The sequence below is a fragment of the Lissotriton helveticus genome, chromosome 2_1 (genome assembly GCF_964261635.1).
Source record: "Lissotriton helveticus chromosome 2_1, aLisHel1.1, whole genome shotgun sequence".
Lineage (NCBI taxonomy): Eukaryota > Metazoa > Chordata > Amphibia > Caudata > Salamandridae > Lissotriton > Lissotriton helveticus.
Genome location: NC_136059.1, coordinates 940,000,122 through 941,153,554, shown reverse-complemented (window position 1 = coordinate 941,153,554; position 1,153,433 = coordinate 940,000,122). Strand labels below are relative to the sequence as shown.

The window sequence follows — 1,153,433 nt, the reverse complement described above, 5'->3', positions numbered from 1 at the left end:
TTCGTTATTTTGCCCACCCACTCTCGTTCCATCTGATGGAAGAGAAGAGCTACGCCACGACCTTCTATCCAGAAGGTCCTGGCCGCACAGATAGACCCTTCTGTGTTTTTCAACTTTTCCGTTCTTCCTGCACTTTGGTATATGTTTTAACCCGTCGACCAGGTCGGAAGTATCACCGGTTCTTAGCTCCCGCATTTCGCAGTTTTCAGCCCTGAAGAGTCACAGTTATCCTCCTGTTGACGAAACACATGTCGGCTGGCGATATATGTTCATGAAGATTATGTTCACATAAACAACGTGCTTATCACACAACCGGTGTCATCTTGTGTTTTCTGCAAATTGCTCTGTATTATTACGGTTTATCCCTACACTTGTGCACAGTACCTGTTTGTATTTGATTCAAATGCTGATTACTATTGTGATCCTTGGCTCTAGTAGAGGTTTAGGACATTCCTCCATACTTGTCGCACCGTGATTACTATAAAAAACTCTCACCACTCTATTGCTACCCCTACCACTGTTTGAGCGCCATTTCCCTGCCATCCCCCAAACCATACGCAGGCTTTTCCTGTGCCCAAAGATGTTTAGTTGCCTTCAGCCAGTGCTCCCAAATGCAGAGGTTGCTTAATACTAAGGGGGATATTCTCAAGAACGCGCGATAATTATCGCAAAATTAGCTTAACGCAACTTTTTACATCGCAGTCTATCGCGGGAAAATAACACAGTGTTAACGTTGTATTGTCAACACGGTGGTACCATGCGATAGTCTCATAATAAAGCTTTAAAGGACCGCATTAAAATTAATGTGACACCTAAAAATGCGAAACACGAACGCGAAAAAAGAGGCGATGTCCCAAACCGCGATACAAAAATCAGCGATAACCAGCGACAGGCCTGCAATTCCCACACATCATGAGGTAAAATGCACAATAAAAGCAGAGAAAAAAAACTGTGAGATGACAATGTACGAGAATAACCTCACATCCGTGATGTAGTACAAATGTCCACTGTCCCGCATCAAATAAGCATCTCCTCACAAACAGTTACAATGTACATTGTCATGCAGTCTGTATGTAAGCTTTGCCAATGCGTAAACATACATGGAACATACTGTGAAACTGCATCTCTCCTTTACATTGCAGAGGGACAATCAACACCTCCTGCAGAGCAGACCCTACATCACATCAGTGATGATTGAGACGACCCCCAGGACAACTACTACGACGAACTCCAACGGTTCATGAACAACCTCCGCATCCCACCTCCAGTAGCAGGGCAGCCCGGCACCATCGAGGTGAGCCTACCCCAGCACAGACCACACAGCAGGAACCACCCACCACCACGTCTGGCTCCCAGCACATCACCGAAGAACACATGGCGTTCCAATGCCGTGTGTAAGACCGCCAGAAGGAGCTGGCTGAACAGGTGCCGGTGGGGTTCGACCTCATGGCAGCCAAGCTAGATGCCATACGTGGGTGTCTAAGTCCCATCAGGGACCCCTTATGCTCCCTAACGGACACCCACAGTCCGCCCCATGCCTTCCAACAATCCATGGCTGGCGTCGCTGGAGTCATGACTCGGAGACAATAACAGCTGTCTAGTCAGAGTGACTACAGTGATGTCATCTGTGATTTGGGAAACATAAAGAGCGTAATGGAGAACATGGAGCGGATGCAGGCGCAAAGAATGGCTACCACGGCTGCACACGAGAAAGCTGTAGAAGGGATCTTCCATGCCTTGCAGATCCTCATCATGGGAGTGATGGCACAAGACATTGCACAGATGAATGCTGCTGCTGCTGCTACTTCTACATCCACATCTCCGGCCCCTGATGTGTCAGTGTCACACAGTGCTGCAGACCAAACACCACCACCACATGTGAGGCACATGAAACATCAGAGGATGAAGATGAAGATGAAGATGAATCTGCCTTAGTGGTAAGAAGCAGTAGCACTCATCTCCGCCATATGGCTTGTTTCTGCCCTCTCCATCATGCCCTGGAATAACACCTTCCACCGTCCCCCGATACACTCTGCGACACTAACCTTGGACCTCGACATGGACTGCCATATTTTGTTTGCCTAACAATGACACAGCAATCAGTCTGAGGACTGGACTCCTCCCCTTCCGAGTAATTTACAATCTCTAAAGGATTTTGACTGGCCCTCCACGAGGCAACATTGTAAAGAGTTGTCTGCATGGCCCAGTAGTAAGACAGCTTCAACACTCCACTGAACGTGAACAATACATACTAATACATACAGACGTGTCATTTACATGACTATCAAGTATGAAAGCATGGACGAATGTAGGGGCAGTGATTACCCCTTACGTACATTATGCTCCTGTTGTGGGACTTGAATCACAGGGTGCATCCCTGCATCAGGGTGGCACATATTTGAGCTCAAAAGAAAGGCCTGTTGTCAATTGTGGGTCACAAATGACAGCCTATATGTAATGATTTGTGACACATGTGAAACGCTGATGAGTGGGATTCCGTACTATCTTTGACACACATAATTGGCATTTCGAATACATGACACCCTAAACAGCCTCTCTGTACAAGGTGACACACCCACCATCTATATTCAAATTATTTGATTGTTAGCACTACATGTTGCACTTACAATTGTCAAAGTGATGTGCTTGTACAGAGGAGTGACATACACTCAGGGAATGTGTGTTGTAATGCATTTATTTGCACCTGCTGTGCCTGTGATCATTTTGTACTGCCCCATGATTTCTAAGGACTTTGACAATGTGACGTGCTCATGTGAAGAAATTGTCAATGATGGTGCTCCTACAGGCTATTCCTGCTGCAGTGGGGTGTGGTCCACCTGCCTCATCTTCCTCATGATCGTCCGGTGCATCTGACACTTGTATCCATGGGCATTGGTACGTATACATATGTTGTGCAACACACAACATGCCACGATCATCTTGTCTGGGCTGTACAGGAGCATTCCACCTATGATGTCCAGGCACCTGAAACGTGACTTCAACATACCAAATGTGCATTCCACGATGCCCTGGGTTAGTTTGTGGGCCCATTGTACTGCCTCTGGACCCGTGTGTTCGGGGCTCGGAGGGGTGTCATCATCCAAGGGCAGAGTGCATATCCTTGATCACCTGTAACAGTGCAGAGAGACATGAGTCAATAGTTGGTTCTGCATGATGTGTTGGCAGGCTCACTGGTTCAGTGGTGTGTGATATGTGTGACTTAGTGATCCCTGTTTGACATGTACTGCTTGTAGCAAATGAGCAGCATCAATGTGTATTACATAACCTCACTGCTGCTCCTCCCTCCTCCGAGATTTTTTACTAGTGTGTGCAGCGTGGTTGCATCACTTGCACTCCTACAACATACCATTGTCATGCCTGTCTGCGCATATCCACAAGCCTGACAACAACACTGTGATGTTGTGCGTTGAAGATGGGTGGCCAAGTGTGTGTAGGCCTATGGTAAGTATAGGGTAAACACAGATGTAGAGTTCATGGCTGGCTGAACTCGTGATGCAGTTGAGGGTAGACCTTTAGTTTATGCAGCAGTAATAGGGACACACACAACAGTTGGGATGTATTATCCCGGACCCCGAGCGGGCTTGCGGGCCTTTATTTACCCCTTCAGCTGAGCCCGTACTCCGGGGGCATGCTACATTGCAACATTGTCCATTGCGGGACAGGTGGCACCGACACGACAACAGAGACACACACATTAGTTACTTCCTTGGCAAGGCCAAAACTTAACCACGCCCAGGGCCCTGGGTTTATTAACCACACCCTTACTCTGGACTGTCATACGCCAGTCCACTCCACTTACGCTTACAGGGGGGTATGACACAGCTACATGTCTCAGGTCTTCCCCACTGCCTGAGGTGATATGGTTGCGTCCGCTGTACATAGCACAATTTAATGTGGTAGGTCCCGGGCCCTCAGGCATACATAATGACCACATGGACATACTTAGATAGTTTGTGGATACTAGCTTCAGGCATGTGTGCCCGGCACCTTTTATTGCCAGGGTCATATGTCCTGTGATACCTGTGCTGGATGGGTGTGGGTTGAGTGTAAGCCAGCCCTCAGGGAGTGTTTGGTGCTGGCAACAACTACAACAGTGATCAGGCAATCAGAAGTTCAAAGTTCAAACAGCAAGGTACCATAATTTGAACTGCACAGAGTTAGTGGCCCCGGATGCACTGCAGCCGGCACAGGCACACCGCCACAGGATGGTGACTTTTTTTTAAAATTTCTTTATTGCATTTAACTGAATACATCAAGATAGAATCCCAATCCCACTCAAAGTCCCCCCTCCCCCCCATTCTGACATTGCGTTCGACCTCCAACTACACATCCTCTTTGCATCTTCATGACAAGCGGTATACACAGCTATTCAGCCAACAACCCGAAACAGGGCAGGCGGCGCTTCCCTACGTCAATCAATCGCATCTCCATTAAATGACTCTCTGTACCACACCAAGGTAACTCTTGTGCCCTATCCCAGCCGCTTCCCTCCTCACATCACCCAGTATCCAATGTTTGTGTGGACCCTTCAGAGCTTTCTTTGTTCGTTAAGTATGTGTGGTACAAGCCCCAGAAGTTTTTCGGCCTACTAGTGGGGGGTTGCAGCTCGCAGTAATTTTCAGATTGAGTACAGCAGTAGAGCATGTCATGCGCCCAGCGCTTCGTTGTGGGCAGCGGGCCTCTCATCCAGCAACAGGCCAGCACTCTGCAGGCCACTAGCAGGCCCATGTCTACTAGTCCCCTAACCGCCCTTGGTAGTTTTTTAGTGTATCTCAACAGAGCTACCAGGGGATCGGGCGCAATCTCGACCTCTGTCAGCTCGCTAATATCAGCAAATACCTTTTCCCAAAAATCCCAAATACCGGGGCACTGCCAGGCAAGATGTAAAAAGTCAGCATCTGGGGCCCTACATCTCTCGCATCGGGCAGAGTACCGCAGCCCATATCTGCAGAGTCGAGCGGGGGTGTAATACACTCGGTTTACGAATTTGAAGTGGACTAACCGGTGACGGCCATTAAGCGACACTCTCTTAGTAATAGTGCAGCAGTATCGCCACGTGTCATCATCCATCATGGTACCCAAGTCAGTCTGCCACGATAGTCGCGCCTTAGTGTATGGGTATCGTGTACTCATCTGTGTAAGCTTGTAGAGACAGGACAGCAGCTTCCTGGGTGAAGTAGTTTTAATTACATGCGTAAGCTCAGGGACCTCAGGTGGTTCCGCCATGTCCCCAGCAAGTCACCCAGAGCGCTGCGTACCTTATGGTATTGAAATCGTGTCAGTAGTGGGGGCGCTTCGCTAGTTCCCAGCACCTGCTCCCATGTCTTTGCCACCCCTTCAGTAAACAAATCATCCGCTGTAATTATGTTGAGCCTGTGCAGGGCATCAACGACTCCCTTTTCCGTGAGCGGGGGCAGCCATCTTGCCCAGTCAACTGGCATCACAGGTGAATACAGCAGCGCTCCATTTTGCATCTGTAAGAGGCTATGCCATGCATGGTTAGTGGCAGTTAAGGAGTTCAGTACACCTGTTCTGCGGTCCAGCGGCCGGAAAATTGTGTGCTGGAGCGTGTCCGGCTGTGCAAAGAGAGTCTCCAGGCAGACATGAGGTATGTTTCGGTCCCTATGCAGCCAAGTGTGCAGATGAGACGACTGGGCTACTCTGTAGTATGCCTCCAGGTCCGGGGCTCCAAGCCCGCCCATTGAGTACGGCATAGTGAGTGTCGTCCATCGGACATGGGGTTGTCTGCCCGCCCACGCTAGCTTTGTCATCTGCTGCTGCAGTCGGGCAAAAAACGATTTGGGGAGGACCATTAGTAAGGTCATGAACAAAAACAAAAATCTAGGAAGCACTACCATTTTCATAATTGATATGCGTCCCATTAAGGACAGGGGGAGTTTGCTCCAATTGATGACGTCATCTTCTAGCTTGCTAACTGCTAAAAAGGATTTCCGCATCCGTGTGCAGCTGTATCCCCAGATAGCGGGACCGTGTCTGTGGTCCATTGGAGGGGGTATTCCATAGGCGCTGGCTGCGTGATTGGCGTGAGTGGAAAAGCGAGCGACTTGGTCCAGTTGACCCTTAAGCTAGAGAGCGCTCCAAAGCGGACCACCTCCCTGAGGACTGACGATAAGTTGTGATCAGGATCACGAATATACATCAGGGTGTCATCTGCATACATCGACACTATGATCCTGTAGCCCGAGAATCCTATGCCCTTGTTTCCGTGGTATTCTCGCAGGGTGCACCCCAGCGGTTCCGCCAGCAGGGCATATAGGAGGGGCGAGAGGGGGCATCCCTGCCTAGTTCCTCTACTAATGGGGAAGGAATCCAGGACCAGGTCTCCCATGCGGAGCCGTGCCCTCGGTTTGTGGTACAGCGCCCCCAGCATTTGTAGAAATGGCTGCCCCAGACCCATTCGTTGCAGCACCATACGCATGAAGGGCCACTCCACGGAGTCAAAGGCCTTCTCCATATCGAGGAAGACAGCCTTGAGGATACCCAAGTGTTTTGATATCGCGACTCCTGGGATATAAACCTTGAAGGCTTCCCAAACCACCTGGAAGCTCTCAACCGAACCTATTTTTTGCTCGGAGAATGTGTCAATGGCCTCCGCTAGTTCTCCCTTAAATACTGGGTCCAGTAGAGAGTTAGGCGGGAACCTCCACGTAAATGGCGGTATGGATTTGCCTGGAATGCGTAATTCCAGCAGCACTGGTGAGTGATCTGAAAATGTTCTGGGCAGAACCCTGCAGTCTCTTATGCGGTCTAAGTGGGAGGAGGAAGCAAGCCAGTAGTCTATCCTAGTATGGACGTTGTGATATGCGGAATAGTGCGTGTATCCTCCCTGGTGCGGATTTCGCGACCGCCATACATCCTCCAGGCCCAGTCAAGTTATTGCACTCTGCAGCTCCAGGACAGCAGCTGCAGGTCTGCGAGGAGGACCAGTTGACCTGTCAAGGGACGGGTTCATAGTGAGGTTGAAGTCTCCTCCCCATAACAGTAAGTTCCTTTGGTCTAATCGCCTGACCTTAGCAGCTAGAGTCTTGTAGAATTCTGGTGAATCAAAGTTGGGGCCATAGGTATTAACAACTGTAAAATCTACGGTAGGGCCGTAACATCTTGATATAGCATATCTACCATCAGCATCTATGTCCAGTGTTTGTATCTGTAATTTGGACTTAGGATTTACCCATGTCAAAACTCCTCTAGAGCTAGAAGTAAACCCAGCTGCAGAGATGTTGCCCTCCAGTCCTCTGCATCTGAGCATGTGACTGTGCGTAGGGAGGTGTGTCTCCTGAAGCAGGGCCACATCTATGTGTTGGCGCTGATGACCTTCCTGACTTTGCGGTGGTCATTCAAGCCGCGTACGTTCCACATGATAGCTTTTAGTCTAGGCGTGTGGGTTGTCCCCCCATCTGTGGTGGTGTCAGCCATTGCACCAAACGGTTGGGCTAAAAAATGGCAAGGATATATCAGTGCAAGCTATGGTCACAGAGTGCAAAGTCAGACTAAACATTCCCCCAAAAGTCCCGTAACTAACGCCCACCAAACATGACAGCTCTGGCTGTCGTTGCAATGCACCCTGCTTGTTTTCCCTAGCAGAGTATGATGTCCCCCTCCCCTTGACCTCCCCACCCCCGCCCTCTGCTGACCAACCCCAACTCGGCCACTCACTCTCCCCAGAACCCCTCCAGCCCCCACCCACAGCAGACCAACCCCAACTTGGCCTAGCATGTCTATGTCCCCCTCCCAAAGCTCCCCTAGTAAACTCAGAAAGACCCCAAAGGGGGCCAACAGTGCACAAAGCGCAAGGGCCAAGGTTGCCAGGTGTTGTAGCCTTAACTTCAGCTGGTACTGCGTAATCATTTCCCCCATCGCCACCGCCAGAGATGATGATCCCACCACAAGCCGTCAGGGTACAGCAGGATTAACATAACACATCTACAGGTTGGTGCGCCCTCCGCCCAAAACGCAACCAGGCCGCGTCAGGCGCGCGATCCACGCTGGCTTGTGTGTAACACAGCACAGCTGAGCAGGTGCATGCAGTCTAAGCGTCGCAACAACAGGTAAATTGAAACAGTCTCACCAATATGTCGAATCCTCCGGACACCCACGCCCCCTCCCTCAAAGACACGGATATTGTGCAATCAGGAGCCCAGAAACTTTATGTGGCATTGCCAGGCCCGGAGTCCAAACAGGGCGCCCAGTGAACAACTAAGTCTCTGCTTGAGGCACAACTACAATTCCGGGTGACATTCCTAGTCCTGTTTCTCCAGTTGGCTGCAGTGTTCCTCATCACCGTTCTGACTCCTGGGGCTTCCCCTGCGCTCCTTAGTCCAAACCTTCAGCGCCTTGTGGAGGTCCTTAGGGTCCGTGAAGATGTGCGAGTGGCCCTGTTGATTAATTCTCAATTTAGCTGGATAGAGCATGGCGTAATCTAGCCCGAGCTCTCGGAGTTGCCTCTTGTAGGGAGCAAAGTGTCTTCGTTCTTCCTGAACCTTCGCAGTGAAGTCCGGATACAAAGAGATGTCTGATCCCTCGTATTGTAGTGTCTTTTTCTCTCTGGCTATACGCAGGGCTGTGTCCCTATCTCTGTACTTCAAAAGCTTGGCAATGATCGGTCTCGGGGGAGCACCCGGCTTCGGGCGCGGGCCCAGCGTGCGGTCCGCCCTCTCTACAATGAACATTGGTGAGAACACGTCATCCCCGAGCAGCTTTAATGTCGGCATAAAATGAGCCTTCCGCCCCTCTAGACTGTGACGCAGTCTCCATTTCCTGCACCTCTGGGGCCTTAGTGCGGCATTGTTCAAAGAGTAGCTTAGTTTGGGTTTTATCTCCCTTGCCCATGCTGCACTCGAGACCCTTTGCAACTCCCGGTGAAGTCCCCCGCAGTGTCTAAGCTATCGCGCCGTGCGGTCCGTTATACTGTCCTCCGAGCAATCAGCCGCAGCGACCGTAGCTGGGTCACTAGGCCAGTGACCCTTCCTGGATCGATCACATTGCGAAGTCGGGGTTATAGTGCTCCCTCCTCATGCGACTCCAGACCAGCACCTGGGGACCACCACCAATATCCCACCCAGGCAGGCCACACTCACCGCCCGTGATTGTGTAGGGCGATCTGTGCACTCCTCTTTGCAGCTGCGTTGTCTTCTCAATGCGGGCTCCCAAATCTGGCGTCCACACCAAGGCTCCCAGGGGCCCCAGAAAGACGCTCCAGTGGGCAAGCGCTGCCACCTTCCAGGCCACAGGCACTGGTAACCATATGGGCAGGACCGGCTGTGTAGATGGGTCCCCAAGCGTCTTCACTAAGGTGGGGGAGGTCGTAGGGCCTCCTGTAGCCAGATCTCAGGGCCCCAGGAGTGATGCCGAGTTAGTCTCCGCCAACCGTCCAGAGGGGACTATCCTCGCAGATAGGGGGGGGCCACGCTGGTCGCGCCGACGCTGCCCGTTCCTCTCCTAGGGCCACCCCGATGTCCCCGGGCCCCCGCAGCCTACCGCCTCCTCACCCGGCCGCTGCACATCGAGGCACGCACACCGGCCGAGGCTGTAAATCTAGGCCGGGGATAGGTGGCCCAGGGCGGCGTCACTCGATCTCCCTCTCCCAGTGAAGCTGCACCTCTCAGCAACTCCGTTTCTGCTCGCGCCCGGTAGCGGAGGTCCTTGGGCGTGTGTGCGCACCAAAGTGTCCTCTCAGGCTTCGCAGGGGAAGGATAATTGTAGGATTTTACTGGCGATGGTGCGGAGCTTCAAGGTCAAGCGTCCGCCATCGGCGCTGGCAAGCTCCGCCCCCCACGGGACGGTGACTTGCGGTGCACGAGAGCTGAGTGGGTCTTCGTCGAAGTCCAAGGTGAATGTCGCGGAGTGTTTCGGGGGACAGTGGAAGCTGTTCTTCCAGGCATGATGCAGAGGGCAGAAACAGGCAGAAACAGGCAATATGGAGGAGATGAATGCTACAGACTCATTCTTAACACCAAGTCAGTATCAGCTACATGATGATGAAGACAATTCCCAGGCCATATACTCAGGCGTCACCAAAGTTCAACCAGTGAATGTCCATGAATTTCGGGGCACAGAGTTAGTGGCACCAGAGCTGAAAGGGGATGCAGTCTGTGATGAGGCCTAATGAAACTCTGCCACAAAAAAATCAAGACTCAGTTCCAAATGTGAGACCTACTTGACTGCAGTGTAGGCCGGACGAAGCAGTCAGCAGGGGCCCTCAGCCATGTGTCATTGGCTAGCGATACACAGAGTTAGTGGCACCAGAACTGAAATGGGATGCAGTCTGCGATGAGGCATGTACAATGATATAAACTCTGCCATTAATAAATCAAGACTCAGTTCCAAATGTGTGACCTACTTTACCGCATTGTAGGCCGAAGGCAGTAGTCAGCAAGGGACCACAGACATGTGTTGTTGGAATGCTATGCACAGAGTTGGTGGCACCACATCGAAGGAGTACAGTGTTATCAAATGTCCCATTAACAGATGAACTCTGCCATCATGATATGAAGACTCGGTTCCTAATGTGTGACCTATGAGACCGCAGTGTAGGCCGGAGGCAGCGGTGGAGTACGTTAACGAGAAAGGATTGCTGGGGTCCTGTGTTGCGGAGGCCAGCGATGGTCTGTGGAGGCTGCCACGGTCGCGGGTCTCAGGCTTGGAGCTTGCACCAGCAAGTGATGGGCCCTCTTTGACACACGAGGGTGTCGGCAGTTAAGCAGTGAGGCCTGGGTGCGCAGGGGCGGCCAAGACGGATCTGGGGACCAGCGGCCTGGGGTGCAGCAGTGCACAGGATCACCGGCACCACCGTTCACGGCGTCAGCCTCGTGGCGCGGTGAGAGGCGCCGCCCTGGCAGACACGTTGGCCATTACGGAAGAGAACCACACCCAGAGCACGGGGCTTTTTATTCACACCCCTTCGCTGACCTGGCGTACGCCGGGCCAGCCCACACCACTCACGTTTACAGGGGGGGACATAACAAGCTACATTTCCGCGATCTTCCCCAGTGCCTGGGGTAACATCGTTGCGTCCACTGTCCACTGCACTCCAAACACCAGCAGTATATGTTGACATGGACATGTCTGTGGTCTGCATACTGCAGTCTGGCCAGCACATCCATGCCACACTTGGCATTGTGTACATTCTTGTTCATGGGCCACTTGCCTCCTTCGCACATGCCTGGTTCCCACCTCTCCCCACATTCTGCTATTGTGTGACTGAGGTGCCATGCCGGTAACGGCCTGTGTACGTGACTAGCCCAGGTTACCACAGCAAGTTGTGCTGTTGTGTCTGGTAGGTGGGCATGTTGTTTGGCATGTTGTATGTGAGTTTGTAATGTGTGCACTCCCAGAGTTGTGAGTTGCATGATTGTGGAGTTGAGGTGTGTGGTGTGTAATTTAGTACTTACCAACAAGCAGTGCATTTCCGTAGGTGCCAGCCTCAAAGCGCTGGTTGATGATGGACTGTCGGAAGATGAAGGAATCATGCACACTGCCTGGGTAGTTGGCGACGACATTGGTGAAGAGTCCCCGGTGGACCACTATTGCCTGCACATTGATGGAATGCATGTGCTTTTTGTTGCGGTAATTGTGTACAGTATCGGCAGGGGGCACAAGTAGGACATGTGTGCAGTCAATTGCCCCCAATACGTGCTGGAAGCCAGCTATGGCGTATAAGCCTTGCTTGGTCTCCAGCTGTTCCTGCACAGTGTGGGGGAAGTGAAGGTGCTGGGGTACCAAACTGATGAAAGCATCCAAGACAGTTGTGATGAACTTTGATAGGGCTGGCTGTGAGACTCCTCTGACTCTGGCAGTTGTTGGTTGGAAGGTACCAGAGGCTAACAGGTGCAGCACAGACAGCAGCCTTCTCTGCAGAGGGATGTTGGTTGTCCCCTGTGTTGGTACTGTCAGCCTGTGGGCAATAATGGTCAGAATGTGGAGGATAGTTGTCGTTTTGAGCCTGTAGTGGGCAATGACATCCTCTGGTGTTAAATCTGTGAGGCTGGTGCGTTTTCTGAAGGTCCGCTGTCTTTGTCTGCGCTGCCTCTGTGGTAGTCTGGGGGAGGGTGGTGGGGAAGGGAGGGTCGGGTGGTCGGGCCTGGGGGTGTTGGTGGTGGGTGTTGTGGCCCTCTTGGGGGTCCGAGCTGCATGATCAATAGCTCCATGGCATCTGTTGTTCTTCAGGTGTCGCTCTGGGCTCCCTTTTATGGTGCAGGTTGTCGTCTGACTTAACACCAGGTAAGAGAAGGTGTTAAATCCCTGCTGCTAACCTGCCTTCTCGCCTGTTTTGGGATCTTATCGCCGATCTGGCTGGTCATTGAGAATGTTGCAAAGTTGTGTTGTAGTGGCTTTTAGCGCGGGAACGCCTACTCTGCATATCATTAGCGTTAGTTGCCGGTGCCACTAGTGGCAATGTTTTTTGCGGCTGCAATCGCAGGAAAACTGGTGATATCGGCTGTTAGTGCCAGCTTGTGAATAGGGCGATATCTTTATCGCCACTTTGGCTGCGATAAAGTGCCGCTGACTCTGCGAAAAGTCCTTGAGAATATGCCCCAAAGACCGCTTACTCTTGATTCCACCTCATGCCTATTTCTTCCACCTCTTGCCTCTTTCTTTCACCAGCCTGCAATCCGGGTATTTTTATCTCAGCCCTTGATGGTTCCTTTTGGCCCCTACTTTCTCCATCCCACAGTTTACCTCTCTTTCTTTCTCCATGCTCTGCCTTTCCTTCTCTGCCTCAAAGCCTGGGATGAATAACAAGCCCCTGTTTTCAAAAATGAGTTCTGGGGCCCACATCTAGTTATTACCGGCACAAATTAAACACCTGACAGGCTTTTCCAAGCGACCGCCTTTGTACAAAATGAATGGAAGTTACTATCTGGGGAAGGTATTTTGAGCAGTAAATACCGTAACGTGCAGTAAGCAATGCACATCATTTTAGGAATACGTTAATTTAAACAGACAGTGCGGTTTTTCAGGCCGACCCTGGTTTTAAGAGATAGCGTCCCTTCTTTTCCCTGCCCATTACTTCTCTAGCAAAGAGGCAAGTCTTTTAGCAAAGGGAATGGAAAAATAGGCCTGACTGAACAGAAGTAAATATTTAAAGTGAAAGAAAACAAGGAAACAACATGCCTTGCTGTTATGTTTCCACTGGAAGTGCCAACTGTCTTTGGGCTCATCGCCTCGTGGTCCATATGTTTTTGAAACCGAGAGAATTAGACTTCTCCGAGACTCTGAACAGCATCCAAGTGAATGAATACGCACTGGCCTTCCTTCTCTGTTGTTAATTTTCCACTTTCTCACATCCCTCTGACGAATGTTGTCAGCCTGTTTACATGTTTCATATTTCTGGTGGAATGTGCGTATTGCACCACACACAAGGCCTCGTGCGGATTATAATGAGGATGGGCGTGGGCGTATGAACCACCGGGCCCTGGAGGCCTTGAACCATGCACAAGATATGGAAACATCTCTTGGACTCACCTATGTGCTGCGATGCATAGACCACTGGTGACTCACCAAGTGCATACAAGGTGGGGCGTCTGTTTCCCCCTTGGATCCAGTGTGATTCCACTCAAACCAGCAGGCCCTATTTGGTAGCGAAAAAATAAAAATTATCCCTGATTGCTACTCTCTATTTGTGGAAGACCAGCTGGCCAGGACCTCCCCATGATGACACGGTTTGCAACGCAAACTCAACGCTGTAGATGAAGCTATTGCAACTGTTCCGGGGGATGTTTTTAGGTTTAGGGCGGAAATTCATAGTACCACGCTAAAATGCCATTTTTAGTTTGCATTGGTTGTATGGGAAAATTTAGACACAGCTGTTCCAAAAGCAGAATAACACACGCAGGAAGTAAGAAGCATGTTAATAACTGGGATGATCATGTCTATATCACTACGTGCAATGGGTACTTGTCCCTTCATGCAGCATTTTCTGAAATATAAGGGAAAACGTAAAATAAAAGCCAAACACGTGTATTCCCTTTGCTCATATTCACCTCATCTTCGTTATGGCTGATCCAAAAAACAGCAAACGATGCTACCTCTTCGGACACCGCCTTCTAAAAAAAAAGATTCCCAACTGCAGCTCTTGCAAGGACCATGGACATAAATCTGAATATTGAACAGGACGAAAGACGCGAACCCTTAAAATCAACGAGCAAATAATGAACTTTGTACGTCACCTAAAACTGAGCTGATGAATAACAAATTCCATTGAAGGAGGGGTAAAGGGCGGAAAATATTTATATCTGTCTCTTTAATTGAACCTAACCCTTCCTCTCATTCTAGAAAGGGCAGTCTACATTCTATAGCAAGACTTCCTGGCTCATTTATGGAAGATTAAAGCATGTTTTTTTTTCAATAGATTTTCTTTTTTGATATTTCAACATACACGACAACCTGTCCAATCAACAAGAATGACCAAGCGGCTATAATGTATACAGCAATACATCTGTATGAAAACACAAGAAAACACGGGGATTGTATCAATGTAGGCGCATATTCTCAAGGAGTCATCGCCGCGTTAGCGGCACTTTTCTGCAGCTAATGTAGCAATCATTTTATCGCCCTATTACCAAGCTGTCACTAACAGCCGTTAGGGACAGTTTTTAGGCGATGATGTAATGATTGCCACTTCTGTTAGTGATAATTATATGCAGGAGAGGCGTTCCTGTGCAAAAACGGCAGCAAACACTACTACTCAATATTCACAAAAGAATCATCGAACTTCTGAAGACCAAAAAACTAGCTATAACTGCAGTTCGAGCCAGTTACTTAAGACCAGAAAATATCTGGTCTTAAAAATGGGGATAACACTTGGGGCATCCTCTCAGCAGGTTTTGGTGCTGGACAGCGCTGCAAGCAATGTTGCAGCGCTGCCCTGTGACAAAACTACAGTTCAGGAATGCGCACCATCAATAAGATAGTGCGCATTCCCAGGCCCCAGTCATGAAAAGTGTTGCAGTGCTGCAACAAGACATCGTTGCAACACTTCTCACTACGCCCTTCTTGTGACAGCATGGATGCGCTGTATTCACTGGACAGCACTCCATGACACAAGTAATGACAGATACTTCAAGAATCCTGCCGTATTTGCCTGCACTAAAGTCACGCATTGCTGTCGTGTCACAACCATGACACAACTCCAGCAATACATGGGGCCAGCCTATCCCTGTGGCACTGCGTCACCCTCACGCCTGCCATCAGGCAGGCGGAAGGTACTGACGCAGTGCCGTTCATGAGGGGTGCCCGAATGTATTCGCTGTTGGAGATCCATCGGGTGTGGTTGCGCGCTGCGGTGTTATCGCTTGCAAGCATTGGTGGAGTGTTGGTGAGGAGGGAGGTGACGAAATGTTCTTCGGTGGCCTTGATCCAGCTGTGAGAGGGTGCGATGATGGCGGTGGCATCTGGTGGGCAAGGTGAAGACTTGATGTTACCAATGATGGTCGGTCCAGTAGAGTCCGGTGATGTGGCTGTAGTTGAAGTTCCCGCTGGCGGAGGTGACATGCTCGACCGTGTGTCCTGCTATGTGGCTTGTTGCGGTGACTTGCTGCTTGCGTCTGATGTAGGGGACCTTCCCCAGGAGGGGGTGGTGTCCTTGTCACTGGGGTTGTCCAATTGGAACTTAAGTCCACCGATTAGGATGTCATCGGTGGATGGGAGACCCTGGGGTGCAATGAGGTCTACAATGGTATTGGAGAATGGGGGGGCAATAGCCCGGTGGGCCTGCACATGAGGGTGCAGCAGAATATATGCTTGGGCTTGGTCCAGATCTGGGAGTTGAGGTGGTCCATGGTCACCCTTGGGTCATTAGAGTGCGTGGTCAGTCGGAGTGTGCCTCTGTAGGTAATGGCAATGCCTCCTCCTTGACGGTTGGGGTGCTCCTTGTGGGTGATACTGCAACCGTCAGTGATGGTGATGGCGATGTCCTATCCAGAGCAGAGGTTGGTCCTGGCAGGCGAGTTGGCGCCAGGGTTGATGGTGAGGAGGTTGCTAGCGTCGTAGAGGTGGAGTGTCCAAGAGGAATGCTCCTTGTTGCTGAGCGCGGTCCAGGGGCAGACGGACGCAAACGGCGTAACTTATGGGTTGCCTTTCGCACGGGAGATGACCATTACAACGTAGGCAGTACTTTGCTAATAATGCAACTCCGACAACTCAGGCACCTTTACATTGCATTTGATTACAACGCATTATGAGGTCAGTAATGGGGCAATTTAAAGTTTTTCGGGTGGGTATGTGTTCCAGATGTAAATTATGAAAATTGGAATGTGTTTTTGGGTAAAATATGAAAAGTGGGGTGTGTTATGGGGTAAAATATTAAAATTGGGGTATGCATTTGGGGTAAAATATGAAAATTGGGGTGTGTATTTGGGTCAAATTTGATTTTTGGGTGTGCTATAAGGCTCAAAAAGGAATTCCAGGGTTCACGGTTGGATTTGGGGTGCAAAGATTAGTTTTGGGTTGCACTCACTGAAGTGGGAATAGTGATATTAATGTCTCCGCTATGCAACACCTACTCTACTGTTGCAATGTGCCCATTATTAGTATGCATTGGAATGGAATGCGATGTTATGGCATGCGTCGCCACCACGTATGTGCCTTTGGCACTTGAGTGGTATGGCCACTGTGCATAGGTGCACAGCGGCCGCCATTGAGAAGTGCATGGGGGGCTGGACAGCTGGGAGGTGGTAAACGCTGGAAAGAACACTGGATGGGGCATGGATGCAGGGATGTGTGTCACCACTGGGGGGGCATCATCTACGTTTGCTAGGCCTGGGCGACTCAGCCCCCAGGCATCCTGCGCTACGCCTCCCACTTTGTATTTACCTGGACATTGACACTGTGGCGCAATCCGCTGCACTCTCTCCAAATCTGCGACTCAGCCAGCAGGAGCCTCAGCCAGGTGGGATTTTACAAGCCTGGGTACAGCAGTCGCCGCCAAGTCCACTGGTGAACCTCCCGATGCAGTTGATGCAGCAGGGCCCCCTTAGGCATGCAGTTGCAGCGCTCCCACCACACAAGTTCGGCGCCGCTCAGGGGCCAGTCCCACAGCGTCCAGCCAGCCCAACATCATCCGGCCTGTGATGCAGAGAGGCAGCAGCCACTGTTTGTAATCCCCTCTGTGCATCCCGGTGTAGTGGTGGATCGTACTATGCATTACAGACCTCCCTACGTTGGGGCACAGGAGCGCATCTACTATTAACAGCTCCAAGGTGCGCAAGGCGTCTCCTCACACAGGTCAGCAACGTGTCTCCAAGCGACCTGCCAGACTTCACCAGGTACGGGCGATTTTCGCGCATCAATGTCTACCGCCAGGGCTCATCGACTCCACAGGTCCTCCGCATCCCACTCCAGGCTCCAGACGCAGGTCCAGCGAGACATCCAGGCTCCAGATGCAGGTCCAGTGAGGCATCCAGACTCCAGACGCAGGTCCAGCGAGGCATCCAGGCTCCAGAAGCAGGTCCAGTGAGGCATCCAGGCTCCAGACGCAGGTCCAGCAAAGCATCCTGGCTCTCATCCTGATCATCCTGGATGTTGGGTGGCTTGCAGGGGTTGTTGATATGTGCTGCACTTGGCCCAGGTACCTCCATTCTGCATTTTATGTTTTTTATGACTATTTTCTAGTGAATGTTGACTGATGGGCTATTTTTGCCATTAGAGACACAAAAACTCACGTTGGGCTGGCTAACGTGAGTCTTTTTTGCCGCTAATAGGCCTATCGGTAGTTTTCGCCCGCTAACGCTGTATTTCCTATCGCCTTCGTGCTGATGTTAGCGGCAGTTTTCATAGCCATGTAGGTAATATGCCGCTAACATGGCGATAGTTTTCAGGGTTAGGCGTTAATAAAGAAACTGCCGCTAACTGGCGTTTGCAATAGGTATCGCCGGTCCTTTTGAATATCCCCCTTGTATATAGTAAAAAGAACAAATCGACATCTGAAAATCTGATTGGCAGCTGGAGGCAGTCGGTTGATTGGAGAGGTATATAGAGTACCTGATTTACTCCTAGACTCTAGCAAGAACAGACACAGACCCGGGGGTGGGAGTACAGTGCAGTCAATGACAACATCATTGCCATGCTGATTCATGTGGCGTTCCCACAAGCGTGGCCCACCTAAAGTTCACTTATCGCTCTAATAAAGGCGGTATGTTGGCTGATTTGGCGTCCACTGCATTCAGGTACCCCTCCAATGTACTGGTTGTGGGGTTCTATGCAAGATTAAAGCATGTTTATAATTGCCTGTGCCACATGAACCCATTGGCTTATAAGAAATTGTCCTAAGAATCGACTTATATAACATGATATTCTCAAGGCTAGTTGATACAGCTAGAGCCTGGGAGTCCATGGTCCATCTAGATGAACAAGCCCAGTATAAAGTTTCCTCAATTCCGAGTCCCTGGGAGGGAGCTGTCATTTGTGCACAGCAATTCAAGCATTAAACAACACTTAATTATACATCATAGGAAAAACTTGGATAATGAAGAGTAGAAGGCAAAGTTATAGGATCCCTGTAAACATAAAAACACTACTCGTTCATGGGTAAAAGCCCTAGTGGCTACATCTAGTGCTCTTACTCGAGATCCTCTATGAAAAGAAATGAGACGCTTGAAGATTGTTCGATGGATCTAAGTGGAACTGAAAATATGGAGGGATCTATCAAGGACATTCTATGATAAGGTCCAAAGTTGGGGGAATACAATCCCTACAACAGCTCTGTCCTACCTTGTATGAAATAAGTCATAAAAATGGAAGAAATACATAGCCAAGTAACCCTGTCCATAGCTGAATGAAACCATCCAGGACTTCCAGGTCCAGTTTCCAACGGAAGAAACTATGAATTTTCCTGTTGAGCCAGGACGCAGACAGAGCCACTTTAAATAGACTTACAAAATCATTGTGCTAGAGAGAAGCATTTTTATCCAGAGCCCAATTATTTCTATCTCCTGAGAAACCTAGAGTTGCAGTCTGCTGCTGCACTGGGCAAACAAGGGAGACGCTGGCCAAACTCTGTTCTCTAAACAATGAGGCCAAAACTCTGATACTAGGTCTGCTATAGCTTTAAACCTTGTGACGCTTAATTTGTGCACACACTGACATATTATCCTAGCACTCAACAGTTCATTCTGTCCACAACTACGACTTTTACCAAAAGGACTTTGTGAGAAGCTTCAAGTGATTTACAGGCAGTAGCCTTCCTTTTGCAGGCACCTTGTCCCTGAGCCTACATTGATTGTGTAAAACTCTAATAAGATACTTGGGGTCTGGACAAAAATCGATCTTCCATTCAATACCTCCATCTGGAATAGCCACCATTGCAACTACTTTCTTGGGGAAACAACCTTTACAACGCAACTTTTACAATGCACTACCATTACAACACAGTCATTACAACGCAACATCCCTTACAACGCATGCCATTACAACGCAACCATTACCACGCATAACACTACAACGCATACAATTACAACTCATGTCATTACAACGCAGTCATTACAACACATACCATTAAAACGCATACCATTACAACGCATAGTACCCTTACACTATCCAACACTTACCCTACTGTTGCACCCCCTGGCGTTAGAATAGAAATTTTTACCCCTACACTATCCAACACCTTCCCATACTGTTGCACCCCCTGGAGTTAGAATAGTAATTTTTACCCCTACACTATCCAATACTTACCAAACATGCAATGTAATGGTTTGCGTTGTAATGGTATGCATTGTAAAGGTAGTATGCGTTGTAATGGAATGCTTTGTAAAGGTAGTTTTTAAAAATTCGTTGCAATGGCATACATTGTAAAGGAATGCGTTGTAAAGGATGTTGCGTTGTAAAAAATGCGTTGTAAAGATATGCGTTGTAAAAGTATGCGTTGTAACGTCATACATCCCCTTTCTTGTGTCCTCCAAAAGGGAAACATGTGATGCGTGAAGAAGACCTTTCCTGATCTGAATGTCTTTCAACCACTGAAGACTCAGAAAATATAGCTTGAATGGATGTCAAAAGTTTACCTATAAATCTATCTAACATGAGAAAAAAGTATTCCATCCTTAGCACCAATAACTCCTTCGTTATTTCTGACTGAGTTGTTAGAGAGTGGATAAAATTGAGTGTCACAAAACCCAAAAAAGCATCTCCTTTTAAGCAAATAGTATTTACATTATCTGATTCACCACAAATCCTAGATATTAAAAAGGCCACCATCCACACCTGTCAAATCAAAAAACTCTTCCCTGACAAAGATAATCCTATAAATCAAGTGAGACCCTATTAGTCTGACCTGCTGGACTTCAGAAACCAATTACTAATTTCACTAACTTGGTAGAGCATCAGTGTCCTAATCGCTGGACGAAACAGAAGGATGAGAACTGAATCCTCTTCCCATTCATACTGAAGAAACTTTCCATCATTAGGGAACCTAAACAAAATATCCCCTTTGCAGAAAGGAATCCCTGGGACAATGAATCTCTCCCATCTTGATATGACAATAAGACACAAACCATTTCAAAACGTTAGTTTTGACCAAAAACTAATTGCTGAGGAACCCTGGGTATATCGAGGAACCAAATGTATTCTGCCATTCATCAGCAACGTAACTATCTCCTTCTCCACCAACAACACACCTGCCACAGCTATTTATAAATACCACTATTGTGTGTATTTAAGAATAGTAACCCTACATTTACATATATACTCTAATGTTTGTAAAAGTGCTGGTTGTCGATAATCTTTACACAATAATAGTGCAAGCCGATAAAAAAACAACTTGGTAAAATTGTAGAACATATTTCAGGTCTTTGACCATTTCCTTTGTAGGACCGTTGCCTTTCTATGCTAAAAAAGTAACTATGAATAGGCCAATTCGTGGGTTTTCAGCCACATTATCTGATAACACTATACTTGGGCATTTATTAGCGGAGCTTGGTACTATTCGATTTCTCATAAGGATTCTTATCCCAAAAAATAACAGTTTGCCAATGGATGGGGATGGAGTCCACTCAGAAGACCTTTTGTGCTGAATCAGAGTGAGATTAAAGTAAGGAGAACCCAACACATCCAAGGTAACTTTTCCCTTTATGTCAGCAAAGGGTGCAGATAAGGTTTGACTCACAACCATCTGATCATCATCAGATTCTTTAATATCAACTGGTTGCACAACATCTGAAGAGAAAGAAGAAATGATCTCAATAGGAGCAACCAACCTCCTCTTTTTCAGAGTTAAATCCTCTAGGGTATCCTGCTTTCCCATGTTTGTCCGTTTATGTGAAAAGGAGGATACTGCCCCTCCCCTGAAAGTGATCAGTAAGCAGGGGAGTAGCTTGATAAGAAAATTGGGAAGCTGTGAGCATCAAATTTCCTACCAATCGTGCTGGAATGTCTTTCTAAAATACACTATATGAGAAGCAGGGCACTCTCCTCCCCTCTCCCTAGAATGGAACAGAAGTTTGTCTCTGTACGCCATGCACCCACCTTTGTTGCTTGTTGCAAGGGTGTGTGCATGAGTCTAGCATAGGTTTTGTACTGGAAGGTTTCCTTTCCAGTACATAATACTATGCCTAGACAAGTTTTAAAACTTTTCATACTTTGAATGTGTGCTGTACAGTGCAGCCACATGCAAAGTTGGAAAAGAAAGGAGAAATAAAAACATTTTTCCTTTTAACGTCTGCTTTCAAAACGCGCTAATTTTCTAAGCAAACGTCTGTCTCTGCTTTTTGGTAGATAGGGTTTTGCATCAAAAGCATGGGTGGCTGCACGGAAATGCCCATGTAATACCTCCTTGATGCTAAGTAACGCAAAGCAGTGCTTTGCATTACTTTGCATTACTTTTAGGCAATTTCCAGCGGAAAATAAGCTTTGCGCTGGAAAGTAAATTATAGAAAAGCATTTTGTGCTGGTTTGCGTCACTTTTGTGACAGAGGTGCAGCACAAAATGTTGGTAAATCTGCCCCAATATGAGGTAAATTAACCAAAAGTTTTAAGAACTTCAAAACAAAGTGAGTGTGTGTATATGCATGTGTGTGTGAAAAGCCTAGGTGAAATCCAACAAACACTTCACCATACCCAACTGAAAGCACCTGTACCCAACTATTTACTATCCATTTATTGGGTGGGGGGTGTAAACACCCCCCACCACCACTGAAGCTATGCCCCTGTCAGTTAGGAGCTGAATAGCATGAGGTATGGAGTTTCTATAAATGTCTTCATTTCCTCATGTGTTTTCTGCCTTATGACCTCTCATGTTGAAAATCCTCAACAGGATAAAAACGTTCAGGAACTTTTGATGCTTATGATGATCTTTCGGCAATGCCACAAGTAAGTCATCAAAAGAAGCAACTATAGAATTTCCAATGAAATCATTAATGATCCTTAATGTTCCGGATTTCCAATTATACTATTTAGTGGCCCAATGTAGCTATGCTTATTCTTGGTGTCACCCTGACGCCCTTATTCCATATCTGAGACCAGAGGCATACCTCGTTCTTCCTGAACAGCTCTCGACTGTCCGACCAACGGGCTTCCCCAGAGACCCATTGGATATCCAAACCGTCTCCTCCACAAGCTAGTCATGGAAGAAACTATGGCGGATCACGGGTACAGATGTTCTTTATTCTTCTGTTCTGCTTATCGTCAACCCCCATTTGATTCCAATCACAGGTGAACGATTGGTACAGCGTACTCTGACGAAATTTGAAATTTCGTGGATAGGCGACCTATATCCGAATGGCCACATGTTTCCTTAATGGATGCCGCCCGTTTCCAAACAGGTAACATTATAGACAGATTTGTCATGGGCCACATCCGCTCCGCCTTACGCCCCACCTTCTCAACTTTTCCGGTTGAGCCTACCTCATTCCCTCCTCTCACTCTGATTATTGTGAACGCAGATAACATACATTGCATTTCAAAGCTTTACAATGCATGCGCAGCACTGAAATCCATAAATGACTGCAAAATCCGTAGGGCGTGGGAAGTTGATTTGGGAACGACAATTACAGATTAGCAATGGGCCAAGTGCTGCTCGGTTACACAAGAAGTCTCGCTAAACAGTAGACACAAGCTCTTACACTTCAAATTGCCGCGCCGCATATATTTCACTCAAGCATTGGCACACAAGATAGACCCTACCAAGCCACACAACTGTCGTAAATGCTCTGCTCCTCATGCCGATTTTGCACCTCTCACCTGGACATGTCCGAAATTGCAACACTACTGGGCACGCATACACTAGGGAACATGACGAATCTCTCTCTGACTCCCAACCCAGAAGTGGCTCTACTGGGTTATACAGTGAATTTTCCCAAAAAGATTAGACGGTTCGCATCTTTAGGTCTACTGCTGGCTAAGCGAGAGGTGGCCATCTATTGGGGGTGCAAGTCTGTTCCGACTGTCCAGAATTGGCTGCATAGTCTGGCGTATTGTAATGTTAACAGTGAAATCTACGCAAGCATTATGCCTAGCTCGTCCCGTCCCAAGGACATATGGGGCCCCTACCGGTCATACATTGAGGCCTTACGTCAGGTCTCCGAATTGCAGTTGGAACAGGGCATAGTACCAGAGGGAGGGGGGTGATCGTGTCTATGCAGGTGTTATTGCCCCTATTGTAATATTGGTGATGAGATTATTCCGGATATGTGTAAATTTCATGCACACAAAGCACGTTTATTGTGGTTTGGAGCTGGGCGGGCTGTTATCAGAGGGGGACCCTCTCTCTTTTAAAAAATGTACTGTGAATGCAACAGCTTTTATTTGCCTGGTAAATACCTTGAGGATTGCAAACTGTATTAATCGTTAGTTTGGATTTGACGCAACAATGTATGATCACACACTGGTGAACGAATACATATGTATAATTTTTTTTGAATTGAAGAAAATGAAAATTAAAGTTTAATAAATCATTAATGATCCTAAAATACATCTCCAATGCCTTAAGGAAAGAAAATTCCTGATCCCTATGGCTATTATGTTACCCCTGAAGGCAAGAATCTGTAGAGTAAAACCTTTACCTTGGAAACCTTGCATGCTTTGAAGGACCATCCCTTGCTTCCTAATCAGCAAGAGAGAACTTGATTTGAAGACGAGCAGCCTTTCTCCAATTACAAACTTTATCAGGGGCACCAGTATGCAGGATAATAAACAATTGCATTCTCCTCTTTTATATATGTATGACTGAACAGCAAGAGTAACACTTGCCCAATCACTCAAGAAATGCCAGACAATAAGCGCTATCTGAGAGATTTAGTGAGCAGGGAAAAAATCGTATCTGCTCCACTTCACTCCTCTCTCACAGGCGAGAGATAAAAAAGCAGTACTCTTGCTTTAACCAGAGCGAGGGACCATGTCCCAGAGTAGATGCAGCCCCTCACAATGCACACCAGCCAACCCACCGCAACTTCAACAGCAACATGACCCTTTCGCTGCTGCGCTTCACAAGTGGTCTCTGTGAGAAACAACTGAAAAGAATTACATATAAAAAAAAACGTAAACTCTATGAGGCAGATCCACAGAAGCATTTATGGGTACTGGAAGTGTTACCTTATGTTTTATGGGTAGATGCCCTGGCACAGCTTGTCATACAATTAGGGTGACAATATTTTGAGAAGCAAAACCCGAAACAGGCCAGGCATAAAAGTAGGACTAAATCTTTAGTCTCACGACTATATCTGGCCTGTACTGGTTTTTGTTTGTCCTTGTAAATATGGTCCCATATATATATACATCTGCTAGGCATCTTGTAAATATATGCCTTTACCTTGTATAAACGTAGCTTTGTAAATGTGTGCCTATATTTTTATATATATATATACCCACTCCAGCATGTCTTCATTAATGTATTTCACCAGGCAGTGCTGCAAACAAACTTGAGGTCATCGCACAATTCTGCCGGGAAACATCATTTTCAACGAAGGCTTTTCTACGCGTGACGTTTACTACGAGGCACTTACCTCGCAAACGTCTTTTCCACGCGTATGCCTTCAACGACAGTCTTTGCCACGCATATACGTTCTGGCTAGGGGGATTGGGGGGTTGGCGGGGAGGGGCTGGGGGGGGCCTGGGGGGTTCTCCCCCCCAGAAAAAAAAAAAAGGAACGGGTTAATTAAATTTAAAAAAACGCACTTCAGTACCAACGAGGATGCCACACACGGCGTCAGAGTGTCAGTTTACTGCCCTGAGCTCGGCTCCCTTTCCCAGTGCTTACGATAATTAGACAAAGAAAAACCTAAATTAATTGAGCAGGCGTCGACGGCTTCCTCCAGAGCGGGTTAATTACATTTAAAAAAAAAAACGCACTTCTGTAGCACTGAGGTAAAAGGAAAGTGCCTCCCCCAAAGACGTGCCGTTACGGCAGTCCTTTTTTAATTTTGGCAGACGTGTTTTCACGCTTGTTTCGATGGTGGATGGAAGGTACGGGCTGCTGGTGAAAGACAGGAAGGTGTCAGGTAAGAAAATAATCTTTAGCATTTGTGTTTGTGTTTAGGACGTAAAAATGCGTGGTATGATCCTTCGTTGCAAATTCCAGCGTGGTAAAGCCACTTGCGAACTAAAATTCGCGTGGTATTGCCATGCGTGGAACTTGTATTCGTGGTAACATCATATATTCAATTCTGCCAAGGTTCCCTTACATGTTTCTGGCGTCCTTCCGCCCTTGTTCACAGGGATGGCCAATCGGGAGAAGCAGCACGCCGATAACTTTTAAAGTTTTCTAAAGTCCCGCCCTAGGGCGTGACGGCTTGATGCCTTCTGGTACTAGTAGTCTTGAATGCTTGAATCCTTTCGTAGAAGCTGCTGCTTATTCTCCTCAATGATATTAAAACCCACAGTGGATTGCTTTGCCCAACAGAGATTGCTGCTACACTGTCTTTTTGAAAGCAACCTAATGGATTTTATTGTTGGAGGAAAATGCAGCGACGCCACTATGGCTTAATGAATGGACTTCAATAACCAGTATGCACTATGATCAAGCCCGGATGGGCGGGACTATTTAATCTGAACTTCGCGAGTGCGAGGTAACTTGGAAAGCAGCATGTCACCTGAAGCCGTGTCAGTGAGCAAGGGATTCTACCTGAAACGCGTTAGACAAGTCGGCCTAATTTACGCAGGAAAGCCATGATTCAACTTGCAGCTGCTTGCCAAACAATAAAAGGTGAAATTTGGACATCGTGTGTGGCGTATTCTCTGTTGAGCCGCTTCGTTTGGAATATTGAGTGGCCTTGCTCTGGCCACGAAAACACCCCACTGCGGTCAGCAGGTATTCGCGCTTTGCAAAATGTAGCGCAACAGAGGAGCGATGTTGCCTGTTTGGGAAGCACAAGACAAGCCGCATGTTAACCATGAACTGTACAGCGACCTAATGGATTTTATTGTTGGAGGAAAATGGAGCGACAGCACTATGGCTTAATGAATGGACTTCAATAACCAGTATGCACTGAGAACAAGCCCGGATGGGCGGGACTATTTAATCTGAACATCGTGAGTGCGAGGTAACTTGGAAAGCAGCATGTTACCAGAAGCCGTGCCAGTGAGCAAGGGATTCTACCTGAAACACATTTGACAAGTCGGCCTAATTTACGCTGGAAAGCCATGATTCAACTTGCAGCTGCTTGCCAAACAATAAAAGATGAAATCTGGACATCGCGTGTGGCGTTTTCTCTGTTGAGCAGCTTAGTTTGGAATATTGAGTGGCCTTGCTCTGGCCACGAAAACGCCCCACTGCGGTCAGCAGGTCCTCGCGCCTTGCAAAATTTAGCGCAACAGAGGAGCGATGTTGGCTCTTTGGGAAGAACAAGACAAGTCGCATGTTAACCATGAACTGTACAGCGACCTAATGGATTTTATTGTTGGAGGAAAATGCAGCGACGCCACTATGGCTTAATGAATGGACTTCAATAAGCAGTATGCACTGAGAACAAGCCCGGATGGGCTGGACTATTTAATCTGAACATCGCGAGTGTGCGGTAACTTGGAAAGCAGCATGTCACCAGAAGCTGTGTCAGTGAGCAAGGGATTCTACCTGAAACGCGTTTGACAAGTCGGCCTAATTTATGCTGGAAAGCCATGATTCAACTTGCAGCTGCTTGCCAAACAATAAAAGGTGAAATCTGGACTTCGCCTGTGGCGTTTTCTCTGTTGAGCAGCTTCGTTTGGAATATTGAGTGGCCTTGCTCTGGCCACGAAAACGCCCCACTGTGGTCTGCAGGTCCTCGCGCTTTGCAAAATTTAGCGCAACAGAGGAGCGATGTTGCCTGTTTGGGAAGCACAAGACAAGCCGCATGTTAACCATGAACTGTACACCGACCTAATGGCTTTTATTGTTGGAGAAAAATGCAGCGACGCCACTATGGCTTATTGAATGGACTTCAATAACCAGTATGCACTATGATCAAGCCCGGATGGGCGGGACTATTTAATCTGAACTTCGCGAGTGCGAGGTAACTTGGAAAGCAGCATGTCACCTGAAGCCGTGTCATTGAGCAAGGGTTTCTACCTGAAACGCGTTTGACAAGTCGGCCTAATTTACGCTGGAAATCCATGATTCAACTTGCAGCTGCTTGCCAAACAATAAAAGAGGAAATCTGGACATCGCGTGTGGCATTTTCTCTGTTGAGCAGCTTCGTTTGGAATATTGAGTGGCCATGCTCTGGCCACGGAAACGCCCCACTGCGGTCAGCAGGTCCTCGCGCTTTGCAGAATTTAGCGCAACAGAGGAGCGATGTTGCCTGTTTGGGAGGCACAAGACAAGCCGCATGTTAACCATGAACTGTACAACGACCTAATGGATTTTATTGTTGGAGGAAAATGCAGCGACACCACTATGGCCTAATGAATGGACTTCAATAACCAGTATGCACTGAGAACAAGCCCGGATGAGCGGGACTATTTAATCTGAACATCGCGAGTGTGCGGTTACTTGGAAAGCAGCATGTCACCAGAAGCCGTGTCAGTGAGCAAGGGATTCTACCTGAAACGCGTTTGACAAGTCGGCCTAATTTACGCACGAAAGCCATGATTCAACTTGCAGCTGCTTGCCAAACAATAAAAGGTGAAATTTGGACATCGTGTGTGGCGTATTCTCTGTTGAGCAGCTTCGTTTGGAATATTGAGTGGCCTTGCTCTGGCCACGAAAACGCCCCACTGCGGTCAGCAGGTCCTCGCGCTTTGCAAAATTTAGCGCAACAGAGGAGCGATGTTGCCTGTTTGGGAAGCACAAGACAAGCCGCATGTTAACCATGAACTGTACAGCGACCTAATGGATTTTATTGTTGGAGGAAAATGGAGCGACAGCACTATGGCTTAATGAATGGACTTCAATAACCAGTATGCACTGAGAACAAGCCCGGATGGGCGGGACTATTTAATCTGAACATCGTGAGTGCGAGGTAACTTGGAAAGCAGCATGTTACCAGAAGCCGTGCCAGTGAGCAAGGGATTCTACCTGAAACACATTTGACAAGTTGGCCTAATTTACGCTGGAAAGCCATGATTCAACTTGCAGCTGCTTGCCAAACAATAAAAGATGAAATCTGGACATCGCGTGTGGCGTTTTCTCTGTTGAGCAGCTTAGTTTGGAATATTGAGTGGCCTTGCTCTGGCCACGAAAACGCCCCACTGCGGTCAGCAGGTCCTCGCGCCTTGCAAAATTTAGCGCAACAGAGGAGCGATGTTGGCTCTTTGGGAAGAACAAGACAAGCCGCATGTTAACCATGAACTGTACAGCGACCTAATGGATTTTATTGTTGGAGGAAAATGCAGCGACGCCACTATGGCTTAATGAATGGACTTCAATAAGCAGTATGCACTGAGAACAAGCCCGGATGGGCGGGACTATTTAATCTGAACATCGCGAGTGTGCGGTAACTTGGAAAGCAGCATGTCACCAGAAGCTGTGTCAGTGAGCAAGGGATTCTACCTGAAACACGTTTGACAAGTCGGCCTAATTTATGCTGGAAAGCCATGATTCAACTTGCAGCTGCTTGCCAAACAATAAAAGGTGAAATCTGGACTTCGCCTGTGGCGTTTTCTCTGTTGAGCAGCTTCGTTTGGAATATTGAGTGGCCTTGCTCTGGCCACGAAAACGCCCCACTGTGGTCTGCAGGTCCTCGCGCTTTGCAAAATTTAGCGCAACAGAGGAGCGATGTTGCCTGTTTGGGAAGCACAAGACAAGCCGCATGTTAACCATGAACTGTACACCGACCTAATGGATTTTATTGTTGGAGGAAAATGCAGCGACGCCACTATGGCTTAATGAATGGACTTCAATAACCAGTATGCACTATGATCAAGCCCGGATGGGCGGGACTATTTAATCTGAACTTCGCGAGTGCGAGGTAACTTGGAAAGCAGCATGTCACCTGAAGCCCTGTCATTGAGCAAGGGTTTCTACCTGAAACGCGTTTGACAAGTCAGCCTAATTTACGCTGGAAATCCATGATTCAACTTGCAGCTGCTTGCCAAACAATAAAAGAGGAAATCTGGACATCGCGTGTGGCGTTTTCTCTGTTGAGCAGCTTCGTTTTGAATATTGAGTGGCCTTGCTCTGGCCATGGAAACGCCCCACTGCGCTCATCAGGTCCTCGCGCTTTGCAGAATTTAGCGCAACAGAGGAGCGATGTTGCCTGTTTGGGAGGCACAAGACAAGCCGCATGTTAACCATGAACTGTACAACGACCTAATGGATTTTATTGCTGGAGGAAAATGCAGCGACGCCACTATGGCTTAATGAATGGACTTCAATAACTAGTATGCACTGAGAACAAGCCCGGATGGGCGGGACTATTTAATCTGAACATCGCGAGTGTGCGGTAACTTGGAAAGCAGCATGTCACCAGAAGCTTTGTCAGTGAGCAAGGGATTCTACCTGAAACACGTTTGACAAGTCGGCCTAATTTACGCTGGAAAGCCATGATTCAACTTGCAGCTGCTTGCCAAACAATAAAAGGTGAAATCTGGACTTCGCCTGTGGCGTTTTCTCTGTTGAGCAGCTTCGTTTGGAATATTGAGTGGCCTTGCTCTGGCCACGAAAACGCCCCACTGCGGTCTGCAGGTCCTCGCGCTTTGCAAAATGTAGCGCAACAGAGGAGCGATGTTGCCTGTTTGGGAAGCACAAGACAAGTCGCATGTTAACCATGAACTGTACACCGACCTAATGGATTATATTGTTGGAGGAAAATGCAGCGACGCCACTATGGCTTAATGAATGGACTTCAATAACCAGTATGCACTATGATCAAGCCCGGATGGGCGGGACTATTTAATCTGAACTTCGCGAGTGCGAGGTAACTTGGAAAGCAGCATGTCACCTGAAGCCGTGTCATTGAGCAAGGGTTTCTACCTGAAACGCGTTTGACAAGTCTGCCTAATTTACGCTGGAAATCCATGATTCAACTTGCAGCTGCTTGCCAAACAATAAAAGATGAAATCTGGACATCGCGTGTGGCGTTTTCTCTGTTGAGCAGCTTCGTTTGGAATATTGAGTTGCCTTGCTCTGGCCACGAAAACGCCCCACTGCGGTCAGCAGGTCCTCACGCTTTGCATAATTTAGCGCAACAGAGGAGCAATGTTGCCTGTTTGGGAAGCACAAGACAAGCGGCATGTTAACCATGAACTGTACAGCGACCTAAAAGATTTTATTGTTGGAGGAAAATGCAGCGAGGCCACTATGGCTTAATGAATGGACTTCAATAACCAGTATGCATTGAGAACAACCCCGCATGGGCGGGACTATTTAATCTGAACATAGCGAGTGCTAGGTAACTTGGAAAGCAGCATGTCACCAGAAGCCCTGTCAGTGAGCAAGGGATTCTACCTGAAACACGTTTGACAAGTCTGCCTAATGTACGCTGGAAAGCCATGATTCAACTTGCAGCTGCTTGCCAAACAATAAAAGGTGAAATCTGGACATCGCGTGTGGTGTTTTCTCTGTTGAGCAGCTTCGTTTGGAATATATATCCACTTTTCCCTAGTGCCTCCTCGCACAAACAAGATCACGGACACACAATTAGCTGTTGCCAGATTTCAATTTTTATTTCTGTTACTGTGGTGGAACGGTGCTTGCCTCAGACGCGTTTCGGACACTGGGCTGTGTCCTTGTTCACTCAACAAACGGAAAGCATAAATGTGCAATTCAAAACACACATTTGGCGCCAACCAGGTTCATCAATTAACGTCATGGACATGGAAAACATACTCTAAGTAAGCAGAATTCTTCATTCTACTATAACTTAACCACGTGAATCCATGCTAAAATATGATTTCACTCCAAATGTATTCATACAACTATACAAAATACATGTTGACCAATAAATCTCATTTTTTGTTAGAAGTCTGTTTTATTTTGAAACAAAACCCCCGGAGGGGTGCAAAGACACAGCGTTAAGCCTACAACCTCTCTCCGAGGCCGGCCGCGAAAAGTGCGCATCTAAGTTCGTTAAGGCAGAGTAATGAAAACAGTGCCATGCCTACAACCCTAAGGGGCCGGCCGCGTGATTGAGAAGAAGCTGTTGAAGTTGTTTAGCGCTAGAAAAGCCCCATTGACAGTTCAGGGGGAGAGGATGAAAGAGCAACAGGCCCAATAATTATTAACGACCCAACAGGGGTCCATGGTAACATTAGAGAGCTACAGGAGGGAAAGAAAAGAGAAAAGAAAAGCGAGAGGGGAGTAGATCAGAGGCAGAGAGTAGAAGGGTGGGCACGCTGGCAGGATTAGCGGGCAGGCTATCAATTGAGGAGCATCAGAAGGTAGCAGGGGCCTGTCTCCAGAGTCCAGCTGGTACAGGAGTCTCTTACGGGAGCAACCTGGTAGGGTCTGTAGGGACGATGGCGTCCTCGAAGAGATGTAGGGTCCTGAGTCTAGTGGGCATGTGTCGTGCATGCTCTGTAGAGCACATATAGCGCACCAGGGGCTTCCAAACCATTTCAAAACGAGTGGGACGCATCTGGAGTCGCGCCGTCAAGAGCTCCATTGCCAGAACGTGCCACAGCCGCACAAACCAGGAAGCTATTGGAGGAGCATCAGGCTTCTTCCAGTACAAGGCTATGAGTTGTTTGGCCGCTCCAAGCATCTGCAGTACTACACACCAGTCGCTACGGGTTAGAGCTTTAAGGTTTGATGGTCTAATACCCAACAAGATCGTACCAATGGCTTCAGGCAAAGGGAATCCCAGCACCCCCCTGATGTGGCTAAGGACCTCCTTCCAGAATACAGTGAGGAGCGGACACGTCCACCATATGTGTGCGAAGTCCCCCGTCGCAGCCCGGCATCTCCAGCACAGTGGTGAAGCATTGGGAAACATCTTGTGGAGTCGCAGGGGAGTGTAATATCATTGGGTTAAAAGTTTATAGGCATTTTCCCGTTGTGGGATGCTCCGATACACTTTAGGATATCTCTCCATACCGCCTCCCACTGAGAAGGCGTAATATCCGCATCTACCACCTTCTGCCATTGACGCTGATACGGATGAGCTTGAAGGAGCGTCGGGTGTTGTAGAATGTGATAGATCTGGGAGATCAACCGTTTCAAGCCCCCTAGGGTGCGTGCCAGGCGCTCGAAGGGGGTGAAGGCGTGCGTGGCAGCCCTGTATACACTATCACCAGAGGCCCAGTGTCGCAGTTGGACATATTGTAGTCGCGCAGCCGGCTGCAGGTGGAACTCCTCACAACAGTGATCGAATGACTTAAAGGAACCCCCGACAAACAGGTCGCAAAGCACCCTACAGTCCCCCTGCACCCAGCTCTCAAAAGCCCGGGTTCGATGGGCCGGCGGGAAGTGAGGGTTGGCTGCAATGGGGGTATGCGGGGACGGGAACGTTGTTAGACCCCTGGAAACAGCGGCGGTATCCCAAACGTCCAGTACCGTTTTCGTAGGAACTGCAAGGTATGCACTTCTGGAGCGGGCCGCCCGATGAAGCCACGGCAGGTCCCAAATGGTGTGTCCCGTCACCGCCCTGTCCATGTGCAACCATCCTTTTTCACTCTCACGCACTCCCCACTCAATTAAAAATCGGAGGTGCGCAGCCCAGTAGTAGTGGACCAGGTGGGGACAGGCTAATCCGCCCCTATCACGTGGGGCCATTAGGATTTTCTGAGAGAAACGGGGGCGCTTGCCACCCCAGATAAAAGATGTGAGGTCGCGCTGTAAGCTCCGGATACAGTGCAGCAGAATGGGAGTGGGGAGACATTGGAACACGTAAAGAATTTTGGGGAGAATTGACATTTTGACTGCATGGAGGCGGCCTAACCAGGACAGCATGAGGGGTTTCCACCACCGCAACTCTTCTAACACCTCCTTCCGGCAAACCCACCAATTAACAGAGCTCCAATCTTCAAGGGAGGGGGTCAAGGTGAGACCCAGGTACTTAATATGGCGCTCGGCCCACTGGTAGGGCACAGCCTCTCTCAGGGCGGATAGCTCGCCCGTCAGTATGGTAAGGTTTAGGGCCCAGGACTTGTCATGGTTAATCTTGAGACCAGAGGCCCTTTCAAAGATGCAAAGCACTCTATGAACTGCCGGCAGGGAGTCTCGCGGGCGCGTGAGAGTAAGAATTATCAGGTCGTCCGCAAATAGCGCCACCCTGTTGTCCCGCCCTCCATGCACAATCCCGTGTATGTCCGGGTCCCGCCGTATGAGCTCTGCGAGGGGCTCCACTGCTAGAGCAAATAGGAGGGGGGAGAGGGGGCACCCCAGTCTAGTGCCCCTGTGAATCGCCAGGGCCGGAGTTAGGTCCCCGTTAATTCGAAGTCGAGCATGGGGCCCTATGTACGGAGCCATAGTCCTGGCGATCATCTTCGGGCCCAGTCCAAGTTTGCAAAGCACCGCCCTGAGGAAGGCCCAATCCACCCGGTCGAACGCCTTCTCCGCGTCCAGGGAGAGAAGGCAGGCCGGGATTTTCCAATGTCGCACCTTCCCCACAAGGTGTGCAAGCTTGCGGACGTTGTCTGCCCCCTGGCGGTCATGGATAAATCCAACCTGGTCGGGGTCCACAAGCCACTGCATGTACGGGTCTAGGCGTTGAGCGAGAAGCTTAGTATATATTTTGAGATCCGTATTAAGCAGGGCAATAGGGCGGTAAGACGCACACAGTGCAGGGTCCTTTCCGGGCTTCGGTATTAGCGCCATCTCTGCTATGCCCATGTCACGAGATGAACCCATCTCCTCCGAGAAGGAGTTGAACAGCCTGAGAAGGTGAGGCCGAAGCTGAGTCTGGAATGTGCGATAGAAAGACAGCGGCAAGCCGTCCGGACCCGGCGTTTTACCCAGAGGCAGTGTCTTAATCGCCATTGTGAACTCATCCTCGGAGATGAGATTCTCGAGCTCCATCGCGTCCCCAGCCGATAGCGTCGGCCCCTCATAGTCATCCAAGACGGCTGCTATCGCATCCATCGACACAGGGTCACTCCTATATAAGGTGGTATAATAATCCAGAAATGCAGCCTGCTTGGAGGCCTCCGAGACTACCTTCGATCCGTCTGGCAGTTGGACACTAGCAATGTGGGCCCTGGCAGCGCGCGCCCTCAGCCGTCTCGCCAACAGTCGACCCACCTTGTCGCCTCCCTCAAAGGATTTTTGCTTCAAGGCCAACAGGGCGCCTTCCGCCTTATTGGTGCGCAGCAGTCGCAGCTGCCCTCTAAGTGTGGCCAGTCCCCTCCTAGTGTCTCGAGGCGACCGCTCCCGATCCTGCATCTCAGCCTTCTTGATATCTGCTGTCAGCTCAGTCTCCAGTTTGCAGGCGGCTCGCCTGCGTGCAATCGCCAGGGATGTGATATGCCCCCGGATCGTGGCCTTGAAAGCATCCCAAACCACCGGGAATGGCATGTCCGGGGTATCATTAGAAGCAAAGTAAGCTACTATGGCTTCTCGGATGCTATCCACGTCACCCGCATCACGAAGGACACCCGGCGGGAAGGACCATCGTGCGACTCTCGCGGAACGCTCTGCCGGGTCCTGGAGACACATCTAAACATGAGCGTGATCTGACAAAGAAATATCCGAGATGGAGGCACCCATCGTGTCGCGGAGAAGCCCCAGCGACACGAAGAGGAAATCGATACGGGAGTAAGACCTGTGGGAGTGTGAATAGAATGAGTATTCTCTAAGGTCCGGGTTGTGATAGCGCCACACATCAAATAGTCCCAGGTCCGCTATCTGTTTGCGCAGGGCAGAGGACATCACCCCAGAAGCGTTAGAGGTAGCACCGCATCGATCCAGCTCCGATTCCCACACCAGGTTGAAGTCCCCCCCCAGTATCGTGTACAGATCTCCGCAGGGTACCTGCTCCCTCAAGAGTGTCTGGAGATAGCGGTCTTGTTGCTGATTAGGGGCGTACACATTGCATAGGGTAAACCTACGTCGTCCAGCATACACCGTGGCCCTGAGGAAGCGCCCATCCCCACTCCTAAAGGGCTGGGAGTCTCCCCGCCTGAAGCCAGTCCTACACAGTATGGCCACCCCCGCAGTTTTGGTGTCCGCTGCCGCCCAGAACTGGAGAGGGTATTTGGGGTGGGCCATGCGATGCGTGTCCCCCTGCAGTAAGTGGGTTTCCTGGAGATAAATGATGTCAGGGTTTTGTTGAAGGAGATAGCGCCAAACCTGCTTACGCTTGTTAGGGGAATTCAGGCCCTTGACATTAAGTGAGACAACCTTCAAAGTACTAGGTGCAGGGGCAGCCATAACAAACGTCAATCAGGGGCCACTCATATGCCCCGTTCCCACTAGCACAGAGGAAGGAGACCCAAGGAAGATGCCAAAGAACTCTCTCCCACCACCCAGATAGCAGTCGCCACCCCAGCCCCACCCCACCACCCGCCAGACCAGAGGAGAGGAACAGAGAGGAAGACCAGAGGAGGGAAAGCAAAATAGAGAGGACAAGACGGAGGAAAAAGAGAGAGCAGGAGCCATCAGGAGCCACTGTCAGGACCATCGTCAGCAAGCCACACACAGCATTCACCCCCCGAGCACAAGCCCACTCTCCACCCCCTCTCCAGCCACCAGCGCCTCCCCCACAGGGTCCACGCAGAAAAGGAAATAGACATAAAAGAGAACAGAGGGAAATAGAAAAGGAAAGGAAAGATGAGGACAAGAACCTGTCAGCCCAAAGAGCTGTACAGTCAGTTCCAACAATTGCGGCCAACGGGGCCAGAGTTCACTGTCCCCCTTACAGGGCATCCTACACCCGCGGGTTTGGACGCTCTCCGGGATGTCACTCCCCAGGGGGCAGTTCAGGGGGTCGTGGTGGTCCTAAGGTACAGTCTGGCGTAGGGCTCCCACCGCCCCCGGCCTCGGCCACCATGTTCCGGGGGCGTAGTAGACATACTCCCGGCAGTCCGTCCCAGAAGCTAGAAACAGAAGATGTGGGGTCAGCGCACTCGGAAGTGTACATCACCGCCAGATCCGCTTTCTGGGCGTGGAAGATGTCCCATCAGGTTCAGCCTTATCCCCCTCAAGGGCTCGAATATGAGCAATAACGTCCTGTTTAGCCTGACTGAGAGTTGGTTCCATAGTAGGGGGAGTGCGCCGCTGTCTCGGTACCGTGGTCCAGTCCGGTCCAGCCGGCGTTCTCTTGCAGGAGGAAGGTCGGGACGGGCTCTCCAGGGGAGATGTCGACAAGCGGAGGAGCTGCGCCGCCTCGTTGTAGGATCTCAAAGCTCTGCGTTTACCCTCCCATTGGAAAATGAGCGCGAAGGGGTGTCCCCACTGGTAGGGAATGTTCATGCTCCGCAGCTTTTCGGTCACCGGGCGGAATGCTCGCCTGCGCTTCAACGTGTTAGGCGCCAAATCCTGGAAGATTTGAATTTTGTGGCCCTTATATTGGAGGTCAGGCTGGTCTCGCGCATGTTTCCAGATCTCCTCTTTCTCCACAAAAAAGTGCACCCTAGTCAGGATGTCCGGCAAGAGACTCGGTTTCCCCGCCGGGGCCGCCACTCGGTGCGCCCGATCCAGTGTGGGGTGCGATGCGTCCTCGTCTCCCCGTACCTCATGGAGGAGTTGCGCCATGTAGTCCATCACGTCTTCCCCCTCTTCTCCAAGCGGAACTCCCCGGATACGGAGGTTGTTGCGCCGGCCCCTGTTTTCCAAATCTTCATGCTTGATCTGGAGTTCGATGTTCTGTTCCTCAAGGGCCAGCAGGCGCTGCCATAGGTGTTCCTGATCTTCCGTGCGCGTGTCCATGGTTCTCTCCAGGCCGTCAACACGATCCCCCAGTTCTGTAACCTCCTTCCTAAGCTCGGTGACGCAGGAGTGCACCTCAGACTGCAGGGATCCTATCTCTGCCTTAAGTTCAGTCATAAAGGCAGCCATAAATGCCTGAGTGACCGGCGAGTCCGCAGCCGCTCGCGATGAGCCCTCCCCAGCCGCAGGCGCCCCGGCCTTGCCCCACATGGCCACCATGGTGTTGTCTTTAGGGGCCGCCGCCGGGTCAGCTCTGGCGCCTTTATTGGTGCGCGTCATCGTCCCCTGTGGCCGGGAGGTCCACCAGTTGGTCGGGGTCAGGCACCCCACTGCGTTATCACAGCCTCAAGCGATAGGCAATGGCAGAAGGAGGGGGGGAGGCCCACCGGGGGAGCGCACCAGACAGCTTGCGGTACAGGGGTCAGATATATACCACTCAAGGATCCGGGGCCCAGGGCACCCGTCCCCCGCAGCAGCAAAACAACAGTGGGCCTCCTCACCACCCCCAAAGCAATCCAAGCAGCTCACCTCAGTTCTGCAGTCCAGCCCCACTGTGTAGCACCCGGTATCTGTCCCTGGTCACCACTCCCTGGTCAGCTGCACCACTCCCCACGTACAGCACGCTCTTCAAGGGCCACCTCCTCAGGATCGCCGTGTAGTTCAGCCTTCCCTCGTCGGCAAGATGGTCAGCGCACGCCGCCGGGGCTCACCGCTCCACTACCACTCTCTCGCCGTGGCCACCGCCGACACAGGCAACCCCCGATCAGCAGCACGATAGAAGGGCACAGGGGGACAACAGCTCAAGTCCGCAGCCAGGGCAATCCGCGACCAGCCACTCCGCAGCCGGCACACCGTTCACCCGGCACCCGGATCAAGCCGCCTCCTCGGGAGTCCAAGATGGCGGGCGCCTCCCAAAATGCGCCGCCTGCTCGTTTGAGCACTCCCAGGGCGCCGCACACAGTAATCAGCCGTTGTCCACCCCTCCGCAGTGCACAGAGGAGCGGTTAACTGTCCCCGGGCATTCGCCTTACCGCTCGCTCGGCAGGTTACGAGCCACCGCTGCCAGGCTTCAAGATGGCGGGCTCCGCTCGCGCTGTGTCCCCCGGTCGTGCAGGAAGGGACTCCCAGGACGCCGCCGCCCCAAACTGGCCCGCGGACACCCAGGCACGGCGTGTCCACCTCTCTGTGGTGTTCAGGAGAGCAGGTAAGTGCCTTCCAGTGCCCGCCGTACCGCTGACTCAGCCAGCCGCTAGTCTCCGTTGCAGGGCTTCAAAATGGCGGGCTCCGCCCGCACTGAGTCGTCCGCCCGCACTGGAAGTCGCTATCCCAAACCAGCCTGCGGACACTCGATCGCTGCTGTCCACCTCTCAAGGGCACGTAGGGGAGAGGTCAGGTGCCCCGGGAACCGCTGTAATAGCATATAGATAGGCCAGCGGCAGCGGGAGCCCCACAAGAGCACGTCTGCTCTCATCGCCGCACAAGCCACGCCCCCTAAATCTCATTTTTAAAAGAGAAATCAGTGCACAAATGTTGGTATTCACGCTCAAATGCAAATGGGTCTTTATGTGTTATATCATGTGATGTCCAGATGCATGCGTATATAAAGTGCAAAGTGCCTTGTTATAAAACATTATATATGCATCATATGCAAGTAAAAAATACTATTTTAAAATGCATGAAGGACATTCGTAAGTAAATGCAATTTGATGTGCAAAAGACGCTACCTGTATGTAAATGCTAAAAAATAAGCTCTTTGTGCAACCAATTCATCAGGAAAAATCTTGATTTTTAGTGCAAATATAGTTGTGCAAATGTGCTGGGATGGATCGTAATACTAGTGCTGCAATCGCTGTACAAATACGCTGGAATAAAATATCTTTTAATTTCTAACTGATTTAGATTTCAGTTCCTAAAAGATGGCATATAGCTGTTGCTCATTCCTCTCATCATAATCCACAATGTATACTCAACCTGTTTGATATAATAGGTCTGCATTCTTCCCAACTGCGCCTCTCTTGTGTCTAAAGTGCTCAAAAAATAATAATGTATGCAATAGTGGTGCTCAAGTGCTCAAAAAATGAATACAAAAAAATATATACTAACAAATATAGGTACGGGAAAAATGGCAGCTGAACGCCCTGCATAAAATTTATATACACAAAGGGATAACTGAGAATCTACGTTCTCTGTGTTCACGTGGAAAAACGCTCAATAATGCCTCGGATAAATCTATATGTTATATGCACGTGATAATGGACTATATAAGCAAAACACCATTTAGATCCTCTCAAAGGCTGGATGCAAATACATCACAAAATGTCTCTGAAATATGGCAGGTAAACAACTAGACATACAACTCAAGTGCAGAAATATCAAAATATCAAAGGAGATAAAATCTCCAACTGAATCATTTAGGGAAAAATAATTGCTTTTCCACACGGGGAGCTGCATGTTAGCAGGACTGGCAAGAGACTCTGTGGCAGTATAATAGACCATGGTGGACAGAAGGAAGAGGCAATGGTAGTACAACCATACATGCCAACAGACCCGATTCAGCCAGGAAACGTCCAATGTTTTTAAGCCCAAATGGGCTTTATTTGATCTGTCTCCTGTCTACAATCTCTTTTTCAATATAAGTCAAAGGGGAAAATCAATACCCCAGTTTTTTTTTCAAAATCTCCCTCTTACCAAGTTCAAAATGTTAGCAAGTATGGTACATTGGATTATGTAAGGCAGGATAGGAATTGGGGTAGGGACAAGGACTCGGATAACATAGGACAGGAGGGACATGGAGAGGTGCACCAAACTGACCCTACAGGGCAGGCATCAGGGTTTGCAGCAGCACAATACACCACACAGGGCATGCGGGACGGGAGTGCAGCACAACAATCCATAGAAAGCAATAAGGAGCAGATAGGACCATGCTCATGGAAAACAGAGAACAGAGGGGAACGAGGCAATGGTAGCTAGCTGACCATACTGGACAGACAGGAGAGAAAGCTGCAGTATAACGGGGCATAAGGGACGGATCAGGGGCATTACAATGGAACAGACAAACAGAGGGCTGGGGGCAAGGGGGCAGGGCAGGAGCAGCAAAATGACCGTGGAGGTCAGGCAGGATGGGCACTAGAAGCAAGACACACCATGGGGAGCAACAGTGAGACTATAATGGTATACACACAGACCATGGAGGGAAGGTGGGAGGGGGTCTGGGGCAGCTAGCTAACCACACAGGGAAGGTGGGAGGGGCCATGGCAGCACAGAAGACTATACATGGCAAGCGGGAGGGTTAGTGGCAGCACAATGACTATGATGGGTAAGAAGAAGGGTACAGGGGCATGCACAAAGGACCATGGAGGATAGAAGGGAGGGTTAGGACCTGGGCACAGACAAGAAAGTTCAGGGCAAGGGGCCTCACAACAGACCACACGGGGCAGGCAGGAAGAGCAGTTGCAGCACAACAGACCAGGGAAGGCAAAAGGATGTGACAGTAAAATGGACCATGGGGGACAGGAGGAAGGGGATAGGGGCATGGAATGTGAACAGGCAGGGTGGAGGTAGCAGGGACAGGTTACAGTCATATGATAATGCTAGGCAGGTGGAAGGGGAGTGGCAGCTCAACAGAACACTCAGAGTAGATAGGAGTGGAAGGTCCATGGAACATGGTGGGCAAAAAGGATGGAGCAGGGGTATGCACACAGACTTCGTAGGGCAGGGGGAAGGAGACTAAGGGCAGCAAGCTAAGCACAGAGGCTAAGCAGGAGGTCAATGATGGGGCAATGGAGGGCAGGAGGAGTGGACTGGTACATCATGCTAAATGGAGCGCAGTGGCAGCACATCAGACCATCATGGCAGAAGGAAGGAGGCTAGTCCATGGATTCATACAACAGGGTACAGGGAGGAGGTGGATGGGGCAGCAAGCTAACTGTTCAGAGAAGGCGGGAAGGCCAGTGGCAGAACAACGGCCACACAGGGCTGTAATAAGGGAGCAGGGACATGGACTTGGACAATTGATGGCTAGGAGGAGGGAAGGCAGGAGCAGCAAGCTTGGGTGGGGGCAGCACAATGCCAGGCCCTGCTTCCAACCCTCCACCATTCATTGTGATATGCATCTTACTTAACGTTAAAAAAAAACTAGAAATTTGCTAAAAAAACAGATTACAGGGACGGTATAGTTAGACTCAGATTTCACTCATACACAACCAGTGAAATTCAGCAGTTATAGTTACCTGAACTAAGTATAACTTACGCCCCCGCAATGTACTGCTAATAACCTCAGACATTACATCATTCATGACATGGTCAGTTACATCACTCATGACATTACTCATGACATCTCAAATGAGCTGTGAATGGAATGGAACTATAATCGCTAGAACTTTATTTAGGGATAGTGTGTGTATATTAACACCCCTTTTTTCTTTTCTTTCATGTAAGAACCATTATAATACGCAACTTGCCCAGATTAATATGGCCGATAGCCTTTCACTTTAAAGTAATGTGTAGTCCATTGTTTATGTTGATGTTTGCAATCCTAAATATGTTTATTATGAATAAGTCACGTTGACATACATACAGGTATTGTGTGCATATTAAAACTTGTTTTCTTTTCTTTATTGTATCAATTCCTGAATTTTCACATTGTGATCAGGCCAATATGGCCACCAGCTTTTTGGATTAAAGTAATATGTAGTCCTTTGTTAATGTTGGCAATTTTAGGCATTTGTACATTTAAATAAGGATGCTACAATGACGTCTTGTATCGTTATCAAGGTTTGGACGAGCCGAAACGCGTGGATCACGTCCTTTTGCAGATTAAATACTTCCAAACTACAACCTGAGTGCTGAATCCTTCCTTGTAAGAGTGAGAGGAAATTAAATACATATATATAAAATTCACTGAAAAAAACACAATTTTCAGGGACATTATAGTTAGAAATTAGCATTTAAAAAAACCTCAGAAATTCACTGAAAAAACCACAGGTTTCATGGACGTCATAGTTAGTTGGACATTTCACTCATAAAAAACATGAGAAATTTGGCCATTATAGTTGTGCTAACTCTAACTCGCGCCCCCGCAATGCACTGCTGATGACGTCACATATTACATCACTCATGACATGGTCAGTGGCATCACTGGTGACATCACTGATGACATCTCAAATGACATCACTGATGACATCATCCACGTGATCATCTGATGCACCTCCTCACACCCTAAAATACAGACTACCATTCTCGAAACCATAGACACACCAATACTAGTACAGCTACAATATTCTGTGCACTATGCATGCAGACCTCTAACCACTACTTACTATTGATACGCTCTTCTAAATACCTATTTAGTACCTATGTAGTCTAGGAATCCTTCTGTCTGTCCCATACACTTCTCCATTCACCCATCCAGCGCTATCTACGTATCCTATCACTCCACCAATACCTAAGCACTTATACATTCACTATACACTCTGTTTGTAATACTGTAATTATTCTAGTTACTAGTCATGAACTTAAGGAATGGCCTAGCTACTAACACAAGTACAGCTATAATATTTTGTGCACTATCCAAGCAGACCTCTAACTAGCTACATACTATTGATACACTCTTCTAAATACCCAGTTAGTACTCATGCAGTGTAGAGATCGTCCAGTCTGTCCCATGCACTTCTTTAATCACTTGTCTACCACTATCTACTTATCCTTTCACTCCACCAATACATAAGCACTTCTAATTTAAGTGTTCACTTTGTTTGCAGCACTGTCATCATTCCAGTTACTAGTGGTATTCTTATAAAATGACCTAGGCACCAACACAAGTACACCTAAAATATTCTGTGCATAATCCCTACAAATCTCTAAGCAGATACATACTATTGGTCCACTCCATTAAATACTTAAGTAGTACCCATGCAGCGTAGGATACCTCCTGTCAGTCTCATGCAATTCTTCAATCACCCATCCAGCACTATGTTCTTATTGTATCAGTCTGCCAATACCTAAGCACTTATGGGGCAGATTTACAAGCACCCTGCGCCACCAGTACGTCACTTTTTGTAACGTAGTGGTGGCACCAGGCACTGCTTCATATTTACAAGGAGAGGAAAAGCAACCCTGCATGGTTTTTCCTCTCCTTGTAAATACAACCCCTTCATACACAGAACTTTGCTTTGATGGGGCGTTCCATAGGTGTTGCTGTGGGTGTTCCCATGCAACACCCATAGAACAAGACACATCTCCAGATTTATGAGAAATCGTAAATCTGGAGATGTGTGTGAATGCTGAGTCATCCTAGAGTTGGTGTAGCAAGGCATAATGAGGAGAATTGTTTTCATTTCTCCTCATTTTTTCCTCTTTCAATGCATGCTGCATTCCACAGCATACATTGAAAGAGGAAAACGCCTTTACTGATCGTTTTTGTGCAGGAAGGTGTCCCCTCCTGCACAAAAACAATCTCCACATGACATAGACATCCTTGCACCATGGGGCAAGGGTGCCTGTGTCACCGCATGGCTGCAGCTTGTGCAGCAGTGCAGAGGGAAGCACAGAGTTGCAACATATTCATGTACATATGTCACATCCCTGTGCTTCAGAAGTGCCACAGTGCAGTGCAGCTAAAAAGCTTGCAGTGTCACGCTGCAGTACAGTAAAAAATTAACAACGATGGGTGCGTTGCACAGCACAAACTGCATCCACCAACTGCTCACCGAAGCATATACGTTTCTTACACTTCACGCAGTGCTGCTCGAGAAAGGCAAATTCTGGCCTAATCTCCAATGCAGGTGTTCCTGAGGACGCTCCAGACGTACTTGCCACAAGCAATGAGGGGTTCATAGCAGCCCGCCTCATTTCCTCCCGAGCAAGATTGAGAGGATGTGTGGTCTGGAGATGCTTGTACCTAGAAGCAGTGCCACAAGAGTATTTTTTTCACTGCCTCTTGACAGGACTCGGTCACACATTTTGCACGTCACCTTTCTCGCATTTACTTTTTTCTCTCCAGGTGGAAAAGTGACGAATTTCCACACAACAGAATCCGGCCTCTGTGTACATGATGCCTTCTGCAAGAATTCTTCTTCAGAAGATACTTTCTCCTGCTGCTGTCCAGATACCATTTTGTTTGATATTTTTTGAAAAACACAAAAAAACAAGCAAAAAGGGTTCTTGTAGGAAAAGAGATGTCTCTCTAAAGATGCTCCAACAAGAATGATTAAAATGGTTGGGGTCCTTCAATAGTTACAGTGGGAAAGGTTATAAAGCAATTAAATCTTTTTTTTGAGGTCACATGGGATCCGCGCACTCTGCGCTCACGAAGCACGCACCTGACGAGACTCCGCGAAATATATTAAAAAAAATATGAGTTTATTATAAGCACAAATATATTATTTTTATGAATATTTTAGATAATCTCTTGCCCTAATATGTATATTAAATACACATACATATCATTTTAGAGCATAAAATGTTTTTGCAGGAGACGCTCACCCAGCGCACCGCAGCACGTATATTACGTCACGTGGGACCAGCCACCACACAAGTGTGGCGTACCGTAATGCGCATGTGTCGCAAATGCGCGGGAGCAGGAGTCACGGACGGGTCGCATACCAATCGCGCACATCACGTAATATTAAGTGTATATGATGTAACTGAAAAACACGCAGCCATCACACACCGTACTGAGGAAAGTCAGGAAAATGGTCAGGCGATTTAGTCGATGTTTCTTAAGTAACTTTGCCCGGCGTTAAACGCCTCTAATACCATACGAAGTTTATCAAATAAAGAGGCAGGCGCTGGAGACAGGAAGACAGGAAACAAGTTTTATTCCGACGGAGCAGAACACATCAGATCGGACAACAAGGTATCGTCTCGAGGTGCTCTCTGACAGCCTCTCTGAGACCTGGCCTTTTATACACTGGTTTATGACATGTGACCGCTCTTTATTACAATAAAGACATTGTGAAGTAATGGAAAAATGACATCCCCGGTACCCCCCCCCAGTTCCGGCTCATTCCAACACGTGGCTACAGTAGAGGTCCTCACCCCCCATACAATAGGAGGGGCTATCACGCAGCTGAGTGTTCCGCCGATTCCTTTGGAATGTGTGCGCCTGATCGAATCTCAGGGGGTGGGGAGGTCGTGATCAATAGTAGCTCCTTTGAAGAGGGGCGAGTGCATACAGTAGTGGGCAATAAACTGTATCCTCAGGCTTAAGGGATGGCCAGCGGTCCGTGCAGACAATCGGGCTCAGAGGAAGGGGTCATCAAAGGAGAGATATTCATAGAAGGAAGGATCGGTGTGGACAATCGAGCGTAGAAGGGTTTATTAAAAGAGGGGTATTCATGGAAGGAAAGGAGGTGTTGGTCAGGCGCGGGGTGTGATTCCCGGAGACAGAGTCATGCGGAAGAGGAGGGTTCATGACTCATGCATGTGAGCGCGGGGGCAGCCAGGGTGCATGGGGGATGCTTGCAGGGTCAGGGAAGTGCGCTGGTGATCGATCGTGAACAGGGAGGCCATGGTACCTAAAATGGCTGTTTTGTATGTTCATACGTGAGTCTGAGGAATAGGCAAGATGGCGCAGATGATGTTCAGTTCACGAACTAAAATTCCACAGTCCTCCCTTTTAACATGTCTCGCCAGCTTGTCAATTCGGATCTATCCCCATAAGACCACGTATTTCTATCTCATAGAGGGGACTCATGTGCTCAGTTCTAAAGTCCAAAGTCTTAGGGCACATACAGTTAGGAATGAGTGAACACAAAGGTGGCAAACATTGAATACCTAAGCAACACCCACACAGTACCACGACTGGTATCAATATAAATGAAAACAACCTCCATCCCCAGTCCTTCAAAGTGTCCCAAAACCAGCTTCCAAGCGACCATCCTTCTTGCTCCTGGTGAACCTCTGAGGATAGTCTGTGGAGGTGTTCGATTGCTTTGTAGACTGAAGGCGAGTTATCTGGCACGTAGGTGCAGCAGCTGGAGCCGATGATGCGGCATGCTCCTCCACGGTCGGCCAGAACCACATCTAGAACCAGGCGGATTTGAAGAGCCACCAGGCGGACTGCCTGAAGCTCGGCCGTGTTGTTGGCGAGGATGCCAGCCGTGATGTTAATGGTCGTTTCCACTGCCTGAGTCAGGTGTCGGATAGCGCGGCTATTTGCCATTGGGCCCCACAGAGGAACAAGTCCCTTCACCGCATCCAGGAACTGTGCTCCGGTGGAGTCGGCTTGTCCAATGTCTCCGGCGCGCTTTTGCCGGTGATGGTAGGATGGGGCCACATACGTGGGGGGAAGAATGAAGGCAATGTAGCACGTACCCCTCCAACCTTTCGGGAGCCAAGTGTAAGCTTTGATGCCACAAACAAAGTACATATTCGGAGAAGCAACAAAGGAGGGGGGGTCAACTGAAACCAATGTTCTGGTGATGCGGCAGGAACTGTGACCCACCAGCTGTGTTCCTTGGCCTTCGAGGCACACGAGACCTGTGACATTAATGACAGACAAGGCCACAGTCAGAGTGGCAGCCGTTCGCTTTCGCAGGTGGGAAAAGGTGGGTCTAGCTGGATTGTGGAGTACTTGCATCTCAACTCGTTCTTTGGCAGGGATGTTCATATGGAAGGAGGAACCTGAGGTCACAGGGCAAAAGGGGGCAAATGTCCTTCCTGTTTTGTTCAGCCAGAACCCATAGTAGAAGTGTGACACTGTTTGACCAGAAGCGGCGTTGTCCTTGTGGCTTTCCTGCAAGAGGATCAACCAGGCGAGGCAGGAGCCGTGAACTGAGAAAGGAGAAGGGATGAAGAGGATGGAGTGTCCAGTGGCATGCGGGAGCAACCCGCAGATCCAGCAGTTCGTGGCATTTGCAGCAAGGTTGTGCTGGTGCAGTAGTTGCACGAAGGAATTGTTCCAGAACTCCTTACGCCTTTCTCGGAGCTGAGGCGAAAGGGAGATCAGGTGATGCTCTTTCATGGTGGTTGGCTGTGCAGTGGTCAGCAATATCTGATGAGCAGGTGTGCTGTCCTCCAAGATCCAGAAGGAAGTCATGAGGAGGAGGCAAAGGAGGAAGAGAATGAAGAAGGCGATTGTCTTTAATTTATGCAAATTGTCAGTCTTTGGGTTCCTGTAGTGGGTATTTCCTGTTGCTTTCATCATCTTCTTGTCTGGCGCTTCCATCATCTTCTTATCTGGCGCTTCCATCATCTTCAAGGTGCTCGGTAGTGGGCAGAACCACAGACTTTGTTTAGCTTCTCTCCGGGTAACCCTTGGTTGGTTTAGGCCACCGTTCTGAGATTTTAACTTAGTCTGTGGTCTACTTAGCCGAAGCTCCCTCCTTTTCGTCGCAGGAAATACCCTTCCCGGGATGGCACAGTGGGATCAGAGAATTTTGAAAGTTCAAGTGCCTCGGTATCAGGATAGCAGTTCAGTGATGGCCGGTCTTTGTTCAGGAGCTCTTCTTGGGTGTCGACGTTGTCTGTCGTGGCCAGGGTCGAGGAGACCTTCTTGCAGTGGTGGGCGTACAGCCAGTGCCTTTTTCCCTCTACTCGAAGAGCCGTCCGAGTGGTGATCAGTACTTGCCAGGGGCCCGTCCACCGGGGTTCCAGACTCTTTGCCCATTGAAAATTCCGGACTAAAACATAATCTCCCGGTTGGATATCGTGACCGGGACCCCTGGAAGCATCGGGGATGGCCTGCTGCCCCTGTTGATGAATGACAGACAACGTTTTAGTTAATTTGCACAAATAATCTGACAGCAGGACGTCGGGGACGTCGTGAATGGATGTTGGCTTGGGGGCAGTCCAGAGGTTCATTGGTCGCCCAAACACAACCTCGTAGGGGGTCAAGTGGTGCTTAGTGGGAGTGGAGCGCATCGATAGCAATGCCAGTGGGAGGGCATCCGGCCACTTAAGTCCTGTGGTGGCCACTATTTTTGACAGTTTCAGTTTCAGTGTGGTATTGTGTCGCTCAACTAGGCCAGCGGATTGGGGGTGGAAGACCGCATGGAACCTCTGCCTTACCCCTAGCCCCTTCAAGATTAGTTGGATAACTTCAGCTATGAAGTGGGGGCCATTGTCGCTCCATAAAATTCGACAAAGGCCGTAGCGAGGGAAAAACTCTTTCAGTAGTACTTTGGCAGTAGTCATGGCAGTGTTATCACGGGTTGGATAGGCTTCCACCCATTTGCTGAAGGCGCATACAATGACTAATACGTACTTCAGGCCTTGGCATCTCTCCAGCTGGATGTAATCCATATGGAGGACCTCAAAGGGGTGGTCGGGGATCCCAAACCCTCCCCGGGGTACTACAGTCCCTTTCCCGGGGTTGTGTTGTAGGCAGATAAGGCACTGCTGGACCAGGCGTTTGGCTGAGTCGGGGATTTTGTTGTTGTGCCAGACTTTGGAAATGAGTTCAATCATGGGGGCAGAACCTATGTGTGCAGGGGAGTGTGCCATAGTCAGTATGGGAATCAAGTATGAGTCAGGCAGCAACCATTTGTTTGTGTCTTTTGTCCGCCAGCAGCCTTCATCGTCCTTTAGACCCACCCGTGCCCACTCAGTCAGTTCATGAGGTGTGCTGGCCGACTGGATGTCCCTAATCGTTTCCCTAGCGTCTGTCCATTTTTCTGCTTGTGACCTGGTCACATATATGTGTGTCGTCGTCCTATTCTCAGCTGTAGTTCGGGCAGTGATGTCGGCCAGTGCGTTTCCCTGTCCAACTAAGTCCGTCACCTTCTTGTGTGCCTGGCATTTGATCACTGCTAATCGTTTGGGGAGGAGAACTGCTTCAATCAGGGCGGAGACTAGATCTCCGTGAAGGATGGGCGTGCCGTGGGACGTCAGGAATCCCCTTTCCCTCCACAAGAGCCCAAAATGATGAACCACCCCGAAGGCGTACTGGCTGTCCGTGTAAATGTTCGCCGTGGTTCCTGCTGCTATGATACATGCTCGTGTAAGGGCAATTAGCTCTGCCGCCTGTGCGGATCGTTGCGTGATGCGGGCTGTTTCAACTACTGTTCGGGCTGTCGTCACCGCATAGGCAGCTGAAGTGGTGCCGTCTGGGAGTTTGATACAAGAGCCGTCTACCCATAGCTCTCCATCAGGGTCTGTAAAGGCAATGTCTCGGAGGTCAATTCTACTCCTAGTCTGTTCGTCCGTGAGGGTCACACAGTCGTGTATAGGGGGCACATCGGGTCATTTTCAGGCAAGGGCAACAGTGTAGCAGGATTCAAAGTTGTGCATCTCTTCAGAGTGATGTGGGGTGCAAGTAGAGTCAATTCGTACCCGGTCAGTCGTGCACTAGTCAGGTGTTGGGTCTTGGTCTGGTTCAAAAGGGTGTCAACTGCGTGGGGCACTAACACCGTGAGAGAGTTCGAAAGTACAATTCCCTCACTCTGACGGATAGAGACAGCAGCGGCGGCTACTGCTCGAAGGCAGGCAGGTAAAGCTCTGGCGACTGGGTCAAGAGTGGCAGAGAAGTAGGCACAAGGGCGTTGTTTGGAGCCGATGGGCTGAGTTAGAACAGACAATGCGCATCCCTCCCTTTCGTGAGTGAAGAGGGAGAAGGGCTTGGAGTAATCTGGTGTTCCTAGGACGGGTGCCGAGCAAAGGGCATCCCGCAACTCCTTAAAGGACGCTTGGCATTCGGGGGTCCAAGGGAGTGGGAAGGGAACATCTTTGGCCAACAGGGAAAGTAGGGGCTTTATAATGAGACTGAAATTTGGTAACCATTGTCGGCAAAAAGAGGTAAGGCCCACCAATGAACGGACTTGCTTCTGTGTTTTTGGGATGGGGGTGTCTAGGATGGTTTGGATTCGGTCGGGCGTAAGTTTCCTCCCTTCTTTGGACAGGAGATGGCCCAGGTATGTCACTTGAGGCTGGCAGAACTGCAGTTTCTTTTTGGAGACTTTGTGGCCATTCTCCGCAAGAAAGTGCAAGAGTTGGATAGCGGCCGTGATTGCAAGTGGAGTGGTGTCGGCCGCAAGAAGGATATCGTCAACATATTGGATCAACACCACTCCATCTGGTAGCTGGACGGCGTCCAGCTGTCTTTTGAGGGCCTGGCTGTAAATGCTGGGACTTTCAGTGTAGCCCTGGGGAGCTCTACAAAATCGGTACGAACGGTTTTTTAAGGTGAAGCCGAAGAGATAACGGCTGTCTGGATGGATGGGGATAGAGAAAAATGCATTCTTGAGATCAATAACGGTGAAGGTGGTGGCAGTGGACGGGATGAGGGTCAGAATGGTGGTGATGTCTGAGACTACGGGGTACTGTGGTACCACCACTTTGTTGACTTCTCGCAGGTCGATGATGAAGCGATATGCTTTCTCATCTCCCTCACCTTGCTTCTTAACAATGGGTAGGATAGGGCTGTTGCAGACATTACCAACCACTTCCTCTACCACTCCTGCACCTACCAAGGACTGAATAATCGCCACCAATGCCTTCTCGCCTTCGGGCGATATCCGGTACTGTGGGAGTTTCGGGAGTATTGCGTCTGGTCGAACAGTTATGTGCACAGGGTCGATCATCATTCGTCCTACATCCGAGTCGTTTCTGGCCCATAGGTACAGGGGTAGGGTGTCGAGCAAGGTTAGGTCAGCATCAGTCATAGAGTACATATGTCGTGCGGGGCGGGATCTGGACATGCTCGGGTTGTCGTACAGGATGACTCGGACTCCATCTGGGGAACACCTAATAGTAGCTCGGAAATGTTTTAGTAAATCAATACCCATAATGGCGTCAGGAGAGTTGGAGGAGAGCAGAAATGTTGTGTCAGTGGGGTTGTTTCCTAGGTCAAAGGAGATAGGTACAGACAGGGGATTTGTGGAGGGCGTTCCATCGAAACCTATCGATGTAATGTGTGAGCCAGACAAGGGTGCCCTTGGAATCAGTCATTTTGATAATACACTACGTGTCGCTCCAGTGTCTACCAAGAATGGAGACTTTGTACCCAGGACCTTAGCGGTGACGTAAGGACCTTGCTGGTCAACACAGAGCTCAACTGGATCCCTCCCTTGCCCCTGGCAGTCCTATGCGAAGTCGGGAATGTTCTCACTGTCAGATAGTTGGTACTGGTTCTGTCGGGGACGGTCAAATGTGTTCGATTTTCCTGGTCTATCGTAGTTGGTGTCATTTGTGTACCCCCGCCCCTGCCCTCTAGTCCTGGGGCCATTCGTCATGTCCCTCATTTCTTTATTTTTAATTAGTTCCAGAAGAGCCGGACATTGAGACTTCCAATGCCCGAATCCTTTGCAAAATGCACACTGATTATCTTCTATGTCCCTACGTCCAGAGTAGGGAGTGGATGTGCGGTCCTTTGGGGGTGGATTTCTAGGGGCGATTGATTGGTAGCTCCCCCTGTGTAGCTCTTTCCCGACTGCCACCCCTTGTATCTGGGCTATCATCACCCTTTCTTTCAAATCTTTCTTCTTTCTCTCGGTTGCCCTATCATTCTCATTCTTTTGGTGTTCGTAGTACTGAGCCATTTGGAGGATAGCGGCGGGTTTGGCGGCCCCCCAACTACTCTCGCTCATTTGTAACTTTTGGGAAACCTCTTGTGACAGACCCTTTACGTAGTTTTGCACAAATAGGTGTTGTCCGGTTGCGGTGGTCATGTCCTGGCCACTGTAGTCGGAGAACACCGTTTCAAATCGGGAGAAGTATTCTGACACGTCTTCCTGGGGTTTCTGACGGCAAACCGTGACTATTGACCAATCTACCTTTTTCTCTGGGATCAAGGTTTTCAGCTTCTGAACTATTTTGTCCGGGAGTTCCAGTATGTCTTTCATCGGTTTCCTTCCGGGCTCTCGTTGTCTATCTAGCTCACTGAGTTGATTCCAGGTATGTCCGAACAGATCTGTGTGTTCGGCTTTCCGGATTTGCTTCCACACGTCAGCCGGCAGACATAACCCGAAAAACAAATCAATGTCTGCTAGAGTCATTATCGTTGAACCCAAGGCTGTGCCTAATTCGGTGTAAAATGCTGTCGGGTTCTTCCTTAAATCAGGCAGGGTTTGCCTAAAGGTTAAAATATCTTGTCGATCCCATGGTTGGTAAACCCAATTGTACACAACCCTCCCTTTTGCATCTGCGTGGTTGATATCGTCGTTTGTTCCCTGACCTCTTGGGGGAACCCAGTAGGGGGCAGCTTCTCTGATAGGCATCATAGTGTTGGCTACTTCTAATGGGGACTCAGCCGTTTCAGGGACTGTGATCTTAACCTCTGGTTTCTGTTCCGTGAGGTGGCGGAAGACTCCAAGCGTTTGCATGAAGAGGTCCGTCACATCGCGTTCAGTCCCATCCCCAACATCGATCTTTCTATATAGAGCCGTCAGCTTAGCAGGACCCTTAGTTTGATACCTATCCTCATATGCGTTCGGGGTGTGGTAGCTGAATCGTAAGATAAAATGCCGTCTGTGATTACCGGCATGTGAATTGTGCATATCCATCGTGTATACTTCGCTCTCCTTCCGTTCTACCAGTGTCTTTGCTATCTTGTCAATCCCATCCCGCTCGTCTTTGCTCAACCTATTTGGTCTGGCCGTTAGCTGCTTGCTAGTCTCGAGTTCATCTGATGTTGTTACCAATGTGGCTGGTGCGAAGGCCGTAAGAGCCGGGGCACTAGCGCTAGAGTTACCCTCGCCCGCACCCAGAATTGGTAGGTGCTGTGCCAGAGGCTGGCAGGGGGCATAAGGAGGGGGCATGTAGATAATCGGAGGACCTAGCAGTAACTCGTCGTTTGCCCGTTGTTTGGAGGGCATCTCCGGGTAGAGCATAGAGGGGGTTCTAACAGGGCATTGGCCTGCCGACCCTGATTCTTGCGTTTGTCTAACTTCCTCTCTCCTTCTTATTTCTTCATCTAGTTCCTTCGCTGCCAGGTGGGCTGCCTTTCGTAACTCTTTCCCTATTCTTGCTTCTCCTCTTTTCCTTCGTTGCTCTGCTTCTTTGCGCCACATGCCGATACTATCGAGCATGGTGGGTGTTGCCTTATTTATTTTAACAGCTGCTTCTAGCGCTTTTATTTTATGATCATCAAAGGAACCTATCAGTGGCCACTGACTTTCGGGATCCTTTTTTGTATATTCATGCCATAACTTACTATAAGCTATAGCGACTAGTCCTTGTTTAGTGAACATGTCCTTATTAGGGGTGCCCTCCAATGGAGCTGGATGGTTCATCTCTAATAAGCGGTCCGGGTTGTACCAACTACCAATCAGTGGGGAGATGACAGGCATGACAGATTACAACGGGGAACAAAGGTCCGCACTACCTATCTTTCACTATTTGCAAAGACTAGACAGAATATTGCTATTCTACGTTATTTGCAAGCAGAGAACCTCAAAAAGAACTATACTCCAAACAATCTATGTTCGGACAATCAATCAGTGGGGAGAAAAAAATAGGCACGGCAGATTACAATGGGGGACAAAAGTCCGCGTTACCTACCCTTCACTTTCCGCAAAGGGAGATAGAATATTCCTATTCCTCCCCGTTTGCAGGCAGCGAATATCTCAAAGAGCGACAATGCAAATACTAGTATTTCAATCAATCAAACAATCAATCAATTCACAATTCGTCGTGTGTCACGACCTTACCCGGACCGCATGGACAGTTTCTTGTCTTCCGCTTCCAGCGCCCGATCGTCCTCTACTCTCTGCTGCTACCGTGGCACTCCTGATGGTTCCCAGTCAGGACCGTAGATCACTCGGGAGAGGTCTGCTTGGAACCAGTGAAGTTCGGATGATCGGCTGTCAGACGAGGGTCTATCGGACAGGAGCTCTCCCGATCGTTGCAGTCGTTCACTCTGTCGTCGGGACCTCTCCCACTGGATCCACGTGTCGCTGATGGGCCCCACACTTGGGACGCCAATTGAGGAAAGTCAGGAAAATGGTCAGGCGATTTAGTCGATGTTTCTTAAGTAACTTTGCCCGGCGTTAAACGCCTCTAATACCATACGAAGTTTATCAAATAAAGAGGCAGGCGCTGGAGACAGGAAGACAGGAAACAAGTTTTATTCCGACGGAGCAGAACACATCAGATCGGACAACAAGGTATCGTCTCGAGGTGCTCTCTGACAGCCTCTCTGAGACCTGGCCTTTTATACACTGGTTTACGACATGTGACCGCTCTTTATTACAATAAAGACATTGTGAAGTAATGGAAAAATGACATCCCCGGTACCCCCCCCCAGTTCCGGCTCATTCCAACACGTGGCTACAGTAGAGGTCCTCACCCCCCATACAATAGGAGGGGCTATCACGCAGCTGAGTGTTCCGCCGATTCCTTTGGAATGTGTGCGCCTGATCGAATCTCAGGGGGTGGGGAGGTCGTGATCAATAGTAGCTCCTTTGAAGAGGGGCGAGTGCATACAGTAGTGGGCAATAAACTGTATCCTCAGGCTTAAGGGATGACCAGCGGTCCGTGCAGACAATCGGGCTCAGAGGAAGGGGTCATCAAAGGAGAGATATTCATAGAAGGAAGGATCGGTGTGGACAATCGAGCGTAGAAGGGTTTATTAAAAGAGGGGTATTCATGGAAGGAAAGGAGGTGTTGGTCAGGCGCGGGGTGTGATTCCCGGAGACAGAGTCATGCGGAAGAGGAGGGTTCATGACTCGTGCATGTGAGCGCGGGGGCAGCCAGGGTGCATGGGGGATGCTTGCAGGGTCAGGGAAGTGCGCTGGTGATCGATCGTGAACAGGGAGACCATGGTACCTAAAATGGCTGTCGTGTATGTTCATACGTGAGTCTGAGGAATAGGCAAGATGGCGCAGATGATGTTCAGTTCACGAACTAAAATTCCACAGTACTCGGATCCTTCAGGACTTTTCTAAAATGGCGGTTAGAATCCACGCACCCACCGTGATGTGTATGCTTTGGGTGCGCGACTCCGAAAAATTTTAGGAAAAAAAGAAATTAATATAAATATATTAAAATAAAAAAATAAAACAATAAAATGAAACAGTATTTCAGTTTGAATTGTTTAATTTTTTTTGTTGCAATTTTCTGACAAATATATACTGATATTTAATGAATAAAATATTTATAAATAAACAGTTAAAAAACTGTAGAAAATCAGTACAAAAAAATAGGTATAACTACTATTACACGTAAAAATTAGCATTTGAAAAACCTTTGAAATTCACTAAAAAAACAGACGGTATAGTTAGAAATTAGCATTTAGATAAAGCTTTGAAATTCACTGAAAAACAAACATAGGTTTCAGAGATGTTATAGTTTGAAATTAGCATTTAAAAAACCTTAGAAATTCACAGAAAAAACCATAGGTATCAGGGGTGTTATAGTTAGCTGGACATTTCACTCGTACAAAACTATAGAAATTCCTCCGTTATAGTTAGTTCTGCTAACTATAACTCGCGCACCCCCAAAGCACTGCTGATGATGTCACATATTACATCATTCATGACATCTCAAATGACATCACTGATGACATCATCCATGTGACAATCTGATACACCTCATCATACACTAGTATAACCTTTCATCACTCACTGTAAAATAGAGTACCATATTTGAAACCATTGACACACCAATACCAGTTACTACATAACCACTCACTGATTCCTAAGTCTACACACACAACTACCCATTCAACAACAGAATCACTTATACATGCAGTCATTAATTAATAGAACACTATCAAATGCACTTATACACATATGTAGACATTGACACATCAGCAGTCATCTTAGTCGGTTATGCAGTCATCCTACTCACTCATGAAAAAAATTAATCACACTTACATTTACTCACTTACACAATTATACACACAACACCTCATTTATTTAAACACATAGTAACTCATAGTTAATATGTTAAAAAATCACCATTACAATTATACACTCATTCATATAGTTACTCTCATAATCACTGACTCTTACAAATGCTTATTTATATAAACCAACTCTCACATACAATGCCTTTTATTTTTTTACTTTGTTGAAGATGTGCAACTAAAACATATATTTGCTCACCAACACACAAATAAATACACTCAGTCACCCAAACAACTATTCCCACATGCACTCTTAAACCTATACACCTAGTCAATCAACCATTCACACATTAATGCATAGTGTTACACACTCCCCATCCAACCACACACAAACTCAGTGTCCCATACAAATACTCAACCAACTAATCAATAACTAAAATACACACTCATGTAGTTAGTGACCAACTGATGCAGCATGTTGTATAACAACAGAGACAGTGATGCACACATTCACATAGTTTAGTTCCTAATCCATGTGTTAAGTGAGACACTTTTAATTACTCACTTAAACAGTCAGACAGCTACTAAATTCTCCATACAGACAGTTATATATCCACTCAATCTTCAATAAAGATTGGTATATATATAATACATATTTAAATTTCAAACTAAGCCACATTCACTGGATGATGTCATCAGTGATGTCATCAGTGATGTCATTTGAGATGTCATCAGTGATGTCACTGACCATGTCATGAATGATGTAATATGTGAAATCATCAGCAGTGCATTGCGGGTGCGCGAGTTATAGTTAGCAGAACTAACTATAATGGAGGAATTTCTATGGTTTTGTGCGAGTGAAATGTCCAGCTAACTATAACACCCCTGATACCTATGTTTTTTTCTGTGAATTTCTAAGGTTTTTTAAATGCTAATTTCTAACTATAACGTCTCTGAAACCTATGTTTTTTTTCAGTGAATATTTGTGTATATTTCTGCCACAGTTTCTTTGTTTGCAGAGCCCCAGACCCTGACAGGGCGGCTTCGTCGAGCAGGAACAAAGAATCCTGCTTTAAATCCAAACAATATGTCTACACAGATATACGACGACTCTGATGAAAAAGGCAACTTCACGCACTTTATTTCAAACTTCAGAGACAGGCAGGCAGTTCACCATCAAACACTTTGCCCATAATCCTTACCCGTTTCAGCTTTCTCACACACCTTGGTCACAGGTAGGCATTTCATCAAAGCAAGAGTCACATGCTTATTTAGCATAGGTCGAACTACCAGATTGGTTGTAGTCCACCAATTACTGTGCCCATTTCTGATGAGCACATTTTCAAAAATTGAAAGTTGTTCTTATAAACTGCATTCTTTTAAAATCTTTTTTCATGTTTTGCATGTTTAAATAAATTACAGTCCATACTCTTTTATATACTCACTCAGCTATACAGTCACTGACAGAAGAATGCACTCATCTGTATAGCCACTCTCACATTCACTCACTCACTCACTCATATAGTCACTCATATAACCCATCACTCACGTATACTGCCTTTCACATACTCAGTTACTCACCCATACTGACACATGCGCTCAATCAACGACACAGCCATAGAGGCACTCACTCACCCATACAACTTCTCACATACACAACAGTACCCTATACAGCCACTGACTCACCCACTCACTGATCCATATAGGCAGTCACACACCTCCTCACCCACAAACACAGACACCCAGACAACCCTAGACATAGTCAGGCAACTGATCAATCACCCATATAGTCATTCACATACCCACTAACACACTTATGCACCCACTTAGACATTAACTGACCTGTATATTCACTGAGACACCTAATCACTCACTTATACAGTCAGTCATGCACCCACTGAGTCCCCCATAAAGGCACTCATACACCCACTGATTCACTGATACGCCTTGGTAAATATATTTACCACAAACTTAAAAAAAAAAAATCAAAGTCACTGGATGATGTCATCACTGATATCATTTGAGATGTCATCACTGATGTCATTGACCATATATATATATGCAAAAAAGAAGGAGAGAACTCTGGGTAGTTCTCCAGTTTAGGTGGAAAGCAGCTCCTGTTAGAGTTCTCTCAACACCAGCTACACTTTAGATCTGCTCACCTCAAATGTCTGTTTTTCTATCAAAGTTTTTAAGCATAGGATTAGGGCAGTGCCATCCATGCCGAGATAGAAAAGGACAAAGTCTTTTGCCATTTCTACAGCAAAGTCTTTAAGCATAGGACTAGCACAGTGCTGTCCTTGCCGAGCTGTATAATGGAATCCAGGGAGCCTGGTCACCCTACACACACTACCATGCAAAATTCCGGTATTGCCCAATATGACGACATACCGTTGTGATGGTATCTTTATATTGAAAAATTACATTATCTTGAACTCAATATATCAAATACCTGTACATATATATCAAAATATTGTATTTAGTTAGAATATATTCACAAAGGTTTTTTTAAATAGCCTTTATTCAATAATACCAAAGCATAAAATCAAAATTCAGCACATTTGTTTTGTTATATACATTTTTCTTGATAAACAACAAACAATTCGCCCAACCCCTTACCCCTCATCCCCCTCCCTCCCCTTCTGCTCTTGTCACTGCTTCAACATTTTGGCTAGACAACGCCAATGCTGGCATCAACCTTCACACAATACGATCATAGCCACACCGTATGGTACTATTGTTAGGTTTGAAATTCCCTTTCATAATATGCATTCATATCCATTCTATAAGTTAGCATTAGGTGGCTAAGTAGACGCCATGTGTATTAGCATTATGAAACCCACTGAGTTATTCTGATGGCATGCAAGCTTCGTTGGCTGGTGTGCCTCCATGTTGTAATGTGCGACTACTAGAAGTCTGTCTAGGCCGCTGCCACACTAGGCCTCAATTGTTTTTCGCTTGCTTCAGCAGAACTGTAAAACTGTATATCGTTATTATTCTTTCTCTGCTCCCCAAGGTTGAAGTCGGATTTGCTAATGTATGGATACTCTTTTTCGTACATTGCTTTCTGTATGTGTAGTTCTGCTCCCACGTTAGGAGACATTGAAGCCCGACACATTGGCCTTGGAGCACTGATAATACACCCATCTGGAGGTGTTATCTCATCTCTCTATACCCTCTTTGTTCATGCCCGGGTCTGGACGGTATTTTTCCATAGTAGGGGTGGCTGAGGTCTCGAGAAAGCTTTATCATGTATTAGTGTGCTTTGGGCAGGCAGTCCCCCTTAGCGTCCATCTTATGGTACAGGTCTAACCCGGGCTCTCTCTGCAGAGAACAACTGATAAAGTAAGTGCGTATTCTCTACTGACTGACCGACTCTTCATTTGGGAAGGCATAACAGGTGGTTGTTGAAATAACCCGTTGGCACTTAGAGGGCCACATCCATCACTATAACAAGACCCCCTGTGGGGTATTCCATAGGGACTCAACTAATATAATCACTACGTTAAAAGAATTCTTGAGTTTCGGTTCTATCTAATCTTTTAACTGAAACTCATAATGAAAGAATGCCCTCCATATTTTCTCTTTTTTTCAAGTTTCTTCTTATTATAACTTAGAGTTCACAGCTCTCAATCACAGAATGTTTTGAGTATATGGTTGACAATCTCATTATTCCGATTGTTTCTTGCGTTCTTTAAAGAAAGACGTTGAATGACCTTCAAAGTACACAGGGGCAAAAGAAAGACCCACCCGTCCTGAAAAGGTAAGGAATTGTCAGTAGTAAAATAAAAAGAAAGCCAAATACATGACCAGATTAGCAGGAACTAGCAACAAAACGCCTGAGATCATCACACTCTTCAAGAAAATCACTGCTCAATAAAAGATGAAATATGTGATCACCACATCCCAAAAATAGACACAATGCTTTTATTCTTCACCAATAAAATCAAGTCGTCAGGAACCAAACTGCTAAGAAGTCTCTCACAATGACTATTGAATTAATGCCTCCTTTTGGCTCAAATGTAGCTTTATATATAGCCTGCTTTGTGCTACAAGCCAAGTCTTATGGGCTGTGTCCATTCTTTTAAAAAAAAAAATGTATTTGCATTTTATTATATATGAACATAACAAGCATGTCAGCATTGATCAACATACCCCACCCTTCCGCCCCCACCCTCCATGATTCATCATTAAAAACAAGTAATTTTCCTCCACTCTAGCTAAATCCCTCCATTGTCGTCCCAGACCTACCCCTAGTACTTCGCATTGTCCAGCCACACCCCCCTCCTGTCCCATGTGGGATACTGTTGTGTCCCTGCAAGCTCAGAGCCCTCCATCCAAACCATGATATCTGCGCCATTTGCCCCATACTCTTCCAAACCTTTTAGGGCATCCCCGGGCCTTGTACGTAACCATTTCAGCTGCCATATATAAGTCCATCCCTCTCCTCCATTCCTCCAGCTGTGACAGAGTGGCTACCCCCCATCTCCTTGCCACATCTCTCTTGGCAACCACCAAAGCCAGTGCTTTGGGCGGGTCAGGTCTACCTCATTAGTCATGCCTAATAAGACCAGTTTGGGCTCCAATGGCAGAGTGGTCTCCAGTACCTCCCCCAGTTCCCTCAGGATCGCCACCCAATAGATTTGAATTTCCGGGCAGGACCAAATGACATGGTAGAATCCCCACCGGTCCAGCCACAGCGCAGGCAGTTCGGGTCTCCAGCCCTCCCCATTTTATGTAGGCGCACTCTGTCAAAGTAAGTCCTCTGAAGGATATTGTATTGGATAAGCCGTAGGCGGGATGTAATGGCAACCTCTCTCGGATGCATCAGAACCGTGTCCCAATCCACCGTATCCATTTCTCCCACATCAGCCTCCCATTTCCTCTTAAGATTCACCAGTCCATCCGGCATATTATTCATCACCGTTCTGTAAGTCAGTGAGACTGCCCTGTTTGGGATCTGCTCCTGCAGCAGTCATCCCTCCAATGGTGCATACTCTGGGAGCGTACCTGTTAGTGTCCCCTCCGCCCTCCAGGCGTGTTTCAACTGTATGTATTTAAAGTATTTCGTGCTGCATAGTCCATATTCTGCCCTTAGGGCCTGGTACGACTTCAGAGTCCCGTTTTTCATCACATCACCTGGTGTTGATATCCCAATGGCATCCCATCTCTGGAACCCCCGCAGTTTACAGAGCTCCCTCAACCAGGCACGCCGCCATAATGGTGTCTGCCTCGTTGGTTTCCATTCCCAGCCTATATGCTTAGTCGCCCGCTCCCAGATCTCCAGGGTAACCCTAGTGGCTGAAAGCAATCTAGCTTTCCCCGCGCCCCCGTAGAGATAGTCACTTTGTGCGCTTCGCTATGCTGTATCGCTCTAATGCGTAGGTAGGATGCATGGCTGGGGCATGTATCCAGTCATTAATGGGCGCCAGATGTTCCACCCAGTAATAGGCCTCAATGTTTGGCAGTGAAATGCCACCATTGTATTGATGCCTTTGTAGGGTTGTTAGTGCCACCCAGGGCTGCTTACCCAACCACAGCAAGGCCCTCAGTTCCGCATTGATGTCCAGGAACACCCGTCGCGGGATGGGGAAGTTTTCATTTTGGAATGCATATAAATACATTGGAAGTGTCACCATTTTGAACATGGCCGCGCGGCCCAAGATCGTGAGAGGGAGCATCTGCCATCTGGCCGTGTCCTCCACAAAATTATTTGATATCTGTTTAATGTTCCTTTCATAGGAAAGGCTCCTGTCCAGCGTCACAAATATCCCCAAGTATACAAACCCCTCGCCTGTAGTCTGCAACCTGCCCGGTAGGTCAGTCAAGTCCTCCCGCCCCTTGGGGTCGTATAGGATCGACTTGTGCCAATTTATTTGGTAGCCTGCACGGGCCCCGTAACGATCCAGTTCTGAAAAGAGCGCCCTTATCGTAGTGGCAGGGTGTGTTACATACAGGAGGACATCGTCCGCATATAACGACATTTTCTCCTCTGCGGTATCTGCCTGTCCTAGGCCAAACCCCTGGATGTCCCCATTTTGCCTGACTGCACATGCCAAAACCTCTATAGTGAGAGCAAAAAGCAGGGGAGACAGCGGGCATCCCTGTCGCACCAGGAAGTTCCTGGACAGCGACCCATTGACTTTAACCCGTGCTCTGGGGTCCGTATAGAGCAACTTTACCAAGTTCCGAAACTTGGGGCCGAAGCCAAAACGAAGTAACGCCCCTTCAAGAAACGGCCAGTGGACGGCATCAAACGCTTTTTCTGCGTCTAAGGACAGAGATAGATGGGGGTCACGCCTCGTGCTCACCTCCTGCAACCAGTTGTGAGTCCGACGGAGATTTAACCTCGTGGCCCTATCCAGGAGAAAATCTGTCTGGTCAAGGTGGACCAATCCTGATATCACCCGCCGCATCTGGAGAGCCAGAATCATCAAAAGGAGCTTCACCTCCACGTTTAGGAGGGAGATGGGGCGATACGATGCACAGTCGTCTGCCGGCTTACACTCCTTATGTATCGGGATTATTGTAGCCAGACGGAGATCCGATGGTAACTCTCCATCCTGGCCCGCCCCTTCAAAGGGCCCCAGTATATAGCGTGACAGCAAAGCCGCTGTCCTTTTATAAAATTCCACTGGGAATCCATTAGGACCCGGGGACTTCCCCGCCCGGAGCCTAGCCAGTGCCGTTCTAACTTCATCTAGTGTGATGTCGCCCTCCAAATCTCTCTGGTCCTCTTCCGTCAGAGCCGGGTGCTCAATACCCTCCATGTAGCAGAGAGCGTCCTCCTGCTTCCCTAAGTCCCTAGCTTCATAGAATGTTTCGTAGTATTCAGCAAAGGTCTCCGCTATCAGGTCATCCGTCCTTATCAAGTTCCCCCGGGGGTCCCTAATGTGTTCCACCCACCGTGCATCCCTCTCCTTTCTGCTGAGCTACGCCAACAACTTCCCTGACTTGTCGGCCACGTCATATAAGCGATGTAGCGTTGCCAGTGCCTGCATCTTAGCCTCCCCCATAGCCAAGTCTCTATACTGGCGCTGCAGATCCAGCAGTCGTCTAAGGGTCCCCTCTGCTCTAGTTTGCTGATGCTCCCGTTCCAAAGTCAATATCTGGGCTTCCAGTTACCTTGTTTCGTCCTGCAACTTCCTCTTCTCTCCCGCCAGTCTATTCTGCACCCTATCTCGCATCACCGCCTTAAGGGCTTCCCAGAAAACCACCCTCCAGGAGACCGAGCCCTCATTCTCAGCAATATAGACTTTGACATCCGCCCGGAGGCCTTTTAGCACAGCTGGATTCTGCAAGTCCCAAGCCGACAACCTTCAGGACCCGCCTCTGCCCCCCCCCGCTTCCCCCCACTACCACTAGTAGGGGAGAGTGATCCGATATACCTCTGGCATGGTATTCTGCAATGTCATGTACAGTTAATGCATGTCGTGCCATAAAGATATAATCCAGCCTCGAGTATACTTTGTGTGCACCAGAGAAGGACGAATACTCTCTCCTCTGAGGATGTAGCCATCTCCATACATCTAGCAGCCCAAATGCCGTCATCGTCTTGGACAGCAGAGTTGGTGTTTGGACCCTGGTTCTGTCCCCCGTCCTATCATCTCCCGGGGCCATCACATCATTAAAGTCGCTCCCTAGCACCTGCTGGGTATCTGACGTGTTTAAGAGGATGTCTGTGACTCCCTTGAGTGTAAGCGCTTGCAATTTCGGTGGGGCATAGGCTGAGATAATAGTGTATTTCTACCGTCTCCAGTGTCCCCATACCCCCAAATATGTCCCCTGTGGGTCTATCCAGGTCTGCGTTATCTGAAATGGTGGATTCTTCTTAGTCAGTATGGCTACCCCCCTGGAGCCTTTGGAGAAACTGGCGTGTGCAAGCACTTTGTACTGTCCTCTAGCTAAAAAAACGCACTTAGTTCCCTGTAGGTGTGTTTCCTGTAGCAGTATTACATCAGGGCCCATTCGTTTCAAGTATGCATGGACTAACCCTCTCTTTATCTTACTGCCAGTGGTAGTGGAGCATCTAGGTCACGAGTACGTGTGGCCAAGTTGACATGCAAAGAACCCCCCCACCCTCCCCCATCTCCTTCAGAACCCCAGAACCCCTCCTCCCATCCCTTACTTGAAACCCCAAACAAACAACTGTACCTTTCCCAGTAGCGGCCGGCAGAACTCACGGGTGGGGGGGCGGGAGGTCGCGCGGGTGGGGGGGATCGCTCGGTGGGACTTTTAATTTAAATGAATTAAAAAAAATTAGCTTACCTTTGCCTGCCCGCTCCAGTTCTGCGTCGTCATGAGCCTAGCCCTTCAAGGCAATCCCACACCAGGTACCAGTGTTGCACTTTCACGTTGGCCAGGTGCTCTCATGAAGGTGTCGGGGCCTTAATATGACGACCAGGAGGAGGCTCAGGCAGGGGTGTTGCTAGCGCTTATGGGGTCTCCAGGAGCAGCATGGGCCGGCCTGCCCCACTGGGAGCGGACATCCTGTCGTCGCACTCAGGGGCCTCACCATCGGGTGAATGGCAGAGTTAGTGCCAGTGTCCACAAAGGTGTCTCCGCAATGTTGCATGATTGCAAGTCTTGTTAACCCTCGGACCCCTTTTAGCTGCTCTTACTCACACACATGGGGCCCAGGTATGGAGCTTGGTCACCGCCTTGATCTTGGACGAATCCTGCGGCCCGGCCCTGGAAATGTTGTTGTGCTGCTGGGCCTGGGAACGGAGTGGAGCGACACACACAGGCACTGTTGGTCACGCCTGCATCACAATTTTTTCAAAGTCACCGTCCCGCGCTCTCTCCTTCCCACTGCCTCGGGCACTGCGGCGGGCTCTTCCGCAATCCTCAACCCACTCCCTCACCTCCCGCTATCCAATCAGGAGATCTGGGACTAGCGCGAAGGCGAGGGAGTGCTCGGGTTGTTGCCACCCACTGCCCTGCCCCTAGCCATTGATTACAGTGGTGCGCTGCTGGAGATGCCTGGGGCGCAGCATTGGCGCCCCAGAAGAAACCATTCATTTTGCGCTTAATCTTGCCACTCCCTTCAGGATGACACCCCTCCTGTCGCATGTGCTTCGAGGGCGAGCAATAGCCCTCGCCCCTGCCGGCCAGCACATGCGCAGGAGGTGTCTTTGACCGGCTGTGACCTTGTCCCGACTCTCCGAGGAAGAAACAACAAAACAGTCAGAATCATTTTCTTTTTTATTTGACTGCAAGACTCGACCCGAGTCTAGTGGGGCAACGCCCCTTTCGCCCCTATGCACCAGCCGCCACTGACCTTTCTCCAAGTCCTGAATGTCCTCCTGGGAAGCTCCTGCCTCTTTGGCCTGTTCCTGCTCCAGCTCGTTGATCGCCGCCACCAACGGATGCATAGATTGATCCTCAAGTTCCTCCCCTTCCGAGGAGTGTGCACCAGTATCCTCTTCCCCTTCCGAGCGTGTGTTCCGTGCAAGACAGCGGTACCTAGAGCCCGCCGGACCTCTCAAGGCTGGGGATGCCGAGTTTAGTCTCCGCCGGTTGTCCGAGGTAGGTGCAGGGTAGGGAGTCGTCTGCACCCTCCTGCTGTCTCTCGCTCGTCTCGTTCGCTGCTTCTTCGGCCGCTCCCATGGAGACCCTGCTGAAGCCCCCTCCGTCGCCGACCCACGTGTCTCCCCCTCTGGTCGTCGGAATGGGGGCGCTCCTCCAGCCACTGCCACGCGTCCTCCGGATGTAGGAAGACGTGTGTCTTGTCTTTATATATAACCTTCAGCTTCGCCAGGAAGAGCAACATTTATTGGATCCGCCGGTCCCTCAATTTGGCCTTCACCACATCAAAGGAGCTTCTCTGTTTCTGCATCTCTTGGCTGTAATCCGGGAGGATCATGATCTGCGCGTTCTCCAGCCGGATCTCCCCCAGTTTTCTGGCTTATCGTAAGATCAAATCCCGGTCCGCAAAGTTCAGGAAGCCGGCTATGACCTGTCTTGGTCTCGCCCCAACCAGTGGCCTCGCCATCAGTGCCCGGTGCGCCCTTTCAATCATGAAGCAATTTGAACATTTTGCAGTTGGAAAGGTCTTCAACAGCCAAGCATGCAGAAACTCCGTCATACTGGTCCCCCCAATTCCTTCTCTAAAACCTACAAATCGGAGGTTGTTGCGGTGGGCCCTGTTTTCTGCATCGTCCACCTTCCACATGAGCTGCTTGTGTGAGGCCTGCAACTCCGCAATGTCATTCTTCAGGCTGTGGATGATGTCTTCCGCCTCCCCCAGTCTCGTCTCTGCCGTGGTCACCCGTTCTGTTAAATTACGGAAGTCTTGCCGGAGCAGGGTGACCTCCGAACCCACCTCTCCAATTTTAACCTCTAGGGCCGCTCGCGACGCCTGGATATCAGCTCTAGACGCCTGTATCGCTTCCATTAGCAGAGTCGTGTCTGATCGCGGTCCAGGGGGGTCAGCCACCGCGGAGGCAGGGGGGGGGAGTCGCGTATCGATCCAGGGTCCCATGGCGGGGGGTTCTGGCGGCCATCTCCTTCTTGCCCATTATCCGTTCCTCAAAGGCCCTAGGATGCGACGGTAGCCTCTCCAATCCGGTACTCCCCTCCGCCGCACCCCGTCCCGTGGGTCTCAGCCTCAAATCCACTCCCCCGGCAGTACGGCGAGGCCCTGCGCCGCCGGTCCGTGTACTCACCCAGCGCGCACACCCCTATCTACCCCTAGATGAAGGGGGGAAGGGGCGAGGGGGAAGGTCGCAGGTCCAACGCCGGCACAGGTCCACAATGTAGTGTCCAGCCGTCCACATCTGGCTCGGAAACCGGGTGGAATGGGGCCCTCAACAGAGGCCAGTACCTGGGAACATCTTCGGGCCAGGTCAAGCGTCCGGTCCCCTCTGCTTCGCGCCCGCCAAGTAGGTCGTGCTGCTGAACCAATGTGGACTATTTCAATTGCCCCAGGCCATTTGGAGCTATATGAGGCCCTCCGGGTTCTGGCACCACCTGTTAGTCCTCACCGCCTCGCTCCAGCTGCAGGCCGCTCCGCCACGGTCTCCATTAGGCCGCAACCAGAGTCCGGGCACTGTCTTCAGCCACTCAGCCCCATCTCCTCTTGGTTCAGGTTGACGGCAGCTGCCACCCGCCGCTGGCCCATTCACGATCCCCGCACCCGCGGGGGGCTTCTCTATTGCTGCGTCCGCCTGGTCCAGGGCGGGCGCCGGTGCCGCCTTTCACCGGGAGTCCGCTCCAGGAGATGTCCGCCGCCGGGCAAGTCTCCTTCTCGCAGCCCGCGCAGAATCCCCAACAGCGTTGGGATCGCCCCAGGCAGTCTCAGTGGGGGATGCTGCAGGATCAGGTGCCTCTGTCTGCGCGGCTGCCGCTGCGGAGCCTCAGCGTTGTTCTCGGCCGCAGCTCCGCTCGTAACTCCCATCTCCTCCGCAAGCCGCCATCTTGGAGTACCAGCCGCGGCGGTCAGAATCGCCGCACACCGCCGCCGCAAGACAAGTTTTCCCCACTTCTGCTGGTCAGCCACAATGTCCCTAGGTTCTGCTGGACCCTCATGAAGCACTTAGACGCCAACACAGGACCTCTGGACCTCTGGACCTCTATAATATCGCTGGATCATGTTGGCTTGCCGGAGCAACAGAGAGTTCCGACTTACACGGCCATGCTGTTGGCCATGCCCCCTGGCTGTGTCCATTCTTATCTGTCTATACAGCAGTTGTGTCTGCGTTGAGCAATTAAGATTAGTGTCAGTGTTATCAGTCCAGTAGTAGACCTGCCAACTCACAATGTGCCACCGTGGGCCACACAATATCGGCTCCCTTCACACAGTCACACAGTGAGGAGCTGAAAGCACAGGATGACAGGAATGACTAACTAAAGACCACTACACAGAGTGGTTTTCCAGCTGGTGTTTGGAGGCTTTGGGCTGTTGATGTCCATTAAGGGGTGGGAAAGAACCCCAGGACATTAGCAACAGCCTCAGCAAGCTTTTGTTTTTCTTTTCTTTGTGACTGGGGGTTGTGGGGGGAGGGAGCAGAGTACCTCTTAGGTAGATCTTGGAATGAGGGTCCACCCCCTTCTAGGTTACGTCCCTTTCTCACATGGTGAGGTACTTTTGTAAGTTGGTAAGTCTGCAGTAGTCATGCTCTGCAATTTGGACGCCAGGTCAAGTGGCGGCTGGTAGGGCACAGTGGTGGGGGGGCAGGGGAAGGTTGGGTGTTAGGTAATAGAAAAGTAAAAAAATGTGCCTGATCGTCACCGCCACCATTGTCAGCCGCCGCCTCTCTGCCACATGAACCAGGAACAGGAAGCACCCATGCTTCCAGATGCCCCAGCCAATCACAACGCTGCTCAGAGCAGCATCATGATTGGCCTGAGCACCATGGTTCGGCACTCAGACAGGGACTGGGGGCCTGGGCATGTTCTCCACCCAGGCCCCCTGTAATGCAGCTTGGGTGGAGAACATGCAAAGTGCGCATGACTGTTTGGCCGGCCTGAGATGGGCAGCCAAACAGTCATGTGCACTTTAGGTGCAGTAATAACCACTCCTCCTCCCTCTGGGTCAAGGTGCCCAGCCCCGCCTACCCTAGCCTGGCGGCAACGGGAATACAAAAAATGAAATGATAATAACTTCCATTATTATAATTTTATTTTTTCCATTGCACTGCTTCAAAAAAGTGGGGCGACTCTACTCAGCCTTAGTGGAGGAGCCGCAGCTGAATTACTGTGTGTCTAGGTTTTCGCTATTGGTGTGTTACTGCACTAATCATTGTTTCTCTTGCGACTGCTTTGCATGCTTGCTTCCCAGAGTATTGTCGGTGACTATATACTTCCCTTATTGGTGTCAAAATATTGAGATCTGGTGTCTAATAAGGAGTCTCTGACTACTTGTTTTCTGAGCCACAACGGGATCAAGCACCATCTGCCGTCAGTGACCGCCGACTTGCTCTAGAAGCATAGGTGATTGTTCATTGTTCAGTAGATCAGGTAATGCCTCTGGCCACTGTGTCTGTGATTTTAGTGTACACTCCATGACATTGAATTTGTTAATGCTGAGTTTCATTTTGTTGATTTGACTACACAGCCGTGCCAGAAAATTGAATTTGTGAGGTGTTAGTGTTTTTTGCAATCAATATTGGGATCTCTACCTACCTCTGTGCTAGTACTTTAATGTTGCAGATCCAGGAGATGTGATATTGACCAGCTTTGCCAACTTCAAGTGTGCTTACATAGAAACTGAGGGGCATGGGGGCCAGTTTCACCCCAAAGGTTAGTTGCTATTTTACTAAATGCTTTGCCCCTGTCCTTATACTTCAGTGAGGATGTTACTTAGAAGGCTTTTATGATCTCGAGTTGTCATGCTTTGCCCACTGGGTTGAATGTTTCACAAAAATATAAAAATGTAGTGTAGATTGTTGGTTATATGTGGAAGAGTATAGTCCATGGTGTGAACGAAATTTACTGGTCGACTGAAGACAGCTTCTCTCTGAATCCTCCCTGTGTCAAGTTGGGAATTTACCCTTTCTCCATAAATCCTTCGATTTTGAACAGGATTATTTTGGATTTTTGTTTTATGCCAATCAGACTTATTATTCTTCCTGAATTGATGAGTGGGTGCCAACAGTTCAGGAAGCCATTTTCTAAGACAAAGCAGTGGAAGTAATGGAGGAGTATGTGTTCCCACTGTGGGAATTATTGAAAGATTTCAGGTGGTAACATTTTTTAACAGTTGCTTTTCTGGCTTTTAGCTTCTTTATGACTCATAAAAGTCGACTGGGCATGAATCATTCTTCCCTTCCTGTCATTCATACTCTCTTGGCTGGATCAGGCCCTGAGCATTCCTTCAGATGTGACCTACTGGTGGTGTGGCTTGTTTGTGGTTTGGGATTGCTAGGCCATACCGTATTAAATATTGGGCTCAAAAGGAGGAACAACTCCTCTGCAATTTTCGCCACAGTATTCTTACTTGTTTCCTGTTCTCTCTGCTTCTTAGTAGCCAGATTTTTTGATGTTGGTGTCTTTTTCAAGCTATATGAATTGTAACCATTGTGGTCCATGTAAGCTATGAATTGTGACCATTCTGTTTCGTGTGACGAGGTTTTTTCTCCATGTTTATAGATAAATGTATCCTTATGTGGTCTCTCAGGTTTTTGATTGCGACTTAGACCTAAACTGACATTTTTTAAGAGGGGGTGATAAGTAACCCTGGGCAAAGCACTACGCTACGTTCGCGTAGTTTGTAAAGTTTGCTCTACTTCACACTACGCAAATTGCACGTGGCACAGTGAAAACACGCGTAGCGTAGAGTAGCGTCCTGCAGCGGTCATTTTTTGCTTGTGCGCGGTCCTCAACGTCAAGTTGGCGATTGCGAGCAAGCAAAATGACATACAGGCAAGACTTTTTCCTCGTTCGCGATCAGCAACATCAAGTTGCCGATTGCGAGCGTGGAAAATAACCCTCCCGGCTAGATTCTCAACGCGGGGAGGTCAGGTTTCTCATTGCAAGTGGTCGCGTTTGCTCACGACCGCTCTCGATGAGAAACTACCAGTCCGCGTTGAGAAAGCTGCTGCTCCAGTAAAAATCTACTCAAGCGGCAGTAAAAGACAGCTCGCACTGTGCAAGATGCCGTTTTCAATGATTGCACAGTGCAGACAAGCATCTGGCACTGTGCAATCACCGCGAACAGCGCACTACGCAGTTCGCGTAGTGCTACGTGAAGCTTGCGTAGTGTGAAGTTCACTTCGTGTAGTTTCGCGTAGCGCTACTTCGTGAACTACACCCACGGTTAGTGAAAAGGTTCCTATGTGACACGCCACTGAATTCGCATGACATGATTTGGTGAACATATGGATCACCAAGCTGAATTGAGATGTGATTTAAGGCCAGTAATAATTAAATAGGATTTTATTGTTTTGGTAGGTTTCGTTAATGAATATTATGAAATCTATTTGCCCTTTGTACAGTACGTACTAATGTAGATCAGAGTGTCTTACAAAGGGCCATATGTAAGTAATCTCTATTTACCGATTCTTAAATACCGAATTTTACCAATATATATATATATTTCTTCATACATAATAATATATATATATATTTCTTCATACATAATAATAGATGACAACTGTGATCCTTCATACAGAGTAACTGATAACAGCCAACACATGTTTTGCAAATGATCGCTTCTTCAGGGCTGTTCCAAAATTAAATATAAAACAGGCAACAAAAGCAAATAAGAGAACAGAATATCATCCTACTCAATTATAACCACAATATCTGTTGTCAAATACATTTACTAATAGTTAACAATAAAAAATGTATAATCTTTCCATTAGTTTATATTACAAGTACAACACATATATAATGTATATATACATACATACATATAAACGCGTCATGCCCTGACGTTCATTAAACTTTGCTTTCCTGCAGTACCTGTGTGGGCTTGTTCCTTTCAGGAGAAGGGGACTTAGACGTATGTATTTGTGTGCAGCCACAGCACACTGGGAGCATCCACCCCTAAGTAGTTTGGCGGCTGAAGTGGCAATCTTTGGTGTACCTAACAGACTTGGGAACCGCAAATCTGCCGCTTCCCCAACTGCTACAATGCCAAGCAATTTGGACCGTGATTGCACGTGTGAACACTGCTTACTTTGGTGATGTTGTCGTGGTGCAGTTGGGATTCTTGAGGTGGGGTGAGGGTCGAGGACAGCTGCCTTTTGCCAGAGTAAGATCTCGGTGAAGGAGGGGAGGACGCAGTCACCGTCCATTTAGGAAGTACTTACGCATGTACTGCTTCGCTGAAGTTTGGAGTGCCGGTTTCAGGACACACCCCCTCTACGACAGTCACAGTGCCTCAGCCAATCGTAATGGGGTGTCTGGGTTAAATGTGGACACCTGCGAATATCTCATTTTGTGGCATTTGAGAAAGTCTATTCAGACAAAACGCGTCATGCCCTGTTGTTCATTAAAGTTTGCTTTCCTGCAGGACCTGTGTGGGCTCATTCCTTTCAGGAGAAGGGGACTTGGACATATGTATTTGTGTGCGGCCACAGCACACTGGGAGCACCCACCCCTAAGTAGTTCGCCGGCTGAAGTGGCAATCTTTGGTGTACCTAGCGGACTTGGAAATCGCTGAACCGCAGCTTCCCCAACTGCTACAATGCCAAGCAATTTGGACCGTTATTGCAAGTGTGAACACTGCTCACTTAGGTGATGTTTTTGTGGTGCAGTTGGGAGTCTTGCGGTGGGGTGAGGGTCCAGGACAGCTGCTTTTTGCCAAAAGTAAGATCTCGGTGAAGGAGTGGAGGAGGCAGTTACTGCCCACTTGGGAAGTACTTATGCATGTACATTAGGTGAGAGGAGCCCTTACTGTACACTCTTTGCACTATCTTACCCATGGTATATTCTATTGTTTTACGTGCATTGTTTTACCTGGCCACTTGAATTTTCTTTTTAAATAGCCTAGGTCTAGGCTACATCTTTTAAACTTGTATTTATCTTGTATATTGCACATTGGTTGAGCTTTCACCTCTCGGGGGCACTTACTGTGTGTCTTCTGAACTGCATGTCTCCGCTTCCCCGGTCCGACGCCGGTGTTTCGCTGTTCGATTGGAGGGAAGCGGACACACCCCCACACTAGGCTGACCTGACTTCCAGATTGTTTAGACTTCCGGGGAGGGGGGCGGAGCTTAGGACATTCATGCGCCCGATCAGCTATTTAATCCTATGCTGGGCCGGACGAGCGCAGCAGGTGCGCCGAAGGCGCCACCAAAGGCAAGCCCGTCTGTGCCCGTCCGTGCCAAGCTGTGACAAGGGCAGAAAATGCTGCCCAAACCCACACAGGAATTGCTTACACATCTGAGGAACTGATGCACCTCAATAGTAGGGGATACTGCAAGTGTCGGATACCTCCTGACAAAAAAATTTGGGGCCTTCTCCTGTTATTACTGCAGGATTGACCTTCCCACGGATCTTCCCACCCCAGGCAACAGACTTAGTCCAACCACACCTACTCACAATGCCCAACTTAAAGGAGTATTAATCAATGCCAGATCACTGAATAAGCATTGCCAAGACATTAGGGATCTAATTATAGATCAACAGTTTGACTTGCTATTCATCACCGAGACATGGCTGAAAGATTGGTGTAACCCCGACGTTGCTGTCGCCCTCCTACCTGGTTATACGATCTACAGGAAAGATAGAAGGGATGGTAGAAGAGGGGATCCAGACATTTTCTTATGGGACACGCTACACGGCACTTACTTTGACCTCAACACAATCAAGGGAGTGGAAAGCCTTGGCTTCTGCCTCTCCCTTAACGCCTCCATGTCCTTTTCAGAAGCTCTGATCTACCGTCCACCAGGTCAGAGCACCACTTTTATAGACTCACTTGGGGATGCATTGAGTCATCTCCTGCTCACATACGCCAATTTTACTCTGTTAGGAGATTTTAACCTTCACTTAGAAGGCAGAATCGTTCCAGGAGTGGACAATTTTCTTCAAATCATAGAACTATTCACACTGCACCAACTGGTGGAGGGCCCAACACACCAGGTGCATCATACTTCGGATGGGGTCTGCTCCAACTTTGCCTCGTTATCGGTTGACACCCCCATCCCTCACATATGGTCAGACCACCTCTTCGTTCCCCTTACACTTAGGGTTCCACAGATAAGTGCCCTGATAAATCAACCCCCAAACCCCAACGTGGGTGCAAATGGGCACAATTAGCTGACAACCCTAATCTAGGAACCTCTACCTAGCCCAAACCCCTGCTCTAACAGGGAACACAGGGTTGGATTCACGCCTCTTCCAATCCTGGATAACCACTTTAAGCAATGAACTTATCCCACCAGAGAGGCCTGATAAGTACAAAAAAACAAAAATTGAGAAAGTCCCTTGGTTTACTTCCGCTCTGCCCAAGAACATCTTCTATGTAAGCAGCACATGAGTAAGTGGAGAAGATCTTATAACACTGAACAAAAAATAGCGTACAAACCCTAAAGTGCCACAGAAAGATCTACCCCCTCACAAAAACTGTGTGATAATATTTCAGTGTTCTTCGAAGAAAAATTCAAAAAATCCAAAAGGATTTTTTAATGTCTCCTCTTCAGGACCAGGAAGTCACCCAGAGCTAGTTCCCGTGGCCACCGCTCACTTTATCTGAAATTTTGAATCAGTTTCACTAGAACTGACTCGCAAGGCCATAGGAACATGCAAATCAGGCTCAACCTTGGATGCCTGCCCCCCTATGATTCTCCACAAAATCATAGATACGGTCAATCCTATTATAAATCAGAAAGTAAACTCTTCTCTAAGTTCAGGCAGAGTCCCATATGACTGGAAGCTTGCACTGGTAAAACCACTGAAAAAGAAACAAAACATCGACCCCTCTGTGCTCTCAAACCTCCGCCCTATTTCCCTACTTCCCCTACTCGGCAAAATCACAGAGAAATGTGTTCATAAGGAACTTACCAAATTCATTGAAGACACTAATATCCTTCATCCTCAACAATCTGGCTTTCACCCCAAGCATTCCACAGAATCCGCTCTTCTGGAAATAACCGATGCACTAAAAACTATAGCCGACAATGGTAGGAAAGCGGTTCTGATCCTACTCGACTTGTCGGCCACGTTCGATACTATTTTGCACAGTATTCTTCTGAAGCGACTTGAACGCAGCATCATCTCTGGTACTGTTCTGAAATGGATAAAATCATTTTTCACCAACCGCAGTCAAGAGGTTGCCCTTGGTGCATTCCTCTCGGTAGAGCGCAACATAACAACAGGAGTCCCACAGGGCTCCTCATTGAGGCCACTGTTGTTTAACATTTATATGACCCTGCTTATCTCCCTGATAGGATCCTTTGGGATTATAGTTATGTCCTGCGCAGACGCTACCCAAATTATCCTTTTACTGGATAATAATTGTACAGATGCCGAACTTAACTTCAAACGCTGCCTATCTGCAGTCATCCAGTGGATCAGGGTTAACCACCTTAGATGCAATACCGAAAAAACTGAAATCCTCCCCATAGGGAAAGATGTCTTATTCCAGCCTTGTAAATGGTGGCCTGAGGAAATAACACCCTCGCCTGACAAGGTCAAGGTAGCCAATAATTTAGGAGTACAATTTGATACTGCACTCTCCTTCCTTCCACAAGCCACGGCTGTAGCAGGGACCTGCTTTACCCATATTAAATCACTAAAAAAATTATTTGATCTAATTCCACTTTCCGCAAGGAAATCAGTGGCAGTGGCCTTGATTCTCTCACGCTTAGACTACTGCAACAGCCTTTTTTTGCTGGAGTCAACAAATCCACACTAAAGAAGCTACAAGTGGTCCAACACGCTGTGGCATGTTTAGTTCTAAAACTCCCACGAAGATCCTTGGCATCTGCAGCATTAAAAGCTCTTCACTGGCTTCTGCTGCACAAGAGAATTCTCTTCAAAATACTCCTAATCACTCCTAAGAGCCAGGCTTAAATTGGGACCTAATTACCTCGTGGCACGGTTCCCTCCCTACATCACAAACAGGACTCTCAGGTCCTCATCTGCCAACCTCCCCAAACCACCCATCTTCAGATGTAAAGCGAAAGGAGGAAAAACAGTGGCCGTCCTGGGGACCAAAGCCTGGAACCTGCTACCACCGCATCTAAGACTACTAAAAACAGAAACTCAATTCTGGAAGGCTTTTATGCCTCTCTCTTATTTAGTATCCTTAGGGCTCCCTCCCACCTCCAACCAACCAGCGCCAGGATGCTCCTTGCGGAGTGGCAGTCAGCGCTTTACAAATACCAACTTACATTAAATTACATTAGATTACTGCTTCGCTGAAGTTTGGAGTGCCGGTTTCAGGACACCCCCCCCCCCATACGCCAGTTGCAGTGCCTCAGCCAATCGTAATGGGTTGTCAGTGTTAAATGTGGACACCTGTGAATACCTCATTTTTTGGCATTTAAGAAAGTCTATTCAGACAAAATGTGTCATGCCCTGATGTTCATTAAAGTTTGCTTTCCTGCAGGACCCATGTGGGCTCGTTCCTTTCAGGAGAAGGGGACTTGGACGTATGTATTTGTGTGCGGCCACAGCACACTGGGAGCCCCCACCCCTAAGTAGTTTGACGACTGAAGTGGCAATCTTTGGTGTACCTAATGGACTTGGGAACTGCTGAACCGCCTCTTCCCCAACTGCTACAATGCCAAGCAATTTGGACCTTGATTGCACGTATGAACATACCTTACTTAGGTGATGTTTTCGTGGTGCAGTTGGGATTCTTGCGGTGGGGTGAGGGTCCAGGACAGCTGATTTTTGCCAAAGTAAGATCTCAGCAAAGGAGGGGAGGAGGCAGTCACCCCCCACTTGAGAAGTACTTACGCATGTACTGCTTTGCTTAAGTTTGGAGTGCCGGTTTGAGAAAGTTTATTCAGACGAAACGCGTAATGCCCTGATGTTCATTAAGGTTTGCTTTCCTGCAGTACCCGTGTGGACCCTTTCAGGAGAAGGGGACTTGGACCTATATATATATATATCACTGAAAAAACCATAGGTTATAGACCATATATAGTTAGGAATTAGCATTTACAAAACCTTATTTTACTCACACAAAACCATTGAAATTCCATATATAGTTAGTTGTACTAACCATATATCGCGCACCCGCAATCCACTGCTGATGATGTCACATATTACATCATTCATGACATGGTCAGTGACATCACTGATGACATCACTGATGACATCTCAAATGACATCACTGACGACATCACTGATGACAACATCCAGTGACTGTATGTTTCTGTAAAGTTAAAATATGTCTTATATATTGAAGAATGAGTGGATGTATAAGTGTCTGGATGATGTATTTAGTAGGTGCATGACTGACTGTATAAGTGAGTGATTAAATGTGTCTCACTGAGTGCATGGGTTAATGACTAAACTGTTTTAAATTGTGCACCATTGTGTCTGTTGTTTTGTAATCTGATGCATGTGTTGATCATTAGCTATATGACTAACTATATGGGTTATTGATTAGTTGGCCAAGTATTTGTATGGGAGACTGAGTGTGTGTGTGGGTGTCTGGGAGGTGTATGACTCTGTGCATAGATGTGTGAGCAGTTGATTCACTAGATGTATGGGTTCAAAAGTGCATGTGGAATCAGCTGTATGGGCGGTTTACTGTGTGCATGAGTGTATTGGTGAGTGAATGGATATCTCAGTGCTACATTATTGTGAACTTGTATCAGGGATTGTATAACAGAGTAAATATGTGTTATTATATGTTTCAATAAGCAAGGTGTGTTTAACTATATAGTTGAGGAAATGGAGGTGTGATTGATTCTTTGCAAGACTGATTAGGTGTGTGAGTAACTCCATGGATGAGTGACAGTCTGTGAGTGTCTGTTTACACTGAGTGTATCTAAGGTTATATTAGAGTCTGAAGAGGTTCATCGTATCATCACATGAATGATGTCATGAGTAATGTCAAATGAGATGTCATCAGTGATGTCATCAGTGATGTCATTTGAGATGTCATCAGTGATGTCACTGACCATGTCATGAATGATGTAATATGTGACATCATCAGCAGTGGATTGCGGGTGCGCGATATATGGTTAGTACAACTAACTATATATGGAATTTCAATGGTTTTGTGTGAGTAAAATAAGGTTTTGTAAATGCTAATTCCTAACTATATATGGTCTATAACCTATGTTTTTTTCAGTGAATTTTCAAGGTTTTGTAAATGCTAATTCCTAACTATATATGGTCTATAACCTATGGTTTTTTCAGTGAATTTCATAGGTTTTTTAATAGCAAATCTTTATAAAAATAATACATTTTAAATCGAATTTTATATTTTATAATTTTTTTATTTTTTTTTTATATTATTTTTGGTGCGCTCCCGGGGCGCGGACAGGTGAACGCACGGTAAGCGCAATCTTGCGGCGCGCCCCGGGGCGCGTACTGATGCGCGTCCCGGAAGCGTTATTGCCGCGAACGAAAACAACATCGTGACGTATCGCGTAGCCGCCACGCCTTGCGTCATAAGACACGTATCGCGTAGCCGCGAGATGCGTCTTATGACGCACCGCGTAAGCGCACCCGGAAGCGCATACGATCGCGCAATGTAAGCGCCCCGATGCGCTTACGATACACGCCCAGGACGCGCCCCGGGGCGCGTAGCGTAAGCGCGTCAAACCATGTGACTTTAAAATAACACTTTTCATTGGTTCAGAACTTTTTTTTTTCCAAATTGTGTGAAACCCACCCATTTCTCTCACTATTGCTTTGTACTTGGAGAGAGCAAGAGCTGTTCTGTCTACTCTGTTTATCTCCTACTTTTCTGATCTCCAGCAATGGCTGCAAGAGAGTCATCCAGCAGTGATTCAGATGGATTTTTAGATGAGGACCCTCCTCAGCAAAAGAAAAAAACCCATTTCATCTGGAAATTTTACGACATCCCTGAAGGACAGAAAAAAGTCAACGCTCCCAAAGTAACCTGCAAAATATGTGGGAGTAGTTTATCCAGAGGCAATCCTCTGAAAAAATATAGTTTCGGAGATGCTAATTTGATCAGGCATGTGAAAAGAAGACACCCTAACAACTTTGCCAGGGAGAGTGTCAGAGAGCCTGCACGGAATGTACCCACAGATGGCGGCAGCACCTCCACTGGTGGAGCAACACCTTCGGGACCACCCCGTGGAAGAATGGTCCCTAACATTCAGCCGGTGTTTGCAGGCATCAAATTTTTGTGCACGGAGTGTGACGAACTGCTCTGCTATGGGGAGCAGAGTGTTGAACTCATTGCCCTAAAGAAACAGCAACACCGCTGCTCTTCCAGTCCCTAAATTTTCAAATTTTTTTGCTCCTGTTGAGCAGTCTTGGAATCCTTGTTTTTGTTTTTCCCTTGACAAAAATCCCAAAAAAATATAAAATTGTTTTAAAAAGTCTAAAAAAAATATAAAACAACAAAAACAAAAAAAAATATATAAAACAACAAAATCAAAAAAAAGTTCTTTTCAGAACTACCTCCAATTTATAAAAAGAAGCTTTTTTTTTTTTTTAAAAGTCTGTCATTTTTTATCTCCATGGTACGCTCCCCCGTACGCTCCCCGGTGCGCGTACCGGGCGCTCCCCCCCGCGAAAATCGAATTTAAAAAAAAAAAATTTCACCCGCGGGAGCCTTTTATGGCCCCCACATTAAAAGTAGGGGGTCAGGGGGGTGTACCCTGCCCCCTTTTGCTCATTTCCCCCCTTTGATTCTTGCCACCTCTTGTGTCTCAATCCTACCGAGACACAAGATGGCGGCCGCTGCGGACTGTTTCGAATGTTTACAGACACCCGAGAACCAATCAGCTTGCCGTGCACAAGTCGCGTGGTGCGCCTGGAGCGCTCCCCGGTACGCGTACCGGGCGCGGCTCTAGATATATATCTTTTTTTAAACCTAATTTACTCAAAATTCACAGGACCACATATCTTGAGACCTAGCAAAGGCACATCGGGCAAACAATATCTACAATTTTGCCAAGTTTCGTGGAAATCCATTCAGCCGTTCGAGCTAAAAGTGAGGCCAACCGCCCTATGGAAAATTGCATGGCAAAAACACGTTTTGGGACCCCCCTTTTTTCTCGGCCCCCCCTTGACGACCCCCCCCAAATTTTCAGGGGCTGCTCAGAAACAAAATGTTCCATTTTCCTGAAAATTTCAGCCAATTCCGTCCACAAACGCCAAAGTTATTAGACATAGAATTTTCAAAAATCCCATAGAGAAAAAATCCTAACTATATATACCTACTGGCGACCCCCAGTAGGTAATTAATATATATATATATATATATATATATATATATATATATATATATATATAGCGACAAATAGGTAGATGCGTCACTTTGTAAACCCCTGCGCCACATTATACCTGCGCCAGCTGTAATGTATGCAAAGGGGGCGTATTGACATAAGGAAGGGTCGTAGAAGTGACGCAGTGAAATCTATAAGATTTCACTGCGTCACTTTTACGACGCTGTTGCGTCTAAATATTGCGCCTGCCTCACAGCAGGCGTAAGACTGACGCAGGCCCTTTCACATGGGACTGGCCCCATGTGAAAGGATGCATTGCTGGAGTTGCATAATTTTTGTGACACACTCCAGCAATGCATCACTTTCCTCTAAACACTCTACTTTATTTTTTTACTCTATTTTTTTACACTGTTTTTTCCCGTGGTGCGCTCAGGGTGCGCGTACCGGAGAGCACACCCGGGAGCGCACCCAGAGCTTACCCCGCGAAAATAAAAAAAAATAAAAAACTTTTTTCGCCCTTCAGGGTCCTTCTAGGCCCCCCTCAGAAAACCTAGGGGGTCAGGGGGTGTCTACTCTGCCCCCTTTTAATTATTTCCCCCTTCATTTTTCACCTCTTGTGTCTCTGTTCTTCAGAGTCACAAGATGGCGGACTATGCAGACCATTTAGAATGTTTACAGACACCCAAGAGCCAATTAGCTTTTGAAATTTAGAACCAATTAAAATGTTTCTTTGGTTTTGAATTTTTGTGTGAAGAAGTTTTATTGGTTTTCTACATGAATATACATAAAAAATAAGAGGGAAACACAGCCATTTTGTGATAGTACTCTTTGAGGTACATTTGTGAGGAATTTTTGGTGTTCTATTTCTGGTGTGAAATTTACACGGTACTAACTCTTCTACTGCTTTCTAAAAGGTGAGTTGTTAATTTGTAAGGGGAATTTAATATTTGATAAAGCTAGTTTTATATTATCTATTACTAAAAACGATAAATTAAAGTGATTTTTTCCTGCAATTTACAGCAAGAAATTTGAAAAGAATATGGATCTCAATGAGGACACCGTTGATATTAATTTTGAAATTTCTGCGACTTTTGTTGAGGCGAGTTTTATTGAGGTCTTAAATGATCCTGTTGATAACACTATCAATGAAGAAGACCTTTTTTTGAGAGGAGGTGGAATGGAGGATTCTAATGATGAGACTTTTGATGCTGAATTAATCGAATGTTTGGACTATATTGAGTTCCAGGAGTCATGTATGGAGACTTCTGATGAGGAGATTCCTGATCAGTTAATGTTAGAAGTTCTTCTAAATTATGACAATTCTGAAGAATACATTTATATTTAGAAATTATAAATTGTTTGAGACATTTTTATTATTCTATTTGTAATTTATGAGATAGTAGTGAATTGATTGTGGTATAAAGTGAGACTTATAATATAGAGTGCAACATTTCTGTGTTACATAATAAGTTTACTCACATTTACTTCCCTTCTCCACTATATTTTCTCCAATGTACATTTCACATCTCTTCTTCATCTAATGCCTTCTTTCTCTCACTGTCTCTCTCTAATGTACACTATCGCCACCATTTTTTGTATTTTCAGAAGACAGTGAAATGTAATGCTCCAAAGGTGGAGTGCAATATCTGCCGTACTGTACTTTCCAGAGGAGACCCCAGAAGGAAGTACAGTTTTGCTAATCCAACTATGATTCGGCACGTCCAGAGGAGGCACCCCCAGAACTATGCCCGGGAGAGTGTCAGGGCTCTGGCACGAGAGGCTCCAAGAGATGGTGCCTCTACTTCAACTGGAGGGACAACTGCATCGGTGAGGGGGCGACCAGAGCAGCTGATCCCAAATATTCAGCCTGTTTTTAATGAGGCCTCCATCAAATGCAAACATTGTGATGCCCTACTTTGTTACGGGGAACAACGTATTATGATCATTGTTCGAGCATTAGAGAACCACTGCTGCCGTCCCCAGTCCTAATTTTAGTGAGAGAGGAAAGGAAAATGAGTGAGGGAGCAAAAAAAAGGAACTAGAGGGGAAGGGAAGTGAAGTAGGGGGATTGAAAGAAGGTGAGTGTGTGAGTATAACTAAGTTATAGGGAGTGAACGTGATCGAAAAGGAGTGAGAGACTAAGAGGACAGTGAGAATGAGGCTAACAGAGAGAAAATGAGGGAAGAAGAGTGTACAAATAAGAGGACAGAAGGAGTAAGAGAAGGAGTTAGTACAGTGGAATAAGAAAGTAAGGGAAGAGAATACAGTGAAGGAGCAAAGGAAGGAAAGAGAGAGGAAGCAAACTAAAGGAGAAGGTCTGACAGAAGGTGAGTGTGGGAGTATAGCTGAGTTATAGGCAGTGAGCGTGACAGAAGAGAAGTGAGAGACTAAGGGGATGGAGAGAATGAGGCTAACAGAAAGAGATTGAGGGAAGGGGAGTGTAGAAGTAAGAAGACAGAGAAAGAAAGAGAAGGAGTAAGTGAAGTGGAGTAAGGAGAGTAAAAGAAGGGAAAAAATAAAACAATGAAGTAAGAGAAGAGAGAGGAAAGAAAATAAAGGAGAAGGTCTGAAAGAAGGTGAGTGTAAGAGAAAAATGTGAAAAAAGAGAGTAAACGTGGCGATTCAGAATAAGTGAGGCAAGCGCAATAAGGGAACAGAGGTGTGGGAGTATCAAAGAAGAGTAGTGAGGTTATGGAAAACAGTATAGTGAAAATAAATATTGTACATGAAACTTACCTTATAAGTAATGTACATTTAATATCAAGACAAAAAAAATAGATTATTTATAATATATATTTTAGAATACAAGAGACAAAGTAAGATAAGTAAGGGAGTGTGGGTGATGGAAGAGGAGTGAGAGAGTAACCGGATCGAAAGACTGAAGCTAAGAGACAGGCAGTGAGGGAAAGGGAGTGAGGATGTGAGAGGACAGAGGAAGTGAGAGAAGGAGTGAGTGAAGTGTAATAAGGTGAGTGAGAGAAGGGGAATTATTGAGGAAACAAAGAAAGAAAACAACGGGAAGGGGAGTGAAGTAGAGTGACTGACAGCTGGAAAGTAGTGAATGGGTGAGAGGGAAAGGGCAGTGAAGGAGTGGTTAATAAGAATAAGTGAGGAAAGTGGAATATGGGAAGGGAGGTGAGGGAGAGTGAAAAAAGGCCAGTGAGGGTGAGTTAAGAGGAGTAATAGAGGGTGGAAATAGGTGAGTGAGCATAAGAGAATGGGAAAGTAATATGTATTTAATAATAATTTCAACATCATGTTAAATGGTTTATTTTTGCTGTTCTCAGAATATATTGAATTTCTCTTAAAACAGTGACTTCAATAGTACTCATCATATAAAAGCGGGCAAAAAAAACCACAATCAAAATGATTGTGTTTAAAAAACCCATTGAATAATTTCTTAAATAATGTAAAATTTTAAAAACCATATCTAAACTCACTTTTGATCCATCCACTTTTCCACGAGGCCAAATAGTATATGGAAAGTCCTTTTCTATGGAAATTAGTCCAGAGTATTCTTAATGTCTCATTTACCCGACTTTCTGAAAGAAAAGCTCCAACATCTTTTACATTATGAAACAAGAGTTTTACTTCCACCTCTAGCTTATTTTTCATAAATAATTTCTATATTACTCACAGCACACACTATATAATAAACATATACTATCTCTATGAGAACTACATGTTTTTTATTATCTTCATCACTCTCATTCAGAAAGTAATTTTGAAGAGCAAACTAAGTTATATTAACTGCTGCAATCTTCATAGGCCAATTACCTTCCTTAAAATTTCGGTTGTTAGAACACTAGGTAAGAATTTAGTAAGTCAGAATGCAAACGTTGTTTGAAAGTCAATTGAGTGTCATTACAGAGCTTCCAACCTTTTTGACATTTTAAATAACATGTGTAATGTCCTGATGTTGTTGAAGGACCATCATGGTAAATAATTGCTGCAGTTGTAAAGGTTCTTCCTGAAATTGATAATTGAGAAGCCACAACATTTTTTATTAATGTTGTCAATTTAGTTCCATCAGGTCTACATCGTTGGAACATTAAAATACCATACTGTCCATATCTTATTAAAAATAAAGTTGATGCCATTTCAGATTTACATTGACTACAGATCATGTTTTGATTTGCTGCTCTAACTAGATTATTAAAAGACACTGATTTGCAGTCTGGTAAAGTCAAATATATAAATCTTTCAGTGTCTACTGTAGTACTACTTGAAAAGGAGCAATTGTCACAGTCATGTTGCCATTTATAAGAAAGGCCAAAATGATTTTCTACATCTACTCCTTCATCTTGCAAAACAACAAGCATATACATTAGAAATTCCTGACAATCTTGCTGAATATTCTGTGAAAATTGATTTAAACCCGAACATATGTCTAAAACCTTTCGAATTTCAGAAACACTTTGTATTTTTTGTTCTATCACTGCTACATTTCTCTAATACAGAATTTAATAAACAACAAAGTGTTTGATCACGATTTTCAGCAATCTTTTCTTTTACAGTTTGGAGAAAAAAAACAACATTAACCACTACATTAGCATAGCAGTTGACACCAGAACTATTTTCAAATTCAAATCCAACAACATCTTTAACTGAATCCATTTCCTTTCTGCTTACAATTACTGTTTCATCTACTTTTTTTCTTTTTGCTACAACTTCACAACAATTTTTCTCATTTCTTCTTTTTCGGCCTACCACACGCTTTTCAAACAGAGGATATTGAGGTAAATTTGGAGCACACTCTCTTCTTAACCTATTATATTCTTTTACACAATTTAGATCTGCATTAATCTTTGTCTCATCAAAATCAATCAAGTACAATCCAGATAAAGTTCTGACTCGAGATAAAGCAACATATGCCATACGCTCCTTGAACACAGAATTTCCACTATTCACCAAAGCACTATCAACACTTAAACCTTGAGAATTCTGAATAGTTACTGCATATGCCAAAGAAACAGGAAACTGTTTTCTGCGCACATATACATCTTTCACTAGCAAAAAAACGAGCAGAACAACGACTGATTTGTTGTACTTCTTCAATACCATCAAATTTAATTTTTATAATTTCAATTCCATCTCTATTTCGGTAATTCACAAAATCCACAACAGGACCCATTGCTCCATTTACTAAACCTCTTTCCACATGTAAATTCCGTCGTAAAATTATACGACAATTTAAAGATGCATACAGAGTCTTTTCCATACCAGCAGTTTTAGATATTGTCTTCTCTAAAGAATCTAATTTTGATTTCAACTTTTCTGACAAAATAATAGTTGCTCCTTCATGTTCAATTTTATCAATAGCTTCCAGTTTCACAATTTCTTGATTTTCCAACTTTAACATTTTGGTGTTGAAGATTGAACATTCTTGCAGAGTTGGCATCAAGCATATGACAGATTTGTTCTCAGGAATTTTCTTAAAAATATTCTCTGGAAGAATATTTCCCTTTGGAAGCAAATTTGAAATTAATCGTCCATGTAAAGCTTCTTTGCCATGCTCAGTTAGTTCCCCAATTCTTACATCTTGTAGAATATTTTTATAATCTTCATCCTTTGCCTGTCGCATATTTTGAAGTAGGTCTGCATATTTGAAATTTAGCCATATGTTAACATTTCCAATGCTTCCTAAGCACTTCCTGGTATCTTCATGCGTAAGCATTTTAAACACTGGCTGTCCTTTCACTGGAGTTAGTTGCAGTAGATCTCAAAAAACAATTATGTGTTTGCCTCCAAATAACACATCATAGTCTGTTTTAAGAGTTTCTTGCATTCTTAAATGCACAAAAGCAAGCATTACATTTGATACCATGCTTACTTCTTCAATGATAAGGAGTTTCATTTTCTTTAGGACTCTTGAAACTTCACAACAAGCTTCTCCAGATAGCTTGTGGTATTGTCATTTGTTATCATGCTCCACTGGCAGCATCAATAAGCGATGTAAAGTAATCCCTTTAATGTTGTGTGCTGCCAACCCAGTTGGAGCAGTAACAACACAAGAGAGCGATGACTCCGTTGTTTTCTGCAAATATGTTGCAATTGCTTTAATCAGGAAACTTTTCCCAGTTCCTGCTTCTCCACTCACATACAGTCGGATAGGTACAAATGATGTACATGAGCACTCTTTTTTCTCATGAGATAAACCATGCTCAATTTGGTGTGTGGCTTGATCATATATTTGTCTCTGCTCAACGTTTAGTTCTTTTTCCAAATCTTCTAAGTCAACTCCATCCTCCTGAGCTTGTTCCATGGCTCTTTCAACTTCATCCAAGGCAGTGGCAGCTTCATTTTGTATAATTGGTCCTCCTAGTGGATCCTGACTCAATGAAGCAGAACTCTGACTATCTTGAGAACTGTCTCTAGCAATCGCTGCTGCAATTGTAGCTTCTTGCTGTATTTCCTTGTTCAACATTTGCAGATAATTTGAAAAAACAGGACATTGTATCATATCCTTGGTTGCATTGAACGAATCTTCATAAGTAAGAAAATCTCCAAGTAGTTCCTCTTCTCTATGCCAAGGCTTAAAGAGTTGCAAAAGAGCTAAGTAATAAAACTCCCTTTTGTCTGGAGAATCACAACTCAATTTTCGATGATTAATCAAATGGCCTTTTCTTTGTTTTACTAAACAGCCTTCACATCCAATTACAGCATATACATCTTTATTGATGTCTTCTGTGACGTTCTTTTTAAAAATGTAGGTTTGCAGAACTTCATAGAGACAAGCGTTCTCAAGGTGAGTACTTCTATTTGGATAGTATGTATCCAACATGTTTGTCTTCAAAATATCTGTACTGTCTAGTTCTTTCTCCGCCAAATACTCCATTTCTTGTACATATTTCAAAACTCGGTTTCGTGTTGCAGCAAGACCTAGACTCACCCAAATGATGATTATAGATTTGGCATATAGACTTGCTGATGACAACCGATCACAACATTCATACGCTCCAATTTCTCGATGCGACAACATCTTCAGACTGTAACTGTATAATTTCTTGCTTAGACTCTTTTCATGTGAAATTTCCTCCCACATTTCCTTCAGTTCCGTCTTTTCTGACTTTGTGATGTAAGACGTCACATATCGAGCCACAGCAATAGAGTTGTCAGCCACATATTGAATATCCATGTTAGCATTCCACATGGACAAAATGACTGGGTTGTAGTCATTTATGAATTTGGATTCCTCATTTCTTCTTAGGCTGTATGTATTTTTGGGTGATTTTCTTGTCACAGTATGTCGCAGAGAAGACATAAAATTGTTGACTCTTCCTTTCGATGTTACTGGACGTGGAAATGCAAAACGACATTTCGTGTAGAACTTTGTATTTTCGACGACAGTATTTCCCACAACGATGACTTTGAAAGCGTAAAATTTGGTGTCGTAAATTGTTTTCTTCAGTACTTTTCGGAACAACACATGTAGAATACTGCTCAATGAAACTCATCACTTTCTCATCTGAATCTGTTCCAAATTTAGTTGCATCTTTAATCCATAGCAGCAGCATATGTATATGAGGAGCACCTCTTGCTTGATACTCCTTTCTCCAAAATAAATCCAACACCTCTCCAAGCGGAGGATTTTTTTTGTTTGTAATAAAAGACATCATAGCTTCAAACCTATGATTGAAATACCTGCATACATTAACTGGATCCAAAGAGCACAGTTCTCCAGGTGTCTTGTATTCAATATTTTGAATGTTTTTATTTGCCTCTCGTAGAAATTCAAGTAAGTCTTCCCAAGCATAATCAGCACAGCTAAGAGTGAGGAACCAAGTAGGAGTTCCTAAGTTTCTTAGCATACATTTCAATTCCCCATGATGACGGTACCAATACTCGTTAGTACCACGCTGACATGCCATGAGATTAATTAGCTGAGATTCCAAAACACTGTCTTGCAGTTTGACTTTATCCATAAAATCCCTTGCCGAAACATTTTGTAGATGTGCTCCACTTTTCAGTATATGGTTTACTGCATGGGCAAGTCCAGACAAGTCACTCTCAAACAGTAGATGGAACAAATATGGAATGCATTGACGAAACCTTGGATCTTCTGCATATAATCTTGAAGTCCAGTATTCAGATGCAGGAATTTGAACAGGTCGGTCATCATATTGTCCACCTTCACCTTTTGGAAATAACTGTGGAAAACAACGAGCTTCTAAACTTTCTTCCCATACACTAATGGGACTTCCTTCGGCTTTTTTCATCTGAAACAAGTCAATAGCATTCCCCATTACTTCTTTGGAATGCAATGGATGAACACTATAATGTTCGTAAATTTCTTCACTTCTAGAGACATCAACTTTTTCTATTTGTCCAGCAGAGACATCAGTGTCGTCTTGTACAGTTGTTTCCTCATCTCCCACATACACATTTCTATAGTCCTGATTATTTTTTACCAAATACAACGTTGCCTTCTTGACTTTCCTAACATCCACTAATTCTTACCAGATTTTCTTACTTTTTGTCGGAACACCATTAACTAGAATAACCAGAGGTTCCTCTTCTACTTTTTCGACACCAATTGTATCAATATTTTTCTTAAAATCTAGAGGCAAATAAACAACTCTTCCCTATAATCCTCTCTGTAAATCTGAAGGAGGCAATTTCAATGTCTTAGGCTCCATGCGAACAATAGCCTGAAAAGGATGCACACATTGAATCAGAATAGACTCATAGGTATTTAAATCCATCAATTCAGAAGGAATGTCTACCAACTCCATATTATTATGAACAGCTCTAGCAGGCATTCTGTTTTCATTTAATTTATTATAGCAATATATACAAATACGTCGATCAGAGCCCAGATCAAAACAATTTTCAACCAACAAATAAGTTGCAAAATCCTTCCACTCATTATTATTTATCTTTTCGCTTTTTACATATAAATCAACTAATCTAGTCTGATGCTTATAATGAGTCCGTGGGCAACAAACACAAGAAAAATTAGACCTTTCACTTGAATTCACTTTAAACGTTATAATTTCATTTTCACATTTTTCTGTACTTAAAATCTCTACATTCTCTTCTACATTACCTTCTATTACTGTATCAATTTCTGCACTAACCTCTTTTTCACCAAAGTAACAAAACCCAATTTCATCACAAATGTTTTTGACATCTAATTCAGTTCCATGCAAAAGAGCACTGTTTAACTGTTTTAGTTTAAGTGCTGGACTTTTTGCATAGTACAACCTTCTCACTAATTTCCTCACTGTATTATGATGCACTGCTAACATCCTAAAATGGTGAAAAACACTCTGACATACTTTTCTTGAAAGACAAGCCAGTGAATGCCCTTGCAAACCTGTTTTTTCTCTTACTCAATTCAATTCAATTCAAGGATTCTTTATTCGATGATTAAAAAGCACCATAAAAGCACATACATATATACATAATTTACAAGTTCATTAAATCATTTCAAATCCTGATTGTAATAATAACTATTAACATGATAAAAGACGGGGAGAAAATGTGACATATTTAAATAATACAATTTCCAACATTATTCTTCTCCTCTGGTTACCCTTAATCTGACCGCCACCTTAATAAAATTCATTATACAACACAGTGTCAGTGGGTCAGATGATTTTTGTAGATAGATTAGTGCCTCATTAGCATGTTCAAAATTGGCCTGTTTTAAAATTCCCGCAAGGAATCTACGCCTAGGCATGGTAAAAAAGGGGCAAAGTAATACAAAGTGAAGGGAATCCTGCGGAGACCTATTATCGCAGCCGCAGGATCCCTTCTGCTCAATGGTTGATGAGAACCCTGCTGGTGATGCCAATACATATGGGAGTAGATTTAATCTAAAACGGCACATCAGGAATCTGTCCTGGGCATTATGCATGAGGTACAACTATGGCTCCATTCCCTCAACGCTCTTGACCAAATTATGAGCCCTCACAGTCTTTTTAAGCCCCTCCACCTCAGTTCTCTGCTGCAGTTTATGCGCTAAGAAGGCTTTCTTTACTTGCGTCTTGTGCTGAGCTTCAACTGCTGCAGGGTTAGTGAAAAGGTTCATATGGCCTAGGGCCTCTAAAGTACTTTTTACATACTTGAGCCAAGGTATTCTCATGCATTTATCCCTTCCTAAGCAATCATTTAGGATATCTCTGCTTAGAGCCGCATCAGGATTGACCCAGATTTTTAACCAGGCCATAATTGGCCTTAATTTTACCAGATCTTCTAGGTTGGGCCTCCCAAGTTCCCTATGCACGATTAAACCCGCGGTGCTTGGGGGGACCCTCAGGGTAGTTCTTAGATATTTATTCTCCTCCCTTTGGATTTTTACTATGTTAACAAAACCCCATACCCCAGCCCCATAGATTACTTTAGAGCAACATATGGAGCTATATAGGTTCTTCACCTGTTCGGGGCTCCATCTACCAAGCCTTCTCCCATAGCTTGCTATCGCCCCGTTAGTGGCAATCATTTTACCACAACGCTCCTCAACTAAAGATTTAAATTGTAAAGCGCCATCAAAAATTACTCCTAGGTAAGGGAATGTTTTGACCTCCTCAATTATGTGGTTTTCAATCTTATATGTGAATTTAGTGCAGGGTTTATTGCCGGCCAGAAGCACATAAGATTTGCCCAAATTAACAAAAAGGTCTAGGGAGCCCATAAATTTAACAAATCCATCAATCAGGATTTGTAAACTCCTAGGTGTACGAGCAAGCAGGACCGCGTCATCTGCGTAAAGCAAGACAGGGATTTGACGCGATCTTACCCTTGGGCAATCTATTTTTAAATTTAACAAAAACTTCTCCAAATTGTTTATATAGAGGGAGAACAAAAAGGGGGCAAGGATACAACCTTGCCGAACCCCACTTTTACAGGGAAATTGGTCAGTCAACCCCCCCTCCCTGTTAAAGCGAACCTTAGCCGAAGTGTCACTGTGAAGTTCCCTTAGGATGTTAATTAGGCCACCCTCTATCCCCATGAGGGACATCATGACCCAGAGTTTCTCCCTATTGACATGATCGAATGCTGCCGCCAAGTCCATGAACCCCATATAGATGGATTCATTGCTTGCCAAGGTGTATTTGGCTGTCAGCATATAGAGATTCAGGCATTGATCACTGGTGGACCTCCCCGTCCTAAATCCATATTGAGCGTCCGAGAAGATGTTATTTTCTTCGGACCACTCGGACAGTCTGTTAAGGATCGCCCTTCCCAGGAGTTTGGCAGATACATCGATCAAGGAGATTGGTCGATAGCACTTTGGGTCATCCCTATTGCCCTTCTTGAAGATGGGGACAATTATGGCCTTAGACCAGGATGGTGGAAGGCCACAAACAATGGCTGTAACAGCTTAGGAACAAGTCAGGGGGGATTCCGTCAGGGCCGGGGGCTTTATTTTTTGTCAATCCCTCTATTCCAGCCGTGATCTCCTTGTTGGTAAATACTACTGTGGAGTCCTGAAATAAGATCTCGTGGTGCTCTTCAATATTTCCAGGTTCATAATTGTACAATCCCCTGTAATGAGAGACCCATTGTTCAGGAAGGATATTATGCCCTATCTCCGGAATGTTATTTTCCTGGAAAGTGGGTTGATTAATAATTCTCCAGAAACCTGACATATCCCTTTTTTCCCCTGCTTCTCTCAAATCTGCCCATGCTTCTCCCTGCAAGGCAAGTTTCCTCCTCTTGATTTCCCTTTTATATGTCTTCCTGCACTCCATAATTTGTTGCGCGTCCCTAGGTTTATGTTTAAGATTATTTTTGAGCTCCCTCAGAGCCTTTGAGCAGTCTCTATCGAACCATCATGGGTTACAATAGATCTTAGTGGGAGCGCTGGTTTTTAATAACCCATCTATAAGATCGGCAATCTGGCCGAATGCATCAAGTATCCTTGGGCCTTGAATGTCCATGTCTAGGCAATCATCAATGGCAGATTTACCAGAGTCCATCAGAGATTTATAAAAAGTTTCCCCGTTTATCTTGGACCACTTTAATCTCCTGCCCTGGTCTGTTGCTTTCTCCGTGATTATGCCTTGGTGTCTGTTTTTTATACCCACCTGGTGCATCAACCCCAAAACAACGGGGTTGTGATCACTAAAACTGCTCCATTCAATCCCATCACTAATAATTCTCCTTAACAGGGATCTAGAGACCAAGATATAGTCAATAATAGATGAGCATCCTCTGCCCTTGAATGTGGGTGGTAGGCTTCCATCCCCCTGCACGTCCACCATATTTATGGTGTGCTCTAGATCGTAATTGAGCCGAAGCTTGCTAAAAGCTAACCCATCCGGCGTGTGGGAGAAATGCGGCCCTTTCTTTACAGGACAGTGGGACCAATCTACATCAATTGGGGCCAGTGCTGGGCATAAATGGCAGTTAAAATCACCCATGACCAACAAAGCTTGTGCCTGTCCCTGTTTCTGATACAAAATTTCCTGTCCCATTCTATCTTCCAATTCATCTATAAATGTAGTATGATGTTCCACGTCCCCATTGTTATAGATGTTGAAAACGGCGAATCTTAGCCCCTTCCCGCTAAACCGTACAACTTGTATAACATGGGAGTCCCAATCTGGGGTGGTCCAGCTCCCCTGTAGATTTAAATCTACATAAATGGACAAACCTCCCATGGCTCTCCCTGATCTAGCTTTTTTTGCTGGGACAAAAAAGCATTTATAACCCTGCATATGGAACTTATTATTATCAAGAGCCCATGTCTCCTGTAGACTGATAACATGAAATTTGCTAATGTAATCACGCCATTCTGTGTTGTTGAATTTTGCTGCCAGTCCTGCTATATTCCAGGAGATAATTTTCAGCTCCCCGTTGACCCGCTCTATTTCGCCTTGTGACACAAATTGTTCCGACGACTCCTCCCCTCCCATTACTAACACATGACTTCCCCCTGTTGGTTCAATGGCTATGGTCGAAAATTCGTCTACCATCGCCCCCCTGTCCCTATAGGGTGAAGTTAATCGTGCTTGGGTGTTTTGCTGCTCCACATCATATTTTAAAGCCCCTAGTTCTACCTCTCCCACAGGCACAATTCCCGTTGTGTTAACACAGCTACCCGTGTGTCAATCTACCCCCTCAAGTCCACTCAGCCCACCAAATCTATTAAAGCAGTGGAGGGGTACCTCCAAACGATGTGGTGGTGGCCGCATGTGAAAGTCATGGTGTCTACCCTTCCGAGTGACCCTTGTCCAGTTGTCATAAATTTGGTTAGGGTTTACAGGTATAGGGGGGAAAAAGAAAGACACATGAAGGGTTTGAATTGTTGATTCCGCTGATCTGTTCCTCCCATGACAAATATGCAGAACAGTTCCAGGGTCTCTAAAATTCACCAATATACAATCCCCTATTATGGATTTATTTGTGTTACCCACCCAGGGCACCCTTCTCACCATAATGATTTCATTGTTCAATTGTGCCGGGAGGGGTCTATTCACATTCAACCACTTGATTACCTTACATTTTAAAGAGCAAAAGTTCTCAGTTTCGCCATATTCAAGTGGGGGCACACCAGCCATAACTACCGTGAAATCATTTGCCTCTGGGGGGAGATTGGGCCTGCGTGGCCTAGAAGAAGGCTTCATTAGGGGTGGGGGGACTGTACTATCACGAGTTTGTATAGAGGGAACTGGGCCTGCAGGCAAAGGGGGCCTATTTGGGTTAGGGGGATGAGCTGAATCTAAGTTAGTCATGCGGGGTTCTGAGGGGGCGGCAACCGTGTTAGCCTCGGTAGGGGCTAAGCTACCTGCCCCATTAGGAGGCTTCTGGGGAACCATGAGGGGGGCAGTAGCCTTTGGAGATCTGCCTTGAGTGCCGGACGTTGGTTTCATGCTACTTAGTGTAGCCTCCAAAATGGTAAATCTAATCTCGACCTTTTTAATACTTTCGCTAATTGGAAGTAACAGGGACCTAAGCAGGAATTCTAAATTTCCAAATGGAGCTGGAGGGGGAGGGGCCTTGGTAACATTATTTTCCATAGTCTCAGTCGAGGCAGTGACAGCGGTAGCCATTTCGAGGGGCGCTAAATGTACCTCCTTCACTATCCTCACAGTTGATGGCAAAGATTTTAATGATTTCCCAAACTCTGAGTGGGGAAGTTTTATTTTAGTTTTGCCCTGACCGCCCCTCGACTTCCTCCTGCGTTTGTTCGGTGGGGGCCCATGTACCCCTTGCACAGAAGTTAGCTTAGGTTTAGCTTTCCTGGCTTTGATAGCCGGTGGGGGCTGAGAAGTTAAATCAATAGGCTCCCTAATCGGGCTGTTAACGGGAGTTAATATGATAGTTGGATCCATAAGATTGTTGGCACAGTCCCTCAGCAATAGGGGAACATCCTCCATTAGGGAGGGCTCCTCGCTGGTTGATGTATGGTTTTCACCGAGGGGTCTAGTTTTCATATTTTCTATGGAGCGTCTACGCTCCGCCCTGAGCTTGGTCAGGGTACTTTCCTTATCCCCTTCTCCCACCACCCGAGGGAAGTAGTTTTCCAGGGTTCTGTTTTTTGCCCCTCCCGACTTTATTGGCGTACCCTCCCTAGCCGGCAAAGGCATTATTAATCTTAATGGGTGCGGGGCTGGGGGAACCGTGAGAAAAATGTAAACCAGTGTACTAACAAGATAAAGAGAGTGGGCCCAGCCCAGCCTAATCCGGCCTCTGACGGCCTCGGACGGTCCCGCCCTTGTCCCGGGCTTCTCCCGGGACGCTCCCGCGCACTCCCGCGCAGCGGTATCGGAGGTGTCAATTAATGAAACTGTCCAGGAAAAGGAAGGGGAGGAGCAGGCAGGGAGAGCGGCCCAGGTGCAGTGGATTCGGGCAGGCTGGCGCTCCTGGGAACGGTAGTCCAGTTCCAGCGCCTGCTCACGCTCGCAGCCCCACCTGTCAAACTTGCCTGCACACAAGCGCAGTCAGACTCCTTAAGTTGGTGAAAATCACCCCCCACGAAGCGGGAGTAGGCTCCCGTAGAAGAATTAAAAGCACTCTGTCCAGTGAGTGAGAGCCAGATACAGAGAAGCGTCCCAACTGGTATCCGAGAACAGGAGGTTTAAGAACACTGAGAAGGGGAGGAGCAGGCAGGGAGAGCGGCCCAGGTGCAGTGGATTCGGGCAGGCTGGCGCTCCTGGGAACGGTAGTCCAGTTCCAGCGCCTGCTCACGCTCGCAGCCCCGCCTGTCAAACTCGCCTTCACACAAGCGCAGTCAGACTCCTTAAGTTGGTGAAAATCACCCCCCACGAAGCGGGACCCGCGGAGCGGGTTCCGCAAGAGGTAGGCTCCGGTAGAAGAATTGAAAGCACTCTGTCCAGTGAGTGAGAGCGAGATACAGAGAAGCGTCCCAACTGGTATCCGAGAACAGGAGGTTTAAGAACACTGAGAAGGGGAGGAGCAGGCAGGGAGAGCGGCCCAGGTGCAGTGGATTCGGGCAGGCTGGCGCTCCTGGGAACGGTAGTCCAGTTCCAGCGCCTGCTCACGTTCACAGCCCCGCCTGTCAAACTCGCCTTCACACAAGCGCAGTCAGACTCCTTAAGTTGGTGAAAATCACCCCCCACGAAGCGGGACCCGCGGAGCGGGTTCCGCAAGAGGTAGGCTCCGGTAGAAGAATTAAAAGCACTCTGTCCAGTGAGTGAGAGCCAGATACAGAGAAGCGTCCCAACTGGTATCCGAGAAGAGGAGGTTTAAGAACACTGAGAAGGGGAGGAGCAGGCAGGGAGAGCGGCCCAGGTGCAGTGGATTCGGGCAGGCTGGCGCTCCTGGGAACGGTAGTCCAGTTCCAGCGCCTGCTCACGCTCGCAGCCCCGCCTGTCAAACTCGCCTTCACACAAGCGCAGTCAGACTCCTTAAGTTGGTGAAAATCACCCCCCACGAAGCGGGACCCGGGGAGCGGGTTCCGCAAGAGGTAGGCTCCGGTAGAAGAATTAAAAGCACTCTGTCCAGTGAGTGAGAGCCAGATACAGAGAAGCGTCCCAACTGGTATCCGAGAACAGGAGGTTTAAGAACACTGAGAAGGGGAGGAGCAGGCAGGGAGAGCGGCCCAGGTGCAGTGGATTCGGGCAGGCTGGCGCTCCTGGGAACGGTAGTCCAGTTCCAGCGCCTTCTCACGCTCGCAGCCCCGCCTGTCAAACTCGCCTTCACACAAGCGCAGTCAGACTCCTTAAGTTGGTGAAAATCACCCCCCACGAAGCGGGACCCGCGGAGCGGGTTCCGCAAGAGGTAGGCTCCGGTAGAAGAATTAAAAGCACTCTGTCCAGTGAGTGAGAGCCAGATACAGAAAAGCGTCTCTTACTCTACAAGGATCCAACTCTTGTAACATTTTCACTTTTTGTTTCACACTTTTTTTTAGTATATGTCCGTAAGAAATTGCGAAACAAATCAATTGATTCCTGTCGGACACTAGAAATACTACTATAATTCCATGTATATACTGGAGCCTTAGGACATCTCCCTACAACTTTATCAGCTAACACCTCTTCTGTATTTCTAGGCACAATCTCTTCTTTGTCAACCGGACAACCGTCCTTCACCTCATATGCTCGACCACTGGTGTCAACTGCATGCACCAAATCATTATCTTGAAAGTAACTTTCTTCATTAAAAAATGGCTCAGAACTTGAACTATGCTTCCATTCTCCAGAAAAAACCTCACAGAAATTAGTTCGATTAATTACTCTCCTCCACTTACATTTTGATTCGAACACATTGATTATCTTATCAAGTGTACGAATTCTATTCATTACTAAACAAAACAATTTATTTTTCACTTTAAATGCTTCATCCACGATCTTAACTATGTTTTTTTTCTTGTAAAAAGCAGTCTTTTTTTATACCTTTTTACATTTTTTAATAAATGTGTTACTATTCTGTTGTAAAACATTCGTCTACGTATTTCAGAAAACTGCTTGCTTCTTCGTTTGATATGCAAAATGTCATCTCCTTGTACAGATCTAACATTTTTAGAAGGGCATCCTGTTTTCTTCGAAATCACAGGTATTTCATTGTTCTTTCTTACAAAAAAAAAATTTTCTTGGCATTTCAATAACTTCCTGAGAAAATTTTTAGTTTGCTTACCAGGAGCATTTTTCTTTTTCTCTGAAGATTTTATTTTGGTTGGTTGTTGAATTTCTTTTCCCTTAGTCCTTAATTTTCTTTTATGAATATTTTCTCTTCTTTCTTTAGAAGGCATCTTTTAGTTTGTTCGTATAGATGATTATAATCTGTAGTAAACAAAAAATAACATAATATAGACAGCTACAAACATATTACACATCAATTACAATAAGTAAACAATATAAACACTAGTATACAACAAAAGGCTCATTTACATTACATGTGCTTTCTTTTCTGTCAAAAACGATTAACTAATTAATTTGTATTTCTTGTTTATATATAGGTGGTCGGTTTTTGGCCTCTACATACTTTGAAATAATATGAGCAGAGACACACATACTGCTTGCAGAGAAAGAGATGGTAGATTACATGTAATATGGTGGACATGTGCCTAACATCACACTAAATCTATTGCATTTTCAATGTTTGTTTACTTTGGCTCCATCAAGAAGGCATTCAGATGTGTCACACATTTGCCATAAAATCTAAATGTTAGCACTCTAGTTGCTCATTATATCAAGATTCAGTCACAGTGTGATCTTAGGCACATTAATAGGATTTTAAATATAATGTACCATGTGTGTCTCTGCCAACAGTATGTATGACACCGAGGACGAGATCTATTGCATTTTCAATGCTTGTTTACTTTGGTTCCATCAAGAAGGCATTCAGATATGTCACACATTTGCCATAAATTCTGAATGTTAGCATTCTAGTTGGTCATTATATCAAGCTTCACTCACAGTGTGATCTTAGGCAGATTAATAGGATTTTAGAAATATGTGTGACACATCTGAATGCCTTCTTGATGCATTGTTTCACATGGGTGCAAGCAGAAAATGCATGCAGAATAATAAAATTGGCACCCAGACAAGAATATGAAATGCCGTGAGAGATGTTTAAAGTTTTTTTTATGGCTTAAATTGAGATAGAATATACAAAAAAAGTCAGGTATATTTACAAGCTGCGAGCGCAATCTTTTACATTAATGCTGGTCCAGAGATAATATAATGGTTTCATTGGCATATTTACAAGCTGTGTGCGCAATATGAGATATAATGTACCATGTCTGTCTCTGCCAACAGTATGTGTGACTCTACCTAAGATCACAGTGATGGGTGAATCAAGCTTCACTCACAGTGTGATCTTAGGCACATGATCAGAATATTAGATATAATGTACCATGTGTGTCTCTGCCAACAGTATGTGTGACTCTGCCTAAGATTGCAATGATGGGTGAATCAAGCTTCACTTACAGTGTGATCTTAGGCAGATTAATAGGATTTTAGATATAATGTACCATGTCTGTCTCTGCCAACAATATGTGTGACACCAAGGGCGAGATCTATTGCATTTTCAATGCTTGTTTACTTTAGTTGCATCAACAAGGCATTCAGATGTGTCACACATTTGCCATAAATTCTGAATGTTAGCACTCTAGTTGCTTATTATATCAAGCTGCACTCACAGTGTGATCTTAGGCAGATTAATACGATTTTAGATATAATTTACTATGTCTGTCCCTGCCGACAGTATGTGTGACTCTCCCTAAGATCACAGTGATGAGTGAATCAAGCTTCAGTCACAGTGTGATCTTAGGCACATGATCAGAATGTTAGATATAATGTACCATGTGTGTCTCTGCCAACAGTATGTGTGACTCTGCCTAAGATTACAATGATGGGTGAATCAAGTTTCACTTACAGTGTGATCTTAGGCGGATTAATAGGATTTTAGATATAATGTACCATGTCTGTCTCTGCCACCAGTATGTGTGACACCGAGGGCGAGATCTATTGCATTTTTTATCTTTTTTAATTTTTTAATTTATAAATTTGCCATTAAAAGAAACCTTTAAACATATCTCTGGACCAGCATTACAAGCTGCGTGCGCAATCTTTGACATAGCTGTGTGTTTAGAAGCTAGATTTCTTTATAAATTGCGCAAGAGTCTTGTAAATATGCCCTTCTTTATCTTATATTCCATCTCAATTGATACCATTACTGAAATACTTTAAGCATCTCCCACACCATTTCATATGGTTTTCTATCTGCTATTCCTATCCCTCTCCATACATTCACTGTTTCCACCCATGCTAAAGGTTGCACAAGGCGCTTCAAAAAAGGATCATATTTACAAGTCCAATGAAACCATTACACAATTTCTAAACCACCATTGAATCCTAACAATAAAAAACTATTTATAAAGAAGTCTACCTTTTAAACACACAGCTATGTCAAAGATTGCGCACGCAGCTTGTAAATATGCTTCTCTTTTTTTGTATATTCTATCTCAATTTATGCCATTAAAAGAAACCTTTAAACATCTCTGACGGCATTTCATATTCTTGTTTGGGTGCCAATTTTATTATTCTGCATGCATTTTCTGCTTGCACCCATGTGAAACATTGTGCAAGAGTCTTGTAAATATGCCCCTCTTTATCTTATATTCCATCTCAATTGATACCATTACTGAAATACTTTATGCATCTCCCACACCATTTCATATGGCTTTCTATCTGCTATTCCTATCCCTCTCCATACATTCACTGCTTCCACCCATGCTAAAGGTTGCAGAAGGCGCTTAAAAAAAAAGAACATATTTACAAGTCCAATGAAACCATTACACAATTTCTAAACCAGCATTGAATCCAGGCATAAAAAACAATTTATAAAGAAGTCTACCTTTTAAACACACATCCATGTCAAAGATTGCGCATGCAGCTTGTAAATATGCTTCTTTTTTTGTATATTCTATCTCAATTTATGCCATTAAAAGAAACCTTTAAACATCTCTCACAGCATTTCATATTCTTGTCTTGGTGCCAATTTTATTATTCTGCATGCATTTTCTGCTTGCACCCATGTGAAACATTGCTCAAGAGTCTTGTAAATATGCCCCTCTTTATCTTATATTCCATCTCAATTGATACCATTACTGAAATACTTTATGCATCTCCCACACCATTTCATATGGCTTTCTATCTGCTATTCCTATCCCTCTCCATACATTCACTGCTTCCACCCATGCTAAAGGTTGCAGAAGGCGCTTCAAAAAAAGAGCATATTTACAAGTCCAATGAAACCATAACACAATTTCTAAACCAGCATTGAATCCAAGCATAAAACACAAGTTATAAAGAAGTCTACCTTATAAACACACAGCTAACATTATGGAAAAAGGTAAAAATATAATTCCTTAATTCACACAGACACTCACTATGATACTTGTCAAAAATCTTTAAGCTCTCTATCTTTTTTAAAACAATCATTACTCACCTTTAAAAATGCTTTGGGAGATATAGAAGAGTGTGAGTCACACTCAACAGATTTTCTTAAGCAGAATCTCTGAATAATGCTACCTTCACTGGAGCCTTTCAATAATGGCACAGATTCTTTCTCATTTCAGACCCATATTCTTGTACATAGCCAATAAAAATTGTTCCCACACAAATTCAAAACCAAACTGCACATTTTAATTGGTTGTACATTTCAAGCCTTTGAAACTCACATAACATTCACCCATCCCCCCAGTGCTCATTTACCCTGTAACCATGGTAACTCCCTCTTAAACCAGCACACAGTTCACAAGTTCATCATACGATGTTGCAAAACAATCCTTCAAGGCTGTTTGACCTCTCAATCTACTAGCTAATGAAATGCAATGTTTCTTTAAATGACTTTTTCTCAACCATTGAAATGACTTCTTACAAAAAAAAAAGCATGCACCCTAATTTTCAGTGGAGATTTTTAACAAAGCTCCAATCATTTATGGTTATTCAACTGCACTGATTCACAACCACTTTTTTCATAATCAAACTGCCATTTCATTTCCACAACTCATCTGACTTGAAGCACATCTACCTTCACAATGACAAAAGTCTGGTTTGTGGGTCATAGCTATGTCCACTGGAGTCAAAAATACACAGCTAACAGAGGTATTTACAATCTTGATTTACCAAATGTGGACATTGTATGGATTGGACAGAGAGGATTGAGGAGTCACCAATTGATACCATTGGTAAAATCCTTTATGCATTTACCACACCCTGACCTTTTAATAGTGCACTGTGGTGGAAATGACTTAGGCACTTTGACTGGTGTAGGTCTGGAAATGCTTTTAAAGACATCTTTGGGCAATTGATGTCACTTTTTCCAAAAACTGCCATGGTATTTTCTAATATATGCCAAAGGCAAAAATGAAACTAGTCCAGCCAATTTTGTCCACAGATTGAGAAAGCAAGGAAACAGGTGAATAAATCTGTTTCTGCTTACCTCAGAGACTATGGTATGGGTTTCATTTACCACAACAACTTGCGTTACAACATGCAAGACATCTATAGGAGAGATGGTGTGCATTTTACAGATAAGGGGAATAGAGTTTTCCTCTTAAATACAAGACTCTGCATTGGTACCAACTTGTAGGTACAAAAACACCCACTTAACACAACAGCTCCTTTCAGAGCTAACTTACCTCTAAACACTCTACATTATTTTTTACACTGTTTTTCCCCGTGGTGCGCTCAGGGTGCGCGTACCGGAGAGCGCACCGGGGAGCGTACCCAGCGCTTACCCCGCGAAAATTTCAACATAAAAAAACGTTTTTTTGCCCTTCAGGGTCCTTTAGGCCCCCTCAGAAAACCTAGGGGGTCAGGGGATGTCTACCCTGCCCCCTTTTAATTATTTCCCCCTTTCTTTTTCACCTCTTGTGTCTCGATTCTACCGAAACACAAGATGGCGGACTCTCCGGACTGTTTAGAATGTTGATAGACACCCGACAGCCAATCAGCTTTCCGCTCGCGCACTCCCGTAGCGCACCTGTGAGCGCTCGGAGAGCGCTTATAGATATATATGTGTTTTTGAAGTTAATTTTCAAAAAAAGCACTGGAGCAATTTTCAGCACACATAGCAAAGGCACATCTGCGTACCAGTCCCTACAATTTTGCCGAGTTTGGCATAATTCCATTCAGCGGTTCGGGCTGTAGACTCGTCAGACCGTCCTATGGAAATTAACATGGGGAAAACACGTTTTGGGACCCCCCCTTTTTTCTCAGCCCCCACTCCACGAATATCCCCGAAACTTTCAGGGAAGGAGCAGAGCGGAGCTGGCCAAAATTACACGCAATTTCCTCAACCGGCGCCAGAGTTATTCCCAATAGAATGTTGCGGATTTCCTATGGTAGCCAATCCTAACTATAACTACCTACTGGCGACCGCCAGTAGGTAATATACATATATACATATATACATATATATATACAAAAAAGAAGGATAGAACTCTGGGTAGTTCTCAGTTTAGGTGGAAAGCATCTCCTGTTAGAGCACTCTCAGCACCAGCGACACTCTAGATCTGCTCACCTCAAATGTCTGTCTTTCTATCAAAGTTTTTAAGCATAGGATTAGCAAAGTGCCATCCATGCCGAGATAGAAAAGGATAAAGTCTTTTGCCATTTCTACATCAAAGTCTTTAAGCATAGGACTAGCACAATGCCGTGCTGTAAAATGACAAAAGCCATTTATCACTCCAGGCACAGTATTACAGCTCTGAATTGGTAAAATACCAACTCAAGCCAACCTGAAATGAGTAAAAGCAACCCCTGACACAGTGTTTCGCTCTAATTAGAGCTCTTCAGAGAGGTATAGCTTTGTCCAGACACAAGGGAGCACCCAGTATAAGTCAAAACAAAACCCTTTCAGGCATAGAGTCAGACCTGTCATTGTAGGATCCGGGCACGCAGGGGAAAAAATTTCCATGCGGGCCCAAACCTCCTATGCGTTACATTAAGTAACCTCTACGGCAGGCTCCATGATTCCACATGAAGGGACATCACTCACTGAGGGAGTTAGGCTTAGCATATTACAGCAAGTGTTTTCCATTGTTTGCAGTCAGGTCTGCTTCGCACTGGCCTAGGTGAGGGTCACTTAGGACATCATAACAGTACATCTCAGAGCTTGTGGTAGCACCTTAAAGGGTATCCCTTGGAGCAGTGGGGGGTGATAGATAGGAATTAGGAGTCAAGTCAGTGTCAAGAGTTCTAGACACCATTTGCAGCTACGCATAAGCGTTAGGAGTGCGTTATGTCACGCAGTGCCTCTGCACCGGCCCGCTCATACACGTATGCATTGCATGCAGGGTTTTGCACACTGGTTCTATACACCCTCGTGCCCATACACGTATTCACAAAAAGGGATTGTCGCACAGTACCGCTACACTTGTGTGCCTGGGCACTTGTACTTAGGATGTCTGTGTGGCAACACACAGTACTAGCACACCCCTGTGCGTGTACAACGGGCCATTATATCCCTAGGGTTTGTCACGCGGTATCTCTGAACCCCTGTGCGTGTGCGCTTATGCAGTAAAATGGCCTTGTGGGGTCACACATTTCTGACATCCTGGGGTCTGTAATATTAAGCAGGTTATTGCTATGTTGTTGAATGGGAAAACGCCCCCTGGGGTGGGTGCTCATTTGAGGCATGTGGATGCCTATGTTTGATACTGTTCGCACCCAATGGTTCACAGGTATTGGCTAAGCACCCTAAGCTGGGGGTAGGTGAAGAAAGGGGGGTACAGTCTCACAAGTAGTACTGACTTGCAAATTGTCTTTGGTCATCTAAATGCGAAAGGAACTAATCATGGAAAAGGAACTAATCATGGATGTTTGATTTTCATATATGTATGACTGGAGCCACGCCTGATGCCCGGGAAGTGATCCACACCGCCATTACTGCAAGATGTGGACAACCAAGGGATCCTGTAGACCCGAAACGTGAGTGGCAAGCTACGGCATCGCGTGTGATGGGCGATCAATTCAAGGGCTCGGTCGGTGCCTGCAGGAGACGGCGCGGTCTATGCGCTATAGTTGAATTGGAATGTTTGGCAAAATATAGAAAGACTAAATATCGAAGTACAAAAATATCCCAGCATTATTATCAATGTCAACAATAGCAACATCCTATCTACAACATGGTAAGTACAACAATATCGAGAGAAAAAAATATCGATGTCAAAAATATCGTTTAAAAATATATTAAAGAACAGAGTAAATAAAATACTATTATAACTCCCAAAAAATCAGTAAGTAAAATGTTAGATAGAGTAGAGGTAAAAATTACTATTCCCACTCCAAAGAGTGCAACAGTAGGGAAAGTGTTGGATAGCGTAGGGGTAAAAATTACTATTCCAACTCCAAGGATTGCAACAGTAGGAAAAGTGTTGGATAGCGTAGGGGTAAAAATTACTATTCCCACTCCACAGAGTGCAACAGTAGGGAAAGTGTTGGATAGCGTAGGGATAAAAATTACTATTCCCACTCCAGAGAGTTAAAACAATAGGGAAAATTTTGGATAGCGTAGAAGTTAAAAATACCATACTTAAAAATAAATTAATATTTTATAATATTTAAAAAAGTAATTATTAAATAAATGTAAACTATTTACAAATAACAATACATAATTATTAAAAAATGATTACCAATGAATAATTAAGAAAAAATAAATTAATAATAAATACCAATTAATAATATAACCAATTATTAATTAATCACCAATAATATAATTAACAAAAACAATTAATTCAAATAAATTATTACTTAATTACATTTAAATTACTTCCCACCCTACTCCCCTATAAACTCATAACCCGCTACAGAACATAATTATCAATTAATACAAATGAATTACCAATTAAATTTAATTAACATTTATATAATTAACAAAAACAATTCATTAAAATAAATTATTACTTAATTACATTTAAATTACTTACCACCCTATTCCTCTATAAACCAATAACCCCCTACAAAACATATTTATCAATTAATCTATTAATTTAAATTCATTACCAATTAATAAAAATGTATTACCAATGAATTAAAATTAATTTATCATTCATAAAAAATTAATAATTAATTTAGTATAATTAAATTGCTTCCCACCCTATTCCCCTATAAACCCACAACCCTCTACAGAACATAATTACCAATTAATCAATTAATGTAAATTATTACCAATTAATAAAAATTAATTACTAATTAATTAAAATGAATTTAAAATTCCTAACAATTAATAATTAAATTAGTATAATTAAATTACTTCCCACCCTATTCCCCTATAAACCCACAACCCGCAACCCGCTACGGTACTAAAATACACAATTTAAATAAATGACATTAAAAAAATAATACATATTAAATACATAATAATATACCTAAAACTCATAAAAAAATCGATATTAGTAACATCGATATTACTAACATCGATATTAAAATTTTCGATATTGCTTACCTTTTATATTCTGTCCCTTCGATATTTAAACATCGACATTATTGTATGTCGATATTTAAAAATCGATATTTTGTCTGCCTACCGTTGAATTGTATATGTGTGTCAACCATTGGTGGTTGCCATTGGTGGTAAGCTAGCAGTACGCTGCCTTATATGTGTATACCTTGCTAGCTTGACCAGAACACAGGTATTACGAGCGGATGCAACACAGCAATACCCCTGGCGAGGAACGGTTATCTGCCATTACAGAGCCTGTGCTCGCGGGGGCCTTTCATAGCAGACACGGCCGTAGTAGGAGGATAGGCTGGCACGGAGCTTATCCCAGGACAAAAATAGTCAGGGGCGTATACTGCACGGTGTACACGATACACTCATGGTAGAGCGCAGGAGGTGCCAGCACTAAATTGGTTGTGTATAGGTATGTCACCAACTAGTGTAGCCAGCCGTAGTAATGTAGCAGTACGCTGCTTCACAGGAATGTGCCTTGCCATCTTGGCCAAACCCAGGAGTAATAGGCTACACCTTAGCACCCCTTGTCGGGGAGCAGTACTCTGCCTTACAGCACCTGTGCTGTGTTCCTTGCCCACTTGTCAAAACCCAGAGTACTGGGCGTAGGCAAAACCTCGGCACCCCTTGTCAGGAAACAGTACTTTGCCTTCACAGCGCCTGTGCTCCCAGCTGCCATCATGGCAAACACTGCGTAGTGGGGATATTTCATAGTAAGGAGGTAGGCTTACACAATACATCGCCCAGAACATAGTGGTCAGGGTAGGTGGTTCACAGAATTCATGATATGCTCGTAGGAGATCTTGGGGCCTGTGGTTCCCTAGGTAGCATTCCAATTGCACCAACAATGAGTGTCAGCGTCTGGGGTGCCGTGGCTTATCGGGCACAGGGTGATGCCATCAGTTGAGCCCATCTAGTGGCCCCATGGTGGCTGGTTCACTTTCCCTGAGTCAGACAGCCCTTGCATATCTCGCACACACTTGGGAGGGGGAGGGGAAGGACTGGGTACGCCTGGATAGAAGGGTGGGTATACCCAGACATTCCAGGGCTTCCAATAGAGGGAAGTGAGTCTTTGAGGTTGATGCAGAATATAGCCCAGAGGTGCATTAGGGGGGAGTCGTGCCTCTTAAAAGACGGCGGCCATTTGTCCACACCGGGGGATGAAACCATCGCAGGGAATCTTCTTGCCTAGTTAGTGGCGTATAGGGACAGGGCATGACCTTGCAGTGAGTTGGTAGGGTCTGATAGTCGGACTACAAAATATAACGGCTAGGTTTGTGAATTTATGGTAAGGGCATGACCTTTCAGTGTAGGAGGGTAGAGGGGGGGCAGATAGTCGGTCAAATACGCTGGCCTGTGGCGGTAAGGTCATGATTGGTGAGCAGTTAATTTAAGGTCCTTAGGCGGCGGCGCTATTCTTGAATGGGGCTCGCCCAAACGGGGGGACAAGTAGTCTCTCCTAGAACTCCAGTGGCAGTTACAGCCTGTTGGCTACATGGGTGCGGGGGAGGAGAGAGTCACTCTTTCTCTAGGCTGGTTGGCCACCCCGCTTGTCCACAATGACACCAGTAAGCGGCGCAGAAATGCAAGGGCCCCCTTTAATGGAGTTAATAGGGCCTATGGGGGTAACTGGGGGGCGGAAGTACCCTCACGGTAAGCAGGCCCTCTGCGCATGCGCACTTCGACAGAAGGGCGTGTTTAATCGGGCATACGGGGGTAACCGGGGGAGAAGTACCTTCACAGTAAACGGGCCCTCTGCGCATGCGCACTTCGACAAAAGGGCGTGGTTAATAGGGCATACGAGGGTAATCGGGGGGGGAAGTACCCTCACAGTAAACACGCCCTCTGCGCATGCGCACTCCGACAGGAAGGCGTGGTTTAGTGATAAGGATTTGACACCAGTTAGTGACCTTGCCGTAGGCCCAAATAGGATTTGCAGAAAATAAATATTGTATAATGTGATTGATATGTTAGTTTCGGATAGGAAATACCTTGTACTAGAAGTATGTTAAGGTTAGCCATCTGATATCTGCATATATCAATTGTAACGTTTTCTGCGTAATTGTGTAAATATTGTTTATTTAAATTTTTGATTTATTTGTATGTTTTGATAAATACGGCCGGGGGTTGTAAGACCCCCCCGCCTCCAAAGAAATCCCTCTCATGTCCTGGTTAATAATATTTGTTAACGGAAGGGGGGGTCCTCCGGCAGTCCCTGGCCATATGAAAATGGTTGTGTTCACTTTCAACCTTTGCATATGCAGTTTGAAGTTAGATACTGTGTTGGTACCCAGGTGTGCGCTTTTGGACAGTAAGGTGTCTATTGGTATGTGGTGGATATGGTATGTGATTTTGGTCCTAGGCATTATGTGATGATTCATCTTCTAAGACACAACGCATGGCATATAATGATATACTCTGGCATGTAATCTTTTGCATATGATCCTTAGCACTGAATAGTCTTTGACACAAGGAAACTGACGATGACTATTGGCACATAATGCTGACCCCTACCATATGATGATGGTCATCGGCACATGACGACTTTCCTTGGCATGTGATGGCAATGCATGCCCTATGGTGGCAAACCTAAGAGAATGATGCCGAACCTGTGCAATGGCACTTCCTTGTGAAATAAGGCAAACTCTCTCATGTGTTGGTGATCTTCTGCACATAATGCCAAATCCATGTCATGCTGTAGTGATCCATGGGTTGATGTTGATTACTGTCCAACAATAACAATCCATGGCCTATGATCGCATTGGTAGGCATATAAAAGGCTGGGGCCATGAATTGGCACTTGAGCACATGATAATTAAACCTGAACATTTGAGGGTGAATGTGATTCAATAGCGGCCTTGGTGGGCCAGTAGTAAATGGTGAGAGTTGTAATGAAAATAGCAACCTGACATTTGCAGACAAAATCAATGTATTTCGTAACAACAAAAAGCTGCTATATTGGGGACAAAATGAGCGTGCATTCTCAGATGATGGTTACCAATGGCAATATAGCAAAAATTGCCTTGGGTGCAACTGGCTTTGTGGACACACTTTTTGAGTACTAGGACACTTTGGTACCTAAGAAGGGGCCACAGACATAGTCTAAAACGTGAAGTGGAAAATCATGAGCTGATTTATGGAAAGAATGCTCGAATGTTGAAAAACAATAAATATAGCTACAAAGATAAAACAGGAAATGGCAAATAGGTCAACATGATCAAATTGAAGTCAAAAGTGACACTGTTCGTTCCCTGATAAAGGGAAAAGAATATTCTAACTACTTCAGGAATGCTGCAGACGTTAAACTGTGTTTTTTAAATGCAAACACTAGCGCACAGAAAAGTGTTTAGGTTCCTGACTTGATTTTCATTCCTCCTGCCTTAGCAAGCTTTGAACGTATATCTGCAGATGTTAGGTTGAAGGTGCAGGGTTAAACCCTGCTCGTTAACTGCAACATTTAAGTGTGGATTGTTGAAATTACTCTCCAAAGGCTTGTGGCTTGCAGCCATAGCTAAGGTGGTTCCTTAAAACACAGAGGCCATGTTTTATGGGGATTTGGCATAGGCCAGTGTGAGAAAGTGCCCTCTTTCTTGCATGGTATGCCGCCACTTATTGCTGAATTGCTGATGTTCTTTGACTGAGTCTGCCCTGGGCTCCTGCCAATCAGGTACCTAGGGCCTATGTTCCTTCCCTAAAACTGCATTGAAGCCTAAACCCAATTGGCATCTCCGGCCATATGTCAGCCCCTGGTAAATGTACCACAGGTACCCTGGGCACTGTGACCAGAGAAGACCTCTAAGGGCTGCAGTACTTATTGTGCCACCCTTAGAGGCCCTGTACCCTGACACTCACACACTGCCTTTGCAGGCTCCGTGTCTTAGTGCAGAATAAAGTGAAGAGTCGACATGGCACACATCCCTGTGTGCCATGCCCACAAACTGCTGCCCTGACATACATCAGTCACCCATCTAGCTGGGTGCCCTATGCCAGTGGTGAGGGTACAGGTGCATGAGCCCTGTACCCCTAGAGTACCCAGATCCATCCCTGGGCACTGTAAGTGCAGTGCTGCCATTAGGAGTATATAGTGCTGGGAGTTTATCATTACGAACTCAACAATACCATAATGGCTACACTGCAGACTGGGAAGGTTGGTATCAAATTTCTCAGCACATTAAACCCACACTGATGCCAGGGTGGGATTTAATGTAAAATGCACCACAGAGGGCATCTTAGAGATGCCCCCTGAAACTCGACCAACCTCTAGTGACCTGGCTGAGTGGCTGCTTAAGCTGCCACCACCCAACATGTTTCTGGACCCCTGTGTTGAGAGCTGCTGCTCTTGGGGGACTGAAACAATGCACATCCTGGGACGAGGTGCCAAGCCTCCTCCGCCAGGATGGGCAGGGTTCACAAAGGAGAAGCTTCATGCCATGGCGTGTTTGTGAGCCTCTCCAGACAATTTGCTGCTTTCAGCAACTGGTCCCCACTGGTTCTACCCCCAACTTTGGGCGGGAGAAGAGGTGGGAAAAACAAGTGAGGAAGAGAGGTGTGCCCACCTCTGCCAACTCCACCCCTAAGGTGGGGGAGGCGAGGTGAAGCACAACCTTGAGTCCCCGCCATCTTGAAGATGGGGAGACCCAGCCAACCAGGGACAGGTTACTGCCCCCTCTCCCTGGAGAGTGGCAGAATAGAGGTTGTACCCACCCCAGGGAAGGGACCCATTGGTCCCTGCCCTTTACCAAACTGTAACACCCCTAAATTTAGTATTCAGGGACACCCTGAACCTTCCTTCCTCAGATCCAGAAACCACAAGAAAAGAAGATAAGAAGATGGATGAAAAGCAGTGCAGAGCTAACAAGAGGACGACGTCCACTGACTTGGCCCCAGCCCTATAGGCCTATCTCCCCTCTAACCTGTTTCTGCGAAATCCCGTTGTGTCCTGCAGCCAGCATCCTCCAAAACCCCGGAGGACATGCCTGCCTTCACTTCAAAGACTGCATCTTCCGTGAACACCGGACTTGTTCAAACTGCAGCTTCTGGTGCCCACCAGAAACTGCAAATCCAGCCCACTTTGCAACCGCCGAATCCGGCCAGAGTGGAAAAATACCATGAGGGGGTCCCCCTTGCGAACCTGACCCAAGATCAGGTGACCCCTGACCTGCCTCAAGCCTCCAGACAACGCCTGTAGCCTAAATCCAGAGGACCCCCCTCCCGCGACCAGAGCGGGTAAGAAAATCCGATGTCCCAAGGCACCCCTGCACCAGATGACCCATGGCCTTGTGTGCCCAAACTAACGGTGCCTAACCAACCCTCAACATCCCAACTTACCCCTCGAAGTGGTAGTCGCACCTGGAAGATCCTCTTCCACGTGCCTGCAGTGTTTCTTTGTCCTGGAGATTCTCCATTGGAAACAATAGGGCACCTCAAAACAGCGCCCTGCACCCGCCCGCCCTAGAGCCGCTGCTGGTGCACCTTTGGCGCTACTTTGGTCCCCAACTTGCCCTGAGCTAAACCCTAGGAGCTTTGCTCACACAACCTCGTGGCCTGCTTGCCAGCAGCCACCTACCGGAGACTCCTTATCCTCCGTAGGATAACATTGGGCCTCAATAATCTGCACCCGGCCGCCTCAGTGTAGCTGAGGGTGCAATTCCAGTGCATCACTGAACCTTGGAGACCCCTGAGTCTAACCCCAGAACCTTAACTCCCACAGTTGTTTACTTACCTGCAAACCGATAACCTGTTTTTCCTCCATAGGATAACATTGACAATTATCCCCCCAAAAAACAACCAAGTGTCGAGTTTTGAAAACTAGAGATATTCTTTAAAAATCGTACAAATATCCAAAACGTGTTTTCTCTCCAATTTGTTGAGAAAGCCTATTCATTTCAAAGTTCAGCTCCAAAACGTTTCTAAGTATGGAGTTTTGAAATCTGAAAATATTCTAAAAAATCGCGCGAATAACAAAAACGCATTTATTCACCTGTTTACAGGAAATTTTTCAGTGCTGAATCTAGGCATCTAGCACTGAGTTAGAAAAAGTAACCTAAAAGTAACTTACCTGCAATTTATTGAAAAAGCCTATTCATTCCAATGTTGCATACCACTACTCCCCCTGTAAATCAAACAAAGTACAATTTCTATTGCATTTTCAAACTGTTGTATATCCAGTAACTTATCATTAAAAAGTAATGCTTACCTGTACCAGGCTTGCTTGGTTCTAAAAATAAAAAACTGTCTATTTTTCATACAAAAGCCATTGGCCTAGAGTTCAGTTCTTGAGTGTGTGAATTCATTTGCTGACTGAGTGTTTACATCAAATGCTTCACACTGTCCTCTAATACTGCCTTACTGCTCGACCAAGCTACCACTTTAGAGAGTAAGGTTCTATCTAACTTTAACCTCTGCCTACCTCTGGGGACACTTGGACTCTATACACACTATACCTCACTTTGGTGTAGTATATATAGAGCCAGTTTGTTAAGGCAGTATAGCAAGTCACTTTGCTGCGCTACCCTACTCCAAAGTGAAAGGGCAAGATGCACTCTATTTATGCATTACAATGCATGCCTGTCCTTTTCCTCTGCACTGGAGCCACTTCGGCAGCCTAGCCCTAACACAGGTACCCTTGTACCACGGTGCAAGGGTGCCTGTGTTGTTTGCAGGATTGTTTTTGTGTAGGAAGGGGAACCTTCCTGCACAGAAACAATCCTAAGAGGCTAAATGCAATATATCCCGAGCAATTTCAGACAGTGTACAAAACAACTATCAAATAAAGCATCATATTCCAAAATTGGTGTCAATCTTCTTCTTTAATATTCATTGCAGCATCTCTTTCACTGCTAGCCAACACGTGTTTCGTCTAATTATAGCAGTTTGTGCATTTAGACTTCATCAGGGCAGCACTTGTATTTCCGAGATCAGCAACACCACTGACTCTCTGTTCCAAGTGGCGTGATAATTTAGTAAATTCGAAGTTATCGATCGGTTCCACGAAGAAGTAGCACCTTTATTTACAGAATAAACAAAACCCTCGTCAGGGTAAAGTCTGGTCACAGTATCAAATAAGTATATTGGTTTTCAACATCGATGGCAGCACGAGTACGGCGTCTCGTGCTATAATTAGACGAAACACGTGTTGGCTAGCAGTGAAAGAGATGCTGCAATGAATATTAAAGAAGAAGATTTTTGGGATATATTGCATTTATTTTGTTAATGTGGTTTTACTACATTGTTTATGATGATAGATAGACGTCAGGTTTATCCCTGGTAGCAATCCTAATAAGTTCTACTCATTACTATTGACAATAGAGCGCGAGCATATAACCTTCTATCTATCTGCTTTCAATCCTAAGAGGCGTTTTCCTTTTTCTATGTGTGCTGTCGAATATAGCACACATAGAAAGAAGAAAAAACAAGGAGAAATAAAGATATTTCTCCTCATTACGCCTCACCTCAGGAGATGTAAGGATATAACACTTCCTCAGGTTTACATGATCTTGTAAATCTGGGGCAGCGCCAAAATCCATGGGTGTTGCTTGGGAAAACCGATAGCAACATCCATGGAACGCCTCCAGAGTAGGCCAATGCTGTGATTTGCATTGCCTTGTCATACTCCATGTCAACGAGGCCATCCAAAGCCATGCATAGTGGCCTCATAGGTATGAATTTATAATTTGTGCCGCTGGAGCATCACAAAAAGGGATACTCCGGAGGTGCAAGGGGCTTGTAAATATGCTCCAGATTGCTGACAGCTCAAGACAGCAGCCAGAGCCGGAAAGTGTGTAATTTTCATCTCCACCTAGCAGACTGTTCTAGCACAAGCAATGGTTTTGGTTTTATCTTTAGCCAGATATGTCAGGATAGATAGATCTGCCAGCCTGCTGCTCCTTCAAAGCGCATGTCTTTATTCACTGTCCACAGAAGAGTATGGCTGTTCTGAAAACTGAAATACATATTGTCTTAAGCAGAGTCTGGCATAAATATTACAGAACAGCTTGTCACTCGCAAATTCTCAAACCTAATTTGGGTATATAGAACGGGGAGTTTCTGAGAGCTAAACTGATCTCTGTGACATACGTTGAAGTTCATAAAAAAGCTGTATCTTTTTTTCACATTAAAACTTGTAAAACTTGAAAAGGAGGCAATGTTGTCGTGATCTTGTGAAAACGTGCTTCATGTTTCATGGTGCCACACTAGTAGCAGGGCCGTCAGACGTTTTGGGTGAGAGGGGTCATTGTTCACGAGGGCCCTGCACTTATGCTTCAAAAATAATTTATAGATTCTTGAGGGAGCCTGTCCTGTTTATTCATGGCTGCTGGCAAGCTTATATCACTAGAGGGTGCCAGATACGGACATGCAGGTCTAGCAATACGTTTTTGGCCCGAGGCCCTACTAGTGGCGGTAGATACAAATTAAAAGTGGTGGGTGGCTAGGGAGGTGCACGGAAATGAGAGCGGGAGGGGTGTACGAGGGTAAAATAAATAAATACAAAACCTTACCTGGTGCTGCCGGCTGCCTCACGCCTTGGTGCTCCTCTGCTCTAGTGCTCCCAGCAGTCCCTGGGACAAATCACAGACTCCACATCTAAACCAGACACTGCTCATGTGCTATACCTAGCATTAGAGAAGCATGGGGATTGGCCTGCGTGGGCTGGTATGATCCTTGCAGAGGCACAGGGAGTCTGTGCTGTTTCTCCACCCGGCTGTGGTATACAGCTGGGTTGGAGAAACCTAAGTGCGCATGTCTGTTTTGCCGATCTAAGACGGCCTTCCAAACAAACATACAAACTTGTAGCAGAGCATACCACTCCTGCTCACAGTGTCAATCAGGATGTCCCAGTCCTGCCCCGCCTCGCCCTTGAATCAGCATACTGGGCATAGTAAAGAAAAAGAAAAATATTAATACCATCTTTTATTATAATTTTCTTTTTCTTTATTCATTGCTCAGAAAGCAGTGGGATGGCGCTCCTCTGCCATAATGGAGGAGCCGCCGCTGGGCCCTACAAAATCTTCTGACATGCCTGACAAGTAGTATTAATAGAGTAGCCTCTTTAAACCATTCTCACACAACAAAAATAATGGTCTACCTTACAGTGTCCATTAGCTCTTGACTCATTCTTAATTGTGTTTGTGCACAAAACCAAATTTCAAGATGTGCTTAAAATAATGAGACACTTCGAGTTTTTCCTTGTGCTAATTTCTCCAGGTATAACTTGGAGGAATTTGTGTGGAGAAAACAGGCTGCGGTAAATGGTCAAAATATCGATTCCAAAATATAGACTAACCTAAATATCGACTCCAAAATATAGAATGGACAAAATATCGAATGGACAGAATATAGACATCAAAAATATCGTTTTGAAGGTAAGTAATGTAATATCGATTTTATAAATATAGAGAGTCAAAATATCGAAGTACATAATATAGTTTATTAAAAATATCGAATTTTTAATATCGAATTTTTTTAAGTGTTTTGTATGTTAGTATATGTGTGAAAAGTGTATATATTTTTGTAATTTATTTTAAGTAATTAATTTTATGTTATTTAATTTTTGCGTAATTTAATTCTGTAGCGGGTTGTGGGTTTATAGGGGAATAGGGTGGGAAGTAATTTAATTATAATTAATTAAATATGTTAATTAATTAATTGATTTTTTTTAGAATAAATTGTTAATTAGTTTTTAATTGGAAATTAATTAATTCTTAATTGATAATTAATTTTTATTAATTGATTAATTGATAATTATGTGAATTAAATTAATTTATTTTCTGTAGTGGGTTGTGGGATTGTAGGGGAATAGGGTGGGAAGTAATTTAATTATAATTAATTAAATATGTTAATTAATTTATTGGTATTTATTTTGAATACATTGTTAATTAATTTTTAATTGATAATTAATTAATTCTTAATTGATAATTAATTTTTATTAATTGATTAATTGATAATTATGTGAATTATTTTAATTTATTTTCACTAGAGTGGGAATAGTAAAATTTACCCCTATGCTATCCAACGCTTTCCCTACTGTTGCACTCTCTGGAGTGGGAATAGTAATTTTTACCCCTACGCTATCCAACGCTTTCCCTACTGTTGCACTCCTTGGAGTGGGAATAGTAATTTTTACCCCTACGCTATCCAACGCTTTCCCTACTGTTGCACTCTCTGGAGTGGGAATAGTAATTTTTACCCCTACGCTATCCAATGCTTTCCCTACTATTGCACTCACTGGAGTGGGAATAGTAATTTTTACCCCTACGCTATCCAACGTTTTCCCCACTGTTTCACTCTCTGGAGTGGGAATAGTAATTTTTACCCCTACGCCATCCAACGCTTTCCCTGCTGTTGCACTCTCTGGAGTGGGAATAGTAATTTTTACCCCTATGCTATCCAACGCTTTCCCTACTGTTGCACTTTCTGGAGTGGGAATAGTAATGTTTACCCCTATGCTATCCAACGCTTTCCCTACTGTTGCACTCTCTGGAGTGGGAATAGTAATTTTTACCCCTACGCTATCCAATGCTTTCCCTACTGTTGCCCTCTCTGGAGTGGGAATAGTAATTTTTACCCCTACGCTATCCAACGCTTTCCATACTGTTGCACTCTCTGGAGTGGGAATAGTAATTTTTACCCCTACGCTATCCAATGCGCTTTCCCTACTGTTGCACTCTTTGGAGTGGGAATAGTAATTTTTACTGTTACGCTATCCAACGCTTTCCCTACTGTTGCACTCTCTGGAGTGGGAATAGTAATTTTTACCCCTACGCTATCCAACGGTAATAGTATTGTGTATTTTTTATTAATATAATGTTAATATATATATATGTTTTAACAGATATGATTGTATATATTTTTTTATAAGTTAAATTAGTTATTTAATAATTTTAAGGTAATTTAAGTATTTTTAAGTATATTTTAGCTATTTATTTTAGCTATTTTTTTAATTTTACATTATTTTTAAGAAATTCGATATTTTTACAAAGTATATATATAAACGATATTTTGGGTTCGATATTTTGGTACTTACCTGTTTGTAGATAGTAATTCGATATTTTGTCTGTCGATATTTTGGAATCTATATTTTGGGTAGTCTATATTTTGTCCCTCGATATTTAGTCAGTGATCCCAGGCTGCTAATGGGGAAATTGAGTGTATTCTGCATGTGGAAAAGCCACATCTTCACTTTACTCTCCACACTAACCAATCGCAAACTCCAAATGTGATAAATTACTCTAGGGAAAAAACACAAGATGCTGTAATTCTTTGATAACCAGGATGAAGGTCTATGGGCCACATGCATCAAAAAACAATTTTGCGTTCCCGAAATAGCTAATTTCAGGTAATCACTATTTTAGGAATTCAAAATGGTATGTAAGAAAATAGCGATTACCTAATAGCGATTCCTACAGAGTCGCAATCACGATAAGTTAATCGCTACTAGGTAATACTACTCCATTCATTCCTAAGGGCCGAAAGGCCCATAGCTGCGAATAGTTTTGCATTACCTAATTTGTGATGACCTAATTGGTACTCAGAAATTAGGTAATGCAAAACCAAGGATGCCCAGGACCCTAAGGCCCCCCTGAAGCACCCCAAAAAAAAATGTGCACATACAAAGGGCACACATGCCATAGCGGCATGTGTGCGCTACATGCCACTTTTAAAAATTCTTTTTTTGTGCATTTTCAAAAATTGCACATGGTTACCATTAACTTGGAGTTGATGGCAATAGCATTTCCTAAATGCACAGCTTGCATTTAGAAAATGCTTGGTACATGTTCTTAGAGAATCCTATTTGTGGCTGCAATTTTAGGTAATCACAAAATAATGTGATTACCTATAATGCACTGCCAAAGCCTTTCAAACATCTTGAAAGGCTATTTAGCATTTGCAAAAAGGTCAAATGTAGGTGTTCACGCCATTTGCGAATGCAAAATAGGTTGATACATGTGGCTCTAATTGATAATTAATTTTTATTAATTGATTAATTGATAATTATGTGAATTAAATTAATTTATTTTCTGTAGTGGGTTGTGGGATTGTAGGGGAATAGGGTGGGAAGTAATTTAATTATAATTAATTAAATATGTTAATTAATTTATTGGTATTTATTTTGAATACATTGTTAATTAATTTTTAATTGATAATTAATTAATTCTTAATTGATAATTAATTTTTATTAATTGATTAATTGATAATTATGTGAATTATTTTAATTTATTTTCACTAGAGTGGGAATAGTAAAATTTACCCCTATGCTATCCAACGCTTTCCCTACTGTTGCACTCTCTGGAGTGGGAATAGTAATTTTTACCCCTACGCTATCCAACGCTTTCCCTACTGTTGCACTCCTTGGAGTGGGAATAGTAATTTTTACCCCTACGCTATCCAACGCTTTCCCTACTGTTGCACTCTCTGGAGTGGGAATAGTAATTTTTACCCCTACGCTATCCAATGCTTTCCCTACTATTGCACTCACTGGAGTGGGAATAGTAATTTTTACCCCTACGCTATCCAACGTTTTCCCCACTGTTTCACTCTCTGGAGTGGGAATAGTAATTTTTACCCCTACGCCATCCAACGCTTTCCCTGCTGTTGCACTCTCTGGAGTGGGAATAGTAATTTTTACCCCTATGCTATCCAACGCTTTCCCTACTGTTGCACTTTCTGGAGTGGGAATAGTAATGTTTACCCCTATGCTATCCAACGCTTTCCCTACTGTTGCACTCTCTGGAGTGGGAATAGTAATTTTTACCCCTACGCTATCCAATGCTTTCCCTACTGTTGCCCTCTCTGGAGTGGGAATAGTAATTTTCACCCCTACGCTATCCAATGTTTTCCCTACTGTTGCACTCACTGGAGTGGGAGTAGTAATTTTTACCCCTACGCTATCCAACGCTTTCCATACTGTTGCACTCTCTGGAGTGGGAATAGTAATTTTTACCCCTACGCTATCCAACGCGCTTTCCCTACTGTTGCACTCTTTGGAGTGGGAATAGTAATTTTTACTGTTACGCTATCCAACGCTTTCCCTACTGTTGCACTCTCTGGAGTGGGAATAGTAATTTTTACCCCTACGCTATCCAACGGTAATAGTATTGTGTATTTTTTATTAATATAATGTTAATATATATATATGTTTTAACAGATATGATTGTATATATTTTTTTATAAGTTAAATTAGTTATTTAATAATTTTAAGGTAATTTAAGTATTTTTAAGTATATTTTAGCTATTTATTTTAGCTATTTTTTTAATTTTACATTATTTTTAAGAAATTCGATATTTTTACAAAGTATATATATAAACGATATTTTGGGTTCGATATTTTGGTATTTACCTGTTTGTAGATAGTAATTCGATATTTTGTCTGTCGATATTTTGGAATCTATATTTTGGGTAGTCTATATTTTGTCCCTCGATATTTAGTCAGTGATCCCAGGCTGCTAATGGGGAAATTGAGTGTATTCTGCATGTGGAAAAGCCACATCTTCACTTTACTCTCCACACTAACCAATCGCAAACTCCAAATGTGATAAATTACTCTAGGGAAAAAACACAAGATGCTGTAATTCTTTGATAACCAGGATGAAGGTCTATGGGCCACATGCATCAAAAAACGATTTTGCGTTCCCGAAATAGCTAATTTCAGGTAATCACTATTTTAGGAATTCAAAATGGTATGTAAGAAAATAGCGATTACCTAATAGCGATTCCTACAGAGTCGCAATCACGATAAGTTAATCGCTATTAGGTAATACTACTCCATTCATTCCTAAGGGCCGAAAGGCCCATAGCTGCGAATAGTTTTGCATTACCTAATTTGTGATGACCTAATTGGTACTCAGAAATTAGGTAATGCAAAACCAAGGATGCCCAGGACCCTAAGGCCCCCCTGAAGCACCCCAAAAAAAAATGTGCACATACAAAGGGCACACATGCCATAGCGGCATGTGTGCGCTACATGCCACTTTTAAAAATTCTTTTTTTGTGCATTTTCAAAAATTGCACATGGTTACCATTAACTTGGAGTTGATGGCAATAGCATTTCCTAAATGCACAGCTTGCATTTAGAAAATGCTTGGTACATGTTCTTAGAGAATCCTATTTGTGGCTGCAATTTTAGGTAATCACAAAATAATGTGATTACCTATAATGCACTGCCAAAGCCTTTCAAACATCTTGAAAGGCTATTTAGCATTTGCAAAAAGGTCAAATGTAGGTGTTCACGCCATTTGCGAATGCAAAATAGGTTGATACATGTGGCTCTAAGTGACTAAAGCTCATTTCTACAATTTTTGTATAGTTTCTTTTGGGATTCACAAAAATCAGACAGATTATGCATTGAAACCTGCAAAAAAACATAGATTATTTATTCTGAATTTTCTAACCCCAAACTGTCAAATGGCAAGTAATTTTACGATTATGGTCAGGATTGCAGTGTAAATGCTCACCAATTTTTTTGTGCTTTTTGCACATTTATGTCAGCAATTTATGCACTTGAGTAAACAAATCGTAAGTGAAAATTCATTAGAAATGTTTGTAAATGCGCAGAAAGTTACAATTATACATGTGCATACCAGTAGAGTGTTTGTGGCTAGTGGCGAGGTGGCAAGGCGGGTGGGGGCCAATCCTGAAACAGCTCTCACATGACAGCAGCCTCAGGATTGGCCTGAGCGCCCTCAGTTTGCGCTCCAGGACAGACTGGGAGTCTATGCCTGCTTTCTCCAACCCCAGTAACACAGCTGGAGTTAGAGAGAGCTTCGCTGCACATGATGGTTTGGCCGGCCTGAGACAACTATTCCAAACTTTCATGCGTAGTGAAGAGAGTGCACTACCATTCCCCTCAGTGCTGTTGCCTCCCAGGCCCTGTCAACAAGACTCGGAAGAAAGGAGAAATAAAATGAGTGTCGTTTTATTTTTCCTTTCCTGATGTTTTTGGGGGGGGTGACATTCCTCTGCCATAGCAGAGGAGCTGCCGCTTGTGTTCATACATTCTAAATGATCCCGTCTGTGAATGGACCTGCTCCTACTGCAGACCTCTATTTATGACCACAGATGATTCACAATAATTGAGGGATTTACACAACTAAAAGTGGCATTTATAATTTGAAAATGCCTCAGGTAGGATTCTCTGAATAAGGATTTGGGATTTCAGACACAAAATACAACTTTTAGTAGTGCTGAGTGTAAGTAGCAGCAGCAAACAGCAAGTGAAGTCTACCATGACATTCAGTAAATGTTGAATGGCATTCTGCATCTTAATACTTTGCCAAATTTTATTTATAGCAATAAGTCCCCAGATGTTAGATAACTTTGCAACTGATACGGATTCAGTGATAATTGCATCACAAGAGAACCTATGATAAAGTTCAAATAGAATTGTACATTGCTTCTTGTCCTTAGCAATGGAGCTAGAGTCCCTTCCCAATAAAAGGGCCACCCACAAGCCTCACTTCCTTTACATACACAGCAAAATCCACCCTAGGCTGCAAATTGCCTCCGCACATCAGGGATGGCGGGAAGGGACTTAATGACTGGAACAAAGAAGTAGAGACCGATAAGTAATTGGAACAGTTCTCCCATGTCTACTTCCTCATTAGAGCCATTAAATATTGAGGAATATCAAAGCTGGGGGTAGTTTGGGAATCTTTGAACAAATAGAAACAGGCACTTTAGCGGCATTCAGACCAGTGCCAATGTTTAGACAAGTGAACCAATCAAAATAATTAGCCTGCAGCAGAGAGGAATTTGGATCCAAAAGCCTCATAACAAACATCAGAACATTGCATTAGGAAATGTTCCCTAACCATTAAGCCATTCATCCTGTGTGGCTGTTATAAACATTTCCTCAATTTAAACTCCCCAAACTAGCGACAAAAAGACTGCATTCCTCTGTTATGTCTACCCTCAACTTAACTGAACAAAGTAGATTTCTTACTTTATAGTTGCAATAGTAGATCTGATCCATCTATCTGAAGGCTGTACAGAAAGCTTCAATCTCTTATTAAGAGGCCAAAATTCAGAAACAAAGAATCAATTCCACAGAAAGGGGCAACTTGATTGAGATAAACAAGTACCCTCCTTTTCACATCCAAAAGAAAGAAGAGAGTCCAATATAGAAGTCGAGAAATCTGGAATGGCCATCTGTCTACCACGCAAGTGTTTGCCGCGTTTGTTTGAAGATTCTTCGAAATTATTTCAGAAACCTTCTATTTAGAGTATTGTCTCCGCCATTTGTATATGCAGGAATAAGCTTAGGAGCCGGTAGCCGCATTAGGTTGCATCTTCGTATCTGCGCCACGAGTCAAATCTAATTAAGAGCGTCCACAGAGCAACGTTTGCTCCTTGTCTGGACATCGTTTTGCTTACAAGATCTGTGCGTGGAATATCGTGCTGTCCAGGCCTTTGTATATAGCCTGGAATTTGATACTGTCATGCTATTTATCCTGGAAATATTAAGAACTTCTATGATCTTTATGACATTTCATCATAAAGCCCCGTTGTATATAAATATGATGTGTTGATGGACTAATCGAATTAATTTTGGAAAGAAGAAGCAACACTACGCCTATTATACAAATTGGATTCTGCCAAGAAAAAGTGAAATAGATTATTTTGCGCCCTGATGAAGGAACTGCGGACGCATGGTCCTTTCAAAAACGCTCGTCGGCGCCTTGTCTCTTTTTTTGTTGTGTGGTTATATATTTGATTGTTTTTTGTATTGTTTTCCATTGTATATGGTGGCTGAAGATTGCTTGATTCGCCTGTATGGATGATTTAGATGCCAGAGGTTGTCTTTTGGAGAATGTTTGATGACAATTGGTTTTTCCATTGTGTGCGTGGGACTTGTTGTACATAGTGTTGTATAGAATTTAATATATTGTATATATGAATTGTGTAGATTGCTTGATACCTTTGTATATGATAAATCTCATGAGAATATAATGATTAAATAAGCATATGTTTTTGCTAAAATAATTCTCCTGTTTGGGACAATGTTGATTTAAATTATTGTGGGTTTATTACCCAAATTATAAGTGAACACCGAGGAGAGGTTTTTGTCTTCAGTTTCAGAGAAATCTGGAATGACCAGAGAAAAGATCACCTCGTTTTTATAGAACGAAATGAGTTTAAACCTAGCGGATGAAGAAGTATTTAATCTGAGTACCAGTTTATCTAGAAAGATTACTAGGTACGGGGATCTACACGGGTACGAATACAACTCCTTTTCCAGTGTAGGTAATCACAACTAAGAAGATAATCTCCAAGTGAAAGATTACATTCAAAGTGACACAAACAAATGTTTCTTAAAGTATACAAAACTAGAAGAAAACCCCATTATGGAACTAGCTTCATTGCAGGAGAGTATGAAAGAGAAAACTTCTGAAAAGTCATATTACCCTAACCTAATACTCTAAAGCTCCCACATCTCCCAAGGGCTCACTGAATGCCTTAATCGCCACCCATTGAATTTTCACAGTGACGGCTGCCAATTCAAAAAAAGAAAAAGCCATGTTTAAAAGGCATTTATTCCCTTATAGGAAATTATCTCTTTAATTCCTTGCAGAATTCAGTTATCGAAAAGCTGTATATGGTCAGCGTGGGACCTCAGGGTACAACCTTTTCTGGAACATTACCCTGCCCCTGCCAGACTTGTTTGAAGTATCTTTCCTCCAAAGACTTTGCTTCTTAATTACCAGGCCATTAACAGTAACCTGATTAGAACCCATTGCTTAGAGAAAGGTTCATCAATGAGGAAGGACTGATAAAAAGGACCAAGACCCTGACATCTCCATAACTGATGAAGATGATTCCAAGGGGAGCGGCGCCAAAAAGGCACAGCAATTAAGACCCTTTCTAACTTCTTGATTTTCATCAGAACTTTCTGGTTGAGGGAAAACGTGGGCGAGCATAGAGCAGGGCTTGAAGCCACTGACAGGACAGTGCGTTTACCACTCTTGCCCTCTTTCTCTGCTTCAGAACACAAACTTGGGGTATAAAGAACTTTCCCTTGTTGTATGAACTCCACCTGAGTGAGACCAATCTTCTGGCACATTTGTTTAAACACTAAAGGGCCTGGACAAAGGTCTGCAGTGGAAGGAAAACTCTGCTGAGCCTGTTGTTTACAAATTTCATCTTCCCCATGATACATACTGCCGAAAGAGATAGAAGAAGTGATTCTGCCTAGTGAAAAATCGACTCTGTCATCCTGGTCAATGCTGCAAGTCCAATATGGCTCCCCTGTCCTGTCCGGCTGCATTGTTTGTGATGGCCTTTGGTAGAACTGAGGCTAGTGGCATTTCTACTCTCAACCTCGTATGTTGTAGTCACCAAACCAACTTCTGTTTGGTCTAAGGATGTTAAAAAAAACTCTGAGATGGAATCTTGCCCAATGGGCAATTGATACTGTTCCTACAATGTCGCCTTGAACTTGGAGCCTTTTTTGAGACTTTCACTATCTTATGATCCTCTGAGAACCTCCACATGAGTTTGAATCTCCGGAATCTTGACCCAAGGTTCTCCATATCCGATGCTGTAGTTAGAATGGATTTTTTCCAGTTAATGAAGAAACCATACACCTGGAACAAAGAAATGACCTGCTTCAAGTTAATATTTGTCAGAGAACTCAATGGAGAATGAATCTCCCTTTCATCTTAATACAGGAGAAACAAATATACATGATTGTGTAGTAATAAAAAAAGTTTCAAACAGATGTTATTGAAATTTTCAGATATGAGTGTGGAAAATGACAATGTATATGTACATAAGCGGCGTTCATTTGTGTTCACCCTTGCCACTGTTGAAGGTAAAGCGAAAGTCACGAAACAGTGGCCCCGCCATCTTGTCCCCTTTTAGGCCCCATCACGAACATAGATAGTAGCCATTTTTGTGTCATGACCTCTCTGCCCACTGCCAATAGCCTGCGTCTCTCTCTCTCCCCCCACTCCCCAGCCTCGCGAGTATTCCCCCGCGCCCTGACAGCCCCCGGTCTCTCCTGCGCGGGCCATAAACGCACCTCTAAACACGACCCTGCCTCCGTGCTGAACCCTTGCCCCCTCGCTCTTTCATCCCACCCATAGAACAGACCCTTTCGGTAACCTCTTCCTCCCTGCCCGATTGCCGGGCCTGATCCCAGGCCATCACCTAGCCCAACAGATGCAGTTTATTGCTTCCTACAGTAGGACCTCGCCTCACATCAGAGGAGCGGTGATTAATAAAGGCCTTCACACCCCTAGATCTGACCGACACCCCTGCATTCCTCCCAGGAACACCCTTCCTCTCTTCTGATGACACCCCCCGGCTACACCTGGCCTCTCGACCCAGTCCCAAGTCATAAAACTAGGTCTCCTGGATGTACCCCCCCCGGCCCCGCACAGCAAAACGTGATCTTATCGCCTGCCCAACCTTAGATCAGACCACCCCCTCCTGCCCTCGTGTCCTGTTGGAATGTCCGGCTGCAGATTGCAAACACATGTTACATTTGGGAGGGGAAAACAACATCAGAGCGACCGGTATGGGAATAGGCCTGGAGCTGGGATCCCAAACAGGCCCTTTTTGTACTTCAAAGTGTCTTTATTGCAATAAGGAATGTTTGTGCATCATAAACCTGTGTATAAAAGACGGAGCCGTAGAGAAACTTGTTAGAGCACCTCGAGAAGATACCCTGTTGTCTGATTTGACGTGTTCTGTTCCGTCGGAAATAAACTCCTGTTTCCTGCCTTCCAGTCTCCAGCGCCTGCCTCTTTATTTGGTAATCATGAGATGGGTGAGAAGCTGCTAACGCCGGGCAAATATGGAAAAAGGGGTAATCGACCTGACCTGCCTGAACCCTTTGTTTAACAATTGGCGTCCCAAACGTGGGGCCCATCGCGACACGTGGATCCAGTGAGAGAGGTCCCAACGACAGAGTGAACGACTACAACGATCGGGAAGAGCTCCTGCCCGATAGACCCTTGTCTGGCAGCCGATCATCCGAACTTCACTGGTTCCGAGCAGACCTCTCTCGAGTGATCTACGGTCCTGACTGGGAACCATCAGGAGTGCCACAGCAATTACGGAGAATAGAGGACGATCGGGCGCTGGAAACGGAAGACGAGAAACTGTCAATGCGGTCCGGGTAAGGTCGTGTAACACGACAAATTGCGAATTGATTGTTTGATTGTCATTGGAAAATACTAGTATTACGCATTTGATTGTTGTGTTCTGAGAGATTCTCTGTCTGTAAACGGGGAAGGATAGGAGTATTCTCCCTTTGCAGATAGTGAAGGGTGGGTAGCGCAGGCTTTTACCCCCGTTGTAACCCGTCGCGCCTACTTCCCTCTCCATTCGATTGATTGTTACCCAAGCATTTATTGTTTTGGAATTGGTTCTCTTTGGATCATTGTCTATTTGCAAACAAGCACGGAGTCGCCATACTCTGTTTAGTCTTTGCAGATAGTGAAGGATAGGTAACGCAGGCTTTTGCCCCCGTTGTAATCCGTTGTGCCTATTTTTTATCCCCCACTGATTGATTGTTTGACCGGACATTAATCGTTCGGAATTGGTTCATTGAAAGGATCTTCTCTGCCTACAAACAGGGAGGAACAGGAAGATCTCTCTCTTTGCAGATAGTGAAGGGTAGGTAGCGCAGGCTTTTGCCCCCGTTGTAACCCGTCGCGCCTATTTTTATTCCTCATTTGATTGATTGATTGTTTGTCCGAACACTGATTGTTTGGAATTGGTTCTCTCTTTTGGGTATTCCCTATTTGCGAATACTGCAGAATAGAAATATTCTATCTAGTCTCCGCAAAGTAGTGAAGGATAGGTAGTGCAGACTTTTGTCCCCGTTGTAACCCGTCATGCCTATCTTCTCCCCATTATTCAGTAGTTGGTTCAGCCCGGACCATTTATTAGAGGTAGACCATCTGGCTCCACCGGAGGACACCCCTAATAAAAAGGACATATATAAAGAAAAATGCGGATTAGCCGCTGTATCGTGCTAGCAAATTAAAGAACATAAAAATCGTTAGGAAAAGCAAAAGGAATCGAGCAAAATCAGTAGGCCACTGATGAGATCTCTTTTCGACCTCGCTGAAATGGAAACATTAGGAACAACCCCTCAGGAAATATGAAACTAGTGAGAAGAGCCGAACTCGACGCTATGACTGCAAGACAGCTCGGCTCCACCGCCCACCCCGCCCAAATAACGACAAACCCTAGGCAAATATTAGAAATATACAACACTCCAGCAAGGGAACATGTTAAAACGTTTTATTTTACAACTATATATTAAACAACTATTTACATGGCAAACGGCTGCAACACCAAACCCACAATGCAATTCGCCGCCTGCTTGACGCCGTTCCTGTCCCTCCTTGCGAAAAGTAGCAATATTGGGCTACTTTGGGCTACTTTTTAGTAGGTCTTTGGGCGTTAGAAAGTCTACAAAAGCCATCAGCTGGCGAGGTAGCGTCGGTGGCGGCCTGGGGTAGAGGGCCATTGCGCGAACAGCCCAGAGACGACACCACGCGCCGAGGCCTGCCCCCAGGATGTATCAGCGTTCCGCTCGACGAGCCCCGCGGTTGGCTGACCGGGGGACCCGCTCCTGTGGCCGTGGCAAAGAGCGGCTGGCCGCCATCGACCGGAGAAGTCGTGGGGTGAATGGCCCGGCCCGGAATGTACTGGTCCTCCCATTCCCTTCTTCTCCCGGCGCCTTGCAGGCCACGCGGGGGGGATGTCTTGCATATGCCTCCGACCCCCCCCCCCTCTTTCATCGCCTGGTCCAGCCATAACGAATGTCAGCGAGACGTCGTGGGGTGCACTGGGAGGGAGAGGCGGCGCAGACGAGCCTCTCCCACCTCCCCAGGTGGAGGCTCCTCAGCTGCACCCCCAACGCTCCACGCACCCGGCAAAGGGTTCGTCCACTCTTGCGGTGCAGCGACGCTCCACTCACCCAGCAGGATTTCGTCCACTGCGGCGGTGCAACGACGCCTCGCCCGGCAGGCTGGAATCCGTCTGCTTTTTCGACCCAGTGACTGCCGGTAGCTGCAGAACTCCTAAAAATGGCGGTCGACTCTGCAGGAATTAGCCTGGCGTGCGAGGATGGCCTGGTCGCTGGCCAGCTAGAAAACGAGTCCCCCGTCCAGAAGCGTTCTCCTCAGCTTTGAAGATTCTACGAGAACTGCAGGGGCCCCAGGCCCCCGATGGGGAGCGACTGCCATGATTGCCCGCAGAACGACCAAGACGTAGCCACGAGACGTTGGCGCCCTCATGCTGGCGCCAGCCTCAGTTTTGAATGACCAAAAATACTGCAGACTACCGATTTGATCAGTTCCGGTGGAACATCAGTATGACCCGGTAGGAAAGATTGTTGCCCCCTCCCTTATCTTTGATTGATGGTTCATGTCACCGGTCCCTTCTGTTGCCCCTTAACGAAACTTCTGGACTGCCGAAAGAGGTTCTGGTCCGACCACGAGTTGGTAGAGACATTTTGACTATACTTGGACCCACCTGACCCCACCCAAAATGGCGCCGGTACAAACGAAACCCGCAACTCCCTGTTGTGTTCCGGATGCTCAGATTTTGATATCATGAGATATGTATGCAGTTTTTTTTTAAGCACATGGCGGGAGGGGATGAGTATTGATTGAACATTCGGACAATGATTTGATATTAAGTTCTGACGCGTCATTGATTACAGTATTATTGAAAGTTCGAATTTTCAACACTTATAGTGCTTGCCCACAATGAATTTTCGATATGATTTTATTGCACTTATCGTACCTTGATGAAATAAAACGACCACCGACTCAGTTACGTTTTCCTCAAATAAATATGCCCTCAGGTACAGTTCCAGTCTGCTCCATGGCCGGCCCACGTGGTTGTAGGCCTGCATTTGTACGTCAGCATTTTTTAAATAAAAGTTTTGGGAAAAGCAAATATAGTCGTAGCTCTTGGATTGGTAAGTTCGAATACATGACCATTGTTTCCGATATACGTAAAATACAGGCAAAATAAAGCAATTCGATCACTTAAAGGTTAAAAAGCAAAGTACCCAGAAATTAAGCATGGGCGGATTTTGCGGATCCACGATTCACGAATTTGCGAATTCACGGATCGTGGATCCACAAAATCCGCGGATTTTGCGGATCGGCGGATTTGGGGGCGGGGCTTCGTCGAGAGTGTGGGCGGGGCCAAACGGACGGGGCTTCCATGCGAGTGCACATGCGTCTTGTGTGTATACAAGGTCAGAGACTGATCAGAGCAGTAGATGTAGAGACAGAAGCTCAGTGGTCACATTATAACAGCACGGGGATTGCGCTCGTGAAGGTCAAAGATGCAAAGGCCTTTGTCCAGCCTTTGTCCAGCGTCACAGCTGATTTTCGACGGTAAAGGCGCCAAATGCACCCGGAGATCACCCATGCACGACCACACCGTAAAACATTAAGGCACCCAGAAGGTTTTCCTAGAACAGTGGCAGAAGCCTCATGGTCTACAGTCCCAATAGAAAGAAACCTAACGCTCCCAGTATACCATCCCTAATAAAGTAAAATAACCTTGCCCTACACCTACACAGCTCCGCTCGCTGATCAAAGTCTGCCCGGCAGCGTAACAAAATTACCAGGCAGGAAAGAGAGAAAGCCCGCTGACCTCACTACCACCAAAATGTCTGCCCAAGTCTCGGAAGTCCAGGAAACACCCTTCGGTAGACTTCTTACTCGAAAACAGTCAGCTGATGAGCACGAGTGTAAAATGCGCAAAGTTAAAACACGTAAACAATTTAAAAACCAGGGAGTAACGGGTGTACTGTGTAAAAACAGCCATAATGGGCGAATACAACGTAGGTCTCTCCCTGCTGTAAATAATTTACGATGGCGCCGGCAAGCTGCCAGCGCCATCGTAAAAAAGTTACTTAATTAGCTTCAACAGGAAGCTTCAATTGGTAAAATAAAGCAGGCGCTCGAGCCCCTGCTGTATCTTATCTATTAGAGCTTCCTGTTGAAGCTAATTAAGTAACTATTTGAGGATGGCGCTGGCAGCTTGCCGGCGCCATCGTAAATTAGGCTTGAACTTTTGACCGAGGAATCCGCCGCTCGCGGATTGCGGATTTTCGGTAAATTCGCGAATTTACCGGAAATCCGCAAAATCCGCGAGCGGAGCGGATTTTTCGCTCATGCTTACCCGAAATATTACAAATATGAATGGTCCAAGTTCGTTGCGTGTGTTGTGTTTTTTTATTTTATTTTACTTTTGTGCAACATAAAGCAATCGACAAAGGTCCCGATGTTCTGTTTTTCTTTATATGCCACATATCTCAGGGAAATTGTTTCAGATGCCCATAAGCCAGACCCGGTACCACTGTAGACCACCCTTCCTCCTCGAAGGAAGAACACGAGTTCACCCCCACTTTGCACTGACTGCCCTTTTGTTTCGACCCCCCCCCACACAAGATCCGCAATACCACACGTGGGCGATCTATGCAATATACAGTCCATCAATGATTATGCCTCCCGCACCACCAGTCCCTCTGGGCTTAAAACGCCGAGATGGAAGGGACTGCACCCCGCGGAGATAGGTCGAATACGTGGTAAGTAAAAGCCTTTTGGGTTTATGCGCGCGGATGTGTTTTAAACGCTGCCCCCACCCCTTCTTCTTCCCCTTCTTTCTGCAGGTCGCATCAGAACATTGACTAAAGTGTGGAGAAGACCTAAGCAACGCGAATTTGGGTGATATGAATGCACGCGTGTATGACCGGATGTGTGTAACTCGACTGGATATACGTTGCACGCGTTGACCTGATAAGAGAGATGTTTTTGTACGACTTGAGTGATGATTGAACGGCCGATGGAATGGGGAAAAAGGGGGTCTGAACATAGTACCTATACACGACGAACAAACATAGATATAACACTCCCTTACTTAGAAACGACCATCTCTCTCTCTCTCTGAACCCAGCGACTGGAGGGGTGGCCTGAAACAGAAACTTGGCGGGTTATTGCAGTATGACAAAAATATGACTCCAACCGGCCCCCGAATAATGCAACCAAGAATGACGTGCACCTACGAGTAGATTCTTACGACATGAAACTCGAAGCTGCCCATTGTTCCCCCAACTGACACCCTCCGTTGCCTCAGCCTGGATACCCATTCGCTAAAAACGATTCAAAGATCCCACCGTAAGTACTAGCCCGACCAGGTTAGTTCCCGAACAATTGACGAAAGTGTAAGTATTTGCAACAGAGACCAACAGCAAAAGACAGCCAGGCGAATTAAATAGGAAACTAAGGATGCGCAGCATGCAGGAGGAAATATCTTTGGCCAAGTACTGTTCTATGTTTTGTCTTGAGTTCTGTATGTAATACATGTACCCCCCCCGCCTGAATTCATGTGTACGTAGTATATGGATTTACGTTGTCCCTCAGTCTGTTTTTCCATATAACATGACCCCTACTGTTTTGTGTTGTGTGCGCACTAAAATGGCCTATTATTGTACACGTTTCTCTCTCTCTTTCTCTCCATGTCGTACGTGTACCGAATAGTTCATTTGAAATGCGGACGACTCTCTCTCCGAGGGTCCCCCTGTTCCCTCTTCCTTTGTGTGGTAACGTTGTGCCCCCGCCGGCACGAGCCTAATTGGTTTTTCGAACACAAAGGTGTTCGACAAATTGCCAGAAACTAAAACAATTGTGATTTGCCATATTACTACCTCTCCTTTCTGTAAAAATTATAGAACTTGAATTGGCTATGAAGGAAAGGACAGTTAAGACAACTGATGTCCCCTAATCTGGCCCTTTTTATAGGAGGATTATACGTCAGTGGCCTTCTGTTCTCAGCTCGTTAGAAACACAATCTCCTATGCCCAGATTGCCCCACCCCTCTGCACCCAAATACGGATGTCCAAATTGTCCCCGTTCCTCCCGCTTGACCCCAGCTCCGTAAACTCGAAGTATAACTGATGACCCTGATTAACTGTTGCTCCCCGAGAAAAGAGTGTTTAGCCTCTACCTCTCTCTCATGATGATAGAAGACTGCCAGGGCTTGGGGTAGAAAAACGAGTCTCTACCGAAGGATCCGATTTCGAGTTTGATGAAGTACACAGTCAATAAGAGTCGGATCTCTCCCTGTACGTCATGAATGAACGCCAAATAGGTTTAGCACATACCCAGTAGACATGCCTGTATACATGCTCCACAGAGATAACTTCTGACCGTGACCGATGAACGAACCCCCAACTACTTAGATTTGGGACGGAATGGAAATGTATAAATATCTTCTCTTGTCAGTTCTCTAAAACCTGTTTTGTACCCATTCAAGGATACACAGTCACCGGAAGAGAGGGGCCGGACGTGACGCACAGCCTGGCCACAGATCATGAGGCACGTGTGACCTCGACCTAAGATGGAGCCGCAGAGCAACGGGACGCGGGACGATGCACCACTCTCAAACGCAGAAAATGAAGGAATGGAGGGCCGCCTTGAAGCCCTCTACTTGTTGACCAACGCGTGCCAGAAGTCCCCGCCCCTTTGAGCCCGATTGATGGACCTGCCTGCGCATCACCCTTTGCTCCCTTGGTTTGTCTCAAAGATCTGGTCCCACTCCGCCCTCTCTTCCCTCGATTATCCTACAAAACCCCCCTCTTTCCCTTTCATGTGGATTTTGACTCAGAGAAAAAGAACAGCATTTAGGTAGAATAGGGTTTACCACGGAAGGAGAAAGAAATGCGGGTGCCCAGCATGAGGCGCCCTTAAAAAGATTAGTTAGGAAACAGGACTGTGGTCTAACAGCAGAAGACAGATCGCACCCTGCGACGTGTAAAGAAGGATCCGAGCTGGACCTATAGCTCCACCACCGGTGCTCAACAGCGCCAATGGAAGAAAACGAACTACCAGAGCCTACCAGTGATGGCTCGCTACTAAAAGGACACTGTGGCGAAGACCCCCCCCCTTTTTCGGAACTTTCTACACCTCTTGACTAATTGCTTGTATTGGACTAAATTCCTCCCTCAACCACTTTTTGCCTGTAAAATGTTTCATCGGTCACTTTTTAAATACGACAAATGTAAATTTATATGTATTCCACCTCGTATGTCGCATCAACTGCACACGGTTATATGCAAGTCCACCAGTATTGACAAACGCTATTTCATTGACAACACATGACTATATGTACACCCCGTCAGTTATGATAAACACGGAAATGACCTAACTTATGTTAAAAAGCGGCGACTGTGGAAAATGACAATGTATATGTACATAAGCGGCGTTCATTTGTGTTCATCCTCGCCACTGTTGAAGGTAAAGCGAAAGTCACGAAACAGTGGCCCCGCCATCTTGTCCCCTTTTAGGCCCCATCACGAACATAGATAGTAGCCATTTTTGTGTCATGACCTCTCTGCCCACTGCCAATAGCCTGCGTCTCTCTCTCTCCCCCCACTCCCCAGCCTCGCGAGTATTCCCCCGTGCCCTGACAGCCCCCGGTCTCTCCTGCGCGGGCCATAAACGCACCTCTAAACACGACCCTGCCTCCGTGCTGAACCCCTGCCCCGTCGCTCTTTCATCCCACCCATAGAACAGACCCTTTCGGTAACCTCTTCCTCCCTGCCCGATTGCCCGGCCTGATCCCAGGCCATCACCTAGCCCAACAGATGCAGTTTATTGCTTCCTACAGTAGGACCTCGCCTCACAAGAGAGGAGCGGTGATTAATAAAGGCCTTCACACCCCTAGATCTGACCGACACCCCTGCATTCCTCCCAGGAACACCCTTCCTCTCTTCTGATGACCCCCCCGGCTACACCTGGCCTCTCGACCCAGTCCCAAGTCATAAAACTAGGTCTCGTGGATGTACCCCCCCCCCGGCCCCGCACAGCAAAACGTGATCTTATCGCCTGCCCAACCTTAGATCAGACCACCCCCTCCTGCCCTCGTGTCCTGTTGGAATGTCCGGCTGCAGATTGCAATCACATGTTACATTTGGGAGGGGAAAACAACATCAGAGCGACCGGTATGGGAATAGGCCTGGAGCTGGGATCCCAAACATGCCCTTTTTGTACTTCAAAGTGTCTTTATTGCAATAAGGAATGTTTGTGCATCATAAACCTGTGTATAAAAGACGGAGCCGTAGAGAAACTTGTTAGAGCACCTCGAGAAGATACCCTGTTGTCTGATTTGACGTGTTCTGTTCCGTCGGAAATAAACTCCTGTTTCCTGCCTTCCAGTCTCCAGCGCCTGCCTCTTTATTTGGTAATCATGAGATGGGTGAGAAGCGGCTAACGCCGGGCAAATATGGAAAAAGGGGTAATCGACCTGACCTGCCTGAACCCTTTGTTTAACATGAGCAGGAAATACAATTACAACTCACCTGTACCGCGAGCCACTATACGCATCCATAACATGAGCAGCATTGCGGTACCCGATTGTGTAGGAATGGTACCATATGTGGCAGTATGTTTGAGAAGACCTTGGTGCTAATTTTAGTCTGGAAGAGAGGACACAAATTTGTAAATGGTTATCTGTATTACACATGAATAAAGCAAATTGGAATGTGTAGATATGTGTCCTGCTGGTCCAGTCTCACCTTATATTCTCATGGTTGAACGAATGGAATAATTGTTTGGAGACATTTGTTTCAAGTGTATCTTCGATAACCATTTGATTACCCTTAAGTCTAGGACTGGACCATACCCTACTGATTCCTTCTCCACCAGGAGCAGAATGTAATACATTTCTTGACCATGTTCTTTCTGTGGGACAGGAAGTATTGTCTTCTTCACCACCTAGTCTTTACGCCTCCCTGTAAAACTATCTTTTGAAGCGTTCTCGCATAAAGACATAGAGATGAGAACCCGTCCCGGAGAAAGAATATGTTGTAGCCTTGTCAAACAATGTGTAAAATCCTGTGGGGCAGATATGCTTGGAATTTACACAATGCAGAACAGCAAGGTATGTTGCTTTGCTGCATAAGGTCAAGGAGAGAAAGCTGTCATTCCTATTCTTTTAGGAAGCAGTCAAATTGGTCACAAAACACCTGTTGGATGGAAATTCGTATAAACACAAATAACTGATTGGGCAAATACAAAAATAATAATTAAAGCACAGACTGCATACTAAAGTCATTGGATTTTTGTGCATACATCTTGTGTACATGATTTATAAATCAATATAAACAGGGGACCCCTTCCAGTACAAAACCTGGCCCAGATTTACCAATGCTTTGCGCCGAATTTGTGATACACAGGTTTACTATTTAGAGCAAATCAGGATTTTCATTGGATATTCTCCCAAAGTAATGCAAAATTGCACTATGTGCTGCTTTGCATCACTTTGAATCAAGGGGGCATTCCATGGGTGGTACATAGTCCTTCAAAACCCATGGTTTTGACACAAATCCCTACCTACAAACATTTGTAGACGGGTTTGTGGCAAGATCTTACACCTTCTCAAGGCAGGTGTAATGAGAAGAATTGTTTTAATTTCTTGTCGTTTTTTCTACTTCGTATGCGAGTGTCATTGTTCAGCACACATAAATAGCAGGAAACGTGCTAAAGGATAGTTATGTCGAGCCTGGGCAGAGCATGCGCTGCTGCAAGGCATGCAGTATTGGAGTATGGCTTTGAAGCCCCATCCACTATCCGCCCATATTTTTAATAGGCTTGTGTCATTGTCCTTCGTAACTGCTGGCTTCCGGGTTGTTCTTAGGCTTGGTAGTCCCTCCTTGGTACCACCTTGTCTGCATTTGTTACCTCACATAATTACTAGACCTTTTACTGGCTCTGCTGTTACTGCTGGCTTAGCTTTTTAGCGCGTCGCTCCTCAGCGCTGTATTTTAACTTTATGTGCATTTACCTGTGTTTATTTTTACTGTGCTTTGCTGCTTGGCCTGGGGGAAAGGGTCTCCACTCACCTGCAGTTAAAAAGTTGATGCACCGCCGTTTTGGCGGGTCCGGGTCCCGAGGGGGCATATCTATCTAACTTTAGCCGCCATTTTGGATTGGGGCTGTTGGCGCTTTTTGCGGGCGCCATCTTAGAGCGTCCTGACGCTCGCTTCAGTCCAGGGGACGCCTATTTAAGGCGGACTCGTGGTGTCTGACGGCGGTCAGGCTCTGCTGTTACTGCTGGCTTAGCTTTTTAGCGCGTCGCTCCTCAGCGCTGTATTTTAACTTTATGTGCATTTACCTGTGTTTATTTTTACTGTGCTTTGCTGCTTGGCCTGGGGGAAAGGGTCTCCACTCACCTGCAGTTAAAAAGTTGATGCACCGCCGTTTTGGCGGGTCCGGGTCCCGAGGGGGCATATCTATCTAACTTTAGCCGCCATTTTGGATTGGGGCTGTTGGCGCTTTTTGCGGGCGCCATCTTAGAGCGTCCTGACGCTCGCTTCAGTCCAGGGGACGCCTATTTAAGGCGGACTCGTGGTGTCTGACGGCGGTCAGGCTCTGCTGTTACTGCTGGCTTAGCTTTTTAGCGCGTCGCTCCTCAGCGCTGTATTTTAACTTTATGTGCATTTACCTGTGTTTATTTTTACTGTGCTTTGCTGCTTGGCCTGGGGGAAAGGGTCTCCACTCACCTGCAGTTAAAAAGTTGATGCACCGCCGTTTTGGCGGGTCCGGGTCCCGAGGGGGCATATCTATCTAACTTTAGCCGCCATTTTGGATTGGGGCTGTTGGCGCTTTTTGCGGGCGCCATCTTAGAGCGTCCTGACGCTCGCTTCAGTCCAGGGGACGCCTATTTAAAGTCGTCCTCTCCGCGCAGCGGGAACGCGCAGCTGGGACGCCGTCGCTTAGCCGGAGTCGTGCCTGAGTCCTGCCCGTCTGCGCCCGTCCGCGCTAAGGACGTGCAGGACTTGGGCAGGGCCCTGCTGGTGCGGTGTGCGGGTACTCCTTTCACTGCCATGCCGACATACTCCGGTGACACCCTGCGCGACCTGGGACGCCGGATTGTGGGCTGTGGTTTACCTCTCCTACACCCATTGGATGGTCCTTATTACTGCGCTGGCTGTCAATGGCTTTTGGAGCAAGCTACTTCCATCGCTTCCACACCTCCGGTGGCAGCCGTTTGCAATACTCGCTCTGAGCATGTTCTCCGTATTTTTAGTCTCAATGCTAGGTCCCTGGTGTCGCACTACCAGGCAGTATTTGACCTGTTGCAGGAGGAAAGCCCGGACATCGTGGCTATCACCGAAACATGGCTGAAAGACGAGGACGCAGCCATTATTAATCTGGCATTCCCCTCGGACTATATAGTCCGTACCCTTAATCGATCTTCTAGGGGAGGTGGAATTGCCTTGGCTATCCGTTCCAGTTTCACTTGCTCCTGGACCGCACTGACCATTGCGGGATGTGAAAGTGCGCTGTTTAAGATTCTGGTTACTCCTCACTTTTCACTCTCGGGGATGGTGGTCTATCGCCCCCCAGGGAGCGAGGCGGCGTTTCGCGCTGCTTTCCCTGATGTGGTCAGCTCCTTGGTGGTGGGGTGTCCCAATTTTTCGATTTTGGGGGACCTTAATCTCCATTTCGATAGACCTAATCTACCTGTGGTCAGTGGCATTCTCGCGGATCTGGAGGCCTTACAGTTGTTGCAGCTTGTTCAGCAGTCCACCCACAGTGGTGGCCACACGCTAGATCCCTTCTTCACTAATTTGACAGATGCTTCTGTCACTGCCGTCTCGCCCCTGGGTTGGACTGACCATTCGTTGGTCGCCATTAGTACCCCTTTACCAGGTAGGACTGTCATCCCTCCTGCCAAGCTGGTCGTAAGGCGGCATTGGGGCAAATTACGGTTGGAAGATCTGCACCGTGTCCTCGCTGCAGAGCCACTAGATCCGTTCGTAACTGTTGATTCAGGTTACGATGGGTTCTGCGCGTGGATCTCCAAGGCGCTTGATGCGCTTATTCCACTCACCGCCTGTAAGACCAGTGCTAGAGAATCTAGCCCATGGTACGATGGCGCCCTACGTGCGCTCAAGGGCAGTTGTAGGCGTGCAGAGAGGGCTTGGCGGAAGGCGTACGATGCAGGGAAAAAAGCTATTTATCTCGCCTCCGTCAAAGTATACCATCGGGCTGTGTGCCGTGCTCGGGCAACGTATTATACTGCCGAAGTCGGCAACAGCTCCAACCCCTCGAAAACTATTTTCAAATTGATGAAGGATCTTCTAGCTAAGCGCCCTGATGCTCCGACAACAGGCTCTACTGCTCATTGTGAGGCCCTAGCGGCGTTCTTTCAGGAAAAGGTCCAAAACATCTACATGACCTTTCCATCTACAGCACCTCCTGTTGAGTCTCCGATTTCCATCTGCGGAGACACGTCTCTGCACTCGCTGCCCCTGTTGACATTGGAAGGGTTTAACATCTTGGCAAAGCAGGTGAAATCTGGGTCCCCCGCCGACCCTCTTAGCTCGGCTCTCTTTAGGGATGAGTCGTTCGTGGGTCGGACCGTGGTACACTCCTTGATCAACACCTCGTTGGAGTCGGGCACGGTCCCCCGTAGTTGGAAGCGGGCGATGGTTTCCCCCATCTTAAAAAAACCCTCACTGGACCCTGACAAGCCGGAAAACTATCGGCCTATCTCTTTGCTTCCCTGGCCTACCAAAGTAATGGAGGCCCATGTCAACAAAGTTCTCTCGGCGCACCTTATCCAGTTTAACATCTTGGATCCCACCCAAAATGGTTTCCGAGCTGGTCACAGCACGGAGTCCGCCCTTCTCTCCATGGCTGAATACCTTCGCACAGTGATGGATGCGGGGCAGACAGCGGCGCTCGTTTTATTAGATCTGAGCGCCGCGTTCGATACTGTGTCCCATCCCATCCTGTTGCATCGCCTGGAGGAGGTCGGGCTGGGTGGCGCTGCCCTCCAGTGGTTCCGCTCCTTCCTGAACGATCGTTTCTTTAGCGTTGCGTTGCCACCGCACCAGTCCCAATTCCTTCCTCTGAGACAGGGGGTCCCGCAAGGCTCCTCGCTGAGTCCCACGCTGTTCAATCTGTATGTGAGACCGCTGGCTGAGATCGTCAAGCAATGGGACATGACTATGGTCTCGTATGCTGACGATACTCAGCTAGCGGTTACTATCAGCGGGGATGCGGACCGGGATGCCCCCAGGTTTCAGAGTGGACTTAGGGCGGTGGCAAGCTGGATGAAGAACAACTGTCTCCAGCTCAACGCGAAGAAAACGGAGATCATGATCATTGGCAGGAGGGCGGAACTGTGGGGGGACAAGTGGTGGCCAGTTGAACTGGGGCCGGTCCCTCTCCCGGTCACTGAACTTAGGAACCTGGGGGTGTGGATGGATCCCGCTCTCAGTTACGAGGGCCACTCGAAGAAAATCGCGGCCTGCTGTTTTGGCATCTTGTGGTCGCTGAGGCCCATTCTTAAGTTCTTCGACCGTGGTACCAGGCAGCTGATAGTCCAGGCCACGGTATTATCTCGCCTGGACTATGCCAGCTCGCTTTTGGTAGGGACCAATGTGGCGGAGACTACCCGCCTCCAACGAGTGCAGAACGCCGCGGCGAGAGCCATTGTTGGCCTACCCCGAAGGAGCTCTGTTTCAGGAGTCTTGAGATCTTTGCATTGGCTCCCCATTAAATCACGCATTCAGTTTAAGGTGTTGTGCTGGGCGTTTAAGATCTTGAGGGGAGTGGGTCCGCCAATTCTTGCTGATCTCCTGTCGTGGTATGTTCCTTCCCGCGCTCTGAGATCGGGAAGCCAGGCGCTCGCGGTGGTTCCCCGATACAGGTTGTGTCGGGTTGGTGGTCGCTCTTTTCGGGTGAGGGCGGCTGAACTCTGGAATTCCCTCCCAGTGGACTTGCGGCTACTGGCTGATCTTTTGGCCTTTCGCAAAGCCCTGAAAACTTTTCTTTTTAAATAAATTCTTTTATTGGTGTTGTGTTTCTGCTACCTGTTGCACTTTGCCTGCCATGCGCCAGGACGCCCCTTAGCTGGGGCAGCTGTGCGCAATACAAAAGTGCATAACATAACATAACATAACTGGTGTTGTTATTCGGTCTGTTTTAACTAGTTGGTGAGCGCTATTTGCTTAAACTACTTTCTCCTACCAGCTGTTGTAGGCAGGACACTCTCTCACGCAACTGCTTGTTTTTTATTATACCTGTGGCCACGCCTTATGTTTGACATTCTTTTTTAGCCAAAACACATACCACCCATTATCAATAACACGGGCGCACACTTTTAACAATGGCGCCCGTGGCTCGAAGTCCGTCACCCTGTTGTTGCCTCCGGACGCCGTGCTTAATGTTTCCTCTCAGCGCCTGCTTACACTATCACAATGGAAGCGCGCCTTTCTTGTTTTTTATTTTATAACCATACCGCCCGCTTCACAGGCTGTCACACATATGTTTTATGAAGAGTGGCACCATGCTTTACTTGGGTGCAGGGATTCACCTTTCGATTTATATAATGCAGTTTTACATAGCGCGAACTTTACCCAAAGGTGTCAGAGCGCTTTACCAAAGAATCAGGTAAGTTACAAAACGTACACAAGATAGACTAAACACACTAACAAGTTACATATATACAGTTACAGATGTACACAAGATAGGCTAAACACGCTAACAAATTATATATATACAGTTACAACACTAACAAGTTGCATATTTATATTGTAATTTTTTTTATGTGTCATCGTTAGGTTAAAACAGGAGTAAAATACATATTTACAAAGTTGACCTCACGTGAGTGCTAGATGACCGTAAGGGTCAAGAAATGGGTTGAATTATTCCAGGAAGTGCCTTTGGAGGAGGAGAGTTTTAAGATCTGTTTTGAAGGTCCGGAAAGAGGCGGTGGCTTAGAGTTCCAGATTCTGGCTGCATTACCAGAGAAGGATTGAGCGATAAATCTTTCCCTTTTGAAGGTAGGAGGTTTGAGCAGTAAGTTTTCCGCATTGCGTGAAGGTCAAGAGTCGCCTGAAATTTTTAGTTTATTAGCAAGATATCATGGGATGGAGGTGTTCAAGGCTTTGTGGGTGATAGAGGCAGTTTTGTAAATTGTTCTTGCTTCAATAGGAACCAGCGAAGAGACAACAGTATGGGTGTGATGTGATCATTTCTTTTAGGCCCATGTACGAAGCGAGCTGCTGAGTGGAGGATGGATTTTAGAGGGTAAAGGTGGGATTTGGGGAGGCCAGCAAGGAGAGAGTTGCAGGAGTCCAAGAACAAATGATTGGACCTAGATTTCTCAGCGGTTTAATGAAAAGGTTGGACAGTGTGGGCACGAGGACCGAACCTTTGAAGGAATGCCTTGTCCAACAGTCTTTGAAGTGGAGAGACAATTTGCTATTTTGATCATTTGGGATCTGCCCGAGAGGAATGATGGTGAGGAATGATGGGGAGAGGTTGTGGTCTCACAGCTAGACAGCTGACTTTGGAGTTGGGAAGCCAAGGTTCGAGCTTAGGGTCGACTCCACATCCTGTGATCCTGGGCAAATCACATAATCACCCCGTGCCTACAAAAAAAAAAAAATGTGTCATTGTGTAATGTAACTGGTGCTCATGTAAAGTGCTCCAATACCTTCGGGTTGAGTTCGCGCTATATAAATCTGCACAAAAAAAATTATTCAAACCATTTGAGTACTGTGCCTTCAAAACCCATTCTTAGCTTTAAATCTTTCAATGCATGCACTGCGCATGTTTATTTATGCATGGCGCACTTTCACTTTACTATGGCTGCCGCCCACTTTTGTTTCCTTCTCCATGGTGCACATGAACTGTTACTGGAGGCTGGTCCAACCTGGTCTATTGCCCCTCACAGTGTCTGCTCCACAGCCTGAGACCAAGGACTCCAGTTGTTTATTGAAGAACAGCGAGGGTATGTTTTTTTAAGTTTCTCGCTGTTTCTTATCTCATTTTAAGTTTCTCGCTGTTTCTTATCTCAAGTCAGTTGCTTCTTAGAAAATGATATATTATTTTAACAAATGACCCTTCAGCACTGCTAGTTGTAGCTTGGCCATACTTAAAAAGCAAATTTTGCGTGAGCACTCTTTGAATGTGCAACACAAGTCAACAAAAGCTTCCTTTCAGCAACATATGTCTTAAGACGTTTGGAAATAGTCGCATCTGGTTAGTTGTCTTGCCATTGTCTCAGCTACGCAGCTAACTCAGTACTTGAGCTCATACACAGGGATCGGTGTACATGCATAAGGGACTGGCATGAAAACGTAATTCATAAACTGCAATAAGTACTTTTACATTTTATTTTAGCGCACTATAATGATACAGTGTAGAGGGTGGCTGCCTTTTTAGGTCTTGCTAGAGTCAGCGCATGCGCTGCTCTTGTGAGAAATTTAGTAGGTGCTTTAAAAAGTGGTACCCAGGCTGGTCACCAGCTTGCTAGAAAGCGCACAAGTGCGCGCGACCTGCACAGCACATTTTGCCATCGCGTGCGCTCACGTTTTTTTTGTCAATGCTTGTTACATTTTTGTTCGATTACTGAGTTTTTTTACGATAGCTGCTACGGGCACTCTCTACCAGTCCTATTTCTAGCTTCATGTTCCTGTCCGGCATTCGATGCCATATTAACGTCACGCCAGAGCCATTGGGTATTTTCCGGCTAATTGTCGCGAGGGTTACTCAACCAGGATGGTGTACTTTTTGTAATTTGGTCCTCGGCTTGATTAGGTAAGTGTAACCTAACTTTTGTCCTTCTTTTTTGGTTATCATAATTTTCTACGCACTCGCAGTGCAATGCCGCTCATTATTTTCATAATTTATTTTATAGTTTGGCTTGACCGTTTATTTCATAATTGGCCCGCGATATATATTTGCTTGTTTGTATACATGTTTTCTGGTGTTCTAACAGACATTTAACAGAATTAAGGTGTGAAGAGCAAATCTGCAATTGCTTGTTGGCGAACGGGTTTTCAAAGGAGATATTGTAAACCAACAGGAGTTACCACAGAAACGCATATATCTACCACACCCCTGGAAATAGCTTTCACATTGTTTTTATGTTTTTGGCATGCTGTGTGATAGTTGTGACTTTAACACTAACCCCGGTGTTCGTTTCAGGGCCGCACTGCCAGCCACGGCCCATGGAGGGAGTTTCGGTGTGGCGGAGAGGCGGGCGGGGGAGGGGCAGGGTAGGGGGTGCTAAAAACCGGAGTATGGATAATTGAAGGTACGTAAACAATTTAATTAATAAAACTAATTTCGTAGCGCGCCCTGCATCGCAAGATGTGATGCAGGGTGCGCTACGAAATTCGTTTTATTTATTAAATTTTTTACTTACCTTCAATTATCCATACTCTGGTTTTTAGCACGCCCCCCCCCCCCCCCGCCTCTCCGCCCCACCGAAACTCCCTCCACGGGCCGTGGCTGCGTACTGCAAGACGTTTTTGTGGGTTTCTCCGTACACGTTACTCCATTCTGTTGGTGCTTCCTAAACAAATGTGAGTGCTTGTAAAGCAGAGAAGGTGCGAATGCTAGCCTAAAGCTTTCCATTTCAATTCCCTCCAGACCTCCCTGTCTACAAATAACAATGGGCTCTTGGCCTATGCATTTTCACAATGTTTCATTTTTTGAACAAACAACCGTTATTTAGGTGCTGTTCAGTATTATTTGGCACTGGTGGTTCGCGTTTGTGCAATAATTTACTGCTTTTTGAAAACCATGTCTAATTTATATTCTTTGAAACAATTGGGGAATACAAGATTTCCACCTTCTCCCTCTTTCAGCCACCCACTGGCCCCTTTAATTCAATCTTGCGGGTTAATTTTAATGCTTGCTCTTTTCTGTTGCTCTTTTTTTCCCTTTTGGGTATGTCTCTCTCTCTCTCTTACTGTGTGGAAAAACTGGTAGCGGTGCACAGAAAAAAGCTTAAATATCACACATACTATTTCGGATGGCTTCTAATCACACGGTGCATGTGAAGAAGAGCAGTGACTCCTCTAGTGAGCTTTTTCCTCGCTATGCACTTTAAATTGTCAGTTTTGTTGTCTACAGTATTCGCCTTTCCATTACATACCTTCAATGTATTGTTTGGGTTTTATCACATACTTTCTATGCTTGTGAGCCTCTATGCGGCCCCTCCCACCCTTCTTTTTTCATGCTTTAATTGCTAGATAACAGCCTTCCCTCAGTATCTACCAAGGTTTGCATAGGTATTTTATATTTGTAAAGCAAAATAAATATTTAATTTAAGAAGTTTGAAAAAGTAGCATGTAGAGTTACTGTGGTAAATTAAATGTACTTATTACCTCCTTTCTAAATTTCTATGCTTAATAAATCATAATTTCTTGTCAATGCAAAGCGAGGAGTCCGTGGTGCTCAAATGAAGGAGGAGAAGACCAATAACTCGAGTTAAGGGGAGCGCTTCCAGCACCAAGCGGGCACAGGAGCAATCTCTCAAGTCCCTCTCTTGAAGTGGGGTGTCTTTATTTTCAACAGCAGAATATTTATACATTCTTGGTCACGAGGCAAAATAGAGGAACAAACAGGTCGTGGCAGATAGAGGAACAAAGATCAGCAAGAGGAGCAGAGTGTGAAGAAATGGGGGCGTGTCTTAGGCTTCGTGAGGGGACTTGCGATGTGAAATAGTCTGACAGTTGGAAGGGGGAGGCTTCCTCATTTGGGGGTTTGTACTCGTGCTTCATGTCAGAAACATGAACCATCTCTGCGGGGGAGCAGGAACTCATGTACTGGTTTCCCGGACTTGGCAGAAACCACAGAGACAGATGGTGAAAATGAGGAAGGCCAGGTGCAGGGGTGTCGTGCTCGTGCTCGGGGTCTTGGGACTCCACAGGGTGAATTAAAAACAAAATGGTGCCGGCTTTTAATGTGGGCAATTATTAATCGCGCAAAGGGGATCGCGCAAAGGGGCATAATTAGATCGCGCAGAGGGCAGCGAAGGGGCATAATTATAGATTTTATTTCCACATTACCACTATCCTCAATGTCACCACGCAAGTAGTTTCCTGTCTCTGACTTTTCGTGTGACCCAATAGACCATACTGGATGTTGTAGTTTTTGTTGTTTTATTTTTATATAGCACAAACTTGAGTGAAAGGTGTGTATTTATATTCCATTGAGTACAGTGTAATTATGTGGCACAAATTGGTATTGTGTGGAGTGAATTTATGTTGCATTAAGTAGAGAGTAATTACGTGGCGTGCAATTATGTAGTACTGGGTGGCATGTGGAGTGGAGTTATGTTGTACCGGATACAGTGTAATTATGTGGTAATAAGTGGTATTATGTTGAGTGAAGTTATGTACTCTACTCAATGCAACATAAATACTCCCCTCATACCACTCAGTACCATACAATTTAAAACAACATATTTACACATTAATCAATGCAACATAAATACTATATCATAACACTCAATACCACATAATTAAACAACACATATTTACAACACATATTTACACTCTACTCAATTCAACATAACTACACTCTACATAATGCCACTCAGTACCACATATGCTTGGTTCAAAGGTTGTGGTCAGTTTCAGATATCGTACTGCAGTTAGTTTCACGTACTGTGATCAGTTTAAGGTATTGTGGCTGATTTGAAGAACTGTGGTCTGTTTTATGTTGTGTAGTTAGTTTGAGACAATCAAGTGCTAGTGTTGCATTATTATTAGCAATGCCAACTGCTCAAACTTTTATAATGCAAGACCTATTGTATTGCAAATGCTTTTTTTTATTTGTTGCAATGTCTACTAGGCTGCGAAGGGCAACCCCTCCATCCGGACAAATATGGCAAACAGAGCAGTACCTACATTTGCACAATGACATGCCGCCCCCAGATGTCAGCAGACAAATACTAGTGGGTGTCTCTTTGTTTAAGTTTAGGGACACAAGTCCTAAGCACATGCCCTTGACTTGAAAAAAAGTTGATGGAGCAACAACTCTCAGTTAAGATGGAAGTACTGCCATTCGTTTCATTGGGCAGTCTCTGCCATGATAAAATCAAAAGGTGTCAGAAACAAGACAAAATACAAAAGAAAAACTTTGACCTATTGGTATTGTAAATGACAATGCCTTTTATTGCTGTGGATTTTTAAACACATAAATAAAAGGCATTAAGGCATTGTCGTTTACAATGCCAATAGCTCAACATCTCACAGATGCGAGGCCTATTGCATTTCAAATTCTTGTTTTTGCACTGGAAGGGTTACCTTCCAGTGCAAAAACGAATCCTCACAGAATGTGCACAACTTTGCACTATGGTGCACGTTGGCACATGGCACCCTAGAGAGCACGGTGAGAAAGAAAAACAGCGCTCTATCTTAGTAGATATGCACTGTTCTACTTGCTCGTAAATCTGGGCCCTTATGCTTTAGAGAATGCATACATCTTGCACTATGGGGCCGGAGGAGAGAAATAAATGTGCCGTTTTTAGTAGATATGGTGCAATTTTTCTCTGCTCTTTGAAGCAGAACTGCTGCGCTGCCTTGCATTAAATATTATTACATCTGGGACTTAAGCTTCTGTTATTTTAAACGCTGGCTACAGCATGTCCTCTCTTTCAAAACTCTCTGCTGGCATCAAGTGTTTCATTTGAAAATTGCAGCCTAAAGGTGTGTATTTCTTTCTCCCAAAGAAATGCATTGTGAAACAAATATTGCTTCTTTTGGTTTTGTGTCTCTGGTCTATGATGTCATTGCCTACCTAGTGTTGCAAGAGTATATGATGTGAAAGTGAGTGTTCTATGGAGTAGGAGGTGGCCTGCGCTAGTGGAAACGCTTCTAAAGGAAGGAGAGTATTGTGTGCTCCTGAAGATTACTGAAGGGTATTGTGTACCCGTGGATGAGAAATAAAATAGTTTCATGTAAAAATACTCACATTGGCCGTGACATTGGTGAGAATTGTATGGTGTGTATACAACATTTCAGAGAAAATATAATGGAACAAAATATTGTATCAAGAAAATCAAGAACAATAATATCATGAAGGTAAGTTTCCATGGGTAAGCAACGTTTTACTATATATAACTTCACATATATGTACCTTGACGATATATATACCTTCAAAGTACGTAGATGTGGAGTTAAGAATAGTAAATCTATACTTACATGTTTGCACTTGCCTTCTTAATGTTTTGGTCCTTGATATTTTTCACACAATATTCTGTCCACATAATATTTGTGTTTCTGATATTCTGTCAGTGATCCAATTACACAATGAGGCACATTAAGGATGGAAATGTACAAGTTGCAATCAATACTAACAATAGGAAACAAAGCTCACTAGATGATACTGCAAACTGCTCAGCATAATGTCTGCAGCTCAGAGGAGGAAAGAGTTGTGGGTTGCAAAGAAGCTGTTTCTAGCAACCGAAGAAAGACATGTAGGTCCGACTAGTAAAATCACAAGATATACAGCGTAATGGGCTACAGCAAGACTGGAAAAAACTCAGCTGGCTCCTCCATTTAAAATGTCAGTGCTCTTGGTCTTTGAACCCTCGATGTCAAGCATGTTGAGAATTCCAATACTGCAGAGGGACGAGCCTGAAGTGCAAGACACAACACACCTCCCTTTTCCCGGAACAACAAGTCTTCCAAACAGACTAAAACGTAATATTAGCAAACCCCCATTTTCCCCTAAAAATAAAAGAAATTGAAAAAATAGCTTCTACATTAAGCAACTGGAAACGTCTGTGTGAGCAAAGAACTCACATATAGTATGAAGGAAACAGTAGCACATGGCCTAAAAAACAAATACTTATGCATTATATTTTCACTAAGAATAAGTTTGGAGAATTATTTTTTATACACCATGTAATCTTTAATTTGGCAGGAAGATGCTTCTCATGCTTCAAATGTCTGCTCGTAGTTTCACTATCCTTGCTCTTGCTCTCCTGCGCCTTTCTGCTGCCATTCTAAGCACTCACACCTGAAAATGCAGTACTACTATCCTCTTCTGAGCCCTACAAAACCCCGGAATCCATCTACCCAGTGCCCACCTTTGTCACTCGTTCACAGTTCCACCATTGTCCATTAGTTAAATTCACGGCCCAACCATTGGCGCTAATCTCCTCAATCTCAATCACATGTACGAGTCCAAACTTCAAATGTCCTTTGTTTTCCAAGTTTCTAGGAAATTTGATTTGATCAAAATCACCTACAAGCCAGTTTCTACTTTTAGAACCATGAAATCCATCATATCTCAGTTGGCTCCTCACTTGACTTTTCAAAACGTTACTGCGAGCTTCAGCCAATGCACTCTCTTGATTGCGATCTGACACAACATTCAACATACCACTGATGTTAGACAACCATCTTGGAAATAACTTGCCACAGGCCTTGCACCCTCTTAAAGCTCCAAACGATGTGACACCAGTCACACTATGGGAGGTATTTCGATATGCCCGTAACATATCTTCCACGCAAAGACCAGAAGCACCTCTGATTGAGTTAGCCACTAACCTATTCATCCTCTCTACATGACCATTGCTTTGAGTGTGATACAAGCTACACCTTTTATGTCTGATGCCAGCATCTTCCAGAAATGAACTCATGTTATTCTGTCTCTTCAGACGGCGATGGTGCCGCTCAGATGGAAACATACAAAATTGTTCCCTCTTCTGAAGAAACCCTCACTGGACTCTCTAGTACTTGCTAACTACCGACCTATTTCGCTGTTACCTGCCCTGGCCAAAAACTGTGAGAAGGCTGCCTTTCGGCAGCTGCAGACATTTGTGGAGACTTCCGGCGCTTTGCATTCTGCTCAGTCCGGATTTCGGTCTGCCTATAGCACTGAGACGGCCCTGGTGGAAATGTCGAAGGCTATCAGGGAGTGCCTGGACGGGGGCGGCAGGGCGGCCCTGATTTTGCTTCACCTCTCTGCCGCCTTCGATAATGTGCCCCACCAGCTGCTCTTGGCCAGGCTATCGGCGATTGGGATTTCGGGTCTGGCCTGGGAATGGGTGAAATCCTTTCTGGACTCTCTTTTGCAGCAGGTGTGTATGGGCCAGTGTGCTTCCTCTGTCAGGAACCTGGCTACAGGGGTTCCACAGGGTTCCAGCTTAAGTTCCCTGTTTTTTAACATTTATCTTTCACCGCTGGTCTACCTGGCTGAGTTGCTGGGAGCAAAAGTGATGGCGTATGCTGATGACACGCAGCTGCTATTCACTTGGAGCGGCTCAGAACTGTCCACTGATGCTGCCCAGAAGTGTCTAACGTCCGTATTCCGCTGGCTTGCCCAAGCCTCTCTCAAATGTAATGAGGACAAATCTGAAGTACTCCTATATGGTCAGTTTCCTCCGGATTTTAGACATCACCTATGGCCTCCTGACTTCCCCAGCCCTCGCGCGGTGGAAGGACCTGTCAAAAATCTGGGGATTTGGTTCAGTGAGGATCTATGGTTTGCGGACCATGTTAAAAAACTGACCGGAGTTTGCTTCGGCCTCCTCAAGGCACTCAGGAAAATCTTTCCTCTGCTTCCGCGGGCGGCCAAGGAGACGATTGCCCGCGCCTTGATCCTATCGAGGCTGGTCTATGCCAATGTTCTTTTTATAGATCTGTCTTCTGCGGAAACTACAAATCATTCAGAATGCAGCGGCAAGACTCCTCTTTAACGCTCCTAGGAGATCCAGCGCCCGTCAGTACCTACGTGAACTGCACTGGCTGCCAGTCGTCCAATGGGTGCAGTTTAAAGCAATTACCTTGGCACACCGGGCTCTTCATGGCTCAGGTCCTTCCAATCTCAGGAAGAGGTGCGCCTTTTATGTGCCGAACCGTCCTTTGCGATCTGCTTCAGCCCACCGGATGATTGTCCCGCGCTTTCGCAGAGTTCACTTGGGTGGCCAGTCGCTTTCGGTTAAAGCCGCTGCTGCCTGGAACTTGCTTCCCCCTGAGCTTCAACTTACCCAAGAGTTTCAACTCTTTAAAAGGCATTTGAAAACGCATCTGTTTAGTCAGGCCATCTAACGTGTTCTCTTGCTTCTGACCCCAGCTAACTTCCGCGCCAGGACACTCGAGAGTATCAGTGCGCGTTATAAATGTGCTATAACATAACATAACATAACATTTCATTAGACATGAATTTTGCCCCATTGTCTGAGACCAGTTCGGAAGGAAACCCTTCTTTTGAGGAAACATCTGTGAGAATCTGTAACACTGATTTAGTGTTAGGATCTCTCGCAAAGCTCACCTCAAACCATTTAGACACATAGTCTGCCAGCACAATGAAATACTTCTACTGAAGCAGCAGTATTTGAAATGGACCCAGAAAATCAACATTCACACAATCCCAAATGCCTTTGGGGCAGTCCACTTGTTCCATTAGTGATATCCTGCACTGAAACCCTTGTAATTTGTACTACAGACTACACATTTTCCAACCCAATTTTCCATACCCATGTCCATGTCTGACCACCAATACTTTTCTCTCAAACTCTTTTTTTTAAAAGTCCCACTCAGATGGCATTCGTGACTTAAGGCAAGCAATCTTTTCCTGACTACTCCCATAGGAACCATTTTGCCCCCCCCCCCCAAAGGAAACCATCCTCTTTAGCAAGTTCATATTGAATTTTGCTGTAAGGTTCAACAGTGGCTCCAAGAGAGTTCTCCTGAGGCCAGCCTTTAACAACATACTTCATCACATTGTCCAACTCAATGTCCTTAGCAATTTCACTAATACACTCCCCCTCACTGACATGCTTGTTTTCTGACCAACACACATTAGCAACCAAACATTAATTGCCTTTTTCGCTCTCCATATCCACCTGCAAATTCTCATTGAACATGTGCAAATGAAACTTCTCTCCAGCTAAGTACTTGATATCAAAATGATGATCCAAAAGCTTTCCACTAATGCATACTAGTCTGGCAGTTGCTTTTGTGGAGTTGATGTTGCTGCCACTTAAAATCGATAAAACAGGTTTAAGATCCATACGCAATAAAAACTTTGTACTCAAACATAGGATTTAAATTTTTCAACAGCCCACATACATAAGAGCATCTTCTTCTCAAAGACCGAATACTAGCGTTCATGAAACTTCAAAGTGCAAGAAGCAAAAGCAATGGTGTGATCATTGCTATCCCTTCCTTGTGATAAGATTGCACCCCACCCCAAACAACTGGCCTCAACTGTGATGTAAAGTTTCTTCCCAGGAACAAAGGGACTTAACAAAGAAGATTGCATATGTTTGTTCTTCATGGATGCAAAAGCAAATTCTTGCTCTTTTCCCCAAACAGATTGTGTATTTTTCTTCAATAGCCTGCACATAGGTTTGGCTATGGTGGTGAAATTCTCCATGAGCTTCATATAAAACTCACTCATTTCCATGAGCTCCATCAATTGGTCTCGACATGCTGGCGCTGAGGTTTTTCTGTTACCACTTGCAATTCCAACCTAGGCTAGATGCCACTGCCTGTGATAACATGCCCCAAATATTTCAAATTGCTGACTCCAAAAATGCATTTATTCTTCCTTAGTCTTATCCCTTTCATTTTCAAACTCTCCAGTACTCTTTTCAGATGTTCAAAATGCTCTTCAACCCTCCTACCATAGACTAAAACATTGTCCTGGAACACCATAACTCCATTCAAGCCACACATCACTTCACTCGTCAACCTTTAAAAAATCACCGCTGCGCATGCCAGACCAAATAGCATGCTTCTAAATTGGGAAACGGCATCAGGTATAACAAATGCTGTCAAATGCTGTGGCTCCTCAGCTAACACCACTTGGTGATATGCTGAACTAAGATCAAGTTTAGAAAACAATCTTTGCTCCACTCAGGGTAGAAATCATGTCATCCATCATAGGTAAGGGATAACCATCCACTCAGATAGTCCTGTTGAGAGAACGTAAATCCATGCACATTCTTAATTCTTTGTTCTTCTTCAAAACAACCACAATAGCCAAAAGCCACAGCAAAGACTCAATTGGTTCAATCATTTCATCCTTACACATCTGCCTTTGAACTCGGCCAGCTCACTTCAAACACTCAGAGGTACAGATCGCATCTGTTCAACACCCTCTTTCACCTTGTTGGTGTGCTCAAAATCTTTACTCTCCCCCAATTCTTCACTAAATGTATCAGTAAATAGTTCCAACAACTGTGTGGTCTAACCAATCCTAGGCATTTCTTCGACATCATCCAACTACCAAATCACGAGATATGTTTTTTTTCATCCCCGTGAATCGTGATATAATGGTCATTTGTCAGTTACAAGGGGAACCATAACACTATGCACACAGAAATCTTTAATGGAATCTTTAGATCTGAGTACATCATCTCATGCACATTACACACGGCACAAGATTACTCACCTTCTCACTTAAGTACTGGTCAACTTGGGCCCGATTCGCAAAAGTAATCTGAGACAAAATCCTAACTCTATGACTTTTGGTATTCATAAAAGGGCTTTAGGAGTAGTAAAGTTAGGATTCCTAACTTTCCTACTCCTAAATGCCTTTTGTGAATACCGAAAGTCGTACAGTTAGGATTTTGTCTCAGATTACTTTTGTGAATCGGGCCCCTTGTTCCCCAGAGATAACATTAAACCTTCTACACCCATTTTCACGTGAATGGTGACACACTCTAGTGAAATGTCCATTAATACCACACTATATACAACGTTCTTATTTCACTTTGCTCACCTTAAAAGAGGCAATGTGTTTTTTTCATCCACAATTGAAACATACACCATCAAAGCCATGAACACTTTTCTTCCTAAGCATGGGCTCATTGTTGCCTTTGCTATTGTTACCCACACATATAGACTCTTTCTCTGCATTTAGCAGAAGCTTTGGACTCTTCAATGCCATTGGCAATTTCCAGAGCTTCCTACAAAGTAGGATTTTTGCACAATAACAACCTCTCTTGAATCCTTTTGTTAAAACACCTTCTAACCTATTGGTCCCTTATAAGATGTTTTGTAAAGCTGCCAAATTCACACTTGGCGGCAACACTCTCCAAGTGGCCACATACATATCAATGGATTCATTCTCCTGCTGTTTGTGTGAAAATAATGTATGTGTGTATGTCTTTTAACTAATAAATTCGGTATTTTTAGAAAAATGTTTTTTCGTATCTTTTACCAGCCTCCTCATACTCATTGAGTGCATCTTCATTCTTATCTGGGGTGTAGACTGCCTGATGTTCAAATATTCTTTGGTCGTCCAATCCAAGGGAATATTAAAATAGCCAACGTTTCCTGTCTGCTTTGAATTTAAAACCATCAATTGTGTCGAAATAGGCATTGAAGGCTCTAAATCATTCTTTCACCTATTAGGGGATTCACCTGGAGATTATCAAAATGGAGGTGGCAGATGTATGTACTGCTTGTGGTCTCCAAAAGCAAGAGCAAGCCCTCCTACCAGATAATGCTAGTGATGCAGCACTGCATCAAATATAAAAACAAAGCAGGCATAACTCCCTTGTGTAAGAACAGCCATGTAGTTTTTGAAGAAAATAGTCACTCTGTATTATGACCAGAGAAAACACCTACGTTGACTCCCTAAGATGACCACTCCTACCTCACCAAATGCAGTACATAAAAAGAACAAAGTTTCAGAATGAAGTATTTGTACCAACAGGAAATGGCCACTAAGCTAATTCCAAACACGTGGTTATGTAGTCTTTCGGTACGTGTTAGAAATGGGGTTTCTGGTTGGCTGGGGTATGCACTCTAGCCAGGACATGTCAGATACCCACATAAGATAATCTGTGCTCACCCTATGATTGCTTGGATGGGCTACAACAACACAGTGAAAGCACCACAAAACAACTCCACACCAGGTTAGAAAATTAGGTAAACTGTATATTACTCAGTTATGACCAAAATGACAAAAATTCAATAAGTACTCCTTATTCACTTGTTTCAGGAATAATCAGTGTTCCATCGTCCTTCAAGGAGGTATATAGTTGGTTAGTTAAATGATGTCAAAAGCTATCAACGCTAGGTCGTGGAAAGGTGTATTTTGCTGAGTAGCTCGTTGTTAGAAACAAAAGCAATATGCCTCAGTGCTAGAAGTGCTGGCCCTTGTTCTGCTAATGAAATGGGACGACGAACACATAGTCAGAAGTAAAAGCACTGTGCCCCAAAGCTAGTAGTGCTAGTGTGTGTTCTTCCAGTGAGACGGTATGCAGAACACGTAGTCACAAGTGAAAGCAAAGTGCCCCATGGTTAGCGGTGCTCAATGAGTGAGCAGGTTGACTGTGACGAAACTCTGGATTGGGAGGCCCCGCGAACCCCTGCACCTGGTTCGCTGCCCCGAGATGCCGGGGCGCGTCTGGTACAACAGTGGCATCTCATGCTGGGGGGGGTCATGACTGGCGACATCTTCCCCATGGTTGATGGCTGCAGTGGTACCTCTGGGACTTCAGGTGTGGCAGCCTCTCTTGTGGGTTTACTTCGAAGGAGGAGAAGGCTTCGCTAAATTCGGCGTTGCCCTCGGGAGCAGTGTCACGGGACACGGGTTGGCTGCTTATTCTGCAGGATCACCTTAGCAGCACTTTATTTAAATAGAAACATATACAGCATAAGGTGCAACAACAAGACGGGGAAAATCTCCCTTGTCTCCTCCATTTCAACAGTCAGCGCTTGTGGTCTTGGAACCCTCAATGTCACACACATCGAGACTTCCATTACCACTGGAAGTGCGAGCCGGGAGCCCGAGACACAACACTGTTGCGGCACTGAAGCCAAGCAGCGGTCCTAACCTTGAGACCCACATGCCTACTAAGCTGCCCAACACAACTAACTACTGGTTAGAGCCAGCTCTAGAGTGTTTGTTGCCATAGGTTGTGTGCACTGTGGTAGGGAGGCGTAGTAGCATGCCATTGTGCTTCCACATCCTTAGTGCCAATTTCGGCAACACTCCCCATCCCTCCCACAGCAATACTTCAGAGAAATAATCGGACACAACACATTTTTAGTGGAGAAAATTGCTGTAGGTTTATTAGCATAACAAATATGCCAACATAACATGGTGGGTTATCTTACGGGCGATCCCAGGGCAGGCAGCCCCTCGCCACCTGCCCACCTGATGAGCCAATCTGCCCGGTGGCCCTCGCCAACCGGTGTTTGTTGATTTGGGGGAAGGTCTAGCCCCTCCCATTGGCGAACCGGCAGTCCACCCCTTACTCACGCCCCTCCCAGCTCAGGGGGGGGCGGAGAGTTGCAGGCAACTCCCGGTTGCTCAGGTCCACCACCGCCCGAAGGACTAACGGGGCACATTCGCTTCTCCAGGGTCCAACGTGAGGACCTCCCTGTGGATTTTGGCTTTCGCACCCTTACTGTGCTCCTGCAGAGGGTACCCTTACTGTACCTTACAGCCTCTGGATCACCCTGTAACTCCGCCTGCAACACAAAATAATAAGTTAGTGAAACACCCCCCCTGCCTGTACACTGGGTACGCGGCGGGGAGGGAAACAGCATCAGGGCAGCAGAGAAAGAGGGAGCTCAGAGGGCGGGAGAGGTATAAGTACCTCTCCCCCCGCCCTCTCCTGCCCAGAAGTGACATCGGCCTAGGGGACCCTTGAGGATCCCAAACACTGGGAGGCTGACTCATCATGTGCCATCCTGTGGCACTAAGTAAGGCCCCCCTCTTAGGAGGGCCCCCTGCGTGGGCCCGGGGCAGCCCTGCATAGTGCCAATATCGGCAACACTCCCCATCCCTCCCACAGCAATACTTCAGAGAAATAATCAGACACAACACATTTTTAGTGGAGAAAATTGCTGTAGGTTTATTAGCATAACAAATATGCCAACATAACATGGTGGGTTATTTTACGGGCGATCCCAGGGCAGGCAGCCCCTCGCCACCTGCCCACCTGATGAGCCAATCTGCCCGGTTGCCCTCGCCAACCGGTGTTTGTCGATTTGGGGGAGGGTCTAGCCCCTCCCACCGGCGGACCGCCAGTCCACCCCTTAGTCACGCCCCTTCCAGCTCAGGGGGGCAGAGAGGTTGCAGGCAACCCCCAGTTGCTCAGGTCCACAACCGCCCGAAGGACTAACGGGGCGCCGTCGCTCCTCCAGGGTCCAACGTGAGGACCTCTCTTTGGATTTTGACTTTCGCACCCTTACTGTGCTCCTGCAGAGGGTACCCTTACTGTACCTTACAGCCTCTGGATCGCCCTCTAACTCCGCCACAGCACTGGGTGTGGCCACCGTCACCCCAGGGCCCCCCACCACTATAGACCTAGTTACCTATAGCCTGTTCATTCAAAGGCCTCCTCAGATCAAGCAAGGACATGTCCTTTTCTCGTCTGGACAGCAGTGTTGACCAGCAACCCAAAAGCCCCTATCAGTTCTGCTGCTCTACAGGACTGTGAACTGTATCAGTAATGTCCCTGATCCTCTCAACTATGACTGCAAACTGTGCTCTGGAGTTGTCCGTATTAGTGCTCCCTCCTCTCCATTTCAGCACTATCAAGGCCAATCTCACCTTCCTGGGAATGGCTTACTCACCCCCCTGCTCACAGAAAGCCCTATTTATGTGTAGCCCATAACCTTGCATTTATTCCCGACAGTATATCATGGTTCAGCTGAAACTTAGCTTGCTTGACTGCCTAGTGCGCATTGCACCTTCACGGATATGATTTGTCCTACGCCGTTTCCAGCCGCCAAGCTGATGACCTTGCCGGCCCCAACCCTGGGCGAACTAAAAGAAGCTATAGTGCTACCCATGTGCGCAGCTGCTGTTGCTAATGATGGTCCCATTCAGAACCGGTAAGCTAGATGCTGTACTATATCATTTATTCATGGTGCAGCACCAATTGGACCATCAGATCAACTTGACAAACCCAGGACAAGCCTGAGCTGGCTACCCCAGGTCCATGCTGCACACACCTTACCCTAAGGAGCTCAGCCCAACGGAGCATTAGTCCCAACAGATCTGACCCATCTGTAACCAACTCGCAGTGTGTCAAAAGAAGCGAACCAGGCCCCCTTAAGGCTAAAAGGATGCCCTAGGCTGGAGGCAATTGTCCACCATGATCTTGACTTACTGAGTGAACATTATTAAGCCACCTCGCTAAATATCTCACAGGATATATATAACTCCTGCTGAAAATTTTTGGGTGGGCCCTAGCCGCGCTTACGGAAGTCCAGACTTGACAATACCGTTGCCCCTGACCACCTAGACAGGCCCTCTCCCTTGCTGTGTGCAAACCCTATAGTGTGTCACAAGTACTGATCTTTAGATAACTTCTGGAAAAGACCCCTGGGCACCCCCCAATGAGTACCATACAAGTCTTCTGCCCATCTACCCTTGTGGGTACCCCTCCTGTCACCTATGAGCTGAGGCCAGTAGTTGCATAAGGTAATTGAGCACAACTGGGGCTGATGTGTAAAAATGTCATGGTAATTGCACAACCGCTACACTTAACACTGCTTCAGCTCTCCCCTACAAGAAGTCATTACATGGTTGTCACCTTGCCCCCCAAAAGCACTTAACCAGGAACAGCATTCAGGCTACGAGCCCGGAGCACGCCCTTGCCATTCCTGCTTCCGTTCCCACCTGTCCTTCTCAGAGTGGTGACTGTATACTTGATCTGATTGTCCGGAGATTAGAAAAAAGGTTACACTCCATTCCTGGACGTGTTGACCCAGAACCCCACACACTGGCCCCAGTGTGTTCTTCCCCTGTACCTGCTCTGAGCCCTGGCAGGCCAGCCTGCTAGGTGTGGTTTGACCATTATAGAACGAAACCCGTACGTTTCTGGAAGAAAGAACAAATCCATGAAAACAGCCCATAACCAGCATTGACAGGTAAGCCTATTTCTAACTCTATCGCCAGGATCAGAGCCCCTTACTTGTGCACCAGTTGCTGTACAAAGAACATATTCCATTATCGCACATGGGAGGCCTGATATGCCCAGACTCACCAGTTGTTTAAAAGAAAACACATTTCAATTTTGCCACAGGGGATCCATGATTTGCCCACACTCTGCCATTGCTTACCGAGAGAACACACCAATTATTGCCCAGCAAATCAACAAATTGCCCAGACTCATCAGTTGTTTTGCAAGAGAAAACATCCAATTATTGCACAGGATATACCTGCTGGTAAACACAGACCACGGCGACCAAGGAAACCCGACTCCCGATGTGGCTAAGACAAGCCCCACGACGCGCGAAAACTATTGAGACGGCGTGTCCCGTGAGGCAGCTCCCGCGGCGCGTCTGGTGTGGCGACAAACAGCATCAGGGCAGCAGAGAAAGAGGGAGCTCAGAGGGCAGGAGAGGTATAAGTACCTCTCCCACCACCCTCTCCAGCCCAGAAGTGACGTCGGCCTAGGGGACCCTCGAGGATCCCAAACACTGGGAGGCTGACTCGTCGTGTGCCATCCTGTGGCACTAAGTGGGGCCGCCCTCTTATGAGGGCCCCCTGCGTGGGCCTGGGGCAGCCCTGCAAATGCAGACTCACACCCACTTAGAATCTGCACCTATACGCAGATTTTAAGTTGCAGCCCTACCAAAGACCAGCATATAAACACTTCACTGTGTTTTACAAGTAAACTTATCTTAGCCGTCAGGGCAGCAGCCACTTCCTAAACAGCATCCTTGTCATGACCTTGTCATGCAATGAGGGGTGAAGCTATTGCTTTAAGAAGCTATGCACTTTTATGTTGTAAAAGTCAATAAGTTTATGTCAGGGACACAAAAAAATGCATGAGGGTATATGAGATTTGTGATCATGTTGCATTTTAATAGTGCTCTGAAGCCACCTGCTGGAGGCTCTCTGCAGTCAACAAAGATCATTAATAGGTATACGAATAGTTTCCCATTCAAAGAGGATCTAAATGTCATGTTTACCTTACTTGCTAGGAATTATAGGCACCTCTTTCCTATTTATAGTCACTCATAGTAAAATCCTTATAAAACACACTAGAAGTGACTTGTATGTAGGTAGAACCTTTAGCACTTACTTTTCACTGACGCAAAGCCAACACAACTGCTTGTATCTTATGAAGAGGTAATGTTTGGTGTGCTAAGGGTGAGGGATAACAACTAGAGTACGGTGTAATGGCTTCCTTTGATGAAAGACTTTTGCCAACCCTCATTTCCTGGTAGATGTCTGGGGTTAGCAAGTAATAGGGCCTGCTCTGGTGCTGCTCCAAACCCAGTGATGATGACAGGACTATCAAGGATAGTTGTCAACGGAGCCTGGGGCTGTTGGGTTAGAGAAAGCATAGCTTCTCTTTAACTGAGTGGTGTGCATTCTCCTTTACCATAAGTTGTGGTTTGATACTACGGAGAGCATTGCAAAGTGCTATACTGAGGGAGGTGGTCCAGCTCTACCTAAGCAGTGTCGAGAGGATGATTGGTAGAAAGAAGGCGTTTTACTTTGGTCCAATTTTGGATCTACAAAGTGTGGCGCAGTATTTTTTTAAATTGAGAGTTCGAGGAGGTACACTTGTTCACATGCAGCCCTACCCAATATACTTCTAAATTGAAGCACAAGCATGAGTAAGAGGTTTCTGTGGTTCAACAAGAAAAGTTGTTTCTAGCTCAAACGGATCCAAAGCTACTAACTTGGCGATGTGTTCGCACTCAGTGGAAGGCCCTTCACAAAGGTTAACTGGTTATCATTTAGGGCCAGATGTAGGTCGGCAAATACCGGTCGGTAACGGCCGATTCGGGCCCTTACCGACCGGTATTTGCTAATGGAGATGTAGGGGCCTTAAAACATACAGAATCGGTATATTTACCGATTCTGTAAAATACCGAATCGGTAAATTTACCGATTCGGTAAATCCAGATGTAGGTGGCACTGAAAACAGTGCCACAGGCCATTACCGATTCGTTATTTACCATGTAATTCTATTGCATGGTAAATAACGAATACCTGTGTACATGCACATCTGTGCATGTACACCTGTGCCATGTGGCACACATACATGCCCTAAGGGCATGTATGTGTGTCACATTGCACACAAGACAAAATCAGGGGTGCAACAGGGTGTCAAAGTGACACCCTGTCACCCTTGCAAAATCGGTAATTTTACAGAATCGGTATTTATCTATTCGGTAATTGACATTGATTCCTATGGGCCTACAGGAATCAATGTCAATTACCGAATCGGTAAATACCGGTTGGTAAAATTACCGATTTTGCAAGGGTGACAGGGTGTCACTTTGACACCCTGTTGCACCCCATATTTTGTCTTGTGTGCCATGTGACACACATACATGCCCCTAGGGCAGGTGTACATGCACAGATGTGCATGTACACAGGTATTCGTTATTTAATATGCAATAGAATTACATGGTAAATAACGAATCGGTAATGGCCTGTGGCACTGTTTTCAGTGCCACCTACATCTGGATTTACCGAATCGGTAAATTTATCGATTCGGTATTTTACAGAATCAGTAAATTTACCGAATCGGTAAATATACCGATTCTGTATGTTTTAAGGCCCCTACATCTCCATTAGCAAATACCGGTCGGTAACGGCCGTTACCGACCGGTATTTGCCGACCTACATCTGGCCCCTAGTTCCTTATTTTGATTTGGCTGTTAAGCTGGTAGAAATGAGGTGAAATCTTTGCCCAAACAGAATTACCATGAATAAAAAATAATGAAGCAAATGGAGGCCATGTTCTATCAGAAATCGAGGGATGAAGTGGTATGTGTCTTTCCCACCAATCATTTGTTAGCCATTCAGCAAAAGTAAGGCAAAGTAACCATAAGAAATCTTGCTGCTGCTGTGGAGGGGGCGGAAGGAGGAGGCCCCAGGAAACACCTACTAGAGAGCTTATTGCACACTCATTTCACCCACGGTGCGGGCGCTACTGTGGAAGGGGACTACCTCTCCCAGAAATCATGCTGCTGTGAAGTAGGCAGAAGGAAGACCTGCGGTGTGGGACGCCAAGAGTGGGCCCGTCCTGTGCCAATCAGCTCCAGGAAAAAGCAGGGTCCCCCTCTTTGCTTTGTCATTTTTTAAAACATTGAATTAGCGTGGTCCGCACTGTGGTTGCCACATCAATCTGGGAAGTCCACATTTGCCCTCCTTCTGGCTCTGTATGTGACTGTTTTAGTACCTTTTTGATTGCCGCACTGTCATTTTTTTTCACTTACCGCTTGAGATTTATTTGTGATTCTTGACCTTTTTTTTACCGCTGGGATATTTGTCACAACATGAGAAAAAGATGCCAAAGACCCAAAAACAGCAAGCCATACATAAGAACACAGCACTTTATGTGAAATTGACAACTTAAATGTGGAGGTCGAGGACTCATTGAATAAGGAAAAGCAAACAGCCTGCAGGTGCCTGCAAAATCACACACCTTTCCTCTGGTATTGGAACAGGGGAAAATACCCCTGTAAAGAAAGCGCCTTCTACTCTTACATGTAATTTAGCTATTCCCACTTCATGTGCTATCAAGAATGTAGCTCTTCCTTAACCTGTCCAGGCCAAGACTTTATCATTGATTGCTCCAGCCAATGATAGCCTCTGTTCAGTGAAAGCCATTTTACAGAAGAAGTTATAGTCACAAACCGAGTTAGATGGCAGGAGCTACACTGTAAGACACAAAAACTAGCCCCGCTCGTCAGTCTTAAATGAGCCAGAGAAGGCTCATATAAAAGAAGATATCTCACCAGTAAAAACTATTTTAGTATGATGGAGAAATTAGTTTTTTTCAATACAAAAAGCAACCTTTTCGCTACCCTGAAGTTATGTGACTACAGGACATTGTAAACAGAGGTATCTTGCCTTTTATAGGTCAGGGGCCCACCAGTGATCTTGGCTTGCAAATGAGGAGGCCATTCAGGAAACTGGATTAGGAACGTGCTAGATCTGATTTCATAACCACTTCAAGTAAACTACCCCTTCCAAGCCTAGGCAGTCTAAATCATGACCAAGGTATGATTCATGAAGCTAGTACCACCAAAGGGAGTCATGTGAATCTGCTCAATGGCAATAAGAGAAATCTTGTGCATTCCCAGGCCATGGTGGACCCCTGTTGAACTATTGTCCACCTCGTACAGTCTACCCCATCACTTTTTAAGTAAAATCAAGGGGCGCGGGGGACTACTTCCTGCTTTAAATATAAGGGAGTAAATCCCAGAAGCAATCCTTATACGCCTATTGGGCACCACTCTGACCAGCTAGGCACAATAAGTAAGCGGCCAGCTGCTGACATAGAAGCTGTAAATTACCTGACAAATACTGAAGTCAGGCCAAAGGGAATGTAAAGAATCTCTTATAAATAAAACAATCCATTGGATATATACTGAGCTTCAGTGTTGTTCTATAATCCATAAAGATGTAATTATCGCTTACCACCTGCCTGGTGAGCTAAATAAGCTTGATATGATCAAGATAATACTTAATGGCACTGACTGAATGGAAGGTCTAATAGCGATAGAAGCCAGATCTGTGCCACCAATGGGCTCAAACTTCCAATTTAAGAGAAACTAGAGGCTATGTGATTCAGACAATGTGGCCTCCTCTCGCTCTTGTCACTCTACAGGGGGACACCAGGTGAATTCCAATTTGCCGTTTATTGGATCAAACCCGCAGGATAGTCTGGACTCCAATAAAGGTACTCCCCTACTCCCCTATTGGACCTTATGCTATTGCTTTGCTTGAGGTGGATTGACTCAATACTGGCCATTGTGCAAGGAGAGATTACAGTATTCATTCTGTTAATTTTTGCACCCCCTTGCAATCAGTCCAAGACTGCCCACCCAGTTTACAGATATTATCATGAAATATAGCTTGACTACTTACTAAACTGACTGATCCTGACTGGTTTAACGTTTTAACTTGTTTTGACCTCATTATTTTGCAAGAAACATAGTTGGCGGAACATTTCCATGTTTCTGGTTATTCAGATTTTAGTTGTGAAGCCACTCCTTTCAGAGTGGGACGTCCTTCTGGAGACATCTTAATTTGGTTAAAATTTAATTGTATCTGTCTATTCATAAACTTCCCGTTGATTGCCCTGACATTATTGGTCTGATTGTAAAGAGAACAAATGGTGTAACTGTGAGCCTATATAGTATATATAATCTTTCTGTTGGAATAAGTAAAGAATCACCCACACAGGCCAAGTGAGATCATCATCTGTCAAATAGGCAATCATATTCCCTGCGAAATATTGGAGAAGACTTCAACACTACTCTTCAACCTTTAGCTTTCATCAAGTCTATAACAAATACTGAAGATGTGGTCAGAGGTGTATATTGTTTGGATCTAAAACCCTAAAAGCATGTTCCTCTTGTGCCATTCACCTAAAGTTTTTTACATTGAAACAACACTTACGTGTATGAAATCAGATATCTAATTCAAACTCAGACTGTCATCCTGAATATACTTTTCATAGAGGGGGGAGCAAAAGCAGGATTGGTTATATTTTACTAGATTTGGAGATATGGCCCGATATGTGTGATTTTTTTGTTCTTACTAAACCTGACAGAGACCACTAGTCTTTAATGTTATCTCTTAGGGCCAATCTCCTTATCAGCCTTATCAGCAAAATCAATACTCCCAGTAGATCACAGACTGCACTGACCTTGTGTAATAATAGGACATCTGTCAAGTGGTCAAAACGTTCTTCTAAGCCTGATACAATGACCAAAATGTATGATGCATTTAATTTAACTATTGATCCTTTGGCCGACAATCCCTTTAGAGAGGAACATGGACATCCATCTCAGGTTGTTTAATATGCTAAAATGTCTATGTTCAGATGGAACTAAAAGGCCACAATCTATAACTTCTAAAATGTCTACCTGGTTTAATAGTAATACCAACTGCTGGAGTTCATCAAGGTTGTTAAACTCGGTGATATTAAGATTAGGGAAACTAGAGAAAGCTATAAAAAAATTGTCTTCAACTTTACAAAAACCTGGATAGATAAAATTTAGAGGATCTTTTGGTAGCAGCTTAAACTGGAAAATCTGACGATTTTTGGCACATGGTAGCCTATGACAGTGTATTGTCTAGCATTCCCTTGAAGTTCTTCATCTCTGCGCATCTTTGGGAAAAACATTTTGCAAATTGATATACTGCACATAAACCTGACACAGAAGCTATTGAATCTATCCAGCCCACTATTGTTTCTACATTCATCCATAAAGCTTCCAAGAAGCAAGAACATTCAGGGTCCTTCTTTTCTGTTGAAGAGACCCAGCATGCTGTACGCTGGTTACAACTGGGAAAAGCACACAGCCCTGATAAAGTACTGGGGTACCTCTATAAATCGGAATTAGCAGTATGGTGACAATATATTAATGGACGGTAGCTAGACACAATATCGAATACAAAATATAGAATGGACAGAATATCAAATTCAAAATATAGAATGGAAATAAAATCAAATGGACATAATATGGTGGTTAATAATATCAAAATGCAGGTAAGTAATATCGACTGTCAAAATATCGAAGTACATAATATAGGCATTAAAATATATCACATTTTTAACAATATTGATTTTTTTTAGTGTTTTGTATGTTAGCATACGTGTTAAAAGTGTATATATATTTTTTTAAAGTCATTGATTTTATGTTATTTAATTTTTGCATAATTTAATTCCGTAGCGGGCTGTGGGTTTATTGGGGAATAAGGTGGGAATTAATTTAATTATAGTAAATTAAATATGAATTTTTAGGAATTATTAATTATTAGTATTTAATTTTGCGTTTTAGTTCTGTCGTGGGTTTATAGGAGAATAGGGTGGGAAGTAATTTAATTGTAATTAAGTAAATATTTATTTGTATTCCTTGGTATTGATAATTAATTTATTGTTAATTATTTATTAATTGGTAATTAATTATTATTAATGGATTAATTGATAATTATATTCATTGTATTAATTTATTATTTGGAGCGGGTTGTGGGTTTATAGAGGAATAGGGTGGGAAGTAATTTAATTGTAATTAGTTAATAATTGAAATTATTTTTATGTATTGATAATTAATGTATTGTTAATTAATTATTAATTGGTAATTTGTTTATTACTTATTACATTTTTGGTATTGAAAATTAATCGGTTGTTAATTAATTATGAATAGGTAATTAATTTTTAATAAATAAAATGTGTTGGTATTTATAATTAATTAATTATTAAATGTTCTGTACTTAGTAATTAATTTTAATTACTTTTTTTATTGTTATTGATAATTAATTTATTTCCATAAAAAAATTAAATTCATTACTTTCCCTACTGTTGCACTCACTGGAGTGGGAATAGTAATTTTTACCCCTGCGCTATCCAACGCTTTCCGTACTGTTGCACACACTGGAGTGGGAATTGTAATTTTTACCCCTAAGCCATCCAACGCTTTCCCTACTGTTGCACTCTCTGGAGTGGTAATAGTAATTTTTACCCCTACGCTATCCAACGCTTTCCCTAGTGTTGCACTCACTGGAGTGGGAATAGTATTTGTTACCCCTACGATATCCAGCGCTTTCACTACTGTTGCACTGACTGGAGTGGGAATAGTATTTTTTACCCCTCTGCTATCCAATGCTTTTGCTACTGTTGCACTCTCTGGAGTGGGAATAGTAATTTTTACCCCTACGCTATCCAACTCTTTCCCTACTGCTGCACTCACTGGAGTGGGAATTGTAATTTTTACCCCTACGCTATCCAACGCTTTCCCTACTGTTGCACTCTCTGGAGTGGGAATAGTAAATTTTACCCTCCCGCTATCCAACGCTTTCCCTACTGTTTCACTCTCTGGAGTGGGAATAGTGATTTTTACCCCTACGCTATCCAATGCTGTCGCACTCACTGGAGTGGGAATAGTAATTTTTACCCTCCGGCTATCCAACGCTGTTGCACTCACTGGAGTGAGAATAGTAAATTTTACCCTCCCGCTATCAACCACTGATGTAAATTTGTTTTTAGAGATTACATATATTATTTATTAATTTTAATATATTTTAATTAATTTTAAGGGTGTTTTATTTAATTATATTGATTATTTAATTAAGTTAATACATATTTTAAAAATTCGATATTTTTTACAAACTATATTTTAAACAACAATATTTGTCTTCGATATTTTTGTACTTACCTGTTTGTAGATTGGGAGTCGATATTCTGACCTTCCATATTTTGGTGTCGATATTCCGTCCATTCTATATTTTTGTTGTCGATATTTAGTCAGTGATCCCTTAATACATTGTCAAACAGAATTATGGAAGGGGTTTTCTAGCCTCTTGGCGGGTGGTGGAGATTATTTCAGTGTATAAGAAAGGCAACAGGGGCAACCCAGGGAATTACCGCCCCATTAGCTTGAGAGGCAATATTCTAAAGGTGTTTTGTTGCCAATGCTAGATATATTACATGAAAGGCTAAGTACCAATAAGATTCTTTCCCCTTTAGAAACAAGGCTTCCTTACTAAAGTAAGTACAGTTGATCAGATGGTCCAGTTTACTTTATTATGTTGGAATTTTCTTAGATTCATGAAAGATGATTCATATGTGGCTTTCATGAACCTCCGAGTAGCATTTGATTTAGTACCTAGGCAGAAGCTATAGTTAACATTCGGATCAATGGGCCTCAGCTTAGAATTGTTACAAATCATTGTGAGACTACTTGAATCAAATTATGCCCAAGAAAGAGGGGACCTAAAGGGGAGATAACAAACCAAATACCAATTGAGAAAGGAGTACGACAGGGCTGTCTACTGGTCTCAATCTTATTCTCCCTCCACATCAATGATGTGTTAAACTACTTAAATTATTGCACCCGTGATGCCAAGATTAAATGGCTGTTTTGTATCTGCCCTGCTGTTCATTGACAACACCCTACTAATCTCGCAAACACATACGGGGTTACTAAATCTGTTAAATAAACTTACAGTTTTTTGCGATGATAGGAGTCTGGAGGTGAACACTGCTAAAACTAAATGTATGTTTTTCAGCCCTCATAACACTTTTAAAGGGACACTTAAAATGAAAGGTTCAAATTTGCAGAGAGTCTACAGTTTTGATTATCTGAACATTAGGCTAGATAACTCCTCTTGCTTGTCTTCACAAAAATCCAAGAGCAGTATTACTTTGTTACATGCCACCTCTGGGTTACTCAAAAGATACAAAATAACTAGTTCCAGAGACGATTTCTCTAACTATTGAGATTCACTGTGTCAAAGTTCAGAGAGCTGCATTGTACAGGGGGGGGCATGGAAATACAAAAGAGTTGACAGTAAGGGAAAATACCTTTATAAGATCCATGTTCAGTCTACCCCAAAGTAGACCCACAGTCCCATTATTTTTAGATCCAGGGTTAAAGCATATAGTTAATTTGGCTGCTTTAAGACCATTGCTTTTTTGTATCTGGATGCGGATAACCCCAGAATTAGATTCTTACGAGAACGCTGTAATCGAGGTTTTAAACCTGAATAAGTCGAAATTCATCTCTTGGCTTGACCATATGCAATTGACCTCACTGACATTAGGCATGGAAAAAGTATGGGCCAACCTTTCTTCAATGACTGAACTCTACCATATAAATGCTAGCCCTAGAAGCCTTACTGTGGAGTTCCTATCGTTTAAATTGACACCAGCAATTGAAACCTGTATGGATGCTTTAAGATCCTATGAGACTCGTACTTTATGTATTAAATTTAGAATAGGAACCTTGCAAGTAGGCCAGTAGCTTTTCTTTTGCCCAGTGTATAAAAGTGCAAGAATAACTTGGGGTTGACCACTAAGCTTAAACCATGGCATTAGAATATTTCTGACAAATACTAATTTGGTTGTTGTATATTCTGTAAGCTAATAGCTCTTTGCCATTTGGTTAGTAAGGAAGCGGATGGGGTATTTCATATGGAATAAAATATCTGTAGTTATCTTTTTGGAATATAACATACTAGTAAGGAGGCATATATATTTGACTTCGTGCCATAATTGTGAATTGTATATAATTCCGAATTTTAATTGATAAATATGGTATTTTTTGACTGGTACGCATTGTTAAATTATTCTATTTTTCAATGTTTCGTTTTGAATGCCTAATTAATTGGCTTTACTTCATGATTATATTGATTTTATGAATGTATTGTGATTTTAAGTGACTATTTTGTATTGCATGCCTTGATTGTGTAACACTCATTATCATGCTTATTTATTGAAATGTTATGTATGTGTATGTTTTATGGGGTAAATACCTTGAAATAAACATGATAAATAAATGAATGAAGCAATAACATCAAAAATGTGCTGAATTATGCTGCATAATCAGTGGCCACCACTGAATGAGGGGGCCCCTGCAGAATGTGAAGGAGGCGTCTGAATCTACTTTATCTCACAGATATTCGGGGTCCTTGGGCTTGAGTGGGGGCCCTCTAAAGGGTTTGGAGGACCCTGAAGTCTGTCCCCCCCGTGCCACAGGGGCCTGCGTTACACCCCTGCGTTTTGTTTTCCTTCGCTTGCCACATAATTTAGTGAACCCTCCTGCATAATTTGACGCTCCCTTGTCGCATAATTCCAGTTTCCCTGCTCTTAACCCAGGTTCTTTCCTTCCCTTAAACCCCTCTATCTTTTCACACTCCCACCTGTCATTATGCCCCCTTGTGTTGCTCACATCCTGTCTCCCTCGAGAGTGCTTTTTCCCTAAACTCTTACGAAATTCAGTCACTAGCACTGTGAACCTTTTCCATTTAAAAAAATCCTCTTTTGTGGAAAAGTATTTCATTGTGATATTTCATCAGACTGGATTTCTTAATTTTGGAAATTCGTTAGCATTAAGGAATTCTATCTCGTCGTCGAAACATGTAGAATGTCATGACGTAAGCTGTGTTTTAATGCAGCTATCCAAATATACCTACTGTGCGATAATTTAAACAGTTACCTGCACTTGTTTATTATTTATAATTACTAAGTTAATCCATGTCATTTTTGTTATTAACACCATGTTGCATTCTGGGAAGCAGGTTGACACTGGGACAGAAAACAGGCTTGGGCACCAAAAGAAAAGTGGCCATGTTGGTGAACCAGATAGCTAAGAAAGCGGCCTATATTTGCAAATTGGGGCAATTCTGAACTTGTAAAGGCGCTGTATAAGTGTTTTACAAAGCATGGAGGACTGTGTGGATTTGAGCTTGCTGCAGGCAATGCTTGTTTTAATACCAGGGAAATTAACAACAAAAACCGGCACAGCAGACCTCTGCTCCGCCGACAAGAGGAACCTCCGCTCACCCGACCTCACCCTGGCAGAGGTCCCCAGCATCCTCATGAACAGAACAGGCGGGAAAGCCTTCTCCTACATCTCAGCCAAGACCTGGAACGAGCTCCCTATCGACATCAGACGCTCCCCGACCCTGCACACGTTCAGAAAGGACCTCAAGACCTGGCTCTTCGACTGATCCGGAGCTGCCCCCTCCCCAGCGCCATGAGACCATCACAGGTGTGCAGTGCGCTTTAAAAAACCCTGATTGATAATGTAGGCCCACACCCAAACTCAAACCGGGCCGCACACTGACTTGTCAGACCAGACCGCGGGCATTAAATGGCAGTCGGACCCTGCATAATGTAGTGAATTATGCCCAAGAACGCTACAGTTTTTGCACCTAGTTCCACGTTTTTGTTCGTGGAATGGGTGATAACGTGTAGCAATGGTCTTTGGTCAGACAGCATAATATTTTTTTATAACTTATGGATCTGGGAGCAGCACATGGAAGAATGCACAGGAGAGGGATCAGTGTTAACTGGAGCGTATTGCTCAGGACAGGACGCAATTTGCATAGAAGACGTGATTGCAAAAATACTGTGGCGCTCAGAATCGCACCAATACGTGACCTAGGAGGTCACTTGGCAGCTATACATCACTCGTGTTTGAATCATGCAATTCCAGCCTGCAGTTGCAATACAATATTCTATAGTAAGCGTCAAATTTAGCTTGAAAATTGTATACTGATTTTTTCATAGCGCCTTCTGTAGATAGAATGGATCTCTGTGTGCTGTCATCTATCTCCCGGCCCCACACTCTCCGATCCCCACCGGCTTGTTTTTACTTATATAGAAAATGGAAGAGGTCTTTCTCGCAGCTGGATGAAAAGTGCAATTGGAGCACACCTGCAGGAAGTGGCCACACGCGTCCTCGAGCCTGGGAGCTCCGCCTCGGAGCGCGAGAATCCCTGGGCCACCACGACTGTGTGTGGAAACCGGCTCTGAAGGACAGCGCTCGGTGGGTGGCAATGCTTCCCATGGCATCCTCCTGAATGTTTACTTGTTCTGTGTGCGAAGGGCGAGCTGGGAGCACAGGACGTTCCTCGCTGGCCCGCGCGAGAGACACAGACTGGTTTATTTGTTCAAATGGCTTCCATCCTCGCCGAATGCAGCACGAGGACAGAGGGTCTTGCATGGGATGAGACCCTGTCTTCAGACCAGGCCACCCAGGCAGCCGGGTGACATCATGGGATGACATCTTGCAGGGCGCTGGCAGCTTGGCTCGAGGACAATGAATGGGATGTGAAAGGTGGTCTGATCTGCTTAGGAACCTCCAGTGGCGTATAACTTACTGCAATGCATCCCTCATATCTCCCATGGCCTTCCCACCCAAACACTCGTTGTTTTTCTCTTGTTTACATGGATATCTGCGCCTGCATAACCTAACACTCCGTTTTATATACATAAGGTTTCATATGAGATGCACGGATGTATGACGTTACAACGCATACTTTTACATCGCATGCCTTTACAACGCGGTTTTTACATCGCATACCATTACAACGCATTGCGCTTTTGGGTGCTGGATAGTGAATAGTTTAATTTACTATTCCAACTCCAGTCCCCGTGGACACTAGGGAAGGTTATTGGATAGTAAATGAACCTATTCCCTATCCTAGAGCGCCCCCCAGCGCAATGCGTTGTAATGGTTTGCGTTGTAATGACCGCGTTGTAATGGTAGTGCGTTGTAAAAGTTTTGTTGTAAGTGATGTTTCCCGAGATGCACTGGCTGGGTATTAAGAAGGGAAGCCCCTATTTGTTCTAAGACTTTCTAAAAATCTTCGGGGCGTTGCGAGATGCTGTGCTGGGTTGGGCCAGGCCCACGTGCCATGAGCCCAGTCCAATCATGCAGTTAAGAGAAAACTCCAAAGCTTGTCATGGACAATTCAGTATCTTCTACTATAAACAGATTTACTGGTGTTTTGCTTGTAAATGCCGTCTTGATTTCTTGATAGACAGCTAGATAGCTTCATCAATCGAGCGCTCACTGCTGAGATAGCTTTGTGCCTTCTGCTGGTCACAGGGACAGGGTCAAAACCAAGGAGGACTGACCCACCTCTTCCCCTGCCAAGACCTATGAAGAATACCAATTGCGAGTTAAAATGACATCTTTTTACAATCAGTTACAAGAAATAACACTACTACAGTAAGAAGTACTACATACAATGGCCATTATTATTAATTCAAAATCCCTTAACCAGACCAACTCAAAAACAAGCTTAGAGGTAATCTGACTTGCAATTAAATATACTGTCCGGTCTTTGGCACTGTGGGGCTTTGCACAGAGAAATATGCCGAAAGCCCAACTTTGGCATTTTTCTGCATATGTTAATCTGTGGTGGTGTACATGGTCACCTGTGGAATCCATGTGACTTAGACACTGCTTTGGCAGCTCCGAGCTTTCCTTTAAACATTGCTTTAAAGTATGCACTATAAAATTGGTGCTCTTGTGATATGGAGTCTTCTAATAACTCCGACAGTGACATTGTGAAGGAAATGGTAATTCTTACATAATTAATGCCAAAAAACCAAGCAATTTGTATGCAGTGCTAATGTTGCTCGAATTGAATTTCTTTAAAACAACGAAAGACAAGAGGCGTTTGACAAAACCGGAACAGCTTATTTAATTAAACAGTTCGGCCGGGAGAACAGTTACTACTATAAAGTCTGAGGACTGTCTCATTTTACATTTGGTTGGTATTTTACTTGTTTGCAAAATTACAACACGCCATAAAACTTTTAGGCGTACCATACATGATGAGGAATGTTGGTTTCTACCTTAGAGTCATAAATTAATGGTCAAATGTTTACTATAGGCAAGGGTATACAGGGACTGACAATAGAAACAATAATGGTCTCCGGAGGGCTCCTGTCTTATTTTGGACATAGTTTGCTGGAGATCCAGAAGCGGCTGGGCCGCCACACCTAAAGCCTGGCCTAGACGCGAGACGTAATACATCGCCAGAGAATTTCGAGTTTTGAGCGTGTCAGTGGCATGGTTGGATCACCCACCTCGCATTCCTCCGACATTCAGCTTAAAGAGGACTTTGATTGGTCGGTCAAATAGAGGTACTCTTATGCAATTTGTCTTGTAAGATCTTGAAAAATTAGGTGCTAAGTAGGCATTATTGGAATGCCGAAAGCCGCTGAGGGTGAGTTAGGTGAAACTAAAAATGAAAGCTATGAGTTTTAGCCTGGCAGTTAAGGAAGGGGTACTAGATCATATAGAAAGATTATTGTCTGAATACGAGGATCTCCTCAACCCAGCTATAATGAGTAAACCCTCAAAACTGACTTTCCAACCTGACCCCTGTAGTCCCGTCGACATCAGACAGATACCGGCCATGTTTGAGAAGGCTAAAAGCAGATGAAAGCAGTCAGCACCCTTGCTTGCACCTTCTATTACCCCTACCGACGATGATAATACTGCTCTATTGCTCTCTGATGACTTCTCTTGCACTAATTGGTTCACAGCGCTCCAGGACCAGCCTGGCACTCAGGACCTTTCGCATAGTCCCGGGGGCCTCGCAGTTGTCAAGGGTCGGGAAATTACTACGTTTAACGTAAGTCAGAAGCTATGTCTGGAAACTAATACCCTCCCCTCAGGTACAATTCCTTCTACAAATAGAGACAAGCACCCTAATTCTCCGATAGAAGATTTATCTGCTATGGAACATCCTCATAACCCCCTTAAATCCCAGATTGAGGACCTTGTCCAGGAAGTCAAAGATCTTAAAGTCCTTGTCAGCTGCCTATCTGACTCCCTATTCATAGCACTCCTTGATATCCACCATCCAAAAAAACTAACGGGGAAACAACCTGCATGTACTGCAGGGGTACATGGGGTAGTGAATTGTCTGGGTCAGATGGGGGCGTCACCAGAGGGGATTATCAGGCATGGCATAGAGGGCGGGGCACATATAACTCTGCATCAAGTAGCAAAAGTGTCCCCTCGTTACCTATTCACTCGAGTGGGCACGTAAACAACAGAGCAGGCTTACGACATCATCCCAATTTTAACATTGCTTTACCACCCTTGACAGCTCCCCATAAACTTATGGTAAATCCAGCTCATACCTTAAAAAGTACAGTTAGGGCTCTTGACAATAGAAAGGTAGTATATCTAACCAACGTTCCAAAACTCCTACCCAATTCAATCAGAGAAGACAAGGGTTATTTAATAAACAAGAGCATTTAATGGATCAGACATGTACGGGGCTGTCAGTCTGTCATAAAGGAAGATGTAAAAGGGCCTAACAGATGTACCTTAAGGGTGGTTTCTACGGATACGATGGCACTCACATTTTACCACCAAGTCATAGTTGAGAATTTGGTGGCATTCGATCTATGTACCCACCATTTAGCAAAATAGAATATTCGCATCAAGCATAAGCTCCTCAAGACGACCCCATCATTGGCTAAAGCTTTCCCTCTTACCTTCTGCTAGTAGGTCATCGCCGCTAAGGGAAATAAATTGACAGCTTCACTCACCCCCTTGGATTATAAATCAGGCCCCACTAATGGCACAGATAGATAGTTCCACTACTCATCCAATATGAGCAACTTTCTGCCCAGAGGTAACCTTGGTATTCCATCAGCAACACACTGCACACCACATTAAATATCCCTACTATCATGGTATATTGCAGGGCTAAGGTCCAAGACTGTCTCCACCAACTGGAAGGCTTTTATAGAAGAATATGATATTTGTTCAGGTTATTTAAATTACTATGCTCCCGGCAATCCATGGCAGTAGGGGCCGTTCATCAGGGGGGATAACCATCTGGATTCGCCAGGGTATTGGACACAAGATCTGGGACCTCCCGACAGGGAGCTCAGATATCATTGCCATTCGACTGCTGAACAGTCTTCATGGTAATATTGATATCTACAATATATATGCAAGATGGGTTAGAGGTGGGAGGAAATCAGAAATCATAGCAGCCGTAGATGAGCTTTTGGATAAACACGCAGGTGAATCCTCAGTTATATTAGCTGAAGTCGTTAATGTAACCTTTAAGCCATTGGACTGTGAGGACAGCAACCTGACAGCTGAGGAAGATGCTGCTTGGGACATACCTAATTTAGAGTTATCCCCAATAAAAAGATGGACAGAAGAAGCACATTGATGAAAAAACTGGCACTGATTAAGTCATCCATAGGTGTGATAAGGGGCAGCACCGCTGCAACTGCAACTGCGGTCAATACTATGCATGCTAAACTTGCACAGTTCCAGACATGTTATATGCGACAGATAGCCAATTGACTGAAGTAGACAACAATTGGACTGCATCAATAACAGCGCTGACTAGGGGCAAGTTATGAGGCACCACATCAAAAGATAGTAGACTCTGACGACTGAAGTTGGCATAACAATGTACATATCATGAGAGTGCTTGAGGGTCTGGTATATAACATTTTCATTGTTTCAGATTTTTCTCTGGAAACATATGCAAAGTGCAGGGAATTCCTAGCCCTGCATCAAAGATTTAGAAAGCTCAACATATGATATAGATTGCTCAAGCCCTGTACAAGGCTGATCACACACAATGGGATGCACAAGGAATATGAAGAGCTGGGAGGCTTCATAAAATGCCTTGTTACATTAGGTGGTCTTGACATCAATGCAACGCTGGATGTTTCTGAACTTGGTAAGGAAAAGTCCTTGAGACAAGAAAGATACCTCTGTCAGATTGGGGCTGATGCTTCATGAGCTGACACTGATATATTAGAAGCTGTGCTGAGGAGGTGGTCAGAAAAAGACTGCTCCATGATCAAAGAAGGGACAGAGATAAATTGGATCTCCTCTAAAAGTCTGATTTCAATCACACTGAGATAGCAAGTGACTTTTACCTTTGGTTAAATGAATTTAGACTAGGGCATACATGTGCCCCCAGACATATAAGTTACCTTCCCAGTCTTCTTTCTTCGCTTGTTTTGTTCCTCCTCTTCCCTTCTTTTCTTCTTGCCTCTTTCCCTTTCCTTATCCACTTCCCCCCCACGTTTTTGTTGTTCACTGTCCAGTACTTTGTTGTTATCTGCTAATTCTGCCATTGCAATGTTCATATTCTAATATTGTGCTCCCTTAGTGGGGTGAACGGAGATTAGAGGGCAACGTTCGCTTGTTTAAGTCACTTTACTGCATGCTGAGTTCTGTTGTTGTTACCTAGTTGATGGAAAGTACAGTACCACATTTTGCTCTAGAAGTGTACACCAAAGACTTTAGTTGTTATAGACCCTGATCTATTAAGTGAGACACATACTTATGGATTACACATTTTTGGAGATAGTTATCTGGAGGGATTAGCACATGCTTTATAGAGTTTAGTTTATCATGTCCCCATTCCAAATACCAATTGAGTTATTCTCTCTCTGAACATCATTAGCTTGATGCATTATATTAAAAGGAAAAATATACTAGCATATGAGGCAACTAAGCATCCTGAAATTACTTTCATTTAAGAGACTGGTGTGTCTCCCTCGGAGGCTGATAAGTTGAAAAGGGATTTAACATGTGATACACTGATTGCAGTAATAGCACCCGTGTGGAAGAGGCTTTCTTTCGAAAAGGGGGTGCCATACTTTTTCACAAATCTTCACAATACCAAATTTTAATGATCTGGCAGCATGTGCGAGGGTGATATTTATTTGTGAATTGAAAATGCAACACAAAACATTGGTAGTGGATCCATATTTGCTCCAAATGGTAACAAATCTGCCTTCCTCAAAAAACTATTAAGGACTTTGGCCGAATTTGGAATAGCTAAATTGATTGTGGGAGGTGATGGGAACCTTGCAATGGACCCTGTTGTGGAAACATCAGTGGCCTGATTTTAGTACTGGAAGAGACAAAAGCATACTATTAGATGTACTGGCTGACCACTCCTTAGTAGACATGTGGAGATTACTGCACCCATGGGACAGGGATTATACCTTCCTGTCTTGTGTCCATGGGAGTTGCACACGCACAGACTATTTTACTATTCAATGGCTTACCACCTAAAGTGACTTCCTGTGACATCTTGGTGAGAGGCTTGTTAGATCAAACTCCCTTTTGCTTACATTTGGACATGGGGCTTGGCGCACCTCCCTCTTAGGTATGCAGAATGGCCACAGGAAGATATAAGTTGGTAGGGAGAATTGATACCTTTGCTAGGAGTTATAGGAGATATTAGGGACTATCAAAGACATGGCGATGGAGATAACGCCAGGAAAGGATAGCTTCCTGGTGGAATTTTACAAAATTAATGTTCAGACTGCTGCCATACTTGATACCATGTTTCAGAAAGCAGACAAGACCCAAGGTCTGTGGACTGAATTCAATTGTTCTCTAATTACTCTCCTTCCTAAACCTGGTAGGGACTATGTATACTGGTCAAGGTAAAGGGCCTGTTTTACTGTCAAATATAGATATACAATTCCATATCAAAGTCCTGAGTAACAAACATAGCATAGGGTATTTGATACATCCAACCCAGGTGGGTTTTCTACAGAGCGATCCTCTAGCAACAACATGAGGGCAACCTTGGACAATCTGTGGCAACTTTGCCATTTCAGAAAATAGCCCTTACTTTGGATGCTGAGAAAGTTTTTGATTGTCTGGAATTGGGCTATCTATTTTGGGTCATGACCATACTCATGATATGCCCAGAAGATTAAAAGGGCTATATCACTCACTAACTTCTACGATCAGTTATGGGGGGTTTGTGTCAGAGGATTTTCAAATTTGACGTGGTAATAGGCAAGGGTGCTTCTTTTACCATTGCTATTTGCACTGGCTGTTGAATGACTAGTGGCTGCAATTAGGTAGGACAATAAAGTAGAGGTAATGGCTATGTCAGCTGGGTTCCAGAAACTTTTTCTTTCTTTCAAATATACTCCTTACTCTACCCAGTCCCCCTTCATCGATAGAGTACCTACTGCCCATTATGGAGTGCTCTCTGTGTTCTCTGTTTACAGAACTAATTGTTCAAAGAGAGAAGTGCTTACACTCACATTGCACACGGGAAAACATTGTATAGGCGATTACCCTTATGAGGGGGTCTCCAAAAACGTCAAGTACCTTGTGTACTAGTTAATAGAGATTAGTGTAATATGGTTCAAGTTTGCTTAGTAAACAACTATAGATTTTGATAGATGGTCTTCACTGGATGTGTCCTATTATGCGGGAATCAGATCATCAAGAGGAACATGGCGCCACATTTTAATGATATATTTAGCATGCTGGACATAACAATACTAAGTCCCTTACTAAAGGACATTTATTCTGTTATCAAGAGGCTTGTATGTAACAGGGGCAACCCTAGATGTAAAGAAGGAAAGTTATGGCTAACCAGAGCAGCAGGTGGTCTGTGTTCACCTTACATTTACTTTTGCTACTTGGCACATACACTGGCCCCCTTAGCTTCAACCTACCGTGATGAAGGTAGGGTGCCGACATGAGTGACAATTGAGAAGTCTCTTACAGGTTCACGCTATACATCAGTCATTATTAATAGGGGGAGTTACAGACAGTAATGAACGTTATAAGGCACTGCTGGAAAACAGTTAATAGATTACTTAAGGCACATCCTTATATACATACTAGTGCCCGAGTGTGTAACACTAAAATCCCAAAGGTGGTGTTCCAGTGGCTTCAATTACATTGACGGGAGGAAGGTGAGGTATCTTAAGAACTCAGTAGTGGATGGTAGATTAAAGACGTTCCAGGAGATCAGATTTGAGCTCAATATTCTACCCAGCCAGTGACTGCCATTCCATAACAAGCCTTGGCAGATACAATAGGTTTGACTTTCACATAGTAAAGCATGTAAACACAGGCTTCCTCAAATGCTGTGATAATGGTTGTGAAAATGGTAATGGTGGGGTTGATAATGATGGTGGTGGTGGTAATGGTGGAAGTATTGGAATTAGTTTTAGTCAGCAGTGTAATGGAGATGGTAGTACTGGTGGTTGCAAAGGCAATGTTAATGGCTCACACTAAAATCCAGAGAAAAATAATTGGCAAAACTTACTGCTGTAAAAAAACGATTACACAAATGGATTGCGTACTGTTAACAATATCTGTATTAAATAATTAAAATGCGTGATGACTGAATGCATGTTTGATGTAAAATAGTCCCTCATGCACTGCAGTGCAAGCACTCCATAGGAGACGCAATAACACAATAAAGAGACAGAAGCAAGAAGTAAAAGAGTGGGTGGAGGCAAACCCACTAAAAGCATTTTTTAAGGCATTGATAACAATAGTTCTTGCACATAGCTACACTGTCAAGTCAGACCTAAAAATAAGGCTTGAAGCCCCTCCCCCTTATTGAGAACCCAAAGCCTTCCCACCATCTGCTCTGAAGTGTGTTGTTCACTATATCAGCTGTACATTCTGTTCTCTGTTTGAGAACCGTGGACCACCCACACAGCAGCTGAAGAAATTACTTTCCCTACTGTAAAGCTAGCAAAATTTAGAAAAGCAAATAAGCACACCACCCAGGAGTGCAAATAGACTAATACAACTATCAAAGGATGGTTTCTAACTGAAAAGACAAACAAAACAAAACTATTGGGATTAAGCAAACAAATTCTGTGAAAAACAGCTCTAAATGCCAGAGAGGCTCACGTATTTTAATTGGAAGTCACATTCAGGGATTTGTGGCTGAACAAGGAACTGACACAGTTATATAGGTTGAGACACCACCGGATCCTTAGGCAAAACGTCTATTTGTCCATAGTATTTGAATATTACTCGGTGTACTTTGGATTACACTGGGGCAGTGGAGGCTGCTGAATATTCCAAGCATTTGAGCGTACATTTCTTCCTCGAATTGTACATTGTGAAAGAGCATATTGAGCGAGCTTGACCTCCATTAACAGATTTGGTGAGGTGTACTAGAATCAGAATAACACGTCAGTAATGAGCGGCTATAATGCCCCCTAGCCTGTTGCCAAGAATGTCGCAAAATATGTCTCTAATGGGTCATCATATCAGGGTTCTCTAGTGTGTCTCCAAGATAGACCATTGCAGCATGGTCGCACAGCTTGGCCCAATAAAGGATACAATTTGTCATTCATGGGTCATCAACCATGCTTAGGAAGCATGTTGCAATAATGCCCAACATATGTCATGGATGAGTCATTATATTAGGTTTACACTGCCTGTTCTCAAGAACATATAGACCATGGATAAGCTGAGCCCCTGTGCCCCAACCAAACACCAATCTATAGTCACTTTGATACACACATACATGTTTGGTGACTGGTGACAGATGAGTGAGAGTCCACTGAGCCCACCTAGCACATGCTCCCGGTTATTGGAATGACTGAGCTCGGATTACATTTCGGGCTGGTGTGTGCACGAACACTTATCAAGTGGTTTCTCTGCTCCCCTCGGGGCAGACCCCTCCTCACAGTAGATGAAGACTCTGCCATCTTGCACACAGAGCATTTTATTAGAACGTTCAACACTTAGGGGCAGATTTACAAGCCCCTTGCGCCACGTTTACGCCGCCTTGCGTCACGCAACAGCGGCGTAAATGTGGCGCATCCCTGCGAGGCATTTACAACGTGATGCATCTATGGAGATGCGTCACATTATAAAGCCCAGCGCCACAATGGGGGCAATCCCACGCAGGGTGGGCGTTCCGGCGTCTGTGTGCCTCGCAAAAGTGCTTGCGTGAAATCTACAAGATTTCACGCAGGCACGTCTGCGACGCTGCTACGTCAATTCCTTACGCCTGCTTGAAGCAGGCGTAAGCACTGACGCAGCATGGTAAGTATTGGGCGGCCCTGAGCATTGCTGGAGTTGCGTCGTGCTTGCGACGCGACTCCAGCAATGCGCCGCCCGTACACCACATGATGCGTCACGCATCTGCCCTTCCTTGCACCATGGTGCGCCGCATTGTAAATGCGGCGCATCTGTGGTGGCGCAAGGAGGGAATTGCATGACGCATCGGTTCTGGCGCATACCTGCTGATTTGCAGAGATGCGCCATAAGACGTAAATATGCCCCTATATCTCTATAGGTCTGCAGTACAAATCTGAGATGAATCGGGGCCCTCACACAGCTGGGCCCCCTAATCACTGCCCCTGCTGCACTTTTGATAACTACGCTCCTGACTCCTTCAGCTGAAGAGTCCAACATTTGAAGATAAAAATTGCTGCATAGGGCAAACTGACCGAACCCGAACGTCAGGCCTGACATAGTCCACTTTCCACCCACCTGGACTGACCACACAGCCGCAGCTCTTGGCATAAACAGTACAAGGCGCTAATAGACAAGTGGGGAAGGAAGGATATGCAGGGCACTAGAGATGGAGAAAAGAGGATGCTCATGAGCAGCATATGATGGGGTGAAGGGTGCTTTCCAGGGGGCATGTGGTGAGGGTGCACTGCAGTAGACTTTAGTGGAAGAGTGCTCCTTAACAATAGTGAAGGCTGCTGAGAGGGAGGGGCTGCTCTCCACTCCTTGCAGGGGAGATCGTAGGCTTAGTGGCGGTGGTGCACTATGTTCAGGTGGTGCATGCATTGCAGGGATCTCAATTCAAGTTCCAGGGGTTAGCTATCCTACCTAAGACATCTCTGGGTTCCACTGAGGTATTCTATAAGCGTTTCTTTGCCTTGGACTGAGGCCCTGACCATCTAATACCACATGTTCGACTGGACACTCTGGGAGAATCTGGACTCACCTTTCTGTGCTTATCCGGCCTCTGAATGCCGAACTCCAAGCTGCTGCAGTTCCAGTCTGTTACAGTGCACGACCTTACTGATAGCAGCAATCCTCTCCCCAGACACGTTCCATTAAAAAAAAGCATTTGCAATGCAATATGTCTCGCATTTGCTAGAGTTAGTGCTATTGGCATTGTAAATGAAAATGTGTTTAATGCAATTGTTTGTTTGGAGTGGAGTGGACAAAGTGAGGAGGAAATACAGAGGGGAAGATTGAGAGTGCACCCCGAGATGTAGTGACAGAGGGCAGGGTTAGAGGAAAAAGGAGGGACATGGGGACATCAATTAAAGAAACGTGAGGAGGGGGAGAGCGGTAGATGCAGATGTGGAATAATGAGGTAGTGTTTGAGGAGAGGAGAGACCTATATAAGATGAGTTAGGCTGAAGAGAAAGGGGGGCCATGAGACAATCCTATTATCCTGGCCGAATTAGTAGCATTTGACAAATCCGCCATTAGTGTCAATATGTATACAGAATAAAGCTGAGCAGGACCCCGGCGCTTTTTGTGTTTTGAACCAATTTTTCTCTCTGCCCAGGCTGCACCAAGTATTTCAGTACCTCTAGGAATGGTGCACGTCCTTATCTAGTGAAAACAATGTTGTTTTAGGAAAGGGGAGAAAACTAACTCTGTAAAGTGGCGCTAATGTGCAGCCCCTGCTGTACATACATTTATATTCCTGAGGGGGGAATGCAGGATAGCTACCTTACTTACGGATCTTAAAATGACGCTTTTTGAGTTTGGTTTGAGTGATGGAAGGGTTTTCTACGGCCAGCCATCACCCTGTCCAGTGGAAGGAGAGCAGTTGGGTTCTTGTTAGAGGGTACTTTCCAAAGGACACGAAGAGACATGCAGGCAGATGAAGTCTTCTTTATTAGTAATCCTCTCTGAAACAGTCCTACGCTCCAGCTTCAGTCAGAGTCACAGCTCAACTGACAAGCTTGGAATTCCTAACAAAGAATCCTCCTACAGATTCTAAATACCAAAGAGTACACACAGATAGATAGCATAGCAACGACACTCTAGAAAGCAGGAACCATAGAATATAACACATCTTCCCCTTTTCCCAAATCAAAGTAAGATAACTAAATAAATAAATACATAAATAAATAAATAAATAAATGAAAGTACACATTCAATGAATGTAATCATTAAGATAAAATGGAGCCTGGCTATTTCGTTTACTTCTTCTAACTACAGAATCTACATCAACATCATTGTCATTGTCCAAGGATGTAACACCTGAAGAATTAGTTCCTTGTTCTTGAATATGATCATCAGGAAGTTTTGTAGAATCCCTTTCACAATTAGCTTGAACATGACAATGGTCAGATGAATTTGTGGCAACACTGGGAACAGGATCTTCATTGGAACTACTAGTGCTCTCCATAGAAATTTGAGGGGTGAAACTCTGTAGATAACCACCACCAGCACAAAGTTGAGTAGAATTACTTGAAGAAGCAGAAGAAGAAGATAAACTTTGACCATATGAACATTCATCATTCATATGATGTTGAGAATTCTCAGACAAGTGTTTTTTTTATCAAAACCACATTTCTTTTGCTCCACCACTTACCATCTTGTACCAACACAGCATGTTTGGAAACCTTTACAATTCTGGTCATTGAATAAAACTTAGATATATGACACATGTCTCTAATGGGTCTTTTGACTTTTACAAAATCACCAACATTAAACAGTACATCTTTAGGTTTCATTACATCTTCATAGTTTGCTTTCATTTTATTTTGGCTCTTAACAACATTGTTACGTATATGATTAATTGTTAGAATGAATGACAGCCACACGGTGAATCAGGAGAGCTGTGTTTATTCACATCTGGTCTCTCGCACTCCGCTTGCCTCAGTGAACGTTGTATGTCAAACGCCCTACCAACATTCCATGGGACAAACAATGCCAGTGGCGGAGGGAGGGGGGAAAGGGAACATACCATTAACTATATGTCACCAAGGAAGATAACAACAAAACGTAATACATTGAACTGGAAGAGATTACAACACATCTCCCTTTGTACAGGGACAACTCAAGTCGAAGGTCCTCGGGGAGGAAAAATACAAATGTTTATGTTGCATAGTCTTTATGCCAACCGGGTGGCTGGTGCACCCTGGACACTCTTGTTCCCTGCATGTCCAATGAATTTTCCTCTGGGGTTTGCTCACCAACGGCCGTTGGTACACACACATCTGGGCATGCACTCACATTATCCATACTCCATGTACTACCATCCTCCAACACCAGCGAGTTATTGTTCACTTTCTGTATCCTTGCAGGTTTTGAGAAAGAGGATACTTTAGCTCGACCCACAGCAGGTCTTATGACCACCACCCATTGACCCACATAAAACTTCCTGGAGGATGTTCCCCATTTCTGGTCGTACTTGGTTTTATACTCCTTTTGATGTAGCTCCACCTTGTCCTTTACAGACCGTCTGTCCACCCACACAGGACTGCTCCCATTCAACCAATTGGGGTTAAGCTTACACCCAGGGTTTCTCCCTTTGAGGGAAACAAATGGAGACACCCCTGTCACAGCATTGGGGGCAGAATGATAAGACCATAGTGTTTTTCTAACGGCCTCCTCTACCGGTTCGCACATAGTAACAGCCATTTGAATAGAATTCTTCACCATCCTGTTTGCCCTCTCCACCATACCGTTAGCCTTGGGACAGTAAAGGGGTGTACATATGTGTGAGATGGCCAAATCTGACAAAAACTTTTTCATGACCTCAGACGTAAATTGGACCCCATTGTCTGTCACCAAAGAACTGGGGATGCCTTCTGTAGAGAATACTTCTTTCAGGAATTCTATCATATCCTGAGTGGTTATAGAGTGGACAAACTTGGTGCTGATCCAATGTGAATGGTAATCTATAATTACGAACATGAATCTCTGGTTGGCACTAAGGAAATTCATGGGCCCTATTATGTCAATTCCCAACTTGTCCCATGGTTTACTGGGAACATCTATTGGAATGAGGGGGGCTTTGTGTACAACTTTGGATTTGTCACTTCTGCCACACGCTTCACAATCTTTTACCATGCTTTCCACCAACCCATCCATGCCTGGGAACCAATAGTGTTGTCTCACTTTACTCTTTGTAATACTCCTTCCTGGGTGACCCTCGTGTGCTAGCACAATAATCCTGTTCCTCATGCCAGTCGGGGGAATGACCTTGTTTCCTCTCCAAAGCTGACCATTAATGCTGGAGATTTCGTCCTTCACAGACCAATATGGCATGAGGTTCGCAGGTAACTCTCTACTGTGCTCAGGCCACCCTTTCTCAACTAACTTCAACAGTTCCTTTAATTCTGGGTCACCTTGAGAATCATTCTTCCATTCCTCTTCACTTATGGCTGGAAGTTCCACCGCAAGTATAGTTTCATCTGGTGGTTCACTCACACTGTCCTCACCTTTTATGGGCAACCTAGACATACAGTCTGCAATGGTATTTTTATCTCCAGCCACATAACACATTGTGAAATTGAACCCTTGCAATGCCAGTACCCATTTGGCAATGCGTGGAGTGGCCCTCTCCAAGTTCTTAGTTGAAAATAGAGGAATCAATGGTTTATGGTCAGACCTTAGGGTGAAAGGGATACCCCACAGGAAGAACTTAAAGTGGATTATAGCCCAATAACACGCTAAGGCTTCCCTTTCAATGGTAGAGTAATTAGATTCAGGGTCCTTCAGTGTCCTGGAAGCGAATGCAATGACCCTCTCGCATCCACCATTGGTCTGGGTGAGGGATGCCCCTAAGCCCTTACTGCTAGCATCTGTAGTAAGGGTGGTTTTTTCATTTGGATCAAACATCCCCAATGTGGGTGCTCTTGCGATAGCTGACTTGATATACTTGAATTCCTTATCACACTCCTCACTCCACTTAAAAGTGATATTTTTTTTTAAAAGTTCCCTCATGTTGCTTGTGTGACTGGAAAAATTCTCCACAAACTTGCTCATGTACTCAACCAATCCCAGGAAGGATCTGACCTCCTCTTTAGTAGACGGAGGGGGAGCAAGGGATACAGCATCCACCAAACTGGTTTTTGGTTTAATCCCTTCGCCTGATATGGTGTGCCCAAGGTAGGTCACAGATTTGACTCCTATCTTACATTTGTCCCTTTGTGTAGTAAAACCAGCTTTACTCAATTTACATAAAACAACTCTTAGGATAGAGTTATGCTCGCATACTGAGTTTCCATAAATCAAAATATCGTCCTGGAAGCACAGAACTTTGCTGAGGTCTTCCAGGATGAGTTGCATTATGCGTTGGAAAACCGCTGCCGCGGACGCCAACCCGAAAGGCATACGATTATACTGGTATGCTCCGAATGGCGTAATGAAAGAAGTAAGGTTTTTGGATTCCGGATGAAGGGCAACCTGGTGGTATGCCGCCGAGAGATCCAACACACTGAAAAATTTAGCCCCCTTTATCACACTGAGCATTTCATTAATTCTAGGAAGAGGATGTCTCTCTACCCAAATATTGGCATTCAGATCCCTGAGATCCACACACAAACGAATTCCTTTGCCTCCACCTTTGGAAACTACCACAATGGGGGCTAACCATTCTGAACTCTCAATTTTTTCAATCACCCCCATGGACTCCAATTTTTCCAACTCTTTTTTCAGGGAATCTCTCACCACCAATGGGACTGATCTAGCTCGGTGTACTGTGGGCTTGCAATGTTTTTTAAGTTTAATTTTGTGAAGGAAACCCCTTAACAATCCTAACTCACTAGAGAATACATCAGGAAACTCCTCGCACACTTCACTACCAATATTGGGTTGATCAATCAAATAAACAGGTTCCAAGGCATTGGGGTCTAATCTTATACCCAGGTCCTTTTGATGCCTCCATCCTAGTAAGCACGATCCTTTCTTAGTTAAATACACTTTGCCCACAGTAGTTCTTTCCTTAAATCTGATGTGCATAACAATCATTCCCACAACTGGTATGGTATCATGGTTGTAACCTCCCGGGTTGATATCAGAAGGCAAAACATCATAAACTTTGTCAACAGACTTTGTTTTAAATGTAGATTCATCTATAAGAGTGTATGGTGAACACGAATCCGCATATACTTTATACGCCACACCATCAAGCATAATTTCACATTCTGGATAGCTACATCCTGTATTTTCAAGCAGCTCATTAACCATAAATACGATGTCCTCCCTTGCCTCTTCGTCATCCCAAATCATATGTGTCATTTCCTTCTTTATATCATGACACACTTTGGTGAAATGCCCCCTTTTGTTGCATTTCCTACACGTGGCACCCCTAGCTGGGCATTTTACACTATTCGCCAAGTGATTAGGATTACCACAACGGAAACATTTCATCTTGTGAGACTCTTCCTTTAGGATATTATTACCTTTATGCATAAATTTGCCTTTTTCATACTTATTGGACACTTTCAAGACTTCATCCTCACACACTTGTTTCACCTCAACCGCTTCTTTCATCTCATTCATACAGAATGCTGTGTGTTCAATGCTTTTAGCTATGTCGATAGCTTGCTTCAATTCAGGGGCATCAGCAAGTAATTTTTCTTGTATTTTCCTATCAGAAGTGCACCTGACCAATTGGTCTCTGATAAGCGAATCTGTGAGATTCCCAAAATCACAGGTGGAAGACAATCCTCTAAGGACAGCTATGTAATTCACCACCCTTTCTTGTTTCCCTTGATTCCTTGAAAAAAATTTGTGTCGCTCCAATACCACATTAATCTTTTTTCCAAACTGAACTTCTAATTTTTTCAAGGCAATACGATAAACATCTGGTGGAGCATCCCCTCCTCCTCCTCCACCAATATTTTCCAATTCAACCTCAGGTAAATTGTCGTACATTTCTCTAGCATGCTTACCCAAATTGTGTAATAGTATGTGCAATTTCCTTTCTGAAGAAAATCTGTTGCCTCCTATAGCTATCAAATAAGATTCAAATATCTTCTCCCAATTCTTCCATGGAGTGAGAGGTTCTCCATCATCATTGAGAAATGGAGGGGGTTGTGACATTGACATAGCAGTAGCCATAACACAATCTACACACTCCACCCCCCCGTGGGGACGGCTGTAAAAAGGTGAAAATTTCAGCAATACAGTGTTAACACCTAATGTGAAATGACTTTCAAGAAATGCGCTTACAAGATACTCTTGGAATATATGTTAGAACTAGTACTATTAATGACCAAAGACACAATCAAAGTCTCAATAAGTTGTGCCCAACAGCATGACTATTTCAAAAAAAAAATTGTAAATCATCAGCATGACAAGCACCAAAATTAGAATTTCGCTGAGCCTGTCAGCGTGAGTTCACAACAAGCCCCTGAGTACAGTGATGAATAATTGTCCAGGAACTTTGAAAATAATAAGCTGTGCTTATCAGCGTGATGCGCGACAGAACCTTCTGACAAGCTTTTAGATGAAAAGCTGTGCCTGTCAGCGTGAAAAATAACAACTCTAAATCACAGCACGACAGTACTCTCTGACAAGCTTTAGATGAAAAGCTGTGCTTGTCAGCGTGAAAAATAACAGCTCTAAAACACAGGATCAACTCCTTAACGTATGCTTCCACAACACGTTATGCTGGGCTGTCGCTATCCTTTGTTTTCCCACAGGATCTGCCAAGATGAACACAGGCGCCCTGGTGTTACTCACACACCCAACTGTGCGCTGGCACCTTCCAGAAGTAAGATTCAAAAACCCACGTAAAGATTCGGCATCTCAAAAATAAAACAACCGTCCAGGAAAACAGTTGTAAACTCCGGGTGTGACCAGGGATAGCGCTATGTCAGCTTATCTGTCAAACAGGGAGAGCTACAAGCGGAACATCTGACTGGAATGAAGCATTTGCGGTGAAAAGATGACGCGCAATAACTTAAACAGTGCCCCTTAAACGACAGCTCCTTTTAGACATAGCGTGGTCAGCCCGATGAAAAGCGCCGACCTCATTTAGTCCTCCAATGCAACGGAATTCCGCTTAGAATACAGCAAAATTAATCATCCGTCGAGAAGGATTCCACTTAGAATCGCAGCGGAACACAATGACTCGGAAATGTCAAAGTCAATTACGCGCAAATGTCAAAAGCGCGACAGCAAAACCATTAAACGCCTGTGCTTAGAAAGCACGTAACCTCTCCAGGAACGAGCGAAGAGCCACGAGGAAAAGAAAGGAACGCTGGCTCAAAGATAACTCGTAAGCAAAGCACAGTTCGCAATTCCTCGGGAGACTCACGGTTACTTGACAGGCGTCGTGGTTCACGGCAGTGCTGAATAAACGGGGGAAGACCAGATCTGCCCCCCGCGCAGCCCCGTCGCCAATTTGTTAGAATGAATGACAGCCACACGGTGAATCAGGAGAGCTGTGTTTATTCACATCTGGTCTCTCGCACTCCGCTTGCCTCAGTGAACGTTCTATGTCAAACGCCCTACCAACATTCCATGGGACAAACAATGCCAGTGGCGGAGGGAGGGGGGAAAGGGAACATACCATTAACTATATGTCACCAAGGAAGATAACAACAAAACGTAATACATTGAACTGGAAGAGATTACAACATTAATATCAGGTAACCTCTCAATACATCTGGTTTGATCTAAAACCCAATTTGGACTAAGCCTATTAGATGCAAACCGCTTTTTAAGCAGAACAAAAGGCGAAGCCCCAGTAGTGGAATGCAGAGTGTTGTGATAACCCCATAACCTTTCTTGCACCGCCCGTTGAACAGAATCACCTTGATTGGAAGCTAATTGTATAGTGTCTTTCAGCATTCTATTAACCCTTTCCACCATACCATTTTTTTGAGGGCTGTACAAGGCTACAGTTAAATGTTTAATATCCAACTTGAAAAGAAATGAGCTCACTGCATGAGATTTAAATTGAACTCCATTGTCCGAAACTATGCACGTGGGAAACCCTTCTCTGTAAAATAAATCATTTAAGAAATTGATCACAGACTCAGTAGAAGGTTCGCGAAGAAACTTACATTCCACCCATTTTGAGAAATAATCAACAATGACAAGAAGAAATCTCATGTCATGCCTCAAATTGTACATAGGCCCAATAAAATCAATACCTAACTTCTCCCAAGGTTTTTCCGAAAAAATCTACGGGATGAAGAGGAGTCATCCTAAGTTTCAAAGACTTATCAGACTCAGAGCAGCTTGTACAACGCTCAACATAGTTTTCTACATCACCATCCATCCCTGGCCACCAATAGCACAACCTCAACCTTTTTTTGGTGCCAGTCATACCAAGGTGACCTTGATGTGCCAAGTTTAACAACTGTAATTTAAGTTTGCCTGGAGGGATCAATAATGTATCTCTCATCACAAAATCTTTTTCAACTGTAAGTTCATCCTTAACTTTGTAAAATTGACGTAAATCAATGTCCAAATTCCTTTCATCCGGCCAACCATTTATGATATAAGATTTAATTAAATTTTGGACATTATCATGTCTGATGCAATCCAACCAATCTGCAGAATTATTGGCACCTTCAGAAACAAAAAGACCATCAATTAATCCTACCACACATTCGGTGTCATCATTGTGAAGCAAAAAATTATCCTCTAGTTGTAAAGGACACCTAGACAAAAAATCAGCACGTGTGTTTTTTCCACCAAGGATGTGTTTGATGGTAACATTAAATTCAAACATCTTTGACAACAGTCTTGTTAACCTAGGACTTACTTTATCATGATCTTTCCTTGATGAAAGAAAAACCAAAAGGTTTATGATCAGTTACTAAAATAAATCTTCCCCAAAGAAAAGTTTCAAAATGTTTACTGGCCCACAGGTAGGCTAGTGCCTCCCTTTCAATGGTACTGTATCTACGTTCAGTTTGTGACAATGTTCCAGATTCAAAACCGACTGTGTGTTCACAACCATCAGCTAACTGTGTAAGTACAGCACCAAGTCCATTTACTATAAGTTTCTTTAAATCACTAAAAGCTTTATTTTCAGGCTCTCCCCAGACAAAATGTTCGCCTTTTCTGAGCATTTTCCTTAAAGGTTCAGTCTGAAAAGCAAAACTGTCAATAAATCTTGAATAATATTCACAAATTCCAAGAAAAGATCTTAACTGATCTTTATTGACTGGATTAGGACTATCAGTAATAGCATTGACAAGATCTTGTTTAGGGGAAATACCATCTTCTGAAATATGATGACCCAAATAATCAATACTGTTCATCATGGATTTGCATTTTTCCTTCCTAACTGTAAATCTATTGGACTGAAGGATATTAAGAACTTCAGTTAATTTACCAATATGTTCTTCAGAATTTTTAGAATACACTAATATGTCATCCTGGTATGCGAGGACATTACTGCAATCGCCAAATAGCTTAAACATTAACTTCTGAAATACAGAGGCGACAGATGCCAGGCCAAAAGGCATTCTTAAAATTCTGTAAGCACCAAACGGAGTGTTAAATGATGTTAAAGCACGAGAATCTTCTGTGAGTTCCTCCTGATGATAAGCTGATTTCAAACCAAGGCAAGAAAATATTTTGGCATCTCCTAATTGGGCTAACATATCTTGTATTTTCGGTAACGGAAAGCAATCAATAAGAATATTTTTATTTTAAGATCTTAGATCCACACACAGCCTAATGTCTTTTGAACCCCTTTTTTAGCGACAACAATCTAAGAAATCCACTCAGATGAGTTGATAGGTTCTATAACCTTTTCTGAACAGAGTTTCTCCAAATGTTGTTTAAGCTGGTCTCTGATACAAAGCGGAACATTTCTTACTTTATGAATAATGGGAACCACATCTTTTTTAAGAATAATTCTATGTTTGAAATTATGTACCAATCCTAATTTGTCCTCAAACAATGAATCATGTTTACTAAGAACATTTTGTAAGGAATGGTTGGAAACAGGAATGTCTACTAATGAGATTGGACATGAGGTACCTGGTCTTAATACCATGCCAAACTTTCCTTGATCTTTCCAACCTAGCAAGTTGTACCCATTCTTAGCTACATACATTTTTGTTTTGATAACTTTCTCTTTAAATGTAATAACATTCTCAAAAAATCCCAGCATGTCAATGTTATGACCACCAAAAGATATTGTGTGAATATCAGGAGGATACATTTGGCATCATTCCAATACTTATGAAACAAAATATCAGTTATGAAGGTAACTGGAGAACCAGAGTCGACAGTCCCTTGGATAACTATATCACCAATGGTAACGTCGCAAAAAGGACCATCATCATCTATGTCTGAGTCAACTGACAATATAATTCTCTTTGCAGTTTTAACTGTGCAAACATTGTCTACAGCCGAATCTTCCACATTCTCAATGGAATTCACTTTAATAGAATTTTTATTACACACGTGTAAAATTACCATACTTTTTACAGTTAACACAAAATTTGCCAATGACAGGACAACTCTTGGAATTGGCTAAATGCGATGAGAAACCGCATCTGTAACAAAGAATCCTTATTGTGGTCTTTATTTTTATTGAAATTATACTTGGGTTTAGTAGACTGCATTAATTGCTTCACCAACATTGTCATTTTTACTCTTATTTAGTTCTTTTTGGGACACAACAGACCTTTCAATCCCTCTGGCCAGTTCCAGTGTTTCTTTTAGAGAGGGATTTCTGCAACAAAGAAGTCTTTCTTTGACTTTTTTGTTAAAACAGTTAACAATAAGTTGATCCCTTAAATAAGAATCAATATTACCATCAAATTCACAAGTTGCAATTAAAACCCTTAGTTCTGTCAAAAATGTATCTATACTCTCAAATTCATATTGCCGTCTGGTATAAAATTTGTGCCTCTCGACAACAACACTCATTTCATCAATGAAATAATTGGCAAGTCTATTTACAGCTTCTTTGTAAACATCCCAATCAGATTCACCAGTTTGTGTGGCTAGGGGTAGATGATCAAATATGCGTTGACCCTCAGCACCTAAATTATTATACAAGAGTGCTAATTTCCTGACAGGATCAAATTTAGAACAATCTAATGCAATAATATAACTAGCAAAACCTTTAAACCACTGTTTCCATTTGGTTTTAGGAATACCTGGTTATGATAAAAAATGTGGAGGAGTAGAGATATTTTGTGTCATGTTAACGATCGTTAAAATTTGTGTGAGAAATGAGATTATACAAACCAAAGACTTGCAAAAATACAATAAACAAATAAACAACAAGTAATGTTGAAAATTATAGTGATAGAAAATTTAAACAAAAGGTTTGACTAATCCGATGTGAACATCATGCAAATAATACAAATGCCAGACTTAAAACTGCGCATTGAAACAAAACTCCAAAAGATGAGCGCATCATCGAAAATATTGTTGATTTCACACTGATGGAATAGAAGTCTTGAATGTGTTTATCAAATATCGTACGCGCTATGTGGAACAAAGAAAAAAACGCCGATATCGTGGTGAGACTGTATCTTTATGCCTGACTTAAAGATGGAGTCACGTCGCGTTACGCTGGGCGTCAACGTGGAGTTCCGTACTTGCCGCTAGACGCGTGACGTGCTACCAAAGCTGGATGAAAGAGACAAGAATGGCCGTGGAACATCGGGCGCTGAGGGTTCTGAGGAGCAACTGAACGGAAGGTGAGCGCTCGCGGTCTGAAGTCAGTCGAAAGAAAAGGGCAGATTAAAAATAAATATACGACCTGAAAGCCCAATTCAACGTGATAGACCCCGTTTCAGCACTCTTTGGACAACTTCCAAAGCACCTTCAAGTAACCCCACAGCACAGGAAAGTCCGATGAATGTCTCCAAACGATTCGAACCGTTGCAGGATGATAAAAACAAATCTCGATCGTCGCCAAATGTTAGAGGGTACTTTCCAAAGGACACGAAGAGACAGGCAGGCAGATGAAGTCTTCTTTATTAGTAATCTTCTCTGAAACAGTCCTAAGCTCCAGCTTCAGTCAGAGTCACAGCTCAACTGACAAGCTTGGAATTTCTAACAAAGAATCCTCCTACAGATTCTAAATACCAAAGAGTACACACAGATAAATAGCATAGCAACAACACTCTAGAAAGCAAGAACCATAGAATATAACAGTCCTTCTCATACTACAGCATCGTGGGATCCATACTCACTGACACCAAGCGGACACCAAGCGGAGCTCCCCCACTACAGCTTCCAGGGCCCCACAGCCACTGATGCGGAGCTGAGCTTCTCCAAAAAATAACTGCATAGGATGCCCACAATCATAGACACCGAACCGAGCTCTCAGCCCCACAGCATCACTGACCCCACAGTCAGTGACGGCATGAAGCGCACGCTTCCGTTATTAGAGCATCAAGGGCCCCACAGACACAAGCGGTGATATCCCACTACTAACGCCTCTGAGAGCCCCCGAGCCCCCGCCCAGAATAGTTTTGCATGACTTACATACCAAATATTGTCAAGGGTCGAGTTCGTTCTATATAAATCTGAAGAAAAAAATGGATGGCTTCAGGCCTGCCAAGTATCACGCATCAGGCGTTACGCTAACTCATTTCAGTGTGGTGTTCCCGCATCACCGCACTGAAAAGCATTGTCAGGCATTTTTGCCAATGACTGCACTCTGTCTGCTGACAGCGCAGAAACTGTCTGCCAACCCCAGGTACTAGCCCGCGTTGGCACCTCTGACACCTCTGCATGCGCCCAGCGGCTTTATACACCGCTCCAATGTGTGAGAGTTTGTGTGCCTGCGAGTGTGTTCTTAGTATGCATGTGTGTACTTGCGTCTGTATATCGGTTTAATTGTGCTTGTCTGTGTGTGTCAAATTGTGGATTTAGAAGAGTACATGTTCGTGGCTCTCCTCATTCTGCACACGCGTTACATGTGCCAGACAATATGCCAACGTGTGTTAGTGTGTGCAAGCATGTCTCTGAATATCGGTGTCTCTCTGTTAGTGTAGTGGGGCCTGCATAGGGACTTCAGAGTGTTTGCCTATATGTGTGCAGCTCACACTCAGTATATCTGTGGTGTGTACTTCTGTCCACTCGTGTCCGTGTGGTCCTGTTGAACATGGATGTGTTTGAGTGTGAAATGCACATCTAACAGTACATGTCTGAGGACTCTGCTCGGTTTGAGTGTTTTCAGTTGCCTTTTCTCTGAGTTTATAGCTGTAGGTTTTTGGGAGTGTGTGTGTTTGTGTGTGAGTGGATCAGGACTTCTGTACAGATGTCTATTAGTGTGGGCTTTTGTGTACTTTGCATTTGGCCTTGTAGGAGTTTGGGAATCGTACGTGTGGTGGGGGTGTAAATGGTTTTGCATGAGTCTCGAAGTGACGTCAAGTGTCTTCTTGTGTGTTGTTGGCATCTCTGTATGCGTGTGTGAATTTGTGGGTGTTGGTTTGCATGTGTTTATGATTTTATATATGGGTGTGTGTGAGCCAGCCTCTCTGCCCTACAGTCCGCGCACAGGGCTTTTGTGTACTTTGCATTTGGCCTTGTAGGAGTTTTTGAATTGTCGAGTGCGTGCGGTGGGGGTGTAAATGGTTTTGTGTGATTCTCAAAGTGATGCAGAGTGTCTTCTTGTGTGTTTTCGGCATCTCTGTATGCGTGTCTGTATTCGTGGGTGTCTAGTTTGTGTATGTTCATGATTTTATATATGTGTGTGCGTGAGCCAGCCTCTCTGCTCTACAGTCCGCGCACGGGGCTTTTGTGGCTGCAACGGGAAGTGGTTGAGACACTGTCAATTAAGAGGACCATGGAAACAGGTGGACGGGTGTCCACGAAGCAGTAAAATGGCGACAGGCAATAAGTGAAACAAGAAGCGAAGCAAAGGGAAATGGTGAGCCAGCAAAGAGGGTCACCCAAATGCAGATTTTATGAAAGGTGGAATGGAGTTTGGATAGCTGGGTTCATTAGAAAAAAACATCATAGAATTTCGCCAACGTCCGGAGTGTAAAAGAAAAAAAAATAGTGTATGAAAAATCAGGCAAAATCACTCAGCAGGTGAAATAACCTACAAAATCTTTTTGGAGAATTCGGTTGCAATAAAAATGATTTTTGCAAGAAATTTCGCACACAGTTAAAGTTTTCCAAAGGCGACTAATATCCGATCTTCATACAGTTAAAAAGTTTGTCAATGGTGCCAAATTTCACACACCTCAAAACAGAAAAATGCATAAAGACAAATGTGCTTGAAAAGTATACCTTTCGAGATTACTTGCTTCCCTGTGAAATGGATCCAAAAACGAAGAAGCCTGGGACTGGTGCGTGCCCGCGCCACAGCACACCGAGGCATGTGCTTTCAATTATTGCGCCCAAGTCTGGGCACGATAATTGAAACCACATGGCCTTTGCTGCGTGTAATAGACACCAATAGGCCATGGGCGGAGCAATGCGCCCGCCTTTGGCCTACTGCGTGTCACGTTTGTAAAATACACGCACGCAAAGGCCAATAACGTGCCACAAAAGGAAAAGCACACGCTCTTGCGTGTGCCATTCCTAGGGCAGTCTCCTAAACTTAGCAAACAAAAAGTGCCCATGGGTCTATAGTGAAACAACCTGCATATGACATGAACCAGCAACGTAAATGTGAGGATATTTAAGATGTTCTTACTGGGAACGGATATCGCTTAGTGAATAAGGATACCCATCAGTGGCTGTCCGGTACCGCCCTGGTCATCATTTGGGCTTCCTCATACCATGTAACTTACATGGTTATCCATAAGGACTAGATGTGTATGTCCAAAGGCTCAAGGTGAACAAAGTAGAGTGAGATCAGGGTGTCAGATGATGTAAGACCACTGATTTGCAGTGCAACAAAAATTGTGAAAAATAGTGTGTGGCTAAAATTGGAGAAATGAGAGAAATAAAAAAGTTTAATGGTGTCCCTCAGCTGTCCAAGATTAAAAACAGTGCAAAGAATAGCAGTTTAAACAAATATCTGCTACTAGAAGTTATATGGTCAACATGTTTCAGCAGAATAATGGACACCAGTGTCCTCTGCCTTCGTCAGGACCTTGATATATTTTTCTGCTACTGCAAAGAGTGAAAGTGTCATATATAAAAAAACAACTATTCATAAACCATTTTACCTGGAGTCCTAGGTATTTTCTGGTTTCACCTCATGTTAGTGGATTACTTGTAAGAGATGATGTTGATTGCGATTGCATGTCCTAGAAAGGAAGAACAAAAACAAAAACAAAACATAGTCGGTGTCATTATAGAGTAACATCCAAACATGGCCTCAACATTGCTAAATCAGTACCATTCGCACATTCACAACTGGCCCCATGTGCTTACAGTATGTACAAAGCCCTGCTTACCTATTAAGCAAGAGGGTATGGTATCGCCTCACCTGGCTGTGTCTCGGGCGAATGGAGCACCGCTCTATTAAAAACAGGAAAAAGGTATGGACTTCACGAGTGTCTCCAAACCTACTCTATGTACTCAGTATGTGCACGTAAATGGAAACAGCTATCCTCAAGATAACAGATGGAACGCAGTCTATAAGACGAGACGGACATCAAGTTAACTGGACTCCTTGCATGGATTCGTTGGTGTTAATGATTCTGGCTATTGTAGTTGGGGCAGAAAACAAACTCTTCCATCAGATGTCACTGAGCTGTCTGGCGAGATTACCCCGATCCCTTGTACAGTGTGCGGAGGGACATATAGAAGATGATTAACCCTCATCAGAGTATCGTAGGAAAGTAATAGTGTTCGTCCCTTCTTTTTTGAATGCATTTTAGGCTGCACGTTAATTAGACCTAATGTTCTTATGTGCTCAGTATCGTCTTTATGATACATTGAAGGCACTCATTGTTAAACAGTTACATTCAACCTCGCGGTAATTAGATCTGGTGCCCTTATGTGCTCGGTAGCACCCGTCTTCTACAATGGAGGCTCTTATTATTTGCGTAGTCAACTGAGGCCTCAACCCGCTTCGATGCTGACCCACCTGCTTGCTTAAATGGGCTTGTGCCGCGCAATAATGCAACCCAACTAGGTCACCGCCGACTCACCTCCCTGTCGGTACTCCCGGCTTGCAACTGAACCGTCTCGGGGAGGTAGTCGACTGAGAGACGGCGCCATCTTTATTCCCTGTCTGTGCAACTCCAGTCAGGTGACCCAAGAGCACGTGATCGTGTTGTGCAGCGTCAAGGGAATAATGGGAAAGGTAGTTTAGTTATACGCGACGTTAATCGCAATGGCTATTCGTAATTAAAGTACGATCTTTACTTCACCAGAGGGTCAACGGCATTAAGACTATTGAATAGGCATGTTCTTTATTCTTCTCTGTCGCGATGTGCTGTACTAAGTATGTATGTAAGTAGCTTGTGGGCATACCAACAAAACATTATGAACAAAACTTTATTAGTGCTACTAAACAAGGACATGATTCATCATCATGCAATGTTCTACTGTTCTCATACGGGGGCTCACTATTCTAATCAAACGTACGGTTCGAATTGTTTCTGGCACATTAAGTCACTTATATTAGACATTCTTCGTGTTAAGATAAGAGTGACAATTCTGATCAATATTGCAATTAGCATCTTGCGCATAATCAGAAACCTGTATATCTTGGTCCATTGCTGCCAATGCAGGTATTGCGGCCAATCACACAAAAGTGTGATTGTCAATCACATATTAACAATGGCATATGTGTGTGCAATTCAGTGAGGCCTGATAGATTACCATCTATGTGTACCCTCTTATGCTGTCTCTATAGTGTAGAGAAAGGAATATAAATATGGGTAAGTAGAATATTAGATTAGAGTGACATCTAGGGAATATCCTCATTCAGACCTTCTTTGTCTGTGCCTAGCTTATATACCCATTTCTGTTCTTTTACCAACAGATATTTGCTGATGTCTAGTACATGGTCAGGAATAAATGGCTGTTCCACTACAGTCCACATGAACTCGGTCGGACCATGTTTCGCTTCCAGGAAATGGCTCGTAAGCCTAGTGGCTTGTTTTCTGCAGCGTATAGTACTTTTATGTTCTGAAATGCGCAGTTTGATCTTCCTTGTCGTCATTCCTATATATCTAAGTTGGCATGGGCAGGTGATCATATAAATCGATTTCTCTCTATTACAATTAGTGAATTTTCTTTGCTGCCATGGACGACTAGTACCAATGTCGATGGTTGGTGATCTGCACGTTTGAGGACAGGCAGCGCACATGCCACATCGATGGTGACCTTCAACGGCTGGTAGGTCCCAAAGGGTACCAACTGCCCGTGGTATCTTAGTTTTAGGTCGCGTGTGTACAAGTTTGTCCTTCAAGTTAGGACCGCGTTTGAATGCAAAAAGAGGAGGTGGCAAAGCCTCTGATCCTGTATTTAAAATCGACCAATGTTTCCTGACAATTTTTTGTATTTTATTAGACATTGTGCTGTAGGTGTTTACTAACCCTGGGCGAAGCACTACGCTACGCTCGCGTAGTTTGCGAAGTTTGCGCAACTTCGCACTACGCGAGCTGCACGTAGCACAGTGCGAACATGCGTAGCACAGCGTAGCGTAGTGCAACGGTCATTTTTTGCTTGTTCGCGGTCCTCAACGTCGTGTTCGTGACCGCGAGCAAGCATAATGACATCCCGGCGAGACTCTCAATGCGGGGAGGTCAGGTTTCTCATTGCGAGTGGTCGTGCATGCTCGCGGCCGCTCGCGATGAGAAACTACCAGTTCGCATTGAGAAAGCTGCCGCTCGAGTAAAAATCTACTCGAGCGGCAGAAAACTACAGCTCGCACTGTGCAAGATGCCGTTTTCAATGATCGCACAGTGCCGGATGCTTGTTCGCACTGTGCAATCATTGAAAATGCATCCTGCACAGTGCGAACATGCTACTACGCACCTCGCGTAGTGCTACGTGAAGTTCGCTTAGTGCAAAGTGCACTTCGCGTAGCTTAGCGTAGCGCTTCTTCGCGAACTACGCCCAGGGTTAGTGTTTACAAAGGTCATTCTTTGGGTATTCTCTTTTGGTGTTGCTGGTTCAAGAACTGCTTCCCGATTGTTATTGGCAGCGAGTTTAAGTGATTGTCGCACTAATCTTTTGGGGTACTCTCTTGATTTGAGTTGTTCTTTCAACGCTTGAGAATGTTCCGAAAAGGCCTCCTTAGTCGAAAAATTCCTTTGGATCTGCAAAGATTGTCCGAACGGAAGGTTGTTTCTAAGAGCCCTGGGATAACAGCTGTCATAGCGAAGCAATGAATTGCGTGCCATAGGTTTCTTATACAGTTCAGACACTAGTCTCATAGGTGTTGTCGATATAAGTAGATCCAAAAAGGCCAGCTGGTTTTGGTTGTGCTCTACTGTGAATCTCAAAAAGTTGTTCCTATTATTCAACCACTGTAAAAATAGGAGGAAATCTTCAATGTTACCTCGCCATATGACAAAAATGTCGTAAATATAACGCTTCCAAGAGCGAACAAGAGCATATTTTAACACCTACCAATCCACATCGCGATTCAATACGCGGGTGGAAGCGTTATATTGACGAAATTTTTGTCATATGGCGAGGTAACATTGAAGATCTCCTCCTATTTTTACAGTGGTTGAATAATCGGAACAACTTTTTGCGATTTACAGTAGAGCAAAACCAAAACCAGCTGGCCTTTTTGGATCTACTTATATCAGCAACACCTATGGTACTAGTGTCCGAACTGTATAAGAAACCTATGGCACGCAATTCATTGCTTCGCTATGACAGCTGTCATCCCAGGGCTCTTAGAAAAAACCTTCAGTTCGGACAATTTTTACGGATCCAAAGGAACTGTTCGACTAAAGGAGGCCTTTTCGGAACATGCTCAAGCGTTGGAAGAACAACTCAAATCAAGACAGTACCCCAAAAAGTTAGTGCAACAATCACTTAAACGCGCTGCCAATAACAATCGGGAAGCACTTCTTGAACCAGCAACACCAAAAGAGAATACCCAAAGACTGACCTTTGTAAACACCTACAGCACAATGTCTAATCAAATACAAAAAATTGTCAGGAAACATTGGTCGATTTTAAATACAGGATCAGAGGCTTTGCCACCTCCTCTTTTTGCATTCAAACGTGGTCCTAACTTGAAGGGCAAACTTGTACACACTCGACCTAAAACTAAGATACCACGGGCAGTTGGTACCCTTTGGGACCTACCAGCCGTTGAAGGCCACCATCTATGTGACACGTGCGCTGCCTGTCCTCAAACGTGCAGATCACTAACTATCGACATCGGTACTAGTCGTCCATGGCAGCAAAGAAAATTCACTAATTGTAATAGTGAGAAATTGATTTATATGATCACCTGCCCATGCCAACTCAGGTATATAGGAATGACGACAAGGAAGATCAAACTGCGCATTTCAGAACATAAAAGTACTATACGCTGCAGACAACAAGTCACTAGGCTTACGAGCCATTTCCTGGAAGCGAAACATGGTCCGACCAAGTTCATGTGGACTGTAGTGGTACCGCCATTTATTCCTGACCATGTAGTAGACATCAGCAAATATCTGTTGGCAAAAGAACAGAAATGGGTATATACGCTTGGCACAGACAAAGAATGAGGATATTCCCTGGATGTCACTCTAATCTAATATTCTACTTACCCATATTTATATTCCTTTCTCTACGCTATAGAGACAGCATAAGAGGGTACACATAGATGGTAATCTATCAGGCCTCACTGAATTGCACGCACATATGCCATTGTTAGTATGTGATTGACAATCACACTTTTGTGTGATTGCCCACAATACCCGCTTTGGCAGCAATGGACCAACATAAATAGGTTTCTGATTATGCGCAAGATGCTAATTGCAATATCGATCAGAATTGTCACTCTTATCTTAACATGAAGAATGTCTAATATAAGTGACTTAATGTACCAGAAACAACTCGAACCGTAAGTTTGATTAGAATAGTGAGCCCCTGTATGAGAACAGTAGAACATTGCATGATGATGAATCATGTCCTTATTTAGTAGCAGAGACAGGGAATAAAGATGGCGCCGTCTCTCCACCGACTACCTCCCCGAGACGGTTCAGTTGCAAGCCGGGAGTACCAATGGAGAGGTGAGTCGGCGGTGACCTAGTTGGGTCGCATTATTGCGCGGCACAAGCCCATTGAACCAAGCGGGTGGGTCAGCAGCGAAGCGGGTTGAGGCCTCAGTTGACTACGCAAATAATAAGAGCCTCCATTGTAGAACAAGGGTGCTACCGAGCACATAAGGGTGCCAGATCCTATTACCGCGCGGTTGAATGTAACTGTCTAACAATGAGTGCCTTCAATGTATCATAAAGACGATACTGAGCATATAAGAACATTAGGTCTAATTAACGTGCAGCCTAAAATACATTCAACAAAGAAGGGGCGAACACTATTACTTTCCTACGATACTCTGATGAGGGTTAATCATCTTCTATATGTCCCTCCGCACACAGTACAAGGGTTCGGGGTAATCTCGCCAGACAGCTCAGTGACATCTAATGGAAGAGTTTGTTTTCTGCCCCAACTATAATAGCCAGAGTCATTAACACCAACGAATCCATGCAAGGAGTCCAGTTAACTCGATGTCCATCTAGTCTTATAGACTGAGTACCATCTGTTATCTTGAGGAGAGCTGTTTCTATTTACGTGCACATACTGAGTACATAGAGTAGGTTTGGAGACACTCGTGAAGTCCATACCTTCTTTCTGTTTTTAATAGCGGTGCTCCATTCGCCTGAGCCGCAGCCAGGTGAGGCGATGCCATACCCTCTTGCTTAATAGGTAAGCAGGGCTTTGTACATACTGTAAGCACATGGGGTCAGTTGTGAATGTGCGAATGGTACTGATTTAGCAATGTGAAGGCCATGTTTGGATGTTACTCTATAATGACACCGACTATGTTTTGTTTTTGTTTTTGTTCTTCCTTTCTATGACATGCAATCGCAATCAACATCATCTCTTACAAGTAATCCACTAACATGAGGTGAAACCAGAAAATACCTAGGACTCTAGGTGAGATGGTTGATGATTAGTTGTTTTTTAGATATAACACTCTCACCCTTTGCAGTAGCAGAAAAATATATCAAGGTCCTGACGAAGGCAGAGGACACTTGTGTCCATTATTCTGATGAAACATGTTGACCATATAACTTCTAGGAGCAGATATTTGTTTAAACTGCTATTCTTTGCACTGTTTTTAATATTGGACAACTGAGGGACACCATTAAACTTTTTTATTTCTCTCATTTCTCCAATTTTAGCCACACACAATTTTTCACAATTTTTGTTGCACTGCAAATCAGTGGTCTTACATCATCTGACACCCTGATCTCACTCTACTTTGTTCACCTTGAGCCTTTGGACATACACATCTAGTCCTTATGGGTGAATATGTAAGTTACATGGTATGAGGAAGCCCAAATGATGACCAGGGCGGTACCGGACAGCCACTGATGGGTATCCTTATTCACTAAGGGATATCCGTTCCCAGTAACTACACCTTAAATATCCTCACATTTACGTTGTTGGGTCATGTCATATGCAAGTTGTTTCACTATAGACCCATGGGCACTTTTTGTTTGCTAATTATCTTGTTTGGGGGCTGTGTCAATGCGAGGTCTGAAAATATGCCCTAGGACCCTTCACTATTGGTTTGTATTTATTACAGTCTCCTAGACCCCATTTTTAGCTACCAAATGTCTTGTGATGAGCGTGCACTGCTGCGCACTGCAACGCTAGGCGAGAGACCTAAAAAAACGCCCATTCTTAAATAGAGGATGGTGTTCCTAGCCATCCGATTATGTGCTGAGATGTTTTCAGTTAAATTAGCCATATATAAATAGTCAGAAATCACTATTTACATATTACAGAACACTTATCGTTGTGAGCATGGCACAATGGAAGGCATATTTACTGCTCTCTCTAAAACTCATGTTCACCTATGCTCATAGAGGCCCAGATTTACACATTTTTCAAGCAATTCAGCATCCAAATTGACACAAGGGGAAAACATAGAGCAGAGCCATATCTACTAACATTAGCCTTCTGATGATGTCATCAAACAGGTTGCATAGTGTCATGCACAGCATCTAGCCATGGTGCAGAGGCAATCGTGTTCTGTCTAGCATAGGATTTGTGAGGTTAGTAATCCTTGAACTCAGATCTCTATGCGTACACAAACTCAGAAGGATCCCACACATTTCGAGCTTTATTTAGAAGAAATTATGCATCACTGCGGGGATGCATAAAAATTTGTTGCGCTTGCTGCAAAAATCCTTACGTTGCCATGGATGTGCCGTATTTACAATATGGGGCTCCATGCCGTAAGGACCCACGGATGCGTCAGAAATACTGACGGATCTGTGGAAAGAATGGAGCAAGGAATCAGGCTCAAAAGTGGCGGGTTTCAGTAGTTGAACATGAGATTGATGCAACTACAGCAGAGGTCTTCAATCAGAGGGGCACGACCCCCTCCGGGGCCCATGGAGTCATGGGAAGGGGTCCCCTCTTCATTTGAAATAATAAAACATCCCAGACTGTTTTTTCCTGTAGGTAAAAGGCTTTCCCTGGAGTGCTATTCAGGGACTCTCCTGCGCTGGGAAATTGAAGCCAGGCAGACAGCTAAACACGCCTTTCTAACAGTGTGCTGCTGGCGTGAAAGAAATGCAAATGCACACAATGAGTTAATCAGCAAATGTAAAGGATTTTCAGATTAACTCGTTGTGCACCTTTGCATTTCTTTCAGGCCAGTAGCACACTGCCAGAAAGGTGTACTTACCTATATGACTGGCTTCGATTTCTCCGGACAGGAGAGTGAATCACTTGAAGCTTTTTGAGTGGTAGAGCACAGAGGTAACTGTGCTATGAAGCGCCTGCTTTTATTTGTCATTGTATTTACATAGTGCTTACTATATCTGAGAAGGTGTTGAAGGGACAGTTATGTAAAGAAGATGCATTACATAGGGTTTGGGTATTACTAAAATCTATGGGCCTCACTTATAATGAAATGATGTAGGGCAGCTCAGCAAGTATTTATGCTGCGCTGCCCTAGGCCAATTTAAAAGGGCAAGAATGGACCATATTTATAAGATATGCTGTCTTTTCTGCAGACGCACAATTTGGTGCCCAACGCAGGTAAACTTGCACCATGGTGCAAGGGTGTCTGCATTGTTGACAGGATTGTTTTTGTGCAGGAAGGCACGCCTTTGTTGCAAGGATCCTGCTCATACACAGAACTGTGCACATAGACATAGGACATTAGTGAATTGTGGTGTACCAGAAACTCACCTCAGTACCTAGAATAACCCCAACCAGCTAGCATCAGTGTCACATTAGCTCTTCGTCCTATAGCAAAGTAACCAATTTTTTAGACAACCTAGAACATACGACTTAGGACAAACTCAGGAGTGGTGGGAAGTGAGAACACTCTTTCGTTATACTCTCATACCAGTCCACAACAGGAGTAAAGTAGAGACACGGGTAAGGTTAAAATATTTATTTTAACAACGTGATCTCAGGTGCAGTATCTTAGCCAACATTAGCAGACATATGATTAGAAATAATATGGTCAGCATTGATACAATTCCATAAAATACAAAAGGAGAAATCATATTACAATGATGGTGAAAACAGGTCTTATAGCGCCTAGTTTTAAGACCCTCCCTATATGGGAACTATGTATTATAAACTAAAGAAGGTCTCTTAGTTTTGTTTGGAGGACCCCATTACCTTTCCGCTCAGTAAGAGTAAATCACATCTGGATCAGCATAAGCTCTCTGCTTCCCTGGAAACGGAAAATCTTCCAAGTGTGTGAAATCATGGCAACTTTGCAATAATAAGGGCGCCAGAATCTTCGTTGGCTCACAGCTGCCAAATTGTTGTGTCTAGAAAGCGTTACTCGATCATGTCGAAAAACAGCTACCATGTTTTGATAACCTTGATGGCTTCAGCACTCACTGTGCAGACTAGGGGCACGATGTAAGTCTAGAGATGTCGAAAACAAAACCCTTTCTCATGTGTAGACCTTCGCAAGAATAACTTACAAAAACTGCTATGCAGTGTTGTGTGCAAAATCAGCAAAAGGTAAAATGGCGTTTAAACTTCTAGCCATCATACCATAACATGCGCGCAAAGCAGGCCTTAGGCCATACTACACCTTCCTGCACAAAAACAATCCATGGAGGCTTTTTCCTCTGTCTATGTGTACTACACATAGAAAATGGAAACAATTATGGAGAAATAAAGGTATTTCTCGTCGTTACCCATCCCTTGGTGCGCAGGGTACAGTTTTGAAGCATCATCTGGTTCACAGATCCTCGTAAATCTGGAAATGTACAATGCTCAATGGAAAACCCACAGCAACGCCCATGGAACACCCCCCTGACAGAGTGTAAGGCAACGCATCAACTTGTGCTGCGTTGCCTTACACTATATCTAAGAGGCCATGTAAAGCGACGCAAAGTGACTTTGTGTGGCCTCGTTGATATAGGTCTGGACTCTGCGCTGACACACCGTTAGCGCAAGGGGCTTGTAAATAGGCCCCTATATTTTGGAAGAAGCCCATATATTTTGGCAGCACCATTTTATCGTAAAACATTTTGCGCATTTTGTGGCGGTCTATCTTATACTGTGTGTAATACAAGTATAAAATAAAGACTTACATATTCACAGGGCTTGCTATCACAGGCTATGACCTCGTAGCACTAAAAAGTCACTATTCTCCAGTGCACCATCCATGATTTAATTCTGTGGCTCTCTGGTTTCACACAGACCTTTGCAGTGCATTAACTAATAGAGGTTTCATAATGTACTATAGTGCATTTCCCACCAAGTAACAACCTTTTAAAATGGATTTATTATTCATTGAAGTTGCCCGTTATTTTAAATGTAGCTACCTGATAGTGAAAGACCTAAAAAAAGTACATACGTTTTAATTATATGGAATGACCACCAGTTACAAGCAGCGGTTAATGCCAAACCATCAGCATCCCATGAAATATAGTATGGTTTCCTCTAATACCCGGCAATAAAGTTGCAGCCCATGCATTACAGCTATTATACCACTGGCACTGGAATTATATGATTGTGCGGCTACAGCGATTTTAGCACAAAGATAGATTTGCCGCATTTGCCACATAATCCATCATCGGCCGATTTTAACAAAAAAAAATTATTTACTCAAAAGTTACTAAAAAGAAGCAGCAGGTGAAGCTGCTCATTAGAAGGCCCTTTGTAAACTGGTACTAATGAGGTGCAAGCACAGATTGACCGTTTCTCTGGAGAACATTTATGGTTGTCAATGATAAGGAGTACTAGGTTCTAGAAATGTTTTTCGGGGAGGGGTCCTTATGCCTAAAATATTTTGATGGGGTAATTGGCGTCAAGAAGTTTGAAGACCACTTAACCACAGCAAAGCGTAAAAAAACAGAGGCAATGCATCAGTGTTGACTGACACAAGTTGCCCACTGTATGGTGACCAATGTAATAGAGTGCGAAAAGGTGAAAAACTCGTCTTGCACTCAATTACATTAGTCCTGTATGTCTCGCATAAAAGTAGGCATAGTGTACATCTGTGTACCACCATACCCAAGTATATGTGACATATTGTGTGAGACTACTAGTTGTGTGGATATAAGTCATTAATGTTGTGAAATTACATTTACTGTGTTACCTACCTTATGTGTGCAATTACCTGTTGAAGGGATGTGATTTCCTTGCAGTTTACATTGTTGGAAGTGCCTTCAGCTGGTGAGATTCTAATGCCACAGCCAATGAGTCCTTCCTACGCCTGAGTTTTAGAGGTGTAGGAATTTTAAGGCATTGAAAGCAAAGTGGGCCGCTTCCCGACAATGTGGATCTTTTCCAAAAAGCATGTATGGCGGAACCCCACATGAATTTACCACACTTGAGAGGGCGTGGCTTGTCTAGGGCCGATGGCGGACGCTTGAACAAAGAGCTCCACACCGGCTGTTTAATTATTCTGATTTACGGACCGCTGGAGAAGGGGCTGAGTCACTCCACTGCTGCTAGCAGACCCAGGGAGTCATTGGCAGGGAGCGGAGTTGCCTATGAGGAACTTTTAAGCTGAGAATGAGCTGCGGAGCTGATCGACGTAGCCTGCGAGTGGAGGTGCCTGACTAGCTGAACGACCGAGGTGGCCTTGTCATTATGGGACGCCCCAGCGTGTGCTGGAGAATGGGCCGAAGCTTACATGGACGCAGGACCTGGGAGGCTTTTGGTGTGAATTTAGTAAATGCACATAGCTGCTTGCTGATCAAGACCCCTGGAGCGGACTGGCAGCTAAGAGGTGAGCTCCGTAGGGAGTTGCGCGGAAAGGCCTGCGCGGCCGAAGGTGTGGCTGAGCAGAATGATCCCGCAGAACGGACTGCCCTTGGCATGCCTGCTGGAGTGACTGTACCTACAGCCCTGGGGGAGCCGTGGTTGCTGAGCAGAGCGCCTTCAGGAGTGCATAAGCCCGGGATTGTGAGGAGGGGTGCCCCAGAACGGATCGGGAAGGAAGGAGCCTCGCGGTCTAACTGGGGAGGCCCTGCCCCAAAACAGCGAAGGCTGCAGGTCCCTATGTTGTGAGGCCCTGGGGGAAAACTCGGCGAGAGTCCAGCGAGTACTCGTGCCAATCTTGAGGTTGTGGTGAATGAGGCGAGGTTGGCGGCCACAAAGGGGGCAAGAGGTGAGGCCTGGATGAATGCTATTCTTGCCAGGAGACTTGGTGCTCTGCTCTCGGAGTGGTCTGAAGATTGACACTGCGCAGGTTCTGTGGAGCACCCACAATAAATCTCAAGTGGCGAGCGCTGGGGAACCAACAATAGGGTCATGCATGTAACTGTGCAATACGAATAATACGCCATTTTGAGAGCGGGCCTAGCAACTGGTACTGAGCCGCTTAGCTTCTGGCGTGGGAGAGGAAGTTGGGCGTGCCTGGCGGGCGTATACTGGCATACAACTGGCGGTGCTAGGAGAGAGGGACCAACTGCCTGCTTGACCTCGCTGCTCCCTACTGGAGGCTGGGCATCTCTTGACTGCACACAAATCCAGGCATAGCAAAGGAGAACGGCCTCTATACCACATTTGACTGTGGGGGTCCCCGGTCCCGTCATTGGGAGGCGCTACACTCTGGCGCCGACCCCAAAGGGAGAAGTCAGCTTGGCCGGAGGACTGTGGCGGCCTTCCTGTTGCGTGACTCCCTGGCCTTGGTGAGGTGTAGGGGCCGTGGGCCTCTCTGCTGTGCAGGCCTTCCTGCTGCACGGTCCTGAGGGACACTTACCGTGCACTGAACAGACAAAACTTGTTTACAGACATTGTGGCCCCTGAAACGGGCTCACCTCTGAAGTGTGCATTCAGCGAGGGATCGAGAGGCCGAGACCTGCGAGACTAGGAGGCGCGACCCGATCGGGAATCCTTACAGGTTGGCTCTCTTGGGCTAATCTCCTGGAACGATAGTCAGCTTGATGGGATTCATGGAGCAGGTACAGCAGTGCGCACTCCGTTATTAGGCAGTGGATGGTCCTGGGGTCCTACGAGAAGGCTGGGGTCGATACTGCGCAACACAACCTGACCGCCATTCTGAGAGCAGGCTTAGTGGCTAGATTGGGGGGAACATCCTTTACGACGCGGATGTTACCCCGCGCTACCATTACGACACGTCTCTTACAACGCAAGTCGTAACCACGACTTGCGCTGGAGGGCGCTCAAGGACAAGGAATAGTTAGTTTACTATTCCAACACCTTCCCTACTATCCACGGGGACTGGTGTTGGAATAGTAAATTAAACTATTCCTAAGTCTGCACCCTACAGCGCAAGTCGTGGTAACGACTTGCATTGTAAAACACGCGTTGTAATGGTACACGTGGTAATAGCCCGCGTCGTACCATCATACATCCCACGATTGGTGCTGCCTTGTGGGCGACGTAACCCAAGGAGCTGTAGCCCGAACTATAAAATCAAACAGCTGGCGAGGATTAGTGGGAAGAACTGGTTAATTCCTGCTCCACCACCCGCTATAGAGGGCTGATAGCCTACGGGGCTGCCTGGAGGCACTGTGGATTAATCATGGTAGGGGAAGAGCCTAAAGCCTCTTAATACAGCGCGGGCAAACCCCCGTTGTTTACGGTCCCCTCTAGTTGCACCCAGGCTGGATGAGGTGATTGGGGGGATCCTGAGGCCCACCTGTGCACGCTCCTGGGAGTTCGGAGGGTTCTGTTACCGCGGACTACACTACGAACATGGGCAAGCCAAGGATTATAGCAGCGGGGTTGTGCTGGATCCTGAGGAAAGCGCAACTGAGCACTCGCAAACAGGCCCGGGAGATACAGTCCAGCTGAAGCTGAAGCAGATATTGGATGCCATCAATGACACCAAAGCCACCCTCCTTCAGGATATAAGTACGGTGGCAGTGGGCCTAGGACTCTTACATGACGAGCACAAGAAACTTGCTGAAAGGGTCAAGGGCAAAGAAACTTCTTTGGTGGATTTGCGTCCAGCGCAAAAGGCAACGGAGCAGTAGCTGCATGCTCTCACTGATAGAGTTGGCATGCTGGAATATAGGGCTGAAGATGCAGAAAGCCGAAATAGGCGGAACAATGTCCGAGTAGTAGGGCTGCCGGAAGGAGTTGAAGGGGCCGACATGGTGTCCTATCTAGAATGTTGGGTTACAACAGTAGGGCCCCTGAGGGGCTGATCTCCTTTTACATGCTGGAACGAGCCCATAGAGTACCTGCCAGACCCTTGGCTCCGGGAAGGCCCCCGAGACTGATAGTGGCCCGCCTGCTTCAATTTTGCTACAGAGACATATTACTGCAAAGAGCGAGGGCAAACGGTCCCTTCCTAGTGGACAATAGCAAGGTCACCCTATTCCCGAATTACACCTTGGAGGTGCAGCGGAGTCGAATGTCCTATCTAGAGGTCAAGAAAGCATTACGAGAAGAAGGGCTCCAATACTTACTCATGTTCTCGGGCCGATAACGCACAGCCCTTGATAATACCACTCACTACTTTGATACTCCCTCTGAGGTGTGGGACTGGCTGGAAGCCTACAAAAGTGGATCGACATCGGCTACGGCCCATGAGGAATCAGAACAACGGGACAAGTCAACAGGAACACGTGGTTCACGACGAATACGAAGGAGAGCTCGGATGAAACCCAGCACAACGCAAGCATCAAGTGAGCGGGCAGCAGTGCTGTGGGCAGTAGTGTCCCGATCGCAGAACAGGAGTCCCACCCAGACAGATGATGGCGCATGTACTACCAGAGACTCAGATGACAATGACTCGGACTCGTTGAATGAGGGCAGTACGAAACCTCCGGTGGTAACTCCTCAAAGCGTAGATGATATTGTGTGAGCAGGTGATTATGTTTGGGACTCTCTAATAGCTCAGTTCATAATGTTTTCTTCCACCTATCGTCCCAGCGATATTAGTGTCATGTTGCAGCTGGTGCAATGCAAACTGACCTTTCAGCCCTTGGTCGGCCGTGTCCACCAAGTCCTCTAAACTATTCGGAGGTTTCCTATAGTATTAGTTCCATGATAGTTTGGATGGGAGCTTGTTCCACAATTACTATCCTTAGGAGGGGGAGTTAGGGTGTTGGGATTGTTTTGTGGGGGAACAGATATGGCACTACTAGCGTTTGCACGTTTGCACTATTAGTTGGGTACAGAAAACACCATGGGCTCGCTCCTGGATTTAAAATGCATATCATGCAATATCCGGGGTCTCCATACGATGAATCGCCGAAATAAAATACACTGTTATTTGGTGCGCAGGGGGATTCAAGTGGCCTTCCTCCAAGAAACTCATATCACGGGGAAAGAGGGCATGGCACTGCAGCGTAGATGGAGAGGCCAGGTATATCCCACAGGTTATTCAGCTTTTGTGCATGGAGTTTTAATTTGGGTTATAGCGAGGGTCCCTTTTCAGCTAGTACAACAGATTACAGACACGGAGGATAGATATGTGATGGTGCTGGGTAGACTTAATGGTATGGAGGTGGCGTTGGGCAGTGTATATGCGCCGAATGTAGACCAAACAACATTTTTTGTCCAACTATCTGGGAAACTGGCGCCTTATTTAACTGGTGAGGTAATCATTGGCGGAGATTTTAATGCAGTCACTGATGTCCTTTTAGATAGATCCCATCCACCTCTTCCAGCGGCCACTTCACACAAAATAGCAGGAGTCAAGAGGGACTGGCAGGCACAGTGGGGCTTGGTGTATACCTGGAGGGCACATCACCCAATGGACCGAGACTATTCTTACTTCTCGGCGCTCCACGTACTACACGTACAGCTGGATGCTATACTCTGCTCCCCAAAATTGCACACCGAGGTCACACACAGTGAATACCTCACCAGGACAATCTCTGACCATAACCCCCTACTGATTAGGGTCCAGTGGACTCAGGTCCGCTCGGTGATTCCGAATTGGCGGCTAAACCCAGAGCTCCTAGAGGACCCTGTGTTCCAAGACGCGGTGAAAATTGGGGTGACATAGTATTTTCTTCAGAACGAGGGCCCATTGTCCTCAACCGCCGTCGAATGGGATGCCTTCAAAATAGTGGTGAGGGGCCTGTGCATATCCAATGTCGCTGGGGTTCAGAAAACTCTGCTCCAAGATTTAGAGGGCGCGGATAAGCGTCTCTGTGACCAGGAACGGGCTCAGCCTGAGCAACCTCATAGAGGCAAAGATCTGTTGGAAGCAAGGGACGCAGTAGCGGTGGAAACTGAGAGACTACGTTGTTTCGATTACAAAAAATACCTTGCATGTGCTCATGTTGAGCGAGACAAATCTAGCATCCTATTGGCTTGGTTAGCCAATCCAGAGAGGCGGGGATCCTCGATACTGGAACTGCTTAGCCCGATGGGAGACCTTCATCGCACACAACAGGGAATCAATGAGCAATTCCTAGCATATTATGCGGGGCTCTATCAGAGTAAGCTGCGACTCGATGAGAACATCCTTAGGGGGTTTCTGAAGGGGGCTGCTCTCCCAGAGCTTGGTAGAACAGAGGCTGAACAGTTAGGACAGGATATCATGCTAGCAGAAGTTAGAGGGGCGATCAAACATATGGCTTGCAAGAAAACACCCGAAACAGACAGACTAACTATCGAGTTCTATCTAACCTACATAGACCTGCTAGCGCCCAAACTAGTAACCCTCTATAATGAAGCTAAAAGGAAGGGGCATCTGCCGGAAAGTACCAGAGAAGCACTAATAGTCCTGTTATTGAAATCAGGGAAGACGCCTTCTGACAGAACCGCATATCGGCCTCTGTCTATGCTTACTACCAACTATAAGATCCTGAGCCGAATACTAGCAACCCGACTACTCCCCTACATGACCCAATTGATTCATGAGGACCAGGCGGGATTCATTCTGAAAAGAAATACAGCGATCAATGTGCGTAGACTGCTTCGCATCTTGGAAGCTAACACATATACGAGACCAACTGGCGCCCTGTTTTAGGTAGACATCGAAAAGGCTTTCGATAGCCTAGAATGGCCCTATCTATTTCAGGTTATGCGTGCTTTCGGAATAGGGGATGGCTTTGTAAATTGGACGGCATTGTTATATAGATCATCCATGGTGAGAGTTAAGACTGGGGGCTTGATTTCGGATAGTTGTTCGGTAGGCCGGGGTACATGGCAGGGATGCCTGCTATATCCCCTCTTGTTTGCCCTGGCTGTCGAGCCTTTAGCCGCACAAGCTAGGATGGGATGTAGGTACGAGGGCCTTCAGATGCACGGGAGTATCCAATATATATCCCACTCTATGCGGTCGATCTGCTTATGTTTCTGGCGGACACTGGGGGTGCTCTTCTGGGGGCACAGCGACTGCTAGCGGACCTTGAATTAGTGGCAGGTCTCAGGGTAAACTGGGGGAAGCCATGTCTCTTCCCCTCTGCCCCTTTGGAAGGGGGTCCTCTGACTACTAACGGGGTGCATTCGGAGTACAATTATGTGACTTACTTAGCATACGCAGGCAGATCTGATAGAGGGTAATGTGGGAAGAGCCATAAGGGGCCTACAGGGGTATATGGCATTTGGAAAACGCTTTCGCAGTCCATAGCAGGATGAGCAGCTCTGCTTAAGATGGTGGCACTGCCTAGACTTCTATATTTTTTAGGACCCTCCCCATTTGGCTTCCAGCGACAATTTCTAAACGATTGCAGACAATGATCAGGGGCTTTCTCTGGTATACTGGCAGGCGACAGGTGGCACTGAAAACCTTATTACGCCCAAGAGGAGAGGGGGGTTTAGCAGCACCGGACTTTGAGTCCTATTACCTTGCGGTCCAGCTGTGTAATGGTTTACACAGGAGGTGGCTTTGGAGTTCCGGGGAGTGGGTGAACGAGAAGGCGGACAAATGCCCCAACAGATATTGTCTTGCATCATTTTACAGCAGCAAATGTCCCTCTGGGCACTATCCACAGAAGTCAAAACTTATAGATTGAGTTGGAACAGAAGGCAAAGGAGGGCACAGATTGAACACCCCTATGTTCCTGAGATTACCATCAGCGTGTGCACTATTCTCCCAGGAAACCCATCCCAGTCGGACAATAGCGTCTTAGGGTCCCAAATTCTTCCCCACCTCCCAACCTCTCAGGTGACTGATCCAAGCAAGACGCCCACCATTGTTCTCTTTACCCCTGAGTACGATTCAAAAGGCTCCTTCGATATTCTGAATAGAGGCAACCTCTTACGATTACTCAACACAATACCAGCATTAAACAACATATCCTCAGCCGACCTTCTCTCCATAGAGTTTGTAGAATCTGTCAGACCACATGCTAATGAAGCGACCAAAGCAACATGGATTTCATCTGAAATTGCTAGCAAAATCCTAGAAGAGCAAAATCTCCTGAAAAAATGGGGGATTAAAACTACACTATATCACAACATCGGATACCCGCTGCCCCTGCTTGAGAGACCTAAGGAGGGAATACCTATAACAACTTCGAAAACAAGGTCGGTGCTGAGAGGCGCTTTGGGCCGATCTCCAACAACCTGCCGGGCGTCAGGGTTTAAAGACAGTTCATTGACGGCAAATCCCCACAGCACGGTAGAAGATCGACTTTTTAGAATATGCAATACATCATATAACTGCCAATGACAAGGACACCTAACGGAGTTAGGCCTGTGCCCAGCTACACCATGTTTGGAGTTATGTTCGTGGAACTTAAACGGCCTTAACAATAAAGCAGCGGATAACGACTTCTTAAACTACGTGAAATCATTTGATATAATTCTCTTCCAGGAGACATGGCTGGAGGAGCCGATTCACCTAGACGGCTATACCTGCCATCATTCCCCAGCCATAAGGAGAAGCAAGTTCGGTCGGATGGCAGGTGGCCTAGCAACCTACACAAAAATCTCAACTATTGGTAATGTACAAGCGCTCACTTCCAATTCTCCATCCATAAATACTGTTGAGATGGTATTAAATCTTGGGGGAAACAAGAAAGAGGTTCGGCTGATTAACACGTATATCAACCCAAAAAAGAAATCACAAGAGGCAAAGCGTTTAATGGACCATTTACATCATGTCTTGACAACGCAAACCTCACCCTACTTAATTGTTTCCGGTGACTTCAACCAATGTATTCTAGGGTCATCCTTGAACAATGACACTCAGGCCCAGTCTTACCACTGGAACATCCCAAATCAAACTTGGAGCAGCCAAAGTAAAACCACCAAGTCGGCAAAGGACCTGTTGGAAGACTTGGAACACATGGGCTTGAGGGTCCTAAATGGAAGATTTCCTGAAGACTCTCCGCCCATGGCCACGTTCAACTCGGGCATCGTAACCTCGACAATTGATTATACACTGGTCTCTCTTCCTCTTTTTCACAACATCTTGGGCTTTAACTTAGGAGACAAGGGAGACAGTGATCATCGCCCTCAGGAAGTCTCTCTTGGCGCCCTCCCGGATCCAATACTTCTAAACCCAACTGGTCCGCATGCTAGCCACACCATAGACTTTAAACGGATCAAAACCTCAGTCGCTAACATGCCGGAGGTATTACATGCTGCAAAACACCAACTAATCAGCTTAAACTACCTCTCAGGCAACCCAGTAGCAGGCTGGGAACAATTTAAGGCTGATTTTGCAAATCAATATTCATCTATTGTACGGCACAACTCATCTGCCGGCTGTGGTGTCCTAAGGAAGATCTCAAGCTCCCAGAAATCAGCCCTAAAAACTTACAAAAAAGAGATCAACAGTCTGTTAAGAATGCTGAGAAAAAGCCGGGGGGACAAGGCCCTTCTTGTAAAACTTCAGAAGGTTCGGACGGACCTAAAAAAACTGACATGGTGAGTCAAAAGATTCAATGAGGAGGACCTCTGGGCAAAACTTCATCACGACTTGAAGGGTAACAACAGCGCCCAGTTTTGGTCTACAATAAACAAAATAATAAATCCAAAAAATTGCGGAATAACGTCCCACATTACCAAATCTTCTTGGGAATCCTTCTTAGACTCGCACTTTAACCAGCAGGTCGCCACTGAAAGCAAGCCCCAGGAAGCCCCGGAAGGCCACACGCTACAAACAACAACAACTTGGTTAGAATTCGAATCTAGAATCTCAGCGACTCTGCCTAAACTTATTGCGAAGGGAAGGAAGGCTGGTGCAGCAGGGCCAAATGGGATTCCTCCGGCACTGTTCAAACTTGAGCCAGAATATTGGGCAGAAACGCTCACCCCTCTTTACACGTCTGTGAGCCGACTTAGGACTCTTCCTGCCTCATGGAGGGGTTCAATCGTTTCACCAATTTATAAGGCGGGGGATAGAACGCTGCCAAAAAATTACCGGCTGATAGCACTCCTGGACATTGAGGCTAAATATTTTGCGGGACTCCTACTGACCCACCTGTGCGATTGGGCAACACACCACAACATAATTCCTCTGAGCCAAACTGGTTTCAGCAAAGAAACGGGAACAACGACAAACTTGCTGGCAATTTCGCAACTCATCGACAAAGCAAGGGTGACCAAACAGGCTCTTCACCTTTGCTTTGTCGACTTCAAGGCGGCGTTCGATAATGTCAACCGGGGCTACCTCTGGAGAAAATTGGCCTCCTGGGGGATCCCCGATCCCCTATTGCACCTTCTGATCGAACTGCATACCAACACGTGGGTCCAGGTCAAGCTTGGCAATGGTACACACCTTTCCAGGCGCATTCCGACTACCAACGGGCTAAAGCAAGGGTGCGTCTTAGCACCGACCCTTTTTAACTTATTTACAGCTGATTTACCACCTGCTCTAGAAACCTGCAATGCACACGCTCCACGCCTGGGGGGCAAAGCGCTGCCTAGTATATCCTACGCAGATGATGTGGTCCTGGTCAGTCACACCAAAGTAGGTCTCCAAAACCTCATCAATGCACTGCACGGATACGCCAAAGCGAATCTGTTAGAAATAAACACTGACAAGACCAAAGTTCTGTCTATAAATGGAAACAACAAGCGGTATACTTGGTTCCTCGGAACAAAGGTTGTCGCAAACTGTTCAGAATATAAATACCTCGGAATATTGTTCGACAAAGGAGGTCGCTTTTCGCACCAACTAGGGGCAATCAAGAGGAAAGGGATGCTGATAGCTACTACGCTCAAACAGCTAAAGTCTAATCTGAATGGTCCCACTCTTCTCCCACTGCTCCGTGTGGCACAGGTTAAGCTAGAGTCATCTATTACATATGGCAGTGAGGCTCTAAAAGGCATAGATGCGAAACTGCTGGACACAACCATTGGAAAGGCCTACCGACTTCTCTTCAACCTGCCAACCTACACCTCACAAGCCCAGATCCGGTTAGAGTTTGGACTGACCTCCCAAAAGCTTGCTAGAAGAGGCTCATACATTAAGTGCTGGCAGAAAATAAAGAACTCGCCAGAAAACTCACTTAACCGTCTGCTATGGCTAGATATAAGCAGCTCTCTTCAACTGCCGGCGAAAACTTACCTAGAGGAATCCCTGACTGTCACAGGTCTAAAAGAACTATGGGAAACTCCCTTACCGCACGTGCAATTCAAGCGTGTTGTCAACAAGAGCATAAAAAGACAATCGCACTTGGAAGACAAAGCGACCTTTTCACAAAGGCGACACGCATGGATGACTTTGTCCACATACAAATCGCCTGGGTTACAAGCGTACTTTGGTCTGGGGTATGGCAGGAAATCAAAAGAAGCCTTCTTAAAACATAGGCTAGGAATTTTACCCTCTATTCCGCATCTGCAACCATGGCTGAGAAGGGACTGTGGGATAAAATGCAGGCTGTGCGGGGCAGAATATGAAGACTTAGAACATCTACTATGTATCTGCCCAAGGCTGAAAGAGGAAAGAGTAGCCCTGTTAAAAACTGCCTTCAACGAACAAAAAATCCGCACACGTAGACAAGCGGTTCTTGCTTGTTTCGACCCAGCCCTTCCCCCATTAAACGGGAAGTTGGTCAAATTCCTGAAATGTTTGGAATTGAAACTAAAAAATCTGGAAGTTGGCACCAGTCCGGACTAGTTGAAAACTGGCCAAGTCACCACACTACGACCACACACCCGCACCAAACTGTTTTTATCAAAGGTTTTTGTTTTAAAGCATATTATATTTTCCTTACAGTCTTTTATCGGAAGGTATGAGTGATCAATGTACTTTTGTAACGGTTTTAATTAACCTAAAACAATAAAAATTACTTACTTACTTACTCACATGGGGGTAACTGGTCGGCGATTCACCAATGGGCTGACATGGGCCTGTCAGTGGTAGGAGATCTGTCTAACGAGAATGTTCTCCTACCCTTTGAGACTCTGAGGCACCGCTTTAATCTGCCCCGGGGGGATTACCTGATCCACTCGGCCCTAGTGGCGGCAATTCAAAAATATTGGGGGAAGGATTATCCGAGCCAAAACCTCCATGATCTGCCAATATGTAGTGTTAGCGGTGGGCACGATTAAGGGGGTTTCGTGCTTATACCGACGGATGACACATGAGAGGCTCACCCCCCTAGTAGAATTGAAACAGAAGTGGGAGGAAGACCTGGGTATTGAGATCTCGGAGAAAGTGTGGGCGGAATTGGTTGAGCAACCTTGGAAATGCAATAGGAATGCTAGATTCCAACTGGTTCAATTTTTCATACTACATAGAGCATACCTAACCCTGGCTAAAATGAGCAAATATTTTAATGTGACCACGGTGCTGTGTCCGAGATGTGGCAAAGAGGGGGCCGATTTTAGACATATGCTCTGGGATTGACCCAATATATTGATGTATTAGGAGGAAAGATTAGAGCTGCTCTGCGATATAACTGAGAGACGCATTGACCTGGCACCGGGCCCTTGTTTACTTCACTGGTTCCCTCATACCTCCAAAGATAAAATCACTAGTAAGTTCCTAGATCTAGGGCTGGTACTGGCTAAAAGGGAGATTACGGCACGTTGGAAGGCTAAAGGGGGCCTGAGTTATCGTAGGTGGAGGAATGCATTTCTTAGATCGGGCAGAATGCGAGGGTACTACCAGATTGCAGGCAGCAAGCCGAGCAAATAGCGAAAAGGCACTCAAGACTGCAAGGGCATGAGAAGTGCTTTCATTATTGCTGAAAACATCAGAAACGGACTAGGATGGGAACTCTACAGTGAATGAACTGAATGATCAGAGTGTCCCTGCTTGATGCCTGCTAGGGTGCCATAGATGTGAGGAAGCCAGGGCGAAACCTTTAATTAATCTTAGAATTGCCACAGACCCTACTGCTATTCATAGAAATGTATAAGCATGTTGTACTTGATTGTCTTGCTGTACCTAGTTATTACTTCCATTCGATTTTCATATCAAATACCACGTCTGGGGGCCGGGAGGAGCAGAAGGGGTAATTTGGGCAGTGGAGAGTGGGGATTTTGGGTTGATTTTATTCAGTATTTGTTCTTTGGAAGTTACTGATTTGAACTTTATCACATTGGCACTGATATGATGGTACTGCACTAATGTCGGAGCTGCTTTGTGTTATTCTGGCCTAATGACTTGCATTGAACTCTTTCGCAGCAGACTGGAATTATGTGGTGTGATAGGAATGTGGACCTATCTGGAGACCAAATTGATGATGTGGGAACATGCTATCCTGTGTATGGTGAATGATTATTTTGTTAAAATGAATAAACAAATGTTAATAAAATATGAATTTACCACCCTTGCCTGTACAACACAGTCAGTAGTACCATGACTGCAAAGTTGCCAGGCGTTACTTTACCACACAGGTTGTCACGACTTGCCTTATAAATTACAATTCCAACCTCCAGTCTACGCAACAGTAGGGAAGATGTTGGACTTGAAATCCAATAACTAATCCGACAACGTGTCCCCTAAAGCAAGTAGTTGTAATGACTTGCGGGGGTATAGGAACAAATGCTAACATCGCTGTTGGGGTAGTGACAGCATTATAAAGGATGTTTCCCTTCCAAAAAGTCATAAATGCCACTGAATCAGTTTTACGGGGGATTTCACGTGGGACTGCTTACCTTGCATATATCAATTCTAATGCAACCCAGCCAATTCCGACAAAGGTAAAAACGGACACAGGATGACAAAAAGTGACGCATCTGCCTAGATGAGTCACATTGTACATATGGAGCAAAGAAAGCACCACCAGTGCGTTAAAAAATGTATGCAATGGCGGTGCAAGCTCTTTCGTGTGTGCTGTGCTTTGCATTGCACATTAAAGGTGTATTCTTTTTTGAGAAATAACTAATGTCCCCTTCTCTGCACATGCATTAAATTGGCAGTAGTTTTTGATGCAAAAGTCAGTCTGTCTATCCTAGTAGATCAGGCTCTGCGTCAAAACTTACAGGTCATTATCTACCCCAGTAATGCCCACTTGACACAAAGCAGTGACAAGTGGTTCTGTGTTGAGACCTTTCTAGCGCAAAACATATTTTAGCTGCATAATAAATAACATCAAGCTGTGCACATACTCAAAGCCTTAGTAAATATGGGCCTTTATATTTCTAGAAGACTTTTACTGGTTGTACGAAGGTTTCAAATTGTATGCAGCCACTTACACTAACCACAGCTAACCACAGCATTAATAGGAACTTTGACCACCACGAAAAGGTCTGTTATACTTGCTTCCATATGCCATCAGCCAATACTCTACAGCCACCTCTGTCCTGGGCCTTTCTTTCAATCTGACACAAGGTGCAACCAGTGGTGGCTGGCAGGGAATGAGGGTGGAGGTGCGGGGTGGGGTGGTGAGGGGAGAACAAAACATTAAAAACAATACTTATCTCCTCACCGCCGCCTAACAAGCTTATTATCATTTTGTTTTTCTTTTTTTCTGGCTCTGAGAGCAGTGGAGTGACACTCCTCCGCCTTAGCTGGGGAGCCGCCCCTGGGTATAATCCATCTCCTTGCAGTCAGCCTTGAAGTCTCAACACCAGGTGTTTCTTGCCCTTCCTCTTTTCTGTTTCCCTTGATAGTTTCTGTCAAGTGCTTGCCTGGTGGTGTTTGATGCAGGTTTGTGGAGGATGTGACCTTTGCAGACCCAGAGTCTTTTCATTATTTCTTCATGAGCAGGAAGCTAGAAAGTCTGCTGCCATAGGTCGTTGTTGCCGATGGTGTTTGGCCACTGGATTTGGAGGATTTTCCTCAGACAGGTGTTGATGAAAGTCTGGACTTTGTTGGTTGTGGTCACAATTGGCCTACAAGTATCTGCTTCATACAGAAGGACCGGTTTTACGTTGGTGTTAAAAACCCGGATCATGATTCGCAGCATTAGATCCTTGGAGCTCCAGAAGTTCTTTAGCTGAATGAAGGCAGCCATTGATTTTCTGATTCTTTTCTTGATGTCAGGGTCTATGCCGTCCTGCTAGTCTATGACACTACCCAGTAGGTGACGATCTCCATTTCTCCCAGTGCATTGCCTGCAAGAGTGACTGCAGTTTGGCTAGCAGTCACAGCCTTCAGGATCTTGGTTTTCGCCCTGTGGATGTTGAGACCAAGTTGTGCTTAAGTGGCTGCCACTTTGTCAGTCTTCTCTTGCATCTGCAGATGAGTATGGTAGAGTAGGGCCAGGTCATCTGCAAAGACCAGGCCATTGAGCTGCATTCAAGGTTAATACGTCTTTTTTCAGTTTTTCTTTTATTTACCACAGTTAGTTATATTTCAGCTGAAAGAGAAAGCTCCATCTGACTTAGCATAATTTCCTTTTTGCACGAAGACTCCGGAAACAGCCCAGAGTTCAAAATGACTTCAAAAGAACTATTTTGTTCACAAAGTCTATAAGAGAAGTATGAAAACCCAATTATTTTCACCTCCAGGAGGTCCTTGCTAGTACATGTGTTGTTTGCTAAGAAATCTCTCTGAAATAACGTAAAAGGTTTCAACTAACTTCACTCCAAGACACCTAAACCGTACAAATATATTTACATTTTAGATTTGAAAGTCTGGTAAGAGACGTATCTGCTGAGCTTAACTCAAGATACCCTGAAAGAGACTCAAGTAGACACCTTTCTTCATGCAGGCGATGTTGCTTTTATTTCACACACTGTGAAGGAGCTCTTCAATTTACTTTAGTTTATGTAAAGAGTATAGAAAAACAAATTCAAAAGACTTGTTCTTGGGCACTAAAAATGAAACTGAAAACCAAAAGGTCTCAATTATAAGACCTATTGGCTTTGTCACTGTTTTTTAGCCATGTTGGGCAGCATCGCAGCTGCAGTGCAGCATGACTAAAATAAAAAACAATTAATAAGACGTGATGATGTGGCTGTAATGTCCTTTTGTAGGCAGGTACACGTGTTAAACATGCATGCACACACCTAGAGAAGGACACAAGCTTTTTTTAAATTAATTTATTTTTTAAATTTGTTGATTTGAGATGGATCGATGATCTTTTTTAAAGTTGCGCAAAAGCACTCTTTGTGATGACGCTTAAAAAATAATAAACACATGAGCGGGATTGGTTTGGGGAGAGGGTCGAGGGTAAAGCAACACTGGGGTGGGGGACAAGCTACACAGTAGGCAGGCAGTTAATTAACTTGGTGGGCAGGGTGTTAGGCAACATGGGAGGTGGGGGGGGGCTAAGCAACACAGCGGATGGGAATGAAACAATACGACGGAGAGAACACATGCAAAGGGGCAACAAGAGTGCAACATGAATGTGGATGGGAGAAAGAAACACATGGGCGAGAGAAAGCAATGTGGAGGAGGGAAAAAAGCCAATAAAGGAGACAGCTGGAAACGCATGCACTTTCATGGAGTGCTTACAGAAACAAGCAGTGGCAAAGTCAATAGGTCTTGTGTGGGCCGCCAGCCTTCTGGCAATTCTTGTTTTGTTTTGTCATGCTTTTTTCAAAACTTTATTGTTTAGGGATATGCCGGGCCCTCATCAATCTAATAAAGAAAATAACTTGCTAAAGGCAAAAAAGTTTTAGGGGTCTAAAAATAACTCATATTGCCATGGTACTTCCAGGCACAGAAGGAACAACTTTGTGTGTGGATGTATTCCTTATGAAAGGGTGACACACCGTAACTCGTAGTGCAGTCATCCACTGGCTAAAGTGGACTGATGCACTGCACCTAAGTAAAATGTGAATGAGACCCAGCACAGACTAATGGGTGAAGGCTAGCTGCAAACCCCTAAGCAACTATGTTGTGCACATAATGTTAGTAAAATGAAAAGGTCTTGGCCAACACATACCTAAACATTTTCAATCAATCTGGCATTGACTGCAGGGAGAGGATGTGGCCTAACGGCTAGAACGGTCAATCTCGAACCTGGGGAAAGAAGTCCGAGTCTCTGCAGGTACGCTCAACATCCTGTGATTCTGGGCAAATCAACTTATATCCTGTGCCTAACAAAATTAATGTGTCCGTCTGTAACACAACTGTGAAAAGCACTCCAATACCTTCCGGTCAAGTTCATGCTATATAAAACTCCCAAAAGAAAGAAAGAAAGATGGATGGAAAAGAGAGAATAAAACAAAAGTCAAACAAAAAGGTAAAAAGAGGATAACTTAAAACAGAACAATTTCACAGGAACACAATCTGGTATGCTTTGAAATAGCAGCAGTCAAAAAGCAAAATACTCTAAAAGGAACTTACAACAGCATTGGCAGGAGATGGGATCTGATAAAGAATTAAATGTGCCCCAAAGGCACATGAGAAGCATGCTGCTATCAAATCAGGCTCTAAACACAAAGGCAACCCTAAAGTAATTATAAAGTAAAAGCAAAAACACTGGCATTGAAGGGAGGTACCTTGTGTGCAGTTGTGCTCCTTGTGAAAGAGCAAAATGCAGTCACTCAAAGTGAAATTAACAAGTCAATTAATCAATCAATCAGGACATTTGTTAGGCGTGCTACATACCCGTGAGGGTCTAGAGGTTCTGGGGGTGTGGGGGGTGGGGGGGGGGGATGCTACAGATCGAAGAGCCAGGTGTTGAGAAGTCTTCTGAAGGCCAGTAGGTCCTGGGTCTGCCGTATGTTGGTCGGGAGGATGTTCCAGGTCTTGGCGGCGAGGTGGGAGAAGGATCTGCCGCCGGCGGTCGTTCTTCAGATGCGGGGGACGGTGGCTAGGGTGAGGGCGAGACCAGCGGACCGAAGCTTGCGGGTAGGGGTGTAGAAGCTCAGTCGTCTGTTGAGGTACGCTGGGCCGGCGTTGTGAAGGGCTTTGTGTGCGTGGATGAGGAGCTTGAAGGCTATCCTCTTGTTGACGGGGAGCCAGTGTAGGTCTCTCAGGTGGGGTGTGATGTGACTGCGGCGGGGGATGTCGACGATCAGTCGTGCCAAGGCGTTCTGGATGCGCTGCAGCCGTCTCAGGAGCTTGTTTGATGTTCCTGTTTCAAAGGCGTTTCCGTAGTCCAGCCTGCTGGAGACGAGGGCCTGGGTGACTGTTCTTCTCGTTTCGGTGGGGATCCACTTGAACATCCTGTGAAGCATTTGTAGGGTGTTGAAGCAGGATGAAGAGACGGCGTTGACCTGTTTGATCATGGAGAGGGTGGAGTCGAGGATGACCCCCAGGTTGCATGCATGGTCAGCGGGTGTCGAGGCTGTTCCCAGTGAAGATGGCCACCAGGAGTCGTCCCAGGCTGAAGGGGTGGAGCCGAGGATGAGGACCTCCGTCTTGTCCGAGTTCAGCTTCAGTCGGCTGTTCCTCATCCATTCGGCGATGGCCTTCATTCCTTCGTGAAGGTTGGTTTTGGGGGTGTGAGGGTCTTTGGTGAGGGAGATGTTAAGGTGAGTGTCGTCGGCGTAGGAGATGATGTTGAGGTTGTGCTGTCGGGCGACGTGGGCAAGAGGTGCCATGTAGAAGTTGAACAGCATTGGGCTGAGGGAGGAGCCCTGGGGTACGCCGCAGATGATCTTGGTGGGGGTGGAGCGGAAGTGTGGGAGGTGGACACTCTGAGTTCTGCCAGAGAGGAAGGATGTGGTCCAGTCCAGGGCCTTCTCTTGGATCCCGGCGCCGTGTAGGCGTGTTCGTAGTGTGCGATGGCAGACCGTGTCGAAGGCGGCTAACAGGTCCAGGAGGATGAGGGCTACTGTTTTTCCATTGTCGAGCAGGGTTCTGATGTCGTCGGTGGCAGCGATGAGGGCGGTTTCGGTGCTGTGGTTGCTGCGGAAACCAGACTGGGATGGGTCCAGGATGTTGTTGTCCTCGAGGTAGCGGGTCAGTTGTTTGTTGAAAATGTTCTCGTTGACCTTCGCCATGAGATGGGACGGACGTTCTTGAGATCCTTGGGGTTCGCCTTGGGCTTCTTGAGTAAGGCATTGATCTCGGCGTTCTTCCAGCTCTCCGGGAAGGTTACTGTCTCGAAGGAGATGTTGATGGCTTTCCGGAGATGGGGGGCGATGCTTGTGCTGACTTTGTTGAAGACGTGGTGTGGGCATGGGTCAGACGGGGATCCAGAGTGGACGGAGTTCATGATTTTGATGGTGTCATCGTCGTTGACGTTGGACCATATGATCAGGCGGCTGGTGGACGCGGGGGTGGAGGTCTCGGGGGTTGACGGGGCGATTGTGGCATTGAAGCTGTCATGGATGTCTGCGATCTTGCGGTGGAAGTAGGTGGCCAGTGAGTCGCACAGGTCCTGCGAAGGGGGGATGTCGTTGGTGTTGGAGCTGGGGTTGGAGAGTTCCTTCACAATGCTGAAGAGCCCTTTGCTGTTGTGTGCATTGTTATCCAGGCGGTCCTTGAATGCGGTCCTTTTGGTGGTTCTGATGAGTTGATGGTGTCTGCGGGTGGCGTTCTTGAGGGCAGTGTAGTTGCCTGGTGATCGGTAGCGAAGCCAGTTCTTCTCCAGTTTCCGGCATGCATGCTTAGAGGCCTGGAGGTCTTCAGTGAACCAGGTATCTTTCTTGCTGGTGTGGCTGCTGGAGGGTGTCGTGAGCGGGGCGAGAGTGTTGGCGCAGTCTTCGATCCACTGTCGGAGGTTGAGGGCGGCGGTGTCGGGTTCGGTGGGGTCGGCTGGTGGGCTCGTGGCAAAGGTGGTAGCTATCTCTTCTTCGGTGATTTGACCCCAGCAGTGACGGGGCATCTGTTGGGTGCGGTGGTGTGTGGTGGGCTTCCTGAAGGTGAAGTGGACGCAGCGTTGGTCGGTCCAGTGGGGTTCAGTGGTGTGGTTGAAGAAGGCGTGGGGGCTTGCGGAGAAGATGGGGTCTAAAGTGTGACTGGCGGCGTGGGTGGGTGTTGTCACAAGCTGTCTGACTCCAAGGTTGTCGAGGTTGTCGATCAGGATGGCAGAGTTGACGTCGTTGTTGTTCTCAAGGTGGAAATTCAGGTCCCCAAGGAGCGAGGGCGTGGATGCTGATGAGGTCTGCGATGGAGTCGCAGAACTATGGTCTGGGTCCAGGGGGTCTGTAGATGAGGGTTCCTCTGAGGGTGGTGTTGGGGTCGGTGTGAGTCTGGAAGTGCAGGTGTTCGGCAGTGCTGAGGGTGTCGTCGGTGCTGGTCGAGATGCTGAGGGTGTTCTTGAGGACGATGGCGATTCCACCTCTTGTTCCGTTGGTGCGGTCTCTGCGGGCGATCTTGTAGTCTTATGGGATGGCTATGGCGATGTCGGGTGCTGAGGCGGGATTCAGCTAGGTTTCCATCAGGAAGGCGATGACTGGGGCAATTGAGTTGAGGAGGTCCCAGAGTTTGACGGCGTGTTTGCGGTCGGAGCGAGTGTTGAGGAGGATGCACCTCAGGTGGTTGGGTTTGTTGGTTGGTGGTTTCGTGGGTCGGGTGCTGGAGAAGCTGCAGTTCCGGCAGGTGAAGGGCCCTTGGGTGCGCTTCGGAGTGGCCCGGTAGCAGGTGTGTTTTCTTCCGGGGTTGAGTGCGTGGAGGGTGCTGGCATTGTAGTTGAGTGAGGCGGCGTGGCGTGCGTGGGGGCCAGGGGTTCTGGCGCTGGACGCGGTCCAGGTGCGGATCGGCTTGCCTTAGGCACGCCTCCTGCGCGCAAGCAGCGCGTCCGCTGCGCGCGGCCGCATAGCGGTGGCCATAAGAGGGGTAGGTGGGAGGGAGGAGCAGCTGGGTGGGGGGCCACGGACGAATGGGAGGGGGGGCGGGGGCGGCGGGAAGCGGGACTGGCGAGGGGCGTGGTGAGGAAAAAAGCACAGTTACAGGAGCAAGAATACTAATGTGACCAAAACAGGACAAAGCACAAATTTAACCAAAAAACAAAGCACTCTTACAGGAGAAGAGCACAGTTACGGGGGAAAAAATACGGGCTGACCAAGGCCTTCCAGGTGGGGCTCGAACTTGGCAGCAGCAAGGGGGTTACATGGGCGCAGTTAGATGGAGCTACGCTGCGTGGGGAGGGACCTGCCTGGAAACAAGTGGCTTAAGTGGGTGACCCACTGCACCATGCTGTATGCTGTAGTGGGCAAAAGTAAAATGTGAATGACACAAAAACAGACAAGAGGCTAAAAGCCCCTTTATGTAAGTATACTATACATATTATAGTAAAATCAAAAGATTTTAGCTAATGCCAGACCTCCAAGTCAATGCTAATCATCTCCTAGTATTCATAGATGTTCACCTATCCTCTCCCAATTCCCTGGATGAGTTAACTGCTCTGTTTAGGAAAATTAAATCCAGACCTCCTCTGGATCTGGTACGTCTTAGAATTATTTTCTCCATTCTGTTAGACATGGTTAACCTCTACCTGGAGAGGACGGTTCCCCAACCCTGCAAGCATGCGATGGTCATAGCCAACTTAAAGTAACCTAACCTTGATCCTTCCTGTTTGGTGAACTTTCGCCCCATTTCCCTGCTCCCAGGTTTAAGTAAAGTGGCAGAAAAATATGTGAACAGATGCCTGTCAGACTTCCTGAAAGCTAACGCCTTCCTGCACCACACACAAAATGGCTGCCAGCCTAAGCACAGCACAGAGACTGCCCTTCTGGCTGTGGTAGAGGTGGCTAAAAGGAGATTGGACCAAGAGGCTACAGTGGTCATTATACTCCTAGATCTCAGTGCGGCCTTTGATGCTGTTAACCACAAACACTTCTAGACAGGGTTGGTAAGGCTGGAGTTGCAGGAAAAACCATGGATTGGGTTGGTTTCCTTCTTGAAGGACTGAACATTCCAGGTCTTTGACAAACATTGCTCTTCGAGCTCCTGTCCGTTATGTGTGTGGTCCAGCAAGGGTCCTCACTTAGTCCTACGTTATTCAACATATGCCTGCAATCACTGGCTGACATTAGCGCTTCCTTTGGGATATCTATAGTCTCCTATGCGGATGACACCCAGCTTATTTTCTCTTTTACCCCAGACTCAGATCCCTTACCGTCTACCCTAGGACTTTCTTGGAGCAGGTAGCTAGCTGGATGGATAAATCCTGTCTTAAGGTTAACAGAGCTAAATTAGAATTAATGATCCTTGGGAACAACTCCTCTACTCACCAAGTCCCGGGTTGGCCTACTGGCCTCAACCCCACCCCCCCAGCCTCTAAGGCTTTTATAAAAAGTTTAGGTGTGAGGCTTGAAGATACCTTGAAAATGGAAGCCCAGCCCAAAAAATCTCACCCATCTGTTTTGGATTGTTGCATGTGTTTAGCAAGATTCTGCCCTTGCTACCCCAGACCTCAAGACGGGTGGTGGTTCAGGCTTTCGTTCTCTCTCACCTGGATTATGGCAATTCACCTCACCTGGGGTCTCCCAAAGCAGTTATCTGGAAACTTCAAGTTGTGCAAAATGCGGTCACATACGTTACTTGGAATACATAGATGTAAGCCAGCCAGGCAGGGACTGATGGACCGTCACTGGCTCCCCATTGCCAAAAGAATAGATTTCAAGTCCTTGTGCATTTCCCATAGAGCTACCCATGGGCAAGGTCTACCTATCTTATGTCAGCTTTTTACCCCCTAGGTCCCCAATACATCACTTCAATCTTTGAACCTTCATTTAGCTACCATCATCACTATCCAAGAGATAGAAGTAAAGGACGGTCCTTTAGTTTCAATGCAGTTAAGCTCTGGAATTCTATCCCCTTGACCATCCAAGCAATAGAAAATGAGGTACACTTTTGAAAAGCTCTTAAAACCTGGCTCTTCTAATAGATTTAGTTTCTAGGTGTATTTCTCGTCCTGTATGGTGCAACCTCTCCTAACCAGCCCTCGGATGCCTCTGGCTCGCCATGCGCTTTATAAATCTTTTAGCATAGCATGGCATAGCATTGTAAAGCAAGAAAGCATAGGTTTTGTGTTAAAATCAATCAGCACACTAATTGCAGAAACTACATTATAACCGTATCCATAACAATAATAAACGAGGCTGAGAATATATATTTGCTGGTTCATCCCCCATCTAGAAAGATATTTCTGTGGGTCAGATTACATTTTATAGGAAATACATGGAAAACAAGCTTGAACATTAATTTAAAAAAGTGCTTATAGGGTTGTGACCTGAGGGTATGGCCTCAATAATGGGACAATTTATGTATGTAGATAATCGGGTCCCTGATAACAAAGGAATGAAAATATTGAGAAACACCCCAAATAAGGTGTATTGATGCAGAACAATATTTAATAACAAGGAATCATGGAGTCGAACATTTTTCTAAAATTTTGAATGTACTTACTAATTATATAGGGGATGAACAAGTTGGGACAAACAAGTCATCTGAAATTGTTATGTCATATTTGTATGCATGTCTAATTTCTTACCTTTTACAAGGACATGATGGGATTCTTTATTTTTTCATTCAATACATAAAAACTATCAAGATAATTATAACAGTCCTGCATCACAATGAATAGAATTAAAAAAGGAAGCACCCAATCTGGATTGATCTTGAAAACCTTGCCTGTTTAAGAGTAATTAACAAAAGTGCAGAAATGCTTTCCATAACTACCTCCATGTCCTCTTCATTTTAGAATGGAGTACAAATATCAGTTTGTGAGCTTGCATTTCTTAGTACCATGATGCAGTGAGAAATTTCTGCTGTTGTTGAAATACAGAGGCATGAAGCTGAAGGACAATTATTTGTAATTTTAAAGGGATCAATGTAGTATAAAAAGCTAGATGTCCGAGTTGGACTAAATGATCTAATGTGGAGAAGATCCTTCACATACATTATTTGGAATGTTCAACTGGTGCCTATGGGCTAAAATAACTACAGAAAGATAGGGTTAACTGGTATGTACTCCTCAAAGTCACAGCTCCTAGGAGCAGGATAACCGAATAATCTACAGAGAACAACATTAAAGACAATTGCAGGGCAGCCCATAGTCTTTAGGATTTATGTCCTGTTAGGAGCAAATTAAGTCAATGGGATTAATGTATATGTCTGTTAAACGCATAATAGATTGATACTCAAAATAGGAGCAAATGAATGTTGGGCAACACAACCCACAAGTAAAAAATGTCTGTAGTGGTATGGATTACGCACTTATGCACCTAGGGTATGAGGGTCATGCTAGTCATGACCGTGTTAGTTAAGGGAGGAAGACTAGTTCTTATTAGTTACCCTCACACACCCTGGTGTTGTCATGCTTCATCATCGGGTCACCCTGACCCCTAAAAGTCGTGGAGGGCTCAACCACAGTGTTGGGTAGCTCTTTAGATAGATGAAGGGCGGGGGACTTAAAGATAAAACACCTGAAACTGACCCCTGGTTTCCCTTTATTCTTGGGTCAGATCCGGTTATTAAAAATTAATAAAACGGGTCTTTTCTGGATTTTAATGGTCCTAAGACCCTAATGCCAGTGCATTAGTCTTCCTCCCTTAACAAACACGGTCATGACTAGCATGACCCTCATACCCTAGGTGGATAAGTGCGTAATCCATACCACTACAGACATTTTTTAACTTAGAGTACACACTATTTGGCAACACGCCATACTATAGTGTGATAGGAGTATCTTTTGTGAAATATATCTCTAGGGAGGACATACTCCGGTTTTTCTTCCTCTCTGAACCCCCCGACCCCTGGCGAATGTCCCAGTAGGTCTTTTGTGTTAATAACACAACCCGCAGCCATGTCAAATCCTGACTGACGATAAAACTTCAAATATTTGTAGTTACAGGTTACAGCTGATGGGATCATTTTGCACTTTGAATTAATCAAGGTTAAGCTTCATAAAGAAGATACTATACTATGTACCATCCCTTTAACATTTCACCTTTATTTTTCATCATAACCTTCCTTGTTACACACAATTTCTTTGTTGGAGATAGACTGTCCAAGCGGTAGAAAGAAGACATCCTTAAGATGTAGATGAACCCAAACACCTAAAAATTGAAGAGGGTATTTATTTAAATACATCCTCCTAAAAAGAAGAGTCAGTGTTATATACTTTTCTTATCTGTACTGGTTTGTCAATCAGGGTATTGCGCTCCAATATCTTATTTTAATGGGATAGTTGTCAAAGGGCAATTTAGCACATATATTCATTTTGTATTTGCTCCTATTTGAACCCGTAATAGCCGATGAGCTTACCATTTGCCAGCATATCTAGGATAGAAACTAAGCCACCTCACTTATTATAAAGGAAGACTAGATGGATGTCCGTTCTGCCATTGACATCAGTGCACTCTTAATGTGGCAGACATGGCTTACATCCCTTTGTGATGGCTGATCTGCATCCGTCCAACTCTAAATAAGGCACAGGCCTTATTATTCGGTAATTAGATATTGTTTGCAACATTGTGTCCTGTAAATGCAATTTCAGTTTTTATATCACTGGTTACAAGGATAACTAAAATATGTCATGGTTAGAAAGATTTCTCATTTTAGTTCAAAAAAGTTTGCAGCTCTTAGAAGGTTCCCTTTGCTGTTTCTCACTTGCAGGCTTGACACATCCTTATTGCTGTGATGACACTGACTGGATCAAATTGTGTCCTTGAAGTGTCAGGAAGCAAACCCTCATACACGGAATCCCGAAACAAGTAAACTATTTCCCAAAGGCATTGTGAATCCTTGTTAAAGCTCCTTTTTTCGTAGGTTATTAGACGTCATCACAGCTACAAATGTCAAGGGGCTTCAATTCGCTTCATTTCAATTACAGGATATTAAAATCTAAAGTGGTCAATAACATATTTGCTTCAGTAAGTGTTTTCTTGTGCTCTTGGAAGAGTCTTCTGCTCTAGAAACAAAAAGAAGAAATAAACATTAAATACTTCAAAGAAGAAAAAGTAAAGACAAGCATATATAAATAATTCTAATGTTTTTTGCCGGTTGCTTGGGTGATCTCACAACATTGACATTTCCATTCATCATATTTTCCTGCAAGTGCAACCATTATTAAAATGACTGTTCTGTTCAAAGCTAGATTTTAAATTTATGTAAATGCTTTTTAGTTGATGGCACAGTGCACCATTTTCACTGCCCACATAAGCCCTTTCACCATAAAATCTTTGTGAACAGTAAGCCTTGTACACATCCAAACATTTGAAATAGTTGTTGACATCCTCCATAAGCAAAACAAGAATGTATCCCCTGTTGCTCACAGAATAGGTCATCACTTGGACCTGTTTCGGTTGCACAGTTTAGAGTAGTTTGTTGGAAGTCAAGCTAGTTGTGTCTAAAGATTTATATTCCTGAGTCTTCTTTTCCGTTTAGACCACATTCAAAACTGAATTGACTCCATATGCTTGAGACTGTTAATAATGCTAATTTAGAGCTGCCAAATAATGCTGAATTTCAAACTGGTCTCCACAGCATTGCGAGCTTCATCACACTTCCATGCTCATTCAGCTCAATGGAGACCAAGGCGAATCTTTAGAAAATATTTTACAACTGATTCATGGAGTTATGTAAATCTCTGTTGGAATTTACGGATGATCGGCATATTTTTTCAGCTAACCAGATTGCCCATATCTCGTTAGTATAACATAGAAAAAGTCTTTCTGTTAAGCATTGATGCAGAGAAATTTCAGAATTCATGGCAAAGATATGTCAAAACAATATATATAAGTACCACTGAAATTAGAACTGATAAAGCTGGGGCCTGATTCACAAATGTAAACTGTATAAATTCACAATTTTATTTTGTTTTGGTATTCACAAACTACGAGTTAAAGTTTAATAATGGTAATTTTATGGCTGTGGAGACTCCAGAGTAGGGGCAGGATACTCCGCTCATAAAAAGATAGGACAGGCTTATCTGTTTATGTAGGGAAACATCCTTTACAACGCAACTTTTACCACGCAGTGCCTTTACGACGCAACTTTTACAATGCAAACTATTACAACGCATTGCGCTGGGGGGCTCTAGGATAGGGAATAGATTTAATTTACTATCCAACACCTTCCCTACTATCCACGGGGACTGGAGTTGGAATAGTAAATTAAACTATTCACTATCCAGCGCCCCAAAGCACTATGCGTTGTAAAGGTATTCGTTGTAAATACCGCGTTGTAAAGGCATGCGATGTAAAAGCATGCGTTGTAATGTCATACATCCGTTTATGTATGGAGTCTCTGCCAAGAGTGTGTAATCTCGGCATTAGTAAAATTACTATTAATGAAATTAAACTTCATGAATACAAAACAAATTGTAAACTTACCCAAAAGCGTAATTTTGCCTTTGTGAATTCGGTCCTTAGTGTAAAGGTTGCAGAAAGCAGTAGAACAGAAGTTGAGAGGTGGGAGGCTGGAAAGGAGTGTAAGCAATAGTGCAAAGAAAAAGCAAAGCAAAGTATATATTCTGTGTGAATGTAAGATTAATCAGTGCTTTACAATGCCTATGGTAGAGATATGAGTGTTTGGAAACTGGATAGAGGCAGCTTAGACTTCAGACTTCCAAGGTAAAGCAAATACATGCCTATTGAGTGCGGCTTGGTAACCTATATTATTAATAGTGTAAAGATACAAATCAGTTTTGGCGGGTGTTATAAAGCAGTCACACATAACAAGAATGGAACCTTGAAGTCCTTGAATGAAACAATGACTGCAGTTGTAATTGCCACATTACTGTATGGAGTTCAATAGAGTTATAGTATTGTCAGGTGTGTGCTGATTTGTGGTGATGTGGAGAAATGTGGCAAGTGGGAATTGTGGACTGCAAAGATATTTGCAAAACACCGCAGTGTTGAGTATGGCGGGTGCATTTATTTGTGGAGGAACATGGATTGTGATTTAAGTTTCAGGTGGATTTTTCTTGACTCTGGAAAAGAGACCTACAACCAATGTACTGAGGGGGAAAAAGCATGCTGGCTATCTTGATCTGTGGGCTCTACTCACCAGCAGAATGAAGGCAAGAAAAAGAACAATCAAACCCTCACCAGAAAAGACCTATTGGATATGGAAGACACCTCAGCTCATGATTTACCTTTACTGGTGTCAGTAATCCGTACCATGAAAGAATTAGGCAGAACGTGGGCAACATATTCACAAACAACCAACAGTTTCTGACGACTCTTGTGCACATGCATAAAAAAAAGGTTAACTCTGACACTGGAAATTGGAGCAAGAAGAATGACAGACTGAGAAGGAGCCACTTTCCTGACAAGTTCCCATGGTTGCTAGCAAGTCATAAAACGAGGCAATCAAGTTAGAAAATATTCAGAATCCTTAATATAATGAATTTGGTATTAAAGAAAAAGTGGCAGGATGTGATTCAGTCAAATGTATTGCTGGTCTGCTAGCTAAAGCATTCTTAGTGATGTACCTTTGCAATTTTAGTAAGAATATCCACTGGGCTCATCAAATCCCACAATGTCCTCCATAAAGCAGCAGTCAACTGAGGCTTTCCACTGTAAACATTCAGCATTTTACACTGAGACAAGTTCTACCGAGAAAGTAGACTTTTTTCTTTTCACAATTACATTTCTAATGCTATGATGGAAAACTGCTAGAGGATGAAGAACCTTTGGATATATTTAGTACTTGGGGGCAGTTGCTACCTTACATGAACTAGCAAGATTAAAACCATCTTTGCATATCCCATTATCAATCAGGATTATATGAGCTGACAAGGATTGGTAACCTAGCCCATAAAAAGCAGAACGGTAAGCAAGTAGGAGAATCAAAGATGCGAGGGACAACAGAGACACAAAAAGCCAATGTAGGTAGAAGCATGTTAGGCTGTTTGGACCACACTTCAGCACATTAGGGCGCAGATGTGCTGGTCTGCAGCTGACTATGATACTTACAAAGCAGCAATACCAAACTCTATTACACATATGGGTCAGGAAGCAAGGCTGGCGGTATTGTTTACTACATGGAACCCGGTAAATACAAAGATTGATACTCCAAACCTGCTTGCGCTAAGTCTTTAACTGGGAAGGAAAAGCTGGGGGTCCCTGCAAAGCATCGGTCCTGTCTGGACTGATGCTTTACATGTGCAGAGAATGCACAACACAACAGTGCTCTGATAACAAATTACTGGCCAGGTATACTAAGATACTGGCTGCAAAATTTGGATACAATTTGTGACTGAACTTGGTAAAACCAGTATCTAATTTTGTGAATCTACCTATATATTAATAGGTCAGTTTGCAAAATAATGATTCATATATGCATATGGCCTTACAAATTAATATTAATTAAGAAGTTGCAAATTGTGACTCACTCTAATGACCTGCAAAGACAGAGATGGTGGCCTGCAAGAAACAGCAGCCCACCATGCCTTTTCTTTCTATTTTGAACGTGAAATCATTCTTTTAAATTGGTCCAACTTCCTAACAAGAAAATGGGCAGTTTAAAAAAGGAAAAAAAAGGTTTACATTTTTTTAAATTCTCAGTGAGAGTTGGCGGCTTTCTCCTGGACCACTGCCTACTTCCCCAGAAGCTGTTACCTAATTCACAAAGGGGAAGTGTTGCAAACAGGACCGCTTCCTGTTTGCATATCATTTACCACTTGGCAATCAGCAACTTTTCCATGGTTTGCAAATAGAATTCCCATTGCAAACTATTGATACGTATGGTACTGAATAGCAATTCGGAAGGGATGCCCACAATATGCCACTTCCAAATTGAGAAACAGTATCTATTCGGAAACTTTTAGATGTTGGTCATAAACACTCCGGGCGTATTCACAAAGGTAAATGTACACTTGTGTAAATATACAGATGTAAGTTCACTTTTGAGTGGCTTTACTGCTTCTGGCTATTCCTCATTTACGAGTATACAGTTACTCAAAAGTCCATACTGATTTGTCTCCATCTCCTGAAAGAGGTGGCAGTGCCAAATTTACGTATGCACGTTACCGCAGCCAAAAGGGAGCAGTAGTAAGTCCAGCACAACACATGGCCAGCCACTGATACTGCAACAGCCACCCACAGAAATTAACGGACGCAGGGACTTGAGACAGAACCCAGCAGGATATAAGATTAAACATAAATAACGTATTTTAACTTTTTTTAAATCTATGTTAATTAAATTAAATATTTAAATGGTTACATATATATATTACAAATAAATATGCATTGCTAATATATTTAATACATGTTTTAAGCATAAAAATAGATGTAACTTTATTTATCATATTTTAATTAATTTAATAAATATGTAAAGAAAAAGTTAATTGTTTAATGTTACCACTAGTAACTTTTCAAATATAAGTGGAGGCCTCTGCTATCGAGAAAGAGATCAACATATGAAGAAAAAGGAAGCAGGAACAAGTGTAAACTTTTATTAAACTTAAAAAAAATAGATTACGTTTCTTTAATTAGAAAATGTAATTAATGTTAAAAAATTGAATATATTAATTTTAATTTTACAATATAAAAAAGGTACAGCAATAATAACTTAATTTAAAAGTAAAATTTAACTTTTATTGTTTTGAATACATTCAATTTCAATTATTTTTCAGAAATCCCACCTAAAGAAAATATATATTTTTTGTATGTATTAAAAATTATCAACTGGTTTAGAAGTATGTGAGTTATATTTTAATGAAAAATAATTTTACATTAAATTTTTAATTAAAAAGGGTAGTAAACTATTTAAAATGAACATACAAAATGTTTGATTTAAAAAAAATTTTTTAATTGTAAATAATGTATTTCCTTACCTAGTTTAAATAAGCTAATTCAATTTAACAATATTTCCAGCTGTTTTTTATTTTAAGTACTACATCCATTATTTCCAAAGGAAGGGTGTTGTAATGACAATAGTTGGTCATAAGTGGTGCCTGACCTAGTCCAAGTCTGAGCTGGAGTAGTTTACTATTTTAGGCTCCTTTTTGTATGTTATAACTTCAGAACTGCGGTTTATGAATAGCAATGGGCTTATTCTTTTGTTGGTGGGTGCATGTCCTTCCTTAACCCCTCCCTACCATTCTCAAACCCTCCTTTACCCTTCGCAAGCCCCACTTACTCCTTCTTCAGCTCCTCCCATTTAGTGGTATGTCCTTTTATCCAGCCACTCCCCCAGTCCTTCCCAAATTCACTTTTAAGTAATAAACTTGGGTGTGTGAGGATCGCCCCATAGAAAAGATAGGAGAACTGGAGCAGGAAATTTATATGCTAAGGTTTGTTAGTAGCATTTTGTAGTATTTTAGTAGCACTATTGTAGTACTACTTTAAATGTATAACAAAATATAGTTTGAGAATAGGCCCCAAGGTAACCTGTCCTCTCAAAGGTATCCCTGGTTCCTCGTTATTAGCAGACGCCTTGGAATAAGGCTACAGAAACAAGCATTGCGCATTTGCAGGTTTGATACATGGTCTTGTGTGATTTTCTCATTAGCTACATTTTTAGAGTCAGTCTTGCCTATTCGCACTAGGATACTTATGTAAACGCCAGAACACAACCAATAAGCTGTCATGATTCAGTATGAAGCCACACATGTGTATGGCTCAACTACTATTTGGAACTATTTACTGTAAAAAACCCACCCCTTTCCCGTGCACCAGCACTCCATAGTAAGTATATGTATATATGAAAGTGTGTTCGGTGCAATACGTGAAGTACGTGAAGTATAAACATTGTGACTTAGATTTGTGACATTTAGAAATATAAAACCTCTGATTGCCGTTTTTGTTTAAGCCTCTTGATTTACATTCACAGTGCCTTTGTTTGCCAGCATTAAATAGCTCTCAAAAGAAATGTTGCTTAAATATTGCAGAGTTATCGCAGGAGAAATCATTCAGTTGTTCTCTCGCGTGTGCCGGCCTAAATCTGGCCGAGCGCACGCAGTTGTGGCCAAGCGCACGCATACGTGGGGTGCGGCTGGGTGCGGTCCGGTATTTAAACCACACCCAGCCTTCTAGAAAGCGCATTGCCTCCAGCCTGCTCCAACGAGAGGACGTGTGAGCTCCCACTCCTAGGGATGATGTCGCTTACCTGAAGAACAAATTTCGAAAGCCTGCAGTCATCTCCGGAATCGTGGCCTGGCATTTTCTTTCAACTTCAGGAACAGCAGAAAACTAAGATAAGTGTACTGATTTTCAAAATTAAGGCGCTCTCCGCAAGAAAGTTTACCGGGACAATTTATGAATACATCTTTCAAGAAATAACCTACAGAACTTCAGAAAGAGACTTTGAAACTTAATCTAGGTATTTAGGAATTTAGAGTTATATGTTAGGAAAAGGGGGGGGAGCAGAACGTGAACGCTGTACATTGGAAAGAAGTTATTTCCGAATGTGTAATACTTGATTCATTTAGTTGTATATTTGTTCTTCTTGCCATAAAAACCTTGCATTTTAGATTTGGAAACCAAAGGATGTAAAGACACAGAAAACCATCTAGTAAGTTCAAAGACTGAGATAGGCCCTAGTTATTTCAGGCAAAAAGGGGGGTTACAAGTCAAGAGAAAGAACATAAAGGTTTAATCATTTTTATTTGTTTATTACAGAACTATTTTAAAAGAAAAGGTTTGATTTCACAACAGGACAACACAACACGACGAGACCATCGAATCTCACCTGACCAGTCCGACCAACAAGACAAGAAAGACATACTGGACGAAAGACTGACAACAGCTGTTCGCAGGTAGGCGAGAGATCGTAGTTTAAGGAGAGAGAGTTAGAAGAAGTCACAGAAGTTGCTTCAAGGAGAGAATAGAACTAGAGAAGTAAATAGTAATTCTTGTTGTTTCGCAGGTCGACAGCAAGAACATTTACGTCCAGTACCGGCCCTCCTCCCCTTCGTCTAACTCTTATCTTGTAGTGTTCAATACTTCCTCCAGGAAGGGGTTAGTCTTTAGGGAGGTTGGTCCCTTGCGTCCCTGCGAATTCTCTACGCATCTCATATCAAGACAAGGTAAGGGACGACGTAAAGACCTTGACAGAAGGCAAAGCCCAAGTAGAATAAAATTTGCCTGAATGCAATGGACCAAGTCACTCTTCAAGATATAGCTGCTATGCTATCAGAATTAAAACAGGAGAATGTAGATTTACGTAGAGACATGGTTTCACTCCACAACACAGTGCACCAACAAAAGCAAGTTTTAAAACCAGCCACCTTCTCGGGGGGAGCTTCTTCTTCTTCTGAAAATCAAACTCAGATCCAAGTAATCACGCCAGTCCCTACACCTCTAGCCCAACCTGAGAGGTTTTACGGTGACCCTAATAAATTTACCATCTTTCTTAATCAGTGCCATTTACACTTTTTGGCCAAAGTCACAGCTTTCCCAGATGATTCCTCCAAAGTGGCTTTTATGTTGTCCTACTTAGGTGGGGATGCTGCTTTGTGGTCTGTCCCTCTAGTAGAAAGAAATGACCCGGTTTTGTATAACTTCAGAGCCTTTGAACGCTCACTAAAAAAGATTTTTGCGAAGCACGTCTTTGTTCAATCAGCTGACAGTGAGCTCTTACATTTAAAACAGGGTTCGTCTGATCTATTACATTATATATCAGTATTTAACCGCTTGGTTCTGGAAGCCGATTGGCCACATCAAAAAAGAGTATCCTTATTCTATAGAGGTCTGAAGGATGAGCTCAAGGATATGGTAACTCAAATCTTAGAACCTCCCGAAGAGATCAGCGAATTCATAGATTTGGTTGTAAAATTAAATCATAGGCTGATAGAAAGAAAAGGAGAAAGAGGAAAATTAGACCATAAGATAATGTTTCAAAAAGATAAAATTTTGTTTCCTAAAGAAACAACCCAAAGATTGGACACTGTAGAACCCATGCAAATAGGTTCAATTCGAGGACCTTTAACAAAGGAAGAAAAAGAGAAGAGACGAAAGTTAAATCAATGCCTTTATTGCGGGAAGACAGGACATTTAGTGAAAGAATGTCCCTCCAAACCAAGTAAGGGGAAAAACAAGTCCGTAAATTTAGCTGTAACATCTGAGGAAACGGAAAACTAGTGCACTCGATAAAGGAAGAGGTCAGTTTATCGAGTGTGTGTTCCAGTTCGGCCTCAATGGTCCCACCTAAGGGGTGTCGACATTTTTGTGTAATTGTTGAATTGAAAAGTTTAGTCAATTCAGGAAGTTCAAGAAAAGTAGAAGTAATCATTGATTCAGGAGCTACTGGAAATTTTATTGACACTCAGTTTTTAAAATATTTAGGATTCAGCTCCGTCCTTAAGACTTACCCAGAAACAGTCAGAGCAGTTGACGGTAAAGAATTGACTTCTGGACCGATCAAGAAGCAAACAGAGGTTTTAGTTATGGACAGTTCCCCTATTCACAGGGAAAGAATAGTTTTTGATGTTATCGACGCTCCGCAATTCAAACTAATCTTGGGACTTCCCTGGCTAGTTTTACACAACCCAATAATTGATTGGCAGGCAAGAACAGTGACCTTTAAATCTCACCATTGTCTGAGTCAATGTTTTAGATTAGACAGGACTGGAGACACAATCCAAGGCTTTTAATTACCAGTAGAATCTTCTAGTATCCTACTTCTAGAAGGAGTGCCCGCAGTGTACTCAGACCTAAAAGATGTGTTTGACAAACAAAAGGCTAATACTCTTCCCCCTCATAGGGATTTTGACTGCAGAATTGATCTTGTGCCTGGGGCAACCCTGCCATGCAGCAGAATCTATGCTCTGACAGACAAGGAAAACGAACACTTACGAGAATATTTAGACGAATATCTTGCTAACGGTTTCATCAGGCACTCTAAGTCTCCAGTTTCGTCTGCACTTTTTTTTATTCCAAAACGTGGAGGGTAATTAAGAGCGTGCATAGATTATAGAGCCTTAAACAATGTCACGATTAAGAACAGATATCCTTTGCCACTCATTCCAACTCTTTTAGACCAGGTAAAGAATGCAACCATTTATACTAAATTGGATTTGCGCGGAGCTTATCATCTCGTTAGTGTCCGGAAAGGTGATGAGTGGAAGACAGCATTCCGAACCAAATTTGGCCTTTATGAATATCAAGTCATGCCTTTCGGACTCTGTAACGCTCCTGCAGCTTTTCAATTTTTTATAAATGAGGTTTTGCATGAGTTTATTGACATTTGTTGTGTGGTCTACATTGACGACATTTTAATCTACTCACACTCCGAAGACGAACATGTACAACAAGTTCGCACCATTCTTCAAAAACTGCTTTCCAATTCATTATATGTGAAATTAGAAAAAAGTTTATTTCATGTGTCAAAAGTAGATTTCTTGGGATACATTATTAGTCCCGCTGGCATTGAAATGGACCCTAAAAAAGTGGAAGCTGTTACTTCTTGGCCCCAACCTTCATCTGTGAAACAGATACACAGTTTTCTAGGGTTCGCAAACTTCTACCGTAGATTCATCCAGAATTTTTCACAAATTATAACACCCATTACCAAACTGCTACGAAAAGGAGTAAAATTTGATTGGACCGAAGCAGCTGCTAAAGCCTTTCATGATTTAAAGGAAAAGTTTACATCAGCCCCCATTTTGAGTCATCCAGATCCTAAACTCCCATTTATTGTCGAGGCAGATGCATCTCAGTTTGCTTTAGGAGGAATCTTGTCTCAACGAAATTTCGAAACTGGTCAAATGCATCCCATTGCCTACTATTCAAGAAAATTGTCCCCTGCAGAAATAAATTATGCAATAGCTGATAAAGAATTATTAGCTATAAAAGCAGTTTTTGAGGAGTGGCGACACTACTTGTTAGGGGCACGTCACCCCATCACCATCTATACTGATCATAGGAACTTGCAAGCTTTACAAAAGGTAAAAGCTTTATCAGCCAGACAGTTACGTTGGTCTTTGTTCTTCAATGATTACAGTTTTGTGATAACTTACCGACCTGGGAAAGAAAATCTAAAAGCTGATGCATTGTCTCGATTAGGAGAAAATAGTTTGGATCACGAAACTGTTGTTCTTCCTGTATTACCTACTACCTGTTTTCAAGCTTGTTTATCGGTCAAAAGTATTTCTGATGAAATACAAAGGGAGTTAAAGACTAAAAGTCTTGAAGAATGGAGAAAAGATTATCCATATCTTCAAGAAAAAGATAAGTTTCTTTACATGCATGATCTAGTTATGGTTCCTACTAAGTCCCTTCAGGAATCAATTATCCACATTTTTCATGATTCACCTCTCTCGGCTCATCCGGGAATCACCAAGACATACGAACTGATTAAGAGACAATTTTGGTGGCCAACAATGTTCAAAATGTTCAATGTTATGTGACCACTTGTAGTGTTTGTATTCAAAATAAGCCCTCTCATCAGTCTCCTAGTGGTCTATTAACACCTCTTCCAATACCTCCTCAACCTTGGCATTCTATCTCTTTAGATTTTATTGTAGAACTTCCTTTAACTCAAAAAGGACACACTACAATTCTAACTGTTGTAGATCAGTTTTCACGAATGGCACATTTCATCCCTTTGAAAAGACTTCCTACTACTATGGAGTTAGCTAAGATTTTGGTTACTCATGTCATTCGGTTACATGGAATTCCATCAGTAGTGATTTCTGACAGGGGGTCTCAATTTATATCTCACGTTTGGAAGAATTTAAGTTCTATTCTCCAAATGGAAATCCGTTTATCATCTAGTTATCACCCCCAAACGGATGGTTTAACAGAACGCACAAATCAAACCATAGAACAGTATTTACGTTGCATGTTAACCACCGTCTCAGGAGATTGGTCTGACCTCTTAAGTACTTTGGAATTCGCATACAATAATGCTGAACATACTTCCACTAACATGTCTCCTTTTTTCTGTAATTACGGCTTCCATCCAAAATGCTTTCCAGAAGACATTAAGATTAATACTTCAGTTCCAGCAATTCATGATTATATCTCTGAGTTGTCTTCTATTCATAAGGAAGCTCGGTATAACTTGGCTCGTGCTAAGGAATGCCAAAAAAGAACGGCTGATAAACACAGAAGACAACAACCTCAGTACAGCCCTGGAGACAAGGTCTGGTTAAGCACAAAAAACTTGATCATAAAAGGAAACAAGAAATTTAACCCCAGATTTATAGGTCCATTTCCCATCGAAAAAATCATTAACCCGGTTTGTGTAAAGTTACTTCTTCCTCAGAAATATCGGATTCATCCGGTATTCCATGTGTCCTTAGTCAAACCTTTTGACCCTCGAACTAGGTTGATTCGACCTCCATCTTCCGTTTTTATTGATGGTCACTCCGAATTTGAAGTCAAGAAGGTTCTAGATTCCAAACGGGTTCGGGCAAAACTGTTTTATTTGGTAGATTGGAAGGGGTATGGCCCTGAGGAAAGATCATGGGAACCTATCACTCATCTACAAAATGCTCCGAAATTGCTAAGAAAATTCCATATGCAAAACCCCTCGAAACCTAAGCCTATAGCAACAGTCTTAGGGGGGATCTTGAGGAGGGAGTACTGTCATGATTCAGTATGAAGCCACACATGTGTATGGCTCAATTACTATTTCGAACTATTTACTGTAAAAAAAACACCCCTTTCCCGTGCACCAGCACTCCATAGTAAGTATATGTATATATGAAAGTGTGTTCGGTGCAATACGTGAAGTACGTGAAGTATAAACATTGTGACTTAGATTTGTGACATTTAGAAATATAAAACCTCTGATTGCCGTTTTTGTTTAAGCCTCTTGACTTACATTCACAGTGCCTTTGTTTGCCAGCATTAAATAGCTCTCAAAAGAAATGTTGCTTAAATATTGCAGAGTTATCGCAGGAGAAATCATTCAGTTGTTCTCTCGCGTGTGCCGGCCTAAATCTGGCCGAGCGCACGAAGTTGTGGCCAAGCGCACGCATACGTGGGGTGCGGCTGGGTGCGGTCCGGTATTTAAACCACACCCAGCCTTCTGGAAAGCGCTTTGCCTCCAGCCTGCTCCAACGAGAGGACGTGTGAGCTCCCACTTCTAGGGATGATGTCGCTTACCTGAAGAACGAATTTCGAAAGCCTGCAGTCATCTCCGGAATCGTGGCCTGGCATTTTCTTTCAACTTCAAGAACAGCAGAAAACTAAGATAAGTGTACTGATTTTCAAAATTAAGGCGCTCTCCGCAAGAAAGGTTACCGGGACAATTTATGAATACATCTTTCAAGAAATAACCTACAGAACTTCAGAAAGAGACTTTGAAACTTAATCTAGGTATTTAGGAATTTAGAGTTATATGTTAGGAAAAGGGGGGGGAGCAGAACGTGAACGCTGTACATTGGAAAGAAGTTATTTCCGAATGTGTAATACTTGATTCATTTAGTTGTATATTTGTTCTTCTTGCCATAAAAACCTTGCATTTTAGATTTGGAAACCAAAGGATGTAAAGACACAGAAAACCATCTAGTAAGTTCAAAGACTGAGATAGGCCCTAGTTATTTCAGGCAAAAAGGGGGGTTACAAGTCAAGAGAAAGAACATAAAGGTTTAATCATTTTTATTTGTTTATTACAGAACTATTTTAAAAGAAAAGGTTTTATTTCACAACAGGACAACACAACACGACGAGACCATCGAATCTCACCTGACCAGTCCGACCAACAAGACAAGAAAGACATACTGGACGAAAGACTGACAACAGCTGTTCGCAGGTAGGCGAGAGATCGTAGTTTAAGGAGAGAGAGTTAGAAGAAGTCACAGAAGTTGCTTCAAGGAGAGAATAGAACTAGAGAAGTAAATAGTAATTCTTGTTGTTTCGCAGGTCGACAGCAAGAACATTTACGTCCAGTACCGGCCCTCCTCCCCTTCGTCTAACTCTTATCTTGTAGTGTTCAATACTTCCTCCAGGAAGGGGTTAGTCTTTAGGGAGGTTGGTCCCTTGCGTCCCTGCGAATTCTCTACGCGTCTCATATCAAGACAAGGTAAGGGACGACGTAAAGACCTTGACATAAGCATATAGATTGACTACAATCATGACACCTTAGCTACAGCTGCACACCTCTATTTGACAAACCACCAAACATAATCGCCCAATAATAGACTCATTTTTAACAAAATATTGATTTTATACAGCATAACCTCCAAATTTATGTTTTAAAGTGTGAAAGCTTTTATTCAGATTTTATTTAAACTTAAAAAACAATATTTTTTTATTATGGGATTGTCCCTTTGGGAAACTTCAGCTTTGAGTTTATTTAATCGTTTGTTAACCCAATGTGACTTTTATTTTATGCTGCTTTCATGGTCGTTGACCGAAATAAAATATTTCAAAGCAAAAGAGACTCAATATACCTAATTAAGCTGAGGATCAGATTGTGGTAGGCAACGGACGACAAAAACCCATTGATTATGAAGAGGCCTGTGTTGTGAGCCTGGTCTAAGGTAAGGGAGAGAATTGAGGCTGGATGACCAGGGGCCACCCCAGGGAGAAAGGCTTGGTGTCCTCCCCACACCGAGGAAGGGAGGGGCAGTGAAACAGGAGGAGAAACGTGTCTGGACCGCGTTGATGATGAACAGGACTGCACTGGTGAAGCCAGAGGAGAGTGGTGTTGCGGGGTCTAGCAGGACATAAAGGATACACATAGGGTCTGGCATCCCTGGTGTCAAAAGGCAAATAGGTTTGAGGAGAAAAAAATTGAAAAAATATTTACATTTAAAATATTAATGTTAAATAATGTTATATTTTAATTGTAGAACAATATAAAAAACGGGTCAGCATTAATAACCTAATTTACATTTAAAACTTAATTATTATGAGTAAGTAAGTAAGTAAAAAACTTTATTTGTTTCGGTTAGTTAAAACATTTTACAAATGGATAAAAAGAGGACAAAAACAAAAATCTATAGTGATATTCCTGATATAAAATAGACTAATATAAATCGGCTGATAACTTAGCCAGTTCAGGTGCTGACAGGGAACAAAGAAAATGTCTCTGGGGACTGAGAAGGGACGTAAATTATATAATTACCTCTTGGCTCAAAAGTGAAATGCAAATCATCATTTCAAGGCCTTAACCAGGGGCAGTGGCAGATCAATGGAAACAACTGTTTGTGCCGAAGAACTCCAAGGCTGTACCTAGAACTCAAGTGAGTACACACACGTTCCCTTATCCATAGGTGCACTCCCTCACTGCACACTACACTACACATATACTCATTGCCAGTCTGACACAACAAAACCAATATCACCTAATATACCCTGGCAATGTAGCGTCCCTACCCCGTAGTCCATCGACGGGGAGGGTCGTGCTTTCTCCGTGGACCGGTGGCAGTAAAGAGGGTTACCGCAAACAAATGATGGACGGAATGCTGACAATACATACATTCTCCCCCAGTCAAAAGTTCTGGGTTAAATCCATCGTTCTTTTGCCCACTACGCCACCCCAGTTTGGACCCAGCCATATGCAAATCAGTCTTGACCCTGTGTCTAATGGGAACAGTCCAGACCGAACTGCCAGGCCAGGTCCTCCCTGGACCACAAACTAGCATCCTGGGACCGGTTTCCCATCATTCTTTTGCCCACTACGCCACCCCAGTTTGGACCCAGCCATATGCAAATCGGTCTTGACCCTGTGCCTCATGGGAACAGTCCAGAATGAACCCATCGTTCTTTTGCCCACTACGCCACCCCAGTTTGGACCCAGCCATATTCAAATCAGTGTTGACCATGTGCCTCATGGGAACAGTCCAGACCAAACTGCCAGGCCAGGTCCTCCCTGGACCGGAAACTAGTATCCTGGGACAGGTTTCCCATAATTCTTTTGCCCACTACGCCACCCCAGTTTGAACCCAGCTATACGCAAATCAGTCATGACCCTGTGCCTCATGGAGCAGTCCAGAACAAACCCATCGTTCTTTTGCCCACTACGCCACCCCAGTTTGGACCCAACCATATGCAAATCAGTCTTGACCCTGTGCCTCATTGGAACAGTCCAGACCGAACAATGCAAATCAGTCTTGACCCTGTGCCTCATGGGAACAGTCCAGACCGAAGGGAGGTAAGTGACACACACACACTGTCCCTAATCCATAGGTGCACTCCCTCACTACACACTACACAACACATATACCCATTGCCAGGCTGATACAACAAAACCCGTACCACCTAACGTATCCTGGCAATATAGCGTCCCTACTCCATGGTCCATCGATGGGCAGGGTTGTGCATTCTCCGTGGGCCGGTGGCAGCAGAGAGGGCAAATGTTGTCCAGTCGAAGACGGGGGAAGTGGTGAAAAGGTGAGTTTTCACCCCTTACCCCCAATCAGCCAACTAAGGCGTGGCGGTTGGACCGCCACATTTTTTTCATAGCTGTGAGGCACATCTAAATCTACAAGGCGGGAAAGCAGGCTGAGGTCCTCCCGGCATTCCTTTTTCCCTTTCCTGCCATCAACGTGTCAGATGTTTCTTCCCGGAGACCGCAGTTCAAATGCAGTCTTTCGTTTGTGGGATCACCGATATCTGAATACGGCGGGAAGACCATCGCAGCAGTGGGCTGGTTTACAGTCAAAAAGTTGATGGCTGGACCGTTACATCTAAATCAGGCACTAACTGTCTCAGCATGTCAGACTCAGCACTCCTTGTGCATAATTTTAGGCTCTGTCTTGGCAGGTTGAATTCAAGATTCAAGCATGCTGCAGGAGTACCGTTGGGCAGGGAGAAATCAGTCCCATAGCCTCAGTTCTGGGCACAATCTTGCCAGACCTCTAGTTCATCTCTAAAAATGATCGCTCCATACATCATGGTTGGCATCAGTTTGGAGTTTATCACTCAGAATAATGCCGTTACATGGGGGCCGTTCATTGTGGGGATTAGTTTGCAAAACGAGACAGTTAATGTCAGGTCTACTTGCTTCCAGGGGGTAGATGGTGTTTGTAGCACCCTTGACCGTTAAAATGTACTCCCAAGTATTTGAATGATGGGATAGTCTCCAGTTTTTTGCTGCCCAGATGTCATGATACTTTTTTTATGTTATTCTTGCGAATCACTAAGATTTTGGTTTTCTCGCTGTTGATTTCAATGTTATTTGTTTGATAATACTCTTTAAAAGCAGACAAAGAGCACTGCAAGCCTATTTGGGTTTGATCAAATATAATGGTATCATCAACATATTGGAGGAAATTGATTTTCCCGGTTAATTTGGGTGAGAAGGCTCTCAAAGTGGCAAGATGGTTAGGTTATTGATATCAGCAAGATACATGCTGAAAAGAAGCGGAGCTAGGGTACATCCCTGTTTCTCCCCCATCAATGTCGAAATGTTATCTGATGTTACCCCGTTGAATGTAATCCACACTTTTACCCACGTATCGGAGAAGAGGCTGATGATGGCGTTTAGTAGTGAGGCTGGAACCCACAACTTGCTATCATGAATATATTACAATTAATAATAGGAAGTTTTAATGATGAAAAATTCGACCTAGATAACGAAAACAATGTTTTTATCTATTAAGATGTATTAAACGTGATGTACAGAATTAATTAATAGTAATATCATTATATCATAATAAAAATGGTTACACCGATTATTAAGCTAATAAAGGTTATTAAAGTATGTAACATATTTATTTCCCATGTTTTCTTTCCTTAATACCTACCTCTATTATTTTTTTACGTGCTTGTGTTGCACTACCAGTGTCATGCATGACTCTGGAGTTACTACAGCTCTGAGTTGAAGTATTTCATTTTTATTTCTTGAGTTGGTCTGCCTCAGACATCCACATATTGTAGTGTAGTTCCTATATGCCGAATAGGCCCTGCGCATTGGAATAATATATCCTATACATTTGACTTAGAACTGAGGTCAACTAGGTCTCTATCGAATATACGAAACTTAATTGTGTGTGTGCCAACTAACTCAGAGGTCAGTAGAAACTTTCTTGAATACACAAGAAGGGATTAGTTTCTGACAACTGCATAAACATGACAACTTTGTTTCCCAGGAATAATAATATATCTCTCAGAGTCACGGAAACAATAGATAAGTATTTCACTCAGTCAATCAATGTCAAAATGTTTTATTGTATGATTAATTAAAATCTTTACAACCGTCCCATTATAAGATAACTATACAAAGACAATCTATATCAATTAATATCAGTCAACCTTAAAATTACAACATTTCAAATTTGGCAATAGTCAGCTTCTGCCAGCTAAATGGGCTTTTAGTCGACTATGGATGCAGTCCATGTGTACCGTTGGGGATCCTTAGGAAGCAGGTAAAGGGCAGTTTTCTCCTGTCTTTTGTACCTGCTCCACTTGCCCTAACCGTTTTCTTACCTCTGCCAAGAATTTTACTCCCCGGCAGGCCAGAATTATGGAAGAACTGCCCAGCCAGCTTATCACTGCCTGTCTGCAAGTACGAATTTTCAGTTCATTAAAAGTGGGCTTCAAGTACCATTTCCTCAAAGCCATAAGTGCTGGGCAAGCACATAAAAAGTGAGATAAAGATTCCGTTTTGTATCCACATAGCCGACATTGCTCTGTCTGATAGTTGTATTTCCAGGATGGTAATAGATCTTTTGCACCGTGCTGTCCCATTCGGTACTCTATATAGTTCTTTTTTAAGTGTCCACTAAAATGAGATAATAAATATGCTTGCGGCTTAAGTGATTTAAAAGAGTTGATGATAGTCCACCCGTGTTGACGTTTAGAGGTGGTGTTTTTATCCACCAAGAAGGATTTACTTTTTGTTGCCTTGTTGGCTGCTCTACTAATAGTTGCTTTATCTGCCCTGGTATCCCAAACTGTTTGTAGATCAAGCTCACTCAAGCAGATTTGCAAATACCTTCTCCAGGACTTCGGGGCTTCGTTTTCCACCTGTTGTTTAATTTCTTCCCAGCATAGACTGTCCACGGTTTCTGGGTCGGCTGAGCGAAATCTTTGGCAGATCTTCACAAAGCCGCTCATGCTCCGGAATTTCTGGTTTTGAAGGCCAAATTCGAGCCGCACTTGCGAGGGGGAGGCAGATTTTGGCAGATTAAAAACAGCTTTATAGATCTTTTTCGGCAGGTCATTTAGCAGATCAGCCTCCTTGCCGCACCAAGTAACAAGACCGCAGGACAGGGTGGGCAGAATTTGAGCGGCCATTACCTTTAGGAGATCATTATAATTTGGGCAATCCAATTTTGTTTTTATTAGACGATATGCAAAAATTAGCGATTGCGCTTTGGCTTTTAATGCCAATTTATGCTCCTTGTGTGTTAATCCTTGCCCTATTGTGATACCGAGGTATTTGTACGACCGTTGCTCTTCCACCGTTGCACCCTTAGTCATCCATTTGTAGTTGATTTTTTTTGATTCCACTAAGCGGACGACTTTCGTTTTTGCTTTATTTAATTCCAGTTTTTCTTGTACCAAGTACGCTGTTAGTATATTTATAGCTCTTTGTAGGCCTATTGGTGTCTGACTTAGCACTACTATGTCGTCCGCATACTGTAGTATATTAATCGGTACGTTGGCCAAAGAAGGTGGGTGACATTCAGCGGCCTCCATAACTTTGCTTAGGAAAAGATTGAATAAACTAGGGGCTATCACACAACCTTGTTGTGTTGTAATACTCGAGGTTGTGCTGCCTCCATTTCCTAATTTCACTCTGGCCCATGTGTTATTGTGCCGGGTGACTATTGCGTTTAATAGTTGACTCGGGAGTCCCCAGCTGTTTAGTTTTGACCACAGGCGCTCTCTGCTCACTCGGTCAAAAGCAGATTTTATGTCCACGAAACATGCATACAGCAGCGATCCCTTTTTAACTGCGTTTTCTGTTAAGAGCACCAGAATAGTTACGTTTGTTATGGTTCCTATCCCTTGCCTGAAGCCTGTTTGGAACTTAGGGATTATTTTCGTGTCACCTATCCAGTCTCGTAGCTGTACTAGGATGCATGATGCATAAAGTTTAGCCTCCACGTCAAGTAACGATATCAACCTATAGCTTGCAGGGTTGCAGTGATCACCCTGTTTAAATATTGGGTGAATTGTACTCCCTTTCCAAGAGGCGGGGACGTCTGTATGTTCGAATATATAGTTAAACAGAGGCGTTAAGGTCTCAGACAAAAAGTCTGGGTCGTTCCTAAACAGGGCGTTGGGGAGCCCATTTGAACCTGCTGCTCCTTCGGTCTTTAGTTTTAGTATTATGCCCCTCAATTGTTTTTTAGAAATTAGAGAGTTTGTTCCGTTGCCACTTTTTCCTTTGGCCCACTCTTCGTTTTCTTCAATCGTGCATGCTTCGTTTGTACAGAGTTGCAGAGAAATTGTGAGACGGGCGTTTTCAATAAAAAGGGTTTATTGAACAGTCTTCTTTCTCATGCAATGGAGGTGAACTGCTATAATCGTTATGCAGACTGCAAAGTATAATGCGTACAGCGTAAACAGTAATATGAAATAATACTGTAAGAGCATTGTATGATTTATAAGCCATATAAAAATACATACATAAATAACATAGACTAAAATACTCAACTGGTGCTTCTAAAATATGCCTACCCCAATGTACCTAAACTAAGTCTAGTACAAAGGAAGAAGTAAGTATTGTGTAGCATAGGTTTAGTTGTTTTGTCAAGAATCTACTAAAGGTTTCTCTAGGTTCTAATCAGCGCCATACCTTGTTCAGAATAAAGGAGGTCTGGTATCTGTCTCAGGACTCGATTTCCCAACACCCCGCATGGGGAGCCGGAAACACTGGAGCTGGATTCTCTGCAGGAGAAGGGCAGCTTCCTGATCAGTGCGTCAGCTGGAGAGTTGTCTTCCTTCGGCACTTGCTGTAGCGAGCTGCGTCAGGCAAGTAGGTCTTCCAACTGCTCCGAACAACCATATTTTGCTAGAGCAAGTGAAGGTATATTTAAACCTTGAAGGTGTTTAGGAATGCCATAGTTTGACGTAAAGTCGGGCATATGAACGTCAGGAAAGAACCCCTAGGGAATAGTTGTTCTTTGTAAAGTAACTGAGTTCTTGGACAAATCAATATTCAGGCAAGGGGAAGTCCCTGACTGCTTAAGCTCGTTTTCCAAGAAGTCATTGTGACGTTTGGTACGGGTGGAAGTAGCCATGCCTGTATTTGGGTAGCATGGGCTTTGCCTAAATAAGGGCTTCATTTCTATGCCTATATAAGGACAATATGAATTGTACCTATATAAGGGCATGAATCGGGAAAATTCACTTGGAGCTTAAAATGCCACACAGCAATATAAAACGTTTTTTTTCAAAGTAAGAGCTTTAATATACTAAATATCAAATAAAATATAAATATAAATATTTAATATATAAAGATAACATGATAAAAGGTAATTTCTCTATTGTGCTTTGTTGGAAGCCGGAGTCGCAGTCCTGCGTCACTGTCACCAAATGTGTGACCCAGGGTTCCTCCCTCAATGTTAGGCCAAGTAAGGACACCGTTTGAGATAGCCCTGCTCACCCCTTTAGTAGGGTGGCACGAACAGCCAGGCCTTTCTCCAAGGCACGAGTGTACAGTATGTACAACCACACTCACAGCAACCCACTGGTGACACCACAAATGGAATCCACACGATTTTGATAATAAGAGTATAAACTTTATGTAAAAATATATAGATCAGACCAAACAATTCAAAAGCCACATATAATAAAGGGTAATATTCATTCCAGCTGGCTGGCAGGTTCAAATCCCAACCACCACTTTCAAAATGCTATGCTGGTCGTAATGCTCACACGTGTTGCAATGGACAAACAATAGTGCGCTGCGTAACGATACAATCCTGTGCTGGACAAAGGAGAAATAATACAATGCGTAACGATACACCCTGATACCTTGCAATGGGAGAACTAATGCAATGAATAATGCAATGCGTCACATCCCAATCACTTACTTTGTAATGAAGAAATAATGCAATGTGCACCGCTACAATCATGTACTTTGCAATAAAGAAATAATGCAATGTGGGTCGCTACAATCCTGTACTTTGCAATGGATAAATGAGGCAATGCGTACCGCTACAATCGTGTAGTTGTTATGCAGAAATAATGTCAGGCATCGTAAGACAATCCGGCAGTTCGTTAGCAGCAATATTCGCAATGTGTATTATGACAGTCAGTCTCTTCGGTAACAGTTGCCCCCCACACGTATCAATGATGACATAAAGTACAGCTTCTTACTCTGGCCCCAGTACTGCCGCTCCTTTGGTCAGTACGGGCCCCAATCTGAGCCAAAACAAAGGCTCAGGTCGCGAGAAGAACTGAGAGGCAGAGAGATTGTCCCTCCGAGCCCGCACCCCGCCCAGGCAGTGATCCACGTTACCTGAGGGGCGCAACTCCACTCTCCTCTCCTCCGTCAGCGAACTGGGCCTTCCGTGAAGAACTTTCTCAATGGGCCTCAGTGGCTCGGCCTGGCAGCTCAGCTCCTCCAGGACTGCCGGACTGGGCCGCGACTGTTGGGAAGGTCTCAGGTGGCCGTAGGGTACATGTACCTCATGCCTCTGAGATTATGTTACTCCGGGTGCACGCTCACCAAAGCACCCTCGGGGTCTCCTCTGGCATGAAGCCACACACACAACGCTGATAGGACTTAACGTCGACTCTGAATGCATGTTCACCAGGCACTCCTTCCCGCAGTCTCAGTTGGCACCAAGACAAGCACACCACGCGCTAGAGAGAATCACTTTCTTCTGGTGCACACAATGATCAGCCAATCACCTCCACGGTCCCAGGTTGCACCAAAGCACACATGCTGCTTCACTGAGACTTACTCCAATTCTCGTGCCCGGATCACCAGGCGCTCTTCACCAGCGCCTTCGGCCACACCCCGACATGCTCACCGTGTCCGAGCCTCACTTCTCTTCTGGTGCACTCGATGACCAGGTGCTCTTCACCAGTGCCTCCGGTGCATCCCGACACGCACCCTGCATGTCTGAGACTCACTCCACTTCTGATGCACACGCCGACCAGGCGCACTTTGCCAATGCCTGGAGTGCACCACGACACGCACCCTTCGCGTACGAGTCTCACTTCACCTTCGATACACACGCCGACCAGGCGCTCTTTACCAGCGCCTGCGGTGTACCACGATCCGCACCCAGGGCATCCAAGTCTCACTTCTCTTCCGTGTGCCCAAGATCACAGGGCACACCTTCTGAGGGTCTCAAGCTGCCACAACACACACACACCGCATCGCTTGAATCTTCTCCAGAAACATTTATGTTCCTGTGTTTCCAAACAGGGAGCCAGCTCACCTCGGGCCCTTGGGGTAATAATACACAACACAAAGCACAGTCTTCTTCATGCAGGGGGGGCCAGCGCACGAAGCACAGTCCCAACAACCTCTTCCTTGGTTAAACCAGCAAACTACAGACCAGCCCCAGATCACAAAGCAAGGGTTGGTCCTTCCCAGCAGTCTCTTCAGTTGTTCCTTCCTTAGCAGAGGTTCCTCTTGACCATGAATTTGGTCTAAGCCTTTTCAGTCTCAATCCATTTCTATTCCATTCCAACGTTCAGGAGTCTCAGCTCTCATAGTTATACCCCTAAATGTCTTTGAAATTCTTGTGCTCGGGGGTCCCTGACCCCTGCCTAAATCAGTTCTGGTTGTCTCCCTCCCAGTGTCACATTTCTCCCTTTGATACTGGGGGTCTGGATCCTAATCACTGTGCAGGAGATGGGTCAATTGTTTTATAGCCGCAACCCAGGCCTCTTCACCTCCCGGGCTTCTCCTCCGCCTACTCTCCAGATGAAGGTCAGCCTGGTGCCATCTTAACCCCTCCCTTGGGTTAAGACCTCCCCAGCTCCTCTCACCTCTCAGATCCAGACAGTCAATCCACATTCAGAAGAGACACACAGAAACGCTTAAAGCACAAAACTCAGCCACTTTCTGAAAGAGTGGTTTCTGAACACACAGTGACAAAACCTCATAGAATGATGTGTTATGACACTGTGAGTTCATACATACTAAACTTCACCTCTCCATTTTAAACTTAAGGGAAACACAATACCCAGCCTCCCCCATTCTGTCTATGGGCAGAATGGACTTTCACCAGTGAAAAACAAAATTGAGTGTTTATCATGCACACACCTCAGTTTATGTCCTGCCTTCTACTTACACTGCACCCTGCCCAGCGGTTACCTGGGACCTACCACAGGGGTGCCCACTGTGTACTCAAAAGGGAAAGTAAGGTCTGACAAGTGGTTGCGCTTGTCAGGACAACATGCTACCTTAGCAAACTGCGCGCAGGCCCTACACTGCAGGCCTGAGTTCCCCTCTTCGCGCACCTCTGCATTACTAGTAACCCTGGGTAAAGTACTACGCTCGCGTAGTTTGTGAAGTTTGCGGTACTTTGCATTACGAAAATTGCACGTAGGACAGTGCGAACACGTGTAGCGTAGCGGTCATTTTTTGCTTGCTTGGGGTCCTCAACGTTAAGTTGGTGACCGCGAGCGAGCAAAATGGCACCACGCGAGACTTTTTCCTCGTTCACTATCAGCAACATCAAGTTGGCGATCGCAAGCGTAGAAAAAAAACTCCCGGCGAGATTCTCAACATGGGGAGTTCAGGCTTCTCATTGAGAGTGCTCGCGACCGCTCGCGATGAGAAACTACCAGTCCACGTTGAGGAAGCTGCAGCTTGAGTAAAAATCTACTCGAGCGGCAGAAAACGACAGCTCGCATTGTGCAAGATGCCATTTTCAATGATTGCACAGTGAGGACAAGCATCCGGCACTGTGCAATCATCGCGAACAGCGTACTACGCAATTTACGTAGTGCTACCCGTTGCTCGCGTAGTGCGAAGTGCACTTGGCGTAGCTACGCATAGCGCTACTTCGCAAACTACGCCCAGGATTAATTACTAGCCCTGGCACACACAGTGCACATCACTAGGGACTTTGCTAGTAAGGCAAACGTACCAATCATGGCCAACCAATTACCATTATACTTTATACAGGGAACACTTGTACTTTGACACTGATCAGCAGTGGCAAAGTACCCAAAGCATCTAGAAGCAAAGGAGGTAGGGGCAAAAAGTCCAGGGTAATCATGCCAAGATATGCCAGGTCTAACACGCTTGTATAACAACCTTTAATGGAAAAGTATTCGTTCTTAACAATAAAAACATGCACTGGACCCATGTTCCGGATTTCAGGTCAAATATGGCTATGCTTTTTAGAGAAGAGATAATATGTTCACATGTATCCATTTATGAATAAAATTCTGTATCTAATTTTGAACTAATCATAGGGAGGAGCAACTTTAGCTGACATTTCAACTGTGACAGTGTCATAGACCCAAAGTAGTCCTGTGGTATACCAAACAATTCCAAACCATATTAAATGTTATTAGAGAATATATTGTCTACTCCCTTATGATTAAATACTCCTACACATAGCATCTCTCTCAAAGAATTTCTTCCACAGTGGATCAGCTGAAAGCCCCTGTGTAAAACACCTCACAAAACAGCCACAAAGGTACTGTTTAGCGAAGGTTTCAAGCAAATCGCCTGTGTGGCAGTCAGAGAGTTCAATGAGCACAGTTTATGCAATATTTTTCCTTCAGTAGAACTCACAATAGACCAATTGCTAATACTTATGGTTCCTATTGTGTATATACAATTAGGGGGGAATTTCAGATGATGCAACATCAATCGATTGTTAAAATGTCTACAACCAAGTGCGTTATCCTCATAGCTGCTGCCGTCGGCCGCTGAACGTTCGGAGCACTACCTGGCTGGTGCTGCGAACGTTCAACGGCCGACGCGGCCCCGCCCACTCTTTGGAACGCCCAGCACTGCGCCAAAATAAAGGCCAGCGCTAAGGCGTTATAAAAGGTCCATAGGCAATTTGCATATAGAGTGCAACATATGATGTTTACCATTTAACTTCGATGTGAAAAAATGTCCACATCAAGGATAAGTTTTAACTAAGTATGGGCGAATTTTGCGAATTCGCAATCTGCAAAATTCACGAACTTTCGCGAATTTGTGGATTTTTTTTGTGTTCGCAAGGGTTTCTGCCAGTTCGTGAGGGTTTTTTACGAGTTCGCAAACGCAAACTTACTTGTCGGGTCGCAACGGTCGCGACCATGTTGTTTCTACGTCTGGTTCATCACAGCACCCTCTGTTTCACCACTGCCACCCTCTGGTTCACCCATGCCACCCTCTGGTTCATCACTGCCACCCTCTGGTTCATCACTGTAGATTATGAGGGGAAAAGCACACCTGCCCTGCCTCAACTGACATGAATTAATTTGGGGCTAATTAATGTGTCACTGAATTTGAGCTGGCACCTGCTTCCTTAGCTGTAAGTGCTTCCTGATTAATGATGAGCTTGAACTTTTGCACCTGCTAAGTGCTTTCAGTTTTGCAAAATTCGTTAGCACACCTGCCCTGCCTTAACTGACATGAATGAATTAGGGGCTGATTAATGTGTCACTGAATTTGAACTTCCAGTCTGGCACCTGCTTCCTTATCTGTAATTGCTTTCTGTTGCAGTGTAATTTTTTTTAACAGGACCTTTGTGGCATACTTGTAGCTATTCTCTGAGCCTGCTGTGAGGGTCAGAGCAGGGTCATAGAATAGATGCAAGTAGGCAACTGAACTCTGGAGGGGCCCCTCAGGAAGCACTACAGGGAATGGTTACTAATGATGAGCTTGAACTTTTGCACCTGCTGAGTGCTTTTAGTTTTGCAAAAATCGTTTTTCTGCAATTTCGCACAATTCGCGCGGCACGAATTTGCGTGAGATTGAATTCGGAAGCCGCGAATTCGTGCGAATATGCGTTTTGTTTTTTGCAGCGTGTTAGTTGGCGTGTTTTTTTGCGTTTTCGCGAGCCGCTTGTAGCGCAACGACGCAAAGTTACCCTAGCGGTCGTACATGGGCGCGGCCATCTTGTTCGCATGACGTATTTCCATTTCCGGGCGATATGTGTAATCTCGCGAAGTGTGCGGGTCGACAAACTCCCGCGTGATCACGCATCAAGATCCAAAATGGCGCAGCACACGCAAACATGGAGAAAAACAACTCTTCAAACGCTGAATGACGGTAAGTGAACGCCGCGCGCCGCAATATTGTATTTGTCAAGCGCGACCAAGCAAAAAAATCCGCTGCGTGCAAATTTGCGGATTTTCAGCAAATTCGCGAGAATTCGCGGATCGCGAATTTGCCGAAAATCTGCTAATTCCGCGAGCGGAACGGATTTTACGCCCATACTTTCAAGGGATTACATTCCAAGGGACTGTCTGTTTAATTTTCTTCAGGTACATTTTCCCTTAAAAATAACGATCTTAATTTTAGTTGTATTTATTCATAAAACATGCCCTATCATGTAAAATTGTAAACTATTTAGACATTTTTGTAGAACAGAGTAAAATCAAACAACAATGTCTGCATATAATGGTATATTTCAACATCCTAGACTTGGAGAGTCACCATCTGATACTGAGAGAACAGATAATAACTCATAAATAAAAAGAGAAAACAACAAGGGACAACAACAAGGAGACAACCCAGTGTTAATCCGTGTTTTTGTAATTGTTCTAGAGGAAACATCCTTGTCCCCTCCCAATAGTACTTGAGACCATTCAGAAGTAGGGAGGGCTATAATGAACCACAATACATAACCAGGTAAGAAAAGGGTCTAAGGGAAGTTTTAAAGACCTGCGCGGATAAATCCCCACTCTATATATGTCAAAACACAAACTCCGTGGGTCTCAATAAGAGTACAGACAGTGCACCAGGCCCGACAACAGGAAAAAACTAGAAAGGCAAGCTAGGAAAGTCCTATTTAAGAGGACGGAATCCCATCATCCACCAAAGTGGCATGCTTCATCATCTGGGATCTCCTCTTGACTGGAAACCTAGTGCAGGCAAGGAGCAGGAACTCCATCCACGTGTTAGGTGGAGCTCGCAAATGTTTTAGTGTGCTCCAGAGCCTAGATCTCCTAAGATCAATGGAGCATGAAAACAATGTGATTGAAAATGCGTTATGCAGTGTGTGACGTGATAGGTTAAAATTGGCTACCACGAGAAAAATAATTTATTAGGTATTTCGTGGTGTCAAGGGTTAAAAAACAGTATTGGCGTGGTCTGATAAAATTTGCGGGCGCTCTGGTCAAGAAATGAGAGGGATAACGCATTTTCACTCACACAGTTTTCATGCTCCATTGATCTTAGGAGATCTAGCCTCTGGATCTCACTAAAACATCCGCGAGCTCCTCCTAACTCGTTTGTATTGGCAATCTGTGGTCACCGCTAAGCTCCCTCGCGGCCCGAGAAGACTGACAGTGCGTCGGTTCAGGCTCGTTTCAAAAGGAAAACGTGTAGCGAGGCGCTTTAAAATTCAAACCAAAGGAAGAACCCGCAGGCTAAAACTATTTGAAACAGGATTCCCGCCTGGAAATGAAAGACGTGAGTTTGACTTCCCGGTACAGATTGCCAATACAAACAAGTACACTAGTGACTGGGGTTTTTGACAGTACAGCAGGGATTGGCTGATCTCGCAGCATAGAATACGCTTTTGGGTCCTGAAGAGAACCCCATATGTGAATGGGTTTGAAATGCGTAAACCTTTTTATGGGGCCAATCAAGTATACAAATTAGTGGCAAAAACTGAAAGTTTTGTATCTTGAGGATTGTCTTCTGTTTGGCCATTGTGTATATTAGATTTTCTTTTGCAGTTGTACAAATATGAAATATTGAAAGGAGGGTAGGATATGGGCGTGCTGCTATGTTAGGTGAGTGCAATGAATGTATGATTGAACAGATTGACAGAGAGGGGTGTATTGAGGGGATATAAAAGACAAGTTTGTATGGGTGAATGGATGCTATAAAAAGAGTTTGTGGTTATAGAGAGCTTGGTTATTTTCAAAACTTTTAAAGTGTATGTAATTTTTTGCTGTTAAAATAAGCCTGACAGCTTTTGTGCTATCCTACCAGAGGGTTAAGGACAGGTTAATTTAGTGACTTTTATGGTTCACCCTGAAAAGGATTTTGGTTGTTGCTTGAGAAGGGTTTCATCCCCATTAATCAATACCCAATTTCTCACAATGTCCTTTTCTACACAACTTGAGTGTGGTGCTGTGGAATCTGCATCAACACTGATAATATACATTGTCATTCCACCTCAGCTTTCACTTAATTACTCTTTTGTTAACACCTTGGCTGCTCTGCTTTGTACAACACCAGCACTCCCTTCCCAATGTCTATTTAGTTCCTTTGCTGACTTTCTTAAATACTCAATTATGTTCCCCACGCCAAATACCTCATCTAATATGGGGTTCTAATATGCCAGAAGTGTTTCTTGGATTTATTTAATCAATTATATGGCTCATTTGGAACTCTCCTATCACTGGCTTCACCATTGGGAAAGCACCTTGAATGTCAATGGTCTCCTGCTTGCAGTTCTCTTGAAAAGAAATTGTGATGTCTATGCACTAAACGGACGTTTTATAAAGTCTTTCTCTAGCCTAGTCACAGCTTCTTGTTCAATAATCTTCTGATTTTTCTCCTGTGGGTGCGCAGTGGTGACAAGTACAAATTGGGAGTGGGGGTAAGAGAATGTAAAAAAAAAGAAAGAAATAAAGCATACTTGATTGTCCCTTCTCTCCTCCGTCTCTCGTTTGTCATCTCTCCCGGCCAGAACAGGAAGCAGGAAACACACAAGCTCCCCATAGCCAATCACAAATCTGCAATGCAGCATTATGATTGGTCTGAGTGCCGTGGTTCGGGGCTCAGAAAGGCAGTGGGAGCCTCGGCATGTTCTCCACCCAGGTTGCAATGCAGCCTGGGTGAGGAACATGTAAAGTGCACATGACTGTTTGGCTGGCCTGAGACGACCGGCCAACCATTAATGCCCACTTGGAGTGGGAAAACCACCCACCCAGCTCCTGAGTGAGCAGCCCAGCTCCATCGCACCCACAAAGCTGCAACAGCAGGAAACATAAAATGATAACATTGAGTTATTATCATTTTAGTGTTTCCTTTATTTCACTTCTACACAGCAGTAGGACAACGCTCCTCTGCCTTAGTGGAGGAGCCGCCACTGTGTGTGTGCCTCCCAAACAAATATGGTAGTAGAGGCCCAGTGAACTGACACTATTTTCATGAAATAGTGATTTGGGCGGCAGAAACCCAGAAAAAGGACTACACAGAGTTGGACCAGAGAAGGAACACCTACAGCAAACCATCAAAGCATTAAAGAGAACTAGGATTGCTTAAATCTTTATATTTATATTAAGTATCTGAATCAAAATAAGGCAAGGATAACTAAGTTCTCTGTGATTAAAGAGACCCATGCCAGAAGTGCAGATGTGGGAGAAACTTGCGATAAAGTTTCTACTTTATAGAAAGAAGGAAGAGAAAGTCTTTAAGCCTTGTTGCAGTGTGTTTTAAGCAGCCCAAAGGTTATGGAGAGTGTGAAGGCTACATAAGGTTTTTTTGTAGATTGGCTGCGTTGTATAAAATACTGTAAACTGAATTAAAGTTAATATGATCAAATTACTTCGGATCTGTAGCAGGGCAGGCACTGGAGTGGAGGTTACCTTTTGGAGGGCACAGTAAATTACTGTCAAGTGTAACTTGGAGATGATGGTAGCATAGGTCAGAGGAGGACATGAAAAGCTTAAACTTGCAGATTAGTTGTGTTTGGAAAAGGGCATGTTTATAGCAGTAGTGGCTGGCAGAGAACAGGAGTGGAGGGGCGGTTGGGGAATTACAATTTTTTTTTAAACACCTACCTCCTCACCGCGTCTTGATTCCTAAGCAGTCTCTCCTACGTCGCCCCTCGTCGTCTCTCCGCCGGAACCAGGAAGCATGCAGGCTCCCTCCCCTAAGCCAATGCAGCATTGTGATTGGTCTGAGTGCTGTGGCTCGGCACTCAGACGGGGAATGGGAGACTGGGCATGTTCCCTACTAGGCTGTGTAATGCAGCCTGGTGGGGTACATGCAAAGTGCGCATGACTGCTTGGTTGGTCCGAGAGGGCGGCCAAGCAGTCATGTGCACTTTGTTGTCCAGCCACTACTCCTCCTCCCGGATGTCAGGGGAGTCCCAGCCCGCCTAACCTTACCAAAAAAATAAAAATGATAATAGCAGAAATAGCTTCAGTTATTATATATGTTTTTTTTACACTGCTCCGCGAGCACTGGGCCGACACTCCCCCACTTTTGCGGAGGAGCCATCACAGGTTTATAGGTTTAGTCCATATACATATTTTACGATCAAAAATAATACCTAGATATTTGACCAAAGAGTTCAATGGAGTCAAGTGGTGTCGGATGAGAGAATTGGAAAAGGTCTTGGGCAGCTGAGAGTGGATATGTTGGAACAATGGACACAGGATTTAATCTTGAGTTTGAGGAGGTGATCAATCCATGTGTTAATCATTAAATCAGTTATATAGTACAAGGGATACCCAAAGGAGCAATATGAGAGGGACCTTGGGTGTATATATTATTTCAAAGGACAGTGGTCCCTAACAGGTAGTGAATAATAAAAGAATTCATATAGACCAAGATTGAAATCCATATAGTTTGTCCAGCCGGACAGGGTTTAATAACACAAATGGAGGTATAATCAATCAAATCAGTACAATATCAAAGTGGGACACAGCCTGTGTCCTACTACTGTACATGGACATTTGTGACAAACATAGACAAGTGAGGCAAGCTTAGGCGGTCTGCATATATTCAAAGTTTTGCAGACGAATATTTACAAAGAATACACTGTTGTGATTTAGTAAATATTGAAATCAAATCATCCAGTGTAAGGTGTCGACGGCGTTTCGATCCCCTTAACATATACCGGGACCATCATCAGGACATTAGTAATTCATGCCTTTAAATTACTGAAACCACAGTCAAGCCCGAACAAACAAGAACGTGCTGCCTATTTTCAATTTGACTAAGCACTGTCTCTCTCCCTATGAACTTTCAATTCTCAACAAAGGATTTTCTTTTGTACCTACCACTCGTCCAAATTTCCTAGAACTACAGACTGAACTTTCTATTAAACCCACCCACTTCAAATTATATTTCCAACACTCCGTTCAGACCTCCTTCTAATTTTTCTCCTACTGGAAGTATGATACCTAGTGAAGTTTTGACTTTTATAAAACTCGTATTAAACGATCTGACCAAATTAGAAAACAGCCGAGTCTTCATTCCCTATAACATTTCACTAGCTGAGAAAAAAGCACTTGCAGACCTCAAAAGCAACAATGCCGTAATCATAAAGCCTGCCGACAAGGGGGGTGGCATTGTAATGCAGGGGAAAGAAAAATATCAGAATGAAATTCTACGCCAACTAAGCAATACCGCACACTACTGTAAGCTGCCTGTAAACCCAACAAAGGAAATACAAGAACTGATAACAAAAGTAGCCACCGAGGGCATGAATGCAGGATACCTCACCAAAAAGGAATTCCAATTCCTCAATACAAAAGCACCAAGAACCCCTATGATTTACACCTTACCGAAGGTTCACAAAAACATTGAAAACCCACCCGGTAGACCTATTGTCTCCGGTTGTGGATCTGTCCTCAAGCCCCTTGGGCACTATGTCGACCATTTCATAAAGGAGTTTGTACCCCGCACTGAATGCTACATACAGGATAGCACGGCTATGATCAACATGATAGAGGAATATCCTTTTGACTCCACATCCGAGATCCTTTGTACCTTGGATGTGGAGTCCCTTTATACCAATATTCCCCAGGTGGACTCTTTGTTGGTCATAGAAAAAATTCTGGACACACGTCCCCGCCCTCATGCAGTTCCCACACTGTTCATCTTGCAATTGCTAGAGATTTGTCTAACAAAAAATTTCTTTTTGTTCAATGACCAGTACTATGGCCAGGTAAGGGGCACCTCCATGGGAGCGATTTTTGCCCCAAACCTGGCCATTCTTTATATGGACCACCTCGAATGTCAACGCATCTTGTCCTCTATGAATCCTTTCCACAGTGGCATTGCCCTGTGGAAGAGATATATAGATGACATTTTTCTCATCTGGCGTGACTCCCACGATCACCTTTTACAATTTCAACACTGGCTGAACAATAATTGTAATGGTCTTCAGTTCACCTTGTCCACCAATCAGCAGCAAATCCCCTTCCTTGATCTTAATATCCTTGACAATGATGGAAAACTGGTTACTAGCCTTTATCGCAAGCCGACGGAACGCAATACTTTGCTTAGTTATCAAAGCCATCATCCCAGGGCACTGAGAGACTCTCTTCCCTACTCACAGTTTCTCCGTATTCGAAGAAACTGTTTCCACAAAACAGACTATTTTAAAGAAGCAGGTACTCTTAGCAATAAGCTCTCTGCTAGAGGCTACCCCAGAAAACTCATTCGTCGCTCAATGAAACGGGCCTGGTACTGTCCAAGAGAAACCCTACTGGAACCAAAAGAGAAAAAAGCAACAAACCGATTAGTTTGTGCGACTACTTTTACCCCAGTCTCAAATGCCATCAAAAAAAGCATCACTAACCACTGGCCTACACTTAATGCAGGTTGTCTGAACTTAGAACGCCCCCTTTTTGCATTCAAAAAGGCTAAAAATATAAAAGAACATTTAGTGAGAGCAGCTATTCCCTCTGAAAACACCAAGGGTACTATCAATGAACTGTGGGGGCTCCCACCTCTAACTGGGCATGTCAAATGCGGCTCATGCATTGTTTGTGATTGCACAATTGAACGAAAAGATTTTATGTTTGGTTCAATTATTTTTCACAGACGACACTTCACTAACTGTAATAGTGCCAATATAATCTATGCACTCTTCTGTCCTTGTGAACTAATATATATAGGACAGACTACTCAAAAGGCACGCCTGCGAATAGGCCAACACAAAAGCCGAATTCGATGCAAGACACCCAACGCGCCATTAGTTGATCATTTTGTGGAGAAGAAACACACTGAAATGGATCTGAAATGGACAATTGTTGATGTGGTGAAAAGTCCGCCAAGAGGAGGTGACCTCAGTGTACTTTTGAATAAAGAGGAGTTGAAATGGATACTTCGTACTAATAGTATCCACACTGGACTTAACAGACTTGAGGACTGGACTTCGCTCCTATAATCCTTGACCTTGAAATAGAACTTATCTTGAAATGAACTTTTGGATTGGAGTATGTACTATATCCCATTGAATAGGCTCCCATGGCCTTGTTAGTGGGTTAAAACATTCAAATGTACATATAAATTACTGTTATGTTATTTTTATTCATGTCACCCTCCTTCTAAATTTATCACTTTCACGCTGTATAATCCTAAATGTATTCACTCCCTCACTGTATATATAATTGCACGTTCTAAGATGGCCGCCGTAGTTTCTCAACTGAGTGCCTCCATCAGACCCCCGGGTCACGTGGTATTGATCACATGATCGTGTTACCCTTTTAACGTAGCATTCCCCGACGCTTCACTGTCCACTTGAGCATCGGCTAATTGGCAGCGGAATCCCATCGTGGCAATTCCCCGGTAAGCACCACCCTTAGCCCCTTAGTTTCGTAGCCATTGTCTTAACTTATGTGCCGCGATCCTAAAAGTTCCCTCCGTTCTGTTTCGCAGGGGCAACACTTGATTCCCCACTTCATGTAGACCTGCAATTGCGGTAAGCTTATCCTGCCCGATCGCGGCGTTTTTGTTATATTTCACGGAACCTGCTCGGCTCTCTTATGGTTTAATTCTTGGTTTCCATATAGGTCCATGATACAAAATTCGAAAAGCGGACTGTCTCATAGATATATTCCGCGTAATACTGTGGTAAGCTTCGCCTTCGGAAACCCGTTTTCCACATACGTCTGACTGTGATGACGTTCAAGTGCACGGTTTCACCTTTGCTTCGTTCACGTCAGGATTTTTATCTTAAAGTGCACGTGTTAACCAATTCCTCGCTCACGCCAGAAATTTATGTCACCGTTTTTATTTCCACAATGTATTCACCTTATAATCCCCACTCTTCTGGCCCCACAACTAACGCTCACCTGGTTATGGGGGCTCACGGCCCACGATAATTAGTGTTCCCAAGTGTAAAATGCCCATATATAAGGATTAATTATACTCGACAGACGTGTCATGTATGTCTTTTAATTTAATTTTCATATAAATGTACCTTACTCATGACCTTTTGTACTTTTCCTCCCTATTACCCACCCCGTTTTTCCCTTTCAATTATATTGTTATTATTGTATTGTGTTCTTGTTTGTTCGGGCTTGACTGTGGTTTTAGTAATTTAAAGGCATGAATTACTAATGTCCTGATGATGGTCCCGGTATATGTTAAGGGGATCGAAACGCCGTCGACACCTTACACTGGATGATTTGATTTCAATATTTACTAAATCACAACAGTGTATTCTTTGTAAATATTCGTCTGCAAAACTTTGAATATATGCTGACTGCCTAAGCTTGCCTCACTTGTCTATGTTTGTCACAAATGTCCATGTACAGTAGTAGGACACAGGCTGTGTCCCACTTTGATATTGTACTGATTTGATTGATTATACCTCCATTTGTGTTATTAAACTCTGTCCGGCTGGACAAACTATATGGATTTCAATCTTGGTCTATATGAATTCTTTTATTATTCACTACCTGTTAGGGACCACTGTCCTTTGAAATAATCATTAAATCAGGCCAGTTGCCCTGTCAGGTGCTATGGCACTTAACAATATTGCTAGATAACGTAAGCATATTGATGAATGGGAAATCTAACATGTGCACGGAGCGCCCCTGAAGTTTCTATGTATAAGCTGAAAAAGCAGATTGAATTGAGCTTCAGTGGTACAAAAGGGGGTGGTGATGGGCGGAGCATCTGAACCAATCAAACACTCACACCCAGTCAACAGATCTGGGTTTAATCCATCACTGTTCTTTAGCCCACTCTGCCACCCCAGTTCAGACATGGCCATATGCAAATCAGTCTGACCCTGTGCCTCATGGGAACAATCCAGCCCGAACTGCCAAGCCATGTCTGAACTGGGATGGCAGAGTGGGCTAAAGAACGGTGATGGAATAAACCCAGATCTGTTGACTGGGTGTGAGTGTTTGATTGTTTCAGATGCTCCGTCCATCACCACCCCCTTTTGTTCTGCTTTGTCGCCATAAATTGGCAGGGTATGCTCATACGTGAGTCCCTTGCTCACTTTGCCACTGGATTCAAGCAAGCCTGGCTGAAGACGGATGGAATGTCAGAAACCGGTCCTAGGAGGCTTGTTTCCGATCCAGGGAAGGCATGGCTTGGCAGTTCGGGCTGGACTGTTCCCATGAGGCACAGGGTCAGACTGATTGGCATATGGCCATGTCTGAACTGGGGTGGCAGAGTGGGCTAAAGAATGGTGATGGATTAAACCCAGATCTGTTGACTGGATGGGAGTGTTTGATTCGTTCAGATGCTCCGTCCATCACCACCCCCTTTTGTACCGCTTTGTCGCCATAAGTTGGCAGGGTATGCTCAGACGTGAGTCCCTTGCTCACTTTGCCACTAGATTCAAGCAAGCCTGGCTGAAGACGGCAGGAATGCCAGAAACCGGTCCTAGAAGGCTTGTTCCCAGTCCAGGGAAGGCATGGCTTGGCAGTTCGGGCTGGACTGTTACCAAGAGGCACAGGGTCAGACTGATTTGCAAATGGCCATGTCTGAACTGGGGTGGCAGAGTGGGCCAAAGAACGGTGATGGATTAAACCCAGATCTGTTGACTGGGTGTGAGTGTTTGATTGGTTCAGATGCTCCGTCCATCACCACCCCCTTTTGGACCGCTTTGTCACCATAAGTTGGCAGGGTATGCTCAGAAGTGAGTCCCTTGCTCACTTTGCCACTGGATTCAAGCAAGCCTGGCTGAAGACGGCTGGAATGCCAGAAACCGGTCCTAGGAGGCTTGTTTCAGGTCCATGGAAGGCATGGCTTGGCAGTTCGTGCTAGACTGTTCCCATGAGGCACAGGGTCAGACTGATTTGCATATGGTCATGCCTGAACTGGGGTGGCAGAGTGGGCTAAAGAACGGTGATGGATTAAACCCAGATCTGTTGACTGGGTGTGAGTGTTTGATTGGTTCAGATGCTCCGTCCATCACCACCCCCTTTTGTACCGCTTTGTCGCCATAAGTTGGCAGGGTATGCTCAGACGTGAGTCCCTTGCTCACTTTGCCACTGGATTCAAGCAAGCCTGGCTGAAGACAGCTGGAATGCCAGAAACCGGTCCTAGGAGGCTTGTTTCCGGTCCAGGGAAGGCATGGCTAGGCAGTTCGGGCTGGACTGTTCCCATGAGGCACAGGGTCTGACTGATTTGCATATGGCCATGTCTGAACTGGGGTGGCAGAGTGGGCTAAAGAACGGTAATGGATTAAACCCAGATCTGTTGACTGGGTGTGAGTGTTTGATTGGTTCAGATGCTCCGTCCATCACCACCCCCTTTTGTACCGCTTTGTCGCCATAAGTTGGCAGGGTATGCTCAGACGTGAGTCCCTTGCTCACTTTGCCACTGGATTCAAGCAAGCCTGGCTGAACACGGCTGGAATGCCAGAAACCGGTCCTAGGAGGCTTGTTTCCGGTCCAGGGAAGGCATGGCTTGGCAGTTCAGGCTGGACTGTTCCCATGAGGCACAGGGTCAGACTGATTTGCATATGGCCATGTCTGAACTGGGGTGGCAGAGTGGGCTAAAGAACGGTGATGGAGTAAACGAAGATCTGTTGACTGGGTGTGAGTGTTTGATTGGTTCAGATGCTCCGTCCATCACCACCCCCTTTTGTACCGCTTTGTCGCCATAAGTTGGCAGGGTATGCTCAGACGGGAGTCCCTTGCTCGTCACTTTGCCACTGGATTCAAGCAAGCCTGGCTGAAGATGGCTGGAATGCCAGAAACCAGTCCTAGGAGGCTTGTTTCCGGTCCAGGGAAGGCATGGCTTGGCAGTTCGGGCTGGACTGTTCCCATGAGGCACAGGGTCAGACTGATTTGCATATGGCCATGTCTGAACTGGGGTGGCAGAGTGGGCTAAAGAATGGTGATGGATTAAACCCAGATCTGTTGACTAGGTGTGAGTGTTTGATTGGTTCAGATGTTCCGTCCATCACCACCCCCTTTTGTACCGCTGAATTGAGCTTCAGAGCACACCATACTGCACGAGATGTGGATTGGGTCCAGGAGAAAGTAAGTGAACAATTTAAGGTCACACAGAAAACCATGAAATAAACCACTTGAGAACCCTACCTTTATTGTCAATTTTAGAAAGAAATGTGAAGATGAATGTCCCCTGACCAATCATGTCAAAAGATGTAGATAAGGCTGGGAGGGAAAGTAGATATGAGGCCTTTTGACAAAGCATTGAGAGCTGGTCCTCAGTGTTGTTAATTACTTGAGGGTTGATAATCTCAGAGCAACGCCATGGTTAAAAGACAGATTTGTAGAGTTAGAAGAGGTTGCAAGAACCAATCATTTTCTATTGTTGATTGGCAACACATCATTCAATTGTCTGCAAGTCAGGGAAGTTCACTAACGGACAATTGTTATTTAAGTCATGGATTTCAAGAGAATATTTTTTTGTAGTCCCACTTGGTGTCATTTGAGGCCAGGTGGGAAGGAACATAGAGAAAGAGAGTTTTAAATCAGAAGTTGTAAATGTTTCAGGGGATCTAATAAAATGAGGCGGGGTGATACATCTGTCGGTGTAGGAGGGATTTCATGTTGACTATCAACGTGATGAAACAAGGGAAGACATGCTGTGACAGCAAAAGGCAAATCTGTAAGTTGAATGTTTCAGTTTAACTCCCCTCTGCTGGAGCTCTGTTTTAAGATGGAAACCAAATAGATCCTGACAGTGAGCTTGCCTTGATCCTTTCAATGAATTCAGTTTTGGATAGGTTTTGCCTGGGTGTGAGTGACTGCTGACTGTTAACAAGTTTTGTTCTACTATTCCAGTTTGTTGTTGATTGAACATTTGTTGTTTTATTCCTGAGACAGTCTTCTAGTTTCTTTGTTTTCATGATAAGTTGTTGGCAATTTATTGAAGAACGCATGAGAATATGACATCTTGGTGGTGGTACATTTTGGTTTAAGGAACTCAGAGTGAGTCTTATTCAGTTCTTTTGATGATCAACTCGTTTGCCTCCTATCTTCAAAAAAGGCAATGTCTGCTACCAATACCACCATTCATTCAGTTTTCTCACTGAGTTAGCCCATAAGGCTCAATCATTTATCTACTCCTGTTAAACTTCCACCTCACCCCCTTAACAGACCGTAGGAGCTTATTCAATCTAACATGTACAACTATGCAGATCATACACTGATTATCTTAATACCGGAAATCCTGATGGAGATAGACATATCCAACTCAACTAGAGTCTCAATGCCACTGATGAATAGATTATGGTAAACCATATCAAACCCCTCCAAAACTAGGTCCATGTCCTGTGGCTATTGAAACAATTACTAACCTACAACAATGTGGCCCAAAGAACTGGAAAATAGGATTGTTGAGGCAAATAAGAAATCTTGGATGAATCATGAACTCAATCCTATCCTTAACTCCTCATGTGAAGGAAGCCACAAGAAGTGAATTCTACACAATGTGGTCACTGCAACCAATCTTCCTTCACCTGTAGTGCCCACAGAAACTTTAGGCCATTCTTACCCTCCTGATAAAGCAGGTAGATTATGCAAATAGTATGTATCCAGAAGCTCGCTGCAGGCTAAAAAGGATTCAAACACTGCAGCAAGACTGTTGCTACACCTCGATCCAAGGGAACACATGACACTTACGCTTGATGCTCTGCCTTTACAGCACTTTGCAATGTCCAGACTGCCATCCAAGAAAAAGATTCACTGCTGTTCCTACACATTATATTTTGATAAAACCTAAAGATATGACACTCTGCTCATGTTTAGCACCTCATTTTAATACTCTTTCCTATGAAACAGACAATTAATGGAAGATCTTTCTCATTTCAGGTGGCAAAGCTTTGAAACTCCTTGTCATCTAGGATGCAATGTATACAAGATCATCTGAAGGTCATGAAGGCAAAAAAAGATGAAGTTCTTCTTGATATAAGGATGCTGATCAATCTGGTGACCTGGCAATACAGAACTTAACAGCATACAAAGTCAGAGCAGGACACTTTACTCCAGAGTGCTCCGAGACAGATATAGAAATGATGTCAGTTTCAGGAAAGGTCTAAAGAGCTACTTATACTGGACATTGCCCCGACTACCTCTCTGTGCAGGGCTTGGTCTACACTTACGCTCTCTCTTGGGCAGTCCTGATAAAACATTCATTCTTTGGTTCCTGTAACCATGGCAGAATTGAGCTGCCTTCTGTAGCCCAAGATTAGCTCTTTGGAACAGCCTTGCCAGAGCAACACACAATCCGACAATCCTATAAGGCATACCAGTAATTTCAGACAGCCACCATCCACCCTCCAAAACCAATTCACTCAATGCTACTGAGGACATGAATTCATAGAACAAAGATGCGATATGCCACACATCACTGAGAATGGGCACTGTAAAGTGTTTATAAACTCTTGCTGTAAATATTGTCTGGCATCTTGGATGCCTTAAATATAGACCACACTTCAAAAATAGAGGGAGGTAAAGGGTTTCAGGCTAGGTCCACCCTCCTTTCAATCATATACGCAAAAAAATGGATTACCGGATTAAGGACCTAGCAAAGGTGGCATTTGACCCCAAAATTGTTTGAATTGGAAGGTCAATTATTTCTGGCAAGAAAAAGAAAAGGCTATCTCGAGTCCCCTCACTCACCTGGGTTTCCAACAGCTGACATGCTTCATCATTGGGGTCCTCTCAATCCGCTGCGGATTGAGGCGTGTTTCAACTTGCGAAATTACGTAGGAGCACTAAAAGGCGACCATGTGTGGTGCAGTGTTTGGTGGAGTGGATAGGAAATCTAAAAGTACTTGGTTAGTGGGCGAAATACTTTATTCTAGCTCCTAGTCGGTATGATAAAAACAGGGGTACTAGACAACAATGTAACCATAATGAGTTAAAAGTCTTTGGTCAACATGTTTCGAGCCTCCCCACGGCTCTTCGTCAGGACCACACATGGGCCAGCCCTGTGCATTCTACTCCTAAGTGACCAAAAAAGTGAGGTAAATAAATTGTTTAGTGAGAAATGATGAGTGCACACCTACTGTGTATGCACTTTAAAACATACGATTTTATGTATTCCGTTTTTTTTGCGTATTAAATATAGACCATCCATGCAGGTCATGCTCTTACCCCTCACCAGCTTCACGAATGGACACTATACATCATTATAAATTCTACTGTCAAAGCGACGGACCACACTGAAAAGAACTGCAACCAAAGATTGGACAAGAGTACCAATCTTAACACTCACCCATAATTCTAAAACTTCTCCTACATAGTACAATGCCCTTCCAAACAAGCACCCCCTTACAGTGTAAAATGTTACCTATAATCATATATCATTATGGTTAGAGTGCTGTACAAATAATGTGCTTTGACACCTCACAAGTAGCATCATCAAGAGTTATACAAATTACAATCACCAACCATTTCAGTACGGCCAGCTCCTTTCTGGTAAGTGGTTTCTCTTCAGGTTTTTCCTGCCATTTCGTTTCTGTTTTGTCTGCATATATATTGCTTCTGATAAGTTCACTAATATCTTAAAACTTCTTTGGCTTCTTCCTGCGGTTGGATTATTTGCTCCTGCTCTGCTGCAGTCCAATCACACCCTGCTAATCTCTAGTCCTTGCAGCTCCAGCTCTGCTCCAGTCCCACTGGCTCCAGTCATACCTCCTCCAGCTCTGCTCCAGTTCTTCAACCTCCAGTCATGCCAGCAAAACGTCTGCTAACTGCAGCTGTGTTTCAGTATTGCAGGAAACATCTCTGCTCCAGTCCTGACAGTTTCAGTTCTGCTCCAATCCTTGTGTTACCCGGGTCCAAAATAGGTGCCTTTCAAGTACTATCCAGCAATTGGGAACCAGCAGTATGGAGTGTTTTGTGACTTGGAAAATGTTCCTCCTGGTACTATTAAGAATTATTGTCATGCTATACATAATGTGTGCAGTGTAGCTCCTATTTTCCCAATAGGCTCTGCGCATTGGAATAGTACCTACAGCAGTAAAGGCCTAGGCCAGACGTTAACTAGGTCTACTACTGTCGATACTAGACTTAATTTTTGGGTTTGCCAGCTAAGCTCAGAGTTCGCTAGAAACTTTCTCGAATGTTCAAGGAAGGATTAACTCCCCTGATTAGACAAGAAGGGATTTAGTTTCTGACAACCATAGAACATGACAACTTTGCTCTCCCCTAATCAAGAGTCAATCTCAAGAGTCGTGTGAGCACAAGGCAATTATTTTACTCAGTCAGTACGTGCATTCTTAGTCTCATCAGAATGTAGAGAAAAGGAAGAGACGGGCGTGTTCAATAAAAGATGTTATTTATTGATCAGTCTCTTTTCTCGTACAAGAGAAATGGATCGATATTATTGCAATACTTATAGTTAAGTAAAGTGCATACATTAGAAGCAATAGTATAAAATAATACTGTAAAAACATTGATATGGTTTCTGAGCCATATGATGTTTAAAATGATTAAAATATATTTACATACACATATACATTTGACTAAACGTACTCAACTGGTGTTTCTAAATACGCCTACCCCGTGTACCTGACCTAAGTCTAATGCGTGGGCGGGAATAGAAAGTTACAGTTTAGTTTAAGTTTGTTTTTGCCAAGTGAATAACTAAAGAATTCTCTGTGAGGGGTTATTCAGTTCTGTACCTGGAAGTTAGGATGAATGAGGAATGGTATCTCTTTCTCTGCTCTCGATATTCCAGGCTGCCTGCGAGGGCTGCCCAGAAGCGCCGGTGCTGGGTCTCTCGGCTTGAGATAGCAGCGCGTCTCTCAGCGCGTCAGGAAGGCGGGGCTGCTGCCAGCGGGGTCTGCTTCTGCTCTCGGCTTCGGCAAGTATGGCTGCTCCGTCTTGTCACCACGCGTGTGTTTGCATAGGGCAAGGTCGGCAATATTTATACCTTAAAGGTGCCGAGATTGACGTAAGGATGGACATAGGTACGTCAATAAAGATGTCATACGACTTGCTCGTTAGCACATTCTTTACTAAAGTTCTCTGTGAAATCAAAACAATGGCCGCACGGATTATCCAGGTTGTCATAGGTTTGATTTGTTATGAGAACGTCGTATGCCTTATCAGGGGCTGGAGGAATATCGCTTGTCTAATTAGATCTCAAGCGTTATGACCTAATCAGATAACACGTTCCTGTGCCGTAGTGTGACTGCGTCAGATAACGGTATCTGCATCATGGGGGATTTCTTGCCTCATGGGCTGACTGTTAGTTAACTAGCTAGTAAGTTTAACCAGAATAGGGTCAGGAATAGGGGGATCGAATCAGAACCTATAGAAATACACGACACCCACTCCACGCTAACTATAATCATATCTACTAATCTATGCATAGTATAACATAGTACAACATACTATAGAGTATAGTGTATACCTTACCACCCCAAAATACATAAATGCATTTCGAAATTTTCAAATATACTGAAAAATTGCAGTCATATATATTGTATGCACTTAAGCTATGAATTAAATGCAAAAGTGAACACGCATTGTTATGCATTATTGATTGTTGGTATATGAGAAATACACATGAAATGGCTCTTAATATGGCTATACAGAAAAAAAGTCGAAACCATTTCATCACATAAAATCTATTGCGAACATACCAGCGGGCAGCTAAAGTCTATAAAGTCTATAAAGTATCTAAAATAGAAATCTTAGTTCTCTAGGAATAGTCTCTTACTTTAAGCAGAAAATCAGTGTCCCGGGAAAAAATATATAGAAAAATATTTTAGGGGCTTGCTAAAAAAAGTTGCTGTCCGTGAACTGGATTGTAATTGTTCATGTGACTTTATTTTTTAAAAGTTGAAGGCCGAATTCAGGGAACGCCGTGTGCGAGTTTACTCAAAAGTCTCTATTTCTGTTCCGGAGAGAACATCATATCATTCAGGCTTTCGAAAAAACTGTCAACAGCTTCATGGGAAAGTTCCTCTAAGTCGGAAATAGGGGTAACCATGCATTCATGCGCATGATTGTCTCCATTGACATTCTGATTTGCATTGCTGACAGAAGGTCGTACCTGTTCGATGCTGCTTTCATCTTGAACTTCACTACTCTTCAATCGCAGTGGTGAAGATTCCAGGAATGCCGTCATCAGAATTGGCAGCCTTTGAGGGCAGCACAGTGCGTGAACCTTGGTAGGAACCAACAGTGTATCTGCATCCACTGGCGCATCCGATTGTAGCGTCAGACAGGTATCTAACACGCATTCTTCTCCGCATAGCAGACACCTTAGTACAGGTAAAACACACCTTTGCCACATTGGTCGAAATGATAGAAACCAAGTCATGTTTAGGTCTCTAAGCCGGGATAGTCCCAGGATTTTTGATATCCGGTCCCGGTATCCAATGGCTAGGATCGTATCTTCCATTGTCGCGAGAGTTTGATCTGTGACATGGGTTGCCATAACGAAAAATAAGGACTAGGAATAGGATTCCTGCAATTAGTCCTAGGATCAGGGGAAGTCCGCCAAAAATCGAATGGACGAAGTCTGGAAAAATACCCAGTATGGCTTTGAATGGTGTTAATGCCATCGAAAATACTGTCTTAAATACCTTTGAGACCCCTGTGGTATCAGAAATATTTAAGATTTCGCTCAGGATTTCCGCGAAATGTACGGGGGAATTAGTTGATAATAATGTATGTATCTCTGCAGTCGTCCTTGCGACTTGTAGATCATACGTTTCTTTAGATGACGTGAGCCTTGTAGGCGTCTGAAGAAGCACTGTTTTCATTCTGCTTAAAGTGTCTATTCGAATAGAAGTAATTTTCAAACTGGGCCATGCCCTCGCCTCCCTGTCTGGAAAGGAGCTGGGGAACAAAGAACGTCCACAGCACTTGACCTTCGCCGTCGTAGTGACGAGATAAGGAGTCCCGGGCATAAGACTACAGCATCTGCGGTCTACAATAAGAATGTAACTCCCATTATAGAGTCTTTGAAAGAATGGTTCTATTTCAGTTGCAGGTGCGCCTTGCTGGTGACATGAAAGGTTGTATGAATTCCCTTCACAGGCTCCGTGCAAACTAATACCGTTACACAGAAGCGTGCCGCTTAGTGACATAGCACAATTGATGCCACTAAGAAACACTTTCTGTCCTTTGTTACTGATACATGCATGTGAATAGGGCAGGTTCCATGTTGTTTTAAGGTACCCCTTTCCCAATTTCTCGTACATGCCAGCCTGTATATATTTTTGGCAGTATTGAAACCTGAAGGTTGAGATTGGAATATTTATGATTCCGTGGATTATCCATTCACTGACAGGTCGTTCTGACATTGTCAACGGTAATCTTTCTAGTTTTTCAATGCTCAAGATTGTATAATCAGCACCCTTCTGCGCCATACCGATTTGTCTATCAGTAAGGTTAAAGATTTGAAATAGTGACGTAGTGTTGATTAAACGCCAAGGCACGTAGCCTGAACGCAGATTTTGTAACATCCAGCCAAGCTGTACAATAGAACGCAATTGTGACTGACCATGTTGTAATAACAGTAAGTCTTGCGATAATATATCGATTGCTGAAGACACAATGCTGTCCAATGAAAAAATTCTGGAGGACAGAGTCATTAACCCATTGTCCACTACAGAAAGTGATTTTTCCAAATTAATACGGTCAATTTCCCGTATTCTTTCTGCTGTCTCAATTTGAGTAACCTTCCAGGCCTCATTGTATGCTGCATATACAGAGGCTGCTATGAAACGCTTTTGACGCTGTTTGCGTGGTCCCATTATGAAATCACGCAAGTCAGCACCATCAGTAAGTAAAGTTAGGTGTTGCTTAATTTCAGGCAGTGTGGAAGTTTGTAGCCATTGAAGGCATAATTTGCCCACACTGTAGGTTGTTATTATCCCTGGGTGATGTCTTTGGGGATATCTAGGGTCTGGCCTGTTCATTTTGAAACCCTGTGTTTTATTCAGGAATCTATCTTGACAGTTATTTGTATCTGTGGGCCAGATCAACCATTGTTTCCAATCAGGATGTGTTCTGTTTTGGTTAAGTATATGGTTTATGTCTATTTCTTCATCTGTTTCAGAGTTATTGCTAAACATTGTTGGCTTTGGAATAGACAGGTTATTTAAATCTTTGATTTTGGCTAAGCCAAGACAGGTGGTTTGTTGAACGGTGTCATTTAAAAATATCATTTGTTCTGGGATCATGCAGGCTCTAAACAAAGCTTCTATACCCTGTACTTGCCATTCTTTTGTACCCCAAACACTTTTCAAATCAACATGTTTGTCCCAATAATCAAATCCAAAAGTATTCATTTTTTCAAAGAAAGAATCTGAATATATCAATTTTGTGTTGGTTATCATGGTTTTCATCCCTGTCTTGTTTGCAATTTGTAATAAAATGTTTCAGCATTAGTTATGTTAAAACCTGAAAAATATGAATATTTGCCATACACGGTTCTAGAGCTCCCTTTTGGAGGTGTAGCACAATGTTCCCATTGATTAAAATTTAAAACATTTCTAGGTTGTGCAGTTTTATGCAAGAAATGGTTACCATAATGGTTATAGCAGTACATGCTGTCATAATTTGTAGAACCCTGCAAATAATCATGTTTTGTAAATTTAGCAGACATTACTAAGTCAGACATCATATTGTTTATACTTTCAAAGTCCCAATCATCAGCAAATGAGTTTGGTTTTGCAAAGTCACTCAAGGAGATCTTGATTTGGTGTGGATATTTCAGGATCTCGACCGGACCATAAATTTCATAGTCAGTGTTGTCCCAGGCTACCCCACCAGATATTGGAATTGCTGTGAAGTTGGCTGAAGAAAGTTCTGAAGAAAGTTCTCTTTTCTCGACGTGTGAAGATGTGTGTGGTTTGAGGACCAAGTTGATGTTCTGACTTGCTGTGTCCATTTTAGCATATTTTCCCTCAATGAAGCGTCCCAAGGTAAATACCATGATGAGCCAAAGTATGAGGATAAATGCACCAAAACCCACCCAAAATTCAATCCATGGAGAAACTAGATATGTTTCTTTCAGTTGTTTCAAAAGTTCCTTCGCTTTGTCTTTAAAGGATTTTGATGATGGCTGTGTCTTTTGTTCGCTGAAGCCTTCAGAGGAATCATCGAAGTTGATGAAGTAACCGGATGCAGTTCTGTCAATTGTTCCAATTGGTTCAGGATTTTTGTTTCTTGCATTTTCACTTGGTACTTCTGTATAGATTGGTGTGTCTCTGCTAAATGTCTTTATTTGGGTTTTCAGAGGTCTAAGTTCTACTGCATTGTTGCATAGTCCTTGTTGTTCTTCTGTAGGCGTTTCGAATGTGATGAGCCTCTTTGATAGGACCTCTGTACTGGTAGCAAACCTTGGTGTTCTGCTACTTATTGGGAGTCCACTTGGCCTACTGTTGGTTATCGGCCACATGTTGTGGTTTTACCAGGTCGATGGATACAACTCGGTTCTCCTTTTTTCCAGCAAGTGGCGGTAGTACAACTGATCTTGTCCCGTTGACAGACAATACAGGAACTGCTTTTCTGTAAGAAGGCCCAAATTCCTTCTTTACCGCGATCTTCTCCCTGACTAGATCCCCGACTTTTGGAATCCAGACAGGTCTTGCTGGGACAGGTGGTGATTCTTCAGTGGTCGTTGGCTGTTCTTTCAACTGTATGTTGCTCAGGTCTTTTCTTGTTTTGTTTAAGTCCTGCAAAATAGCCAAACGGTCTTTGACATCAAAGCTTTTTTCTGTTACCACTGAAGTCTGACTATCAAGGTCAGAGATCAACATCCTAGTTCCGAATAATAATTCGTACGGACTGAATCCCTTCAGAGAATTTCTTGGCAAGTTATTTAGACTACGTTGGACACTTATTAGATGTTTGACCCACCCAGCTCCCGAACCTAATATCCTTTCTATTATAGATTGCTTTCTGTCTTGGTTTTTTCTTTACACCATCCCATACCCTCAGGAAGGAAGTGAGAAGATTCCCGCTGGGCTGTGCTCATTTGGCCATTCTTTCCCCCCCCCCAGGCTGGATTGCCTGAGAAAAAGAAAAAAAAAAATGGTCGAACGTAGCATGCTCTTAGCGTATATGCCATTTAGACTCGCAAATCTTGTATAACAGTCCGGACGTCAGCCGAGTGCTGTGGATCTACATTATAAGTGGGAACTAGCCTGTATATGTTAATCGCAAGCCATTCTTTTTAGTGGTGATGTTATCTGCCTTGATACGACGAGGTATTAAACTGCTTCTCTCCCCACTGCGATCTCTGTTGCAGTTTGGGCAGTTTTTTACAAACATGGTGTAGTGCAGGCTCATGCCTGGCCACCAGTACCGTGATTGTAATTCTTCCAGAGAATCTTTTAATTTAAGGTGTCTGAGACCCTCGCCCATGTGTGCGTCTGCGATTAACAAGTTTCTCCTGTCCATGTTTGGAATCACTCTATCCCCCACTCCAGGGATTCGAGCAAAAGGAATGGAGTTTGCATCTATGATGTATGTGTAATTGAGTGGATAGTTGATCGGTAACGCCGAGCAGTCGCCTTTTGATGACGTTTTTACTGCCAGCACTGTTTCGCCGTCAATGTATTTTAATGTACGCTTTTTTCGATCTACGGGAGCCGGTTTACTGGCTGCCGCTGCGGCTGTTTCAGCCAATGAATTCCCTACAACGTGAACGCCATCACGCTGGTGACTCAGTGAGTGTGTCACGTGAGTCTTTGGTAGTTCTTTTTTCAAAAGAGCTACCTGTTCCCAGAGCAGTCTCTGCTTTATTGGTGCATCCGTGTCATCTTTGTAATCGTTCTGAATCCAGGTCTGCAAATCCTTGTTATATGCTTTGACGCAGAAATATGAATCTGACACTATAAGTGTCGGGAATTCGCGATCCGCATTATCTAGCGCCATTTTCAAAGCTAATATTTCAGTTTGTAGTTCTGAATTAGTTTCTACTGAGTGTGATTTTGTTAATAGAGGTCTTAGTTTACCTCCGCGCCACACTTCTTTTGTAATCCCACATGTGGGGTTGTATGCATGTTCTCCCCAAACGGAGGGTTGAGCATGTCCGTCTGTATAGATTACACAGGCGTAATGTCGTAGAGGCAGAATGTCGATTGGCAGAGGATACGTTTTTTCATATTTTAGATTTTTTAATTCTTCTAGTTCTGGATCAAAGAAGTAATATACTTTGTCCGTTGTGATTGAATTTACCCATTGTAACCATTCTGGATCCAATGTTGTTGTTGGTAAAGTACACGGTGTTGTTAATGCCTCAAAGGCTGATTCTGCTGTTCTGACTGTGATATGTCTACCGTCAGCTATGTCTTTTTCTCTAGCTATTGCGGTTTGAACTGCTTGAACAATTTTTCCTTTGTTGTTGAATCTCTGTTCAGCTTTTGTGTACAAATGTGATTTGAATGCAATTGGTACCTTATCTCCCTCATTAGAGGTTAGGTATGTGAATCCGTATCTCCCTGGGATGACTCGGATCACAAGGTTGCGTGTATTATCACGGGTTTCTAATTTTGTTTTAATTAGCATGTCTGTTTGTAAGGATCTCAAAATTTCTGTGTGTGCTTGAGTCCAACTGGATCTTTTAAAGTCTGGTTTAATTAGATCGTAAAGGGGTTTGACCCTTTCTGCGTAATTTGCAATGTAAGTTCTTCCGAAATTTAGGAAGCCTAGAATTGACTGTAGGTTTTTTAGTGTTTTAGGAGCTTGGATTACGGCACATTTCTCTAGGAAATTGTCTGCCAGGCTTTTGCCTTCACTTGATAACTCATATCCTAAGAATAGGACCGTCAGATGGGCAATTCTGGACTTTTTGAAGTTGAATTTGTAACCCTCTGCAGCGAAACCAAGTATTATGGTGTTCACTCTTTTCAAGTGAGTCTCCAAGTCATCATCTGTTAAGTAAATGTCATCGACATAAGATAATGCTTCATCATCATATGGTTGTAGTAATTCTGTTACTCTCGCTGAGAATACCCCCGGGCTGTTCTTGTACCCCTGGGCTAACCGACAGAATTGTTTTTGAGTGCCATTTACTGAAAATGCAGTTAAATATCTGCTCTCTGGTGCTATGTTTTGACAAAAGAATCCGTTGGAGATGTCCAAGGTTGTTTTGTATTTTTTGCGCACTATGTTATTCATTAGTGCAGCACTGTGTGAGTTTTGCACTGCAAAAGTTTTGCAACATGTGTTAAGGTGTCGGTAATCCAAAACTAGACGGTACGAATTGTCTGGTTTGGAGACCGGAAACAAAGGATTGTTCATTTGTGAGGTGCAAGTTTCAATCACCCCCTGGTATTCTAGCTGATCTAGTATTTCATTTACTTGTTTTTTAGCTTCTTGCTTAATTGGGTACTGCCTTTGTGCAGTAGGTTGTGATTTTAACTGGACTTTGTGAGGAGGAGAATCCTCATCCCATCCTACGTGATTTTTATATAAAGCAGGTGCTAAGGCCACTGCCCACTTTCTAGCAAGTGTGTATTTTTTATGAATCGGTATTTGATTCGAGAAGGCAGGCATAATTACTTCTTCGCCATGAGGGCACTCCCTGACAAACTCCGGTGGCCAGTCTTTTTCAGCTAGAAGGATGTCATAGCCCTTGGATAGGTTATCCCAAAATAGTCCCCTTATTTTCCTAGTCTTATCTCCCTCTATACGTAATGTTATCTCGTATATTTTGTGGGGCTTGCTAACTCTGGTATCTGCAGTTTCCACTTGAAGGTATTCATTCGTGTCCACTGTCTCCAGATGATTCATAAGGACTTTGCGAGCTATGCTCACCTCTGCTGCGCTGTCTAGCATTGTCTGAGCCCATTCTCCGTTTTTCAGTTGTGTCCTCAGTATTCTCGGCATTGTTAACTACCTTGATACTGGCTACCTTCTTTTTTGGAAATTGTGATTTCTTTTTCAGTTGAGCAGGTTCCTTGTCTTTGGACTTGGCGTGCTCTTCTGATCGTCCTCTTCTTTCCGATTTCTGCGAGGAATTCTGAAAAGATTGAGACGGACGTGTATCAATGTCTTGATATCTATCAGGTTTTTTAATATTATCCCTATTTCTAAGGTTATATCTATTCCCAGAGGGTTCACTCTGAGGTGACCTTTGTCTCGGGTTTGGAGATTTCTCTCTTCGCCTAGGAGACCTTCCTCTGGACTGGAATTTCTTTTCTTTAGGATTGGATTGTTTATTTCCATCCCAGTTCTTTTTTGGTGAATTATTATTAAAAAATATTTTTTCTGGACTTGTAGTCAGTTGCGGTTTTACTGGTATTCCACCTAGACTATCTCTGCCTAGTTCTTCATAGGATTTTTCTATGATTCTGGCAATTTCAGCTGGTTGGTCTGCTATATCTGTCTCTTTTAACCTCTGGCGGATCGCCACGTTTGCTGCTTCACCCTTTATGTTGGCTAGTAATATAGCCGAGACCTGCTTGAAGTCTTTCAGTAATTTCATACCAAGAGTTAAAGCAGGTTCTGGACCGTATTCATCTTGAATTTGTTTTAGCACATCTGGTATTACCGAAATGGATGGAACACCGTGCGTTTTTGTGTAGATTGAAGCAAAGACCGTACCCCAAGTGTCACAGTCCTCAATGTGTGGTGCGATTCCCATTGGGAGACATATAGTCAGAATCCTGTGCTTTTCTAATGGGGTGGTGTCAGGAAACACCGCCTCTATTTGGGTGATTTTCTGTGCCAACCAGAATGGTATCTGTTCCCGTTTAGCTGGAACTTTACCTAGGCAGGATTGGATGTTCTGTGGTGTGATTTTATTTGTGTTCCCCTGGTGAGGGGTCAGCTGTGGAATTTTAATCGCTGGCTGAATTGTTGAAGTCCGCATTACATACTGAACTAATTGTCTGTGAATTTTTAGTAGTTGTTTTAGCTGTATTAATAGCTCTGGTGCAGTCATCTCGTCGATGTCTGGATGTGGTGTGTATCCGGCTAAGACCGGCCACGTTGCTCCTGGTCTTCCTAAAGGACCGAGCCTTGTAATGTGATTATTATGTTTTAGGGCGCCATCAAATAAGAGCAAATGCTCTTGGAATTTGAGTGGTACTTCCACCTCCTCGAAAGGAGTGTACGTTTCAGGAGGTTCCTCTACTTTGTAATAGTGGAAGTACTTTGTTACAGCATTTGCTGCTGGAAAATGTATCCATGTATAGTATACCTCTGTCTGCCGATATTCGTGTGCCTCAATTACGAATATGACTGTGCCACCTCTAGGTGTCAGTCCATTTTCTATAAGTTTTAAGGTTATAGATCTTCTTTTGGTGACCGGAATGAGTATTATATCCGCGTCTGCTGCTTGCATGGTAGCATCAGCATCTGCTATTTCAGTAGCTAATCTAATTGCCTCTCTTTCTCCATCACTGTCTCCCATTTTACTGACAGGATGGTATTATTTTTATTTGCAGATCAGGTTTCTTTATGGAAACAGAGATTAGGTGCACAATATTTTGGAACTGTTTTATCCTTCAACGTTGACTAGACCAAGAACCATACATAGGAGTTCCCTCCTGCGAGGTTTTGGAGGATATAATAACCTTTCACCCACTCCAGACGTCTTTGGAGTATTTGGAAAAAGGGGTCTGAGTGAGAAAGCACGACTGAGTTACTCTAAATGTCTTACGTTAGTTTTATCGCCCTTTCCAAACGCGTTGGGCGCCATGTAGTGTAGCTCCTATTTTCCCAATAGGCTCTGCGCATTGGAATAGTACCTACAGCAGTAAAGGCCTAGGCCAGACGTTAACTAGGTCTACTACTGTCGATACTAGACTTAATTTTTGGGTTTGCCAGCTAAGCTCAGAGTTCGCTAGAAACTTTCTCGAATGTTCAAGGAAGGATTAACTCCCCTGATTAGACAAGAAGGGATTTAGTTTCTGACAACCATAGAACATGACAACTTTGCTCTCCCCTAATCAAGAGTCAATCTCAAGAGTCGTGTGAGCACAAGGCAATTATTTTACTCAGTCAGTACGTGCATTCTTAGTCTCATCAGAATGTAGAGAAAAGGAAGAGACGGGCGTGTTCAATAAAAGATGTTATTTATTGATCAGTCTCTTTTCTCGTACAAGAGAAATGGATCGATATTATTGCAATACTTATAGTTAAGTAAAGTGCATACATTAGAAGCAATAGTATAAAATAATACTGTAAAAACATTGATATGGTTTCTGAGCCATATGATGTTTAAAATGATTAAAATATATTTACATACACATATACATTTGACTAAACGTACTCAACTGGTGTTTCTAAATACGCCTACCCCGTGTACCTGACCTAAGTCTAATGCGTGGGCGGGAATAGAAAGTTACAGTTTAGTTTAAGTTTGTTTTTGCCAAGTGAATAACTAAAGAATTCTCTGTGAGGGGTTATTCAGTTCTGTACCTGGAAGTTAGGATGAATGAGGAATGGTATCTCTTTCTCTGCTCTCGATATTCCAGGCTGCCTGCGAGGGCTGCCCAGAAGCGCCGGTGCTGGGTCTCTCGGCTTGAGATAGCAGCGCGTCTCTCAGCGCGTCAGGAAGGCGGGGCTGCTGCCAGCGGGGTCTGCTTCTGCTCTCGGCTTCGGCAAGTATGGCTGCTCCGTCTTGTCACCACGCGTGTGTTTGCATAGGGCAAGGTCGGCAATATTTATACCTTAAAGGTGCCGAGATTGACGTAAGGATGGACATAGGTACGTCAATAAAGATGTCATACGACTTGCTCGTTAGCACATTCTTTACTAAAGTTCTCTGTGAAATCAAAACAATGGCCGCACGGATTATCCAGGTTGTCATAGGTTTGATTTGTTATGAGAACGTCGTATGCCTTATCAGGGGCTGGAGGAATATCGCTTGTCTAATTAGATCTCAAGCGTTATGACCTAATCAGATAACACGTTCCTGTGCCGTAGTGTGACTGCGTCAGATAACGGTATCTGCATCATGGGGGATTTCTTGCCTCATGGGCTGACTGTTAGTTAACTAGCTAGTAAGTTTAACCAGAATAGGGTCAGGAATAGGGGGATCGAATCAGAACCTATAGAAATACACGACACTACACTGGGTACAGGCAGTGTGTCTTTCAGAGGGGGGCCCTCTTTCCTTAGGTATTCGAAAAACATTAAACCATGCAAAAACCAAGTGAATCAGATGCAAGTGTTGAGTCATAAATAATCAGATCAGAAAGATCAAGTTGGGAGAAGCTACTAGCAATAAAGGAACCTCCCTGCAGGGTTAGTCTTGCAACAAAAAACTAAGGGTCAGATTTACAAGAAGGTGCTGCAGCGTGGCACCACAAGCCCTTTGGCTGCACCACGCTGCGGTACTTTCAGAACACAGGAATGCAACATATTTACAATGATATGTCACATTCCTGTGTTCTCCCCTGCGCTGGTGTACAAACAGCCTCCATGCGCCAGTATAGGCACCCTTGCACCATGGTGCAAGGATGCCTGCGTCATGGGGAGATTGTTTTTGTGCAGGAAGGGGCCCCTTCCTGCACAAAAACAATCACCACAGGCATTTTCATCTTTCAATGCGTGCTGTAGAATGCAGCATGCATTGAAAGAGGAAAAAACGTGAGGAAATGAAAACCTTTCTCCTCGTTGAGCCTCGCTACACCACCCCTAGGTTGTTGTAACAGACTGATGCATTTCCAGGTTTACGAATCCTCGTAAATCTGAAAACGTGTCGGGTTCCATGGGTATTGCGTGGGAACATCCACAGGAACACTCATGGAACGCTCCTTTTACGCAAAGGGCCGTATTTATAAGGACAGGAAAAGACACACAGGGTGGCTTTTCCTGCCCTTGTAAATTTGGGATCGAGAAATGCGCTGCCAGTACGTCACAAAAAGTGACGTACTGGCAGCGCACGGGGCTTGTAAACCTGCCCCTAAGTATTGGAAAGTAATGCTTTAACTGGCAACATGCAAATCAGTTTTAGTTGTAGCTTTGTAAGAATAGTCCAACCTGGAATGCCAGTGTAGGTCTCCTCCAGAGAATACCACAAGCAGCTCCACAATGGTTTCAGCCTATTTAGGCCTCATCAATTAGGTGCTGGCCCCATTTCTGGGCTCACGCTTCACACCGAGGACACCAACTGAAACAAATAACAAAGTGATGGAAGGAATGCTAGAATTAATCCCATCTACTGGTTGACATTAGGCTACATTCCAATTCACCGATTTTCATGGGACCCGCGTCTATTCTTACACTTTGGGATTTGCTGAAGTAGGCACTTCAAAGTGCAATAAATATGCTTAGATGTAGATCCTGTTCTAATAAAACACTATCTGGTCTCTCAGGAGAAAGTTCTTTATGCTCTAGTGGCTCCCCTTTTACCATCCTTTTTTCTTCTCAAGACAGTATGCACGACTGTGATCCATGGTGCAAAGGAATCAGGGAATTCTATGTCACCTTCTCTAAACAGTTAATCAATCATTTGTCACTGATTATATAGTCAATGCACGCATAGCATCTGTGTGCTGTTGAATAGTCTACCTCAAGGTGATCCTTGGGTCCCAAAGGCGCACCAGAGGGAGTCATGAGAATGCCAAATATAGCAGCATGGCTTCCTTAAAGGAGTCAATTTGCTGTGTTGTCACTGATAGCCTCTGGAATTTGGGGCGTACCGCGACCAACTGTGGAATCGGCTCAGCAACAGGAGATCTGGAAGGAGACAGACTAACACTTGAAGGCCTTAGCATTTTTTCTTTATATATAGAGAGTGGCGAGAGGGGTCAAGTCCTGCTTCACTTTCTTGTGCTTGAGTTGGGCTTCAATTTTGAATTCTCTGAGAACTTTGACCACAAATTTGACCTCACTCTGGAGTGACTTTATTTAGCGTGAGTGCGGCTGTGTCCTTGATTTTATATCAAGAGTGGGGGTTACACAAGTGTCTGTGATGACTTCTTGTGTCCGGTGACGTATAGCTTTGTCCAAGTTTGCTTTGGGGTGCATTTGGGCACACTTCTCACATGACTCTGAGTTGCATCCGAGCCCAATCGCCAGACAGATCTTGTGCAGGTCTGTGACTTGCATCTGTTTTCTATAGTTAAAGCATAGAGACAGGGACCTCTTTCCCTAGCATACTGGATTTAATTCTGTTTTAGGAGTCTTCAGAAGGCTGCTAAAATTGGAAGGCATGGCAAGAAAGGAAATTAACCCAGTGTGAAGGGATGGCACAAATGTGTGGTGCCACTCTGTCACTGCCAGGGCAGAACCCAGTCAATGCAGAGCCACACACACAGAACCACCTAACAATGTCAGGAGCATTATTGGTGGAAGTTTCTCAGATCCAGTCTGGCGCTTGGCACAAATTTAAAGGCATGGAATCTGTGGTTAGAAGTATCTATCAGAAAGGGTGTGTGGCCTGATGCAGAGGAAAATGGGCGCTTGAGCTCTGTCTCCTCAGTGCCACATTTACACACTTAAAATGAACTAAACATATGACCCACACTCCAGAGCACAGGGAAAGAGAACTGAAATATGAGGGTGAAGCGGCTCAAGTCTCAAAACACTCTTATATGCTTTTATCTAGATGGAGCGCTGAGTCCTGAAAAAGAGCTGCCTGTGGCCTTCAACATGGCCGCTCCTGCTAGAGCAATGTAGCGAGCCGCACTTAAGGATCCAACATGATCGTCCCAACCACAGCGAGCCAATGATCATCCATTCTCTACCACAGCAAAAAGAAGTGAGTGACTTTGTTTCTTTAGACGATAACTGTAACGCTGCTCACAGCCTTGCCAGTACGCTATTAAGGATTGGCTCGTTACTGCTTCATAATTAAACTACTGCTGCCACTGCAGAATGACGTCTCTACCCTTGCTGGCTTGTCACACCCTAAAAACAACTCTAAAAAGTCTCCATAGTGCTCCCTCTATCCCACTAAAACAGCAAGTGAATATTTCCCTATGCACGCTTATCAGTAGCATATTTGATAGCATTTGGTAGCACTCCACATGGCCCCGTAACAGGTATTAAAGGAGCTACACTCCTGCCACTAATCGATCATGCCTGAATTACCCCCACTTTGCTGAATACCATTGGATAATCATGACAAAGGAACAGGCTGACCACTACTGACACTGATCACTTAATTCTTCAACGTGTCGACACCGCAGGAGAAACTACCTAAGACCCATTCTGTCCACCAGAAGCACTCAAAACACCAAACTGTGTCTTCCCACCTTTCTGCACATCAAAGGGCAATGAATGCCACTGGCCCTTGCTGTTTGCTCTGTCTATGTGGTGAATTTTGTCTAATCCAAATGCCTTCCGTTCAACCAAGAGCCAGTTGGGAGCCTGTTTAATGCCTTCGCAGTGCTTATTCAGTACCAGTCAGCTGCCTGAGCTATGTCCTTTCTGTTTGTCCCTTCCTCCTGTGGGCCTGTTTAGGTCAGCTGCACTCACAGCCAATTCAGTCCATCAACACCACATATAGGCCCTCTTCACCAAGCCAGGAGGCTACACCATGCAAGAGACTGTGATCTCACAATTTAATACAACGCTGCTACCATCACTTATTTGCCCATGCCGTATGCCAAAGACACTTGTGTCCTATTACACTTGCAATGTGGGTTTGGCCATAACTGCTCGAGCAGAAAAAAGATACTTGTGATGATCTCACCACTGTTGTATGAAGCGTACCATATCCCCACTCTTATTTCAAAGTGACTAACACAGCTAGGGTGGCCAAGATGGCTGAAAAAGACACAAAATCTGCTACGAAACAGACAAATTTGGAGCCCTGACACAAGAATCACCCATCAAAAGCAAAACTGAACTAAAGGACTCAATGGACACCTTCTTTAAAAAACACTGACATCTTCCAACTTACCCAAACTACAAAAGTGAGTATGGACATCATGTAACAGGATGTGGCAGGCATGAGATCTGATATCAAACAAATAACTGACAAGCTTTCTGAAGCTGAACAATGCAGTAGCGATCTTGAGGATAAATCTATTTCTGTAAAAAAAGACCTCAGTTTACTACACAAAACCTCAACATCAATGAACAGTGCCATCTCCGAACTTGAAGCTAGAAACAGGAAGGGCAATATACAACTCTTTGGGTTTCATGAAAGCTGCAAAAGACAACATGGCTCATGCATTGCCTTTCTGGAAGAATGGATCCCTCGCAACACTAATATCTCCTTTGATATTCGTTTTGAACTTAATAGAGAACAATGCATCCCTACACAACAAAATTATCGTGCTGCATCATCTGGACCACCAAGACCAATATTCTGCAAACCACTCAGTTATCAACATGTGAAACTAATACTGGAATTCATATGTAAGAACGGATGTATTACGGTACAACACGTACCGTTACAACGCGTACCTTTACGACGCAGGTTTAACAACGCAAGATGTCACAACGACTTGCGTTGTGGGGCGCTGGATAGTGAATAGTTTAATTTACTATTCCAACTCCAGTCCCCGTGGATAGTAGGGAAGGTGTTGGATAGTAAATTATCCCCTATCCTAGAGCGCCCTCCAGCGAAAGTCGTTGTAACGACTTTCGTTGTAAATTCTCCGTTGTAATGGTACCGCGTTGTAACGGATCCGTTGTAAAGGATGTTTCCCGTAAGAACAAGTACAATACCTGGGATGGTCACCGGATCACCATCTCACAAGAATATTACAAGCGCTTTGTCTAAACAAGGAAAGGCTTCCTCACTCTTAGACCTAGACTGCAAAGAATGAACATTCCCTTTTCCTTTTCAGGTCCTGTCTGGTTTCATATCACCTACAAAGGGCATCACATCTGTTCCATGACCACCAAGATCTGGCTTCCTTCCTGGATAACATTCAAGAAGCCGAGATGGACACATCCTCTTCTACCACATGGAAATTGTATAGTATTTCTGCCTTTTATGCTGCACTAACCATCTTATATTCTACAAACAGCAATTTCATTTCATTCAATGCATTCAGTTGTAGTTTGACTCTGCTTGCAAACAAGATACTATGACGCTCTTTTGTTCTCAGTTATTATCTTTGCCATAATACATTCACACAATCAGATAACTTCAGGCCAAAACCGCAGTCTCATGGAACAGTAATATCTAACCTCCTTGTAGCTAAACCAAGCGAGCCGTACCCTTATTGTACGATGGGGGTACAGCTCGTACACCCATCGTACATGGGGTACGGCTCGTACACCGATCATACAATGGGGGTACGGCTCGTACACCGATCATACAATGGGGGTTCGGCTCGTACACCGATCGTACAATGGGGGTACGGCTCGTACACCGATCGTACAATGGGGGTACGGCTCGTACACCGATCGTACAATGGGGGTATGGCTTGTACACCCCAGGATCGCAGGGGTACGGTGCGTGCCCCTGCGATTATGGAGGGTACGGACCGTACGGTGTGTATGTGTTTGTGTGCTTTTCCGTACGACTCGCCCTTACCTGACGTGGACCGTACGAATCGCGTCCTCATACCCCGGCCCGGATCGTACTCGCCGGGTCGTACGGCATGTGTACGAGTCGTCCGGTATGTGTACGAGTCGTACGGTTCACGGTTTCAGCCTTGCAATACGTACGGATCGCGACGATTCGGACGGATTCACGGAATACGGATCGTACTTCGCGACTCGGACGGACGGGTACGATTCGTACGGAGAGGGCTCCGGATACAAATCGTACGGACGTTTTTATTCCTGAATCGGAATCGACCCCCGAATGTTGACCCTCACTCATGAAACCATTCTCTCCTCTTGGAAAAGCATTTCACTGGGGAATACCTCCATCAACACGTGGTGGGAATGACTGAAATACATTAGGGGTGCACACTCCATTCTCTCTACCCAATACCTTTGGATTTCGGCCAATAAGACCCTGTGGAATAGCCTGGACTGATATATTGAACTGATCAATCCCCTTGAGACATTTTTACTGTCTCTTTCCTAACCAGTTTACCAATACCATATTGCTCTGGTCTACAAACTTGGCAGGCCTCCTACACCATTCACGTGTTAACACTGGGTAATTACCTCTTCCCCTTTTTTAATTTTTCCTTTGTGACTTCTCTCTGTCTTTCTCTCTTTTTATTCTCCTTTTACTTTCCCACCACACGGTTGAGCAACGGAGTCATTGCTATTTTATTGAGCTTTCCAACCAATGTCTCCCAGTCTTTGTACTAGCCATTTGTAAAATGCAATACAATTACACTGTGTGAAACGTACTTAGATCATGTATGTATGCCAATCGATTGTTTTGCACTAAGATCTTTAATTTAAAAAAATGAAATTAAAAAAATGAGTATCTATCAGAAAAAGGTTTATCATTACTGAAAGGCAATTTTTCAATACCATTTAGCTAATTTGTGAATTAATATTGGACACATTATACCATCATCATCAAATACTTTATTTCGGCATACATGCCTTAAAAGTTTTCACAATATACCTTCTTGCATGTAACTTGGGCGACCAAATTTCATGATTACCTGCATAGGACTTCGCTACAGTCACTTGAATAAACCACATTAATGATTGAGCTTCTTGACTCTTTAACCTCCTTATTACATCCTGCATTACTGTGTACATGTAATCTACATGACAACTTGCAACACATAACTAAATCAAATTGCAGGACAGCATGGTAACATTAATATCTAACAAACCAGACAAATTCCATGATAATTTGTTAACCAACCTCTTTACAACTGTGTGGTAAACATTATAACGAACTATAATTTCTTATGCATGTCGAAGACTCCCAAGTTATACGCAGCCCATTGAGTAGTGTGCTGCCACCCACAAAGCAATTTAGTAGGCGCTACATAAATGCAGACACCATAGAGTACCATTCCAGATCCCCCTCAGCACTTTCTTGACCCCATCACCCCCTACTGTCTATCTGTGTGCCTAGCTGGGAGCACTAAAGTTTTAAGGTGTCAGGAATTCCTGGCCACATTATTCTTAGAGGTGAACAGCTGCCCCAAGCCTGCTGCATAAAGCAGTAAATGACATTGGGAGGAGCACCGCAGTCTCCAACCTGGCTTTAATGGTTTCGAATGGGCCTTGGCTGGGCCAAGACTACAACTACCTGGAATAGGAGGGTCCTGGTAACCGTGAGAGATTATAGCCCACCCTAGCAGGTGATGGTGGCAGGGGACATCAAGTTACAGCCGGCAAGAGCAGAACAGGGACCTCGCCCCCAGAAAAGTTTAAGATTTTACCCCCTTATGTTTAGAAAAACAGCATATTAGTCATACACACCTGTAAAACTATGCCTTAGAGTTCTTCTTTTCTTCAGCTTTTCCATCCACCTGTAAACGTATCCTAAGCCTCTCCATACACTTATTTTGGACCCAATCATTATGTAGCACCCACAGGGGAATACAGTTCATGATGCGCCCCTGAAAGAGAATATCAAGAGTAAAAGTTGACAAAATAAGGTGTCATATCTGGAGAAGGGTGATATCTAGTGCATCTTTTGAATACCTGCATTCAGTGATATCATTCTGCAGTGGAATGATTGTCTTTGTAATTATAGGTTATTTGAAGTTCACTCTTGGGTTTACACTTTTCTCATGGAATATTACAATACAAATGAATCAATGGTGAAAATTGCAAAAATTAAACTACCTCGAAGGGTAAACTAGGATTGTAAATGTTTATTGGGATGCAAGCAAGAGGAGACACAGAACAGAAGCAGGGAAATGGATTGAAAGCAGATATGTGTAAAATTAAAGCCAGAGTTTTGCAGGGTTTCTGATTTTGATTTGTGTTTTTTGTGAAAATGTTAACATTTCTGAGTTCACCTTTGCCAGAGTGAGGTTTCCTTCTGCAATGCAAGTACATTTTTGCTATGTAGCGGGAAAAATCTTGTATAATCTACGAGGAATATATTTCCCCAAGTTTACCGTTTCCAAGACTTTTCTATGCACATTGGCAAATGTTGCAGAATTTTCTCAGCATGTCTAACTAACTGCTTTCTCCAAAGTGTTTTAGTTTTTTGTGTAAAATAAGGTTATGGGTGGCAAATTGTCATAAAAGTCACAATTTTCAGATGTACATGGTGTAATTTCAAAACCTTCCGAAATGTCGCCACATTTTTTTAAAGTCTTTGCAACTTTTTATAAATGTAGTTGAAATGTACTCTGCACTTAACAAGCCCCTGGCCAGAAAAGCATCTCTTCATTAGAACGTTAACGTGAAAACAGTCATTATGTAGTTACCGCTATTTCTAGGAGTGTGTAGCTACTTTCATATCAGCCTAGCTGTGCGCAGTTCTAGGCCATGGGCCACAGTCACCCAAACAAATATGATGATGGCTCTTCCTTGTCATTAGAGAAGCTTACCAAGGGTGCCTTTACATTCATTTTTTCTTCATGTATTTTTTTATTGATTTCCAGTTACGTTGTACATCATTTCCAATACTGTTATAGTATTTCAGGTGTATAAATGCAGGAGTAAATCACAACATAAGGAAAAAACGTATTCCCCAACATCCCCCACCTCCTTGATTGTTCATGTGAGAGTGTAATAAACATTTAGTTCGATTGATAATACACACAACTAGAATCATGGGATATTAGTTTCAGTCCTTGCGCTGTGGTCGGATGTACCTTGCAATTGTCTGGTCTCTGGTCCGCTATCTTGTTGGTTTCTTGGAGTACAGCTTCATTGTTTCCACCCTCTTACAAGTTCTCTATTACACAGACCTAGCACAATAACTTTTATATCTTGTCACCAGAACCATCCATCTCCTCATCAGTTCGTAATTCAAACAGCCTCTGTCTCCATGCTATCAGGCCCTCCTCCAGTTGTTCATCACATCTCATATGCTTCATTCTAACCTCCTCAGCCACTGCCCATTCAGACATTTCACATAGCTATTCTGTGTATTTGGGTGGATATGCACCCATCTATTTAATAGCAATCCGCGTTTTAGCCAGCACCAAACCTAGCTTCAGGAGTTCACGACAAAGGGGCCGATTCCGATGTTGATCGGTAACTGTTCAGAATGAATCGGTCTCTGAATCGTTTCAGAACGAATCGGGTCCTGCAAGTCCGAACAACCAATTACGATGCTTCCCAACATCCTTAGGATGGATTCACATTGACTTCAATGAGAGCCTATGTTCCAAATGCGAACACCAGCTCCCATTGAAAAAAGGGGTTGTTGGGGTAAACCTTGCACCCTGTGGCAGGCACCCTATGGTGCCTGCCACACTGTGCATGGTTGTGAAGAAGAGGCCCATAGGTACCCCAAAGGGACCAATTTGGAAAGCCCGGGTGAAGGGGGCCTGCTACGGGCTCCCAGAGACAGATTCTGACAGCTGTTTTGAGTCGGGCAGACCGAATCTGAATGGCTTTCCGAATCAGTCATCGTAATCGCACGTTCGGAAACCGTGTCCATGGAGCTGTATGATTCAGCTAAAAAAGACCCGGGCTGTTCGAATGTCTTTCAGAACCGATACTGACAGGATGAACAGTTTCCAGGCATCGTAATCGTCATTGGGAAATGTGTACGATTGGTTCGGAAACAAGGGTTACAAATCGGATTCTGCAATACCAAATCGCATTCAGAGCCTTTCCGAATGACATCGGAATCGGCCCCTAAGTTTCCATTTTGGAGGGGCTGGTATTAGGCCCAGCAGCATCTCACATGGGTTAAACAGGACTTCCCACCCCGTTGGCCTGTTTACGTTTTGCAAGACCTTATTCCAGTAGGGCCCTATGGATGAGCAGCTCCACACCACATGCGCAAATTCCACTTCTGAGGTCCTGCATTACGGGCATACTAGATGGCAAAGTTTATATTACAGCTCATAATTTGCAGAGGGATGCAAATGCTTAGGTCCTGAATACAAGTGAGGACATATTTGGGTGCCGAAACTTTTCACCCGGATTTACGGTTGCTCGCTGGTAAGTCTGTCTGCTGGACCCTGAAGCTTGCGCAATGACGAGTATCTTCCATGCCCTGTGGATTCGGAAATACCAGATGCGATTTTTCAAGACCTCATTTTTTTCTCAAGCGATTATTTCTTCACACAATTTTTACCAGAACATCACAAAAAATGTGCCTCCACGGAATAGCTGCATCGACAGGAAACTACATAAACAGCAACAGGAAATAGGCACTTTCCTGGTTCCAAATGAAGGTTGAGTACACAGAAGTGCACACTGGCTTTATTCTCTACAGTCTGGAGCAAACAGATCCATCCTTCACTCAATGTTATGACCACTTTCAATCAAAAGATCTCTTGGCTCCCATCTTGTGGATTTTCAATCTACTATAATACATACCAGACAGTGTGCTATGGATCCCATCCTACTCCTGAGCGAGCAATCAAATATGCAGTCAGTGAACCTTAAATCCAGATACTGGCTGAGGAGGTGGTTAAAGAAGAGGCACAAAATGGAGCCATTCTTACATAAAACAGTGCTAATACCAGAGTAAAGATTTGGAAAGGAATCGCACAAAAAAAGATAAATTCAATCTTAGTACATACAACCCAGCAGAGATACAGAATCGGAAAATCTCTTTTAGGACTTAAAAAGTTGTTATAGAGATTTACTATCCAGTCACATAAATCTGAGCCTCCTGAAGCTTGAACATTCAGCGGAGCAAGTCCAAACCATCCTTAATCTCACTAGTATAGAGGGAATAGAAGGTGGATCTGAGGCTGGAGGTTCATGTAGTGTTGGGTCTCAGGCCCTCATTATGTAAATGAACGACACCAACACCAGGGGTTTGTAGTGAAGTCACTGGCCACGAGCACGTGCACCCGGGCCCTTTTATTAGCGGGGTCACATCACTCGTGACACCCGTGATGGATGGGTGTGTGGGTGACTCCCCGATCAGCACAAGTCATGTACGGAGGAAGCAGTAGGTCTCCCCGACTCTCAATGGGGACCCGTTGAGGCACAAATTGAAACACAAAAAGGTACACAGTGACCTATTGATGAGAGGGATTAATATATCCGTCTTATGCACATTTTTCATATGAACGGCCAATACTGTTTATAAGTCACTACACTCACGGAGACGCCCTCGGTCTCTTCTCACCCTTCACTTGGTCCTGAAGAAAGGCCACTTGACCCTACCAGGCAGCTAAGGGCTGAAACATGTCGACCTCTTTTACCAATAATCAGAGTGTGTGAGAGTCCTAATCTCTCTCCTAGACACACCAATAAACTTTTTAAGGAATATACTCGAATCCAGACCCATTAAAGCAATCCATCTGGCTGTACGAGTTTTTTAATAGGACATACCCCACATATCACTGATCACTACTGTTTTAACTAAGGGTAAACCTCCGGCTGGAGGATGCATAACTAATAACACTGTGATTATGCAAACATGTGTTCAAGTAGCTGAGAACCAAGATATACCGCTCTTACGTAAGACCCAACACGTGTATGAGGGTTTTTAATTTGGGACAAATTGGTACGCGACCTGCATACCCTGGTTATGCAGGACAAGTGATCCTTCCCCATTTGATTGAGAGACCTTCAACAAGCTCTACATCTTCCCCAGAGGTCTACCATGTACATCCTTGTAGGAGGTGTGTCCATACTGCCTAATTAAAACTTCTGCTCCCTCAGCAAAAAAGGTGCACCTTAATATTGATGTATTTACACATATTGATAGTCTATGTATGCTATGGTTTGCATTTGAGGTTTTTGTCCTGTTAGGTAGTGTTCTTTTGATGTGGAGAGAAGATGGAGCACACATGGGAAGAATAAGGCATTAAAACCTTCAGAGTTTAGTTTTCAGACATGGCTAGTGTAAGGTGTTTTAGGATTAAAGCACAGTTTAAGCTGGGTGTACTTTCTGGTATCTTATAGGCATTTTGAGTCATTATATTTTGTTGTGGAACTTCGATTTGGGGTATATTACATTGGTTTCATGGACAATGTACTTTTTAAAACTTTTTTTATTGGACACACCTCCTCACAATAAAAATAAATGTACAGTGACTTTTGTTTATGTACTACTAGCGGCCCGTCCCGACGTTGTCCGGGTATGACAGACATGTCTGCAATTAGAATGCGCCCCAGCCATATGTGCCTCTTGCCGTCCTGTCTGCAATTAGAATGCGCCCCAGCGATATGTGCAGGCGCTGACGCATGTGTACCTGCTCTGAAGTTCTGGCCTCACAGTCTGCCCCAGCGATATGTGCCTCTTGCCGTCCTGCCAAGCATATCGTGCCCGGGCTCTGCATCCACAACACGGCGTGATGCACTGAGACGCCACACGCCCCGTCAACGTCACCCGGCGCCGTACTCAGCCGCCGCGATAGAACGCTATTCACACGCTCCAAACGTCACCCGACGGCGTACTCAGCCGTCGCGATAGAACGCTATTCACACGCTCCACACGTACGCACACGCCCACCTCAGAGCCGGCGATACTTCCAACGGACTACTTTGTCACACAACGTGCTTCGTCCCCTCCAAAGTATGTATTGCGCCGGTGTATAGCCTATGTCCATCTGCTTTGCCTCACCTTTCCAATGCTGCATGCGGCGCTGCGGTTGGCGCTGTGGTTCCGGAGCTTACCCGCCTCAAAGGTTTGGTCTCTCTCTTTATTATATTAGTATGGATATAGGATTGGAATTCAGTGGCTGTTGTCCTTGTCCTACTGTGAAACTTCATCATTATTTTATGGTTCTAGTTGTAAATTGTCATCTTCCAGTTTCTTAGGCACATGTTGCCTGATCAAATATTGTGTAGCACGCAGCAAAGGAGAGTAATATTACACACCTTTTCAGGGGTGTAGGCCAATGTATCTCCTGAGCGGTGTAGGCATCTGAAGCATGCCTTTATCAGAACACATATTCGCTCATCTATCTTGTGTCTGTGGCTATGTGCTTAATTACAAGTTGTTTCCATTGTTTCACAGTCATGGAATTGATCCATGCGTGAGGGCAGAATGGCTCTCAGATCACTAAAAGGCAGTATACCATTCTGGGGAGCGTTGCCCCTGTCAGTTGCGGGGCGCATCTCACTGCTGAAAATAGTGGCATTACCCCGGTTGCTATATTTTTTTACCACACTCCGAGTGTGGATCCCTAGGGCATGGTTCTGTTCTCTCGACTCGCTTCTGGCCACTTTTATTTGGGGCCCCAGCAGGCACAGAGTGGCATTGGCTACACTGCGAAGAGCGCAAGCATAGGGGGGCCTAGCAGTGCCGGATATGGAGAACTTCTATCTGGTGGGACAGCTCCATCGCTTTACAAAGTGGGTGGCAAGAAGTCTGGACCCGGACAGGCGGACGCCCCCCTTTACCCCGAATAGAGCGGGTGTCATGAGTACACTCATGGGCACCATTATGCAGTGCACCATAAACTCTTCGGAGCATAGGGTAATAAGAAATTGCTGGGTAAGGTGTCTTCAGAAGACCAAAACCAAACGTCCCTACTCCCAGAGATGTCCGTGGCGTTATTGGACGATACAAAAGGGGATGATGGACGGAGCGTTTGAGCAAATCAAACACTTACCCCCAGTCAACTGATCTGGGTTTAATCCATCACCATTCTTTAGCTCACTCAGCCACCCCAGTTCAGACATGGCCATATGCAAATCAGTCTGACCCTGTGCCTCATGGGAACAGTCCAGCCCGAACTGCCAAGCCATGTCTTCCCTGGACCGGAAACAAGCATCCTGGGACCGGTTTCGGATTCATAATCCTCATCAGCCAGGCTATCTTGAACCCAGTGGCCAAGTGATCAAGGGACTCACGTCTGAGCATACCCTGCCAAATTAGGGCGAACAAAGCGATACAAAAGGGGATGATGGACGGAGAGCTTGAGCAAATCAAACACTCACCCCCAGTCAACTGATCTGGGTTTAATCCATCACCATTCTTTAGCTCACTCAGCCACCCCAGTTCAGACATGGCCATATGCAAATCAGTCTGACCCTGTGCCTCATGGGAACAGTCCAGCCCGAACTGCCAAGCCATGTCTTCCCTGGACCGGAAACAAGCATCCTGGGACCGGTTTCGGATGCATAATCCCCATCAGCCAGGCTATCTAGAATCCAGTGGCCAAGTGAGCAAGGGACTCACTTCTGAGCATACCCTGCCAACTTAGGGCGAACAAAGCAATACAAAAGGGGATGATGGACGGAGTGTTTGAGCAAATCAAACACTCACCCCCAGTCAACTGATCTGGGTTTAATCCATCACCATTCTTTAGCTCACTCAGACACCCCAGTTCAGACATGGCCATATGCAAATCAGTCTGACCCTGTGCCTCATGGGAACAGTCCAGCCCGAACTGCCAAGCCATGTCTTCCCTGGACCGGAAACAAGCATCCTGGGACCGGTTTCGGATTCATAATCCTCATCAGCCAGGCTATCTTGAACCCAGTGGCCAAGTGAGCAAGGGACTCACGTCTGAGCATACCTTGCCAACTTAGGGCGAACAAAGCGATACAAAAGGGGATGATGGACGGAGTACTTGAGCAAATCAAACACTCACCCCCAGTCAACTGATCTGGGTTTAATCCATCACCATTCTTTAGCTCACTCAGCCACCCCAGTTCAGACATGGCCATATGCAAATCAGTCTGACCCTGTGCCTCATGTGAACAGTCCAGCCCGAACTGCCAGGCCATGTCTTCCCTGGACCGGAAACAAGCATCCTGGGACCGGTTTCGGATTCATAATCCTCATCAGCCAGGCTATCTTGAATCCAGTGGCCAAGTGAGCAAGGGACTCACTTCTGAGCATACCCTGCCAATTTAGGGCGAACAAAGCGATACAAAAGGGGATGATGGACGGAGCGTTTGAGCAAATCAAACACTCACCCCCAGTCAACTGATCTGGGTTTAATCCATCACCATTCTTTAGCTCACTCCGCCACCCCAGTTCAGACATGGCCATATGCAAATCAGTCTGACCCTGTGCCTCATGGGAACAGTCCAGCCCGAACTGCCAAGCAGTGTCTTCTCTGGACCGGAAACAAGCATCCTGGGACCGGTTTCGGATTCATAATCCTCATCAGCCAGGCTATCTTGAATCCAGTGGCCAAGTGAGTAAGGGACTCGCGTCTGAGCATACCCTGCCAACTTAGGGCGAACAAAGCGATACAAAAGGGGATGATGGACGGAGCGTTTGAGCAAATCAAACACTCACCCCCAGTCAACTGATCTGGGTTTAATCCATCACCATTCTTTGGGAAACAACCTTTACAACGCAACTTTTACAACGAACTACCATTACAACGAATTTTTTACAACGCAAAAACTTTTACAACGCATACCATTACAACGCAGGATTTTACAACGCAAGTACCTTTACAACGCATACCATTACAACGTAAGTATTGGTAAATATATAATTATTTTTAAAATATTATATGTTTGGGTTTTTGGGTAAAGGGGTATTTTTAGGGTTCAGGGTCAGTTTTCAGTTTTTGGGTAAAGGGGTATTTTTAGGGTTCAGGGTTAGTTTTCAGTTTTTGGGTAAAGGGGTATTTTTAGGGTTCAGGGTCAGTTTTCAGTTTTTGGGTAAAGGGGTATTTTTAGGGTTCAGGGTCAGTTTTCAGTTTTTGGGTAAAGGGGTATTTTTAGGGTTCAGGGTCAGTTTTCAGTTTTTGGGTAAAGGGGTATTTTTAGGGTTCAGGGTCAGTTTTCAGTTTTTGAGTAAAGGGATATTTTTAGGGTTCAGGGTCAGTTTTCAGTTTTTGGGTAAAGGGGTATTTTTAGGGTTCAGGGTCAGTTTTCAGTTTTTGGGTAAAGGGGTATTTTTAGGGTTCAGGGTCAGTTTTCAGTTTTTGGGTAAAGGGGTATTTTTAGGGTTCAGGGACAGTTTTGGGTTTTTGGGTAAAGGGGTATTTTTAGGGTTCAGGGACAGTTTTGGGTTTTTGGGTAAAGGGGTATTTTTAGGGTTCAGGGACAGTTTGGGGTTTTTGGGGTACAGGGTTAATTTGTAAAAATAAAACAAAATTATATTTAAATTAAATTAATTAAATGTAATTAAATATAAATTAATTATATTTTAATAATTTAAATTAATTTAAATTAAAAAATATATTTTTACGGTTCAGGGTCAGTTTTGGGTTTTTGGGGTACAGGGTTAATTTGTAAAAATAAATTCAAATTATATTTAAATTATATTTAAATTAAATTAATTAAAAAAAATTAAATAAAATTTAATTATATTTTAATAATTTAAAATAATTTATATAAAAAAAATATTATATACTTACCAATATTTACGTTGTAATGGTATGCGTTGTAAAGGTACTTGCGTTGTAAAATCTTGCGTTGTAATGGTATGCGTTGTAAAAGTTTTTGCGTTGTAAAAAATTTGTTGTAATGGTAGGCGTTGTAAAAGTATGCGTTGTAACGTCATACATCCGCATTCTTTAGCTCACTCAGCCACCCCAGTTCAGACATGGCCATATGCAAATCAGTCTGACCCTGTGCCTCATGGGAACAGTCCAGCCCGAACTGCCAAGCCATATCTTCCCTGGACTGGAAACAAGCATCCTGGGACCGGTTTCGGATTCATAATCCTCATCAGCCAGGCTGTCTTGAATCCAGTGGCCAAGTGAGCAAGGGACTCACGTCTGAGCATACCCTGCCAACTTAGGGCGAACAAAGCGATACAAAAGGGGATGGTGGACGGAGCGTTTGAGCAAATCAAAAACTCACCCCCAGTCAACTGATCTGGGTTTAATCCATCACCATTCTTTAGCTCACTCAGCCACCCCAGTTCAGACATGGCCATATGCAAATCAGTCTGACCCTGTGCCTCATGGGAACAGTCCAGCCCGAACTGCCAAGCCATGTCTTCCCTGGACCGGAAACAAGCATCCTGGGACCGGTTTCGGATTCATAATCCTCATCAGCCAGGCTATCTTGAACCCAGTGGCCAAGTGATCAAGGGACTCACGTCTGAGCATACCCTGCCAAATTAGGGCGAACAAAGCGATACAAAAGGGGATGATGGACGGAGAGCTTGAGCAAATCAAACACTCACCCCCAGTCAACTGATCTGGGTTTAATCCATCACCATTCTTTAGCTCACTCAGCCACCCCAGTTCAGACATGGCCATATGCAAATCAGTCTGACCCTGTGCCTCATGGGAACAGTCCAGCCCGAACTGCCAAGCCATGTCTTCCCTGGACCGGAAACAAGCATCCTGGGACCGGTTTCGGATTCATAATCCCCATCAGCCAGGCTATCTAGAATCCAGTGGCCAAGTGAGCAAGGGACTCACTTCTGAGCATACCCTGCCAATTTAGGGCGAACAAAGCAATACAAAAGGGGATGATGGACGGAGTGTTTGAGCAAATCAAACACTCACCCCCAGTCAACTGATCTGGGTTTAATCCATCACCATTCTTTAGCTCACTCAGACACCCCAGTTCAGGCATGGCCATATGCAAATCAGTCTGACCCTGTGCCTCATGGGAACAGTCCAGCCCGAACTGCCAAGCCATGTCTTCTCTGGACCGGAAACAAGCATCCTGGGACCGGTTTCGGATTCATAATCCTCATCAGCCAGGCTATCTTGAATCCAGTGGCCAAGTGAGTAAGGGACTCGCGTCTGAGCATACCCTGCCAACTTAGGGCGAACAAAGCGATACAAAAGGGGATGATGGACGGAGCGTTTGAGCAAATCAAACACTCACCCCCAGTCAACTGATCTGGGTTTAATCCATCACCATTCTTTAGCTCACTCAGCCACCCCAGTTCAGACATGGCCATATGCAAATCAGTCTGACCCTGTGCCTCATGGGAACAGTCCAGCCCGAACTGCCAAGCCATATCTTCCCTGGACTGGAAACAAGCATCCTGGGACCGGTTTCGGATTCATAATCCTCATCAGCCAGGCTGTCTTGAATCCAGTGGCCAAGTGAGCAAGGGACTCACGTCTGAGCATACCCTGCCAACTTAGGGCGAACAAAGCGATACAAAAGGGGATGGTGGACGGAGCGTTTGAGCAAATCAAAAACTCACCCCCAGTCAACTGATCTGGGTTTAATCCATCACCATTCTTTAGCTCACTCAGCCACCCCAGTTCAGACATGGCCATATGCAAATCAGTCTGACCCTGTGCCTCATGGGAACAGTCCAGCCCGAACTGCCAAGCCATGTCTTCCCTGGACCGGAAACAAGCATCCTGGGACCGGTTTCGGATTCATAATCCTCATCAGCCAGGCTATCTTGAACCCAGTGGCCAAGTGATCAAGGGACTCACGTCTGAGCATACCCTGCCAAATTAGGGCGAACAAAGCGATACAAAAGGGGATGATGGACGGAGAGCTTGAGCAAATCAAACACTCACCCCCAGTCAACTGATCTGGGTTTAATCCATCACCATTCTTTAGCTCACTCAGCCACCCCAGTTCAGACATGGCCATATGCAAATCAGTCTGACCCTGTGCCTCATGGGAACAGTCCAGCCCGAACTGCCAAGCCATGTCTTCCCTGGACCGGAAACAAGCATCCTGGGACCGGTTTCGGATTCATAATCCCCATCAGCCAGGCTATCTAGAATCCAATGGCCAAGTGAGCAAGGGACTCACTTCTGAGCATACCCTGCCAACTTAGGGCGAACAAAGCGATACAAAAGGGGATGATGGACGGAGCGTTTGAGCAAATCAAACACTCACCCCCAGTCAACTGATCTGGGTTTAATCCATCACCATTCTTTAGCTCACTCAGCCACCCCAGTTCAGACACGGCCATATGCAAATCAGTCTGACCCTGTGCCTCATGGGAACAGTCCAGCCCGAACTGCCAAGCCATATCTTCCCTGGACTGGAAACAAGCATCCTGGGACCGGGTTCGGATTCATAATCCTCATCAGCCAGGCTGTCTTGAATCCAGTGGCCAAGTGAGCAAGGGACTCACGTCTGAGCATACCCTGCCAACTTAGGGCGAACAAAGCGATACAAAAGGGGATGGTGGACGGAGCGTTTGAGCAAATCAAAAACTCATCCCCAGTCAACTGATCTGGGTTTAATCCATCACCATTCTTTAGCTCACTCAGCCACCCCAGTTCAGACATGGCCATATGCAAATCAGTCTGACCCTGTGCCTCATGGGAACAGTCCAGCCCGAACTGCCAAGCCATATCTTCCCTGGACTGGAAACAAGCATCCTGGGACCGGTTTCGGATTCATAATCCTCATCAGCCAGGCTGTCTTGAATCCAGTGGCCAAGTGAGCAAGGGACTCACGTCTGAGCATACCCTGCCAACTTAGGGCGAACAAAGCGATACAAAAGGGGATGGTGGACGGAGCGTTTGAGCAAATCAAAAACTCACCCCCAGTCAACTGATCTGGGTTTAATCCATCACCATTCTTTAGCTCACTCAGCCACCCCAGTTCAGACATGGCCATATGCAAATCAGTCTGACCCTGTGCCTCATGGGAACAGTCCAGCCCGAACTGCCAAGCCATGTCTTCCCTGGACCGGAAACAAGCATCCTGGGACCGGTTTCGGATTCATAATCCTCATCAGCCAGGCTATCTTGAACCCAGTGGCCAAGTGATCAAGGGACTCACGTCTGAGCATACCCTGCCAAATTAGGGCGAACAAAGCGATACAAAAGGGGATGATGGACGGAGAGCTTGAGCAAATCAAACACTCACCCCCAGTCAACTGATATGGGTTTAATCCATCACCATTCTTTAGCTCACTCAACCACCCCAGTTCAGACATGGCCATATGCAAATCAGTCTGACCCTGTGCCTCATGGGAACAGTCCAGCCCGAACTGCCAAGCCATGTCTTCCCTGGACCGGAAACAAGCATCCTGGGACCGGTTTCGGATTCATAATCCCCATCAGCCAGGCTATCTAGAATCCAGTGGCCAAGTGAGCAAGGGACTCACTTCTGAGCATACCCTGCCAATTTAGGGCGAACAGAGCGATACAAAAGGGGATGATGGACGGAGCGTTTGAGCAAATCAAACACTCACCCCCAGTCAACTGATCTGGGTTTAATCCATCACCATTCTTTAGCTCACTCAGACACCCCAGTTCAGGCATGGCCATATGCAAATCAGTCTGACCCTGTGCCTCATGTGAACAGTCCAGCCCGAACTGCCAAGCCATGTCTTCCCTGGACCGGAAACAAGCATCCTGGGACCGGTTTCGGATTCATAATCCTCATCAGCCAGGCTATCTTGAATCCAGTGGCCAAGTGAGCAAGGGACTCACTTCTGAGCATACCCTGCCAATTTAGGGCGAACAAAGCGATACAAAAGGGGATGATGGACGGAGCGTTTGAGCAAATCAAACACTCACCCCCAGTCAACTGATCTGGGTTTAATCCATCACCATTCTTTAGCTCACTCCGCCACCCCAGTTCAGACATGGCCATATGCAAATCAGTCTGACCCTGTGCCTCATGGGAACAGTCCAGCCCGAACTGCCAAGCCATGTCTTCCCTGGACCGGAAACAAGCATCCTGGGACCGGTTTCGGATTCATAATCCCCATCAGCCAGGCTATCTAGAATCCAGTGGCCAAGTGAGCAAGGGACTCACTTCTGAGCATACCCTGCCAATTTAGGGCGAACAAAGCAATACAAAAGGGGATGATGGACGGAGTGTTTGAGCAAATCAAACACTCACCCCCAGTCAACTGATCTGGGTTTAATCCATCACCATTCTTTAGCTCACTCAGACACCCCAGTTCAGGCATGGCCATATGCAAATCAGTCTGACCCTGTGCCTCATGGGAACAGTCCAGCCCGAACTGCCAAGCCATGTCTTCCCTGGACCGGAAACAAGCATCCTGGGACCGGTTTCGGATTCATAATCCTCATCAGCCAGGCTATCTTGAACCCAGTGGCCAAGTGAGCAAGGGACTCACGTCTGAGCATACCTTGCCAACTTAGGGCGAACAAAGCGATACAAAAGGGGATGATGGACGGAGTACTTGAGCAAATCAAACACTCACCCCCAGTCAACTGATCTGGGTTTAATCCATCACCATTCTTTAGCTCACTCAGCCACCCCAGTTCAGACATGGCCATATGCAAATCAGTCTGACCCTGTGCCTCATGTGAACAGTCCAGCCCGAACTGCCAGGCCATGTCTTCCCTGGACCGGAAACAAGCATCCTGGGACCGGTTTCGGATTCATAATCCTCATCAGCCAGGCTATCTTGAATCCAGTGGCCAAGTGAGCAAGGGACTCACTTCTGAGCATACCCTGCCAATTTAGGGCGAACAAAGCGATACAAAAGGGGATGATGGACGGAGCGTTTGAGCAAATCAAACACTCACCCCCAGTCAACTGATCTGGGTTTAATCCATCACCATTCTTTAGCTCACTCCGCCACCCCAGTTCAGACATGGCCATATGCAAATCAGTCTGACCCTGTGCCTCATGGGAACAGTCCAGCCCGAACTGCCAAGCCATGTCTTCTCTGGACCGGAAACAAGCATCCTGGGACCGGTTTCGGATTCATAATCCTCATCAGCCAGGCTATCTTGAATCCAGTGGCCAAGTGAGTAAAGGACTCGCGTCTGAGCATACCCTGCCAACTTAGGGCGAACAAAGCGATACAAAAGGGGATGATGGACGGAGCGTTTGAGCAAATCAAACACTCACCCCCAGTCAACTGATCTGGGTTTAATCCATCACCATTCTTTAGCTCACTCAGCCACCCCAGTTCAGACATGGCCATATGCAAATCAGTCTGACCCTGTGCCTCATGGGAACAGTCCAGCCCGAACTGCCAAGCCATATCTTCCCTGGACTGGAAACAAGCATCCTGGGACCGGTTTCGGATTCATAATCCTCATCAGCCAGGCTGTCTTGAATCCAGTGGCCAAGTGAGCAAGGGACTCACGTCTGAGCATACCCTGCCAACTTAGGGCGAACAAAGCGATACAAAAGGGGATGGTGGACGGAGCGTTTGAGCAAATCAAAAACTCACCCCCAGTCAACTGATCTGGGTTTAATCCATCACCATTCTTTAGCTCACTCAGCCACCCCAGTTCAGACATGGCCATATGCAAATCAGTCTGACCCTGTGCCTCATGGGAACAGTCCAGCCCGAACTGCCAAGCCATGTCTTCCCTGGACCGGAAACAAGCATCCTGGGACCGGTTTCGGATTCATAATCCTCATCAGCCAGGCTATCTTGAACCCAGTGGCCAAGTGATCAAGGGACTCACTTCTGAGCATACCCTGCCAATTTAGGGCGAACAAAGCGATACAAAAGGGGATGATGGACGGAGCGTTTGAGCAAATCAAACACTCACCCCCAGTCAACTGATCTGGGTTTAATCCATCACCATTCTTTAGCTCACTCAGACACCCCAGTTCAGGCATGGCCATATGCAAATCAGTCTGACCCTGTGCCTCATGTGAACAGTCCAGCCCGAACTGCCAAGCCATGTCTTCCCTGGACCGGAAACAAGCATCCTGGGACCGGTTTCGGATTCATAATCCTCATCAGCCAGGCTATCTTGAATCCAGTGGCCAAGTGAGCAAGGGACTCACTTCTGAGCATACCCTGCCAATTTAGGGCGAACAAAGCGATACAAAAGGGGATGATGGACGGAGCGTTTGAGCAAATCAAACACTCACCCCCAGTCAACTGATCTGGGTTTAATCCATCACCATTCTTTAGCTCACTCCGCCACCCCAGTTCAGACATGGCCATATGCAAATCAGTCTGACCCTGTGCCTCATGGGAACAGTCCAGCCCGAACTGCCAAGCCATGTCTTCCCTGGACCGGAAACAAGCATCCTGGGACCGGTTTCGGATTCATAATCCCCATCAGCCAGGCTATCTAGAATCCAGTGGCCAAGTGAGCAAGGGACTCACTTCTGAGCATACCCTGCCAATTTAGGGCGAACAAAGCAATACAAAAGGGGATGATGGACGGAGTGTTTGAGCAAATCAAACACTCACCCCCAGTCAACTGATCTGGGTTTAATCCATCACCATTCTTTAGCTCACTCAGACACCCCAGTTCAGGCATGGCCATATGCAAATCAGTCTGACCCTGTGCCTCATGGGAACAGTCCAGCCCGAACTGCCAAGCCATGTCTTCCCTGGACCGGAAACAAGCATCCTGGGACCGGTTTCGGATTCATAATCCTCATCAGCCAGGCTATCTTGAACCCAGTGGCCAAGTGAGCAAGGGACTCACGTCTGAGCATACCTTGCCAACTTAGGGCGAACAAAGCGATACAAAAGGGGATGATGGACGGAGTACTTGAGCAAATCAAACACTCACCCCCAGTCAACTGATCTGGGTTTAATCCATCACCATTCTTTAGCTCACTCAGCCACCCCAGTTCAGACATGGCCATATGCAAATCAGTCTGACCCTGTGCCTCATGTGAACAGTCCAGCCCGAACTGCCAGGCCATGTCTTCCCTGGACCGGAAACAAGCATCCTGGGACCGGTTTCGGATTCATAATCCTCATCAGCCAGGCTATCTTGAATCCAGTGGCCAAGTGAGCAAGGGACTCACTTCTGAGCATACCCTGCCAATTTAGGGCGAACAAAGCGATACAAAAGGGGATGATGGACGGAGCGTTTGAGCAAATCAAACACTCACCCCCAGTCAACTGATCTGGGTTTAATCCATCACCATTCTTTAGCTCACTCCGCCACCCCAGTTCAGACATGGCCATATGCAAATCAGTCTGACCCTGTGCCTCATGGGAACAGTCCAGCCCGAACTGCCAAGCCATGTCTTCTCTGGACCGGAAACAAGCATCCTGGGACCGGTTTCGGATTCATAATCCTCATCAGCCAGGCTATCTTGAATCCAGTGGCCAAGTGAGTAAAGGACTCGCGTCTGAGCATACCCTGCCAACTTAGGGCGAACAAAGCGATACAAAAGGGGATGATGGACGGAGCGTTTGAGCAAATCAAACACTCACCCCCAGTCAACTGATCTGGGTTTAATCCATCACCATTCTTTAGCTCACTCAGCCACCCCAGTTCAGACATGGCCATATGCAAATCAGTCTGACCCTGTGCCTCATGGGAACAGTCCAGCCCGAACTGCCAAGCCATATCTTCCCTGGACTGGAAACAAGCATCCTGGGACCGGTTTCGGATTCATAATCCTCATCAGCCAGGCTGTCTTGAATCCAGTGGCCAAGTGAGCAAGGGACTCACGTCTGAGCATACCCTGCCAACTTAGGGCGAACAAAGCGATACAAAAGGGGATGGTGGACGGAGCGTTTGAGCAAATCAAAAACTCACCCCCAGTCAACTGATCTGGGTTTAATCCATCACCATTCTTTAGCTCACTCAGCCACCCCAGTTCAGACATGGCCATATGCAAATCAGTCTGACCCTGTGCCTCATGGGAACAGTCCAGCCCGAACTGCCAAGCCATGTCTTCCCTGGACCGGAAACAAGCATCCTGGGACCGGTTTCGGATTCATAATCCTCATCAGCCAGGCTATCTTGAACCCAGTGGCCAAGTGATCAAGGGACTCACGTCTGAGCATACCCTGCCAAATTAGGGCGAACAAAGCGATACAAAAGGGGATGATGGACGGAGAGCTTGAGCAAATCAAACACTCACCCCCAGTCAACTGATCTGGGTTTAATCCATCACCATTCTTTAGCTCACTCAGCCACCCCAGTTCAGACATGGCCATATGCAAATCAGTCTGACCCTGTGCCTCATGGGAACAGTCCAGCCCGAACTGCCAAGCCATGTCTTCCCTGGACCGGAAACAAGCATCCTGGGACCGGTTTCGGATTCATAATCCCCATCAGCCAGGCTATCTAGAATCCAGTGGCCAAGTGAGCAAGGGACTCACTTCTGAGCATACCCTGCCAACTTAGGGCGAACAAAGCGATACAAAAGGGGATGATGGACGGAGCGTTTGAGCAAATCAAACACTCACCCCCAGTCAACTGATCTGGGTTTAATCCATCACCATTCTTTAGCTCACTCAGCCACCCCAGTTCAGACACGGCCATATGCAAATCAGTCTGACCCTGTGCCTCATGGGAACAGTCCAGCCCGAACTGCCAAGCCATATCTTCCCTGGACTGGAAACAAGCATCCTGGGACCGGGTTCGGATTCATAATCCTCATCAGCCAGGCTGTCTTGAATCCAGTGGCCAAGTGAGCAAGGGACTCACGTCTGAGCATACCCTGCCAACTTAGGGCGAACAAAGCGATACAAAAGGGGATGGTGGACGGAGCGTTTGAGCAAATCAAAAACTCATCCCCAGTCAACTGATCTGGGTTTAATCCATCACCATTCTTTAGCTCACTCAGCCACCCCAGTTCAGACATGGCCATATGCAAATCAGTCTGACCCTGTGCCTCATGGGAACAGTCCAGCCCGAACTGCCAAGCCATGTCTTCCCTGGACCGGAAACAAGCATCCTGGGACCGGTTTCGGATTCATAATACTCATCAGCCAGGCTATCTTGAACCCAGTGGCCAAGTGATCAAGGGACTCACGTCTGAGCATACCCTGCCAAATTAGGGCGAACAAAGGGATACAAAAGGGGATGATGGACGGAGAGCTTGAGCAAATCAAACACTCACCCCCAGTCAACTGATCTGGGTTTAATCCATCACCATTCTTTAGCTCACTCAGACACCCCAGTTCAGACATGGCCATATGCAAATCAGTCTGACCCTGTGCCTCATGGGAACAGTCCAGCCCGAACTGCCAAGCCATGTCTTCCCTGGACCGGAAACAAGCATCCTGGGACCGGTTTCGGATTCATAATCCTCATCAGCCAGGCTATCTTGAACCCAGTGGCCAAGTGAGCAAGGGACTCACGTCTGAGCATACCTTGCCAACTTAGGGCGAACAAAGCGATACAAAAGGGGATGATGGACGGAGTACATGAACAAATCAAACACTCACCCCCAGTCAACTGATCTGGGTTTAATCCATCACCATTCTTTAGCTCACTCAGCCACCCCAGTTCAGACATGGCCATATGCAAATCAGTCTGACCCTGTGCCTCATGTGAACAGTCCAGCCCGAACTGCCAGGCCATGTCTTCCCTGGACCGGAAACAAGCATCCTGGGACCGGTTTCGGATTCATAATCCTCATCAGCCAGGCTATCTTGAATCCAGTGGCCAAGTGAGCAAGGGACTCACTTCTGAGCATACCCTGCCAATTTAGGGCGAACAAAGCGATACAAAAGGGGATGATGGACGGAGCGTTTGAGCAAATCAAACACTCACCCCCAGTCAACTGATCTGGGTTTAATCCATCAACATTCTTTAGCTCACTCCGCCACCCCAGTTCAGACATGGCCATATGCAAATCAGTCTGACCCTGTGCCTCATGGGAACAGTCCAGCCCGAACTGCCAAGCCATGTCTTCTCTGGACCGGAAACAAGCATCCTGGGACCGGTTTCGGATTCATAATCCTCATCAGCCAGGCTATCTTGAATCCAGTGGCCAAGTGAGTAAGGGACTCGCGTCTGAGCATACCCTGCCAACTTAGGGCGAACAAAGCGATACAAAAGGGGATGATGGACGGAGCGTTTGAGCAAATCAAACACTCACCCCCAGTCAACTGATCTGGGTTTAATCCATCACCATTCTTTAGCTCACTCAGCCACCCCAGTTCAGACATGGCCATATGCAAATCAGTCTGACCCTGTGCCTCATGGGAACATTCCAGCCCGAACTGCCAAGCCATATCTTCCCTGGACTGGAAACAAGCATCCTGGGACCGGTTTCGGATTCATAATCCTCATCAGCCAGGCTGTCTTGAATCCAGTGGCCAAGTGAGCAAGGGACTCACGTCTGAGCATACCCTGCCAACTTAGGGCGAACAAAGCGATACAAAAGGGGATGGTGGACGGAGCGTTTGAGCAAATCAAAAACTCACCCCCAGTCAACTGATCTGGGTTTAATCCATCACCATTCTTTAGCTCACTCAGCCACCCCAGTTCAGACATGGCCATATGCAAATCAGTCTGACCCTGTGCCTCATGGGAACAGTCCAGCCCGAACTGCCAAGCCATGTCTTCCCTGGACCGGAAACAAGCATCCTGGGACCGGTTTCGGATTCATAATCCTCATCTGCCAGGCTATCTTGAACCCAGTGGCCAAGTGATCAAGGGACTCACGTCTGAGCATACCCTGCCAAATTAGGGCGAACAAAGCGATACAAAAGGGGATGATGGACGGAGAGCTTGAGCAAATCAAACACTCACCCCCAGTCAACTGATATGGGTTTAATCCATCACCATTCTTTAGCTCACTCAACCACCCCAGTTCAGACATGGCCATATGCAAATCAGTCTGACCCTGTGCCTCATGGGAACAGTCCAGCCGGAACTGCCAAGCCATGTCTTCCCTGGACCGGAAACAAGCATCCTGGGACCGGTTTCGGATTCATAATCCCCATCAGCCAGGCTATCTAGAATCCAGTGGCCAAGTGAGCAAGGGACTCACTTCTGAGCATACCCTGCCAATTTAGGGCGAACAAAGCGATACAAAAGGGGATGATGGACGGAGCGTTTGAGCAAATCAAACACTCACCCCCAGTCAACTGATCTGGGTTTAATCCATCACCATTCTTTAGCTCACTCAGACACCCCAGTTCAGGCATGGCCATATGCAAATCAGTCTGACCCTGTGCCTCATGGGAACAGTCCAGCCCGAACTGCCAAGCCATGTCTTCCCTGGACCGGAAACAAGCATCCTGGGACCGGTTTCGGATTCATAATCCTCATCAGCCAGGCTATCTTGAATCCAGTGGCCAAGTGAGCAAGGGACTCACTTCTGAGCATACCCTGCCAATTTAGGGCGAACAAAGCGATACAAAAGGGGATGATGGACGGAGCGTTTGAGCAAATCAAACACTCACCCCCAGTCAACTGATCTGGGTTTAATCCATCACCATTCTTTAGCTCACTCCGCCACCCCAGTTCAGACATGGCCATATGCAAATCAGTCTGACCCTGTGCCTCATGGGAACAGTCCAGCCCGAACTGCCAAGCCATGTCTTCCCTGGACCGGAAACAAGCATCCTGGGACCGGTTTCGGATTCATAATCCCCATCAGCCAGGCTATCTAGAATCCAGTGGCCAAGTGAGCAAGGGACTCACTTCTGAGCATACCCTGCCAATTTAGGGCGAACAAAGCAATACAAAAGGGGATGATGGACGGAGTGTTTGAGCAAATCAAACACTCACCCCCAGTCAACTGATCTGGGTTTAATCCATCACCATTCTTTAGCTCACTCAGACACCCCAGTTCAGGCATGGCCATATGCAAATCAGTCTGACCCTGTGCCTCATGGGAACAGTCCAGCCCGAACTGCCAAGCCATGTCTTCCCTGGACCGGAAACAAGCATCCTGGGACCGGTTTCGGATTCATAATCCTCATCAGCCAGGCTATCTTGAATCCAGTGGCCAAGTGAGTAAGGGACTCGCGTCTGAGCATACCCTGCCAACTTAGGGCGAACAAAGCGATACAAAAGGGGATGATGGACGGAGCGTTTGAGCAAATCAAACACTCACCCCCAGTCAACTGATCTGGGTTTAATCCATCACCATTCTTTAGCTCACTCAGCCACCCCAGTTCAGACATGGCCATATGCAAATCAGTCTGACCCTGTGCCTCATGGGAACAGTCCAGCCCGAACTGCCAAGCCATATCTTCCCTGGACTGGAAACAAGCATCCTGGGACCGGTTTCGGATTCATAATCCTCATCAGCCAGGCTGTCTTGAATCCAGTGGCCAAGTGAGCAAGGGACTCACGTCTGAGCATACCCTGCCAACTTAGGGCGAACAAAGCGATACAAAAGGGGATGGTGGATGGAGCGTTTGAGCAAATCAAAAACTCACCCCCAGTCAACTGATCTGGGTTTAATCCATCACCATTCTTTAGCTCACTCAGCCACCCCAGTTCAGACATGGCCATATGCAAATCAGTCTGACCCTGTGCCTCATGGGAACAGTCCAGCCCGAACTGCCAAGCCAAGTCTTCCCTGGACCGGAAACAAGCATCCTGGGACCGGTTTCGGATTCATAATCCTCATCAGCCAGGCTATCTTGAACCCAGTGGCCAAGTGATCAAGGGACTCACGTCTGAGCATACCCTGCCAAATTAGGGCGAACAAAGCGATACAAAAGGGGATGATGGACGGAGAGCTTGAGCAAATCAAACACTCACCCCCAGTCAACTGATCTGGGTTTAATCCATCACCATTCTTTAGCTCACTCAACCACCCCAGTTCAGACATGGCCATATGCAAATCAGTCTGACCCTGTGCCTCATGGGAACAGTCCAGCCCGAACTGCCAAGCCATGTCTTGCCTGGACCGGAAACAAGCATCCTGGGACCGGTTTCGGATTCATAATCCCCATCAGCCAGGCTATCTAGAATCCAGTGGCCAAGTGAGCAAGGGACTCACTTCTGAGCATACCCTGCCAACTTAGGGCGAACAAAGCGATACAAAAGGGGATGATGGACGGAGTGTTTGAGCAAATCAAACACTCACCCCCAGTCAACTGATCTGGGTTTAATCCATCACCATTCTTTAGCTCACTCAGCCACCCCAGTTCAGACATGGCCATATGCAAATCAGTCTGACCCTGTGCCTCATGGGAACAGTCCAGCCGGAACTGCCAAGCCATGTCTTCCCTGGACCGGAACCAAGCATCCTGGGACCGGTTTCGGATTCAGAATCCTCATCAGCCAGGCTATCTTGAACCCAGTGGCCAAGTGAGCAAGGGACTCACGTCTGAGCATACCTTGCCAACTTAGGGCGAACAAAGCGATACAAAAGGGGATGATGGACGGAGTACTTGAGCAAATCAAACACTCACCCCCAGTCAACTGATCTGGGTTTAATCCATCACCATTCTTTAGCTCACTCAGCCACCCCAGTTCAGACATGGCCATATGCAAATCAGTCTGACCCTGTGCCTCATGGGAACAGTCCAGCCGGAACTGCCAAGCCATGTCTTCCCTGGACCGGAACCAAGCATCCTGGGACCGGTTTCGGATTCATAATCCTCATCAGCCAGGCTATCTTGAATCCAGTGGCCAAGTGAGCAAGGGACTCGCGTCTGAGCATACCCTGCCAACTTAGGGCGAACAAAGCGATACAAAAGGGGATGATGGACGGAGTGTTTGAGCAAATCAAACACTCACCCCCAGTCAACTGATCTGGGTTTAATCCATCACCATTCTTTAGCTCACTCAGCCACCCCAGTTCAGACATGGCCATATGCAAATCAGTCTGACCCTGCGCCTCATGGGAACAGTCCAGCCCGAACTGCCAAGCCATGTCTTCCCTGGACCGGAAACAAGCATCCTGGGACCGGTTTTGGATTCATAATCCTCCTCAGCCAGGCTATCTTGAATCCAGTGGCCAAGTGAGCAAGGGACTCACGTCTGAGCATACCCTGCCAACTTAGGACGAACAAAGCAATACAAAAGGGGATGATGGACGGAGCGTTTGAGCAAATCAAACACTCACCCCCAGTCAACTGATCTGGGTTTAACCCATCACCATTCCGTGGCGTTATTGGAGGCGCTTCTGCATGAGGGTCATTGGAGGGGGCTGGAGGACTGGGCGCAAGCAGGAGTCACTAAGATAGGAGATTTGTACGGAGATGGGGAGCTGCTCACGTTCGCGGCTTTCCAAGCCAATTGGGATATTCCACAGGGACACTTTCTATTATATGGGGTGGTCACTGGAGCTATGCGCAGGAACTGGGGTCAGGGGACACTTGAACCTCCTGCAAACTCTACATGCAAATACATAAACCTAGCAGGAGGGGTCATTAAGGCGGTCTCATGCCTCTATCGAGCCATTCGGCGGGACTCCATGGGGCCACTGGGGAGCCTGAAAGATAAATGGGAAGCAGACATTGGGAGTCCTATAACGGATAAGGATTGGGAAAATGCGCTGCTCCGAGCCACCAAGGTATCCCGCAACGCACAATTCTAATTAATTAGTTGTTATACTCTGCATAGGGCTTATATTACACCTGACAGAATTAATCACTATTTTCACCAGGAGGATGCGAGCTGCCCCGCTGCCAGGAGATAGGGGCTAGTTACATTCAAATGATGTGGAGCTGCCCGCAGATAGAGGGGTACTGGCAAGAAGTGGTTAGGGAGACAGCGCGCGTCACTGAGAAGGAGATCCCATGCACCCCCAGTCATGTGCTGCTCAACCTATTCCCCCACTGTGCTAAAACTAAGGTCACGGCCAGGTTTCAAGACCTAGCATATATACTAGCAAAACGTGAACTCACCAGAAAGTGGAAGGCCCCGGCAGGTCCGGGGATAGACCATTGGAAATGGGAACTAGTGAAATGGGCAAGCTGCGAACATAGAATACTGCTTCGGAATGTGAAGAGAGGCATAGGACGACTGGAGAGGGCGCAGGCCTGGAGGGTGTTGGTGGACGACCTGAAGAATGAAGACCAGGAGTCCGCACCTGGCACGCCACAGGCTGGATCCCAACCGGCCGGCCCAGGGGACCTGGTTCACGGAGGGGCTGGAGGTGAGGCATGAGCGGACCATAACATCCTACCATCCACGAACATGGTGGGTAATAGGAACAAGGCACACAGCTCAGACGGAAGCAAGTGAGACCCAGAACATGTATACAGTGAGGGGCGTCTTGGCAGGTTCGTCAACAGCAGCAGGGGAGGGGGGTGGCGTGCGGGATTATTAACGGGGGACTGTTTGAATGTTATTATGGATGGAATCGATTGCAGTTAGCATGCATAATGCAGCATGCAGCCACAGAGTAAGAAGAGTCATGCAGGAGGAACCGGATGCCCGGAAGGGCAGGAAATTTAAAGTGCCAGGAGGGAGTCACAAGACTAGGCAATAAGATGTATGTGCACTGCTGAGTAACAAATGCCAATAAAATTTGTTTAAAAAACAAACAAAAATAAAACAGGTTTCTAAGCACTCCTTTAGCACTTGAGAGGCTAATTGATGCCAGGAGATGAAGGAAAATGGTTATGATCACATGATAAGAGCAAGTTATAAAGCTGGGATTAGAACTCAGCTGAAAACTTCACGTTTCGATTCTTCTCCCAGCCTGTGCCCAGGGGCATTAAAGTCTGCGGTGGGCGCTGGACGCACTCACTTGCATGAAACATTCAGCTTGTGGTGACCTTCCACTGCAGGCTGCATCACTGCACCACTGTGCTAAGAATGCCTACTGCTGCACATGGGCATCCGCAGAAATTTTTCCACGGGGGAGCGCTAACCTGGCAAATGAAGGGGAGTGGCTAATGTTAATCAATAGGGGCGGGGCTAAAATGGCAGACAATCAGGATCGGGTAATGCTCAGGCCAAGCTGAGAAAAAAAAAGTGGTGAACTCTGCATTTGAAACTGGACAACAATTTGAGCACACATATGAACCCTAATATTACACCATGGCCCCTTAAAACTCATACATTCCCTAATCCCTGAAATTAGCCCCCTGGCACCCCAAAACTCATAACCCATACCCGCCCTGACCCCTAAAATTGTCCCCCTGGTACCCCAAAACCCATACCCGCCCTGAACCCTAAAATGTCCCCCCTTGCAACCCAAAACCCATACCCACCCTGAACCCTAAAATTAACCCCTGGTACCACAAAACTCATACCCACCCTGAACCCTAAAATTACCCATGCCCCCAAAACTCATACCCGCCCTGAACCCTAACATTACCCCTGGCACCCCAAAACCCATATCCACCCTGAACCCTAACATTTCCCCTAGCGCCCCAAACCCCATACTCGCCCTGAACCCTCAAATTACCCCTGGCACCACAAAACTCATACCCACCTTGAACCCTAAAATTATCCCTGCCACCCCAAAACCCATACCCACCCTAAACCCTAAAATTACCCCACTGGCATGCCAAAAGCTGAACGCTATGGGGCAGATTTACAAGCCCCTGCTCCACTTTTGCGTCACTATTAACATGGGAAAAGTGTCGAAAAGTGGCCCAAGGGGCTTGTAAATCTACCCCTACAAGCTTACACTACATTCGCATATTCGGAGGGGACTGTCCTCCTTGAGGTTTCCATGCATGTAAGTCTAAAACACTGTAACCTAGATATGCAGCCAGTAGGTAATGCTGGTGATGCTGCAGAATGCATTAAAGTTACTGGAACTTACTTAAAAACAGCTGCCTGCTCTTCTGATACTATTCGGTGGAGTCGGGCTGATCAGCAGCACTGTCGTCCTGGCATCCAGCCCCACCCAAAGGTCTCACTTTCTAGATAGGTGTCGGTCAAATGTCTCCTGGATTCTCCTTGCCTGGGCCTCCTCTGCTTCTTCGTCTGTGCCCTTGGATGCAAAAAGAGACAGATCCATGGCCCTGTTCACCATGGATGTGTATTCCATAAAAGTGCACAGACAGCAGGGTGAAAGGGATGGCAGTGCAGTTGACGCTTTTCCTTTGTAAAGTCATTCCTGCTGGCGTCATAGCCCATGGTTTGCTGTCTGTGCACTTGTATGGATACACACCTATACAAGTGCACAGACAGCAAACCCTGAGCTATGATGCCAGCAGAAATTCCTATACAAAAGAAAAGCGTCACCATCCCTTTCCCCTTGCTGTGCACATCTTCCCACTCCCACACCATGACCAGGCAGCTAGTGGTGATTTATCATTCTGAGGGGTGTGAATGTTATAAGAATGTGTATGCCCGGCTGAGACAGCTTCCCGGCACACCACACACATACAGCCGCACCCGAGTACTTCACACAGGTCTTTAAAAGACCATTTACTTAGTAATGAGGCTTTGTTGTGTTTTCACCCCTACTTAGAGCCCCTGCATCTCCACTCTGCACATGGCTTTGGCTGGATGAATTAGCCCCCCCTCCCGAAATTTGAGGGAGAGGAGTTGACGTGAGGTTTAAAAGAGGGGTGAACAAGGGATTGAAGACACTGAGTGGTGACCGTGATGGGGCAGACATTTAATGCAGTTTCCTTTACAAATAGGTTTATTGTACAAATCTAATTTGACATACTCGCAGACAGCAAATGCTGCTGCCTTTCCATGGTGTCTGAAAGTTTTTTTCAGGAAGTTGGGTTGACGAGCTGATCGGGTTATTTTCTTCCGTCATGTGGTGGTGATGAGTGGGTTGCAGGGCGCCTGCACTTGTCACCTCTGTCATTGGTAGCCCCCTCCATCTGAACGCCAAGGATCACCGCCCCCCAGCCATCGGCACCTGGAGGGGTCGCTGTGATGCCTAGAGTGACCAACTGGCATGAGTGCAAATTCAGGAGAGTGAGTGTAAAAATTCAGGACAAAGGGTCAAAATTCAGGACAAAAATTCAAGACAGGAGGTCAAAATTCAGGACAACAGGTAAGGTTTAAAGACACATCAGAGAAGGTTGCGCAATAGTATATAAGTAAGTAAATAGACAACCACTAAAGTACAAGTGAAAATAAGTTTATATTAGGTTGAGATAATTGTGCACTTCATGGTTTGTCAGTATACGCTCAGCTTTAAGCAAATATGCAGGTCTTTTTATGGTAACAAAACCGCCCCCACCTTTCCAGCTCCCAGAGAAAACGCCTGATGCCCGTTCCGGCCAGTCTGGCCTTGATACCACCCTCCAATGGAGCCCCTCATCTTCACATAGACCCTCTCTCATGTGTATTTAATTTCTTGTATAGTGCTACTCATCCCAGATATGTGGGGAAGAGTTTTGGAGTGCGTTACAACACACACATATTATATAGAGACAATCACTCATATAAATGAGAAAGTCAATATATAGGAAATGTTGCTTAAAATAATGGGGCTTACAATGTGTAATCATACTTTCATCCATCATTCAGTCTTTCACGATTCATTCTGTCCTTCCATCTGTGTGCCGATCCATGTCCATATTCATCCATTTACAAACCTATCCATCACGTTTCCTTCCATCCATCCGTACACTCATCCATCCTCTCTTCCACACATCCATCCATTAACTCATCCATCCAGCCATTCACCTGTTCAGTCATCCATTTACACATCTCCCTTCCTCTTTCAATTCCCCTTTCACTTAGCCATCCATCCTTCCATCCACCCACCCATCCATCTACTCATCCACTCATGAATCCATCCATTGAACCTATCATTCATCTATCCTTTCTCTCATCCATCCACCCTTTCACTCCTTCACTCATCTATCCATCCTTTTGTCCATCTACCCGCCCTTTCACTCATCCCGTCCATCCATTCACCCTTTCACTTATCAATTCATTAATCCACCCTTTCACTTATCAATTCATCAATCCATCGATCATTTCACTCATCCATTCACCCATTCACTCGCCCGTCATCCACCCTTTCACTTATCCATCCATCCATCATTTCACTCATCTATCCAGCCATCCATCCATCCACTCATCCCTTAACTTACTTACTCACTCACCATTTCACATTAATTATGAGACCCATCAAGGACTCCACCCTCGCTATAGTTCCTACAGTAAGGGGTGGGGTGGAGCAGGGTTCACTATGCCCCTGCACATAGGCAATCAGAAAACGTGGAAGGCATGAGTCATGCATGATGCGCAGGGCTTTGACGTGGGGCGACTGTGACATGGTGTTGTTTCCAGAGCTTTAAGTGGGATGAGAAAACTAGGGGATCTCTTCAAAAGGGTGTTTGATGTAACAAAATGCGTGCCTTAAAACACATAAGGTAAAATTCTGTGCTTAATATAATGTGCCGCCTGACTGGTATTTTTGTTGCTTCTGTCATTGCATGCAGATATATAATACAAGTAACGTTACACTTAGAACAAGTAACGTTACACCTACAACAAGCCAGAACTATTGGCTTTGTCAATGGTTGTTAGTTGAATGAAATAAAAAAGCAGCAACCATGGTTGCTGTACTAAAACTATAATCCTTTCCGTTCAACTTCTTTCACCGCCTGCCTTTGGCTAACTGGATTCTCACCTAGCAGCAGCATGGGCGTTTTTGCACTTTCATGTGACAGAATGCCCTGCCCTGGACCGAGGCTGGATGAGGCCACCACATGCTGTGCCAGCCCAGACTGACCCATTGTCATTCTGTATGGGGCAATCAGACCCACGCAGAATGATAATGGGCGGGGTGGGGCCGCTCTTGTGCTCAGAGGAGTGCGAGGCGGCCCCATCAGGGAGCTGAGGCCTTTTGCAGGGGAACAGCTCTGTTCCCTGCAATGCTTAAAAGCCCCGGCGTCAGGCCTCACTCCTCGATGCATTTGTACAGATGGGCTTGCGCAGGGGGGGGCAAGGAGAGGCGCTCCAGGGGGGGGCAAGTGCCCCTCCTTGCCCCCCCCTGCGGACGCCCATGCTGCTGCATCATACTATCACCCGCTGAGTGCTGTGGGCATTGCACTGGCCCGGTACTTATTAGTACTAGTTTGGGGCTAGGAGGCAAACACACTTCTCCAAAGCCACTTCATGTTCCTAGTCTAGAGTGCTGAAAGTACTGCTAGGCACAGTGGACTACCCTCACAAACAAATACATTTTAAGAATTTAAACCTCGTGCACCAAAAAGTGTATGCCTACAAGGTGGTATTGCACCAGGTCCACCTTGTGTGTATGGTGTATTGTGACTGTAACTTGTGCCAGGGCACTTCAGTGCTGTAACTGTAACTTGAACCAGGTCACTTCATTAATGTGACTGTAACTTGTGCCAGGGCATTTCTGTGCTCGGAAGCAGCCTCGCTGGCAAGTGGCGCATTACCACACACTCAAACTTTTAAGGAAACTAACTAAATTCATCAACAAAACTGTAATGTGTGTAGATGTAGTTGTTCTATTTGGGGGACAACTAAGAAAAATAGCAGACAAAATGTGCGCAGTGGGAGCAAAATAATAATGCCCATGCACTACGCAAACACTCATAAATCGCTACACAAACGGAAAACGCTAAAAAATTCCCTACAAAATAAACAGAAAAAGTTTAATCACTGATGCACGTTCCAGAGCCTGAATACCTTGCATGTTTGAATGGCCAGACTTTTTATACAAAAGCATAAAGTAAACTGCTTCTATGCGTTGAACGGAATGGTCTGCTTTTGTTACATATAGTGCTTAACAGTCTACCCAGCTTTGTTTCTATACACTCTACATTGCAGCAGATCATGAAGCTCCGCACATGAAAGCACATTGCCCAAGAACACACATTTTTGTAAACACGGAAAGCTGGGATTGGAAGTTGAGTTTGCTTGATTGCCTGCTGACAACATTCTCCCATGTTTTACTGCTTTACAATTATTGTCAGCATTACATGAACCATATTTTGTCAGTAACAACATAAGTAGAAATGGACAAATGAATTCGTGTGAGCCCACGAGTGAGAGATCAGAGCATTATTCTCATGATAGAAGAAGGCCGTATACACAGTTTTAGAGCGCACTTATACCTCACTTTTAGTGAAGTGTAATTGTTCTTTGTCCTCCCAATACTGCCAGCACCTCCGTAAAACATTGCACATTTTCACACTCAGTTTATTCTATCCAGAAAAAGTTAGTTGAACTCAGAGGTGTCTTTTCATCTTCATCCTTGTACCACCCTCAAACGCAATGTTTATACATAAATCGATACCGCTGTCCATAGCATTCACTGCAGAACTTCAGCGCATGTAGACCCTTCACAGAGATTACCATATGGATTACCATTTGGATTCAATGCATAGCAAAGTCGATAGAACACAAGCCTTCAATTTAAAGTACAAGCACTGGGTTTCTGCTCAGGCATTGTAATTGTTGGTAGATATGATCATTTCCCTCATTCAAATACATGTTGTTTTAATGAATATGGTTGTTGTGAAATAAGTGACCTGTTATAATTCATGTCATGATTGTCAAGCAACAGTTAATTTTTTTATCTTGGCTGTTTCGCGTTGTCCACATAGGCGGTGGGCATGACAATTGTGTAATTGGGTGGTGCCAAGAATGTAGCTGGGTGATTTAACTGGAAGAAGTAGCGGCTGCTTCCTTTTTTTTTTTACAAATTAAGCACTGTACAGTGCAGGAAGATGCCCCTTCCAACACAAAAACAAACCTGTTTGCAACGCAGGTGCCCTTGCACTGTGGTACAAGGCTGCTTGCGTTGGCACTACTAGAACTACAATGGGTATGGCTCTAATCAATAAGGCTGAGCCCTTGAAACACCAAAACAAACACAAATGCCAATATTGATAACCGTTTGGATAAATTGACAAGGCACAAAAGCTGCTTGTCTAAATGTGCCATGTTTAATCAATAAACTTTATTTTTTACAAAGTTACATTCTTTTTTCTTTTTTTCTTTTTACATACTTTTTTTCAAAAAGAGGAACATCGCCACAGGTGAATACAAAACAGTCATTAAAGAACACAAATACTCAAGAATTGATCTATATACACACAAATCACACAAAATACCAAATCCATTCAACCACTTTGTCACAATCAACCCACAATTCTTCATTCACACTACACAATCACACTCATACACAAAAAGTCCCCTATAGTCCATAAGTCAAGATTTGTTCTTCTAAATAGAATGGAACAAGGGACCAAACACCAAAATCAATGCAATGGATTCTACCTAGGCTTGGTTATGTACAGCTAAATGATACATAACAATGAATTCATCACACACTTATTTTGTGCTGTACAACCAGCCTTGACTGTCTAAAGAAATGCATTTGTTTGATAACAACAGAAAAAAGGAAGAGGTCTATGCGTTTCAAACCCCCTTAATCATGGGGTTCTCCTCAGGACCACGAACAACTAGAAAAAAGAAGAGAAGACAAACAAAACTATGTTTACACCTTCTAACTTAAAAACTCAATAGCCAACCACCTCAAAGCCACAGACTAGTTCAAACCTTACCTATTCTGTAGATCCATAAGTGATCAATAAATTTACAATGAGGTCGAAAAAAGATGAATGAGACAAACGAAGGACAAATAAATGAAAACCCGCTGTCAAAATTGTAGAAGGTGAACTGCTTCTGAAGGAGGGAAAAGGTCTTACCAGTTACCGCAAGGTAACGTGTGGACAAAAGGCGATGTTGTTTTGGTTTGTCACGGACTTGAAATGTCTGTGGAAACAATGTAATAAATACAGGTTGTAACTGAAGTTGTTGTTATATCCAAAATACAACTGGGCACAGTTGTTCCAAGTGCGTACCTGAATTCCTTAGATAAATCTTATTCCCATCTGGCCAACTGTAAAATGTAAAATGGAGGGACCCATGCCGGTGGTAGAAACATTCCTGAAAAGAACATAAGTATGTATCAAGAGTCCATTCCGACAGCCTGAGTGTATGCCTGGAGTTTAGAGGGTGATTAATATCGGCATGTACCTTTTAGAACGGCATTGAGCTTCTCAAAACGTCAAGCATTTGAGTCGATATCTTTATAATGTAGAGTTCCACTTTAGTGTCTAAAAAACCAGATTGAGCTCTAATTAAACTCTAATTAAACACGCGGTGAGCACAAGAAAACGTAAGTTTGATATTGGCTGAAGCAGAATTAGCTCGGATGTACCTAGCTAACTGGCGAAGCTGGGAACGATTAACCGGCACCTCCTTCTCGGCGTGCGATCGCCCCTGCCAAGTAAAACGCAGCGTTGCTTTCGTGCGTGCTGATTCTAAAAAAACACACAAACAGCGCAATTACGTCTTGCACAAAACTTTAGAAGACTGCCATTCTTTTAAGGAGGTACCCAAACCTTACCTCCACGATTTCAATGCTTTACAACTCCTTGAGCCAGCAGGAACATGTACTCCTAGTCCCTCAATGGTGGCTCACATTCTGTTGAGCCTCAGGCGGAAATGTTAAGGGGAAGGGTCCGTGAAAAGAATTATGGGGAACAAAAAGGTCCCGCAAAGAATTCTGGTAACTGGAGTGTTATCCTGTGTGCTGTGTGTTAACAGCCAGACCATATCCCAGAGTTGCTGACATGATTCAATAGTTACAAGTTAAAGATTTCCGAAAGTTCATTAAGTCCGGCACATGCTGTATTAAACTTAATGATTAGCATCGCCTCACGTTGAGATAATCGTAGCTCGGGGTTTCCCCCTCTTTGGTCCCTCTCAATCTTGGAGATTACTGTCCAACGGAGATCTTGTTCCGAATGGGCTTTCCTAATCCAGTGGTTAACCAGTTGCGCAGTAACCACCATTTTCCCTGATTCGCGACTTATGTTGAGAGATGCGTTGTCGCACCTCCTGATTGGTTTTTCCTATATAAAGCACAGAACAAGGACACAGGACACCGTAGACTACATTTTTTGTTCTACAATTCGTGAAAGAATTGTGTTTCCAATGGATTCCGTTGTGGCTGAACAATGAGCCTTCAACTGTCTAATCGCAACATACACACGTGCCACATTTGTGGTGCCCTGTGACTGGGGCTAGACCTACGATTTGTCTCAATGATGGCAATTGCGGGGTTTTAAACGCTGCTCTGACTACATGGTTGGATACACTTTTTTCTTTCTTGAACGCAAAAAGTGGGACATTAGAGAAAGCCGGTTCAAGATTTTGAATCAAATGCCAGTTTTGGTTTACAGTTTTTTTGAGGAGATTCGAATTAGGACAAAAAGTTGTTACAAAAACTTGATGTTCTATTGGCCTTTTTATATTTTTCTGCAACAATGTCTCCCTTGGTGTCCACCTTGCTCTCTTCATTGTGGACTTAAGCAGTTTTTTGGGGTAGCCTCGTTCAATCAATTTCTCACTCAAATTTCTGGCATGTACATCATATTCATCTTGAAATGTGCAGTTGAGGCGAATCCTCAAAAATTGGCCGTATGGTAAATTCTCTTTTAGACTCCTCGGGTGGTTACTCGAAAAAAGGAGTGCCTTATTTCTATCTGTTGGTTTTTTAAACAGAGTTGTTACAAGCCCTCCTTTAGATGGATAAACTTCCACGTCCAAAAAAGCCATCCTGTGTGATGACTTATCCATACTGAACTTGATGTCCGGAGATCTTTGGTTAAGCCAATCATAGAATTGTTGTAATTCATAAATATTGCCTGACCACACCATGAAAATATCATCGATGACCGCATCCATGATTTGATGAGCTGTTGGAAAGGGTTGTTGTTATACACAAATTTTTCCTCATACAATGACATGAAGAGTACTGCCAACTCTGGGGCAAAAGGGCACCCCATCACCACTCCTTTCGTCTGATAAAAAAATTCCTTACCGAACATGAAGTCATTTCTTTTCAAAGCAAAAGTGGCTAATTTCAAAATAAATTCAGTGGGGACCCTTAGTGGTTTTGGTCTTTTCTCCAAGTAGTATTCCAAAACTGCCAAACCCTCATCCTGCGGGATTTGGGTATATAATGAAGTACATTTTTCCAGTAATGTTTTTGACTCAGTGATCAAAAGGCCGGGACAATTCCTGGAGGATTACAGATTCGTAATATATCGGTCATTTTCACTGACGATCCCTCTTTTCAAAAAAGGTTTTAGTCGCATAGAGACAAAATGCAGTAGGGACCTGATGGTCCTTACTGTAGAAACAGCATTAAGGATTTCACAGCAACAACTGGATGAAATCGCCACCTTGGAAACTGAGATTAAGAACAATCAGTTGATCACTGACTCAAAAGATATCCTGGAGTTCAAGGATTACACCATCAACCAAAAAGAGAACAAGTTTGGAAAAGACAGAAAGAATTTCTCATTGGATACTGTTTATCCGTATTTACAAGCAGACTTCTATACCAGAGCTGAATCGCGCAGATATTTATCTGACTTCCAAGGAAGGTCCAAAAATCAATTTATATAGTTTTCCGACACTTCTTCATCATCTGGAGGTGAAACAGATAGCAACGAAGGACGCTCTAATCCAAATAGAAGATGGAATGTCAAACAACAACCTGGCCAGTTGTCTTTTTTAGGGAGAGCCCAACACAAACCCAGGGGACGCACGAGATTCAACAACCAGCCGTGGAAAATGAGAACCAGACGACAACATTACAAAAATTGAACCGCTCGTCAATTTTTAATCTATCAGGACGGATACTTTCAGTTGCGGAAGAAAGCCTCCTCAATAAAGGTTTGACATTTGTCCCCACAAGACGCACAGATTTAATCAAAATATAGACAGAAGCAATTGAATTCTGTCTCAAAATCCGTTTAAAGATGTTCTTTGCTGACACTGACAGCACAACAGCTTTGGAAGTCACTGGACTACGCAAAAAATCTAACTTTTGCCCGCCAGCAAACAGAATCCCACAAGAGATTAAGACTTTTGAAAAGACTATCTTATCTGCAATTTCAAACATGGAGTTAAAATCCAAATATGCTAAACACAACATTTCTAAAGTTGAAAGAGAACCATCATTTCTCTCAAAGATGATCCTTCGGTGATTATAAAACAGGAAGACAAAGGGGGCTCAATTGTGGTTTGGGGCACCCCTGAATACTCAATTGAGGTATTGAAACAACTGAATGATCAAACATGTTATAAACGCATTGTGAAGGATCCTATAAAAGAACTCCAGGGGGAACTCTTTTCCATTCTAAAGTCAGGATTTGAAGAGGGATTCCTTGGCAAAAAAGAATACAACTATCTACAGAATAAATTTCCAAGAATTCCGGTCTTTTATGTGCTTCCAAAAGTACACAAAAGTGTGACTTGTCCCCCAGGGAGACCAATTGTGTCCGGCTGCGACTCACTGATAGAACCTATATCCAAGTATATAGATTTTTTTCAAAAACTTTTTATGGAGAGCGTTCAATCTTATCTCCAGGATACTACTGATTTCATAAACAAGTTGGACAATGTCGTTTTTGAAACAAACAGAGATATAATGGTAACATTAGATGTTACTTCATTAAATACCCAAATCCCGCAGGATGAGGGTTTGGCAGTTTTGGAATACTACTTGGAGAAAAGACCAAAACCACTAAGGGTCCCCACTGAATTTATTTTGAAATTAGCCACTTTTGCTTTGAAAAGGAATTACTTCATGTTCGGTAAGGAATTTGTTTACCAGACGAAAGGAGTGGCGATGGGTTGCCCTTTTGCCCCAGAGTTGGCAGTACTCTGCATGTCATTGTATGAGGAAAAATTTGTGTATAACAAAAACCCTTTCCAACAGCTCATCAAATCATGGAATCGGTACATCGATGATATTTTCATGGTGTGGTCAGGCAATATTGATGAATTAAAACAATTCTACGATTGGCTTAACCAAAGATCTCCGGACATCAAGTTCAGTATGGATAAGTCATCACACAGGATGGCTTTTTTGGACATGGAAGTTTAGCCATCTGAAGGAGGGCTTGTAACAACTCTGTTTAAAAAACCAACAGATAGAAATAAGGCACTCCTTTTTTTGAGTAACTACCCGAGGAGTCTAAAAGAGAATTTACCATACGGCCAATTTTTGAGGATTCGCAGCAACTGCACATTTCAAGATGAATATGATGTACATGCCAGAAATTTGAGTGAGAAATTGATTGAACGAGGCTACCCCCAAAAACTGCTTAAGTCCATAATGAAGAGAGCAAGGAGACATTGTTGCAGAAAATTATAAAAAGGCCAATAGAACGTCAAGTTTTTGTAACAACTTTTTGTCCTAATTCGAATCTCCTCAAAAAAACTGTAAACCAAAACTGGCATTTGATTCAAAATCCTGATCCGTCTTTCTCTAATGTCCCACTTTTTGCGTTCAAGAAAGAAAAAAGTGTATCCAACCATATAGTAAGAGCAGCGTTTAAAACCCCACAATTGCCATCATTGAGACAAATCGTAGGTCTAGCCCCAGTCACAGGGCACCACAAATGTGGCAGGTATGTATGTTGCAATCAGACAGTTGAAGGCTTGTTGTTCAGCCACAACGGAATCCAGTGGGAACACGATTCTTTCACGAATTGTAGAACAAAGAATGTAGTCTACGGTGTCCTGTGTCCTTGTTCTAAGCTTTATATAGGAATACCAATCAGGAGGTGCGACAACGCATCACTCAACATAAGTCGCGATACAGGAAAAAGGTGGTCACTGCTCCACTGGTTAACCACTGGATTAAGAAAGCCCATTCGGAACAAGATCTCCGTTGGACAGTAATCTCCAAGATTGAGAGGGACCAAATAGGGAGAAACCCCGAGCTACGATTATCTCAACGTGAGGCGATGCTAATCATTAAGTTTAACACAGCATGTGCCGGACTTAATGAACTTTCGGAAATCTTTAACTCGTAACTATTGTATCATGTCAGCAACTCTGGGATATGGTTTGGCTGTTAACACACAGCACACAGGATCACACTCCAGTTACCAGAATTCTTTGCGGGACCTTTTTGTTCCCCATAATTCTTTTCACGGACCCTTCCCCTTAACATTTCCGGCTGAGGCTCAACAGGATGTGAGCCACCATTGAGGGACCAGCAGTACGTGTTCCTGCTGGCTCGAGGAGTTGTAAAGCAATGAAATCGTGGAGGTAAGGTTTGGTTACCTCCTTAAAAGAATGGCAGTCTTCAAAAATATTTGTGCAAGACGTAAGTGCGCTGTTTGTGTGTTTTTTTAGATTCAGCACGCACGAAAGCAACGCTGCGTTTACTTGGCAGCGACGATCGCACGCCGAGAAGGAGGCGCCGTTAATCGTTCCCGGCTTCGCCAGTTAGCAAGGTACATGCGAGCTAATTCTGCTTCACCCAATTTCAAACTTAAATTTTCTTGTGCTCGCTGTGTGTTTAATTAGAGTTTAATTAGAGCTCAATCTGGTTTTTTAGATACTAAAGTGGAACTCTACATTATAAAGATATCGACTTGAATGCTTGACGTTTTGAGAAGCTCAATGCTGTTCTAAAAGGTAGATGCCGATATTAGTCACCCTCTAAACTCCAGGCATACATTCAGACTGTCGGAATAGACTCTTGATACATACTTATGTTCTTTTCAGGATTGTTTCTACCACCGGCATGGGTCCCTCCATTTTCCATTTTACAGTTGGCCAGATGGGAATAGGATTTATCTAAGGAATTCAGGTACGCACTTGGAACAACTGTGCCCAGTTGTATTTTGGATATAGCAACAATTTCAGTTACAACCTGTATTTATTACATTGTTTCCGCAGACATTTCAAGTCTGTGACAAACCAAAACAACATCGCCTTTTGTCCACATGTTACCTTGCGGTAACTGGAAAGACCTTTTCCCTTCTTCAGAAACAGTTCACCTTCTACAATTTTGACAGCGGGTTTTCATTTATTTGTCCTTCGTTTGTCTCATTCATCTTTTTTAGACCTCATTGCAACTTTATTGATCAATGATGGATCTACAGAATCGGTAAGGTTTGAACTAGTCTGTGGCTTTGAGGTGGTTGGCTATTGAGTTTTTAAGTTAGAAGGTGTAAACATAGATTTGTTTGTCTTCTCTTCTTTTTTCTAGTTGTTCGTGGTCCTGAGGAGAACCCCATGATTAAGAGGGTTCGAAACGCGTAGACCTCTTCCTTTTTTCTGTTGTTATCAAACAAATGCATTTCTTTAGACAGTCTATGCTGGTTGTACAGCACAACATAAGTGTGTTATGAATTCATTGTTATGTATCATTTAGCTGTACATAACCAAGCCTAGGTAGAATCCATTGCACTGTTTTTGGTGTTTGGTCCCTTGTTCTGTTCTATTTAGAAGAACAAATCTTGACTTATGGACTATAGGGGACTTTTTGAGTATGAATGTGATTGTGTAGTGTGAATGAAGAATTGTGGGTTGATTGTGACAAAGTGGTTGAATGGATTTGGTATTTTGTGTGATTTTTGTGTATATAGATCAATTCTTCAGTATTTGTGTTCTTTAATGAATGTTTTGTATTCACCTGTGGCGATGTTCCTCTTTTTGAAAAAAGGTATGCAAAAAGAAAAAAGAAATTAACCTTGCAAAAAATAAAGTTTATTGATTAAACATGGCACATTTAGACTAGCAGCTTTTGTGCCTTGTCAATTTATCCAAACGGTTATCAATATTGGCATTTGTGGTTGCGTTGGCACTAGGCAGCAGTTTGTGAGCCAGCACAAGGAAATGGCAGGAATGAGCTGTATAATGTTAAACACAGCTCATTCGTGCCATTTCCCCTTAACACAGTGCAGCAAGGCAGCTTGTTGTGTTGTATGAAAGTTTGATAAATTTGCCGCTCAATGTCTACATTTTATTTTAAAAATAAAGAATTGTTGATGTAACGGTTAATGTTACTACAAGTACCATGATGCATTGCTACTATGTTTCTGGTATTCTTTTTTATTTTACTGTAACATTAATAACACTAGTGTCAGATGACATATATTTCTTTGCCGCTATTTGCACTGTTAAGGATTTACAGAGGGGCTGAAAGGTGAAAGTTGAATTAGGAGACACATGCACTCACCCACAAGCCATGTCCTTCAAGTGTGGAATGTTTCCATGGTGCATAGAATGCTGCTGTTACAAAAGCTCATGGAACCGTGGGTTACTACAAAAAGTTGTGCACAGACATGTCCAATAATTAGGTCTGCTTCAGTGCTTTGTTTGAACCTGTGATTTCAGGGCTCAGCACCGGCAGTTAATTGTCAACAACAGAGTTTATGACAGCCTGCCACATGGTGGTGCTGTTGGTGTAATTTGGATATGAGAACAACAACAGTTGTTTAGTTGTGCAATATACATTACAAATGACTAGTACATGCCGGCTAAGCCGTTCTTACAGCCTTGGAGGCCAGGGATAGTCCAAACTGTCACACCTGTAAGAGAGTGTTGGTTAATAGTTGTGCTGATACTGGCAATGGCTGCCCTGGTGGGGGAATGGGTGGTACAAGCTTAAGTTGCCTCCTGATGAGGGCTCTGGCACCTATTTCTTTAACAAATTAAGAATTGGTGTGCATCAGATAGCATTTGAACATCTGGTCTGTTGTTTTTGAATTCTGTGTATTTGTCTTGTTGCCTTTGGTAGTATTCATGACATAACCCAGCCAACATTATGTAAGGTTCTCTGGAAGGTGAATTGCAGGCTTGTCATATTAGTGCCATTGCTTATTACATTCCCCTTTGACCTCCAGATTGTCAGTGCTAAAAAAGGCAACATTTTATGCTATTGGTGGATTTCTTAATTTTTTGGTGCAATTGACTATTCAAACTCATTTGACTAATGCTATCAAGACTCTTAATCATTAACCCAATTGGAGCACTGGGTATTCCGAGGTCTCAGTTCTCTTCACTTTTAGTTTAGAAGCACTCCTCCACTACTCTGACAGTTCTTGAAATTTAATAGGAAGCATTCATGGAGAAAGGTTGGCTCAAAGGCCAGAAAGGCAAGGTGCCTTTTTAGGTTTTGCACGCACAGCGCTTGCACTGTGCTAATGATATCTATTGTATTGAATATATCTGAAAAGGGACTTACATCCTGCCCCCTTGATTTAATTGCTTTTCATTGTGTCCTGTGCTTGCCGCCACATACTTTTCCTCCGTTTCAATTGGCTGTAGCACAATGTTTCCTGTTTTCTCATTTTGTTCGTCTCATGTGCTTCTGTTATCAATTTCCCATACTCCAAAGTACTGTTTCCATCCACTTTTCTGGAACTATTTTTGAAAAGTTTTTACCTGCACAACACACATTTAGAGCACCCAATTACAGTATCTGGTTTCCCACATTTCCAGCTCTCAATGCATCCCTGCTCATAAAAACTCACATGCTTCCTTGGTTTCATGACGGCTCTTCTCTTATTACTAGTTTCATCGCGCTGATAGCCTGACTTTAATATGGCCTCTCAGGACATTGCCAGGCATTTTTGTTCTAGAACTTTAACAGAGTGCACCTCTTTACAGTCACCCCATGACTTAAGTACCAGGATGGAAATCAGAACTCAAGGCTTGGTGATCTGTCCACGTCTGACATGGGACAGACTGGTTTGCTGATCACTGCATGGTGTGCTTTTCTTCTCAGGAACTAATCATTTCTTCCTGTCCATCCATGGAAATATCACTTCCCATCCGTAAACGATAACCAAGCCCTCCCTTTGAGACAGTTACCTTGTGCCCGCAGGGAACACAAAGGGACCCACTTGAGTGCGTCCGGAGGGTATAAGCTGGTATCTACTTCAGTACTTGTTTTTTTAGCTTTCTGTTCCCTCGCCAATGCCTGTAACACCTGCGCTCAAGATGATCATCCAGTCAGTCTTCATGACGTCAGTTCTGCTAGTAGTTTGCCACTCTTTGAGAGTACTTTGTGGGAATGAAAGTAATCAATGCTTAAAGTCGTGGGCACCTTTTATTTAATGTAATCTAAACCAATCACAAGTGAAAGCTGCTTCAGACACCCACTGTAGCATCCTGCTACCAATAACCACAGACACAATTCTTTATGATACTGGAGCTTTATTCTCTTGCAACCAGCTTCTTCCCTGTCCCTACTCTATCTGCCTCTTCCCTTGTCCGTCCCCTCCTCTTCCTGTCCACCCCTGGGCTCCACCCACAACCACTAGCCTGCTAACTTCATAACATCTCCCCCTTTTGTAACAAAACAAACAAACACACTGACTTCTCAGTCCATTTCTTCAATAAGTCTTTTGGGTGGACGTGCGTCGCGATGAGGCCGTGGCGACCTGGCTCTCGGACTAGTATTGTTCAGTGTCTCATTGGCCGGACCAGTGTTCTCGCGACCAACTGAATGTGGTTCTTCTGAACTGGGAGTGTCCACTTCACTCATCGTGGTTCCAGTGGTATCTCGTGATAATTTCTTAAAATGCGAGATGTTTCTCGTGACTCGCCGCTGCTCCGATTCCGCGGTCAGCATAGTTCCTTTCTTTTTCGTGATCAGCAAAGGTTCATCCTTGAACAGGCAGTCGGTCTTCCTCTGCTGTTCTTGCTTGACGAGAACATGGTCCCCTTCATGTAAGGACAGTGACCTCGCTCTTCTCCGGCGGTCTGCATATGACTTCATTCTGTCTTTACTGCGCTTGTCTGTTATCATCATCTCTTGATGGTCTCGTGCGGGTGATGATGCTCGCAAAGCCCCTTCCCACGTTGGAATGCGATTCCTCATGGGACGTCCCAGCATGAGTGTCGCAGGGCACTGACCAGTCGTTGTGTGAGGAGTTGTCCTGTAAGCTCGGAGGACCTCGTTAAGGGCCACTTGGAGATCTTTACCCTCCGCGGTAGCATGTTGAAAAGTCTTTTTGAGTGTGGCCATGAATCTCTCGATTGTTCCATTGGCCTGTGGCCAGAGGGGTGTGATCCTACGATGATGAAAATCCAGGTGTTTCGCAAATGCTGCGAAGTCTTGCCCATTGAAAGGGGGTCCGTTGTCCGTTTTCACCTTCGTGGGAACTCCCCATGTTGCAAAGACTTCATCAAGTACTTTGAGAGTACTAGAGGCGTTTGTAGACGGTTCAAAGTATGCCATGGGATATCGAGAATGCTCATCAATGACGGCCAGCACATATTTGCCCGATGACAGGGGTCCATAGAAATCAACGGCGATCTCTTGCCACACTCCAGGTGGCAGGGTGGTCATGTGCAGTGGTGCTGGAGGATCACTTTTGCTTGTGAGCTGACAGAGGTGACAGTCCTTCAAGGTGGCTTCCACCAGTTGATCGAGATACGGAAACCGTACTCGTTCCCGTAGCGCACGTTTAGTCGACACAATCCCCCGATGCCCTTCATGTGCAAGGGCAACCACTCCTTGCCTTAATTGAGTGGGGATTACGATCCGCTGGTCTCGCAGTAGTATGCCATCAGTGGTGGCTGACAGTTCACCACAGACATGCCGGAAGGCTTGCATTTCTTGTTTGATAATGGGATCAGTCTCTTCATCCTCAGGATCATGTCTCCACCTGTTGTTTCGAACCCTGCGAAGGACTTTCTGCAGGACGACGTCTTGGGCCGTAATCTCTCGGATGGTATCCATGGGGATAGCTGGAGGTAGGGCTTGGTCGGTCACAAAATGTATGTACTCTTCCGCGATAGACGACTTGGAGGCTGACGATGCAAGTGGGTGCCGGGACATGTAGTCAACCGGGTTTTCCGACTTCCCAGGCTTGTGAATAATGGTGAATGTGTACTCCTGTAGCCTTAGGCCCCACCTTTCAATCCTCGGGGGCATCTTGGATCGTGGGTTTCCATAAATGGTGACAAGAGCTTGATGGTCTGTGATTAAAGTGAAATGTTTACCGTATATGAAGACATGAAAATGTTCACATGCCCACACCACGGCAAGACTTTCCTTCTCGGGCTGCGAGTATGCCCGTTCCGGGTCAGTCAGGCTACGGCTCGCATATGCAATGATACAACGTTGATCTGAGTCATTGTTATACTGTGCCAGGATGGCTCCAAGCCCAACCGGACTGGCGTCCACAGTTATCTCAGTCTTTCTTTGTGGGTTGAAATATGACAGGTGATCCGCAGATTCCACCGCCTTCTTGATCTCCTTGAAGGATTGCTCACATTGAGGAGTCCACTCAAACGGTTGACCTTGTTTGGTCAAGATGCGGAGGGGATGACTGATCGTTGCGTAGTCCCTGATATAGCGAGCACAGTAACTGGCCATGCCGAGGAATGATCTAAGTTCACTGACGTCCTGGGGGCTCTTGGTGTTGTTCAGAGTCATAATCTTGTCAGGATCAGGTTTCATGCCAGCGCCTGAGAAAATATGGCCAAAGAATTTCAGTGTGTCCTGGTGAAACTCGCACTTCTCTTTGTTTAGAGTCAGGTTTGCCTCCAATAAAGCATGGCAAACACGATTGAGTGCGAGATCGTGTTCTTGTAGATCCGAACCATATACGAGGATGTCATCGCTATAGTTGAGCGTGTTGGGAATGTTTTGGATGACTTGCCGAATTGCTTCCTGAAATATTTCGGCCGCGGTGGAAACTCCAAAACTCAGTCTCTTATATCTGAACAACCCCAGATGGGTTGCGAAAGTGGTGATGTATCTTGACCTTACATCTAGTTCTAGCTGATGGTAGCCTTTATTTAAATCCAACTTGGAAAACACTGTTGCCCCATTGAGAGCGGAGATCATATCGCTCAAATGTGGTCCCGGATGTCGTTCTCTTTCGATTGCAGTATTGGGCAGGCGCATGTCCACACAGAGTCTGACTTTGTTGGCCGTGCCCTTCTTGGGTACTATAACTACTGGTGACACCCACGGTTTTGGACCATCTGTGCGCTCGATGATGTCAGCAGCTAGCAGATCCTGGAGTTCTTCCTCAACAGCGGTCTGGAGATGGAACGGTACCCGTCGAGGGTGTTGAGCGATGGGTCTGACTTGTTCATTGATATGTAACCGCACTTGGCAGTCTTTCAATTTGCCTAATCCTTGAAAGAGTCTGGGAAACTGACGGGTCACATCTTGGGTGCCGCTAACCTTGAAAAGGATTTCCACTAGGTGAAGACGTTCAGCTGTCGGAAGGCTCAGTAGGCAGTCTGCTTCTGGGCCCTTGATAACATGGATGACCGCTGATATGGTTGTGTCGTCATGTTTGAGGGTCGTCGAAAACTTCCCAAGGCAGGGAAGTGGCTTCTTAGCCATCCACGTGAAGACTCTAACTGGTGCAAATGTCAGAGGAGGACGCGGACTCATTCTTTCATATTCGGTGACCGGAATATAGTTCAGTGATGCACCGGAGTCCAATACGAACTTTGTGTCATGATTGCCAACTGTGATGTCCAACCGAGGATATGTCTTCAGTTGGTCCGGATCTGCAGCTAGGTTCAGGTATTCAATGGTGTATGTTGAGTCTCTGGATGACGGTCTAGATTCCTTGGATGGTGACCTCCGTTCCCACTTGGACCGCCGTGACTCTCTGCTGGAGTGTGACGACCCAGAGGACTGCTCAGTCTGTTCTTGGACAGCTCGCGCATGGTGTCATCGAGTGTCGGACCGGGACAATCTCGGAGTACTGTTTCGTGCATCAGACTGGGATGTCCTTGTGGCACCACTTCGTCTCTCCTTGTTGTATTCCCCACACATCACTTCGAAGTGATTAGTTCGACCGCACTTCCGACATCTCTGACCCATGGCAGGGCAGCTATCCACATGGGGGTAATCATACCCACATCTGTAACATTTCCTCACTCTCTCTGGTTTTCGCTCCTTCTTCCACGGCTCTCGCCGCTGATATTTTGACTGGTCTTGACGAGAGGGTGGGCGTGACCTCGATTGTCTGTCTCTCGAACTCCTTCGACTGTCACTTTTGGCGTGCACACGTCGCACTTGTTCGCGACTCCCTTTGTGCCCCGTTTCGATATCAGCTGCATACTCCTCTGCCTGATCATAGACTCATGTCATCTCCTCTATATCGTCTAGGCTATGTTCTTTTCTCAATAGTCGTCTCCTCAGTTGGTCGGAGTGACATCCATCTATTATTTGTGACTTTATTGCAGCATCTGTTGAGAAATTATCAAATTCACAATGCTTGGCTAGTCTCCGCAGGCGCATCATGAAGGCACTCATGGGTTCTTCCTTCCCTTGACGAGCCGAGTGGAATGTATGGCGTTCGTAGTCTACGTTTTTTTTGTGAAGAAATCTTTTATTCAATGCGTCACGCACTTTGTCATAGGTATCCGCCTCAGCAGCAGGAAGGTCCTTGATTATTTTGACTATCTCCCGCCCCGCCAGGTTGCGCAGGGCAATCAACTTCTTCTTGTCCACAGTCACTTCCGATCCTTCGATGTAGTCTTCAAACTCTTCCAGCCATTCTTGCCATCTGGGACCCATGCTTCCCCCAGTGGTCACTTTGAGAGGTTCGGGTGCTCGCAGGTGTGACCCACCTGCAACCTTGGGCTTGACATCGTCTGGTTGCGGTGGAGTTGTTTCGTCATCAGACACCATGTTGTCTTATGTGTATCCCGCTTCCTATTTGCCTCAATGTGATGTTTGTTTATTTGCCAATGCTTATTTATTTTCTGGTGTCAATGCTTGTTTCTTGGCCAATGCTTGTTTGTTTGCCAATGCTTATTTATTTGCCACTGCTTGTTTATTTGCCAATGCTTGTTTATTTTCTGGTGCCAATGCTTGTTTCTTGGCCAATGATTGTTTGTTTGCCAATGCTTGTTTACTCGCCAATGCTTGTTTCTTTTCTGGTGCCAATGCTTGTTTCTTTGCCCAGTGCCTGACTTCAAAATGGCCGCCTTCACACTACACAGGGATGTCCTTCGCCGATGCCTGACTTCAAGATGGCCGCCACCAGTCATCCACGAGGCTTGCTCTCCTCAGTCACAGCTCTTCACCAGACACTTTTTGGGGACAGCACTCACCAGAATTCGCTTACCTCTGCTTGCCACAGCCACCAGGTGAGGTTGGGGTGGGCTCCCGCCTTACGCTGCACTCTTCGCGCGCCTCGGCACCGATACCATGCCAAATCTCACGCATCGGGTGTGAGGTTTTTCCGATCACGGGCATTCGAGCCCTGGTTCTCCGGCGCTCAGTCGCGCTCCTCAGCCGGTCCTTCAGGGACAGATTCTCCCACCGCTGGGCACCTATTCCAAGTCTCTGGGGGCATAACAGGGTCGGATTGGGCTCCCGACTCCTGTCTTCATGAGGGCCACTCACGTTACACGCTTCCGGCGTGATTCGCGTTTTTGAGCGCAAAGTACTTCTCTTTGGCACCGAGCGTTTCAGCGCTCTCTCAGTCACTCTTCGCTCCCTCACGGTCAGCAGAGGGGCCGAGTCGCCTGCTGATGGCCTCTTAAGTTTGGGCGGCAGCTCAGTCACATTCAACAGCTCGATCTCGACTGCTGCTCGGGACAGGGTGTTTCACGACGTGCTGTGGGTTGTGGATTTTCTTATCCCACCCTCGTCGCCAGTTGTAGCATCCTGCTACCAATAACCACAGACACAATTCTTTATGATACTGGAGCTTTATTCTCTTGCAACCAGCTTCTCCCCTGTCCCTACTCTATCTGCCTCTTCCCTTGTCCGTCCCCTCCTCTTCCTGTCCACCCCTGGGCTCCACCCACAACCACTAGCCTGCTAACTTCATAACACCCACCACAAGTTAGCTTTTCTACTCCATGTCACACGCAACTCTCCTGGACCCCTGGCACTGCAATAAAAGAGAAAGGGCGAAACAAGGTGATAGGGGGGGGTGTTGGACTGATTTCGGAAAGGGGAGCTTGCTCACACATAACTGTCTGGGGAAATCCTGGATGACTGATGACTCTGGACACTGAAGGATGCACAGATAAATGAAGGGCTTATTTGCAAAAAGTATGTGGCTAGCTTTTTTTTCCTGTACTTTCAAATTACAGGTTCGCAGACACCCTTGGCGTGTGCTCAGTGATATTTGCAGTATTATATTGCACTTTATCAATTGCATTTTGCTAAAAAGTTAAATATCTACAGTGGTGTTTCTGGTATTTTAATCTAGCAAAATCAAAATGTTTAGTAACCGGAAATCTGTATTTCTCACAGCATGTTATTTTCAAGTATTTCTGACTTTTTTCCCCACTGTCTCCAATTATTTGCTGTATCTGACTTCAGAGTGTACCTTATCATGCTGATGGCATTCAAGGTTCCGCGCACTGATCCCGTTTATCACAGTTGCAGGAATTAACCGATCTGCACTACATAATTAGCAGTATTGAGAGCAAGTCTGGTGTTATCGCATCTGAAACATCAATTTTCAAAAAAATATTTTTTACGCAAAGTAGTAAGGATGTGCTTCCTTTTTAGGTCTCGCTGAGCCAGCGTATGCGCTGCTCTGCAAGACATTTAGGGGCCTATTACGATGGAGGATTTTCCGCATCCTCCGGGCCGGCGGAACCCACCGCTGGCCCGGAGGATGCGGAAAATCCTCTGCGGATCCACTAAAGACCCACTGCCACATTAGGATGGCTGGTGGGTCCTGGTTTCCGTCCGCAGCATTTCCGCCACGGTTGGCTTACAACCGCGGCGGAAAAGCTCTAATATGGTGACGGTGTCTCTCAGACACCGTCAGCCATATTAGGATGGGCTGTGAAAAATGCTTTTCCGCGGCGGGTTTTCCGACGTGGAAAAGCATGTGTAACTTCACTGCGGGGGCCCGTTGTGGGCTGCCTGGGTGGAGGGGGGGTGGGGGGTGCACATGGGGGGTACCTATGGTACCCCCCTGCATTTGTATGCAGAAATCGGCAGGCACCGCACGGTGCCTGCCGTTTTCTGCATACAAATGCAATGTATGCATTTTTACCATTGCGGCGGACGCAGCTTGAAGCCGCACCCGCCGCATTGGTAAAAATAGAGGATGTGACCGCCAAGGTGGCGGTCACATCCTAATTGCACAGGAGGGAACTCCGCAGGCCATGCGGAGGTTCCCTCCTACTCTATGGTGGCGGACGGACTCAGGTCAGTCTGCCATCATAATCGGCCCCTTAGTTAGGGTTTTTAAAAGCCCTACCACAACTCTTTGTGCGGCATTCTGCGTGCGCTTACGCGCACAGGCACGAGAGCAGAGCTGCCATATGGCTTTCCTCTCGCTCGGCCAAGCACGCGTGCCTCGCTTCAATGCCCATGTCCCTCCTCCTCCCCCACCACAGAGTGCGTCCCGCAGCTTGTTTCAATTAGCATCCGTCACTGTGTCCTGCACTTTCTCCTACCACTTTTCCTCATGCTTTTCACTCCCCGTGGCTGTTACTCTGCTTTGTCCTCTATCCTCACAGTTACACTTATTTTCTACACTCGCTATGCTTTTCCCTCTGCCTTGCACACTGTACTGCCACCTTCTTCAAGAGGCTGGGGACCTACAAAACGGCTCTGCACATTCCGCACTTGTGCGCAACTTACAACTGCGTCACCGTGAAATCATACTCAGCATTAGGCCTCACGCTTAGGGGGCGCACTGGGACGCTAACACTTCATGAGCTCACTTAAAACATTACCAAGATAGCTCCCGCAAAGGCGCCCTTTTTGTAAATTTTATGTATCGCAAAAACAACGATGGGGGTACTGGTGGCCTTCAGTCCTTTCCTTCAATGTCTACAACGCAAGTGAAGAGAGGGGGTTAATAAAGTGCTCTTGAGTAACTAAAAATGAAAACAGGACACATCACAAAAACAACTTACCTATAAATATAATCTAGGGTTGCTACCTTGCTTGCGCCTTACTCTATGCTGTTAGGACATCATGTTTCTACTACGGGCTTGTTATCCGGTGTGTCTGTTCTATTACTTTATCTGACATGCTAGTCCAGCTGGTTCAATAGAAAAAAAACATCACAAGTCCTCGCACTTTCTCCTGCTACCAAATGCAGTTCGGCCATTGCTTCCATGCTCACTTCACCCTGCCTATGTTTTCCACTCCCCGTGTCTGTCCGTCTGCCTTGCGCTCTCTGTGCCACTTATCTTCATGTTATTCTCTTATGCCCAGTCCCTCGGCTCCACACTTTGCTTTGCCACTTACCCTTATGTTCTTTAATCATTGTACCTACTTGTCTACCCTGCACTATGTTCTAACAGTTATCCTTATGTTTTTCAATTTTTGCCTTTCACCTGCCCCATACTCTGTCCTAACAGTTATTCTCATATAAATGCTCATGAGTAACTACAGTTGTAAACCGAACGCAGAGCAAGGACTACTCTCCTAGAAATATAATCCAGGGTTGCTACCTTGCTTGCGCGCTACTCTATGTTGTTAGGACATCAGGTTTCTGGTACGGGACTTGTTATCCAGAATGTCAGTTCAATTACCATATCCAGCATGCTAGTCCAGCTGGTTCAATAGAAAGAAAACACAACTCCCAGAACGTATAACGTTGTCTCACAAATATTCAAAAAACGTTATACTTATCCCTCTGTCCTGCACTCTCTCCTCCCACTTAAACATATGCATACAGTCTACCTTTCTTTACACCTCGTTGCTTGCTCCCTTTTTTGTCTTTCTTAGGTCCCTCATGTTTTTTTTCTGCCACATAGTACTTACATTGCATTTTTTCGCTTTTGCTGCCTAAACACGCACCTGTACAATATTCTCTCCCTTTTGCCCTACTCTCTAATTTGCCACTTTTCCTCATATTCTTCAATCATCGTGTCTATCTCTTACTACACACTCTCTGCTGCCACCTCTCCTCATGTTTTTCCACCTGCTCGATCTGTCTTTCTGCTTTGCACTCTCTACTGCTACCTATCCTTATATTTTACTACTGTGCTACTTACAAATGTTATGTTTCTTTCATTTTTACTTTTGCCGTTAGCCAATATTTTGCCACTATAGGTTTTTTAGAGTGCATACCTTAATGTCCAACAGTTATCATAGCACATGCACACATCTTTAACATAACAGCTCTATTATACCAGCCTTATTACAAACATTACGAAAAAAAGACATCAGATTACCTCTTCGTAATACACTCCAATAGATTTGCAATTATACTTCAAAAAACCTTTCCCCAGCATGCTTTTAAACCCCTACCACATCTAAAAAAAAAACCTTCACCATTACATACTGTATTTTCAAACACGTTAATATACCGCATGTCTACATAACAGTTGCAACCTTCTTACACACATTTAGGCTAGATGTAGGTAATTCCCATTTACAGACTCTTAAATACTGAATTTTACCGATTCAGTATTTAAGAGTCTGTAAATGGGAAGGGGGCAGATGTAGGTTTACCGATTCGGTAAATACCGATTCGGTATTGCCCATTGATTCCTATGGGCCTTGAAGCCCATAGGAATCAATGGGCAATACCGATTCGGTATTTACCGAATCGGTAAATACCGATTCCTGCAAGGGTGCAGGGGGTGTCACTTTGACACCCTCTAGCACCCCAAGTACAGGCGTGTGTGACATGTGGCACAAATACATGCCCTAAGGGCATGTCTGTGTGTCACATTGCACAGGTGTGCATGCAGACCTGAATTCGGTATTTTACAACACAATAGGATTGTGTGGTGAAATACCGACTCTTAAGGGCCTGTGGCACTGTAAACTGTGCCACCTACATTTGGAATTAAAGGGAACATCGTGGTGTTCTCACTAGACCATGCTGAATGATTTCTAGTATCTATAAAAGTTAGAGGCATGGTAAATTAATACCTGCAAGTAATTGCCCAACTTCTAAATGCAGCCTAACGGTATACCTTGATATATGTTTTTCTTTGTATCCCTTTATGGAACATCGTGTTACCTATTTGGACACAACAATCCCGTATGTATTACCACAAATTATTTTGCATTTTTCTATATGCCACTTTTATATGATGACTGTAAATACTTTTGACAACATCACCTGATTTCCTTTGATTACTTAGCCTTCCCCCACACTATACCTTCCTTTCCTATACCCTTTCCTACTGACATTTGCTATCACTACATTTCTACACTTTCTTGTTTTCTCCATTTCTTCTTTACCTTTCCTACGAACATAATTCAAATGAACAATCACGGCTTCACACTTTCTTGAATGATATTTGCTTTAAATATACATTTTTGCCTTTTTGTCTGATTGTAAATATGTAAATTTGTTCATAACACTGCTTGATGGAATACAATGTTTGTTCATTACAAATGTACAGCCCTGAGGAAGCCCCAGGCCAGAAGGCTATTGTGAGGGGGCGAACCAAGTGTTGGCTGTTAAATGTTCTTTTTCTGTTTTTGGGGATCTACTGATCCGCCTATATGAAACAATAAATTGGGAATTTTTTCCTTGAAAAACAGTGATTACTCTAACTTGTTCTGGCACATCCTAAAATGGAAAACTAGATTCACTCGTATTTAATCCGCCATACTCTGCTCAAAGCATAATTGGTAACCACTAAGCAAGTGACAAACGCTACTGTCTGGACTTTAAAGAGGTTCCATCCCTATTTGTTTGGGACTACCTTCATTGGTGCAAATATTTATGGCCATAAAAGTAGATAAGAATATCAACAAGGACTGGCCAACCAAGTAATGATCAGGTTGAGTCCAAAAAGAAAAGAAAAGCATTTGGTTTTTTAAAAGAACCCTCACCCTACAACCTACTTGGTGGCATGCTTCATCGTTAGGTTTCCACCCAAGGTGCCAAGTGCAGCTTGGGTGTGCTACGACACCTGAACTACAGCGGAGCGGGTTTTTTTTTGTGGTGAGGCAAGTGTAGTGGTTTAAAACTGTCTATAGAGTAAATTTATTAAAGGGGCCCTCTGGTAGGGTTAAAAATAAATGAAGGCGGATAGCGAGTTTGGGTTTGGCTCATGAATCCAAAAAAAAGGGCTCTACATGTATCAGCCAGTAGATTCCATTTAGCGTGCTTTCGTCAGGAACAAGAAATATAGTGAAAAAATAAACTGGGCAGATATCCTCAGTCTAAAAGTGACAAGGAGTGCGCACATGCTAAGGCGCGAAAAATTAAATAAGAAAACACATACGTTTTCAGTTGTTGTTTACTTAGGACGCTAAATTTGATCACAACATGGATCCTGGGGAAGGGGCAGTGCGTGTAGTCAAACAGAATTCAAGGTCTGCTGCCCACCATCTTTACCTATTGCATCCTGGTACCGGGGATCCTGATAACCTGAAACTGCTCCAGTGCCCTATTAACTTGCAAGATCTATGTCTAACTTGACAGCATGAGTCAGGGTATCACATTGTATTGCTGACGGACCTTCTCTGAGGTTTAACCCACAAGAAGTAAGAGAATCCCCAGGTCAGGAGCATTCAGCCTGCCCCCTAATACACAGAGGGTAGGATGTATGCTGAAGAGCCTCTGGTACAGTACCTATGAGTTATCCTGCTTCTGATTTCAACATGTCTAACAGGCCTGGTATTCCTGCTCAGGAGACAAATGTCAAAAGCCTTGAAGAGATAATATATGATGATTCTGTATGTTGTTCCCCATTACTGCTTTCTACTCTGGAGATGGAGGTGCATGGTTCACACATGTAAGAAATGACCATCTTTTGCTTCACGCCCCTTCATGTTTATTGCCCTACCTGCTTTGTTGGCTTCAGATCTCTGTCACCTTTACCCCTTCCAGCTATGAGTAGCGTGCCTATTCTCCCCTTAATCTAGGGTATGAGAAGTTAAATTACACTTCTAGTAATACAACAGCTATTGTGCCCTCTACTACAGTGGTCAAGCAAACATGGCTGCATGCCTACCGTATGTAGTCTGGCCACTCAAATTTCTCCTAGGAGCACACAGTTTTCTGACTTAAGCAGGCAGCAACAACTCCTCCGAGCTATATGCAGGGTGAGACATAGGCAGGGTGGGGGCTGTAGATATTCTGTTGACACCACAGTGTTAAATGCAGCCTGACAAGTTTGTTTGTTGAGCCACATGTAACGCTGTAATGCATCCGAAAGGGAGAGAACAAGACGCCAGGATAATCTTTTGTCTAGGTTTGTTGTACATACAGTGCCTGCTTCAAACTGTATTTAGTGTTAGATTTGCGAAGACACTGGTGATTACCACAGCACATTCCGCTACACACCAACAACCCTCAGACTCCAAGGGCCATATTTATGAAGCCGTTGCATTGTTCTTGCGTCACGCAAGACAACACAAGCACACTGCAAAGGCTAAAGTGATATTTACAAAGCCACGCAAGGCCAGCTTTGTGTGGCTTTGTGTAGCTTGGTAAAGAAATGTAACATAAGGTAACTGCTTGCACTGCGTTATGTTACATTTCAGCTTGAGGGGCATTCCATGGGTACAGCCTGGCATTCCAATCCATCCACTCATGGGTTTTGGTGTATTCCCAGAGTTACAAAGAATAGGAAACCTGGGAATGCGGCAAAATGCTTCTCCTTCCCAAGTGGGACATAACAATGAAAAATAGCTTTATATTTTCTCTTTTTATGTGTGATGCACTCTGCACCACACAGGAAACGAGGAACATGCCTCTAAGGATTGTATGTTTGCAGGAAGATACACTTTCCTGCACAAAAACAATCCTGCCTGTAACTCAGGCATATTGCACTATGGTGCTACGGTGCCTGCATTGGCTCTAGGCTGCATACAGTGCGCCAACATAAGGAGAGAGCAGAAATGCTCCATATCTTTGTAAATATGGAGCATTTCTGCTCTCTCCCTTTCATCAGCTTTGCTTGCTGCCCTCCATTATGTGAAAGTTTAGTAAATGCATCCCCAAGTTTAGTGGTACTGAAGACTTTTGCTATCTTGAAAGTGCCCTAACAAATGGCATTTTGGGTCTTTTGGGGGTCGGGCAAGGAGCTGAAAAAGTGGGTCGTGTTGACCGAGGAACTTTTACCCCATTGTTTAAGGAGTGCCCAGGAGCCACCTCCATCCACTAGTTGGTGCCAGGCATAAATGTGACACCCCAATGCTCCTGGAAAGTACACTTGTGGTGTTGTGTGTTTCTCATAAGGCCCATTGTCATTTCCCTATGCTAACCGATTCATGCACATCGTAGGCCGCTTTGGTTTTGCACACGTTACTAATTATAACGCTTGCCTTTGCCGCATTATATTTTCACACGGAACCAGCACATGTTTATTCTGTTCCTGCGATTTAGTGTGAGCAGCTTAGCTAAGTTCAAACAACATTGCCCCTTGTTATTCTCTCTGGTCAGACACTAGCACCTGGACATAATAAAGGAATGCAGTTGCTGTTTTGGAATACACATACCTTGTCATATAACTAAGGACAGGGCTTCTGGACAAACACACACACACACAGAGCAAAGGTCTTGAGACAAGAAGTACGGCAACAGCTGGGATGTATAGCATCCACCTATGTAATGTATGCTAATGTATAGGGTCCGCCACTAAACCCAGAGATCTACACAATATAACCAATTTGCTATAGTAGTACGGGAAGGATTAGGCAGATCTGTCAGATAATATGACAGGGCTTTTCACGGTATACAGTTTATTAACTATGCTGATGATATAATTGATATGTATTTGTTTACTAATTATGGTGCAATTATTGCATCTTAGAGCACAATAGTTTAAATAAACATTGTAAACTTCCTTCATGTCTCCTCCTTATCTTATTGTTGACAACTACGAGTGAGAGAAAGAAAGGGTATGTCCACTTACCACGATCCCTGAGAGGATCGAGAGTGGTGTGTTCTCGGGTGCCAAATTACTTTTCTCTCTGGAAAGGTTAGGAGGGCAAGTGAGGCAAGTGAGGCACTATAGCTAGTAGAACTCAGGCTCATAGATACTGATGTGGCATGGTGACTCAGTTGGCTACATACTGATGTTTACGGTCCAAAGCATAGTTCTGTTCCTGAGTAGAATCTTTGCAACATGGCACCGCCAACGTTTGGTCAGGTACTTATTTGCGGAACCCTGAGTAGAACTTGCCCATAATACGCTCACACCTTTTACTGGAGACGTCCATGGTGTCGGGGATTTATCGTCCACAGTATTTAGGGATAACCTGATTCTGTTGGTTTTTCACGACTGAATATTAAAAGGCTTAAACCCAGTTTGTTTTACTCTTTAAATCCATTTTCTTTTACCAATGGCGCAAACTATAAATATTGTGGCCAACCGGAATTCTATGCTTATTTAACCCAACATGGAGGCCCTAATGCGGGTGCTCCTGTAATCTTTGTAGTAGAGGCAGACGCTGCATACCGCTTTGAACTTTTTTATTCTTGGATCACATTTCCAGCTGTGGTTGCTAACACAAAAACTTTTCACGAATACACTTTCCCACAGGCAACTACTACATATCGCCCTCATGCACTTGTTGAATTTGCTCCTATGATCTGGGAACATCAGTATTGGTTTAATGGCACCCTTCCCCATGTGCCTAGGTCAGTTTGAATGGGGCTAATTGGCCAGAATTAGCTGGATATACACCATACCCTGATTTAGGTCATCTAAATCTTGTGCAAGCCAACGGTTTGTACAATGCTCTTTGCGTTTTATACAGGCACCTAATTCAGTTTATTTCAAGTACATTATTAGCTGGTACAGCTAGACTTGGCCTGCAAGCGCACACCAAGTTGCCTGCAGTGTCTGGTATTAGTCCTGTAACTGTTCATACAGTTATGGGCAAAAGACCCACTAATCATGAGAAAATTCTATTTTGGATTCGCCAACAAATCAAGCAACTCAAAGCTGTGTTTCCCCTTATGAGACCACAAGACAAGCACAGAATTTTAACTATGTGCTTACCCACTGGAATAGTTCCCACTCTTCGAGACTGTAACACCTAGGGGGCAATTTTTGCCACAGTCTATACTATCTGTCATGACACTCCCTCGATGGACGTTTTACCAAACTTTTTCAAACAGAATAAACATGGAGCAGGTCCTGCCCTAGATTTGGGGATCAAACTAATGGGTAATTTTCCCATTAAAGGTGAAGCAGCATATCTGGCTACATGCAAGCGACTTACAGCAGCGGCAGTAGCGGCTCGTGAATCTGAGTTGCCTATAATTATTTCTAATGTATATACATCTTTAGCACACAATAATTTAGGAACCAGACCTTCAGCACCACGACTTGGCAAGCCTAACACTGACAAGGATGCCAGCCCGTGAGTTTTCTAACAAAACATGGGACAAATCTAATCAACAACAGAAAGGTAAACCTTGTGGAGATTCTCCACCTCCAGAGTCCTCGGAGAGACGGTGCAATTTTTGTAATAGCACTAAAATCAAGACTCCAGATAAGTATTAGGTTCCTGATAAACATTCTCCTCGTTCCTTTCAGGAATCGTCTGACCAGTAGTACGAGAAAGGAAGGTGATCTGAACCCACACAGAAAGAGTACTTGAAACCGAAAGGGAGACACAACGCTCGTCTGACGTGAAGATGAAGAAGGAGGCCAAAACTCCTCAATATAAAGCCTAGTTCAGCAAAAGAAAGTTGCAGCTCTGACTGCTAATTATGCCACAGACAGTGAGAACCCTCCTCCTGAACAAGAGTTGACTCTCCTCGACAGCATGGCAGAAGTCACCATAGACACCAGTATCTTCAGGAGCCTCTGGAACCAAAAGCACTGATAGTTTTGTTATGGTTGAAACCATGGATACCCATGTAGCCCCTCCAGATAGATTATATCACTTAGATATTCAAATTGAAGGTGACGTTAAACGCACAATTAAAGCAATATTCTTGGATGAGATCGATTGTCTCCCACCATTTGTACACCCATCCCCCCAAGTAGACGATGTGATTCTTCCTTCCTTTTCTGTCCTCGTTCCTGACGAGGTCAAACAGGCTTATGCAGCTAATTGGGCCCTTGTATTGGCCCCTGCACTTTACTGCAATCATGCTGGCTGGGATAGGGATTCCCGTCATCGTATTATACCTATACAGTCCTCCCCATAGTAACAATATCCCATTAAACAGGATGCTAAGGCACCCGTTAAAGAAAGTCTCACCCAATTGGAATACTAGGGGGTAATTAAGCTCTGTGTCTCTCAAATTAATAATCCTCTTTTTCCCGTTTTAAAACCAGATCACTCCTATTGCATTGTGTTAGACTATAACATCTAAATAGTCATACACGCACATTTGCAGTGTTAAATACACACAGTTCGGCACTCATCAACAATGTACCCCGTAAAAAGTACAAAACAACATTTGAAATTTCCAATGTTTTTTTCAGTCACAATATGGCTCCTAACAGCCGTGTCTAGACCATTTTTACCACCCTTGGCTTTCAAATCTGTCACGCTGAATTCCTTCAGGCTATAAGAATAGCCCTGGAGTTTTCGCGGCATCAATTGTGTTGATTCTTCATGATATTGACCCCGACTCGTTGTCCTACGTGGATTATATCTATTTTAGTGACGATTAGTTAAATCCCCACTTGGCCAGAGTAGATCACTTAATATTGGGATTTGCTGAATTTGGCTACAAGTTCAATAAAAAAAAAGTCTAATATAGCTTTTCTAAGTGTTCTTTTCCTAAGATATGAACTTACGCATGAGGGAAAGAGTCTTGCCCCTCATTTTTTGGAGAAATGTCCACAATTGCAACCTCCAAACACACTCACAAAATTGCAGTCCCTGCTAGGATTTTTGAGTTTTGGCAGAGCATTCATACCTGGATATACACAATGCACAAAAACCACTTCATGCATTAATATGCCCTGATTTGTCCGCTGCATGCTGGACATCAGAACATACAGACACACTCAGATCTTTACAATCTGATTTACTTGAAACACCCCACTTGCATACATGTGTCAATACCACAAACCTGGTTATCCGTATTTTGGCAGGTGCAATTGGATTTACACACATCACCTTTAACAAAGGTGAAACAGTGCTTATAGCATAAAAATTGCATTTATATTCTACAGCAGAAATGTGTTTTGCTTCCACTGAAAAAATACTGACTGCCATGCAGATGGTTATCCTCATAGAAAGGCCTCTTTCTCAAGGGAAACACATTATTGTTTCTAGTTCCATGCCAGCCTTAGAGGATGTCACCAAAGCTAGCGTCCCTAACTCTAAAGCCCTCCGTCTCATACGGATACAATGGGCTACATCCTTGACAGCAGTTGAAATGGACTTTGTCCTTGACCCTTCTTTTACAGACACAGGAATTTCTACAGTTTTGGCATTTGTACCCTTTGCTCTCTACTGTTCTGCTTCGCGATCAGTATAAATATATTGGGCCTGATTCACAAAGGTAATCTGAGATGAAAGTCTAACTTTACGTCTTTTGGTATTCACAAATGCCCTTTGTGAATACCGAAAAACGTAAAGTTCAACTTTTGATATTTATTAAGGGGATTTACGAGTAGTAAATGCCCCTTGTGAATATCAAAAGTAGTAAATGTAGACTTTCAGCTAAGTTTACTTTTGAGAATCGGGCCCATTATTTACACTGATGGTTCAGCTCAATAAGCAGCAATATTCAACTGCATAGCTATTGTTTTTGGTATTATGTTGGACGGTGGGTTCCAACCTCAAACAACTCGCACACAGTCTTTAGGAGACTTCACTGTGCAATTGGCTGCACTGAAGGCTATGCTTCTTGCACTTGAAAATACAGATCCTGAATTCCCAACTCTAATTTTGTGTGATTTGTATTATTGTGTACAGTCCTTTAATTATAATCTACATTATTGGCAACAAAATGGATTCAGAGATTTAAAGGGTAGCACAAGCAAGCATAAACTGCTTTGGGTGATGGTGGCAGACCTTAAGGATAGGTTGCCACAAAGTCATGTAATATATACACGGAGTCATCAACGTGTGGGTACACACGCTGTAGGGAATTCTCTGGCTAATGAAGCAGCCAAATCTGCAGTCACCACAGCTTCAATAGCAGCAGTTACATGTTCTAAAACTTGTATAGATAATGACATCTTGGCTGCCGTGAATGCAATTAAAAATGGTACCCCTATACCAAAGGGCTTTCATTCTAAATACCCGTATCATTTAACAGACCAGAATGTTCTTTTTGTAACCATTCCTGGGGTTGGCTTTCGCTTGATTCCTAACCAAGACAGAAGACTCGCTTTGAATATTGCAGCATATGAAGGTGTGGTTTCCGCGCATGCTTGAGTAGCTGCCAAAATTTCGCTGCTACAGAAACGTTATTGGTGGCAAGGCTTATTCCAGCAGGCCAAATAATATGTCCTGGGTTGTGACATGTGTCAACATATTAAAACCTCCACTGTGGCTTGTGCACTTCAAACACACCTCTTAATTTCCAACAAGCAGTTTGGCTGAATTTACTTAGATTATTGTGGTCCACTGATTCCAGATACTGCGTTCAAATTTATTTTGGTTGCAGTTGACTGTTACTACTCCTAAACTGAGAAAAATCCAAACTTTAAGACTTTCTGTATTCACAGAAGGCATTTAGGAGTCCTAAAGATAGGAGTCCTAACTTTACTACTCCTAAACTGAGAAAAATCCTAACTTTAAGACTTTCGGTCTTCACAGAAGGCATTTAGAACCCCTAAAGTTAGGACTCCTAACTTATTTGAATACCAAAATGATAGTAAGTTTAGGATTTTGTCTTAAGTTAGGGAGCTGCTTCGCTGATTTGGGCTGCATCGAGGAAGGAAACTACAAGTTCCAGAGGGGGTGTGTCAGAGCCCACACCTGAGACTACTTGTCTGGCGCCTTCAAAGCTGCTATATAACGTCTTGCGGCACCCGCTGCGCGGAACACGCACAGGCACGCGCCGGGCAAAGCCCGTTCGAGATTGTGCGAGGCCGGGCCGGGCCCCCCCTCTGAATTAACTATCACCATAAGGTCAGTGCTATTTAGTCGATTTGGACCTTTGTGTTAGTATTCATCCCTGGTACTTTGACCCCCGGTTTAACTGTAATTGTATTGTTGGGACTCTTTGATGGCCACCAATGGAGGAAAGGGGAGGAACTCCGTTACAGGGGGGTCAGTGGTGGGCACACTGGACCAGTTCCTAATTAGAGCTACATCGGTGTTGGCCCACGAAATTGCCCTGACTGAACGGCGTTTATCGCTGGATCCAACGCTATCGAAACGATCATCATGGGTAACCTAAGGTATGTAAGATCACCAGAGCGGCATATCGCCATGGTTGATAATCTCACCTCAGTGCAAGTAAGAAGCCATCAGCCTCCGCAGGCCCCAGAGAATCTTGTTAACGTTTCCTCTCTATTGGAACCTGCACCTACCATTGAGCTCGCTGTTCCACCCTCCAGAGATCTCGCCGGTAGCTCACCTCCTCGTCCTTTGACATGGTCTGTTTGTAATTCCTCTTTGCAAACTACGGCCCAACCCCCGGAACCAGCTACAAAGTGAAAGCGGGGAGGGGGCCCTCAGAGGAATAAAAATCCGAAAAATGCTAAGATTCCAAAACCCACTAAAACTGGTTTGATGGAGTGCACAGCAATCCTATCTGGGGCGGAGACTCGATCACCAACTCGCTCGACGGGTTTGCCAGACTTAGATTGAATAGATGTGTATTCACTACAAGCTGGAGAGAAGCTTTTGGCGAAAATGGGAGGTGATTTACCTCATCCTTTCGACCACTTCTCGAAAGACTCTCTCTAATAAAGGATAAACTCTTGCATCTTGAATCATGCCTGACACAAAACAACTCAAACAGTAACTTGCCATGGGGGGGTCAAACTGGGCTATCTGGTGTAACTTCTAACTCAATGCTCAATCACCCAGTCTCTAATAGTTTACCACTCGCACTACCCCCCAACACAACATTAGCTACTTCTAGGGGCTTAGTTGAGTCTGGTTCTATCGAGAATCCTGGCAATCCATTACATGGAGAGGGAGTCCTTAACGAGATCACAAACCCAGTGATCTCCCCTCAGGAGGGTAGTTTAATGTCGGAACCAACGAGAAAAGATACAGCTGACAATTACCGTAGATGCTTGCCAAATCGTGACTTAAAGAATCTTAGTCTGCCACGCATAGATCTGCCACCCGAATCAATCCTGTATGTTGTTGTCTTGGCCGGTGTCCCTGGGTTGGACCAAGGCAAGGAGGAATTGTATTCTGACCTTAAAAATAAGTGTACTCATTGGTTAAATTCTAATAGACCACTCCCACCACAGGTACATAGTGACATTGTATTTGCCCGAAGACTAAGTTGGGTGGGTTAGAGTAAGAAACACATTGAGGGTGATTGTATTCTGATTAACTTCAGAGATATCCAGGTGGTTAATTATATATATGCAATTGGCATCAGACAAGGGTGGCTTCAGGGATACGGTCCCTATTCCTAACCTACTTCTATCCCCCTCATCTTTCCTATTTTTCTTCAGATAGCTGGGGTGAACGACGGGTAGGCAGGGAACTTATGCCACAGGTGGGAAGAATAAACAATAGACGTCCCAATCATGATATCTTCTTCCCCCTTGTTGTCCCTCTAAATAAAACTTAGATCAAGTAGATTGATTGACTTGCTGCAGCCAATCTTTACGAATTGATGAGGGCGATATGACTAATGACCAGTCACCAATCTTGAACGGGGAATTAATGAGTAAAGACACCTCTAGGGGAATCATTGATGACACCGAGGGGGTTATACATAGCAGCCCATCTGGTAGGGTTGGGAGCCTGCAAGATATTACTACTACTCAGGGAGAACTTACCCTTTTGCCCCATGACATAGGAGCCCACAAATCCCAGGGAGTGGTGGCGGTTGATAACTCCCTGTTGACAAACAATGATTGGGTTCAAATAGAGAAGGATAAAGGGGAATTAGTGAGCCACCTCGATTCCAACGCTGAAACCATGGGCCCGCAGAGAACTAAGGCAGTTTTATCACCAGGGTTAAGGATGTGATCCTGGAATATAGGTGGGCTAAAAGCAAAAATGGATATCCCTGAGTGGGGCGAATTCATCGATTCCCACGAGATTTGCTTATTCCAGGAGACCAGGGCACTGGAGTCTCTGTATAGAGCAGGGTTTGCCACATATTGTAAAGCGGCCGTTCAGGGGCCAAAGGGCAGGCCCTCCGGGGGGTTGGGCATCTGGGTTGGCAAACATCTTGGTTGCTTAGTCAAGTCGATAGACACCCACTCTCCCGATATTTTATGTATTATCCTCTCTCTCAATGATTTCCCTAAGGAGGCTATTGTTAATGTATATTCACGCCCTGTTATGTATGGGCAGACCTCGCAGACGTTAGACTGTCTGTCTGTTCTTCTCTCTACGTTACCTGAGCAAGTCTTCCCTATTATTGGTGGGGACTTCAATTCCACTTTTGAACCCTTAATTGGCTTATCCCACCCTATAACAAGTAATGAGGATGCATTGTTGTTTTTTGCAATTGCCGCCCTAAGTGCGCTGGGGATGCCCAGACGTGGGTCCCAGGCACTCCACACCACTTGGAGTCAAGCTAGCCGGGCTGAAGAGAGGTGTTACCTCGAAACCGGTCCGGTCCTCGGATGCTTGATTCCGGTCTGGGAAAGATATGGCTGTTGTAGTTCGGACTGGACTGTTCCCATGGGGCAACAGGGTCAGAGCTGATTTGCATAAAGCCATTATCTGACCCAGGGTGGTGTGGAGTGCAAAAAAACGATGGATTTGGGCCCAGATCTTTTGACTGGGGGAGTGTGTGACATTGATCCACATTCAGTCCATCACTTGTTGTTTTTTGCAATTGCCGCCCTAAGTGCGCTGGGGATGCCCAGACGTGGGTCCCAGGCACTCCACACCACTTGGAGTCAAGCTAGCCGGGCTGAAGAGAGGTGTTACCTCGAAACCGGTCCGGTCCTCGGATGCTTGATTCCGGTCTGGGAAAGATATGGCTGTTGTAGTTCGGACTGGACTGTTCCCATGGGGCAACAGGGTCAGAGCTGATTTGCATAAAGCCATTATCTGACCCAGGGTGGTGTGGAGTGCAAAAAAACGATGGATTTGGGCCCAGATCTTTTGACTGGGGGAGTGTGTGACATTGATCCACATTCAGTCCATCACTTGTTGTTTTTTGTGGGGAATCCCAGCATGTAATCATTACCCGTTGAGGGGTTGGACCCCTTTAGCTCTGCAGTTGACCTCACTCACCCTTAACTATTCCCTGAGAGCATGTAATGGTCGACTGTTTGCGGACAATCCAGGGAAACACACCTTTGATAGAAATGGGCAGGCGTCCACAATAGACTATATTTTGGTGAAGGTGGATATCTGGCATAGGATAGTGAATGCTCTCAGGGAATAGTTAAGGGTGAGTGAGAACCTCCTGAGGCGGAAGCCAGGAGTTGTGACAGCCTAATTTCTGATTTTAAAACTTGTATTACTGTGTTTTTAAAGACTAACTTGCACTGACCCCCTGGCACTTACTTAATTCTTCGCCGAGCAGCAGATTGAACGCTGTTCCGGCAAAACCCTCGTTTCTGCCGCCATTACCTGCTTGAGGGAGCCACGAGACACGCCCACCTCTGTTGGCCACGCCCCCCCCTCACCAGGTACAAAAAGTGCGCGCTGAACACTAGCGCTGCATTGACCAACTGAGAACCTCCTGAGGCGGAAGCCGGGAGTTGTGACAGCCTAATTTCTGATTTTAAAACTTGTATTACTGTGTTTTTAAAGACTAACTTGCACTGACCCCCTGGCACTTACTTAATTCTTCGCCGAGCAGCAGATTGAACGCTGTTCCGGCAAAACCATCGTTTCTGCCGCCATTACCTGCTTGAGGGAGCCACGAGACACGCCCACCTCTGTTGGCCACGCCCCCCCTCACCAGGTACAAAAAGTGCGCGCTGAACACTAGCGCTGCATTGACCAACTGAGAACCTCCTGAGGCTGAAGCCGGGAGCTGTGACAGCCTAATTTCTGCTTTTAAAACTTGTATTACTGTGTTTTTAAAGACTAACTTGCACTGACCCCCTGGCACTTACTTAATTCTTCGCCGAGCAGCAGATTGAACGCTGTTCCGGCAAAACCCTCGTTTCTGCCGCCATTACCTGCTTGAGGGAGCCACGAGACACCCCCACCTCTGTTGGCCACGCCCCCCCCCTCACCAGGTACAAAAAGTGCGCGCTGAACACTAGCGCTGCATTGACCAACTGAGAACCTCCTGAGGCGGAAGCCGGGAGTTGTGACAGCCTAATTTCTGATTTTAAAACTTGTATTACTGTGTTTTTAAAGACCAACTTGCACTGACCCCCTGGCACTTACTTAATTCTTCGCCGAGCAGCAGATTGAACGCTGTTCCGGCAAAACCCTCGTTTCTGCCGCCATTACCTGCTTGAGGGAGCCACGAGACACGCCCACCTCTGTTGGCCACGCCCCCCTCCAACGCCCAGAGCATCTACCATAAATCATGTGTCTCTGCCGGAAGCGCAGCGGGCACGACGATGGCGCGCCGAAGGCGCGCTTAAGGCAAGCTCGTCTGCGCTCGTCCGCGCTAGGCAGAGCACAGAGCCGGGCACTATATACAACACCATCTATCCCACGCGCAGATACTCTAGGGATGCTCTACTACACCTTAATAGAGAGTTGAAGGGCCCCTGCCTACACTCCGTACCTGGGGAACACCCCCTCAACCGCTGCTCCCACTGCCCATATAGACTCACACCTGCTGCGTCTGAAAACCCACCCCCCACCCCAATGCGCATGGCTCTGACCAACTGAAGATCCCTTCCCAAGCACTCATTGGAAATCTACCAGTCGCTGGAAGACTATGAGCTTGACGCTCTCTTTTTAACCGAAACCTGGCTAGGACAAGACTCTGCCCCCGACATTGTAAACTCCCTACCCCGGGCTTTCTAATCCATAATCTACAAAGACCATCTTTCCTGCCGACTGCAAGGCAGTCCTCTCCTAGACTGTGAAAATGTCTTGTTCACAATCCAAGTCTCCCCATGTAGATCCATGTCGGGTCTCCTCATCTACCGCACCCCACGACCCCTAGGCCAGTTCTGTGAATCTCTTATGGAACACACCTACAGACTGGCCGCCACACACTCCACCTGTATGATCCTAGGTGATTTGAACATTCACTTCGATAAAAAGGAAGCCAAACCTGCAGCTGACCTAATAGCCGACTTCGAAAATCTTCAATTAAAGTTACTAAGTCGACTACCCACCCATTCACTGGGCCATTTGCTGGACCCGATCTTCTCCAATATCAATGATTTAACCGCCCTGGATTCCATCCCGGTACCTTGGACTGACCATTTTTTAATCCCACTAAATTGGCAGTTGACTCCCACTTCACGTCCCACAACCCTACCTAAGAAGGCCACGCGCTCCTGGTCTAAACTTGATCCAGAAAAATGGAAACTCCAGCTAGAGCGATCCCCCCCTAAACTTGACGCCAACCCTATCCACGCCGACGCAGAGTTTTCTACTTGGATAGGAGAGACACTGGAAAAAACTCTTCCTAAAAAACCCTCCGGCAAGCCTCGGGGCAAAGCTACCTCCCCATGGTTCACCCAGGAAACGCGGCTTCTAAAGAAAGCATGCAAGAAATCAGAAAGAGACTGGAGAAAAAATGTTGACCCCACAAAAAAAACGCATATAAAAAAACCCTTCTCAACTATAAAAAAGCACTTAAAACTGCCCAAGCCAATTATTTTGAGGAGAAAATCAGGTCATCTACCAACTCATCCCGGGAAACATTTCAAATAGCCAAGAAACTTCTCAAAGTACCGGAGCCTCCCCCCCTAGTAGAAGCGTCAGTCATCCGTTGCAATGAACTTGCAGAATTTTTTAATCTGAAGATAAAAAACATCATCAACTCCCTTCCACCGCCAGCTTCCTCTGATGGCGACCAGCCCTGCCGTACACATCACGCCACAGCTTGTCAACTGGCACACTTCACCCCTCTGACAATAGACACCCTCCTTCCTCTACTCAACTCTATCAAAAGTGGTAGCCCTACTGACCCCGCACCACTCAACATCCTTAAACTAGTTGCGCCCACCATCCTTCCACACCTGCCAAAATTGATTAACACCTCACTCACCCACGGCATCGTCCCCCCCCAGCTGGAAAAAAGCAACGGTGAAAGCACTGATTAAAAAACCCCACCTGGACCCAATGTAACTAGGCAATTACAGGCCAATTTCCTTGCTCCCAGGCATTAGTAAAATAGCTGAGAAACACGTCAAATACAGCCTATCCCACCATCTTGAAACCAATGGGCTCCTGGAGCCTTCCCAGACGGGATTCAGGCCCGACCAGAGCACTGAAACTGCGATATTGGCGGTGGTCAAAGAGGCAAGGAAAATCATGGACTCTGGAGGATCAGTGGCAGTGATCCTCCTGGACCTGAGCGCGGCCTTCGACACCGTCAACCACGCAACACTGGTACACAGACTCAGTGAGCTTGGAATCGCAGGAATGGCCTTGGCCTGGCTCAAATCCTTCCTTGAGAACAGATCTTTCCAGGTAGCAGATGGCATTTTCACGTCCAGGTCCACTGCCATCAGTTGTGGGGTTCCTCAGGGCTCATCCTTGAGCCCGACCCTTTTTAATGTTTACATGTCCCCCCTTGGAAAAATTGTCACCCCCTTCGGGATCAAGCTTCTAACCTACGCCGACGACACCCAATTGGTGGTATCGTTGAGTCAGCAAGACCACTCCCTCCCGAATCTCCAAACCTGTCTAAGTGAAATAACTAAGTGGATGAACCTTTCCCACCTTAAACTGAACAACGACAAGACAGAGATAATGATCCTGGGCAATAAATCCCTCTACCATTCCAAATCCCTATGGCCATCCTGCATGGGTACCCCACCCGTTCCGAAACCGGAAATCAAGAGCCTTGGAATATGGCTAGATGAAGGTCTCAATTTTTCTGCCCAAGCAAGGAAAACGGCCGGTGTGTGTCACGGCCTCCTACGGTCAGCTAGGAAAATCCTGCCCCTACTCCCAGCACAATCCCAAAAACTCCTCATCCATGGTCTTGTGCTATCACGCCTGGACTACGGCAATGCCCTCTACCTGGGGGCCCCAAAAAAGTACTGTCGAAACTCCAGACAGTTCAAAATACTGCCGCCCGCCTACTTACAGGAACCCACCGTCGCTGCTCAGCCAAACCTGCTCTGAACACCTTGCACTGGCTGCCCGTTCAGGAGAGAATACAATTCAAAGCACTCTGCACAACGTATAAAATCCTACATGGCAAGGCCCCACCAATCTTACAAAACCTCATCTCACCTCACACCACCAAAAGAACGCTCCGATCCTTAAACTGTAACTTAGCTTCTGTTCCTAGAATCAAGAAAGCCCGTTCTGGCGGTCAACTGTTCTCATACAACGCCTCCAAACTATGGAACACTCTACCCCCAGACATCAGAGCCCAACCCACCCTCCTCTCATTCTGCAGAGCACTTAAGACCTGTCTGTTCCCATAAGACTCCACTTACATCTGGTTCTTGTCACTTAGCGCTGGGACGCTCACGGGCAGCCATGCGCTCTACAAATCGGTAAAATAAAATAAATACATTTCGTGGTACAGCTTTGCATTGAAAGCGATCATAACCCACTGGTTATTACCTTGGATTGGTGCCATTTGGTAGCAGGGAAAGCTGAGATTATCCCCCCCCCCCTCTAATTTAATTGAAATAGAGGGAAGGAGAAGAATTAGTTGGGGAACATTTCTACAAACACCTGAGGCAACGGCTTCTCTGTATAAATCTATCATACTCTTTCTGGTAAAGGCTAGTTCTATTGGAGACAGATGTAGAGACACTGATTATTCAGAGGAGTTGGGAGACAACCATCAGGATTTGGTTGGAACACTGGCAGAGTTTTTCTACACTACTTCAACTAAGAAAATAAAGGAATAAAGAGGTACTAGTCCTTGGAACAATAGGGCACATAAAGAAGCAAGGTTTGATCTGTTGACCAAACTACGAGAGGGGGATGTAGCACATATTAGGGAGGCTAGGGCCTTTTTTAAGAAAATCATTTTAAATGCAAAATCTGAATGGGAGATTGATAGGTGGCAGTCCATTAAGAAAGCCCTAGACTATAGGGACACTAGAGGGTTTTGGAATTTTGTGAAGACAGGCAAACCCGAGGGTAAGAATGCAAGTGAGCCAAACATTGGGGAGGAAGTCTGGCGATCTCACTTTCTTATGTTATTTTATGTTATATGTTTATTTGTAGCGCGCGCTGTTAGTCGAAACTGTCCTGGCGCGATGAAAAGGTCATGGTGTCAGCTAGAGCAAGGGACAGCTTACATAGTCTGCATAAATAAGTGAGTTTTTAGCAATTTTTTAAAGCTAGCAAGATTTGACGAGTGTCTTAAGGCCTCAGGTAGGTTGTTCCACAGCTGAGCTGCACGAACCGTCAGAGACTGCCCCCCCCAGTCGAACTTTCTTGAATCTGGGAATAACCACATGTCTGAGGGAGGCAGATCGCAGCTGGCGGGTCGGCTGGTAGAAAGCAAATCTGTGCTTAAGATAGGAGAGGCAAGGGCCATGTAGGGCTTTAAATACAAGGACATGGGCCTTAAAGCGCACTCTTTGGGCCACTGGTAGCCAGTGGAGCTCTCTAAGTTGTTTGTGAACGCTGAGTCTCCTAGGTATATTAAACAGGAGCCTCACCGTCGCGTTCTGGACTACCTGTAATTTCCGGATCAAAAAATCCGGAATGCCGGTTTAGAGGGCATTTGCGTAGTCCAGTCGAGAGAGCACAAGTGCTCTAGCTACCGCTTCCTTAGCCACTTGGGGGAGAAGGGGGAAGTTATACACAAAGTCTCAAGTGGGAACTGTTGTAATGGGGCCATCAGGGATTGACTCTATTCATGTCCCACTTGCTGATATCCCCCCTTGTTCCTTGGGTGAGGTATCAGCAGCCCTAGACAAAGTTTTGCCAAATAAGGCACCCGGATTGGATAGGATCCAAGGAGATCTATTCAAATCTGAGCAGGTAGTTTGGGCTCCATATCTTCGGTCCCTTTTTAATGCAATCTTTTATGGCTTGACACACCCCCAAATGTGGGAGGGTACCGAGATTATTCCTGTCTACAAAAAAGGTTGTCCCTTAGAACTGGCTAATTATAGGCCCATCAGCCTATTGATGTATCTCAAAAGATCTTTGCACGCGTTCTTTTGGGAAGACTGCAGAATTGGATGGACGACCATAATATAATTACCCCTGTCCAAGCTGGTTTTAGATCCAAAATCTCAACTATAGATCTGCTGTTTGGATTACAACTGATCTATTGGAAAACTATTATCTTGGAGGGCGGTTCGCTCTACCTAACATTCGTTGACCTCAAATCAGTATTTAATCTGGTAGACCGAGATCAGTTGTGGGGCCTCCTGCTAGAAATGGGGGCTCCAGTTTAGCTCTGCCAACAGCCTAAACATCTTCATGAAGGCACTTTTGCTAAAATTAGGTTTGGGAATAGAGGGGAACTCTCAGCTCCGAACCCTGTAGAGAAGGGCGTGAGACAAGGTTGTATTCTTGCCCCAACCCTCTTTTCCCTCATTCTAAATGGGCTTATTGCGGATCTCTTAGCAGTTAAGGATATAGATTCTCCTAAACTAGAAAACCGCAAAATTCCAGCATTAATGTTTGCGGATGACACACTGCTCCTATCCAAAACACCGATGGGGATGCAGCGTGTCTTAGAGACATTTAGCTCGTTTTGTAAGAAAATGAATCTTGAGGTGAACATAAATAAAACTAAGTATATGGTCTTCCATGCTGACACTACAAATTGCCCACACCCCAAAATGGACCTCATTGCTCTAGAGAGAGTGCCTGTTTTTGACTATTTGGGGCTTACCCTTAATGATAAAATGGATTGGGGGCCACAAATTACCAAGGCGAAACTAAAACTTATCCAGGTCAGTGGGGGATTTTAAAAATTCACAGGAGTTGTGCAGTAAAGGTTATTGGCCCCCCTGTAGATATTTACAAAGTCCAAGCAAAGGGTGCCTCCTTGTACAGAGCTGAATTATGGGGCCACTCCCAGACTAAAACCCTGACTGCGACTGAAAATAATTTTCTAAGGCAACTCCTGGGTCTTCCTAATAGTACCCACTTAATCCCCCTACGGATGGATTTAGGCTTCCTCCCCACTGCCGAAGTGATCGCCTCTCGCCCATTACTTTATTGGCGACGGCTATGGAGCACTCCTGAGCTGGCCAATTATAGAGAGGAACTAAAATCAGTCATGCTCATCCTGGGGGTGGGGAAAATCCCTTGGCTATCCTATATTCGGAACACTTTCTGTCAAATAAGAAGGAGTGATTTGTGGTCTTCACCTGAGGAATCATGTCCTGCTACCTCTAAACGGTCACTAAATTCTGCTATCAAAGAACACCGACTGATGTGCATTCATAGGGCGACACAGACATCAAGTTTAACTACTAGGTTTCTAGATGCTAAATCACTCTACAAATTGGAGCCAGCCCTAGACCTCATTCAACCTTTTCTAGCAAAGAAATTGTTCCTCCAACTCCGACACGGGACGCTCCCCCTTTATGCACTTTCTAACAATTAGCTAGGAGCTAACAAATTATTATGTCCTGGGTGTAATGAGACGAAAGAAACAGAGAACCATGTGATCTTTTTTTGCCCTGCTTATAAGGCAGCAAGATCGAAATGGGTTCTCCAACTTTGCAGGAATTTAGGAATTAGAAACTTTAGTGAGGTTCTTAGGCTATTAAAGTATGATACACACCCGTTTTTTGTCGCTGCCATAACAAAGTTCCTTTTTGCAATGTGGTGTAAACGTATATGTTTAGTGAAAAGCTAGGGTTGTGACATGAAATTGTGCTGCCTATCTAATATCGTTCTCCTAGATTTTACATGTTATTAATAGATGTTTATTTTTTAACTCATGTCTTTTAGCTTATTTATATTTTTTAAATGAAATGTGTCATATGATGATATCCTCCCATAAGCTGCGATATATCGCCCGCAATCAACATATGTGACCTTGCTTAATGTACCCGATGGTTTATTAACTTGCAGGAGTGAAAACCTTTTTCCCTCCGCCACTTAATTGTTACCTCCGATTTAAATGTAAAATGTATTATCATTTTGTTCCTACTCCCTATTTTCCCTAATTTTAATAAGTTATTTTATAATGTGATGTTCATAATGAAATACTATTGTGCTTTTATGGCAGTAATTGCCGAAATAAAGTTCTTTTTGACATTGACTTTAACTTTAAGTTAGTTCTGTGAATCGGGCCCAGTATTTTTTACACATCTTCATCTCTAGAATAATGGGGTCCTGGGTGCACCAGATGAAGAGACAAGCAATGAAGTGCAAAATGCTCAAACATGGTTCTCAAGCCTGCAAGGTAACAGAGACACAACTTGAAGCTGCATGCTTATGTGAACACTGGTGTTATTTTTATACTAGTTTGCACATGCAGAGATGGAAGTACATTTCCAGAATTCATATCCCCATATGTAGTGGAGAATGCATTTCTATGTTCTACTGCATTTTATGTTACTATTAAACCTATGTGTAAACAGGGTAATTTCATTTTACTCAGAAATAGCACTGACAAAGTTGCCTTCATTACAAGTTATCTCAATAGGTGCCTATCTAAGTTTCTAAAGCTACACCCCCTTAGAAGAGTAATCATTACCCCCTCCTATATGTACCCAATCCGTTCTCGCCCACCCTTCAGGCCAGCTTAATCCTCCAGTGCATCAGCCTCCAGCAAGTAATTTTATAGGGCACCCATAAGTCTTTCTGTCTGCAGGCATGTCGTAATGTAGAACAGTATGTTTACAGCTGTTCCTGACAGTGCCCCATATCTAGCAGCCACTGTCTGGTGGTCGGGGCTCTGTCCCTGCCCAAGGGGGCATGCCACTCTCCTCTTAGCCAGTAGGAATGCCAGAAGTATAACCCAAAAGAGTAAGCTCCGAGGAGGGTTCCAGAGAAACTTCGACAATTTTGGAGAGAGTGTTGAACATGGCTGCCTAGTAGTCTTTTTTTTATGGATAGGCAACCCCAGGCTAAATATAGGAGATACGGGTCCAGATCTCTACACTTTAGACATTGGGAGTCCATGTGCAGTCAGAGTTTGCAAAGCCAAGAGGTGAGTGTTAGAGGGGATGCAGAAATGATAAATGTACTAAGCGTAACCTGCCATTGGGTGGTAGGTTGCCAGTTTCTGCGCAACAGTTTCTCCATTCTTTATAAGTGACAGTCCCCACAATGTCTTCCTCCCAACCAAGCCTTGCACGATGAGCCCACAGCGGCCTCAGCTTGCACAGTGTTATATAGAGCAGTCACTAGATGCTTGATGGAGGAGCATGTTTATGTTTATGTTTGGGTGATTTGTATTGCGCACAACTACCCAAGGGTGTCTCGGCACATAGGACTGTGGTTGGGAAGGGCTTATTGATTAAAAAGCCAGGTCTTAAATTGTTTCCTAAAAATTGCGAGGGTGGGGCTAATTTTGATGGAGAGGGGAAGGGTGTTCAAGAGTCTGGCCGTGGCTACTAGGAAGCGTCTGTCCCCCCAAGAGGAGGTTTTTGTGCGTGGAACTGGAAGGCGGAAGGCAGTAGAAGAGCGGAGGGACCTAGTAGGGGCGTAAATACAGAAAGCGTCTATGAGGAACTGAGGGCCTGATTTGTGAATGGCTTTGTAAGCAATACAGAGCAGAGCATCTAGTGTATCGCAGGTCAGGGATACATTGGGAAAGGAACTGTTATGTTTTTGCAGTGTACTCTCAATCGGAGGTGGGTACATTAGTCCAGCGCGGTTCCCTCCCTTGAGACGACAATGGTACCATGGTCAAAAAAGTACCCATCAGGGTAAATATCTTCCAGCATTTGCAGTGCCCACCCCTGTAGCCTGCAGAGACATGAGGTTCCTGGGTGATGGATATCAGTGGCTTACTGGTCAGTTGTATTTGGGAGAAGAGTGTGGGGAGGTGGATTTGTGATCCAGGTCTTTTGGGTGCACACCACCATGGTCCTCTCATTCCGTCCACAAGCTGCTCAATAATTGCCGGCAGATTCTGGGGCTGGGCAGCGTCATGCTCAACCACCACATGCGCGATATGAGGTGATGGGTGCATCCAGTAATGGGCATAGTAGAGTTCAAAGCCTAGCCCGCGAGGCCGCCATGTTTGTATGGCAGGGTAAGTACCTCCCATCTTATCAGCGGCTGCTTACCCACCCACGGCAATGATATGATGTGGAAGCAGAATGTTTAAAGAATTGTTTGTTGAAGGGGACATTACAGAAGAGGTACAATATTCGAGGCAGAAGGACCATTTACAACAGTGCTAGTCGCCCCTTCAGGGAAAGAAGTAGGTGTCACCAGCTCTCAACTTGGTCTACTATTTTAGACATCGCTATCCCATAGTTTTCAACCAGTACTGAGTTTTTGCCTAAACTGACCCGGACACCCAGCACATTCTACTTATTTAATGCATTTCCTTAATTATGCCTGACAATCTGCTTAGCACTTCATTGTTTTTGGAAACATTCAGATGCACAAAGTCCCAAGATGCCATCACTTTCTCCATGTATATGTCACAGTAAAAATTGAAGTTTTAAAGCAGGTGTTCCGACATGAGCTTCAGATTTCATAACTTTGAAAATGTACTTACAAGGATTTCATGAGCCAGCGATCCAAATACGTGGTCTCCAAATGTAACGTAGTTAAGTGACTGCCTGACAAAGTCATCTGGAGTCTTTGTTATAATGTTGGGTTTCTGATTTTTTGTCATTTGAGTGGAAACGCCATAAGGCATAATTGCCTAAAAAAAGTATAAGAATACACATTAAGACATTTAGCCGCCATTTTGTACAGAAACATATATCAAAATCACTAGCATTGCTTAGCATCTACGTTCTTTGAAGAAGAATTACATATTTTCCTATTACATTATAAGAGTTTCTAAATCTGGTTATACAATGAAATTTCGGCGAAACATTGGGACACACAAATTGTTTCTCACAGATGCTAGATCATATAGGAATTCCAGGCTCCTCTGAGAGGGCTTTCAAAATGTATGTCAGTGCAGAGCTGGCTCTCTGCTCAAATGGACACCAGACAGCACAGCTTTGCGAGGGGAGGGGAGGAGGAAGGAAGACACAGAGTGTGGTGGGGTCAGCGGAAGGAGGCTGGAGGCGTTTTTTTTTTTTTTTACAAGCAGTTCAAAGCAGGAGCAATGATTTTGGGACCTTACATAACATAAAATTTACATGGGTAAAAAAGTGAATAATGAGATGTTTTCACCTCAGAGTTCTGAGTAAGATCAATACCTTTCCTGCGCTATCGCCCTGTCAGCGTTTAGCCTTTGTCTTGGGTTGAGATGAGGTTGTCACGGTAACCAGGATACAGTGTTTCACTTTTCATGGCTTAGCAGGCCCCCTCATCACTGTTGAATGCTCTGCTCTCAGAGGCAGCGATTTCTTATGGCTGTTTGAAGCTGTGCAGCTCAGCTGTACTGAGCCAGCACTATACAGTCAGGAATTCCACCTTGAAAGCATCTGGCCAACTTGTTCAGCGAGTTGTGAACCCAGGGATCCACCGATAGCTGCCCTGTGTGAGTCTATACCCCTCAACATTTAGGATGGAAAGAACCCAATGCCCAGCGCCATTGACCTGAAATGCCTGGTTACGCAGGAGTATCACAGACCGAGAAGACGCTAACACAGAAACAAGGGGGCATATTATCAAGGACGGGCGATACATAATTGCCGCTTTTATCGGCAGGAAACTGCCGATAAAGCGGCGATAATGGGCTTGATAATATGCTCTATGGAATTCCTATCGAAGCCCATGTTAGATGTCTTCACATCTAACATGGGCTTCGATAGGAATTCATAGAGCATATTATCCAGCCCATTATCGCCGCTTTATCGGCAGTTTCCTGCCGATAAAAGCGGCGATAATGTATCGCCCGTCCTTGATAATATGCCCCAAGATCCTTATTGTTTTGAAGTATAGTGCGTTGAAAACATCGGACGATGAAACACAGTGGTTACTAATGCACCCTTTTCATTAAAGAAAAGCCATGTAAATGCCACATGCTTTTACTACAAATACTGGGGCAAATTTATGTTGGTTTTGCGTCCCCCTTGCACCACGCAAGGGGGTGCAATGGTGACACAAAACCTAAGTAGGATTTATCAAGCCCCTCCAATCCCACCATTTGTGGCACTGAGTGGCATGATAAATCCAGAGTAACGCATTGTGTTACTCAGCACCAGAGATGAGTTCCATGGATGGAGCGTGGTGTTCCCAGGCATCCACCAATCGATTTTGGCATATTCGCAGATTTACCAGCACTGGTAAACTTGAGAATGAATTCAAAGGCTACGCCTCCCCAGATGAGGCGTAACAAGGATAAATATATTTTTTACTCCTCATTACTTCCTCTTTCTGGGTGTGCTGCATTTTACAGCATTCTGAAGCACACATAGAAAGAGGAAAATGCCTCACAGGACTGTTTTTGTGCAGGAAGGTGTCCCTTCCTGCACAAAACAATTCTGCTTGCAACTCAGGCAGCCTAGCACCATGTGCAAGGGTGCCAGCGTTGGTGCTAGGCAGCACATTGTGCACCTGCACTATGAAAAGGGAGGAATGTGCCGTATATTGGTAAGTACAGCGCATTTCTATCCTTTCCCTATCACACAGCGCAGCAAAGTGACTGCTGCGTGATATCTTCATAAATATTCCCCAGAGTGCAAGAAATGGTCAAAAGTAGACATGTGTGCATTTTTTCAAAGGGAGATTGTGATAAAAAATTAAAATGTGTTTTATTCTAGGGATTTAGGTACCCTAGGTTTTAAACACAGTTGGTGGTACTCAAACAGGGCCCCCAGTTGCACCACGTCTGAGAAGGACTGGCTGCAGAGTGAGGCAAACTCTATCACACATAAAAGGTTAATTTAGAGAAACTCAGTTTCTGTTGCCCACGTGTATGCTACAATAGCAAGGGCTGTGCAGATGATCTGAACCACAGCCAACAGTAAAACAAAAGGTTGATATGGGCGGGGGGTAACCCTATGTAGGCTGGCCTGCTTAGCATTGACCCTACCTAGAACAAATTGCATTTGATTAGTATTAGTCAATTTCCCCAACAAACTAAACACTTTATAATTTCACAATATTATACATAGGTGGTGATGCAGCTCTGCATAGGTATCACAGGGCGCGCTTTTGGATAGTATTTGCCACTCCTCTACCCTTTAAAATTCCCTTGTCAAGAAGTAAGTAAAAATGTTGTAAGGTAAAAGCCAACTCCTTGATGTGTAACTTTGGCCCAACTCCCACGTTAGCAAACAATTCTGACCTCAGGTCGCTCCCCACGCCGCACGGCTCCTCCCGAGTGCCCGTGCCTCTCCCCCGCTGCTGCCGAGGGTTCGCCGCCCCTGGTGACTGTTTGGTGACTGTCTGATTTAGTTGCTAATCTTGTTTCTTTTTTCCAATTGTCTATTTGTAATTTGTCTTTGGCATTCCTGCTTTTAATTAGGCGCTCCTTCTTGCGCCACTGCCCTCTGTGCCCCCCCTGCTTCCAGCCGCTGCTCCCCTGCGGCCCACCCCCTTTTGCCTTCTGTGTCCGTCCCCTCGCCCATTGGCCGCCCCGCTCCTGCCTCCCAGCTGCCCCTCCCTCCCATTTCGCCTCTTATGGAGGTCACTGCGCGGAAGGCGCACCAAAGGCAAGCCCATCTGCGCCGTCCGCGCAAGGATCACGCCCAGCACCAGGACCCCTGGACCCGCGCCCCCCACAACGTCAGACTACCCCTGCTACCGGGCCACCCTGAAGCGTACCCAAGGAGCTTTCGCCTGCCGGAACTGCAGATTCACCAGCATCCAGCCCACCAAACCACCAGCCAGAGAACCCAACCACCTCCGCTGCTTCCTTCTCAACACCCACTCCACTCGCAAGCACGCCATCGAACTCTGGGTCCTCCTAGACTCCACCGCCCCGACGTCGCCTTCCTGACGGAGACCTGGCTGAACGCCACCTCAGCACCAGACATCGCCATAGCCATACCACAGGGCTACAAGATCTCCCGAGAGACCGCACCAACGGAGTGGGAGGGAGAATCACCATCATCCACAAGGACACCATCAGAGTCTCGACCAACACCGACGACACCCTCCCCACCACCGAGCACATGCACTTCCAGATCCACACCGACCCCAACACCACCCTCAGAGGAACACTCGTCTACAGACCACCCGGACCCCGACCACTGTTCAGCGACACCATTGCCGACCTCGTTAGCAGCCACGCCCTCGCCTCCATGGACTACATCCTCCACGGGGACCTGAACTTCCACCTCGAGAACAACAACGATGCCAACTTCACCACCCTGATCGACAACCTCGCCAACCTCGGACTCAAACAGCTTGTGACGACACCCTCCCACGCCGCTGGACACACGCTGGACCCCATCTTCTCCACAAGCCCCCACGTCTCATTCAACCACACCACCGAGCCCCACTGGACCGACCACAGATGCGTCCACTTCACCTTCGAGAAACCCACAACACACCACCGCACCCAACAGCTGCCACGCCGCTGCTGGGGCAAAGTCACCAAGGACCAACTGACAACCATCCTTGCCCTGATTCCACCCGCCGACCCCACCGACCCAGACGCCGCTGCGACCAATCTCAAACAGTGGATCAACTACTGCGCCAACACCCTCGCCCCTCTCAAGAACACCACAACCAACCACATCGCCTGGTTCACCGAAGACCTCCGGATCTCCAAACGCACCTGTCGAAAGCTGGAGAAGAAATGGCTCCACGACCGAATACCAGACAGCCCTACAGCCCACAAGAGCGCAACCTGCAGACACCACCAACTCATCAGAACTGCCAAGGGGACCGCCTTCAAGGACCACTTAGACAACAACGCACACAACACCAAAGAGCTCTTCAGCATCGTAAAAGAACTCTCCAATCCCAGCTCCAACACCAACGACATCCCACCATCACAAGACCTGTGCGACTCCCTGGCCACCTTCTTTTACCGCAAGATCACCGACATCCACAACAGCTTCAACTCCGACACCCCCACACCCACCACCGAGTCCACCACCCCTGCGACCACCACCTGCACCTGCCGCCTGACCGCCTGGTCCTACGTCAGCGACGAAGACACCATCAAAACCATGAACTCCATCCACTCCAGATCCCCATCTGACCCCTGCACCCACCACGTCTTCAACAAAGCCAGCACAACCATCGCGCCCCACCTCCAGAAAACAATCAACAGCTCCTTCGAGACAGCAACCTTCCCGGAAAGCTGGAAGCACGCCGAGATCAACGCCCTTCTGAAGAAGCCCAAGGCGGACCCCCTCTCCCTGCTCCCGTTCCCGGCTACAGTGACAGAGAAGATTGTCAACAAACAGCCAACCCGCTAGCTCGAAGACAACAACATCCTGGACCCTTCCCAATCCGGCTTTCGCAGCAACCACAGCACCGAGACCGCCCTCATCGCCGCCACTGATGACATCAGGATCCTGATAGACAAAGGAGAAACAGCCGCACTCATCCTCCTGGACCTATCAGCAGCCTTTGACACAGTCTGCCACCGCACCCTATCAGCACGCCTCCATGATGCCGGAATCCAAGAGAAGGCCCTGGCCTGGACCACATCCTTGCTCTCCGTTAGAACCCAAAGCGTCCGCCTCCCCCCTTCCGCTCAAAAACCACAGAGATCATCTGCGGCGTCCCACAGGGATCCGCCCTCAGCCCAACGCTGTTCAATATCTACATGGCACTGCTAGCCCACATCGCACGGCAAAATAACCTCAACATCATCTCCTTCGCCGACGACACCCAGCTGATCATATCCCTCACCGAAGACCCCCACTCCGCCAAAGCCAACCTCCACAGAGGAATGAAGGCCGTAGCCGACTGGATGAAGGACAGCAGACTGAAGCTGAATTCAGACAAGACGGAGGTCCTCATTTTCGGACCCACCCCATCGGCCTGGGACGACTCTTGGTGGCCTACAGTGTAGGCACAGCACCGGAACCCACAGGCCACGCACGCAACCTGGGGGTCATCCTCGACTCCATCCTCTCCATGACTAGGCAAGTCAACGCCATCTCCGCTTCCTGCTTCAACACTCACCGTATGCTCGGCAGGATCTTCAAATGGATCCCCCCTGACACAAGAAAAACCGTCACCCAGGCCCTCATCACCAGCAGACTCGACTAAGGGAACGCCCTCTACTCAGGATCAACAACCAAGCTCCTGAGACGACTACAACGATCCAGAAAGCCACGGCACGACTGATCCTTGACATCCCCCGACGCAGCCACATCACACCCCTCCTGAGAGGCCTGCACTGGCTCCCCGTCAACAAGAGGATCACCTTCAAACTCCTCATCCACGCACACAAAGCACTACACAACACCGGACCCACATACCTCAACAACCGACTCAGCTTCCACACCCCTACCCGAAGCCTCCGCTCAGCCAACCTTGCCCTCGCCACAGTTCCTCGTATCCGTAAATCCACCGCCGGCGGCAGATCCTTCTCCTACCTCGCCGCCAAGACCTGGTACACTCTCCCTACCAACCTAAGACAGACTCAGGACCTGCTGGCCTTCAGAAGACTTCTCAAGACCTTGCTCTTCGATCAGTAGTAGCCCCCCCCCCCCCAGCGCCTTGAGACCCTCACGGGTATGTAGCGTGCTTTAGAAATGCAATGATTAATTGAATACTGTTTAAAGGCTATATCTCATGCATCACCTCTCATTACAGAGGTCAATTTCAGAAATGTAGCTCATTACAATAACACAACTGCTTTGCTGTACTTCTGATAAGAAATGTCCCATGTAAGCAAACAGAAAACCTCTATGGTTCCCTGGATTTGTAGCACTCACTCTCATTCTTAGAGGTGCAGTAATGGGTGCTGTAAAAAACAGTGTGGGGGGGCAGCACAGATGGCACTGAGGTGAGAAAAATAAGTAAAAAAAGTACTTACCTGCTGCCCGGTGCCTTGGTCCTCTTCTGCTCCTCTGCAGGCTCCCGGAAGGCTCCCAGACTACCTACACCAATCCAGGTGATGCTCTCATGCTGATAATCCCCAGCATGAGAGCAGCGACAGGATTGGTCAGAGCGGCCTGGTTTGCCGCTCACTCAGAGCCTGGGAGCCTGTGCCTGTCTCCACCTGGCTGCGCAGCACAGCTCAGTGGAGAGATCTAAATGCACATGTCATTTGGCCACCCTAAGAGAGCCGTCCAAACCTACATGCGCACTTCCAGCAGTACCACCACTCTTTCTCCCTGCTGCTGCCAACCAGGATGGCCTGGCTCAGTCCTGACTTTGACTTGGACTTGGCTGAGCAAGGAAAAATAAAATGATAATAACCTGTTTTATTATCATTTTATTTTTCCTTTTTTCAATGCTGTGAGCACTGGGGCGACACTCCTCTGCCTTAACGGAGGAGCTGTTGCTGTAGCGATGATCAACTGTAGGCCCTCCCTGAAATGGATCATTGCTGATGCAGAGTCCGAAAAATATATCCAGTGGTGCAGCTTCAATTGGTGCAGCAAGTGCAGTGGGATGTATGACATTACAACGCATACTTTTACCACGCATACCTTTACAACGCGGTTTTTACAACGCAAACCTTTACAACGCATAGCGCTTTGGGGTGCTGGATAGTGAATAGTTTAATTTACTATTCCAACTCCAGTCCCCGTGGACACTAGGGAAGGTGTTGGATAGTAAATTAAACTTATTCCCTATCCTAGCGCGCCCCCCAGCGCAATGCGTTGTAATAGTTTGCGTAGTAAAAGTTGCGTCGTAAAGGCACTGCGTGGTATAAGTTGCGTTGTAAAGGATGTTTCCCGGTGCAGTGGCACTGGGGCTCAGGCACATGAGGGGCATACTGATCCCTGGTGTTTGCTGTATTTCACAGTTCAAATAGCGGCCATGCCACCAGCTTCATTGCTTGCACGTGGCCCATGACACACTGGCTACGCCACTGCATGTATTAGTGTCTCAGCCTTGGGCAGCTCCATTTTAGATCGTCAGGTCTTGTGGAGACATTCTTCTTGTACTCTACGGGGCTACTGACTTTAGTTACTGATCCCTGTCATTAACTACATGGATTCAACCATTCCGACACACTTGATCGAGTTGAGCTCTACCAGCAAGCAGCGCATCAGTAAAAACTGCTAACTAAGGGCCATATGTAGGTGGCCCAATACCGGTCGGTAACAGTGAAATTCGGTAAATTTCACCGTTACCGACCGGTATTTAGGCATTTGAGATGTAGGGAGGATTCGGTATTAAGGTATTGGTAAATACCGATTCCTTAATACCGATTTCTAATTTACCGATTCATAATTACCGAACACCCAAATGCCGAATCGGTAAATAAGAAATGGTAAAAACAAGAAAAGAGATGAAGCAAAAATCGGTAATACCGAATTTCATGAAATTCGGTATTTAGGAGTCAGTATTTAACACTAACTGAAAGCATGGTAATCAGGTGCAATGTATTTAAACAGTCCCAAAATGCAACAGTGTGATCACTATGGCGGCCTTCTATGTAAATGCAAGGCGGCTACGGCTAAAGGCAGCAGGAGTGAGGATCTGGAGAAGGGAGGAGCGCCTTTACAGACAGCGCATCACACTCTTCCAACTGACTGAGGCTGAGATCCATGAAAGGTACAGGCTACACCCCCACACCATCCTGGACCTGATAAGGGACCTGTACCCACTCCTGGAGCATCCAACACCAAGGGCGCACGCCATACCACCACATGTGCAGGTGCTCTGTAGCCTACACCTACTTGCATCTGGCAGTTACCAGGGGGTGTTAGCTGCGGTAGGTGGGGTGTCACAGAGTTGCCTGTCCCGTTTCTTTAAGGAGTTCCTGGATGCATGATGCAGAGAATGCATCACTACAGAAGCTTCCCAAACACACAGGCGGAACTGCTGAAAACCAAGACTGACTTTTACCAAATGGTACAGTTCCCGCATGTCGTAGGGAGCATTGATGGGACACACATTCCAATCTGCCCACCTGCAGCTACTGAGTACATCTACAGAAACAGAAAATCCACCCACTCCATAAATGTGCAGGTAATCTGTGATGCTGCCAACATAATCAGTGACATCGTGACCAAATTTCCAGGGAGCACCCTCGACTCCTACATCTTCCAGAACAGTGGGATCTACACACACCTGGCTGCTGGAGAATTTGGAGAAGGATACCTTCTAGGTAAATCACTGTGACACACCCTGATGGATACTGCAGATGAAAGTGTTAATGTGTGTAATTAATGGCACTCTCTTTCTCACCTAGCTGATAGCGCTTATGCTGTGCGGGCATTTATCCTCACTCCCTACCTAAACCCATCAACCCCGAGTGAGAGAAGATACAATGTGGCACACAAATCAACATGCAACGATGTGGAGCGCACGTTTGGACTATTGAAAAGCAGGTTCCGCTGCCTCCACAAAAGCGGAGGCGCACGTCAGTACACACCCATCATCTGCTGCAAAATCATTGCAACTTGTGCTATGCTGCACAACCTTGCCACTAAGAAAGGTACAGACATTGAATTAACTGACTCTGAGGATGATGACTTTGCTGAGCCAGAGCCCAACGCAGCAGGAGTGACGCCAGCAGCAGATGGGATACAAAGACGGGCAGAGATCACACACAACTATTTTTGAGTAAGTAAGGAGACACAGCCAGTTGTTGTATGTAAATGACGTAGTTTTAATATTTGGGCACTACACCACTACACAAAGGGCCCAACTTGCCAGTCCAATTTGTGACAACCCTAAGAGGAAGTCATGAGCTACTTCACCCAATTCAGTACAGAATGTGTGGGCTGCATTAGCGTCTGCGGCCACGCACAACACTGCTGGATGCCATCAGCAGACTGTCTTCACTGGCTATGGATCCAGTGCCAGCCCCATGCCGTCTGCTGCTCCTCCGGGTCTCAGTTACAGGGGGCGTGATGCTGCTGCGACTGGTCGTCTCCTCACTGTCCCCCACATCCATAGCACCAGTATTGGGTGCCAGTGTTGTTAGCAGCACTTCAAGTGCAGTCGTTACCTTGACCAGCCCCCTAGAGACACCACAGCTGCAGTGCGCCAACCCTTCCTGCATGGCCACGGAGTGCCTGCAGAGCAGAGAAGTGGCTGTTGAGAGGCGGTTCACTGCCTTAGTATGGTTTTCCATTGTCTGCCTCTCCCTGAGCTGTGCCATCCTTTCCTCATCAAGTTTGCTGCTCAGCAGCATCACTGACTGGGACATGTCCCTCATGCCCTCAGCCATCTCCCTCATGCCCTCAGCCAGCGTGGAGGTCATGGTGCTAATGCCCTTCTCAATGTTCACCATGTTGGTGTTGAGGTGTTTCATTTGCCACTGTACAGACTGAATTGCCTTCCCTTGCAGGCGCTGCACCTTGACCATGTTTGCCTCCAGCCCTGCGAAGACACCATGATCATCACCCTGCACAGGTGGACTGGTTTCCCGAGCCCTGCGGCGTCTGACTCCTGTGTGTGTCCTCTCTGAGGTGGACTGCGACACAGCATTACTGCAATCCACTGGCACAGTTGAGATTCCCCCCCCCCCCTGGTGTCTTCCAAGGCCGACTCCATCTCCTGGAGTGTGGCAAAAGCATGCCTCCTGGGTCTTGCCAATGCAGGTGCTGTTGCTGCTGGTGATACTAGCAGTAGTGGTGACGCTGGCAGTGGTGGTGAGGCTAGCAGTGGTGGTGAGGCTGGCAGTGGTGGTGATGCTGGCAGTGGTGGTGATGCTAGCAGTAGTGGTGACGATGGCAGTGGTGGTGAGGCTGGCAGTGGTGGTGATGCCGGTGGTGGGGTGGTGTGCCCTGCACTTGCACTGGCCTCCTCTGATCTTTCCTTCCGGGGTGCCCTTCCTGCCTCGTCTTGAGCAGACCTGCGTGATGTCTCGCCTGTGGACAGAAATTGTACATTAGCTCAGTAGTCCGGCAGCCCTGCATAGCAATAATACATTTTCATTTCTGGCACATTATTTTAATGTCCTCTGCTTGCTTATCACTGATGTGTGTCACATACCTTGTTGTTCAGTGTGATGACTGTCATGATACGTGCTTCACTGACTACATCTCCCATAATGCATTGCTGGAGTTTACTAAAACTTGTACTGGAGTGGGTTTCACACAGCCTCATTGGGATGGGGATAGGGAATGGGGGTGCTGATTGGTGTGCATGCTTCTTACCTTGTTTGGTGGCAGCTCTGGCTGAGCTGTCTGCATCACCGATTCCGCAGACACTTTCTGGCACTATAGTGGACTCCACAAGCAGCTCAAGTGCGGTCAGGGCAGGAGCCCTGTTCCTTCCTCCTCTTGTCTGGCAGGCTTGTTTTTTGATCTCCGCCATCTTCTTTTTGGTGATGCTCCTCACATCATACCACCTTTTTTTCACTACTTTAATGTCCCAGGGGGTCACTCCTATGGCATTCACTTGTGCCTGAATTCCCAGACCGATCTTCTTTTTTTCTGATTCAGCCACTTGCAAGGACTGCTTCCCAAACAACTTGGTATGTTGTTTTACCACCTCCTCAACCAGGACCTGTAGCTCCCTTTCGCTGAATTTCAGCTTCCTCTTCCTTTCCTCTCCTTCTCTGTCTGTGTCCTTGCTAGCCATTGTGCAGGTTTTGCTGGAAAAGTTCACCCAGTGAATCAGATGTTCTCCTCTGCACTACCTGCCTCTCCAGAAGGTTCTGATTAAGTGCACCTGCATGGGTGTGGCCACTCCCTGGTTGGGAGGTGGGGTGGATGCACAGGATTGGCTGATTCCTCAATTGCTGGTGTTTTGAATTTCCGAATCGGTATTTACCGATTCTGTATTTTCCAAATCGGTAATACAGATTCGGTATTAAGGAATCGGTCATTTTTTTCTGAATTTTAGCGATTCGGGTCAAAAATACAGATTTTTTTACCTACATCGCAAATTCGGATTTCTTAATACCGAATCAGTAAAATTCAGTATTAAGAATTCGGTATTTGGCAGTTACCTACATATGGCCCTAAGCTCTAGAAGGAGCCGTGCCAGACAACGTATAACTTTCAAACGGAACCAGTCACTTCAGCCTGTCACGGAATTCTCGAAATCAGTGTTAGGTGGTATCAGTTACATTAATACCATGATATGCGCTGTATGAATACGCGTAAAATAACAATAAATAAAAAAATCTGGCATAGGATAAGTGAAAAGAGACATTGATTTGGGAACATATACCTGCAATAACTCAAGTAAACGCTAGAGGGCGCTCCAGATCTATTTTTTAGTATTGGGTTAAGAATTCAGTAAAAGGAAGAAATAACGGTTGAGTTTTGTTTTGCTTTGTCCGAGACATCATGAATTTACCTTGTTAAGGACATTTCCAAATCAGACTTAAGGAAATTCCAGCAAATGATAATTCACACATAAAGTGCTGTTTTTTCTCGGTGGAAATTATATCAAAAAAATTAAAAACTACTGCTTGCAAAAACAATAAGCATTGTCAATTGTTCATACATGCACTAATTTATCTATTCGCCCACCCATTAACTCGTTCCTGAATTCATCAACTCACTCATCCTCAATACCACACACACAAATTCAAAAGGAGAGTTGCTGTTGGTAGTGTGTGACAGCTACTCTTTGATGGGTGTGAGAGTGCAGCCAGAGTGGTGAGACTGCTACTCTGTCAGGGGTATAATAATGCTGTGGGTAGTGTGAGACTCAGTGTGTGAAAGGTGTGAGAGTGCTGCGAGTTGTGTCTGACAGCCATTCTGTGAAGCGTGTGAGTGCTGTGAGAAATGTGTGACTGTTAGACTGTGAGGGTTGTGGAAATGCTATTGGTATTTAATATGTTTTGCTTTTTCCACCATCAGGGATTTAACAGCTTCTCTCTTGTTTTTATTGAGGCCAAGCTAAATACATGGGGGCAGATTTATGATAACTGGCGCATCCCCAGGGATGCGCCAGTTATTTTGCGCCGCTGCTCCGCCACCCATGGTGCGCCGCATTTACAATGCGGCACACCATGGGGCAAAAACGGCACAGATGCGTGACGCATCTGTGCCGTAAAGGTGGCGCATTGCTAGAGTTGCGTCTCAGCTCCAGCAAGGCTCGGGGGTGCCACATCTTTACAATGCTGCGTCAAGACCTACGCCTGCTTCAAGCAGGCGCAGGGTTTTGACGCAGCATTGGCCTGAAAGTGACTGAGTGAAAATGCCCCGGAACGCCTACCCTGCGCCGGAACGCCCACAAGTGGCGCAGGGCTTTACAATGTGACGCATCTGCCTAGATGCGTCACGTTGTAAATGGGTCGTAGGGATGCGCCACGTTTTCGCCGCAGTTGCGTGATGCAAACGTGGCGCATTCCCAACATAAATCTGCCCATTGATGTGTACTTATTTAAAGATGGATGCACCTTACTCTTGAGACAAGACCGCAGCAATCTTCTCTAAGGAAAGTCTTCTCTATGCTTCTGAACCTTGAGGATCTAGTTTCACTCATAAGGCTTCCTGAGATTGAGGGGAGGGGCATTAATGACCCAGACGGTCCATTTATTTACTTTCAAGAGACCTTGCCCTGTCAAGTGACTAATGGAAAGCCAACCCACCCACCAACCTGCATGCATGGATCACTGACACCCACACCATGTGCTCAGCTCGTTGTGTTTACTGCCATCAATTGTACTACAGACTATCAATACAAGCAATATTGAGATAAAACAATATCGAGGACAGAATATCTAGGGACAAAAACATAAAAATAAGTGCATACAGGGACGTATAGATGTACTATTCCTAACTCCACACCAATAAACCTTGAAGATATGTGTACTGTGTAGGTATATAGGCACTGAAAACTCGAGCCAGGTTGGAGCCTGAAGCCTGGTTCGGCTCAGCTCGGCCCTGTTGGAACCACAGCCCTTCACGAGCAGTGCTTTCATGTGGCTTCTACCTGCTTCCCTTACTGTACCCAGGATATGGCATTATGGTCAAGGCTTCCAACTTTGAAACTGGGGAAACAGGTTTGAGTCTCGGCTTTGGCTCAACATCCTGTGATTCTCAGCAGTTCACTTAATCTCCTTTTCCCTATAAACAATGAATGTCACCTTGTGTAATGTAACTAGTGCTCATGTAAAAAGCTCCAATACATTTCGGTTGAAGAGGGATAAACAAAGGCTCAACATTAGGAAAGAAAATGCATGCGCATTTACTGGCTTATTTGTACAAAGTGATCCAGAAAACCGATATAAATCACAGCTTCCTCTCTTAAATTGTATGATCTAAGGCAAATGTTTTAGTTCACCAAAACTCATTTTTCTTCATTATTGCATATGAAAGAACTTTTACATATGTGAGTTCAGAATACCAGTTCTGCAAAAACCTATTATGTTTGATTTAATAGACTATTATGTTTCTCTATATTAGTCTGGGCCACACACAAGGTTTATATGACAACTGTCTTGCCTCAGTTCACTAATGGTTCATGTTTAAAAACTATCACTTTTAATGAGTACTTCTCAGTGCAGTGTTATAATGTGGAACATTAATGTCAAAGCTTCCACATGTTAAAGAACAAGACTTTTTGAATTTTGAAGAGACTCTATCATATTTTACGTGATGTTTATTGTACGATTTACATAACAAAAATGTTCATGGCTTAGCTCGTGCACAGGCTGTAAGATCCGAGCAAGATCCTTGGCTCGCCTCTGGCTCAGCGCTTTCTTAATTTGTTGGCTCACCCACCTCTAGGTACATAGGTACATGTATGTTAAGTTATATATAGAAAATCGAGACTTCCTTACTTGATGATATCTTTTTTTAAATATTCTGTCCTCGATATTATGGTCCATCAATATTGTGGTTTGGATACTCAGGGTGCACACGTTCCTATCATCAAGCACTAGTTACACTATGCAGGCAATTGGGTTATTAATTGTGCAGGCTCTGAGGCCTGCACATGTAATATGTCCACAATTTTCAATTAATGGAAACCAAGCACCCCACTTTAGCGCTTGGCTCTCTAAGGGTAGAGAAGTAGAGCAGTCCAAGGCCCACTCAGGGGAGGTGCTGTGGGCTAGTAATCACCATTCACTGACACGCAATAATAAAAGTGAATAAACTATTGTCCAGTAAGGGCATTTTGTTTAGAAATAGGAAAAATGCATTTATTACACACACACACACACAACTAAAATCTAAGTATTAATTTACAAATATATACATAAAGGCAGATAGACAATACCTTAGGTGAAAATCTGTATCCACATTTGACTCAAAGGGTCATGACCTCCAAAGTCACAGTATCCCCCTACCTATACCCAACAGCACATCACAATATACCGGCGTAACACTTTTTTATAAAATAGGCCTACTGGCTTTGTCAAGGGCCATCACATTCAAAGACAAAGTATCCATGCTGTCAGCATAATTACATTAATAAAGCATTTTGTAATAAACATACCATTTATCTGAGTAATTTTTATATACTTTCAGGCTACATAACCTGCAGGCCTAAAAACAGCCCCTAGAGGCACTGTATACACCAAGCCACATAAAATGCAATCATTATAACAGCACATAGAGGTTGCTGCATTTCCTGTGTCGGTACAAAAGGGGGTGGTGATGGACAGAGCATCTGAACCAATCAAACACTCACACCCAGTCAAAAGATCTGGGTTTGATCCATCACCGTTCTTTAGCCCACTCTGCCACCCCAGTTCAGACATGGCTATATGCAAATCAGTCTGACCCTGTGCCTCATGGGAACAGTCCAGCCCGAAATGCCAAGCCATGCCTTCCCTGGACCTAGACATGAGTCCCATGCTCTCCACACCACTGAAGTCAAGCTATCCTGGCTGAAGACGGCTGATAGCCAGAAACCGGTCCTAGGATGCTTGATTCCGGTCCAGGAAAGACATGGCTTGGCAGTTCGGTCTGGACTGTTCCCATGAGGCACAGGGTCAAGGCTGATTTGCATATGGCCATGTCTGAACTGGGGTGGTGTGGAGTGCAAAAAAACGATGGATTTAGGCCCAGATCTCTGTACTGGGGTGAATGTAAGACATTGTTCTGCATTCTGTCCATCAACTGTTGTTTTTGCATTTGTCACCCCGAGTGGGATGGGTATGCTCAGACGTGAGTCCGATGCTCTCCACACCACTGGAGTCAAGCTATCCTGGCTGAAGACGGCTGATAGCCAGAAACCGGTCCTAGGATGCTTGATTCCGGTCCAGGAAAGACATGGCTTGGCAGTTCGGGCTGGACTGTTCCCATGAGGCACAGGGTCAAGGCTGATTTGCATATGGCCATGTCTGAACTGGGGTGGTGTGGAGTGCAAAAAAACATTGGATTTAGGCCCAGATCTTTGTACTGGGGCGAATGTATGACATTTTTCTGCATTCTGTCCATCAACTGTTGTTTTTGCATTTCCTGTGTCAGCATCCTTCTTATACACCTTCAGACTACATAAACATAGCAATAAAACTAACCTCTAGAGTACTTTGCTTTCCCACTAAAAACGCACAGAAAGCTCCAGTCTTGGGAATGCTTTGAAAACCAGTTAGCAAGCCAAGGTGGTCAACATTTTGTGGTCCCAGCAAACTTAGGGTCACTTTCAAAAATTCACTTCTTGGGGGTCTTCTGCAACTCTTGCAATCCCTTGTGACACTTTCGTGGTGGTGCCCCTACCATGCTGGGAGCAACCACAAGGCATGAAAAATATGTGAGTGAGCCTCACCTGAGGCATTATGGGGCGATCCAGCTGGAGGAGCAGAGAATATTTTATTAGAGGCTCTTTGACTGTCCAAGGGAGAGCTGCATAGCTGCACTTTTACAGTTTTTTCCCGGTCCACCCAGGCACCCCAACTTGCTTTCATCTTGGGGGCAGCATGAGGAGCCAACCCGGCTCCCCTACCGGCTCTCTACCCAGCCAGCATTCATCTTTGCCAGCACGAAAGCTGGAAAGTAAGGGCCTTATTTACAAGCCCCTTGTGCCGCTGGTGCATCAGTTTTAATATGGTAAAAAGTGACGTAGTGACGGTGCAAAGGGCTTGTAAATAAGCCTCTGACTTTTTACCCTGCTCGCTGCTTGCGGGCAGGGTGCTTCATGTGCAGTGGCCACATGACTCCGCCTCAGATAGTGGCACATGGAGCGGGACTGAGCCCAATACCAGTGGGGCCCGCAGATGGGGTCTCAGCCCCTTTTTCTTTGTTGGGGGATGTGACAAGGCTACCCTGGTTTGCATTTGCATCACCCGCAGAGAGATAGGGGCCTGGGGAGTAAAAGTTGAAACGGAGATGGGGCCTATGCATGACCACTCCCTTCAAATAATGAATACATTCTCACGCAGGTCGCCGGCCCTGGCCACGCCAGGGGTAATTTAAGGAAATTGTGGTGGTGCCGCACAAGCTTCAATCCTCGTTGAGGGTCCAAGGCCACCAACCTTATAAAAGCCACATCGCAGGCCCCGTTGGCCATTTTGGACAATCCTCGGCAAATGTTACTCTTTGTGGTGACCTCTAGCAACAGGGAGAGGTTCAAGGAGGCCCCCTGGCCACAAAAGCGGTGTACTTTGCAGGGAGCTGGTTCCACCTGCTTTCTGCGCCAGCTGGTGCTCCTCTCTTCCTTCTATGGCACAGATGTCCAAATCTTTCACCCAACGGAAGGTAGGGGGACCTGTTTCCCCAGTCCTGAGAGAGGCCCACCAGTCGTGGGATCAACCGTAGGCACAGTCCTTAGTCCAAGTGGTATTAAGGATTTCTCCGTCCAGTTGCCCATGGCTGTTGCTGTTGCTGTTGCAGTCCAAGTAAAATGCACCAACAAAAATCACTTTCTCTCCCTTGTGCAAGAGTTTTTAAATGAGGGGTGTAGGTTCTAGTAGCCAGGCATCTGGCCAGTCATAATGTGTCCCATCACCTCTCCATTCCTGTCCCAACTCTCCTGCACAACATGCTGGGACAGCTCAAGATGGTGTCATCCAGGAGTCAATGGTCACATCTGCACTGGGGGCCTCAGCTCCACCCCTCGCTGACATCATAGCCAGGGCCTTTCCCCCCAATACTTCAAAGAGGAACACCGTCCTGTGTTGCCTGGACTCACACCTTTGTTCTGTAGGCCTGGGCTGTCCCAACCCCGGTACAGTGTGACAGCTGGTGCTCCTCTCTTCCTTCTATGGCACAGATGTCCAAATCTTTCACCAAACGGAAGGTAGGGGACCTGTTTCCCTGGTCCTGAGAGAGGCCCACCAGTCCTGGGATCAACCCTAGGCACAGTCCTTAGTCCAAGTGGTATCACAGATTTCTCCGTTCAGTTGCCCATGGCTGTTGCAGTTGCAGTCCAAGTAAAATGCACCAACAAAAAGCACTTTCTCTCCCTTGTGCAAGAATTTTTGAATGAGGGTTGTAGGTTCTAGAAGCCAGGCATCCGGCCAGTCGTAATGTGTCACATCACCTCTCCATTCCTGTCCCAACCCTCCTGCACAACATGCTGGGACAGCTCAAGATGGTGTCATCCAGGAGTCAATGGTCACATCTGCTCTGGGGGGCTCAGCTCCACCCCTCACTGACATCACAGCCAGGGCCTTTTCCCCCAATACTTCAAAGAGGAGCACCCTCCTGTGTTGGGTCCAGTTGCCTGGACTCACACCTTTGTTCTGTAGGCCTGGGCTGTCCCTACCCCGGTACAGTATGACAGCTAATTAAAGAATACAGATTTTTTTCCCATCCCTTTCTACTCAGGAGCTGAGTGAAGCACTGTTAATTTATCCCTTTGTGTGGGGAAGCCTTTGTTACTGCTGACGGATGGAATATAATTAACTTGGCCCAGCAGGGTGACAAAAGGCCTGGGCTCTGATTGTGAGCTGAGCCAGAGAAATAAGACAATTCTGGACAACCCATTAAAGGTACATGTATGGTCTTGGGACCTGAGAATATCAACTGGACACACACATTCCAACCCAGTTTCATACCTCACAAGACTTTGCAGATGTAGGCCTAAAGGAAGCGATATTGCACTCTAAGGTACATTTTTCAATATATGTATGATAAGGCTTCACCGTAGACAAATCAATCAATCAATTTCCCTATGAATACCCTCTAATATTATAAGGCCCGCCCTAGGTCAATATATAAACCCTGCAGAGACCTCTTTGAGCTGGGCCACCTGTGCGCAGTTACAAGACTACACATGATAGTAGTCTTACACATGCAGGCTGCACACAAGTGCACATACATGTGCATACGTGTTCACATGTAAACATGTGAAAACCAGCCCGTGCACCTTAATCTAGCTGTGCCAGAGTGGCATTATCTTAAAAGGCGGATACTGGCGACAAACCTGTGCAGTCCATTTGCTGTGTGCTTACCATGAGTGAGACAAATGTAGTGAGTCTAAGAAGTACAAAAACAAATGATCCAAAAAGCAAAACCTTCCGTGTATCAAATGGGAGGAACCCATTTTGCAACACTCTAGTAGACAAATTATCAGCCCCCTCTCACTTCCAGGTGCTCACAGAAACACATCTGCTCTGGCACTCTGCCTCTGGTGTTACATAAAATGCTCTGCAGCAGTTTCTAACTGTTGTTCCCCCTGGCTGATGCCAATTCCAGTTAAACAAACCAATAGTCATCCCAGTTCTCATCCTTCATGAAAACATAGTAAGCATGTGCAGCAAAGTGACTTTCATATGAAGGGTGCATGTGCATTACAGTTAGCTTGACAGGAGTAGTTGGTTCAGAACAAGGCAAGATCACATTCCAAAGAGCATATACTTCCGCCTAAACAGAAACAGTGCCATATTGGTTCATTAAATAAAGCACAGAGCAACATAGACCCTATATGTCACTGTCATCACACATTGGGATAGATGCAAGGCAGCTCTGAAGGAAGCCTGGCAGTGGTCAAAACAAAAGATATTGTGATCACCACTGAGGAAGAGGCAGCGAGCACATCATAGCTGCTCAGCTGTTTGCTTAATGCAACACATACCGCCCATCAATTGATTCCGCACATGGAAAAATTATTTTCCCTGAGCACAGTTGCGATCTTAGAAGTAAGAATTGCATGTGTCATGATGTTGAAGTGGCTCTGCTGGTGCTAGCACATGCAGCATGATCTACTGTTGTTATTATTTCAGTGGCAACTGGCACTGGAGCTTACCTGTGCAACAGCAGGCGTCATTGGTTGAGATGGGCAGCAGCAAGACTAGTTTCTTTTAAGTTAGTGGGCAATAAATAAGTACCTACATTGCAGTTCATGTGGAAATGTGTGAACAGGTTTGGGGGTGGTGATTCCATGGCAATCAGGAGGTACTGGAGTCTTTTACATCCTGTGTTCTGGTACCACCATGCTACTAGCCACAAATTGATGGGTGGGATAGAAATAAGAATCAATCAATCCATCAATTCCAGTCGGTACTTTCACATGAAAAAATAAAAAAAGGTTTAATTCACACACGAACATAAATGTTACATATATACACAATGAAAACTATTCCTCTATAGTCTCTCCTGAATTGTGTAAGGTCGCTCAGTGTTAAACAATGTAAAGTCTTTTAATGTAATATCCAGGAGTGCTTAAAAACCTGACAAGCCACTCCTTCAATCCTACTGGACATTTATGCTGACTTTTTAAAAACATTCTGGGGACTTCTGCACTTTCTTCACCCCTCCAAATACTCTAAAAACAATATTGGCGTGCACCTGCCCCTCACGGGGCACCACAGCAGGATAAATGTAAATGTATCAAGCCCTGGCAGAGGCTTATTGGGTACTCCTTTGTCTTGGGCTCAAATGTTTTACTAGCAGCTTCCCCGCTTGACAACAAAAGCTTTTCTTTGTTTTACTTGCAGCCTCGCACCATGTTCTCTTTTTTCAAAACCTGGTGCCCATGCCTACTCAGGCATTCAGGTTTGGACATCATTGTTGAGCTTTGGGGTGAGCCTTAAGGCCCCTGCCACCCCTGCCAGCTCCAGCATTGCCTTCACTGGACCTGTGTGGGAGCTGGCAAAATTCAGAGGCAGGAGCAAGCCCTCTGGCTTTGGCTAGAGCCACTACGTCCTCTACTGCCCGCACTGGCTGCGGAAGTAGGCAGTGTGCCAGCTCACTGCACCCCCAGACATGACTACAGGAGGCGGGTATTGCACTCGACACTTGGTGTATCCATTGTGCCCTTGAGCGATGGGGTCCCCCTAGACATTGTGCTTGTGTCAGGCCCCAGAGGATGGGGAACCCGGAGCCAAAAGTAATCTTGGGGATGAGGCCTTACACCCTCTTCTCCAAGGGAATTTAATGATTGCGAATACACCAACTCAGGGGGCTTGGCCCTCCCCAGGGAGATTTTGAAAATTATACAGAGGACTGCACAGTCATTTTACTTGCTGGCCCCAACCCCTCCTTCCCGTGATTTTCCTGGTTTTGAGCTCTTTTTACCCCTGGTGGCTTACCAAAGTCACCCGAAGCATTTCCGCAGGCCTCCTGGCCTCTAAATAGAGTTTTCATGGCGAGCTTGGCTTTTAAGGCATCATTGCCAGACCTGTCGTTTCCATGGGCACCTGATGCTCTCTCCTGAAGAAGTCCAAGGGGAACCATCCAGGGTCCTCCAGCAAGTCTATTTCACCAACTGTTCCTCAGGGGGCATAATGGGACCCGTGCTACTGGCCCTGAAGAGCCTCATTCAAGTCCTGGGGCCAGCTAGAGGTAAAGTCCATTCAGGGGCATTAGGTGGCCCCTTGCCTTCCAGCTGGGAATTATTTTGCTGTCTTCAATCCCAGGTCCAGCGTCTTCTCATCTGTCTCTACCTTGCACATATTGAGAGAGGGGTGGAACGTTTTAGAAGCCAGGCACCCCTTGCAATCCTCCTGGGGTGCCATATCATCACCCCACCCTTGCCCAGCGTCTTGCACAGCATTCTGGGACATTGCAACATGGTGACTTCAAGTAGTCTATGAAAAGAGCCTTGGCACCGCCCCCAACTGATACAGCTGCCTGATCCCTTTCCACCAAAACTTCAAAGGAGCTCTTACTGTGTTTGGCTCCAGATGTCTGGCTTCCCTCCTTTGTTTCTGTGGGCTTGGGCTTTCTCAGCCCATGTGCAGTGTTGGGAGTTAGTTAGCAGATGCAGACTTCCTCCCCATCCCTTCCTTTCCCATGAATGTTATTGCCTCCATTGTATGGAGCAGCCTTTGATCTTCCTGCTGACCAGCAGAGTAACTACCTTGGCCCTGTAGGGGACACAAAGGCCTGGAATCTGACTATGGCTAAGCCTGGTAAACAGGATAATTCTTAAAGTACCTTAAGGAGGGTAGATATGATGAAAGGGACTGCACATCTATACTGAGAATGCAAGTTTATCCTATGATTGATATCTCACTGGGCCTTATGAGCCTAACTGGGATGAAACTGTACTTAAGTGCACATTTCACCTATGATGTGTAATTCAGTTAAGCACCAGAATACCCACTCACATTACAAGGCACATGGCAGGTCAACACCAATCCTTGAAGGTTCTTTTCTGTGACAGACTAGCTGCGAGCAGATTGCGGGCTGCACAAGACAGTATTCTCACATGTACAGTCTGCACACATGTGTGCTCATTTTTAACCTGCCAAAGGCTCTTACCCTAGATGCACAGCAGCAGCCTAATATTAAAAAGCGGACACTGGTGGTTAGCACTCTCATTCCTTTTAAACAGAATTTACAGGGAGTGGGACTCAGGACGTGAGACTCATTCACAGTGAAAGTCCAAAAACTAAGCAGTTGAAACTAAAAAATCCAGGGGGATCATATAGGCGTCACCCATTTCCTACAGTTGTATTAAGACTCTTTGTCCCTGACCCTTATTTCTTGAGTCACGTCACCTGCAGAGCTGGGGTCTCAGTGGTTCAACCCTCAGAACAAAACCCTAATTGAATGTACAGAGCTGCCCAAGTAGCTAGCATCCTCTGACAGGAATGCTGCAGGCAGAATAGGCTCTCATGGGTGTGATGGCTGCATTGACTGGAGGAATACTGAATCAACCTGTTAGGTCTTGTACCTAAGGAAAGGAAATACCACCAACCCATATACCCTCAATTGTGGGATTGGAGTCACATCTCAAGGTTTTCTGGCCAGGAATAACAGGATTGTGACTAAGAAAACACAACTATAAGGAAAACAGTATGTCAAACTTATGTGAAAGATCTAGGAAAGATTTAGTATTATTTGAGGCAGCACAATGCAGCAAGACAACCTGATGCGCTGTGCTAAATCGCTTCAAATGGAGAGAGCAGGAAAGCACCATATTTACCTTGATATGGTGCATTTCTGCTCGGGTGCACTACGTAATGGCTACACCAACGCATGCACCCTTGCAACATGCAAGGGTGCCAGCGCTACAGGCAGGATTTTTTTGTGCAGGAAGGAACACCTTCCTGCACAAAAACAATAATTAGAAGTGTTTCCTCTGTCTAAGTGTGCTGCTGAATGCAGAAACAATGAGGAGAAATAAAGGTAGTTCTCCTTGTTACGACTCTTTTGGGACGGCATACAATTTTAATGCATTCCCAGGTTTGCTAGTCTTGGTTAATCTGGGAATGAGCCAAAAAGAATGGGTGGATTGGTTAGGACACCCACGCTCCACCCATATGACTGCTTCATAGCGCAGAGTAGTGCAAGTCAGTGTCTTTTGCTGTCTTGCGTTACTCTCGATCTACAAAGTACCGCAGGGCCATGCAAGGTGGCCTTGCATTGTTCCGTAAATCTAACTTAAGGATTGTTTTGCCCTTGTGACACCCTGTGACTTTGCACTCCAGAGTCTGTGGTGTCCGAGGGGTGTCGGGGAAACTTGAGAAGGGAGCTGAGACTGTCCTTAGTCTACAGATTACAGATCGGGAGGACGACAGTGCCTGACATTGTGGCATATGTCAGAGGTCATTGGCTCCCTCTTCCTGGACACACACCTCAGGGTGTTTTGTTTTGGAAAGAAACAAGTTGAGACTTGACCGGTTTCGTGTATATACAACGTGTGTTTCATTTTGATTTCAATAGAGGTGTTTGACAATTGGGTATAACTGTAGGGTGTATATACAATGTGTATCTCATTCTGATTTCAGTGTGTAGAATATAAAGACAAGTGTTTATATACATACGGTATGGAGGCTTTTTTGTGGTGAATGCAGTGTGTTGCGAAGGAGGGTTGCTGTGCCAACATTTTACACTCGAGCCCTGAGGATAAACCTCACTGACTGTGATGCATCTTAGCCAACCCAAAACCACTGGGTCTAACAAAAGCCTTGCTGCTAGAGCAAAGCTACAAAGGGTGAGGCAGGGATTCCTCAGAGAAACCAATTTACTTTCAGGGGCTGTATAACACAAAGTGCCCAGGGGGCACAACAGGGTTTTTGCCTGCTTTTTGCACCCACAGGGCACTTTGGCATTACAGAAGGAGCTGCAGACGCTTGTGCAGCCCCTTCTGTAATACAGATCGCGGTGGCGCACATAAAGCATCAACACTATCTTCAGGGGGCGTTCCCTAGTTTGCATGGGATGTGCCCCCATGCACATGAGGGAATCCCTTTGCCTCTGCGTCCATGCCGTATTGCAGACGCAGGCGCAGAGACATAGAAGCACTCAGGAGGCGCAAGCAGCCCTCTGCATGGATGAAAGGGGTCCCATGGACCCCCCAGACATCCCCCTTGCAGGCGGGTGCAGTCACACTGCACCTGACTTCAAGGGGATCTCTGTTCCCCCTTCAAAGTGCAGGCGGGTTGTTGCCTGCATATCGGTTTTTTGCCCACTACGCCACCCCAGTTTGGACCCAGCCATATGCAAATCAGTCTTTACCCTGTGCCTCATGGGAACAGTCCAGACCAAACTGCCAGGGCAGGTCCTCCCTGGACCGGAAACAAGCATCCTGGGACCGGTTTCAGGGTATGTCACCCTTCTTCAACCAGGCTAGCTTGAATCAGTGGCACAGTGAGCAAGGGACCAACGTCTGGGCATACCCATCCCACTTAGGGCAAAAAGTGTTACGGAAAACAAATGATGGACGGAATGCTGACAATGCAAACATTCTCCCCCAGTCACAAAGATCTGGGTTAAATCCATCGTTCTTTTGCCCACTATGCCACCCCAGTTTGTGCGCAGCCATATGTAAATCAGTCTTGACCCTGTGCCTCATGGGAACATTCCAGACAGAACTGCCAGGCCAGGTCCTCCCTGGACCGGAAACAAGCATCCTGGGACCGGTTTCAGGGTATGTCACCCTTCTTCAGCCAGGCTAGCTTGAATCCAGTGGCATCCCTCTTGTAGGTGGGAGCAGTCACTCACTGCACCTGACTTCAAGGGGATCTCTATTCCCCCTTCAAAGTGCAGGCAGGTTTCTGTCTGCACTTTGAAAACATGGAGCAGCTTCAAAGCAGCCACTCCATTTTTCACAGGAATGCGCTGCCCCCAGGGCAGTGCGAGTTTGCAGCTGCCCTCAGGGCAATGCATTCAGCTTAATACGGCCGATTTTCCTTTATTGCGCTGGGCACACCTTTTAAAAGGTGCACCCAGCGCAATGAAGGATATTGCGCTGCATGTATAATGCAGCCCCAGAAGTCAAGTTGTTTAGGTCATGTGGGAGCTCATCACAGCTAACATCAAGACTGTAGTATCTTTGCAGAACTTAACAATCTGATTTCCTGATTGCCCTTTTAAGTATTAAATAGGGGTGACTGAATGAAATTTGAATAATTTACTTTTGTGTAAGTACGCACAATTTTAGAAAATTATTCAAAATAACCAGTAATTATGCCAAGTGCAAATCCATCATTTAGCAATATATATGTCTGCAAGAAATGCGCCCTTGCGTACATTTTTGACACAAATATTTTTGGCGGTAAAACAATGGCTTGAAAATCACAAGCGGTGTTAGCAACAGCAGTTTGCGTTCTAACCATGCAATATTCCAGCATGATCGCTGTCAAATCGTGCCATCAATGGCGTGTAATTACTGGCATAATTACTGAAATGTTGCACACTGTGAAACTCCCGAACAATATGCAAATTATGCAGATCCAATTTAAATTACTTTTGAGCCTATGATTAAAGTAATGGCAGTTCCTCAGCTGGTGTGATATGTCTGAGGATGGAACATCCCTTAAAAAGCACTGGCTAGTTGCTGTAGGCATTACTTACGGAGAGGTACTGGTGAGTGAAAAGTGCATACTTTCGCTGTTGATCAAACACCCACAACCTCCTAGCAGAATTCGCAAACACAATCCATTTTTTTTAGTTCTAAAACAAATTCAAACTGTATTATAGCATGACGTGTTTCAAAACCGACACGGTTACATTAAATATGTGTGTTTTTGTTAAATATTACCTGTATAATAACGCCTTTGGATTTATATTCAGCTTGAAGTGCTCTGGAAAATACAGTAACGAAAGCCTAGAAAAAAACAGATAATAGGTGAGCTCTAGATAACCAGCAACACGTTCACATATAGTGTAACCAATGTTACAGGAAGAATATAATGGGCTGAGTGCTGCAATATATATGCCACTGTCAACTCAAGGGCAACACATACATTTACAAAGTTGGTATCTCAAAGTCACCATATCAATGTGTTTTCACTGGATATTCTGAGAATTACAGATCATTAGAAACTAGATTTCTGGAACAAAATATGAAAACACGGTGGAAGACACAAAGAACGCTAAAGCTGCTTCCAAGGAAACTAAACAAAATTCTCATTTGTAAAAAAAAACTGCAACTAGGCCATTTTACTTCTCGTTTTCTATCATGCCTACCACATGGTCAATGAGAATAGCTTAATTATAACACAATGAAACATGTGTAATAGTAAAAGAAAACTACTCAAATGTTCCACTGAACTCCAGGTTTGGGCCCTAGTTACATGTTCAGGGCTAAATTCAGTCCCTCTGCAAAAGGAGTTTGCACTGGTATTGTAATTACAAGTTAAATTATCACACCCTTTAAAGGAATCAAACCCCTAATTTAGATTTGGGCCCTAATCATTCTGTTAATTATTCAGCTTTAGCTGTCGCTTGCCCTGAAACTGTGAAGCATTTTTATAGTGTAAAGAAGGACATTTTGTATGAGTCTGTTTAAATCTGTGGTTAAAAGTGCATCTTTAAGTTGCACATTTTATCTGGTAATAATCTACAGCCTGCTTCAAAAAAGGTCTAAATGGGGTCTAACGTAAGTGTTTTTTCCTCCCATTGGGTGTTTCTAGGAAGCTTACTGACTTGAATATGTTGCAGGAAATTCAGAGCAGCAGAGAATGTTCCAAATATAGTATTTTAAATGTAGCGTGACTGTTAGAGTCAAAAACACAGGAAAACGCTGCACTGTAAGGAAATGTGTGCAGTCTGGGAGGGACATAATGGAAAAGCAGGAAGTTTTTCCTATATATTGTATTGAAGTTATGGATGTTTGCCAGAATTATTATTATAAGACTATACTCCAGCCTGTGTAATTTGAGACTGACTTGTGCTTCTCTCATGGTGTGGTCACTCTCCCAGCTGTCTTATTGTGATCATATGCAATAAACCTGTTTGTACTCCCTTTGTTGCCGATGTCGTGATTAAGTGATTTTAGCTGCTTAAAGGATTTTTTCCCAACACCCTCACAGTTTTCTAATAGATTCTGGCACTTCGACCCTGCAGAAATGTATTGGGGAAAGGTCTTCGAAAAAAGCAAAGCATGTGGAATGCAGTGTGCTAAATACGGTTCTCCAACTTATGCCTGATTTCCAAGTTAAAAACTGAGAACAGGAGGTGTTTACCACACTCAATAAAGAGGGGCGTAGCTTAGTCAGTAAGATTGGGGGGAATAGTTTCAGGTTTCCCGACAATCACGCTGGCATATAATGTTAAAATACATTACAGGATAAGCAAGGCGTATGAGAGGGTCTTAAGAGTCTGTGGAAAGGGAGAGGAATGCAGATTAGTAGGAATGCTAACTAAGAGAGCTACAATATTTTGTAAAATAATCAACTTTTTGGGGGGCTTTCAAAGCAGAGATGCGCAAGAGTGTGTGTGTGTTTGTCAGTGTGTGCATGCAAAAATCTCAGGGGAAATCAGACACCTCATCATACCCGACTGAAAGCACCCATACACAACTATTGGGTTGAGGTATTACACCCCAAACACAAACACCCCTGGGACTCCGCCCCTGTCAATAAGTACGTCAACCAGGGGTAATGGCAAAATATTTCACTCTACATCTCACAACTTGGAATCAGGGTCTAGGGGTAAACTCAAGGGCCCGGATTGCAAGCTGGAATAAAGTTCTGGTAGGGATTAAAATTCCAAGCCCAGCCTGTAAAAATTTATCAGGAGAAAAATGCAGGAAAAAAAGGCAAAACATGAAAATTCAGTGTGTTAAATAATAATTCTGCATGTTATGCCTCATTTCCAAGTAGGAAACCAAGAATAGGAAGTATTTACCATCGCCAATAAATACCTCACCTTGGGACCAGGTGTGGCAAATATCCCACATTACTCCACACACATTGAAATCCGTGCCAACATTGGCAAATATCCGCACATTATTAATATTATTAGTAAATATTTATAGAGCGCCTGGCTACCCTTAGGCATCCCTGCGCTGTCGATAACAAGCAGAACAGGAGCGAGTGGCTTTAACTAAAGAACGTCCTGAAAAGCCATGGGCCTTATTTATGAAGGTCTTGCGCGGCCGGTGCGCCACTTTTACAATGGGAAAAAGTGACGCACCGGCGGCGCAAGGCCTTCATAAATAAGGCCCCATGTCTTTAACTGCTTCCGGTAAGAAAGATGATATACGGTTGACCGCAGCTGGACAGGGAGAGTATTCCATAGGTTGGCCGCGTTGAAGGAGAACGAACGCCCACCTGAGCGTGCTCTCTATATTTTTGGTTTAATTTTACTATGATGTCAGTACACCATTCCCAATGACTGCTGCCTCCTGGGACTCCTTAAGGAAACGTTAGACACAGGGTTGGGTGCAATTTGCAGTCCGAATAGGCAGGATCAGAGATGGTAGAAACAAAAGAGGACAGGCCTCACAATGGTGTTTATGTGATGATGTCTGTCAGTACTTCAAATGTGCCGGTGCTCACTGGTACTGAGTACCGGCACGTCTTAATTTTACCAAGCTGAGTGCCAGCACTTCTACACTGCCAAGGACAGTAGTGGTGCTCATGAAATGTAAGTTAATTGCTGCTAGTGCTGCTAAGCTCAAGGCTGTCAGAGAAGAACCTATCTGCGCATCACTCTGACAACCTAAGCTCCTTTCAAGCCCTTAGCTGAGCTACTACTAAACTATTCTACAGAGTCTCATTTGTATCATGCAAGGGATGTCCAGGTTTTGGGAATTTCGCCTTCCTGCTATGTCTGACAGACTAGGGCCTGTCCAGGCCTTGTTATCTTAATCACATTCCCACTGTCACTGTGCAGTAACTCAGGAATAATGCCAAGTAAGCCTGTCATGTGAGTATCTAGTTTGCTTGTGTGTGTGTGTTTGCTGCTTGTGTGTATGTTTGTGTGTGAGAAAGACATGAGACCAGAGAGGAAGAGAATTGGGACACTCAGGATATTTGAAAAGAAATGCATGGAATGCTTGTTTTTGTGATTATATAAGATTTTTGCTAAAGACAAGCAAATAGGAGGAGAATGACATTAATAAGCTGCAAACAAAACAAGGCAACATTATTATTTCATACATGCTCTTCATTTGTGCGATGAGTTCACACGTTTTGTTTATAATGATATATTTCTCTCAAGTTTAGGTATGTCCTACAACTAGTGTAGAACTCATTATTAATGATGCTGTGCCAGAGTCTTGTTTGTCCTGGGGCACACTGATTATTAGGCTTAAAGTGCGAATAATAGTACTGTTGATGGCTTGGCTTCATTCATGGTTTAGAAGCTTCTTCAGTTATGATTGGGGCTCCCGGTTTTATGGTATTTACTTTTAAACATTTCTGTATGCATTTATCCACATTAATTTTTTTACCTATCTGTTTGGTATTTATCCATATTTATTTTGTGTTTTAAGAACAAATGGAGTGATCAAATGGTATATTGTTACATTAATTTAACTGATAAACATATACTCATACTGTGATGCCTGTTGCGTTTTGGCAAATTGAGCAGTTAATGTAGCAAAACATTGCACCCTCAGGCAAATATTAGCATTATATACAAATATATGTTAAAAAATGCCTATATTTAAAGAAATACCATACTGTCTTTTAACTTCCCATGCTGTCTATCTGCTCAGCTGCTGGCTTGGAATTCGTGAAGGGCGGCATGAAAAGTCACTCACATCAAGCAACATTTTCTGTACTTTTCCGCTTTTAATAATAAAAACAGACAGGAAACACATAGTTTTCTGTCTGTATTTATCTGTAAAACTCAGTAAAAACTGAAAACTGGGAGTTCTAATTATGATTTAGGTTGTGTTCCCATTAGGTCTTCACACACCACTTTATTAGCATATGTATCTGATAATCTGCATATATGGGAAGTTTGAGACTACTATCAAGGACAAATCAAGGTCAAAATGAATTCTCAATCAAAGTGTCATCATTTCTCGCCCCGCCTCTGGCGCCACCCACTAGTCACGCCCCTAGATCAATTTAATGAGTTCCTGCACTTATTTTTTTGCCATTTAAAGAACTGGATTCTGTGCACCTTGCAACGTCTTTCTCTGAGGGATGAACATCCACGGCACACAGAGCCTTCACTCTGTATTCAAATGCAAAGAAGGTATGACATGCTAAGCACCACCAAATTGCTTCCTAAGAGTGCCAAAAGCGACAGCTCCTCCACTAGGGTGGAGGAACGCTATCCCACACGAAAAATAAATGATAATAATATAATGTTATTATCATTTTATTTTTTGCGGTATTGGCCCCGTTTTATTTAAGGGGGAGGGTGGGGCTGGGCTGTCGGCCAGCAGGGGAAGGAGTGGTATGTGCACTAAAGTGCGCATGGCGATTTGGCCAGATGTCTCCAGCCGGCCAAACCGTCATGCGCACTTTGCATGTTCTCCACCCAGGCTGTTGGTGGATCGAGCTGCAGGTTGGGTCCAAAGGAGGGATTTTTGATGGTGGCCTGGTGAAGCATGGGTCCTCGGTGGGAGCCTCGGCTCCAGTGGGAATCTTGGTGTGGTGGACGTCCTCAGTGGGAACATCTGAGAATACCCCTGGAAGGTCTTTTCGGTGGTCAGATGCTGTTCAACGTTGACCTTGCTCAAGTCTCTCCACGTTTGGACTTTTTTGGAAGTGAAAATTCTTTCAGCAGGGGAAACTGCAGAGCTGAATCCAACTGGCCGTGACTTTGCCATTGGTCACTGGCTTTGTTCGTCTGTGTCAGAAAAGTTCTGAAAAGTTTCTTTAAGTGTCCTAATTTGAGAGTCAGAGGAGTGCACTCTAACACCAGCAAAGGAGTAGGGCCTTGTGGGCACCACTTGGAGATTAGAACTCACTCTTCCAGTAGACGCAAGCAAGGTTCAAGCCACGAGCTGCAACTGATCAGCTGGGCTCTTGTAAAAAGTAGGCTTCTTTCAGATTGTTTGGTCCAATAGCTTAACAGAAGGTCAGCCAACTGACCCTTGGAACCCACTTCTCTGTCCTGGGTACAAGAGGGAGCTGTTTCAACAGAAGATGCAGTCCTTCTCTCTTCTACAGGCCTAGGTATATTCTGAAGGAGATTTCCGGGGTGCCACATTAATGCATGTCAGTAGCTTTTGGGTGGCGGAGACACCCTGATTGATAAGGGTAAAGTTACCAAGGGCAATCCTACCCATTTTGACCTAATTTCTTGGGGGGTTGGCTCTAAACAATCCCACAGTGCACTGTTCTGCCAACATACAAAATGGCTGAACCTTTCTTCGGATGGAATGGGCTCTGGGCACACCCCTGAGGAACACCTCTAAAAACCCAGTTCTGAAACAGACCCCTCACGCGCACACTGGGATTGGAGCCCTTCTGACAACATGGACAATGGAAAGGGCATGCCTAAGTGTGAGTAACATCTGGCTGTGACAGGGGATGACCCTTTGAAGCTTGTGCAGTTAGTGGGCACATCTACCAGGCCATCCTATAAGGAGGTGGCCACACCTCACCTCACCCAAGGTCTTGTTGTTTCCTTTTCTGGAAGCCATTCACACTTTCTTGTAGGGGGGCTGTCAGGCAACTCTGAAAAGTATACTAAAGGCATTAGGCAGAAATATAGAGACTGTCTAAAGTCATTAATTCTGAAATAGATAAAATTTGCTTTAGCGTTAAGTTAGATTTTGTTTAACAATGAAAGTTAGTGTATGGAGTTTTTTTCTAGCTAATGCAATCTGAAATTAGGTGTATTAAGTGTAATAGAGTACCCATTCTTTCTATAGCACAGCTATCCTCGCTAAAGTGAAACAGATTTTGGGCCATTTTCACTGTAAGGACAGGTAAAAGCATTACATACATACGCCCTCCTTTTAAATACTATTCACCCTGCATTAGGGCTGGTAAGGCTTACTTTAGGGGTGAATTACTGCTATATAAAAGGAAAACTTAGACCTGGCCACTGGTTGAAATAACAGTTTGAAACCTGCTCATGTAGCCTGCTGTTGTATGCCTAGAACAGGCTTTTCCAAAGAGTAGATCGAAAGCTACTGGTAGCTATCCAGCTGTCTTTGAGTAGCTCTCCTGTGTGCCTCCCAGCCTGCTAAATTAAAAGCTTTTGCTTAGTCGGATTCAATACATGTACGCAAAAATTGAAAAGTGCCTATTCGGGCCAAAGTTATGTGTATTTGTAGAACTCAAAAGATGGTGTTTAGAGAGAATTATTACTAATATGAACTTGGTGCCAAAGGCATTACAGCATTGGCTGTTATGTATTACCCATACAGAGGCATTTCACATTGACAAAGCATTTTTTCATTCATGCTGGGAACCTTGACCAATGCACTGAGATGATCACTGCTGGCAATCTTGCTTATGGTGGGCACTAATGTTATCTTTTCTGACGTGCTCAGGATTAAAACTCAAAAAATATTTGTAACCCGGAACGATTTTCACTCAACATGAGTAGCTGTTACTATAGAAGAGGTTGAAGACCCCTGGCCTATAGTCATGCTTTACATAGTTGCTTTAGTGGTGGCTCAATAGGTGATGTAGTCTACCAGTGTGTTGGAGCGGAAATCTCACAGTAATCTCTCTTTGGAAAATGTAGGAAATGTGGCACCATCACCTTTGATTACCGTCACCCTTGATTCCGCTCAAGGCAATGGATCTTTGCCACCGTGTTTTTAACAGGGAGCTCCTTCATAAACATGGGCAAGTAATCAAATATAAATAATAATGAGAGTTGTGAGTACTTTTAAAGGGATGTATTTTCCAATCAAAATGTAAGTTTTTCTAACTCTTCATTCATTAGTCAGGTATCAATCAGGTTACAGAATTGATAATAGAAAAATTAAGTTAGTACAAAGCATATAATAAATTGCAAACCGCACGTTCCATAAAGGCACAAAGAATGCCTATTCTAGGACAATGAGTCAGTTAGAACTCATGAAGAGTTCAAGAATAGAAGCAAGAGTAAGATTAGAATAAAGCTAAATCGATAATTAATAATAGCAGAATCTCCCATGAAAAGACATAAAGCATTGAGGAAATAAGCCTTAGGAAAGCCGGTTAGTCAAAGCATAAAGCTTGGGGATTTTAACAAATTTCAGAATGGATAAAAACTGCATCTAATCTGCTTATGGCTACCTCTGTTCTGCTCTCCATCAAGGCCTGACCTCTCCTATCCCTGCATCTGCAAATCACATCTGCTCCCCTCCTTTCATTTCTACATCGGAATCTGAAACTCCTCTGCAGCCTTCTGTCTCTAAATCTGTCTGCCTATCTCTCACAAAAGGCTCTGCAAAGGTTCTGAAACTCCTAACTAGGAACAGGTTTATCGAAGAATAATGTTACAAAGCATGTAGAGTGACTTCGTCTTCCTGCAACTGGAATCCTGTATTTTCCAAAAGGATGACTCCACCCCTCAGCAGATTGCCTACGTCATCTCTCAGACAGGCGAAAGTCCTTCCCACAGCATATTCTGCATCTTGTTTAATATAATATAATCTCCTAACCTTTCTCTAAAGAAACATATTATATCTAACTAAACACATAACTTGAGCTGCAAAAAAACGTTTTATTTAAGCAATAAACATTAAACATAACATGGTAATGCACTTTTAAAATATGTGTGTTTTCTATTCTCTCTAAAGCAAAGAATGAAATGAGACTTTCCAGCAACTACAGAACTAAAGCTCCTAGGTCACAGCTATGAATTATGCCACTGTTCTCTCTTCACATCGAGAAAGAACTTCCTTTGCTTATCTCGATGGCCAACAGCAATTCTGGGAGCAAGAGCTAAATCAGGAGTGCTGTTTCTGTTTTTCTACATTATAAAATGTCGTGCTAATTCTAATACAAAATATATTCTACTAATGCACATTTAACATTTTTGCAAGTTAAAATCACATTTCCGTAGTGAGAACAAAATCGAAACTAAACACATTTAAGTCAAGCTATGAATTCATTGTGCTATGTTTTACATGAACTGCTAAATGGAAAGCGTCTATCAGTTAGCATATGAATATCAAAGCTTCATGTTTTCACTTTGCAGTCCCAATGTCTGCGTGTCACTTTTTAAATGTAGTTTCGTTTCTGAAGCTCAAGGCAGGTTTTCCATTGGTGATGCATAATATTAAATGAGATATTCATGCTCCTTCAAGTGTCAATAAACTTACCGGAGCTGGGCACATGAGTTACCATATACTAGAGACTAATAGGTAAATTAAAGGTGACAATTAGAGTTTTTAACAATTACAACATATTTTAGGGGTCAGAGCAGATGCACAGGTCCCTGATTAGAAGTATCCCAGTGTACAGAGTCCAAAAAACACGCCAGCATCAGTGCAAAAAATGGGAATGATCATGCAAAACAAGGCATTTTCTTACAGGAAGAATAACAAGTATTTGTTTAACACTCATTGCACTGTGTGTGTTGTTAGACGTTCCTACATTATCAGGGCCATTGCAACTGAATAAGAAAATATGGTACCCCACACAATACAGAAGATGCTTCTTGGAATTTGTATCCCTGTTTATGTACTAACCATATAATCAGATGTGGTTTTAAAAGAGCCTTAAGTTTAACGTTTTTATTTTTTTGATATATGGGTTGTTCATGATATTTCAATGTGTGTACAGGTTTATCATTGTGTAATGCAACTTGTTTGGCTGTCTGAAGGATATCAGTAGAGTTTCTGACAACTTTTCATCTCATGATGCATTCCAAATCCCGAGCAATCTGGTGAATGACTTCCAACTAGGTTTGGTGTGTAACCACAAAGGAAACAACTACAGGAGGGTATGGAGTGCTTACGTAGATCTGTTCTGCTTGCAATCATTTAAGAGCTTCCATCTGGATGGACTATATTGAAGCCAATACTAAAATGTATAGGATCATATACACTAGCAGTTCAAATTGATAGTATATTCTTGCTGTAAAGTAGTACATTAAAAGTTTGATTTGGAGGGTGATGTAGCCCTTTGTTCCCAGCCTGCCCTAAATAGGTGGCCAAACATCGGTATATCTTTGTTCTTGTTATGGTTCCTCCTTCTGTATCAAGTAAAAATGAAGAGTAAATGTGAAGTCATTGTGAGGTAATGTGAACTGTCCAAGTTGAATTACTTACTTTGTACTTTGCATAACCTTTTGCAGTGTCTCCGTCATAAACACATGCAAAAGATGCTGGTTGAATGTAGGTATAAACAATATCATCTTCTTATAATATTCCAGTTCGATACCATTAATCATTTGATGTCTTCCAAATAAATGTTGTTCCATCTGTTCTAGACCTTGTAACAATGCATTCTGAAAGACTAATATGTACTTTGTGCACCTAGGTGTAAGACTCTTTTTTGATACGCACTATTTCAGAGTGTAGACTTACATATTTTCACCTACTCCACTCAGTGGGTGAAGACATCTAAAACTGAACTGAGAACTGTAAGCTTACTACAGGTAACTTTTCACACGTAGGTGAAGATGTCTGCCACAGTGGCGAAGAACTCCCAATGGGAAGGAATAAGGAAAATGAATCACACTTTGTTATTAAAAAATATTACAAATACATTAATACAAAATATGTCAAACTAAAATAATTATTTGCATCCTAACACTATTGAAGTAAAATGTGAGAACTAATTAACTCTTCAAAATAAATGTTTATTCAAAAACTACAGGTCTGACTTCACTTTTCATTGCACTTGTAGATTTCACGTGATATGTTTTCAATCAGGATATTTAAATGGTTGAACAAACTTTATTGAATTGTTGATGAGCTAACTTGCTGTGCAGGCGAAACACGTCCGACAACAGCTGACGTTTGAATTAAAAACTCATATCAAAGACACAGCGTCATCATCCTTACTATGTGAGGCTTTGTGGCCATGGAATCTGGACTGTGCTTGGCGAGTCCAGTTCCGCGACACGCCCTCTGATTTGGAGATGTGGCGGAATCTACACAAGCGCTGTTAAAAAAAAATATATATATATAGAGATTTGATGGTGGATTTAAAGATGCAAGACCAGGCTTGCGAAAGAAGGCTACTGCTCTGTAATAGTGTTTGGCGGCTTTTCATGGACTTGGTTTTTCTATTATAGTATGCTGCCAGAACCGCTGCAGTGTCAGAAATGTCCACCCGCCAACTTTGTGTTGGGACATGATCAAATAGAAGGATATTGGTTACTACACCTTTGCCTGTGGGTGAATTGCATCGTAAGGAGTAATGGCGGCGAACGAGGGAGACACAGCTTGACTTCTAATGTATGTGCTGTTACTGTCGGCATAAGTGACTGCATTTGTCAACTGCTGCAAATTAAACTGTAACACATACCTTGTATCTACTGAGAGATGACACCTACTCAAGGTAAAATAACTTTACGAGTGACATTAGCAGAAACAACATGAATTGAGAGCAGTCCTCTTTTGCTGTTTATTAGGCATCCACCAATCACAGTGTTTTGAGATGTATTTAAACACTCTATATGTAACATGCCAAAAGTCAATCAACATTGAAAAAGGCGAGTGCCGAAATTGGTCTGTTGGGTGAATAAAGCCTGTGTCTGGAACCCGTGAGTGCTCCTCTTCTCTGTGGTGAGAGCTTTGATGGTGGATTTAAAGATGCAAGACCATGCTCGCGTAGGGAGGAACTCGTTATATGAAGGGTTACACAAAATAAAATAAACCACCCTTACTAGCATTTTTAGTTTTAATGAACTTTTACTAATTTTAATTGAAATTGTATTTAAATAATATAAATTCTTATTTACTAATAGTTAAAAATTGATTTTTTGAAATAGTGTGACTCTCCCTAAAACGCCCTTAAACCCCTCCTTTCATTTCCCTAAATCCTTCTCATTTAGTAGTACTTATTGTCCATTTTCCATGTTCTATGCTCCTGCCACCCCTCTCACATTTACTACAAGAATGAACATAGACCTACTTGGGAAGAGATTTCCACTGGATTGGTACAGATCTCAGCACCTAAATATCTTGAGGCGGAGGTCTCTGCACTTAGGTTTGTAAATAGCATTCTGTAGTACAAGAGTACTACTACTGTCTTAATACTTCTCACTTACTACAAAATGCAGTTTGTTAGTAGGTCCCTTTATGTTGTTTCTGCAAATTTTACTTAGACATGCGCATTTATGGTTCCAGTCTTAAAGGAGGGCCAAAAAACGGATTGTCCCCTACTTTCGTACATCTCCTTTATTGCCATCTCCTTTGACCTGATACTAGACGTTTACAAGGAGAAACGATTTGATGGGCAAAGCAAGGAAAACTGAGATTAGTAGATTATGATTTTAAAAAATTGTGTTCGATTGAACCTCACTAAAGGTTGATTGTTATTTGATGTTGGTTTTTGACGTATTGTCTGTGATTCTGGTTTTGTGGTATCAGATGTATTTCTGTATGAATTTGTTTTGATGATTTTGTTAATATCTGTTATATGATCCGTTGTTTTACTTTTATGGTTTGTATATAGAACCAACCAAATAAAATAAGCTAAAAATGCAAAAGAATCGACAGACTCCACCTAGTCATTCCTTTTTAAACAGTGACAGTTATGTATTTCTTGCCATCACAAGTCTATCGATACATCAAAAATTTTAAAGACATACTCTAACAAGCACTTGCAATGCAATAGGTCTCGCATTTGCGATAGTTTGGGCTAGTAGCATTGTAAATTTAAATGCCTTTTAGTTATCTCTGAAGCGGAACACAAGCAACCCAGGACTTGTTTTGCCCTAGTTGCGGGCTCATAAGCCGGGTACATCTTGATTCAGGACTGATTTGCATATGGCTGGGTCTAAAGGGAGGTGTCATGGTGGTCGCACCTCACCCTAGCCCGCAGACTCCACGACGTGGGAATCCAGAACAAGGTCCTTGACTGGATCCTATCTTTCCTCTCCGGCAGAATGCAATGAGTCAGACTCCCTCCATTTCTCTCAGAACTGACTCCAACCACCTGCGGAGTCCCGCAAGGATACTCTATCAGCCCTACCCTGTTTAACATCTACATGGCCCGCTTGAGTCCGCCGTCAGACCACACGGACTCAACATCACATCGTACGCAGATGACACCCAACTCGTCCTCTCCCTACCCAATGAACCCAACATCACCAAACGCAACTTTCAAAACGGTATGGATACTGTCGCCAGGTGGCTGAAGAACAGCTGCCTTCAACTCAACACAGACAAAACCGAAGTACACATCTTGGGCCCACACCCCAACGCCTGGAACGACAACTGGTGGACCCCGCCCTCGGAGATCCCCCACCCCCACAGACCATGCACGCAACCTTGGAATCTTCCTATCATCCTGGACTCAGAACTCAAAATGGACCACCAGATAAACACCATCACCTCCTCCTGCTACCACACACTCGACCTCCTCCGAAAGACTTACAAGTGGATCCCCCATGAACACAGGAAAACGGTCACACATGCCCTCATCAGTAGCAGACTGGACTATGGTAACGCACTTTATGCTGGGATCAACAAGAACCTCCCCCGCAAACTTCAGAACTTCCAGGACGCCACCGCCAGACTCGTTCTCAACCTAAAGTGCCACAGCCACATCAGCCAGCAACTACGGACCCTACAGTGGCTCCTCGTCGAGAAGAGAATCACTTTCAAGCTTCTCACCCGTGCAGACAAGGCCCTTCCCAACACCAGAACCGCTAACTTGAACCACTGCCATGCATTCCACGCTCCCCAGCATTCTGTCCGCTTGACCCAGCTCTCCCTCACTACAGCACATCGGCTCAAGAAAAGCAGAACAGGATGGCGCTCCTTCTCCCTCCTCGCGGCCAAGGCATGGAAATACCTACCTCTCCTCCTGCAACAGATTGCATCGCTCTCTCTCTGAGTTCCTAAAAGACCTCAAGACCTGGCTCTTCAATGGAACTCAGTGAAGCCTTCTGGATCTGCGCCCCCCCCCCCATCAGCCCCTTGAGACCCGTTTTGGGTGAGTAGTGTGCACTCTACAAACCCATGATTGTTGATTGATCAAAATAACAATGGATGGGGATGCGGGCCAGAGTAATGACCAGTGTTTGAGATTGATTCAACCATTCCATCCATTCCTTTTTGTATACTTTGAGGAATTAAATAATTTAATTAGGTGGATATTGCTCTAAAAGTGTTTTGCACAATAGTATTAAACTATATTTGACTAAACCTAAATATCTGGAGAACATCTCCTTCATTGCTAGGTTCTGTATCTCAGCCAATGATGTGGAAAGGTCTAAATCCACATTACTATGAGAAGAGAAAAAAGGAAAGTAATTGCAGTTGATGAGTAAGGAGAGTCATGCCCATCTATAAACTATGCCAATATCTTAGAAGGAAAATTTTATTTATTTCATTTTAGATTTTGCTGCGCTGCCCAGCCAGAGTATTATAACTTTTTTTAAAGTCTCTGTTTTTCAGCTTCAAGTATGGGAGGCAACAGTGTGAGGTCAGGTTGCGGTTTGATTTTTATTGTTGAGGTTCCAATCCGGGCTTCCACATTTAACCATAATGTGTGATCCTGGGCAGGTAACTATGCTAGTAACAGCTATTGAAAGGGAGAGGGGTGAGTTTACAAAGGGACGATCTCTTAAAGCGATCAAATGTGTCCTGCTGTATTGAGGCTGGTGCTCTAGGAGATCACTGTATACCCATTGTCCACAGGCTAAGCACTTTTTAAAGGGCAACACACTCTTCCACCACTTTTCCAAATACTTCCCACAGTGGACGCTTCTTCGTAATACCCACTCACTGCATTCAATATTTCCTACCTGAGAAATACACCTAACATCTTGGACAACAACTTAAAGTGTTGTATTTTTACCTTAAAGCAAACATTACACGCTCACAGCTGACATTCTGCATGTGGCACAGGTTTGTCTCCCTCAAACTGAGCCAAGGATGAGAAATTGAGTTTGCCATACTGCAGTGCAATCTCAACCCATCATCTGCAATCTCAACCCATCATACTTCCGAGGTTGAAAAGCAGAGTGACGTTAAATTGGATAATAGTAAAAAGTTATTCACATGATTTAGAAATGGCAAAGCAGCGCTAAAACCCTGCTTTGTTGCAAACCCTACTAAACTAAAAATTGTGTCCATTTTCATCTTTCCACCGACACAACATGGAGAAGAGCGTCATAGCTATGCAGTGTTTAAAGGGGTTAAAGGCCGGTGGTAACTGCAGGGAGGTTAGGTCTCCAGTGGTACAAGATCCACACATGTCAGAAGATCATCTACCTCCAAGCTGAGGTGCGGGCAGGTCTTAAGCCTGTGCAGAAGAGCACACAAGTGGCCCCGAAGGCTACTTTGACACGCAGGAATTTAATCGGCGACGCTAAAAAAACATTCAATAATAAATTAAAACATGAAACTATTAAAAAAAAATTAACTTACATTTCCCAATACAATAAGTGCAACAGTAGGGAAAATGTTGGATAGCGGAATAATTAAATACCACATACACCAATCCGATGGGACACAATAGTGTTAACAAGTGTCCAATTGTTTGCTTGCAATGGGATACTGTTGATATGTATTTGAACCCAAATGTTTTACACAGTCAACGCACTGTGTCTATCAGGAATTTGGTTGCCTGCCACTAAACCATTTTGTGGATATTACTGGCATTGTCACCAAAGGGCATAATATATACAGATAATCAAAGAATGCCCCTAGACCCACTTGTAACACATAAATAATTCTAGACGGTAGGGGTGGGGCTCTGAAGGAGGGGAGGTTTGTGGGTTAAACCTGGTTGTACCTGTCTTTTAGTGACTGTTCGTGCAGCAGAGACGTGACACGGTGCACGTGATTTATGCAGCCTCTCCCGTTCTTACCACATGTTCAGAGAGCCTGGGGTTTACTGATAGAATATCGATGTAACAAACATCTATGTTCTAAATATCGAACAAAAAATATCTACTGCAAAACTGTTGACTCCAATACCTTAACAGGTAAGTACAAAAGTATTGAATCAAAAATATTGAGGTAAAAAATATAGATGTAAAAAATATTGATTTAAAAATATATAAAATAAAATAATATATAGTAAATATATTAAATATTAATATTATTTTTTTAACAAAATAAACTATATTTAATATACATTTTAACTAAATTTAACAAATAAACCTAATTAAAAAAATATAAACACACAAACATAAACATTTATACATATAATTACTTAAAAATAATTTATTAACTATTATCTTTATTTCATTTTTAAACTTAAAAATTATATAAAAATATATATATCAATAATTAAAAAAACATTCGATAATAAATTAAAACATGAAAATATTTAAAAAAATTTACTTACATTTCCCAATACAATAAGTGCAACAGTAGGGAAAATGTTGGATAGCGGAATAATTAAATTTACTATTTCAGCTCCAGTGAGTACAACGGTAGGGAAAGTGTTGGATAGTGGAGGAGTAAAAATGACTATTCTCACTCCAGTGATAGCTAGCAACAGTAGTGAAAGCGTTGGATAGTTGAGGGAAAGAAATTACTATTCCCACTCTAAAGAGTGCAACAGTAGGGAAAGTGTTGGATAGCGGAGGGGTAAAAATTACCATTCCCACTCCAAAGAGTGCAACAGTAGGGAAAGTGATGGATAGCGGAAGGGTAAAAATTACTATTCCCACTCCAGTTAGTGCAAAAGTAGGGTAAGTGTTGGATAGCGGAGGAATTACATTTACTATTCCAACTCCTGTGAGTGCAACAATAGGGAAAATTTTGGATAGCGAAGGGGTAAAAATTACTATTCCCACTCCAGTGAGTGCAACAGTAGGGAAAGAGCTGGATAGCGGAGGGGTACAAATTACTATTTCCACTCCATTGAAAGCAACAGTAGGGAAAGTGCTTAATAGCAGAGAGGTAAAAATTACTATTCCCACTTCAGTGATTGCAACATTAGGGAAAGTGTTGGATAGCAGAGAAACAAAAATTACTAATAAACAATTGAAAACCCCCCAAAAATATTACAACATTTAAAAAATCATTAAAATAAATAAACAATATTTTAAAAATATAAAATTAAATATATTAAACACATATGATATTAATTACATATAACAAAAACGAACAAATAACATATCAAATAAATTATGAAATACATTTATAATTTTTTTTTTTTAAAAGAAGCAAATATTAACAAACAAAAAAGATTAATGTATTTATTTTATTTCCTACCCTATGACTCCACACCAGTAACAAAACACTTAAAAAATATTAATTCAATGTATTTCCATAATTATCATAATTAATAATCAATAAGAAAATTGTATTAATAAAAAATAATAATAAACATTCATTGAGTACACATGCTTTAACCACCTTTTACCCCTTTAAAAGTAACAACAAAACACAAAACAATAAACAATTACACAAACTAAATATCAAATAATTAATATTAACTATATAATAATTAATTAAACACAAAATATTCACCACCCTTTACTCCTATAAGCACCACAACACACACCTAAAATTAATTACATAATTACCATAATGAATTACTAATTAATTAATTCAAATTAATTAACAAAGAATTATGAATTCATGAATTAAACATAAATTACTGCCCACCCTGTACACCTATAAATATCACATCACACACCTGAAATTATTTACATAATTACCATAATTAATTAACAATTAACTAATTAAAATCAATTAACAATCAATTATTAATTAATTAATAACAAATTACTTTACCCATTTAACACAATAACACCTCAATTAAACAAATAATAAATAAAAAATGTTCAATGCATGTAATATAACAAAATTATTTCCCACCCTTTTCCCCAATAAACCCACAACCCTCTACGGAACTAAAAAGACAAAATTCAAATAAATAAATATTAATAACAACTAAAAATAAACAATTCATTTTATATAATTAAATTACTTCCCATCCTATTCCCCTATAAACCTGCAACTGGCTAAGGAACTAAAAACACAAAAATCAAATAAAAATAAATAAATAACTACTAAAAATTTAACATATATATGAAACTATATTTTTGCAAACAATATTTTACACTTCTGCATTTTTAACATCAATATTACTTACCTAAATTCGATATTCTTGACCACGAGAATTTGTCTGTTGATATTTCTGACGCACGATATTTTTAACTCTTTATTTGTGTAAATGGATATTTTTTATTCGATATTCTGTCTCCGTACCGAGTCTAGGGCAAGATGGTGAAGAGTGAAGACACTATATTGCGTGCGGCCGCCATTGCTTAAGGGCAGCGTCCTGAGAGTAGTCTATGCGACGGCCACCATTGTGAAACAAAAAAGCGTCAGCACAGCAAGTGAAATAGATCATTTTATCAAAGTAAATAAGTGGGCGCAACGATAGTTTGTGCGCCCGTGCCTGAAATTGACTGGTATGATGCCTATGCTGTCCCTTATCCCAGGCTAGTGATGTTGGCGGTGAGCCCGTCCTCAAACGGGGCTGTGGGAGGGGCGTGTTTGATGATTTAAAAAAAATAATATTTGCAATTCAATAGGTCTAGCATTTAAATACGAGACCTATGGTATTGGAAAGAAGAGGCCGTCATTGTCCCGGCTGCTTACTGCAGGCACAACGTGCTTTGCTTACATTCAAACATGTCGTGCCAGCAGTAGGAGAAACTCAATAAAGAAAATAGTACTTACAGAATAAATATAGCATCATGTGTAACAACCGAAGTAATAGTGAGGTTACATATGCAGTCACAGGGGAAGGCATTAGGTGATATACCGAGAGGACAGCTTTGATGAAGGTGTGACTACAAGCCCCTCTACCCCTGCTGACCATGAGGCAGAATTCTGCCTAAACAGAAAAACGGTGTATCAATGAATAACCATATCTTATTTTGTGTACACACAATAGGTGTGCACCCCACTATATCCATATCTCATGACTAATAAGGAGTGGTACGCACGGGGCTGGACCCCGTGTGGTCCTGAAGAAGAGCTTATAGGGGACGGCTCAAAACTAGTTTACCCAATACTAGGAAAACCACACTCATTACAGTTAGGTTTCTCCCTGGTATTTAAAACATACCAACTAGAAGCAAGAATAAAACATTAGCTCACTAGCTAAGTATTTTTAATTATTTTTTTTCCACTCTACTTCACTGCACCACATAACTTCACCTAAAATAACATGAACCTAACCTTAACCTCTACCTCCTCCCGTTTTTTGATTGTAGGTTACAAATGAAGACAAGGCGGTACTAAGGAGGGACTAACAAGCCTAATAACGAATTAGAAGCCAGCATTTACAAAGGACAATGACACAAGCCAATGACAAATATGGGGGAGAGTGGGCAGGGCTTCTATTGCATACTCGACTACAACAAGTCTCGCAGAGCAGCCGCATGCGCCCCTACTCTAGGCTCGACCTAGAAATGGACCCCCCCAAACACTGTAGAAACATTCTAGAACATATGGACCCATGAACGAAAGTGGCCTAAGCCATTTTAGTTGCCAGTACAAACTTGCTTGCACATTTTCTCGGCTTTCTCCTGCTTTCACTGTGCATATGGTCCTAATCAAGACTAGCTGAAGGAAAGGAAAACATTACAAGCAGACGTCAGAAATGTTTAAGAGAACTTCCTGACCAAGCCAATCATCACAAATGGATGTTACATCCACAGTTTAATGTCTGCTGAAGGAGAGAGGCATAGCCTTACTGAGTCCCGAAGGAGTACATGTGTTGAAAGGCCTCACGTTGGGAATTGGCTCTGGTTGAGTGAACACCAGATCCTGTTGGAGAACACCATGCACCTCATAACTGTGAACACCAAATCCTCTTGGGGAAAATTCATCACCTTGCTTTATGTCTGAGCCAACTTGAAAAGAATATGTGGGTCGTAGATAAGATGGATAAAGTATTTAATCTAAGATAACAGATACACAGGTCCATTAGCCAGGGAGCCCAAGGCAGCAGCTGCCACTGCCTGGAGGCTGCTGCTTGCAAGGACGCATTCTAAATGCAGGTTCCATAACTAGAGCATTGCACAAAACAATACAGCTTAGCGGGAAATCAAGGCCTTTCACCAGAGATACTAGCGTGAATGCCACCGTAACAACAAATAATCAAAGTAAGTAATAGTAATAGCTACACACAATAGCATTGTATCTAGGAGAACAATTGAACCACAGAGTACTGCCCGGATCCCCATGTCAAAAATTTGCAGGGCATATTTACAAGGAAATGGCAGCACACAGGGCTGCAAATTGTCCAACGTTGCGCTCCGCAATTTCCAAAACATAGGGAAGCGCCATATTTACAACAATACAGGGCAACCCTATGTTTTCCTTAGCACTAAAAATAGCTGCCTAGCGCCAGCCCAGACACATTTGTGCCATAGTGGGAGGTTGCCTGTGTTACTGGGAATGATTGTTTATGTGCAGGGTGGTGTTCCTTACTGCACATAAACAATCATTAATGGCACTTTGCTCTTTCTATGTGTGGTGCAGAAAGCAGCACACATAGAAAATGAAACGAGCATTTACAATGCAATGGTCTCGTCTTTGTTAAATAACGGGGTTACCCAATGCACTCAGACAGTAACACAATTGTTGTTAAGTAACAAATAACGATTCTGTACAATAAGAGCAAAGCAACAGAAGATGTCTAGGAATCTCCAGAGGGGGAGTTGTCCATTGGAGTCCTTTATTGTTTCAATAAAGGATTCCAATGGACAACTCCCCTTCTGGAGATTCCTAGACATCTTCTGTTGCTTTGCTCTTATTGTACAGAATCGTTATTTGTTACTTAACAATTGTGTTACTGTCTGAGTGCATTGGGTAACCCCGTTATTTCTGCAGTTGGTAGTTTTACTACTCACCTTGAGTGGTTCCAAGGGCTCTCCACTCACCCTTTGCACCACCTGATACAAACCTACTATTTATCCAGTGTGTTAATTGTTATGGCAGTGCACCTTTTCTTGTGACTACAAGCCCTTTGGTATTTTCACTCGTCTTTGTTAAAGTTAGAGCTATTGGCATTGCTCATGACATTATTTTTGTTTTTAAAACATATAAATAAATGGCATTGTCATTTACAATGCCAATAGCTTAATCTTTTGCAAATGCGAGACCTATTGCATTTGCACCCACACACACACACAGAGGCACAAGCACCCACACACACACAGAGCGACACGCACCCACAAACACACAGAGCCACACGTACCCACCCACACACACAGAGCCACACGCACCCACCCACACACACAGAGCCACACACACAGAGCCACACACACAGAGCCACACACACACAGAGCCACAGCCACACACAGCCACAGCCACACACAGCCACACACACACACAGCCACACACACACGGAGCCTAACACACACACGGAGCCTAACACACACAGAGCCCAACACTCACAGAGCCGAACACACACAGAGCCCAACACACACACAGACACCAACACACACACAGACACCAACACACACACAGACACCAACACACACACAAACCAACACACACACAGAGCCCAACACACACACACAGAGCCCAACACACACACTCACAGAGCCCAACACACGCACACAGAACCCAACACACACACACAGAGCCCAACACACACACAGAGCCCAACACACACACAGAGAGCCCAACACACACACAGAGCCCAACACACACACATAGCCCAACATACACACAGAGCCCCCACACACACAGAGAGCCACACACACACACAAAGCTTCACACACACACACAGAGCCCCCCACACACACACAGAGCCACACACACACACAGAGCCACACACACACAGAGCCACACACACACAGAGCCACACACACACACAGAGCCCAACACACACAGAGCCACACACACAAACACAGAGCCCAACACACACAGAGCCCAACACACACACAGAGCCCAACGCACACACACAGCCACACACACACAGCCACACACACACACAGCCACACACACAGAGCCCAACACACACACACACAGAGCCCAACACACACAGAGCCACACCCACACACACACACACACACCCACACACACCCAGAGCCACACACACACACACACACACACACAGCCACACACACATACACAGAGCCACACACACACACACAGAGCCACACACATATACACAGAGCCACACACACATACACACAGAGTCACACACGCACAGAGCCACACACGCACAGAGCCACACACAGAGCCACACACACACACACACACACATAGCCACACAGAGCCACACACACACAGAGCCACACACACACACAGAGCCACACACACACAGAGCCACACACACAGAGCGACACACACACACAGAACCACACACACAGAGCCACACACACACATAGAGCCACACACGCACACAGAGCCAAACACACACACACACACACAGAGCCACACACACACACAGAGCCACACACACACACATAGCCACACACACACACAAAGCCACACACACACACAAAGCCACAGAGACACACACACACCCTCACCCGGGGAGTCTCCTTATTTACAAATGAGTTATTCGAGACCCCCACCAACTCCCAGAGCTCACCCGTTGCTTCCCTCAGTCTAGGTCAGCCACATGCCCATCTCTGCCCAGTAACGCCCCAGGGAACAGAGGCAAGAAAAAACGATCACAAGCAGGGAACAGAGGCAAGAAAAACGATCACAAGCAAGGAACAGAGGCAAAGCAAGGCTCTTAGGTTAAGAGGAGCTATATAGAGCATATCATGGAGAGAAAGATTTGGAAGTATGAGTTACGGGGGTCCCAGGAGGGTGCAGCAGGTTCTGTGTGGCTGCAGCCCAGCGTAGGGTCAACAAATGCACAGCCATCACGTGAGCTCCAGGGACATGCAGGTATGAGTCCAGTGCCAACCAGGGGGCCATGTGCCCCCACCATCCATGCCAGGGCCACAGTCTCTTATGACCCTCCCCCCTCTACAGCAGGCAGAGGGGGCCCCACCCCGAGGCACACCCCTGCTCCTCTCTGCAGTTAGAAAGGTGACCCCCCCAAAAAACCTGCTGCAAACATCCCCACTCCCACCCCAACATGCCAGAGGGTCACAAGGCTCAACCTGCAATATCCACAGCATCTCAAGCCCCCCTTCCAATGAAGGGGACATAGTACCTGAGCCCCCCCTCCTTCCGGGGCAGGGGGAAGCCTAGCCCCCTCCCCCGCCCCTCCAGGCTCACCTTGGTACTCCCCCAAGGAGAGGGGGCCCCGCACCTCCCCCACCCGGGTAGACCCTCTTCCACTCTAAAGAGTGGCCCACGGGAAGTGGGGGGGGACTCACCTTGAACCAGACGCTTCATCTCTTTGTACCGGGCCCACATGAAGTTCTTGCCCTCCTGGGATGGGAAGGGGGCCGGGGCAGCCGAGGAGAAGCTGCGGCTGCCACCGTGGGGTGGCTGCGGGGTGGCGGGCAGGGGGGAGGCGGGGGCACCGACCGCGGCCCGCCCGCCCCGCACGGGGAGCACTCGCTGCCGCTGGCTGCGGCGTAGGAGTCTGCCGCGAGCCCGCGAGCGCCGCCATTCCTCAGGGCAAACCACCAGAGCGCAAGCGCTCTGCCAGCCATGGCCGCTGCGGATTGGACGGAGGGCGCGAGGCGCTAGCGCGTGGAGGCCATGCGTGGATCGCGCAAACGCTGCTACCAAGCGCACACCATGCAAATTCGCCTCCCTCTGCCTCGTGCAACCACTGCGGACGATGGATATGACTAACTGTGAGCGCCTCGCGATGGGACAGATCCTTCACTCAACCCTCGGGAGCTAACCACGCCCTCTTTCTTTCAAACAACCTTCTTGTCTGGCCTGCCTTAGTAACATGAGGGGCCCGAGACCGAGGCACAGAGCCCGTACTCCATCACGCCGTCCCTAAACCAAGGGAAAAGTAAGAAGGGCAGCTCGAATAGCTGGATTGGGTAATCTCCTTTGACAGGCAAGCGGAAAAATGGGCATACCGATGAGACACGCTTTTGTCAGAGGTGTTTGTTTTTATTGGTTTGCCACGCCTGCAGTGTAGACCAAGCACCCTTGTTTACGCTGGTAAGTGTGTGTGCTGGGACCAGACATTGGGATAGGAGACAAGCGCACTAAGCCCCGTCCTATTTGGACTGGGGGGCGTGTTTTTTGTTGAGTGACTGAAGACGTCACGGAGAGAAAGGACAGCAAAAAACACGCCCCTTAATCTGAAACAGACGGGGCTTAAAGTGACAGACAAAGCTCTTCTCCAATGGCTGGCCACCGTTTAGGAAGCCAGCCAATGTAGAAGAGCTGGCTCGTTTGCCTCTGTACTAGAAGACATAAAATCTCGCCAGCGAGACTGCGCAAGTGCAGTCTACGCTAGCCGAGACTTAAAACTAAGACAAATCAAATGATTTCTCCTCGTTGCGCCACCCTAACACTTGTTATTAGATGGCATTAGTTAATGGTGCTGCCTCAGATTTACACATCCATGTAAATCTGGGGCAGGGTAAAAAAGCAGTAGGTATTGTGGTGGAACGTCCACAGCAACACCCATTGCACGCCCTTTTCACACAGATACCTGCGTGAAAGGGTATCATATGTACAAACCGGCGTTAAGCCGCGAAAAGTGGCTTAACGCCACTTTGTAAATATGGTGCATGGCATTGCGCCACTGGAACTTTGGGAAAAGTGACATTCTGGTGGTGCAATCCCTTGTAAATATGCCCTTGCACTTCTAGGAACAAATCGGGTGAGAAATACCTTGAAGGCACACTGGGGCTTATTTACAATGGATTATTGTCACCAGAACATTACTTTTTTTGACGTTCTAGTGGTGATAACCCCATCACCTTATTTACAAGGTGGCATTAAGACACTTAACGTAGCTTAATGTCGCCTTGTAAATAATGCCCCTATTTACGCACCACTTAGCGTGAAAGGGTCGGGCAATGGGTGCTGCATTGCTTTTTTTACTCTGACCTCTATTTACAAGGATGTCGTAAATATGGGGCAGCACCAAAAATAAGACCAGGCAAAACCTGGTCTTAACCTTGAGAAACATAGAGAAATTATTAATTTCTCCTCGTTTTTGCTGTTTCTATGTGTGCTGCAAAATGCAGCACACAAAGGATGAGCAAATCGCCATCAGTGACTGTTCATGTGGAGGAAGGTGTCCCTTTCTGCAAATGAACAATCACTAGATAATGACTGGTTGCGACTTCTATATGTGAGCATTCTGCAGCACACATAGAAGTTACAATTCGCCAATTGTGATTGTGCAGGAGAGGACACCTTCCTGCACATGAACAATCATTCCCTGCAATCATTTCCTGTGTTGGCGCTAGGCAGATAAATTTAGCGCTAGCGCTAGGGAAAACGCAGTGGTGCACCATATTATTGTAATTATATGGCCTATCCCTGCATTTTCAGAATGTCGGAGCACGGCATTACCAATTATAGCGTAACACCGCACTCTGCTGTTGTAAATATGCCCCACTGTACTTTAAAAGATAGAATGCTGCAATAAAAATGTCAGTACCTAAAACGGTAATTCAGCGACTTATTATTTGTGCATGCAAACCTACAGAAGACTTCTTTATATCTCTCATTGCATTTTTGTGCCGAGACTGCTCTCTTTAGAGGTCTATTCTTTTCATCCACATATAATAATCCCCAAGGTCTGAAAGCAAACACAACAAAAGGCGAGTCACATGAAGCAAAAACGAATGGGGGCAGTTTATTTTGCAAGTCTTGATGATTTACCCTAACTCCTCTGATTACATTGTAACAATCTATGGAATTGAGACTGTGAATAGCCTTTTTCAAGGAGGTGCAATTTCTTGAATCTTGGATTAGGACTCTAAAAGCATTATCAATGTAGTACATTGGGACATCAATAAAACATAACAACACTTAATAAGCTAAGATCACAGAATCTGCTTGGGCACTAGAGAAGAATAATTGTTTAATTGTTATAAACTTGTTAATACTGCCCTGAAACTTTATAATTTTAGGACATTGGTGGACCTCTGTCTTCCAGTTTCTTTCTCTGGTGCCACCGGCTTTTTTCTCCAGTTCTGATCTGCTAGCTGCTGGCATGAGGACTTTAGATTGCTGGCTTGGTTTGCTTTGGAGACTTTGGGGGTCTGTCTGGACTCCTCCCTTAACAGCTGACGTGGACGTCGACTGCACTCCTGAGCTCTGTTCTCTGGGGGAGCTGGGAGAGGATGCGGGTGGTATTTCTGTGGCACCTGGGAATGACTGTCTTTAACAACAGGAACTTCAATGGCAGAGATGGAGGTTGAAGGGGGTTACAGTCAACAGATGAATCAATTCCATCTTCGTCTGTACAACTTTTAACCACACATGACTATCACCTCTTGTTTTGCTCCTGTTGCTCATAAGACTAGTTCAACTACCTCTGAACAACCCCAGACCCCCAATTCGTTCCTTCTGCTCTCCTTCCCTACACTACCACAAATGTTCCTCTACAAAACTAGAATTATCTGGTGGTAACAGCCCAAATCAACTCCCCTACGGTACTTCAGATGGCGATTCTTTATGAGACTGATTCAGACAGCGAATTACTCTGTGGGAAGGATGAACATTCAGGAACTGATTTAGGAGCATATTCACAAGTAAGTGGAGGAGCGTGGGTTAGCACCAAAATTCCTAATTCCACGCTCCGTCACTTTAAGGGGCTTAATGCCACCTTGTAAATAGGGCAAAGCCCCTATAGCCACAGGAACATTTTAAAAAGTGACATTTCTGTGGAGATAGGGTCTTTTAAATATGCCCCTTAATTTCTACTTCCCAGAACATGAACACAGCACTGGGCAACTCTATTGATAACCTTGATCTTACTGACGAATTACACCTTCTGTCCCCTTCACTCTTCAACTTCAGGTTCAGTCCCAGACCAATCCACAGTGTGAAAAGACAGAGTCATCGTCTTCACTGCAGATAAATGCCCACACACAGACATTAATTAACGACAACCAGACTACAATTGTGCATTTATCTTTTCCACAGGAAGTTGAAAATAATGCTCCTCCTACCTAACCAGCCCTTGTCATGATGAGTGCTATCATCAATACCCTTCCCAAACTTTCTGACACTAATAGCACAATCACTGTCAACGGATACATCTTTCCTTAATGAAATACTGAATGAAATCTCTCAGAACACCTGCACTTTACAAGAACATTTACAGTCTACTTTGAACGAGGTAACTTTTCAGAGGAACTGACCATAACACTCCATAAACTGTTTCATATTTACAATTTTATTGATCTCATTCAAATACTACCATTCAACTAAAATCATCTACACATGCCTTTCTCTCTACAAACCAAATATCAAAACAAACTAGGTAAGGATGACATCAGCGTAGACACATTTTGTTTAGTCACAAAAAGGACTTAGAAATTATGCCGTTCAATATTAACAGTCAGCCATCTATTGATATATTTGTTCCAGACAGTCGAATAGAGTAACTCATTGCGTCATTAAATCAATCACATGGTAACAGATTATCCCTTCTGAGATTCCAAACAGTATTTGATTTGTTACGCCTCTTCAACTACGGATTCCAACCAGATTGATTCTTTTCAGCCATAATGAAGTAAGAGAAGAATGGAAATATTACAGAAGCTAAACAAAAACCTTTAAAAATAACAATCAGAAACCACCTGACAATTCAAGATGCAAACACACAAAACATGAAGTATTTTGGGTTGATGAAAAACTTTGTGTTGGTCCTCAGATCAAAAGATCGGTATCCTGAAATCTCTCAAACATTTTTACCACTGCTCCCCGTCAATGCCAGGAAAACTGTCATCAAAGCTCTGATTATGTCCTGCATCGATTATTCCAACGCACTATATGCTGGCCTGCCTGGCTACCTGCTCAACAAACTTTAGGTGATCCAGAATGCTGCGCCCCGATAACTACTTAACCTCCCCAAGAGGGCAAATGTCAGGCTGCATCTCCGTAATCTGCACTGGCTGCCGGTGGTAGAGAGGGTGAAGTTCCAATCTCTGGTAATGGTGCATTCTGCCTTATATGGCCATGGCCCGGCCTACCTAAATCAAGATTTTGTTTCTACTCATCGGCCAGGCAGCTTCGTTCCTCTAACAAGAAAATGGTCCTCAAACAGAAGGCCGTGGCAGCTCCCTGTCTCAACTTGGGGCTGTGGCCTAGAACCAACTTCCAGTGGAGCTTTGCGCTGCCCGTGCTCTGAGTGTATTTAGGAAGAACCTGAAGACATTGCTTTTTAGATACGTTTTCTCAAGCTGTTTCATTCTACCTGCAAGGCACGCGCCGGGACACTCCTTGGAGTAGCTACAAGTGCTAATAATAATAAAGACATAAAAAGTTTTCAACTTGTGGTAGAAAATGGATTCCCCCAAAATGGCCAAAGTGTCGGCTCAATCTACAAATTATTTGCTAACACCTTTAACAGTCTACGTTAAATGTACACCCTAAGATACTTCAAACTAATAGACAAATCATGCTACATTGGTTCTCTACTGCTGAGGCCACTACACTAGTTGAAATGGTTACTATAAGAGAAATAAGAGAAACCTCACTGAGAAGTTGGGTTACTGGTTGACTTCGGCATGATCCCTGGACAAGCAGCAATCACAATCCTTGTCAGGGCGAGGGACAAGCCAACCCTACATTAACCTGTGCTCAACCCCCTGGTAGCTTAGCACAAAACAGTCCAGCTTAACTTAAAGGCAATGTATATAGTATTTGAGCAAAACTTCAAACAGATATAAAGTGAAAACCACCACACAAAAAGAATCCCACACAAGTTTAGAAAGTAATTGTTAATAAATAAAAAAGGAAAAAAACAACACACATCTAATTTATAGAATTAGAGTATTGCAAATTTAACGATTTCAGTGAAAATAGTGCCAACTGTAGATATATGGTGCCACCGGACCAGGGCTTAGTCACAAGTTCAGGCAGACTGTGATGGAGTATGGGCCAGCTACAGGGACACAGTTAGGCCAGCTGAACAGAGTTCCTTAAATCCTGGTTTGCCGAGCATGCACGGATCCACAACGGATATGTGTTGAGCATCCAAAGCATTGCATCGGTTCTGAGATGCGGCGAGGTTGCAATGGAAGGACCAGCTTCATCATCGAGGACGCCATTGACGGGATTAGTGATGTGAAGTCCAATGTGGAGGATGTGGCATGAAGTTAGGGTGATGTTTCAGTTCCAAGGAACTGCGATGCAGAGTCCAGCGTCATCGAGGGTGCAGTCAACTTGTGGAGCGAGGCAATGCCCTGAGGAAGCATTGTGCAGTGGCAAATCCGATGGAGCTGCGAAGGCGATATGGATCTTTGTGATAGGTCCACACCACGCAGAAGCGGCGATGAATAGGTACTGCACGGGTTTGCACTGCGCAGATGAGCAGACATGTTGGTTATAACCACAGAGCCTGACAGAGCATCTTAAGCCCACTTCCAAAAGGCCCAGGACTGGGGTGGCATCACTGGGCGGGATAGACTCACAAGTGGCAGAGCTCAGGTGCAGAGGCAAGGAGGTTAGAAACATGTTATGTCCCTGAGGCTTCAGATCAGAAGGCAAGCCAAATAATCCCTGGATTCACTCTGGGTTAAGGAGATGCAGGTCCAGTCATTTTCACCCAGGCAAGAGGGCAGCAGATCAGCAGGGCAACAGTTCCTTAAGAGCAGCAGTTCAGCAGAGTGATAGTCCTTGTAACAGCACAGCAGTTCTTCCTGGCAGAGTACCCGCAGGTCCAGAAGTGTACTGGATACTTGGTGTCTGAGGTCTACTATTTACACCCAGCTGTGCCTTTGAAGTGGGGTGAAGCTTCTAGAGGCTTGCCTTTGAAATGCACATGTGCCCTGACTTATTGGCCCTGGCTTTAGGCTAGCTACTGGGGGTATGCTGCTTTTTGTGTGCAGACAGGTCACTGCCTATTCAAGTTTAAGTGGGGCTGAGTCCAGCTCCTCCTTCATATCTTTCCAGTGATGGCCCACCCAGTCACACCTCAGTTCCCCATTGTTTGTGGCTGTCTAGGAGGAATACACAAAGCCCAACTGTCATCCACACATAGTCACGTGAACCAGAGTATGGCTAAGGCAAGAAAAGGACAAACTTTTAAAAGTGGCATTTTTAGAATAATAATTTAAAATCTGACTTCACCATAAATTAGGATTTTAAACTACGATTACAGAGACACCATACATAAAAGGGTACCTGTTTCCATTTGGAAATGACACTTATAAAATGTAATAAGGTAACTTCATTTTTATCCGATGGGAGAGGTAGACTGTGCAGTGGTTAAAAACAAATTACCAGGACATGTAAAACGTAAATGTACATTTCCTACTTTTTAAATACATTGCACCCTGCCCTCTGGTCTGCCAAAGGGCCTACTCTAGGGGTGTTGTATATGTATTAAAAAGAAAGGTTTGGTCCTGGCAAAAGTTCTATTCTGCCAAGTTGAAATGGCAGTTTAAAATTGTATATACACAGGCTGCAATGGCAAGCCTGAGACATGTTTAAAGTGCTACCTAAGTGGGTGGCTCAATCAGTGTTGCAGGTTCACTAGTAACATTTAATATACAGGCCCTGGGCACAGGTAGTGCCACTTTACTAGGGACTTAAGAGTAAATTAAACATGGCAATTGGATATAAGCCAAGTCAACTTGTTTTAAGGAGAGAGCACAAGGACCTTAGAACTGGTTAGCAGTAGTAAAGTGCGCAGAGTTCTAAGGTCAGCAAAAATGAAGTCAGCAAAAACAGGAGATTTGAAGGCAAAAAGTTAGGGGAAAACCATACCAAGGATGCAAGGTCTACGACTCACACATTGCATGACAAGACCTTGATCAAAAGGACAAGAATCCTGTCATTGACAAACCCAGTGCTGTCAATGACACTTACTCCTAAATAAACATAATTAATAAACGTTTAGCAAGCATTGATTGTAGTAACAAAATCTCGAATTACATTGCTGCAATAATAACATATATCTCGGCCTTGGGAAGAAAGGAATTTCCTTCATGGAGATCTATGATATATTGTTGTGAAAGCCACAAAGCCAATACACCTGTTTACGACCAAGACCATTACCATCTGGACATGGAACATGAGAACCATGTGTGAGATAGGCAACAGCCTAAGTGGCAGCTGAGAAGAAATTACAACATTGCCATGCTTGGCATCAGCAAGACCAGATGGGCACAGTCCAGACAGAAAAGACTGTCTCCAGGAGGAATGTATTCTGGACATGAGGAAGAGTAGCACTGATGCTATCGCCAGCAGCCAGCAGAACTCCGACTAGATGGGAAGTCCACGGTCCCAGAATCATCCCAGCGACCTTCCTCACAAAGAAAAAGAGGAACAACATGAATGTTATCCAGTGCTATGCACCTACAACTGACAGCAAAGAGGAGGAAAAAGAGCAGTTTTACAACAGACTTCAGTCCACCCTGGAGAAATGCCTTCAGAGAGACATCACCATACTGATGGGGACCTCGATGCCAAAATTGGAAGAGACAACGACGAGTACAAAGAAGTCATGGACACATATAGCCTTGACCATATGAATAAGAATGGTGAAAGGCTCTCAGATCTCTGCACCCTGAACACTCTGGTGTTAGGCAGCAATGTATTCCCACACAAAAGAATACCCCAAGCAGCTTGGGTGTCACCAGACCATTCAAGAGATAACCAGATCGACCATGTCTGCATTGCGAAGAAGTTCCAGAGGTCGTTGTAGGATTGTAGGTTTTAAAAGTGATGAGAGAACCGGCGTGGCATCAGATCATCATCTTTTCGTGGCCAGGCGGAAGCTAAAGCTTAAGAAAGCATTGATGGAACCGACAAACTGATGCTAATGATATAACACGCTCCTCCTCAAAGATGGGCAGAAAGGGAGTGAATATTCAGTCACCCTCAGCAACAAGTATCAAGTCCTATAAGAACTAAAGAACGTCAGAAAGCCAGTAGAAAGTCAGTTGATCGAAGATCAAACAAAAAGTGACATCAACCTGCCAGGAGATACTGCATCCCAAGAAACACCAGAATCAAGAATGGATCTCTACTGAGACTCTCCACAAAATCATATAGAGAAAGGAAAAGATACCTTCAGTCAACACCAGCCGAAACAGGAGCAGAAAAAGAAAAAGCTCAGGGAGAGTACACCAAAACCAGCAAGCAAGCAAGGAGAAGCTTATGAGCAGACAAATGCTTATTAATTGATGGTCTTGCCAAAGATGCCCAGGAAGCAGAAAGGCACAGAAACTTGGAAGAACTCCCCAAAAAATGAGGAAACTATCTGGCAGCTACAGCAAGCCCGGAAGACCTGTTAAAGACAAAGCTGGGAAGATAATCATGGGTAACGAAGTCCCACAACGAATATGGGTGGAGCACTTTGAAGAACTACTGAACAAATTTGTGCTGCAGTCTCCGCCAGACGTACAGCCAGCTAATAAGGACTTGCCAATCAACCTCCTCAATTGCATCCTCGAAACAAAGCCCTCCAACCATTCTCTTGACCCCATCCCTAGTGCCATTGCCATTGACTTCTATACCCATTCTCTTTCCTATTGGACCACTCTGGTCAACCTCTCCCTCTGTCAAGGCTCCCTTCCTGTCTCCTTCAAAACTGGGCAGGTCACTCCTCTGCTTAAAAAACCCACTGCTGATGCGAATGATCTCAACAATTTCTGCCCAATCACTAACCTACCTGTAATGTTGAGAAGTCCACACGTTGAGTAGTATTTAGTGATGCACCATTCCAAGTTGTATAGAGAGACCCCACCAGGAGCATCCATCATGGTACTCAGCCCAGCCAACTGTAAACTCACAGGCAGGACACCAACATTCTGAAAGGTGCCTCACATGAAATTCCAATGGAGGGAGAGGAGGGTAGCATAGGGAATACCAAGATACTACATTATCCTCTCCTCTCAAACAGATAACAGAAAGATAAAAACAGTAACGGAGAACAGAAGGAGAAGAAAGCTAGAGAATTAAGCAAAAGCGGAAAAAGGAACAGTAAAGAGAGAATGCTCATAAAAAGAGAATAAAGAAAGAAGAATGCGAAAAACGCATAAACCATCCTCCTTTCTTACACCATATAATCTATATAAAGTATCCTCTCTTCCTATAGAACTTAAAAGGATGGAAACAAAGGAAGACAATAAGAAAAGTGAAAGAATGAAACAAAGTTATATTTTAAGAACAAGAAAGATGAGGAATAGAAAAGGTGAAACCTCATCAAAACACTATTACCTCTAGCAAACTACAATACGCAATGCAAGAGATAACAGTGTAAAAGTTGCAATAAAATACATAAAATCTAAACATATTTAGTATATAAAGCATAAAAGCACATAAATAGAGAAACACAAGCTAAATATGTGGATGTAAAACTTTTAAAAACCTAAAAGTGAATGTGAAGAAAAAAAAAAAAGTTATAGGACTATAACCCTAGCATAACTCCTCTGAAGGAGACTAAAAAAAACTCACACCCAACAGGGTAGAAAACACTGACGTAGAGCTAGGTGGGATAAAAACCCACAACAGCAAAATGGGACAAGAACCCCACAGCAAAAAAAAAAAAAAATTATAAAAATTAAGTAGATGGGACTAAAACCCACTACAGACAAATGGGACTGTAACCCATCGCAAAAACAAATGGGACTGTAACCCATCGTAAGAACAAGTAAAAGCGCTAGTAGGACTAAAACCCACTGCAAGCAAATGAGACTTTAACCCATCGCAAAAACAAATGGGACTAAAACCCATAGCAAATAAATGGGACTGGAACCCATAGAAAATTAAACCGGTAGGACTAAAACCTACAGTGAACAAATGGGACTAGGACCCATTGTAAACATTAAATTAAACAGATGGGACTTGAACCCACTGCAAGTAAATGGGACTAAGGAACCCATTGCAAGAACAACAAAAATAAAACAGATGGGACTTACACCCACTGCAAGCAAAAGTAACTGGGACACCACCCATAAAACATTAGCCTAAATAAATAATCATTAGAACACCTGGGACTAAAACCCACTGCAAGAGCCAAAGATAAAACAAAATCGTGCAGAAATAGGAAACATGACATGCGTGTGTTATATGTAAAACGAAAAAATGTGGTAATGAGGAGGAAAAACACAACACTGCAAAAAAACAAAGTACCTCCAACTGCCATGTGCCTACAAAATGTTATTAAAAGACAAGTAAACGCTGCATCAGCAAATATGTGAGAACTGCACTGCCCTTGCATAAAAGAGTCAATAAATACATAAGGAGGTGCAGCACTGGCGTGCAAGAGAACATAGAATAATATTCTGTTATGTTTAAACGTCGGAGCTCGATTAATGCCCCCGAGAAGAAAATCCTTATTTACAAAAACAAAAAAACACACAAGGATTCGAGATAGCGCTAAATGAATTTCCGTCGTCTTCAAAAAGGAAAGTTCACAGTACCTTAGATTAGTCAAAACAATCAGTTTAGAGGGAAGAAGGTCACAACCTCTGCTGTCAGCTGCATCATGAACAAGAAACAGCTAGAAATGTCACTGCTGGTATCTAAAAAAAGAACGGAGGTTAAAAATAAAACGGATGCCAAATAGATCGAGGACACCACGTTGATCCTTAACTCTTGTTGAGGCATGTACGGACACTAATGACTGCGCGCCGTGGTTGGCAGAAGATCGCAAAATGGAGGTACGTTTTCTTATGTCTTGCCGAGTGGCTCACCGCGCGTCAGTGCACTAAGCCACAACAGGAGATCCAGCACGTCGAAGAAGGTCCGAGGAAGGCAGCGTCACTGAGACTCCGATGAAGGCAGCAGGTAAGAACGTGACTCACGCGCTGCATATTTGAATGAAGAGAAGCAGTTGAACTGTCTAAAGCTTCACTGGCTCGATTTTCGCTCGATTTTCATTCGATTTACGCTCAAAAACAATGAAAATAATGTACATTATAAATCTCCACAAAAATTATGTTATGGCTAGCATGGTGATAAGCGATGAAAGTGACAGGACGTCATTAAAAACAAGAGGCAATGGCTGCAGCGATCAGTTTGCTCTGGGCAAAAAATGTTTTAAATAAATTAACTATCAGTTAGTGCTGCACTGCTGTAACACCATTAAAACAGTCACACTTCTTTCCCAAAAATCGTAGGGAGATTTAACTTCAAGTGAAAGTACAGCACAGGATGAGCCAGGAGTAAAAACGATTTTGGTTTGGCACAGTTCCAACACAGCATAAATTAGGCTCTCCTTGTAAATAGGACACAATGCAGAGTTGGCAAGAGGAATGCTCACCCTCATGTGAAGATAGAGGGTGAGTCCCAAAGTCAAAACAGACAGGCTTACCCAGCGTCAGGGCACAGCTACAAGTTAACATTTTTAGACTCACTGTTACACAGGATGACTGCCAGACTGCTGTGGGCGACCGGTTGTAGGTCACTGGTGGGGTCATGCTGGCAGTTGAGGTAGCTTTTCTTGTTGCAGGAGGTCCTTTCATACTTTGTAGATTTCATTGTTAATTTCTTGTAGTTTGAAGTACTTCTTGACTTGACAAACGTAGGTTCTTTCATAAGATCGTCGCCATGAATGTAATGTTGAGAAGTCCACACGTTGAGTAGTATTTAGTGATGCTTTATTCCAAGTTGTATAGAGAGACCCCACCAGGAGCATCCATCATGGTACTCAGCCCAGCCAACTGTAAACTCATAGGCAGGACAGCAACATTCTGAAAGGTGCATCACATGAACATTTCAATGGAGGGAGAGGAGGGTAGCATAGGGAATATCAAGATACTACACTACCCTTTCTTGCGAAGATCACAGAAAGATGTGTAGCGAAACAACTCTCTCATCATATCAAGGACAATGATCTTCTTGACAATTTTCAGTCCGGCTTCATCCAAAACTGCAGCACTGAAACAACCTTGCTGCAAGTGATTGATGACGTGCTGCAGATACTCGATACGGGGGGGTCCTGTCTTATAATCCTCCTTGACCTTTCTGCAGCCTTTGACACTGTCAGTCACAATACCCTCCTCAGCACTCTTCAACAAAGAATGGGCACTGTGCTTAAATGGTTTGCTTCCTTCCTCTCTGATAGATCCCAAATTATCAAAATAGCGAACAGTCTTTCATCTCCTTTGGCGGTAGGTTAAGGTGTTCCTCAAGGCTCCATACTTGCACCCACATTGTTAAATCTTTACTTAGAACCACTGGGAAATCTCCTAAGTAAATCCAGGATCCACTATCATCTCTATGCAGACGACACTCAAATCTACCTCAAGGTTGCCTCCACTCACGATCTCTCTCTCCTAAGCTCAACTCTCGACTCCATTCAAAACTGGATGTTAACTCATCAACTGATTCTGAATCCCTCCAAAACTGAATTCCTCCTCCTCTCCTCCTCACTTTCTCCTCCCCCGGTTCAATCTTGGATGGATCAGATGAATCTGCTTAACAATAAACCCATCATTGTCGACAGCGCAAAATCCCTTGGTGTCATACTCGACATAAAACTTAATCTAATCTCCCACATCAATTCTGTTGCAAAGTCTGCTCGATACCAACTGCACCTTCTTTGGGGAATTCGTCGCATCTTCCCATAACAAGACCGTAAAACCCTAGTCCAATCGCTGGTCCTCTCCAGACTGGACTACTGTAAATCTCTTCTTACTGGCCTCCCCAAATCCCACCTGTCCCCCCTTAAATCTGTTCTCCATTCAGCAGCTCGTTTCGTTTATGGGGTTAAAAGAAGCGACCACATCACACCCATGCTATCCACCCTCCGCTGGCTTCCCATCAAGACCAGATCTATCTACAAGACTGCCTGTATCACCCACAAAGCCTTGCACTCCTCCTCTCCTAGCTACCTGGTGAATAAACTGAAACTCTCTGGAGGCTCTAGACCATCACGTAATGCGGAAAATCTACTGCTTGAACCTCCCACTTTCAAGAAGGAAAGATCGATGACCCAATCCTTTTCAGGCAACGCGGTGAGAATCTGGAACTCACTTCCGCCGCAGCTCCGGACCCCCACCTCCTCCCAGGCCTTTAAAACTGACCTCAAAGTTCTCCTCCTTCAAAGACACTTCCAAATATAATTCTCGCCCTCTCTATTATCTGAAGGAAGATCTTCCATTATAGGAAAACCTATTCTCCATGACTATGGAAGTGCCTTCCCAGTGTGTTCTTGTGGTTTAAGTAGTGTTGAGTGGTCTGCCATTTATTGAAGTATTATCCTTCTACCTGTGTCTGGAACACTATTGTAACACGCACATGTCACTTTTCTCTTGTAACACACTGTTTGCTACCTCCTTTATTTAGTTTGCTTTAGATACTTGCACAAGTGCCACCATTGCCTACTTAATGTTTGTTCTTGTGTTTGAGTGTCTGCCATTTATTGCAGTATTATACCTCTACTTGTACTTTGTATGCCTTTGTAACTTGCACACATGTCACTTTTTTTCCTCCTGTAATGCACCGTTTGCTACCTCTTGTATTTTGTTTGCTCACAATTGTCACTTTTACCTCATATAACTTAATGTTTGCTTTTGTAATTTGTTCACTTGTATTTTCTCCTCATTTGTCATTAACGTTCCTATTGTGAAGCGCTCTGACACCTTCGGGTAAAGTCCGCGCTATATAAAAACGCATAAATAAATACATACATAAATAAACTAACAAATGCCAGAAGCCGCCACTGTTGCATTCTGGGACTAATATTTGTTTTCCTCATTGAAGCCTGGGCTTCAAAATGCAGTGCCATAGCTGCTTGGATGGGCATTAAATATACCTCCTGGTATTTTATTGTCGGTATCTATCCTTCCTTCCGGCTTTTTCCTCTTCCTTTCCTTCCTTTCAGCATATCACTTCTCTGTAGTGTTCATACGAACTACGGGACATAATATCAAGAAGCGGAGTTAAAATTATCACCGCTTAAGCGCCAGAACACTGCCGCTAACACGGCGATACTGGACTTGATAATATGCCCTTGAGAATTCCAATAGAAGCCCATGTTCTGGTGTCAACATGGGCTTCTATTGGAATGCTCAAGGGCATATTATCAAGCCTATTATAGTTTTCTACTGCTAAAGCGGCGATAATTTTTACTCCGTGCTTGATAATATGCCCCCTACTTTCTTCTGGACCATTCATGTTGCAAACTTCACTTTTTCTATATAATGTATATTTATCTAAAACGATTATGTTTTCTATAAGCCTTCGCTGAGTCATACGGTTCAGATCGATTGTATTACTATCACTTAAGTATCCATGTTCTTCACGAACAAAACAAAAACGCTTGAAACGAAAAATGAAGCAAAAACATGCAGATCTGCCCCCCATGTAATGCCTGGAGGGCGAAGGGGTCCTATGCGCTGCACCTTCAGCAGATTACTTCCCGGTTACGGTATTGAATGATAAGTTTGAAGGCTGCTCTACTAGTGTAGACTTACTATAATCGCATTTATACAGCTCTTATAAACATCGACGAGAAGCCGTTACAGATCAATTCCATTGGTATCATCGCGCTATTCACGTGAATACAACTTGAATACATTATTTAGTGCTATAACATCAGCTTGCCACTAGAGGACACTGCAGGTCTACATTAGACCAAGGTAAATTAAACAGTTGGCAGAAAATTCCTTCATACACGTTGGAGCTAGAACTAGTGCACGAAGGATTCTCTTATGTGATGACATAAAAAGAGCCTTCAAATCTATTCCAAACTCACACGCTTCCGAAAATTAGAAGCCAAACACCACCAACCTTAACATTCTCTCCACAAATTCTCTCTTCAATCCAAAATAAATACATCATATTATAAATTGAAAATGTACTTATCTCTTCAAGAGCAGCATTTAAAAGTGGATGAAAGTTCTGTGCATGGGACATATATTGTTTGTTTTTTTAAATTTAATTTCTGTATTTTTCTGGTTGATATTCTTTAAAGAGGTTGCTATTCAAGGGTGGCAATAAAAGATTATGCATAATGGTATCCTCCGGTCTTGTAAAGAAATCCCTTCATACGCTTTGGAGCTAGGACTAGTGCACAAAGGCTTCTCTTAATTGATGACATAAAAGGAGCCTTGGTGCACTAGTTCTGGCTCCAAAACGTATTAAGGGATTTTCTACCAACTGTTTCATTTACCTTAGTCTAATGTAGGCCTGCAGTGTCCTCTAGTGGCAAGCTGATGTTATTGCACTAAATAATGTAAATAATGTTAAGTATATTTTTTTATCTCAGCACATGAATTGCTGCTAGATTATAGGATTTGACAAAAAGGCCCAACTAAGTTTCCTCTTAGTTATATGCACAACATTCCTTTTAATGAACTGATATGTTTATAATTCACTATGTTTTTAAACGTATGCTGCTATATGTACTTTTATGTTTTTTATTAACCGAAATATAGTTGATGGTGATGATAGTGCACAAATACAGTTTAGCATTTCCCAAAGATTGAAAACCACCATTCAACAGATGTAAATTAGTGTCTGAGCACAATCTCGAATCTTCTGTCCTGATAATTCAAAAGACTGCAAAAAAAAACCTATTGCTTAAAGAAACGCGTGCAGGTTCTGAAAGGGCTTCCTTTTGAGCTGTTGTTTAAAGGGAAATAATAGAGTGTGAAACACAAAGCTGTCCTCAAGCTACTTCTCTGTTAAACATGAACCTTAAGCAAAATGTTACTTTGGCAAGTCCTCACACTAACTCTGTTAAGAGAAAAGCCCTTTTGCACATAATTTTCCATGCCTTGATTTAGTACCAAGAAAAGGCTAGGCGAGCATAGAGGGACAACTAACTATTTGTGTGTCTAGTCCTTTGGCACGATGTCTGCACACTTGTGTAATCAGGGCCAAATGTTTTCTGTAGAAAGTAGAGCACCTATTCCTACTGAGCCTAATTCACAACTAAACTTATCCTGAAAGTGCTCAATGAATCCATATCATGCTCCACAGAGTCGGGATAAGTGTAACTTAGGACTGCAGTTACCAGACAATAGTGGACAATCTGTCATTGCGATGGTTTTTCTGCTATTGCAGGTTGCAGGTGTATTGCTCAGGACTGAAAAGGGTGAGTGTCGAAGGGTGGTCTTGTAAAGTGGATGCAACACTCACAAGAATACTCCTGTCTTCGAGATTACTTGTAAAGTTACTTCCAGAAAGTATAGAATAACTGTTGTTCAGTGTGTGTATCGGAAAGAAACACCCTGCACATGGGTGTAAAAGAAGGAGTGCTCCACTGAACAAAGCGGCTTATTTACAAGCCCCTTGCACCGCCGGTGATGCAGCACACGTAGAAGTTGAAAAACGCCAGTTCAGATTGTTTAGGCGCAGGAAGGGACACCTTCATGCACATAAACAATCATCCCCGTGACGCAAGCATCCTTGCACCATGGTGCATGGGTGCCTGCATCGGCGCATGGCAGCTAATTATGCACCAGCGCGGGGAAAGCAAAGGGAACCGTCATATCCTTGTAGATATGACGCACCCCTGGGCTTTGAAAGTGCCGCAGCGTGGCGCAGCCAAAGGACTTGCAGTGCCGCGCTGCGGCACTTTCTTGTAAACAAAGCCCAAAATGTATTCATAGTGGGAAAAGCAGAAAAAAAGCCAGTCACAGGTGCAAATGCAACCTTATTTAAATTGTCCCTCCCCGTGGACAATCTGATCATGTGTCAAGGATGTTTCTCAGCATAACCTCCCTCCAGTCCATAGTCCACCGGTCTCATTCAAACAAGCAGCATTTTGGCATTTTTCAAACCAATACCCCTTTCCTGCATCAAATGCTTCGTGGGCTACAATCCGCAGCTGTGCCTTAGACTAGGCAACAGGCTTCAATATACGGTTAAGTAAGGATTGCCGAGCTTTGAGTAGTGTTAAAACAAGCCAATCTCCCCCTTACTCAAGTAGCTTACTTCAACAGGCTTCTATGTTTCTGACATTTATAGGACTCACAAAATCCAATGGAGCACGCTTAGGAATCTACAACAGGCGTTGTATTCCAGGAATGCTCCTGTTCTTTTCCCTCATTAAATGGGGCTGTAATAATTCCTGTTATTCCCTCGTCCTGGTATTACCATTACAGGGGGAGGGAGAAGGGGGGGGGGAAAGATGCAGGTAATTGCAGGGGTAAAAAAAAATTCTGGAATTTTGAGTTTTTGAGGGGATACCATGCGGAGACCAGATTTACCATGGCAATTTTTGCATGTTTTTCCCCAGATATTCCAACCAAAGTCTTTGCTTGGAGCATGTGAATTTCTGGATGAAACACTGCACACCATGCCGGATTTGGTGGCTTAGTAAACTAATGTGGCCACTGTATGGACCTGTGTTTGTACTCATGGTCACAGGTGAACGTCCTGGCAGGTCCAGTCAGACTTTTATCCTTCTAATGTCGATAAAATGAGTACCATTGAGTTGGGTAACAATAAACATCTGTTATTCAGAGCCAAGATACCCTTCTGGGTGAACATGTGCTTTACAAATGCACGTTATGTTACAGTTGCTATGCCCCTGCAAAACGCATAATTCCAATAGGGCCTGATACTGGCATCATCAGTATTATCGAGCAACTCATAAAGTGGACCTTAGTAAGTCAGTGCTTAAATTGAGCCAGTTGTTTCCGGTGTTCAGCACTGGCAGTTAATTGCCAACACCGTCACTTATGACAGCTGCCACATAGTGGGACTTTGTGTGTAATTTAAAGATAAGAAGAACAGAAGTTCTTTGTTAATTCAATATACATTGGAAAAGCACTAAGACCTGCCACCAAGCCATTCCTATAGCTCTGGGAGGCTCGAACAGTGTGAACTGCAGTCGGGGCCGGTGCAGGTAAGTGCGGTGGGGTGGTGGAGTGAGGTGGAAAGTCAACAGACGACAGAATAGATTCTATTTATATATTTCATTTGACCTATTCTACCGACTTCACCACCCAACCGCGCTTACCTGTGTCAGCTGCCACTGCTGAACTGTCACACGTGTGGAAGTGTGACAGTTGTGTAAGTACTGTATTTGGCAGTTCTGACAGTGGCATTTTGTGTTGCAAGCTGCGGTGGCCTTTTAACAAGGGCCCTGGCACTTGTTATTTTTTTTTACAAACTAAGCACTGTCGTAAGGTCTTCTAACAGTATTTGGGGCACCTTTGGCAAGACACATCTTCTGTTACCCAAACATTTTTTTCCTAAGTGTAAGGTATGCACTGCTGTAAATGTTTCCAATAATGTGTAAAGCAGCTACATTGATTAGCTGCACTGAATTTTTATGTTGTCAATGAAAGGTAATAAAAACATGTAATTTTTTTCTGAATAAAGGTTTATTGACCAATCTTTGAGCGGAGCACAACTGTGAACTGAGGAACTTTGGCTGTCAATGTTGCTAGTTCAGTTGAAACTGGGGCTATCCGAGGCACAGTTCTGTGTCTAGTCTCTTACACCAAGGTATTTCACAATGTAAAACTTCAATGTTTGTCAAGGGGGCATGGTTTGAAATGGGTAAGCATAAGTGGCAGGCAGTTTTATGCTGGATGCTGAGGGATAAAACATGTATAAAACATTATGGTGTAGATGCATGCGTACATAGAAAGCTGAGTCATCTTAAGAGAATGCACAGTACATATGGACTTCCGGCCCAGTGGTTGCTACAGGGTTTGGTGTATGCAATGAGTTGGAGTTTGAGAGAGGAATATGTGCAGCTGTGCTTTTTACGATAACATTTTCAGTAGCAGGGCTGGCTTTAGCGCTGGTGGAGCCCAGTGCGACAATCTTTTTTGGCGCCCCCCCCCACCATGACCTCCTCCTCGGATTCCCTCACTACCGTCATGCAAAAGGGCCCCTCATCCCTCCATAGACCCGCTCTCACAAACATTTAATATGTTTTAAAGCACTGGTAAAGGCCGACTTTACTAATCCACACAGCTAGCCACATAAAATACAGATCTGTCTTTTACACAGCATATATTCTTTGCAGCAGGCATACTAACCCTCTGCACTACTTTATGGCAAGACAAAACTGCACCCCAGTTCGGACACAGCCATATGCTAATCAGTCTTGACCCTGTTCCCCATGAGAACAAAACAGCCCAAACTGCTAAGCTAGGTCTTACAAGCATCCTGGTACCGGTTTCGGTGTATCACCCCTCATCAGCCAGGCTAGCTTAAAGACAACAGCATAGTGAGCACTGGACTCACATCTGGGCATACTCTTCCTACTTGCGGTGACTATACCAACACAAAAAGATGATGGACGGATCTTGAACATTGTCAAACACTCACCCCCAGTACAGAGATCTGGGCCTATATCCATTGTTTTTTTGCTCACCATGCCAGTCCAGTTTGGACCCAGCCAAATGCAAATCCGTCTTGACCCTGCTCCCCATGGGAACAGTACAACCCGAACTGCTAAGCCAGGTCCTCCCTAGACCAGAAACACGCATCTTGGGACTGGTTTCAGGCTATCACCTCTCATCAGCCAGGAGTGGCATGGTGAGCACTAAACGATGGATTTCACTAGATCTGTAACTGGGGGTGTTTGACAATTTTCAGCATTTTGTACATCATCTTTTTGTGTTGCTAAAGTCGCCCTGTTAGACTTGGTATATTTGGCCTGGTTTCCCCTGACTTTTTGCCTCTACCTCCTGTATTTTTTATGCTCTGCTGCATTTCGTTTTTGCTGGCTTAGATGCTTTGGGCTCTTTGTCACTGCTGATCAGTGTCAAAGTGCAAGTGCTCCCTGTGTTGTTACAATTGCTTCTCCCTGATTGGCATATTTGATTTACTGGTAAGTCCCTAGTAAAGTGGGAAAAAGTGTTCCAGGGCCTGTAACTCAAATGCTACTAGTGGGCCTGCATCACTGATTGTGCCACCCACATGAGTAGCCCTAGAAAGGTATCTCTGACCTGCCACTGCAGTGTCTGTGCGCAGTTTGTTAACTGCCATGTCGACTTGGCAAGTTCACCCACTTGCCAGGCCCTAACCTTCTTTTCCTTGCACTTGCATGTAAGGCACCCCAATGGTAGGCCCAATGTACCCCCCTGGGCAGGGTGCAGTGTATGTGAACGTTAGGACATGTACTGATGTGTGTGACATGTCCTGATGATGAACACTGTCATTTTTGATTTTCACTATTGTAAGGCTATCTTCTTCCATAGGATAGAATGGGAAAGGCTTTGTAACATCTTACAAGTATAACTTCACATTGGAACAAGATCGAGAAATAAAGTTTAGGCTCTCTGAACTCAGATTAAAATAACACATCTTTTAGAAAAGATGGTTTTTAAAATGTGCGTTTGAAATTAGCACTTTTAGAAAGTATGCGTTTTCTTGTTTAACCATTCTATGTGCCTCTGCCTGTTTGTGTATTGACTGTCTGGTTTTGGAGTGACAGGGGCTGGGCATGTGCATTCACTGTAGACAGCCACTGAGGGGGGGGGGGGGGGGTTGAGGTGTGCCTGGCCCTTCCTGGTTGCCTCAGAGCTGAGCTGAATAAAACTTGGCTGAATTTAGAATAGTGGGAGGAGTTTTCCTTGCACCTGAATAGGACCTGTCTCCTTTGCACAATGTTGTCTCCACCCTCTGTGGTCATCCTGCACCTGTGAGGACAGACCTGCTTTGGACTGGGCTCAGAGACCCTTGCACAAAAGAAACAAATACATTTTGGGGTATAAGTATTAGACCTAAACCCCAGAAATATTGATCACTTCTGGACTCAAGAGGAACCTTTGCCAAGGCAAAGATCTGAAGAGCTGTGAGGAGGAGTACTGCCCTTTGCTGAGTGCTGTGTGGGGTTGGCCTGCAGTTGCTATTTCTGCGAAGGAGAGGACAAAGACTTAAACTTTGCTTTGAAACTGTTTGAAGAAGATCTCAGTGTGCCTGTGTTGCTGGCCTCCTTTTCCGAAGTCTTCACCCCCAGCTCCCCTGAACTCCACTGCTGAGTGTTCTTACCTGACAGGAGGTGTCTGTTCCAGTTCTGGGCCTCTGGACTTTGTGCTTGCTGCTGGGAGCTGGAAGAAACCTAAAGAACTGAAGAATTCATCGCATTGGTCTTCTTGCTGCTGTTTTTCCGACGCAGCACCGCTGTACAAGAAGAATCTCCAAGCATCGCTGCGCCATTGCAGAAACGGATGCAACGCCTGTCGCCGCTGCAAAAAACCAACGCATTGAGGGATCGCAGCTGAAGAAAACGAGCCATCGCCGCCAGATGCCACCTCATCCATCGCCTCAGCATCCCGGATTTCCACGCATCATACCTGTGCAGCAAGTTTTCCCGCAGCATCACCCACGGACCAGAACCAATTCGGAATTAACGCATCACTTCCCCCTACAGACCGGATTCGACGCATCCCTTCTCCTGTGTGCAGCAGAACTGTTGCATTGCCTCCCCATGGTCACTGGAACTGACGCATCTCTTTGTTTTCTACGCTTCCCATCTCTGCGGCTGTTTGGCCTTATGAATTTTGAGTAATCTACAGGTACTTTGTGAGAAATCATGCAACCATAGTCTTCCAGGGACCAAGTTGTTTGAAACCTTTCTAAAGTCATATTCTTATTACATGTATGTTGGATTTTTGTTGTTTTGGTCTTGTTGAGTTTAGATAAAGATACTTTATTTTTCTATACTGGTGTGGTCTCCATGTGTGTTTTGAGTACAGATACTTTACACATTGCCTTTGGGATAAGTTTGTCTGCTTGTGCTAAGGTACCCAGAGTGTGAGCAGGGGTTATCTAAAGTGTGTATCCCCCTTACCCTGACTAGAAGCAAGTGTCCCTATTTGAACAAAGGTACGTACCTCTCCCAACTAGATACCCCTATTTCTAACACACCCTAAGTTGAAAGGGTATGCACAGACATGGCTCCCGTACTCACTGTGCCACTGGATTCAAGCTAGCCTGGCTGATGAAGGGTGATACCCCGAAACCGGTCCCTGGATACTTGTTTCCGGTCCATGGAGGACCTGGCTTGGAAGTTCAGGCTGGACTGTTCCCATGGGGAGCAGGGTCAAGACTGATTTGCATATTACTGGGTCCAAACTGGGGTGGCATGGTGAGGAATAAAACAATGGATTTAACCCAGATCGGTGATTGGGGATGAATGTTTGACAAAGTTCGCCCTTCCGCCCACCATCTTTTTATGTTGCTAAAGTCACCCTAAGTGGGAAGGGTATGCCTAGACGCGGGTTCCATGCTCACTCTGCCACTGGATTAAAGCTAGCCTGGTTGATGAGGGGTGACACCCTGAAAGTGGTACCAGGATACTTGTTTCTGGTTGGTGGAGGACCTTGCTTGGCAGTTCAGGCTAGCCTGTTCCCATGGGGAGCAGGGTCAAGAATGATTTGCATCTAGCTAGATCCAAACTGGGGTGGCATGGTGAGCACAAAAATAATAGGTTTCCCCCAGATCTATGATTGGGGGTGTGATAACAATGTTTAGCATTCCGTCCAACATCTTTCTGAGTTGCTAAAGTTGCTCTAAGTGGGAAGAGTATACCCAGACGTGGGTTCCATGCACACTGTGCAACAGGATTCAAGCTAGTCTGGCTCTTGAGGAGTGAATCTTTGAAACCGGTCCCAGGATGCTTTGTTTGGTCCAGGGAGGACCGGGCTTGGCAGTTCAGGCTGGGCTGTTCCCATGGGGAGCGTGGTCAAGGCTGATTTGCGTATGGCTAGGGTGGCATGGTGAGCAAAAAAACAATGGATTTAACCCAGATCTGTGACTGGGGGTGAATGTTTGACAATGTTCAGCACTCCATATATCATCTTTTCATGTTGCTCCCTAGATCTCAGCCAACATATATTTAAACACACTAGTCAGGCTGGCCATTTACTAGGTAAGGTGTTCTCCAGAAGAAGGCCTCAAATCGAGGACCCTGGACCTATGGTTTGGTCAGATCACCTCCTGATCAACTTTTTGTGGCAGACTCCAATCAGTTCAGTTCAGTTCAGTTCAGTTTATTTCGATAATTAAAAACCATCATAAAAATACACAATACAAAGTCAACAATCATCAAATACATTACATTTCCGAACTATACAATGTTAAAAATAAAAAAAGGGGTTAATATGGATTAAAAAGGCATTTAATACATCCCAGATCAGCCCCTGGTATTTCTTAGTTTAACAGCCACTTTTAAAAAACTCATGATAGAGCACAGGGTGCGCATGTCAGTAGCTCTTTGCAAAAATATTAAAGCAGATTTAGCGTGACAAAGTTTTGACTCCTTTAAAATATCTACAAAAAATCTACGGCGAGGGGATCGATGAAAGGAACATAATAATACAAAATGATGGGTGTCCTGCGGAGACCTATTGTCGCAGCCGCAGGCACCCTTCTGCTCAATTGTTAGGGTAAAACCAGATGGGTAAGCTAAAATATTAGGTAACAAATTGAGCCTAAAACGGCACATTAAAAACCTATCTTGCTGATTATACATTAAAAATAGATATGGTTCCATACCCTCTCCGTTGCGTACTAAAGAGTACTCAGCTACGAATGTTTTTGTAGAGTCAAACTGTTTCCTACTACAATCATATTTGTCAAGTAGCTGTTTGTGGATCCGATATTTACAAGAGGTGTCAATCAAAGATGGGTCGGTGAATAATGTTTGATAGTCTATACACTCTAAAGTTTCTTTAACATATTTAAGCCAGGGGATTTGTAGGCACCTGTCTCTCTGAAGGCAATCTTTTATTATTTGCCTACTGAGCTCAGCTTCTGGGTTTACCCAGATTCGGAGCCAGGTCAGGATGGGTCTCACTTTGATCAGGTCAGAAATATACGGGATACCAAGCTCCATGTGTGCAATTGCTGCTGGGATGGTCTGAGGTGTCTTCAACATTTTCCTTAGGAATTTGTCTTCCTCTACTTGTAACTGATGTACATCCCTAAAACCCCACACCTCTGCCCCATACGTGGCTTTGGCAGTGCTAACAGCTCTATACAGTGTCAATACTTGCTCTGGTGACCAGCGGCCCATCCTACGTGCAAAGTTTAAAATGGCACCATTTGCTGAGACCAGTTTCCTGCACCTTTCCCCCAGCAATGGGGCAAACCTAATCTCTCCATCAAACAAGAGACCCAGATACGAGAATGTATTCACAGTTTCTAAAACATGTGTTCCTATTTTAAATACAAATCTCTTGTTTTTTTTTCCCTGCCACCATAACAAACGACTTGGTCAGGTTCACCGAGAGATCCAGATTCTCCATGAACTTTACGAATCCGTTCACCAGATGTTGCAGGCTCACTGCTGTTCGTGCAAGCAGGACCGGGTCATCCGCGTACAACAGTACTGGTATATGGCGCGATCCTGCTTTAGGGCAGTCAGTCTCCAGAGCCGTCAATTAACTCTCCAAGTCGTTTATGTAGAGGGAGAATAGAAAGGGGGCCAGGATACACCCCTGCCTCACCCCGCCAGTGCACGGGAAGGGATCGGTACTCACCCCCCCCGCGCTATAGCGGACTTTGGCAGTGGTGTTCCAGTGGAGTTCCTTTAAGATGTTTATAAGGTCTGGGTCAATTCCCAATTTGGACATGAGGGCCCAAAGTTTGTTTCTATTTACGTTATCGAACGCAGCCGCCAGGTCCATAAACCCCATATACATTGTTCCATTACCAGTTTTGGTGTACTTAGCAACTAGTAGGTACAGGTTTAGACATTGATCACTAGTTGATTTGCCTGCTCTGAAACCGTATTGGGTATCTGCTAGGGTGTGGTGTGCTTCAGTCCACTCACCAAGACGATTTAGGACTGCCCTGCCTAGGAGTTTAGCTGACACGTCTATCAACGAGATTGGCCTGTAGCATTGCGGGTTGTCCCTGCACCCTTTTTTGTAGATGGAGACAATCAGCGCTGTTGACCAAGATCCTGGGAGCCCAGTTTTTATCGCTGCATTTAATACTCTAGTCATGATCGGTGCCCATAAATCAATATTGCTTAAGTAGAGGTCTGGGGGGGGTGCCATCCGGGCCCGGTGCCTTATTTCTGGTCAGGCCTTGGATTGCCTTGGAGATTTCCAATAAAGAGAATTCTAATTCAGTGGGTCTCACCCCCTCACATGCTCCGACCCTACCTATCTCACCCTGTTGGTTGTATAGGCTCTCAAAGTGAGTGATCTATTGTTGGGGAAATATATTGGTACTGATAACAGGTGAACTAGAATCTTGAAAGCAGGGTCTGTTGATAATTCTCCAAAATTGGGTGTAATCCCTATTTTCACCTGCTTCCCTCAGGTCTGCCCTAACTTCCTTTTGGAGGGTGCTCTTTCTCTGCTTGACCTGCATTTTATAATTACGCCTACACAGGGCAACTTCATTCTTATCTCTCGGGCTCTTCTTAAGGCTTAGTTTTAGCTCCCTCAAAGCCCGCGAGCAGTTAGAGTCAAACCATCTTAGAGATGGTGAGTCCTTTACAGGGCGATTGGTTTTTATTAATCCATCTACCACCCTGGTTAAGGCCTTGAATGCCAGGACCACCTCTCTGCCCTATATTGTGAGTTCGAGGCAGGCCTCTATTTGTTCTTTCCCTCTTTCCATTAGGGTACTATAGAATTCTTGTGCATTAATCTTTGCCCATCTTAGGCGCCTCCCCTGGTCAGTTGGGCGGATTTCAGTGTCTGCACCAGCATACCTTACTGACAGGCCATTATATGGGAATTCAAGGGTTAGGGGGTTATGGTCGCTGAAGGGGCTCCACTCCGTTCTTACCTCTTTGACCTGCTCTTTTGCAAAGGCGGGTATTAAAATAAAATCTATGATGGATGAGCAGCCTCTTCCCTTTAATGTTGGTATGAGAGTATCCCCTGCTTTCAGGGCCAACTGGTCAATAGTATGGGTGAGGGCGAACCTATCAAGTAGCTTCATAAGCAGTGTTCCCTCTTTGTTGTGTTCAAAGTGTGGTCCACTTTCTTTGGGGCAGGAGGACCAATCAGGGCTCACGGGGAGAAGTTTTGGGCACAAGTGACAATTAAAGTCACCCATCAGCAGAATAGTTGGTTCTAGGCCCCCCTGCCTTCGGTCAGTTTCTTCGCTTAGTCTGCTCTCTAGTTATTGTAGTACTGGGTAGTTCCCATCGACTGGACCTGAGTTATAAAAGTTTAATATTAGGAACCTCTGTCCCTGTCCCTGGAATGCCACTGCTTGTAGAGTGTCCGATACCCATGGGGGTTGTGACCATGTACCTTTTAAATCTAGGTCAACATATATGACTAGCCCTCCCTTCGCCCTCCCTGATCTACCTTCCTGCGCTGGCATAAAAAAGCATTTATAGCCCTCCAGTTGATAGGGATCGGGGTGTCGAGCCCAGGTCTCCTGTAAAGCTATAATATGGAAGCCAGTAATGTACTCCCTCCACTCCTTGTTATCAAATTTCCCCCCCAGACCCGCTATATTCCAGGACAAAAGGACTAACCCTGCCCTAGATGCTTTTTTTCCCTCTGAGGCCTGGTCATTTAATCTACACACTGCTCTTTTATGAGTTTTTGAGACGCTAGCCACCTCGTCCCTCTGCATTGGGGGATCTTCTGTCCTCATAACTTCCACGCTTCCTCCTACCCCTTTCGTGCTACGAACCGGACCATCCCATATAGCTATGTTTTTTTGCCCATTGTCTATAGGTGGTAGTCTGTCGTTTTCGTCGAGCGACTGTAGGGGGGCAAATCTATTTCTCCACTGTAGGTGGTCTCGGGATGATGGAAACTGGCCTGGGTGGTTCAGGATTCTGTCCCTTTGATTAGTTGGTGTCCTTCCTTTACTCCACATTGGATAGTTCAGGTTATTAGTGCTCCGCCTCCTTGGGTAGAAGTACCCGAGGGGGAGGGTGCAAATTGTACTGGTATGATTTCTATTTGTATTTCCCAGTATATATTCCACCAGGTTGACGTCTCTAAAATTTGCCACAATGCAGTCCCCTATTATGTCTTTTTTCCTACCTCCTAACCATTTCACTCTTCTTACATGTAATATCTCCCCCCTTTCCACGGTATTCAAGGGCCTATGGATATTCAACCATTTTGCAATTTTTGAGTTTAGTTGTGAATGTGTTTCTTTTTCTGCGGCCCTGAGTTCCGGTACCCCTGCGAATACTATAACATAGGGGCCAGCTTCCGGGGGTAGATTTATATGTGGTGGTGAATTTTCTGGTCTATAGAATGGATCATAATCAATTTGCGATGAGGTAGTTGGACCTTGACTTGAGTGATGGTCTTCCTGCCCCATTTGTGTAATTGGTTGCTGTTGGACTTTATCTGTGTATTTAGTTCCAATCTTATGATTTGATCTCCTCTCTAGGTATTGTGGGGCTATAGGTGGGTCATGTACCTGGGCAATCGTGTGTTGAGTGTTACTGACACAGTTGTTATTGGCTGCTATTTTGTCCGTGGCCGTGTTTGTGGGTTGGTTGGGGCCTGTGGTAGGATTCTTACTTATCGGGCCCATTGTCTTGCCCTGTTTGGTCAATTCATTCGCTATTTTATCAATCCTACTCACAATCGGTTTTATCTGGCTAATAATGAAAGCTTCCAGATTTTTTTTAGTTCTCCAATTACCTCATCTATCCACCCTGGTGGCCTTACGTTGGTTGACACTACTTCTTCTTCAGGGGTGACCTCCTGTCTATTTTTGGGTCGACAGGCTCCTATATTTGGTTTGTTTTTCCTGTGCAGGCCCTTTCGACCCCCCCGTTGTTTGGGTTTACTGTGTACGGTAAGGTTGCTGTCCCCTAGATTTTCTGCCCCCGGTTGTGATACATATTGTGCGCAGGGAATGCCCTCAATTGAGTTACTCACTAACTCTATATTGGGGCTTTCTGATAGTGTTTGATCCTTGGATTGTGTGGGGGTAACTAGTATAGAAATTGGTGAAGAGGACAAACTCCTTTCCATACGCTCAATCTCCCCAGATACTTTCCTCAGCATCAGGTCTATTGCAGTAGGTTTTTTTATTTTATTAGGAGGTACATTATTTATTTCAACAATAGTTTGATTTGGTGTGCCGGCTAGATGTGCTTTGCTCGTGGCCGAGCGTGTTTTTGGGGGATTGGACATAGTAAGATCTTGGTTAACTATTTCCCAAACCAATCTATCTATCCTGGCTTCCTTATTGTAAGTGGCACCGAAAAGCTAAACCAAACTATGTCTGCCCTTCTCCCAGTTCACCGTGTTATATTAGGTAGTTTGGTGTCAGGGTCAGCGTATTACTTTCCCCCAGTCAAAAGGATAAACAGATTCGATGTAAAAGTACCTTTCGAATAAGTCAGAATCAAAGGGGGTGGCCCATCCCGTCCATGGTCATCCCCGGACGGCCACAGACGGCCCGCCCTTTGCCCGGGCTTCGCCCGGTGCGTCCCGCGCGCGTCCTCGCCGGATGAGGAAGCAGGCAGTGTTTTATGCGCCTCCTGGCGCTGGATAATGAGGGGGGCGGTGTCCTGGCGTCGAGGCTGCTGGGGGTTGAAGTCCCGACCCGACCGGCGGAGCCAAGCCCGGCCAGTCAGGGAGTGCAGAGTAGCACGGCGGAGCCAAGCCCGGCCGCCACACGGGAACAGGAGACTGTGGAGACGCCTCAGCGGAGCAAGGTAGGCTCGGCCGGCGTGCAAACCCCTTCCAAAGCTACCAATCAAATTTCAGGGTTCTGCAAATAGCTTACATGTAATGTATACAGCATTCTCCAAAGTACAGCCATTTTAATTTACAGATTCCTTGGAAGTGAGCTCTCCCTCTTTCCTTGGCAAGTTAGAGAAGGATGTAGGAGTGATTGATAATTGAATTAAGGACTCTATTGATAAAGTGGCACCTCCTCTTTCTTGCAGAACAGGTTTGAAATAGGCCTTGCTCCCCTCTGTTCTATGACAGTCTGATGGCAGAGAAAAAAGATGTAAGATACTGGAAAGGCAATAGAGGAAAGATTACAATTTGGATGCTAAGGAAAGCTACAAATCTGCTCTCAAGAAATTCCATACGTATATGAGAACGGGTAACCATGATTATTTAGCAGATAAGATTGAGAGTACCCAGAATAAAGGCAGGGAAATATTTGCAATTGTTAAAAAGTTTACCTCGCCGTCAGCAAGTGTAAGGACACACCACCCTTCGATGGAATGGTGTGATCAACTAACCACGGACTTTCAACCTAAGATTCAAGCTAGTTTGTCCATCAGGTTAAGGGTAGATGCAAAGATACTTGGCAAACTGCAGGTGAAGCTGAGCCATCTAGTTAAATTTACCCTGTCTAGCTTTGAGTCAATAGCATTGGAGAGTTCACTGCAAGCTTTGTGTATTCTGAAATCTGGTTTACCATCTGACCCATTCCCACCTAACTATTTAGTATCAGGGGCCTCTATCAATAACTGCTGGCAAACAGATTGCTTAATATGTCATAAGCATCTGCAACGGTACTTTAATCGTGGAAGTAAGCAACGATTTTACCTCTGGTAAAAAATCCATTGGCAGATCCTAGAATTCCATCATACTATCGCCTTGCTTCCTGCCTTTTTTAAGATCCTAGAAAAGCAGCATGTGGACCATCAGCTTTCCCGTTATCTGGAAGTCAATAATCTACTCCATCCTAGCCAGTCAGGCTTTAGGCCCAGCTTTAGCACTGAGTCAGCGCTGTCAGATGTCTCGGAACAAATTAAAGACATTCTAGACATTGGGGGACAGGCAGAGTTGATAAGATTAAATCTATCAACCCCCTTTATTACAGTCCCCCACTCAAGACTTCTTACATGACTCCAGACTATTGGTGTAACAGGATTAGCCGTGGACCGGCTTGCTTCCTTTCTAGAAGGTCGAAGCCAACAACTCTCCTCCTTTTTTATTGAAATCCTGTCAACTGACAGTGAGAGTCCCCAAGGTTCGGCATTATGTCCCATCTCTTTCTATCTCACTCCTCTGGCCAGATTGCTGAACTCCTTGGGGCAAAAACGATATCATACACTGACGATACACAGCTGCTGTCCCCATGTGACAAGGGAGAAGAGATGTCAGGAACTCAGATTAAAACCTGCTTAACTACTGTCTGTCAGTGGATGCCATACACCAACTTAACTGTAATGCGGAGAAACCAGAAATTATTTTTTTGGGTAATACAGCGCCGAAATTCTCTAAAACCTTTTGGCCTGATGATGCCTCACCTCCATGGATTCAAGAGGGCACAGTTAAAAAAAATGATGAGAATTTGTATTTCAAACCTCAAGTTAGCACAGGAGTTGGCACCTGCTTTAGGGTGTTACGTTCCTTGACGCCATTTTAAACTTCCTTTCCTTCTCCGCAAAGAAGCTGGTGATTCAGGCTTTGATAACCTCCAGATTAGAACATGGTAATACTTTATAATTTGGAGTACCTGAACAGCTGCTGGTCAAACTTCAAGTAGTTCAAACTGCTGCCGCCCTTTTACTTCTGAACCTGGCAAATTGAGACATAAGGTTTCCCCATCTGCGAGAACTTAATTTGCTTCCTATCAAGTAAAGAATATTGTTTAAATCATTTGTGTTGGTACATGTGTCCTTGCTTCAGACGGGGGCTGTCTGTCTCAGGGCTAGGATCCGCTTTTATAACCCACATAAAAATTTGCGTTCAGCTTATAAACTGTTCGCTGCAATTCCTAAAATTCGACGAACCACAGCTGGAGGAAGATCACAAGCGTTTCAAAGAGCTGTTTCATGGAATTCAATACCCTTGGAGGACCGAGCTCTAAACAATTATGCACTCTTTAAAAACAAGCATTTACAATGCAATGGTCTCGGCATTATTAAAGGTAGAGCTATTGGCATTGCTCATGACTTTTTTTTTTAATCATAAATAAATGGCATTGTCATTTACATTGCCAATAGCTTAATCGTTAAATAAATGGCATAAATGGCAAAATGAAATAGAACTTAGAATGAGAATGGGTCTCATGGGCAAGAGATACGATTTAAAAACAAGGTATGTGATTTGGATGCATGCACAGATATTGTACATTGATTGCAGTGGTCTGATTTTGACATGACATTACAGGTAGGCTCTGTGGAGAGCTAGACTCCAGTTCCCTATTGAATGCTTGTGATTTGTAGTATATTACATACTGTCACTGATACTCAGAATTGTTGTGATAAAACGGTTTGCATGCAGCTTGTAAGACCCATTCCATTCATAGGAACCCTAGAGGCTTATATTGCAGTTTCTCATGGGAAAATAAGGTTTTGCAAGGGTATTTTATAGAAATCAACGACCTCTGTCCTTAGTATTTCTCGAAGTGTTTCTGTGCATATGTTTTAGTCTTTTTATAAGACTTTCATTCTTTGAACAGCATACCATTTTTCTACACTTGTTGAGCCCAGATGGATTCTCGGCTATTTCTTTAGAAATTTACCCAACTTCTTCTTGATCATTTTGACAATTTGACTAACCCTCTTCTGATTTAAGGAATATGGTTTTAACGGTTTATTTTCTGAGCGCTAGAGAATGATTAACATTCTGTATAAATGATAAGCATGCAGGCTTAAAGTGTTTTGAAAAATATTCACTTGGGTCAGGAGAGCAGTTACCTAAAGAGAGTACATCAGCTCCTTGACATAACTCTGATCGCCATATTGTTATTAGATTTTGAATTCCCCGGAGGAGCATGGCTGAAAATACAGCATTATTGGCAGTCCAAGTAGGTGTAGCTGGCTAAGGGAATTTTAATGCTCCTACAAGACGTCTCTGTAACTCGGATTCACACCCTCTATCAGCATGCACCCAGCTTCACCCTGCAACCTGACGAATCTGCAAATCAAGGATTGTGGTGCAGAAAGGTCCCATGAGAGATGCCATCCCCATCGAAAATAAAATTAGGGAGGGGGGCTGCTTGAGCCACATTTGTATCAATCATATCATTTATAAAGCACAACAGCGAACAGCTACTCCGAACAGAGTCCCAGCGCTTGGAAAGGCTGCCTAATATACCAACTACAGGATGAATGGCCCTTAAAAATCAAATTTAAAGAGACAGGTTTTAATGATTTTCCTAAATAATGTCTCATAGCAAATCTCACGGACATGGTGCGGGGGCTGATTTCGGACACAAGTTGCCAAATAGGTGAAAGACCGCCCCATTCCTTACGGAATAAGCAGCAGGTGTTTGATGAACGGGAGATCTACTAGGTGTAGAGTCCTAGCATGAACACGGTCTAGTGTTCAGGAGTGATGTAACACACTTTACACCCACCCACTACAGACGTCATGGTGTCACATGACGCTGCTAATAAAAGGGGCCGAGCGCACGTGCTCGTGGCCATTCCCACTACCCCTAACTGGTGTCTGTGTCCACGTCATTGCTGCTGTCCACCATGCGGGCCTAGGGCCCTCCGCAATTCTACACTGGCGACGAGGCCGGTAGTGCAGCCCATGCGTGCTACCACCATCAGCTCAACCAGAAGAAAAGGGGAGGAGAGCTGCCCGCCTGAAGGGCATCCCCTGTAGCGAGGCGCAACGCGCCGTGAAGCCGGTGGGCACGTCGGAGCCCCGCAGCGACCGGGAGCCCCACAGCAAGCCGACCGGAGCCCACCCGCGTCGACCGCCACCAACGAGTGCCACCAGAACCAGCGGACCGCCCAGTGCCCACCTGCGACGGCCGCGAGGCTGCAACCCCCACCGGAGAGGTGCACGGGCCGGGCGGAGCCCACCCGCCACGACCGCGACGGAGCATCTGGCCCGCCGGCCGAAGGTGAGCCCCAGGGGCGAAGTGCCCGCCATGAACTGTGCCAATGTGTAAGCAGGACCGGCGGAGCCCACCCGCGGCCTGCCTGAGTCGTCCCCGCCCCCGCCGCGTGTGTGCTTAGAAGCGGTGGGGCACAGAGACTAATGGCGGCGTGGGGAAGTGCGGCCGGACCCGCAACAACCGTCAACAACGAGGGGGAGGGAGCAGAGTAGCTAACCGCCTCCCGACCCCCCTCGCAACGTGATCCGGGCCAGCGGAGCCCACCCGAGGCCCGCCGGTAGCGCCCCCCCCCAAAAGGAAGACTCAGCAGCGCCTGCGGAGCCCACCCGCGGCCCGCCGGTGGCTCCCCAACAAAGAAAGTACAAGCCGTGCCAGCGGAGCCCACCCACGGCCTGCCGGCCCGACAAGGACTGACACGCAGACACAAGCATGGCAGGTCCCCGCCGCGCAGCGTGTGCAAAGTGAAGCTGCTGCGGCGGGAGACTGGAGAGTGGAGCCTCATCAGCATTTAAAAAGGCAGAGCCGGCGGAGCTCACCCGCGGCCTGCCTCAAGCGCCCCCCCCGCCTTGGGAGAAAAATGACTGGAGCGACGCGCTCAGAACATTTGCCCCCCCGCCCGCGCGAGGACTGCAGAAGCCTGCCGCGGGCTGGGAGGGCTCAGAGAAGGAAGGCACAGCGGGCGCCGGCAACAGGAGTATGCCACCACCTCCTCGGTTCCCCGGCAGACAAACGAAGCGCCTACAAGCGGCCAGCGCCGCTGAAATTAACTGCAACTGTGCCCCAGGGACACGGGCTGCCAGCACGCTCACAAATAGGGGAAAGTGAAAGTGCCGGTGCACCCGGCAAGCTTCAGAACATTTGCATTTCTGCCCCCAAAAGTGAAAAGGAAAGAGACTCACCGGGAGGACAGTTTGAAGCAGGTTCCCAGCAGCAGCCCCAGCCCCCTGTGCACTGAGAGAAACAGTTGAGTGCACATCAGGGAAGACAAGACCCACAAGACAGGCTGCTACCAAATCCAGCAATCACTGCCACCCAGTGGCCAAAAGCAAAAGTGCACCTACATCCACAAGAACTAAAACAAGCATTGCACAACGCAAGAGAAATCAGCAGCAGCAAGGGGCAACAGACTGAGTAGCGCCCCCAGGGAAAGCATCTAAACTCCCGCAGCAAGAAAGCATCTAAACTCACGCAGCAAGTAAGTGCGCAACAGCGCAGAAGACACCCACACACACCAGCAAGGAGTCGGCGGCTGCCACTTCCACGCGACGTGGGAAGAGGCGCGAACGCCTCACTAACATCCAAGCACTGACGTCTGGAGGAAACGACTGCCAAGCACTGGAAGAACGTCCAGGGAAAAGACTGCCGCGATCAAAGGACGGAGAGAGCAGCGACGCCTTGTGGCCACAGGCACTCACCGCAGCATCAACTACTCCCGCCAACGGTCCAAAGCATCAAGTACCTGACGACAGCCAAAGCAGCAAGTACCCAACGTCACGCAACAGGCGTCCCAGAACCCTGAACAGTAAGTGCGCAAACAACGCGCCACGTGGCGACGCACAGCCACCGCAAGCAGAAAGAAGAGCGCAAGCAGCGCCACCGCGCAGAACAATTATCGCGAACGACCACACAACGTGGCGTCTCCCAGGAGCCGATCCGCAGAATGATCGCCCATCAAGTGCTGACCCACAACGGGTCCCCAAAACTGTTGTAGCGCAACCGAAGGCAACCTGCCAGGCATCGGCAGAAGTGGACCGCCAAACGGTCCAGGACGTTCAACCATGAAAAGGTCTACGGACGTGAACTCACGAACGTCACCAACAAGCATCAAGAAAAGAAAGCATCAAGAAAAGAAGGTTCGCGACACCAACTCTGGCTGCTGAGGAAGAAGGAGAAGGTGTCCCCGACGGGGACAAGACCAGGGGTACACATGCAGAGTGCGCGCACTGCATGGAGGACCCAGGTCAGGAGAGAAGACACAAGATCGGTCCAAGTGATGTCGGGATGCAGGAGGGAGAAAAGGAGAGATCTGAGTGGCACGTCTGCCACCGCGAAAAAGAAGAAGGAAAAGAAGAGATCTGAGTGGCACGTCTGCCACCGCGAAAAGGAAGGAAGAAAAGAAGAGATCTGAGTGGCACGTCTGCCACCGCGAAAAGGAAGGAAGAAAAGAAGAGATCCGAGTGGCACGTCTGCCACCGCGAAAAGGAAGGAAGAAAAGAAGAGATCTGAGTGGCACATCTGCCACCGTGAAAAGGAAGGAAGAAAAGGAGAGATCTGAGTGGCACGTCTGCCACCGTGAAAAGGAAGGAAGTATATCCATGTGGCCTGTTGCCACAGTTAAGAGTAGAAGGAGAAGTCAGTGCGAAGCAACGTCCCCACAGTGAACCAACTAAGGAAAGAGAGAGGAGTGCAGGAAGACCACTCACACTCCCGAAGAGAAGGAAGGCGACAAGTGCCAGGACAACGGTGCGAGGAACACGAGGCCGGAAGAACACCAGTGGCAAAGAAGACCAGCTGAGAGATGATGTTTCCGCACACCCAGGATCTGCGGAGAGGAGCAAGCGAGACCGTTTGTGACATCCACCTTTGGGGTCACACGGACACTGGACACATGCCAGCCGTGGTGACTCAGGGGCAGAGGCCTCCGGGACGCAGTCCCCGCGACGAGAGACGGTCCTCCGACGCCCATCTGTAAGGTCCGGGGAGGGCGAAGACATCGCAAGCAAAGACAGAAACCAACAGCTACCTTGGGACGAGGCTGCGGAATCTGAGGTGAGACACATCGTCTCTTCCATACCCCACTGACGGCGGCGTAGGAACAACTGATGTGGCACATCCAGCCCAGTGCAAATCCGAGAATGAGGACCTCAAGGATATCCCGTGGCAGGGGAACACCGACGAGAGGGGTCATCCTGGTGAGAGGGATGCCTTGCAATGGATCTGCCTTTTGCCAAGTAGGACACAGACTACAAGTGAAGCTAAGGCCGAGACCGGAAATCGTGCATCATTCCCCGGCGAACGACAAGAACCCTAACTGCATCCGTCGCCAGGGAAGTTAGCAAAAGAAGGACTGTGAGGACAAATTCTGTCGCAGAGTCGTCAATAGACTGGTTCCATCGAGCACCCCCAAACCGGTGCCACTGTGAACTGACGTTCCCCGCAGCAGATTGAACATCATCTGTGATTCCAAGCAGCGGCGGATAAAAGGACTCAGCGGAAGTTGAACACTTTACTGCATCCTGATACAGTTTGTTTTTCCCACAGGTTGATTTCTGTATGTGGGTTTTTGCGATAAAAAAAATGGGAGGGATGTAGAGTCCTAGCATGAACACGGTCTAGTGTTCAGGAGTGATGTAACACACTTTACACCCACCCACCACAGACGTCATGGTGTCACATGACGCTGCTAATAAAAGGGGCCGAGCGCACGTGCTCGTGGCCATTCCCACTACCCCTAACTGGTGTCTGTGTCCACGTCATTGCTGCTGTCCACCATGCGGGCCTAGGGCCCTCCGCAATTCTACACTAGGGTGGTGATGCTGCAGTCTTGCTGTAGTCCTTGGATTTTCGGTGCCATTCGAATGTTTCACAATCGTGTAGCTGCAGTGATGTAACACTGAGGCAGCAGCTCCCCTCTGAACGTTGCCCCAGCACCTCTGCACCCCTCGCTGCTTCCTCACCACTGCTCTCGCCTCAGCCAAAGTCTCTGTTTATCTCTCTTTGGCACCTGTTTGTTTCTCTGCATTTTTTTTCTCTATTTTCCGCTGCACATTCTTATTTTTTAGCTTCATTCTCTGTGCTGCTGCTCCACTCTCCGGTCCTCATTGTTCTCCCATTCATTCCAAAATTCTTACGTGGCATCTTCCCAGAACCCCCAGACAACCACTGTATGCCCTCACACTTTATATATATTTATTTATTTCCAAGTTTTATGATGATTGTATTTACTCCCCTGTTGCTGTTAGTAAACCTCGCTACTACCCCAATTCCGAGGACCATACTTTGTAAGTGTCTCTAATGAACTAGCGGCAAATATTGACTAAATCTGACCCGGGTGCCTCCTCCCTGCTCCAGGGCCTCCTCGCCGTCTGTCCTTCCAGCCTATCTCACTCCGAATGGCCTTGAATGAGCTACAGTTACCCGAGGACTGAAGACCTCTCTGGACAGCCGTCAGTGCAGGGGCCAGGGGCCGCTGCACGGATTTCAATGCACAGAAATGCCGTGACTGGTCTGCCTGCTGAGGAACTGCTTGGATAAGAGTGTTTTTGAGGCTGGGGATATTACCGAGACCTAAAAAGCATGCGATGGAAATGTAGCGCTGCGGAGAACGCGGCCTTCATTACTATTCATGGGCCGGTTAAGTAAATAATTTACAAAATAAAGGAAGGCGAGGCAGGGAAGACCATACAGACGCGCGTATCCCGGTAAAGGACGGTAAAGGGTTATGTTAAATACGGTCAATAAATTGCGAAGGGTCAGATGCCCTTTGCAATATGGCGCTTCCTTCATCTGTTTCTCTATAGACAGTGCCAGGTGTGACCTGCCTGTGGGCGACGGATGTGTCTCATTTCCTCCAATATGCATCTGCGTATTTAGTTTTTTTTTTTAGATCGTGTCAAATTATAAATTCAACCATCTTTCAGCATTTTTCGCAATGGTGTTTCGTTTACCGCGGAACGGTCCATTTCTACTAAAATTGTACCGTACATGTGCTTTTAAATTAAACTCTTAAGTTCTTCTTGCGTGCACATTGGTCATATTTTATGGTTTCATTTATATAGCGCCTCGTAGCCCTGATGAGGTGATGCACTTACGTTCTCATTAAAGTATAGCAAGGATACAAGCACCGATGGCATAAATATATATCCTAATACCCATACATACATACATACACACACACACACATATATATATATCCGTGATCAAGCCGTTTGTGGGCGGTGAAACGCGTTGGTTTCTGCTGAGAGCGATGGTGCAATAAATCATCTGTGAAAAGAAATATTCTCGAGTGCGTTTTCAATTTCCTGTGAAGGGAGTGTTTTGACATATATATATATATATATATATTCACTGAAAAAACCATAGGTTATAGACCATATATAGTTAGGGATTAGCATTTACAAAACCTTATTTTACTCACACAAAACCATTGAAATTCCATATATAGTTAGTTGTACTAACTATATATCACGCACCCGCAATCCACTGCTGATCATGTCACATATTACATCATTCATGACATGGTCAGTGACATCACTGATGACATCACTGATGACATCTCAAATGACATCACTGATGACATCACTGATGACATCTCAATGACATGACTGATGACATCACTGATGACATCTTAAATGACATCACTGATGACATCTCAAATGTCTTACATATTGAAGAATGAGTGGATGTATAAGTGTCTGGATGAAGGATTTAGTAGGTGTGTGACTGACTGTATGAGTGAGTGATTAAATGTGTGTCACTGAGTGCATGGGTTAGTCAGTAAACTGTCTTAATTTGTGCATCATTATGTCTGTTGTTCTGTAAACTGCTGCATGTGTTGATCAGTAGCTATATGAGTAAGTATATGGGTTATTGATTGGTTGCCCAAGTATTTGTATGGGAGACTGAGTGTGTGTGTGGGTGGCTGGGAGGTGTATGACTCTGTGCATAGATGTGTAAGCAGTTGATTCACTAGATATATGGATTCAAAAGTGCATGTGGAAACAGGTGTATGGGCGGTTGACTGAGTGCATTGGTGAGTGAATGGATATCTGAGTGCTACATGTCAAAGTAAGAACATATGTAAAACACAGTACATGTGAGAGTTGACATATATAAATAACTGTGCATAAGAGTCCGTGAATGTGTGAGTGGCTGTATTGATCATTGTGAACTTGTATCAGGGATTGTAAAAGAGAGTAAATATGTGTTAGTATATGTTTGAATAAGTAAGGTATGTATAACTGTATAGTTGAGGAAATGGAGGTGTAATTGATTCTTTGCATGACTGAGTAGGTGTGTGAGTAACTCCATGGATGAGTGACAGTCTGTGAGTGTCTGTTTACACTGAGTGTATCTAAGGTTATTTTAGATTCTGAAGAAGTTCATCGTATTATCACATGAATGATGTCATCAGTGATGTCATCAGTAATGTCAAATGAGATGTCATCAGTGATGTCATCAGTGATGTTATTTGAGATGTCATCAGTGATGTCATCAGTCATGTCATTGAGATGTCATCAGTGATGTCATCAGTGATGTCATTTGAGATGTCATCAGTGATGTCATCAGTGATGTCACTGACCATGTCATGAATGATGTAATATGTGACATGATCAGCAGTGGATTGCGGGTGCGTGATATATAGTTAGTACAACTAACTATATATGGAATTTCAATGGTTTTGTGTGAGTAAAATAAGGTTTTGTAAATGCTAATCCCTAACTATATATGGTCTATAACCTATGGTTTTTTCAGTGAATTTTCAAGGTTTTGTAAATGCTAATTCCTAACTATATATGGTCTATAACCTATGGTTTTTTCAGTGAATTTCAATGGTTTTTTAATAGCAAATATCAAAACCTTTACAATGTATTCTTCTTTAAATCGAAAAATATTTTTTACATGTTTTTAATACAATTTTTTTTAAATTATTTTTATTGTTTCGCTCCGGGAACGCGAACCGGTTAGCTTCCCGTTAGCTCAATTCGGAGCCGCGACCCGGTCCGCAAACCGGTAAACGTTCCGTTTGCGCAACTGTCGCGTTAGAAAACAACATCGTGACGCGTCGCGTCAGCATGACGTTTCGCGTTCTCGCGTGATACGTCATATGACGTGCTACGTTAGCGTACCCGGAAGCGCAGCGGTATGCGAACCGGAAGCGATCCGGGGCGCGGCGCCGACCGCGTAACGTAAACACAGCAGGTCATGTGACTCGGTAATAACACTTTTCATTGGTTCATTTCACTTTTGGTTTCCTAATGATGTAATACTAGGTCATGTGATCTAAAATGAACACTTTTCATTTGTTTAGAACTTTTGCTTTTCCCAAATGATGAAAACCCCTCCTTCTTTCCTCACTCTGACTTTCATCTTGGTGAGAGAAAGACCCTTTATTTACACTTTGACATGGCTTCATTAGTAGCTTCAGCTGGTTCTAACCCACCACCTCCACCAAATCCAAATAAGAGAGGACCACCTGCTGAAGTAATTTTGCAAGAAGAGGAAGAACAGGAAGAGGAGGAAGAGGAGGAAGAGCCAAGGTTTTTGCCAGAGGAGCCCAGGAGGTACAATCGAAAAGAGAATTACATTTGGCAATTCTATAAATTTCCTGAGGGGCAAAAAAAAGTGAATGCACGCTACGTGTTTTGCCGTATATGCGGTGATAGATTGTCAAGGGGAACTGAAAAAAAATACAGTTACGGCAATCACACTATGCATCGGCATATGAGTAGGTGGCACCCAAATAATTATAGTGCTGCCCAGCTACGTGATGAGCAACAAAATCCCCTTCCAATGGCAAGAAGATCGGTTGTTCCAGAGGTGTCGGGACCAGAGGCGAGGGAGATGATCCCAAACATTCAAATGTTGTTTGGGCACGTGAAGCAAGTGTGCGTGCACTGCGGCGATTTCATCTGCTACAGGGAAAGTAGCATCATTTTGATTATGAGAGCTATTCAGAATCATGTTAATGTTTGTCCGAGACGCCCCAAAAAATAAATTCTTTTTTTTTTGTTGCTCCTGTTGAGCCCTTTACAATGGATCGTTTTTGTTTCCCCCCCCCCCAAAAAAAACCAAAAAAAATATAAAAACGTTCAGAAAATACAAAAAAAGTAAAAAAGTGTTCAAAAAATAATAAAAAAAATATAAAACAACAAAAACATAAAAAAAAAATTTCTTTTCAGAACTACCTCCCCGTTATAAAAAAATTGATAGAATATTTGGAACTCTGCCAACCTCTATTTCTTTTAGTTCGCTCCCCGGAGCGCTACCCGGTACGCGTACCGGAAGCTAACCAAAAAAAATATTTAAAAAAAAAAAGAACAGTAAGTATAAGGTAAGCAAACAGACAGTTATGTGAAAAGAAAGACAGCTCTAGGGAGTAAACAAGAGATACTGTTACCTACAATCCACTGCTGATGATGTCACATATTACATCATTCATGACATGGTCAGTAACATCATCAGCAGTGGATTGCGGGTAACAGTATCCTTAGTTTACTCCCTATAGCTGTCTTTCTTTTAACATAACTGTCTGTTTCCTTCCCTTATAGTTACTGTTCTTTTTAAAAAAAATTTTTTTTGATCAGTCAGAAACAGTGACATTAATAGAAACAGAGAGAGTGAACAAGAGTGAAGAACTATGGTCCTCCTCAGCCACCCTCAGAAAACCAAGGGGGTCAAGATACATCTACCGTGCCCCCTTCTACCCATTCTGAACATTATTTGCCCTCCATCTTGTATCTTGATTCGACCGAAACACAAAATGGTGGACTCCCGTAACGCTGCTGGTTTGCGAACCGGGCCACTTCCCGGGAAGCGGTCCAAAAAAAAAGGTGGGAAAGTAATTCACAGACACTAAGAGTAATAGAGACGGAGTGAGTGAACAAGACTGAGGAACTATGAAAACAGAGGGACTGAGAAAAAGAGTGGAAGGAGTTGAGTAAGTAGGTAATAGAGAAAGGAATGAGGAAAGTAGCAAAGGCAGGAAACTGAGGGTTAAAGAAGTGAAGCAGTGGATCTAATAGTAGGTGAATGTGATAGAAATGTAACGAAAAGAGTACAACTATTTACCTTATAATTGCCGTTAAATTACTCACTTTTTATTTTTATACTTTCAATCTGTGAAAGAGAGAACCAACATTTGAAAAATATTAAAACATGTATTTAAAAATTACAAAAGACAAGGGAAAAGATTGAAGGACAAATAGTTTTTCAACAACTTTGACACTGACAGAAGCTTCTGCTTCTCCAGGTCCCCTACACAGTCCTAAAGATATACATTTTAAACTAACAGTATCTTGATACAGATGAAGTGAGGCCTATCTTAAAACATGGTGCATCTTTTGCATGCTCTTGTTTCAGAAAAGTGTCGCTTCAGGATGCCAATAACATGTCTCCTATCCAGAGGTTTGTTTAAGGTGAGGCCTACTCAGAGTTCAAGATGAGATTTACACTTGTTGAAGTGTACAGAGGAGATAATATCTGTGAAAGTCTACCAATGAAGTGAGTCATGTCCACTGCACTCTTCAACAAAGTAGAAACCTCCTATGTTTCCCTGGACAGACCTAAACTTGATCTGCACAATGTGATTCGTAATGATAGGAAACACAGGTGATGTAATTGAAATACGTGCAATTTATTTTGCTCATTTCTCAATCACATCACTTGCGTTTCCTTTGCTTAGGTATCTCATTGTGCAGATGTAGTCTAGCATATGAAAGAATACGCAGAAGTGCAGCACTGCATGCAACAACTTTGACACTTACAGAAGCCTCACCTTCTCCATGCCTCCTACACAGTTCTACATATACATCATAAATGCAAACAGTACAGAATTAATTATACATGTTAAATGGTTTATTTTTGCTGTTCTCAGAATGTATCAAAATTCACTAAAAACAGTGACTTGAAGGTATTCATCATGTAACAGCGGGGAAAAAAAAACACAATCAAAATGATTGTGTTTAAAAAACCCATACAACATCAGAAATCAAAATTCAGAACTCCTTAAAGTTAACTTACTTTCCATGACGTCCAAGGATGTCCTATGAACAGCTTACACTCTTTTGTGCTGTTATTACTTTCAGCCCGCCACTTTCTGAAAGAAAATCTCCATCGTTTTTAAAAACACGTTACATGCAATAAATGACTTCTTGCTCTCTACCACAATTTTCCACAAGGCCAAATCTTGTCAGAGCCATTTATAACTCTTGGATTTCTTGTAAGCCAATCCCGTCATTTGGCATTTCCGCAACTTTCAGAATTAAAATGTTGAAGATCATTTTCACAATCCTGGAATAGTAATATCTTCCCCTTCTTGCTCAGTCATATTCTACTTTTCCTATGACACTGATACAAGCAGACTTACACTACCTCTATGACTACTACAATTATTTAATTCTCTACATCACTTTTAATCACAAAGCAATGTAAAACAGTAGACAGCATTGCAGACTTACATTCCCTCTACTCCATGTTTTGATTGGCTGCTTCAATTAGTTTATAAAAAGAAACAGTTTTTCTGAACTCATTCAAAGTGCACGTATTTCTCCATAATGTCCAGTCCTATGGTTAGAAGTTATGTCTCTGAACTACACTTATCCTCAAGGCCAAATTGTGTAGGAGCCATTAGAACTTCTTGAAATTCCACAGAGCACATCCCGAGATTCTTTCCCTAAAATTTTGGTTTTAAAAACACCAGGTAAGAGTTTTTAAGGTCATACGGCAATTTTTTTTTGAAAATTAAAACAGAATCATTGCAGAATGACCAGCCATTTCTAGACTTTAAATAAGCTCTGAAATGTCCTGATGTTATTGAAGGGCCGTCATGATATATAATTGCTGCAGTTACAAAAGTCCTTCCTGATATTGACAACTGCGAAGCTACAAAATTTTTAATTAAAGTTGTCAATTTTGTTCCATCAGGCCTACATCGTTGGAACATTAAAATGACATACTGGCCATATGTTCGTATAAATAATGTGGACATCATTTCAGATTTACATTGGCTACACTCCATGTTGTGATCAGCTGCTTTTACTAGCTTATTAAAGGAGACTGATTTACTGTCTGGCAAAGTTAAATATATAAATCTTTCTGAGTCTACACTAGTAGTACTTGATACCATACAGTTCTCGCAGTCATGCTGCCATTGATAAGAAAGCCCAAACAGCTGATCTACATCTACACCTTCAGCATGTAATACATCAAGCATATACATTAAAAACTCCTGACAATCTTGCTGAATATTTTGAGAGAATTGTGTTTGGCCTGAACATCTGTCTAACAGATTTCGAATTTCAGACACACTTTCTATGTTTCTTCTATCAGTGGTACATTTCTCTAACACAGAATTTAACAAACTGCAAAATCTTTGATCAGAATTGACCACAATCTCTTCTTTTACATTTTTTAGAGAAAATAAAACATTAACCACTACATTAGCATAGCAGTTGACACCAGAACTGTTTTCAAACTGAAAACCAACAACATCTTCAACAGAATCCTTTTTGTTTCTGCTTGTAATTTTAGGTTCATTGACTTTTTGTCTTTTTGCTACAACCTCCCCAGTATTGTTCTCATTTCTTCGTTTCCGGCCTACCACACGTTTCTCAAACAAAGGATACTGAGGCAAATGTGGCGCATACTCTCTTCTTAACCTATTGTATTCCTTAACACAATCTAGATCCGCACAAATGTTTGTGACATCACACTCAATCAAGTACAATCCCGATAAAGTTCTAACTCGTGACAATGCCACATATGCCATACCTTCCTTGAACACAGAACTGCCAATATTCACCAATGCACTGTCTACGCTTAAACCTTGCGATTTATGAATTGTCACCGCATATGCCAAGCAAACAGGAAACTGCTTACGGCGAACATATAAGTCTTTTACAAGCAAAAATCTAGCAGAACAACGAGCAATTAGCTGTACTTCCTCAATGCCATCAAATTTAATTTTTAAAAATTCAATTCCATCTCTATTTCTGTATTTCACAAAATCAACAACATTACCCATTGATCCATTTACCAGACCTCTTTCAACATGTAAATTCCTTCTTAAAATTATACGGCAGTTCAAGCACACATTCAGAGTCTTTTCAAAACCTGCAGTTTTAGATATACTCTTCTCTAATGAATCCAATTTTGTTTTCAGATTCTCAGACAAAATAATTGTTGATCTCATATGCTTCCAGTTTCACAATCTCTTGCTTTTCTAAATGCAACATTTTGTTGTTAAATTTGGCACATTCTGCAAGAGTTGGCATCAAACATATTCCAGATTTCTTCTCAGTAATTTTCTGAAAAATATTCTCAGGCACAACATCTTGTTCCGGATATAAATTTGACAGTAATCGTGCATGTAAAGCTTCTTTCCCATGCTCGGTCACTTTTCCAATTCTAACATCTTGTAGAATAGTCTTGTAAACTTCATCCTTCGCCTGACGCATATTTTCATGCAGTTCAGCATAATTGAAGTTTAACCATATATTGACGTTGCCAATGCTGCCTAGGCACTTCCTGGTATCTTCATGCGTGAGCATTTTGAACACAGGTTGCCCTTTCACTGGTGTCAGCTGCAAAAGATCTCCGAAAACAATGATGTGTTTGCCACCAAATAACACATCATACTCTGTTTTGAGAACTTCTTGCATCCTCAAATGCACAAAGGCAAGCATGACATTGGAAACCATGCTTACTTCGTCAATGATAAGAAGTTTCATTTTCCTCAAGATTCTTGAAACTTCAAAACAAGCATCTCCAGATAGCTTGTGATATTGTAATTTGTTGTCATGCTCCACTGGCAGCATCAGTAAACGATGTAAAGTAATCCCTTTAATATTATGTGCTGCCAGTCCAGTTGGAGCAGTGACAACACAAGACAGCGATGACTCTGTCCTTTCCTGCAAATAGCATGAAATTGCTTTAATGAGGAAACTTTTTCCAGTTCCCGCTTCTCCACTCACGTACAGTCGGACAGGCTTCAACGACGTACATGAGCACTCTTTCTTATCATGACTTAATCCATGATCAATTTGCATGGTAACTTCGTCATATATTTTCCTCTGCTCAACGTTAAGTTGTCTTTCCAACTCTTCTAAGTTAACCGCATCCTCCTGAGCATGTGCCATGGCTCTTTCCACTTCATTCATAGCAGTGGCAGCTTCATTTTCAATAACAGGTCCTCCTAGTGGATCCTGACTCAATGAAGCAGAACTCTGACTGTCCTGAGAACTGTCTCTGGCAATCTCGGCTGCAATCGTTGCTTCCTGCTCAATTTCCGCATTCAACATTTCTACATATTTGGGAAAAGCAGGACATTCTATGGTCTCCTTGGCGGCATTGAAAGAGTCTTCGTAACAGAGGAAATCTCCAAGCAGTTCCTCTTCTGCACGCCAAGGCTTGAAAAGTTGCAAAAGTGCTAAATAGAAAAACTCCTTTTTTTCAGGAGATTCGCCGCTCAATTTTCGATGGTTTACCAAGTGGCATTTTCTTTGCTTGACCAGACATCCCTCACTTCCTATTACAGCATACACTCCTTTCTCAGTATCTTCTTTGATGTTCCTCTTGAATATGTAATTTTGCAGAACCTCATACAGACAAACATTCTCGAGGTGACTGCTTCGATTTGGATAATATGTATCCAACATGTTTGTCTTCAAAATGTCGGTACTGTTTGGCTCCTTTTCCGCCAAATACTCAATTTCCCGCACAGGTTTGAGAACTCGATTACGCGTTGCAGCAAGACCAAGACTCGCCCAAACGATACTCCTGGACTTGGCATAGAGACTTGCTGAAGACAACCGGTCAGAACATTCGTACGCTCCGATTTCTCGATGCGACAACATCTTCAGACTGAAACTGTACAACTTCTTGCTGAGGCTCTTTTCATGGGAAATGTCCTCCCACATATCCTTCAATTCTGTCTTCTCTTTTTTGGTGATGTAAGACGTCACATACCGAGCCACAGCCATACAGTTATCAGCCACAAACTGTATATCCATGTTAGCATTCCACATGGACAAAATCACCGGGTTGTAGTCGTTGATGTACTTGGACTCTTCGTTCCTCTTCAAATTGTAAGTGTTTTTAGGTGATTTCTTCATGACATTGTGTCGCAGCGAAGACATCAAACTGTTTACTCTTCCTTTATGAATCACCGGTCGTGGAAAGCCGAAACGACATTTAGTGTAGAACTTGTCCTTGTTTCGGAATTTACGACGGCAGTACTTTCCACATCGATGGCTTTGGAAACGCAGAACTTTTTCTCTTAGGCTTTTCTTCTCCTTTGCGTTTGGAACAGCACACGTAGAATACTGTTGGATGAAACTCATCACTGAGTCTTCTGGATCCGTTCCAAATTTAGGTGCATCCTTGATCCACAGCAACATATGTATATGAGGAGCACCTCTTGCTTGGTACTCTTTTCTCCAGAAGAAATCCAACACCTCTCCAAGAGGTGGATTCTTCTTATTCATGATGAAAGACATCATAGCTTCAAATCTATGATTGAAGTACCTACATACATTGACTGGATCCAAAGAGCACAGTTCTCCGGGTGTCTTGAATTCGATGTTATCTACGTTAGCATTTGCTCGTAGAAATTCAAGTAAGTCTTCCCAGCCATACTCGGCACAGCTCAGAGTGAGGAACCATGTGGGAGTACCTAAGTTCCTCAGCATACATTTTAAATCACCATGACGACGGTACCAGTACTCATTAGTACCACGCTGACACGCCATGAGATTAATCAGGTGAGAATCCAAAATACTATCTTGGACATTGACTTTATCCATAAAGTCACTTGCCGAGATGTTTTGCATGTGTATACCACTTTTCAAGATGTGGTTCACTGCATATGACAGTCCAGACAGATCGCTTTCAAACAGGAGATGAAACAAATAAGGAATGCATTGTCGAAACCTAGCATCTCCTGCATACAATCGCAAAGTCCGGTATTCAGAAGCAGGAATTTGATGAGGTCGCTCATCATATCTTCCTCCCTGACCTGTTGGAAAAAGCTGTGGGAAACACCGAGCTTCCAAACTTTCCTCCCAAACACTAATGGGACTCCCTTTGGCTTGTTTCATTTGAAACAACTCAATAGCATTCCCCATGACTTCCTTGGAATGCAAAGGATGAACACTATAATGTTCATATATTTCTTCACTAGTAGAGGGTTCTACTTTCTCAATTTGACCAGCACACAAATCGCTATCCTCTTCCTCACTTACTTCCTCTTCTGCAACATATACATTCTTATAGTATTTATTATTTTTTTTCAAATACAATGTTGCCTTTTTAACTTTCCTAACATCTACTAAATCTTGCCATATTTTCTTATTCTTTGTCGGAACCCCATTAACTAAGATAACCAGAGGTTCCTCTTCCACTTTTTCTACTCCAATTGTGTTAATGTTTTTCTTCAAATCTAGAGGCAAATAAACAACTCTTCCCTTTAATCCTCTCTGTAAATCTGATGGAGGCAATTTCCCTGTCTTTGGCTCCATTCTTACAATAGCCTGAAAGGGATGGATACTTTGAATCAAAATAGATTCATAAGTATTTAAATCCTTCAATTCAGAAGGAATCTCAACCAATTCCAGATTATTATGAACTGCTCTAGCAGGCATCTGGTTTTGATTTAATTTGCAAGAACAATAAGTACACACACGTTGATCCAATCCCAAATCAAAACAATTTTCTACCATCAAGTATGTTGCAAAATCCTTCCATTCACTATTATTTTCCCTTTCACTTTTTGCATATAAATCCACTAACTTAGTCTGATTCTTATAATAAGTGCGTCGACAACACACACAAGTGAAATTCGGCCTCTCACTTGATTTCACCTCAAACGTCGCAATTTCCCTCTGGAAATTATCTGTACTGGAAACCTGTACACTATCTTCCACAAGACCCTCTTCTTCTTGCTCAATTTCAACATTCTCCTCTTTACTTCCAAAGTAACAAAACTCAATTTCTTCACATATATTCTTCACATCTATTTCAGAACCATGCAAAAGAGCAGCGCATAATTGTTTAAGCATAATTGCTGGACTCTTAGCATAATACAACATTCTAACTAATTTCCTCACTTTGTTATGATGCACTGCTAGCATCCTGAAATGATGAAAAACACTCTGGCATACTCTCCTGGAAAGACAAGCCAGTGAATGTCCATGCAAACTTGTCACTTCTCTTACTCTGCAAGGATCTAATTCTTGCAACAACATCATTTTCTGCTTCAAACTTTTCTTATTAAATGACCGTACAAAATCACAAAGCAAATTGATGGAATCCTGTCGCACACTGCAAATACTACTACACTTCCAGGTGTACACAGGACCCTTAGCACGTCTTCCTAAAACCTCATTACCTAACACCTCTTCTGCCTCTGTTGTCACAAGTTTTTCTTTTTCAACTGGACAACCATCTTTCACTTCATAAGCACGACCACTGGTGTCAACTGCATGCACCAAATCATTATCCTGGAAATAACTCTCCTCATTAAAAAATGCCTCACAGCTTGAACTATGCATCCATTCTCCAGAAAAAACTTCACAAAAATTACTACGATTAACTATTCTCTTCCATCTACTATTTCTTTTGAAATCAAAAATTGCCTTGTTTAGCTTCCTAATTCTATTGATTATCAAAATAAATAACTTACGTTTAATTTCAAATGCCTGATCAATAACTTTCTCAACTTTTTTTTTTGTCTTATAAAAAACTAGTTTATGTTGACCTTTCTTAATATTTTTTAACAAATTGCCAATTATCCTGTTCCGGAACATTCGTTTACGAATCTCCCTAAACTGTTGTTTCCTTCTACTATCATGCACAGAGTTATCTCTTGCTCTAGCAGTAACATTTTTCATTGGCCTTTCTTTTCCATTTGATTTCCTTCTCGTTTTATGGACTGAAACATTTTCTGTAGTAATATTTTTTTTATTACACATATTTCTTATAAAGTGTTTTGTGCTCTTACCCGGTGCTTTCTTCGTGACTTGACAAATCTTTTTGTTAGAGGACTGCTGCGTATTATTTTTCACCTGCTGTCTTTGACGTTTTGCAGCCTTTCTCTGTCTTTCTATTGTAGGCATGGTGAAATCTTGAAATGATCTGCAGTTGAATCTGTGGAAAAATATAATAAATAATGTTATTAACCATTATTACCAAACAGTAAATCAGTAACAGTGATAAAAAACTTAACACACTACTTGACATTTTAATTAGAAGATTTTTTAGTCGTTGGCAAATTTACAATACAGAAATACCAGAAAAGAAATGACATTTATATTTATGTTACCTATGCTATTTTATATGTGAATCTGATCTAATTTTATGAGCATATTTTAATATTTTATTGAAGACACTACACATAACCTGCTTTTGAATGTGTCTTTATTTTTAAATTAAACGGTTTACCTTTTTACTTTTTATTAATTATAAATTTTAAAAATAAATGTTTATATTTCCAAAGGCTCAAGCAGGTCAGCTTCCCATCCTATATCATATAATTCGGACAAATCTGCATCCTCATCACGCTCTTCTTCATCCTCATGATTTAAATCATCCAATGGATCAACATCCACTGATGTTTCAATTACAAGTTCAATGATGAGGTCAAAATCAACTGATTGCAGATTGTCGCTCATGTTGAGGTTGTCTTTATCTTTAAAGAAAGATAACAACAATGAGATGTTGCAGAGTAAGAGACAAATCTCACAGATTATAATAGTAAAATTGTTTAACAAGAGTAACATTTTGCAGCTATTATTTAGCCATGTCCAGCGATGCTGAGCAGGTGAAGCCTATGTCTAATTTTTCACTGAACAGGACTCATCTGTTCTTAACCTTGGATAAGCCTCACCGACTCTGTGTCCCCTGCACATACTTAAATGTAAAGGGGCAGATTTATGTTAAATGGCACATCCCCAGGCATGCACCAGTTAACGTGCACCACTGCTCTGCCACCCATGGTGTGCCGCATTTACAATCAGATAGGAGAAACCTGTGTCAAAACCCTGCGCCTGCTTGAAGCAGGCATAGGTCTTGACGCAACATTGTGGAGATGGTGCACCCCTGAGCCTTGCTGGAGCTGCATCGCACTTGCGATACAACTCCAGCAATGCGCCACCTTAACGGCACAGATGCGTCAAGCATCTGTGCCGTTTTTGCCCCATGCTGCGCCGCATTGTAAATGCAGCACACCATGGGTGGCGGAACAGCGGCGCAAGATGACTGGCACATCCCTGGTGATGCACCAGTCATCATAAATCTATCCCTAAGCTTCTTATCTTGTTAGAGATGAACTGCCATATGTATCATCAAAATATTTTGCATTTCCTAAATAGCGAATTTTAAGGAATAAATAGCGATTCTTTACCATTCCTAATTTGCGATGAGCAAATTGCTAATTGCAAGTTACCCATTCATTTCCATGGGCTAGGAGGCTCATAGGAATGAAGGTTTAATTTGCGATTAGCAATTTGCTCATCACAAATTAGGAATTTTTCCAAGGGTGCAGGGGTGTCTCAAGAACACCCTGCTGCACCCCTGAAAAAGAAATTTGGGGGCATATGGCACACATACATGCCCTAAGGGCATGTGTTGGCGTCATATGGGACCTTTTGTTTTTTTTAAAAAAAGCTTTTTGAAAAGAATTCATAAATTACCACCAATTTACCACAATAGTTTCCAAATCCTTAATGTCATTTTTTACATATTTTTTGTTTGATACATTGCATTTAAGTAGTCACAAAATTTGCAAATCCTTCAGTGCAATTGCAAAATAAGGAATAGCAAATTTTGCTACTCCTTATTTTGCATCAAACTTGTTTGATACATACCATTTGTCTAATTAACATTCGCAAAGGCCAAAATTCGTAGAATTTTGATCTTTGCGAATGCTAATTAGCTTGATACATATGGCCCCAAGTGAGGCCTGTCTTACGACATGGTGCATCTTTTGCATCACTGCTGCATCGGTTTCATGTGGTACATTTTTTTTACACCATGACATATCTGCCTAAATGCATCAATTTGTAATGTTGTCGCCTCATAGCAAATCTTTTGCACCACCGCTGCATCATAAAAGTGACGCACAGTGGCACAAAAGAGGCATACACCTATCATAAATCTGTCCCTAGCATTTTAAATGATTAATCCAGGATGACGATAAAGTGTGGCCTATCCAGAGGTTTGTTTAAGGTGAGGCCTACTCAGGATTGCAGATTAAAGTTACGCTTGATGAAGAATACAGAGGAGATAATACATGTAAAGGCCTACCAATGAAGTAAGTAATGTGCACTTTATTGCGCCAGTCATCATAAATGTATCCCTAAGCTTCTTATCTTGTTACAGATCAACCACCATATCTACCATCAAACTATTTTGCATTTCCTAAATAGCAAATTTTAAGGAATAAATAGGAATTCTTTACTATTCCTAATTTGCAATGAGCAAATTGCTAATTGCAAATTACCCATTCATTTCCATGGGCTAGGAGGCTCATAGGAATGAAGGTTGCAATTTGCGATTAGCAATTAGCTCATCACAAAATAGGAATTTTTTCAAGCGTGCAGGGGTATCTCAAGAACACCCTGCTGCACCCCTGAAAAATAAATTTGGGGGCATATGGCACACCTACATGCCCTAAGGGCATGTATGGGCGTCATATGGGACCTTTTGTTTTTTGGAAAAAAATGCTTTTTGAAAAGAATTCGCAAATTACCACAAACTAGAAGTTGGTGGTAGTTTCCAAATCCTTAATATCATTTTTTACATATTTTTTGTTTGATACATTGCATTTAAGGAATCGCACATTTTGAATTAAGGACATTTTAAGTCATTTCCACATGTGCAGTGTTTTCAAATTATGATTTGAAAATCGTTTTTGGGGAAAAGTAATGGTTTGCAAATTTATGACAAGGACATAATGGTGTATGCTTCTCTATAAGGCATTTCAGTGTCTCTGATGTCATTTTTCCCATATTACATTATAAGACCTTTCCCCATGGAGCACATTCCTTGTAAATATGCTCCCACCTGTGCATGGCGAATTTAGATTTTGACTGTTTGAGTCACATAGCCATGTTAAAAGTGACCCAAAAAAATTGCAAACGTTTTAAAAAAACACATTCATGTGTCTTAAGGACATTTTAAGTCATTTCCCCATGGACAATGTTTTCTAAGTGGCGCAAAAGAGGCATACACCTATCATAAATCTGTCCCTAGCATTTTAAATGATTAAATCAAGATAACAATAAGATGTGGCCTATCCAGAGGTTTGTTTAAAGTGAGGCCTACTCAGGATTGCAGATTAAAGTTACGCTTGATGAAGAATACAGAGGAGATAATACATGTAAAGCTCTACCAATGAAGTAAGTGATTTCTACTTCATTGCGCCAGTCATCATAAATGTATGCCTAAGCTTCTTATCTTGTTAGACATCAACCGCCATATGTATCATATAACTATATTGCATTTCCAAAAAAGCGAATTTTAAGGAATAAATAGCGATTCTTTACCATTCCAAATTTGCGATGAGAAAATTGCTAATTGCAAATTACCCATTCATTTCCATGGGCTAGGAGGCTCATATAAATGAAGGTGCAATTTGCGATTAACAATGTGCTCATCACAAATTAGGAATTTTTCCAAAGCTGCAGGGGTGTCTCAATAACACCCTGCTGCACCCCTGAAAAAAGAAATTTGGGGGCATATGGCGCACATAAATTTTAACAACATTCCTTTACCTCAAAAACGATTTTCAAATCATAATTTCAAAACACTACACATGGGAAAATTACTTAAAATGTCCTTAAGACACATAAAAGCGTTTTTTGATTGCCTTTCCTGCATGGTTGGGTCACTTTTAACATGGCTATGTAACACAAACATTCAAAATCTAAATTTTCCATGCACATGTGGGAGCATATTTACAAGCAATTTGCGCCACAGAGAAAGGTCTTACACTAAAATGAGAAAAATAACATCAGGGACAGTCAATTGCCTTATAAAGAAGCATACACCATTATGTCCTTGTCATGAATTTAAAAACAATTCCTTTACCCCAAAAACGATTTTCAAATCATAATTTCAAAACACTGCACATGGGAAAATGACTTAAAATGTCATTAAGACACATGAAAGCGTTTTTTGATTGCCTTTCCAGCATGGTTGGGTCACTTTTAACATGGCTATGTAACACAAACATTTAAAATTAAAAATTACCATGCACAGGTGGGAGCATATTTACAAGCAATTTGCGCCACAGAGAAAAGTCTTACATTAAAATGGGAAAAATAACATCAGGGACAGTCAATTGCCTTATAAAGAAGCATACACCATTATGTCCTTGTCATAAATTTAAAAACAATTCCTTTACCTCAAAAACGATTTTCAATTCATAATTTCAAAACACTGCACATGGGAAAATTACTTAAAATGTCCTTAAGACACATAAAAGCGTTTTTTGATTGCCTTTCCTGCATGGTTGGGTCACTTTTAACATGGCTATGTAACACAAACATTCAAAATCTAAATCTTCCATGCACAGGTGGGAGCATATTTACAAGCAATTTGTGCCACATAATTCATAATTTTCTCCTTAAAGCACACTATTCTCTATCTAAATTAAAGAAATATTTTCTCACCTTAGCAAATACTTTGAGTTTGAAAACAGTCTCAGAAACACACCAATTTGTCTTCAGCAGAGCAAAAGGTATGCACTCCAGAGTCTGCAGCTATCAAAAGCACAGAAATGCTGTAATTCTTCACACATATTTCTCATGTCACCCAATCAAAACTCTTCCCTCACTTTTTTTCAAATGAAAACCCTTCCCCCCTCTGCCCTTTCTGTCTTTTCTGCATGGCAACCACCTCATTGGAAGACTTCTGGTGTTTGCAAGTTCACACAACTTTGTTGCAATTGAACTCTGAACTCTCAGTGCACCTGCATATCCAGTGCATTCTTTCATTTAATGATTTTTTATTGACCATTCAAACTACATCTTTCAAAGAACACATCCGTGCACCCTAACTTTCTGTTTTCAGCAATCAAAATCCACCAATCACTGTTACTGCTTCATGAACACAGAAACTCCACAGTTTTTTTCATTTTAAACTCTCATTTTTTCAACTGCCATTTCATTGCCACACTTCATCTGACTGCAGGAGAACCTTCTCTCACCATGTTTTCTGTCTGGATTGTTGGACATAGTTATATTCACTGGGCTCAAAGGTACGTTGAAAACAGGAAATTACCTAACCTCAATTTACAAGATGTGGAAATTAAGTGGTTTGGCCACAGAGGATTAAAATGTCACCAATTGATACCATTGGTGAAAACCTTTATGCATTTGCCCAAACCTGACCTGTTAATTGTGCACTGTGGAGGTAATGACTTGGGCACTTTGACTGGTGTAGGTCTGGAAATGCTTTTAAAGGACACCTTTGAGCAATTAATGGCACTTTTTCCTCAGACTGCCTTGGTATATTCAAATATATGCCAAAGACAGAAATGGAGGTGGTAAAACCAATTTTGTCCACAAATTGAGAAGTCGAGGAAGCATGTAAACAAATCTGTTTCAGCTTACATGAGAGACCATGGAATGGGCTCCCTGTACAACAATAACTTGCGTTACTACATGCAAGATATCTACAGAGGAGATGGAGTTCACTTCTCAGATGAGGGCAACAGAGTTTTCACTCTGAATTTAAGAATGTGCATTGGTACCTACTTATAAGTATCTAAATGTACCATAAACCCAAAAGCTCTTCTCAGAGCTACCCTACATCTAATCACTCACAATTATTATTTTACTCTAACATTTTCACTAATTTTCAACAAAGTACGCTCCCCGGGGCGCTACCCGGTACGCGAACCGGGAGCTAACCTCGCGAAATTTTTAAAAAAAATGTTTTTTTTTCGCACATATGGGCCTCCTCAGCCACCCTCACAAAACCTAGGGGGTCAAGATAAGTCTACCGTGCCCCCTTCTACCCATTCTGAACATTATTTGCCCTCCATCTTGTATCTAAATTCGACCGAAACACAAAATGGTGGACTCCCGGAACGCTTAAGGTTCGCGAACCGGGGCGCTCAACGGTTCGCGTACCGGGTCGCTCCCTGGGAAGCGCACCATCAAAAAAGGTGGGAAAGTAGTTCACAGAAAAGCCACTGGAGACAATTTCACCAAATATAGATTAGCTCATACTACATACCAATCCCTACCATTTTCACAAATTTGATTGGAATTCCATTTAGTCATTTAGCCTGTAGACCTCTCTAAATACCCTGAGGTAAATTACTTCACAAAACACATCTGAAGTGTTGGAATTGACAACCAATGAAAATGTTACTTTCATTTTCTATTTTTTTTACCTGACATTTCATTGGTTATATACCTGAATATATATAAAGGAAGAGAAGAAAACACAGCCATTTTGACTACTACTTCTTGCTGTACATTTCAATAGTATTTTCACTAATTCCTTCAACTTCTTTCTAAAGGTAAGTTTTTATTTTTAAAACTGAAGTATATTGTGCACTATAAGTTAATATGGTAAACTTTTTCTGATAGATATATACTATCCCTCTGTAGTAGTTATAGATTTAGAGAGACTTCTCTGTTATAGTTAAGTATGGAGTTAGGCTTCTCTTGTATAATTATGAATTTACTTACGTTAAATCACATACACATTTTTATATTCCTACTTCCACTCTGATACTATACACTGCCCAAAGATAAATTCACTGATAAAAAATGCCTATCTAAAATTATTCCCAACATTGCCCTATCTCTACTAATATATATTTTTTTAATTCAAATTTCAGGCAAAATGGAAGGCGAAAACCAAGTTTCTTTTGAAATGGACCTGCAAGACAGCAGCCAAGAATTGATTGATACAATTGATCAAATTGACATTGAATTTTTCGATGAAACTTGGGACAATGAACTACTGCAATGTGTACAAGCAGTAGATAACCTCCTTGCAAATGAGGACATTTTACACCCTCAGAGACTACAATGTATATTCCATGATAATTATGAAATTTCTGACAATGAAATGTTAGAAAGTTTAATAAATTATGAAACACAATCACATTAAAAAAAATGCTTAAAAAATAAAGAAAATAAAAAATAATCAACAAAAACAACAATCAATTAACATACAGCATTTGAAAAGTCTATCATTCATTTTTCATTGCAGTACGCTGCCCAGAACGCTTCCCGGTTCGCGGACCGGGCGCTCCCCACGCAAAAAAAAAAAAATTTGTTTTTGTTTTTTTTGCCCCGCGGGGCCCTTTTAAAACCTCCACATTAAACCTAGGGGGTCAGGGAGGATCTAGTATGCCCCCTTATGGTCATTTTCGCCTTTGTTTTGGCCTCCTCTTGTCTCTCAATCCTACCGAGAGACAAGATGGCGGCCGCTCCGGACTGTTTAGAATGTTGACAGACACCGGAGAGCCAATCAGCTTAGCTACGCGAAGTTCCGGTACGCTTAAAGTCCGCGGACCGGAGCGCTGCCCGGAGCGCGCTTACAGATATATATCTTTTTTTAAACGTTAATTTCTCAAAATCCACTGGAGCACATATATTGAGACCTAGAAAAGGCACATCGGGCTACCAGTCCCTACAATTTTGCCAAGTTTCGTGCAAATCCATTCAGCCGTTCGGGCTAAAAGTGAGGCCAACCGCCCTATGGAAAACTCAATGTTAAAAACACGTTTTGGGACCCCCCTTTTTTCTCGGCCCCCCCTGGACGAACCCCCCCCAAATTTTCAGGGGCTGCTCAGAAACAAAATGTTCCATTTTCCAGAAAATTTCAACCAATTCCGTCCTCAAACGCCAAAGTTATTAGACATAGAATTTTCAAAAATCCCATAGGGAAAAAATCCTAACTATATATACCTACTGGCGACCGCCAGTAGGTAATATATATATATATATATGGGGGGGGTTCGTCAAGGGGGGGCCGAGAAAAAAGGGGGGTCCCAAAACGTGTTTTTAACATTGAGTTTTCCATAGGGCGGTTGGCCTCACTTTTAGCCCGAACGGCTGAATGGATTTGCACGAAACTTGGCAAAATTGTAGGGACTGGTAGCCCGATGTGCCTTTGCTAGGTCTCAATATATGTGCTTCAGTGGATTTTGAGAAATTAACGTTCAAAAAAAGATATATATCCGTAACAGCGGACCGGGCAGCGCTCCGGTTCGCTGACTTTTCGCGGTACGGAGCTTTGTGAAGCGAAGCTGATTGGTTCTCCGGCGTCTGTAAACATTCCAAACAGTCCGTAGCGGCCGCCATCTTGTCTCTCGGTAGGATCGAGAGACAAGAGGAGGCCAAAGCGAAGGGGCAAATGACCATAAGGGGGCATAGTAGATCCTCGCTGACCCCCTAGGTTTGATGTGGAGGTTTTAAAAGGGCCCCGCGGGGCAAAAAAAATAAATAATAATAATAATCGAACGGCTGAATGGATTTGCACGAAACTTGGTAAAATATTAGGGACTGGTAGCCCGATGTGCCTTTGCTAGGTCTCAATATATGTGCTCCAGTGGATTTTGAGAAATTAACGTTCAAAAAAAGATATATATCTGTAACAGCGCTCTGCTTCGCGTAACGGAGGTTTGCGAAGCTGATTGGTTCTCCGGCGTCTGTAAACATTGCAAACAGTCCGTAGCGGCCGCCATCTTGTCTCTCGGTAGGATCGAGAGACAAGAGGAGGCCAAAGCGAAGGGGCAAATGACCATAAGGGGGCATAGTAGATCCTCCTTGACCTCTTAGGTTTGATGTGGAGGTTTTAAAAGGGCCCCGCGGGGCAAAAAAAAATATAATAATAATAATCGAACGGCTGAATGGATTTGCACGAAACTTGGCAAAATTGTAGGGACTGGTAGCTCGATGTGCCTTTGCTAGGTCTCAATATATGTGCTTCAGTGGATTTTGAGAAATTAACGTTCAAAAAGAAGATATATATCTGTAACAGCGCTCCGCTTCGCGGAGATAAAATTATATCTGTATTACCTAGCTGTTGGTAACACCAGTTAGCGACGGCTAGTAGGAGATAGCGACCATCTTGGGCCCCACTTTGCATGTGAGTGATATTTATCACTAATGACATGCAAAGTGGGCATGCCAAGATGTTAGCGACTGGAAACAGTCGCTAACATCGCTATCTCCTATTATCAACTTTTGGAAATATTCGCGATAAGCGCGAATATCTCCAAAAGCTAGCACCTGCCCTGAGCAGTTCTTAGCCATGTTATCCAATGGGAGGTGGATAACATGGCTAAGAGCATTAGCTCGGTAATGCATGAATATCGCTGAGTTTTCAGCGATATTAATGCATTGCGGTCGTTTTTTATCGTATTTGCGATAAACCTTGATAATAGCAAGGTTTATCTGCGATAATTTCTGACGATGCTTAGCGGTAAAAAAATCGTTGCTAAGCATCGTTAGGGATAAATATCGCTTAACTTTGGTAATATGCCCCAACGTCTGTTAACGTTCGATTCGAAGGAAATCAGGAAGTGTTGAAAAACATTGTCTGCGCCATCTTGCCTTTTTTCAAATGCCACACTTTTGTCGTGCACGGCAGTCATTTTAGATGCCTTGACCAGACCCACTCTGTGCACGCTGTCGATCCTTAGCATGGCTCCCCACCCTCGCAAGCATCTCCCCCAGGCAGTGGTCACCCCCGCTCTCTGTCTTATGAATGGGTAATAAACCACCCCCCATCTGCGCTGCTCTTCCCTGAGAATCACACCCTGTGCCCGCCCGACACCTCCCTTTCGCCCTATTCACTTCCGCACCCTCTGACACTCCTTTTCCTCTGTGTCCGATTGTCCAGGCCGGTCCTAGGGTATCAGCTAGCCCTGCAGATGTAGTTTATGGCCCCAGCTGTAAAGAATCACCCCTCTTCAAAGGAGTTATAGTAGATCAAGGCCCACACTCGATGAGATCCGTCACAGCAGACGCGTTCCTATTATCTGAAAACCATCCTGTATTGTGATTGGGGAGGGGACCGAGCCTGAAGCGGAAGATTCCAGGGATGACTCTTTGTACATCAAAGTTTTTACAATTATGTGTCACATTAAAAATATATAGCACTCCAACAAAGTAGTAAGATTATAAAACTTTAATAACTTATAAATATATACAAGAAAACAAAAACAGTAATAACATATAAACATTTTTAGGGAAAAACAACGAAGTAGCGGTCGGCTGTGCGAATAGTCCCAACGCAGCACAACGTCCAGATTTCTGGCGTGGGGCGTCGCGGGGGGTGGGTCATCAGTAGCAAACTGTTGTGCGAATAGTTCCAAGGCAGCAGAACGATGGCACCAAGGTGATGTCCAGTAAGTTGCCGCACTGGTTTTGGTATCCTACAATGCTGCTCCGAATAACGGCGTGGGGCGCCCCGGGGGAGGCGGCGTGAACGGGCCTCTCCAGGTGGAGTCTCGTCTGTTGTAGTGGGGCGCCCCTTTACCGTTTCAGTTGCCATTCCGTCCGCTTTTGGTCCACTGTGTCAAAAGCCGCAATTCAGCTGAGTTGCGCCCACTCTTGCGGTGCAGCGATAGGCGGCTGTCACAGGACTCTCAAAATGGCGGCAGGCTGTTTCCTTTTTGGGCCTGGTCCACTGAAATGGCCCTGGGACACCTTGGAAATCGGACGCTTGTCTGCTAGGTCTTGGACCCCATTCTAGAAAGCGTCCCCTCCGCCTTGAAGATTCTACAAAAGTCTTGGGGGCCCCCGACTCCTGCAGGTTTCCGGTGGGGAGCGGCTGCCATGATTGCTCGCGGAATGACCACGACGGAGCTACGAGATGGTGGTGCTCTCATGCTGACGCCAGCTTCAGTCTGAAACATCCAGAAACAAGGTGGGGCATTCATCGTTTGGGAAAAAAAAAAAAGTTTTCATCCAATGAAAAGTGTTGTTTTTAGGTCATATGATCAAGCCTTCCATCATTAGGAAACCAAAAGTAAAATGAACCAATGAAAAGTTTTATAAACAAGTCACATGACCTGTTATGCGGCATAGGGTATAAAATGCGGAGAAAATACGTTGGCACGTGAGGCGGCGTCAGTAGCGGACCGATGTGCGAATAGGCCGAAGGCAACACAACGCGCCAAGATCCGGATGGCACCGAGGTGGTGTCCAGCAAGTTGCAGCACTGGTGTGGCCATCCTACAATGCTGAAAGTCGGCGTGGGTCGCCCCGTTGGCCTGTGAGTTTGCGTCAGTAGCGGACCGATGTGCGAATAGGCCGAAGGCAGCACAACGCGCCAAGATCCGGATGGCACCGAGGTGGTGTCTAGTAAGTTGCCGCACTGGTGTGGCCATCCTACAATGTTGAAAGTCGGCGTGGGGCGCCCCGTTGGCCTGTGAGATGGCGTCAGTAGCGGACCGATGTGCGAATGGGGCCAAAGGCAGCGCAACAATATTTTCTGACTAGAAGACACCACAAGGCGCTGAGATGCCAAGATCCGGATGGCACCGAGGTGGTGTCTAGCAGGTTGTGGCACTGGTGTGGCCATCCTACAATGGTAAAAGTCGGCGTGGGGCGCCCTGTTGGCCTGTGAGATGGTGTCAGTAGCGGACCGATGTGCGAATGGGGCCAAAGGCAGCGCAACAATATTTTCTGTATGGAAGATACCACAAGGCGCTGAGATGCCAAGATCCGGATGGCACCGAGGTGATGTCTAGCAAGTTGCTGTACTGGTGTGGCCATCCTACAATGCTGAAACTCGGCGTGGGGCGCCCCGTTGGCCTGTGAGGTGGCGTCAGTAGCGGACCGATGTGTGAATAGGCCGGAACCAGCACAAGGCGCCAAGATCCGGATGTCACCGTGGTGGTTTCATAGTTGAGAGGCGCTTCATCTGCAGTGGGGCGCCGAGATCCGGATGGCACCAAGGTGATGTCTAGCAAGTTGCTGTACTGGTGTGGTCATCCTACAATGCTGAAACTCGGCGTGGGGCGCCCCATTAGCCTGTGAGATGGCGTCAGTAGCGGACCGATGTGCGAATGGGGCCAAAGGCAGCGCAACAATATTTTTGGAATAGAAGACACCACAAGGCGCTGAGATTCGGTTAGCACCGAGGTGGTGTCTAGCAAGCTATGCAGCTGAGTTGCGTGCGCACTTGCGGCGAATAGGTCGAAGGCAGCACAACAATGTTTTCTGAATAGAAGACACCACAAGGCGCTGAGATTCGGTTACCACCGAGGTGATGTCTAGCAAGTTGCCGCACTGGTGTGGCCATCCTACAATACTGCTCCGAATAACGGCGTGGGGTGCCCGAAGGGGGGGGGGGAGGCGGCGTGAACGGGCCCTCCTAGGTGGAGGCTCGTCTGCTGTAGTGGGGCGCCCCTTTACCGTTTCAGTTGCCATTCAGCTGAGTTTCGGCTGCTCTTGATGCTACAGCGACAGGCGGCTGCAACAGGACTCTCAAAATGGCGGCCTGTTCTTTGGATTTGGGCCTGGTCCACTAAAATGGCCCTGGGACACCTTAGAACTCGGACGCTCGATTTTTTTTTCCTTTCCTGTACATGCAAAAAAAGGTAAATGCCCGGTACGTTACACGCTTCATCTGCCACGATGAACTCTCCAGAGGAACCGAAAAAAAATATAGTTATGGTAACTATACCATGCATCGTCATATGGAGAGGTGGCACCAATTAATTATAGTGCTGCATAAAAGAGAGATTTGGAGGAGAACCCCTGACCTGCTAGTACATTCATCAAAGAAGTGGCACTGACAGCATCAGAGGCAAGGGAAACGGTCCCAAATATTTAGAAGAACTTTGGAAAGATTAAAATGACATGTTTAGATTGTGGCAAATTAATTTCATGTGGACAGATGAGTGTTACTCTAATAAATACAGCATATGAACATCATCATAGTCGATGGTTGGTAGAGACATTTTGACTATATCCTGGACCTGCCCGTCCTCGCCCAAAATGGCGCCGGAATAAATGGGACTCGTAACTCCTTGTTGTGTACTGGTTGCAGAACCTTGAAATCACGAGATACGTATGCAGTTTTGAAGCACATGGCGGGCGGGGACGAGAATTGATTGAATATTTCGACATCCCTATTGATATTAAGTTCTGATGTGTTATTGAATACTGTACTATTGAAAGTTCGAATTAACGTCACCCATGGTACTTGCCCGCAAATGTATATCTAGATAATTTTATTGTAACTGGCCCTGTCGTATTTTAATTATAAAATGTACGTCCACCGATTCCGTAACTGTTAGACACCTTAGTTCTTGCAACCTAATGGCCCGCCCGTTACGTTCCTCTACAGTGTAAATGTCTACTCATCATATACGATTACAGTTTGCTCCGTGGCCGGCCCACGTGGTTATAGGCTCGTATTTGTATAATGAAATTTTCACAATAAAGGTTTTTAAAAGAAAACATGGTGGTAGTATATACATTGGTAAAGTTTTTAATAATAGTCACTGTTTTAGAATCATTAAAAGGCAAGTGAAATAAAGCAGACCAATTACATGAAGGGTAAAAGGTATAATACGAAGGAACGCAGTAAAGATAAATGGTCAAGGGCTGTTGTGTTTTCTACTCCTGCAACATAAAGTGATCGATAAGAATCTCATATTCAGGCGTATCGGCGACTCAGACAGCAGGTCGACCCTCTTTTGCTCAACGGCTCCGTCATGGGACGAAGAAACGCTCTTTTTCTCGAAAAAAGAATATATTTTACTTGCAGGACAGTTGTAAATTTTCCGGGAAAGTACATTAGCCTGGAACATTATAACATATATTTAAGAAAAAATAATGTTCGGAAGTAATAAAAAGCGTAATTTTTAGGTCATATGACCAAGCCTTTCATCATTAGAATAAGAAAAGTAAAATGAACCAATGAAAAGTTTTAACAAGTCACATGACTTGTTATGCTTACGTTACGCACTGCGCGCCCCGGATGACTTCCGGATGCGCTAACGCGGCGCGTCATATGACGCATTACGCGACAACGCAGGTCCAGAATATAGTCAAAATGTCTCCACCAACCAGCGGTCGGAACACAACCCCTTTCAGCAGGCTAAATAGTTCTGTTAAATGACAACAGAAAGGACAGGCAACAAGAACCATCAGTCAAAGAGGGGAGGGCTAGTTCTTCTCTACCGGGTTACATTGGGGCGCTACCGGAACTGATCGAATTGGTAGTCTACAGTGTTTCTGGATGTTTCAGACTGAAGCTGGGTTTAGCATGAGAGCAGCACCATTTCGTAGCTCCGTCGTGGCCATTCCGCAACCAATCATGGCAGCCGCTCTTTATCGTTATTTTGGGCGGGGTGGGTGGCGGAGCCGAGCTGTTTTGCAGCCATCATTGTGTGGAGTTCAGTTCATCTCACTAGTTTTGTATTTGTCATGAGGGATTGTTCCTAATGTTTCTATTTTAGCGAGGTCAAAAAGAGATCCCATTAGTGGCCTACTGATTTTGCTCGATTCCTTTTCTTTTTTTTTTACACGATTTTTCGTTATCTGCAAAGACTAAACAGAGTATTGCGACTCTGTGTTTGTTTGTAAATAGAGAATGAACCAAAGAGAACCAATTCTAAAACAGTAAATACTTGGATAACAATCAATCAAATGGAGAGAGAAGCAGGCACGACGTATTACAACGGGGGTAAAGGCCTGCGTTAACTACCTTTCACTATCTGCAAAGAGAGAGTACTCCTAATAGAAATGAGGGGGGGGGCACCATTCAAAGCAGATCAGTGTGCATAAACACGAACATGTTTTCACTTACCACGTACTTGACATTCGACAGCTTATGATATTTGCTATTAAAAAACCATTGAAATTCACTGAAAAAACCATAGGTTATAGACCATATATAGTTAGGAATTAGCATTTACAAAACCTTGAAAATTCACTGAAAAAAACATAGGTTATAGACCATATATAGTTAGGAATTAGCTTTTAAAAAACCTTATTTTACTCACACAAAACCATTGAAATTCCATATATAGTTAGTTGCACTAACTATATATCGCGCACCCGCAATCCACTGCTGATGATGTCACATATTACATCATTCATGACATGGTCAGTGACATCACTGATGACATCACTGATGACATCTCAAATGACATCACTGATGACATCACTGATGACATCTCATTTGACATCAATGACCACATCACTGATGATATCATTCATGTGACAATACAATGCATCTCCTCACATTTTAATATAACCTCTGTTTCACCCAGTGTTAAATACAGAGTATAATTTTTGAAACCATTGACACACCAATACTAGTTACTACATACGCACTCACTGATTCCTACGTCTACACACACATTCACTCATTCACCCATACAATCATTCATACATACAATCACTCATGTTTACAACACTATCATATGCACTCATACACCTATACAGACACTCACACTCTGCCACTCATCCATGGAGTTACTCACACACCTAGTCAGTCCTGTAAAGAATCAATCACACTTCCATTTTCTTGTCTATACAGTTAAACATAGAGCACCTTACATTTTCAAACATATACTAACACATACTTACTTTCTTATACAATCATTGATACAAGTACACATTGATCTGCACAGAGTCACACACCTCCCAGCCAGCCACACACACACTCAGTCTCCCATACAAATACTTGGACAATCAATCAATAACCCATATAGTTAATCATATAGCTACTGATCAACACATGCAGCAGTTTACAGAACAACAGACATAATGATGCACAAATTAAGACAGTTTAGTCACTAACCCATGCACTCAGTGAGACACATTTAATCACTCACTCATACATTCAGTCATGCACCTACTAAATCCTTCGTCCAGACACTTATACATCTACTCATTCTTCAATATGTAAAACATATTTAAACTTTACAGAAACACACAGTCACTGGATGATGTCATCAGTGATGTCATCAGTGATGTCATTTGAGATGTCATCAGTGATGTCATCAGTGATGTCACTGACCATGTCATGAATGATGTAATATGTGACATCATCAGCAGTGGATTGCGGGTGCGCGATATATAGTTAGTGCAACTAACTATATATGGAATTTCAATGGTTTTGTGTGAGTAAAATAAGGTTTTTTAAATGCTAATTCCTAACTATATATGGTCTATAACCTATGTTTTTTTCAGTGAATATATATATATATATATATATATATATATATATTTTTTATTCTCTCTATTGAGTGATGCTTTGCGCGAAATGGAGTGAGGGGTCGAGGGTGGGCTCTGATTCGTTTTTGGATGCCGAACAATAACTTTTTCAGAGTTTTGCCAATACTGTAGTTGTTTTAAGATAGCGTTCCACGACGTCATTGTGAGGAACACTTCAGTGCTTATTTATGTTGTAGCTTTGCTACACTCAGGGAGTTTGGAAGCTACCAGTTTGTCGCCGCAATTAATTGAGAGTTTTGGTTAAAAATACTTTTGCTGGAGCCCAATATTCTCGGACACCTCGTCGGCCTCGCATGGGCATGTGCTGTCTGTGCGCAGAGCCAATTCAGCTCTTACTCACACTGAAGTCGATACAATGATCCCTAAAGAGGTCGCTTAATAATACATCCTCATGTTAAAGCCGCGAGGAAAGGCTCCCTGGAAGGAAGCACATGAATCTAATAGGCAGTGACGGGGGACGCCCTACAGCACAGGTTCCTAATTCGAAAAAAAAACACGTGGTGAAAAAGTGCGTTGAGAGTTTTCCGCAGGGATGTCTGGAAAATTAAAACTTTTTGATGATGTCCCCGACGTTTTGCAATCCGTGCGATGGCTCTCGTGCGCGATCCTACAATGTACTTACACTAGGTCCCTAGGAGGACTTATTTCACATTGTGTAAACTCCAAACATCTGTGGTGAACACGCGAAGAAAATACTTTCAAACTGAAATTGCCAACAATATTGAAACTGAATTACCTTTACCATCAATTATTAATTATAAGGTCTCCGCTCTTATCCCCCACCCCCCTATACCTTCTGTTCCTACCCTGCCCGGTCTCCAACCTTGCCCCCCTCCCCGGATCTCTCGCTGCCCATTGCTAGCCTGCTCTGCCTTCCTTCACTGCCAGCCCACCTCCCTCCTCGCAGCACCGCCAGGCAGCCCTCTGTGCGAGCAACGGGGGCCGCAGCCCAGACATGAATACAAGCCCCCACCCAACACCTCAACTCCAATGCGAGACGCCAGAGTGAGGGGCGGGGTGAGGGAAATCTCATATACTCGTAAGAGAGAGGGCATTGAGGTGCTGGACATCCGCGGGGGGAGGGGAAGAGTCCTGTTGCAACCTCCGCAGTAAGTCCGTCCATTTGTAGTCCGTCCCTTGGTTATACTTAGTGTGCCTCACTGCCCCACGGTTAAAGGTGCGAGGTGTCAGTACATATATATATGTGGGACTTGTAAGTGTCTTCCTTTCTGGCCTTCTCATCCCGCCCCACGTCCAGCCTCTCATGAAAAAATCAGAGTTGGGCATTAACTCCGCATTAAAGCCTCGTGTATCGCAGGCCTTGAATTTAGACTGTGACTGCAGAGCCGCGGGTCTGCTGTCCCTCGCCGGCCTCCTTACCACCCCAGCCCTTTCAGTAGGATTCACACAAATTCTGCTGGTATTGCTGCTTCAGGATTCCAGTTGCAAACCTGTTGGCAGCTGTGCAAAGCCTTGTTGCATGTCTTCTAAGGTGAGACCCCAGTCGCTGGATTTTAAACCTCCACCGAGTGAGACACATGAAGTATGATATGATGTTTTACACTAGAGCAGAGAACGGACGGGGAAGGGACAGCAGAGAGCGGACGGGAAAGGGAGAGCAGAGCGGGAAAGGGAGAACAAGAGAGAGAAAGAACAAGGGGGGGGCGGGATACAAAAACACGGACAGCGGAAGGGGGGCGGGACACAAAAACACGGACAGCGGGAGGGGGCGGGATACAACGGGAACAAAAAGACACGGACATCGGGAGGGGGGCGGGATACAACGGGAACAAAAAGACACGGACGGCGGGAAAAAAGACGGCGAGAATGAGGAAAGAGCAGCCTACCTCAACTTTACCAGCAGGAAAATGGCGGCTTCAAGCTTCAGATATTTTTCGGATTTGGGGGCGTGGTTTGCTGGCCTGAGTGACGGACTACGTCACGAGCTAAAGAACAGCAAAAATGACGCCCCCAAATCCGAAAAAGACGGAGCCTATTTGGAGTGACGGCTCTCTCCTCCAATGGCTGGCCTCCATTTAGGAAGCCAGCCAATGAGAGAGAGCCAAAATTAGAGGCGGGATATAGAGCCCCTCTAAGAAACATAAGATCTCTCTACTTCCGGTTCTTCCGAACCGGATAGTACCGAGACCTAAAAAGCTGCAAACCTGGATTTTCGTGCAAAACTAATATCGTTTTAAATCTCTTTGTCAGACCTGATGGCACGTGCCAGGACACCCTCAGGAGTAGTTGTGCACGATATAAATTGCTTCATCATCATCACCACCAGAACTACCATCAGCTACACGGGCAGATTAACCACTACAGACCCACCACAATACTCACCCGATCCACCTCCTGAGCCACCAGAAAATTACCAAGTAGAATGCCCGCCAAAGGAGATACAACCTCTAGCAGACTCACAACACACATTACTGCCAGCACCACCATCATGCCACTTGAAGAATTACCATTCGAAGAGCGCCCACTGCCAGAAGCAGCATCCAAGGAACTTTTTTTCGAAGAAGGTGTCAGTAGCACATTATGAATCACAAATGCGCCAAATAATCCCAAATGTATTTTCTTCCTTAAATAAGAGGGACTTCAATGCAGAATGTTCTTCAGAAACGTCAACACGTCTTTCGTTCTTATTACCACATTCTCGAATGAAACAATCATATGAATGAAAAGAGCCAGCACCAGCTAGAGTCCCAAAGAGGAAAGGAAAGGACTGTCTTTTGTACATTCATTATTATAATGCAGCTCTTAGCCAAGTCTTCTAGAGAGAGACTTAAAAGAGTAGATACACGAATACTGTCTGCACTAAAGTGTCTTCATATGATGGTGTTATGGTACAGCTCACACGCTAGCTAGTATGAAAAAAGTTTATTTTTTCGGACTGAACCAAGTTTACACAAACACGTGAATCTAAGCAATTCAGCATGGGTGCATATAACAGGTATCTCAGATACAGCAGAGGTAAACTCCGTTTGGCATGAAAGCCCAATGTATTACCCATTTGTAAGCCCATATCAAATCATCAACATACGAAGACCCCATAGTGCGGGCAAAGTTGTCATATCTGCACTTAGAAATGACAATGTAAAGCCCTGGGTATATGCGGAGGACTGCGCTGGTTCAAGATGTAAATGGAAATGACACCAGCTTTGGTTATTAACTGAACAAAACAGAGTCCTTGTGCCAGACAATGTTCTTTCAACACAAATTAGAAACCTTAAGGAAAAGGCATTTTCAGGGAATCAAAAATTAGGAAAACAAAGAGACTGTGACATTCCTCCTCTGCAACCACTGTTTAGGAGTCACTAACACTTATTTCACACAAAGGTTCATGCAGTGAAAATAATATCAACATATGCAATTCAAAATCATTGTCTTGCCAGAGATTTACTGAAGTTAGAAAAAGACAAACCAGTCATATATAATTAAGAACAGAAGAAACTAAAGAAGCTATAACAAAAAATACATTATGTAGGCTTCTTTCAATCATTCTTTAAAAATGGAAATTGAATAAGAATCTGACAAACAACATGAATGCTACTGTGAGACTGGAGCGCCCCATGCTTAGTACTGCAGACTCTGACCAGGAACCCCTATAAGGTTGGAATACACCTTCCCAATCTCCAGTTATATTATTGGGTGACACAACTACTAGTGGTGAATAAGTGGGCATTCGCCTCATTATAGAAACACTTGCTAATGACCAACAGGCATGCAATGGACACAAGAGGATACTTAAGCTAACTGTAAGGTAGGGACCAGGCAGCCTGACGCCCAATCCAACAGAGGTGGTAATCGAAGTATGGAAGAGGTCTACATCGAAACTGGAGTGGAAGTGACAGGTAACATTGGAAACTACCCTGTGGAAATCAAAAGTTCTGGCGTAGCTGAAAATAATTGGAGGGAAGTAAACGATGGAATATCATAGGGACTGCAACACTTGACGATATTTGGGGACTCCAGCGACTCTTCTCTCTTACAAAGGTGCAAAAACAACATGGACTTGTGGACAATCAGTTCTTCTGCTATACATAAGCAAAACACAGTCTCTCAGTATATGGGGAGAATTTACAGGAGGTGAGTGACGAATCACCACTGGAGTAACGATTATTAATAGCGCTCCAACACGAGCATGCTATCTCACAAATATATAGTGTAGGAAAGTGCCCTTTTTGTATGGTCACCCCTCACACTTTTTGCTCCAATGCTGATGGTAATGACTCTGAATATGGCCTGGAGCGTGCTGCACAGGTCCCAGTGCCAGTACTCTCTTCCTAAAACTGTTATGTTTATATTGGCAATCTCAATTGACAAGGACTTTACGCCCCTTATAAGCCCCTGGTAAGTGGTAACTGTTGTACCCAGAGCATAAGTGGTAAGGGGGTCCCCTGGGATTACAAAACTGTTGGTGTCACCCTGAATAACCCAAGTAAATTACTGATGGCAGGCCTGCCATTGCAGACTACAGGAACAGTGTAAACTGCTTCATTTCGACTTTGCCCTCAGCATGGGTAGCAAAATCAATGCACTGCCTTTAATATATGGCAGTCACCCCTAAGGAAGGTCTCTTGAGCCAAGGAAGCAGGGTGCCTTATGTTCAAGGTGTGAGCTTGTAATGGCAAGCTTATATGTCCCTATAGTTGCCTTTACCCATAAACACACTATAAGTGAAAGGCGGTCCATAGGATAACATGGGCTTGCACCCGGGGAGACCTGGGGTCGCTAGCTCCATCATGGTACAACCTAAATATGTCACGTTTGGTATCAAATGTCATACCAGCAGGTCAGGGAGGGGCTCACTTTCCTCCTCCTGGCCTCTATTAGTGACCATCATCATGGTCATGTCAGCTCTGTCTTGGTGACGTTTTAGGCACTTATCATGGAGAACTCTACGAGGACTCCTAAGGGTGCCTAATTCTACTAAGTAGTTGACTTCCCGCTTCTTCTGCAAGATTGCATAGGGGCCAGTCCACTTGCCTTGGAGGGTCCTGAGAGCCACGGGCTCCAATACCAACACCAGCTGACCTGGTTGGTAGTCCACCAGTTCTGACTTATGGTCATACCAGTGCTTGATAAGCTCCTGGCTGGCCTCTATATATATTTGTGCTTTTTATACACTCAGCCATACATGAACGCAGGCCCAGTACATTGTCCACTATGTCTTGCTTGGGCTCTAAGAGAGGTTTACGGCATCATTCCCTCACTAGATTCAGAGGTCCCCTTACTGGATGGCCGAAGAAAAACTCAAAAGGGCTGAATCCAACCCCCTTTTGTGGCACCTCTCTATAGGCAAATAGCAGGCAAGGTAAAAGGTCATTCCATCTCCTTCGGAGTTTTTCAGGAAGGTCCATTATCATGCCCTTCATTGTTTTGCTGAAACGTTCAACTAAACCATTTGATAAGGGGTGGTGAACTTGTAGCTCACTCCACATTCGTCCCCCATAACCTTAAGATATGCATACATGAAATCAGTCCCTCTATCAGAGACCATCTCTTTAGGAAACCCAATCCTGGTGAAGATGCCAAGAAGGGCCTTTGCCACTGCTGGGGCAGAGGCAGTCCTGAGAGGAATTGCCTTGGCGTACCTAGTGGTATGGTCCATGACCACCAGAATAAACCTGTTCCCAGATGCAGTTTGAGGGTCAAGGGGACCAACAATGTCAGCCCTATCCTCTTAAAGGGAGTCTCAACCACTGGAAGTGGAATTAAAGAGCTATTAGTTGTGTGCCTGTCTTGCCAATGCCTGACAAGTCACACAAGAGCCACACAAATTCCTTAGCTTTTTCAGACATTTGGTACCGATACAAATGGGCAACCAACCTGTCCCAGGTTTTGGTTTTTCCTAGATGTCCAGCTAAGGAGATGTCATGGCCTACGGGAAGAATAAACTCTGTGTGTATTTGGGGGACTACCATTTTCCTGGCTGCCCCTGGTTTGGGGTCCCTGGCCTCAGTATACAGATGACTGTGACCATGTGGATACCACTTACATTACCCCCCTCTTGCCTTGCTGCCTAAGGCCTTCAAGAGTAGGTCACAGCTATTTTCCTTGGCATAGGCCCTCTCTGGAGGGTACCCCTGCACTTAAGTATTCTGCCAGGTCAGGTCAGACTCCCTCAGCTGCAGTTTCCTCCTCAGGCACCAGGGCATCTCACTCAGGAGAATTCTCCCCCTGGTCCTGTGACCTCTTAGAAGTTGCCTTAGCAGACATCTTGCCCTTCCTTTTGCCATTAGAGACTTGGTCCACTATTTCAGGATCCAAGCTTCCCATATGATCTGCCTGTGCTGTTGTGGTAACACACACCCAGTCATGGAGACACAGAATTTTGCATGCACCTTTCATTTCACTTCTGCCCCTGCAGAAGTCTCCAGTTCTTTTACCAACAGACACTCCACTGGGATGACAGGGGACACAACCACCTTCTTTGGGCCAGTGACCCCTCCTCACTCAAAGTTTACCAAGGCCATTGGATGGAGCTTAGTCTCAATGTCAGCACTGGTCACCAGGTGACTAACACCAGGCAACATTTTGTCTGGGGAAACCAGTCTAGCAGCCACCATAGCGACACTGGTACCTGTATGCCTCAGAGCTATCTACCTCATTAATCTTTGGCCTTTGTCTATACTTCTCCAGTCTTGGACATAAGACATGCATTGCAAAAAGGAAGAAAGGGGGCTAGGAGCTGCTAAAGGTCCAATATCTGTGCTCAAAAAGACACTAAAAGTTACCAAAATGGGGGTTACTGTTCCTAATTAAGCGTACAATGTGTCAAGAATAGAGTGAAACAGCTTCAAGGTGCTGAACCGGTTTATGAGGGACAAGCAACAAGAGTGTTTCTTGTTGCCCTCACACATCACTTGGGATGTCATGCTTCATCATCGGGCGGGTGCTGCTCGTCGGCCCGGCGCTGCAATGCCCTATGGCCCCCCCGAAGGGTGTGAGGGTGTCCTAGTGGGTTGGTGAAAAGTGAGTGTAGAACTGAGTTAAGCTGGTTAGGGGATGTCACACTGAATTTAATTAAAGGATACCCCTGTCAGATTAAAAAAACAATGTGGATCATTCAGGCACGCCGGGTTGAGGATAGGTGCTGCAAGGAGCTCACTCAGCAAAACCCCCGCAACTGTTGGTTCCACCAAGTTTGGTTAACGTGACAATTAGGTTGAACCACCAGTGAGACTAACCACAAGTGGGCACCACCCTATTAGAGGGCTACCACTCACCTTGAGATCATAAGTGGGGCTGGTTTACCATTTTCCCACTGTTTTTGGTCCTGATGATGCGGCGAAGATCAATTTGATCATTTAAGGCATGAAACATGTTGACCTCTTTTTTCAGCCACTTTGCGACATTGCCACCCCTATAGTAGCACCAAGATATGGATTGTCTTACAGGGGAATCCTTTTATTAAATTCAGTGTGACATCCCCTAGCCAGTTATACTCAGTTCTACACTCACTTTTCACCACCCCTCTAGGACACCCTCATACTCATCAAACGGCGAGAAAAAACAAAAGATCTCAGCTGAAGTAATCCTTTGGGGGACCGATGAGGAGCAGGCGCCCAATGATGAAGCATGACATCCCCTTGGATGTGTGAGGGCAACAAGAAACACTCTTATTGACTGTCCCTCATAAACCGGTTTAGTACCTAGAAGCTCTTTCTCTCTTTTCTTGACACACTTTGTGCCTCATTAGGAACAGTAACCCCATTTTGAAAACACTTGAAAGTAAGACAGCCAGGGCTTCAATATACACCCTAACCAGGGAAACTAAAGTAGCCTTTGTGTATCCTCTGGCCTCTCCAGAGTACACCTCCACCCCCACATTGGGAATCAGGGGTTTTAAATGCTGCCTAAATATACTCTGTCGTTTAGCAATGTGGTTCTCGTTGTCGCCAAAAGGGACATTGCCCAGCTGTGTGGGATTGGGGGAACCCAAATCTTGGCACTTTGGACAGCTGGAATGGATTGGTAAATGCAAGCTGAGCGTATCGCATGTTATGTTATGTTAACAGCATTTGTATCGGGTACAGCTACTCCAAGGAGTGTCCCGGCCCGTGCCCAGCAAATTGGCAAACAGAGAAACAAGCTAGTTGAAGAGGAGGGTCTTCAGTTTCTTCCGAAAGGCCTTTGGATCCTGAAGAGCACGTAACTCCACTGGGAGTTGGTTCCAGGCTACAGAAACCATACGTGAAAGGGAACTGCCACCTATTATTTGTTGCGGGAACCTAGGAGTGCAAGCCAAATGTTTTGTAGAAGAGCGCAATTGCCTAGCAGCGGCATAGAACCTAAATCTTGTTCTCATTGAAGCCGGTCCAAGCCCATAGAAAGCTGCATGAGCAATAACCAAGGACTTAAATTTCACCCTCTCTTTCACCGGCAGCCAGTGCAGGCTGCGCAGGTGTTGCCTAACGCTGACCCTCTTAGGGAGATTCAGAAGAACTCTGGCCGTGACATTCTGAACAACCTGAAGTTTATTCAATTAATAGCCAGACAGACCAACATACAACACATTAGCATAGTCAATGAGAGATGTGATCAGGGCAGGGGTAACCATTTCCCTTGATGAAAGAGGAAGTAGAGGAAGGAATTTTTTCAGTGCTTTCAGAACGCTGAAGCACATTCCCGATAGTTTATTAATCCGAGGGCCAAAACACAGCTTTTCATCAAATCAGATCCCTAAATTCTTAGTAGGTCGACCCGGAGGTGCTCGCAGGGGGACTCATCCGGTCAGAAAGAGTGTCCGAACAGAGGAGGGAAGTTACCAAAGCAAAAAAATCTCAGTTTTGTCCTCATTGCATTTCAACTGAGCCAATGGAAAACTACAGTGAGGCATGTTTTTACATGAGAGGTGGAAGACTCATTTTTATTCCACGTGAATAGAAGTTGATTGTCATCAGCATGCGCAATGACTTTTGCACCAGATCCTCTGCCAGCCGAGTAAAGGGAGTCACATAAATATTGAACAACAGAGGGCTCAGTACATCTTGAGAAATACCCGTTGGCAAATTCTAGGGGGGCAACTGTAAAAGGCAGAATCCAGATTTGCCGGGTTTTACCCTTGAGGTAAGAAATCAGCCAGTTCCATGCGGACCCTACTACGCCGATTTCCCGAAGATGGGCCAGGAGCAGGGCATGCAGCACGTGTCAAACGCAGCATCTAGAATTTCAAGGATGGCCTAGGAAATTTCGACCTGCGCTGATTCTGTGGTATATGAGGATCTAAAACACGATTGAGCCGGTTGAAGAAGATCATGTTGCTTCACAAAGTCAGATAACTGTTTATTGATCAATCATTTTGAGAACCTTAGCCACAGCAGGGAGAAGGGAAATAGGGCGGTAGCTGGAGGGAAGAGCGGGATCAAGTGCAGGTTTTTTAAGCAGGGAAACAATCATCACCTGTTTTCAAGAAGGAGGGACCATGGACAACGATAACGATAGGTTGATCAGAGCATTAATCGCAGGATTGACCATCTCAGAAGCACCGGCCAACAATTTGTCCGGGAACGGAACCGAAGTCAAGCCAGATTTCAGAGTTTTTAAAGATGCTAGTTCAAAGGCTATCAATTTGGCGTTGAGTAGAACGGGTTGTCAACAAAAAGGGAACCATAGTCACTAGCTGACTATGCCCGGCACCAAAATTTGCTTGTAAAGATCAAACCTTATTAGTGAAGAAACTGGAAAGTACCTCACACCTTTCGAGCGAGGGAGTATGGACACTAATCTCCACTTTCAAGGGATAGGAAGCTTTGGACAATGGCGAATATTTCTTTGGCGTATTGCCAGACTGGGCAATTCGCTCTACATAGTAGAGGCTTTTAGCTTTAGCGATGGCGGCATAGTATTTCTTTTGCGCCCTTTTGAAAATTGATCTATCTTCGGGGCAATACTTCTGTCTCTATTTGCGTTCCAGCATTTTACATTGCTGTTTCTCAGTTTCAAGGGAACCAGAGAACCATGGCTTTCAAGGAGGATTCCTACTATGCCTAGGCAGTGTTTCAGGGTTAAGATGCTCCACTACCTTGTATATCCAGCTAGTGAAGTTCCAGAGGTCTTCATTCATGTCACTTGATATCACCGGACGGGACTCAGCTAATGCTAGACTAAATTCCCCAGTGTCAGTCATGTGGTCAGCTTGCCTTTGTTGCTCAATAAACGAACTCGCCTGCTTCGGCTTATTTTGAAATTTCCTGGAAAAATGGATTAGAAAGTGGTCCGACCACGTCACTGGCAAGGGATCCTCTACTGTGAGTGGCGTATTGGAGCAGATCAGATCCAAAATGTGGCCAGCCGATGGGTGGACAGGGTGACAAATTGTTGCAGGTGAGATAGCTCCATGGAGTCCAGAAACTCCAGTGTATCCTCCGCTTTGTCAGTGTGAATTTTAAAGTACCAGTGGGGAATAAAGTGAGAGTAGCGAAGCACACGTGGGATGATCCCATCGTCCAAGGCTTTGAGAAATAAACCAGGTGAACCAGGGGGCCTGTACATCAGGATACCCCCAGAGTGTATTGAGGGGAGATACTGATGCAGAAAGGAAGTGCGTCCACCTCCGCCAGCTCCGTTATCTCATTCCATTGGCAATTCCATTGTTCTTTTAACACCTCGGCAACTCCACCAGCATACCATTATCTCAGATAAGCTCTAATAATTTTGAAAGCCCCTGGGATAGCCATCTTGAATACTGGAGTGGAGTTCTGAGATAACCAGAATTCTGTGAGGAAGAGTAAAGCGAGTGACTCATCATTGAGCATATAAAAAAATGTCCTGAGTATGTTCAGCTACAGAGCGGGCATTAATCAGAGCCGCCCTGAGCATATACTAGCTACACCTAACCACAGGCAAACTATTAGGTGGAGGTGAAGATAAAGTCCTTGGAGCTAGCTTGAAGTTGCAGTTGCTGTATTTCTTATCATGAGTTGCCGCCACACCCCATCTACAAACTCCTACACATTTCAAGGGGTCTAAGGATACAAAGTCATCACTGCTGTAGTTTATTAATAAAAACTTACCATTTGGGGTGCCATGAGCAGTGTGACTGGCGCTGGCAGCTTCCGGGACACTGACGGGCCCAGGCGGGCTTAACTTAGGCACGCCAAAGGAGTGCCAGTGGCACACCAGCAGCGCGCATCCGAGCTGCGCGCACTTTTATCTACATACCTCCCCTTGATGACTAGAGCACGCACAAAACAAAATGGCATTTCTAGTCGTCCCAAACCAGGAAGTGTAACTTTGGCCCAGAGGGGGCTCCCATGCTCCCCCGAAAGCAAGTGGCAAATTCAAAATCAGAGCACACAATTCAATAGCGGAGCACACAAGACCCACTAATGCCCCAATAAACTTCCCGGATGAATAGATTCGGAGGTAAGAGGGAGTAGTAAATAGCTAAAAGACAACGTATAAATACCAATTTAACAAACAGTGAGCAGTGTAAAAAGCAAATTAAATTAGTTTAAAAGCACAGAGAACGAACCACACAAGGCGAGCTCGTCCGAGCAGGGCACATTTTTATCTGCATATCTCCCCTTGATGACTAGAGAACGCAAAATGCTGTCTCTAGTTACCCCACACCAGTGTAACTTTGGCCCAGAGGGGGCTCCCACACTCCCCCGAAAGCATGTGACAAATTCAAAGTCAGAGCAAACAATGCAGTAACAGAGCACACAAGACCCGCTAATGCTAAGCGAGCGTAGGGTAAAGCAGTGGAGAAACAGATGACCCCCTAATAAACTCCCCGGATGAACAGATTAGGAGGTAAGGGGGTATATTGAACAGCTAAAAGACAAACTATAAATACTAATTTAAAAAACAGCAAGCAGGGTAAAAAAGCAAATTAAAATAGTTTAAAAGTACAGGGAACAAACCACACAAGGCATAATAGGCCCATGACTGCCCACATAAACTTGACAGGGTGGGGCCTAGTAGACCCTGGGGTACAGCTGCCGTGGGACTACCCTTCCTGTAAATGTTGGCCGGTCTTGGGGACACAGCAGAGTACCGACAGGATTGAGGAATATCAGAATTATCTGGGGGAGTCACGAAGTCTGCTTTGCATGTTTAAGCTGAATATACTTAACTACAATTGAGCACTGAATAGTTTCGTAATGTTTAATATTTAGGTTGATGTTCTTATATTATAAAAACACAATAAAAATATGTTTTTAAAAAAAATTCAAAAAAAGAATCTGACAAATATTTCTCCTCTCCATTTAATGAGAAATGGAAACTGAGGGAAAAGACATCCCAGTCCAGGAGGATGATTCGTCGAGAGAGTGAAAACAATCATTTGCAATGCAATAGGTCTCGCATTAGGAAAGTTTGAGCTATTGGTCTTGTAAATGACAATTTTTTTATTTATGTGTTGTTTTTGAAAATAGCTAAATTAATAGCTTTGTCATTTACAATGCCAATAGTTATAACTTTCGCAAATGTGACACCTATAGTATTTGTAATGCAACATGTTTTGTATTTACGTGACTTACATGTATTGATATTACAAATAACAATGGTTTTTAATTTTTTTAAAGAATTAATACTTAATAAAAGTGATTGTAATTTACAATGGCAATAGCTTAAACTTTTGTAAATAACTTTTGTGAAGATTATGTTCAGTGTATTTTATTGTGACGAAAATCCAAGAACAGCAGTGAAATATTAACATCTTTTTGTGACATTTGTAATAAAGCTTGAAACATTGAGAGAACATATTTGAACCAGTGATGCTGTGGTGGTGCTGAGTGATGCTGTGGTTGCGCTGAGTGATGCTGTGGTTGCGCTGAGTGATGCTGTGGTTGCGCTGAGTGATGCTGTGGTTGCGCTGAGTGATGCTGTGGTTGCACTGAGTGATGCTGTGGTGGTGCTGAGTGGTGCTGTGGTGGTGCTGAGTGGTGCTGTGGTGGTGCTGTGGTGGTGCTGAGTGGTGCTGTGGTGGTGCTGAGTGGTGCTGTGGTGGTGCTGAGGGATAATGTGGTGGTGCTGAGTGATAATGTGGTGGTGCTGAGTGATAATGTGGTGGTGCTGAGTGGTGCTGTGGTGGTGCTGAGTGGTGCTGTGGTGGTGCTGAATGATGCTGTGGTGGTGCAGAGTTGTGCTGTGGTGGTGCTGAGTGATAATGTGGTGGTGCTGAGTGGTGCTGCTGAGTGATGTTGTGGTGGTGCTGAGTGGTGCTGTGGTGGTGCTGGTTGGTGCTGTGGTGGTGCTGATTGATAATGTGGTGGTGCTGAGTGATAATGTGGTGGTGCTGAGTGATGCTGGGGTAGCGCTGAGTGATGATGTGGTGATGCAGAGGGCATAAAGGCACAAAAAACGAGCATGCAGCTTCTTGTAGCGATTGAATAAGTACATGCAGTTTGAGGACCTCAAAAGGGGACAGGGCATTTAGTGGGCTTGTAGGGTTTTGCGTTTTTAGGAGCAAGCACATTCATTAGGGTGTTCATGATAGTTAGTTTGGGAATAGGCAGCTCTTCAGCATTTTTCGAAATCCCAGGTAGTTGTCAGTGGCATTAGCTCTTATTTTTGCTGAAAGTGAAAGCTGGATACCATATTACGGAAGGAGAAAATGGAAAACAAACTTTTGATGTGAAATATCTCTGTACCCTGCTGCATTGCTTTCGAGCTGGGTTTGTGTTGTCAAAGTATCCATGTATGCTGAGGTATACTAAAGTTCATTTTGCTCGTGCTAATGTGTTGACTGGCCCCTGGAGGGGGCATTTCAGCAGTGCATGTTTGCCATGACCAGGCCTCTTAGCTGTTTCTGCTGGCACTGGCCTGCAGCTCTGTTTCATCCGGCGGAGACTCATCCAGCGGAGTGGTTCAGTGTGTGTGAGTTGTGCTCTCAGAGGTTTTGCACTGAGGGGTCTCTTGTGAGCTGCCAGACTGCCTTATGTGAAGTGGGTTGTCTCTGTGTGTGTGCCCCCTCTCCCTCGCCACTAGTCCACCTTCCATCTCCAGGTGCACCAGATACATTTCCTCTTAAGCCATTCAGATGTGACATGCCAGCGTTTTATTGGGCATCTTCTGGCATGCAATAGTCGTCTTCTTTGGTTTGGCCATGGTATTGAGCACTGCGCATGTGTACCACCTCCAAAAGCACGTGGCTAAGGAAGTACATAGAAGCACGGGTGGTGAGTGACAAGGAGGCATGCCATGACAAGGGGAGCTGAGACTTCCTCACCCTGTCCTTTTCACTAGACTGGAATGGAGGGGGCAGACCTTGTGGGCCAGGGGTGCCTCGGTCATGAAAGGCACTGTCACTCTGAGGGGGACAGGGGTGAGAGTGACAGGGACCCCACGGCCACCCCACTTGTGGGACAGATCCGGGGGCTGGCAGCAGCTCCGCTTGGGAAAAAAATAAACGCCAAGCCTTTTCTTCCCGCCTCTGTAATGGGATGTGTACAATTATTTTAAAATATTCCAATTTAGATGAAAATATAAAAGAGATATTTAGAATATTTCTTCTATTAGTGCAAGTGCTTACTCTGTCCTTTTCGGGGTGTCAGGGAGGCATTCTGCGCCGGATGATGGATAGCAGCCTGTAATTATATATGGGAGAAAGTGCTGAGCGCGCCATATTTAACTGGGGAGGAGAAACGGCAGCCTTGGAGGGTTAATTTTATTCTTGAAATAACAGTGGAAGTGCTGAGCCCGTTACTTTTGCTTGAAGCCGAAGTCCTCAAACGGGCCCCAGAGACTTTGTAATATTCCAGTGATTCGAGGCAAAATGTTAACCTGGCGCCATAAGCAATGGCTTGTTAAGGATGTGCACTCCCGCACCTCGTGAATAATTTAGGGCGTGAGTAAATCTCGTCGTTGTTCCCCCCCTTTTATCCGGCCTGTGCCAGGGAGGCCGCCCTGGAGTTTGTCGGCGGCTTAGCTTGCACAATTTAAACAAGCCACACATGGTGGGTGCAGGCAATTGGCGACATTTTCCCGGCAGCGTTGGTGCTGGATAGAGGTGAATGAATCCACGGAAATGGCTGGAGAGTGCGGATTGCCGTGAGGCGATCACTGGGGCAGAGAGCAAGAGAGCAGGTGCGACAGAACCTACCTGATGCTGGATAAGTAGACACAAATATATCCAGATAGGTCGGTGACTTGCGCAGATGCGGGCTCCTCTGCCGGTTCCCTACACACGGCATGGTCCATGAAATACTGGCAGCTAGTACTGGCAATACTGACGTACTTGGTGGAGGGATCTATGAAGCTGTGCTGGATGGGGGTGGTGCCTTGCAGGGAAAGCTTCGAGGTGAGAATGTTGGCACTTTGAGCTAGAGCGTCTGGTTACTGCGCCTGGGCGTTTGACGAGTATATGCACTTCCGGGTGAAGAGAAGCGAAGTACTTCGTGGTGACCTGAACAGAAGATGCTCGCGTGAAGGCAACTGGTCGCTCGAAGTGCTGGAAAGAGCCTTCTAAATCGGAAGCCCTGTGTGACAGATCCTGTAGCCCGGTGAGTGAGGCGGGTGGGGCTTATTTGTGGGGGACGTGCGTGTGTGTGTGCGTGCGCGTGGGTGTGTATGCAGTGTGTGTGTGTGTGTGTGTGTGTGTGTGCACGTGCGTGCGTGTGTGTGCCTGCGTGTGTGTGCATGCCTGCGTATGTGTGAGCCCGGTGAGGTAAGGGGGGGAGGGGTGTGTGCCTGCGTGTGTGTGCCTGCGTGTGAGTGCATGCGCGCGTACGTGCCTGTGTGCCTGCCTGCGTGTGTGTGTGTGTGCATATGTGTATGTGTGTGTTTGCGGACTGCAGGGAATCTGAGGCAGGAAATGTGCACGGCGCCGGCCTGGACGTGCGCGTCCACAGACACCAATCACTGCGCATGCCCGACCCCTGTCTCAGATTCCCAGGAGGCAGGCAACATTAGTTGTCGAGCTGGATGCAATGCTTCGCATTGCTTTCTCCAGCTCGACCTAAAAAGGTAATGAAAAACTGAAGCTGATTTACTACACAACTTGTATACTTTAACATATACATATGGCGGACTTCATCCACTTCTCAGTGGGCAGACCTCCACTAGCACCCACAATAACTTGACCATCCCTGACCACAAAGTCACTGATTTTCCTTGCATTCTCATATAAGGGCACATGCTTGGTGTGGTCTGAGTGAAGCTCGTTTGTCTGGATGTAAGACACATTGGCAGGGTGTAAAATTGATCTGAATGTTGTACTCTAGATCAGATAAGTATTGGTGCGGCCTCTACATTTGGGACAGAGTATTCAGCTTGAAAGACAATGAAATTTTTTTTTACTGTTTGATACTTATAGATATTTGTTGGTATTTGAAATTGGTTGTATGTAATAAAGTTGGCTTTTAAAATGTCAACTACATTAACGTTGAATACAAATTGTCTAGATAATAATGTTGACTATCAAAAGTCGTTTTTATTACATGCATTCTTTTTTTATCTAACTGTACCTAATAACACCTTAGTACCCCTTAACGATTCCCGTGCATGAAATCTTAAAACCCTGTAATACCCATTAATGCTACCCTTCCCTGAAGCTTAAAATCCCTTACTACCCAATAACGCTTATATTCTCTATACTCTAAAACCCTCATATCACCTCTTTATGCATCCTTAAAGCTTCTATTCCCTGAACCCTAAAACCCCCAACCACCCCTGTATACAGCCTTCCATGAACCCTAGTAACCTCTTTCCACTACCCTTCCCTGGGCCCTAAAAACCCGTTACTACCACTTAATGCTACCCTTGACTAAACCCTAAATACCCTTTACTGTCCCTTAACGTTACCCTTCCCTGTACCTAAAATCCATTTACCTCTACTTATTGCTATCCTTCCCTAAACAACCCAAACTACTCTTTAAGGTCACCCTTTTCAGAATCTTAACATCTCCTTACTACCCTTCTACACTACCCATCAATGAGCCAGGAAAACTTCGAACCACCTATTAATGCTACTCTTCCTGGGCACTAAAAACCCTTTCTACACCTTAACACTACCTTCTTTGAACCCTAAATGTCCCAAACTACCATTTAACTCCGCCAGTGCCTGAACCCCACTAACCCATTACTTCCTTTTAATGCTAAGTGTCCCTAAACCCTAAAAACCCCTTTAAACAACTGTACCTGAGCACTAAAAGCACCTTACTACCTCCTAATGCTACCCTACATTGAACCCCTCAAAAACGTACTACCCCATAACACCACACTGTCCTGAAACCAAAAAATCTCTCACTACCCTTCTCTGAATCTTATGCAATTCTTCCTTAAACCCTAAAAACTCTTTCTACCCCTCAACACTATCCTGCTTTGAACGCTAAAAGCTCCTAACTACCATTTAACTATACCTATCTCTGAAACTTACCAGCACCTTACTAACTTTTATTGCTATCCTCCCTAAATTTTAAAACCCCCTTACAACCCCTTTACATGCCCTTCACTGAGCCCTAAAGATTCCTAACTACCTCTAAACCCTACAATGAACCCTAAACCCCTTACTATTCATTAATGCTACCCTTTGAAGAATCCTAAAAATCATAACTACCCTTTTACTTTACCCATGCCTGACCTCTAAAACCCCAAACTACGCCTTAATGCTGCCCTTCACTGAAACCCTGAAAACCCCTTGCTACTCCTTAAAGCTACCATTTCCTGAACTCTAAAACCCCTAACTACATCTTAATGCTACCAATTGCTGAATCCTTCCAACTCCTTACTACCCTTAACACTCCCCTTCTCTAAATAAAAAAAAAACTAACTAGTCCCTTGTTCCACCAGTCCCCAGCTCACTTTAGTAGGAAGATGCCGCCTTGGCCTTTATCTCACTTCTCTTTGCCCTGTAAGGCAAAACATTTTTCATTTCTATGTAACCACATTTTTCCATTCCATTTTTAGGTCTCGCCTGAGCCAGGGCATGCGCTGCCCTGGCGAGACACTTAGTGAGCGGGCTGTCAAATGTCCGACCACAGCTTTTGGGTTGGCATAGAGCGTGCGGTTACGTGCAGAATGACGAGCAGAGACGCCATCTGGCTTTCCTCTCTCGTCATGGTGCGCGCAAATCGCTCACAATTACTTTAACTTTTGCAGCGCGCACAAATCGCAGGCTCACCTCCTGCTCCCCCTCTCAGTTAACAGCCCCTCCCCCGTCACAGAGCGCGTCTCGCGGCCGCACATCTTGTTTTGTGCACGTCAGACTATTTTTTTTATCCTAAATACTCAACCTCTATTACTTTTACACCCAAAAGCAAATTGCTTTCGGACATAAAAGCAAACACTAGTCGTGACCTTTTCACCGTATTGTTTAAGTCCGCATGGATTTACCAGTATCGCCGACTTCTGCGGCTCCTGCCCGGTGCCTGTGCCTGTGTTTTTCACCCTTAGATTGCTTCCTCCGTCAACGTTGTTCTGGACATTGTCATGCGGTCATGTGAGGTTGTTTTTTCCCATTTTTATTAACTTAATTGTGCCCGGTTACGTCTCTGCATTTCCTGGCTTACACCTATTGGCTACCTTCCGTGCTTTCTTGTGTCATTGGTTGCCATACGTGCAGGTCAGGCAAGTTCTACCAGCCTAATTTATCGTATTCTCCTGCTTCACGTACTCTTGCAGTGTTACTTAGCAACCAGGACGCCCCAATGTAGGTTTGCACAGCCACATTAGCACGCAGCATGCAACGGCTGTTTAGGGCCCTGGGTTTCGGTTTTTCCTCTGTAAGGCTGTTTTTAGTGCACTTCTGATTCACCAGGACAGCTCAAAGGCCAGGCTAAGGCCACGCACACGGTGTTTAATTTCAAAATAATTATTAAATACAGGTCCACATATTTGTCTTGCGTACCTGTCTGTGGGGCTGCAGAATGCCGGCCTTTACAACCACTAAAGTTACCTGGCAGGGATATACCTGGGAGGGGGGCTGGGTCGTTACACTCCCTAAAAATATGTTCTGTAGTAAATAGTTGGGTATACGTGCTTTCAGTCGGCTAGTGTGACGTTTCTGTCGGATTTCACTAGGAATTTGTTCATGCCCCCGACAACAAAAACACACACACTCAGTGACCCTGGGCTCACAGGCTATGACTCTCGAAGCCTCAGACAGGAAGTAATAACTTTATTTGTATAACTACATGCCTCTCTCCAAACACTCTATCTCTCACTCTATCTCTTTCACTCTCTCTCTCTCTCTCTCTCTCTCTCTTCCTCTCACTCTCTGATCACACTTCTCTCCGCCCTGTCTATCCCTCTGTCCCCTGCCTGCCAGCAGTAATACTTGTTAAATTCACGTTTTCAGCAACAACATGCTTTCACAAAATGCCCACTAGTGTGCAATGCAGGACCTTAACCAACAAAAGTTTATGCTAAAGCAATATGTTAAAACAGACACAACACAACATACACATGGGCTGGACATGTGAAAGGGGGGCTACTAAAAATATTAAAAACTACACAAGGAAAACACAGGACTTTGCTACAGCCAAACTTTGTGTACATTTCTCTTAGCACTGTCTCAGTCCCTCAGACTTAAAAGTTGATATATTGAAAACACCACCCATTTTATTAAAACATAAGGATCTCTTTATCGTTTTATTCCACACTAACAAGATCTACAAGCTTTGGGTACATCAAACGCTCTTTTTTTCCACTTCAGCTTATCTGTCCGCTTTGCTGCTATAGCTTAAAAACATTTCCAAAGCCAATAGCTCTACCTAAACACTTATATGGTCCCAAAGGCAAGACCTATTGGCTATGCCAATGCTTGTTTTAATAGACAACATTTGTATCGCCCCTTTCTTCAGTTTAGTTTCCCACAATATTTTTACTGCAGACCTTGAAAATTTGCAAACACTGCCATCAATTGCTCATGAAAGTCAGATGATGAATGATGATGGTAAACCTCAAAGACATCCTTACACCATACCCAGCAATCATCACTATGAATGCTGTAAGAAAGTAATAACCTTGGTAATGTTGGTTTAACACGGGTTTTGTCCCTGCACAGCACTTAATCTTCAGAAAAACAACTTACTTTTGAAGCTGAATACGCAGAATATAGCGGGCAAGGGTAGTTTGACACACCTGACGAAATATTCAGTATAAGACCCTTTTTCCTGAAATTCAAAAATATGTGCATTGAGTACATATGTGCATTGTTAATGAAATGTTAAGTTTGTAAAGCTTAGTAAGTTCTACATTTAACATGAGGCTCAGCACAACATTCCTTTATCAGAGTCAATATTTACTGACCTTTATCAGACATCAATATTTATGTTGTCCATCATGTAGATTTAGAACCCATTTAGTATTGTATAAAGGATTGTCGTTTTGAACCGACCTCCTTTATTTTACAACCTACATCCATATTCATACAGAGGATCATTTAGAGTTTTCATTAGGGAGGCAAGACTGTCACTAGATTTATCTGGCTGTTCTAGGCAGGGAAATACATTAATGACCATGCCACACAGGTAGGAAAGTTCCTGTGTGCAGGGCCCTCTCTGCCAACTCTTCAGACTTCAGAGCAATTACCGCATCAGTGGTTGCTCTGAAGGTCTAGAGTTCCCTGGCAAGCAAGTGAGGAGCTCTAAATATGGCGGAATGTCCTTTGCTGACCTAACAAGGCAGCGGACTGCTAGCCAAACCCTAATCAGTCTCATTGTATTTTCAACTAGTTCCTAATATAGCTGAGGTGTTCTCTTTCTGCATGAACCAGTGTGACAGCCAGTGTAATGACACAGGTAACAATAAAACAAGTACACACCTTTGTTCCATTTGTCCCAAGACCAGGCTTGTCATCTGTGAAAGAAAATAGACTTGGTTATTTCCTGAAAAAGGAGAGGGAATGCAACTAGTCTGGAACTATCAACAAAGAACACTTTGCAGGTTAAGGTACTTCTAAATGTTAACCAAATCAGCCTTCTCCAGAAAACATGCATTTGAAATATAAGCAGAATGAGGAGAATAGAGAGTAAGAGTTCCCCAAAATGCATACAAGTTAGAAATCCAGTATATTTGAAAAACTATTTTTTTTTCATTCAACCAGCGAAACTGTTGGACACGCTTATCAATTGCAAAGTCATGATCAAAGGATGCATCTTGTCAATGACTAGATTTGTGGAGGCACAGTCCACAACGACGGTATGCTTTGCTGGTATGGTATTTTATCTTTAACTGCCATAATCCCCCTTACTGCTTATGGGGCAAGTTCTGCGCCACTCTATTTCACACAATGATTTGTGCTAGATGCTAAAAACGGAGGGGATTGTTGCAAAATATGTTATTATTTATGGCTTCAAACGCAATGCAAAGCCGAATTACAGCTGGGAGGAATTGGTAATTACTGTCAGTGGTATATGCTCTGCATTCCGAAAAGGAGAAAAAAACAGCTGACGGGGTAAAATTACAGATGGCAGTAAAGGCACTTTTAAAGGAATTACAGGAATTAATGTCATTCTTAAATTGGGGAATGTGTCTTCCAAAATAGGTCCAGCAATGAGATGGTCTTAAAATGGTTAAAAGCCATAACTGCCTACAGCAACTTGAAGATTTGGCTATCTCGTGTCACAAAAAATTCAGGCAATGATGCGTATGTTCCGTGGGGGACCTTTTGACCCCCTCCAAAATTAGAAGTCATTTTAAGGCCTGAGGTATTTGTTTCTCCTAGACACTGCCCTTTTTATCCAAGTAGTATTCCTTTCACACCCAGATCCTGACCTTAGTCCATCCCGTCTATAAACAGAGGGTGGATTACCTTCTGGATGACGTGCAGGCAGTTTTTGACATGTTGGACTTGTGAAGCAGACAGAACCTTCATACAGAGTTCTTTAACATTGACATAAGTGAATCTTGATGCTGTTATCTGTGAGTAGAGTACAAAGAGGCTTCATGTAGAGGGTGAATATGACTTGTCACATGCATAGAACCCTGGGGGGGGGCACAGGCAATATGAATCTCTTACTGACACATTGGTGCCCATTTGAAAAGACTGATGTTGGTGGGAAAGATAGGAGGAGAACCAGTGAAGGACATTGCCAGTGAATACCATCAAGAATTCAAGGTGCATTTGATGGTGGTATGATTGGCTGTGTCGAAAGCTGCTGAGAAGTCCAGCAATATCAGGAGGCAGGGGTCATATTCATCCTAGGCACAGATCTCTGCACTGGGGTGAATGTATGACATTGTTTTGCATTCTGTCCATCAACTGTTGTTTTTGTATTTGTCACCCCGAGTGGGACGGGTATGCTCAGACGTGAGTCCCGTGCTCTCCATGCCACTGGAATCAAGCTATCCTGGCTGATGAGGGCTGAAAGCCCGAAACCGGTCCTAGGATGCTTGTTTCCAGTTCAGAGAGGACCTGGCTTGGCAGTTCGGGCTGGACTGTTCAGATGGGGCACAGGGTCAAGACTGATTTGCATATGGCTGGGTTCAAACTGGAATGGCGTGCTGAGCAAAAAAACGATGGATTTAGGCCCAGATCTCTGTACTGAGGTGAATGTATGACATTGTTCTGCAGTCTGTCCATCAACTGTTGTTTTTGCATTTGTCACCCGAGTGGGACAGGTACGCTCAGACGTGAGTCTCATGCTCTCCATGCCACTGGAATCAAGCTATCCTGGCTGATGAGGGCTTAGAGCCCGAAACCGGTCCAAGGATGCTTGTTTCCAGTCTAGGGAGGACCTGGCTCAGCAGTTCTTTTACAGGAAGGGATAGGCTTAACAGATGATGTTGCCGACGTGTTGTCAGATTTGCATTGTTTCCCTGAAGAAAAGGTTGACGGCATTGCACTTTTCTGTGGAGTGAGAAATAGTTAGGTTTGGGAGGGGACTGATACAGTGTTTGATTGTGTTGAAACCCGCTCTGTTTCTGTTGGTGGCTTTATTGATGGTTTCGGTATAGTACTTTGCTTTGGATGTGATGAGCTGTCTGCATACTGCGTGGAGGTACTTCAGTATCATGAGGTCATTGGGAGTTCTGTTTTTCTTCCATTTGTTTCCTGTTCATGGATGGATCTTGCATTGACAGAATGTTGTTTAAAGTACCAAGATGCTGAAAGCTTTTCCTTGCGCTTGCATGTTTTAATTGGGGCTTGGATGTTCACATATTTTTTTTTTTAATTGTTGAAGTTGTTTATAAGGATGTTGGCATCCGACATGGAGTTGACAGAGTGAGAGATGAATTGAAGCATTGGGTTTTCTATGGAGAGGTTTTTAAAGGGTCTAAAACCTTGTCTTCTCTTTTGGGTTGACCTTTGTTTGTTGGTGTGGGCGATGAGCAAGGAAATAGGGATGGAAAAGTGGTTGATCCTCTGCAGGGGTGTGAGTGGTTTGCATTAGATGTTGGTTGTTGGACTTAGCCCTTTTGGCAGGTTCACCCCTAAACTTTTTGCTTTTAAATGTGCCCTGATGTTAGTTGTTTTGGGCTTCTGCGCACTTTAGCACTGTGTCCCAGTGTAAAGTGCGTGCGCAGTCTGAGTGCTTGTGGTGAGATTGGCCTGCCCTCCCATAGGAATGCATGGGGGAGATGAGTGTCCATGGTAGTTCCTGATGTGAGAGGAGTGCAGGGGCGAGTTTGGTATGTGCGAACTCGTCAGATTAAATGCTGCGCAATGGTGTGCGCAGATTTAGTGTGACCAGTCTAGAAGTGCCACTTTTAGAAGTTGGCATTTCTGTGTGCAGTGAATGTGAATTGCCTGTCTGGCTTGTGAGTGACAGGGGCTGGCTGGTGTGCCTGGCTCCAGGAGTCAGGATGGGTCTGCCCGGTGGTGAATAGCGAGATCTCAATGTAGATGGGAGGGAGGAGTTGCACCTGGGACCTGAATAGGGCTGCGTCTTCCCTCCACAATGCTGGCTCCGCCCCCTGTGGTGCGTCTGATGTCCCTGGCCTGTCCGGTGAATAGGGAGTGGGGCTGAAGCAAACCAAAGAGCTCCAGAACCATTTGTGACTGGTTTTCTCCTTGCCCTAAAGCTTTAGACAAAGGAAATTGGTGTATAAGAAGGGGCTGTGACTCCATGTAAAATGTTCTCTCTTATCCTGACTTGAGGGGGGCCTGCTGCTGCTGCTGGGAGCCAGGAGGAACCGCCACTGGGGTCTGCCTCCCTGCTGGAGGGCCCAGTGAGCTGGCCCCTAGGCCCAGCCTTTGCCCCCCCCCTCATTCTAAGATTTGCCCTGGAGACTTTGGGCTGTAGCGCCTGGAAGTGCTTTATTTTTCCTCCTGGGGAGCGCTTTATTTTCCTGAGCAGCGCTTCCGTTTTGAACTGCAGCACGGAGCTGCGATCACCTTCCAGAGGGAGTCCCCGGCGTGGGGATCCCCCTGCCTTTATGCTCTGATCGAGCGGGTGCCTACCCCGCAATCTGCCCGATTTTCAGCACGGGTGCCCACCCTGCATATTTGCCGTTTTTAAATCCCTAGTGGGTGGATACCCCGCCAGGGACCTTGTGCTGGTTTGATATCCCTAGCGGGTGCCCACCCTGCCATGGACTTTTGCGCTTCCAAAATGGGTGCCTACACCGCACTTTGTGACATTGAGCGGGTGCCCACCCCGCTGTTATCTTTGAACTTAAATCACGGGAGCCAACCCCGTATTGTCACTGCACGCACAAAGGAGTCACCATCGAGTCACCCCTGCAGCCCGGGATCCAGAAGAGGTGCGGCTGCGTGAAGAGGAAGTCCAGCGGGACTGCCAGGGACTGCCTGTTTGTGGGCGGGGCCAGCAGTGGGAGCAGGAGCCTCGTGGGCTCCATTTTAGCCTTCCCCTGTAGCTCGAGAGAGGGGGAAGGCAACCAAGAAGACAAAGCCCCGGTCCCGAGAAGGTGGACCGGGTGAAGCTGAGACTCCTTGGCGAGCTCCCCTGACTGGGGAGAGCCCCGCCCGCTGAAGGAGAAGGCTGCAGCTGGAATCGATCGAGAGCAGAGCTCCCCTGCTTGAGGGAGAGCTCCGTGTCTAGCGGCATCTTCGGCAGTAGAGGCGGAGGGGGGGCCGTGACACATTGTCGGTGCCTAACCCCGCCGCAGATGACAGAGTCCTGAGAGCTCCAGTGAGTGGGGTTGAGCAGGAGCCTGTAGTTGGTGACAGAGCCCCGTGGGGCTCACGCACACATGGTTGGTGCCTGCTTCAGGATATTGTCATTGCTCCCCCCCTCACAGCTACCCCGCTTGTCCGAGGGCAGCTGCAACATCGGGCTGTCCTTTTGTTTATCTCTGAGTCCCGGAGGGGACTCCAATGGGCCAGTGCTTGTTTATTTTGGGCATCCTCAGCTGCCCCACAAAGCTGCAACGTTCTTGGGGCACTCTTGCCCCTAACTAGGAGTCTGGTAGGGGTGCATGTCGGGGCACATTGTCGGTGCCCGCCCCCTGATGTCGCTCCTGTGGCACGGGTGGTACTAGGCCCTGAGGGTTCTTCACAGCTGCCCCGCTAGACAGAGGGCAGTTGCAACATTGGGGAATTTGTTACTTAGGAGCCCTAGTGGGGTTTCAGGAGGCACGCTGGTGCCCATGCTCATTTTTCAGCTGCTCAGCAAGTAGGGGGCAGATGCCATGTTTAGGGAAGAGGTGTGGCGCCGCGGCCAGGGCGACTGACTCCGGAATTTGGGGATCACGGTTCGATCCCCGGCACCGGCGGCAGATTAGCCCAGCACCATGTGACTCTGGGCAATAGCTGGCTTAATCTTCCCGACGGCCCCCAGCGCCTAGAGACCCTAACGGGTGATTGTGCGCTTTACAAATGTGGATATTTAGGCCCAAACTCTTGCGCACCTTTGCTTTCGCTGCCTATGCAGCGCGCCCTGACTATTTAGACAGAGGGCATTTGAGCCCCATGGAAGGCCAGTTGGCCTGGGGTCCGTACCTACTGTGATTCTTGCGCAAGGTGGTTGCCTACTGTGTTCATGAGGATAATTGCCTAATGTGATTTATGCGTAATGTGCATTGCCTTTATGCCTGTGATACCTCTTACTGTGTTTTTATGATCAGGAGGTTGTTTTACCTAGTATGGTTTATGCTAGTCAGTTTATGTTTCCCTACGTTATCTATGCCTATGGTGATTAGTAGTGTGTAGTGTGTCCCTACCTTTTGCCAGTGGTTACCAATGTTCCCTCTAATTTTTTTCCTCTGTGTGCGGCAGTGTAGGGTCTCTGTGCGCTGCAGCCATGGCAATGTGCGCCAGAACCAGACCGTGCGTGTGTGCAGCGCCAAATATCCCTCCAAACTTTTGCTTAGAAATCTGAAAAGAGGGGTGCATTTCCACACATACAGTGTCACGTTAAACTATACTGTGTTGTGTGGTTAGGTTTGCCGTAATTTTTAGCTGACAAAATAGCAAATACAAGTTAAAAGCACTTTAAAAGTATTTTAAAGTTGTGTAAACTAATTACATCGGTGGTACTCATAGTACGGCCCGCAGGCCGCCAGCGGCCTAGCAGGCCTTCATTGGCGGCGCACGCACCTTGCCTTGTCGTTTCTAGGCAAAGTGGAGATGCATGGGCTGTAAGAAGGTGTGAAAAAACAACAAAGCCTCATTAACAAGTAAATGGAAGCCCTGTGAAGTACTCAGGTACAGCTGTGTGCGCGCCCAGGAAGCTGTCTCAGCCTGGGCTGCCACAAACAAATGGGTAAGTGGGGGGAGGCTGGGGCTTAAGCCCTTTGAGCCCAATGGGCATTGCACGCCTGGATGTAAGCACATTCAGAATTTGGACAGATAGGGACAGAGACAGACAGAGAGGTACAGAGAGAGAGGAAGGTAGAGGGAGGGAGGGAGGTGGAGGGATGGAGGGAGAAGGGGGTAGAAGGTGGGAGAGGGAGGTAAGGGAGTGAGGGTAGATGGAGTGGGAGATAGAGGTAGAGGGAGGTAGAGAGAGAGGGAGAGGGAGGGGCCGAGGGAGGGAGCGGGAGGTAGCGGTTGAGGGAGTTAGAGAGGGAGGGACAGAGGGACATAGAGGGGGGGACAGAGAGGGAGAGGGCGGAACAGAGAGGGAGAGGGAGGGACAGAGGCAGATGGAGAGGGAGGGACAGCGAGGTAGAGGGAGGTAGAGAGAGGGAGGTGCGGAGCGAGAGGGAGGTAGAGAGGGAGAGGGAGGGACAGAGAGGGAGAGGGAGGGACAGAGAGGTAGAGGGAGATGGAGGGAGAGGGAGTTGGAGGGACAGAGGTAGATGGAGAGGGAGGGACAGCTAGGTAGAGGGAGGGAAATGGTGGGAGAGGGAGGTAGAGGTAGAGGGAGAGGGAGCTAGAGGAAGAGGGAGCTAGAGGGAGGGACAGAGAGGTAGGGGAAGGAAGAAAGAGAGGGAGGTAGAGGAGGGAAAGGGAGAGGGAGGGACAGAGAGGTAGAGGGAGGGAGGTAAAGGGAGAGGGAGGGAGGGACAGAGAGGTAGAGGGAGAGAAAGGGAGAGGGAGGGACAGAGAGGGAGAGGGAGAGGGAGGGACAGGGGTAGAGGGAGGTAGAGGGAGGGACAGAGCGGGAGAGGTAGGTAGAGACAGAGAGGGAGGGAGGGAAAGGGAGACGGAGCTAGAGGGAGAGTGAGGGACAGAGGTAGATGGAGGGACAGAGGTAGAGGGAGGGAAAGGGAGAGGGAGGTGGAGGGAGGGACGGAGTGGTAGAGGGAGAGGGAAGAAGAGGGAGGGACTGAGGTAGAGGGAGGTCGAGAGGGAGGGAGGGACAGAGCGGGAGAGGTATGTAGAGACAGAGAGGGAATTAGAAGGAGGGAAACGGAGAGGGAGGGACAGAGAGGGAGAGGTAGGTAGAGACAGAGAGGGAATTAGAAGGAGGGAAAGGGAGAGGGAGGGACAGAGAGGGAGACGTAGGTAGAGACAGAGAGGGAGGGAAAGGGAGAGGGAGGGAGAGGTAGGGACAGAGCGGGAGAGGTATGTGGAGACAGAGAGGGAATTAGAAGGAGGGAAAGGGAGAGGGAGGGACAGAGAGCGAGAGGTAGGTAGAGACAGAGAGGGAGGGAGAGGGAGGGAAAGGGAGAGGGAGGGAGAGGGAGGGACAGAGCGGGAGAGGTAGGTAGAGACAGAGAGGGAGGTAGAGGGAGGGGGAGGGAGAGAGAGGGACAGAGAGGTAGGTTGAGGTAGGTTGAGACAGAGAGGGAGGTACAGGGAGAGAGAGGTAAAGGGAGAGCTAGGGAGAGGGAGCTAGAGGAAGAGGGAGGGACAGAGAGATAGAGGGAGGGAAATTGAGAGTGAGGTAGAGGGAGGGACAGAGAGGTAGAGGGAGCGGGAGGGATAGAGCGGGAGAGGTAGGCAGAGACAGAGAGGGAGGTAGAGGGAAAGGGATGGAAAGGGAGAGGGAGGTCGAGGGAGGGACAGAGCGGGAAAGGGAGGGAGATAGAGGGAGGGAGAAGGAGATAGAGGGAGGGAGAGGTAGAGTATTTGCTACTTCTGTGGACAATGTGCAGCCTTTAATTCTAAACTTTTGTGCATTCTAGGAGCAAATTTGAATGTTTTCAGATATGTTTTTGTCCTACCCTAACAAGGGTATAAATGTTGATTTAGGTATTTCACTGGTAGTAAGGTCAAAATGTCATGTCTTAATTTCGGAGGTCGATTGTGGGGTAGAACATTAGCATCAAACAGCCCGAGCATTGTTCATAATAAAATCAGTGTTGAGGCAATGCTATCGTTTTTAAGAGAACAATGAGACTGTTTTTATTAACCATATTTTGCTTAGTAGTATAGAGAATAGCCCTCATATGCTAGAGTCTGCATCAGGGCCATCGGATACTTTTTAGGTCAACACTATACTTCCTAGATTACATTCCACATCACTATATACCACTTCATAACACACCATAACACTCAACTCTGCGCCACTCCATAACAATGCACTCTACTCCACGTTAGAAGGCTTCACTCCACGCCACTTTGCACCAGTAATTTTTAGCCATACTGGATAGCAGCCACACTGCTGTAAAACATGGCTAAGACATATTGGCAAAGCTGTAGGCGAGATCTATTGGCTGTGCCAGTGCTTGTTGTTTATAGTTAAGCATACATTATAGGATCTCCTTCATATTTTGTCACTTTTGATGTCAATACCAGCTGGGTAACAGGAGTTTTAAATTCATCACTGCACAAATGGACCATCTCAGTCTCCTTGCCCACTCCGTCTTGTTTATTGCTCTCTATCAAGGGTAGACCTTTTTTAGAAGGAGAGTTGACTGATCTTTTTCCACACAGTAACTACAAGTTAAAGGCATTCAATGCTCTATTCTTTCAATCTCCATTCTTTTTCGTTAGTATACTGCTGATTTTCTTCGTGTTGTCTGGTACGTTGTTTTCAGATTCCTGGGTACTTTGTGGTAAATAAATAATTTCTGAATGGCCTTCAAGACGATGTGGTTCATTAAAAAAAGGATGTCCATTCAGTGCCAATAGGATCTCGTTTTTTCCCATTAAACGTTTAGTTAAAAGGTTTTGCTTTCAACTTAAGTTCAGTTCAAGATCTAAAGAAATCTGGCCTTGGTTTAAGTTTCATCCGCTTCCCAAGTCGAATTGAAAAGTGTCTCATCACTTCACCTTTGCAGTGTTTCATTGTCATCTTGTGTCAACAGAAGCAGTATAGGTCCAGACGATTTTGACATTGCCAGTTTATAGTTTTTTCGAGAGAGTCAGAATTGTTTTTTGAACAGATACTAACCTATGGCTCCTCTTCCTAATACTCATCAGAATGGGAAAATTGTTCCATTGCGTTAATTTGCTGCAATTGACATGTAAACCTTTCTTGTCACTATTGAAAACCGAAATCTTTGGACTGCAGTCTTCATATTTTGTGCCACTTTGAACTATCTGCACTACAGTTTGGTTTAAACAGAGTGCAGTTGTAACAAATAACATTGTCATGATCATGAGGGAGGCACTGATTGCTGACATCATGCAAGCCTAACTTAGGTAACATCATTTACACAGTAGGCAGACAGAAAATGAAACATCCTGAAAAGACAAACACTAAACATAACCCTGTTTTCTCGCAGCACGTTGGAAAAAATGGTCTTCATGTCAGTTTTCAGTGTTTTTTAGATCCTCTGCACTTTTTTGCTCATGTTCTATTTTCTTCTTTTAAGAGTAGCTATAAACTCTTTCTGGGATTGACAGAGGAAAATTATTTCTGTTTGTGATTTGGATAGTGCTTCTGAATAGTATGGTGGGAAATATAAACTGAAGCTAATGGGCACTAAGTAGGGAACCCTGGCCTTATGGGCAACCTTTTTATTAAATATACAGACTGCACCTATGGCCAATGCAAAATTATACTTTTTTTGAATGCTTTTTACTCACCAAACCCACCAGCTGGTGGAATGATGCATAGCATGGGAATCCTGAGTAGAATCACACTGCAAAGTATTCACAGCCTCAGCCACCAAGCACCTTTTTTGTTAGTCCAAGAATCTTTCCATCAACAGCATAAAGTTAATGTCAGCAATTTTATTTTCCATGTCATGCTTCATCTTATCTTCATCACTCAATGATGCTACAGTCCTGCTCTTCACACCGACTAACCATGCCCCCAAATCCGTTTTGTTCTTCTTTTTTTTCCCTGTTCATCAAAGTACTCCAGTACACCATGTACTTGTTAATCAACCTTTTTTTTATTATTACTGGCTTATATAATTTACTTCACTCCCTAGTCTGACAGTTACTCGAGGCTAACCCTGATCCAGATTTTATCATTTTTTAACTTAAAGCCAATTGCTGTTGACTGACAGTTGCCCTTAAACTGAACAGGAACAGGGTTACAATTAAAATATTAGTGCAGCAATATCTACTGGGGGGGGGCATACTCAACCTGCTCCTTCTATGGACATTGTGGGCAATGTATATAAATCAACAAAAGAGTGACTAGTAGGAAAGGATTAGTCAGTTGTTCTCATTATAGAGAAGAAAACTACAGACTATAATCATTCATACAAAATCGTGAAGCATGCACAACATAAAGAAAAAGAGCCCTCAGGCACCAACAAGACAGTTGGTTGCCATTTGTCTTCATTGGGTTCTTTTCTTTAACAGAAATTGATACAGTGAGTTAAAAGAAGTGTGGACTACTCCCCCCAAAAACATTATTTTATTAAGAGGGTAGCTCTAACTTCATTAAAATGTGAGTGAAAGGTCGGACGAATTGGTGATTATGTAAATTTGAATCACCCAGTCCTAAAAAGAAGTCAACATGTTTCTGCTGAAGAGAGCCATACTCAGCTCAGCATTCATCCGGACCAAACAAAAAATACGTCAGATGGGTGGAGCACACTAAGGCTTCACTGCCATCTGAGGTAAAAGAAAACATATATTTAAAAGGAATACGACCTTATGTGTATCCGAGGCACTGGAACTTTCTAGTGCTCCTCCTCCTATATGTGAGGGATTTTTCTGTAATAAATCAATATATGACAAAACACAAAACATCAAATTATAATGATAAATGTGCTTGATTACGGAGTTTCAATCAATAATAAAATTCATTTATTCCTATTGTGCAAGCAACCACATCTAATTTATGATCCCACAATTGTATTTGGAAGCAGCCTTTGTGTTAAGATATCACCCGTTGTGTGGCATGCAAGAAATCACAGAGTTGTGTATGTAGACGCTCCTAAAGTACCCACTGGGCTATCCTAGTTCGATTGCCATGTCTTTCTTCAAGAGCTCGAATACAAAGGGTTTTTATTTAAAGCCCTCCTGTGTGCGCGATCAACTCATAAGTAAAAATTATTTTAATCCATTTGGTTGTTTGAACGTCCATAAAATAAAAATGTTTCATTAACAAGAATTAATGTAAGCTTAAAAATACACCTTCGCCAAATTAATAGAAGAGGCACGAGGATTATTAAACGGGTAGGCAATGATACATAAACAGCATGCCTCTCCGCGCACCGATGCCAGAGTAAGCTACCGGTGCTGAACGGAGTATCGGTGCGCGGAGAGGCATGCTGTTTATGTATCATTGCCTACCCGTTTTTTACAAACCTCACTCCTACGGGCGCTACGAACTCATGGTTCTTCTTATTTTTGTATCATAGAGTTCCGGGCGTGAAGAATTATCCCCTGCCGTGAGCCCATGTCATATTGCTCTATAGACGTAAATGTAAGTACTTGCGTCAAAACACTCGATAAACCTCGTGTCTCTTCTATTAATTTGGCGAAGGTGTATTTTTAAGGTTACAATAATTTTTGTTAATGAAACATTTTTATTTTATGGACGTTCAAACAACCAAATGGATTAAAATAATTTTTCCATTAGCGCTCCCCTTTACTTATGAGTTGATCGCGCACACAGGAGGGCTTTAAATAAAAACCATTTGTATTCGAGCTCTTGAAGAAAGACATGGCAATCGAACTAGGATAGCCCAGTGGGTACTTTAGGAGCGTCTACATACACAACTCTGTGATTTCTTGCATGCCACACAACGGGTGATATCTTAACACAAAGGCTGCTTCCAAATACAATTGTGGGATCATAAATTAGATGTGGTTGCTTGCACAATAGGAATAAATGAATTTTATTATTGATTGAAACTCCGTAATCAAGCACATTTATCATTATAATTTGATGTTTTGTGTTTTGTCATATATTGATTTATTACAGAAAAATCCCTCACATATAGGAGGAGGAGCACTAGAAAGTTCCAGTGCCTCGGATACACGTAAGGTCGTATTCCTTTTAATTATATGTTTTCTTTTACCTCAGATGGCAGTGAAGCCTTAGTGTGCTCCGCCCATCTGACGTATTTTTTGTTTGGTCCTGATGAATGCTGAGCTGAGTATGGCTCTCTACAGCAGAAACATGTCGACCTCTTTTTAGGACTGGGTGATTCAAATTTACATAATCACCAATTCGTCCGACCTTTCACTCACATTTTAATGAAGTTAGAGCTACCCTCTTAATAAAATAATGTTTTTTTGGGGAGTAGTCCACACTTCTTTTAACTCACTGTATCAATTTCTGTTAAAGAAAAGAACTCAATGAAGACAAATGGCAACCAACTGTCTTGTTGGTGCCTGAGGGCTCTTTTTCTTTATGTTGTGCATGCTTCACGATTTTGTATGAATGATTATAGTCTGTAGTTTCCTTCTCTATAATGAGAACAACTGACTAATCCTTTCCTCCTAGTCACTCTTTTGTTGATTTATATACAGTATCCATAAGGGGTATAAGAGTGGTATTTTGAGCCCTCTCTCTCTTGTTGATTATCTATACATTGTGGACAATGTGCAGCCTTTAATTTTAAACTTTTGTGTGTTCTAGGAGCGAAGTTGAATGTTTTCAGATAGGAAACGATGACTTGTCTTGCGGCATTTTAAATACACGTTCTTTCAAAGCTATTGCAGCGTTTTTAAATAAAGTTGCTTGCACTTGCCTCTCCCCCTTCTTTCTTTCCTCTATGTTCGTCGCTCCTTTCTCTCTTTCTCCTTTCATTCTACTTGATCACCCATCACCGACCTCACCTCCCTCCTCACAATCTTATTCTCTGTCACCTATTCCTGAATGAAGAGGCTCAGAGGTCAGGGCAGGGCAGAGGCCCGGCTGGGGCCGCTCGTGCACACTGCACTACTTAAATGTAATGAGAGAGAGGCTCGGCTGTGTGTGTCAGGAAAAGGCTGGCTGAATGTGATTGGTTGCGGATTTCGATTATGCAGATTTTTAAAGCAGTGAGTTACCCAGGATCTACTGAGAATGCTTTATTTCAAAGAATGCGTCTGCCTGTACATCTTTAGATAGTTATTTTGTGGTGTTATTCATCCCTATGTTTTTGTTAGAGTTGGCGATGTTGAAACTTTTCTTACTGTATGTAAGAATGGTTTTTACTTTTTCTGTCTGTGTGAGCTGCAGTCGACTGTTTCAACACCATACTATCAGAGATTGTTTCCATAGTGCTAAACTAAGGAAATGAGTTTCTATAGTTTGTGGCCTTCGCAAACTGCGAGGCGATCGAATGCCGTGTGTTTGACACTCTGCATTACATTTCTAACAGTGCCCAGCTGCTGATGTGCATTGCAATTAGCACAAGTACTAGTACATATCCCTCTGCTGTGCACTCTAAGAACTGTCAGTCTCCCGCAAAGAAATGGAATTTTTTCGCGCCGCTCGCATTTTTAAAGCAGCGGTGGCGCGAACGGTGTTGCAGGGAGTGTGCGGTAAATACAGCACACTGCGTGCTAAGGGTGACCTCTGTGCGCGAGCGCTCACCCGCGCAGCTTATTGGGAATAGTGGTGGTTACTGGTGCTGTTCTACAATTGTTATTTTATGCTACAGTTATTCTATGTGCTACATCTACTATTTCTACTAAGTGCTGATTCTGACAGTGACCCACGTGGCCCTGTCATGTGTAAATAATCCCCTGTAAATACTGCCCAGTGCCAGTTGGCACAGTGCATCTGTGTGATTATGATCTAATGTGTTTATGGTAATACTAAGGCTATTTTTGTATATAACCTTGTTTGGAGTTCCATTTTGTGGTGTGCCTAGTGTGTTGCTGCTGTGTGTGTGTTTTGCGCAAACACTTTGCACATTGGCTCCGGGATAAGCCTGACTGCTCGTGCCATGCTACCAAGGGGGTGAGCATAGGTATGGGCGAAATTTGCGAATTCGCGTTCCGCGAATTAGCGCGAAAATGAATTTGCAATCCGCAAAATCCGCGAATTCGTGTGAATTGGCGGATTTTTGCGAGTTCGTGGGGTTTTTTGCGTGTTCGCGGGGTTTTTTGCGTGTTCGCGGGGCTTTTTGCGTGTTCGCGGGCCATTTGCATGGCGAAGTTACCCATGCAGTCGTGTATGGGCACAGCACCCTCTGGTTCACCACTGCCACCCTCTGGTTCATCACTGCCACCCTCTGGTTCACCACTGCCACCCTCTGGTTCCCCACTGCCACCCTCTGGTTCACCCCTGCCACCCTCTGGTTCACCCCTGCCACCCTCTGGTTCTCCACTTCCACCCTCTCGTTCATCACAGCACCCTCTGGTTCACCCCTGCCACCCTCAGGTTCAGCACTGTCACCCTCTGGTTCACCACTGCCACCCTCTGGTTCACAACTGCCACCCTCTGGTTCATCACAGCACCTCTGGTTCACCACTGCCACACTCGGGTTAACCACTGTCACCCTCTGGTTCAGCACTGCCACCCTCTGGTTCACCACTGCCACTCTCTGGTTCACCACTGCCACTCTCTGGTTCACCCATGCCACCCTCTGGTTCACCCATGCCACCCTCTGGTTCCCCACTGCCACCCTCTGGTTCACCCCTGCCACCATTTGGTTCATCACTGCCACCCTCTGGTTCACCCCTGCCACCCTCTGGTTCAGCACTGCCACCCTCTGGTTCACCCCTGCCACCCTCTGGTTCACCACTGCCACCCTCTGGTTCACCACTTCCACCCTCTGGTTCACCACTGCCACCCTCTGGTTCAGCACTGCCACTCTCTGGTTCAACCCTGCCACCCTCTGGTTCAACACTGTCACCCTCTGGTTCACCACTGCCACCCTCTGGTTCACGACTGCCACCCTCTGGTTCATCACAGCAACTCTGGTTCACCACTGCTACCCTCTGGTTAACCACTGTCACCCTAAGGTTCAGCACTGCCACCCTCTGGTTCACCACTGCCACCCTTGGGTTCACCCCTGCCACCCTCTGGTTCACCACTGCCACCCTCTGGTTCATCACAGCACCCTCTGGTTCAGCACTGTCACCCTCTGGTTCACCACTGCCACCCTCTGGTTCACGACTGCCACCCTCTGGTCCATCACAGCACCTCTGGTTCACCACTGCCACCCTCTGGTTAACCACTGTAGCCCTCTGGTTCAGCACTGCCACCCTCTGCTTTAATCCTGCCATTCTCTGGTTCACCACTGCCACACTCTGGTTCACCCATGCCACCCTCTGGTTCCCCACTGCCACCCTCTGGTTCACCACTGCCACCCTCTGGTTCACCACTGCCACCCTCTGGTTCACCACTGCCACTCTCTGGTTCAACCCTGCCACCCTCTGGTTCAACACTGTCACCCTCTGGTTCACCACTGCCACCCTCTGGTTCACGACTGCCACCCTCTGGTTCATCACAGCACCTCTGGTTCACCACTGCTACCCTCTGGTTAACCACTGTCACCCTAAGGTTCAGTACTGCCACCCTCTGGTTCACCACTGCCACCCTCTGGTTCACCCCTGCCACCCTCTGGTTCACCACTGCCACCCTCTGGTTCATCACAGCACCCTCTGGTTCAGCACTGTCACCCTCTGGTTCACCACTGCCACACTCTGGATCACGATTGCCACCCTCTGGTTCATCACAGCACCTCTGGTTCACCACTGCCACCCTCTGGTTAACCACTGTCGCCCTCTGGTTCAGCACTGCCACCCTCTGCTTTACCACTGCCATTCTCTGGTTCACCACTGCCACACTCTGGTTCACCCATGCCACACTCTGGTTCCCCACTGCCACCCTCTGGTTCACCCCTGCCACCCTCTGGTTCACCCCTGCCACCCTCTCGTTCACCACTGCCACCCTCTGGTTCAGCACTGCCACCCTCTGGTTCACCACTGCCACCCTCTGATTCACCCCTGCCACCCTCTGGTTCACCCCTGCCACCCTCTGGTTCACCACTGCCACCCTCTGGTTCAGCACTGTCACTCTCTGGTTCACCCCTGCCACCCTCTGGTTCAGCACTGGCACCCTCTGGTTCACCACTGCCACACTCTGGTTCCCGACTGCCACCCTTTGGTTCATCACAGCACCTCTGGTTCACCACTGCCACCCTCTGGTTAACCACTGTCACCCTCTGGTTCAGCACTGCCACCCTCTGGTTCACCACTGCCACTCTCTGGTTCACCACTGCCACTCTCTGGTTCACCCATGCCACCCTCTGGTTCACCCATGCCACCCTCTGGTTCCCCACTGCCACCCTCTGGTTCACCCCTGCCACCATTTGGTTCATCACTGCCACCCTCTGGTTCACCCCTGCCACCCTCTGGTTCACCCCTGCCACCCTCTGGTTCAGCACTGCCACCCTCTGGTTCACCACTACCACCCTCTGGTTCCCCACTGCCACCCTCTGGTTCACCCCTGCCACCCTCTGGTTCACCACTGCCACCCTCTGGTTCACCACTGCCACCCTCTGGTTCACCACTGCCACTCTCTGGTTCAACCCTGCCACCCTCTGGTTCAACACTGTCACCCTCTGGTTCACCACTGCCACCCTCTGGTTCACGACTGCCACCCTCTGGTTCATCACAGCACCTCTGGTTCACCACTGCTACCCTCTGGTTAACCACTGTCACCCTAAGGTTCAGTACTGCCACCCTCTGGTTCACCACTGCCACCCTCTGGTTCACCCCTGCCACCCTCTGGTTCACCACTGCCACCCTCTGGTTCATCACAGCACCCTCTGGTTCAGCACTGTCACCCTCTGGTTCACCACTGCCACCCTCTGGATCACGATTGCCACCCTCTGGTTCATCACAGCACCTCTGGTTCACCACTGCCACCCTCTGGTTCACCACTGCCACCCTCTGGTTCACGACTGCCACCCTCTGGTTCATCACAGCACCTCTGGTTCACCACTGCTACCCTCTGGTTAACCACTGTCACCCTAAGGTTCAGTACTGCCACCCTCTGGTTCACCACTGCCACCCTCTGGTTCACCCCTGCCACCCTCTGGTTCACCACTGCCACCCTCTGGTTCATCACAGCACCCTCTGGTTCAGCACTGTCACCCTCTGGTTCACCACTGCCACACTCTGGATCACGATTGCCACCCTCTGGTTCATCACAGCACCTCTGGTTCACCACTGCCACCCTCTGGTTAACCACTGTCGCCCTCTGGTTCAGCACTGCCACCCTCTGCTTTACCACTGCCATTCTCTGGTTCACCACTGCCACACTCTGGTTCACCCATGCCACACTCTGGTTCCCCACTGCCACCCTCTGGTTCACCCCTGCCACCCTCTGGTTCACCCCTGCCACCCTCTCGTTCACCACTGCCACCCTCTGGTTCAGCACTGCCACCCTCTGGTTCACCACTGCCACCCTCTGATTCACCCCTGCCACCCTCTGGTTCACCCCTGCCACCCTCTGGTTCACCACTGCCACCCTCTGGTTCAGCACTGTCACTCTCTGGTTCACCCCTGCCACCCTCTGGTTCAGCACTGGCACCCTCTGGTTCACCACTGCCACACTCTGGTTCCCGACTGCCACCCTTTGGTTCATCACAGCACCTCTGGTTCACCACTGCCACCCTCTGGTTAACCACTGTCACCCTCTGGTTCAGCACTGCCACCCTCTGGTTCACCACTGCCACTCTCTGGTTCACCACTGCCACTCTCTGGTTCACCCATGCCACCCTCTGGTTCACCCATGCCACCCTCTGGTTCCCCACTGCCACCCTCTGGTTCACCCCTGCCACCATTTGGTTCATCACTGCCACCCTCTGGTTCACCCCTGCCACCCTCTGGTTCACCCCTGCCACCCTCTGGTTCAGCACTGCCACCCTCTGGTTCACCACTGCCACCCTCTGGTTCCCCACTGCCACCCTCTGGTTCACCCCTGCCACCCTCTGGTTCACCACTGCCACCCTCTGGTTCACCACTGCCACCCTCTGGTTCACCACTGCCACTCTCTGGTTCAACCCTGCCACCCTCTGGTTCAACACTGTCACCCTCTGGTTCACCACTGCCACCCTCTGGTTCACGACTGCCACCCTCTGGTTCATCACAGCACCTCTGGTTCACCACTGCTACCCTCTGGTTAACCACTGTCACCCTAAGGTTCAGTACTGCCACCCTCTGGTTCACCACTGCCACCCTCTGGTTCACCCCTGCCACCCTCTGGTTCACCACTGCCACCCTCTGGTTCATCACAGCACCCTCTGGTTCAGCACTGTCACCCTCTGGTTCACCACTGCCACCCTCTGGATCACGATTGCCACCCTCTGGTTCATCACAGCACCTCTGGTTCACCACTGCCACCCTCTGGTTAACCACTGTCGCCCTCTGGTTCAGCATTGCCACCCTCTGCTTTACCACTGCCATTCTCTGGTTCACCACTGCCACACTCTGGTTTACCCATGCCACCCTCTGGTTCCCCACTGCCACCCTCTGGTTCACCCCTGCCACCCTCTGGTTCACCCTTGCCACCCTCTTGTTCACCACTGCCACCCTCTGGTTCAGCACTGCCACCCTCTGGTTCACCACTGCCACCCTCTGATTCACCCCTGCCACCCTCTGGTTCACCCCTGCCACCCTCTGGTTCACCACTGCCACCCTCTGGTTCAGCACTGTCACTCTCTGGTTCACCCCTGCCACCCTCTGGTTCAGCACTGGCACCCGCTGGTTCACCACTGCCACCCTCTGGTTCACGACTGCCACCCTTTGGTTCATCACAGCACCTCTGGTTCACCACTGCCACCCTCTGGTTAACCACTGTCACCCTCTGGTTCAGCACTGCCACCCTCTGGTTCACCACTGCCACCCTCTGATTCACCCCTGCCATCCTCTGGATCACCACAGCCACCCTCTGGTTCATCACAGCACCCTCTGGTTCACCCCTGCCACCCTCTGGTTCAGCACTGTCACCCTCTGGTTCACCACTGCCACCCTCTGGTTCACGACTGCCACCCTCTGGTTCATCACAGCACCTCTGGTTCACCACTGCCACCCTCTGGATAACCACTGTCACCCTCTGGTTCAGCACTGCCACCCTCTGGTTCACCACTGTCACCCTCTGGTTCAGCACTGCCACCCTTTGGTTCACCACTGCCATTCTCTGGTTCCCCACTGCCACCCTCTGGTTCACCCATGCCACCCACTGGTTCCCCACTGCCACCCTCTGCTTCACCCCTGCCACCCTCTGGTTCACCCCTGCCACCCTCTGGTTCACCACTTCCACCCTCTCGTTCATCACAGCACCCTCTGGTTCACCCCTGCCACCCTCAGGTTCAGCACTGTCACCCTCTGGTTCACCACTGCCACCCTCTGGTTCACAACTGCCACCCTCTGGTTCATCACAGCACGTCTGGTTCACCACTGCCACACTCGGGTTAACCACTGTCACCCTCTGGTTCAGCACTGCCACCCTCTGGTTCACCACTGCCACTCTCTGGTTCACCACTGCCACTCTCTGGTTCACCCATGCCACCCTCTGGTTCACCCATGCCACCCTCTGGTTCCCCACTGCCACCCTCTGGTTCACCCCTGCCACCATTTGGTTCATCACTGCCACCCTCTGGTTCACCCCTGCCACCCTCTGGTTCACCCATGCCACCCTCTGGTTCCCCACTGCCACCCTCTGGTTCACCCCTGCCACCCTCTGGTTCACCACTGCCACCCTCTGGTTCACCACTGCCACCCTCTGGTTCCCCACTGCCACCCTCTGGTTCACCCCTGCCACCCTCTGGTTCACCACTGCCACCCTCTGGTTCACCACTGCCACCCTCTGGTTCACCACTGCCACTCTCTGGTTCAACCCTGCCACCCTCTGGTTCAACACTGTCACCCTCTGGTTCACCACTGCCACCCTCTGGTTCACGACTGCCACCCTCTGGTTCATCACAGCACCTCTGGTTCACCACTGCTACCCTCTGGTTAACCACTGTCACCCTAAGGTTCAGTACTGCCACCCTCCGGTTCACCACTGCCACCCTCTGGTTCACCACTGCCACCCTCTGGTTCACCCCTTCCACCCTCTGGTTCACCACTGCCACCCTCTGGTTCATCACAGCACCCTCTGGTTCAGCACTGTCACCCTCTGGTTCACCACTGCCACCCTCTGGATCACGATTGCCACCCTCTGGTTCATCACAGCACCTCTGGTTCACCACTGCCACCCTCTGGTTAACCACTGTCACCCTCTGGTTCAGCACTGCCACCCTCTGCTTTACCACTGCCATTCTCTGGTTCACCACTGCCACACTCTGGTTCACCCATGCCACCCTCTGGTTCCCCACTGCCACCCTCTGGTTCACCCCTGCCACCCTCTGGTTCACCCCTGCCACCCTCTCGTTCACCACTGCCACCCTCTGGTTCAGCACTGCCACCCTCTGGTTCACCACTGCCACCCTCTGATTCACCCCTGCCACCCTCTGGTTCACCCCTGCCACCCTCTGGTTCACCACTGCCACCCTCTGGTTCAGCACTGTCACTCTCTGGTTCACCCCTGCCACCCTCTGGTTCAGCACTGGCACCCTCTGGTTCACCACTGCCACCCTCTGGTTCACAACTGCCACCCTTTGGTTCTTCACAGCACCTCTGGTTCACCACTGCCACCCTCTGGTTAACCACTGTCACCCTCTGGTTCAGCACTGCCACCCTCTGGTTCACCACTGCCACCCTCTGATTCACCCCTGCCATCTTCTGGTTCACCACAGCCACCCTCTGGTTCATCACAGCACCCTCTGGTTCACCCCTGCCACCCTCTGGTTCAGCACTGTCACCCTCTGGTTCACCACTGCCATCCTCTGGTTCACGACTGCCACCCTCTGGTTCATCACAGCACCTCTGGTTCACCACTGCCACCCTCTGGATAACCACTGTCACCCTCAGGTTCAGCACTGCCACCCTCTGGTTCACCACTGTCACCCTCTGGTTCAGCACTGCCACCCTCTGGTTCACCACTGCCATTCTCTGGTTCCCCACTGCCACCCTCTGGTTCACCCATGCCACCCTCTGGTTCCCCACTGCCACCCTCTGGTTCACCCCTGCCACCCTCTGATTCACCCCTGCCACCCTCTGGTTCACCACTTCCACCCTCTCGTTCATCACAGCACCCTCTGGTTCACCCCTGCCACCCTCAGGTTCAGCACTGTCACCCTCTGGTTCACCACTGCCACCCTCTGGTTCACAACTGCCACCCTCTGGTTCATAACAGCACCTCTGGTTCACCACTGCCACACTCGGGTTAACCACTGTCACCCTCTGGTTCAGCACTACCACCCTCTGGTTCACCACTGCCACTCTCTGGTTCACCACTGCCACTCTCTGGTTCACCCATGCCACCCTCTGGTTCACCCATGCCACCCTCTGGTTCCCCACTGCCACCCTCTGGTTCACCCCTGCCACCATTTGGTTCATCACTGCCACCCTCTGGTTCACCCCTGCCACCCTCTGGTTCAGCACTGCCACCCTCTCGTTCAGCACTGTCACCCTCTGATTCACCCCTGCCACCCTCTGGTTCATCACTGTCACCCTCTGGTTCATCACTGCCACCCTCTGGTTCACCACTGCCACCCTCTACCGAGACCTTTTGTGACGCAGCGGCAGCACAAAAGATGCGCCATGGTGCTGGGTATTAACAACGTGACGCATCTCTCTGTGAGATGCGTCACGTTGTAAAGCCCTGCGCCATCAGGAGGCGTTCCGACTCAGCCTCCTAAAAGTGGCTGAGTGAAATCTACAAGATTTCACTCAGTCACTTTTAGGCCAATGCTGCGTCAAAACCCTTCGCCTGCATGAAGCAGGCGCAAGGCTTGATGCAGCATTGGGGAGATAGAGCACCCCCAGAGCATTGCTCAAGCTGCGTCGCAAGCGCGACGCAGCTCCAGCAATGCGCTGCTTTTATGGCACAGATGCGTGACGCATCTGTGCCGTTTTTGCCACACGGTGCGCCGCATTGTAAATGCGGCGCACCATGGGTGGCGGAGCTGCGGCGCACAATAACTGGCGCATCCCTGGGGATGCGCCAGTTATTGTAAATCTGCCCCAATACATTTAGCCAACGAGGAAGCACTTACTGATTAGACAGTAGAAAGTACTCCAGTTGAGTAGAGGTATTGCACAAAAAGATGGCATCTTCGTGGACAAACATGCAGGACGGGATTCATTCTGCCCCCCGTTAGAGTCGTTTTTTTGTGCCCTTCTGCCCTCTGTTATTCCCTTGTTTTTGTACCCTTCTGCCCTCTGTTAGACTCGTTTTTTGTGCCCCTCTGCCCTCTGTTAGACTCGTTTTTGTGCCTTTCTGCCCCGTTAGACTAGTTTTCCCTTGTTTTTCTGCCCTTCTGCCCTTTGTTAGACTTTTTGTGCCTTTCTGCCCTCTGCATCACCACATCATCACTCAGCGCTACCCCAGCATCACTCAGCTCCACTACATTATCACTCAGCACCACCACATTAACACTCAGCACCACCACAGCACCACTCCGCACCACCACAGCATCACTCAGCACCACCACAGCATCACTCAGCACCACCACAGCACCACTCAGCATCTTCACTCAGCACCACCACAGCATCACTTAGCACCACCACAGCATCACTCAGCACCGCCACAGCACCACTCAGCACCACCACAGCATCACTCAGCACCACCACAGCACCACTCAGCACCACCACAGCACCACTCAGCGCCACCACAGCATCACTCAGCGCCACCACAGCATCAGTCAGCGCCACCACATTATCACTCAGCACCACCACAGCACCACTCAGCACCACCACAGCATCACTCAGCACCACCACATTAACACTCAGCACCACCACAGCACCACTCAGCACCACCACAGCATCACTCAGCACCACCACAGCATCACTCAGCACCACCACAGCACCACTCAGCATCATCACTCAGCACCACCACAGCATCACTCAGCACCACCACAGCATCACTCAGCACCACCACATTAACACTCAGCACCACCACAGCACCACTCAGCACCACCACAGCATCGCTCAGCACCACCACAGCATCACTCAGCACCACCACAGCACCACTCAGCATCATCACTAAGCACCACCACAGCATCACTCAGCACCACCACAGCATCACTCAGCATCGCCTCAGCACCACCACAGCATCATCAGCACCACCACAGCACCACTCAGCGCCACCACAGCATCACTCAGCGCCACCACAGCATCACTCAGCGCCACCACATTATCACTCAGCACCACCACAGCATCACTCAGCACTACCACAGCATCACTCAGCACCACCACAGCACCAATCAGCACCACCACAGCACCACTCAGTGCCACCACAGCATCACTCAGCACCACCACAGCATCACTCAGCACCACCACATTATCATTCAGCACCACCACAGCACCGCTCAGCACCACCACAGCATCACTCAGCACCACCACAGCATCACTCAACACCACCACAGCACCGCTCAGCACCACTCAGCACCACCCCATCATCACTCAGCACCATCCCAGTATCACTCAGCACTATCCCAGTATCACTCAGCACCACTCAGCATCACCACAGCACCACTCAGCATCACCACAGCACCACTCAGCACCACCACAGCACCACTCAGCACCACCCCAGCATCAATCTGTGCAACCATTCAACAACAACTGGTTCAAATATGTTCTCTCAATTTTTCAAACTTTATTACAAATATCACAAAAAGATGTTAATATTTCACTTCTGTTCTTGGATTTTCGTCACAATAATATACACTGAACATAATCTTCACAAAAGTTATTTACAAAAGTTTAAGCTATTGCCATTATAAATTAAAATCACTTTTATTTAACTATTAATTATTTAAAAATTAAAAGCCATTGTAATTTGTAATATCAATACAGCTAAGTCACGTAAATACAAAACATGCAAGACCTATTGCATTGCAAATGCTTGTTTGTACTTTGTCATCTACGAGATCTTTGCAATGTTTCAAAAAAGAGAAAGAGCGAGAGATAGAGAGAGAGAGGGAGCAAGAGAGAGAGTGAAAGAAAGAAAGAAAGAAAGAAAGAAAGAAAGAAAGAACGAAAGAAAGAAAAAAGAAAGAAAAGAGAGAGAGAAAGCAAGAGAGAGACAGACAGAAAGAGCAAGAAAGTGAAATTGAAAGGGAGAGTGGGAAAGAGAGGGAGAGAAAGAGAAAGAGAGAGTAAGAGAGAGAGGGGAGAGAAAGAAAGAAAGAAAGAAAGAAAGAAAGAAAGAAAGAAAGAAAGAAAGAAAGAAAGAAAGAAAGAAACAGGGAGAGAGAATGAGAGAGAAAGAAAGAGAGAGACAGCGAAAGAGCAAGAAAGTGAAAGAGAGAGAGAGACATGGAAAGAGAGAGAGAAAGAGAGAAAGACACACAGAGAGGGAGAGAGAGGATGAGAGAGAGAAAGAGAAAGAGAGAGAGAAAGAGGGAGAGTTAGAGAGAAAGAAAGAGAGAGAAAGAAAGAGACAGAGAAAGAGCAAGAAAGTAAAAGAGAGAGAGAAAGAGAGAGAGACATGGAAAGAGAGAGAGAAAGAGAGAAAGACACACAGAGAGGGAGAGAGAGAGAGAGCGGATGAGAGAGAGAAAGAGAAAGAGAGAGAGAAAGAGGGAGAGTGAGAGAGAAAGAAAGAGAGAGAAAGAGAGAGCGCGAAAGAGAGGAAGTGAGAGAGACAGAAAGAAAGAGAGGGAGATAGAGAGAAAGAGAGAGAAAAACGGAGAAAGAAAGAGATAAGCAGAGAAAGAGGAAGAACTTGAAAGAGAGAGAGAGAGAGAAAGAGATAAATAGAGCAAGAAAGGAGAGGAAGAGAGATAGATAGAGAGAAAGAGAGGGAGAGAGAGAACGAGAGAAAGAAAGAGAGGCCGGATCTCTGAAGGGACCAGATTCCTAAGTTGCCCCTACAGAACATACAGCTTTTTATTTTTATCAAAATGCATATGAAAATTGTGCTGTAAAGGTCTCTTTTAGTTTAACCCCTCCTGACAACTCAAAATGGGTGTATTTACCATCCTCTCCCTTCTTCCTGTTTTTTTATATCTGTAAGTGCTTCCTGATGAGGTTTAATTCCTGGGACAGGTGCCTTGTTGCCTACTTGTAACTATTCTCTGACCCTGCTTCAAGGGTCAGAGCAGGGTCAGAGAATAGTTGCAAGTAGGCAACGAGGCGCCAGGAAGCACTTAGCAGCAGGTGCCCAAGTTGAAGTTAATTTCTTTGTAACCCTTTTGTAAAAGGTTACAAAGAAATTAGGTTCAACTTTTGCACATGCTGCTGTAACCCTTGCTTGGCTGAAAACACGTCCCCGTTGATTCGCGGATTTTACCGCGATTTCGCGAGATTCGCGGATCGCGAAATTGCGGAAAATCTGCAAATTCGCCCGCGAAACGGATTTTACGCCCACCCTTAGGTGAGCAGGGGTTATCTTGGTGTGTACCTCCCTTGCCCGGACTAGAGTGGTGGTCTCTGCCTGGCTTTGGCGCAAGCCTTAGCCAACCAGAGATCCCATTTCTAACATTGGTGATGTTGAGAAAACAATGCAGAGGATGTGGCCTTTGTAGAGTGTTGGTTGTGTGACATACTGTACCATGCTGAGTATGTCAATGAGGTTGATGAGGGTGTCTCTTGTATTTTTTAGCTTGTGTTGTCTGGAAGGTTGAAGTCACACAAGAGGGTTGGGTGGGCATATCATATGGACAAGGTGGGGAAGATAAAGTCCTTGTCCTGCTTTTGAGGCCTGTAGAACCCAGATATAAACCAAAGCGGTGGCAAAATTAGTGAGGAAAACAAGAAGTTTACAGTACAGAAGGTCCTTGATCATCATATTCCCTGACCTTACCAAAGCAATATAAAGTATGCAAATAAATTCTTCCTAGATGTGAACACCAAAAAGTGGTTTGACCAGAGGCCTAGAGGGTCATATGTGAGCCATGCATGCCACTGGGACAAAAGTTCAACTAGGGAACTGCGCCATAACATGTAAGGCATAGCGCCGCACACATTTCAGCGACCATGTTCAGAATTCATGTATACTTTAAGATAGGAATTGCGATGTTTTGCCATGTCTATTTTCACACGTAGATTAACCTGTACACAGATTTTTAATACATTCTATGTTATATGCACCTACAGCTGGGCACCACGAGATGCTACATGAGCTTGGAGAGTGCACGTGACTTTTTTGCACATTAGGTAAGCATTATGTTTATGATTGAATGGAGCTCGGTTGCTTTACATATTGGATGATGAGGCCATGCATCTTTAACATGTTCATTTCTCCTACAGTTTCACAAACCCCTCTGAAAGGAAGAGGGACGTTCGACAACTGGCTACACACACAGCTCCAGTGGTGGCTTGTGTTCTTCTATTATCTTTCACTTTTAACCACTATCTGCAGAATGACTGAATGTATAGGTCCTGAGGAATGCCTGTTGGCAGAAACAAGTTGACCGTACAAAACTAGGGTATATCTGTTGAAGCCCTAACTCCTCTTGCATTTTAATAATGTTGCTGTGACCAGCTAATAAACTTTCAGTGGACCCAGCCAGACATTTTTAAATCACTCTTCTCACGCTCTTCTGCACTCTGCCCCTCAGTCTCCCATTTCTCTACGCTCATCTTCTGAGAAAATATCTCTGCTACTCCGCTTGGGGAGTCATAGCCCACGCTACGGTGTGAGGAGGGAACTCACATGATGATGAACCATGCAAACTAACGGCGAATGAGGGTTCTTGTCCTAAGGGAATTCTCCCCCCCATAGGTTTCTAGATAGCACTCGCCCTCCTTGAGAGAGATAGACCTCTTTCTTCTCCCCCCTCTTGTCTTAATGCTCACATATGGCCAAAGTACTTCTGTGTCATTTATACTCTTTTAAGGGATCAGTACTTTCTGGCCTCCACAGAGCCCGATATGTCCTAGGTGTGTATATGACTGGCTTCGGGGAAGCAGCCCTCATCATCCTGGTTAGCTTGAATCTAGTGGCAAAGTGAGCAAGGGACCGACATCTGGGCGTACCCTGCCAACATAGGGCAAACAAAGCAACCAAAATAAGATGATGGACGGAGTGCTGAAACTTTTCAGATACTCATCCCCAGTCATTATTAGATCCGGGTTAAATCCAACAAGCATCAGGTATACAAGTGAATATTCAAAAGCCAGTTCTCTTTCTTGAGGCATATAATATACTGTGACATTTTTCTACATAAGCAAATTCTCACAAAGATCCCAATGTTTGGCTGACCCATAATTTGCATCAGTTTATCAATCAATCATTTGTAGGACGCGCTACTCACCCATGAAGGTCTAAGGCGCTAGAGGGGGGGTGGGGGAAGAAAAGTTACTGATCAAACAGCCAGGTCTTGATAAGTCTCCCAGGTAGGTGTGGAGGGTGTTCCGTATCTTGGGGGCGAGGTGGGAAAATGATCTGCCGCCAGTGGTCGTTCTGCGGATGCGTGGGACGTTGATGAGGGCGAGGTCAGCAGAGCAAGCTGGCGGTTCGGGGTGTAGAAGGTGAGTCGTTCGTTGAGGTACGCTGGACCGGCATTGTGGATTGCTTTGTGAGTAGGGGCGAGGAGCTTAAATGTGATCCTCTTGTTGACCGGGAGCCAGTGCAGGTCTCTCAGGTGGGCAGAGATGTGGCTGTGGCAAGGGATTCCGAGGACGAGGCGTACAGAGGCGTTTTGAATGCGTTGCAGTCTTTTCTGGAGTTTGCTCGTGGTTCCCGCGTAGAGGGCGTTGCCGTAGTCCAGCCAGCTGCTGACGAGGGTCTGGGTGGACATCGTTCTGGTTTCAGTGGGGATCCATCGGTATATCTTGCGGAGCAATACGGAGGGTGTTGAAGCAGGAGCAGGAGACAGCGTTGACTTCCTGGTGCATAGAGAGCTTTGAGTCCAGGACGAACCATGGGTTGCATTTGGGGTTGGTGGGTGTCGGGGCAGCTCTCAGCGTGGCCGCCTACCAGGAGTCATCCCATGTGGAGGGGGTGGAGCCGAGGATGAGGACCTCCGTCTTGTCAGAGTTCAGTTTTAGACGTCTGGTCTTCATCCACTCTGCAACGGCCTTCATTCCCTGGTGGAGGTTGGATTTGGTGGTGGCTGGGTCCTTGGTGAGGGAGAGGATCAGCTGGGTGTCATCGAAGTACGAGATGATATTGCATAACTTCTTGCTTCTCCTACACCTACAGTTTGATATAGATTTTATGCGCAACATTGCAGTATTTTCTAGTGAGTGATTGTTGGACCTGAAAATGTAAGAGCGGCTTGAAAACCCTGATTTTCTTGTGAACACAAAGAACTCTGCAACCTACAAGTTCTAATCAGTATTTGGGTAAGTAAGGGCTTTTTATAGAAAAATAAACTTTACACATCCCTAGTACACATTAAATGCCAGGAAAGGATGGATTCCATGTAAAGACTCACTTAGCAGGTGCTCACTGCTCAACCCAGCATGAAAGGTAGCTGAGCTGCTGTTAAAATTAATGAGTATATTAGTCAGTGTCTGCAGTGTGTAATGTCTGTTAATATCTGGAATTGTCACTCTGCCTTCTTGCCACAGTCATTCATCCTTCCTTTTTTGGAATATATCTTTGTTGACATTTACAGTACAAGAGACATGGTTCCTCAGGAATATACAGTGCAATCAATTAAATATGTATGAGCCAAATCTTCAATAATAGTATAAGCCACACGATCCAGTAAAGCTAATCTGCACTTCCCAGGAACAACATTCAGATAAGCCTAAACGCCCACAAATGAAGATTCAGGATATTATCTGAGTATTTCATGGCTGGGGAAGAGAGATGATGTATAGGAAAACAATTATGATGGGGTGGCAACATAGGGCATGAGGGAAAGAGAAATAAAGGTCTGGTGTTATCTAACAGTCCTAAACCATGCTAGTAGTACTAAATCATTATCTATACACTTGGATGTACACTATAAGAGTAGTGGGGGGCAATATGCATTCACCCTAGGTGTATGTCAGAATATTTTAGAAAACAATATTGTCTAACATAAACATAATTGCCTAAATATCGTTTACAAACATATTATCCCACTGTGGGTAACATTTCTATTATTAACTCCAATGGGTGATATTTTGGTGAATTAATATTTGGGATGCAGTATTTGTCAGATGATATTCTGACTACACTATGTTGATGCCACACCATTACTATATGTACAGGAATCATCACTTATCTTGGACATATCGATGAGTGCCTTGGATGGGGTGGAGGTAGGTATATTGTTCCTACTAAGTTATCGCGCATAGCAGAAGATGGTAGTATAGAGGAAATCAAGTTGGCTAATACAAGTAAGCTCTAAGGTTAGTGTGAGTACACATGCAGCAGTGGTGGGTTCATGAATCAATAGGCAATAACATCAGCATAAGAAGAGATGACCACCATCCCACTGACATCTAATACAGAAGAATAGAGTCAACCCGGTGTCTTCAGTCTTATGTCCAATCTGTTACAAAAGGGCCACAAACACAGTAAAACAGGGCTAGTTGATAATTGACTTTGTATATGATTAGTTTGCAATGGGCTATATGCAAGAGTTCTGTTATTAGCGGTGGGTACTGTCTTTGGTCGTTAATGGCTATAAAATCCAGCACCGAGCTGTTCAGCATTTACAGTATGAGATATTTAGGCCTGGGCAGAGTTAATGGAGTACTGCTACGCGGAACTCTGCGAAGTATCCTAAAAACTCTGCCGTGCTATGTGGAATTCCGCAAGTGGCAGAGTGCGGTTCTTTGTGCTGCTTGCACTGATTTTTAGAGCCAGGAGTTTGTCCCGTGCTGTAAAAGCAGTGCATAAGGCACGACACATGGCACCATAAGACACTACGGGGCAGATTTACAATAAGTGACGCATCCCTGCATATCAGCAGGGATGCGCCAGTTATTGTGCGCCGCAGCTCCGCCACCATTAGTGCACCGCATTTACAATTCAGTGCACCATGGGGCAAAAACGGCACAGATGCGTCACGCATCTGTGCCGTAAAGGCGGCGCATTGCTGGAGGTGCGTTGCAAGCGCGACGCAGCTCCAGCAATGCTCTGGGGGCCCTATCTGTCGAATGCTACGTCAATCCTTACGCCTGCTTTAAGCAGGCGCTGAGTTTTGACGCAGCATGGGCACAAATGTGACTGAGTGAAATCTTGTAGATTTCACTCAGCCACTTATAGGAGGCGTTCCTGTGCCGGAACGCCCCCCCCCCCGCGCAGGACGCCTCCTTCTGGCGCAGGGCTTTACAACGTAATACATCTCCCAGATGCGTCACATTGTAAATATCCCGCACCATGGCGCATCTTTTGCGCCGCTGCTGTGTCACAAAAGTGACGCAACGGCGGCATAAAAGAGGCGCAAGGGGCTTGTAAATCGGCCCCTACTTCTTTCTGCCGCTTAAGTAGATATTCTACCCGAGAGGCAACTTCCTGAACACGAGCAGCAGATTTCTCAACGCAAGTGGTCATGTCCTACCGCCTTCGATGAGAAATCTCGCCCGGGAGGAGGTAGAGCAATTTTTCTCGCTTGCGCTCGCCAACTTAACGTTGATTAGCCATGCAGGACAAACCACTCTGCTCCTCGTTGCTTCACAGAGTTCTGGGGAATTCCGCGCAGAGCAGTCAAAACTCTGCGAACTCCGCCAGTGGAGCGGAATGCTTTGCCCACCCCAAGCGATAATTATCGCTTAATATCTACTTTTCATCCATGTTGGACATCCTGGGAGTTTAGAAAAGGTACCTACACTCAACATGGTCAAATGCCTTCTCTGTGTCTAGGGAGACAGCTATGGTCTCTTTCAGGGAGTCCTTGGTTTGCCTTAAGAGATGTGCTAAGGTCCGCAGTTGATTGCTAGATGATCAATCAGTTACAAACCCAATCTCCACCTCATATATTAAAGACAGTATCACCCTGCACAGTCTCATTGCTAATGTCTTGGCAAGCAGCTTAGCGTTTAATTTTAGTAAAGCAGTGGGGAGATAGCTAAACCACTCTCGGATGTCTTTTCTATCTTTCGAGGAAACAGATATAATGGTTTCATGTATAATCTGGGCCCAGCCCACCTAAGGACTTGGTCTTCTTGAATGCTGCACGTCAAAAGTAATTGTTAACTTATGTTAGTACTGAAGAGAGTCATAGATTTGGTATAACCTTCCTTATAACTGCCATTAATGAGCAGTCCATGGCTAATGGATGGGTCATATTTAATGGACTTGAAGAATCCTGCTTTAAAAGGATTGTGCATGCTACCAGAAATATCTTGTCAGAACTCAATGTTACTAATCAGGTGTATGGTAACAATATTACCGTGTTAATGTTACTTGAGTGACCTCCATCATCTGCTTATGGGTGTGACTTGCGCTGGGACACAGACACCACAAGTTATTATGACATGCACGTTTTCATTGAGAACAAATAAGATTAAATAACGTAAAAAAAATTGGAAGAGTTCAGTTTACCTCCTGCCACCCATCGAGTTTGGGGACTGCTTGAACCAAAGGTGAGTGTTATGGTTACAAAAGTGAACTCAGAGTCTGGGAATTAGTAACAATGCAGGAGTCACTGAAAGTACGCTGGGAAGCCAGAGCAGATGTGGCCGGCCCAGGCAGCCATCCGGCACTAGCGGAGACCAGAGAAAACTGGTCAAAGTGGCACCTGAAGCACTCTGAAGTGGCAGCTTTGGCATGATCAGGAGGCAGGAATGCTGGAGGAACAGGCAGGGACGAGGAAGCAAATGCCAGACAACAGTGACAGTGCTGAAAAACTCTATACAGCACTTGGGCTCAGCTGTGGGATTCTGTGTCTTGGGGCAGACTTCACCTTGAGAGTTACCCTCAGTGTGCTCACTGTTGCTGCCAATGTAGGAGATACCACCATTACACGCCTCCCACCTACCCAATCACCTTGTTAATGGGACAGTTTCTCAGCGAATTGACTTCATATGACAATCCTGATTGCTCTAACCCAGGGTACCTACAAATTCTACACCAAACCCTGAGACAGTACAATCGAGGGTATGAAATACAGGTCATGAGCCGTGGCTGGCATTCAACCTACTTTGTGTTGCTTTCGATAGCTGGCTGAACTCGCCTGAAGAAGGCACTGACCCTAAATATCCTAAATAAAGAAACAATTCTAAAAAAATGAGACATAGTTGTATACTTGTAATCTTTTCTTACTTAGCACATACCTTGACAACAGATAATATGTTGCAATTGACGAGGCCCTGCGGTTGAAACAAAAGGAAAACAGCTTCTATAAGAAACAATGATGGCAAACAATGATAGCGATATAGAAACTATATTTTGGGTACCCAAAACGATTCCGCTGGCGCGGTATTCTTGTAGGTGAGGTTGTAAGATAGATGTTTTCAAAGTGATTAAAAAACTCAAATAGGCTTTACCGTGTGGTTTTGACATCCATCGAGAAAACGGGAAGGGTGAGCATTGGGAAGCATTCCAACGTTGTTAACTGAAAGAAGATGAAGATTACAAAAATAGTTTGAGCAATAAGTATTAAATATTGCACAAACCCAGCAAAACCATACTGCTTGATATTCTTTATTTATTTTATTTTGTAAACTTTTTATTGGAATTTTAAATTTACAAACATGAAGAAATATCTGGAATCCAACGTCATCACACAATGTCAAGACAGCATTGAGTTTCACATATCTTACACAGGGTGTTCCTCTTATTCCATCATAAACCAACATTTAATGATATGGGCTCTTACCTATTAGACCACAGCATTGCGTCCACCCCAAATCTTCAGCTGTTTTTGGGGATATCATCTTGCCTCATATATGATCAACTCAAGCAGTCTGCATTCATCAAGTTAATTGTTCCATTTAGCAATGCTTTGGCCCTCAAGTTTCCTCCAGTTCTGAGAGATGTCCTGTTTGGCCAGAACTCAACCCAAGCCTAAGAATGCCTACGGATAGCTAGTCAGTCCGGCATTGTACAGGATATTTAATCAAGCTTTTTGTGGAGTGAGAGTAATGGACCAACCCATTACTTCTGCAAACAGTTTCTCAACTGCTCCCTAGGACCTCTCTAAGGTCCTTCAGGTCAGACTGTTGGTAGATATCCTCATTTTGGAAGGTAAGTGAAGACTCCCAATGCAAATGTCATAATATAAAACGTGTAGCTTAGATTCAGTGTAGGTAGTGAAATTAAACGAGTCGATATTCTGCTGTTATCAATTTAGGCACCATTAGTGCCTCTTATCACTTTGTTACATCAAAATGGATCTATCTATTTGCCCAGGCTCGCCTAAGGATAACAACTGTGTGAGGCGGGTTTATGACTAATGATTTACTAACTCTGCAAATCTCTTTCCCTTTCTCCATCTCTGTTAAGGTGGGTTCTTTCTACCTCGAGTGGATTGAAATTGATAAATGTGCCAATCAGGGCAATGTAGGGGAATAGCGTGTGTTGGAATTACAAATATTTATAAGATAGCGGCTGGAGTATTGTAAATTCTACTTGGAACTCTGCAAAGGATTTCAATGTGGATTGTGTAATCACCACTCCCCAATGTGGATGTCCACAGTCTGTCCCACACACCACAATCTAGTAGAGTAGTCATTTGGTGTAAATGTGACCGCCCCATAGAGGAGTTTCATTTGTTTCATTGTGTTTTAAATACATGTTTTCAGAATGGGGATCTCCTGATGGACTTCCTTCATGTAGGAAGTGTAATGGTGAAGTTAACTCAATGCTCAGAGTTCATTCCTATAGGAGGGATCTCTATCGCTATCAGACCCATACACCATTCATTCACCACCATGAGATGTGCTGATTTGTTATTGCAAAGGACATCTGTAACCCTAACCCCATTTCGATTTGAAACACCTCACTATAGATGTGATCTTATATTGCCACAGAGAAGAGCGCATCGAGAAAATCATTCAGTTATAAAAATGGAGGAGACTAAAAGAGTAATTCTGCAAAATGGAAAGGGTCCTGCGAAATGTCCTCATTTTAATGATCACTATTTTGCCTATCAGGAGAAGAGGGTGTGCATTCCAGTATTGGAAGCCTCTCTTTGGACTACCCATCAAATTAACAATGGTGTTTATCCATGCTGCTGATTTTCCTCATGCTGTGCCTAGGCTCAAACTTGTTGAGGAACCATTCTACTTTCAGGAGCAAATGGCTAAGGTGAACCAGATATATCAACAGGTCATCACTGTATAGTGGCGCTTTGTACTCGAACTCTGGGGTCAACTGGTAGCTCTCATCCTTTCAAAGCCATACCACCAGGGGTTTAATCACCAGAGAAAACATCTTTGGAGAGTGCCCTTAACTATTGGAAATGGAATGGACAATATGTTCCTATCTTGGACTGTGCTGTTGTATATGGAACAAACTTCTCTGGGAGACGTATAGATATCAATAGTCGAGATTATTAAATGCCTTCTCGAAGTTGAACAAAGGCTCAGGCAAAGTTTATGTGCCAAAGCCATGGCATTAACCAAATGCCTAATATTGTGATGGGTGGATCTGTGGGGCATGAAACCACTCTGGTCTCGATGGGCTGGATCTTCGATCACCTTTCGAACGTGATTTTGCAATATTTTGGTCATTATTTTAGTTCAGTATTAATTAATGAAATAAGTATATCATGAGCAGTTGGTTGTTGAGAGCTGGGGTTTCAAGGATGCTTCACACATGCTGTGTGGAAGGGCACGTTCTTTTCGAGTAGCAGTAAACAGTACATGACGAGGTTGAGTGAGGGCTCTGGCAAAGGTTCAAAGAATTCCCACGGAAATCAGAGATGTTTTAAAACATTGGCCCATGGTCTCCACCATCCAAGGGGCCCTTGGGGCAGTAAACGTTCTCTCCACCTCACTTTAGTGTATTTCTGTCTCTCAACCCGTATTGTAAAATTCAATATTTGTAGGCATTGCAGGACTTTAATTTGCCACTATTGGGTATTACAATTCAAAAGTTCTTTTAAAAAAGGGCCCCTCAACATACTTTTTGCCCTGAGCCCTCAAATCCCTTAAGATGAAACTGATGAGAATCCACTGGGGCAGGGAGTTTTTTTGTGATTCAAGCTGACTAATAGCTTCAAGCAATTCATCTACTGTAATGACATCATTTAAGGACCTTGGTTCACAGTACTGCAGACTGGAAACGGGAAGAGTGTTCATGAAAGTCTCATTGTTGCTTGAGGATACTGGCTCTGATTATGAAGCACAGTCTTTGACAAAATCAAAGTCTGAGCCATTGCCTATAGGTCAATATAGTAGCTTTCCAGTTGTATCATCCTGTTTGTGCTGTCTACATTAGGAGGCCCTCCATATCTTTTTGGCCTCGTCAGGAAGCATTTGTTGGTATTTAAGTTTGGTAAGTTTCAGTTCTTGGAGGATATCCTCTGATTCCTTTTTTACTACTCATTGTAAGCTCTATTGAGGATTGGTCCAAAAGATCATATGTGTGGGCCTGGCAATCGGCAACTAGCTCAATGTCAGTTGTATGGACAAAGAAATAGCCTAGCGAGAGAAATATCTATGCGCCCTGGAAAAGAGGGTGTATTGACACAGTGCAGGGTGGTAATGGTACCATGTACCACAAAGGGCATATGAGGACAGACAGGCCACTTAAGGCCTGGATTTTCCATTGACTGAATGGGGGAGGGGCTGTCTATTTACATACCTGTCAGTCAACCCATTGAAATCTCTCCCAATTTGTGTAAGGCTGCAGGAGGCTCAACAAGGTGGTTCTAAGTGGACGTAGGAAGGATGTGGCCGTAGAAGGTAGGGCTTATACATTCAAGAGTGCCACTGTTGTCCCATGCTGTACACCTGATAATAATGAACATAACAGCCCAGAATATTGAGTCGAGGACAGGACACCTGCAATGGAAATTAGTTTTTAACAGAGTAACTCCTCCCCTTGAGCTCCAGCGAAGCCTGGATGATATACTAAAGAATATCTTATATCTAGCTAGGAGATAGCTTTTGTTACCAACCAGGTGTGTGCCCTATAGCATCAAAGCCTTTGGGTTGTATTGTTTAGAAATTGTAAATATTGCTGTATGTTTAATGTTGTTTAGTTGGCCATTGTCATTTCACAAGAGGCCCCTAAAGTAGATGGGGTTATGTACCTGTGATATGTTGTTCATGCTGGACTGTAAGCAAATCAGGGAGAAATCATTGAAGAAACATTGATCTAGGCCTGAATTCCTAGCCCTCACTAACTGTGATTCAAACCAACTAACCCCCCCACACACTTCCACAACCACAGCATCTGATATAGTGAGTATCCAAGTGCAGATTCCGCAGCCAGGATGCCACCTTTTAACCTTAGTTGATTAACAATAGAAAGTTCAATTTAAGCGTGTGAATTTCCTCCTATTATCAATATTGATTGATAATCAAGTAGGATTTTAGAGAGCCACTACAGGCATGTATCAGGTGTCTATACATTGGGGAGGTGTTGCTGCCGCAGGAGCCTGGGGGGGCTGGTCTCCAGCATGTTTTGCTCCCTGAGATTTGTCACTTCAAATTATAGTACATGAGCATCATTATGAATCAAGTTTGACTCCCCACTGGAGGGGAGGAGCAAGATAAGATCTCCATTTATATCTCGGCATTAGGCTCAGTCCTAGCTGGAGATGTAATTTGGTCTTCTGTAACTAATGTCTTGCCCAGCTGTTGTCCTGGATGTGGTAAGTGAACAGCCTCAGCTCATTGTAAGGGAATGCATATCTCCATTCAAAGTATGGATCTCTGACTTTTTGACTGTGCATTTATTTGAGGTCCATCGCGCAGAGTTTGCATGTGTACTCAAATGTTTTTCGATGTTGCTGTATCTGTCTTGTCTAGTCTGGGAAGATTTTAATTTGGTGTGATTGATACTGTACTGTGTCTAAGTTCTGTACCATTTTGAGAATGTTGTCTCTAGCTTAATTTAGTATTCAGGCAGTCATGGCTCTGGGTGGGGCTCCTGGTCGTAGTTTCTGAGAGTGGGTTCTCCACTGTGAAGCATTGCATCAACCTGTCAGGTTGTATGATTCCCTTCATCCAGTTGTACAAGAAGATTTCTGGATGTGCCCTCATTGTCACCTCTGGCATCCCCAGAAATCGTAGGTTTTTTAGGTCTCGCTGAGTCAGTGCGCATACGCTGCTCGGAGAGACATTTAGCAGCGGCTTTGGGAAGTACTCCCAAAGTGGCGACCAGCTTGCTAGAACGCGCAACAAGCACGCGCGCTTGCGTGTGCATCCCTTGCATGTTTTAGCGCATCATCGAGATTACTTTCACTTTCCCAGTGATCGTGATCGCGGTCACTTTCGTGGCTAATGGCTGTTCTAATTACTCTTTTCTTCTTCTGTTTCAGCCAGCTTGTGTTTTAATCCCTTTTGTGGCCGGGAGGGAAGGGCGCTCCTTGTGGGCCATCCCTGATCTTTAGGAGTCATGCCTGTGCTTAGGGAGTGGCCACCTTTGCTTTGCTGTCTCTTGTAAATGAGGGCTGCCTTGTTTGTTAACTGACAGCGCAGCATGTAAATCATCCCGTAGAGCTTTGCCGAAAGGGATAAAAAACAAGCGCGCTTGCTTAAATTGGATTTTAGTGTTCGCTTTGCCTCTTGTGCTCTGGAGGATATAATCCTGTTTTACTATGGGCTAGTGAAGCAACAATGTACATGCTGATCCTTAAGACACACCCATAATATGCCTGTGTTACTGAATCCATGGAGTACACGTGCAGTCCTGCATCACAGGGTTATCCCACCCTCAGTGGGAGCCAGTTCTATAGGAGAAAACCCCCGGCATGGTTACTATTATACCATCAAATCACAGTGTACTTTTCAGTAACTTTTGGCATGTCCACCTACCATTGTTCGGGACAGTTAACGCATGTTTAGCACTGGCGTCTTTGTTGCAACACCATATTACGAATGTTTTTTAAGATCATTTAGACTGAGCAGAAGAATGATGACACCTGTGGTCTAAAAACAGAGTGGTTTGTATGTGACGATGAGGTGCTATGCTGGAACACATCATGACACCTACCCTGTATATACCCTTCTTGGCCCTGCACCAAATCAAAGTTGTGTCCTCACCAGAATGGCCGCTGTGCCTTAGTATTCATTGTGGTAGGTTACTCAGAAAACCTACTGGTGTCAGGAGTGTGACACACGCATGAGTCAGGGCGCTCAGCTTCTGTGTACAACATACGTGAGCTGTCTATTTTGTAGTCAGGAAATCACTTCTTAAGAACGTAAATACAGGCCTGCTGAGCTGATTGCGACTTTTCAGGCCAAGTAGAAATGACTTAGTCTGTCCTCCATATGTGTCCATTGTTCTATGGGAGTACGCTAGCCGAGGGGACGAGTGTCTGTAAGAGACATATGTATAGGTAATGGAGCACAGATTCACTTCTTAGCAGACCTGGGTCTGACTTTATTTACTCGAAGGTCCAGCGCAGGCAAGCTTGAAGTAACGATTGCAGTGTAGCTTCTTGAGGTGCAGTGCGATGTGGGTCTGCCTGGGAAGCTCGAGGACGTCAATAATGCAGGATCTCATTGATGGAAGCCTTGTGGCGATACTGGGAGGTGATGCAGATCTCATGATGGCGGCCTAGGTCTGAGCCTGCTATGCTGAGATCTCGCAGCAGGTGAGATTTCTGTTTTCTGCAACAGTACTCCCCATTTATGTAAGTCTTTGCTCTCCTGATTGGATTGCTGTCAAACGAGTGAAGAAAGCATTCGGTCGCATTCCTGAGACTACAGTGTGGCAACCAACCATCGGAGCTTTCGTCAATTACGGCACATAGACACTGCAGTCACAAATTGCTGTTAAGGTGTCTGCTGGGATGGGGTGCTCTAAAGTTATGACTGAAGAGTGTCAATCACAGACGCAAGATGACTGGATTAATGCCAGACTTTCAGGATAAGTACATACGTTGAATAGTACATACAGGTAATACAAATGTAACTCATTTATATATTTAGTTATTCTGCAATTGTAGTAGGAGCCGAGAATAGCCACAATAAACTTTGATTGTATATCACACCAAAGAAGTCCTTTGTAGTTAGGGGTCAACACAGATGCTTTACATAGTCCACTTTTTAAAATGATTAGTTATTGACATTGCCACCAACCGTAGTTAAGTGAGGAGACAATTCAGTTTGCAGTGCCTTCTCTGGAGTTTGGTTTTAATATGTGGTTGTTTTTTAGGATTCCCACTACGGGCCCCCAATTGCGTGAACCGCCTGCCTTTCCCTGGCGGCGTTGCCGCCACAGAAAGGCAGACCTGCTAATATGGATGGTGTTGTCTCCCAGACACCGCCCCCATGTTAGCAGCTTTTACGCCCGGTCGACTCTTGGACCGGGCGGAAAACCGGCGGATGGTGTTTCCGTCCGCTGGTGTCCCCCGCCACGTTAATGTGGTGAGGGGAACTTTAAGTGCAGGCGGGGTTTTTGGCGGGGGGATGGCGATCCGCAAGCAATCCTAATGACCCCTATAGTGTCTAACACAGCTTTCACATCTTCCCCAGGAAGGGGTTGTTGGGTCTAAAATTCTCCCAGTCACTGCTTTCACTCCCAAATCTCCTTATCCAGCTGTCCAGCCACTCCTACGGTGCGGCCTATTGCACCCCCATACCACCATTTTCATAGCTTCCCAATTCCCTACAAAATAAGTGGTGAGAGTATGTTGTATATGTTCTGGAAATTGCATCTAGGAAAGTCTTTCCACCTTATTCTTCAGGTGGGTATTCGTGCTAGAGGCCTCCCATGTTTAAACGTTAAGTGATCCGATAGGAGTCAACCAAAATAAGTCACATCCCCACGAAATGTTCAATGGTCCTGGCTAACAAAAATATAATCTAGTCAGCTGTATGAGTCATCAGAGGGCGAATAACAGAAGTATGTCCGAATACACCAGGTCAAATGCACGATCATTTTATTTACTGGGTCATCTCTTGCTGGGTGTCTGTACAACTGTACAACTGTGGGGGCATCACACAATTGAAATCCCCTGCCAGATCATGAGGGTTCCCAGGTATGGCAAGGCTACCTCATGCAGTTTAGGAACAAAAGTGGGATAGTCAGCATTAGGTCTGTAGACATTTTGGAAGAACACAGGCGTCCCTTCTAGTGTCACTGTCACCAGGAGGTACTAACCTTCTCTATTTTTTCTAACCCCCAGGCCACAAAGGGCACCCTCCTATCCACCTAAATGGACACCCCCCTCCAGTTCGCAAATAATTTAGTGTGTTCTTGAAGTGTTAAATCTGAATCACTGACAAAATATCGACCTACAAAATATCGACCTACAGGAATATCGAAGCAAAAATATCGAAGGCAAGAATATCGACATCCTATCTACAACATGGTAAGTACAAAAATATCGAAAATAAAATATAGATGTTAAAAATATCGATGTTAAAAATATCGTTTTTTTTCTGTAAAAATATAAATGTAAAATAAAGTAAATAACACTAATAAATAAAATCAACATAGTTAAAATATCTAATAATGTTTAAAATTAATAAATAATACATATATAATAATAATACATTAATTAAACATATACAGAAAATATATAATATATATGTACTTAACAATAAGTTGTAATAATTATTTTAATACTTTATAAATTAATAAAAAAATATAATAAATTACAAATACATAAACATAAAACAAAAACATCAATAAAAAGTAAAGAATTATGTTTAATAAATTAAAAAAATTAAATATACTTTTAATATTTTTAAAATTAATTATATAAAACGTTGGATAGCGTAGGGGTAAAAATTACTATTCCCACTCCAGAGAGTGCAACAGTAAGGAAAGCGTTGGATAGCGTAGGGATAGAAATTACTATTCCCATTGGATAGCGTAGGGGTAAAAATTACTATTCCCACTCCAGAGAGTGCAACAGTACGGAAAGCGTTGGATAGCGTAGGGGTAAAAATTACTATTCCCGCTTCAGTGAGTGCTACAGGAGGGAAAGCATTGGAAAGCGGGAGGGTAAAAATTACTATTCCCACTCCAGAGAGTGCAACAGTAGGGAAAGCGTTGGATAGCGTAGGGGTAAAAATTACTATTCCCACTCCAGTGAGTGCAACAGTAGGGAAAGCATTGGTTAGCGTATGGGTAAAAATTACTATTCCCACTCCAGTGAGTGCAACAGTAGGGAAAGCGTTGGATAGCGTAGGGGTAAAAATTACTATTCCCACTCCGTGAGTGCAACAGTAGGGAAAGCGTTGGATAGCGTATGGGTAAAAATTACTATTCCCACTCCAGTGAGTGCAACAGTAGGGAAAGCGTTGGATAGCGTAGGGGTAAAAATTACTATTCCCACTCCGTGAGTGCAACAGTAGGGAAAGCGTTGGATAGCGTAGGGGTAAAAATTACTATTCCCACTCCAGTGAGTGCAACAGTAGAGAAATCGTTGAATAGCGGGAGGGTAAAAATTACTATTCCCACTCCAGAGAGTGCAACAGTAGGGAAAGTGTTGGTTAGCGTAGGGGTAAAAATTACTATTCCCACTCCAGTGAGTTTAACAGTAGGGAAAGTAATGATTTAATATATTATTAAAAATCAAATAAATAGCAATACCAATAAAACATTAATTAAAATGAATTACGAATTTAACATTATGTAATTATTAGTTAATTAGAAATACACATAAATATTAGTTATTAAAATCAATTACCTATTCATAATTAATTAACAACTAATTCATTTTCAATAACAAAAACGAATAATTAATAAAAATTAATACCAATTAATAATTGATTAACAGTAAATTATTTATCAATACACAAAAAGTATTTTTAATATATAATTAATTACAATTACATTATTTCCCAGCCTATTCCCCTATAAACCCACAACCTGCTACGGAAAATAAATTAATAAAATTAACATAATTAACAATTAATCAATTAATAAAATTGAATTATCAATTATTAAAAATTAATTACCAATTAAAAATGTATTAACAATAAATAACAAATCATTAGCAATAAATAATTAAAAAATATTTACTTAATTACAATTAAATTACTTCCTACCTTATTCCCCTATAAACCCACAACCCGCTACGGAAAATAAATTAATAAAATTAACATAGTTATCAATTAATCAATTAATAAAATGTAATGACCAAATAATAAAAATTAATTACCAATTAAAAATATTTAACAATAATTCAAAATGAATACCAATAAATAAATAAAAATATTTAATTAATTACAATTAAATTACTTCCCACCCTATTCCCCTATAAACCCACAACCCGCTACAGATTTAAATTACGCTAAAATTAAATAACATAAAATTCTTACTTAAAAAAAATTAAACATACATTACAAATATAATATACTCTTTTCACACATACACTAACATACAAAACACTTAAAAAAATTCGATATTATTAAAAATTTGCTATATTTTAATGCCTATATTATATACTTCGATATTTTGACTTCGTTATTTTGACAATCGATATTACTTACCTTCAATTCGATATTTTTAACCACTATATTGTGTCCATTTGATATTTTGTCCATTCTATATTTTTAATTTGATATTATGTCCATTCTATATTTTTACTTCGATATTATGTCTTAATACCGCATCCAACACAGTGATCATCTTAGCATACATGAGACAGTAATTGCAAGTTCTCAAAAGGAACTTAAACATGTAGGGCCTCTTTACGATGAGGTCAGAAAGCCTCTGAACGCAGGTCAGAGGCTTTCCGAGTCTCACTGTGGGTTTCGACCGCCATATTACAATGCAGGCGGTTGAAAGTGAAACCAGACGGTCATTCAGGCTATATTCAGATGGGCTCAAGGAGCCCGTCAGCCAGTCGGAGGCCTCACCGTAAGTCCAATGGATGGCGTTCCTGATGTCGGCTTCTGACAGGCTTTCCATGTCGGGCTTCCACTTGTTATGGGGTGAGGGGGCACCTATGGTGTCCCGCTGTTGATCCCTGCACAGCGTGGCAGGCACCTTGAGCAACGGGGTGCAGTGATCAACAGATTCTCCCATTTTTCTATGGGAGCTTCTGCTACGGCCAGTTCGACCCGATTCCGCAACGGTGTTGTCCGTCCGACATGGTATTAAGGCCCTTAGAGTTAGCCATGGAATTTTTTGTTTGGTTATGGTACAGTCGATGGTGAGGATCCAGGGCTTGTAGACTGGGTACTTCACCTTTGACCTAGAGCGTGTGATAGCTGAATGACAAGAGCCTGGCCCCAATGTTCTACACTTGGAACAGAACAGTGCCTAATCTTTTAAAGGCTAATATCTCCAAAGAGCAAGCAGAGTTTGTTGGGGACTGCAAAGACAAGTGTGGGAACACTTCATAGAGTGTGGGAACACTTCATAGTGTGTCTGTCAGCAGGCAAGATCCCAGTCATGGATACACAAGGCTTTACAAGGTCCTAGTTGAAAGGAAGTACTTGAGGCCAGAGTCTCTCTCCCTTTCTGGCTCTTGTTCTATATTATTTATATGTTAGTTCAGTGAGAGGTTGGCAGATTTTGGAAAACTCAGGCTAAAGAGCATTTGAAGTTGTAAGATTCAGAAAGCCTTTGCATTAGCCGGGTCTGGTGGCTCAGTGGACTAATGCGTCCACTGGAGGGGCCTGTGTTTGACCTCATGGTCACAGGTTCAAATCCCAGCGGGTCCACTCAGCCTTTCATCCGTATGTGGTTGATAAAATCAATATCGTTGAGTAACAATAAACGTCTGTTATTCAGTGTCAAGATGCCTATGGGTGAACGTGCGTTGTACAAATACACTTGTTATGTTATCAGTGTGCTCAGGGCACGGCCAGGTCCTGAAAGACTTTGGTTTGGATAGATCCATATCTTTACTGTTCTTTGGAGGAATATGGTATGGAACACAAAACTGATGATGAAGTGCAGAATAACCATTTGTGAAGAAATAGTATTTTCTCATGCGCCTACAACACCTTTTCCAAGACACTGATATCTTCTGACTATGGGGGATGTTCATGCCTTCCATTGTGTATTAAATATGTCACTAGTAGGTTTCTGTCACTCTATAAAGTCCTTAGGTCTTGTCCTAAACCCTAGATATTCGGTAGATGGCTGAACGCTATTTTGCTTTATACGAATGGGGATACCGTGTAGGAATCAAGTAATGAGAACCAGTGTCAATTCGAAATAACCTAGTGATCATGCTAGGCAATATGAACAACAACAAAGTGAGCCTATGTATTGACCACTGTACCTTCTACAACAGCACCATACTAGACAAGTTTGCAATGCCCTGACCTTATGGTCTGTCTTTGCTAGGTTGCCTCTACTAAAGTCTCTGGTTTTGTGGGCCCTCACCAAATTCTGAATATCCTATTTTTGCCCGGCAGTCATATGCCTCAGTCTCGGGTATAGTGGGCAAGCAGAGGCTTATCTTGAGTGTTGTCAACTATTGCAAAAGCTCTTCAACCTTAGTGATTCTTCCTTCTCCCTCCCTACTGCTATAAAATCAGCAGCATTTGTGTGCGATTCTGCTGTTGTCTGTCTCTTGTGGAAGAAAGAGTCTCAGGGGCTTATTTAGGAGCTCTTGCGTCACTTTTGCACCGCCGGTGCGTCACTTTTTGTGACGCACCAGGGGCGTAAAAAATGCACCATGATGCGCCATATTTACAAAGTGACGCATCAAGGTAGCTGCGTCACTTTGTACACCCATGTGCCACATTATACCTACGCCATGTATAATGTATGCAGGAGGGGCGTTCCAACGCAAGAAAGGGTCATAGAAGTGATGCAGTGAAATCTATAAGAGTTCACTGCGCCACTTCTAGGACTAAAACGAATCAATATCTTACACGTGCTTCATGGCAGGCGTAAGACTGACACAGGCACATTTGAAATAGGACTTGCCCATGTGAAATGACCCATTGATGGAGTTGCGTCACTTTCGTGACACACTCCAGCAATGAGTAATTTTTGCGCAAACAAATACATCAGAAATACTGACATGTCTGTAACTCCTTGCGACATGATGTGCGCAATGAAAAGTGGCGCATCGTTGTTTTCTCTCAGCGATGCGTCACTTTTCATAAATGAGGCCCAATGAGTCTTTAAGTTCTTTCTTATCTTGGATCTCATTAAGACAGTCGTTGATGCATGGAGGATTGTTCCTCTCTTCCTGGAAATAGAGGAACATTACTTTGTCTATTTGTGACTCCCAAGAAGCACATTCTTCATGAGATGGCACCTTAAATCTGAACGCAATCTCCTCATAGCATTTATCTTGCTACAGTATTTTCTGGATACACGGTCTGCTAGCCTCTAATGCATCCTCTGAATGATTGTCAAAAATCAGTACATAGACCCAGAAAAAAGTGAGGTCCTGGTATAAGGATCTTCCAGAGTGGTGAGAAACTTTACAGCCATTAATCCATGTTTGAATGTCCGCAGAAAGCTAAGGACCTTTCCAGCTTGTTTCCAGATGGACTCCATGATCCTCTACTTATTTTTCCTCTGGGGAAAATCCATTCTCCCTCATGTTGGCAAAGCCGGTCTGACCAGCTACAAAACAGTTCTTATATAGTGAAAAACTTTGATCCAAGAGACAGAGATGGTTGGGTGTGTCTCCCTGTAGCAGACTAGGGGTTATTCATTTTGGGGAAGTCCTCACCCAGGAGCCTAAAAATGGTGCTTTGGCGTCTGTGGGGATTGCCATGGGAGAACAGATTGCAATTAGGGGTTACAGGGCTTCAATTGTTTCAACTGGGGCCTTTTAATTCTGGAGTGTTGGTGTCACCTTACCACTGGACCCAAATTAGAGCATCAAGAATGCCTTTGGCACTCAGCCCTCAAGAGTGATACAAGGCTTAGTCTGGGAGGTGTAGCAGGGTAAATACTCACAACTCAGAACAGTACAATAATACTTCATATATCAATGTACTGTCAGTGCTTAGCCTTAACGTTTTTTATTTTACATACAGCTATATATTGCACATGAAAAGGTAAATGAACATGGAGAAGCATGTTAAAACAGGTTTTACAAGATAAACAGTTTACACCCTATTGGCTTTGAGCAATGGTTCTCATAATCAATAGGCTGCTACGTACCGGCTTTGACAACAGGTTTTCTAAATTAATAAACCACTTCCTATGGGCTTTGATAAATAATTTTCATAATCTATAAGCTGTTACCTGTCAGCAGTAACATCAGTTTTTTACAACAACGTTCCAGTCCTATTGACTTGGACACAGAATTGTTCATAAGCGATCAGCTTCCACATATTGGTTTTATTAAAAGAAAAAGTTTCCTTATAGCAATCATAGACATTCTTGTAAGGAATCCGAGGGGAGAGGTTATTCTGATTAAGGATATAGCCAGACCCTCATTTTGGCTCTTTGTCTGGTGACAGTGTTTCTCTTTTGGTGTTTGTAAGCCCGTCCATGGTTTGCAGTGAAAGCTTCCTCTAGGCCTCCATTAGCAACCTCATTAATCATCTCCAGGCAAGAAGGAAGTACAGAACATGCTCACGGTCCTTTTGGGAGCTACCAGGGTCATACAATGGGGATCAGGAACAGAAACACTCATCACAAGCATACTGTAGAACTGATACTCCCAACTTTTGGGCCTCACAGCGTTGGCGGTAGTTCTTTGCCCTACATGCACAGATATAGACTCCTCAAGATAGCATTCCCTTACCGGGATACACTTCCAGCACAACTCTGCACGGTGTACTCTTCCATAGGGCAGGACCAACATCTCAGTAGGGTAAAGACCCAAGTTTCATTTACAAATCCCAGTCACCAGGCAGCTGGATTCATTATACCACAAGGTTGACATTCCTCTCGGGGATACCTTCCAGCAATCCTTAGGTAGCAGGCTGTTCTTTCTTCCTCCAGGCAGCTGTCAGCTCTCCTTGCAGTGAATTGTTTCAGGTTTGCCTCTAACCTGAAAGGGAGGCTGAGAATAAAAATGTCCAATCCCAGCACATGGACTTCTTCTCCCCACACCGGTCTTGGGTTGCTTGTGTTCCAGTTCAGGGAGTTCAGGGAGGACCAGGCTGAGGCTGAGCTGTTTCGAATAGAGCAAGGTTGAGACCGATTTGCATATGACTGGGTCCAAACTGAGGTGGCATTTATGCAAAATAATCATGGACTGAGATGCGTCCTAGAGTGATTAACAGTGGCTGGGATTAATTCAAGCATTCCATCCATCACTTTTATGCATATTTAATTGCAAATCCCTACGTGGGTCCCACACACACTGTGCCACTGGATCCAAGCTATACATGACTAATGGGAGTCCTATTTAGGATGAAAACGGTCTTCAGTTGCCTGTGTTCTCATTCAGGCAGAACCTGACTTGGCAGCATGAGATAAACTTTTTCCATTGGAGCTGGGTCAAGACTGATTTGCAGGTGGCTGGGTTCAAACGGAGGTGTCACAGTGTGCAAAATAATGATTGCTTGGGATGAAACCCCAAGTGATTACCAGCAGATGACATTTTTTAGGTCTCGCCTGGCGTTGGAGCGTGCATGCACTCCTCGTCTGCAAGAGCTATAGTCAACAAGTCAGTTTCGAGAAGTGGACTCGAGGCCCGCCCCTCATTTCCATTGGGTAGCGTCAGCGTTTATAATAATCGCTGGCTTCCCATTGGCAAGGAGGGTTTTTCGTTGCCTCCCTTTGGCTTTTTTCAGATTGGCTCGCCGGATTCACAGCTGTCAAGAAGACTTTTCTTATCTGCTTGTTTATTTAACAAGCAGATAAGAAAAGTCTTCACAACAGCCGTGAAGCAGGTATGCTACAAGCTGGCTCCTCATTGGCAATTGTACCCGCTCCTCCCTTCCCTTCCACCCACCCAAAAGCAAACTTCCAAGAGTTGCGCTCGTCAGTGCATGGGTGTCAGGAAGCTCGAGGTGCTTTCTCGCTAACAGTGCCGTCTCCCTCCTCGCAGCCCTCGCTATCTCAGACTGCCATTATCTCTCCCCCACACTCGCAGCGCATTGACCATATCTTGACCTAGCACCTGCGAGATTTGTTGCTGGCCAGATGAGTGTTTGAGCGGCCCATGATTTTCTTGAATGTCGGCGATGGTAGGTTGGAATCTCATCTTCCGGGACACCTGCAGAGGGTCCGACTCCATGATTTAGGTCCCGGACTGGAGCCCTCCAGCAAATACTTCCTGGGGCTTGTTTCACAAAGCTATCCCATGACCAAACTTTAAAAATGGAGGATATTATTAAAGGCTATACTGGAAGAACCAGAGACTGAACCGTTGGCATCCAAAGTCGGTGCAATAAATATTTTACTTTTGGACCTAGTGCGTGCGCTATCTCTTTCATTCCCACACACACGCACACAAACTCTCTCACACACACACTCCTAAACCAAATTTGTTGTTTCTTAATGTGGCGCTCTCAACTCTCCCCCCGTCTCATACGCATGCCGCCTTGCACCACACTATGCTGTAGTCTCATTACACGGCCTCTCACACTCTCGTGCTCTCACACATTATGCCTCGCTGTCACTGTTCCACGCTTCTTCCTGCACATGTGAGCCCTCATTCCTCACACCCTCTTACGTAAATGTTTACACAGCCTTGCATGAAATCGATATTGTCACTCCTACCTATTCAGCATCCAGTTACCACAAAGAAATAAGATGAGCCCCTGCCCTAATATTAAAGGTGCCGACCCTGTACTTTGAAGTTTCTACCTGTACCTGTCCACCATAATGGCTTCTGTGGTTCTCTTAATGACCTCGGTTGGACTCATTTGACGTGTCTTCTTCTCCCAGAAAAAGCTTTTTTCCCTGAACTATGTTGACCCCAACAAGAAGTATGCACGAGCTAACCATTATTGGGGCCCAATAAGGAGCATACAGAGAGGGCACTTCTGTGTCTTTCAGAGGCATCGGTTACCTAAGGAGGGGCACTTTAGGGGGTCCATCCCAGAACTGCCAACTGTCCTTTGCCAAAGAGGTGGTGGGGGAGGTCGACTCCTTAATTATTGCTTTGACTCTTAGCCTCCCATTGTGTCCGGTGACTTTGAATGTGTATTTAGGGCCACCAATCACGTGCCCGCTCTTGATAATTGGCACTGTAATTATGCAGCAACCTGAGGCAGGACCACCAAGGGGCTCGCCCCCACCCTGGCTAGATTTAGGTCTGCATGCACTAAAGAAACTGCCGTACCCCGTGACTGTGGTTGAGGTGAAGTCATTAAGTGGTTAGTCTATATGTCGCCTTCAGGTAAACCAGTAATACATGTGTTTGCTTGTTGCAACGAATGAGGAGAGCTCTGACCTAACAAATTCTCTAGTGTCCCCTGTTCCCATGTACTCTAATTATAAGCAATTCCATCGAAAACCCACAGTTTGACTGATCCTTTATTTTTGTGAAACGTTCTGCAAATCAAAGGCGCTGGCTGTTGGTCTTAAGTGTATATCTTTGATCCTGGTGCATCTCCCTGGCCCCACCCACAGCCCTGAAGTCTTGGCCCCACCCACACCCCTGAAGTCTCGGCCCCCCCCAAGTCAAGCTCCTGCAGTGATGCTTCAAGGCGCACCCCCACCACACCTCTCTTTCCGCGGCGGTCCCTATCCAGGTCCTGTACTGTCGTCTACCTCACCCCCACATGTCTCTCTATCCCACAGTATTACCCCCTCCTCGACCACGCGTTGTCCTGCAGTCTCTTTCCTTATAGTAGTCTGTCTCCCTCACTAGTTTTCTACCCTGCCGTCAGTCTGCTCATGCCTGTATCGGTAGTGCGGCAGGTGCAGTGCCACCGGGAGTTTGAGCGGCACTGCACGCCCAGTGCTGTGCCGAAGCTGCCAGTGCGCTCTGTACCGTGCGCTCTCCCAAGACCTTGGTGCACCCTGCACATCTCTCCCTCTGCCCGTCGATCACTCTGCCGCCGTCTCTACCCCCCCTTCCAGTCCGTATGGAGAGGCGCCTCACTCCTGGCTCCGAGGAGCGCCCCTCTCCCGTGCACCTGTTACCAGCACTTTCAGTGCAGACCAGGAGTAGTGCCCTCTTGTGGTATTCCAGGCACTTCTTAGAGGTTCGGTGTGCTACTCCTACTGCCCGCCCACAGGCGGCGCCTAAAGGCTGCGGAGTCCACTACACCCCTGATGTCACAGCTTTAAAAAAATGCCGATGGGGAGGGGCGTGGCAGGGATAAGAGGAAAGAGCGACGTTTGTGACAGGGCGAGAGAGACAGGCTGGAGGCATCGGGCAGGGAGCAGGCGGCTGGTGAGGGAGAAATGCATATGAGGAAGGCCATGGAATGGGACTGAGAGAGGCGGGAGGGTAAAGATGGAGGAGATGTGCGATAAGGAAGAGGCATCAGAGAAAGGAATAAGAGTGAGGGGATAGGGCAGTGGTTCCCAAACTGTGTGCCGTGGCACCCCGGTGCGGCGTTATGAGGTGTCAGGGGCGCTGCGTGCACGATGTGGGAAATTGCATGCTAGCGAGTGATGGACAGGGAGTGAGTGGGTATCAGAGGCGCAACTAGAGCCATATTTCAGGGGAGGGCTAATCAAATATTTAGGGGGGGGCTGAATCTTCAGCAATAGGCAGAGTTGTAATGATGTAGGCAGACTCCAATGATGACTCTGAGCCCTTACTGTAGTTAACAATTATTTATTAGCTATAACTCTGATAATCCCAAAGAGCACCGAGCCTCTCGCTCCAGCGCCCGCTCTTTCTGTTCCCTTTCGCGCTCTCGCGCTCAGCCACGCCCCCAACACCAGCAGCCAATCCTGGCCGCCTGCACGTCACGTCCGCCGACGTGCCGTGCAACATCTAGAGCGTCTCTACATATCTCCCCTTTTTCACACAAACATTTCAACTTACAGTCCGTCGCTCAAATCATAGTCTCTGAATCTCGTTGGCCTCACCACGGCTCTACCACTCCGTGTTCGTCTCACAGGGGTGGTGTTGTTCTCTTCTTCACCTTGTCTGACTCTGTTATCGCCATTCTCCTCAACTCTTATCTCCTGCTCTCTGTCCCTTGCTTCTCCTTGACCTTGCTCTCCTTCATTCAATGTGATCCCGTTCTCCTGATGTTCTCGCTTCTCACTCTCGCATTCTTCTGATTCTCTGCCTGCCCTTTCACAGTCCCACACTAGGATCTTGTTACATCTGGCCATGCGGTCTTGTGACCATATGTTTCCGTCACTCAGCCTGGCCGCTCTTCCCTTAATTTCCTTCACCTGCAGGGGCTTGCTGTATTTGCTCTCTCCTTTTCTTTGTAGAGTGGGCAGCTTGACTCTAACCCATTCTCCTTCTTTGAGTTCTGTGTCTCGCACGTTCCTCCGGGCATTATAATGTCTGGTGTATACTGCCTTGGCCTTCTCAATGTTGGCCCGCACCACAGCAGGGGACCATTCACTTACTACTGTCTTTTCCTTCCACACCCGGTTGTCCTGAGTGAACGGTTCTCGGCCGCGCAGCAGCTGGAAGGGGCTGTATCCCGTACTTGTAGGAGTGATCCTGTACGCCCACAACATGTGCCATATGTCCTTCTCCCAGTCTTTGTGGTCTGAGATGGCTGCTTGGATCGACCCCATCACCACCCTATTGAAGCGTTCGACTTGGCCGTTTCCCGCGGGGTGGTATATTGATGTGTGCTTCGCTTGGATGCCGTTCCTTCCTAGGAAGTTGTCCCACTTTTCCGATCGGAACTGGGGTCCATTATCGCTGAGGATAGACTTGGGTATGCCTTCCCTTACAAAAGTGTCTGCCAGGAACTTCACTATGGTGTCCGTGTCCATGGTTTCCTCGATCTTGATCTCTGGCCATTTCGAGAACCTGTCCACAAGGACACACACGTACTTCTGGACCCCTTGGGTGTCTAAGACGGGGCCTAAGATGTCGACAGACAACTCTTCCCAGGGGTTCTTTGGAGTTTCGAATGCACCCAATGCAGGACGCAGGGGTTTGAGTGTCTTGTCTGCGCCCTGGCACCTCACGCACTCTCTCACATGTCGTTCCGCTCTTATGTCCATTCCCGGCCACCAATAGTTCTGCTTGGACCTCAGTTTGAGTTTCCCTATGCCCAGGTGCCCTTCGTGCAGCATGTCCAGCAGTCGGGGTATGATGTTCGTTGGAGGGACAACTTTCTCTCCTCTATATACAAATGTTCCTTGATTGTCCAGGGAGAGTTCCTCCCTCACTTCAAAATAGGGGTTGAGTTCCTTCCGAACCCGTCTCTTATCCGGCCATCCATGAGTGATGTAAGTTTTCACCTCTTCCAACGTCAGGTCCTCTGCATACGCTTGTGTCCATTCCTGGAGGCTGATAACACTTTCATGATCCTCCATCAGTGCCACCCATTCTTCCGTGCATGCCTTGTCCTCTTCACTGGGTTCCATAGCCGCCGCTCGGCTCAGGTAGTCTGCTACCTTGTTCTTGCTGCCTGGTATGTGTTCCACATCATACCTAAACTCTAAGAGCTTTAGCGACATCTTCGATATCCGGGGTGTCGCCTCTGCGTGGCCACTCGATGTCAGCACTCTCAGTAGTGGTTTGTGGTCGGTCCGTAGCTGAAATCTGGTGCCCCACAGGAATTGTCGGAAGCGCGTGGTGGCCCACACCACCGCCAGCATCTCCTTTTCTATCACACTGTACTTCCTTTCCGTCTCACTCAGTGTGCGCGAGGCGAAGCAGATCGTCTCCAGCTGACCTCGCCCTCGGTCTTGCATGAGGACTGCACCCAGTCCCTTGTCGCTGGCGTCCGTTGTGAGGACGGTGTTGCCTTGAGGGTCGAACCCTTGAAGGGGTATGGCCCCTGCCACTTCCTTTTTGATGATCTCGAATTCCCTTTGTGTGTCCTCCGACCACTTGAATTCCGTGTTCTCTTTCGTTAGTTGTCTCATATGATGAGTCTTAGAGGCAAAGTGCTGTACAAATTTCCCATAATACTCTGCCATCCCCAGGAATGACCTGACCTCTTCCTTGGTGGAGGGGGGTGGTGCTTCGCAAATCGCCCTGACATTGTCGGCCTTGGGGGTCACGCCTTGCGCCCCTATCTCATGCCCCAGGTAGGTTACCGAGTCCATCCCTATCTTGCATTTGGACCATTCAGCCGTGAGTCCTTTACCTTCTAGGATCTTCAAGACTACTGCCAACTTCCTGTCGTGGTCTGGTATGTCTCTGCCCATCACCAGGATGTCATCTTGGAAGTATTGGACTTCCTTGATGTCCTTGAATAATTGGTGCATCATCCTCTGGAACACCGCCGCTGCAGAAGCTAAACCGAATGGCATCCTGCAAAATTGATAGCACCCAAACGGAGTGATGAAAGATGTTAATTTGCGGCTGTCCGGATGCAGAGCAATCTGATGATATGCAGAGGTCAAGTCTATTGTTGAGTACCACTTAATCCCCCTGGTGCTGGCTAGCATCTCCTCTATCCTGGGCAAGGGGAATCTTTCCACCACAATGTTTTTATTTAGTTCCCTCAGGTCAACGCACAACCGGACCCTACCGTTGGGTTTCTTGACCACTACCAGGGGCGCCAGCCACTCGGCGCACGTGATGGGTTCTATGATGCCCTTGTTTTCCAGTTCTTGTAGTTCTGCTCTCACAGCGTCTCTCACTGCCAACGGAACATTCCTGGCCTTGTGGGCCACCGGGACAGCATTCTCCTTCAGGATGATCTTGTGGGCGAATTTTTCCAGCTTCCCCACTGTGCCCCCGAATACCTTTGGATATTCGGTTTTCCATTTGTCCAGACTTGGCCCGGCCACCTGGTCCGTCAGGAGAATTTGCTCCTTGCCACCCGGATCCAGCTTGATTCCTAGGTCGCCCTGATCCAGCCAACCCAAGACTGACGGGCCCCTCTCCGACACGTAGAGTTTACAGCGTGCTGACCGGCCTCGAAATTCGAAGGTCAAGGGTCTGAATCCTGCCATGGGGATCCGATCTCCATTGTACGTGACCGGGCGGATGTCTAGCTTTTCAAGCTCTGGCCCGAGCCGTGGCACAAATTTCTCCTCCCACACTGCTCTCTGGATGATGGTGAAGGGAGACCCTGTATCTGCCACCACGTTGATCTTGACGCCGCCTATGGCCATCTCCAACACCGGTTTCATCGTGCGTCTACCTTCTCTGTCTAGAACTTTTCCCTCCGTGCTTAGTACCTGATCCTCAATGTAGATCACCGTGACTTCTTCTGGCTCCGAATCGCCGTCCGGATGGTCATCGCTTTGATCCACGCATCTCACCATGCTCTTGGAGGCCTTCCTCCTGCAAACCTTCTCGTAGTGGCCGATTATTCCACAGAACGCACACTTGGCGCGAAACGCAGGGCACTTCCGATCGTGCGCCTCGTGCGACCAGCTTCCACACCTGTAGCATGACTTCCTGTTGCTTCCCGCTTGTTTACTCGACGTGTTCGTGCTGTTTTGCCACTTGCTGGGCCCTCTTTCTGTTGGTTTTCTGTTTCGGTATTCTCTGCTAGTCCCCTCATCATCCACTTTGTTCACCATCGTGCTGGACGCCATATCCTTTTTTGTCACTTCAGCGCATCGCCGTGCTAATTCCGCTCTCTTCACGATGACCAATACCTCCTTCAGTGTGGTGTCTCCACTAGCCCACAGCTTGTCTTGCACATTCGAGCACGTGGTATGCATCACCACCTGGTCCTTGATGAATTCCTCTTCCCAGTTGGCGTACCTGCACGTGGCTGCCAGTCGTTTCAGTGCCGCCACATACTCCTCCACTGTTTCTCCTTGTTTCTGCTTCCTCTGTTGGAAATTAAACCTATCCACCGACACGCACATCGCCGGTCTGAAGTGTTCGTTGAGGTCTTCGAGCGCCTGTGCGTATACATCGTCGTCTGTGGATGTTCTCTGTTTCGGGACTAAGCTCTTGTAAATCCGGAGTCCTTCTGGGCCTAAGTTCAACAGTAAAATACGTTTCTTCCTCTGGGGTTTGAATGCCTCCTCGTTTTCATCTTCGAGTACACCAATGAAATTGTCGATGTATTCCCTCCAGTCCTCCCATTTCATGAGGGGTTCTCCCGGGCGCGGTAAGAACTGTACCGGAGCCATCGCATAGCCTGCTTGCGCGCTCATTTTCTCGCTCTTCACTGCAGGTAGCGATTTTACTTGGCCACGGGGACTCCCTGGTGCGTCGTCTTGTTCTTCTCCACTTGCTGGGGTTCGGGGACTGTCCTTGTCAGCCCCCTCGGCTCCTTCTGAACCCTCCAGCGCGTGCTCACTGGTCTGCTGCTCGCTGGGTGGGCTGGCGCTCTCCTCCTGCCTTACTTCTAGGGTTCCTGGGTTTTTTCCTCCCTTTTTCCTTCCTCTGCGCCACACCCTCCTGTGTGCCGGGCTCTGCCGCGCTCTTTGGGGTACCTGTTCTCCTGCACCAGGTAGTCGCGCTCCTCTGTACCTTGTGGGGTGGATCTGAAGCTTCTGGTGCTTGCTTGTCGCTTAGGGCTGAGTCTGCGGTTCTGCCTTGCTGGGGGGTCTTCAATCCCACCCTCGTCGCCACTGTAATGATGTAGGCAGACTCCAATGATGACTCTGAGCCCTTACTGTAGTTAACAATTATTTATTAGCTATAACTCTGATAATCCCAAAGAGCACCGAGCCTCTCGCTCCAGCGCCCGCTCTTTCTGTTCCCTTTCGCGCTCTCGCGCTCAGCCACGCCCCCAACACCAGCAGCCAATCCTGGCCGCCTGCACGTCACGTCCGCCGACGTGCCGTGCAACATCTAGAGCGTCTCTACAAGAGTGGCGCTGCAGGGGCTCTTAGGAGGGGTGAAACAACAGCAAGGCTTCCTTAACATGCAAATGGTCTTTTTAAAGACCTGTGAAGTGCTCGGGTGCGGATGTGTGTGCCCCAGGAAGCTGTCTCATCCCGGGCTGCCACACACGACGGGGGGGCCCTTTGAGCAGTCGCGGCTGGTGACATTTTACATTTAGTTTATGAGCAGACTGTAAATCTGTATAAAGTCAAATGCGACTTTAGTATAGTTCATAGGTAAAATTTGTCCAGAGAGAAAAAAAATATTAATTATGTTAATGGTCTGTGTAACAGAGGATTGAGGTGTTTGTGAAAATGATATGCGAGCTATAGAGGTTACGTGGGTGTGTGGTGGGGGGAGGGATAGGTTTGGTGATTAGGCAAAGCTTTCCAGAAGGGAGTCACTAGTAGCGTCCCAAGAGAGGCCGAGTGCCCAGTGTTTCAGATGCAGAGGGAACAATTGCCATGACTGGCTCATGCTATTTGTTAATCACTTGTAATGCACGCCATCTGGTGATATGATTCACACTACCTCACTCACCTGCGTCGGAACTGGACAGCGGCAACAAAGCTAATCCTGGAGGGTCATTGAAACTATAGGCTGATTATTTCACAACCTGCGCATGTAGGGGCAGATTTAAAAGCCCATGCACCGCCAGTGCATCACATTGCATGACGCACCGGTGGCGCAGCCTGCTAGGGGATATTTACAAGCACAGGTAAAGTCACCGTGTGTGACTTAACCTGTGCTTGTAAATATCGCCCCTGTTCACGTAGCACTTTGCATGTTAGGGGCGGGACATGGGTGTTGCTGTGGGTGTTCCCACGCAACACCCATGTCCACTGATGCATTTCCAGATTTACGAGAAATCGTAGACCTGGAAATGCGTCAGTTTGCTGTGCCACCATAGGGGTGGCGTAGCCATGCGAAACGAGGAGAAATATTTTCATTTCTCCTTGTTTTTTCCTCTTTCAATGTGTGCTGCATTCTACAGTACGCATTGAAAGAGGAAAATGCCTGCAGTGATTGCTTTTCTGCATGAAGGGGCCCCTTCCTTCACAAAAGCAATCTCCCCATGGCGCAGGCATCCTTGCACCATGGTGCAAGGGTACCTGCTCCGGCGCATGGCAGCTGTTTCTGCGCCAGCGCTGGGGAGAGCACAGAAATGCGACATATCATTGTAGATATGTCGCATTCCGTGCTCTGAAAATGCCACAGCCAAAGGGCTTGTGGTGCCGCGCTGCAGCACTTTCTTGTAGATCTGCCCCTCCGTATCTACAAACTGGCTAGGGCGCTCGACCTCGGACCCAAGGAACTGGGTTCGAGTCCTGGTAATGATGCTAAACATCCTGTGATTCTGGGCAAATCACTTAATCTCCCGGTGCCTCACAAAAATTAATGTGTGTCCTCATGTAACGTGACTGGTGCTATGTAAAGTGCTCTGATACCCGTTTTGGGTCAAGTTCGCGCTATATACAACTCTGCGAAAAAAATTAATTAATTGGCCTGAGTTCTGTGTATTCTCTGCATTGTGCTTTCGCTCACCAGCACGGCCCAGTCCTAAAAAATGAGTGCAGGTTGGCCCCACCATAACCCGACCACTATAAATTCACTATTGAGTCGGACTTGAAAGCTATGCCCTTGGATGTTCCAATAAGAATTTCACTGCCAGGCCTCAACCCTGAGAATTTCCCAGCCCCTCGAGACACACCAGCACACCGTGGAACCAACAGGCACTCCGAAAAGGCCATCTGTGTGCTATATGAACCCCCCCCCCCCAAAAAAAACCCCATAAATATGGTTGTTGACCGCACTGCTTCCCCTTCATGGATGTCAAATTGATCCGTTTTAAAGAGCCAGTTCATTGAAATGTCAAAATTGCATCCTCTTACACAGTTTTACGTCATAAGCAGTCACCAACCCAACAATAAAGGCTCTGGTGTGTTTCTTTGATGACTGACGCCCAGTTGGGTTGTCAAGCCTTACGTGACATCATCATTCTCCCTTTAAACACCTGCTACTCCATTGCAGGATTCGCAATGGAACGAAAGGCATGCAGTGGGCGCTAGAAACTCCTCCCGCCCCCACAGAACTGCACCCCTGAGTTCTGTACACCGTATACTACTGCTCTTCTATATTAATAATGCAGTGCACGTTACAGACACCGCCAAGTCGGGCTGCTGTCAGCCGCAGCACCTACCACCCTCTACCCCAACTGGCTGAGCCCTTCTGACCTGAGCGTACTGGGCCAGGCCCAGCTGGTAAGGTAGCTCAGGAGGTGGAGTGCTGAGTGCAAAGAGGTGCGTGTAGCCTGCAGGCTTGAGTTGCAGGAGAGAAAACCAGCCTTTCATCGTTCAGAGGTCGTTCCAACGTGCTTCACTGAGTTTGGCAGCAGTAGCTCCGAGTATTCAAGCGGCAAGAGGCTATTGAGTGTGTGGCCTGCACTGTTATGCGCCCTGTGATCGAGACCCCCAAAACTGACACCAGACGACTGCAGGGAGAGATTCGACCTTTTCAGACAGTGGGAGTTAGGGTCAGCCCAGTTCAGAATTCTTTACACCCCAAGAAACACTTAGTTTTAGTGGTGAAATGTGGTGGCAGCGTCCCGGATTAACCCCGGCCTCCCCAGTGAACAGATTCTATTTAACTGAGACACAGTCATGGCCGTTTATGTTTCTGCCTTCTCACACTGCGAGAAAGCAGTGAGGCGATGTCCCCACACCCCAATGGGGGAGCCGCCACTGCCTTTGAGTACAATGGGTGTTGCGCGCCTGGTGTGTATGTGTGAAAACGCAGTGCTAGTGGGGGAGTGCATGTAACAGGCTGGTTGAGCGTTGTGTTGGTCAGGCAACTGCAGCTAAAATCTGCGTGCAGTGTGAAATGTTCTCATTTCGGAGAGAGAGAAGACTGGGCGACAGTATCAGTGGGTAATGGCGGCACTTGTGGTTTATAGCTGTACAAAGCTGCAAGTGTGACTGTGAGGCAGAAAGCGCTTCATGATAAAGCGCGTTGATATTTATTTGGCCGAAAGGTCGCCGTTGTCTTCTTGAATTTCAAGAGCACAAACAAATGTAAGCGAATGGCAGGATTATTAGGTTGGGGTCAAGCTGAGTGTACATTGTAAGGTTTAGAGGCTGAAGGCTGACTACTCTTGGCCACAGAGGTCAGGGTGGTTGCTACACTCCAGGCTTTAGATGGGTGCAGGGGACCGTCTGCAGCTCCAGAGTGGCCAGGGGCCCGGCTGCTGGCTCCACAGTGCCCAAGGGCCAGGCTGGACGCGCCGAGCTGCAGGAGTTAGAAGCCTGCAGGGGTCATGCTGAAGTGCTACAGCCTGCAGGAATTGGATGGCGCAGGGGTCAGGCAGGCGATCCAAGCTGCAGGGGTTATATTTATATTTGTCAGAAACATAGGTTCCAGAAGCTTCGAGCAGTCTTGGGCTGTGTACAGAGTATGTCCACGGTGGGAGGGAGGTAGGGAGGCAGCAACTGGCAGTTAATCAACCATGATGGGGATTCTAGAAACAAACGCCTGTTACTGGAATTGTAAAAGGTTGCCTCTCGAGGGACTATTCATGGATTCTTCTGAGAATGAGAATTGAGTTCTAAAAGGCCACACTGCGGTGATGGGCCTGTGGTCTTTGAGCTTGTAGAAAGCTGCCGTGGGCCCTAGCTCTAGCACGGAAAACAGTCCTGATACCTTGGGTTGGCAGTTAAAGAGCACCTACAGTTGGGGTCGGAAAGCAGTGGGTCCCTCAGAACTTTAGACCCTGGTGCCCCTGCCCCAGCTGCACTATTAAACGTCATGCCCCTGCCGTGGCATCTGAAGGGCAGGAGAAAGGGCACATTGCCTCAGCTCCTCGAAATAAAGCCAGAAATACAGAGAACCTGGAAGGTGAATTAACTCAATAAACAAAAGTTAGAAATGAGAACTGATGTACACATTCGACATTGTTCTGCGACATGGTGATTGTGGCAGCACATTATAAAGCACGGGGGGCTTGGGTTGCCACGGACACCAGAGGCCTCTTCGTATGAATGGAGGGGTTTAACCAGTGTTTTAAGTGGGTGTGGGGGGAGTCTCTTAAAGGGGCATGGTAAAAAAATGGTGGGAGCCACGGCCAACTGCCGATTAGATCAAGGGAGCCGCAGGTCAAAAAAGTTTGGGAACCACTGGGATAGGGTAAGAGGCTGATAGTGTGAAATGAGTAGGAGTGAAACAGAGAGCGAGATAGAAGGATGAGAGACGAAGAATGAAGGTGGAGAGGGGAAGGGAAGGGAAGCAGATGGAGAGAGGTAGACAAAAGATAGGGTGACAGAAGAAACAAGCAATGAACATGCAATAGGTCTCGCCTTTTATTAAGTTAAAGCCATCTGCTTTGCTATACAATGCCATTAGCAAAGCAAACGGCTTTAACTTAATAAAAGGCGAGACCTATTACATTTTCAATGCTTGTTTGTATACTGCTGACTCTATCATTTGGCACATCTTTTGTTCATGGTCAATGTCTGTTTAATTAACAAAAAGTCTTCCAATTTATGAGTGAGCTCTCTGAGATGCCCCCTCCTTCTCCAGTCGGTGAAGCTACTTAGGGGCATATTACCAAGCAATAGCGATAATTATCGCTATTGCTTGGTTAGAGACAAAAATTACCGCTGAGCTGCGGCGATTTTTATCGCAAATAAACCTTGGTATTACGGTTTATCGCAAATGCGATAAAAATCGGCCGCAATGCATGAATATCGCTGAAAAGTCAGCGATATTCATGCATTATCGAGCTAATGCTCTTAGCCATGTTATCCACCTCCCATTGGATAACATGGCTAAGAACTGCTCAGGGCAGGTGTTAACTTTTGGAGATATTCGCGCTTATCGCGAATATCTCCATAAGTTGGTAATAGGAGATAGCGATGTTAGCGACTGTTTCTAGTCGCTAACATCTTGGCACGCCCACTTTGAATGTCATTAGTGATAAATATCACTGACATGCAAAGTGGGGCCCAAGATGGTCGCTATCTCCTACTAGCTGTCGCTAACTGGTGTTAGCGACAGCTAGGTAATAGGGAGATAATTTTATCTCCGCTTTCTTGGCTTTTAAAGCCAAAAAAGCGGAGATAAACCCCCTTGATAATATGCCCCTTAGTTATTATGACCATTCATCAGTAGATGGTTTTTGGGACGACTTCAAGACCAGCCACATCATACATATTATTTTTTTTAGTAAGCATTAGAATCACGCTTTCTCGTGCCCTTCTAGAACGTCTGATGGGCTTTATCATAGTGGAGAAGGGACAGCACGAGGGATTCTTAAAGTGGATTATTAGTAACCAGGCGAATCCTTTGAAAAAAACTTTCCAGAAAGCAAGCTTGCACACAGCCTAAACCGAGGTCCAAGCACGTCTTTAGCTTGGTTGTGGGCCAGATGTGTTTGTTCGAATTGTTGCTTCTTCGGTTTGGTGGTGAAATAAGCACATAAAAAAGCCGCAGAATCTAAGACTATTGAGCAGGATGCCAAAAGAAAGAACAACTTATAAAAAAAAAACTCTTTTCTGCCAAACCAGTTATCTGGCAATGCATCAGTGACACAGTCAACAGGGTCACCCTGACCCAAAGCACAGTAGCAGACTTTCACAAGAGATATGGGGCTGTAAAACGCCATATTAAAAGACAAAGCGGCGAAGAGATGCGTATCTCAAGACACTAGTGGTGCCAATTCAAAATCTGCGGAAGCAGGAGGCCAAGGAGAAAGGAAATGGTCCCTTCCGCTGAAAGAGTTTAATCTGCAGGCCCCTTCGGAACAGAACACCCCGGCATATCTTACTTAGAAGATAATAGTTTACTTCACCAAATGATACCTCCGAGGGATATACACCGTGACCGTCGATTGGTGTTCCCCGTCTTTAGGATTTCCCCTGTTTCAAACCGTGAAATTACAAACTGTGCAGTGTATTTTTCATATGGTAATCTCGTAAAAACATACAAAATGGCTTTTAACGCTAATGTCATTCGACTCTCTTACACGGAGCAAGGCCTTTAACAAAAGGGTGATTGTAATTAGGGCCAAAGGAATTATGTGGCATAGGAGGGACAAATTATGCAGCAGATCTTGCAGCAAGAAAAGACTAATGTGGCAGTTAAAACAACTAAAGGTTGCTAGGTAAACGGTGCAAACGCATAATGTCATCTATGACTATACAATCTTTACAATAAATTCTGGGTGCTCGAAGATGAAGAAAGGCCACCAAATCTTCTTCTGTGCACGTCCAAAGCATAAAATAGATTATAGAGCACTCTCAAAATAATTCACAAGTAACAATTAGGATCTCAATAACTACAGTGAGAGAAGGAACTGACTCTAGCAGTTCTATATATTTTATTGCGATCTTAATTGTCAATGCTGAGAGAAAGATAACTAGATCAACGGGAAATTAAAGAACCGGAGAAAGAGATACAGGATATGAATCTGCTTGATTCAACCCAGAAAAATTATGATATTCTCATTGGCTAGAAACTGTCTGTACCACTGAAAACGTTACTTGCGAGCAAAAGACTTCAACAGATCCTAAAGAACTTACACAAATGAACATTGTTTTGGATTATTTTGGGACTTTTTTCGCTCTACGTTTTTGTGCATAATTGGCTTAATGGCTGACTGGGCCGCGTGTCCTAGTCAAGCAACAGCCTCAATCTCTTGCCGGGTGAACCACAAAAAGTCACTAAATTAACCTATGTTTAAACCTGGGTAGCTTGGCACAAAAAGCAGTCAGGCTTAACGTAGAGGCAATGTATACAGTATTTATGCAGCACACAGATAGTATTAAGGTGAAAAAACAACACAAGGAGAATCCCAAACCTATTTAGAAGAACAGAGTAGATTTTAATACATTATTTGACACCAAAATGTCAAGGATCCTATCAGTAGAACCCGAGTTATGAATTTTAAAGTTTTTTGTGAAAACGAGTGCCTAAAAGATCAAAGCGCCAACGGCAGACATCTAGTCGCACAAGACCAGGTCAAAGTCCAAAAATATGGCCTGCCAGGATGGAGCGTTCTGAGAAGGTAAATTTCAGCAGGGCAAGGCTGCAGGAGATGTTTGAGGAGAGAGCGTTGTAGTTGGATAGCCTCGGGTCGATGCCATGGTGAAGATTTCTACGTTTGGACTTAGATCCCGATTTATATATTGGCGGTAAGTATACTCCATCACATCGGTGACAGAATATACATAATGCCAATATTAAGGTTTGCCTGCCCGTTTTAAATGGCGGCGGACCTTCACTTTTGACACAGTGGAGACTACTCTGTCTCCACCATGACCAAACTTCTCCGACAACCCTGGTGAGTAAGGGCTGTCAGAGAAATGGCCACATGTCTTTCCACTCAATTTGGATGGGCGGACATGTCATTTTTTACTCTTTCTGGTAAAGAACAGTAAAATCATTATAATTCTCCCATTTGGGGATTTTCTTTTTGAAAAGAAAATTAAATATTCATTGCTACAGGGCCTTCATCCAGCTGCTGCTGCCCCGTAGCAGACAGTAAAATGCAATTACACGAACCGCAGTCACTGCGGTTTCTGACAATGTTTTTATAAATGAGCACCTGACTGGCGGTCAATTATAAATCTGGCAGGTGGTCTTTCCACTACGGTTTTTGAGTAATTTACCTTGTTGTCCGGATTGGCCCGTGGGCCGGTCGACAGGAATTAGATCAGGCTCGAAATGTAAGCCGAAAATCTCCAGTGGGATGAGGCATAGAGCTGTAGCCGAAGAAAGTTTCACAAGGCCGGATACACCTTTGATAAAGAACTGCCGTAAAGGATTTGGTGCTGCATGGAAGAATTTAGAGAGAGAAGTCGCAAAGTCAATCTGACCGACAATGCACCTCGGGCAGATAAGCAAGCAGGTTGGTCCCGGATTCCTTTTGATTCTCAGAGTTGTTTTGTCCCAAAAAACGTTAAGCCCTCCGTTTTCAGATCTGTCCATCTGGCACCTTTAGCACCACAACCAAGGGTCCAGGACTGGTTGGACACTACTTGGGGGTTGAGACTCACTCAGGCTGGGTCCAGGTATGGATTCAAGATTGTAGGAGCCTTTTGTGTCCCTGTGGGTCTTAACAGGAGGCCATCAAACTAGCCTTTGGAGTCACTCTGGTAGTCTTGGGTTCAGGTGAAGATGCAGGGCTCGATAGCAGGGCTGGCCTATGAGGGTTTCAAGGCAGACTCCAAGAAGCAAAGTAGTGCTTCCAGGTACAGCAAAGCAGTCTTGAAGAAAGCACAGCAGGTCACATCAGTAGGCGGTCCTCTGAGAGTCAAGAGTGGGTCTGAAAGTCTTATTTTTAGACCCTGGTACGCTTCCTCTGGAAGGTGGGAGAAGCTTCTAGAATGGTTCTTTGAAGTGCAAGGAATTTCTTGCCTTTCTGGCCCTTGCTCCAAGCAGGCTGCAGTGACAATGTGAAGGTGTCAGGTCGTTTGTGTGAAAGCAGAGCACAGCTTATTCAGTTTCAAGTGGGACAGCATTCAGCTCCGCCCCCATCCTGCCAGGCCAGGAAATGGCCAACTGAGGCACACCTAATCCCTCTATTGTGTGACTGTCTGAGAGGAATTCTCAAAGTCTGTCAGCTACACCCAGTCATGAGACCCAAGAAAGGCGGCAGGCGCAAAGGTCTAAGGGCAGGAAAATGCCAACTTTCTAAAAGTGACATTTTCAAAATTGTAATGAAATATCAGGATTTATCATTAAAGAGGATTTACCATAAAAATGTTATAGATACCAAACATCACATAACTACATACTCCCAATTGGAAATTACAGCTTATTAAATGTAACAAGGGATCTCCAATGGTATCATATGGAAGAGGTAGGCTTCACAATTGTGAAAAATGAATGTAGAAGTTTCTCAATACCAGGACATATAAAACTTGAACGGCCCATGGGATACATATACCCCACTTTAATGGGGATTGAATACTTGTGTAAGTATTTAGGGGTCTGGATATATCACAACAATGATCATCTCACATCTGAGTACTTTGGGAAGCTGTATCTTTCTCCTATGGGGCTCTCCTACAGGGCTGTAGCCAAAAAGTTAATACAACCTAAATTGCTGTATTCTTTTGTGGCTATCCTCGTCGTCCTCCATAAATGTTTTTTAAGGGACTCAATGGCCTTCTGTCACATTTAATTTAAGCATCCAAAAGAAAACAAAATTGCCATCAGGAAATCCAGGTGACCGTTAAATAAGGGTGGCATGGAAGCACCAAATCTGGAGGCATATTACAATGCAGCACAATTCATCTGGCTAATACGATGGGTGAAAGGTGCAGCAGATCAGGGGGGTCTTGAGGTTCAGGCTTGCCTGACAAGGAGTCGATTGTCGGTACTCTAATGGGGAATGTGAAAGTTTTGATATATACACCAGGGGCATTCAAGTTGCTATATACTGTTGGAAGAAATATACATGTAGATTTGAAGGCCCCATGGTTAATGCCCCAGAGGTACAATTGTGTTGCATGCCAAAGTTCAGGGAACTGATAAAAATATATGACAAAAAACCTTGTCTAGATCCCAGAACCCTGGGGGGAACGCTGGACTCCTGTGAAAGTCTGAGAGACAAATTCTGGATTCTGCAGGGCAATGTGTTGTGTTTTAGTATAAACTGCAAAACTAACATGGGATGCAGAGAGGGTGGAGCCCCAAAAATAACAAAAATCATAACATTGGAGACATGCTAACAAGCAGTGACTGTCCTATTTGCAATAATAGGTCCCTAAAATTTATACTGACATATACTAAGTTGAGGGGCTGTTGGAAACAGTACATTGGGAAGGAGATCAACGATAGTACCTGGTCAAGTATACTAGAATAAACCAAAACAGTGACAAGGAGTCCTCAGATACACTTATCTCAAATAAACTATTTACATCAGATATCAGACCGATCTGTTCCTTCTGAGAATGGCAAGATGTTCCCCTGGGTGCTTGAATCTTGCCCGAGGTGTCAACAGAAGGAAGCAGAATTCTATCACATTGTATGCGATTGTTCACAGATTCAGGTTTTCTGGGCTGTCATTATGAAACTCACAATTGACGTCTTGTTCTTAGACTCTTCATATTAGAATGATTAGGAGAAATTCTGTGATATGCATGGTGTGAGTAAATATAAAGTGAAATATGGACATAGTATCTTTACACTGTGTTGTACCTTTCCAAGTGGCAGCCGGTAATTTAAGCAGGCATGGGGTGTGGGTGTGCCACACACACACATACATACTCCCACTCACTCATCTACATCCACACTCACTCACACCTATATATATACCATCATGCACATATACACTCACAATTCACGCCCATATGCACACACACACATACCCATTTACAGCACCCATGCACTAATAAACATATATTCACACATACACATACACATGCATGCATGCATCAACATAAAAAAAAGTTCTGTGCTGCAGCGGTGAAGCCTCTGAGGATCCTTGGGGGTTGGGACTGCTGTCTTCTCTCATTGGCTGACCGAGTAGGCACCAGTCCCTTACTTGTCACAGAGTGGGATGGGTCAGTGAAAGTTACTGTTCCCACCCCACCCTGTGATTAGGTGTCACTGATTGACACTCACACCAGAGCACTGCAGAGCTTAAAACGGAAGCGCCCATATCTAAGGTTATTAGTGGTGCTCCCCATCGTCATGAGGGGAGGATCTCATGGCATTTTGCAGGGCTGAAGATGTCACACCCAAAGGGCTGTGAAATTCTCAGCCCAGCAAAGTTCAGCTCAGGCAGCCAGGCCCCTGTGCATTTAGCCCATATATAACGCATGGCTGCTAGACCTGAATATAAAGAGTGTCTGTCAGGCCGGCATTTGTTGAGTCTAACAGAAACTCTTTATAGCTGAAAAAAAGTGGGGACGGGGCCCCCCAACCCTTAAGGATGGCCTGCTCCTGGTCCTTTCTGTTTCAGGTTGTCCTGTGCTTATCCCGAGGCACAGGAAGCTAGCATGTGCAAATATTAGAATCTGGACCACATAAACAAACTATACGGTATTTAGCCAAGGTTTTGGTTTTATGAATTGTATTATGTATAACTGTTCTATTGTGTCCAGTGACCCTACGAGAAGACCTGATTCTCATAATGAGAACACTGGCTCATTATAAACTTCCCGTACACCATTAGCCTTGTATTTATCATGGTGTTTACTGTGCATTTTCAGTGACTTAATGTTTATACTGTAAATATTTATATATCTCTATATCTGAGATAGATTTTTCTGAATGCAAACCAATTTGCTAGGTAGTAAGGCTTTATTGCTGCTTGAATTACTGTTGTATTTTATCTAGACTTATCCCATGCACTCTCTAGTTAAGACTTGGCCTGCTGGCCTACAGGTATTTGAGAGTCAAGGGTGGTCCAGCGCAAAGAGTCCCTTTCACAGTAGTGGGTACATGATGAGCAGGTAAGCACCGTGAATGGTCGTCAATGTAGTGTGAAGAGCAGGCTGGGAATTGCGAGCAGGCATCCCTATAGCATGGAGTTCCTATTGTCATTGCGGATGGTTGGGCTGGCTCTTCGTGATGGCGTTCTCTGCGAGTGCTTGATACTGTAGCACAAAGGGTCAGGCTGTCGGAAGTTAGGTGGGCTGCGCGAGTGACAAGATTTTGAGGCCAACAGGGCCGTTTCAGTTGTGACGAGCCCAAAAACTTAACTTCAACATCTCTGAGGCCACACCAAGGTTCAATGACCTGAGGGATACCACTTGGGGCTCAGGGGCTTAATCCAATTAGATCTGGGTGCTGGTTCAGGTGGTTGGGAGAATGTTATGTTCCTGTGGCTGGGAACAGGAGGCCAGCAGACTACCCATTGTGTCACTCTGGGAGTCCTGGATTCAGGTGCAGGTCAAAATCCCTCTAACTCAGACATGAGGGCTGCAGGGCAGCAATCCAGCTGGTCCAAATCCCTCTAACTCAGGCATGTGGGCAGCAGGGCAGTAGTCCAGCAAAGCAGCAGTCCAGCAGAGTGGCAGTTCTTTCAACAGCACAGCAGATTTTCCACATGGGTCCAGAAGCATACTGAAGAGTTTATGTTTGAGGTCCAATATTTATGCTTATTTCTTCCTTTGAAGTGGGAGAATATACTAGAGGTTCCCCTTGAAGTCCACAGCTTCCTGCCTTTCTTGTCCTGGCTTTCGCCTGGCTGTAGGGGTTATTCAGCCCTTTGTTTGGAGGCAGAACACAGCCTTTTCAAGTGTAATTATGGCTGTGCCCAGCTCCTCCCTCCCATCATGCCTGCGATGGCCCATCCAGGTACACATAAGCTCTCTATTCTATGCGGTTGTCTAGAAGGAATACACAAAGCCCAACTGTCAATTTCACCCAGTCTTGTGACCCAGAGACAGGCTGCATGCACCAAATGGCCAAGGGAGGAAAATGCCAATTTCTAAAAGTGCCATTTTCAAAACTATATTTCAGAAACCAACTGTCCAATAAGATAGAAATTATTCATTACAATTCCAAAGACACCAAACATGAACTGATTACCTGTTCTCATTTGGAAATTACAGCTTATTAAATGTAATAAGTGTCATGTGTCCCAGTAAGGCCTAGAGGGATACACTGCCATTCTTACATGTACAGAGGTTTCTTCCTAAAGTTGCTTTCACTCTCACACTAAGGGCCTGATTCACAAAGGGGCCCCAAATTCATTGCGGAGGCCTCGCAGTTGTGGGGGTGTCTCAGCAAGCAGAATTCTCATTATGGAGATTCAGCCCGAGTGCAGAGACTCCCCCATGACTGCGGGGACTCTTTGTGAATCAGGTCCAATGACGTTTGTCACAAATTTGCAACCGTGACAGTCAGAATTAGTTTCTAGGGTAGTATACTTGCTTACAAACTAACTTCACAAGAACACTATCATGATACCTTGACAGATCATGTACAAGGCTAATACATACATTCTGCAAATACGATTATTTGTTTTATACATATGGCAACAGAGCTATCTATTACACATAAACAATGGCAGCCTGACCAAGATCTTGGCCCAAGGCAAGGATGCCTTTTGTTTTAAATAAACATCTGTTTCCATGTGTTGGCAGAGAAGCACTTTGCTGTCGTTTGCAAGGTCTCTACATTCTGATACCTGGACCAAGCAGCCTGCTGATATCTTTAAGCGGGATGTCCAGCTCGAGACCAGGTCAGGGACCTACATTCTTTCCCTTCAGGTAACTGTGATTTGATCATCCAGTTCAGGGATTATTGGCAGAACACGTACACCCGTCCTACCCATTTAGGTTAGGGGATGCATACTAGCAGTACAACAGATTTCTATATTATTTTAAATTCTTGCATATATACATTTTAGCACGTTGGTGGAACTTTTCATTCTGTTCTCTGTCCTAAGACTTATAATAGCTTTTATTAGCTTCAATCTATTGATCATTGCAGCAAATATATTTTATACAATCATCACGTTGGTTCATTAAATATTTAAAATGCCCCACTGTGTATTACATGTATCTTTCTTTGAGAGGAAGAGAGCATGAGTGACTGAGCAAAACGGTTCTAGATCTGGAGGATCAGAGTTGTCATGTTCAGCAGTTGTGAGAATCATTTGCTACCCGCCTAGGGTTGGGGAGGCTTATGGTGGCACTGTGAGCTAGCTGGCCTATAGGACAACATATCTTGAGGAGGTGCATGGAATCAGTCTGGCACCATCCCAACTGTTACGCTGTCTACAAAGGTGCAGTTTCTACTGTAGAGTGGAAATAAATGACATAAGGTAACCTCAATTTCATCATATAGGGAGACATGCCTTGTAGCAGTGAAAAATGAATTGAAGAGTTTTTCACTATCAGGACAAGTAAAACCTAAAAATACATGTCCAACATTTTAAAGTTACCACACCCAGCACTCTGGGCTGTCCAGGGCCTTCCCCAGGGGTAACTTATATGTATTAAAAAGGAAGGTTTGGACCTGGCAAAAGGTTTATTTTGGCAGGTCGAATTGGCAGTTTAAAACTGTGCACCCAGAGGCTGGAGTGGCAGGCCCGAGACATGTTTAAAGGGTTACTTAAGTGTGTGGCATAATCAGTGCTGCAGGACCCTAGTAGCATTCAATTACAGGCCCCAACATACACGTACCACTTTACTAGGGAATGGCACAATAGGTGATGCCGACAACATCAAGTTGATTCTCTCCCTCACAGATGAACACACAGCTGCTAAGAGCAACTTCCACAATGGGATGAAGGCAGTCACCACCTGGATGAAGGGCAGCTGCCTCAAGCTTAACTCAGACAAGGCCGACGTCCCTATCCTGGGCTCCGGATGACTCTAGGTGGCCTGCAATGCTCAGAATCTCCCCCACGTCCACGGACAAAACATGAAACCTAGGCATTATTCTGGACTCCTTGCTCTCAATGAACCACCAAATCAATGCCGTTTCATCCTCCTGCTTCCACATGCTCCACCTCCTTTGTAAGATCTTAAAGTGGATCCCCATACAATCCAGGAAAACGGTCACCCATGTGCTAGTCAGCAGCAGACTCGGCTATGGAAATGCACTCTACGCCAGCACCACCCTGAAACTAAAAAAACCTGCAGACCGTCCAGAACACCTCCGCCAGACTCATCCTGAACATCACATGCTGCAACCACTTCACCGGCCTCCTGAGAGACGTTTACTGGCTACCTTCAAAACAAGAGAATCACCTTCAAGCTTCTCACACATGCCTACAAAGCCCTCAACAACGCAGGACTTGCATACCTCAACCACCGGCTCTCCTTCTACACTCCCAACAGACATCTCCACTCCAACCAACTGGTCCTGGCCACCATACAATGATCCGTAAGACCACGATTGGAGGAAGATCCTTCTCCTACCTCACTGCGAAGAGCTGGAACTCCTTGCCTCTGCATCACAGATAATCACCATCACTGCCGTAATTCAGGAAGGACCTCAAGACCTAACTCTTTGACTGAAGCGCAGAACCCCTCCCCCACCCAGCGCCTTGAGACTCTCCCAGGTGAGTAGTCGCGCTTTATAAGATTACTGATTGATTGTTTCTGAAGTGACTGTCCAAGAGTGGGTTCATTCTTGTTGTCTCCTCATCTGAGAGCAGAGCCCATGGTTCTCCCTCTTAGTTGCTGCTGAGTATGCAAAGACCACAAATCACCTCCAAGTTCTGCCCATTAGTCCCGCCCCTTCCAGTTACTAGTATGCAACAGTTTTTCCACCGTTTTCCAGGCTGATGCACAGTGCATTTTTTTTTACAATTGCACATTGAAAAGCGATCTGAAATCCTTGATGGAGGTGAATGCATCGTTGGTTTATTGGAGTGCAATCTCTACCAAGGGCAGAGTCATAGTTTCCCCTTTTAAATATGCTGAATATGTAAAGGCGTCAAATTACCTTCAGGATTCACCCATTTTGACCAGCCCCTTCTGCGTTAGTAGCAAGCAACGGTGTTCCCGTCATTTTCCAGGCTGATGGACAGTCTGTTTTCTCTACAATTGCATTTTGAAAAATAAACTGAAATCCTTTTTGGAGGTGAGTGCATCGTTGATTTATTAGAGCGCAATCTCTTCGGTAGTGACTATCCAAAATGAGTGGGTTCTTTCTTGTCTTCTCCTGTCTGAGAGAAGAGTCCATGGTTCTCCCTTTTAATTGCTACTGAGTATGCAAGGTGCCAAATCACTGCCAAGCTCCGTCCGCTTTGCCCCGTCCCTTCCACGTTTGTAGTATGCAATTTCTTCCTGCCATTTTCCATGCTGATGGACAGCTCAGCTTCCCAAAGTGACCTGAGAGCATCTCCCGCCGATTCTGATTATATGTTTGGCCTGTTTGGCCCTGGCCCTTTTACATTAGTAGTATGCAACGGTGTTCCCGCCATTTTCCAGGCTGATGGACCACTCAACTTACCAAGGTGACTGGAGCGCATTCCCGACGATTTTGATGGCGCATTCTTGATGCAAAGGAATATGAGCACATCTCTACCAAACAAAAAAGCTCTTACTCCAAATAATTAAGCAGCAGTACCCTTGTTTGATGGAGATTCCACTCTTTGCTTGTAGTTTTGTCAAATTCTCTATACGAGGATTAATTTTGTCACTGATTTCTGTATGAAGACGCTCAAGGAACAATCACTGTCAAAATACATGTACACATGGTCAATGGTCGTTTATGCAGCTGTAGTGTAGGGTATGCACTAGACATTCACCCAACGAGGTAGAAAGTACTCTAGTTGGATAGCTCTTTTATTTCAAATTCAGCCCCAGAGAATGGGATCCCTGGGCCAAATTCAGCTTGAGGGGGCACATGCCCCCACCCTTTATTAATTACTCAGCTCCAGAGGATCGGGTCCTCGGGCCATATAAGGCTCGGGGAGGGGGTTTGCATGCCCCCTTCCTTTTTAAAAAATAATTTGGCCCGGGGGAATAGGGTCCCTGGGGCCCAAAAAGGCTCAGAGAGGAGGGCCGCTTGCCCCCTCCCCTTATTAATTACTTAGCCAATGGGGATGTGGTCCCCAGGACCTAATAAGACTTGAGGAAGGGTTACATACCCAATCCCCTGGTGCCAAGACATATATATTAAGTGAAGGAGGCTTGCAGCCCCCTCCCCGACTTTTTATTGGAACTGGCTACAGGGGATAGATTCCTCTTGGCTAAATAAGGGTTAGGTAGTTTGCTGCAAGCCTTTTTCTCTTAGTATATATATCTTGACCCCAGGGGATTGGGTCCCAGGGACCGAAGGCCAAACCTACGCAGCCCATGCCAAAGGCTATACACAGTTTGTGGTTGGCATCCTGCTAGGGGTTTGCCCACAGGGCCTGGCAAACAGGCCAAGCCCTGTGGCCAACCCCTGCTGTACATGGCCAAAGGCTGTGTGCAGCATGGGATAGACTATCCGCAGGGAGTTGGAAACAGTGCCTAGCTGGAAGACTAACCCCTTGTCACGCACAACCAAAGGGCCTTTGCAGCATGGGGTTTTCTGCCTGCTGGGAGGTTGGCTAGCTACAGTTGGGTTGACCACAATGCCTGGCCATAGGTCAGGCCCTATTGCCAACTATCTCCGCCACACACAGCCAAGCTATTCTTCAATAAAAAGATTGACAATATATTTATTACCGCTACACATCTATGATGCATTAGGAGCACATACGTTTTGTAAATACTTGCACCCACTAACTGGACGCAGGCTGTACACTATTAGGTAGAAAAGTAATATGGTAGTTAAATTACTGATTTTATCTGGGGATGAGGCACACTTGTTCTTTTGGGGCAGAACTCTTCTCACTTCCTGGTGGGATGGCTGACTTCCTGTTCCCTTTGGCATTGGCACGCTTTTTGCTTTGAGGTATTCCCTACCCTTGTGTCAACACTTGGGGTATTGTGGCCTTCTTGAGTAACCATAACTGTCCCACTAGGCTCCATCTGGGTAGTTGCTGTGGGTTTTATGCCTGGTCTCTCTCTTTGCACTCTGAGTACCTGAAGATGGTGGCTTACGTTCTTGGTTTTAGCCACTTGCATCCTTTGTCTGTTGGGTGTTTGCTTCCCTTTTGCATTGGGCCTTGTTCCCTTCTGGTCTTGGAGTTTAGATCATTATCACCCTCCTCCTACTGTTCCTTCTGGGTGCATGGAATACAATGGGGTGTCTTGTTGTGAACTTTTACCTCTTGCAGCTTTGTTGTATCCACACTTTGTATGTTGGAAATCTTTTAAACCTCCGTTCTGCAGTTTGTGCTCTTTGTGGTGTATCCCCTGTTCCAATAGTATGCTGGGATAGTGGTGTTGGCAAGACAAAAAGATGATGGACAGAATGCTGAACATTGTCAAACATTCACCTCAGTACAGCGATATGGGCCTACATCCATATTTTTTTTGCTCACCATGCCATTCAAGCCATTCCAGTTTGGACTCAACCACATGCAAATCAGTATTGAACCTGCTCCCCATGGGAACAGACCAGCCTGAACTGTCAGATCAGATCCTCTCTGGACTGGGCACAAGCATCCTGGGACTGGCCTATGTGTATCATCCCTTATCAGCCAGGCTAGCTTGAATTCAATGGCACAGTGAGAACGGGACGCATGTCTGGGAATACCCTTCCCATTTAAGGCGACTACAGAAACACAAAGAGATGATGGACGAAACATTCACTCCCAGTACAGAGATCTGGGTCTAAATCCATCGTTTTTTTGCTCCCCATGCCATTCAATCCATTCCAGTTTGGACTCAACCACATGCAAATCAGTATTGACCTTGCTCCCCATGGGAACAGTCCACCCTGAACTGCCAGTCCAGGTCCTCCCTAGACCAGCAACAAGCATTCTGAGCCCAGGTTCGAGGATTCACCCTTCATCAGCCAGGCTAACTTTAATCCAATGGCATAGTGAGCACGGGACCCATGCCTGGACATACCCTTCCCATTTAGGGTAACTACAGCAACACAAAAAGATGATGGAAGGAATGCCTAACACTGTCAAACATTCACTTGCAGTACGGAGACTCGGGCCTAAATCTATAGTTGTTTTGCTCACCATGCCATTCCAGTTTGGATCCATCCATATGCAAATAAGTCTTGACCCAGCTCCCCATAGGAACAGTCCAGCCCAAACTGCCAGACCAGGTCCTCCCTGGACTGGAAACATGTATACTGGAACTGGTTTTGGGATATCAGCCCTCATCACCCAGGCTAGCTTTAATCCAATGCCATAGTAAGCATGGTTCCCATATCTGGGCATACCCTTACCGCTTAGGGTGACTATAGCAACAAAAAAAGATGATGGACGGAATGCTGAACATTGTCAAACATTCACCCAAAGTACAGTGTTTGGGCCTAAATCCATCATTGTTTTGCTAACCATGCCATTCTAGTTTGGACCCAGTCATATGCAAATCAGTCTTGACCTTGCTCCCCATGAGAACAGTCCAGCCTGAACTGCCAGACCCTCCCTTGACAGGAAACAAGCACTCTGTGACCGGGTTCAGGGTATCACCCCCTCACCAGCCAGGCTAGCTTGAATCCAATGGCATACTGAGCACGGGACCCATGTCTGGGAATACCTTTCCCACTAAGGGCGAGTATAATGACACAAAAAGGTGATGGACGAAATGCTGAACATTGTCAAACATTCACCCCAGTACAGAGCTCTGGGCCTAAATCCATAGTTTTTTGCTCACCTTGCCATTCCAGTTTGGACCCAGTTATATGCAAATCAGTCTTGACCCTGCTCTGCATGTGGTGTATGCACCGTCTTTGTTGATTACAGTACTGTGGCGCCTGCTTGGTCCGTCCTGCAAAAGGCAGCTTACTCTGCTCCTTCACTATACGCGTTTAATTTCTTTACCTTTCGTGGCTCCTTTGGGGTTCCATGGTGATGATGGCATGTTGGAACATGAGCGTAGGTTGTTGGATGCTCAAGAAGTGCTTCATCTGGTTACTCTGCAATTTAACTTTGGACCTGTTCATTCTGGATTCTATTACTATCGCTCTCTGTGCTTCTTGTTGGAATGGAAGCTTGACATTTGCTGGCCCTGCTTTGCCTGCTCTTGCATGCCTTCTTGTTGGGGACTTTAACTTTTCCAAACTGTCACTTTTGGCTCACAGTTTGCCCAGTGCTTCATGTGGGCCTTGGACAGGGACATCTGCACTTGGCTGTTTGTTATCTTGCTTCACGTTCCCCAGTGTTTCCTGTGCCAGTATGCTTGTATTCTTGATGTCCTGCATTTGCCTAGCCTTATCTGTGCTCTAGTATGGGGTGGCGTGCTTCGGTGAATGGCATGCATGTATTTCGTCTTCTGGGCTTGTTTCCTTCAATGGCATACCTGGTCCTTGCCTTTGTGTATGGTATACATTCCCTTAAGCTTTCTTGCTCTTTTTTTACCCTGCTGTGCCTGCTCCTCTGTGTTGGGTTTAGTCATTGTATCTTTTGGAAATTGATCTGCTGACTTGTTAGTGCCTGCTGGAGAAATCAAGTGTGCTTGGGGTTGGGTCTGTTTTGGGAGCCTCTGTCCCCTCTCACGATCTCAGCCTTCTGGTTTGGCATTATCGTTCATGCCTCTTCCCCTATGGTCAGGTTTGGCGATATTCTCTTCCATGGGATCTCGTTTTTGCTTGAGCTGTTTAGTGCCTGCTGTGCTGGAGGGTCTTTGTGCTACTTTCTTTTAGTCCCATCTGTCTCTTTCCCTGTATTGCTGTGAGTTAGTGCTGTTGCCTTTGGCTTTCATGGCTCTATTAATGGCTCTTTTTGGCCGCTATTGAGGTTGTCCACTAATTTTGTGCCCATACTCCTCTGGCCATAGTGTTTGTGCCCTTGGTGAGCTTCTAGTGCTTGTTGGCTTGCTTTGGCACTTGCACTTGAAGCTTTGTCTTTTTTTTAAAACGTTTTTATTTATTTAATTGAAACATATAGTCAATTGCCTTTTGTATTGGTACAGCCACCCTGCATAACACCATCTTATCAATGTATAAACTTTCCTGACCCGGCTGCCCATCTAGTTCCATTACCTTGTTCCGTCTCCTCCGGTGGTTCATGAATACGCTCAAATCTCTACAATACCCTCAGTTGCCAGACCCTTTGACCTCAGTGCTCTACAATGCCCCCAGGCCATCACTTGGAGCCATGTTGATCTCCTCCTCTATCGATCATTCTCCAATTATGTATACACAACAATCAGACTTTCAGGATAGAAATGAGTGGCACCACATCTGGCATCGTCATGGAATGAAGCTTGTGCATGCCCACCTGCTACTGCTCACAGAGGCAGATGTGTGCTCACTATGTATTTGAGACTACGTGTGGTTGGGAGGATATATTGTTCCCCAATTATCTTTTTTAGAATTAACCTGTATTTATTGATTCATGTGGGGTGCAACACTGTTGTATGAATATTGCCAATTGTAAAACTAACCATGAACATATAATGTTTATGTGAATATTAATCTTTGAACGATAAATAGAAAAATTGTGAAAAAAAAAGGAAAACCGGTGTTTGACCAGTACACCTGAGTTTTATTTCATTATATTGGATATACTGTAAATAGTGTATTCTGCATATTAAATATAATGTTGTATTTAAAGACAAATGAAAGGCAAAGGTTACTGGAAATAGTCCCTCTCAGGGACATTTTGTTTTTTGACTTAATTACCCAGTATACTGGGGGCATATTGGGTTGAGCTAGTGTGGTTAAATATAGTTTCCGCATACATTGGTCTGCAAGGGCCCTTGCTAGATGAAGTGGCTTACTGTTGAATTGCTTTCATTTTTGTATTTGTTATTTGTGATATAGGTTTTTGAAAATATTTGTGTGTTAGCTGTTTTTGTTTTAGGTATAGTAATTGTTTGTGGTTTAGACAGTATTAGCTTAGAGAACAGAACAGGAAACACTGATTTATACTGATGAATATATTGCAAAGATAGAGGGTGATCCATCTCTACTTAGACAACAAAGAACCTCGATAACCCATGTTCAGCAAAACACAATAATAGCTAACTTGATAAGACTACATAAAAAACTAGTAAGGACTAAATAACATGTTAAATTCCTTACAGACTGTCTCAATGCAAATTTATCCATATAGGCCTCCGGGTATGGAATGTACCCATCATTTTGTAGATGATGAAGATTTCAAAACAGGTGTTAGTTTTGTATCACATAAGTGTTCACATAGCTGGATGGTCCTAAGCATCGAGGTAGCACTGAGACATATAGAGAAGATCAAGAAAGAAATAGCTGAAATGGAAAAGAAATGTATGGAGACTCAAAGTGTTATTAATGCGAAGGACTGTTTGAAGAAATTAGAGGCTCCTATCACAAAATTCAAACAGAATAGTATTCTAAAGAAAACCTATAAACTCCAGAAAAATACTAGAAAGTACAACAAGGACCTAACCTACCCTTATCTAAGAAAATAGTTTTATCAGCAAGGCTGTACTAATCCGGATGGGTTCTAAAAGAAAAACATCACATTTGCTGATACTACATCAGATTCAGATAGTGACAATTCCAATCAATGCGGGAGTAATCTGGGTTCTGGTTTGGAGTTGTCAACCTCAAGGTCAAATACCCCAATGGGGCCAAGGGAGAAATCTCAAATGATGATGGTTCAGGAATCAGTACACACCAGTCTACTACCAGACCAGGAACCAATATTACGAGTGGTAGATTCATTTAATAATAATAATACATTGGAAGTAGTTCTGATTTTTTACTTATCAGATCAATTAAGTTCTACAAAACTGGAGGTGTTGAGCGCTGGTCTTGTTTGTATTAACCTTTCGGAATGATCCTTTTACCACTAATATTGAGTTCTTTCAGTTTTTCATGACTTTAAGATTGAAATATATTTTCACTAATACACCTGACAGCAGTACACATGACATCATAAGTTTACACTCTCCATCAACCTTTTAGCAATCCTCAAATCCTATGCCAACAGAGATTTTAACTTTTAAAAATGTGGTATTAACACAAGCAAAATTGTTGATCAACCAACTAAAATATAGGAATTACAATCAGACAAAATCCCAAAGTGAAGCTTTACCTACTCTAACTAAATGTAGGAACATTGTAATAAGAATCACGGATAAGGATGGAGGGATCATAGTTCAAGATAAGCTTGACTATGATAATGAGGTTTTGAGGCAATTACAGAACCCTTTGCATTACAAACAATTAGCAAGAGATACGACTTTAACAATCAAAAATCAAATTTCAACACTAGCCACTGCAGGTTTGATCGCAATGTGGTTAAGCAAAAAGGAATTTGATTATCTGAACAAAGAGGACTACACTAAAACAGTATTTTATACACTACCTAAAATACATAAAAATGACAAAAAGCAACCAGAGAGTGCTGCAGGGTGCCAATCCATTCTAAAACCGCTGGCAGAACATGTAGATTTTTATAAAACCATATGTCCCTGTGACTAGATCTTACACTAGAGATAGCCTATCAGTAAGCACACAAATTGAAGGGGAGACTTTTGATGTGGATTGTAATATTCTTGTGATGATGGACATCAAAAGTCTATACACAGATATTTTACAATCTGAAGCGCTGGAAGTCACATGAGATATCCTTGAAACTAGACCTAAGCCACAAAGAAAATACCTACTCGTTTTAACTCGGAGTGTACAAGGATTGCTTTGGAATAAAGGGGCATATTACCAAGATTAAGCGATATTTATCGCTTAACACGGTTAGTGGCAATATTATTATCGCCGAGCTCCGCCGATTTTTATCGCAGATAAACCTTGCTATTATCAAGGTTTATCTCAAAAGCGATAAAAATCGGCCGTAATGCATGAATATCACTGAAAAGTCCGAGATATTCATGCATTTCCGAGCTAATGCTCTTAGCCATGTTATCCACCTACCATTGGATAACATGGCTAAGAACTGCTCTGGGCAGGCGTTAGCTTTTGGAGATATTCGCGCTTAGCGCAAATATTTCCAAAAGTACTCCTTTGTAGGTAATAGGAGATAGCGTCGCTAACATCTTGGCACGCCCACTTTGCATGTCATTAGCGATAAATACCGCTGACATGCAAAGTGGGCTCCAAGATGATCGCTATCTCCTACTAGCTGATGCTAACTGGTGTTAGCGACAGCTAGGTAATAGGGCGATAAAATTATCGCCACTTTAGCGGGAAAAATTCCCGCTAAACCGGCGATAAGGCCCTTGGTAATATGCCCCAAAATGACTTCCGTTTTAATGGTGATTTTTATGCCCAAATAAAAGGAGTTGCGATTAGTGCAATATTTGCCCCAGACACAGGTAATCTGTATGTTGCTCCCTTTGAAGAGAGGAATATCTTTAATATAACTAATTCATATAAAATAACATCAAAAAGTGGCTACCCTATATAGATTACATCTTGTTAATATGGCAGGGATCATCCGCCAAACTGCTTCAGTTTCATGAGTGGTTGAATAGTCAGAATGTTAATCTACAGTTCAGCCTTGAATATAATACTGATCGGATCAACATTCTTGATCTAAAGATTACCAATGAGTCAGGTAGCCTGAATATAACTCTTTATACCAAACCTACAGCAAGTAACACCTTGCTAAAATATACAAGTCATCATCTGAGAAACTATCGAGACAATCTCACTTTTGGGCAGTTCCGATGCAGAAGACCAAATTACATCAGAAAAGAGGATTGTTTTGAGGAGGCTAAGGTACTGGCATTCAAATTGGCTACTAGAGTTTACCCATATAGGTTGGTAAAAAATTCTCTAGAACAGGCATGTGTTATGATCGGCACTCTTTACTGAGAGTGAAGGATAGATAGAACCAGTTTTGCCTACTTTGTGTGACCACATTCTGTACGGAGTCCATTGGGATTAAAACGATCATTCTTAAAAATTGACGCCTCCTGGACCCATTACATACTCAATGAGAGAAACCTTTGTTCTCCTTTAAGAGGGCGATAAATTGAAAAGACAGGTTGGTTACCCCTTTTTGTAGGACACTATGCATGTAGTAATTGCACTGCATGCTCAACCACAAGTGTCACAAAATCTTACATATTACACAAAGGAACATGGGAACTGAAGCAAGTTTTTAATTGTGGGTCAAATAATGCAATTTACTCTATTGAATGTCCATGTGCATTACAATTAATTGGTAAAATTATACAAGAAGTTATAAAAAGATTCATCCAGCATCAATCCAGGATGCATTGCAATGGTGCTAGTGCTCCACTTGTTGACGATTACAAGACTATCCCCCAGATGCATCAAGCATCCATTTTGCGATTCCTTATTAGCGAAAAATAAGGATTCGTTAATAAGGAAAAGCTAAATTCCATACATGAAGAACTCGCTTAAAAAATAGCAATTTCTTAAAATTCCTTAATTGCGAGTCGCAAATTGCGAGTCGCAATTAAGGAATACCTCCCCATTCATTCCTATGGGCCTATGGGCCTAGTATTTGCAAATTATCATGAAGTTCAACTTCATGGTAATTTGCGCCCCCGTTTATCGAAATCGCTAATTTTTTTACTTTAATGCATTGCATTTAAGGAATCTCAATTTGAGATTCCTTAAATGCAATAGCAATTTAAGTAATCGCAATTTTGCGATTTCTTAAATTGCGATTTTTGCATTTGGAATGCTGCATCCCAAATGCAAAAATACCGGTCGCAAAGGGGCAGATTCTAAGAATCTGCCCCTTTGCAAGTGGTGTTTAGCTTGATGCATCTGGGCCACATGCTCCAAACACAATGAAATGGTGTATCCTGGAAGTTGTAAAGTGCTCAAGGAGAAAATATCATGCTGACCATTTGCTCTCAATGAAGGAGAACAGGTGGATTTGGATGGCCAATACGATTAAGAAAGATCTTAACCAGCAAGTTGAGGGGCATGTTTTGTACACTCTCCTAACATAATAACTGATGGAGTAATCTAGAACTGTCATAAAATATCTTGTCTTGACTGCTGAAACCTGCATGGTTTGGAGCATAACAGAGCACGTAAAGACGATTCACATGCTTTGCCCGCAGCAGTGTCCTCAGCGGTGCACTACACTTTTAACCCAGTCTTCCGACTGGGTTATGGAGATTGCAATCTTTCATTAGGCCCCGAGTTGAAGAAAGCGGATGAGTGCATGTCGAAAATAAGTGGTGTAATTGGCTTGCACGTGGGTTAGAGTTTTATATATATATATATATATATATATATGCAAAAGAAATATTCCTTTTTTGAAGAAAAGACGAGGGACACAGCGGAGCACAATGAGGCAGCTTTAATCAAATCTGTGGCATGACGCGTTTCGGGGCAATCCCTTTCTCAAATGCCAAATGTTGAATTTGCAGTGGACTACTAGCAATTCCTTTAAATAGTCCCACCTCTTTTTCTAATAAAGTGAGCACACCTGACCCCTAATTCGCTCGAGGACCACCCATGCAAATTACGATGGAAAACTGCATCACTCACAATGCAGCACAATGATCGTCCGGGGCGGGTAATGCTGAAAGCCTGGATTACAGTACTCACGGTGAGTGAGGGGCCACATGAGAGCAAGGTCAGGGATGATTATGCAAGTTCAGATGTCAGGAAGGCTGCCTCAAGTGCACCTACTTCCAGCCGCACTTTCCCACTGCAGGCAAATAACTGGAGACGACAGCACAGTGTCCTCGTCTCTCCATTCAGTGATGGAATGTCACTGTCAGCAGTTTCACTTCCCTCGTAGGTCGGGTGGCAGTCCTCAGCTGCCGATAACTCGGAGAACCAAAAAAGTGTAGCCACTGTTGTCTGTGATGCTGAGGACGCTTAATGGAAGGCTCCCTCTTGCGTGTCATATATATATTGTTAGGAAGCCAACATATATTGATTTTTCTTAAAACATGTTTTTATTTGTAATCTCGGGGGAGGTGCAGGCCACGGGGGAAAGAAGCAAGAACTCCAAAAAAAGGGCAATTTTGAAAATTCTGGGGGCAGACTGGGGGCAGGAAGTAGGCCTCAAGGTTTTCCCTGTATACAATACCTCCATCTCCTTAGGTCTCAGACTTAAGGTACACTCAAATCTTCTCAGTCACTACACCACCAGTCCGGTCTGTTACTAGGGACGTACCACACCCCCACCTGTTTGATGTCAGTGGGGTCCTCCTCCCTCAGATTCATGTCCAACAGGTCCTCCAACATAGAACCCCAAAGCGCCAAGTCACAGTCTGTGTTCTTGTCTGTGCACACCAGACGCAGTCATCACTCTTCAGCTGGGCCTCATTTGAGCATATCTGGCAATCACCTATCTACTGTTGGACACTATTCTGCAACAAATAAATGGCCACTAATCTTTTAGCCAGGATCAGTCCCAGGAGAGTTAATCCATGTTACATTTTGGCCCTGCACCTGGGGGTGGGAAGCAACCCCAATAGGCAGTGGTTGACTGATATCTCAGTGTATACCTGTGTTTTCGCTTGCAATGTCCTAGCAATCAGACCCTAAAACCTCATGTAGTTTTCTGCAATTCCACGTTATATGCGGAAATGATGTCAGGGCAACAAATATTGATGTTGGATGTGATTCATGTCTACAGATTACCTCACACTGGAAGAACTTGCTCACATTAAGTAAGGTAAGATAGCAATGTGCTTATGTGTTTTGTTGATTTGTTTTTGATTGTAAAATCCAGATCTTATACATTTCCTTGAATTTCCAGACTGGTGGTTGAGTTGTATGTGAGTTAATTAATATATCCATGAGTAGTTTTTGGTATACTCACCTGTTGTAGTGATACACGTGGAAGTAAGGACGGATGGGCACAGAGAGCTTGCACTTTTGGGATAGTCATTAGGAGGCACTTTCTGGCTTTTTATTGAGTGGCTGTCATGTTTGTTGGTATAGAGGTGTCACATTGTGGGCAAGTGGTGCACATGGTGCTCTTTGGTGTACTGTTCATGTTTACTGATTGTTATTCTTTTTATTAGACCATTCAAGTGATGGTCCTTTATTGGGCATTTCTACACTGTGTCCTGATGATGGTTTTGTGAACCTCTTGGCCTTGAGAGACCGAAACGTCAACGGTTACTACTCTCTAACAGCAGTCACAGTGATATTTCATTTATATGTCCATAAGATTCTTGGAGCAAAGAAGAAGAAACCTAATTGAACTGTTTATTTAAAACTACATGTTGTAAGGAGGATATATTGTTCCCCAGTGATCTTTTTTTTAGAATTAATTTGTATTTGTTGATTTGATCATGTGGGGGGCAACAGTGTTTTTGTATGAATATTGTCAATTGTAAATCTAACTTGAATATATATTATTTATGTGATTATTAACCTCTGTATCATACATAAAAAAATTGTGAAAACAAAATAAGAAAAAATTGTGCTTGACAGTACACCTGAGTTTTACTTAATTATATTGGTTATATTGCAAATGGTGTCTTCTGCATATTACTTATAGTGTTGAATTTAAATCCCAACGAAACTCAAAGTAGACTGGAAATACTCCCTCTAGGGACATTTTGTTTTTTCACTCCTGGCACTCTTCAGGGAGCAGCGTTTCTTTACTCCATATCTGCCAGTCCTCACAAAGGTAGGTTCCTTCTGTAGTCAATCAGTACAGCCCAGTCATTGAAGTAAAGGAACTCATCCAAAGCTCTTATGGAACCAGCCATATTCAGGCAAACTTCACATTATCATCCCAAAGACAGATAGACAAACGAACAGATGCCCCCAACTGAGAAGAGAAACTACAGCCCCCTTGCCTGTTTCAACGCTTAACAAAAAGACATTTTTCAACCTATGAAATAAAAAACAATTTGTGTGTTTTTAAGAAGATGTGAACACCTTACCTAAGATCCCAATCTCCAGTCCTTCAAGACCGTTTTTGATGTCTGCATATATATTGTCCTTTGTGAAGTCAGCCTGGATGATTTTCACTTTCTGACCTGTGCTCTCCTCTGTAATAAAAACACAAAGTAATTCACCCAAGAAGTATTTATCATCTTTATCCTGAAGGACTTGCTTTTTGAGAAAGCAGACTTTAAGGAGAAACATACTGCTCAGCTTAAAAAATGTCCAGTAGTGCAAGAAGATATTAGCAGCACATAATTTTACTTCTCCTACTCCACTTTCCCCTTTTTTACTGAGCATTCACATGCTTTCATACTGTTTCTGAGATTGAAGTATTAACCTTTATGACCAGAGATAAATCCAGAGATAAACCGACAGCTCTCTCTGCAATATTTGATGGAGTACATTACTCTACTCCCTTGGATTATTTTTTTGCAACTGGTACTGCTCTTGACCTGTTTCATTCTTATCTACTGAACCACGCATTCTCAGTTTCTATGAAAGGGTCTATAACTGCCCTTTTCTTTACCTTCCCTTCCTTTTCCTAGTTCTAGCTTGGATTTCGTCCTACTTTCTTAAACATAATCCTAAAGAAACGAGACTCACGTTCTACCTGGTCTTCTCTCACGCCTCCTTCTTTACCTATTTTTTTCTCTTCCGCCTAATGTTCTATCTCCCCCTCTGCTCAAAATCTGGGCTTTGTGATTACTCTTAATTTTGATAATGTGGTGTATTTGTTTTTTTAAAACTTGTCACCTTAATCTGTATATTTAATGTAGAATTAGGTCATTGATTTCTTTCTCTTACACACAACTACTGGTTCAATCACTTGTTCTGTCTTGTTTCAACGACTGTTACACCACTTAGGTCTGGCTGGCCAAATATATCCCTGACGCACTTCATTCATGTAAAATTAATGTGTGTGTGTTCTTTAAATTTCCTTATTATGTGCACATTGTTCCTTTTCTTTCTCAGCCTCCTGGGGTTCCTCTGCACTTGCAATTTAGATTTCAGTTTTGTTGGTTGTAAATTTGTCCACTCTCCTTTTCTCTGTTCTCTGGTTTCCCTGTCCACTCCTTGTAGCTATCTTCTCTGTGCTCATCCAATTTTTGTATATTTGTTCTTTTGTCAACTAAATAGTGGCATTAACTTTCTCTTTATAATGGATGGGTGTCTAGATTATCATCATCATCAACAACTTTATTCAGTTTTTACAAGAAAACCATAAAAGTCAAACAACACCTTAAAAAAAGACTCCATCAAATAATTTAACACAAACAATACATAATACAGAGTTAAAGCAAACACTTTTGATGGATCCATAATAAAAAGCAATTTCACATTACCACAGTAACCCAGATTATCCTAAAAAAACGAATCGCAGTTGGACCGAAGCTTAATTGCAGTGCATAAAAAGCTAAGATTTTATAATACTGAGTTGCTTGAAAGCAGTTGTTAGAGGGTAAAAGCTGGTCTAACCTGCCTAAAATGAACTTTCATAAGAATCGGAAAAATAAAAGACTTTCTTGGGACTTCAATAAAAACCACAAAACATTAAAAAGTGAATCATATCCTGTGGAGACTTTCCGTCGCAGCAACAGGGTAAGAGACACTGCCCTCTATAAGCACCATGGGGATGAGCTAAGAGATAATGAAAGAGGTCCAGATAAAATCGAGTAAGTAAAAAGCGGTCTTGAGTACTTTTGAACCATTAGAGTTATAGGGCTCAGTGAACGGCACTGTCTTTAACAGGGAATACCTATGAACACTGGGCTTCTTCAACTCCTCTGTTTCCCTGACCCACGTGCGCATTTTGAAGAAATTCTTACCCAGCACATATCCTTTCTACAAATTCCCTCTGGATTCTCAAATGGGTTAGCCCTTCCCATGCTGGAAAGACTTTCTCTAATATACACTAACCAGCAAATACGGTTAGAATAATCAAGGAAAGACAATCCTTCATAATTTCTTTACATAGGTCGGCTTCCTTCTTCATCCAGATTTTCATCCATAATGAAAATGGACGATAGGCCAGCACATCTGAGAGGAAAGTCATCCCAAGTTCTTTGTGGGCCATAAACAATGGAATACACTGAGGTAAGCAGAGAATCCATCTCAGAACGTGTTTTCAACAGATTGCAATACGACGTTCTCGATATAACCCCAAATCTCACTCCCATAGGTGACCTTGGATATACAATTCGCTTTGTAAAGCTGCAAAAGTGCCCCGATCGGTCTACTTCCTCGTCTGGAAGTACAATTAAGGACAAACGCAATAGCCCTTGCAAACTTCCTCTTCTTTCAACTTGTCAATGAGCACCAATTCAGAGCTGCATCAACACCACACCTAGATATGAACAGACGTCGGTCTTCGGGACCTAGGTAGCCCCCACCAAAAAAGTGCAGGGCTAAGCTGGACGCTGGCCCACATGCATGATAAATGATTTGCTGTTATTGACCAGCAAGTCCAAGTGCTCCATGAAATGTACACAGGAGTTCAAAAAGTATTTTAAACCCCTTGCTGTCCACCCCATGAGGACAGCATTATCAGCATACAGAAGGACAGGAAAACTTCACTTGCCCACTTAAGGGGAGTCAGTATTTAATTTCAAAAGGGCCTCCTCCAAGTTAATAAATACAAATTTAAAAAAAGGGACCAGGATACACCCTTGACGGACCCCTCTCTGTATACAAAACTCACGGTATAGTTTGAAATCCTTAGAATAGTATACACAGCTTTGGTGTCTCGATCGATGCCAATAGAGAGCATTAACTGCCAGAGCTTGGATCTGTTAACGCAATCAAAAGCAGATGACAGATCAATGAAAGCTAAGTAGATGGTGCCAGTATGGGTGTCTGTGTGGTTATTGAAGACCATGTACAAATTTAAACTCTGGTCCATCATTGAAAAACCAGGTCGAAAACCATATTGGACCTTGGTCAGGATATTATTGTCATCTACCCAGCTAGTGAGCCTACCAAGGACCATGCGGTCCACCACCTTTACAACAAAGTTCAAAAGGGAGAGTGGCCTATAACAATGAGTGCTGTCCCGATCTCCCTTTTTAAAAACCGGGACAATGGTAGATAATGCCCAAGTGTCTTGGCGGCGAAATATGACCGCAGCATTAATAGTTTCAGTGATATGGGTACCCAGATGTCCAAGTTAGAAATATAGAGGTCTGGTGGAATCCCATCAGGGCCTGGGGCCTTATTTTTTGTTAGAACCATTATACCTGTTCTAACCTCCTGTGCGGTAAATAGGACCCCACATTTACCCTCACCGATAACCATGATAACTCTTGAAGAGGGTTCAGACTGGAACATGCCCTCAAAATGACTTATCCAATCATCCTCTGAAATGTTGGTGTTCCGTGAATTGGCTCTATCTACTGCTAGAAACAGGCTATTGATGTTGCTCCAGAACTTGGGGAGAGGATGTAGCCTTGAGTTTAGAGCTGTCAACCTCGAAGCTGGAGAACCGAGTTTGAGTCTCGGCAACGATGCTCAACATCCTGGGATTCTGAGTAAATCACTTAATCTTCTCGTGCCTAACAAAAATGAATGTGTCCGTCTGTAACGAAACTGGTGCTCATGTAAAGTGCTCTGATACCCGATGTCTCGGGTCTAGTTCGCGCTATATAAAACTCTTTAAAAAAAATGCTGGCCTCTACAAGGTCTGACCAGGCCCCCTCTTTCAGGGCTGATTTACGTTTTGCCAAGGCAACCCTGTATTGTCTGAGGTACCTCTTGACAGCCAGGGAATCTCTAGGTGTGGCACTCAAATCTTCCTTCAATCTTCTGGAGGCGCAGGAGCACTAAAATCAAACTATCTCGGACCTCTATAAGAGGGGTGCCTGCCTGAAGCCCGCGATAGGTTGGCTATGGCTCCTGACATACTTCCAAAAGCCTCTAGGATGTTTGAAGGTGTTTCCGCCCTATCTGAGCAAATGGTGAACTCTTTGGAACACTGGGTGAGCAGGGACTCATAAAACGAATCTGGTATAATCTATACCCACTTCAATCTCCTCCCCCCGTCCACTGCTGTCAGTGCCCCCCTTGCTCTATTATTGGCAAGTTTTTCTACCCGAGGCCATCCAGTAGAGACACACACCGGGTTATGGTCACTGTACATGCTCTCCTTTACAATAAAATCCAAAATATTAGAAAAAATGGTGTAGAAACAAAAAAGAAATCAATAAAAGACTCGCAACCTCTCCCAGTGAAAGTGGGGACAACATCCTTTTTGTCCGGGGGCAAGTTGTTATAGGAGACAACAAGTCAAACTCATTCAGTTTGTTGTTAATTATAGAGCCCTGATGGGTGTGTTCCATATGAAGACCGGTATCGCCTGCACATCCCATATCTTTAACCACCCCAGACCTAGGGTCCCCATATAAGCAGACATTTAAGTCCCCTGCAATGAGAACATTCAAACAAAACTGCTTACTCTGGGACAAGTTTCTCAGACAAAAACCCAGCCATTTAATATTGCATACTTCGGGAGGACTAACTACTGCGTTGTACATTTTAAAGCAATAGCGTACTTGTCCCCCTAGATAATGGCAACACCTGGAAGGTGGGGGAGTCTTGAGGCAACATGACAGAGCTGACTTGGACTGCTATAGAAACAAAACTGACCAAACCCCCCTTCGCTTTTCCTGCTATAGAGGTTTTAATATTCACAAAACTGTTGAAAAAGTATCTTTTGGTATGATGTAATTCATTGTATACTCATGATTGCTGATGGAGCAGTGTAGTTTTTTTTTTTTTTTCAAAAAGACCTTTATTGTACAATTGCAGACGTTACACAGCTTCAGGCCTACAACCTCCGGGGCCGGCCGCCACCATACCATTCGTACTTTGTATGTTTACAATTACACAGCCCATGAGCCGTCAACCCGGAGGTGCGGCGGCGTTATAACTTCTCGCATGCAAGTGGTTCGCAATCAGAGTGCAAATTCGTATAGGTCTAATTTTGTATTTTATAACAAGAAACAGAATAAACATGAAGTCACCACATCTGGTCATCAATGCTACAGAAAGTGGGCGTATCAACCCTAATCCGGCCTTAGTTGTCACGTGTCTGTGTCGTGTAGGCAGGTCTAGGACCCTCAACCTTGCTGTTACCGCTCTCGTCCATGCCAGGGCGGTATCTTACTACAAGCTAGTGTGACAGAGTAGTCCACCCATCTCTCTCCCCTTCCCCCTTACTTGTCCAGGTCTGTGTTTCTGTCCCTACTTCGCCCCCCCCATCTCCCTCTCTAATCATCTTCACCCTCTTCGTCTGCAGTGTAGTTTTTTTAACACCTTTTGCTGCCATTGTATACTCTGTGCAGTGCTTTGCTATAAGCTCTATACTGCATGAATAATTAAATTGCTCGCTTTTGGTCAGGCTCATGGGAGAAGGCTGGAGAGAGGCTACTGTATGACATTTACATAGAATCAGGGAGAATGTAAATTATAGGCATGCACGTCTATGGTGGGAGATAGAAACGTGTCACATTAAAGGTTGGTGGAACAGGTTAAGAGGACTTGACATAAATGAAGAGTAGCATTAAAGCTTCATCATGGGATGGTCGCACAAGCCAAGTATAATAGCTTTATTTGACTATGTGACTTTAGATTTCAATCAAGGAACAGTGACAAATGGGATCTATATAAATTTGAAGAAGGGTTTTGGGAAGGCCTTCTAGAGAAGGTATAGAGGCTCAGCTCAAGGACAATTAACGTGAATCTCTGTGAACGGCTGAGAGCTGAATCGAGCAAGGCACTGGCAAACATTCAGTGACAATTGGGGAGAGTGAGGCAATAATTCCTGTTTCTAAGAAATAATTATTTTTTCAATTCATACTCTATGAAATCAGGGGATATATTTTCAAAGAAATTGCGCAGCGCGTCACTGCAAGCAACTTAGCTGCGCAACCTCATTTAAAAACATGCAGGGATGTGCTGTATTTACAAGTATACGGTGCACTCCTGTATTTTCACTTGCACTAAACCAATCTGCCTAGCACCAACTCAGACAACCATACCCATGGTGCAAGGGTGCCTGCATTGCAGGACAGATTCCCTGCAACTCCATCCATGTTTCAGGGATGATTGTTTGTGTGCAGGAAGAGACACATTCCTACACATAAACAACCTTAAAGGTGATTTGCTTTGTCTATGTGTGCTGCATTGAAAGAGCAAAAACGAGGAGAAATACAATTATTTCTCCAATTTAACACCTGCCATTCAGTGGCTTTAGTTTGGCACTACCTCAGATTTATACATCCTTGTAAATCTGGGGCAGTGTAAAAAAGCAATGGATGTTGCGGTGGAACGCCCACAGGAATACCCATTGCACGCCCCTTTTACACAGATACTGTGTGAAATGATATTTACAAAGCATCATTAAGCCATGCAAAGTGGCTTAACGCCGCTTTGTAATATGGAAAAGGGATGTGCTCCACTGGAGCGTCCTATAAAAAGTGATGCTCTGGTGGCGGAATGCTCTTGGCTCTAAGGAGCTGTGAAAAAGTACCTCCTTTACATTGGTTCTTGTCCTTCTTCAGTTCACTTTTGTAAGTATTGCTGTTTAAAGACTTTGGGTCACATGTATCAAAGTAAGGAATCGCAATTCCTTATGCATGTAGAAATCACAAAACAAATTGCGATTCCTACACATTCCTTAATTGCGACTCGCAAATTGTGATTAAGGCATGGCTTTTTATTAATTCCTAAGGGCCTAGAGGCCCATATGAATGAATGGAATTGCATTGCTCAACATGTGAGTACCAAATAGGTACTAGGAAATTGCGCAAGCATTTTGAAGGGCATCTGTGTGCACCACCATGCACTTTGAAAAATGCATTTTTTTGCATTTTTCAAAGGAATTGCAAATTACCATCAACTTGAAGTTGATTTTAATTTGCGATTCCAAATTGCGAAAACGCACTTTGCAAATGCATGATACATTGCATTTATGAAATCACAATTTACGATTTCCTAACGGCATTCACAATGAAGGAAATCACAAAAAATTGCGATTTCTTTAATTGCGAATTGAAAAAAAGGTACATGCATCGGAAAGGGCCATTTTGCGATCGCAAACCACCGAATATTTTTGCATTGTTTGCGATCGCAAAATGGTTTGATGCATGTGCCTCTTTATCTTTAATTCCTCTGGTGCTGTCTGTGACTTCATCCTGTTTCTTTTACAAAATTTGCTCCGTCCTCATTAAAGAAACACACTTATGCCTTGATTATGAGTCGGAGGAACGCCAGACTCGCGGAAAGCAGTGACGGTCCAGTCACCACTGCACTGGCGTTCCCACTGCCCCATTATGATTACAGCGGTTGTACCGCCATTGCAGCGCTGATGTCACCAGGGAACAGCTGTTCACTGGTGGTGGCGCGATGGTGTAGAGCTTGGCATGAACGCTACGGTCCAGCCAAGCACATTACGAATTTCCTCTCTGCCCGGTTTTCATGGGGGTTCCTCCTCCATGAAAACCGTTGTGCAGAGGAAGCAAAGGGGACCCTACAGGGCCCCATTGTGCCTCTGGGCCCTAAGGTGCATGCAAGGGAGCACAACATGTGCCCCCCCTGTGGGCATGCATGACATATACTGCACAGCATGAACTTTACAGTACATGCTGTGCAGCAACTTTTTTTGGTGTTCCGATTGCGGTGCCCATTTTCAGAGGTACCTCCGTGGGACTGCCAAAAAAAGCCCTCCAGACACGAGAAAAACTGACCACGGGGTTGGCAGTGCGGGAGCGAGCCGCCAGCATTGCGGTCTGCTCCCGCACTACCAAACTCGTAATCAGCCCCTTAATATCTTTGTGAAAGTGTTTTTTTCAAATCTTCATTTTGGGTAATAAATAGGCATAAATATTAATAATTTAAAGCTGGATCCAATATTCAACTACCGAGGTAATGTGTTTACAGTTTAAACAAGTTTAATAAGAGGTATAGAGTGTTTATTAACTTAATTTAGTTGTGCCACATTTTTATGAAAACTCCATCTTGGATAAGATGATTGCTGTTTCTGTCTTACACTCCTGCATTCAAAGCCTCCCATCATGTTCCCCTGTGCATCTTTTCTCCTCACAAGCTCTGCAGAAGTGAAGCCTGCTGGTGTAATAAATGCCCTACTGTTATGGATACAGAGCTTAGAATTAACGTTTTCGTGTTCCTGACATGTTGCAAATTCCAAGACCTTTCTGCTGTAGTTAAATATTGACCGGGTCCTATTCATTCACGTAAAATTATATTTGGAAATATTTCATAAATATTTTCAAACATCTCCAGAGGCAATAGCACGGAAGATACTGTAACAAAACCCTTTAACTTTTTTCTATTGGGAGAACAGTATGAAGTACATTTGGGTTTTCTGACATTTTTGGGTGTCTCAACATATGGGGTATGGTTATGGCTCCCATAGCTGTTCGGGGAATGATTGGTTCTTGGCGAGATCATGGTAATGCCATTTATTGAGGACTACCTATCTTTGAACTAAGCCCACTTCATTTAAGTCTAAATGCGGTAGCCAGTCTTTTTGTAAGCATAAAAAGATATGCCCATATCTCAAAGATTTTAAAAGCACTTCACTACTCATGATTTCCAAAAGCATCAATTACAAAGCCCCTTAACCAATTTATCATTCGCTCTACAGTTAGGCAACACTCTGTTTAACAATGAAACACCAGGTTTACTTCCCCCACAATTTGTTGACAATTTCCTTAGTGCACAGACCACAAATAGTAGGGAAATGTTTTTTACTTTTGCACCCACAATCTGGAACAATATGCCCTTACCCTCGCATGGGATCTAATTTGCTTCCTTTCCTTACGATATTTAAAGATAACTCATTTTAGATTTTCACTAAGGCTTTGATTACAAATGTCATTTTACTTCCATTGGGGGCAGAAAAATTGAGCCACTGGCCCCACCAGAATTACAAATCTCTTAGGGGAACTCCAGAGGAGAAAGAGAAATTACCAGTGGAATTGGTCCCAGAATTCCCATTCCCATGCTAATTCCTAATTTCTCAGTGAAACATTAGGATCTGTCTTCTAATTCCTAGTAACTCCCCACCATTTGTGTTGGTAACTCTGGGGGATGTTGAGGGGGGCATCCAATGGCACATTCAATACATTGCCGGATGTACTTTGCCTGCACCTTTCACCGATTGACAAATACATGAAATGACACCTCGCACCCCCTGTAGCAGGCACATCTTTTTCTACCCACTGGTGCTTTCCACCCATAGACACAGGTACTAGATGTGCACACAGTGGTGCTTTCCGTTTAATGGCACCTTCCTCCAATGGCAATTCTACTACCATGAATACAGTTGCACCTGCAACAACCTACATCTGCAAAAAAGACCACAAGATATGCGTATGAAACACTATACAAAGATACTGGGACAGAGAGACACCAGGCACACACACTGGGGGTGCACAGACACTGGTATAAGGAATGCAAAAGCAAGCGGAGGGGAATCATAGCAGCATAGTTACCCATTAATTAGCCAGTCAATAATGCGCTTGACTGGATTCCTCTTGCTCTGATTGCTCGCCTGCCTACAGGGTTATTTACGCACTGTCCGATACTCATCTTATTGCATTACAAGTAATAGTCAGATGACCAATAGGGGGTTGCAATGCCAATTGTACTACAATCTTAACCATAGCATATTGTGGATATATTTATACTGCATTCTATCAAGATTAATGGAAAAGCGCTCACTTAACATGAATGCCCTGAAGAAGTAATGTCTATGTTGTAGCGAAGCATGTGGTGACATCTTTGTTTCAATTAGTTTATCATGAGCGGAAAATGAATACGAAATCTGGACTTTTGTTACCATAATGAAGTGGGCAAAAGTGCTGGTAAACAGGAAAAGATTTTGCATTTGATAGCCTCTTTTTACCAAAACTGAAATCAACAAAATTCGAAGACCACAACTACACATATGTATGACATATCTTAAGAGTATTAGTGAATCAGAATATTGAGTTCAGTAGGGTAGGCAGTGCACTAATTTTGTTGTCATGACTTTATTGCATGGTTGGTGTGGTGTACAGAAAAGATTTTAATACCTGGCTGGTCTACCTGGCTACCTGGCCGGCTGGTCATTCTTCTTATATCCGATATGTTCAGAAGTAGCTACCTTCGCTAGTTCAGTTAGCCACTTCTCTACTGCCAGAACCCTGGGTTTCCCCCAAAGACCCAACACGAAAGTATGGACAGTGGCCACTGGTGTCCCCTACAACCTTTGTGGTTATACATTACCACTATGTCCAACATATCATAAAGATGTGACCAGTTTAGCTGTTGGCAGATGATGTATTAGCCCCTACTGCAGCTGTAAGATCTCATCCACACTACCACCATGTATTGTCTCCATACTTCACAGTGCTGCCTTAGGGAGAGCCAAGCATTGGTATCCGGCCCACACATATTTGGCTTTTGACCCAGTAAGCATTTGGTTGTATTCCATTGGTTTAAAATAGGTAACATATGCCCAAGGAAATGGTCATTTCACCCAGTAGCCTTGGTGCCACTTTACACCGAACAGAATTTGTGGAAGAAATAAAGTGTCTTCTTAAGAGGGTCCCAGTTAGGAGGAAAACCTCAGAAAGGGTAAAAGATCTTGGCAATATTGTAGCTCTCGACCAAAGATAGAGATTAGTACTGGAGAATCAGCAAGGCATCAAATTCCTTCTGAAAATAGGAAGGAGAAAACAGCCATGCAGATTCCCCATCTGGAAGTCAAAAGGTCAAAACAGCTAGAAGCAAAATCAGGAACAAATATTGTAAAAAGGAGTAAAGAACGTTGCGATGCATCCAGAACTTGAAAATGTATTCTTATATATGGTATTAGCTGGAACTGACAATGAAGGAGAGAATTCTGTTCCATCTTAGGTTGGAAGCCTCTGTCAACATTCAGAGACATGAAGGTGGTTCAGATGGCATGACCACTTGGCAGCACACCAAATGTAGTGTTTCAGCACATGCAGCATGTCAATGCAGACAGCGATCCTTCCACTTCAGCCTGTGCAAGGCCTCTGGTAAGTTCCTAGCTCCATTCTCAGCACCTTAAACACTCCTGGACTCATCTTATAAGAAATCCTGCAATGTAAGTCTTTCTGGTAAAGGAGGGTTCCATCAAAGACATCATTTAGGACATCAAGGCTAATAAGGAAGTGAGAGGGGATGTAATAGCCATAAGGAAGTTGTCTTCATAGAAAAAAGGGATCACAGGTCATACGGGGGTGAGAACAACATGGATCACTCTCGAGCATTGGGTGGTGACAGACATTCTAGCGCCAGGAGGAATAAGGACAGTGATACAGGGCATCACTGTCTTGAACCAGGTTTATTGAGATGGGGTGTGACAGAAAGCTATCTCAATTCATTTGAGCAGTCATTTGATTATATAAACATTTGATTTTAGATATGTAATTCTGACAAGCCAAATCTGGCCAACATTTGGAACAGAAATTCCTATTTGACACAGGCATCATTGGTGTTAACTGATACATCTTTTTAAAATCTTTAAAGCACCTCATAAAGTGTGCTACTGTTCTCATATGGGTTTTGAGAGAGCATTCAGACACAAAGCCCAACTGAGAATGATGTATCAATGGGATGACTTTACATATTCTGGCTTCAAGGAGCTAGGCTAGTATTTTAACATCGCATTGTATGAGTGAAAAGGGGCTATAACATATAACTTCCATAATCCAGTGGGTATTTCCAATCCATGGGTGTAAGGGCTATCGGAGCCCATTTTGGATTTCGAGCCCTGTGAAGTTATTATTTAATCGGTGATGCATCCTCACAGGGGGACCAGCAAAATGGAAGATCACAGTTGACTTAATCTCATCCATGTTGATCTCATAATCTAAATAATGCTCTCCCCTCAATTGTAGCGAGCAGTAAGAGACACCTGCTGGGTTTACTCTTCCCAAAGAGGGTAAACTATATATTATTTCTCTTGAGGCTTTAGAGATCTACGCTGGTTAGTGCCCCGAAGATTTAGAGTTCACGACAGGACAGCCTTTCTAAATTCTGCTGGGTGTGCATGTAAGAATTCCCTTTTGTCAATGGAATGGTTAAGTGTGCCTCATTTTGGTACAGTGTTACGCAAGTAACCTGGCTACTTTTTCTCCTCGTTCATAATGCTTCACTTTTGTCCAACTAAGCAGCGAGGAGTTTAATGAATTGAGGACAACATTTCAGCCTCTTAATGACATCTAACGTTACTCTAAGGGTCACTATTGTAGTCTGACGTTATTGATTTTATAGAGCACTCTAACCTAAATTGTTCAAATTGGGATTGCTTTCAGTGATGGTCATTTACTAATAGATTTCTCCAGTCACCTTATCTGCTGTCCACAGCACCTATGCAGAGGAGACAGAAACTTAATTCCCAGCTTCATAGGGTCTTATGTGAAAGTTAAAGGCTTTTTGCCCTCATGGAGTCTGTTTTTAGACACTTGCATCCTCTATTATGTTGGTGGGGAAATGATGTGACCCATTTCATTTTCTAGATGGATTGTGGAATAGTCAGATATGCTGCAAGGTAGTATCTTCCAACATAGGGGCATATGTAGTAGGGTATCCTGCACTAAAAAGTAATTAATGAGTGAAGATGTACCATGCATAGAAGAGAGAAATGGGTACTTTTTGCCAGACGTATGTGTGATACACCATATATGGTCTAGTTTGTGGTCACATATCATGCAGCAATACAGTTTCAGCATTGTTAGCTTCATCAATTGTGCCAAATCTGTTATTTGATCAATGATAAGGAAGGTTTCAGTCCCATCCTACAATAACGTCTCTTACCAAATGGATCACTGACTAAATATCGACGGACACAATATAGACTACCCAAAATATCGAGGCCAAAATATCGACGGACAAAATATCGAATTCCTATCTACAAACAGGTAAGTACCAAAATATCGAGTCCAAAATATCGTTTATATATATATACATTGTAAAAATATCGAATTTGTTAAAAATAATGTAAAATAAACAAATTATTACAAATAAATAGCTAAAATATACTTAAAAATACTTAAATTACCTTAAAAATATTAAATAATTAATTTAAGTAATAAACAAAAAAATATAATCATATCTATTAAAACATATATATATATATATAAACATAATATTAATAAAAAATACACAATATTATTACCGTAGGATAGCGTAGGGGTAAAAATTACTATTCCCACTCCTGGAAGTGCAACAGTAGGAAAACGTTGGATAGCGTAGGGGTAAAAATTACTATTCCCACTCCAGCGAGTGCAACAGTAGGGAAAGCGTTTGATAGCGTAGGGGTAAAAATTACTATTCCCACTCCAGAGAGTGCAACAGTAGGGAAGGCGTTGGATAGCGTAGGGGTAAAAATTACTATTCCAACTCCAATGAGCGCAACAGTAGGGAAAGCGTTGGATAGCGTAAGGGTAAAAATTACTATTCCCACTCCAGAGAGTGCAACAGTAGGGAAAGCGTTGGATAGCGTAGGGGTAAAAATTACTATTCCCACTCCAGAGAGTGCAACAGTAGGGAAGGCGTTGGATAGCGTAGGGGTAAAAATATTTAAATTACCTTAAAAATATTAAATAATTAATTTAAGTTATAAACAAAAAAATATAATCATATCTATTAAAACATATATATATATATAAACATAATATTAATAAAAAATACACAATATTATTACCGTAGGATAGCGTAGGGGTAAAAATTACTATTCCCACTCCTGGAAGTGCAACAGTAGGAAAACGTTGGATAGCGTAGGGGTAAAAATGACTATTCCCACTCCAGAGAGTGCAACAGTAGGGAAAGCATTGGATAGCGCAGGGGTAAAAATTACTATTCCAACTCCAGTGAGTGCAACAGTAGGGAAAGTGTTGGATAGCGTAGGGGTAAAAATGACTATTCCCACTCCAGAGAGTGCAACAGTAGGGAAAGCGTTGGATAGCGTAGGGGTAAAAATTACTATTCCTACTCCAGAGAGTGCAACAGTAGAGAAGGCGTTGGATAGCGTAGGGGTAAAAATTACTATTCCCACTCCAGAGAGTGCAACAGTAGGGAAGGCGTTGGATAGCATAGGGGTAAAAATTACTATTCCTACTCCAGTAAGTGCAACAGTAGGGAAAGCGTTGGATAGCGTAGGGGTAAAAATTACTATTCCCACTCCAGAGAGTGCAACAGTAGGGAAAGCGTTGGATAGCATAGGGGTACATTTTAATATCCCCACTGTAGTGAAAATAAATTAATATAAATCACATAATTTTAAATTAATCAATTAATACATTTTAATTACCAATTAAGAATTAATTAATTACCAATTAATAATTAATTAACAATGTATTCTAAATAAATACCAATTAATTAATTAACATGTTTAATTAATGATATTAAATTACTTCCCACCCTAGTCCCCAATAAACCCACAAACCGCTACTAAAAATAAAATAATATTATTCACATAATTATCAATTAATCAATTAATAAAAATAAATGATCAATTAACAATTAATTAATTACCAATTAAAAAGTTAATTGACAATTTATTCTAAATAAATACCAATTAATTAATTAACATGTTTAATTAATCATAATTAAATTACTTCCTACCCTATTCCCCTATAAACCCACAACCCGCTACTAAAAATAAAATAATATTATTCACATAATTATCAATTAATCAATTAATAAAAATTAATTACCAATTAAAAATTTATTGACAATATATTCAAAATAAATACCAATTAATTAATTAGCATATTTAATTAATTATAATTAAATCACTTCCCACCCTATTCCCCTATAAACCCACAACCCGCTACAGAATTAAATTACGCAAAAATTAAATAACATAAAATTATCTACTTACAATAAATTGCAAATAAATAAACACTTTTTACACATAAACTAACATATAAAACACTTTAAAAAATTCGATATTATTAAAAAGTCGATAATTTTAATCACCTACATTATGTACTTCGATATTTTGACTGTCTATATTTTTAAATTCGATATTACAGTACTTACCTTCAAAACGATATTTTGGATGTCTATTTTCTGTCTAGTCAATATTTTGTCCATTCTATATTTTGGACGCGATATTTAGGTTACTCGATATTTTGGAATCGATATTTAGACCATTTACCTTACCAAATATAGTAAATAGTCTGAAAGTGCAAATGAGCAATTTTGTTTTGCTAGCCGTGGGTGCATATACAAATCCCAGTATCAGCAGTTCTCAAATTCACTAAGGAAGATCTTCCCCCAGCGTCTGACCAAATTTGGGCACTGTGTGAACATAAGAGATTTTATTATCGGTATCATTGCACCACATTCCCTATAACAATTTGGGCTCAGTGTGGATGAGCTGGGGGTGGATGTTGTATGGCATTTACTGACTTCTCTTCTAACCCACTCCTGCTCGAGTTTACCTGATTCTTCAATGGATAGGTGTGTCTCCCATAACAGTGCCATGTCCACACCTTTGATGTTAAGATAGTGTAGCATTTTTCCCTTTTAATACAGTTTGACAAACCATTCACATTCATGCATATGATAAGCATAAGCCTATTATGGTGGTAGTGTGGAGGTATATAATTGGGGGGAACACGCTTTTTGTAATAAGTAGAAAGGTCAATGGTTTAGGCTCGAGTCACTGGGCCACGGAGTACAGCGTTGCTGTGTTTCCACAGATCTTTACAAGGGGCAAGATGTAGATATTCTTGAAGAGGGCAAATGAGGGGAAACAAAATATGAAGAAGATATGACAGCATTAACTGGTTGACGTGTAGGGTTACATTTAGGCTCTCATGTTGGCTGAGTGTGTTAAAAAGGGTCAAAGAAATTATGTATTAATGTAGGAAGAGAGCAGCTAGTATATCAGAATGGGATAAGTAAATGGTGCTAGAGGATCCAATAAAGTACGAAGGCCTCATGGGAAGTCTGGGTTGGTGTCCAAGGGGAATTGGAGGAGCAAGTATTGAGTATTGGAGATTCTACCAATAATATCAAGTAATTTGGAGATCAGTTACAGCTAGCATAATATGCAAAAGGTCCAACATGTATCAACAAGTATGCATTCTGGTGGCCTCAGCAAATATTGATGAAAGTAGAGATGACAGACAGTGACTGCACAATCAAGCTGAAAAAAGATATAATTGAGGATGCATTGCTGCTTGCTTCTGGGAATCACAGTCAGTAATATGGTTTTCAAGGGGATTGAGATTTATCTCTGTTTCTTGCAGCAGTTTAAAATACCTTATGTAACCCTCCTGGTCGTGCATCCGTGGTTTCGTCGGAGCCTGGGGGGGTGGTGGTTCCAGTCAAGCAGAATTGGCAGCATCAGCACAAAATTACTTCTCTTTCTGAGTGACATCTCATTACATTCAGGTTGCTGTTATTTCCTCCGGTGATAACCTGATGGTGTCTAAAAAAATCCTCTAAATCAGCTTTTAGAACTCAGTGCTCTTGTGGGCCATTATAACTATCATGATTGCGGGATTCAAACATCAAACTGTTATATGTTTCTGACGATGTCTAGGATACAGAGCCATAAATTCCTTTGTCTTAATAATGGCGTCATGAAATAAGCCAGCAGAAAGGTGGATGATCTGTCTGTCGAAAAGGACTGGGCATGCAGTCATTTGGAGGTAGACAGGGGTCGCAGCTAGGACCTCTAGCTTGCTCCCTGCTACTCCTGGTACTTCCTTTGCAACACTTGGCCTCAGAGGGGGCAAAACCTTGGGGTAAATTGCCTTAGGTGCCAACATTCATGGGGACCCCCTGGGAAACTGAACTTTCTCTCTATTTGATCTCCGCCTATTTTATTTCTCTGCAAAACTACTCTCCCTCTCTCTCTACTGCTATCATTGACTCTGTCTTTCTACTTTGTGTCATCATGAGGATATCTCGGGTCCCAGGCAAGACATATTTCAACTGCCTTTGTGTGACCCTGTAACTGTTTAACCCCTCCCATGCTCATGACGAGCTCAGCTCGTCATGAGCCATGGTTGCCATGTGCTCATGACGAGCTCAGCTCGTCATAACGGCTCCAACGCTCGCACTCGGGGCTAATTCCCCTGCTGTGCGAGCGTTCCACAGAAACGGGTGTGGCCGTGACGAGCTGAGCTCGTCATGAGCACATGGCCTCCATGGCTCATGACAAGCTGAGCTCGTCACGAGCACCGGGGCGCTGTGCGCCCCGCCCCTCCCCCCCAGCACCGCGGGGGAATGACCCCCTGCGGCCAAGGGGTTAACAAATAATTTAGTACTGTTTGACATCATATGGGCTTGAATTAGTAGGAAATGGGTAATGAAATTTAAATTTGTTCTGTGCTAGGGCCCCCAAAATACTTAAGATGACACTAAACAGCATCACCTTGATTAGTTTCAAGTCTGCATGACCCCAAGTACCCCACAATAAACTTGTCATGCAGCGCACAGCATGTCTCAACCATACCAACGTGGAAGTAAGCAAAACTCAGACCAATTAACACATCATAGCAGATAATGGCCATGGTGTGAAAAAAACATATGTGAGCACTGAGACTAGAATACATGGAAATGGGAAGGCACGAAAAACACATCCAAGGGAACTACAAACACAAAGAAGCACTGGCACTGTTCTTGCAAAATAAACCACAATCTGTCTCCCTAACAGAAACCCTTCCCCTAAAAGCTCACAGCGCTTAACAGCCATAAATACATGAGATGTAACTCATGAATGAAACCAACCTAACACAAAAAAAACTGCAACTGATTTATAGGAAGGGCACAGCACAGTTGACGATCATGACCTCCCCTGCAGGGTGCTCTGGGATTACTGAAGCTCTGCACCTAGAGTAACCTTCACAGGCTATGAAATCTGTGGTGACCTTGTGTCTTTAAGAGCTTTGTATGTGTAAACGGAGTAGGGTTTGCAATCAATATAGTTCTGTGCTCTTACACTTATAGTGATAATAATGTTATTACTAATTTGTTTTACTTATTAAGCACTTTTAATACGCTGCATACTGGAAATAAATGTTCCTATGTGCAGGGGAATGGGGTTAGTGGGAAAGGGGTGAGATAGAAAGAACGTTAAGGTACTTAGCTTTGGTAAGGCTCCTTCTGGTGTATACTCTATCTTACCGCAGATCTCTCCCCTTTAGTTTATCCTCAGGTGCTGGACTGGATCCAGAAGATTTTATAACATAGCGAATGCACACCAGTAGTTGGCACTTTGCAGCTCCACAAAAACGACTCTGCTCCACAACAGAAGTGATGCTTGGAGCCGCCTATTGGCACCATCCCATTGCGCTGATGTCAGTTTCTCTCTGGACACCGTTCACACTCTCAAACACAGAGCACACAAAAAAACGAATTGCTCATTCCAGTGTGCAAATCTCTGATTTGGGACCTTTTTAAATGGAGAGAAGTCCATTCCAGAGAACTATTCACCTGAAAAATAAATACTGCACCAGTTCCTCCCTCAGTGGTGGGTCTATGGAATAACTCCGAACACAAAGTCTTGCAGGACCAAATGGCCAAAATTATCTTCCACTCAGACCTGGCCGTCAAGCCAATGCAAAAAAGGCATGTGTGCATTTGCATGCACAACGTGGCAGGCACGGCGCGGTGCCTGCCACGTCGTCCGTGCAAATGCATGGGGGTACCATAGATATCCCCCCATGTGCCCACCCCCAACAACGTGGGGGGCCGCAATGGGCCCCCAACTGAGCAATTCGCATGCCTTTCCGTGGCGGCGTTGTGCTTCCCGCCTTCATGGTAATATGGATGGTGGTGTCTAGCAGACACCGCCACCATATTCAAACTTTTTCCGCCCGGTCGACTCATCGACCAGGTGGGAAAGAGGCGGACGGTCTTCCCGCCAACATAATCAGGCGGGGGTAAATTTAATGTTGGCGGAGTTTATTGTCGGGCTGATCGCCACGGCCATGCGGGCGGTGGCGATAAGCCCGACATACTAATAGGCCCCTAAGTGTCCTCCACACTTGCTGAGCAGCTGTACTGCGGTCGTCTCTGAAGCTGCATGGGACAGTGATGCCCTCTTGCCCTGTGATACTCTGGGCCGGCATGCTTGTGGACGAGAGGCTCAGATTGTTTGTGGGCCATCAGTGAGGCAGCTTCCCTCCCTCCCCATCTCTTGTTCCCAGCTGGGAGGACCCACGTGCTGACCCGATAGAAATCCTGGGGGTGGCAAGGTGCTGCTCCTGCTCAGGGCCTTGCAGAGACCCTGATTCCTATGAGAAGGACCCTCTGGAGACCTGTGCATAGATCACGGATGCCTGGAGCATGGTCCATCCCAGGGGGATGTGGACACCATATACAAAGCAGCTTCTAAACGCCTTTTGGCTCACAGGGACCTTGCCACTTGTGGATGCTTCTGGGACATTTTTTGCTGCAGCTTAGGCCATTGCAGCCTTATGGATGGGTGACCATCTCCCCATAAATGCCTGAGGCGCTGTAAGCAGTGGGCACTACCTGACCGGTGGTGTGGGGTGGCCTGTGGGGCACCTGCTCCTCATGTACCCATTGCTCCTCTGCACTTGTTCTACTGCAGATATCCCTGGCCATCCGAAGGCACCTTGCACCATGTTCCTTAGAAGGGCCCTGCATTGACTCAACATTGCGTTCGCTGTCCCCAACAGGCCATCACAGATTCTGAGGGGGACCAAAGGACAGCCCAGCCCAGTCCCGGGGTTGGTGGTGCACAGGACTTTCATCATGGTGTGGGGATAGGTGACCTTAGGGACTTCTTCTCTAACTGTGCTCTGGCCCTGAGGGCTTGTGCTTTCCTTGTGGGGGTCTCTAGGGGGTCCCCTCCTGGTGCCTTCCTCACTCCTGGGGGCACATTGACCTCCCTCTCAAACTCTGTAGTAGGAGCAACTGCCCTGTGCGCACTTGTGCCCCTTGAGGCCCCCTTTCCTCAGCATATCCGGGGAGAACTGCGCATCACTGAGGAGCACGCAGTTAATGCAGCCTCACTGCCTTTCTGAACTTGAATTCTTAGCGGTTCACGGATTTTAGGTGTACTGACTGCATTGCTTGGAACTGTAAGTGCATTGGTCCTTACTGAGACTGCCTATCCCTCGCACTACTGGTTCTGGGCAGCTTGGCCTGACTGCGATTTTCACAGACCCGCCTGATGTGCACTGTGGCCATATTTTAGCACTTCCTCAACATCACTGATCTCAACGCTCTGAAACCATTTCTCCCTTGGTCTACTAGCAACCTACCTATTGTCAGCAGGAGTACAGATCTGTATCTTTCCATTCAATGCTCTGGATGCTTGGTCTGGCATACAATTCCCTGAGGCAGGTCCGCCAAAGGCAGTTCTGTGGTCCCTCTTTAGATTAAAATGACTGCCTCCGACATAAGCAGCAAGAAATATCTATCCAAGGAGACCCCTGCGAACCCCGCCCTCTCCATTACGCAGGATGACTTGGAGAATATCTAGCGGATATCCGTAAAGAGATTGGCTCTTTGAAGACAGAGTTTAAAAGTTTCCTCAATGACTTGCGCAGGTACGTTCTGGAAGTGGGAGCCATTTGAGAAGGGTCAATGAGTTGGAGGTACACTATATCATGCTCCAGGCCAAACAGGAAGACCTGGAGAATCAGGGTTGATGTAACAACCTGCGTATCAGAAGCATTCCTTGTGGGACAAAGGGGCAGGACATCATGTCCTTCATTAGGGATCTGCTGATGGCCTTCTGGGGGGAATCAGAGCCCCCCCCTTGTTATCGACAGAGCACATATGGTCACTGCAGCTCCTAGCAGACCAAATATGACCCTGGACATTCTCGCCAGGGTTCACTTTTTCCAGGACAAAGAATCGATGCTCTGGCAACGAGGGGCAAAGAGAATATTGTGCTTTGGGGCCACATTGTGCAGATCTACCAGGACCCCTCCCTGCTGACTCTGAAAAAGTTACAGGACTTTAAGTCAGCACTTACACACTCAGGAGATCAAATATCAATGAGCCCATCCCTTTGGCCTGCTTTTACACCTGGAACAGAAAGCAACAAACGGTTAGTTCCCTCATGGAGGCCAAGACAATCCTCGTTCTACCGGGGGTCTGTCCTAGCAGAGACACATCTCCCTCAGCCACTACACGTCCTGATTCCTGGTGACCTAAATGGCATACAGTCTAGCCAGGCGCGTGGAATCACAAAAATAAGACAGCACAAGACTTGCACTCGGCAAAGGCAGACATTATTGTGCACCTCCAAAAAATGAAGTCAGAATGCGCTCATGCCTCAACCAAGGAAAACTAACATAAGCAAAACATGTTCATGTCTCGCTCCTGAACTGCTTCCGGCACTTACCGGCCCATCGAACACTAGCCCACTTGGCAGAGCTCAGCCTTTATATAGGTACCTGTTGTATTTTACATTTTCTTTCTCCTCCAGTATCATGATTGACTAGTCACACAGCTTGCTCTCCTGTAATACCTTTGTGGCCCTTAATGTATATAGCAAACACAAGGAGATGATGGACGGAGTGAAGAGGGGGTGTCTTTCCATTAACCATCACACACGGAACAGCATCTGCCTCTTAGAAGTGCACTGAGAGTTCTAACCCTTATATGGGAACCACTCATGATCTGAATCTGCTCTCTCTTAAAGCTCGGGTGCTCAATGTTTCCAGGTGCTCAATTTTTCCAGCAAATGATGCCAGGCCTGGCGTTATCTCACACAACACGACCCCAATGTTATTTTCTTGCAAGAGACCCACCTGCTTCAAACCGATTGCCACTACATGGACCATCCCAGATACCCACTCCAACATTTGGTGTACTCCTATTCTAAGACCCTAGGCATTGCCATTCTTTGAAGGAGAGGCTTGTACCCAAATGTTTTTAAAGTCATCAGGGATCCTGGTGGGTGATTCCTCACTTTAACTGTGGAGAGAGACAGCAAAACGCTCATGCTCCTTAACCTTTACACCCCGAACCAAGCGCAGGATGCATTTATACAGCAGGCCCTCTCAGAGCAGCTAAAGTTTGTCTCGGGTGATATTATGATGTGAGGTGGTTTAGACATAGTCTGGGACCCTGACCTTAACAGAAACTCAGTACACGTACAGGGCACGGAAGCTATGTATGGAGTACTTAGCATGGAGCTCCGGGATGCAGGCTTAGTCATTGCCTGGCGATACTTACAACGAGTTATGTAGGATTACTCCTTTTACTCACATGTGAACTTATCTTACTCCCGCATCGTCTTCCTGTTTGTCACCTCTTCCTTACTGAGCGCCCTAACATCTGAGCAGATTTCTGACATCTCCATTTCGGATAACACGCATGTTGAGCTTACATGAACACTCAGCACCGATTTCCCACGTGCTCCCTTGTTCTGGAACCTTTCCCCTCAACTCTATAGAGATCCTGTTGACAAGGCAGCTCTAAAAGATGCCATCACTGAATACTTCACACTTAACTCTCTGCCCAACACCCCCTCATACCCTCTGAGATGGGTTTAAAGCTACTATCCGGAGATTGATGACCTCCATTTCTGTAGCCAGGGCTCGAGAAGCACACTTGTTCGAAGTGGAGCTTACAGATGATATTCTCTCCTTAGAGCGCACAGATAAGCAGCGTCCCACACTGATGTCAAAGCGGCAGCGGGTGGGCCAGCTTCAGGAATATCTGGTCAACAAAACTGAGCACTCCCCCTTAAAAAAAGTATTATGAGGGTGGGGACAAAGGAGGTTCACTTCTAGCACGTAGACTACACCATCAACATGCTAGGTCCACATTGCAAAGATTCAGACAAGCGACTCTGGTTGGGCAATCAGAGAAACGGTTACGCAGTAGGCTTTCCAAGCCTTTTACCAACATTTACCCCTCCAGGGATAGTATAAAACTAAGATGGTCGAGTACCTCCAGAGATGCCCCTGGCAACCATTAGACACCTCTCCGACCCGAGACCTGGAAGAACCCTTCTCAATTGCCAAACCCTGCAAGGCCCTCCATGAGATTCCCAAGGGCAAACCTCCTGGCCCAGATGGCCTTACCAAAGCCTTCTACATGGTCTTCTTGCCACAACTCATAGACCACTTGCTCACACTTTTAATGTGCCCATGCTACAGGCCTTACACCTACTATGTCCAATGCTGAAAATACACTTGTTCCAAAAGGGGCAAAGACCTTACACTCTGTTCATAATATTGCCCACTTGCCCTATTGAATACTGAAGCAAAGCTTTACACAAAGATATTGGACAACTGCTTGGAATCCCTTCGCCCCAGGTTAATAGACCCTGATCAGGTGGGTTTTATACGGCATGGGCAGGGATAGGACAATCAAAATAACATAAGAAGGGAGCGAAGAGGTAATGCTCAAAAGAGCAGAAGAGGTAAAAAAAACAAAGGGATCCACCCTTATGGGAAAGTATAGAAGTGTTCCTCCAGACTACGTGTGTCTCCTATAATTTTGGAAAGCACACAGCTTTGTTTAAAAACCCCTCACCCACCAAAAATAACCCTTGGTGATATGCTTCATCTTCGGGATCCTCCCGCCCGCTGCGGGACGGGGCGTGCTGCGACCTACTATGACGTGGGAGCACTGGTTATGAAAAACAATATTATGTGTGGTGTAGGAGTGTGAGTGGAAGGGTCAGAAGTGAGTGAATGGTAAATAGTGAGAAATGTAAAAATACCTGGCTCCATGGAAAAAAAAAATTGTATTGTTCCTTTGAAGTGGTATCTTTAAAAGTGGGAATGAGATGGAGATACTATGCTTTAATGAGCCGTGTCTCCTGTGTCGACATATTTCGAAGCCTTCCCCTGGCTTCTCATCAGGACCTAGAAGAGATACCTTCTACACTCAAACAACTGTGTATTTACATATAATCCTAACTAAGTGGTGCACATAAATTTAACATGCACAGTATACTATACCCGAGTAGGTATATTGCCGAATGGGTTCTGGAAGAATAAAAACAGAGTTAAAGTGACATAACACATCTAAACTGCACCATATGTGGTGTTGACCTGTAAAGAAAAAGTGATATAGTTCTGTGATGCATTTTTCTTATCTTTATCCATTATAATTGGTAATCAGTGCTGTGTATGCCGGCAAAATGGGACAATACAAAAATATACACACACCAAACCTAAAACACACACTATATCTATGGACCGCATGGTGTGCATATCCATATGATAAGTATAACTGAAAGTATCTGTTAAAAATATATAGGCTGTGGAGTTTTAAGTTTAAACCTATAATAACTGATAAAACCCCACTGAAAGAAAAATAGCCCTCACCGGTGAAAACATATAAACACTGAAAAAACACCTGTACAACCACAAACTAAATGCCATTCAAAGAAAGGAATAAGAAAGTGAAAGAGTCATTTTGTTCTTACTGAAGGGGTCAATAAAATGTAACTTTGTTTTACAAGCTAGCAGTACGAAAGACTGCTAACATTATTCTGCTTCAGTTTTGTTCTTTAGGGATGCCACTAAAATATTGTTTCTTCTTCCTTTTACTTTTTTCAGTTTTATGGCCTTTGGTCTAAAGATGCAGGGTTTAGTTTCACGTTTTAGGTTTAGTTGAAATATTTTATAAACTGTAGAGAATCAGGACATATCAAACTCACATTTGATATTTTGGCTGCATTTGATTATTTTAATGATAGGTAAAATGGCTAGTTTCATATAAATCTTTTCTAATATGTGTCATCACATTGGCCCACAGAGAATGGGTAAAAACACTTAATACATCGGACCATAGTTTCTAGTAGGTCAGTATTGATAGTAGGTGAATTGCCAACACCTCAGGCTTTAAACATTAAATGCAAGGTATAGTGACAAGAATATATATCACCAAGCATCTGGGATAGTGGTGAAAATATGACACCAGACTTTTGGAAAACATGGAACTTGTTATGCTCTGCAAAAAAGGTTCTTTCCAAGTTCAACAAAGATTGGAGTGATATTGTTTGTTATTGTAGCGATTCAGCTACGTATATAAAAAATTTGTGTGATGACCTGTAAAAATTGATACCCGAGCTGAAGTGATTCCCTGTAGGAGATCCTTGCCACTTGTTAGATGGTATGCTGAAAGCATCTTTACAATCTTCAAAGTTAATGAGGGGTGCTATTGACTTTTTATTCCATTCTGGTGCACTGTTTTCTTATGCCCAGGAACTAAAACGCAAATATTTATCATTTTGTGCTTTATGTGGCATCAAAGAAAGAGTCATCCCAACTGTGACCCTTAGCTGACGGTTCTCAGCCCAATGGGCTATGAATGCTGAGAGGGCCCTTTCACAGAAGTTTACATGGGAAGGAAAGCGCGAGCACACATGACCAAAGACTCACTGAAGAAGTATTGTATGGTGTACTATAATAAGATTAATTTGCAAAAATCTCTTTGGACCTCATATACACTATACGTACACTGTCTATATACCATGTTCTTTCAGTGCAGAAAGCAAGCAGTTCCATAAACACCGGAAAAACACTTTTTCTATTGTTTTTAGTGGCGTGAAAATGTGTAACCACTGATAACAACTGTTTTTTAAGATATTGAAAACACCAGAATTTACCAAAAATAGAAACTGAAAACAGGACAGCCTAAATATATCTCTTCTTCAAAAAACAGTTTAGTGGCAGATAAAGAAGCCTCCAAAGTTCAGGCTGTTCACATACTCTTATATCGCCCAGATAATGCCCCATGAGCCTTCAAAACGGGAGGGAAGGTGTATCTATAGTCACACACTGTTAAAAACAAATTGAAAAAGAAAAAGAAAAACTGTTGGATTTGAGATCCTTCCTAATTGAGCAGCATTTCACTGTTGCAAATAGGCTGTGCCGTACTTACAATATCAAGGTTACCTCCTCACCAGGACACTGCCTCGCCGCAGCTCCGTGGAACATTGAGCCAGTGTGGGCAGTGTCCTTAAATACTGAGCATAATTGGTAGTTTTGCCGCCAAAAATGGAACTAATTGGTACAAACACTAGACCGTCAGAATCCAAGATGGTGACCTAGAATGGCACCTGCAGCTGAATGTGTTTGTTCCTCACCTCCTGTTGCTCGAGGGTGTTTGTTTCCCACTTCCTGTTGCTCAAGGGTGCCTGTTGTATAGCCCTAGGAGCGAAAAAGACGAGTGCGATAACTAAAAGGACGCTGAAAAAACGGGTATCTGCCTAGTTACTTCAAAAGATTTTTATGTAGAGGACATATAGTGGTAATAACACCTCTCTGCAGAAGGATGAGCTCATGATGGCAAAAGTGAATAGGAGTGGAAAAACGTGTGGCAGGACATTAAATTTCACAGGGTAATGTACAGGCCACAATATTTATGGGGTGTTTTCCTGCCTGCCCCAAGTGTTTAATAGAAGGTTGGCTAACAAGAGGGTTCTTCTCAGAGATTGTGACAAAAGTCACGAGAGATACAAATCAGGTCAATTGTCCTCAGGGGATGTCGTCGTGCAGACCTGTAATGTGTGTCCCCAAGCAGAACACCCACCGCTGTTCCTTCTTGAGAAGACCATGTTCACTGTTCAGTTGTTCGATAATGGTCCATTGTAGGTCTTCCATTGTGTGTTGGGTTGTCAAGTAGTGGGTAGCCATTTTCCTAGTGCTTCTTTTGCAACGTACATTGCTCATGTGCTCTCCTATGTGTGTCTTGACAGGTCTAGTTGTCATTCCGACATATTCCATTCCGCACGGGTAAGTGATGATATAAACCACATTCTTGCTGTTGCAGTTCGTAAATCTCCTCTGCTCCCATTCTGTACCATTCCTGAATGTTATACTTTTGTTTTTCTTCGTCAGGTGGCAAGTGCTGCAATTACCACAAGGATAATGGCCCTTCACTGGGGGTAGGAGGGTATTTTCTGCCTCAATTGCTAAGGTGGGTCGTGGTCTTGTGTGGACCAGCATGCCCCTCAGGCTCCTTCCCCTTTTGTATGCAAACATCGGTTTGGGAAGGTTGAGATTTCCGCATGCAAGGAGTCTCCAATGTTCGTTTACAATTTTTGTCACTTGATTGGAGTTGGTATTGTAAGTAGTGACACATATTGGTCTCTCTTCTGGGTCCTTAGGGACTCTCAGTTCCAGCAGTGCTTCCCTATTGTTGTTAAATGCCCACTTCACAGCTCTGTCAATGATTTATGTTGGGTAGTTGCGTTTCTTTAGTTTCTCTTGTATATCAGTAGCCTGCCTCTTGAAGTCTTTAATCTCAGTACAGTACCTCCACAAGCGGGGATGGAAGCTGTTATATAACAACAGACAGTTCTTTGCTGTAACTTTAAAGTGAGTGGTAGTCTTTAAAGTGCCCTTATCTGGGTGGATATTCAAATCCAGGAAGACCAAGTTGGTCCGTGAGTTTGTGTTGGTGAATTTCAGATAAATGTTTTGTTGGTTCAGTCAGGTCAAAAAGTTTTCAGTTGATGTAATGTCTCCTTCCCATATAACCAACACATTGTCTATGTAACGTTTCCATGTTTTTATGTTGTTGATAAACAGGTTACTGAGGTGTAGGATCTTCTTCACTTCTAGGTGGTAGACGTACAGGCCAGCTATACTAGGAGCAAATGTGCTCCCCATGCTGGTCCCTTGCTTCTGTAGGCAGATGGTATCCTCATAAGCAAAGAAATATTTTCTAAGTGCCAGGAACACACATTCCATAACCACGTTACGTGGTGTGTGGTATCCCCAATCGGTGGTGAAGAGTACCTCCTCAATGATAGTGTCTCATTATGTGCGAGATTGGTATACAGACTCTCCATGTCCAGTCCCATTAGGAGGTGTCTGTTGGGGTCAAAGTCAATTCCTTGGAGTAGCTGTAGGACTTCCTTTGTATCCTTCAGGTATGTATCAGTTTGTTGGACCAGTGAGCGAAGGAAATCAATGCCCAATACTATAGGTGTTCTGGAGGTTGCACAAGGTCCTAGTAGATCTTGTGAATGGTGCAGAAGTAAGGGGTCCTTGGTGATTATTTGGTGAGGAAACCAGCTTCTTTTTTGGAGATGGACAATGTCTGGCGCCTCGCTCAACAAGTCGAAAAGGCCGCACAACACGTCATCCCTGCCCTTTGCCTTTCCTTCGATGCCAAGAAAGCTTTTGACCGGGTGAGCTGGGCCTTTCCTGCGATCGGTCCACCAGAAAATAGTACTAGGCCCAGTTATGGTCAGTAAGATCATGGCCTTATACTTGACACCCACCACCTCCATCCAAATTAACGGCCACTTACTCTGTCACTGGGCACCCGGCAGGGCTGCCCCTATTCCCCCTATTGTTGGCCCTTGAGGTGGAGCCCTTTTCCATCCATCTGCGGCAATCATCCAACATTAGGGGGTATTCCTTTTGGGGGACAAAATCACAACGTACTGCTGTACGTGGATGCCCTTATGCTTGCCCTGAAGGAGCCAGACACTTCCTTTCCCACGGTGGTCCAGGTATTACATGACTATGAGTAGGTATCTGGAAATAAGATTAACATCGCCAAGTTACAAGCACTCAACCTCATTCTTCTGCCGCAGAATCTCTATCACCTACAGGCACTTACCCCCTTCCAGTGGTCCTCACATGCTTAGGTCTTACAACCATAAACTCCCTAGTAACCTGACGATGGCTAGGCAGCATCAATATAGTTAAAATGAATGTTCTCCTCATGCTCCAATATCTATTCTAGTCATTGCCCACTTCCGTCACCTTAGATGACATCAAGTGACTGCAGGGGGCCTTTTACTCCTTCATTTAGAAGGGCAAGGCCCATTGTTTCCGCTGCCCTCCTTATTCTTCCAAGAAACTGGGGAGGGCTCTCCTGTCCCAACCTCCAGGACTACTACTGGGCTGCCCAGCTGTCTAAATTTCTGAGTGGGTGGTATGGGAGAGCGAGAAACACTGGGTGCATATGGACCGAGCGGTCGCCTGTCAACTGCTTTGGGACCATGCATGGCTTCCAAAGCAGCACTGTCCTCGTAGTCCCTATAGTGCTACCCTGGCACGCACAGTACTGGAGATACGGGACTAACTTGCCATCGGAAGGGGTCTGACCACATTCCCGTCCCTGAACACTCCAATTGCACGCAACCCCGACTTCTCTCTGGCCCTAACTTGGGATTCCTTCCCAGACTGGGTCCAGGGCGAGTGCAGGACTACTACAGGACCTGTTCAAGGGCCAAACTGCCGAGCCCTTCGACCTGTGTAAGAAAGAGCTCCACCTCCATGAAACTACCAGTCATCAATACTTTCAGCTCCGACATTGGCCGTCCACCCCTCCAATGCAGAAGCTGCCACCCGCCTCATCACCCTCTTCAAACAACTTGCTCGTAGCTTTGAGGGCACTCATGGTCTGGTGTCTAAAATGTCCAATGTTCTAAAATAATCATGCCTCATCCCCCACAAACCATACTAGTGGAAATGGTCTTCAGAAAATAATCCAGACATAATTCAGAAATAGTGGGAGTTGCTCTGGAGACAGATCCTGCAAATACATACATCTCTCAGAAAGGAGCAACCTATAAGGTAATGCTTCAGTGGCATCATCCCCATTCCATGCTCCCTGCGGCCCCTGCCACATGCTGGCGACGTGGAGCACAGATAGGTGACTTTCACCACATATGGTGGGCATGCCCTACTCTTACCATCTTCTGGAAGGAGATCCTGAGTCACATCAAGGGTACTCTGGGCTATCCTATATCGGCAGACTATCACACAATCATTTTGGGTATCCTCCCCATATCAATGGCTGCAATGACCCATACAGACTAATGTCTCATACATCGTATCCGGGGCACAGCCAAACAGCTTATAGCTTGAGCCTGGAGGTCTCTCTTGGCCCCCCCAGCAGCGTCTTGGTTCACATAATTTTAACACACCATTGCTATGGAGCAGAATACGCACAAATTGTCCCTCATGGATAAAAGGTTTTTGCACCTCTGGACGTCTAATATTGACTACATGTCCCGTTTAGAAAACATATGCTTCCGACACCCCAGACTGCACGCTCTCCACCTGTTTAACATGCTGGAGTAAGGGGAAGTTCCCCTTTACTCCCATCTGGGGGCTAGTAGTGTGAATTCGCAATGCGATTAGAGCTCCCTCTTCTTTCCCCGCTCTGCCCCTCTCCTTCTCCCCTTCACAGTTTGTTTCCTAGTTTCATTCTTCAAACAGGCATGCTCCGACATGAAAACACACTGTGCTTTCTGCACATGTGGCTGTCCTGGTCTTTTCACCAGGAGCAAATTAACAAATCACAGGCCTCCCCTTTCCCAGGGACTTGGGACAGCTGTAATGTATTACCTACATAGCTTTCTGTATGTGTTACTAATGCAATATAACATTGCCTATTGATTGCTCTTTCAATTGCAAATTTGTTGTAATGTTCCTGAAAACCCAATAAACAGATCTTGAGTAAAATGAAATCCTGTTAAAGCCAAATCTCAGTGAATCATCCCAATCGAAGTCAACTGCCACATACATAAATAAGTTTTCCAGAATTTAAATTCCTTACTATAATACCTTTTCAGGGCAGTGATTGAATGAGATTGTACAGCACAAAAGCCACATAATGAAAACCTGTAGTAAAGACAGGATATCTCTACCCCCAACAGAGTTGAAAAACTCTAATGCTGTTACTTTTGTAATTCTGCCCTTTACATTCGTCCAGGATAAATTGTTCGAAATTTCAATTCCTAAATGGTTATAAACCTTTACTATTTCCAGGTTAGAGCCCTTGTAGTACAACTGATTATGGAAATTGACTCCAGAAGACCCCATAATCCTAATGTTTGTCTTTCCATTGTTTACTGCTTAATTGAGATTTTCTGAGAAAGCTGCTAATACCTCTAGCGGTCTTTTGAGGCCAATGTTTGTAAGGGATATTAAAATTAACTCATCTGCATGCATTAAAAATGAAATTATTTTAGTTGCCAAGTCCAGAGGATGTGTATTAACCTCTTTAAAATGTACGCTGGTTACTGTGCACAACTTCTCTTCACGAACTTTCCAATGCTTTTCATGCAGTGGACTTTGGCCAGACATTTTTCAATAATACATCAGAATTTACTGGTGACCCTTGTTCTTAGGGAATTTTGAATTGACCACCATCATTTGTATCACTTTAGTGAGTAATGGCCTGATTACAATCTTGGCGGATGGGATACTCCGTTACCAACATGATGGATATCCCATCTGCCAAATTACAAGTCCATATGATATAATGGAACTCTTAATACGGCTGACGGGATATCCGTCACATTTGTGATGGTGCATCCCACCCGCCAAGATTATAGCCGAGCCCTAAGGTTTCTTTTCAGGTTTTAGTACGATATAGATGATGTCAGAGCAAATCTCTTTGACCGCATTGATAAGTTTCGAGTAAAGAAAACAAGGCTTTCAAATGTGCACGTTTATATTCTCCGACAAGAAATCTACAGCAAGTTCTATTTGCAGTCCTGTCTCCTCAACCATTCACACAAGATCTTATAGCTAGGCTTGGGTGGAATACCAACTTTGCTGGAGTAATTGGAGTAATTTTGGTAATTCCGTATTACTCCTTGATGGGGGAATTACCAATATTTAGGTGATTACTCCTTCTCAAGTAATTTGGGGGGAAAAATCCTAACGAGAGAGCACATTTAGCAAGGGCATAGTGGCCACTTACGCTCGCTATTTGTGTTCTCATGTATTAGCAATGTTTCTTAGCACAAAATGCATCCTTGTGCCCATTTTGGATGCAAGGGTGCATTTTACGCTAGGACAATAGCAGTAAATGTCAGTAGCAAGCTGGGGGGAAATCCTACCCCAAGAGCACATTTAGCAAGCTCTCGCCATTCATGTTCTGTTGTATTTAGCACTATTTTACAGCGCAAAATGCATCTGTGTGTTCATTTTGGATATGAGGGGGCATTTTTGCTCTAAGAAATAGCGCTAAATGAAGAATTAGTCTTCTCACTTAATTCTTTTTTTTTTTTTTTTATTGCAGGAAGAACAAAGAACAAAATTCACATGTAATGTATATCTAAGAATGAGGTTACAAAACGAAAAAACAATTTAGCAATGAAATTAGGAGCATTGAAAGCAGAGGTCCAACAAGTAAATATCTTAACACGAAAGAAAACTAAAAATGAATGTAGTTTAGCAAATAATAAACATAAGTTGGAGCTGGCCTCATTTTTGCTAAATCAAATATGTCATAGTTCAAAAAACTTTAGCCAAATTTTTTCCTTCTTCTGCAAAGCCTTAGGACCTCTAAGTCTCGCTAGCGAGAGTTCCATAGTATTTATTTCGTTCATCAAGATCCACCACTCATAAACATCTGGAGCATCTTTTGATATCCAAGATCTTGCTATAACTAACCTGGCACATGCATAAATGATAGTGACTAAATCTTTGTGAAGACAGTTGATTTCCTGGATATCTAATAGAACCAATTGAGCTGTCAATGGCGGGGTAGCTATTTGTTTAGAAATTAAAACATCAGTCAGCCCTTTCCAAAATGGTGAAAGGGCCGGGCACGAAAAGAGCATATGTTCGATACCGGCAGCGTCTAAATCACATTTCGGACATTTAGTTTTCTCATTGTTTAACTGAGTTGCTTGTACCCAACTAGCTATTCTTTGTGGAGTGTAATACAGTTGTGTAATAGTTCTATACGACTGTAGCCTCAAACTAGAAGACTGAACAATCAGATTTATATGACGTAAAGAATTTGAGATCTGTGTTGGGTTAATGATCATACCCAGTCTTGAAGACCATTTGACCGCAATTTCCGTGTTGTCTTCTGGTTTACCTTGTATTAAGTATCCATACCCCAGACTTATTAATGATTTTGTTTTATTAGAATACAAGCATGTTAGTATATCTGAATCTACTACTTCCATGATTTTCATCTTAGTGAGCAGGTAATCCCTTATTTGAATGTATTTAAAGTACATATTGTCCCTTAAATTAAATAAAGTTTTAAGTGTATCAAAATTCAAAAAGCCATTCGGACCATAAAAATCCCCCAATGTATTAATACCATGTTTCTCCCAGAGAATGCCTGCTCCGTCAGAAAAAATATCAGGTAGTCCTGGATTACCCCATATTCTAAGCTCAGCGTTGTAAAAAGATATTTTCCCAATGGTCTGAATTTGGTTCCAAATTTTAATGATGTGCCTGGCTGACTTGAATTTCACTCGTTTGAAGTAATTAGGATCATGTAAGCGATGTACAAATTGATTGCAATCTAGTCCCAGCATGAATCGGTGGTAGAATATCGAACTCTCGTTTTTCATCAGGCTTCGAATGCGACGAAAGAATGTGGCTATAAAATAAAGCCTAAAGTCTGGAAACGCTAGTCCCCCCTTTTCAATTGGAAGTTCTAAGAGTTTCAATGCCCTACGCGCCCTTTTATAGCCCCATAGGAAGCTGCTACAGATACCCTCTAACTTTTTAAAGAAGGATTTGCTAGGTTGAAGAGGGATACATCTAAATCGATATAATGCCTTCGGCAGAATCTTCATTTTAACTAGATTTATGCGTCCCATTAAGCTGAGCGGGGTCTTGTGCCATTTTTTAAGAGTCGTTTCTGTTTCCTTTAGAAAAGAATCATAGTTTAACATTATAATTTTGTCAATACTAGGCGCTAGTCTAATACCTAGGTATATCGCACTTTGGCATAGGCCAGGGATCAGTTCTGATGGCTTATAATTTGCAATAACCTGCGTTTTTCCTACGTTAAGTTTATACCCTGAGACTTTACCGTAATTTGCAGCCTCTTTTATTATTTGCGGTGTGGCTTTAACTAAATCTGTAGTAAATACGGCAATGTCATCTGCAAAAGCAGTAATTTTTAATCTCTCACCGCCGTGCTTAATTGGAAGAATATTTACTTGGGAAAAAAGGGCGTTTAAAAATGGCTCCAAAGATAGAGCAAAAAGCAAAGGGGACAGGGGGCAACCTTGCCTTGTTCCTCTCCATATTGAAAAATTCGCTGATTCTCTTCCACAATAGCTGATTTTGGCCTGCGGGTTATCGTACAGCGAGCATACCCACACTAAGTATTGGCCATGGATACCTGCTTTCTTTAATACCTCCCAGAAATACTCCCACCCCACTCGATCAAATGCTTTCTCTGCGTCTAACATAACCATTCCGAGTGGGGTGAGAGTTGTTGAGGAAACATCAAAGGCTGTGATTGCGGTATTCACATGGGCCGTAGTATCCCTCCCTGTCACGAACCCATGTTGTTGAGTATTGACTAAGGTCGGCATGATGGGGGCTAAACGATTTGCTAATATCTTGGAAAAGATTTTTACATCTGCATTGAGCAGAGAAATCGGCCGATACGAGCCACAATCCTCCGGAGGTTTATTTTTTTTAAGAAAAAATATTATTTTTGATATTTTCCACGATGTAGGAGCCTTCCCCGACTTGTATATGGAGTCAATAACGGATTCTAAGAGTGGTAATAATTCCTGTGCACAAGTCTTGTATAGTTCCATGGGCAAGCAATCTTCTCCGGTGGCTTTCCCCGGTGGTAAGGCTAGGATAGCTGTGTTTATTTCGGCTAGTGTAATTTTTGAGTTAAGTTGTTGGACTGATTCTATATCAATATCTCTTTGTGTGGGCATATATTTATCTAAGTACTGAGTAATGGCAGTACTAGTGGGAATATTCTCAGGAGTATATAAGTTTTGATAATACTTGGCAAACTGATCCAGAATCTGTTCTGGCTGATCGTATTTATGCACATCCGGCCCTTTGATTGTTTTAATCCTTGTTCTAGCTTTTTTGTCCGCAACCTTATATGCCAAAATTTTGCCAATTCTGTCTCCTCCTTCATATTGAGCTAATTTATACTTATGTATTTTGGCACAATACCTATCTCTTAGTATCTTTTTGAGAGAGGATTGCAATTTTAAAAGTTGTAATCTTAACTCATCAATGTTTACTTTGGGTAGTTTAGTTGCGTCTGCTAGTTTCAGTTCAGTTTGTAATATATTCGAAGTAGTTCTCATAGTGACTCTACGATTTTCAGCATTTGTTCTATAAATATGTTGTTGAGCAAACCCCCTTATACTGCACTTACATGCATCCCAGACTATATTAATATTGGTTGAATTAATATTTAATTCAATAAATTCTTTAATGTGTTTTTTCAAAGAAGTCACAAAACACAAAAAAACGTCTTCTCACGTAATTCAAGCATATTTTTTTGCAAACTTCTGCGGAATTCCACATACTTACGCTACACTAAATTACACGAATATTGCCCCCGCTCTATTTATAGACCCATTACTTTGGTGGCAACTTGTAATACCTTATCTTGTGAATGAATAGCTATAATTAACTGATGATGATCTCTCCATTAGTTCTCACTTAGCACGAATCTATGCACTTATTTAGATTCACAGTAATATATAAAGGCATAGTCCAATAAAGATTTCAAATTTCCACATTGCCAAAAGAAATTATCTATAGGATGGTCATTTTAAATCTGCCATTGATTAATGTCAAATTTAGTTCAAATCCCTATGTTAATAGCAATGGATCGGGCTTGCCTTTTATCTTATTCAGGAGAATAAGGTTTGCTGGATGCCATAGTGTGTCTAACTCATTAGAACCACTCTTCTACTAGATGTCTTAAGAAAGTTTAGTATAAACCCCCCCCCCCCCCAACCACTAATACAATAGTGCTTGGGAATAATCTTTCTACATTTAAAATAGCTCCCTAAATTTCTAAAAAAGCGATGGCAACATTTTACAAGTGGGTGATAAATATACACATTGGAAACAATATATTCTAGTAACCAAACCATGCGTTTCTAAGATTGAATAATATATCATCAAAGCAAAATCTGTACAAAATATCACTCTCGTAGACAGCCACCCCTTTTCAGATTTCAGCGGAACACAAAATCCCCTTTAATGAGCCCCCTATTTGAGGGAATTGTTGTAGCCCTAAAAAAGTTTTTAAATCATCCATCTCAAAATCCCCAAATATTTATATTTCCTGCAAGCAAATAATTAAGGACAAATCAAGCAAACACACAAAGCAAGAAAGGCCTTCTGCCCTGCAATGTTCCAACTGCACAATGACCAACTATCTTTGATAGCTTCAGGCTGAGTTTAAATCCCAGGGAAGATATGACCAGGAAGCACAATCCACATCTTCCCCATGGACAGGAATCGAATATTGTTTTAAAAAATAGACTGTCTACACCAATTCTGCTGGAAGACAGAAAAGTTCCTTCCTGGGATTTAAATAGGATGACAGAGCATATTGAGATGTGGGTCAATGCGCGAGTCTTATGGGCTTAAAGATATATCAGTACCCATTTTTCAAAAGGTTTGCTGAATTTCTGCAGCTGCGTCATTTGAGAAAGTTGTGTCATGATAAACGTGGGCATTTATACATTTAGAGGAGGCTTAACCAGATCAAGAACTCTCTATGATATAAATCTCAGCTCACAGATTTTGTAAAACAGTTTTACAAAGTTGTGTCGGTTAAAATAAAATATTCCTCCTCATGGGTACGAAAAAGATTGGTAAAAGTTATAGAACACTGGGATGATTGAGAAGACCTGTGTATCATAGAAGGATTTTTAGTATACATTAAATCAGAGACTTGGCTTAGGTGAGGATGCCAAACAAAAGGATGGAATTTAAAGGTTTATACTTTTTTTCCCTTATTATTGACCCTTTTCAATTGCGGTCTTTCATCTCAGACCACTGCTTGGTTTTCCATATCGGTACTCTGCATAACATGAGTTAAAACTTTCTGATTTGCAGGCTTCTCTACCATAAGATAGTTATTTTGTGTGTTGCCTCCTTGATTTAAAAAGTTTTTATCCACTGCAATTGCAGAATTAATATGTGAGTCTTGACTCTTTACAGACTTTAATTTTCCTTGTAGGTTTCTTTTTTATTCTCTGTAGTTTTGTACGTTTATACTTGTTTCTATTACAGGCCTTAGCATTTTCTTTGAACTGATGTAATTTCTTTTCCTTTGTTACATTCTTGTTTATCAGAATAATATTTGAGGCAGCAATTGCAATAATTTTAGAAGTGACTGCCCTGTTTAATACCTTCTCTTTTTACACCACTTAAAGTTAGTCTGCGTTAGATTAATTGTTTTCTCCTTGAATAACCTGAGGGACTACAAGCCAAGGATTTCTCAACACTGATTGTTACCATTCCCAGTCAACATATATTTTACTTCATTGCGGTTGCAATAATCTGTTGTAAGTATCTTTAGTAGGAGGGGAAGAGTCAATAGTGATTGTTCACGAACCATCAGTTGTTTATTAGTTAGTTTTAGTATTGACAACAAAACTGAATGCATGGAAGCCATCACTGGGGAAATGAGAACATCAGCTATTTGTAACTTCCGAACATGTTCTCCTAGTTGTGCTAACGAGCCCGTACGTTCCATCACGGACGCATACTCAGGGGCGGCCTTAGGCATGTGCAAGCTGTGCACCTGCACACGGCCACCAAACCCCAGGGGCCACCACGCCAATATATATCCTTAATATAATAATCCTCTGAGGATGGGTACATATTTGCGTGGCCGCCCCTGGCAGGGAATTGGCGGCCTCCGGCTCTGTTCCACTTCCAAACACCCTTACCCCCCCCCGCCCTCTTCACTGGCCTCCAAGCTCCGCCCCGCCCGGACCCCCTCTTCCGGGGCCCCCTACCTACGCTCCCTGCCCAGGGCCGCCATGAGCCTAGAGCCGCCCCTGGCATACTTCATTTGTAATTGGCCAGTCAGTGAATCATCCTGCTAAAAATTCAATTATTTCTGATTAACAAGTCATCAAGTGATTGGGAAACATTAAAAAATAACATTGATCCTGTGAGCAGTTTGTCATGTCACATTACAATTTCCTGTAACTTCTACATATTTAGTAATAGTCTTTCTAATGGAGGAGACTGTTTCTGTTTCCAGTGGTGAGAAAAGTCCTCTCAAAGAACTGTTCTTTTCATTAGGCCTACTATCTCCTTCGATGGTATGAAAATAATTCATAATAGTATATTTTTTGTATGTAGAAATCACCCTTTTTAAGTGCTCTTGATGATGGGATTGCACTCTCATATGAGTGTTTACTGAAAGGTCTATCAGGGGAGTTTGGCAGATGAGTTCCCAATTACAGAGTTCTTTTGTTAGTAAATTATTTCTGATACACTGAGTAATGTAACCATTGCCAATAATTTTAAAACAAATGGAAGAAAGTGTCCTAATTAGATCACGAACGGCCAGCAGGGAATAGCTATATATCTACACAAATAAAGCCCTGTTTAAAAATGTAACAGAGGCTGGAAGCCAAAAGCCATAAGACAAGAGAAAATCTTTTCCACTTTACAAGATGCAACAGGGCTGCCTTCAAGTGAAGGATGATTTTACATAAGTTCACAAAACACAAATCACACTCCCAAGTCACAAGCAAGCGCAGTGCACTTCCCCCTCAGTCCACCAGGACAGTTCCCTCGGTTTTGAGACACCAGGGGTAAGGTAAAACCAGACTGATATTTACATGATGATGGCCCACTACCTACCAGGGGCACGCACATCCTAGCCGCTTCTGTGAGAGTTCTCCAGAATAGCCTAGTAAAAAGTCTAGAAAATTATACTACAATGTGTGCCGAAAAACTGAGTGATGGCCCCAATAAAAAGGGATTTTAGTTCCACGTATTGGCTCTCCAAACCACTGCTTACTGCTATCAGCAGGTTCTTTATGAAGTTGACTAGTGAGCCACCAAGGAAATCCAATCTATCCATGTTAGAACTGCGATTTCTGGTTGGCTAAGGCTTGCGCCAAAGCCAGGCAGAAACGACCACTCTAGTCAGGGCAAGGGAGTTACACGCCAAAGATAACCCCTGCTCACCCCCTTGGTAGCTTGGCACGAGCAGTCAGGCTTATCCCGGAGGCAATGTGTAAAGCATTTGTCTGCGCACACAGCAACAACATCCCAGGCACACTACAAAAGGAACTCCACACAAGGTTATGTAAAAATAACCTTTGTATACGCAAAACAGATCAGATAGTTATCACACAATATACATTGTGCCAATTGGCACTGGCAATATTCACAAGGGATTATTTACACAGGACAGGGCCACGTGGGCCACTGTCAGGATCAACACTTAGCAGAAATTGGTACAAGTAAAAATAGATCATAAACCTACAACCAGTAGCCACTGGTAATCACTGTACTCCACCTCAGCATGTAACATAACTTTACATTATGTACAGTCACATCAGGCGCGAATTACATCCTGCGCCAACCTCACCTGCATAAACACATTATGCTATCTCCTCACTAGTCTAAACACATTAGACCCTAACTCCTAAGTATAACTCACATTTAGGGGCGAAAATCACACAGTGAAGCACAATCTCACTAACACACACGTAAATAGGTAAAACAACCTCATAAGCCTAAACGATATTTAGAGGTATCTAATACAGGGTGCGCAAAACATAATATATACAATACATTTCCTAGCACCACATCACTTTAGCACATAAATCACATTAGGGCCTGGTGCCCTATACATCTACCAGTCCCCCTGGCCAACTGGCCATCTCCAAAAAGGGGCTCAAATGCCCTGTGTCCAGAATGTCAGTACGCGCTGCCAACGCAGCGCCAGTCAGGGCTGCGCCATCTGCGCAAACCTAAACGTTGCAGCTGCCCACTACATGCTGGGCAGCTGAGAACAATGACATGGGGCCTAAACGCTGCAGCTGGCACTAAGTGCTGCGCTGCTGTGTCAGGGGCAAAGGAGAGCAACTCACTCCTACTCAGACATGCCCCCAAAGAATTGTGCCTAAACGGTGCAGCTGCCCACTACTTGCTGGGCAGCTGTAAATAACCAAATGAAGCATGGCACCACTGTGCCGCTTCAGGGACTCTCTTCATCACTGCCCAAACCTGGGCACCACTGTGCCCCACCACGGGGGAAACCATGGCCCCTCCGGCCCTCCAGGAAATCACTGGCACTTCTTTGGGGAAGTACAGGCACCACTGGCCCTTGGGATAAACTTGCCCGCAAAGTTGGAGCGGCCCGCTACCGTCCGGGGCCGCTTTAAATGCATCCACTTCACTGTGCCTCGCTGGAGCCCGCAGGCTCTATGAATAATGGGGCCCAGTTGTGGGAGAAGAACATAGCCCCTTTTAAATGTTGGGGTGGCCCACTGCCTTCCGCGGCCGCCCTATATGCAACCCTGCCACTGTGCCTGTGCCTCGAAGGCACCCCAATCCACACCCGGAGCCCCCCCAGCCCTTTGACACTCACCGGGCTGTTCTCGTCTGGCGGGGGCTCCTCCGGGCGGTGGCAGGATGTCTCTTGCGCTCGTGGTGGGGGCAGGCACTGGCAATGTGCCTCGCGCCTCCTCTGCCTTCCCCGCTGTACTTGGTGGCGCCTGCGGGGCTCTTCCTCACTCATGGGAGCCCCGTGCAGGCCGGCGCATCACCCGTTCCTCCGGCGGCTTCAGGCAACTTCCCCCAGGCTGCCGGGCGTGTGAGGGACTTCCTCCATGAAACCGGAAGTCCTACCCGCCGTCAGGTACCTGGTGGCCTGACTTCCTGTCCGTGACCCGCGCCACTGCGGTGATCACTTTAAAGGCAGAAATGAGGGGTAGGCTCCCTCAGTGAGTGAAATAAAAGTAGAAGCAGGGTGGGAACCAGCATGGGCTCCTATAAACGGGGTGGGCACCCGTGTACAAAAATAATTAAATAAGCGGGGTGGGCACCGCAGTGGAGCAATTTCGGGGGAATCCCTACGCTGGGGATTCCCTCGTAAAAGGGATGCAGAATCACGCTGCGCAGCCCACGCTTCTCCTCCGCTGGGTCATAAAGGGATAGCGCATCCAGCAGCACTAGAGGCAACCAAAGTCCTGAGGCAAGGGACAAAGCCTAAAGTCCCCAAGGTCCAGCAGGGTCCCAGAGAAACAAGGTCTCCCAGGAATCCAGAGGCTGGGCAGGACCCAGGGAGGCAAGCCTTCCCCTGGGCCCCAGCAGCAGCACGCCCCTGGTTGTTTCAAGTTGAGCACAAAAACCTTTTCATGGGGTCAGAGCCCCTCTTTTATATACACATATCCTTTGTTTCCAGAGGTGCAGGCAAGGGGCGAACCAGATGCAACTGGTTCTGGAGCACTTTGTTTTGCTCAGCCCCTCTGCCTATTCACAGGGTGGGTCAGGGACACCACAGGGGGGGAGCCAGCACTGTAGAGGGTAGGCACAGCCCTATTCAGGTCCCAGGTGCAACTCCTCCCTCCCATCTACATGCAGATCTCCCCATTCACCACCGGGCAGACCCATCCTGACTCCTGGAGCCAAGCACACCAGCCAGCTCCTGTCACTCACTGCACACAGACATGCCAACTTCTAGAAGTAGCACTTCTACACTAGCCATAATAAATCTGCACACACCGTCGCGCAGCATTTAATCTCACGAGTTTGCACATACCAAACTCGCCCCTGCACTCCTCTCACATCAGGAACTACTATGGACACACATCTCCCCCATGCATTCCTATGGGAGGGCAGGCCAATCTCACCACACGCACTCAGGCTGCACAAGCACTTTACACTGAGACACAGTGTTTAAGTGCGCAGAAGCCGAAAACAACAAACACCAGGTCACATTTAAAAGCAAAAAGTTTAGGGGTGAACCTGCCAAAAGGGACAAGTCCAACATTCCTGTTGCTAGTTTAAGCCTCTGGGGAAAACCTTGTTATATCGCCCATGTGTCCATTAAAATGCAATGGAAAACTGAAGAACTAACAGGACGCTTGGCGAGACCAAAGTCAACTATTTCTCCTTCTGCCTCATTTATATAGCCAGCACAACTGCTTTACTCCTTCTGGCCAGTTAGGGGATTCCCCCTCTCAAAATACTTGATTTTGGTTACTTCCTTTACCAACTTAGTAGCTTCAGTGAAGGTGTGGAGGGTATGTAATTGGGGCATATCAATTGACTATCAATTGCCAATTAAATTCACTCTGCTGTAGAGGTAGAAGAGGGAGGGGTGAGCGTCACAGCGGGAGAAACTGTTGTGGCGGCCTTGGTCTTACTTTGGTCACAGCCCTTGGCACATCGCAGCTGTCGGCTGCACAGAGGCCAGACCTCATTGATCTTCCACCACCTACTATACCACCTTCTGCCCTCCACCTCCCTGTCTGCCTTCTCTGGTGCTCTAAATCCTGCTCCGGACTGCGCTTATCATTCAGGGTTGCAGTCACGTGATCACACCGCCCCACTTTACGCACAAAGTGTTTTTAAGTATCGTTCCTGTTGGCTCTTGTGAGCACGTATTGTCCTCTTTCAGTTCCTCTAAAATATTTCTGACTTCTATTTCAGTCATGTTAGGAGGATGGTTATGTTCCCTAATGCTTTTAACTATTTATTTTTTAGCAGCAACTGTGCTATAGCATTCGTCTGAATAATATTTGGTTCATTTTCAGTGTGTTGTCTCACTGGTGGTGCTTCCCATTTTGGGATCAGATGTACCTTGCTATTTCCACATTCTATCTGACGCACCCTCTTCCTGAACACCTTCAGGAAGACCCTCAAAACCTGGCTCTTTGGCTAAACAGATCTGCCTTGAGACCCTCACAGGTGAGTAGCGCGCTTATAATTCCCTGATTGATTGATTGATCTGTGGGTTTTGGAGTATTTATTTAACATTTTTTAAATGCTGGTGCACATTTTAACTTGCCTTTAGATGTTGCCTTTACATAGTTTTATTTGTAGATTTTAGCTTTGCAGGCCTCTTTGGTGTTGTTTGTTTTTGCCACAGTTTACATTTGTTGCAGCATTTTGAGAAGAAAACGTGTTAGTTGTTGCAATACATTTTGTTATATAAAATTTGTCAGGAGTTTGTTCATTGCACATTTCTTTTTCTCATAATGCATTATTTTTAATTTAATTTTGTGCTTTGATAAAAAGACTTACTTTCAAAGTGGTGTTTTTTTTTTTTTTTATAATTTGGTCCCGCATTTATATTTTCTTTTATGATTTTTTTGTTCTTGTAGAAGGTGCACCTGTATGTTGGAGAAAAAAAACATCTATACTATAGTTTAAATAATGTGCCTTCTTAACACTGTTTCAGTTATTTAATTCTTTTGTCAGCTTTCATTTGTCGTCAAACTTACTTTGTTTGTAGTATTTAGTGGTTTGTTAAAGTGTTGAAGTTCTACAAAAAGGCATAGTGATGCTGTCATGGTGTAATTCTTTTTTAGGAATCATTTTGTTGTGCGTTTTTGTGATCTTTCTATGATTGTTTTTAATTGGAAAATGTTTTCTATTTGTTAACTGTTGTTAAGTTTAATTTGACAGGTTGATTTTTTTGCCATTTAAGGTAAATGCTAATTAGCGTTTTTATAAAATATATTTAGGGGCCGATTACTATGTCGGTCAGTAAGCCTCCAACCATTCGTCGGAGGCTTACCGATCGGCATGGTAGGGTGACAGTCCGAACTTACTATTATAATATAGGTGGTCAGAGTGTAAACCAGCTGGTCTTTCAGACTAACTTCTGATGGGCTCAATGAGCCGGTGGCCAGTCAGAAACCTTTCATAATCGCCTATGGACGGCATTCTTCACTGTCAGGATTAGAGACGTAATCCTTAATGGATAAATGAGTTAACTGCTTCATAGAGTTACTGGGCGTCCTTTCTAGCCACATACGGGACCTCTAGCTTCACCGAGGTTATTTGAGCCCTTGTTAATCACTTCAACCGAGTGGTTATTCCAACATAATGATTTACACTGACACGATACCTGCTGCTCGTGAAAAGCGATAGGAGCGAACGTTTATGTTCCAGCCTTTCATGGCCGTCGTCCACATACTAATTGAGTATCTCTAGGCATTTTGTTTGAGTAATAGACCCTTTGGAACTACGCATATGGCCATGTTAACTGGAGGCCTAAGCTTACACCATTTTTAATTCACATTTCACTGAGCAGCACAGCACCGCATGCTGTGTGCTGCTATATTCTCAACCAATAACTGTTGGGTTAGCTCCAGCCTTTCCGTTTGAGTAAAAGCACCTTTGGAACAACGCATATGGCGATGTTATCTGGAGGCCTATGCATACGCTGTTTTCAATTCACATTTCACTTAGCAGCACAGCACCGCATGCTGTGTGCTGTTTTTCTCAACCAATAAATGTAGGGTTAACGCACTCGTGTAATTGCGCAAGTTGCCAGATGGCGGCACAACCACACCCTGTTTTTAATCAGCACTTCACGATCTAATATCAGCACCGCATGCTGGGCTAAGCAGCCTTTTTACCATCAGTAGCCCCAGCGCTTACTCTGATTAACACGTCACCCACATTACTCAACAGATCATTGAGGTACCCCGGCCGGTATTCCACCCCAGGAAGTACCCTTGTCATTAAAAGGTAGGAATACAACCAATGTTTCAGGCTATTCTTCACGCATTGCTGTTATGACAATACCAATTAGTGGTCAACCATAATTTAATTTTAGAGACAAGCCTGCTACTTAGTGCTAGATGTGCTTAGTCAGCTGACTAGCAACGTCCTAACAATAGGACCCACATCACAGAGGAATCATATACCTCAGAAGGTGAGCATAGTAGGGTTCCCTTATTTTCTTGTCTATACACTGACCACACCACTGACACATTTTCATTACATTTATAGGCTGTCCCATTACCATTCAGTCCTGAAGAAAACGCGACCTTGATGCGCCAATTCACTGCATCGCCCCCAGGGTCGAAACGTCGATGCATCGTTATTGAGATCATACTGTACAAAGTCTACTAGGAACAAAAAACTAATTGATTGACCTACCAGACTGTTGTGTTTACAGTTGACAATTTGCAATATTTGTTTTATCACTTATCTATGCATGTATGTTTCAATGTACACCAGTCTTTCACCATTTTCCTTGTTTTGTATTGTATATGGTCATGTATTGCTTGGACAGCATAACTAACATTTGAAAAATAAGAGAGTATTTGACTAAAACTTTACCCTCTTCACTCTTATTATTATTATTATATGAAATTTATAGCGCGCTCAGATTACCCAGGGGCATCCCGGCGCGAAACAGGCCAAGAGGAAAGGCTCAAGTCCAATCATTACTGTGGAAACAAATAGGTCTTCAGAAGTTTCCTAAACAATAGGATCTTGGGCTCTGAACGAATCTTCAGGGGCAAAGAATTCCACAGAGTCGCCACTTGCACTGAGAAACGCCTGCCCCCAGAGCGAGCTCTCCTTAATCTCGCTGACTGCAGAAGATATTTTTGGTCAGAGCGCAAAGGACGTGTGGGCTTATAAGGACGGGCCAAGTTAAAAAGGATGGGGGGGCCCTTACCATGCAGGATTTTGTGAGCCGTGCATAGCGCTTTAAATTTCACCCGCTCCTTCACGGGGAGCCAGTGAAGCGTTTTGAGGGCCGGGGCGGCAGACTGCCTTCTGGGAACATCCATTAAGACTCTCGCGGCTGCATTTTGCACCTGTTGGAGGGTTTTGAAAGTCGCTTCGGGAGCACCAAGAAACAGTGCGTTCCCATAGTCGAGCCTCGAGTGGTCAGTGTTTCTGTTCTGTGTATAAATACCACTGCATATGTACCCCGAATGGGACATATTGACAAAGTAATATAGTTTGGATACCACATCACTAGGTATTCTGGTCCAACAGAACCATTATTATTTATATTTGCCTCACCGGTGAAAGCACTTTCATCATGATGCTCCCTGACAGGGTTTTCTATAGAAGGCAAGTCACCTTCATCTAGGAAGTGGAGACAATAATTGAGAGATCAACAGCAAACTTCATATCTTGGCAAAAAGTGGAAAAATAGCATTGGTCAGTGCAACAGGTGTGTCTCTAGTACATTATTATAATGTGCGGCCATTATTTTAGTTTAGAGGATGTGGGACATCCTTCAAAAAGGGGTGGACATCCCATTACCTTATTTAGAGTGTGTAGAGGCCCTACACACTTTACACAGGGTGTACAGAATATCCCCCTCTTTTTGACAGGTGTCCCACGGTCAGAAAAATCCAAGCCCCTTTTGTGATGTGCACAGGAAAACAAGTAGACCAAGATCTTCCAAGATATACAAAATACTGACTGACTTAACAAAATATGGGTCACCAATAAAGAAAGGACGCAGGAGTGGCTTCTTATCACAAAGTGCAGGTATCCTCTGGTTTCAGAAGGACTGTCCAATGCCAACAAGAATTCAACATGCTTATCAAAAAATGTTCAACTACCTCTTATTGGCTTATGACGATTCACAGTCATCATACAATCTCCAAGCTGATGCTAGCCAAGATGGACCTGGTGCAGTACTGTATCAAGGAGATGGGATAAAACCAAACCAGTCACTTTCAGAAACAGAGGTTTTCTGTCTCGGTAAGAACTACCCAACCAAAAAAAATGGAGTTTCTATCCCTCAACTGGGCCATCAGAGAGAAGACCCATAACTACTTACATGAGGCAAGATCTACTGTGAGGCCTGGCAATAGCCAACTAACCTATACTACGTTATTCTATACTGTACTATGCTATCTTATGTTATGTTGTGTTATGTTATGTAATCTTATCTTATCTTATGTTATCATATCTTATCTTAACACCTCCTATGTTTAATTTCGAGCTATTTTGTGTATCATTTTGTGATATACTTACTTATGTTATGTTATCTTATGGCCAATCAGGTTACATTCAGACCAAGAAGCTGATTATGAAACCAATCTGATCAAGTAAATATTGAAGTTAATAAGCATAAAGAAAACACGCACAACTCCCTAACATCCTTAGTGAGATGTTCCAGAGGAACGATTCAAGTGAACACTACTGGGATGCTGGAACCCTACTCACCAATAGAAACAAAAAAGGCAGCCAACATGCGTCTACTCCGGGCCTTTCATATAACAGTACCAAGAAAGAATCAGCAGGATATTATCGATATTACCTCATACTTGGAAGTGATGCTTGTGTACCAGTTCACCTGTTTTTTGGGGGAATTAACCCAAGTAGAAATTATTCAGACAAACATCTGAAGCATGAGCAAAATCTGGCAATAGACAGATACAACGAATCATATTGCTACTGCTGCAGTCCTCTAAGAATACCACTAAGAACAAGGCAAGACCTAAATACAGTCCAACAAAGGACCTTTGAAACAAGTCAAAGAAAATGGATTTGAAAAGGGAGCAGTGTCTTAGAAGAAACAACCGAATCAAAGATACAAGAGAAGATCAGACGAAGACCGAGGATCACAAGGACATCGAAGATTCATATTCTGATATGGTTTTCTAACTGCTCTATGACTACATTCTAGAACCAGATGTTCTCAGGCAATTAATTGTGGAGTCATCACTGTTTAGAAGTGTAGGTGAAGATGGAAGTTGTAAGTGATTAATTATCCATGGTATCAGATTCAGTAGCATTTAACATCTCTGATGATATAGGTCCACTTACTCAGAGGGTGAAATGGCTTTACTACAAAGAAGATAAGGTACTGAGGTTAAACCTGTGACTAATTTCAATTACAGTACCCCAGGGGTTTTGTACAAGATACCAATGTGGGTCATTGTAAAGAATGTATGTGTTGTCAACTTCTTATAGAACAAATGCGAACCAAGATTTTGAAATGTGAGATGTGGGATATGTGTCAGTAATTTCTTGCATGCATTATTGCATCACTTGGGCAGTGATGACGACTGCAGCACACATGAATTGACAGAAATGTCAAAAGCATTATATGAGTTTTGTGTTTTATTTATATTCCATGTGAGTCCTCAAAACATATAACTAATTCATTGTCATCTACTCAATTTATGCATTAAAATGTATTTTGTGAAATGCAAGCTTTTCATTTCTTTGCGCTGAGCAAAATAATGCCCTTAATATGCCATGTTATGCTGTCAAAACGTTCCCAATTACTGAAAACGAAAAGTATTCATTGTGTATGAGAAATTAGCACGAACCATTGCTGACAGCATCCCTTTGTGTACAGGCGGGAACAGCTGAGGAAAGCGCAGAGCTGTTTGGGGTCACAGATGCACACGAAATTGGTCTCTTCGACGAGACGTGAAAATTCTATTCAAACCCCTTTATTATTTTCTCAGAATGTTGTCCTTGTTTAGTCTCACGTTGGCACAGAATTAAGGAAGTTATTGGGTTAGCAGACAAAAATGTCAGTGGTCACATACACAGAATCTGTAGTTCGAACCTAGGAAATAGTTTTAACCTGAATGTATGGCACCTACTGAAAGATGAGAGATAGCACATGGCATGTTTCTCCTCTGACCATGATGAGATGTCATTATTAAGGACACAAGGCAGGAGAAGAAAATAATCAAGTGTTTAAAAGTGCGGTCAGCTAAAACCATAGTCATACCCAGTCCAAATATTGTATGGGTGTAGAACTAGACTTGCGCAGATATAGGATATTAAGTTTTTGGTCCAGGCAGGTCATATGCAACAAAATACTGTTCAACAGAAACACTTAGTTAGGCAGCAGCTGTGTCAGGAAGAGAACATCTTTCTCTCATTACTCAGTGACTGTACAATTAGAGCATACATGTAGTGCCCATGCGGTTATTGTTTGTTCAATGGTGATTTGATGAAACACTTACTAACCCGACAAAGGAGGTACCATTGTGATCTTCACAAAAGATAACTACGAACAGGAAGCACTGAGACAATTGAAGGATGTGGAGTGCTATACCACTATAAGGAGAACTGAATATGTTAAGAGCACAACACAATATCAACAAATGCTAGAAGAATGGAAGAGCAATGGCATGCTCAGTATGGATGAATTCCTTTTTCTCCAATGTGAAGAACCTGTCTTACCTACCTTTTACCATCTACCGAAAGTCCACAAAAATGCCAGAAGACCACCAGGGCGACCAATTGTGTCATCTATTGGGAGTCTATTGGAAAATACATCACGGTTCCTAGACTCGTACCTGGCGCCAATAGTAAAGGAGCTACCCTCGTATGTGAGAGATACGCAGGACTTCCTGAGACTAATGGACAACATCGTGTGGGAGCCAAATATGCTTTTGATAACTCTGGACGTGGTGAATTTATACACCTGTATAGCCCAGGAAAAGGGACTAATGGCAGTCAAATGGTTTCTGGACAGAAAGCCTGAAATGTATAATCTCATGTTATTAAATATGATTACGTTTTGCCTCTACAATAATATCTTCATATTTTCAGGCCAACTCTATAAGCAAACGAGGGAGACTTCTATGGGCTCGTGCTTCTCCCCCAGCTACGCGAATTTGTTCGTGGGCTGGTGGGAGAGGCACGAGGCATGGGGGAGGCCTATGATCATTGGACAGATAACATTTTAATATGGACTAGGTATATTGATGACCTCTTTGCTGTTTGGCACGGCAACCGTGCCTCGGCCGAGGACTACATCGCCGCGCTAAACAACAACGACTGTAATCTGCGGTTTACCAGCACTATAAGTGCCACAAGTGTCTGCTACCTTGACTTGGAGGTTTTTATAGAAAATGAGAACATACAGACAAGACTGTATAGAAAGCCAACAGCGGGAAACGCGATATTACACGCGTCTAGCCATCACCCGCGGAGCCTAATACAAAACGTGCCCTATGGGGAACTCCTACGCCTGAAGCGTAACTGCTCGGCGGAAGGAGATTTCCAAATGGCTAAAACAGAAGCTAAATCTAGATTTCAGGGTATGGGGTACTCTACCAACTTGTTTAGGCAGGCTGCAGAAAAGGTTTCCAAAGTCAATAGGAGGGATCTACTGGTTGTTAAAACACTCCATAAAAGTGAGGAACCAATAAGAATGATTACAGACTACAGCATCAAGGCAGGGGGGCCAGTACAGATTTTTAAGAAAAACTGGCACAATTTGGCCACAGATAATGTACTGAGTAAACACCTCCCAGAAAAGCCGTTGATTTCATATCGACGCTGTCAATCATTAGCAGACCACCTAGTACATAGTCACTTCTCCCCCAAAACACAGCCAGTTAAAATATCCAAAGCAAAGGGATTTTTTCCTTGCCTAAGATGTAAGGCGTGCAAGAACAGTAAGAAAGTTGCTAGCTATCCTGGGCGAACAAATGAGGGCAAACCCAACAGAGAAATCAAGAAACTCCTCAATTGCAACTCGGAGTTCACGATTTACTTTCTAGTATATCCATGTGAAAAGCGATATATAGGGAGTACAATCAACCCTACTAAACTGCGTATTTTAGAGCATTTGCGTGCCATCGCCAAAAATGATAAGTCATACCCGGTGGCACGCCATTTCGCAGAGTCACATCCAAGTAATAGAGACTTGTTGAGTTTCTATTGCATAGATCAAATTGACCGCTCAGAACGTGGAGGGGACAGAATTAAGGCACTCCGAGTGCTCGAATCTAAATATATCATAGATCTCAAAACGATGGCCCCCTGGTGCCTTAATAATGATGAAGAAATGTGGATGCACCTCTAATTACTGCATGGGATCATGCGGTGAAAACAATGTTTCTGGAATCTGTTGTTGGGAAAAAATGTTAAAGGATATTTATCAGAAACTCAATGAGCGCTTCGATTAATATGTGGTTTGTGTTTATACAGAAATAACTGCCCATACAGGGCGAGACAAAACAACAAAACAAGAGAAATAACAGTAACAGAAGTATGAGGGATTGCTATAAAAGCATAAGATAATTAGACTTGATGTTACATAGAATCAGAAGGATGTTTTCCTTTTAATGTCCTAAGCGCGTAGGCACTATATGAATGAATTATGGACACAGTTTTTTAAAATGGGCACTGAGCACTTTATTTTAATCCATGATAACCCTAAGAAATGGTCATGTTGATATGCATTCTAAGATGGTCTCCGCAATGACATAAGAGGTAATATGCACCATCTTCTATGTTGTTGTAAATGTGGGGCGGAGCAAAGGGTTAAAATGGAGATTTTTGTGTACACTAATCGACACTAACGAAGCTGGGAAGCGAAACGCGTCTGTCGGGGGTGAGGAGTTTGTGAATAAAAACATCTATAAAACGGATATCTGAGTGCTTGCCATCTGTCAACTCAACCGAGTTAGAAGTGCGTGGATATATATATATATATATATATATATATATATATATATATATATATATATATATATATATATATATATATATACATGTATATATATATTTATAGAGAGAGAGAGAGAGATGTATTGTGACTAATTTGACCGGAGGAAGTACATCTAAACAATGCAAATAATGTATGTAATTCTTACTTCCCATTGCATGCTAGTATTTAATGCACGTTTTATATTCATTATTACTTTTGAGTGTTACAGTACTTATGTGGATATGAGTTATAACATATTCACCGTTATTTAAATAAGTACTTATTTAATTGGGACTTTTCCCCCTCAACTTAATTTGCAAGGTGAGAAGGTGATACCGTACATAGAGATTAAAAAAAACTTCGAACCATCATTGTTTAGAATGGTCAAGTAAGTGTCAGGCTAGATCAGAGACCCTATCATGTGATTCCATAATTTGAGGGGCTAACCATACTAGCTATATCCGGTTTCCAAAGAAGTGTTAAAACTACTCTCACACTCAGAGCTACATAACAAACTGGCCTTCTTCGTGTTTCAATATCATACATCCACACTTAATCCTGAGGAATTTATAAAGGGGACGGCCTTGCTTTTTAGGTCGAAACCTACCAGACAGTGCTCTGCATCTACATAAAAGTAGTCAAGCTTCGAGATTATAAGTGCAAAAGCTAGAGGTTAGTCGGGACCCCCAAGCCCAGGGTGCACAGCCAGTGAATTATCAGTCAACAACGTTCAGATAAATTCTTTTTATTTAATCTTAGTTTAATCCATGCATAATCCAGTTTCATCCATTCTTTTTACATTCTTTAAACGTTTCAACAATACGTTCCACAGTGCCGTTCAGGCTTTTCTTCACAGCAGAAGGAGATTCACTGTTGTCAAATTGGAAACGCAAAACCCAATGCATTGCGTGCAAAACTGCCTTTCCTCAGGGGTCACTGTGATACCATTTTTTTTTTTTACATGAGAATCAACACTCAGCGCCAAAACAAGCATACTGCTGTTCTATAGCATGCCTCTCCACTACTGTCATCGGCCCTCCACTGCATGCCAACAGTAATTGAAAAGCCACTAATCAGACCCATGCGTGTGCTGAAAAATGGAAATCTTTAAACCTGCATACTTGACACAACATCAAACACTCAAACGCAGATCTCTTCATCATGTTAAATCCCGTGTCTTCCTGTTTATGAACAAACATAAAATGAACGTGCTGTGCCAAACGTCTTCTCCAAAATAAACGTGCAACGTGCAAAATCACCGCATTCACTCGTGGTCTGGGAAGTGCAGGCGATTTATATCGTCGCAGGTATATTTTATGTTTTAGGCATTGTCCGTTTATTTATTTTTAAGATTACTAGTGGATACACTGTGTTTTTGCAAGTTGCACTTTTATTTTCGAGAACTTATTGTTGAAAAGTGTAAAGTATGGAAAACAGATGCAGGAAACTGGATTTCGCACGGATTAAACTAAGATTAAATAAGAATTTTTCTGACATTGTTGCCTGATAACTCACTGGTTGTGCGCCCTGGGCTTGGGGGACCTGAAGAGGCTCCGGCCTCTACAGATAAATAGTCTTTCAGTAGGGTCATGACTCAACACGCCTTAAACACATTTATCAAAAATAAACTCCTATTTCAGAGCGCTGGCAAGGCATAAGGCACCCCGTGCCTCTCTCAACTCAAATGGGTTTAGGCAAGCAACATACCCAATTTTTATGGAATATTTCCATGCAATTGATATACATACAAGGAATCACCTTGAAAAAGACCACTACCCCAGCACTCAATGAAATGTGAAATTATCACATGTTCCTATCAGTTGTTCTTCAAATTGACAGAAATACTGAAAAAGGTATATGCACTGAATGCTTTTGTACCAGAGTGATGGCGCTGTGTCTGTGAGAGACAGGAGGAACCAAACACCCACAAACCCTTGTGTGAGTAGGAAGAGGGTGCAGGGTGAAGAACTTCTGTAATAGCTAAAAAAAAAAATCAAACACAAGGATAATACGTTCTTCTCATTTATTTAAAGGCTCATTCATGTAACGTGGAAGTGAAAAAGAAAACATAAGGTTGGTGATGCCAGGTATGCAGTCAGGCTGGACCAGAACCATGTACCTTTTCTGTTTTCCAGAGCTCTCCTTGTCATCATTTCTGGTTCCTCCTTTACGCTTCCTCATACCCCAACCATACTGTGACTACAATTCTCCCGCAGCTAAAATAAAGAAATTGCGAACTACAAAATTCCTTTAGAGCATCACAATATTATTTATTCAAGACCTCAGACGTGAAACCTGGTATGACCAGGCACATGGTGGCTGCTCAGAGAAATCGGTAAAACAAGGAGGAAATGAGATGCTTCAAAGAGAAGTCAGAAGTCTGGGTGGACTAGACACAGGTATCCCAAGGAATAGTTTTAAGAATGATGAATCTGGGGTTTACACTCCCGTAATTGTAGTATTTGTTCAACTGATTGCACCAATGATGAATGCAAGGGGCTTGAATTGAGAGAAAGTAAAATCTCCTTCTCACTACCACTCATAGGATACAACCACTTAGCCTTTTTTTAGCATATTCCTCCATCTTAGTTTTCTGGAAATGAACTTTATTCATATTTTCTGAGTGGACCTTATATGGTGAGTGTTAGACTTGGCAGCATTAGTGTGGGTCTCCCTTCCATTTTGTTGCTGTTGCCTCCTGTGCTTTTGCTGGTCTGCATGCTTTGGGCACTTTGCCACTGCCGTTCAGTGCCAAAGTGCAAATGCTCCCCTTTGTAAATTGTTGATATAGATTAGTGATTCCACGATTGACATATTTGATTTACTTGTCAGACCCTCGTATAGTGCACTGTGTTTGCCCAGGGCCTGTAAATCAAATGCTGCTGGTGGGCTTGCAGCACTGATTGTGCCACCCACACAAGGAGCTTGTAAAATGTGGCTCAGGCCTGCCATTGCAGAGGCTGTGTGCAGTCTGGGACTGCCATGTCGACTTGGCAAGTGCACACACTCGCCAGTCCCTAAAACTTCCATTTTCTACATGTTAGTCAACCCTAAGGTAGACCCAAGGTACGCCTGTGGGCAGGGTGCATTGTATGTGAAAGGTAGAACATGCCCTGATGTGGGTGGCATGTCCTGATAGTGAAATACTGCCAATTTCATTTTCCTCTATTGCAAGGCTATCTGTTCCTATAGGCCAGAATGGGCAGTCTGTTTATAACATCTTATAAACATAACTGACCCTGGGAACAAGATGGGAAAATAAAGTTTAGTATGCCTGAACTCAGAATGTTAAGAAGCATCTTTTAGTGAGGGTGGTTTTTACATTCTGTGTTTGAAAATACCACTTTTAGAAAGTAGGTATTTTCTTGCCTAACCATCCAGTGTACCTCTGCTAGGTTTGGGAATGCATGTCTGGCTTTTGAATGACAGGGGGCCAGACAGGGCTGTGGCTCCAGAAGTTTAATTAGTCAGGGCTGGGTTGAAAGGACCTTAGTTGCATTTACAGTAGGGGGAGGAGATTTCCTTTCACCTGCCTAGGCGAGGTCTGCTTTCAACAATGCTGTCTCCACCTCCTGCCAGGAAGCTGCACCAGGGAGGGCAGAACTGGTTTTGGCTGAGTACAGACACTCTCTGCCTTCAGGGAACAAAGGATCTGTGTAAATAAACAGTGGGGTCCATACACAAGGCTTTTAGATCACTTCTTGGGAAATCAAGAGGAAACCTTTGCTAAGGAGAAGAGTCAGAGAAGCAGAGGAGGAATACTGCCCCTGTGCCGTTTGCTGCCTGGGGTTGACCTGCAGTGGGGTCCCGCAGAGATGTCCCTAGTCTCTTTCGGAGACAGTGAGATGGTCTCTAGGACTCAGCTGCCTGATAACACTAAGAAGTACAGGCAGTGAGTGACCATCAATGGCCGTAGTGTGGAGGCTCTGAGAGTCACCGGAGCCAGTGTGACAGCTGTCAGTTGTCGGCTGGTATCTGAGGAGCAGGTGGTCCCTGATACATTCTACCCAGTAGTTGATGCTGACAACTCAGAGAGACTCTGTAAAGTGGCACAGGTTCCCTTTGAGTGGGGGGGGGGTCTCAGGTACCTTGACTGTAGCTGTGAGGCCTGCCATGCCTGTTGACAGTCTGCTAGGCAAGGATTTGGAGAGCTCCCCTTGGGCAAAGGTGGAACGGAGGTCTCATTTAGAGTTGTTCGGTATGCCTGAGTGGGAGTGTATGACCACTTGGTCACTGGCAGCCGGTAAGGCATTCGAGAGGACCTGGAGCCTAAAAGAGTGGCCCAGGTATCTGCCTTAAAGAGAAGAGGCAGGGGGCACAGGAAACAGGGCCCGAAGTTTTCGCGGTCCAGGAGGAGGCAAACCTTGAGGTGGATGTCCTGGAGCCTACAGGAGAACAAGTGGCTGAACTGGGGGACCTGCCTGAGCTGACCCATTGCCAGCAGGAAGGAGGCACCTCCAGGGAAGAGTTCTGCGAGGAGCAGTAAAAAATGCCCTTCTCTTGTGGGTTTGCGGCAACAGGCTGCAAACCAGGCAGCAGGTGATCAGTCTGGGTCACATTGGATTTACTGGGAGAATGGTCTTCTGTATAGAGAGCCTAAGGTTGCTGAGCCTGGGTCTGCCCGTGTGCTGGTGGTACCCCAGCGCTTCAGAACCTTCCTACTGGGTCTGGCTCATGATGTGCCTTTAGTAGGACATTTGGGGCTAGACAAGACCTTTGAAAGGCTTGTCACCCACTTTTACTGGGCTCAAATGCACAAGAGTTCAGATACTCATTGTAGGCCTATTCAGACTTGCCAGGCAAGTGGTAAGAATGGGAGGAAGCACAAGGCTCCTCTTCACCCTTTCCCTGTGGTCAGCATCCCCTTTGAGAGGGTGGGTATTGACTTTGTGGGGATTCGGGATCCCAAGACAGCCAAGGGCAACAGGTTTATCCTGGTCTTGGTGGACCATGCCACCCGGTACCCGGGAGCCATCCCTCTCCGGACTGTGACGGCCCCTGTGGTGGGTCATGCGTTGATTGGGATTTTCTCCCGTGTGGGGTTCCCCAGAGAGATGTTGTCAGACCGTGATACCAACTTCATATCTATGTATATGAAGTCCCTGTGGCAGGAGTGCTGTGTAACCTATCAGTTCACCACTCCTTACCACCCCCAAGGTAATGGGCTGGTTGAGAGATTCAACTGGACCCTGAAGGGCATGATTATGGGTCTTGAGGAACCCATGAGGCGTAAGTGGGACATCATCTTGCCATGCCTTCTGTTTGCTTAGAGAGAGGTGCCACATAACTCCTTAGGGTTCAGTCCCTTTGAACTGCTGTACAGCCATCCTGTGAGAGGACCTCTGAGTTTGGTAAAAGAAGGCCGGAAGAAAGCTCCCAGTAAACCTCCCCAGGATGAATATAGCTACAGGCTGGCCTTCAGAAACCAGATTAGGCGCTTCAGAGAACTCGCTCAGGGGAATCTGAAAGCCAGCCAGGAGGAGAAAAAACGTTGGTATGATCAGAATGCCATTTTGATTGCATTTATTATGATGCATCAGGGCAAACTGAGAGGTGGAGTGTGAGGCAGTGTGCGCCCACCCCCTTTCCATTTGTAGTGTTTTCACTGAATTGCTATATGTGTTCACAAATGCTGTACACACTGCCTCTGAGATAAGCCTGATTGCTCGAGTCAAGCTACTAAGGGGGTGAGCACAGGTTACTTACCCTGCCTAGAAGCAAGGGCCCATATTCGGACAAAGGTACCTACCTCTGCCAACTAGAGACCCCCATTTCTAACAGTTAGTTAGGTACTTGAGGAACACAATTTTGTAACTTTCTTTCAGACATTAGTCAAATGGGCACTTGCTTGTGGTGCTATGTTGGCATTTGCTAGTTATGAAGTGCCTAACACAATACTTGTAGATGGGGTCTGTTGAAAGGCTGAGCAATCTGGAGTGCCTTCTTTAGTGTGCCAATGGGTTGCTCAATTTGCCATAACTATTTTCCATTAAAGAAGGGGGTATTGAGCAACGTTTGTCACATGGCTCAGTAAGGCCTGGGGAGAAACACTCATTTTACATGCACACTTTTACCTAAGTTGCATTCTCCTTCACACAATGACTTTTAACACACATTTGCATGTGTGACAGTGCAGAATTAGTTTCAATAAAACTGCATTTGTTAACATATTTCACTTCACAGGAACACTATCACTACACCATGAACAGCTCGGGATTTCTGATGATTGTAAAGTTAATTCTGAAGAGACAAAGATAAAAGAGTTCACATGCACAGAAATCTACATGTTTCTCCTTCCTCATTGAAGAGTGAGGCTTTGTATATCTGTCAGGCTTCTGTGAGAATATGCTGTCTTTTTGGGTTTGTCCCAACCCACCTAGGGTTGGCCACTACTGTTCGCAATCCACATGTAATATCAAATTTGAGGTTTGGGTTCAGATGGGGATTGAAGTAATTGAAAACAAGGATCTGGGATTGTAAAACACTAACAAGTCCTGGAGGGTGGGGAGTTCCTTTCAAAGCAAAGAAAGGAAAATGGGTGATACGTCCTCCCAAGATAAGACTATTATTACCTAGAGAGTATCCCTTCGGACCTCACAATACTTAATGTGTTGAGAAGAGGTGTCCGCCACACCTAAACACTACCCAAAAGGGGTGGGAAAAGAAAAATGCATACCTTTATATACAACCCTCACACACTCTATTAGTGTCATGAGTAATCATTGGGTTCATACTGGATCCTCGAGGTCAGCGTGGGCTCGACCGTGTTCCAGGGTGCTTTTAGAAGTCAATAGACTTGGGGGAGTCCTAAAAGAGAAAAATCCTTCAAGCACTCCAAGGTATCTCTTTATTCACGGAGTGGATGGGAACAATAACATCTAAATATGGAAAGGGAATGTAGGGTTTTATGGTCCTATGGCCTTTGCTCTGCTAACATGTTTCAGCCCTACTCTCACAGGCCTAAAAATGTCTGGGGCTTTCATCAGGGTGGACATATATGTGTAACACTCCCCCAATGACATGGCTAATTGTGTGATTTCTTTATTATGTGTGGCATTCAATATCCTCAGAGCATGCCCTGGCAGTGTACTACTTTCCACTTCTGGTCCAACTCAGAAATTGGGAGAATCTGGCCCCACAGGGCGAAAGTTGTGGGGGTTGGCCCTGCAGTCAGACCTTTCTCCTCAAGGGTCCGTACCCTTAATTGCACCTACTTGGCTCCGCTCTCCCCGGCTTTTGGGTTGGACCAATAGTGGCAAGTATTACACTGTATAACATGACTCAGATTTTTATACCTGCTTCCTACATCTATTTCTCTACAGCATTGATTTAAAAAAATGTGTTTTGACTAAGTACTCAATATTAGGCTAAATAATAATGCCCCATTTAAAATTTGGTTTGTGGAACGACCGTCTGCCATTCCTGTTGCTCTACCAAAATCTACCATTGTTTGTAGTTTTCGCAAGATTTCTCTGCCAGAGTAGTTCCATCTGTAGGAGGAGACCTTAGGTAGAGAAATGCCAGGCAGAAAATCTACCAATGCCTAGCAGTCAGTGCTTTAAGAATTCCACCAGTTTGTGAGGACAGTGGACATGTACCTCTTAACCAGGCGTTACATTGTCAGTAGATTACACATGTCTAGTCTACCGGGGGTGGTGTGGGGGGGGGGGAGGGGCGGGGCAGGTGGTGTCCTTACAAAACGAGGAAGTTATTCTGTGCTTCAAGTGCAAGTCCGTCACTGTCTTAGTGGCAGTGTATCACATGGTAACAACGCTACCCACGACGAAAGAATAACCACTCTATATCAGTTTTTTTTTTCTGTCAACATTTCTGAAATTTTTTTCCCAGACCAGGCAGCAGAGGCTAAGGAGGTCCCACTCATAGAATATCGGAAAGTTTCAAAACTCAGCCACATAGCTCTCATCACTTTTATATAATTGTATTATTTTATGTAATTATACACAGCTAGTAGTTTATTACCGAATCCTCTGGTGTCTGATAAAATTGACTTATCCAAAGCTAAACTGATATCTATTTTTCTGTCACTTGCCATACATACAAATACCAAAAATGGAAATCTCAGTAAGGTGTTTTATACATAATGGTGAAGGAAAAGATTGCTTACCTGTACCTATTGGTTTGCAGCCTGTAGTGCTGTACATTCCCATGCTTTGCACTGTTATGTCATCTAGTGGACATTGCAAGTTGTGTTTTTTTCAAAGTAAAAGGCTCAGGTTTCTAGATGACTCGTTATCCCTTCCCAAACCATAAATGCACCAGGGCAAATACTCCACCTTGGATTGTTTCCACCTGTTGCCCATAGGCTCAACAAAGGTATTTGGAGTGAAACAAAGCAGAACAGCTTATGTGTGCTGGTGCATTGAGAATGTGATATCCGTGAGCATTTATTATGTGATAAATATCAATCTACATCATGGGACGTGGGAGGGGGCATGGGAATCTACAGCACTGCAGGTTGCATGCGATAGTTACATGCAAGGGCACTTTCAATTTCCAGCATGTCTAGCTGTATATCAAATGCTTTCCATAGACTGAAAAGCATTACCCTCCTCTGTAAGGGGACGGCTTGCAAGCAGATGCAGATGATTGGAACAATGTTTTAAGGACAGTCTCCCCGACCTGTGCTTCTTGGTAGGAAATCATAGCAGTGCTTTGTGAAGGTGTGCAATGTAGAACATTCAGCAGCCTAACATATGTCTGCAAGCAATATGTTTCATGGTAAGCCACAGTAGCTGCTTGTTTGTGAGTAGAATGTGCTCTGGGTACAGTATAAAGTGGATGCTTAGCCATGATATAACAAACCTGAATACATGTAATTATCCATTGTGCAAGACTCAACTTAGAGATAGGATTTGCAAAAGCCACAAACAATTGCTTTGATATCCAAATGGATTTTGTACAACCAATGTAATATATTATAGCTCTTTTGACCTTTTTTGTGTGTAATGCTCTTTCTTCAACTGACCAATATTGTGGAAAGAAATTGGTAATGCAACAGTTTAACAGGGAGATTCCTTTGGCAGAAAACAAGGGTTTGTTTTTAGTTAGGGCTTCCCATTCACTGACTACACAAGGAGGTGATTGCAACAAAGAAAGCTGCTTTCCACAAAAGAATATGAAGGTGACAAGAATGTAATGGCTTATATGTTGGCCCCATGAGCCATGTGTAGAAGACATTAAAGTCCTCTAAAGGAACTGGCAGTGTTCTTGGTAATATAACTATCTTTAAACCCTCCAGAAATGCCTTCACCATTTGTATCTTAAATAGAGATTTCTGCAGTCTATGCTGCATATAGGCTGCTACCACTGGCAAATGGAGCTGTATGCCATTGGACAGAAACATGTCATTGAAAGCCCACATCAACAACTCAGCCAAAGGAGCACTCCTCACACTAAAACACCTCAAGAAAATCCAACCTTTCGTTCCCCCTGAAGATTTTAGGATGGTAGTGCAATCACTTGTCCTCTCAAAAGTGGATTGTGGTAACGTCATCTTCACAGGAACTCCTGAAAACTCACCTGGCCCCCTTAAGTTCAGTTCTCAACATGGCAGCCCGGCTAATAACAGGTTAGTAATGGTTTGAGCACATAACACCAGCCCTCAAGAGCCTCAATTGGCTCCCAATCAAAGGAAGATGTTTCTACAAGACCGCTTGCATCACCCACAAAGCCCTTCACACACATAACCCCAACTATCTGGAGAACAAACTTTTGAAAGCTGGTAGAGCCAGATGTCTAAGGATATGCAACGCACTTCTTCTCATACCTCGCAAACTGAAAAAGAAATCCTCCCAGACAAGTTTTTTCTCTGGCTGGAAATGCTCCCACAATATGGAAGTCACTCCCTAGTGACCTGCGCTGCAACCCCTCATTTTCCTGTTTCAAACGGGACCTTGAACACTTACTGCTCAACAAATACTTAAACACACACCCTAACTGAGCTATGTTCCCAAAGCTCACACCCACTTTGCCTTGAGCAGTTGTAACAGTTAAATTAGTATTTCAGCGGTCCACTATGTCTTGTATGTTTTTTAGCTCAAGAAGTTCCTATGTCTGCATACTGTAACTACCGCTGCGGGTGAACGATTTTCTTTGTTTTTTTTGCATGTACTTGAATCTAATGATCTCACATTATATCTAAAGAGCTCTGATACCTTCGGGTCTAGCTAGCGCTATAAAAAACGTATAAATAAATAAATAAAATATGCTATGGCTCATTTCTGCAGTTCCAGAAATTATAATGTCTTGTACAGCAGCCAAAGAGGTTATTTGTTTGTTCTTACTAATAAAGTGGTGTACATATCTTTTACATTTGGCAGCATGGCAGACTCTTGTAGTGGGTCTAAGAGCCTCGTTCAGAATGAGTGTACAAGTTGAAGGTGCCCACATTTTACAACCTCGAGAGCCAAGTCATAAAATTCAGGTACTTGACGATTGGTTCTCGTAGCTTCACCTTGTGCTGTGTTAGATTTGCAGTCAGAGGTAGTTTCTTGTATGGGTAAATTGATACTTGATACTTGTAAATTGGAATGGCATGTCGAGTAGCATACAGTACCATGAGGTTCATAATTCAAACAAGCCTCATGAAGTCTGTCTCATTTTCCTCACTACATATGAAATCACTGGATAAGTTTAGACAAATATTCCTGAACTGATCCACAGAACATGGCACATGTACTGTGAATGAGGGTCAATGAAGGTGATGCTTGAATATTTTTCTGTTTTCTGCAGGGCAAATGGATCAACTTATGGGCTTTTCCACTCACTAAAAGTACTGATGAAGGACTTGGAGATTAATTTCTCATTTGTGTGTTTGTTTGACTTGAAGTCCACAAAGTTGATGTGAGGTCCACAGAGTTGTTGTCCACTACCAGAAGATGTTTCTCTAGGATGACGAATGGTCCAATACCATATCATTTGTGCTATGCCTGACAGCTGGGACAAGTGCATTCCCCTGTTTCTGAATGTAGAACATTGCAGTCATGTTGTCTGTCTGGATTAGCACTGACTTGTTGCATGGTATTGTGTAAATGCTCTAAATTCCATTTGTACTACCATTAGCTAAAAAACAATGATGTGCAGTTTCTGCTAATATTGAGTCAAGGTGCTTTGAATGGTATGGTTGTCTTAATCTGGCCTTCTCCCATGAGGGAAGTGTCCATGGTAATGGTCACCTGTGGTTGACAGTTGTTTAATTACATGTCCAATATTAAATGGTTGATCATTTTAGTTTGGGCTAACGTTTGGGACAATACTAGAACCTCCAATTGAGCCGTCGTCTGAGAGAATTGCTTTGCTAGACACACTTGCAGCAGACCCTTATGAAGGCGAGCATTTAGAATTATTGCAATTCAAGATACAATCGTCCTCAGCAATCTCACCATCAATTCTCACTGTCAGAGGATGTGGCATCTGGTAAAGGGGAAGCAACATTTGAAATGCCTTCCCTTTCTCTAAGTTGTGGTAGTCTTTACCTGTCACTGTGTTCAAAATGGCTCCCAAGGATTGAGATGTGACTTCTTGGCAATTATTGTGAATCCCAATCTCTGTATGAGGCCACCACTTGTCAAGTGCATGCTAGGCATGCCTGTTGGCTGCTGCTCTTTATCAGCCAAAACAACAATTGATGGACAGAATGCAGAACAATGGCATACATTCACCCCAGTACAGAGATCTGGGCCTAAATCCATCTTTTTTTGCACTCCACACCACCCCAGGTCAGACATGGCCATATGCAAATCAGCCTTGACCCTGTGCCTCATGGGAACAGTCCAGCCCGAACTGCCAAGCCATGGCTTCCCTGGACCGGAATCAAGCATCCAAGGACCGGTTTCTGGCTATCAGCCTTCATCAGCCTGGATAGCTTGACTCCAGTGGTGTGGAGAGCATGGGACTCACGTCTGAGCATACACATCCCACTCGGGGTGACAAATGCAAAAACAACAATTGAGGGACAGAATGCAGAACAATGTCATACATTCACCCCAGTACAGATATCTGGGCCTAAATCCATAGTTTGTTTGCACTCCACACCACCCCAGGTCAGACATGGCCATATGCAAATCAGCCTTGACCCTGTGCCTCATGGGAACAGTCCAGCCCGAACTGCCAAGCCATGTCTTCCCTGGACCGGAATCAAGCATCCAAGGACCGGTTTCTGGCTATCAGCCTTCATCAGCCTGGATAGCTTGACTCCAGTGGTGTGGCAGGGTATGCTCAGACGTGAGTCCCTTGCTCACTTTGCCACTGGATTCAAGCAAGCCGGGCTGAAGACGGCTGTAATGCCAGAAACCGGTCCTCGGAAGCTTGTTTCCGGTCCAGGGAAGGCATGGCTTAGCAGTTCGGGCTGGACTGTTCCCATGATACACAGGGTCAGACTGATTTGCATACAGCCATGTCTGAACTGGGTTGGCAGAGTGGGCTAAAGAACGGTGATGGATTAAACCCAGATCTTTTGACTGGGTGTGAGTGTTTGATTGGTTCAGATGCTCCGTCCATTACCACCCCCTTTTGTACCTCTTTATCAGCCAGTCATCCAAATATGGAAAGACATAAATGGTGCTGCGGTGGAGGTACGCTGTAATCGCTGTACATTTGGTAAATACCTGTGAGGCTGTCAAGAATCCAAAGATAAATATTTTGAAGTGGTAATGTTGGCCAATTACCACAAAACTGAGGCAGCAATGATGAACTGGATGGATGGGGATATGGAATGGAAGTAGGCGCCATGTGATCTCATGTACAGAGCAGCAGTATGATGTTTTATAGGAATGCCATCTTGAAGTGCTCTGACACGATGTAACAATCGAGCGGCCTGAGAAATAATTGGCCCAAGTGTCCCGTCCTATTTCAGGATTAGGAAGAGGCAATATTTTCTGTCTCCTCCTTATTAATTTACTGGAACTGGTTCTGTTGCCTGGAGCAATGCTTTCACCTTCTCCTTCAGCAGCCTTTGATATTCCTGTCTAATGGTGTGATGATAATGTTGTATGTTTGGTGTTATGATGTGAAATTCCAAGCCGTATTCCTTGGCAACGACGGATTAGAGACCCACTTATCCGAGGTTGTCTCTTATAACTGGGGAAGGAAGAACCTTATTCCTCCCGACAAGTGTTGTGTGATAGGGGATGGCAGGTAAGTCACTAGGCAGAAGACTCTTTGCATTAAGCTACTATGCCTTTTCTGCTGAAGTAGTTGCCTCAGAATCATCCTCTTTGCTAATACTCGGAAGTCAGTCCCTCATGAAAGGATGCTGATATTAGAAGGCAGCGTGTTGTGATGTGACACACCTCTGGCTCCTCCTCTCGCAAGTTGGCACCAAAAACTAGGTTTGACGGTTTGAGTTTGGAGTGACCGATAGCCTTAGCTGTATCCTTCTAACATTGTGTCTACCTGTGGAACAAACAGATGTTCTCTAGCAAAAGGGACATTCAACAGGTGCTGTTGTATTTGGGATGGAATCTAGAGATTCTGAGGCAGGCATGTCTTTGGAGTAAGACTGTAGTTCTTGTCTCTCTTGATGTAGTGTCGGCACACACTGGTTGTTGGCACAAGAGATGAGCTTCCCCTCTAGAACCAACTCTTTTCCTCTCTTCCAATATGCCTCTGGAAGGTGTTTCACCAGTTTCTCTGTCTGCGCACAGTGTTAACTGTCATACGTGGGCAAAAGACCCACTGATTTGGTGATGTACTATTGTCTGGCTGCACTGACCACTACCGTTTTGCTGGTTTACTCTTGTTTCATCTGGGTCCCTGCAGTTTTGTCATGCTTTTCAGCATGGGGAGGAAGCACATTGATCATTTCATTTTGTAAAGGGCTCCACGAAGAAATCATATCCCTCCTCAATCACATATAACTTAAATGTATTGTGGTCACCTGCCCTTTGGATGACCCAATGGACGTCAGTTGGTAGCAATTGCTTTACTGGCAAAGGCTTCAAAGATGGGTTCTCCTGTGGGCCTATATTGTGACTGGTCATCCCATTGTCCATAGGGATGGAGTCTCTGCAGCGGTTAGGGATATCTATGACTTGCTCTGTGTCAGAATCAGTGTTTACCAAATGAGATGGCACGTAAGAGGGCACATGTGACTGAGAAGACAGCGGTGGACTAGGATCCCTAAACCTGTGCCTCTTAGTTATTATTGGAAGTGTGTTTAGGGCCTCAGAAATGGCATGATTGAAAATCAGGTGTTTTTTTTGTATGTAACTCGCCCCCTGGTGTATGTTGTGGGGATATACAAGTATGGGGCTGCTTTTAGAGTCGATTTAGATAATTTTCTAAATAACATCAGGCTGTTCTTGTTCCTGTGATTGTGTATATCAACTAGTTGAGAAGATGTTGTTGCTGTTTCAAAGCAAACTTTGATTTCAACCTTAGTTTCAAGACAGGTCTCTGGGAGTTTCTCTGCATTGAGGCTGCATCAGCTTGTGCAGTCCTTCTCTGGAGCAAAAACTGTTTTTGAGGTCTTAGGGACAAGTGCTGGTCTGATCATGGTGAACTACAGTTTCATTGCAGGGAGGTGGAGTATTATGTAGTAATGCTGGTTAGGCTTCACTATGCAATACTCTCACAATACCTCAAAGATGGTCCTTGGATTCACAATAATTAATCCTTAGCTCAGTCCTGGCAGAGTGGCAAGGAGCAGCCAGGCTTTACTAGAGGAATATGTGTTAAGCATTTCAGAGTACCAACATCGACGATAAGAAATCGATTTGTTCCGACATCAATTGATAAGAATAAAGTATATTTTTATTTAAATTTAGACACCAAAACAAAGTCACTTGGTTAAGTATAACCAGAGTTTTGTATTTTTGAAGCAAAAATAAATGAGTATCAGTGCAAATAAATAAATACTGCAAAACTTCAGCATAGTGGTAAATGGTAAAAGGCACTAGTGACAATTGGTCACTTGCAGGTCAAGTTGCGTGGAACCCACTGGGGGCCAAGGTGATGCGGGTCCCAGGACCAAGCCACAACAGCCAGTTCAATTTTACCTGGCTTGAGAAGTCGGCATGCAGAGTTGTCCTGGCTGTCCTTGGTGCTGAAGCGCTAGCCATGGTGGAGCGGATTTTACAGCTTACACGATGCTGGAGAAGAAATGGTTGCAAAAAGTCAATAATGGGGACACTGCTGTGGTTGGCTGAAGGTGCTGTGGAGTTCTGTCGAGTTGCAGCATCAATTAAACTTGCTGGTTGCTGGATTGGCCACGAACAAGCCTTGGGAGCGGTATGGTCAGCAAGAAGTTATTTTGACATTTGGAGGTCATGGGGAAAATGGTAGCCACCTGAAACTTTCAAGAATACGTTTCCCACAATGCAGTGGACCATCTACTTTTGGGCAATCTCTCGGAAGGCCTGATGACCTGCGATTCTTTGGTTCTGGTACGTTGTTTTTACCTGAAGACTGAGGGGACTAGTGCCACTAGTCTAGGTAGTCTGGAGTTGCCTTTGGCTCTCAAATGGGTTCCTCTGTCTGGGGGAACCGGTTTTTGGACCAGATGAGTCACAGTCGTGCAGCTCAAGATGGCTGCCACAGATAGAGAGTATCACACTGTAACGAGGTGACCGGGACATTGTCTAACAGTAAGGGCGGCGGCAGTGAAGTTTCCTGGTGGTCTGTTCATGATGAGGATATGGTTGCTCCTTCTTCACAGGACGATCCTTTTGCTTGGGGAAGCCCGTCGCAAGAAATACAACACGGCCCATTTAACTGGCCGACGGAACAGGACGCCGGGACTGCCCATCGTGACGTATCCTTCATCGCATTGGATAAAACCCCGGAAACTTGGAGGTCGGCGTGTGTCGTCACCAACCCGGGAGGAGGCCGCGAGGTGGAACCCGAGGAGGAAGAACGCCGGAGAGACGAGGAGAACGCCAAGCCAGGACGAGAAGCAGACGAGGCTGGGAGAGGAGAGGCTCTGTCCGAAGAAGACGTGCCAGGAGGCCAACGAGACCGCGCAGCGCCGTGCCACACTCCCGAGGGAGGAGTGTGGCTACGACAGGTACGGGATAGAATCTCGAACTGGGTGGGACGGCGGGGACATTCACCCGCGGTAAAAAGCCTTTCAAACCCTTAGTATCCTGCACTACCCTTCCCCGTTATAAAATACCCACCCTCACGCCTGTCACGTAGCCGCAGTAAACATCTACAACACTTGAAGGTGTCCCTCACTCCCTGGTACCCCGGAAAAGAAAAGTATAGGACGTGGCAGTAATTGGTCCTTTTCTGTGTTTTATTTCCGGTATAACTGTTGCGAGAGGTCCCTCTGGAAGAAGCGCTATCCTGACCCAAGACGCTATAGAGGAAAGAACACCCCTCCACAGTCAGCACCACGGATCCTGCCAGTTTTGCAAGAGAAAGACTCACTTTACGCAAAAAGAAACTTTATGTTAAAATAAAACCCTCGTGACCAAGACCCCGTGTCCAGTCCATTCCTGACCCCCCTTTACAAGTGGTGTCAGAAGTGGGATCGCCTGACCCCCAACAGCACTCACTGATGGATCAATTAATACAACATCTTATCGAGGGACAAGACAAGCTGGAATGGGCTATAAAAAATCAGATTACAGTAGCTGACGCTGACCGGGAACTGTTCAAGAACGCTCTTACAGCCCAGATAGAAGGTCTACAGAAAGTGGCCCAGACCCCAGTACTGGAAGTCGAGCGTAGAGCCGGAAGTCCCCATCCTTCAGGGGTAGCACTACAAAAATATGTTCCTGGGGAAGACCCGGATGCTTTCCTCTCCAATTTTGAGAGAGCAGCCCAAGCGTGTGGCTGGCCCCCAGAGAAATGGCCTTTTTTCTTAGCCCCTTTGTTATCTGGGGAAGCTCAGGCCGCCTACCAGGTGGCCAATCATGCCGGCAATACCCCTTATGCAACAATTAAGGAAGTTATCCTGGATCACCTGGGGTTAGATCCCGAGGCTTACCGCGTCCGATTTAGAAAGGAAAGAGGAGTGGCTGGGGAAAACCCCAAAACCCTGTATCTCAGACTGAAAATGGCGGCAGAAAAATGGTTAAAGCCCGGCCAAAGAAGTAAAGAGGAGGTTATGGACAGCATAGTATTAGAACAATTCATGGAGGCGTTGCCTTACGGTACCCAAAGATGGTTACGCCAACACTCTGGTTTAACTGTAGCCCAAGCTATCGAAATGGCTACCAATTATGCACGAGCCCAACCAAGAACTTTTGCTTGGGAATCAGAAAAAAACAGCAAACCACCGGTAACCTTGAGAAGTGAGAAAAAGAAACCGGAGCTACCCCCTCCTGTCAGGCAAAAACCGTTGAGGGTGGATAACGTCCCGTTTAAAGGACCCCAGTGCTTTGACTGCGGGGAGTGGGGACACATCGCTCGGATGTGTCCAAAAAGAAAACCGACTGAAGAACCAATGGAGGTTGGCTACATACCCCGAGCTGTCATGTACGGATGTATGACGTTACAACGCATACTTTTACTCCGCGTACCATTACAACGCGGTATTTACAACGAATACCGTTACAACGCATAGCGCTTTGGGGTGCTGGATAGTGGTAAGTATAATTTACTATTCTAACTCCAGTCCCCGTGGACCCTAGGGAAGGTGTTGGATAGTAAATTAAACTTACCTCTTATCCTAGAGCGCCCCCCAGCGCAATGCGTTGTAATGTCATGCGTTGTAATGCCCGCGTTGTAATGGTAGTGCGGAGTAAAAGTTGCGTCGTAACGGTTGTATACCGTCATGTACTCTGCAGAAATGGGTCTCTCATTCTATGTACGTATCCGGATTAACGATACCAATATACGGGGGTTGTTAGACTCAGGGTGCCGACAATCTGTAGTACAGGAGAAACTGGTTCGACCCACACAGATTATTCCTAATGAACAAGTGCACATAAGGTGTGTCCATGGTGATGTGCGACCTTACCCTGTAGCTCAGTTGGTCATTGAACCTCAGAATAGACCCCCAGTGCAAATCAAAGTAGGGGTTATATCCACCCTGCCGGAAGACATCATTTTGGGCGTTGATAACCCCGACTTTATGTCCCTCTTCCAAGATAAGTTGTCAGCTCAGGACAAAACAGCCACTGCTTACCTAGTAAAGGAACCATGAGTACTGGATAGGAATTTTAGATTTGCACAGGCTAATGACTCCACACTGCTGAATGCTTGGGAAGCCGCACATGTGGCACAAACACTCACTTCCCCGACGTATCCCAGATTCATAATCCAAAAGGATTTACTGTACAGAGAAGGAAAGGCAGGGGAAGTCCTTCAGTTAGTAGTGCCATCTGCCTTTCGGGAACAGATCCTGTATTACGCCCACTCACATCTCACAGCAGGTCATTCAGGGGCAGAAAAAACCACCCAGAACATCGTAAGACATTTCTTTTGGCCAGGCCTGTACAAAGAGGCGGAATTGTATTGCAAGAAATGTGCAATCTGTCCAAAAAAAAACTTGACACGTCCTCAAGCTGTCCCAATGCAACCTATGCCTCTCATAGGAAAACCGTTTGAAAGAGTCGGGATGGATCTTATCGGACCCTTACCCCGGTCTTCCAGTGGTCATATATATGCCCTGGTCATAGTGGACTATCATACTAGGTTTCCTGAGGCTTTTGCATTAAAGGCCCCCACTACCAAGAACATAGCGGACAAAATGGTTGAGTTGTTCGCGAGAGTAGGATTCCCAAAAGAGATCCTTACCGATCAAGGTACCCCTTTTGTATCAAAGTTAATGAGGGAAGTATGTAAACTGTTAGATGTACATCAAATTAAAACCTCAGCATATCATCCACAGACGGATGGCCTCGTGGAGAGGTATAACAGATCATTGAAAACAACCTTGAAGAAGATGCTAGCAGTAGAAAGCAAAGATTGGGACAAGCTTCTACCCCTAGCCCTGTACGTGTTGAGGGCTCAAGTACAGAGTAGTTTGGGATGTTCCTCCTTTGAGTTATTGTACGGTAGACAACCCAGGTCTCTCCTAGAGATAACCAAAGAAGCCTGGGAACAGGAAGGCTTTGAGGAACAAAGATCGCTCCTAGAATATACCCAACAACTACAATCCAAGTTGGGAAAACTCAGGGATTTAGCATATTCCCATGCAGAACAAGGGCAACGAAAACAGAAGTTCTATTATGACAAGGGAAAAAGGTGGCGCACTCTTGACAAGGGAGATTTGGTGTTGGTATTGCTTCCCTCTTCTACACAGAAGTTTAAAAGCGAGTGGTTAGGACCATACCCCGTAATAGACACAATAGGACGAACCACCTACAGAGTCCAATTATCTCCCTCCAGAACCCAAACCTTTCACATAAACCTGCTAAAAAAATGGATTGGACCCCCTCCTAAAGCAGCCCATTTCGGTCTACCGTGTTGTGATTCACAAAGTACTATAGAGCAGTTACCAGTCAACCCAGAGTTAACGACACATGAAAAAGAGGGTTTGTTACAGGCTCTCAGTCCCTTTTCTACCATCTTCTCGGATACCCCTGGCCTAACTCATCTGACAGAACACCACATTCAGACAGAGGAAGGAAAGATAGTCAAACAACGTCCATATAGGATTCCGGCAGCTAGGCGGGAGGATGTAAAAAGGGAAGTCAAAGAAATGCTAAAGTTGGGAGTCATCAGGCCCTCTCATAGTCACTGGTCATCTCCTATAGTAATGATACCAAAACCAGATGGATCCACTCGTTTTTGTATGGATTTCAGGGCTTTGAATGCCATATCAGCCTTTGATGCATATCCTATACCACGAGTGGACGAGTTAGTTGAAAGGATTGGAGAAGCAAAATTTATAACCACGCTAGACCTCACAAAAGGTTACTGGCAAGTGCCCCTGAGAGAGGAGGACCGGAAAAAGACCGCCTTTGCTACAGAGGAAGGACTTTACGAATTCAATGTACTACCCTTTGGCTTACATGGTGCCCCTGCCACCTTCCAAAGGTTAATGAACCGAGTCCTCTCTGACCTCAAGCAGTATTATTCCGTCTATCTAGACGACATCGTAATATTCAGTAAGACCTGGGAAGAACATTTGAGACATGTACAAAACGTCCTACAAGCCCTCAAAAACGCAGGTTTGCATGTTAACGCAAAAAAATCAAGAGCAGCGTTTCCCAGGGTGAAGTACTTAGGTTTTCTACTAGGTGAGGGGGTCATAGCTCCCCAAGAAGAGAAAATCAAGGCTATTATGCAGACCCCTTTCCCATCCACCAAAAGAGACGTGAGGGGATTCCTAGGCCTCATTGGGCACTACAGACGCTTTATAGAGAACTTTGCTGCTAAAGCCAGTCCCTTGACAGACCTACTCAGCAAAGCGTCCAAACCCTCTCAGTTGACGCAGCCATCCAAGGAGGCTAGGGAGGCATTTGAGGCTCTCAAAAGAGCGATCACTACAAATCCAGTGTTGATACCACCTGACTTCAACAAGGAGTTTTCCCTGGCTACCGATGCCTCTGAGGTAGGGATTGGTGCTGTGTTGTCCCAGGAAGGGGAGGACGGAACCGAACACCCTGTACTGTTCCTAAGCCGCAAGTTGCACCCCAGAGAAAGGAAGTACCCTACCATTGAACGGGAATGTTTGGCTATTAGGTGGGCTGTAGATAAACTGAGGTATTATCTGGAAGGCCGTCCATTTGTACTCTATACAGACCATGCTCCCTTGCAATGGATGCAAAGGAACGTCTCCCTCAATCCCAGGGTCCTCAGGTGGTCCTTGTTTTTGCAGCCCTTCTCTTTTGTAATCAAACACCGCAAGGGGAGGGACAACGCTAATGCGGACTTTTTGTCTAGATCACCCCTTCTCCCCGATCGGGAGAATCCAGGGGGGGAGGTGTGTAACGAGGTGACCGGGACATTGTCTAACAGTAAGGGCGGCGGCAGTGAAGTTTCCTGGTGGTCTGTTCATGATGAGGATATGGTTGCTCCTTCTTCACAGGACGATCCTTTTGCTTGGGGAAGCCCGTCGCAAGAAATACAACACGGCCCCTTTAACTGGCCGACGGAACAGGACGCCGGGACTGCCCATCGTGACGTATCCTTCATCGCATTGGATAAAACCCCGGAAACTTGGAGGTCGGCGTGTGTCGTCACCAACACGGGAGGAGGCCGCGAGGTGGAACCCGAGGAGGAAGAACGCCGGAGAGACGAGGAGAACGCCAAGCCAGGACGAGAAGCAGACGAGGCTGGGAGAGGAGAGGCTCTGTCCGAAGAAGACGTGCCAGGAGGCCAACGAGACCGCGCAGCGCCGTGCCACACTCCCGAGGGAGGAGTGTGGCTACGACAGGTACGGGATAGAATCTCGAACTGGGTGGGACGGCGGGGACATTCACCCGCGGTAAAAAGCCTTTCAAACCCTTAGTATCCTGCACTACCCTTCCCCGTTATAAAATACCCACCCTCACGCCTGTCACGTAGCCGCAGTAAACGTCTACAACACTTGAAGGTGTCCCTCACTCCCTGGTACCCCGGAAAAGAAAAGTATAGGACGTGGCAGTAATTGGTCCTTTTCTGTGTTTTATTTCCGGTATAACTGTTGCGAGAGGTCCCTCTGGAAGAAGCGCTATCCTGACCCAAGACGCTATAGAGGAAAGAACACCCCTCCACAGTCAGCACCACGGATCCTGCCGGTTTTGCAAGAGAAAGACTCACTTTACGCAAAAAGAAACTTTATGTTAAAATAAAACCCTCGTTACCAAGACCCCGTGTCCAGTCCATTCCTGACCCCCCTTTACACACACCTTTGGTTTGTGCAGCTTCTGTTGTCGCAGACTCTAGTCTCTTCTGTGTACTTCGAATCATAACTGAGGTGTTGTTGCCAGGGGTGCCCATTAAATCCTAGATTTAGGGACCCTAGGGGTGAGAGTGCAAGTGGCCAATGGGCTACTAGACCCAGCAGCTAATCTTCCCCTGAGGTGACCACATCCAGGAATGTGTCACCTTTTCTACCCAGAACCCTCTATTCTATCACTTTTAAAAATGACAAAAACTTACCTGTACAGACCAGATAACCCACACTAGAAGTGTGGCTAGCCTTCTGGGGGTGTACGCCTCCTGAACACATAATTTTCCCACCTGCCCGGGCGCAAATGTGCTTGAGGGCAAGAGGAGGGCTGTTTGCTCCTTTGGGAGGCAGCCTAGTTGCATATCATAGGCGGTGTATGCTTTGAAGTGCCACTTCATTAGTCATCCTGTCAGGGAGTGAGGCGTGGCCTCTTTTCCATCTCGGCCATTGTTTCTAACTCCTGGGAGATTTCACACCTCCTGGCAGGGGGTCAGAGTCTTGTATTAGCGGCAACAGCTGTGGGCTGACAACTAGTGGACAGTAAAGGCTGGGGCAACCAGGTGGGCGACCTCTAAGGTAGCCACCTTGGTACATGCCACATCAACACAAGAATCAAGTCAGCAGTGATGAGAAAAGTTGGTTGATACCAAACATGACATATTTTGGCCATCCCATGATGTAGCTGGCAACCTCAGGGATGCACTGGTGCTAGCCTATGTTATCCTATGGACCGCTGATTAATGGAAAAGGCTACTTTAGAGACATATAAGCTTGCACTTATAAGTCCTCATCTATACTACTATAATAAAGGAAGAACTTTCAGCCTTTGAGGCGGGTAAACTCGGGAACCACAGCGCCAATCCACACACCCGATTCACCGTTGGAATCGTCAGGGTGTGTAGATGGTTATAGGCTATGTAAATAAAAAGAAAAACATTATTTTAAAAATTTGCTGTAAAAAAAAAGTAGTCCCTCCGAAGTAGCGGCGGCCGCGACGTGCGTGCTCACGTCAGGAGCGCGGGGAGGTGCGGCGTCCAGGAGGGCGACAAGGAGCGGCGGACATGGCGCGGGGGAGGAGCGGTGACGTGAGGAGCAGCGGACAGGCCAGCAGCGGTGCGAGCAGCGGACAGGCTGGAGGAGCGGCGGCTGAGGTAAGGGAGCGGCGGAGATGGCGCGGGGGAGGAGCGGTGACGTGAGGAGCAGCGGACAGGCTAGCGGCGGTGCGAGCAGCGGACAGGAGGGAGGTGCGGCGGCTCATGTAAGGGGACCCATGTCGGGGCAGGCGGGGGTCGGGGCAGGCGGGGGTCGGGGCAGGTGGGGGCCCCGGCTGCTGCACAATGTCGGGGCGGGCAAGCCTGCTGCACCCGGACAAGGTCGGGACGGGCTGCTAGTCTTTAATATAATGCAACCTGCCTCCTGGGCTGAGGAAGCCTTCCTTAGGGGTTACAGGCATATATTAAAATAGTGCATTGGCCTTGCCACACATGATGAAGACAAAGTCGAGTTCGAGCAGTTTGTATATCTCATACAATCTGCAATGACAGAACTGCTATCATGTGTTTTCTTGGGTTACTCAGGGTGGCACAAACAGTACTTCAGGCACTGGTGACACCTTTACCTCTCATGCCCTTTGTACCACTGGTACCATCTACCAGGGACTTATAAGGGGGTCCTTGCTAATAGGGGCTACCAATTCACATGTGTCAGTTTTGGGAAGAAGGCACAGGCACTGGGGCCTGGGCAGCATTGGAGCAAAAAGTGGGAAGCTGCCATACCAAAAGGGCACTTTCCTACATGCATTTAGAGCAAAATTGGAAGGGCATGTTCTCCATAAACCCCCTCCTCCACAAATCATTCTACTATGACCTGGCCTCAGAAAATCTCTGGTTGGATCTATTATGAAGCAGTCATAGTACAGTGTCTTCTCAACTCGTTGGAAGTGATTCAGTTGTCTGGAGTCAAATTACTTTGTAGCTCGATGGTCCCAGAATACCGAAAAGCACATCTGAACTCAATGGCACAGTCTTCTAGGCTGATGCTTTGATGGAGTCAAAACTCCTGTTGAACTCAAACCAAACCTAGAAGGGAAGCACTTCTGATGGTGTGGAAGGCTAAGTTGCAGTCTACCTCCTGGTTGGGGGCTTCAATGGACGGCTTGGGGAAGGCTGGGCACCGAATGCGGAGTACTCTGAGGACACATATTCTGGACTCCAATCACCCTGGGCTCCCTTCTCTCTGTCAAAGTATATTCCTTTCATGCTGTGCTCAGCCAGTGGTTCAGAAGAGCTTCAGTGCTTCATGTTGTAGCCCACCTACCATCTTTCCCTCCTGTAAAAGATAGTGTTTTTGCTTTTGAAAGCCTTGCAGGGCAAACAGTACAAGTCCTTGAGGTCTCTGGGAAGGCAGATGTTATATACCCTTTGCTGGTCCACAATGAGTCATTCTCATATGACCTGGCCTCGAAAAAAGCTCCAGTTAGATTGATTCTGAAGCATTAATAGTAAGGGGCCTTCTTAACTCGGAGGAGATTCACATGACTGAAGTCGAATGAGACTGTAGCTGAATGGTTCCAGAGTTCCAAAAAGTTCTTGAGAACCTGATAGCAGGAAACAAGCTAAGATGGAGTTTTAGTCCTGGTTCACTGTGAGTTTCAGAGATCGATCACAAGTCACCTCAGAACCAAAATGTTTTACTTTGAACAAAGACAACTTGCAACAGCTGCACAAAACACTACATAGGCAGGAGTATGCTAAGCATGTGATCTACAGCTACATATGCGGCAAAGGAAAAAGGGGTATATTAACTAACACTTTGCACTGGGTAAAGGTCACAAAAGTGACACAAACCCAGCACAAAATGTTGTATTGAGATTTACTTTCCAAAGAAAATCCTGATTTGAGTTGCCCTAAAATAAAGCAAAGTAGTGCTATGTACTACTTTGCATTACTTTGCATCAATGAGGCGTTCCATGAGTGGTAGGTACATGGTCATTCACATGCAACAACTCATAGATATTGACCCAAAGCCCTATCTACTATAAAAGAGTGAGAGCACTTTGCACCAAAAATGTTCCCCTCCTCAAGACATGTCTAAAGTTTGAGAAGCGTTATCTTTTCTAAATATATTTCAAACTTTGCATGTGTGTTGCACTCAGAAGTACGCAGAAAAAGTGGGAAAAGTGCTATACTATGTCAAACCATAGTATTTTTTAATGGAAAGGTAGACTTCCTGTACAAAACCTATGCTTGGCATCACACACACACCCTTGTACTGAGGTGCAGGGATATGTGTGGTTGCACAAGGCAGCCTAAAGTGCACCGGCGCACGGGGAAACACCATATCTTAGAAGATATGGCGCTGTTCTGCCCTCTCCCTTTCATTCCACGGAGTGCAGCGCAGCAACTTTGGTTGTAGTGCTGCATTGTGTGAAATCTCTAAATCTGCTCTCATGTTTCTTCCAAAAAATGAATGGAGTAAAAACTAAATTGTTATAACTTTTCCTCTGGGAAAAAAATTGGAAAACTCTTTGGAGTTATGTTTAAGAAGCTATCCAAGTCAGCTCTCTGCTAGCATGTTGCTTGTTTAACAGCCTTTATAATATACTCTTTGACCGCTGTGTGTCTTCTAGTGCCTTTATGACATAGTTTTATGGCAAACACAGTATTTACCGTAGCTCCAGTTTCAACTTTAGTACCAAAGTGCAATACGTTGTGTGAATGTTTTTATCACTCATAACCCTTGCACTTGCATTGTTTTATGATGTGTTTTTATTGAATGTTCCAACCTACGTATAAAAAGTTATGACTTTACGAAACCAAGTAACTTACGGACGTACGGCCCGAAGTCCATTTATCTTGTCTTGATGTGCCCAGCGAGGTTGTTTATTGTAGTTCCACAGTTGTATCATTCGCATGAGCAAAGTTGATGAATGGGTCTTATCTCACAGAACTTAGCAAAAGGTGACTCAAGAGAATACATACACTACCCTACCCACATCTCACGTTCATACCATTTAGCAGACCTGTATTGTTTTTGCAGCATTGACACTCTGTGGGTAAACAAAAAAGTTTTCTAGTGTTACCTGGAGAATATTAACCAAGACTTGCTGAGAGCTTCCTGGATTACCAGGGCTTAGATATAACCGAACCATTACAATGGTGAATGTTTTTATTTTCTCGAAAACACTTGCCAGGACTGTGAAAATATAGAGGTTCAAAAATTAAAATTGTAAACCAATGGCCACGAATACTGCTGTTTTTATAAAAAAGCTACCTTTAAAAACCCATAGATATTTTGAGTTTCAGTCAGCCCACCATTACAACAGGCATAGTAAAAAAACAAAAGTGAACTCACCATAATATGGCTCAGCTTGAGTGGCTTGAGTGCTCTGTGCTTCAAAAAAGACTCCTAAAGTCAATGGGGAAACCCTGTGTCCCTCGAACCTGGGTATTAGTGAAAAAGTCTACAAGTGTTTCTGTCAGAAAACCAATTGCTTAGTGCATCAGACATCAATCTGTCAATAGTCTAATACATTCTTTTATAGATTTCTTGATGGAACACACAACAAAATACATTTTGCTCATTAGTTAAAATTTATGTATGGCTGTTACATCTTTTATAAATACATATATAACATGTAAATAAGGTGATTGGGGTGAACAATGTGATATTGAGTGACAATGTGGTGATATGCGTGTGATATATACAACATACAAATATGTACAAACTATACAGAGTACCAATCAGTTAGAGCCTGTCCTTTCTGATTATTTAACATATTTTCAAACAAGCTTTGTAATTCATATGTTTCTTGGGTCCATGAAAACATATAGACATGAGATGAAATATACGTTGATGTTTCGACCCTGAAGAGTGCGCGAATGGAGAAGCGTCACAGCGGGTCTTCCTCAGGACAAAAAACAGTGGTTGACAGCCAAATTCCAGTGGTGGTAAATCACTCCCACACATCTACTTTGTTTTTGTAGTTGGTGGCTTAAGTCCACAAGGCATACACCAGGGATCCAGAGTTTAAGCCTGTGCACATGCACACACTTCATCAGACCCAAGCACCACACACACACACACAAACCACATAAAAAATGCAGGCATGCAACCACTCACCAGATATTCACCCCCTCACCACCACCAACATACCCCCAGACCCCACATCAACAGACACAGCCCCTCCACAATACCCAGCATTTACTCAGACACCATAGCAAAAGCCAGAAACGCCTCCACAATACCTATCATTCACACAGACATTACCCCAACAGCCACAGACCCCTCCACAACATCCTTCATTCAGCAGACAGAACACCAACAGTCACAGACCTCTCCACAATACCTATCACTCAGGCAAAAACCACAGCAACAGCCACAGACCCCTCCACAACACCCATCATTAACGCAGACACCATACCAACACCCACATACCCCTCCACAACACCCAGCATGTCCACATCACAGAAACTAAAGAAACACAAACACTCACAGTCACCCACACAACAGACACCTTCAGAACACACAGGACATATAGCACACACACCTCATTTCCACTCCCACTACCTCCCAATCCCAACTTTCTCCTGAACATCCTACCCATTTTGTCCATGAAGATGTCTTGTTTGCCGTTCTCCTTTCCCCTGTGCCAACCGCCCCCTCCCAAAGTACCCCAAAAAAATCTTCCAAACCCAATCCCATCCCTTCCACATCCCAATCCGCCCCTGAGAAACCTAGTTCCCACCCCAGTAAACCAAGCCATACCCCAAAACAGATCAAGAAAACCCGTCCCAAACCGCAACCTATTGTTTCTGCATCCAAATCCACCCCTGGAAAACCTCCTCCTCACCCCCCCTAAAGACAGCCATACCCCAGATAGTCTAAGACCAACAAAAACCAAACCCACACATCTGTAAAAGACCATACCCCGCCACTCCCAGGCACCATCTATCTTTAAGGCGCCTACTCCATTGGCCTTTGTGTGCATTATATGAGTTATTCATTGAACAGTTTCATAGTTTGGAAAACATAGTCGTGCCATTACTTTTCTACTTATTAGATGTTCTTGTATAGTTAGTGTGGTGTGACTACAGTTGTGTTTGTTTCATCCCTGATTGCCGATCTATTTGAAGTCATTATTATGATCTGAACTTGGACCCAGTGCTGGAGTACGCAGGACAAGGGAAAATGTTGAATGGATGTCTTTGTGGGATGAAATCTAAATGGGGCTGGCATTGCATTATGTGTTATACTATATGGTAAGTATTCCAGGTTCGCCTGGCCAATGTCAACATCATTTAGGTAATGCTTCTCCTTATGATGTGGGTTGGATATGTGTTTGATGGGTTCAAGTTAGATATTTAGTTATCCGAACATGGAGGTTGTTACACTGTCATACCTTTGAGGAAATTTGCTGTGTGTACCTTACACCTACTTTATCAAGATGTGTGACAAATGCTGTTAGTGTGTGTTTGTTTTCAGGACTTGCACTACTTACACATTTCCTACACATGCATGGCACTTAGTTATTCTATTGGTTGTCGCTGATAGACTTAAATCCACAGATCCTGTGCACATAGAGGTTTTAGGCCATGTGCAAAATGGTCTGTGGACCTGGACCCCAGCCTTACTGGCTTTCCCCTGGTAGAGGCATACACATTATGCAGAGAGTGTTTATATTGTACACATTCAATGCTTCACACAATTTGTAATCTCATTTACTGATACAGAATTGTAGCATGGAAGGTGTTTTTGAGTTTCGTGACACATCCACACAGATGCATCTTTGATCTCACAACAGAATGTAGGATTTGTGCAGTGTGAGGGTGTCACAGAGATTGATAGGTGTGATACTGATGAGGAGGTGCTGTTGTCTGACACAATTTGATGCACACATCACTATCACTGATTATGAGAGGTAAACACATGCCTATTTGTGTAAAGTGTGACTATGCAGTGTCAGTGACCTGGCCAAGTAGGGCATCATAGAGCAGTGTTTAGGGTATACATTACAAAAACTTCGGAACTGGGTCCCATAAAATTTGTTTGGCCCAAGGACCCCAACCCCCTTGCCAGGTCCATGGCAGGGCATAGTTTTGCTGAGGAGTCTAGGGAAACAGGTAAGAGTACAACGTACCATCGGTTGCGTCCACAAGGGTGTCGGTTTTGGAGGTCACCTAGCAGGAAAAGCAGCTGCAGAAAGTGTACGATCGGCTTCATGGTGGCACAGGGTGTGTGGAGGTAAGTACAGGTAAGTTTCGGCCTTATATTACTCCCTTTCCGCGAGCTCAGATGTGATGGTTGGACCGCCACATTCACACCAGCTGTAAGGCACCTCGTATTTGGGCCGGGGGTTACACTGGCGAGCTGCCCTCCAACAGGCACATTGGCCTATTCCACCACCTCCGCGGTTGGAATTTGCTGGTGGTGGCTGCGGTGGTGGCAATGGGAGTACGACCGTCGCAATGCGGCGATCAGACTTCCTAGTCAGCAGTGGTGAATCAGACACAACGCCAGAGGTCAGACCGCCAAAATCATAATCACACCCTTAATGTTTGAAAAACAAGTGAATTATTTATTTGTAAAATTATAACATATTTAATTCCTAATTTAAGATAACATTTTCACATCAATCACAATTATCTATCTATATAAATATATATATTTATATATATATATAAATATAAATATATATATTACCTACTGGCGGTCGCCAGTAGGTAGTTATAGTTAGGATTGATTTCCATAGGAAATCCGCAACATTCTATTGTGAATAACTTTGGCGCCGGTGGACGAATCTTCGCGGATTTCTCAAAAAAGATGGCCCGCTCCGCTCCGCTCCTTCCCTAAAAGTTTCGGGGGGGTTCGTCAAGCGGGGGCCGAGATAAAAGGGGGGTCCCAAAACGTGTTTTCCCCATGCTCATTTCCATAGGGCAGTTGGACTCACTTTTAGCCCGAATGGCTGAATGGATTTCCACCAAACTTGGCAAAATTGTAGGGACTGGTAGCCCGATGTGCCTTTGCTATGTCTCACGATATGTGCTCCAGTGGATTTTGAGTAATTTAGGTTCAAAAAAATATATATATCTATAAGCGCGCCCCGGTACGCGCACCGGGGCGCGTACCGGCGCGCTACGCGAGTACGCGAGCGGAAAGCTGATTGGCTCTTGGGTGTCTGTCAACATTCCAAACAGTCCGGAGCGGCCGCCATCTTGTGTCTCGGTAGGATCGAGACACAAGAGGTGGCAAAAACAAAGGGGGAAATGACCAAAAGGGGACAGGGTAGACCCCCCTGACCCCCTAGGTTTGATGTGGGGGCCATAAAAGGGGGGGAGCGCCCGGTACGCGCACCGGGGAGCGTACCGGGGAGCGTACCAGGGGGAAAAAAGAATGACAGATTTTTTTTCAAAAAAAGCATTTTATTTATAAATTGGAGGTAGTTCTAAAAAGAACTGTTTTTTTATTCTTTTTGTTGTTTTATATTTTTTTATTGTTTTTCGTAACTTTTTGTACTTTTTTTGGCTTTTATAAACAATTTTATATTTTTTTTGTTATTTTTATGGGGACAAACAAAAAACAGGGAATTGTAAACGGCTCAACTGGAGCAAAAAAAAACCAGGAAAAAATTAAGGTTTCTTGGGGCACACGTGGTTGTCACCAGCACGGTTGATGAGCTTAATGCTTTGCTCACCATAAGTAATTGTTTGCCCACAAAAAATACAAACAAATTTGAATTGTGCAAACCCGGGTTGTATGTTTGGGACCATCTCCCTTGCCTCTGGACCCGATGGAGTGGGTTGTTTACTTTGGGAGGTGCTCGGAGAAGATTGGGGAGGGTTCCTTGCCATTTCTCGGACCTCTGCTCTAGCATAGTTGTTAGGGTGCCGGCGTTGCATGTGGCGAATCATGGTGTTATTGCCAAACGAATATTTTTTGTTAGGGTTCCCCCTTGAAAGTTCAGTGCCACAGATTAGGCAAGTAACCCTTGGCGCATTTACTTTCTTCTGGTCCTTTGGGATAGAAAAAAACTCCCAAATAATGTGCTGCTTTGGCCTATATGGGGTATTATCTTCTGGCAGGAAGCTCCTCCTCCCCTCCTCCTCCTCTTCTTCATCTCCGCCACTGTGGTGTTGTGGAGGTCCTCTTGGTGGTGGTGGTGGTGGCTGAGATGCTCCTGCTGCTGCTGCTACTGAAGCCATATTAAAGTGCAAATTGGGAATAGCTCTCAAACAGGTCTTCCTCAGTCAAAGGACAAAGTGAGAAGAAGGAAACAAGGTGGGGGCTTTCATCATTTGGAAAACAAACCTGTCCTGAACCAATAAAAAGTGTTATTTTCAGGTCACATGACTCGGGCCTTCATCATTTGGAAACCAAAACTGTTCTGAACCAATAAAAAGTGTTAATTTCAGGTCACATGACCCGGCGTGCTTACGCTACGCGACCCGGGGCGCGCCCCGGGGCGCTTATGTAGCACGTTCGTATGCACGTGGGTGCTTCCGGGCGCGCTTACGCCGTGCGTATCACGCGGACGCGGCTACGCGATACGTCATGATGATGTTTTTGTTCACGGCAATAGCGCTAACAGGACGCTCCCCGGTACGGGCCGGTACATAAGATTATCGCGCCGGTACATAAGATTATCGCACTTGATAACAATCATCCAGCACTCCAAGGGGTATTGGTCACTTGGTAATTTATTTTTGTAACGATCACATCTACGCGTTTCAGCAGTCTCACACTGTCTTGTTCACGATTTCAGAGCACCATTTCTTTTTCATTAAAATAGATATTTAAACTAAAGACATTAACGAAGGACTACATTTTCATTGACCACCGCGCAGCCGTATTTTACTTCCAAAGTGGCTGCCATCTTTAAACATGTCAATATGAATACATTATGGACAGAAGAACAAATTCACTTAATACATGTACTTAGTTTGACATATAAAAATGGGTATTTGTTTGAAGTTTAACAACAGGTTACTACTTTTATGCATGATCGACAAGTTTGGATTTATATAGTTTGCAGAAAAATGAATTACTTGCATTCTCATTCCAGTATTTCGTTGATCAATTTCTAATCACGTAATTGCCCTGTTTTTTAATCTAATGTGCATTCCATATATTTGTTTTAGAAAGTCAATCTTTCAATTAAAGTGCATGTGCAAAATATTTTGACGATTCTTAAATTAGGGTGCTAGTGCTTATTACATACAGTACAGTTTTATCAAAAAAGTGCTAGTGCTTTAGTATACATCAGTCAGTTCCTTCTCACCTGACCCCTGCATACTCTTTTACAGTGCTGGACTTTTAAAGTGCAAGTGCTTTCGAATATATTATTTGCATAAAAATCAAAAATGTACTTCATATACTTCACAATACACTTGAAAAAACAATTTCCCTTGTAAGAGGTCTTTTATTTTTCATTCTCTCCCAAAAAAAAGTGCTAGTGCTTTAGTAAACATGAATCCGTTCCTTTTCTCCTGACTCTTAAATACTCTTCTACAGTACTAGACTACTAAAGTGCAAGTGCTTTACAGTATATTATTTTTTATAAAAATCTAAAATATACCTCATATACTTCATAAAACACTTAAAAACTATACCAAACAATTTCCCTTAGAAGAGGTCTGTCTTTTTTACATTTCTCTCCAATTTGACCTCTCAAAATGTACTGTAACTTAATAAATATAAAAACTAAGTCAAAATGGTTTTCATCAGTTACCGGTGGCAATGTCCTTTGTATTTCGTCTTTACAAAAATATATTTTTTTTAATTTTTTTTATTAAAACCTTTATTGTACAGAAGGCGCTCACAGATACGGGCCTACAACCCATTGGGCCGGCCACCACAATTAAGTGACATACGAGGCGACACAGGAGAGACAACAGGATTTCTAAATAGCTCACATAAAAGGCAAAGGTAGCAAGTCTTCGAGTCGCCATCATGGACAGGATAAGAGTAGGTTAATTTTATAATTGAAATTAGGGTGTCACAGGATAATGACAGTCTGTAAAGGCCAGAGGGCCGTGGTGAGCCGTGAGCAAGCCGAGGTCTCGAACACAGGAAAAGACCAAAAGAACAGTATATTTTGGCAAAGGCAGAACGTGAGTCCCACATCAAAAACAATCACAATCGCTGCTCAACACCCTCCCACCACTACCAGGACACAGAATAATAAAACAACGAAAAATACGGTTACAAAACTAAAAGCCCTCCGTTACAACAACCCAAGGGAGGAAAAGGAAAATGGGGGGGGGGAAAGGGAAAATAAGGGAGGAAAAGGACATCGAAAAAAGGGGAGGGGGAAAGTAAGGGCGCAGCATCAGAGCACGTCCCCCACGGTCAACAAAGCACCCAATACTAATTCGGCACATGGAACTAGTGGCAACAGGAGAAATGAATGCATAGTAAACCGTGACACCAGAAATACCAAAAGGGCCATGCCAGCACAAACACCCCGGGGGGCTACGTGCCGACACCGCGCCACGAAAGTAGGGGATACATGAGAGCCATAGAACCAAAAAGAGGAACAAGGGAAGATACAATAAAACAGACCCCCCCACCACCCCGCACAGCCCACCCTGCACCCCTGCAGAAGGCTATGGCCTACCCCCCAGCAGCGTGCCTGTCGCCCTAAGTAGAACCCGAAATATAGAAGAATATAGAAAGTAAGAATCACGTAGATTAAAAAGGGGGGAAGGGAAAACAGGGAAAAAACAGCGGGAGAGGAGCCACATAATCAAAACCCCTTCAGCTCCCACCCCCCCGCCCAAAAACACTCAGAGCCCACGGGAAGATAGTAAACACACGGATAAGCTCCAGGAACGTACAGAAGTATCAAACATAATCATACAATTATGAACGGATCACCCAACCATACCACAAAATAACAGTCCACAGAGGAAAGATCAGCTCAGCCCTGTCCTCGTTTTTCGCAAACTGTAGTAGTCCAACGAACCAGGAACCAGAGCGCATTGAACCGGAGGTGAATAACAGGGATTCGAATCAAAAAAACACTCAAGTTATAGCGATCGCGTCCCGGATGATCCAGAAAGTACCTCAACCACCTCAGGCAAAGCAGGCACAGTTCCGATGGGAATATGAAGAAAGCCGGTCCAGCGGCGCAGTCACAGGATTTTCGTTCGGCCATGCTAGGCGAAAGAGGAAAAGGAGACCCATCGAGGTCGGTCAATACGGGATCCGGCTGGCGAACCTCCAGAGCAAAAGGAGGCACAGGATGAAGAAGGGGAGCGGACCCCCGGACATCGATACCAACAGCAGCCTCCAGGTCCACGACCCCAAGGAAAGTCCCGGCAGCACACAACAGAGATGACGCCGCACGAACCGAGGGGGGTCCGGCAGGCCCATCCAAGGGACCCCTCTCCAGGATAGCGATCGGTGCGGTCAGGGGTGCCCCCCAGGAGCGCAGGGCGGCGAGGATGTCGCCAAGTGTAGGCTCACCTTTGCAGTATTCAGAAAACGTGCCGTGCGGCGGATCCGCATCGCCGGTCCCAGCAGGGCCGAGAGTCATGGGGCCGTCCGCCATCTTAGAAGCCCGGCGGGGCCGCTGCGAACACTGACCCCCGCCCGGATATCAGCGGGGCAAAACAGGACACCGGCAACCACCAGCGGAGGTGCCTCCAGGGCAGGAAAGGAAGCCACCAGAAGAAGGCGATGCGCCGGCACCCCACACGCCGCCGGCACCGTTCTCCGAGTCCGGGCGGAGGAACTCAAAATGGCCGGGCCGGAGAACAAAGGGGAGACGAGCCAGATGTACGGTTAACCCCGTCCATGGAAGTCAGCGCCCCATCACCAGGCTGCAGGAACGCCGGACCAGGCCCGGGAGGCCGCAATCTGTCTATTAGCACATCGGCCCCTCCGACCGACTCCACACCACCACCAAGGGCCGGCAACCGCGCCCCGTCCAGCCCGGGCGCCGCCAGGGAGTGCCAGGTCCGGCCGTTCCGGAGGCCCCGAAGCAGACAGGGGCGTAACTCAGGATCCGTGACACCCAGGAATCACCGGAGCAAACGGTAAGTGCCTGTGAGTTATCGTCGTTCCACTGCACATCGTGGAATACTTCCCGGGGCAGGATAAAGTACAGGATATTTGTTGCAGACAGGAGAGTGAACGGAGCCGAGCTAAAACGCCGCCATCTGGGACGCGAGCTTGGCTCCTCCCCCCAAAAATAGATTTTTTTAAAAATGGTACCATAATGTGCAGGCTTATCTTCATTCTCTTAATTTCATCATCCATTTAATATAGGCAGGTATACAAGTCCTCATCTACATTCAGACCACGAGGTTCTTTGCTATTGAACTATCCCCTCCTCTTCTTTTTCTGGGGATTTCCGCTACGCAGCTATACTGTAAGCTTAAGGGATTAATTCTGATGATGGACTTCGAAAAGTCTTGCAATTGGATAAGTCCTATCCTGATTAAAGATCCCTCCACGGTGCTGCCAAATTCTTTTATACAGGGGCAAAGTTGTACTTCCTATATAGTTTTTTAAGCAGGGACATTGCAACAAGTAGACAACAAAAGGTGATCTGCAAGTTAAAAAGCTCTTGATTGTAATGGTTTTGTTAAAAAAAAAAAAAATTCAGGCAGTTCATACCATGTTGACACGCGTTACATTTAAAACACTTTTTAAAACCCGGTTTCTGTTGAAGCCATGTGGGGGCTCCCCCCTCCTTTCCTGATATTCGCTCTTCACAATCAAATCCTTTAATGATTTAGCCTTCCTATAAGTTATATGTGGGTGTTTATTCACTTTATGGCCAATATTGGATCATCCCTTACCAGATACCAATGTTTATTTAAAATGGCCTACTCTCTTTATGTTTGATGTTAAACGTTGTTATAAATCTGTGATTCTCCAGTCCCTGATGATGTTTTTTATTTTTTCCTCTGTTGGGTTCTGGATGGTTGAATAACACCTTCTGTCTCTCTAGATTCCTGGCTTTAGTGGCTGCTCCATTTATAGCATCTAGTGAGTACCCTCTCTGGATGAACCTGCTAATCATTTCCTGTTCTATTCTACAGTATTCATCGAGGTCACTACAAGCTCTCCGTGCCCTGTAAAACTCCCCAAAAGGTATACTCCAGGTCAGAGGTGCAGGGTGGGAGCTGCTCGCATGGAGATACGTATTGCCAGCTGTGGCCTTTCTGAAAATAGTGGTCTTTAGTGTGTCTCCCACTGGTCTTATCCTGATATCTAAAAAATCTATGGAAGTTTTACTGTACTACCCCACAAACCTAAGATTGAGAGTGTTCTGGTTAAGGTCCCTGATGAATAGTTCTATGTCCTTTTCCGTGCCCTACCACAGCATGAAAACGTCATCTATGAACCTAATCCACAGTAATATCTGTTCCAGGGGCGGACCGCCGAACAAATGCAAATTAGCATAACTGGGGGCGAAGCAAGTGCCAATCGCCGTTCCTTGCTCTTGCTGGAAGAGTTCCTCACTAAGCAAATAGATATTCTTTGTCAAGTACCACTTCATTAATTTCAGAATCATTTGATTGTGTTTTAAGAATCTCATGGGCCTCCTATTCAAAAAGTATCGGTGGTTTTTAAACCATCAGTGTGTCTTATACTGGTGTATAAAGTGGCAATCATCATAGTTGTCTCACTCCAATGTATATCATATATACGTTTAAGAAAATTAGTTGAGTCTTTAATAAATGATGTTAGTGTTCTTACGATGGGGTTTAAAAAATAATCAATATACTTTGAAGCGTTTTCAAACAAGCTGCCACATGAAGAAAATATCGGTCTGCCAGGTGGTGTTGTGGTGCTTTTATGCACCTTCGAGAGCATGTAGAAGACCAGTAGTACTGGTTTTTCCTCTTTGAAAAACTTATACTCGTCCCAGTTTAAAAGTTCTTCTTGTCTCTCTATAATATATATATATATATATATATATATATATATATATATATATATATATATATATATATATATATACATATATATATATATATATATATCCCAGCCGCGGGAGATGCACTGCCCAGAAATTTGGGGCCACGAAGCTCCGAATCACGGAGTCTCAATGTGGAGGCATGCATGGAGGATTGACCAGCCGGATGTGCGAGTGGAGGCCCATTGGGGGGCTTGAAAACATCTCAGACAGCGGCACATAACTGAGGCACACACTACAAGACCCACAAACCAATGCAGACTCATTCGAGTCGTCCATTGGAGGGCTCATATTTTTAAGTGGGAGGTGTGGCCTCTATGCCAACATGACTGTCACGCCTCTGAAGAGTGCAATGAGCACGAAACGCGTCAGGCGTAAATCGACAGGCATGCTGTGACTGGATCTGCCTGCCAATCAGGCTTTTACCTCATCAGGGTTGCTGCAGTTGATGTTGGAGTGTGTCTTCAACAGGTGGGAACCCTGGCGCTTTGAGATATATATATATATATATATATATATATATATATATTCACTGAAAAAACCATAGGTTATAGACCATATATAGTTAGGAATTAGCATTTACAAAACCTTGAAAATTCACTGAAAAAACCATGGGTTATAGACCATATATAGTTAGGAATTAGCATTTACAAAACCTTATTTTACTCACACAAAACCATTGAAATTCCATATATAGTTAGTTGCGTCATAAAGTGTTCAGGTGCCGTGGATTGCTGTGTGGTATTTCAACAGTCCGCCTTTGAAGAAGTGCGCACAGCGCACGAAACGCGTCGGCGTATGGACTCCCTTGATATTTAATGCTGTTTTCGGATGTGATGCTGCAGCTTTCATGATTAAAGCTAAGAACATACTTACCTGCTGAGTGGTTCTTTCCATGAGGACAACCGAGGGGTCACCTTCGTTTTGATGGATTCGTAGCGGCTAGTCCAGCCGCGGAAAGAACCCCGCTGTGTTCCACAGCCCAGGCTGGCGCCTAATCACGCTAGCTGAAGGGGCAGGTGAGGGCTAAATGGAAGGTCTACAGTGCAGCCTCCCAGAAGAGAAACGAGCACTAACCCACTGTGGAACTTTATTTGAATATGACAGCACACTAGCAAAACTTTATTGTCCACTGCACTCAATTGACCAGAAGACAGTGCGAGCTGTCCCCGCCCTACCCAGCGAGCGTCATAAAGTGTTCAGGTGCCGTGGATTGCTGTGTGGTATTTCAACAGTCCGCCTTTGAAGAAGTGCGCACAGCGCACGAAACGCGTCGGCGTATGGACTCCCTTGATATTTAATGCTGTTTTCGGATGTGATGCTGCAGCTTTCATGATTAAAGCTAAGAACATACTTACCTGCTGAGTGGTTCTTTCCATGAGGACAACCGAGGGGTCACCTTCGTTTTGATGGATTCGTAGCGGCTAGTCCAGCCGCGGAAAGAACCCCGCTGTGTTCCACAGCCCAGGCTGGCGCCTAATCACGCTAGCTGAAGGGGCAGGTGAGGGCTAAATGGAAGGTCTACAGTGCAGCCTCCCAGAAGAGAAACGAGCACTAACCCACTGTGGAACTTTATTTGAATATGACAGCACACTAGCAAAACTTTATTGTCCACTGCACTCAATTGACCAGAAGACAGTGCGAGCTGTCCCCGCCCTACCCAGCGAGCGTCATAAAGTGTTCAGGTGCCGTGGATTGCTGTGTGGTATTTCAACAGTCCGCCTTTGAAGAAGTGCGCACAGCGCACGAAACGCGTCGGCGTATGGACTCCCTTGATATTTAATGCTGTTTTCGGATGTGATGCTGCAGCTTTCATGATTAAAGCTAAGAACATACTTACCTGCTGAGTGGTTCTTTCCATGAGGACAACCGAGGGGTCACCTTCGTTTTGATGGATATATATATATATATATATATATATTCACTGAAAAAACCATAGGTTATAGACCATATATAGTTAGGAATTAGCATTTACAAAACCTTGAAAATTCACTGAAAAAACCATGGGTTATAGACCATATATAGTTAGGAATTAGCATTTACAAAACCTTATTTTACTCACACAAAACCATTGAAATTCCATATATAGTTAGTTGCACTAACTATATATCGCGCACCCGCAATCCACTGCTGATGATGTCACATATTACATCATTCATGACATGGTCAGTGACATCACTGATGACAGCACTGATGACATCTCAAATGACATCACTGATGACATCACTGATGACATCTCAAATGACATCACTGATGACATCACTGATGACATCATCCAGTGACTGTGTGTTTCTGTAAAGTTTAAATATATTTTACATATTGAAGAATGAGTAGATGTAGAAGTGTCTGGATGAAGGATTTAGTAGGTGCGTGACTGACTGTATGAGTGAGTGATTAAATGTGTCTCACTGAATGCATGGGTTAGTGACTAAACTGTCTTAATTTGTGCATCATTATGTCTGTTGTTCTGTAAACTGCTGCATGTGTTGATCAGTAGCTATATGAGTAACTATATGGGTTATTGATTGATTGTCCAAGTATTTGTATGGGAGACTGAGTGTGTGTGTGGCTGGCTGGGAGATGTGTGACTCTGTGCAGATCAATGTGTTCTTGTATCAATGATTGTATAAGAGAGTAAGTATGTGTTAGTATATGTTTGAAAATGTAAGGTACTCTATGTTTAACTGTATAGATTAGAAAATGGAAGTGTGATTGATTCTTTACAGGACTGACTAGGTGTGTGAGTAACTCCATGGATGAGTGGCAGAGTGTGAGTGTCTGTATAGGTGTATGAGTGCATATGATAGTGTTGTAAAGATGAGTGATTGTATGTATGAATGATTGTATGGGTGAATGAGTGAATGTGTGTGTAGACGTAGGAATCAGTGAGTGCGTATGTAGTAACTAGTATTGGTGTGTCAATGGTTTAAAAAATTATATTCTGTATTTAACACTGGGTGTAACAGAGGTTATATTAAAGTGTGAGGAGATGCATTGTATTGTCACATGAATTATATCATCAGTGATGTGACCATTGATGTCAAATGAGATGTCATCGGTGATGTCATTTGAGATGTCATCAGTGATGTCATCAGTGATGTCATTTGAGATGTTATCAGTGATGTCATTTGAGATGTCATCAGTGATGTCATCAGTGATGTCATTTGAGATGTCATCAGTGATGTCATCAGTGATGTCATTTGAGATGTCATCAGTGATGTCATCAGTGATGTCACTGACCATGTCATGAATGATGTAATATGTGACATCATCAGCAGTGGATTGCGGGTGCGCGATATATAGTTAGTGCAACTAACTATATATGGAATTTCAATGGTTTTGTGTGAGTAAAATAAGGTTTTGTAAATGCTAATTCCTAACTATATATGGTCTATAACCAATGGTTTTTTCAGTGAATTTTCAAGGTTTTGTAAATGCTAATTCCTAACTGTATATGGTCTATAACCTATGGTTTTTTCAGTGAATTTCAATGGTTTTTTATTAGCAAATATCAAAAGCTTTAAAATGTCAAGTACGTGGTAGGTAAAAACATTTTCGTGTTTATGCACGCTGATGTGCTTTGAACGCTACCCCCCCCCCCTCTTTTCTTTTAGGAGTATTCTCTCTTTGCAGATAGTGAAGGGTAGGTAACGCAGGCCTTTGCCCCCGTTGTAATCCGTCGTGCCTGCTTCCTTCTCCATTTGATTGATTGTTATCCAAGCATTTACTGTTTTGGAATTGCTTCTCTTTGGTTCATTCTCTATTTACAAACAAGCACAGAGTCGCAATACTCTGTTTAGTCTTTGCAGATAGTAAAAAATCGTTAGAAAAAACAAAAGGAATCAAGCAAAATCAGTAGGCCACTAATGGGATCTCTTTTTGACCTCGCTAAAATAGAAACATTAGGAACAACCCCTCATGAGAAATATGAAACTACTGAAAGGAACCGAGCTCGACGCCATGATGGCTGCAAGACAGCTCGGCTCCGCCGCCCACCCCGCCCAAAATAACGACAAACCCTATGCAAATATTATAAATATATACAACACACCAGCAAAGTAACAGGGTAAAACGTTTTATTAAATAACTATTTACATGGCAGCCTGCTGCAACATCGATCCAAATACATGTCGCCGTTCCCGGGATTTCTCCCCGACTACTCTGCGGCCTACGAGATGGAGAGGCCGGGGCGTTGACTAGGCGGGGCCTCCGGCCGCAACCACAGCGCCAACGATCGCTGCTGACGGAGGGGAGCCTTGCCGGTGAGACCACTGATCTGAAGAACCGCTGCCTGCAGTGCCTCCCTGAGCCGCTTGACGGAGGCCCCCGAGGGGCGGTGTGGTGGCGCGGACTCGGAGGGGGCGCTTGGCTCCTGCCCCCTCCCCAAGTCTTGTTGCCCTGGTGTGGCTTGAGATCGCCCCCGACATAGGCGGCCGGCTCCCGGGGTCCGGCGGAACTTTTTGCCTTTTGGTGACTCTTCCATTCTGGACCTTGTCCCACAATCCGTTTGACCTGAAGACACGTCCTGCGGTGCCCTGGTCCGACCATCACATATACCTGCGCCAGGAGACGGCGTGGGGTGCACTGGAAGGGAGAGGCGGTGCGAACGAGCCTCCCCCACCTCCCCAGGTGGAGGTTTCTCAGCTGCACCCCAGCGCTTCACTCGGCAGCTGAGTTACGCCCACTCTTGCGGCACAGTGCCTCTCTCGGCCAGCTGAGTTGCGCCTGCTCTTGCTATTACAGCGTCTCACCCGCCATCCGGCTGAATTGCACCCACTCTTGCGTTACAGCGACAGGCGGCTGCCACGGAGCTCACGAAATGGCGGTCGGCTCCACAGACTTGGGCCTGGCCTGCAAGGATGGTTCTGGGCAACCCTGGAACTCGGACGCTTGACTGCTAGGGCATGGGCCCCATTCCCAAAAGCGTCCCCTCAGCCTTGAAGATTCTACAAGAGTCACCGGGGCCCCCGACTCCCGCAGACTTCCGGTGGGGAGCGACTGCCATGATTGCTCGCGGAACGGTCACGACGTAGCCACGGGGTGCTCTCATGCTGACGCCAGCTTCAGTCTGAAACATCCAGAAACACTGTAGTATCGCGTTGTCGCGTAATGCGTCATATGACGCGCCGCGTTAGCGCACCCGATGCGCGAAGCGAGGCGCAAAGCGCAGCTTCCCGGAAGCGATCCGGGGCGCGGCGCGGAGCGCGTAACGTAAGCATAACAGGTCATGTGACTTGTTAATAAAAATTTTCATTGGTTCATTTCACTTTTGGTTTCCTAATGATGTAAGGCTAGGTCATGTGACCTAAAAATGACACTTTTCATTGGTTTAGAACTATTTTTTTGTCCCAAATGATGAAAACCCCTCCTTGTTTCCTCACTCTGACTTTCATCTTTGTGAGAGGAAGACCTACAGTGCCTCGCTCGGCCACCTGATTTACGCCCGCTCTTGCGGCACAGTGCCTCGCTTGGCCAGCTGAGTTGCGCCCACTGTTGCGGCACAGTGCCTCGCTCGGCCAGCTGAGTTCCGCCCACTCTTGCGGCACAGTGCCTCGCTCGGCCAGCTGATTTCCGCCCGCTCTTGCGGCACAGTGCCTCACTCGGCCGGTTGAGTTTCTCCTACTCTTGCGGCTACAGCGTCTCACCCGCCATCCAGCTGAGTTGCGCCCACTCTTGCGGCCTACGACATGGAGAGGCCGGGGCGTTTACTAGGCGGGGCTTCCGGCCGCAACCACAGCGCCAATGATCGCTGCTGACGGAGGGGAGCCTTGCCGGTGAGAGCCACTGATCTGAAGAACCGCTGCCTGCGGTGCCTCCCTGTACCGCTTGACGGAGGCCCCCGAGGGGCGGTGTGGTGGCGCGGACTGGGAGGGGGCACTTGGCTCCTGCCCCCTCCCCAAGTCTTGTTGCCCTGGTGTGGCCTGAGATCGCCCCCGACATAGGCGGCCGGCTCCCGGGGTCCGGCGGAACTTTTTGCCTTTTGGTGACTCTTCATTCTGGACCTTGTCCCACAATCCGTTTGACCTGAAGACACGTCTTGCGGTGCCCTCGCAATGCGGCCTGGTCCCTGAATGTGTGCAGGGGGACGGTATTGATTGGATCAAGATGGCGGCTTCACACAAAGCTGACTCAAGTGTTGCTGCTGATGCTATGCAGACAAAAACTGGTTTTCAGTTTGTACATTCTTCAGGATTTTTCCATCCAAGGCTGGTTGAGAGTTTGTAGAACGATGGCTTCAGATTTTCAACATACTACTCTTCAACATTCTTCATAACTGTAACAATGTGAGACTCACTAGGAGAACGGCCGTTTATCTTTCCTTTCAAAATGCTGCCAACAATATTTTCTGAATGGAAGACACCATCTTGTAGCATAAAGGGCTGCGTCAAGGGTGGTATTGCCCAGAATGTCTTGTTTTCTAGTGCTCGTAATGACGAAGCCAGAACTGCCGAAAGGGATTCTGGTCCTGCCGCTACTTATTGGAGACATTGAACTATACTCTGGACCTGCCTGGCCTCGACCAAAATGGCGCCAGTATGGGAGCGACTTGCAACTCCTTATGACGTTCTAGTTACTTAGCCTTGACGTTATGGGGGATGTATGCGGTCTTTGTGCACATGGCGGGCGGGGAAGGGTACTGACTGGGAATACGGACAACCCTATTGATGTCGATTTTTCATTATTGATTATTGTATTAATAAAGCTTCGAAATAATGTTACCCATGATACTCGCCCATGGTGTGCGTATGGACGATTTTATTGTAACTGATCCTGTTATACTTTCAATTATAAAATCAACCTTCACTGATCCTGCAACCGTTTGTCACGTTTAGTTTTTTCAATTAAATGGCTCGCTTGTTACAGACTCCTATACCCCTGGCTTTTGAAAGACACCATCTTGTAGAATAAAGGGCTGCGTCAAGGGTGGTATTGCCCAGAATGTCTTGTTTTCTAGTGCTCGTAATGACGAAGCCAGAACTGCCGAAAGGGATTCTGGTCCTGCCGCTACTTATTGGAGACATTGAACTATACTCTGGACCTGCCTGGCCTCGACCAAAATGGCGCCAGTATGGGAGCGACTTGCAACTCCTTATGACGTTCTAGTTACTTAGCCTTGACGTTATGGGGGATGTATGCGGTCTTTGTGCACATGGCGGGTGGGGAAGGGTACTGACTGGGAATACGGACAACCCTATTGATGTCGATTTTTCATTATTGATTATTGTATTAATAAAGCTTCGAAATAATGTTACCCATGATACTCGCCCATGGTGTGCATATGGACGATTTTATTGTAACTGATCCTGTTATACTTTCAATTATAAAATCAACCTTCACTGATCCTGCAACCGTTTGTCACGTTTAGTTTTTTCAATTAAATGGCTCGCTTGTTACATACTCCTATACCCCTGGCTTTTGACCCTTTCCTACGCGCGGTCTGTACTACCGTCCTCAGGCGATCTATGTAATGAACAGACTACCATTGCCGAAACACAAGGGAATGCATCTCAGAGAGATAAGTCAAGTACGTGGTAGATAAAAACATTTTCGTGTTTATGCACGCTGATGTGCTTTGAACGCTGCCCCCCCCCCTCATCATTTAGATTACCACCGCCCATTGCACAAAAGCGTACCGGGCGCTCCCCCCTTTTATGGCCCCCACATCAAACCTAGGGGGTCAGGGAGGATCTACTATGCCCCCTTATGGTCATTTCCCCCTTTGTTTTGGCCTCCTCTTGTCTCTCGATCCTACCGAGAGACAAGATGGCGGCCGCTCCGGACTGTTTAGAATGTTGACAGACACCGGAGAGCCAATCAGCTTCGCTTCGCGAAGCTCCGTTACGTGTCAAGTACGCGAACCGGAGCGCTACCCGGAGTGCTGTTACAGATATATATATTTCTTTGAACGTTAATTTATCAAAATCCACTGGAGCACATATATTGAGACCTAGCAAAGGCACATCGGGCTACCAGTCCCTACAATTTTGCCAAGTTTCGTGCAAATCCATTCAGCCGTTCGAGCTAAAAGTGAGGCCAACCGCCCTATGGAAATTAACATGGGAAAAACGCGTTTTGGGACCCCCTTATTTCTCGGCCCCCCCTTGACGAAACCCCCCCAAATTTTCAGGGGCTGCTCAGAAAGAAAATGTTCCATTTTCCTGTCCTGAAAATATCAGCCAGTAGGTAATACATATATATATATATATATATATATATATATATATATATATATATATATATATATATATATATATATATATATATATATATATATATATTACCTACTGGCGGTCGCCAGTAGGTATATATAGTTAAGATTTTTTCTCTATGGGATTTTTGAAAATTCTATGTCTAATAACTTTGGCGTTTGTGGACGGAATTGGCTGAAATTTTCAGGAAAATGGAACATTTTGTTTCTGAGCAGCCACCGAAATTTTGGGGGGGGGGTTGTCAAGGGGGGGCCGAGAAAAAAGGGGGGTCCCAAAACGCGTTTTTCCCATGTTAATTTCCATAGGGCGGTTGGCCTCACTTTTAGCCCGAACGGCTGAATGGATTTGCACGAAACTTGGCAAAATTGTAGGGACTGGTAGCCCGATGTGCCTTTGCTATGTCTCAATATATGTGCTCCAGTGGATTTTGAGAAATTAACGTTCAAATATATATATATATCTGTAAGCGCGCTCCGGGCAGCGGCCCGGTTCGCGTACCTGACGCGTAACGGAACTTCGCGCAGCGAAGCTGATTGGCTCTCCGGTGTCTGTCAACATTCTAAACAGTCCGGAGCGGCCGCCATCTTGTCTCTCGGTAGAATCGAGAGACAAGATGTGGTGAAAAACGAAGGGGGAAATGAAGGAAAGGGGGCAAGGTAGACCCCTCCTGACCCCCTAGGATTGATGAGGGGGATATTAAAGTGCCCCGTGGGGCAAAAAATAAAATAGAGGTACGCGAACCGGGCAGCTAACTGGCAGCGTAACGGGAGTCCGCCATCTTGTGTTTTTGGAGCGTCCGGTTCGCGTACCGGGTAGCGTCCCGGTAAGCGTAACAAGAGAAACAGTAAAAAAAAAATTAATGGAATAGATTATCAAGAAAACTTTGAAAAATTGTAGTGACTGTTTGTTTGATGTGCCTTTGCAAGGCCTCAAGATATGTGCACGTGTGGATTTTGTCTAATTAAGGTTAAAAAAAATATATATATCTGTAAGCGTGCTCCGGCGCGCTTACGTTACGGGTTTTGTTTGCGCTGCAGAGCCGATACGTCACGGTTATGCGACGCGTCATGAGGCGTCTCACGTGGCTACGTGATACGTCACGTAATAAAGAATATATTTTACAGATATAGATATTAGCTTTTAAAAAACCAATGAAATTCACTGAAAAAACCATAGGTTATAGACCATATATAGTTAGGAATTTGCATTTACAAAACCTTGAAAATTCACTGAAAAAACCATAGGTTAGAGACCATATATAGTTAGCTGGACATTTTATTGACATAAAACCAATGAAATTCCATATATAGTTAGTTGCACTAACTATATATCGCGCACCCGCAATCCACTGCTGATGATGTCACATATTACATCATTCATGACATGGTCAGTGACATCACTGATGACATCACTGATGACATCTCAAATGACATCACTGATTGTTTTTTCAGTGAATATATATATATTTGACCGTCCATTTTTGATGCACGTTACTTTTGCACTGGTGTGTAAATAAAAGAACGCTAAAGCCATCTGTTGCTGTGCCGTGTCCTTTGATCTACTTTATGTGGAAAGAAGAAGCTGTGGTAATATATATATATATATATATATATATATATATATATATATATATATATATATATATATATATATATATATATATATATATATATATATATATATGTAAAATTTATTTATTTAAAAGTCAAAATAAATGAATTTATTTAATATTATTTCTTATGGAGTGTTTTATTAAGCCTCTACTTCCATTTTGTTCTACAGGAATGAGCTGCAGTACTTGTGAGTGGCCATCTGTGGTGCCAGGCACACTCCAAAACTGGACTACTATTGTTTTGGGAACTTTTAGGCTGTTTTAACTTTAGAAGTGTAGTTTGTGAACAGCAATGGTTGTTAGTACCTGCAGATTTAAGTTCCATCCGAATGAGACCTTCCATTAGTTTGGACATCTGCAGCTTTCAGCCTGGCACTAGATGCAAGGTTTGGCCTTGAAGCATGTTATGCGGCAAGCCCATTTGTCTTCCAAACCAGCATTTTGCGGTCTTTAAATGTGCACCATGAGATCTGGGTGAATGCCAATGACCTCTTGACAGTATGATGCTACAGTCTTGTGCTCTCTTATTGTGAAAGCACGTTGACTGTGAGTAGCAGGTATGGATGCAAGTCAAGCCCTGTGCCCTGCCCAAGTGTAGACAGTACCCGCAGCCACAGTTTCTGGTAATGCACAGCAGGATCTGGAAGCACGGCTTGGCCGCCAGCCAGACCTTTTGCCAAGCCCCTAGCCACACAATAATTAACTGCAGATGTACTTTGGCTATGTACTACAAAATTCTGAGAGACCGCTAGGCCTCTGGTCATGTCCTGCACAGAAAATTCAACTACACTCAGCCGCCAGGCCCCCCATAGCCTATTGCACACAGCCTCAGAAAATCAAACGATTTTGAACCAGAAGTTCTCTTCCTGATAGGGTTCCAAATTAGCAGTTACTGATTGGACAGATCACAAACGTCAGAGGGGGTGAGGCTTCCTGCTTGGGATCTGTGGTTTGTGATGCTATCCAAGCATGTCAATAGCTCAAGGAATCATTCAATTCCATTTGAAGGACTTACTATTGCAGAACATGAAGGCCACAAAGCTTCTTATCACATGCTTAGAGCTAATAACAATATGTTTTTGTTCAAAATCTATAGATAGATTGTAGCTGTACAGAAAGATACATTAAAAAAACTAAGAATATCAGACTAGAAATTCTGCACCTGCTGAGTAGCAGGTATATTTTAGTATTTGATTATAATTCGAAACAGGCTTTTCCCTTAGTTTCAAAGTTGTATGCTTGTGGAATTGGTTTTAAAAGTTGTAGCCTTTGATTGTGCATGATGTACAATTAGTGCACTGGATGGCTTTTAGTCATGGGATGACGGTACAGGTCATGTTCTGTGGCAATACCGTGCCCTAGCCCCCATGCCTCCACAGCTAAGCTGCAAACCCTTTGGCTATGTACAGTGAGATCTGGATGGAGGGTATAATCTGTTGTCATACCCTGTAACTGGATCTCCTACCCCTAGAGCATGCAGCAAATGGCATTTATCTATGAGCCTCAGGATCAGGAAGCAGTTTATGGCCTCCTGCGCCCAGCTCCATGCTCCATTAACCTAGTGCACACAGACTTCAGCCATGCACTATGGGCTCAGAAGATAACCAGCCAAAAGAACCCACTGGGCATTAGGTATAGCTATAGACCTCTGAAGTGGGTTCATTCCAGGGCCTGCACCATTAACTCATGGGTCAAGATTCCACAGTGCATGTTCTTTTGCCTTGTGTACTAGGATCTGGGTAGAGGGCTTGCCCACTGGCCTGGCCAAGCCCCAGTTGCCCCAGTAACTACTGTTAATGGACTTCAGAACTGCCCAGTGAGCTCTTTGCACAAGGTGCGAACGTCAGCTAATCTTTATTACGTTTGAAATACCAGCAACATAGAGCCGAATGGGAAGACCAAGTGGTGGTCTAATCAAGTTAGACATTTGGGTATTTAAGTGATTTTAAATGTAAAAAATCTACATGAAGTATCACTAAAATGTAAAGAAAAAAAATCAATCCGTTATTGTCAATATCCATATTCCTGCTGAACGTTAGTCATTACTGGAACATCTAGGGTTCTTTTTCTTCTGTATGAATTAGAACATCTAATAAAGTCTGTTACCAATGCAACTCTAGTAATAAATGGATATTTCAACACCAACTTTCTTACAAAACATAAGTTGTCACTTAAAATTATTTCACAGATCATGTTCTACTCTATTCTGTAGTTTTCCTAGGAACAGTCTAGAATTAAATCAATCGGAAAGACTGCTAGCACCTTCATATATGACTTAGAATTCCGGTACACAAATAGCAGATTTGAAAATCCAGTCCATGTCCAATACATATTACATTCTATGGGTTTCAAAACTATAATTGAATACTCATGTATTTACGTTACAGAATTCTGCAAATTTGTGGACATTGTACACTTGTGACGAGGGCAGAAAGTGACATCCAACAGAACATAAGCTTAAATGAACATACAAATGGCTGAATTCTGCAAACACTAGCACTGTGATCATAATGAATAAAATAATATGGAACTGCTCTTTCAACAAGAAAATAAATAAATGATGGAAACAAGGCTTCACAGCTAATTTAAACATAGTAATAAAAAGTTCAAAAACTATGGTGGAGCAAGTGGAAGACTTTGTTACAGAACATTGTAGGCGTCTAATGTGTTGTCTTCATACTCTTGACCATAGTGTTCATCCACCACTCAATGTACTGAGACTGAACTATTTTGTCGAATGCCCGATGGAGCTACCTGGTTTAGCTATAGGGGAGATGGGCGTGGACTCCCTCCTTGGTCGTCACCTACCCAGTCGGCCGTTAGACAGAGTTCATTTCGTCTCTCCCTGTTGTCTCTTCCCTTATCCCCCCCTTTCTCTCCTTCCATGCCCCCTCCCCTCTACGCTCCATTTATTTTGCCCTCCATGTTTCTTTAATTATTTTTCCCATTGAGACCGAGCTATTTGGCCAATGCCCGGTGGAGCTACCTGATAGCTATAGAAGAGATAGGTTTTGGGACTTCCCCTCGACCGTCACCTACCCAGCCGGACTCTAGACAGACTCGTCTTTCGTCTCTTGGCCGTATCTCCCTCCTATCCCTTTACCCTTACCCCCTTCCCCTCTACACTTCAATCATCTCGTCTTCTATGCTCTTGCATTTGTTTGTCTAGCAACTGATGTAAATTGGAACTGATGTAATTTTGTAATGTAATTTTCGTGGAACCTCATGTAAAGCGCTCTGATACCTCCGGGTCTAGCCAGCGCTATATAAAACTCTTGAATAAATAAATAAATAAATAAATATATTCAAGTTTCTTTCATAGACAGTAGCGCTTAAAAAGAATATCTATCAAAGCAGAAAAAAGAAAACACATGAATTGACTAAGGCAGCTACTGAACTTTCCACTATCATGCTAAAAAAACAAAGAAATTATATACTATACAGAAAGTAAACATAAAAAGAAAATGAATAAGAATAGTACTGGAACGATTGTGGGAAGAAGGATCACTATAAATATGGGGAACCATGGGATATAGCCACAAGAAAAGAAAAGTGGCAACTTAAATAACATGTATCGGAATTGGGAAGGATTATATCTAGATTATGCATGGCCAAAAATATTCCTTATGTGATACTAGACTATAACTTGTATTCAGACCCATACATTGATAACCTAAGAAGATACAGTCAATGAAATAAAAAAAATTGTGGATCATCTTTTTCCCCAGGACCAAATTGAATCCCTATAGCAATAATTAAGTTAGGCGGGAAAAACTGGAGCCATATCCTGTGGTACAGACAGCCATGCTACAATGAACATATGTTTGGATGCTTTTTAATGTAGGGACATGTTTAAAACTCCTACATGTACTACTTTTAAATATCATGAGCCCTGCCTTATGAACAATAAGGCCTACATAGGGTAACATAATATTTATAACAAAGGTTTTGCTAGGGTCAAAAGGGGTTATTGTGACACATCAAATGTGCAGCTTGAAATTGAAACAGCCAGACTACAAACTGTAGACCTGCAGTCATCTTTGCACTGTCACTATAGCGGGTGGCACAATGGGTGCTGGAGTCCAATAGTGTCATGTAACTTACAGGTCCTTGGAACATTTTTACTATATATTAGAGACTTTTAGGTAAGTTACATATGCAAATTAGGAGTTATGCTAATTTCACCACATTGAAAGCGGGAGCACAGGCACTTTATCATCAGTTGGCACGGATAAATTACACAGAGTTTTCTACAGCAAGCAGAAATATAGGGCCTAGCAAAAATAGAATAAGCTGGGGTCACCCTGTAGAAAGGGCAAATTTCTTGCAAACCATTATTGTGATTGCTTGACCTCCCTCCCAGGGTACGAGAGTCATTGTTGTTTTTTCTTTCTTTCACCACAACTGTTTACAGGTGATGAAGGACAGAAAGAAAGATGTTAAATCATACACACCAAAGAGGACAGGCAGTGGAGTGTCCTTCCTTTGACAGCCCTCGCGCCATCGGGCCACTGAAGGAACTTTTCCATCGAAAGAGCCAAGAAGAACTGGTGTATTTCAGAGGTATTTTGGATTATAAACATTTGTTTTTTCCTTATTTCACCACCTAACTATAACGTTCTTCCCAGTGAATATATGCATATATATTCACTGAAAAAAAGGTTAAAGTGACAAAGCTATGTATGGTAATACAATTTGAGATGCCATCAGTGATGTCATCAATAATGTAATTTAACATGTTATAAGTGATGTAATAAGTGAGGTTATAAGCAGTGCATTGCAGAGGCACATGTTATTGTTAGCTCAGTAGACTATAGCTGGTGCCTCCCTTGCACTGTTTATGACCTCACATATTACATCACTCAGTCACCTAAAGCATGCACCCTGTCACGCACTGTTGTGACCTCAGGGACGGGTGTTTACAAACACATCTGTAAACTCATGAATTTGAATTAATTTTTGTGATGAATGATATTCATTAATGTTGAAGATGGAGAACAATGCAATAAGCGTCTTATTTCTATGTCTATGACTAGCCATCAGTTCATAAACCCATTATCTATGTCTATAGATCCACTGTAATAATATATTTTTTTTACATATATATATCTATATATATTTCTTATTTTTCATACTTTCGGTCGATATCCCTGACCTCCAATACAGTGGCACCACAAATACATTTCTCCACACAGCAATCCAGTATGTGAAATTATTATTTTTTGTGAAATGCTAGGTCACAAGATTAAAAGTGTGCAGAGAATCAAAAACGTATTCGGCCGGCGCGTTTTGGCTTGAGCCTCTACATATTTATATATATTCAAAAGTGTTACATAAGCTTATATCTTATTACATACCGAACTATAACATCACTTTAACCTTTGATTTTTTCAGTGAATATATACATATATACTAATTTCCCGGCCGTATGTAAATTAAGTGCAGTGATGGTGGGTGTCATAGTAAATAGCATAGAAAAATGTGTTTTCCATGTCTATGCACCATGTGATTCACTCAGGGGGTGGAGCACTGCAAAACAAAAAAATGTATTTAAATGAATGCTGACCAGGTGCATGGTGTGTGATCAAGAGCACGAGTTGCTCGAAACGCGTCGCCTGAGAGGTGAATAAAATCTCCCTTACTGCAGCCTGGGGTCCGTGTCTTCTTTTACGCAAGGATTGAAGATTTGGTGTTTATATATATATATATATATATATATATATATAGTCACTCGAAAAAACAAGCTTAATGTAAAGTTACCAGACTAGCTTTGATTATAAGATCGTAATGTCATCAGTGACATCATCAATCATATCATTTAGCATGTCATGAGTAATTTCATATTTGAGAGAATAAGCAGAGCATGTCAGAGACACTAGTCATAGTTAGTTTACTGAACCATAAATGTCACATTCTAGTGGCTTTGTTTATAACAATGACTTCAGATACATGTGTTTTTGTTAGTGAATGTCTGAGGTTTTTTTAAACAGTCATTAAGGTCTTTGATACAAAGCTACCCATAACTTTACTTGAAGTGGTTGACAATTCTAGGTCATCATATTGTTGTCGTTGTTTGGCATGTGACTACCCTTCACTGGACCCTACTGGCTGGTGGCTCTTTCCAGTTTGCAATCCAGATATTTTCTTTTACTCAGAAGGAAAGGAATGGAGCAGAAGAATCACTTAAGGTTGTGGATACTGCCGTTTGGAAGTCTACAACAGAATGCATATGTTAGACCTGGCACCATTGGCGTGGGTCTCCCTTCCATTTTTGCTGTTGCCTCATGTATTTTTGCTGGTGTTAGATGCTTTGGGCACTGTGCCACTGCTGTCCAGTGCCACATTGCAAGTGATCCCTAATGTAAATTGATGTATTAAACAGTCCCCATGTTTGGCTATTTGGTTTACTTGTCAGACCCTAGAACAGTGCACTGAGTGTGCCCAGGGCGTGTAAATCCAAATGCTACTGGTGGGCCTGCAGCACTGGTTGTGCCACCCACAGAAGCAGCCTTGTAAAATGTGTCTAAGGTCTGCCATGGCAGAGCCTGCGTGCAGTCTGGTACTGTCATGCTGACTGGGCAAGTGCTCCCACTTGCCAGTCCCTAAACCTTCCCTTTTCTTCATATCAGTCAGCCCTATGGTAGGCCCAAGGTCAGGGTGCATTGTAAGTATAAGGTAGGACAAGCCCTGATGTATGTGGCATGAACTAATAGTGAATTACAGCCATTTTCGTTTTTCACTATTGCAAGGCTACCTGTTAAGTTGTGTATTCCTATGTCTGGTTTTGTGAGTGACAGGGCTGTGGAATTCCAAGAGACAGGCTGAGTCGCCCAGTGGTGAATACAGAGATCTGCATCTAGATGGGAGGAAGGAGTTGCACCTGAACCTTGAATAGCGCTGTGCCTGCCTTCCGCAATGCTGGCTCCACCCCCTGGGGAGCGGCTGATGTCTCTGCCCTGCACACTGAAAGAAGAGAAGGAGTCCTGTAAACAAAGTGCTCCAGGACTGTAATTGCCTTCCACAATGCTGGCTCCACCTCCTGTGGGGCGTCTGATGTGCATGCCCTGCACTGTGAAAGGAAAGGAGAAGTCTGGTAAACAGAGTGCTTCAGAACTGGTTTGGACTGGGCAAAGGCCCCTCTCCCCTCAGAGAACAAAGGATTTGGGGGTATAAATATTGGGACCCTGATCCCATGAAATTAGATCACTTTGGACTACAAGAAGAAACCTTTACTAAGGAGAGGAACCTGAAGAAACTGAGGAGAGACTATTCCCAAGCTGAAATGCTGCTTGGGGGATTGGCCTGCAGTGGTTGCCTTACTGCCAAAGGAAGGAGAAAGGAACTTTGTGTACTTTGCTTTCAACTTGTGAAGGATCTCCAAGGGCTTGTAAAAGAGCTTGCCTCCCGCTGAAGTCTCAGGGACAACAGACTTCACCCCCCAGCTCCCCAGAGTTCTTTGGAAGTGCCTATTGCTCTTTTGGGCCTTTTGAGGGACTGCGTGTCGCAAGGAGCTGGAAGTGCGACTCAACGAGAAGAAGCGTGTTGCCGTTGCAGTGCCTGCCGTCCCAACTCCGAAGGAGGGTGTCGCAGCTGGAACTGTCGCACTGTAACGCATCGGAGAGAAGCGAGCCGCAATGAAGAGGAAGCGTGTCGCAGTCGCTGCTGCTGCCGTCGCAACTCCGAAGGAGGGTGTCACCGCTGTAGTTGTCGCACTGCACTGCATTAGGAGAAGATTCTTGCAACGAGGTTGGAGCTTGTCGCTGTCGCTGTGCCTGCCGTCGCAACTCCGAAGGAGGGTGTCGCTGCTGGAACTGTCGCATTGCACCGCATTGACCAAAAGCACCTTGCTTCCCCGAGAAGCGCGCCGCCGTCGGAGCTGCTGCAGTCGCATCTTGGATGTCCCTGCTGTAGTTGTCACATCGAGCGGAATCTTCACGCATCGTGGGAGAAGATCGTCGCCCCTTTAGCTGTTGCCGTCGCATCGGAAGGGTGTCGCCACTGCAGTACACACATCGAACCGAGAACTTCTCACATCCCCAAGAAGTGTGCCGCATCTGGAAGATCTTCACGTCTTTATTTCTTGGTATCTGAACTTTGCCGCATTTTCCATCGCTGCGACATTGCTTGTCGTGGAAGCGCAACGCAACTTAAGGTACATTGACGCCGAGTGTCACAGGAATCGCGGGCACAGCACTGGCTTGGATTGACTCTTTTCTATCAGGCCGCTCTTTCCAGGTTTGGGACGGCAACTCACATTCTGCCCCGCTACCACTTTCTAGCGGAGTCCCCCAGGGGTCTTCGCTTAGTCCCACCCTGTTTAACGTTTACATGGCCCCCCTCGAGGACGTCGTTACCCCTTACGGGATAAAAATAGTGAGCTACGCGGATGACACGCAACTGGTCGTCTCACTATCTCACCTTGCCAACCATCCAGACAACCTTCTGAATTGTCTCCAGGACATTTACATCTGGATGAGCGAGTCCTCTCTTAAGCTCAATGGAGCAAAAACCGAAATCATGCTCATGGGCAAGAAAGGGACAACCATTCCCCCGTCGGTCTGGCCAGACGTTTTCGGGGAGGCGCCTACCCCGAAAAATGAAATTAAGACACTAGGAGTCTGGCTTGAACCTGAACTAACCATGAAGACCCAGGCAGCCAAAACATCTGGAATCTGCTTTGGACTTATGCGATCCATCCGCAAGATCCTCCCTCTTCTTCCTCCGCCATCCAGGAAACTATTGGTTCAAGGTCTCATTTTGGCCCGCCTGGACTATAGTAACGCCGTCTACCTCGGTGCCCCCGAATCCACCTTGGCGAAACTCCAGCGGACCCAAAATGCGGCGGCGCGGCTCATTATGAATCTCCCCCCCAGAGCTTCGGCTAGGCCTGCCCTTAAGGCCTTACACTGGCTCCCTGTGCGCCAGAGGGTAGAATTCAAGGCCTTGTGCACTGCCCACAAACTCATCAACGGTACAGGCCCAGATGTCCTTAAAGACATGGTCACCCCCTATAAAGCTCCTAGACTCCTGCGCTCGGACAACGAACGCTTGGCCACCGTCCCTAGATTCAGGAAGGTACGCTCCGGCGGGCGACGCTTTGCTGTCAAAGCATCCTCAGAATGGAATTCACTTCCCCGCAGCCTGCGTCTGGAATCCTGTCACCTCCTCTTTCGTAAAAGATTGAAGACCCTCCTCTTTCCTAAATAGTCCCCCCCACCCTCCCCTCAGGTCTCCATTGATTTCATAGCGCGGGGATGCCTCCGGGTCACCAGGCGCTCTATAAATCGCTAAAATAAATAAATAAATAAATAAAATCTAAGAACTGAACTGAACTAAGCTTAAATCTACCATCTTAAATTAATCATAGTGTGTATTGTTGTCATTTATGGTATTGTGGTAACTCTATATAAAGTCTACTTATTTTTTATATAAAACCTGTGTGGTGTCCATTTGTAGTGTTGTCACTGGGTTACTGTATGTGGTTACAACTGTTTAACTTACAACGCCTATGAAATAAGCCTTGTCCGCTCAAGCCCTGCAACCTAGAGGATGAGCAGGGGTTATTTTAGGAGTGTAATCCCCTTATCCTGACTAGAGGAGAGGGTCCCTATATGCCACAAGTACCTACCTGTGCCAACTAGAGACCCCCAAATCTAACATTGAAAGCAGCGGAAGGATTCTGGATTTGCATTTGTGACTAATGTACAGTGACTAGTGAACACTACTTAGTGAGTGCAGACCATAACGATACCACATACTTTTTGATAGATTCCTTTTTGAATTTTTGTTATAATTTTGAAAGATGCCTGATTCAGTCGTAGTAGAGAGAGCAGAATCTGTAGTCTCCCTTAATTGCGAATGGGAAGAAGAGAGGCTGGAAAGCTACACAGTAAAGCAGATGAAATACTTTTGCAATAAATTTAAGGTTTCCACTGTTGAGTGCACCAAGAATGAAGAATTCCACAAGGCGCTGAGGGCCTGGGTAGAAGCAAGAAAAACTCCTGAGATTGAGGAGGATGATGATGTAGAAGTACAACAGGAAGAACCATTGGGCTTGGGAAGGAAGATAATACCTTCCCCTGCAGGTAGCAATGCTTCTAACACAAGTTTGTCCCCAGAGGAGCTGGAGGACAGAGAGAGATCAAGAAGGCATGAAATGGAGATGACCAGGTTCAAGGTGGATAGGCAGCTGAAATTAGAAAATAGAAGATTAGATCTTGAGGAAAAGAAGATGCAGTTTGAGCATGAAAAAGTTTTGAGGGAGTTGGAGTTTAAAACCAAAAGTTCAGCAGTTACTCCCTCTGGAAGCAGCATACCGTCAGTACATACAGAAAGTAGAGTGTATATTCCCAAGGATGTGGTGAAGGAATTTTACAAAAATTATGATATTGGTCAGTGGTTCAGAGCCTATGAGGTAGCCATGTCTTCCCAGCGGGTCTTTGAGAGAGATTGGGGAGCGGGGTTGTGGGGAAGGTTCCTTAGTGAGGGGCGGGATACATTGTTAGACTTGCCTTCTGAAGTCCACAATTCATACAGCCACATGAAAGATGCATTGATGTCTAGATATGGTTTGACACCTGAGCTCTATAGGCAGAGGTTGAGGAAATGCAAAAAGTTAGAAAACAGTACTTGGGTTGAATATGTCACTTTCTTTTGCAGAGCATTGGATGGTTGGGTAAAGGGCAGCAAGGTTAATGCTTTCCAAGGTCTCTTTGATTTGATTGCATGGGAGCACTTGTCTGATAATTGTTTTCCAGAGCTGTGCCAGCATCTGATAGATAGTAAGCTGACTAAGCCTAGGAAGCTTGCTGAGGAGGCGGACCGCTGGGTGAACACCCAGGTCCACAATGGTCACATGGGAGACTCAGCCAAAGGTGGGCAGGGTCCCCAGCAGAAGAGTGGAGGGGACAAGGGCAAATAGAAAGAGTTCCGCAAAGGGCCCCAAAGAAGTCTCCAAGAGAACCCCGTGAAAGGTTCCCAGCCTCCCCCTGAGAGAAAGCAAGGGGCCCGACAGGTAGTCCTGTTCCCTTTGGGCCCCTGAAACGTTACAAATGTGGTGACCTGGGTCATAAGACGAATGATGCCAGGTGCCGCCTGTTTGGTAAACAAGCACCCACTGTTGCTCCGCCCCGGCAGATGGCTAGTGTAGCCTTGGGGAAGGAGATTGTTGTCCAAGGTGGGTGGGGTCCCGCACAGATGACCTTAGTCTCTTTAGGAGACAGTGAGATGGTCCCAGAGGCTCAGCTGCCCAGGGACACTAAGAATTATGGGCAGCGAGTGACCGTCAATGGCCAAAAGGTGAAGGCTCTTAGAGATACAGGAGCCAGTGTGACAGCTGTCAGGTGTCACCTGGTATCCCAAGAGCAGATTGTCCCTCATGCATTTTGCCGAGATGTTAACGCCGACAACACAGAAAGTCATTGTCCAATGGCTCAGTTTCCCTTTGAGTGGGGGGGGGTCTCTGGTACTCTTCAGGCAATTGTGAGGCCTGCCATGCCTGTTGACTGTTTGTTGGGAAATGATTTGGAGAGCTACCCTTGGGAAAAGGTGGAGAAAACAACTCACTTGAATGTGGTTGGACTGCCTGACTGGGCGTGCGTGACCACCCGGTCAATGTTAGCCAGTAGGGGTTCTCAAGAGGACCTGGAGCCTGAGAGGGAGGCCCAGGGACCTGCCGAAGAGAGAAGTGTTGAGGGGCGCGGGAAACTGGCCCCAGAAGTTCCCACTGCCCAGGAGGAAGAAGACCCTGAAGGGGATTCCCTGGAGCCCACCGGGGAGCAAGTAGCTGAACTGGTGGACCTGCCTGAGCTGACCCATTGGTAGCAAGAAGAAGGCCCCTCCAGGGAGGAGTTTTGCAAGGAGCAAAGAGAGTGCCCTTCCCTTGTGGGCTTGCGGCAACAGGCTGCAAGCCAGGCAGCAGGTGATCAGTCTGGGGCACACTTGATTTACTGGGAGAATGGTCTCCTGTATAGTGAACCAAAGGTTGCTGAACCTGGGTCAGCCCGTGCGCTGGTGGTACCCCAGAAGTTCAGAGCTTTCCTACTGGGGCTGGCTCATGATATGCCGTTAGCAGGACATTTGGGGCAGGACAAGACCTCTGAAAGGCTTGTCGCCCACTTTCATTGGCTCCAAATGCACAAGAGTTCTGATACTCATTGCAGGACCTGTCAGACTTGCCAGGCAAGTGGAAAAAGTGGGAGGAAGCACAAGGCTCCTCTTCAGCCATTCCCTGTGGTCAGTACCCCCTTTGAGCGGGTGGGGATTGACATAGTGGGGCCACTGGACCCTAAGAAAGCCATGGGCAACAGGTTCATCCTGGTGGACCATGCCACCCGGTACCCGGAAGCCATACTTCTGAGGACAGTGATGGCCCCCATTGTGGTATGAGCACTGATGGGAATTTTCTCCCGAGTGGGATTCCCTCGCAAGGTAGTGTCTGACCGGGGAACCAACTTAATTTCCAAGTATGTGAAGTCCCTTTGGCAGGAGTGTGGTGTAACCTACAAGTTCACCACTCCGTACCACCCCCAAGGTAATGGGCTGGTTGAAAGGTTCAACCGGACCCTGAAGGGAATGATAATGGGTCTTGAGGAACCCATGAGGCGTAAGTGGGAAGTTCTCTTACCGTGCCTACTCTTTGCATACTGTGAGGTGCCACAGAAATCTCTAGGGTTCAGTCCCTTTGAGCTTCGCTATGAACACCTGGTCAGAGGACCTCTGAGTTTGGTTAAAGAAAGCTGGAAGCAATCTCCCAGGAAACCTCCCCAGGATGTATATAGCTACATGCTGGCCTTCAGGAACCAGACTAGGTGTTTCAGGCAACTCGCTGAGGCGAATCTGAAAGCCAGCCAGGAGGAGATGAAGCACTGGTATGACCAGAATGCCACTTTGGTAGAGCTTCAACCTGACCAGAAAGTGTGGGTCATGGTCCCAGTGGAGCCCTGCACGCCCCAAGATAAGTGGACCGGACCATTTGAGGTTGTGGAGCGCAAGAGTACAGTTACCTACTTGGTGGACTTGCGGTCTCCTAGGAACTCCTTGAGGGTCCTACATGTCAACCGCCTTAAGCCCCACTTAGAGAGGTCTGAAGTGGGCATGCTCTTGGCTACAGATGCTGGAATGGAGGAGGAGACTGAACCTCTTCCTGACCTCCTGTCAGCCTCAGAGTAAGATGGGTCAGTGGGCGGTGTTAACCTCTCTTCCACCCTGACCCATGAGCAACAGAATGACTGCCGCCAGTTGCTGGTACAGTTTTCTGATCTGTTCTCCCTGGTTCCTGGTGTCACGGATTGGTGCGTCCATGATGTGGACACAGGAGACAGCTTACCTGTAAAGCACAAGTCTTACAGGATAACTGACAGGGTAAGGGCTTGCATCAAAGAGGAAGTCTCAAAGATGCTTGTGCTTGGGGTGATTGAGTCCTCCAGCAGTCCTTGGGCCAGCCCAGTTGTCTTGGTCCCGAAGGCTGCAGCGCCGGGTGCAACACCCGAACTCCAGTTCTGTGTGGACTGCAGAGGGCTCAATTCAGTCACGAAGACTGACGCGCACCCCATCCCCAGGGCTGATGACCTCATAGATCGGCTAGGGGCTGCCCGGTACATCAGCACGTTTGACTTAACGTCTGGGTACTGGCAGATCACCTTGACTGATGGGGCAAAGGAGAGGTCAGCATTCTCCAAACCAGATGGACATTTCCAGTTCCGTGTTATGCCCTTTGGGATGAAGAATGGCCCTGCCACCTTTCAGAGGTTGGTCAACCAGGTGTTGGTTGGACTGGATGAGTACAGTCCCGCCTACCTAGGTGACATTGCAGTGTTCAGTGCCTTTTGGAAGGAACATCTGCGCCACCTCTGGGAAGTGTTGATGGCGCTATGGAAAGCAGGCCTCACGATCAAGGCAAGTAAGTGCCAGATCGGGCAGGGTTCCGTGGTGTACTTGGGACACCAAGTTGGGAGCGGCCAGGTGGCGCCCCTACAACCCAAGATTGAAACCATCCTGGCTTGGGAACCGCCCAAAACCCAGACAGAAGTGAGAGCCTTTTTAAGTCTCACAGGGTACTACAGGAGGTTTGTCAAGGGGTATGGCAACATTTTTGCACCCTTGACAGAGCTGACTTCCAGGAAGCAGCTGGCATCCAACTTCTCAAGAGAGTTTATCATCCAAACAGACGCTTCAGAGCATGGTGTGGGGGCTGTTCTGTCACAGATGAATGAGGAGGGCCTAGATCAACCTGTAGCCTTTATCAGTAAAAGGTTACTTCCACGGGAACAGAGGTGGAGTGCTATTGAGCGTGAGGCATTTACTGTGGTCTGGCACTGAAGAAGCTGAAACCATACCTCTTTGGGACTCACTTCCGGGTTCAGACAGATCACAGGCCCCTCAGATGGTTGATGCAGATGAGGGGTGAGAATCCAAAGCTGTTGAGGTGGTCTATTTCCCTACAGGGTATGGACTTTACGGTGGAACACCGCCCTGGTACAGGACACGCCAACGCTGATGGTCTGTCCAGATTTTTCCACCTTAGTGAAGAGAACTCCCAGGAGTTAGGGTAGTTCTCCCCACTTTCCAGCTGGAGGGGCGCGTGTTAGACCTGGCATCATTGGTGTGGGTCTCCCTTCCATTTTTTCTGTTGCCTCATGTATTTTTGCTGGTGTTAGATGCTTTGGGCACTGTGCCACTGCTATCCAGTGCCAGAGTGCAAGTGCTCCCTATTGTAAATTGATGTATTAATCAGTGGTTGCATGTTTGGCTATTTGGTTTACTTGTCAGACCCTACTACAGTGCACTGAGTGTGCCCAGGGCGTGTAATTTCCAAATACTGCTGGTGGGCCTGCAGCACTGGTTGTGCTACCCACAGAAGCAGCCTTGTAAAATATATCTACGGTCTTCCATTGCAGAACCTGCATGCAGTCTGGTACTGCCATGCTGACTGGGCAAGTACACTCACTTGCCAGTCCCTAAACCTTCCCTTTTCTTCATATCAGTCACCCCTATGGTAGGCCCAAGGGCAGGGTGCATTGTAAGTATAAGGTAGGACAAGCCCTGATGTGTGTGGCATGTCCTAATTGTGAATTACAGCCATTTTCGTTTTTCACTATTGCAAGGCTACCTGTTCTCCATAGGCCAAAATGGGCTGTTAGAGTTATTACATTTTATAATCCTAACTGTCTCAGAGAACATGGTAGAAATTCGAGTTTAGTATGCCTGAACTCAGAATAATAAAATACATCTTTTAGTGAAGTTTATTTTAATATTCTGTGTTTGCAAATACCACTTTTAGAAAGTAGGTATTTGCTTGTCTAACCATTCAAACCTGCTCTGCTAAGTTGTGTATTCCTAGGTCTGGTTTTGTGAGTGACAGGGTGGGGAATTCCAGGAGACAGGCTGAGTCACCCAGTGGTGAATAGAGATCTGCATCTAGATGGGAAGGAAGTGTTGCACCTGAACCTTGAATAGGGCTGTGCCTGCCTTCCACAATGCTGGCTCCACCCCCTGGGGAGCAGCTGATGTCTCGGCCCTGCACACTGAAAGAAGAGAAGGTGTCCTGTAAACAAAGTGCTCAAGGACTGTATTTGCCTTCCACAATGTTGGCTCCACCTCCTGTGGGGCGTCTGATGTGCATGCCCTGCACTGTGAAAGGAAAGGAGAAGTCTGGTAAACAGAGTGCTTCAGAACTGGTTTGGACTGGGCAAAGGCCCCTCTCCCCTCAGAGGACAAAGGATTTTGGGGTATAAATATTGGGACCCTGATCCCATGAAATTAGATCACTTTGGACTACAAGAAGAAACCTTTACTGAGGAGAGGAACCTGAAGAAACTGAGGAGAGACTATTCCCAAGCTGAAATGCTGCTTGGGGGATTGGCCTGCAGTGGTTGCCTTACTGCCAAAGGAAGGAGAAAGGAACTTTGTGTACTTTGCTTTCAACTTGTGAAGGATCTCCAAGGGCTTGTAAAAGAGCTTGCCTCCTGCTGAAGTCTCAGGGACAACAGACTTCACCCCCAGATCCTCAGAGTTCTTTGGAAGTGCCTGCTGCTGTTTTGTCGCCGTACCTGCTGCTGCCATCGCAACTCCGAAAGAGGGTGTCGCCGCTGTAGTTGTTTCACTGCACCGCATCAGGAGAAGAATCTCGCAACGAGGGTGGAGCGTGTCGCCGTCGCTGTGCCTGCTGTCGCAACTCCGAAGGAGGGTGTCGCCGCTGGAACTGTCGCATTGCACCGCATTGACCTAGAGCACCTTGCATTTCCGAGAAGCGCGCCGCCGTCGGAGCTGCTGCCGTCGCATCTTGGATGTCGCCGCTGTAGTTGTCGCATCGAGCGGAAGCTTCACACATCGTGGGAGAAGAGCGCTGGTGCTGTTGCCGTCGCATCGTAAGGGTGTTGCCGCTGCAGTCCACACATCGAACCGAGAACTTCTCGCATCCCGGAGAAGCGTGCCGCATCTGGAAGATCTTCACCTCTTTATTTCTTGGTTTCTGAACTTTGTCACATTTCCCATCGCTGCGACATTGCTTGTCGTGGAAGCGCAACGCAACTTAAGGTACATTGACGCAGAGTGTCGCATCTAAGAACTGAACTAAACTAAGCTGTTCCAGCGGAGGCTTTAAAGGGTTCTCAATTTTGTTTATCTCTGTTGTTTTAACTCTCAACTCGCGACTAGTGAGTTATGTCAATCACATTTTGAATTTTGTGTTTGGCTCCATTAGGGCTGAATTTTTGTTCTGTGCATCATGAAAACTCACAAAGTGGTTCTGATTCAGAAGTTCAGCTCTGTGAGATGGCTCCAAGTTGTGAGTTTTGCATTGTGAAAAATCTTTTTACCCAGTCACTTGGGTGGGCGGGGCAACCCCACAAGCGATCTATGGCCAGAGGTACCCAGACACATGAGAAAAAAACCCTTTCTGAAAAAGGTTTGCTGAAAATAGCACTTGGCTAACGAGTTGAAGCTGACCTGCAAGTGGCCATTCTAGGTTCTGGTCTCAACTGCCACTCATATGTTCAGCCGTAATCGAAGTCCATGATCCTGGGTGTCAGATTTGCATAAGCAAAAGGGCCAACATAAGTTCATGAAGCTTGCCATGGGGTTGCAGCCCATAGCAATCTTTCGTTGTTCTGATGGCCACAACCATAGGTTTGCAGCCCTCAACAAGGATAATTAGCTCTGACAGTGGAGGAGCGGCGGGGTCACAAACCTAACCTCGAAAACCATAAACTCTGGTGGAAAAAACAGCAATTTTTTTTATTCACACTCGGGCCACCCACATGGACCTGGAGGTCAGTGTGTACTCATCATGCCCCTTTATTTGACCTTTCTGTTTTTTGTCCCCCTTCCAATAATGCTTGTCACAACATGTTTCCTTCTGTTGCAGCCTGTAAATTAGAGAGCTTCCGTTTATTTTTTACATTTTGTGTTTGAAAAACTGGAAGTGAAGACAGGAGAAAACACTCCCTCCCTCAATCAAATTTAAGTATTTTTGGTACTTTAGGTCAGTGAAATTCAGCAAAACCGGGTTCACGGACCTCTGCCCATTAACGGTCTAGATATTTCTCAAATGTAACCTCTTCATGCCCCACCTGTTAATTTCTCGAAAACTACTACACCCAACAAAGCAAAGGCACATCATTGAATACAGTTCTCCGTGAATGCCAAGTTTAGAGTAATTCCATTCATCAATTATTTCTGAAAAGAGTAGCAAAGAATTCTATGGGACTTAAAATGGGAAATGTCACTTTTGAGACCCTCTATTGTCTGTGGTGAGAAGTAAATATTTCCATGGGTGTGAGAATGGGAAATGTTACTCTCTGCACCCCCATCTTTGAGGAAGGGGGGAGTAAGACATATATGCAGGAAACTTGCAGAGAAGAACTCAAAGTGGAAAGCTTCATGCAGATTTGTCAAACTGTGACAAAGTTATTAAGAAATATATGCATTTGCAAATATATATATATTCCATGAAAAAAACAAAGGTTACAGTGACGTTATAACTAGGTGTTGTACTAATATAAAAACTAATGTTTAAAACACAAAACAGAAATAATGAAATTAACAACTTTGTATGTATTTTTTCATGCAAAGTTAATTAAAACCATGGTCTAGAAATATATTCAAATATACAAAAAAATAAGAGATTCGATGAGTTACAGGATTAAAATGTTCAGGATTTAGCTTTAAATAGGCTCCAATAAGGGGCTTCGGATAGAGCCTTCCAGTTGATTCTCAGCTAGACTCAGCACCTTGAATAAACCTACATTGAAACTAATATCCGTCACTTTTAACTATTCTACTCTATTATGACATGTCTGCAAGAAACAGGTTAAAGTAGGTGTGGCTTTTCCCATAGGGGGTTTCAGGTAGACCCTTCCAGTTTGTTAAGCGCTTGACTCAGGAATTTGGTCACTTTTAACAATTCCATTATGCCTTGTCTGCACAAATGTATCATTTGTTTGAAAGACTGTATTAACAGTGCTCTTCTTTTATTGAATAGAGTCGGACAAATGCATGCAATGTGGATGATGGTCTCCTTGGTTTGACCACACAGTCTATAGGTGGTGCGTAGCCTAGACCTGGACCATGTTGGAATAGAGTCTAATGGCCAGATTTAAAGACATTAGGAATACCAAGTCACTTTAAACAATCTTTCACATCAGTATTACTCGTTCCACCATTTGTAGGATGGAAGAAGGGGAAATGATGCATGGTCTCTAAAATCTTTCAGGGCTCCAACATTAGATCCATTGAGAATGCAAACAGGATTTTAAGTTGAAGTGAATAAAGACTCCAGTATGCTCAAATTCACCACTGAGTTTTGCACCCACATATTAAACCTGGGGTGACATGAGATAGGACATCATTTGAGAAAATTGTTGGAAAATGAGTAGGAACCAATATACATTGCTGGTAAAGGCAACACCCATAGTAGAATTGTCCCACATCAAACCCGGGAGAAACATTCACACTCACAAATGCCCTTTCCCAAGCTCCATTGGTTTTAGAGGTTGGAAGATCCACTATACCTCACTTAAGATCCAAATGGTCTTTGAGGCCTCACAGTTCTGCTGGAGGGGACATGGGGGAATGGGTGACACCTTGAAAAATTGGTGGGTCTGCCCACACCTAATATTGTTTCGGTCAGCGATGGTGGCGATTGTAATGAAAGTCCTGGGTTTTCCTCTACTTTTTGGACCAAATGTTTTTATACTGGCTCTATGACCAGCTAATTGAGCACAGGTTTCTAGGCAGAATGGTATATGACTTTACAATTCATGGGAGCGGCAAAACTTAACATTAGATTGCAATGGAAAAACAACAAACCCCCCCAATCTGGCATGATTTCACTGACTCTAGTCAATACTAGTCATTGACAAATTGGTGAGCTGTTAGACTTGATACCTTATGTGGTATTTCCCCAGAAATGTCGCCCTCACTATTCTATTTTTGCTGAACCTTGTTTTGTTGGCCTTAGAACTCTGTGCACTTTACCCCTTCTAACCAGTGGTAAAATCTGTGTTCTCTCTTCCTTAAACATATTAAAAGTAGTATAGACATAAATGACAGATTTAATTTACTTATAAGTCACTAGTACATGGCACTACATATAAACAGTGCCTGTAAATTAAATGCTACACGTGGACTGAAGCACTCATTGCTCCATCCACTAAAGTAGCAATGTAAAACATGTCTCATGCCTACCACTACAGCCTATAGTGCAGTTTGAAGCTGCCATTTCATTGCAAAATTAATCTTTTTGAGGCCAAACCTTCTAGTTTTAACACTTATAAATCACCACTAAGGTAGACTCTAAAGGCTCATAAGGCAGGGTGATTGGTATTTGAAAAAGTAGCATATGCATACTTTTCTATGTTCTGACAGTAAAAAAACTTGTAAAGCCGTTTTTGACTGTTGCACGGCTATCTCTCCTGTAGACTAACACTGGGTTACCTTATTATATCTACTAAGTGATAACTTCCGTTTAGGAGCAGATAGAAACATACTTGATACACTCATTTGACTTTTAATTTAAAATCCTCTTTATTTGTTAAGTTGGATTTAGGTTACTATTCTGAAAAAGCAGCTTTTAGAAAGTTCGCATTTTTCTGCCTAAAGCAAATGTGCATTTCTGCCAGTGTCCAGGGTCAAATGATTATACCAGCTCTACTGTGGTGTGATGAGTAGTCCTTCCAGACAGGGAACAAAAGTGTCTTGGGTGTGGAACAGGCTGTTCCTCTGTTGAGTAGGATGGTCTGGGTGTTGTACTCAGCCCTTCCTAAGCTTCAAGGGTAATCTCAGGGCTTCTGTCTGCTGAAGCTGCATGCAGATCATGCCTAAGCCTGCCTGCATTTGTTCCTCTAGACAGAATTGAGCCAAACCCAGGAAAGGGGCAAGGATGGACAAAGAGGGCACCCCCACCCTGAGGCTGGTACACAGTATAAGAATGGCACTGTCAAAACCTCTCATAATACTGCAGGACCTGTGGAATATTCAGACAAAGCCTGAAGCCTGAAGAAGGAAGACTGGGCCTGCTTACCTTGAACCCAAGTTCCCCAAAAGTGACTCCAAGAGTTACCTCCTGTTTGAGTTACAGGGAGACAACAAAGTTCCAGAGGACTCCCCTGCAACTGCCCAGCATACCAGCACCAACTGAACTGCTTTTGACCTGTTGCTGGCCTCTGATGGAGTGAGTCTTGCTCTCCAAGTTGTGCCCCACCAGGTTCTGGAACCTTGGCTGGCATAGAGAGTGCACTTCCTACTTCAAGACTGCAAAAACAGAATTTTGGGTGAAAATCAAGACATTTGGGCTCTTCGCAACTGCAAGCGGACTCCTAGCACCAGCAATGACCATTGCGTCTACTGGCCCGGCAAAATTCAGACGGCAAGCACTTCCCTTCACACCAGCAGTGACCATCTGCATATCCCGCCAACGCGAAACTCCAACCATGACATGCTCCTCGCACTGACAATGATCTTTATGTGGTCCATACCCGTGCAAGGCTCCAAATCAGGCTCCTCACCTGGACATGGACTGAGAGAAGGTAAACTCTTCACTGGGATGAACTTGGTCCCTGCATCTGACTCGCACTTCTTTGTGGTCGACCTTAACTTGTCACTATGACCCGGTCCAGCCTGACCAGGTAACTGCTTATGGCACTTCTTGGTGCTATTTTCACCACAACATTTCAAAATTCATAACTCTGGCTATACTGATTTGATTTTCGGCATCTTGGTGTGTTTTTTAATTAAAATTCACTCTATTTGTCGAAATTGTTTTGGGATTTTTCTTGTGTTCTCACATGATTAATGTCGAAGTGCAATATAAACCCTTTACAAATAGCCTCTAAGTTAGACCTGACTGCTTATGTTCCATGCCACCAGAGAGTTAAGCAAAAGTTTAATTTGTGACTCTTATAAATCACCCTAACAAGGACAGTGTTTGTTATTTGAGTGGAGTTCTCATTCCTCTCAAATAATAACACAATTTTCTGCATAGGAAATCTGAATGGACCATAAACCCCCTTTGAGTGCCCAGGAGGAGGTGTGTGCATCAGCAGGACTAGTCTTGTCCATGAGGGCAGAGAGGGTTATGGGGCATTCATTATTTCTATGTTTCCTTTTCTCATCTTAGAAGGGGGTCAGAGATTGCTTGTTGGACTTCCGTGTACAATATTTGTTATGTGGTATGTGCAATGAATGTCACATATGGATAAACAATCGAAATGAAAACTTCAGGAATGCACATGCAATTGACTAAAAGACCAGGCCAGAGTTCTTCATGGACATGATATTGAAGTGCCTTTGCTGGATCTTCTTTGAAGACTTTGGGGCTCATTACGATGGCGTAACGATCGCCACGGCTGGGCCGGTGGGGGCGATCGTTACGCCATCGTGATGAGAATTACCCATCGCCATGTTAGGATGGCGGTGGGTATTGTGGTGGACGCAAAGTCCATTTGGCCCTTTTCGGCCGGTGGCAATCGTTACGGTTGCCTGCCGGGCGGAGCTGGGCCACTAATATGGTGGCAGTGCCTAGCAGGCACTGTCCTCCATATTAGGATGTGGGTGATGAATAGGCCTTTCCATGGCGGCAATGCCGCCATGGAAAGGCTGGCGGGGATTGGCTTTGGGGGCCTGTTGTGGGCCCCTTCTGGGGGGGATGCACTGGGCAGTTCCTTGCACTAAGTGGAAGGCACTGTGTGGTACCTGCCACGTGGTGCAGGGAAATGCTGTGCGTGCTCTTTTACCATTGTGGGCGGTGCAGCAGCCAGCAGCACCGTCCGCAATGGTAAAAGGCCAGGATGCGCTTGCCAGTATGGCGGGAGCATCCTAATTGGGCTGGTGGGACCGCTGCACGTCTAGCGGGCGGTCCCATCACCGTTATGATGGCAGGCAGACTGATGTCCACTCGCCATCATAATGAGCCCCGCTGTTCGCACCTGGATATATATATCAATTTATTTTTGTGTGTATTTAGCCATGCTCCTGCTTCTTATCTTTAGCTGTCACATGTATAATAGGTCAGAATAGTTTTACTTGTACTGTGGTACTGCTTTGTTCATGGGAGTTAGTGCGCCACATACAGGCATGTGCATAGCTGTCTCCCTGCCTTTCTTTTTTCTGTAGCTCTTAATTTAAATACGTTTTTGCTATTTCTTGATCATATACAAACTGGACATGTAGCACAATGTCACCTCATTTGAATGTGTTTGTGTTTAATCTCCAAATTAACATTATATATGAAAATATCAATATTAGAAATGCATAATGTAAAGGGCAGCTGCTACCTGTATAAAAATTGTACAGAATGTAGTAGTACGAGGGAATTCTATATTAGGGGCTGGTGGTTTAGGTTTTAGATGGTTAACGGGTCCGGCACATCCATGAAGGTTAACCTTGTCTTTGCCTTTATAGTGGTCACCAAGTAGCATCAAAGTACAAGAAAACAGCAGTAAATAAAATGTATTTTTTAGAGGATGGGCGGCTCTCCAACTGCAAAGATTGTTTTAAATGGAACACCAAACATCTTGCACCGTTCCTAGTTAGGTGAAATTATATCTAAATAAGATAGTTATGTAAACACAGAATGCTCTTTTGGTTAGAATATTTTAGAAAGTTGGTGGTGAAACAGTCCCTTGATCCTGATACTTACCATTTACTGAAATATCCTGATACGTAAAGAATTCTGTAAATTGCTTTTCCACATTTCATTAAAAAGTGCACAGCCTTCTGTAAATTAGCCAATTTATTCTACCATGTTTTCAACAATGTATAGTGCTTAAATATATACGTCTGTCACTACATTTAAATCAACTCCTACTGATCATGCCTGCCAGGCAACTAACCACTCATGTTGCAACGGTACCACAACATTTTATATACTTCTACGCTCTGGCAATGCCAGCCAGATACAACCCTGATCAAACCCATTTATTTATTTATATTTAATTTTATAGAGCGCACAGCTACCCGGAGGTTTCCCGGCACTAAACCAGCAAGGAAGGTGTACAGTTGCATACATTATAGATCGAAAAGCCAAGTCTTTACATCTCTCCGGAACTTTAGGTAGTTAGGTTCAATTCGAATCGACAGAGGGAGAGAGTTCCACAGGGAGGGTGCCAGAAAAGCAAAGGATCGACCACCCATTCTGGCTCTCTTCGTCCTGGGGATCAGAAGTTTGTGTTGACTGGATGAACGAAGAGTGCGGGAAGGAAGGTACGGATGAATTAGGGATTTCAAATACTGAGGGGCCCTACCAGTGTTAATCTTATGTATAATGCAAAGAGCCTTGAATTTATAGCGATTGTTAATGCAAAGCCAATGGAGGCTACGACGATGCAGAGATGTGGAGGATTTATAAGGTAATTTACACAAGAGACGTACTGCCATATTCTGGACCGTTTGTAATTTCCGGATTACCTCTTTGCCCGCTCCCAGAAAAAGAACGTTACCATAGTCCAGGCGAGATGTTATTAGCGCCTGGACTACGGTTTTCTGGGTTTCCAGGGGAAGCATCCAGGTGATTTTCCTCAACCATTTGAGGATGGTTATACAAACGGAAGAGACTCTCACAGCATGTTGTCTCATGGACAGCTGGTCATCAAATATTATTCCCAGGTTGCGGGCTGTTTTCGAGGGGTTAGGAGGGGTGCCCATTTTAACAGGCCAGTGAGAGGGTCCCCATAAGGCAGGATTGTTGCCAAACAGGAGGAGTTCTGTTTTCCCTCCGTTCAGTTTTAACTTGTTGTTATGCATCCAGGAGGCAATATTGTTGAGGCCATGACAGAGGGATGATGTGGAGGAAAGATGACTGGTGGAGAGAGAGAAGATGATCTGTGTGTCATCTGCATATGAAAATATGGAGAGCCCTGCCTGCTCCGCAATAGCAGCCAGGGGTCTAACGTATAAATTAAAAAGGAGGGGGCTCAGGATGGAACCTTGTGGGACACCATAAGCAGATGTATGAATTTTGGACGTCGAGGAAGCCGAAAAGACTTGAAAAGTCCGATCGGACAGGAAACTGACGAGCCATTCAAGGGCAGAATGCGTGATGCCTCATGATTCTTTAGCAGTGAACATCCAGTGGTGTATTACAGATCCCTGCAGCTCTGTGGCGCTGTGGACCTCCCTCCAGTTGCGTCTTAACGCATGGACATGCTGGGCTGTTGCCCGCGGGCCCCATGAGCATAGGGGCCCCATGCAGACCAGAATTTAACACTAATTTTCCATTACACATTTTTAATCCTGTGGGTGGTTTTGTAGGCAGGGCCCAGTGGACTGCTTTGTATGAGGGTCTATCATCAGTGGCGTAGCAAAGGGGGTGGGGGCGGTCTGCCCTGGGCAGCATGACTTTTGGGGTCAGTGCCCCCCACTCTTATTTGCAGCCGTGGCAGGGCGGCAAACACAGGAATCGCCAGGCCCCCCTGCCCACGCTTTCACATGGGGCTGCCGCATGGCGGCACACGCATGGACAGTCACGGACGGCCAAAGGTCTAGATAGTATACGCCGCTGCCTATAATGCTGTTAAGACAGCCGTGCCCCCCCCCCTTCATAGGGACGCCCACACACAGCCATAGCTGGGACCCGCAAGTCTCAGAAATCCCTCATCACAATCAAAAGGGAGCCTCACAATTTTTCCTTATGAAAGGTCATCACCAACAACTTTTTACTGCAATCGTGCGAAAATAAATGCAGTAGACTTTTCATTTTTCCATTTAAAATACCCAAAATGATGTCTGGGCCATCCTTAACTGCCCCATACAGAATAAAAAGGCAAATAGCGACTGTTAGTCTGGTTCTCCAGCAGATCTTATCTGACGACCCTGAAATGATATTTTTTCTAAGTATCTTATTTTAGAAGGGTCAGCCTTTCTGCACCAACAGGCTACAAAAAACGCTAATTTTATCTGCGGAGTTGGAAGACGCAATTCTAACAGAATGCCGTGTGACCTCCCATCCTCATGTCTAGCTCAGACTCGGGTCACCCACAGGGTCTTTAATCACAAAATGAAATATGACGTGCTGTTTACAGTCTTGTTAAATAAAACATTAGTAATAAAATATCTGCAGTGGAAGTTCTGGCACTGGCCAGTTATCCGTTCTGGGGCCTGCTTGAGATAGCAGCTGCACTCCCATCACTCCCTGAGCGCACGATAAGATGTTACCATGTATAGATAGTTACAAATGTCAAATGCTGAAAACGGTATTTTATCAGAAATCAAACAAAGTCACTGAGTCTGAGCGGCTTGATGTTTTGCTTGGCGCAGCAGACAGTGAGTGTTGACCTTCTAAATATGAATCTAAGCTTTTGAAGATTTGCATGGCGAGTTACACAGATTTTAGGTGAGGAGGCAGACAGGATGCTTTTAATTCCTAACAAAAGCAGTCCCTTTTCCTTCACGTGGTAAAATAGAAATTATGATTTCTTGTAAGCTCCCTACGCTATAAAATATATTACCAAATAAACATAACCTTATGCCACCATATGTGCTATTTATTATTACTTTGATTTGCAATGTTAAATTATTAATAGAAACTCTCATAGCAAAGCACCAGTCCATAAAGAGTTAGATTCGGAATCTTGGTCTATGCCCTAGTTAGTTACAGGCTTGTTTTTTGGGCGAGTGGGGGATGGGGGGTGTTTTAGCGCGACCTCGACTTGTATCAGGACTCTTTACATGAGCAACAGTTGCGTTACCGACAGACACATTCATTTTATTAGGCACGGGAGATTTAATGATGTGTCCAGAATCACACGGTGTTGTGCGTCCCTGCGAGACTCAAAATCGGTTCCCCAGCTCCGAGGGCGACCGCTCTAACCATTAGGCCGCATCCTCTCACCTAGACTTTTCTTCCCTATCCAACATATGCGCATTAGCACATACGTTTTTTCCCCTCCTGTAAAATATGTTTCTAAAATATGTTTCTAGACAGAAAAGAATCCGCGTCCATGAAATATGAACCATATTTGAAAACTTATACAACAAGTATTTTCACTTGTCTTTCATGCTTCCCGGGCTTGATTTATAATTCGGTCAAAGTCCCTGATGCACCCTGGGCTTTAAATTACCAGAATGGCAGATCCTTCCTGGCCACATAAATCCTCTGGTATTTTCTCAGGGGGGTTGGAGGGGAGGACAGCCTTCTGGAGTGGAGAAGCTGGCTCAATGGTTAGATTGGCAGACCCTGATGCAGAGGTCTGGCCCGGGACCAGGGTTCAATTCCCGGCTCTTGGACTCAATTTCCCTGGACCTGATAATTCTCGCCTCGGTGCCTAGTCTAATCATGGGTCCCACTCTGTGACTCTGGGCAATAGCTTGCTTAATCTCCACAACGGCCCCAGCAGCGCTTGGATGCCTGGCTTCACCTTGGGGGTGCCCAGGAGTGGACATATCACAGGAAAGCCAGGATGGGTTCCACAATGGTATGAATACAGCGCTACGAGACCTTTGGGTAGAAGTGCGCTATATAAATACAAACACATTTACATTTTCATTCTGGGCCTGCATGAGCTGCCATGATCCAGCCTTGAGAACACCCAAACCTGACTGCCTTCCCCTATCATGCATGGACTCGGTGAAACACTCCCCTTGATTCCCTGATTTAACCGCTACCGCGGTTTCCCGCTGTACGCGGGAATTTCAAAAATGGCTTGATCGTGACAAAGCCAGCTCGTCATCCGTGCACCGCAGGTAACGTTGATGACGAGCTGGCTTTGTCATTAGCATCGAAGGGGTTAAAGCAGCAACCTTTTATAGGTCACTTGTTCTTCTTGCAGGATGGACAAGTAGCAGGAGGCCCGCTCTACCTATCCCTGAAAAACAAGCATTGGCATGGCGAATAGGTCTGGCTTATACATTAAAGTGCCTCTTCAGTCAGTAATATATTTACGTATTCAATAAGCCATCCTACACTCTGTCACTCCACCTTGTGCACAAGCATTCATTCATTCATCCACCCACTGATTCACACTTGCATTCATCCACTTACTTACACAACAATAAAGCACCAACTCAACAACAAATACAAAATAAAGTGAATGAATAAATAAGAAAAAAAGATGAAATGCTGCCGCCTAAACATGGCGGGCATATACTTGCAATAACAGAATTAAACAGAGCGGCAGTTGGCAGTCGTGCCATAGTACTGTACCGAGCATATGTTATTTTAAGTTCCACCATGGCCGCCACATTTAGATGATTTTGTTGGCCATCTTAGAACGGTAAAACAATGACATGCTGTGGTTAGCCTGGCTCAGAGGTAGTGGCAGCACGAGATGTGACCCACTGTAGATGAAATGAGTTGAAAGGAAGCAGCCCACTAGCACTGTCTGGGGAGCTGCTGTATGCTCAAAAAATAAAAAATAAAAGGAAGAGAACAATTGAAATAAAAGGGGGTCTGGTCTGTACAGGAGATAATTGAAAACGAATGGACTGGCCCGCCAGCCCTAACATCACCTCGACAAAGAAGCCCACTCATGTTATCAGACAAATGCCACCACACATGGGGAAAAGAGTGGGCTGACCAATCGCCATGCACCTATTGATTGAAGCAGAGTTTAAATGATGCTGATTAACGGTAGAAGAGAACTGACCTAAAAGCTGGCCTAAAAGTCCCACTAGGTCTGAATTTCTATATGTATGCATGTCATTTATAATGCTTTTTATTACAGTACATTACATTACAAAGTCCTGGTGGACAACTAAACCTGTCAGGCCTTTCTAAGAGATAGCTATTAAGCAGTAGCGGTCGGCAGTAGGAGTTTCAGCAGGGCGGTGACGTGGGCAGGGGGAGGGGCAGGGTGGGGGGTAGTAATGTATGGATTACGGAGTTTAATAGGTAAGTAAACATTTAAATAAATAAAATGAATTTTGTTGCGCGCACTGCATCACCAAATGTGATGCAGTGCGCGCAACGAAATTCATTTTATTTATTTAAATGTTTACTTACCTATTAAACTCCAAGATTGGCTAACCAACCAGACTTACTGTATTGTGTATAAGCTTCCCCACAAGGCAACCATCAGTTGTCCCATGATACAATGACAAATATGCACACAATTACAGTTGTCAAAATACAAGATCCTTCCCAATAGGACATACGAAGGATTGTCATATTGCAGATCTATCTCCACAGTTCATTCAAGTGGGCCACCAACACCAAAACACCTGCCAACCATCGTTATTTGTGAGATTCCATGTAACAAAATACCTGCATATAGGCTTTCAGTACAGTGTAATAACAAATCACTCTTAAAAGCCTATTGCCTTGAACACATGCTTTAGACCATGGGTACTCACAAACTTTCTCTCGGGGGCCAAATTTAGAGTGTGGTTTGTCGCCAAGGGCTGCACCTGTGGGGGCGGGGTCAGTGGGGGGCAGGGCTAAAGTTAAAAAAACTGCGACCATGAGGTTGAACACAGGCCGCTGCTACGGATGCATTAGTCCACTGAGCCACCAGACCCAACATACATACACATGTGTGGGTGTCTATCTCTGTATGTCTGTGTGTCTCTGTCTGTCTCTGTCTGTGTGTCTCTGTCTGTCTCTGTCTGTCTCTATCTGTGTGTCTCTGTCTCTATGTGTCCCGGTCTGTGTGTGCGTCTCTGTCAGTGTGTGTGCATCTCTGTCTCTGTGTGTGTGTCTGTCTCTGTGTGCATCTGCTTCTGTGTGTGTCTCTGTGTGTGCGTCTCTGTCTCTGTGTCTCTGTCTTTGTGTCTCTGTGTGTGGGTCTCTGTCTCTGTGTCTCTGTCTTTGTGTCTCTGTGTGTGCATCTGTCTGTGTGTCTCTGTCTGTCTCTATCTGTGTGTCTCTGTCTCTATGTGTCCCGGTCTGTGTGTGCGTCTCTGTCTCTGTGTGTGCTTCTCTGTCTCTGTGTGTGTGTCTGTCTCTGTATGCATCTGCTTCTGTGTGTGTCTCTGTGTGTGCGTCTCTGTCTCTGTGTCTCTGTCTTTTTGTCTCTGTGTGTGCATCTGTCTGTGTGTGTGTGTCTCCATGTGTGTGCGTGTCTCTGTGTGCATGTATCTGTCTGTGTGCGTCTCTGTCTCTGTGTTTGCGTCTATCTCTGTGTGTGCGTCTCTGTCTCTGTGTGTGCGTCTGTCTCTGTGTGTGCGTCTCTGTCTCTGTGTGTGCGTCTGTGTGTGTGTCTATGTCTGTGTGTCTATCTCTGTGTCTGTCTTTCTGTCTCTGTGTGTCTTTCTCTGTATGTCTGTCTCTGTGTCTGTCTCTGTGTGTCTCTATGTGTCTGTCTCTGGTTGTCTATGTGTGCGTCTCTGTCTCTGTGTGTGTGTGACTCTGTTTGTATGTGTCGCTCTGTCTCTGTGTCTCTCTGTCGAAGTTAAACTAAACGGGGCAAACACCGCCCCGTAATACATCAGTGGCAGCACTGTAACGCCCATATTGCGCTCCTAATGTGGACATACAACATATGCAGGTTCTATGGAGGACACCCATACACACAGTCATTCCTCCACCTCTACTAACTCTCCCGCCACCCCCCCACCCTTCTCCCCTACCAACCACAGTGTTGCAATGCGCCTGCAACATGCCCCTATATAGGTTGGATGAGTAACAAGACAGCCACACCTCCACACTCAAGTCCGATATACAGGGTGCTTCATACAGAGATATGTCTCCGACTAGCCCCCTCCTTCTCATCCTTGCATTTTATACAAGCATATCTAACTGACTGTAGGCGTTGTTGGCACACAGCAGAGACTTTTGCCATACATGTCCGGCGGTCAAGGACAGCAGCCTCTGTTAAAGTGGATAATGTTTATTTTAGCAAATATGTACAATTCTTAGGTTCATAGTACCTGGAAACGATGTTGACAATGATTAATGTCAGTGCTCCAGGACTAGTGTTCTAATCTCAATCCGACGACCCCACCATGCGGGCACTTGCATCTCTGATTGTAAATACAAAAAATACAAAATATGTATCCTGTGTCAAACTCACTACAGTGGTATGCTTGTTTGAAAATTAATAAATATTATTTAAAAAACAATATAAACGATAACTGATAAACTTGTGGCCGTTTGCCCAGGGCTGGATTAATCATTACACAAAATAAACACCTGCTTAGGGCATCAAGGGAAACGGTTGGGGGATGTGGGGGGCACCACAGATATTTTCCATTGCCGGATTTACCATGGACCATATGGTGCAAAACTGCAAATGGTGCAGCTCAACCTATAAATTAAGTGGAAGTATACAAAAATAAACATTATTTTCCATCTTGCTGTAAGTTTTGTTTCATTTCGACAAATAAAATTCTATTTTACGGTTTATTCTTGTTTATATTTTGAATTATATATATATATATATATATATATATATATATATATATATATATATATATATATATATATATATATATATGTGTGTATATATGTGTATATATATATATATATATATATATATAATTCAAAATATAAACAAGAATAAACCGTAAAATAGAATTTTATTTGTCGAAATGAAACAAAACTTACAGCAAGATGGAAAATAATGTTTATTTTTGTATACTTCCACTTAATTATTAATTATGGCGGCAGCGCTGGCTCCTATGGAATAAAACACCGTTCACCAGCACTTTATGGGTCGGCTCTTTGTTGCTAAGTATTCGAACTTTTTGCTGTTCTATGTGACAAGATCGCTATATATATATATATATATATATATATATATATATATATATATATGGTCTACTTTTATCATGCACGATATGGGACATTGCTGATTCACATTATGATGGAGGCTTGGGGTTAAAACGAGACCGAAGAGAAATATGTACTTCAGACAGCTGCCACTCTGCCTTCCTCCACCTATTGACAGCACAGAGAGGTATTGTAGGGCTTCGGGCGAAACGAGACCTCACTGTGAACCTGAGATTCTGTCGGCTTTTTACTACTCCCAGGCGCAGTCGTAGCAAAGGCCCCGGCAGCCCCTGCGGCAAGGGGAGTGGGGCTAATCCTTCAGGGGGCCCTAACCCTTCCGTGAATACATATTCAGCTCGAGGTAATGAGAGAGCAGCTAACTAACACACATGCACCCTAGAAATTGAAGAGGCAGAATTTATCGTAGCAGCGGTTTGTTTTGGGGCACCCTGCAGTTTGGATTAGAAGTGAGCCCTCTGATACTCCACTAGCCAACTACCAGGTTCGTGGAGTGCGTTGCTTACTATTATTACAAGAACCAGAAATACCTTTTTTTTGAGTCATATATTTACTCTAGATGAACCCTCGTTTATCTTTTTCACATTTCTCCACGGCTCGGTTGGTTAATAATAACCTCCGGTATGTGATGCTTCAATATTTTTGACACCCTCCCAAATCACCGGCTTAGCTAGAAGATTAATTAAAGAACTGATTGTACAACTTGCGGTTTAAACTTATGAAAACATTGGCATGGGAGGGTTACTATTTTTATGACACCACTGTGGGCAGCAGTTTATTACGGGCAACCACTGAGCTTCACCGTGTTCACTTTTTCTGGTACAAACTGTGCTGCACTTGGGTGTATTTAGCGATGCAGAGGTCTTGGCTGTAAGTTCTGAGCGTGCCCATCTGCGTTCAGCAAGAATGCCAACTGTAACCCCTACTGCCCCCCGTTCCACAGACACTGAGCCTGATCAGAGTCAGACTGAGACAGAAAATAGACCAGGGCACCAAAATAAAAGTGGCCCCATTAGTGAATTTGCTAGCAAAAAAGTGCTCTATGTTTGCAAAGTAGAGCAGTCGGCAACTTGCAAAGGCACCCTGTATAAGTGTTTTTCAAGTTATATAAGACTGCATGGATTTGAGGTTGCTGCAGGCAATGTTTGTTTTAATATCAGGGAAATCAACATTAAAACTGCTCCAGCAAACAATTAAATAGGCCTACAAAGAGGTACAAAACTGCCCCACACACTGACTTTTCACACCAGTCCTATACCGCCACTGCTTGATTGCCCTATATGCCAGTTTGACGCTGGGTCCGATTCTCAAGGGGAATCCTAAATTCGCATGGGTAGGAGTACTAGTCTTCACTAGTGTAGATTTAGGATTTTCCTTAATTCACAAATCTCAGCATTCGCGCCCTGTGAAAGATGCACCAGCGGCAGCCTTCCAGACTTTCTACAGAGGGAGTCGTGTGGCATTTTGAAAGTTTCTATTTCACCAATGCATAATTGTACACAGTGTACACTTACGCATTGTGGAACGTTATCCTGATGTGCAAACTCACTTTTTTTTTGTTTTGCTTTCTCCTTCAATGGCCTTCCCTTAAATACTGTGGAGGGAACACCCCCAAGTGGAATCTACTCTTGATATTATCAGACAGAGGGTACTTGACAAACTTCTATCCAATTGTGCTACTCCTAGTCACTTATCTTAGCTACTGAGCATTGAAATTTAAAACGTATGTGTGTGCGTGTATGTATCTTGCGGCTGATACTTTCTCCTCACTGCACCCTTCTACTGTGAAAAAGGGGAGAGGAAGGTTGACAGAGCCTCACGGGAGCAACACCCAGGGGAGGACATGACAGGCTGGTACTCGCCTGAATCCCCACTTCTCATCATCAGCATCTGTCAACCATAAAAGTAAAGGGGAGTAACGGTGTGCAAAGAAACCAAAAAAACAATTGTGTCACCCGTGTTGAAAGACCCACTTTAAAAAGAGCTGACCTAAACTGGCCACTACACCTTTATTCTGTGCTGTTTGCTCGCTCTGTTAAAAACCACAAACCGACATGTTTCATCAACAATGTCTACTTAACCGGTGATTTCTTCAGGGTTTAGTTCGGACGCAGGGTGAGCGGAAGCCAGACTTGTGCACTCTAACGAGACCGACTAGCAGGCGGTACACGGGACCCAGTAATGATATAGGGGTGCCCCACAGTCCCAAATTCTTCTACGGGGGCCGGTAGGCCGGAATAAAGAGGCCACCTGGTACAATAAAGGGAGAATCCAGAGGTGCAAGATTTACGCTTTAAATTTCAATGCTCAGTAGCTAAGATAAGTGACTAGGGCCTAGATGTATCAAGATTCCATTTTGCGAATCTTAAATAGCGATTTTTAGCGAATCGCTATTTAAGATTCGCAAAACGGAATGTATGTAAAAAAATCTTTTTTTTTTAGCGATTCCTTATTAATCTTTATTTGCGAATTCGCATTTTGCAAATTCGCAAATAAGGAATAATTTCCCATGCATTCCTATGGGCCAGGAGGCCCTTAGGAATGATTGTGAAGTAATTCTCAAATTGCGAATTCGCAATTTGCTAATCGCAATTTGAGAATTATTTCAAGGGTGCAGGGGTGTCTCATGGACACCCTGCTGCACCCCTGAAACTTACATGTGTGTGCATATGGCACACATACATGCCCTATGGGCATGTATGTGTGTCACATGCCACCTTCAAAATTGTCATATTTTGGTTTTTGAAAGGATATCGCAAATTAACACAAACCTCAAATTGGTGTTAATTTGCGATTCCTTAACCTGAATTCGCAATGTAAAAAAATTTCATACATGGCATTTAAGGAATCGCAAAATTGCGATTCCTTAAATCCTTAAGCAAAATAAGGAATCGCAATTTTTTGCGATTCCTTATTTTGCTAATTTCTAATACATCCCAAAAGATGCAAAATGTCCGTTTGCGATTCGTTAAGGCCGAAATTCTGCGAATTTCGGCCTTAACGAATCGCAAAAGGCTTGATACATCTAGGCCTAGGAGTAGCACAATTGGATAGAAGTTTGTCAAGTACCCTCTGTCTGATAATATCAAGAGTAGATTCCACCTGGGGGTGTTCCCTCCACAGTATTTAAGGGAAGGCCATTGTTGTAAGATAATGATATGAGTGGGGGGCGGCCTGCCTCTTTCGCAATTTTCCCTCTTCAGCTCCTGTTTTGATCGAGTTGCTTTCTCCTTCGACAAAACATTTTTTCCCAAGGAGAAATCCCTTCCCCATCACCGCCAACAAGTTTACATTTGATTCATTCCCTTCCCCACCCTGGAAGCGGATTACTCTAGTCTTTTACTGGAATAACCTGCAATTGTATCCACGATATGAAAGGACAGATTGTAGTTCATGAAAAGCCACAAGCTCATGAGTCCTCTGTTGTTCACAAACGTGCCCTTTTCCGCCCACTCCTCACCTCCTGCATGCGGTTTATAACTGGGTATTTCTAAGCTCTTGAGGCAGAACATTACATAATAATAAATCCTTTTACACCTGACAGGTCTCCTTCTTTGGATAGCTAACAGGAATAAATGGAGTCATTTATGACTATACACACTGGTTTACAGTCAAAAATGCTTCTCTGACCTGGACCCCTTGAATGCCACAGACTGACCTGTACCCCTGCCCAATGTTAACAACAAACAGGGATATCTATAATTGTTATTATAAAGTTTTATAAAGCTCTGTATGACATCTTTAGGATGCTTCAGAGCACTACAAACAAGGTCTGTAGGATGAATCCAATTACAGGACAGTGTAGCATCCTCCCCAGCCTGGGTACCTGCTAATAACTAAGCCACACACAGAGCTTAGTATTACACATCTTTACTCATCTGCATGTAACTACCAACTCAACATTCTAAACCTGCATTCACTTCACTGTGCTCTAACACTTACGTCACAGTTCTACGGAGTCCATCAGGAGCCAAAAGGGTTCCGTCATTGCTAACTCTCACAACACAACATCTCCCCCTCTGTTAAGTAAAAATAATTTTTTTAAACATATATGCAATCATGGCTCTGCGATGAGTCTTCATGGTGCTCTGATCTCATGTCCTGATTGTGTTGTCGGAAACTGAGGACATGCAGTAGAAGTGTCCGTGATCTGCACTGGCGATATGGGAACAACAGCAGTCAAGGAGTTTTCAATTGTCCTTTCAGACTCAGTCTCTACATCAACATCAATGCCTGATGAGCGATGAGCCACATGTCGGAAATGCAAGGAATCCAGAGTAATGGACTTCCCAGGACGTTGCGAAGTCGCCATGTGTCCTTTGTTGGTCACAACCTGAAATGGCTTAGCATCACAGGGAGCATCAGATTTTTATTTTCTAGACTCATGTACAAGCATTCGATTTCTTCTAGTGAAAGTAATATAATTTGCATGTTGGCCCTTGTCTGTGTAGGCGTTCATTTTTCTTTTATATGGGTTTCTTCCTCAGTACTTGGTCTTCTCTTGGTCCACTGAGGTAACTTGTTCATCACGGCTCTCCTGAACATCAAGGTTGTAGGGCTTTCCCTTGGGGTATAGTGATGGGTCGAATGGTAAGCTTGAAGGGTAGAATTCAAGAACATTTTATGGACAAGCTTCTCCAATGCAGCATGCTGTACAGCTTTCTTAAAAATACTCATGACACTTTTGACAAGGCCATTGGCCCGAGGCCAAAAAGATGTGCTCTTCTAATCACAATAAGATAACTGAGAACACTTCTAGACTCTCAACTGTCAAAAGGTGGGCCGTTGTCAGATTTCAAGATCACAGGAACAACTGAGGCCATGAAGATGCCATCTAATCTCTCAATGACTCTTTCTTGAGTGACAGATGAAAGATGCCCTATGGATGGAAAACAGGAATATTTATTGAGAATCCCTATCAGGTGATATTCATTGTCAAGAGGACCGAAGAATTCAATGGCAATTCTTTCCCATACAAGCTTTGGCCAACTCTCACATGTTTAAGGTGCGTTGAGTGGTTTTCGATGAAAGGAAGTTGCACAGACCTTCAATTCTCTTTCGATTCTCTCATCAAGATACGGAAACCAGACTATGTCTCTGAGAGCTTAGTTTTGTGGCAACAATTCCACAATGTCCTTCAGGGGCCACTTCAATTATCTGTTGTTGGGGACTTACCAGAATAACAATCCTCAAACTTCTCAGGACAATGCCTTCTTGAGTAACAGACAGTTCATCCTAATGTTTAATATTCTGGTATTCACTGACACTGGTGAGAGGTTGAGTGTGCTGGTTTCAAGACTGATGTGTAATAATGTCTTTTTAGTTTTAACATGTCACTATCTTTACTCATGGCAGAGACAATTTGCTCCAATGAAATGGCAGCTGGTGTGCTTGATTTCACAATTAAATTTATGTAGGCTTCAACTGTCTTGGAAGGGGTACCAAGGCACTGTAGAGGCCCTTGTGAGAAGTAATCTGAAGGGTGTTGATATTTCCCTGGATGCTGCAGGCTTGTTTAGTTGTATTCTTGTAATCGTAGACCCCAACATTCAATGCGATTAGGTATCTTGGCCTTCGGATTGCCAAAGACGGTCAATAATGCCTGTTGATCAGTCACAAGCATAAAAGGCTTTCCAGATAAGAATACGTGGAAATATTCACAAGCCAACACCACTGCTAAACAGGTTATGAATGGGGATGTTCAGTTTGGGACCAACTTCTGCTTGCATTTGCAACAATATGTCTTCAAGCATTTGGGGGTCCTCTATGCTGTGTAAGGATTGTACCTAACCCAACTGGGCTAGCATCAACAACAATCTCGGTATGAAGCTTTGGATCAAAGTATGCCATTTCTGTGGCATTCTTAATAGCTGGTTGATTTTCTTGAAGCTTAATTAGCATTCATGTGACCAATAAAATAAAACATTCTTATTCCTCAAGTCTCTTAATAGAGCACTTACAGTGCACAGTCTCATATGTATCTAGAATAGTACCTGGGCGTGCCAAGGAATGAATGGAACATGAAAATATCTTGTGGGGCAGTTGACAAAGATTGCATTTTAGCAGGACTGGATGTCATGACCGCCATCAGAAAAGATCTGGCAAAAGAATTTTAGCTATGTCTTAAGGAACTCACATTTCTCAGCATTCAAAGTTAAACCTCCATCAGCAAGTAAACGTCACACTTGCGTGAGAGCTTTATCGGCTCTTTCATTGTAGCTCCGAAAAACAATATTTTATCACTTTAATTGAAAGCATTCAGTACAAGCTGTATGATACATCGAATGACATTTTGAAAAAGTTCTGTAGCATACACACCAAAACGTAGTCTTTTATATCCTTCTCACTGAAACTTGGCTAAATAATTCCTCTTCTACTATACTAGATATCCTTGTTCCACCCAGCTACTCTATCATCCGTCAAGATCGCGCTATCCGTCTTGGGGCAGTATTGCTAGTATTTATCGATCAATCCTCTCTGTCAAACAATCACTTTTCTCTCCAGCCTCTGGTTGTGAATCTATGATGATCAATATCCCTGCCAAAGACAACTTCACCTGCACTCTGCACACTTTCTACCATCCCCCAGGTGATAATCTTACCTTAATCGAACAAATCATGGAGATCATCTCCACCAACCTTGACCCATACTACAACCAGATTTTCCTAGGTGACTTCAACATTCACTGGAATGACACTAAGGATCCACTAGTGAATTGCTTTAAGGCTTTCCTCCATGACGGCAACCTGACCCAAGTCTGTAATCGCCCATCTGATATGAAAGGGGTCATCTTAGACTTAATCATAGCCACGGAAAATAACATACTATTGGATTCAATTTCACCCTGCGACTGGACCGATCATCACTGCATCACCTTCTCCATTGTTGAAACGGCAACCATCCACAAAGACCAGCCTGTGAAAGCTAAACATTGGATCATAAACACCCTCAATCTCAATCAGATATGATATGTGCCACCAGCCTTAACCTCTTGTCTCCTCCCACTGATATGGTTGATGCTCAGGACCTTACTAAGCACTACCTTAGCTCTATGTTTAACATCATGGACTCCATTGCCCCAAATGATTAAAGAGAGTCCCGCTAAGAAGAACCAATACCTGGTTCAACTGTAGCCTTAACGAGAAATGCCGTGCCATAGACTTGCAGAGAGAGAGTGGAGACAGACCCCATATCTTTCAAACCTTTAACTGGCACGCAAAAAAAGAAGTAACTACAATAGGTGCATCTGAAGTGCCAAGTCATAATTTTTCCATCAGCAACTGGACACAGACTTCAACCGTCCCAAAAAACTATTTTGAACTGGTGAAAATCCTCCACATCTGACACTACAACTCTACCTCATTGTCAAACATTTTCTTCCTTCTTTTCTGAGAAAGCAAGATTCTTAAGGTATTTGATTATCTTCTTATTATCTGTTTCTTCTAATGCATCAATAAAATTATCAAGGGCCAGGTGTAAGATGGAAAATTGCATGCACAAATGGGTTTGCGACCCGTTTGCGCATGCAAAATTCCTTTGGGCCATGTAATAACACTAATTTGTGAGTTGAAATAATTTGCAACTATCAAAATAGTGTTTTGCAACTCGCTATTAGGAAGGGGCGTTCCCTATCTAATAGCGACCCCACAAGCCATGTAAACCTGTTTTGAGACCGCAATTGGGGTTGCAAAACACTCACAGTTTACCACTCTCTTCAAGAGGGTGGTAAAGGACTCGCAAATGGGAAGGGGTCCCCGGGGGACTCCTTACGCCTTGGAAATGCATGTGCAACATTTTTTTAAGAGTAGGCAGTGGTCCCCGGGACCACTACCTGCCCTTAAAAAATGAAACGAAAATGTTTCTTTTTTTTCAATGCATCTTGTTTTCCTCTAAGGACAACAGGCTGCATTAACAAACAAAAAAAGACTGTTTTATTTAAAAGCAGTCCCAGACATAAAGGTCTAATGAGCCCAGCAGGCCACCATCCCTGGGAGGGCCAGCCATTCCAAATGGGGTCGCAAATTGTGAGTCCCACATGAGTATTCATGAGGCATGCAATTTGCGACACCATTGGGAATCGCAAACAGTGTCTCTGACACTGTTGTACATTGCATTTAGTGACTCGCAAATTGCAACTTGCATTTGAGCGCAATTTGCGAGTCGCTACATTCCCCGGTCGTACATCTAGCTCCAAATGCCTCTATCCAAGCAATCCATCTGTCACCAATATTTTGCCTTTTGGTGGTAGTGAATGGTGGTGGTGGTTTCAGGAACGTGGCAGCATTGTAACCATTTACAGGAGTGACTGCCACTGAGAGTGGAATTCTTTCCGACAATGTCTGCTGACCCACTTCATCCATGCCATCTCTAAGGCCCTCTGCTGTGCTGGCCTCTGGGTCATCTTGTAAAGTCTGTGGAACATTGACCTCCTTCTTGTTCTCCATTGGAGCCCTTCACTATTCTGGAGACCTTTGGAGTTGTTCTGAGCCACTACTCGACAGCTTTGTTGGTGTGATGCTTCGTGTAGGTACAGCTCCGTAAGCACAACCCTGGGCACTTCCTCTGGGTGCCACTTCATCCAGAGCTGTGTTTAGATTACTCTCTTACTCACTTCTGGTAAGCAGATGACCATTTCTTTTATCAGAATCATTTTCCTTTTAGGTGCTGTTTTGTATTGTCGGACACCTGGTTGATCTCTACCTCGCAGAGCATCTGAATGCAGTGTTATCCTGTAATTTGCTGACACTATTTGCTGCTCTTTCAAAATCTGGTTGTATCCACCTTTAATTTTATCACTTCATATGATGTATATATTTATGCTGTGTAGTATCACAGTACCTCTCTTTACTGCCTTCTTAGCAGGGTCTTGGCCAATGATATGTAGACTTCTCAGTGAGGCTTTCGTTATCTGCAAATACTTCAAACTGGCTGGAGATGCCCTTTGACTCTACATACACCAAGCGTCGATTTTGCACTTCGACAGAGGCACACGCGGGACGCTGGACCATGGCAAACTCTCTGGGACAAGGTAAATACCAAGGTTTGGGTCCTGTATCTGAACTGGCTTGGACCACTGAACTGTACTAAACGAAGAAAGGTGCCAGACAGATTTTTTGTTGTACTACTTATAAATCCAAACAGTGCATTAGTTCTGAATGGTAATCTATTTTATTTTAGATTTTTTATATCTTTTTGAAAATATTTACACATTTGAAATGTGTCACATGTGTTATTGTATTGTACTCACTGTAGATTATTTGTATAGCGCCTGTATATATTTCAGCAATTTTTCACATTTTGTGTATGTATATTTTCACTGTCTGATCATCGTCTTTCTTGATGACATATTTCAAATGTGTAAATATTTTCAAAAATATATAAAAAATCTAAAATAAAATAGATTACCATTCAGAACTAATGCACTGTTTGGATTTATAAGTAGTACAACAAACTCTCTGGGACAGCACTGTCGATCTTTGGATCACTTAACTCCTACCTCGTCGTTAGCTGTAGTATCCTTCCCAGCCAGGGTACCTGCTAATGGCTACACCACACACGGGGCTTAGTCTTATATATCTTTATTCGTTTGCATGTAACCGCGAACTCAACATTCTAAACCTACATTCGCTCCACTACACTCTAACACTTATGTCACAGTTCAACTAAGTCCACCAGGAGTCAACATTATTGTGACATCACTGGGAATACTGTGTAAGAAGGGCACCAGCATTTCTTAATGTAACACAGAGTGAGGTGGGCAGGCTGAAGCAAAGCTCTCCAAATGAGCTAAATGGTGGGAATACATAAGCCAAATACCTTCAATGCAGTTATTTCAGAAAGCTGCACAGTCAACTGTAAAGCATTTTTATACTGTATAAGGTGTTATAACCAAATGTTAATGTTAATGTTATGGTAATTTGTATAGCGCGCGGCTGCCCCAGCTAAGGGGCGTCCCGGCGCTGTGAGCAGATAAAATGCAGAGAGTTAAAGGCGCAGAGAAAAAGAAGAATTATTGGAAAAGATGAGTTTTGACGGCCTTTCTGAAGGCCAGAAGGCCCTGAATGCCACGGATAGCTTCCGGCAGGCCATTCCATAACTTGGCAGCCAGAAATCTAAAGGAACGGCCTCCTACTCTGGCAAGTCTGGTGTGGGGTATAATCGCTAGGTGCTGTCCCTCTGAGCGGAGCGGTCTCCTAGGAGTGTACTCTGACAGGAGGGGGCGCAACATTGGGGGAGAGGCGGTTTTAAGTATTTTAAAGGCTAAACACAAAGCCTTGAACTGGATCCTTTTTCCCACTGGGAGCCAGTGCAGTTTTTTCAAGACTCCGGATACCGAAGAATGGCGAGGGAGACCTACCAGAGCCCTGGCTGCCCCATTCTGGACTCTCTGTAGTCTGGTTGTTTCAGCCAGATTTGCCCCCAGTAAGAGAGAACTGGCAAAATCCAACCTAGAAAGGATGGTTGCCTGGACAATAAGCTGGCGAGTGCGGCAGTCAAAGAACTTCAGAATAGGTCTGATGTTACGTAGGATGCCGAAGCACGTGGCAGCCACCTTTTTGGTGTGGTAAGTGAACTTTAAGGCAGAGTCCACCCAGACTCCCAGATTTTTCACACAATCCTTAGGCTTGGGAGGTTGGCCTAGAACATCAGGCCACCAGTTGTCACCCCAGGACGAGATGTTTTTCCCCAAGAGCAGTATCTCTGTCTTCCCGGCGTTTAGTTGGAGGAAGTTCGCCGTCATCCAGTTGGTGATGTCAGTAAGTGTCTGTTTAAAGTGGTGTGCCTCCAGACCACTGCTGTCATTAAGAGCCACCACCAACTGGGTATCATCTGCATAGGATACCAATGCCAGCCCGTTTCTTCTAGCCACCTCTGCCAAAGGGCGGACATAAACATTGAACAGGGTCGGGCTCAGGGAGGAACCCTGCGGCACTCCCTGTCCAATGCTGTGCTCCTTAGAGATGTAAGGGGGGGTAGAGACTCTAAACGACCTGTTAGACAGGCTATTTTGCAGCAACCACTGCTAAGCTAGAATCTAAAGGGGGGCACAGGTGTTTTTTTACGTCTATGTAATGGGGTGAAGTCTGGAAATCTTGCTCCTGATGAAGCCCAGCAAATTTTCCTGACTTTGCCTAATTTCCCAAGTTGGAGTCAGCTTAAGTTTTCACTCCCTCTCTCTAATAAGGAATTTCTGATCCAGAATGCCCTGTAAATTAGCTAAAACTGTAACAGGAAAGGAAAACATCCTGGAGGTCTGCAGCACTGAATCCTCCCACAGTCACCACCAGGCGTGCAACGCCCATTGGGCTCAAAGGGCTTCAGCCTCCCCCTCTCGTGATGGTCAGCCTGGCTGAGACAGCTCCCCTGGCACAAACACAGCCACACCCAAGTACTTCACAGGTCTTTAAAAGACCATTTACTTGTCAACGAGGCTTTGTTGTTTTTCACCCCTTCTTAGAGCCCCTGCATCTCCACTCCGCATATTGCCGGAAGAGTCAGCCCCCCCCGTAATATTTTGTACCCCCCCCCCTAAATTTGGCTCTAGTTGCACCTCTGGTCACCATGTAGGAAGAGTTGAGAAAGGCAACAGGAGTAAGGGCACCGACTGGGCCAAAGATACAATTGGTGGGGCCCTCTGTGAGGATTTATACACACACGTTTGCCTAAAATGTTTACAGCTGACTCTTTGTATATGTGTATATAACTTTATCTATATGTAGATAAACATACCTATACACATACATATAAAGTGACCTGTAAACATTTTAAGCAAACAAGACTGATTTGGAATAAAAGATAGTTGGACAAATTAATACGTGTAGCATAGTGCAGGGTCTGTTTTTTTTCTTTGTTGCAGCCTGACACATTCAGAAGCTGGGGTAATGATAGCAGTTGGTTCTATCAACCGCACATCCCGTGAAGTATAATGCAGTACTGATTTGTACTAAATGTTTCGACCCATTGTAGCCCTGAGCGGAGATAGATGGCCTATTCACATAGAGGGAGACAGTGGGGTGATCGTCTTCTCAATGCAAGAAACGGAGTATGCTATAGACTCCATTACACTGGGAAAAGCACAGAGACTAGACAGACTCCCTGGTGACTTATTTAAACATGACAAAAAGGTATGGGTCCTATATGTCAATGCTATTAGCAATGACGTATCAGCCGGTGCCCCAATACTGGGAATGTGGAAAGGGGCTGAAATCGTCCCTATCCACAAAAAGGGCAGTAAACATAAACCCGAGAATTACAGGCCAATTAGCCTGATAGTCATACTCCAAAAAATGTATGCCAGGCAGTTACTGAACAGGCTTAACGACTGGATAGAGACTAATAGCATACTGTCCCCATATCAGGCAGGATTCAGATCCCGTATTAGCACAACAGATCAAGTCTTCAGACTCCTGTGTATTATCTTGAAATATGTTAAAATCAGGAAGGGGCACATTTATGTGGCATTCGTAGATCTGAGGGCAGCTTTTGACCTCATACCCAGATGCCTGTTATGGGAGTCAATTGAAAGACAAGGTGCCCCTCCCCCCCATCTGGTCAGGCAGCTAAAAAGGTTACATAATAGGAACTACTCTAGAGTTTGCTGGGGTATGAATGGGGATCTCACAAAGCCAATCCCAATAAAGAGAGGAGTGAGACAAGGTTGCGTACTTGCTCTCACCCTGTTTTCACTCTACATTAACGATGTGGTGGATTACCTACAAGATCAAGAAAATGATCCACTAAATAGGAGTTTGATGCTGGCGCTGCTCTACCCAGACGACACCATTCTGATATCACAGACCATAAAGGGGCTACAAAATATGTTGAACGGTTTTAACAGATATTGCATAGAAAAGGTACATGGCTGTAAACCCACAAAAGGGCCTCAAAAAGAACCTTGTGCTGAGTAATCAGAAAATAGAATACTCCACCAATGTTACTTACTTGGGCATATTATTAGATACAAAATTAGCCTGGAATCAGCAATTTAGCCACTCAGCTTTAAGGTTAGCCCAAGGGTAAGGGGCAATCTTCAAGAAGTATAGCTCAACTACAAATAAATCTGTGACGCCAGCACTCGAGATATACAAATGTAAGGTCCAGGCAGCAGCATTGTATGGATCAGAGTTATGGCGCATAAGTGATATCAAACAACTGACAATCAGGGAAAACAAATTTGCAAGGAGAATATTGGGATTACCCCAATCAGCACCACTCGTTCCAATGTTCCACAACCTAAATCTGATGGAAATAGGACACCTTACAACCCTACACTCACTGCTCTACTGGATACAGCTATGGACAAAGCCGGAATTACTAGTGTATAGAGAAGGTGCCCGCAAATAACTGGATATTGATACATGTCTTACCTTTCCATGGTTAAGATTTGTCTGGAAATGGCTGATAGAGTTATGCCTTGAATCGTATTGACTAATCCGCACAGTTTAATGCCAAGCTGTAAAGGCAACCTGAAGGGTATTTACTGCCAATACACATTGAATGCACTTCATTGCGATCCAAGATTAGGAAGGTTAACAACTGAATTCCTTTCTATTAAGCCAAACCCGAATCGCAAGGATTTCCTCGATCAGGTACACCGTTTCTAGCAAGAATTCTGTATCTAAAGCTAAGATATAACATACTACAGATTAAGAACCATACTGCAAAGTGGGGGGGGGAAGGAAGATCGCTCCTGTACTTCATGCACTAAACGCACTTTAGGGCTTATAAATAACACCGAAAATACTGCACACATTCTATTTTTCTGCCCGGCGTATGACAGGGCAAGGAGTAAATGGATCCAACCATTATGTAATTCGCTGGGATTTGGAAACATCAAGAGGCGCTGAGGGTATTGACAACAAGTACCCTACCACATGTTATATTTGCGTTATCAAGATATTTGTTTATAGTGGGTTTAAGAAGGAAGAGAATGGGGTTAAAATTGTGATGTACTAAAGATTAAGATATCTGTGATTTTGGAACGTCTCTTGGACTGTATAAATAATTAGACATCTATTCTTTCTATACTTCAAAAGAATTTTTATTGAACTAAACTGTTTTATGGTGATCGTTTGATCCTTTTACTGAAATCATGTAACATGTGGCTGGATATATTTTAGATTATTTAAGAATGATCTATTATAATGAAATCTTTTATGACCTTTGGCCGAAATAAAGAATTTATACGATATAATGCAGTAAGCAAAGAAACACAAGTATGTGTAAAAATTATCTTTGTTGATAATTTAAGCTTGCAATATTAAAGCCTCAAAAAAGCCAATTAGATGAAATACATGTCAGCCGTACTAGCTCCTTGAGAAGAAGAATTTGGGTGCAACATAAGACAGCAATGAGTGGCCAGAAAGCGATGGTAGAGATGTGTCCTCAAACACTTGTCGGAGTGGGAAGAGACCATTCAGAGCAGAGAACAACTTTAACTATCAAGTCGCTCGAGCTTCCCCCCAGTTCTCCATGGATTGCCACTTGCAACATCAGGAACATTCCCCACTGCTGTAAAGGCATGAACCTCAATTGGGGGTTCTCTGATGTAGCAGATGATACCCCTGATGTGCACTTTGCTGAATTTGGCACTGTCCTTGCTACCGCTGGCTCAGAGGCCACATGGTTAGCCCAAAGAACAGAAAACAACTATCGTTCTTCAAAGAGCCATGTTTCCATTTTCTAGTTACCACACACCTGATCCTCCCTTAGCTCTTCCTCCTACTCAGCCGCGGTCGGTAGTGGGAGTACCTGCCGGGCGGTGACGTGAGGAGGGTGAGGGCCAGGGTGGGGGGGGGTAGTGAACTATGGATTACAGAGGTTTACAGGTAAGTAAACATTTAAATAAATAAAACATATTTTATTGCGCGCACTGGATCGCATTTGGGGATGCAGTTCACGCAACAAAATTTTCCTTAGTGCACACCCATTTCATCTGACATTTTCATAGCCCATCAAGTACTATGCTGATTAACAACTATCTGGATAAAATGTGCACGCTTCTCCCTTAGGCTGATGTTTGTATGGATTTATCATCTTGTCGTGGCCACTAGCTTACCACCATGCTGGTGGGTGAAGTGTTGGGCAAAGAAGGCAAGGGCGCACTGTGGTGTAATGTGTCATCTCTTCCTCTCCCCATCATTCTCAGGGATCTCCCTAGGCTGAGCTCAATTCCCCCACATATATTGTAGCCACCGACTTTGAGATACACTTGTCCTCCACAGCCTTGGTACACCTACTGCACATTAAAGGTCAGCTCAAACAAGTTATGAATCGTATGAATTTACAGCTCCAAACATCTGACACAGTTACCTCTCCTTCCTCTGTCGAGCCCAAAGAACAAAGTGTTTACAATGATATTTATGACTTTTCGTCACAGTCCTTGAAATCATAACCTAAGTAACAATAGACCCAGTAACCAGAGTTGCAATTGGCTCATCTTCCAATAACTAAATCTCAGCTCAATAGTAGTAGTAACTCTGGAAACAAGAATTGGCAAACATAATGGGCCTCTGCCCTAAAAGCAAAATAAATGTGGCACATCTTTTATTACAATATTGTGTACAGGCATTATTTTTTTCTGTAATGCTGTATACATTTCGCACAATCTATTTTGCTGTTTGTGGTAAAAGGACAGTGTTATTAAAATAGTGTTCCAATACTTCCATACAAAAGTTTAAAATGCTTGCTGATAATATCATGAATATGATTTGCTGAATAAGGATAGTTTTCAAAAGAAACCTATGTATTTTATATCATAAGAATCCATTTTGTGTCAATGTTTTAAACCATAAACATAAGTAGACAATAGTGCCACAGAGTGTGTTGCACAATATGCCAGAACTCAATTTCTTATCAGTGTAGCATAATGTACGCTTCCTTGCTGCATAATGTTGTCAACAATGAACCATTATTTGGTCCTTCAGTGTTACACATACCCCAAATTAACCTGTGCTCAACCCCCCTGGTAGCTTTGCATGGACAAGTAAGGCTTAACTTAGATAACATGTGTAAAGTATTTGTGCAACACTTCAAACAGCAAAAGAGTGAAAACACCACAGAAAAAGATACCCCACCAGGGTAGGAAAATAGAGCAAAATGTAATAACTAAAACAAAACCAAAAAATTATGAATTTTGTAAAGACTAAACTGTAAAATAATACCTAAAAGCATAAAGCATTAACCAGAGAAATCTGGTTGTGCTGGACCAGGTCAAAGTTCAGGCCGACTGCGATGGAGCATGGGTTGAATACAGTCCCAGATTAGTCCTGATGAAGGTTTATGTTCTCAAGTTTTGTGCCAAGAGTCCCGTTCACGTGGAATAAGAGCGCCAGAAGAAAGGAGAGCCTTGCGGGCAGTGGTTGGCGTGGCGGAAGGAGCAGGCTGAACTTCGCGGACATGCAGGCTGGAGCCTTGAATTGGTGTCCAAGTGAGCGGTCGATGGTTGCTGTGCGAAGAGAGGAACAAGTAGTGGCTCGTGCTGATTTTTCATACAAGCGGTGTGGTTCGGTTGTGAACAGACCTGTTCGTGGATATAAGGAGCCCAAAAGCTTGGATTTAAGGCTGAAAGCCACACCAAGGGCTCAGGACCTGAGAGGAGCATCTTGGGGGTGAGGACCTCACCGAAGACAGGTCTAGGAGCTGTGTGGAGCATGTTATGTCCCTGAGGCTCGGATCAGGAGGCCAGCAGACTAGCCTTTTGAGACACTCCAGGGTCCTGGGTTCAAGATGGAATTGCAGGTCTAGTTTCAGACAGCAGGTTAGCACAACAAGGCAGCAGCTCCTTCAGAGCAGCAGTCCAGCATAGTGGCAGTCCATTCAGCAGCACTGCAGTACTTCTTACTTGCACAGTATCTACAGGTCCAGAAGTGTATTAAAGTGATGTTTGAGGTACTTCTTTTATACATTGGTGCCCTAGTTTTGGAAGGTGAGATAAGCATCTAAACATTGTCTTTGAAGTGCAAGGAATTCCCTGTCTCCCCTGCCCTGGCTCCTACCTGGCTGAAGTGACAATGCAGGGATGTTAAGTTCATTTGGGTGTAAGTAAGGCTGTGCCCAGCTCCTCCCTCCCTTCCGGCCAGTGATGGCCCATACAGTCACACCTAAGCTCTCAATGTGTGTGGCTGTGTAGGAGGAATTCAGAAGGCCCAACTGCCAACTACACCCAGTCATGTGACCAGAGGCAGGCTGCAGGCACCAAATGGCTAAGGCAAGAAAATGCCAACTTTCTAAAAGTGGCATTTTCAGAATTATAATTAAAAATCTGACTTCACCATATGTTAGGATTTTAAATTAGGTTTCCAGAGACACCATACTTGAAGGGTTTATCTCTTCCCATTTACAAATTACACATATTAAATGTAATAAGGCAACTTCAATGTTATCCTATAGAAGAGCTAGGCCTTGCAGAAGTGTAAAACTTAAAAGTACACGTCCAACTTTTTAAATACACTGAACCCTGCCATTGGGCCTGTCCAGGGTCTACTCTAACGTCCAACTTTTTAAATACACTGAACCCTGCCATTGGGCCTGTCCAGGGTCTACTCTAGGGGTGACCTATGTGTTTTAAAAAGAAGGCTTTGTGCCTGGCAAAGAGATTATCTTTCCAGGTCACATGCCAGGTTAAAACTGCACTCACAGGCTCTGCAATGGCAGGCCTGAGGCACGTTTAAAGAGCTAATTAAGTGGGTTGCAGGATCAGTGCTGCAGGTTCACCAGCAGCATTTAGCTTATAACCCCTGTGCACAGGTAGTGCACTTTACTGGAGACTTATAAGTAAATGAAATATGGCAATTGGGGATAAGCCAATATTACCATGTTTTAAGAAGTAAGCACTTGCACTTTAGCACTGGTTAGTAGAGGTAAAGTACACAAAGTCCCAATGCCAGCAAAAACAAGATCAGAAAAAATGGAGGAGAAAGGCATAAAGTTGGGGGAGACCACCCTAAGGTTGACTGGTCTAACAGAATCCTTATCATGAAATTGCAATGCATGTTTTCTAACGTACTAAATATCGGAATACCTAGTAACGCAAATCATATTTCAGCATGAAAGTTGATATACAGTGACTAGGTACCCAAAAAACAACCCACTGGATAAGAAGACGTTTCAAATGGCTGAATAATTACAAGGGAACCACATTTAGTAGTTTGAAGACTTTAATTTCATTATTAGAAGAAACATAATAAGGCCGTTAATCCCGAACACCAGACTGTTCGTGAATAAGTGTGGGTGGTTCATAAAGAACGGACGCTTGGAGTACTGAAATAGTCAATACTTGCTCTCTGTGGCACAACTATAAATAGTGCAGTAGGTATGCAGGCACCAGGGCTCAAGGGACTTTACCCCAGATATGATAGTATTTCACTACAAGGGGTGGGGGTGCATTTTCCTTGCTTGTCATAGGACCCAATGCACTTTTGTTAGCCTCTGCTCCTAATCATAACACCTTCTGAATAGAAACACATCAGTGGGAACCTAGTCACATAACTCTGCCCAGGCAGTGTCAGGAAGAGTGATGAAAGAAGGCCCAGTAGTGGATAAAATAGGCTGGCATGCCGCAGCGGTCAATTATAACCAATGGCTGCCTCCGCCTGAGGCAAAGAAACATCACACCTTCCCGGTGTTTCTTGTTTCCTAAAGTGACTTTAGTCTTCAGCTGTGTACATAGCTGGTTCAAACTTATGACCTCATCACGTTGCTCAGGATGAAGTGCTGCATTCACACGATGTCCCAGTGTCCTCTTTTCATAAAGTTAACCAGCTATTATAGTAAAACATTTCATATGCAACTATTATTCTTAAATCAGGACACTCCTTTCACCATTTTTAACAAAAGGCGCTGCTAACATTTGTACTTGTGACATATAATTCACAACAGCTAGCAGCAGCGAGAACCTAGCTCACTTAATTGCATTCCTTGGTCAGCTCTGATATGTGTGCCTATTCGTTAGGAAAAAATGCATTGACGTGTGAGGCTGCAGTCACTCCCTCAGGAGTGTTTCCATCCAGGGTTTTTAATGTATATCTTTGCCCATGGCTGTGTAAATTAATTACCCTGCGTGGAAATGTACCAAATTATGGTATGTAAAGAGATGAGTTCACTGTCCTGTTTTCCTCTAGAGTAAGAATAGACAGACATATGTCAGGACCGGGACAGTTGGACTTGGGCATTGGCGTGATCTTGTGTAGTCCTGCATAGTCATAGAAGACGATTCAGCGTGTGTGAGCGGAGGCACAGGAAGGAGGCACGTTACCTTATTAGGTCTAGCCTTCTGAGAGCACTTACCTGCCTGCTGTCAAACCACTTTTCTCAACCAAACCAACATCTTACACTGGGCTTAGAGCCAGCCCATCTATTACCATTGGATGGCTTTCTTCAACTGGATACCACAGACCTTGCCAGATGCCTCCCGGTCTTATCCGAAGAACCAATGTTAACCAAATATACTATCATCATACATGAAGAAACCACCACCACCATGAAGTCCATCCACTCAGGGACCCCATTGAACCACTGACCCCACCAGGCCGATTCTAGAGGATTGAAACCCTTCAGCATCATGCTACACCCATTTTGAACACCTCTTCCTCGACCTTCCGAGATGCTTAGAAACACAAACTGTCTTCCCATTGCTGAAGAAACCCTTCACAGACGTTTTAGTGCTTGCCAACTACAAACTGCTACCATTCCAGGCCAAGGCCTTAGAGAAAATCATCAACAGACACCTCACCAAATACCTCAATGACCACCAACTCCTCAACACCACTCAGTCTTGTTTCAGACCCAATCACAGCACGGAAAGTGGCCTCAACGCCGCCACAGATGACATCGACATGACTCTCGACAGAGGAGATATGACAGGTCTCATCGTCCTGGAACTCGACGCAGCATTTAACACTTTAAATGCCTACATGACATCGGAACCCAAGGACACGCACTCCGATGGATGTGTTCCTTCATGACTGGAAGGTCCAAGTCAGTCAGTATGGCACTGATACACCTTGGATGACCGCAACCTCACCTGAGGAGGTCCACAAGGATCCTCCTTGAGACCGATCCTCTCAGCACATATACAATCCCTCTAGCCAGTATCATCCACTCTCTCAAAACATCAATGTCCTCTTCAATGCAGACGACACGCTTCAATTGATCCGGAGCTGCCCCCCGGAGCTGCCCCCCTCCCCACCAGCAACTTAAGATCCTCTCGTGTGAGTAGCGGGCTTTATAAACCCCTGATTGATTGAACTCATTCTCTCACTCATGGACAAGATGCCCAGTACCTAGTTCAAGGTCATTCCCTGCATGACAGAAATCGACCATTGGGTAAAGACCAACTGTGTGAAGTTGAGCACACACAAGACCAAAATTGTGATCTTTGGGAATAGCACTTCACTATGGGACTCTACCTGGTGGCCAATAGAGTTATAACTGACACCTACCCCCAACACCCACACCGAAATCCTTAGGATCGTCATTGACAGCAAAATCGACATGACCACCCAAGTCAACGCCATCATAGCCTCATGCTTCCATACCCCAAATATGCTGAGGATGATTATTAAATGGCTCCCAATCAGCACCCAGAAAATAGTCATGCATGCCCTTGTTGCAAGCTAGCTAGACTATGGGAACACCCTAATGCCAGAACAACCAAAACCTCACCAGAAGACTGCTAACAATTCAGAATTCAGCCAGAGTCATTTTCAACCTCCTACGCTGCATTCACACCACACCTGAAGAAACTTCACTGACTTTTCATATACAAACAAGCACAATCCAAACTCCTCATTCATACTTTCAAGGCATTAAATAGCACTGGCCCAACATTCCTCAACAATTGCATCTGCTTTCACAAGCCTTCCAGACACTTTAGCTCGTCTGGACTCCTACTTGAACAAATCCCACACATACGGAAAACAACATCTGACAGTTGTGCCTTCTCGTATATCATCCCTAAAGCATGGAATGGACTGTAGCTACCCATAAGAGCCTCCTCCTCACTTCTTGAATTCCGCAAGAAGCTGGAGACATGGCTTTTCGAGTAGTCTAACTAGCTCTAGGTCCTGCAAAACTCACACCTGCTCAGCGTTAGGATAGCCTCTGGGGTGATAGTGGGCTCTACAAAACTGTATAACATAGCATAACAAGGGTACACACATCCACCTAAAAATCTGGCCTAGGTTATACAATCCATAATGTTTACTTCCCAGTCCTAGCCCATGCTTAGAATTAGCAGAGGCATTTCTCTATACAACAAATAAAGGACATCCAACACTGATGCCGTCTTGTCCAAAAATAAAGTCTTGTCCAAAAATAAAGTCTTGCCTAGAAAATAATCTGTGTTTGCTACTTTAATAACAAAGTTCTCTTGATATTAGTGTCACTGTTAGATGATTTGCTCAGCATTGCTGATGATGGAGACTTATCACTATGATGCTTCTCTATTTGTCTTCTGCATTTGATATGTTGGCCTATGATCTCAGTTTATGATAGAATTCACCATTTCGGATGTGTCCTTAAGATGGTTTAAATCTTTCCTAACAGGACGGGCAATGTGCTATTCTTAGGCCTTGTAATTAATCTAGGGTGAGTGTTGAGTGTGGTTCCATAAGGGTGCCCCCTTACAACATTATTCAATGTGTATAACAAACCATTGTTTTCTATTATGTGGGACAGAGGCTTGAAATATTACTCATAGGCTAATGATTTGCAGATCTAACTGCCTGCAAATGACCCAGAAGTCAATATCCTTACTCTAACAACTGGTTCAGAAGATGTGGCTTTCTGCATAACACGTTGAGCCCTCCTGGGTCAAAAAAACGAAACAAGACCTATAGGATCCAGCCAAAAGCTGCATGATACTGCCTTCAACCTTCCCCAGTCTCATGATCTTTTTGTGCAGCCAACACCTGATGAAAAAAATTAAGAATTTGGGGATTGTATGGGACGCTGAACTTAATTTTGAAGCTCATGTTGATTCCCTTGTATAGTTAGCATTTATTAGTATGTGAAAGCTAAGAAAGATGCTGCCAATAATCAAAAAGAAGTATCATTAAAAAATTACTGGGTATTCATGAAATCAAAACTGAACAATTGCAGAGCAATATTAATTAGATTCCCCCAAAATATCAAGTTGTGCAGTTACAAGACCAGTTTTTAACATAAGGAAAAATTACCCTATTTCACTACTTCAATTACAAGTGAAAACTGTATTAGCTACAAAGTCACTTGTCTCGTCTTGAAATATATCATGGAATCTGCTTCTGTATACTTCCAGGACAAAATTGTCAAATTTTGCCTGCCGTTCACTCAGTTCAGATTTAGGGCCTGATTACGAGTTTGGCGGTCTTGGAGAAGGCCACCATGCCAGCGGCCCGCTCCTAGACCGCCAAACCCATAGGCAGTCCGCCCGCCGAATTAAGAGTTGTAATCTGGGCGGGTGGTCCTGCAGCGGCAGTCCCATGGCAGTGCCTTTCTAAGGCTTGTAGGAGAGCCTTAGAAAGGCACCATAGAAGGAGAGCCGCAGCCTGTTCCTGCACAGACAAAAATGCACAATGTTGTACATTTCTATCTTTGCAGGAACAGGGGGTGCAAAATAAAGGGGTGCACACCATGTGCCCCCCTGCATGCACCCCCATGCATAGAAGCAACAAGGGGGCCCTGTAGGGCCCCCTTAGTTTCCTCACTGCCACCCTTTTCATGGCGGGCTCACTGCCATGAAAAGGGTGGCAGTGAGGAAACTCGTAATATGCTTGGCAGTGTCATAGCCGCACCGCCAGCATATTACAGCCTCACACCTCTGGGACACTGCTGTGGGATCAGGGATTCCAGGCAACTGTGGCGGTCCTGTGGTGGGCCACCATGGGTTCGGCGGTCCCATGGACTGCCAAACTTGTTATTAGGCACTTAGGCTTTATACAGGTCATCCCAAACAAACTTCTATGCAAGGGAGATGAGAGTATTTGCTGTCATGGGTTTGAGCATGTAGATTTCTTTGCCCACAGACTTAAGGAGAAAATACTATTGCCTTTCCGAAAACATTGTAAAACATTTTTGTTCAGGAACCAATCTGACTCCTTCAAGGGTGTTATGTGCCCCATTCATCTGCAATACCTTCACGGAGACAACTTTTTTTAAACTGTTGCTGTTGTCTGGAGACAATTAAGCTAATGCATGTGCTTAAAACAAACCATAAAACGGAGAAGGCCAGAATGGCTAGGGATTTATATAAGGTCACCTGATGATTCCCTGTAACAAAGGACGCAGTGCTCCAATCATGGACATAAGCTTAACAACATAATGCATTTTGGGATTTATAGTTCTGGTTCTTTTAATTTGATCTAATTGAAGGAAAGCACTTAAAAACAATGGTTTGTTAAAAAGCCTTACCACTGGAGCATTGCGGCCTTGGTGACAAGAAGTCATCATGGCTTCCAGTTTGCATAAAACATTATTGACACTTTCCAGGCCTTTGACTAAGAAGTGAAAAGGGTGCTCTATATCTCATTTTGATAACATCCCAAAAAAAAAAAAATGACATCTTTTAATTTAGTTCTAGAAAGCTAATCTTATCAAATGTTACTGAAGCTGACAAATGCAAACATTTTGGAGCGGTTATGGATTTTCTTTAAAGCTGTCATTAGTGTGAATAGATAATGAAAGATGGCACTTTAGAATGTACATATCTCAGTTTTAAGGATTTGTTATGGCCTCGGCTAAGTCGATATGAATAATCAACTCGGCGCATTCAGTTTGCATGAAGCTCAAACATTCTGAGCCCAGTTTAATTTCAAGAATGGAACTCCTAAACTGGACTAAATTACAAGATAGACGAGCTGTGCACTTTTTCTATGGACCCCCCACTAGTTGCTAATTGGATATTAGACACTTTTTCAGTTTGAAATGTAATCTAGCTACTGCTAGGACACTGCATTCCCGGACTGGATATTATATCGGAGAGCACTGTGGCCACTCTGGAGAATGGAATCCAAGAACAGAAAGGTAAACTTGCGATACATTTCAAATGCTTCAGCAGCTGGCCAGAGTAACAAGATGCATGTTAAAAATAAGAATAGCCCAACAAATATGTAGAAAAAGTCAGAAAAAAGCGTGACAATAAGATGAAGTGCCCACTGTGTGTTGCTACTGAATTATTAATTCCCTTTATACAGTTTCGTCTCTATCTGAAAGTTGCTCATAAAGAATTGTGCCTTCCTTTATTTAGACCTTTGCAAATTAGAAAAGCAAATAAATTGCATTTTATTATAATGAAATGTGAAACTAATGTTCTATGCTATAAACTGTGAACGTTTTTAAATGTAGTAGAAAGGACACTGAAATTGAGGTGACTTCTATGTATTTACTCACGTTATGTATATATTTTGTTTTATAATGTTTAAATTTTTCTTTAAAGTTTGCATTGCCTGCATAGACATACACCCAAACAATAAATAGAGATACAGGTAAGATAAACTAACACGTTTTATAAATCATCAAGATCGTTACCCCTCTTAACTACAACTGCTCTAGGGTTCCAGAGAGTTGAAAGGACGAACCAATAAATGCATTCTAAAAAAGTGAAATAATCCAAACTCCTGTGAGTTGCAGGGTCAAGGTTTTTTCTACATTACCATTTGAAGACCTGCGGAATTGTTTAATGCACAGACTATCATCTCCTATTTACTTAAATCAGAACAACTAGGTGTTGCTTTTGTTAAGTAGTCCAACAAACTAACCTGGGTGCATCGCTCACTAACTCAGCTTCCATAAGAGATATCCATGAATCATAATCAACGTTAATGACAAATAAATATTTGACAAATCAAAGTTTCTTTATTCGACTGGCAGGAAAGCAGTCATAAAAGCACATAATACAATAAAATACAGTTCATTCATAAAAGGAAAAATTTATCTTCCAATAATTTTAAAAGAAAAAGGTAGTAAGCGATTATTAAAAAGACATGATACAGTGGTCCTATGTGCATATACTTAATCAAGACGGCATTGTATCTGTATTATAATTCAATTTGGAATCATCCTTCCATACTTGATCTATACTTTAAGGCTGTTTTTAAAAACTTGCAGGTAAAAAAAGTACTGTCTTCATGCAACATTTGAAGGTATAGAAGTGCGGGCTTGATTTGTGTAAAATTCATCTTTTTAAGCAACGGTTTTAAAAACATATTACGTGGACTTGAGTAATAAGGACATAGGAATAAAAAGTGAGCCAAGTCTTGCGGAGACTTGTTGTCGCAGCCGCAAGCAGGCAACACTTGAGCTCTATGGGCTCCACTTGGTACAGCTAAAAGCAGATGATAGAGATCAAATCGAAATCTGCTCAGCAGGAAGCGTTCGTATCTGGATATGTTCCACGATAGATAAGGTTCAGGGAACACACAGGTCTTTGTTAGTGCATGGCTCCTTACGCTGGGCTTTTTAAGCTCAGTTTCTTCCCTGTAGAGTTGTCGCTTCAAGTAAAAGGTGTTTTTTACAAAGTTGACATCTTGCTTGGTGGCGTTCTGGGGTGTTAAGTAAAGATCTAATCTGCCCAGATCTTTACAGCAATTACGAATGTATTTCATCCAGGGTAACTTAAATTGTCCTTCCCAAGTAAGGGCTTCAGCTAGGATGTTATGGGTTAGTGGAATCGCTGTATTGCGCCAACAGCTTAACCAGCAGAGCAGAGGGTTTGCAGCAATTTTGTCAGCTAAGTACGGGGTGCCCAATTCCTCATGTATAGAGAAGTTTGCAGTACTCTTTGGTAAGCTCATGACCTGTTTCAGAAAATTGTTTTCGAGAGCTACTAGGGTATCTACTGGTAAAAACCCCCACAGTTCACTTCCGTAACATGCCACCGCAACACTTTTTGCCTGATATAGCTTCAACACGGCAGATACTGGGGTATTACCCAATTTGCGAGCGAAATCCATTATACCAGAGTTGGTCCTCAGTATATCGCCTTTCTTTTTAATTATGGCGGGGCCCCATTTAAGTTTATGGTCGAAAAGTATAGATCAAGTATGGAAGGATGATTCCAAATTGAATTATAATACAGATACAATGCCGTCTTGATTAAGTATATGCACATAGGACCACTGTATCATGTCTTTTTAATAATCGCTTACTACCTTTTTCTTTTAAAATTATTGGAAGATAAATTTTTCCTTTTATGAATGAACTGTATTTTATTGTATTATGTGCTTTTATGACTGCTTTCCTGCCAGTCGAATAAAGAAACTTTGATTTGATTTGATTTGAATATTTGACAAGGAACAGTGAGTTTTTCTGCACGATATCATGGGTAGGTTTGAATATGGGAAATTAATTCTAAACCTTCTAAAATTCACATTACATTCAATCGCAGTAGAACTACAGTAAATTAATACATAATCAATTACAAACAATGAAAACACGTAAGGGTACACCTTGTTGCCTCTTCTCCTAGCTGTATTAATGGAACTAGACATCTAAAAGTTGGAGAGAAAGGTAAATTTCACGGGATAGGCAGTCACTAAATAGACTGCAGATTCATTCCCTGTTGTCTTACATTATTAATTTGCCTCCATTTCATCCAAAGCCACTGATTAATATTCTCTCTGTGAATAAGACTCTAGTACTGTACCTGAGAATCAACAGGGAGGAGCCTGCATGTTCCAATGCTAAAAACGCCATCTGGGATTACAAGCTTTCATGAGTAACTAGGAGAAAGGTGTGCAGACTGAAGTTAAAAGGAAGGCTGTACTTCTGAACTTTAGGCGAATTTTAGTCAAGGTTTTTTTAAGAGGCTCCATCAGGGTGAAGGACTGGACTTTTAACAGTACCAGCGGTGCCAGGGAACAACACCTATAAACTTCATGGGATACCTGTTTCGGCGCACAAATTACAGAGACACGGGATACTTCCTTCGGCGTCAAAGATCAGCGTTTATTACTGCAGGGAGGCAAAAGTCACAAGAAGTACAACAGTGTGTAGGTTCTGAGAGTCTGCTTCAAATTCCTTATGTAGGTCGCTCTCTTTTATACAGAATGTTGCCATTGCATAACATGTGGACAAAAGATTACAATCCGGTTCCCACAGTAGACTTCAAAAAGGGTCGCTTTCATGTGTTCAGAATCCCGGAACATCTTTATAAATAGCCATGCCCGTTCCCAACTGTAAAAGTACATCTTCCCACCATTAGGCACACCCATTAGTGTTGTAAATGACCAAGAAGGAGAGACAAGAGCAGCTGCAAGGAAGTCAGACATGTGTAGAGAAAAGAGTGTGGGGGTAATATCGGAAGCATGATCGCGAGATCAAAAGAGTTGGATCCATTGCCTGTAAGGCTGTCACAATAGACCGGTACAATCAGATTACCCTCAAGCTGTGCCATCTGCCTTTGCTGTGTCATTCCTCCGGCCATAAAGACGCATGAAAGGAATATGCGTCTTCCGCAAGGCTTGGGAACTAGAGGGTCAAGGGGAGAACAGTTACCTGCTCGCTGACTACGTGAGGGCAAGAAACAAAATGGATGCCGTATCTAAAATGGAACCCGAGGGTTCAGATGAAGAACACGTAATATTAGACGAACCCTGGCAGGTAGTGTAGCAAAAATTCACACACTTGCCGAACTCGTCTTTTGCGGTTCGTAGATACCAAACTCGTCTATATTCGGTAATGCCCAGAACATCGTAATAATTTTTACGGAACCTCAGACGGTCCTTTTGCCCTCATGTAGGCAAGCACTAGTCGGAATCATAATCGATTTCGATACTCATCAGATCATCCAGATGTTGTTGATACATTATTCTATCCTTCAATGCCTCCTTGGTGACAACGGGCTGTCTTATACACGTCGTAGCGCAAAGGCCACATAAGGCAGGACCACATTGCACACAAAGACAACATGAGAACAGAAATGTCACAACAATCCCTATGATCATCAGAATCTTCCAACCCCAAGTCGATATCAGACCCCAAAACCATCCCAGAAGCGTCCAATTTCCTTCGTCCACGTGTATGGACTCCGAAATTTTGTGCAACTTAGAGATGGCTTGATAAACCGTTGGAGCGTTATCAGGTATGAATATGCAGCAGCTCGAATGGATGACTTTACAAACCCCACCTCTATCTGCTAGAACGATATCTAGAACCATACGGTTCTGCAACGTCATCAGTCTAACCGCTTGGAGCTCGGCTGTCAAATTACCAAGGGCATTTGCAGTTATGTTGGCAGTTGATTCTACTACACGAGTTAACTGTCTCAGGTTCCTGCTATTAACCATCGGTCCCCAGAACGGTAGAAAACCCTTAAAGAAGTCTCCCGCCTCTTGTCCGGAAGTATCTTCTTTGCTAATCACACCTCTTACAATTCTATTTCTGTGATAATCAGAGGCCACAGTGAAAGTGGGAGGCAATAGATTCGCAATATAGCAGGTACCCGAAAAGTCATGAGGTAACCACGTATAGGCTCGATCATAACATACAAAGTAGGTACCCTTGGCAGGCAGGAAAACAGGGGAAGAGAGCGTCGGTAAGACATACGTCTCGGTACAAGCACTCTCCCCAAACTGAGCTCTCGGATTTCGACCAAGACCTTTCAAGCAGAAATTACCAAGGTGAGGTACAATCCATATCGGTGGCGAGCTTTTGAGCTGCCTCTCACCTACTGATAAGCTGTACTCATCTTCACTTAGTTCCTTATATGCTCGCACCTCTTCCTCTGGGATGAGCGATGCGTCAAAAATATCTCTATCTAAGTCTGCAATAGCTCTCGCCAGAGTCTTGTGGTACGGGCCAGGACCAGAGTTTGCTGAGCGTGGTTCTCGATGGGGGTAGGAATCTAGTGCGCTATGGAACATGGTTTGTAATGCTCGAGCTGACCCTTGTGCACTATAAGGCAGAACTAAGTACGGAATACCCTTATCCATGGTATGTGGCATTAATCCACACACCCAACAGTTGGTAGTGTTTACCACTAACTGATGCTGATGCAGGAGTTGAATAAAAGAGTTGTTTCTGAATTCCGCACGTCTGATTTGTTCGTGTTGAGGCAGAGGATAAAAGGAATGTGGAGAAACAGTAGAAACGGCATATTGATCATGAGATGGAAGAGTAGGTGTAGCAGAAGACAATAAGAACTGAGATCCATAATATATTCCTCCTACCAATAGCATAGATATGGTGAGAAACAGTATGATTACTTGTGAGAAAAACCATTTTGTATGACATATTTTCTGCAATGTAGATCTTTGCGCCAACATTTCTTCTCTTTTCGACAGCTCAGACAATGATGATTCCATCCCCTAACAACCGTCCGCGACGTTCTTGACGCACTTAGTTCTGAGTAGCGGTTATCAATTCCCAGGAGTTCCCAGAAATTGATAATAGAAACCAACCTTGTGTCGATAGCTGCTAAACAGAAGGAAGTACCCGCACGGCCTTACGGTCAACCTGGATGGTAGGTTCTAGCTAGATAATGTTCTTGGCTGTACGAAAAAGAAAAAAAGATACACAATATATATAATGTCCACTGTTTTCAGAGTAACGTAGAACCTATAAACAAAAAAATCTTTTTATTTATGGCTTGTTCGTGGACGAAGAAAATATTGGCTACTTCCAGGGTGAGTCTGATCTTCAAACAATGGATTGGACGGCAAAGGAGTGTTCAATTGTTCAGGCAATTGTTCGACAGTCAAATTTTCCAAGGTTGACGTGGAGGAAATTGTTTGAGAGGAGTCAGCAACGGTGTCAGATACAAGCCGAGCTTCGCTGAATGGAACGAAACGTGGTGGAGTGTCGGTCTCAGATGAAGAAAGACCTCTTCTCATCCAGGTGTCCGACGGCAGAGGAAGCGGGACTCTTTTGGTGTGGGTAGCGTGTACCCAGTTCCGGCGTCCGTGTAGTCGAACCGCCGTCCTCGTAGCCAGCTGTACCTGAAACGGGCCCACAAATCTTGGTTCAAGGTTTCGTTTTCGTCCGTAGTTTCTGACGAGGATCCAGTCTCCTGGTTGGAGCCGATGACCAGGACCCTCTGTTTGTGATGGCAGAGCCTCAAAGACCTGTTGGTGAATCAAACTCAATTTAGCAGTCAGATCATAGAGATAATCGATCAACATAGGGTATTCAATTCTATCAAACTCCTTAGGTCTTGGGACTCCCCATACATTAGCAGGACGGCCGAACACAATCTCATATGGGCTGAGCCCTACTCGAGAGTGTACAGTTGCCCTGGTCGACAGGAGAGCCAGAGGCAAAGCGTCGGGCCAAGATAAACCAGTCGTTGCCTGAATTTTAGCCAATTTCAGTTTTAGAGTGCCATTATATCCCTCCACCAAGCCTGCTGATTGTGGATGGTTTGCACTATGAAATTTTTGTACTATCCCTAAACCGCGACACACACTCTTCATCACACTCCCAACAAACTCACTTCCGTTGTCCGACCATACGACCCGAGGCATTCCGTAGCGGGGAAAATACTCTTTGAGCAAAATTTTTGCCGTGGATAAAGCCGTATTATCCTTAAGGGGGTAGGCCTCAATCCACCTAGAGAATGCACACACCACAACCAACACATACTTCAAGTTATTACATCGGTCCATGTGGATAAAGTCCAACTGGATAACTTCGAAAGGGTATGTAGGAGGGGCAAAATGGCCAGGTGGAGTGGGGGTGCCCTTACCAGGATTGTGCATCAAACACACCATACAATTTTTAACCACTCTCTCAGCACACTTAGTAATCCCATCATTCTTCCATACATGAGACAACAACTTGCATATACCTTTCGTGTTGATGTGCGCCATACCATGAGCCATTGTAACAACAGCGAGCACATACGCATCCGGTAACATCCATCTCTGTTTCTCTGATAGATCAACCCAACATCCATTCTCATCTAATCTTCCCGTGCTCTCTCTCCATTTAGTCCTTTCCGTCTCAGTGGCTTCATTCTGTATTCCTTTCACGCTTTCAAATGTGTCTTTACACATACCAGTCTCTGTTGGCCATCTCACTGAGCTCGTAACATACATTCTGTTTGTCAAATCTTTAGCCGTCTCTTTAGCCGTTTCATCCGCAAACGCATTACCACGACCCACATCGTCCGTTACTTTCTGATGTGCGCTACATTTGACTATGGCCACTTGTTTAGGCAATGTGAGTGTATCTAAAAGATCATTTACAAGCTGACCATGTTGAATCTTCGTGCCATGCGACGTAAGGAATCCTCTTTCTCTCCATAGTCGTCCAAAACTATGTGCCACACCAAACGCGTACTGGCTATCTGTAAACACATTCACCCGCTTATCTTTAGACAACACACACGCTCTCGTCAAAGCGATTAGTTCGGCAGCCTGAGCCGAATTCTGACTTAGTCTTTCGCTTTCCACAATCGTTCTCAATGTAACTACAGCATACGCAGTCGTCACATCACCGTTCGGCAACTTGAAACAAGAACCATCCACATACAAAGTACCATCGGGATCTGTCAATGGAGTATCTTTTAGGTCAATACGACCCTTAGTTTCCTCCTCAGTTCTGAGATAGCAGTCATGTACTGCTTCACCATTTGATTCTGTGTCAATCGGCAGCAATGTTGCTGGATTCAACACATTACATCGTTTTATCCGTATGTGACTGGCCAGCAACGTCAACTCATATCCAGACAATCTTGCGCTCGTCAGATGTTGAGTTTTCGTTTGATTCAATAGAGTGTCAACTGCATGCGGAACCATTACCGTGAGCATATTATTCATGACTAAACCTGCGGACTGTCGAATGGACGCCGCAGCTGCCGCTGTTGCTCTTAAACAACTTGGCAAGGCTCTTGCTACTGGGTCTAAAGTCGAAGAAAAATAGGCACATGGGCGTTGCTTACCACCAAAAGGTTGTGTCAGGACACTCAACGCACAACCATCCCTCTCGTGAACGTATAGTGTAAATGGCTTACTGTAGTCAGGAGTGCCCAACACAGGAGCCGAACACAACGCATCACGTAATTCAGAAAAACTTTTCTGACACTCTTCAGTCCAAGGCAATGGGGATGAAACATCCTTGCACGTAAGGGCTATCAATGGTTTCGCCAACAGTGAAAAATTTGGAATCCATTGTCTGCAATAGGACGTAATACCTAAAAAGGCACGAACATCTCTCTGGGTTTTTGGCACAGTCATTCGGGTAATCGCTGCAATTCTCTCTGGGGTCAACCTTCTCCCTTCTCTTGACAATAAGTGACCTAGATAGGTAACTTCTTGACAACAATACTGTAGCTTTGAAGGCGATACCTTGTGGTGTAAGTTATGTAGAAAATGTAACAATGATACTGTAGCCGTTTTGCAAATAGCTTCTGTATCAGCTGCCACTAAAAGATCATCAACGTATTGAATCAAAGCTGCACCTTTAGGTAATACAAAGGCATCAAGTTGACCTTTAAGTGCTTGGCTGTAGATTGACGGACTCTCGCAGTAGCCCTGTGGAGCGCGTTTTAACCTAAAACTGCGACCACCTAATGAGAATCCGAATAGGTCTCTGCTTTCCTCTGCAATTGGGATGCTAAAGAAAGCATTCTTTAGATCGATCACTGTGAACCAGGAGGCAGATGCCGGAATCATTGTTAGTAAAGCCGTAATGTCGGGAACTACAGGAAATTGTGGAACCACTATTTTGTTCACCTCTCTTAAGTCTATTACAAAACGATACACAGGAGGTTTAGTTGGGTCAGTTCGTTTTAGAATTGGCAATACAGGGCTATTACACACATTTCCACGAGTTTCTTCAACAACACCTTTTCCAATGAGATCATGAACGATTGCTAACAGCGCTCGTTCGCCCTCAAGAGAAATACGATATTGAGGTAAGCGCGGTAATCGCGCATTTGGTTTCAATTGAATCACATAGGGTGGAATGTCTAACAGGCCCACATCATTGGGACCTGTGGCCCATAAGGACGCAGGGAGGGAACTCAATTCCGGTGGGAATTTATCGACCGATAAATACATTGGAGAGATCACTCTCCGTCCCAATGTAAGCTCCACTCCTTCGGGGGAACAATACAATGTTGCATATAATCGTTTCAACAAATCCAGGCCCAAAAGATTTTCACCACAACCTGTAGATAGAATCAGTGGAGCCGTTAGCTCACAAGGACCAATCATAAGAGGCAAAGGACTAGAGACTGGGTTGCTAACAGGGGCGCCAGAGAATCCAACGGAAACGTTCGTTAAGCCAGACAAAGGTGCGCCAGGGAGTTTCGAATGCATGATGGAACTTTTCGTCGCACCAGTGTCTAACAGAAAAAGCTCAACTACACCCAATGTAGCCACTGCAACGTAAGGCCCACTCTGATCGACCGGAACTGACACTACTCCCTCTCTTTGTCGTTGGCTGTCCTAGTAATGGTCATTTACAACAGTCTCATGCTCTACGTAATAATCGTCCACATTATACTGTGCAGATCAGACTGACCCTGCATTTCGCTGGTCAAAACAATTATTTGCATCTGATTGATTTTGATAACGATCACTCTGATTGTGGGATGAACCACGACCTCTACCTCGTGATGCCTGTTGGGGACCACTACCACGATTTCCTCGTGCTGACACACCATTTAGGCGGTCCCGTAAGGCAAGACAATCATATTTTAGGTGTCCCTCTTTCTTACAATATGCGCACTGATTATACCCAAGGGAAAATCTATAATCAAAGTTGTCAGAACGCGGCTGTGTCCTATCGGGCTGTGCTCGTGGTTGATACTGCTGTTGTGAATCAGTTTGGTTTGATCGTGGAGGGTATGCTTGCTGTAACAAAACCTTCGTTTTTAGCTCCTTCGTTTTCTTCTCTACACGATCACTTTCTTCTTTTTCCCTATTCTCATAATACTGGGCCGTTGCTAGTATTTGTGCAGGGGTTGAAACTGCCCACGCACTCTCTGAATTTTTCAGTTTGTTGCTTAATTCAGGCAACAAATTCGACACAAATTTGTCAACAAATAACCGCTGGCCTCCCTCAGCGCCCATGTCCTGGCCGCTGTGGTCGACAAACGTTTCCTCAAACCTTGTAAAGAAATCCGAGACACTCTCGTCTTTCTTTTGCTTACAAGCTGATAATTTATCCCAGTTCACCTTCATCGCTGGCATGATAGTTTTCATGAGCGTAATGATTTTCTGGGGCAAGTCTAAGATTAGCTGGTCGGGCTTAGCCCCACCAACTTGTAATGCATCAGCCGCTAGCAGTGCAGCCCAATCACCCCCTAATTCAACTGCGTGATTGGCTTGACGAATTTTAGCCCAAACTGGTTGCGGTACAACATTGCCAAACAACATGTCGATGTCGGCAAGGTTCATAATAGAAGCTTCCACCAGTTGTGATAACTCCTTATAATAACCAGCCGGATTTTTACGCGGATCGGGTAAGGATTGCTTCACTTGCAAAACTTCCGATCGTTTCCATGGAAGATGTATCCATACCCTTCGAAAATGCGGTAGAACCACAGGGTTTGCATTAGGATCACCAGGCACCCACAGTGGCGGAACCTCTCTCATGGGATATTGACCAGGAACCGCTTTCCAATTCTCGGTGGTATCATCTGAGGACATCCGAGAATGTGCTGTGGATCTAAACGCTAATAAGCGTTCCAAGGCACGTCGTACATCGTCTCCTATAATCATACCGTTCGAAAAGTGACTCTGAAGTTCAATTATGTCGGATGGTACATTATCTACATCATCATTATACCATTCTTCCCTCAAAAAGTTACACATCTCCTCAAACACGAATCTCTGCGTAGGCTCATTAAACTGAGAAAATGTATCAAAGACCACACGAGGAGTGTAATTAGCAGGATGTCTTATCCACCTATGTGCCATGGTTATTAATGTCTCTTTCTCCCTACCACTAGGGATCTGACTCCGTCTCTGAGGAGTTTCAGATGAATCAGACGAAAATAACGGACCAGAAAGAGGTGAATAAAGGGTAGCAACAGAGTTAGGAACACGCTTACGAACAGAAGGGGAAAGAAAAACAGGGGCAACAACACTGGAGGTGAAGGAAGGCATAGTAGGAACTGACAAGATAGTCGGAGTAGCAGAAACAACAGTCTGCGAAGGTACAGGTACAGGAGCAGTAGGAACAAGGACAGGAGGTGGAACAAACGTAGTGTTAACAACGGGCTGACCCGCAGCCGCTGGAGCAACAAGGGGAACTACAGGAGGAATAACAGGAGCAGCTACAGGAGCAGTAGCACCCTGTACATAAGGAGGTGGTGATTTCATCAAATATGATAACAAGGAATCCTCCTTTAAATCTTCTTCTTTCTTTTCTAGATTATTCGGTAAAACCGGGTAACATTTATCTATTTTCATATGATGCAATCTAGTAGAGATTTCCATTTCCTTTTCTTCTTTGTCCTGTTTACATTCTCATATAGTTTGCATTATCGGAACGAACCCTTGCTTTTGATCCTTTTTAAGTTGTTTGATTTCTTTCTGCTTGGCCTCTTTACGCCATATCCGAAAGGAATCAAACATAGCTGGCCTAGCTTTCTTTAAAAATAATTTAGCCTCAAGATTGTCTAAAATCGAAAGTTCAAAAGTTCCATGTGGTGGCCATCTAAGGTCACCGTCTTTCTTTGTATAGCGGACCCAGTAATCATTATATATTATAGGACCCACCCCATGTCGACTATAAAGATCATGTATCGGAGTTCCAATTGGAGGTATCGGACACGAATCCTCCAACCGGGAATCCATTGCGCAACATTGGAAAATATGAAACAAACCACTATGGCTAGGCATCGTGCACACTAACCTAGTATCAAACTTCAAGGATTACCGAAGTAATTAAACCTCGTGTAAGTCAAAACCCTCGGTTTTTGGCAATTGCAACTGTCAAATAATACTAAGGACCAATACTAAGAACCACAAATGCAATGGAACCATGCAATACAACAAAGCCTTAAGGCTACCACAAAGCTCGGAGAGCTAACCACAAAGCCTGAGGAGGCTATTACAAAGCTCGGTGAGCTATTACAACAAAACCTTAAAGGCTAACAACAAAGCTTTCAAGAAGCTAGAACAACCACTAAGGACTGGGAGCGACCCACAAATACTTAACTCAGAACTTCAATGGCGTCACCAGGAAGGCCCGTCTATCGTCTCGCTTGTACATAAGGTCTGCGCCGGGCGTCGAAGACAGGTCGACAGTCAGGGCATCGGTCCGTCGCAGCCGTCAGGAGGCGGGAATCTTCGCAGGGAAAAACTTCGGGCCACTTATTTCGACAACAGGATCGATGAAGCGGGGTGCACCTTCCCTTGGAGATTTCACACGAAGTTCCTCACGATCATCAGGCTTTGGACCGGTACCGCTGAAGTCGCCCCACGTTGGGCGCCAACTGAAGGACTGGACTTTTAACAGTACCAGCGGTGCCAGGGAACAACACCTATAACCTTCATGGGATACCTGTTTCGGCGCACAAATTACAGAGACACGGGATACTTCCTTCGGCGTCAAAGATCAGCGTTTATTACTGCAGGGAGGCAAAAGTCACAAGAAGTACAACAGTGTGTAGGTTCTGAGAGTCTGCTTCAAATTCCTTATGTAGGTCGCTCTCTTTTATACAGAATGTTGCCATTGCATAACATGTGGACAAAAGATTACAATCCGGTTCCCACAGTAGACTTCAAAAAGGGTCGCTTTCATGTGTTCAGAATCCCGGAACATCTTTATAAATAGCCATGCCCGTTCCCAACTGTAAAAGTACATCTTCCCACCATTAGGCACACCCATTAGTGTTGTAAATGACCAAGAAGGAGAGACAAGAGCAGCTGCAAGGAAGTCAGACATGTGTAGAGAAAAGAGTGTGGGGGTAATATCGGAAGCATGATCGCGAGATCAAAAGAGTTGGATCCATTGCCTGTAAGGCTGTCACAATAGACCGGTACAATCAGATTACCCTCAAGCTGTGCCATCTGCCTTTGCTGTGTCATTCCTCCGGCCATAAAGACGCATGAAAGGAATATGCGTCTTCCGCAAGGCTTGGGAACTAGAGGGTCAAGGGGCGAACAGTTACCTGCTCGCTGACTACGTGAGGGCAAGAAACAAAATGGATGCCGTATCTAAAATGGAACCCGAGGGTTCAGATGAAGAACACGTAATATTAGACGAACCCTGGCAGGTAGTGTAGCGAAAATTCGCACACTTGCCGAACTCGTCTTTTGCGGTTCGTAGATACCAAACTCGTCTATATTCGGTAATGCCCAGAACATCGTAATAATTTTTACGGAACCTCAAGGGTTTCAGCACAGAAGTGAGAGGGGAAGTGGTTAAGGAGGTGTTAGTTTAAAGGAAGATTTGCCAAAACCTGCCATCATAACACCACCCCCATGGGAATCGTAGAATTATCTAGTTTGAGCAGGGAAAGGGCTGGACATTTCAGAAGCCTGGATAGGGACATTTAAAATCTAAGGTGGTGGGAACTTTCTAGTGTGCCATTTCACAGCGGGATCTACAAGAGCAGAGCATATTTAACTGAAGTGCAATCATGGGTCTGTGCCTGGAAACATTTCAAAGCTGCATTGGCTTTCCGAATCCACTTAAATCATCCACCCTACCTTGTCCATTCCCAGTAGTGGGAATGGACAAGGCCACGCCTGGCTTCTTTCTTTAGAACACAGCTGGACCTGAGGAAGACAGAAGAACAGCACCTGTTGAACCTTAACTTCAGAAAAGGACTGCACCTGACGTAACCTGTGATGAGAGACACCAAGGGCTGACCCTGCTCTTAATTGAACTCAGGACATAAGAGTGGAATCCAAGGGCTAGTTGGCTAGCCTCCTGTTAAGATACAGGGACACAAAAAGCTGCAAGAAGTCCACCTTTCTGAAGAGCCCACCTGATAATTTCCAACTGGACGTGTCCTGCACCGTACTGGTGGCTTCCCCTGGAGTGAGTCCAGACCCCAAAATTCTGTCCCTCAGGTCCGGGGTCCCTTGAATAAATACCAGAATATACACTTCCTGCCCAACCCTAAGAACTAGGACTTAGAAACATTTCCAAGGATTTTTGGCAAAAACCTTCCACCGGACTGTGGCTGAACCACAGCTGCTGACCTTGAGACTGACCTGACTGGTCAGTCTCAACTTGCTGGTTTATCCTGCTGAAAGAAGTTTGACTTCCCAAAAGGTTTCTAAGTCTGAAGGTAGAAATCCTCACAGGTAGAAGACACTGAAAATATCCGCCCCAGCGAGGGCCCCTCCCTGGCTGCAAAGCTTGAATTTCTGATGACATAAAGAGGAACAATAACAGAGGAAAACTGCCTTCACATCTCCTGAAGATGGCGCTTAATACATAACTATATTTTGGCAACAAAACATAAAACACGTGTAAGAATACATTAAGTCAAAATACCTGGCATTACAGAAATACTACCAAACAACACAATCCAAAAATATTCTGGAAATAGAAAAAAGTGGGCAGTGTTGGCTGGTGACATTTTAAAGTGGCGAGGTAGTACAAGTTTGGTATGACTTGTATGTAGTGAGCGATGTGAGCATGCTTAATGGACAAACGTAGGGTCCAGGCTGGGTCCTCCTCCAGAGGAAAAATGTAAGCATAAGACTGGCAAATAGTGCATTTTAAAGCAAATTTATTTAGTTGTAAAGCAAGGCTTATAAAGCAGTGGGGAAGTACAGTCTTGAAATATTAAACACATTAAAAATTGCCCTATATCTTACTGCGGTAATATGCTCAACAGTTACTGTAATGTGCAAATTGTACAACGTGACAACTTCAGCCTTTTAAATTGTGTGCTTGCCCAGTGTCTTGCACTGCATGTGGCATTAACTTTGGAAGAAAATGTTCTAACAAGGCGTCCGGAAGGACCCACAGCTGCTGACTGCATTCAGTCATATAGAAATATGTGGAGACAGGTCTACAAGAGGGATGAAAAATGTGGGAACTCTCTAAAAGGGAACATGTAAAATACATTTCTGTGATTTCCATAGTGTGCTACCCGACCAGAATTTTGGTTTCTCTCTGAGATCTAATTGCATCCAGATATATGACACAACAACTGACCTACACCTAAAACCTGTGAGCATGGTGGACTTTGTCAATGGCTGTTAGGTGACTTACAACAAGGATTTGTTATAAATAATTAACTTTGAAAACCTTTACATTCTGATATTTGAATAGTACTGAGGCCTGTGAAAGGAGTTTTGGCCTTCAGTTATCTGAGCTTTATGGTAGATACGTATGCCCTTTTTCTCTGCACATTTCGTCCATCTGGACATCTTCAACTACCTCTATTTCCTCTTCAGCACCCTCTTTTCACTCTTCCCCAACGCACTGCCTCGCATCTCCCTCCCTTAACCACTTCCAAACATACCATGCACTTACTCACATTTAAGCAATGTATTTCCTTTTGCTTTTGCTCTGTAAATATTATGCCATCTGTGCAGCCACTTCACACACATTATCACAGAATTGCAATTAAAATTGAAATACATGAACACTGTTCTGTGCATTCTGCAGAGAGGCCAACTCACTCAGATGCCCTTTGGTTTGGCTTCAGCACCAGCTTCAGAGCTCTCAATTAAAGCCCCTCATAAACACCTGGCTTGGCTCAAAGTATGCACGGAAAAAAAATACAGAAAGACAGCATGATTAAATTGCTAATCCTTGAGGAAGGCAAGATTAAGTAAAATGTGAAATAAGAGACGAAATAAATCGCTGACATGCATGGCCTTAATGTTTTTAACATTCATTGTCGTAAATCTAACCATGTATTTGGCATTAATGATGCCATGGGCATGAAGATAGAGCCAGTTTTAATGTCAAACAGCTGATAACTATTTACTGTAAGCACATATCTCTCGCTTTGCACTTGACTTGGATATTTGGATCAACTTCACAAAGGAACAAGAACCTTTATCTGCTTGTCTTTTGGATCAATTTTGCGCGGTAACAAATACAGCAGCTCCGTTTTTAATGGGTCAGCAACGCGCAACCAGAGCCTGGGGATTCACAGTGGGGCATGGCAAGGGGTCTCAGCACAATATACATAACAAATGATTAGCATTCTAACACTTAACAATTCTAAGAAAAGGCACCAAAACACACAGGCTTGCATCCTCTCCTATGTGTGGTGAATGGGAAAGGGTGGGATCTATGCTTGTGAATGATGGACGGCTGCTCTAACGCAGGGACAGAGACTCCAGCACCCAAAGACTACAGTGGCAAAGAAGGACTTTAATACAGTAATCCCTGTGTCGTGCGTCACAGTTCAGAAAGACAGCATGAGACAGACAGCCCAGACGTAAATCCATCAATTTCTTTAGCGATACATTCCTATCTCTAAATACATTGATCTATTTAATATTTGTACAGGAATGTGTAGGAATTTCAGGTTTGTACAGCTCCAGCGCCCTAATGGAGAAACCGCCCCTGAAAGTTGGACAGGGGAAGGAGACAAAAGCAAGGGGAAGCCCTGAGATTACAGTAAGAGCGAAACACTTGAGTGAAATAACTATCGATTTACACACCTGCAGTTGCTGCTATCACAGGTAGGTGTTTGGCCTTTGCTCCCAAGAAATGCTAAAAGGTAGAAAGCAAGCAAAGGAAAAAGTGTGGAAATAGCAAGAGACCAAGGAAAATGAAATGGGCAAGTACTGATGCATGTTGGAGAGTGAGAAAAAATGCAGGGAGCATGTAGATGCAAGTTAAGGGCCAGAAATTAGATTGTAATGGGCTAATTTTAAATTAGAATAAGCTAATAAGGAAATCTTTGTGAAGGAAAAGTATGTTGTAAATTACTTAGCAAGTACAAGACCATATCAAAGACTGGGACTCTTGGTAACCTGGGAAAAAGATTAGTACTCTAGGTGCTTAACCTCAATACGTTTTAATGTATGTGGCTCATTGTAATGTTTCTTTATACACAGGACTGGTGCCAAAAGAGCTCAGGTAAAATAGAAATCAACAGCAGGTGTAGCCCTTTTGTACCTCCTAGTGGGAGCTATGGGCATAAGGCGGGCCCTACAGCCACTATAACAGAGGCGCCTACCATTGAGGGGGTCTATAAGTAGTCTGAGCTCTATAAATTTATGTGAGACATGGGAGTCCCACACCATATTCTGCACGTGGACATCGTTTGTGCATTACGCCAATGAGTGGGACGCAGTTCCAGAAGACATGCATGTGGTGCTCACAAGTGCTGGTCATTTAAGCTAACATTGTACAAGGACAGTTTGGCATTCTCAGCCAAAGCACCACTGGGCTAAATGTGTGTCACATGATTTTTCATATGAAAATTCCACATGTTTTCATAGCGCTGGTACCCAATCCTGGGTGCTTCCACCTTGTTCACTGGGCTGAGAAACCTTATACGTCTCACACTCTTTCACCGGGCTACTTTATCACATCAGTCCAGAGAGATGGGAGACTTCTTAACAGAAACTTGGAGAATGAAGCTTCTCGCACATGCTTTTCTGCCTGGTCTCAGTGGCGCAACTTAGACTACGCTTCTCACTCTTAAGAACCAGCGCATGTGAATGCCAGAATCATTAGCTAATGGACCAGTCTTAATGTGGCTCTCATCAAACCGTGTTACATTCCATCTTCTCTGCTGCCTAATGTAAATGCAGATGGGATTCTCAAACAATTTTTTAAATCTCAGGCGAAAAGGACTATTGACTGACCAAATGTATGCGGATATTAGTTGATCATGCAGGCGCAATATGCTTAATTCTCGAAAATTTACCTCCAGGGCTCCTTAGTACTGCTATACAAAGAATGTTTTTGCAGTGTCCAATTATCCACGCTGGTTGAGGAATACCAAGCGCTCTATAAGCAAGATTAAACCCTTATGTGGATATTAGTAGCAGGGTCACATGAAAATGACGGGTGATATCTGCTTTATTACTCTGAGGCAGCTACTTTGGCTGAGACCTTCAAAGCCTGGATTGTTAATGCTTCTGTAGCATTTGGGATGAAACACTGTGGCATTTTCTTTGTTAATGGCATTTGAATTACCGTTGATTGGCTGTAGGCACTTCAACACCTGGTGATTTTCTTGTGATTTTCTTTCTTTTCCGTAATGCAATTATTTCTCCGAGTTAGAAATGTCCTACGTTCTCAAGGGCCACAGGGAGTCAACTGGAAATGTGAATTTTCTGTAAACCCCAAGCATAGGGTATCAACGGGAAACATCATTTACTACGAAGGCATTACCACGCATAACGTTTACAATGGTACACTTACCACGCAAACGTCTTTTCAACGCTGGTGCCTTCCACGACCGTCTTTACCACGAAAGTGGTATTCCTTCCAGATGCTCTGCCTGTACGTTCTGCGTGGGCTTGGGGAGGGCTGGGGGGACTGAGGGGGGCCGTGGGGCTGGGGGGTCTCCCCCTCCAAAAAAAACAAAAACCAAGGAGCGGGTTACTTAAATAAAAAAAACGCTCTTCAGTACATCTGAAGTAAAAGGAAAGAGCCTCCCCCAAAGACGTGCCGTATACGTCAAAATAGAAGTCCTTTTTTAATTTTGGTAGACGTATTTTGACGCTTGGTTCCATGGTGGATGGAAGTAAGGGCTGCTGGTGAAAGGCGTGCAGGTGTCAGGTAAGAATATAATCTTTATTAAAAATATATATATATTTAAGCGCACATTAAATTAAAAGAATTTATAAATCTAAGGTAATTTGTAGTTTTTGATTGTTTAAAAAATCGATCGATTGGGTTGTTATGCAGTTAGGAACATTGTATTTAGCCTATCACTGTCGTTATGTAGATTTCAATGACATATGTGCCTAAGGGACGTTAGATATTTCGTAACGTTTTTTTTTGGGCGATGTTAAAACCTGCGTTCTAAAAAGCTGCGTGGTAAAGACACTTGCAAACTAAAATTCGCGTGGTAATGCCATGCGTGGTACTTGTAAGCGATGTATAATCATATATTCCCAAGCTAACCTCCAACACAAAATGATTACACAGAAGAAGCTATATGCTCAAATTTGCTGTTTAACCTTATTTTCAGGGTGTTCACAGCTGAAAGACACATATAGCTAGCCTTGTAATATACCTGTGCATGTGGTTACGAATGTATTCTCATTGACGGAACCTCTTGATGGTATTCTTGTGTCTCTCTCCATTTACTGTTTTACAGGCTTATTGAGAGTCCTCTTCCGGGGGAGCATTACAAAGGTCAACCCACCAAGTGGTAATTTCTAACCATAACTTTGGTAAGAACGGAGCCCTTTATTTTTAGTCCTGATGAATGCCGCGGACCCTTTCGGCCAACAGGCAGAAACATGTCGACCACATTAATCACTACGGTGAGGGGACATTAATATTCCCATGTTCACCGTCTTCATTATTTAAACACCATATAGCTACCACCGTTATTAAATTTAATTTGGTAACTTCACTTGTTTTTAACTTCACTCACTTTCTCACGGGCCCCCACTTAGTTTTAGAAGTGCCTCCCTGTCTCCAGGTGAAAACCCACCCTCTACCAAACCAAGTTTCCAGAGAGCGAGGGCTGCTGATGATGAAGCATGACACTTGGTGGTGTGTGATGACAGTCCTTCACTTTTTGTGAGAGGCCAGCGCTCACAGCGAATACCTAAAGAGAACTTTTTTCGGTCATCACTCTAGGAGTAGCTTCTGTTGCGTAATTATCAACTATGTATGACATTATTGTGGCTGATAAGTCTTCTACGTTACAGAACTTCGGGGCTGGTAGGATATCCGATTTCTATGTTCTATTCTCTTACTGATGATCAGTGGCCCTATGCCAATGCCAAAGCTAAGAAATTTCAAAACAAAATATATTACTTGGTAGAGGCCGTCAATGTGTCCTCACAGAGCAATGAATCATCAAATAACCCACAGCCTTCCTAGTTAATTTGGGAGAAATTAATTTGGAAAAATGTGCCAATATATATATAGATATATATATCACACAGGTGCTCCATATCAGTATTAAAAATGTAAAGCAGCGCAGTGCTCATGAGTTGTGACAGTAGTGAAAGTGAAAAGAACAACTCAAGCAGCTTGTGTCTTCCTCAAGTGGAGTGAGCACCTGATTATGTTGATAAGCTTTGTATCCCTGGGCATTTACATTTCCAGTGATTTTGTAGGGGGCCTTTAGATCCTTGAACAATGGCAATTCCAGTGAAGTGATCTAGTTTGCTTCCTCTGTATCACATAACATCTGTCCTGATGAAGACCTGGCTACTAAAATAATTGCTTCTATGGGTCAATGCATTGACAAATGGAAGATTTACCCTTGTACTGTGTCCCACAGTAGATGATTGCTACGTGTGTAGGAAATGAACAAATTGTTAAACATTTAGAGTTTTCCTTTAAAAATTATTTTTCAGTGATACAGCCAAGCATTGATATGGCTATATATTGAGATATATTGGTTCCTTCAACTATGTGTGAATATGGCTCTGGATACATACATATAGGGATGGCGCTGATATTTATTATTCCAGATGTTTTTTGAGCTTTTGAGGTGAGACATTTAGACTGCACGAAGGAAGAACTGTCAGCAATGCAACATGGTGATTGTTCTTGATAGTTAAAGATTGAAGCAGTCAGAGTCCAATAAACAGTATGTTTTGATCCATATACTGTATTTTTCACTTAATACCCCTGAGGTCATGGCCCAGTAATCTAAGACAATCATGTTGGTGCAGAAGTCTCCTAAAGCATATATAGCTAGAAAAGAGCTTAATGAATGTCAACCACTCAATTTTTATTATGATTTCGAACTCCATGGAGTTCCACATACAATAAACAAAGAAAGCTCCGAAACAACAAATCATACAGTTCTTAATAGCAAACTAAAATATGTTCTGGAACCTAACAATAAGAGATCGTCTATAGAGTGCAAAATTCATAACAGCAATAATCAAAATAAAACATACTCCATGTATAGTAAAAGCCCATAACGTATAAAGTGCAAGTGCGCCAGACAACGTATATGGGGATAACTACGCAAATCAATTTCTGTAGAGTGCAAGGTCACTGCAAGTGGCTTTAAACAATTTAAGTATTCTAACAGGTTCAACAGTACAATTCATAATGCCCTGAAACTCTACTTATAATTTGCAAATATGTTACCCAAAAGGGCCCCATTCAACATACCAGAGCTAAACACAATGTAATACTCCTCTCTAAAAAAACATTTAAAAATTGGTTAAAAAAAAACCAAAAATTAAAAACATGCTGATTTGGAGGGTGGGGCAAAAAGGCAATTCTGGGTCTCTACTGCCCTAGTGATGTTATACTTTAGAAACACTGGTCTTAGTAATCAACGTCGTAATGGCTGTAGTGGAGGACGGACAAATAACACATGATTAAAATTCTGCACCCAGTTTCCACACAGGTCTCAAAGTCTATCCTCTCTGGATAATCGTCCCATGCTCCTGTTATAATTTGCAAGGGGACAAAGTTCAGCCTTAGTAATGGGATGGTTCTAAGCACTCCATGGGGAAGGTTCCATACAACATAAGGTTGAGGTTGTTTACACATACTTCTCGCCACTATTGTGTCATTCCTAGAGTGCCTTAAACACAGTCCAATATCTCTTTTTTGACTAACTTAATCAAATTGTTTTTTAGTTTAGAGTTTAATACCTGCTTTGGAAGAGGGCATGTTCCACTTTGCCTAATTTCAAACAAGTCTTAGGCTTTCTCCTAATTTTTTTCCCTGCAGACAACAAAAGATTTCCTGTTTTAGCGCAGCCCACCTTAGGCTTGCTGCCATGACAAACACATAGGTTGAAAGAAGCCTGAATCCGAGCCGAAGGGCCGCTGGCGCAGCTGCACAATTAAGGTTACAAATTTGGCGCCAAATGTGCCCATCCACCTTTTCAAAAAAGTCCCAGTGCTGTTAATCCACTAATTTGCAAGCATAACTCAGTGACGGTGGGATTTTAATTTTGTTAACCAATAGAACATGTGCAAAATGTATTTGCCCACAGCATTAATATAGCCTGCCAATTGCGGAGGCCTGAGATATTGCCTTACTTCTGCATTGGCCAATGTGAACACTGCTAGAGCACTTGCTTGAAAGAATTCTACCTAAATACGGGTACAGCTTCATTGCATCTAACTTATCTTTCACCAACAACCAGTGTATATTTTTCCTAAGCCTGCATCTCCAGGACCTTGAAATCACGATTTTACTTTTGGAGATATTAAAAAATAATAATCATCAGCATAATGGGATAGCTCATCAGGATGCTTTTGTAAACCTATTGGGGTTAAATCTAACAGGATGGCTTCATCCATGTAGAATACACAGCCGAGATTCATTGTTCCTAACTTCGGTGGGTTCCCTTTCCAGTGCCCCACCCTACTAGGCAAGACAGTAATATAAAGAGAAAAAAGGAGAGGTGTTAATAAGCATCTTTGCTTCAACTCATTATGGGTTTCCACTTTACTCAACAGGCCCTGGTTCCCTCCCATCAGGACTTGTGTCCAAGTTGAGGAGGTCACTGCAATAACCAGCCTTAAGATGATGCATGGGAATCCCAATTGCGGACAACTTCCTCCACAGCGTCCCTCGGATAAACCAGTCGAACGCTGTGGAGAAATCTGTAAAGTCAGCATACAAGGCCATTCCCTTACCTAATGGATATTTTTCAATCCAAGTTTACAGGGCAGAGATGTTATCTAGAGTACCACTATATATACGAAAATCAGCTTCCTCTGCAGGTACAAGATCATTACCAAAGGCCCAGTCCTGAAGGTGAAGAAGTATACTCTTAGCAAACAGTTTTCCGATTGCATCCAATAATGTAATCTGCCTGAAACTGACAGGAGAGGTTTTGGGACCTTTTTTATATAATGGTACCACTATGCTTCCTTTCCAAGAGGAAGGAATAGCCCAGTGTGCATAGCAGTAATGAAACACTGGATAGAGAAAAAGAGCCCATGCAGCGCTATCCTGTTTAATAATGGTTTCAGATTACTTTGCTCCTTTAATGTAGCACTCTATCTCCTTACAAGGAGAGGAGCCATAAACATTTCCCAAGGGAGACTCACTGATTGACTCAAAATTGAACCTGACCCTAGAATGTAATGCATATAAATGTGAGATGTATTGGATCCATTCAGCATCAGATATCAAAATGGCTTCAACCTTAATTCTACAGTCAAAGTATTCGGCTATTAGAGCCTAATATTTACGTGAGTCACCGGAATGAGCAACCTCCCTCTGATTAGCCCATTTTACATCCTCCACTCTTCTACCATCAGAAGCCTTTAGTCTCATTCTTACTCACTTCAGTATATTGATCTCCCTTTGCCTCATCGATAATGATTGCTTAAATTGTTCCCTTACTAAGGTTTAACATTGTTCCTCCCAGGAGGAGGCCATCAAGTGGTTAGTACGGTTAGTTTGTTTCTTTCTTCCACATGGTATAAATAAAGCCAAATGCTTCTCAAACCAAACAATAGGATTTTCCTGTTTGGGACCAAAGCTCGCATTTTTAAAAATCCCTCCCAGATTTTTATTAGAACAAAAAGTATGCCCATTTGTTTTAGTAAACCCCATATTATCATGTCTAGGATTCCAGGGCTCAAGCATCTTGAGTTCCACTTTGATCTCCACTGAAAGAATGCTGTTGTCACTGAAATTTGACCTCAGTACCTTAAACTTAAACTGTGTACATGCTCCAAACAATTGATGAGATTCAATGATATAATCAATTAGAGACTACCCCCGGGAGGAATGAAAAGTAAGGGAAGCTGGGGAGTCCTATGGGAATCTCCCATTCAAAATAACAAGATCATTAGTTCTCAGACAATCCAAAAACTCAACCCTCGCCTATCTGGTCTAATATGACCGGGCAAAGTTGTCTCTGGGATGTTCCATATATCTTTCAGCTCCTGGTTATCAAAAGCCAAAGAGGAGCAAGTTGTAATTTTGGCATTAAAATCTCCCACCATAATTATCAATGTGCATTCTTCTGAAGTACACATTTTATGCACAAAAGAGAAAATGGATTCAACAAGAGAGTCAAATGCCCTCCCAGGGGGAATATATACAATTACCAGTAAAAAGGTTGAGTACTGACCTCCTATAACATTACGCAAAGCCAGTTTTATGCACATGCAGAAATTTAACAGATGGACAAAAAACAGAAGATTCCAATTTATACTGCTGCTAATTAAAATAGCTAGACCTCCACTTGCATGACCTTGTACTGGAGGTTTAGCTGCACAACAAAAAACAAAATAGTTCTCAAAATTAAAATCTGCTCAACTTCATGTTTCCTTTAAACAAATTATCTTTGAAACAAATATCATTAATAAACCTAGCTAGGGTGTCCTAAGCCTGCCATGTTCCAGGACAGAATTTTTCCCAAAGGGCTACCTATGCAGCATATGGACTTTTATGTTTTCTTTAGAAGCGTTCAGCAAACCAACTACACAACTCGTCTTCCCATCTATATTCACTGACCCTTTGGTCATCATATCCTGCAATATTAATCACTCTTTTACCTGTAATACTGCCAACCGAGATTTTAATATATTTTGGATTTACAACCCCCCTGCTATTAGATACAACCCTATCTCAGCCCGGGCAGTCTTTCCTATGTGATTCTATCTGAGCAACAACTGGCTCCTCGAACGGGAGAACACCAATCCCATTTTTCCTAAACTGATCAAAAATAGCCAGGATTAGCAGAGCAATTATTCCATATCCAAAAGTTACTCTGGAATTCGGGAGTCCGCTTCGAGGTCTAGGAATACTCGCTCAATATCTCTAGTTGTTTCCAACCTCAGATCCTCAATATCAGATAAAAACTGCAGTATAAAACTTCTCTTAAATGGACCCAATTCCCTATCAAACAAATCAGATTGTTATATACTTATACACTATACTGACTCAGGTCATGTCCTACAAATACCCTATTGCTCTGCCTTTACGCAGCTCCCGATTCCAAAATTGGTACTAATGGAGAAGTAAAAACAGCCCCCCATCAAAAGATCTCCCTTGATTATGATCAATCTGTACAGGGAGAGAATCCATGCAAGAGAGGGTTTGGGGAAATCTATACAAGGTCCGCCCTACCTCTGGTGGAACGTCATTTACTTTTACTGCTATACTCTCTGAATCAACAACATCTATCCTTGCTTTAATGTTCTCCAATCCAGTGCCCAATCCCACTACTTGTTATAGCCTGTTATCCCCATACCCTTGTGCCCTTTCTCTTGCCCTTGTCCACCTAATGCTGGTACTTCTATCATAATAGGGGAAGTGTGAGAGTTTACTTTCAGGCACCCCAGCTCTCGACCAATATGAGACCCAAAGGACTTTGACTCCTTTCCATTTTGAGGAAGAGTGATTAGGTCAGGTTCTTCAGGGGCATTATGACGCCTCAATTTTTTGGCTTACGTTTCGTAACACACCGAATCCTTTTCTGATTCTCCTTCTGTACTTTTAACCGATAACAGTCTGAATGAGAGGCACCCTCTCCAGAAGGAACATCATCTAATTTGGTCCTTGACTCATTAACAGTGGAAGGGTCATTTGATGAGCCTATATCCTGAGTTATACAGGTGACCCCTTTATTAAAAATTGGAAAAATCGGCTGAGAATTCTTGAGTACACATGCATTTACATTTTCCCCTTGAACAACAGGGTGATGATCTCCAGATAGGGGAGGAACCGAACATATTATCTAGCACAGGGATATCTTTGGACAGCCCAACTGAAAACCCCTTCGGGCCATCATAAGCTCCCACTTGGACTCCCATTTCCATCACCTCAGATGATGCCACTGTGTTAGTCTGGGATGCCTGAGATTTTAATTCAATACTCGTTTCTGCCTTTCCTAAGCAATAACCGGTAGAGGTAAGGTGCTGCACCCCTATTAAAATTGTTATGTTATGTTATGTTATTTATTCTTTTATATAGCGCACGGCTACTCAAAAAGAGTGTCCCGGCGCTTTTATTGGAGAAGGAAGGCTGCCACATAATAACATAACATTTTGGGGACAATGCATCCAACACATAATCAGAATTGGCAATTAATTTATATAACAAGGTTAAAATTGAGGACAGAATTCTCTCTGAACCATAGAGAATATCCCCCATTCCAGTTAACACCCTCATTCGTTAGTTGCCATAAGGCTTGAGCCCCTTTACTTGGGGACTCCTCTAATTTCGACAGTCCCGGTGAGCATGTAAAAGATACACTTGAAGGAGTACTGCTGTACAAAGCTGGGATAAGAGGGCAACTGACAGGATGGTCCAAGGACGGGCTCAGAGAGGCAAGCAATGATTTTAAATTAGCTTCCAAACCGTGATTTTATTTTCATATGTATATCAATGTCTAGCAATGAGAAGTCCTCCTGATCCCCTGGATCAAACCTGCATTCATCCTCATGTAGCTCATTCTAAAACACTCAAGAGATGTCTTTAGGAGAACACATTCCTGGTACTGACTCAGCAACATTTACTCCAGCGTAAACACAGGCTCAGACATCAACTTAGTGCCTCCATTTGTTTTGGTATCAGCCTTAACGTCCTCCATATCCATTTCCATTTCTTCAACTACTTCAGTTGACGGATATTGATCAATGAACTGAGTTGGAAGGATAGGTTCCACTAGATTATGTGTGATGGAGTTAAGCTGATGCAGGACTATACCCTGAGAAAGGACTGTAACTATGTCCTGCTCATCTTCATTAACTGCACCTGGAAGCATCCTCAATTCCTTATTTCTTTCCGCATTACCCCTCTGTCCGTTAGAGAACATGTTCAATACGGTGGGATTGGACTTCAAAAGGGCTTGAATGGGCTTGGATCTTCTTCCACCAGATGGTTTTTAGCAATTTGGGGGAACTGATATAACTGATTGTAGGTCCGGCTGACCCTGAAGGAGCGATTAAATGACCAGATCACAGGCACCTAGAGGGCATCTTAAACCTTAAGAAATTAAGGGGATCAGCCACAGACTACCACCTTTCTACTTGACCACAGATGCCACTGATGCCATAAAGGCCCTCTGCCCTTAACTCTGCTGCACTTTTCTTCTCCAATCATAAATTCAACCTCTTCAAAAAGTGGAGCGGAGGCTTTAGAAGGGCGTAGAACCTGCAATAAATATGTACAAGGAGAAACCCCCTCCCAAAGAGACGTAAGCCGCACCAACCTAATGCTGGCCGCTTCCTCACCACCAGGGAGAGGGATTGCAGCCTAGGCCTCCCCAGCACACATGATGCATGATATACATGTCGATACGTGTCAATAACTATCCTCCCTCGTGCCTGCTGAATTCTTGCTTAAGACTTGCTGCCACATCCTGCTTGATGTTTGTTGCTTCTCAGTCAAACATTTATGTACTAAAAACTAAAGTCTGTAATTATATTTCAGCTCCCTCTGCACACTCAATAACAGGGTGACTCTACTCCCTTAGGAAGGAATAAAGAAATTAATAACAAGATGAATATCAGGGTGATATATTTTCAGGGCTAAGCCCTAATAATGTTGATGTTTAAGCCCAAGCATAGAGCACTCCAACTTGCAACTTGCAGTGCATCAAGGCTACATGCCTTTAGCCTGTGACCTAATGTCATTACAAGGCAGCTCAGGAGACCAATATAGTGAACAAAACAGTGTCTCCCTCTTATACAAGGAGATAAAAGGCTGTGAAAAATAGGTGCAGCAGGGAGTGTGACAGTGAGGCAGAAGGCAAGAAACAGGAGCGGGAGCACTGACAGAAAGGAAACAAAGACAGGAGCGGGAGGAACTCACTGATACACAAACTGCATCGATCCAACGCTGGCCGTTTCCACAAAGGAGCAGCAGCACTAGCTTCAGCCCCACCGCCAGCCCGTTTACACTAACCTCCCAATGTGAGGAGTGGGGTGGATAGACGAGAGACAAGAGGTCCCTCCACCTACGAGCGCCCTCCAGCCCCTCTACAATTTCGCCTTTACCACGCCATGCCCTGCAGGCCATCAATTGTGTGTCTTCTGCTTTCTCGCCCTGAGTGCGCCAGGTATGCCCAGACGTGGGTCCTGGGCTCACTGTGCCAATGGAATCAAGCTATCCTGGGTGAAGAGGGGTGAAACCCCGAAACCGGTCCTAGGATGCCTGTTTCCGGTCCAGGGAGGACCTGGCTTGGCAGTTCAGGCTGGACTGTTCCCATGAGGCAGGCACAGGGTCAAGACTGATTTGCATATGGCCAGGTCTAAACTGGGGTGGCATGGTGAACAAAAAAATGATGGATTTAACCCGGATCTCTTGACTGGGGGTGAATGTTTTGAATTGTTCTGCATTCCGTCCTACAATTGTGTGTCTTTTGCTTTCTTGCAGGGAGCATGGAGCATGGAGCACAGAGCCACTCAACTCAACACAGCTGCTCCCTGCCTGCTCCTGCTGCATCACGACCTAGCACTCCCAGTGTCACTTCCTGCACGTCACTTCCACTTCATATGTAATGGCCTTACACTGCACTTTAATGAATGTCAAAATTGGGAAACCCGGACTGTCAGAGATTTGATTCCACGTTTTTACTACTTGAAGGTTTATTGAAGGATTAGGCTGGCAGTGGCTAATGAAAGGTTTTTGGCCTTCGCCCAGTAGGGCACCAAATTTGGGAAATTACCAACCCCCTTTGTTCTAGAAGGATTACTACATGAAGCACACAGCCTCCCATTTGAACCTTGACTCGACCAAGAGCCAATGGAGGATTTTCAAGGCTAGTTTGGCATGGTCCATTTTCCGTAAACTCATGACTATTTTGGTTGTGTGGCTCTGGAGAATTTTCAAGATGCCAATGAGATTTTTGGGGTTCCACAGACATGCCATCACCAACGCTCTCTTCAGTTTCATCAAATTGTAAGCAGAGAGGAGCAGAAAGACTGAGGAGATGAAGGTAGACTCCCTTGACCACTAAATTAAGTTGGGGCACAAATGCCCAATAGCAAGCAAAGGGTATGGGTTTCTATGATGTGGTCTACACTTCCCTTAGACTAGCATGCCAATCACAAATAAGTGTCACTGGGTTTATCTCCCTAATACTAAGGTCAGAATGTCTCCTCTTTTTATGGTGAAGAACATCTATTTTAAACTTTAGGGGATAGAGAGTCACATACAGCCTTATTTAGAGTTTGATGGATGGGATACTACATCACATTTTTGACAGATAACTGGCCGCCGTATGTCAAGAGCTTCACTGCGTATGGCACTTGTAATACAGCGGATGTGATATCCATCATGTTTTGACAGAGCATCCCATCTGCCAAACTCTAAGTATAGCCCATAAGGAAGGCTCAGAGCCTTGCACATCCAAAAAATTGTACGCTACAATATGTTTCTATGTTCCGGGTGCCAAAGGAAAGTCCTTACGTTTGTCCTATCAAGTTTGTTTTGAAAAACCTGTAAAGAAGGAACTTCCTCACAAATGGAAAATGCATTTTATATTAAATATGTCTTATAAATACGACCTTACCTACAAGGAAAGGCAGACAGCTTTAAAGTGGGCATTGTTATTGCTGCAGGAACATGTTGAACTGGGGTGGTGCTGTATATCAAACATTATGGAGGTGGAGCGTTAGTTGACCCCATATGAGAGAAACCAGGAAGTGGAGCGGTGGAGAGGGGAGAAATCATGTAACTAGGACAGTACTAGACAGCAAAGTGTACATACAGTTGACTTTTAATATGAAGCTATCCATTGAGTGCTTATATGGTTCCCATAATTACTCTACACATTTTCAATTTGAGGCGCAAACAGATACAGTGATTTCAGCATAGCAACATAATTGTTTGATGAAGTGCTGAATGAAGCCAGCCTTCCAGCCTAGGTCTTCGGGTTCCCAAGTTATAGCTTAACCACTAGACCACATCTCGAAAGGTGAGCTAGATGGCCATACTTCATTACCCCATTCCAAATCACCTCAAGGCAGCAATTTCTTTAAGTACTGGCCTGAGGCGTTGGTGGACTTATGGACTGAATGCCAACACACAAAGTGGCATATTATCAAGATCCGGGTTAAATATTATTGCTGGTTTAGCGGAAGAAAACTGCTGCTAAAGCAGAGATAATGGGCTCGATAATATGCCCTTGAGAATGCCAATAGAAGTCCATGTTCTGGTGTGAACATGGACTTCTATTGGAATTTTCCAGGGCATATTGTCAAGCCCATTATTGCCGCTTTAGCTGCAGTTTTCTGCCGCTAAACGGGCGATAATTTTAACGCCGTTCTTGATAATATGCCCCAAAGATAGCAGTAGCACAGCCTCAAGCAACTAGAGTCAGTGCAGCAAACTCATTCCTCACAGATCATGGATAAACCACTGGACAAATTCTGCAGTCAAAAATGTTCTAAATAAATCTTAAAACTAGGAAAATGTGCTAGTGTGTACAGATTCACTATGGCCTTCGAACTTTGTAGTACCCAACAAACCTCCAGCTGACATTGTTTCTTAGCACCACAGGTTCTTCTTCAACAGGTTTACAACTGTTTCAAGCACTTTAACACAGACCCTCAGTAAAAATCATTGCACATTTATTAGCAGTAGAGATCAGCAGTTCGAGTGCAGTCAACCATAGAAAAATCATAGCAGCGATGTGGAAGGTGTGTCCTATCTCAGTGAATCAAATCCTACGTTGTTTACAAGAAACATCAGATATGCTGCATTTTTGTATTTTGTTGCCAGCAAACTCTCTTAACTCAATATGATTATGTGTTTTGTTTGTAGTTTTGTGAAATACTGCTTACTATATATTGGCTGCCTTTAGAGATAATGGATTCATAAAGAGGTCTGGCAAGGAGACATGTAACTTCTGTTAGTGTATCTGGCTTGCTAAGCCCTGGGTAGAGCCTGTGTACAGAATTCAAAACCTTTAATATGACTAAGTCACACACAGATGGTAAAACCTTCACAATAGGGAAGGAGAAAATCAAGGACCAGTCTTAGGCACTTGCCCATCAGTAGGGCAGAGAAGCGAGGTACAAAAATGTGCATACCTCCTAAGAAGTCAAAAATATCTAATAGTCAAATGTATGGGAAGATAAACTGTCAACAGTTGATTTTAGGCATCTAACAATTTAGTTCACTCTTGTCAGGACAAAAAGGTGCGTTTTCAGACCTCTTCAGGGCATTTACAAATTCTCCCACAGGCTCAAGGGAAGAAAATGGTTCATTTTGTGGCTGACAGCCATGTGAGGTGGTCTGCCACTAAATCATTAGAGCCTAGGTAAATGTATGGCAATATCTTCAAGGAGATTGAACCTGGGCATCTTGTTGGATGGTGGGGCTAGACGATATTGGAATGATAACTTGGGCATTGCTGTGATGAGCCTTGAGATGTAGACAGTCTTGAATTCAGATCGATCTATAGACATAATGAAGTCGGGCATCATAAAGGAAAGGGTGAAATGGTTGTTGCATCGTAGGCTGAATATGAGTCAAGTGGTGTGGTCATGAATCCTTTTCAGTTTTCAAACTGTCTTCTTGAGGAAAACCTATTTGCAAGCTGTTTCAGTGGTCAGACTGGGTCACAACAAGGACCTAGGGATCATTAGGGCTGAGAAGCAAGAGTGGAATTCTATCCCTTAGCAATCGTCAATGGCCAAATGCATTTTTGGTAGCTGCATTTAATTCAGGGGAGTAGGAGAAATCTGATTTCAGTTTTCTGGCTAATCCGAAAGGGCCAGTTTTGATGCATCTAGTTCTGGCTTTCCGTCAAACAATTCCCACCTGCAGGGGAGTAGCAGATACCCTTTTAAATTTGGGGGAGGTGTCATTTATATGTGACAGCCAATGTCCTGGACACCCAGGATTTGTGACAAGGGCAAGATAGCTACTTAAGAGACAACAACATAGTGTTAATCCTTGGGGGCATAAACAGGTGACTATAGCATGTACTTATAGGAAGGAAACCCCATTTAACTCATTGGGATATGATGTCTGACAGTTGAGCAGACATTTGTGACATTTGTGATCAATAATGTTGACAGCAGTAGACAAGATTAGATGACATGAAAACAGACGCTCAACCTACTTCTCGAGATGTGAGTAGATCTTCCTTAATGCTCAGTAATGTGGTTTTAATAGTATAGCAGAGATGGAAGCATGACTGAAAACTAGTGAGCAAGTTGTTTGTATGGTTGGGAGGATACCTGCAGTATTACAACGTTCCCTATTAGCTTAGCGATTGATATTATGCAGTAGATAGGCAGTTGACCAAAATAATGGGTATAAGTACATTTTGTTCCTGGAACGAGGTGATTTCATGTTTTACGCTCAATTTATTTCCCATGAGACTGTAATTTGATACAGTTGGTGGTGCTTATGGTTAGATCTTGGAGGCCAGATAATTACTTTTACATTGCATACGTTATATGATGGCTAAATTTCTTGAACAATAGTATTGTGATAATACAATATACAGAGGTTAGACAAAGCTCCAATATCGATAATGTAATTGTTTGTGAGAGTGGGAGGATGTGAAAGAGCAATTCTGTCTCTGTGTCTAATATGTCGTGGAATAGTAAAATATGGTCTTCCGAGAGTTTCTCAATTCTCTGACTTTTGTCCTGTATAAGGTAATGTTGAAGATTCTAAGGAGTCACATTGGCATACATACATCAGACACTAAGAACTTTCTGTATCTCTCCATCTCTCCATAATATTGTGCACTTAATACATTGTCAGGAACGTTTTCACAATGATGGACTTGGAAGGGATAGGTGAATCTAGGGGATTAGCATGAGTGGGATAAGACAGAATGAAAGGGATTTGGGATTAGATGGGTTGGGATCGGATGGGGTGGTAGGACTTTGAGTAGGAATGGGGAACGAGATGAGATAAGTTTAGAAGAACTTGCATTTAATGCAGAACGCTTACCAATCTCAGTGGCAGCAATCTGAAGCTTGCTTTCTGTCCTGCTGATCATAACAACATTTAGTCCGCGTCTTGCCAGCTAGAAGATAAAATACAGAATTTAAATTTTATCTAGATAGTTATATTAGCCTTAACTTACACGAGTGATATTTATGTAGTGCTTACAAAAACTCTGTGCAGATAAAAAACGTAAAATGCAGCATTATGCGAGAAAGGTGATAAGATAGAGACAAAGTTGATGTTCTTGCATACATGTACCTGCATAATCAGTCTAAAAAACTCTTGATTCTCCAGTCCTCTCACTTTATGAACCATCGAGCCAACTTCCGAGAGTTCTGGGCCTCCAACTACAATGTTCTGTTCATGACAAGAATAGGATTGTGGGCTTGAGAAAATTGCCATTTTACTGCCTTTCTAAGGTGAAGCCATACCCTGTCAATCTGAGCATTCTTTGCCTTTTCCCTAACAGCAGATTTACAACTGTGCACTTTACATCGATAGCCGCCAACTTTTGAATCTAGATGATACTGCGATCAGGTTTTCCAGGAAAGGATAATGGAAGAATTTAGAAAACACGGGGTCTGATGCACAAAGCCATCTACAACTGCAACTTCAGTTTACACACACAGCTGTACAAGGAACTCATATAAAAGGTGACCTTGAACTCAAATCCATTCACGTTTGCATAGTATCACATCACAGTGGTGCAATATCCTACCCCATGCAAAGTAGAGTGCACCTTTCAGTCTAAGCCTTTGAAAGTTTGTGGGAATTCACAACTGTTTTTTTTTTTTTTTGAAAATTTGTTTTTATTGTTGCCATCACAAATTAGCATTAACGAATATTCATCGTATCATCGCAGCGTCAACATTCAGCTGCATTCAATCCTTGGAGCAACTTTTCAAATTTCCATTTTCATCCTAACTCTGAACATACTACATAATAGGGTCAAAATGAACGATCCGCATCATAGAACAACTACAGTATCATCGTGAGTAGAGCCTACATGTACATTACTCTCATTGCAGACCACTAGCTATTCCGTCCATGAACCCAGAATCTAGTTCCCAGACTACCCCCCCCTACAAGGTCTATCCCGGAGATCTTACTTCAGTCCATCTCATCCTCCTCCCCAGAGCTATCTGCATCCTCATCTTCTGGTAACGGCGCACAGATATCCCCTCTATACGAGTTCCATGGTGTCCATATTTTATTCCACTTACGTGGATTGAGTCTCTGTCTATAAACCTCCCGTTCCTTCAACATAAGCATATCCATGTTCTTACACCACTGCGATAGCGTCGGGGTAGTCGGTGCTCCCCAGTTCTGTGCAATATCACGCTTCGCCAGCATCATACCAATGATCGCCCAGCGCTTCCCAGGCAGTGACAGGTCTGTCGGTCCCCACACATGCAGTATGCATATCCGAGGGTCAGGTGTGAAAGGGGTCTCAAGCGTCTGACTGATCGTGCGCGCTACGCTCCTCCAGTATATTTGTAGATTGGGACATTCCCATAAAGTATGGAGCAGTGTACCCTCCTCCCCACAATTCCTCAAGCAATAGGGATGTTCTGCCCTGTGTATTTTATAGAGTGTTGTGCGGGTGTAATAAACTCTGTGCAAAATTTTTAATTGGACCAATCGAAATCGCATGGATATGCCTGCCTCTCTGGGTGACGCTAACGCCTCGTTCCACTCTGACTCATCCAAATCCCCAAGCTCCCCCACCCACTTTTCTTTCAGGTGCACCAACGGATCCGGCAAGTTGTTCAACAGTTTACGATACGTGAGGGACGTAGCACTTGTCTCCATATAGTCCGTAAGCAGCCGGTCTTCCAAAGGAGCCGACTCCGGGACCGACGCCCCGGTTCCCAATACAGACGTGAGTGCGTGTCTAATTTGGAGATATCGGTACGTTTCTGTCACTCCCAGGTCATATTGCGCCCTCAACGTGTCAAAGGAGAGTACCTCGCCTCCCGACCATAGATCACAACTGTTTTTTTAACCAATTCCTACCAAGGGAATGGTCCAGATTAGCTCTTCTCAAGGATAGCAGTAAATTCCCGTCCCAGTGGGAGATGGAATGGTACATAACTAAAACTGGTGTAGGGGAAGGTTTTCTTCATGAGGAAAATATTTTTCCAGTGGAGGAAAAAATTGAAATTACACAAATATGAAGGTATTTTCCTCATGTGAAATTGTTCCTAATCTACAATTACACATGGAAAGTTATTCAAATAGTAATTGAATAGAATTCACAAATGTTTTTTACGGTGACTTCTGGAAACCTGAGAACGATTCAGGTTTCCAGGAGTACTCTTGGAATCTTCATTGAAACTCCTGATTTTCATAAATCCGCACCCATGCAAGGGTGTAAACTTGTAGGTGCAGATTCATGACGATCTTCTTATTATAAGCTACTTGTTTTTTACTGAACCAGGAGCATGACCCTAACGTCTCCTTTCCAGCATGAACCATTTTGTCTTAAATCATTTTGGATCCTGAGCAGATCCCATGCACTAATCTAATACCCAGTGATGTTAGATCCTGTAATTTCTTTTAATGTATAACAGTTTTGAATGCCATCCAAAGTCCTCCAGACTCATTTTTAGGTATGACTGAAAAGCACAGTTGTCTACAAGACCTATTGTTTTCAATATGCAGACAGTGGCCTTTGGATCAGTGCCCTTCGGTCTTTACCTTGTTTGTGTCAGCTCCTTTCATTCAAGAAGCACTTGTCAAATCACATCTTGCATCAGCTAAAGCAGTCTACATTAGTCGCCTTGTGATTTTAGTTGCTATTATATCATTCCATCTGATGGTAATTGTTTTATTTGCAACAGAAGAGGGAACATTTAACATCTGAAAAAAAAACATTCAATCATCACACTTTTTTTAACATATTTTTTTTTAACCTCATGCTGTACAGAAATGTATCCTTTTTAGTTCTCGCCTGCAGACAATATGTTGGCAAACAGACCTATTATATAAAATATTGACTTACTGTGGCAGTGGAGAAGCGTGGCTCAATGTTTAGAGCGGCAGACCCTGATACAGAGGTCTGGCCCGGGGCCAGGGTTCAATTCCTGCCTCAGCAGCTCTTAGACTCAATTTCCCCAGACCTGATAATTCACCCTGGTGCCTAGTCTAATCATCAATAGCTTGCTTAATTTCCACAACGTCCCCAGCAGTGCTTGGATGCTGTTCACCTTGGGGGTTCCCAGGAGTGGACGTTTCACAGGAAATCCAGGATGGGTTCTACAGTGGTATGAATACAGCTACGAGGCCTATGGGTAGAAGTGCGCTATATAAATACTCTCTCTACATTTCATTCTGCCCGTTATTCACGATTTGATGGGTTTCTTGTCTTTATCAGGTTCATGACCCTTAAACAATGACTTTGTTCCCTATTCTTGCGTTTGTCCTGCTGCAAGAGCATTTCTGTCTCAGCCTGTATTGAATGCCTGAATTGTAATCTTTCACTGCTGTCACAATGCTGCGTAGCAGTTCATGAGGGAGTTTTTAGTTCTCGGCTAGCCGCGCGAAGCGCGTCTCCGCCGAGCCCCTATTGTCGGCATGTGAGCTTCCCAGGAGACAGTCCTGGCCGCGCGCATCGCCTTTGAGGCGATTTGAAAGTGGCACGCGCCGACTGCCACGCGCCGCGCTCTGCCTGGCTGTCTCCTGGGAAGCACAAACATACCCAGGCACACCTCCCCCTGCACGCATGCGCCCACACACACACACGAGCAGAGACAGACACACAGACAGATACACTCCCCCCTCCCCCCACTCCCCCCGCCGTCGCACACAGAGACACACACACAGGAGCGAACATACACGCACACACGCGCGCACACACACTCACACACACGAGCGCCCCCCAAGGCCCACTTACCGCCAATCCGGTGTTCTGACGCCTCCGCGGGGCTCTCCGGCATGGGAGCCCCGCATCACGCACTGCTCTTGACCAGGAACTCCGTGGGCGCGGGCTTCGCGCACAAGACTGAAGTCCCGCCCCCACGCTAGGTTTCGTTTTGAATGCGCGCGCAGATATTGCAGTCATCTCGCCTAATCCCCAACAGAAACCGACAGCGCAGGGGTTAATCGCAAGCTTTATTTTATGTACAAATAGTTCCTTCCTGCTGGCGATTTTTTCGGTCTTGTTGCTGGCTTGTTTTTTGGAGGCGCCTCAAAAGACAAAATACAAACCCTTGGTGATCTCATTGGGGCTGCATTACCGAAGGTTTGCACTGCGGTATAAACAATGCAAGTTCATTTGCACCAATTATGCTGCTTGTGTAATAGGGGAGGGTGCCGCGACGCCGATGGCGGACTGGCCTCTGGTTTTTTTTCTTGAGTATTACACAAGCAGCACACTACTGCACTCTGCATCTGTCCCTATTTTACACTAGTGCATCGTTTCTGTTGTATGCTGCGTTGCTGCCTTCTGGTGACAATACACAGAGGAGGTGTGCACATGTCATGTGCGTGCAAGATGCGCACGGAGGAAGGTGCGCATGGAAGCCAGGACAGAACCAGGGTGACAGGGTGACGTCTTCATTATCACTGGCGGAAGTAGAATAGTGCACAGGGGACGTGTGCACGTGACACGAGAATGCACGGCACGCACAGTAGGAAGGTGCATCGTGCACATAGAAGCCAGGAGAGAACCAGAGGGACAGGAGACATATCACTGGCGGAGGTGGAATAGTGCACAGAGTGCGTGTGCACGTGTCATGTGAATGCACGGCACGCACAGGAGGAAGGTGCGCACAGCAGCCAGGACAGAACCAGGGTGACAGGGAGATATCGTCATTGTCACTGGCGGAAGTAGAATAGTGCACAGGGGACGTGTGCACGTGCATCGTGCACATAGAAGCCCGGAGAGAACCAAAATGACAGGAGACATTATTACTGGCGGAGGTGGAATAGTGCACAGGGGACGTGTGCTCGTGTCGTGTGCGTGCATGAGGCGCATAGGAACAAGGTGCGCACAGCAGCCAGGAGAGAACCAGAGTGACAGGGTGACGTCTTCATTATCCCTGGCGGAAGTGGTATAGTGCACAGAGGACGTGTGCACGTGTCATGTGAATGCACGGCACCCACAGAAGTAAGATGCATCGTGCACATAGAAGCCTGGAGAGAACCAGTCTGAGTGAGGGGAGACGTCTTCATAATCACTGGCGGAAGCAGATTCAGGGGGCGGCAGATGCAGAGTGCCCTGTACCCCCCCCCCCCCTCTCCCCACTCTCTCCCCCCAGCTCCCAGAACAGATTTTACACGGTGGATTGGTGTTACACGATGTCCATGACCAACACGGCCTAATTTCCGCACCTCCCGGGGCAGAGGCCGCATAATCCGGCGTGAAATCAGGATTTCACTCCGGATTCCGCTCCTCTGTGGGGGAAGGAAACAAATGTCCCCGGCCTGAGCCGCCTGAAGAGAGGGCTGTGGTGCAACCACGTCTACTGCAGCCACATAACGATAAAATAAACAAGCATTTGCAATGCAATAGGTCTCGCATTTACGCGAGTTTGAGCTACTGACATTGCAAATGACAGTGCCTTTTATTTTAGTTTTAAAAACGAAAACGAAAATCAAAGGCATTGTCATTTGCAATGTCAATAGCTCAAACTAGCGTAAATGCGAGACCTATTGCATTGCAAATGCTTGTTTTTAATGCAATTGTGTGTCTCCCTGCTCTTCTCCCATGCCTTTGTGCTCTTTTTCAATCATTAACTCCAAAACTTGTGCTCCGGACCTTCTCTGTATCCACAGCTGCTCATCTTTGAAATGTATGTAAAACCAGTCCAAAGTGACCTACCTTGTAAGTGTTACGTACAACGGCCATCTTGGAATATTTTTCTTTTGTCTTAAGATAAAGAATTGAGAATGACTGCCACAGCGGGGCATGATTACATGGATGCCATTTTAAAATGTTTTTCTTAAAACAAAAGATAAACAATTGAAAAATCGCCACAATATGTGTAAACAAACTATCTTGAGTCGGGTTTTCTTTTGTTTTAAAAGGTATTTTAAGATGGGCATCGAGCACTCACATGGATGTGACCTATTCTGAATGTTTTCTCCTAAAGCAAAAGAAAAACCTTTCCAAGCAGGCAGCCGCATATGCACAAAGATTGTCTTAAAAGGGTTTTCTTGTATTAAGACAAATTATTAAAACTAGGCAGCCGATCTTTGTATTTCTTTTATTAAAACAGTAGAAGAACCACTCCTGAATGAATGCCTGCTACAGTGTGTGCCTTGCACAGCAGCCATCTGGGCATGGAAATCAATTCACCAAAATGTCATGGGTAGCGGAAGTGACATCACACGTGATTAAACTTTTACTTTCACTTACACATGCTTAACACACACTCACACATTCACATGCTCTTGCGCACATACACACACTCTCACCCAAAAGCATGCAAACAACATACATTTAACAGCATTTTTTACTTATCTTCCAGATAAGGACATATCACAGTTAATGTACTCCATTTTTTATTACACTAATAGTGTAATGTAATGTAGGTACACTTATACAGCGCACTATCACCCAGAGGGTATCCTGGCGCTTAGCTATTGCGAATACTACCCACAACAATAGGGAGCTAATATCTGGGAAACAGCCTAGTTTTCAGTGCTTTTCTAAAACTTGACAAGGTATTTATTAGTCTCAGCTCCAAGGGTAGGGCATTCCAAAGTCTGGATGCTATGAATGAGAAGGATCTACCGCCCATACGGGCCCTATTCACACAGGGAACACAGATCAAATTAACTGAGGAGGAAAAGCAGGCATCTAACAGGAGATTACCATGTGAATTTCCTTTGCAGCTTCTTTGGTCCAATTTTATGTTTTGCTCTAAAGACAATACAGAGTGTCTTAAATGGGACTCTTTGTGCAATGGGCAGCCAGTGTTGATCCTGTAAGGCAAGTGATGCGGAGGCTCTGCGTGGCCAGTTAAGTGCCAGCCTAGTCGCCATACTCTGCACTCCTTGTAGTTTTTGTATCAAGGAGGCAGGAGTGCCCAATAGGAGCGCGCTGCAGTAATCCATTCTGCTTATGACGATACTCCGTACCACGTGAGATCTCACTGCGGATGGTAAAAAAGGGAGTATCTTCCAAAGAGCCCGAAGCAGAGATAGACAGGTGTTCACAGTTTTATTTACCTGGGAGTCTAATTGTAGATTACTGTCTAACATCACTCCTAAATTGCGCACTGTCTTAACCGGCAATAGGGTATTATTAGCCTGACCTGGCCAAAAATCCGCAGGGAGAGGCCGCAGAGTTTTACCTGCAGTACAACACAGGACTTCAGTTTTTTCCCCATTAAATTGTAATGATTTTTCTTTCAGCCAGTCTTCAGTTCTACACATGCAGCTACGACATTTTTCTGAAAAACACTGCTTCACTACCCTCAAGAGAGAAAATAAGCTGAGTGTCGTCCGTATATTGAGTGTAATAATATACAGTATATAGTGTACATTATTATTCACTATTTGTATAATAAACAAATTGATAGAAACCAGGCAAGGGAAGCTCCAACTGGCGTCCATTAGGAAGAGCCGGCCTTGTGTTCCAGGGACTGATTTTACCACCTCTGAGGCCAGGGTTCGCAAAAGCAGTGCCAGGGGTAGCAAGGGGCAAGCTAGGGGTTGCAGCTGTGACCCCTGGAGAACCCCAAATTACATCCATGCATCTGGGAGAAATAAAGATTGACAATAGGTCCGTATTCCCATTTTTTCCACCAGACATTTCACTAGTGGCCTGGAGCTTTTGGAGGCATGGTTTCAGAGCAGGGGACACCACTAGCACAACTGGTACTTTCTTCAGCTTCCAAATGCAGCAGGTATGGGGTCAAACTTCAGGAGAGAGACAAAGAGAGAGAGAGGGGGGAGAGAAAAGAAGAGAGAGATGAGAGAGGAAGGAGAAAAGGAAGGGTTAACCCCTTTTATGCTTATGACGAGCTCAGCTCGTCATGAGGCACAGTGGAGCTGTGCTCATGACGAGCTGAGCTTGTCATAACAGCCGCGGATGGCCCATGCGTGGCTAATAACCCGCATGTGCGGGGGTTCTATTGTTGTGGGTGGAGTCATGACGAGCTCAGCTTGTCATGAGCACAGCTCCACTGTGCAGCATGACGAGCTGAGTTTGTCACAGGCACCACGGCGCGGCGCGTGGCCCCCCCACCTCGCACCATGGGGGAATTAGTCCCACGTGGAAGGGGTTAAACAATTTTTCCTGGTTTGCTTTTGGTTCCTAGTCCAGCCATGACTGGTAAAGACAGCAGGTGTGACAAACAAGATGGACTGACTTTGTCTAAATGTCCTTATTTTTTTAATGTCTTTGTCATGACTTGAGTGCAAGCGCTTACACGTAATCTAGGTCAAGGTCTTCCACTGTCCGATGTATGGGCAATTTTTTACAGAAGCCCAATGCCACCACACACCGGAATATGTGGTAGACAAGTTCTCTCAAGAAACCATCACCTTTTCAGGATGCAAAAGCCAAAGGCGTAAAAACGTCTTTGCAGGACAAAGTCTTCAAGGGATTAAAGAAAACCAGGAATCCAGATTCAAATAGTGGAAATCTTCAGGAGTGAAGAGTCAGCATTAGCAAATGCAGGGAGTGAGGAAACAAGCAAAGGAACACTGCTTTGTTGTGACATACCCTCCAACCAGATCACACCCTTTATATAATAAAGGAACAGGAAAATGAAATGAGATCACACCTTCAGCTGACATGAAATATAAAGGTTAGGGAAAGTCAGGAAGGAGGATAGAAAGAAACAGACACAATGGAAAAGGAAAAGAAAAGGCACTTTAAGACTGAAGTTGAATAGCTGAGGGGGAGCTTCAAAAGGTAGCTGCCAATCCTCAGGCAAGTGATTGCTTTTTTGGAGCTGAAGAAGTAAGGAGCATCCGCCTGGAGCCCAGGAGCATTAGGAAAGGTGGCCACAGGGGAGTGAAACTCCCAGCCCTGGGAACAATGGGACAACATAAGGTACCACCGTTCTCAGGCACACGGCCAGCAGATAAGCAAAAACAATTGGAGGTACCCCTGGTTTTGTGCAACAGGGAGGGGGATTAAACAGTAGAAATATAAAAAAACCCTGTCTCCGAAAAACAGCAAATAGCTGATGTGAAACCTACTAGGGGTGGTCTGGGTCAGGGGGGTCTATTCTTTACCAATCTATAGGCTGTACGTGCCAGTTAGTACCATTACAACCTATTAGAATGAACTTTTGAACACACTTGAGTATACCAAACAAGAAGAGTTTTGTATGTTAAAAAATAATCAATGATGATTTATTCACCTCCCAATAGGGTTACAATCTAGCATGTTATCACAATGTTAAAAATAATTTAAAAACTCATAACTTCAGTTATACAGTCATATATATAAAAAAAAGTCAAAATTTAATCAAAAAAACAGTCGACGCAGCGTTTCGGTGCTTTTTTTCTTTTTTCACACCTTCTTCAGGACTTTACAACATTTTGACTCCATTGTTTTCTGTATTTAAATCAGAAATGAAGCATTACGAAAAAATCCACATGAATTTACCAGCTACTCAGGTTTGTTGATATCCTTTGAGCTCTGGGTCTAGTCACCTCTGTGTTGTATATGCACGGAGGAGCCACCATCAATTCGGGCAGTAATTCGGGCAGTACTTCAGAAGGTGTTGATTACACAACCTTTATTGCGTTCTTGGCTGATTCAAAAGTGGGCATCCACGGCAAGTAGATAGTGCACAGCCTCACTGTCAGGGTTTCTCTCTTCACTGGTTCAAGGCTCTTGTATGTCGTAAGTGGCCTCCCTGCTCCTCCGTGACGGCGTCTTCCTGGGAATTAGAGGAAGACGCTCCTCCGTGCATATACAACACAGAGGTGACTAGACCCAGAGCTCAAAGGATATCAACAAACCTGAGTAGCTGGTAAATTCATGTGGATTTTTTCGTAATGCTTCATTTCTGATTTAAATACAGAAAACAATGGAGTCAAAATGTTGTAAAGTCCTGAAGAAGGTGTGAAAAAAGAAAAAAGCACCGAAACGCTGCGTCGACTGTTTTTTTGATTACATTTTGACTTTTTTTATATATATGACTGTATAACTGAAGTTATGAGTTTTTTAATTATTTTTAACATTGTGATAACATGCTAGATTGTAACCCTATTGGGAGGTGAATAAATCATCATTGATTATTTTTTAACATACAAAACTCTTCTTGTTTGGTATACTCAAGTGTGTTCAAAAGTTCATTCTAATAGGTTGTAATGGTACTAACTGGCACGTACAGCCTATAGATTGGTAAAGAATAGACCCCCCTGACCCAGACCACCCCTAGTAGGTTTCACATCAGCTATTTGCTGTTTTTCGGAGACAGGGTTTTTTTATATTTCTACACGGCCAGCAGAGACAACCCAACCGCAACAGGGTGCACTGGGCATGTGTGCCTCCTAGGAGCCATGGATGTTTGCATAGGCCCTTCTGTACTAAAGAGTGCACCTGCACTAAATGTACACTAATGCAAACTTAAGGTGCATTCCCTCATTTGCATGGGTGGTGGCCCAAGCAAATGAGGGAGTCATTTGGCTGTGTACTTGCTCTAAATTATAGATGCAAGGCAGAGACAAAAAGGCCTTCAGGAGGCGCACTGATTGTGCGTCACATGGAGGTGGCACACAGTCAGTACTCCCCTTCAGTGTGCCCTTAAAAGGTGGCCAAGGAGGGTCCCATGGACCTTCCCCAACATTCCCCTGCAGGCAAGTGCAGTCACACACTGCACTCACTTAGGAGATCTCTGCCCCTGATTTAAAATGTAGGCCGGCTACTACCTTCTCAGTGAAAGGCAACCTGGCTGCTTCAAACAATTGATACACTTTTCGTTAATGAGCTGCCCCCAGGGCAGTCACGGATTTGTGGCTGCACTAAGGGAAGCACATTCATTGTGCTACAGCGCACAGACCCAATCTGCACCTGGTACACCCATTTAAAAGTGCACTGCAGTGTTAACTGCGGCAGTAGGTCCTATCTATAATGTGGGCCGAGGATGGCTGGACTCAAGACTGCCTCCTGAAGTCTTGTGAAATCAACAAGAGACACAACCACATAACACTTCTGGGAGCCACCCTGAGGTCAGGTATTTCCGATTTCATTGAAAAATATCTACTTGAAGGCCTTGTCTTTCATCTTCTCTATCTAATCTGCTTTCTTCTGCTTCTTGCTCCAAATGCTATACAGTTACCATCATATTGCATTTTGGTGAATATACAATGTGACTTGACATTGTCTCCCCTCCTTCAGGTTCTATTCAGTCCTTTTATTTTTTTAACTACACTTACTAGCAGATTTTGCATTGCTTCTAAGACTCACAGTCTTACCAAAAAGAGGACAAAGAAAGTGATTTTGCAAGAGCACAACGTTTGGCCAAATTGGGATGCCGGGATTAAACACCATGGGTGTATTTCATAAAACAGGTAGTGAATCTGCACAACATACTTACTTCTATGTGGAGGTGCAGATTTACTACTTTTTGCAATTCACCAATTCCTACTGGAATCATGATGAAATGCTGTGCCTGGTGCACGTTTCCACGTGCATTCCTTTGGGAATCACGTGATTTCCACTTCCCCTGTAGCGTGTTCTTTGTGGTGGAGAACTCTGTAGAAAAGGAATGGATTGCATTCTGCAAATGCTCTGTGCTGAAGTAAATCTAAAACAATTTCCAGAGAAGGAATCTGTTGTGTCCTTACATAAAGGCTGACACAGGTAGTTATGTAGAGTTTGAAGACTTCTTTATTGATTCCATGTAATATGTACATCTGTCCATTCCAGCTCTACTTCCAGCTCTTACACCAGCCCTGTTACCAGTCCCACCAGGAGCAGCCTCCCTGCTGCTCAGCCCATTCCATTCATCACATTCACACCAACATTTCGTTACCATCTCTCACTCTGGCTGAGCAGCAGGAAACAGCTAGGCTGGGTAGTATTAAACACACAGTGTGTATATCACAGAATCAGTCTGATCGCAGTTTGGGCATGCCAACAAACTTTCATGTTTGTGTGTGTTCCTAATAAGTCAAAGCAAGCCATGCCTTCAAACGCCCATTTTCCAACCCTTTTAGTCGATTTACAGCTGCAGAGATTTCTGCACTTGTGTTAGAGATCTTTACACCTTAAATAGGATTATGGCGTCCAGGAACCCATTTGTGAATTCCTGCCAGGTGTACGCAGAGAAGGTACATTTGGTTGTAAAAGTTTATGACCAAGTGTGAATAGGGCCAATGTTTCTTTGTTCCACAGTTTCCAAGTAGCCCACAATTAGGATGATAGTGATTCTAATGGCAGGACCAAGGGACTGCCCTTTTAAGGGAAATGTAACTATGTTGGGAGTCCGGCCCAGCCTTAGAATACATCACTTATTTCCACTAAATATAGATGAAGTGGTAAAGTCTTGATTGTATGTCAAGTGTCCTAGCTATATGGCTTACATGTACCCACTGGCCACTTCTTAATTGGTTACTGGCCCACCCCGGAGCCTTGCTCACCTTTTTATGGGTCCTGTAAAGTTTTTATAGCCCTGTGCTGAGGTGATTTGTATGGACATACAGTGTGGAAAAAGACATGCGAAGATTGCAAAACCTTTTCTTTGGATCTTGTGGCAATAGCTGATTACTGGGCACTACAGATCATGAATACTGATATTTACTACTGGTGTTTCATGGCTTCAAATGATTTCATTCCATGTTGATAATGGAATTGTTCATTTGGAAACTTGTTTCTCAAAAGTGGCTTTGGTTATCACGAGGTGATAAAGGATTTGAACCTCAAATACTGTACGCGTAGTGAGCATGCTTGATAATCTCAATATCTGACACGTTGTATTTCTTAAAATAGCCTGATTTAGAAGAGGGGATATAGTTTGAAAGCACAAAAATGTGCCAAGTGATTCATGGTTCCCCTGTGCCCCAAGAAATATATTGTGATGTCACCATGCACACAAATGTCATGTAAAGTGAGAACAGAAAGGTGTGAGCCCAACCTTCTCTCTTTGCAGTTACTGTGACTGCATTACTTTCTCATCCTTGTCTTGTTTTAGTTCCAAGGCACAGCATCACATAGATTGCAGCATTGCCTGCCGTCTCTGGACTAGGTATCACCACGGCCTTTGAAAAGGAAACCAATAGCTCCAGGACAGGCTGAGCAACCCATCGACTATGCTTTGATGCTGTCTAACTATCCACAGCTACTTAATAAAGACAAGACAGCTCAGCTGGAAACTGAGCCTGCTGCAACAAACTTTATGCAAATGAATTTTGTTCTGGATGAAGTTTCCCATTCAGTCTCTAATTCTCTTTCTCTCAATTTCTCTCTCTCACTTGGTATCTCTCTCTCTAATCTCTTGTTCTCTATGTCTCTGGATGCCAGTGGTTCTTAACATTTGAATTCTTTGAACCCCCACTGTTTCACTACTGGGAAGCCGGGGGCCCCGCAGGGGTGTAGCTTCAGGGGTGGGGAGTGTGTTGTGTGTTACACCCCCCTAATAAATGTATTCTGTGATAAATAGTTGGGTACAGGTGCTTTCTTTTGGATATGGTGAGGTGTTTGTTGGATTCCACACACACAAACTAAAAACACACACACACTCTCCCTCTATCTGTTTGTAATGAGAATGAAAAAACATTTGGTTATTTTACAAAATATTGTGTTTTCTCTCAGTTAGTAGCAGTACCCCTACCAATCTGCACTACTCTCCCTTTCCACTGCCCCTGAAGACCCTCTGGTGCCCCCTGCTAGTCGTATAATGTATTGTAAAATTACTGGGTATTTTTACTAAGATTTTGTGCTGTGTTTGCATCCTAAAAATGATGCAAGTTGATGCAAAATCTTTTTTCTCAATTTATTTTTCATCGCAAAACTTGTCTTCTGCAGGAAATTCGTTTGAAAGTAATGCAAAAAAGCATTTAGCGCTGCTTTGCATTACTTACCTTAAGGGGCGTTCCATGGGTGCTTTCCAATGTGACCACCCATGGCTTTTGGCGCAAAACTCTGTTTACTAAAAAAAAGTAGACAGAGGATTGCACCAAAACATAACGCCCGTTTCAAATAGGCACTCTCAAGGAGAAATGCTTTTATTTTTCCTTTCTTTTCCAACTTTGCATGTGTGCTGCACTTTACAGCACACATACAAAGTATAGCAAGTTTTAAAGTTAGTCTAAGCATTGTATTTTGTACTGGAAGGGAATCCTTTCAGTACAAAACCTATGCTAGACTCACGTAGGCACCCTTGCACTATGGTGCAATGGTGTGAGCATAATGCACAGCTACCTCATTGTGTGCTGGCAAGAGGAAGATGCGAGGATAGCGCCATTTCACTGTATATATGGTGCACTCTTGCTCTTTGCTTCTCATGCAGGGCAGTAGATCTGGGCCACTGAGCTGCGTAAGAATTTGGTTAATTGACCCCGATGCGAAGGCGTGATTGGTGGGAAATCTGAAGCTCACAGCCCCCTAATCTTTTTACTGACCAAGCTATGCCCATCTAAGCAATTTCTTTGATGGGAACTTCAAACCAATATACCAAATACAGAACAAGTACACATCAACCAAGTAGACAAATTATAAAACATTACCTCCTCGTCCTGTCTCCCCGTCCCATTCCTGATACGTGAGCAGCTAGTCTGCTCCACAGAAACCCCTACCCAGCTGCGCTGTTTGCACTTCCCCCTATGATGATGTCACCATCACGTGACTATACAGGGGGAAGTGCCACAAACAACATCCTGTTCTTTTTTTTCTGCGTTCCCGTGGACCGCGTTCCTGGCTGTGCTGTTGGGTCTACTCTCGAGGTGAGTTCCCTGCTGTTTTTGGTGTGGTCGGCGGCGTGCTTTAGCGGCCGTCTTTTCCTTTTAGTTTTTTGCTTCCCCCAGGCTGTTTTCTTTCTGCGCGGCTCGCGTTAGCGGCCATCTCCGTTCTGGGGGCTTCATTTTTCCACGCGGCTCGCGTTAGCGGCCGTCTGTGGTCTGGGGGCACTGTTTGTTCACGCGGCTCGTGTTAGCGGCCGTTTTATGTGCTTTTCCTCACCTGGCTCTGGTTGGCCTGCTCCAGCGGCCGTCCCCGGTTTTTCTTCGGTCCTTTTTCGCCCTGCTTTAGCGGGCTGGGGCTCTGCTGGTGCTGCTGGTGTGGCGCTCCTGTTTTTTTTGTACTTTGGGGGCGTGTGGCCTGCTGATTGGGCTGTTTTATGCCGGCCCATTGCATTTCCTGCCACAGGTGTTCGGGTCCTTGTCCTGTATTTAAGGGGTCCTTCTTGGATGTTTTTTTGTCCTTGTTTTTGCCTGTTGGTGTGGTTTTTGGACTTGTGCTTTCATGGATGCTGCGGCTTCTTCTTCTGCGTCCCCTCTGGATGCCCTGCGCCTCCTTGTTGGTGAGGCAGTGGCTGCTGCTTTCCTGGCCAGGGATGCGGCTGCTCCTCCTCCCAAGAGACCTCGTGTTTCTGTGGATCCCCAGGCTGAAGCTGAAGATGACTTGGGTCCTGAGGGAGATGAGGGTGTGCGTGGACGTTTTGTTCAGGGTGCTGAGCTCTCTGACCTATTCGCACATGTTCGGTCCAACTTGGGGTTCTCTCCTCCTGCCGCTGATGTCTTGGAGGATGACTTCTTCACGCAATATGTCCAGCCTGCTCCGGATTCTTTGCCTTTGCACAGTGCTATTCGCAAGGTGTTGTCACACGAGTGGCAGGAGGTGGATAAGTCTGCCTTTCCTCGTTTCCTGTCTCGGCGTTACCCTCTTGAGGGTTTTTCTGCTGAGTTTCCTCAGGCTGTGAAGGTGGATAATCTGATGGCTGGCCTCTCTTCTCAGGGTTTGGTCGTTTCTGAGGACGCCCTGCCGGCGGATGCTGTGGATAAGCGTATTGAGGGTGCTGTGAAGCGTTCTTATGCTGCTTCCAATTTTTCCGTCCGTGCGACTGCCTATTCCAACTATATGGTTCAGTCGCTCCTTAAGGATTTCCAGTCCCTGTCGGTTTTGCTGCAGGACGGCGAGGATGCCACTCCTCTTTTGTCTTTGATGGAACAGCAGGTTCGGTACCTGTCGGATATTTCTTTTGACATTTTGGGGGCGGCGGCGGCTGCTTCTGGTGCTTCCATCGCTGCACGTCGTCATATTTGGATGCGTTCCTGGAAGGCGGACTCTTCCCAGAAGTCGGTCCTCCTTAAATTGCCTTTTGAAGGTTCCAAGGTTTTCGGTCCTCGGTTGGAAGATTTAGTCAAGCAATCTGCGGAGAATCGCAAGCTGGTGACTCCTGTCCGCCCCCCTTCCCGGGGTCGTGGGTTTGGTTACCGTCGCGCCTTTGGGCCTCCTGCTCGTGGTGCTTCTCAGCCCTTTCGTGGCAGGGGTCGTGGCCGGGGGGCCCCTGGAAGTGCCAAGCCCCGGGCCGCTGCTGGTGTTGCCACCGCCGCTTCCTCCTCTTCTCAATGACTGTCTGCCTTTGCCGGTTGGTGGTCGCCTTCAGTCCTTCCGTGCCCAGTGGTTGTCGGTTCCGGATGCCTGGGCGGTTCAGACTGTTTCAGAGGGTTACCGGCTCGAGTTTTCCTCTCCTCCACCTCCGGGTTTTGTTCGGACCCCTCTGCCCAGTCTTCCTCTGCGGAGAGATGCTTTGTTGGCCGGCGTACGGATCCTGTTGGAGAAGCGGGCGATTGTGGAGGTGCCTCCGCTGGAGAGGGGCATGGGGTGCTACTCCATTCTCTTTCTGGTTTCCAAGAAGGACACTTCGGATCTTCGACCTGTCTTGGATCTGAAGCGGGTCAATCGCTTCGTGATCCATCGTCCTTTCAAGATGGTTACTCTCCAGTCCATCCTGCCTCTGGTCCTTCCGGGTGGCTTCCTGGCGTCGCTGGACCTGATGGATGCTTATCTTCATGTTCCCGTCCATCCGGACGACCAGGGTTTCCTCCGGTTTGCTGTGGGGAGCCGGCATTATCAGTTCCGGGTGCTCCCTTTCGGCCTTTCATCGGCGCCCAGGGTTTTCACCAAGCTGTTGGCCCCTCTGGTGGGTATTCTACATTCCATGGGACTGGTGGTTTTTCCTTACCTGGATGACTGGTTGATTGTCTCTCCTTCTTTTTCGCAGGCTCTGTTGGATGTGGACCAGGTGTGTTTTCTGCTGGGGTCCTTTGGGTTCCTTATCAACCACAGGAAGTCCTCCCTGGTGCCCTCCCAGTCCCTGAGGTTCCTGGGGGCTCTCTTCCGTATGGACATGGCCATGGTTTTTCTCTCACAGGAGCGCCAGTTGACTTTGTTTTGTCACCTTTCCTGGCTTCTGTCCCAGTCCCGGGTGTCTGCCCGTCTCTGGTTGCGGAGTCAGGGGGAGATGGCGTCCACTCTGCATCTCCTTCCTTGGTCCAGGCTGCATCTCTACCCCCTGTTGCATCTTGTCCTGTCTCACTGGGATCCTGCCTCCTTGGACTACGAGACTCTCATCCCTGTCACTCCGGGGATTCGGGCGGATCTCCAGTGGTGGTTGTCCCCTCTGTCCCTGTCCCGGGGGTTCGATCTTCTTCCTCCCCTGTCTGTGGTCGTTTTGTCCACGGATGCCAGTGCTCTGGGGTGGGGTGCCGTTCTGGGTGCCTCCTCGGCTCAGGGTCGGTGGTCCGGCTTCGAGTCTCTCCAGTCGTCGAACTGGAAGGAGCTGCGGGCTGTCTGGTTGGCTCTTCTTTGGTTCGCTCCTCTCCTTCGGGGTCGGGCGGTCTCTGTGCAGACCGACAATCAGGTGGTTCGTGCTTATGTGACTCACCAGGGAGGCATGTGTCATGCCCTGTTTCTCCTTTCCCGGAAGATCGGCCTGTGGGCCGAATCGAATCTCTTGTCTCTGACGGCGGTCTATCTTCCGGGGACGGAGAATGGGCCTGCGGACTCGTTGAGCCGGGTGTTCCCGTCCTCGGTGTCCCTCTGTCTGTCTCCGGGTCTGTTCGATCTGATTGTCCTCCGGTTCGGCCTTCCTTGGCTGGATCTTTTTGCCTCGGAGGAGTCCGCCCTTCTTCCTCGGTTTTGCAGCATCGCTCCCTCCCGAAGGCGTGGGCCACCGATGCTTTCTCGATTCCTTGGTCGGAGGGTCTGCTGTTTGCCTTCCCTCCGTTTGCCTTAATTCCGAGGGTCCTCCGGAAGGTTCGTTGGGATCGGGCGGAGGTTCTCCTGGTTGTTCCGGAGTGGTCTCGGCGGTCTTGGTTCCCCCTTCTGTTGGCCTTTTCTGTTCGCCCTCATTGGCGGTTTCCCCTGTGTCCCTCCCCTCTGAGGGTTCCTCTTCTGAGCCTTGCCTCTCTGCGCCGCCTCCGGCTGGGGGTTTGGCACTTGAGAGGTTGAGTTTTCTGGATCTCGGGTGCTCGGTTGAGGTTGCCCATTGTCTTCAACTTTCTCGGCGTCCTTCCACTTTGAAGTCGTATGCCCGTCACTGGAAGAATTTCTCTTCTTGGTGCCTTGGGAAGGGTCTCTCTTCTGCCTCCTGTGACGCTGTGAGGGTCTTGGACTTCATACGGGATGGGTTCCTCCTGGGTCTTGCTGTTTCTTCCCTACGGGCTCAGTGGGCTGCCGTACTTGCCTTTCGGGGTTCTTCAGTTGCCTCTGTCTCCCCGTTGGTGGCTCGCCTTCTGCGGAGTTTCTTGCTTCAGCGTCCTGTCTCCCGTTCTCCTGTGCCTCCTTGGGATCTTCCCCTGGTTCTGCGGGCTTTGACGGGTCCTCCTTTCGAGCCTTTGGACTCCGTGGCCCTGAAGTTCCTTTCTGCTAAGGTTATTTTCCTGGTGGCCATTACTTCTGGCAGACGGGTTGGTGAGATCGGGGCGCTGATGGCCTCCCCGCCTTTCTTGCGTTTTTGCGAGGATAAGGTGATTCTCCGTCCGAGTCAGTTCTTTCTCCCTAAGGTGGTGTCTTCCTTTCACTGTCAGGGGGATATTGTTCTCCCTGTGTTTTTTCCGGCCCCTGCCTCTCCTGAGGAGGTGCTCCTTCATTCTTTGGATGTGTTGAGGGCTCTCCGCATCTACTTGGAGCGTACGGCTGCTTTCAGGAAGGTTGATTCCCTCTTTGTCACCTATGGCCTCTCGGGGCTGGGGCTGCGTCCTTCCTTGTCCACTTTGTCTCGGTGGGTCCGGGGTGCTGTGGTTTCCTCTTACGACTCTGCCAGCTGTCCTCTGCCTTCCTCTGTTCAGGGTCGGTCGACCCGGAGCGTTTCGTCCTCCTGGGCCATGTTCAAGGGGGCATCCTTGAGGGACATTTGCAATGCTGCCACGTGGGCTTCTCCCCATACTTTTGTTTCCCATTACCGGCTTCAGTTGGGGATGGCGGCCTCTGCTGCTTTTGGGGCTAGTGTCCTTTCTGCGGTGCATGATGTTTGAAATGTACTGTTTTCCATGGATTAAATAGACCTGTTTGTTTTCTCAAGCCTGTGTGGTCTGTTTTTTTCTGCCAATCACTGTGTGCTTGGGTATGGGCTCACGTATCAGGAATGGGACGGGGAGACAGGACGAGGAGGTAATGCCCGGTTACTCACCGGTAATATCCATTACTCCGAGTCCTGGTCTCCCCGTCCCATTCCTGAGCCCTTCCCTCCCTCCCTGGTTTGGGTTTTTTTGTTTGGGTGATTGTCTGTGTTTTTCATTCTGGGTATCTTTGGTATTTTTAGGATGTTGTTTGTGGCACTTCCCCCTGTATAGTCACGTGATGGTGACATCATCATAGGGGGAAGTGCAAACAGCGCAGCTGGGTAGGGGTTTCTGTGGAGCAGACTAGCTGCTCACGTATCAGGAATGGGACGGGGAGACCAGGACTCGGAGTAATGGATATTACCGGTGAGTAACCGGGCATTTTAACTCACAAACAAAAATATAGAAAAATCGAAATTTTAATGTTAATGGGACGGCTAGAGTTTTTCAAAATGTATTTTTATTTTTGAAAGAAGAAGCGATATGCTAGATTGTGGCATATCATGTCATTTTTGCTCCTAATGCATGTTCGCCTGTTGCCAGCAATACCATTGCAGTGTTGCTTTAATTGAGACCATCAATCATCTGTAACAGTTTTGTTTGCTGAGATTGTGCTGCTCCTCTAATCAAGGTAAGAACACTAAGTTAATTTGTAGCTTCCAATTTCAAATCGCTTTGCATTTACAAAGCGTTTTAAAACTTTCAATTTTTAGTTTTGCTGTTTTATGTATTTTACTTAATTAATCGTTTTATATTTCGTTTTCTACGCAGTAGCGGACCCCCTGAGTAGTCATTGTACAGCAGACCACAGGTTAAGAACTGCTGCTGCGTCCCATGCTCCTCCTCTCTTTCACCTTGCCCCACTTCCACAGGAATCTGTTCTGGCAATATCTACAATGGTATGATCAAGTCTGCAGTGATATCTGTTTTGGTGACAACTTAATATATAAAGATGGCAGACTATGATAGAACCAGACAAACAATACAAGGCTGGAAAACACTGACATGTTTTGCCAGGTCTGTCTAAAACAGGGTTTAGGATCTTCACCTCAGGACCTTCCTGCTTCAGTTCCTCACTTCTATTGGTCAGCTACTGGTTGATGGATGACTGTTTATGTCAACATGGGCATGGGTTCTGACATGAGAACACTGACAAAGCAAACACACAAAAGGTGAGGGGAGAACTGCTTGCAACAAGTCTAACCACTGTCAATGGCTTGGAGTAGCATTCCAACCCATTACTTTTTTGCCTGCCATCCCACTTTAGTTTGGAACCAACTGTATGGAAATGAGTCTTGCCCTTGGTCCAATAGGAACAGTCCAGCCCAAACTGCCACACCAGGTTTTCTGCTATTCTCAATCTTCTTATCACATTTTGATTTTAGCTTCCAGGTGCAGAATATACTGTTTTAAGGTTCGCACCTCAAGCTTGAAATGCTCTGGTTTGAGCAATCACGTTCTCTGAAAAGCAATCTACTGCCCCTCGGACTTTGATTCATGTTTGTAATGTTTATAGCTCTTTAAGTTATGATGAAGGTGACAGTATGACCAAGTGTGGAATGTTTAGATTTCAGTGCTGTCGTAGTTAGAGGTGGATAACTGCAGTTACTGCGCCCTGTAAACAACCTGAACGGCTAATTGTTTATTTGGTAATTGCTCTTTAACAGTAGTGACAAGCAGAACGCCTGCACAAGAAAGAAGCTGGTACAAAAAAAGAGAAAACATATTGGCGAGACAATACCTGACTGAAAGGCTGAAGCAACGTAGCGCTTGAATAAAAGTGATTGACAGTGTAGGTGACTTATTTGGAAAAAATGTCTGGATACTTGTGGTGTTCAGACAATGAGCCTCGCAGTGGACTGGCGCAAAACAAACCCCATCTCCCCAAGAGAAGATGCACAATGCTGAAAACAAGTGCAACTGCCCATAGAAAATAGTGCTCAGCAAAGACTGTGGCTGCCATTTTGTGAGATAAAACAGGTCACAATGTACAGGTGAGAAACGTATTTAGTCTGCAGAGTTGAATATTTCAGTTCACAAGGTTGAATCTGATTAGCAAGCAGTATCACACTTGAGAGAAGAAGACAAATGCTGTCGTGTGAAGCACTTACATATAAAAATGGTAGCTCACCTCATTGTAAAAGATAATGAAGAACCACTTCACCCACCAAAGTTTCATCTTTTTTTAGATATCTTGACGATACTGCCTAGTGAACATATGCCTGTTTTCCCAAGTAGCAGCCCTGCAGATTCCAGGCACTGAAACTCCAGCAAATAGATTGAAGACATTGTGGAATGTGCACTATCTTTGGCATTTCAAGGTCTTTGAGATTTTTTGTGACCCACCAGGATATACTGGTTGTACTTTCCTAGGAGAGATATACGCTATGAGGAGCTGGTGTGATTTTTCCAAATGATTTAGGGCCTGATTTAAATGTTGGCAGAGTGGGAACTCCGTTGAAATGGCAGCGGAGTTTACTGTCCGCCAACATTATGGTCTGCCTACCTGATTTATAATTGGGTGGACCATAGGTCTAAAGATGGCGGATAATACAACGCCTCCACTGTGCTCAAACCACTCCGACGGCTCGACAGGGAAAGAGCCGTCATAGGTTTGGCTGTATGTTTGACCACCTAATTTAGAGGCGCCAATATATGCAAAAAACGTGATGGATGGAATGCAATATTAATCTCAGGCACTGGGAATGACTTGGGCCGCATCCCACTTCATCATTATTTTTCACACTATGCCACCTCAGTTTGTGCTTGTGTTCCGGTTCGGGGAGGACCTGGCCTAGCAGTGGGCTGGTCCAAACTGACGTGGCATGATGTGCAAAATAACGATGGACTGGGAAGCGGCCTGAGTAATTACCAGTGGCTGAGATTTTTTCAAGTATTCCATCCATCCCTTTTGTGCACACCTAATTGAGATGTTTGAACATACAGCCGATTTTCAATGCCCATCACTGCAAGGAAAAACCTTACTGCATTGCCAGTTGTTTAATGGCGTGCTGTGATGGCTGTTGCTGCCAATGCTAGGAATATCTGTTGAGCCAGAGGCAATTACTAAATTTGGCAGGTGGCACATTTGTAAGGGCAATAGAGTAATTTACTCCATTGCTCTAGTGAAAAAACGGGCCACCAGTCAATATTTAAATCGGCCCCTTTGTATTGTCAATGTAGAATTTTAAGCACCTCTTAACATCGAAGGTATGAAGAGCTCTTTCAGCAGTGTTAGCTCGGTTTGGGGAAAAAACGTGTACAATATTATCAGTTCATTAAGAAGAAAGTAAAAGGAGACTTAAGAGATAAAATTAGGTTTTACTCATAAAACAATCAAACTGTCCTTGAATTGAATGAATGGAGGCTCAGCAGTAAAAGCTTGAATTTCTCTGATCCTCCTGTCAGAGGTGAGGGCTAGTAATACAGCCATTTTCCAGGAAAGGTGTTTTAGCTTGGCCTTATGAATGGGTTCAAAAGGATTCTCGTCAGTTGGGTTAAGACTGTGTTGAGTTGCCAAGAAATAGACTTTTTTTAATAGCAGGGAAATGTCTACAGAATTCTCATGAAAATTGTTTGATCAATCTACTTCACCACAGTGACTTTTTATTTGAAGATCTCCTATAGCCTTAGAATCCGCTGTAGTAGGCTCTACCGGCCATTAAGGCCCGCTCCAGCATTAAAGGCCCGAGGCGAGGGCCTTTAACTAGGGAGCAGACCTTAAATGGCCGGTTGAGCCCGCTAAGGAGGGCTCTAAGGCTATTAGAAAATTCGAATCCTAGAGGGCAGAATGTTCTAATTTGTAAAAAAAAAAAGTCCTCTTTGACCATGAGTAGATTAAAATCCACTCGGACTCCATGAGGCCTTTTGTTCACAACAACAGCTGAGAAAAAACATTGTAATGTTGGAGTTCTACTAGACATTAGAGGCACTCCACTGTTTTCAATGGAGTTCCCAACATTCCAGTGTTCTAATAAACCTTGAAACTGCAGCAAGGTGGACCTTGACTGAATTATGCAACAGACGAGAATGCGCCGACTAAGTAGATGTAGCAAAATCTGCTCAGGAGTGGATGCAAAAAGATGAATACTCCTATAAGAGCACCATCCCCAAAAATGAGTCCACTTTGCCAAAGTTGCACTTTAAATGTTTTGTTTTGAGAGTCAGTTCCCAGCTAGGCTAAATCGTCCCTGCTTTCCTGGGGGATATTTAATAGATGGAACTAACTGTACTCACAAGCCAGGCCAATAAATTCAGAGACTCCGGTGTCGCAAGAATGCATGAAACTTGTTCATTTAGCATGCTCCTGGCATTGGTCTGAGTGGAATGTGACATTGTGTACCAGAATTTTCTCAGCTACGCTGGATCTATCAGAATTCAAGACAGCTCCCTTTTCATTTTTCTGAGTAGCCTGGGTCTCAGCGGCCAGAGGGCATATCCCTGTCCATGCTGTTTTGAACGCATACCCCCGCAATTCCTTGTGAGGGTATCTACTGGCATAAAAGCAACATTTGCTATTCAAAAGTGTTACAAATAGATCCAGGTTTGGTTTTCATATTTCCAGAAAACTCAGATAATAGATGTCGACTGAGTTCCCACTCGTGGCCCTCTTTGTATATTCTGTTAAATGTTCTACCCACTGATTGTTTATACCTGGCACATGCTCCACTTTCAGAGAGATTTGATTCTGTATAATCCATTTATAGATCTTCTGGGCTTCCATAGAGATCAGCTGCACTTTTGTTCTGCCCTGTTTGTTCAGCTAGACCATTGTGGTCGTATTGTCTGTTCACACCAGTACCTCATGCTTCTTGAGGTTCAGGAGGAAAGCTTGAAGGCCTATAGCTATTGCTCTCAGCTCAGACCGGTTTATGTGCATCTTCACTTCCTGGAGGGACCACTTGCTGTTTATTTTAATATCCTAAAGATAAGTTACCCCACCTTGCATGGATGCATTTGTGGCCATCACACACTAAGGCTTTGGGCTAACAAACTTCAGGCCTGAGGAAATGTTGCTTTTCTGCATCCATCATCTCATGATTGATTTAATTTCTGAAGTGATCGTCTTAAACATCGCTGAAAGATCCTTGTGTTTGTATTTACTATTTGTCTAGCTGGTCTTAGAAGTGCCTTAAGGATTGTTAGCAGTTTGGTATAAGAGGGATAAAAGAGGATATCATCCCTAGGAAAGACTTGTACATTCAAACTGAACTGGACCTTTTTCTCGTGAGGGTCAATGCTAGAGTTGTCATTTTTTTACGAAGTTTTATATAGCGCGAACTTGACCGTAGGGAATCGGGTATCAGAGCTCCTTACACCAGAGAACCAGTTGCGGTACAAGAGACCACATTAATTTTTGTTAGGCATTCTTAGAATTCTTTCTTTTTTGGGAAAGGCTTTGCATGAAATTGTATTGAGAACTGTTCTCAGTAATGTTACCTTCCTGGATGGATGGAAACAGGGTTTCTCTATGCAGACTTTTAGTTACAAACTTTCAAAAACCTGGAGACAGGATCTCACGGAGTGCTCAACAGCCCAAAACAGTGATTCTTTTATGATACAGTCATTCGGGTATAGGAAATCTCTTGACTGTTCCTTTTTAGATAAGCAGTGACTAGCGCAATGCATTTGGTGTATATTTAAGGAATGAACTTTAAACCAAAGGGAAGGACTTTGAATTAATAATGGCATTCGGCAACCTCAAACCTTAGGTACCTTCTGTGTTGTATATGTATAGGGATATTCAAATAAGCATTCTGAAGCTCTAGAGATGTTATGAAATCCTCTAGTTTTAGTAATTCCAAAGTATCCTGCAATATGACCATACCGAACAACTGCTTCTTAGAGCTGTCTCAAATGCAACACCTGTTTCCATTTTCAGGATCTCTTCCTTATGAGGAAAACATTTGAATAGAAACCTGTGTTTCAAAGAGCACAGGAGAACTCCTCGATAACGTTTTTGCACAGAAGCAACTTTAATTTTCTCTTCTAACTGACAAAGATGTTGGTGTTACCTCCTGCAAAGCGGGTTTTGAGGATGTTTCTCAATAAATCTGAGGCTATGGCTGTATAGGATTAGGTTGAATACCGATCGATTTGAAGTGATACAACCCCAGTTGTTGTAAAAGGTGGAAAGAGTTTTGCCTCTAAGTAGAGGTAAACAGTGGGGTGTGACTGATGCCGCGGGGTTGTCATTGGAGTCTTGTTAATTCCTGTCCTCATCATGTCGCTGCTGTCTTTGTTCTGGAAGTCTGTCTCGAATAAGCTGCGGCAAGTGGAGCCTTGTATTGTTGCTGTGAGTACTGCTGTCTGTAACCTTGTCTGGATTGCTGGTAGGGTTCAAATCTGTTGGATTATTAGCCTCATCTAAAATAAAATTGTCCTCTTTCTCTGGTTCTACAAAAAGTCTGGAAACGACTTTGCTGTAATAGCCCCAAAGACCTGGTGGCTGTTTATCTAATTTTATTAAAAGGGGTGGGTGTTGTTGATGTGTTTCTTGAAAATAAATAATTTTGCTGTCCAATAAGTGCATTGTTTGTATTTGTTTTCTTTTTTTTCATGAACTGGTTCCTTTCACCGCTTATAAGTAGCTCTGTTCATGTATTAGACTCCTTTGATGAGTATGTAAGAAGAACAAAAAGAAGGTGAAGCTGTTCATGTTTCTTTAAGTAGAGTTATGAAGAATGAAGGTTCAATATGCCCTAGTCTGGAATGTTTAGATTCATTGTTGTTGCATTTAAAAGTGGCCTGCTTTTGTTAATACATAACCTGCGTAGCAAATTGTTTATTTTGTCATTGTTCTTGGTGATAGGAAGAGACAGGAGTGAGACAAAAGGGGATAAATGGTTGAGAGACAGCTGATAGAGAATGAGAAAGAAAGTCATTAGACAAACAGAGAGGCAGGTGTGTGATAAGGAGAGAGGTCAGGACAGCTGAATGATATAGAAGGGGAGAAGTGTGAGGGAGAGATGCTAAAGAGACAGAGAATTGTCAGTGAGAGCTTAGTGAGATCAGAGAAAAGTGGAGGGGACAGGAAAGAGGAAACCAGTGAGAGAGATCAATAAATCATTATATCAAATCAGCCTTGAGGATCTTATGGCGCTGCAGTTGCTAGCTGCTGTGATGTGATCTAGTTCATGTGAACAACCAGGTCTTGAGTTCTCTTCTAAATGGCTGGGGTAATGAGGTGGTCCTGAGATGTAGGGAAAGTTGTTCCAAGCTTTGGCCGCCAGATGTGAGAAAGAGCGCCCTCTACTGTTGGCTTGCCAGATCGGGGGGCATCTGTGAGGAAGATGGAGGCGGATCGTAGGTGTCTGGTCTATGGGTGGAAGATCAGGCATTTGTTGATGTAAGCTGGTCCTTTGTATGTGTGGGCAGTCATCTTGAACGAGCATCTCTTCTGGATCGAGAGCCAGTGTAGCTTCTTAAGGTGCAGTGTGATGTGGGTCCACCTGGAGAGGTCAAGAATGAGTTTTCCAGCTAAGTTTTGTATTGTATGTAGTCTCTTCAGAAGGCATGCGATGATTCCTATGTAGAGTGCGTTCCTGTAGTCAAGCCTGCTGGTGACAAGGGCCTGCCTGATGGTTCTTCTGGTGTCGACTGGGAGCCACCTGAAGATCTTGAGGAGCATGCAAAAGGTGAGGAAGCAGGCAGATGAGCCTGCATGTACCTGTTGCTTCATGGACAGCTTGCTCTCCAGGATGATGCCAAGGTTGCGGGCATGGTCTGTTGAGTCGGGGGTGGGCCGAGTTCCACAGGTCTATAGGCGAGGGTGCCTCTGATGGTGCTTTTTCTGTCTTTGTGGAGTTGGAAGTTGAGCAAATGGTGTCCTTGTAGATGATGGCAATTTCACCTCTGTATTTGTTGGTTCGGTCCAAGTGTGTAATCTTGTAGCCCTCAGGGATGGCAATGGCTATGTCTGGCAAAGAGGAGGGATTCAGCCAAGTTGTGGTGAGGAAGATGACATCCGGGGTGAGGTATGAGATCATGTCCCAGATCTCTATGGCAAGTTTGCCAAGTGATTGAGTAGAATGCACTTGAGATGGGTTGATGAAGAGACAAGCCTGATGATTGCGGGAGACAAAGAGAGGCGAGACCAGAGAAAATGAGAGAAGGGAAGGCAGATGAGAGAGAGAGACATAGAGAGATAGAGAGAGAGAGAGAGAGAGAGAGAGAGAGAGAGGGAGAGAGAGGGAATATTTGTGGCTTTGCGACTCCTTGCGACTCCTTGTGAAGGTGGAAGGTGGGGGATGAAGATAGCATGTGATGTCAATAATGCCCCTTCAAAGCACCTTTCAGGTGGGGCCACCAACGTGCCGTTACCACACTGACTGTTGAACATGACTCTACTTAGATAGTTGTGGTTTTGAAACCATATGATAATGCCTGAGAAGTGTATTAATCACAATTTCACTTATAAATAATGGGGGACACTAACTAAGGCAATTTAGAAAGACGGTTTAAACAATGGACACATGAAACAGGGCCAGCACCAATTTTTCACCACATCATGTGCACTAGCTGACATTTCGCCATCTCAGTAGAGATCGCTGTGACCTACTGGATAAGGAAGACTTTTTTGCTTTATGCTTCCTCTTTAGGTGATCCTACAGATTCATACCTCAGGACACAGAGAATTTCCACCCACTTGTCTGAGGATTTCTAAGATATTAAGAATATGTCTCAGAGACTTTCCAAGTGGTTCTCTAGTCCCTGAGGCACTGATGGACCATTTCAGTAGTGCCACCCTTGACAAACGTATCCAGACTCAGTGTGAATGTTTAGTCTCAGAACTGGTAAGGGAGAGGGGCAAGATGGCATCCAATGGTTCGTACGAGTGAGCAACGAGCTCCTGGTCCAACCCCCCTTCTGCATGTACTAGGGAGGATTATGGAGTGAAACACAAGGTTTAACCACGGCGTTATGAGTGTACAGGCGTGGGAGATCTAAAGACTTTTCGGTGAAATCCGGAAAGGTGTTGCAGGCACTGAAATAAGGCTCTTTTCTTTACAATAAGGATTTCTGGTCGCAATACTGTTTCTAACAGCGGAGGTGGTGGCTTTCCAGAAGGGTGGGACCATGCTGCAGTTCTCGGACTGCCTAGAGGTGGAAAGCCTGGCGTGGTGAAAGGCGGGATCTTCGAAGCGTTGGTGCAGCGATATGCCTCCAAAAACGGAAAGAGGAGGGAAGGCCCGCGCAATGGCGAACATGGCGTCCGTGAACAGAGGCGCGGCTGCCGGGAGCAGTATGCAGCGGGCGACTGCAGAAGGAGAACAGTAAAGCACGGATACTCTGTTTCAAGGTGAGCAGGCAATGGACAATAAAAGGGTCCCACAGATATTCCTCAGTATAAAGAAAAGTTTGTCTTGCATGCTCCCATTTCGAAAGCAGGGGCCGGGAATATGATAGAGGGAGTACCTGCAAATTTAGGCAAGGCCCCAGTTGACAGCATACTTCAGGAACAGGAACAGACTATATCAGAAGCCCTTCTTAAAAATAAACTGGATACTTCACAGGAAAGTGGAGTGGAGGCTAGGGAAAGAGGGGGTGCAGAGAACGAGAATACGATTCTGGTTGTTGTAAATGAAAAGGTGGAGGTAGAGCATGATGTAGAAAATGCTGCTGTCTCGCAATATAATTTAGGTGGCTATGGAGTGGTTGACACAGCTGTGCATGGAGGAGCATCAGGGGACTGGTTAAAGAGATCGATTCAATGTTGGATCCCTCTGACACCTCTGAAGAAGAATATACATTGGACATTAAATCAAGATCTATGAGAGTTCTATACTGGGTTCCTGGTATGAACCATAATAGCGTCAATATGGATTTTGAAAAAAAAGCCGGTATGCAAAAAAAGGAGGACAATTGAGGCACAAGGACTGCAAATGGTTGAAAGCGATAGACCCCTGTGGGACTTTTCCTCCTCACCAGAGCTATCGTCGGAAGGAGAAAAAGCGGTAGGTCAGAGTATGGAAATTACCATGGGGAAACATTATGAAGCAATATCATTGGGGTCAATATATCAGAGTATCTTAGATCACAAGATCGAGACTCATGCAGAAAATCTGAAAACCCCTACCGCCTGTTGGAAGCTGCAGAATACTGTGTGGAGGAGTGCTAAAACTTGTAATGAGTTCACGGAGAGAATGACTGAGACGGAGGCGCGGATCTCGATGCTTGAAGATGAAATGGTGGTCCAAAAAGCGACAACGGAAGCCATGTACTCTCAGAAGAAGGACATGCATCTAAAATTGGTAGATTTGGAGAATCGGCTACTTCAAAACAATCTGAGAATACTTTTGAAGGAATAGAGGGCCAGGACATGCATAAATTAGTGGTTGGAATTGTTTGGTGAGGCCTTCCCTGAACTTTCAATGTGGAACCGGGCTACTGAAGTACAAAGGGCACACAGGTTCCCTTTTAAACAACAAACAGCCAAAGGAGGGCAGCCTGCCCCCCCCCCCCTAGGCCACGGGCGATTCTGATCTGTTTGAACAACTTATTAGCTAGTCAAGCTGTATATGATCTGGCTAGGCCAGATCGGAAGAGGGAAGGGAAGGGTGCACAGTTTTTTGTTAGGCCTGACTTCTGCCATCACACTGTGGAAAGTAGGTGACAGCTAGGTCAATTAATCACTCCATTTCAAGGCGAGGGGACTCAAGCCTTTTTGTTGAATCCGGCTACGCCGAAAATAATAAGCAAAGGTCAAATGAGCTTTTTTACAACTGAGCACCAGGATAAGGAAATTAAGTTTGAATGATAGTAGCGTACTCATATGTGGAAACTGGGTTTTGTAATCATTTTCTTTTCCATTGTAGGGAATGATGATCGATGGACTATTTGGCCGTGGTTCACTTAGAGTATTAGTATGAGTAGCTTTACTTATTAGTCAAGGGTGATAAAATTAATTGGAATATATAGAAGAAGGATCTGTTGGAGATGTTAGTATTGCATGTAAGTCCTAGCTTCTTTAGTGGGTAATCCTCTGCATGAAGAAGGTAAATCATTTTGGTTAAGAGAGGGGGAACATACCGGGATGAACACCAGCCGGATTCAGCTAGTAATACGTCTGAAATTATGAACGGTATCTTGGGGGTATTTTATGATTTCTATAAAGAATTGTATTCACAGGGTGATTGCAATGAGCAAGACATATTGAGATTTTGTCAACAACTGCATTTAGTTGGGTTAAGACAAGAAGAGCAGGTGCTATTGGATGCCCCGATAACTATGGAGGAGCTCGAGGAGGCAATAGGGTCATTGGCTAGTGGTAAAGCGGCAGGACCTGATAAGCTACAACTTGCGTTTTATCGGATGTTCTTTCAAGTACTCAAGACAGATATGTTGGCCACATATCAAGAGGCACAATCTGGGAATCCACCGCCCTCATGGGATGAGGCCAATATAGTGAGTGGTCTTTAAAAAGAAAGATAAGCTCCCAAATCTGCCAGGGTTATATAGACCAATTTCTTTGTTAAATGCGGATGGCAAAGTATATGCAAAAATACTTGCAACAAGGCTGGAGCGAGTGATCACGCCCTTGGTATCTATTTATCAGCATGGATTTATACCTGGCAGAAGCATGGTCGATCATATAAATAGAGTGGTTACCTTGATAGATTATGCCAATACACATCATAGCAGGTTAGGTTTGATTTTTCTTGACGTGGATAAATGGTTTGACCGTGTCTCCTGACCACTTTTTTTGGGCTAGTGTGTGGAAGATTGAGTTTGGGCAGCGCTATATTAGAGCTATGCAAATTATGTATAAATCACCGCAAGCTAGGCTTTGTGTAATGGGTAGAGAATCAGAGCCGGTGTATATCAGTAGGGGGACAAGACAGGGTTGTCCGTGCTCCCCGATGTTATTTGCTCTATACATCAACCCGTTCCTGGTAATGTTGGAACGGAGCGATTGGATTACCTCTATGGTATGCGGGCAGTATCAGCTGCGGGTTTTAGCCTATGCAGACGACATCGCGGTGGCAATGTCAGACCCAGAGCAAGCATTTTTTGAGATAGAAAGTCTGGCCTATGCATTTGGGGAGGTTTCAGGTTATAAACTGAATCCTACAAAAACACAGATTGTATATACTAAAATGGCATGCCCGGGAGATGAACGGGTAGCTGACCAACCCAGGTACTTGGGTATTAAAATCAGGATGTCTTTGCAAGATTTGGTTGGAGTGCTTGCATCTTTAGCTGGTGGGAGGTGCAATGTGCTCAAGATGAATATCCTTCCCAAAATCATGTACTACTTTAGGGAGGTACCTCTAGAGTAAACTAGAATACAACTGCAGAAAGTGCAATCTATAAGCGATAGGTTTTTATGGGGACAAAGGAAAGCTCGTCGGGCGTTCAAGTTTATGATGCTACCACGTGACTGAGGGGGATGGGCCATGCCTAATTTTATATTTTATTGTTATGCATGTTTGCTCCAAAATATGCGGATATAGTTAACGGGGGAAGATGTGGTATTGGCGGAAACACCATCAATATATCAGATGCTGCTGGAGGGCAGAGGCCAGAAATTCTTTATTTAAGTTTTCTGAGCCAAACTCTTTTAAAAAAACACGATTCAAGGTAGTGTTGGTGACATATAAGGCTTGGAAATGTGTCCAAAATATTTTAGCTATTTGATGGATCTGTTCATACACTCAGATAAATTTGACACTTATACTCCCCGCTATATTTTGGGACTTAAGGATGGAGAGATGGAGGGCCAAGGGGATTAGGCAATTAGGAGACTTATTTGAGGGTGGTGTACTAGCTTCATTTTAAGGTTTAGTTGACGGATACGGATTGCAACAAAATGAATTCTTCAAGTATTTGCAAATTCAGGACTTTTTATTTAAGCATCACAAGCAGGAGGAAATGATTACTAATTTGTTAGTTGAGGCGACTAAACGAAGGGCAAGGATAGGGGGCTGTACGATATACTAATTGTTCTACCACAGGATGATTTGGCTGTGTGATCGATTAGGACAGGAAGGTGTGTATATGCAGCAATCAATTGATATTGCAGGTAGAATGTTGATGTCATCTAGTTTGAAAGCCCAGCCCTTCAAGACATTATTTAACTTGTATCATACACCAGAGAGGATGATGAAGTGGGGGGGGGGTCAAACGATGAGAAGTGTTTTAAAAGTAGCGCGGAGAGGGCTGACATTGTGCATGTTTTTTATCATGTTATCGTTCTTATGCAACTAAGGCGACACATAGATCTGTTTCTGTCCGGAATTACAGGGTTGGAAATCCATATAATAAAGAAGTTAATGTTAATATGGGTTGGCGATACCCTTAAGCTAGGTCAGCCGGCTCATCCATTTAGATATATTATATTTATCACAGCAACAGTGGCACAGCTATGTGTTGCGTCAGCCCGGCTGCAGCAGGATGCCCCTTCGTTAAAGATGTGGAGGGCCAAATTCTATATTATTTATTGCCTTAAATCAATAAAACGGTATAAACTGGGCATTCAGATATGGGGCCTAATGATTGAACATATGAATTAACTGTATAATATTTTTTATTTTCTTTTGTGTATCTTCTTTATTGTCATGTTTATGTTCATTGTTGCCTTGTTCCCTTTTTGTTAGGCATAATTTTTTGTGCTACTTTCTCTGCTGCCCTATTTTATACGACTTGTGTTATTGCTGCTCAAATACTTATGTAACTAATTATGTGTCTAATATGCTATGGATTGAATAAAAAAAACATTAAAAAAAAAAAAAGAATATTCAGTCTCAAAATCCTAATGAAATGGACCCTCTTCTCCTACCTCATTTCCTGCCATCTAGGTCCCTTGTCAATTGTCGGAGGCCATACCTTGAACCATTGTTTGTTCGTTCAATTGATATTGCTGGGCTTGCAATTGGCTGGCACATCAGACCCCTGGCTCATCCTATGACCTGCACTTCTGTAGTAAATCGGATACTGTAGTAAATTGGGTCCTTGCAGCCACTGCTTATTACACACTTTACAAGAGCCACAACATTTTGTGCTTCTCTACCAGTGCCCCAGATGTGATCACAAATGTGCCTGAACGCTTATGAACAATTAGATGGAAACAATGTGTCCTGTTTGTTTGTTCTGTGCATATATTTTCCATTTGGTTTATCTATTATGCCATGCTATGTTTGTTTGTTTTTCAAGTGTGTTCTGTTCACGGTTTTATGTTGCCTATCAAAAGTCTGCTGATTCATTCTTAGTCCAACTGTCTGTAGGTACAGTATTTTAGGAATAAGAAGCATTCTCCTCACATTTCTAACACCAGTACCCTGTAACCCCCCTTAAACTCCTCAAAGATATTCGTTCACTCCCTTCTGCATGGCACAGGATATACATCCCAGTGCTCGGCCCAGGATGTCCGCAAGAGGATGATTTGGCATAGACTTCTATTTTTGCCTTGTCTCACCGAAACACACAAAACATTGCCACAATAATAAAATTACAACACCACAATGATAGCACTGCCATGATCAAGTGATAACTCAAAACCAAAATAACACATCGCTACACATACGTAAATCACTGCACGAACATTACAACTATCACAACACTACAGTAACAACACTGAAACTATAGCAGTAAAACTACACCAATACTATACCTGCGACAACACTAAAAGGACAATTACAAGGACAACACCAAAGGCATTTTTGAAGAAACTATTAAGAATCCAACAGAGTATCACAAAGGTTACTTTATGACTGGAATTAGGTATGCTGTCAACGGAGGCCTCTTTGAAACTTTCTGCAATGTCATATAGATATGAATGTGTAACGAATACAAATAAAAACAAACATTGGCAAAACCAATATGTCTGGCCTCACCGTGCCTGTGCAGGGTTTGCTGAGTTCTGCTGCGAGGAACTCTGCAAAGTGACCAAAAAACTCAGCTGCGCTACGCAGAGTTCTGCAAACAGCGGAGTGCATTAGGTTGCGCTGTTTGTACTGATTGTTAGCACCAGGTGTTTGTCCTGTGCGGGAACGTCATCGCTTCAGTGGGGATCTGAGATACTACTGGCACTAGGGTGCACATCTGAGGCAGCGTTCCTAAGGTATTTGACTTACAATACCTTGGGTACCCCAGGTATGTGGGTTTGTCATGTGACCACACAGCAACAGCAGGCCATGGTGAACATTGGCGCCCCATAAGTGGGAGGCGGCGTAGCTGGCAGTGTCCTACATGGCTTGACCGTGTTGTGGTAACTCTCCCCAGCCTTGGCCCTACGTGGCAACATTTGCACTGTGCTGGTGTGATGTCTGTGCTCTGCCCCATTCGGACAGACTACTGAGGCCCAGTGAGTGAGGGGCAACTAGTAGAAAGGTGGCACACTTTCCGCATGAATAGTCCCAGTGCCAACTTGGTAATCATGGTGGCCTGACATTAGTGCCCAGTGTATTGTGGGCATAAACTGTTGTTGTATAGCTCCTATATATCCTTATATCGTGTTAAGTTAGCATAGGTACATTTCGGATTTAAACGCCATTTTTCCTTTCTTGCAACTTCTGCACACGACCCTTAATTGTTGACTTAGCTTTCAACCTAGTGGTTTGCCGTGGTGTATGTGAGAATAATATGTTATTGCTCTGATATCAGTTTTGTTTAATAAACCATGTCTGCACGGAGAGTGCTGAAGTTTCAGGAGCAACACGATATGGAATTGTTATGAGGTCTGATCTCCACGCCTTCATAGTCATAACACAAGTGCAGCCTTTGCCAACTTGGGCTTGAGGCGGGATTGATATTGCTTTGCACGAGAATTGTTAACACACTTGATGCGGTGCACATGCAGAGAGAGCTGGTGTATGCTGATGTGATTCCTTCATGCTAGGACACTAAGGTATGGGCCCGCCCTAAAACAACCCAAAGAGACCTTCTTAGATAATAATATAATATATGTGTTAGGGAGGGTGAGATATAAGTGTTGTTAACTCTTATTCATTACAGCATGTTAACATGCTGTCACCATTCGCTTTTTATGTCTTAGTAACTATGCTGATAATTTTGCTACTGATAATAAGTATACTTGTATTATCAAAGATACTGCGCCTGAGAAGACGGCATTAGTAAATAAACATTTCAAATGCACATGTGTCTTCTTTACTCCATGTTCTGGTTTGTAATGATAATATAACGAAAGAGTGTTCATGAGTCCCACGTACCCTGAGGTACTGTAAGTTCATGTTCTGGTTTGTCTAAACATTGGGTGTTTGATATGTCCAATGAGACACTGTAGCTAGCTCGGTAAGGGGTGAGTTGGTTGCTAAGGTAAGTTTTGGGACACCCTAATTTGCCGAGGTTCCACTCCTCTGTGCACAGTTCTGTGTGAGTACAGAAACCCTGCAACATGGCGCCCAACGGTTTCGGTGGTCTTATATCATGACACTCGAGTAGTTTATCGTTCATGCCTTAACCCCTTCACGTCCGTTTCCGGAAAACGGGGTGTCGGTGAAACCTACCTATTTTTTGAAATAGGTCTTTCTTCAAGCTTGATTCTTTCTTAAACGGTTTCTTTGAATTACTACCCAGTTGTGCTACAAAGTATTCTTTGTGTTTTCTTATTTCCAATTCTGTAATGGCGGCAGCGGTGGCTATTGCGCAGCATAGTCGCGTAGCGGTACGCAACCATCTTCAGACGTACCAAGTCCCAGTAGATGGGATGGCTGTGATTTTCGTGGTATGTGCAGATCCGGCGTTTCCTTACGAGTTGTTTTACTCTTGGGTTACGTTTCCGGCTGTGGACGCTAATTCTGGTTTGTTCCACTCCTACACCGCCTCGGATGTCCCGGCTGAATATACGCCGTACAGGGCATTGGAAATACCTATTGATCATTGGCAGCATCGAGTTTGGTTTGATGGCGCCCTCCCCCACTCTATGTCCCCTGCGAGGTTAGGCCCACTCTCAATTCCAGGTACTAATTGGCCTGCGTTGGGTGGCTTTACCCCGCACCCGAATCACGGGGCTTGCACCCTGGCAGAAATTCGCAGGCTGCATGTGGTTTCCATTTCCGTGATTCGTGCTTTAGTGCAATACATCGGTCGACGTCTTCCTGGTGGTCCCCAGGGGGGTGCGGCCGCTCCCCTGGAACGAGGCGGAATGCGTCTCAATCCAGTGATGGTAAATTCGGTTTTTGGTGCGCGTCCGGTTGACAACGATGACTTCCCATTCTGGCTAGCAGAGAAGTTTGATCAACTGGAGGCGGTTTTTCCGAATTCTACTCCTGCTGATAAACATAGAATGTTGACGATTACTCTACCGAAGGATATTACTCCTGAACTTGCTGACTGTGACAGCTGGGGAAAAACATTTGCGGCAGTTTATACAAGGTGTTTCGGCACCCCGTCTATGACTGCCCTGCCTGAAATCGTTAGACGTGTTCAGAATGATCACGGTCCAGAGGCAGCGGTTGAATTGGGTATGCGCCTGTGTGGTTCTTTTGAGATTGTAAGTGATCTCATTCTCTCCAATGTTAAAGGAGATGCAGTTAACTTTCAGGTGTCGAATGCTTTGGCTGCTCTGCCCGATGCCGACAAACCCCGCCAGTTAGCAAAAATTGTGGTGGCCGCTTATAAAACGATTGGCCGCACAAGTAGGGGTCTGAAATATTTTCCAGTGAAGGAGAAAAAACAACCACAGGGACAATCTGCAGTGACAGATGCCCAGCCCAAGTCCAAGAAACAAAATTGGCCTAAAAAACAGACACAGGGGAAGCAGACAACGCAGACTCAGGGTACTTTTCCTGCAATACAAGCTCCTGCGCCACCCGAAAAAGTTTATGATTTGCGCGACCGCGCGATGATTAAATCGCCTGATCGTTTTCAGGGTTCTGATCAACGCTCTCCTCGTTCCTTTCAGGACACATCGGCCCCGAAGACCGGTGGAGGAGGAGGGGGTGGACGTGGACGTGGTGGCCAACAAGGACGTGGCCAGTCCCGCCAGACGGACGGCGCAGTGAAGCAGGAGGATTCTACGCCTAGGCGTCCGCAGTTTGCGAAAAAGAAAGTCGCAGCCTTAACAGCGCATCGATATGCCACAGATAGTGAGAACGCGGCTTCGGAATCTGACGTGGGCTCTGACCTTGCTGGACAGCGCGGCGGAGATAACCATAGTCAGAGAGGCGCTGCGTCCACTACTGAGGGTGACAGCGACTGATGTCTACGTTGTGATAGAAACGGCGGATACGAGACTTGCTCCCCCTGAAAGACTATATGAAATTGTCCTGTTAATTGAAGGTGACATACAGCGTACCGTTAAAGGTGTATTTTGGGAGAATCTGTCTTCTACATATGATATTTTACTTTCGGAGGCTGACTGGCCCCCACCTTTTGTGCTCGCGGCGCCGCGAGGGGAGGAGGTAATCCTACCCAGTTTCGCGAACACTGTCTCGAAAGAGCATGCGCAGCATTTTGCAGAAGAGTGGGCTCGGGCTCTCGCGCCGGCTCTGTACCGTAACCAATGTGGTTGGGATAAATTGTCGCCTTGCCACGAAATTCCGTTGCGGTCTCAGCCGCAGCCTCAACCTCAATATCCCATTCGGCGTGAAGCAAAATCTTCCGTCGCGGAAATCCTTGAACAATTGGAATATCAGGGAGTTATTGAAACGTGTGTGTCACCGATGAATAATCCCCTTTTTACTGTGAATAAACCTGACGGATCATATCGTTTGGTTTTGGATTACCGGCATTTAAACTCGCATTGCCGTAACTGTGCAGTACAGAATACCCACGGCTCTGCCCTAGTGGATAGTCTCGTGCGTAAGCGTTTCAAGACAACGCTTGACATATCCAATGGTTTTTATGCCCACAGATTGGACAGCTTTAGCTCCCAATGGACCAGTTTTACATGCGCTGGAGTCCAAAAGCAATTCCGGCGTCTTCCAATGGGCTACAAGAATAGTCCTGGTGTATTTACCGCTCGAATTGTCTCTATTCTGGAGGCACTCGACCCTGATGCTTTTTCGTATGTGGATGACATATATCTCACAGACGACGATATTTGGGAGCATCTGTGTCGAGTAAATTCTCTTGTTTGCAACTTCGCAGACATGGGTTACAAATTCAACTTTGCAAAATCGCACATTGCTGAACACACAGTGTTGTTTTTGGGCTATGAGCTCAACAATGAAGGTAGAGGTTTGGCTCCTCACTTCTTGGAGAAGTGCGCACATTTGCGCGCACCAACAACTCTGAAAAAATTACAATCCTTACTGGGCTTTTTGAATTTCGGCAGAACTTACATTCCGGAATATGCCCAGCGTATCAAGCCTTTGTATGCTTTGATACAACCAACTTTCTCAAAATCTTGCTGGCTGCCTGAGCATTCAGCCATTTTGCAATCCTTGCAGGCTGATCTGCTCGCTTCTAAATATTTACTGACTCGTGATAACCACACCAACCTGGTCATAAGAATAATTCCTGGGACGGTGGGTTTCACTTACCTCACTTTTAATGAAGGTGACACAGTACCTATTGCTTACAAGTCACACTTGTACACCTCGGCTGAGATGCGGTTTCCCACCATAGAAAAGGTTTTAACTGCTGTACAGATGGCTATTCTAAAGGAACGTGCTCTGTCACAGGGGAAACGCATGCTAGTGGTAACACCCTGTCCTCATTTGGAGGCAGTCACGAAAGCGAGTGTACCAAATTCAAAAGCTTTGCACCCTCGGTGGATTCAGTGGGCTGCGTCATTGTCATCCTCGGATGTCATGTTTATTTTTGACGCTTCCTTACGGTCGCAGGAGTACTTGCAGTATGAATTCGTTCATCCTGCTCCTCTGGCGATGCGACCTTTGGAGGACTTCCATTGCATCATTTACACTGATGGGTCGGCGCAGGTTGCGCATGGCTCTAAACATGCCTACGTTTCCGCATGCGCCATTGTGGTCGGTGCTATGTTGAATGATGAGTTCATTTCCAGGGAGGTACACACGTTGCCCCTGGGCGATTGCACCGCACAATTGGCAGAGCTTCGTGCTCTCTTACTAGCTTTGGAGTACGCAGATCCAAGTGTTACTACTCTAATTGTAAGTGGTCTTACTACTGTGTCCAGTCTTACAATGAAAACTTGTTCTTTTGGATTCAAAATGATTTTCATGATTCCAAGGGTAGCACAATAAAACATAAAAAGATCTGGGTTCGAGTGGCAGAGCTTAAGGCTATGTTGCCACTCGTTTATGTGATTCATACTCTCGGTCATCAGCGCGTGGGAGTTCACGCTGTTGGCAACTCGCTTGCTGATGAAGCAGCGAAATCAGCAGTATCTACATACTTAGTTGCAGCAGTTACTAGGTCTAAAACCAAGATTGATAGCGACATCTTGGCAGCGATTGCTGCCTCTGAGAAGGGAAGTAAACATCCTTCGGGATTCCCTTCGAAGTATAAATACCACTTAAGTCCCGAAAAGGTTCCTTTTGTGACAATTCCTGATGTTGGGGAACGGCTGATTCCCAACTCTGATCGCAGAACAGACTTGATTACAGCGGCTCATGAAGGTGTGGCGTCTGCGCATGCGGGCGTCTCAGCCACTGTAACGCAACTACAACAACGTTTCTGGTGGCGGGGACTGTACAAACAGACGCGTGATTATGTCCTTCTTTGTGACATATGCCAGCAGATTAAACCTTCAACTGCTACGCGTCCGCCTCAGACTCAGTTGTACATTTCTAATAAACCACTAGGCTGTGTTTATTTAGATCACTGCGGTCCATTTTCATCTGATACTGCGTATAAATACATCTTAGTAGCAGTTGACTCATGCACACGCTTTGTGTGGTTATGGCCACATCGCAGCGCTGATTCCCGGACTGTCATCAGAGATTTGCGTATCTTTATAGGGATTTTTGCCTGTGGTACCTTCCATTCGGATCAGGGTCCGGCTTTCGCCTCTAAGGCGTATGAGGATGCCATGACTTCGATGGGGGTCCAAGTCAAGTTTTCGTCACCCTACAGACCCGAGGGTAATAGTGTAGTTGAACGAATGAACCGTGATTTAAAGCAATCTTTGACAGCCCGAGTTATAGGCACTGGCAGAAATTGGCTGGCTCACCTCTATGGCGTGCAGCGTGCTCTTAATAATCTCCCTAGAAGGTCTCTGGGTGGGCGGACCCCATACGAATTGCTCTTTGGCATCAAGATGTTCGTCCCTGACCTTGACGGTCTAGACTCGGTGGTTCGCGCCACTTCCTTTGACGCAGATGAACATTGCAATGTTTTACAGAATCTACAAAAGACGAGAGACACTCTTGCAAAGGAACATTTGCCCTCCACATCGGATGATGCGTTGCAGATCCCGGTAGTTGGCTGGCTACCCCAAGTTGGAGAACTGGTTCGAGAGAAGATCGACAACAAGAAAGAGTTTGGTCCCTCCTATCGAGCTCCGGTCCCAGTGCTTGGAGTGAAGGGCACAAGAACAGTCATTTTACCACCACTTCCAGGTCGTAAGGAAAACAGGTTTATTTCTATTGACAATGTCAAGATACACAGAGTGGCCGATTCTTCTTAGCATGACACCGGCTGTTTCCTGTCCTTCCATTGTGAGAAATTCAATTATGCCCACTGCTTCTAATAATGAACCTGAGGTGGCCATCGATTTACCTGCTGTTTCCACTCCATTATTGACTACTTTACCAGGAACTAACCTTGATGAGACAGACTATACATACCCCACTGATTTGTCCATGCCTGACCTGCAAGCTCGTTTAGCCACGGAATCCAGGTTTTCATTTGACTCTGCTTCCCTTGCCTCGAAAAAACCCTCTAAAATTGCATTATATGCTAGCCTGTTTAAAAAACATTTTTTGATACCTCCTTGGATATACATTTGGCTGGTCCTTTTTTCAGTTTACCTTTTTATGTCAATTGGTTTTGTGTTTTATTTTTTTCGGATTATGAATGGACACTATGTCGAGGAGAGAACTTGCATTACTCATTTGAATGGAACTTTGGCCCCACTTTCCTCTTCACATTCTACACACAGATTAAAAAGAGACTTGACTTTGGTTAACATCACAGCGTGGCCTGTTCTGGATGGAATCGCGTGGGATGCAGTTCGTTTTCAGATTCATGGTCCAACGGAAGTCGTTAATGTCCCTAATGTACTAAGAGTTAATATGGGGGATGTGGTGAAACAAAACATTCGTTCTGATGATTGGGATGTTAATGCTGTGGAAAGTTTGTTTTCTGATTTGAAATATTATGCTGCTTTTGATGCTGAGGATTTATATTTAGAATCTGCTAATTATGGTGAATTGTTCTGTTACCAACATTATGGCAATCACTTCTTACACAAGACATCTTCCCGAAGGGATGCGGTTAATTTTACTCAGTGGGAACATTGCCCAGCACCAACACAAGGGAGTTCAGAAACGTTTCTTAAAAAGTATACTTATTTCACTGACTTTAATCAGTCCAATCCGGAGTCCTTTTATTTTAAATTTCACAAACAGCCACTGTCCAAGGTTCGACTTACAAATACAAAATTGTTATATTCAAAGGCCTTCCTGGATCAATTAGTTACTGGAGGGTATGAGTTATGGAAGGATACCATAGACCTTAAATCAGTTTGGGGCTCAAGAGCCTGGCAGGTACAAGGCACTGAGGCTTTGCACCGTGCATGTCTCATCCCAAATCATATGTGGTTTTTAAATGAAACCATTTCCCAGACCACGTGCTTTGGATTGGCTACATCTAAAAGGTTAAACACCCCGTCTTTCCCGGAGTTGGAGGAATATGTGAATTGGAGTAATTTTACTAAATTGTCCATTAGAGTTATACAGGCTCTGCTTCTGAATTCCTCCTTTAACATTTCCAGTATGAATCCCAAGGGTTGGCTGCTTTGGCACCGTAGTGCTGATTCTTGCCAAAAAAGATTTTTAAATATAACTGACGGGTTTAAGACTGTTAGATCTGATCCCCGTTTTGATTTGAGTCATACTGTCACCTCTTACTCTGTTGGCAAGTTGTGTCAAGCTTGGCTGAAACATTCAACTTTACCTGCGGTTAAGTATCACCTTTCCAAACTGAATGCAGACGTGGATTTGAATGATTTCATTAAGGGCCCAGCTAGTGGCAGGTCGAAAAGGTGGTTATATGGTGTTTACAATGAAATTTGGAAACTCTCACAGATTGAGGCTGCTTCACGCCTTAGGGCTATTGATCAGGCAAATCTTGAGAAAGTGCTTGCAGTGGTTGACAATAGCATTAACGTGCTTTCCTCTAGAATTTACACATTAGATAATATTGTGTCGTCTGTTGTTGATATTGTGCATGATGAAGTGTCTGTATTATACCATGGTCAAAATCAATTACGTTCAATCATGCAGTTTGCATGGACACTACAGACTCTAAAAATGGGTAAAGTTCCCTGGGGATACATGAACGTTTCCTCTTTATTTGCACCATTTAATTTGACAGACAAACAACGCTTGCTTTCAATGCGTGATGCTTCCTTTTCTATGCTCCATATTGAAAGATTGGAATCTTTACCTTTTTCTGTGGCAGAGACCACTGCTGCTACGTGGCTTATCCACGGTTTAATAACGCTGCCTTTTGCTTTATATAAGTTTTCAAATTGTATGAAATATGTGCCAATAGGTCGTTTTGAACCCTTAGGTAGCGGTTTTCTTCATGAGGTCTGGTCACTCCCATACACATACAGATGTTTCAAGGATGAACAAGAGGTTTATCTAACAGGGGATGAGTGTACTGAGACGCCAGATCATTCTTTAATGTGCAGACACATACAGTTACACGGTTCATGTAACAAGGACCGACCGAATATGGCTTGCGTTTTACAGGGCACGCCAGTTCCTGCTATCATCCCCACGTTTAAATTGTTAGAGAATGGTAGTTATTTAATGCTCAATAATGAAAACTGCTGTGGTTTAATTAAAGGTATAGCTTTCATAGTAACGGTTAGTGAGCGAGTTATTTGCTGCAGAAATGTTCTTTATCCTCCCACACGTGAACATAGGGAGTCTTCCATTTGGCCACAGATACCGACCTTGGGAGCAGAATTCAGCGGCATGGCTAGAATAAGAGCTCTATTGTCCCAGAAAGAGGTGGCCTTGAGCTCGGCCCGTGAAACTTTCGTGCTTCACATTGCTAACACCCGCACGGAGGTTCAGGCTCTTTTAAACACTGATTTGCCCTTGCATTTCGGAGCCATGGTCCGTTCTATCTTTAACGCATCCTCCACAACGGGCCTAGCACATTTTTTTAAAGTTGTTAGCGGTGGTCTCGTGACTTCCTTTGAGAAGATTTTTGGAGTCATCCCTGCTTTCTTCCATTCTATTTTTTCATCCTTGTTTGGAGGGTTCCCGTTTTTGCTTGCATTAGCGGCTGGCGCATTGGTGGTTTTCTGCCTTTTTAAATATGGATGCCCTTCCTGTGCAAGACCACGCACAGTTACTACTGACGCGGTTTCGCAACCGCATGCTTGATTATTATGGCACACTGCCGTTGGCGACTCTAAGCACGGCGTTTGGATTATCTTTTCGGTTCTCCTATTTCACCTGTGTCCAGCCTGTATTTCACTGCCTGACCTGTGATTTCCTTTGGGCCATTGATTTGTGTCTCTGCGGACCAATATCTTCTGACGTCGATTTTGATCAACTGATGAGTCCTATCATTGCTCACGAGTTGGTTTGTTCTGACGAAAGGATTATGGCCTTGGCGGTGGCACATGGACTAATGGGTCCCTGGGATGTGTTGTCGGCAGCGCAAAATTTCTTGGAACGGAGTTTTCTTGACAACCCACCGAGCTGTCCTCTGATGGTTATAGAGGATGCGGTGCTGGAAGATCACGTATGTTCCTTTCATCTTTTAAATTGGATGGCTGAACTGTTTTCGGATGAGGACAGTGACTTCCTCCTGGAGGCTGTTGCAGCTTACTTTTCATATACAGTCTTATCATAGACACTGCCTCAAATTGACATGCTGATTGATAGCATTTCCTTGTTTTATTGACTTTTGGTCAAGACATTTTATTTTTTGCTTGCCTATTGGCTTGAGCCACATTATATTTGTGGGCTATTTTTTGGCATTAATTTTTATAATTGAATTTTTATTCATGCTCGTTTTTACATGGATTCTGCTCTCATGTGATGGCACTTCTGTTACCTTATTTAGTCCGTTCTCGGATCATGGGGGGGTGTTGTATAGCTCCTATATATCCTTATATCGTGTTAAGTTAGCATAGGTACATTTCGGATTTAAACGCCATTTTTCCTTTCTTGCAACTTCTGCACACGACCCTTAATTGTTGACTTAGCTTTCAACCTAGTGGTTTGCCGTGGTGTATGTGAGAATAATATGTTATTGCTCTGATATCAGTTTTGTTTAATAAACCATGTCTGCACGGAGAGTGCTGAAGTTTCAGGAGCAACACGATATGGAATTGTTATGAGGTCTGATCTCCACGCCTTCATAGTCATAACACAAGTGCAGCCTTTGCCAACTTGGGCTTGAGGCGGGATTGATATTGCTTTGCACGAGAATTGTTAACACACTTGATGCGGTGCACATGCAGAGAGAGCTGGTGTATGCTGATGTGATTCCTTCATGCTAGGACACTAAGGTATGGGCCCGCCCTAAAACAACCCAAAGAGACCTTCTTAGATAATAATATAATATATGTGTTAGGGAGGGTGAGATATAAGTGTTGTTAACTCTTATTCATTACAGCATGTTAACATGCTGTCACCATTCGCTTTTTATGTCTTAGTAACTATGCTGATAATTTTGCTACTGATAATAAGTATACTTGTATTATCAAAGATACTGCGCCTGAGAAGACGGCATTAGTAAATAAACATTTCAAATGCACATGTGTCTTCTTTACTCCATGTTCTGGTTTGTAATGATAATATAACGAAAGAGTGTTCATGAGTCCCACGTACCCTGAGGTACTGTAAGTTCATGTTCTGGTTTGTCTAAACATTGGGTGTTTGATATGTCCAATGAGACACTGTAGCTAGCTCGGTAAGGGGTGAGTTGGTTGCTAAGGTAAGTTTTGGGACACCCTAATTTGCCGAGGTTCCACTCCTCTGTGCACAGTTCTGTGTGAGTACAGAAACCCTGCAACACTGTTACAGCTACCCATTCCCTTGGCTGGGGGCTGTGCACTGGCAAGGAGGGTCAGAACATGGTGCTGCACCCTAGGCTAGCACAGCAGCATGGGAGGTCGATGGTGTATGTGCCTTTCTCTACAAGTAAATTTCCACTCCCCTAAAATAAAAAGCATACTGAACTATCGTCCCATTTGAACTCTGAAGAGTAAAATAATCAACGGAAGCATAGCACACACCTTGAAGGGAAAACATCTGAAAAACAGACACACAGCAATCTTAGCCTTCTCAGATATGGAAGAAGATCTTATACAAACAACATCTATAATGTCAAGGCTGCTTTTTTTCAACCGCTAGTTGCATGAAACTGGCAGACTTTTTCACTCAAGACATCAGCCACGGCCGGTAGTAGGTATAACTGCAGGGCGGTGACGTGGGGAGGGGGAGTGGCAGGTTGGGGTGTAGTAATGTATGGATTGCGGACTTTAACAGGTAAGTAAACATATAAATAAATAAAACGAATTTCGTTGTGTGCACTGCATCACCAAATGCGATGCAGTACGCGCAACGAAATTTGTTTTATTTATATGTTTACTTACTTGTTAAAGTCCGCAATCCATACATTACTACCCCCCACCCTGCCCCTCCCCTCCCCACGTTACCGCCTACTACCGGCAGTTACACCTACTACCGGCCGTGGCTGCAAGACATCTCCAACTTCAGACAAAAGATTGAATTGCAACAAGGCGAAATATCTGTTGGTTGACTCTCAAACCCATCAATCCACTCCTCAAAGCAATATGGCTCCTCAAAGTAAAAGTTAGCACTAAACTCATGGCCTACAAGGACCACAAAATTCTGGCTACAGCAGCAAAAAAGAAATATTCAGCCCCCAGCTAAATGAAGCATTGCTCCCCGTCATTAATTCAGTATACAACAGTCTGCAAGTCGGGCATGTGAAGCCTATTGTTGAAAAGCACAACTGGGGCCCTTCTGACCAAAACAGAAATGGGCCCATCACCAGTCTGCCACCACTCGCATCAACTCAAAACCTACATATAAGAAATTAAGGGGCAGATTTATGTTAACTGGCGCATCCCCAGGGATGCGCCAGTTAACATGCACCACAGTGCGACACTGCTCCGCCACCCATGGTGCGCCGCATTTATGATGCGGCGCACCATGGTGCAAGGCAGTGAGGATGCGTGACGCATCTCTCGGCGTACGGGCGGCACATTGCAGGAGTCATGTCGCAAGTGCGACATGACTCCTGCAATGCACAGGAGCCTCCTATTCAATGCATGTTGCGTCACCCTTACGCCTGCTTCAAGCAGGCGTAAGGAATTGACGTAGAAAGTGACTGAGTGAAATCTCATAGATATCACTCAGCCACTTTTAGGAGGCGTTCCTGCGCAGGAACGCCCCCCCCCCCTGCGCAGGAACGCCTCCTTATGGCGCAGGGCTTTCCAACATGACGTATCTCTTAGATGCGTCACATTGTAAATAGGGCGCATTGTTTGCGCCACCGTTGCGTCACATTTAGTGACGCAATTGCGGCGCAAGGGCATCATAAATCTACCCCTAACTTGCTAGGAATCCTTCAATCAGGTTTCTGATCAGGCACAACACTGAGATTGGCACTGTCAGGGCGGCTTCAACAGGCCATGATAATTTCAGATGACCGGCAGTCATGCTGCCTAATCCTACTTCACAACTTTGTGACGTTCAACACTGTAGTTCTCAACATAGTCCTCAACATCATTTAAAGACGATGATGAATTAATGACGTGTTCAAGTCCGTCTTTTCCCTTTCCTGGAACTGTAAAATGAAAACTCACATTGACAACCAGGCTCCCATAAGAGTTTACTGAGTCTTCTTCCAAGCATTAAAACAAGAACTTGACACCCTGATCTTTCCTGAGGAGTCTATTTGGGTAGAATATGTTAACGATCTGTTAGTTGCTTCTGCCACATTGAAACAATAGGAGGTCATCCCCGTGTACATACTCACTGAATTGGCTAAGAAGGGGCCAGGGTTGGATTGGGATTGAAAATCGGCCCGGGCACGCCCAAAAAAATAAAATCGGCCCACATTTGCATAAACCACTCTTCAAATCACTGCTTTAGCGTAAACTTATAAAAAAACTTTGAGGGGGGGGGGGGGTAGAAAATGCACGCATTTGTTTACACTGGCGAAACAAGTGAGGCCACTTCTACTCAGGCCCCCTGCCCCCGCTCAGTATGTGCACACGTTAATGGGCTGACCAGCAAGGCAAAGGGAGTGATACCTCTGCCTGTTGCTAAACGGAGGTAATGAGCGCTCATCTGCCTCTAGAGAGGCCACTCAGACACCCACTGGGCCGCTGGCTGTATTCGAACAATAGAGACAGCGTCCAAATGCCCCCCAGACTGCTAAAAAAAAGCAGCCCACAGCAGAACTCGGATGCCGGCCCCTTGGGCATTGCCCGAATGCCTGCGTTACCAATCCTACGCTGGAAGGGGCATAAGGCTTCTAAAAAGAAATTAGAGTGTTGTGCCAAATATGTCCAATATTTGGTATTTCAGCTCACGAGTACCATCTGTTGGTCAACCTTTTTTGTAACCATCCATAAGTACCTTGCCCCACGACCGTCTTTCTGGTACAGACCTTTTGGGGAAAACTAGATATTAATATAGATAATGGATTATGGCACTTGCTACCATGGTATGGCCACTCTAAAATTATAGCAAAAATACCTCGTCAGAAGCCTTGCACTGGACTGAGAAATCAGATCAGACATTCAGCTAAAACAATCACTGGCTTCTGTACCTACACTAGGGCTTTCTGTCTACAGTACACCTTTCTCTTTGTATTGTCACGAGGGAAAGGGATAGCCTCTTAGAATATTTGAGGTGGGTCATACAGATGAGAAAAAAGCCTTTTGCATATAATTCTCCGGCTCTTGCTCCATGGCTGTAGGGCTCCCACTGTAGCTGTGCAATTTTGCTGCTAGAGCCCACATTGTGGAATCCTCAAAAAATATTGTCTTCCCAATTCCGTAGCTGCCCTACTGCTTACTCCAAAAACATAACATCTTTCTACTGCCCAACTGAATCAATCTGAGATTTTGTTGCTGTCAGCTTCCCCCATCACGCTGACTCATTGTCCCACTTTGTTCCCAACCTCTTTGATACCTGCCACTCAGGAGGGTGTGCCGCATGATTACTTGTTAGTCATCACCCTATCAGACCAAATCCTGAATTCTGTGTGACGCACCAATACCCAACAACAAAATGATTTATTTTGTAGATGGTTCATATTTCAGAAATACTTTGGGCTTTTGTGGATGCAAAGAGAGTTCCCTACTTCTGCAGGCATCCATATTAAAAATGGCATGCATGTTCAAAATCTGTTACATGCCTTAGTGTTTCCCTGTAGAATTAATATTGTCAAATGTGTTTTTCATCAATATTTACAAGATGAAGTGCCACAGGGAGCTGCCTTTGCAGACTAAGGGCCAGATGTAGGTAAATCTCATTTACCGACTCTAGAATACCGAATTTTACCGATTCGGTATTCTAGATTCGGTAAATGAGATGTAGGTAATAATTCGGTAATTTTTACCGAATCTGTATGATTCGGTAATTACCGAATCAGTATTTACCGATTCGGTAATTGCCATTGATTCGGGAATCAATGTCATTTACTGAATCGGTAAATACCGATTCGGTAAAATTACCGAATTGTCAAGTGGGACAGGGTTTCACTTTGACACCCTGTTGCACCCCTGATTCTGTCTTGTGTGCCATGTGGCACACATACATGCCCTAAGGGCCCTAAGAATGGATGTGTACGGGGGCTGCACTCACTTAATCAGTGTAAACAATGGATGTGTACGGGGGCTGCACTCACTTAATCAGTGTAAACAATGGATGTGTACGGGAGCTGCACTCACTTAATCATGTCGTGGGATTACTCTTCATTGCACAAGATTGTAAATAGGTAGGAAAATGTAAATAATGACTGCTGTGGTATGTTGTTATTTTTTATAGCTGTCACGATCTGTTTTCCATTTTCACGTTTATTTTCTTTTTTTCTTTTCTACAATCACACTCTTGACACTTATCGTTTGATTTAAAGTGAGATCTGGCATCTTCTACTATCGAGCGAATATGAATACACAACGTTTAGTAAAGGCGTCGGTCTAAACATTATATCAAATTGTCCTTCTTTTATTGTTACACTCACACCAACGAGCAAATAAGCAATAGAGAAAGGATTAGACTCGGCCGATGTGGACGCGCGTTGAGACTGTATACACGGAGACGCCTTTGCGGTTCACGGTAAGCTCTAAGTTCAGAGCAGACACTTAGATCTTTTATAATATCTCAAGCTCACGGGAACCGTTTTTTGAAGATCTTCATTTTTTTCAATCTGCAGTTTGACGGGTCAATTGACTAAACGACGGAGATATACGCTGCCTAAAGGTCAGCAGGTAAACACGATTTTCTAACTTAGGAGAGCATAGTCATAAACAGAAACTGTTAATGTACTGCATAACGCTCATTTAGACTTTTTTTAAATTCCACAGGATTGACTGCTTATAATTATTTCAGTCCAGGTGAGCACTACCATATATTTTTGTAAACATTGCGCAGAGCACGTTCTTTAAGGTTTCTCCTAACTTTGATTATTATGCACTTTTTTATTACAGTTTGCTCACATGTGAAAATTCAGCTAATATGCATATTTCATAAGTACCCATGGGTACTTGTGTTTACCCAAACGTAAGTGGTGGCTCGTTTATTTTATCATTTATTCACCCTCTAGACTTTTCGCAGTCGCATGAAGCATAATCATCCAATCTATGATTGGCTATGAGACCCTATATTTATGGTAAGAACCATCAAGTAATCTAGTACACAGAAATGATATAGACCACATAAGCATCAGAAGTAACACAGTTTTCTTTTTCTTCTTTTTTTCTTTCTCTCTTTCTTTTGTAACAGACCCCTGACGAAGGGGCTCTTGCCCCGAAATGCATTGGGTTTTATTGAATTGTTTTGAATACATTAAATGATTTATGCATTTTATAACGGAATATTCTATCTGCCGATTGAATATATAATACTATATGATATTGAATGATATTCAAATAAATTTGTGATGATACACTGTTGATGATGAGATAAAATCAAACTTGAATCTGGTATTGGAGAATTGGAATTATTGTTTGTGCGTGCTAGAGTCCTGGTTTCTGTACCAGGCCATATACTTTGCCAAGGGCCCTAAGGGCATGTATGTGTGTCACATGGCACAGGTGTACATGCACAGATGTGCATGTACACAGGAATTCGTTATTTACCACTAAATAGTATTTAGTGGTAAATAACAAATTCTAAAGGGCCTGTGGCACTGTTTTCAGTGCCACCTACATCTAGATTTACCGATTCGGTAAATTTACCGATTCGGTATTTTACCGAATTGGTAAGTTTAAGGCCCCCTACATATCAATAACCAAATACCGAAATCGGCCGTTACCGACCGGTATTTGGCGACCTACAACTGGCCCTAAGCTGTTAAGAAAGCTGCCTTGTCTTCTGATGTTGGAATAATAATAGTTGTTATATAAACTGATGTCTTGCTGTACCTAATCTCAATCATCTCTTTGTGTTACAGGTGTAGCGATTTGATGCTGAAAAACAGATCGGGGTTAAGCATAATTGTAAAATGGACTCCAATGAGGATTGAGGGAACAGCACCAGAAGAATGGCACCCCAAACCTTTTATGCCATAACCTGGCCCAACCTGTACCGTGGCATGGCCCAAAATGGTAAAACTGATGCTGCAGCAACCCACTAGTAAGAATCCTTCTTTGCTTCTATTGCACGCAATTATTGTTGCTCCAGTGTCATGTGTCAATCTCACAATGTAGGGAAAGGTATCAAGACCACCCCCACTGCCTATGGGCATCTTTGGAAGCTATTTCTCCATTTACTGATAGGCAGCTCTTCAGCTCAGCACCAATGCTGCTTTGAAATGCCTTGGGATTGCCACCTGGGTGCACGCCGCCCACAACAAATGAGCACACGCACCTCCGGGTGCAAGCTGCGCACTTGCTGTATCACTTGCACCAGGCTTCCACGCCTGCTCCGGTGAACCAATGTGCTCTAAGACCATGGGGGGGGGGGGGCAAGTAAATATGCCTTCGAACAACGTGCTGCCTCTCCTTCTCACCGTTAACAGCTTTGTATACTGTGACTAGTGACTTGCTACTCACCTTATGTGGTGCTTGCGAGTCATCACACTCCCGATCGATTCTGTCAGTCACAAAGACTGGCCTGCACTGATTCTGAGCCGTCCTGATTCCAATACATCATCTGTTGGCTATTTATGAAGTTCAAACTAGGGCCAAAGTCCACAACGAGATAGCCAATTCTACACCAACAGTGTTGAGACTGATTTTTGATCATTCAGAAGCCCAGAGTTGTCATATTGCAAACCAGAACGGCTTTGGATTTTGTCATAGCTGCCAAAGGTGGAATCTGTGCCATTGTGGGCTCTGAATATTGCACATACATCCCTCGGTGTTCATGGAGAAGTAGTCAACATTAAAAAAAGCATTCTAATATTTGATGCCATACTATATACTTATTGTAGATGTTTTAAAAATAACTGAGCAATTGCTGATGAATTGTGATTGTCACATTTGATTTATTCATGTATTTCTGGGAGTGTGTTATAAATTCTGCTATGTTTTTATGGTTCTGTGCTGGACAATAAACACAATTTACATTTGATAAAAATATAAAATGATTTTTATGTGAGATGGTGAAGCATAGCCATAAAAATGAATAGTACTAAAGGTGGGAGAACATTGCTAGTGAACAGGCTATGGAGAGATTGGGTCCAGACCTATGAAGAAGATGGCATAATTGAGGGAACTATAAAGCAAAGTTGATCTTAATAGTGCTCCCTGCACACTTAATTCAGGTGTGCTCCCACAGGACGCATTATTGACCTGTGACTCTGACTACGAGTTGCTGATCAGGTAAGGCATATTATGTGGCTATGTGTGGGAGAAACTGGCCCATGCTTTCACTATGGAGTGAAGCTGAGTCATAAGTAAACACATTTTTGCAAAAGTCAAGATTGTAGCCATGATTTTCAAAGCAACGAGGCCAATCTCACTTATGCTGATGAACAAAGTGATCAAATAGAGGCTGAATCGTCACAGATAAGGAATGCGTGTGAAGGTGCTCAAAGGGCTGAAACATTTGTCGAGCAAAGCCGCACATTACATAGTTGGTGATAATCGTGCTGGTAACTACTGGCCCTTTCTAGTATGTCCATTTTGGTCTGTCTGACATTTTTATATGAACATTATCTAATGTTACTTTCTTGCAACTCGATACAATTTCCTAATGGCTGCCTATTGGGCTGATTACGTGTTTAAACCCATTAGATACCGCATAGCTCTAGTTGCTATGTAAATACATTCTGACTGTCTCGACTTGCATCATTCTGTACAAGATCTATTTAGTATTCCTAACATTGAAGTCATGAAAGAGCACATTGTTAAATGATTTTCTTTGACTGTAATACAACCCAAGTAGACTATGAAAGACATAAATAATTATGTTTTTTTATTTTTATTTCAATGATAATAATTTAATTAAAGTTCTGGATTGAAATTAATCTGTGAGTTCAGCATCTGTAACACAATAGTCAAGCCAGTAACCACTGTATTACGTTTCAGCCGCTAAATAGTTGGCCTTCTTTTTATAAGGCATGCAGTCATTTTTTTGACAAAGGCCCCTGGCTCCTATTTCGCGTTGCTCTCACAGTAACTAGGATCCCTTCTGTTAAAAACTGTCCACAGAGAGATGTGTCAGGATTTCTAAGAGTAAGACTTTTTTTTATTGAACTGAGCACACTGAAGAAATCGTAAAAACACAGACATAGTTGTCCAAGTTACACCTGTAAAGCCTTATTTGCAAATATATGGTTGACGTTAGTTAGGCACAACTTCACTATGTGTGTACCACTGAGGTCAGCAGTCGTTTTTAGGTCTCGTCTCCGCAGCGCACATGCGCTGCAGAGGAAAGAGACCTATAGCCATCGGTAGAGCTTTCCAGTCAAAAACGTGCATGCGTTGCATTGCTTCCAATAGCAACGCGAGCAGCTGGCGCCAAATGTTATCAATTATCGAGGCACCAGCCCCTCGCTCTCGCGAGGGTATCGCGCCGGCCCCCTCCTCTCTCCCTTCCCCCCTGCTGCCATCGAAGGCGGTACACGCTTGTGCTTGTTCTTAGATGGCCTCCACGGGAACACCTGTTGCTGATCACCCAGGCTGTCCAGTCTTGAATCCCCCCCAATGCCCCTTTTTCCACGAACCTACACTTCCCATCTCTTCAGCTCAACTCACTCTTGCAGTCGCAGGTTCCTTTTCAGGCTGATTTCTCCCTGTGGCACAGTTTTCCAATCGTTCTGAAGCACACGCAGAAGTTAAGCCCCGCCTGTGTCGGCATTGGTGTGACAGGGGCAATATGAATAGAACGCCCTTTTCGCTCTCCGCCCCTATCGTCTTCAGAAGGATGCCAGCAAGGCTCTTGTTACACTGCCCTTGTCACGCTGCCGCACAGAGGCACACTGCCCAAATGTCCGCCAGATATGGGAGAGGGGCCTGTGATGCTCAGTGCCAGGACCGTCAGCTCACTCAATGAACCCTGAGCTACTCGTGTTGTGCTCACCTGGCCACCATGGCGTCAAGAAGGACTGATGGGCTATAGAAGTGTGTAAGCTTCTTTCTTGGGACTGACAAGAGTTATTGTCCCCGGGAGCAGCAGTGCCTGCTAGCTTCTGCGTAGATACACAAAAAGGCCTGGCATGGCCCCCTGCCAGGCATTTCTCCAGGGTCTGTGTGAATTCAAGGGCACGTAGGGAGTCCTTGTCACAAGCGTTGTTGCTGTCCTTCAATCAATCGATCAATCAAGCAGTCAGGGTCGTGTATAGCGCAGCAACTCACCCGTGAGGGTTTCAATGCGCTGGGGGAGGGTGAATGCCAGCGGTGGCTGCTAGGCATGGACTGAAGGGCTCCGCCCCTTTATTTTTTCTTAAGGGCAGTGGTGAAACTAATTTACATTAGTAGCGGTCACGCAGTAGTTATAGAGAGTGCTGTTTTTTAAAAAGAAACACTCACTCGACCGCACTGGCTGGCCTGTGTTGGCTGTTGCACACACCAATTGTACTTTATTTTATTTTATTTGCAGTGTTGCCTGCAGACTGGCGCATGCCCAAATTCTGCCTGCAAGCACTACTCTTTGCCGGGCTGATTATCTCACAGCCCCGAGGCCTGTGAGGTCATCAGCTCGTGAAACACATAGCCTCAAGTCTAATCTACAGCCCCTTATGACGTGGTGCTAGAGTTAGCCCTGGATGGGTCAGGAGAAAGCCCTGTAGTGCCAGGGCTTCACGTCAATCAGGGAGTGTAGAGACCATTGTCACCCCACCCTTTCACAGCTCGTCGCAGGGTGTGGTGGGGTCAGTGATGCACACTGATTGGCGCCACCCTGTGACAAGCTGTGAAAGGGTGGGGTAAATGTTACCAAAGAGAAGTATAAAAATCGATTTTGAGCTGTGGAGGAATTCCATTTTTCAAGACACACTACGCAGACTCGATTTAAACTGTCTGCTGCCCACGCTGCTTTCAATCTTCTTCCAGAGTCCTCAAGTCTGTTCCCAGTGTTCAGAGATTTCCAACCGCAGGCCCACATACATCACATGCACAGCTTGAGTATGATTTGCCATGCACTGCAACCCCGCTAAACCCTGCCTTCCAGGCCTATCAGGAGAGCGAGACTGCACGAATCAAGAAGGCCGAGGGCTTCAGGTGATTGCACAGCAAGGAGCGGTCTGAAACTGGTGAGTACTTAATGATGGCTGTGTAGACCGGGCTAAGCAGAGCGGACATCAAAGAGCTGGAGAAGCAGTGCTCCCAGGTTACAGAGGCCACATGCTGGGCAAGTGAGAGTACAGGGTGCCAGTCTGTAGCATATTGGGTACCTGGACACATGTCGAATTGCCAGATGACTGTATTTTATTCGTGAAAACACAGTAAACTCATTTTGGTTTAAAGTGCACAGTCTACAGCTCCCAAAATGAATTATGTTGCCAGAATCGAAGGCCAGCAGTGTAGCATTGTGCCCCTGCTGTCATCATCTAGCGAGTGAGGCTTTAGTTCTTTTTCAACATGCATGAAAGGGAGTGTATAGGTTTGGCCACAGTGCAGGGTGAGGGAAAGGGCGGAGAGTGGGGGAGGGGGAGAAGGCCAGGGGTGCATTTGTTTTGTACAAAGAGGTGGCAGCAGTTGCGATTTATCGAGCGGTGGAAAGCGTCTTAGTGTTGTCAAAAGACTAGCAATTGAGAAGGAGGCGTGGATCATAGTGAAAAAGAAAGTGGCATTAACAGGAGAAGGAAGATTATGGTAGGTGTGGTGTTTTGTAATCAAGCCCAATGCAGAACGCTTTACTGGCATTAAATGGCAGACTTGCAGTGTTTAAGTAAACATACTGCCTAATATAAACTACAGTGTATAGTTTTGGTTTGTCTTTTGGCTTGTTGTTTATGGCGGTATGGTTTTGATGCTCCCTTTCTTCCGTTTGAGGCTGGTGGTTCCCTGGTCTAGTGCTGGTGACTGTGGCTGATGTCTGTGAGCAGCACCCCATACAGGTTGTTTCTTAGCATCTCCTAATTTAATTGGTATTTCTCCTCGGCTGACCACGCAGAACTACTATATAATCGTGTCATTTATTTGCTCTGGAGTCTTGCGTGCGTTTGTGAGCTTGACTGTGGTTTTTCTATTTGCCGGATTCCTGTTGTTTTTGAGCTTCATGGCATTCTATGATGTCATGGCATATTCTATTTAGTGGAGAACAGTAGAGAAGTAATTTACTACAATGTGACTCTGATGTGAGAAGGGTGGGGAAGAGAAAGGGTGTGAACGTGTCTGTTCTAAGGGGGTTTAAGTGTATTACAGTTTCTGACGTGACCCAACTGTGCTTACTTTGAGTAACTGCGGTGTTGGATGTGTGCATCTGATTGACCGAGGTTACATCTTGTATATTTGTAAGAGGGCTGCTGGTGTGTTTGCTATGACACTTAGCAGGTGTTTTTTTTACATTGCTGGCTTGAGTGAGCGGGAAAACCTCACTTGTGTGATTATGATGAAGGAGAACAGGTCCCCGTGTTTCTTTTCCATGTGTGGCTGTTATGAGTCATGTCTGTTTAATGTGTGGATAGGGTTGTTGTATATTTAACAGATCAGTGGTTAGTGTGCTTTTGTGAGTTTGTGTGCGGTTGAGTTGATTTGTGTAATGTGTCTGTGCCCCCAACGCTGCGACCCCCTCAACCTGCCTTCCAGCCGCACCACTTTGAAACTTCACCAGCCGCCACTGGTGAATGCTGGTCGGAGGATCCCAGGATCCTTGGAAACACAGGAAGCAGGTACGACCGAAAGCTCACTCAGTTGCCATGTACCTCCTCTCTAGGCTTCGACTTTTAGCAGAAAGCAACTCGCACAATCAAGCTGTGCTCTGAGGGCGCCGTGTGCAGGCAGCAGAGGTATCACTCACAAACATGTCATTGACAAAGTGCATTTGGAGTTATAGAGGCAGTAGACAGATACATAGGACATATCCATCCTATGCAAACCAGACACACCCAGTGTGTGAAGACGAGCACCATGGATCGGGGTGGGATGAGGCGAAATGCGGGGGCACACTTGTGCTGTTGCATATTTGCACACCAATTCCAGCTGCAATCTGGACGAGCATACTGACTCCATCACTCTCAGCAGCAACACACTCCCCTGCAGGGTCACCTCTCACAACACCAGTCAGGTCGGCCTGGTAAGGTCTCCATATATCTGTGGGGCGACTCTGGGCGGGAGCAGCTCACTATATGTATCTGATTGCGTGTTACAGAAAGACATGTCAGTATGCCAGCCTTTCAATGTTGGGAGAGATCGACGGGCCCAGCGCATAGCCATATGTCGCATCGTGTGCAAGAGACCAAGAGCCACCAATCACCTCACACCCCTATGCACATCTCTGTCATAACTTAGCATTGCCAGTAAGGAAGCAGGCACCAGAGTCTCACCTATAATGGCTTCCAGCTTACGGAACACCACACACCCCCTAGGGCAGAACCAGGCCAAATGGGATCCCAAGACCACCCTCCTCCCCCCAGCACTGGCAGTACGCATTATCACAAACCATATCTGTGAAGACGGGCAGGTTGTAATATATTGTTGATTTGCTTATAGTGCAGAAGCCTATGCCTACCGTTTAGCGATATAGTCTTAACTACCAAACAACAGTATTACCCCTGCATGTCACTGATGACTATTCCCAGTACTCTCTACCATTCGAGACCAGCTGTAATGACCCCCGGCCTACGCGCTTCCTGCACAAAAGTATAAATCAGCCGTCTGCAGGAGTGAAGACAACATGGGCAGCTATGTGTGTCACGCTCTGTAGTAATGGAATTGAGTGAGAGTCGTGGGCTTATCACTCTGCTCCTGAGCCACCTCTCAAGTGCACATCTTGACATCCTGAAAAAAGTACCTAGTAGTAGGCACTCCAAGATCTTCCAATCCATCTGCCGCCCACCACTCCGGACCTATCAGAACACCAAGCCAGAGGTGGGGTGGGGTGTACAGCAATGAGCCCGCCTGTTGCTCCAGAAGGCACCACCAGAAGTGAACCGTAGCTTTCAAGGAATCAAATATGCTACATCGCTGTATTGGGTCTCTAAAGAATGCCTGGGGCAGTGTATGGGTATCTGCAGCATAAAGTTCAAGCCATAGATGTGGTAAGTCATCTGGGCCATGAACCCAATAGTGAGCAAACGCACTCTGTGCCACTCTAATGTTTCTAGACAGGGCACAAGTCCTAAACAATCATTGGCATAGCCAATAGGTCTCGCTTTTGGGACATTATAGGTATTTAAATAATGCAGCACAATATCCTTGGTACAACAACATCAACTGTTGCATGGCAAAACACTTATAAGGTCACAAAGGCGAGACCTATTGGCTTTGTCAATGCTTGTGTAATTAGTGTTCATATTCTAGATCAATTTAGGAGCCTAGTCCAGAACTGTATTCGTAGAATGCTTAGTAGTACTAAACAAGTACTACTAAATAAACACAAAATCCTATTCACTAACTTGTGTGCAGAGGCCTACACCTCTGCTTGTTCCATCTTTGATTTGCAGAGATCTCTTCACCGACTTCGAAGCTCTGGGCATGCGTAGTATATGTTTTAGTAGTGAATGAGGGAGGGACAGGGGATTTGCTGGAAAAATGGGACTGCTCACTCCTCACATAACTGCTCCACTTTCATCATAAGGAGGGGTAAAGGGAGGGGTTTATGGTGGGACATGCACACAAGAGCAAGACCATTGCACTTTACAAGCTCCACTTCTTAAATGACTACAAAATTGTCCCTGTACAATAGTAAATTTACTCCAGCTCAGTGAGGGAGTAAATGCCACAGTATACATGGCAAACCACTATTACTGCAACACTCTCCCATAGAAAATAACGGAGGTAGGGACTTAAAATAGAACTCTATAGGAAATATTGTTACATTAATTAATTTAAATTTTTTAAAAAGATATACACGTTATTATAATCTTTAAAGAATAAAATGTAAATTACAAACAAATATTATTTTATTAACACTATATTTTAATAATCAATTTGAAAATAAATGTAATTTAATAAAAATTACTAAATGTACTACAAAATCCAATTTGTGAGTAGACCCCATAATGTCTTTGATCTCTTCAATAAAATACCCAAATTACCACCGCTGAACCTTCTTACTTCACCTCACCCACTATTAGGTGTTGCTACAGATAATTTTGTCATCAATTCTTCAAGAAAACTATTCAATAAATCTTCGCTGCGGAAATACTTGATAGATTAAAAGACTGGTGCTTTTCGAAGGGAATAATACCTATGTACCAAGCCGGGTTTCGCCCCAATCACTCAGTAACAGATAATATCTCAATTCTTCAAACTATACTTGACAAATACATTGGGAGGAAATCGCAACCAGTGTATGCTGCATTTATAGACTATTCCACCGCATTTGACCGCGTTGATAGGTCAACATTATGGAGAAAATTGAGAAATCTGGGGATCTGCGAAACCTTATTACAATTAATAATCATGTTACACACTAATACCTGGTCCCAGGTGCAAATGGGAAGTGAGAAAGGTCTGACAAAACCAATCAACACTATGAACGGTTTAAAGCAAGGATGCCTTCTTGCACCAATTTTGTTCTCGCTTTATTTGAGCGATTTACCATCATGCCTACAACAATGCAACAGCTTGCCCCCGAAGGTTGCTTCTCAGAGCATACATGCGCTGTTGTATGCAGATGACATAGTTATGTTAGACCTTACTCCCTTTGGCCTTCAAAATTTATTGGACTCCTTAAATGTTTTTTCGAAGGATCATTTTTTAGTTCCAAACTTATAAAAAACTAAAGTGGTAGCGTTCTCTGGCCGGCAAAAAAGTGCCAAGTATTGCTGGAGCCTTGATGGGACAAGAGTAGAGGAGGTAGAAGAATACACTTACCTTGGGAGGATTTTTGCAAAGAACCTGCAAAATTCTAAACAAATAATCAATCTAAAGAAAAAAACTGAGATCCATGCAGGGGCGCTCTCTAGGTTGTATACTGCCACAGGGAATAGACATTTCTCCTCCCTGCTCAAAGTGTATAAAGTAAAGATACCCTCGGTCCTGTCATACGCAACAGAACACTTACCAATATCCCAATGGTCTTTTATGAACATAACAGAAGGAAAGATCTTGAAAAGAATATTAAAGGTTTCAGCATCAACACCTGTGCAGGCTATCAGACTGGAATTTGCACTTACAAGCTCGTACGCCACAGCTGTGGCAAATGTCATCCGATGGGCTTATAACATCTTGCATGCTAAAGAAGGATCACTAAGATTCTTGTTAAAGACTGAGATATTTAATTTAGACTCTCGATATCTTAATTTTTCCAAGAACATGTCTGAAGCATTTAAAATTGCGAACCTTACAAAAGAGATCTTGTTATCCTGGTCAAAATCCCAGTTAAAACTTTTCTTGAAATGCTTTACTCCAAGGTTAAGTTATGATCTTGACTTTATGCATTGTAGTAAGCTATCTACGTATAAAATGTTCATAGAGTCACTGGAATACAAGCAATTGAGGCCATATTTGGGGCTATGTCTTACTCATGGAGCTAGAAGGTCCATAACTATGTTGCGTTTAGGCATCTTACCTGTTTCCGTCTTTACATCTAAATGGTCACCAGGTCAATCTCCTCTATGTAATTTTTGTTTAGGTGGTGATCAAGACATTGTGCATATTTTATTTGTTTGCCCTAACGCAAGTGTAGTTAAAGCGCGGACAAGATATCTTCAACCAATATATCAAAAATGCAACATTACCACTGTAAATAGTTTAATATCTTTATGTAAACATCCAACAGAAGAATGGGTTTGTTATCATTTCTATAAATTTTTAAAATCTTTTCTAACTTTATATTGATGAGAATGCATATCTGTTGTAAATGTTTTTTTTTAATTTTGTGGTGCTCAGCTGAGTACCAAAGCAAATAAAAACTTTTTGACTGTGAAAAAAAACTATTCAATAAAGGAAATCATTTATTGTACACACATAATGCAAATACAATCCACTTATAATGTTATTTTTTCCAAAATGGTGTCTAATAGAGTAAAATAAACAAAATATTACATTATCATTTATCAGGTTCCAATTGCTCTAGCTTACAATAGCTGAGCTGAGAGATGTGGCTGGAGGACTGAAATACAGTTGAAATGTTATTGCAGTCAACTTTACCGAGCTGAGGAAGAATCAATCGCCCATTTATTTTGGTGTATTGCCTATAGGATTTTTAAACTCCTGATGTACGTCTCTTAGCTTAGGGCACATTACGCAGGACACCCCTGATTACTTTGTATGTAACAATTGGCAGTTCATAGCCTGTTTCACTATTTAATTGACATTTTGTTTAAATGCTGCAAATTACATTGTTCCATATTAACATCATCAATAGCAAGGTAGTAATTAATTGATGAATATTTATTTGATATTAAACAATTATGGGCAGCAGTATCAGTTTACAATGATGATTTCTTTATTGACATATGTTTGTAACATATCAACATTTTCAGTGAAAATGAAGGCAACCCCCCCTATAGAACAAACAGTGACATTTTTATTGGTAATTGATTTGTTTAATCTTAAGTTTTTACATTGTACATTTATTTTATAGCAATACTTGCTACAATAAATATTTTGATGTTATTTAAATGATATACAATAAAGAGAAGCAAAGAGAGAATAGGCTTTGGGTCATCCCTTTTACGCCTTTATCTTTCATGGTTTGCTATTGTTTTGATGGAATGTCCATGAAGGCTACAGCATTTTTTGTATATATACATATATATATATATCACGGCTCAGTTTCTTTCTAGTCTCAGGAAAGAAATTACGGCACTCGCAGGGAAAGTGTTCAGTAAGTTTTTACTCGCTCAGCAGACAAACGCGTTTCGGTATTTCCTTCGTCAGTGTCTACCATTGACACGGAAGGAAGCGAGTTTAAATTGTTTACATCACATTTGTGCATGTCCATAGAAAGAGGACTGACGTTATACCTCCGTGAAAACGCTATTAACATAGTAAATTACTTTTCACATTAACATTTCAGTATTTACAATCATTAAGGCATATCAATTACATATCCAATTTAAAGGCACTTTGTATTTTGTGTTTCCCCCACATTTTCGCATACAAGTGTAAAGTATATTTGCCTTAGTTGTGTAGTGTGTTATTAAGCCGTGGATCGGCATTGTTCACGGGGTATAATAAATCTCATTTTACAGAGCTTATGCTTTACCCAGATGGGAGGACAATTCTTCATTTCTATTTAATCCCAGCGGGGCCTTGGTCTGGAGGTCAATTATGTAGCGGGATTCTAATCTTCTTAATTTCCGCAACCTGTCTCCACCCCTTGGGTCTGCTGGTATGTGATCGAGTGCGAAGAATTGTAAGAGTTCCCTATTGCTGTTATGTTTCAAGGCAAAGTGTTTGGCTACGGGGTAGTTGAAGTCTTTATTCATAATAGCACGTTGGTGCTCCAGTACCCTCAGCTTGACATTTTTCACTGTGCTGCCTATGTACTTCAATCCACAGGGGCACAATAAGCAGTAAACCACATATGTGGTATTGCAGGTGAGGAACTTGGATATTTTCTTGCTATGTCCTGACCCTGGAATTTCAAAAGTTGTTCTTCTTTTACTCCTTTCACAGGCTTTGCACTTGCCGCAGGGAAAGAAGCCCGGCATATCTTTGATTCTGCCTGTCACTATAGTTTTTTCAGGTAAGTGACTATGGACAATTTTATCCCTGATGGATCTTCCTTTCCTGAAGGTTATCAGGGGGAAAGTTGGAACCTCTTTTCCAATGACCTGATCCGTTTTCAGGATATGCCAACTCCTTTTCAGGATGGTTCTCAAATGATTACAATCTTCTGAGAAGGTAGTTATAAACCTAAATTTTCCTTCCTTTTCTAATTTCCTAGTTTGTTCTTTTAGGAGTTGGTTTCTTTCTTTCCTGAGACCAGAAAGAAACTGAGCCGTGATTTAACACGTGGGGCGCCGCCACGAGAGGCACCCGCCTGCGAGTGACCCGGATTTTGGTGCAACGGAGCGAGAATATATATATATATATATATATATATATATTATAAATGCAAAGGCTCAGCTTTTAGAAAGGCACTCCACAGCGTTAAAGGTAATACCTCATTTATTGGCACATCGAGGGTGGCTTCACATCCGTTTATTTAAAACTTGTTTGCCAACGCGTTTCTGAGCTGTCTGCTCCTTCGTCCTGGGCTCCGGCAATTCGGTATATTTAACTGTTCACAGTCCTTGCTTCAGCTGTCTTTAGTAGTGTCAGCTGTAGGCGTGTCAGCTTAGTAGCTTGGAATATTGGGACATGTAGTTCTTTGTTTGAAACACCCACAGTGGGTTCCGTTTTACCGCAATATTACACAAGATCACAGTGGTTGAATCCAGCACCACTGTGATAATTAAAGCACTCCAGTGTGCCCCGGTCTGTAATTCCACCTTCGCAATTCACACCAAACGCTGCGCCGTGTATTAGACCTCTGGGTAGTCCTGGTCTGACGGCCCCTTTCTCCAGAGATTCCCTCCTTCATTGTACCTGGGTGGTGCTTCTCCCACGACGAAGCTGTCGTGTTGAATGTTTTAAATGCAAAGGCTCAGCTTTTAGAAAGGCACTCCACAGCGTTAAAGGTAATACCTCATTTATTGGCACATCGAGGGTGGCTTCACATCCGTTTATTTAAAACTTGTTTGCCAACGCGTTTCTGAGCTGTCTGCTCCTTCGTCCTGGGCTCCGGCAATTCGGTATATTTAACTGTTCACAGTCCTTGCTTCAGCTGTCTTTAGTAGTGTCAGCTGTATATATATATATATATATATATATATATATATATATATATATATATAGCTCCATTAGGTTTAAAGTAGCCCTTTTTTTAGACTGTAGATGCAACTCAGTGAGTAGCTTGTAATTGAGAGATATGCGGCCACATGCATCATTGTAGGATTTTGCAATTCCTAAATTGCGAAAATTAAGGAATCGCAATTTAGGAATTGCAAAATCCTATGCATAAAGAAATCTCAAAAGTTTTGGAGATTTCTTAATTTTCTGTATTTGCGATTCCTTAATTGCGAATCGCAATTAAGGAATGGCATTACATTGATTCCTATGGGCCTAGAGGCCCATAGGAATCAATGGAAAGGCATTAACTTTTTGCGATTTTTATTTTGCGAATCACAATTTGTTGATGCATTTCAAGGGTGCTGAGGGGGGTCCAAAGGACCCCCCTTGCACCCTTGAAATGTTTTTTTAAGTGCAAGTTTCACACACACATGTCCAAAGGACATGTGTGTGTGTAACATGACACTTTCAAAAATGCTTTTTTGAGCATTTTTGAAAGATTTCGCAAATTAACACGAGGGTCAACCTCGTGTTAATTTGCTCCTCCTATTTGCGAATTTGAAATTTTTTAAACATTCATGCATTGCACTTAAGGAATCGCAAAAATGCGATTCCTTAAATGCAATCGCATTTTTAGAAATCACAAAAAATTGCGATTTTTGAAAAATAGTGTAATGCATCCCAAAAAGTGATTTTGGAATCGCAAACGGCCGAATTTTCCGATTCGCATCATTTGCGACTCCAAAATCGTTTGATGCATGTGGCCGATGGTGTGTTCTTTGATGTATTTGATGTATAACTTTTCTGGTACAACAAAAGTGCTATTTTGATTTTTGGCTCTTTTTCTTTAGAAAGAGATGTGCCCACTTTGGAACTGGGAAAAACTGGTTGGAGTGCTCCTTTTTTTTTTTTATTTTATTTTCGGTTGAGATGGATTAGAATACAAAAAGAAAAAGAAAACAAAAAACATACATACACAAGTATAAATTATCAGCTGGGTAAAAAACATAGAAATATGCATGGAGGAGAAAAAAAAAAAAAAAAAAGTCAATATACATGGAGAATTAAAAAGGTCCATATCTAGCTACACACTAGCTTCTTATTATTAAATTTACATATACTCCATTTCATCCTCTTGATTCCCTCCATTTACTAAGGGGTGCCCAAATTTTTTTCCCAAGGTCCTTCTTCTTTGGTCCCTTGAAGTTATAAAGACAATCCTCAATATTATGAATCCCGAGCAATCTAGTTAACCATATCTGGAATGAAGGTGCTATTGGATCTTTCCAGGCTGCCGCTATTAGAATTCTTAATACTGCAACACACAAGAATACAAAGGCTTCCGCATCCTGAGTGATATTAAGATTTTCATCCCTGCCAATTAAAACACTCGTTGGGGATAGAAGAATTTGGCCCTCTAGCAGCCCCGATAAAAACTTCTCCATTTCAGTTAAGATCGGTTTTAAATTTGGGCAAGAGTAAAACATATGGATTAAATCTGCTGGGCCTTGATCACATCTTGGACATCTGTCCGTATCCCTTTTTCCCCATTGATACAATTTCGCAGGTGTGTAGTATAAATTAAACATCATCTTATAATGTTGAGCTTTTAGGTTAGTTGCTCTTAAAATTTTCTTATTCAATGCCAATGCATAATCCACATCCACATTTGGGTCCCCGATTTTAATAGCCCAAGCATTTTCCACCTGTACAACATCATCTTCCATGGCCTGTAACAGGAAACCATAACCTATTTTAATCTTCCTACCCCCATTCCTTACATATTGAACAATCGGATTAACCTCCTGAATAGAGATCTTGGGTCTTATGGATTTCACCGATTGTTCTAACTGGTTGTACAACATCCAGTGATTCGCTGAGATACCATATCTTTGTTGTAGGGTCTCAAATCCCAACATCTCTTCCTTATTCATAACATCCCCTAAATACTGAATACCCAACCTTTTCCAGAGTGCACTATTTCTATTCTGTCCCAGATGTATGAATGGGGTTGACTCCCACAGGTCTATAATTCCATTGATTTTAGGGATTTTAAGAAATTTCAAGATTAACTTCCAAACCCCCCAAACACCTAGCATGACCTTACTTTTGCTCCTCTTAAAGAATTGAGCACTCACTTCCCGGGTTAAAATTCCATTGGCTTTTTCACCGACTACCAATTCGTATATTGTAGGAACCCTAGGGGAATCATCAGATATATTAGAACAAAATAGTTGTTTCATATGTAACAGTAAACATACCCAATGATATAACCTTAGATTAGGAGCTGCTAGCCCTCCTCTCTCTATTGGTAATGACAATTTAGCCAATGACCTTCTAACTTTCCCGTATTGCCAAAGAAATTTTGAAAAAGCTAAGTCCATTTTTTTCATCAGGGATTCATCAATTAGCAGCGGGATAGCCCGGAATAAATACAACAATTTTGGAAACATTGTCATCTTAAGCACATTAACTCGTCCAATCAGGGAGAGATGTAAGACGTCAATCCTCTTTAGTTCTTTCTCAATCTCCGCTAATACTGGCAGATAATTTTCCTGAGTTATTTTACCCACATCAGCATTGATTTTAATTCCTAAATAAATCGCCGCATCAACATATCTTTGATCTTTTTTCGGAATGTTCTTTGTGCAAATTATTATTGTTTTATCAGTATTCAGTTTGTATCCTGAATATACACCAAAGTGCTGAGCCAAGTTGTTTAATTCTTGTATTGCAGTATCCGGTTTATTTGTAACTATTGCTAGATCATCTGCATATGCTAAAATCTTAGTAGTATGACCGTGAGATATCACAGGGGAAATTCTCTCCGTCGCCACAATTTTCCTGATCAGAGGGTCTATGTATAGGGCAAACAAAATGGGTGAGCACGGGCAACCCTGACGTGTGCCCCTTTTAATCGATATCTCCTCTGATTGGAGCCCCATGGTGGTAATTCTAGCCACCGGATTCACATACATAGCCCTGATACCTTTCCTACAATTTTCTCCGAAGCCCCTTTTCTCCAACACCTCCCACATAAAATTCCATACAACCCGATCGAACGCCTTCTCGGCATCTAATAAAATCATAGCCATGTCACTCCCGGCAGCCGTAACAGCATCGAATAATGTAATAGCCCTAGCCGTATGTTCGGTGGTACCTCGCCCTGGGACGAACCCATGCTGCCAGGGTGACACTAGATGACCTATAATCCCTCCTAGTCTCTTAGCCCAAACTTTTGAATATAATTTCGCATCTGTATTTATCAATGAAATTGGCCTATATGACCCGGGATTATCCTCTGGCTTCCCCTTTTTGTGAAATACCACAATGTTAGTCTGCTTCCACGTATCAGGGATAACTCCTGAACCTATAACTCCATTAACAAGATCCACAAAAACTGGGAGAATTTCTTCACTCAAAGCCCTGTAAACCTCAATTGGAATTCCATCTGGGCCAGCTGCTTTGCCCAATGCCAGTTCACTTAAAGCATTCATTATCTCCTTGCTTGTTATGCTCGCTTCCAATCGATCTCTATCATCCTCCCCAACCCTAGGTGTTATGGGAAATTGATCTTGTCTATGGGACACCCTCCCTGGTTCATGATCGTAAAGCTTTTGATAATACTCTTGAAACACCTGTACTATAGATTTTGGGTCATTATACTCCCTCCCATTAAATTTCATCTTACTAATTTTCTTTCTGTTCAGATCCTGTCTTATGCGCAATGCTAATGCTCTCCCAGCTTGTTCCCCTGTCTCATAACGCCTAGCTCTTTGAGTCTGATATTCACAAATCTCCTTTTGGGAAATTAGTTTTAAAAGGTCCCCCTTAACCCTGGCCATATTTCTTATGGTCTCACTACTATCCTTACCAGTTATTATTTCATCAATGTGGTATCTCTCTTTTTCTGCCAGATCTGCTGTAAGTTTATCTATCTTGATTTTGTCCTCTTTCCTGATTCTCGATGAACAGCTAATCGTCTCCCCCCTTAATGCGGCATTGAACGACTCCCAAACCCCATTCCTGGAGGCACTATACCTGTTACAATCAAAGAATTCTTTTGTCCATCTTTTCATATGTTTTAAGAACCTTTCATCATTTAATAGCTTTCTCTCAAAAGTCCATCTGGATATTTTCCTACCTACACTGGGAACTTTATAATCAAGTATCAAAGGGTTGTGATCAGAAATTACTCTCGGTAATTTCTGAATATTTACCTTGCCTATCTCCTCTTGTGTAATAAAAAAATAATCCAGCTTGGAATACTTTTGTGCTGAATGAGAGAAGTACGTGTAACCACGATCACCTGGCATCTTTTCTCCCCACACATCAAGCAGGCCATGGGATTGTAACATGGAGCTAATCGCTGTATTAACTTTACGTTTGCGGCCTGTAAAGGTAGTCCCCAGTTGCCAATCCACAGAAATATTCATGTCCCCACATACTATCATTGGGGCTGTCCAGTTAGCCAATTCCTCCTCTAGTTTGTTGAACATCGTAGGATCATCCTCATTTGGACCATATATTACACATAATGTAAACCCCATACTCATTTCCGCTAAAATCCATCTACCCGAACCATCCGTTTTTATGCGTTTAGCACTGCCTAGATGATTCTTAGCTAATATAGCCACTCCTCTTGTCATTGTTGTCTGGGTGGAACATCCGATCAAGGTAAACCCATACAGTTCTAAGACCTTCCTATTATTCCAGGGAATATGGGTTTCCTGAACACAAACTATGTCAATATTATTCGATCTCACCAGATGACTCATTCTCTGCCGTTTCTTCCAGTCATTTAACCCCCCAGCATTTATACTACATATTCTAATGTCTGGCATATTTTGCAGGTTTACTTTTCTCCCAAAAATTCATATCCAGATACCTGATATCAACCTGAAAATTATTCTTTTCCATCTCAAATTTTTTTTCATTATTTTCACCCCCCCTTCCCTCCCCCCCCCACCCACTCCTCCCTCTGCACTCTCACCCTCCCCCTCCGAGGCTCCAAATTAGGGCCTCCCCTCACCCCCCCGCTTGAATAGAGGCGCTCAGACCTTAGGTCTGTGCACGTGATGGTTGCAGCTTAGTGTGAGGAGAAGAGATCACGCTTCAACCTTTTATGCTTTATCTAGACCCCTCACCTTCTTATGTTTTTCCTTTCCCCCTTTTTTTTTTTTTTTTTTTTTTTAATTTCCCCCTTTCACCCCTCAGTGAAAAACATCTCACCCAAAAATTGAACACTCCCCCTAAAAGTATTTCAGTAGTTCATTAAGCAAATTTCCTAGTACAGTTTAGCATTCCCTGTATTCCATCTATGCCTGCAAGAACTCTTTGGCTTTAATCTCTGAGGAGAAATAAAATACTTTCCCGCCCTGGATTACTTTCAGTTGGGCAGGATTAATCAGGTATGCCTGCATACCCTTGTCCTGAAAAGGTTTTATCATTTGTCGCAGCCTCCAACGCCTCTCAACTGTAATGTGACAAAAGTCCGGACGGACAAAAAAGGTATACTCATCTACTGTTTTTTTTTTGTCAGGCCTTGCCCTCTCAGAGATTGCTTGTTTTAGGTTGAAATTGCCCAAAAAAATTAATATCGCCCTAGGTTTGTCCCCCTCTTTAGCCTTTTTGTAGATATTGGATGGGGTGCGATGCACTCTCTGAATTTCCCTATCAAAATCCCAGTCTTTCAGTTCTATGAAGGCGGACGAGAACAGTTTAACAATGAAACCTTTCATGTCTGTCCCCTCAGCCCCCTCCGGAATTCCCAGGACGCGCAGATTATTTTGCCTCGATCTGTTCTCTAACGACTCCAATTTCCATTGGATGTCCGTAAGATTTTTTGCCTGAGTGTCAACTTTATCAACTGCTGCTGCGGCATCAGCCTCTGTGGATACCACTCTCTCTTCCAAATTGGTCACTCGTTCCCCCAGGTTCACACAGGCCTTAGTAAGTTTCCTCACCACCCCTTGCATCTTTCTAACCGCCGCCTGTGATCTCCGACTTTCTTGCCGTGATTCTTCTCTGTGAGCCAGTATCTCCTGGTGAATGACCTCCAAGAGTGACATTTGTGCAGAGTCTCCTTCTGGGCTATCTGCTGAGGCATTCAGTTGTGATACATCTTTTCTTTGATTAGAAGCTTTCGCTCTCCCCACATTTTTTACTGCTGTATTGGGGGGGCTATTTTCCTCGGGTTCTAAATCGCTACCAGTCTCTATGTCACTGTCACTGTTTTCCTGTCCCAAACTATCTTCTCCATCCTCCGACCATTCACCGCCTTCAGATACTGAAAAAAATGCCTCACTCAGTGCCTCTTTTTTACTGCAACTACTTCCCCCAGTATTGTCTTCCAAAATTTTTTCTAAGCCAGGTTGGAGTGAATTACTATCCCCCAGCTGAGCTCCTACTGTCTTCTCCATTTGATGTTCACCTTCCCCCATTATTACTGTATTTGGTTGCTCGGCGGGCTCTTCCACTGTAGTGCCCGAAGTTGCCACCTCATTACCATCAACAGGGACATCGGGGGCAACAGGGGTAGCAGGGGCAGCAGGGACAGCCTGTATATTATCTTCCTTTTGCTCTTTAGTGTCCTTGGTCTTATTCAACTTTTGAAAAATATCCGATATTGGGATAGTACCCGCGTTATCCGGGTTGCCTTTACTGATGCCCTGCTGTACTGATTTTTTAACTTGAGGGGACCCTTGTTTTTTCCCCTTACTGCCATCAATATCCGACGCCTCTGCTAGCTCCGCCGCTGCCTTCCTCCTAGCAGCCGCCTTCGCACTGGCGCTCTGCTTAGGAGCCATTATTGCCCTCCGCCTCTCCTCTGGCCCAAATGTCTCCTTACCGGTTGGGAAATCACCGTTTTCAATAGTCTCTGTCTCCGCCTCAATCTGCAGAGTTCCGATGCCCTCCAGAGTGCTCCTTGTCTGCCCCCTTTCGTCACCAGGTAGATTTGAAGCTGCCTTCCCTTGTTTCTCGTAAAGCTTCCCTCTCCGCCGAGTTCGCCGCCTCCAAGCCAAACTCCGCGAGGCTTCCAGGCTGAATACAAACTCCGCTGCCTCCGCTTGTGGTCCGATGACAGCTCCGCCTCTGAACCGCCGTATCAGCTGCGTGATCTCCAGGAGCAGCCGCTTCAGCGGCAAACTGCAGGTCAGTTTCATCCAGCCGCGCTCCCTCTGATAACTCTTCTTTTCCACCTGCTCTCCTCTGTCAAACGTTATAGGAGACTCGAACTTCAGTTGTCATATCCAATTCCGATTTTTGTGGGGAAAATACGGGGCCTTACTCCTCCATAGCGCTCCTCCTCACACGAGCTGCTTCCCGACCGTCTCACACGGTCGCCATCTTCTGGTTGGAGTGCTCCTCAGCTCAACATTCTGTGATCATTTAGGGCCTAATAATGACTCCACCCTGCCACCGCCTGCCCAAGCCGTGGTCAGACCGTCTGCCAGATTAGGAGCTTCCTCATGTCTGGCTGGCTTTTTTTTTTACGTTCCCTCGGCGGTGCCCATAAAAAGGGACACCGCAATAGGAACGGCAAAAACAGTTCCTGCACGTCATGGACTGACAAGTCCGTGCCGTGCAGGAACTGGTGAGCATGCATACAGGGGGGCGTGCATCCACATGTGTTGGAGGCACAAGGGGCCCTGCAGGCTCCCCTTTGTTTGTTCTCCCCGCTACGCTATTCATGGAGGAGGAACCTCTATGACACCCCCGGACACTGAGCGGCTGTTTCGGTGTCATAGCACAGTGTGCGCTCAGCGTCCCAATTCACTTGTTGATAACTTAAGCTAATTCTGCTGCTCACCACTTTCTTCAAGTCATAGGCTCATTAGCCCCACTGGCAGCAACCTCACAGGTGGGCCCTCAGATTCTATTCAATTTACACGAAATAACTCTAAAGCAGCCTTTGAGTGGACCACTTCTGATTACCGGCACGTTTTAATCAGAGACACCAGAGTTTCCACTCGGTGCCCAGTTCTTAATTACTTTAGTCGGATGTTTATCATGAAGCTTTACAAGTTTCCAGCCTGCTAGCCTGTCCGGCAGCGCAAGGAGAATAGGCATCTCCCTACAATGGGTTTACCTTGGTAGTTTTGGCACTCCCACCCTTAAAAAATACTAGGTGCTCACACACCTTGCACTGATGATGATCTCAATTTTATGAGATCGAAACGCCATTGATCACAGATCAACTGGACTCCCATTTATTATATAAATAACGAAAAACGTCTCGAAAAAAATATATACAATGAACAAATCAATTGCATTACAACGTTAAGTACTGTCCTGCTTTTATACTTGCCACCTGTGTATTACGTATTGTTGATTCCTCAAACAATTGTGAAGGACCATTGGTGCTCTTAACACTCTTAAGGCAATTTGGCCTAAGTGAATTTCAAAAAATGTATCGCCCCAGCTTCTTGAAAATTGGGGCATCCCCTTGTTCTATAATATAGGCAGGACATACAAGAGCATTTCTTTTGTCCTCAAGTTGAGCCTGCTTCTTAGGTATGTACAGCAGCATAGGACTCACCGGCCCTGGAACAATTTTCAGGATTGAGGTGGTGCCATCAATGTTACATCAAAGAAATCATAGGGATCTGAAAAACTACAAGTATCACATAATAGGCCAAACCCATTTTGTAAGAGAGTAATAGGGGTGTAGTATGTAGCTGGTATTGCATTTTGCTGCACACTGCCACAAATGTATTAGCAAAGCATGCTTTCGTAACGAACTGTCATTTACAGACAACAGATTTTCTATAGAAATGGCCACTAAATTTACACAGACGTACAGTTTTACAGATAAAACTATATAGGCCCACAAAAACTTACATGTGGAAATCAGGTTTCAGCAAACTTTGTCATCTGGGCATCACCAGCTCAAATGTATTGATTTGATTTTATTATAATTTTATTTCCATCACATTTTAGAATTTCAAAAAAACAGTGATTCATTTGGGCTTCCCTAACAAACTGCCTTAATATTGTTAAATACTTGTAAAGTTGATTTTATAGATATTTAATTCACACTCCCTCTAACGCTGCATGATTGGCATATAGTTCTGCCAATTTGCATCAGGGAAAGGAAATTAATAACCAATGTCCGTATTAAAAAAATGTGTAGCAATCTGTTTGAAGACTAACTAGCCTGACATTTCACCTCTGTCTCTGAATTCACAGCAAATGTGACAGGATAAAGACAACATTTAAAGGGATCATTTTTGTTTTTACACCTACGAAACTCCAGTATTCTTTTTTTCGGAATGCTGCACCCTCAGGCCTCTATTTCCAGTGACTATGATGTAACCTTGAGTTAGAACATTCTATGAACTAGGTACGCAGGCTAGTTCTTTATTGGAATGCTGAGGGCGTAACATGAGTATTTTTACAATGTGACTGCAGCAATGGCTTTATCTGTTATGTTTATACTGCAAGAGTCCCTCTCATTATTCCTGATACAAAAATCGCTAATACTGCATTCACCAGAAATAATACCTCGAACAAGAGCTTTTTTTACCTTCTTCATGAAGGAGCTGTTCCTAAAAAACTAGGCGTTGGCAAAGAATTCCCCTCCACCTGCAGAGTTCACAGTTGTGCCCACTCTACCTGGAGTTCCGCATAGTGACGCAGAGCGGAGTTTTACCTCTCACAGGGAGCAAGTAAGAAATATTGCACGCTAGCCCTCCTCCCGGCGGGAATTCTCAACACGGGCAGTTAGAGCAGGTCGCGACTGCTTGCTTAGAGAAATCGGCCACTAGCGTTGAGGAAGCTGCCGCTTGAATATCTATTCGAGTGGCAGAAACAGCCAGCATCCTCTGGTGCAACACATAAGGGTCTATTATGATGCCCGCAATCGCCCCGGAAAATGGGACCGCCCGCTAAGGGTGCGGCGGTCGCGCATATACAATTAGGATGAGCCCGCCACACTTGCGGGCACATCCCCTATATTTTACATTACGGTGGGCGTTGCTGTCAGCACACCCGCCGCAATTCAAAAGAGGCATTTGTGCATTTGCATGCACAACGTGGCAGGCACCGCGCGGTGCCTGCCACGTCATCAATGCAAATGCAGGGGGGTACCATTGGTGCCCCCTATGTGCCCCACCCCTCAAACTTCCTGGGGGCCCGGAATGGGCCCCCAACTCAGGAATCCGCATGCCTTTCCTTGGAAAAGCTGCTTCCTGCTGCCATCCTAATATGGTAGGTGGTGTCTAGCAGACATCGCCACCATATGCAACCCTTTTCTGCCCGGTCGACCCGTCGACCGGACGGAAAAGCGGCGGATGGTCTTCCCGTCCGCCACGGTCCCCCTGCCATCATAATATGGTGGGAGGAAATGGAAGGTGGGCGGGGGATGATGTTGGGTGGATCGCCACCACCATGCGGGCTGTGGCGATCCGCCCGACATCATAATAGACCCCATAGTGTCATTTATGGTGATTTTACAGCGCATGATAGCCTCCCACAGCTTAAAATCTGTGTGAACAGCGCAACTTACCACTTAGCACTTAGCACTTTGTTGAGTTCCACAGCGCAGAACTCCATGAACTCTGCCCAGGCCTAAAACAAAACCTGCCTGCAAATGTAGACCTCAGTCTTGTTTTCCATGAAAATATGAGTTTGTCGCTCCTACCAAATAATACGTCTGCTGCCTAAACTGTAGATCTAAAAACAAAGAGTTGCAAAAAACTGTTTAACAGAGTAATTAAAGTCATTGCCCTAGAGTTCAAGCACCACACAGATTTTTTTATGAAGCTCAATGGGCACCTTTCAGCTCTTGATTACTGTAATCAGAAATGGAAATGGGGGTCCTTTTGCAGAGTTTGTGCAAAACATTCACAACTGATTAACTGTGAGAAGGGCTTTTTCCTGCAGAAAAAATAAAAACCTTAAACACATTAATGTAATTTAAACAGGGTGGGAAGAATGATTTCTTATTTGTCATGAACATGTTTTCACTTTTCACGCAAACTGATTGTTACATCACAAGTACTGTTCACAAATAGCAACTATTCCAGGAGGGTCCTCCAGTGGCGTCACTAGGGTTGGTGTCACCCGGTGCTGGTAACTCATGGTGTCACCCCCTCACGGCTTACCGCATGGACCTCCTCTGCTCCGAGTCCGCCAAGAAGGTAGGCCGACACAGTCATGCGTCAGATCTTCCAAATACATTCCATATCTGATTTATCCAAGGGGATTCCCTAAGCAGAAGAAACCCTGTAGCACATACGATAATAGATTAGATACAAAGCTAGGTGCTGCTCCCGACACAGACGCTTCATATAGCGATAGCGAACACCAGGCAGCTCTGAAAATAAATCGCTCCTTGACACGTCTTTAAAGCTTCCTTCCTTTTTTATAGCACTGTGACTGTCTTGGGCCGGCCTCGGGGACTGGGAGTCTAATGCGATTGCGATGCGATCTGATTGTGTTTGTGTGCCACATTCAGTCCTGCCAAGTGTCACACATCTCGCGTCACACTAACGCATTAGTTATCTCAAGAAACTATAATGCATGCCCTAAGGTAACTATAACTCATGCCCTCGCTATGCACTGCAATGACCCACATTACTCATGACATCTTCAATGACATCATTGATAATATCACTGCAACATTTGCAATGAAATTATTGGTGAGAAAACAGCACATGGTGGGGCACGAGTTATAGAAGACTGGGCTATTCTTATCCCTGTGGTCTGATGAGACATTATGGGTAATTAGCAGGCTCCCTAATTTACACTATTTACGAAGGCACCCTCAGTGATGGGATCAGTAGTAGTACATATTAGGCAAGCACTTGCTTCAATCATGCCCAAACCTATTCAGCTCAAGTTAACTCGAGAGAATTTAATCAGTCAAGGGCACTAATAATTTGAGGAGGGACACCCCTCTCCCTCCCCTCCCCACCCACCAAACACATAAAAAAACATGAATCCCTATTTTTCCTGCAGTTACAGTTCAAACCTTATCAATGAGATTGGCGATATATCAAAGGGAAGCACTTTCTGGAGTGATGCCACTAGCCAGGCAAGTCAAGTCCACTAAGGTTGATTTACTCAATCGATGAAAGTAACAGCATCATATTGGCATTCACAGAACATATAATAATTATGGCTGGCAACAGGTACTCAGGATACTTAAACCCACTCTTACCCTAGGCACTTCTTCATTGATACTTTTAAATAATGCAAAGCATCACAAGGAAGTACACTGACCTCTAAGATGTTTCCAATTTAAATATTAATTCTATACACTATCTTCATACACAAGTAAATTGCTATCTACAATAAAAAATGTTTCCCCAAACATAATATCGCTGTGTTACAGCGTTAAAGCACAGTGAGTAAGTCTAACTTTACTTCAATATCTCCTTTCAAGGGGAGAAATAAAACCACTCACATTTTATCTGGGGGCTTTTCTACAATACAGCGCTGGCAGTGCCCAATGAATCACTTTTTCTACTACCCAAGAGTGGTCACAGCCAAAATGAACTTCCTGTTCTGCAGTCAATAACAAGGCCTGTATTCCTAAGTCTCACTCTTTCCAATACTGCCGGACAATCATCCGAGCGCTTACATAATAATGCACAAATTCAGTAACAAACACCATGCCTTACCTTACCGTGGGGATGGGGGCAGGCTGAAGTTCCTCATGCGTGAAACGCTCAAAATAACCGGTCAGATTTCCTTTATGGGTGAGGAATTAAGTAAAATGGTGGAAACAAAACCAAGGTCATGAGAGTAACAGAAATTCGAAATCCCTGGCCATTCTTTCAGACTGCTGGTAATCGATCTCCATGCCTGGCTTTATTATTCAATAGGTATACTACACCACGTATCATCAAGGTCCCTTTAGCAGTTTATTGATGTTCAGCAATCACGCGATTGTACATTTGAGCACAAGAGGAAATATGACAGGAGAGTCTAAAAATATGTCTGTAATAGGGCTACGTCAACAAGGCCGCCCTGCTCGTTACGTTAGGTCATATCTGTCCCGTCTACAGGGAGATGGCTGAATGTTTGCAGCACACGTACACTCTTGGCCTGCCGGGACTGTCTCTTCTCCGAATCTCTGTCCGACGTGGTGCTGGCGCACGACCGCCACGTCAGAGGACAGAGCACAGCGCGCGCGGGCTGTCCCAGGGCCGTCATTGGTAGCGCTAAAGATTGACGGCCCTGGGACCCACAGCGAGCAAGCATAACCAGATTGGTGTCACCCCATGATGGGGTGACACCCGGTGCGGTCCGCACCCCCCGCACCCCCCTAGTGACGCCACTGGGGTCCTCACACTCTAAAAGAATCAACATTTAAGACTGCTTGTCATAAGGTACGATCACAGAATCCTATAGTACGTGCTATTAAGAGATGTACATTATAAATAAGAAAGGTACTATCTGTTTTGCAGGGTTCCCAGAAGCTTGACAGAGTGGATTTATGCTAAACCTTAAACTGAAGACAACTATTAGGAAATAACTGGGATGCGCCAAACAGTGTAGCATATCTTGTTACTACAAGCTTGGAAGTTTCTGCAGAGACAGATTTCTTTACACAATTAATTTTATTGTAGAAGGTAGAAATGACAGCATTACTACAATTACGTTCCTGTGCTTTATATTAAGAAAAGATTATTGAGCATTTTGAATAATTTCTGCTGAATTTGAAAAGTATTCATTTTTAAGAATCCTGGGCATTTTAATAGTATTGGAATCCCTTTTGTACTAAAATCTCAAAATGGTGAGACTATAAAATCACAGAATATTTTCCATATTTTGATATTAATTGTATAAGAAGCAGCATACTTTGCCTTTTCATGCAGAGTAACTAACAAGTGTTTACTTGTAACAACAGTTCTCTAGCATTGGTATCTTTCATAGATTCACATTCTTGAATATTCTTTGTCGTCATGCCGGAAATCACCTGTAGTCAATGTTTTATACAACAGTATATGTACTCACTCAAAAAATACTGAAAACGGCCAAAGACTAAATGCAGCCAATTCATCTCATTGAGTGACCTAAACTCGGGCAAATGAGTGGAGAAGTGTGGCTCAATGGTTAGACCGGCAGACCCTGATGCAGAGGTCTGGCCCGGGCCAGGGTTCAATTCCTGCCTCGGTGGGCCTTGGGTTCAATTTCCCCGGACTTGATAATTCTTGCCTCAGTGCCTATTCTAAGCATTGGTGCAACTCTGGGCAATAGCTTGCCTAATCTCCACAATGGCCCCAACAGCGCTAGGATGCCTGGCTTCACCTTTGGGGTGCCCAGAAGTGGGCACTTCACAGGGAAAGGCCAGGAAGGGTTCTACAGCGGTATGTGTACAGCGCATTGGGACCCCTTCGGGGGTGATACGTGTGCTATATAAGCACTACATTTACATGAGGTGATGGGACTCAGAGCTTCAACAGAGGCTTAAATGAACAGATTTCCACAGCTAGTCAATACACAGTCACAACACATTTAATACTAATTAATCCATTCTTTATTGTGGCGGTGGGCAGGTCATGTGAATCTAAAGAAGATCCCAAAGTTGGAGAACTGTAGTTACAGGTAAGAAACATTTTCTTATCTATAAATGGATCGTTTATAAACCCATATCTTTGAATAGGAATTATCATAGCAGTAACTCTACAAGACATATGATAAAGCAGAGGTAACAGGGGTTATCTTAGTTAAACAGAGTACACAATACTACTTGATCTATATGTGTGCTGAAGATGAAGTTGCTGTATTACAGGGATCAACAGTCTACAGCCCCGCAAAAAGTGCAGCTATGGCCATCATGCCTCTGATGGATTCACTCATATGTTGCTTTTGAGATGTATGCTGATGTCCTATGGAAGGAAGCCATGCATGCTGAAAATCAACAGGCAGTAGTGCTTTGATAAGACAAAGCCTTAGTTAGCACTGGCATTTGACACAAGACACAAAGAGTTGTTTTGATTTTACAAAAGTCTTTGTCCTGTAAATGTGGAATTTTAGGCAGTGTTGCACATCCAAAGACCGCTCAGTTAGAGTGGCTAGTTACGGGAAGAAGTAAGGATATGTATTTTCTGGTTTATGTGGAAAGATGAGAATGATATGGACATGAAAAAGGGGTTAATTGCCACAGTAAGTCTAGAGGTTTTCGAACTTGATAGTGCTTGTATCTCCCTCATTCTCCTGGCTCTTGTGATAGCCAGCAAAGCAGCCGTTTTCCATGACAACATTTGTAGAGTCAATCTGTGAACAGGTTCAAATGGTCTTTTCATTAGTATCCACGGTGGTATTTACCTCTCAGGCAGGGACTGTTTGCTATCTGTGGGTAGGTGTGAAGTAAACCATTCATAAATTCTTTCACTGACTATGGTGGAAAAAAGGGATGTGGTTGCTGGAATACTAGGAGATTGGAGGGCATGTGAACACAGAGGAAGGAATGTTTTAATCCATATTGTGCCAGATGTAAGAGTTAAGGCAAAGGTTAAACCATACAGATTATGACCTGCTGTCTGGGTATAGTACTTTTTAAAGGTCAGAGCGTATGTCTTGGTTACTGAAGGTGCGATTGACACTTTTCGTATATTTTAACAGTTAGGTGGTATGTTAAAGGATCTTAATTCTAGGTCCCTAGCAGCAAGACAGCTATGTGGAGTGATCAAAGATTGTGGTGCAAAACGTGACAGAGAAATTATTCAGCAGGCAAGAGTCCACCTTGAATTGAACTAGGAGGTCCACTGAAAGGACCTAAAGATCTGTACACTAGAACTGCATGACCCAAGATGAGACTATGAGGATTAGCAAGCATCACTCTCTCTTTAGTTTTGGGTGAAAATATGGGATGTGAGGCACTGAAGGGAAGGTATATTCATCAATCCTTGACTATGAACTCGAAAGTGATTTCCCTTGAGTCCTTGAATATCACCACCTGCTTCCATAAACAGGGCATCTGGCATTGTCTGGAGTAACCAACAAATCAAGAAGGGGTGCACCCCAACTGTTGAAAATTAGCTGCAGCTGATTAATGTCAAACTCTCAAGGGGCCCTACTCAAAACGTCCACCATTTAATTTTGTAGGCCAAGGACATGCTCTATGATCAGTTTTATTTTGTGGTGGAGAACACAAAGCCAAGAACTTTGAGCTTTTTGTGATAGAATTTGTGAATTTATTCCACCTTGTTTAGATAATAAAGGATTGTCATGTGTTCTGTACTTATATCTACTTGTTGGTTGGCAATCTGAGGTAGAAAGGGTTTCAGAGCTAATCTAGCACCCTAAACTCCAAGATATTAACGTGAAGATGCATCTCTTCAGTCAACCAAATGCCACTGGTAGAAAGGTTTTTGAGATGGGCCACGCAGGGTTGCATCCATTGTCGGTTGATATTGAGGATCTTCCAAGTAATGGTCTTGACCTACAAAGGTGATAGCTTGGTCGGTGCAACATACAGGTGCTTTGATTGCTTTGGAAATCAAAGAAACAATGATGATCACAGTGGCGTGTCAGTTGTTTTCATTGAACATGAAGTTGCTCTTAGAAAATACATCTGGAGGTGGTACTGAGGCATAAGAGTAATGCAAGATGACACCATCCCTAATATGGTCTTCTAACTGTGAATTGAAAGCTGTGTGAGTTCACTGAGTTCTTTTGCCAACACTATCATTTTGTCATCCATTTCATTTGATGAAGGAGCACTGAAGGTGAACATGCAAATGATAGACCATAGGAATGGTGCAGAGACTAAATATTGAATCCCAAATATCGACTTGCCTGAATATCGTTGCAAAAATATCGTGGCTCAAGAATATTGACAGACAAAATATCGTGATGAAGAATACAGACTTTGGGTAAATGTTTTATATCGTTTGCAAAAATATAGATATTAAGAATATCAATTCTGTATTAATGTTATGTATGTTTGTATATATTTTATATGTGTGTGATGAATTTGTTTATATAGGATTTGTTTGTATTTTTATTATATGTGTAAAAAGTTTAGTGGTTATTACATTTTTGGGTTTGAATTTTGCGTTTTTAGTTCTGCAGCGGGGGGTGGGTTTATAGGGGAATAGGGTGGGTAGTAATTTAATTATATCAAATGTATTGAATTTTTTGAGTAGTTATTATTTTATTTTATTTGAATATTGTGTTTTTAGTACCATAACAGGTTGTGGGTTTATAGGGGAATAGGTTGGGAAGTAATTTAATTTTATAAAATGCGTAGAACAATTTTCATTTATTAATAATTGCTGAATTGAGATGTTATAGTGTTAAATGTGTAAATACATTGTTATCACTTATGTAATAATTTGTTGCTAACTAATTTAAATTAATGAATAGCCAATTAATTATATTAATTGTGTAATTCTTTTTATGTGTGTGTTGTGCTGTTTATAGGTGAAAATGGTGGGAATGGTGGTAACTAATTTAGTTTTTATTTGATGATTTATTAATTAGTTGTTAATTAATTTTAGTTAATTCATTGGCAAATAATTATGTTATTTGTGTAAATATTTTTATGTGTGTTGTGCTGTTTATAGTAGAAAATGGTGGGAATGGTGGGAAGTAATTTAGTTTTTAACTGATAATTTAATATTTTAGTTGTTAATTAGTTTTAATTAATTAATTGTCAATTAATTATGTTAATTTTGTACAAATTCTAGTTGTGCTATGATGTTTATGGGTGGAAATGGTGGGAAGTAATGTATTAATAAATATTAGTTAATTAATTAAAAATAATTAATAAGTAATTAATTATGGTTGTGTGTACTTAATTTTAGATGTGTATTGTGAATATTATAGCGTTAAAGATTGCATATATAATCAATGTTTGTTAATTATTTTTATTAATTATAGTTTGTCAAATGAATATTAATTATGTTAATTATGGAAATAAATGAAAATTAAAATGTTGAAGTTTTTTTTGGGTTTGGTGTTATTGGTTAGAAACTTAAATAAATACATTATTGTTTAAAAAAATGTTTGTTAATATTTGCTTTTTTTTTAAAAAAGATATTGTATATACATTTATTTATTTTAGATAATAGTTTTACCTTTTTGATATATGTAATTCATATATTTATTGTTAATGGTTAATATATTTAATCTGCTATTTTTAAAATATTGTTTATTTAGTTTTTTATATTGTTTACATTTGTTAAATTATTTAAATGTTATTATTAATTTTTGTTTGTCTGCTATCCGTTCGACCCTTTGATTAAACCATAGTTGAAAGCTCCCCCCCCTCCCCAGGTGACCTACCCATTAGAAAGCTCAATAATGATGGCGTCCAATAAGGACTACCCTCCGCATGCTCCAACGACGCTAGCGTTTCTGAGCCCACTCTAAGGTACCAGTCTTGTTCCATGTCGCCTTCACCCCCCTGCAGTAACCACTCCCATACCTCAGCCTACTCCCTGTCCCCCCATTACCTACTTCATGACGCTGTCTTCCACCTGCATCAAACACTTAGTCTACTCGGTGCTCCCTCAATCACGGCTTCCATAGTAGGGTAGACCCCAAGGCCCCACCTAACATTCGTCGTGAGTACGTCTCCCATAGCCGACACTACCTAACCAAAGGAGTCCCGCCTCCCTATTAACAGCTCGTCCTGTCCCTCCTCCACAACTCGCAATAATGTCACCAGGCACACCATCCTCCGTCGAACCGCCCATTTCGATCCACATGAAACCACACGGCACCAATGCCTTCACGATAAGCTTCCCCGCTAACCTCTCTCCTAAAGCGAGAAGAAACCACAAACACAATCTAATCAGACAACACCCAGAAACGCTATTTGTAGACACATACCACTGCTCCTCTAAAGGACAGATTAAGATGGATCTCATCTTCCACACAGATAACCCTGAAATCTGGAACACCGCATTGAGAATGCAACTTCACATATCAAAAACGATGACCACCGCACACAACTGTAAACTGACAACCTCCCTCCCCAACCAAGCAACTAGAAAAGGGAACACATCAGTGACCATTTACTCAAATGGCACAGTTTTGATACAGGCCAATAACGAGAACCTAGAGGCCTTCGACTCCCTCTTCCCTACTTTTTGCTCGGCACACCTTCAGTCGCTGCGTCCCGCTCCACCCCAGCCCCCTTCCCCGATCAAGCTGCCCCAGCAGGAGATGCATATATCTACTTCCTCTCCTCTGATGAGATCCCCCAGCCTCCACCTCAGAAACTCCCTCCATTCCTCTGTCCCCACGAACCGGGACCTTCAGTCCTCTAAAGACGATCAGTCCTCTCAGCCCCCTCTATCCTATCCTCTTCAACATTACTCCAGCATCCCACGGGCTCAGCCCACTGACCCCCATCAATCTTTCGGTGAGGATCAAGCCCCATCGCCCCATCAATCTTACCCGCTTCAACAACCTAACACCTTCCCTAGGGACCGGTCTATTGACCCCCTCATCACTCCAGCAGAATCACGGAGGAAGAGCCCACGACTAAACCCTCTACCAAGGGCTGCTAACAGTGACACCCAGGCTGACCTTCCCAGCACTAAACCTCAAAATGTGACCCTGCCCCCATCTCACGAGATGTCCCTAACCAATACTGCACGTCACCAGCCCTGGAAAATATGGCGCAGCGGCTGGCCTTACTAGAAAGTCAGTTAGAAATTATATTCAGTGGCCTGGATTAAATCCTTTCCAACCTAGACAAGGCTCATATGCCCCAATATGTTCAATTTAGGGCTTCCGGTCCGACTGACTCTTTCCCTCTTAAACCCCGTTTCGGGAACTCACCCGCCCTCGAGAACCGCCCGCCAAGGCCACCTAGTACCGACACGGGGATCCCACTTCAATCTCCCACAAGAATCAAAGCCCCCGCATCTGAAGCACAGACACACACCAGTAAAGATGTGGAGATCCAATCAAATAGACCTCTCAGATCTACAGCAGCAATGTCTGATGAAGAAGCTATGGACCTAGCCTCCATCTATGTCTCCCCTCTTCCAACTGCCACCGGAAGCCCGGAAGAGACTTCCCGCCCGTGAAGAACACTAGACCCCCGCCCTACCTCACCACCATACCCAGGGCCCCTGTAGGAAAGCAGACGAACAAAGATAATATATCTCAGGCAGGACAAGAACATATGGAGAATGTGCACCCTTGCCTCCTTAAATCTAGGGCAGGCTGCCTCCTCCACCTGGAAGTATCTGTGTATCCTCCCTGGGGTCAGATAGGATCTATGCAGTACATAATAGTTAATAAGTTTAAAGCGTGCATTCCTGGATACTCTGGGTACTCTAGCTAAGATACTATCCCACTCCTTCGGCAGGAATGGGACACCCAAATCTGTCTCCCACTGGACTCGTAGTCTCCCCAATGGGCTCTGCTGGTCTGCCCTTAGAACTTTGTACAGGCAGGATACCACCTTAGTAGTGCCTGCTGATAGGACCATGTAGAAGCAGCTCTGTTGCGGTGGGGGCTCTGCAGTTCCCGTCTGCTCATGCTTATGAACTGCCTATATGACCACTCTATGTAGAAGGAAATGACCACGGGTCAGGTTGAATTCTGGTCAGAACTCCTCAAAGTGGCGCAGCTCTGTGTTCCTGTACATAGCCCCCATCTTTGTCGCCCCAAACTCTGTCCTTGCTTGTAGGTCCCACCAGTTACCACCATTTTGAGAAGTGAAATCCTGCCAAGTGTTTGCCCTATATTTCCCTCATATAAATCTGGGAAGGAGTGTTATATTCTGACTCCCAGGTAGGGCAGCAAGCCCGGTTCCCACTGCAGTTGCACTAATTCAGCTAGAGTTTGCCCAGTGGACGTCACTCGGAAGAGCCTCGACTTCTGCCAGTTCACCTTTAGTCCAGTAAAGGAGCTAAACTCCTCTAGTGGGGAGCGGGCGCCCGGTAGGTCCCCCCCCCTCATGCAGGAAGGGTAACAGGTTGTCAGCAAAGTGCTATTTGATGAATAGTATGCGCTGTGCGAAGTCCCCTGTAACGTTGTCCAGCCCTGGCCACAATCGTGTGTGGCTCCATAGCAATCGTGACTAATAGCAGGGAGAGTGGGCATTCCTGTCTGGTGCCTAACTCCACCAGCCATTTCTGCGATATAGTGTGTCTCTTGTGTATTCTAGCTGTGGGTCCTGTGTATAACAGCTGGGTCCATCTAATAAAATCTTCACCCAGTCCCATACCTGTCATTACCTCGTACAGATACCCCCATTCTAGGCTGTTAAATGCCTTTTTATGTCTACAGCAAATATCGCTGCGTTTCTTCGGTCCTCTCTGTCCGTCCCCATGATATACAACGGTTGCCTAATGTTTCCGGCTGTACTGTGGCTTGGGAGAAACCCGGCTTGTTCCAGGTGTATAAGAGTGGTCATGTGAGGCAATAGTCGAGCGGCTAGAATTCAACATAGTATTTTATAGTCGATGTTGAGCATCGAGAGTGGGCGGTATGCTGTTCTGTCATGTATAAGGTTTCAGGATGGGGACTATGACTGCTTCCCTCATGGTGTCTAGGAGGCAGTCAGTTTCCTTAGCTGCCTTATATAGTCCAGCGAGTTGTGGTGTCAACTCAGCAGATAATGTTGCATAAAATCCACTGGTAGAATATCCGTACCCAGGATTTTCCTACACACCATGTGTTTGATGGGTGCAGCTATCTCGTGTATGGTAAGATCCCTTTCTAGCTCCCCCGCAACATCCTCAGTGATTCGCATAAGCGGGAGGACTACTAAGTATTCTCGTGTCTCTTGCAGGTCTCTAGTGGGGAAGCTAGCCTAGAGCTCTGAGTAGTAGCTAGCAAATGTTTCATATACCAAACGTCCTCCCCATCTTCTAATTCTACGACTGGTGAACCCTGCTTATCCGGATTTGCCAGCCAAGCCAGCAAAGAGCCTGACTTGTCCCTTTCTGTATGTATCTTGTCTAAGTAGCATTTATAATCAAAACATCGCAGCCATTCCACCTGCTTCGCTACAGCCTCTTTAGCTGTCAGGAGATCAGGTTGGAGCTCAGGGCGGCCAGGTTGTTGGATCTCTATGGTGCTCAGGTGGTTTTCAGCTATGTCTATATCTTGCAACTGTGTTTGTCTAACTACCTTAGCCTCAGCAATGCAGTATCCTTGATCTTAAAGGCATCCCACTCTATCTGGGGGGTGGTCACTGTGCCTGCATTGTCAAGAAAATATTGCTTGATTTTCGTTCTAATAGACTCCAGGCAGACCTGGTCCTCCAATAAAGTCTGGTTGGAGCCGCAACATAGGTATTGAAGGTCTAGGCTGGGCCCATTGTAACTGCATTAAAACGGGGTTATGAACTTAGATATTCACGTCAGGGGTGAAAAGAAAAAGGTCCAATCGGACATGCCCCTTGTGTAGACCTGAGTTAAAGGAGTAGTCCTGCGTGTGCGGGGTTTAGGCGTGGTTTAGGCGTCTCCAGGAGTCTATCATACCCCACTGCTGCTGCCAACTTGTGAACATTTTTGCCATGTAGACTGTTTGGGAATCATTCAAGGGAGGCTGCGAGTGGTCCAGTAGGACATCAGCTATACAGTTAAAGTCTCCCCCAATGATAGTCACCACCATTAAAAGTGGCGCCAGTTTTCATAAATTGGAGAATAATTCACTCTGTCCAATGTTTGGGCATACATATTGACTATTGTTGGTTCTCTGCCCTCCAGTCTTCCCCGTATCGCTACGTACCTGCCTTCAGTGTCTATCAGTGTTTCAGTGAGTTGGAATGGGAGCCCTGCTTGGATCCATATAATGACCCTCCTGGCATATGCAGAGTATGTGGTCTAATATGTCTGACCCCCTGATCTTTGTTGCAGCGCTATTTCCTCCTTGTCTGTGAGGTGCGTTTATTGTAGCAATGCTATTTGTACCCCTATTCTTTGGATAAACAAGAATACTTTATAGCACGTTGCCATAGTGTGCATGCCCCTAATGTGCCATGTCAGGTACTTGTATATCGGTGTCCTGCCATATTAGATCACAGAGGAGGTAGTGGGCCCTTTCGTCTCTCAGTGCGATACCCAGTGTGCCCTTTCCTATCACTGTAATGCAAGCACATAGCCTCATAAAGCGTTACTCATCAATTCCCAATTTAAAAAATAGTCCTAAACAATCCCAAAGCCCCCTCCCGGGGATGACTAGAAGAACACCACCCATCCAAACCACATTAACAGTTAATAACTTTTTTTGAAGTGGGTCCACAATGCTTAATAGAGAGAGAGAGAAAAAAGGAGGAGGGTGCTCCATGAGTCTCGTCGGCAAGCCGGCCCAAATCCAGCTACAGCAAGTATGGATGATGTGCACTGCATGGTATTTGTGCTAATTATTGGGAGCAATATTTAGCCGATACGTCTGACCATGCTGTTCTCCTGCCCACTCATTGTGACTTTGGGCAGTTCCAGGCTCGAGGCTTCTGATGCGATAGTCTCTGGATCCAAGTCTGAGCTCGGGTGGAGGGATCCCAGCTCCAGAGCCGCCTGCCTCACCTGGCTTCCACTGACTTGGACCACTACTTCCATCACCCGACGTCCCCCAGTTGAACCTCACTGCGTGAGGGCGCCACCCGGATGTGTAGTGAACGCCTACATCTTGAGCTTAGCTGCTGTTGTTGCCACCCCTCTCCATCTGCAGCTTCTCCCGGTTCAGGTTGACTCTACAGCCAGTCTCATACTTCCTGTGGGGTGTGAAAGAACCATGCTCCCCGGGGGCTGATACTCTCAGTTTTGCTGGGAATAACATGCCGTACTTGAGATTCAGTTGCTGACGCTTCTTCTTGACCTCCTGGTTGGAGGCTCGTTGTCTCTGGACTTCCGCATCCAGGCCTTCTCTCTTCTCCAGGAGGCCACCTACGTGGATGTTGTTACACCGTGAGTGATTTTCAGCATCTTCCGCCCTGATCTCCAGTCTTTACACTTTGGCTTCCATCATTTGCAGTCATTTTTCGGTTACTGCCGCGGTCGGTGGAGTTCTTCCAGAGAGTGTTCTGTGGCTGTTACTCACTCCGCCGGTTTCTTATGGTTATCCCTAAGAAAGTTGAGGTGTCAATGGTGTCAATTTTAAGTTCTAGTGCTTCCTGCGAGGTTGTGTTGGCATGCACAATGTTTTAAAGCGTGGGATTGCCAGTGGAACCAGATGCAGCAGGTGCCACTGTCTCCCCCCCCTGCCGCTGGGGCCCGGCTCCTCCTAGTCCTGCTCCTCTTTTCGGGATGGTTTGCCCATCGTCTACTAGTCTCAGTTAACAGTTAGATGTAGCAATTTTCAGGGTCTGCATCTTCCCGGCCTTCATTGGCGTCACACTCCACTGGATGGCTCCGTGCCCTAGGTTCTACTATTCTTGGGGGGGTCGCATCAGTGGTTCCTCCAGAGGACTTTGGAGGCAAGGGTCCTGGCGTGCAAGGTTATAGTTTTCTGTGCTGTTGAGGTAATCCCAAGTTGTATGGGCAGGGGTCAGGTCCAACCATGCTGCTTTAGGTGATGTAATGAGCTAGCCCTCCTCAGGTAAACAGCCTGTGTTGGTGGGTGAGCAATGTAACATGCAGCTTCTGGTGCTTCCAGGGTATTAGTCCTGCTGATCAATGGCACCGGCGGCCAGCCAAGTCCTCCCTCATCGAGTTTCTATTCGCTGTCTTGAGGCCCAGCAGGCCCAGCTGCTTTCTCCAGGTCTCTCCTGGTCAGTCATGCAGGGATCGGGGGAGGGGGGGCGTTTCCCTTCATCTCGACTACACGTCACTTTTCTCACTTGTGGATGCGGACGCCGCCGGGGGTCCGGCCTTCTTCTCACCATCTGCGTCCACCTGGGCAGGCGGAGCTCCGGCCATGCAAGGTTTCCCGCCACGCACGTCCCCTCTGGAATGTCAGCAATGGCCGTCAGACCTTCCTGCAGGCACCTCCCACATCGCAGTTCGCCTGGCAGCAGGAGGATCAGCAAAGCGGCATCATCTGCTGGCTGCACTCCCTCCAGGCAATCAACGAGTCCAACCTCGGGCTCCAGCGGTTCTGGATTTCATATGCCACAGCCACTCGTCCGGGTCGGCAAGCCTCTCGCTAGTTCCTTAGGTGGTCCCATCAGCTACTAGTCTCAGTGTGGGCCTGTTCAGGGCCAAGTCCCAAGCCCACTGCTCTCCTCTTCTAAAATTCTGCCCAGCGCAGGCCCTCTCTGGCCTGATGCTGCCATCTTGGAGATCAGCGCTCTTGATCAGCTCCGGGCTTGTCCACGAGCAGGGTAATTCCAATGTCGGGTGCTCTGTTGAATTCTCCGGACAGTGCTTTCTCAGGATTCGTGCCCCTAGACTACTGTCCGGGGGTCAGGATGGCGCTGGAAGGGGCCCTGCAAAGAGGAGCTCAAAAAAAGGACCTAAAAAAATGGCTTCAGGCCAAAAATCTTTGTTTATAGAAGTCATTGCTATTTAACAATTGCATGTAGCAGGATCATTCCCACTGCAGAGGCACCATATTAGATTCTAGGTGTGCCTTTTATAATGGCAGAGCTCATGGGGCAAGAATCGGTTGTAAATTAAAGTGGCTATGATACTGGATCCCATGCTATGGTGGCTGTGAAGATATGACGAGGGCCTGCGGCAGCTGTTGTTGTCACTGCCCAAGTTGGAATAAAAGGCTCAACCAACTCCTGTGTATGGTCCCATTGTACAGATATGGAATATCACCTAGCAGAAAACACAACTTGCAATGTATGTATTAATGTGCTAAGGCATGAGAAAAATAAAATAACATTTAGGCACAACATCAATGTTTTGACACACACAATCACAGCATTAGATGTGCTTCCCGCATTGAGTGTGTCAACATTTGCAAAATAATAGGAAAATGTTCACACTGGTGGAAGTGCTGAGTTTGGTTTCATACAGTCACATCATACTGTGTTAGACAATCCACATCTGTTTCAGTCCCTAAGGATGCAACTGCACAGACTGTAGATGTGGATGGTGAGTTTTTCAACACATTGTCACTGCCTCTGTGATCCGCATCATCTATCAATCTACACTCTGATTTGGGGGTAAGATGATGATGAATGGGAAAAGATCATCTTCAACCATCATCTCCTATGTCCACAAGTAGTAACAATTGGTTACAAAACAGATGGATCTTTTTATTTTTGTGGGTTATGATTTTTTAGCATTTAAATGCTCAATATTGTTTTGTTATTGTTTGGAATGTTTTCAGGGCATGTGTTGTGTACCTCCTGAGTGTGTTGCCTGTCTACTGTTTCCTAACACAAACAATGCAACATGGTTTTGTGTAAAGTGAAATTCTATGGGTTTCATTCTCCCACTGCATTTGGAGTACATAAGCTAGTTCCACAGAAAATGTACTACAAAATACAATTCTTAAACCAGTGGGTAGAAATCTTCACCTCCACCTCTCCTATTGTATCTAATGGGAGATCACTGCGCATGTAAGTTTACTACTCAATAAAGTAGAGCCCATGATAAGTCACTGCACAAAAGGTTGACTTTTAAAATAATAAAATAACCAAATTTAGAATCATTTCAGTGGTAGCTGCAACATATTTCCCACATTCAGTGACCTATCAGAAGGACTGGGGAAAATCCAGAGCAATCATGGAAAATTTGGGTATGATCCACAATATCCCTCCCGCACCTAAAGCCCTAGAAGAAAAACTGGAAAGTTTAAGCTTGACATTTGAGTAAAATGAAGACAGAGGCCACACTCCAAGCACGAAAATAGCAGTAAGCACCAGGAGAAATTCATGGTGGACAAAATTGATGCAATTTAACACACATTTTTCAGCCTGGCCCATCAGGCCAACAGCAAAAAAGACCAAACGCCACCTGAGTAGGGACAACTGCTGGTTCAGTTTCTCAATCCACAGTGCTAGGAGGATGTGTTGATTGTGCACAAAAGACTACATCCAAATGTCAGGAAAACACCATGCCATGTAACCTCTTGTGTCTCTGAATCAACAATCTCTAAATGGCACAGGGATGTCACCCCTGGTCTTTCCTGTTCATATTCCAAAACTTCACATAGATAATAAGGGGCAAAGTAATTTACGAAATTACTTTTAAGGTGACACAGTAGGAACAACACCATCTAGGAGCCTGTTTGTTCAATAGGAAGCTGGCCAAAAAGGTTGGTGGTTTACCTCCTCCCTTTTTTGGTGGAAAAAACGGGCTTCTCAATATCTGGAGGCCATGTTTAAAATTTGGAAGGTTCCACGTCAGACCTATTTCTGTCACTGTACCATAGCTGCAGATGAATAGCTTAGGTTCGGTTGTTAAGGCACTGATGGAAACACTGTGCTCAGCATTTACCTTTTAAAATAGACAATTGACGCAGCAGCCCGGCTACAACCTAAATATGCATCAATGCCAATTAAATGAATTTAAGACACCTGTCTTGAGGGCAACCTTCACCAACACTGCCATGCAAAGCATGTATAAGCAAGCAGCTATTATAATGTTCAGAATGAAGAAAGTGCACACAGCGGTCAACGCCCTGAAAGAAATTAATTCAAAGGTGTTGTAAAGGATTCTGAATGTTAGATGTGTTATCACTTGCGATGCCAGTACCATTTCCCCTAACATCTCAGTTGATGGACACTTCTGACGCTCTGATTTTCCCGTTGGATTATGTGCAAGACTACATCAAAAAGTCCTCCCCATACATTTGTTGGTACAGAAAGGTCTGTCCGACAGGAACTCCCCCACTACATATTTCAATGCCTGCTTGCACAGTTCGAGGCTCTGAGTTACTCTGTCGTGCAAAAGAAAGTCATGCATCTGCCAAAGCCATGTCACTGACAGTTTGATAGTGATGGCTGTTAACCTGCATCATCTAAATGCTTTAAGCCTATGTTTATCTCACAAGAGCAATGATGCTACCATACTAAATGGCGTCCCCGCTCTCCGAATGCTGAAGGTCGTCATGAGCTGAACACAATATACGTTTAAATTGTTATATTAGATGACATAACACAGTTACTGTGCCAGCAACACAATTGTGCAGGCAAACACACGGTTTAACTTCAAAATAAGAGCCCCCTCTGAGCATACCACTGAACGACTTCTATAGCCTGCATCCAAGAGAACCCCCCCGGGGAGCTAGGCTGGAGTCACTCAGAATGATTATCTGATAATCTTCCCCTCAGAAATGCCTAAGGGCCTGAATTAAATACTCAGATGAAAACGCAGGTGAAAACTTGAGCACGAACTGCAAAAGCAGATGTAACATTTTGGCCTGCAGGAATTGGAGAGGTGTGCGCGACAAAGATGGGCCGAAATTCTTGTAATGCAGGAGCAGCAGCGTTACAACGAAACACAAAACTATCTTTCATGGTGTAGTAGACCTTGCAAGACACTGGACTAGTGGCTGCTTGTTCTTTTTAGGGCGTGCTTGACATAGCACCATCAATCCATACAACTGCCACTGTGACATTAACGAGGTTGGCAGGCGTAGTGTATTATTACTCTTGCGTGCCGACTGTGAGGGTGTGAATGGAGGGTGAATACATTTGCAGCTGTACTTCCGGGGCACAACGTGCAATCAAGTGCTCTCTGCAGGACAGCGGTTTCCTTGGATTGTGTGCTGTGAATGAATGAGCTCTTGGCACAAGGAAAACCTTCCCCGCGACTCTATTTTCATCTCAGTGGGTGAGATTGGCTTCCTGTCGGACCTTAGACAACGAGGGAAGTGGTGATTGACCCTGGAAAGGGAACAACACCCTGCAGCTCTCCTCATCCAAATCCCTGACAGCTCCTACAGTACTGGAGTGCCAGGTAGTTGGGCCCCACTGGACCACCCCAGAAACAAGCCTTGCACAGTGAAATTGATGCGGGTGCATAAGTGGTAAATGGCCGCAGTGCTGAGGGACTGGGGCATGTGTGTTTTTCTTTTCCCTTTAACATCAGCAACCTCTCCCTCTTCTCTGACATATCATCACGTCTCCTATATGGAAGAGGGCAGAGACACTATAGCACATGGTAGAAAAGGAAGCATCAAGGTATTTTGCTTACGCATGGATGAAATAAGCATGAGCAGATACTGCTATGCTGATCTATGGAAAACGATGGTTACATCATGATATGACAGGCATGTGGGACAAATGCCTCACATATGTACCAATAATGTGGCCAGGTGCATAGATTGGCTTAGTTAGCATATGAGGCAACTGTGAGATTTTGTTCCCAGTGTGCCATGGTAGTCATGTGTTAGTGAGCTCCAACTATGACCATGGGCCGCAAACTGAATACCAAATACTCCTGTTAGAAACTGGGGTGTAGGTTGAATGGGGTCTGAGCCCAAGTCAAGCAGCAACCACAATCCTAGTCAGGGTAAGAAGTAGGCAAACCCTAAAGTAACCTGTGCTCACCCACTTAGAGGTAATGTGTAAAGTATTTGTGCAACACTTCAAACAGTAAAGCAGTAAAAACACTGCACAAAAAGATTAAACAACAGGTTAGAAGAATATAACTTATTTTAATGAGTAAAACAAGGCCATAACGACAAATACCCAATAAGTAGAACTTGAGATATGAATTTTTAAAGAATAATCTGTAAAATAGCACTTAGAAGCTATACGCGTTTACTTGGGATATCTGGTCGTGCCAGATAGGGACAAAGTCAAATGGTCAGGTCCAAAGCGATAGAGCACAGGCTGGATACAGGGACCAAGTGAAGCCCGCTGAACAAAAGTACCTTGATCCTGTTTGTGTCAATGTCGAAGATGCAGGCCAAAGCGATGCGTCAGTGTCGATCCACGCAGTGAGGGCGATGTGCCAGTCCCGATCTGTGAAACAGCAACAATGCACCAGCTCGAATGAGTGAAGAGCTGTAACATGGAAATTTATTGTTGTCGTCGAAGAGGTCGTTGACAGAGATGCGGAGACTTTGTGCAGTGGTAGTTCCGAAGATGATGCTCCAGTTTTGATCACACAATAGGAATGATGCGCTAGTTTCGAGTCACGCAACAGGAGCGATGAACTGGTTCCGATCCAAGCAAGAGGGGCAATGTGCTGGTTCTGATTCATGCAAAAGCGCTAATGTGCCGGTTGGACAGAGGACACGTGGATTTTTTTTAAGCAAGCAGAGACGTTTTAAGGCATGGGCAAAGTGGGTCTTTCCCAGGGCTCTAGCTTTTCAGGGGGGGGGCAGCTCTGTTCTGCAGAGAGCACTGCCCTAGTGACCTTGAATAATTCTTAAACATACTATTTTCCTTTAATTTATTTTTTCATGTGGGTGATGTGTCAGAATCTATCACAGAAATGTTGTAGAAAATTGTGTTTATGTTTCAAGCATCATCTATAGATCAAAACAGGAGCTCACATATGAGTAATGGGAAGATAGAGATTATTTGCAATTATATTAGTGATCTGCTGCTGTGTTACAATACTGAAAACACACATTATCATCTCTGAATATTTGATGTAAACACATTTACAGTTTGGAAGAGTGTCATGTGCACTGTCAGTGGCCTGGCCAAAGAGGACATGGAAGAGCTGTAACTGGATCACAAATTCAGAACTGTTTTGAACAGGGTCCCCAAAATATGTTTGGCCCAGGGCCACCAAAATCCTTAAGATTTCCCTGGAAGCAAGCACCTTAGGCCACACTTCCAATGGTTCAGAACTGGAGTGGCACCACTCGGCAGGGCAGACTCAAAGATGCCAGGGACAGAAGCAGGCAAGTTGTTAGTCTTTTATGTCGTTGAGACTTCAGATAAGGCCAGCCAGGTAGCTCTTGGAGTCACTCTGGGTTCATGTGATGCAGGTCCAGTCCTTCTTACCCAAGCTGGGGAACAGCAGGCAGCAGGGCAGCACAGCAAGGTAGCAGTCCAGCAAAGCAGCAGCCAAGGAGGGTTGCAGTCCTTCAGTAGCACAGCAGTCCTCCTTCATGGCAGAGTCTTCACAGGTCCAAAGTGTACTGAAGTGATGGTGTCAGAGGTCCAGTGCCTAAACCCAGTTGTGACTTTGAAGTGGTGGAGACTTCAAAGACATGTCTTTGATGTGCACAGAGATTCTCCGTTCCTGCCCTGGCTCCAGACTCACTACAGGGGATTATGCAGCCCTTGGTGAGGAGACAGGACACAGCCTATTCAAGCGTAAGTGAGGTTGGGTCCAACACTTCCCTCCCTTCCTGCCCATTCCATAAAGTCACATCTAAGCTCCCATTGTGTGTGGCTGTCTAGGGGGAATACACAAAGCATATCTGGTACCGTCTCCTGATGTGTATCAGAGACAAGGAGCAGAAATCAAATGGCTTTAGTAAGAATATGCCAACTCTTGAAAAGTGGCATTTTCAGAACTGCAATTTAAAATCTGACTTAACAATAAATTGTGAATTTAAATTCTGATTCCAGAGACACCAACCTTGAAAAGTCTGTCCCTTCACAATTGGGAATCACACTTAATCATGTAATAGTTAATACCAACATTAGCCTTTGGGAAACATAGGCAGTGCAGTAGTGAAATATGAATTTGAGAGTGTTTCACTAACAGGACATGTAAAATTTAAAAGTGCATGTCCTGCCTTTTAAATACATTGAACCTTGCCCTGTGGGTTGTACAGAGCCTACCTTAGAGGTGACCTTTACATACAAAGAGGGAGAAGGTTTGGGACTGGTAAGAGGTTTGATTAAATTGTACAACCCAACACAATCATTAACCTTGCTGCCGGCACCCAACCATTCAGTGCCTTGCTGGAGTAGTCCACAAAATCTACCCGGGATTGGTTGGGGAGCATCTGGCTGTCCCTGAATCTTTGGAAATACCTCTTAGGGGTCAGCCCAAGTTTCGCAACTGAAATGGCTTTGGTGGAGCTAGACTTGGTTTGGCCCCTAACCTCTACTGTGAGAATTGTGTCCCTCCCACAGTAGGCGAGTATTTCCATAGACCCCTCCCCCTAAGTGCTCCTCATGAATCCTGCAAACCTTCAGTGCAACTACATAAGTAGAAAACTACTTATCAATGTCATCTTTCACCACATAATTGAGCACCAAATCCTTAGGTATACAAACCCCTTTGTCTCCTTCAAGTACTGTAAGTATGCTGCCACCATCATTGCTGGAATCTGCCTGCTTGGCCTTGCTATCCAGCTCCTTTAGACTCAGTTCATGAGCCAGTATGATTTTTCTTTCCTCAAAGGCTCTTTTCTTCTCCTCTGCCTCCATTTTCAATTTAGGCATCTGCAGCTAAAATTCTCTCTCCTCCCTGCTCTCAGCCAGTTGCTCTGGGGACAGGCTGTGGGAAGAGACACTGCTCCCTGCCATGGTAGGATGCTTCAAATCAGGGATCATCTCCTCCCCTTCCACTGCAGGTGGCTCCTCAGAAGGGTCATCCTCCATCCAATCATCAACTCCTGTGGTCTCACCTAGCACAGAAAGCTTCTGCCTATGCCCTCAGCGCCTTTTGCAACTCCAACTTCCTGGTGGTGCTCTTGGCAGGAAGTCCAATCTCCTTACAGAAGTCCTTGAGCTGCGTCACAATGAATACTGCTATGTGATGGCCAGGTCAAATCCCAGTCTTGTATGTGCAGTTGTAGACCCAGCAGCTAGAGAAAGGATTTTGAGGGGGGAAAATGCCAACTAGGGACAATTTAAAATTCAAATTGGTCTTGGATGTGGATTGATAGTGTAAACCAATTTACCATATGGCATTTGCACAAACACAAGATCTATCATAACCACTGATCACCCATGTTAGAATTTGGGTCGTAGGTTGACTATGGTATGAGCCATAGTCAAGCCGCAATCATAATCCTAGCCAGAGTAAGAAGCATGCAAACCCTAAATTAACCTGTGCTCACCCTCTGGCAGCTTGGCATAGAGCAGTCAGGCTTAACTTAGAGGCAATGCTCACCCTCTGGCAGCTTGGCACAGAGGAGCAGTCAGGCTTAACTTAGAGGCAATGTGTAAAAACTCCCCTTTAATAGTTGACTCTTAATAGTGACAAAGCAGACTAGTCCAGAGCTTCTTCAAAGAGGTGGTGTGGGCTAGACACTTAGAACACAGTACAACACTCTTAATTGCCCTTAATAATGGAATGTCAAGTCAGTCCCTTCATTTAACCGCAGCGTTTTTTCCGCTGCGGTGAGGGCGTTCTACAGAGTGGGCGAGGCTCCCGTTGGCCGCACGGAACGGGTTAATACACACAACTCTGAATTCTACAAATAGAAGTGGTATCGACAAAAAAAATGCAGAACTGTCCAGCCCCATCCTAGCCAATGGTCTGAGTATAAATGGTATTACAGTCCGTAGGCATTAGGTGCTAAACAATAGTCAAAAGTACAAAGAAAAATCTCAGTTGTCACGAGCTACAATTCAGTGGCCCCACACTCCCATCTGTACTTTTATGCGGGAATTAAGCAGTGCGTTTCATGTGAATAGGGAATTGCCCACCACTCCAAAGGACAGCAAGTTGTTACAGGGTTCCTACACTTTTGCACAGATATCAATCCAGCCCGAACCAATTCTCATCTCACATAAAGGTCAAAAGAACCTATCCAGACTTGGCAATGCGGATCAGACCTAGAGGGGGGATGAAGGGGCAGTGTTCAGTACCCGGTTAAAGGAACAGGCATAGTACATAGGACATCTTGAGGTGGTGATATAAATTCTGGAATTTCACCAGAATTGCATGGTTAGGGCTTCAAATTTACTGGTGCAAGAATTTTGTTTAATGTGCCAAGTCCGAAAATCGGAATTGACCATAGTCCCAGCACTAACCCATCAAGCTACGTTTGTCCAAACAGTGTTTTAAGATGACTACCAGTGATCCCAGTAAACAAGTTCAGGGACACAGTGGAAATTCAAACAATTTTTTCCTTGCTGTGAATAACACACTCAGGGCCTGATTCACACAGGTAAACCTACAATTTGTTGTAAGTGTAAGCCTGTTTGGAATTCACAAAGGTATTTTATCCATTTTAGAAACTGCGGTTTCTAGGACAGTCCTATCCTTTTATGTGTGGAGACTCAGCGGTCGTAAAGGTACTACTAGTAAAATACCTTTGTGAATCACAAACAATCGTAAAGTTACACAGATGTGTAAGTTTACATTTGTGAATCAGGACCTCAATCACTGTACTGAGAGACTGGACATGTAGTTTAAAAACGTTTATTTTGGAAGTCCTAATCTCATGCATAAAATATGAATAGTCACCACACAGAAGGAAAATAAAACAGCAGTTAATACGGTAACAGTCAATGAGAAAAATAAGAACATCTCTAGCGTTTCAGTGAGTTAAATAACATCCTACACCCTACTGCTGTTTCCAAAAGGTACACTAATCTTTTTTTTTGCTAAGATTATGACTAGCATACCTGCCTGTCGAGTTTCTAAGGCGGATGAAGTGCAAGAGTCCCAGCATGGCTCCCAGCTTCTGGCGACAATCTGTAGTGCAAAGACTTAATGAACAATGGTTTTAATGGACAAATCCCAGTGTTTTTAAAGGATTTTGACCACTGACTTGAGCAAATGTTTTTAAAAAAAATAGGTTTTGAGACGCTGTTATCTCTTGAGACTAAATTATCATGACCTAAAACACGTAAGCTTTCTCCACATGTTCACATTGGTAAACAGTCATAATATCGATTCCAAAATATAGAATGGACATAATATCGAAGTAAAAATATACAATGGACAAAATATCGAATGGACACAATATAGTGGTTAAAAATATCGAATTTAAGGTAAGTAATGTCGATTTTCAAAATATAGAAGTCAAAATATCGAAGTATACAATATAGGCATTAAATATATCGATTTTTTAATAATATAATTTTTTTTAAAGTGTTTTGTATGTTAGTATATGTGTGAGAAGTGTATATTAATTTTTGTAATGTATGTTTAATGTATTTTAAGTAATTAATTTTATGTTATTTCATTTTTGCGTAATTTAATTCTGTAGCGGGTTGTGGGTTTATAGGGGAATAGGGTGGGAAGTAATTTAATTATATTGAATTAAATATTAATTTTTTGCAATTATTATTAATTTTTAATTAAATTTTGCTTTCTAGTTCTGGAGCGGGTTGTGGGTTTATAGGGGAATAGGGTGGGAAGTAATTTAATTGTAATTAATTAAATATTTTTATTTATTTATTGGTATTCATTTTGAATTTATTGTTATTTTTTAATTGGTAATTATTTTTATTAATTGCCAATTAATTTGTATTAATTGATTAATTGTTAATTATGTTAATTTTCTAAATTTATTTTCTGTAGCGGGTTGTGGGTTTATAGGGGAATAGAGTGTGAAGTAATTTAATTGTAATTAAGTAAATCATTTTTTTCATTTATTGGTATTGATTTTAAATTTATTGTTAATTAATTTTTAATTGGTAATTAATTTCTATTAATTGGCAATTAATTTTTATTAATTGGTAATTATTTTGTATTAATTAAATATTTGATATTTATGATAATTGTATTAATGTATTTTCTGTAGTGGGATGTGGGTTTATAGGGGAATAGGGTGGGAAGTAATGTAATTGTAATTAATTACATATTAAAAATACTTTTTGTGTATTGATAATTAATTTACTGTTAATTTTTAATTGGTATTATATTTTATTATTCATTAGTTTTTGTTATAGAAAATTAATTAGTTGTTAAATAATTATGAATAGGTTATTCATTTTTAATAACTAATATGTAGTTGTATTTCTAATTAATTATTACATAATATTAAATTGGTTATTAATTTCAATTAATGTTTTATTGGTATTGATATTTAATTTATTTTTAATAATATATTAAATCATTACTTTCCCTACTGTTAAACTCACTGGAGTGGGAATAGCAATTTTCACCCTCCCGCTATCCAACGCTTTCCCTACTGTTGCACTCTCTGGAGTGGGAATAGTATTTTTTACCCCTACGCTATCCAACGCTTTCCCTACTGTTGCACTCTCTGGAGTGGGAATACTAATTTTTACCCCTACGCTATCCAAAGCTTTCCCTACTGTTGCACTCTCTGGAGTGGGAATAGTAATATTCACACTCCCGCTATCCAACGCTTTCCCTACTGTTGCACTCTCTGGAGTGGGAATAGTTATTTTTACCCCTACGCTATCCAATGCTTTCCCTACTGTTGTACTCTCTGGAGTGGAAATAGTAATTTTTACCCTTCCAATATCCAACGCTTTCCCTACTGTTGCACTCTCTGGAGTGGGAATAGTAATTTTTCAACTACGCTATCCAACGCTTTCCCTACTGTTGCACGCTCTGGAGTTGGAATAGTAATTTTTACCCTCCCGCTATCCAACGCTTTCCCTACTGTTGCACTCTCTGGAGTGGGAATAGTAATTTTTACCCTTATGCTATCCAACGCTTTCCCTACTGTTGCACTCACTGGAGTGGGAATAGTATTTTTTACCCCTACGCTATCCAACACTTTCCCTACTGTTGCACTCTCTGGAGTGGGAATAGTAATTTTTACCCCTACGCTATCCAACGCTTTCCCTACTGTTGCACTCACTGGAGTGGGAATAGTATTTTTTACCCCTACGCTATTCAACACTTTCCCTACTGTTGCACTCTCTGGAGTGGGAATAGTAATTTTTACCCCTACGCTATCCAACGCTTTCCCTACTGTTGCACTCTCTGGAGTGGGAATAGTATTTTTTTACCCCTGCGCTATCCAACGCTTTCCCTACTGTTGCACTCACTGGAGTGGGAATAGTATTTTTTACCCTCCCGCTATCCAACGCTTTCCCTACTGTTGCACTCTCCGGAGTGGGAATAGTAATTTTTACCCTTACGCTATCCAACGCTTTCCCTACTGTTGCACTCACTGGAGTGGGAATAGTATTTTTTACCCCTACGCTATCCAAGGCTTTCCCTACTGTTGCACTCTCTGGAGTGGGAATAGTAATTTTTACCCCTACTCTATCCAAAGCTTTCCCTACTGTTGCACTCTCTGGAGTGGGAATAGTATTTTTTACCCCTACGCTATCCAACGCTTTCCCTACTGTTGAACTCACTGGAGTGGGAATAGTATTTTTTACCCCTACGTTATCCAACGCTTTCCCTACTGTTGCACTCACTGGAGTGGTAATATTAAATGTTACCCTCCTGCTATCCTACGGTAAAATATTGTACTTTTTTATTAATAACCTAGATTAATTATATCTTAATTTTAAGGTTATTTGAGTATTTTTAAGTATGTTTTAGTTAATTATATGTATTATTTCATTAATTTTAAATTACTTTTAAGACATTTAAAAAATTCGATATTTTGACTGACTATATTTTTTACAGACTATATTTTGGATTCAATATTTTTGTACTTACCTGTTTGTAGATAGGAATTCGATAATTTGGCATTCTATATTTTGGTGACTATATTTTGGTAAGTCTATATTTTGTCATTCTATATTATGTCAGTGATCCGTTTACATTAATAGGTACCATATATAAAAGACATAGGAAGAAACCATGCTGACATAAGCACATTTTAGGCATGATGTCAGGCTGAACTTGGGAGCTCAATTATGCAGATACAAAATTAACAAAACATGGATGCCTATACTGGAGGCTACCATGAATATCAGCCTGCTGTGTGGGATGAAGAACTTCACACTTTCTATTAATGATACGAAAGTGTTAAAAGCAGGCCAAACCTGAGAAGCAAACTATTTTCAACGGGAACTAATTCACTGTTCACAACAGTTGGAGAACTAAAGTTGAACAATACTCGTTCACGGTTCTCTTGCCGCTTTTGGAACTTTTAGAGGAAAGTGCTTGTCAGACCCATTTTGGGAGGCCACAGGGGCTACTAGGCCGCAACTGTGGTGGTTGGAATCAATTTGCATTGGTGTCCGTCGTAATATGTCTCAGCAAACAGGGTCAGGTACATTTCTTCTGCCCTTCACTATCAGGGTGGAGAGGGGGTGCAGTGAATGTCTTCTTAGTGAGGTAGTGTGGGAGGCAAGAGAGCAGAACTCAACAACCAAACAACAGACGCAATAATGTTAAACCGAAAATACTTTAATCTCAGAGCAAACCGAAATACCACAGAGTTCTACAAGGGTATAATTACAGAGCTGCAATCTATCATCCCCAGTAATGTTTTGCACTAACCTCTGGTGCTCCCTCCTCTCTCTAGAAGTTCTAATGTCTACGATCACAAGAACGTCACATTGGGACTAAGCATGAAATAAGTAAGCACTGGTGTAATTCGATTTGTGTACGCCTACTGGCTTTTGAGTTAATCTATTTAATTGGCTTCGAGTGCCCACAAAGTATTTTCCTGACTTGCCAGACTTCTGTGCGCAATCAGTCATTCAGTTTATTTATGCATAGGCCCTAGTTTACTATCTGGGAGGAGCTGTGGCTCTAATGGCCCTGGTGTGTGCAACCTGCAAACCTGCCCCTATTACAGCAGCTGCAGTGCTGTGGCACTGCTGCAGAAGCCTCATTCGGGTCATAGGCTGCTAGGCCGGGAATCAGCATGGCAGGCTTGCAAGTCAGGCTCGTGTTGATCAGTTGCAGTCTCCCAGGTTGTTTGCAGACAGACACTTAGTCACAGCAGTTGCTGCCTCTATGAAGAATCTTCCACAAGCACTAGTCTTTGTCACATGCGGCCTTCCTGGCTGAAAAGCGATTCCACATCAGTAGTGAAAGTGGTTGTTCTTAGGGCAGTTCCAACAACAGGCAGAGGCAGTATCAGTCATACAGACATGGCAAGGCCCTGGACGACACAATGTTGATTCTCATTTGAATAGCGTGCCACAGTTCACAACGTGGGTCGTTCTGCTTCTTCAGAGTGATTCTCACGCCAGGAACACACTTTTTTTTCTACCTGGACTGTCTCTTCTCTTGCAGTGTCAGGCACTCTCCATCCCTCTCTCAGAAGGCTGACAGGCAGCCTTCCAGATGCTAGGCAGACCCTCAGCTCCTCCAGCAGGGAAAACAGACTTCAAATGACGTCCCTTCACCTCGAGGAGACTGGCTGTCATGCAGACAGACACCTGCCTGGTTTCACAGCATTCCTTCCAGTACTCTGCAGAAATGCCTGCCTTGGTCCAACCTCAAATTCATTCAAGATGGTAAAAAAACAAGCATTCTTCTGGTGTTTTTCTGGAAACGGATTCAAAGCATACCTTGAATACAAAAATGATTTTGCTACATGACAAACGTGTCTTCAATTGAATTGATGTATGTGAACGGTATTTTAGGACGATAAAAAATATTCACATGGAAGTAGTTGTGTTATTTTTCAGGGCTAGAAGAAACAGGGTTATGCCATTGACCACTGAGTCAATAGGAGCGGAAGTAAAGCTGATCAGGGTCCCTTGAAATGAAGAACATCCCTTCTGTGCTTTGCTGATGGACAAGAACTGAACAGTTACTATTCCAAGGCAAACACTGTTTTCGTCCCATACTAATTAAAGGCCTATCGCAGTTAGGGAACATTCTGTTCGGCTGATGCACACATTCCAGAATTTGGAGTCTAGTTTCCTGCAATGTGCACTAGATGCAGGTTTTGTGATTGCAATTGGAAATTGTATATATGTAGTGCTTTCTTCATCTGGCGAGCCACTGAAGAACTCTGTGGCGAGTAGCACACGACCCTTGGTCCCAAAATGAGAATCAAATAAGTAGTAGATTATAATATGCGTTTCCTTTTTTTTACTTGTGGATGTATTGTGGTAAATTTGTGCCCTCGTAGTGTTTTGAGGAGGGATATATTAATGAAATTGGATTTGAAAAAGGGAAGTTGGGAGTTACAGTTGGGAGTAGTGGACTTGTCTGAATATAAGCTGGGTACATTTGATAAGCAGGGGGCTATATTTTTGGAATACATTTACGTCAAGCAAAATATTGTGGCATTTTTGTTGGAAAAATGTAAGTTGTTTAGAATGTCTCTGTGAGAGGATAATTCAGCCTGACATAAAGATGGGTCGCTTGAACCTGGCAGCCGCCCCACGTGCTCGTTGCTACTAGCTGCACAGACACGGCTGTCACCAGCAAGTTATAGGAAGTACAGGAGGTAACCCATAGACCACGTTGGGGAGGGTGCGTTATGTGAACAAGAACAAGTCCCAACAGGTATTATTTGAAAGACTGTTTCAATAGGGGTATGCCACAGGCATTACTAAGAACAGAGCACAAGGAGTCAGAGGATTTGAAAAAAGGTGGTATTATTCACCAAGGACAAGGGGTAATGCATTTACAGTTAAAGACAGCACTGTAAAGATTAGATCTTGTGACAACCCAGTGGCACTTGGTGCAAGGTGCTATATACATTTAGAAGTGAAATGAGAAGTGCAAGTGCTTTAAAAACAGCATAAGTGGCGCATATATGAAATTATGTACATCATTTAAAGCTTCAGTTACAGAACAAGTTACAATCACTTGGACAATAGTTTTCACAAAAAAGCTTTAAGTGTGATATGCGTCGTATGGTTCAAGCTGCGTGGTCGACGGCGTTTCGATCCCCTTGATTTAGGATCGTCATCAGGACGGGGTTGTCGATAGGTACAGTGCTGTGGACAAAGGAGGGGAGTAATGAGCAGGGGCATTTGACGGGCGGGGAGGGGTAGGTGAGGGGTGGGGGATAGGTATTGAACCGAATCTTGTTAGACCTATTGTGCAAAGGGGACGTGACTGTGGTGGTGGCCAGATAGGGAAGGAGAGTGCTGTTTGGGGTGACTAATGTGGAAGTTGGCCCGGCGGGGAAGAGACCCTTAAGTGGAAAGGTGAACCACACATAAGGGGATTACACTTACAAGGTGCCTGAAATGGAGGCGAGGCTGGCGGCACACACGATTGTTGATAGCGTCAATTTACTAAAAAGAAATATTGACGTGAGTATTTATTTTACTAAAAAGAATTATTGACGTGAGTATTTAATAATGATGTCACAGGAAAAAATGCGGGGCGGACTGGCGATGTAATTACCTGGTCGCATTTCCGTCCTAGTACTGCTCGCAAAGTAGGGCAGCGTCTGGAAAGAGAGAGCGCGCATGCAGTCAGAGAGGCTGTTAGACGCTCAGAGATCGAGCTGGAGCTACATCCTACGTACGATCTGGAAGTCTAGACCCTACGAGATGTTCTTACCAGAGATAGTGTACAGCACAGAAGGCAGGCGCTCATCTGGCGTGGCTGGTCGGCAGTGAATGCGGGAACAGACCGCGCATTACCTGTGTTCTGGGTTATGTCCAGGTTGCGGTCACGTCAATAATTCTTTTTAGTAAAATAAATACTCACGTCAATATTTCTTTTTAGTAAATTGACGCTATCAACAATCGTGTGTGCCGCCAGCCTCGCCTCCATTTCAGGCACCTTGTAAGTGTAATCCCCTTATGTGTGGTTCACCTTTCCACTTAAGGGTCTCTTCCCCGCCGGGCCAACTTCCACATTAGTCACCCCAAACAGCACTCTCCTTCCCTATCTGGCCACCACCACAGTCACGTCCCCTTTGCACAATAGGTCTAACAAGATTCGGTTCAATACCTATCCCCCACCCCTCACCTACCCCTCCCCGCCCGTCAAATGCCCCTGCTCATTACTCCCCTCCTTTGTCCACAGCACTGTACCTATCGACAACCCCGTCCTGATGACGATCCTAAATCAAGGGGATCGAAACGCCGTCGACCACGCAGCTTGAACCATACGACGCATATCACACTTAAAGCTTTTTTGTGAAAACTATTGTCCAAGTGATTGTAACTTGTTCTGTAACTGAAGCTTTAAATGATGTACATAATTTCATATATGCGCCACTTATGCTGTTTTTAAAGCACTCTAAATGTATATAGCACCTTGCACCAAGTGCCACTGGGTTGTCACAAGATCTAATCTTTACAGTGCTGTCTTTAACTGTAAATGCATTACCCCTTGTCCTTGGTGAATAATACCACCTTTTTTCAAATCCTCTGACTCCTTGTGCTCTGTTCTTAGTAATGCCTGTGGCATACCCCTATTGAAACAGTCTTTCAAATAATACCTGTTGGGACTTGTTCTTGTTCACGTCACCAGCAAGTGACACGGAGTTCTAGTTGGGAATCCAAGTTATTCTCACTTCTTCGCTGTCCAACTTTTGTGCCTGTTTATTTTTGCTCAGATCAAATATGTTTAGTCCCAAGGCATTTAGACACATCAGCAGTTTAAAGCAGATGATGTTAGAGGGGACTCAAGTGCCGTTTTATGATCTCCCTGCTTGCAGAGAATATAGATCAAACCTGGGGAGCAGAATATGCAAAATATGCAAATATTCTCAACGTTAAATAGACTGGAGCTGGACCTAGGGGCGAGTGTTTTTGATATTTGTTCTTATTCCTTTTTTTTTATTCTTGTTATAAATTTCCCTGAGAATCATTGAGATGTCTGATCAACTTCCATCACACGTTACATAATGTTGAGCGTCACTGAAACTGATAACTGATTGTTAACATAATTTTGGCACCCAACTGCAGCTTGGTATACTGAAGAAATAGACATGCATAGCGTTGACGTTAATGAATCATGTAACACTGTAACACGCAACTAATTGAAACTCAATTAAAACAAGCTTTATTTTTGTTAGAAAAAGCTGTGTGCTTCCCTCATCATTTTTATGTCTGGCGAGAGTGAGGGCCTTTTGATTCAAGGAAATTTGAATCTACGTACATTATACTTACATAAAGGAGATTTAAGCGAGCTCTCTTTGCCATTTACATTTTCCTTCCTCCCACTACAACATACAGCATGGGGCAATCAGTCAGACCGCGTCACCACTGGCTTATTCCACTGAGTTACAAGCATTCTGCTGTTGAATGTGGGCGCATCTATCTATAAAGTAGGCCAATTCAAGGTAAGAGATAGTAGGCCAGTCTCCTTTCTCTCATCCAGAAGTACAAGCATGAACAGTCAAAGAAGGTCACTTGAGTTTGTGAACACTTCATCCTCCTTTTCAGATCTGGGGTTGTCACGGTCCTGTCTCCTGCTCTGCCCCGTCATCTCAGTTTTACAACAACTATAGGTCGGGGCATGGATTCGACCCCACCTAAGATGACCGCCTGTGTTGGGAGCTCTGCCACAGAAAGGACCAACAGTAGCTTGGTGTGGGTTTTTCAACCGTTCTTTAGGCACTTTCACTTTCTGGCACGAGTGGAAGAAAACAGGATGCTTGGAGGCTATTCTTTTTGGCACTGAAGTATTTCCTTGCATCAGTTTTTCTTGTAAAAAATGCAGCTTCGGGTGCAGGTGCCATTTTGATTCTCTTCAGCCCAGGAGCACCGTCAGAAGGTTGCAGTATCTCCAAAGGCGAGTCCTTCATTTTTAACTCACTTACAGCTAGATTCATCAATGTCAAATTCTGCGATTCCTAAATTGCGAGAAAATGCGAATCGCAATTTAGAAATCGCAGAATGGCATTCATGAAAAAATGCGATAAATAAAGCGAATCGCAATCAGCCGCAATCGCCGATTGCGAGTTACCGAAAAACGCAGAAAAATCGCAGAATCGGCCGATACCCTTGTTGAAATTACAAACTCGCAATTACCGAAATCGCTAATTGCGATCTCGCTAATTGCGAGATCGCAAAAACGGGAAGTCGCATTCTGAGCACAGTGATGACATCACAACCAGGAAGTAGGCAGGTTCCACCCTCATTCAGCATTGTGAGCCTGAAGTGGAAGCAGCATTGCCAGAGCTCCCTCCAGAGTACCTACAGCTGAAATCCAGGAGACACCCCAGTGCACAACATGGCACAGGAAGCTGCTGGTGAAACTTCCACAGGAAGAAAAAGGAAAATCAAATTTTCTGAACAAAAGTTAGAACATCTTATAGAGGGAGTGTCCAAGGACCACAACCGCCTCTTCGGGAAGGACTCGAGAAGGGTGCCTGAGGCCGACAAAAGGAGAATTTGGGTGCGCATCTGCGCAAAAGTGAATTCCGTGGGGGTTACCCAGCGCTCTGTGGATGACTTGAAGAAACGCTGATATGACCACAGAGGGCGGGCCAAGGAGAAGATCGCAGAGAGGCTGGGGAGCGTGTGGCGACAGGTGGAGGGGAGCCCACTGTCCCACCCAACACCCCACTTGAGGACTGAGTAGAGGACACCCTGAACCCGCAGGCATGCGTGGGGGTAATCAAGCTGGACTCCTCCCGACCCACCCAAGATACACAAGGTAAGTGCCATGCGACTGCGACCCTGTCCCCTAACAATGGCCATGACCCAGTACATCCCATTACAAACCCCAGTCATGCAGCCAAAGCACACCACAAAAGCCCTATTGCATTGTGGGACATGTAGTCTGACAACAATTACCATCTAGCCCCATACAGCCAGACCTGTTAAGTGAGAGGCAATCCTGCAGCGAGTCAGGGAATGGTAGCCTGCATGCATGTAGGAAGCTCCAATGTGTAAGTAAAATGTCACTAATCAACGTCCACTTTACATCACAGGTGGCGCTGAAGTACCCAGTACGGACAGCAATGCCCTGCAAATTGATGAAATTACAGAGGACACTGAGGGAGACGTACATCCATCCCCACAGCCAGGACCATCAGGGCAACCTGCCGCACCAGCGGTCATAACAACACCTGCCCCTGTGGACAGTGCCACCTCTGCACCAACAGGCGCACCAGTACCACAGCGAGTCACTCAAACACCAGTGGATCTGACAACACCAGCAGCAGCACGCAGACAAACCTGCCGCCCAGCGGCTGTGAGGAGCCAGTCAAGCGGACTGGTGAGGGAGCCGCACAATACCACATCACGCGCTGGCAGGGGGGTGAACCTGCGGGCACCTGGGCTCTCTATTGAGCGCCGTATGCTCCACGTCCACCAGACACAAGCCCGTCATCTCGCTGCTATACATCTCCCGCTCAACAAGACCGCTAGGAATGTAGGTCAGCTGAGTGACCGTATGGAGAGGATGACCGCTGCTGTGGAGGCCAACACCCAGGCCATGTTAAGCCAGCGGGACATCAACCGGCGCAGACACCGGCAGCTGCTGCCCCGCCTGTCTGCATACACGCGGTCAAACTATATCATTGGCAACGCGACCTCCCAGCTGGCATGACGCTCCTTGGCCATGCAGGCGCAAATGGTCCAGTGCTGTGAGGACGTTGCGAGAGCTCTGGAGCAAGTGACAACTGCAGTTCAGGGTATGCAGGCAACTAGCCATGGCCAGCCGGGGGGGGGACGACACTAGTGAGGCTAATTCCAGCCATAGTAGCCAATCCGTGCCACTGGTGGTAGCACCCCGCCGCAGCACCAGGCCCTCTGCTGCCTCATGGCAAAATCAGGAGGAGGAGGTGGAAAGAAGGTTGGGAGCATCTGCCCGGAGGTGGCATTGAACATTTGATAGGTACCGTGAAGGGCCATGCTGCTGCTACAAACATGCCCTCCTCAAGAACATGGGACATATGACGCAATATGCCAATCATGTTACAGTTTGGGGAATTCCCACTTTATTGTGCAAAAAACAATAAGAAATATTCTGTTAAACTTAATCTGACTCATGTCATTATTACTATTGTCATACATGAGTGAAGTCTTGGGTGTGGGAAGTGAGTGCACTAGAAACAGTTCATGCTGATTTGGTTACGGCGCCTGTGTCCTTCTGCAGGATTCTCCCTGCGTGCATGACGCACATGTGCAGGTGGTCGGTTGTCCCCTTCCGACTCACTGCCAGAGATCTCTGCAGGTATCCTGCATTTGGTAGCAATGTTGTGGAGGATAGCACACACGGTCACGATGCGGCAGCAGACCTCAGGCTCGTATTTGATGGCCCCACCAGTCTTGTGAAGTATGCAGAATCTGCTTTTCAAAAGGCCAAATGTCCTCTCAATGCAATTTCTTGTGCGTATGTGTGCTGCATTGTAATGCCGTTGCTGTGGTGTTGCAGGGTTGAGGTATGGGGTGAGGAGGTACTCACAGAGAGCGTAGCCGCTGTCACCTGATTGAAAGGAGCAGAGGGTGAGCGCCTGTTCTGCGCAGCAACATGATCACAGTGTACTATTTTGGGGCATGTGTACTTACCTAGTAGGTGTCCTTCCCCAAAGTCTCCCCTGGACAGTCGTGTGTGGATGACGCTGTGCCGGAATATGAAGGAGTCATGTGTGCTCCCCGGGTACTGTGCCACTATGTCCGTGATGATTGTCTTAGCATTGCACACCATCTGGATATTGAGGGAGTGGTAGGACTTGCGGTTGCGGTACATGTATTCCGTTTGTGCTGGTGGGCAGATGTGGATGTGGGTACAGTCAATGCATCCTATTACATTTGGAAATTGTGCAAAGTCGCTAATGGGCTTATTCCAAGATTCTGCGAATTAAGTTGCGAAATCGCAATTTTTCTTTAGCGATTTCACTTTTTTGGGGATTTCACTATCATGAATTCCTTTTAATCAAATTGCGATCGCAATTGCTAAATCGCAGCTATTGCGATCGCAATTTGGCTTCATGAACCTAGCTGTTAGTTATTTGTCTCTTCATTTGGCAACACATGCTTGGAAATATTCTTACAAGAATTCCATAATTTGATAGACCACTGTAATTTCTGCTTGCCTGATGGCATTTTCCTGTTATGATGAGACTGTTCCAATAATTCTACATGGATAATTTGCCTTATTGCCCTTCAATATATTTTTGGAATAATCTTTGCATTTATGTCCTTCCTGACGGGACAGAGTGAAGTGATCCTGTCTCTTTCTTTACCTCTTTTTCCTCAAAGTTGCTGGACATACCTGCTTCAACTTTGCTTAAGTTAATATACAAAGAGCTCATAGGTTGGGTCCTCACCTCTCTTCCTCTGTGTCAGCTGCTAAACCAAGAGGAGTTATTATTCTATTCCTGAAATTTACTGACTTATTGAAGGTTCTTACAGCTGCCAATTTTCCTGTCACAAGATGTTGCCAATGCTACTGCTGCCAGATGCAAAGAATTCCTTAGCCTCTGACCTGCTTTATGTTATTTGGGGCCTCGGTATGGTCTTTTACATACTTGCATCTTCAAAGTTACTTATCAAAACAAGATTTTTTGATGTTCATACTTTGGACACCATGGTCACAGCTGGTCCTTGTACACGTTGATTGTTGTTCTCTGATGTGGTTTTCTTGTTTTTCATATGTCTGGTGCATTCTTGACATATAATTTCCATGGATATATATCTTATAACATGTTTCTAGCTTATATTTTAAGGTTCTGGTAATCTCTATTTTGATTTTTTATTTTTTTTTATTTGTAAAGGTTCGTCAGATATGTTTGCATTGTACGACTTCCCTCCTCAATTGTAGATTATCCTGATGTGACACATAGTCTCCCCTTTTTGGATGTGTCATCTTATTATGTGTTGTCCCCACCCTATATCTCCCATTGTGGCTCATTCAGGTATGTGTTTTCAGTCGTCTTTCTTAGACATGTACTGTCTCTTATTCTTGTTCAATGTGTTCTCCTTTTATTCCTCTCTCTCTGTTTCCCCTTTTTCTCTTTTCTCCATTTGCTATTTTCTTCCTTCATTCGTGGTTATTTCACTTCTAATATCGTTCTTGAGCTGCATTGTAATTTCCTTATTTGTTTAATTGCATTCAGGAAGTTTATCTTTCATCTATATTGTATCATTCAGAGTAATTTCATGGAATATTAAAGGTTCTATTAATCTAGTTAAAAGACAGAGGGTATTATCACATTTTGGAAAATCCAATCTGGATTTAGTTCTCCTTCAAACTCACCTTTCTGAAGTTTAAACTTTTAAGCTTAAACAGAATTGGGTGGTTTGTGTATTTGTTTCTCCAGCAAGAAAAATTGAGTTGCGGTTTTATGTAAAAAATCTCTAAATGTTACAATGCTTTCACAAGAGAAGAATGACATGGGCAGATGGATTATTGTTAATTTTCTGATAGATAATATTTCTTTAACTATATTATATATTTAGGCGACTCAAATTTCATTTTGTGATGAGATTGCAACCAAATTATAGATCTGTTTCTTGTTCTTGACTGACAATCTCCGATTACTTTTACCTCTCACCGAATGCACAAGCAGTTTCATTCTGCTATTTCTAAGAGTGCTTTGATTGATTCTTGGCGACTATCTAATCCTACATCCTGAGATTACACTTTCTATTCTTCACCACATGCTACACTCACAAGGTTGGATCATATATTTCTTTCTACTTCTCTATAGCAGTTTATTATACAGTCCCATATAAGTCCAATCGCCCTTTTTGGTAAATACAGACTTGGATTTGGTTCCTCCTCATTCTTCTTCACATAGATGGAGATTTAACCACTCTTTATTACAAGATGTGCAATTTTCTGCTTCCTTTAGATCTTTTGCCTCAGACTTTTTCTTCTTTAATGTTTTTTATAATATTTCCCCTTCTTTATTTTGGGCTATGCTTAAAGCATCTGCAAAAGATTTTATTTTAAGATATGTATTCAAGTAAAAGAAGGGTTTTGTCAAAGAACATGTTGCGTTACTTACCGCAATCAAGTCCCTAGAGCAGCAATATTTTTCTTCTCAATCATCCTCTGGTCTTCAAAATATACTTAAATCTAAACTACATTTGAATACTTTATCTACTAATGAAAACAATTCCATTATGCTTTGGAAAAATGCATGCTATTATGGAGTGAAAAACAAAGCAGGTAAGTTTCTAGCTAATTATTTGAAAGCACGAACAGACAGATGTACGATTGATTCATTGATACTTCCAAATTTTATGAATCTTTATATACACCCGAAAATTACTCATCATCAGCTCTCCTCGAATTTGGATTTTGAATCCTTAGAAGTGAATCTTACTTCTTAAGAAACATTTCAGGCATTAAAAACATTTAAATTAGGGAAAACACCAGGCCCTGATGGTTTTACAGTGGAGGTTTACCTTAATGTTTCCAACATTCGTTTCCCTTATTAATATTGTCTCTTTCATCATTTTATTGAGTGTAACTCAACTTCTGGAATGATTCATGAAGCTACAATTTGTCTTATTCACAAGGAAGGAAAAGATTCCGGTGACTGTAAGAATTCTAAAACCATGTCATTGTTAAATGTGGATTATTAGATTTATGCTAAACGTCTAGCTCTTTGCTTAGAATCCATTCTTCCACATCTTAAAGGGAAAGAACAGTCAGGATTTATCAAAGGTATGCTTACATCAGTAAATATCCTTCCCTTTAATCTTTCCTTGCTGCTATTACAATTGATGCAGAAAACGCATTTGAAAGGATAAATTGGGATGTTATGCTCCAATCATTACATTGGCATGGATTTGGCCCCACATTTATTACCCTTATTTCACTTTTTTATCAACCTCCTCGTGTGTCAGTATTGGTTAATGGTAAGGTTCTCCCATCTTACAGTATACTGTTTCATTGATCAAATCTACGTTCCTTTCACTTATTCTAACTTCTTCTTGGTTTCTGAACATGCCAATATGGTATAATAAACTTAGCAAAATTAATAATAAACATTTCTTCTAGTGTGCTCAGAAAGATAAAGGCCTCATGTTGATTCATCAATTATTTTATAATATTACTCTAATCGCTTTCCCCAATGTAATCATAATTTTCATTGTCCCCAGTCTTTTTATTGTTATTTTTGTTTTCTCCTGCAACATACTCCTTTTCATGTTTCTCTTTCATCTGATTTGACCAATTTTATAAAGACCTGTCCTACAGCTTCTGCTATTTATGAATACATATTTCCTTTCCAGCTTCTTCTTGGACCAAATCCAAGACTGAACTTTAATGGGAAAATGATTTAAGAGTGAATTATGATGTCTCCTTTTGGAATAAAAATTGGCCACAAGCTTCTAGGTCAGCCAGTATTACTCAATCCCTGTTTTTGTTTATCATAGACAATATTTGACTTCTGTACAATGTTCAAAACTTTCAGCAGATGCCTCATTTCAATGCTGGTCTAGTGAGCTTCCTGTAAGTTACTTTATGCATATGCTGTTTTGTTGTTCAGCAAATTACTTTTCATTAGAAATCATCATCTAAATTATCTAACAAGATGTGGTGGGATTGTGCTTTTTCACATCATAAATTGGATTTTTTTGTATGCTAATCAATATACATCCTCCCATAATGTCCAATTATTATGGTTAGCCTTAACCATGTTTCTTACTCGGATTGGTAATGATGATTCAACCACAGCTGCTATATTATCTGAGAATTTTCAACCTCTATAAAAGATATAACTCTCTGTTCTTTATTATTATTCACTTGCTATATTATTGTTCTTTTGATTGGATGCTTCTGTTTATTTTTTGTATAGGATGATAAAGTTGATGAGAACGTTCTTCTTTTTGCTCTTTTTGTTAAGTATGTATATAATGCTTTTTCCCTTTCCTTTTTATCTTGTCTTTCCCCCTTATATAAATTATAAAGACTTAAGTATCTATTTAGTCCATTGTTTTGTACAGTACATTTACTGATGATTTTTCTTATTTTTGTTACAACAATAATATTTATTCTGTGCTGTGCATTGTTGAATTAAATAAAGTATTTTTAAACATAAAATAATTATAGGCCAGTGGCATCTGGGTTGCTCAGCAATGGTACGGTATCTGTGACGCACTCACATATGATCCACCAGGTCCATACTCAAGTCATGGAACAAGAAAGTGAAGCCTTTTTCTCTTCAGGCTTATATATTGGCTTTAGCAGTGCTCCAGAGAGAACACTTCCTTTCACAATGCCAGTGCTGGTTTTATTTCATTGTTCATGCTCCCGTTGGTCCCTGTGGGGCGAGGGCCCAGCAATTCTCCTTCCCCACTTTTCTTCCAAAAATGTATATGCACTAAATCACACCATTCCTCACCTTAGCCTCGTCAAAATTATACCATACACCCAGGATGTGTCTGTAGGAACTGCAAATACTCCCTCCCTTTTTAGACAGCATGTTCAGTTAACTTGTCACCCTTGTTTGTAATGTTGGCATTTGCTTAACCGGGGTTCTTAGTGAATGGACAACTATTGAAAAAAACACTGAACTGCTGCTGGGTGGCGATAACATAATCAAGTCAAGGAGCCTCATTAGTCAAATATTACACGGCAAGAGGCTTCATCCGTGAAACATAATTTAGTATATAAAATGGGGTTGAAACAATGACTCCATCTGGAACACATTTCCCCGCTTTACCTAACTCTTAAAGTACCAGGTTCAAGACGATTTTGTGTTTCGGAAAATTTTAACTCCCTTAGTTAGTAGAACAGAAACATTCATAACTTAATTTCAGTACGGTCATGTCAGCAATTACTATTATTTAGGACTATTCATTGACTTCCTACATTCAGAGGGGTGAGTAAGCCAGAGATGCCTAACATGCACATGGGCAGAAGCAAGTGCCCTCAACCTATGTGCTTAGTTAATTTGAAAATATATTTTCTCTCCTTCAGGGTGCACAGATGCTTACACTGATGGGAATTCCTGCTGGCTGCTAAACATGTCCATAGTTCCTCTACTCCACTACACCGTGCAAGGGATCCCCCTATCCACATTCACTTGTTTACTTAATTTTGGAGGCTACTCAACTGGCCACTGGGTAAGTAGTGATATTTCTCTGTCATGCAAGCAGCTTCTGACAAAATACCAGGGATTACTCACTTTTGCCAATGGAGAGTGCAAATTGGAAGAACAAAATACTTACCTTTGGTAATGAAATTCCTGGTGTATACACTATCTACCTGCAGATTCCTCACCACTTGAATTTCCACCAGTAACCAAAATGGATCCTGGAATTTGAAATAGGTCTGTGCCAACAGGTGGGACCACAGCTCAGTCTCGACTCTGGAATCCATCCATGATGTGTTATCACAAAGTCATACAAGACTGCACCCTAGGGTGCTGACGTTAGTTACTCGTCTTTTTTGTTTCTCCACACCCTCAGAGACAGATATAACACAGACAAGATTGACAGAAATTGTACTGTACTGAAAGTTGAGACATTATTAAAAAGTGCAAACAACTCCTCAGAACAGGGAGGTGGATGGTATTGGTGAGGAATCTGCAGATAGATAGATAGAATATACACCATAACAATCGATACCAAAGATAAGTAACTTGTTTTTTTAAATAAATACTTCTACCTACAAATTACACACCTCTTGAACTAAGCTTCAGTACCTCTAGGGCAGTGGTCTTCAAACTTTTTAATGCTGTGCCTCCCACTGTGGGGAAAAAAATCATCTAGGCCCCCCTCAGGCTTCTTCACAATTATTCTATTTAATTAGTAACTTTTAAATATATCTAGACTTATTTAAACATTGTAGTTAAGTTCTGTTCACTTTTTAAAAATGAAATCAAATTCATGATTGCTAAACATACTATTCCGTTCAGGTTGCCTTCATTAACATGTGAAAGTATCCACAGTGTTATTATTAGAAAAGGCGGTTGGGGTTTTGAAGAATATTGGTGTACCTTCCCTTTTTACACATTCTCCCAGCTAGGATATGAATAACAAAAGCTGTTAGTGATGGCCCATTACAGAGAGCCTTATTGCTGCTAATTGTTTCTGCTTAAAACAAAACACAATTCTCTGCATAATGCAAAATGCATCTTTTGCCCAGAGCCTGGTACACTCCCCCCCCCCCTCCCCGGGTCACTTGAGGCCACTCTCTTAGTAAATCTGGAGGTTGAACACCCCTGCACTAAGAAGATGGGCCTGATAAGATGATCAAACCAATAAGTCCTGCAACACAGATATGGCAAAATGTCCACACACCACAGGTTCACAGTGTGACAGAGACAACCGCCTTTCTAGAGAACAAGAACATAGCGAGATTCTCTAGAATTAATTACATCACCCCTTTGCTCAATAAGGAGAAAACCTCTTTCTGTAGAATGAGGGCACAGTCATTTGAGGTGCCAAAAGAAACGGGGGAATGGGAGAGAGCATCTTCTGGAAGCTAATGTCTTAGCCTCAATCAACAATTTTGAGGACCTTACGGCCCAAAGTGATAGATTGCCCAGTGCTCCTGAAAGGGCATATTAAAGCAGTTTTGGCAGACGACCGCTGCCCTTATTGGCCTTTGGATTCACCACACCTCCCGCAGCACTAAATAATTAATTGGGCTACTGCACTGGCTTTGAGGGATGGCGCTGCTGAGAGGGTAAGCCTTCTGAATATTCCCTGAACTTTCGGTGCTGCTAATTAAACTGACAATCAAGGGAAGCCAGCCAAAATATTGAGGGATAGCCAAACTTGCTTGAAGAGCTCTAAAAACAATTTACCTTTCTCTCTAAAGAGGCCCTTTCCATCGAAGGGAATGTACATAACATTTGCTTGGATATCCCTAAAAAGCCAGTGAAACATATACAGGCATAGTGGCATATGGCAATGAAAGAGCTCATGGACTGTGCCACAAAATCCACTGTGTCCAGACCAGAGTGAAAGCTCTGTTTGACTATGTCTGGCTCATCACGCACAACTTCTGCAAAATCATCGTATCGATGATCTGGGAGGTTCGGGGTGACACTGTCATATGAAATGGGAATAAGATGCCAGGCTTCTTGCATTCAGGAGATCAAGGGTGCAGGTTCTGGAAGAGAAGATCTCCTTCCAAGTTGCCTCTATCCTCTTTGACTCCTTGACCATAGATGCAGAAGGATAAGGATCAGGGTTCTGTTTGACAGATTTTGTATGCACTTTGACTTGATGTGCCCTGGGTCCCTGCCAATCATCTTTACCAAGCAAAGCAGGGCCGCGCAAGAAGGCCTTGCGTGGCTTGGCAAAGCTGACTTTTGTTTTGCACTTTCTTGTGTGACGCAAGGACAATTGAACACTGTTAGAAATGGGATTTCTGGTTGGCTAGGGCATGCGCCTAAGTCAGGCACAAACCACCACTCTAGTAAGGGCAAGGGAGTTACACACTGAAGATAACCCCTGCTCACCCCCTTGGTATCTTGGCACGAGCAGTCAGGCTTATCCCAGAAGCAATGTGTAGAGCGTTTGCACAACACACACACACAGCAGCAACACACTAGACACACCACAAGAGGGACTCCACACAAGGTTATATAAAAAATAGCCTTTGTATTATCCAAACACATTAGAATCATAATCACACATATACACAGTGCCAACTGGCACTAGGCAATATTTACAGGTGACTATATACACAGTACTGGGCCAATTGGGCCACTGTCAGAACTCTTAGAAAGTACAATTAGCAAATGTAAAACACAACCAGTAACTACTGGCAGAATACTGTAGTCAGCAATAGCATGGGCGACATAAACGCATTATGTCTGCATCAGCTTAGGCATAAAACATATTAGGAACAAACCAATTAGGCAATAAATCACCAGCATAGACACAGTATGCAGTATTCATATTAGGCATCACCATCTAAAATGACCCCCAGGCCAACTGGCCTTTCACTGGTGCTCCAATGCCCTATGTCCAGAAATGTCAGGGCTTGAACTGCGGTGATCTCAAAAAGAAATGCCACTGATGCAGCTTGCTTCTATCCGGTGGGCAGCTGTAGGAACTGGCTTGGGCACCACAGTGCCACTGAAGCCCCACTCTGGGACTTTCAGAACAGAATTGCCCCCAACATTGGAGTGGCCCGCTCTCCTGCTGGACCACTCAGGGAAACAGGCACTAATACCACGGTGCCTTGCGAGCACAGACACTGCGCAGATTCAAGCTCCACTCACCTGGGGACTTCTCCGGGCATCTTGCTGAAGCTTCCAGCTCTGCTCAACAACACGAGAGCCCTGCAAGCGTTGCGCTGCCTTTTCCTCTGTAGCCGCGCTGCAATTGACGGCCTTGTTTTCCCGCCCACAACCAGGCATGGTCGCCTGGGTTCTGGGTCGCTCTTGGAGTGGAGGCTTTGTCTCTTCTTGGCAAAGTGTGGGGTAGGATAACTCCGAAAATAAACATCCAATGCGGGGCGGGCTCCTGCTCACAAGGAAAAACGCGGGGTAGGCTCCCGCTATGGAATCAGCATCGATGTGGTGGAGATCCACAATTGCGGGTTAGGCTTCAGATCTATTGGCAAAACGCGTGGTGGGCTCCCGCTTCAAGGAGAATTAAACAATGCGGAGTGGGCTCCCGCTCCTCGGCACAAATGTGGGGTGGGCTCTGCTACAACCCCAGCAACACGGGGGAGTCCCTATGCTGGGATTCCCCCTTGCAGACGCTGCAGCAGCACACTGCAAGGCACCAGCGCGCCTCTTCTCTTTGGCAATAGAAAGATAGCGTTCATGAGGCGCTAAGAGTCCTTAAAGTTTAAGTGGCATAGCTGGGCCCAGGCAGGCCAGCACACAGGGCCCTCCAGCAGGGAGGCAGTCCCTTGTAGCGGTTCCTCCTGGATGCCCAGCATCAGCAAGCTCCACGTCACCAGGAAGCATAGGAACCACACAGCATCTCATGGGGTCACAGCCCCAATATTTATACCAAAATGTGCTTTGTCTGCCCTGGCACAGGGCTAGGGGAACCAGCCTAAACTGGTTCTGGGATTTTTTGGAGCAATTTGTTGACAAGGCTCCTCTTCCCCTTTGTCAGGTGGAGGCTTATCATAGGACACACCACAGGGGGGGAGAGCCAGCATTGACATAGGCAGGCACAGACCTATTCAGTGCCAGGGCACTACTCCTCCCACTAGTCCAAATGTAGATCCCCTATTCAGCCTAGCTCTGACTCACCCTGCCCCTCCTGGAGCCACATAGACCTCACCAACCCCTGTCATTCCAAAGCCAGACACGCAATCCAAATCAGGCAGGCAGACACATATCACACAGAAATGCTAACTTCTAAAAGTGGCATTTCTAAAAGTTATAATAAATCTGCGCACACTATTGCGCAGCATTTATTATTACCATTCCAAATATACCAAACTTTACCATGCTGCTCCTTTCATATAGGGAATTACCATTGAAACACTTATCAGGGAATCCCCAATGCATTCCAATGGGAGGGCAGCCTCACAGCAGTTAGAAACCAAAATGGCTGTTTGTCACTACCAGGACATGTCAAACACTTAAGGTACATGTCCTAACTTTTACCTACAATGCACCCTGCCCATAGGGCTAGCCAGGGCCTACCTTAGGGGTGACTGACATGCAGTAAAAGGGGGGTCACAGACATATCACACACTTTAGGTGCCACATCACAGCAGCAGTAGCACTGCGCGCACAGGCCCTGCAATGGCAGAGGCCTGAGACAGGTTTGAAAGGCTACTTTAGTGGGTGGCGCAATCAGCGCTGCAAGCCCACCAGTGGCATTTAATTTACTGGCCCTGGGTATCTGAGATACTACTTTACAAGGGATTGATAGGTAAATTAAATGTGCCAAACAGGTGTAGACCAATCTTTCCATATTTACCACAGAGAGCACACACACTTTACACCGAACTGCAGTGTTAAAGTGCCCAGAGTCCTAAAACCACCAACACCATGTCAGAAAAAAGGCTAGGAGAAAGGCAAAAAGTTCAGGGATGACCCTGCAAAAAGGGCCAAGTCCAACAAACACTCTGATAAATCTAGCCCTTGGCATTTTCATTAGAGGCAGACATTCTCAATATCAAGCATAATGTTCTGTGTTATTATCCTATTGACTGATTTTGTTTGCCTTTTGCCAATGTTTGCATTATAATCATGGTGATTTGAATAAATAATGTCTACTATATATTAGAGTATAACAAATCCAAACTAATACAATTGTCTGTTGTTGTGTATTGACTTTGGGGGGCTGAAACAGTGTAAATGCCTCATAATTGCTAGCAGGCATGGTGTGTTCCCATCACTTCCAAATGAAGGTAGCCCAAGGGGGAGTGTGAGATGTCTGTGCATTTTCCTTCTATCAGCAAAGACTTGGTTATATTCTGTACTCTGGGGGCTGGCGAAATGCAACAACATGTGCCCCCCAAATGAGGGAGGTTACACCAAACCCTTTACCCTTTAAAAGTGTCCCAGATGCCCCCTCTCCTTGTTCCCTTTCATTTGTCCACATCAAATGCCACCAGAAACTCCTATGCCTCAGAGTTCCTTTCTCTGTGTACCATATTGATTGCCCTCTATCAGTTCCTCTAGATGTTCACTCTCTTTATCACACTTCCCTCTCCATGCCCACCCAAATCACCACAGGTGTCTCATCACTCTATGCCCCACATATTAGCTGTCTGCAGCCTCCAAACGGTAGTAAGTACCCTTATGTGCACCCTCACGCCCTGTCCAAGATGCACCCTTTAATTGCCACCTTCATCCCCTCCCAGTGTTCCAGATGTCTCCTACCTACATCTGCCTTCTCTAATTTTATACAAGCACACACAAAAGATCCTATATTCATTAATCATTCACTCTGTAGCACAGCTGCCTCTTGATGGCAGGTATCCAACTTCTTGTCTTACCCGTCCAGAGGATCTAAATACCTCGGTGCCCCAGTACCTACTCTCTGTGCCCCTCAAATTACCTTCTACACATGCCACTGTGCTCCCTAGCACCAGTTGCCATATTTAGGTATGCCCACCTTCTGAGACCCAATCATCCCATGAAATGAAACGAAGTAGCATTTATAAAGCGAGTGGTTACCCGGAGGCATCTCAGCGCTAGGGTCAAAACCGCAATAGGCTAAGGCAATCAGTGTGGAAAGAGCCAGGTCTTAAGCCTCTCATGGAAGATGGAGTGGTCTCATTCTTTAAGCAGATGCAGCGGGAAGGTATTCCAAAGTATTCCAAAGTTTGGAGGCATTATAGGAAAGAAGTCAGCCGCCGCTTCTGGACCTCCTAATTCTGGGAACAGATGCCAGATGAAGATCATTAGAGCATAACTGTCTATGAGCTTTATAGGTTCGGACAAAAGATGAGAAAATATCCGGTCCCTTACCCCCAAACTTCTTGTGGGTGGTGCACAGAGCTTTAAAATGAACCCTTTCCTGGATAGGGAGCCAATGTAAGGATCTGAGTGCGGGTTTAGCTGATTGACGGCTAGGGGCGGACACCCTCAAGGGTCCGGGCGGCTCAGTTTTGCATAGTTTGGAGTTTTTTTAAAACCTCACCACAGGCACCAAGATAAAGAGCATTACCATAGTCCAGGCGACATAAAATAAGCGCCTGGACTACGAGCTTCCTTGCTAAAGGGGGAAGCAGTGGCAGCACTTTACGCAACAATTTCAAGATGCCAAAACAGGAGGCAACTGCCTTCCTGGCTTGAGTTTTAAGGTTAAATTCAGAATCAAGCCAGAAACCCAAGCTCTTTATTTCCGATTTGAGAACCGGCAGAGGGCTGGCCAGATGGAGGCAACCTCGAGGGGGGAGGGATTACCGAGCAACATGAACTCAGTCTTGTCCCGGTTCAGTTTAAGATGGGAATGACACATCGATCTCATCACCTCCTCGAGGCAGGGCCCCAGACAGGCTGAAGGGCCGCTTTTATGATTGAATGTCACCACTAATTGGGTATCATCAGCATACGTAATTATATGCCCCCCAAATGGCAAAACAATCTTTGCAAGGGGGGCCATATGTACATTAAAAAGAGTGGGACTCACACCCAATGTGTTTCTGTGCTGGTTGTTTGTGGCTGCTTATCTTCTGCTTTTGAGTTTCCTGGTCTGAAATTAAAAAAAATCACCCCCCTTGAAAGGAAGGCCAAACAAACACACATTTTCTTCTATAAGAAGGTTAAGATGATTACTGCCCTCAAAAATCATAAAACAACTTGACTTAAGTTGCACCCGGAAGGCAGTAGGGGTTTTTGTGGCTCCTGGGAAGGCCAATTAGCTATTGTATCTTCAGTTATAGAATTAATAGGGGGAAGTACAACTTTCTCCAATATAGTCAAGGAGCCATAATCACTATTCTAATGTTAGTAATGGAATATTATGGGGGAGTCGGAGGGGGATAAACAAAAAATAGGCAAATATTATAAAACAGGGTTGACATATAATTTAGCCTGAGGCTTACATACTATGACAGAAACAAACAATCTTCTGCTTCGGGGTTTTGTTTTCTCTGAGCAAACACAGTTGCCAATTGGGTGCTTTAGACCTGGCATCTGCTTTGCAAACTTCAATGCTGTGAAGGGAACTGCCTTGATGGATGCTCCCTTTGCAGCACAGAGATAGCCGGCAGGCAGTCGGAGATTCCTCAATAGTGGGTGGCCGGCCCCCAAGATGACCGAGGTTGTGACCTCCACCGCCATAGTGGGATGCCTACCAATGCCTGCATAAGGCAGTTAGAACCAAGACACTCCAGAGTGAGGTGCCTAATATCATGCTTAAAGAAGCAACAGAATTATTTGAAAATAATTGGGGCTCGGAATCCTTGAGAGTCTTTCGTGACAGATACCGAAGGTGGAGCAGACATTTTTGAGCTTCAGCTTAGGGTGGCACAGCTGGAGACTGAGGGTGTGTGTGTGCTGGGACACCTCACCAAAATTACAGAACATAATTTACACTCCATGTCGACAAAGATTCCTAAGAGAAGGTAATTAATCAGGGAAAATGTAGACATGGCTGTTGAAAATGGAAATAGTGCAAATAGTTGCTAAGCAGGGACAGAAATATATTACTCAAGCAGACATCGATGACATGTTTCAGACAAGCTATGGCTGCTGTACATATAAAGACCTAAAAGGTAGTCTTAAATAGGATATATGTGGCCCATCTTGGTTCCACATAGGCACGATGCTAGTTTTCTTACACAACTCAAAGGATTACATAGGGCCCACCTCAACACACTGGTGCAAACCATATTCAGTATGGGATTTGCCTTGGATGTCAGGGGGAAAGTCAGGGGTGGCCAGTGAGCTTGGGCGTAGGGGTTCCACCCTCCCAGTCAGTCACGAGGATGGTAATCTCTATTACCATCCATCTTCCTTTATTAAAATTTGGAATGCGCAACACTACACAATACAGTGCCTAGGTGACATTCTACGTCTCTTACTAACATGAGTGAAAGCCAGACACTGGCTGTTCGAGCAGTAGCGGACCCCCCTCCTCCGGGTGAGTAGCGCGCTATACAAATTTCTTGATTGATTGATTGACTTTTTACAGGCACGCGCACTATGTGCACGTGTTAGACAGTGTACAAATGTGTCCTTTGCTACATGGGCTTACCTTTCACGAGCCCTGTCCTTCCATTCATTGGTGTCTTCAGGAACCAACACGCTATTACTTTTTCCTAGCAGCCTCGGGCTCTGTGGGCATCAGCTCTCTGTAGTGCCTGGGGCTGCATGCCAATCAATGCTGCCTCACAAAAGACCCAGACTCTTTCCCTAGGTGTCACAGGGTGGAGTGGGGTCAGCAAACATCACTAACCCCACCACGTCTGTGACGAGTTGGGAAAGGACAGGTTTGCAGGTTAAGCAGGAGTCTGCGTGGAGTCGCGTGTCTTGCTGTAAATAAGTGCGAGCCTAACCGAAGAGAGGACGCCTGGAAAAGGCGCCCCGGGCAGCCGAAGAACCTGGAGCAGGCACAGTGCCATGATTTACAGGGGGAAGGGAGAAGGACGTCTTTGCCACGTGGCACTCCAGACCCCGGTCACAGGTGCCTGCAGTAGTGGGGTCATGCGGCTCCACTCGTTTCCTCCTTCATTCTTCTTCCCTTACATCTTTCTCTTCTCTCCTTTCTTCTCGTTCTCTTTTTTCCCTTCTTTCTCCTTGAGCAGGATCTTTTAGCCGGGTCTTTTTCTTTAGTTCACGCCGAATTTCTTTTTCACATTTGCTCTGTCCCCTCTTTATATGTTCTCATCATAGTTTTCATGTAGCAACTTGTTATCGCTGCACATTTTGCGTCACGAAAATTCCCTTCATTTTTCACACTTCTTCGTTCTTGATTTCTGTCTCCTCCCGTGTGAATCTTTTCTTTTTTCCTTCTGCTTTTTTATGCGCTGGTTGAGTAGGCTGTCCAGACCCTGTGTTGTTCCTCTGTCTACGGCAGCTGGGAATTATTCATGCTGGTACATTGAAGGGCACGACTTATACATTTACCTCAGAGTCGAGTGCAGCAGCTCGTGCGTTGCTGAGCAGTAGAGCTTAAAATGTACAGTTTCCAGCAGGGCACAAATTGTACAATGTCACACCAGGGTACATCCTGCAGTTTTGCAGCTGCAAAGCACGGAGAGTGCACATAATGGTACAGACCGTTATTTTACTTCTGGGCACAAGGTGTGCATTTGTGACATCTGTCCACAGTGCATTGTTTGTGCAGTTTTGCAGTAGGGCAACCCGTCTTCCCTTTGAAAGTAGTGCACAGGATGTGCAGTTGAATTACAGCGTGGCACTAGTTGCAGTCTCAAGGCGGGGCTTAGACTGTGTTCCAGACGCACAGCAGCACCATGGACGTGGCAGGTATGCTTTGGAATCTCTCTGCCCACCTCAGGGCTAAAGATTATCGCCATTTTAAAAGGGGAACTGTACCACAGGTGCAGACCAGGGCACACGTCCTATAAAATGAAGAGGGGGTACTGACAAGTAGGACAGTATGCAAAAGACAGCATGACGTCACGACGTAGTGCTATAAAAGTAATAAAACAGTGCTATTTAAATTATTTGTGTAAATACTTGGACAGACCAACCCATCTGACAGTCTTACAGTGTCTGCATTTATATACAGGGACATGTTTCTCTTAAGTACCTGTGAAGAGAAGGCATGCTGTGTGCTTTTGTTTCCCTCTGTGGCATTGACATTTAAGTGTCGGTTCCAGGCGGCCCCCAGTGAGCATATACAAACAAAAGGAGGCTGGATGACCCCTGAACTTCGGCCAGCTGGAGGCGAAAAAAGGCTCGCTGTTGTCTGCACGTTACTGCTGGGAATGCGGCTGCCCACGGCCCACGCAGGGGGCCACCCTAAGAGGGTGGCCCTTTAGTGCCATTGGGACACCAACCCACCCCCTCTGATGACGGGATTCAGGGAGGAGTACTCGTTTGCCTGTGGCCTGCTAGGTGTGTCACTTCCTGCGCAACGAGGAACTGGGGAGAGTATATATGCCTCCCCCGGCCATTCAGGCGTCCTCTGTTGCGCCAGGCACACCGTCTCCCACCCTACTGCTTACCCGGCATGGGGTGGCAAGCAAGTTTCATGGAATGTTGTAATGTTTGTTTTTGTGTTGCAGGTGGAGTTACAGGGTGATCTGGAAGCAGATGGGTACAGAAGGGTACCTCTGCGCGGCACAATAGGGGTGCAAGAGCCAAATACCAGGAGCCTCATGGCAGGTTCCTGGAAAACCGCGTCAGCGCCCCGTTAGTCCTTTGGGCGGTTGTGGGCCTGAATAACCGGGGGCTTGCCTTGCTACGCTCCGCCCTGAAAAGGGCGTGAGTAAAAAAGAAGCAATGTGTCACGTGATCCGGAAAGAAGATCACCCCATAAGGTGTAGCACTGATTGGGTTCTCCACAGTGCTTGGCTCATCAGAAGGGCATGGCAGCATAGGTTGGATACAGCTGCCTGCCATTGGATCGCCCATAAGATAACGCACCATATTGCTTACTTTTGTATGGTATAAACCTGCAGCAATATTTTCCCAAACAAAAGTTGTATTGCGTATTTATTTATTCAGCATGCATGCTCTGTTGTTGTGTGGGTGGGGAGTGTTGCCAATAATGGCACTATAGAAAGCAGACAAAGTGCAGGCGCTGTTGAACATGTCTCAGTGTCTTACATGGGACAAGTTCAACATATGTGGGGCCTAACTTCTTGACAGGGGGATGGCATCCACCCTGTGAAAATAATGGTGGACGCCGTGTACCTGCGTGTACCCCGGACTCGTGCCCTGGTGCAGACGTTCACATCGGCAGACCCAAAGGTGGTTTGTAAACGCCAACATAGAAGCTGGGGCCGTGGATTTAGAAAGTTCCAAGGCAGGCTTTGCTGGGATGTGAACAATAAGTGCATTTATACTTTAAGCTTGTAAAGTTAGGTCTCACAGGAGAGTACCCGAGAGTCGCTGGTCTCTGCATAAAGGAGAGCAGGGGCAGGTGTCCCCGGGTCTGTGTGCAGGTCTGGGGAGGTGTCTGACACCTTCTGTTATTTTGAGTGCACCAGCCGAACTCTAACGCCTAGGATCACACAATTTGACTATATAGGGAAGCCAGGACTGATCCCTGGGTTTTTGGTTTCCCTATGTACAATTAACCATTCAATGGATATGTCTCTCCCTGCTCTATCTTACACTGAAGGTTAGTGCTCTTTCTTCAATTTTTGGCGCATAAGGTTAGAGAGTGGGCAGGAGCCGGATGTCATTTAAAGGCTTTGCTCGTTTTGGGCTTGAGTGTCCAAGAGGACCTCGAGTTGAGTCAGAGCCAAGCAGCTGTCTCAAGCTTTCAATGGCGCACCCACCTTTACCTCTCAAATATGGAGCTTGGAAACCTGAAATTCTGTGCACTATTTTCTACATTTTCCTTTAAAAATGGCTGTAAGAATTGTGTTTTTTGTCAATTTAATATAGAAATTGTGTTGCATAATGCATAATTATACACCTATCTTCAAACATGCTCTTGTGGGGCAGAACCCTACCAAACCCTTCAAGAAAATTTCAAGCTCACTAGGTCAGATGTGCGCCAAAGTTCATAAATTGCACTTGTGGTGCATACCCCATTTCTTTTTAATTCCACCAGCCGCCACTGAATTTCAAGCCTAGCCCTCCTCCAGGCCATTAATGCCTATGTCAAAATACTGGTTGCATTCAACTTTGCAGCCACTGGATATTTCCAGAGTACTACTAGGGACATGGCTGACATATCACAGAGATAACATTCCCAATGCCTGCACAAAGTACTGAGAATCGCATACCAATATATCATCATGCCTCGTCACTGATGAAAGGCAATGAGTGGCATGGCAAACATAAGTCATTGTCTTGTTCCACCAGGCCTTAAGTGCCATTGATTACATTGTGGCAGTCTAGCCACCCCACTTCAGGCAGTAGCATTTCTGTAAGAGATAACGCTGACACTCCTTCAGTATGCCAGCTGTATGTGATGCCAGGGGCTGATTCAGGGATGTGTATGGTGAAGTTCCTGGGTGTGTACACATGAGAGCTTCATTTTCCCCTTGTCAGCTATTGCATATAAGCTGGTTGGTGGGGATTTAACTGGCTTGTGGCTGTTAGGAAAAGTTTACAGAGGGACTGGCTTCAAAAAGATATTCTCTCATCACTTCACCGCAGTCCAATACATCCATGATAGTAATTGCAAGTCTATATAGAATGTCTGGGTTATTCTCATGTATGTATGTAAACTAAATATCACATCTTTGTTGTAGGTGATGCTGGTTATGGCCTCTCTTCCCATCACCTCACCCCTTTGGGACGTCCAACCACCAAGCTCCAGCAGAGGTACAACTGGGATTAAATAGACATACAAATCATAATTGACTTACTTTTGGTATCCTCAAATCATTGTTCAAGTGCCATGATCATACGCGGTGTGCTCCAGTATTCTCCAGAAGTAGTTGACAACATCATAGTAGCCAGTTGGGAGGACTGTGGTGTATTATATGGTATGGCTGTACGACTTTACCACATAATACACTCTCAAAACTGTCTTTGGTCCAGTTAGGCTCGTTTGCAAAAATCTTTAGCCCAACTCTAGGTAGCAGTGGCTTCGAGCAGCAAGGATTAAACAAAGTAACTAGTGTAAAGCATTTAAAATCACCAAACAACGAAATAAGAAAGTCAACAGACACAAACAAATCCAACACCAATTGATAAAAATAGATTTTATTTTGATGAATCTTTAGATGAGTTAAATCCACCAGAGGGGTCAGGAGATGTAGATTTCAGAGTAAAATGCAAATCTCAACTCTTTAGTCCGAAGTGCAAACAAGCATTGCTAACTGTAAAGTATAGAAACTTCTGAAAGTTTGAAAGAATTGTGTCCGGTTACTACGGCCCGAGGGGGGGAACCAAATCCAGCAGGGAGAAGTTTAGGAGGGCCACTAAGGAGTATTTGGACAGTTCTCTGGCCACCAAAGCAGTTCCAGGTCCAGTTCCATGCTTTATATCAAAACTGCCATAAACTTTAATGGAGTGATCCTGATGCTGAGGATTATCTGGGTGCTGTGCGGTTGACCGGAGTGTTCTTGTGATTATTGCTCAGTTCACGGATGAGGTGGGGTGACTTTATCCACAGAGGTAAGGGTTCTAAAAGTCCTCTTTAAGCCAGTAGAATTCCAGCTGCTGCTTTGATACCACGTTCTGTATACAGTGGGTCCAGCTGTATCCTTTGGTGGAGGCTTGTGTCCCTTGGAGTGTGCCAATCAGTACTCAGATGGCACTTCTGGGTCCAGCGGACTTGGGTGCAACTTATGGCCTCCAAAGATAGGTCCCAGCGGAGGTTAGCGACAATTCCAGAAATGTGACTACCAACTTGTCAGATAGGGATTCTTCATCTTTGCCCTCGTGCTGGTTCTATGGGGTCAGCCAGCTTACCATTGGTGTCACTTCTTTGGTCTGGGGCTCGAAAGTCACTTTCTCTCGAGCCAATAGAGTCACAGGCACAGTCCTCTCTTTGCTAGCCCAAGTTGCGGCAGGTGCAGTCCAATAGATTTTGCAGTCTCTCTTGCCAGGTCCAAGGGTCAGCAGGGCAGTACTTCTTAAGTCCTTTCTCCAATTCCAGCGTGATCTGAGGTTCAGGGTGCGAGGGGTGCCATATTTATGCCAAGAAAGAGCTATGGGGGAATGATACAGTCACTAGCCAATGAGCTACCACGATCCCTGGGATGTGTGGCATCTAGCAATCCCAGAGTGCACAATTCTACTCACTCTCCACATGTCAAAACCCTATCTTGGACATTAGGATCCTGGTTGCCCACCCTAGAGGTGTGGCTACATGTGGGCTACACGCCTGCGGGAAAAACAATTTAAGCACTGGTCTTCCCTCTCTGTTCCCACCACCAGCCTGCCTACCTGAACAAAGGGGAACAAAGGGGAGTGTGATCGCAAGATTCAAAGGTTGCTCCACCTTTGAATCTTACTTCTATGGCTAACACCCTGAGTGACTTCCTGCAAGAAGGAGGTAACACTTCCCTTTGTATCAGTCTACTATTATTCCTGAGCCTGGGAGTCGTTCACACTACTTCCCAGGAGGGCAGAATGCTGTCTGGTGGCCAGCTACCGTGTGAGGCCCTGGACAAACTGGGCTACGAAGTGGCAACTTTCTAAAAGTAGTTTTTCTATAAAAGTGACATTAAATTCGACTTGAGCATAAAGTCGGGTTTAATGCCACGATTAATTTGATACCTTGAAGTACCCCACTTAGTAGTCCCATTCACAAGTTATCCGGGCTGAGTGATCAGCTGGTAACTCTGTGTTAGCCAATGGGACTACTAACTTTTCCACAACTAAAGCTTCAAATTGGAAGTTTTGTTGTCAGAACACATAAAAAGTATATGTCCCACTTAATACCTGTGGAGAGGTGTGGCTCACTGGTTAGAGGCGGCAGACCTGTAAGCCTAGAACGGCCCGGGACCAGGGTTCAATTCCCGACGCGGCAGGGTCTTGGACCAGGGTCAACGGACTCGATAATTCTCGCCTCAGTGCCTACTCAAACCAGGGAACACACTCGGTAACTCTGGGCATTAAGCTTGCCTCATCTCTACAACGGCCCCCCACAGACGCCGGGGATGCCTGGTTTCACCCTGGAGATACCCAGAAAGGGACCATCTCACAGGGAAAACCAGGACGGGTTCCCCAGCGGTCTACAGCGCCAGGACACTCGGGTAGAGTAACAGTGCGCTTTACAAGTATCCCACAATAATACACAGATCCCTGCCTCAGAGCTCCACAGGCCTTCTTAAGGGGAGATTTAAATATATTGTTAGGGGAAGTTGGGGCTTTCCCATTGATTTACATGGCAAAGTCGAACTAGCAGTTTAAAACTACACTTCCAAACTGCAGTTTCAGGCCGGGAGCCATTTTTGCACTTGGTCACACACAGAGCGGCACATTCAGTGCTGCAGCCCTGGCTGACATTCTGTCTTACATTCCCTGGGTTCCCTTGGTACCATATACCAATGACTTGTAAGTAAGCCAGCTTATACCAATCGGGGTCAGCCAATTTAACATACACAGTGCAAGGGGTTAAAACACTGGCACTGAGGTCTGGTTAGCACGAATTGAAAGACCAGCAGCATTAGTCCAAAATATTTGAGACTGATCATACAATAAGAGGCAGTTCCTTACACCTGTTTTGGTTTTAAATGTATTTATATTGGCATCAGAAAATATACAAGTGTAACATAAATATTCACGTAATACAGTTAGCATTCATGTATGCATAGTATCTTTGTGTTCTACCAGCTACATGTCTCCAAGCCATTTTATGTGTAACCTAAACATAACAAAATGTGTACAACCATGTAAAAATAAAAAAACATTTTTATTGTTTTTTCTTACAACTTATATATTATACCAGAGCATTACATCATGAATATGATGATGTTGGGACCTCTGAGGACAGTAGCTTGTAATGTGGGTCTAGGCAAATGATGACTTGGCCACTTTGCCCAACAGCAGCCCCCGAGGCAGGATCCGCTATCCAGTAAGGGTGGAGGTAGGATGATATGGTTTTCAAGCCCTGTGGGTCCGACAACTAGTATTAAGGGAGCTGTGTATGCTCCAAGAGGCTGGTGGAATAGGGGGACAAAGTTGAACTCCTGGATGGCAGTTTTATATAGAGCGGATTCAACCAATATGTAATGCTACTGCTCAGTGTTGAAAGGTGGCCCAAGACGTTCATCTAGGGTAATGGGGAGATCGGTGGGGGGGAAGGTGGAGTTAGTGTCACTGATTGAGGGACTGGGCACGGATTCAGGTGTCTCAGCCACAAAGTTGCTGTGTTCAGGGGGTCGGTCCACCCCAAAAGTAATGCCTCTCAGTCCTGGGGAATGGCGCAGCAGCATAAACGCTAAGCTACGCCTCAGCCCTTACCCAGTGGCATAGTGCCTGGGACCAAGCTTTGGCCAAAGGGGGCACCAGAAGTTTCCACTTCACGGTTATGTTCCTTTTGGCAACAATGAGAGCAAGATCAAAGAAACACACTGCAACCTTTTTGCCGATAGGACCTGCAGTATATCTCTAGGGCTATCGTCATCCTTGTATGCCTGTGAACCTCTCACATTTATGAAGTACATCATCCAGGCAGGGGCGCAGCTGGAGGCAGTTCAACAATACTTGCTTCATGTCTACTGCGGGAACACCACACCTATTGCAAAGGTCTGGGTGCTGCACCTTGATGAGAAGTAGGCCATTTAGATTAAATAGAACTGTGTAAGATGAAGCCGGGCATTCAGCAACTTTCCTGGTGTATGCTAACATATTATCTCACTCTCTATCATGGAATGGTCATTCGAACTCTGTCTCATAGGTGTCCCTCCAAGACATCAACATAGTGTGTGCCTGAGCCACTAGAGTGTTAGTGAGTCAGCTGATTAATCTGGGACAACTGACAAGCATGTGTAGGGCTTGCAGTAGTGGCCGGTTCCATACGATGGATGGGTATCCCTCAGGGTACCTTTTAGGGAAGCATAGAGGAGACATTGCTCCACTTGCATTCCCTTTTGTCCCATTAGGGATGGGAATGTGTAGATTTGACCATTTTGAATTAAATCCCAGCCTTATTCCAGGCCTGTAGTTCTTGCTCTGGGGAGAGGTCCTGCTTTGTCTATAGGCCAGGAGAAGGCATTGTGGGTGTATGTGGAGGATTATCTTTTGTATCTCTCAAAGTTTGAAAGGGCAGGCAAGGCCCACCTAAAGGAGTAAGGGGTGGCTGCTATTAGGCTTGGTCCCCAGTCAGTAGCAACAATAATTCAGTTCTGGTGAGTAAAGGCCCTGTCATACAAGTTTCCTCGCGGTGGCGATCCAGAAGCCAATAGGATGACTCTTGCAGTTGAGCTGCCATGGAATAATATTTAAAGTTGCAGGCCCCAAGACATCCGTGAATATGTGGGAGCTGCAATTTCAAGAGGGACAATCTCCTCCTAGAGGTGTTACAGATTAGATCACCTAGAAGCTTGTGTAGCTCCTGAAAGGACTTCCAGTGAAGAACGACTGGAAGGTTGGCAAATAGTACAGAAGGCAGGGGAATATCACCATCTTGGAGACCATAATGCAGCCCATTATAGGCAATGGGTGTGACTGCCAAAGGGTCACCTGAGACTGGAGTGTCGAGACCGCTGTTGTCAGGTTCCCGTCAAGCAAGTTCTGCACCTTGTAATACATGCAGTTGGCAAGTTAGTGAAAGGAGGTGAGCTCCCAGTGAATTAGGCCCTCGCCTACGTCTAGGGAAGCGGGCTCCACGCCAGACACTAAGGGGAAAAATGTAGGATTTTTCCCACCTCACCTGAAGTCTGGAGACTGCACTATACGTGGGCAAAATTTCCGACTTTAATGAAGAAGCTTGCCAGGGAACTTTAATTTCTTTGGAAATATGCCACTCCTAGGAGGTACAGAGAAGGAGACCCTCCCGGAAAAAACACTTGCAAATCTCCTAAAACCTTCTCGTTGTTCCCCCATGTCACAGAGCTTCTGCAAGATAACGACAAACCGATCAGGGGTCCCAGGGAGGTTCACAAACATCTAACTAAATTCTACTCTGCGCTATACAACTCCTTCACACCACAAATAGAATCTGACCTCATTACGTATTTGGACTCGCTAGAACTTTTATGGCTTGGGAATGCACATAGGGAATACTTAGACGAACCCTTTACCGAAGATTACATAGTGTGTGTCATAAAAAGCCTCCCACTGGACAAAGCTCCTGGCCATGATGGCCTGACTACCACGTTCTATAAGACCTTTGCCACCATACTAGCACCACATCTTGCGGAAATGTATTTCGATTCCCTAGGCAACAGCACACTCCTGCCTACAACAAGAGAAAAGGTTATTTCCACTCTCCTTAAACCTGGTAAACCACCCAATAAATGTGATTCTTACTGACCTCTTTCCTTCATCAACATAGACAACAAAATATATGCTAAACTCCTTGCGAGCCGGCTCCAACCCCTACTACCTTTAATTGTTCGGCCAGACCAATCCGGCTTCATACCGGGGCGCTCTACTTCCCACAACCTATGGACCTTTTTCTCCCTCTTACATCACCTAGACCCGCACACTCCAGCACTGGCAGCCTTTCTGGACGCCACCAAGGCCTTCAACTCGCTCAAATGGCCCTACATCTTTACCATTCTGGCCAGGCTAGGCCTCAGTCCTTTATTCATTACACAGATCAGGCTGTTGTATTCACAACCAACTGCTAGACTCCACGCCAATGGATTGAAATCAGCTCCATTCAAAATTACACGTGGCACCAGGCAGGGATGTCCTCTGTCGCCCCTGCTATTCGCCATCGCTATGGAACCCCTAGCAGCCAGAATCAGACAACATGAGAGACATTATTATATCGCATTACGCTGACAATATCATCCTCTACCTCTGTGACCCGCTAGATAACCTCAACCTGGTTCTTTGGGAACTCACCAAATTAGGGGGTCTTTCAGGGATGCATATCAACTGGTCCAAGTCGACCCTACTCCCCCTTACCCCAACTTCCCCACTTCTGAACCAGACTATCCCATTCAATGGGTAGACGGCCCGTACGATATTTGGGGATCTGGTTTAGCACTAACATTCAGGAACTCTGGGACATGAATGTTGGCCATGCGGTGGCCTGGTTGTAGGGAAAGATGGTGGTCTGGTCTCAATTCCCCATTTCCCTGGCTGGTTGTATCGCTATAGCTAAAATGATTGTGCTGCCTAAATATTTATATTTGTTTATTGATCTCCCCCTACAGCCCACTCAATCATTTCTGAAATCCCTAAGATCCTCGCTGATCTACCTGGTCTGGGCCGGAAAGCAACTGCGTATAGCATGGGAGTTGCTTACACTGGCATTTACGCAGGCCAGACTTGGGGCTCCAGACTTGGCACTCTATGTTGTTTGGGCACAAGCACAATTACCAACACCATTGGATACTCCCGACCCCCTCCCAACCCCATATTGCCATAGAGGCCGAGACCTTTGCACTCTTGCCATGGGCAGTGGCCCTGTATAAACCCTTCAGGGGCCATCAGGCTATCATACACACACCAGACATGTAGCGATGGGCCTGGGACAAACTTTGCACTTGTGCACATCACTCGGTTCTCTATAGCCCCTCAATCACACTTGCACAGAATCCACAAATTCCTGTGTTGGAGGATAAGGGCAGCTCTACACGCACTCGCGCTCTAGGATGGCAGACCTTTGCTGACCTATATCAGAGGTAGGCCTCGTAGTAGTGTAAAACAAGTTTAGGAGTTTTTTACTACCAGGACATATATACAATGCTCCCTGACCTATGGGCTGCTTAGGGCCAAGCCCAGAATTGACTTATATGCATTAAAATGGGAGTTTAAGGCCAGGCAAGAGGTTTATTTTGCCAAATCGAATTAACAGTTCCAAACTGCATACTCGCTGCAATGGCAGACCTGAGACATGTTCAAAAAGGCTACTTAAGTGGGCAGCACAGTAAGTGCTGCTGGGCCACTAGTAGCATTTATTTTACAGGCCCTGGGTACATGTAGTACCACTTTACTAGGGACTTACAAATAAATTAAATGTGCCACCTGGCTGTAAGCCAATGTTACCATGTGAGAGCACAAGGACTTTAGCACTGGTTAGCAGGGGTAAAGTGTACAGAGTCCAAAGGCCAACAAAAACAAATTCAGCAAAGCAGGCGGGGTAAAGGCAAAAAGTTTGGGGAACTGAACCTACAGAGAGGGCCAAGTCTAACACAATTACCCTCCAGTCAGAAGCCAGGGGAGACAAATCAATAGTTGGATGGGCTTTCCTGCCCTTGCCAGTTCTATGCCCCTCTGAATTCAATTGGATCCCACAGCCCACTCTCTTGAGCCACTGAACTAACCCTTAGGGAATCATTCTTCTCACCTGTGGACCCCATCTGTGAAGCACCTAATCATAACCTGCTCACTGATGCATCCCAGTAGGTAGACAGTGATGCAGGCCAGTCCTCCCTTTGGGTCCGTCAGACTTCTATTCCCACCCCAAGGAAAATTAATAATAAGGGCAGCAGCCAACAGATGCCAATGACTGCTTTTAGTGTCAAGAGCCAGGCTCCAGGACGTCCAGGGTTCTCTGATCCCTGAGGATTCTCGGAGTAGGGACAAAAGCTCCCGGAAATTAGGCACCCTTATCCCACTCTCTTCCCACCAGCCCAGTGGAGGTAACCTGAGAATGGTTCTCCAGTCCAGGGTCTGTTCTGTACACTGAGGCTGAGCATGGGTCAGGGGTAAGCCTTTCTCCTCCCTTCCCCTGTATCTGGGCCTCTGTATCATCCATTTGAGAGTGGTGCACCCAGAAATCAGAGCTTTCAGGGAACACTGGGAAGACACCCTCTCAGGTCTTCAAATACCGGTGGCAACTCATTCCCCAGAATGTAGTCAATGGGCATCTGGGGACCCTCCTCTTTGTCAGCTCCCCACACCATTCCAGGGATATGAGAGCTACTGGGCGGAAGAAGTCCTGCCCCTGGGCCTGAGTTACCATACACACCGCACACCCGTCCGGTGTACTGACCTGGGGAGACCCGCCTTTCCACTACCAGGTCTAGCTGGCACAGAGGAATAAGTAGTCGTTTGTGTAAATTTTTCTACATTCCTTTTTACCTTGTAACCTTTGACATGGTCCAGAAAGTTTTAAATTGGTTCGGTTAATTGATTTCTTCTAGATGTTTCTTACATGTGGCCAGGGTTACTGTTGTCCTAAGGCTCCACTCTTTTTCAGGTTTGATCTGATGCCATGTTATATTCCATAGAGGTTCCCAGTCACCAGCATGACATTAAGACCCATAGTCAGCTCTAAGTATTTCAGCTACCATTTCATCTGAGTATTCCAGACCAAATTCCTCGTGGTTAATGGATGAGGGGATGAGGGAATGTGCAACTGCAGCTTAGTTGTTTGGCCTTGATGACCTCCACTTATCCTTGTTTGTGGAACATCAACCTTACATAGCACAGATATCTAACCATTGTGAACTTGGAAGCTTAGCACATAGTTCCACGAAGACAAATGAAAATGTTAATCTATGATAGAGCCTTTCCCACTCTTCCCTTTTCCTTTGCGCCTGGTAGACAGAAAGCAAACGTGGTCAAAGGATTTAGGGCAAAGGTGTAGAAGAACCTTGATTGAAGTGCTGCCACTGCCAAACTCCACTACATAGGTGGAGTCAAATGATGATGATGACAACCCAAGGGAGGGCGAGAGGGAGCCCACACAGAAGCAGGAGCAATCCCTCACAAAATGTCACCAGGTAGAGGTCTAAGGCATACAGGAAGTGTACACCCTGCATGAGACCAGCCAGGAACATACTCATTACAGTAGGGCTCCTAGCACCCTTAAGCCCTCTTCTGTGTACCTTCCCCCAGCCTCTCATTTATGTGTTGTCAGCAGGAGTCAAAAGTTTATTAACCAATTGCAGGCTGGTCAACAGGGCTGATGTTTATCTTGCTTTGCTCAGCTCTCCAACTTTAGTTTCTCAATCCAGACTCATGAACTATTTTAGTTAGGTATGTTCCTCCTTGAGGACAGTTTTCACCTAACCCCTGTAACCTACTTTTCGACTGCATGCCCTTGATTTAACATTTTTAACTACAGATTATAGAAACAATATTATATTATAGTTCTACCTTGATTATGTTTCCTTTTGTTCTCTCTGAATGAGAATGTCTGCTGATATATGTGTGTATGTGATGACCAGAGGGAACTTCGCACATGATAGGATTTGTTCACACCTTACATTAGAGTTGCAAAATTCTCCCATACTTACACACAGATACAAATGCATACTCAAAATAAAGGTATGTGCAAAACCAATTTAATTCTCAAATGAGCGCATGGACTCTGTTTATACATACGTACAGTGGTGAATGTGTTGACACATGTAGTTAGCTGGTGAATTGTTAAAATGGGGAGCAAATGGTTATTGCAGTGTTAATGGGGTGGTGGTTGAAGTTGATGACTACAGGAGCATCAGTCACTGACGTCCACTACATCAGGTTGAGGATAATGGGGATTCCCCACAATCACTTAGGACTACACACCATATCAATTATTGGCAGCTGATATAGCAACCTTCTTTTCCTCCAGATCCAGAGTCATCACCTGGAAGACTGAGAGATAGAAATGTATCAAAGAGAGATATCCATGCTTCACCTGGAGTTTCCTTTGCATTAGAAGATGGATAGAAGTCTGGGGTTGTTACTGGGTTGAAGGAAGTAGTCAACTGGATGACCTGCAGGGTTGGTGGAGAGTTGAGATGAGTTTTCCAAAGTCAGGACTAGCATCTGTGGCGTCTTTCTTTGTTCCTCAGGACTTCCAATCGAGGAGACTACCTCATAAGGGAGTCTGGCACTGAGGTGGTCTGTTAGCTGTCATCATGCATGGGGCATACAGTCCCTTCTTCCTTTGCTGTGTTAGAGCTTTCAGTGATGGTAGAGTTCTGGGCCAGTGAGCGCTGTCCTGAGATTGACCACCATCCTTTTTTTGTGGGTGGAATCACATCTATGTCAGGCTCATCATCCCCATGTGCCGCAATGGAAAAGAAATGACAGCTGGTATTTTGACATTAGTAAGTGTGTAGAAGCATACTTTCTCAAACAGCAACAGATGCAATGTAACATAAAGGTACACATGACACTTCAACAGAGAAGCAGCATTATATTGGTACTGGTGCTTGGTATAGAGCCATGGGCACACAATAGGATTGTACCTGGTAATGTCACCTATTGCTTCCTGTCTGGACAAACACAGTGACGTCAACTAGTGACTATTGCTGCCTGCCAGTGGCTGTGGACTTGTCAGTTGATGCAACAGCTGAAAAAGAGCGATGTCAGATTTATGACAGTGACTGGGACAACTGATAGAAGTGTAAAAACATAGCATATTTCTTACATATGGACAAGTTAATAATTGGACCTGCTATTTTTTTAGATGATCGAGGGGGTCAATAAAGACGCATATAGACGTACACTGTAGGAGCTGGTCTAGGACCACAGAACGTACTTGAGCGAGTGATGGTGGAGGGCTGAATTGTTGCTTGAACGATATCCACTGATCTGGGCTAATGGTGGTCTGTAGTATGGTCAACAGGGAACATTGTGCCACTGCAGCTTGGAGAGTGGCAATACTGAGTATTGAAGTATAGCCACACAAATAATATGTGAAAAAGATGGATATAAATGTTACACACGGACTGAACAACCACAGAGCCATATCCTGGATGACAGTTACAGGAACAAATGTGTTATTCTGCAGCAGATGTTCATGTGACATGAGAATGTGGTAGGTATGTGACAAAGGACATATTAGTCTTATATTTGCCTGTAGTGGGTACATGGGCAGATTTAGTGGATGACATACAAATCTATTTACCAATGAAGTTCAAAAATTCTGGGGTTTATGTTATGCATTTAAGAACACAGGCATCAGACCTGGTAGTTCACCAATTGCACCTGTTAGGGTGACATGCTAAACATCAACTCATTGGTTTGTCATTGATTCACAGTTGCATATCCTCACACATATGCAGAGGTAGACATGCCTAGAATATTATCTTTTTATATAGATTTGATACTGATGTTGATTTACCAGGCTCTGACATCTGTCTAATGTCCATAGGCTATTCCACTGGGCAGTGTATACAGAGGAACATCAAAAAGCAGGTGACGGAGGCACTGGCAACACAGCGCCCTCAAAGGAGGAAACTACATGACGGACCTGTACATATTTGAAGCTTATTCACTCACATATTCCATATGTGATGAGGACATTGTCTCAGCAAATGCAGACTACTGTCCTTTATGGCAGTGTTGAGCAAAGAAAATCGAAGCTGGACACTTCTCACTTGAGTGTTTGTGACAATTCTAGCAGTGACGCATAGTTGGCAGGGTGAGAAGAATGTGTTGTGACGTCAGTTCTGATGTGGAAAGGAAAGTTAGAAGGTATCAATATTATTATAGTCACATGGGACAGGCTGTGTGTCACTGGCTTATGTGTTATATATGCCCTACTTGATGGACTGTGTATGAAGGGTAGATGTCTGCTGTTTGCGAAAAGGATGACTTGAGTTGCGAGTCGCGAGCCGTTTGAAAGGTAGAGGTTGCCTAGCTTGATGTTGGGATTCCATGGAATGGGAAGGCTATATAGGAGGGCAGGGTGCATGGTGGGAGGATACGCTCATTGGTGGGGTTCAATAGAGTAAGGATCCAAGTCAACTGCCAGAAAGAGCCTTTGCCCATCTGCTCTCATCCTTCCATTTTTGGTGTGACCTGGAGTATGCACCTCAACAACCCAATGCATTCACAGTGTCTGTCACCACCTGCTACATGGTACCCATTCCACTGAGGTTGTGTAGATGCAGACTATGCAGATCACTATTGTGGTCTATCCACTACAAAATTAACTACAAGTTCTGCCTCCACCACAGTGAAGATCCTCTTCCTTTTAATGAAGGATGAACTGCATCATGACGACTGTGGCTGGTGTCTGGCTCACCTTGCAGCAAAAGGGAAAGAGTGCAGAGCCCAGGATGGTGATTTCAATGTTTGTGCTTGCAGTGGTAATTATTGCTAGATGTGTGTGATTTTCCAAGTATGATGCCTGTTCTCTCCAATTCGTAGTTCTAGCTTACCTAGGCGCCCATTTCTGCTTTCGCTATGTAGAACTATGGTTATGTGAGGTGTGCCTAGTATACACCCAAAAGTTACCCATAGTAACTTTCCAGTTGTATTTTGAGTTGTATGTGTCCTTACACCCTCATGTAAGTGGTAACAAACCATACTCCTATTGCTAGGTGTAAATCTTCCCATGGGATTTGTGAATAGCATCTAAGTGGAGAGTTATGTCTAGGCGGGGATCGGTACATTTAGAGTTACCTTCGTGAACTGGCTTGCTAATATGAGTCCACTCCAATGTAACTGCCTTTAAGAACTTTCACCTGCAAACCTTTTCCTTGATCGCCCTTTCTCTGTCTCAAATGCCCTTGAATTGTGGATCTTGCAGTTAGCTTCCACATCACAAATGTGTCTAGTCCTTGGACTAATAGCCTATATTCTCAACACAGAATGCATAATAATGAATGCAATTAATAATGTCTGCAACAAAGTGTGTGAGAAGTTGTCCTGGTATATGCTGTCCACTAATTAAAGTGGGCACCTTGCACCAGTCTAAATGACCCCTATTGATGATTAGGTCAAAGACATCCTTTAAAGAAAACTAACCTAGTGGTAGCTGTGGAGAGCAGCCTTCAGGCTAAGTCTCGAGGGAATGTAAAGCAGGCTATTTTACCAGATTAGAACCTCCTAAATAACCAAAAGAAAGGAGAACCACACACGATATATATAAAATAGATGTATTTATTACTAAACACTCTCTACTAACCTCTATACGAGATTAGAGCACAAGGCACACAATTATTAATCAATAGAATGACAGTAAATAGCACAATACACAGCGGGCTCCAGGGGTAGACCGATCCATATACTAAGAAAGTGGTATAACAACCATGACTTGACTAGACACAAGGCCTAGAGCACGTAGAATTGCTGGGACCCCAAGGAACCACCCAAAGTACTGACACAGGGGACCCACGGAGGACGGGTGCAGTGTGAGAACACAGACGCGAGCTCCGTACAACTCTAAGGGAATGTCGCGTTTGGAAATTACAGTTTAAGGACACTAAGTACCCGTGTTACCTATCCCAGGGGACCCGGGTGCATAGGTGTCAAGTGATGTCGGAAACCTTCGCCGATTTTTAATGGCGTGACTCAAAGAAGTGCTGCTACCGGGAAGATGAAAAGTGTCCAGTGGAATCCAAGCCTGGATCCGAGGTGAGAAGAACCTGAAAGCAGAGGGGACAGAGTCTGGATTACTTTAGGGTGACCAGGGGCTCGGTAGACGAATACCCACCAATGTCCGGTGCTTCAGGTGAGATGATGGGATGCTTGACTCTGCAGCCACCGGGACCAGGAAATGTCAATGATGACCAAAGTCCGGAGGTGCACTTTCCCACAAAGGATGTCAAATGCTGAGGGGTCAGTGTCCAGATTGAACACCAACAAGCCTTGGCAAATGCAACCCATGCGGGCAGAGGAATCCAGTCATGATGTGGACCAGCAAGGTCCAGGAGACTCTCCAAGCTATGGGGAGTCAAAGCATGTTTGGAGCAACCAAGGAAGCCCAAGAGAAATCTAAGTTACCTTCACAGGGACCCACAGGCCAAGGAACCAGGGATCGCAAAGGAACCTCAAGCTGAATCACACAATACCAGTCCACGGTACACTCGTGGAGTGTAGGCCGGAAATCTTCCATGCAATTGCTGCTCGGGATCAGGACTACATGTAGCCCAAAGCACAGCCTCAGGGATGGCCAAAAAGCTTATGCTGCTGCAAAAGTGCCCAGTGCACAGGGGATTGGTTTGCACTGTCCCCACGAGGGATACTGGTCACAGAATTGCTGAGAGGGCAGATCGACTTCAGGAACACTCAGGAACCCACCTCCTGTGTTGCAGAAATCTTCAGAGTTCTCAGGCACTCAGGAGATGCAAACCAGTCAGATGTATTTAAGGTGCCTGCCTTGCAGAGGAGTAACTCCTTTGCTCCAAGGGAGATCTTCAGTCATCCAGACTAGTGTAGCTCGTCGAAGTACTTGGTTTCTGCTTGCAGAGTTTAGTACAGGTCGAATCTAAAGTCCTGTAGTCAGGGTTCCTACTTTATACCCAAGGAAGTGGTGGAACAAACTCTAGGGACCCACCTATGGAAGGGTCAGGACAGAGGGGTGGTTACACCTATGAACTTTGACCAGTTTCACACCAGACCAGGAGCAAATGGCTTCTGCAACCGGTTTGAACTGGACTATGCATAGGGAGACCAAATGTGCCCCTAGTGCAGACTGTCAGGCACTCCCAGAGTGCACCCACCCAGCCCCAATACACTAAATCCTGTCTGGGCGGTGGTCACACAACCGTGAGACAGGAAACCTATTGTCCAGCCTCTCCTGCTCGAGCTCAGCTCAGCAGCAGGAGGGCAGACGCGTGTCTGTGGCTGGCAGCATCCATTTTCTGATGCCCTAGTCGAGAAAGCTGGTACGGGTAACCCGGTGACCCACAGTAGTGGGTCTACAAGGGAGGAATCATACCTCCCACACCAGTTACTGGTGTGGAGGTATGATTCCAAGGTGTTTGACACCAAACACAACATGTTTCTAAGCAGCCGTTTTAAAGTTAGCATTTACCGCAAGGTTATAATGCACTTAAATATATATGGTTGGCTGCAACCCCGGGAAAATAGGTTCCGAAGGCTGCAGAGGGGTTCTGCTCATGCAGTAGCACCCTCTCACATAAAACCCAGCACCCTGCCTGCAGGATTGATAAGGCCTGCCATACGGGTGACTGATAGGTTTATATGTGCAGTGGTTTAGAATTGATATAGTGAGCCTATATCTAGGTAAGGGGTGCATGCACCACCTTAAGCAGGCTGTAGTAGCAGATTTGTGTTGTCAGTTTGAATGGTCTCTCAGGGGTGGCATAATACATGCTGTAGCCCTTGAGAGGCCTCTGGGGTACCTATGTATATAGTGTACCATATACTAGGGACTGATAAGGGTACCCCAGTATCAATCTTGAGTGTACTTTAAGTACATGCAATCAATTTAAAGGAGAAAGCAGCTCAACTGGGGTCCTGGATAGCAAGTAACAAACAGTGATACATCAGCAAAAAGTGGGGGTAACTATAAGAAGCAGATCCTACTCTTCTACAAAGTGAATTATTAATTTGGGTGGGGATATCCCACCAATTTCATAAGACTCAACCTTGTTAGGTTATAAAACATTTCTCCGACTGTTTTACAAAATACTTCTCAGCCCGTGGTTCCCAGGGTACAAGCAGCAGGCTTTTCCTAAGAAAAATGCATGCAGTTGTCAAACAGTACAAAACAATATTAACTGCAAGAAAGCAGCACAATAAAAAAAATTCACAAACAAGTAAAAGACAAACCAACAGAAAACTACTTAATCAGGATTATTCAAACTGAAGATAGGAACTGTAAAGCTTTAAGGTAAAAAAGCACCAAAAAGCAGTTGAGCACCAATCAAAGGCAATGTTCACTGTTGGCCAGGACCTAGTTGCAAATTCTGGACAATGACTGTGGAGCAGAATTCAAGTACACATTTTTGGGGTCGAACAGTCATAGTATTACTTTGGAACTTAGGGCGTCATTAAGAACTTTGTGGATGGTTTGCAGGACCTCCACAACCCTGCCATATGAGTGTCCCCCGTATTTCAAGATCCCTGCCTACAAGCCAGAACCTCTGCGCTATGAAGAGAACCTTCACAGCACTGAAGGTTTGCCAAGTGGATGCCATGTTAAAGTACCCGCTCCTCAAAATATCAAAAAGATGGCCTAATATGCAAGAAGATTACTTCCTGCGCTTGGGGGTTAATGCTACATTTCCCTGACAGGCCTCCAGGTCAAGGTTTACGAGTGTTAGCTCCAGTCGTGTAAATACTGTGCTTTCCTCCGACTCTCAACAAAGTGGAGATACTGCAAATTTAACAAGTCGGAAGCCTGACCAATTTATGCCACTACTCCCACTCTATTAGCGTTAAAGTAGTCCCTTAGTAATTTTGCTGGAAGTTAAACTCATCAAGGGGGGCATGTCAGGATGCTGAACCAGGAAAGTGTTCCTCAAAATCAGATAGAATGAGCATCGCCACTGAAACCTTAGGGTTTGGCACCAAAAGCTCCAGTCAGGATAAAGATGGACGTTGCAGCCGCAAAAGTCCTTTCAGATGCTTTTGCTGCCTTGCCTCGTTCACAAGTCCTATGTTTGTCATCATTGCCTTTTTTGATTCTCATCACTTTCCAGCCAGGTAAAGTAGGAGGACATAGACCAAGAAGGCTTCATGAGTTTGGATATTTCCTTACTGCTGTTGAACTCTTGCCTCAAACTTCACTGGAAAATGTGAGAGTGCTCCAAACGTCACTGGAAAATATATTAGTGGGATTTGTAGGGCTTTGTTGTGATCCTTCAGAAGCCAAACAAATGACACCATTTGAAAACGTTGTAAAAGTAACTTTTCATCTCTCCCACAGTTCATGGCCGTCCAGGAAATGCTCCTGGTCTGTTCGCTTTCTGCGGCTCCCTCGGTCTAGAATAGCCCGCTCTCCACTGGGCAGCTGATTCCTTCCCATATACTAGAGCCCTTGAACAGTTTTTGTCCCTGAGGCACATCAGCAGTCCGTATTAATTTATTTATTTATCAGATTTCTTTTTGCAGCAAGAACATTTTCTCCAGAAATTATATATATAGTAACAGGATTTGCAGCTCACAAATATACAGATTTGTGGGTTGCACAAACAGAATAGTGTTAATGTTAGTGGTAAGTGAATGGTGATGTAAGAAATTGCATACAGTGGTATACCTTACGATATGTCCACTCGCTTAGGGACATAGTTGATATCAGGGCTTGGCTGGGATTGAAGAAAGTGTTAAAAGGGTGTGAGATGGGATTATAAAGAGGGTTTAGTTAACCATTCCTTCTTGTTAGAGAAGGTTTGTTTTAGAGCTGTCTTAACATTGTGGAGAGAATAGTTGCATTTGTGGATAGTTGACTAGTCTATTGACAAAAATAAGAATTAAGGGTATGTCAAAATATGCTACCTAATCCAGTGGAGTGAAAGAATAAAGGGGGAGACATACTTATAAACTGCTACAGTAGACCAGTCGCTGACGATCAGTGCAGAGATTTGCCCTCCTAGACACTGAGTCTTGATTCTTCTCGACCTCCTTGAAGATTCAGCACAGTTGTACACCAGGTATTGATCCACACCTTGAAACCTGCTTGGGTTTTTCTGGCATGGTCCTGGGGTGGCTCTAAATTATTTACCACTACTAATTAAGTCATTGCAGCAGGAGAACATTTCCGGCTTAGGCGATGTGGGATTGCGCCACGCAGCACAGGTAATGGGCCTGTTCAGGTGGGTCCACAGATGGGCTGGCAGAGATCCTTCCGACCCACTTAGAAAGGTTTAGGACTGGGATGTCACCACTTGGCAGGGTCAGACTCACAGGGCTGAATCATAAAGGTAAACTTACATGAAAGTGTAATTTTACGATTGCTTGCTATTCACAAAGGAATTTACGAGTAGTATCTTCACAAGTGCGGAGTGTCCGCACATTAAAAGATCTATCTTTTTATGTGCATAGACTGAGCACTCGTAATCCCTTTGTGAATATCAAACAATCGTAAACATACACTAGATTGTAAGTTTACCTTTGTAAATCAGTCCAATCAATGGCAGAGACCAGGTGGTGGGTTCTAGGTTGCTGGAGCCATCTGCCCCTGAGGCTCTAGTCAGGAGGCCAGCAAACTAACCCTTGGAGTCACTCTGGGGCATGAGTTCAACAAATGGCTGTCTAGTCATAAACTTACCCTGGCAAGAGGGCAGCAGGTCAGCACAGCAAGGCAGCAGTCCTTTAGAGCAGCAGCCTGGCAGAGAGGCAGTCCTTTCAGGCAGCCCAGCAGTCCTTCTTTCTGGTAGAGAATTTACAGGCTTCAATATTACAAATATCCAGGGGTCTAAAATACAATAATAATGTTCTGAGTATTCCAAACCCCGCAAAAACCTGGATGTCTACGCTACTACTATTCAGAGTCTTATCTAAATGAGAAGACCTATTTAGATGAACGGATTCCCATCACTCACCAATTGGTGACATGCTTCATCATCTGGGTCTCCTCTTTAGGCCACTCTAGTGACACTAAGGGCTACAACCCCATCATAGGGACCGGGGAGCCTGAGAATGTTTTTTGTTCTAATGGTAAGTTACCAGAAGAGAGCAATTGACTTGTGTGGGAAATGAATGCAGTGCAAAATAACAAGAGTAATATGTGAATTTAAAATTGAGCTACGACAGACCCCGTATTTATTCTTGTCTCTCGCAATCCAAACTAAAAACAGTGCAAATGACAGTTTATAACAAATAACTGTCTTATGTTTCAAAAAGAGGTCAACATGTTTCAGCACATCCGGACCGCATTCCGTCCAATGCCTTCTTCAGGACCAACTAGAATATTGCTACTGCACAGTGTAAAAAAGTGAGAAATGAAAATATAGTGATACATACAAATACATTTGAAGCGGTTGGAAACAATACAACCGGATCACCTGTAATCAGGAATGTATAATCCCTCCTCTGCAAATCCCGTACAGCTAAGGGAATCTGTAACACAGTGAAGGACATTAGCGCAACATTTTTAGAGAGTGCAGAGCTTTCATGCTCAGAACAAAACATCAACTGTAGTGACAATCTCATTATCATCTACCAAAACCCAGTTGTGGGTGCATGCTTCTCGTTCTTAACCGATATGCATGAGACGGATACCTCACCTCACCTGGCTGCGGCTCAAGGAAAAAGGAGGCACCGCTCTATGAGAAAAAAGTAGGAAAATACCTTGTTCACTTTGGCATCCTACTAATCTCAACATCCCATAGATTGCCCATATGCTGCAATCACGACACGTAAACAAACACAACACAAGATTTAAAACTATTATATATTGTTGGACCTGGCCCTTTTTGGCAGGTTCACCCCGAAACTTTTTGCTTTTTCCTAGCCTGTTTCTGGAACCTGGTGTTGGTGATTTTAGGCCTTTGCGCACTTTTTCACTGCGGTACAGTGTAAAGTGCGTGAGCTTTCTGTGTATGTGTGGTGAGTGACCTGCCCTCCCATAGGAATGCATGAGGAATATGTGTGACCATGGTAGTTCCTGATGTGTGGGGAGTGCAGGGTCGAGTTTGGTATGTGCGAACTCGTGAGATTGAATGCTGCGTAATGATGTATGTGGCAGGAATGTGTCTAGTGTGGAAGTGCCACTTCTAGACATGGGTGTGCGTGTGTAGTGAGTCTGCTGGCACGTGATTGGCTGGCGCCTGGCTCCAGGAGTGTGCCTGGGCCTGCTTGTGGATTGACTGTCTGGTTTGAGGGTGACAGGGGCTGGGGAGCCCCCAGGAGGTTGACTGAGTCAGCCCTTGGTTGAATGACTGCATCTGCAACTAGAGTGGTGGGAGGAGATAGCACCTGGGAGTGAATAGGGCTGTGCCTGCCTGCCACAATGCTGGCTCCACCTCCTGCTGGGCGGCTGTCGCCTCTGCCCCTCACACTGAAAGGAGTTCCCTATAACCAGTTGTAGCTGGTTTTCACACTGCCTGCACCCTTTAGACAAAGGATTTTGGGTATAAAAAGGGTGCTGTGACACTCTGAAAATGTTCTTGTTTCTGACTTGAATCCTGCCAGGGGCGTGCTGCTGCTTGGGCCCAGGGGAAGGCTTGCCTCCCTGGGCCCTGACCAGCCCCTGGATACCTGAAGGACTTGTTGCTGGGACCCCTTTGCTATGGGAGTCTTTGCCTTGGGGGCTTGATGGACTCTGCCCCCTTAGCGCCTGGGAGCGCTTTATTTTTACTTGAACCTTCTGTTTGCCTGCTAGCGCCTGGAAGCGCTGTATTTCCCCCCTGAGCACCTGGGAGCACTCTATCTGTTTTCTAGCGCTAGGAGCGCTGTGGATTGTCCTTTAGCACTTGGGAGCGCTTTATGTGCTATAGCCGGTGCCCACCCGGCATTTTTGCCCGCTTTTCATGCCCAGTTAAGCCCCTGGCAGGTGCCCACCCCGCCGGGGGCCTTGCCGCTATAATTTTACTTTCACAAGGGAGCCAACCCCTCGAAATCGTCGCCGCTAGCCCGGAGTTTGCCTCGAGGGCGCTGGGCCCGCCTCTCGACCGAGGGCCGCGCTGCCATTGGCGGCCCTCAGTCACAGGAAGCTAGGCAAGCAGTGGCGCAACGTGGGCAGGGCCTCGAGGCGGTCATTTCCGCTTCCCCCTGCCCGGCGGAAGCCTGTCTTTTTTTCGTTGCCGGTCTCCCGTGTGGAGAGGGAGACCGGAAATGCTGGCCGCGAGAGGGAGGATGTCGGTGTCTGCCAAACAGGGCTCCCGTGTCCCGGTGAGAGCCCTGCGCATGTGGAGCGCTGCCGGTCCCGCAGCCCAGAAGAAGAGAGGCCTGCTGGGAGACCCGGATCTCCGCGAGCGCCCCTGAGCAGCCGGTGAGTGGGGCCTGGGGGGTCCATTCCTAAGGAGGAGGGCATCGGGGCACATTGACGGTGCCCGACCCTCCCCTCCCGCGTGAGGGCCTTGGTGGTTTGAGCCAGGAGGCTCAGGGGGCATATCTGTTCTCGAGTCCCCCAGGGAGGGGGAATCCACCGACCGGCCATATTTGTGAGAGCCCCGAGAGGCTCACAGCGCCCCATTTGTCGAGGAGCCCACGAGGGGCTCAGGTGCTACATTTGTCGAGGAGCCCACGAGGGGCTCAGGCGCCACATTTGTTAAGGAGCTCACGAGGGGCTCAGGCATTAATCAGTTTTAGAGCCCAGCGAGGGTCGTGGCCGCATTTACTGTATTTGGAGCCCAGTGAGGCTCTTGAGGGCATTTTTTATTTAGAGTCCAGAGGGGCTCACCGCCCATATGATGTTTAGAGCCCAGTGAGGCTCTTGAGGGACACAAGCGGTTTGTTCAGAGCCTGGAAGGCTCCAACGTTGGCCCCATCACTGTCTTCACAGCTGCCCAGCACTTCGTGGGCAGCTGCCACGTTTAGGCCCCTGACTTTTAGACACAGGGCGTCCGAGCCCCAACAAGGCCAGTTGGCCTAGGGACTGCCACGGGTGGTGGCTTATGTAAGTTTTTCCGCAATTGTGTGGTTTTTCCTTGCACCTCTGAATGTTTTTAGGCATCATGTGTTTTTGCGCTATTGAGTTGTGTTCTGGCACCTCTGAATGTTTTTATGCATCATGTGTCTTCTTTCCTTACACCTCTGAATGTTTTATGCATCATGTGTCTTCCTTGTTCCTACACCTCTGAATGTTTTTATGCAGCATGTGTTTTCTTTCCTTACACCTCTGAATGTGTTGTTTATACATCATGTGTTTTGTTCTTGCTTACACCCCTAAATGTATTTTATTCTTAGGTGGTTGTTCTTTCCAGTACATGTGGTCCGAGTGAGGTCCTGGTTCCCTGCGTGACATTCTCCTAAGGTGGTTAGGGTTGCGTAGGTGGTACTTACCTGTTACCAGTAGTTACTGGTTGTGTGCTATACTTGCTAATTTGTGCTACAGTGATTTTATATCCTATATTCTATGTTCTAGAAGTGCTATTTCTACTAAGTGCTGATTCTGACAGTGGCCCATGTGGGCCTGTCTTGTAAATAATCCCTTGTGAATATTGCCCGTGCCAGTTGGCACAATGTACATGTGTGATTTCTATCTGATGTGTTTTGACAATACAAAAGTTATTTTTATATAACCTTGTGTGGAGTTCCTTTTGTGGTGTGCCTAGGATGTTGTTGCTGTTGTGTGCTTGCGCAAATCCTTTACACATTGCCTCCGGGATAAGCCTGTCTGCTCGTGCCAAGCTACCAAGGGGGTGAGCAGGGGTTATCTTGGCGTGTGACTCCCTTGCCCTGACTAGAATGGTGGTTTCTGCCTGGCTTTGGCGTCAGCCTTAGCCTACCAGAAATAGCCAGTTCTAACATATATACCGTTTGATATGGCTGCTTAGTGTGAAGGATATAGTGTTAATGAAATGATAAACACATACCTTCATCACATTCATCAAACTGGATTGTAAGGTGGCTAGTCCTACTGCCTTAATGAGTCTGATGGTAATGTCTATGGAGTTATTGCTAAAACCCCAGAATTCACCAGCCGTGTCTAAATCCTATATTCAAAATCGAGGATTCACAATATAACACATGCTGACTGAGAATAAAAAATCAACACATGCTGATTAAAAATCAACGTTGTCCCCATCACCCCAAAGGTGTATAATGTTAGGCAGAGGGTGGGAAGTGTAAAAAGTTATTTGATTTGCCTGATCAAATTCACAAGGCCATTGGCACAATAGCCCATGTCTCAAAGCAGATGTCGTATGGGCAAAGTCATATCATAAAACAAGATTACACGCAGCCCTGCCGCGTGTTGTCAAAAACCCTGAAAGGGGAGCAGTATACCCAACATGAAGACGGGCAGCACACAGGCTTACCTGTCCGTTGATACCTCTTGGTGGTCATCCAAGCCATCGGGGAGGTACCGGTGGTTCCGCGCCGCCATTTTTAAAGCACTAGACTCCTGCCTTAGCGTTGTGGGAGTCGCATGCGCCTGGGAAACTGTGTGCTCGTGACACGTCCCATACGCGTCACGAGCATCATGGAAATTGTAGTTTACCGCTAGCGTTGCGCCCATGTATGACACTCGTAATCTTTATCAACACTAATGCTCAAACAAATATACATGAATGTCTTGATTTGTAGTCTCCAAGCATTCAATCAAGATGTAATGCTCTAATGATTCATTTGGATGGAAAAATGACCCAAGTTAGATTACAAATAGCGCAAGTGTTCTGTCATACATATACAACGTGTTTCTACTCATAAAAGATAAAACTGGGTATCAGCATATCCATTATTGAGTATAAACCAGCAGTCTTCATAAACGCTATAATCAGAAAGTTTGTTTGGAGAGTACTACCAGATGAAATCAAAATGACCCTTATGTGTTGGTTGAGATCACGCTCATTCTCACGAGCTCTTATCTATCTTGGAGTATGCCTAGCCAATTACCATCCACTCCCCTCGCATATTTACAACGGCCAGTAGGTGATACCTAAAGATGTTATAAATACGTATGGGCAAGACATCCAACTTCTAACCTGGTTGAAGCACCCATACTGCAGAGTATCACTATTACCAACATTTATAAATGATCTCCTGTCACACCCCATGTGTCAACTAATATTGATCATAACAATGGGGGGACATATGTATACCATCCCATGATTCAGAAACAGTCAAAAAGGGGTTCAAACAGGGTGTGGGGTGTGACAGGAGATCATTTTTACATTTTGGGAATAGTGACACTCTGCAGTATGGGTGCTTCAACCAGGTTAGAAATTGGATGGATTGGATAACACGCGGCAGGGCTGCGTGTAATCTCGTTTTATGCTATGAATTTGCCCATACGACATCTGCTTTGAGACATGGGCTATTGTGCCATGGGGCTTGTGAATTTGAGCAGGCAAATCAAATAACTTTTTACGCTTCCCACCCTCTGCTTAACATTATACACCTTTGGGGTGAGGGGGACAACGTTGATTTTTAATCAGCATGTGTTGATTTTTGATTCTCAATCAGCATGTGTTATATTGTGAATCCTCGAATTTGAATATAGGATTTAGACACGCCAGGTGAATTCTGGGGTTTTAGCAATAACACCATAGGCATTACCATTAGACTCATTAAGACAGTAGGACTAGCCACCTTACAATCCAGTTTGATGAATGTGATGAAGGTATGTGATTATCATTTCATGAACACTATATCCTTCAAACTAAGCAGCCATATCAAACAGTATATATAATAGTTTTTAATCTTGTGTTGTGTGTGTTTACGTGTCGTGATTGCAGCATATGGGCAACTTTTGGGATGTTGAGATTGGTAGGATGCCAAAGTGAACAGGGTATTTTCCTACTTTTTTCTCATAGAGCGGTGCCTCATTTTTCCCTGAGCCGCAGCCAGGTGAGGTGAGGTATCCTTCTCATTCATATCGGGTAAGAACGAGAAGCATGCACCCACAACTGGGTTTTGGTAGATGATAATGAGATTGTCACTACAGTTGATGTTTTGTTCTGAGCATGAAAGCTCTGCACTCTCTAAAAAATGTTGCGCTTATGTCCTTCACTGTGTTACAGATTCCGTTAGCTGTATGGGTTTTGCAGAGGAGGGATTATACATTCCTGATTACAGGTGATCCGGTTGTATCGTTTCCAACCGCTACAAATGTATTTGTATTTATCAATATATTTTCATTTCTCACTTTTTTCAAAGAGGATACCCCACCAGCATTAACATATTTCTCTTCAACCACCTCTTTCTACCTCATCTTTACCCTGGTAACTCTTCCACTGTTCGACAACAAAGGTTCATTCAGAATAGGTGAAAACAGTCAAAGTGACCATTTACCACAAGAAGTGACACTACGTGTAACCAGAGGGCACGACATGGAAGTAAGGAAAAGTGCGGGAACAGAGTACACCTCGAATTTTAGACAGATAAGGTGTAATGCCAACAAAATAGAGCAGCTGTCAAACAATGCAAAGACTATTATCTATCAAAAAACTAACATTACAACAAATTAATTAGAGGCTTGTGAAGGATTTGTAAAGGATGTAGGAAAAACATATGCAACAGAACCAAAAATACCAAAGGGGAGTACCTTAGGCAACCTACTAAGTAAGGCAACAACACCTGAGATTAAAAATCTAAAACGAAAAATAAACCAAACTCTAAGGCAGCTCCGTATATGACCACACAACGAAGCCCTGCAAGAGGAGGTATAGAACTTAAAGGCATTGCAAAAAAGGAAGATCTGGGAAAAAAAAGGCAAATGAAAGAGGAACTCTGGGTAAAACTAATGCATGACTTGAAATTGAAGAACAGCGCTAGGTTCTGGAAGACAATCCACAACCTTCAACGGCCAGGACATAGCGGAGTAAACTCGTACATATCAGAACCCAACTGGGCACGCTACTTATCGAGTTACTTCAAAGATAAAAACCCAGTGGTGGAATTATCCAGAGGAAAAGATGTAAAAAACAAAGGCGTCCACCAGGTTGAGCTCGAGGGCAAAGATGCAAATCAGAAAGAGGAAGGAACAAAGCACTTAAAATCTCCATCAAGCAGTAAGGAAAAAAACAACGAAATAACAGCAGCCAGGATCAAGTTACAAATATCAAGAGGGAAATTGGAAGGTGCCTCTGGTCCAAATGGAATACCACCAATAATGTATGAACACAACGCTGATTTTTGGAGCAAAACATTGGTACCAGTCCTCAAGAGAATCAAGAAGGCAGCGACATGTCATCGTCCTGGAAAGGATCGATAATAAGCCGAATTTATAAGCAGGGCGAAAGTAGCAATCCTACCAATTATTGACTTATTGCCTTAATCGACACAGAGGCAATGTATTAGGCGGGACTACTCTTGGAGGAACTAACACCTTGAGCAACTTTAAAACGCATCATTCCCGCAAAACAAACAGGGTTTTGCAGTGGACAGGGAACAAAAAAGAACAGCACGGCACTAGCCTACTGATAGATGCGGTTAAAACAGCAAAAAGCTTGCCATTCATATGCTTCATAGATTACAGCACAGCGTTCGATCAGGTAGATCGCACCAAACTCTGGCTGAAGCTGGAAAAGTGGGGGATACCAAGGCCCCTCTTGAAACAGCTGATTTTATAACATACCGACACTCAAGATCAAGCTGGCATCTGGAATGCACCTCTCAGGCGAATTAACACCAAAAAAAGGCCTAAACCAATGGTGCTTTCTGGCACCCATGTTGTTTAACCTTTTTCTAGCAGAACTTCCAGGAAAACTTGATCAAGCCAAATCGCATACCCCACGGCTAGGAAATATCTTGTTATCAAACCTTGAATAGGCAGACGACTTGGTTTTAATAAGCCGGTCTCCAATTGGACTCCAACACCTTCTGGACACCACAAATACATTTTCACAAATTAATGCATTAAAGATCAACTTAAACAAATCAAAAGTAATTACAGTGAATCATAATAAATCAAAGAAACTTTCATGTTACCTGAAAGGGCAGAGGTTAGACCGGGTAACCAACTACAAATACCTTGGGGTACTATTGGACAGCAGAGGATCGTTTATACCACAACTAGAGGCCCTGCGTCGGAAAGGTACCACATTCTACTTCTCAATGAAGCCTTCGAAGAAGGTCCTTCCAGACCGAACCTTGGATCCTCTCTTACAAGTGATCAGGGCACGTCTGCAGCCAATGCTCACATACGGGAGTGAACCAATGCAAGGGGAAGACGCGACAGTTTGGGAAAAAATATTCAGTAGAACATACAGAGCTATTTTCCAGCTGCCCAACTACGTGTCGCCTGCCCAAATACGACTTGAATTTGGCCTACAGAGACAAACAGTGGGGAGAAGAGGCACTTACATAAAAAGCTGCCATAAAATCAGAGGAGCAGTGCAAGGATCCTTAAGGTCCCACCTCTGGACTGAACTGTCAACCAGAGATAAATCACCAGCCAGGAATTCCTTTTTGAATCATTGGAATATCTCGAACTGGGTAAACGGTCTAAATATCGAATCCAAAATATCGAGTCACCTAAATATCGAGTCCAAAATATAGAATGGACAAAATATCGAATGGACAGAATATAGACATCCAAAATTGAAGGTAAGTACTTTAATATCGAATTTAAAAATATAGACAGTCAAAATATCGAAGTACATAATATAGTTAATTAAAAATATCGACTTTTTAATATCTAATTTTTTCATGTGTTTTATATGTTAGTTTATGTGTGAAAAGTGTATATTTATTTGTAATTTATTGTAACTAATTTAATGTTATTTAATTTTTGCGTAATTTAATTCTGTAGCGGGTTGTGGGTTTATAGGGGAATAGGGTGGGAAGTAATTTAATTACAATTAATTAAATATGTTAATTAATTGGTATTTATTTTGAATTAATTGTTAATTATTTTTAATTGATAATTAATTAATTGTTAATTGATAATTAATTTTTATTAATTGTTTAATTGACAATTATGTGAATAATATTATTTTATTTTCTGTAGCGGGTTGTGGGTTTATAGGGGAATAGGGTGGGAAGTAATTTAATTATAATTAATTAAATATGTTAATTAATTAATTAATTGGTATTTATTTTGAATATATTGTCAATTAATTTTTAATTGGTAATTAATTAATTGTTAATTGTTAATAATTTTTTATTAATTTATTGTTTGATAATTATGTGAATAATATCATTTTATTTTTAATAGCGGGTTGTGGGTTTGTAGGGGAATAGGGTGGGAAGTAATTTAATTAGAATTAATTAAAAATGTTAATTAATTAATTGGTATTTATTTTGAATAAATTGTCAATTAATTTTTAATTGGTAATTAATTAATTGTTAATTGATAATTAATATTTATTAATTGATTAATTGATAATTATGTGAATAATATTTTTTTATTTTTAGTAGCGGGTTGTGGGTTTATAGGGGAATAGGGTGGGAAGTAATTTAATATAATTAATTAAACATGTTAATAAATTAACTGGTATTTATTTAAAAAATGGTTAATTAATTTTTATTTGGTAATTAATTAATTCTTAATTGGTAATTAAATTTTATTGATTAATTTATAATTATGTGATTTATATTAATTTATTTTAACTAGAGTGGGGATATTAAAATTTACCCCTATGCCAGCCAACGCTTTCCCTACTGTTGCACTCTCTGGAGTGGGAATAGTAATTTGTACCCTTACGCTATCCAACGCTTTCCCTACTGTTGCACTCACTGGAGTGGGAATAGTAATTTTTACCCCTACGCTATCCAACGCTTTCCCTACTGTTGCACTCTCTGGAGTGGGAATAGTAATTTTTACCCCTACGATATCCAACGCCTTCCCTACTGTTGCACTCTCTGGAGTGGGAATAGTAATTTTTACCCCTACGCTATCCAACGCTTTCCCTACTGTTGCACTCGCTGGAGTGGGAATAGTAATTTTTACCCCTACACTATCCAACGCTTTCCCTACTGTTGCACTCACTGGAGTAGGAATAGTAATTTTTACCCCTATGCTATCCAACGCTTTTGCTACTGTTGCACTCGCTGGAGTGGGAATAGTAATTTTTACCCCAACGCTATCCAACGCTTTCCCTACTGTTGCACTCTCTGGAGTGGGAATAGTCATTTTTACCCCTACGCTATCCAACGCTTTCCCTACTGTTGCACTCTCTGGAGTTGGAATAGTCATTTTTACCCCTACGCTATCCAACGCTTTCCCTACTGTTGCAATCGCTGGAGTGGGATTAGTAATTTTTACCCCTATGCTATCCAACGCTTTCCCTACTGTTGCACTCGCTGGAGTGGGAATAGTAATTTTTACCCCTACGCTATCCAACGCTTTCCCTACTGTTGCAGTCACTGGAGTTGGAATAGTCATTTTTACCCCTACGCTATCCAACGCTTTCTCTACTGTTGCACTCTCTGGAGTGGGAATAGTAATTTTTACCCCTATGCTATCCAACGCTTTCCCTACTGTTGCACTCGCTAGAGTGGGAATAGTAATTTTTACCCCTACGCTATCCAACGCCTTCCCTAATGTTGCACCCTCTGGAGTTGGAATAGTCATTTTTACCCCTACGCTATCCAACGCTTTCCCTACTGTTGCACTTCCAGGAGTGGGAATAGTAATTTTTACCCCTACGCTATACTACGTTAATAATATTGTGTATTTTTAATAATATTATGTGTATATATATATATATGTTTTAACAGATATGATTGTATTTTTTTATGATTTAAATTAATTATTTAATAATTTTAAGGTAATTTAAGTATTTTTAAGTATATTTTAGCTATTTATTTTTAATAATTTTTCTATTTAACATTATTTTTTACAAATTCGATATTTATACAATGTATATATATATAAACGATATTTTGGACTCGATATTTTGGTACTTACCTGTTTGTAGATAGGAATTCGATATTTTGTCCGTCGATATTTTGGCCTCGATATTTTGGGTAGTCTATATTGTGTCCGTCAATATTTAGTCAGTGATCCCTCGAACTGACAAACCTTTGAGAGTCATCCAATAGATAATAAAAGTTTCAAAAAGTTAGTAACAAAAACAACAAAACTAATATCAACAATAGAAGATAAGGAAACCCTGGCCAAGAGGGCCCATGGATGGACAGTGCTGAATGATTATTAAGCTCTTAAGCCTCAAGCATATCTGAAAATGGAACTGACACAGAAGACAAAAGATTTTTTTTTTAAACTGCTCTTTGGCATTCTACCAATTCTTTCTCACCTGGCACCCTGGAAAAGGAAAGAAGAAGAACAGTCCTGCCGTTTTTGTGGATAAGGAAAAGAGGATCTAACACACATAATCTCTATCTGCCCAAGCTTGATGGACATGAGGTGTGCCTTTCTTCAAGTAATATGGAATCAAAAGGGCATAAGAAGCTGCAGGCAGGCTGTAAAGCTGTGCCTTAACCCAGACGAGATCCAACTAAATTGCAGGTTAACAAAGTACTTTGAGGTAGTGGCTAGAAAACTCAAGGCCTAGCAAAAGGCGCAAGGAAGACAGTAAGCAGCTATAGCACTTAATCAAGAACTGTGATAGCCAGTCCTGAAACAGGCCTTGCCAAATCGTGTCTAGTACTCAGAAGCACAAGCACTTTATTGTCCTCCAATTGGAAGCATTGAAAACAAACTGAGATAGCCCATCTAGAACCATGCGTTGTTACATTTGTGTCCTGTATTCCGAAGCGCAAGCTCCTTATTACCCTGGAAAAGTACAGCACATAAACAGAAACTGAGATTGATAAGACATTTACTTGAGAGTGAAAACGTTTTAAATGTAATAGTGTAAGATATTGCCAAACAATTTTATCGCTGAATGATTATGTTTTTTTACATTGTGAGTTTTAACTAACTGTACAATAAGTTATTATTACTATTACTTAGACCCCTCATGAATGTGCCTGATCATTTTCTTACGACTCTCTGTTTTAGTCCTTCAATGATGGGCTCAATGTTGACCTCATTGTTGAAGCATGATAGGGACTCATATGAGTGTGATTTTTATAAACTAATAGCATTCTTGGACTGTGACATTATGATTAAGAAGGAATAATATGAATAGTTGACTGGCCTCAAGTTCGATCGATATATCAGAACGCACCAAACTCTCCAGGACAGTTCTGTCTGTAAATGCTGAAATGTTGAGAGGAGCAATCTCCTAAAAATGCATGACAAAACATGGCAAGGCCCGAAGTTAAAAACTTTTACAAAACCAATGCCATGTGCCTCAGACAAGGCTGAAAACAAATGCCTCTTGTTACCCAAGATGACCGAGTCTCATGGAACATTCAATGCTATCCCGCCTTTCCTTTACTTTTTGTTCTTACCCTGGAACCTCTTCTTCAAAAATCAACCCAGCATATGGCATTAGCAGAACAAGAATGCCCTCGGGACACCACAAAGCAGTATTGTTTACTGGTGACGGTTCGTGTTTGTCTAGACTTGAAATATTCAGCGATCCCCAAATGATTATGTTGCAGATGTATATATACTGGAAGGGCTATGGTTTAAAGGATACACTTGCAAACCTATGGCAGCACTTTCCTTAGACACAGAGCTATTGGATGAATGGATGAAGTTCTCTTCCTAATGTTAAACCCCCTGCTATTAGTGTTTGGTTATAAAAGAGATGATGGGGAGTTCCCATTTCTTTCTTCTGCTAGCCGACTAACATCATTCAGGACTTTGACTGCAAGTCTGGATACACAACAACCCAGAAATGAAAATATCCAGACTTCACCACTGACAGTGTGGTTTGACCAGGAAGTCATGATGAAAAATCTGTTCATCCTGATGCTTCATGCATCGTGCACCTGGTCAAGTCCCAAATTTCATCTGTTGGAGGTGATGAGATGGATAGGATTGCATGAGAGTGAATCGTCAAATGATACTTTACTGTATGATTATAACTGCCCCAGAGGCACCCTATTATGATCTCTTGATGCTGTGATTGTGTGTATTTGATGGTGATCACCTTTTCCTATTCCGTCTGTAAGTCTGGAGATGAAGATTGTGTTTGGACATGCCTGGAGGCCAGTGTCAAACCCTTATTTACAATGATTTACCCTACTTTGTACCACAATAGCCCCTGTCCTCACTTGGCTCTTACATTTCTTTATCTTCTTCTCTTATTTACACTAGCTAACTCACTATTCTGTGATTATGTAACATGTTAACAATGTGGTTAAAAAATACTTTGTGATCCAATATGCGCTACTCTCAATGAATCATTGTAATGTAACGATCCTGAATGCACAAATGCTGAACTTCTTGTGTAGGGACAAGCACTGCTGAAAAGGTTGCACTAAAAAAATGTTGATATTGCATTAGTACATAAAAACCCTTTTTCGAAGTGAATACGTTTCTCCTTCGTTCACACTGGTATCATTTACAATACCACTTTAGTAACCAAAATAGGGAGAGATGTGTAGCTGGTTTGATGAGATATGTCCTTCCATTCAGTGCTGAGGTTCAATATCATTATGAACAGGGGAGGATAATGGATATTAGAGCCATTTATTTATTGAGTTTTATATAACGCTGGCTAGACTCGTAGGTATCAGAGCGCTTTACATTAGGTTACACAATGTTACAGAAAATCATAACAATTACACATTACATCAAAAATAAGCAACACATTGAGAGAGGAAAGAAAGGTGAGATAAAAATCAATCAATCAATCAATCAAAGCATTTATATAGCGCACTACTCACCCGGAGGGTCTCAAGGCGCTGGGGGGAGGGGGTCCGCTACCGCTCGATCAGCCAGGTCTTAAGCTGCTTCCTCAAGGTGAGGTGGTCCTGGGTCAGGCGGAGGTGGGTCGGAAGGGAGTTCCAAGTCTTGGCGGCCAGGTAGGAGAAGGACCTTCCTCCTGTGGTGGCTCTTCGGATGCGGGGGACGGTGGCAAGGGCGTGGCTGGTCGATCGAAGCTGGCGTTTGGGAGCGTAGAAGTTGAGGCGGCTGTTGAGGTATCCTGGGCCTTGGTTGTGTAGGGCTTTGTGTGCGTGGGTGAGGAGCCGGAAGGTGATTCTTTTGTTGACCGGGAGCCAGTGTAGGTCTCTCAGGTGTCCGGAGATGTGGCTGGGGCGGGGGATGTCCAGGATGAGTCGTGCTGAGGTGTTCTGGATCCGCTGGAGTTTCTTCTGGAGCTTGGCGGTGGTTCCGGCGTAGAGGGAGTTGCCGTAGTCCAGACGGCTGGTGACGAGGGCCTGGGTGACCGTCTTCCTGGTCTCGATGGGGATCCATCGGAAGATCTTACGTAGCATGCGCAGGATGTTGAAGCACGACGAGGAGACAGAGTTGACTTGTCTGGTCATGGAGAGGGAGGAGTCCAGGATGAAGCCCAGGTTGCGTGCGTGGTCTGTGGGTTTGGGTGCGCTGCCCAGGGCGAGGGGCCACCAGGAGTCGTCCCAGGCGGCGGTGATGATCCCAGGATGAGGACTTCCGTCTTGTCCGAGTTCAGTTTCAGGCGGCTGTTCGACATCCATTTGGCTACGTCTGTCATCCCTTCGTGCAGGTTGGTTCTGGCGGTGGCGGGGTCGTTGGTGAGGGAGAGGATCAGCTGGGTGTCGTCGGTGTAGGAGATGATGTTGAGGTTGTGCTGGCGTGTGATGGCTGCGAGGGGGCTCATGTAGACGTTGAAGAGTGTTGGGTTGAGCGAGGAGCCTTGAGGAACGCCGCAGATGACTTCGGTGGCCTCCGATCTGAACGGGGGGAGGCGGACTCTCTGTGTCCTTCCGGCGAGGAAGGAGATGATCCACTCCAGTGCCTTCTCCTGGATTCCGACGTTGCTGAGGCGCTGTACTAGGGTACGGTGGCAGACAGTGTCGAAGGCCGCGGAGAGGTCCAGGAGGATGAGGGCCGCTGTTTCTCCGTTGTCGAGCAGGGCTCGGATGTCATCGGTAGCTGCGATCAGGGCGGTCTCGGTGCTGTGGTTGGCCCGGAAGCCAGACTGCGAGAGGTCGAGGGAACCGTTCATCTTGAGGAAGGCGGCCAGTTGCTTGTTGATGGTTTTCTCGATGACCTTTGAGTGGAGATGGGAAGGGCAAAGTGTGAAGAGGGAGTATGAGGGAAAAGACAGCAGGAGAGACGAAAGGAAGTCTGCCCAAAGACCGACTGGGTAGGTGACGTCCGAGGAGGGAATCCACAGCCATACACCCCTAAAGCTAAACAAGGAAGCTCCATCTGGCATTAGTCAAATAGCTAGGTCTCAACTGACAGGGAAAGTTCACAGAAGAAAGTCCAGTGGATAAACAGGGTGGGAACTATGAGCAAGGTCGAGAGAGGGCAAAGGTCAATAGCTGGAAAGAGCAGAATAGTAGAGGGGTAGGGTGAAGGGGGAGAGGGGTATAAGGTCAGGAGAGACGCAGGAGAGTTTGCACAAAGACTGGCGGTGTAGGTGAAGGTCAAGGATGGAATTCATAGGACATCTCCCCTTTAGCTCGCGAGGTAGCTCCACCGGTCATCAGTCAAAATGGCTAGGTCTCAGCTGTCGAGGGAACGTTTTCAGAGTAAATGTCCTGATGGGTGAGCAGGAACAGGGCCGGGTGAGGGCTGATGAAGATCAGGACCCTGACCAATGAATTTAGACCAGGAGAGATAGAACATTGAGAAGGGTCCCCCAGTGTGGCGGCCATCTTGAGGTCAGGCAAGGGGGATGAGTCCTTGAAGTTCGAATTCAGTCTGTCCCAATTATTCTCTATGACCCAGAAGAAAAGTGGGTGTAAGCTAAGCAGTGAATCGGCAAGGGGACTCACAAGCGGAAGTCACGTTTGGCCCGCAGTCTGTAGCATACGGCCAGCCTCCGCCTCCCTCCAGCCGTGGCAGCGTCTCCAACCAGTAGGCAGTCAGCTCTCTTCCCCGGGTCCTCCACCAGATATCGCCCGGGGGCTCCCAATTATTATGGCAACCCTCACCGTGCCCGCTCCTTCCATAGCGCTCTCTTGTTTGCGCCCTCCGAGCGCATCTTTATTAAAGTTCCTGATCATTATGTGCAGACGGGAGCAGTCGCTGAATACTCATTGCAGCCGCCGTTTTCCTTCTCATCAGAGCTGCTAAGACACCGCACGTAGCCGCCAGTGCACAGTAGCTCAGTACCCAGCCCTCGGCCACAATGCAGACTCACTCCACCATGGCTTCAGAGATTCTCAACCAACTCCGGACTGTGTCTACCAGCAGCGATGGTGGTCAGTTGTTAGCCATGCTTGATATTGTAACTTTGACCTTATCGCCAATATGTGGCTCAAGCAATGAGGACCATTTTTATGCAGGCTTGTTCCCTGTTGTCACAAATGGGAACTTGATGTTAGAAGGGGATTTCAAATCAACATTAAACTCTCATTTGGATAAGTCCATAGAGCAAATATATGACCTGAACTTGTCTGTGTTGCTGTTGCACAGAATATATGGCCTGGATTTATTTGATGGCAGTTGGAACATGCTGGTGAAAGGGGCTACTCTTTCTTTTTTGATGTTCATAAGACACACATATGAATAGATTACTTTTTGGTAAGTATGTCTGTTGTGATTCAGGATCACATCTGAAGGCAAGCTAGTGGGGGCAGAAAGAGGAAGGACGTGAGGAAGGGCGCTTGGTGGGGAGAAGCTGCATTGGGACATATGCTGTTGGTTTGCTGGGGGCCGCTGGGTGCTACTGAGAGTTGTTGAGCACCAGTGAGCACCGCTGAGGAAGAGAAAGGATGCGGACATGGTGATGCGGTGGGGGTGCAGCTTCTGCTGCAGTCATTGTGGGGTCTCTGGGCTGCTGTGTAAGCATGGCCACCGCCTCAGCTGCGGGGTGGCAGCAGATTATCGGAGGTGTTCACTTGGACCTACGTTCCAAATCCTCCATAAATCTCCAAACCACATGCCCGTGCTCCAACCCATGAGGAAGGGGACTTGCTACGACAGAACACCTGAAGGAAATGCGGATGATGAGGGAACAAGGAGAAAGCACATACAATTAATTAATTTATCAATTCTTGTCAGCCAGGTAGCCTGGGATTCATGGAGTCACTAAGTTTTAGAGTCACTAAGTTTCAGAGTCATTGAGTCACTGCTCTATCACGAACTCACTGCTTCCATATGATTATCCAACTTGTGCCCATTCAGTCGTCTCTGTTTGAGGAATTAAAGATACCAGAAGGGAGAGCTGCCTGCTATGTCGTCAATGAAGGGTGGCAAAGGATTTAGGGATTACATTGTGGATTTCCCTATGTGATCTTACAGTGAACTGTTCTTATATGCAACATCTTACTCTATGAAAGCTGCTGGTGACAGGGGCCTGGGCCAGCGTGTCCTTTACCCCACTTGCCTTGAGTGCCATGACAAACCCACCTCCTATGCTGCCACCTGCAGGTTGAAGAGTCAAGCGGCAGGAGGGTGACATCAGAGGTATGGGGAGGATAGATGGTTTTGTGACAGAGGTGGTTATATGGTTTTGTTGGCTGTGATCAGCAAAGATTTTGTCAACTGATTGAATATATTGATAGTGTTCTATGATTGGACTGAGTGAACGGTCAACATGCCACTCAATTGGCCAGTGAATTTAAGCTATAAAGAATTTAAAGTATAAAAGCTGAGTTCAACAGAAGCTTCCAAAAGAAAACTAGAAAACTTTGATCTGGGAGGATGGTTTCGATAAAGGCTTGTAAGAAAAAAAAGTGTAATCGGCTCAGAAATAATTTTCTACATGTAAATGCACTGAAAGGCCTTAACCCAATCCTTACCTTTTTTCAGAAGTTTGAGAGAGAAGGAAATGGTTTTCGATTACCTGAACTGAAAATCAGTTGTCAGAGGCTTAGGTAGTCATGGAGTTCTCAGCCCCATCTGCTAATCCTTCTGGTACGGTTATACCTTTGGAAAACCCTTTGGCATCTTTTAGAGATGGCGAAACACCTGCTGTATCTCAGACTGGTATTACATTATCTGATATTGATATTGAGGACACAAAATGACCAGCTTTGTTTGGGAGCGCAGACGTTATGGCTATAGCTCCAGCCAATAAGCAAAAAAAAACAACATTATGAAACCCTTTGGTAGTACCCCAAGTCATAACTCATCCATAGTTTGTAAAACATTAGCGACGCCGGAACTTTGTAATTTGCCTGGGTACTATGTTCAGTTTTCTGAGTCCCCGCAATATCTGAAAAAAATCTAATCCTCCATCTTGTTATAAATGGAAAAATCCACAAATAACTCTTATTACATTTTGGACTCTCTTATGCTGATCCATAAGTGCTTGGTTAATAAAGCAGGGGAGAACAGAGTAAAAACTATGAATCAACAACAAAAATTTCAAGAAGTGGGCATAATAAACCAGCCTCCTACAAAACATTCAAAAAAGCAAGGCGAATAGTAATAATAATAGAGAGAATATAAAGAACTATTCCTAAAAAGATCTCTTTGATTCTCCTTCCAGAGAGTCATCCACTGCCTTAGCATCTGCTTCTCCTGACACCGTGTATAAGGGTCCTATATTTTCAATTATTCAGAGTAAAGATGCCATCACAGCTTCGAAAGTTAAGCTAATGGAAGTACTAAAGAAAAAACACGGGAAAAAAAAAAAGAAAAAAAAAAACGATACTTAAAAAAAAGGCCTAGAAAACTACACTTTTCTCCAATTCAGGAGTCAGTAGAAAAAGAAGAAAATTATGGAAAAATATCAAGGGTGACAGCTGGTAATTAATCTGTTAGTCAGTAGTTTGTGTTCTACAGGCTAATCCAGTTGTGACAAATATTGGACCTCTAAATGCTGGAAGTTCAGATTTTAGCCCTAATGGTATTCTTAATCCACATGCTAAATCATTTTCTCACAGATGAATAGTAACATAGCTAAAAAAAAAAGCTAAAATTCTTCCAGTACAGTCAGTTTTGCATGTTCTGGATGTTCCATTTAATATGGATTTTACTGTATTATTGTATGCCCAAGAAATGTTCTTGAATAGGTCTACTCTGTTGAATTGTTTTTCTCATCTTGAGGAACTGAGAATGGTACAAAGTAATGATATACACTTAGTACAGATATTGAACTTTCATTCAGGTACTAGACCAAGAGTTACTCTTTACTCTAAGGTGGTGGGGAATTTAATTTTGCACCTAAGATTGATAACAATTGTAATCGATCTGAAAATAATGGCAAGGTTGAGGATCATGAGAATACCATATTTACTGTTGCAGAGAAAGAGTCAATGAGGGAGAAAGCAAACAATATGTCAGTAGCTGTTACAGAGCAGAATCGACGGATATCCATCTTAGACAAAGATGATGAGTTATCTCCAGTGGAGGCTGAGGATGAGGATAGAAGGTGGACATGGCATGAAAGTGCACTCAATTACAATCTTTCTCTGGGAAGCAAGAGCCATCAGCATAGTTAATTCTGGTCTAAAAGTGTTTACCCAAAATAAGCCAGGCTTTTCCCTGTGATCAAAGTAAACTAGTCTTTAAAGACTTTTGAGGCAGATATCTTCTGCATTCAGGAAACCTGGCAAACCACCTATGTTAATACAGGTAACTACTATGCATTTAGGTGTCAAGCTAACTCCTCTAGGAAAGGGTATGCTAGTGGGGAGTGGTAATATTTTTAAGTAATAAGTATAACATCTCATAGTAATTTTACTCACTCAACCAACCTAATTCAATTTGTAAAAATTACTAGGAATTTCGGTAATTGTATAGGTATTTTTTTTATGTATTGCAAATGTATATGAATGCCTCCTATACCCCTTTGAATAAAGCTTTATTTTCTTTCATTTCTGAGACTATGGAATTAGAGGAATGTGGCCAGATTCTAGTAGCAGGAGATGATAACGCTAAAGTGTCTGATCATGCGCTAGAGGATTTTGCCGACCTGAGTTGAGATGAAGCCCTAAATATTCTTCCACTAAGTTCCATGAAAAAATATAACACCATATAAAAGAGGGGTAATCCTCTTTGATTTCTTAAAAGAACATGAATGTTTGACTGTGAATGGCCGAATTGACAATGACAACTGTCAAAAGATGGTTGTTCTACCATTGATTATTTTTTATTTGATTTTTTTCTGATTTCCAATTTCAATATAATCGAAAAATCCCTTAGCAACCACAACATGTTTCATTTTGGTTAGACTTTAGAATGATAGATGTAGAGTTTTGGAACTATAAAGGAGAATCTTTGAAGTTTAATAAGTCTAATGGAAGAACTCCTTGGAGGCCTAATAAAAGTATTAAACTCAAAAACGCATCCTATGTAATCCCTAGGAAGAGTCCTACTGTGAACCGTGATATTAACCATAATTCTGAACTGTGTATAAAACAATTTGCAGACAAGGATAATAAGACTTCCATGATTGCTGCACGTAAGTCAGGCCCACAACTTGTTGCCCCCTTAAATAAGGAGATTATCAGGTTAATTGTTGTTTGTTACTGAATCCTGGACAGATGATGCCTCAGGACCAGATCTAGTCAAAGCCACTCTGCATGGTGCCCTTTGTCATACACAGGATAGGCCTCTCAGGATGGGGGGGGGGGGGCAATAATTTATCATAATTTCTCATAATTTATTACACAGTGCCTTTCAGACTGCATCCAATTCGGCTTGTGAAGTACTTTCTTTTAGTTTTTACCTCCCCCACCAGCACTCCTTTAAGGCCATTCTCCTGTACGGACCACCAGGATCGATGAATTTTCATTTTGAAGCATCTGCTGACCCTGACACAATCCCTCTTGTCGATGTGATGAGTAGCGTCGATTTAAGGCAACACGTAGAAGGCCCCACCCATGTTGCAGGGCATACCCTGGATGGGATTTTCTCCAACCATCCATAGCTAACTTTTACGGGGTTGCTGTCACTTGCTTGGACAGATCATGTAGCAATTCTTTTTGAGCTGGTCCTTCCTGATCGACATGATAGCAAGAGAGCCTCTAAGAGTCAGATAGAATTAAGAGCATGTAATAAAATTAAGGGCACAGAGCTAGAAGACTTTCTTACGACATCAGCTTGTTCCTTACCCACAAAGGTTGAGGGAGCTACCATCTGTTATACAAAGTGGATAGAGACAGCTTGTAAAAAATTTGCCCTTGTGATAATGTAGTTTCCTAAACGTTCCCAACCAACAGCTCCCCGGTACTCTAATGAAGTAAATAAACAAAAACAAGCTTTTAAGCATTTAGAACACAACTGAAGTGGAGAATACAATGAAGCAGAGATAGAACCTTACAAACAAAATCTTACGCTCTATGAAAGGATCTTATTTATTAATAAAAGAGCGTTTTTCGTAAATCAAACTAAACTGGCCAAATCTTCAACCACAGAACTCTTTAGGACCGTAACCAGATTGCCGCCTCCGGTCCACCTAAAATTCAGAGCAGTCAAGAGCTATATGACAAAATCGCCACCTTCTTTTTGCAAAAGGTGAAGCTTATTTTCTCATCTTTTAGTTCCTCCCCGCTGGGGGCCAATTTAGCAATTGACCTACCGCCTACTATGGACAAGTTCTCCCCACTGACCACCAAAGATACCATGCACCTCCTTGCCCCTGTTAGATTAGGCTCACCTTATGACCCCTGTCCAGTCTCTGTGATCCAACTAGCCCCTAAACCTATTGCCATCACACTTACTTTCTTATTTAATGCCACGATCGAGTCAGGGCACTATCCGAAAACAAGTAAGATAGCATCTATCCTGCCATTGCTGAAAAAACTAAATCTGGACCCTAAGGATCCTAATAACTTCCAGCACATCCTTCGCATTCAGCCTACGGCTAAATTGGTATAGAAGACCATGAATACACAGCTCAGTTCCTTCCTCCAGGCAAATAACATTTTAGACCCCACACAATATGGGTTTAGGGAAGGGCACAGCACAGAGTCTTCCCTTATAAAATTCACCGAAAAAGTAAGGGAAGCCCTGGATCAGGGAGGAAATGCAGCATTGTTTATGCTGGATCTCTCTGCAGCCTTCAACACTGTCCACCATGTTCTCCTGATGGACCATCTGTAGGCCTGCAGAATTCCGGGTACAGCCTGGCAGCTACTTAAATCCTTCCTGAATAAGAGAACTCAAATTGTAGCTTTGGACAAATTGTGTTATAAACATTTTTCCCTACCCTGCGGAGTGCCACAGTAGGCTTCCCTCAGTTCTACCCTTTTCAAAGTGTATGTGTCTCAACTGGCGGACCTGATTAGATCCTTCGGGTTACAGCTTACTTCATATGCGGATGTCACGCAAATTGTGGTGTCCATGCTGCCGGGACAGTAGTCAGAGAAGGGGAAGAGGTTCCATGACTGCATGAATTCATTCAAGATGTGGATGATCCAGAACTGCCTGAAGCTAAATTCGGGCAAGACTGAGGTCATTATCTTTGAAAATAATGCCAATTTCTGGACTCAGGCTGGTGGCCGCAAGAATTAGGCACCCTCCCAAAACCCACTAGGAAAGTAAAAAATTTGGGAATTATTGTTGAGGATTAGCTCACTTTCAGTGACCATATAAATGCGGTGGCAAGAAAATAATGCCTTTCTTGCGGAGGGCAGTCAACGCATAGTTATAACATCTCTCATTCTATCAAGGCTGGATTATTGCAACAGCCTCTAACTGAACATTCAAAAGTGACAGCTAAATAAACTTCAACTTCTGCAAAATGCGGCAGCAAGACTGCTCACCAGAACACCAACATTTATATCTGTCACCAAGGAAATCAAAAGGCTGCACTGGCTGCCAGTTAGACAACGAGTGCATTTTGAAATCCTTGTGCGCCATTTTTAAAGCCCTTCAAGGAACAGGGCCGGAATATCTAAAACACTGTTTTCAATTCTTTGCCCGCAAAAGAGCCCTAAGCTCCTTAGGTGCCATGAGTGTGTTAGTACCCTCTGTTAAAAAAAGTCAACTGGGGAGGGAGAAGCTTCCTCACCTGTGCCGCAAGAGCCTGGAATGATATATATAATAACTACCACAATCTAATGACGTTTAGGAAGGGATTGAAAACCTGGCTTTTCAGTATATAGGATTCCAATGTCAACCTCTGTTCAGATGCTTATAGCTAGCACCACAGCACCACTGGGTAACCACTGCGCTTTACAAAAAATATAAATAACATAACATAACAATTCTCTCCTTTTATCATAAAAGGAGACAATTTATTGGCCTGTTGAAAATGGGAAGAGCCAGACTAAAAGCTATCATAAAAAATCAGGAAAGAGATCACAAATGGATAGCCCTAAGAGAAGCTGATTACCTTAAGGTGCCCGGAAATGTTGGGAGATTATTTCTGAGTACTGTTGGAGTAGAGTTCGATCGGGTCCAATTCCAATCAGGGACGACTAATGGTTACATTATATTACTGAGCTCTATGACCCTAATCATGCTCAAGAACTGACTTATTTGCATACAGTGTTAGCTCCAATTACCCTCTTAAAATATGGCCCCCCTACATTATTTATTTTTAAAGTTTCATTCGGAATAGGAGATAGGAGATAGTGTAATAGGACTGGAAAGATACCTATATCTGTAAAAAAAGGAGATATATTGTAGTTTATCTTCCTAACCCCAGTATTCGGATACTGTTATCAACAATGTAATATTCCTTCATCCTGGCCAGGCAGTGTTATACTACCATTCCATAAAAATGGATCAAAAAATCAGACCAAAATTATAGACAAATACTATTTTAGATTTAGTTGGAAAGATTTTAACAAAAAGCATACTGGAACATCTCCATATTTGGGTGGAGAAAAAGGGTAATCCCATTGGAACAAGCAGGCTTCATGAAAAATTACTGTAGCCTGGATAATATTGCTATGATTCAACTGATTTGGAAAACTATGTGTCTAGTCTATGCAGCATTTATATATTTTTCCACAGCATTCAACTGAGTGGATATATATGGCACTCTCCTCCCCTCTCCCTAGTGCCATGCGCCACAGACACACCTTTGAACCATAGTGCAAGGGTGTCTTCGTGAGTCTAGCATAGGTGTTGTACTTGAAGTGAAACGTCCCAAAACAAAATACCATGCTTAGACTAACCAGACACCTTTTTCCACTTTGTAAGTGCCCTGTACAGTACAGCACACATACAAAGTCGGAAAAGAAAGAAGAAACAAAAGCATTTCTCCTTAATAGCACCTATTTGAAATGGGCTCTGTTTTCTCACACTACATCCTGTCTACTTTTTTAAGTAAATAAGACATAACATCATAAAACATGGGTGGTAGCATGGGAACGACTGTGCATCACCCGTGGTGCGCTGCCTTGGCGCAAAGTAATTCAAAGCAGCCGTATGCGCTGCTTAGCACTACTATTTTCGAGTGTTTTCCAGCACTGAGCAAGTTTAGCACTGGAAAGTAAATGAGCAAAAAAAGATTTAGCCTTGTTTTTGCATCTCTTTTGTGATCCAAACATAGTATTACATCTTACTAAATAGACCCTCGTTATTGGAAATGGGATCCCCGGCTGGCCAGGGCTTGCTGGAACTCTGCCCTGCTTGCTGAGGGCACCTGGGACCTTTATTTTACTTATAGCGCCTGGGAGCGCTCTATGTTGGTCCTCTAGCGCTTGGGAGCGCTTGATTTTGTTCTAGCGCTTGAGAGCGCTGTATTTGGCATTTAGCGCAGGGAGCGCTGTAAATTGCCTTTTAGCGCTGAGGAGCGCTTTGCCTGCCTAGCGAGTGCCCACCTCGCTTATTTTGGTTAATTTGCCCCCTGGCAGGTGCCCACCCTGCCAGGGACCTTGCCGCTATATTTTAAGTTTACCTCGAGGGAGCCCACTCCTCGGTAAACTCATCCCCCGCCTACGAGTGTTTGGAACGGGCCGCCGCGCTGCCCGCGACGACCCGGAAGTGCTTGGCCGGCCGGCCAATTGCAGCGCGTCCCCGAGGTCTGACCCGGAAGTCAGGCAAGCTGCGGCGGGACAACAGGAAGCGGACGGGAGCCCACCCCGCGCTCCTGCAGCAGAAGAAGAAGCCGGCACATTCCGCCCCTCCCCGGGGCTCCAAGGAAGTGAAGAGGTGAGCCCCGGAGGGTGACAGGGGAGAGCGGAAACAGCGCGTGAGGCCGCGGGGCTCCCGTGCCAGGAGAGAGCCCCGCCCGCGAGAGGAGAGGAAGCCCCCGCGCCAGACCCGGTGAGTGCTTCAAGAGGAAGGGGGAGGTGTCTGGGCACACTGCCGGTGCCCGCGCCCCGCCCCCCTGTGCATTGCTGTGGTTGTTGGGGCCACGAGGCTCCGGTATCCGGGGGCATTTTCTGTTTAGAGCCACAGAGGCTCCTGCTGGCATCTGAGCATTTCGAGTCCCCAGGGAGGGGACTCCGACGCTCCGGGGGCATTTTTGTGTAGAGCCACGAGGCTCCAGGGGCATTTTAGGCACAGCGAGTCTCCCGAGCGGGGCTCCTAGCTAGCGTGGGCCATTGTCCTCGAGTCCCCCAGAGGGGAGACTACCACAAAAAGGTGCCACAGTTGTGTTTGAGCCTGAGAGGCTCAGAGGGGACATTTTCTTGCTTTAAGAGCCCAGAGAGGCTCTGAGAGGGCCATTCGTTTTGTGAGCCCAGAGAGGCTCTGCAGTGCCACGGTGGTGGTTCTTGAGCCAGAGAGGCTCCAACGTTGCCCTAATTTCCCTGCACCAGTTGCCCAGCACTTTGTGGGCAACTGCTACGTTTAGGCCCCCCCTGACATTGGACACAGGGCGTCCTAGCCCCAGAGAGGCCAGTTGGCCTAGGGACAGTCACAGGTGGTGACTTACGTGGGTTTGGCGCAATTGTACTTTCTGCACCTCTGAATGTGTTTTTATGCGTCATGTGCCTTACACCTCTGAATGTATTGATTATGCATCATGTGTTTTCCTCTTTACACCTCTGAATGAATGTTATGCATTGCATCATGTGTTTTCCTCTTACACCCCTACAGGTATTGTAATACATAGGTGGTTGTTTTCTCCCTAGTACAGGTGGTGCTAGTGAGATCCTGGTTACCAGTAATTACTGGGTGTGCGCTCTATTGTTATATTGTGTGCTATTTTGTGCTATATTTTACCTTCTAAGTGCTATTTCTGAAAGTGCTACTTCTGATTCCTGACAGTGGTCCAGGTGGCCCTGTCTTGTACATATCCCTTGTAAATTCTGCCCGTGCCTCTGGCACATTGTAAAGTGTGTGTTTTATCTAATGTGTTTTGGTGTAATACAAAGGCTATTTTTATATAACCTTGTGTGGAGTTTCCTTTGTGGTGGGCCTTTGGTTGTTGTTGCTGGGGTGCGTGCGCAAATACTTAGCCTACATCGCCTCCAAGTTTAGCCTTGCTGCTCGCGCCACGTTACCTAGAGGGTGAGTAGGGGTTATCTTGGCGTGTAACTCCCTTGCCCTGACTTGGGGGTGGTGGTCTCTGACTGACTTTGGCGAAAGCCCTGGCCAGCCGGGGATCCCATTTCCAACACTAGTGTTTCCAAAAGCGAAATATAAACTTTCAAGAGATACATATCTGGTAAACATTATAAGTATTTTTGACATCTTGGTAAAGATAAGCTAAAAGTGGTGAAAGCCTACGTCCATCTTGGTAAAATTTACTCTGCAATTACATATCATACAACACAAGTAAGGCTACATCACAAGCAAATGGACGAAGAGCTTTTTATAATACTGTGGTAGTACGTAGGCACTTTTCACACTTATTATCTGTTCATTGAGCAAGTCCCTTTAACCCTGCTATATAAACTTTTGATATTCTAAAACGGGATTTTTTTTTACACAAAATAGAAAGTAAAGTTTGAAGGAAATGAAGTAATTTGAATACGCTTGCAGCAGTACAAGCAATAGTTAGGATGTTGGTTGGTTAGTGCTTATGTGCAAGGCCTGGCGGTGGTTGTACAATGGGGATATCGGATGTTGACAAGTAAAAAAAATACATTAAGGTGCTTTTTGCGTACAGAAATGTTTGAATTGCTTCAAGAAACCTGTGTTTTTTTATACAAACTTTCTTTTTGCTTTAAAACTGTTTACATTAAATCAGGAGACTCGTAGTACATGGTCAGCTTAGCAGCTAAAACATTTTTAAATCAGTCTTTTGGTCTTTTTAAGTGTAACTCTGGAATCTGAATTTTGTATTAATAAGGATACATTTGATGCAACAATTGTATCATGCACTGTGAAGAAACCACAAAAATATCTATCCTGGAACATTGATCATGGAATTCGGTGTTCCTTGATAATGTTACTATTGAACACACTCCCTTTGAAATGCAGAACTGCTAATTGGTCAAAGACGCAGGCAAAGGATGGAGTAAGTGATCTTAGTAGCAAAGTCATACAGGATATTAACCATGTACTGTTTGTTTGCACAGCTCTGCACTGGGGCCTTCGTTTCCAAACCATAATGTGCCATAACCCCTTTTCTTAGACTCATCATAGCAATTATTTTTTAACGGAAACCCCAGGGCTGGATACAGTGTTCCAAGGACATAAAACAATGAGACAACTCTGTATACAATATATCCTTAGCCAAATAATACTTAGCGTGAACACAAACAGTGTCTACCTTTCAAATGTAACCACCGCTGGCCTTCTTTCCAAACACTCACCTGACGTAGGAGAAAAAACACAGATTGTTTTACCAAACAAGAGTCGCAAAACTAGAAACAATGTTCGTGGGAGAAAAACAGGTATACTTAGATGAAAAACTGAAAGTGGATATAACCTGGCATCAGAGAACAAGGAGTAGCAGCATTTTACTCTCTGCTTAACTCTTCCCTTTCCATTTGGTCACAGGGTGGGGTGTGGTTAACTATGATTCCTAATCAAAACTATTTTGTCACCTCAAAACCCTAACCATTGGGGGCGCCTCCGCTTTGGTGGAGGTGCGTCGCCTCACTGCTTTCAAGCAGTGTGAGAAGTAGAAACATAAAATGATAATAACTTTCAGTTATTATCATTTGATGTTTATGCTGTTTTGCATGTGGGTTGGTGGGGAAACTGCTTTGCTCTCGGAGCAGGGCAGGGGAGGAGTGGTGTGCCCACTCCTAAGTCCGCAATGACTGTTTGGTCGGCCCTCTTGAGCCGCCCATACCAGTCATGCGCACTTTCGCCATTCTCCATGCAGGCTGCATAACTGTCACTCAATCAGGACACTCAAAACCAATCACAATGCTGCATTGCAGCGTTGTGATTGGTCCGTGGCGCCTGGTTGTGCTCCTGTTCCTCAAGGAGAGCAGGTGCAGACACGCGGTACTCGGCGGCAAGATAAGTGAATTTTTTTGTTTTGTATTTTTTATTATGCGCAACCTCCCGCAATTGCGATCCACCCACGTGTCCCTCCCTGCAACATTCTGCCCCTGCCTCACCACCTGCGAGCCATGCCAGCCGCCACTGACCATGACATGTTATAAACTGACCTTTTAATCATTACTGCCCTATGACAAAATGGGTTAAGATGGGGAAATTGTTCTTGACTGACGTTCATCTTCCAATAGCCTGAGCTGAAGAGTGAAATGCCCGAGGGTAATTCTACAGCACTGCCAGAAAGAGGAGGAGAATGGGGAGCAATGTCACCTGGGATCTGAGGCCACACAAGGACTGTAAGCCCTACTTATGCTACCACACACCGTCAGGAACAAACTCAGACATGCAGTGCAGCTACTAAAAGTGTCTCACTGCCTGCCTCTGACTTAGAGTGAAGCAGTCATGCATAAAGTACATTTGCAATGTCTAACTTTATTTATGGCTTTCCTTGCAGTACCTGTGAGTAGCCATGTTTGGTGTTTGACTTACTTAAGTTGTGATTAGAGTAGATGTGAGGCTGATAGGGCTGTAGTACGAAGGGAGCAAACCTGGATGTAACGTTTGTGAATTGCATTTGACTTCCAGTGTTATAGGTGTGTTTTAACAATTGTATTTCACTCACTGTGTCCAACCTTAATTCACCTTTTTCTACTCCTTTGTTGAAGATATTCCCCATTCTCCAGCCACTTCCCCTTACCACTGCTACATTTACATCTAAAGCATAGAACTCCATATCTGGGCATATGGTGAAAACTCCTCACATATGGTATAGGACCAGCATAAGGTAGATATCTCTGCCTGCATATTTACAAATTGCATTTATAAGTATCTGAAGGAGGGGGCTTGGCTTGGACAGCACGGTGTACGGCAGCTTAACTGCGCTGCTCCCTCCACCACTGACATCAGCGAAAATCTACAGTAACCTGCAGCCCTAAATACGCACACAACCAGCGGATCTGGGGATCAGAACACATGTGGCACGACAACATTAATCCTACTCACTGAAATGCTGGCACATACTGGTGTTCTTGCCTTTTGAATGCTGGATGTTGGACACGTGCAAGCAGGGACCAACGAGATGGTGGTCGACCTGTTCTATTCTGGCGCTGATGTCGGGACACAGCTGACCCACAAGCGGCAAGTAAGATTTTTACATGGCCCCCAGAGACTTAAAGTACATCTCGCAGCCTACATATTGTAGGATCTCCCTTGGGGATAGTGGCTGCTTCCTTGATCTCATCGAAGCTGCCTACCGACATGCCTGACCTTAAAATGATGGCCAAACATGAGGTGCACTGAATTTTTCACAGATGATCCCCACCTGGTAATCACCCTGAGGCAAGCACAGATCACTAGCAAATCTCTCACGCTGATCCCACCAATTATCTGCAGTTTGCCACTTCCACAGTGACATGTATGATCTAGGCAACTCAGTGGTAATATGCAAGGACAACACCAAAATTGGTATTGAAAAGTGAAAGCGCTGCCTTGAAACATACCCTAATGTGAAGCTCTGCTCTAGGGAAGAGCTTGATATTCTCCAACATTCGCTGAGCTCCTGGGCAGCGGTTGACCCAATTGATCTTAGTCTGACAACCAATTGAGCAGAACCGACTAAGCACCTCTAACCAGAACCCTGCTGGCCTCTTCTTCCATGGCTCGAACTTATTTCCTGAGGAACCCTGTATCCCCATTTTAACCTGGTTCTGCCAGGCTGACAGTAGTCCCATCTCCATAAAGTGTGCTTATGTCCCACATGCTTGGATCCTCACATACACCTGTGCTCTTAGTCTCTATTATTCCGCTGGGGTGGTAATCCATACTAGTTGCTCACTCAACATGCCTTCCTCACATTTGGGCCCTCAGAGCCGGATCACCACCATGCCATATGACCACTACTGTTGTTACCTATTACAGAACTGAGTCGTGGTGCCACTGACCCTAATATCTATATTGTGCGAATCTGGCGTGCACTTCGCCTCGTCTCTCTGCTGGCAAAACCATGGCAGATAAAGAATCCAAACCAAATAACAAACGCACCAAGGTGTAACCGCCCCTTCCTGACTCACCTATTAAAGGTAAGACTGAAATAAACAATTCCATGGACATCATTCTTTAAAAATAATAAACTAGCAGAAGTGCACGGCCTGGCTAAATCCACCAAAATTAACATGGATATGGTGCACCAGGAACTTTGTTCTATAAGGTCTGACATCAACACTATTATGTGCGTAAGAACAACCATACATTATGGAAAGGCCCAAAAATCTTCATCTCTGCATGATTATTCCAAACCTATGATTGAGATCAGAAAGGGCTTCCTTGCACTTTGACCCAGGCTTAAGAACTCAAATCTACAGTTTTCTTTCTTCGGTCCAGCGAAATTCAGAATCCAGGCGGAAGAGAGAGAACATATATTCTGCAACCTCAGAGAACTACAAACTTTTCTAGATGAAAGAGATGGTGTCTCAATAGACACCCACCCAACACACTCCGTCAAGCCCAAGTCATGAAACATAAAGGCTGCCACCAGCCTTGGCTATATCCATTACTTCAAGGCTGCCTGGCTGTTTAAAATTGCTGTATTTCCAGTTGGCACGACACAGTGTCCTTATACTATTTGTGGTTCTGTACCCTTCATAGGGACTTTTACTGTTTCAATGCATTACTATTCCTGTACACAAATTGCTCAGTGTTGCTCACTGTTTTCAATGTTCTGACGTGTTTCAACACTCTTTGTGACACTAGTTCTGGCTGCCCCAGTCATAACTTACCATCAGCTTCCCTGCACGGGGATCCTGCATTGTACCAACCTTAGCCTAATGTAGACTCTCTACCTCACATTCCTGGCACCCATATTTTGGGAAGGCGGTGTCTGTTATGTTGCACACGCGTCACAGGACATCACTAGTTCTCACTTTTTTTCAAAGGACAACTATGTAAATCCTGGGGGCCCATTAAACCAGGTTATTTGTCTATCCTAATCTACGCTTATTTGTTTGATGTACGAACACACACACACTCCTGCACATGCTCCAACCACCTGAAGCTCACAGCTTTGATACCTTTATCAAGTCATGAACACACAGCACACATCGTTACCTGGGCGCTGCCACTATTGTTAGTGACTATGGCATGTATTGGTACAATGCCTTTTTTGTCAACGGATCCATCACTTAATCATTTGGTTTGTTGTTGCTTGCTGTAGCACTTCTGTGGCGGGACTCAACCTGCTGTTGTTTCCCTCATGCTTAATGTCCAGGGTGGGTAGGGTGAGTAGGGGGAGGTCGGGGAGCGCTTTTGGGTATGGGTTCCTTTCTTTTACCAGTTGTATTAATTGATATTATTTTGTACTTTGTTATTATCTGGCAACCTGTGTTCCTCTGGAAGACCCAACTTAAGTATAACCTAGGCGAGGCCTTCACCAAGATGGTCTTGGCCCTATACAGTGGCTCCTCTGTCAAAGTGAGATCAGGCGGCCTATTGTCCACAGCCTTTAATTTGGAAAGAGGCACTAGGCAAGGTTGCCCCCTATCCCGTCCCTTTTCATTCTGACCCTAGAGACCCTACTCCATAAGATCCGAACGAACCCCTCTATACCTGGATTTCCTTCAACAAAAACACAGGAAAGGAGCATGCATATGCCGACGATATTTTGAAGTGCTTGTTCTGCTGTCTGTTTCCAGTTCAGTTCACTTGAGCTTCAGTTCCTATTTATGTCAGTAACGCTTGTGTTCATTTGCCAAGTTGTTAGTCATTGTGGTCTGGGTGTTGAACATATTAATGCATTTGTTGTGCATGACAACTTTTGTCATTTGCTTCAGTGGATATCTTTAATTGGTGCATACCTTCAAGTCTTATATAATGATATTTGTCTACAATGCTGTACAATGTGGAGCCCTGAGAAATACATAGCCATGAGAAAGTCTTAGGAAGAGTGACCCAGATAAAGAAACATATTGGCTGGAATTCTAATGGAAAAGGGGTATTGAAAATAGTGTCTTGTATGAAATAAACAATTTCTGAATAGAATTTTAAGTTTTCTAATCAGCGTGCAAGCAGCTATATTTTTGTTAGTTTGGAATGTGTACAAGTTCTTGTATAGAAACCTTGTGAGTGACCAGTTTTCTCAAACGCTTAACTATGCTAAATATGAATGACTGTGAAAATAGATACTGATAAAATAAAGATACGGAGAGGCACAAGACAAGGGTGCCCTCTTTCCCCATTACTTTTTAACTTTTATATAGAGCCCCTAGCGTGCCTTCTAAGAAAGGAAGAGGGGATACTACCATTTAAACACCAAAGCTGGGGAAAAAAGTAGCATTATATGCAGATGATTTAATAATATTCACTAGTGATTTAACTATCTTTCTCCCCAAAGTACAAGAGATTATAGATCAGTTTGGGGAAGTCTCAGGATATCTGGTGAATCAATCAATATAAATCTGAAATCCTAGAGTGGAATAGCAACTCTGGAAACCCATTGGTGAAAGAAAGAATAAAATATCTAGGGATAGATCTTATAAAGGATATAGATGGAATAGCCAGCATGAACTTTGACAGTTTACAAAGATGCAAGGAAGCTTCTTAAAGCTTAAGCAGGTCTACAGCTGTCTTTTTTAGGGAGATCAAAAATTATTAAAATGATCATACTACCAAGGTTCACATATTTGTTTAGCTCTATCCCGTTAGACTTTAAGATAGAGGAGATAAAAAAATTACAAGGGGAGTTAACTAGATTTATCTGGGCCGCTAAGGGGTAAGAATTAGTTGGAAGAAATTAAGAAGGAATAAGGCGCAGGGTGGAATCATGAGTCCTGACATCCTCGAATATTGCAGAGCCTTCCAATTAAAAAATATAAGGAAACTACTAGTTAATTGGGAGTCATGGCCGGTATATATGAAAGCCTTAGTCGATTCAGCAGGAAATCACTTTCTTTATAAATTTGGTCATCATAAATACTTCAAGAAGATTAAACTAAAGACCTTGAGAGCCACGGAAACCTGGTATGGAGTAAGAACAACCTTAAAAATCCATTATTACAGCAAGCTTGCAGCAATCTGGGATCCCCAGGAACTCCTGAATGTCTAAAGGACAGATTGGTGAACCCTTTGAGAGAAAGGAACATCAATAACTGGAGACAGCTAATAGAAAACAACAGAATCATAGACTGGGAGATCCTAAATGAAAAGACCCAAGGTGCGATAGCAAGATTTAAATATTACCAACTCAATAGTTGGTTAAGAAACAAAAAGGAAGATCTACAAGGGGATGATAACATTGAGAAAAAGTTTTTTTAAAAAGGAAATCTCATTTTTGTACTGGGCGCCTGTACAAGCTGGTGAAACGGAATACAACGCTCTGAATGAAATCTGGGGAAAAGCCTTGCCAGAGCTAGATATACTCCAATATTGGCAAAGATCAATGGCAACCTGTTGGTGCATGGTAAAATCCGCTCCCCTGTGGAAAAACCACTTGTTTACAACACATATATCATACTGGAATCCGAAAAGGCTGACTAAGCTCAACAGTAATAAGGTAAAATGTTGCCCCAAATGCGGGAAGGAAAGAGCAGAGGATCTGCATATGTTCTGGTATTGTACACAGTTGGAGGCATTCTGGGGACAAATGGGTAAGACTCTATCCGAGATGTTGGAACAACATGTAGAGGTATGCGTGGAAGCAGTTATTTTTGGGATTAATCAACATAACTCAAATTACCCTAAAATGAATAAAGGCCAGGAAAATATTCTCTTCATATTAATATTGCTAGCCAGAAGAGAGAAAGGTATTAAATGGGTGAAAGATGTACCACCAACACATAATGAATGGTTGACTTCCATACACAGGGTGTACATGTTAGACAAAAAAGGGAAAAAGAGCAAGAGGTTTAAATTCTTGAGTATTTGGGAACGTTATAATCAAATGAACAACAGTATGTCCAATGATTAAGGCAATGGCAACAAAGACTTCAAGCTGGGCCTTGAACTGAGTAGTCATAATGACAAGCTCCCCATAACCACCAAACTTGTGCCTGGAAGCAGACAAAAAGGGGCCCTGATGGAAAAGGCTAGGTACAGTCTCCATTCATAAATGAATGCATCCGCCTTACTGGGAACAGATGGGTTAAGCGGCCCCCGACTCCTCCAACTCCTAAAACTTTGCTTGATGAGGAAAAAAAAATAGATACTGATGATTACTGATTATTATATAGGGACAGAGGGAGTCTACCAATAACACTTTACTCATATTTTTATATAAATGTTTCACCATTGGTTCGTTCAAGATGTTATTAAAGTTTAAGTCTCCTTAGCACAAACATGTTCCAGTGCATATGGTTGCTAACTGTGAGTCATAAAACTATCTTATTCCAGGTGTGATTAATATATATTTGAGGTTTCTTTTACTTTTGTATACTCTCAATGGTTTTAGTTGTATATACTCTGTACATTGGATCATTTCATAATAAGTTTTAGTGTTTATTAACATCTTTAATTCTTTAATCAGCTTGTTGAATATCAATTTAAGCCACTCATTGCTTGTGCTTGGTTGATTTCCAGTGTGTCTTGGTTTACCTGCACATACTTTTGTTGACCCATAACTATAAGTTTAAACCTTAACAATTCGCCACATATCAAGTTCTCTGTGAGACATTTAGGGTGAAAGCATGATGCATATGGGAAGCTATTACTATCACTGGGTTACATATACAAATCCATGTACAATTTATTGCCAGCTAGTGACCAGATAATGGAGTTCTGGATTACTCTTCTTTAACGTTAAACTTGACTGAAAGATAACAAATAATCCTTATATACCATTACTGCCTCTTTATTGCAAATCCAGATTCCTAGAACATCATCTATAAAATGCCACAACTTGGCAATTTTCATGTTGGATTCTATATTTTCTGTTATATGTTCTAGTTCAAAGATGTGCATGTGTAGATTTGCACCTGCAGATGCCATGTTGTTGCCCAGGACAGTGTCAACTGTTTATAGGTCAAAATGCACTCCACCTTCACTAGTCAACCCGTGAACCACACATCCCACACACATCATACATTCATAATGCATCTCTCAGATAGTATGGAGGCAAATTACACCAGTAATGGGAACTAGAAGAACTTTTCATGGGGAAAGCCCGTGCAGCCTATCCAGAAGGGTACAGTTAAAAAGGGAAAGGAAGAGGATACACAAGCTGGGATCTCTAGGATGGACATCAGAAGGCTAAGAAAATGGAGAACAGCATATAATCAAAGAGCAACCACCACCAGTCACTGTAAAGTTTGAGTAAGAGGAGGTAGCTACTCTCCCATAAGTTAAGCCAAAAAAGCTTGCTACAGCGGCCTGCACAGATTTCCAAAGCCATGAAATGGTCTTCATGCCAACACGGTAGGCGATGAAAGAGGTGAACTAATGATTAAGAGGTTAGAAGGTGAGTTTGGCAAAACAATGAGGGGCTCTTGGAGCAGTGTGAGTATTTGAAAGTAGACATGGGATTGGTGAGGACAATAGGCACTGGAGAGGAGACAGAGGAAGGAAATGTATGGTCATGTGGATGAGGAAGTGAATGGAAAGGGTGAGCTAGACTATAAGATAAAAGGTCATTAGGTAGCTAAAGATTATTTGTCAGATTTAATGGTTTGCCACAAAGAGAATTGGACATGAAGGTGTTGCTTGTGAGAGCATGTTCAGAGACGATTGCACTGAGTTGGGGATTTACCATGCGGTATTGATTAGTGGAAGCAGAGTGAAGAATTAGAGGATATCAAGGATAAGGACATGATTTTCGTAACAAAAACAGGGTATTGCAAGAGGCTGATATCGGGGGTATTGAATTGGGATGGAGGTATTTAATGATGTGGTAAAATGAGATAGAGATGAGTGTGTTGGGGCAGGAATGGTCAGGAGATTGTTATTAGTCATGCAATATATTTTCATTTCGTTATTTGCTACAGAATGTTTGAGGCAAGAAGCGTAGCAAGCTAAATACAGTGGCATAAAACTTGCAAGAATCAAAAAAAGTGGAATAAACCAAGGCAAACATGACAAATCACAATGGACAGATCATGTTTAGAAAGCAGATACCAACTGCAAAACATCAAATATAGCTCACAAGGAGAACAACCATAGAGAGTGACATGGTCTTTGCTTTCACTATTAAAAAGAAAACCAAGTTTCATAGTTGCACGTCTTGACATATGATGAAACACCCCTACTAGTATGCTTGGTTATGCTCAGATATCGTATTAAATTGGTTTGTGCAGAAAGTAAGTCCACGTATTATAAACACAGACTTTAGTGCAGGAGATAACTGACAGAGATTAAACAAAAGAACCTAGTACCCAACCTGCTCAGATCCTTCATCTCAAGTGTCAAGTTTGTGTCATTTCTTAAAACAATATTAATATATCAGTGTAGTTGCAATAATTCATAGAAGCTCAAAAAACAAGTCAGCCACCATATTCTTACCTTACCTCAAATGAGTATGCTTTTCCAATCCCATCTCCTGCTCCTGTAACAACTGCAAAAAAAAACAAAGAAAGTAAGGCGTTTTACAATTTTGAATTAGGATTTTGTATGTGAAAGCCACTAGTTATGGCTATGTTGTGTCTGATGTGCACCTCTCTCCCACCAAAGCCACTATCACTCGATTTCAAGGAAAGCTGAAGGAATCTTGAAGAATTACTATAAATATAGGAGATTTATATATGTAAATAATTTTCATATATTCAGAGAAGTTTTGACATATACAAGAACCTCTGATAAGCAAATGATTCCTTAAGTCCTCAGTAATATCATTTGACATGGACTAGTGGTATTAGTATTCCCCATCATTACAGATTGCACAGAGGGGGTATCCACCTTTCCTTGCACGTTGACACAGAAAAAGCAGCATAGGCCCGTGAATTGAGTCTCAAAGAACCCAAATCATTAAACATGCACACAATTGTGAATTTTAGATCTCTGTATGAGCGTTGACGATTTACACATTTTGTCTGATTTACAAAATCCAATTGGATTTACTTCCTGCTAATTGCACATGGTCTGATGGATTTCCCACATCGTAATTCAATAGCAGGAGTGCTACATATGTCCCACTACATATAGTTTACAAAGAACACTAGCACAGGAAAAACAACTCCAAAAATAATTTAAAAAGAAACGAAATGATAAAACTGAAAGCATAGTCGACTAGGTTGAAGGTGGGTGACCAACGAAATATTTTAAAAAGAAGCGGGGGCATAACAAAGATTTGAACTAGAAATTGAGTATATGCTATAAGGATTAAAGGGCCAGATGTTGCAAAAGGCGCTCACAATAAGAGGTTGCACACCTCGCACTTACATTTTGTGAAGAGTTGACCTGTGTACTAATAGGTCACAAAATATTCAATTGCATGGTGCTGAGTCCAAACTGAGGTTTTTTTTTATAAAAAGAGAAATGCTGGCCCTGCGATTTTTGATAGCTATATTTTGAGCAACAAACCAAATCCTTGTTATGATTTGTATGTTCGAATTTATTTAAACCATTTACTTTTTCATATAAATCTCATTAAGTTAAAGCATTGATTGCATGAGAAAAACACTACGTACATACAATTTATACAAAAACATTTGACAAAGAATTTTAACAAAAATACATAAATACATATGACAAAATGACATCCAATCATTTAGTGTACATAAATATACAAATACGGTCATACGAGAAGCATCAGTCGTTATGTAGTATTAAGCAATGAAGCTATTTGCAGTAAGGAAAAGAAAACAAAATGAATTGTAACAAATACAAATTTTCAATTGTCTGATAAATAAACTTGAATTCTTTCTGCTATTGCAAATTCCTTTCTGCTATTGCCGACGCGTTTCGAACTCGCTCTGGCATTTGGCAAGTTCTCATCAGGGCTTTCTCGTATTATTCTTCTGAAAATTATGTACAAAGAAAATGAGTGAGATTTTGCAATCCTCATTTTCGTCCCCTATATACATTGCCCCCTACCAAGACTTTCTAGAAAACGTGTACCTTTATTTTCAAGTTGGCAGCGGGTTTTCAATTTTCAAGAGATCTTATTCAATCAATGTAGATTCGGTTCTAGAAAATTACAACGAACCAAATTACAATATAGTAATGGTCAGGACAGCCTGCGCCTAGATGGCCAGAGGACAATCTTGGAAAATTACCTTCAAACCAGTAGTCTGCACTTCTGTTTGGTAAATATTTGAAACAGCCGTGCGTGGGACAAAAATCAGCTCCCACCCGCCAGCCGGCGGTGGACACGTCTTATTGCACCTACAAGGAGAGTTTAAAGTCACTCAACTATTCCAATCGGTTTTACAAACAGCGGTTAGAACGAGTAGAACGGGTAACAGAACCGGGTGCCTACCTTATTGTTGGCGCTTGGGCTGTTTAAATGCAGTTCCCCTGTTTTTCTAACTTCTAGCCGGTTTCAGTTCGTTTTTATGTTCGTTTTTATGTTCTAAAATGACAAACACGGACAGTGTGAGCCCGCTCCTGTGTCATGCGCGGTATCACTAAGCGTTACCTATCTTTGTGCTTACCTAAATGTTGGTGATCTTGAAGAAACACACGCTCCCAAGTGCACTCCAAACCAATCCAGGGAGTCACTCGTTTGACTAAGTCGCCATCTTAAAAAGCAGACATGTGATCGTCAATGCGTGTCACATGACTGTCACATGACTGTCAGGGCTATCCGGGCTTTATGGGAGTTGGAGTCCCATTTTGCATTCTGATGTTTTCCTAACTAAAAGTCTACATAAAAGGTTCAAACTGAGGTGGCATGCAGGGATTAAATTATAGATTGGGATTTGGCCCGAGTGATTGCCAGTGGCTGAGATTAATTCAAGCATTCCAACGATCATCTTGTTGTTGTTGCAGTTGCTGCCCTAAGTTCGCGTGTATGCCCAGATGTGGGTCCCTTGCTCACTGTACAACTGGACTCAAGCTGCACCTGGCTAATAATTGTTATTGTTATTGTTACTATGTGCTTGTATAGCGCCAACTCACCGGCAGGTCTCAAGGCGCTTTGACCATAATAACATAACAGCCTAATCAGCAGCCCAGAAAGAGGAGCAATATAATAAGCCCATAATAAGGGCAAAACCTGTCCTGGGATGCTAGCTTTCCAGCTCAGGAAGGACCTGACCTGGCAGTTTGAGCTGGACTGTCCCAACTGGGGCAGGGTCAAGCAGCGGTGGCTGGTGACGTTTGAAAGCGGTGGGGCATAAAAGTTCAGGAAGATTTCCCGGTGGCTAGCGAGCTTGACCGTCATAAGGAGGGCTCAGGGAGTTCTCCCCCCAACAAAATTTGAAAAAAAGAGTGTGTAAATGGTGCATTTTCAAGCATATTTGAGAAAGCAAGAAGTTTAATAAAGAAAATGTAAAAGTGTAGTTATGACATAAATACAGTGAGTTTATAGGATAATGACGTAGATTGCATCTTATTCAATATAATCACACAACTTCATAACAGACTTTGACATAACAATGCTGAGTACCATAGATATTTCTTTACTTATTGATATACCTTTACAAGTGAAATCTGAGAGATATAAGTTATTGTGATTTGTCCTACTGGACACATTGAGACAGCAAGGCATAGACACTGAAAGGCAGTAGGGTACCCTGCAAGGCACGGTAAGCCTCATTCAGGGGATGAAGAAATATGATCACATCACCCCCATTCCTGATGATGGAACTCTATTAGCTCACCTTGCTGGTCCACTACATCATCAAAATCAGCTGCACCATTTAGAAACATTGAAAACACAAGGCGGCAAACCACACAGCCAAAGAGGACATGTGGGAAGCCCTCGATGAGCAGCCCAAGCAAGACAACTGTATGCTTTTGTATATGTAAAAATTTATTTTCAATAAAAATATTTGAAATAAAAAAATAAATAAAAAAAAAAAGAAAATTATGCAGTTACATAAACTGCAGTGGGGTGCGTCCAGTTGCACAAGGGTGTCAAAAAGACAGACTTCCAAGGGGCCCAGATATCAGCCTGGCCTCGTCGCTAGTAACCTTCAGGTCACCCATTGGCACCAATCACTAATCCCTTCCCAACTACAGACCTAATCTAACCCAGCGCCTGTCTCACAGCTAAAGCGCTTTCTTCCACCCAGGAAAGCAAGCAGCATTTATAATTCACAGTACTTAAAAACAAACATGAGCAGAACAGCACTTAACCCAATTAATGTGTGATTCATGTGAATGACCCGTACACCTAACACCACCCACTTGCTTTCTTGAACTTCTTCTTGGTCGTGCCCTGTGACGAGTCTTTAGTGTCTGCTTGTAAAGGGAGTTACCCATCTTACTACACTTGGCATGGACTATTCACAGCGAGGTGACATTTGTTTACCGAGCCCTTTCCTTTCTGTTCTGAAAGAAATCCTTCCAAAGAACAGAGCCTGGTACTCTTTTTACACACAAGGCTGCGCTCGTGACAGCTGACACTCAAAGGCGTTTACACTGCACGTGTTAAGTTACTCACATGGCAACAGCATCCACCCCTGAGGTCATTTCAGGTCCTTTCTGTGTACACAGCACAGGAAGTGAGCGTGGTTAACTGTCAACTAGCTATGGTTGGAGTGCCATAGCTTTAACGTTTCAGCAGGCGGTGTGTTTGCACAGTCTCGAGGGGAAAACAACTCTCTACCTGTCTCCCGTGCGCTTTTCGGTCTCCATAACAGGAACCTGATCAGAAAGCGCTTTGAGTTTAGTTCTAGCTGCTGACATCTGCCTATGACCTGCAGGGCACGAGTTTCAAAAGTGTCAGGGTCAAATCTGATTTTAGCAGAGAGAGGTGAGAACCAAACCTTAGAGGAACAGAGCACCTACTGCCTGTAGGGGGAAGAGCGTGATTGGCTACCTGATGGTTACATGTCAAATGGGACACCAGGCTCAAGTCGTAACTGTTCATTTTGCAGTTCCAATGCAACATTAATACTCCAGAACACATTCCATACAGCATTCTTTAGTAAGCCCGAGTGCTATGAAAAAAACTCCACACAAAACGGAGTCGACTCACAGTAGGAAACAGACCAGGTGAAAAAGTCTGCAATCTTTTCACATTCGGTGTTCACCCCCTGGCCAGAATTGTTTAATGTAATATCAAATTTAAATCATTCCAATAGCCTGAAACTTGTGCCACCAACGTTTGCTTCTCTCAGGGTAAATGCGTCTGGCTGTTAGTAAGTAGTTTGGTCGTCGTGACCAATAGTGTAGATGGGCCCACTCGAGTCAATGCCACTCCAATCGTGATGGCTCAGAGTCAGGAGGACAAATGCGACTGGACTCTCCTCCAGCTTTGGCACAGCCTACAGCACGAGCTCCGGTCACAAATATGATTTCCGAATTGCTCGCCACCGTCGCTGAGAGGGGGAGAGTCAGCCCTGCCCAGCAATGGCAGAAATGGTCAATCACTGCTTGGCTTCATAATAAACCATTACAGGGATGGTCATGCTCTGATGGCAAGCAGAGCCTCCCACCTCTGCGGTGTCTAGTGCACAAACTGCACCAGGTTTATAAACCGCGTCTCAGCAAATCCAGACGCTGCTCCCTTTCTGTTACACAGCATGACAGCAGTGCCAGAATTGGTGTGAGCAGGCAAATTCACCACTCATTAGAAGACTGGGGGGGCAGCTTTTATCAACCCCCAGTCTCCTAATGTGTAGGTGGAGAGAGGCCTCTAGTGTGCATGTCAGGCTGGCCGAAGAAAGGCAGCCATACAACCTGACATGCGCACTAGATGTTGCACTGTCTGCCACCACCAGAGTAGTATTGTATCAGTCTACTGAAACCCGACCTCCTACAGAGTCGAACAGATAACGGCCATGGCTGAAGGCTGACTGCAGCAGGTGCGACAATAACATATTAATTTGCCAAGATAGTTGTTTTTATTATTATTGATTCACAAGAAATATGGGGGAAAAGGGGCCCAAAATATCAATAGGGCAACGTCCCAGTGCCCTAAGGCAGAAACCACCGCTGGGGTCAAAACTGATTTGTATATGGCTGAGTCCAAATTGAGGTGGCATGGTGGGCGAAAAACAATGGATTGGGATGCAGCCCGAGCGATTCCTTCCATCACCTTTTTGTTGTTGCAGTTTACAACCTAACTGCGACGATTATGCCCAGATGTGGGTACACAGTCACTATTATATTGGTCATGCCTTTTCTTCTGATAGCAATCACTTCCTAAAAATATTTAAATTACTATCACACATATTGCCAATGTTGGAACAAAAATAATGCATTCCAAACATTAAATTGTATACGTTTGTTTTGAGGGGTATTGTATTAAATTTCTATTGTCAGTTTACCTTTCATCCCTTGAAAACCCTTCACTGCCAACCTGTACAAAAACACAGGGCGCACAGATACATGGCAAATAATAAAAAGAACATTCAAGAGTTAATCAATATTCGATATGAGTAATTAATTGTATTCCAGATTGCTTCAAAAGTGTATGGAGTGCATTTTGTCTACAGAAAGATTTGTCCATGATGAGTAGATGGGCTAAATAATTCAAACAAGTTTTCAACATTAAGATTTTCTTTTGATAACAACGCAAAATATGCATTTATATGTGAACATGTATAGATCTGAGTCCATCTCCTCTTGGCAATGTTGCCACAGAGAGAGATCCATGTTCACAGTATAACTTAGATGTGCAAAATCCTCCTTCCAGAAATCAGACACATAATCACAATACTACCAAGACTGTCAGGACATCTGGGGCCTTATGAGAAGTAAACTATAAAGGCTATTTATGAGACACATTCAGTGTTGGTTAATTTACAAACTCTCACATCTCTCTCTCTCTCTCTCGCTCTCTCTCTCTCTCTCTCTCTCTCTCTCAAGCACTGGTTCTTAGATAATCCTAGGTTGTTGTTGGTGCCATTCAGAATCAGTGTTTCCATTGTCTTTTCCCTTTTTCCCATTTTCCTTGGGTTCCTAGCTGACATATTATTATTGAGTGCCTTGGTTGGAACAAGTGAATGATCAGACTGTCAGCTATATCTCTTTTGAGAAATGACTCTATTATATTCAAATCCCACCGTTTGCAGATTCCTTATTCTACACATTATTGATTCCGCCAATAATCAATTACCTGTCATGTGCAAGTCATCTCAAAGACCCAAACAGAACTTGACACCATTCAGCACAAGTACAAGCTTATTTGGATAAATCAGTTAATGATTGCTTCTAGGGAGACCACCAATGTTGCTCATGAGGAGTCTAGTACTGCCACAAAAGGCATGACCAATGGATCAGTCTGTAATTCGGGTCCTCATATTGAGAGAGTCCCAATTAATATCACACTACCCGATACATTTTCTGGTGAACAATGTTTGCTCTAAATCTCTTTTGCATAACGCCAACTAGAATTTCTAACAAAGGCAATTACCTTTCCTATGAATATTTTGAATATTTCATTTATTCTATCTTATTTTACAGTAGCTGTGTGAATATGGGTCACAATGCTTATCATAAATCCGAGCCTATGGTTAAACAATTGTGATAACATTTTTTTACAAGTCCAGGCAATGTTTGGTAAAAAAAAAAAGACATATGAGTTTTAACGCTTTAACAGGGTAAGCAAGATTTGGTCACCACTATTAGCTGCTTTCATCAAATCTCAGTTTACGCTCTTTTGGACAGATGAAGCAATGGCAGCTGCCTTCTATCAGGGATTAAAAGAATAATTGAAAGATTAATTATCCCTAGTTAACCATCCCATCACCAAAGTGGATTTCATTGATTTGACCCTTCAAATCGATGTGCCACAAGAGATTTGCAAAAATGACAAGGCCCTTAGAAATTGTAATGGAATATCTTCTGAAAAATTCTGACAGAAAACAGAACCTAACAATTTTGGAACACAAAAATATATTTGCCAATAGAAGAGAAATAATGGACATGGAGAGAACGACTTAAGAAATGCCCTGTGTTGCCAAGAGACAGGAAAGCTTGACCTTAATACGCAGAGGTTGAGAATGAAATTAGCAAATTCGTACGGCAACATGAAGGCACACTTTTACAAGGATGTTGTCTTCTCAACAGCAAAATTACCTTTGCAGATTTGCGCTGCAATTGATTCTTGATCTACTGGCTGCCTTACTGATATCCAATTTCAACAAAGGCATAATGTTATGGTGAAATATGAGGCCAAAGAGATTCTATGAATAGGCAGAACAGATCTTACATCAGACACTGTTTACAAAGAAGCAAATACAATATTCTCGTCTACCTAATCCAGCCACGAAGTCACTATTGTCTTTTATATCTCTGATGTAGCAGCTTTTTCAGTTATTCTAGGAACATTGTGGCGTTGGCAGCATAACCCAAAGGACTGATTGGGAACCATTATCAGTTTTTGTTCTCTGTATTGCAAACACAACAGTGTTCCTTAAAAGGATTTGAAAATTACTCTGAATCTCAACTGTATACTTGTACACAAGGCAATCAATACTCGAGCTACAAGTGAGAGTTCGGAGGAAACAAAACCCTGAGATCTATAAAGAATTCAGATGTTTTAGTAGAAAAATAATAGAGGCACCCATTCCTCATGAAAGACTATCAGGCACATGCATCAAGAAAGATTTTGCACATCCTTAATTGCAATAATTAAGGAATCGCAATTAAGGACTCTCAAAAGCCTATGCATGTAGGAATCGCTATTAAAATAGCGATTCCTAAACATTCCTTAATTCTGACTCGCAAATTGTGAGTCGCAATTAAGCAATGCCTTCCCCTTCATTCCTATGGGCCTAGAGGCCCATAGGAATGAATGGGAGATTGCATGCGCAATTTGTGACTAACAAAGAACACCCTGTTGCACCCCTGAAATTGCTCTGTGCACACATGTTGCGCACACACATGCCCCAAAGACATCTGTTTGTGTGTAACCTACAACTTTTTTCAAAGTTTTTGCAAATTACCATCAAGTTCAACTTCATGGTAATTTGCGCCCCCTAAGAGTGAAATCACTATTTTAAAGTGGTACTTGCATTGCATTTAAGGAATCGCAAATTGTGATTCCTTAAATGAAATCGCAATTTGAGAAATTGCAATTATTTGCGAATTCGCAAATTGCAAGTGCCTTGAACCTTGCTCCATCGCAATTGTCCTTTATGCGGGCACAAACGGCCGATTTTTGCAAATCGCACTGTTTGCGCTCGCAAAAATGGTTGATGCATGGGCCTGTAAGTCCTTTAACAAGTATTAAAATATCTGCAAAATACTTGAAAAAGAGGTTTATTTTTAGAGACCTCTGAGATACTTATCTGATCATTTACTTGAACAATATACTGATTTACTCCAAAGATATCCAGCAGTATCAAACTTATGTCTGGGAAGTACTGTAATGCTAAGGAAATATTCACTGTAAGCTAATGCAGAAATATGCATTTTAAAATGTTCAGGTTACCTTTTTGGGCGTTCAACTATCCATAGAAGGCTTAAGTAAAGAAAGTGTAAGTGTCAGAGTCATTCTATAAAGTAAGCTCCCAACATCGTTAAGGAAAAGACTTTTCCAGCATTGAGAGTCTGATCAAACTGCTCACAAAAAATCGGCTACCTTTTATATAGGGCAAGGAAAAGGAGGCCATCTTTCAGACCTTGAACGCAGTATTAACATTTGAACCATTCTTCTAAATGCTAATATGCAGCGGCCATTCGTCGTTGAAACCAATGCCTTAGTATTTGCAATTTGAGCTTTCTTGTTTAAGAGAGAACTTGAGACAACAATTGTGCAGCTGTACAGCTGATGGCATATTACACAAGTACACTTTCACTTCTGAATGCAAGTATACCATCTATGACAGAACATCTGGCAATTATAGAGGCTTTCACATTACTTGCAAGGAGTAACACATAACATCACAGTCTTGACAGACTATTCAAGACTGTACTATACTTGAGATTTATTAAATGTTTGAACGCAAGATATGCAACAAGGGCCTTGTTCTTCTCCCAATTCCAATAGAACGTTATCTACATGAGAAGAGTTAAGAAGGGTAAGGCCAACACATTGTCTAGACAAGGTGAAAAAAGATAATAACTTGAGTCTGTTCCTAAAATCTTATTGGCTACCACTCAAGTAAGAAACCATTTAGATCAATCTATAACCAAGTCCAATTCAGATATGGACAGATCAATGATGAACAAAAGCTAAAGAAAGGTCTGCAGGGATGAAGGAAGACAAAACACCTTTAAACTGGAATGATACCTTATATTTAGCTAATCGGGAGTTGCAATTACAGGTCATGAACTGGTGTAACAATTCTTCTATTGTAGGACACCCTGGACAAGGAAAGATCCAAGAGTTACTACTATAAGGTAGCTTTGGGTAGCCCTATATATACAGATCTGGCAAGGATAATATCAACCAATGTTTAGCTTAAACTGGTGCAATAACAGACAAATCAAACCTATGGCATTAATGCAACCTCTCCTGGTCCAGCCCGGACATAGTCGTTGATCTGTATGGATTTGGTTGAGGAATTACCATTGTCACAAGGGTTTATTTTTGTTGTTGGTGGATTATTACACTAACATCTCTGAGAGGATTACTATCAGCAGTGATACTAGCTCAAATATTCTTGGTCAACACCTTCACCTTTCATGGATTCCCCAATGTCATCATCAGTGACTGAGGAGCTAAATTAATTGACAATGTTTGGATGGACAGAATTAATGACAACCATGATTGGTAGACATTTTTGAGCTCCCAGGTATCATCCACAAATTGGTGGGCAGCAAGAAGACCTTCACAAAGTCATAGAACACTATATCTGGTGAGTTTTGATGCAGCATCAGAATGAATGAGCCACTTGCATTTTCATGACAGAGTTGAACTATAATAAATCTTTGCACTGATCAATGAGAACTTTTGCTTTCTATTGACCTTCTGTTATTTACCCCCTCCCTTTTCCTGCATGTTTTTCTCCTACCGCAGTTCTCTCGATCACACAGCTCCATTTACACATCAGCAACGTTAGAAGAAGGGTCCATCAGCACCTTCTTAAGCCAAAGGCAGAATAAGAGACAGTCTGAAATATTTACATCTGCCAGGATGCCACCCTAAGGGGCCGATTAGGATGGCGGTTTTTCCGCATCCTCCGGGCCGGCTGAAGTGTCCGCCGGCCTGGAGGATGCGGAAAAACCGCGGCGGAGACTCCAAAGACCCACCGCCAAATTAGGATGGCTGGTGGGTCTGGAATTCCGTCCGCCGCTTTTCCGCCGCGGTCGGCTTCCGACCGCGGCGGAAAAGCTATAACATGGCAGGCGGTGTCTATGAGACACCGTCCGCCATATTATGATGTTGGTGTAAATATGCTTTTCCACGGCGGCTTTTCCGCCATGGAAAAGCATACGGACATTCACTTTGGGGGCCCGTTGCGGGCCCCCTGGGTGAATGGGGGGTGGGGGGTGCACATGGGGGGTACCTATGGTACCCCCCTGCATTTGCGTACACAAAGCAGCAGGCACCGTGCGGTGCCTGCCGCTTTGTGCATGTAAATGCAACACATGCATTTTTAACATTGCGGCGGGTGCAGCTTGAAGCTGCACCCGCCGCAATGTTAAAAATAGAGGATGTGACCGCCACCCTGGCGGTCACATCCTAATTGCCATGGAGGGACCGCCGCTGCCCATGCGGACGGTCCCTCCTACTCAGGGGTGGCGGACGGACGCAAGTCCGTCCGCCATCCTAATCGGCCCCTAAGTTTGTTTCCAGATTTGTAGGTAACTTTCCTATTCTTAGATTAGTACAAGAATTTGTGTTGGAGCCTGAATTCCCTTGGACCTGAATAATACATTCCGTGTTCCATGTGTCCCATATGAAACCTGCAATTATTAAGAGAGGAATATCACCACATCCTCTGATGGCTCTCAAGAACATAGGGTGGAGGATACTCCTGATTCCCATATTCCTTTTGGTCAGCTCTACTTTTTAATACCATGGAAAGGATATGAGGTCTCAAAAAGATGCTGGGAGCTACCTCTTTTGTGCTTACACCATAATTTATATCTCGATGTTTTCAACAGTTTCAAAAGAAATGAGATCCCAGGAAGTTCCAAGGGGAGGAACTCTTTGGAAGGATGGGTGCTATCATGTACTTTTACCTAGGCATACAGAGTTTAGACGCTCATTTAAGTTCAAAAGAGGTCTAGCTTGGTGAGTACGGAGGACGGAAACACTGAACCTAGGTAGTTCTCACTTAAGGGTTGTGGACTCGACTTCTGGGGCTGTATGAGTCAGGGACTATAAAAGATAAGTGCAGGCAATGGGTTGATGTCTGGCACCTTCTCCTAGTTGTTACGCCTTACTTTGCTCCATCTGTTTGTTTCCTGGAATTTGCATTCCCCATCCCTGCTTATCATCTGAACCTTGTGGATTTATTGTATTTTTTTTCGTTGACCCTTTTATGCCTGTTAAGAAGTATGCTGCAGCTCTCCATCTCAACCGTATTATCAGTCATAACTTAAGATCCCAGAGGAGGGTTGTAAGAAACAACGCTTACAAGACAGAATGCTCGACTGATTGTAAAATGTGATACTGTACAGAAAGGCATGAAGTACCACGATCAGTTGTTCTTTTTGATGTGATATTACTATAGAGTAGCAACTAACTATGGTAGAATTACCTATCATTAGGGCAGCGCACCATCAAACTACCCCATGCCAGGCAGGGGTGATATATACATAGATAAATTATATATCAGGAAACATTTTTAAATTGCACTAATGTCATTTGCTCATCTCTTCTGCTTGACTGTATTAAAATGACGTGGCGTTTGCAGTTTTGTGTAGTTGTGTACAATTCAACATAAAAATTATGCACAGAATTGAATTTCACTATTGATGTATATGTATATTCTGTAATAGGCACCCCATTGAGCCATCATCCAAAGTCCTTCACGATACAACACAGGCTTACTTCCATGATGGCACCCATGGTTAACGACGTTATGCGGCATCATCTGCGGGTCCACGTATAGCTAAAAGCACCTCCTAACCGGTATAATGTCACTTTACCACAATGACATCACACTAGCGAGGCCTCATAATTGGCATTTGCCCAGGTAATTTCTAGCATTGGTGGGCTGTCGTCTCTCTGGCACTTCAATAAGCAATTAATCAGGGCATGTTAAATTAGTTTCAGTCCGAGATAGCCATTGTGCAAACAATGGTTCCTCCACGGCATTCACCACATACGAAGGTATGCGCCAGACCAGGATTCACTATGTAATTAATCTGTCCAACACTCACAGGGAGAGCTCTTTTCCACGTAGTATGCTAACCTACATATAACATTTAGACAGGACTTTCTTGCTTTAACGGTTTGGTTCAGATAATTGAGCACAGCTTTACACCACCTGACACCAAATAACATCATAAAATGCAATTACAATACAATACAATACAATACAATAATTAGGATAAGCAGGGCTGGCATCTGCTAATTCAAGCTGGCTTGCTTTTCCAGTTTGGTTCAGATGATTGAGCACAGATTTACACAACCGGACACCAAGTAACATAATTAGGATAAGCAGGGCTGGCATCTGCTAATTCAAGCTGGCTTGCTTTTCCAGTTTGGTTCAGATGATTGAGCACAGATTTACACAACCGGACACCAAGTAACATAATTAGGATAAGCAGGGCTGGCATCTGCTAATTCAAGCTGGCTTTCCTCTAATTTTGGTAAGATTGCAATTTTGGCTACTGCTCCTTCACCTTTATTAGAGTTCGGCTACAACACTCCAGATGTGGACGTCTAGGTCCAGTTTATTAGACAGAGCAGGTGAACATGGGTCAACATACAGAAAGTGGATGTACTGTCCTGACCCCTTAAGGCTAGAAGTTTCCATCCACCGGACCAAAGACGTAAGGGCAGGCATTTGGCTCCATGGACTGCCTGCAAAGAAATGCATGTAATTCATATGCCATGGGATAAGAATATAATGATGCAGCATTTATACCTAATAAACTGAGATATGGCTAAGAGGCCAGACGAGATGGAATGTTTCTCTGCAAGACTATAGATGTAATTGATTATAGACTTTGAAACACTTTTCAGACAGGACATATACTTGTCTATTGCTTTTAATTTGTGAAGAAGTTTTTTTTATTAACACAAACTTTATTCATTTTCAGGGTTTGCAAGTTCACATTAAAGTAGATAATAATTAATTTTGTTATAAAATGGTTAATGAGCAAGTGTTACAAGATTCATTGGATATATTTAACAGTACTTTAAGTCATTGCATCATATTACTAATAATGGTATTCATATTGATAGACTTACATACAGTTGTCAGGATATGTTTTCACATTAATAGAGTTATCCCCCCCTCTATACCCCTCCCATAAAAAAAAAACACCGTCCGTAAACTAATAAACAATGCCGCTATGGTCTGATCTCCCAAATCAAAGTTTACATCAATCTGGGATGCCATTGCTGGAACAGTGGAGTTGGAGGGGGGAGAGTGGAGGGGGGAGGGGGGAGTTTGGGGGGAGGAGATTGAGCGAACATGTCTTCTTTCTTAGAATATCGGTCACAAAACAAGAGGTCCACGCAAGGGCGGCACAAATATTCTTTTAGTCTTCAGGCTCATCTGCAGTATTTAATCTAAATTGTTCTATTAATTGGGCCCATTCCATGGAAATCATTTTTTTCCTCAGTCTCCTATACTCCTCGCACTGCAGCACCTCCCTTTCGGCAGTGGCCCTTTTTGATAACTTCTACCCATCACTTTCCCTTGTGCTGTGCTGCACAGGGTTTCCAGCGTTGTGTGACTAGCCTTTTAGCCAGCATCAGGGCAAGCCCTGTAAAGCGGTGCAATACAACCGCCTTTTTTGGAGAGGGAAAAGGTCCAAAAGGCAGGCCTCAATAGTAGTCCAAGGGGAGCGCTCAGTAATTTCGGTAAGGCCCAGTGTTACTTTGGCCCAAAACCCTGTCAATGCGGGGCAAGCCCATAACATGTGGATAAAGTCAGCTTCCGGACGGAAACATCTAGGACAATCGGAGGAAGTGTTAGGGTACATTCTCTGTATCGCCCATGGTGTTAGGGAAGCCTTATGCAGGATTAGTAGCTGTATTGTTTAAAGTCGGATGTTGCAAGAGACTCGTCTTGGATGTTCTAGGACCAGCACCCATTTTCTGTTATTTAGTTCCCTGGCTATCGCAGTTTTCCATTTTTGACGAAGGATCAGTAATGGGGTGCCCAAATATTCCTGTATCTCCCGGTATAACCATCTGACAAGGTGGCTCTTGTGACCCATTATGTATATTGCCTGTAACAATTGGAAAGTAGGGGGATCCATTTGGTCTATCAACCAGTGTCTGCGTATATACTGTGTGACAGCAGCGTGAGTCAGGAACAGTATGAGTCTGGGACAGTATTGGTTCGTACAAACTCATCATGGGGCATCAAATTTCCATCTAAAAATAAGCCACCCACTGTCTCAATTCCGGCCCTGTTCAACTCTCTAATCTAGCAGCTGATAGTATTCTCCACAGGGTTTGTTGGCCACAAAGTGGAACATTTGGGGCATATGGGGTGGGGGCATTTTTGCATATTTTATTGCCAGTTTCCAATAATGGAGTGCTATATGGAGAAGAAAGGGTGGATCTCTTACCCTTCCCACCCCGGGGCAAAGCAATGCCTGTAGCGTTCCAACTTGCAGCCCCTTGGAAGAGTAACCAATTTCAAATAGGTTGTGGCTGGCTAACCTGTATGCCAACCACTGCCGTTGCCTGGCAATGCAGTATGCCTTAAAATCTGGTGCCCCCATACCCCCTGTGGTGCTCGGCAAGTGCATCTTGGCAAGGGCCAATCTATGTCGGCCTGTCCCCCAAAGCAATAACGATAGTAATATATCAAGAGCTTTAAAGATCCATGCTGGAAGGGCTACAGGGAGGTTCACAAATTGATATAAGAGTCTGGGCAGTATGGCCATCTTGGAAACTGCCAGTCGGCCAGCTATCATTAATGGTAAGGTGTTCCATAACGCCTCCTGAGATCGGAGGGAATTGAGTGTTCTAACCACATATCCATCTATGGTACCGGAAGTGGTCCTGTAGATGTGGATTCATGGGTACTTAAAAGTGGTGGGCTCTAGCCTAAACTGCAGCGAACCAAACTGCAGATTGGGCATATTATAAGTATCATAAAAGGAGTATGCCACTGACTTTAAGGCGTTGAGATGTAGGCCAGATACTTCCCCAAACTGCTTGAATAGAGAGGGTAAAGGTTGCATGTCTGTATTTAGGTCTTTAAAATACAACAACATATCGTCTGCATACAGCGACACAGAATGAGTTGTCGGTCCAATTGAGATGCCATATGGTGCCATAACACAGCGAAGATGCTGCGCTGGAGGTTCTTAGGCCAGCATAAACAGTAAGGGCATCTTTGCCGTGTACCACGATAAATATGATATGCGGGAGAAATGGTGGCACCAGTCTTTGCACGTGTGTTGGGTCCAGTATAGAGCAACTTCACCCATCTACAGAATTCTGGGGGAATCCCAAACTTGGCAAGCACAGCCAGCATATATGACTATCCAGGGTGTCAAACGTTTGACGTAAATCCAATGAAAGGCAGCCCGCTTGTGGAGTATGAGCTACGTGTAACAGAGCATGAAGACAACGAATATTTAGTGAGGTGCTACGCTTGGGTATGAGGCCACTTTGATGCCCTGATTTTGCTGAGAATTTTATATTCTGTATTAAGAATTGACAGGGGCCTATAGGAAGTGAGATCTGTCGGTGGCATGTCGAGTTTCAATAAGGAGGTCACTATTGCCTCCCTTGCTATGGGTGACAGGGCACCCTCTGTGAGCAAGGTAGTATAGAGCTGTAATAATTTTGGAAGTAGTGTCAGGACTAGGGTGGCTTGCGGTCTAGGGCCCGCCCCACTCTGCAGGCGTCACTATCGTCCGCCATGTCTGTTACCACTATGTGGCAAAATGCAAGAAGTTAATCTGGGAGGACGTTGGTGGCAGAAATGTGCAAGAGGGCCTTAGTGAAAATGTTGTCTGATGGTCTATTGTTTTTGTACATGTGTCACAATCAAATTGGGTATAGTCCGCCTAATGCGTGAGGTTTGGCACTCTTATCGCGTCCGCCGGATGCGTGAGCTTTAGCATACCGGTCGCATGCGTGGGATTTAGCATGGGCGTTGTCGCGTTAACGTACGCGACCGCGCCCAAACGTTCGTGCTCACTATTCTGAGGATTCTGAAGGTGCAGCAGCTTGTCCCAGGTGCTCCAATCTGGGGAAGTTTCTAGAAGAAGAGTTTTAAGTCTCTTTCAGGGGTTTGAGTCTTTGGCAGCATTTTACCAGGTTTTTTGAGGCGTTTTCCTTTCAAGGGCTGCAGAGGAGAAGCTGATTACAGTTTCTAGAAGTCTGATTTCGAGAATCCAGAGAGGCTGACACTCCTTTCCAGTTAGTAGAGTAGGTCGTACTCTACAGGTAGGAGAAAGTAAAAACTTTCAATAAGAGATTTAAAGTCTTTTGTTAAAGTGAGCGAAGATTGTATTTTCTGATTTTCTGAGATATTATGTGCTAAGGTTATTAGTGAAATTTCTTGGTTCAATAGTAAGAGCAACTCAATACCTTTTGTTGAAATTTAAGTGACGTTACAATTTCTCCAATTCAATGTTCTATGGGTAAATAGAGGCGCTTGGTAGTTTGCCTAGTCGCAATTCAGAACTGCATAGTCGCAAATTCAGAACTGCTTAGCTGCAACATTTTGAAATTGGTTATTTTGCAAAAGTATGTGAATAAGCAAAAGTGGTTATTTGCTGATGTTTTAAAGTTGCAACTTTTAGATGTTGCGCAGATTGTAAAGAGGCTATTTACAACATAACTCAGTCGCAAGTTTTATTGCGTTATTTCTTTTGGGAACAAGTTGTTATCATTGTATTAAAGAGACAACAGTCTTTTCTATAGACAACCGAAGTATATATATATATATGTATTGTTTCCAGGCTAAGTTGGTTTTTCAAGTGCAAAGATATTATTATTTATATTGTGTCCTAGAGTCGAGTGAATCATAAAGAAAACTCGCAGCAATAACTTTTCCTTTTCAGATCTCCCTCCCAGCAGTTTCCTTCCCAATTCCCTAATTCCCCCCGCTTGATCACTTCAATATTCTGTGTAATTATTACAATCAGAATTGGAGGTATCGAGAGGTGGGCCCTTATATCATCACATCAGATCCTGAGGAAGACTTCGTCTGACAGAATAGTGAGCCCACGAATCATTTTCCTCCCGATCTGATTGTGTTGCCATAATGGCCACCATCGATGATTTAATGGCTGTAATTATTAAGATGCAGGCTGATTTAAAAGACACTATGAATGCAACTGCGTTATTAGCTGATAAGGTAGACAATATTCAACTTCAGAATACTCCCCTTCCAGATGATGTTCAAGACTTTGGTGCAAGGGCTTCCACAAACATATCAGTTACTGTTCGCCCACAAATTCCTTTGGCTACTCCGGAGCGTTTCTCTGGAGACCCTTCTAATGTACAAACCTTTTTAACACAAATTGAGTTACATATTTCCTGTAGACCTTCAGCGTTTCCTACCCCACAATCTAGAATTGCGTTTTTAATCTCATATTTGTCCGGAGATGCTGCTATTTGGGCTGTCCCATTTGTTAGACAAGATAGTACAATATTGTATAATTGGAAACGCTTCATTGAAGAATTCGAGAAAGTGTTTGATAGGCGAACAGTAACTTTATCTGCAGATCGAGAACTGCTTCAGTTAAAACAAGGAAACAGAGACCTCATTACTTATCTATCAGACTTTAATAGACTTGTTGCAGAAACTTCTTGGCCGGAAGAAAAGAGAGCAGCTCTTTTCTATCAGGGACTGAAAGACGGATTAAAGGATGTGTTAGCCCAAATTGACCCACAACCAACAGCTTGTTCAGATTTGATAAATGTAACATTACGTTTAGATCACCGACTTTCTGAAAGAAGAACGGACAAGAAAAAAGGTGACAAACCTAATTGGAAAAATGAAATCAGATCTAAACCCAATTTGCACACTCCGAATCAAGTCCTGAGCCAATGGAAATTGGAACCCTTCGACAACCACTGTCAAAAGAAGAAAAGGATAACAGACGTAAAAATGGACAATGCCTCTACTGTGGTCGAAAATGACATTTTGTGAAAGACTGCATGATGAAACCTAAAAACAAGTTTCCAAACGTCAACAAGGTGACGGCTATTGAAACAACAGATAGACAGTCGGAAAACTAACTTGCCCAAGATGTTTAGAGGGGGATCTCTTGGGAACCATCGCTTACCCTTCAATCAACTCTTGTGTGACCAATTATAAAGCTCACTTCCGTTTAGCGGTTCAAATACAGTTAACTCAAAAGATTTGGCAAATGGAAGTATTAATAGATTCAGAAGCCACAGGAAATTTTGTAGATTTGGAAACTGCACTATGATTAAGTATAATTTGTGAAGAAAAAGAAACACCAGAAATCGTTCAGGCAGTAGATGGAAAAATCTTGTCAGGAGGGCCAATAACTATGCAAACTTCTAAAGTGACTATGATTTGTGAAGACTCGAAAAGGCAAAGACATAAGGAGGAGGTTCAATTTGACGTAATCCAAGCTCCTCAATATGGATTTATTCTAGGAATGCCTTGGCTTTGTCTACATAATCCTTTGATTGATTGGCAAAAAAGAGAACTTGTATTTCTTTCCGATTTTTGTCATTCTTCCTGTTTAAGTTCCTTCAAGCCAACTGTTAGTCAAATCTCGACGGCTGAAGAAAAAGAAACAATTTTACCCACAGTTTACAAAAGTTATCAAGAGGTTTTCAGTGACGAAAAGGCAGCAATTCTTCCCCCTCATCGCAGTTACGATTGTCAAATTGATCTCATCCCAGGTTCTTGTGTACCAAATTGCAGAATATATGCTCTGTCCGAAAAAGAAAATCAACACCTAAGACAATATCTGGATCAGTATTTGGAGAATGGTTTTATCCGCCCTTCTAAGTCACCAGCCGCCTCCCCTTTGTTTTTTATCCCAAAAGCAAATGGGGAATTAAGAACTTGTATCGATTATAGGGCGTTGAACAAAATAACGATCAAAAATAAATATCCTTTGCCACTTATCCCCGTCCTTTTGGATCAAGTTAAGACCGCAGTAATCTATACAAAACTTGATCTTAGAGGAGCTTATAATTTGGTGCGAATCAGACAAGGCGACGAGTGGAAAACTGCATTTAAAACTCGATATGGATTATTTGAATATTTGGTAATGCCATTTGGCCTTTGCAACGTGCCAGCGGCCTTTCAGTTTTTCCTAAACGATGTTTTGAGAGAATTTTTGGATTTGTTCGTTATCGTCTACATAGATGATATTTTAATCTATTCAAATTCAGTGGAAGAACATGAGGGACATGTCAAAAAGGTTTTGAGCACCTTGCAATCACATAATCTATATTGCAAATTATCTAAATGTGACTTTCATGTTTTTGAAGTGGAATTCTTGGGAGCGTTACTCACACCAACTGGTATGAAAATTACAGATAGAAAAATTCAGGCAGTAGCAGAATGGCCCATTCCAAATTCAGTTCGGGATGTACAATGTTTTTTGGGCTTTGCAAATTTTTACCGTCGTTTTATTGATCATTTCTCAGCAGTGGTAGCTCCCATCACTCGTTTACTAAGGAAAAAGGTGAAATTTGAATGGACTTCTGAAGCCAATGATGCATTTCAGAATTTGAAAAAAGCTTTTACTGCAGCTCCAATCCTAATGCATCCTGATGTAAATGAACCTTTCATAATAGAAGCGGATGCTTCGGACGTAGAAATAGCAGCCATTTTGTCTCAGAGACATCACAAAACAGGTCAGATGCATCCAGTTGCATATATGTCTCGAAAACTGAACCCAGCAGAACAAAACTACATAATAGCAGAGAAAGAACTACTTGCCATACTAGAAGCATTCAAAGAATGGAGACATTATATAATGGGAGCGAAGTTCACAGCAACAGTATATACGGATCATAGAAATTTACAATTTATGAGTTCTGCTAGACTGTTAACTCCTCGACAGTTAAGATGGATGATGTTCTTTGCTGAAAATGATTTCAAAGTAACTTACCGTCCTGGACAAGACAATAAAAAAGCTGATGCTCTTTCTAGAAAAGATTCTTCTTTGCACAGGTTTGAAGGAGCTCCACAAGCAATAATAGATCCTGACAAAATAATCTGTTTATTGTCTCCTGACCAATTTCTAGAAAATATTCATGAAAATTTTCCTCCGTCTCAATGGAAAAAGTGGGAGAATAAAGAAGAAAATCAAACAATCAAAGAAGGAATACCATTCCACGGAAAACAGGTTTATCTTCCTACCAAAGAATTACAAGAAACTGTGTTCAATTGGTTACACTCCCATCCTATGGCTGGTCATCCTGGTCACAAGAAGACAGTAGAAAAAGTACAAAGACTATTCTGGTGGCCAAATTTACAGAAAGACGTTACACAAAAGGCTCAAAACTGTGAAACTTGTGCAAGATTCAAGACAGATCATAGTAAACCAAAAGGTTTGTTACAGGTTTTACCAACACCAACCAAACCATGGGAAAACATCTCGTTAGACTTTATTACAAATCTTCCGCAGATCAATCAACATTCAGTCATTTTGGTTATAGTGGATAGTCTAACTAAGTACGCACATTTTATTGCTTGTAAACGATTGCCAACAGCAGGACAATTAGCACAAATATTCCTAAAAGAAATAGTGCGTTTACACGGTTTGCCTTCAGTGTTGTTATCAGACCGAGGATCTCAGTTTTCATCTAAATTTTGGCAACAATGGTGTCATAGTTTACAAATCACATCGAACATGTCTACAAGCTATCATCCGCAAACAGACGGTCAAACTGAACGATTAAATCAAACATTGAAACAATACTTGAGATGTTATGTTGAGGATTCCAAAAGGTCCTGGTTGGATTTGCTGTGGATTGCTGAAATAGCTTATAATTCTTCACCTCATGCTTCTACAGGATCTTCTCCTTTTGAAGCTCTTTATGGTTACTTACCAAAGACAATTCCTTTGACCTTGCCCACAGATGAGAGTACTGCACCTGCAGTGCAAGATACAGTACAACACATGCAGACTGTTCACCAGAAGATTCACCAACGTTTATTACAAAGTAAAGAGAAATACAACGAGCAATATGATAAACGTCATCGATCAGGACCAATGTATACTTCTGGAGATAAAGTATGGTTGTCTACAAAGAATTTGCATTTTAAACACAAGAACATGTTTCATCCCAAATTCATCGGCCCATATCCAGTACTCCGTCAAGTCAATCCAGTGACATATAAATTACAACTTCTCAAGAACTTACGAATCCATCCTGTGTTCCATACGTCCTTGTTAAAACCAGCTAGACAGGATGTAAAGCCCAGACCGGCTCCAGTTTTGGTTCATGGCAATTGGGAATACGAAGTACAGTCTATACTGGACTCTAAACAGTTCAGTTTCTGTTTTTATAGTCTTTATTTCGAAGTTTTTCCTTCATAAAAGACATAACATACATAAATATTTATCAGAAGCAAAAAGAAGAGAATGATATTAATCAAAATCAAAATTTAAAAAGGATAAACCTTAATATAAGCAAATAACCACTTAATACATTTTTTCTTTTAGCAGTTATCAACAAAAAAAACTATACCAACAATATCTGGAACAGTTTCCATTATACACAATGTTAGAACCAACGAATATAACAGACAATATGTCCCAGATCATAATCAGTCAATTTCAATTTCGAAATAATCTAGTTAAATTAATGATGGACGCTACTTGCTAGCTTCTTTGATATACCTTGCTCGGATTACCCAAGCCCATCCAAGATATTTTGCCAAACCAATAGACATCCACTCAGCTGTATTAGTTCTTAGAATGTGTATTGCTTCTTTACACACCCGTATTTTTGTTCGACGACAAACTGGTTTGAGCCACTTCAGACGGGGTGCGCGATAGGCATGACATTCGAATAAGAAATGGCTCTCAGTTTCGTTAACATCTAGACAAAAGGGGCAATACATTTTCGGACTATTCTGCCATTTGTTAGTAAATTCCCTAATTGGTAAAGTGCCTACTCTGAATTGATGATAGAGTTTTCTATCTAGGCCTTTGGTGATGTTATCCCAATACGTCTCAAGTTGGGGAATTACTTTATAAACTAAGAAGGTACTGGTAAGTGAAGAACCAGCTGAAAGTGAAATCATGTCATTTTTAACAACTGACCAGAACAACTGTTTAAACTCATTCTTTGAGGGAAAGGTTTGATTACCTGGGTCTGACCAATGTAACGGTAGACCCATCTTAAGGAGGGTTGCTTTAATACTTTTGAACCAGGGTATATATCCTGAGCCAAAAGACAGTTGAACCTCCCGAAGCTCATTAGCGAACATTATCAATTCTGGGGTAGACCAAATTCTTCTCCATAAAGCAACCATTCTAAACAGAGCTTGATTTTTAAGAGATTGGCAGCCCATATCGAGCAATAGTGGGATTGCGGGGGTTGAGGGCGGTAAACCTACCAAACTTCGAAAAAATTTGTTCTGTATTTTATCTAGTGGTACAAGATCAGCATGACCCCATAGATCAGAGCCATAAAGAACGGCCGAACTAATTTTGGCCTTATAGATTTTCGTGGCAGGAAGTACTCTTTTCGTGAGGGAGCAACGCTGTTCCTTCACGAGACACCCTGATAACCTAGCTAGTTTGAGGCACATAGCCTCAATCTGTTCTTTCCACCGCAGTCTATAATCAATAGACACGCCTAGGTAGGTCATTACCCATACTTGCTCTAATGATACTTCGTTCATGGTAACATAACCCTTACGTGGTTTATATTTTGTAAATACCATAAACTTGGTTTTCGAGACATTAATCTCCAGATCATTTAGTTTACAAAACTCTGTGAATTTATTAATGGCAGTTTGCAACCCCACCTGGGTTTTGGCCAGAATCAGGGTATCGTCGGCGAAGATTAAAAGTGGGAATTTAGTCCCTCCCAATACGGGGGCATCAGATGAAACAGACGAAAGGAACTCCACTACCTGATTAATAAAGAGAAGAAAGAGGGATGGTGCCAAGACGCACCCTTGTCTAACTCCCCGCGTAACAGGGAATGGCTCCGTTACTTGGCTTTGGGATCCCCATCTCACTCTCGCAAAGTTGTGATTATGTAACCTAATCGTTAAGTCTAATAAGTCAGGAGGCATTCCCATTTTACTTAGTGCCAACCACATCTTGTATCTAGGGACCAGGTCGAACGCAGATTTTAAATCTACGAACGCAGCGTATAATGTACCTCCTCCTAGATGCACCGTCTTCCAGTAAATCATGGTGAATCTGACTACCTGGTCGATAGTGCTTGTGTTGGCTCTAAAGCCTGCCTGTAGTGGGGACAAGATATTTTCTTCCCTCGCCCATGACTGTATTCTGCCTAACAGCAATCTGGCCATTACTTTTTGTAGTGCGTCGATAAGGCTAATGGGGCGATAATTCACCGCACTAGACTTATCTCCTTTCTTATGTACTGGAAGAATCTCTGCCCCTCTCCAAGATACCGGGATATCTGCTCCCAAAGCAATGGCATTAGCCAGGGCAGTGATATACGGGACCCAATTTTCCATATCATATTTAAAAAGGTCTACTGGGACACAGTCCATCCCGGGTGCTTTGCCATTTTTACTTAATTGTATCGCTACCTCCGTCTCATGTTCACTAAAGACCACATGTCCGCAGTTCACCAACTGTGGAAGAATCAACATTCCCTCCTCGCTGGGATTATCATTTATTTGCTTACCACAAAACTGGGCTGAAAAAAACTCAACCCACGTATCCGCCGAGACATGGTTAGTTGGGGTTTGCTGGTCACCACATCCTCCCCATTTAACTACCTGCCAGAATTTCAATTGGTTACCTGATAGACTGGCCTCATAAAGGTCCTGCCAACGATTATCATCCTATATAGTTTTGGCAAGTTTTAGGGTTTTTCTGTACTCCGCCCTCGCAACTTTAATTGCCTGAGTATCCCTAGTTTTAATTACAGATATCAGGCGATTATGCGCCTTCCTACAGCTTGCATCATACCATTTTGCCCCCAAATTACCTTTTTTATTATGTTTAAGACCACCTTTAAACGTAAAATGGGTTTTTATTGTGGTAAATAATGATTCATGAATTGGGCCTACCTGATCAAGAATGCCCCTATTTGCCAATATTAGCTCCAGCTTTTCAGTAGCCAATATGACATCCTTGGAGATCTTAGACAGAACTCTAGGGTCTTCCACAATCTTATCCCAGCGAAGCCTACGACAATTGTTACTAAGGACTGTATTCGCTGTTGTATAGATATCAACATTTTGTTTTCTATCTATGCCCAATTTCATTTTTAACGTGATTGACAAGGGGTTATGGTCACTTTCGGGACGTGCGATTACTTCCATATCTACCAAAAGATTCCAGTACTCCATTTTAAATAAGCAGTAGTCAATACGGCTGTTACTATAGCCATTGTCGAAAGTGGGATTTCCTGCAAAGTCAGACTTGGACCTCCCATTGGCTGCCCTCAAGTTCCTCTCCAGACATAGCCCAAGCCAATGTAGCACTGCCTCTGTTGCTTTAGTAACTGGTGGTAGAGTTAGGCTGGGAATGTTCCAAAGCTGGTCAGCTTCCTCATAGCAACCATCATCCATAGACAATATGGGCTCAATTGTACAGTTCAAATCACCCAGTAACATTACACAATTGTCAGTACCAATGTCATTTAACAAGAGTTCAAGATCATTCATCACTTCAGGGCATTTTCCCCCAGGTCTTCCCCTTGCATAAACGTTGATCACGAATAGATCCCGAGTTTCAGCCCTAGTCAATTTCAAACCCATGAGATCATCATTCGAAGTTGGTAACTCATATATCCTGACATTTAGCGATTGGCGAACCCAAATTACAAGCCCCCCAGACGGCCGTCCCCTTGGGCCTTTGTCAGCTGGTTTGTAAAAATTCAAAAAGCCCAGCCGAAAAAGTGCTTCCATCGACCACGATTCTTGAAAAACTATGACATCATATTGCTCTGTAAAAATCCCCCAGTCAATCTCAGCCATTTTACCCCTTAGCCCTGCAATATTCCAAGACAGTACCTTTAAACAATTTACAGGCTCACAAGGGGGATCAATCGGTAAAAGAACTGGTAGGTCTATTAATTCAACTGGACCTTCACACGACACATTAGACACAATAGAACACAAACCCTCAGTATATTCTTCTACCATCGAGACAACAAGAGAATTATTACTCAAGTGGTCGTCCAAAATTTCCACCACATCAGATCCTGGGGAGATGGCATCTTCCACTAGCTCCCGTGTACAATTTAGAGTTGAGAGTGAAATAACCTTTGTCAAACCTAGATGTCCCTGGTCATTAACCATTAATCCACTATCATGTCAATCTACTCCAATTGGGAATACGAAGTACAGTCTATACTGGACTCTAAACGTAGGGGTACAAAGCTGTGGTATCTTGTGTCTTGGAAAGGGTATGGGTCCGAGAATAACTCTTGGGAACCAGCTGAGAACATTCACGCATCTCGCATTTTGCGAAGATTCCACCTCCTTCATCCTTCAAAGCCGGGCCCTAGACCGCTCTTGGGAGGGGGGAATACTGTCAGGACTAGGGTGGCTTGCGGTCTAGGGCCCGCCCCACTCTGCAGGCGTCACTATCATCCGCCATGTCTGTTACCACTATGTGGCAAAATGCATCAAGTTAATCTGGGAGGACGTTGGTGGCAGAAATGTGCAAGAAGGCCTTAGTGAAAATGTTGTCTGATGGTCTATTGTTTTTGTACATGTGTCACAATCCAATTGGGTATAGTCCGCCTAATGCGTGAGGTTTGGCACTCTTATCGCGTCCGCCGGATGTGTGAGCTTTAGCATACCGGTCGCATGCGTGGGATTTAGCATGGGCGTTGTCGCGTTAACGTATGCGACCGCGCCCAAACGTTCGTGCTCACTATTCTGAGGATTCTGAAGGTGCAGCAGCTTGTCCCAGGTGCTCCAATCTGGGGAAGTTTCTAGAAGAAGAGTTTTAAGTCTCTTTCAGGGGTTCGAGTCTTTGGCAGCATTTTACCAGGTTTTTTGAGGCGTTTTCCTTTCAAGGGCTGCAGAGGAGAAGCTGATTCTAGTTTCTAGAAGTCTGATTTCGAGAATCCAGAGAGGCTGACACTCCTTTCCAGTTAGTAGAGTAGGTCGTACTCTACAGGTAGGAGAAAGTAAAAACTTTCAATAAGAGATTTAAAGTCTTTTGTTAAAGTGAGCGAAGATTGTATTTTCTGATTTTCTGAGATATTATGTGCTAAGGTTATTAGTGAAATTTCTTGGTTCAATACTAAGAGCAACTCAATACCTTTTGTTGGAATTTAAGTGACGTTACAATTTCTCCAATTCAATGTTCTATGGGTAAATAGAGGCGCTTGGTAGTTTGCCTAGTCGCAATTCAGAACTGCATAGTCGCAAATTCAGAACTGCTTAGCTGCAACATTTTGAAATTGGTTATTTTGCAAAAGTATGTGAATAAGCAAAAGTGGTTATTTGCTGATGTTTTAAAGTTGCAACTTTTAGATGTTGCGCAGATTGTAAAGAGGCTATTTACAACATAACTCAGTCGCAAGTCTTATTGCGTTATTTCTTTTGGGAACAAGTTTATATCATTGTATTAAAGAGACAACAGTCTTTTCTATAGACAACCGAAGTATATATATATACATGTATTGTTTCCAGGCTAAGTTGGTTTTTCAAGTGCAAAGATATTATTATTTATATTGTGTCCTAGAGTCGAGTGAATCATAAAGAAAACTCGCAGCAATAACTTTTCCTTTTCAGATCTCTCTCCCAGCAGTTTCCTTCCTAATTCCCTAATTCCCCCCGCTTGATCACTTCAATATTCTGTGTAATTATTACAATCAGAATTGGAGGTATCGAGAGGTGGGCCCTTATATCATCACATCAGATCCTGAGGAAGACTTCGTCTGACAAGTAGTTGTTTTGCAAATATGGAATAGAATTTATAGGGAGCCCATCTGACCCCGGTGTTATGCTGTCTATAATGAGATCTGGAAGATTTCACAATAGGAGGCCACAGAAAGATTAAGAGAAATAGATCGTATTAATCTAGAGAAAGCTCTAGCAGCAGTTGATTATGGGTTAACAACATTAACATCCAGGATATATTCACTGGGCAACATTGTATCATCTGCTATAGATATACTAGAACAAGATTTGTCCATACAACAACACGGGCAATCGCAATTGTTTTCTATTATGTTATTAAGCTGGACGCTGTAATCCTTGCGTGCAGGCTATGTGCCATGGCATTTCATAAACAGCTTGTCTCTGTATTCCTCGTAAAATCTAACAGAAAAACAGATAGAAATGGCACAGCAGGGAGCAAAGTATACAATGCTGTGCAATGAAAAACTGGACAGATTAGCTTTTACAGTGGCGCAATCACCGTCCACAGAATGGTTAATCCATCGCCACATAACTCTTCCGGTCAGAACCTTTCAATTCCAATATCGCCTGGAACAAATGCAGGCAGGCAGATATGAAGAAATGGGTAGGGAATTTATCAAGGAATCTTGGAAACTGCCGTACAGATTTCGATGCCGGAGTGGGGAAAAAGAAGTGTTTCTAAGTGGTACTAACTGTGAGAATACCTTCATTTGTTCACTTATATGCCAGGATGTAATGCTTCATGGGGCTTGTAATGGTTCAGTAGCAAACTTGTCCTGTCCCTTACAGGGTGCCCCAGCTGCCGTGATCACTCCAGTATTCAGACTACTTTCAAATGGGAGTTACATGATGCTTAACGACCAAGGTTGCTGTGGGATGCTTCCGGGCATCGCATATCTGGTAACTGTGAGGTCCAGGGTTACTTGCTGTATGCAAGTATTGTTTCCCCTACACATATAGTCAGGGAGGCGCTGCTATGGCCTTCATTAAATATTTCACTAATACGGCTGGATACTTTGAGCGGAATGAAAGCCATGCTTAGACAGAGATCGGTGTCCTTAACCTCCGTTCGAGAGACTTTTGATCTCCAAGCAGCATGGTCTTCAGCAGAGATATAGGCATTTATACATACAAATTGCCCTTTCCATTTAGCAGAAATGGTAAATCGTATCTTTAACATGTCTGACATGACAGGCATTGTCCACCTATTTAAGAGTATAGGTTCTGGACTGTTAAGCACCTTTCCGACGGTCCTCGGAGGTATACCAAACTTTATACACTCTGTTTTTGGAAGTATATTTGGAGGACTGCTGATGATCCTGTTTCTAATAGCAGGCATCCTGATTGTTGTATTTCTGCTACGCAATGGATGTCCCAGTCACCAAGGAGATGGAAAAAATACTCCTGGAGCGAAAATACCATGATCGCATGGCACAACTTTTAGGCACACCTTGCCTAAGGGAAATAAGTGCTTCTTGTTTTTTGTCATTTAGACTAGTCTGGATGGACTGCATCTTACCTGTCATCCGATGCCTGTTTTGCAGAGAAGAATGCGTGTTGGATCTCTGTCTAACACTCCCGTCATGTGCGCGACCGGACATTGATGCTTTACTGGACGCGATAAGGACCCTTGTTCTGCAGTGTCCCCAGCGTATTTTCATGTTGATGTCAGCATTCTTAGAGCCATCGCAGGTAGTATCAGCACCTATTGGTACAGACACAGGCTGCTCCTCAGACACCCAGGCCACTGATAACGCAAAGGCTGCCCCAGCACTGGCTGTGGAAAGTACGGAAAATCATCTGTGCTCAATTGACATAATATGCGAGGTGTTACAGGGACCGCCAACTGCAGAAGCAAGCAACGAGAATGTTGTGTCTACCAGCGAGGACACATAAACAATTGACTCATTTGGCCCGTCGTGTGCTGGGAAGAAATTCGGCTTTTGGAAAACAAAAAAGACAAATAAAACTCTATATTAAAATTGACATTCCTTTCGAGCATGTATGCCTTTCAAAATGCTTGTAGTAGTTCGGACTATACATACGGACATATTAGAGCAGTAGCCTAACTGTCAATTTCTAGTAGTTTTTCCTTTTTAACAACTTTTTTTTAGATTTTTTTAACGGATTAAAACAAATGTTTTTAACACAATAAGAAACTAATGTTTTGTATATTTGCGTACAAGTATCTAGTACACCTAGTAGTACATTTAGAATTTAAACTATGTCGTCCATTCGGAAGAGGAGTGGGTGTTATATTCCATATAGGTAGTATAATATAGGCCTCAGTAAACTCATTACCGCACACCTGTATTCTCTTCCTACATTACACCTGTCACAGTTTACAGGGACTGGCCTTTTACCTAGATATTACACTGCATTCAGAATGCGGCTTCTCCCTAGTTCGAAATCTCATACATTATGCATGAGGATTCTTGGATGCACAGCAGGACTACCATCTCCTGTATAAAATCTATGTATAAAGTTCATCTCCAACGTCATCCTTAGGTCGACATAGTAATACAGCAAGGTAGGAACCCTGGGGAGACCAATGGGTATATATACATCCTATCTTGCTAAGATAGACAGAGGAGACAGAGACTTCCCAGCCGACACACTGAACTTAGACACTGAGGTTCCTGCATGCAGAAGCTCCAGCTCGCAGTGGTCTAACATCCCTTGCGGGTGTCCAACTCGAGATCAGGACGGGGTCCCATAGTCTCACACTTCAGGTAATGGGGTTGACTAAATCCTAGAGGGGTTCTTGGCTTAACACCTACACCCATGCTAGGTACACCTAGGTATATCTAGTGAGGGGGGCTTCGTAGGAGTACGCATCTTTAATCGTGTATTTTACGTACTTGAATGTATTCATGATTTTAGTAAGATGGTAAAATTCTACCATCCTTTTACCTTAATAGTACCGTTAATTATTGATATCTTATACTGTCTAGCAGTTGTTGCAGCACATCTATTTTACACCAGAATATCAACTGTTCAATAAATTATTCTTGGAAATGTTCAGCCTATTTAGTCTGTTTATCTCTCTGAGACAGACTATGTAAGCACGAGTGACTGAGCGAAAGGTAGTATATTGTTTCCACGGTCCTGAAGGATCAGAGTTGTCATGTTCGATGGTTGCCAAGAACTACTATCTCCTTGGTAGGAGGAGAGTCAAGTGGCACTGTGAGCTAGTTGGTACAAAAATGGCAAACATACCCGATGGGGTGATCAGAGTTTGTCTGACATCATTCCTACAGTGTATGTTGTCTAAAACCGCAGATCCTGTATATTCTCTTTAGGAACTGAATGACAGAGGCACACCAACATCAAAGTGATGAGCGCAGCTTAAAGGCAAATGAATGATTTATTCAGATGCTCTCCCACAGTAATAAACATATTAATCAGAGGCAAAAGAGAAATCGGACCTCTGATTTGTGAGGTGAGTCTTTGCACATGGGGGCTGTGGCATGGAGCAGGAACTTTGCTGCCAAATCCCACAGTAGGGCACAAAAGAATGTAATGTTTAAATTTGTAATACCTTCTGATTGTAAAAAAGCCTTTGGGGAAAAACTATGGCGATATGTTTTTAAAAGGAGCATTGTTATCTCACTGTTATTATCATATGAAATCAATTTATGATATCATAACTACGCTTTCACAATTGCTTTATTAAGTTTCTTTCTTTCTCACATTTGCTTGAGAATGCACTATTTTCCCACTCTTTTTTTAAATGTTCCCAGGGGAGAACACCCCTCCCCCCAAAGCCCCCTTAGGGCAGTCAAACTAGATCACTTGCTTGCTTGCCACAGGGCACTCGTCACACACTTTTACACCCTACCACATTCAAATGTCACCAGCCATCACTGGGCCTCACATTGCCAGATTTGCGACTATTTCGATGCCTTCCAATTTAAGGACTGTAGGATGTTCCTGGGAACACCGGATAATTCAACTTAGGGCAGGATATTAACTGAAAGCACTAAGGAGCTGGGTTATATTGGCTTTCTTTATAAATATAGGGCCTGAAATACTTTTAAAAAGTCGCATTAAAGGTCTTGAAGCCCGCCATTAGTCTTTGGTACACATTCAGTTAGACCCCGGGCATTAATTATTACTCCAACTTTTCCGTTATATGGGACTTCCCAGACACTGCGGAGTTTCTGTTAGATAGCTTGACAAACCCTTTAAGGAATGCTGGAATGAAAACTTTGGGTGGAAATATTAACCATACAAGGGTTACTACCCTGGGAGGCATTTAAGATCATGACTGGTGGGCTTTTATCCAGATATAAATATTTGCAGCTCAATTCCTGGTACCCTAGCGGGAAACAGGAGACCGGGGGCACTTGGGAAATTGAAGTAGGATTGCAAGATGTGTAGCCTATGAAAAAAGAGGTCTCCATATAGTATTAGAAGCTTTTGGATGCAAACGACAGAAATCAGAAAGCCCCTCACTTGGTGTGGGAAGAGATGCTGCCTGAGTTGGGGCCATCACACCTTTGGCAAGTATCCTTAAAACTAATGTACTACACGGTTAGGCCTGAAAATTTTAAAAGAAATAATTTTTTCACCCTTAATAGGATATTCTGGACCCCGCGAAGGATAGCAACATTTGCAAAAAAACTGATCCCGGATGAAGTAGATGTTGTCTGCCTGAATCGAACGATGATCACATGATCTTCATTTATCCCTCGATTTCCTATTACTAGGAGACCATGAGTAATACTATTTCTTGGATCTTGGAACTCACAAATAAGATGAGCTTCCTGCTTGTCTTGCTTAGTGTAGACACTATAGATCTCAGCAGTGTCTGCTATTTTATTTATTGCTCCTTGCTAGAAGGGAGATCTGCAAAAATTGGCAAAACCCAACTCACCCATTCCCAGAGGCACGGCTGATGCCTTCTCGTCGGAATTGTCGGTTAGACTTAGAGAGCACTCCAGCTAGGGCTGATACGATCTGGCCCAGATTTTTTAGTTGGAATCGCATGTCGGTTTCATAAGACCAAGCAATCATGTGATCACACAAACATACCAACGTATTCAGGCTTTACAGCCTGTCCTAATTGGTGGTGTCATGTATATGCATCAGGTTTGTGGTCGACTCCCACCGTATTTAATGCTTGAGATTGCAGCAGTTGCAGTGATATGAGGACAAAAAAAACCACAATGGCTTCTCTCTCTTGCTCGATCATAAGCCTTGGATGCAACTTTGAATGCCTGAATTTCTCTTCAGCCTCAATCTGAAACTCAGTCTCTATTGCTTCATTCCAATTTCTGCAAATTTGCACTTTTCTCTCCTTAAATTGCCTAGTAAAATGTTGTGCAAAACAACTAAATTTACACATACTCTTCTCATTGTTAGTATCCATTGTGCCAACAGGATCATTTACTTTAAGGTGATCTGAAACAGAACCTAGACCCTGTATATTAAGCAATCTGTCTCAAACAAAATCTAAAACTACATCTTCATCCTCTAGGTAGTCTTGATTACACAGAGTTTATGTTAAGATACTGCAGGTGAGGCCATAGCTGATGGGTAATTGATTATGATTAACCCCCTCTGTAACGGAAACATCGGTTCAACACAATGTCATCAGTAATGTTTATAAGTGCCAAAGCAGGAAAACCAGGGACTTGTATCAATTTCCCCATGAAGATATCATGTGGTAAGAACCGAGTCACTTTAATAGGGTGACTCTTATGCTTATTAAATCTAATGGCAAAGCATCTGGCCACTTTAGAGATGCTGAATTTCACATTTTTTATAGCTTTGATTTGAGAGTTCCATTCACTCTCTTAACCACCCCAGATGCTTCTGGTTGATACCTATAGTGTTAGGGAAGGTTCTCAGCTGTCAGATCCTAGTTTTGATTCTGGTTTTGTTTCAGGTGGGAATTCGGGAATGCAGGGAGTTGGTGTGCAGACTAATGATTTCTAGTTTATGAAGGCTGGAAATAATGTTCCTCAAGGTAGAGTAAGGGGGTTTGTCAATGGTTCAAATGTATGTAATGCAAATTAATATAATGAAAAAGACAACACCTTCCATTTCTGTTGGAAAATTGGCCATTGGAAACAAGAATGTAAATCTAACCCAGATAGAGTACTAATGAATCGCAAATGGTTCCACAGATGTGGCGAAACATGAATCAAATGGCACGGAATGGTTTAGCTACCCCAGCCTAAACAGCTTCTGTGCAGAATATGCAAAATCAAAGGCAGTGCAATGAAAACTTTCCTTCAGCCCCAATGATGAATTATAATATGTAAAGTAAAATGCAGATTTTTCAACAGAATCCTGGTTTTCAGCAAAATCCTTCAATGATGAGGAACCCTTTTCGGTCCATTGCCGCAAAACTCGGTATCCCTACTGAACCGGGTTTAAACCAAGGACAATCACCGTGCCTGAGGAAGGAGGATTGCATGCTTGGCGTCCATATGTGGCCTATATGTAGACGGAGAGGTGAATGGCCACCCAGTAACATTTGAAATTGAAACAGGTGCAATTTACTCCACTGTTTGACCAATGGAGGTTCCAAACCTACCCTTCCCAGGAAAAGTAGTCCAGGGTGTAGATATTTCAAACAGACAGATCACAAATAAAGTGTCAGCATATGTTCCTGTAAAAATAGAATCTAAAGAAAATAATCATGTGTTCATAATTTGTGACACAAGTCCAGTGAGTTTGTTGGGTTGTGTCTTTTTGTTTACAATGAATCGCTTAATTTATTGTACACCGGATGGTGTAGCAATTCAGATTCGACAGTGAAACTGTTCTCAGTTCTCTTGCCATTTCCCCTTCTCCTTTGCTGATTTTCTTTCAGGTCTCTTTAACCTTTTTAATTTTTCCATTAGGATGCTCATTGAAAGAACGAGGCATTGTATGTGATGTACAAGTTCCTTTTTCTTTTTTTCTCTTTCCCTCTAAGGCTTAATGTAATTAAGACTAATCTATCGTCCTTTGAGAACTAGAGAGAATAGATAGGAAACTGTACTTAATAGTGAAGAATAATAAATGTATAGTTGTGATATGGTAGAACAACTTTGGAAGCTATATCGCATATGCGCTTATTTCTTTTCTTTTCCACTCCTCTTATCCTTCCTTCATTCTTGATCTCGCTGCCTGTCTCTCTTATACCTGTGTAGTAATCTTTCTTTTTTTTTTTCTCTCTCACTATTTTAAGTCCATCGAGCACCGGTTAGGTAGCACTATTCCATCACCACAGACTCTCACAGAGTCTCATTGCCCAATTTCTGGGGCTAATGGGGGGGGGGTACAGGGCTGGGTGGGCCCTGAAGGGGAGGGGGGAGGGGTGGCAAGAGAAAAAAAAAGAGAGCAAGTTCAAATGTACAAAGACCATACAAAAACCGTTTACAAAAAGCATACAATTTTGCTTAAGGAACGATCAAAGGCCGAGTTGGATGTTTTTTTTTCTATTTAAACAAATGGGGATATATGAGGCAGTTGATAGGCTGATTGTTCAATATTTAAGATGGGGAAGCTAAAACTTTATTGCTGGAACGTTGCAGGTCTCAATGATAAGGGTAAAAGAGCACAATTCAATCAGATAATTCAACAAGAGTCATATGATGTGCTCTGTTTACAGGAAACCCACATTTCTGTAGGAGATAAAGAACTGTTGAAGATACCTGGATATAACGTCCTTGTTCTAACTACACAAACATCTAAGACACGAGGGGTGGCTATTTAAGCAAAAACCGCTTTGGGGCAACCCAGACGTAGATTGGCTGATCCCCACGGCAGGTGGGCAATAGCCCAACGGGAGCTGGGCATCACCATCTGCTCACTGTACGGGTCAAACCAAGACGATCCTCAGATATTCCATGATCTTGAGTTAGAACTCGCGTCTTGGCCAGGTTCATTAGTGGTTTGTGGCGACTTTAATATAGCTCTTGGGCTATCACAGAATACATCTTTACAGCAGATTTATAAGGGCCGTAAGACTAAAGTCTTTAGGGCACTAAGGCAACTTATGGATAGTCACAACCTAATCGATATCTGGAACCTGAAAAATAAATATGATCCCGGATATACCTATTTTTCCTTTCCCCATAATAAATATGTCCGGATCGATTATATAATGACATCTATAGAGAACTCTATAACCGCGGCCATAACTAAATCCCCCAAAACATTGTCAGACCATAACGCACTCACTCTTACCCTTGACATTATCAATTATAAAAGGCGCTATTCTCAATGGTCATTTGAGCAGAAGCTTTTGGTAAATCAGGAGTACATAACATACATAACGCTTTGGGCACAGGAATTTTTTGACTACAATCAGTATAGTGCCCCTAGACTGGTGGTCTGGGATTGCTTTAAAGCAGCCTTAAGGGGGGAGACTATTGCTTTTGTTGCCAAACGTAAGAAGGACCAGGATAGTGCAAGAGAACAACTTAGCACTGAATTAATAAATCTAGAAGAACAACATACCACGCAAATACACCGTGGGGAGGATGGTGAGAGCACACTGCGTAAAATATTGGTTCTAAAAACAGAGATCAATAGTGGTTTGACACAAAAAGCAGCCGAAATCTTTCAGGTAAACCAAAACAATGTTTACAAAAATGGGGAAAATGTGGGAAAACAGCTCGCCCTCCGTACACGCCAAAAACAATCTTATAGTGCTATACAGTCTATTGACTTTGAGGGGCAGAAACACACGTCACCTCTAGATATTACAGGTGCTTTCCAATGTTATTATCAAAGGCTTTATCAGAATGAGGACCATGCTGCAGTAGTAGCCACTAAAGATTTCCTAAGGGACTGGCTAGGCGACTCTGACTCACTTAAGATGATTGATGGATCAACCAAGGACGATCTGGACAAAGAGATTTCATTTACCGAGCTCGAATTAGCACTCTCCGAGCTCGCTAATGGCAAAGCCGCCGGTCCAGATAAAATTCCCCTGGATCTATATAAAATACTTGGAAAGCAAATACTGCCATATTTACTAGACTTGTTTCTTGGTGTACAATGGCACAGCAATCCACCTGAATCGTGGACATTTACTAATATAGCTATATTCCCAAAAAAAGGAAAACCCCCTGAGCTGCCATCTTCATATCGGCCTATTTCTCTTATAAACTCCGATTCGAAACTCTATGCCAAGATTCTCGCTAACCGGCTCAGCAGGATTATCGAACATCTGGTCTCCCCGTGGCAACATGGCTTTATCCCCGGAAAAGACACCACAGATCACACCCGTAGAGCCATCTCCCTTTTTGACATCATAGGAGTATCGGGGGGCCAGATGTCGATGATCCTGCTTGACGCCGAGAAGGTATTCGACCGAGTCTCTTGGCAATTTCTATGGCAGGTTTTGGAATTAAATAACTTTGGACCGTGCTTCATTAAATCCATCAAAGCTTTATATGTTGACCCAAAGGCCAGGCTTACCATAAAGGGCATCGAATCGGAGTTTATCAATATTCAAAGAGGCACGAGACAGGGATGTCTGTGCTCCCCAATACTATTCGCCCTTTACGTCAACCCACTAATCTCAAAACTCCTTATCTCCAATCTAATTCAACCCATTACAGTTGGTATATTTCATACCAAAATTCTGGCTTATGCCGATGACGTGGCGGTATTAACATCAAACCCTACTGAGGCAATCCAAGAGATAGAACAAATTACTCAGACTTTTGGTTCCTACTCAGGATATTCCCTGAATAGGGACAAGACAATGGTTCTATGCACAGAAAACACCTCTTTTGAAAGTCCATATAGAGTTAATCAGGCCATCTATCTCGGTGTTTGTATTTCTCCTAAGGTGAAAGACATTAACCAACTTAATTACGACCCACTGATAAAGAAAATTAAAAAAGATCTTTCAAGAGTGAATAATCTCCATCTCTCAATTGTAGGTAGAGGGAATTACCTCAAAATGAACGTTTTCCCTAAAATATTATATCTATTTCGGCCAATCCCGCTGATGGTCGATGACAAAATTATTAAAATCATGGATTCTTGTATGTCTAAATTTGTATGGAGCTATGGGAAAATCAGGAGGGCGATGCCATATTTGACTTTACCACAATGTAGGGGAGGGCTAGTCATTCCAAATCTGACTCTATACCTATGGGCGACTCTCCTTCAGCAAATGGTCCCTCTATTTAACATCAAGCCAACAGCAGCTGCTTTACTAGAACATAATATACCATCAATATATGAACTGGCATTAGGGGACAAAGCTAGAGGGCTGTTGTTAAGGCAAATAGAGCCTTCATACTTTAAAAAAATTAAATTTAAAATTATTACCGACTCATGGAGGATCTGGAAACGTGCATCGAAGCATCTAGTAATTCTAAAATATACCAACTATACTCCTCTCTGACATAGCTCGATTTTACCATCTTGGCTTATTGATTCCACTTCTCGAAAATGGGAGAATTTAGGAATTACGACGGTGGGTGACTTTCTTAAACAAGGTTCTATAGCACCATTTGGGGATATACAACAGAAAATCTCGATCCCTCCCACTGACTATCTAAAATACATACAAGTACACACTATTATTCAACAACTTTTACCCAATGTACAATCAGAGACCATCCCTTTCTTTGAAATTATAGCTAGGTGGGCCACTAGGATAGGCAATATCTATGATCTTTTAATAGAGAATCATCGTGATGATTTGGAGCGAGTTGAGAGAGGATGGGCAATAAAACTAGATAACCCGAATATTGACTTAGATATGTCACTGATGCTATCCTCTAAATTATTTTTGGCATCTAATTTAAAAGCACAACACTATCGAACTGTATATGACCTTTATTATACACCTGCCAAATTATTTACTTGGGGCCAAAGGCCTAACGATCAATGTCCAAGGTGTGGTCTGTCTCCAGCGAACCTTGTACACATGTTTGCCGACTGTCCCAAATTAGACCTAATCAAAAAAATTATTTCTGATTATTGGGCAGAAATCTTTGGACATAACTTAAGAACTTCATTGACCCTGTACATATTTGGCTACGATGATTCTCTGGGATATAATAAGGAGGAAGTATGTCTGTATTTCTAGGCATGGCTGTCCTTCGAATTATACTTGCTGCCCGATGGAAAGATCTAGAGGCACCTACCTTTCAAATGTGGCTAAGCCGGTTTTTCGGGACTTATAAACAAGAAATAGCTATATATAAAACAAAAGGGAACAAATCTAGATTGCTCGGGGCCCAGATATGGGATCCCATTACTCTCTGGTATGAGAATGAAATGGGATCTTAGGACAAGAAACATGTACTCTATATTACTATTAGTTTTTTTAAATGTATTATAACTGTGCATATGATCATTATTATTATTTCTTTTCCATTTTCTCAGGCCTTATTTTTTGTAATCGAAGATCATGATTTGAGAACCTCAGATATATTCTGTATTAGTAATTGTTTATGATGCTTGATACATATGAATTTAACTATGTTTCTTTATTGTTGTATATGATGGAACTTGCTCAAATAAAAAAAAATGTAAAAAAAGAAAGAACGAGGCACCGGGATGCCTTTTCCTGATGTCGTTTTGCACCGACAACAATATAAGCAATCATTTAAAAGTTTACTTTTTTTCTGCAGAGATAGGTCTCTGAGCAAGAACTTGCCATACAGCAAATTGCAGTCAGACAGAGACTGCTGTTCACTGCCTGTCTTGCAATCATCCTGAAACTTTTGCTAATGAGGTGGTTAAAGGGCCCTTACCACAGTGGGGAGGTCTGGGGGCCAATCACTCCACAGGCCGACGGGGCCAAGTCACACCTCTATGACCTATATTCAAGATGATGGATTGGACAGTGTTTCTGAAAGTCGTCAGCTAATAAATATTGTCGCAATAGGTTTCAAAAACCACCCTGACAAAGGAGCATTCTGAAACCCTTATTCGTAGTGATTGTTGATGACGTAAGATTGACGTGAGATTGGGGAAGAGCACAAGGCTTTTCCTTGGATGGCCCTTCAAAAATGACTAAGTTATGAGATAGCACAGTACACCAAAAGAGGGCACAGTTAAGAATAGTTTATTGCCTGTAGTGACGCTTATTTACTGGGCAGAGTGGAATCACTAACTGTCAGAAGTGCACCAATTTCTGAGATACATAGAGCAAATGTTTCCAATGCACCTTTTCCCAAGTAATGAAAATAAAAAGCTCAAGTTGCCTTCGCATGGGACACAAGCTTTAGTAGTTATTACAGTGCAAAATATGAAAGAACCATTTAATAACGGCTAGGTTCCCCCTTGAACAATCCTCCCCCTTTAACCCAGACAATAATAAAGATATTTGTCTAGGGTTTTGGACTGGTTAGTTAAGCATATACAATAGCATAACCATTACATATGTTCACTTGCACTGATTCTTCTCTTTTATGCACCTGTCTAAATGTTAATGTTTTCTAAATTATATACATGTGTATCTATGCATTATCATACCATGTCTGCCCATAATATGAAGTGACTACCACCACTGTGTCACAGTGAACATGTTGCCAAAGATTAACATCATTGTGCCAGGATCAGCATGTTGCCAGGGGCTGCCACCACTGCACAAGGACCTACCAGTTGCAGAAGTGACCATCATTGTGCCTGGATCAGCATGTCCCAGGGACTGCCAGCACTGGGCTAGGCAGCGGTGGTGCCTCTATGAGAGTGGAGGAGTGTCTCCACTCCGCTGGAGAGCAGGAAAATGAAAATGGTAATAAAACACATTTATTACCATTTTATTTTTAGTGCTGGCAGAAGCCAAGTCTGGGGGAGGGGCAGCAGCAGAGAAGAATGCTGTGCACTTCGTTTAAAGTGCACATGTCCAGGGCCGGACTGGGAACCAAAACCGGCCCTGGCAAATTGCTCGGCCGGCCTCCCCCTCCCCGCTCGGGGGGGTTGGAGGTGTCGCCGAGCTCTTTGCCAGGGCCGGTTTTCGGCCGCTTTTGGTACAGGGCCGATTTTGCAGCTATGCAGCAAAACCGGCCCTGTAACAAATACGGCCCCAGGGGGGCCCAAAACCGGCCCCCACCCGTGCGGCGCACCGGGGGATAGCCCGGTGCCCGCTATGGCAAGTCCGGCCCTGCACATGTCACTTTGGACAGCCGCCTTGCGATGGCCAGTCTGACATGCACACTTTAAAGACTCCAACCCAAGCTGTCTCAGACAGCTGGGTGGAGATCAAGCACAGAACCCCAGTGCTTTAAGGAGCGTCACACCAGTGTGCTCCAGCTAATCCTGGTGCTTCTCTCCAGGGGCGGCTCCTCCACATGGGTGGAGAAGCGTCGCCCACTGCTCTCTCGCTGTGCGAGCAGAAGAAACATAAAATGGTATTATGAATACAATTTTATGTTTCTGCTTCACGCACTGCAAGAAAGAAGAAGGCAGGGTTTGGTTGGGGTCGGGCGGGTGGGTGGCCGGTCCTGCTCCAGGCAGGAGAGGAGTGGCCAAACCACTCATGCACACTCTCTGTTTTCTGCATGTAGGATGCATGCAGCCTGCATGGAGAAAACGGCCTCCCCTAGATACCTGTGAGGTTGGCATCCCAGCCTTTCAAAACACCACCATTGCAGCATTGTGATTGGCTTAGAGGAGGAGTGGGAGGCTGCCTGCTTCCTGCTTCCTGCAAGGAGCAAAGAGAAGGAGACGGGGAGCGGGACCGGAGGCGAAGGAAGTCTGAATTTGTTTTTTCAAATTTAAATGATCCCCTCCACCCTCCCCACCCGAATTCCCTTCCCGCGCACTCCCCCACCTGTGAGTCATGCCAGCCCCGACTGCTTCTCTCATTCTGCTGAGAGAAGGATCTGGATTAGTGGAGGAGAGAAGTTGCTGGAGCTTGGGGTTCCTGTGCTGCTGAGATGAAGAGGAACACCCAGTACGAGGCAACAGATAAGTAAATATGTTGCTTTTTTTTAAAATTAAGTTGTTTTAATTCACTGATAAGCACTGTGAGAAGCTCGCAGTGCCTTCAGTTTCAACTTCAGAGCTCTCAATCGTGACCCATTATAAACACAGTTTAAAACAGACCACAATTCAGAGCTTTGGCTTTGGGCCTAAGGGCACTGCTGGTTTTTATTAGAGCCTGTTAGTGTGCCTCTCACTCCACCTGTGTTAATTGCAACTGGCGGCCACTGGTGCTAGGACCAGCATTTGACCAGAAAATACCTTCACTGTGTCAAGGCCTGCATGTTCCCAGGAATCACCATCATTGTGCTATGGACCGCATGTTGCCAGGATTTACCCACATATTACCAGGACGAGCAGATTACCGGAATTTATAACCAATGTGACAGGACCAACATGTTTATGGATCAATTTTCTTTATTGTCATTTCTGTTACAGGGCCAGCAAGTTTACAGGGATTACCATAATTGTGCTATTACCAGCATGCTGCCAGACACCACCACCATCATGCTAGGACTAATATGCTACCTGGAATTACCCTCATTGCGCGCACTCTGAACTACTGCAGCGTGACCTGGAATGTATTGAGCAAAAATTGTGTTTTGATTTTAAAATTCACTGTTGCACTTCGTTTTTATAATAACCTAAAACTTACTGATCACGTTCGCCTCTGCAGCCCCGTTCCACCGCAAGCGCTAGGCTTGTTTGTCGTGGAGGGTGCAGGGCGTTTACCTTCTTCCGGGTTCCCTCCCGGTGTTGGGCAGTGATTGAGCGAGTGTGTGGAGGCGGAGCTGACTGAGAGCCCGTCCCCTACAAAACCTGATGTTGCCAAGTACGCGCAGCGGATGCGCGCAGTGTCCGCGCCGTCCCCGCGCCGAAGACAAGCCAAAGACCAGCCCGTCTGTGCCCGTCTGGGCCAGGACGGGGCACGGAGCACGAAACCATGCTCAACTACCTACAAATAGACAGATAATGTCCTCAAACCAGCTAAAGGCTTTACGTCCCCTTAAACACAGTGGATGCACTACACTAAAGGCAGACCATGCAAAAAATATTTCCTGGCCAAACTGTAATCTCTCACTTCTGAATATCCAACCAAAACAAGAGGGGTCATAGAAATCAGGAAGAGCAGACTGTTTTTACTGCTCAAGTTTTTTCTTTTTTTTCTTTTCTTTTTATAGTCTAAACTGCCGCTCTTTGCCAAAACACAAACTGGATATTTTTAACCTCTTATTAGAAGAGCAACCTGACGCACTCTTTCTGACTGAAACGTGGCTACATGATAGTGCTGGCCCCGATGTTGCTACAGCTCTCCCCACAAACTATGCTATTGTACGGAGAGACAGAACATCAAAAACAGGAGGTGGCATTGCAATTATTTTCAAGAGGCAGCTGAAATGCAGCCTGGACCGCGTGAACATCCCAGACTGCGAAGCAGCTTTCTTTAAAATACCACTGACTCCCAACTTTACAATAGCTGGTATGCTGATCTACCGGCCCCCTGGAAATTTCACTCAGTGGACATCTACTCTGGCTAATTACATTACCCCTTTTCACATTTTTTTTCCTTGATTGGGGACCTAAACCTGCATCTGGATGACTTATCCAATATCTCATGTGCAAATTTGATAGATGACCTATCAGCCCTAAATATCAAGTTACTTAACTCTGGCCCCACTCACAAAGCAGGGCACCTATTAGATCCTATTTTCTCGAGTCTCACTGAGCTGGTATGTTACCCTACTACCCCTATTTGCTGGTCATACCACTATGTAACTAAATTCAGCCTCGAGTTGCTAGCTGCGGCACTTCCGTTGTCCTCTTTTCAAACAACATCAAGAAAAAACTGGAAAAATTTAAAGCTATCAAACTTCAATAAAGCTCTTGGTGAAAATCCTCCCCCAAAGGGCCTAAGCATGGAAAGTGCAGCAAAGGCAACTCAAGAGTGGCTCAGCAATGCTGCCGACCTATGCCTACCCACACCTCATATAAAAGGAAATAACCACCGTCCCCCAGCCCCATGGTACAATGATTCGTTAAAAATCGAAAAAAACAAATGTAAAGCACTGGAGAGACAATGGTGGAAAGACTATGCACCCGAAAAGAAGGGTCATATAATAATGCAAGAAACAAATATCATGCTTCTTGTATGAAAGCAAAAGCCCTATATGTGTCCAATACCATCATGGAAGCGACAAATCGATCTAAAACTCTGTTCAATACGGTCAAAGAACTGGCAGGTGCTCAAACTACAGCGACCGCCCGACCTCTAAATGAACAACAATGTCAGGATCTTGCACACTTTTTTATTGGAAAAACTGACAACTTAATCATCGAAATAAATAACAATAAGATCAACACTACTATGCAGTAGGACATGGAAAGCTCCTCTGTCGCCAAGGCCATGCTAGAGTGCTGGCCTCCTATTAAAATGGATGGACTAAAGACCATTCTCAATACTATTAAATCAGGATCCCCAATTGATCCAATCCCCATAAACGTATTAAAACAACTGGACTCTCCACTACTGGAGGTGATACTAGACACCTTGAATACCTCCTTTTCACAATCCACGGTTCCTACGTTGTGGAAACACGCAATGGTAAATCCTTTATTAAAAAAGCCTACGGCGGACCCCGAAACATTGTCAAACTACAGACCCATTTCGCTCCTCCCAGTGTTCACAAAAATCCTCGAGGGACATGTTCACTCAGTCCTAACTCATTTTACTGAAAACAACAATCTCCTTCACCCCTCACAATCAGGTTTTCGAGCCGGCTTTTCCACGGAAACAGCACTTTTGGGAGTCACCGAAAAGATTCGTAAACTCCTTGATGAGGGTCAAACGGTAGCCCTCATTTTATTAGACCTCAGTGCGGCCTTTGACAGCATATCACACCAAAGGCTGGTAAACACACTGGAAAGTATTGGGATCTGTGGTGATGCACTAAAGTGGATCAGCTCTTTCTTGGAAATTCGTACTTTCCAAATTATGTCATCTTCAGCATGCTTAGAAAACTTTGTCTCATCGCATGGAGTGCCCCAAGGCTCAATTCTGAGCCCTCTGTTTTTCAACTTATATGTTAAACCATTAGCAGACCTAGCGGACAAAGAAGTTCTCATTCTTATGACCTACGCGGATGATTCACAAATCATCTTCTCTCTTTCGGAATCCAGCCCACTATCTCCCTCACATCTCAAACAACGTCTTAGCGACATATTCAACTGGATGACTAGCAACCAATTGAAACTGAATGGAGACAAGACAGAGGTTCTCACTTTGGGAAAAAAAAAGACCTGTGGAACTCCTTCCACTGGCCTACTCAAATGGGAAATCACCCTGTCCCAACCAGCCATGTCCGTAACCTTGAGGTTATCATTGATAACACCCTGTCCATGAAGCAACAGTCCGGCAAAGTAGTAGCTCTATGCTTTAGCATTCTCAAATGGCTCAGAAAAATCCTCTGGATGTTACCTACCTCCACCCAAAAGACCGTAGTCAATGCTCTCATTACTTCTCGGCTTGACTACGGCAACATCCTTTACCTGGGTTCAAATAAAACTGTAGTGCGGAGACTGCAGCTAGTCCAAAACTCAGCTGCCAGACTGCTTTGCAGAGTCCCAAAAACCGCCAGCATCTCGGGTCATCTACGAGATCTACACTGGCTCAGGGTGGAGAACCGTATTAAGTTCAAAGCCCTGAGTTATATGTTCAGGATAAAAGCAGGTACAGCGCCTAAATATCTGCAAGCACTAGTCCATCCTTATACACTTAAACGCAACCTACGATCACAATCCGCAGCCAACTTCTGTGTGCCTAGATTTAAACTGTCAAGAATGGGAGGTAGATCGTTTTCACACCTAGGACAATCTCTCTGGAATACGCTACCTCCACATATTCGCAAAGAAGAAAACTACTCGAGGTTCCGAAAAAATATCAAAACCTGGTTGTTTGACCAATAAACTTTTTGCTAGGTTCCTGCAAAAATGATGTGCTCCGTCATGGCGCCGGGAAACCCTTCTTGGGTAGCTGCGCGCATTATAAGCTTAACAAATAAATAAATAAATAAATAGCGAGCAAGTTACCAGGTTTTATCACTATTTGCCAAGGGAAGCAGGTTGCTTGGTATTACCACTATTGTGCCGGTGTAGTAATGTTTCTAAGATGCACCACCATTGTGTCAGTTGCATAATGTTGGTAGGGATTCCCATCAGAGTGCCAGGGTCAATACGTTACAACTATTAGCCAAGGATCAGCATATTTCCACGAATAACCCATTTAGGTCGGAATCAGCGTGTTATGAGGGAATACTATTGTGCCAGGGCAAGGATATTACCAGTAATAATAAGCATAGTGCTATGGGTTACCCGGTGTCAGGTATTACCACCAATGTACCAGGATCAGTGTGTTATCAGGAATTGCCACTAGTGAGCCAGGGCAAGCGTATTTCTTGGCATTACCCCTACTGTGCCAGTATGTTACCAAGGATTACCTTCATTGTTCCAGGGTCAGTTTATTGCCAGGGTTTACTACGATTGTTTCAGGGCTGACATTTTACCACGAATTAGCGCCATCGTACAAGGACCAGGACTTTACCAGGAAATACCAACGTGGTGCCTGGTCCTGTCAGGTGGCATGGATTACATCCTATGAGCCAGGCACAGCATATTGCCAGAAAGGACTGCCAATGTACTATGGCCAGAATGTTTCCAAGTATTACCACCATTGAGGCTGTGCCGGCAAGTGTCTAGGGATTACCACAATCAGAGCTGTACTGGGAAGAGTAACCAGCCCTGGCAGATTGCTGCTCAACCGGCCCTGGGAGCGGGGAGGAGCAGGGGGTACTAGCAAAAAGCACCGCTCCTGCTTTTGTTACAGGGTTACAAGGGGTCGATATGGCAGCACTGCTGCAAAACCAGCCCCAAGTGACATACAGCCAACAATTAGCACCAATGCGCCAGGGCCATAACACTGCTGCAAATTACCACCAATGTGTCCAGATCAGTATGTTGTTAGAGATTACTACCTATGTGCCAGGGCCCGCATTATACCAGAAATTACCACAAATGTGCCATGGTGAGCATTGTCCCAGGGTTTGCACCATTGTGGCAGTGCCAGCATTTTACTAGGGGTTACTATCATTGTGCCAGGATCAGCATGTCACAGGCTGCAGCAATGGGCAAAATACTGGCTAGTGACCCACATACACAATTATATGCACACACACACACACACACACACAGGCATGATGAACTTGTGCAGACATGTTAACACAAACACACATATATGCACTTGCAGAGTCAAATGTTTACACCCATACAACACAGTGCACAAACTTCTTTTGTTTTTTACTTACCTTTGGAACAGCTCCTGCTGCTGCTCCATCAGCCCTTGATCTACTCCTCACTCCTGGACTCACACAGTTTCTATTTAGTGCTTCCAGAAGGGGCAAAGGGAAGACAGGCACCTCAGGCAGATTTAGAGAGGGTGGAATGAGGGTAATAAGGCAAAAGGTATGTTATGGAGTGAATATTCAAAAGGGAGGGGAGCAAGGACGAAGGAAACAGACAGAAGTGAATGTCTGGGATACAAAGATAGCAGCAACAATCAGGAGTTGTACAGAAGTGGGAAGGTAGGCACACTGGAGGAATTAGGGGGGAGGGGTGGGGCATTCACTTCCCTCCACAACTGGGAGCAAGATGCTTGGTGTTTGTAAATGTGACACTTGGTATTGGGAGAACATTTAAATGAAGAGTTTTAAGGAATCCAAATAAACAATGTTAACTCTTCAGTTTAATTTTTTCGATACAGTGCCATAATTATAAGTACAAAATACAGCCATTGTTTTAAGTTGGAGAAATATGCAGATTAATGTTCAATATTCCAAACATTTCTGCAGAAATGTTTTCCCATTTATGTTATACATCTAAGGGTGCCACATGTGGGCTGAGGTATGTATTGTGCCACAAAAACGTTAGACACAGTCTCTCAGTCACACAGACACATATATTCCATTCATACGCACACATGTTCATACATTGCCAAAGACCACATCTAACTGACACACATGGCAGTCTTGTCATAGTGTATCTAGTGAAATATTATGTTTAAACCATAGCGTCTGTGAGAAGGTGGGTTGGTATATGCTGTCCACTAATTAAAGTGGGCACCTTGTACCAGTCTACACGCGCCTTATGATGCATGAAGTCAAAGATAACCTTATTGAAAGCTATCCTAGTGGTAGCTATGGAGCGCAGCCTTCAGGCTTAATCTTGAAGGACTGTAAGGCAGCTTGTTTTACCAGAATATCACCTCCTAAATGAATAAACGAAAGGAGAACCACACAGTGATTATATAAAAATATGTATTTATTAATATAACACTCTCTACTAGTCTCTATGTGAGACCAGGGCATAAAGCACACAATACTGAATCATCAATAGAACATTCGTAAATAGCACAATACAAAGTGGACTCCAGGGGGAGACAGAACCATATACTAAAAAACTGTTATAATTTAATTTAATTTAATTTAATTGTGGGTTTATATAGCGCTAGAATCAACTCCCGGAGGAGTATCTCCGCGCTTCGACCGCTGGGGAACCCGTCCTGGCTCACACTGAGAGATGGTCCCTAATGGGTATCTCTAAGGTGCGACCAAGCATCCCCGGCGGTCTGGGGGGGCCGTTGTGAAGATGAGGCAAGCTAATGCCCAGAGTTGCCGAGTGTGGTCCCTGACTGGAGTAGGCACCGAGGTGAGAATTATCGAGCCCGCTGACCCTGGTCCACGACCCTGCCGCGTCGGGAATCGAACCCTGGTCCCGGGCCGTCCTCTGCTTACGGGTCTGCCGCCTCTAACCAGTGAGCCACACCACTTCATAACAACAAAGACTTAACTAGACACAGTGCCAAGAGCACATAGAATCACTGGGACCCCAAGGAACCACCCAGAGGAGTGACACATGGAGCCCACGGAGGACGGGTGCAGTGAGGAAACACAGACGCGTTCTCCAAACAACTCTATGGGAAAGTCGCAGTTGGAAATCTACAAGTTAAGGACACTTCTAAGAGGCCTTCAAGCAAACCCTTTGGAACATAGGAGGTTCTAAGGCCAACCCACCAGTGAGTACCAAGGTACCCGTGTTACCTATCCCAGAGGAGCCGGGTTCGTAGGTGTCAAGTGTGGTCGGAAACCTTCGTCTTTTTCAATGGAGAGCTGCAAAGAAGTACTGCTGTCAGGAAGGCGAAGAGTGTCCTGTGAAATCCAAGCCTGGACCTAAGGTGAAGGAACCTGAAAGCAGAGGGGACAGAGTCTGGGTCACTTCTGGTGACCGGGGCTCGGTAGTCGAATGCCCACTGATGTTAGGTGCTTCAGGTGAGAAGGGTTGTTTGACTCTGCAACCACGGGGACCAGGAGATGTCTAGGACAACCAGAATCCGTAAGTGAGCTGTCCCACAAAGGATGTCGAGAGCTGAAGGGTCGATATTCAGGTTGAGCACCAAAAAGCCTTGGCAACTGCAACCCATAGGTCAGAGGAAACAGGTTACGGTGTGGACCAGCAAAGTCCAGGGGCCTCTCCAAGCAATGGAGAGTCAGGGCACATCTGGAGCAACCAGGTAAGCCCAAGAATACCAAGGTGACCCGCGCTAGGACCCACAGGCCAACAGACCACGGATCGCGAGGTGACCTCAAGCAAGTCTGCAAAGCACCAGCTCAGAGGACACTCGGAGAGTAGAGGCCGTAAATATTCAGTGCAAATACTGCTCGGGGTCGGGACTACAAGGAGTCCAAAGCACAGTCTCAGGAATCGTCACTAAGCATATGCCACTGCAAAAGTACATGGTGCACAGGTGTTTGGGTTGCACGGTCCCCACAAGGGATACTGGTCTCAGAACCACTAAGAGGGCATATCGACCTCAGGGACCTTCAGGAACGCACCTCCTGTGTTGCTGAAATCTTCAGAGTCCTCAGGAGCTTAGGAGAAGCAAACCAGGTAGATGCATTTAGTTGCCTGCTTTTGCAGGGGAGTAACTCATTTACCCCAATGGAGTCATGCAGGCAGTCAAAGTATTTGGTTTCTTCTTAGCAGAATCTTGTACAGGTAAAATCTAAAGTCCTGTTGTCAGTTAACCCACTTTATACCCACGGAAAGGAGTTGAATAGATTCTGTGGACCCTCCTATGGGAGGGACAGGACAGAGGGGTGGTTATACCCATGTCCTTTGTCCAGTTTTGTGCCGAAGCAGGAGCCAATGACTCCCAGAACTGGTTTGAGCTGCACTATGCACAGGGACTCCAAATGTGCCCCCAGTGCAGACCTTCTGGTACTCAGAGCATGTACCCACCCAGCCCTAATACACTAAATCCTGTCTGGGAGGTGGTAAAACCTCCCTGTGACAGGATGCCTGCTGTCATGCCTTCCTCTGCATGAGCTTGGCTCAGCAGCATGAGGGCAGACCAGTGTCTGTGGCTGGCAGCATCCACTTAGTGCTTCCCAGGTCGAGTAAGCTGGTACCGGGTATACTGTTGTCCCACATATGGCCCTTCAGAAGGGTGGAATCATAACTCCCATTCCAGATACTGGCATGGAGGTATGATTCCAAGGTGTTTGACACCAAACACAACATGTTTCTAAACAGCTGTTTTAACGTTAGCATCTACTGCGGGGTTATAATGCAAAATAAACATATATGTCTGGCTGCATCACAGACAACCCTGGAGAATGGTCTCAGAATGCTGCAGATGGGCTCTGCTCATGCAGGGGCACCCTCTCATTGAAAACTCAGCACCCTGCGTTTAGGATTGATAAGGCCTCCCACAGGGGTGACTGATAGGTATTTAAGGGATTTAGAGAGATATAGTGAACCTATATCTCAGTAAGTGGTGCAATCACCATCTTACACAATCTTCAGTATCAGGCCTGTCGTGTCAATTGGATGGCCTCTCAGAGGTGGCATGCTTCATAAATCCTTCAGCCCAAGGGAGACTTCTGGGGTAGCTATGCCCTGGGTATATGGTGTACCATATACTAAGGACTGATAAAGGTACCCCAGAATCAAATCTGAAGTGTACCTAAAGTACATGCATTTCAATTAAAGGGAGAAAGCCGATAGACTGGGGTCCTGGATAGCAGGATACCAGTCAGACTAGGCCAAAAACAGGGTGACATCAGCAAAAAGTGGGGGTAACCATAAGAAGCAGATACTACTTTCCTACATCATCTGACTCTAAAGTTAACTTAGCTGGGTGTGGGGACATCTGCTAACAATGCATGAGTTGCTTAGCCATTAGTAGCTTACAATGATTTGTACTGATCAGATGTAGCTCTCACTACAGAAAAGGTTAGATACCCCTGGTTTAGGCATTCAATAAGTCATCATACATGCACTCTGCCACTCATCTTTGCACTTGTGTATCCATTCTGCAAAATCATTATTGCATTCACCACACAACTGCAATAAAATGCACACAAACTCAACAACATATGCATGATAAATTAAAAGAATACAAGGAGAAAAAAGAAAACATGCTACCATCTAAACATCAATTGAATATGCTTGCAATAACAAACCTAAACATATATAATGTCTGTCCACTTTGCAAAGGTATTGTAAATAGTGCACTGGTGTTTTAAAAGTTCAAGCATGGCCTTTTAGAACCAAAGTGTTGGCCATCATGGAATGGCAGAACAATGATACACTATGGACAACAGCATTCAATAATGATCTCCTTAGAGGAAGTGACCACATGGGATGCTGCACACTATAGATGAGGGATCTTCAAACTATGAGGCGGACACCCGTAGGGTGCCACAAGTGATCCCAGGGCAGGTGCCAGGCTCTGGCCAAAAGAAACATTATACTGATAACAGTGCTTTGTTTATAACAGAAAAAAATTAGCAGCAATAAGCCGCTCTGTAATGGGACATTACTAACATCTTTCTAATTTATATCCAAGCTGGGAGTATGTGTCAAAAGGGAAGGGATTAAAAATATGCATCATAACTCCCACCCACATTTTTTACAATCACACAGTGGATTCTTTTACATGTCAGTGTGGCCTGCATGACCAGAACAGTATGTTTAGCCACCATGTATTTGATTGCATAATAAAACTTAACTGCAATGTTTAAATAAGTCTAGACATATTTAAACATTGCCAATTTTAAAAGAATAATTGTGAAACATTCTGAGGGGGGAAGCTCAATTATTGTTTTGTCACGGGGGATCACAGCTTAAAACACGTTGAAGCCACTGTCATAGATGAAATGAGCGGCAATCAAGAGACCTGTTTGCACTGCCTGGAGAACGGTAGTATCCTTTAACTAAACATTAAACTGCCTATGTACATAACAGAAAAGCTTTGCAAATCATTTTCAGCATTATTGGCATCTATACATTGATCTTTATACATATAATTTATGAATGCCGAAATGTAGAATCCTGCACTCTGCCAATCATCCCCATGCATACCCATCGCTTCTCTCATCACTCTTTTAAACATTATTTATTAACCCTTTCCCATTTGCCCACTGCAACTTTAGTGGTGCGATGAGGGTTCTTATCACCCTGCAGTAGCTTACCAATTAGTCTAATCTTGACACATCACCGTATATATCCTACTTATCTTCATGATGGTATATCAAGTTACTCACCATGTCTGCTCACTCACTTAGGTTATCTGCAGCCCTCTCATATGTCCTAATAGCTTTCAATACCCCTTGTTAGCAGCTGGGGCGCCTGTTGGCTAACCAATTAATTACAATAAAGAGCATGGCCAATAAAACCAACCAAGCTTTGCAAATGTATGTTTCATTTTCCATGGCGTGGATTTAGGTGTAATACTCAGTTGACAATATTGCATTGATGTTTCAAGTCTAATGCCCATAACTGGTTTGAGTTATTATAGCAACTCTATCCAGTATGTCAACAGTACCCTACAAGTAGATGTCCTATGCTGAAAAGTGGCTTCTTGCTCATCACATCTTGGGCTGAAGCGTGCAAAAATGTAATAGAGTTCAAAGTCAGGAAACCCAGTCCTCTCTGCATTCTGTGAAGTTTTAACATCTCCAGTCGGGCTCAAATTATCTTTCTCCGCCCACACCATCAAGACTAACAGATAATCTGTTTCTCAGAAGACTGACTTCCATAAGGGCTGCATAGCAATTTGCAGTATATATAAAAATCAGGGTAACAGCACTATTTTTGCTATTGCCACTCTTCCCATAAAAGAAAGCAAAGTAGATTTCCCGAAAGTTATGGAGGATCTAACCCACTTAAGGATCCTATCAAGGTTATGTTCATTGTGCAGTTTGTTAACACACAGCACTGAGACTTATGAAAATGTGTCCAGACCCTGCATGAGGATGGGAACCTATTCCTGGGGCTCAGCTAAGTACACCAATGTGTTGTTTGCATACATAGAGACTACATTCCCCAGGGTCGCAACTAAAATCCTAGCCATACAGCCAGTGGTTCCATCACAAGAGGGAACAACAGTGGCAACGGAAGACATTACAGTCTGATCTCTCTTTCTACCCTTTAATCCCTGGATATTCTGCCTCCTGATCTGACCCTAGTGATTGGGTCCTTGTACAGGAGTCTCACCCAGCCTACAATACTGGGGGCAAATCCCACTTTAGTGCGAACTTCAAACATGTACTCCCACCTGAGGGAGGCAACTGCCTTTCTGACATCAAGTGTCACTAGAGCACAGTCCTCCACAAACGTCTCTATCGAGGCAATTACATGGTTCAGGCATCTAATACTCACAAGAATGTTGTGGTCCAGGATAAAGCCGCACTGGTCCTCTTGCGTGAGGGTTCCAACCCTGGTCAGCAATCTATTTGCTAATATCTTAGTGAGCATTTGTGTGCCTAAACTCAGCATGGATAATGATCTACATGATCCAAGCTGTGTATGGCCTTTTTCAGGCTTGGGCACCATTACAAAAATGTCCTGTCACACAGTATCCAGTAGTGTTCCCCTCTGCTTAGCTCCCAAGTAAACCTCTAAATGTTTACCAGCCCCTATATCCACATACCTGTCCCCTCCAAAGGCTTTCCAGGGGTGGAGGCTGCAAACTCCCTAGTAATTTCGAACTCCAGTGCATCAATATTCTCTTGGGGTATCCTCAGGAGCACAAGGTGCTCCAGGGTAGAACTTAATTTGTGATGCTACTAGTGTCTACAGACTTTCATGCCGGCATGCTAGGTATTCTGATAAGGTGTCACTGATGCTAGTCTGTGTCACTGCTAGTGTCCAGTCTATTCTGTTCAGAGCTAATGTCAGTGGGGTAGCCAGTGGAAGAAGCCAGGCCAAAAGTATCCCTTAGTGTATGTTTATCTACTGTATTCCAGATGTCTGCTATATCCGACTAAGTTCCAGCTTCATTGCGCCTGGGTGATGCATTTGGACCAAATATAGCCTCTTGCGCTGTTAGGGTATGTTCTAACTGTTACTTAATACTATATGTTTCAGACATAGATTCCTCCAAGAGCACTGCTGTTTTGAGAGCCTTCCATTCCACTGCGCAGGTATATGTGTCTTGCATAATCGTTTCTAGATACCCCACCAGGCTTGCTTCGATTTCCGATTTAAACACAGCATCACTGAAGGCCTCTGGCTTTAACTGCCACACCACTATTAATCCTTGCCACCCACCCCTACAGTCCTTTCGATCCTGGCAGTGGGGGTTAGTGGGGAGCTCATTCAAAGCAGCGCACCCAATTTGATACCTGGCACATGTAGACAGTATAGTTAAGTCTGTGCTTTGGAAGCATGGAATATTACACAAGCACAGACTGCAGAACGAATACGAGAAGTTGATCGTATTAATTTAGAGAAAACTCTCTCTGTAGTTGACAATGGGTCCATGATATATCCATTGGACAGTATAGTGTCTTCTGCCATAGACATCATGGAACAGGTCTTGGTCATGTTGCAACATGGTCAGTCACAATTAGGTTCTATCAGGCTATCAGGCTATTAGGCTGGACGTTATAAAACCTTGATTGAGGCTATGTGCCTTGGCGTTTAATCAACACTCGATCACTGTTTTCAGAATTCAATCTCACTGATAAACAGATCAAATTAGCACCAAGGGGAGCAGACTATACGGTGCGGAGCATTGAAAAACTGGAAAGATTGCCATTTACGGTAGCAGAGAAACCAGCTACTGAATGGATACTACATGGAACAATCACTCTCACCTGTTACAAATTCCCATTTTCAGTATTGCCTAAAACACATACCAGCAAGCATATATGAAAGGTTGGGTAAAGAATACATCAAGACATCCTGGGAATTACCATACACACACAGATGTTGGAGTGGGGGACGTGAAGTGTTTCTTAGCGGTTCAAACTGTGAAAAAGCACTAAGCGGTTCTCTCCTTTGTCAGTGTATAAACTTACACGGGGCCTGAGGTGGTTCCTCTAACAATTTATCCTGCCACCTGCAAGGTTCACCAGCTGCGGTGATTGATCCAATTTTTGGACAACTTTCAAATGGAAGTTACCTCATGTTGAACGATCACAGCTGCTGTGGCATGTTGCCAGGCATACCATAACCAGTAACTGTGTCATCCAGAGTCACTTGCAGGATGCAAGTGTTGTTTACAAAAACCAAGACAGCCAGGGAGCCGCATTTATGGCCTTCACTGAACATCTCTTCTATACGAATTGATACTCTAAGCAGAATGAAAGCCATTCTTTTGCAAAAAACTGTGCCACTGACCTCGGCCAAAAAGACCTATGATCTACAAGTCGCAAGAACTTCTGCCGAGATACATGCCCTCTTCACTACAAACTGCCCCATACATTTCTCAGAAATGTTAAGTGGTATATTAAACATGTCTGATACGAGCAGTATTGTACATCTATTTAAGAACGTATGTTCCGGACTGTTAGCACCTTTTCAAGCAGTCCTCAGAATATTTCCAAACTTCGTGCACCCTGTATTTGGCAGACTGCCCCTCCTTTTGGGACTCATTGCAGGGATACTATTTTTGCACCTTCTGCTACAATATGGCAAGCCAAGACACCAGCGCCCCTCCAAGCACCATAGAGAGAGCTATATAGGAGATGAAGTGTGTTGAGCGCATCATCCAAATTTTGGGATTAACTCGTCTACGAGAATTAAATACCACATGGTTTCTGTCATTCGGACCAATCTGGCAAGATTGCATCTTACCTGTTGTACGCTGCCTGCTATGCGGAAAAGAATGCGTGCTAGACATCTGTCTAACACTTCCATCAGTCATGCCAACAGATGTTGATACTTTGCTTGAACCGGTAACGGCCCATGCTCTGTGTTGTCCCCAGCGGCTACCAATTCTGATGACGGCATTCATTGTTATCTCACAGACGCAAAATGCTGATGCTGAGGTATCAGAGGAAACTACAGGCACACAGGTAACATCTGATTCGAACATTGTTGATGCGACCAATGCTAAAGGCGATGCTTCACATCTATGTGCGGTTAATCTTCTAAACGAGGTAAACCAACTATCACCTACAATGATAGACGATTTTTTTACAGACTGAGAAGATTTCATGTTTTTTTCAAGCCTAACACTGACTTTTGAATTTGGCACACATTGTTCTGAGAGACTTTTTCATTTTTTGGCACAAGTAACCTGCTTATAGTAGAACTATTCATAGAGAACAAGAATTCTTTGAATACTTCCTGAGACAATATATGACCTTGTGCACAAACAGTTTTATGTAACCTGACATGAAATGGTTTCGGCCTTTTTTCTTCTGTATTTACGAGCCATTTCATAAATGTATATTTTTATGATTCATTCATGTTTGCATTTCAAATGTCGGAAATATGCTATGAATAAATACTTACTTTAATGTGTACTGCACCAATGCATTTTTTTACGCTTACAACCAGTTCTAATGCATTTTTTATGTATTTCGGATGGGTTATAGCAATTCATGTGTAGATATGTTTTAGATTTGTTTAGACGTGTTTAGTCATACATAAGAAAGTGGAGTGGGTGTTGTATGTCGATTTAGATTCCGTATGCATTTCCAGATTCATTCCCTTATATAGGTACAATTCACATTGCCCTTATATAGGCATAGAAATCCAGTCCTTATTTAGGCATAGCTCATGCTACCCAAATACAGTCATGGCTCCTTACATCCGTTCATCTAGGTCACAACGAGTTCTTGGAAAACCAGACTCTTAAGCCATTAGGGACTTCCCCCTTGCTTGAATATTGATTTCTCCAAGAAACTCATTACTATGCATGAACATCTATTCCTCAGGGGTTCATTCATGACGTTCATATGCATTACTCTTACGTCAATGCTGGCATTTCAAAACACCTTCAATGTATAAATATACCTTCACTTGTTATGGCAAAGCACGGAGTGGTTCGGTGCAGTTCGACTACCTACTTGCACGACGCAGCTCGCCACAGCAAGTCCTGAAGGTAGCCAACTCTACAGCTGACGCACTGACCAGAAGCTGTCATCCTCCTGCCGAGAAATCCAGCTCCAGTGTTTCTGACTCCCCTTGCAGGGTGTTGGGAAATCGAGTCCAGAGAAAGAGATACCAACCTCTCTCATTCTAAGGTATGGAGCGGATTAGAACCTAGAGAAACCTTTGGCAATTCTTGGCAAAACTAAACCTATGCTAAAAGACAGCACTTACTTCTTTCCTCATTCTAGACCTAGGTTAGGTACACTGGGGTAGGTGTATTTTAGAAGCACCAGTTGAGTATTTTAGCCTTTGTTATTTATGTATGTATTTTTATATATGTCATAGCAACAGACAATGCTATTACAGTATTATGTCATATTACTGTTAATGCTGTCCACATTATACTTTGCATTCTGTCTAACGACTGTAGCAGTTCATTTCTCTTGCATGAGAAATAAGACTGTTCAATAAACCCTTTTATTGAAACGCCTGTCTCTCTATTTCTATGCATCTCTGTAGAAACGCAGCATGCACGATTGACTGAGTGAAATAGTTATCTATTGTTTCCACGACTCTGAAGATATTGTTCCGGTGCTAGAGGAAACAAAGTTGTCATATTAATGCAGTTGTCAGAGACTAATCCCTTCTTGTTGATTCAAGAAAGTTTCTAGTGACCTCTGAGGTAGCTGGCACACACAATTAAGTTTAATATACTCGTTAGAGTCATACTAACCTCAGTCCTATGTCAAATCTATAGTGTATATTATTCCAATGCGTAGAGCGTATTGGGAATATAGGAACTACACTACAATACAACTTCATTGCATGTAACATGACTTCCATTAACATGTTTGCTGATCAGGGCATGTGTATTACCACTACGCTATGCAGGTTTTAATGAGTTTTGATTCTAATCAGAGTTATTAAAGGTAGATTACTCGTGTGACTTAATTGAATTCGTGTACAGCCATTTGATATTTTACAGAGTAATGAAACCGCCTCTCTAACGGAAATGTGATGACTCTTTGGCTTTGTAGTCAAACAGAAAAGTCCTCGAACCAAATAGGAGTCAAAGGCCATGTTCCTCGCATAGAAATGACACGAAACTCACCAAGGAACCTATTCAGGCCTTGGACATCCATGCATGTTCACGTTCCACTGATATCCAACAACATCAATGTGAAAAGTGGAAATAAAGTAACTCCTCTTGTTCAAAATTGTCTATGGCATATGAATGATGACTTATAAATATTATCATCGAGCTCGAGAATCGTTTTCCTTCTATTTTCAGTGGTAACCCTGTCGATTGAATTTACCAGCCTGACATCAGGTGCACTTGTACACTTACATCATTTTGATTAGACATATGGCCTTCAGTTACGCTCTTTAACACTCCAAGGATAACGTTGAAAGATGTAATTCATCTTTGATGTGACGTTTGCTTTGGATTTCTGATGTGGGAGCAAACACTCATGATAAATGGACTCATGTGATGCTACACCCCTACTTCAAATATCCTCAAGATTCTTATACAACTCCAGTCCACCGCATTGCAGATTTCTGAAAATGTAACTAGTGAACTTTGATCTATGGTCTCTTGGACGTCGCAATAAATTCAACCTGTTCTATATTTGGTGAGGTCATTTATATATGCAGAGGAAGAATAGTACTGAAATGTTTTAATATTTTTCCTCAATTTAAATTATTGTGCGTCTCTCCGAGATTTAAACAGGGCTGAAAATGCTTTCTGTAGCCCTTCTGACGTGTTTTGGATTCCTTCCATAGAATTATTTCTAGTGTGAAAGGCTTTTGACCAAGGGTTTAACAGGTCAGGCGGCTGTGACTTAGCATTAAGATCAAATACGCAGTTTCTTCCCTTTGCGTTACTTAGGGTTCATGTTTGAATAACTAATACACTGCTTATTTGGCCTTGATCTACTTGATAGAACTAGTTCACATTTTTTATCTACTTTGATACCAATACTTCTCGTTCATTTCCCAAGTGCAAGGTTATCATTTCCTTGAGACTTACCAATGTGTTTGTATGTTGATTTAGCACGACTCTTGTTTATCTGAGGGTACATATTGCTAAGGTGGGGAAGGGGGGACTTTAACTTCATTTACTCAATGAACTCGCAGTTTTTTTATATTTCCTATTTAATAGTTTATCTTATCCTATTGTTAAGTTCTGACTTATGTCATGTTCGAAACAATTCCTCTTTGGATATAATTTATGTTTGCTTACTTTACTGGCCATTTTCGAGATAGCCCTGGTCTCCCCGTGTAGAGTGAGAGTGGGTGTTGTTGGTTACATATTTGCTTAGTAGTATATGTATTTCTTGTGTGCCTGCTAGGCTTCCCCTGTTCCATTTTCTGATTTTTTAAAACTTTCGTCTCATTTTTTTCTACTTTACAACAGCTAGCCAAACTTCTTAGGACTCCAGTTGCTCTAACGCTCTACCTCGATCAGCATTTAGGCTTTTGGTTATTTCCAGGTCTCTTTTCGAAATATATGTTAACCGCTACATCTTAGCATCTTATAAAACCACCTGTGGGTTTGACAGTCCTACCATATTACCTGCAAATTTCCTATCCGTATACCAACTAGTGTACTATGCCATCCCAATGCAGTAATGATTGTAGACAGGCACAAGAAATAATTCCCCAGAAGGATATTCTCTCAAGTTTAGTGTTTTACAAATTAAGCTTAGCAAGACCAATTTTCTATCCCTGTTTTCCATTGTCAACTGGGACTACTCGAGGAACAAATTCAAATTAGTTGCGTTTAAGTCTATCAGTGTTTAGCTAAATATGAGGCTTTCTGAGATTACCTCCAAAGGTTCTTGAGTTCCAGTGCCAACATTGCATGTCCCAGACCCTTTTCCTGAAATAATGAACCAGTGCTAAAATTCACACCGTTGTCTGATACTGGCCCTGAATACATGATGCCTATTATGTCAGTCATAAACCCTACACTATTTTCTCCCTCTTCTGAAAATAACGTATTGGTTGTCTTCGCATGAGTCCCTGATAACCTACTCACAGATTTAGACATAGCAGCATTTTAGGAGCAATAGTAAAACAAATGCTTTGAAGTATTGTTTTCATCAAATTATTTTAATGGATGGTCCTTCCTGCCTCAAATTAAACACAGCAAAAACGGAAGTCATTATATTTGGGGCAAGGAAGAACTTCTGGAGCCCTAGCTGGTGGCCTGAGGAGATGGGTTTGCCGCCCCTTTCGGTCGCCAAGGTTAAGAACCTGGGTGTCTTAATTGATGATCAACTTTCTTTTAAGCCCCAGGTAATGCCGTAGCATCATCAGTTTATTTCATACTCAAATCCACTCGGAAGATCCTCCCGTTCCTTCCGGAATGTAGTAAAAAAACGGTTATTACTGCTTTAGCCCTGTCATGCCTAGATTATTGCAACAGCCTGCTTTTGAATGCCCAACAGGGGCTGCTCAACAAAATGCAGTTGTTGCAAAATGCTGCAGCGAGACTTTTGACCGGTGTACCAAATTTCGCTTCCATTTCTTCCCAAATCAGAAAACTACACTGGTTGCCAGTGCGGAAGCGGATTTCCTTTAAGGCCCTATGCCTGGTCTTCAAGGCCCTACAAGGCCTGGGGCCTGCCTGCTTGAGGGAGTACTTTCAATGGTATACTCCTCCTAGGCAGCTAAGATCCTCAGAGCTGCGGCTGGTTAAAGTTCCTCGGGTAAAGAAGGCCCGGTGGGGCGGTAGGAGCTTTGTGCTAGGGGCAGCAAAGGCCTGGAATGACCTGCCCTTCGCTGTGAGGAATTTGACAGATTTGATGACTTTTAGAAGAAGTATTAAAACTTGGTTGTTTAATCAATAGATTCTTGCTGGTTACTTCAGGAGTATTCATCGAGTGCCAGGACACCTCCGGGTAATAGCGCGCTGTATAAATGCCAAAAATAAATAAATAAATAAGGTTAGCGAAAAGTTTTTGGTTTTACTCATTGCATTTTGTGTTTGATTTGCCATATTCTTATAGGCTGGTGTACACCTTAATGGCCGTCACTCGAAATTAATGATTTGTCACCCCAGATTTAAAATGGGGTGATGCTTATTTGCTATTTGCTTTGACCATTCACTTTCTGCACTCAACGCTGATGCTCAGTGTCTGCGAATGTTGGAATTTAAATCTTGGAAGGGCAAGGTCAGAGCATGCATGGGCAGCTCTCAACTTCATCCTTTCTGCAACTAATTCATTGACTTAGGTCCCCGGTCTCCCGTCAAGTTTCAGACACCGGCATGCAGCATTCACACCTCCCTTCACCAAAACAGTCAAAACACCCACTTTCCAGTTATTTTATAAAGATTTACCAGTCTTTTGTCTTCAGGAAACTGTACAATTATGTACACACTGACCAACAATTCACTAAATTGCTGGCAAAAAGAAATGCCTTGGGTGGGGGGGGGGGGGGTATTACAAGCAACATGAGAAACACCAAGAAAGGGCTACTCCTGGGTTAATACTGCTAGAGACTTTGATTAATGTTACCCTGGATGGGGTTAGACAGAGCATATGTGGGTACCGCTCTCCTTTGACACTTCAGTACTAGTTCCAAGCCTGTAGGCTCTGGCCTTCGACCGCAATTTATCCACCTGTTTGTAGCCTCACCAAAGTGACTGATAAAACCGTAAAGTACTGGCCGAAAAAACAATGTAACATAAACTACAAGAAATAGATAATCCCTGTCAGATTCCCTTCTAAACTAAGCTATACGTCTGCACTCTAAACCTTTATGGTCTGTAATCTGAGCTGTAATCCTTCTGTTTATGTCTGTGACGCAGATATCAATCCCTAAAGGGACTGGATGAGGATATGTTGAGAGCCTCTGCATCTTTTAAAAGGAATTACGAATTACAGCAGACCTAGTGGACCGACTGGTAAATAACAGCGCAAACGGAAGAAGCCATGTTGGGGACTTGGGCAGCTACATTATTGGACACACTTTCTGAAATGTGTAGGGAGGCTAGGATAGGTTGAATGTTCTTTCTGTTTTTGGGAAGAATGATTTGATTCGAGAATGGGATGACTGCTCCATGTTATATACAGCAAGAAAAACCTTTTGAAACATAAAAGTAAAAGTAGGTAAGTGGTGCTCTTCCCCGATATGCAAGCCCGAGGGCCAGATTGTACTGTTACAACAGGCAATACGTTGGTACACATGTAAAAGCTTCAAAACATTTTGTGCTCTGCGCCCTGTCCTGTACAAAAGGGCAGCAACTTGGCAACCAAAATACTTTGGAGGACTTATAAATATATAACTGATTGTATTAATCCTCTTGTATGAGAAAGTGAGAGATACTCTAGACCAATATGTACATGTAGATAAGGCGATCCATAGAGAACCAAAGAAAATAAAAGCAATCATTCCAGTCAGGTGTCTAGCACACTGGCTCCTAACCTGGGCACAGCAAATCCTACTGAGGGGGGCCTGCAACTGCTAAAAAAATTAAGTACTATTCGCAGATTAAGAACGTACATATACATAAAAATAAAAAATGAAAAATTTAAAATGTTCAGAAACTGTCGAGTAATTTTAAACTAGTGGATAAAAAATAAGTTGACAACCTCAGCATGATTCGTGGGACCAGCACAAACACAGCTAGTTGAATTTAGTATGGACAATTGGATCACTGACACCACTGCTTCCACAAAAATAGAGCATGCATTCATTGGAAGGAAACACAACTAAGTGATAAGCTGGAGTTTAGTGCATGGCTTTATCTTCTAGGAATAAAATATTTCAGAGTGTGTGCAACTTCTTTAGCACAAATGTAAGTAGCACATAATTTGTCTTGCTGTATGGAACACCCCGGAAGCATGTTTGTGTGTCCGAGTTAGTTAGGTATGGTGATTTCACACACTGACTTCCAGAGCATGATGAAAGCTGGATTTATTTTATCCTCGAGCTGTAAAGCCTGTCCTCTGTCTAGGCCTCCAATGATGAATCTGAAGAGGTGCAAAGGCCAGAAGAACACCCAGAGGGGCTCTCTCAGCTCTGCAGGGCTTTTTAGGGCTCGGGCCTACGTCACACTGCGTCAGCAGTGTGGGCGGAGCCCAAGAGTCCTGTAGTTAGCGTTTCCGAAAACTAACCTAAAAATTCCTGGCTGCTCGTGAATTTTTCGTCCTTTGTTTTGGCAGCTGCATTTTGATTGGGCTTCTCGTGCGTGTCTTTTCGGAAGAGAGCATGCAATAGGCTATAGGCTGGAGAGTATCTCCGCCTATTGCATATTACTTTCGGACACGCGCAGCAGAAGGGCATATTTCTTCAATTATCGCGGCTGTCAGGGGCCGCGGTAATTGAAGACAGATGCTGGGCGCAGGGCACCAGTCTCGAGTTTTTAGGGCTCGGGGCTACGGGCGCGCACCACTGCTCGTGAATGCGATGTGTTTTTATTACAAAGTACACACTTACACGCAACTTCTCCATCAGTTGTGAGGAGCGCTGTGCTGCATTCACCTATTTTGGCCGAGCACCATATGATTGCACTGCTCTCCGTCTCACCTCGAGTGGTATATTTTTGAGAGGTCTTCTAGCAGCCGAGAACTCATCACCTCTTAATACCTCCCTTCCCTCTGCACAATATTTATGCCCAGAATGAACATCACCTTGGAGTTACACTGTCACAAGGCACCATTTGTGACTATATGCATTGTTCATTCTCTTGCTTTTCGATGCGTTGCTTTTGCATAGGCGGCACTACCATACTCCAAAGAGAGAAACCAAATATTAGATCCGTATATTATCTAGTGGCCTTGCTACTGTCCACATGCAACCCGGCTGCAGACACCCTCGAACACTTTCTTTTCTGTAAGTATGTTCCTTACCGCCAACAGGCCTCCAGCCATGCTGACACCTTCCATCTCTTCGAGTATTTTCGCCAAAAGAATCGTGATCACCAAGGCGTGAATGCCACTTGTTCGACAAAAAAACCTATAAGTTCCAGAATGCACTGGGCTACCAAATAAACAGTGGAGGCTCACTGACTGCGTCACGACTGTCAAGTGGGGGCGGTCCGAAAGTAAACATCAAAAGGCATGGGGTCATATACTGTACCTGCTCTGGCTCGACGCCTTCCAGGGTCCCAGTGAGTAACCTCCACCAGAAAGTTGTGCTCTCCGCTGGGAGATGCTCTTTTCCCTCCACCGTCTCTCCTGAGCAGGGCTCCTGGCACAGCGGTGCTTTACTTAGCACACACGAGGTCCAAATGGGAACTCTCCGCCTCTTACGCGTATATACAACTCTCGCCTGAACAGGTTCGGGGTAACTATGCACACTTTCAGTGGACCCTGCTGTTTGGTGTGTTTTCCTCTCCAATGCAGGCGGGCGCCTTCTCTCCAAACAGCAGGGCAGGTGCCCTCTTTTCTGAAGAATATCCCTTCCTCACGCGCCGCTCCCTCTGCTTCACTGTGAATTGTGGTATATCTTTCTCCCCTGGACCCCATTGTCCAGTCTGAAACAGCCCACACCGACAGACTCTTACAGCACCCCGCACTTCCTCCTTCTGTCCGGACACTCACATACACACACACCCTGGCCGGCCACCGACAGGAGCGGGGAGGAGCGTGTCCTCCCCACGCACTTCGTCCGCCCACTCCGTAAAGCCTCAGTACAGTGCACAGTACAGTGCAGTCGAGGACCAACTCCGCGTTACATAATGAACTGAAAGCCAAGGGATAGGAAGCAAGTTCCTTGACAATAAAATATCCCTTACATCACTTAAAACTCATAGTTACCAGCTTCTGTGATCGAAAAGGGAGATTTGCGAACTCATGTGGTTGCGCACCGGCACCAAACTGATAACAGCGGACTGCTAAGAACACCCCAGATTAAAGACATGGGGACGGACCCTTCTCGGAACAGTCACGAGTGGCACATTGGAAAGAAGAGCGACAGCTGGCATGTTAAGTGTGACACTCTCAGTTAGCCCTGGCTTCATAACCAAGAGCGCGCTGTTCTCTGTGACATGCGGTTTCACGTTCATCATTGTCACTGTCAGGGTCGTCATCATACCTTCTATTGGTGCAGCTGATACAGCGCCACCTGGACCAAGAGGGTATATTTGGGCGGCAAGAAAACGCCGAATTTGTGTGACTGTGAGTGCAGAGTGAGTGCAGAGTGAGTGCAGAGTGAGTACGAGAGTGACAGTGAGTGCAGAGTGAGTGCGAGAGTGACTGTGAGTGTGACTGTGAGTGCAGAGTGAGTGCAGAGTGAGTGCGAGAGTGACTATTAGTGCAGAGTGAGTGCAGAGTGAGTGCCAGAGTGACTGTGAGTGCGAGAGTGACTGTGAGTGCAGAGTGAGTGCAGAGTGACTGTGAGTACAGAGTGAGTGCGAGAGTGACTGTGAGTGCGAGAGTGACTGTGAGTGCGAGAGTTACTGTGAGTGCAGAGTGAGTGCAGAGTGAGTGCGAGAGTGACAGTGAGTGCAGAGTGAGTGCGAGAGTGACAGTGAGTGCAGAGTGAGTGCCAGAATGACTGTGAGTGCAGAGTGAGTGCAGAGTGAGTGGAGAGTGAGTGCAGAGTGACAGTGAGTGCAGAGTGAGTGCGAGAGTGACTGTTAGTGCAGAGTGAGTGCCAGAGTGACTGTGAGTGCAGAGTGAGTGCGAGAGTGACTGTGAGTGCAGAGTGAGTGCAGAGTGACTGTGAGTACAGAGTGAGTGCGAGAGTGACTGTGAGTGTGACTGTGAGTGCGAGAGTGACTGTGAGTGCAGAGTGAGTGCATGGTGAGTGCAAGAGTGACAGTGAGTGCAGAGTGAGTGCGAGAGTGACTGTGAGTGCAGAGTGAGTGCAGAGTGAGTGCGAGAGTGACTGTGAGTGTGACTGTGAGTGCAGAGTGAGTGCGAGAGTGACTGTGAGTGTGACTGAGTACAGAGTGAGTGCAGCGTGAGTGCGAGAGTGACAGTGAGTGCAGAGTGAGTGTGAGAGTGACAGTGAGTGCGAGATTGACTGTGAGTGCAGAGTGAGTGGAGAGTGAGTGCAGAGTGACAGTGAGTGCAGAGTGAGTGCGAGAGTGACTGTTAGTGCAGAGTGAGTGCAGAGTGAGTGCCAGAGTGACTGTGAGTGCAGAGTGAGTGCGAGAGTGACTGTGAGTGCAGAGTGAGTGCAGAGTGACTGTGAGTACAGAGTGAGTGCGAGAGTGACTGTGAGTGCGAGAGTTACTGTGAGTGCAGAGTGAGTGCAGAGTGAGTGCGAGAGTGACAGTGAGTGCAGAGTGAGTGCGAGAGTGACAGTGAGTGCAGAGTGAGTGCCAGAGTGACTGTGAGTGCAGAGTGAGTGCAGAGTGAGTGGAGAGTGAGTGCAGAGTGACAGTGAGTGCAGAGTGAGTGCGAGAGTGACTGTTAGTGCAGAGTGAGTGCAGAGTGAGTGCCAGAGTGACTGTGAGTGCAGAGTGAGTGCGAGAGTGACAGTGAGTGCAGAGTGAGTGCAGAGTGACTGTGATTACAGAGTGAGTGCGAGAGTGAGTGCGAGAGTGACTGTGAGTGTGAGAGTGACTGTGAGTGCAAGAGTGACTGTGAGTGCAGAGTGAGTGCAGAGTGAGTGCGAGAGTGACAGTGAGTGCAGAGTGAGTGCCAGAGTGACTGTGAGTGCAGAGTGAGTGCCAGAGTGACTGTGAGTGCAGAGTGAGTGCAGAGTGAGTGGAGAGTGAGTGCAGAGTGACAGTGAGTGCAGAGTGAGTGCGAGAGTGACTGTTAGTGCAGAGTGAGAGCAGAGTGAGTGCCAGAGTGACTGTGAGTGCAGAGTGAGTGCGAGAGTGACTGTGAGTGCAGAGTAAGTGCAAAGTGACTGTGAGTGCGAGGGTGACTGTGAGTGCGAGAGTGACTGTGAGTGCAGAGTGAGTGCCAGAGTGACTGTGAGTGCAGAGTGACTGCAGAGTGACAGTGACTGCGGAGTGACAGTGACTGCAGTGTATGAGTGTGCAGGGTGAACACATGGATAAAACACATTGCCATTTACAATGCCATTACCTCTAACTCAAAAAAATCCGAGACCTATTGCATTTCTAATGCTTGTTTTCTATATATTATCGCTTTTGTTACTGGTGTGAGAGCAATACCCATATAAACAGTGGCAAGCAGCCTGAAAAATTCTGATAACTTCTCTCTAGCAGTAATCAATTCACAGAAATACAATGTCGAGAATATCAACCCTTTTCTTCTTCAGCCTTGCCTCTGTGTACGGGTGCTTATTTAGTCAGTGCCAACCTAAATCCATTGCACATGTGAATGCACGGAGGTGGGATGTCTTTTCACAAGCCCGAAAATTTCAAACTCTGCTAAAAACGTATGCATAATGAAAACAATATTTTCTGAAATAGTAAGGAAGAAATTAACTGATCTTTCGATACGTACGCCGGATTTCTCCTGCAAAATGCAAGCAAGTTGAAAATTAAAAAGCTTAAGGTTAATCCCTGTAATGTCGATGGGGTAAAGAATGGACTTGGGCTCAAGCAGACAAATATTTGCGTTCGTAATCTATGCTGCGAGCTTGTAACTCATATTCTGTTTGCCACGTGTCGTGGCACAATTTTAATTTTTTTGCAGTATTATATAGTGCAAACTCGACCCAAAAATATCAGGGCGCTTTACATGAGCATCAGTTCCATTACCGACGATCTTGTTAATTTTAAGGCATGAGAAGATTAGGTGACTTTCCCAGAATCACAGGATGTGTGAGCCTCTCCCTAGACCTGAACCTGACTCTCTAGTTTAAAAGTCAACCGCTCTAGCCGTTAAGCCACATCCTCTGAGTGCAATACGTGTGCATGGCAGCAGGACCCTTGATCGGGCATACATATCTCAATGCGCTCTGAAATCACAAAGAAATGCCCTTCATGTGTTCTCCTTTCCAACCAACACCTGTTCATTCACACAGGGACCTCCAGATCCAAAACAACCTCATTACCTGCGCAGGCCAGAGGTTTGAATACTTTTTTCCTCTTCAGTCTCTACATGGAGCCCCTTGAGACTCTACTCACAGTTAACAGCTTCAAAACTCACCAACGTGCCGACGGTTTTGCAACAATGTTTTGTATTGAACTTAACTTAAATATGCTTAGAGTTTGGCCACTACTTACCATTGATTGGCTACATTGTCGCTCTTATTTCCTTGCTTGACATTAGTCAGCACGTCGGGGTCAGCACACATGGTTTAATTTTCTCCTCATGTTTGGCCTTTTGATAGAGCTTAGACCAAATACTGATTAATTGCTTTATTAGTGGCCATTCTCTGCTCATTCAGGCAAACATTTTTTCCTTGTTGTTTTTAGTAGATTTCTGCACTGATAGTACAATGTATGTTTGAGACGCGTCTGTTCATTACACATGCCGTTCAGAAACCATTTCATGCAAACATTTCTGTTTTCAGTCCTATTAGCTTCCAGAATGGCAGAAGACAGAAATCTCTGCTGGGTTAGTACTCACAGACGAACATTGTTATTGTAAACATTAGATTGGGATAATAAATCTCTACCAATATTAAGGATCACAAGGAGATTTACAGATGTATCTCAATCCAAAAATCCTACAATGTCTAGTGTCACCCAGGGCTACTTATGCACCTTAATACAGCTATGCAGATCTCATAATTTCAACAATTTATGGCCACAATGAGGAGCATCCGCCTCCTCTATTCCTATATGTCACCCTCACAAGAAGCATCATTGATGCACCTTGATTCTGGCATAAAGCAGTGCTCTCTACATCAGTCGCTGGTCTCACCACACTGTTCTGCTGATGTAACTCATTCTTGGCATACAGCTGCACCTTCTACACCTTGGTTCTGGTAATGTGCCACCACGGTCCAGTCGTCCAGCAAAGCCCTCTACACTAGTATGTTGTATCATATGTAGAGCTTTGTTGATGCACCTCCTACATGACATGTAGAACTGCATTCTATGGCCATACTGGCCCAACACAAAACTCGGCTTTTGCATCAAAATCCTCACATGCAGCAATTCCTGCTAATGTATAAGCAGGCCTATTCTACAGCTTTCCAGATCATATTTAGGTTCAACTATAACTATAAGCACTGTCTTAAAGCTCTTTCACAAGAGAACACAAGATGATGCCACACTGCAACAATTTGTGTTAAATTTGCCCCAAATGGCAAAATTGGCAACATGCTATATTGCCTGTGCTACAAAATGCTGCTAATGAACTTTAATCCTAACCTGCAACAATGTTTGATATTCCAGTACGGATGCTTAAACAATGCTACTGATTTCCACAATCCTAGTCTGAAGTACACCCTGCGATTACAGGATCTAGTAGATCACACAGTGCTCTACTGATTGCACAACAGAAGTTCCCTGCTGCATTTCATTCCTTCTAGGTTACTAGCCTCACAGATGTTTGTAACTGCAACATATTTCTGATATATTCAGCAATTTGACACAAATACAGGTTCTCCAACATATAGCAGCCTTCTAATGCCACCACTGAAGCCACCCCGCATTGTTGGAAGGCATGAACTGCTGCATTCGGAAGGAGGGTTAAGAGAGTCCTCAGAAGAACAAGGGATGATCTTGGACGTAAGATTTGCTTGTCCTGTCAGATTGCTCTAATAGATCTAGCTGCTCTGGGAGCAAAATACCCAATCAAAACTGACATTGGTTAAATTACATTAGGGCCACATGAAACCGCTTAGTCTCGGTCACAAACAAATCGATTCACCTAATCGGGCTGTTTGTGACTGGTAAAAAGCCTTTTTCTATGTACAAAACCCTGTTTTGTGATTCGGTATTACCGAATCGCAAAATAGGTTAGCAATTCAGTTTTAGGAAGGGGCGTGTTAAGGGCTCCCCTTCCTAATAGCGACTCGGAGTGGTATGCGACCGAAATGCGAAAACATTAGCTTTTTACTACCAAATTCAATTTTCTGGTAACACATTTGCAAACAGGAAGGGGTCCCCAAGGGACCACTTTCCCTTTTGGGAATGTTATGTGAAAACTTCTATTTTAAGAGCAGACAGTGGTCCCCGGGAACACTGCCTACCCCTAAAAAATGAAATGCATCCCATCTTCTTTTAAGGAAAACTGGCTACATTTCCAGAAAAAAAATGATGCTTTACTTCAAAGCAAACACAGGCATGGTGGTCTAGTGTCCCCAGCAGGCCGCCATCCCTGTGTTTTTAGCTTGTCCCATGGGTCGCAAATTTTAACCTACCTCATGAATACTAATGAGGTAGGTCACTTACGATCCACTGGGAAACACACTGTTGTATATAGATGTTTGCGATTTCCTAATAGTGAATTGCAAAAATTCACTATTAGGAAATTCCAAATGGAAATATTAGTACATGTGGCCTAAAATCTTTAAATCCTATATGCAGATCTCTGTTTCCCAGTGTGTGAGTAAGGGATAACGTCTGAGATGACATCGAGCAAAAGTGACAGAGTTGGGCTTTGACTTATGCATGTGATGGCAAAGAGTCAGAGTTCTGTACTGAAACAAGTTGGCACTGATGGTCCTTATACTCAACAAGGTGAGACGTGTCACAGAGTGATATTTTTGGGGTGTTTAGGCTTGGGGCTGTCTCAGTCATACCACTGTAAGCATATCTGCCACAATTTCAGTTTGTGTGGGGTATTTACAGGTTTTAGAGGCCTTATGTGTGGCATAAACAAAATATTTCTTTAACCACAAAAGTGTTTCACATTAGTACATCAGATTGTATCTCTGCCTCAAGAACAATTTATTAAGATTGATAGTTTTTAAATTGAAATTGAGAAACATCCCTGCTCCCATCATGATGACAATGCTATTTATGAACTAAGGGGCAGTTACTTGTAATATGCACCCAATATGTTGTCTAGATTTTCAATATACACAAAGCAACATTAAAGTTTTTCAAATCAAACACAGGCAATGAGCACACTGTGAACTCATGCATTTGAATGTGCTCTGCTATGTGATAATGGATAACAATCATTGGCATAGCCAATAGGTCTCGCCTTTGAGACCTTATAAGTGTTTAGTTATCCAGCACAATATCCTTGGTGCAACAACATCAACTGTTGCATGGCTAAGCATGTATAAGGTACCATAGGCGAGACCTATTGGCTATGCCAATGTTTGTTTTCTTTGCAGTGGAGTGATCATTTAGAACATAGGTGCACGCTATACCAGACAAGCGTGAACAAAGCTTTTATGCAATAGAGATAATGCATCACTAAATTAGGCACCAATATAAAACATGCACATTTATGGCTCCTATGTAACACTAAAGGCAATGAGGACTGGTGACTATGAACCCAGGATTATAACTTAATGACATTATCAATGAATGCTGATTTTGGGAGCAGGGGTGAGGCTGGAAGGGTAGGGTCCCGTATTCTGTAAGAGGTAGGAATCCTATCAAGTGGAACACCCCCAATGTTAACCAGGTTAATGTATTTGTAGCTTTAAAAAAACAGGCTGTGCCCAAGGAATATTTGTGGTGCTCCAGGAATAAATGTCCGAAGAAGTCCGTAGTATTTTTGATTGATTTTATTTAGAAACATCAGGGTGAGAGCTTGTGACTGAGACAGCGACACGTGTTTCGCCCCAAGTGGCTGGCAGTCCCAGGATTTTCTCAAGGCACTATATCAAGAGAGGGTAGCGTTTCAAATGTGTTAGTCGTATTAGTCTCGGGAATGAAAAGGCAAAACCTAAGCCTCTGTGGTTTTTCTTCTGGCTGTAACAGACAACATTGGCAGCATAATTTTAAACAATCACTCAAGTGCCTCTGTGCAAGTTCTGGGTTTTCGTGGAGTTCTGACCAGTGTTTGACGAAGCAGAAGGCCTTTTTATGCTATTCAAATTGTCTGGGAAGAAGCATGAGTCTGTGCTATAAAAGCCAAAGCCAAAGAACGTGTGTTTTGTTTCCCCTGTGATCTTGTCGTGCAATGCTGGGTGTGTAATGAAAACACTGCTGGTGCTGACAGAGGACTGCAGCCGGCCCTTTCCGAAAGGACTGGAGACTTCCTTGCATCCAGTCGTCCTTACTCATGCGTGCGAAGAAAATGCAGCCGAAGACCGCCTCTTGCAAAGAATTTGGCAATGCACAATAAATGAAACAGGGACAATTCCTTAAAAAGAAAATTACAGGAACTGTAGGGGAGCGAACCCTGCACCTGTTGACTGTATGCCCAGATCACCAATTGCATGAACCGTCCTAGACATAAAGATGAAGCAAATATGAAGCAGCCCCACTTGCCAGAACTAAGGCTACAATGGGGCACAAAGTGCAACAATGTGTTAATCTTAGTAGACAAAGCAGTCCTTGTTCATACATTGATGGAAAATGCAGCCGGAGGTCCTGAATGTGAGCAGGCTGGTGTTGCCAATTAGAACAGAAGTGAACTCTCAATCTGAGAATCGGTCATCAAATGAAGGCCCCACTCGTAAAGACGTGGGAAGATAAGGATGCGGCACCCATGCAGAGCTTTGAGGAGGATGCGAGCTGATGGGTGTGGTAGTGGGAGCAAGCATACAGTGCTATGTATATGCCTCCAGCAAAGAGTACTAACCTGTGTGCTGCCCTAAAATTATCATGAAAGGCGGGTAACTGCCATGTTTAAAACTAAAGCCATGGTACAAGCTGCATAGCTTTTGCAAGTTGTACGGCGCTATCTAAACCGCGGCATGCTACAAAAGTAAATAAATAGAAAACAAAAGGCAGGCAACAGCCATGTTTAACAAGCACGCGCGCCTCGCGCTGCAAGTGCAAAAAAAAAAAAAAGAAGGCACGTCTGGCGAGTGGTGTGCGATGTGTGTGCGAGCAATGCACTTAATGAGCTATGACGAAAGAGGAAAGTCAGATGCGCCTGTGCACGTAACTGTGTGCGTAACCTCAAGCTTTAGGCCACAAGCAAAAGCATGTGGTCAGCTTTTTGAAGTTCCCTTACTAAATGTCTGGCCAGAGCAGCGCATGTGCTGGCTCAGGTGAGACCTAAAAAGGAGTTTCAGTGACATAATATTTGCCTATGACCACAGTGGCATAATGAAACTTGAAGGATCCCCCCTTTGAAGTACATGGAGCCCCCCCCAGCCCACCACCTATCACTTTGCCCCAATTCTAAAACATCTGGTATATTTTAATTGGACCCTCTAATATTTAATGAAATGCCTCTTTATTGTCTTGATCAAAGTTGTAATAAGAAAGTGAGAAACCCTCTCAACATATAAGGTAAGCCATTTGTAACATTGTCAAGAGCAGATGACTTAATTGAGACAAGAATCAGAACAATGCCAAGGAGCGGTCCTATTGTCTCAGGAACTGCCTACCGTTGGAGAACAAAGAACAACTACATAGGGGCTGAATTGGAATTGACATTACTAGAAAATATTTTGAACATTTAAAAGACAAACCCAAACCTGCAATTTCGCAGACTTGACTCACAATATACATAAGGAGTACACAAGGTATAACTGAGTATCATGCCAGCTCCAAGATAAACTGGTGTGAATTATGTGCATGCCACACACACATCTGTCTGGAGTTGTGCATGATTATAACTACTCTCTAGGATTTAAAATGAACTGAGGATGCAATTTCAATTCCTCCCATCATGGCTGTGGACATGTACCTTTTTAGGGGTACCCTGGTGCATGGTCACCCTCTTGTCCACGGGTTCCAAAGACTAACAAAAATATCGGCATTGGAGTTGGAATTAAATAACAAGTTTATTAATCACTTATAAGTGGGACCACATCCACACAACACTCTCAAGTGCTGCTGGAGATAGAACACTGAATTCACAGAGCATCGTCCTTATATACTGGTTTTCTGCAATGTTAGCATATGAACAGAAATGGAAAGAACAAGTTTAGAAATAGCTATCAGCAAACAAGGGCAGATGGATAACCACTTGTTCAGCAAATAAGGAGGGAGAGCAGGAATGCTTATCAGCAGTAAACAGTCAACAGATAACATCTAAGACCAGGTGCACTGTCAGCTATAAACCCCCAGCACATACATTGTTTAACCATGTCAGGAGGTCAACTAAATAGATGACAAAAGCAGAGTAAAAAGGCAAACAGCAGAGTACGACAGAATTACGAAGGAAACAAAATGAACACAACAGTTAAAATGGCTGTAGCTTATGCTAAGAAAAATATTACACGTTTCCACATGGCGTCCTTACTGAGCAGGACAAAAACAGGCAGACCATCAAGGCTGAGGATGAAAACTGCTTGGATGCTTCAGAACATTGATGCAGATGTTTGTCTGTTTGAGGGAGAGGTGTGGTGCAGTAGCTAGAATGGCTGACTCCGGAGCACAGGACTCATGGTCCGATCCAGGTGGCAGCTCAGGTCAGCACCATGTGACTCTGGGCAGTAGCTCACTTAATCTCCCCGACGGTCCCAGCACCTTGAGACCCTAAGGGGTGAGTAGTCTGTGCATTACAAATACTGGATTTCTTTATCATGTCTGTAGAATAAATAATGCTAATTACAAGATTTAAGGTACACATATTACAGACAAGTGCGAACAACACCATAAATAACACATCACGTAGAATAAAAACAAACCATTTTAGCAATTACCTAAAGACAGAATAAATACTGTAGTTGGTGAAGCAACAGTAAAAGTGCAAAAACCGTTCGAAGTGCATAATAACACAACCACCAGTCCTGCAATATACAAAAATCAAGTTTGTTTTATAAAACAGTCCCCTTTTCTTCTTGCATCAAGGTGACAACCATCACCTGTTCTCATATGCGTGAGACACATTGTACTTGTTATTTTTAACTGCCTGATTGTTTTTTTAAGTTTTATTCGGAATTTGAGTCTTAGACTAAATCTTAAAAAAACAAAAAAACTTACCACTCGATTTTTGAATTTGCCACTTGAATTGACATGCCACCCTGCGTTCGTTTTTTAGAGGGTGAGAGGGTGAGAGACTGTGACCAGGGTGCAGCGCTACAGGAAGTAGCGCTGAGGGAGGGTCAGCGGTCTAGATGCTGAGGATGGGGGGATTAAAAAATGGGTCCGCGGCGCGGGAGCAGAAAGGATAGCCATCACCTGTTCTCATATGCGTGAGACACATTGCACTTGTTTTTTTAACTGCCTGATTGGTTTTTAAGTTTTATTCTGAATTTGAGTCTTAGACTAAGGGCCAGATGTAGGAAGCCTAATACCGGTTGGTAACGGCCGAAATTACTGAATTTCGTCCGTTACCGACCAGTATTAGGCATTTGAGGTGTAGGGGCCTAATTTAAGGATTCGGTAATTTACTGAATCGGTAATTTAAGGATTCGGTAAATTACCGAATCCTTAATGTAGGAAGCACTCAAGTGAGTGCTTTTCACTTGTAAGGATCCGTTATTTACCACCAACTACAAGTTAGTGGTAAATAACAAAAACCGTTAAAAAAGAAATGTCATGCTTTTTTAACAGTGCCGTGTGTGTGCCACATGTGCACCCATGCACTATTCAGGGGTGCAACAGGGTGTCATTGTGACACCCTGTCACCCTTGTAGGTCTTCCCCCTCTTACCGATTCGGTATTTACCGATTCGGTATTTACCGATTCGGTATTCCCCATTCATTCCTATGGGCCTCAGCTGTTCCCTGCTTGCTTGAAACATAATCATTACCTGGTCATAGGTGATTTGAAAACAGGGAAGATTCTGTGGTCAAACAAACGGAAAGTGATATGCAGATACTACAGCTCAAACAATGGGTCAAAAGACCCACCCAAATTGCTAGGCATACACTTGATCTCCTATTTTCTAATATAGAGTCCATAAATGTTGCAGGAATGGAGTCCCTTAACTGGACTGATCATTCTTTAATTGATTTTCCTTTACTCTGCCGGCCCAGAAAATCAGCCCAATCACACCCTCTATGGGGATAAAAAGGCAGTGGACTCCTATAACTACAGATCTGTTTGCTTCCCACTACTGTTTAAGAGATCAAATTGCCTTAAAGGCATTCCCCGATCAGGTAGAGATAGAAACTCCAAACTCAGCAATAACCAACACATGGCATCAATGTGCCCCCAGGATAGAAAGCAAATCAAATCAAAAACATTTAAGTGGGGTGTTCGGCAAGGAGCCTCTATGAGCCCAACTCCTTTCCATGCTTATGTCTGCCCTTTGGTAATGATCAGTAAGAAATGTTTTTTTTAATATCTGTTCCTAAGCGGATGATACGCAGCTCCTGATAGCTATAGAGGAAAGGTATGAGGACGATAGGAGCAATTTGATCAACTGTCTCTCACAAACTGTGAAATGTATGTCAGATCATTGCTTGAAGCTAAAGGCAGAGAACTCTGAGATATTGTATTTTGGAGGAGCACACCTAGTCTGGGACGCAACCTGGTGGCCTCAGTCACTAGGTACCGTTCCTGAGCCTAAACGGGTCATACAAAATGTGGGATTTCTGGTAGATAATTCCCAGCCATGCAAAATCAAGCCTGAGTACTGTGTGGTAAATGTTTTGCCATGCTAAAATTACTAAGGAGACTTTTTATATGCATTGCTTTGAACTGGAGAAAAACCATTGCCTTATTGACCAGCAGACTGGACTATGGGACTGCGGTTTATGTTGGCATGGCCGACTACTTATTTTCTCGTCTGCAAGTAATCCAAAATGCAGCAGCTAAACTGGTTCATAGCAAGAATAAGTACAGCTCAGCTTCAGAGTGTTCGAAGGAGCTTCACCTGCTGCCTATTTGAGAAAACGCTGAGTTTAAATCATTGTGCTAGGCGCATAGAGCTTTACATACATTTGTCCCCAGAATCCTGCAGGACAAAGTTGAATTTTATGTTCCCTCGTGAGACTTGAGGTCTTGCAATCGTGCTCTGGCTAAAACTAGACAGTAAAGGTTAGAGCTGGGGGTTGCTCCTTCTCATATCTAGCGGCCACACACTGGAATAAACTTGCTTTAGAGCTTCGTCTCATCGACAACCATATGAGGTTCAGGAAGAATCTGAAAACGTGGCTATTTTTAGGACTCAATTGCTGACGCCATGTGGTTGGCTGTTTAAGACCCAATTGCTGATGTCTCATCTAAACGCCTCTCAAGCAGGTTCTTGCTTTCTTAGCGTTCTGATATCCCCTAGGATGAATGTTGCGCTCTACAAGTATAATAAATAAATTAAATTAAATGCTTTCAAAGTGCATGATAAAAACAAGTTCAGCAGTATGAAAAAATGAAGCAAGTTTAGTCAAACAATTCCCCCTTTAGTTTGGGCATGAAGGCACATATATTTTAAAGTGACTTGTCAAACAAAAACAGGTGCAACAGCTTACACAAATCAAACCAGTTTAATCATACTAGGGCCCTTTAGTTTGTGCATGAAGCTGCAAAGATTTCCATGTGACTGTTAAAAAAATAACAAGTACAGCAGGCAGCATGCAGCAGCATACAAAAATAAATCCAGTTTAGTCAACCTATGCCCCTCTGGTTTGTGCATGAAGGTGCAAATATTGCAAAGTGACTGGTAGCACAATTAAAAGTTCAGCAGCATAAAAATCAAACCAGCTGTAAAGAAATCATTTTTTTTGTTTACTTTGCTCACATAAAAGTGATGGATTCAAGAGAACCTGAAATGCAAGGGGTGCCCAGTCAGCATAGGAAAGTCAGAATAATACAGATATGTTTACAAATTTAAAGGAAAGCTCCAACAATACCATCACCCCAAAATCAGAAAATATATCATGATGGGCATTTTATTCAGGGACACCTCAAATACCATGAATTGTCAAAGATTAAAAATATCACACTGCAGATAAGTGGCTTGACATAGAGTACAGCCATCCACGGATAGCCACTATGACGTAGTGCTTTACAAAAAACTCAGCAATTAAATAAATACAAACACATAAGATTATGTATGGTTGTAAGAAAATAGTGTAAGAAAACTTTATACTGACTGCAGAGGGTGAGTGAGCTCACAAAGCAGAGGCATCAAAAAGAACAGTGTGAGTGGTCTGTCAAACAACACGCAGCAACAGTAGCCCTGAGATATACCCCTATGCAGATTGAATTTGTGGCAAGACTGAACATCATGAAGGGCACAACTAAAATACAAATAGAGGCAAAGAGAGAATATACAAACGTCCCACATACTGCATCTTCAGACAAATACCACCCATACATACCATAGAGCTCAGAGACACTTTCCACAAGGCGGTACTAGGGTGATACACTGAGAACCTCACACAGCACCGTAAATAACATAGGCAAAGTCCAATGCACTTTTTGGAAGGGAAGCCCAAAATTCTGCACCGTAAAAGCATTACACACTTTTTCCTGTCGAGCTGATATGCCCAGAAAAACAGCATCCTCAGCCAGGGCACAAGTTTGGACACCATGTTCTGCCTTCAACAAGACAGGCCAGACAAAGCACCATGTCTACAGGGACATCTTAAGGGATTTGGGGGCTCGGTGCCAAATGTATTTTGGGAAAAAAACAACAAGTGATGGACTGAATGTGGATCAATGTCACACACTCCCCCAGTCAAAAGATCTGGGCCCAAATCCATCGTTTTTTTGCACTCCACACCACCCTGGGTCAGATAATGGCTTTATGCAAATCAGCTCTGACCCTGTTGCCCCATGGGAACAGTCCAGTCCGAACTACAACAGCCATATCTTTAAGCTCTAAGTGTACTGGGGATGCTCAGACGTGAGTCCCAGGCACTCCACACCACTGGAAGCAAGCTAGCCGGGCTGATGAGAGGTGTTACCTCGAAACCGGGCCGGTCCTCGGATGCTTGTTTCCGTTCTGGGAAGGACATGGCTTTTGTAGTTCGGACTGGACTGTTCCCATGGGGCACAGGGTCAGCGCTGATTTGCATATCGCCATTGTCTAACCCAGGGTGGTGTGGAGTGGAAAAACGATGGATTTGGGCCCAGATCTTTTGACTGGGGTGAATGTGTGACATTGATCCACATTCTGTCCATCATTGTTGTTTTTGCAAATGTATTTTGGGGGCCCCTGTCTGTAACAGACTTAAATTTATTATTCAATTTCAGCAATTCCATGCCCTCTTTGGCCAGGTCGCAGACAGTGCACAGGCAGTGCACACTTGTCCAAATTCTAAATGTGTTTACATCTAATATTTAGGAATAGTGACCAGTGTTTTTAATATTGTACCAAATAAGCAGCTATTTAATATTACTGCAAATAATCTCTGTGACACCCATTTCGCATATGTGAGGTTCTGTTTTGATCAAAAAGAAATGTTATGGATGTTGCATGAAACATAAAAACAACATGTATCTGCATAATTCCTGTAAGAAACTCGCACACGTCACCCACATTAAGAATAAATTCGAGGAAAACGGTATTTAAAACTGTTCTAAAATTATTCAAGGTCATCAGGGCAAGACTCTCTGACTCTGCAGAACAGAGCTGGCTCTATCGGGGGCCCCCTGGAAGGCTGGGGCCTTGGCCTGGTGCCCACTTTGCCCATGACTTAAGAGTCTCTGAATGAATGATTACAGTACAACCTATAAGCCTGCATTCCCTGTATTGAAATCGGCGCGGGAAGGGGGTCTCTCCACACTCTGTCACCCATTTACACAGTTCCATTCAGAAACCTGATGCCTAATACAGGAGTTGAGCTGACCCGAGGTATGGAGGTTGCTATCCATCGGTTGTATGTCTACGCTAGGATGACTGACCAGACGACAGGTGGCGCTGCTCAGCAAGACGGAGGATGGAACCCAGCGGTCGCCGCAAATCCCCCACCCCCGGTGCGCACTCATACCATGGTTGCGCCGCTCCCACCCTTCAGCGAAGCCGCCGACCGGTGGAAGAACTTGGTCGGACGACTCAACCACTATTTCAAGGGGACAAGGGAGACGGATGGCACCGTGAAACGGTTGCTCCTCATCTACTACGGCGGAGCCGAGATATACGACCTCTTCGAGACACTCCCCAACACGGGGGGGAGAAGATGACTACAAAGCAGCAGTGGCCGCACTCAACAGACATTTCGACCGATCACGATTTCGAAAATTTCAAAGTCAGAAGGGCGTGGCAAACTGCGACAGAATCAGTCGACATGTTCTACGCGCACCTACGCCGGCTTGCTAGCACATGATAAATAAACCAATGAAAAAGCGCTTAGAGACCAATCGGTGATAATGCGCGATATAAATGTAATAAATAAATAAATAAATAAATAAACATGCCCCTTCACAGATCAGCGGGAAGAGATTCTTGATCAGATAATTCTGGGCTGTAGATCTAAACTGTTGAGGAAGCTCATTCTCTGGCAACCGGGAATCTCTCTCGACGAAATCCTGGTCCATGCTCGTTCCCATGAGCTGTCCGACGCTAGGGCGGAAGAAATGGAGGCAGCCCTACATACACCAGTTGTCACGTTGCAGGCGCCCAAGATCCCGGCCATCAAAGAAGAGAAGGTAGAGGCCATCCAGAGGCGACCCCAGACATCACGCCAAGTGCCGAAACCAAGCCCAGGAGGACTGTGTGGGTATTGCGGTGAGGATCACCCTGCGACGGCTATGTGCAGAGCGAAGGGGAAGACGTGCTCTCGGTGTGGAAGACAACATCACTATGCCCGAGTGTGCCGTGGTGGACGGTTTCGACCGACGACGTGAAGGCCGCGGAACATGTCGCAGCGGGCCGACAAATGTCGCTGGTAGACCCGGCACCGGTGCCGGACGACCAACCGCCGGAAAGGCGCCCCATGTACAAAGACGAAGACGATGAAGAAGTATTCGTAGTCTCCTATGTCAGCCGAACAGGAACTCGTCGGAGGCCCCCTCCTATGTGCTCAGTGTCCATTGACAGTACGGATGTGAGAGCCCTCATTGACACCGGTGCCTTGGTCAACATCATGGACTCCGATCAATATGACCACCTGTCACCGCGACCCCCTCTGGCACCGTCCACCACCCGCATCTACACCTATGGAGGGACGGACCCGCTCCCTCTCAGGGGCGTCATCCAGGCCACGGTTGTCAGCGGCAGCTTCACCATGGAGGCGAGATTCCATGTCACCGATGGCAAGAAGGGGACTCAGCTGAGCTGTCACACTGCCGAAGGCCTGGGGCTCGTCTTCTTTGCTAACCAAGTCCACAAATCTCATGCAGAGGCGATGCTAGAGGAGTTCCCGGAGCTTATCAAAGGACTGGGGAAGCTAAAAGGCAAAAGGTTCAAGCTGCAAATTGATCCGACAGTACGGCCTGTGGTCCTCAGGCATCGACGTGTACCTTTCAACTTAATTCCGCAAGTAGAGGAGGAGCTGAGGCAGCTTGAGGAACTAGGAGTAATCGAAAAGGTATCTGGGCCCACACCCTGGGTGTCCCCGCTGGTCGTGGCGCCCAAGCCCAAGCAGCCAGGAGCAATTCGACGCTGCTTCGATATGAGACTACCTAACACCGCAGTAAAAAGAGAGCACCACATCACCCCTACGATGGAAGACATCGTGGCCGATTTGAACGGCGCAAAACGGTTCTCGAAGCTGGACCTGAATGCTGGGTACCACCAGTTGGAGCTCGACCCCGAAAGCAGATACATCACCACGTTTTGATTGCACGTGGGGTTACGCCCTTACAAGAGGCTCAGCTTCGGAGTGTCCTCGGCCACTGAAGTTTTTCAGAACACCATTCGGGAGACGCTGTCGGGGCTGCAGGGCGTAATCAATCTAAGCGACGACATCTTGGTATACTCCCACACACTTGAGGAACATCATACTCACCTCCGCACCACGCCGAGGAGACTGGCAGATTGTGGCTTGACTTTGCACAAGGCCAAGTGTTCATTTTACCAAGAGAGTGTGGACTTCTTTGGGTACACTTTCACCCGGGAAGGGCTGTTGGTTGACCAGAGGAAGGCTGAAGCGATCAGGACCGCCAGCACGCCACAAAACCCCACTGAGGTGAGGAGCTTCCTCGGTATGGCTATATATTGTGGACGCTTCATCCCCAATCTGGCAGCCATATCTGAGCTGCTACGCGCACTCACGAGACACGATCAGAAGTGGAAATTGACACCAGAGGCCAACAAAGCGTTCCAGGATGTCAAGGCGGGCCTGCTGGACAAGATGATGATGGCATACTTCCACCCACAACGCCGAACGGAACAGGTCGTTGACGCCAGACCGGTGGGCCTCGGCGCAGCCCTTCTCCAGGAACAAGGCCCGACGTATGGAAGCCAGTGGCCTACGCCAGCAAGGCACTCATATATACGGAGACCAGATATGCCCAAATCAAAAGAGAGGCGCTGGCGATTAAATGGGCGTGCCAGCACTTCCATCTGTATCTGTGTGGCCAAGAATTCAGTGTTGTGACTGATCACAAGCCCTTGCTCCCGCTGTTTGCGGGCTCCTCCCGACTGGCCTCACCCAGGATTGAACGTTGGGCCGTGCAGCTGCAAGGCTACAACTTCAAGGTGGTGTTCTGCCCCGGGGCGCACAACCCCGCCGACTACTTGTCCCGTCACCCGGAATCTTTGACGTCCTCCACGTAATCTGTGGACACATGCAACACAGAGGCATTCATACACATGGTGTCACAGGGCGCATGTCCGAAAGCCATGACCCTTGAAGAAATCAGCTACGCCACTCAAGAATACCCTACGCTCGTCCGAGTTTGTGAAGCCCTGGAGAACAATGGATGGACTCATTTCATGGAGGGGGCTCGAGCCCTCCGGCTGCAGGTCAGTCATGCACGTCAGCAGCTATGGCAAGTGAGAAGTGAGTTGAGTGTAGGAGCAGAAGGGGTGATCTTGAGAGGGCATCTCATCGTAATACCCAAAAAGCTCCAGAAGATGATCCTCGCTTTGGCTCACGTCGGCCACCAGGGAATGGCCATGACCAAGGTCAGACTACAGTTCCCGGCAATGGACTCCATGGTGGAGACGATGGTGACCCAGTGCCATGCCTGCACAATCAGCGGAGGAGACCCTGCCCCGGCACCGGTGCTCACAGAAGAGCCGAGCAATGCCCCGTGGACACAGTGTGGATTTCGGTTGTTTTCCCGATGGATGACACATGCTGGCAATAGTTGATTCATACTTGAAGTTTCCGATCGTTGTTGTCGTCGTTGAGGCCTCCACCGCGTTCCCAATTGTGAAGAAGGTATTGGATCAGGCATTCGCAATGATGGGGTTACCCGAAGAAGTCAAGTCTGACAACGGACCCCCTTTTCAGGGGAGAGAGTTTCAAGAGTACCTGGAGAGCTGAGCAGTAAGGCACAGAAAAATCACCCCACTGTAGCCTCAGGCAAACGGCGAAGTAGAAAGGCTCATGAGAACCATCAACCGGGTGCTACGCATCGCAGTGGAGGGTGGTGAAGATCCGGAGGCGGCCTTAGAAGAGTTCCTGGGCGTGCACCATCCGACTCCCCAAAGCACCACCAAGTGTGCCCCGGCTTATCTCCTGTTCAAGCGGGCTCCAAGGGATAGCATTCCGGCTGACCCGGCGTGGGTACCCGTGGAGAGGGATGATGCCGCTGTTCAGGCATGGAGGGAGACCACAAATCAGAAGGCGAGTGAGGCCCGGAGAGCTCAGGAGCCCCAGCTGAGAGTGGGAGACCGGGTGGTGATCAAAGACCGACACCCCGGGTGGAAGTTCCGGACGCCCTATGAGCCTGAAGTATAGGAAGTGGTGAATGTCCAAGGCACAATGGTTACTGTCCGAAGAGGACAACAGTCTGTCATGAGGAACAAGCTTCAAGAAGACTGGAAACAGATGGAGGTCTTGAGACATGGGGGTGTCAAGACTCTCAGTTGGCCTTCTCCCCCGCGAGGTCACCGGAAATAGGAGGCACGGGGCCGGAGTCACCAAGGACGGCAAGTCCAGGGATTGCGGAAAATGCAGGACCAATGACTCCGAATACTGGCGCAGCGTCTGTGGAAGGCACCCCGGCTGGGGTGTTAACATCCCCGTCTTTCCGGAGCCAGCGGAATGGTCTCCGGCCGAATCCAGCACCCAGCCAGCGTTTGAAAGACTTTGTATATACCTCTCCGTGAACTGTGCAGTTTTTCTGAGTGGACAGGACTAAAAGAAGGAAGGGATGTAGAGAGCCACCCGGCCTCTCCTAAAAAATGTATCTTTTGCATCCATGCATCCCTACACCTCTCGGGGTGGGCTCGCCACGAGGATATAAATAAAGGGGTCGTAGACCGCTCTGGGTCTTCCAGCCAGCAGTGATCCACTGTCTCAAGTGTCACTTATTACAGCGATGCTGCGGCCTATGCCCCTAGGTCCCGCCGCTCTACAGCTGGTTCGGACCGGTCTTGCACATTCCAATTCCACTGTGCGGTGCGCGCATGACCCACCCTTCTTTTGTCCCACCTTGAAGACCACGGTGTGTGGTTGTCACCGTGCAGCAGTGGCATGCAGGCAGCAAAGCGTGCAAGCCTTGCACAAATGTGAACGCAAGGCACTGCACAAGTGTGTGGCCGCACGAGCTGCTGAACCTTCGTCTCCAGGCCCAGGGGCATAATAAATAAAAAATGCCCTACTGCCCAGGCCCATGGCCATATACATACAGCAAGTGCGTTGCACAGGCGTTGCGGCAGGCAATTAAAATGCACAGAGACTGTGAGTGGAGCTTCAGTTCTCGTGACAGTGCCCTTGCTGCTGCTTTGATATTTAAACGCATTGCCCCCACCCCGTAGGTGTCGTCCCCCAACCCAGTCCCAGGCTCAGAGGCTCTGCTCTCAGTTCAGTTGCAGAGACAATTTGTATTTGTGGTGAGGAGGCTTCCTGGACCTCGACCACCCGGCACTTCGAGGGCTATTGTTACGCAAGTGTACAACCACAAAATATGGTCACAGGGACACCGGGATTGACTCAAGATTTTCTAGCTTCACGAAGTCCAAATCAACCAGTACATGGGCAGCTTTCAGTGACTCGCCCCTCTAGTTATTATCAACAGCATCTCTAGTTATTGAGCACTTCGGGGCTTATTTACAAGTCCCCTGCACTGCCGGTGCCTCACTTTTATATGTGTGAAAAAATGACAAGCCAGCAGAACAAAGGGCTTGTAAATAAGCCCCTTTGTATTTTAGGGATACATTAAAAAGGTGGTTGCGGATGAATTGCTGAAGCCGAGCCATTCTGTTGTTATTCCATGTCATAACACTTTAACTAATTCTACATTCTTCACTGTTTTCTCCTCTTCCAAGTAGTGGTTATAGTGGTCAGGGTCTATTGGGAACAATGTTCCAACTCTTTTTTAATTTTACTGTAACAGTTGCCTTGCTCTCAAATTCGTTGTCCCCACCCCCATTACACTCATTATAGTCCCCATACTTTTTAATGCACTTCAACATTTGCTTCCATTTAATGTGCCTGAAAACATAACCTTCAGTGCAGCCGAAGTCTGTACGAAACCGACAGAGCTAAAAGTGTGTCATATTCTAAGATTCAAACTGCAGGCATGATTGCTTCTTGGAGTTAATATTAATTGGCAGTGATGCTGTGAGGATACAGGGGAGAGGTCAGTCACATGAAGCATGCAGAGCTTGCACCAATTATTACACTGATGAGTATTTGCAATGCCACTGTGCAGAGATCACAGCATACACAGTGTGATGGACCTATGATCGTCAGAGCAACTCCTAAGAAGATTGCAAAACAACACTGCCTTAAAATGGCCATTAAAAATGTATGTTTCTACAAATGGTGTCCTTTGGTAAACTTTGAGCTGGAGTGGTCTACTTTCACGAACTCCAAAATTGTTCTGCCCCAAAGCGCCTTGTGTCTGTGTTTTTTCTTAATGATGCTATACAACATTGTTATCAGGAAACAAAGAAGGGAGTGAAGAGATATATCACTCATGGACTCAATCTCCCCTGTAAACTATGAAAAAACAAAAAGAGTCCACTGTGAGTTACAAAATGAAGTGCTGAAAAGTGACTAAACCCAAGCAAACCGTTTGGTTACTAGCATGGGGAAGCAATGGAGTTCCTTAAAATAACCCTCACCCACCAAAAGGTCCCTTGGTGGCAGGCTTCATCATCGGGTTCTTCCTGCCCGCTGCAGGAAGGGCGTGCTTTGCCAGACGGACACGTGGGAGCACTTTGAATTGAAGTGAAGTTATGTGTATTGGTGTGAGAGTGGGAGGGTCAGGAATTAGTACATTTAAAAATACCTGGCTTTGTGGAAAAACTAAACTTTAATGCTCCCTATAGATGATATTATTTAAAAAGTGGAGAAAGCGGAGGGAAAAAGTCTTAATTAGCGACTCCCTCGCTGGTTGACATGTTTCAAAGCTTAGCCCTTCTTCAGGGCCAAATACAATGATCCCTGTTACCACTCTGACTGCTGCCTAGTGCTGTTAGCCTTGTAGGTGTTTTGAATTAATAGACTTCTATGCAAAACATTCGTTCAATACCTACTTGGCAATATTCTTAACAGAATGAATAAGCAATTTCTTAATTGACAATCTGGAAGGATAGAGGGAAAATAATTAGTAGTCTTGACATACTATGAGTGTTCTCATTACATATTTTGTGAGAAAGTAATTTGATTTGATTTGGAGCAACCCTTGACCCCACCATGTAGGTCGTTCCCCCTCCACACAGCACCGCCTGTGCCTCCCTGCCCCAGCTGCCGCTGCTGAGGACATTTGAGGCCCTCCACCACCCGCAGGCTGCCACCTGCGCCTCCTCCCTGGTGGCCAGTGGTAGGCCGTAGGTAGGTTTGGTCATCCTCCGCTTAATTGCTTTTATTGTATTGCCTGTATTTTCAATGTTGTGTCTGTGACTGCTGTTGTCTGTCTTCCCCCGCTGCCTGTACGTGGTCCGTGCCCCTTTGTCTTCCCTCTGTTCCCCTCGCTGTCCCCGTGCTCTCTCTGCCCGGTCTTTCCTTCTGTACCCCTCGCTGCCCCGTGTCTCTACCCGGTTTTCCCTTCTGTTCCCTCGCTGCCCCGTGCCTCTCTGCCCGTTCTACTCTCTGTTCCACTCGTTTTTCCCTCATTTTTTGTGCCTCTCTGCCCTCTGTTCCACTCGTTTTTTCCTCATCTTTTGTGCCTTTCTGCCCTCTGTTCCACTAGTTTTCCCTCGTTTTTGTGCCCTTCTGCCCTCTGCTCCACTCGCTTTTTTGTGCCTTTCTACGCTCTGTGTCACTCGTTTTTCCCTTGTTTTTGTGCCTTTCTGCCCTCTGCTCCACTCGTTTTTCCCCTCGTTTTTTTGTGCCTTTCTGCCCTCTGTTCCACTCGTTTTTTTGTGCCCTACTGCCCTCTGTGCCACTCGTTTTTCCATTGTTTCTGTGCCTCTTTTGCCTTCTGTTACCTTCGTTGTCCCTCACCGCCCTCGCCGCTGCGGCCCTGTCCCCCTGACTGCCCACTACCCATTCGCTGCCCTCACATCCCGCCTCCCACCTGCTCCTCCTTCCCACCTCCCCATATATGCCAGACGCGGACGTCGCCTTCTTGACAGAGACCTGGTTTAACGACTCCTCCGCACCCGATATCACCATAGCATTCCCAGACGGCTACAAGATCACCTGCAGAGACCGCACCAACGGAGTCGGAGGAGGAATCACCATCGTCCACAAGAACAGCATCAGGGTCTCGACTAGCACCGACAACGTGCTCACCACCGCAAAACACATGCATTTCTAGATCCACACAGACCCTAATTCTACCCTCAGAGGCACCCTCGTCTACCGACCCCTCGGACCCCGCCCCCATTTCAGCGACTCCATCGCCGACTTGATCAGCACGCACTGACCTCCATTGGCTACATCCTACTCGAAGACCTGAACTTTCACCTTGAGAACAACAACGACAACAACTCCACAACCCTGATCGATAACCTTGCCAACCTCGGACTGAAGCAACTTGTCACAACGCCCACCCACTCCGCCGGGCCACACGCTCGACCCAGTCTTCTCCTCAAGCCCATACGTCTCCATCAGCCACACCACCGAACTCCTCTGGACCGACCACCGCTGCATCCACTTCGCCTTCCAGAAACCCACCACACACCACCGCACCCAACAGATCCCCCGCCACTGCTGGAGCAAAATCACAGAAGACCAACTACACGCAAACCTTGCTCTCAGCCCACCCACCGAACCCTCCAACACCGATGTCGCTGCCCACAGCCTCAGATGCTGGATCGAGGACTGCACCAACACCCTTGCCCCGCTAAAGAAACGCCCCCACAGAGACAACAGCAGGAGGGCCAGCTGGTTCACCCCGGAACTCCTAGCCTCCAAGCAAGCCTGCCAGAAACTAGAGAACAAATGGCACAGTGAACAAACTCCGGACAGCCACGCAGCACACAAGGACGCCATCCGCAACCACCACCACCTCATCAGGGCGGCCAAGAGGACCTCCTTCAAAGACCGCCTTGACAACAACGCACACAATAGCAAGGAGCTCTTCAACATCGTGAAGGAACTCTCCAACCCCAGCTCCAACACCAACGACATCCCGCCATCGCAAGCCCTGTGCGACTCCCTCGCCACCTTCTTCCTCCGCAAGATAGCAGACATCCACGACAGCTTCAACACCCAGACAGCCCCAACAGACAGCAACACAACAGACCCTCCGTACACCATCGACCACGACCCCCTGCTAGCCTGGGCCAGCATAGGCATCGATGACACCATCAAGACCATGTGCTCAATCCACTCCGGCTCTCCATAGGACCCATTCCCTCACCACGTCTTCAACAGAGCAAGCTGCACCATCGCACCTCACCTGCGCAAAGTCATCAATCTCTCCCTCGAGACCGCGACCTTCCCAGAGATCTGGAAACACGCCAAGATCAACGCCCCACTCAAAAAACCTAAGGCAGACCCAAGAGATCTCAAGAACTTCCGTCCCATCTCTCTACTCCCCTTCCCGGCCAAGGTCATCGAGAAAACCGTCAACAGACAGCTAACCCGATATCTCATAGAAAACAGAATCCTGGACCCTTCCCAGTCAGGGACCACAGCACCGAGTCTGCCCTCATCGCCGCCACCGACGACATCAGGACCCTGCTGGAAAACGGCGAGACTGCAGCACTCATCCTCCTAGACCTCTCTGCCACCTTCAACACCGTCTGCCACCACACACTACGCACACACCTCCACACCGCAGGGATCCGAGACAAGGCTCTGGATTGGACCACATCCTTCCTCTCCGGCAGAACCCAGAGCGTCCGCCTCCCCCTATTCTGTTCCAAAGCCTCCGAGATCGTCTGCGGCGTACTTCAGGGATCCTCTCTCAGCCCGACACTGTTCAACATTTACATGGCCCCGCTTGCACACGTAGCCCGACAGCACAACCTCAACATAATATCCTATGCAGACGACACTCAGCTGATCTTCTCCGTCACCAAGGACCCCATCACAGCCAAAGCCAACCTCCATGAAGGAATGAAGGCTGTCGCCGACTGGATGAAGACCAGTTGTCTGAAGCTGAACTCAGACAAGACGGAGGTCCTCATCCTCGGCTCAAACCCTTCAGCCTGAGACGACTCCTGGTGGCTGACGGCATTGGGGGCAGCCCGACACCCACCAACCATGCACACAACCTGGGAATCATCCTCGACTCCACGCTCTCAATGACCAAGCAAGTCAACACCGTCTACTCCTCCTGCTTCAACATGCTCCGCATGCTCCGCAAGATCTACAGATGGATCCCGACAGATACAATAAAGACTTTCACCCAGGCCCTCATCAGCAGCAGACTCGACTTCGGAAATGCCCTCTACGCGGGAGCCCCGACCAAGCTCATCAAACGACTACAACGCATCCAAAACGCCTCGGCACAACTGATCCTCGACGTACCACGCCACGGCCACATCACTCCCACCTGAGAAACCTGCACTGGCTCCCCATCAACAAGAGGATATCCTTCAAGCTCCTCACCCACGCACACAAGGCACTCCACAAGAATGGCCCAGCCTACCTCAACAGACAGCTCTCCTACTACATCCCCAACCGCCAGCTACGCTCCGCCGACCGCTTACTCGCCACCGTCCCGAACATCCGAAGAACAACCACCGGTAGGAGATCCTTCTACCACCTCGCCGCCAAGACATGGAACACCCTCCCACTGAGCCTACGACAGACTCAAGACCTGCTGACCTTCAGGAGTATACTCAAGACCTGGCTGTTCGATCAGTAGCGCCTTGATACCCTTGCGTGTATGTAGTGCGCTTTACAAATGATTGATTGATATATTTTTTCTGTGATATATTTTTCACTTCATGCAGGATATTGAGTACATAACTAGAGACAATGCCTGCCCGTGGCTCAGTTGAACACTGAATGCTCAAAGAGTACTGGTATTTGTATCCGGAGCGAGCTTCAATCAGTGTCATGGAACTCTGTACAGATGCGGCAATGACTTGCTTCTGGGTGCTAGAAAGAGTAGAATGCTAAACTCCCCAAGATAGCCGCTTCCAAATGGCTCCATTTCCTGGTTGGAAAAATTCTAGGATGTGTGTTTGCGGCAGCGGCAGCTATCCGAACACCGATGTGCATATCAATTAAATCCAAAAACAGTATGAGGGTGGTTTTGGCATAAAACAAAATATATTTATTATTATTGGGATCAACTGTAATGCATTATTAGTTCCTTGTGGAAAGAACAGGGGTATTGTCACTCACAGTGAAATATGCTTCTTGCTGACCTATGCAACTCGCTCCCTTAATGCATTCATTCTGTTCCAGTTATCTAGGGCTGGCGTAGTGCGTGTGGATTAATGTGTACATGAGTACTACTGGATAGTACTTTGGCCAAATGAATGCCCACACTCCCAAATGTTTAAAAGGTGGATGTATGTAATGGGTAATAAGGTTGCAGAGTAATGCATGAAACCCTGGGGTATAGATATAAGTTTGTAAGTACACTGTGTGATAATAGATGATGCTTCATTAATTAACTCTTCCTGATGTATTTAAGGGAATTGTTGCACATGTTGACGTTAATGCAAGTTAGTGCTTAAACATAATGGCACCATCTGGTTATTGTGTCTTTATCTTGTGGTGGTCTAGGGTCATATGACCTAGTACAGGTTTAAGAGAATTATCTTATTTGGCCCCATGGTATGTGTGAGAAAGTGCCATCTTTCTTGCATGGTATGCCCCCACTATTTGCTGAATTGCTGATGTACTTCGACTGAGTGTGCCCTGGGCTCCTGCCAATCAGGTGCCCAGGGCCTGTGTTCCTTCCCTAAAACTGTGTTGAAGCTAAACCCCAATTGGCATCTCTGGCCACATGTCAGTCCCTGGTAAATGGTACCCTAGGTACCCAGTGCATTGTGACCAGAGAAGACCCCTAATTGCTGCAGCACATATTGTGCCACCCTCAGGGGCCCTTTACCCTGACACACACACACTGCCTTTGCAGGCTAGAGGTCCTGGTGCAGAACTAAACAAAGAGTCGACCTGGCACACACCCCTGTGTAACATAATGTATGAGGCGACATTACGCCCCAAGACCAGTGGCACAGCTTAATTCAAAAATATACAACGTTAGAAGTTTATCAGTTATTCAGCAGGTACTCGGTGCTTTTTTCCTCTTTGTATGTTCAACCATCTTCAATCAACACGTGGGAAATCATGCAATTTTCCAAATTTCAAGTGTTCCTGATGTGACCATCCGGACCTCTATCAAAAACACGACCAACGCATAATTTGTCCAAGGCATGTTCTTTGTTCAAACCCAATGCATTTCGGACTGCGTGAGTCCTTCCTCACGGGTAACTACAAGTGAAATATTACACCATTACTGCTTGCTTACGTATGCAATAATACATATGAATTATTTGAAAAACTGTTTAAGAAAACAACGTGATATTGTTAATGTTGTGCATTACCGTGCACATTACTACATTTGTCATCCTACAAAATATCAAACAAAACCCAATTACATACCCCTATTACCTCGTGAAACTTTGTGAATACCTTGCTTTTCACCCACTATGAACCTACTCTCTTTTAAACTCACCATGCCCAAAGCATTCCTCCAAACCCCGAATCCACATGTGCTAAGCGCAGAGCATAAGGGATTGAGAGTCGTATTTGCTACACACGAGTTGTGCGGAAGGGTAAACAACAGGAGGCTGACTGACGACGTACGAGTGGTGGGGGGGTGTTTGCAGAGGTTAGTATGACTGGTATGTATTATGGGCGACTGGGGTGCAAGTCAGGTAAGTTGGGAATGACGAAAGGAGTACGATAGTGTGTTGACGTGCAAGCAGGATGAATGTGGATAGAAAGGGGATATGGGATTTGGAGGAATGCTTTGGGCGTGGTGAGTTTAAAAGAGAGCAGGTTCACCATGGGTACGTTACTCACAATCTTCAACGTTACAGAGACTATCAGCTTCACTAAATTACTGAGCAACTATAAATGCATGTGTAACCACTGTAGATGTGAATATCATCTGAACATATTGAAACTTAACACTTGATGAGCATGTTAAAACATGAGTTGATGAATAGCACATATTATTTGGTTTCATTTACAGATGGGACCCCTGAAGAAGGGCACTTAGTTGCCCAAAATGCATCGGGAATGTTTTATGTTGAAAGATAAAAAATGTTTGTGAAAAGAAAGAAATTCTGAGATTATATATCAGATTGGAAAATAACAAAGCAAGAAAAACATACTTTATTAAAGTTTTTTTCAAACTACATCCTGTTTGGATTGTTACAATCATTGGATTTGAACATTGTATGCCTTTTCAGGCCAGACGGCTGTGCACTAAGGGACATCCTCTAGTTAGGAGATGCTTATTGAGTTTATTTCACATACTGGGATTATCCATGTGGGGTTGGGTACAAGCTGTGAAAATGGTCACCCTTCCATGTTTTATTTATACCCTTGGAATGCTTCTCCTTCAGATTCCTTTGTCCACATTACGTAATATAGATTCTAAGATTAAATCTTTTGTATGGGGATCAATAAACCCCGCTGAGCTGTCACAAAGCTGAAAGCACATCACTCTCATGAAGGTTTGTCTCCCCCATCAATAGAACATTTCACCCTTGCATTGCAGTTATCCCAAGTGGCGTACATGGTAACTGACATCTCCGGTACACCACAATGAGTACAAATAGAACAACGCCTCCTATCCACATAAGTGGGCCTTCCAGCCTTGTATGGGACAGGAACAAGTGCCTTGACCCTAATAATCCATTACTGTCTGCAATGCGCAAAACTTGGCAAAGGGCACATCGTCTGATGGGCTTTAACCTGCGTATACACAAGAAAGCCCCTGTGTGGAATAATACAGGTATCCGCCTCAAAGAAAAGTATTATCCTGGCCCCAGTGGGAATCAGCAGGTATTTTCACATTATTCCAGTTTCTCCAGGATGGACGCCTCAAATCTTTTGAACAACTAACAGAAGAGTTTGATCTTCCGGCGCAGCAAGCTGAAATCTACACACAACTTCGTAACTGCTTAAATAAGAGTTTAGGATCACATCCCTGGTTACTACAATGTTCATCAGTAGTGTCATATCTGCACACTTGGGGGAAGCATAAAGGAGTTACATCTGTTTTCACAGTCTTTATCCAGAGATCTTCGTATCAGATGGCAAACCCGTTTATCGGTTTCTTGCGAAGATGGAGAATGGATGGACATATTGGAAAATCTAAATAAGGGTGCCCGTGAGGCCAGAATGAAATTTTGTTTATTTAAAATTCTACACGAATGGCATTGGTCACCGATAAAATTGCACAGTGCAGGGTTGCTTCAAACTGTTGGAGGTGCGCTGCAGTTGGTTGCGACATGACTCACATTATATGTATTTGTCCTATGGTTCAATCCAATTGGTCTTATAGAGGCCACATTTTGAATAATACACTACCTATACATCTCTCACTTACGCCCGCCACCATTCTCTTACATGATTTCCGAGGTTACCAGAGCCTCTCCAAACCACAACGTCGTCTTATGCACACAGCACTAGCCACTGCTAGAATATGTATATTACGACAATGAAAGTCACCAAACCCACCATCACAAGAGACCTGGCTGGTAGCCATGATACATACTGCCTCCCATGAACATGCTAATTATAATATTCAGGACCAGACGGCTTTATTTCTACAAGTCTGGGATCCTTTCTTGCATTTAGAAAGCGACCAAAGCGGGCAAGATTGAGAATGGAGATGTGCTACTGTTAATATCACCTCTCATAACCATCAAACTCCCATACATGTTTACGTAGTTCAATAGAGGTCTGGGAGCTACTCTCTTTCACTTTATTTATCATTAATATGATTATTATTGTACCAGATGTGGCTTCAATTCCCATTCTGCCGCATTTTAATTTATCAAGTTTCTATTTTAAAGTATATTTTGCTTTTAATGATATACCGCCATATCTTTTTCATTTCCACCCGTTTTTTTTTCGTTTTTTCTCTTCTCTTCCCCTTTACTTTTCTTTCTTTTCTGCATGCATCCTTTTTTATACCTCTTATTCCTTTTCAGATATGAACTCACAGTAAAGGCAATATTATAATAAGAATGGTTCAATGGTTTTAAATCGTTTACTGAAATTTCAAGTTAATCTTCAAGAAAGACACATATGTGTGCGTTATAATAATCTCTTCTAATACTACTGTTATTTATGTCTTATGAATTTAATTTAAATATGCATAGGTGAGTTAGGGGAATTTTCCCAACATGTTGATAAATAGCCATATCTGAACTTGAGGCTACATTTTATCTGATTTATGTAAAATTGCAATTTAATAGTGAATATTTTACTTCTACCTTTCCATTTAATATATATATTCAAATGTCTATGTCATTTATTAATCATATAAAAGCATAGTACTATATAAGTTTGAATGCACTTGTTTATTCATCCATTATAAGTGTATGGTTCATGCTATAATATTTGTAATTTATTGCAAAAGACTAATGTAGAATTATAACACAAAAAGAAAATGTTTTGCAACCACATTTCTGTCGCAAAACATTTGTACATAACAATTTGAATCGGTATTTGGAAGGGTTGCCCTAAACACGTCCCCTCCAAATACTGATTCGCAAACCCAAATTGTGATTCGTAAACAGGTCAGCAAAACATGAATAGGGCTTTGTACACTGGGAAATGCCTTTTTACTTTGGAAACGTCCCGATTCTTCGAGTTGGGCCGTTTTCAGCCTCAAAAACGCTTTCTCCATCTAGCCCAATATTCCTTTTTAAAGGCATATCTGACAGTAATAACACAAATACATTTACTAATGTTTTTCAGCACAGCCCCACTGTAATTTTACTTCACCAATCAGACAAATAACTTGGTACATCCACAAGGAATATGTTGTTCTAAGTGGTAGACATTGATTTAGGTGTTTCTTGGAGACAGAGAAAGAATATTTGCATATAAAACTGAAGCCTCAGCTGAAGTACGGCACACAATAATTATGACATGAGGAGAAATAATGGCACCAGGAATACATACTGCGTTATGGTTAAAAACATTAACAACACTAGGGGCCATATTACAATAAGGGCCCTGGGGTGCAAAGGGCGTTTGCGCCTACTTTGCAAGCCCCCGGGCACATTGGTATTACAGAAGGGGGCGCAGGCGCTTGTGAGTCCTCTTCTATAATACCGATAGCACTGGAGTACTTAAAGCGCCAGAGCTACCTTCAGAGGGTGTTTCCTCATTTGCATAGGGGCATGCCCTATGCAAATTAGGGAATTCCTTTGACTCTGCGCCTGTGCCATATTAAAGAAGCAGGCGCAGAATCAAAGGAGCCCTCAGAAGGCGCACTGACAGTGTGCCATTTAAAAGGTGGCGCATTGTCAGTGCGCCTCCTGAGAGCAGCCCTCTGCTGGGGGAAAAAGGGGGTCCCATGGAACCCCCAGACATCCCTTTGCAGGCGGGTGTAGCCACTGACTGCACCCGCCTGCAAGGGGATCTGTATTACCCATTAAAAAATGCAGGGGGGGGCTGCACAGTGAAAACATGGAGCAGCTGCTCCGTGTTTTCACATGAATGCGCTGCCCTGGGGGCAGTGCGAGTTCGCGACTGCCCCCAGGGCAGCGTATAGATCATAATAGGGGGCATTGAGATTGTTTGCACCGAGCGCACCTTTTAAAAAGTGCGCCGGGCGCAAACAATCACAATGCATAATGTAGTCCAAGATGCATTACAGTGCCAGGAATAACACTAAGATTAACATTCATGTGTGAGACATTGTAATAATGCTCTATGGTAGTACTGTGCAACAGGCTAATTGCTCTCCTAATATTGAATCCATAGCATGGCCATGGTTGACTGAGGCACAGAAAGAGGTCTCAGATTACTGCGAAGTGGAATAAAGTATTCATAACAGTTTCTGCTGAAATATAGAAATGTTTAAAATCATAATTGCAATGAAAATCTTAAGAGGTGATTAATGTTGAGAGAAAGCCTATTGCTTGACAAAGAATACCCGCATATTATTGAAACTGGAATGTTAGAATAAGTTTGTTTTTGATTCTCCCTGTTTATTTTGTCGCAGGTAGGTCACAAACATGGTCAGCTTGTGTAAGGTTGAGCAGCGCATGTGTACGATGAACTATTGTTCCATTCTGCTAGGATACCATAAAACGGTGTTGATTGTACCTTGTCACTCACAGTTCCACGTCTGAGAACACAGTTTCTCACTCTGCGTTTCAATACCCAGAAACACACAGTTCCTTGCTGATGATATTTCCCAGGTTTATTTCCAACCACCCCGGTGATGCTGCCAACATGCAGTCACTGAAAGCTCTGTTCTTGACACCAGCGAAGCTACTCGGAGCTCTGCTCATGGAGCCCACTCATATCAGATTTCAATTCTTGATAAAGTAAACTTACTCAGAAACATATTCCCTCTTATATACCTACAGTGAATCAGTCTTCTTTTGATACTATGGATAGTTAGTTACTCAGACATCTCCTCTGCCCCATTTGATGCCCAGATACTGTAATTTACAAAAACTGTATTTATACCAATGAGAACCTGGACATATAAGGAATAAACAACACAGTGGTTCATCTGGAGCTCATCTCTCTTTTTGGCACAAAAACTACTCAATGCATGCAATTAATGTGAAGAAAATATGAGCGCGGTCTAGCCTTATCTGTTTTTAATTTGCTCAAATCCTTACTACAGACAGAAGACAACTATTCAAAAAGAGCACTGGGTTTATGTGCACATTATAGGACCTCCAAGCTCGCCGGGAGCACCACAACAGGGGCGTCTCTGAGTATTGACACCTCAAATAATTATTGGGAAGGGAACATACTAAACTGTGTGGTAAGCATGGTCGTTAAAGCAACCTGTGAATTTCAGAGAATGAATTCCTGGAATGCAATTGTGAACTGACTTACTCAACAAGAACAGTGAATATCCAGGTTGTTGCTGGCTTGTGGGCTTTTCTCAGTAATTGTTGTCGCTACAATAGAAATTTGGGCGGCGGGATGCAAGGTAAGAAATCCTGCATGCGCGTGGCAGGAGTGTCCATGGTGACTAAGAGAATGTTTCGACATATGGCCCTGATAAATCTTTAAGCAATTTGGAAAAGCAAATGTTAAGGAAGCATCCTTTGATTTCAAGCTGGTAAGATGATATGTATGACGTCCTGCTTATGTAACCAAACACCAAGGTATTTATAAAAGGCAGTCCTTTCAACCTTTTTTCAAAATTCATCTCCCTTCTTTCTATAGTTTCCTGCTGAAATTGACATTGATTTTCTCCAGGTTGATGATGAACGTATTCAATTTGCGATTATTGTTAAGAGTCTCCAGTTAACATTGTAAGCTTATCCTGGTTTTGCCACACAGCACTGGAGATCCACATAATGCAGAATGAGAATAAGAGTACCACCTAATAAATGCGATAATAGAGTTCCAACATGGGGTCTCCCGTAACGTGAGATTCAAGAGCATAGAATACACGATACTCGATAGAGCCTATCTAATGCCAACCAAGCTGAATCAAATGTAATCCTGCAGTGAACGTTACATGCCCCAGATGTCACTCCAGTTCTGCCGATCTACATCAGATGCTATGGTTATGCCCCACGCTAGCGCACTACTGACACTCCATACATGACAACTTTGCCACTGTCATGGAAATCATCAACCTGAACACATGGGCAGCGACTGCATTTGGTGTCTTCAAGCCACACAAAGTATACAAAGAGCGAGTATGATTTGCAAACCTGGCCTTATTGCTATCCAAGTGGATCCTTACACTAAACTAGAGAGAGGACCAGCTTCTCGCAATCACACTATGGCACATAAGAGAGAGAAACTGAAAGCATCAACCTGCATCATGACGAAGTGAGGCATCTCTACAAGGAACTCACAGCAGTGCCCTGGAATGCTATGTCCACAGTTTCAAGAGCTGGTGCGTATAAATGCCGCCCTCCTTAAAAACCTGGTGCTTAAGCGTCCTGTCATCCTGCAATAAGTTTCCTAGCCTTTGCCCCCCAACCCTTGCAGGGACACTGCTGCCAGTCATTCACACCTATCAGTTACCACAACTGCCAAGTATGTTGCAAGCCTAGTGAGCTGAGTGTAAGCCACTGGCGCCTCTGGCCCTTGTCACCTCTCAATCATAAACTGTCCCCCTGTAGCTATTATTAGTGACTTTGTTCATACTGATTGTTAGAAATGTGGTCTCTAGTTGGCAGTGGTTTGCACCCTGTCCAAGTAAGGAGCCTCACTCTTCTCAGGGCAAAGGAGTCACACAATTAAGATAACTATTGCTCACCCCCTTGGTAGCTTGGCACGAGCAGTCAAGCTTATTTCAGAGGCAATGTGTAAAGTATTTGTACACATACATACACACAGTAACACAGTAAAAACTCTACAAAAGGAGTCCACACCAGTTTAGAAATGTAGCCAATATTTTTCTGAATAAAACTAAACCAAAACAACAAATACTAACATACACAAGTCAAAATATCAGTCTCAAAAGGATAGGCAAATTAAGTCTATGAAACTCAATGGATGTATTTTTTAAGCACAGGGGAGGTGAGGCGTCGGAAAAGCAAATCGAGGCGTCAGTTCATTACTACACTGGGGAGGTGATGCATCTGTTCCTTACTGGCAGGGGAGGTGATGCATCACTTCTTTACTGGTATGGGAGGTAATGCGTCTGTTTCTGGACATGAGGCTTCCGTTCCTTACTGCGATGCGGTGTTGATGAAGAATTTGTGCCCAGGAATGATGCGTCAAAAAATCCAGATGCACTGCGTCAACGCGACAGAAGCAATGCAGGAGCTGCGTTAATTTCACAGCCTCGAAGCAGATGCTGTATGGATTCCACAGCCGCGAAGCAGATGCTGCGTCAGAGTGGGTGCCACAGACATTGGTGACATAGGGCCAGATGTAGGAGCCTAAATACCGGTCGGTAACGGCCGATTTCGGCCGTTACCGACCGGTATTTAAGAATTGGTATGTAGGGGCATATTTTTACAGAATCTGTAAATTTACCGATTCGGTAAATTTACCGATTCTGTAAAATACCGAATCGGTATTTTTACTGATTCGGTAAATCCCAGATGTAGGTGGGACTCTTCTGAGTCCCAAAGGCCCTACAAATTCGGTATTTTAACACACAATCCAATTGGGTGTTAAAATATCGAATTCAGGTGTGCATGCACATGTGTGCATGCACACCTAGCCATGTGACAGACAGACGTGCCCTTAGGGCATGTCTGTGTGCCATATGGCGCACATGCCTATTTGTGGGGTGCCAGAGGGTGTCAAAGTGACACCCCCTGCACCCTTGCAGAATTCGGTATTTACCGATTCGGTAATTATCGAATCGGTATTTCCCATTGATTCCTATGGGCTTCACAGCCCATAGGAATCAATAGGGAATACCGATTCGGTATTTACCGAATCGGTAAATACCGATTTGTAACGATTCGGTATTTCCACATCTGGAAATACCTACATCTCCCCCCTTCATATTTACCGATTCATAAATACCGAATCGGTAAAATTCGGTATTTATGAATCGGTAAATATGATTTACCTACATCTGGCCCATAGTTCTTGGGACTCAGGCTGCAATGATTTTTCCGCCTCACTGCTATGGCACGATGGGGCCTACAGTGAAAGCTGTGGTTACTGCATCGAGAGGGGAACCACGTTTTGGGGCAGGTAGTGGTGATGCATTGATCTTTTACAGAGAGGCGTAGATCAAACAGGTGCTGGGAGTCGATGAGTGGATTTTCTCTTTAAGATCACTGGGTTACACTACCAAGGACCCAGGAACTGGATCTGGCACCACTTGGAAAGCCAACACTGTCAGCAGAAGATCCCAAAAACTGGCAGGTGAAGTCTTTGATGACCCTGAGACTTCTTAAAAAGAGGCAAGCTCAACTCAAGCCCTTGGAGAAGCTTGGAATCAGGATACAGAAAGCAAAGTCAAGGCCTTTGACTCCCAGGACAGAAGCAACTAAGCAGCAGGCCAACACGTAAAGCAAACAGCAAAGTGTCAGTCACTCCTGACAGCTTCTCCGGCTCTTCTTCCAGCAGAATGTCCTCAGTCCAGAGGTGTTCTGATTCTGGAGTGTCAGAGGTCCAATACGTATACACCTTTCTGCATTTGAAGCAGGCAAACGTCAAAATAAAGTCTTTGTAGTGCACAATACCCTGCCTTTCCCTGGCCTTACTCCAGACACAGCAGTACAGGGGGTGGAGACTGCTTTTTGTGAGCACAGGCACAGACCTTCTCAGGTGTCAATGACAACTTCTCCCACCACGGTAGATCAGGAAGGCCCATCAGCCTGGCGATGGGCCAACAGGATATGCAGGGCACACCTCAGCTTCCTCTGTGTGACTATTTAGAGTGAATGCACAAGAGCTCAACTGTCATCCAAGCCAGACATGTAATCTACAGACAGTACAGAATGGTTTAGCAAGAAAATGCCCACTTTCTAAAAGTGCCATTTTCAAACATGCCTATATAAAAATCGACTCCCAAGCTTCAGATCTCTATCTGCTCCCAATGGGAACTTACACTTAGAAGATATTTCAGGGCAATCCCAGTGTTATCCTATGGGGGATATAGGAATTTCAATAGAGAAAAACGAAATTAGCAGTATTTCACTGTACATGCAAAACCCATCAGTACATGTCCTATCTTTTAAATACATTGCATTCTGCCCACTGGGCTGCCTTGGGACTACCTTAGGAGTGACTTACATGTACTAAAAGGAAAGGTTTGGGACTGGCAAGTGGGTGCACTTGCTAGGTTGAAATAGCACTTTAAAACTGCCCACACAAACACTGGCATGTCTGAGACATATTTGCAAGGCTACTCATTTGGGTGGCAGAATCAGCGCTGCAGGCAAACTAGTAGCATTTGATTTACAGGCCCTGGGCACACATAGTGGCCTGTGCTAGGGACTTACTAGTTAATCAAATAGGTTAATCATGGAGAAACCAATCATACCATGGTTTAGAGGAGAGAGAATATGCACTATTTCACTGGTTAGATGAGGTAAAGTACCCAGAGTCCTAAAACCAATAAAAAGAAGTAAAAGAATACAGGAGGAAAGCAAAAAGTTTGGGGATAACCCTGCAAAAAGGCCAGGTCCAACAGTGATGTTTGGTTGCCCCCCCACAGTTCTTGGAGATTCATATCTTCATATCCTTATTAACCTAGCAAATCGGTTCCAAATAAGTACAGTCTCAGTCCCAGCCCATACAGATAACACAAAACAAATTGCAACCCTGTACTCATTTTGTCTCACTATTTTGTTGTTTGGACGCGACACCATTCATGTACCTGTATGTCAAGCGAATATCCAGATCCAATGTGATATACCTATTTCTTGTGAGATGTTTTCCACTTCAGTATTTAAAAGTGTAAAACACCTCAATAAAAATAGTTTTCAAAAAAAGAGTACCACCTAACCTGAGGGTTGGCAAAGAAATACCAGCAATAATAAGGGCTAGCTTTTGGTCAGCAATATATAAGGGCTATCAAGTATCTGGCATACATCACATACTAAGTTAGAATTAAGACTGTAATTCTGCATTTTTTTCATAATATCTCCCTTTCACTGCAATCAAAATCTGGTTTAAAATGAGTAAAGCCTTCATACAAATATAGGTCTGACTGAAAATGCTTATCAATGAGTATTTATAACGTTATTTTGTTAATTGTTTTTCCATAATAAGCTCAAAAGCATGTCTGAAAGAGGAGGTTGCAGTTTGCTATCATCTGATCAGATAGACCTGTAAACATATCTTGGCATACCATTTTGCTTTCACGTCCAGCAAAGTAATATTGTGTGGGTGCTTCTTGTGCAAACAATGAGAAATTGTGCATCCAGGAATATGGGATTAAATATTTTAAAATGGTATTATTAAAAGGTGGAAAAAGACAGTAATCCCAGTATTTCAGATCATTATTCAATAATGTTATGTCATGAGCACGATCTGAATGAGCTGTTAAACTGAGTACTCAAGTCAAGTCAAGTCAAAAAGCTTTATTCGATTTAAAAAAAAAAAAATTTAAAAGCACAATACATTATAGAAGTTAACAATTAAAAACATATATAAAATACAATAGTTCATGAAATCCATAAAATTCGTATTTTCCCAATTACAAATGTTAAATGACACCTGCCAGGATACTTAAAATATTATCCGATTCACATTGAATGAAGCCCACAGATTCGTACATTTGATAAGGGAAAACCTTACAAGGTTTTTCTACATCGAAGGATTCCCTTCAAGTACTTGGCTATGTGATTGATAAATCTATTGTCATCTAATAGTTGTAATTTACAGAAGGCGGGTCAGCATTGTCTAAAACTTAACACTTTCAAAATCGTCAGGATCCACCTTTTCCTAAGTAAGGAATACAATTTACAGAAAAAAATTATGTGTATAGTGCCCTGGACAGAAAAATCGTTGCATGGGCAAAAGCCTGGTGTGCGCAACCAGTCATTCACATTTGGGAATGCTACCATAATATGGAAATTACCTAGTCTAAGACCTGTCAATAACATCCTTTCATAACTCCCTTGAATGTGCAGTAACTATGGCTGTATCCCTGCTTGCGTCAGAAGCAATTGATTTTCTATGACAGAAATGTTACCAAAATGATATTGAAATCTGACCGTCTCCAAGAACTTAACACATGCGAACTTTAGATCTTGCCTGGTAATGGAGCTCATACTCTCGGTATTAATAAAATATTCCGGGCTGCCTATTTTGGCCACAAACTCTTTAACGTAATTCAACCAAGGGATACGATTTGCCTGTTGCAAATTAAGACAACCGTTAATGATATCCCGGTTAAGGCCTTTTGCTGTATTGGTCCATATCTTATGCCACAGTAACACAGGCTGCATTTTGATCAGATGTGATAAATATGGCATTCCCAATTCTGCGTGGCATATATACGTGGCAGTACTATTTGGGGTTGTTAGGAGATATCTTAAAAACTTGTTAAAAATTAATTGGAGTGAGTCCACATTAGCAAACCCCCATATCCCGGCTCCGTATATATTGCCGTAGAAATGCATTTAGCTTTGCAGATTTTTATCAATTCGCAGATTGGGTGCAGTCCCAATTTTCTTGCAAAATTGACCAAAATTGGCTATTGCAAATAGTAATATTCTTGTGGTAATTGCGTTAGCCCATGAACCCCTGTGCTCCAAAACAATTCCCAAGTAAGAAAAACATTTAGTAAATTCAAGTTTCCTGTCATTAATAATGATGTCACAACACTTTACTCTCGGTTTACAGCACTTCATAACATAGGTTTTTGAAATATTTACATTGAGATCCAGGCTGGACATGTAGGTTACAAACCTAGTAAAAATTTCTGTAGCCCTACTTGCGTCCCGCATAGGAGAACAGCATCGTCTGCATACATTAGGCCTCCGATTGACTGGTTGTCAAAACGAGGAAGATCTTGACATTCCTGTGACAATGTTTCATCTAGGCCGTTTATATACAGAGTAAAAAAAAGAGGGCTAGCACGCATCCCTGTCTAAACCCCTTCCTTACTGGGAAAGTTCGGCTACGCTCACCTGCTCTACCATAACGTACACTGGCCTGTGCTCCATGGTACATCTGCCATAAAAAGTTAATAAGCGGACCTTCAACCCCCATGAACCCTAAAATACTCCATAGTTTCCCGTGGTTAACACAATCAAATGCAGAACTTAAATTAACAAAACATCAAAAAAAGGTTTTCCTGTTTGGCGAGTATATACTTCCCCCGGAGCAGGCTCAAGTTTAGGCCCTGCTCAACTATTCCAAGTCCTTGTCAGAATCCATATTGAAAATCCCAAATCATGCCCCTGATTTTGGCCCATGTCTGCAGTCTATTTAAGATGATTCGTCCGGTACACAGTCAAAATATCGAGTTGTAAATATCGACCTACACAAATATCGAGTCAGAAATATCGAAGGTAAAGAATATCGATGTCAAGAATTTCGTTGGACAGAATATCGACACTAAGGTAAGTAATATCGATTTTCTTTATATCGATGTAAGTAATATCGAAGTCAGTAATATCGATATCAAACATATCGATGTTAGGAATTTCGATGTTACTAATATCGATATTTGTACTATTGTTATGTATTTTAGTATGTATTTAATATGTATGTGTTATTTGTTTTTTGTTAAGTCTTAAGCGGGTTGTGGGTTTATAGGGGAATAGGGTGGGAAGTAATTTAATTATATTAAAATAATTATTACTTTTTAGGAAATATAAATTAATGTTAAATCATTTTTGCGTTTAAGTTCTGTAGCGGGTAGTGGATTTATAGGGGAATTGGGAGGGAAGTGTTTTAATTGTAATTAAGTAATGAATTATTTTTATTTATTGGTATTGATAATTAATGTAATTTTAAATAATTATTAATTGGCAATGAATACATTCAATTGGTAATTAATTGTTTTAATTGGTAATTAATATTTGTAATTGATAATTACTGTATTATTAATTAATTATCAATTTGCAATACATTTAATTGGTAATTAATTGTTTAAATTGGTAATTAATATTTGTAATTGATAATTAATGTGTTTTTTATAAATTATTAATTGCCAATTAATTAATTTAATTGCTATTTAATTGTTTTATTGGTAATTAATATTTGTAATTGGTAATTAATTTATTTATTTGGTAATTAATGTTTGTAGTTGGTAGTTAATGTTTGTAATTGGTAGTTATTGTTTGTAATTTGTAATAAATGTATTAATGTGTAATTAATTTTTGTAATTGTTAATTACTTTATTTAATTGGTAATTAAATACATTTTTATGGGAAATAATTTGTCAATAATTCATAATTAATGTGTTATAAAACGATATTTTTTGTATACAAATAATTATATTGTTTAATGTTTTTTAATTGGTAATTAATTATTAATAATATATTATTATTTTTTTACAGTATTATATTGCTTAATATTTATTATTTGGTAACTATTATTTATTTAATGATATTTATTGTAAATGTATTGTTAATGATTTATTATAATCTATATTTTTTTGTACATATTAATGGGTAATTTTTACCCCTACTCTATCCAGCGCTTTCCCTACTGTTTAACTCTCTGGAGTTGGAATAGTAATTTTTACCCCTACGCTATCCAACATTTTCCCTACTGTTGGACTCTATGGAGTGGGAGTAGTAATTTTTACCCCTACGCTATCCAACGCTTTCCCTATTGTTGCACTCTCTGGAGTGGGAATAGTAATTTTTACCCACCCGCTATCCAATGCTTTCCCTACTGTTGCACTCTCTGGAGTTGGAATAGTATTTTTTACCCCTACGCTATCCATTGCTTTCCCTACTGTTTCACTCTCTGGAGTTGGAATAGTAATTTTTACCCCTACGCTATCCAACGCTTTCCCTACTGTTGCACTCTCTGGAGTGGGAATAGTCATTTTTACCCAATCGCTATCCAACGCTTTCTCTACTGTTGCACTCTCTGGAGTTGGAATAGTAATTTTTACCCCTACGCTATCCAATGCTTTCCCTACTGTTTCACTCTCTGGAGTTGGAATAGTAGTTTTTACCCCTACGCTATCCAGCGCTTTCCCTACTATTTCACTCTCTGGAGTTGGAATAGTAATTGTTACCCCTACGCTATCCAGCGCTTTCCCTACTGTTTCACTCTCTGGAGTTGGGATAGTAATTTTTACTCCTACGCTATCCAACGCCTTTCCTACTGTTGCACTCACTGGAGGTGGAATAGTAATTATTACCCCTACGCTATCCAACGCTTTCCCTACTGTTGCACTCTCTGGATTTGGAATAGTAATTTTTACCCCTACGCTATCCAACTCTTTCCCTACTGTTGCACTCTCTGGAGTGGGAATAGTAATTTTTACCCACCCGCTATCCAACGCTTTCCCTACTGTTGCACTCTCTGGAGTTGGAATAGTAATTTTTACCCCTACGCTATCCAATGCTTTCCCTACTGTTTCACTGTCTGGAGTTGGAATAGTAATTGTTACCACTACGCTATCCAGCGCTTTCCCTACTGTTTCACTCTCTGGAGTTGGAATAGTAATTGTTACCCCTACGCTATCCAGCGTTTTCCCTACTGTTTCACTCTCTGGAGTTGGAATAGTAATTTTTACTCCTACGCTATCCAACGCCTTTCCTACTGTTGCACTCACTGGAGGTGGAATAGTAATTTTTACCCCTACGCTATCTAACGCTTTCCCTACTGTTGCACTCTCTGGATTTGGAATAGTAATTTTTATCCCTACGCTATCCAATGCTTTTCCTACTGTTGCACTCTCTGGAGTGGGAATAGTAATTTTTTCCCACCCGCTATCCAAAGCTTTCACTACAGTTGCACTCTCTGGATTTGGAATAGTAATTTTTACCCCTACGCTATCCAGCGCTTTCTCTACTGTTTCACTCTCTGGAGTTTGAATAGTAATGTTTACCCCTACACTATCCAATGCTTTCCCTACTGTTTCACTCTCTGGAGTTGGAATAGTAATTTTAACCCTACGCTATCCAGCGCTTTCCCTACTGTTTCACTCTCTGGATTTGGAATAGTAATTTTTACCCCTACGCTATCCAACGCATTCCCTACTGTTGCACTCACTGGAGTTGGAATAGTAATTTTTACCACTACACTATCCAAACCTTTCCCTACTGTTGCACTCTCAGGAGTGGGAATAGTAATTTTTACTCCTACGCTATCCAGCGCTTTCCCTATTGTTTCACTCTCTGGAGTTGGAATAGTAATGTTTACCCCTACGCTATCCAGTGCTTTCCCTACTGTTGCACTCACTGGAGTTGGAATAGTAATTTTTACCCCTACGTGATCCAGCGCTTTCCCTACTGTTTCACTCCCTGGAGTTGGAATAGTAATTTTTATCCCTACGCTATCCAGCGCTTTCCCTACTGTTTCCCTCTCTAGAGTTGGAATAGTAATTTTTACTTCTACGCTATCCAATGTTTTCTTTACTGTTTCACTCTCTGGAGTGGTAATATTAATTTTTATTTCTATGCTAGACAATATTTTCCCTAATTTTGCATTTTCTGGAGTGAGAATAGTAATTTTATGTTTTACACTATCCAATGTTTTTAATACTGTAGTTTGTTTTGGACTTTAAATAGTAGTTTTATTTATTATTCAGAATGAATTTAGATAATGCATTATGTTACTAATGTAAAAAATATTTAAAGTATATATATATTTTTTTAATTATTAAAAATAATTATTTACTTTTTTATGTAATTATTTTATGTGTGGAGATGTATTTGTAATTTAAAGTATTTTTAATTAAAGTAATTATTAAAATTTAATATTAAGTAAATATATATATATATTTTACATATGTGTTTAATTAATGTTATATTATTATATATCTATTATTTATTAATTTTAAACTTTGGTAAATATTTTTAACTATGTTTATTTTATTGATAAGTATTATTTTACACATTATATTTTAACAGATATAAAACGATATTTTTAATTACGATATTTTTAACATCGATATTTTTGTTTCGATATTTTTGTACTTACCATGTTGTAGATAGGATGTCGATATACTTGCCTACGATATTCCAGCATCGATGTTTTGTCGGTCGATATGTTGTCTGTCGATATTCTGTCATAGATTCGATTCGTCCAACCACCTTCGCGAGATAGTACAGCAACGAAATAGGACTGTAACACGCTGGATCATTGCTGGCTCCTTTCTTGAGGATGGGGACTAATATGGACTCAACCCACGTTGGGATGAATCCCTGTTTCTAGCATGCCCTTATCACGGAAGTTAGTAGAGGGCACCATAACAGGGGAGTGGCCTCATATAGATCTATTGGAATAGAGTCAGGTCCGGGGGCTTTTCACCCTACGCTTGAGTTGATGGCCAATAACAACTCATCCACACTGATGTCAATTTCAATTGGATGATAGTTCACATGACTTATCTTGGTATCCAATCGCAGGCCGGTGTCAGTATTATTACCATATAGTTTAGAAAAATGGGTTACCCACTGATCTTCCCCAATGGTGGATTCAATTGAGGGTCCACCATTGGGGGCCAAAAACGGGGCATTCACTGCTTTCCAGAAGCTTTTGCTAACATTGAATTCAGATGCTTTATGGAGTGCCTGCCATAATTCTTATCTTATGGTCTCCTTACGGTCTCTGATCATAGTTCTGTATAGTACTCTTTCCCTCTTCACCTCTACCTGGTCTCTAACCTGTCTATGCAAGGCGGATTTTAGGGCTACATGAAATAAGACTGTAATTATGCAGTTTCGTTCATAATATATCCCCTTCAATGCAATCAAAAGCAGGTTTAAAGTCAATAAGGCCTTCATACAAATATTGGTCTGACTGAAAATGCTATCAATGAGTATTAATAACGTTATCTTGTTAATTGTTGTTCCATAATAAGCTCAAAAGCCACTGCTTTGACAGTGTGCACTTCTGTTTTGATGTACCTTCCACATAAAAAACTGAATATAACAATACCAGTCTGTTAAATTTACTCCTCAGCCGAGAATATGTTTATTTGTAGAATCTAGGGAACTATTAATTCCCTAAAATTCCCCAAATTTCCTGCAGAGTGTTTTGATTTGCAAACATTGGATTCATTTACCCAAACTGAGGTGTGAAACTTTTGTTTAGCCTCCCAGATTAACTTTCTATATTCTCTCATTTTAAGTATGGTTTATGGTACATCATAGTGCTGTGACAGTGATCTAACAGCTCTATTGTGTTCCTGCTTTTTTATTCATGTGTTTTGAAGAACCTCCTTCTTCGTGTTGTAATGGTGGCAGTAAAATAGTTGACAGATGTTATGTGCTCGAATTTTGTTAATGACCACCTTATGCAATTTATCTGTTGAACACCCACGGATAACTAAATTTAATCTTGAAGACCTCTTGCTCCCAAGCAAAAAGAGTGCAAAATTATTTGCAGCAAATGATCGCTTTCAGGTCAACAGCATATTGTGAAATCCAGGACTATGTGAAAAGCTTTACTGAAGTAACAGTATAATCCAAAATTATCTTGCTTGTGGTAAAAACATTGGGGGTGCTGATGGGCGGTGCTTAATTTGAGCCAGTGGTTGTCGGTGGGGGCCTTCAGCTCTCAAATCTGGGGACAAGCACATATTTTTCCTGATCTGACATTCGCCAAGAGACAAAAGAGAGAAAAACACATAAAGGGGGAAAAAAGGAAGACGAGAAAGACTTAAAGCCCAACACAAAGGAAGAAAGCAGGAACCAGCAAGAGTGAGATAAAGGTTAAGGAGGTGTCTGATAGTGGACGAAGAGGCATGAGGTGGATTGAAAACTACTAAGAACTGATATTCGGCACACTGACATTTAACAGGATTGGCTCTGGGTTTCTGAGCAGAGCTTTGGGCACCATTGCTCACTTTTCTTTTCACAAACTAAGCACTGCTGATGGGAATATCTCCAACAAATCTTCCAGTCATCTGTGAAGCTTAGATTATTGAAGAAATTAGCCAGTTGTGTGTCTTTACCATCATTACATGTAGGAAAGGACTGGCTGGCGGACCTTCCAAAATTCATTTTGTATGTGGCACCAACTATTATCTAAATTTGAATAATCAGATAATGATACAAATTGCCAGTTAAGACAATGGCAGTGTTTGTATAATGGAGCTTGAGATCTGTCAACAGCGTAGCTAGATCTTTCACCTATATGATTTTTGTCTTATGCCCAGGACTGATGTATGCATTGATTAAGAGAAAGGCTCACAAGGTTGAAAAACCCTTCCCTATTATCAGAAGTGCAGACTCAAAATAATGGTTGTCATCAAGTTGTGTGATTGATACATAACGTGCATTTGAAATTAATATTGAAAAACCTCCAGGTGATCTCCCATTTCAACATTCCTTGATTGCCTTGTTGCAAACACCAAAGTAGCCACAAATATGGATATTGTTACCAGGCTTTGGGTCAGATGTAGGTGGCTAAATACCGAGCGGTAACGCAGAAATTCACAGAATTTCTGCGTTACGGGAGGAACATGGCGGCGGGTTAACACCAGTCGCGGGAGCTACCATAGCAGCAGCGAGATATGAAGAGTTTGTGTTAAGCACATCGAGTATGGAAGCCTTCCGAACGGTAATTACAGAGATGCGATAGTCGCGATAAAATGTAGCGGTTCTTAAAAAATATCTTTTTTTGCTTTTGTGCTCTATTCCCGCTCGAGAGGCTCGTGTGGAACTGATTCAACCGCAGGAGAGCGGAGAGAGGAGGCAGAGTCGGTCGCTTACTCACCGCAGCTGATTCTGGTTGTGGAGCGTCAGGAGCAGAACGGAGAGCAGAGTTGTGGTGGAGAGCGTCGGCTGGGACTGCACGACCGGGTTTTCGGGTAGAGGGGGGGCTTCAAGGCATTGGCTCTCTGTAGCAGCATACGCGGGGAAACAGCAAAGTCTTCCTTTTAAGTAAAACAACCGAGACTCGGGTAAGCCCCAAGACTATTTTTGTTTGCGTTTGTTTGAGATTCGGCAGATGGAAATTTCACCATTCATTTTCTGTTCAAAGAGAAAAGATAACAACGAGGAAGGAGCCGAATTTTGTGTTGAGGTCTCCCCCGGGAGTGAGGGTCAGTCCCTGGCAGGTCCGGTGGAGGGGAGTTTAGGAGGGAGATCAGGTGGGGGCAGAGGTACTCAGAGGCAAGGCAGCCCACAGCAGGGGATACAGGCGGTACGGAAAAGTTTGTTGGAACCTGAAACGCTGGAAAAATCCCTAAAAAAGGTCCCTCTGCCGAGCGGAGAGAGGGGGAGCGAACTCCCTCTAAGGAGTAGGTACAATCTCCGCTCACAGCCTGAGCTGAAGAAGGGAGAGGTTGGGAGATCAGTAGCGAATCCAGGCGGCCTAGGCGAAAAACATATTCCATTAACCCCAAAGGAGAAAGTTACTAAAGCAGGGGAGTGTAGGAAGAAAAGAGTGGCTAAAGCTAAAGTTAAAGCCGCGAGTCTTCAGGCAAAGACCACCCCATCCCTAAAAACATACTTCAAGGTTATGGAGCAGGAGGTAGTTTCACCAGGGGGTGAGCTGGTCTCATCGCAGTCTTTTCCTCCCCTCCCCTTAGAGAATCGATATACCCCACTAGCAGATAGTGGGGCTATAGGAGAAGATAAAGAGAAGGAGAAGGAGAAGGAGAAGGAAAATGATGAAGCAGAATTAACGGGTGCGTCCATGCAAACTATACCTGTACCCCAGACCTTATTGTTAAAAGATCATAGCTGTGAGTCCAGGAGAGAGACAGAGACAGGTCCTGCACAGAAGTCAGAGGGTGGAAACCAGGGTTTGGAGTCCATTCTGTTGAATTTGAGGAAAGAGCTGTTTCTGAAATTTGAGATCTCAAAGGCTAATCAAAAAGGTATACACGATAAATGTGAGGTTTTGGAAAATAAAATAGATGACATTGCCTGCCGCACAGGGGCTTTGGAGTCCGAAGTTAAGAGTCTTTCTGAAACTGTAACAGTTAATACTAGAGAAATAGAAAATTTAAAGACTCAAAACAAGACTCTACAGGATGAACTCGAGAGGTTGGAAACGCAGGCAAGACAGAATAATCTTAGGCTCTTAAAAATCCCGGAGCGGGCTGAAGGGGGAGATATAAAATCTTTCATCTGCCGGATTCTTAAAGATGGAGTATTAAAAGATAGACCAGATATTGATTTGGATAAAGAAGTCCAGAGAGTCCATAGAGACCCCTTTAGACTGAATTCAGCAAGGAAGGCACCGAGGAAAATCTTGAAAACTTCCTATCATACTTAATGGGAAGAGCCTTGAGAGAACCTAAGCAAGTATACGGTGCCATACCATACCAAATAAGGTCAGACCTTGGAAAAAGAACAGCACAGAGGCAATGGGAACTTGGTACAAGAATGCCAGAGCTGAGAAGTCGGGGGGCACAAGTTCAGATGAGATATCCGGCTATGCTTAAGATAATGTGGAAAAACAAAATGCATAATCTCAGCTCCATAGAGGAAGTTGATTCTCTTTTGAAAACAATGCAGCAGGAGTAGGGGTGAAGACTCCTAAATACAGTCGAGACCATATGGAATGAATAAGGAAAAATAGAATGGAAAGAAGAGGGAAAGAGGTAAAAAAAAATAATAATAATAATAATTTTTTTTAAAAAAGAAAAAAAGAAAATAGGTTTGAATAAGGGTTATGTAATTATAGGGTAGAAGAATAGATGGGTGGAAGTGTAGGCATTTGTACATATGATGATTTTGGGAGGGTTTGTTGGATTTAGTTAAAAAAGGATGTGCTAGGCATTTTGATTTGAGGTATCGGCTGCGAAAGGAAGGTCCCGAAGGCGGTTGGGAGACCGCAAAAGGGATAAGAGGGGGGTTCCTTATGAGAGGGGAGGGTGGGAACTGGGAAGGTGGGGAGGAGGGGGTAAGCAGGGGGGGGGATAGAAGAAAAAAAAGAAAGAAAAAAATGTTCTCATATATGCCCCAAAAAGTTTTTTTAAATAAATTTGTAAGTAAGCTATATGGATAGGCCACGTAGTATTAAGGTAATAACTTGGAATGTTAATGGTTTACGGAATAAAAGGAAAATATTTAGAGTCAGGGAATTCTTAAAAAATAAGATGGCTGATCTTTTTCTTTTAGAAGAAACTCATCTAGAGTCTCAAGAGTGTAGATTGGGGTTTGAAAAGGAGAGATGGGTACAAGAGGTCCTTTGCTCAGAACAACGAGGGAGTACTAGAGGAGTCGCCCTGATTATTAAAAACAACGCCGGCATTAGGGTAGTGAAAAAGGAGACTGATTATTCAGGAAGGTGGTTGGTAGCCACGTTAACAGTTAATGACCTACCCTTAGTATGTGCAGTCTATTATGGCCCAAATGATGATAATCCAGGTGCCCTACCTAGAATGGAGGCCTGTCTGATGAATTCGACCGGGCCAATAATAATGGGGGGAGATTTGAATCTGGTGTTGAACAAAGATGAAGATCGTACCTCCAGAGTAAAATATAATTACCCACCAAAAACGATTTCATTATTAAATAATCTAATTAAAGAATTCAATTTAATAGATATATGGAGAAGACGGAATGTCGCATCATACGATTATACTTTTTACAGTAAAAAGTATAAACACCATTCGAGAATTGATTTTTTTTTGATAGATCAGTCACTGGGACCCGATGTTGTGGATATAAAACATGTACCAGCAATATTATCAGATCATTCTGCAGTCAAAATGACTCTTGGAATTAAGCTTATGGAAGCATATAAGAGATGGACCTTAGATAGAGTCATCTTATTGGAGGAAGATGTAAAGATAGAGGTGATAAATAAAACTGAAGAATATTTTAAATTTAATATGGGTACAGTAAAAACACAGATAGTATGGGAGGCGTACAATGCATTTATAAGAGGGGTTCTCAGTTCGATATCAGTTGGTAGAATAAGGGCGATGAGAAAAGAAGAATCTGAGAAGATAATTAAGATCAAAAACAAAGAGACAGAACTACAGAAAGCTTCACGGGAAGAAATGGGGATCCGAGCACTGGCTGCTACCTTAGAAAAAGATTTAGATATATTACGAGCAGAATATCAAGCTATGATAGATAAGAAGTTAGCAGATAAGTGGAGAGTTAGTAAGCTCCAGCACTTTTCATATGGAGAAAGGTGTGGTTCATTGCTGGCTTGGAAGGCTAGATCAGATAAGGCTAGGAATGGGAGAAAGAACATAACCCTGAGAGGCACTGGCAGACAAACAAGTAGTGAGGGAGAGATATTAGAAGAAGCAAGATGTTTTATGAGAGACTTGTATACAGAAGTAACAAATGCAGAACTAGATGTTGAGAATTGGCTAGATACTGTAACGCTTCCTAGCTTACCGGATGAATCTAAGGTATTTTTACAATCTGCAATCACAGAAGAGGAAATTCGGATACAGTGTAGAAAGGCGGCCAGGGGGAAAGCTGCAGGACCGGATGGTCTTCCTAATGAGTTCTATTTATTCGCCCTAGAAGGTTTAGTCCCAATACTGAAAACTATGTTTAATGAAATCTATGTGGAAGGCAAAAGTACCCCCAGCTCATGGGGAGAAGCTACAGTTACATTAATTTTAAAGCCTAATAAAGACCCACAACTAATAGAATCATATAGACCTATATCTTTACTTAATTCAGATTATAGGTTGTTTACTGGAATTTTGGCGGGAAGAGTGGCAAAAGTTATTAAAACGATAGTGCATTCTGATCAACGAGGCTTTATACCAGGGAGACAATTAAATGAACTGACATTCCAGGTAATGGGAGCCATTGACATGGCTGTAGAAAATAAAAACCCACTTACAATAGTAGCTATAGACGCTGCTAACGTTTAGTGTTGAGAGAGGGACAAGACAGGGGTGCCCTCTTTCACCATTATTGTTTAATCTTTACATTGAACCTTTTGTTAATAAGTTGAGGCAAGATTCTGATATGCATCCCTATTGGATGGGGGAGATAGAACTTAAAACTGCTCTTTATGCAGATGATTTGCTTTAATATACAACAAATCCTGTACACTCTATACCACGGTTATTCGAGTTGGCAGAGGAATTTGGGCATGTTTCGGGATACTCAATCAATAAAGATAAGACAGAAATAATGGAGTGGAATCAAGTTAATAATTATCCTGGGGTAAAAACGGAGATGAGATATTTAGGGATCCACTTAGAGCAGAACCTAGAAGATATCCCCCCAAAAAATTTGAAGAGGATCTCGAAGGAAGTGGTAAACCTTTTAACTAGATGGGCGAATCTCCCTCTAAATATATATGGAAGAGTGAACTTAGTCAAAATGATTATTTTGCCATAGATAACGTTTTTATTTAATACTATTCCGTTAACCTTTAACAAAAAAGATATCGCTAAACTGCAAGGCAGAATCAGTACATTTATATGGGCAACAAAGGGTTCTAGGATAGCCTGGAAAAAGCCGAGAAGAGGCCTAAGAGTGGGCGGGCTAGCCCTACCAGATTTATTATTTTATTGTTATGCTTTTCATTTTAAAAACTTTAGAATTCCATTGAATAACCCAGATACTTCACCATTAGGTATTTTATATAAGGCCATGTTACGAAACACGCCTCAAGGTTAGGTCTCCTTCTTATATAAGTATGGCAATCCCAAATTCTACAAAAAAGTAAGATTAAAGATGTTAAGGGCGGCCTTAGAAACATGGATGTTTATAAGGAAAACAATGGACATACCATACTATGCGACACAAGCACCAGTGTGGGATTCACCTGGGACTCCTGAATGTTTAAAGGACCAATTGAGTGAACCACTTAAAAGAGGGGGAATAAAGTGTTGGGGGGATTTACAAGTAGGTTGTAACCTGATGAGTTGAGAAGCATTGTGTAAGCTTACTTACGGATTATTGACAAGATGTAAATATTATCAAATAGCTTCATGGTGGTCAACACAACTTTGGCAAGAGGAAGAAACTTATTCTGAAGTTTTAGACCAAATAGTGAGAGGAGGAATCCGGAAAAAAGAAGTGGCATACTGATATGGTACATTACTTAATCAGGAAGACCAGGTAAAGACTGATGTAATTAGATTATGGGGGGAGGATTATAGAGAGAATGCGGGGAACACAAGAGACATATATAAGGTTTGGTCTGACTCTTTCTCAATGCTATAGGAATTAGTGAAACTGGCTGCTCTGAAGAGAAATTACCTTTTTACGGCTTATGGAGTATATTGGTCTCCAGAAAAGTTGACTACGGTAAAAGGGACAGTATATTTCTGTCCAAGATGTAAATTTCCAGAGGCGGACGATGTCCACATATTTATGGAGTGTGTAGAAATCAAACCTTACTGGAAAGAAGTATGGTCTTTTTTGAAAGCAATAGATTTAAGCATTGGTATGGTTTTCTTCGGTCTACCATATGATTATCAAATGAATTCACCTATGTATAACTTTATATTCTTTGTGATTATTTTTGCTAGGAGAGAGATTTGCAGGCTCTGTAAGTCAGAAAGATCCCCCGGTATTTTCAGAATTTTTAGGAAATGTAATATGTACAAGTGAGAGTGACATGGCATGCGATATAAAAAGTAAGGTGAAGATATGGGCAAACTTGTTATGTTGGAGAGAAAGTGACAATGGGTCCAATGATTAAGCAAAAAAGGGAACACCGTGGATCCTATTTTCCCTAGTAACTAAGAGGGCTGGAACCGGATACAGTGAACGGGATTGGAGAAGGTCTCGGTGGAATTAAGAAAAGAACGCCCTATCTTTCTCCGAGGCCTATCCGGAGGGTTAGCAAAAGGCAAGGAGTAGATGGAGGTATTCTATTTTGAGTTCTTTTTTGGCAATATGAGGACAACAAAAAAATAAAAAAAATAAAATAAAGAATTTCTGCGTTACCGACCGGTATTTGGCTGAGAGCAATGTAGGCGAGTTGAAGCCTACTTGCAAAATAAGGAATCACAAAATTGCGATTCCTTATTTCGCTCTTGCATTTAAGGAATTGGAAATAGTGATTCCTTATGCAATGTAAGTAGCACTAAAAAAAAGTGCACTTCAGCCTTAAGGAATCGCTAATTACCAACAACTTCAAGTTGGTGGTAAATAGCGATTTCCTTTAAAAAAGCACTTTTTTGCTTTTTTAAAAGTGTCATGTGGCACACATCCATGCCCTTAGGGCATGTAATTGCACCACATGTGCACACATGCACATTTCAGGGGTGCAACAGGGTGTCCTTTGGACACCCTGGCACCCTTGAAATAGCTCCCGCTATTTGCGATTCTTCAATACCGAATCACAAATAGTGAATATGTTCCCATTCATTCCTATGGGCCTCCTAGCCCATAGGAATGAATGGCTAGGTATTCCTTATTAACAAATCAGCAATTCGTTATAAAGGAATATTAAGGAATCGCTAATATTTTAGCGATTCCTACCTACATTCAATTTAGCGAGTCCTTAATAGTGATTCGGTAAAAATCGTTATTAAGGACTCGCTAAATTGAATTTACCTACATCTGGCACTTAACCCCTTCCACGCTCATGACGAGCTGGGCTCGTCATGCAGTAGCCTGCTCACACGCTCATGACGAGCCCAGCTCGTCATGAATAATGGGTTTTTGAAAATCCCAGCGCATGGTTGTAAATCTGCGAGCATCGATGCGGTTAATCTCTTGGAAACATGGAACATCTTGCAAGCTACAAGGTCACAAACATATGGGTCTTTTAAATTCTTCCTAAACTATTCACATTCGAGGAGCAGAAAGAAAGCATGTCTTATTTTGTATATTGCTATTTACACATGTTACTGGTGTAAAGCTAACAGAAGGCATGCCCAGTCATCATCATTACTATTAGAAAACGGCTTATGAGAGGTGCAAAAGCCATTAGGAACTGGTATAAGTGCAGCTGCTAACACTGATAAAGCCCTTGGGCACTCATTAGCAGTGGGTTCAACAGGGGGGGTCAGTCCTGGTAGTTTCACTGGAAGAATGCACACTGTTTGGCTGGATTTAAATAGTAGGACAGAAATCGCTTGGAAGATTCTCTTTGATACCACAGTCTTTCATTAATTTTGAGGTAGCTAAGACAGAGTTCTTCACTTTAGCACTTACCCAGGTCAAGAGCGATTATGTGAGTTTTTCGTCAGAAAACAGTGTGGCAAACCCTATATTATGAACACTGGCTGAGCTCAAGTGTGGAATCAAATGTTAATAAGCACAGAAAATTGCCTATATTCAAAACGTCAAGGGGTCCTACAGAAATGAATTGGGTACAAAGGATTGTTTTGAAGGGTGATCCGGAACACAACTGACTGCTAGAAGTTAAATTAGTTGGATTAAACCACAGCTGGAAAACCCTGGTAAAGGAGACAGTTGTTGAATGGAGGAGAACATCCTGGTTAGTAACTATGGATGAGGACAGGACAGGTAGCTGTGATGGATCACTACAAACCTTATTGGGCAGTGGTGTTATAAAAGGCTCATTACTGCATCTATCATGACCTAATTAAGTCTGTCGGTACTTTAGGGGAAAAACCTAGTCCAATCAATTCACCTGTACTCCAAAGGTCCGTACTGGGGCCACCAGCAGAGGTTTCAAAGAGCTTGTGTCTGCAACATGTGCTGGAACTGAATAATTCAAAATCAGAGTTGTAGCAATCTGATAGGTCTGGAGGGGGGGAGGGGAAATGAACCAGACACAGAATTCAAAGTTTTCTAATCAATATTGGCTCCATCGGCAGAGGGAGTAATAACAGTGGAGGGTGATTGAGAAGCATGAAGCGGCTGAACTGCCACAGCAGCGTAGTTCTATTTAGGCTTTGCTGAATAAGATGAAAATGGAAAGGGTGCCATTTTTAAGGTATTCGGGGGCAAAAGAGTGAATTTTAGTTTTTTGAAAATGAGAAAGAGTTCAAGAGCAGCTCTTACCAGTGCAGAAGTGAGGATGGGCATGTTCAAGGACATAGTGGCTTTATTTTTTAATTTGTTTAATATTTTGTGCTGCCTTTTTGGCAGATCAGACTAAAAATCTGAAGGGTTCTTTCAATTCAATGGAAGGATGAATATTGCCTGAACCGTAGAATGGGACAGAACTCTGGTAATAGCAACTGCTCACATGGATTCCTCCATATGTTCCTCTCCAGTCGCCAGACTACAGCCATAGTTTGGAAAGTAAGTTAGAGAAGTCAGGGTTTAGTACTGGAAGTGCCAGCTGCAAGTCCTGATCGCAGATCATCAATAACAGACTGAGAATTTGAGGGAGAGTCCAGAGCTTATCTAATACAGGAGAAAAGTTAAAAAAATCTCTTTGATTGAGTATACTCCTCCTCAGGACAGTCAAGAACAGAGATTTGTCTTACAATACAGTTGTCAATAGTAGATAAGTATGCAACTAGGGTCTGTGAAAGATTCACTTGCAGATCAAGGTTATCTGACTGATGAGAAAGGAACGGCAGTTATGTTTTAAGGAATGGGCAAAGTGGACAATTTCTCAAGGCCCCCACCTTCCAAGGGGCCCCAAGTAAAGTGAGAGTGAGAGTCAAAATACCTGGCACAATAGGCAGGGACATATAAGACAGCTTATATTTTTGACAAGTGAGCATGCTTGACAGAAAGATGGGGACAATTCACTATTTTTACATGCAACTCTGGTTGCAGCGCTGCATGAAAGGGAGAGAACAGGACAGTGTCATATTTTAGGTAAGTTACGGTGCTACTGCTTTCTTCCCAAGCTTTGGCACACAATTTGGCTGCCTTGCCTGATGGTCATTCCTGAGCACCTTTGTTCAAAGACGTGTCAGTGAGTCTAGCATAGGTTTTGTTCTGGAATGGAACTTTCCAGTACAAAACACCATGCTTAGACTAACTTTGAAACTATCCCTACTTTATATGTTTGCTGTAACTTGCAGCACACATGTAATTTGTGAGAAAGAGAGAAAGAAATTGTACCTCATGCTTTGCACTTCTTGCCTCAAGGATGCATATTATTTGGCTCAAAGCCCTGTCTCCAAATGTTAGTAGTTGGGGCTTTGCATACAAAAATGTGCAGTAGCATGGAAATGAGTATGAACTAAACATACAATGCACATATTGATGCAAAGTAGCACATTGTGCTGCTTTGCTGTACTTTTTAGGTACCTTTCCAGTGCAAAACAAGTATTGCTCTGGACAGTAAGTCCTTGTCATATACCAGCCTACTGACAGTGTTCTTTGCATGTATCCAGAGTGAGAAACAGCTTAGTTGTAGTTTATTATCAGGCGTTGTTACACAGATTATACAACAGTTTCTCCAGACTAATTATCCCTTTCTGTTCTCCTGTTCCAGGTCCTAGGTCAGGGGTCCTGCAATGGTGTCCTTGTAATAAAGGAGAACAATGTAGGTAAGTCACCTATCTTGTTTTATTTGAACTCATTGTCTCTACTATCTTTTTCTCAGTGCCACACAAACAGGAGTGCATCGGGTAGAGGAATAGTGCTCACAAGTACTTGGGCTCCTTAGAAACACAGCCTCCCCTTCTAATGTTTAGTAAGTGCCTCAAGTGATTGTAGTCAGTGTAGTTCACAGGGTTCACCCCTCTTTTTATTGTTAGCGGTGCCCTGTACAGTTCCTTCCCTCCAACACCAAGCCCGGATTCTGGAACCCACCTGTGTTAGCCACGCTCATCTTAGAGCATGGATGGGACAACTAGAATACCGGCGGGTCACTCCGTCCTCAAGCTTGATGGCTTCTTCTCCATCCTTGGAGAAGATGGTTTCTTCCTGTTGGGTAAGCTGGGCAGCTGTGTCTCCTTGTCCCAGAGAGCCATCTAGCTTCTCTCCCTCCTGCAGCAGTCCAGTGTCTTCATAGCTTTCCTCGAGGGGCGGGTCTTCTCTGTGTTCGTCTCTTATCTACGGCACGTTTTTTTCCGGTTTTCTCACATATTCAAATAATAGTCTGTCCTCCAGGGCCAAGGATCAAGTTTTGCCCACTCTGGCTCCATGAAATAAGGCTTAAAGAAACCGGATTCATTTTTGGTCTGTAAAAGAGCGAGAGTGCATCTTTTGGTTCGTGATTAGAAGGAGAAGGCCAGGGCACAATTTCATACAAGTTCTCTTCAATGTCGCACATCCCCTCTTTAGGATTTTTCCGATTGGGAAACAGAGGCAATCAGCATTGCCCTGGTCCTTGCCCTTCTGATGTCTCACCTCAAATTAGAATGGTTGCAGGGACAAAAACAATCATAAGACCCAGTCAATATTCCCCTTATAACGATAAAGCCATGTAAGGGAAGCATGATCCATATATAGTACAAACGGTCTCCCCTCCAGGTAGCAACAAAGCTTTTCAATGACAAGGCATTCCTTTTCTATTGTAGGGTATACATATTCATGGGGGAATAATTATCTATTGATATAGACAATCAGTCTTTCATTTCCCTCAAAGTCCCTGTGCGATTAGACCACGCCAATTCCCACATCAGATGTGTCTGCTTGCACAATAAAGGTCTTGCTGAAATCGGGTGACACCAGCTTGGGACTGGTGGTGAGAGCCTTTTTAAATCTCTGAAAGGTATCAAGACCACAGGGAGGTAGTTGTTTGAAGACTTTAGGGGAAATTAGATTTTCAGCAGATCAGAAAAAGAGCCGATAACACAGAGTATTGTGGAATGAATCTCCTGTAGTGTCATTGGAGACTAAAGAAAACCCTTATTTCTTTTTTAGCCATTGGAAAGGGGGTTTGTTTTGTGGCTTTGACCTTTTCTTTCTGTGGTTCTTTAACTCCTTCTCCAAGAAGATAGCCCAGGTATTTGACTTTCCTGTGCACACATTTGGATTTCTTGGCATTGATGTGTAACTGGGCTTGTTGTAACTCTGACAGAATTGGCTGGCAGTGTTTTAGGTGTTGCAGCCAGCTTTTACTATATACAATGTCATCCAAGAAGGCTGATGAATAACCTTAGTAGTGTTGTAGTAAGGAGTTCATGAGCATCTGAAAGGGGGCCGGAGAACTATGGAGCCCAAAGGGTAGAACAGTGAACTGGTAGAGGCCATCAAAGGTGGCAAAGGCTGCTTTTTTGTGTCACTGGGTTTCAAGGGGACCTTCAAGTAGCCTTTTGTTAGATCAATAATTGTGATGCAATGTGCCTCTCCTACCTTCTCAGTCAATTCATCTACCCTGGGTAAGGGATAACCATCCAGCTTGGAGACGCTATTGATGGCCCTAACGTCTATAAAAAGCATATGCTTCCATCAAGCTTTGGCACTAGCACGGCTAGGGAACACCAAATACATGTGTAACATCTGTTCTATTTCGGCCTGAAGAGTCTGACAGCGGTCGGCAGGAACCTGACAGGGCCGTTGTTTAATAACATAACATCCTGGGTAAGGACTGAATGTACTGTGAGGGTGGTACTGCCTGGTATGTCAAAAAAGATGCCTGAAAAGGGTTTTCTTTTTCCCTTCATAAACAGCGTCGTTGATGTTAGTGACCCCTATGGTGAGACCTAACTGTCCAAGTGGCACTATTGTCTGTATCGCTCTAGGGGGTGGGCGTAACCATTTTTATGAGATTAATATGATACATTTGTTCCTTCTTGGAAGAAAGTTGTAATTGGCATATAACCCATCCTATTTTCTTAGTGACTTTGTAGGGGCCTCGCCACTCTCTTTCATTTTGGTATTAGATGTAGGTAGAAGAACTAGGGCCTATTCTCCTACAGCATTTTCTCCCCTTATCATAGAGGAATTTCTGTCTTCTTGACTTTTTTCTAGGTTTTAATGAGTCAAAAGCCCTCAGTTTGCCTACGTAAGATTTGAGTTGATTGGTATAATCTAACAGGGAATCTGCTTTGTCCTTGGCATCATTCTCCCAGAATTCCTTTGTGATTTCAATGAGAGTACAGGGCCCCCTACAGAAGAGCAGTTCAAAGGGAGAAACCCCAAAGTTACTCTATACTTGGCCCCAAAGGACAAAGAGGGCCAGGGGCAACAACTGCTCCCAATTTTTGCCATCCCCAGAGAGCATTTTCTTAAGGGTTAGCTTAAGACTTCCAATATATCTCTCTACAAGACAATCAGTCTGGGGATGGTACACAGAGATTTTCACGTGTTTAATATACAACACCAAATTGATTGCAAATCTGTCTCAAGTAAGAAATAAAAGGTGTACCTTGGTCTGTAAGAATTTCTCTAGGGAAACCCATGCTTGAATATACCATGCACGATGGACATTCAAATGAAAGCAGTTAGGTCCCACATTTGATTTGCAGTTCATGTAGTCACCTTCCCTCAAAGCTGGGCCATGCTGTTAGCATCACCTGCAAAAGAAAGCTAAAACTGGTATGGACTCTTGAATTCCTTTCCTTAAGTTTTATACTTTTTTAATGAAAGATGACTTGTGTCAGATTAATGCACCACGTGACCACAGTATTTATTTAACAGGGTGTACTATTTAGCTCCTGTGAGAAGCGGGGTCCTTTGCTGTCAAATATGCCTTATAAGAAGATAGTGGCTGAATAGTTCCTACCAGAAAACACAGAGTTCAAATTTCGTTATGGCCTTGAATAAATAGTGTGATCTTAGTCACATTACTGACCAGCTCCTAAGGTGTCTAAACACAAAATTGTCATGCTGATAGTCTTGCTTCTAATGCCCCCAACTGGGCTTCAAGTTTGCTGGATGTGCCACTGCCTGCCCCCCACCTTTGTGCCATCAGAAAGTACATGTGCCTTCTATCCATCACATCACTAGCCCTTTAGCACTCCTCTGATCATCAACATTACCTGCTTTGTGAGACCGATATCAGATCCTAACTTCCTATAACTTTGCACTTTTTAGTTTTTAAATAAAGACGACTTGCATATGATTAATTTACCATGTCATCAGTGTAATAATTTAACAAAGTAGACTATTTGACTCTTTTTAGAATGAAATAAAATCTCTGTTCTTTTATGAGAAAGGCAATATGGAAGAAGATATCAATCCAATAAATAAATAGCACATTGTCTGACCAGGAAACCTGGGGTCAAAATCCCTGCTTCTTGCTTTACCAAGTTGTGTGATTGTAGACAAATCACTTTACTTCACTGTTCATCGATGTCCCTAAATATCACATTTGAGAGCACCTTGAAGTAAGTCGGTTTGGCATGTGAGATACTCTTAAACTTTGTGTATGGTTTAATCACTATAATCTTACTCATCTATGATAACGATATAGGTAATATGTAGGGGATTACTTAACATCTGAGTTGCCTCTTAATTTGCTTGTTACTAAAGACAGTGGACCCTAGTATTTGAAAAATCAGGGTGAAGATAAACATACGCTAAATAGCCAATATGTCCTTTGTCCAGCCGGACAAGAATTTAATTTACAAGTTGCAAACAGTAAAAATTAATCAGCGGTATTATCAAGGGGGCACAACCTGTGACCCACAAGAAGCAAGACAAAACAACACATTTGAGGCAAGTTTGAACGAGGCGGTCTGTGTACTAGTATTCAGTGTGCAGACTTGATTGCTTTAAGGTACCATTGTACAATACATTGTGAGTATTATGGGAACATATGGTACTAGGGTGTTGACGTTTCGATGCCGGACCTCAGATATGTGGCATCATCTTCAGGACAATTTTATAAAACCTGTTTGTTTGAATATATACATTTGCCTTTCTTACTACATCTGTTCAACAAAGAAATTTAAAACATTTGGGAAAAATGGAAAAAGAGGGGGAAAGAAAGGAAAACAATGTGATTACAATGAGTGTGACGGTCATTTATACCGGATAGGGTATCATTTAAACATCATTTAGCCAAGGTGATGGAGATGTTCATTCCTTGCAAATTGGTGCATATATCTAGGACAAAAGTGATGCGTTAAATCACTAACATGTGGGTTACCAATGAAAGAATTGTTATTAGCATTATTTCGGCGCAGTGACTGGTGTGGTATTTGTTTCCTTTCAAATAGGACCTTAGTGAAGAAAAACGGCGCAGTGGACGGCTACCGTGTTGGTTAAAACATACTGAGCAATTACAGCACCTAGCAGGCCAACAGAGAAAGGTTGTTCACGGAAGGAAAGTGTCTGTACAAGCTAGGCAGATCATAGATATTGGGTGACTGTTAAAGAAAAAGTGACATAATAAAGAAGTCGGCGCGGTGTCTGTAAGAGATGACATAATTAAAAAATCGGCGCAGTGTCTAGAATGTGCGAGACATTACATTGAAATGTGGCGAATATAAAGGGGGGGGAAAATTACCAAGGCAAGGTAACGGTGGACTGGAGATCCAGTCAATTATTCAGAGTGCTGTGCGGGAAGCTGACCTAAAGGAATTATGAACGGACAATTAGACCAAGGTATGTGGTGCAACGCTGCATTAAAAACGGGCGCGGTGGTTATATTTACCCAGTGATAGCGGGTGCACGTCTCCCGCTTTTAATAATGATGCCGTTAAGACTGCGGCCCGCTAAAAAGGAAGGGAGGAGAACAGGTCGGGATTAAGTTGTGGAGCAAGAGGGCGGTGTGGGGAGTCGGGGAGACCCAAGTGAGGTATCAGCTTACTTGTAAACAACCGAAAAGCAGGATCGCTTCATCAGGCGTGTGCTGCGGGGATCACTTCCGTGCCACAATAGTTGGCCGGCTTAAAACGAAACTACCACATGGGGGAGTCAAGAGAAATGGAAGAGTTACTTCCATGTCAAATAGGGCGGCCATCTTAAGGTGGAGCTCATATCCTCGAGGGATTAGGAGGAGGCAGTGTGCTCAATTGGACGAAGTGTGACGGCCATCTTATATTGGAGCTCATGAATATTGGAAATTAATAAAGGCAGCGGGGAACAAAATAAGGGCAACGGGGGGACCATTCTGAATACGGCAGGGAGTGAGAGGTGTGTTGTGGTCATAGACAATGTGATGTTGTGGGAGTGGTGACAAAGGTTGACGTGAGCATCAATTCACTATATACAAATATACATACGCCAATGATTACAGTACAATTTTTGAAGGAAAAACCATAAGGAACCAGAAGGAACAGCTACTAAAGTAGCTGTCCTTCACTTGTGTTAATTAAGAATATGCTTTCGAATTTCTGGGAAGAGCTTTTTGGGCACAGGGTACCAGACTCTGATACACTCTATGTCTTAGGTTGTGATACTACTCTAAAATTGTCAAAATCAGAGCAAAAAATACTTTATATTGGTACCGCTGCTTTTAGAATCATTCTGGCAGCTCGATGGAAAGAGCAAGAACCTCCAAGCTTTCATATGTGGCTCTCCCATTTTCTGGCAATCTATAGCATAGAGACGGCCATATATAATACAAGGGGAAAAAGAGCAAGGAAACATGGGGAGTCACTTTGGCTTCCAATAACGAAGTGGAAATCCAAACACAATCCTATGACTACATAAAGGTCTCAGATCGCTCCATCCCAGTCACTAGCTCCCATGCTTTCTGATGTATTTTTGTTATTCCTTTTCCTTTAAATGAATCTGTAATGTATTGTTTTTTTTGTTGTTTTTTTTTTGTTTTATATGAAGCATTGTATAGATTTTGTCTGGCTCTGCCTGTGTTTTGGTTCGTAATAATAAAAAATAAAAAATAAAAGGAACCAGAAGGAAAACCAGACACTGCATTATAAGGGGAGGTGGTTTGGATCAGTGAATTGTCATGTTATAGGAGGGATGTCCAATCTTCAAGGCGATTCAGTCCATTGCGGATGCTGTTAGTCCGTAAAATCCAATTCAATTCCTCTTTGTTCAGTAGTTGGGAGACATCTGCTCCTTGCGGTGGGGGTTTCATCACAGTTATGATTGTCCATTGTGTCCCATGTCCTTGAAGTGCTCCACTAGAGGTGCATTTACAGTGTTGCATCTTATTCTACTACGATGCTGGCCGATGCGAAGCTTGACTTTTTGCGTGGTTTGTCCTACATAGATTTTCATGCATGGGCAAAAGATGGCATATACAACTGAATTACAGTTGGTGAGGTATCTTCTCTCATACTTAATCGTGCCAAATGAAAATGTTTTTCCTTCAATTGTAGAGTCACATGCTATACAATCACCACACTTCACATGGCCTGTCAGGGTGGGAAGGCCCCAAGCGTAATTGAGTGTTACCTTAGTTGAAGGTTGAGGCAGCGCAGCCCTTACTAGATGGTCTTTGATATTTTTGGCTCTTTTGAAAGCGAACATGGGACGTTCAATATCTAAGTTGCCTGCACTGAGTACTGGCCAATGTTTTAGTATACTCTTCATATGGCGTTGTACGCAGGGGAGGAGGTTGTGACACATATGAATCTGTCTTGATGTTTCTTAGGCTTAGGTTCCAAAAGGACCTCGCGTGGGCAATACTATGCTCGTTTGAGGGAGCGGCGTACTAATATTCTAGGGTAGCCTCAGTTACGGAGTTTGTTGCTGAGTGTCTTAGCTTCAGCAAAGTATTCTTCCTAAAGTAGCAATTTCGTTGGATAAGAAGAAACTGCGAGTATGGGAGGGAGTCTCTCAAAGCACGAGGATGGTGGCTGCTGTAGCTGAGTGTTACGCTCTGTGGGCTTACGGTGGAGACAGGTAGTTAGACCGCCATCAATGTGCTTAATTTCAAGATCAAGAAAGGGGATGGAATCTTTACTCCTAGATAATGTATATTTGAGTCCCCCGCTGTTGTTATTAAGCCAGTGCAGCATTTGGGTTAGGAAATCGGCAGAGTCTGTCCATAACATAAAAATGTCATCAATGTATCGTTTCCACAGGGCTATGCCACTGTGGAAAGGATTCGAAGTATTCTGGATACCGCATGTTTCGATGTCATCCATGTAAAGGATGGCAAGGTTTAGAGCAAAAATAGCTCCCATGGATGTCCCACGTACCTGGCTGTAAAATTGGTTCTCAAATAGGAAGACATTTTTTTTCAGGCAAATGTCCAGGAGTTGGAGGATGAACAAAGTGGGGACATTATGTGGTCGTGGTCATGTGTTCAGGACTCCCTCGATCACGCATAATGTCTCGAGTTGTGGGATATTTGTATAGAGTGATTTCACATCCAGCGTACACATAGTACTGGATGTGGGATCCAACGGATATTCTTCTATTATGTTTATCATGGACATGCTGTCTTTTATGAAGCACTGGGTTTTAGGGATGAACTCTTTGATAAAGAAATCAATGTAATGTCCGAGGGGCTCCAATATGGAGCTACACCCTGAGACAATCGGGCGACCAGGGGGGGGTTCAGAGTTTTTGTGGATCTTGGGTAGACAGTAGATCACTGGTATTCTGGGTGCCTTGGTATTGAGGAATTCATGTTCTTTTTTAGATAGGTACCCAGATTTGAGCGCGCCATTGGTGACGTCTAGGATCAGTTTTTGTATTTCTCTTGCGGGATTGCAAGGAAGATTGCAGTAATGGTCAGTGTTACTGAGTTGGCGAAGGATTTCATTTCGGTAGTTGTCTACTCCCTGAATCACAATTCCACTGCCTTTGTCAGCTGGTTTTATGACAAGGGATGAATTGTTTTTAAGTGATGCAAGGGCATTTTTTTCAGCGATGGAGATATTATAGGGTACAAATGGTTTTTGACTCTCCATGACAGTGAGATCATTGAGAACAAGTTTCTCGAAGGTGGGAATTTCGGGTGGGATCATTCCTCCAGTTGGGGAGAACTTGGATGGTGGCTTGAATGGGGTATTAGAGGGTTTAGTCGGTGAGGGATTCAGTAGGAAGTAGCTATGTAGCCAAACCTTCCTGAAAAATATCAACAATTCAGTCTGTGCATCCAGATAATTTGGACAAATGGTAGGGACAAAAGAGCACTGAAATAATGCTAATAACAATTCTTTAATTGGTAACCCACATGTTAGTGATTGAACGCGTCACTTTTGTCCTAGATACATGCACCAATTTGCAAGGAATGAACATCTCCATCACCTTGGCTAAATGATGTTTAAATGATACCTTATCCGGTATAAATGACTGTCACACTCAAATGTTTTCAAGTCACCGACAGTGGAAACCTGTAGTACATGCCTAGCATTGTTATCACATTGTTTTCCTTTCTTTCCCCCTCTTTTTCCATTTTTTCCAAATGTTTTACATTTCTTTGTTGAACAGATGGGATCACTGAAACAATATCGATGACAAAAATATAGAACTATCATAATATCGAGTAAAAAATATAGAATGCCAAAATATCGAATTCCTATCTCCAAACAGGTAAGTACAAAAACATTGAATCAAAAATATAGTTGTAAAAAATATAGTTAGTCAAAATATCGAAATGAATAAATAATTAATGTAAGATAAAAAAACATACAAATTGATTTGTTAATACATATACATATATGAACGTAATATTAATAACAATTATACAATATTTTTACCATAGGATAGCGGAAAGGGTAAAATTTACTATTACCACTCCAGTGAGTGCAACAGTAGGAAAAGCGTTGGATAGCATAGGGGTAAAAATTACTATTCCCACTCCAGAGAGTGCAACAGTAGGGAAACCGTTGGATAGCATAGGGGTAAAAATTACTATTCCCACTCAAGAGAGTGCAACAGTAGGGAAACCGTTGGATAGCGTAGGGGTAAAAATTACTATTCCCACTCAAGAGAGTGCAACAGTAGGGAAAGCGTTGGATAGCGTAGGGGTAAACATTACTATTCCCATTCCAGAGAGTGCAACAGTAGGGAAGGTGTTGGATAGTGGGAGGGTAAAAATTACTATTCCCACTATTCCCTGGGACTGACTCGCCGCGTTACGCTATCTTTCAAGCGGTAATTACAGCCACCTATTTGTCACGTAGGAGTATTACACATTCTCTCCAGTAACATTAGCTGCACCTGTCTCTGTACTTCAAATGCTGTCATAAAATTTTCTGCTGCTTGTCAGGCAAAATGCTTTCTTTTTGGCTGCCTCCATGCACGCTCATATAAACATATATTAACAAAGAGAAGTGTGGTATTGTATGACTTTGTTTAGCAAGGGGCACAAGAGTTGAGAATAGTTTCTCTATGTTGTTTACATCAAGGCAGGGCTCAGGTCCATCTCGGCGGCTCCCATGTGGAAAGGTCTTCTCCTGACTCTGCTACCCTCCCGCCGAAATGCAACAGGTCTCGCATTTACCCGAGCTTGAGCTATTGGCGTTGTAAATTTATGTTTTTACTTTTGAAACATAAATAAAACCCACTGTCATTTGTTTCCATGCTGTCCCATATCCCTCCTTTTTCCACTCTTCCAGCTCTCTGCCAGTGTATCTTGCGATGCACTCTCAACATTTCCCTCTGTATTTCCTCCTCACTTTGTCCACTCCACTCCAAACAAAAACACATAGATTAAGGATATTGGGCCAGATGTAGGTGAAATAGATTTACCGATTTTAAATTACCGAATTTTACCGATTCGGTAATTAAAAATCGGTAAATCTATGGGGTCGACATGTAGGTATTCCAGATGTGCTGGAATACCGAATCTGATGATTTCGGTATTTACCGATTCGGTAAATACCGAATCGGTAATGCCCATTCATTCCTATGGGCTATGAAGCCCATAGGAATGAATGGGCATTACCGAATCAGTATTTACCGAATCGGTAAATACCGATTTCCACAAGGGTGCAGGGGGTGTCACTTTGACACCCTCTGGCACCCCCAAAACAGGCTCGGGTGCCATGTGGCAGGCATACATGCCCTAAGGGCAGGTCTGCCTGTCACATGGCATAGGTGTGCATGCACACATGTGCATGCACCCCGGAATCGGTATTTTACCATCAAATGTATTTGATGGTAAAATACCGATTTGGTAAGGCTCCTGGGACTCTGAAGAGTCCCACCTACATATGGGTGGCTCAGATTCGGTAAATTTACCGATTTTTTATTTTACCGAATCGGTAAAATTACCGAATCGGTAATTTTGCCGATTCGGTAAAATAAAGCCCCCTACATGCCAATCACCTATTTACCGATCGGTAACGGCCGAAAATACCGATTTTCGTCCGTTACCGACCGACCTACATCGGGCCCATTGTCATTTACAATGCCAATAGCTCTAAGTCTTGCAAATGTGAGACCTATTGCATTGCAAATGTGTGTTAATAAATGCCACTAAATGCAGTTACGTAATCTAAATGCTATATTGAAACCTTTCCAAATGTTTAAGAAAACCATGTTTGGGATTGTAAGACGTTATCATGTGTTTACACATTTGTTGCATAATTTACATAACAAATTACACAACAAAAGTAAGTTAGCACTTAGGTAAAAGAAAACCCCCTGGGGCTTGCTTGACTAACCTGTCCCTATTAAATTGAAGTCTTGCCTATCTCTAGTCCTGACTTCATCCAGGTTTACATTAATGCTGTATGCAAGATGGCAATACAATATTACTTTTGGTAGCATAACTTTGAGATGTACAGCATTGTCAAAATTTAGAAGTTTTACAGCATATCTTAGATATTAAGGAGTTGTATTGGTTATTTATATAGCACGTTCAATACCCATTGTGAGACCTAAAGTACAGATGGCCCAGTTGCATTATTTATAGAGCACCAAATACCCCGGTCAAACGCATCAATTTGCATTGGGTTCCTGGGCACCCTTTGGAGTGCATGGTGGGAAGGCGGTTGCTTGTGGTTTGGGTAATGTGGGACATGTTGATGAGGTATGTGTGGTTTGATGAAGTGGAGTGCTGCTGCGCTTAAGCATGAGTTCTACATATATGTGGATCAGTGGAGTTTCATTGTGGTGTATCAATCAATCAATCAGGAGTTTGTTAAAGCGCGACTACTCACCCGTAAGGGTCTCAAGGCGCTAGGGGTGGGGGGGGTTGGGGGGATGCAGATTCCATTCCATCAAGGAGGGGGTCTGTCGAAGAGCCATGTTTTGAGGTTTCTTGTGAAGATGGGGAGCGATGTTGTCTGTCTGAGGTGGAGCGGAAGGGCGTTCCATGCTTTGGCCGCGAGGAAGGAGAAGGAGCGGCCTCCCGATCTGGTCTTTCTGGTGCGGGGGACCACAGCGTAGGAAAGCTGGGCTGATCGTAGGGTCCTTTGGGGTGCGTGGAATTTGAGTCGGCTGTTCAGGTATGCTGGTCCGGTGCCGTGGAGGGCCTTGTGTGCGTGGGTGAGCATCTTAAAGGTGATTCTCGCCTCGACGGGGAGCCAGTGGAGTGTGCGCAGGTGCTGGGAGATGTGGCAGTGTTTTGGCAGGTTGAGGACCAGTCTTGCGGCGGCGTTCTGGATGTTCTGTAGCTTGCAGATGAGGTTTTTGTTTATTCCGGCGTAGAGTGCGTTGCCGTAGTCGAGTCTGCTGGTGACCAGGGCGTGAGTGACTGTCTTTCGGTGTTCGAGGGGGATCCATTTGAAGGTCTTACGAAGGAGGCGGAGGGTGTGGAAGCAGGAAGATGAGACAGAGTTGATCTGGCGGTCCATTTTGAGCTCGGAGTCCAGGATGATTCCCAGGTTGCGTGCGTGGTCTGTGCGGGTTGGAGGGTTTCCGAGGGCGGTGGGCCACCAGGTGTCACTCCAGGCGTCGGGGTTTGGGCCCATGATGAGTACTTCTGTTTTGTTGGTGTTTAGTTGTAGGCAGCTGTTTTTCATCCATTTGGCGACGGCTTCCATGCCTTCTCGAAAGTTGCGTCTGGCGGTGTTGGGCTCGTTGGATAGGGAGAGGATGAGCTGGGTGTCGTCTGCATATGACACGATGTTGAGTCCGTAGGTTCTGACGATGGGGGCAAGTGGAGCCATGTAGATGTTGAAGAGCGTCGGGCTGAGGGAGGAGCCCTGGGGGACTCCGCAGGTGATAGGTGTGGGGTCCGAGAGGAAAGGGGGGAGTCTGACCCGCTGCGTCCTGCTGGAGAGGAAGGAGCAGATCCAGTCGAGGGCCTTGTCCTGGATTCCTGCATCGTAGAGTCTGCGTATTAGGGTGCGGTGGGAGACTGTGTCGAACGCTGCTGATAGGTCGAGGAGGATGAGGGCTATTGTTTCTCCTTTGTCCAGTAAGGTGCGGATGTCGTCTGTTGCGGCGAGGAGGGCGGTTTCCGTACTGTGGTTTTTTCTGAAGCCGGATTGGGAGGAGTCGAGGATGTTGTGTTCTTCAATGAATGTGGCGAGTTGGCTGTTGATGGCTTTCTCGATGACTTTCGCTGGGAACGGGAGCAGGGAGATGGGTCTGTAGTTTTTGAGGTCGGTGGGGTCCGCTGAGGGTTTCTTTAGGAGGGGGTTGACCTCGGCGTGTTTCCAGTCGTCGGGGAATGAGGCGGTCGCCAGGGAGCGGTTGATGGTTTGGCGGAGGATGGGTGCGATGGTGTTGGCGGCTCTGTTGAAGATGTGGTGGGGGCAGGGGTCCATGGGGGCCCCTGAGTGGATTGTGTATGGGGATCACTCAGTAGTGTAAGAGGAACCGAGCCATTGACAGCACTGTGCACACACAAGAGGTATTATATGGAATTTCCTAGGAGCAAGAGAGAAGAAACACATTGGAAACACTTTTTAAGCACAAATGTCTATCAGATACCATCACAGAATCAAAAGTAGGAGACACTGTTAACTCAACAGGGGGTGCTCAGGGGAGTCTACCCGGAGCACCAGAGAAGCAATGGAAAAACAATACTTTGGAGACATTGTTAAAATATCAGGTACTTTATATGGAGACTGTCCAAAAGCAACAGAGGTGTGACCCGTTACAGACCCAAAGGACTATAATATGAAGTCTGCCTAGGAGCAAATGAGGAGCAACAAGCTGAGGGCACTGTTAAACCAACAAAGCAATTATGTATGTTGTTCACATATGATAAAATGGAGAGTGGTTGAGGGATGGACCGGAGAGATTAAGAGCAGAAGAGAAAGGGTTTATTGCCCCACACCTTTCCTGGCCCCAACAGATCCAAACGAGGAACGCACCACATGAAGATGCCCTCAACATTCCACCCTTGCGTGAATGCCTTGGGTTGAGTCCCGTATAAAAGAGGAACAAATAGCTGAAAGGGTGAGATCAGAAGATAGAGAAGTCTCAGACAACACTAGAGGAAGGCCTCCAGTAGTTTGACAAAGGAAAACAAAGGGAGTGAAGGAGGAAATAAAAGATACATAAAACAAGACAAAACTAGCATGGAAGGGGACAGATTATTTTCTACAGAACCTCAAAATTGGGGCTCTTAGGTACTGTACAGCACAACAACAACTGCCACACTTTGTCATATATCTCACAACATTTTTTTGTGCATTGTGACTTGTGTACAATTGTAGGATCAGATCCAATCAGCATATAAATAGATGAATGTCAAACCTCCCCACACTCCCCGTGGCTTCTCAAACTGAAATGTCATAAACTTTATTACTGTCTTTTAGTCACCAATTAAGAATCATGTTGTATGTACCTTTCTCCATGTTTGTTATGTAGTTTTGCAAGTCTAGTTGTCCGTGCATCAGACATCGTATCTGTGAGGGCGAGGTGTAGCTTGTCACTGGAGAATGAGGAGTTCTGTCCAAAGTCCCCTCCTAGTCCTATTAGGGTCAAACCAGGGAGTCACCACAAGGCAACCAAACAATACCAGGACAGTGAGTTGACCCGGAGAAGTTTGAAGAACAAAGCATTACTTATAGAGCACAGGCGAAATAAGGAGGAATAAAGACAGAGCACTTATTCCATGCTCTTTATTTTATTGTGCAAATGTTTTTGTTGTGTGGCAAATATCAAACCTCGTCACATCTTCCTCAACTATAGTCTTTCTTATGTTTTCATGCACTTCTAAGTATTTAGCAGTTTTTTCTGATGTGCCATTTCATCTACAGGATTGTCTTCATCAGTTTCTAGGTCTGTCTGTACGTGTTTTTCTCTATTATGTTTATGAACTGTTCCTGTGTGTTTGTTAGTGGTCTGCTTTTACTATTTTCTTTTTATTATCGCAAGGCTTTAAGAGCAAAATGATCCTTATGAGTTTCTGTCCTTAGCATAACTTATCTTGAAGACTGTGAGCCAGAAAACTAGAGCCTCCTTCACTTGACAGGTGATGTGAGTGTTGGGTGCTGAGGTAGGATTGAATGGGTTCCATGACTCACAATATTCAGTGACATAAGAATCCATCTGCTTTCCACTCAACTCCCTTTAGTAATTGCTGAAGTGTAGTGTTGTGGTGCCAAAGTTCAAATTCATCATTAAGAGACCAGCCATGGTTGGATACAATGACCGCGTTCCTACCTGTGGAACAGATACCTCCCAACGTTAACAGCCTTCAGAGAAAGTAGGCAGTAGACTAGCACAAGGAGAAGGATTTTGACCTCAATTATTTCCGTCATCAAGATGGAGCCTCAGGGAAACAGCTTGTTTATGCAGGAAAACTTCTGGCAGGAGAGGTTTAAATGTTAACTCCCCTGAGTTCTTCGGCGTCAATATGGCCTTCTTTGCTGGCAGCACCAATGAAGCTGGGGTTAGGAAGCAAGGAAAGCTTTGCATCAAAGGATTGCAGAGTCAACAGGTGAACGTGGTGGGAGCTGTGCTGAAGTCAGACCCACCAGCGATGCACCCTCAGTGGATGGCCTGTCAGGGTGGCCCCAGTCCCTCAGCAGCTCTCCAGGTAAAGCGTTACCAGGAGGTTTCTAAGTCCCCATGTTTTACTGCACAGCATTCAGAGTACACCCAGACAAAAAGCCAACGGTTCTAGGAACTCAGGAAGAGTACTTGGGGGTCATGACTAACTCCACAGGAGCCACCAGGAGGGTTCAAGACAGCTCGGCTCTTACAGTGAAGTGGACTTCTTACAGTTAATGTGTCCCTGTAGCTTAATAGCAAGTCAGTCAACTGACCCTTGTAGTCCACTTGTTTGTCCTGGGTACAGGTGGTAGCAAGTCCAGGCCTTAAAGGTTCTCCTCACAAGTTTCAATAGCAGAAACTATCTTCCTTCTGTCTTCAACAGGTCCAGTAGCATTATGAAGAGGGGTGCTCAGCAGGGCTACATTTTTGCCCGGCACTAGCCTGTGGGTGGGTGTGACTCCTGGCCCCTCCCTAACCGAAAGGGTAAAAGTTGCCTGGGGTAACACTCCCCAGCTTTACTGCAGTTTCTGTGTGCTTTTTGGTAAATAATCCCACAATACCCCACACTACCAAATTCCAACATGGCTGAATGTTCCTTCCACTGTGCAGAGCTCTTATGCCCACCCTAGAGGTGGGTGGAAAACAGCAAACCCTTCTCCGTGGTCACTCAAAACCATTTCTGGTGGCAGCTCCTCTCCCACTGGGATTGGTGAATGGCTGACTAGAGGAACAAAACAAGGCACAGGCACAGGTGTTTGAAACATCTGCCTGTGACAGGAAATACATCTTTGAGGTTAGTTAGGTTCCTAGGCACTGCCCAGATAGTCATCTTGTCAGAGGAAGATAACACCCCCGAGGCCAAGGCCAAGGCCTTTATCTCAGCTCTAGGAACAAATTTACACCTCATCAAAGGAGCTAATCAGCTCCAGGGAGACATTTGGAAAACCTTGAAAATGTGCTCCCAGAGGTTTTAAGTAGGTTAAAGGTGGCCTTTTAAAAGTACCCTTTTCACAATATGTAGTGCACTTCCGACTTTACCAATTCATTTGGTTTGTAATAAATACTTTTAAAAGTCCAAGAATTAGCTTTTAGCTGGTTCCTAGGCAGAGATAACATTATTGACTTGACTAGTGTAGGCCAGTGCCTTCCTATGGAACAGCTAACCATGCTACAGAGAAAATAGATTTTGGAGCCTTGTCACTGTAGGGACTTGTTTAACATTAACCTGTCCTACTTTTAAATACAATCTCCCTGACCTTAGAGCATTTAAGATCTACTTAGGACGACTTAAGAATATTTAAAAGTAGGGTATAAGCCTGTTAAAAGGGTTTATTTTGGCAAGTCGAATTTGCAGTTTTAAAATTGAACAAGCAGGCTACAGTATTAGGCCTGCACATATGTTGTGCAATGTCACTCTAGTGGTGGCAAAATGTGTGCAGCAATCCACTAGTGACACTTAATTTACAGACCTTGAGTATACTTTATACCAGATACTAGGGCTTATAGGTAAGTTAAATATGGCAATTAAGAGTATATCCAATGTTGACATGTTTTAGGCTTCAGACTACATATGCTTGAACCTGGTTAGCAGAGTCCCAGTGCACAAACAACCAGCAGCATCAGTCCAAAAAAGTGGTGATCATGCCAAAAGAGGGATTTAACTACAGGGTGTAAGAAGTGACAAAAGCAACAGGTTTCACTTTTATGTGCTGAATCAGGGGTCAACATATATATAATAATGGTAGACTGTTAGAAGGATGCCATGGCAATCCAGGTAGGTATGTCCACTAACCCAGACACCAAAGCAAAGACGGAGTATAGAAACATTCAGACACTCAAACACTGTCCCACACAACATAGGCAAAAGTAAGTCAATACACAAGAAGGAGTACAAACAGCCACGCCCCGTATAGGGCGTGCCACCGGGCTGTGAAGTGGGGCGGGGGAGGGGCAGGGTCGGGGGGGTTGTAAAATGAGGCAAGCTGACGATTTCAGGTAAGTAACGAGAAAAAAAACAAATTTTGTTGTGCGCACTGCATTGCTTATTACTTCTGTTAGTACCCTGGATGTATGCCTGTTGAACTATATGGGCTAGGGGGTATGGTGTATCCTTGATCACATGCAGACAGTTTATCCCAATTCACAATGTCCTACTACATACTTCCTAGAAGCCCCTACTAAATTGGCAACTTGATGTGTATATTATTAAATCTGATAATAAACAATATTTAGGACAATATATATTTAACAAACGATATTTAGGCCATGATATTCTGATACTATGAACTTACTGCCCTGTGCACACAGCCCAATGCCATTTCATTTATTTCACTACTGGAGGCCATGCTACCCAAAACAAATATTCCTGGCTATGGGCCTGATTTTAATGGTAGTAGTACTGAAGGGCATGGCTTCAAGATAGCGTGTAGTATAGTTGACTAAGACTAACATGTATTAGAACCCTCTGACAGAGCGAGGTAAAGGCCCAATGAGACCCATTCCTATTCTATCAAAGAGTTTCCCTATGCTAGGCAGTGGTAGTACAGGTACCACGGGAGGTTGAAATGGGTTTTTCCTCTGGCATATTTCACACTCCTGACAATATTGTTTGATCTGAGGGTATATGCCTGGCCAAAAAATGCCTTAAATGGCTTGGCTGGTCTTCTCTAAATCACAATAGCCAGCCAACATGTGCCAGTGTGCAAAGAAGAGCACGTACATTCAAGCAGTACCAAAATCTGGGGTTCTCATTTATTTTACAAACAAATGGAGCAATCCTTTTCTTAATATGAACTGGGGATAGACAGGGCTGGGATTGTTTTGACTGTCCTTAGTACTTTGCCACGCATTCCGTAATGATGTATCATTCAACTGTGTTACCCTGAAATGCGTGTCTAGCATCCATGGTTCTGGAGTGACGAGAGCATTCTGAGGTTTGGTTTTATTTGCCTCTCTAGTTTTTGCCTCAGGTTCTTCTCCGGAGGGTTCACTCAGATGTTAAGGTTGTTCTGTACCAAAGCAAAGAAATAGGGATTATCTGTCAAGAGGATAATGTTTTCGGGAAGAGCGGGGAGTACAAAACTTACCTATTACATTTTGTTGGTCAGAGTTAGTCAAGCTACAGGGTATGTTTTGGTGTCCCCATGTACACAATGAACCCCACATATTTATTAGGCATTATCGGAGAGAGATAGACTAAGTCGTCTTTGAGCACAGACTGTCTGCAACCAGAGTCTAACAGCAAGTTACCCAATTACCATTGATAAGTCAACTCACGTAGTATATGGGTCCCATATCCTGGGCGTAAAGGATGGAGTGAGGGGCATCCCTGATGTCCATGGATTCCTCTTCTCCTTTTCTTTCTTCTTTTTACAGAACTGGGCTATGTGGCCCTATTCCCCACACGAGGCCAGGGTTTTACAATAGAGACTGGTTGTCCTACCTTGACTCTGGGAGACTCTTGGGTTACTTTATGAGGTTTTTCCTCAAACTTACATCCCGTGGACGGAATGGGTTTATTTGTTCGACACTTGGCCGAAACTTGGCTTGAGCAAAGGTACAGGCTATATTTACAGCCTGTTTGAGGGTTAAACCTACATGCTGCCTTAACCATTTTTGGATATGGCAGGGTAGCTCCTCACGATACTGCTCAAAGTAAATCTTGTCCATGATTTCATCCTTGTTAGAGTTGAGGGGTTACAACCATCTATTGGTGGTGTCCTTCATTTTGAAGAACAGCGTTTTTGGAGTGTCATCTGGCACTCTCTTTGCAGAACTTAAGCCAATGAGTTTCATCATCAACCCCTAATAAATGATCCATAATGAACTTCTTTATATTATCATACATAGATCTCCCAACCTTGTTAGCGATCAGGTAAGCAGCCTGTACTTCACCAGTCAACAAAGGGGCAGGATAAAAAGGCCAACGTTCTACCATCCAGGTGCTTGCTCTGGTGGGCCATTTGAAATTCAGGAAAAATGCCATTGGGTCTTTACCTGATGCGTATTTCTGTAATGGAATCATGGCTCCTGGCACGGTATACCCCTATCCTTGCGCTATCCCAGCAGCCAATTGTATCTGATCCTTTGACATTTTGGTCATGTACTCGCCTTAAGAACTGATAGCAATGGTAAAATTGGTGCAGTCGATCTCAGCTTGGGTCACATGCTTCTGGAGGGCCCATTCCAACTTGCTGTAACCCTACTGATGGTATTCTTTGCATATATCCAGAGTGAGACAGAGCTTAGTTGTAGTTGTCTCTATTTTATTATCAAGTATTCTGACAAAGATTATATGATACTTTCTCTGGGACTACGCATCCCTCACTGCTCTCTTCTTCCAGGTCCTAAGTCAGGAGTCTTCCCACCGGTATTCTGGGGATGAAGGAGAACAATGCAGGTAAGTCTCCTTTCTTGTTTTATCTGAACTCATTGCTTCCACCATCTTTTCCTCAGTGCGAGACAAACAGAAGTGCCTTGAATAGGGGACTAGTGCTCACAAGTACTCGTGCTAAGAAGAAAACCGATCCCCCTTTATATCGTTTAACAAGTGCACCAAGTGATTGTAGTCCATGTAGTTCACAGGGTTCACTCCGCTTCTTATCATTAGTTGGGCCCCTTATATTTCCTTCCATCCAACCGCCAGCCCGGATCCTGGCATGCATCTGTGTTAGCCACGCTCCTCTCGGAGCCTGGCTGGGACAGCTAGAAAAACCACAGGTCACTATGTGCTCAAGCTCGATGGCTTCTTCTCCCTCTTTGGAGCGGGTGGTTCCTACAAGAGAGGTGAGCAGGGTGGGTTTGCCTCCTTATCTCAGAAATGCAGATGGATTCTCTCCCTCTTAAGCAGTGCTGCATCTTTGGAGTTTTCCTCGAGGGGCGTGTCTTCTCAGTGTTCCTCTCTCGTCTGCAGCACATTCAAATAATGATCCATCCTCCAGGGCCAAGGTTTGAGTACCACACCCTCTGGCTCTGTGGAATAAGGCTTAAAGAAATAATTAATCGTTTTTTTCCTGTGAAAGTGCAATATTTGCTCCTTTTGGTTTGTGATTAGAAGGAGAGAGCCAGGGCACAGTTTCACACAAGTTATCTTCCATGTCACAGTCAAAAATCAGCACTTGGCACTAGTGTGCAGCAAATTTGGTGACTTTGCAGTGGCTGAAAGTGGTGATAAGTCGGGCTCTTAGTGATCATGCCTGGCTTGTTCAGCCTTAACACATCTCAGACAGTTGGTGGTAATTAGAATGGGAAAGAATCTTTCTTTGTAATTTCTCTTTCTTTGTAATTTCTCCCCTCTTACTTGACCTCACCTCACCTCTTCTACCTTTCCTCTCTCTCTCCCTTAAGCACTCTCCCTGTCTCGAGATCTGCAAGTACCTACATCCGCGTTCTCGATTTCAGTAATTTTTAACACACCTTCATCTACCTTACCTTTCTCTCAATATATTTCACTCAACATATCTCACTCAACTTCATCTCTCTCTAACTTTCACTCGTATCTTTGCCTTTCTTTCAGTCTCTGAGCCGATCTCTATATCTATCAATCTCAATCTCCTCTCTATGCCTCATCTCTACCTGCGTACCTACTGATAATTTTTTTCTAATCTCCCTGTATATCTCCTCAATCTACTTCACTTCTCACACAACCCCATCTCATACTTTGTATCACCTGTCTCTCTATGTATATATATCTCTACTAGCTTACCTCTCTCAGCCTTTTCTCTACATCACCTCTCTCTATCTCACATCTCCATCACTTCCTCGCCTTTCTCAGCTCCACAGCGCTATTTAATGCCCACCCCACTAGTTTCCTACCTCTCTGCGCCACCTCCCCTTTTTCTCATTCTATCTCTGTTCTCTCGCTAAACAGTTCTGTTTTGTTTTAAGTAAAAAATTTTTATCCAAACTCAAAAAGAAATGGATCAAGCTTTCTTTCAGTACTATTTGGCTGGCCAACACCAAGCAGCTCAAGCATTCAACTGTTTCTGAAGGTGTAACATTTTTGGTTGGGTGGAACTCGCAAAGTTTCCCTCCACGGAATTCTGCAGAGTTACGGAAAATCTCTGTGAAATTCAGCAGAATTCTGCCAATTGGCAGACAAAATGCTGCTTGTGCTTTAATTCAGCACCGGTAGTGTGAGACTGCTGAAACTCAGCATGAATTACATCATCCAGGGGCTGTCAAATCTCACTTGCACTCGCAAGCGTTCATTGTGAAGCCTCTCACTGTTTCGGTGAAGCCTGAAAGGAAGAATAATTCGGCCATGCATTGATTGGCGGAATTTAGCAGGGACTCCGGATTACAAGCGTAACGCGACGTTACCCAAATTCAACAAGAGCAATTATAATTCTGACCAGACCTACATATAATCCATTATTGCTTAGCCATAGTAGGGTAATACTTTCTAAGTTGTTCCAAATAGGGGGCCCCCGAAATATATCTTGCCCATGTCCCCACAAATCCTTAATATGTCACTGAGGGCAGTAGTGGGATTGAAAAGGTAGCATAATTTTAACAAAAGCCTACCATCAAAACATGGGAACTGTCAAGATTACAGAGGGGTTCATCAGCCAGGCCAGGAACAAGAGGTGGCGACATTAACATGCAAGTGTTAATACAAACAGTATTGTGGCAAGCAATGTTATTATTAGCGTTGATAAAACTTTTCAAAGGAAAGTGGGTTAATCAATCCTAGTGGCTGCAGTAGGCCCGGGATCTAGTTGAGAAGAATTAATGCTGCCAAGTTGGATTTCAACCTAATTTCAAATGCAGATGGTGCACAGCCATAAGTAGGAGAGGGATACTTTAGAGAGGATTTATCATTGTAGCCGATGCGGTTTCCCATTGCCTTAAAAAAGGGCGCTCAAGTGGGTGGACAGCAAGATGTTGTACACGCTGAGCATGCAGCCATAGACTTTGAGGATGACTACGTTTGTAAAAAGCCCTTAGGAAGTGTGATTTTAAACAGCGGCATAGCTCCGCGTGATGGTCTACAGCTCCTTTCTTCTGTTTCAGCCAAATGGTAGACAACTTGATTAATGGACCCCTGAAGTATGCAGGCAGGTTTCAAATAAAAGAAAAATCAAAAATGGCAAAAAACAGTTTTGAGAAAGTACACAGTGGTCAAATGAGTGGAAACTGCACTCCATTCTGACAGAGTGAGTGTGTTTTAATGTGGCCTCCACTAACATTTGCTGGACTCCAAGCATTCCCAACAGTCTTCATGGTCTACATTCAGAGGTCTACACGTGTGCTTCAAGAGAATGATTGAAGCAAAAGATTGTGGATGAAAAATTTAGATAATACCACACAATTCTCAAGGATAAAGTCAGTGTCAGTGACATGTCCCTCCTGCGCCTTGAACACTTTTAATGTGCCTTTACGGACCAGGGCTCGTTTGAGTACTGCTCTGGCTGCCCTATACAATCTTCACTGCATACTAGCTACAGTCTGAAGGTGGGTTTTCTAGTTTTAGAACAAGGTCAAATTCTATAGGACTCCAAAAGCCTAACAAAATAACCACCAGGTAAGACCTAATACTTAATTTAAGGTTCATGATACTCATGAAGCCACAACTCAACTCACCTTTCTGACACTTTACTCTGCACCTCTGAAACTCTACAGCCATGCTTCCCACTCCAAAAAGTAAAGCACCGGCATGGGCTGATTCGGGTCAAGCATCACCTTCTCCCAATTCCTCTGTAGCCTCATGGGCTGCGGAGCCTTTAGATTCGCCCAAAGCACCCTTTCCGAGGGACAGACACAGTTGAGTGAGGAAACACTGCAGGGAGCTGAGGACACTAGCGCTGTTGATACAGCGGATGCTGGGGGAACCAGTAGGCTGTCAGACTGGGAAACTACAAAAAGACTACAAGAAGATGGACAACTGGAACACGCCGCTGCTTTCTGAAATGACAGTTAAGCTGGATAACTGCTTGTGTGGCTATTGTTGTGTGGCCCATAGGGAGCAGATCGCTCCTTTCTTCTGTTTGGCCAAATGGAAGCCAGCACGATTAGATCTCAGAGCATGCCCTGAGGGTCATAGTTAGCATCCAAATGCCCACTGACTGCATTCTGGGAATTTAGTTACCACTGGTGTTAGAAGAGCTGGGAAGGGCAGCCAGCGGGAGCCCTGAAAAATCAGGTTACCAGAGGGTTAGGCACATGTTGATTTAGTGACTTTTGTGGTCCACCTTAACAAGGATTGTGGCTGTTGCTTTAGAAGGGTTTACACACCCACTCAACCAATAACCCAAAGCAACTATGAACTATCTGTGCAACAAGGAACTCTAATTTCAGAATTTCGTTGCACGCACTGCATCACATTTGGTGATGCAGTGTTCGCAACGAAATTCGTTTTATTTATTTAAATGTTTACTTACTGGTAAAACTCCGTAATCCATACATTATTTCCCCCCACCCTGCCCCTCCTCCTGCCCACGTCACCGCCCTACAGAAACACATACTGCTGACCGCTACTGTCTGGACTAGACTATTGTAATATTCTACATCTTACGGTTCATAAAGGATCAATAAACAAGCTGCAGAAGCTGCAAAATGCGGCAGCAAGACTTATAACAGCCACACCAAAATACAAATCCATCTCAGCCAAAATAAAACAATTTTATTGGCTGACGATCGGTAAACATATCTAATTTAAGTCACTGTGCCTTGTTTTTAGGTGCTTCTTGGCATCAGACCAGACTTTCTACAACAACGCTTTACCTGGTATATGCCTAAGAGAGTACTATGGTCTGCAGACCAAAAACTTATCAGCATCCCTCGAGTCAAAAAAGCTAACTGGGGCGGAAGAAGTTTCACGATCAATGTGGCTAAGTCGTGGAACTACCTTCCATTGTACATCAGAAACATTTCTAACCTCCTGCCTTTCAGAAAGGCACTAAAAACATAGCTTTTCTCAAGGTAACCAGCTAGCTATACTCTCAACTTACAGTAGATCTTCTCTTCAGCGCCAGGACACCCTTGGGTATCAGTTTGCGCTCTACAAATAACATTAACATTAAACAGCAAGCCAAAGCTCTGTGCACGATCACAAAGGCCAAACTGGAAGAATATGAAGGGAGATCAAGGACAAACAACGTTCATATTGTTAGGGTTTCTGAGAGGGCAGAGGGTCCAGCAGTGGACCTTTTCATGGAAGACCCTACCCTCAAGAAGCTACATCCCTGAGTTCTATCCAACTTATTTCCTGTGGAATGTATCCACAGAATTCCGGGGGCCTTGTCTAAACCCGGGGTGCCACCATGTACACTCAAAGTCCTGATTTCTAATTTAAGAGATCAAGATGTAATCCTTCAGAAGGCTCTCAGTGCCCCGCCAATCAAGTACGCAGTTCAATTTCCATACGGACTTTAAGCTTCATGTACTAAGACTGCATCACAGCTTTACAGAAGCCCTTGGAGTGCAGAATCTGAAATACTCTATGATGTTACAGGCACAGCTGCGCATAGTGGCAAAAGCAATCACCTGGCACTTTATGACCCCAGAGGTGACATGGGATTGACTGGAGGCTAGTCAAAGGAACATAGCCACGTAGCCAAGCTTGCCGTCAAGGTCCTGTGAATTACTGACACTGCAGGTTCACGTACACATATGCAGGATATCCTTACATACCTCCCTAAACTTGCTATTAAGTTCAATAGCTTACAGTTTCCCAGCCACTACACACACCGATGGAAAACTCTGTGACACATCATCAATAAAACTGTTATCCTGGAATGAGAACGGCCTAGTGGACATCATCAAGGGGAGATTTGTCCTACAGTACATTACGCATCAGGCACCTGACGTGGTCCTCCTCCAGGAGACCCATTTGCTGGGTACTACTTACCGTGCTTTAGGTTGATGAGGATACAAAATGGTTGCCATGCGGGATATACGACTGGCTTCAGGGGTGTGGGCATTTTAATAAGGAAGTAACTCCCACTCATTGTGCAGCAGATTTGGTCTGACAAACATGGAAGATATGTGGCCATTACTGGAAGCTTGGAGGGAACTATGCTCAACATATGTTTGGTTTAGGTCCCACCACGCTTGCATGACCTCACATTCCCCAACCAGAGTGTCCTGCTCCTTCAAATGGTGGACGGTAATTTATTAATGGGGGTTGACTTTAATACAACTGTATGTGACCAACAAGACTGCTGGCCCCACAAGTTGGTGGGATATTCCCAGAGCCCACTGGCAGAGTTCCTGACCTCCCTGAAATGACTGATATAATGTGAGCACTTAACCCCAAGGCCCGACAGTATACGTTCCACTTGAGAGTACACAGCAGCATCTCACGTATCGATTACCCGCACACCCTCAAGTACCAACTACAGAAGTATTCAGGGGTCTGTTTTCTAGCACGAGGGATATTAGAGCACTGCCCACATGGGCAGAGTTTGCCCTGGGCCTAGGCTTGACTCCTTGCAACGTAATGCTTAATGCCTGGTAACTCAAAGTCCCCCATGTAGGAGAAAGTCTACTTACAGCAACTGAAAAAGACTTTTCTGATAACTAAAACTCAGTTGACTCTGCCCAGACAGGATGCATATAAAACTGTTTTAAAAGGGCAAAACCTCTCCTTAATAGTGGGTCACAAATGCGATAAGAGGGCCAAAGCTGAACAGCTTGAGAAACAAATGTAGGCATTGGAACACAACCTGCTTGACTGACAATGCACAGACACTAAACATGCACTTTAAATTAAACAAAAAGAATACATAGATGCAGCCAGAGCGAGTCAGAGCCACTCAGCACCGCCTCTATGAAGAGGGCAATAAGGCGGGAAAAACTCCTGGCTTGGTTAGATAAAAAAGATCAGGCTGACCCTTGGGTACTGGAGGTCAAGACTGATGACGATACCACTGTCAGAGACAAACAAGGAATAGCAGTCGCCTTTGCTGACTACTAAGTCTGGCTCTATTCATCTGTAACACCTTCCACAGAACAGGAATATAAAGAGTTACTTATCGATATCCTTCTCCCTAGCTTCTCACCTACTGATAAAGCCCTGCTTTAGGAAGAGATAACAGAAGATGAAGTAGTGAAGAAAATACATGACCTGAGCTCCGGTAAAGCTCTTTGCCTGAATGGACTACCAATTGAATTGTACAAGTTTACAGCCTCTAACAATTACACACCAACTCCACTGTATGTACAAAGACAGTTGTCAGTTCAGCACTCTTCCCAGAGAATAAAGACTGGCCTCCATTATAGTCCACAAAGAGGTCAAATTCCTGATGAATGCTCCCAATAGTGACTGATATCGCTCGCTTCTCAATGCTGAGGTTAAAATCCTAGCAAAAGTATTAGCCTCATGCTTAAAAAAAGTAATTATGATGCTGATCCAGCCAGACCAATCTGGTTTTATGCCCTACAGAAATGCCTCCCTTAACCTGTGATGCCTTTATGACATATTGAGTCAGGCAAGTAACCTCTATCAAAGTGCCTTAGTACTCTCACTTGATGCCAAGATGTTCAATAAGCTAGAGCAGACATACGTGTTTGAAGTCCTGACCAGGTTGGGCTTTGGCCTGTTCCTTTCGAAGTGGGTGCCCTTACTATACCCTGGCCCACTGGCCCAGGTGCAGGTCAGTGGGGGTTGTTCTCAGGTGTTCGAACTTCAAACTGGAATGCAACAGGGCTGCTCCTTGTCACTGCTCATATTTCCATCGATGCTGGAGCCTCTTGCGGCCTGGATTCGTCAGGATTTGCTGGTTCACGTCCTCCACTGGATAGATGACTGGGAAGGCAGACTATCATTGTATGCAGATGATATACTGCCCTACATCATGGATCCATATTTTACACTGGCAAGACTGATGCAGACATTCTCTTTGTCTGACTGCTACTCAGGCTATTCGATAAACTGGCATAAATACTTAATTTCCAACCTGAAGGGTCCACCACCAAGGTTACCATGTGAATGCGAGACCATTATAGCAGCTATGGGGTTCCTATACTTTGAAATCTATATCACAACTGACCCCCGAACTGGTTTTCAAAATTTGCTATCCCCACGGAATAAACTAAAATGTGATGTCCGTCACTGGAGATCCCTGCCATTGTCGCTCCTTTGTAGAGCCACTTTATTTAAAATTATGTCTCTGCCCCGCTTTCTGTACGCTTTCTTTTTAACTCACAAGGGGATGGTATGATGGCGAGATCGCCATTTCTGAAATACAAAAATATTATAGGACAGTGCAGCTGACTACCGTAAATGGCTGGGTTTTTCAGCCCCCAGACAAACTTGCATACCAAATGAACACACTGAGGATGCACCCAAGAGGACTCCTTGGTGCTCTCTAGTGTACTATTCGAAAGCACAAGGTCCACAATCCAACAACTATGGTGGTGCACCTCGGCCATAACCATGAAAGCATTGGGCTGGAAGGGCAAAATGTAAAATGTAAATCATGCATGTGACGCCACTCTGGGATGCAGCCGTATTGTACAGCAGTGTTGGACTTCTAAGGCAAGCAAGCAGGCTTTGACAAGTGGGATCTCATAGGCCTCTCCCATGTTGGAGATCTATGGACTCTGGGATGTAATCACCTTTGTAGACCTACAGCATGAGTACATACTGGCTCCCTCCGAGACCTTCCAGTGCTTACAAATACAACATGCACTTAGAACAGCACTACCAAAAGGGATGGAACGCTCTGAGTCCTCGCCCTCGGAAGACAGATTGCTGGACAAATGTATTCCCCCCAAAGCCATATCCCTGACATATAAAAAAGCTGATCAACAACGTCCCCGACGCCTTGATACACCTACAGGAAATATTGACTGAAAGTTTAGATGGCTTGGAGGCAGAAGAGTGGATGGAGGCCTTAGCGTCACGAAAAGAAGTGGCCATACATGCAGGGTTTCGCCTTGTCCAACAGTTAAAAGAACACATGTCTCCTACTACGAACAAAGACCCTATGTTCAAAATGGATAGGGTGATAGGTGAAGGTTGTAGGTGTGGATGTAGATGTGGGAAAGCCAGTACCGTCTACCACATACACTGGGACGGCTCGCTGGTAAAGCAATTTTAGGACCTAGTTGCCAGATGTATGGGTTATCTTAGCAAACACAGTGTTACTTCTCTGCTAAATGGGATATGCTTTATGGGGGGAAACTGACCTAACTCGTATGGAACGAATATGGGTTACATTGGGACGGGTAGTGGACAAAAGAAACATTGCACGCATCCAGGGTGCGGAACAGGTGCAGCAAATATTGGATTGAAAGAGTGATATGGACTGGTGTAATCTGAGTAGTTTGACTCGCCACATGCCAACCTGTATACCACTGTTATTTTTCTGTGATGATCTCCTGCTATGCAATGTGTACTCCGATCCGAGTATTTTGACTCACCATTGAGTCAACATGTTTACTACTGGTATTTCCCTACCACTTATGCTGTAGAGCACTCCGATACCTTGGGTCTGGCTAGTGCTATATAAAACTCCAAAATAAATAAATAAATAAAGTGTATGCTAGTGGAGAAAGTGGTGTATGAGGGCTGGGAATGCCAACAGAGATGGCTAAAGTTTGGGGATGCTGGAACAAATATTGAGGTTTTACCTGTGACTCATTTGGTCCACATGCTGGGGAGAGATCTATGTCTGAAAACTTGGGATTAAATTCAACTACTGTCCGCACAGTGGGTGAGGAAGGAGGAAACGTTCCTATTGATGAATGCTGAGATGCTATTGAGTTTTTTTAATATGTCAATGCACAACCAGATTTACTTTACAACAGCAAAAAGATTTATATAAAAAAACTCACTTTTAATAAATATATTACTAAAGCATGATGCAGTAGCGCACTGTCATTTACAGATATCACATTTTCCATTGAAATGGCCACAAAGTTTCTCACTGACATGCAGTTTTATTGATAAAACTATAAGATGCACAAACACGAATGTGTGGATATCGGATATTAGCAACTATTTATCATTTGCACATCACCAAGTTAGGTGTTCTGATTTGTTTTGAGGCTATTAAAATCTTGTTTCCATCACACTTCAGAATTATAGAAAAAAAGTGATTTCCGAACTGTTTATATGTTCTGAAATGCACCACAGATTTCTTGTACAAAATTTAGGCGCTGGCATCACCAGAAAATGAAGGTAAGGTCAAAGAAGAACTCAGGAAATGGAATTTGAAATATTCAATGCAATTCCCAGTGAAATTGTGAATCCTGGATGAGGTGAAATCCTGGTACTGTTCCAATCTCTAGAACCAGTTGGAGGGCTGGTGCCCTGCCTGAAAAACAAGGCTGGGGAGCCCACATAAATCCCCAATTGCAGTGGCAAGGTACGGCAACAGTGGGAAACAATAGCAGGACCTAAGGAGAAGCCAGGCTGTTGGTGACTGACATGAAGGTCAAGGGCAGTAGCAACCAGAGGAGAGACATGTGCTGGGAATTGAGATCACATTTTAGACTTGAAGTAGTGAGCACACCCCCTACAGCTGGGGACTGAGGCTGGTGGACACTATCATCTAAACAGATTTCATGTTGGGCTGGGGGGGGGGGGACAGACACCGCATGCATTGGGGAGGCGATTAGTTCTACACTTGCAGCCTGGGGCATTAGAGTGGGGGATGTTCTTCATGGAGGATTTGACACTTCAGCAGACACATCTGGGGACGCAGACAACATGGGGACTACACTTTGAACTTCAGGGATGCAAATGGGGATGGAGCCTGATACCCTAAGACAGGGACTTAATGTCCTTGCCTGTATGTACTGGGGAGCAAACTGAAGAGAGTAGTAGCGTCCCGAATTCTGTTCGGACACAGCCTGGACATTATGCTGTTACAGGAGACTCAGTCAGTGGGGAATAACAGTACCTTCCAGGGAAGAGGTCAATACATTATTCTGCTGCATTCATGGTTCTCAAAGGGTTCAAGGGGTGTGGGTATGTTCAGCAAGAGGTCACTCTCGTTTATGGTCTCAAAGACGTGGGTCGATGCAAAAGGGTGTTACGCAGCGCTTCTGGGAGAATGCAACAGGGAACAAATGGTGATTGCCTTCTGGTATTTCTCACCTGGGCTCCAATCCCAAATGCTCCAAAATATGGACATGGTTGGTGCAGGCTCCACAAACCACAATTATAGGGGGGATCTCAATTGCACCAACGAAGAAGAGCTTGATAGGCCCTCACATGGAGTGGCACCCTGGGTGGGACATAGAACTATGCACGTTCGCAGAGGCGATGGGACTACTTGATATATTAAGGTATACTCACCCCACAGAATGACAATATTCCTATGCAGTGGGGCTAGACAGATTTTGGTCCAGACTGGATTATTTTCGCGTTCCCCGAATCACAAGGGGTGTGGCACTTAGATATTAGCTACTTGCCAGGAGGAATTTCGACCCACTACTCAATTAAACATGTCTTGGGTGGCAGTCTCTCAGTGACGGATGGAATGGAGGTTAGACCCATGGGAGTTGGGCGAATCGAATACTAGAAAGCTACTTATGACCAGTACTGAGTTATATATTCTAAGGAGAATGTGGGCTCGGTGCCATCTGACACAGTGACCTGGGAGTCCTATAAGTCTGTAATAAGGGAGAGTCTAATATCCCTCTATCTAAGTCTGTAATAAGGGAGAGTCTAATATCCAGGAAAGGAAGGAGAAATTAAGCGAGGTTACTGGAGTCCAGTTTAACAAGGTAAGTACACCCACCAACCTTGAAAAACTCCTACATTGTATCGCCATTTTCAGGTACGAGTATAGGCGTTTGGTAAAGGATGAGGCGAGGGCTCACTATCTGTCCAAACAACATAAACTGTATGAGGTGGGAAACAAAGGCAGTAAATATTAGCATAGCTGGTGAGGTGGAGAGAAGTTAGAAAAAACTAGTAGTGAACAGAGAGGGGGTGTTTGTACAGACTACGGGAGAAATTTCCACTGCCTTCGCAACTCATATAGTGGAATTATACAGCCCTGGGGCAGGCATGGGGAGATGACCTCAGGAGATTCATGAGGGATTTACCCACCCCAGTGTAGGACCTGGATGACTCAGAGGCCCGGACAGGGCAATTAGTATTGAGGATATCCAGGATGCCATATAACAACTACAGATGTTGGGCAATCTCCCAGGGTGAGTGGCTTCCCTCCCGAGTTTTAAAGATGTAAAGGGAAAATAGTGAGCAAACTGATACGTAAGATATGGTATGAAGCTGGGGCGGGAGGGGGGGCCTGCCATAGTACACTAGGACTGCCACTGTCGTCCTTATTCACACAGAGGGTATGGCATCAGACCAATGTGCCTCCTACAGGCTATTCACCTGACTAAACACCAAAGTAAAAATCTTACTGAACGATCTACCGAATTGCCTGATACAGGTGATTGGTGAATTAGTGACCCTGAGCTAACGGGATTCATGCCCATGTGCTCTACCCGTCATAACCTAAGGCCTCTCTATGGGTGCCTGGCAAGAAGATAGATCCTGGAAGAACCTGCTATACTATTAGACCTAGATGTCAAAAGGTCTTTGATTAGGTTGAATTGAGTTTTCTACTAAAGGTTTTGGGTTTGGAAAGGAGTTAATCTCCTGAATATGTGTAGCATAAATTACATGAGGGCTATAGTAGGGCCAAGAGTAGGAGCAAGCAGTGCTTAATTTGAGCTGGCGGTTTCTGGTGCTCAGCACCATCACTTTATTGTTAACACTGGTACTTATGACAGCCTCCCACATTGTTGTGCTGCTTGTCTAATTTTCTAAGGATCCAAAACAACAGTTGTTTAATAATTCAATATACCTTAAAATAACTAATACCTGCCATCTAAAAGTATAAGAAGAGCATGGACGGCTGGTAGTAGTAATTTTTTATTTATATTTAAAGTCACACTTGTAGGAGTGTGATGGTTAATTGTGTTGGTAATGTAATCGGCAGTGCTGGCAGGGGCAAGGGGTGGGTCTAGCTGCATTGGTCTTCTGACAAGGGCCCTGGCACTTATGTTTTTACAAAATAAGCACTGGGAAGAAGTCATCTACCTCTATGCTGATGAGATGTTTCTGTATTTAGACAAGCTGTTACATTCTATCTCCGGAGCCCTTTAGATTTTAGACACCTTTGACATGTACTTGGGGGTTTGTATCAACTGACATGAGTAGGTGGACTGCCCACTGAGCCACTAGAGTCCGGCCACTAGTTGTCAGTACCATCTGCAGTGGTCCCGCAAAAGATTCCTGTTAGAAATGGGATTTCTGGTTGGCTAAGGCTTGCGCCAAAACCAGGCAGAAACCACCACTCTAGTTAGGGCAAGGGAGTTACACGCCAAGATAACCCCTGCTCACCCCCTTGGCAACATGACGCGAGCAGTAAGGCTTATCCCGAAGGCAATGTGTAAAGCATTTGCGCACATACCCACCAGCAACAACATCCCAGGCCCCCCACAAAAGGAACTCCACACAAGGTTATATCAAACATAGCCTCTGTATTCTCAAAACACATCAGATAGTAATCACACAATATACATTGTGCCAACTGGCACGGGCAATATTTACAAGTGATTATTTACACCTGACAGGGCCACATGGACCACTGTCAGGATCATCTCAAAATGAACTTGGTAAAGAAATAGTAAAATAGATAACTTGGTCAAAGTGAGCTAAATCATAAAAACACAAGTACAAATAGGCCATAGAATGTACAGCCAGTAAACACTGATAATCACAGTCGCCCTGCCATCCAGGCAAACACCTGATCCTGGCTCCCCAACCTAGGGACGCTACCCTTTGGTTAGATGCCTGGCACAACAGGACTTCACAATGTGACATAAAACTAATGTCAAGGACACTACTTACAATTGCCCTTACGTCCAGATCCGGAACCACCGGCTACTGGCTCCCCAACCGAGGGACGTACCCTTTGGTCAGATGCCTGGCGCACCAGGACTTCATGAGGGTGACACATAACTAATGTGTTGTGTGACAAGTCTGCCTGTCTCTCAGGACAGAAGTGGTGTCACCATGGTCACTCACTGGCGACACATCCCTTCTGGCTGGCCCCTGACCCACTGGTTCTTCCACTGGAGAGCCTTTCCCCCTCTCACCCCTCCATCTGGACTTCTGCATCCTCCCAACTGGAGCGGTACCGCCAGACACCAGAACTACTGGAACCCTGCTTACAGATGTTCCACGTTCTCTAAACACTGGGAGATCTTCCTCAAATGATCTACAAATACAGCCTAGGATCCCCACCTGGTGTTCCCTAAAGAAACCATCCAGGTCCTGAGACAGGGTTTCAGGCACATGGAGACAAGCAGTCCCACCCACTCCTTCTCCTCAGAGACAGGACGTGGGCCCCTACACCGGGACCTAGCTGGGCTACTCTGAACCTCTTCCACCACTCTGGGCTGGAAGACACCTCAGCCACTCCTTTTGGAATCACTCCCCAATGCAAGCTCCTTATTCCAAAGAACTAACACCAAAGTATTCAGCAAGCTCCTTATTCCAGAGAACTCACACCAAAGTATTCAGCAAGCTCCTTATTCCAGAGAACTCACACCAACTCGTCCAGTGCAACACACCATTCATCCACACCCCCCGACCGGTGAGACAGTATCTACTGCCCCTGAATCTCAACCTGCACCCCTCTTACTGAGCACCAGGTACCACACTCTGGGAACAGGATGGGGAAAACATGCACTGGACACACTCATGCTGCTACCACCGGATCCCACCCTTACTGGTGAATCCAGACCCATTTTTGCTTCTTCCACTGGATCCCACCCTTACTGGTGAATCCAGAAACTCACGCTGCACTTAGGGGATAATCTACCCTCCCGAGCTAGTGATACCATACCAATTAAGTCCCCACTGTAGGCCAACCCAAGAACAAGGACAATGGCTCAAGGGCAGTCTCTCCTCCAGATTCTCTGGTTTCTGTCCTTGGCAGGACACCCAACTCACAGTGCACAAGAAAACACATTTCCAAAGAAATTACATTTAGAACCAACTTAAAAACAATAATCCCTTTCCATGTGACTATCTAAAATGCAGAGTTTTGTTGTGGAGCCAGTTGACGCTGTGGTACTGTGCAAACACAAGTCCTCATCCCTTCCGCTGGCTTTCAGTGGTACTGCGAAAACACAAGTCCTCATCCCTTCCGCTGGCTTCCAGTGTTAGAAATGGGATTTCTGGTTGGCTAAGGCTTGCGCCAAAGCCAGGCAGAAACCACCACTCTAGTTAGGGCAAGGGAGTTACACGCCAAGATAACCCCTGCTCACCCCCTTGGCAACATGACACGAGCAGTAAGACTTATCCCGGAGGCAATGTGTAAAGCATTTGCGCACGCACCCACCAGCAAAAACATCCCAGGCCCCCCACAAAAGGAACTCCACACAAGGTTATATCAAAAATAGCCTCTGTATTCTCAATACACATCAGATAGTAATCACACAATATACATTGTGCCAACTGGCACAGGAAATATTTACAAGGGATTATTTACCCCTGACAGGGCCACATGGACCACTGTCAGGATCATCACAAGATGAACTTGGTAAAGAAATAGTAAAATAGGTAACTTGGTAAAAGTGAGCTAAATCATAAACACACAAGTAAAAATAGGTCATAGAACGCACAGAAACACTGATAATCACTGCACTTTGCAACAGTCTGTGACATGAAATCCATCATGCACAGTATCCCACAAGTCTAACTACATTAGACCCTCACCACCTAAGTAAACCTTACCCTAGGGGCGTAAATCACACAGGGAAGTATAATCTCCCTAACACAAACCTAAACAGGTAAAACAACCTCCTATCCATAAACCATATCTAGAGGTATCAAAACAGGGTGCTCAAAACATACTACATACAATACATTTCCTAGCACCCAAAGCATTAGCACCTACATCACAATAGCACATAAATTACATTAGCACATAAATAACATTAGGGCCTGCGCCCTATAAATGTAACAATCCCCTTGGCCAACTGGCCCTCTAAAATAAGGGGGCTCAAACGCCCTATATCCAGAGAGTCAGGGCTGCTGCCTAAGCAGCGAAGGTCAAGGTTGTGCCACTGCGCCAAACCTAAACGTTGCAGCTGCCCACTACTTGCTGGGCAGCTGAGAACAATAAACTGGGGCCTAAACGCTGCAGCTGGCTCTAAGTGCTGCGCAGCTGTGGAAGGCCAAGGTAGGGGCGAAGGAGTGCGTCTCACTCCTGAGTCCAAAGGCACATGTCCCCTAGAAGGAAATACCTAAACGGTGCAGCTGCCCACTACTTGCTGGGCAGCTGTGAATGTAAAACTGCGGCATGGGCCCTCACGGGCCCTTAGGAACAAGCTGCGCCACAGGTTGGCGTCATCTGGCTCTAAAAATAATTACTGAGCACATTGGAGCCCTCTAGGCTCTGAACACAAATGTGCCTTGGGTTGGAGCCATCTAGGCTCTGGATATCACCATGCTGCACTTAAAACACGGTGGAGCGCTTGAGCCACCCGGGGCTCTGTAAAATAAACACTGTACCCCTGTAAGCCATCTGGCTCTCAAAATAACTGGGGCCTCGGAGCCACGGTGCTCTGCAATGGAAACTTGCCCCCTGGAGCCTACTGGCTCCTTAAAGACATAAATGCCCCCAAACCCCTCACTGCGACTTTTAAACAAAGACGGGCCATCACCTGGGAGCGTCCCGCAACGGCGGGCCCTGTGTACACCTGGGGCCCTAACACGACTGTCCCCCACGTTGGAGCGGCCCTCTGGCAAGTGGGGCCGCTCAGGAAATGACCCGGGACAACCCTCCTCAAAGCCCTCGCTTACCGGGCTCTGGAGACTCGCTGGGTTCCTCTCGGGCTATCCTCATTCGTGCGGTGGGGCAGGCACCGGCAATGTGCCTCGAGCCCCTCTGCTGTTCAGCAACTCTCGGTGGCGCCTGCGGGGATCTCCCTCGCTTCCGGGAGCCCCGCCTCAGCTAGGCACCATGCTTGCTTCACCCGGTCCTCACTCCTCGGGGACCGAGACTTTTGAAAAGGGAGCCCGCGAGGCTCCGGACGTATTTTCAGGCACTGGCACCGCCCACCTCTTTCACTTCCGGGTCGCGGTAGGCAGTGGCCCAGCACCATTTCGCCAGGCAGCTCGGGCTGCGGCGGTGAACTCTCGGGGGCCAAAACGAGGAGTAGGCTCCCTCGGTATAGGAAGTAAATAGCGGGGTGGGCACCCACAGTAATAAATAATTAAATAAGCGGGGTGGCACCCGCGCTGGAAACAAAAGGGCAGGAGCGCTTCCCCCGAGGGAAAACAACAGCGCTCTGCCCATAAATGAAAAATAAAGCACTCAAGAGGCGCTGGGGGCACAGCAACCACTAAGCCCTCAAGGAAGGACCCCTAGAGCAAAGGGTCCCAGCAACAAGCAGGGAAACACAGGAAAATGTTTCCAGGGCAAGGAGAAAGTCTCCCAGCCATCCTCAAGCCAGGCAGAAGGGGCCCCAGAAAGAAGTCCTCCAGCAATCCAGGGGCTGGGCAGGGCCCAGGCCCTGGGAGGCAAGCCTTCCCCTGGGCCCTAGCAGCAGCACGCGCCTGGTAGATTCGAGTTGGAAACAAGAACATTTACTTGGGGTCACAGCCCCTCTTTCATACACAGAAATACTTTATTGTCAAAGGTGCAGGCAAGGGGCGAACCAGATGCAACTGGTTTTTGAGCACTTTGTTTTGCTCAGCCCCTCTGCCTATTCACAGGATGGGCCAGGGACATCAGACACACCACAGGGGGTGGAGCCAGCATTGTGGAGGGAAGGCCCAGCCCTATTCACCCACACCACAGGGGGTGGAGGCAGCATTGTGGAGGGAAGGCCCAGCCCTATTCAGGTCCCAGGGCCACTCCTCCCTCCCATCAACATGCAGATCTCTCCATTCACCACCGGGGCAGACCCATTCTGACTCCTGGAGCCAGGCATACCAGCCAGCTCCAGTCAATCACAAGTCAGACAGTCAATTCACATTCACTGCTCAGACATGCCAACTTCTAAAAGTGGCACTTCCACACTAGACACATTAAATCTGCGCACAAAATCGCGCAGCATTTAATCTCATGAGTTCGCACATACCAGACTCGACCCTGCACTCCAAACACATCAGGAACTACCATGGACACACATATTCCCCATGCATTCCTATGGGAGGGCAGGCTAATCTCATCACACGCACTTAGACTGCGCACGCACTTTACACTGGGACACAGTGTTAAAGTGCGCAAAGACCAAAAATCACTATAAGTATGTAATATTAAAAGGCAAAAAGTTCAGGGGCGAACCTGCCAAAAGGGCCAAGTCCAACAATTCCGATATCTCAGGGTTCAAGTTTTTTGGGATCCCAGGCGGTTCCAATGAAATAGCCTGGGGCAAGTCCTTGCCGAGTACAGGAAGGAGGTGAGGCACTGGAGGACATTGCAGATATCCCTGATGGGTAGGGCTACCTCATACAAAACTATTGGATACATGGGTTTATAAGGAACTAACATGACAGAAACAGGCCGGCCCATCATCCATCCCTGACAGACCTGGTGGTCAAAATATGGAAGAGGGCTACTGGGAAAATGGGTGTAGGAGACGGCTGACACTAGAGACCCCCTTGTGGTAATCTGATGTCCAGACGGGCCTCCGAGGATTGAAGAGTAGGAGACAGTCGGATATGATCAGGATAACAAAACTGTATGACAGCTGGGGACCGCAGGGTCTCATTTCCTTTATGGAACTGCAGGGACAGTATGAACTGGCAGCCAATCAGCTCTTTCGATACATGCAAGTCCAACATTGGGAACATGGATGTGCTGCACGATGTGACAGATGAACTACTGATGGAGTTCTGACTATTAGCAGCCCCTTTCCACAAATATACCATTTCACAAACATACTGGATGCTGGTGACCAACTGCCAATCGACCATTGACACACTGTGATGTAAATGAGAGGGTGACATGTGTACTAACCGGAGAGGACTGAGGTGAGACATGCCATCACATAAGAGAGGTCACCATCAAGTCAGGGTTTAGGTTAGTGCATTGAAAAATACTACATTGCACATACTACACTAGAACCAGGCTGTTTCGAACGGGTAAAATAGAGAATGACAGGTGTATATGGAGATGTGGTCAGTGTGGGACGCTACTGCAGACCCTCTGTGATTGCCCTAGAATACAACCATTGTGGTCACAGGTGGGTAGGTGCCTATTTCCACTCACAGAAAAAATGCTGGAATTAAAGCAGAAATTGGCCATACTAGGATCAAAACATGCATAAATTCACTTAACAATTTTGCAATGTAGCTCTCATGGTAGCCAGGAGAGATATTGCCCAGATGTGGGGAAATCCGGTGCTTACATCCGTGTTGCTGTGAACAGCGGGTATGGATTGGTATAAGCAGCCCGAACAGACAGTATACCCAGGAAATCTAAAAAAGTATAGGGTCAATAAAGAAAATACAGAGACTTAGGTTGATATCAGGGGTTGTCGTCTGTTTGAACATTCACATTATACCAATGTCTGATAGTTGTGTTCTGCCAGTGTCAGAATGCTTTTCTGTTTTCTTGCTCAGTGTATAAAACACAACATAAAGATATGTTGCAAATTGAGCCTCAACGTATAACTATTCAGAAACCACCATTGTTTTCTTAAAAAAAACAAAAATCTTAAAGAATTGATTATCTGTAGAATCCATAGTACAGGAAAACCAGATAAGTCAGGATTATTTCCATGCCATAACTGCATAATCGCAATAGTGTAATACCAGGGTCAGTTTTATTTCATCGACATTGACATAAAGGTACTCTGATTAATCTCAAATATCTCGGCGATTGCAATACCAATAAGTGAATATACTCATTGGGAAATAGTATATTGGGATGACTTAGAGGAAGATCAAATTACATTTTATACAACATAAGAGCAATCAACAGTGGCCACATATTTCAACTAAAATAAACACATTTCACATCTGTGTCAGGTAATTGATAGTGTTGCACTTGGATCTCTCTGCATGGTCTTTCCCAAACATTTTTGCCTTAATTCTGCTGTTTTCTGAACCCATTTTTGTTGGCTTTTAGAACACTGCGGACATTACCTCTGCTAACCACTGCTAACGTGGATGTGCTCTCTCTTTTAAAAATGGCAAAATTGGCGTACACCCAATTAACACATTTAATTTCTGTATAATCCCTAGTAAAGTAATACTACATGTACCTAGGGCATGCAAATTAAATGCTACTGGTGGGTCCACAGGACGTATTGTGCCACCAACTTAGGTCGCCTTTTAAATGTGCCCCAGGCCTGCCATAGCAGTCTGTGTTTGCAGTTTTAAAACTGCCATTTTGACCTGGCAAAATAAAACTTTTGCTAGGCCTAAAATGTATTTTAATATATATGTCACACCAAGGGTAAGCCCTAAATAGCTCATAGGGCAGGGTGCAGTGTATTTAAATAGTTGGACATGTACTTTTAACTTTTAGATATCATGGTAGTGAAAAACTCTTACATTCGTTTTTCACCACTGCAAGACCTACCGCTCCAATAGGATAACATTGGGCTACCATATTACATTTAATAAGTGATAACTTTCAAATGGAAGCTAGTTGTATTGTCGAGTTTGGTGCTCTCAGTAATGGTAAAGTTGGATTTTAAGTCACAATTATAAAAATGTCACTTTGAAAAGTTGGCACTTTCTTCTTCCAACCTTTTTGTGCCTGCAGCCTGTATGTTGGTTCACATGACTTAGTGTAGCTGGCAGCTTGTCTATTGCTCCCAGACAGTGAGATATAGGGGGAATAGGGTTGACACCCATCATCCTTGCACATCGTAAAGTCTCTGCCTGATCACAATCTCAAAGGGTTTGACACTAAATCATTGTCTCCTCAGATGAGCTGGGGCCAGGGCAGAGAGGCAGGAAATTCCTAGCACTTCTGGGTGTGGAATCCTCTTCTCTTACTTCAAAGCTACCACCTAAAATAAATAGTGGACTCTCAGACCCATCTGTTCAGTACACCTCTGAACCTATGGATACTACAGAAGAAGGACTGCTGCACTAGGGAATGCTATTTAGCCGCTGTGCTACTCTGTTGTCGTACCTCCTGCTTGCATGATAAAGTAGACTGGACTTGCACCCTGCATCCCAGCCTAAAGTGACTCCAAGGATCAGTTGACTGACCTCCTGTTCTGAGCTACATGGAGGTAACAAGCTCCAGAGGCCTCCCTGCATCTGCCCAACTGACCTGCAACTGGACCTGCTAGAGCCATGCTGGCCTCTGCTGGAGTGAGTTCCTTGTTACCAAGAGGTGCCCCTCAGGTCCTCGACCCTGGGTGTGGCAACAGCTGAGCTCCCTCTCCAATAAAAGGAGACATTTTGAAGTTTGGGGGCTCATTGTGAACGTGAATGGGCCTGTTTGCACCAACACCTTGTCGCCCACCAATGCAAAGCGCTGGCGAACCTGACTCTTTGCGCTACAGCAACGTGGAGTGATCACCAGCAACGCAGGGTCTGCACCTTGAGCTCCCGCATTGGCAGTCCCTATTGACAATGAATCTCCAGCAAAAATCACCCACAACACCTCAAGGGATCTTCGTGCTACAGCAAAGGTTGTCTGCGATGCCCAGCACGCTCTTCGCACTGTAGAGACGACTATCTGCAACACTTTCCCGGCTCCTCGCGGCCCCCTCCACTGCAAATGGAACTCTTCGCACAGGACCTTTGAAGGCAACTCTTTCAGCTGAAGTAGCCTGGTCCCTATATCCAGCCCACCTGAACTTGTGACTTTCACCCGTTCTCACACGACCAGATAACAGCAGGTGACGCTTTGTGCTTTTAGGTGATATACTTACCTGAAATCTTTATAACTGAGAATCTCAGGTTATACTGATTGGATTTTGTTTGTTTTGGCCTCAAAAACATATGACATTTTACTCTTTTTTTCCTAAATTGGTGTGGGATGTTCTTGTGTGGCGGTTTTAACTTTATTACTGTTTCAAGTGCTTCCTAATACTTTACACATTGCCTCTAAGTTAAGCCTTGTTGTAAATAATCTAAGTTAAGCCTGGCTGATCTTGTGTCAAGTTACCGACAGGTTAAACACCAGTTAATTTTTAGTTTACTTGTGACTTCACTGTGACAGAATTTGTGGTTGCTGCTTGAGAAGAGTTTAAACCCCCTCAACAAGTAACCCAGTTTCCTACAGACCTTGCAGTGTTCGCATGCTTTTCTGGCGATGATGTCCAACTAAGCTGTCTCCTGCTAAAATACCTATCCGCTGCTGAAATGAGCATAAAAAGACAGGCCAACCAGTTTGAAGACTTTATTACAGCTGAACAGACCATGGTACTCTGATCCAATACTCACAAGACGCTGTCTGTGCTGCTGCCTTAAATGGGAACTTTAGTAATGTCAAAGATTGGCATACCATGCACTTTATAACGACTTGCTCTAGGTAGACTGTCCTATTTAATTACCTTTTATGCTGACCAATCTCTCTTTCCAAATACTCAATGTTTTTATAACGCATGCATTGTTAAATTTTATAGCAAGACTCTGTATATAGTTCTGCACTCAACACCCAATGATCTCTAATCAATGCATTATTTTACTCTACTGTAAGATCTCTGCAAAACAGCACTTTTTGCACTTAGCACTTTATTCTGTTGCAAGTTAGGCTGAATATCTACGCTTTTCATTAGAATCTTGAGGATGTAACACCTGCTGCCCTGGCACTTTGCACTTTTTATTCATATGAGGCATTCTCTCCAGCTTTCCGCCCATCCCCTTAAACTTGCTGCTAAGTATTAGATCAATGCGACCGCGCATTTTACTTTTTTTTTTTTTAAGTTTTTATTAACTTTTCAAGAAACAGTGGTGTTCATCACAATCATACAGTGCAAGACATACAATTGTACCTTAAGAAATCAAGCAAAAGCAAGGGGTTTGGTACCTTTGACATTACTCTTTACAGTTCATCGTTGTACATTCAGCAGTGCGAGTGGTTCGTCAACCCGGGTGATCTGGGGGGTTTGCAAATGTGACCCCCTGTACTCATTCCAGTTGGACCAGATTCCGCCCCATTTCTGTGGGCATGCCCTGGCTACATAAACCGTCTTCTCCTGGAGGATGCACCAGTCCATGTCCGCTTTCCAGGGAACAAGTTTAGGAGGCCCTGCAGCCCCCCACAGCCTAGCAATATTCCTTTTTGCGATAGCAAAGCCCAGTGTGGCCCAGATCCTCCCACGGGGTGACAAATCAGTGGGCTCCCATATATTTAATAGACACCTCTTTGCCTCAACCTGGAGCTCCACCTCCCATACCTCCCGCATGCACTGGTGTATCCGTTGCCAATAGACCTGGAGCACTGGGCAATCCCATATGATGTGGTAGAATGTCCCTGCCTCTCCACACCCCCTCTGGCAAAGCCCATCCACACTGCGGCCCAACAATTGCAGTCTAGTCCCTGAAATATAGACCCGATGGAGAATCTTGAGCTGAATCAAGCGAAGTCTAGCTGAGATGGCCACTTCCTTAGGGGACGCTAGCGCACTTTTCCACTCTTCCTCGTCTATTTTCAACCCATCGGACTCCCACTTAGTTTTCAGGAATTTAAACAGATCTGGGGAGTTGTTAATGATTTTTGAATACGTGAGGGAGATGGCGTGTTCAGGGAGGTGGCCATCCAGTAATCTGTCCTCCAGAGGTGATGAGGCTGGGGAAAGTGTCCCTGCGGGAATGTTGGATTCGAGGGAGTGTCGGACCTGCATGTAACGATAGTGTTCAGTTTGTGCAAGCTCATATGTGTGTTGGAGTGAAGCGAAGGACACTACACCCCCTGAACCCCATAACTCTTTGATGTGGGAGATCCCAATCATGTCCCAATTGCGGAACCCCTTGGTGTGGCTCAGGGTACCCAGTCTTTCCTAAGCCCATAACTGGATAGCCAGAGTCAGAGTGTCAGCCCAGCCCAATTTCCGTTGCACTATGTGCCAGATTTGTACTGAGTGTTTGGTGGGCCCGGTGAGCGGGTACCTGCCAGGCCTAGAGTGCAATGCCGCCTCGAAATTACCCCCCCCCCCGGTAGAAGCCACCTGTCCATTCCATCCCCCGGGTCGTTACCATCGCAGTATGTGCCTTGATTGATAGCTGAAAGGTGAGCAGCCCAATAGTATTTACGAATGTCCGGGAGCGCTATACCGCCATCGAACCAGCCTAATGTAAGCTTCTGGAGGGAGATACGAGGCACTCTGGCCCACAGTAGCTCCCTAAGCGCAGTTTCAAGAGATGCAAAATACGACTGCGGCACCAAGTCGGGGTAGTTCTGTAGAGCATATAAAAACCTCGTCAGTGCCATCATTTTAAAGAGTGACGCCCGGCCTAGCAGGGACAATGGGAGCTTCCGCCAAGAGGCCGAGTCCCTCTTAAACTGTTGTAGAGGGGGCAAGAGATTCCTCTCATACCGGGTAGCCGCGTCTTTAGAAGCAAAAATCCCAAGGTACTTAAACCCATCTGTGGCGATCTTAATCGGGCAGTTACGAGGGACCACCGGAGAGTCGCCATTGAGGACATACATGACGGACTTGCCCCAGTTTATACTGTGTCCCGAGTTCCTCCCAAAGCTAGCAAAAATGTCCATGGCCACCATGAGTGACTTGCGAGGACTAGCTAGGTACAGAAGTATGTCATCCGCATAAATCGATATCCTTTCCTCCCATCCGTCTGCCCTTCGGAACCCCCTTAGGGAAAGGTCTTGTCTGATCCAGGCAGCTAGTGGCTCCAGAGACAGGGCAAAAAGCAGAGGCGAGAGGGGACACCCCTGTCGCGTCCCTCTCTTTAAACGGAAGACCTCAGAGATTTTATTGTTAACCCACCTTATAAATTCAGGACCAAAGCCCAATTTCCAGAGGAACGCCATCATATATGGCCATTCCAAGGTAACGAACGCCATAGCGACATCAAGCGATACCACAACTGCCTCCTCACGAAGGGTAGGGCAGCGCCTCAGCACGCCATGTAGTCAGCGGAGATTGAGCGCCGTATTGCAATGTGGCTTAAAGCCTGACTGGTCCGGATGTACAAGTGACGGCAGGACTGGCTTGAGCCTATTGGCCAGGGCCTTAGCCAGGACCTTAGGTTCCGCGTTCAGCAAAGAGATAGGTCTATAAGATGCACATACGTCCGTGGGTTTGCCATCCTTCGGGATGGCCACAATGGTGGCTATACGTTGGTCTCTCGGCAAGACTCCTTGCTTTCCTCAAACATCCGCTTCAGATATGGGCTGAGGCCGTCTGATTTGAGCTTATAGAGTTCAATGGGCAGCCCGTTGGGCCCGTTGGGTCCCATGGCCTTCCCTGAGCGGAGGTCGCAGATGGCTTGACCTAGCTCCTCAGCCGAGAGCGGAGCCTCTAAGGTTTTCCGCTCTGCCTCTGTGAGAGTAGGCAGACGGATGTCTGCCAGCAAGTCAACCAAGTCCTCCTCAGGCCGGTCAGATCCTCTGCTATAGACCTTCCGGTAGTGTAGCTCAAACTCTTTGACCACCTCACGAGGTTCAGTAACGACTGAACCTGACTCAGTCCTGAGTTCCGCCACTACTTTCTGCTGCTGCTGCTTCTTATCTAACCAGGCTATGAGTTTGCCCGCCTTGTCGCCCTGGTCGTAGATCCTGCCCTCCCTGTCTCTAAGATTGGTTTTGGCGGCGTCAGTGGCCAGCGCCTTTTACTCAGCCCTTTTGAGTTGCAACCGGTGGGTAATCTTCGGAACCCCCCTGTCAAGCACCGCCGCCTCCAGGTCCCGTACCTCTCCTTCCAGTTTAACCAGCTGTGCCTCCCGCTCCTTGTGACAGCCCGCAATCACTGAGAGGGCCTCCCCCCTAAGCACGGTTTTCAAAGCCTCCCATAACACCACCGAGGAGTCCACCGTACCATCATTATCCTCAAAATAGCGGTCAATCGCCAGTGTAAGAACTTTACGTGTGGCTGCATTACGGAGATACCAGGCATTGATAGGCGCTATACCTCCCTCCCGTTTGTCTCCGATAGTGAGATGTACCAATAAAGGGGAGTGGTCAGAGATTCCCCGCGCTAAATGTGTGGCTTCCTGAACGGTGGTACCGTACTGTAAAGGTGTGAGTATGTAATCTAAGCGGGTGAACGAACCATGAGGACCTGAAAAGAAGGTGTACTGTCTGTCGTCGGGGTGTTTGAAATGCCATATGTCAGTGAAACCAAATGTCTCAATGAAGTCAGCCAACCACATGTGACCAGTAGGTATGTCCCTTGGAGGGTGTCTGTCCCAGTGCCCGGAGATCACAGCATTAAAATCGTCCCCCACAAAGAGCTGCCAGTCCGGGAGGGAAAGGAGTAACTTTCCTAAATCCTGAAAGGATTGGGTTTGAAGCCCGGGTGGGATGTAACTAGTGACCAGGTTGAGCCTACGGCCCTCCCATGTACCCGAGATGGCCGCATATCAACCCAATGTGTCCGAATCTGTATGGTCTATAACTAAGGGAAAGCTACGTCTCACCATAATATCCACCCCGCGGGATCCCGAAGTAAAGCCAGCATGAATAACAAGAGAGTACCCCCATCTGTTCAGCGTATGGCAAGTGTTACCTAAGAGGTGGGTCTCCTGCAGGAGCACTACGTCCGGCAAGTGTCGCTTAACAAATTGCAGCACTATGGTTCTATGGTGCTTTTAGTTATTAGTCCTTCTACTCATATTCCGTTCTATTTCTAACATTCTGCTCGATGAGTGACCAGAAATGACCCTGACACCACCGTCTCCTCGGATTGTGCCCTCTCCCCACCATGGCTGCATCTATCATCACCCCAATTGAAAGCTCACTCTCTCAAGTAGGCTTCAGTGCCCTTAAGATTACTTATCTGCCTGACCTTACTAAGAATGCAGCAAAACAATTAAAACACAACATAATCAAAAGACACCCAGAAATACTTATATCGGAGTCTTATTTCTGTACGTCTATTGGCAAAATCCTGAACGACCTAATCTTCTTCACGAACAGAAGAGCCCAATGGAGAAAAACCCTCATTTCATTTTTCCAGGTCAACCAGATAAGGAAAACACCTCATCGATTTAGTCTTTCTGTTACCTCCTCTCCGATCCTCAAAGCTGATCACTTGTACCAAGCTACCAAAGGGGGTGAGCAGAGGTTATCTAAAGAGTGTTTCCTCCTTACCCTGACTAGAAGCAAGGGTCCCTATTTGGACAGTGGTACCTACCTCTGCCAACTAGAGACCCCAGTTCTATCACACATAGGGCAGGGAGATTGTATTTGAAGGTAGGACATGTTAAAGGTTAATGTTAAACAAGTCCCTACAGTGACAAGGCCTTAACAGCTACTTTCTCTGTAGCATGGTTACCTGTTCCATAGACAGGCATTGGGCTTAACTGTTCAAGTCAATAAAGTTATCTCTGCCTAGGAACCACCTAGAAAGTTAATTCTTGGACTTTAAAGAAATATTTATTATGAAACCAATTCATTGTTAAAGTCGAAATTGCACTAAATATTGTACAAAAAGTACTTTAAAAAAGGCACCTTTTACCTGCCCAAAGGTTCTGGAAGCCCATTTTCATAGACTTCCAAATGTCACCAAGGAGCTTAAGAGCTCCTTTGATGAGGTGTAAACTTGTTCCTGGAGTGGAGACAAAGGCCTTGGCTGTTGGGGTGCTATCTTCCTCTGACAAGATGCCCATCCGGGCAGTGCCTAAGCACCTAATATACCTCAAAGAGGTCTATCCTGTCACAGGCAGATGTTGCAAACACATGGGGCTGGGCCCTTGTTTTGTTCCTCTAGTCAGCCATGTACCAATCCCAGTGGGAGAGGAGCTGCCGCCGTAAACAGTTTTGAGTGACCACAGAGGAGGGTTTGCTTTTTTGGGCATAAGAGCTCCACACAGGCGAAGGAACTTTAAGCCATGTTGGAATTTGGTAGTGAGGGGTATTGTGGGAATGCTTACTGAAGAGCACTCGGAAACTGCAGTAAAGGTGTGTAAGTATACCCTGGCAACTTTTTCTCATTTGGTTAGGGAGGGGCAAAGAGTCACCTATACCCACAGGCTAGTGCCAGTCAAAATATGAGAGGAGAACTTTTAAGGCCTGGTGTAGTATCTTGGTCTACACATACATATAAAGATGTTGCCGAGGCAGATGTGGTTGAGTTATGTAGAAGGTTTATTCAGCCATAAATAGGATAACAGGAAGTATAAGTCTGGAACAAGCAGCCCCACCAGGAGCAGCCTCCTAGCTGCTCAGCCCATCCTCAACTGACAACACTCATGCACCCAAACATTCCACTCACACTAACATTCTAACTGGAACACTCACACTGGCTGAGCAGCTAGATTCAGAGGAGTAAATGAACATATTTACAACATGAGAATACTACATTATCCTCTTCCTCTCAAAATGAAAAACAAAAGGAGAAAATAACTATGAAGAGAAAAACGATACACAGTAAAAATATAGAATTGTTGCAATAAATATGTAAACCCAGGGATGAATGTAAAATAACATCGCGAGAGGGAAAACAGACAACCAAGAAAAAACAGAAAGAAGAAAGCGATAGAAAAACACTAACACTATCCTCCTCCTTTAATGAACAAATAAAATAAGTAATTAGAGAATGAAAAGCTCACATACTACAAGTGAGCAAGACAAACATGACATAAGTAAGGGGAAAACATAACCCCAGACAAAATACAATGAGCGGAACGACACCCAAGGAAGTACTTCTCATGTGAGAAGACTGTGGCGAAAACCCGATACGCCACCCCTCATGTAAGGGACACTATGGGACTAAAACCCAAGTGAAAAACAAACATTGTTTGGGACTGAAACCCAATTGTACGGAATACGTCTCATGGGACTAACACCCAAGGACTTGTGCAGAATAAAGAACAGAATGCAGCACAATGTGGCACCAAAAGATGAAAACCCACACACAACAACGAACATCGAAGTGAAGAGACACCCAACACACAAATAACAAAGGTGGGACTGACACCCCCTTTAAATAAAGAAATGGGGCTATAGGGATGGGAGTGGGTCATAGTCCCATCACCCTGTTTACATATTTTATCCCATCCTCGTCGCCATAATATATGTAGTATCTTGGTCCATACATACATATAAAGATGGTGCCGAGGCAGATGTGGTTGAGTTATGTAGAAGGTTTATTCAGCCATAAATAGGATAACAGGAAGTATAAGTCTGGAACAAGCAGCCCCACCAGGAGCAGCCTCCTAGCTGCTCAGCCCATCCTCAACTGACAACACTCATGCACCCAAACATTCCACTCACACTAACATTCTAACTGGAACACTCACACTGGCTAAGCAGCTAGATGCAGAGGAGTAAATGAACATATTTGCAACATGAGAATACTACACCTGGGCTTGCTCCCACCTGTATCCGGGAGAAACAAGTGGACTACAAGGGCCAGCTCGCTGACCGCCTGTTGACCTACAGGGATACAAAAGCTGTAAGAAGTTCACTTTCCTGGAAGAGCCGAACTGCCCTGGGCCCTCCTGGTGGCTCCTCTGGAGTTAAACCTCACTTCCTGAGGTCCTGGAACTCTTGGTTTATCTCAGAGGATACTCCTGATGCTTAGCAGCAAAAAAGGGGGACTTAGAAACTTCTTGCTAACTTTTTACCTGGAGAACTGCTGAGGGACTGGGGCCACCCTGGCAGCCCATCCACTGATGATGCATCACTGGTCTCCTGTTGTCTCTGTAATCCATTGACATGAAGCTCTCCTTGGTTCCCAATCCCAGCTGCATCAGAGCTGCCATTGAAGAAGGCCCTATCGTTGCCGAAGACCTCCAGGGAGTGAAAATCTGAACTTCTCCTGCCAGAGGTTTTCTTGCATAAACAAGCTGTTTCCCTGAGGCTCCATCTTGACGAAGGAAACAGTCAAGGTCAAGATGCTTCTCTTTGTGCCAGGCACCTGCCTACTTTCACTGAAGGCTGTAGACGTTGATAGGTAATAGTAATAGTTGATAGGTGGAGTAGTGTGGCTCACTGGTTAGAGGCGGCAGGCCTGAGAGCAGAAGTCAGCCTGGGACCAGGGTTCAATTCCCAACGCGGCAGGGTCGTGGACCTTGGTCAGCGGACTCGATAATTCTCGCTTCGGTGCTTACTCTAATCAGGGGTTCCACTCGGCAACTCTGGGCATTAGCTTGCCTAATCTCCACAACGGCCCCACCAATTCCGGGGATGCCTGGCTCCACCTTGGGGACTCCCAGCAAGGGACCATCCCACAGGGAAAGCCAGGACGGGTTCCCCAGTGTTATACAGCGCCGGGACGCCCCGTTGCTGGGGCAGCTGTGCGCTTTACAAGTATACTACATTTACATTTACATTTCACATGGAGGAACTAGGTCATTGTATCCGACCCTAGCCGGTTTCTTAATGATGAATTTGAACTTTGGCACCACCACACAACAGTTCAGCAATTGATAAAGGGAGTTGTGTGGAAAGCAGATGGATTCTCACGGCACTGAATATTGGTACCCATTCCCATTCAATCCCACTTCAGCACCTCACATTGCCTGTCATGTGAATGAGGCTCTAGTTCTGTGGCTCACAATCTTCAAGATAACTTATGGTAAGGACAGCAAGCTCATAAGTGTCATCTTGCTCTTAAAGCTTTGCAATAATAAAAAGAAAATAGTGAAATCAGACTACGAACAAACACAAAATAATACTCTATAAACATGACAGAGAAAAACACGTACAGACAGACCTCGAAACTGATAAAGAGAATCCAGTAGGTGAAATGAAACATAAGAAAAAGGTGTTATATACTTAGAAGTGCATGAAAACATAAGGAAGACTAAAGTTGAGGAAGCTGTGATGAGGTTTGACATTCACCACACAACAAAAAAATTGCAGAGTGAAATAAAGAGCATGGAATTAGTGCTCTCTCTATATTCCTCCTTCTTTTTCCTGTGCTCTATAAGTAATGCTTTGTTCTTCATATTCCCCCAGGTCATACCACTGCCTGGGTTTTGTTTGGTTGCCTTGAAGTGACTTCCTGGTTTGGCCCTGTTAGGACCAGGAGGGGATCTTGAACATAACTCCGCAATATATTCAGTGACAAGCTACACCTCATCCTCACAGATACGATGTCTGATGTACGGACAACTAGACTTGAAAAACCTACATAACAAATATGGGATAAAGAGTTTATACCACACAATTCTTAATTTGTGACTAAATGACAGTAATAAAGTTTATGACATTCCAGTATGAGCAGCTACGGGGAGTGGGGAGAGTTGAGACATGTATCTGTTTATATGCTATTTGGATATGATCCTGCAATTGTACACAAGTCACAATACACAAGAAACTGTTGTGAGATAGATGACACAATGTGCCAGTTGTTGCTGTGAAAATCAAGAACACGACTTTTCTTTTTAAAAAGCTACACCTCATCCTCAAAGCAACCTAAGAGCCACCATTTCGAGGTCCTATAGAAAATTATCAATCCACTTTGGCCCCCTTAAAAGTCAATAATGTACAACAAAATTCATACCTGTGGTATATTTCTTTACATTTGTTTTCATCTATCTTTCATCTTCTGTCTCCCTTTCCCTTACCGGCCCTTCTGTTTCTTTCTCTCCTATTTTTCTCGTTTTCCCTTTCATTCCTTTTTGTCTTGTTTTCTGAATCTCCTTATTTCTCCCTCTATCTGCTACCCTCTATCTTCTGACCTCACCCTTTCAGCTATTTCATCCTCTTATATATGGGACTCCAGCCAAGGCATTCAAGTGAGGGTGGAATGTTGAGGGCATCTTCATGTGGTATGTTACTCATTTGGATCTGTTGAGGCCAGGAAAGGTGTGGGGCAATAACCCCTTTCTCTTCTGCTCTTAATCTCTCCTGTCCATCCCTCAACCACACTCCATTTAATCCTGTGTGAACAACATACGTAATTGCCTTGTTGGTTTAACATTGCCCTCAGCTTGTTGCTCCTCATTTGCTCCTAGGCCGACTCCATATAATAGTCCTTCGGGTCTGTAACGGGTCAGACCTCTGTTGCTTTTGGTTAGTCTCCATATAAAGTACCTGATATTTTAATGATGTCTCCAAAGGGTTGTTTTTCCATTGCTTCTCTGGTGCTCCGGGGCAGACTCCCTCGAGCAACCCTGAGAGTTAACAGTGTGTCCTACTGTTGATTTCTGTGATGGTATCTGATAGACCTTTGTGCTCTTAAAAAGTGTTTCCAATGTGTTTCTTTTCTCTTGCTCCTGGGAGATTCCATATAATTCCTCTTGTCTGTGCATCAGTGCTGTCAATGGTTCAGTTCCTCTGACACTACTGAGTGATCTCCATACACCACAATGAAACTCCACTGATTTATGTATATGCATAACCCATGCTTATGCGCAGCAGCACTCCACTCCATAAAACCACACATACCTCATCGATATATCCCACATTACCCAAACCACAAGCAACTCCCTTCCAACCATGCACTCCAAAGGGTGCCCAGGAACCCAGTGCAAATTGATGCGTTTGACCGGGGTATTAGGCGCTATATAAATAATGCACTAGGCCATCTGTACTTTAGGTCTCACAATGGGTATTGAACGTGCTAAATGAATAACTAATACACCTCCTCAATATCTAAGAAACGTTGTACACATCTCACTTTTGACAATGCTGTACATTCTAAAGTTATACTACCAAAAGTTATATTGTATTGCCATCTTGCATGCAGCATTAATGTAAACCTTGAAGAAGTCAGGACTAGAGACAGGCAAGACTGCAATTTAATAGGAACAGGTGAGTCAAGCAAGGCCCAGGGGTTTTTCTTTTACCTCAGTACTAACTTACTTTTGTTGTGTAATTTGTTTTGTAAAGTATACAACAAATGTGTAAAAACATGAATTACAATTCCAAACATGTTTTTCTTAAACATTTAGAAGGGTTTCAATATAGTAAGTAGATTACGTAACTGCATTTAGTGACATTTATTTAAAATGAAGCTCCTAAATATGTATATAGAAGCATTCATAAACCGCTTCCTCTGCCCACCACCCGTTACCACTCTAAGATGATGCCACAAGCAAGTTAAAAGACAACTCAGATGTTATGTACTCTCCTATATATGGCCTGTATTGTTATGTTAGATCAGTAACATTAGTGTAAGAGTATGTCAAATACCAAACTGAATTACTTCAAGGTACTCTCAAATGTGATATTCAAGGACAGTGATAAACAGTGAAGTAAGGTGATTTGTCTACAATCACACAACTTGGTAAAGGCGAGAAGCAGGGATTTGGACACCAGGTTTCCTGGTCACAGAATGTTCTATTTAGTAAATGGATTCATATTGTCTCCCATGTTGTCTTTCTCATCAAAGAACAGAGATTTTGTTTAATTCTACAAAGAGTCAAATTGTGCACTGTGTTAAATGATTACACTGATCACATGGTAAATTAATCATGCACAAGTCTTCTTACATTAAAAACAAAAAAGTACAAAGGTATAGGAAGTTATGATCTGATATCAGTCTCACTGCGCAGGTAATGCTGATAGAGGAGTGTGAAGGGCTAGTGATATGATGCATAGAAGGTACATGCACTTTCTGATGGCACAACCTAGGGGCGCAGGCAGTGGCACATGCTGCAAATGTGGGGCCCAGATGGGTAGATTAGAAGCAGGATAATTGGCATTTAGACACCTTAGGAGCTGGTCATTAATTTGTCTAAGATCACACTATTTACTCAAGCTGAAACCGAAATTTGAACTCAGTGTTCTCTGGTAAGAGCTATTCAGCCACTATTTTCTTTCAAGGCACATTTGACAGCAACGGACCACACTTCTCACAGGAGATAAATATTACACCCTGTCAATTAAATATTGTGGTCACACGGTACACTAATCTGACACAAGTCAGCCTTCTTAAAAAAAAAAAAAAAATTAAAGGAAAGGAATTCAAGAGTCCCTACCAGTTTCAGTGCTGGGACTGTGAAGCAGTGTGCTCCCAACCCCCATTCTGTTTAAAAGGCTCCCTTGAGCCAGCAAGCTGGCGAGCTTTGGAGATGCACCTGTGTGCCTGTGAGTGGTACTGTGACCTAAGAGGAACATGGCAGCATTTCCAGCAACCCCAGATGATTTTTCTTTGCTCTCTAAAACTGCTGCTCTCTACTGATGAAGGGCTTAACCCAGAAACATGTGTCTAGAGATATACAGCAAAGTCTGCACCAACTTTGGTGAAAAACTCCAGCTAATTTTGAAGTAAGTTTGAACTGTGTACTGCATTTACCAGGATACAAAGGGGCGAACTGTGCTGGGACTGTGAGGCAGTGTGCTCCCAACCCCCATTCTGTTTAAAAGGCTCCCTTGAGCCAGCAAGCTGACGAGCTTTGGAAATTCACCTGTGTGCCTGTGAGTGGTACTGTGGCCTGAGAGGAACTTGGCAGCATTTCCAGCAACACAAGATGATTTTTCTTTGCTCTCTAAAACTGCTGCTCTCTACTGATGAAGGGCTTAACCCAGAAACATGTGTCTAGAGATACACAGCAAAGTCTGCACCAACTTTGGTGAAAAACTCCAGCTAATTTTGAAGTAAGTTTGAACTGTGTACTGCATTTACCAGGATGCAAAGGGGCGAACTGTGCTGGGACTGTGAGGTAGTGTGCTCCCAACCCCCATTCTCCCTACCAGTTTCAGTTTCCTTGTGCAGGTGATGCTGACAGCCAGGCACAGCTTTGAGGGAAGGTGATAACATAAGCTGCAAATCAAATGTGGGGCCCAGATGCATACATTTGAATGTCCATCCTGCATGGTGACCATGCTAGGAATACTCAGGAACGGAAGCTGTTGACTTGTGCAGCAGCAGTACCCGTACAGATTCTGTGATGCTAACACATGGTGGGACAAGGGAGTAGCAGCTTGTACTGAAGCCGTTTATTTAATCACAAGGAAAGACAAGCATGGGCGCGTAAAGGTTCAGCACCTTCATCCCTCACCTTCATTTTCGGTGTCCGAGCTAATAGAGCTTGGTAATGCTGGCCCACAATCCCCTCGCTACACAAGCCCAAGGTCCACGCATGACATGCCCCAGCAGACCAGATTATAAAGAGGCCTGCCTGCAGACAGTTTAAAGGTGATAACTCTACACACCACAAGACTGAACAAAAAAATATAGGCTGGTCTGGCCCTAGTGCCCCCCTCCCCCCTGTGGCTACGGCCCCGGCAGCGCTTCTAAATCTATTTGGAAAAATATTGATTTGTAAACAAGGATATTCTTCCTTTCTATCTTTTCACAATGCACAAATCCCTCAGCTCCACTACAAGCAGCAAATGGCAGCAAGTACAGAGGAGAAATTAATCAAAGGATAGCATAAGTGCTAAAGCTGTTAATCCCGTTCTGTGCCTACCACTGATGGGCAGGAAAGGAGCCCGGGAAAACTGATGCAATGTAGCAACACACTGATACCAGAGGACCACACCAACAGTTTATCTGTATGTCTTCAAGCTTTCGCTCTACTTCCAAGCACCTACAAAGGACACATTCCACCTGAAGAATGGAAAAACTGCTCTTTAAATGTAAGTAATTCAATCAAACATAACTATTCACAGCAACTGTTCTGAGTGTGATGTAGGCATCTCCCATCTGTGGTGTGCACAAATAAGTGGTTTAACTTGCTCTGACTAAGCTTTTTGTATACCTATGAAAGGAATGCAGTCTACGGGGGCGGCTCCTCCGTAATGCCAGAGGAGCGTCGTCTCACTGAGTCAGTTATCAAAAAATAAAATGATAATAAAATAATATTTTCTTTTTTTTCTGCTGACTGACTGAGCCAGGGAGTCTTGGGTGGAGCTGGGCCATGGCAGTGAGGAGGATTAGTAGGTGCACTGTAAAGTGTGCATGTAGGTTTGGCCGGCCGTCTTAGGCTGGACAAACAGATATAATCACTTAGGTTTCTCTAACCCTGCTGTGTTGCACAGCTGGGTTGGAGAAACAGCAAGGACCCCCAGGCACTGTCTGAACAGCAAAACACGCTGCTCAGACCAAACCTGGTGCAGATCTCAAACTACTGACAGCAGCGCTGGGATTGGGTGGGGAGCCTGTGCTGGTGTCCGAGGGACTGCAGGGACACCATCAGGAACAGGAGAGAAGAGGCCCACCGAGGCGGCCGGCTGCATTGGTGGCAGTGCAGTTACATAAAAATAAAATCAATATTATTTCCTCAATCCGCCTTCTCCCTCCTGCCCCCCTCTTGAGTTTTGCAGCGGCCGCCACTGCAGCTTAAGTGAGATATTTTAGAACCCCAACTAATTTTAATGGGTTCCCATTATTTTAACAAGTGCATGTTTCAGATGCTGCTTAGCAGTTGCAAGTCAACTGTTAGGGAAAAGGAAAGGAAAAAAAGACAGTGGGTGGGTTAACTGTTAGACCTGTCAGACTTAGGGTGGTCTCCCCCAAACGTTTTGCCAACTTGTCTCCAATTTTGCGGGATTCATTTTTGTTAGCCTTAGGACCCTGTTTACTTTACCACTGCCAACCGGTGCTAAAGTGCTTGTGCTCACTCCCCTAAATGTGGTTTTATTGACCTATACACAATTGGCATATTTAACTTATCTATAAGTCCTTAGTAGAGTGCACTACATGTGCCCAGAGCCTGCAAAGCAAATGCTACTAGTGGATCAGTAGCACTGATTGTGCCACCCACTTAAGTAGCCCCTGAAACATGTATCAGGCCTGCCACTGCAGAGCCTGTGTATGCAGTTTACACTGCCATGTTGACTTGGTATTTAAAACACATGCTAAATCTTAAACTCCCCCTTTATTACATGTAAGCCACCCCTAAGGTAGACTCTAGGTAGCCCTTAGGGCAGGGTGCTGTGTAATTAAAGGATAGGGCGTGTACATTTTAGTTTTACATTTCCTGAAAGTGAAAAAGTCCCAAATTTGTTTTTTCACTACTGTGAGGCCTACCCCTTCCATAGGTTAACATGGGTTTTTCTCATTATATCTAATAAGCTGTAATTCCCAATTGGAAGAAGGTAGATCTGTCATGTTTAGTACCTATGGAATTGTGATGATAAATCCTCTTTAACGGCAAAGTCAAATTTATTATTACAATTTTAACAGGTATTGGTATAACTAATAGGTCTTGCCTTTTGGACCTTATAAGTGTTTAGCCATGCAGCACATTATCCTGAGTGCTGTGTCATTAGGGATTAAAGAGCTATACAGTTACTAAACACTGGTTCGGGCAGTCTGATTCAGGAAAACATACTTGCCTCTGGTAACATTTATGGCCACATTCCAAGGCCTATTATAGCACAGATAAAAAGTCACGTGATTCGATGCAAGTCAATAGCACTATAACGTTCTGTGTACAACTGCATCACTAGAGTATTGAACACCCTTAAAGAATGATTGTCCGTGGCAAGTTATGCTTACCATAATAAGATGACAGATTTAACACACATCCCACTGTAAACAATACACAATATTTCCAAAAGCCCAATTGTTTGAGCAGGGCATGAACCTTGCTATAGGAATTTTCAGGCTGTCTCTGAATCACCAGACTAGAAATGCTGGGAATAACAGTAAACCCAGTCATTAGATACATCTAAAATCTAAAAACAAACTTAGTGTGGGCTCAATTATTAATTGCAGAATGTTTTAATAAATTTAACTTTTCTGAATATTAATGACTTCGGTGAGAAATGCTATGAAGATTGCACACACCGTGCTCCATTGTAGAAGAAGATAAACAAGCACTGGCAAAGCCAAAAGCCAAACCTAAAAATTAATGATGGCATTTTCCTTTTCTGATAATTGCAGCAGTGTGTGCCTTCACAGCAGAGCCAATAACGACGTCCCACGCAATCCTCTTCCAACCATGTGAATGCAGTACAACACATGTACAGCATTCTGGGCAGCTTAAAACCTTGTGTTTGCTGTGTGAAATTGATCTTGATGCACATTTGACAATTTCAGCAAGTTTTGAGTCAACCATCAATAATTCGTAATATATATATTTTTTTATAGACGGTCTTGCGATATTAAAAGCTGTGGTCTTTCTAACCTCCACTGACATGATTGTTGTCATTGCAAGTAACCCAACACGTGGGTGTAGCCCAGCAATGACAGGGCAAGCATACTATTTTGGTTAAAAAGGCACCTACTGATTTAATTTAACAATGATTTTGTTTGTGAATGATTTTTATGGATGTGCAGTGTTGAATTAAATAAAAATAAACCAACATAAAATATGCGCTAGAAAAAGTACAAAACATGACAAACTAATACTTGACTCGGAGTTGTAAAATCACTATGTGGCTTTGTAAAACAATAAAAAGTAATAAAGAAAAGTTTCAAATGTTAGTTTGGTAAACTAATCTCACACACCATGGCATGCTAATCAATCAAAAAATCATTCACCTGAGTGATGTAATGTGAAAGCCTGAAAACAAAACACATCAAAACAAGAAACAGAGTCATTTTATATTTTTCTACTGGAAAACAGCAAACAAAACGACGTGAATATTTCGAAAAGGTGAACCTCAAATCTGATGTTAAGGGTTCTAACCAGATTTATATGGAAGTGAAGGCTCAGGTGTATATAGGCGCGGGGGTGAGGTGCAAAAATAATTTTGTTGGCGCCGATCTGCAGAATGATGCAGTCAGTCTTGTTGGATGGAAAGCGCTGAATGTGTGTTCGTGTGCTGGAAAGAGACACTGACGTGATTGCAGCACGCAGAGGAGCCGGTCACAGAGTGCACAGAACCCCCCACAACCCCAGCATGAATTTAAGCACTAGGGAATGTAGGAGGAAATGTTGAGATTAGAGTTTTCCTGAATGTTCTGTTCTTATGTAAGTTGCTCAAATTGTATTCTAAGAAAAACAGTATGCATACTTTTCAGTGACAGGGTCCCTGCAGATGGGGGACAGAAGGTGTGGGGGGGTCAAGTACAGGCTAGGCACTCACACGATGTTGTCAAATAGTTGCACTGTAAGTATAACTTTAGCAAGCCAGCACTGGAACTTGAACCTAGCTTTTAATGTTTGTACGCTTGAATACCCCGATATTAATATACTTTGTAATAGAAACGCACAAAGTTCACACTTTTTAGAAACAGCGGTCTGGTATAAAGAGCTATATGAGCCAGGGCAGTGAGCACAGAAGAATTAACCCCGCAGGGGCGGCCTTAGGCATGTGCAAGCTGTGCACCTGCACAGGGATACCAAACCCCAGGGGCCACCACGTCAATATATATCCTTAATATATTAATCCTCTGAGGATGGATACATATTTGCGTGGCGGCCCCTGGCAGGGATTTGGCGGCTCTGTTTCACTTCCAAACACCCCGACCCCGGTCCCCCCCCCTCTTCACTCGCCTCCACGCCTGCGTTCCTCCGGGGGCCCCCTATCTGTTCCTCTGGGGGCCCCCTACCTACGCTCCCTGCCTCGGGCCGCCATGAGCCTAGAGCCGCCCCGGAACCCCGCTTAGCGCAGCTCCGGTCGGATCATTTGGTGTGATGTAAATTAAAGGGGCTGATTGGTAAGAGGGCAGGTGACCTCATTAGAGAAGTAAAGGCTTAGGTCTGGGTTGACTGAACCAGAAAAAGGCTGTGAATCGCGAACACTAAGACATATATATCTAGGCTGATGCCCTACACTTTAATACTAATTTGAACGCATTATGTGATTTGGGAGGTGCGAATGGCAATGGATAGAGCAGTACAGTGTTTGGGCCCTAAAAGTTGGAAGTCTGGGAAACAGAGGCAGCACATGGTGGCTTTGGTTTGGCTAAAAGGTTGCGCCAAGTGAGTTTTAATGGGAAAGTACCTGCACTTCCCAGGAGCAAAGAGGTACTGTGGAGAGTGAGTACCAGCACTTATATACTTACATTTAAAGTACTACTTAAAAGTTGCAGAAGGGTGCTATTAGGTTCCACATAAACAAAGAAGTTATTTTCTTTGCTTTTCCTGTGGTATTATAAAGTGCTTACTAACCCTGATGAGGTGTGAAGAATTTGTAATGTGGAAGCCAGCACTCCCAAATACCACTTTCTAAGATACTAAGGGGTCTATTATAATAGCGGGCGGATCAACACTGCCCGTATGGCGGTGCCGATCCACCCGCCATTACCTGCCACCCGCCTCCCATTTCCCCCCGCCATATTACGATGTCGGGGGGACCCTGGCGGACGGAAAGACCGTACGCTGGTTTTCCGCCCGTCGACGAGTTGACGGGGCTGAAAAGGGGCTGGATATGGTGGCAGTGTCTGCAAGACACCGCCATCCATATTACATTACAGGCGGAGTAGTGCCTTTCCATGGCGGCGATGCTGCCATGGAAAGGTATGTAGCGCCTGAATGTGGGGGCAAGGTTGCGGGCCACCAGGGTGTTGGGGGGGGTGAGGGGTGCACATAGGGGGTAATTATGGTACCCCCTTGCATTTGCATGCACAACGTGGCAGGTACCGCGCGGTGCCTGCCACGTTGTGCATGCAAATGCACAAGGTGGTTCCACGGCATTGTGGCGGGTGGTGCTCACAGCAAAGCCCTCCACAATGTTGTGGATGGGGTATGCCACCATGGCGGTGGCTTCCTAATTGCCGGTGCAGGACCACCGCACCACTGGCGGCCGGTCCCAGCACTGTCACCGTGTCCGCCCACCATCCTAATAGACCCCTTGGTCTCTAGCTCCGTGATCTCTCGTGCTAGTCAACTCTTCTGAATATTTATGGCAATTTTTTTTTTAAGCCTCGAAATAGCTACGTGAAATGGACTACTTGTGAAGTATTATAAAATTCTGACTGGAGCGAAATGATTACCACACAACAAGCAAGCTTGTTTACTTTAATTCCCGCCCTAAAATCTTCTCCCACTTATAAAGTAGTTTTACTGGCCTTTTAACGTGCACTTCAAACAGCGATACTCTTGAGAGCGGGTCGGAGCAGAATGAAAAAGTAGATGCCGTTTTAGGAACCGTAACATGACTGAGGTAAACGACAGGCAAGGCACTGGGGCTTCCCGTGACCCTTAATTCTGCTGATAATTCCGAACATGCCAGTGCTGCCATGCTGCAACGAGCCCCCACTGAGCAGCCAGTCCCACTTCTCTGGGAAGCTTCAGGTTACCCTCTAGGGAAGCCCTCCTCTCCGCACCAACAGTCATTCAAGTAGCTGCTAATTAAGGAGGAAGATGAAAGAACAGCTTTGATTGTCCGTCCGGGAAACAGCAGCAGTGACTCAATTGAGGGCAAGAGGAGAGCATGGGTGTTGTTGGGTCCAGGCTTGTGGGAGAAAGCACTTGAACTGCTGTTCTGCTCTCATGGACAGGTACTATTTCATCTTCTCCATTCAGCCGCTGGGGGACTCTTTCCATGGTTGTAAATAAATGATAGAATCTGCTTTATCCCGATGAACGACCATGATAGTATGCATGACAGCAGTGGGCCGTGAAGAAAGACAAAGCAAAGGCAGGCAAACAAAAAAGAAATGGCGCAGGACCAATGAATGAAAAAAAGGAAAGCGCTAAACATATGATAAGCCAAGAGACAGGGGCAGTCGCCACGATAGTCAAAACACACCCATAGGCGGGACAGCTAGCAGTTTTTCTTGAATGAAAAGAAGGCAATTTTGACAGGCAAAGGAACAAATGGAAAGCGGTGGGTGCGGTCTACGCCCCCAGAGTAGATACACCATGCCTCGCAGAGCAGTGCATGCACGCTGCTAGGCTTGACCTAAAAATTCCACTTTTAGAAAGATTCCATTTTTATGCACTTAGTCCTGTCTGCCTGCAGCCTGACTCTGATAAAGGTCTGGAGAGGGTGACAGCTGGACTTTGTGCATTCTGCCTATATAGCCACACACAATGGGAGCTTAGGTGTGACGTGATGGGCAACCCTGGGAGGATGGGAGGGAGGAGCTGTACACAGGCTCACACTTCTTCCTGAATTGGCTGTTTCCTTCTCTACATAAAGGGCTGCATACCCCCCTGTAGGGAATCTGGAGCCAGGGCAGGAAGAGAGGACCTCTGCAAACTGCAAAGATCCTTCTTTTAAGTATACCCCACTTCAAAGGGACCCGTGGGTAGAAGAACTGTACTTCAGACCCTACCATTTCAGTACACTTCTGGACCTATGGATACTCTTCTAGGAAGAAGGACTGCTGTGATGCTGATGGATCAACATTCTGCTGGACTGCTGCTCTGGAAGAACAGTTTTCTTGTTATGCTGACCTGCTGCCTGATGCCCTTCTGGTCTGGGTGAGAAGGACTGGACCTGCATCATTTGACCCCACAGGACCCAGAGTGACTCCAAAAGCTTTTGGGTTAGCCTCCTGATCTGAAGTCTCAGGGCCGTAACAGACTTTCAAGTAATCTGCTTCTGCACGTGGACTCTGCAATCTGTGAGTCTATTCTGCAAAGTGGCGCCGCCCAAGTCCTGGACCCTTGGAAGTGCACCTAAGGTGCTTGCTCTACCCTTCATCGATGCTGCGGAGACGGAACCAGTGCATCTCCGCTACTGTGTGGTCAGCACCGATGCATATTTAACACTGCACAGAACAGAACTGGTGCATCGCTCCTGCTTGCATCGACCAGAACTGATGCATTGCTGCATCTGCGTGACTCTGAGCCTTCTTTCTGCCTTCGGAACCACCACTGCGTGACTCTCTTCAAGGAAAGTCCTCGCATCTGTCTTGACGACAACATCGTCGTCGAAGCTGAAACTCTGCTTCACATCGCAACAGACACATTGCCATTGTTGCACCACCAGGACCCACGCATCGCTGCGGAACGCATAGATTGATATCAGAGCATTGCCCACTCCGCACTCCTTAGCCTTTCCTGACATGGACATCGTCAGACTAAGGTACATTTGCTCAGCGGGTCCAACCCTGTCCCTGTAGCTGGGCCTACGCTCCATAACAGTCAGCCTGAACTTTTGACTTTGTCCTCATCCAGCACGACCTGATATTCATTGTTGGCACTTAGTGCTCTTTGGTGCTTTTTCACTTAATTCTTCTATAATCAATATTTCCGGTTTTACTTACTGGATTTTTCTCCTTTTGCTGTCAAATAATTTATTAAAATATAGTCTGTTTGTGTACTGCATAAATACTTTACATGTTGCCTCTAAGTTAAGCCTGACTGTGTGCCAAGCTACGCAGGATTAAGCACAGGTTAAAATAGTGATTTTTAGTGGTTCACCCTGCAAGTGATTGTGAATAAGGTTCACATCCCAGTCAACCAGCAACCCAATTTCTCACATTAACTAATACATTGAATAAATATTTAACATTTTGTCATTTGCCCCTGTAGTGATGTATGTCTCAATTGCAAGGCAGTGACTTAAAGTCATGCCTTTATGTTACACAAAAACTAAAGCTCTATGGTAAAAACAAGACAATGAGATGAAACTCTGCACCTCTTTTCAAACAGAAGTCTACTCTCAAACGTAACTTCTTCTGTTTGAAATGCCCTTAGGATCTGGAATACTCCTGAAGCCTATATAAAACATGTTCCTTTATTTCAAATCTTCAAATTCAAGCTGAAGGTCCATCTACTAACACTCCACACCGACATGGTGATTAACATATTTTATTCAGGATATATATTTGTATTCTTTACTGCTGTATGCTGCTGATCAAAACTTCTAAATCTTTTTATTTCCATGTCTAAAAGACAATTATGATGTTTGTACTGGCACCACATTGTGTCTTATTGCACGCATGCAGTGCTGGGAAGTAGGGGGATCCCGCGAGATCCTGGCTCCAGCACCTATTTCTGGCCCAGACAAACATTCCTATTTTGTCCTGATGTCATTTTCCGACAACGGGATATAATTCAGCAGCCCCCCACACTGCCTGCATTGTGTTTGAAGCAGCAACCTACAGGAAACAAGGGGGCTTTCTTTTTTCACTTGCATCCTGGTGTGAAACAAAGGCCTGATTTAAAGGGCCATTTGCCTTTCTTTTGTTCAAGTATCATTCTGACTGGAAGACATCTGTAATCTAACACCTAGATGCCAATGCAATGGAAGGGAACAAGGGCACACAACTTATCCCTTCACAAGTACTTTAGAGAAACTATGACTTGGAGGCAGGTTTTTGACTTAGTTCAACCCCATATGTAAAAGCTGTGCATGCACTGTAAGAATGCAAGATTTATCTCTGTGCATTAGTAATTACACAAATAATGATTTAAACGTTACCTACTAATTTTTGATTTAATTATTGTACAATACTACTCACATGAGTATTCAATGTCAGACTACTTTACATCACACACAAAGGAAAAATAAATCATACAAGTGTGCAAAGCAATGCAAAGGAAATGTTACATAAGACAATGAGGGTTATATGCGACAGGTTTCACGTTGTCCACACATATTTTAAGAGTGAATGACTGAGTGAAGCACAACAATAGGATATAAAACAAAATTCAGTGATTGTGGTTAACTTTACTAATAATAATTTAATTGCATCCCAAACGATGCAATAAATTATTATTGCAATTTTAACAATAAGGATCTAAACCTATGACTTACAGTTTGCATGCAGCTCACTGATGCCGGTAAATAGTTCCCTGTGCTATATTAGAAGGATTGGAACTTATGAACTTTGAATTAACATAACGATCTCAGTCTCAAAAGACATAGCCAACCTACACATAAAATACAAATCTGTGATGTGCACGTTACACAATGTACTTGCAGCAGGTACATTAAACCACTATGCTACTTTATGAGTCAAACTGTCACTGGGCAAACCACAGAACTCGCCCAGAACTGCGTTAACCACTAAAGTTATCCTACCGCTATTATTATCCCCTCAAAATCGATGGGCTCACAAAGATCTCTGCAGCAGGTGCTTTAACCCTGTTAGATATTTTAAAATGCATCCTTTTTGGGGATACTTAAGTAAGATAGAACAAATGTACTGCCAAAATATGTACTTGTTGCCAATCTCTATGCAGTTTTTCTTTTTAAAATAAATGCATAAGTTGACTGTCGAACTCTGCAGGTCGAGCTCCGCCCCTCATGACTCCACCCCTTTCCTCTGGCACACCTTGGCCCCCAATCAATGGGTGCCTGCAGTAAATGTTTTAAATTCTAGCACTGCAAGCATGCCACGATTTAGAGGGTAGAATCCCATTCACTTTAGCACTAAATGCTGTAAATGTACACATCATTCATCCGACTCTCTTCTGTATACGTTGTCAATGAATCTTTTTTGTAAAGCGCAGCCGTCACAACTATTAAATAAAAATATATACGTAACATATATGCATGTTGAAAGTGTGATCAAGACACTACACCCTGCATTTCTTTTAGGAAGTTAAATGAATCACGTAATCACACAGCAAAACAGTAAACAAAAAAACGGATACAATGAGGAAAGCTTGACTTACCTGCCCACTCTCCCATTGATTTAAAGAATGATGCGGGCAGCGCTCCCCACGCGCGCGGAAACAAGTACTTGAGGAAGCCGATGCATCTGACGAGGAAGAACAAACAGAGCGCGCCCCCAATGAGGGCAAAGAGCTGCTGGCAGCGCTGCTCCATGGCTGCTGGGTGCTGCTGAGCCGCGTCCCTGGCGAGCGAGCTACTGCGGAGCTGGCGAAAGCAAGTGTGAGAAGTACACTCGAATGCCGCGTCACGTGACCATCAGAGTTTAGATTATCGCTACCCCTCCCCGTACCTCTCTGGAATCCAACCTCTAGTATGAATATTATCCATAGCAGTAAATAGACGACTCTTCGCGTCCAAAATCGAAAACAGTTGTCGCTGTGAAAGTAAGTTCGACCGCTGGGTGGCTGAAGTCACCGCGTTGGAGTTCTTGACAGTGAGTACCTTGGCTCAAAGATCAGGGCAGGAGGTTATGGCAAAGGTGTCGGTATACGTAAAAACACGTATAATCGACGCAGAGGTGAAGGCTAGGGTCACATCGGCCAAGCCTGGCGCTCCTTGCTTAAGAAACGAATGTGGCTCGACCCTGAAGTTAGCCACTTACAGCTTCGACACAGGGAGAAGACGGAATAATGCGCCCGTGGACGCCGAGGCGCTAGATAGACTGTGGGTCTCCGTTTTTTCCCCTGCAGAAGTGGCTTCCTTTTGCTTCGAGGTGTATGTTTCATTTTGGGTTCAAGTATTTTGTTGTATTGAGAGAAAAGGATATACAATCAAGGTATACAGCAATACATGCATGCCACCATTGATAAATATACCTAAGAAGTTAAACATGGCCACATGACAGCATTGTGAGATTCGTAGAAAATACTCTTGTATAAGATTAATGGTGGGACAGAATTATTGTATGAATATGACCAGATATATAATTACAGAAAGCAAATACATTCAAATCCTCCAGATATTAATTATCATTCCAAAGTAGAGGAGTCTAAAGAATGAGGAGACAAATGTAGACCAAAGACCACCATGCCAATAATGCCATGTGCAGCAGAAAAAGTATCGCCTGAGAAATAAGGGATATGACAAGGGGGTACAAAAAGAGAGGGAGAAGGGGAAGAATAGAAGGAAAGGAGGGAAAGATGGTGTTTGGGGGCTGGTATAATGGGGGATCTGCTTCACTTATATTGGTAAAATCAAGAGAGGGATCCAAAAGGATGCTGAGCAACTAGGCCCTGGGAAGACAAATGCATGTAGTTATCCAGGGAACACCATACAGTGCTAGCGATTGGAGGTGTAGACTGTTTGCACTCTATAAGTGTCCTCGAAGATATGACACCCATGCACAGAGAGTGTGATCAGGGGCTCAGAAGACACTAACATTCTTTTGGGGGGGGGAGGGCAGGGACAACCTTGTGGCCTTTCTAGTGACCCTATACAAATCACCACCTTTTAAACAAATACAATCGCATGCTTTTAAAGTATTGAGAAAAGCAGGCATATAGTCACAGTTTGCATGTATGCTTTATTGTTATTCACATTCACAAAGTAATCAGATCAAATGTTAAAAAAACATGTATATGAATCTTGCATCTTCATGCACCAAGCAAACAAAGGTCGCTGACTTTGGGGTGGGGGACTCATGTTTGCAAGTGCATTATGGTTTGAAAAGTACCTGCTGCGGCATTCCTGGTCTCCAGCAATTTTCAGGCAACAGTGAAAATGTGAAGATAACTTCGTTGATTAATGTTCTTTATTGAGAGAGATCAGAGGTTTGTCTAGTGGAAGTTTTGACTCATGGTAAGGTAGCCACAGTGGGGTAATATTCCTGCTGCAAAGAACGTGTACCACGCAGATCACAAAATGCCTTTAAATAGGTCAGTGAGTTATAGCTTTTGTCTGAGAGATTATTTTGGTATTTGCAGTTTATAAGTTAAAATCCTAACATTGAACAGTGAGCTAGTAACCACCATCAAACATCTGCATGAAAACTGCAAGGTATAGATTAGAACGTTGTGATTTTTCCCCAGTCTTTCATTATCCTAATGTTGGAAAATGGGTTCATTAGAATAGAAATTAATTCTGATTATTAAAGAGAACCCCTCCAACTATGGTATTATGTTTTACATTCTGAGTTTGTGCTGCTCTAGTGTTGCAAAGCCATCCTGTGCCCAGGACACTCCCCAACATTTTGCTGTGAAAATACCTACATACACTAGGGTGCCCTATGGGTTTAGCTTTTGCGCTAGGAGCACTGTGAGGTGAGGATCTGTAATATTCTGATATAATGAGAGCCCCTAAAGTCTTTCCTAGGTATTCCAGGGGTGGGGAGTCCTAAAGGTGCAAGCAGGGTCCTTATATAGGCAACGGTATTGGAGAAATTGGCAAGTTAATTTTTCCATTGCAGATCCCCAGCCCATCGGTTAACATTGCAAGAGGTTATTAATTAATAACCGGAGAAAGGAAAGCCATAATACTAGGATCAAGGGACTCAGAAGATGTTAATGATAAATGCAACAATGTGGTATTGTTGAATTTATTCTAAAATATTCAGACAAGAAGTTATAAGACTTTCTTGTCTGTAAGCTACAATTCAGCCCTCTAGTGCTGTGCCTTGATTGATCAGAGGTAATTGGATCAGCCTGGTTGTTTGAAGAGGTGATAAATTACCCCTGGGGTTAGGAAGCCTTTCTGAAAGGAGAGGTTCCTGAGCATAGAAAAGCCAATGCCAGGGGAAGGGGTAGTAAACAATGCTCTTCAAGAGAAGGAGGAGACAAGCTGGAGAAATCACTTTCATTCACACGTCTCCCCCTGCCCCACAGCCGTATGGGGGATTAAGGAGGAATTCCTAGATGTAGGGGTAGTGGACCTATGTAGATGAAGCCACCCTGTAGGCTGGTTTAGTTAGTTCTGCTCCCTCTGTTGGAAAATCAACCATGATACTTTTTGGAGACATTGTGCTCTCTGGGAGAAAACAATGGCACACTTTAGAGGATGTTTTCATACCCTTGAGCATTGCCCTGCACTTAATTGGACCGGCGTGACCTCCATCTTGACACAGAGAACTTGCAATAAGTATCTGAAAGGGACAGAACCTCTCAGATGATGCTGCTTCAAACTTGGGAGACGAAGGGTCCCTGCTTTGGAGTTTGATTTGCATCAACCAGGTCCTGGACTGAAGATTGTGCTTGTTGCACAATTTGGAATTACAGCCCCGTGGACCAGCTTGCTTCAAAAGAACTAAAGAGTGGACTCCCTGCAAGCTTACGGTTAACAGATCTCACCTGGACCTCCACCACCAAGAATCCCCAGCCTGGAGAAGTACCAGTGAACTTGTAAGGGTTTTGTCCAAGTCGATTGTGGAAACTGAGGTTACTTTCAAGGACCATCTTTGAGATTCCAGACCCTTGGAGTAAGTTTTGGACACTTTGAGACCCACTGGGAAACTTCAGGAAGAAGTTTCCAGAGGTTTGGAGCAACTTTGGAAAAAAGCTCCATAAGTGGACGGATGCGCCATGGTCAGCCAGGCCGGCAACCCTCAACCATGAGTTGGCCTGCCGTCCCTCCCCCTGAAAAGCTCCAGGGCTCCGACTTCCAGAGTTTGACCCAAGCTAGCGAACCCTCACTGAATCTGGCCTAGTGAAGAGCATCAAGCAAGAAAAAGCTCTGTAAAAGTTTCTAATTTTGAACGTAGAAAGGGTGACCAGGACCAACCACGAGAGCAACGCCACTCACCTTCAACTGTGTGCCGGCCTGGATTCCTACCTCATCCCATTGGAAAGCTCTAGAGGTTGGACTTCCATAAGTTTGACTGGGAGCTCGTCGCAAGGCAAGCCGGCGAAACTTCACCGAATCAGGACTGGCTGAGAGCTTCAAGGGATCCTGGGAAGAAAAGCTCCAGAAAAGTTTCCAAGTCAGAAGGTCAAAACTTTGACCGAGATCTACCGCAAGGAGTAGCCCCGCTGGACTTCATCGTGGTCGGCCTGAAACTTTGACAGTGAGCAGGTCTAGTGTGACCAGCTGTACCAATAGGCGCTATACGTTTCTATGTCCTATATAGTGCTAAATCTTTAAAAAGTCATATCCCCGGTTCCCTACATTGGATTTTTTTCATTTTCAAGAGAAAAATATATTTCCTATTTTTAAAAATCGGTGTTGGATTTTTATTGTGTGTTGTGTCTTAATTATTTACTGAATTGGTGTTTTTAAATGCTTTACATACCTGTCTTTGAAGTTAAGCCGGCCTGTTCACTGCCAAGCTACCAAGGGTTGAGCATGGGAATAATCTTCTAAGAACGGTACTGAGCCATATATTGAGGTAGTGGCCTTATTGCAGGGGACAGATATACATTTGCACCTACTAATAACCCACTTTCCAACATCCAGACCATGCATTCTTAAACAATACTGTCTACAAGTATGGATGACGTGACTCCTACACCCTGTAGTTTTATGTTACATTTCCTATACACAGATTTACACATCTATGATTGACTGCCTTTGTGTAGTGTGTGTGATGTCAAGTGCTGACACCCTGAACGGGTATGTGTGGCGCTATATAACGGATTAAATGCATCTGAGAGAGTGGTTATGGAGACTTGAGCGGCACTGTTAACGGGTGGTAGTGAGGGAATCCCTGGCGGAGCTTGTTAAATACCAAGGCTGTGATTTCAGCTCATGCCTCCTTCTTCCACCAACATACTCTCCCTCCACATTATCTCACTATTGCAGGTTCTTTCTCATCTTTGCTTTCTCCCTTTCCTTTGTTTTCCATATTTCCCTTCCTCCTTCTGCCCACATCCCTTGCTGCCTTTGTCTCTATTTTTCGGTTTTACAGTCTGATGGTTGAAAAAATGTACCGGTCTCTAAAAAAGAATGCAGTTGGGCCTCATCTGCAGGCACCAGGTTAAATTAAGCATCAGTGGCTTGCAGCTCACAAAGGAAATGGCAGAGTGGCTAGTCTGGCCCTTTCTGCATATCCTGGCTGAAGAGCAGATACACCCTTTTGTCTCCTTCCTTCTCCCTGCCCCATGACGTAGCACAGAAACATTACATATGACCAAAAATAAGGGCCAACTGGTCAACCTCATCTCAAAGTCCCTGCCTCCTGTCTATCCAAAACAGTCGCCCAAGTTAACTGTTCATACACAGCCCAACTGACTGTGGCGTAAATCTGAGTCCATTTTAATGTATCTTTTCCAATCCTTGTTACTTCTGCTTTGGTACTTATATTACTATTTCCATCGGAGTGAATGCTGCTTCAGAGCATCACAAGCTACCAGTATCTTGTCTGTAATTGTCGGAGGGTTCCACTACTAAAGAATGCTTGCTAACTGCACTGTGTACAGTGTAGTAATTGAAAGTGACACCGGTATCTTTTAGAAGTCAGGTTCTTTATTAAACCCCCAGTACAGGAGACAGCAGAGGTACATCAACAGGAATGCAGGATCTTCATATAACTGACTCCCACGAACCCCACACAGAAGTAAACAATTCCAGAACACAACAAGCATTCTAGCTCTTAAAGCAACATACTACACAATCCCCCTTTTTAATGAAACAATAAAAAAAAAAAAAAAAAAACAATCAGGTACAATCAAACAACTCCAAATTCTTGGGTTTTTTAATAATTCTACCACTTGAGGTTTTAACAATGGTATCACTAGGGACACTGGAAGTATTAGGTGACACAGTTTTGTCAGATAAGTCACCAGGATACACATTGGAAATACCAGGAATTACCCGGGAGGTACCAGGTAACACATTCCCATCAACTTGTAAATCACACTCGGGAGAGGAATCACAGTGATGAATATCAGGATCCAAACACTCAGAATTCAAAGAATCATTCCTGGGTTGAGGGAAATTAGATGAGGAATCTCTGTATTGAGAGCTCTCAACATTAATGTCCCACCAACACGGTGAACATTGACTTTCCTCCACTTTGTTGCCCCCTTTTGATACAGGAGCGAGACGACTAAAATGCCACACTTCACCATTTTGCAATAAAGCAGTGTTATTCATAACCTTGACTACCAATTTAGGTTCACTGTAACAACTCTCACCCTTGATGGTTTTCCTAGCACTTTTAACACGAACCCATTGGCCCTTGGACAAATTGACCTCTTTAACACCATGTCTAGAATCATAGTAGATTTTATTCTTCAACTGAGAGTTTTTAATATCCTCTCTCACTCTAGACAAATCACAATTAACCATGCCACCTTTATTCATCCAACCAGGATTAACTTTAGAATGTGGGTTCCTGCCTTTTATCAGGGAAAATGGACTCTGATTTGTAGAACCATGAACAGTGTTCCTATAAGCCCAAAGTAACTTTTTTAACTCAAGACCCCATGACAAACTGCCTTTGTTTGCTAATTGTAACATGCCTTTAATACTGCGATTAGCCCTTTCTACAATACCATTACCAGCAGGATGGTAAAGAGCTGTGAATCTTTGTTGAATACCAGAAGACAATAAGTAATTTTTCATTTCTTGGGATTTAAATTGTACCCCATTGTCTGACAAAATGTACTTAGGGAAACCTTCCCTCAAGAAAATTTCATCCAAGAAATTAACCACGGTCTTAGTGTTGATAACATTAACAACACTAATTTCTAGCCACCTTGAAAATGTGTCAATCAAAACTAAAATGTATTTCTGTACACCATCTTGCCACATAACAGGACCCATAAAATCAATGGCTAATACTTCCCAAGGAAACTTTGGACAATCTGGTGACGCCAATGGTGGATTAAAGGTTTTAAAGGTCTTATCAGAAACCTCACACTGGACACAAGACCTAACACACCTCTCAACTTCAACGTCCATCCTAGGCCACCAATACAGTTCCTTTACACGAAGTTTGGTACGGGTAATCCCAGAGTGACCCTCATGACAAAGATCAATAATCTTCTTCCTCAAGTCTTTGGGTGGAACAACTCTATCACCACGAACAACTAACATATCTGAGATACTGAGTTCATCCCGAACTTCCCAGAATCCTCTTAAATCATCATTGACAATCTTTTTATCCATGCCCTTCCAACCTTTAACAATTAGTTGTCTTACCACACTCAAGATCTGATCAGAGTTCTCTGCATCACACCACTCTTCCTTGCTAAAACTACCCTGAGCAGAGTCGAAAGATACAAGAGCAATAGAAAAATAATTCCACTGATTTTTATCCAACTCAATCAATGGCAAAGACATGCGACTCAAAAAATCAGCAGTGAAATTCCTTGTACCCGGAACATAACGAATCTCATACAAGAAATCTTGAAGTCTCATTGATAGTCTAGCTATCCTAGCAGTGGCATTGGTGAGACCATCTGTCGTTAACAACTTGATTAAAGGTTTATGATCACATCGAACTACAAACTTCCGTCCCCATAGGAACTTACGGAAATGTTTCAAAGCCCAGACAACGGCAAGTGTTTCCCTTTCCACTACAGAATATCGCTCTTCAGTAGGAGTGAGAGAGCGCGAGGCAAATGCAATGATAACCTCTTCTTTGTGTTCATTTACCTGGGTAAGGACACTGCCTAAACCTTTACTGCTGGCGTCAGTTGTGACAAAAGTATCAGCTGTAGGGTCAAAACCTTGTAAACTGGGAGCTTGAGCAATAGCTATTTTTATCTCCTCGAAAGATTTCTGACACACATTGCACCAATTAAATTGTACTTTGTTTTTCAAAAGATATCTCATGGTGTGAGTCTTCTCAGAAAATTTGTCAACAAATTTTGCGTAGAACTCCGCAAGACCTAAAAACGATCTAAGGTCTTCCTTTGACTTAGGAGCAGGGGCATCTCTGATGGCATTTACCAAGCTAGACTTAGGCTTTATCCCTGAGGCACTAACTTCATGCCCAAGGTAAGTGACACTTTTCTCTGCAAACTTACACTTTGATGGTTCTGCAGTAACACCTTTACTTTGGAGAATACTCATGACTTTCCTCAAACGCTCATCATGCACACTCTTGTTAGACCCCATAATTAAGATGTCATCTTGAAAAAATATCACCCCTTTGAGGTTGCCAAACAGTTCATACATCAAACGCTGAAAAACCGCAGCCGCGGACGCAAGTCCGAATGGCATGCGACAAAATTGATAGCATCCAAAAGGGGTACAGAATGCAGTAAGATGTTTACTCAAAGGATGCAAGGAAATCTGGTGATAAGCACAAGATAAATCAATGGTTGAAAACCACTTAGCACCACGGGTCAAAGTTAACATCTCGTCAATCCTGGGAAGAGGAAATTGGTCAACAATGATATTGTCATTTAGATACCTCAAATCAATACACATGCGGATTTTCCCGTTGGAACGTCTGGCAATCACGATCGGAGAAATCCAATCGGATGCTTCAATGGGTTCAATTATACCAGCATTTAGTAATTTGTCAATTTCCAGTTTTACTTCATCACGGGCAATTAGGGGTATATGACGCACCTTATGGATTTTTGCAATGGAATTAGGTTTGACCCTGATCTTATGAGAAAAACCTTGGAGGTTTCCAATACTCCTATTGAAAACTTCGGGAAATTCCTTCATAACCCAAACTTTAGTAATCTCAGATTCACATACAACCAAGACTGGTTCAGGACTATTGGGGTTTAAAATTATGTCCAGAGACCGCTGATCTCTCCAGCCTAAAACAGGTGGTCCATCCTCTGCTACATAAAGTTTGCATATAGCCCTTCTACCCTTGAATTCAAACCTCAAGGTTCTAAAACCTAACATGACAATATTTTGCCCTGTGTAACTAGAAGGAATTATATCTGAAGGTTGCAACTGTGAACCAATCTCACCCACAAATTTTTTTACCCAAATAGATTTAGGTATAATAGTAAATGGTGAGCCGTAATCAGCTGCCACCTGAACGTTTATACCACCAAAAGAAACTATGCATAATGGTTTGTTAGTGTCATCGCATGTAATATTCACAACTACATGTCTAACTTTGTTACTAGGGGTATTTGAATTCTCTTCATAAAAACTTCCATCCTCATCAGATAAATCGAAATCCTCATTTGTCACACAAGTGACTTTAGTTTCTTGTGAGAACCCCTTCTGCATTGTTTGGTAAAATGACCAATGAGGCCACAAACTGCACACTTAGAAGACAGAGCAGGACATTTATCAAATCTTGCAGAGTGTGAAGTACTACCACACCTGTAACAAGCAAAAATTTGGGAAGGCTTATCCTCTTTCTTAACATTCTGGCGTGGTTTACAATTTTGATATTGTTTAGACTGTTTAAAATTTGGGTTTTTATCTCTCCTAGTATCAATAATCTTATTAACAGACATTTTATCACTGGAGCTAGAACTAGAAACAGCTTTCGCACACCTGTCAGAAAGTTCTGCTTTCTTTACTAAAGTAATTATGTCTTTAAGGCATGCATCCCCTTCTATCCACAATTTATCCTGAACATTCTTATTTTTGTTGCACATAACAATTTGATCTCTAATCATATCATCATGAAGTGAACCAAATTTGCATTTAATGGCTAAATTTTTAAGTGCAGAAACGTAATCTTCAATACTCTCATTCGTATCCTGCTTTCTTTTGTAAAAACTACGTCTGGAGACTGCCACACATACAATAGGGGAATAATGATCATCAAGATCTGAAATAGCACTTTTAAAAACATCAACATCACCAGCCCTTTCAGTTTTTTGCATTTGTAAATATACTCTGAGACCTTCAGGTCCTAAACAGTGCAAAAGAATTCTCTTTTTCCTTTCAGGAGACATAATGCTGCCATTATCTTCTAGAGTAGCCACATAGTTTAAAAAGTACTCTTTCCAATCTAGCCACTTAATGATTGGCTCTCCTGGGTTGATTAAAAACTCTTTAGGGTCACTCAGGTTAATACCCATGTTGCCAGAAGGAGTAGTGTTGCTAGAAGGAGTAGAGAGTGGAACAGGATTGTCACCTTGTGCAGCAGTAGTTGCTTCCAAATCTCGACTCATTGTTAATAATAAGAAATCCAAACAAAATAAAATAAATCTGTAGTCTTACTCAGAAGAAAACTGACACAATCAATCCAGAAGTAATGTTGAGTTGTTAATGTCCCAATCGATGACAGCGATGACTTCTTGTAAATCGCGCTAATTAGTATGACTGCGCAGCTTATTGTTAAAGAAAAGTACTCGATAAAGCAATTTTAGCGAGGAAGGAAAAAATTAAATAAATATGGCCGCTACGCTGCGTGATCCAGCGTGACCTTGAGGGTGAAGACGTAAGGTCTCGAGAGAACTGTGACGTAGAGAGAGTCTTAATGGAAGTCTCAGAGAAGACTGCAAGCACCGAAGGAATATGCGCGCGCGGTGGCAATTTCAAAAGAAAATATGGCACGCTCTAACCAACGGTAACAGCTCTTTGCTCTTTGCTCTCTCGCCAAATTTAAGGATAAATCCAATTTCAAGTAATAGCTTTAACTGGTACAAGAGTCTTTTAACTATAAATTAGCTTGTGCAGAGAAGTATGTAAATAAGGCTTGAATGGCACATGAAAGACGTTATACGTTTCTTTTTTCTTAAACAAAAACTCACGAAGCAGAGTCCAGATGTTTCTCCTTAGTGCCGAAATCTTCTTAGTGCCGATAGATTCAATCTGAGGTGATTTGAAAGTTTTCCAAAGTCCGTTTCTTGAATGTAATTATTATTATTTTTTTTAAAAATAAATAAATAAAGCTCTCCTTGGACGGTTGTACTGAGGGCTCCAGGTCCTCGTCGCCAAATCGGTGTAGTAATTGAAAGTGACACCGGTATCTTTTAGAAGTCAGGTTCTTTATTAAACCCCCAGTACAGGAGACAGCAGAGGTACATCAACAGGAATGCAGGATCTTCATATAACTGACTCCCACGAACCCCACACAGAAGTAAACAATTCCAGAACACAACAAGCATTCTAGCTCTTAAAGCAACATACTACATACAGCTTCTGCAATTTCTCATTTATGCCTTCCCCCACGTACCCTCCCATGGTATGTAAAAATATAGAGCCTCCACAGGCAGGACTTGTTGCTTGAACTCTGTGCCATCATATTCACATTCAGCCCTGGCGTGTGGAGGTGAGAGCAATGGGGCTGGGTTGAGGGGGGATTTGACCGACATCTACAAGGGGAAAATAAATAAATAATTCATTTTCCCTTGTCGTCTTTTTTCGAAATTTCCCCCTCTTACCCAGCCCCTCTGCTCTTACCTGTTCGGGCAGCGGCTGTTCACATTAACTGTATTTGTAAAGTATACACGTAGTTGAAAGGCAATGGAGTGCTTTACATGGTCAAAGGCAGAGATCCAACCAGAAAGTGAATCTGGGTGGGAGGTCTTGGGTTCTGTGAGGGGAGGTGGACTCTTTACTGTGTTGTGATAAAGTGTTCTTTAAAGATATGCATCTTCAGCTCCTTCCTAACTTGAAGCATACTTGGGGTGGTCCTAATGGACACTGGGATGTAATGACATATCCTGAGTGTGTGAATGGGGTAGGCCTGTTTCCTCATAGTTTTATTGGTTCTTGACAATCTGTGTCCCCCTTTATGAGGGTGTCTGAATATGTCCCTGACTGGCCCGTTGATAATTTTGCATTGTTTGTTTGATGTGACCTGCATGACTGGGCCTGAAACTGCAGATGAGGCCTCAACAGTGATGTGTACAGAACTTACAACTGTCTGCTGAGTTTTCAGCCCAATATTCAATCCAGATTGCATTCTTTGAGAGCCACCATCCCTCTGTTATCCTGGACCCGGATTTATATCTGGAGCTATTACGCTCCTAGCTGTCAGTTGGCCGCATGTCAAAAGTAGGCCCTTCAGGCATTCTGGATTTTGGTCCCACTGTACTTTGCATGCCTGGATTTCAAAGTCCATGCCTATAGTAGAAAATGTAAAACTACAAGTACCAGTATGCAAAGGGCTGCTGTCTAAAGAGTCAAGACTGGCTAATAACCTCATCTGTGATTCTTGTCCACTCAGAGTTTTAAAATGTAAAGTTACTCAGCTGAAAATCTAATTTGTATAGTATTCAAAAGCATAGCTTCTTAATGGGAGCCAACTTGAGTGTCCCTAATTCAATAAGACCCACAGCTGTCACAGACAGACAAAAAGAGACGGCATAGAGGGCATGTGGTGCTAAAGCACTTAGCACATGTTTTATTGAGTATTTCAAGAACATGCCCAAGCAGGCATGGAAATTCTAAAGGTGGATGGGCGGGCAACTGGCTTAGTGGGGTCATAAGGGCTGCTCACATTTTGATTGTTGGTGCAATACAGTGAGTAAATCTCTTGCACGTTTTGCGAATCACAAACACAAGCACAATAGGCCTAAGTGAGAAAATTAAGTTTTACATTGGTAACATTGTCAGGCCATTAATAGTACAGACTCGATAATGGGGCAACTTGGTTTACACCTAGTGTGCCTGCAAAAAGGGCCCTCATATTTATATCCGGGTTCACAGTGGTATTGCCTGAATAAGTGTGGCTTACCTTTAATGTTACCAGCGGACTCCATAACATCATCATGGGCTTTCCCTTTTCCTGACATTGCTCTCAGTACATTAATCCACTTGGTTAAGCTGATGGAATGTAAGACTATCTATCCCAGAATGCAATATTCTGTTTAAGGAAAGTCGTGCACTGCAATATAGCGTTTTCCCTGATAGAGTGTCATCTGGTACCTTTACTAGGCTTCTTAGTGAAGTGGGAAGGCCCAGGGAAAGTACCCTATGCAGTCTTTGACTCCTAATTTCAAGTTCCAGCTTCCACATGAGCCAACTGTGATCTGCGACTGCCGCGCTTAACCCCACAGTCAGGCTCCGATAATACTTCAGTTCGAAAGGCCTCAACATTCAAAACACAGTAGGCAAGAAGCAGTCGTCGAAGTAGAGAAAAAAAGTAGGAGAACTGTAGGCGGAGAATCAGAGGGCGAGAATAACCTGAGATTTGGGTCTGTGGGCGGAGTCAGAGGTGTGGCCAGAAACAGCAAAACTTCCCTATTTTTAGTATTTGTTTGGCATTTCACTGACCAGTTAATTCAACCAATAGATACATATGTTTATTTAAGGTTTAGTGTGAGTTTTTGACATTGAAATACATTCACAAAGAGGGATATGTCTTCAATTACAGAATGTGCCTAATACGCTTAAAAGTGGAATCACAAGCCATTTGTATCCAAGCCATGAAGTTTCTGTCATCAGCACTTCTACTCCCTTATTCCTCAAGTGCAGTTCAAACATGAATGGTAAAATATCCTAATTTAAAATATGTTTCCACGTAATTATGGCTGTACCATATTTGCCACATACTACATCACCTGCTGCATAATCTAACAATTTCACCCAAAACAATTTTGTAGCTCAAACGGATCAAAAACGACTAAAAGAAATGCAACTCACGTTTCTGTGAAGTGTAGGGCCCTTTGCAAAGGTTGACTGATCACCTTTACCACTGCTGCATTTGTATGTTACACAGGTACTAATGAGACAAAAGCTTTGCAGAGGCTGTTAGTATGTATAAATTTGCCAAAATATTAAAGTATCATAAAATGTACCACATTACGCGGCAGCCTTTTTATTGTTGCATAATTTAGTCAACACTGCAACATAATTTTGGCCCTCATTGCTGCATAACTCCAGTGGCCCGAAAGTAGGTTGCACATGGTAAGAGTGTTTGTACATGAAGCAGATACCATGAACTTTGCGAACTTAAGGGCTGATTACGATGGCAGGCGGACTTCAGTCTGTCTGCCATTGAATCGGGGAATGGCACCGCTGGCCTACAAGGCGGCGGCTCGACGATAGGCATTGCAATGCGACCGCCACTATGGTATTCGCAGTGCCTATCTTTTACATCGCGGCAGGTGCTGCTGGCTGCATCACCCTCCGCAATGTAAAAAAGTGACCTGTTACATATATCACTGAACTTCGTGGCAGGAACAATGAGGTGCCTACCACATGGTGCAGTGATATGTAGGGGGGCATCATAGGTGTCCCCTAGGGCCCATGTCTGGGGACCGGAGGGAAAGGGACTCCCTACTGGCCCCAATGTCCCTTTCCACCAGCTTGCAAGGATAGGCTGGCGGGTAAGGGACATCGTAATCCCTACTGCGGTGCCTGGTAGGCACCATCAGCATTGTAGGACCCACGAGCCGCCACCGACGGGATGACGTGGTGGTCCCACCGCCATTATAATCAACTTCTAAGTTTGGTGTGCATGCAAATCCTACATTGGCAACCCCTGGTAGGGTTGCCACTGAGGTCACAAGACCCTTGAGGTCAGTCCAACTCACCCATTGGTACCTTCATTGGCCTTTTTCAGCAGTAGTAGTGCAATTTATTTTATAGCATTTATAAGGCGCACAGCTACCCACAAAGGGTTTCGGCGCCGGGAAACCCTTTGTGGGTAGCTGTGCGCCTTATAAATGCTATAAAATAAATTGCACTACTACTGCTGAAAAAGGCCAATGAAGGTACCAATGGGTGAGTTGGACTGACCTCAAGGGTCTTGTGACCTCAGTGACAGAGTCACTGTCAATCTAGGGTGTGCTTCTTCGAATGCCTGCCCGCAAGACTGGAGGTGAACTGCAGTATGGATTGTGGTGGACAGGCCTCAAGGTTAACTCACACTTGCCACCATTAGGGTCCACTTGCGGGTGCTAAGACACCAGGGCTTCTAAGGTCTACTGGGCCTTCTAAGGTGCAGTGTCAGAATGTGCTATGTCAGGAGAGTGGTCTGGTGGACTGGTCATGAAGGCTGAACATGGTTCTCCAGTTCCAAATTCAGCAGTTCTGGCCAGAGTGCAGCATCCTCTCCCACTCTGAACACCATACTTCCCCATTGAGAGAAACTTGCACTGCCTTCAGCTACAACTCAATTGTGCTGCAACTCGATTCAAATTATACACTAGACAACAGTAAAATGCTGCCTGAAAAAAAAGTAATAACACCCTGGAAAAAGCAAACACTCATAGGGAATGCAAGAATAAGCAAAGCATGTGAAATGTAATCAGGAACAACATGGTTACCTTAACGGTTTTAAACTCATTATTCAGAAATCAGTAAGTGATTTTGCCTGAAAAGTTCAGGATATTACTACAGGACCAGGAAGGGACCCGTTTCAATGTCCATTGCTTAAATCCTTCCAAAATGTAAGCAGTTTGTTTTAAAAAAGACCACATCCCTGAACACAGAGCCGCGGTACACATTTTATAAGCTCAAATAATTAAAACAGTTGAAAACGATCATATTAAACATTGTCCTCTCCACCCATCAATCAGGTATTGCAGTCCCTTTCGGAATGGTGCACTCCCAACCCAGGGAAAACAATGTTGTTCAAAGAAAGAAGATAAAAAGAAAGTAGCGCTTCACTGTTAAACTCTTTAAAGTGGCGCTAATGTGTGTGGGTGTAAATAACAACAATCTGGCCTGTCTGCTGACCACTCTGTATTGCTTTATTTCGTTATTTCATTATTTTTCCTATTTTGATACTTTTTTTCTAACCATCCGAGGTTGTACTTTGGAATACAAAACGGTCAGAATAAGAGGACATTTCCAGCCAAAGTGTTCCTCTCTTTTTGGATCCATTTCACAGGGGAACAAATAAAGAAACAAGAGGTATGAGAGAGTACATAAGAGCTGTATCTTGAAATCAGCCCATAAGGAGGAGCGAGACAGAGACAGAAAGAGATGGAGGAATAAAGAGAGAGAGAGGGGGGGAGGGCAGCTGCCAGAGGCAGATCAGAAGTGGACACTGTCCTTGCCTTCTCTGGGCATGAAGGAAAAGACACAGAGTTGTTTTCCTTCTCTGCTCTTCCCAGAACGCGGAGCCTTACTGCAGCATAACAATAGGCAGAGGGTGGGTGGTCTTTTTGACTGTAGGCAGGTCACAGGTCAAGTGCAGGGCCATTAGGTAGTGCTTTCACGCACTAATGGCCCTGCGAATAACAGAAGGGAGAGGAGAAATGATTTTGTCCCCTCACCCTCCCCACTCTTGTCCCCCATGTCCCCCCACTCCAAAATCTGGGGGGATATATCCCCCACATCCCCCATACTTCCTACGCCCATGAGTGTGATACCACAGGGGA

The 1,153,433-nt window shown here is 44.3% G+C and overlaps 1 protein-coding gene across 4 annotated transcripts; it reads right to left on the bottom strand.

Annotated features, from left to right (window-relative positions):
* Positions 1 to 227,565: 227,565 nt before the first annotated feature.
* On the bottom strand, positions 227,566 to 1,137,622 carry HSD17B3 (hydroxysteroid 17-beta dehydrogenase 3). Of its 4 annotated transcripts, XM_078675687.1 has the most exons (12): positions 1,137,348 to 1,137,622; positions 952,578 to 952,624; positions 769,070 to 769,145; positions 583,393 to 583,500; positions 531,765 to 531,832; positions 531,552 to 531,587; positions 499,512 to 499,546; positions 498,780 to 498,861; positions 389,922 to 389,987; positions 364,192 to 364,341; positions 290,706 to 290,845; positions 227,566 to 230,365 (listed from the first exon to the last, which is right to left on the bottom strand). In XM_078675687.1, the coding sequence occupies exons 1-11, from the start codon at positions 1,137,499 to 1,137,501 to the stop codon at positions 290,714 to 290,716; spliced, it is 954 nt and encodes a 317-aa protein (XP_078531813.1). In that variant the 5' UTR covers positions 1,137,502 to 1,137,622; the 3' UTR covers positions 227,566 to 230,365; positions 290,706 to 290,713. The 4 variants fall into 4 exon arrangements, with proteins under 4 accessions (XP_078531813.1, XP_078531814.1, XP_078531816.1 ...); XM_078675688.1 differs by lacking the exon at positions 531,552 to 531,587 and having other exon boundaries at positions 1,137,348 to 1,137,576; XM_078675689.1 differs by lacking the exon at positions 290,706 to 290,845 and having other exon boundaries at positions 229,386 to 230,365; positions 1,137,348 to 1,137,569.
* Positions 1,137,623 to 1,153,433: the final 15,811 nt, after the last annotated feature.

Bases quoted from the DNA above. Each gene is read 5' to 3' on its own strand.
- HSD17B3 (XM_078675687.1), bottom strand. From the start codon at position 1,137,501: ATGGAGCAGCGCTGCCAGCAGCTCTTTGCCCTCATTGGGGGCGCGCTC. The intron at 952,625-1,137,347 runs GTAAGTCAAGCT...TTTTTTTTGCAG, and splicing joins ATCAATGGGAGAGTGGGCAG to TTGTTACAGGAGCAGGAGAT. The intron at 389,988-498,779 runs GTAAGTTGTTTT...GTTTTTTTCTAG, and splicing joins CTGCGTATTCAGCTTCAAAA to GCTTTCGTTACTGTATTTTC.